The 1,153,433-nt window shown below is 36.3% G+C and overlaps 5 protein-coding genes, 2 long non-coding RNA genes, 1 other non-coding gene and 2 pseudogenes across 70 annotated transcripts; 6 read left to right on the top strand and 4 right to left on the bottom strand.

Annotated features, from left to right (window-relative positions):
• Positions 1-35,695: 35,695 nt before the first annotated feature.
• SCN2A (sodium voltage-gated channel alpha subunit 2) lies at positions 35,696-189,010 on the bottom strand. Of its 6 annotated transcripts, none has more exons than XM_054679914.1 (27): positions 188,773-189,010; positions 132,253-132,570; positions 131,212-131,329; positions 120,454-120,544; positions 119,597-119,725; positions 119,135-119,226; positions 117,779-118,051; positions 116,286-116,349; positions 114,613-114,754; positions 114,266-114,472; positions 112,616-112,903; positions 104,874-105,218; positions 101,409-101,541; positions 96,822-97,060; positions 85,882-86,055; positions 83,438-83,794; positions 73,988-74,467; positions 63,394-63,514; positions 61,298-61,452; positions 58,372-58,545; positions 55,317-55,439; positions 53,701-53,982; positions 51,012-51,065; positions 47,935-48,072; positions 47,467-47,571; positions 40,733-41,003; positions 35,696-39,120 (listed from the first exon to the last, which is right to left on the bottom strand). In XM_054679914.1, exons 2-27 carry the CDS (start codon positions 132,517-132,519, stop codon positions 37,925-37,927), a joined length of 6,018 nt encoding a protein of 2,005 aa, XP_054535889.1. In that variant the 5' UTR covers positions 132,520-132,570; positions 188,773-189,010; the 3' UTR covers positions 35,696-37,924. The 6 variants fall into 6 exon arrangements, with proteins under 6 accessions (XP_054535889.1, XP_054535888.1, XP_054535891.1 ...); XM_054679913.1 differs by lacking the exon at positions 119,135-119,226 and adding an exon at positions 118,948-119,039; XM_054679916.2 differs by lacking the exons at positions 119,135-119,226; positions 188,773-189,010 and adding exons at positions 118,948-119,039; positions 182,950-182,972.
• Positions 140,298-144,042, bottom strand: LOC107973641 (microtubule-associated protein RP/EB family member 1-like; annotated as a pseudogene).
• Positions 189,011-224,379: 35,369 nt separating the features above from the next.
• On the top strand, positions 224,380-340,378 carry SCN3A (sodium voltage-gated channel alpha subunit 3). Of its 9 annotated transcripts, XM_024354702.3 has the most exons (29): positions 224,380-224,655; positions 241,715-241,911; positions 248,721-248,860; positions 251,974-252,287; positions 257,873-257,991; positions 259,587-259,676; positions 263,910-264,038; positions 264,720-264,811; positions 265,597-265,869; positions 266,050-266,113; positions 272,484-272,625; positions 273,734-273,940; positions 281,358-281,648; positions 287,498-287,845; positions 288,887-289,019; positions 290,381-290,619; positions 297,075-297,248; positions 298,193-298,549; positions 300,388-300,858; positions 312,917-313,037; positions 314,520-314,674; positions 315,428-315,601; positions 328,074-328,196; positions 330,974-331,246; positions 331,978-332,031; positions 332,850-332,987; positions 334,024-334,128; positions 335,982-336,252; positions 337,161-340,378. In XM_024354702.3, the coding sequence occupies exons 4-29, from the start codon at positions 252,024-252,026 to the stop codon at positions 338,354-338,356; spliced, it is 6,003 nt and encodes a 2,000-aa protein (XP_024210470.2). In that variant the 5' UTR covers positions 224,380-224,655; positions 241,715-241,911; positions 248,721-248,860; positions 251,974-252,023; the 3' UTR covers positions 338,357-340,378. The 9 variants fall into 9 exon arrangements, with proteins under 9 accessions (XP_024210470.2, XP_001152557.4, XP_009441898.4 ...); XM_001152557.7 differs by lacking the exon at positions 248,721-248,860 and having other exon boundaries at positions 287,498-287,698; XM_009443623.5 differs by lacking the exon at positions 248,721-248,860 and having other exon boundaries at positions 287,498-287,794.
• On the bottom strand, positions 300,625-588,038 carry LOC104005243 (uncharacterized). 5 transcript variants are annotated; one of them, XR_010150118.1, is made up of 9 exons: positions 587,810-588,038; positions 579,272-579,825; positions 516,029-516,150; positions 482,767-482,854; positions 478,304-478,503; positions 469,060-469,164; positions 334,513-337,386; positions 326,282-326,495; positions 300,625-300,840 (listed from the first exon to the last, which is right to left on the bottom strand). It is a non-coding gene; the product is annotated as an uncharacterized LOC104005243 (long non-coding RNA). The 5 variants fall into 5 exon arrangements; XR_008546636.1 differs by lacking the exons at positions 300,625-300,840; positions 326,282-326,495; positions 334,513-337,386 and adding exons at positions 452,624-465,496; positions 467,446-467,514; XR_010150119.1 differs by lacking the exons at positions 300,625-300,840; positions 326,282-326,495; positions 334,513-337,386 and adding exons at positions 452,624-465,496; positions 467,446-467,514 and having other exon boundaries at positions 469,091-469,164.
• LOC134808051 (uncharacterized) lies at positions 444,036-451,599 on the top strand. The gene is made up of 3 exons (XR_010150120.1): positions 444,036-444,215; positions 444,559-444,631; positions 451,255-451,599. It is a non-coding gene; the product is annotated as an uncharacterized LOC134808051 (long non-coding RNA).
• On the top strand, positions 472,885-534,218 carry SLC38A11 (solute carrier family 38 member 11). 17 transcript variants are annotated; one of them, XR_008546631.2, is made up of 14 exons: positions 472,951-473,216; positions 473,676-473,790; positions 475,641-475,715; positions 482,711-482,845; positions 483,801-483,866; positions 488,888-488,994; positions 491,021-491,100; positions 512,488-512,558; positions 513,190-513,429; positions 516,716-516,828; positions 519,691-519,822; positions 524,277-524,417; positions 526,116-526,349; positions 529,763-529,849. XR_008546631.2 is itself a non-coding variant. In XM_016949961.4 (12 exons), the coding sequence occupies exons 1-12, from the start codon at positions 473,178-473,180 to the stop codon at positions 530,054-530,056; spliced, it is 1,389 nt and encodes a 462-aa protein (XP_016805450.1). In that variant the 5' UTR covers positions 472,886-473,177; the 3' UTR covers positions 530,057-532,056. The 17 variants fall into 17 exon arrangements, 10 of the variants coding, with proteins under 10 accessions (XP_054535068.1, XP_016805450.1, XP_016805454.1 ...); XR_008546630.2 differs by lacking the exons at positions 524,277-524,417; positions 526,116-526,349 and adding an exon at positions 533,722-534,218 and having other exon boundaries at positions 529,763-530,643; XR_008546629.2 differs by lacking the exons at positions 524,277-524,417; positions 526,116-526,349 and adding an exon at positions 533,484-534,218 and having other exon boundaries at positions 529,763-530,643.
• COBLL1 (cordon-bleu WH2 repeat protein like 1) lies at positions 586,446-800,172 on the top strand. Of its 26 annotated transcripts, XR_008546620.1 has the most exons (18): positions 586,446-586,701; positions 587,386-587,476; positions 683,312-683,500; positions 697,085-697,286; positions 699,003-699,231; positions 700,051-700,089; positions 704,675-704,772; positions 704,886-705,122; positions 722,082-722,235; positions 722,669-722,743; positions 723,967-724,083; positions 726,435-726,669; positions 727,800-727,894; positions 731,473-733,046; positions 734,926-735,102; positions 758,581-760,669; positions 761,117-761,171; positions 773,086-784,789. XR_008546620.1 is itself a non-coding variant. In XM_009443614.4 (17 exons), exons 1-16 carry the CDS (start codon positions 586,464-586,466, stop codon positions 761,123-761,125), a joined length of 3,759 nt encoding a protein of 1,252 aa, XP_009441889.2. In that variant the 5' UTR covers positions 586,446-586,463; the 3' UTR covers positions 761,126-761,171; positions 773,086-784,789. The 26 variants fall into 26 exon arrangements, 24 of the variants coding, with proteins under 24 accessions (XP_009441889.2, XP_063647346.1, XP_063647347.1 ...); XR_008546619.1 differs by lacking the exon at positions 773,086-784,789 and having other exon boundaries at positions 761,117-761,552; XM_009443614.4 differs by lacking the exon at positions 758,581-760,669.
• Positions 680,798-680,875, bottom strand: LOC112208544 (small nucleolar RNA U3; annotated as a pseudogene).
• On the top strand, positions 739,568-739,702 carry LOC112208480 (small nucleolar RNA SNORA70). Its single transcript, XR_002942958.1, has one exon. It is a non-coding gene; the product is annotated as a small nucleolar RNA SNORA70 (small nucleolar RNA).
• GRB14 (growth factor receptor bound protein 14) lies at positions 800,091-929,219 on the top strand. Of its 5 annotated transcripts, none has more exons than XM_054679091.2 (15): positions 800,091-800,168; positions 802,718-802,850; positions 853,577-853,661; positions 874,167-874,323; positions 894,832-894,953; positions 896,881-896,955; positions 899,850-899,987; positions 913,225-913,335; positions 913,527-913,622; positions 919,733-919,813; positions 924,553-924,669; positions 924,760-924,832; positions 924,948-925,035; positions 927,506-927,599; positions 928,850-929,219. In XM_054679091.2, exons 2-15 carry the CDS (start codon positions 802,738-802,740, stop codon positions 928,994-928,996), a joined length of 1,497 nt encoding a protein of 498 aa, XP_054535066.1. In that variant the 5' UTR covers positions 800,091-800,168; positions 802,718-802,737; the 3' UTR covers positions 928,997-929,219. The 5 variants fall into 5 exon arrangements, with proteins under 5 accessions (XP_054535066.1, XP_515864.3, XP_054535065.1 ...); XM_054679089.2 differs by lacking the exon at positions 800,091-800,168 and adding an exon at positions 801,056-801,422; XM_515864.9 differs by lacking the exons at positions 800,091-800,168; positions 853,577-853,661 and adding an exon at positions 801,053-801,422.
• Positions 929,220-1,153,433: the final 224,214 nt, after the last annotated feature.

Below are 1,153,433 nucleotides of genomic sequence, written 5' to 3'. Positions count from 1 at the left end.
CAGCTCATGCTACCAGACTGAATCCCACACCTGCCAAGGGTGAGACAGGCACAGAGAGCAGCGAGGGGTGTGTGGGCATGTGTGGGGTCCAGCCACTGTACACGAGCAGGCATTTGCTGGCTGCAGTGGGGTAGACAGCTCCAGGTGCTGCCACAGGTGCCAGCACCATGCGAGGCTGTGGATGGACCAGGTGTACCACAAGCAGCTTCCACTGTGGGTACTGGGGAACATGGTGGCTCCCAGAAGCTTGTAGACACCAGGAATCGCAGAGCCCCAAAGACAGTATCACAGCCCTGGCTCAGGGAGCTCCTAGGTCTGGGCTCGTTTAAGGGCTGCAGCTCTTTTCTCCTCATCATCAGCAATGTGGTGAGTGGGGGGCATGTTTCAGCTGTTTGCATTACAGGTCTTTCAGTCCCACTATCTGGCAGATCCTGGGTTGTCGTCCCACATCCAGGAAGAATGAGGTACATGGACAACTGGAGGGTAAGCAAGGTGGAGAGGGGTGTTACTGAGCAATGGAATAGCTCTCAGGAGACCTGAAATGGGTAGCTCCTTCCTGCAGCTGGTAGTCCTGATGTCTGTCTGAGTTTGGTTGAGTCTGGGTTTTTATGGGGTCAGAGGGAGTAAATGTGTGCTTACTGGTCCATGGGCAGCTATGGACAGGCCCAGAAAGAGCACCATAAGTTCTCACCCCAGGCCAAGGACTTAATCTGGAAATGGCAGCCCAGGCCCCAGGCTTCAAGCTGTTTCTGGCTTAAAGGTGGGGTTTCACCAGGGACCCACCCCTTTCTGCCCAGGAGCCCATCTGCCTTTTGCCATCAACATGCCATCTATGGCACTAGGCTGTTCATGCTGAGGGGTACCTGCAGGCATGCACCGAGCTGCCCTCACCATCCCCCACCTCCTTCCCAGGATTACTGGCACCCAAAGTCCAGAGGGGGACAAGGCAGCAGGGGGCTGGCATGTCTGTGCTGCCCCAAGCATGTGCACACACAGCCAGGTCATGACAGTGCCCAGGTTCGACCACAACTTTGCTCTGCACTGGACCATGTGCCAAGAGATGGGTGAGGCCAGGGAGCAGAAGCAAGCACTTCTGAGCCTGCAGGAGTGGGGGTGGGGGTTGTCAGGCCCCCCTGAGGGCACAGGGATGCCCGGGTCCAAAGCCACAGCTGGGTGGCTGCAGCTGCACCCAGTTCCTAGCCCCCAACAGCTCTGCGGAACATGCAGCCTTAGCCACGCCTCCCCTGCTGCAGCCAGCATCTTGGTAGTGGCCACTCCAGACGGGCCTCAACTCCCATCAGAAGGTTGAGTAAAGTTTCTTTATTTCAATGGTTCTTAAATACAATATTTATCAGAATCACTTAGAGTGCTTAATAAAACAGATTTCCTGTCCCACCTCTGGAGTTTCTGATTTAGTAGGTCTGAGGTGGAACCAGATAAGTTTTACTTCCAACAGGTTTCTAGGAAATACTGATGCTATTGGTCCAGGGACCACACTTTGAGAACCACTGCTTTGTGTAAATAAGTGAAGGAAGGGCCATTTGAAAACAGAGACTTCAGTGACTGCTGGTGCCAATTAACCATAGTAGCCAAATTTCATAGATTGAGGGCACAAGATTGCCCTTACCTTATATAACAGCTGTAAATTCAGAGGTCCCCAGGCCACTCGTACTCTGACCAGCTGGCTACAATTACTGGATTCCCCCTAACCCCTCAGGCTTAATTATTTACTAGAACAGCTCACACAACTCAGGAAAGTGCTATACTTATGATTATAGCTTTATTATAGCAAAAGGATACAAAAATAGAATTAGCCAAAGGGAATGAGGCATAGAATGAGGTTTGGAAGGGTCTGAAAAGCAAAGCTTCCATTTTGTTCCCCATGGAGTCAGGATGAGTCACCCTTCTAGCATATTGATGTATGACAGTGCATAGAGACTTGCTAACCAGGGGACTCACCTGAGGTTTGTCCAGAGTTTTTATTGGAGTATCATCACATAGGCAAGATTGATTGAATCACCGTCCATGTGATTAAACCAAATCTCTGACCCCTTTATGCTCCCCAGATATTGAGCTAATATCAAAGTCCCAATCCTCTCATCACATGGTTGGTCTTTCTGGTGTTGCCAGTACTTGCCCTGAGTCATCTCATTAGTATAAAACATGTAGAGTCCACCATGAGTTACCTCACTAGTATAAACAGGGTCCACCATGAATACCATAAACACTCCTGTCACTCAGGAAATTCCAAGGATTTTGAGGCTACTTCTCATAAACTGGGGATGGAGACCAGCCAAATTCTTTATTATACTACAGAGATCAAACGCATAGGCACTGAAATATAGACACCTGAATATGCATGTTTTGCACCAATAAATACTTCTAGTCAGGAGTGGCTTGACTCCAAAGTATTTTGAAACATAAAGTAAATAATAAGTCCAGAAAAGCAGTTTGGGAACATTTTATCGGAGATCTTTGAAAATAGCCTAAATATTTTATTCTTTTAATAACAGCAAATCTTTACCTATAACTGTATATATTTGTTACCATACTGCTTTAACCTGAATTCTATTTTAGTAAGATTATGGCAATTCAAAAGATGTCAGGAAGAAGAATGTGGTTTAACCATGTTTCTTAAAAATCTAACTTATATATTATTTGCAACTGGGCCAGTGAAAATTCTCTGAGACTAACAGCTTAACAAAAATAACAAGAGCTGCCCTCATGCTTCCATACAAGTCAGTATCTGACTTCTTAGTTCTGATTACCTATTTAGCTCCAACCCTGGATTCTACACCTGCTTTTGTCTCTGTTAGTCAGTTACCCATTTTGTTTTCTGACTCAATTTTTTCTTTAGGATTTCAGCTTTACAGATCCTCCCTAAAATAGTTTTTTGCACCTCAACTTATCAATGTTCATTCTGACCCTTCAGCTTGCCTATAGGTGACCTCTCACAATTCCATCATAACCAGCTGCCTAATTATATCCTCCTATTATCAAGTTGGCCATGAAGGACAAGAAATAACTAGTTCCATAATAATGCATTAATTTCTGCATTCTTGCATTTTTCTTATATGCCTGTTCTTTCACTCCCTTACAGCTCTCAGCTCTCAGTCACATAGTGTTATTTCTGCCCTGGCACACTGCTTGGCCGTGGCATGATGCATTGTATACAATGAGCACACTAATTCTATCACAATATCTGCATACTAACTACTTCAGCTGAATTGACTATTATACTAATCTACTCTATTCCAAAAAACAGGGGTCTTTAGAATTGTGGTATACAATAAAGAAAACAGCATCTGGCCTGGCTTTGAGAGATTCTGTACATGACTTAATTGCTAGGTACTGAGTGATAAATATGAACAAACAAGCTCATAAAACTTATAGACTAATGGCTTAGAACTTGCTTCATTATAAACAATATCAGTTAACTACTAAACACATCCATATTACACATATCTACTTAATTATAGTCTACTAATATACTACTATATTGTGTATATTATAAAGCATATATAAACTGGAAAATAAAAAGGATAAATTAAATAATACTTGTATATTCTTCAAAATTTCTACTGTTTTTGGCTAACTTCTTATTAGATTTATAATATGGTTTGGATCTGTGTCCCCACCAAATCTTATGTTGAATTGTAATCCCCTGTGTTGGATGTGAGGCCTGGTGGGAGGTGATTGGATCACGGAGTTGGAGTTCTCATGAATGGGTTAGCACCATGCCCTTACTGCTGTTCTTGTGATAGTGAATGAGTGAGTTCTTGTGAGATCTGGTTGTTTTAAAGTGTGTAGCGCCTCCCCCTGCAACCCCCATGCTCTCTTTCCTGCTCCAGCCACGTAAGACATTCCTGCTTCTCCCTTCACCTTCCACTATGATTATAGGTCTCCTGAGGCCTCCTCAGAAGCCAAGTAGAGGCTATCATATTTCCTGTACAGCCTGTATAATCATACACCAACTAAACCTCTTTTCTTTAAAAATTACTCAGCTTCTGTTATTTCTTTATAGCAGTACAAGAATGGAGTAATACAGAAAATTGGTACCAAGAAGTGGGACATTGCTTCAAAGATACTTGAAAAGGTGGAAGTAGTTTTGGATCTGTGTAACAGGCAGAGGTTGGAACAGTGTGGAGGGCTCAGAAGATAGGAAGATGAGGGAAAATTTGGAACTTCATAGAGGCTTGTTAAATTATTGTGACCAAAATGCTTTTAGTGGTATATACAATGAAGTCCAGGCTGAGGAGGTCTCAGATGGAAATGAGAAACTTATTGGGAATTGGAGCAAAGGTCACTTTTGTTATGCATTAGCAAAGAGGTTGGGTGCATGGTGTCCCTGTTCTAGGGATCTGTGGAACTTTAAACTTGAGAGTGGTGATTTAGGGTATGTGGTGGAAGAAATTTGTAAGCAGTGAAGTGTTCAAGATGTAGCCTGCCTGCTTCTAACAGCCTTATCTCATATGTGTGAGCAAAGAAATGTCTTGAAACTGGCAACTTATATTTAAAAAAGAGGCAGAGAATAAAAGTTTGGAAAATTTGCAGTCCGGCCATGTGGTAGAAAAGAAAAGCCGATTTTCTGTGGAGAAATTCAAGCAGGCTGCAGAAATTTGCATAACTAAAAGGAAGGCAAGTACTGATAGCTAAGACAACAGAAAGGAAATGGCCTCCAAGCCATTTCAGAGGCCTTCCTGGCAGCCCCTCCCATCATCAGCCCGAGGTCTAGAAGAGAAGAATGGTTTTGTGGGACAGGCCCAGGGTCCTGATGCCCTGCACAGTCTGAGGACACTGCTCACTGCATCCCAGCTGCTACAGCTCCAATTCCAGCTGTGGCTCACAAGGGCCCAGATATAGCTTGGGCCACTGCTCTACAAGGGGCAAACCATAAGCTTGGTGGCTTCCACGCAGCGTTAAGCCTGCAGTTGTGCAGAGTGCAGGAGATGAGGCTTCAGAGCCTCTGCCTAGATTTCAGAAGATGTATGAAAACACCTGGATGTCCAGGCAGAAGGCTGCTACAAGGGAGAGCCCTCAGGAAGAACTTCTACTAGGGCAATGTGGAGGGAAAATGTGGGGTTGGAGTGCACACACAGAGTCCTCACTGGAGCATTGCCTAATGTAGCTGTGAGAAGAGGGCCACTGTCCTCCAGGCCCCAGAATTACACAGCCACCAACAACTTGCACTACATGCCTGAAAAAGCCACAGACACTCAATGCCAGCCAATGAGAGCAGCTGTGGCAGCTAAACCCTGTAAAGCCACAGGGGCAGGGCTTCCCAAGGCCTTGGGAACCCACCCCTTGCATCAGTGTGGCCTGGATGTGACACATGGACTCAAAGGAGATTATTTTGGAGCTTTTAGATTTAATGACTGCTCTGCTGGGTTTCAGACTTGCATGGGGCCTGGATCCCCTTTGTTTTGGTTGATTTCTCCTTTTTGGAGCAGAAGTACTTACCCAATGCTAATACGCTTATTGTATCTTGTAGGTAACTAACTTCTTTTTTTATTTTACAGGCTCATAGGTAGAAGGGATTAGCCTTGTCTCAGATGAAACTTTGAACTTTGGACTTTTGAGTTAATGCTGGAATTAGTTAAGATTTGGGGGGACTGCTGGGAAGGCATGATTGTATTTTGCAATATGAGAAGAACAAGAGATTTGGAGGGGCCATCAGCAAAATGACATGGTTTGCATCTGTGTCCCTACCATATCTCATATCAAATTGTAATCCCCAGTGTTGGAGGTGGGGCCTAGTGGGAGGGGCCTGGTGGGAATCATAATGGTGGAGTTCCCATGAATGAATTAGTACCATGGCCTTGGGGCTGTTCTTGTGATAGTGAGTGAGTTTTTGTGAGATCTGGTTGTTTAAAAGTGTGTAGCACCTCCCGCTCTTTCTCTTTTTCTCCTGCTGTGGCCGTGGGAGATGTGCCTACTTCTCCCTTTGCCTTTCACAATGATTTTAAGTTTCCTGAGGCCTCACCAGAAGCCAAATAGATACTGCCATACTTGCTGTATAGTCTGCAGAATCATGAGCCAATTAAACCTCTTTTCTTTATAAATTACTGTGTCTCAGGTATTTCTTATAGCAGTGTGCGAACAGACTAATATAATATGATTAGATTTTCATTGCTTTTACCTGATTATCTGGGTGAAAGAGAGGTCTAACCAGTAAGTGAAAGTGTGATTTTTTTTCTCATTGTTACGTAAATTTCATAGTCCCTTGCAGGGATCTTTTTAAGCCACTTAGATAAAGAATCCAGACTATCTCTCTCATTTTAATGTAAAATGTCTTTAAGACATTGGTTCCAAACCAGGGTAAGTAAGTTCTCTATTTCCTGATCCCTTAGGCATGCAAGATGGATACCTATCTCAAGGGCAACCACCCAAAGTGGCCTGACAGGAAGTGCTCTAAACACAAGTAAGTAGCTATGTCAGCCAGATTCCTTCTCTAGAATTTAAACTGGGAAACAGAATTCGCAAGAGCAGGGCGTGTGGTAGCAGAAGCTGAGCGGAACTCCAGGAGGCATGTGGTGGCGAGACTTGTGGAAGCCATGAGGGAGGTAAAGATTTGAAGAAGCTGAAGCTGCAAGGGAGAAGAATGAGCTGATTAGGGGAAGGCAAGATCAAAAGATGAGTTCCATAATTGCCCAGGAATGATGCACTCAGTCAAGAAGACAACCAAATCAATGGAACCCCAATACTGTGTGGACAATTCCACTACTTATGGTCCATTTCCACGAGCGTCAAACATTTGTTCATCAGTTCCTGGGTTCCTATGGGGTCTTGCCTCTCTTGTTTGCCACATATATCTTTTTAATAAACTCAAACAATTTAAAGTAGCCTAAGTGAGTTTCTGTTACTGAGCAATAAACAATACAACCCACCTATCTGGGGTCACTTTTTAAATATTTGATTATTAAATAGTAAAAAGCCAAAAAAAAAAAAAAAAAGATACAGATGTAGGGGTAGAAGGGGTCTTTTTTGTTTGCTATGAGTTTAAGAGCTTTTTTCCAGTATATCCAGGTTAGGAGATATATTCAGTGCCTTTTTATTTGCACCAGTTTGGAAAGAATTAATAGGAGCGGGGCAAACAGAGCAAACATCACCCCTGCCAAGAGGCTGATGTTCTTCCTCCTCTTTCTGAAGTTCAACTCAATCAAACTGAATGAAGCCATTCAAGAAATACCCATGGTTGTTGGGAATATCTTGAAAATAGCAAACAAGTAGAACAGTTAGGTACACCTTTTTACAGAACCTATGAATAATATTGTTTTAAAATCCATTTTGTTCTGTGGCAAGAACAAAATCATACAGAAGAGTATTAAATAAAAAGTCAAAGTCTTCAGCCCCAACGTCTAGTCTCCATTTCTACTTACCACAGGTAATGATTCTTAACAGTTTCAGGCATAGCCTTCCAGAGTATTTATTTTTAAATACACATCTTTTTATATAAATGAACTTGTACTAAACATACTCTTCTCTTTCTTTTCTTGCTTGCAGCAGCTATCTATTTCTATTAATACAAATCTGCCTCATTCTATTAACAGCTGCAGTGCATTGTATTTGGTAGTTGTCACATCATTTATTTAACCAGAACTCTACTGATGGGCAAGTAGGTTATTTCCAGTTCTCTGTTCTTATAAATAATGCAGCAGTGAACATTCTTCTACATGTATCTTTGTGTATTTGCATGAATATATTTATTGGATAAACTCCTAGAAACGGATTTGCTGAGTAAAGGGGATAGGTTGATTTAAAATGCCATAAATATTATGAAATTGCCATCCCAATTTGTTGTTTCAATGTACAGGAACCATGTTTTAAAAAAAAGTGATTTTCCCACACTGATACTAGACTAGATACTATAAAATGTTTTTATTTTTGCCAATATTATGGGTTTAAAAACTACTGTATTCATGGCTGGGCACAGTGGCTCACACCTGCAATCCCAGCACTTTGAGAGGCTAGGTGAGTGGATCACTTGAGGCCAGGAGTTTGAGAACAAGCGTGGTGATCACGGTGAAATGGCATCTCTACTAAAAATATAAAAATTAGCTGGTCATGGTTGTGGGCGCCTATAGTCCCAGCTACTTGGGAGGCTGAGGTGGGAGAATTTCTTGAACTCAGGAAGCAGAGGCTGCAATGAGCCAAGATCATGCCACTGCACTCCAGCCTGGGCAACAGAGCGAGAGTCTATCTCATAAAATATTTTCTTTTGTCACTTTTTTATTTTTGGGATTAACTTACAGTATGTTTTCCTGCATATACATATATTTCAAAAAATATTTATATATATTCAACAGTACTAGTCATTTGCCTTTGACTTTGGGGATTTTTGTTAGAAAGTCATTTCCCACTAAAAAATAACACCAAAAATATAGCTTGTGCATTCTTCTTTAATGATTTTATCTTTAATATTTAAATTTTGGGATGTCTGGAATTTATTCTAAGGAGGGATATTGGGATCCATTTCTTTTCCAGAAAAACCATACAGCCTCCCAACAATATGCATTACAAAACTATCTTTTCTAATCAGTATGAAATATCATATCTTTCATGTCCTCTATCCCTATATATATTTGGATTTCTGATCTGAGTGAATATGATTGTGCTGATATACCTACTCCCATGCCAGTACAAGCTATTTAAATTCCTATAGCTTTGAAAATGCCTTAATATCTGGTGGGAGTTATATCTGTTTCCTAGGGCAATTTGAAAGTAAGTGTCAAAAAAATCATAAAATTAAGTGTAATCTTTGACCCAGCAATTCCATTTCTGAAATTTTTAACTAAGAAAATTTTAAAAGTATGTATAATTGAACGATATATAATTCAAATTTCCCCAGGACCAATCAGGACATAGCACAAATTGGATCACAGTTAGAGTTATAACTAGAGTAATGAGTCATTTGCTTGAGAATGGGAGAGTTTCCCTGGGTCTTTCAGTGCTAAAACCCAGGAAATCCTCAAGTTAAACTGAATGCTTGGTGACCCCAGCTACCCAAATATTTTTGGTTCTTGTTCCTTCTGTTCCTACATGTTCTCTAGCTTCAGAAACATTCCTCTCTATAAATATTTCTGGGAGATTCCTAAGTTTCATCTGTGCTCACACGTGTGTGTTTCACATGAGCACACATATATATTCATCTCTATTCCTGCTGACACTGCTATTGTTCCACCTGCATAGGAGTTTCCAATAGATGCTACTCTCTATTGTGTGCTACTTTGTTGTCAGACTTTCCTCCTTTTTTGGGTAGAGTGCGCATCACTGCCTCTCTGCTTGGTATAGTATTACCTATCTGGTGTTAAGAAATCTCTAAAGCTGTGTGACTCCAGTTAGTCTGACTTTACTGCTGTTGCACATGTCTGCCACTCTATAACCAAGCACTGAGCCTCCAAGAGATAAACTGCCAGACTTCCAATCCTGAGAATAGTCTATGCCTTCTTTGCATGAAAGATACAGAGACCACGTTGATGGGGAGCTGCTAGAATGGTTCTCTGATCCTCCCAAATCTCAATTCATCATTTGCTTGTGCTTGTCTGTGTAACTGAGTCCTCGAGCCTTCCCTCCTAAAAGGAGTTTTCAAGGGTCTGCCTGGTCACCACATGGCTGACATTACATTCATGTTATATTGCCTTCTCTGCTTATATCAGTGAATTCCCAAATGCTTATCTTGAGGTTGCTACCCCTCATCTTTCTATATATTCAATATTAGGAGAAAGCTAGATGTTCTTGGGGCAGAGACAAAACAGCAGAGGGGAGGTTAACCTTCATGTAGCTACTTGGGGGAGCTGGTAATCAAGTCATATCTAATATTTACCTACTGAAATCCATAAATAACAGAATGATGTTTTTTATCCTACTTTTATCTACCATTTGTGATTGGTAGGTTGGGTATTGGCCAAAATTATGTTGGAGGATTTACATAGTTTAAGTTAACTGGCATAAATCTTTTTGTGTGTGGAGCGAGGTGAAAAGAAGAAATATTAGAAATTCATAAGTGAAAAAAAAATGGTGGCTAGGAGACAGGACTAACATCCACCTCCCGCTGGATGGACAGTCCCGCTGGGACTCACATTGTGAAGTTTTGCTACAAGAACCACCAAAGAAGCATACCAGGAAAACCAAAAGAATTCACAGACCCTTTGAAAGAAGTAGCTTGCCACTGCAAACGCCATGAGACAGCCAAAAAACTGTGAGTTCCCGAAGTGTGAGAGGGAAAAAAGTTGGCCTCCAAGTACACATTCCCACTGGGGAACCTGAAAATCCAGATCACAGGAGAAGCATTTAACCTTATCTAGAGCTGAAACGGATTTAGAGAACTGAGTAAACTATAAAAGTAGAAGCAGCAGGAAGAACTCTGTAGGCACTCCTGGTCCTCAGCTTGAGCCCCAGGGACCATTCATGGCTTTATCTCACACAGGTGTACAGGGAAGGGAAGGCAGCCAGCAGAAATGGGGAGGGTCCACAGGGTGAAGGAAATTCCTGCTGAACTAACTTTGTAATAATTTTGACCGAGCATGAACTCTCCTGAGTAGACTCCAGGGCAGGGGATTGGGAGGTTGGGTGGTGAAAGAGAAGTGCAGATATGAGTGCAGAAGCTGCAACCTAAGGTTCAGGCAGGCAGAGGTGACGCCCGAGACACCTGCTTGCTTTCTCAGCAGGGAAGCTTTTAGCCTGGGACAAGATTTCAGCCTGGCTCACCACTCTATGGCCCTGCCCATCACCTGAGAGGCCCCAGTACTCATCCTGGCCAACACAAGGCAAGATTATACCCCACTTCTACTACTGTAGCTGGAGCTCTCTTGAAAGCGCCACCTCCTGGCTGGAGGTCAACCAACTCAAGCCATTACAGAAACTCAGAACAGAGCAATCCTGCTTCAAAGAAGGAGAAAATAAGAGCTAATTCCACCACCTGAAGTACCCTGCCTCACCAGAGGACCTGTGTCTGTCCACATGACTTTACTGCTATCATAACCACCATTTGAGAAAACCAGTGCACTAAACAAAACTACAACCAAAGACTATCACAGAGTCCAGTTAGTTCCCCTGCCACTTTTAATGGTACAGATGCTGGTATCCATGGCTGCGAGACCTGAAGACAGATCACATCACAGGACTCTTTGCAGACATTCTCCAGCACCAGCCTGGAACCCAGCCACCCCACTGGGTGGCTAGGCCCAGAATAGAAATAAAAATCACTTCATTCTGGCTCTCAGGAAGCCCTATCCCTAGAGGAAGGGGAAGAGCACAGCGTCAAGGCATCACCCCATGGTACAAAAGAACTTGAACAGCAGCCCTTGAGTTCCAGATCTTTCCACTGAAACAGTATACCCAAATGAGAAGGAACCAGAAAAGTAATTTTGGTCACATAGCAAAGTAAGATTCTGTAAGATACCCAAGGTTCTGCAAGACTCACTCTAGCTCTCCAGCAATGGATCCAAACCAAGAAGAAATCTCTGAATTGCCAGAAAAAGAATTCAGAAAGTTGATTATTAAGCTACTTAAGGAGACACCAGAAAAAGATGAAAATTGTCTTAAAGAAATTTTTAAAAATACAGCATATGGATGAAGAAGTCTCCAGAGAAATAGATATCATAAAGAAAAGACGATCACAACTTCTGGAAATGAAAGACACACTTAGAGAAAAGCAAAATACACTAGATAGTTTTAACAATAGAAGTTTGAACAAGTAGAAGAAAGAACTTCAGAATTCAAAGACAAGGCTTTTGGATTAACCCATTCAGACAAATACAAAGAAAAAAGAATTAAAAAAATGAACTAAGCCTCTAAATAATTTGGGATTATGTTAAGTGACCAAACATAAGAATAATTAGTACTCCTGAGGAAGAAGAAAACTCAGACAAGAGAAAGAACTAAAGAGCATCCAAATCAGTAAAGAGAAAGTCAAATGGTTGCTGTTCACTGATGGTATGATTGTATACGTAGAAAACCCTAAAGACTCACCCAAAAAGCTCCTAGATCTGATAAATGAATTCAGTAAAGTTTTAGGATACAAAATCAATGCACACAAATCAGTAGCACTGCTACACATCAACAGCGACCAAGCTGAGAATCAAATCAAGAACCCAACCCCTTTTACAATAGCTGCAAAAAAAGAAATAAAATACTTAGGAATATACCTAAACAAGGAGGTGAAAGACCTCTACAAGGAAAACTACAAAACACTAGTGAAAGAAATCACAGATGACACAAACAAATGGAAATGCATCTCATGCTCATAGACGGGTAGAATCAATATTGTAAAAATGACCATATCTCCAAAAGCAATCTACAAATTCAATGCAATTCCCATCAAAATACCACCATCATTCTTCACAGAACTAGAAAAAATAATCCTAAAATTTATATGGGAGCAAAAAAGAGCCCACATAGGCAAAGCAAGATTAACCAAAAAGAACAAATCTGGAGGCATCACATTGCCTGACTTTATACTGTAAGGATATAGTCATCAAACAGCATAGTACTGGTAAAAAAAAAAAAAAAAAAAAAAAAAGCACATAGACTGATGGAACAGAATAGAGAACCTAGAAATAAAGCCAAATACTTACAGCCAACTGATCTTCAACAAAGCAAACAAAAACATAAAGTGGGGAAAGGACACCCTATTCAACAAATTGTGCTGAGATAATTGGCAAGCCACATGTAGAATTATAAAACTGGACCTTCATCTCTCACGTTATACAAAAATCAACTCAAAATGGATCAAAGACTTAAATCTGAGACCTGAGACCATATAAATCCTAGAAGATAACATCAGAAGAAAACCTTCTATACATTGGCTTAGGCAAAGACTTTATGACCAAGAACTAAAAAGCAAATGCAATGAAAACAAATATGAATAGATGGGACTTAATTAAATGAAAAAGCTTCTGTGCAGCAAAAGAAATAATCAGCAGAGTAAATAGACAACCCACAGAGTGGGAGAAAATCTTCTCAAACTATGCATCCAACAGAGTACTAATATGCAGAATTTACAAGGAACTCAATCAAATCAGCAAGAAAGAAACAAAACAATCCCATCAAAAGGTGGACTAAGGACATGGATAGACAGTTCTCGAAAGAAGATATAAAAATGGCTAACAAACATAAGGAAAAATGCTCAGTGTCACTAATGATCAGGGAAATGCAATTCAAAGCCACAGTGAGATACCACCTTATTCCTGCAAGAATGGCTATCATTTAAAAAAATAGAAAAAATAATAAGTGTTCGTGTGAATGTGGTGAAAAGGGAACAGTTTTACACTGCTGGTGGGAATGTAAACTAGTACAGCCACTATGGAAAACAGTGTGGAGATTCCTTAAAGAACTAAAAGTAAAACTACCATTTGATCTAGTAATCCCACTGCTAGGAATCTACCCAGAGGAAAAGAAGTCATATGAAAAAGACACTTGTCTACACCTGTTTATAGCAGCAAAATTCACAATTTCAAAAATATGGAACTAGCTTAAAATGCCCACCAACCAATGAGTGGATAAAGAAAATGTGAGATGTGTATATATATATATATATATATATACACACACACACACATATATATATACACACACGTATATATATACACACACACACACACTTAGCATATGGTTGTACAAAATTTTAGACTCTCAGAGGGAAACCACAGTGTAAACAACATTATTTGTACAAACATTTTAGGCACAATGAGTCATTGTGATCATTTTGGGAAAGTGACATATAGTTGTAACTACCTTTCTATGGCTTACTTACCTTTCTATGGCTGAGTATATGGGTGTGTGTGTATGTGTTTGTGTGTATGCATATATATGTGTGTATACACACACACACACACACACACACACCATGGAATACACTCAGACATAGAAAGGAAGGAAATAATGGCATTCGCAGCAACTGGATAGAGTTGGAGACCACTATTCTAAGCGAAGTAACTCAGGAATGGAAAACTTAACATCGTATGTTCTCACTTATTAGTGGGAGCTAAGTTACAAAGATGCAAAGATGTAAGAATGTCATAATGGACTCTGGGGACTTGAGGGGAAGGGTGGGAGGCAGGTGAGGGATAAAAGGTTATATATTGGGTGCAGGGTACACTTCTTGGGTGATGAGTGCACCAAAATCTCGGAAATCACCCTAAAGGACCTATCTATGTAATCAAATACCACCTGTTCCCCCAAAACTATTGAAATAATAATAATTTAAAAAGAAATTCAGCTTTATTTTTATTTATTTATATTTATTTTATTTTTATTTCAGCTACTTTTAATAAACTTAAAATTACCTTTATTATTTTAGTATCCCAATGATTTTAAGGCTGTCTTAGAATTACAAATGGAATAAGTTATTCCATTTATTTGTAATTCCAACAACAATAATGATGCTGATTTACATATCAATTCATTGACAGATACATAGATAGATACATAGATAGATAGACAGATAGATGATAGATAGAATCTCATTTAGTCATTATTTGCCACTAAGAATCTCTCCAGACTAACCTCTCTCTATTTCTGTTTTTTTTAAAAAAATTATTATTGTTTTTGACAATAAATGTGGGTTTCAAGCTATACAGAAAGCAATTCTCATGGTAGACCTGTGACTGCTCTCCTTGGAAGGATCTGCATGCTAGGTTGGCCCCTGGCTGACACAGGAGAACTTGGCTGGAAAACAATTCCCTACAACTATACGTAACTTTTCCCAAACGGTCACAGTGACTTATTGTGCCTAAAGTGTTTGTACAAATAATGTTGTTTACATTATGGTTTCCCTTTGAGAGTCTAAAATTTTGTGCAACCACATGCTGAGTCCTGTGAATCTTTTCATCTATAGTCCTGTGAAACCTGGGGGTTGTCGGGATCCTTGACGCACATGATCATGGTGCATTTGTTGTGACCTGAGATTTGGTGCCACCCATCCTCTCAAGGTTCCGTCGTGTGATTTAGTGAAAATAGTACAAATGGCAACATTCTGAGTTAAGAGGGTTCCTGTAGATATAATTGGGGCACAGGTGACACCAGCAACTAACTCCCATTGCCATAGTGACTGAATGCTCCTTAGAACCACCCACTTATACTAATACTTTCCATTTATTGGCATAAAATCCTATTCCAATATAAGAACTTGTTAATGTGTGCGTTTGTGTGGGTTCCTTGCCACCAAATTTGATATTATATGCTATTCACTCTTGTACCAAACCATCTCCTCAAGTTACCCTACTGAACAAAGCTTTAGGTATTATTGATGTTTACCATGAAAGAATGTTTACAATGTGCTAGTTATTTCATTTTAGGCCATGAGAGACTAATATGATTCACTTACAAAACACAGACGTAGGGTGTCCATGGAAGCAGTGCGGTATTTGTGCTTTTCTTCTTTCCTCCTTGTTCCTTCTTGATTTTGTTCCATCTTTATTGGATATGGTCTGGAATCAACTCCATGTTTATTGGTTAGGATGATGTTTCCTGCCCAGCATCATCAGAATAATACGTTCTGTGTGTCTAAAGAAAGATATTTCAACTTCTCTCCAAGGGATGGCAATTTTAGGACTCAAGGTCTTAACTAAAGTCACTAATATTTGAACCTATGTACATATTATTCCAATGGAGTCAGTGGAATTTTTGCCATTGTGTTTTTTTGTTGTCTGTGTTTTTTTACACTGAAAAAGTTACACTCCTGATAATTTCCTTTCTTGATTAAAAAAATAAAAACTAAAACTACAATCAGTGCTATTTTCCATTTTCCCTATTCAAAGACTCTTCTCTTTTGTCTTCTAAGGCAGCTATATGTGCCAATATCAGGATATTTCAGGTGGCATCTTTTGACTCTATCCCTAGCCTGAGATAATATACCCATGTATGTAAGAAATAGATTAATCACCTGCTGGAGCAAGAAAGCACAGAGACTGTTTTTCAGAAGCACCGGATGCAGAAGTATAAATCGCACAAAAAGCAACAGTGGCAAAAAATAGGCAAAGCAGTCCCTGGCCTTGCTGTTTGCTTTCGGAGATAATCAAGCAGTTTGAACTAAACCAGTGACAAAGAAATCTAGTAGATTGAAGAATTTTTGACAAACCTTTAACTCAACATGAATTATTTAGAGGTCTGAGAGAGTATACCTGAAAAACAAACTAATAGCCATTTGAGACATGTATATGACATTATAATATAACAGTAGTAGAGTGTTCGTGGGTCCTTTTATAGGGTTGATAAAACTCAAATTGCAAAGGACAAAAACACAGGTGGGTTGCAGTACATTTTTGTTATAATTTTGCAAATACGTTTATTATTACAAGTACATTTTTGTTTTTATGTCAGAGTATTTCATGTAACATTGAGCACAATGGTACCAGGAAGTGATTAGTGCAGATAAACACAGGAGTTTCAATATGCCATGCAGCTTCCTCCGATTTTGTACTTTGAAGTAATGAATTACTCTATAGAGATGAGCTATTCAAATGTTATTATTGTATTATCAAATATTAAAGTTCAGATCTTCAAAAAATATTATTATAATTATTACCAAAATAATAATACAACAACACAAACTATAGTCACATTTTTATAAGATCAATTAGGGTAATCAGGTAAAAAACAACCCCTGAAATAAGAAGTGAAAATTTTCTAGTTCTATTATACTATCCATTTTTCTACCTTTTACTTTCAGCTTAAAAAAATAACTTTCCAACTTGGCTGTTCAGAACTTTCACTAAAAGCTGGGTCTGGAGCTTTTAAGCCCCTTGAAGGGGTAGTAGCCTCAGGACAATATTCTAAAAGCTATAAAGAACTTTCACCTAATACTAATGGTTAAAACATTTCCACATAAATACCTTTGCCTACTTATTTCTGTTTCGTCTCTAGTGCAGTAGAGTCAATAAAGCCAATCTTAAACAATCTTCCTTCTCCAAAGAAGGGATGGGAAAAAAATTAATTCCCTCTGAAACAGGAAAAGTTATATGTAGAAATCTAATAAGAGAGGGAAAGACAGAGAGAGACAGAGAGAGAGAGAGAGAAGGAGCATTTCAGCTAATAGAGAATAACTGTGGCTGAAATAGGAAAATTAATTCATTATTATTTATAAGTTAATTGATTTTAACACTTTGGTTTAGATAAACATAGTTCAAGCAAATGTTATCCCAAAGGACTCATTAATGTGAGCATTCTGCTGGAGTTTGCAAATTTTCATTGGTGAATTTATAGCTGCAGCCTGCTAACAGAGATCATATTGCCTGACTAGACATATGCATGTAATATTCACAAACACTGATATTTAAAAGTCATAAAAGGAGAGGATCTTTTGCAATTACAATGATGCAGCTTTCTGTTTCCACTTCAGTAGTTTTAACAATTACCTAAGTAGATAACTTTCCAAAAAGAACACCATTTTTTAAACTCCAAAATTTCTTGAATATTGAATTTTAATCCCTTCATCTTTCAATACTTTTATACAAAATCAGAACCTCAATGTAGAAAGTTTTTGTCTGTTTGTTCATCTGTGTTCTTTTGTTTTCACTTACAAGAAAAAAATGTAAAGTTAATATTTAAACAGAATTGCTTATTATTAAAATTTTAAACGCAACAAGTAAAGACATCCAGTTTTCATAACTCTAAATCCTATATCCATCCATAGTCTTTCCTTTAGCTAATCCTTTGAAGAAGTTTAGTGTACCCATTTCCATGTCCATTCCTTTCTCTCTTCCTCCTCCATCATTTTTTTTCTTTTTCTTTTTTCTTTTTGAAACAGAGTCTTGCTATGTCACCCAGGTTGGAATGCAGTGGCACGATCTCAGCTCACTGCAACCTCTGCCTCCTGGGATCAAGCAATTCTCATGCCTCAGCCTCCCAAGTAGCTGGAATTACAGATGCCTGCCACCACATCTGGCTAATTTTCTTGTATTTTTAGTGGAGACGTGGTTTCACCATTGCATTAGTCCATTTTCATGCTGCCAATAGAGACATATCCGAGACTGGTCAATTTACAAAAGAAAGAGGTTTAATTGTACTTACAGATCCACATGGCTGGTGAAGCCTCACAATCATGGTGGAAGGCAAGGAGGAGGAAGTCACATCTTCCATGGATGGCAACAGGCAAAGAGAGAGCTTGTGTGGGGCATTTCCCATTTTAAAAATCATCACATCTCATGACACCCAATCACTATCACAAGGACGGCATGGGAAAGAACAGAAAGACCTCACTATCAGGAGAACAGCATGGGAAAGACCCGCTCCCATAATTCAGTCATCTCCCAGTGGGTACCTCCAACAACATGTGGGAATTATGAGAGCTACAAGGTGAGATTTGGGTGGGGACACAGAGCCAAGCCATGCCGATGCAAGAAGTGGATTCCCATGGTCTTGGGCAGCTCCACCCCTGTGGCCTTGCAGGGTACAGCTTTCCTCCTGGCTACTTTCATGGGCTGGCATTGAGAGTCTGCAGCATTTCCAGGCACACAGTGCAGGCTGTCGGTGGATCTGCCATTCTGGAGTCTGGAGGACAGCAGCCCTCTTCTCATAGCCCCACTAGGCAGTACCCCAATGGGGAATCTGTGTGGGGGCTCCAACCCAACATTTCCCTTCCACACTGCCCTAACAGAAGTTCTCCATAATCCTTCACTCTTACTTTTTTTCTCTTAATTTCCAATGGCTAGCAACAGTTATTTTCCTTCCCTTTGAGGCAGGAATTTTCTTTAAATAATATACTATTCTTTGTATTCTGTCCAAGGACGCTCCCTTTCCTGTCTTCCCTTCCTTTACTCCCCCACTCCCCTTGGAGAAGTATTAGTAGTAGCCTCAGGAAAACATTCTAAAAGCTATAAAAAACCTTTCACCTAATACTAATGGCTGAAATATTTCCATATAAATATCTTTGCCTGCTTATTTCTGCTTGGTCTGCAGTGCAGTAGAGTCAATAAAGCCAATCTAAGACAACCTTCCTTCTTGAGATGTCTGCTGGAAAAAAATTGTTTAGACCCTATTTCTGGGGGTCTACACATACTCACTCTATTCGTATGTCACAGGGTCCAAAGTGATGAAAGCTGGCCGATGCTACTTTGAATTCTAAAACCCCAGTTCATAACACTGTGTAAAATACGCTCATCAGCCTCACCCACAGGGCCCATACTTTTGGATAAGAAATATCCAGGTTGGATCAATTAGAGGTCATTATAAAATGTGGATTTTACTACCTTCTCTTACATACAACCTCCAGATGGTTGTTACAACGTCGTATCCCCCTTCCTGTTTGTCTATGCTTTTTATGAGCAGGACAGGAAAAGGACAGGAAGGCAGCTGGGGATTTGGCAGTCAAGTGAGCATACTTGATGCTCACACCCTCTCTTTTCATGCTCCCAGTACTGTTTGTTGAGTCCACATTGCTCTGGCAGGGCCCCCAGTCTCTGAAGCTACTCCTGTCCACAGGCATGTTCCACCATGTGGCTCCAGAGATGCCTTCCCGAAACCAAAGTCAGGCAACAGTGAAGTGATGAAGTGGCTGGAAGGGAAAGTGGAGATATAATATGTTAGAGGAATCCTAAAGCACTATTTATTATATCCAGTGGTTCACAGAATTGGGATACATGGATGTTTTAGGGGTTTTTGTTTGTTTGTTTTTGTGGCCTAGGCTGGAGTGCAGTGGCACGATCTCTTCTTACTGCAACCTCCACTTCCCAGGCTTAGTCGATTCTCCCACTTCAGCCTCCTGAGTAGATGAGACTATAGGTGCTCACAACCCCTCGACCCCTGGCTAATTTTTTGTATTTTGTGTAGAGATAGGGGTTCTGCCATGTTGTCCAGGCTGGTCTTGAACTACTAAGCTCAAGCAATCATCCCTGCTTGGCCTCCCAAAGTGTTGGGATTATGGGTGTGAGCCACCATAGGCAGCCAGATATTTTAGTTTTTATTTACAATTTGCTCTTACAGACTTGCCTCAAAAATTATTTTTAATAGACAGCCTCCAGGAAACAGTCTGGATTTGGGAGCAGACAAGCCCAAATGAAGGAACAACTTGTTCATGGGTAATCCTCAGTCTCTAGGATACAAAACAAGTGCTTATCCAAATACTTGCTGAACTAATCATTGAATAAATCCAGAAACAAGCCTCTATTGTTACATTCATTCAACCCATCTTATTTCTTGTTCCCAAATCCTCAAAAAAGTTCAAACAGTTGTAAAGACACTTGGCAAAAATGACAATTTTTTTTTTCCCTGGGATAGTTTAACCTGGTGGAAATGTTGGCTGTTCACATTTTTGGAGAGGGAAAAAGCTTCAGGAGTACTTTGACCTGCTGTTTTGTCAAAACCATTGAGTGAGTTAAGAAATTGCTAGAATAAAATGGAGTTGAGTCAGACTGACATGTGCGGCACATTTCGGTGGGCACACACTTGAGTCACAGTGCATAGGTTCAAATCCTGGCTCTGCCACTCAATTCTGTGCAGTTAAGCAAGTTACCCAATTTCATGTGCCTCAGTTTCTCCAATTGAAATGTAGAAATTATTATACTTATTTTTTTATGGGAGAGGTAAATGAGGCAAATTACTTGGAAGAGTGTCTGACAGTGAAATTCAAGTTTGCAATAATAATAATAAATATAACAAAAGTATTGTTATATATTGGAATATAATTTAATATGTAATAATAATACTATTATTTCTAGGTGAGGGGTAGAGATAATTGTGAAAGAAGAATCTCAAAGAATATAGTGGAGAGAGAACTCATAGGGGACTTATTCTATGAAAGCTTACAGTGGTAACCAGTGATTCTCCTCAGAAAGATAAAAGATTATAGACTGATACTCAAGCTTTTTTTCCTTTGGTGGTAAAAGTCACTCTGTGTTTCTTCCTCTTCTCAAAACTTTTTTCTTCTCACCAGCTTAAGCTTTCCCCATCAAAGGCCTCTCTCTTTCTCCTTTTTTCCATCCACCATCCACAATGTTTTTCCTGCACATCTCAAGTAAAATGCATACAGCAAGAGGACCATGTGGGCTAAACATTCTGGCCAAAGGGCAGCATCAGGAATGCAAGAAATGGATGTCATTAGCTGAGGTTTTGGGAAACGAGACACCAGGAAGGCTACCCAGAGGACATAATGTCAGACCTAGATTGTTTAAGCAACAGTGTTTTCCCACCATGTTTCACATTATCTAATTGACAGAGCTCCCCTTACCTATTCATAGCCGGAAGTCAAGCTTCACCACAGGACTCTGCCTCCTCAGCCTTTAAGCTGCAGTGATCACCATCTGCATACCCAGATGATGACCTAAGAGTGACAAGATCTCAGACTCTTAAGTTTGGCCTCATTGCCAGTTTAAGTATATGCTGCCACCTTTCGCTACTGAATTTGGCATAAGAGATGAGTGACAAGCGGAGATTTTAATCACTCCTCTGTGCTGAGCTACAAGCAGTCAGAAAAAGACTTGTAGGGTCAGGCTGAGCCCTAACCACAGGGAGTGCTGTTAACACTGAGAGCAAAGCAATAACAGAGACAGACCCCTGTGACCCACAGCAACACAGTGGGCTGGATGTGCTTCTGTTATATTATTAATTGTTATCTCAATGGCTAAATACCAAATATGGTAATAACTCAAAACACCAAAACAAACAGTTAGTTTTAAATTATCCTCTCTAGCCTGCTGCAAGTTACGTTTTTTTTTCAGCAAGGAAGAACAAAAATTAGCCATATATAATCAATTCAATTATATACTCTCTAAAGCAGGTTAATTTTATCATAGGTTATACTTTAAATATATGTCTTTTATACTTTAAAATATGTCTTTTATATTTTAAGTATGTTTAAAAGTAAAATGAAAAATATCTAAGAAAACAAAAGTAAAAAGTAGTCTCAGATATCATTTTTAAAAGGTGTTATAGAAATTTACAAATAATGTGGTTCAATAAAAAGTTTAAAAAATGATATTTTGCAACCCTTTCTTCTTTGTGGTCCTCAGGGTTTAAGTATTGTGAAAAATCAAAAAATGGTACAATTAACATATTTTTAAAAATCTATGTATATGTTCATTTAATGTTATGTATCTTTGTTGTATCTTTGAACAAACTAGAATGAGTTTATAAACTATGACTTATACATAGAAAACATATTGAATGCTCAACAAAATGATCAGTGCTACTAAATCTCTTCATGAGCCTTACAATACGCTCATCACTTTCTTTTACCTTAACCTATTTTTATGGAAAATTTTATGTTGTGGTCTTTTCATATTCAGGTGGGGCACTGTTGTAAGTGGTTGAATGAATTTATACAAAACCAGTTCTCAGAAAATAAATTTGTCTGAGTTTAGAATTGCTTCCTCCTGGGGAGACTGCAATGTCTTAAAAGCTTAAAGTTTGAGAGATTTTTATGCTTGAAGTGAGAAAAGTACAGAAACAAGCTGATTCATGCACAGATGTCTCACATTTCTTTCTTCAGTCTCCAGCACTTTCCAAAAGCATGTCAGTGGTCTTATTTGAGGCATCTTTGGTGAAAATTAATAAAATTTTCAAAGAAACCCAAGCAAACAAACAAAAAAAAGAATGAAAAAAAGGATTTGTAGCAGAGATACTTCACAGAATCCAAAGAAACGTTGAAGAACCAGGTCTCAGGAAAAACAGAGGCTTTTTCAACTCTGCTATTACATAGTTAAACTTGCAATTCCCAGTCTCTGTGTCTTTAGTTCAAACAGTTAAGGAACAGAATCTGATTGACCAGCTTGGGTCCAGTCTTCATCCCTGCTGCAATCAACTGTGAGCAGTAAGGTGCAGTCACACAGTGGAAGGATGTCTGCTGACTGCCCCTGCTATGAGATTTGGGGCAGAGAAAAGTTCTAATGGGAAAGGCATGAGGGCTGCACAAACTGCTACAAAGTCCAAGTTGTCCCAAACACTTCAGAAAGCTCATAAACAGATTTTCACTCCCTCAACTTTGCAGCAATATTTAATGAATACATGCTATATGTTTGGTACTATTCTATGCATGGGCATGGTGGAACAATACATTGGTATCCTCCCTATTTTGACACAAATGGCTGATTATTCATGAGTAACTGGCATTGAAGGCTTCCAAAGGAGCCAAGAAGCAATGATGTCTCTCTGGTTAGTGACCATCCCAAAGGTGACCACTTTAGATTCCCAGATGCTCTCTCACTTGTATAAAGACAAAAACTCAAATTTTAATATACAACAGAGCGTTTGTGACAAGTCATTGTGCCATGGGACACTTAAATGTTCATTGGTTTGTGTTTGATGATAAGACTTCTTCAATATTCTGACACCTTCATTACTAGTTCATACCAAATTCTGGTCTCTGGCAGAAAGTCTAGCATTCAATATTGAGAAAGGACCCCTTTCTCCATATTTTGCAGTCTAGCATTACACCGGACATGTAACTGGCCTTAAGCAAACACTGATTGATTGACTTGGTCACTTTATCATTTCTGGTAACACATTAAATCATTATTACAAATGATCCACAAGTAAGAGTTAAATTTCATTTCAAATGGTTATTCCAAATGTTGTGCATCCCTCCCAGGACTAACAAATTATGCAAGACCATGCAGGCAGGATTTAAAACCAACCTCCAGCAATGTTACTTTTGCAAGCTCTCTCCAATGTCTATATCTGCAATATCTTTACTGCCTCACATAAGGCTCTTTAAGCTTAACGTTGTTTTTAAGAATGTTCTTTTACTTGTTACTTTTCCTTATTGCTTTGTGGCTTAAATTTAATTCAGTTTTATGTTTTGCTTTTTTGATTTTTTTTCTTCAAAGTTCTGACTTTCCATGCTTGGGATTGTATGGAGTAGCCACCGTTCTTCACTAACGCAGTAACTAATATATGGTTGCCAGCTCACTTCAGTGCCTTCTTGAGAAAACAGTTATGTGCAAAGTTAAGTGGTGTAGGAATTAACTTACTGTGCTCTGTGTGTGTGTGTGTGTGTGTGTGTGTGTTTAATAGGATAAACTGCAAAAAAGAAAAAAGCTCCAGCAATTCCTCATATCCTGAATAAAAGAGACATGCCAAAACTATGACTAGATAACTTCGACTTGATTTTCCTACTAAGGTACTGGTAGAAATTTAATTTCAATTTTTAAAATCAGGCTGCATGCTTCTAACCCAAACGTTCCCTGTACTGGCACAAATAATGAATACATAAATGGATAAAAACCATTTTAACTTTCAATGCTTAGGGCATTGTCTGATGGGGAAAGATAAGTTTATTTGTAGTACACATGAATGAGTATGCTAGTGTGAAGGCATAAAGTATGATGACTGGTAATACTCGTTGCTTGGGTGATATTTGTAGCCACTGGACAGAAAGAAGCCTCGTTGCTCTATAATGAGGGGAGCGTTGCAGAAGATGCTTTCTTCCTGGCTTGTCCTGTGTAGCCATTACAATTTTGATTAGGATAGTCAGGTTTCGTCTAATCCAGCTATCTTTACATGTGGCCGACTCACCTTAGACCAGTTTCGTCTAATCCAGCTATCTTTACATGTGGCCGACTCACCTTAGACCACCACACTCTTATACTCCCCTCCACTTGAATGTGGGCAGAATGTGCGACTTGCTTCCAGCTGATAGAATACGACAAAAGTGAAGGGATTTTGCAAATGTAATTAAGGTGCTGAAACAGTTTGATTTTGAGTCAGTCTAAAGGAGATTATACTGGATAGCCTGACCAAATCAAATAAGCCTTTTAAAAGAGGGTTTAGGTCTTCCCTGAGCTCAAAGACTTGATGCAGTGAAACTCTCCTGGGTCTTGAAGAAACTAACTGCCATGGGTTCTATAGCTGATAGAAACGAATTTTACCATCAGCTGCTTAAACTTGGAAGAGAACTCCAAGCTTCAGATGAGCTTCCAGTCCTGGCTGACATTGTGATTGCAGCCTTATGAGACCGAGAAGAGGGCCCGGGTAAGCTGTACCCAGACTCCTGACCCAAAGAAACTGTAGGATAATAAATACTGGATGTGTTGTCTGGGCCTCTGCATGTGTGGTTATTTAACAATTGAAAACCAGTATGCTATAATAAATAACAATATCTGAAGATTATGTCATAAAGATGACAAAAGGATATCCATTTGTTTGTTTTTAAAATGAATTAACTGAGACACCTTAGAAAATGTATACAGTATATGATTTCTTATATTGACTACAAAGTAGGTTCCGGTATACATCCAAACCTTTCTAAAGAAAAGCCTAGGATTAAGCTTATGTTTCTGGATTTTTGGACTCTCTTCCCAAGCCACGTATTGATTCTTGCCCCAAACTACCTGCACTAAAACGCCTGCTTCTTATTTTATGGAGGACTTAGTAGTGACATCATTCTGGTTTTGCTCTGAGGATAAGCTTTATAGTCTTTATCAGCTGGCTCCTGAGCAAGGATTTGCTTCCTATTAGTATGCCTTGGGAAATGCTGACTGCTGACTTTATAAATAACCCAAGAATGACTTTACAATGCTATAATTCTATGGATTTAATCAGATTGTTTTGGATCAGATTTACTTTAGGGACTATGTTTTCCTTGGCTAATTTTTCTGTTACATTTGCAATTTTGTTGTGAACAGTGGCAGAAACACATTCCCTTTGCAGGAAGAATAACTTACTGTGTGAATTTGGAGCTGAAAATAAAGTGTTCCACACATGAGCATGCACGACACTTCCTGTGTTACTCTCTTAAAACCCTTGGCCACAGGATCTCTGGTATATGATAAGTTAATTATTTTATTCCTGATGCAGCTTCAAGAAATGTAGCTTTACTAAGTGATGAATTATTTCTGAATTAGAGACAGAATTTAAGACACGTGCTGAGTTAGACAACCAAATTTTGCCGTGCTCATGAAAATGTGGATAAACACTTTCAAGACTCTCAAGTACTTATAGTGATAAAGTTACTTGAAACTCTCTATTGATATGAATACTTCAACACTTTGCTCATTCAGTTTTATGTTAGTCGCTGAGATCCTTTCTATTAACCATGTCTTTAGGTTCATAATTTGCTCATGTTTGTTTAATTTTTGCACTATGAGATCTATGCCCAAGGAAAGAAATCTTTTCTCAGTACAAATGCTTCACAAACTGTTTTTTCTTGAAGAGACACATTCAAATGTAAACATTATTTTTCCAGCAATGTTTCCAAAGTGGATATTTGCTTTAATTGTTTTACACCTAAAATAGATACAAAATAAGCAGAAAATGTATTTGCAAGGCTAACTGCCCTCCTACCAGCCAAAAAAATTTACGAGTCATGTTTCTTAATGGAAGCATCGCCCTCTAGTGGATAGGGTTGCAATAATGTTAACTTACTTTTTCCACATAACTACCTTTGTGTGAAATTCAAATAGCATAACCATTTTAAAGTGTACAATTCACTAGTATTTATTGTAGTCACATGTGCAAGTACAAGCTTTCTGTAGTTTCACGTTTTTATTACTCCATAAAAACATCCCATAACCATTAAGTAAGCACTTCCTATTCTGCTGTCCTTCCATCCCCAGTAATCTTTAATCTATTTTTATTTTATTTATTTATTTTTTGAGACAGGGTCTTGATCTGTTGCCCAGGCTGGAGTGTAGTGGCAGGAACAAGGCTCACTGAAGCCTCAACCTCCTGGGCCCAAGGAATCTTCCCGCCACAGCCTCCCAAGTAGCTGGAACCACAGGACCCCACCACTATAACTGGCTAATTTTTGTAGAGATGGAGTTTTGCCATGTTGCCCAGACTTGTCTGGAACTCTTGGGCTCAGGCAATCCTCCCCACCTGGCCTTCCAAAAGTGCTAGGATTACAGATGTGAGCCACCACGCCCAGCCTAACCTACTTTCTATCTCTATTGATTTGCCCATTCTGAGTATATAAGAGTAATCACATAGTATGTGATTTCTTGTGTATGGCTTTTTACACCTCTCATAATGTTTTTGAGATTCATCCAAATTGTAGCATGTATCAGTACTTCATTTCTTTTATGATTGAATAAGTCATATGAATATACCACAATTGTTTATTCATCCATTGACGGGCACTTGGTTATTTCCATCTTTTTTTCTAATATGAGTAATGTTGTTATAAACATTTGTGTACAGGATTATATTAGACATATGTTTCCACTTTTCTTGAGTGTATACCTAGGAGTAGAATTCCTGGGTCATAGGATAATTCTGTGTTAAACTTTTTGAGGAACTGTCAAAAAAGGGCAATCAGGTACATCAAAATATGGTTTTCTAAAATATTGGCAGGTTTGTCAAAAGGTGCTGGTTAGTATTGAAAAAAATGACAATAGTTATTAAACACAACTGTGGTTCTTTCTATGCCAATTCTTTATATAAAGGCTTTCTAGAAATGGGAATGAGGTGATAATCCCTCTTAATCTCCTGAAGATTGGCTCCAATAGTATGCTATAAGATTTATCAAATTAAAAATATATGTGCATGTATTTGTGTATATTAAGGTAGTGTTTGAGTTGTCTGCTATTGCATTTTACTTTTCTGGTAAATTTCTCTCCTTTTCTTGAATCCTGTGCATCATGAAGACCATGAAGCCTTTTCTTTCAAAGAATAGGAATTCAGATAAAAATTATATCAACAATAGAAAAACATCACTCACCTTCTAATTTGATATTTATAAATCCATAGTAATGTCATATTTTTGCATATTAAGACCCAGAGTTCAAAGAATTGAACAAAGTATGGATCCCAGAATACAAAGAATAGTATATTATGTAAAGAAAATTCCTGCCTCAAAGGGAAGGAAAATAACTTTTGCTAGACGCTGGAAAGTAAGAGAAAAAAATTAAGAGTAAAGGATTATATATGAGTGATCTGATTTTCCTCCCTCATGATTAAAACTAGAACTGGGGGTGGTGTTGGTGGTAGACATTCAAAGATAGAAACATTTAAGGGACTCACAAGCAGAGGGCACATTCTTCCCTTTACAGAACATAGACCATGAAAATTGCAAGATGTTGAGGAAGGATCCACATTTAGCATAGCCCTGGAGAGCCTTGGTGCCATCGTGCAGGTACAGGAGGAGGCTAAGAGCATGGCTACAATGCCACATGGTCTGCACCTAGCACAAAAGAGGATTCAGAATTTCTTTGGAGTTTTGGCATGGGGAGGGGTAGAAAGCAGGGTATGAAACTGCCCAAAAGACCAATAGATCAGAGACATCTGGAAGCAACATTTAGAGAAGGAATTTCCATCAAGAGACCACAGAGCCTCTGTTTCTGATAATTTTACCTGTAGCCAGGAAATGATTACTGTTCATGGCAAAGCAAATAAAAGTTGTCAAGCAGAGTTCATGGATCTCTATAAGTCAAATCTTCCTTTAATCCTGTTGTTTAGTTCTTATGGATTTTCTCATTAATTAATGAGTTAAATGAAATCTTTGACATGTGGTCATGTGTTCATTTTCATGAAAATTATGGTTTTGGGGGTTTCTTGAAATTCTTTTTACAGAAGACAATGACTGTCACCTCAAAATGCTAAAATAGAAAAAGTATCTTGGTACTCATATCTGGTGAAAATATCTTTCAAAAGTGAAAAATTAAAAAATTAGGGGACAAATTCAACTTGAGAGAGTCAGTAAGAGCAGACCCATAGTAAAGGAAATATTAAAAAGAATCTTTTTTTCAGGCAGAAGGGAAATAATCCATAGATTAGTAGAAAATACAGAAAAGAATAAAAAACTAAATATTTTGGGAAAACTAAGTGATATGGTTTGGCTCTGTATCCCAGCCCAAATTTCATCTTGAATTGTAAACCCCATGTTCAAGGGAGGGACCTGGTGGGAGGTGACTGGATCATGGGGGTGGTTCCCCCATGCTGTTCTAGTGATAGTGAGTGAGTTCTCATGAGAGCTGATGGTTTTGAAGTGTGGCACTTCCTCACACTCTCTCCCTCTCCTGCTGCCATATAAGGTGTGCCTTGCTTCCCTTTCACCTTCTACCATGATTGTAAGTTTCCTGAGCCCTCCCTACCCACTGGGAACTGTGAGTCAATTAAACCTCTTTCTGGCTGGGCGTGGTGGCTCACACCTGTAATCCCAGCACTTTGGGGGGCTGAGGTGGGCGGATCACTTGACATCAGGAGTTCGAGGCCAGCCTGGGCAGCATGGTGAAATCCCATCTTTACTAAAAATACAAAAATTAGCCTGGTGTGTTGGTAGGAGTCTGTAGTCCCAGCTGCTTGGGAGGCTGAAGCAGTAGAAACACTTGAGCCTGGGAGGTGGAGGTTGCAGTGAGCCGAGAGTGGACCACTGCACTCCAGCCTGGGCAAAGGGCAAGACTCTGTCTGTAAAAACAAACAAACAACAAAAACTTCTTTCCTTTATAATTACCCAGTCTCAGGTAGTATCTTTATAGCAGTGTGAAAACATACTAATACACTAAGTAAGTGTTGACTTCATAAAAGTAATAATAATGTCTTCCAGAGTTAGACTACATGTAAAATGAAAATATATAATAATAGTACAAAAGATGAAATGGGGGAAATAGAATAAAAGTGTTCTCATGTCCTAGCAATGTCCAGAAAGTAGCGAAGTACTAACTCATTTTGGAATTTAAAAAGTTAATGTGGCAATTGCTTGGGTAACTATAAACAATATAGTAACAAAATGCATAAAACTGAATTATACAAATAATCCAAAAGAAGTCATAAAATTTAAATCCAAATGTGAGATGTGTGTGTGTGTGTGTGTGTGTGTGTGTGTGTGTGAGAGAGAGACAGAAATATTGTTAGACTGGATATAAAATATAATTCATGAATATTCAATATTGAGTAGGAGGTTACAGAAACATTTAAGGTAAAACAATGAAAGAGTATGTACCATGCAATCACCAACCCAGCCAAAGCCACTGTAGGCATAATAATAATCAGACAAAATGAACTTAGGGCAATCTTACTAGAAATTAACAGGACTGGTCCATAATGACAGTAGGGTCAATCTACTGGGAAAAAAATGTAGCAATTTTAAATTTTAGGCACCTAATAAATATCAAATAACTAAATAAAAATTAAAATATATAGCAAAAGTTAACAGAACTAAAATAAATAAATTTATAATCATATTGGAAAATTTTTACACACCCCTTCTGGTAAAGGATAGTAAAAACAGCCAAAAGAAATGAAGATTTCTTTCAAATTCATGAATAAAATATATAGAATTTTGTACTTAACAACTGAAATGTACTTTATTTTCAACTACATATGAAATACATGACACATTTGATAGATGCTGAGCTACAAAGCATTTTCCCCCAAAAGTTAAATAATTAAGATTATACAAAGTATATTATTGATATTATCTGAATGTAGGAAATTAAATTAGAAATCTAAATAAATATATCTAGAAACTTTTTCAAGTATTTGGAAATTAAGCAGTTCTCTTCTAAGTTTCTAGTAAGATTTTTAAAAATCAAAATAGAGGTGAGAAAATATTTTAAACTGAATGTTAACAAAATGAAATATACTAAGATTTGTGGGATGCTAGTATAGCCATGCTTAGAGGGAAATTTATAGTCTTAAGTGCATTTACTAAAAAAAGAACAAAGGTTGAAATCAATGAATGAAATAGAGATTTTCAGAATTTAGAAAACAATAGTAAATTAAAACTAAAGAAATAAAAGAAAGAAAATTATAAATATAAAAGCAAATAAAAATAGGAAAGAACATACAGTACGGAATATTTTAAAAGGCAAAAGTTGGTTCCTTAAAAGACTAAATAAGTAAAGAAGAGAAATCACAAAATACCAATAACAGGAATCAAGATGGGTCACCACTAAAGATCCTATAGAGTTTTAAAAAACAATATCATTATAAACAATTTTACGTAAATAAACTTGAAATTTTATCAAATTACAGAGAGTGAAACAAGAAGAAACAGCAAATATGAATGGTCCTCTATCAGAGAAAATAAATACATAATTAAAAACCTGTACATAAAAACAATTCATGCTCAGATTTTACTAATTAATTATCCAAAGAATTAAGAAAAATATTAACACCAGTCTTGGTTATTCTCTACCAGAGAACAAGAACAAGAAAAGTCCTTTGCCTACTTGTATTAAGAGGTTAGCATAATCTTGATTTCAAAACCTAACAAGCACATTAAAGTAAACAGATTACAAGCCAAACTCTTTCAGAAATATAGATGCAGGAATATAAAACAAAACATTAGAAAATCGAAGCAATATATGAAATTGATAATTCAAATGACCAAATTTGATTAAGTTCTAGGAGCATAGTTAGGATTAATATCCTAAAATCAATCACTGTGTACCACAATATCAAAATACAAAAGAAAAATAATGTATGATTTTCTAAATAAGATGCAGAAAAACTTAATAAAATTTTGCATTTATTAATGACGTGTAGAAACTTTTAGAAAATTAAGAACTGAAAGAGTCTCTTTAAGATGATAATGGATATCTATTTTTAAAAAATCTATACCAACTGGCATTTTTAATAGTTAGTTATTAAAACCTCCCTTACTCATATTAGAAACAAAACAAAGCTTACCACTATCACCTCACCTCCTCAATGTTACAACTAATGTTCAGCCAGTGCAGGGAGGAAAAGCAAATGAAAATTACAGTAGCAGGGATGGAAAGAGCAGGAATAATTAAAATAGAAAGAAGAAGAACTATAGAGAAAATCAACAAACCTAAAGTTGAATTTTAAAAATATATTCATAAAATTGAAGGACTCCTATATGGGCTAATCAAGGAAAAGAGATAATTAACAAATTGTCAGAATCAGAAATTAAAGAAAAAATGATTAGAGATGTCACAGATATTAAATGCACAATAAGGGAATAATATGAATAATTTATACAGTAAATTCAAATAACAATAACTTAGACAAATGAATTCTCAGAAAAATGCAATTTGTCAAATCTAAAAAAAAATCGTAGTCATCCTACATACCTGTGTAAGAAATTGATATTTTTAATTAAAAACTTTCCCACAGAGAAGACTCAGGTTTCCGATGGCTTTGCTGGTGAATTCTATCAATATTTAAGGGAGAAATAATCTCTCTTACTCTCTTTCAAGAATAAATGCCTCCCAACTTGTTTTATGAAGCCAGTATTATTTTTATACCAAAACCTGACAAATTATCCAGAGAGACCACTAAAAAATAAAAAAGAAATGTTAAGGGATGTGGAGAAATGATTTAGACATTTAACATATATTCTTAAGGAGTTCCAGACAGAGAGAATAAAAAAATATGGAATGAGAACCTATTTGCAGTGTTAAAAGCTGATAATTTCCTTGGAATTCTCTGAATTAAAGATATTAATATGTGAATCCTCAACTTATATTAGCATAAATTCTGAGCCAGATTAATAAAAATAATTTCATAGGCTCATAGAAATAAAAAACAAATTATAAATATTTAGATACATATTTTAATATAAATATTATAATTTTACATAAATATTTATATATAATTTTACTTATATTATTTTTATATGAATATATATTATATAAGTATATAATATATATTTATTTAATATAAATATATTATTTATGTATAATATTTATATTATATATAATTATATATATTATATTAATATAAGTAGATATATACAAAAAATAATTATAATTAAAAATGTGGCCAAAATTAAACCATTTTCAGAAAAAGAAAAACGGGGTCATTTTGCTGCTAGCAGATCTGACAGAATTCCTAAAGTATACATTTCAAGAAAGAAATAGAACACAAAATGAAAAAGTTGGCTGAAGAAACAAATTTGAGGGAAAAAATTACCAATAATTAGTATGTAAGTCTAAATAAGCACTGCCTACAAATTCATGTAATAATGCTGTTTAATTTGTTTTATCTCAAATTAAGGTAGAGTTAAGATACTAGACAAAAATAACATATTAGAGGAAAGCAATGATATGTCATCAGTCTAGGAAAATTCATTTTTCCAGATCAGGACACAAATATTGATTACAGTTCACCTTAATTAAGTATGCATGTTAAAATTTAAGAGTAATCACTTATAAAAGAGAAAGAAAAAAGAAGAAAGGAAGGAAAGGAGGGAGGGAGGGATGAATGGAGGGAGATGATGTGTAACTTTCTATCAGAGATGGGGGAAAGAGAAACAGAAAACACAAAGCAAAAGAGGACAAGAAGGAAGAGGAGAATAAAAGCAAAAACCTCAAAAAGTGGAAAGTGTGAAGTAAAGTGATAGGAATAAAATTAGATGTATCTGTAAATATAAAAAATGTAACTTGATTAAAATAGGCTATTAGCAGGAAGTGTCACATTGGATGACTTAAAAATCTAGTTATATTCTTTTACTTAATAAATCTATATAGTATACCAAGAGATAAGAACCCATTTAAATAATTGGGAAAATGAGATTGCTGTAAAATACTAGAAAAAATGGGCAGTGTAGCCTTATTACTACCAGATTCAGCAGCTACAGATGTGTCATATTTCACTGTTCCTTCTACTTCTCAGGAGTAATCACTCCTTTTTGCCACAGAATCAATTCCAAACTCTAGCATGGCTTTCCAGGTTCTTCACCTCTGGTTATAGCCTTTCTTTGGATAGTTATATTCCTCTTTGATCTCTTAGCTGCTATTGCAAAGTTGATATATAGTAGACACTCAAATATGTATTTAGTTCAGGTAAAAGAAAAAAAATTATTCCTGAATCCATGGAATCATTGTAACATTTTCTTGTATAATGTCCTCTTCACTTTTTTCACAGGTATCTTTTCTTTAAAAAAATGAGAGGGGCAGGTGCAATGGCTCATGCCTGTAATTCTAGCACTTTGGAAAGCTGAGGCAGGATGATTGCTTCAGTCCAGAAATCTGAAACCAACCCAGGCAACATGGGGAGACCCTGTCTCTACAAAAAATACAAAAAAAAAAAATGAGCTGGGTGTGGGGGCACATGCCTGTAGTCCCAGATACTCGGGAGGCTGAGGTGGGAAGATCACTTGAGTCCAGAAGGTTAAGGCTGCAGTGAGCTATGATCACACCACTGCTCTCCAGCCTGGGTGACAGAGCAAGACCTTATCTCAAAAATAAATAAATAAATAAATACAAATAAAAATAAATAAGAGAAGAAACATGTTTATATTTTAGATCTAACATATTGACAACTAAGCAACATTTCTTCCTCCTTCCCTCACCATTGCTGGAGGTATCCACACCAGACATTTTTTCAGAATTATAATTCATGAAACATCCCATTTCTTACACTCCCCTCCTTTCTCCTACTTTCCCCTATCGTTCCCTCTCCTCCTTTCTCCTCTTTCTTTACTTCCCCTTACCTCTCTTGTCTCCTCCCTTCTGTTTGTAAATAGGTCTGTATGTTACAGAGCTCAGGAAAACAAGGGATTGTGTGAGATGCCCCAAGAATGGAGAAGATGAGAATGAGAATCTTTCTTTTCTAGATTTGTGAGTTGGTAATGACAAATTGAATGGCTTTCTGACTGGCCACCATGAACTGCCTTCTATTGGTCCAGATTAAAGGTTCTCATGCAACAGGGCATGTAGCATTCACTGGAGGGAACTATTTTATAAATTTATACTGTTTCCTAGACCATCCCACATTCATTCCACCCAGTATACACTAGGGATAGTTAAGGTGCCATATGGGGTGTGTGTGTGTGCATGTGTTACCTGAACACAGTCTCCCTAAACTTTTCTAATAGAATTCCCTTTATACCAACTACAGCCCTAAAGAAGAACCTCTATTATAATTAGATCAATGTCAATCCCTCAATCTGCAATATAAATACTCCGAAAGCCATCCTCTTAGGAACTTTATTCTGTACATGATAAGTTATGTAATGAAGGACAGTTTGGACTTTCCGGAGAATATGTTTTTCCTATTGGGCAAAGGAGACCCAAATTTGCTAGTTCTCAGTCCTTGGTATGAATCAGTATCAATGACGAGCCTTCAAAAAATTAAATGCTTAAGTCTCACCCAGAGATATGAGTTCAATTGGTCTGGTCCTGGTCTTGGCCCATGCACTGGCTTTTTTTTTTTTTTCTCTTTTTTTTGCTTCTCAGGTAGTTCTAATATGCATTCAGAATTGAGAAGCATTTCCCAAACTGTTCATAATTAAATGAGAAAGTCAAACCTGTGCTATTTTGGAATTTTGTTTATATATTATGAAAAGTTGCAGTCTAAGCTTTCTTAGAATTTTTGTAAAGAAAATTGTAAAAGTAAATACGCAGATACTATGTGCACTTTACAGAGTGACAGCAAATTTTAGGGATCTAAATCTAAGTGATCTATAGGCTGTAATAAACAAGACATTTGGTGAACAGAAAAGAAACAAGGAGAATATCCTAAATGAAAAATACTGAGAGTGCAAGGAAAGGATAGAAGGATATAAAGAAAAGTAGATCAAGAATACATAAGGAAGAAATTGAAATGGAAAAGTGAAAAAAAGAACAATAGGTGGACAGGAAGGAGAAAAGATGCACAACTTAAAATGTTAGTCAATTTTTTATTAATTTTTGTAACTTTCCACTACTCTACCTGATGCCATATCTAGCTTTTTGGCCAATATTAAAGTAGTTATCCAATACACTCTTCTTAATTAACTTCCATTCCATGAAAAAATTGAAAGATGAATTATAGTAATTAATGTGTGTTCTTTACATTTGTTTTTCAGATAGATTATTTTTACATGATAGAAATCTACCTTTAAATGGCATTTCAAAGATAGAAACAAAGACAACAATTAAATACAAAAACAAAAGCGAAACCTTTATTCTTTTGGCTTGATTGTAATGTGGTTTACCGTTCTTTATGGTAACAGCATTTTCCTGCATGCATTTCACCAACACACTACAAGTCAATAGCTTTAGTATAAAGAATCTACATTTATTGTTGCTTGTGAAACACAAAGTATTTTGCTGTAACTGGTAATATAACTTCACTACCTGGTTTTGTGGGAGAGGAAAAAAAGCTGGGATCCCATATTATATCTGATACAGTTCTAGTGCCATATGGGTCAATAAGATCTATCTGTGTAAACAAACATTGGAAAAGACTGATGAGTACTGAATAAAAAGACTAGGTGGAAACATTGGATTCAAGCAATGCCAAGAGTATCAGCTGATTTTTTTTTCTTTAAGCCTCTTTCAATGATAAGGCATTACTATTGAAAGCAAATAAACATTGAACTCAGTTTGAGATTTGTTTCACATTGAAATGTGTGCAAGTTTACAGTACTAATAAAAAAGCAGAAACCTACACTGCATCCTAGTCCTTGCTTCTTATTTTGTGAAGTGCTTCAATTTAAAAGTGCTAGGAACAGAAACTAACAATAGTGACTGTGACATCCACCTGAAGATACTTTTAATTTCTCATTTTATGTACAAAAGGCTGAAAAATAAAATAAAATGAACTTTTTACAGTATTTATATTTTCTTAGAAAACTCTAACCGTATATTTTAAACAGATTTAAGCAGCTTGCAACATGTTTGTACAGTCGGGCTTTTCATCATTGAGTGTTCAATTAAGGTTGGAAGAATAAAAAGCAAGAAGCTCTTCCTTGTTTGCTGCAACCTATTGCTTAATGACATGAAGAATGAGGTCTTGGTAGAACAATTTGCTTCACTTTACCACTGATATATGGCTTCCCATATTAGACTTCTGAACAGTGGAAGGAATAAGATACAGCAGCATAGGCAAGATAAACATGCAGCAGTGACAGCTTCAAACTATAATGGAACCAATTACATCATATTACCTGTTGAAAGCTTGCAAACTATACTTACTGTGGTACATATTTGATGCAATAAGTAGTGTGCTTAAATCATCATTTTTGTTTGCTCAAACATGCACCACTGGGTAAAATTACTATTTACAAAGCAGACTTTTATTTTTTAAATTGACATATACTATGTCAACCTTACCAAGAGCAGAAGATGGCTAAACAATACTGCAGGATAAAGCAGAATCAACTTTATAAAGTGGTGGTGGGGATGTTTTTTGGTCAATTCAGGCTTCTTAGAAAGGACTGATAGGATATTTTTATTTTATGCCAAAGGACACTTATCAAAAATGTGATAGTCATGCTGCTGGGACTGTGAATGACAATGTAATGGTATGTGTATATCTCTGTGTGTGCATGTGTGTATACATATATATGTATATACACGCACATATACATATATACATATATACATGTACATTTAATGGGTTATGTAAAAATAAAACAACTCTTTAATGCTTGTGATTCTATGGAACATTTACAGGCACATTAAATTTTTTCTGGATGAGACACCTTAAAAATACGAATAGCTATTTAAGCACCTCAAAAATCTAAAAACATCCTGAAACAAGAAGTAAACTCTTTCCTTTTGTGATGTGATTTTTTTTTATGTGTGAATGAGAATTGCAGCATGCCTCCATTTAAAATATATCCAGTTATACAATACAATAGAGAAATTTAGAATTCCCTCCCTTTAATCCCTCTCCCCAAACACAAACCCATTTACAAAAATAGTCACATATAATAGTAAACAACCTGTGAATTAAAAAGAAAAGTGAAAATTCACAGCACACGTTTTGTAAAAATATGGCAGGTGTGGCAGTTAAAACATAAACAGTGGTGACAATTACTATTATCAAGTGTCACATGTTGAATTTACATAAAAATTTAACTTCCCTCCCCCCTTTAAATTGGTTCCTATCGTCTGAGTAGCCATTACGCCTCTGCTCTTCAGCAGTGTCAGCTGGTTGTGAAAATAGAAACCTCCCATCGATACTATTTCTCCAGTTTACTGAGTTCCAGTTTGCTGACCAGAGGTCTCTGTCTTGTTATAGGCACTGACCTTAAGTATACATTTGTAAAAACAGTCAGTTTGGCATAGACCTCCTGTGGGAGTCCTGTTGACACAAACACATCACCATCACGGGCTGTAAACAATTGATCACAAAATGGAAAATTCTTGGTTTCTTTTTACTTTTTACTTTCCCTGATATCTTTCCCTTTGTCTTCCTTTTCTGATTTGTCTTTTTCAAATTTTTCTTTTTCCGGTTTGGTCACACTATCATACGAGGGTGGAGACGTGGTGGAAGGCGTCATATCGGTTTTCTCTGGAGTTGAATTCTCATTCAGTTTATCAATGAGAGTATCTTCTTTGATGGGTGTTCCATCACATTCTTTGCCTTTGTCTTTCTTGTATATACTTGATACCTTTTTAACTTTTTGCTTCAAGAGGTAGCGTCTGTAAGCCCTCTGGATAATAATAGCAGACACCTCCTCTTGTTTGCGTTTCAACGTGGTCGTAATGGGCTCATAAGAGACTTTGGAGGGGTTTGATGCCATGAATCGCTCTTCCATCTGTATTCGAAGGGCATCCATCTCTCCACTCTCACCCAAAACACGCTTTGTAAAAGCAAATAAGATGTCAAGACAGTGGATCCGGTCACCACTCACCATGGGCAGATCCATGGCAATGAGCTGGACTTTGTTGGGTTTTGCTATGAGAAGAGGAGGATCCAGGGCATCTGCAAAATCAGAGAGTTTGGCAAACTCTATAAACTGGGTCGCATCGGGATCAAACTTCTCCCAAACCTCATAGAACATCTCAAAGTCATCCTCACTCAGAGGCTCTGCACTTTCTTCAGTAGCAACACTGAAGTTCTCCAGGATGACCGCGATGTACATGTTCACCACAACCAGGAAGGATATGATGATGTAACTGACAAAAAAGAAAATCCCAACAGATGGGTTCCCACAGTCTCCCTTAACTGAGCTTCCAGGGTGATCTTTTTCAGGGTCACAGTCTGGAGGTCCACTATTAAGAATAGGTGCTAGCAATCCATCCCAGCCAGCAGAGGTTGTAATTTGGAACAGGCAGATCATGCTGTTGCCAAAGGTCTCAAAGTTGAACATGTCATCGATCCCAACTTCCCTCTTAACATAGGCAAAGTTGGACATCCCAAAGATGGCGTAGATGAACATGACCAGGAAAAGAAGGAGGCCGATGTTAAACAACGCAGGAAGGGACATCATCAAAGCAAAGAGCAGCGTGCGGATCCCCTTTGCTCCTTTGATCAGACGTAGGATTCGGCCAATCCTGGCAAGACGGATCACTCGGAATAGGGTAGGGGACACAAAATACTTTTCTATCAGTTCAGCCAGAAACATTCCTGTAGAAAATCAACAAATAACAAAAATATTGTTATACTTAATAGTAGCAAATGAAAGTTTACATAATTACATTAGTTTTACAAAATGTGAACAGGACAGTTAGGTACATGTATATATGCAAATAATCTGCAATGTTTGTTGAGCAAAATGAAACTGGTATGTTTGGTGTTATAACATTTACATCTTTATATTAAATGAAGATAATAAGGGCCATTTTTCCTAGTTCAAGGAAAGCATCTATCAAAAAAATGACTCAACCCTGGAAGGTCCAAAGACATCATGAAGCATACAGTGGCCAAGTACAGAAATTAATTTATATGTCCAAAATACTAGTTCTAGTATTTGCATAAGAACTAAAGGTGTATGATTTTGGGTCAGGAATATGAGAGTTCTTTACTTTCTGAGATTCTATGTTATTTGGGCGTAGGCAGCGTGATGTACAGAAGAAAATATAGGCTTTGGAGACAGATGTACTTGGGACTGAATCCTGGCACTTGCTTTTATGCATGAGTAAATGGTGATAATATCAACTTTTTCTTGTGGTCAAACTGAACATTTACTAAGTCTTTTCTTCATGCTAGGCACAGTGCTAAGTGCATATATATACATAATCTGATTTAATCCTCACAACAACATTTTACAGAAAAATTCCTTGCAAAACCAGAGATTGGAGAGCTGAGGTAACTTCTCTTAGGTCACTGAGAAGGTAAGTAGTGTAAATAGGGAAGCTCCAGGTCAGATCTCAAATCTTACCTCTTAATGCTACCTCATAGCACTTATGTGAGAATCAAATGCAATGGAACATTGTTACAATGTTCTATTCGACTAAAGAAAGTAGTTTAAAGAGTGCTATATAATTTTCCCCTCCATGTGAATGTTCTGTTTCCCCAAATAGGTAGAACCTTCTCTTAAATCTTCTTATATTTACTTCCAGCACCTCATTTAATATCTTATACATAAACACTGTATATATATATTTTTTCCAATAAATCTTTTGCATTCCTAGGACTTAATGTATATATGTATCCTAACATTAATGTATCATTGATGATAACAAATCTGTTTTGGATTTTCAAACAAAATATCTGCTTCCAAAAAGAGATATTGCAAACCACAGAAAACTGTCTGCACCCAAAGATAACATGAAACTTATATATGTGTAATTATATATATAACTGCACATATACACTATTCCAATTATTTAAGAGGTCATATTTATGAATTATGTGACTACTTCAAATGATTTATGTATATATGTGTGTGGATTGATTGTTTATTCAAAGCAGTAACTGTCAATACCACAGGAGTATGACCAGGTACAAGAGTATTCTACCAAAGTTGCAGTTATTGTCTTCTGAGATGAGAATAGATGAAAATATTAAATGAGAATAAATGAAAGCTGAAAATATAAATTCCTTGTATTCCACTCATCATTTCAAGCACAGCATGCAATTAGAGAAATGGCAAACTAAAACTAAAACAATGGACTATTAGATTTTTATTTGGGAGTTTGGGATGAATGAGAAAGATTAGTGAAAAACACCTCTAAAGTTTTAAAACACACATTTTTACCACTATATTCCTTAACTGAATAAAAGCACCTCTTCTTACCTACAATGGAGAGAATGACCACCACAAAATCAAAAATATTCCATCCAATAGTGAAATAGTAGTAACGAAGAGAGATCAGTTTCAGCACACATTCTCCAGTGAACAGAACAATAAACACCAGATTAATCCAGTACAGAATGTTTGTCATTTCTTGACTCTGGTCATCGGTTTCCACCATCATGGTGACCATGTTAAGGCAGATGAGGATCATGATGCTGATATCAAAGACTTGTTTGGTTACAAAATCAAAGACCATTCCTTGGAATTTGTTCTGGAACAAATAATATGTAAAAGTTCCATTAGAAACCTTAAAAAAATCTAATTCAATTCTTCTGATTTTAAGAAAGCAACAAAAAATGTAGCTTTTATAAAACCACATCTTTAATCCTCACAACATTTTACAGAAAAAAAAATTCCTTGCAAAACCAGTGATTGGAGAGCTGAGGTAACTTGCCTTAGGTCACAAAGCAGGTAAGTAGTGTAAATAGGGAAGCTCCATGTCAGATCCCAAATCTTATCTCTCTCTCTCTCTTTTTAAATTTTTTTTTATTTTTTGAGATGGAGTCTCGCTCTGTTGCACAGGTTGGAGTGCAGTGGCACGATCTTGGCTCACTGCAACCTCTGCCTCCCGGGTTCAAGCGATACTCCTGCCTCAGCCTCCTGAGTAGCTGGGATTACAGGTACACGCCACCATGCCCGACTACTTTTTGTAAGTTTAGTAGAGACGGGATTTCACCGTATTGGTCAGGTTGGTCTCAAACTCCTGACCTCATGATCTGCCCACCTCGACCTCCCAAAGTGCTGGAATTACAGGCATGAGCCACCATGCCCGGCCTCAAATCTTATCTCTTAATGCTACCTCATAGCATTTATGTGAGGGTCAAATGCAATGGAACATTATTACAATGTTCTATTCTATTAAAGAAAGTAGTGTATTTTATTTTCGTTTTATACTTGGAAGAAAATTTTGTATATTGTATATTCAACTGTATTCAAATGTATTTGTTTTATTTATACTAACATTGATACCAGGTTTTATAAACTCACCTATTATGTTCTCAGTGCACAGAACACCATCATGTTATGACGGACAGTTAGTAAATATTTGTCATGTAATAAAATTTTTTATCCCATATGTTGGGAGGGTATTAATTTTACTTTAAGTAACTAATAAATAAATACTTCTCCAAGTTTTCCTCTCTCTTTTTAAATTTTTCATCTGATTTCTGACTTTATATTCTCTCACTAAAGCTACAGCATCTTAAATTTCATTTTAAAGTTCAGCTAAGATGTTTTAAAAATCATCATTCTAGAGAAAAGGCTTCAGTGGAAAAACTGGTGAAATCTGACTCAGTTCTGTATTTTATTTAATGGTATTATACCAAGATTAATTTCTTAGTTGAGAGAACTGACCTATGGTTTCATAAGATGTTAAAATAAGAGGACACTGTGTATAGATTCATTAGAGTATTCATTATGAGTAACTCTTCTGTAAGAATAAAATTATCTTTTAAAAAGTCACAATGGAAATATTCAATCTTTGCCCTAGTCTATTTGGACCTTATTTCCAAGTACTAATTGCTTTATGTCTTGCTTATGAAATTAAGTCCCCAACTTGTAAACCAGTTCTGATCGTTGGTTTCTGCATTGTTCCATTTTGCACGTATCTGCTTTGTTTCTCAGGTAATCTAGGGATCGGGTCTTGACTTACCTCTGTTGGGCTGCCTTTCTCTACCTTCTCAACTAGAATGACTAATACTCTGCTACATATACACCTAATGGCTTGCTTTCCCAGATCCTGACACTTTTAGTGGCCTGGATTCTACATCTTAGTGTTCTGCCCTCTTTCTATTGGGAGGCTTCTATTACTTCCAATGGTGATTTTTGGACATCAAACACTACTTGTTCTATTTTGTTTTGCTCTTTTCTCTGAATGCGTATTTGGCCTGCTGAACTAGATTTCTATTACTCCAGCTGGATCTGTCTTCTCAGGGCCTTTTTCAACCCAATAAATGTGTCTACTTTTAGTTCAAACCCTTCCTTATTAATTATTAATTTACTGTAGTTTAACTTTCCAAGTCTGGCACCTTCCCCTTACTTCCACCCTCTGATATTTCCTGCCTACCACTCTTAGAAGCTTATGCAGGTTCTACTGTATCATTTTACATAGTTTATCTGTCTACTATTCTGTCTAAAACACATGTCCCCCACTCCTTCTCTGTCTCATGAATTCTAACTCAGTTTTGAGTTTAAAGCACTTAGGGCTCTCAGAAAACTGAGTCCTTTCATTGATCATAAAATGTATGGCATTGTATTGCAAATGGTTTGCTCTTATTCAATTTTAGTTTTCTTTCCCTTCCACTTGTTGTGAGGCCCCTCAAAAGCAGGAGCAGTACCATTTTTCTCTCAGATATGGCTCCTAGAGTATAGTAAGTTAAAAATATCTTAAAAGCAGAAATTTGGTCTTAATTTTAATATTACCATGACTAATAAAAAACTGTTTAGATTCCCTGTTCATAGAGTTGTCCAATGAGACAGACGTCTCAATGTACAACTCCAATCTCGAGTCTCTGTGTTCTGTTCTCCCATTTAAATCCTAGGGTGTCAAATATGCTGGAACAAGATGTATAATTCTGAAGATCTTATTCACCAAAAATTTATGTTCTCTAACTTCATCTTGGCCCTTCAGATTTAACAATTAGCAATCCTTTGTCCTTCATTTGCTCCAAAGATAATTCCAAACTTCTCATAAATTTCCATTCTCTTGCCCTTTATTTTTACTTTTTTTAGAACACTAAATTTAAACAGTTTAAATAAACTCCTCTATTTCCTTTTGCATTTCATATTATTTTAATTTCCATGTTCTTTTCATATATTACTCCAAATTCATTAGAGGACTCAGCCCCTTTTTCTTTCTAAAGCTACCCTAGACCACTATGTCCTTGTCCCACATCTTGTGCATTTTTATGCCGTAATTATTCCCTCTCTCTTCGATCTTTTCCTAAAATTCCTTTTGCTTTCCTTTAAACCTAATATCTGAATCTTAAGAAACCTTTATTTTGCTACTCCTAAATATTCATCATTTCTCTCCCTTCCTCCTTCCTCTCACTCTCTCACTCTGACTCGTTTGCCAAATTCTGCAAACTAGCATCTCCAATTTTCTCACCACTTCTGTCCCTTCTTCATTTCCTGCATGACATCAGTATTTATCCAGTTGTGCAAAGCAGAAAGACACCAGTCATTCTTGTTGGTTCCTTCTTTAGTTCCCATATTCAATTAATAGACAAACTTTTAAATTTCACGCTGGTGATAGCTCACAAATCCATCCACTTTTATTAATCTGCACATTGCTATGGTTCAGGCTACCTACCATCTCTGAAATAGCTCCAAAACAAGTCTACAATGTATTCACACGGCCTCTGTGAAACCGATTGAGTGATCACCACAAAGCCCAGACTGACTGGGTCCACTTTAACGGTTTCTTACTGCTCTTAGGATGAAAACAACTCCTTAACATGGCCTCCAAGGCCCAGAAAAGTTTGGGCTTATCCTAACCTCTTTATTCTCAGTGTGTCCCAAATGAACCTTGACTTTCTGCACTCCAGTCTCACCAGCCCTCCTACATAAGGACCTTCACAAATTCATTCCCCTTCTACAGGGCTCTCTTCTCATCCCACTCTGGCTATTGATGCTTTCTATTTTTTTTCCATCCTCAGCTAGTATATTTTTTTAATAAAGCCTTCCCTAACTTCCCTGATTAATCAGCCCCTTCCCCCTAATCAGCTCTCACAGCTGAAAGTATCCCTTTTTTTCTGGGATACTTCCATTTTTTGGCAGGACTATTTGATTACTATCCGTTGCATTAACTAGACTCCATACTGTTCAATATTTAAGTTCAAATGCTTAGCATACTACATAGTACATATTGTCAATGCAGGAATAAATGGATTTTACTAGTTACTTGCTAAATTGCCAAATTGACACTGATAATATTCTAGCTGAATGTGTTGAACTTTTTCCACACACCCCTACCACTACAGGTAAATCCATGTCATTTGATGGAAACAAACTCAAGCTCATTTCTTCATTGATTTATTTTTTCCTATATCTTTTTTTTTTTCTTTTTTTTTATTATACTTTAAATTTTAGGGTACATGTGCACATTGTGCAGGTTAGTTACATATGTATACATGTGCCATGCTGGTGCGCTGCACCCACTAACTCGTCATCTAGCATTAGGTATATCTCCCAATGCTATCTCTCCCCCCTCCCCCCTCCCCACCACAGTCCCCAGAGTATGATATTCCCCTTCCTGTGTCCATGTGATCTCATTGTTCAATTCCCACCTATGAGTGAGAATATGCGGTGTTTGGTTTTTTGTTCTTGGAATAGTTTACTGAGAATGATGGTTTCCAATTTCATCCATGTCCCTACAAAGGATATGAACTCATCATTTTTTATGGCTGCATAATATTCCATGGTGTATATGTGCCACATTTTCTTAATCCAGTCTATCATTGTTGGACATTTGGGTTGGTTCCAAGTCTTTGCTATTGTGAATAATGCCGCAATAAACATACGTGTGCATGTGTCTTTATAGCAGCATGATTTATAGTCATTTGGGTATATACCCAGTAATGGGATGGCTGGGTCAAATGGTATTTCTAGTTCTAGATCCCTGAGGAATCGCCACACTGACTTCCACAATGGTTGAACTAGTTTACAGTCCCACCAACAGTGTAAAAGAATCTACAGTGAACTCAAACAAATTTACAAGAAAAAAACAAACAACCCCATCAAAAAGTGGGCGAAGGACATGAACAGGCACTTCTCAAAAGAAGACATTTATGCAGCCAAAAAACACATGAAAAAATGCTCATCATCACTGGCCATCAGAGAAATGCAAATCAAAACCACTATGAGATATCATCTCACACCAGTTAGAATGGCAATCATTCAAAAGTCAGGAAACAACAGGTGCTGGAGAGGATTTGGAGAAATATTTCTTCCTATATCTTGATGAAGTATGCAAGGCCTCATTCTGAGAATTTTGTTTTTTTCTCTATTCTAATTATTTTTCAAAAATGAATCTGTGTTTCAGAGCTCAACTGAATTTTGTTCTGACAATGCTAAAATCCTTATTTCAGTCTGGACATTTCATAGGCTCTAACACTATTTTTCCCAGTGCCTTCATATGACTTCAGTATATGATAGTGGAACCAACAGTTTCACAAAATATCAACTAGCTTATATTTTAGATTCTCTGTTATCTACATATCCTCCCTCTTTTCCTGTGTTTCATAACAGGCAATGAAAATATGCTATTGCTATTCTTACAGCAGGTCGAGGTATGGGTTATTGTGGTTTCTTTGAACCCAGTTTTTTCATTGCATCCTCCCTCTTTTCCTGTGTTTCATCCCAATTGAGTCTTCTTATTGGCTAACTTCACTCCTGGAGTAGTTCCAGTCCTGCTGGTTGGACACAGATTATGGACTATCTTCTTGTATGTAAGGGTTTATCTTCTTGTCTATGGCCGAGGGTTATTTTGCCTCTAATATTGTTCCACACCAGTCTCTAGGTTAAACTCTCTAAAATCTTTCTTTTCACATTACTAGGCTGTTCTGTTAACTATATTGCATTTGTATTGCTTAATTAGAACAAATTTCTTCAGACTCGTATGGTAACCTTGTCTCATGTAACTCGGAAAACCAGTGTCTACTACTCACTAATTCAAATGCATCACTATTCTGCACTGATATATTTGTCTATATGGCTATGAAGTATACATTTTCTCATATAGTAAATGTTCTCTGCTTCTCTCTCTATTCATTCAAATTGTATTATTTCCTAAAGACTAGGCTCAAGTTGTACACCCTTTGTGTTTGACCCAATATAGCTATCCATTTTCTTTGAGTTATTGGCCGGCTTACCAACTGAACACTTAATTATGGTCTGTTTTATATTGTCACCAATAGATTTATAGAGTCAAGATTTCTGAGAAACACTGAAGTGTTTTATACCATGTATACGTTGGGGAAGATTTTCTGAGACTTAATATATGAGCTAGTCCTTCAGGAGTGATAGAAAAACTTAGCGATTCTCCTGGCAGCAACTCCCTGCAGCAGCCAAACTGAACGAACAGTATCACTGGCAAATGTACACCTGGAAGAGCCAATAAAAAGCCCTACAAAGAATGATATCATCTCATTTAAGGGTGGGATAGTAGGGGAAAATATGAGGTTTGCCTTTTTTTTGTTTAACCAGAAAAAAGCAAAACCTGTGGCCTGTTTCATTAATGATTCCATTCAATCTGCAGAGTTGGACAAAAACTGAGGCCAATCTGTGACGTACCAATTATTCCGATCTGTCTCCTCTGTACTCTGAGAACATTTAATATTTTCACATTATGTATGTATGTATGTATTTTATTTTTGATGTTATTAGAAGTGTCTTAATGACATCAGCTTGTACGATACCACTGGCACTTAAGTATAGCAAATTTTATTTCTATGTATTTTATATGTTTACATATAAAATACGTTATGCATTATATAATTTATACATATTATATAAGTAAAGTACATTTTTCAAGCTATTTAGGCTAGCTAGTCACATTGTTAAGGTAAAAAACTTTGTGTTACAAATCCACAAAAATAACTAGTTTCTAGAAATTCGGGCTGTGAAACGGTTAGGTAATATAGTTTTAACAGGCAATGAAAATATGTTATTCTTACAGCAGGTCGAGGTATGGGTTTTTGTGGTTTCTTTGAACCCAGTTTTTTCATTGCATTGTAGTATTTCTTCTGTTCTTCTGTCATAAAAATGTCTTGACCTCCAAAGTAAAGAAATGAAAGCAACACTTGTTAAAATTGTGTTCTTTGCTGGCTATAAAATCCACCTTAGTAATCATGTGAAAATTGGCTCCCACATTTCATTCTATTGTTGCTAATATCTGTATTTATAGAGATGCCTTTATTCAATATATAAATTATGCCATATTAGTCATATTTCTAGACTAAAAATATCAAAAATATGCTATCTGAATTATTAATTGCTTAAAAGCTTATCGATTATCAAATGTCTCAAAATAATTTCTGAATTTTTAATTCTTTTTTTGGTGATTGCATTTTGGAGGCTAAAGGAAAGAGTATGAAATATTTAGTTCATATTTCAGAGCAAGGATGAAGTTTTAATATACTTATCTTCTTTTTCTGTTGGTTGAAGTTATCTATGATGACACCAATGAAAAGATTCAAGGTAAAGAATGACCCAAAAATAATAAAGATGACAAAATAAAGATACATGTACAGGTTGTCTTCATACTTGGGTTGTAATTCTACCTAAAAAATATAAAGAATTGTAACCATTATATCTAGTAATTGTTTCACAAAAAGTACATCAGTGAGTTTTTAATTATCTAAGCATGTTTTAATCTCTGGAATGAAAATAAACCAAACACTAAACAGATTTTATGAACCTTCAAATCTCACATGCTTATTGAAGAGTTCTGCAAGACTATTCATTACCTGGGAAAATGAAATAACCATATAGAAGTCTGAATGATTATAGACAATTTCATCCAACAAATACCCAGATTATGAATGCACTTTCCTTTCTAAGCAAAGTTCCCAACACAGTATGCAAATTAAAGATTTCCTCTTCTTACAAAAGAGATGTCAGCGTCACATTATTCTATGTCAAAACTTTTAAGATTTACTTTCTCTGCCTCAGTTTTCTCATCTGTGAGATGAAAATAATCAAACTTAAACTTCATAGTGTGGTCGTGAAGATTAACTATATTAACATATAAATATGCTTAGAACAGTGGCGGCCAGTAGTAATTGCTAAGTGTAAGGGTTTGGTATAATACATTTCTTTAGATAGGCAAGAATCATTGTAGTAGGTCTGCATGTAGGTATATAGGTTGATCTTTCCTTTCTGAAAATGAATCTATTGCTTTATCCTATTCAGTAGGGACTGTTTCTGTAACAATGATACTATCTCTTGTCTAATCCACTTTTGATTAGAAAACTGTGATAGTAGGTTTGCGCCTTAGCTGTAAGCTTTCACAGGTCTAATAGGACATTGTTCTAACCAACTCAGTCAACCAATCCCTGATGATGATAATAGATGCAAGTTATAACCCACTGTGTTATGAAATCAATTTAGAGGATTATGACCAGCATAATTTTGTTTCTAAGGAAATACAGCAAAATGGAAAATATCAGGAATATTGTAAAACTGCTTATTCTTCGATGAGATTTTGTGTATGTGAGTTTAGTTAACAGTGATGTAAAATTATATTTTTAAAACTTTTAAAAGACAATATACATACAGGAAAGTGCATAATACATAAATGCAAAATATAATATGTTTTATAAGTGAAATCCATAACCCAGGTCATTGCTACAACTTCAGAAACCCTTGGTGTACCCTTCTCAAACATAAACTCCATCATCCCTGCTGGAGGTAATCATTATCCTGACTTTTATGGTAATTATGTCCCTGCTTTTTCTTTCAAGTTAACACCTCAGTATGCAGTTTTGAACAATAAGCTTAGTTTTGTCAATTTCAAAATTTATATAAGTAGAATTATAGTATGTGTCTAGTTTCTTTAACTCAATGTTGTATTTTTAAGGCTCATCCATGTGGTTGTATATGGCGGTATTCATTCATTTTCATCACTATATAGTATTCAATTGTTTGCCTATTTCTACTGTTTTTGAGTTGCTCCCAGTTTTTTGCAAGTGCAAAAAAAAGTTATATTCATTTTTGTACATAGATTATCCTAAACATGTGCATAAGTTTCTTTAGGATACGTTGTTCAAAGTAGAATTGCAGTATTAAAAAATATCTTTAACTTTCTCAAATAATGTGATCATACCCAACTGTTTTTAAAGGATTATTTAACTATTTTTTTTCCTATCAGCATTGTACAAGTGTTCTTATTGCTGTTTATCCTTGGTAAAACTTGGTATTGTCAGACTTTTTGGTATTGCCAATCTGGTAGGTGTGTAGATAATGTTTTATTTTGGTTTAAATTTGCATTTATCTGATGCAATTTACTAATTAAAGTTCAAGATCCAGCAACTTTTCATAAATGTAGTGCTCAATTGGCTTTCATCTTTTGTAATGTGCTGGAAATTCCAGGAGTTTTGCAGCAGAAAAGGTCTGCTAAGTTATTAAAGAAGAAACTGAAAATGTTTCATGGCATATAAGCTATTGATAAGGAAGGTGGAAAGAGCATTGAATTAATTAATCAAAAAGGTAAGAATCACTGTGGAAAGTGGGTATGAGCCATTATTTGTGGTCAGGGTTCAAAAACTTGTTTTCCCATTTAACGCATTAAGTCTCTTTGCTTCAGTAGTAAAATAGAGCTAGTATCACCTATACAATAAGGTTGTCATTTAGGATTAAATGGGATAATGTGAGAAAGTCCTTGGCACAGTGAATAGTGATAAACAATAAATTATTATTACTATTCAGAAAAATCTCATAACTGGAATTCCTGATAGCACTTATAGAGATACAATGCAGGGCTTTTCATGCTTTCTTGCTCCCTCTCTGTTTTTATGAAGTGGAAAAAAGAAAAAAAAAAACCTCAGGAATTCTTCACTCAGAAAGCTAGCTGCTGGTGCTAGGGAAAGAGCATTTTGAGCTTTATTATCATGCTCTGGCATACCAGAAATCAATCTCTTTTTTTTTTTTTTTTTTCAAAATGTGACTTCATTCCTCATTAAATAGTGAGAAATTAATGAAAATTATAGAAAAGAATTCAAAGTACTGGTATGTATAAAGTAGATTAGGAAAGTCCCTCCCTTCTACCACTTAATCTCACTTTCCCAAGAGAAACACTAAATTGTTTATTTTTGTCCCCGTTTTTAGTCATATCCTTCCTATTATAAGGAAGATCAAAAGCTGGAGGAAATATATTACAGATGAAAAATATTGCCTGTGAGAACTTCTAATGCACAAATGACCAGGACTATCAGAGCCAAAAATAAAATGTCTCATTTTGAAAATACATACAATAAAGTTTTGTGTCAGGTGCCTTGCTAAATACTAGAAAAGATATGTTAAAAGATACAGAGTGATTAGAGAAAATCATCCTATGATAATTTTGAAAGAAATAGTATGATTAAATATTTTATCCTTATAATATAGATGGGTTTTATAAATTAAGCACATAATTTTATTTTATTGACAATATCACTAAATTACAATATTGTAGAAATATACATTTAATCAAACTAAACAATTTCCCTCTAACTAGACTTACATTTCGTGAGTCAACAGCTGCATACATAATATCCATCCATCCCTTAAACGTGGCCTGTAAGAAAAGTCATATCATTTTCTTTTTTCCCAAAATTATAATTTTAGAAAATAAATTGAATAATTGATCAAAATTCTATTTGACATGTATTCAATACAGGCATATAAATAAGCTTGAAATTTGTATTCACTTTTGGGGCAATGTTTTGTGATATGCATTGAAAATACTTCAAATTTATATTCCTCTATAACATCTTATGTGGATATTTAGCATATATAATTAAATAATGATCTACTGTAACAATATGCTATCATAAAAACAATATCAACAATCTTCGACTCTGATGTGTTTATATAAAAATATGTCATGAACTTTGATGAAAAGATTTCATGTATATAGTAGCAGCATGAGACAAGCTCAAAAGTATGCTGCGTTATTTATCTTAATGCTTTCTTTTCTACTTATTCTTTTCTAAATGATTATTACCAATCACCAATCATGACAGCTTATTCTTGAAAATCTTCTTAATATTGTTGATCATACTATTTTGAGGTGATTACTCTATAAGAGGAAGCAGTTTCCTAATCTGAAAACAATATATTCTACTGCATTTCCTTTTTTAAATATTTGTTTTCTGCTCCGTTGACATAATGATCTTGAAAATAAAACTCTTGTACATTTTTTCAGTTCCTTAGTGCCACAGGCTCTTCCCCTTTCCTGACTATTTTAATAGTCTTGAGGATCGTGTAAGTGGATTGTGTCCAGGAGCTAGTGGAGATTTAATACTGCAGTCAGTTGAATAGCTGAATGAATTATTATGAGTGCATAGCAGACACAATAGTCTTAATTGGAAAGTTTTCATTTGCAAAAGAGCAATTTTCCTATCTGAAAGTCTCTCTCTCTTTCTCTGTCTACACACACGCGTGCGGACACATACACACACACACACACACACCCCTTTTCAACCCCCCTTGGGGCCAGCACTTCTTTCCTCAGAGTAGGAAGGGAGGAAAACAATGAGTGCCTAGATTAAACTCCCAGTAACAAAGGACTTGGCTATGCTACCAAATGCATAGTCGGGGAGACAATAAAGTTTTTAGAACCATCATGTTTCCAGCGTGGGGCAGAAAAGATAGTTCAATCATGGTAAGAGGAATCTAGGCAGATGGGCCTAAGGAAGTATTTGTAAACACAGAGGAAGAAGAATTTTATTTTATTGTTGTATAGTATTATATCATTTTTATATAGTTTTAGTGCATCTATATAGAGTTCCTAAAATGTATATGCATTTTTATTTTAATTGCTTTTCAAAAATATATTCATTTTTTAATTGACAAATAAAAATGAATATATTTATGTTGTACAAAATGATGTTTTCAAATATATGTATATTGTGAAATGGCTAACTCAAGCTAAGTAATACATATATCGCTTCATATACTCATTTTTTTCTGATGAGAAAACATATCTACTCACTTAGCTATTTTCAAGTATATAATATATTATTATTAACTATAGTCACCATGCTGTACAATAGCTCTACAGAATGTATTCTTCCTGTCGAATTGAATTTTGTATCCTTTGACCAACATCTCCCATCATCCCCCAGCCCCTGGTGATTGTCATTCTGCTTTCTGTTTCTGTGAGTTTGTGTTTTTTAGATTCCATATATAAGTGACATCATGTGTCATTTGTCTTTCTGTGCCTGGCTTATTTCACTTAATTTCCTCCAGGTGAATCCATGTTGTATAAAAGGACAGGATTTCCTTCTTCTTTAAAGGCTGAATACTACTTCATTGTGTATGTCTATAGAGGTGTGTGTGTGTGTGTGTGTGTGTGCGTGTATACACACACATATATATACATCCAATAAGTTTTTAAATGATTATTACCAATCATCAATCATGAGGGCTTATTTTTGAAAATCTTTTTAATATTGTTGAACATACTATTTTAAGGCACTCTACGAAAAGAAGCAGTTTCCTAAACTGAAAACAAATACATTCAAGCGCATTTACTTTTTGAAATACTTTTTCTGTTGTGCGGACATAGTAATTCTGAAAACAAAAGTCTTGTACATTTTCTCAGTTTCTTAGTGCCACAGGCTCTGCCCCTTCCCTGACTACTTCTATATATACGCACACATACACAAACACTGTTTCTGTGTATGTCTATATGTGTGTATAGATATATACATATACAGTGTATATCTATATGTGTGTATATAGAAATACGTGTGTGTATATATATACATATACATATATACACACACACACAGACACACACACAATTTTCTTTATCCACATATCTGCTGATGGACAATTAGGTTGTTTCCATATTTTGGCTATTGTGAATAGTGCTGCAGTGAGTGTGAGAGTGCAGACATCTCTTTGACATGTTGATTTAATTTCCTTTGGATATATACCCAGTAATGGAATTGTTGGATCACATAGTGGTTCTATTTTTAGTTTTTTGAGAAACCTCCGTACTATTTTCCATAAAAGCTATACTAATTTACATCCCTGCCAACAATGTACAAGGGTTCCCTTTTCTTCACATTCTTGCCAGCATTTATTGTCATTTATCTGTTTGATAATAGCCATTCTAACAGGTGGATATCTCATTATGAGGAAGAAAAACTTTAGACTCATTTTAATTACACATCATGGAAAATAATAAAGTGATTACTTACTACTTGAAGTAGAGACAGATATCCAAGTCCTACGTTATCAAAGTTTACTTTCACATTTTTCCACCTGGCAGTTTGATTGCTCTCAATGAGAGCTTTGCACTCACTGTAGTTGTTGACCACGCTTACATCAAACATCTCTCCAGTGGTGTAATTAATACAATGGTAAAACTTGCCAGCAAAGAGATTCACTCCCATGATACTGAATATTAGCCAAAAGATCAGACAAACCAGAAGTACATTCATGATAGATGGAATGGCTCCTAAAAGAGCATTTACAACAACCTGGCACAGGATGAGAAGGAAAAATAAGTGAAAAGCCAACAACAAATATTTACTTATTTTTAAACATTACTAAAAGAACAGTCAAATGATTAAAAAAATCTGTTTCAAAGTTGAATATTGGGTAGAAACTAGACTCTGGTAGCTCCAACTAAGAATTTTAAAATTATAAATCAGAAGAGTATACAACGAATTTTATATTGGAGAATGTTTTCTCAAGAGGTAATAATACACATGTAGCAAATTTACCTCAAAGGATGGAACTAACAGTAAATGCCAAAAATAATTAAGAGTATAAACAGTGGCATGAATATAGAAGCGAACGTCACTTTCAAAAAATCATACAAACCATACAATTTGCTGTCCAAAATCTGAGAGTGAAAGAGACCACTTGGGGATCAAATTCCACACAGAAAATATAAACGGTATTCTGGTACTGAAAGATTGATACCTTTTGTTTATTAAGCCTTCTACTGCAAAAACTGTTCTTTCTAATTGGTAAAGTAAAAAGAATTTTACCGCTAATAACACTTTTCTATGTAACCATGCATATACAGACACACATCTACACACACCATTCATCTCTAGTTGTGATTGTAACACTAGATAAAGTCTAAGTAACTATTTTCTTAGTTAGAAAATATGAGCTAGTATCACTATAACATGCAGATAAAGTCTAAGTAACTTATTTTCAAATATCACAAAAAGTATCATTTTTTTAAAATCCCCTTTGAACCAGCTAAAACAACTGAGACAAGGCATCATCATTTTCTAGGTGGTGAGGGTATGTGGTCTCAGGTTTTGTGCCTCAGGGGACGACAAATGTCAGCACAAACTCCTCTGTTCTTTTGTACCACCCTTCTAAATGAGCGTTAGATTTCCAGTTGACCTACTTTTTAGCCATTTCAGCCTGTGTTTAAGAACTAAAAGGCCTGATTCAAACATCAAAAGGCTCAAAGTGTATCACAGCGGAGTAGTGAAGAAATGATGAGTAATGATTTGGTAGGCTTAAACTACAGCGAGTAGGATTTCCTGCACATTTATAAATGAAGTGAACATAAATAATCTTGATTCAAATCAGCAGTATAACTATAGAGATTTTCCACGAAGTGAAAATCTAGCTAATCAGAAACAATCCCTCTGGCAATATACTCTGTGAGTGACTCCAGCAGTGCCAAGTATTATGGACATCTGGTAAATATTATTTTTGATTGATTAGCTATGTCAGTATGAATGTGTAAGACACAAATTCTCCATAAATTTGACATTTCCGTGGTACAAAGTGTCAGTCTGCTCTCAATAATAATTCTGACAAACTCTAAGGCATTCAGTCTTACCCTCATTCCTTCAAACCGGGACAAAGCTCTCAGTGGCCTCAGAGCTCTTAGTGTTCTGAGGGATTTGATGGCACCAAGTTCTGAGTAACCCAAGGCATTTGCAGTTAAGCTAACCAGTGAGACCTGTACAGAAAAAGCAACACAATTTTCTTATTTACATGTAAAAATGTCTACACAGTTCAGCCTTGCTCTATGCAATGAATCAGTAATTCTCAAACTTTCATGAGTTTCAAAATCACCCAGGGGTCTTGTTAAAAACACCAATAGCAGAGTCTGATTTAGTAAGTTTGGGGAAAGGCCTAAGAATTTGCATTTCTACAGGTTCCCAGGGTGAAGTTAATGATACTAGTCTGTGAACACTTATAAAAAATAAGCCCATATATGTCCTCTTTTTTCAAGATTCTTGGTAGGAAATGTTTTTAAAAAATTAAAAGTAAAGAAAAAAAGAGATAGAAATGTGATCTTCCTCTACAGATCTGTAAAACTTATTTCTGTATCATTTCTAATAATATTGAGCAGATCTGAAATGGAAAGTAACATTTGATACACAAGTAAACTATACAAACCACTGGTGAATATGAGCATGAACACATTTAAAAAGGAATAGGCCTCTAAAAAGCAGCTTTGACTTTTGTAAATTTCAGTGTGAAGGGCATAATATCATTAATTAGGTCAGACAAAATTAGTGAATTAAAAAAGTTGAGATTTTATGATAAATTAGAAATTGCAAGAACAATGTTGTCTTTAGTTATTCATACAGTTGACTAATGTAGTTGAGAAAAATTATAAAGTCTTAGCTAAAAAGAAAAAGAAAAACGGTCAGGGGGACATACATGTGTCCAATTTCCTTGAAAACATATAGAAAAATTATTAAAATTATATAAGCTAAGTAAAGATATTTTGTTCTAAAGTACACCTGAATTTCAAAAGCAGATAAATAAAAATAAATATGCAATATAGCTTTTAAGAGTATGGTGTTAATATATTTGAAAAATATATTTTTAAGGAAAATAAGGGAAGCACATTGAAAGTTGTTACAAAAAACAACTTATTCAAAATAATTTTGCACATGCAATTTGAAAGTGAAGCCTCTTGAATACAGAAAACAATGAGTTGTAAAATTATGTCTTATATAGTTCATATAGTTCCCTTAAAATCCAAACTCTTAGGCTTTGTAAGTCCCTTTTTAACAGATAATTGAAAAATAGTTACTGAATTATCATGAGTTGTGAAGCTTTTCTGTATTTAAGATATAAGGACCTGTAGTACTTTACCTTCTCTGAAGACAGAACCAAAAAGAGATAAGCATAAGTTAAAGGATGAAAGATAAAAGTTAGACAGAGGAAAATATTTTGAATGGGGTAGTATTTACTGGCTGAAAAGAAGTTGTAAAATATTCAATTTTATGTGACTTGTGTAGCTAAATGTGGAAAAGGAGATACATATAGGCCTTCTCTTTCTGGGACATTGCAGCAATCTCCTAATTGGTGTTTTGATCTCTAAATAATCTCCTTTCTATTCCGTCATTCTCACCTCCACCTAACTTCCCTCCCTAAAAGAACAAGCAGGTCTTGTCACTTCCCTATATGTAATTCTTCAATAGCTTCCTCTGTATTAAATAATAAGTCCAAATTTCCTTGGATGGCACCTCAGGTTCTTCAGACTCTTTTCTAACTTATCTTTCTTACCTTATCATCCCATTACAAAGGCTTACCTCACCCTATCTACTTGTTTCTGGAACCCACCCTGCATGTCATGCACCAACGTTTTAACGAATCCGTGTTCCTCCCTCAGCTGTGCCTGCTGGCATTCACATCTCTCAAGCTCCAGCTCACACTCCACTTCCCTCTTGAAGCCTTTCCTCCTTCCTCAAGTAAAGAGGTGGCACTTGTAATACAGGTGTCGACTTACTGTGTACGCAGCTGTCCTCACTTTTCAACTGTAAGCTACTGCAGGACTAGAAAAATGACTTATTTATATTTGTATCTTTCATAATGAAATAGATGAGCAATAAGCATATTTGATTTAAGGCAAAGTGTTGATCAGTTTCATATACTATCATAATAGTTTTCTTAAATCTAAAAAGGTAAATATCAGTACTTTGGGTAATATGATCATTAGCTGCAGGACAACTAGATTTCTCTTAAGAGTTTCCTTATATTCAAGCAGTGTTGACTTGATACTTTTATCCTAACATAGATATATCAAGTATCAGATATTTTTATTATGGATTTACCAACCTATGATAAGTACATACAGAAAATAGAGAAAAGAAATAGTATCATGCATAATCCCATTATACAAATAAAAGAATGGTTACAGTTTTGGTGCATTTTCTATTGTTTGTAATGTCCACACTTATGTAGTTCTAAATATTATTTATTGTCTTCCTTTATTGCCAGAGACTGTTAACGTAATTCTGCATGTAGCCTTTATACATTTAATAGTAGTAGTACATTTAATGGTAGATTTGCCTCATATTCAATTATATAAAAACCCTCATATTTTATACTCTATCTTATTTTATTTCAACACCAATGTAGTTCAATAAAATCTTTGGCTACTTGGTCAATAGCCAATTTGCTTCTATATCATACAAATCAAGTGGTGTCTCTTGCTTTTTGGACTTTCAAATTTCTTTGTAATTAATGATTCATCTGTGTGACCTAAACTCAACAGGCTCTAGTGATGACAAACATACTAATGTCAAAGATGCCTGTGAAAAATTTAAATACAAGTTATTTTGCGAAATGTGAGCATGCAAAAAGCAAAATTTCTAAATTCATATTTTATTTTGCATAACTTGAGATTTTAAATATTAATTTGAAATTAAATGAATAAGTATAGTATGATGGCATTTGATTTTTATCTATGAATGTATATGTATTTAAATTGGTAAAAAATGTTTTGGGGCATCCTCTCACTGTGAAATGAGAAACATAATTTATATTTGGGCTGATACAGCGTTACTGAGTGCCTACACTGTGTCAGGCACCATTGCTAGAACTATTACATATATGCCAATGAATAAAGCAGCAAAGTGCAGCATACTCACATCAACAATCAGGAAGTCTAGCCAGCACCAGGCATTGGTAAAATACACTTGAAAACCATATGCAACCCACTTTAGCAGCATTTCCAGGATGAATATGTAAGTGAAAACCTTGTCAGCATATTCTAACATGGTCTTAATGGTTTTTCGCTGCTCAATGTATATATCTTCAAAGGCCTGTAAGTCAAAAAATTCTATTAAATTTTATGATCAGAAACAGTCTCTAATTGATGATTTCTTAAAAAAGGAAACGATGCAAGCTCTTATCAGGTGCCTAAGGCTGGAAGGTTTAATGTTTCCCATGGCTGAATTTTACTTTATCATTATCTGATCATAAATGACTGCTGACTGGGCATTTCAGTCAACCAAGGGTTTCAGTAATTTTTAAATTTTGGTCTCAGTGTACCCCCAAAGAGCTTAAAATTTTTGAGAGACTGCCAGCTGCTTCTCTCTAGATCAGGAGGCAGTGGAACGCCTGGGAGTAGATTGGTCTCATTCAGTGCAGACTCAATGGAATGCATCCTCTAGTAATGCAGATATAAAGCAGGGAGGTCCCTCAGCCTACAGAAAAAGGAAAGGATTGTCATTGCTCACTTTCTTGTCTCTCTCCCTCTCTCTGTGTGTCTCTGTGTGTGTGGAGGCGGGTGGGTGTACGTTTGGAAATTCCCTTTGACAGAATTTTGCAGAGCCCTTGGGAAAGAGTGGGTAACTCATTTGCAGGAACTCCTGAGGCTTCCAGAATGAAAAGACTATTTATCTAACTTGATCTTCTTATTGGAAAAATTATCAGGAAAACCTGGCAGCCTGGATTAAAGACAAAGGAACGTTTTCTTTTTTAGATAACAAGAATCAGGGCTTGTAACCAGAGCTCCATACAAGGACCTAAAGGTTTCTGGGCTTTGCTTATAGCTGAAGCTGTAAACCCCTGAGGAGCCAGCCACTGTGCCAGCACGTTGTGCAATTTGGTGAGCACTGACTGGGTGTAACTGAGAACAAAGAGCTCCTACAGCAAAGGTACTAGTCACTAATGACACTTCATAGTTCTCTCTCTACTTGGCTTTAGAAAGCATGTCTGGCAAGGTGTGGTGGCTCACGCCTGTAGTTCCAGCACTTTAAGAGGCCAAGACGGGCAGATCTCTTGAGGCCAGGAGTTCGAGACCAGCCTGGCCAAGATGGCAAAACCCAGTTTCTATTGCTAAAAGTACAAAAATTAGCCGGGTGTGGTAGCTCACATCTGTAATCCCAGCTACTTGGGAGGTTAAGGCACAAGAATGGCATGAACCCAAGAGGTGGAGGCTACAGTGAGTCGAGATCACACCACTGCACTCCAGCCTGGGCAACAGCAAGACTGTCTAAAATAATAATAATAATAAAAAAGGTAAAGAAAATAAAGCATGGCTGATCCTCTTTAAACTGAGTATATGGCAGGACACAGGATTCTTAGTCAAATCAGAATTTGCCTTAGAGGCCTCCAGATCCAATGCAGTAATTCTCCTAATGAAATCCACTCACCAAACACTCTAGTTATTAATTAAATTAAAACAGTAAAAGGAATGCAACCACATTTGTATCACCAATTAAGAAAATAGGTCATATCATTTTCATTATATTAATATTTTGATCCAGTTGATCATTTCATTGAATGAAATCAGACATAAGTTTGTAACGCCATCATTTTTTTGCTAGTCAGTAATTAAGTTAGTCTACTTCTTATCATTCACTGTGGTTGGCAATAGCGAATCAGTGTGAAGAAGACAGAGGAGTCCCCTGCAGCATGGAGTTTATGTTAAGCAATTTTGACAGGAACAAGAGGCAGAGAAATTCTGGGCAGAAGAGGACGCGTACCCGGCGAGGGCTCCACCCTCAAGCCTGGAACCGTGGCCCAAAGTGAGAATATACATCCCTGTTTTCCCACTTAAATGTTGCCTTTTCCAAAACCACCCATGGTGCACCCTGCCCCCATCCTGTGCCTATATAAAGCCCAGAACTCAGCAGGCAGACAGGAGGAACAGCTGGACATCAGAGACTACAGGTGGACATTAGAGAGAAGTAGCTTGACATCAGAGGGACAGCTTGACAGCATAGCTTCGGAGAGGAGTCTGGCTGGGGATGGCCAGACTCCAGGGGAAGATTACCTTCCTGCTCCATCTCCTTTCAGCTCCCCTTCCCTCTGAGAGCCACTTTCGCTGGCAATAAAATCCCCTGTATTTACCATCTTCAAGTCATTTGTACAAACTCATTTCTCCTGGACGCCGGACATGAACTTGGGTACCACAAGTGTGGGTGCAAAAGGCTGTCACTCTGACCCTCCACTGAACTGTTAACATTTAAGCCATCCATGGATGGCAAAGCTAAAAGGGCACTGTAACACTTCCTCTAGGGCTTCAAGGATTGCAGGCACCCTCCCCTAGACGCTCCTGTGGGGCCAGTATGGAGTCCACTCTTGCAGTGCCCAAATGCATTCGCCTTGGCTCCTGCACCCACTCACCTGCGCTCCCCCTCCTGTGAGAGGTGGAGCAGTGAGTGAGTGGAGTTCGCTCCTACCGGCACCCATGCACTCTAGTTCTCACCTGCAAAGGGGTCAGGGAAATATCGTGCTTCAGTTTGATATTTAGCTGATAATCCTACATCATGTCTACATAACCAGTGTTAATAAGAACTGCCTCTGATGACTAAAAGTCAGAAAGATCCTTCTTTAAACATTATAAGAAACCATAATGATCTGAATTTGGTTCCACCTGAGGGCTACTCCAGACAGAGTGATAAAAATTGCTGTTTACTAAGCCTCTCATATGTGCTAAACACATCACACATATTTCTTCTCATTCTTACAAACACCTTAATTTTAAAGTGGGTAATATGAGTTGATTGAAGGGAAAGGGAAAAGATTTCAGATGAAAGGTGAAGGAGTGGATCATGCATCACCTACCAGAGCCCCACTGCTCAGCAGAATCATGAAGACAATGAAGGTTTCGAACCAATTGTGCTCCACTATCTTATAGCATGTTTTCCTCAAATTCCACCAGAGTTTCCCTTTGCCTTCTTCTATGCTTATCTGACAACACTTGAACTTCCGTACACAGTCTAAAATATGTGGAAAAAAAATGAAGACAAAAAATTACTCTTTGATTAGGTATATTTGTGTTGGTGGGAGATTCATCTACATTATTACCTGATAATACATTGTAAATAACATTAATTTTTAAGATAGCTTCCGCTTACAAAAGCTATCTTAAAATCATCTATATGGTTTTTTAATCATTTGTTTAATAAATATTTATTTTTATGTTTATAGCACTACTATAATGGATTACATTACAAAAACACAATATATAAAAAATAGAAGAACCAAAAAGAAAATAAACTTACCAAAAGTTGGTATTTCCATCCTGTCCTTATCCTATGAGTGTAATTCCACTCTATATGGACACTTTACATATTTGAATTCTGATTAGTTCACTTAATGGTATAACTATTTCCCATCTTTATTATAAGTAAATAAATTTGTGAAAGATTTCATAATATTTCTCTAAATATGATTACTATAATTAATATAACTATTCCACCTTTTTTTTTTTTTTTTTTTGAGAGGGAGTCTCACTCTATTGTCCAGGCTGGAGTGCAGTGGCCTGACCTTGGCTCACGCACTGCAGCCTCTGTCTCACAGGTTCAAGCGATTCTCCTGCCTCAGCCTCCCAAGTAGCTGGTATTACAGGCACATATGCCCGGTAGAGATGGGGTCTTACCATGTTTGCCTGGCTGGTCTTGAACTCCTGACCTCAAGTGATCCGCCTGCCTCGGCCTCCCAAAGTGCTGGGATTACAGGTTTGAGCCACTGTGCCCAGCCCAATTCCACCATTATTGAATACTTTGTTTGCTTTAAATCTGGCCATTATCAATAACAATCCAATAAACACGTTTGTATAATTTCTGGATTGCTAGATCAAAGGCTCTTCAACAAATACTTATTGAGTATCTACTGTTGTCAAAAAATTGCATAGAACAAATTATAATACTATAACATGTAAAACATAGCCTTGTCCTCAAAGAATGTACATTTTAAGTTGGGGCAATTTGTCTACAATTCTATAGTTATGGAAAGCAACAATTATCACAAAACAAAGTATTATGAGAGTTTTCTGGTAAACTTTAATTTCTGAGCTTTATGGAGGAAGTGGATTTGAGACTAGATCTTGAAGGATATATAAGAGACATATGTAGAAAATGAAGCTGTAAGAATGGAGAAACAATGATACAAGTAAAACTTAGTGACAAGAAAGTCTGTGAGTTACACAGAAGGAAATAGGAGTCAAAACTAGAAAAGCAGCTTAGAGCCCAGGGTTTTTGGTGGTTTGATACACAGCATTGCTATTACAATATATAACTGATCCATACCTCAAATTACATAATTTTAGCTTTCTTCAGAAAATCCTTTTGCGATTACTCCAGTGACATATTGCCCCATATCATATGACTCATAGTATATTTTGGCATTTTTATGATCTATCTTTTTTCAGAAATAATAAAAAATATTTGACCTTGACTGAAACAGGAGCTGTTTCAGTCAAGGACAAATTTAAATGTACACTTATCAATTATTACCCATTATAATATCACAAAATAGTACATAATAAATTACTTCTCTCACTTTCTTATTTATTGAATTTTTAAACTAAAGAGAGATGTGTGTGATTTGGCTTTCTCTCCTGTAAGATATTTTAGAAGGCCACAGAAAAGCCAGTTAATAATTTCTTAGAGTTAAAAATGATTCATAAAAATGAAAATATCTAATTACATGAATTAAACTTTGCCTTTTAAAAAGTTGCATTTTTTTTCAAACAGCAAATGCAAAAAAACCAAATAAATGTACAGTTGTTGGATAGGTATAGATGATTACTATATAGATAGATAGATACAGATAGATAGATAATAGATGGTAGACAAATAAACAGACATTTAAATAAATAGGAAAAAATGGGTAGAAAAGAGGATACTCAAGACCACATATGTTATTGTTTTGCTTACCTTCTGTAAAACAGGCTTCAGGTTCAAGGGATTCCTCAGGTTCAACCTCAGGCTGTTCTCCCTCAGCGGGAGCTCCAATATCAACCGTGCTGCCTTCAGATGAACTAGTTGCATTTAGCTTCTGAAAATCAATCCCACAAAAAAACACATTTAATTATTTTCTTTAATCTAAATATAAAAATTAATTAGGTGTGCCCCCCCCCCATCTTCTGTATGCATTTTCTTGATCTGTAATTTAAGAACTTAAACATAATGCCAATCCGCTTTGGTAAAGGTCAGGGGTCACAAGATTAGATACAACACCATAGTATTTTTTTTTCTTTAAAATATGGTGCTAACAACGGAAATAACTTCTGTTTGAGCCTATGTATAGAGATTCTGAAAGAAAATCCTGCAGAAAGCTTATGTAAGCTGCCAGAGTCATATAATCATCTGCGATCTTGCTTTTGTACATTAGTTTGCAAATGGTTTTCAAATAGTTTGTTTTATTCTAAAATTGTGACCCAACCAATGAAAGCTGCACAAGTGTATTTTCATGTCAAATTCAGAAAAGATTTGATCAAATGCACATAAACAGCAACCATCTAAATTTATCCACTTTTCATTGACATGAAAACATATACCAGATTGTTATTAAATATATTCTATAATTTTCTAATTCCAAAAAGAGCAGCACATTGTTAGCTATATAGCAAGAGCTGATATTTTGCATTCTCTTTGGCCAATGCACTCCTGTGTTTCATTGTGCATTTGGAAACTACTTGTTACTCTGGCACTCTTACCTGCCCTGTTAGTACAGGCAGAAATGAATATTTAGTTGTTCTTTTGTTTTCCTTTAGGTTAAATCAAATATCACCAAAAGAAAAATATAATAGAAGTTGTTTTATATCTTGAAATGCAATAAACTTTAGCCAGGTCGGTCCATTCTTGGGATCAGCATACATGAAGGGATCCCAGTCTTTAACCTGGTCTTAAAATGCTCTAGAAATGATGCAGGGCCAGGTGTGAGTGCCACACAGGAATCAGAGTAGTTTGGGCCACAGCATTCTCGGACCTGTTACAATGTTATTACCATTAGTGCATAACATTAGGAAATGGTTGAGCTGATAAGAGATACTTTATAAAAAGGATGAGGTAAGCACATGATAAAATGCACACTGAAGTATGTTAAACTAGAATAAGATGGATGCTGTAGTCAGTACTGTAAATGTTATATTTATATTTGGGCATAGGATTATGTGGATTTTCTCTAGAAAGATGGTTTCTTTATTTTATGAAAATAATTTTCTTTATATAAAATATTTCCTTAGCATAGTGATGCTGATGACTTAAAAATATTGATGTATGATATACATGAGATTAAAAATGCTTTTGTCTCTTGTGCTTTAAAAATACTAATGATGGAAGCATAAATATTAGCTACTTCTGCCTGCTTTGAGTTAGAGAATTATTTTTTAATTTGTCCAAAAAAGTTAAATCAAAGATTATATATTATAAGGTGCTTGAAGGTTGATGATTTCTTATTTTAATTTATCAGGTATATCAAATTACTAGAAAAATAATCCTAATATCTTTGTCATTAAAATTTGAATATATTTGTTCTCAGAAGAAACATTACATGTTTTTCTAATTTCCTATCCTTTGAATTGGAATCTTTCTGAGATAAGTATAACTATGTTTCTATACATGTAATTGACTAAAAAATGACTTAAAAATCTTCTCATTTTAATATATCTAATTCACACGAACCTGTTATACTATTAGGGACCTGATAATACTGATCTTATCACTTGCAACATGTTGGAAAATAACACAGGTAATCAGAAAAATTGAAGCTGAGTCACATCTGATGGAAGTACAGACAATCCACAATAAGAAACAAAAAATATTCCTTATAAGAATAAGGTTCACACTGTAAACACAGAACGGGGTAAGACTTCGGGTGACCCCAAGGGAAAAATGAGGATCCATATTCAGGGTTCTGCAAATGCTCAGGCTGACATTACTGAATGACTGTATCAGAGCTTACATCAGTGCTAAGTATGTTACAGGTCTTAATAAATTTTGCTTAAAAAAAGAATGAGTGAGTGAATAAATGAATGAAAGACATCTTAAAATAATGAAGTCTAGCCCTTGACAGTGATTGGGAGAAGTCACCAGACAGCATATTATAGAAAATCTTCATTAAAATGTGCAAAAGTTTACATAGGATTCCTGTAACATCAATTATCACTCCTGCTGCCAAGTATCTGGGTTGCCAATACTTTAAATGACTTTGGGAAGACTTTCACCACCACACCATTTCTTTCTTCACTGTCTATTTTGCAACAATCATGATTCCTTGCTTTCATAAAGTCTCCCCAATAAATCTGGACTCCTAATTTCTTCCATCCATCTTCACTCACCATATGCACCCTAGGCTATTCACCAACCTTTTCATGGCTTATCACACATCTTGAACCTTGATAATGTATGGGTCAAATTATTTCAGTTGGATGGATTCTGGGTACTTTAACATGCTTGTAAGATATTTGGGGGCAGAAGCCACGTACTCTAGGTCCTATGGATAATACACCAATATGGATAATATGAATAATACACATGTACTCTAGGCCATATGGATAATACACCAATATAGTTCAATACAAGGAACAGACTTTGAATTGCCAAAATGCTGTTCATTAAGTATTGAATGAATGAATGAATTGCTAGATACACTGTCTGTTTTCAATAGCCTGTTCAAATTAGCAATTTGCCAAATAGTCTGATACAAGGTTAAAATCAGAGAATATCAAACAGAGTTTGCTGTACTTGGCTGAAAATGAGAAGCATGTTGAGGTGTTTTTTTTAATTGCTTTTTTATTCATTTTCTCTGGAATTTCAAATTATAAAAGACATTCCTGTATTTTCTCTTATTTAAATCACATTAAAAGTAGAAGAATTAACATTGCTCCCTTTCATTTTAGTGCACTACCTTAGTTCTGATGTAGAATTAATAGATACCTTTTTCCTAAAGCCAAATATTTATCTATTGAAAGGTCAAGTTTTTACTTTTTCCAAGGATCAGTTCAAAAGTATTTTGTGTTTCTAGAAAATGCATCTCATCAGACTTAATTTTTTGGAGGAAAGATCATGTTTTCGTCACCCTTGTATCTCTAGCACCAATGTTTGTGTTTAATAAATTTTGGGTAAATGAATGAATGACCAGTGCGAGGACTCTTTTATCCAACCACTAACTACTAACACTTCCTATCTGATATTTACTTTCACATTCAAAAGAATACAGATAATGTTTTCTCTTAATTGCAGAGTAACACAAATCTTTTAAGATTCTGAATTATGTGGGCAATGACGAACAACTCTTAGAACTAGGAGTATTGTCTTAAAACCAGTCTGCCAATTATTCAGACCTAACATGAGTGTATGAGGTGAACTGTAGTTTAACTGTGGAGTCAGGAAAACTATTACTAAATCATTTTGACAGTGTTTTCCCTCTTTTCACTCTGTGTACAAGGATCTATAGCTCCAGTGATGAATGGAGCCTCTTTAAGGAATGCAATCTCATCCTTCCCCACTGTCTTCTGAAGCGGAGCAGCACAGGATCTGTCACATATGTTACTTGAACACTTTTCCACTTGTGGTACTTGATTTACAAATAACAAAGAATCTAAGCAGCACATTGATCCTTAATGTCAGCCAATCCAGTATTTATTTAGAGAAGGAAATGTGAGTTTTATCGTCTTGTGAAAAGTTATAGGGAATCAGTGGTTGGATTCCAGATCTTCTGCACCCCATTCTGCCAAGCTTCTCTAAAGAATCTTTTTGATGATTCAAAAGTAAACCCAATGTTTATCAATTTAAAACATTTAGTAGACTAGATATGTAATCAAATATTGTAGGTTCAAGATAGTGCTTATGATATTGTTGATTTCCATGTTTCAAAACCATGAACTTTAGTATTAATTCAAGTTATATTCATAGTTGTTAGCATATTTTAATGTAGAGTAAAGCTAAATACACATTGGAATATTACATGAACAAAAAGTTTTCTTTAAGCAATGATCCTGAAACATAGGCAGGAAATTCTGATTTATAAAACCCTTCTTGATAACATCAATTAAACGACTTTCTTAAAATTACATTCGAGGCAAATATCATAATATTATAAAATATGTTGACTAAAGCAGTTCAAATGTGTAAAAGCCCATAAAATAAAATTAATCAAATTAGGAATATAAAAATATTCAGCTTCATTTAAGGTCATAATTACGATCAACCTAACTGTAGTACATAGTCACCAATTAGAACTGTGAGATGATCACTATGTGAAACTGTTACAACTCATGCACTTAAGAATTTTCAGATAAAGAGTGCCTGTAAATGCTCCAATCTAGGCATAATTTATGGTGAAATACTACATAAGTAAGTGACCAAAATATGAACTGGCTAGAAGCAGATCCAGTTTAAAAAGTTCTATATATGTCCCTTTGGTATAATTTGGATATTTAGGTTCACTTTTTAATTACCTGTACTTATTTATCAGGAAACTAGCGGACTAACTGATGTTTGTAGCATAGCCCTTGCCTAGTTAAAATTTAAGAAAATAAGAATGCCAGGACAATAAAGAGATCAAATAGGAATAGCCAATTTTATATGCTCTGAAAAAAAGCATTGGCAATCATTTACTTTCAGGTGGAAATATTACTTGAACAATGTTTTTGGTGGATACCTAATATTATAGGACTCTTCCAATTGAAAATCTACTGTGATTCTTTTATATGCTGGATAATTATAATCAAATGATTTAAGCAGGGCAGAATCATATTTTGCTTAATGATCTAATAAACATCAAGATACAATACTTCATTTTGTATTTTTAGATATTATACTTCCAACTTATGCTTTCTGCTTTAATAATACTACTAAATATGAATGTGCCAGATGAATAGTTTTTCTTTAGACAGCAAATGTGAGCAAATGAAAGTAAATTATTTTCAAAAATAATGAATCACAACAGAAAATGGAAGAGAAAACATAACTTCCTATTAAATTTTTCATGGGCACACTCATTTCTCATTATGAAGCTAAGATACATTACGAAGAAAACATAATTAGTAGATATTGTATATAATTTGGGAAAAGAGAGAGAGATTTTAATTTAATTTAAAAATTGGCACTTAAAAAAGAGAAAACTTCAAATACAGATTACATCAAGTATCCCATATCTGACAATTTTGGTTTCTGAGAACAAAAAAAGAATATGGTAAAATCAAAATAATTACTCGCAGTATACTATATTATCCAGAAAGTCATTTTAGTGTTTATAATGAATACATTATAACATTTTTTAAACCACAAATAATAGGATTTTAAATATTTTTCTTTGGATGGCAAAAGGAACTCTTATGTCATGATGTCCTACTGCTCAGTAGATTACCAGTGACCCAAAGACACATGTGTTTGGCCCATTTTGTTCTTATATTAAATATATTTTGGGCATTTTTTTCCATCTTAATCACTATCCCACTGGAAAACTTTCCCATGAGGACTACACATTCTCCAGGATAAAGTCATAGACAGGTGTCTGTTGAACCCATTCCACCATTGCTTACGCAAACCTTCCCTGCACATTTTTGTCCCCTTTCCAAACCCCTGTATTAGAAATTAGTATTTTTTTTAGGAAGTGGACAATGTTTCCTGAGGGAGAATCATAGAGTTTTTCAAGGAAATCAAAAATTGCCATAATGTGAGGATTGAAAATAAACGAACCAGTTCCTTCTTAGCTTCTATTCTACCACCTTTACTCCAGCTGAATCCCCTAGATACGTTGATGGATAATATGCCTCAAGTATCTTTCTAAACAGGAAATTGGCAAAATGGGATACTCAGAGAATAAGGAAACTAACCTTGCCTCTTTCCGAGAAACAAGCTATTATCCAAAAGTGCCTAAATCTCATGCTTTTCTGAATAATTAATACATAATAGGAAAAAGTAATTATCTGTAGTCCCTGTGTATATGCACATCTGTGTTTAACTGTAAACAATTACGCATCTTGGATCCCATTTTATATCCCATTCCTCCAATATATGAGGCATTATAGCTCATGAATCTGGAGAGCCAGTGATGGAATATTTTGTTCCAAAGTATAAAAGAATGCTCCAGGAATGGCATGATTATTGCTTCTTCCAAACAGCCAACTACACTTTTATATTAGTGCTGTTTTATAGTTTTACTGGCAAAAGGAGAGGAAACTGTATCTAAGTGACAAAATAATTAACATTTCTTAAAAATGATTAAATTGGGTTTAGGCAATTTGGTTAAATATTTGTGCATAAAACTGTGATTTCAACATTAAGAAATGAAGGTCGACTAATGGATCCCATAGAATGATGTTACATTTATTGCTATTGTCACATGATAGGGAAGTCTCTTCATTTTAAAAACACCCTAGGAGCAAGAGTTTCTGATTCTTTTCCTATACAGGAGTTTGTGGATCATGATAAATTTAAATAATATTATTCAGGAGAAAGTTTTCCAGCAGGTCTCAATAAAATAGAGGGGAGAGAAAGCACAGAGGAGCCAAGAAGATGAAGAAGATGGACTCTAAATCTATTTTTAGAAGGAGCATACCATCTATAAGTCTCTCATTATCACTATTATTATTATTATTTGGTATACAAAAGACATGATTTCCTTTTCTTTCAGTCTAAGAGTTTTAAGGGTAAATATAAACAGACTTTCCAAAGAAATTATATTCTAAATACAAAATACTGTTGGTCAACTCCTAAATAAAGCAATGCCATTTTCCCTAAAATGAAGCAGATAAATATTATACCCATGCTGCTAGCAACTGAAACATAGACATTCCTATTCATTTACATTATTATCACATTAAAATATCCTTTGGGAAGTTTGCATATGAACAAGGGATTGCTTTAATTTGAAGATTACCCTTCATAAAAACATTACACTAAATAAAAAACTGTCAAGACTTAAATACAGTAACTGGGCTATATATTTTTTAAAGACAGAGGATAAAAAGCATTTTTGCAAGTTTTCAAGGAGCACCTACATTTCTCCTTTGGGCTCCTAATATGTTCAAAACTCTGTAACATTAAAAGGAAATTAAATAATCCATAAAGGCATGCACTTTTACTTTTCATTGAATATAATTTCTATTAAAATCTATGTAAGAAAATTAGCAGCTAAATCACTTTTTTTTAAGTTAGGGTTGTCAGACTTGCCTGACCATGCTTTGTATGACTCAGCATAATAGCAGCTGTGCATGTTTTTATTTTACTGCCAATGGAAGGGCAAGGAACGTAGCTGAGTAACATGCAGGCCAGTCAAAAGTCATTTAGAAACTGATTATATTTATAGATGTACAACTTGCTTGGGTAACCTGGGTAAAAGTGGTGGCACGAGCCTCTGGCTGGTTAAAAAACACCAGAGCTGCATTCTTGATGGCTCCAGCTTGATTTTACTCCTGTGAGAAGTAAGAATGGTAAGCGGTGAAGGTCACCATATTGCACTACTAAATTTCACTTCGAAAAATAGTCATTCAAGCATGGCTTCCACATTATTAAATACTCTAAAAGAAGAAAACAATCATTCAAAATCACAAAAGGAATTACATTAATATAATCGAAATAACATTAAAATTAAAGCATACGTGATTATGACATGATTTTAAATGGTCTACTCTAGAGAATCTACAGAAAACTACTGAAGAATCATACAAATTTAGCAAAGACATTGCAGAGGACTTACTGTGAACACCTAAAAAACCTCTGAGTCCACTCAGTCTGCCTTATAAAAAAATTCATTTAGACATTCCAGAAAAAAAGCCTCATTTTTTTCTTTAATTAAAAAATTAATTTAGAAAAGATTGGTCATAAGCCTCATGATGTTTCTTACTACTTTGTGATATTTAACAATGTAATCCTGTCCCCCAGTTAGAAAAATGACCAGACAAAAATGACTAGAAGGCAGGCAAGAAATGCTATTTCAAATGCGAGTGTCTGAAATTCTTCAATAATTGTTTTAATTCTCTAGTTTTTTAGTGTAGAGCTACCAGGTAAAATTCTGAAAGATCGAAACCTACACATAACCTCTTTCACGGCGATAACCCTCATCATTTATTATTTTATAAATTTATGTCTAGAAAGTTTGATATAAAGCCAGAATTAAAAACCCCTCCAAATAATGTTAACACTGAAGTAACAGTCTCTATGCTGGGAAGGTATTGGAAGGACTCCACAACTCAAGCAATAAAATAATCCTGTCTGCTTCCACCTGGCAGGTCAGTTCTCTTCCTCCAATTCTGAAATACTGAATTCACAATATTATTTTAGAGTATTTAACTCAGAGCTAATTTAATTGGAAAATAAATCAAAAAGCTTAATGATAACAAGAGAAACAAGAGATGTCCCTACTCTAAACCCCACATCACTGGACTTCCCTCTTACTTCAAACATAATGGCTTAAGTTAAGGCAAAATACATGCTCTTTTGGAAAACCCAGGGCTGTAAAATCTCTTAAAGTTAAGAAGACTGGATGTCAAGTTAAACATTCCTCAAAAGATACTCAAACTTAGCTAAAAGATTAAACTAGCCAATGGCTTCAACGTTTGATACTGTATAATTCATTCTTAGTTTATATGACAGCCTAAAACTAAATGTGTGAAAATAAAAATTGACTTTTTTTACTATTAGGGAAATATTCACCATTAGGCATAATTTCAAAATAATGAGAGGGGAATATACATCAAAATTCAAATGACCGAATTCTATTTTATAAATGCCAACTTCAGCTTCTATAATAGCAGTATACTGTATATGAAATTGGGCCACTCCACCCTTCCAGCATAACCCAACTATTATAACAACACTTGTTCAAAATTTTGTTAATAAGATTTTAAGATATTATTCAACTTTCAAACAATAGTTAGTAAAAATTTAAGTTCAACTAATTAAAGTAATTCTTTGCCCCAGGACAGAAGGTTTTATTACTTTTCCCTTGAATCTCATCAGTTATTTCTTGTGGAACTGATACCTATGTCCCTGTTATTTATACCTTCCTATATTCAAAGATTGTCTGAATTTCCCATTAAACATCTACTTCTACCTAATCACTAACAGCAATACTACGTAACTTACAAACAAGAAAAAATGGAAAATAACATACTCTTTAGTAATTTTATCAAATAAATACAGAAAAAGTGTCTGAAATAGCTAGTTCTTTTTTTTTTTTTTTTTTTTTTTTTTGAGACAGAGTTTCATCCTGTTGCCCAGGCTGGAGTGCAATGGGGTGATCTCGGCTCACTGCAACCTCTGCCTCCTGGGTTCAAGCGATTCTCCTGCCTCAGCCTCCCGAGTAGCTGGGATTACAGGCACGCACCACCACGCCTGGCTAATTTTTTGAATCTTTAGTAGAGACAGGGTTTCACCATGTTGGCCACGCTGGTCTCGGACTCCTGACCTGGTGATCCACCCATCTTTGTTCTTTTTTTCATAACTATATTTTCCCTCATAATTTTGGCTGATTGTTAATTATCATGATCATGTTGTGCTACTTAAATTTTACCTTTCAGTACCCACACTCCCCCATGTCGTCATTCTTTCTTTCCCGACATCAGGAATAGAAGCTTTTATCTTCCTCGCCAAACAGTTCGTATGAGGAAGGAACGAATCTTTGTTTTTCCTTGTTATTTTTGTTTGTTAGTGCAAACTTTAATTACTGGAAATCTTGTCTTCATTTTTGTATAAACAATTAAATATCAAGGTTTTAAATTCCTCTCTTTACCTCCAACTCTGTACTTATTGAGCTACAGCTTAATAGCAAACAAAACAAAAAATATATTCTGTTGCTCATACCCTTCTTGTAAATCAAAGAATACATTAAGTTACCAGGACTTACTGAGTTGGTAAATTCAGAATTTTATATTCTATAATGTATTAAGGATTTTTGTTTCTTTAAACAGTGAACACTGAGCTCAGTAGGGTTAAATATGTTTTTAGTGTGATTCCTCATCAATACCTTCTCTTCAAAAAAAATGACCGACTTCAGGAAAGATAAACTATATATAAATATCAAGCCAAGATCCCAATCAGATCTTCCTTGAGTAAATATGTCTGTGTAAACAAAATACAATACTATTTTATGACGTATTTCATAAGAATTAAGAACTAAGAACATAGCAAGATGAGAATTGCAACTACCCTCTCATCAGGTATTTTTCCAGTACGTACAAAAAACACTGTTGTGGGCAAATTACAAGGAAGAAAGTGGAGAAATTGAGGCATTTTGAGAAATTTAAAATTATTTATAAATACTGAAATAATTCATATCAAGAATACTATCAAGAGTTCAAAATGTCAGTATTTGAAACATAAGTCAGCATATTGTTAATCTAGCTATATTTTAATCTATCATTAATTTATTTATTACCAACTTTTCCATGGAAAATATATTGCTAGACAGATATTTTCTATTTTCTTAACAGGAAGGAAACACGCAATTTAAAAACACCTGATAATTTTAAACAACAGAATTATATAACACCAAAATATCTCCGTATTTAAACATTTTTACCTCTTTGCTTTCCTCCATATCTGACTCGCTGCTGAATTCTTCAGTATTTAAATTTTCAAAGTCAGATTCTCCAACAGCAATTGGTACTGTCACAGTGAGGCTAGGGTTGTTTATAAATGACATGTAATCACTTTCATCCACGACATATTTTTCTACACTGCTGCCTATGCCACTAGTAGTTCCATTTCCGTCTTTGAGATAATTGAGGTCTTTGCCTATTTCTATGGTGGTATGGTTGGAAATACAGCTGTCTTTTTTATTATTTAGATCTTCAAGCGGTTTAATTTCATCTAAAGCTTTCTGCTTCCTAACAAAGGCTTTCTGAATAAATTCACGTATTTTTCTTTTAACAAAATCGATTCCTTTCTGCATCCTTCCCACAGCAATCTGGAGATTATTCATTTCGTTATCATCATCAGTGGCAGCAAGATTGTCAGAACTGAAGGAACTCAAAAGCAAGGCCAAGAAGAGATTCAGAACCTGAAACACAGCAGGAAAAACAGGTGATCAAAACATTCTATTGCTTCAATTGCTTTCTATCATTAGTTTTCTAAGATTGTTCTTGACACCTTATTTCATTCTAACATGCATTTCTGCTAATTCATGATACACTATTCTGAAAAAAAGTGAATGAAATAAAAATGCTTGGTCAATATAAAATAATACTATTATCACTATTTGCTTTTTAGTCATTGCAGAAAATACTGAAATCATTGCTAAATGAAACATTTCTATTAAGCTCAGTTCCAAAAGATAAATATAGACAACTGTATAAAAAAAAAAAAACCCTTTTATTTGGGATGCTGATATATTTTGGACATTTGTCCCCTCCCAAATCTCATGTGGAATTGTAATCCCCAGCACTAGACGTGGGGCCTGGTGGTAGGTGTTTGGATGATGGGGTCAGATCCGTCATGCCTTGGTGCTGTCCTCATGTTAGTGAGTTCTCATGAGATGTTGTTATTTAAAAGTTTGTAGTGCCTCCTGCCCACATTCTCTCTTGCTTGTTTCTGCTTTCATCATGTGAAATGCTTGCTCCACTTTGCCTTCTGCCATGATTGAAAGCTCTTTGAGACTTCACCAGAAGCCAAGCAGATGCCAGCACCAAGCTCACTGCAGAACCATGAGCTAATTAAATCTCTTTTCTTTATAAATTACCCAGTCTCAGGTATTTATCTGTAACAATGCAAGAATGGCCTAATACAGATGCTATTTTGACTATGTAATTTGGATTTCCTGAAACACTGATAATTTATTCCTAAAATCAACAATTATCCCAATATATTTAAATATGATTTTATTTTTGTGCCTTTGTACCATTTTTTGTACCTAGATAACTGGACAAATCAGACAAAAATGTATTTATTGCTGGATGAAAAGTCCCAATTTTTATTAAGACAATTATGGCTACTATAATTATACAGTAGTGAGAAATACTATATAATGGTTATTATACAATAATTATGATGTTATTGTTGAATTAAAGATTGTGGAGTTGAAGTATTGCCATGAATAAGGACAGTAATCAGTCTGCAAACTGGGTCTTTAAAAATAGGCTTCACCAGTATGAATGAGTGAAAAGATTCATGACATTAAACCCACTATTGCGGAAAAAAAAAAAAAGGACAACTTACGAAGAAATCAGACATTCTCAGGGGTACAAGACTGAGTCATATAATTTTTTTTCAGGATTTGATTGACAATATCAATGAATTCCTGATTATTTAAGCACACAGAACATACAGAACAAAAGAAAGATATAGCAGTAAAGGGGGGCAAATGCACAAAGTAAATACAAGCTGCATATCCCTTATTTGAAATGCTTGGGACCAGAAGTGTTTTGGATTTTAGATTTTAAAATATTTGCATGTACATAATGACAAGTCTTGAGAATGAGACACATGTGTAAACATAAAATTCATTTATGTTTCATACACATACACATAGCCTGAAGGTAATATTATACAATATTTTTAATAATTTAGTTCAGGAAACAACATTTTGACTGTGGTTTAACTGCGATTCATTACAAGAGGCCAGATGTGAATTTTCCTCTTGTAGTATCAGGTTGGTGCTCAAAAGCTTTGAACTTCCGAGCATTTTGGATTTCAAATTTTCAGATTAGGGATGCTCAAACTGTAGTACAAAAGTAGAATCTTAGGAAAATTTTTAAGTAAAACTTCAATAAAAAGGATTCTACATTCTTGCTATATTCTCATGCTTCTATCATGCTAATGAGGCTTACAGCACCTTTGTCTCATTAGCTGTAAGTTAGTCTAACCAATGGTGATTTTTTTAAAGTAAAAATATGTAAGATCCAATGAAGACCACGTTTGATTTTGAGAGTGTACTGACAATCTGTCAGTCTCTATACTATGACTCCTGATAATCACATTAAGACCAGACCTGCTCCTTTGCCTCTGGAATTTACCAATAAAATTAAGTTTTATTGTAATTTGCTTTTGAACTTATTATTTGGATTAAAAAAACAGACAAAGGAAGAAAAAATTGCATGTAAAATTTTTATTTTATCTATTTTGGTGCTATTTCCTAGACTTATTTTCCTAAAGTATATTAAAGTTCTGTCATTTGTCTATTTGGAAATTTTTCTTGATACACATCCGTCAATCCTTCCCCAGGGTGGGAGCCAACTATATTGCCTCTGCACTGGACAAATACTCTATTTACAAATGTCATTTACTGTGACATTTATATAGCCTGCTCCCATTTCTCATTCTGTCCTGTTAAATTTCTCATCCACATCTCTATCACATTATATTGGATTCTTTTTTTAAAAAAAAACAAGCACAGCTTTACTGATAGATTGGGAGATCTTTTGGTCAGAAACATGCCTTAGAGCCAGGTCCTAGAGCAGTATCAATACTAGATCATAATAACAATAAAAGTAAAACCAGCTTTTTAGTTGAGCTGTTAGTAAATACCAGTTATTGTGCCAAGCATTTTCAAGGTTTATGTGATTTATTTCTCACAACTCTATAAGGCAGGAATCATTACCATTTTACAGATGAAAATGCTTCTACACAACTTACGTGACTTGTCCAAGATCACAGTTAATAAGTAGAGAAGCTTTTTTTTTTTTTTTTTGAAAGTCTAACTGTAAGGTCTTTTCTCCTAATTGCGATGTTTGCAGAATAAATGAGGAAACAGTATTCCATGTTTACTCTTACCAATACTTCCTTTCTTTGAACTGCTACCATATTTAGTCAGTATAATAGGGTTTACTATTAATTTTCTAATTGTTTCTCTGATCTTTTATGAATTGATAGCTCAATTCAATGCTATTCCACTGTCAGGAAAATAAAGAAATATCCCTGGAACATATGACTTTTCTTTCTCATAAATCCATTGAAGTTTTTATTGTTTTTAAAGCAGCCAATCTACACGTGGTGACACAGTGTTGAAACCGTGTTTATTAATACCCACTAGACACTAACTTTCATCAGCATGTTTATCTTAGTTCTACAGATTACTTGACATAGAGGAGCACATATTTTAGAATTCGAGTGCTAGGTCAGAATCGATTTTCTGTTACCTACTAAGTAGCATAACCAATCTGAGCCTCAGTTTCCTCATCTATAAAATAAATGTAATCGTTTTTCTAGTGCCCAGCTTACAAAGTTGTAAGGATTCAGTGACAGAATTCATGTGGCTTTCGGCACAGTTCTTGGCACATAGTGAACCTTTGAGGAAGTTTAGCTGTTATCACTTACTATTATCCAACTTATCCTCCACAACACTATCTTTTTATTTACTTTATTTCCCTAGAAATATTTGTGTGAGTCAAGTTATTCTCTTTTTCTAGACTTCCTTTGTTACCGAAGGGTATGTGCATAACAGCTGGCACAGGTGTTTGGTGTGATCCATGACAATTTAAGAAAACAGTTCAGCAAGCTCACTCAGGGACTGAAATCCTGAATCCTGTTTCACAAATGTGCTAGCTCACTAAATGAAATCAACTCTTTCTTGTGTCTCAAATTAGCCTCTTGGAATGGAAATGTTACCATAATTTCCATTTTGAATTCAAGGTTGAAATATATTACATATTTTAATTGTTTCTCCATCCTGATTCCCAACTTGTGAGAGGAAGCCAAAACCTTCACATCCCTCCTGTGTGCTATTGCCTCACCTTCACTTAGGGAGAGAGGAGGTTGTATTCTCTGCTTCTAGAACTATCAGTTTTCAGAAAGTCACATTCTTTTTCTGCAGCACCTATCTTCAACCAATAAAGGGTCTCTTGCCATCGTGTCTGGAAACTAAGAATGGCTCATAAAAATCCTGGTCTGGGAAACAGTAGTTTGTGGTCCCAGCTCTGTCTTGTCTGTAGACTAGGCTGGCAGTCCCATCTATTGTGACTACTACATCTATTTGGGTGGAGCCCCATCTGATAGTTCATGTGTGTTAAAAGGAAGTTATGCCATTTTGTCTTTGGGACACCTTTCCCCTTTTTCCAGTGAGAATAGGAAGGAAGAATTGTAGTAAGGAGTGAGTATATCAAGTTCATTCAGTCTTAAGCAAATGTTATATAAGCACATTTCCTTAATAGTGGTAAACGTGATATATATGACTACCTTAGCTACTCCAGAAACATACCCAGGTTATCACAAGACAAAGAAGTTATTTTAACTGATAGTCGAAAAGAAAGGAGAACCTTTAAGTTTTCTCTCTTAAAAGAACAAAAATTAAATTTACACCCAGTAGATGGAAATGATTGTTTTATAAACTATATCTTTTTATGCATACATCACAATCTAAATTAATACTGATGTCAACCATAAGTACTTGATATTTCCTGAAATTCTCTTTTCAACTTGAATTTTCTGCACAATTATACATTAGAGAGATATGTTAATTTCAGTAAACTAATAGATAACGTGGTGGGCTGAGTTTCATCCTCTTTAAATCTATTCTGCATTCTCCTGCTACATATATTTCTGAAAAATATCACTGGTTCACTGTCACTTTCCTGATAAAAAGTCATCTGTAGCTTTGAATTGCCTAAAGGAAAATACATTTTATTATGCACAGTTAGCCTTTTCATAAATTAAATTCTACCCAATCTGGTCCCAAACTTTATTTCTTAATTCCCCATTGCTGTCTGATCATTCATGTTGTCATAAAGGATTCTGTTCTCTGCGTTTTCTTTTCTTCTTCCAACATATACCAAATATACATACAGAGAAAATGAAATCAAATCTATAACATAATTATATTATCTTTTCTTTGTTTCTGTTCTATGTAACCCTATGACACTTTCTGTTCTATGTGATCTTATACTTTTCTGAAAGCAAACATTTTAAAGTTGTCTTGGGGATTATAGTAGCTTGAGCTCTTCTTAGTGACTAGCTTCTAATGAATACAATATGGCAGAAGTGGTGAAGAGTGACTTTCAAGAGTAGAACATAAAGAGGATTTTCTCCTTGCCTTCTCTCTTACATCACCTTCCCTGGAAGAAGCCAGCTGCCATATCATAAGGACACTCAACAGTCCTATGGAAAAGGTCCTGCAGAGAAAAACTGAGACCTTCAACTAACTGCCAAAAAGGAACTGAAACCTCCTTCCAATAAGCTTGAGATTGAGCCTTCTTAGAAGCTGATCCTCCAGCCCCAGTCAAGATAACTGTAACCTCAGCTAACATCTCGACAGCAACTTCATGACTGATCCTAAACCAGAACCACCCAGCTAACTTATTCCCCAAATCCTGACCCACAGAAACTATGAAGTAATCAGTGTTTATTGTTTTAAGCCACTGTTTATAATTCTAGATTGTACATTGTTTATGTTTCTTGTTACTTTAAAAATAGATCAGAATTATCAAAAGTAATGTTGAAGAGGCTGAAATTTGGCAATGAATAAAAATAAAATAATACTTTGCCTTTTTCCCTTCCCCTTTCTCTATCTTTGGGGACTTGGAGGTTACCTTTATATGAGAGGAAATCATGTCTAAAGAGTATATGCTTTTTTTTTTTTTTTTTTTTTTTTTTTTGCAACAGAGTCTCGCTCTTTCACCCAGGCTGGAATGCAATGACACAATCTCGGGTCACTGCCACCTCTGCCTCCCAGGCTCAAGCAATTCTCGTGCCTCAGCTTCCCAAGTAGCTGGGATTACAGGTGTGCATCATCACGCCTGGCTAATTTTTGTATTTCTAGTAGAGATGGGGTTTTGCCATGTTGACTAGGCTGGTCGCGAACTCCTGTCCTCAAGTGAACCGCCCACTTCAGTCTCCCAAAATGCTGGGATTACAGGCGTGAGCCACTGAGCCTGGCAAGAGTATATACATTAAATTACTTGTTATGGTAGTCATTTTTCTATTCCATTGGTTTGGGTTCTAATTAAGCAACTCGGTGTAATTACTCCATATTTAAAGCATAAGAGCCTGATACTTCTCACAGAGTCTACTGTCCTGTAACCCTCAGTCACTGGGTACCTTGTTTCCTTGTTTGGGATGGTCTTTCTTCCTACCAAGCTAAATCTTACATCTCAGTTAAATATATTTTAGGTCCAAACTCTTTGACAAAGACTTCCCTGATCAACCTTCCTATTGTAAAGCAAGGTTTACATTTTGTAAACTTGACACATGGCACTTTGTTTTCATATTTTTGGACACATATTAGTTACTTCCTATTTTTAATTCTATTTGAGTACATGTTATATCACTTTGTTATATTTATCTTCCCATGCCTTCCCAACTTCTCCATGCCTTCAAGATTCAGGACACTAGTGTTGGGCATGGTTAATTTTTTTTAATTATTATTATACTCTAAGTTTTGGGATACATGTGCAGAACATGCAGATTTATTACATACATATACAATTGCCATGGTGGTTTGCTGCATCCATTAACCCGTAATCTACATTAGGTATTTCTCCTAATGCTCTCCCTCCCCTAGCCCCCCACCCCTCGACAGGCCTCAGTGTGTGATGTTCCCCTCCCTGTGTCCATGTGTTCTCATTGTTCAACTCCCACTTATGAGTGAGAACATATAGTGTTTGGTTTTCTGTTCCTGTGTTAGTTTGCTGAGAATAATGGTTTCCAGCTTCATCCATGTCCCTGCAAAGGACATGAACTCACTCTTTTTTATGGCTGCATAGTATTTCATGGTGTATATGTGCCACATTTTCTTTATCCAGTCTATCATTGATGGGCATTTGGGTTGGTTCCAAATCTTTGCTATTATGAATAGTGCTGCAATAAGCATACGTGTGCATGCATCTTTATAGCAGAATGATTATAACCCTTTGGGTATATACCCAGTTATGGGATTCCTGGGTCAAATGGTATTTCTGGTTCTAGATCCTTGAGGAATTGCCACACTGTTTTCCACAATGGTTGAACTAGTTTACACTCCCACCAACAATGTAAAAGCATTCCTATTTCTCCACATCCTCTCCAGCATCTGTCGTTTCCTGACTTTTTAATGATCGCCATTCTAACTGGCGTGAAGTGGTATCTCATTGTGGTTTTGATTTGCATTTCTCTAATGACCAGTGATGATGAGCTTTTATTCATATGTTTGTTGGCCACATAAATGTCTTCTTTTGAGAAGTGTCTGTTCATATCCTTCACCCACTTTTTGACAGGGTTGTGTTTTTCTTGTAAATTTGTTTAAGTTTTTTGTAGATTCTGGATATTAGATGGATAGATTGCAAAAATTTTCTCCCATTCTGTAGGTTGCCTGTTCACTCTGATGATAGTTTCTTTTGCTGTGCAGAAGCTCTTTAGTTTAATTAGATCCCATTTGTCAATTTTGGCTTTTGTTACCATTGCTTTTGGTGTTTCAGTCATGAAGTCTTTGCCCATGCCAATGTCCTGAATGGTATTGCCTAGGTTTTCTTCTAAGGTTTTTATGGTTTTAGGTCTTACATTTAAGTCTTTAATCCATGTTGAGTTAAATTTGTAAAGCATGAAGATAAGATTAGAGAAAAAAGAATGAAAAGGAACGAACAAAGTCTCCAAGAAACATGGGACTATGTGAAAAGACCAACCCTAAGTTTGATTGGTGTACCTGAAAGTGACTGGGAGAATGGAACCAAGTTGGAAAACACTCTTCAGGATAACCAGGAGAACTCCCCCAACCTAGCAAGACAGGCCAACATTCAAATTCAGGAAATACAGAGAACACCACAAAGAAGCTCCTTGAGAAAAGCAACCCCAAGACACATAATTGTCAGATACACCAAGGTAGAAATGAAGGAAAAAATGTTAATGGCAGCCAGAGAGAAAGGCTGGGTTACCCACAAAGGGAAGCCCACCAGACTAACAGCAGATCTCTTGGCAGAAACTCTACAAGCCAGAAGAGAGTGGGAGCCAATATTAAACATTATTAAAGAAAAGAATTTTCAACCCAGAATTTCATATCCAGCCAAACTAAGCTTCATAAGCAAAGGAGAAATAAAATCATTTACAGACAAGCAAATGCCAAGAGATTTTGCCACCACCAGGCCTGACTTACAAGAGCTCCTGAAGGAAGCACTAAATATGGCAAGGAAAAACCAGTACCAGCCACTGCAAAAACATGCCAAATTGTTAAGACCATCAACATTATGAAAAAACCGCAGCAGCTAATGAGCAAAATAGCCAGCTAGCATCATAATGACAGGGTCAAATTCACACATAACAATATTAACCTTAAATGTAAATGGGCTAAATGCCCCAATTAAAAGACACAGACTGGCAAATTGGATAGAGTCAAGACCCATCGGTGTGCTGTGACCCATCTCACATGCAAAGACACACATAGGCACAAAAAAAACGGATGGAGGAATATTTACCAAGCAAATGGAAAGAAAAAAAAAAAGCAGGGTTTGCAATCCTAGTCTTTGATAAAACAGACTTTAAACCAACAAAGATTAAAAAAAGACAAAGAAAGACACTATATAATGGTAAAAGGGATCAATGCAACAAGAAGAGCTAACTATCCTAAATATATATGGTGTTAGGGGTGGTTAATTTTATGCAGAAATGACAATTAATGTTTTTAGAGACAATGTTACTTGCTCATACCATAGTTTCTAGGCACCGAAAACCCCATGAGCTCTTAATAAACTGAGATTGTTGCTAGTTTTTCAATTTGTAGAAAACCAAATCTGAAACGTTTTCAGGTGTTATTGCTAGTACTTATAAATAAAATGAGTGTTCTAAGTAACACTTCCATGCTCTAGTACAAGAACTGAAAGATAAATAACAGAAATGTTTCTCTCCTTGTAGCAAGAAGGATAATGAAAGAAAGAATAACTTTGGTTCAAAAGGTAGTTTAAGGGTTTGTGTGGATTACAATGGTCTAAACTATACATGGCTCTTACAGTCATGAGTAATAGACAATAGGAAGTGGCCTTGATTTAAAAAATACAAAATATTCTTCAGTTGAACACACTTTTTTATGATTACATTATCTTTTAATGAAAATGAGGAAAATGTTTTTGCTACATACCACTAGATTTCCAATCACCATGACCATCATGAAGACAGTAAGGCACATGGTTTGGCCAGCGACCTCCATACAGTCCCACATGGTCTCTATCCACTCTCCACACAGCACGCGGAACACGATCAGGAAGGAGTGGAAAAAGTCATGCATGTGCCAGCGTGGGAGTTCACAATCATTGGAAATCTTGCAGACACATTCTTTGTAGCTCTTACCAAAGAGCTGCATGCCGACCACAGCAAAAATGAAGACGATGATGGCCAATACCAAGGTGAGGTTTCCTAGAGCCCCCACAGAATTGCCAATGATCTTAATTAGCATATTTAGAGTTGGCCAAGATTTTGCCAACTTGAAAACTCGGAGCTGGAAATAAAAGCAAGAACAGTGTTAATGCTCTGCATTTCTAAAAAAATCTGCAATTTTATTTTATTTTTATTTTTTTATTTTTTATTTTTATTTTATTTTATTATTATTATACTTTAAGTTTTAGGGTACATGTGCACAATGTGCAGGTTAGTCACATGGACACAGGAAGGGAAAAATCTGTAATTTTATTAACAGGGCAAATGTACAGGTAACTGTCTCAATTATAGAATGATGAATTATTTATTTGTCAAACGATCACTAACAAATATAGCAGTGACTTGCTACCATAGAGCGTTCTTTTTTTCATTTTGAAATGGTCCATACTGTAAATGAAATAATTAAATTATACAGTTTTTAAATTGGCAGTTTAATAAGATACACCAAATTTTCAAGTATCCTACATAAGCATATGTAATATACACTTTTGTTTCTCCTTAAGGAATTAAGATATTTCAGATTAATGGTGGTTAATTAGCAGAGATCCAGTTTCAGAGAAGTAGGAACTCTCATTATTTTTAAAAGGCCAAAGCAGATATAGTTTTCAGTGTACTTTAAATATGCTGAAATGCACAGGTGAGAATAATATCAACACTTAAATTACATAAAGTGGAAGCAGAAATGAACTAATTTCTTTGTCTTTAGATTGTTTTAATCTAGCTATATCTTTAGCTTGCTGTAACTTTAGGCTATATTTTAAACATATATTATATTCAAATACAAAAATACTTAAACTTAAGTAAAACGCTAGGCTTCTTTTTAACCTTTATGTCTTCATAGACTTAATTCAGTGTAGTGTGTAAATGTCTTTCTCATTGTGTTTGACATATTGGTTGTATTAGCTTTAGAGTTCACTGAAGTACCATTTATGGTTAAACAGCAGCAGCATTTTATTTCTGATGCTTCAGTAAATGTCAGGCTGAAAGCAGTGCATTATTTAATGGCACCAAAGTGACCCAAAGGAGTAAATACATGCACCAAAGTATTTAATTTATTCCAGAGAATAATTTATGCAAAAGAGCCTGACACACTAAGTAAGATTCTAATGATACTATGCTTCCTATTTCCCTTAACTGCATCACACTATCATGAAGGTTTACTAAATATATTTTTTTAAGTTCTTGCCCATATTACTTGTTCTATCATTTTAAATTTTTGTTCTGTTTTTTTGCATCCTTCTAGTTTCAAATTAGATTCATAGCTATCTTTGAGGATTAGGGAAGGAAATATAGTTCTAAGGATTGCAATTCAAATTTGAACATTGAAAGCAGAAAGGGAAATTGTAAACAGATTTCATGAAAAAGTCTTCAGCCTAATCACTACTAAGGTAAATCATCTATAGGAACGTGTCCTTAGTAACCGTGTACAGCCTCTGTTATTTGAAAATAAATCACTAACTTAGAGCGAACTCAAAGCAATAGTATAACAAAACATATCAAACTTTCACTGGAAATGTGTCAAGTGATATTTTATCTCTGAATTTTAAGATCTAATAGTTTTTATAAAAGATCAAAGAAAGATATTTTCTTTAAAATTAACAAAATATAGTACAGTTAACTCTCTCAAAGAGTGATTTGGTGATTTTCTGATGTGGCAGCAGTCATATGGGGAGCTCTGTTTGCTTATCCTTCTCCTTTGTACACTATCCCCTGTCTTAACTCTTTCCTCTACGAGGACTAAGGTGAGCAATGAACAATTCCATAATTCTTTAGTTCCTGGCAGAAAGGGGAGCTCATCCTAGGTCCCAAGGAAGCTTTGTACGCAGTTATGCAAACCTCAGATAACTGAGAGTTGACTATGGTGTTGTTTAATTGTGATTCGAGTTTATCTGTGACTCCCTGTTTCCTCCTCTCTATTAGACTTCCATTCAATAACTAAGAAGAGAAGTGTAGACTATTCATTTAAGTGAACTTTATTAAAGCTATGATGAAGAAGAAACTACCATCTGGTGGTATGGCAATCCAATTTGTTTTAGAAGTGTATTCAAATAATATTATAATGATGGGAAATCTTGCCATTTTTACTAGATGAGAATGAAGACTAATTAATTACAAAGTACATTTTATGAACACTCCCAGTTAATTTACCAGCCGGAATGATCGGAGAACTGACAATCCTTCCACATTTGCCAAACCAAGTTCCATTAAACTAAGGCTCACAATAAAACCATCAAAAATATTCCAGCCTTCTTGAAAGTAATAATATGGATCCATGGCAATTATCTTGAGAAACATTTCTGCTGTGAAGATCCCCGTGAAGACCTAAATGAGAAGTGTAGTTCATTATATGAGCAAATACTCTTGAAACATGAATAATTATTGAGCAACTTAATTTACTCCCAACAAATATAAATTAAATTCTGATTTAAAAAAATTGGTTTAGGTCCAACAACTTGGTATCTACAAATGCTTTGCATTCAAATCAATAATTGTTCACTATATATAATGTTTATCAAATGATGAAGAGTACACGGATTAAGTCAATAAAATTAATATTATTTTCATATGAAAGGTGCAACTGACTCATTGTGATCAACTGTTTGGCTCTGTCTCTGATCTTTCTAGCCCTCCAAAAACTTACCAAATGATTACCTAGCAGTGCGGGCTTCCATCACCAAGCCAAATGGATTGGTCCCCTCCCTTGGCCCTGCAGATGAGACTGGTGCTAAGATGTCATGTAAGCTGTAATAAACATGCTCACGGCTAGCTCTACAGATAGTAAGAACTCTTTAAAAAATTTCCTTTTGTTGGCGAAAGGGAAGCAGTATTTTCCTTTCTCCATTTCTATTATCTAAAACTATTTCAAACTTTCTCTTCTGCACATAACCTCAGCCATTTTTGCTTATGCCTTCCCATCTGAGAAGCACAGTCTCAGTACTTCAGCGTCTTAGAGGTGATGAAAGTCAGCCAGCCTGAACTTTGTTTCCCTTTATCTACTAGACTACTTACATCCGTAACTGTGCTTTGCCTTTCTCTTCTTGTTAAAATGAAAGAAGTGCCCCTGTTTTGAGCTAATCTCTCAAATTGTGTTATGTGTTTTCCTTTGGACTTTGCAAGGAATTCATTCTCAATTAACCAACCTTTCTACTACTGGCTGCTTCCCGTTTCTTTATAGAAAGTAACAGTTACCGAGTCCTTCTCTCCCTTAAAAATATCACCACTGTCTGCCGGGCGCGGTGGCTCACGCCTGTAATCCCAGGACTTTGGGAGGCCGAGGCGGGCAGATCACGAGGTCAGGAGATCGAGACCATCCTGGCTAACACGGTGAAACGTCGTCTCTACTAAAAATACAAAAAATTAGCCGGGCGCGGTGGCGGGCGCCTGTAGTCCCAGCTACTCGGGAGGCTGAGGCAGGAGAATGGCGTGAACCCGGGAGTCGGAGCTTGCAGTGAGCCGAGATAGCGCCACTGCACTCCAGCCTGGGCGAAAGAGCAAGACTCCGTCTCAAAAAACAAACAAACAAACTATATATATATATATATATATATATATATATATATATATATATATATATAACCACTGTCATAAGAGAAACTCTCCTTGCACTCTATTTCCCCTTCCAGCTGCCACCATCTATCCTTTCCTTCTGGCCAGATTTCTTTCGAAGATTGCATACTTGTCTACACTTGCCAGTTCCATTTCTTCACCTTACTCCACAACCCACCAAATGGCTTTAACAAACTTCACCAACAAGACCGACATCACCAATAAATCCAAACGAAATTTTTTAAACAATTATCTTGCTTGCTTGCCCTTTTAGAAGTTTCAGGCATTGTTTTCTGTTCCTTGTTCATTGAAATATTTTCTGTCCTTAGCTTCTGTGATCCACACCTCCCTGGATGCTACTCACCTGATTTTCTTCCTCTAACAAATCATTTGATACTGGATTTATTCAGAACTCTCTCTGTCTAGACCCCTCTTACTTTAGTTTTCCTTTTATAATAAGTTACATTTTTATAATAGTTTACATTTCAAAATCTATTTTTCTGTTCAAGCATACCTCCTAGTCTCTAGAAATACATACCCACCTGCCTATTCAATACCTACATTTGAAAGACTATCTCCCAGGCATCTCAAATTCAACAGGTCCAGAATTCACCTTACTGCTTTTTTCTCCACAGTTTTGCTTCTCTTCTGATATTTGCTAACTCAGTAAATGGAATCTCTCTCTACCTAGATGGCTACCTCAGAGACCTGACAGTCTTAGTGACTTTTCCAAATATTACTTGAATACTTCAAATTGAAATTCACCCATGTGTATATTACTAGACTTTTTTCTTTTTTGTTGAGTAGGTCTCCATTGTTTGAAATTTCATGGACATTTAAATAATAGATAGCACTTTTTGTCTCTTTTCCAATAAATTTTTGCCTACCCCAAGGTCTCAAAGATGTTCTCCTGTGTTTTATTTCAGATGTTTTATTGTTTTAGCTTTTCTGCTTAGTCTACAATCCTTATTGATTCTGGCACTTGGCATAAGATCGAAGTGGAGGTTCATTTATTTTCCATACATTTATTTATGTGTTCCTGATATTTTGTTGAAAACACTTCCTTTCTTCTATTTCCTTTCTGTAGTGTTTATTTCAAAAAATCCATTGACATATAGTTTGGATCTATTTATGAACTCAGCATTATGTTTCATTGATATCTTTGTTTATGCCAATACTGTAGATTCTTGATTAGTACAGCTTTATAACAAGCCTTGAAGTCAGGTAGGTTAATGTTTTCATTATTCTTTTATCAGTATTGTTTTGGCAATTTTAAGCACTGTGTATTTGCACAGAAAGTCAGTTCATCAATTTCTACAAAGAAAATCTGTGACACTTTTACTGGGATTGGGTTGAATTGATAGATACATTTGGGTAGAATTAATTTCTTAATAATATTGAATCATCCATTGCATGAACATGGCATATATATTTCCATTTGTTTAAATCTTCTGTAATTATTCTCAGCCATGTTTTGAGGTTTTTAGTAATAGGTGTCTCGAAATGATTTGTTAAAATTATTACTATATTGTTTGTGTTTTTTGATATTATGGTAAATAAAATATTTAATATCATTGTTTATTTCTAATCAGTTTTAAAGATTTATTAGGATTGTCTACAATATGATCATGTTGACGAAATAGATAATTTACCACATTTCAATATTTATGCATTTTATTTGTTTTTTTTTTTCCTTTAGTTCAGTTGATAAAACTTCCAGTGCAAGGTCAAATAAAAATGGTAAAAATAGACATATTTGTCTATGTTAAGGGGAAAGCACTCAATTTTTCTAAGGGGCAAGAATTCACTACCTCAACATTTCACTGATAAGTAAAATATTAGGTGTAGGGTTTTCTTTCTTTTTCTTTTTTTTTTTTTTGAGACAGAGTTTCACTCTTGTTGCCCAGGCTGAAGTGTGGAGTGCAGTGGCTTAATCTCGGCTCACTGCAACCTCCGCCTCCAGGGTTCAAACAATTCTCCTGCCTCAGCCTCCCTGTTAGCTGGTATTGCAGGCGTCTGCCACCACGCTCAGCTAATTTTTTGTATTTTTAGTACAGACGGGGTTTCACTATGTTGGCCAGGCTGGTCTCGAACTCCTGACCTCACGTGATCCACTGCCTCAGCCTCACAAAGTGCTGGGATTACAGGCGTGAACCTCCACGCCCGGCTAGATGTAGGGTTTTCTGAAACGTCCTTAACAACTTGAGATAGCTACTTTCTATTCCTAGTTTACTGACAGTTTTTCTCACAAATGACTGTTGAGTTTTGTCAGATCCTTTTCTGCATCTATTGAGATGATCTTAGGCTTTCCTTTACTCTTTTAGAGGTAATGTGGCCAATTAATTGATCACTTTTCAAATGTTAAATGAATCTTACTTTTCTGAGATAATCCCCACGTGTTTAAGAAGTATTTATTACTTTTTTCTCTATTGCTAGATTTTATTGATAATATTTTGCTAATGATTTTTTGCTTCTGTGTTCATGAGGGATACTTTCTTGTAATTTTCTATGTAAAATTAATATTGTAACACTTTATATAAAATGTTCTGGCCCGGCGTGGTGGCTCATGCCTGTAATCCCAGCACTTTGGGAGGCCGAGACAGGCGGATCATGAGGTCAGGAGATCAAGACCATCCTGGCTAACACGATGAAACCCCGTCTCTACTAAAAATGCAACAAAATTAGCCAGGCTTGGTGGCTGGTGCCTGTAGTCCCAGCTACTCGGGAGGCTAAGGCAGCAGAACAGCGTGAACCGGGGAGGCGGAGCTTGCAGTGAGCCGAGATCGCACCACTGCACTCCAGCCTGGGCGAGAGAGCGAGACTCCGTCTCAAAAAAAAAAAAGTTCAAATCTTTTCATAATTTTACACTTACCTATGTTATAAATCCCCACTTTAAACAATCAGTTGTCTTTTTAAAAAAATTACCACAGCAACAGAAAACCAAATACTGCATATTCTCACTTATAAGTGGGAACTAAACATTGAGTTCACAGGAACACGAAGAAGGGAACAACAGACACTTGAGGGTGGAGGGTGGAAGGAGGATGAGGATTGAAGAACTATCTATAGAGTACTATGCTTATTACCTGGATGATGAAATAATCTGTATGCCAAAACCCTGTGATTTACAATTTATTTATGCAACAAACCTGTATATATACCCCTGAACCTAAAATAAATGTGAAAAAAATTAAGGAAAAAAAGATAGTCTTTCATATTTACCCACATTTATTCATATCTAGTGACCATCATTCCCAGAACCAAATTTCCATCTGATATTTTTCCTATTCAGCCTAAAGAACTTCCATTAACATTTCTTGTAGTGTAGTTCTGGTGGTAACAGCTTTTTTAGGTTTTTGTTTATCTTAAAATTCTTTATTTCATTTTAATTTCTGATGGATAGTTTCACTTTCTATAGAATAATGGGCTTTTATTTCTTTATTTTATCTGGCCACTTTCTTCTGGCCTGAATTATTTCTAGTAAGACATTAGTCTCATGTATATAGTAAATATTTTTCTTCCAGTTGTTTCCAAAGCTTTTTGTTATTGTTGTTTTCAGCAGCATGACTAAGATGTGCCTAAGTATGGCTTACTTTATATTTATCCTGTTGATGTTCACTAACATTTTATAAGGTAACATTAAGGTCTGTAAGTTACTATTTTCCACCAACTTTGGGAAATTTTTGGCCATTGTTTCTTCAAATATTTGCTCTGTTCCATTCTTTCTATTTTCTCCTTCTGATTCTCCCATTATATAAATATTTAGACTACTTGATATTATCCCATATTATAGTTAGACTCAGTTCATTTTTCCTTTTAATTCTCTAGTGTTCAAATTGGATAATTTCTATTAATGTGCTCCGAGTTAACAACTATTTCTTCTGGCATCTGCAATTTTCTTTTAAACACATCCAGTGAATTTTTCATATTAGAATGTGTACTTTTCAATTATAAAATGTCTGAGTTATTCCTTTTTACAGTTTTCATTTTTTTCTGCTCATGTTCTCTGTTTATTCCTTATGACCCCTTTTTTTCCTTTAAATTGCTCAACATATTTACAATAGTGCCTCCAAAGTCCTTTTTTGTTTATTCTAACAATTTGTTCCTGTCCAGATCTATTTCTATGTACTGCTTTAATCTATTAACTATGAGTCACATTTCCCTATTTCTTTGCATATCATCTAATTTTTATGTGACACGAATATGTTTAATATTGGGAATACTTCAATCCTGGAAATCTATCTTCTAGAAGTTAATACAGCATTATGAAAGGTGATATATACAAGAACATTTACTGCAACATGGGGGTAAAGTATCTGGAATCAACTTGAACATCCATCAATAGGTGATTGGAAGAAAAAATAGTGATACATGCATACTATGAAATATTAGTATGCAATTCAGTGGCTTGTAATATATTCACAGACTTGTAAAATCATCACCATTATTGAATTTTAGAACGTTTTCATCGCCTTAAAAAGAAGCTGCATACCCATTAGTTAGTTGTTGCTCCAATTTACCCTAATCCCTACTGCCTGGCAACCACTCATCTACTTTCTGTCTCTATGGATTTGCCTGTTATGAACATTTCATATAAATGTAGCAATATGATACGTAAATTTTGTGACTGGCTTTGTTCACTTAATATAATATTTTCAAGGTTTATTCATGTTGTAGATTGTAGCAATACTTCATTCTTTTTTATGGATGAATAACATTTATTGGATGGATATTGTTTATCCATTCATCAAGTGATAGACATTTGAATTGCTTTTAATTTTTAGTATTATGAATAATATTCTATAAGCATTCATGTTGAAATATGTTTTTAATTCTCTTAGATATATATATCCGAAGAAATTAGTAAAACTGCCAGGTCATGTGGTAACTCTACCCTAAACTTTTTGGGGAACAGCTAAATTATTATCCAAAGTGACTGCATCGTTTTATATTCTCAAAGTAAAGTATAACCATTCTAATTTTTCCACATCCTTGATAAAAAATGGTATTGGCTTTCTTTCTGATTATAGCCATCTTAGTGTGTGTGAAGTGGTATCTCATTTTAGTTTTGATTTGCCTTTCCCCTAAAATTAGCCAGTGACGCTGACCATCTTTTATGTGCTTATTGGCCTTTTGTCTAACTCCTTTTTCAATATGTCTATTCAAATATTTTGATCATTTTTAGTGAGTTATCTATTTTATTTGTTGTGGAGTTATAAGAATCCTTTACATATATTAGATACAAATCATGATCAGATATCTGGGTTGCAAATGTCTTCTTCCATTCTTTAAGTTGTCTTTTTACTTGATGATATTGTTTGCAGTATGAAAGTTTCTAATTTTGATAAAGTCCAATGAACCTTTTTTTTCTTATTGCTATTGTGTGTGCTTTTGGTATCATATCTAAGAAATCATTGCTTAATAATAGGTCATGAAGATTTACTTCTAAATTTCCTTCTAACAGTTCATAGTTTTAGCTCTACCTTTAGGCCTATGACCTATCTTAATTTTTATATATGTTATTAAGTAAGGGTTCAATTCCATTCTTTCATATGTGGATATTCACTTGTCCAAGCACCATTTGTTGAAAAGGCTTCTTTCCTTAATGAAATTGTCTAGTGGTCTTGTTGAAAATTAATTTAACATAAATATGAAGACTTACTGTTGGAATTTCAATTTTATTCCATTGATGTATATAGCTATCCTTATGCCAGTACCAAACGATCTTGCTTACTTTTGCTTTGTAGTAAGTTTTAAAATTTGGAAGTTTGAGTTCTCCAACTTTATTTTTTTTCTAGTTAAGATTGTGTGGCATATAGTCTCTTGCATTTTCATATAAAATTTATAGTCAGTTTATCACTTTCTGCAAAATAGGTAGCTGGGATTTTGATATGAATAGCGTTAAATTTGTAGATTAATTTGGTGAGTATTGCCATCTTAACAATATTTTCCTCTAATCTATGAATATAAAATGTGTTTTCATTTATTTAGTAGTTCTTTAATTTCTTTCAACAATATTTTATAGCTTTGAGTGTACAAATCTCACACTTATTTTATTAAATTTATTCCTAAGTATTTTATTATTTTTCATGTTGTTATAAATAGAATTTTCCTAATTTTATTTTCTGATTGTTCATTAGTAGTGTTTAGAAATATAATTGAGTTTTGTATATTGATCTTGTATTCTGCAATCTTATTTATTAGTTCTAACAGCTGTGTGTGTGTGTGTGTGTGTGTGTGTGTGTATTTTATAGGATTTTCTAAATACAAGATTATGTATTCATTAATAGAATTTACTTCTTGTGTTCCAATCTAGATGCCATTAATTTCTTTTTCTTGTCTTATTTCCCTGGTTAGAACTTTCAGTACAATATTGAAAAGAAGTAGCAAGAGCAAATATCCTTGCCTTCTTCTTGACCTGAAGATAAAAGCATCTAAAGTAACTATTAAGAATGATGATAGGTGTGGGGTCTTTTGAGATGGTGTTTATCAGGCTGAAGTTCTTTTCTATTTCAAGTTTGCTGAGTGTTTTTATCATGAAACACTTTGGCTTTTTCCATGTGATTACAGCATCTATAGAGATGATTGTATAGTTTTTTAAAATTAATATGATATATTACATTAATTTTTTTATGCTGGTCCAGCCCTCCATCACTGGGATAAATTTCACTTATTCAGAGTACATAATCTAAAAATCTAAATATGTTATGTGATTTGGCTTCTAGTATTTTGTTGAGGATTGTTGTGCCTATGTTCATATGGGATATGGCTGGTCTATATTTGTGTCTGTGTTCTCTTCTTGCATTATTTTTGCCTGCCATTAATATCAGGGTAATTCTAGCTTCATAAAGTGAGATGAGAAGTATTCCCTTCTCTTCTATGTGTTGGAACAGTTTGTTAAGGATTGATGTTAACGCTCCAATGAACATTTGGCAAAATTCACCAGTGATACTATCTGGGCTCAGGCTTTTTTTGGCGGGAAGTTTTCTTTTTTTAATTGTGAATTCAATGTTTACTTATTATAAGTATATTGAGATAGTCTATTACTTCTTGAGTCAGTTTCAGGAGTTTGTTACTCCCTAGGAATTTTTCAATTTCACATAGGTTATCTAGTTTGCTGGCGTTTAATTTTATTTTATTTCTTATGCTCCTTTTTTCTTTCTAAAAGATCCATGGTAATATCCTCTCTTCATTCCTACTTCTAATAATTAGTGTCTTTCCTCTTTTTTTCTTGGTTAGCCTAACTAAAGATTTGTCAATTGTGTTGATTTTTTCAAAGAAATAACTTTTGGGTTTATTGATTTTTCTCTGTTGTTTTTCTCTTCTTTAATATTTGTCTTTTCTGTTAACTTCAGGTTTAATTTGCTATTCTTTATCTAGTTTCTTTAAAAGGAGCTTAAATTAGCAATTTGGGAAATCTCCTATTTTACTATAGACATTTAGAGTACAAATTTGTCTTTAAATATTGTTTTAGCTGCCCTCATTAATTTCAGTTTGGTTTGTTTTGATTTTCAGTCATCCTAAAGTATTTTCTAATTCCTCTCATGACATCTTATTGACTCATTGGTTATTTAAGAGCAAGTTGTTTAATTTCCAAATATTTGTGATTTTCCACATTGACTTGTTATTGGTTTCTAATTTCATTTTATTTTTTATCAGAAAAATATTCTGTATTATTTTATTTTTTTTAAGTTTATTGATGTGTGTTTTATGACCTAACCTATAACTTATCCTAGGGAATATCCCATAGGCATTTGAGAAGAATATGTATCCTGCCTATGGATTTTCTACTATTCCATAATTCACCTCAGATACAGACCCTACATTCCTTAACACGTAAGACCAGCCCCAGCTTGAGTTGTCTATTTATTGTTTATTTCTTTCTAGAATCCATCCTCCTTCTGGTAATGGTATCCTAATTATTGTCTTCATAATTTCACTCATTTACTCTGCCTCCAGTGATAAGATATGATTCTGATTTAGGCAAATATGGCATTAAAACCAAGAGCTAGGGTAACTGACTGGTTTAGAAATGGCCATGTAACTCCAACCAGGTCAATGATATTCAATTTGTGGGCCTTAATTAAAGCTACTAGTTAGGAGGCACAAACTTTCTGTACATGGAGCTACATTAGTAGAATAAAAGTTGATAGAACCTCAGCAATAGTAGGAAAATGCCCAGCCAGAGAGGAAGGTCACATATTGGGAAGAAGAGAGACAAGAAGCTGATTCCCAGTGATGCTGGCTGAGAACCTGAATCTAGCCAGGTTAGAACCTAGAACTAGTTCCAAATGGGCTTCAGTAAAGTGAGGTAATGAATTCCCTTTATTTTTGCTTAAGCTCATTCAATTTGGATCACAATATATTACCTCCAAAGGCTTTCTTGTTTCAATTGCCACCCCACCACCCTGCTTTTTTTTAGAAATAATGTTGAAGAAATTCTTACATAGCTCTAAATTTGAACTAGGTAATATTATTATCCTTTCCTACTCTAAGCGTCTGTGATCTTTGCCCATAGCTTATGATAGTCTCTGAAATAGCTTTCAGAGTCTGATACAGCATTCAGACCTTCCATTTCTCTGTTAATTTCTCATGGATACAGTTTCCCGACTGCGAAATACAGACAATTTATAGTAAATATCTTAAGACTGGTTTTGTGGGAATCTAGAGAGAGAGATTTAATGTAAACCATTTAGTCCAATATCTGACACAAAATAAGAGGCCAACATATGCCAACTTTATCATTTAATTCAGTTAAGTCCTACCTGAAATATAATTCGAAAATATAGTGGTTACTTCAGAGCCTAAAAATATTGTATATTATACTTTAGACCGTATTATTTACAATCTCTATATAACCTGCTTATATGTTCATTTATCAAGCTGGGAACTTAATAAGCATTTTATACTTGTATAAATATACTTTTTGCATGATTTTCTTCATTTTGTCTCTCTGTATAAGACCACTTTAAAATCTATCACTATACTATACTATATTATAATATCAATATGTATCCAGTGAATGCTAATATATATTTTAACAAAATTAAATAATTTCTAAATTTAATATTGCTAAGACTGTAGAAGAAACAAAAACAAAAAATAATAATCCCCCAGATGATGTTCCCTCCCTACATAGTCCATCTTCAAGTACTTACAAGTGATATTTCAAAATTATCTGACTTGGGCATATTTTATCATTTGTTTAGTAAACGCAGACATGTCCTAAAGAACCTATTCTAAGGTTCTTAAAAATATGTCAGAATTTTGTTACAGATCAATGTCCTTGGAGGACAATTCAGAATCATCTTCTAATAAATAAGCAATTTAAATTCAATTCTAAATCAAATTGTACATAAATTCTTTGACTCTTTTGCACTATGGTAGCAACATTTTTTTGTTATTTAAAAGGGATGCTAAACATTTGATGTCAAGGTATACATGGCCAATTAGTTGATATTTAATTTGAGAGCAATATGTAAAATTCACTAAGGCAATTATAAACTCTTTCAAGAGGAAGAGAAACTCTCAGTGAGGCTTACCAGGTTTCCAACAGACAGTACACTGCTGAACTGCTCCGTCATGGGATAGTGCTCCATAGCCATGAAGAGTGTATTTAAGACAATGCAGATGGTGATGGCCAGGTCAACAAATGGGTCCATTACAACCAGGTTGACAAGGTGTTTCACCTTTAACCATGGTTTACAACAGTCCCAAATCAAACACATATTAGCAAATTTATACCAGCATGGTGGGCATTTCTGTCTGGATTCTTCAAGTTCTGGAAGAAAAAAAGTTAGAATCCTCATGAAAACTGCTTACTTTCTATTAAGCAGATTTGGTTTAAATTAAAAGGAATTTAAAAAATCTAAAGTTGTTAAAAGATATTATGGGTTAATCTGCTGGAAGAACAGGGAAATTTTTACAATGGGTTTGCTGTCATAGAAAGGATCAGTACAGAAAGGCTAGTAAGCTTTCCAAATGTATCCTGGCTAAACATAGCTTCCAAGATTCTATTGGCAATACTAAACTGTCTGATACTTATCTTCAAGGCTGCTAGAAACTAATGCGTAGAACTTGCATTGCGTACAATTAAAGCTCATCCATGTTCCAGGTAGAGCAAGAAGTATATATGTTATCAGAGATATCTCAGGAGATGTCCTAAGAACCTTAATCAGTCACACTGAATGTCAGTTTCTTGGATTAGATATGTTTTGGTGATCTTCTAATTAGATAATTTTGTCAGTGTCACCAATCTCAGTTTAAAAGTCTCAAATTAAATTTTATTAGATTATAGGCTTGCATATTAGACACAACAAAGTTCCATCTCTCTACATTTCTCATTTAACTAGGGGGCATAAAAGAAGAGAAAATACCCCAGCCTAAGGAACTGGAGTCCTCACTGTTGTTACAAATCAACACTTCACAAAGTGGAACTCATTTATTACTGGAAAAATACAAAGGATTTTAGGTGAAACATACATATAATTCATACATTTTCATGGTAAACATTTATTTAAATGTATTTAAATATATAACTCTCATATCAAACATGACATAAAATTTTATATTAAAATGCATTTATTCAAGGAAAATGTACAATGATGTCAAGAAGAATTTCAACCAAACATTGGGAGAGAAGACAGAAATGCACAGATCTTTAAGGTCACACCCAAAATACTGAAATTTGGTGAATATTGGCAAAGAAATTTGGGGAATTAGGAAGTGAAAAATTGTCTACCATCTTCCTTTGGCAAGATAATCTCTTCATCAACTTATGAGTGGAAAAATATGCAGAATTTGTTGTTTTCTGTCAATATCATTGCTGTACACCCTATTACCTGTTCTGCCAAAATGTGGCCACCACCTCTTAGCACTGAAATAGAGGGAAGGTTTCTTTCTTCTTTTTAAATCCATGGCATAGTTGACTCTAGTCAGTCACTTTAATATTATTGTGGCAACTGGAACATCTGTCCATATCTGGCACAGTTTGCTATGAACTAAACCTTGTAAAGGTGGAACCAGCATATAAAAGGACAATCACAACCACAGATGATAATGTTTCTTCTACTAATCAACATTTGCCACTAATTAATTCTGTAATACTATTTTCCTAAGTAAATTAATTTATTGCTTATTGTTTTTAAAATTTCCACTAAAAATAGATTTGTCAATTGTCTCTTTGGATATTGAAATTCTTCAAGTGCCCAGTTTGTTTCCATTTCCCTTAATACATAACTTTGTAAACAATAAATAATATTTGATTTATAATTCAGAGAAAAATATAGTTATTATGCACTAGTTATTTTGTAAATACTTCTAAACTCCCAAATAACCTTATATTTACATTGAAGGTAAAAAGGAGGTATTATTATTTACAGTAAATAACAAAAAAGAAACTACAAAATTTAATTTTGTCTGTATACTGCCATAATATGGTTTTTTCTTTCCATGCCAGCTGTCATTTAGCAAATAACGAGAAGCAAACAGGAACTGGATAGAAAAAAAATAAACTGGAGAAAAGTTTAAAAAATGAAATTCAGCAGGTGTGGCTCATCTTGACAGTAGGAATAACCGGAGCAAAGTTGTTTAAGTTCTAAAATAAAATCATTCAATTATTCATTCCAAAAAAAAGGGGGGAATCTCACACTTTAAAACAAAGCAAAGCATTCAGGAGAGAACTGCAGCCACATCTCCATTATTCCTGCGTGGGTTATCCACATAGAATCACTTACAGTAAATCTGTGTCTTTTGCTGGCTCACCTTGATTCTTCAGGTGCTTCTAACTCACCCTCCCACCATCCTTCACAAAGGTGTGACCAGAAAACATTTCTATGTGATTTTGCACTTTTAAAAATTTGAAACGCAAATGGTTCATTTTTGCTTATCCACTACTGCTTCATTAAGCATGAGGCTATCCATTACCCTGGACAACGGAGACTTGGCTGTAGTTAAAAAGAAGGAAAACAAAAATTGCCAACCGGATCAACAAGCCTGGTTCATAAAAAGGAAAGGTGAAATAAACAAGAATCAGACATAGAAGAAAGGATCCCCAAGAAAAGAGATTATGTCAACCAGGAAAACTTTGCACCATTATCAGAAACCAAAAAAAAAAAAAAAAAAAAAAATGGACTATCTTAAGTCTGCTTGAGTATGCATGTATGTGATATTGCTAACAACCAACCTTGACCAATGTCACACTCAATGTGTCTACATACAATTGAATAAAGAAAAGTCAGTTTTCATTCTAGATAACTGATTAAAAACAGAATAAAAACTTGGCCATTATTTCTCACAAATACACAAGTCAAAAGCTCTGCAGATAATAAAACGAAAACACTCTCAGTCTTCAGCTTCCTAGATTGCACTTATTCCTAGAACATCCTTTCCATCCTAAGCAACCCCATGTCACATAGTTCCATGGAGAAAGGTGTGGGTGCATTTATTTTGAACTCCAAATCTTAATTAGTTGGCAAGTCCAATCTTGTGGATATTTGAGGTTTTTTAAGTAATGTCTTATTTAGCTCAAACTTAATGCTATCAGAAGTGCAAAGCATGACTGTTGATTTAGACTTACCCTGTCTCCTTCTCTACTTCCTGCTTTAGGGAGCAGACATGCTGCTGACATCGGTAGCAGAACCACTGGCAGCTTCCTCTCAGTGGTTTTGCTATGGCAAGGAGCGGAAGGCCAGACAATCTTCAAAAGATTTACCTGGAGGGACAGGGAGGAGCAAGCTACTGGCAGCTGGGGGGAAGAGGGAGTGCAAGCTAACGCAGGCGAGGTTGGGGAAGAACGTACTAGAGTTTAATATTCAATTGAAATCAGTGAATTGCATTAGGATACTGAAATAGGACATTATGAAAATTGGGTTTTGTAATACTGACTTATCTGTGATGTACACAGTCGTCTACACTGTGAATTTTTTCTGGCTGTGATTTTCAGGCTTTTCGTATTGGTATTAATAATAATATGGGATCTTTGCATACAGACAGGAAAAGAATTATTCCAGGAATCTATCCAATCTCAAGAGAAAATCTAATTATCACTAAGAAAGGACGTGTATGCTTGCTCTCTTTTGCTTTCATTCTCCTTTTCTCTTCTCCCTTGACACATCAACACACACACACACTCACACACATACCTGGGAAGGGGTACAAGGGAGAAGGTTTGTAAAGAGATAGGGAGGGGAGGGAATAGGAGGGCAAGGAAGGGGGATAGAATACATTTTACATGAAAATATTTTCCAAGTAGTTGAAGTTGATAGTTGTTTGAATTCACTTACAGTATGGAAAGGCAAAAACATGTGAATTAACAAAAATAACAACAACAAAACAACTAATATTGATAATATTTATTAACTGTCTTCTGCATGCCAAATACATCAGTGTTTTATCTAAGAAGGCTTATTTAATCCATTCAACAACCTTATGCCTAAACATCATCATCCACACTTTACTGATGAGGAGACTGAAATTCAAAGTCACAAATTAACACATTTAACATATGGCAGAGCCAGAAATTGATCACAGATTAAGCTGTCCCCAAAGTCTTTATTTTGGCATTCTGAGATCCAGACTGCTAAACATTATGTTAACTATTCAGATAAAATCTGCAACTAAAGAGAAAGCTGATATATTGTAAGAATCTGGTCAGAGAAAGGCAAAAGTAGGACTACAAAATTTTAAACACTTTGCTTCAAGGAAGTTAATATCAAACCCTAATTCACATTTTTAATTTATATTTCTGGTTAAGTCATAGGATTTTATAACTTGTGTCTCAAGCAGTTAATATAATCCAAATGGCTTAGCATCATCATAAGTATAAGCATTTATCATTACACTCTTTTCAACGTCATGCACACAAGTTTCAATGTTTAGAATTTAATGTATGAAAGTGGTGTTCAAAATATACCTTACATTTGCAGCAGCTTTCTGGAGGCTAAATATAAAAAAAAAAATCTGTGGAAGATAATAGAATCCATGAGTTATGCACGGATTTTACTGTTATTTAGTAAAATGTGTAATAATGATACAATATCAAGTCAGGAAGTATTTTATTGAAATTTATGAAGTGTTTTTTCATCATTACCAAAGCACCAAGTAACTGTGACGCAGGACTTTTAACATACCTTCCATGGTGTTGGTCAAAATACTGGCTATACTCATTGCTCTTTGCCTTGATGTAGGATCTTCCAATAAATCCATGGAAACATGATAAGAACTGGACCGTCTCTTTCTTATTTCTGTTTCAGTAGTTGTGCCCTAGAAGTAGAATTTCAGATGAAATAACCACTATTTTTGAAAGCAGCAAAGCCCAAAGCATTCCTACAACAGGTGTTATTTAACTAAATATACACCATGCTTTCTCAGATGTAAAAAGCTCACTAAGATATTGTTGGAATGATAATTCTTTGGGGGTTGTTTAAAAGTCTGTCAGATTTTCAGCTTTTGGGGAGGCCTGGGTTTGTCAAGGTGGGCTTTCCTATTCCTCTATCCCAGGGATTTGGGCTGGAGGGACCAGGTCCACTACTGGACAGATAACCTTTTAGCATTTCAGCCAATCCCACTTAGGATTTCAGACCAAAACATATTGTTTCTTAATTTTCACCCAGGTTGAGTTTTTAGATCTTTATAGACATATATTCAGGTAGTTTAATATATGAACAAAAAGGTTTGAAGGTCTCCTTCATATGCATCAGTAATAGTTCCCCTAAAATGTGAATTCCAGTTGCAAAATGCCTTCATTCATTAGAGACAGGTAATATTTCCAAACATTCCTAATTACAAAACTAAATTTTAGAACTAGTCTATAACTTTGTCCTATATTTAAAAAACAACTTAATCCACAAAACAATCCACCCTTGGCACTGAGACTATAATTTAAGGAGATAATACCAATGTGGGGGACTGTGATTTTTAGTAATGATACAATGATCTGATAATCTCCTACTCCAGAATAAACTCATCAGGATTTCAACATGGGTGGAAATTTATTCCTACTTCAGGAGATGAAACAATGATGTCAATTATCACAGGAAAAAAAAAAGGTAAAGCTAAAGAATTTCAAATGCAGGTCTGAGTGTTAATAATAAATTTAAAAGTTTCATTGCTTTGAGGACTTTCCCCATTTCTAAAAGAACAACATGATCAAAATATTATTTATTTTGGTCACATCCTATTATGATGTGAACAATTAGCAGTATTTTATCTTTTGTAAGTTGAATTATTTTAATGCATACATATTCAAAACCAAAATTTCCACTCATTGCATATGATTGTCACTAATGGTGATAACTATTCATATAGGTCATTCTAAAATTAATTTTAAGGTAAAAAACAAGTAAAATTAGTAAGAAAAGAGATAACCTATCTCTAAAAATAAAAATCTTTTAATCCAAAGGGTGCCTCTTAGAATTTAAAATATTTCAGCTTGTCAGAAAGAGGCAAAGTTTTAAGGAAAAAAAAAATAGTCACATGAAGATCATCTAGTCCTTTCTGCTCTACACAGAAGCACATGTACAAACCTAGATTTGTCTAATTTTCAAATAGATTCCAAAACTGCTAATGGCATTACTCGATTGAATTTATGTGTAAAGTACAGGAAATGATGTGCTTTCAAGGGTGTCATTTGCCCATAGCTATTTATTTTCTATTGTCATTTCTCCTCTGCATTCTCCAAAAGCCTACTTCATTTGTTTGCACCTTCAGCTCAACTTTGCAATAGTACAGTGCCCTGCCTCAAAGCACTTAAGATTGTAAGATTAAAGAATGAAGTTGAGGAAGCAGGAAATAAAGGGATCACACAAAGCTTTGCTTCAAGCTGGCCCCAACTTTGCCTTCAGAGATTTGTCCCATCATCTCTGATAGGACAGGAGATTTATGATAATTATTGATAAATGCTAAATAATTTCTGACAGACTGACAGTCTGTCTGTATTCCTGCATGGTAATTGTAGATTTGCTTTTGTTTACCCAATTAACATTTATCAAGATCAGTGATAAACATACTTTATTATGTATAAGAATTATGTGGGATGCTTGTTAAGGAAGAAGATTCCCAGACCTTGTTCTCCTCAGTGGTTTGGTCTGAAAAGGTCTGGGTAGGCACAGGAATCTCTAGTTTTAAGAAGCATCCCATGAGATTCTGATGTAAGTAGTATGAAAGTGAAGTATATTTTGAGAAACATTGGTTAAAATGAAAGTGTTTATGTGTTTATTTCCTTAACCATCTCTTCTTTTTGATTTAAAGAAATTAAAAATAACTCAATGGGAGGCAATATTTCAGTGTTGATAGAATGTAGGTTCAGTAACCAGCATACCTGGGGTCAAATCTTAGCTCCACCACGCACAAGCCTCAGTTTCCTCCTCTGTAAAATTGGGATAATGTTACTAACTATCAAAAAGGGTTGTTATGATGCTTAAATGATTCTTAACACATGTACAGTGTTCTGGACAGTGTCTGGTACACGGTTATCTATGATCATTTTTTAAGAAGAGCTGATGTCCTCTCTTCATTCTTCCTGGTTCCTCCACTATAAAGTTCTACTTTTCTCATGGTTCAACCTGACTGCAGGATACCTGGACACTTCTCTGGTAGAAGGAGGTGGGGAGAGGCCATGCAAAAAATGTGAAGAAGATAATGGCTATTTTATAATCCAAGATAAGAAGCTCCTCCATTAGGTAACTGAAAACGAACTCCGTATCATTTTAGTGTGGCTCAAAGAGCTTGTCCAATGATAATAAATGGAGCTATGTGAAAAAAAAATCATAAGAAGACATTTTGAATGCTATAAAATACAATCAAGTGACATTGCCAAAATATGTCTTGCTAGCTAATGGAATTTTATTTAATACCAACATTAAAAGCTTCTTATGGTTTATGAAATAAATTTCAATAATATAGCCCTGTAAGTGTCTAGTATGTAGCTGAAATCCTTTTCCATGTGATTGGTTTTGGGCCACTTTGTTTACAATAAGAGTTTATGACAGTAATATAAAAATTGGAATCTGCTCTAAAAATGACAGCCCATGATTCCAAACCAGGTACTTTTTGAATGGCTCTTCATGTATAAATTTACAATGGTTGAGATCATTAGAGTGGATGCTAAAAAGGTTACAACACTCTGACCTGCAAAGAGAGGCAATGTTGTACTATGGGATTTAAATCTATTTAGTAATAGTATCTACTGCAAGTGGAAGTATTCAAATCTCCTTTTAAATGAACAACAATCACAAAATCCTTAAGTATTTATTTAATTTGTGAGCATTAATTTCCTTGGATTTAATTTAACTATATTAATCAAACATTATGCTTGATAAATTGTTGCTTTGCTTTTTGGCGAGTTTCATACCATAGTAATAGTGATGAAAGATTACTTCTAATTATATTCTCTGACAGCCAACCTAGGTTTTTAATTACTTTGTAGAAAAGTCTGAATAGAACAGTTTCACAAGACAGTTAACAGCTTGATTGAACAAACTCCCAGCCTTTGGGCAACAAACTCAACAAATTCTTAGATGTGGAAATGGAAAAACACTCCTGCCTGCACCAGTCACAACTCTCTTCACATCAGCTGCAATTTTAATTGGCCTCACCTCTGGTAGAAGCTGCCCAGCAGATGTGAGGGTAGAAGGGCCCCCGACCAGGGAGACCACACCATTGCAGTCCACAGCGCTATGCATCTTCCCATTCATGGGCAGGATGGGGAGCACCCTGGAGGCACGGCTGGCCTGGCTGACATTGCTGTGGCGCCGTTCTCCATGTCTGTGCGGCACGAACAGAGAGTCTCTTCGGCTGTCATTGTCCTCAAAGGTGCTGTGCTCATCATCAGCAAAGTCATTCTCAGAGCCAATGTCCTTTGCTCGACCTCTGAAGCTGAAAAGGCTCGCCCTACTGTTGCGTCTTGGAGAGAAAAGGGAGCCACGGATGCTCAGTAAGGACTATGAATAACAAGAGAAGAAACAAAAATGAGATGAAGAGAGTTAAGAGCTGGCATTCTGAAAAACGGAATTTGATTCATTGTGTCATAGTCATTGACTTACTCAAGGATAAGTCATTGGACATGTGGAACAAAGCGCCCCTCTGATGACTGCTGGTGGCATTTTGGCACTTTCTACAAGGTTCACCTTTTCTATTTCTCTCTCGCTTTTTCTCCTTCCTCCATTTTCCATCTTCTGCTCTCTTTTCTCCTACTTTACCCACACCTCAACATAGTCAGAAGTGTCCCCATAATGTTTTGTCCTGTTACTGGCATCTAGAACTGATACTGTTGATAGACCCTTCTTTAGAAGTTAATTTCAGTTAACAACCCAATGGAAAACAATTAAACACAAATCTACCTTTAGATCCTCTGAGGTCAAAAATGTAGCCAGTAAGAGCTCGCTAGTGACCACACCCTGATGCAAATCTTACCATGGAGGAAATATAATTAATCTTGCTAGTAGGGATGTTTAATTATAGTACATGGGGCAGCTTCTCCACTTCCCTTTGCATATTTTATGATGGTCTTCATGAATAAATTAAATCAAGCTGAAATAACTGTATGATTTATTCCCCAATTTTCACCCCTTTGTCTCTGTCTCAAGAAATCTGAGGGCAATATTTACAAAAACTTAATTTTCACCAAGAGGCTGATCACAACCATTTAATTTTTTGTTTTTTTAAATCAGTACCCTGTTCAGCCTTGAGAAATGCGCCTCAACTCTCAGACCAGGTTATCTGGGAGACACTAACTTCAATTCCTGGATGCAGCAGGAATTGAGGCTCAGGTCTCCCAGTGTTCCAGGCACTGTCCTAGGCCTAGCCAATCAGTGTATTCGATACGTAATTTAAAGATGGTCATGAAATCCTGCTTGGTCAATTGAAAGATATCCCTGTCTTTTACAACTGTTGAGGAAATGGTGCTTTTTCACTTGAGGCTGCTAAAAATATTGGCTTTAAGTTTGGAGCTGCAGTGACATCTTGCCACCATGTGGGAGGAACCTGGATTCAGATATGGAGAAAGACATGGTCATGGTAACATGTCTTGAGCTTCTGGATCCATCCATGCCTAAAGCTACTCACAGACATAATTTATATCATCTAATACATTCTCTTTTTTACTTCAGCCAGCTTGCATTGGATTTATGTAATTATTATTGGAAAGAATACTAACTTCATCATTTAAGTATTATTGGTTTGATCTTTTCCTCTCCAAAGGTTCAAAACTAACTAAAACCATTATTTTATACCTACTAATATCTAGGTTTTTATAAGCCTGACTAATATGGTTTGGCTGTGTCCCCACCCAGATCTCATCTTGAGTTGTATCTCCCATAATTTCCATTGTTGGGGGAGGGACATGGTGGGAAATAGTTGAATCATAGTGGCAGTTTTCTCCATACTGTTCTCATGGTAGTGAATAAGTCTCATGAGATCTAATGATTTTATGGGGAGAAATCCCTTTCACTTGGCTCTCACTCTCTTTTTGCCTGCCACCATCCATGTAAGATGTGACTTGCTCCTCTTTGCCTTCTGCCATGATTGTGAGGCTTCCCCAGCCACATGGAACTGTAAGTCCAATTAAATGTCTTTCTTTGGTAAATTGCCCAGTCTCAGGTATGTCTTTATCAGCAGCATGAAAACAGATTAATACAGTAAATTGATACCAGGAGTGGGACGCTGCTGAAAAGATACCCAAAAATGTGGAAGCAGCTTTGGAACTGGATAACAGGCAGAGGATGGAACAGTTTGGAGGGCTCGGAAGAACACAGGAAAATGTGAGAAAGTTTGGAACTTTCTAGAGACTTATTGAATGGCTTTGACCAAAAGCCTGATAGCAATATGGACAATAAGGTCCAGGCTAAAGTGGTCTCTGATGGAGATGAGGAACTTGTTGGGAAATGGAGCAAAGGTGACTCTTGTTATATTTTAGCAAAGAGACTGGTGGCATTTTGGCCCTGTCCTAGAGATTTGTGGAACTTTGAACTTGGGAGAGATGATTTAGAGTATCTGGCAGAAGACATTTCTAAGCAGCAAAGCATTCAAGTGGTGACTTGGGTGCTGCTAAAGGTATTCAGTTTCATAAGGGAAGCAGAACATAAAAGTTTGGAAAATTTGCAGCCTGACAATGTGACAGAAAAGAAAATCCCATTTCCTGAAGAGAAATTCAAGCAGGCTGTAGAAATTTGCATAAGTAATGAGGAGCTGAATGTTAATCCCCAAGACAATGGAGAAAATGTCTCCAGGGCATGTCAGAGATCTTTGCAGCAGCCCCTCCCGTCACAGGCTCGGAGGCCTAGGAGGAAAAAGTGGTTTCATGTGCCGGGTCCAGAGTCCCACACTGTGTGCAGCCTAGGAACTTGGTGCCCTGTATCTCTGCGGCTCCAGCCATGGCTGAAAGGGGCAAATGTAGAGCTAGGCCCATGGCTTCAGAGGGTGCAAGCCTCAAGCCTTGGCAGCTTCCACATGGTGTTGAGCCTGTCAGTGCACAGAAGTCAATAACTGGGATTTGGGAACATCTGCCTAGATTTCAGAGGATGTATAGAAACACCTGGATGTACAGGCAGAAGTTTGCTGCAGGGGCAGGGCTCTCATGGAGAACCTCTGCCAAGGCAGTGAGGAAGGGAAATGTGGGGTCAGAGCCCCAACACAGGGTCCCTACTGGGGCACTGCCTGCTGGAGCTGTGAGAAGAGAGCCACTGTCCTCCAGACCCAAGAATAATAGATCCACCAACAGCTTGAACCGTGTACCTGGAAAAGCCACAGACATTCAATGCCAGCCCATGGAAGTAGTCAGGAGGGAAGCTGTACCCTGCAAAGTGACAGGGGTGGAGCTGCTCAAGACCAAGGGAACCCACCTCTTGCATCAGCGTAACCTGGATGTGAGACATGGAGTCAAAGGAGATCATTTTTGAGCTTTAAGATTTGACTGCCCTGCTGGATTTTGAACTTGCATGGGGCCTGTAGCCCCTTTGTTTTGGCCAATTTCTCCCATTTGGAATGGCTGTATTTAGCTAATGTCTGTATCCCTATTGTATCTAGGAAGTAACTAACTTGCTTTTGATTTTTCAGGCTCATAGATGGAAAGGACTTGCCTTGTCTCCGATGAGGCTTTGTTTGGACTGTGGACTTTTGAATTAATGCTGAAATGAGTTAAGACTTTGGGGGACTGTTGGGAAGGCATGATTCATTTTGAAATGTGAGGACATGAGATTTGGGAGGGGCCGGGGGTGGAATGACATGATTTCTCTGTGTCCCCACCCAGATCTCATCTTGAGTTATATTTCCCATAATTCCCACTGTTGTGGGAGGGACCTGGTCAGAGATAGTTAAATCATGGTAGGGGTTTTCCCCATACTGTTCTCATGGTAGTGAATGGGTCTCATGAGATCTGGTGGTTATATGCGGAGAAACTTCTTTTGCTTGGCTTTCACTCTCTCTTTGCTTGCCACCATCCATGTAAGGTGTGGCTTGCTCCTCTTTGCTTTCTGCCATGATTGTGAGGCTTTGCCAGCCACATGGAACTGTAAGTCCAATTAAACCTCTTCCTTTGCCAAATTGCCCAGTCTTGGGTATACCTTTATCAGCAGCATGAAAACAGAGTAATACACTGACCAATAAGTATGCTTTTTATTTTCTTTCCAGCTAAAGAATTACTTTTTCTCAATAATATCTGTTAGTTTCTATTAAATGTCTGTAAATGTTAAACACTATCTTATGTGATTCTATTCATTATTTACAGTAAGAACCACTTCTTTTTTTTTTTAATTGTTTTTTCGAGACGGAGTCTCACTCTGTCACCCAGGCTGGAGTGCAGTGGCGTGATCTCGGCTCACTGCAAGCTCCACCTCCCAGGTTCACACCATTCTCCTGCCTCAGCCTCCCGAGCAGCTGGGACTACAGGCACCTGCCACCACGCCTGGCTAATTTTTTGTATTTTTTAGTAGAGATGGGGTTTCACCGTGTTAGACAGGATGGTCTCCATCTCCTGACCTCATGATCTGCCCGTCTCGGCCTCCCAAAATGCTGGGATTACAGGCATGAGCCACCACACCCGGCCTAGAACTACTTATAAGAAGACTTACTGCTCCCACAACAGAGGTCATCTCTCCTCTTGTTGTTCCCATGCTTTTTAATCCTATTAACTACATTAGTAACATTCATTCTTTTCTTTTATCATTTTCCATACAAGTAGTTATTTTTTAAAGCCTTTCTTAGACTATCCATCCTTTTTCGTGTCTCCTTTCTCTCCTCTAACAAGGGACTTCGAATTAGCTATGAGGAAATAACAGTTATGGGATTTGCAGGATGTGTGACATACTGCTCATCATTAGCTAAAAAAGAAAGGCAAACAATACATGCTTTGCAATGAAGAATGTTTCTATCGCTTTTAGTAAGAGTTTATATTTTAACTGCCAGTACCCCATTCAGCTGGAGCCATAGAAGGGTTGGAAGAAAATAAGTTATAAGTTTGCATGTTTCTCAAGGATCATGGATGAATTAAGCTATACAAAAACGTAGTTTACATGTGACAGCTATATGAGAAATGATTGTGCCCCATCCGTTAGCATCAACTTCTTTTGCTGACATTCATTACATAAATGCATAGTAATCAAATGCTGTAACACACAAAAAAGATGGCCAGTAAGAAATATTCCCCATACCAAACCAATCTTTAAAAAGCAAAACTCCTAAACTCCTAGCTTATCACAAATAAATAATAAAGTAATAATTTAAGGTCAATTGTACCTTATAAAGGTTTCAAAAAAATCCAGATTATCTTGAAACTTGTTTAGAGATTACATTCTTGACTTTCTTCTCCCCTCTTTACCACTCTAACAAGTCAAATCAGAGTCTGAGAAACAATTCATATTTCCACTTACTCTACTAAAGAAATTATAATCTTGCAGTAAAGGCTTGCATTGTATAGTTTTTCAATACAAACACAGAGATGTTTACCAACACAATCATGTCATCACAAAACAATAATTCCTAATATTTTGGGGTCTCAAACTCTTAAAAATCTAACAGACACGATGGGCCCTCCATTGCTATACCAAGATTAAGTACTTCTATCTGGTTTGACATTTTCAGTATTACTTTCAGGGCTTGCCTAGTGGGGTTTGTGTGATTTCAGGGTTTTCTGTCTCTCCTCTCTTCTTCCTTTTCTCCTTTCCCCCCTCTCTCTTTCTCTTTCTTTCCCTTTCCCTCTGTCTTTTTCTGTCTCCCTCTCCATCCTCTTAGACATTTGTTTGACTATTTCTTTATCAAGCAAAATAAAGTCTTTAACTCTATTTTTATATAGAGACTGCTTAAGAAACAAGTATCAATATGAGCCAGCCATGCCATGTCTTCTAAGTCAGTGATTGCTTATAATACCCAACTAGCTGGGAAATGGAGGTATGTAGAGGTATGAAGAAGAGGCTGCTGGAAGAATATCATATCTATGAACAAAATGTACAGAAAAAGGAAGGACAGAGCCTAGCCTTATCAGGCTTCACTATTTTGCCTAGAATTAGTTTTATTCAATTAGAAATAAGGCAAATTGAAGAGAATCTCTGTGGTATGTGTTTGATATGAAGTTGATATGAAGTTTCAAATCTAGGCCAAAATTTAGGCAAATTTTGGCCAAAACTTAGACAACTTTAGGCAAAAATTCAGACAAACTTAGGTAAAAATGTAGGCAAAAATATTCTATCTTCCTCCCTCCTTTGCTCCCTTTTTTCCTCTCTCTCTCTCTCCCCCCTCCCTCCCTCCCTTTCTTTTTCTTCCTTCCTTTTCAGAATGACTAATACTGTAAACAGGGGGTTTGCCTTTTAAAGGATTCCTATTTATTGATTAATGTTTCTACTAATGGAATCATGATTGTGACAACAAAATGAAAGAGACCAAGTAAATTTTGATATTTAAAGATCCTATGTTAAATTTGAATTAATCCCCAAGTATGCAATCTTATGATGTTATTTGGATTTGAAATGAATAAGGCTGACCTACAAAAATTTATATATATCACATGTGAGGTTATGTGAGCTTGTCTATATTATAAAAAGGTAAAAGAGAAAGTATAATGCCATTGTGTATTTTAAATAAAGTTATATTGTAAATTTCCTTATCAGTTTTTAAAGGCATTCTTCATAGGCAACTTGATAAAGTGGAAACTTTAAGGTTTTCATTACCAGGCAAAATTTGAATACCAACAACCCTAATATGAACAAGACACTCAAAGATCATAATAACTTTTTCTATTGCTATATGACATTGTGCAACTATTTAACTTTACTGATCCAAAATAGCTTTTTCATTATAGTAATGAAAATAATACTATTCTACAGAACTGTTAGCATTAATTATGAGAATGTAGAAAGAATGCCAAGCATAAAATAGGTACTCAACAAAGAATGCAGCCCCCTGCTTCTCTTCACATATAAAAATTGGGGATATTAATTAAATTAGAACTTACCTAGGGTTGCAGTGAAAGGCTTAATGCATTAATATTGCAAATAACAACACAATGTATAAATATTAGCCATTATCAATGTTGTTGTTGTAATTGTTATTGTTACTGTATAGGTATTAAGGTTTCACTCCTGGTGAAAATGTCTTCTGAGGTACTGTGTATTCCTGTGAATTCTCTTGGTAATTTCAAAGACAATTAAGATTCTAAATTTTAAAATTTCAACAACTTGCATGAGTACAAAAGACAGAGGCATCCAGTGAATATTTGTTGCAGTTTATAAATCACAGTATTCTTCAAATGCAAGTCCCATGTTTAACATGAAACACAGATAATCAAGTACAACTAAACACCACTTTTTATTTCGTGTCATAAATCTCCCTCAGTACCTGCCTATCTGAGAGTTTTGGCTACTTTTAGAGATATTTTGTTTCAGTCCCCTTTGAAACAAAGGCATGAAGAATGCACTTGGCAAGTGATGTTTGCACCTTATGGGAACAACCCCACAGGTGGCCTAAAAGAGTCTCTGGTCCACTTCTGGGAATTTGTCACTCAGAAAACCCAAAGTTAACTAGATCCACGCACAATAGTTAGGAAGAGATGGGAACCATCTGCTGATAATTCCTGATGTGGAAAATTTCTCCAAGATTTTTCAGTCTTTAAGAAAACCTCAAAACCTCAAATTTTTCCAAACCCAGAGGGATCTAAAATTTCCTTCCTGGGGTTCCAAAAAGTTGCAAAACTCACAAATTCTCTGAAGTGATAGCCAAAACACTTGATAATCATCACTACTCTGAAAGCATTGTGCCATCCAGGTGGAAGGCAGTTTTCTCTCCATTAAATTCTGGCATATTCTTTAAAAAAATTTATGAGAACACAATTCATGTAATTTAATATTTTTACCTGGTGTGGAGAAGAAAATCTCTTTTCATATGTCAGCCTACTTCCTTCCAAGGAAAAACGGAAACCTTTTCTTCTTATGCTGTCTTCAGATTCCGATTTTCGGACTCTGTCATTTTTCTCTTCTTCTCCAGACTGTTCTTTCTGTTTCTTTTTCTTTCTTCTGTTTTTCAGCTCTTTTTCACTTTTGGAGCTCAACTTAGATGCTACTGAAGAACTCTCTGAAAAAACTCCTATCCCACCAGCACCACTGAAGTCTCTTGATTCAGCAGATGCGGCTGCAGCTGCCGCCTAGAAGGGCGCAAAGTATGTGGAAGTTGCATATAAACTTAAAAAGTAATTATCATGTTACTGCTTAATTGAGCTTCAATATCATGAAGATAATCTTGAAAAACAATTCTCCATTTTATTCTATGTTTTAGAAAACAGTACATTGTTATTAGACCAATCAAAGAGTAAAATGGGCATTCATATGGAAGATGATACATACGACTTTTATGAGAACCTTCAAGCTCTGTCCTCACACTATGATATCTAATTATCTAATAATATGAGCAAGACACTTAAAGATCATAATAACATGTTCTATAATTCAAACAATATTTTAAGAAGGAAATAATATGGGAATTAAAGGCTTCCTATTTAAACCTGGTAGACATTTGCCTTTGATTCCATTTTCACACAATAAAGAAATGTAGTGCTAGTCTGAATTATTAAATGTAATTCAGTCAAGTATTTTATTTTAATGACATTTTTCTCCGTGATTTAAATTGGGTATTTCACTAATAAATGCACAGCAAAGACATAATACAGAGTGTTTATTTGAGAATCCTAGATCATGGCATCTGCATGAACTTGTAAAGTATAACAGTAGTTTTTTTGCTATTACAGCAATATACTTTGACTTTTATTACATATTTAGGAATACTCGGTAATAAAAGGGAATTGTATTCAACATACAAGAAAAGACAAAAATAGGCAATTGGATTAGTTAATGCCATTAAGTCAAGCAAATATAATTAGAGAAATTCTTGCCTTATTTTGAAGGCTTGTCAAGTCCAAATTAACGGATTTGTAGAGTAGGAGGCAGAGAGTGCTAATGTTTTAATATGTTTACACACTAGTGATTTACTGATGTAACCCACAAACTTGCATTTGTACACTTTATATAAAAGAGAACAAACATTGAATAAGCCTTTGCCTTTCCAGACTCAATGAAATAATTTTCTTAGTTTGATTCTTGTTTTCTGACCCTTACCACCTCTGGTGATACTGCAGTGAAGAAGCAAGTGTAACTGAATTCCTCTTCCCCTAAGAAAATACTTCAACTGAGGACATGTAGGTTTATCTACTCTGCAAGTTTGAGTACATGAGGCCTTTGTTAATCGTTAATTTCCTCAAGGAGTCACAAGGGAGAAAAAAATGTCAGTAAAGCAATTATAATTATCCATTTTTTGATGCCATTACTATTGACACTATTGACAGAGATCATTGCAATAAAGTAATAACTTCTTAATAACCAAACAGGCTCCTAGCACTTACCAAACACATATGACCTATTTCTAATGTCAACTACCTTGCCACTGACCTCACCATTTAGGTTAAATAATTTAGATAAAGAAAAACAAAGGACCGTATGCTTGTTCACTATACCTGAGCTTCTTCTTGTTGCTTTTTCAACTGTTCGAGCATCTGCTGAAATTCAGCTTCCTTCTGTTCAGCCTCTTCCAATGTGGCCTGATTCTGTTCCTCATAGGCCATGGCCACCACAGCCAAGATCAAATTTATTAGATAGAATGAGCCCAAGAAAATGACCAGCACAAAAAATATCATGTACGTTTTCCCAGCAGCACGTAGTGTCTGCAAAATGGAAGAGAGATTTTAATAAATTTTATATAGGATGTTACAAACTTACACTCTAAGTAATAAAATATTCTACAGCAATTCTCTTGAGTTCGGTGTTTTATGATTCTCAGAAAAATGATTTTATCTGTTCTCACCAGTTGATAAAGGTTTTCCCAGAAGTCTTGAGTCATGAGACGAAATAAGGACAAAAAGGCCCAACTAAAGGTGTCAAAGCTCGTGTAGCCATAGTTGGGGTTTCTACCAGCCTTCACACAGATGTATCCTTCAGGACACTGGCTGTAATTGGGTTAGAGGAAAGAAAGGAAGTCAATAACGGCAAGTCTGCTAATTGGTTTTCCTGTTTTAATATATGCCAATGTCTGTTTTATACAGGCACTAGAAAAAAGCCGATTTCTCTCACCTTACCCAGTACTTAACTCAGCACTAAGTGGACTGATTTATATAATAACAGAATCTATTAGGTCTACTTTGTGGATTCCTCTGTGATTCATAATTGTCATTATTATATTTATCATGTCTCCATATAAAAGCAATCATATCATGATTAATATCTTCTGGGACTTAAGGACAGGTAAAAAAGTCTGTAAGGAAAAAGTTGATTTTCACTGAGGATGTCTTGAGGCAGAAATGTGTGTAAGTGTGGGAACAGGGTAAAGAAGTGAGAAAAGGATAGGTGGGGCATGCTGCAAGGAGTGAATGACACTGTGTGGTAAAAATGTCATAGGAGGACCTTGAAGATCAAGCAGACCTGGCTTCAATGTCTTGCCTGACACTTCTGAGCTGAACGATCTTGGGCAAGTTACTTAACTTGCTAATCTTCAGGCACCTCGCATGTGAGAATGGGCTAATAAGAGAATCTGTCTCACAAATTTGCAAACATTGAAGAAGATACTGTATGTAACGCATTTAGTACAGTACGAACAAGGAATGAAAATCAATTGATTTACTTATCATTGGAAACTGAAGATAAAGGCAGCATAGCACTGATCGTAGGAGCCAAATGGAAAGCCTATTATCACTGGGAATTTTGCTACAGGTATTAGCTACTAATGTCCACAGTATCATCGTCCAAAGAAAGTGCATTAGACTTTTGTGTGTGGCTCTAAAATCTTGCTAAATAAAGAAAATTAACTGTGTTTTTAAATTTTCCTAGGATTTAGCTCCATGTTTCTTAATAGCAAACATTTGCATGATCCCAATAATAACAATTACAAGCACTTATTGAGCGATCTAAATAGCTATACATTTATTAATCCACTTCATCATCACAAAAACCCTATTATTATACCCATTTGTCATATGAGGAAACGAAGGCAAGAAGAAGTGAGATTATATGATGGAGTCAAAGTCTGACTCTATGCAGACTCTCCAGTTTATGTTTTTAACCACTTTGCTAAAATATGCTAAATACTCCCCATGTCTCAGATATTAACATTATTTTCAGAGATCTTACATTTTAAGCTATGGAGAACACATTAGTATATATAAAATATGACACTTATAAAAAGTATGTGCTTAAGAATTCTATTAAGCTTCAGATGCATATTATACTGCTTTATTCTCTATTTTACATTGAACTAATTTGGAAGATTAGATGTGACCTAGCATAGAAAAATAATTGCAGTAAATGACTGTGTGAAAGAGGTGAGAATCTACACTTATCCTGGCTATTCTGAGAGTCACCGTGAAGTAGAATTTATGGAGGGTTTTGAGTGAGGAGTGAGTGGGACTGGATGAGTGGGAGGTGGCAGGTTATTGACACTGATGGAGCAGTGTGGACTGAAACTCAGTAGGAAGCATCACTTACCCTGCATCTGAGCTGTTGCCACAAAGCAGAGCATCATTTTGCCCCTCTAAAAAATAAAAGTGACCTATTTAAAGAGAAAGGAATAGAAAGAATCATTAAAAGCCTGTAAAACACTTCAGCCACCCTGTTTAGGTGGCAAAGCTCACAAATGTTTTCAATCATAATGAGATGGATAAACTAATAAATATATATGGCTAAAGAGATTTTTCACAATATTGAACAAATATCAATATATAACATTTCTGATTATACAAATGGTTAGCAAATCTATGTTAAAAAGAAAAATGTTCAGAAGGAATTACTATGATAACATTCTTATATCAGCATTCATTGCAAATATAAGCTCAAATTGCATGGGATACATTAAGAAAGAGCTGCCAGTCTATTGCTGGGCACAAAAAGTAAGAAAGAAGAAAGCCTTGTTGTTTCTAGGTGTTTTCATGCAAATAAATTTTACCTTACATATACTTTTCTCCCCAGGCTCAAAATAGATTCAGACATTTTTTCCCGCCATTTTTAACTTAATTTCCTGTGAGAAGTGGGATTAGGTATTTATTCCCTCTTATGATACTGTAAATAAGTGTTTTGTTTGAAATTTTTGCTTGATTTCTGCCTTTCAAATGAAGAAAATAAACTTGTTTCTTTGGAGAGATATGTTGTCTGAGTATATCTAGTTTTTATTTGTAAGCTATGGAGAGCTATCTAGTTTTTATTTTTAAGGCATGACATATAACTTCAGTAAGTTGCAAAGATGATCTCAGAAAACATGCACACACATGCAAACATACGTATTTTTATATTCACATACAAACATGCACACACATATGAAAAATGACAGAGGGGCTGGGCTCAATGTTAAGAAATCATGCTGAAGTATATGGCATAAGCTTATTCTGATGTTCATACCTTAAATATAATCAAACTAAACTGGTAACTACAATACAATGATGACACTAAAGGGACTAATTAGAATATGAATAAGTGAATGGCTAAATCAGGGTTACTTAACCTTCTGAGGAGCACACAAATTCTTATTTCATCTTGATAAATGGTTTCTCTATTTTCAGATATAGCATATGTACTCAAAACATATGTTGCATCAACCAAATAGGGCCAAATTATTTCCCCTCAGTCTTCTTAACACATTACAGTGGAATACACTGAATAGTTCAAACTACTGACTTATTTATTAAAATGACTGAAAAACCTGATTAATGTCTACCAAATAAACATTTTTTAATATGGCATAATATGAAATTACTTTCAACATGAGTATAAGACAACACATTTTCAAATGAGAACTTTTACTGTATCAATGGACAGACAAGAAAAATAGAATAAGGTATCATTTGATATCTCTTTTATATGTATTAAATCATCTTAAATTAGTCTAAGTCACTTGATTCACATCTAAATTGAGATAATTTCCATTATATATAATATTTAATATTTAGAGAACTAAACAACTTAATGGTTTATAGAGTATATCTTACTTTTATCCTCAATATATTCATCCCAGTTAAATATGCTCACTGTCCTATTGAAAGTAGTACCATTCCCATCCAATGAATTGTTAAAGAAGGAAGTGATATTTATTTCAAAGGAAGAATTATCTGGAGGCCATTGCAAACATTTATTTCGTAGGTTGCCCATGAACAACTGCAATCCTATTAGCGCAAACACGCTTAGACAGAACACAGTCAAGATCATGACATCAGAAAGCTTCTTCACTGACTGGATCAGGGCCCCCACAATGGTCTTCAGGCCTACAAACAAAATCAGAAGGGGGAATTTAAATATACTACTCAACAGCTATTTTACCGGCAAAAATATCATGAGCTTGTCCTGGAAAATAAAAATGTCATGCAGAATGCCAACAATATTAGTTTAATGTTTGTGATTGAATAACATTTTCATGAAAAGCCTGCTAGCTGGTGAAAATGAATGAAAGCAGAACTTGTATGTTCATTAGAAAACTGTGAATGGAAATGAACCAAATGTGTATTTCCAAACACTCTTTAGAGCAAAAGAATGATTTTGTTATTCATGCTTAAACATCAACCTTGTGTAAATATTTTGCTTTTATTTGCAGATGTCTTACTCCTTAACCCCTTATTGGTTTTAGAAAAGTCTATGTGAATAGACTTTTCTTACTATGTGAATAGTAAGAAATCTTGAAGTCGATGAATTATGAGGTTATATATTTGTGAATTCTGCAAGCTTGAGTATGGGTTAAAAAAAGGAAGACATCTGAAATCTGAGCCCCATGCAGCACTCATGCTATCCCTTGCTCTTTCATTTATCTGCAGCTTAAAAGATTGCCAGTTTTAGGCCTAAACTGTCAAATTTGCATCAGTCTGAATGTCTCTTAGTTTAGCTTCTATGCGGAAAGCTTGATGTTATAGGATGCAAACCATGTAGCCTGTTACTGCAAATGCCTCATGCAACACTTGTTAAACTCAAAGGCTGATTTAGAATAGTTTTAAAGAAAGCAACGAGTAAAAAGCAAAGAATCAAATCCATCCAAAAAATGATGTACCAATTCTTGCTTTTTTACATATTTATTTGCAATATGCAACTAGCAACAAGGCTTCTGCACAAAAGCTGTGATTGTAGCACCACTGTAGCTAAAGTCAGCCTCGGTGTTTAACCTAGCTCTCACCTGGAATGACTGAAATTGTTTTCAATGCTCGGAGAACTCTGAATGTTCTCAACGCTGAGACATTGCCCAGGTCCACAAACTCTGTCACATATCTGTAATAGGGGGTTCACACACAAACACAATGACAGAACACAAGAAACAGTTGGAGATATAAGGGGCCTACCACCTTATACCATTTTCTTCTTACCTGGAATTACAGAAATAGTTTTCAAAGCTCTCAAGACTCTGAAAGTTCGAAGAGCTGAAACATTGCCTAGGTTTACAAATTCTGTTACATACCTGTAGAATTAAATCAGAGTTATTCAGAATTTAGGGAAATCTACGTCTTCCTTGGTCTTTCATCAAGACCTTTTTAATTTCATGAGTGTCGCCATCAGCTTTCCCAATTAAGAGGAAAATGGCATTGTCATCAATCATAATCTCTGTTATTTGGGAAACTTTATTACTTTACAGTGCTAATTGAAACCAAAGCCATGTAATTTACTATGATAGTTCCTAATTTCTCCAAACTGGATAATTTGATTGGAAGAAAACTATGATTACTAAGAAAAATGCTTGGTCTGTCAAGGCAAGCCACCAAGGAAAATATAGTATAGGCTCCCACCAGTGATTTACTCTTCCAGGATAGAAAATGTATTAAGATACTTACGCAAAAGTAATGACTGTGAAATCCAACCAATTCCATGGATCCCGTAAAAATGTGAAATCTTCTAAACAAAAGCCCCTTGCAAGTATTTTAATAAGTGATTCAAAAGTATAAATTCCTGTAAAGGTATACCTGAGAGAAAATAGCCAAGCTCACATTAAAAATCTAGTGGTTAATTTACATGTACATATCTTAAAGATGACATAAACAGCAAACAAAAATTAGACACTTCCAGGTTGGTCCCCCTACGATATAGAGTTTAGGTGGCGCTTACGTCAAAAAAGAAACATTAAATTCCAAAAGACGTTCTCATTGACTGTAAATAAATGTATATTGCATTTTCCACATTAATTAATTTAAAGGATCCAAATAATGTGGCTCTATATGAAGACATAATCTGAAATACACTGGCATTCAGTCTGATTTGAGCAAATAGGTATTAATCCAAAAATGAGTGAAGCATTTGTATTTCATAAAATATGCACCATTAAAAGCCATCAAACATATACTAGTAACACAGAACTGTGGTAGTCATTAAAAAAGGAACATAAAAACTAGGTATACTTTTTATCAGTAGATATTAGTAAATCACTGGTGATCTTCAAAAGAACATAAGACTCACAAAGAAGATAAAGGGCTGCAGATAATAGCAGTCAAACTACTGCAGTAATTTACACAACTAAGTGAGCCCACTACAAGCTTTGTCCTAGAAGACATTTAGTGACAGAAATGAATTTGAATCAGGGTCTGGTTAACAGTAGCTAGCATGATTTGTTAAAGAAATTGAGGAGGTCTCAAGGTGTTAAAAGCACAATATGAAACATAAAGGGAGGTCAATATTGAAAAATATTTATACTTACTCCACATTCTTTGTCCAGTCTGGAGGGTTACTCATGGTCATAAATACACAGTTGGTAAGAATCGTGCACATAATGAGCATATTGAATAAAGTAGAATATCGTCAAGGAAGACAAAGTTCAATGGAAAAATCTTACTTTTATGCACTACCATGCCTTCACCACCATGAAGTTTAAAACTTTAGTGCTTACTATTATTTTGTTGCTTATTATTCTATTATTGACCCCTTTTTTTTGCCATTTCTATAACTCAACAATCTCATATTTAGATCTTGTCTTCAGGCCAAGCCATCAACTATTTTGAGGCTATTTAGGTACCTTTAGCAATTAAAAAGATTAAATGCAAAGAAATTAGTTCATCATTGAATAATTTATCAACTTAAATTTTCTTAATGACAGACTCAACTGAACATTAAAACTGCAAGTTCAGCATGTATGTAAACCCTGGCAAAAATTCAACAAGACAATTCAAGTAATTAATTAAATGTATTATAACATCATTCTAAAAGTTACCCTGGTGGAATGTCTTGTAATAAGGTTCTTTCTAAACAGAGGGTATAATATACTGTAATTGCTCATAAAATCCTGAACTATGAGAGAAGATGGTGGGTATTAGCACTGGCATTTCTGGGGTTTGTAACTAAGGCAAAATTACTTATTAAGTTCCCTGAATCTCAATTGACTTGGTTATAAAAGTAAGAAAAAGTAATCATGTAACAGGATTGCTATGAAGATCAAATTTGTTAAAATATGTAAGTCTCCTTCAACTTAATGGCCCTAGTGCATAATAGATGCTCAATGAATTGCTTCCTGGATCATACAGAACACAGTTTATTACAAATATTGGGTTGGTTTCACCCTATCCCACTTTGTCTTTTCACTTTCCTTGACATTAAAAAACAGCAAAAGACAAAAACCAAAACAACTATTTAAGAAAATATTCAGTACTCAGATAATAGTAATGACTTTCATATTTAATAAAAAGCATAATAAAGATTTAGTTGCCATTATGTAAAGTGGCACTCTTTATCATTGTGAATCTGGACACGATTATAGAAATTCCAGAGAGGAAATACGTGCTCTTCATATCTTTTCTCACTCCTAATGTTTTTACTATAAATGATCACATTACTTACACATAATGAAATATCAACACTATTACAACTGGACAATGTTGTGTTGATCTAGAAAGAAAGTTCATTTGCATCTAGTACTGGTTTTAGTCAAAACAATAATAATAATTATTTTTTAATTTTAGTAGCTGTGCTGTAAGGCCTATGCTTAATTCTCAGTTTTTTCATCCATATGAAAACACTCATAAGTAAATGATGTGCATCAGCCACGTGAGGGCACTATAATCTAGAGAACACACACACACACACGCAAAATACCATTTCAAAGGAACACAATTTTTCTTTATTGCTATAACAAACAAAAAACTAAATTAAATAAAGAATGACTTGCTATTGGTATATAAAACTAGAGGGTCCCCTGTGCTTGTTGGTCTGCTGAGCCCCACTGGGGAAAAATAACACCCCGTGGCAGATTGGCACCATTCTAAATTTATGGTCACAAACCTCAGTGGTCCTCAACACAGTCCTGTATTTTCCCACTAGGCTCCATCTCCCACTCTCTGCAAAGAAAAATTTCAGATATTCTCCACTTTCCTCCAGCTTCCAACCCTCTTCTTTCTTCCGGCTCCATTTCAAGCTGAAAACTTATTTTCTACTTTACAGAGAAGAGACAGCATCACAATGCCCCGCCTCCACTTCCCACCCCCAAATCAACAAACTTCTCCACATTGAGACCAATCCTTTCCTCCTTCCTGTTACAGTGGGGAGGTTTCCAATCCCTCCACCGGTATTCTGGACACCTTCCCCATTCCAGAAGACTTCAGCAATCTCTTATCTCTCTCTTTTCTTATCCTTAATGGCTCCCACCTTACTGGCTTTTTCCCAGCAACACAAACTTGCTTACGTCTCCCTTGTCCTGGCATAGGGGAAAGGATATTTCTCTCCTATGACTCACAACCCTCCTTAACTACTACAGCCTTATCTCCCTTTTCCATATCATGGCCAAACTTTTTGAAAGAGCTGCTTATCTTTCCTTTTCTTATATATCTATCACATATTCAGCCTACCAGCTTTTCTTTCTAAAGATGGCAACATCTTCACGTTTTGTCACTAAAAACAAAAGGATAATTTGAGTTTATATTTGACATGCTTTCTAAGCAGCATTCAACAAGGATGGTTCCTCCCCTTAGCATTAAGTTATCTTCCCTCTGCTTTCAGGAGGTTCCAATTCCCTGGCTTCTTCATGCCTCAGGGAACCAATTTCTCTGTATTCTTTGAAATGTGGCATTTTTCTTTTTGAAAAGAAAGACATAAGGTATGTAAGCCATCTACCTCTCTTCTACTCTCCTCATCCTAGTGTAGTCCATCAACAAACATTGCTCAACAAACATAACCATTATGTACCCACCATTCTCAGATACTTCTCTCCAAGCGAGACCGCTCTTCTGAATTCCACATACTTGATTGTCCATATAACATCTGTACTTACATATCTTATCAACACTTCAAATTTTGAATTCTAAAACTGAACTTTTGAAAAGTATCTTTTAATCTACCCCTCCATTCCTGCTAATTACTTACTCCTTTGACGTCTCTGTGTCTTATAAAATGTGCATAATATAGCCAGAGACCTATGAGAAATCTTAGATTGCTGTCTCTCCTTAAATGTTCACATCTAATTAACCATCAAATATTGTCAATTCTGCCTGCTATCTCTGGATTCAGTTACTTTTTTCCATCCCCATATCACTGCATGGTCCAAGTGTCTGTCAAGACTAGCATCAAATCTAATAGTCCATCTAGATTATTGCAGTCTCCTCTAAACTGATGTTTCCAAATTCATGTTTGGCTCCATTTAATCCATTCTGCATACTGTGCTAACACGACCATTGTAAATGTAATATGCATCATTTTGGTAGCTTTCTATTACTCTTAGGATGATGATCAAATGTCTTAACACAGAGTCAAGACGCTAGGAGGTGTGACCGCTGTCTACTTCTCCAGTTTCATTTTCTTTTCTCTTCATTGCATTATCCCCATTTGGATAATACTGTAATTATTTTAGGTTGTCAAATGTTATGAATGTTTTATATGCTGTTTCTGACTTTAAGGTCTTGGAAATGTCACCTCTCTTTTTCTTTAGTACTCAGATTGACCTATTACCAGTTATATACCCCAGCAGCCCTTATATTATTCCTCTAATGACAAATTTTAATGATGATCTTCTCAACTACTCTCTGAGCGTCATGAGGACAGGAATCATGTCTATATTATTCGCCATTATAGACTTGCTATTTCACAGTGTCAGTTGACTATTTAATGAAATTAATTTTGCAATTCATTTGTTACTAAATGGAGTTTTTAAAAACAATTTTTGATAAATTATTTAAAAATACAGCATAAAGTTTGTCTTCAAATATATTGTTGGCCAGGTGCCATGGCTCTCGCCTATAATCTCAGCATTTCAGGAGGCTGAGGCAGGCAGATCACTTGAGGTTAGGAGTTTGAGACCAGCCTGGGTAAAATGGTGAAACTGTCTCTACTAAAAATACAAAAATTAGCCAGGCGTGACGGATGCCTGTAATCCCAGCTAATCAGGAGGCTAAGGCAGGGGAATCACTTGAACCCAGGAGGCAGAGGTAGCAGTGAGCCAAGATCACGCCATTGCACTCCAGCCTGGGTGACAGAGTGAGACTCTGTCTAAAATATATATACATATTGTTTAAACAAGTTTCTACATTTTTTGAGGGTAAAAATATAAGAAAAAATAAGGTGGAAATTAACAGCCTTATGCGATTATGCTGCATTATGGACTCGGCAATGGTTTTATGACACTTAAAAACTTACTCTTTATAGTGGTATAATTTAGTTATATATAAAAAAGTAAAATATATATTTCAACATTAACAAGAGAAATAATTATTTTCTAATTAGTCACTGATAGTAAGTCAAAAACAGGCATTTTCCTTATTTCATGGCTATCATTTTAATAAAAGTATACACTTAAGTTAAAAATTCTGATACATAAAAAGAACAATTTTGCTTTTAATAGAAAAATAGTAGATAACTAGGGTCAAGTTTTTACGCTTGTGGTTTGATAGGTATCTCTAAATAGAAAGGCTTAAAATTCACTAAGTTTCTAAATCATTGTTAATTTATTTCATCAGTCACATACTTTACAAATTCCTGGATTCTGGTGAGTGACTGAAATAGTTTCAGATGATCTTTAAAATACTCAAATATGGCCAGGCGCGGTGACTCACGCCTGTAATCCCAGCACTTTGGGAGGCCGAGGCGGGCGGATCACGAGGTCAGGAGATCGAGACCACCCTGGCTAACACGGTGAAATACCGTCTCTACTAAAAACACAAAAAATCAGCCGGGCGTGGTGGCGGGCGCCTGTAGTCCCAGCTACTCCGGAGGCTGAGGCAGGAGAATGGCGTGAACCCAGAAGGCGGAGCTTGCAGTGAGCCGAGATTGCGCTGCTGCACTCCAGCCTGGGCGACAGAGCGAGAATCAGTCTCAAAAAAAAAACAAAAACAAAAACAAAAACTCAAATAACAAAAACTCAAATACAAAAGTATTTAATGTAGGTATGGTTTTTGCATTGGTGATGCCATGCATCAAAAAAGTATAGAAACTCCACATCAAAGCAGATTTCAAAAGGCTCAAACTAGTAGCAAAATGCATACATCCTATATTATTTTTTAAATGTATAATCCAAGTCATAGAGTACATTTTTCAAAAGAACAATGTATCCTGGAACAATATTGCTTTAAGAACTTTGCAATGTAAAATAAAATAGAGGCAGATAAACCTTTTATAATATGAGGGGACAAAGATGTTTTTTAATCTATTAATTTCTTTATGCCAGGTATAAATAAAAGTGGGTTAACCTGTTGATTGATACTAACCTACGAGTTGGCAAATGTAAAATATTTCCTTTGTGTATATTATGAAGAAACACTTCTTCAAGTTTTTAGTGAAAATTGTTTAAGTAGCCCTTGACATGGAGCCTGGATCATCATAACACTGGCACGCCCACCCCTGTCTCCGTGGAGCAAGGATGAAGCACCATGAGATTTAGAGCAATGAACCATGGTCAGATACATCCCTTACCAGCCACGTGGGCTTCAGCAATTTGTTTAATTCTTTGAGGCTCAGTTTTCTCATATAAATGTGGATAATACTTTTCTTACAGTATACAGTCATTATCCACTAAGATAATAATTATTGGTTTCTTACCATTAATAACTCATTTATTGAGTATAAAATTATAGGACATTTCTTTGTTATTCTATAGGAAGGAAAAGACATTATGCTCTGTTCAGAGACTTTGTAATAATGTATAATATCCAGAGAAGTTGCAGAGAAGTTTTTAACCTATATATAAACTAGAAGTAGAAGATAGCCTGATGTTAGAGGTTTTCTAATGTAAAAATGGATAATTTGAAGTAGAAAAGAATAGGTCTTTTTCTGCATACCAGTGCATATTTCTGAGCCAGCAGAAAAATCGAGTAAATGTCACATATACAGTATAAAATATTGGATTCTTTAATTTTAATATGAACAAACTCCTATTTGCCAGTGGATAACTAAATGATAACATATGAGCATTGAAAACAAAAGAAAGAGAAATTGTTGTGTCATCTGCTTTCATATAAACCTGTATATTTCTTTTCATGGAAAACCATGATATTTTATATCTCAGTATGGACACTATTTAATGAATTAGTAAGTTGGAGCAACTAAGAAGCACCTTTGAAATGCATAAAACAAGAACACTGGCAATGTCCCAAGTATATTAAATCCGAGGGTTTAAAAATCATTTGTTTTCTATTGGATGCAAAATGCAAAGAGCCAAGAATCAAAAAACCTGGTCTGAAGTTTTAGCTCTGCCACTGATAGAAAATGTAGCCTTAGAAAAAACTAAATATCTCTGGGTTTCAGTGAACTCATCTACAAAATGAGACAGAACTGACCACATTGTTTGGGACACTTGCAGGTCTAAACTCTGGTGCTATATAAAGATTTTGTTTGCAGAGTCAGAGTAGGGATTTCTATAAAGTTCTTTGTGCAATTCCTTAAGCAATATGAGAGTTTCCTTTTTGCTAATCTTACAGCAGTTGCTGCTAGAATTTTACCTATTACTGTCATAGATATCCTTTACTGAGTACCTACTAAGTACTAGCATGGGATCTGGTGCTAGATACTTGTCATACATTTTATCATTATTAATGTCTAAGCTGTGATTATAATTTTACAGATAGAGAAACTGAGATTCGAAAGAATTGGAGTAACTCGGACTAAGGTCATATAGCTAAAAAGTAAATTTTAGAGATAGGGTTTGAATCTACGTTTTCTGATACCAAAACCTATGTTTTCCATTTTCCTACCATTTTCAAATGATAGGTAGTTCAGCATTACTAGTGTGATTTGGAGGGAGGGTCTCAGCTCTTTGGCAGCCTAGTCCCATGTCATGACTTTAAATACCAGCTGTACACTGACAGCTCCCAAAGTTGAACACCTCCAGCCCAGCCCTTTTCTGAACTCCAGATTTGCACAGCCACCTAACTCCTCAACTCCTCCAATGATGTCTAATAGGTGTCTCAAACATAACATGTTCAAAACCAAGATCTTGATCTTACCCACCAAATTGGTTCGCTCAAGTTGCCCCAAGCTCAGTCAACACAACTCCATTTTTCTTTCTTGACCAGACTAAATGCTTGGAATCATCCTTAGTCCCTGCCTTCCTCCTATACACCACAACCAATTGCTCAGCAAATCCTGTCAGCTCTTCTGCAAAATACCTCAAAATTTGATGACATTTTACCATCCTCATTGTTTCCACCATACTCCAAGCCACCATGCTCTCTTGCCTTCATAATGACAGTCGGTCCCAGTCTCCTTGCTTCCACTCTTTCCCCTTATGCAGTCTATTCTCCATGAAGCAGCCAGAGGGATCTTTTAAATATGTGAGTAAGGTCATGATATCCTGCTACTGAAAACCCTCCTGGAGTCTCATTCAGAGTAAATGTGGTGTCCTCACAATGACCCACTGCACCTCGCCTACAACTTTAGCCCCTGACCTTCACTCCCACTGATGTCATCCCCTCACTTCCTGCCTTTCCCACTCTGCTCCAGCCACTCAGGTCTCCTTGCTGATTCTTAAACATACTAGTTGCACCCCCACTTTCAGACTTTACCTCCATACTTGCTGTTCTCCTTGAACTGACTTTATCCCTAGATTCCCATATCTCACTCTTTTGCTTCCTTCGGATCTCTGCTCAACTGGTACCTTTTCAGAAAGGATTTTACTGGCCATACAATCTAAAACAACACCTTGTCACTCCTCCCTTTGACACTAATTTATTTTTCTTAGTAACACTTATCACTAGCTCCCAATCGAGGTATTCGTTTATTGTCTTTCTTCTTCCAAACACACACACACACTCACATGAATGTAACTACATGAGAGTAGGAACTTCATTTTGTTCAATGTTGCATCCCAATGCTTACAAGAATATCTACCACATGGTAGATACTCAGTAAGTACTTGCAAATGAACAAATGAGTAACAAATGCAAAATAAATTAGAGGAGTGTGCATATATTAACTTAAAATAATAAAAGCTGACAGGAAACACATTTAAAACCTTGGTAGGGAACTTTAGGAACATAGATTATTTTTAACTTGTTTGTTATCTAGGAAATAAATCATGTTTTATTTAAATATCAAATAAGACACTAGGCACATCAAAAGAATTTTCAGTTTTCAGAATGCACCCTGGTAAAAATATCACAAGCATAATTTCTCATTCAGCCAAAATAAATTTTTAAAAAAGCTAATTTGATACACAATAGCTCCTAATAGATAGCAGCTCTTTGAGAAACAAGTCAAGGTTTTTGTTTGAAATAGAGGTATTAGTCCAAGTTTAAAATACAAACTTATTTAACATGAATGGCTTCTTGTTGGTTTATAAACTAGTGGTAATAAATATAAAATGACCTCCCAACTGTGGCCAAACAACCATGACCATCTCTCCAAGCATTTTTAACTTACAGTAAAGGACACTGTACTTGAAGTCAGAAAATCAGGATTTAAGTCTAGGGTTTGCAACAAGAGGAATAAAGGACAAAATTATTGTGAAAATCAGTTACTAACTACAGCATCTATATACCTCTAAGTTTACTGGGCTATTTGATCAATTGCACCAGCATCACCAAAACATGGAAGGATTCATGTATCTTAGACTATTAGCCTCACTGCCTTTTGTTATATCTCTGCTCCAAGGTGAGACATCTGAAATATAACACTTTAAGTCAGGAAATTAGAGACTTTTTAAAATCTAATTTTCTACATTGGAATAAATTTGTGACTCTAAGTCATCTGTAAACTTCTCAGAGAATCAACAGCTCAACTTGGCATACCTTAATAGATTTGCCTGGCTGGCTTCACATTTCAACCTGCATCTCCTCAGGCCTCCCAATGACTTCAGCCTCTGGAGGGTGAGTTCTTTCCCCGAGGAAGCAAATACAAGCCCACAGATTCAAGTTGTATCTGGATATCTAGAGAGGTCCTGGCACAAACTGTGTCCTTAGTACTCATATTCTCTGATCAGAATTTCTTAAACTGCCCTTACCCTCTACCACCAGGAGTCTCTTTTCCAGGGAGTTTTAAATGGGGATTCATAATCTCCTAGGAGTTTTTTTTTCAAGTGGGGACAATAGTTTTCATGAGATTTTCCATGGTCTATTACAAAAGTTTTAAAACAAAAATCTGCTTTTGTAAAAAACAAATATATTGGGTTTTCTTAACTCCATCTCATCATTCAGATACACGACAAGAAAGATTTTTTCTGATCCATTCAAACTTATTTTTTCACTTGTTTTGTATCTGATTCTCTAATCTCTGACTTACTAGTCACTTATTTATTTAATGAATATTTTCCCAATGTCTACTAGGAACAGAAGTCTAGTTCTAGGCTAGAATTTTCCACGTAATTTTATATATAAATTACGTTTGCATAAGGAACATACAATTATTTTAAAATATAATGAATAGTTTATGCAGATATTTATTCACTGCACAGATTACAAATGCTTGAAACATAATAATAGATCATAATTTATAATCATGAGACCCAAATATAAATTCCAACTTTATTATTTATTTCTAATGCTAACTCAAAGACATCTTTTTCTCCACATGCTACTGGGTTCTCTTATTTGGAAAACAGAGAGAGGTAAGAAAACATTATTGCTTAAGGTAATGCCAAGAAACTAGGACATCTTAAAACATGAAACATAAACATCAAATAAAAGATGTTGATATCCACCTAAACTGGGGAAGAGGACCAACCTAGAGGTTAAAAGGAGACTTTACAGAATGTTACACTTCTAAAGACAACATTTGCCATACTGGGAGGCAAGTCTAGGGACATGCTTTACATCCCCTCCACCCAGAAATGACATAAGTACCCTGTACCAGGTTTATCCCATTTCCTGAATTCCCTACTTAATTTAGTTCCATACCTTATCTAATTCAAATATTTTCTAGGCCTGCTAAAGGTGGAGAATATTTATACTGAAAGCCTTAATACCAGGCCCTGGGCTAACCACATTATGGAATTCCAAGCCACGATTCTTTCTGAAGAAGAAATAACATGCTGTCCTAATCTGAGGATTTGCTTAATTTCAGTTCCCCTGCCTTACCTCTGATTCCTGAAGCGTATCACTCCTCCTCCCATGACTTCTGTGTTCTTCGTGTAAATGCCCCTGCCCCACACAGCTTCAGTCTTCCAAGCCTTTGCTTCATTGGCATTCCCAAGACTGGCTGTCAACAAGACTTGTTTATGGCCTAGAATAAAATCTCTCATTTCCAACTACTCTATTTAATTTCAAGGAATCAATCAAATTGCCATCTCCTACCAAGATGTCATCAATCTCATTTTTGGAAAGCAGGTGCTTCAATAAGGAGTATAAAAAATAAAATGAGAATGTATATGGATAGATAGACATTAATCCTTTGGAGAGGGATAATTGTAGCAAGACTTGTGACTTCAATAAAACATAGGAACAAGTGATAAAAAGAAAAAGAAAGGAAAAGAATAGAAAGCAAAAGATCAATAAGAAGGCTGTTGCGAAACAAATTTGGAAAAGTATTTGAAATGGTGTTATACCTACAGACACAATTGTAAACGCTTACTAACTCAAAGCTTTTAAATGCTAAAATAGAAGAAAGTCATAAAATTCAGACCAAAAACATACAAAATTGTAATTTAGATTATGTATATTTATTTTCCAAATGTAAAAGCAGTAAAGAAAATTAGCTAATGGAGTTTACTCCCTTACCTAACATTGTAAATTGAAGACTTACAGGAGGAAAGTCTGGTAATACGGTCAAAATTAATGAGAAAGGCTTGGGATGTGGCAAGCAATTCATAAGGGAGAAGAAAAGAGAAGAAAGAAGTAATAGTGAGTTGGGTAGAGAAGAAACACTTAGAAGACGGGGAAAAGTAATTCACTTACCTGTGATCTCATTTTGCAACATGCTAACGATTGAGTAAAAGGAAAGAAAAAGAAAGAACACATAACATTGCCAACCACAGATATTTTGGAAAATGTGTAGCTCAATAACTTGGTCAAAGAAGAAAATCATATTAAGTGACTATTTGAAAAAGGATATGAATGTACCAAAATCTTAATAGCTAATTTTCTAATAGGGTTGAAGGGAGTTAAAATGTAAAGGGCAGGGGTGGCACTGAATCGAGAGATTGCTTTCCCTTTATTCAATACTATAAACGTCTGAAAAAGAAAACACAACACATAAAACAAAACTTAGAATATATATTAAGAATATTTTAAGAGAAAAGTAAAACCGTTATTTATAAATATTGCCCTGTAAAATAGTGTATAACATAATAATTACCATCATATGACATGAAGATAGATGCTTTTTTTTCTGAGCATTATAAACTTTCCTAAATTTGATAAATGACATGAGGATTATTAAGAAAATTTGTGATCAATGCCATAGGAATTCTTAGCATCTTTATCAAGTTTTAATGTAAGTATTTTAAAACCGCATTTATAATTCACATAAAGCACAAAATTGAGGCTTTGATTTTTTTTTGGTTAGAAAATTTTCTCATGAGAACTTCAAGGTTTTCCAGGTGTGTTCTTTGCTCAGAATCTTATTTGGCACCTACAAGTCACCTGCTATTATTCCTTCTGTGGAGAGCAATAGAAAGGAGAAAGTATGGTATAAAGGAATAATTAAACCCACTGAAGATCAAAGTGACTTATGGAGAGCTAGAGACTATAAAGAGGAATTTAGATACTACTCCTGCAAATATAAAAAATAAAATTTAAATAGACTCCTAGTTTAGAGTTTTTGCTTCTCAACATTATTAGGGAATCAGGGTCAATTTACACTGGTTTAAGCATATAATTTGTATTCAAGAAGGTGAATAGGCTTTTGTCCTTCCTTAATTCCCACGCTGGAGGATGCCTCACCAGTTCTCTGCCTGTCTCACAAATGCAGGTTCAAATGAGTGCTTCCAAAAGACTTCTAGGATCATTGGTCCATTACACGGTCAGGCCCATCCAGCATCTTAGTGATACTTTAGACAGAGGGAAGGAGGCAAGCCTTCTTCACCATCATCCCTGGGACTAGCCCAGAACCAATTAGTAAATAGGCAGTGAAGGCAACTTGACTAAGAACTCACTTTCTTATTGATATAGAAGGGGTCCAGATCCTCCAGGGGCACTGACACCATCTCTGGAGGAATGTCTCCATAAATAAATGGAAGAGATTTTCCTGCTTCCAAGTCACTGTTTGGCTTTGGGCCATTTTCATCATCCTCATCCTTGCGTTCCTGTTTGGGTCTCTTAGCTTTCTCTTCTGCAATGCGTTGTTCAATAGCAGCAAGGGATTCCCTGGTAAAGAAGCGGAAGCTGTCAGGTCCTGGCGGTACCAGCACTGACTGTGCCATCTTTTCATCCTGCTCCTTTAATCACTGTTTAGCTCCTTGCATAAGAAAGTGCTACAGAAACAGGGAGGGAAAAAAAGCAATGACCATTAGAACAAAAGGTGATTGTGTCAGTTACATGACACTGAGCACTGAGATACAGCATAGAAACCCAGATAGCTATAATATTTTCAAAAAAGCTGTATTTGGTATTCAGGGAATCTCATATGTGCATCCATTTGCTCGCATGGAGATCTATCTCTCACATTCAGTAGGTGTCTATGAGGTAATCTAATCTCCCACTCCCAAAATGTTTTAAGTGATTGTGCTACTTGTGGGAAAATATGCAATTCAGAGCTCAGAAATGGAGGATACTGGTTTGTGCCTGCTGTTTCACTTGTGTGAATATTTTGGCAGCCATCTTTTTCAGCATTCTTTCTGAAAAAATAGCAGAGATCCAAAACAAGAGATGAAACATCACACTAAATTGTAGAACCTGAGCTGAGGATCTTGCACATATCTCTCCAAGTCTTTGCACGTGCCCTTTGGCTCACTTTATCACATTTAAGAGTTTATTCCAAGTCAATTCACTGGGTAAAAATCTCTGGAAATCCTAAAATGCCAGGCTATGGAAACATAGGTAGATCCTGCTTGAAAGAAAGGGAGTGGGAAGGAGCAGAAGATGCCTGGTTGTGTTTGCAACTGCTCGGAAGCTGCACAGGAAGGGACCCAGCTCCTGCCAAACCGGGCAGGAAGTCATCCACATCAGAGGTCTGTAGCTCGGACCCCCTGGCTTAGCAACCTGCTGCTAGCTAGTGTAATTGCTTCTTAAATTAACACATTTGCAGTACCTTAGGAAATACTGTAGAGATAGCCAATTTCCTCAAATTATGCCCATTTCACAAAAACGTAGCCTCACAGTCTTAGTGTCCATATCAGAATTTGGACTTGAGAAAAAATAATAAGTTTATGATAGTTTATCTTTTCAAGCAAACTCTTATTATATGAGTCTTTGCAATAACCTAAATAGATTTTTACTGGTATTCAAATCATATTTCACTAGACTAAAGTAGATAACTCAAAAGAGCACATCAGTCATTCCAAATGTTACCTCTGAACCAGTGGCAGGAGTTTCTATGCTATTTGAAACAATACAATCAACATCTTGACTCCTAAATGCCACTTAATCTATTTTTTCCATCTTTTCAAAAAATCAATCTATTTCACCCCCATACTATAGGAGTCAGAGTTGTCATTTAAATATATGAAATGCATTTTCTAAGAGTGAAATGTGTTATGCAGTTCACTTCTGCAGCATACACCAGATAAAACAGAGGGAAACCTAAAATAACAAAAACTACTGCACAGTTTTATTTAAAAAAAATGTTGAAGTAAACCAGGACCTTTCAGCTACCAGCTAGCAGACTGCCCTCCCCAGTATTATAGTGCCTCCAAAACATCCCTCATTTTTTTCACCCATTCCTAGAGACCCTCATGCCTAGCGACAGACATAGGCATGAAGATGGTCCTTGCACACTGGGGGAGGAAACTGCCATGCCTGGATTCTCTAATAGAAGAGACATGCTAAAACATGCAGCCAGCAGCTTCAAAATGAAAGTGGTCCCTCTGCAGATTTCCCCAAGGATTCTACTACTGTAAAGGTAGAGAAGCATCACAGAGAATAAGCATAATAAGAATATTAAAACATTACCCCTGTAGAATCTTTTACACCCAGAGTTTGGGATTGATAAGCTGGCACCAAGAAGACTGCAGCTAAAATTCCATCATGCTTTTAAAAAAAAAAAAATCTTTTTTTTTTTTTTTTTTTTTTTTTTTTAAATTCTCCTTCAAAGACCACACCTAACTTCCTGTAAAAGGATTCTGGTAACTGAAGTAAGAAGAGGCATTTCCTGTACAGGGACTACAAAATGGCATTATTGTAACTACCACTAGAGGGCGGGGAACTGTGAAGAGAAACACCTTCACAGCGTACACACAGACATATGTCTGAAGCAGCCCAAAGCTCTCAGTTGTGGAACCGATCTTCCACAGGCTTTTCTTGGAACGAAACATTAAAACTTTGCTGATTTTAAGTGTTAATTTTGTTAACAGATAATGCTTCTCCTCATGCTTTTTATTTGCTATGTCAGAAAGTCATTCAACCCATATAAAGAATTCAACTTTAAAGTAAAGAGAAAGTACAGTAGTGCACTGCTTAATGGCATTTTTGGTCAATGACAGATCACATATATGACAGTGGTCGCATAAGATTATAATACCATATTTTTTACTGTACCTTGTCTATGTTTAGACATGTTTAGATACACAAATACCATTGCATTACAATTGCCTGTAGTATTCAGTACAGTAACATCCAGTATAGGTTTGTAGCCTAGGAACAATAGGCTATACCATGTAGCCTAGTTGTGTAATAGGCTCTACCATCTAGGTTTTACGTACACTCTATGAGGTACACACAATGACAAAAATCACCTAATGACACATTTCTCAGAATATATCTTGGTCCTTAAGCAAAGCATGACTATAAATAGGGAAGGGTTAAAAATAAAAACTCATATTAAATAGCAATTAACCCTTACTATATGTAAGGGTTAAAAATAAAAATTCATATTAAACAGCAATTACCATATGTAGGCTTGTAGCCAAGGAACTACAAACATAGAGTAGGATTTGATATTAGCCTCAGCCCCAGATAATCTTAAATCCAATGTAGTTCTTTGCTAATTCAATAAAGAGATGGCCTGTGCCACACAAGTTAACTCTCTCCAGAAAAAATATTAACCCAGTGAGACACCAATCTTATTTACCTCTGATTTAAGTCACTAAAAAGCAACCAGAAAAAAGAACTGATAAACCAGTGAGATTGTGAATGCTAGGCTTTCAATTAATATCATAGTGAAGATTTGAGGACTTACTAAGTGCCAGTCACTTGGCTAAGACATTTGCCCTGTATTATTTCATCCTCCACACAACCCTATTGGATAAATGCTTTCATTATCCTTATTTGCAAACTGAAGTAAGGACATACACTGAGATTAGGAAAAGTCTCCTAAGATCATACAGGCAGGATTCAAACTCAAAATCTGATAGCAAAAATCTGTGATCATTACTCAATCATAAAAAGAAAACAGGCACCGGTATCAATTATAATTAGAACAGTTCTAATTGTTAAATCAATCTATTTCATACTTTCTGGCTTCATCATTTTCATTGGAAAATGTATTTGTTGGGCAAAAACAGAAAACAAAATACCACATCTTCTCACTTATAAGTGGGAGCTAAACATTGGGTACACATGGACATAAACATGGGAACAAGAGACACTGTGGACTATAAGGGGGTATAGGGTGGGGGAAGCAAGTGTTGAAAAACTACCTATTGGGTACTATGCTTGCTACCTGGGTGGTGGGTTCAATCGTACCCTCAAACTTTGGCATCATGCAATATACCATCATAACAAACCTGCACAGGTACCCGCTGAATCTAAAATAAAGGATTTGGAGAAAAGAAGAAAATGTGTTTGTTGGAAATGAGCAAGGGGAAGATGTAGCCCAAAATAATATTTTAGTCACTTTAGCAGATAACTTTTGATTGTAAGAGAAAAAGATGTCTCAAACTAATTGAAGTAAAAAATAAATAAAGACAGGAGTTTATTGGTTCATGGTTTGTCCAGGGCTAGTCTTAGGCATATGATGATTCAAGAGCTCAGCTGATGTTACCAGCTCATAGTTATGCTGTATCCTTTTGTTCTGACTTTCATAGTGATAAGTTTCCTAAAGATTCTTCTCTTAGCCATAGCTTCCCTACAGCTAGATGCTGTAGCAGCTCTAGCCTCCCAACCTTCCAGACCTCAATTCAGTGGGAAGAAAGACTCAGAGAAACTCATTGCATCTCACTGACACCTGGTGGGTCACATGCCCATCCTGAAGTAATTACTCTGTCCAGGGTAATGTCGTCTTTGATTGGCCTCTCCTAAGCCACATGCTGTAGCCTTGAAACACGGAAGAGTCCTCACTTGAAACCTATGAGTAGTCAGGGTTATCATTGTGGTACAGAAGCATTTCTCAAAAGTGGAGTTGGAGCTGGGAAGGTTGCTTTTGCTTGTAATCCCAGCATTTTGGGAGATCAGGGCAGGAGGATCCCTTGAGACCAGGCATTTGAGGCTGCAGTGAGCTATAATCACACCACTGCACTCCAGCCTGGGAGATAGAGCAAGACAAAGAAAGAAAGAGAGAGAGAGAGAGAGAGAGAGAGAGAGAGAGAGAGAGAGAAAGGAAGGAAGGAAGGAAGGAGAGGAAGAAAGAAAGAAAGAAAGAAAGAAAGAAAGAAAGAAAGAAAGAAAGAAAGAAAGAAAGAAAGAAAGAAAGAAAGAAAGACAGACAGGAAGGAAGGAAGGAAGGAAGGAAGGAAGGAAGGAAGGAAGGAACGACAGACAAGTCCCGGTGGCTCATGCCTGTAATCCCAGCACTTTGGGAGGCCGAAGCAGGCAGATTGCTTGAGGCCAGGAGATCAAGACCAGCCTGGCCAACATGACGAAACCCGATCTCTACTAAAAATAGAAAAAATTAGCCGGGCATGGTGATGGGCACCTGCAATCCCAGCTACTGGGGAGGCTGAGGCAGGAGAATCGCTTGAACCCAGGAGACGGAGTTTGCAGTAAGCCAAGATCATGCCACTGCACTCCAGCCTGGGCAACAGAGTGAAACTCAGTCTCAAAAAAAAAAAAAAAAAGAAAGAAAAGAAAAAAAAAAACACCAGGAAATGACAAAGAGCAGAGTTGTTGAGTTACTATTACTGGAATAAGGGGGAAATTAATGCTGGACAGAAAGAACAAACAAGTGCGTGCTCTAGTCACATTCTCATCATATTTGCAGTGCCTCCACTTTTGGAAAGTAACATTATCAATATCGGGATATATACATATGGTATATCTTCCATGTGTACCAACTTCCATGTATACTGGCCAGGCAAGATACTTATAAGATTCCTTCCCCATAGTAAGTTGTCCTACTGCAATCAAGCGCACAATATTTCATAAATCTCTATGATGAGTGTCAACTTCAATTATCAAATCCATATTCAGGTCTTACTTTACAGATGTGCTCAGCAATATACCAACTTGTTATACAAATGATTCTAATTCAAAATAAATTAAGAATAAACAAATTTATGAAATGATTTACCAAACATATTTTTGGGAGAAGATTAGTCATAATAATAACACACAGTATCTACTTTTTTTAAATAAAAATCTACAAATAGTACCTACTTTTGTCAAGCACTATTTTAAGAGCTATGAAACCATTTATTCCTTATAGCAACCTAATGAAATAGATACTGTAATCATTTCCCTTTAAAACATGAGGAAGAAGTAAAAAATGGAACAAAGGATACTAGAGGCTGGGGAAGATAGGGAGAGATTTGTTAAAGGATACAAAATTACAGCTAGACAGGAGAAATAAGTTATAGCTTCTATAGCACTGTAGGATGACTATACTTAACAATATTATAGAACTTCAAATAGGTAGGAGGAGGATATTGAATGTTCCCAATACAAAGAAATGCTAAATGTTTGAGATGATGGGTGTGCTAATAACCCTGATCTGATCAGTATATGTTATATGTATTGAAATATCACTATGTACCCCATGAATATGTACAACTACTGTCAACTTAAAAAATAACGAAACAGGAATAAACAGAGGCATCCTGAAATTCAGTAGTTTAAAATACAAATAAGTTCTCACAACTGGAAAGAGTAGGGTCAGATGTGGAACTCATGCTTGCTGGCTGCAGATTTCATGTTTCTAACAATTATGCAATGCTTAAGACATTTTCTGGAATTATGCACTATCAGAAACATACCAAGATATGTGCAGTTTCCTTAACATTATATTAGTTATAGAGTCACCTCTTTCTCTCCCATTGATTCTAGCCAGTGAGTGTGTCTTGGAATATTTAAAAGAGTGAACACAAAATGTTTTACCAAAACATATAAAACATCGAATGAACAACACTGAGTATTTTTTCACATCAAAGATACTTTTGCGTAATGTAGATTTAAGTAAATAATTATAGTCTGTTTCTCATTTCCCAGGATAAGGTTTTCAGAAATCATACATTAGTTTTTCTTCCATTTGTTCTGACCTTTGTTATCACATCATACTGATATTTTATGAGAGTTCTATATGACATATATTATGTGAAGGTTTTAAATTTCATTCAGTTGTACTACATTTCAGACAGAAGATTTTGTGTTACAACTTTTAAGGCCAGACACTATATTTGGAAGACCCATGAATAATGAGAAAGGCAAACGATATTATTTGAAGTAGTCAGAAAATAAAAAATCTTAAGAATTGGGATTCTAAATTCTGATATTTCTATAATGTTTTCCTTTCGATACTCTTTTCCTTTAGTTTTCTCATTTATACAAGAGGAATATATTTTTTCTAAATTAAAATTTTAAAAAATCATGTTATTACACATGATGACATCAGCAAAAAGTTATATGAAAGATAAGACAATTTAAAAAAATAAGGGTATGTAATAATAAACATTGTACCACAATTTTTTTCTACAAAGATCCACATTAATAATACATGCTCTAGAAATAAATTTATACTAAGAAAATGGCATATTAAATTTCATAGATGAGGACATAATTTTATATTAGTTTATATTGTAATTAGTGGTTGTGGATAAGTGCGCAAAGACTTAGAAAATTTTGTGCCCAAGAATTAAGAAAGCTGAAAACACTAAGGAAAGTCTTTTTTTCTGGAAGTGGCCTTTTAAGTTCTGTTCTACAATTGTAGTTTTTTGGGTTCTTTGGTACATTACAGTAATGTCAACATAAACCAATAAAAGATTTGCTAAATATTATTTGAATATTTATTTTTCAGATATTCTAGCTTTCTTATTCCATAGGTTCAAGTCTATTTTCTTATCAACTTTTTGATTGTTACTTGCTGTGATATATATTTGTATATATGCATATACACACATATGTACACACACACACACACACGTATATGTATCCTTCTCTTTTTAACCTGAATCCACTAGCCCATTTCTGTAACTAACAATTTCCATAATGGGGAGACAGTTCTGAACAACCAGACTTACGTGTTTTTCTGCTGTAGAGTAGAAACAGAGAATAGTAGAATATGAAGAACTCACATTCAGTGTTTACTGGTGAGAAAAGCTGGGTTTTTTTTTTTAATGCTAGGTTTAGTTCCAATATGAAACTAACTTATTTTTTATACTTTATTTTTATATTAGGTGCATTGAGCAATATTCTTTTTTCTCTTTCTTGAAATAAAAAAAATTATTTAGAAACTACTTAAAATAGAAAAAAAAAAAAAGCCTGTCAAGAAACACCAGGTGGAAAATGAGTTGCTAATAAAGCAGAATTTTAGGTAACAAAAGTCTAAAAAACCACAAAAGAGAAACAGCACCACTGTCATTTGAACAATGGCTATTTACTTGCATTTTTTGGCATTGTTAATCACTGAATCTGGATTTTTCTCTGAATTCCACACAAAGCATCCATTAAACAACAATTTTGTTATAAAATGTTTACTTTTTACACACATTTTAGGACAAGCTATCACCAGACACAAATCAATACAAATGCATCAGGGGCTGAACAATCTCAGTGAGTGACACATATTTTGCAAACTTCTGCCAAACAAAAGGATGGAATAGGTTGTGCACAAATCAAATGAGGGAGAGTTAAGGAATAACACATTTTAAATATTAATAATTCAGACATGGTACTGTATTTTCTGCAAAAGAAAATGAACACTTAGTAACACACTAATAAATTTTATCTCTTAAGAGATTAGTGTACTGATAAAGTATTCAGAGAACTGGAGAGCTGTGGACAGCAGATACCAAAAACATCCCAGCTTTGCAGAGGTAACCAGAGCCTTCCCTGATTACTCCCTTTGCCAGAGGTCCACAAAGAATTTGCAGTGTGCCCACCTGCCTGCTGCACTTCCAACTCCAAGCTGCAAACTTTAAGAACCCAAAGAGGTGTCCCCAGTGGGCAAGGGGAGCAGAGAAGAGAAGCAATGTTAGAGTAGGTAGTTAGGCAGACATGAGCAAGGCAGTAGAGAGCCCCTCCCTCAGGAATGTCAGGCAACCATCAGATGATGGTCAGGTGGTTACTAAACTGTCTAAAATAATAATTGGTCTTAGCCAGCACCAGGTAAAGACAGTCCCCTAATGGCTTAAAAAAAAACACCTGAACCTGGTGATCAGTGGCTTCCTGATAAGTTCTCAGGAATTGGGTGAGTGAGCTCAAGCATGCCCATTAAGAGGCAAAATGGCAGAGTTTAACTGGTATATGACCTTCTCAGGAACACTCTACTGGTAAAGGAAAATTGCCTCAAGTGAGCATGCATACAACTTCAGTAAACACACTGCACATATTGCCCCTCCCAAGTGCTGGCAGATCACTGCACATGTGTACAGCCTGCTCCAAAAGAAAATAAAGGGAAGAGAAATGCAAACGCCGTAACCAGGCCATAACCAGGCCAATGTATAAAACTTCAAGTCAAGGGCCAAACAGGGCACTTGGACCTCTCAAGTTGCCTGCTTGGCCTTTTCCCAAGTATACTTTACTTCCTTTTGTTCTTGCTCTAAAACTTTTAAATAAACTCTTACTCCTACTCTAAAACTTGCCTCGGTCTCTCCCTCTGCCTTAAACCTACTTCTTCCCCTCAGCCAAATTCTTTCCTCCAACGAGGCAAGGATCAAGTTTGCTGCAGACCTCTATGGATTCACCACTGGTGACATGTTAAATGTAAAACTAAAGGATGGTAAAATGGGAAACAACCTCCATTCAAATCTCAGAGATGTGAGCAAATCCCCAAAAGCGTTGTTAGATGAAAGAATTGGACACACCTCATTTCCCAAAAAAGCGTAATACATAGAAATTTCAGAGATAATTGGAAAAATTTCCAGAGAAATCCTCAATGAAAATACAGCTCTTCAACCCAAAAATCTCAGGGCTGAAACACACCCTGTGTTCATCCAGGCAACAATGCCTCTTGCTTTTTAGCCAGGATGCAGTTGGTCAATGACACCAAATGGATTTACAGAGCAACCTTTAGAACTTTCCTTTGGGGCCAAAGTCTAGGCCTGTGAGGTTGCAAGCAGCCCTGTAAGGCCTGTGATGACACCAGGTTCCAAAGGTTCTGATGTCTGGCCCTTCTTTCCAACATACAATGTCAAACACATAAGATGTTCTGATGTGTTACATTTGATATTTTGAATATGGAAGCATATTTTAAATATTCTTTAGGCATTAACTTATTACAAAATTCTCTACCAAGATTTCACATTAGGTTAAAATTCAATTCAGTCTTCACATTTCTGTACCAAGGTCTCCACCTCGGCATATTACCAAACACCTTCTCCAGCAATCAATGTTACCTACATGCACATGGTGAGCCCCATGGTCAGCCTCTTTGTTTCCCAGGTGAACTAACCAGATGTTAATGTTGCTCTGCTGCACAGTAAAACTCCCAACTCAAACTCACCAAAAAAGGAGTGAAACTCTGCAAAATGCACTTTAAAAAGAGGTACTTCATGCTCATAAAAAGAAACCAGTGAGTCTTCTAAGAATAATAAAAGGGAGTATTTAACAGTTAAGCACAAGATTTGGAGTGCAGAATTCGGATAAGGCTCTCCTGGTTCGGGTTGTTAAAACTCTCCTTGTTCCTCCTGTGGGCCCCTTTCATCGGATATCACGAAGTCTTCATCTGTGGCATAGAGAATGTCTACAGTCCTCTGCAATACAGGGTCATTGTGCCCCTCGTTCTGCTGGCAAATCAGTTCATTGTTCCTTAGCTTTCTGAAGTAGAAATCTCTTTCTCCAAGGCTTCAATGGCAAGTTTCAATACACTGACCTGCTAGCATCAATTTGACCCTGCAGCACTCCTACTGCCCACACCAGGATTTTTTAATACCACCCTGGGGCCAGCCTTAGAAGCTGCAGTTATTTGTGGAAATGGTCCTATGTGGAGCTGGATTGCTAGAGCTGAGAGGTTACTTCGGTTTATTCAGAACTGGAGCAACAATAGAGGGAGCCACTTCAGTTTCTTGACCTTGTCCGGCAGCCACAGGGTTATAGTCTTTTTCATTGCAGTTTGCATCAAAAAACTTCTTAAAGTACTGAATGAATTCAAAATTGTCCTGAAACTTTCCTTTTCCTAATTGTCCACAGAAATTACTTTGTCATCACCCACCCTCTTAAAAATACTGCTTGTAGTATTTTGAAGTTATGAATGTATTCATGGAATTTCACCTTCTTCAAGGCAACGGAGCCAGGGAAGAGGATGACCATAAAGCGACAATAAGCAGCCCCTGAGCACAATTGTTCCATCTTTGTCAAATTCAACTTCAGGAGACTCATTGATCCAGGCCAGTATGTCACGTAGAATTAGGTTGTCATTGGTGACTGATGTCAAGTGTATATTCACTGTCATCTTTGGCTCCTGGTGGAACAGTCTACTGCCCACACCCAGCCCTGGTTCCATCTTCATCTTGTTCAAAATGCTTGACCAACATTCTTTAGATATTCCATTAAATGATTGTTATGTCCTAAGACACATTTTGCTTTTCTTTAACAGAAATGCATACCAATCTTACTATGATGATCTCTGGGAAATATGATTCAGTGTATAGATAATCACCTTACATCTAACTTTCCTAGGAAAAATAAGTTAACTATATAAAAGAAATATACCTGTATATAATGGAAGCATTTTTATTTTACTGTAGGTAGACTGGCAATACATTGCTGCAACGTTTTAAAATCTTCAGATGTATTAAGTGCATGTTAGCAGACTTCCAAGAACTCATTCAACCGTCTCTAAATGGCTCATCAGCAGGAAGGCCACCTCTAATCTGATTACATAGTAGTTTGGTTTTGATGGATGGATTATACTGGAATCACAGAATTCCAATTCTGGATTTTAATAATCAGGTAAGAAAGAAAATTTCCCAGGATATGGTTCTCTTTATGAGGGTGAGGTATTTCCACTTGTTTGATATACCTGAATATTTCCAGCTCAGTTTTCCTCATTTCTTCTTTTCGTCAAAGACTTCTACCTAAAATTTTTCCATCAGTCCCCGTTCTCTTTTATGGGGGAGAAAAAGCAGCCTCTAAACTCCTCAGTGGAACAGTAGATCTGAATGTCTGGGCATCTTCCCCATGAATGAGCAGGTACAGCCAGGATCAGAAGGTCTTTGAAATAATAATAATAACAGGCTGGGCGCAGTGGCTCACGCCTGTAAACCCAGCACTTTGGGAGGCCGAGGTGGGCAGATCACGAGGTCAGGAGATTGAGACCATCCTGCTAACATGGTGAAACCCCATCTCTACTAAAAATACAAACAACTAGCCAGGCGTGGTGGCGGGCACCTGTAGTCCCAGCTACTAGGGAGGCTGAGGCAGGAGAATGGCATGAACCCAGGAGGCGGAGCTTGCAGTGAGCCGAGATCGCGCCACTGCACTCCAACCTGGGCGACAGAGCCAGACTCTGTCTCAAAAAATAAATAAATAAATAAATAAAATAATAATAAAACAATGCTCAAAAAATAGCTACATTCCAAAGTGTATGTAAGCATGCCTGTGTGTATGAGAGAGAGAGAGAAACAGACAGAGAGAGAGAGAGAAAGAGAGAGAGAGAGAACTAGAGAGGAGTGAAGGAGAGCATAGGAGACCATGGGTTCATTTCTTCATGTAATGTCAACACTACCTAAATTGTGGCACACTACTGGCTTCTTGATTTGTTATCTCATTGATCCTTGCATTATTTGTGAAGGAAGTAGTATTGTTGTCACTTTTCAAATGTGGGAGTGATCAGGGTGTATAGATGTTGAATAATTTGCCATTGCCACTCTGAGCCAGAGTTTAAATTCACATGTGTCTGATTTCAAATACTAAGTATAGTCCATGTTCCATTTCTCCCCCAGGGTAAGAAATGCACCACTGAGCTACAAGTTAAGAAGGGAAATATGATATAAGTCTGATTTTCTAAAAGTCACTGGATCCCTTTCTATACCTAAGATGTTTATAGAATCCCACAGGTCCACTGCTATTAGACAAATTTGTGACCCAGTACAAATAACACAGTTTCCCCTTATAATCTTGCTATTGCTATTATGGGACTAGCTTAACCTCTGCCAGAAAGCGGAAGTTGTTTTCTCAATACCTTCACATGCACCATAATGAATGTACTCTTATCCCAGGCATGGAGGATGAGCTTACACATTTACAAGGAACTCTCTTCTGCAATACTGTATACATCTCTCCTCATATTCATTTATTGATGAGTTAACCATTCTTGTGACTCCAGCTTACACTTATATGATGCCCTCAACATAGATCCCTAGTCCTGAGTGCTCATTCAGGATCCTATCACATATTCCCAACAACCTATAGCTAAGGTCTCCTGGGCTGTAGGTTCTTGGAGCCCCAGGTGAACATTTCCAAAATTGAACTTATCTTCCTTAGAAATTTATACCATTTGTTAAATATTTCCATTTCCTTCCTTTTTCTTCTTTTTTCCTAAGTTAGAAGTATTTTTCCTGACTTAGTTGTTTCACTCCCTTTCCTTTAATTTATGATCTTTGTCACCAAGTCTTAATATTTCTACCACTAGGAAATACCTCTATGATTTGCTTCTGCCACTGCATCTTCATTACCATCAATGTGTTTCCTGAACAGATACATAACAGGACACATCATTTATGTATTCAACAAATAATGTCAAGTTCCTCAGGTGAAAAACCTTACAGCCATCCTTGATTCCTTCCTCTCTCATACACTATGTCATAACCTCTAGTGACCTTTTTGTTCTATATTCAAAATATATCTTGGATCCAATCATTTCTCACCTCCTCTACCATTAGCACACTGGTTCAAGTTGCCACCATCATTCGCTTAGATTACTGCAATTGCTAGGGCCAGTAATTTATGAAGTACAGTGCAAAACTGATAATGTTGAGGCCCCAGCTGCGAGTGCTGCCTTGCACCTATAATCCTAGCTACTCCAGAGGCTGAAACTGGAAGATTCCTTGAGGCTAGGAGTTGGAGACCGGCCTGAGAAACATAGCAAGACCTGTCTCTAAAAAAAAGAGGAAGACACTTGTTTAAGTAGCAGGAAAAAGGGCCATTAAAAGATTATGCAACATAGCTTTTTTCTTATTTATGCAAACTGTCTACTGATCTGATGGCTTTTATTTGCTATTTAATGTTGTACTCACTGGAGCAGGGAAACACTTGCAGGGCAAACACAGAGCCATATGAGTGTCCCTGATTCAGAGCAGAAGATAATGTCTGCCCCCATCCCCCACTGCCAAATTCCCCTTCCCACCAGTTGCTGGACTGAAGCAACCTGCCCTCAATTGGGGTCAGAGAAGTCAATCTACCCTTCCCATGAGCCTGCCACCCAAACTGGTGGAAGGTCAACCCCCCAAAGCATTGGAACTCTGCACCTGACATGCCTGGATTAGAGGTGGGTGAGAAGCTCTCTCCCACTGAGTCTCTCACCTGCCTTGGCACTTCCAGCCTGAGGTGCATTCCTAATTGCAACTTGACCTGAGCTTGTGAGCAAATCCCCGACAGGCTTAAGGGCAGCAGAACACAGACATCTTCCCACCAGCAGCCCAGCATTCTCCCTGTTGGAGGGTGGCAATAGTCGCTGGGAAAAGGTGAAGAAGGGGGCACTGAGTGGCCTGGGCAGGGAGCAGGGGTGCAGGTAGTGTTGAACCTATCCACAGCAGGAAGTACCAGACACTGAGCACCCAGAACATGCTCCACAGTCCCATGACTTTCACTTACAAAACCTAAATTCAAACACAAATTATTAAAATTATCAAGATGGTGACTGCAGAGCATTAGGCTCCATGTGTGGGGCCCTTCTTAGCATGGAGCCTTGTGTGGCTGCCCATGAAGCCAGCCCTGGTAATAATGTCTAAATTGGTCTCCATGCTTAATTTTTGGCCTCCTTCAGTTTATTCTCAATGTAGTAGCCAGATTCCTTTGAAACGCAAAAACAGTCGAGTCACTATTCTGCTCAGAACTCTACAGTGACTATTTACTCAGAGGAAAAGTCAAAGTATGAGCCATGGCTTGTGTTGGCCTGCAAGGTCTGCCCACCCCCCTCACTTCCTTCTCTCATGTCGTCTCCTGCCCTGTACTTTCTCACATGGCTACTTCTCGCCAAGCACTCTAGACACTCCCAGCTCATGGCTTTGCACTTGCTTTCATCTCTGCTTGAAATGCTTTCCTCCCAGAAATTTGCATGGCTCATTCCCTTAGCACCTACTAGTCTTTGCTCAAATAGGACCTTCCCAGTGATGCCTTCCCCAACCATGCTATATAAAATTGAACACCATCCCCTACAACTGAAAACACACACACACTTTCACACACTCTAACCACATCTCCTTCCTTATTTCCCTCTATAACTTCAACTTCCCCTAATAAAATATCTATTTTTTTAGAGATAGGGTCTTGCTCTGTTGCCCAGACTAGTGTGTGGTGGCAAAGCTCACTGCAGCCTCGACCTCCTGGGCTCCAGTGATCCTCCCACCTCAGCATTCCAAGTAGCCAGAACTAGAGGCACATGCCACCCTGCGTGGCTAATTTATTTTATTTGTAGAGATGAGGGTCTTGCTATGTTGGCCAGGCTGGTCTTGAACTCCTGGCTTTAAGCAATTCTCCTGCCTTGGCCTCCCAACTGGCTGGGATTAAAGGCATGAGCCAACATGCCTGGCCTAGTATGAAACTTATTAATAATTATTTACATTGTTTATTATTTGTCTCTGTACATTGCAATGTAAACTACATGTCTTAGGTCAGGTTCCCCAGAGACAGACACTGAGATGTGGCTTAATGGGAAAGTGATTAGTTAAGGAAGTACTCCTAGGATCAATCAGGAAAGGAGTGGGTAAAGCTGCAGGTCTGGATGGGGAAGGAGCCAAGCTAAGGTGTAATTCCCAACAAAGCCCTACAGAAGTGGCTTTATTATGATCCCACAGGACAACTTTGGAGTACAAATTATGTATTTGAGTTTGTCCCTATATGAAGCAAGGGATCTGTACAAGACTGCAATAGTCAGTCTTCGCTAAGGATATGGGTGGGGGCACGTAAACTCCCCGGCACTTCAGACTTGGTGCTGAAGTGGAAAAAATGACTCAGATAATCTGAAGACAGTTCTCTAAAGCAAGACACAGGTACAGATTCTTAAAAGCAGAAACACTCACCTGCCAGGAGAGCGACACAGAGATAACAATAAAAGGGACTAAGGTGATCTAGTTTGGGTGAAGCAACGTGATGTTTATTTTATTAATGAGAACAAGAGTTTTTTCTTTTCTTTTTACTCTATCGCTAGTGCTTAGGACAATCCCTGGCACAGAGTAGGGATTGAGTACATAGATAAATAATTGTATTGCATACCTTCTATGGTCCAGGCTGTACAATAGTCTGAGTACATAGTAGAGATAAACATAGGCCTTGCAAGACAAATTACCATTGCTTTTAAAGGTTCTATCTCCTGCATTCAAATTTACAGAATGTATTAGTCTGTTTTCACGCTGCTGATAAAGACATACCTGAGACTGGGCAATTTACAAAAGGAAGAGGTTTAGTGGACTTACAGTTCCACCTGTTGGTTGGGGAGGCCTCACAATCATGGCAGAAGGCAAGAAGGAGCAAGTCACATATTTCGTGAATGGTGGCAGGCAAAGAAAAAGGGCTTGTGCAGGGAAACTCCCCCTTATACAACCATCGGATCTTATGAGACTTATTCACTATCACAAGAACAGCACGGGAGACACCTGCCCACATGATTCAGTTACCTCCCACTGGGTCCCTCTCACAACACGTGGGAATTCAAAATGAGATTTGGGTGGGACACAGGCAAACCATGTCACACAATTAATGTCATCTATCTCCCTCCTCCTTCCACTAATCTCTATCAAGTTCTGTGAATTGTGCTTCTGAAATTACATATCTATCTCTTCCCTTCTCATTCCATTGCCAACATGCAGATTCAATATTTTATTATAATTAACTGGGTTACTGTAAACAGATAATCTCCATTCTTCCGTTTGTTTCCCATCCATCTATTTTATATATAATTACTAATATAATATTTTTTAAAACTTGGCTGTAGTTATAATAATAATCTGTCTAAAAACTTTATCATTTAAGTCCAATTAAAAGTTCAAATATGTTATCCTTTTGTGCTCTGATCTTAGCTTTCATTGCCATCCTTTGTACCTTTTTGATGATGTTCAACCAAAGATTAATTATTTTCTGTTCCCAATCTCTCCACTTCCTCCCCTTTGTACCTTTGCTCAGTTTCTTCCATTTGAAATGAATTGTCTTCCCTATCCCAACCAATGAATTCAACATAAACTTATCAAAATTATCTCAAATACCATTTGGTCTAAGAAGACTCTCTTCGTCTCCTGAGATGGAAGCTAACTCCCCCTTCAGAACTCTTGGGACACCTCCTAGATAATGTGGTATATGGGAAAGAGTATGGGTTTTGAATCAAATTATTGGGATTGAAATCCAGTTCTGCCATTTAGCAACTCAGTGACCTTGAGTGAGGCTCAAACTCTCAGAGCCTCAGTTTTCTCATTACTAAGATTCCTCTTCCTGGCATGTAAAGAATGCTTCCTTGCCTCCTTCCTTCCTTCATTCCTTCCTTCCTTCCTTCCTGCCTGCCTGCCTTTCTTTCTTGACTTCTTTCTTTTTCTTTTCTCGTTCTCTCTTTTTCACAAGGTTCTGCTCTGTTGACTATGCTGGAGTGCAGTGTTGTGATAAAGACTCACTGCAACCTTGACCTCCCAGGCTCAAGAGATCCTCCCATCTCAGCCTCCTAAGTAGCTGGGACTACAGTGCACACCACCATACTTGTCTAATTTTCTAACATTTTGTAGAGATGGGGTTTTACTATGTTGCCAGCGCTGGTCTCCTGGCTCAAGTAATCCCCCTGCCTTGGCCTCACAAACTGCTGGGATTATGGCTATGAGCCACCTTGCCTAGTCCAGCTTTCCTTTCTAGTCTTCCCTCTTACCAACCCCCATGATAGGATTAGGCTTTGTGTCCCCACCCAAATCTCATCTTAAATCGTAATCTCCATAATCCCCGAGTGTCAAGGGAGAGACTAGGTGGAGGTAATTGAACCATGGGGGTGGTTTCCCCAGTGCTGTTCTTGTGATAATGAGTGAGTTCTTACAAAATCTGATGATTTTATAAGGGGCTCTCCCCTCTTTGCTCAGCACTTCTTCCTGCTGCCTCGAGAAAAAGGTGCCTTGCCTCCTCTTTGCCTTTTGCCATGATAGTAAGTTTCCTGACGCCTCCCCAGTCATGCCAAACTTAGAATCAATTAAACCTCTTTCCTTTGTAAATTTCCCAGTCTCAGGCAGTTCTTTATGGCAGCAAGAAAATGGACTAATATACTCTACCAGTGTCTTATGGTACACACAAAATATAATGTGCTCACGGTCTTCTAAATTTTCACACTAATCTCTGTGTTTCCACTTCAGGGGTATTGTTTAAGCTATTTTCACTACCTGAAGTTCATGACACCAATTCAACCCAGAAGACAATAGCAGTTTAAATCTCAAATACATTTTCCATGCACACTTTCACATCCTTCCAGCTGGGTACACCCTTTCACTTTTTCAAGCTTAAGAACATTTGTTTTTCACACACCATTTTTTCTATTTAAGTAATTGCCTTCAAGTAAGATTATGATGTACTCCTCTTTGTAACTCTTGCAGTACATAAAGCAATGCCTTGCAGAAAGTAGATATTCATTAAAAGAGCTGAATAACAGAAGATTTCAAATAGAAGCAGCATTGAGCAAACTCTCATGTTGAAAAGAGGCTGGGGGTGAAATAGCCTCTGTCGATTCTAGAGGGCAGATCTAAGGTTACTATGAATGTTATAGAAAGCAAAATGTTGATAAAATATGTTGAAGTAAATTAAAACAGACCAGGCTTGAAGAAGTTCTGAGCAGACAAATCCAAGTGGCCCTCAGAAGTAACCTAAACTTTGCTTGATTTGCAAACATATGCAAAACTCAACTTGAACTATTTCTTATAAATGCCTAAAGAGAAATGAAACTTAAGGCTAACCAATCAGAAGCTGCCAACTCATGTAGTAATACAAGTAGGAACTTTTCAGCAAGATAGACCAAATAAGGCAACTATATAATTGCAACCAATTAAATATTTCCTTTGCTTTATTTCTACATTCTCCCTATAAAAGCTTTCTCTTTGAGTTCTCTCAAGTGGCCTCAGAACCACTTTTGGTTTGGAGCTGATTCAAGAATTACCATTTGCTCAAATAAGCTCTTTAACATTTTATTGTTTCTCAATTTACTTTTTAACAACTATAAGTAACAATGTTCAAATTCTGAGATTTGCATAAAAATATGAGTATTTTTAAATATGAAATAATCCTCAATTACTAGCAGATACTGCAGTAAGGATGCCTGTCTGAATAATTAGAATGTATAATTCCCCAAATATTTTCAACCTCCAGATTCTATGATTGCCTTAAAAAAACACCAGGCATTACATTATCTTTTACTAAGTAAGAAAAAATGAAGACAGAATTAAACTAATTTTTTTTTTGAGACGGAGTCTTGCTCTGTCGACACCTGTCTAATTTTTGGTATTTTTAGTAGAGATGGGGTTTCACCATGTTAGCCAGGATGGTCTCCATCTCCTGACCTCGTGATCTGCCCACCTCAGCCTTCCAAAGTACTGGGATTATAGGCATGAGCCACCGCGCCCATCCAGAATTGAACTAATTTTTAAGATCATTGACATAAACTCTGGATTAGAGATAACTCAACATCCAGAAGGTGGTCACAGAACATGTTAGCTTCCTGATGAGTGATTGAGACTGATTCCTTTTTACTGTGGGCTTGCTGGGCTTGATGAAAAACTTCCAGTCTCTAGTGCTGATTGCATCATGTGGGGTCTTCATAAATATGTGGTACTGAATTAATAATGGGGCCTAACCTGCATTTGTACAACCAAATCAAAAGGTGTCAAGGGAGAAGATGAAGTAAGGAAAGACCTTACCAGTGAAATCTGGCTTACTTTTAAAATACAACTAATCACAGTTTCTTGGACTACAATGAAGAAAGCATTCGAGAGCAATGGCGTAGAAGTTTTCTTGTCACTTTTTAGCACCAAGAATGAATCTATTTGTCTTTGTTGGGCTCATATTATAAATATATTTTCAGCAAAACATGTCAAAATATGTGTCCAGACATTTTTTTAAAAATTAAAATTAGTTACCTTGGAGGGCCAGGCACTTAACACAAAAGTACTATGGCCCAATAACTTTGGAATTCCTTCTTTTGGAATTGTTGCGTTTGTATTTTTAGGGAGCTAATTCACAAATCTTTTTTTTTTTCCTAAGTATTTTTGGCAAACTGTTTCTAGCTACACCTTATTGTGAAATATCATTCATTTTGAAGAACTCTTATTACTATTTGGCATGACCAATTCTTCTGAGCAAAACAAACAGACAAAAAAAGGCAGTAATTTTAGAGCCAGACAAAACTGGTTTACATCTTACTCTCCTACTTTCTAGCTGTGGTTCTTTGGTCAAAATACCTAGATTATTGTGAGGATTAAAGAGTATAACTTGGCTGAGTGCAGTGGCTCATGCCTGCCATCCCAGCACTTTGGGAGGCCGAGGAGGGCAGATTATGAGGTTAGGAGTTCAAGACCAGCCTGGCCAACATGGTGAAAACCTGTCTCTGCTAAAAATATAAAAATTAGCCAGGCGTGGTGGCGGGTGCCTGTAATCCCAGCTACTTGGGAGGCTGAGGCAGGAGAATTGCTTCAACCCAGGAGGCGGAGGTTGCAGTGAGCCGAGATCACACCACTGCACTCCAGCCTGGGCAACAGAGCAAGACTCTGTCTTGGAAAAAAAAAAAGGGTATAACTCAAGTAAAACATCCAGTATACATAACAGATACTACTAATGCTCTTTTCTCTGTCTTTCAAGCTCTTACATATAGCACTGTACTAAGCACAATTAATGAAACCAAATCATAAACAATAAACCTAATCTTTCAGTATTTACAATCCAGCTAATCATTTAACAAAAATTTTGAAATGTCTACTAAGGGCCAGTCTTCTTCCAGATGCTTGGGATACAGTAATGAACCAAACAGACAAAACCTTGCCCTTGTGGAGCTTATATTCTAGGTAACCCAGTGGAGGGATACAGATAATGCCCAAGTAAGGCAAATATAGATTCTGACATGTGGTACTAATTGCTCCAGGGAAAGAAAATTTATGAAAAAGAGAGAAAAAATAATCAGGGTTGGGGAGGAGAAGGATGTATTGCAATTTTAAATAGGGTGGTCATGGAGAAGCTTGCTGAAGAAATGAGGTTTAACAAAAGCCCTGAAGGAAAGTGGAGAATCTAGCCAAGTCATGAGCCTCCCTAGATGAATGGGTTCCATGGGGAATTAATGCATCAGAAGAGTTATGGAATGATGTTCACATTTGAAAAGGCCTGTTGGAAGGTAACACTGAACGAATGCAATAAAACAAGGCAGTAGAACATCAACAGGAATAAGAAAGTAGAGCAGGTAGCAGTGACACTGGGGACAACAGCAGTTGCTGCCAACCTCAGTTAGGCCTGCCATCTGGTTTCACAGCAGTTTCACCAGTGACACCTGTGACATAAATGTCAAGATCAGAGCCCAAGCCAGACCCGGAGAAGCAACAATCATACCAGAAATAAAGGGGAGCTCTCTGCCATTCTATGTCCTTGGCTTGAGAACAGAAGGAGGATGATGAAAGCAGGATAGCCAAGCCCGGGCTGCCCGGAAAAATCCAAATCTGGATGGCTGCCTGCAGGGTGGACCCAAGAACAGCTTTACGGATATGAAAAGTACAGCAGCCAAATTTAGCAACTAGAAACAGCTAGACGTCAGAGAAGTGGACAAGGCAAAATATTGCCTGTCCTTAATGCGTGGAAATATTTATTGAAATCTTAAAAGATTAGAAAAGGGATTCTGTTTTTAACCAGGGTACAATTTTTAAACTAGGCAATAGTAGCAACTAAATGATATAGCTACACATCAGGTATTTGTACAAAATGTTCTTTTGTTTGTTTTTGTGTGTGAAAAGTGTTTTGGTAATGTATTTTTCTATTCAATATAGGGGTAGCTATATTCACTAGCATATTCCATTACTTCCAGTCATTCCTAATACATTACAGAGAACAAATAACCACTCTGTTCCTCGGTTCACTCAATCTCTTGACCACTGGAGTTTTTCCTTTCTTTCTTTCTTTTTTTTTTTTAAATTTTTTCTCCCCTACTTAGAATAAGGATAATCCCTCTCCTGGTTAAATCCATAAATATACTATTGGAATAAATTCAGATTATTGGGAGTAAGTAAACCATTTTTTTGTGTTGTGAAGCAATAAAATATTTTGAATTCATTTTCTTCTTTTTCTTAATATTATTAAATATCAAGTTTTGCCTACACGAATGAATTGAGAAGGAGTATTTTATACAAAAAGAAATTTTATTTTGGATTCTGTATTTTAAAATATTTTGTATAGCTTCATGCATGTGAATGTTAAAAGTATGTCTGGAACTCATTAGATGGTTGGATTTTGACCAGCATCTCTATCCATGTGCACAGATACAGAAGCCCACATATGTCAGATTCATGTGATTTCTACCCCACCATATTGCTGCATCAGTTTAATCTACAAATGAAAACAGAAAAAACAGCAGGCTGGAGAAGAAAAAAGGGCAAAAGGCTCAGAAAAACTTACCGTCTCCCCCCAATAAAGTGACCATTTGCATTCTATATATTCATTACCAGGCTGACACTCATGAGAGACATTTTCCGTTGATTTTTCTCACTCCCAACCAAAATATATGGAAATAATTAAAAGCAAAGACTGATCTCTAAAAGCAAAAGCAAAGCATCATCATTTGGAAATTATCAAAGGGCAAGAAATGACTCATACATTTTTTGAAAATTTCAAATCATAATCACAAATTATAAACTACATTTTATTTTGGGTTCTCATAAAGAAACAGGGAGAAAGAGAGAGAGGGAGGGAGGGAGAGAGAGAGAATGGTTTTAGTTCTATAAAGAAAATATTTTTCAACATTAAAGAATTTATAAATTGTAAGATATGACTAAGATTTAGAATTAAATCCCTACTTTATAAAAAAGATCTTGAGTGTGTTTTTTCTTTGTGTTGGCACTATAACCAATGCAAATTAAAATAATGGGTTTTGTGTTTGGAAGGGAGCCTCCCAAGAGATCATTTAGTCAGGCTTCTTATATTCATTAAGGATTAAACTAAAATCAGAGACAGATGGTTTTGTCACATATCTCAGAACAGAGATTTCACAACTTTCTTTGAGTGCTTATTCAACTCTTTAATCACCATCTAACTTATTCCTTAGTTATAATTTCTATCAATATTAACACTATCTAGACTATTTTCACTAGTACTTCATTGGATGAAAATGGAAGCATTATGCACATTGCTATAAGAGATTTATCAAGAGAAAATTGCCAAAATGTTTATTTAGCATTTTATTTATTGGCATTTTGAAAGGATCTATTCCCATTGGTTGAACCAAGATCCAATGACTTTGTTACAATTGCAGTAGAGTTAAAACACTGGCTGATTGTGACCATAATTCCTATAATTCTCAGCCTTCAGTCTACATTTTGCCCACCCTCTTTCTCATTTCATCTGAAGATAATTAAATGCTAATTTGATTAATAAGTTCTTGATTATTATGAAATAATATGAAATGGTTAAAGGCATGAACACAGAGATTCCTAACATGTTGTATTCTAATTATCACTCCGTATAGCGCATTGTATTTGTGTGTGCGTGTGTGTGTGTGTGTGTGATTTCCCTCTTTGATCCATGGATTGATTATTCAGAAGTCTGTTGCTTAATTTTGTAAAAAGGGGCCTTTTCTATATATCTAATTGTAATTGATTTCTAATTTAATTCCATTGTAGTCAAATACTCTTTGAAATGAAGTGTGACTAATTTTATGGCCTAGCATAACACCACCTGTGGAATGTTCCATGTGTATTTGAAAAGAATGTATATTCTGAAGTTGTTGGGTATAATATTCTATAAATGTCAGTTAGGTCTGCAGGTTTGATCCCTGATAATGTTATTGAAGTTGTCTATATCATTGATTTTTTGTCTTCTTGTTCTAGCAACTACTGGGATAAAATTGATAAAATCTCTAACAATTATTGTGGATTTCTCTGCTTTTTACTTTGCCATTTTTTTCTTCTTGGATTTTGAAATTCTACTTTGTTATACCCTTTTAAGATTGTCATGCCTTGTTACAAATTGGCCTTTTTTTCCCAATAAAATGACCATTTTTATCTGTGTTAGTATCCTTTGTCTTAAAATCTACTTTTTTGATATTCATATAGCCATATCAGCTTTCTTTTGCTTAGTGTTTTCATGCTGTATCTTTTACTGATTTTTTTTACTTTCAACCTGTCTGTGTTATATTTAAAATATGTGTTGAAAACAGCATACCACTGAACTTTGCTCTTTATCCAGTCCGACAATCTTAAGAGTAGTGAAAATATACATCCACAAAAAGACCTATGCAAGAATGTTCATAGTAAACTTTTTTATAATAGTTAAAACTTAGGAACAACTCAAATGCTCATCAATAGGTAAATGAAACATTATTATAACATACTTATATAGGAGAGTGCTACTCAACAACAAAAAGTTATGATATACTTACATACGCAACAAAATGGTTAAATCTAAAAAAAAAAAAACTGTTAAGTGACAAAAGCCAGGAAAAAAAGTAACATGCTTTATGATTCTACTTATGTGAAGTTTTTGAGCTGGTAAAACTAAGCTACAGTGATAGAAATTGGAGCAGTGGTTGTCTCTGGGAGAAGGAGGGATTGACAGGAAAAGGGTACTGGGGTGATAGAAATATTCTACATCTTAATTGGAGCAGTTGCCAGACAGGGGAATACATTTGTCAAAACTCAAAATAATATGCACTTAAAAATATCTGTATTTTATTTTATGGAAATTGTATTTCAATTAAAGAAAATGGCATGAGCCCAATCTCCACTACCTTTTGTCTACTTCCTATTTTCCATAGTCTATATTGGTTACACCAAGCCAGGCTGGGTAAGCTGAGACATGCTAACCATGTTTACACTGTCTTGCTGACTCTCTTTCAGTTGACAGAATTCCTATCGAGTATCTCCTATGTACTATCTCCATGTGGCCAGCAATAAGACTGTAAGCTTCTCTGATATGAATCATACTTTAATGGGAAGCACAAGTCCAATTATGCCTCTTAGATAATTCTCTCCAAAATAATTAGGAGGTGGCTCCTTCTGGGTCTTTGCTCATAATACCATTCATACTCTTTGCTTCCAAAGAATTCAAAACCTAATTAGGTTGTCAAAATAAATACAGAGAAATTTAAGTAATAACACCAAGTCCAGTAACAACATAAGAGAACAACATACAAAAGCAATCCAAGACAGCAAGGTAGTACCCGATTTATCTGTAGTAATAATGACAAGCTTGAACAGATTTTTAAAATTTTTACAAATGTTTTTATGCACAGTATCTTACTTATCATGTACAACAATCCTAGAAGGTAGATCAGGGAGTTATAAACATCCTCATCTTTTAGATAAAGAAATTGAGTTTTTAATCAGGCTACGTCACTGGCCAAGCAAATAAGCGATAGATGCAAGACTGCAACTAGTATTTTGACTCCTGCTCCCAAAAAGGATTTATTCTATATCGCTTTTTGTTTATAAAAGGTTAACAGCATTGAGATCTGAAGTTGATGTGCAGAGGCTTCGTGGATGTGGTGATACTTACATTAGGCTTTAAAGGCTGGCCTGGAGTGAGAGAATATTTCAATTGAAAGGGAAAATTATGAGCAAAGGCCCAAACCCAAGCAGGACCTGACTCTGACCTATAGGAGAAAGCAAAGCAGGTTGGGACAATAGCAGATGAGAAAATTAGTTGGACTGGGGTGGAGGTTCTTGCCTTGGTCAAGTTACAGATTTTATACAGAAAGGGCGATAGTAGCCACAGTCCAGAGGTATCAAATACAATGCTGAAAGTCAATGGCAACTTGCTGAGGCTTTTTAAAAGGAAAGTAAAATATTAAGAAGAAAACTCTATTACAAAATATGTTAAATATTATAAATTATCAATGTTACAAAAAAAGTGATATGATACATATTTAAATTACAATTCTAGTACAGCTGTAAGAGTGGATAAGCAATGGGTGGGTTGTAAAGAAATGAAAGAATTAGGTGCACAAAACTTGTTTGAAATTTACTGTTAAGTGAATAAAAACAGTAGCAAAATAGAACGGAAGAGCACATTTTTCAGTATGAGAGAGAGCCATACTTGCTTGAAGGCATAAAAAAGGAGTTATTAAGAATAAGAAATTAAGAATGTGAAAAGAAACTTGCTTGAGGGGACTTTTGAAATAAGAAGGCTAGGATGGGGTCAAGAACAAAGAAGAAATTGTTAAGCTGTGAAATCAAGAGGGATAACATTAAGCATGGAGAAAAGTCAGAGTAACTGGATGAAGAGATTAAAGTAAACAACAGAGAAGATTAAATTCACCACAGCACCTCAGTCTTTTCCATAAAGCCCTGTGCAAGATGCTGCTGAAAAAGAACAGAAGAGAAGAATTGGGATTGAAAAATTCTGGAAAGAATAAAAAGGCCATTTGAATTATCACTGATAAGAAATGGGTTGTGTTGGTTGTTTTCAGAAGAAATAAGATGTTATAAATGTAAAAGTTAATATATAAATTTAAACACTTGATTTTAGTAAACATATATTTAAGTAAAAACATAAATTTAAGTAATAATTTATACATATATAGTATCTCCCTATGTTGAATTGACATTCTTTTTCCATTTGAATAAAGGAAAATAGAATGGTCACATATGAGGTCCAATTTTATCTGTCTAATAATCCATAAATGTAACAGAATAAAGCATCATAATAATGACCATTTTTGTTGAAATCTTACTAAAGCCAGGAATTGTCTTAAGTGTTTTACGTGTACATTTCATTAATTCAATCTTCACAATAAAATGTAGGATAGGAACAATTATTAATCCCATTTTACCAAAGGAAGCCAAAATAAGTTTATTTCTTGCTTAAGAACACATTAGTGAGTAGGGAAGCCTGAATTTGGACTATGGCAACCTGAATGTGAGTCCAAGTTCTTGACCACCATGTTTGCTTGGTGGCTAAAACCATAAATATAAACTGTAAAATGTTACTCAAAGCTCCATTTCCTGATAGAGTTAATAATCCAATATTTTATTATGTTCTATTTTTCAATTATATTTAATTGACAATTAAAAATTGTACATATTTACAGTGTGAAACTTGATATTTGCATTGTGAAATGATTAAATCAAACTAATTAATATCTCCATCACCTCAGATATTTATATTTTGGTGGTGAGAACATTTAAAATCGACACATAGCAATTTTTGAATATGCAACACAGTATTATTAACTACAGTCATTACATTGTACAATAGATATCCAGAACTTATTCCTCCTGTTTAACTGAACTTTTGTACCCTTTGACCAACATTTTCCATTCCTCCACCCCTACAGCCCTACCCACTAGCCCCTGGTAACCACCATTCTACTTTCTGTTTCTGTGAGTTTGACATTTTTAGATTCCATACCTAAGTTACATCATGCAATATTTGTCATTCTGTGCTTGGCTTATTTTACTCAACCTAATGTCCTCCAGGTTCATTCATGTTGTCACAAGTGACAGAATTTCCTTCTTTGTTAAGGCTGAAGAGTACTTCATTGTGTGTGTGGGGGTGTGTGTGTGTGTGTGTGTGTGTGTGCAATTCTTTATCCGTTCCTCATCTACAGATAAGACTTAGGTTGATTCCATATCCTGTCTATTGGAAATAATGCTGCAATAAACACGACAGTGTAAATATCTCTTTATCACACTAATTTTGTCACCTTGTGTTGTTCCAGTTCTCAGGGGGAATGCTTTCAACTTTTCCCCATTCAGTATGATATTGGTTCTGGGTTTGTCACAGATGGCTTTTATTACTTTGAGGTATGTTTCTCCTATGCCAATTTTATTGAGGATTTTTTACCATAAAGGGATACTGTACTTTATCAAACACTTTTTCTGTGTCTATTAAGACGATCATATGATTTTTATTTTTAATTGTTTATGTGATGTATCCCATTTATTGATTTACATATGTTAAACCATCCCTGCATCCCGGGTATGAAACCCACTTGATCATGATGTATTATCTTTTTGATATGCCCTTGGATTTGCTTAGCTAGAATTTTGTTGAGAATTTTTGCATCTATGTTTATCAGGAACATTGGTCTGCAGTTTTCTTTTTTCTTGTGTCCTTTCCTGATTTTGGTATTTGGGTGATACTGACTTAATAGAATGATTTAGGGTGGATTCCTTCTTTCTCTATCTTGTGAAATAGTTGCAGTAGGGTTGGTAGCAATTCTTTGAATGTCTAGGTATATACCCAGAAGTAGAATTACTGGATCATATAATAGTTCTGTATTTACTTTTTTGAGGAACTTCCATACTGTTTTCTATAATGGCTAATTTACAATCCCACCAACAGTGTACAACACTTTTGTTTTCTCCACATCCTTACCAACGCTTATCTTTTGTTCTTTTGATAGTAGCCATTTTTAATGAAAGTGAGGTGCTATTTCACTGTAGTTTTAATTTGTGTTTTCCTGATGATTAGTGATATTGGGAATTTTTTCATACACTTGTTGGCCATTTGTATGACTTCTTTTGAGAAATGTCCATTTAGGTCCTTTGCCCATTTTGTAATCAGGTTATTATTATTATTATTTGCTATTGAGTTGCTGGAGTTTCTTACATATTTTAGATATTAACCCCTTATTGAACATATGGTTTGCAAATATTTTCTTCCATTCTGTAGGTTGTCTTTTCATTCTGTTGATTATTTCTTTTGTTTTGGTCTGTGATTTTGGGGTCAGATTCAAAAAATCATTGCCCAGATCAATGTCATAGAGTTTTCCCCTATATTTTCTTCTAGTACTGTTACAGTTTTAGGTGTTCTGTAAGTTGTTAATCCATTTTGAGTTGATTTCTGTATATAGTGTGAGATAAGGGTCCAATTTCATTCTTCTGCATGTGGATACCAAGTTTTTCCAACATCGTTTACTGAAGAGACTGTTCGTTTCCTATTTTGTGTTCTTGGTAATTTTGTCAAAGATTTATTGACCATAAACGCATGGATTTATTTCTGGGCTTTTGGTTCTGTTCCATTTGTGTGCTGATTTTTATGCCAGTACCAAGCTGTTTTGATCACTACAACTTTGTAATGTATTTTGAGATCAGGCAGTGTGATGCAACCAAGTTTCATTATTTTTACTTAAGATTGCTTTGACTGTTTGGGGGGTAAGTTGTGATTCCATATGAATTTTAAGATTTAAAAAATATCTGTTATATCATTGGAATTTTTATACGGATTTCATTGAATCCATAGATCACTTTAAGTACTCTGCGTATTTTAAGAACATTAATTCTTTCCACTCATTAACACGGGATATCTTTCTTTTTATGTGTGTCTTATTTAATTTCTTTAATCCATGTTTTATAGTTTTTGGTGTACAGATATTTCACCTCATTAAGTTTATTCCTCAATATTTTTGATGCTTTAAAATGATATTGTTGTCTTGACTTCTCTTGCAAATAGTTGATTCTTAGTGTTTAGAAACACTACTGATTTTTGTATGTTGACTTTGTATCCTGCAATTTTACTGAATTTATTTATTAGTTCTAACAGTTTTTTTTTGTACAGACGCAATCAGATTTATTTTTTACCTATTACTTTGGTAGTATGGAGGATGTGTAGCATCTGAAACCTTTTATGGTAGGAGATAAGATAAAAGCCTATTGCAAGAGCCCAGGCAAAAGACAATGAATGTCTAAATCCAGGCAGAAATAATGAGAGTAAGAAAATGATCTAAGCAGTTCTGAGTTTCCGTCAATACAATTTGAAGTTTGACTGCATGTTGATGGAGAAGGAGTTGCAGAAGCTGAAGAGGACTCCAAGATTCTTGTTTGGGAAACTTGATACACAGGAAACAGAAACCTTCCCTGGCTTTCCCGGCCCTTACTCATCTTCATCTTCTTTGAAGCTCAATTTCATGTGAAGATACCTCAAATTTATGGAGAAAGAATGAAAGTTGCATTTAAGAAAAATTATTCTGCCTTAAGATATTGGAGAAAGAAGAAGACTAAAATTAAGAACACTAGTAAAAAATCATTTCCAGGAATAAACCCAAGTCTGCTTGAAATTAAATGATGGAGGGAGTGTTGGTGGTGGAGAATAGATACTTCTGAGTATTTCATGAAAGAAAAAATTAGTTGAAGTTTGAATGACTAATAAGCACAGCCTTTGGTAATACAAATATATGTATTATTCTTAAGAGTATGTTAATATTTCCGTAGTTCATTAGACCATCATAGATTTTCTTCTACAACAAAGAGTAAAATGATGATCTTTCCAAAAAAGTTCAAAATCATATTCTTTAGTAACTAAAATGAAATATAATAGAGAAAATATTATAACAGAAATGTAATAAAGAGCCAGGCATGGTGGCACATACCTATGGTCCCAGCTACTCAGAGGCTGAGAAGGGAGGATCACTTGAGCTCAGGATTTCAAGACTGCAATGAGCTATGATTGCACCACTATACTCCAGCCTGGGTGATAGAGTTAGACCCCATATATTAAGAGAAAAAAAAGAAGAAAGAAAGAAAGAAGAAGGAAAAAAAGTATAATAAAAAAGAAATAATAATATTTTTTTCCTTATTTAAATGTTGTTTGTTTAGCTCAACATGAAAATACTATTAAGAAAGAATACTGTGTTGTTTCAGGCAAACTATAAAAAATGAATGGATTTTCATTTGAAGGAAAGCCTAATTATAGTTTTACTATGGAGGTTGATAGTGGGAAAAAAGCTACCAATATTTTAAAGTTCAATATTTTTTTGAGTTAAGGGATACGATAAAAGATTATGATCTAATTAAACTAAAGAGCTTCTGCACAGCAATATATATATATATATATATATATATATATATATATATGGATCAACAGAGTAAACACATAACCTAGAGAATAGGAGAAAATACTTGCCAACTATGCATCTGACAAAGGTCTAATATCCAGCATCTATAAGGAACTTAAACAAATTTATAAGAAAAACAAACAAACAAACAACCCCATTAAAAAGTGGCCAATGGACATGAACAGACACTTCTCAAAAGAAGAAATGCATGTGGCCAACAAGCATATAAAAAAACTCTACATCACTTATCATTAGAGAAATGCAAATCAAAACCACAAAGAGATACCATCTCACACCAGTCAGAACAGCTATTATTAAAAGGTAAAAAGATAACAGATACTGCAGAGATTGTGGAGAAAAAGGAACACTTACTTATACACTGTTGGTGGGAGCGTAACTTAGTTCAATCATTGTGGAAGACATTGTGGTGATTCCTCAAACAACTAAAGACTGAAATGCCATTTGATCCAGCAATCCCTTTACCAGGTATATACCCAAAGGAATATAAGTCACGCTATTATAAAGACACATGCATGCATATGTTCATTACTGCACTACTCACAATGGCAAAGACATGGAATCAACCTAAATGCCCATCAGTGATAGAGTGGATAAATAAAATGTGGTACATATACAACACGGAATATTATGCAGCCACAAAAAAAAAGAATGAGATCATGTCCTTCAAGGACATGGATGGAGCATGAGGCCATTATCCTCAGCAAAGTAACACAGGAACAGAAAACCAAATATGACATGTTTGCAGGCATAAGTAGGAGCTAAATGATGAGAACACATGAACATATAAAGGAAACCAACACACACTGGGGCCTATCAGAGGGTGTGTGACAAGGTGGGAGGAGAAGAGGGTCAGGAAAAATAACGAATGGATACTAGGTTTAATACCTAGGTGATGAAATCATCTGTACAACAGTTCTCAGGGGGAATGCTTTCAACTTTTCCCCATTCAGTATGATGTCGTCTGTGGGTCTGTCATAGATGGCTTTTTATTACCTTAAGGTATGTCCCTTCTATGCTGATTCTGTTGAGGGTTATAATCATAAAGTGATGTTGGATTTTGTCAAATGTTTCTTCTGGATCTATTTAGATGGTCATGTGATTTTTAAAAATTCTGTTTATGCAGTGTATCACATTTATTGACTTGTGGATGTTTAACCATCCCTGCATCCCTGGTACAAAACCCACTTGATCGTAGTGGATTATCTTTTTGATATGCTGTGGGATTCGGTTAGTGCAGGATTTTGCCCACTTTCACCACTTCTATTCAACATAGTATTGGAAGTTTTAGCCAGATGAATCAGACAAGAGAAAGGAATAAAGGACATCTAAATTGGTAAAGAGGAGGTCAAACTGTCACTGTTTGCTGAGGACATAATTGTATACCTGGGAAACACTAAACACTTATTCAAAAAGCTCCTGCAACTGGTAAACGAATTCAGCAAAGTTTTGATACAAAGTTAATGTACCCAACTCAGTAGCTCTGCTATACTACCAACAGTGGCCAAGCTGAGAATCAAATCAAGAACTCAACCCCTTTTACAATAGCTGCAAAAAAAAAAAAAAAATAGAATACTTAGGAATATACTTAACGAAGGAGATTAAAGACTTCTACAAGGAAAACTACAAACACTGCTGAAAGAAATCAAAGACAACACAAACAAATGGAAACATAACAAATTCCCATAAAAATACCGCCATTATTCTTCATAGAACTAGAAAAAATAATCTTAAAATTCATATGAAAATAAAAAGAGCCCGCATAGTCAGAGCAAGACTAAACAGAAAGAACAAATTTGGAGGCATCACATTACCTGAATTCAAACTATAGGGCTATAGTCACCAAAACAGCAGGTACTGGCATAAAAATCAGCATATAGACCAATGGGACAGAATACAGGATTCAGAAATAAAGCCCAATGTTTACAGCTTTGACAAAGCAAACAAAAAAATAAAGTAGGGAAAAGACTCCCTATTCAATAAATGGTGCTGGGATAATTGGCAAACCACATGTAGGAGAATGAAACTGGATCCTCATATTTCACCTTATACAAAACTCATTCAAGAGAGATCAAGAACTTAAATTAAGACCTGAAGCCATAAAACTTCTAGAACATCAGAAAAACCCTTCTAGACATTGGCTTGGGCAAAGACTTCAAAACCCAAAAGCAAGTGAAACAAAAACAACAATAAATAGATGAGACTTATTAAACTAAAAAGCTTCTGACCAGCAAAATAAATACTTGGCAGAGTAAACAGACAACCCACAGAGTGGGATAAAATATTCACAATCTATACATCTGACAAAAGACTAATATCCAGAGTCTACAATGAATTCAAACAAATCAGCCAGAAAAAAACAAACATTCTCATCAAAAAGTGGGCTAAGGACGTGAATAGACAGTTCTCAAAAGAAGATATATAAATGGGCAACAAACATATGAAAAAATGCTCAACATCACTAATTATCAGGGAAATGCAAATAAAAACCACAATGAGATATCACCTTACTCCTGCAACAATTGATACCATCAAAAAATAATAGATATTGGCATGGATGTGGTAAAAAGGGAACACTTTTACACTGTTGGTGGGAATATAAACTAGTACAACCACTACTGAAAACAATGTGGAGAGTTCTTAAGAACGAAAAGTAGATATTACCATTTGATCCAGCAATTCCACTACTGAGTATCTACCCAGAGGAAAGGAAGTCATTATACGAAAAAGATAATTGCACACGCATGTTTATAGCAGCACAATTCACAATTGCAAAAATATGGCACCAGCCCAAACATCCATTAATCACTTGTTGATTAATATATATATTATTCTATGTGTATATACATATATATTATTATACATATACAAATATATATGAATACTGCTTTGTCTTAAAAAGGAATGAAATAATGGCTTTCTCAGCAATTTTGATGGAATTGGAGACCATTATTCTAAGTGAAGTAACTCAGGAATGGAAAACCAAACATCGTAAGTTCTCACTCACAAATGGGAGCTAAGCTATGAGGATGCAAAGGCATAAGAATGATACAATGGACTTTGAGGACTCAGGGGAAATGGTGGGAGGGGTTGAGAGATAAGAGACTACACATTGGGTACAGTGTACACTGCTTGGGTCAGGGTGCACCAGAATCTCAGAAATCACCACTAAAGAACTCATCCATGTAACCAAACACCACCAGTTCCCCAAAAACCTATTGAAATTTTTTTAAAAAAGAAATAATGGGTAAAACAAACCCTCATCACACATGTTTACCTGTGTAACAAACCTGCACATTCTGCACATGTGCCCCTTCACTTAAAATAAAAGTGAAAAAAAGTCCCACCTATTATTTGAGATGGGCAAGAAATACACAAACACAGAAGTGAAACATCCAGACTGTATTGCAACCATAATGTGTATCCTTTTACCTTTCCCAGGCAGAATAGATATCTGGATAAAACACTAGTTTGTATTGCACCCTTTTTTCCACTTGAGACATTTTTCAGTAATTATCAGCTTAAAAAATAGAGATCATTTCAACTGATAACCAAAGCACTCAAAAGCCATTTTCATTGTATAGATTAATCAATACCCAGAGCCACAGTAAATTATACTGTTTATTGCAAATCAACACTTTGGTATGACTGAAATGTTTCTTTTCCTTTTTTTTAACCATCTAAAACACAATCGACATCGTACACAGTGATGCAGAGTGACTAAAACAATGGGAAGCTCAGGCAAGTACAACAGGAGGTAATGGAATCACAGCAATATTCTGTGACAAAGATAATTTGTATCAACAAAGGTCAATATGAAGGACCTCCCAAATTGATCTCAACTCATTGGTGTACCCCACTTGAGGTGATTCACCTTATTTTATTTCTGAAAATGATTTAAAAAGGACAGATAAAGTTAATAGAGCAAAGCCAAGGTTAAAACATTTCACAGCACACCAATAACCTAGTATATAACTTCCCTGTTTCACTTATAATTCAGAACTGGAGTATTTAGCAACCTCTGGCCTTCTGAATGAGAAGACAACCTTGCTTCTCCTTGTTGATTTACTCCGTTGTACTTTAGAAACAGATATCAGCCTAACAATGGTCCTATTAATGTGGACTGGAAGAAATATAGAAGTGGAAGACACTTTAGAGATAATCTAGTCCAGTTCTTCTACAAAAGATAAAATTGAGAATTATGGAATTTAGAAGTATAGTTAGCTCTCTATATTTGTGGATTCTGCATCTGTGAGTTTAACCAACCATGGATCAAAAATATTTTTTAAAAATTGCATCTGTACCCAACATGTACAGCCAACTTTTTCTTGTCACTATTCCCTAAACATTACAAATGACAACTGTTTACATAGCATTTACATTGTATTAGGTGTCATAAGTAATGTAGAGATGTTTGAAAGTATATGGGAAGATGTGCCTAGGTTATATTCAAATACCACACATACCTTTTTCTTTTTTTTTTTTTTGAGATGGAGTTTCACTCTTGTCACCCAGGCTGGAGTGCAGTGGCACAATATCAGCTCACTGCAACCTCCACCTCCTGGGTTCAAGTGATTCTCCTGCCTCAGACTCCCGAGTAGCTGGGATTACAAGTGCCCGCCACCACCCCCAACTCATTTTTTTGTATTTTTAGTAGGGGGGGTTTCTTCATGTCGGCCAGACTGGTCTCGAACTCCTAACCTCAGGCGATGTACCCGCCTCAGCCTCCCAAAGTGCTGAGATTACAGGCATGAGCCACCATGCCTGGCCACCACACCATTTTATATCAGGGACTGCACAGAGTTTGGTATTCATCTGAGTCCTGGAACGAATCCTCCATGCATACTGAGGGATAACTGTATGCAGCTGGTGACTTTCAGTTGAAGCCAGTGCTCATTTACCATTCCAAAAATCCTAGGGCCCTTAAGAATTATGCTAAATGTATTCAGCCTATGCTCTGTGAATGAAACAATAAAGTCTGAATGACAGCACATCTGTTTACAGCATGGTTTACTGAATATTTTAAGCTCACAGTTAAGATTTACTGCTCAGAAAAAAACTATTCTTTTCAAAATATTACTGCTCATTGACAATGCACCTAGTCACTCAAGAGCTCTGATGGAGATCTGCAAGGAGATTAACGTTTTCATGCCTGCACTCCATGGATCAAGGAGTCATTTTGATCTGCAAGTCTTATTAAGAAATCCATTTTGGCCGGGCGCAGTGGCTCACGCCTATAATCCTAGCACTTTGGGAGGCCGAGGCAGGCAGATCACGAGGTCAGGAGATAGAGACCATCCCGGCTAACACGGTGAAACCTTGTCTCTACTAAAAATACAAAAAATTAGCCGGGCATGGTGGCGGGCGCCTGTAGTCCCAGCTACTCGGGAGGTTGAGGTGGGAGAATGGCAGGAACCCAGAAGATGGAGCCTGCAGCGAGCTGAGCCGAAATCATGCCACTGCACTCCAGCCTGAGTGACAGATCAAGACTCCGTCTCAAAAAAAAAAAAAAAAAAAAATCCATTTTGTAGGGCTACAGGTGCCATACATAATGATTCCGTGAATGGGTCTGGGCAAAGTAAGTTGGAAAACTTCTGGAAAGAATTCACCATTCTGGATGTCATTAAAAACATAAATGATTCATAGGAGGAGGTCAAAATATCAACATTAACAGGAATTTGGAAGAAGTTGATTCCAGTCGTCATGGTTGATTTTGAGGGGTTCAAGAATTCGGTGGAGGAAGTAACTGCAGATGCGGTAGAAATAGCAAGAGAACTAGAATAGAAGTGAAGCCTGAAAATGTGACTCAATTGCTGTAATCTTATGATAAAACTTGAATGAATGAGGAATTGCTTCTCATGAATGATCAAAGTAAGTGGTTTCTTGAGATGGAATCTACTCCCAGTGAAGATGCTATGAATATTGTGAAATGATAACAAAGGATTTAGAATATTACATAAACTTGTTGATAAAGCAGTGGCAGGTTTTGAGAAGATTGACTCCAATTTGAAAGGAGTTCCACTGTGGGTAAAATGCTATCAAACAGGATTGCATGCCAAAGAGAAATCTTTCATGAAAATATGAGTCAATCAATGCAACAAACTTCATTGTAGTCTTATTTTAAGAAGTTGCCACAGCCACTCAACTTTTAGCAACCACCACCTTGATCAGTCAGCAGCCATTGACATCCAGACAAGATCCTCCACCCACATAAAGATTATGACTTGCTGAAGACTCAGATGATTATTTGCATTTGTAAGCAAGAAAATATTTTTAAATTAAGGTATGTACATTGCTTTTTCAGATGTAATTCTATTACATACTTAATAAACTATAGTATAGTGTAAACATAGGTCTTTTTTTAAATTTTATTTTAGGTTCAGAGGTACATGTGAAGGTTTGTTATATAGGTAAACTGCATGTAACAGGGATATAGATTATTTTGCCATCCAGGCAATAAGCTTAGTACCCAATAAGCACTTTTCTGTGATCCTCTTCCTCCTCTCACCCACCTCCCTCAAGTAGGTCCCAGTGCCTATTGTTCCCCTCTTTGTGTCCATGAGTTCTCATTGTTTAGCTCCCACTTGTAAGTTAGAACATGTGATATTGGGTTTTATGTTCCTAAATTAGTTTGCCTACTATAATAGCCCCCAGCTCCATCCATGTCCCTGCAGAGGACATAATCTTATTATCTTTTATGGCTGCATAGTATTCCATGGTATATATGTATCACATCTTCTTTATCCAGTCCACTGTTGATGAGTATTTAGGTTGATGCCATGTCTTTGCTATTGTGAACAGTGCTGCAGTGAACATAGGTGTGCATGTGTCTTTATGGTAGAACCATTTATATTTCTTTGGGCACATACCCAATTATGGGGTTGCTGGGTTGAATGGTTATTCTTCTTTAAGTTCTTTGAGGAATCACCACACTGTTTTCCATAATTGCTGAACTAATTTACAATCCCACCAACAGTGTATAAGCAATCCCTTTTCTCTGCAATCTCTCCAGCAAGCAACGGACAAAGGACTTCCCGTTTAATAAACAATGCTGGGATAACTGGCTAGCCATATGCAGAAGATTGAAACTGGACCACTTCCTTATACCATACAAAAAATAAACTCAAGATGGATTAAATACTTAAACTTAAAACCTAAAGCTATAAAAACCCTAGAAGGTAAGCTCATAAATACCATTCCAGGCACAGGATCTGGCAAAAGTTTCATGACAAAAATGCCAAAGCGATTGCAACAAAACTAAAAATTGACAAATAGGATGTAATTAAATTTAAGAATTTCTGCATAGCAAAAGAAATTCAACAGAGTAAACTGACAACCTACAGAATGGGAGAAAATATTTGCAAACTATGCATCTGACAAAGTTCTACTATCCAGAATCTATAAGTAATTTAAACAAATTTACAAGCAAAAAACAAAAAACAAAAACAACAACAACAACAACAAAAAACCACCATTAAAACGTGGGCAAAGGACGTGAGCAGACACTTTTCAAGTGACATACATGTCAAGAAGACATACATGGGACAAACGTATGAAGAAAAAACTCAACATCACTGATCATTAGAGAATGCAAATCAAAACCACAATGAGGCTGGGTGTGGTGGCTCACGCCTGTTATCCCAGCACTTTGGAAGGCCGAGGGGGGTGGATCACTTGAAGCCAGGAGTTCGAGACCATCCTGGCCAGCATGGTGAAAACCCATCTCTATAAAAATACAGAAATTACCTGGGCCTGGTGAAGGGCGCCTGTAATCCCAGCTACTCGGGAGGCTGAGGCAGGAGAATGGCGTGAACCCGGAAGGCGGAGCTTGCAGTGAGCCAAGATCGCGCCGCTGCACTCCAGCCTGGGTGACAGAGCAAGACTCCGTCTCAAAAACAACAACAACAACAACAACAACAACAACAACAACAACAACAACAAAACACAGAAACAAAAACCACAATGAGATACCATCTCACACACCAGTCAGAATGGCTATGATTAAAAAGTGAAAAAATAAGTCTCTTATAGACTAGGAAGTGAAAAAAATCATGTGATTCACTTTGTGATAATTGCTTTTCTGGTGGTGTGGAACTGAACCTGTAATATCTCTGAGGTATGTCTGTAAATAAAGGATGTGCCAATAGAAGACCACAATTATACCTGAATTCCATGGCAAGGGCTGAAGGAAGAGCAAGTTTTGCAGCAATAGCAGGACACTGCAAGTCTCACTAATGTTTCTGAAATATTTCCCACCAGATGGGAAAGTCTGTGCCCAGCTTTTAGGTGTGGACAGTTATGTCAGACAAAGAACAGGAATACCACTACCCTTGAACGCAACTGAATTCAGGAAATGATGCATCAGTTCCCATGGTTGGTCCTAGCCATCAAACCTACACAAACTCTGCTGTGATTGGTTCTTAGTTTCCTTAGGCCACTGTATATTTAAATGAGCAAAGTTTAAAAAAAAAGTTTTAATTTTGTTACAAGTTGAACTAGTAACTGTTAAAACAAAGTTATAGCTTCTCCTCAGCCTAAAAGACTTCTAGATGTTTACAGGAAATAAGCAATATTTGATAGAATCATCTAAAATACAAATGTTATACAGCATAGAGTATCTTCTGTAATGATGAGTAAGCAGGAAAAAAAATCGCCAAACATATGAAAAGATACCATTGTTCAAAATAAGAAGCAGAAGAGAATATTTTAATTTTAGGATATACTCTGATTAAGATTAAAGAGGACACTTTAATTATGAAAGGAAAGCTGCCAGTTAGCAAGGGAGTCCAGTTGGATATAGCATGGATACCTGTAAAAATAGTTAAATTCATAAGTTCAGTATAAACAGTAATAAGCATATTTGAAAATGCAGAAATTAAGTTTGTTAAATGGAAGTCTGTGATAGCTTCCCAATATCTCAGAGTAAAAAGTTAATTAGATGGAAATAATTATTAAGAATGTAAAGATATACATGGTGCAAAAGCCCTGAGGATGCTATCATTAAAGATAGTAAATTGAAAAGGAAAAACTAAGGCTAACACAGTTGTTGCAACGAATTCTAATCTCAAGAACAAAGGAAATCTTTTAACAAAAAGAGTCTGTAAATCAAACAGGATCATGGAATAGTATTTACATTAAAGAAAATAGGCCAGGTGCAGTGGCTCACCCCTGTAATCCCAGCACTTTGGGAGGCCGAGGTGGGTGGATCACCTGAGGTCAGGAGTTTGAGATCAGCCTGACCAACAAGGTGAAATCCCATCTCTACTAAAAATACAAAATTAGTCGGGCGTGGGGGCAGGTGCCTGTAGTCCCAGCTACTCAGGAGGCTAAAACAGGAGAATTGTTTGAACCCGGGAGGCGGAGGTTGTAGTGAGCCGAGATTGCGCCACTGTACTCCAGCCTGGGCAACAGAGCGAGAGACTCCATCACCAAAAAAAAAAAAAAAAAAAAAAAAAAGAAAAGAACCCCAAATGAAAACATTTCCTGTTGAGCTAGAGAAGGTCAAAGGATAAAGAAAAACATCCATCAAGTTTCTGGTAGGGGAAAATGGTTTGTTTCCAAGGGGGGCGGTGGGGGGGAAGAAAAATCTGGCTGTATCTTATCTTCTGCATATTAGATGTCTGAGGATAAAAGAACAAAATATATTTTTAAGAAAAATATTTGCGTATCAACCGAAATTATCATTATTACCTGAGGGCATTACAGAAATATTTTCATATACCAGCAGCTGAGAAAATATATCACCAATATCTCCTTCATGAAGAGGTGACTCTAAGATACACTTCAGCTCTACAGAAGATGATAGAAGAAATGGTAATACATGGTAATAATGGTAACATCCCTAGTTAGGATATGGGGTTAAGCCATACAGCCATATTTTAATAATTGTTAGGATATGGAGTTAAACCACAGAGTCATATTTTAATAATCGTGGTTAGTAAGGTTATAAAATAATATGCTTATGGAGAACATTTTTAAATTAATGTGAATACCAAATAATGTACATTTTTTTAAACTGGAAAATAGTTGGAAGGGAAAGAAAAAACAATATTTTTATCTTATGTAAGGGTAGTTAATAGATAGTTTCATTTATGATGCTGATGGTTTCTTTTAAAATAATGGAACGAAATAAGGCAATACATGCATTCCAAAAAGCTAGAAAAAATAGAAGAAGAAAAAATAAAGATGGGAAAAACTTCAGTTGATATACCCCTATGGGAAAATCAAGAAAAATATAAGAAAAGTAGAAACCACAAAACAAGTTATGAGAAGAAAAATCAAATATTATCTGATATTTAAAATAATAAATTTTGAATTGGTTAATTTATAATTAACCAACACAACATACCAAATTAGATCACAAAGCAAAAGTTGAACAGATGTTGTTTATCTGAAAGAAGCATAGAACAAATTGCCAAAATTAAAAATAAAAAATGGACAAAAATATATCAACAAATACAAACAAAAATGTAGGTTTTCCAATGTTATTAGAGAGAAAACATATCTCAACACAAATAACTTAAATGGATAAGTAAGGTAATTTTGTACTTGTAAATGTTCTAATAAATATATACTGGTCATAAAATCATAAAGTTAATAGTAGTACGTTATTATGCAAAGCTGTTAATTGTAGAAGACATGAATTCATTTTTCTTAGCTTTTGAGAGACCAAAAGTATGCAAACAAAATTATTAACTATGTTAAAATCTTTGAATTTTTCTACAAAATGTGTACATCTATGAAAGTGAAATTGTCAAAATGATGTAAGAAGTGAAAACTTGATCAGGAAATTAATAAGGAAATGAGTTAAAAGAAATATGTAAAACCACTTTAAAATAACAATAAAACATGTTTATAGGTGAGTTTTTATTTTCTAGCAAATAAATATTGATATTATCTAGAAACAACTTATTTCCACATTTTGTAAACACATTCAAAGGATAGAAAAATAGGAAAATTACTCAAAAATATTTTTGAAGCAAATATAAATTTGATAGTAAACTTTTCCAAAAGAACACCCTCAAAAATGAAATCTACAGCCAATATCATTAATGAATACAGTTATAAACTTCTTAAATAAAACATACAACTACTTAATAACATAATGCCCCAAAATAAGATCCAAAATAGTAATGAAAAAATGGTGCAGTACTTAAAAATATATTAATGAAATACATGACATTAATGGGCCAAAACAGAATATGAACTACATCTAGATGCTTAAAAGTCATTTAACAGATATCACATTTATTTATAAATTATCATAAATTCTCTTCATAAAGAGAAATATCCTTACATTATGAAGTTGATCTGTCTCAAATCAAATTTACATCAATATATCACTAAGGATATTGATGTAAATGTAATTTAGTGAAGAGCCACTATAAATATTTATGTCAAAGTTAGGAAACAGCAGGAAATTTGCACTATTAATATTTTCCAGGAAAATCTGACAATATAACTGGGGGTAAACATTGGTTAGAAATAAGTAAAGGAATGATTGCTTAGAAATATTAGCAAAGAAAGGCATGACATAATTGTCCTAATTATTTTCAGACAAAATTATGTACCTAGAAAAGCTAAAAACTCAACAGAAAAATAATAAAATTAATAGGATATATCAGTAATATAGTTATACCTATACATTTCTCTATATAGGTTCATTCATTCAGAAACTTAAATACTGTCAAACATCTATACTTGATCATTGTAGTGTAATGTGACTATATAGACCAGAGTCTGCAACTTAGTTTCTACAAGGGATGATTTAGTAAATATTTTTGGCTTTGTGGGCCATATTGTCTCTGTTGCAAGTATACAGTTCTCACCTTGTAGGATGAAAACAGTCATGGAAAATTTATATAAAAATAAGCATGGCTGTGTCCCAATAAAACTTATGTATGGACATTAAACTTCAAACTTAATATAATTTTTACATGTCATGAAGTATTATTCTTTATTTCTCCAAACCATCTTAAAAGAGGCTGTAAAAGACCATGGTTTGCTGAGTCATAAATAGGCTATAAGTGGCCTCTCAATGATATTATCACAAATCAATCTGGTAGGTATTATGCACATCAGAAACAGAACTGTCAAAGTCTATGCATGTCATGAAGAATTTCATAAACTTCATGGAAGAAAGATTACCAGCTCTAGAAAGGAAATAGAAGTGAATTTGGAATGTAAAGGTTAAGAAGGGTAGGTAGAAGATCCTGAGGAGTTTAATAAACCAGTGAAATCATCTTCTGTTCCAGTTTATGTAGATGAAATAATAAGAACCCCCCTATCCTTTTGTGTTCTAGGAAATTACTGTAAAGAATGACCCTTCCCCATATAGCACAGGCAAAACTTACAAATGTCCCCCATTCACCTATGATGAGACCCAACACAGAACTTCAAAATTCCCATTCTTTACCTCATAAATGATAAGCTAAACTGCCCATCCCCACTGACCAATGGGAACAAAATGCCTATTAACCAAATTTTGGTTAAGATTTTCTACTTTCCCCAAATCCCTGAATTTTGACTTACTTTCAAGATGAAGCAGCACACCACCCCTCTTACATAGTCCCTCAAGGTAGCAGGCTGGTCTCAGAGTGGAACATTCTCTGTCAGATCATACCACCCTTAAATCCCTCTTCTCCCCATCCAGTTCATTCTAGCCTTGTTTACTCCTCTCTCTAAAAGAGAAATCTTTGCCTAACTCTTGAGATCCTTGCCCTTTCCCCACCTTGTAATCATCCCTGAAGATAAAATCTCTCCTTACTCTGAATAAAAATAAAAATCTGACCTTTTTTTTTGTCACAATCTTATGTAAAAATCAGCAAGAATTTCCCAGTAAATAAAATTTTCCTTTTTTTGTTTAATGGCATGATGCTCTTTTTTAAATAAAAAATTAATTTAAAAAGAATGTGCATTTTCAGGGAAATAATTGATAAGTAAAATGCATTTACTAGTTTTACTTTAATGAGTCTTTGGGATTTAAGTAGTGTTTTTTTCATCTTAAATTTAAATGATATATACTTGATAACTGAACTTGAGGATAGACAGCAGATAGATTTTTCAGTTAACTTGTATGATATATTTATATTAGTCAAATGTTTTCTTCAAATGTTGAAAAAAAGTCCCCTCTATACTTTTTCCAAAGTATTAAGATGCTTATTAATATCTTGATGCATTCCAGATATGCAGAATATATGCATGGGATATTTCTAAATTTAGATATCTGTGTCTAGTTTTATTACCTGTGAACTAAGTTTTCCTGACTTGCTTCTATTTTTTTTTCGTACTTAGATCTTGTCTATGGGATTTATACAGACACCAACAATATAAGATTTTCTTTAAAAGCATATTAATTACTATCACATCTAAGCTCTGCTCTGGAGTCAGACTCCTGGATTTTATTTTGTCTTAGTTTTAAGCTATATGATCATGAAGGTATTTAAAATCTATGTTCTTCAGTAGCCTTATATTTTAAATTTAGTCATAATAGCACCTAATTCACATGATCGTTGTGAGGATAAAAAAATTGGATCCATGTGAATTATTCCAACAGTGCCTGTATTATAGTAAATATTTCATAAATGTTAGCTATTATATTAATCAAAGTCTTAGCAGAAAACAGATGACACACCCCAAGAGGAGATTTTAATTGAGAGATTAAAACAAAAAAGGATTATTTACAAAGGTATATTAGGGTTAAGGAAAATAAACAAAGCAGAGTGCACCCCAAGGCTAGCAGCAGCAGGAGGCAAAAGGAGGAAATAATTACTAGAATCAGAGGGAGTAGAGGCCACTTGGCAGGAGTTGTGGTGTTTACATTCAACCACAGTAATCTGGCAGGGAAGGATCTGGGGACTAAATGCCCTTACCTCACTCATGGCATAGAGAACTTAAACCACACAAGATAATCGTCACTGGGCCAGAAGAGACCTAACATATCAACATACGCAGCACTTTGCATGAAATTCCTGAGACAAAATATCATCACGCTATCTTTGAACGTGTACATGTAAAAATATACCCTTTGACTTTTTTCTTTTATTATTTCTACACATATTATCGTTTCTTTTGTTTTGTTTTCTACCACCACCACTCTCATTTGAATCACAGATGTTCCATTGGTTCTTACCACCTATTATATTAGAACATCACAAATACTTGTCCTTGTCTATGAGCCACTCAGCAACACACTTTGTTGTTGTTGTCTGGTTGGTTGGTTTGGTTTGGCTAGATTTTGCTTACATATTCCTGAGTCCGTCTTTGCTACTTGCTGTAAAGGACACTAGGTTCTGAAACATTTTCCTGTATTTGTTAGAAACATTGTCACTAAAACTAAAATAGTATATACTGAATTATAGTCAGAAACCATCACATCTTTTAGAATGTTTTGAGTTGTAAAATATATTTAATATTATATTAAATCATATTTTGTTCTGTTGATTACTCCTTATGGTCTTTAATAATAAGCAGATTTTTTTGGTTGAGTCAATTAAGGTCAGAAATCTGGGAAACCAGAATCTCAGAAAAATGATGAAGAACACGGGATCAAATTTGTTGGTAGTTAAGGCAGTATCTCAAATCATTCTACAATTCAGGTTTTGAAATTCCTGCAAAAAACACATTCCTTGCCATCTCAATGTCAGAAGATCACTGAAACCTACATTTTATCCTTTCCTATAGCAGCCAGGTCATTGTATTTTATAAGCTGCATTCTTGACGATAGATAGATAATAATGATGTGGGGAAGTTAGGCTGTGTATATGTGTGTGTATATGTTTGTGTGACTATTGTTGGTTAATCTGTTATTGGTTGTAAAAATTACTCACGGAGTTAGAGAGCTCCTTGTGAACAAGATTTGGAAATAGAGATTTTTTTGTGTGTGTATATGTGTGCCTGTGTGTGTGTGTGTGTGTGTGTGTGTGAAATAGAGTAAGAGGGCACCGTCTCCCTAAATTATAATTATTATTTACATTTCTGTTAAAATTTTCTATATACTATATCCATATCATTTTACAAATCACCATAAAGTCTACTCAAACAAACACTAAATTTAAAAGCTATTAAAGGCAGTTGTATTAAAGCAAACTATTGAGAGCTATTTTAATAGGTCACTTGAAGTAGGACATAGTTATGTTGTAAAACTAAGAAATTCCAATAGTACCTTGATTGAAGTTTTAAATGAGTAGAGCTCAGCATATGTATTACCTCCTATGGAGGGCAGTATATGTAGATACTGGGTAGCTTGATAGAACCATACAAAACAATGTCTGTCCTTATATAGTACACAATTAAATATGACAGATGACCCAGGTCCACATATATCTGGCTACTTCACATTACAAGTGTAGAGATAGGTGCAGAGTATAATGGAAGTATATGCTGCATGTGAAAACAGAGAGAACATCATAAAGGAAGTGACGTTTGAGTTAGATTTGATTAGGACAAAAGTTTATATACATTTCTGAAGCAGAGATTATTAAGAAAAATTCACTGAAATCCTGGAATCTATGGAGGGCAGAAATATATTCAGTGGAATTTTTTTTCAGTATATGATTATGTGGAAAGTGATCAATTTTATCATAGCTATTTAGCATATTTATATTAGATAAGACTTTCCATAAATCAAGTAGTATAGACATTAGGTGGTAAACAATGGAAAATACCTAAGCTGAGATTTAGAACAAAACATGCTTGAAGACTCTTTAGGAGAGTTAACCGGGTGGCTTCCATTAGATCTTGGTGATTTATATAAACTAAGGTAGTAAATAATTTTATTACACTTAAGGGATTGAAAACACAAAACGATGAGGTCAATTTTCCCAACTGAATTGAGCAGGAAAATAAATAACATTCATTGTCCCTTATTCACTAAGCTAAGGCGTGCTTCTAACTGAAACTAAAAACAAAACATTTCCAAGAAATCTGGCATTGTTAGCATTATTTCAATTTATCTTTTAAAAAAGAGCATAATTAACTTCCTGTGATATGGTCACTAGAGATTAGACAGTGAGAATACTGCAATGATTAAGTCCTGGACAAAATAACTAGCTTTATCACATCTGTAAAATGAGACCAATGCTTCGCTCCACACGGTTGTAAGAATTAAAGCAACCTACATAGCGAAAGCTCAGGACACAGCATATGGAGGACCAGTATTAAATTTTAAGTGTATGCTCATCCTATGACTAAAACAGCATATTTGTAAAACTTCTTATGTGCCAGACATTGAGTGTGGTATTTGGGAGACAGATAAATAACTAGCTTTATCACATCTGTAAAATGAGACCAATGCTTCGCTCCACACGGTTGTAAGAATTAAAGCAACCTACATAGCGAAAGCTCAGGACACAGCATATGGAGGACCAGTATTAAATTTTAAGTGTATGCTCATCCTATGACTAAAACAGCATATTTGTAAAACTTCTTATGTGCCAGACATTGAGTGTGGTATTTGGGAGACAGATATGATGACCAAGTTCCTGACTTTGAGGAGCTCACAATCTAGAAGATGAACAAGCAAACAAAGAACAATGAAGTCACAAGAGAAAAACATTAAATGTCATATATATCAGGAAAAGGTCTTCAGTAACTATTAATGATACATTTACTGTCATTTAAGGTTTGATTTTATAACACTAATATGCATTTTATTTCTATTGGTGTAAATACTGAATGAAAAATCAGGCAGATTGCACTGGGTCATTTGTAAATGTGAATCAGCCCAATAAAGTGAAAGAGAAAGCATGGTGCCCCTTAGTATGCTTAAAGGAATAAATTTAAGTTTCTAAGATTCATTAATTTATTCTACAAACATTTTTAGTCTCTTCTATAGATCAGGAAGTGTTCTAAGCATTTGTGAAACATCAGTGCACCAAACAGATAATAATCTCTGCCCATTTGGGGCTTAAATTACCAACAGGAGAAATACAATGTATACAGTATGCTATAATGTGATGTGTTAGAAGGGAAGGAAATAAAAGAAAGGAAAGGAAAGGAAAAAAAGAACAAAGCAAAGCAAATGATAACAAAGAAAAGAAAGTATAGAAGAATGTGGGAGATGATAAGAATGAAGTTAGAGGAAGGGGGCTGAGATTTTTAAATGGGATAGTTAAGAGTAGGTATTATTTAGAAACGACATTTGAGCTCAGATTTTAAACAGGTGAGGAGGTTAGTCACGCAAGTGCCCGAGGCAAAAGGCTTCCAGGCAGAGGAAACAGCCCAAAGGATTGAAGTGTTCCTGCAATATTCAAGAAATAGTGAAAGTGAATGAGGGAAAGAAAAACTGGAGACAAATTCAGAGAAATACTGTAACGGGATGGAGACCAGGCTAAACAGAGCCTTTTTGGAAATTGTCAGATGGCTTTTACCCTGAGAAAACTGGATATCACTTGCAGAATTTTGAGCAGGGATGTGGCGTAATCTTACTTCTGTCTTGCCGTATGGAGAATAGATTGTAAGGAGAAGTAGAAGAATAAAGTCCAATTAGGAAATTAAGGCAGAAATCCATGAGAAACTTGATGGTGGCTTGAGCAGGGTAGCAGTGTGAAGGTGGCAGCACATAGATCCTGGGTATATTCTGAAGTTGAAATCAACAGGAATTTCTCACGGACTGAATGTCAGATATAAGAGAAAAAGAATAATCAAGGATGATACTAGAGTTGTTAGCCTGAGGATGAGGAAAACTAGAGTTATCTCCTGAAAAAAGTAAGGTGGGGAAAGCGAGGATTGGAGCAGGTTGGTTGGGAAGGACTATCAGAAATTTAGTTTAGGGATGTTAACTTTGCAGTGTCTTCTAGATATCCAAGCCAAATAAGCAGTTAGACACACAAGTTCAGTTTGGCAGAAAACTGGAGGTAAATATTTGGATGTCATCATGATTTATATGGCATTTAAAGCCATAAAACTCAATGGGATCAAAAGAAAGTAGATAAAGAAGAAAAGAAAATCAGGGACAGAATCAGGGACATCCAAATAATGAAGTCTGGGAAGGCAGAGTAAAGAGTAAAGTGACTGTGAAGGAGTGAACAATAAGCTAAGAGAAGAGTCAAAATTGTGTGCTATCCTGAAATCCAACGGAAGGCAGTGTATCAAGGGGGAGACAGCAATTAACTGTCTCCAATATTGCTGGATGGTCAAGTAAGATGAAAGCTGAGGATGGACTGATGAATTTGGCAATAGGGTGGTCATCAGATTTCTATCAGGAGCTGATTTGGTGAAATGGTAAGAGTAAAAACTTGACTAACGTAAATTTAAAAGAGAATAGAAAGAGAGTCATAGATACAGAGAATACAGCAAACACTTTCATTAAGTATTTTTGCATAGACAACAAAAAATAAAAAAAAGATAGTTGAAGGAAGTAAAAAAATTCAAATATAAGAGCAATAATAAAATGCTTGTATGCAAATATAATAAAGAGCTAAAATTACTAATGCAGGAGAGACAGAGAAATAAAATGCTCTAGAGATGCCCTTGTGTAAGTAAGAAAGAATAGGATCTAGTGCACAGATGCAGGAACGATTTTAGATAGAAACAGGGATAGTTAATTTAAGGTAATGGGTGGGAGGTCAGGTTATGTGGGTGCAGAACCTGGTAGGAAGGCACATGCAGTGATAGAAACCTGTGGGGAAAAATCTCTCCTGATTGTTTCAATTTTCTCACTGATTTAGGAAACAAAGTTGTCAACTGAGAGTGAGGTCAAGGTAGGAGGTATTGGTGGTTTGAGGAGAAAAGAAAGGGTATGAAATCTAAGTACAAGAACCTGGGAGAGTAAGTGATCCAGGGACATGTGGCATGGTTGCTGGGCATCGATCTAGGGACATGTGGCATGATTGCTGGGCATTATCAAGGACCCACTTGTGCGTGCGTCCAGCTGCAAAAGTGCAGGCATGAAGTAAGGTGGGAACTGAATATGAGGATGAAGATTTAGCCAGACAGTTACCAAAAAACCAACCAAACAAAAAAACACTGAGCGGGGGAGTTTGTGAAGTATGTATGTATATACAAGGAGTGACTTTTATGAATAACTGTGGAATTTATCTAATGAAAGGAAAGAGGACATTTAGTGAGAGACAATCAAAGTATGACGAGATCAGTGATTTAGAGGCCTGGTGGGATTAAAGGATTGAATTGGAGTTGTAGATGAAATGCGCTAGAAAGGTGGTGTAGGATGTATGAAGGAAGCATTATGGGCAGGCCACAGTTACTGGCCATGAAGAGTTTCAAGATAAAACCATGGGAGTGGATGTCTGAAGAAGGGTAAAAAAAACATGATCATTGGAGGAAAATAATTTAACTACTTTACAGGATAGTCTGTTAAGAGGCCATACATATGCATATTGACATTACCAAGATTTGGGTAGAAAGTGCCAGTGGAGAAAATTCCAGTGTTCTTGGAGCTAAATTCCTATCTTCTAAGGATTACACATTCATGAAAACTCCTTAAAAGATGCATACCCAAATGTGGAAATAATTTGAATCCATATTTTATCCTGCTTTTGCTTTTATATTTGAATAGATTTATGATGCTGTGAGTCTAGGTTTGTAATAACAGCATAATTTACTAACAGTTTTTTTCTGCACACAATTGAATTCCCTGGGAAGTCAGGCTTAACATTATTGGAGTGACATCATTCCTGGTGATATAACTAAGGATTCAACAAGAGTCATTAGAGATTTCGGTTGATGGATTTATCAAGGCCAGTAATTGGAGCAGCTTAGCTGAATGCCCTTTGTCTAATTGATAGGTCATTTCACATTTTAACTTTCTAACACTTAGGCAACAAAATCATGAACAATTTAATTGAATAGACTGATTAAATGTAGAAGTTTCTTGACCCTTAGAAGTGGAGTGACTGTGCATCCCAGTTTACCTGGAACCATCTTGATTTATACCTGTCGTTGTGGAGAAATTATTAACAAACTGAATCCTGGTTTAGATGACACATTTTATGGTCACCCTGTCTGTATAACTAGGCTCCTGTCTTCTAGGACTGTTAATTCAGGAAATAGTAAGTGTAGGTCTAAGCACTCCTCACAGATCCTAGCTGCCTGACAATTGCTGGGCTCCCTCATTTGCTCAATCCAGGGGAGACATAGTGTACTAGTCAGTTCTCATGCTGCTGTGAAGAAATACCCAAGAATGGGTAATTTATAAAGGAAAGAGGTTTAATTGACTCACAGTGCTGCATGGCTGGGAAGGCCTCAGGAAATTTACAATCATGGCGGAAGGGTAAGCAAACACATCCTTCTTCTCAAGGTGTCAGGACAGAGAAGTGTCAAGCAAAGGGAGAAAAACCCCTATAAAACCATCAGATCGAGTGAGAACTCACTCACTATCACAAGAACAGCACGAGGGCAACCACCCCCGTGATTAAATTATCTCCCACAGGGTCCCTCCCACAACACGTGGAGATTATGGGAACTACAATTCGAGGTGAGATTTGGGTGAGGATACAGAGCCAAACTGTATCACACAGAAAAGAAGGAAAATATCCTAGCTGGAAATGCTGGGCTGATACAGAGACAGCATCACCATTGCCCTGACCAGCTTGCTTCATTCCTTAGAATTTCACATTTTGATATCAGTTATTCAGAGAAGAGGGATAGTGTCAGTCTTCTCTTATCATAATATTATCATAATCTCCCTTTCTTTTTTTCATGATATTTCAAGCACTACCTTCATATATGCTTAAGAGAACTGTTGTTATTTTGTTGTCATTTCCCCATACATATCACACAACACAAGATGTAGCTGAGTAATTACACAATCACATAATTGTATACCTATTTGCTAATAACACCAAGACATGTTCATGTTCAAAGCATATTATACTCCCAACTAATCCTAGATACCAGCAAAAGACTTAACAACTTAAAACTATAAAACTAATCTAAACAATTCAAAGCACTTTTTGTGGGCAATTTCTTCCTAAGATCATTTTATCCCCCTAAATGTTATTTTAGTAAGTACAAACAGTTAACTGAAATTATAGTTTTTTTACCCTCAAAAATATTTTATCACATTCCAATAAATAAAATATACTTAAATACCTTTGATTCTTAAATCATTTCTCTAAAATGTTTCACTAATAAACAAAATGATATTACATGATAAGATTTTTTCATTATTATTATTAATGTAGTTAGTAATTATGTCTTCTTCCACATAAAGGTTTTGACTGAAAAGTTTAATGGAACATTACCAGAAAAAAAATTATACTTCTGATTTGCAAAATCCACTTCTACCTCTCCTTCCACTGACCTCCAATTTCACTAAACCCAAATGGATAAAGAGGAGATAACACTAACGTATGAGTGTTATAGAGAGGTCAGCTTTTATTTTTCTTCTTTCCTTTCCTTTTCTATTTATTTATTTTTGACCCAGAGTTTCCCTCTATCGCCCAAGCTGGAGTGCAGTGGCACGATCTCAGTCCACTGCAACCTCCGCCTCCTGGGTTTAAGTGATTCTCCTGCCTCAGCCTCTGGAGTAGCTGGGATTACAGGCGTCAGCCACCACACCTGGCCAATTTTTGTATTTTTACTAGAGATAGGTTTTCACCATATTGGCCAGGCTTGTCTAGAACTCCTGACCTCAGGTGATCTGCCTACCTTGACCTCCCAAAGTGGATTATAGGCAAGAGCCACGGTGGCCCATCTATTCATTTTTTAATAGAATTTCATCTCATATTCTTGATGCAAGTTATCTTTTCCTAATAGAAATAATATTTCAATGGCCACTATTATATTGCCAATGGTATTCATTATTATCAGCAAAATATATATATGACTCATCAACGCCTGTGCCTTCTTCAAGGCTTCCCACTGCCATTTCATGACAGGTGAATGCAAGAAAATGCATTCACCTTAGAGGAGATTGGCTCTAAGAAAGCCCCAAGAGGATTCTGTAACTGCCAGAAGAAATGGAGAAAAAAGGAACTTCTGGTAGGAAGCTTCATAAGGAAGCTAGTTCCCTAAGGGAAAGGAGCTTCCTGACATTGACTTTTTTTTTTTTTTTTTTTTTTTTTAACAGAGTCTCACTTTGTCACCCACGCTGGAGTGCAGTGGCGCAATCTCAGCTCACTGCAACCTCTGCCTCCCAGGTTCAAGCGATTCTCCTGCCTCAGCCTCCCGAGTAGCTGGGACTACAGGTGCCTGCCACCACACCCAGCTAATTTTTTATTTTTAGTAGAGACAGGGTTTCAGCATGTTGTCCAGGCTGGTCTCAAACTCCAGACCTCAGGCAATCCGCCCACCTCGGCCTCCCAAAGTGCTGGGAGTAAAGGCATAAGTCACTGCGCCCGGCCATGACATTGACTTTCTCTCTACACAAGTCCTGGTGAACGTGCTAATGAAACTGAAGGATTTAAAAAAGGAAAGAACTTGAATAATTAATTTAGATGCTGGCAAACCAGCCCTTAGTAATCAAACTAGATATGTATAATAGATATGTGTTGGCCTAATTCAATACAAGTTTTAAATAGAACCTGTTTTTAAATAGGTGGTTATGAATAAGAAATTGATAACTGAAGTATGTAAAAGCTTCATGTGAAACAGTGTTATTAGTCTCCAATTCAAGAATTAATGTGACTAAAATATATTCTGCAGGAAAGTGTTTTGATACTGAGGATTAATTATTTCTTCCAGAAAGTCCATATGCCACCAATAGCCTTTACTGAGGAACAAACTGATTTAATCAGAGGAGATACTTCATCTTACAAACAAGGATTTAATTTCGAAAAACAGGCCACCCAAAGTGAGTTACACCAGCTTTGCTCATTATCATCAACCACCCTTTCTTCCTGTGTCAAGGAAAAGCATTTTCAAACCTTCCTTCTGTCTCTTCCACGACCTTGGTGTACTTTTGTTTCTTCTTTCCTCAATTTTCTCTCTACTGACTTCATACCTTACTCTACAAAGGGCTTAGGTTTTTCTAATCTGCACTAAAGTTAAATTTCCCTCAACAGTACCTTCTTTCTCCAGGTATAAAATGTTATCTCTCCTACCTTTACCTGGCAAACTTCTTAAAACTTAAATATACTCCCCAGATTTCTCATGTCCAATTTAGTCCTCAGAGCCCCTGTCTCTGCCATTCAACTAAACCTCTTCTCTTAAAATTAATTTATGACCTAATAATGGTAACTAAATCCATCATCTTTACTCTATCCTCTTATGAACCAACCCTTTTATGGGTTTTCTATTGTTTCTGATCCCTATTTTGATATTCAATTTACCTGCTTTGCCTCCTATGATATTGTTATTCCGTCAACTTCTCACATTATTTTCACACAATTTAATAATATTTTTCTACACTTTTTTACTCTCCTAATCTTAAGATTATGCCCCCAGTCATCTTCACTTCTCTTTTGTTCCCCATTAATGTTTAATTATGTATGACCTAATTTTTGCCCACAACTGCATGTAGATCTATATATTCAGCCTTAACCACTAATCTGATACATGGATATAACATGTTCAGCTCCTTATACAACACCCCAGTGTATGAGTATGTGCCAGTATGTCAAATGCATAACACCAAAAGCCAAATTCATTATCCTTACTTTTACTGCCCCAGGGGAAAAAAAATAACAACTGCAACAACAACACCGACAACAGAAGCTTCAAACAGATTGGGTTATTTACCTTTCCCTACAGTTTCCCTATACAATGCCTATAGTTCTCCATTTTCTTGTATTTACTTGCCTCACCTATGTACCTGGAATAAGCAACTTTCTGTTTTTCTTTATTTATATCCAACTCACTCTTAAAGATCTAATTTAACTGTCACATCCTCCTAAAATCTTTTCCTCTGAGCCCCCCATGGACAGAAATTAACATTATTGTTTTGTTCTGAATCCCAGGATGTAACATGGTGCCTGGCACAAGATAGGTGCTGATATTCCTGTCCCGTTCACTTTCTCATCTTTCTTCATTCCTTATTTTGAGGTATAGTGGTATCTGCACATGTATATTTGCATGTTAACTTCCCTGAGGTAAACTCCTTGACTAATTATTTCTTTATCTCTACCATGGACACTTGGTTGGTACGTGGTATTCCACAAATATATGTAGACATGACACATTTTAATCCCTTTCTTTTCTCAAGATATTGAAGAAGTAGGGTAAAGCCTGTGCCTAGTAAGTGAACAAAGGAGGAAAGGCTTGGACATGAGATGATATTCTTATAGTTGTCAATAGATTAACCTATATGTACAATCTTTTCTATTAGGTAGGAGGGAAAGCCATATGGCCATCCACATCATTCATGAGCATAGGGTAGAAGAGTATACACCACCTAATAATGAAAAAGGCATACTAAGAAACAGAGTTTCCATAGTTGTCATTCAGTTTTCTTGGATGCTTTGACAAGAAACCTAAGAAAATTGAGCACTGCATATAATATGCCATTGAGCAACAGTATACTGAAAGAAACTCTATTTTACAGAATATAACCAAACACACACACACATGCACACACACACACACACACACACACACGCACAGTGAATATCATCATACCTGGTCTATGTCATCCTGATATGTTCACACTAGAGGTAAATTGTGTTACTGCTATGGAAGATGTGGAACTGTCAATCACTGTTCTAGCCTTGCCTTATTGTAATTTAGTACGTGACTCTGGGAAATCCACCTTATCTCTCAATTACAGTTGCTTTTCTTTAAATGATAATGGGGATAAATGGTTAAATATCTGTAATTCTAAAAATCTCCATGTATATGGAGTCATGTAGAACTACAAACTCTATAGATTCCACACATTTAAAAAACATGTTTTTTTCATGGTTTGTCCAAACCATTTTATAAAATCATTCCCCATAGCTTTCACAACCTCTGACATGGCAAAACTACCTCTTTATAGGAAAACAATGACTGAGATAAAAACATCCTGATGCACCTCCACCGCCTGCCACCTCCACCATCACACACACACACACACACACACACACACACACACACACACACACACAGCTCTTTCCACAGGAGAAAGAAGTGAGGCATTTAAAAACAATCTTACAAAACTATTTTAAAAATATTTGTAAAATCTCTTTAAATTTCTCTAAATGAAAATCAGTGGTTTTTAAATATAGGATTTCTATATGTCTTTATTCCTGTTATTCTGATAATAATCAAGCAAGGATTTAAGGGAAATCACGAGAAGCAGCAGAGAGAAGCAAGGCTGTTGCATGCAACTTCCACCTCCTGAGTCATTCCACTCTTTAACACAGATAATGTCACATGACCTAAAATAATTTAAAATGTGAGCACCTTCTATAATATCAACTATTTAAAATGGCCACGGTCCTATTATCCCAAATCCAATAAAATACAGAAAAAATCAATTTTCATGGCAATTAATTTGTGTTCAGCATACTCCTCACATCCATACTGGGGGAGGAGGGAGGGTCTATAGTCTCATTCCAAGTCTATTAAACACATTACATAAATCTTGATTCATGTGGGAGAAATGACTTACGTATTATTTCTAAGAGGTAAAAATAAAGACATAAACAATCTGTACCATCATAGCCAGCAGAAATCGTTCAAAAGGCCTTTGGACTCAGAATATTGGCTTGCCTCTGAGGCTGCAATCAGAAGGCTCAGCCCTGAGCTTTGGCAGAGCCACTGCCATGTTAATCTGCTTCATTCTATCTCTACAATTTGTTCACTGCATTAAGGAGCAGTATTTCCCTTGTGAAAGGAAAACCCATCCTTCACTTTGAAAGCTTTACCTTTAAAAGGTAAACAAATACAGCCAGAGACAGAGACCAACAGCTAGAAAGCCAAAGAAATAATAAAACATGGTATGTCATAGTCAGAGCTCATTTCAGCCTAGGAAGATTTTAAATTGCACAACAGCTAGAATTAGAGCTTTTGAATCTCTTAGATCTGAATACAAGCTAACAAAGCACACATCTTATATTAAATGTCATTCTTAACATAGATAACAATCCGTGGATAAGTCAAAAATAGAATCATGCTGGCTTACCTGAAATAAAGAAAAATGTAAATCATAACACAGAATCCACGTATGTGTTGAATATAACAGTCTCCAATGCAATTCTTCAGAATTTTTACTGGAGTAGAAAGTAAAATCTCACATGTGCTCTATCCTCATTAAAGAAGAAAAAAACAAGAAAGGATGACCACAGCATCCTCCCTCCTTTGCCTTAGCTTTCTGTTCTGACACTCATTCGATGGTACCCAATGTCTGTTAGAAAACAGCATGCTAAATTAGAAAAATAAATAAATAAAGGCAGCATCTTACATGACAGCTCCATCTCCTGGTCAAAAGTGGAACCATCTTAATTCACGTTCCTTTGGCTATGTAGCAGTCAGCACATAAAATTAAATGATGTACAGCCCATAATTCCACTCTATTTGAAATCAACTACTTTAATTAACTGTAATTTAAACATTTAAGAAGAATTATAGTATGAATTTTTAGAATTATAATTCTATTTTGGGGATTTAAATTTATTTACATTATGTTTAAACTAAATGGAAGCTTTTCCCATCATTGAAAACTTAAGATTTATTTAACTTTATATACCATCTGAAAAAGTAATATGTATCTCCTATAAAACAATTTTAGAGCTTATTGATAATGAACATCACATCTCTTTGTGGAGAAGTATAAGTTTTTGTCACTAGAGAAGTTAACACATAACACTTGTGTTGCTATTGTTTGGAGGAATGTTGAAAGGTTAAAGATTGAAAGGTTGAATTGATTGAAAGGTTGAAAGGTTAAAGATAAGGCAGGAAAATTAAATGACTTAAAGACAAACTTGAAAAATCTTTAGTTAATCTAAGCTAACTACAAAAATACAGATGACAAGTTACATGCAACTTGAAATTTGATAATTGTAGTAGTATACTATAGTGTGTAGTTACATCTTCTTAGAGAGATAAGAGAAAATTAAATTGTCAAAAGAATCCATTTGGTAAATGACACCATTTATAGAATCAAAGTTTTACTGAGCATATGATGTTCTCAATATATGTTTGTTTAATTAATTATTCTTCTTATGAACAGTTGTGAAGGCCAGGATCATTTTTTTAAAATTTGAAGTAAAAGGATAGGCATTTTTTTTCTCCCACTTTTTTACAACACCATTTTAATTTGGGGCCAAATCGATCTTTCATTTCCTATTGCAGTAACGCTGTCCATGGTGCTGAGAACCAATTTTAGAACTCATGGTGAGTTCTAGGTCTTAAACGGGTCTGAAATACTGTCTTTGTCAGATTTGATATAAAATTTACCATTAAAAGTCCCCAGATCAGCCAGAATAATTGATAGTACCTAATATAAAAATAGTTAAGTAATTTTTTTATCCACAAAATATGTATATACACATGTCCATCAGAAGCCAAAATGCTGATAAATACATTTAATAAAATACATGATTGCAAGCTACACTTTCTTTGGATGCATAATATTTTATTTTCTGTGTGCTAAAGTTATACTGAATAGATTGCTTTAACATAAGGTTGTTCCCACACTATTAAATAGACGAGGAAACCAAAGCCCACTCTTCAGTAAGTTATCCAGTATTAATAAGCAAGTCAGAAGAACAAACCCAGTTTCTTAAATTTTACCTTACTTCCATTTCTACAACATTATTAAGATGTATTAGTTTGGTTATGAAAATATATTTTTAACACTGAACAAATAAATAATTAAAGTGACTTGGTAATCAAATTATTTTAATGTATACACTCAACTATTTCATCTCACAAGTTTCCTGCACTATCATAAGATACATAAACTCTCAGGGCACATAATTATGATAATTTTGTCAAATTAATTTGCAATTTCAACAAATTACTCCTGATGGCCAAGAAGCTTAAACCCGTAAGATTAAAGCCTAAGATGCCACAAATATGAAATATTATTGATACTTTATTTTTAAAATCACGGGAATTTTACAATAATTTATATAAAATTTAAATGTTTTTCTTAACACAGTAATCATTTTTCCCCATAGTCTTGAGGGCAAATTTTATCCTTAAGGAAGATGTGCCTAACTGATCCTGGGATTTTGTGTACCTCTAGGCACACCACCTCATGCCCCTAGGGATACAATATCCCAGTTTCAAGACCATAGGGTTATATGACACAGAAACTGGAGCAATCCTTTTCAACCCTAAATCATATCACATACTCTTCTTCTCAAAACTTTTTAGTAGCTACCCATCTCCTTGTGAATAAAGTCTATGCCTTCCCCAGTGTTCACAATGCTCACAATCTGGACTCCTTTACTTCTCTGATGTTATTCTTGCCCTCACTCACTATACTTTAGCCATTTTATCTTCTTTCTCATTACTCAAACATGGCAGGTATGTCCATTCCTTAGGAGGCGTCCACCTTTTAATCTCTTTGCCTGGAAATCTCTTACATGGGCTCCGTATGGCTCACTTCCCTCATTCTTGTCACAGCTCACAGCTGCCTTCTTACTGAGACTGGCCTTGACCCTCAATACCACACACTATCCCCTCCTCTGGTTTTTCCCTTTAGTATTTAGCTGACATACTAAATATTTTGTCTATTGTCTGCCTCCTCCAAGAAAAATGTAAATTCCATGAAGGCAGAGATGTTTGCCTGTTTTGATCACTTCCATAAACGTGGTTCACAGAACAGTACCTGAAATATAAGACCCACCCAAATAATGAATACATATCCTAGACATAGAAAATTCATACATTTTTATTAATGCACCATAGGAATGCTATTATTTCTGTGTGTGGATTCCTATGTTCTTATTAATACATACGTCAGAGAGTGTGAAATCAATGAAGCAAACGGCATGTTCTTTGAGTAAACTATTTAAACTATGTTTAATTCATATACTTAAGCAGAAAACAGAACATATAGTGAATATTCCATAAATATGTTAGGTTAATGATGCCAGTGTTGAAATTAGACCACTGTGGTCTTGAATTGTTTTTAATGGAGTTCTGACAAAATTTTGGTAAAATATTATTGAACAACTCTTATGTTAGCACTTTTTTTTTCCAGGATAAACAAACTTTGAGGTAACTATTGTAATTTTATTTTTATGGAAAATGTTTAATCTCATCTAGAAAATTTTAGCTGTTTTAAAATAAGTTGTAAAAATAGCAACATGTCACATGGTAGACATGTGTGCGTGTGTATACAAATATATATATACATATATACACACAGACACACAAGTACATACACACACTAAATCTTTATGAAATCAACTTGAGTTAGGCATTCATTTCACTAGTAACAACAAACCAATGCCACATAATTTCTCAATAACATGTCTCTCGGGCATTGCTTTAATGATAAAATCCACACCTTTATTTTGGCAGCTTGATTTTCAAAATCATTTTAATTTATAGAGATAAAAGTAAGTAAGTCTTATTTTACCTCCATTAAGTTGTGCATATTGACTGTTATTTAATTTTTTTCTACCATTTATCATTCACCCAGACTTTTAAATATCATCCATCTGATTCAGAAAATAAAAGACTAAGTTCCTAGTTTATACCTAATATTTGTTTACATTTTTCTTGCATCACTTCTTCTTATTTAAAATATCTGCATTGGAGAAAAGCAAATGAACAGACATTTTTAAATGGCAATTTCATTTGTACAGTTTTAGTCACCTTAAAATATGCTAACCTCTTTTAAATTATTGGTCACCAACATCAAGACAGTTTTAAAAAGTTGAACTCCATATCTAATGTTTTTCCTGCACTATTATCATTAGAGAATCAAGGACCTGTAAGCCAAAATGGGCATATTTTTATGCCATGTTCAAAGACTGCTAATACTGATGAGGAGGACAGCTTATTACACTAGTTCCAATTAGTATGAATTGTTGACATTTAATAGTATGTTATCAAAAGATGAAGAAACAAAGGAAAAGAAAAATTGGGCCATCAAAAGGACATAATTTCCATAAACAAAGTCTGACAAACAGAATAATTCCCATAATTCCTTGAAAGACGAGGTGTTACAAATAATGTTATAAATATATAACATTTATTGAGCACTTTTTATGTGCCAAGCAATGTGCTAAGTACTGTACATAAATTATCTCATTATTCCCAGCAACAGGTCTGTGAAGTAGATTTTTATCTTTTCCCTCTTAGAGATGAGAAAAATAAAGCCAAAGTCCCTCAGCTAGTAAACGATGTCTTGACCTCCAACTCAGACCTCTGTTCTCAATGCTTATGTTCTATTTGAGTTCTACTTAAGACACAAGAGATGTAAACTATGAAGAAGTGATTCCGTTGACCTTTGGAATTTATGTGCTTTTTGTCCTCAGCTCCAGTTGTTCAACAGTTGTGTAAGCCAAGGGTAAAACAAGAGTGGAAAAGAAGGAAGGTCTTTAGGAGTACCTCCCTTCAGTGTGGTATTTCAGAGCAGGTGATGGATTTGCAATGGATGCAAGGATTGACAGAAGAAGACAAACAGAAGGAACTAGAGTTATTAAGGAAAATAAATTGTCAAGAAATTAATGAGTGAAAGAACAAGGCAGAGAGGTGAAAGAGAAGTGCAGGACCCATAGAGCTCTGCCAGAGACCCTTCTCTTCCCCGAAGATGGCTGTCTGAAAGAGAGCAGCATTCCATGATCCCCTGAGCAACAAGGAGTTCTCATCTACAAGGCTCACATGATCCTATTACCGACACCAGAAATACACTAATGCTAGCTGGTAGCACCTTGCTGAGGGTAACTGAAATACACAAAGGTTGCCCTGACATTTCTCATCAGTAGGTCTACCTTTATTGTGGAGTAAATAACTCAATATAGCATGATGAAGAAACAGGTAAATTGATATTCTCTGAACCCAATACTAAAATGTGGCACCAGATGTCCACAAAAATATCCCTGAAAGACGAAAGACTGATTGTAAACTATAAAGTCATTTCAGTGTTCTTACGGCAGTCATTGTTTAGTGTTTAATTTTCTAAGCTTATCATTGTCATTATTGTTAATAATAGTAATTATCAACCAAAAAAAAAACTGCATTTGGTAAATTCCTAAATTTTTGTTCTGACAATTTCACCTCTCTCAGTGGGGTAGAAAACACCCAGATAGAGAACGATGATCCTGTTCTTAATTCAGCCCAGTGAAGAACTTCAGGAGGCGCTTCCTAGGCTTAGTTATGGTATGGAGTGGAGACAGCACAGACAATTGGTATTATGGGGGTTGCACTGAGCAGATAGCCCTGTTGCCCATCTGTAGGAAGCATTAAAGTTGAACCTAGGGAGGGCAGATGGAAGTCTAAATTATCAGAAGAAGCCCCTATCCTTACTGCATTTGTTACACCATAATAAGGTACAGGGACCGCAGCTATATTAGCAAATTCCAGTATGGCAGACAAGAAAAGTAAACTAAAAATCAAACCCTAGAATGATGGAGCCTAAGCCATAGACCATATTAGTCTGCAGCCTGGGGATTGGGACCCCTGGTCTAAAGGATGCCAACTATTCTGTTGGTGGAGGGGGCAGAGGAAGATGAATTCTGGAGAAACTGAGCCTCCAGGTTCACTTTCTAGAAGACATAAGTACTCTCTGGTAAGTTTCTGGAGTGGCACTGCACACCTATTCCTTTGACCCATGTTGATCACAATAAACCAGTTACTTAAAGTCACCTCTATCACATCATGGTTCACTGGGAAATAAAGGTGCTTTCTTGAGCCAGGCAAATAATTGAATCATAGATGATAAAGAATGTCAGGAATAGAGGGAACACCCAGAAATATAATACCACAAAATTAATTGCCACCTGGGTACTAAATGGCGATCTTCCAGCACCCAGCATCACTGGATGATGCATATATACCCATCATTGGATGATGCAGCTATATCAAGTAGAGACGCATATATACCCAGCCCCAGTTATGAAATTTTAGTTGAAATATAACTAGTGATGTGGAACCTAATATAATAGTTTCTATCCACAGATTCCAAAGGGAAAGCAACACATATCAAAATAATTGCAGAGAAGTCATCTTATGCTTCCAAATTTGTACTTAACATGTATGTAAAAATAAACATAAATCTATCAAATACATATATATATATATATATACACAATATATATACACACATACCCATATATATATATAGCCTAATTGTTCTTCCCTTGGGTTTGACTCCAGTGAGTATCTCCTTGTTCTAAAAATTGACTAGCAATACAGAATCCTCTGGGTGGACTAACATTGTTTTAAGAATGTAGTTCATCACTGAGATGCTGAAGTAGAGAGGAGAATTGAAATCAGAGTAGTAGCTTAAATGTGTTCTGCAAAGGAGTAGAATACCACCGCCAGGATGGAACTATCAGAAATAAACTCTATCCTAAGGTTAGTGGTAAAGGAAGGGACATAGAAGGCCCTTAAGCTAGTCATGCCTTCAACATCTGTGCAGATGTACTGTCATAACTGTTCCTGTGACCAACCAAGGTTAGTGAGTGATGCAGGCTGAACTCAAGAAGGTGGCCCCAAAGGAAAGTGCTCAGGCCTCAGAGAAGATTTTGTTGTTTAGTTGATCCTACTACCTCAGCAAGGACAGCTACATGCATAAACAGAAATGGGGCAGAGTTTTCTTGGGGAAGTAATATCCTCCCAGCCTGCTGGAGTCATCGGTACATCAAAGTCAGTTTGCAGGGTGGAAGTCAACAGAATCTTTGGATGCACAAGGCTTCAAATCCATTCAAAGAACACATGAAACTCTTTGCCTTCTTGAGGTCAGTAATTGTGACAAAAAGGATGGAAAAATTAGCAGTGACTCATTGTCAGTAACTAGAAAACCTTGGAAATGACAAGATATGCTTGATAAAACCAGTATCTCCCAGATCTAATACCTCATCTAGCATTTTTCAGATGCTTGTGATCATGTACACAAGAGAGTCCCATTGAATTGCCAGAGGTTAGTTTAAGTTTCCATTTTTATCTTTATCTTTTCTGTATGCAGAAGACCTGTGGGGAAATGCCTGCATATTTGGAAATCTAACCCATCTCCTTTTTGGATAAAAGGAGTCTAGGGTCCAAGCTACAAGTTTTCATATGTGGCTATGGAGCAAGAAGGGGCAAAATATGCAGAAGTAGCATCCTAAGCCATGTTTATAGCAGGGATTGAAGCCACATTATCATGTACAAGTGGAGTAGATGGAACGGTGAGTCAAGAATAAAAGATATCAATGTTGAAATCCAAGTTTCACCCATACAGAAGAAAGATAAAGCTGTCACCAGATGTCAAATATCCAGCAGTGACTTTCAATGTTCCCCAAGATAATGGGACAGAGTTTTTGGAAGAGTGGATGGAAAGAGAAACAAACACTTGAAGATGAGATTGCTGAACAATGCAGAATAATATCTGAAAAATTATGAAGATAAATGGTAAAATTTAGTGGAAAGATGAATAATGAGGACTGCCAGTTGACTCACATGTGACCAGGTGAAGAAGGAGGACTCAAATCTCTAAGTTCTAGCTGATTTTACCATTACATTTTTGCTTATTACTAGAAAGGACTTAATGATAACTGATGGCAATAAATAGAGCTGCCTTGGCAGACAGATATTTCTCTGAATTCTACTAGAATTTGAACACCTGTCAGAGGTGTTGTCAAATGGCTTCTGATACAGAGTCTGATGTAGGGACAGCTGGTTCTTACATCCACTTTGGCTCTTAAATAACAAGATACCATGATCAGAGTGAATATGTAAACTTCTCTCTTATTTTATATATCAGGAGATTGATCCTCAGAAAAGGTAGGTGACAGTGATGGTTGATTTTAGGTGTCCACTTGACTGGATTAAGGAGTACTCAGATAGCCGGCAAAGTATTAATTCTTTGTGTGTCTGTGAGGTCACTTGTGGAGGAGATTAGCATTGGACTTGCTGGACTGAATAAGGAAGCAAGATCCACCCTCACCGAGTGTTGGTGAGCACCATTCAATTGGCTGAGACTCAGAGAGAACAAAAAGAAGAGGGTCATCCCTCTTCTCCTGTCCTTGTGTATCAGAACTCCAGGTTCTATGGCCTTCAGACTCCTAGACTTGCACCAGTGGCCCCCTGAGTTCTCAGGACTTTGACTTCAGACTGAGAATTACATCATTGGTTTCCCAGATTCTGAGGCCTTCAGACTTGGGTTGATCCACGCTACCAGCTTTCCTGGTTCTCCAGCTTGCAGATGGTCCATCCTGGGTCTTCTTAACCTCCATAACTCCTTAAGCCAATTTCCCTAACAAATCCCATATAGTCTGTCTATCTATCTATCTATCTATCTATCTATCTATCTATCTATCTATCTATCTATCCATCGATCATCTATCTATCTATCTATCTATCTATCTATCTATCTATCTATCTTATTGGTTCTGTTTCTCTGGAGAACCCTGATTAAAATAGAGACTTAAGAAAGCTATAATGTAGGGGCCGGGCGCGTTGGCTCACACCTATAATCCCAGCACTTTGGGAGGCCGAGGTGGGAGGATCACGAGGTCAGGAGATCAAGACCATCCTGGCAACACGGTGAAACCCCGTCTCTACTCAAAAAAATACAAACAAATTAGCCGGGCGTGGTGGTGGGTGCCTGTGGTCACAGCTACTTGGGAGGCAGAGCTTGTAGTGAGCCGAGATCATGCCACTGCACTCCAGCCTTGGTGACAGAGTGAGACTCCATCTCAAAAAAAAAAAAAAAAAAAGCTATAACTTCAAGAGAGAGAACTAGAAATCTGACCACATTATTCTTCAACCAACTTTCTTTCCACTAAACAAAACAACCTTGACCATGAAAAGGATATACACTTCCTCATAAGGATTACAGTGAGTGATCTCATTGCTTTACCTGGCTCCTTGAAGAAGCATTAATGTATTTCCAAAAGAGAATACAACTAGAAAGAGTTGAATTAAAGATGGGAATCTCTGATATTTTTCAAGGAGAGCAGAGACAACTCTCTGTGTTCATCGAATGATTTCACCTTCCTCCTTAACAAGCAACTAAACTACATCTCCCAGTTCCCTGGCAGTTAATAGGACCATATGACTGACTTACAACCAATACAGTATTAAGCAAGAGTGATGTTCACCTGCTGCATAATGGTGCCCCAGACTTCTCAAGTAATCTTCGACATACTCTTTTATCCCCTGTATCCTGGGCCAGGTCCAGAGGACCCAGTGGAGGGTTCTCAGGAGCCATCAGATAGGTGAAATATGGGTCCTGTGTCAGCAATTAAAGAAGTGCCAACCAGGAAATAAAGAATAGGAAAATCATGGAACAAGCCATGCACAGAGCAAGGATTGTTAATCAAGAAATCAGAATTAAAGAATCCTTTGGTATGCCCAGTGTTGCCTAAAATATCTTTTTTAGAAATGTAGTCTTCAAGATGTTATTGATAGCAGATTTTCCAATAAAACCATTAAGACAATTTCTGTGGTCAAAATAGTTTAAGTATGTTGAGTATAAGAGTGTATAAGCTGAGATATTACAACAAATGAAACTTAAAAACCCTCACTAAAGCAGGACAAAAAATGATCTCCCCATGAAAGTCTAGGGTGAAAGGCAGGCTTTGCTTTGCGAGGTGGACAGGGACCCATTTTGCTATTGTGTTCGCTCTTAGGGCATTTTCCTCGGCCTCATATTTGAGATTGGCTGACATTCATGTCCACATTCTGACCCATGGTAGGAAGATAGGAAGTAGAGCGCAAGCAATAAAATGTTAAACAGATTAATTTTGTTACTGAAGGATTTCTTAAGATATTTAAATCACTAATGTGTATTATGATTCTTTAATAGAGAGCTTTTTATAAGAAGAATTTAAAATAAATATTGGACAACAGAACTCTTTCTAAAGAGTATCTTGGGGTTAGTTTTTTTTTTTTTTTTAACAGAAGATATCATCAGAAACATTAGCCTATCAAGTTCTTCTAGTTACAAAAGTAGGGACTCATCTACCTCATCTGCCCTTAAAAGGATAAAAGGATCCTTGGGGGTAATCATTACCTCAGGTCTCCAGCTCTACTTTTAAAGTTCAAGTTGAAATATAACTAATGATGTGGAGCCTAATATAACAGTTTCTATCCACAAATTCCAAGGGGGAAACAACTCAAATCAAAATAGCTGCAAGAGAATGCATCTCACTGCTCCTAAATTTGTGCGTGTGTTTTGAAATAGGCATAAAATGCTTTCTTCAATTGAACTTGTTGAAGAAGGAAAACTCTTTACCCACACATTAAAAAAATATATGTCCCTAGGCTACAGTCAAGTATTTTTAACACTTGTTAGGAGTCATCCAGCCTTGTAAGTTTAGAACAGGGTACCAGCAGAGAAGGCTTAAAATATAAGAGTGGGAGTTTTGCTGTTGGGATAAATTCAGTAGCAGTTGTGGTTACAGGAACAAAGCTCAGGTTCTCTGCCATGCCCCAATAAGTCAGGTCTCTCTCCTGGTTCTCCACCTAGTGCTCTGATTGCTCTTCTTCTGCCTTCCTTCTTCCACTATCATTTCTTTCTGATCAGACACAGTGTTTTAAACATAAAGAATATCATATTTAATTTACTAATAATGATAATGGGCTAATAGTTGCAAATGATTTTTAATAAAATTTAAATGTATCTGAGATTATCCCTGTAATAGCAAAAGTCCCCCTCACTTTCATCTGGAGACTCTTTCTTCGGAGAAGAGTGAGATTTACAATGAGCAGGTTGGTAATTGTCCTTCACCTTGGGTAGGATCATGCAATTGAATTTCAAGTGTGAATAGAATATATTTTGAAGCAGAAAAAAAGGGCATGCTTCTGTTCTAATCATGAGCAACAATGCTTCTGAATAATTTTTATGAAGCGCAGAAATAGTCATAGCTGTCTTCTGTTAAACAGCATTCAGTGACTCACTACTGCCCAAGGATGAAGTCCAAGCCCCTTAGCATGGCAAGCAAGATCCTTTCTGATGTGATTCCTGGCTGCTTTACCTTTGTAGGTTCCATCCCCTCTCCACCATGTACCCTTAGTTTCTGTACTACTGAGTATTCTGAATTATAACATACATTTTTATGCCTCTGTTTCATTCTCACATTGTTATCTCTATTGGTAACACTTTTCCCTTTCCAATATCTTCTGTATATCAAGCTACCAATCTTGTAAATTCCAGGTCCTGTGAAGACTTTACCAACCAACTAAAGCAGATTCCTTCGTGTGGATACAGCATTATAGCTCCCTCGCTCACCCAAACTGACAATGTTGCTATAAGGATCAATCAAATTAAAAAAAAAAGGTTTGTGAAGGTGTTTCTGAAATCACAAACTAATACAAAGTTATTTTGAAGTTATCGGCAGGCTATGCTTAATAACTCTCCTGAGGCCAGGCACGGTGGCTCATGCCTATAATCCCAGCACTTTGGAGGCTGAGGCAGGAGGATCACCTGAGGTAAGGAGTTCGAGACTTACCTCAACCAACATGATGAAACCAACTTGGTGAAACCCAACATGGTGAAACCCAGCCTAACCAACATGGTGAAACCCAGCCTCCACTGAAAACGCAAAAATTAGCCGGGCATGGTGGCGGGTGCCTGTAATCCCAGCTACTCGGGAGGCTGAAGCAGAAGAATCGCTTGAACCTGGGAGGCGGAGGTTGCAGTGAGCCGAGGTCATGCCACTGCACTCCAGCCTGGGCAACAAGAGCGAAACTCCACCTCGGAAAAAAAAAAAAAAAAAAAAAAAAAAACCTATCCCAAGACAAGTTTTGAAACAAGTTTTGAACTTGTTTATATTTTCTCCCTTTGACATTGACATAAGACACCGTTACAATTTGTCTAATTCTGTTATTGTGGCTCCTTCTCCTTTTATTCTGTCTCTGGGAAGGCAAAGAGCAGGATGCTAATCAGAAGAGTCCCAGCTGGAATGAAACTGAGAGTGTGGGTGCAGAACAAAATGTTATTAACACTGTGGGCAGAAGCAAAGGATCAGAGAAATGCTTTCTTCCTAGAAATAGCTCCTGGGCTCTGCTCCACCTAGTTTGCACCTCCAGGTATTAGCTTCAAAGATAGGGGCAAATATTTCAAACCTGCCCTGTCTCTGTAAGTAAAGGTGATCACAGATGTCTGAGCATACTGAGAACATTGTGTAGACCCATTCAATACGATAATTATTTATTAGCAGGCCTTTGGCAAGGTGCTAGAGACACAAAGACAAGGCGAAGCCTCTGCTTCAAGTTGCTCACCTTCTAATAGATGAGAAGGAGACAAAACCAAGATTACCACTGAGTGGGATATACTTCATAATACAGCCAAGTATTAAAGATGTAATAGAGAGAGCCAAGTATTAGGGGCAGAGCTAACAAAATTTCCAAGGTTGGAGGCAAGGAGGTGATCAAGAGAGGCTTCAGGTGGACAAATTTTAAAAAGGATATTATCAATATACTTAAACAACTTTCTGCCACAAAGCTGGTTGCATTTTTTGTCTACCCTTTCAGAACATAAGCTTCATATTTATCACTTGGTCAAATATCTTATGAATTTGATAAATGCTATAACATATATTTTGACTTACTAAATAAAGCTACCCTTTCTTTCTCTGGCCTTCTATCTTGTCTAAATTTTAAATAAACTTTATGTTTATTTAAACAGAACTTGACATTATATTTAAAATTATGACTCCAAATATTTCTCTTCTTTACCAAGAAATCTCTACAGTCAAATATTTTCAGTTTTATGGCACTCCATGTCATAACCAGTTACTTACAAATTCAATTTTATTTTGAGTTTATTTCAATTTTAAGACACTTCTCACACCCTATTGCTTTCATTTCTTTATTTTAAAAATTATCAACACTTTTTGCTTCATCTTTGAAGGCAGAAGATCTTATTAAGTCCAAGTAACATTTAACGTGGTCACTAAAGACAGAGATTGCAAGGTCAAAGCCAGAATCCAAGCCAACGTAAGACCCTGAGCAAAAGGCTATTTTATGAGCAATTTTTGGTCACATTCTTTAGGTTCTTAAATATTTCCAAGAAAAACTTCAAAGCATCTTTTGCTAGAATATATTCAATAAAAATAGTTTATTTCCACTGATAAATGTGAGAAATTATTAAACCCCCTAGTTAATGCAAACAATAGAAAACTGGAAATAAACTTGCTGTTTATAAAAATATTTAGAGGAAACTAAATTAGATAAAACCCAACTGGGAACTAAACCCCTCTGGAAAAATCTTCAAAAAGGCAAAAGATGACTCTCATTTTCTTGCCTCCATTTGGGTAGTGACCTTGTGGTCATGCATATGTACTCGTCTGATGGCAAGTTTCTTGATGAATTTCAATATAAAAACCTTGCTTTTTTTGAGTCTGGTCACCAGTGAAATAAGAGAAAGCCTTCACTGGCTATGCACTGGCCCAGCTTCCACTAATAGGAAATACAAGAAAGCAATGAGGCTAAAAACAGAATGAGAGCCAACAATCACAGTGTGTCTCCTAGGGTGAAGGGCTAATTTAATGCTGCTCTTTCACAACACTCACAAGTAAATAGTTTTCATTCATGCTTTAATTAATCAGATTAATGTAAGCACTAGTTGGATGGAATAAATGTTCGTCTTTTCCATTCTTGTGTGTTATGATTTGCTTATTGGTATCTCAGCTCCATTTCAGATAGCTTAGAGGAAAAATTCTGCCTATTCAAGCATGCTAACAGAGCTGGTTCCAACATAAAATATCTCTGCATCTCAGAGTATGGCTCAAAGGTATCTGCAGAGAATATACCATTTCTATGAAATCAGGCAGGAACATTTGTCCCAAAGAGATGAAGCAAAAAAAAAGCAGTCTTTTATGAGGCCCAGACTGAATGCTCTAGGAGACTTTTTATTTCCTTATGCCATACTATTCTTTTTTTTTTTTCTTCAACTTTAATTTTAATCTCAGGGTACATGTGCAAGATGTACAGGTTTGTTGCATAGGTAAATGTGTGTCATGATGCTTTGCTGCACAGATCATCCCATCACCTAGGTATTAAGTTCACCATCCATTAGCTATTTTCCCTGATGCTCTCCTTCCCCTCATCCTACCCACTTCCAACAGGCCCCAGTGTGTGTTGTTCCCCACACTGTGTCCATGTGTTCTCATAATTCAGCTCCTATCAATGATAGCCATGCTATTCTTTATGGCAAAACATCTCTACCCTCTCTCCATCTCCTCCTAAGGGCTGGCTTAAAAGTCACCTCTTTCTGATCCTGTCCTTGACATCCTCAGCCCACATTACCTTTCTTCTCTAAGAAATGCTGTTTTTTTTTTTTTCATTATTCTGACACTTAAATAATAGAATAATGCTTTGATGTGTACTTGGCCTAAGAAGGAATGTGGGTTTAGAGCAAGAGAATCCTTGGGTGAAATCCTCGTTAAAATATGACACAAGATTTGGGTGGGAACACAGATCCAAACTAGCTCTGTGACCTTGGGCACTTCACTTAACCTTTCTAGTATCAGTTAATGCCTCTGTGATACTCATCTTTAACTACCTTGTAAGGTTGTGAAATTAAGTTAAAGAAATGTAGAGTGCCTAGAACAGAGCAGACATTCCATAGAGGTTATTAGATTATCTGTACAGATGGTATTATAAATGATGATAAAGAAGATTTATTTGTGTTTATTACATTTTTGGCTACAGAAACACAATTTAAGTGTAATTGGGATTCAAAATCTATTTAATAAGATCACTTCCCTCATTTCAATTACTCAGCCCTCTTCCTATCATTTACTTCTTAAAGAACAAAGCAAAACACTGATTTCTAAGGACTCAGTCTCAGAGTTTGTGAGAAAGTGAGGAATTGCTTTTCAGATGATTTTCATTTTAAACTTTTGACTCTTTATAAAGTAATCCCTTCCTTGAAAAGGGAAGTTTACCACCACACAAAGAGCAATATATATATGGGTATATACAGAAGAGATTACACACAAACACCCACATACACTTACATACATATATACTAAAACACACACACACACTATGTCTATAAATATATATTCCCCAATCCCAGTGAAAACTAATGAGGTCCTAGGCAAGGCACAGTGGCTCACACCTGTAATCCCAGCACTTTGGGAGGCTGAGGCGGGTGGATCATCTGAGGTCAGGAGTCCAAGACCAGCCTGGCAAACATGGTGAAACCCGTCTGTACTAAAAATACAAAAATTAGCCAGGCATGGTGGTGCATGCCTATAATACCAGCTACTCAGCAGGCTGAGGCAGGAGAATAGCTTGAACTCGGGAGGCGGAGGTTGCAGTGAGCTGAGATCACACCATTGCACTCCAGCCTGGGTGACATAGTGAGACTCTGTCTCAAAAAAAAAAAAAAAGAAAAAAGAAGAAAAAGAAAACTAATGAGGTCCTAAACTACGACAGAGGTCACAAACTGGAAAGAAGAGTAGGTATGCTGATACAGTTTGGATCTGTGTTCCCGCCCAAATCTGGTGTCCAATTGTAATCTCCAATGTTGGAGCTGGGTCCTGGTGGGAGGTAATTGGATTAGGGGGTCAGTTTCTACTGGTTTATCACTATCCCTTTGGTGCTGTCCTCGTGACAGAGTTATCACAAGGTCTGGTTGTTTAAAAGTATGTGGCACCTCCCCCATCTCTCTTCCTCATACCCTGGCCATGCTGTGAAGATGCTAGCTCTGGCTTTGACTTCTGCCGTGATTGTAAGTTCCCCATGGCCTCCCCAGAAGCAGTTGCTGCCATGCTTCCTGTACAGCCTGTAGAACTGTGAGCCAATTAAACCTCTTTCTTTTTTTAAAGAAAAATAGATTACCCAGTCTTAGATATTTCTTTTTGGCAACGTGAAAATGAACTAATACATATGACTATGTGCCATAGACTGAATATTTGTGTCTCCTCAAAATTCACATTTTGAAACCTTAATCTCAAAGGTGATGGTATTAGGAGGCAGGGCCTTTGGTAGATGGTTAGGTCATGAGGGCGAAGCCCTCACAAATGGGATTAGCACCCTTATAAAAGAAATCCAGCAATTCTACTCCTAGGTATATACTCAAGAGAAATAAAAACATACATTCATACAAAAACTTGTACATGAATGCTACTAGTAGGATTATTGATAATCCCGCAAAAGTGAAAACAACCTAAGTGACCATCAACTGATGAATGGATAGATAAAATTTGATATAGCTATATAATGAAATACTATTTGATAAAATGAATGAAATACTGATACGTACTATATTACGGTTGAACCTCAAAGTTTATTATGCTAAGGGAAAGAAGCCAGCCACAAAAGACCACATCATAGATAATTCCATTCATATGGAACATTTAGAATAGGCAAATTGATAAAGACAGAAAGTGGATTAGTGGTTTCCTAGGGCTGGGGATGCAGGGATGGAAAGTTGGGGAGAAATGGAAAGTGACTGCTAATGAATATGGAGCTTCCTGTTGGGGGTGATAAAGTGTATTAAAATTAATTGTGGTGATAGTTACATGAATCTGTGACTATACTAAAAATTACTGCATCATACACTTTAGATGAGTGAGCTTTATAGTATGCAAGTTCTCTTAACGTAAGTTGTTAAAAATCAAAGTGAATGTGTTGGAGAAGGAATATGTATGAAGGATGACTTTAGTCTGACTCTCAGTTTCTGACTTGGATGATGAGAGACTAGAAACAGGACCACAGAAATAGGAGAAAAGTCATTAAGATGAATGTTGTCATCAAAGCCATCAGGGAGTGGAATTACATAGAATTAGGAGTCAAGATTACAAAATAAAACAGAAATAACAACTAACATAAGGACAGGAATATGTTCTTGTATTTGGCAGTTTTAGGTCATTAGTGAACCCAGGGAAATTGGTTTCTGAGGAATAGTAGGGGTGCAGTCAATTTGCAGTAGTCAGGATTAAACAGGAAATTTATCACTCCTTTTGTTATTTCTGGCAATTTGGCTAAAAGTGTATATACACAGGTAAAACACAATCTTTAGACTGTCCTTAACATTCTTTCCTTCTTACCCAAATTTAATACCTTTGCTCCTCCTTTTATGTTACATTGTACCCAGATGTGAAGAATCTGGAGGGTTTTCTTCCTGTATCCTTTCCCAATTAATACTCACCATCTTCAGCTTAGAACTGAATCATAAATCCTGGCTTCAAGAACTCTAAGGTACATGCCTCTCAAGTCTGGCTCTAGGAATGAGTAGATATTTTGCTTAAGAAACCTTCAGGTAGAGGAAACTACTGCATAGGATGAGGAAATCATTGCAGCCTCACTTTAACCCAATCTACATAATAATGTGATGGGTTGAGGAATAGGGAAGTTTATTTCATGATAAACTTGACCTCAAAATATCTCAATATGCTGGAAAAAAGAGTCAAATCTTACAAAAAGAAAATAAAACAGAATGGTTAGTAGAGTTAAGTATTTTTCTTTCCTTGGATATAATAATCTAATATTAAACTGAGTATGAAGTGAATAGGGTTTAATAAAACTGTATCTTAAAAAGAAAAATGTAGTTAGGGCTGCTCAGACAGAGTAAGTCTCAAACTAAAATATTTTAGAAGCCATTCTGTTTGACTCTCTATATATCACTTTGAAATTTAAACAAAGTAAAATTAGTTTAGCTAATAAAATAGAAAGCACTTAGACAACATTTCAGATGAAAAAATAAATGGGAAATCACCCTAAAAATTGATAGTTCTACATACAGATAAGTTTTTTTTTGTTTATTTGCTTTTAATCAGAGGTGTAGCAAGATATAGGAAGACATTGACTAATAGTAAGAGTATCTGTGATAGAACTTTTGCTAGAGACGTATATGAATTTGGGTCATGGAGAGGGGCCGTCCACTTATTTGTGTGTTCAGTTTCCACAAACATATTCCCTACAAGACATAATTCTTCAAGAAACTATTTTCAGGGAATGTCATTTTAGTGGCTTTTAGATGTCACCATAAGACAACCTCCCTTCACTTTACTATCCTCTTCTGTGATTGACCAGTGGTAACAAAAATCTATACTGGACACTTGCTATACTTGAAACCCTGTACACACACCCCTCATCTCCTTATGCCTGCACCACAATTTTTCTCTAGAGAATGTTCTTGCTCAAGCATCCAATATCTACTGCCCAGGTGATGCAGACACTTCCTTTAGCTTCTGGCACAAATGCGTAATGTAGTTAGACTTGGTTAAGACTCTGTAGTCCTTTGGTCACCAAACATGGTTCAAGACTGGACATGAGTCCCAATCAGAGCCAATGGATTGGAATATCAGAGCTTGGAAACTGTTTAAAGAAAGGCAGACTTTCAATTGAACTAGAACTGTAAGGATGTAAACATGGAGCTCCTGGAGGCCACTGTGGCACAAGACAGGAGAGTGTATCTATGACTAAAGCCATTAGTGAGGAAAGGAAAGGAGTGAGGAAAGAAAAGCCTCTAAATTCTTCACATCTGGGTACAATGTGAAGCTGGAAGAGAGGATGGATCCAAATGATTTCATTCGATTCCCTGGGTGCGGACTTGTCTGAAGCCATACCAGCCTCTGGACTTTCAAGTATCATGAGCCAATAATCTCTCTCTATGCTCAAGCCGGTTGTAGGTAGGTATTCTGCCACTTGAAGCCACATAATTCTTACTGACTTTTACATCACTGTTTCTAAAATGTCTGCTTTTTGGCAGGCAAACGAGAACTGAGTAGTCATTTTCCCAGCCAACTAAAGTCCCTACATAAAAATAAATAAATCATAACTTGACACTGGCTTAACAAACATCATTTCTTTCCAAATGTTACTGATTATTAATGTGATCAATCTAACTCTGTGTAAAACACATAAATGGAATAGCACTATATCTTTAAAAATCTTTTAATTTGCAAGTGCTCAGGGAAACCATCTGATATATGATAGCTCTCAGAAAGTGGTTTTAGTTCTAGCACTTGAAAGTCTTGTGTTCAATTACAAATATGGCTTATTAAACAGCAATCTCATTTTATTTGCTCTTACCCATACTGGACTTCGCTTTTGCTAATACTTAGGACACGCCCTGTGAATTAAGCTCTTAGGACAATGCCTTTAATCTTTCCTGCAATTGACATTCATATTTAAAACAGTGTAAAGATGTGTTATGAAAATGCAATGCCCACAACTTATGCAAGAGATGTGGGAGAGAAACTTGCCTTGGCACCTCATTTATTTCCTTCAGGTTTATAATCTATGGAATGGAGTTTGTCAATACTTTCTTCTTCAACAGTTAGCTTGCTATTGTGCAGTGACACATAGAATTGTAGGACTTAAGTTTCTACATGTTATTTAAATATTACTCTATATTTATATATATATAAGCTATTATTCACTTTCAATATATAAATACACATATTTTTGTGTATATATGTATTAAATATATAGCCAAAATTGTCTACAGTCTGAATCATTAATCCTTCTCCATGTCACCAACCCATCATAATCAGAATAGACTTTCCTTTCTATCGGAGCTTTTCTATCTATATCACTGGGGTGATCAAGAATTTGCTTGATTGTGTGGTTTACTTATGTCAGACTCTGGAGGGCTGGCAGTGGTCCTTAGGAGGTGAGAACTCTGGTTTATGATTATAGCTGTTACCTGCTCACCAAATTGTCTACGCGTTGCTTAAGGCTTTACTACTCAGGAAAAAACAATTAATAAACTAATTTAAGAAATATAAACTGCTTCCTTAATCTTAATTTGTTTTTTAAAATGACTGCTGAAAGAGTGTTCTAAGCTTGAAAAATTGTAGAATAGTTTTGTTTAATGTATTCAAGGCCATTTACTAGTTTATTTTAAAATTTTTGTCCTGCTTTGTTCTAAAAAGATTTAAGGAAACTCAGACATTAAGCAAAAGTCTTGCCTCCCAGTCCATTCCTGGTTCCATGCCAGTGTGCTGAGCTGATGATGCAGACCTGCTTCCTGTCATCCCCACCGTCATAGAATGCAGGCAAGAAGACTCTACGCCCAGCACAAATGACTAGCTGTCATTTGTGAAGCCTCTTGCTCATTGCCACATTCCCTTCTTCAGTCAGCCTTCAGGAAGAAGGTCATTCCTCTGCTGACTAAGCTTTCCAGTGTGCCCCAGGCAGCCCTTTCATTGTGAGAAGTCTCTCAGTGAAAGGCAGGACTGGTCAACCCTAAGGAAGAGTTGTATAGAATAAATTTCTAATTAGTGAAGAGAAATGTTCATGCCACTCACTCAAAAAAAAAAAAAAACCCAGTAAGCTGCATGATTGACAGTTATCATCACTTATATCATGCTGCCTGTCAGTGACAATATAAATAATGCTTGCTTAATTAATCTACAAATAAGCAATGAAGAACCAATGAAGGAGTATGGAAAATCCAAATCTTAATTTTCTTGAAAGTGTAAGAGGCTAAATTATCATATTAGAAGTTAAACCCAAGTGTTTCTCTGTGTACATAAGAGGTAGAGATAATATAACAGAAATAAAACTTTATACAAATGTGAGTAAAAACACATGTTTAAAAATATATGCTTGTAAAGAAATGCTACAATACAATATTTTAGTAGTAATTTCCGTTTTAAAAAGATATTGTCATTGTATTAATCTTGTGAACAACCCTATAAAATAGAACCAGAAAAATTACATTTGAAGATGAGAACACAAGTGATTTGCCTAATATCACATAACTTTTTAGTATCAGAAAACAGAAACTGGACCCCTTTCTTACAACTTATACAAAAATAACCTCAAGATGGATTAAAGACTTAAATGTAAAACCTAAAACCATAAAAACCTAGAAGAAAACCTAGGCAATACCATTCAGGACACAGGCATGGGCAAAGACTTCGTGACTAAAATGCCAAAATCAATTGCAACAAAAGCCAAAATTGACAAACGGGATTTAATTAAACTAAAGAACTTCTGTTCAGCAAAAGAAACTATCATCAGATTGTACAGGCAACCTACAGAATGGGAGAAAATTTTTGCAATCTACCCATATGACAAAGGTCTAATATCTGGAAAATACAAGGAACTTAAACAAATTTACAAAAAAAACACAACCCCATCAAAAAGTGGGTGAAGGATATGAACAGGCACTTCTCAAAAGAAGTCATTTATGTGGCCAACAAACATATGAAAAAAAGCTCATCATCACTGGTCATTAGAGAAATTCAAATTAAAACCACAATGAGATACCATCTCATGCCAGTTAGAATGGTGATCATTAAAAAATCTGGAAACAACAGATGCTGGAGAGGATGTGGAGAAATAGGAATGCTTTTACACTGTTGGTGGGAGTGTAAATCAGTTCAACCATTGTGGAAGACAGTGTGGTGATTCCTCAAGGATCTAGAACCAGAAATACCATTTGACCCAGCAATCCCATTACTGAGTATATATCCAAAGGATTATACATCATTCTACTCTAAAGACACATGCACACATATGTTTATTGCAGAACTTTTTACAATAGTAAAGACTTGGGACCAACCCAAATGCCCATCAATGATAGACTGGATAAAGAAAATGTGACACATATACACCATGGAATACTACACAGTCACAAAAAAGAATGAGTTGTGTCCTTTGCTAGGACATGGATGAAGCTGGAAACCATCATCCTCAGCAAACTAACACAGAAACAGAAAACCAAACACCACATGTCCTCACTCATAAGTTGAAGTTGAACAATGAGAACACATGGACACAGGGAGGGGAACATCACACACCGGGGCCTGTCAGGGAGTGTGGGGAAAGTGGAGGGAGAGCATTAGGACAAATGCATGCAGGGCTTAAAACCTAGATGATGAGTTGATGGGTGCAACAAACCACCAATGCACATGTATACCTATGTAACAAACCTGCACATTCAGCATATGTATCCCATGTAAAAAATAAAAAAGGCTTTGAGAGAATAGCTTAGTAATTTTGAGTGAATAGATTTTAATTTTTAAGTATCTAAGAAAAATGTTTAACAGTAAAAGCCCACGAGTCTACAATTATCTTAAAATTAAAAAAAATGTAATTAAAAAGTCCAGCAACCATGCTCACTTTTTGTAAGAGCTCTCCAATTTCCTACAGGTAACTACCTCTCTTCTGCTCTCAGTCAACATGATTTGGGTGGGCTGACTTGATTCCCTTCTCAAAAGACGGTAATGTGACCCAGGTTTGGTTATTTAGAGACTCACATTGTCCTGGCTCCTGGGATTAGCCAAGGTTGGACACCAGACCCAATCAGAAGCTATTAGAGGTTTTTCTGGGATTTCTGATGAAGCATTTGGTAATAAAATATATTCATTCTCACTGTTCTTGAATCTTGCTGAATGTCAGCCAGGACTTGCAGGAGTATGTCATGTGCCGGTAACCTCTCTAACAAGGAAGGAAGCATAGAAGAAAACTGGGCCGATGGTGAGAGGAACAGATTCCAGATGCCATCATTTGAAGACTTGGGCCCAGACGTGCCCAAAGTACCTCTAGCTCCTACAATTTTTAGCTCCATGAGACTTTTATTTCCCCTTTGTCTTGAATCCTTTTGAACTGAAGTTCTGTCACTTACAATCTAAAGAGCTCTAAAATTCACATCGTGTCAATATAGCCATATGATTTTCTTTAAATTAGCTTTCTAGCAGTACCGATTAATGCACTTCACATAAATCATTCTGTGTAAAGTCATTGACTTCAGAACATCTACATGTCTTAAAGCCTTCTATCCCATCTTTGAAGCTTTATCTATTTCACATCAAGAGAAGAAATAATTTTTCTTTGAAGAGCCGTTGCAGTCAGGTATCCTAAAGCACCTGTGCATACCTCAGGCTTCAGATAAGCAGCCATGTTAAAACTGCCATGTTGTTTGTGTTGTCAGTCCCCTTCTATAGACTGTGAGCTTGTTGCGATCAGGGACTGTATTTTATTCTCACTTATGTCCCATCATCCTAAAGAATGCATGGAACACCCTAAGCTTTCAGTAAATACTTGTTAACTAAGTGAATAACCTGAGCTTTAATATTTTTTATACATCACAGTTACAACCTCAAATTTTTCCTTGAAGTTTAAAGACGAGGTTCCCTGTCTCAATTCCCCTGCTTACATTGATTTTATGTGATTTTTTTTCACAAAAAACACATCCAGCATGTCTCTTTGATCTGTCATAATAATTAAATAGCATAGGTGAATGACAAATTCTTACCTGGACGCTTCCACCCCTAAGAAATAGAGCTAAACAGGCAATACACATTTATTTATGTTTACAAATCTACCCAGGTCAAGTGACCTGAAACCTTCCTTTAACAATGGCTGCTTCCTCTGCTGTGTTCTTAAAACTGAGTAAATTATTAAATAGGGGGATAGATGGAATAAATTAGTAGAATCTACCTGAAGGCTGGGAAACCGACACTCTTAAAACAGTGAGAATAAATCAACAACTAATATTTATCCAAGTGCTTGCAATTGTCCAGCCCATGCAGAGCACCTGCCTTGGTGTTAACCAGCATTTAACTACTATGTAAGCAGGCTGCCAGGCCCTCCTTAATGCCAGGAATTATTTTGGAATCTAAAGTCTGTGTTTGCATTATCTGTCCTTCTATGTGGCTCCCTCCCGAGCCTCCCATAGCCTAAGCCCGCCCACCCACTCAATAAGACTGCCTGGTGCGGAAGCAAACCACTGTGTTAAGTCCATTCATTTCCTGCACAACAGCCCACCCTCATCTCACCTGCTCCACTTGAGACTGAACAATTAGGTCCAGGTGTGCAGTGACACAGAGCAATGGGGACCAAAGCTAGGGCCACCTGTCTTGCTGGCTGATAGAGGGAAAGATATTTCTGGAAGACTACGCGTTGCCAATTTGGGGCAAATTATATCTCCAGCTAGAGAAACATTTTATAAGGAAAGTAAAGGTGCTATTTTTTTTTTTTTTTTGTCCAGAGAGAGATTAAAAAAAAAAACAAAACTTGTATTGCTAATCTATTGCAAGAAAAATAAATATACAGTTGCCCTCCAAAAGATGTTACAAATACTTAGTGTTATTTATACGGGGAGAGAAAAGAATTGTTTGAATCTGTCCATACAGTTGAGCATGTCTATAATAGGTTATGGTTTTTCTCCATAGAAACAAACTTTGTATGTTTAAAGTTACTTCTAAGTCTTTATGTTCTCCAGGCTTAAAACATGATAACACAATTAACATTTCCCTACGGGATTTCTGTCCCCTTAACAATTGTGTTATTGCTACCCTTTTATTTGGGTAGATTTTGAGAATCATTATTCATAAACTCTGTCTACTCTTTTTAAAAGTCATTATTTGTCTCAAAATTCAGCAATTAAAAATTTATGGTATGAGTACTCCTGCTGACAGTGGCTCTTAATTTTACCACTTCTTTTTCAGTTGCTTAATTAGGTCTCAGGCTAGAAATGCCACAACATTAGAAAATGCATTAGTTTTGTTATCAAAGAAATAATCCTTTCTTTCAGAGATGTTTGTAATTTATTTTATGGTCTTGCCCATTTGTTTATGCAATTATTTACTATGTAAGCTATTGTGTACCAGAAAATACATTAGAAAATTTTGGGATACAAGGACAAGTAATATATTAAAGCTTTCATAAAGTTTATAATCTAATAGATGATCTAAAATATTTAACAATTATAATACGCATCTACAGATAATAAATGACAAAAGAGAGCAATAAAAGAATGTGGTTGGATTTAGAGTAGGGAAAAACACCTCTTAGAAGTATGGGAAACAGGTAGCATATGCAATGGATTATATAATTTATAATATTTTATTACTTATTGTATTGTGAAAAACAAGCATATTCAAAAGCAGAAAGAACAGTATAATGGACTTATCCCCATATGCACTCATTACCAAAATTTTACCAAACTTGATTCATCTATTTGTTTTTCTCTTTCTGAATTATTTTAAAACAAAACCCAGATTTTTATAACATTGTATCCTTATGTTATACAGGATACATTTCCAAAATATACCCTCATTTTTAACATAACACAATACCATTATTACTCATAGCAAAATAAATATAATTCCTTGTTTTTATTTAATAACTAGTCCATATTCAAAATTCCTCTCTTACCTAAAAAATGCCTTTTTCTAGTTGGTTTGTTAGAATTGGATAGTGGATATTTTGTGGAAAGTCATGAATATTAGGTTCAGGAGTTCAATATTGATTTTATTGACTACAGCAGGAGACTGGGGCTTCTTAAAGATTTTGTTTAGGAGAATGGGATATTGAAAATGATGCTCTAGGAAGCAGGCTTGACATCAGTGGGGAATCACTTAGGTCAGAAAATGATTGCAGTATCTCTACTGAGAGGTCATAAAGACTTCATTCCGGTGGTAGCAGTACTATGGTGCTGATTAGAGACTTTGTTTGATCACCAGTTGATCAGATAAGAAACATGAGAAAGCAGGAGGAAATGAAGACATCTCTAGGTTTTCCATTGTTGTATAATTAGAGTGCTGTAGTTAAATTAGAAACATATGACCATATGAATATTATGACTAAATATTTGTTGGACACTGTGACTGGCACTGCTAAATGCTTCACATGGATTTTTTTTTCATTTAATGCTCAGAAGTCTATAAGGTAAGAATTGGTGTTGTCTTTATTTTAAAGATGCAGAAATTAAGGTTTCAAGTGGTCAAGTAACTTGACCAAAATCACATAGCTGGTGAATTTGGAATAGGAATGTCAGTGGTTACCGAGTTTCATACTTAGAGAAAGGAATTTGATGGATTGGAGAAAAAACAGTGAGTTACTACATTTCATAGCATCAAGCCTTTAGTGAAAGAAAAATTTCTTTCAGGCACTGTGAACATAAAAAAGACATATAACAAGATCACACTAGATAGAAAAACTTCCAATGTCCTTCTTAAGGTAACACCCAAAGTATAAAAGGGTAGATAAATCAATAAAAGTAGTTTATGTTAAGTTCATGGTGAAAAAAATCCATTGGCTCTCAGACATGTTATTGATCAGAAGTGCTTAGTTCTAGGTAATGGAGGTAAGAGAGGATGTCCAACTTGATCTGCACCTTGCAAAAAGATAGATTTCAGGCTGGGCAAAGTCAATGGTGTAAAGGCACAGAGGCAGAAGTGAGCAATGGACCATGGATGATCCAAAGTGGCTGGTGGGAGTCGTGAATAAAACCATGCCTGAGCAATGGAATGTATTTAATACTTATTATTAAGAATAAGACAAGGTTGTGTTTTTATTATTTGTCAAGCATGATGACCAGTTCAGCTTAAGATTATGTTGAGTTGGTGGTGGTGGCATGGCAGCCAGACAGATGCTTATTATTTGAAGACCCACTACTGACAATCAGAAGATTAAAATTAAGGCTGGAAAAATATTGAGGAATCATATATTAAAAGTCATCCCTGAAGGCACAAGACTAAACAGAGTGCTGCTGGTGCAAATTGTCAATGTTAGTGAAGAGCTTCCTTTCCTCTCTCCTGCCCTTCCTCTCTTCCTGCCTCCTTCCTTTCTTCCTACCCTCCTTCCTTCCCTTATTTTGTTTTCTTTTTAATAACGGCTCATATTCAGAGGCATTATGCCGCAATTGAAGATTGAAATAATGAGTGAAGGTTGGAAGGAGATACAATAATATAAAATAATAGAAAGGACAAGTTTTGAGCAGAAATTGAAGGAAATAGAATCTGGAGCAATGGTAGGGAGGACAGAAACGGAAAAATGATTTCTTCTCTGATGCAAGCTCTTCACCTGGGATCTCTTTTATAAACTACAAATTGGTCTAAATGTCACTGATCATTTGTATTTGGATGTCCCACAAGTAGTTTAAACACAGAAATCCCTGAACTAAATGACTCATCTTCAAAGACACAAACCTGGTCTAGCTAATGTTTACTTATCTTCATGAGTAGCATACAGAGATACTATTTTCTTCAAGTCAAAAGCCTGAGGGTCACCATTATTCCTCCTTCTCTCTCACTGTTCTATCCAGTTTCAAAATCAGGTTTAATGATACCTCCTCGATATTGTGATGGAATTTGAATTTTCACTCTTTTACTATGAAAATATACTTAGTATGAAAACAACTATTATGTTCTATTCTTTGGTATACTTGCAGAATAGAAGATAAATAATTTCCCCAAGCTCTTGTAAGGGTTTGAAGATAGAGATACCCATGACAATGATGAAAGGGATATAGTTTTTTAGTTGCCATAGATTTAAATTAAGGATTTAATGAACTCTCAAAGTCTATTTTAAAAAATGGATTTTGGGGGTAGAAGCTGTGTGTCTTGAAGAAGTGGTTGGAGGCAGGAGGGGATGCTCCAGTTCAGAAAAATCTTCCAAATAATGAAAAAAGAAATAGGCCTGTAGGAATCTGAGTAGCAGAGAGCCTGTTTCCTGGAAGATCTCTGGAGAGAGAATACTATCTCACCAAAGGACTGCTTCCTGATGTGCGTAAGTAGAAGGGATTTAGCCACCAGTTTCCAACTTCATGGGGAATCACGGCATATCTTACACGGATGTATGAGAGAGGTAAACACATCAATGAAAAACTGAAAAGTAAATTGTTTGGACAGAAGACTAAGGTCATTAGGTAAGACTTGGGAAACTTAATCACTGGTGATGGGAGAGGGGGTCATAAGTTCTAAAATAAATAATTTGGATTTCTTGCCACTTCGTTCGAATGGGGCACCAAAATCTAAATAAAATATATTTGTAGAATATAAGGAAATGTAGCATCTCCTATATGCCTAGGTTGTGGACTCTGAACTAGGCTTACTACACTGGTCATAGGCTTAAAGTATTATCATATTAATAAGGCCTTCCGTATGATCAACTAACTTAAATCTCAATCCACCACTCCATCAAACATTCTGATCTCTTCAACCAGATTTTAATTTTTACTTGTTTACTTAGCACTAATCACGTTCTGACATTTAATATCACTTACTAATTCATTAATATTATTGTTTATTGTCCACATTTGCGCCACTCCCAAAGCATGTGCTTCATGAAGGCAGGGATCTTTGTTTTGTTCACTGATACATAAACAAGCACCAAGAAGAGTTGCTGGCAAAGAGTAGATGCTCAGTAATATTTGTTAAATAAATGAATCCTTGTAACCTATGCAAATATATGACAAAAGATTGAGCCCCTCACCTCTACCTTTATACCTGGGTCCTACACAAGACTCTGGAACTTTGATACATTGAGTGGAGGTGCCCTATAGTAATTACTGAAGTTGAAGTTACTGTTGATCTATTATTTTTCACACACATAGATATAGATTAAAATTCATATCTACAACATAAACTATAATATCTTCTAAATCCATATACTTGTGTCCATTTCCGCTTACATTAACTTTTGCATAAGATCATCTTCTCCCAGGTTTATGACAGTAACATTCCATCTCTCTCCATATTTTTCTTCTTAGCCACTTCCTAGTAGATGAAGTTTTTAAATAATGTAGTTCTTTGCTTGTTTTCTAGCTTTTTCTTCATTAGCACCTCCCAGTTCCCCTGATTCCCCCATGTTCATACTCATCTTAACAGCCCCTCTTTTTGTTCAGAGCTTATGGGAAAGTTGCATTTGTCAATTTACCTTTGTAAACTTAAAAAAAGAGGAGTTATTTTCTGAAATATGAACATATAATAATTTCCATCATGATTACTCTGATGTTTTAAAACCCTTGATTTTCTCCACTAATAAAGTGAACTTATAAACTGTGAAGGATTTTTTTTAGTTGAAATTATCTTTTAAAATTGATAAACTAAATGAAAATGTATTATACATAAAATAAAACTTTTCAATATATTACATCTTCTAGATTTAGAAGACGTGGTCTAAGCATGATTTCCTATTTTATTGTTTTAGTATTAAAGAATGCTAAACAACCAGTAAAAATATAATGTAAGCTGGAAATATGATGCAAGTAAATATTTTCCAAAATAAAAGAGAGCATATTAAATTAAAATTTTAATTCTTTTCATATTGACCTAATCATATAAAGATTTGGACATAGTTGGCTACTCACATGTACCAAATTTTAGAAGATAAAATGAGAAATTATATAAGGGAAATGCCTGCGTGCTTGCTTATAATTAGCAAAAGGTGTTAGGAACTCATGAAAAAAACAATACATTTTTCCCTTTAGCTTAGATGATCTGACAGTGTCATACTAACAAAGAGTGTATAGGGAAAAAAAAGCCTGTTGCTCAGTCACAAAGCCCTAGAGTAGACAGTGTGTGTGCATATGGGTAAACAGATTATCCAGCCATCATTCCTGAGAGAAGCAGAGAGACGTGTATCTCCCAGTACCTGCCCTTATCTGCTTCACACCTGTCTTTTCTGATGAAACCCCATGGTAAATAATGGGCGTTTACAAGCACCTAAGAATATTCAGTCATTTTAATGGATGAATCATTTTCACCTCCTCCATTAATGACGTGTATAGCAGTATGACAGGGAGTACAGTTAAGTTGATACCTTACACTTGGAAAGATCAGGACCCTATCAAGTATATTACCCTAATTGCATTTTCAAGAATAAATAGTAGTTTTCCAGATGTTGGAGGGAAATGGGGGCGAAAATGGCAATAAAGGAAAGTAATTTCAAACCAAAGGAATGGCAACTAAAAAGGCATAGTGACCCAACACCTTTGAAAAATTGCTATTACATAGCTGTGCAACTATAGCACAGAAGGTAATCTATACTGGAAGCCATTTGGAAAGTATGTTTTACTCTATTGTTCTTTTATAATACAGGTTAAAATTTTTTAATATTGCTGAATCAAGCACACCTTCTAAATAATATTTGACAGTTATTATATCTGAAATGAGCCCTTGATATAAAATCATATTGTCTAATGCATATATTTTAAACTGGCAATTATCCTGTTTTATTTGGCCAATTTTTAACCATCATGTAATTTTCACATTTCTGTACCAATTTTTCTCACCTGAAAAATCTGAAAATTATCTACCCTTCTTAACTTGTATAGATGTTTTAAAGGAAGAAGATGTAACAAAGGTAAAAGTGTTTTATTATCTTTTATCAGGTCATGTATTTCATTGTGTAATTTATGGCATAATATATTAGGCAGTGGGCAAAAGTGAGTTAGTCTCAGTATTTACAATCAGGAGATACAAATCTAAACTAGACTATAGAGGTGTGAAATTGTAGATGATATGTAAATTTTGTTTATTTAACATACATGCAAACACAGTGGTAGTTAACTTTGTTACTAAGATGACTGAAGACAGAAGCATAGGAGCTGAGTATCAGCTTGAATAGGCCTTCTGGCATAAGAGGAATTCCAGGAGAGACTCAATTTAAAATAATGATGAATGCCATCCTAGACTCAACTTAAAAAGAGAATAACTTAGAGGTAAATAAGTACAAATAGTATGAAGGTACATCTTAACTGTACTTTTAATGCCTTAAATTTATTTTTTGAAAATTACACTAATAATGCACTTCTTATTACACTAATAAGCATACAAAGTTCAAACAGAACAGATATATACAGATCAAATCCTGGAAATTCCACTTATTTCACCTTTCATTACTTTTTCCTTCCTCAGAGGTGACAACTGTCAAAAAACTTGCCTGTTATTTTGAAATTTGAAATACAATCCACATGCAAAAAAGTGCATAAATGTTTGGCTCAATGAATTACCAGGAAGTGAATTCCTATATAACTACTACCCAGATTAAGAAATAGGATCTTACTAGTACCCAGAATAGCCCTTATCTCAACCAATCTTGCCAAAAGCTCTATCTTATCTCAAGAGAAACCAATGCTCTTACTTCCAATATTAGAGATTATTTAACCTGTTTTTATTTCTATCTTTCAAGAGTCTGGCTTTGTTGTCCAGGCTGCAGTGAACTGGCATGATCATAGCTCACTGTAGCCTGGAACTCCCTGGCTCAAGTGATTCTCCCATCTCTGCCTCCTGAGTAGCTGGACAGGTGCACACCACCATACCAAACTAATTTTTATTTTTTTCATTTTTTTTGTAGAGACAGGGTCTTGCCATTTTTCCCAGGCTGGTCTTGAACTCCTGGAGGCTCAAGTGATCCTCCCACTTCAGCCTTCAAAAATGTTGAGATTATAGGTTTGAGCCACCATGCCCAGCCCTGTTTTTAAATTTAATAATGTTTTGCTTACATACCTTCTTCGTCCTCAGCCTCAGATTTGTGAAATCCAGCATATTTCTGTGGGTAGCTGCAGTTTTTCATTTTCATGTTAGTATGATACTATAGATTCAGAATACACCACAATTCTTATATCCATTCTCCTGTTCAAGATATTTCTGTTCTTTCTTGTTTGACCTGTTTTCAATAATGCTTCCACAGGCATTCTTGTACACACACACATTTCTGTCAGGTATACGCCTAAGAGTGGCACTTGCTGGCTCACAGAGTAGACTCATGTTCAGTTGGTAATGCCAAACCATTTTTCTAAGTGGTTATACTAGTTTACATTCCTACCTGAAGTCTCTGACAGCTTCTGTAGCTCTAGATTCTCACAAACAGTATGATAAGCCTTTTTAAGTTGTAGCCATTCTGGTGGATGTGGAGTGGTACTTCATTAGTCCAGCAGAACAGTAATATTCCTCCAATCACTGTTTGGGAAATAATGGTCTAGGAAACAAGAAAATTGGGCCAGAGTCTGGGAATCTTTTGGTAGATCTATAGATGTTACAAAAAGTATTCTTTGGCTATGAAGCTTATAAAATCAAATAGAAACCAGCATTATAGCTCCTACCCACAAAGGCTCTGAAGACCTTGAGTAATCAGAAACAGTAGACATGCACAGAGCTACCTATGAGTCCCAGCTGGAGGCTATTAGCTCTCTTCTAGTATGAATTTCTGTGATTTATGCATGATATGTTTACAACATATGGTCACACACCACTAAGGCTCCAGAGACCTTATGTGGGTAATCAATGACTATTTCACCTTAACCCTCTCAGAATCCACTCACTGAAGATTTGCAAACTACCTGTCATTCTGTCTATAGAAAAAAAGTACGAAAGTCACAATGAAGTTAGAATCATAGCAAATGATACCACACCTCTGGTCACTCTTCCTTTATATAATTTTCTACTTTTAATGACAAGATAAAATTAGTTTCTTTAGCAACAAAGAGTAAAGCTCTCTTTGCTGGCATTTATTTATTTTTCTTTTTTTCTATGAGGAATATCACCACAATAATTATCATTTACTTTTCTTATTTTGTTCAAACCAGTTCTCATTAAAATGTGGCCTAGTATAAACTAAGAAAAATCAGTTCCTCAGAAGACATCATCAGAAAACTCTTTGGAGCATCTGGATACCCAAAACTGAGTGATAGAATTAATATTCTATTAAATGTTACTAGTAATCGTAAAATGAGTGTGGAGCAGTAGGGACTGGCACTTAATGAACATTTAGTTGAGAGACAGTGAGCAGGGCTAGTTTGTTCATGAGTAGAGAAGAAAAAGTTAAAAGTGCCTAGAAAATAGGAATCTTTCATGACAGAAAATGTACACAATGAAACAATGAAATGTTATAAATTTACACTAAACGTGTGAGTATCAGTGATCTAAATTAGTGGAAGCTGATTGCCTTTGTGTTCTTTCAGCATCTGACAAATGCTTGTATTATGAGTGATCTTACCCAATTACAACTGCTTGTGTTGGGATGAGATGTGAGGTGCTGTATTAGTCCATTTTCACACTGCCATGAAGAAACACTGGAGACTGGGTAATGTATAAAGAAAAAGAGGTTTAATGGACTCACTGTTCCACATGGCTGGGGAGGCCTCACAATCATGGTGGAATGTGAAGGAAGAGCAAAGGCACATCTTACATGGTGGCAGGCAAGAGAACGTGTGCAGGGGACACGTTCCTCTTTATAAAACCATCAGCTCTCATGAGACTTATTCATTATCACAAGAACAGCATGGGCAAAACTCGCCCCCATGATTAAATTACCTCCCACCAGGTGCCCCCCCACGACATGTAGGGATTATGGGAGCTACAATTCAAGATGATATCTGGGTGGGGGCACAGCCAAACCATATCAGGTACTAACTATGTTTTACTTCCCTCATATTTCATTGCTTCTTCATCTGTAAAGTGTGTATAATAATACTTCATATGGGTGAAGGTTAAATGAACATATGTAAAGTGCTTAGAACAATGTCTGGCACATAGTACCAATAAATGTTAGTTTTGTTATTGTTACTAGTATTATTAAATGTCTTCATCATTACCTGAGGCTCTTCCCCTACCCTCCCCAATTCTGGCCAGATAGCCAAGGCTATTATTGCCTAAGTGGAATTGTCGTTGGAGATGGACAGAATAATTGTCAAATTGTTGTGCTTTATATTTAAATTCTTGTGTTAGGGGTTGAATTGTGCCTCCTCTCAAAAAGTTCTAATCCTGAGTAATTCCGAATATGCCCTTATTTTGAAATAGGGTATTTACAGAGATAATCAGGTTAAAATTAGGTTATGAGGGCGGACCCTAAACCAAAGTGACTGGTGTCCTTATAAAGAGGAGAAAATTTGACACAGAGGCATGCACAGAGGGAGGAGTACGTAAAGACAGTGATGCAGGGAGTGCACCATGTAAAGACAGAGACAGAGACTGGAGTTATGCTGCCACAAACCAAGGAACATCTGGGGCTACTAAAAGCTAAGAGAAGCAAGAAAGTATCCTTCCCCTGCAGGTTTCAGAGGAAGCATGATCATGCTGACAACTTGATTCTGGCCTCTGAGTAGCCAGAATTGTGAAAAAAATGATTTCTATGTGTCTAAGCCCCTCAGGATGGAAGTTTGTTACAGCAGCCCTAGTAAACTGATACATTAGACAGAAGACAAAAAGATTTCAAGGGAAAACAAGTGGCTCCAGCTTACCTTTGGTACAGAAAGAAGAGACCCAAGCAAAAACTCTTTTGAGTCTGTGAAGGAAGTTATGAAGAAGGAAAGGAGTCTCTGATAAGGGCTCCTTACATAGTTTGCCCATCTAGGATTAGCTAAAAAGATGAAAAGATGAGAAGTTTCCATCTATTTACACTATTCTAGTGTGGCAGAGATTGTGCCTCGCTTGCCTGAAGCCTGCAGAGTGCGTTACATCCCATGGTTTACAAACAGCAGAACAGAGACGGCTGTGTAAGGCACCTGGGGCAGGGAGGAAGGCTTAAGTCAGCCAATTACAGCCAAGAGTGACCCTCGGAACATGCTGCTTTTTCTTCTCTCCTCCTAAAGTACAGGAACAAAAGTTTCCTTAGAGGAAGAAGTGACAAAGAGGGGATGCTGCCATGCAAAGCTGGAGGGATGCTATTCCCGGGGCCCAGTGGGCCTGTGGGTACGTTAGTAGATATGAGGGATAATGATGGTCATGGATCATGCAGGACTCCTGGCCTCAGTGGATGCCCATGTGGAGAAAGAGGGAACGGGATCATACTCTGCTTTCTCTATATATGTACACAATCCTGAACTTAGATCAGTGTCCATGAGAAGGAGAGATAGAAGAGGAAAATCATGTATTGGTCGAATGCAAACCCAAAATCATTGGGAAAAGCCTCAAGTAATTTAGTTTACCTGGAACTGACTAGATTTATTTTTCTGCCATTAGACAAAATGGGGGCCACAATTGAAAACGAAGTATGTAATTAACAGTTCTTGAACACATGGCTGGGAAATATGGTATCAGCTATATTTGTTTTTCTTCTTTGTATGAGCTCCTTTATGGCAGGCACTGTGTGTTTCTCTCTGTGTCTTTTCAAGTCTAATATAATACTTGACATCATTTTTCTCCATCCATACAGTTGGTTTGTCAATATGAATGTATTTATTTAATTGATGATAAACTGTAATAAAATCATAGTTGTTTGCTCTAAAGTAAATATGAAAGGTCAGATGAAACAATAACATACATCTGGATTGAGAAATATCTTAATAACTGATGGATTATTTTTATTTTCTTTACGTATTGTGTGCTTCAATATCCTAATAAATAATATTAGCTAGGTTCACTGATGTATAGAATATTTTTCTACATTTAGATATTTCTTGCAAATGTTTTACCAGAAAGCAACACAAAAATACTATCAGTGAGTATGTGTTTACACTGGTCTCTAAGGAGTCAAATTCCTCACCTTGAAAATAATTCATCCCAGGAAGAGAAAAGGTTTTCAAAAGACCAGAGCAGGCCACAAGGGAGCTTTTGCAAAACTCTACACGTAAAGGGTAATGTAAACTTAAAACCTAATTTTCAAACAGTAATTTATATATCTTTTAATTTTAGTAGTTTATGTGTGAAACAATCATGCAAAACAACAAAGTGATAAAATTTTTTAAAAAAATTAGTGAGATGCAAATAACTGAATATGTAAAAGGTCTCATACATATTTATATGTAGTAGATAAGTTACATTTTTTTAGTGTGTTGGGAAATTTTAGCTCACATCACCTCTCTACTGTCATCTTGGGGCACTTTCATGACTACCCATGCTTCATGCAGGTTTACTTTCCTCCCTGTGACAGAGGATAATGGGAATGTTTTTTCTTTGGCTCAATTTTGTGTATGTCCGCCAGTAGATGGCGGTACCACTTTGAATGCGATCGGCCTTTTTTTCTTTCTTTCTTTTTTTTTTCCTCAAAGCTGTTTTCTGATATATGTTGGGTACCATAGAGTGAATCTCAGAACAGGAAGCGGAGGCATAAGCAGAGAGGATTCTGGAAAGGTCTCTTTGTTTTCTTATCCACAGAGAAAGAAAGAAAAAAAATTGTAACTAATTTGTAAACCTCTGTGGTCAAAAAAAAAAAAAAAAAAAAAAAGGCTGAACAGCTGCAGAGGAAGACACGTTATACCCTAACCATCTTGGATGCTGGGCTTTGTTATGCTGTAATTCATAAGGCTCTGTTTTATCAGGTAAGCTGACAAAACATTTCATTATCTGCACCATAGAACCTAGCTACCAGGTCATTTTCCTTACTTTAAAATCATCTTCATGCTGCTATTTTTAACCCAGTGTTGTTTAAATGTAAATTACAGGAACCAAAGGCATCGTTTGATGTGTAAACTGCTTACTATTTCTTTATCCTTCAAAGAAAATAGAGCCTGTCTGGAAATGGTGATTTATGGTACATACTAGGCATCAATGGTCTTGTGTTTTTGTAGATGCTTATGATTAATTGTATTCAGAAAAAATATTTTTTATTATACTTAAAGCTAGTCTAATGAGTTTCCTGGCTGTATGTCATCTATTTAAATGCCCAGTGTGTCCAGTATTTTTTAAACATAAATGTATAGTGAAATTGGAACTATCATTCTTGTGCTTTAGTCTTTTATTTAACAGCTTTAGAGAGGCCATGCATATAGGGAGTGATAACAATATAGAGGTGTTTGGCTTTGTGAAACACACTATCATTTTTCTCTAAAATCTGTTTTCATAGAGAAAAGAACACCAATACTAACCATTTAAAAGAGGTTGAACCTTCAAAAAATAAAATAATCTCTATATGTTCCATAATATGCTACTTCTTTATCCTTTAATATATTCATTTTATATTAAATGTTTACCTTTTAATTTATTGATTTAAAGATTATTATATATTCTTAATTGTTCTATAAGCTTGATAGATTGCTGTTTTTCTGTATATATTTAATAACTGTTTATTTTTATTAATTACCAGGAAGAACCACTGGAGCCATAAAACAATAATTTACTTTATCTATGATCCATATTGTCTGTAGTTGTATTTAGAATATTCTATATCATAACCATAAATGTTTCATTCAGTTAGCCACCACATAATTAGAATAAGAAATTATTGACAGAAAATCTATATATATTAATTGAAAGATAAGTTTTAAAAATCATACAGGGTTTTAAAATACACAACAGGTAGTATAATGTGGCTTATGAGGACAAAGATAAAGGCATAAGTGCTTGTAGGAATTTGCATGGAAACATTTCATCACATTCACTCCAAATAGAGTGTGCCCTATATGAAATGAAGACTTCTGATTTCAACAGGGCTTCCAGTCAGTACTGGCTAAAAGGGCTTCAAAAATAGAACTTAAGGCCTCCAAACTGTAATTTCTAATGATATGTTGAAAAATATTGACATCTCACTTAATATTTTACATTGAGTAGCAATAATAGTCCCCCCAAAAACATTTCAAAATAGTGGTTGCCTGAGAGGAGAGCCCTGGGTCTTGTCTGTTTCAGAAGAATTCCTACCATAGGATATAAAGAAAACTATTTCTTTGGACAGGGTTCCCAGAAACGGCTGTTAATTAACTTGAGTGTATTGTACACACCATGCTTCTCTACAGGTGACTAAATGTGAGTAACTTCGTTCTGAGTAAGCATCAGAGCTGGTCTTGATTGAACTGGTTTACATTTATGAATGAATGCTTAATTTTGGCCCCAAATGTTAGCTTTTATTTTTCTTGGTATAGTTGCAACAGTCTCTTAGTTATTCATCTATACATGTGGTCGCCATGTGAAAAAGCAAATACACACAGAGTTCTTCACTTCACAAAATGCGCTCTTTCAAAAATTTTGGAAATTAAACCTGCTTTGATTAAATGATATATCAAACACATTTGAATAACTTACTCTTTAAAAGAATGTAGTGGTGATTTCATTTGTAAAGTTGAGAAAAATGCTGTGATTTATTTGAGTACTGAAGATAAAAAGGTTGAACCCTGAGCTGAAAGTCTTGGGATCTGGTTCAAGTTCTGCTACTAGTGAGTTTTGTTGTCTCAGAAAAGACCCCAAGTATCACTGAAGAGCATTTTCCTTGCCTACAAAGGAAGGAAATTAGAATCAAAGCTGTATAAGAATACTTTGTTTTTAAAATTTTCTGATCCTCATTTATTTGGATTTTTCTTCAGTTGGTTTCTCAGCTTAATTAAGATACAACTTTGACTCTCACTGAGTTGTAAATTATGATTGATGTGCTAAACATGAAAGTGGTAAAATAGAGAAATAGGGGCGTTTCTTGGCCAGTTCCTTCTGTAGTGGAAACAAGCAGGGAACAACATGGAGAAGTGGTTAAGACCAAGGGCTTGGCAGGTTACATTTTATGGCCACTATTACCTGACAAGTTATTTAAACTCTCTGAGCCTTTATTACATCATCTTTAAAATAGGAATAATAATGCCTGTGTTACAGGATTGTGTAACTAAAATAATGTCTGTTCAGTGCTTGGTATAGATCCTGGAACATGATTACGAACCTCCTTCCTCTCTCTCCCTGCCATCCTAACTCACATTAAAAGGAACAGGACAAACATAAAGGCATAAATTTTCATCATTGTTATTATTGTTATCGTTAGTGATGGTGATATAATATCTTCCACCACAACAGGAAGGATAGAATAAAACTGCCAAATAATTATGTACCTGAAAAGTGAATAATTCTCATCCTGGAAGGATGCCCTTGCTGAAACAACAACAATTGTGTACCTATAATAATATCACTTAGTGTTAACATTCCAGGCAATTCCTGGAGAGTTTATAGAACTCATAATACCTTCCAGAAGACAGTTATTTATGCCCAATATGTCATCATGGACTTCAAAACTTTCTTCTTCTTATGAACATAGAGGCAAAGGGCCTTATTTCACATTGCCTTAAGAGGATATACCTGTTAGACGAAGTTTCTGTAAAGATTCACAAAGGGAATCTAGGTTTCACCAAAACCACATTTAAATGCCAAGTAATTTCTACTAAGACCACCAGATAACTGAACCTAAATCTCAGGAAAGTCTTTGCTATGTGATCAACTCACAAACTCTCTAATGCTTCAATTCTATCAACGGTACAATAAGATGTGGAAAGGCAAATTGTGCTGATGAATGGTTGATGGACTGCAAAATCCCTGCTTTCCTCCAAAGGTTGTTTCTAAGTGTAGCTTCGTGCTCCTGACAGCTGTGTGCTACTGGGGTCTTTGGGAGCTAGAACTTGGATGACCTTTCAGCACCCCAGGCCTCCTAATCCTTCCCTTCAACCACCCTAGGCCTCTTTAAACTGACTCAAGTAACTGCGCTGTCAGCTTCATCTTCATGGCAGCCAAGATGACTTAATGGACTCTTGATTAGGCAGATCTGAGAGGGCTAAGAGCTTGGGAGGCTTAAAAATATGAGGGTAGTGTTTCTCAACTAGACAAATGCGGTGCTTGGAATTTGTTGCTCATCTGTCTCTCAGTTCTAGGTCACTCCCAGCTCTTACGAGTTCTTATTTTTAGGGTTGATGTTAACTAAAAGCATCCATAAGAATAAGCATTTAAAGATTTTTTTTCACCAAGAAATGAACACTTGATTATATAGTGATATTTCTTTACATAGGTAGCTGTGAAGATTACTTTTTTCTGATTTTCATTTATGTATAGAAACATGAACTCACTGAAGGTTGGGAATTCATGTTTCATTTGTCACCTAAAAATATATTATTCATTCACACCTTAATATTAATGGTTGTTTTACCAGTTTTCCAAAACTGTGAGGATTAATTACCCACCTACCAGTGAAATATAATTACTTAACTCTATTTCTGTACTTTTAGGTTCGTTTTAAATTTTCGATTAATTCTAATTCTAACTGCTTTCATTTTCAAAATGTCATGCTTACGTTTTACCTTATAAACAACTTTCATGGCAAATCCATATAGAACCTGACATCTGAATTACTTCTTGAGGTAGACTGAACAATTGTAACTTGAGGTAGTTAGAAAATTTGGAAGAAAGAAAATCATATTCTTGCTTTATATTGTCGGTTCACACATTTATCTTTGATTGAGAAGCTACTGTTTTAGTTCAGCTTTACCTGAAAATATTTTTCCCTCTGGGATGAAATTAACACATTCTTTGTTTATATTTTAATGGGATGTAACAAGTGCAGACACCTATTTCGGAGCAGAATAGTGTTTCCTCTTAATAATACAGCAATAAATAAAATCTTGCTCTTTTACTAAGCACAGACATACTTTGTTTTATTAACTTCCTGATAGGCACCAGCTCTTTGGATACCTAAAATCTGAATCTACATCAGAAATATAATTTGTTAAAGTAGAATAATTCTTTAAAATTCATATGAATACCTACTTAACTGGATACCACAAGTTTCAATGTGCCAAGTATTTTTTTATTACTTTTTTTAATATCCCACTTCTTTCCTGTAAGGATTTGAAATGATAAAGGACATTCTGGAAAGAACTTTAAAGAAGGTTTTACCCAAGATCCATGAATAAAGAACAACTGAAAAGTAACTTGCAAGCAAGTTTACAATATTAAAATACAGCACATGTAAACATATGCTGGGTGTGGTTGTATAAATGAATTTTCAGGGGTTTTAGTTCAGAGAAACCTTATGAAATCTGGAGTTATTTCTGTAAGAATTGAATTAGGTTTTCATTTTTTTGGAGACTGCATATAGGGAGCCCTTCATGTGATTAAACTCTGTGCTGGAGCAAAGTTAGAGAAATGATGGTCCCTTAATTATTAAATAGTGGTTTAATATTGTTTTATTCAATGGGTGAATTCAAAGTCACTCTTTAAATAACTTTGACCATTTTCTGCCAAGAAGTTCCCTTTTGGGAATTTTAATCTCCTGATTTTCAGAATATACTTTATTCTTACTTTGGTTGTACAGAACATTTTGTCCTTTTCCTTTCCCAAGAAAGAGCTTGAACTGGAATAATTCACTAAATTCCAATTCATATTTCTAACAAGTGACATTGCGCTTCTGGTCTAGAGTCCAACATATTCTTGCAAAAGGTTTAATAGGACACGTTTTGTGGGCTTAAGCCTCTATTTGAGGACTAGTCGCCTGTTTGTTAGTTTCTCTGTCTCCTTGGTGTTTCTGCTTGCGACATTTATTTTTCTCCATATAAGTTGTTTTTATTATGCCTAACTAAACATGTTCCCAAGTACTCTGAGCATTTTCTTTTCATGGAATTTATATAATGGTTGGTCATGACCTTAAATAATAAATTCTAGAAGAAACGAACATAAATTCCTACATGGGCAAAGTAGGTAAGAGAAAGCAGTAAAGCCATTCATGTTGGGTCTGAGGAACTAGAAAGTGAATGCATGCCCTTTTTAAAATGGAAAACGCCTTCTCACTGCTAGGAGACTGTTACATCAAATGACTTCCCTGAAGAAGCTGAAAAATCCAAATTGTTAGTAAATATTTCCCTCTGTTGTTAAATGGAATCATCTATTTCAAATTATTTATAATACCAGATAGATTCAATAAAACACATGTGTAGGCAGGATCTGGCCAAGGAATTGCAAGGTTTCTTTTTCTCCTTTTGTCAATCTAACCAGTATTTTCGCCAGTTGGGGAAAATAAACCACATGGAGAGGAAACCTCTTGACCATATTTAGAAGCACAGCTACATTGGCACTCAGATTCCTTTTCTCCTAGTCTAGGCTCAGCCTGTTTCATTTCAAATCCTTGAATCTATGCATTACCTTCTTGATTTCTAGTTTTCTTCCCAATATTAACATCACCACAATACTTAGCAGCATTGATTCTTTTTTTTTCTTTTTTTTCTATTGCTATTTTCCGTTGCTAGTGATATCTTGTTTCTGCTATGTTATTTGTTGCAATATGTAATATTCCCACTTCCACTCTGTTCTTTAAATACTACTGAAATTTGTTTTTAAAGTTTAAAATTTAGGGCAAACACATTGCCGTCCTTTACCTCTGAAAGGGAAAAATACTGTTGATATGATATATACATGTCCTTGAGATCTGTATGGTCTCAAAATTCTAAACTGTTTTATTGTCTTTTGTCATAGCCAATAATAACTACATTTAAAATAAATCCTTCCTTAATATCCGTTTTTGACAATGGCCTTAGTTTCTACTATTGATCTTTTTATATTTATACCAAAAATTAATGTAAACTATTAAATTAGCTTTGGAAGAACAGGCAAAAATATAATTCACCATCATATTGTGTTCTCTTACACTGACATAAAGCATGAATAGTATGGGATAAGAATATAAATCAAATATATATACCTGGAATGAGAACTTCTTGGCCAGTAAATAGGAGGTAAAAAAGAAAAAAGCAAAATGAGAAAAGAAAAAAATAGATTTATAGGACCTCACCAATAAAAATGTCAGGAGAAAAAAAAAACACAGCTAAAGAGAAAGAGATATGCAAACATACTGAAAGAAAACAAAAAGGGGTAGAACATTACCAGCTTATTCACAGAGTGGCCCACAGCTGTGGATGCACATTAGAATCATTCGGAAAACTTAAAAAAGAGCAATGCTTGGCTCCACCTTCAACCAATTCAATCAGATTCTCTGAGGCGGAATCTGGGTATCAATATTTGTTTAAAAGCTCTGCAATTGTAGTTCAAATGTGTAGCCAGGTTTGAAAACCAATTGACTAGAGAAAGACAAAGAAAAATAACAGAAGCCAATGAAAACTTGGCTAGGGAAGTGAAAGATAGTTGACAAATGCTTTTCAAAATAATTTCAAAGTGCTAACCAGCGGGCATGTGTTAAGTAAAGATATTATGCAAATACTTAAGGAAGCAACAAAAAATACACTTGTGTCCATTTCTCCCTTGGTTGAACACACTGGCATTTATTTATGTGTTTAAATAATTTTACATTTGAAATTGTTAATTTATTATCCCAATGATATTTGAAAGTTGATTCAGCTACTGGTTATGGTATATTTTGCAAGCTAACCATACAAACAATGTACACATTTGGAGCTGAGCATCCATAACTTTAAGTTTGCACAACTATACATTCACTCACTGATTTATTTCTTACTTACAAATTGCTATCTGGAGAACTAAGTCTTGAATAATCAAATAAGAGTAGGTCTACTGAAAGATATTCTTTGAATCTCCAAATCATCAGATGGAAGCAAAACACTTTGATTTTTAATTTTTTAGAAGTGCAATTTAGGCAGATTTGGAGGAAAGGCAGATTCTGTAAACGAACATATTTTTTAAAGCCAAAATGCATTTTAAAAGATATTTTCAGAAAATGGTATATCTGAGAAAGAAGTGAATTAATCTAATAGTGGAGCGAAATTAATAATTAATTGCATTTCTTAAAAAGAATCTCATTCCTAAGATGAGTCGGCTTTTAAGGAGACATTTCCTGGGTTAACACCCCAGTTGCTGTTCCGGATTGGTTTCCCACAGCTGGGTAGGAGACATAGAGGGCAATCCTCTACAGGCCCTTCAGAGAAGATTATATCCTAAAGTCTTTTCCCTAGAGGATCATCATTTAGTATTAGTATTTAACTATGCTTTCTTCACCCATCTCTAACATTCTGCCAACGTGGTCAGTAAAATGATTATCATAACAGAAAATATCTGTTAAATCTCAAGATGAGAATATCCACATTTTGAGGCAGGTCGCTGGTGCTTCTGTGATAAACAGAAGAAATACTGGCCAAGGAATTGCAAAGTTATCATGTTCGAGGCCAGGGTTATGATGAATGTGTGTGACACAGTGCTTGTGTCCTCCCATTGGGATTGGATCATTTATTTAAAAAAAAATCCAACCTTTATACACAAAGGATTTGGGAAGTCTGCAATGAAAATATAAATAAGAAACCAATGAGATATTGATAAGAATGAAAGCCTGAACCAGGGGAGGAATGCTTTTATGAAGAAGGGTCACCTGAAATAACACAATCAGTGCAGAGGGGGAATAATTTATGGTTGATATAACCATTCCCCTCTACCAACATGATGACAATTGTAAGAACTAGCCAGATTCTTTTGAGGAAACATTCCAACTCCTTATTCAAAAGCACTTTGAACATTTTGAAAAGGAAAGGGTAAAGCATGAAGGTAAATGAAAAGTGGCAGAGCACATCCAAATCAAGATGCAGATTTTCATGCAAATAAACACTAGAGTTAAGATACACCATGAAAACAATAATAGTCAGCTCCCTCTTATGCATTTGTAAGGAATGGTTTTCTACTCAGTATCTTAAAATTATCCTGTCATTGTAAGACACCTTTCTTTTAAATATCCCATTAAATCTATGACAGTGGTGCCAGTTCAGAAAACACTGTGAGATCAATTTAATCAGAAAATAATACACTTCCTCCTCTCCCCCAACAATACACATCCCTCAAGAAAGCTAAATTTGGGAAGTTTCACACTTAACAAAATAGTTTCTATTTATTCTCTCAATATATTTCTCAATAAAAATTTTGAAGACAGATATTTAAGACATTAAAAAAGACACTTGATGTGGGAACTCAATACTTTCTGATCGACTTTTCTGTAAACCTAAAATTGTTCTTAAAAAAGTCTGTTAATTTTTAAAGAGGAGTGACACTTGAAGAATGAGTGAACTCAATGTCTGATTTTGCACTGGCAATTTTATCAGGATCCTGAATCCTCCATGTCCTTGAGGAGACAGCTCAGGTGGCACACCTGGCACATGGCAGGGCATCTCTCCCTCCTGGCATCTTCCCTCTCACCTCTTCTTAGGTTTCTTCTCAGGATTACTGCCCTCACTAGTCAGTTTCTTACTTACCAGGTCCTCTATCCTCTGGAGGGTGAAGACAGACAGACCACGCCAGTCTTCAGCAGTTTGGTTGCTACAATCCCTGTTTAAAACAAAATTTTTTATCATATATAATTTTCTCTTACCTGTGGAATTCTGGATCTCCTTTAGCCTCAAAAGAATTGAGCACTGAACAGCATCCCCTTCCTGTCCTTATGTGCAGAGACCTTTTACTCTGCATTCCCCGCTGCAGTAAGTGGCATCATCCACACCTAAATCAGGGCAGTGCACACAGTCCTTTGCTCTGTTTTGGTGCCAATGATGTGCTCAGAGCCTGAAGGAAAAACACAGATTCTCTGGGTCCTGAATTCAGATCCCAGGAAAGACTTTTTTTTTTTTCATCTTTTCTTTATTTCAAAGGGCCCTTTTTGGGGGAGATATGGCCAAGTGACTGGTCATATTTCACTGAAAACCAGACTTAAAGTTTTCTAGGTTTTTCTTTTAACTGCAATTGGTATGGAATTTCTCAGTAGGAGATTTTTTATATTACCATTTCATGAAGATGTCATGTGTACAAAATTGAATATCTAGAGTTAGAAAGGATTCAAGGGATAGTTCTTTTCAGCAACTGATCTTCAAGTTATATTCTACTCAAGGCATTTATATTATTTAATTATCAAGAAACAGTTTAAATTTGGGCTGCAGAGGACCTATGCAAGCATCTAGTTCACTAAAGTCTTCTAAAAATGAATATATCCTCTAATAGATGTGACACACCTACCTCAGGAACATGATTTATATAAGGTTTAGTGACCCACGTTCAGGGTATAAGGGTATTGCTATACCCTCAGAAGTTTCTCTCAGAAGGGACAAACATTTGGAGTAAGCCTAGTACAGAGTCCCAAAGTCTGGACACTGAACTAGAGTTTTAGTGATAAAAGAGGTACTACAAATTAACTGGTCAATTTCCCACCTCTCCCTTCTTTTTTACTCACATAAACACTAAACATCTGAGATCTCAAGTGTTCAATATATCACACAAGTGACAGCAGAGACAAGTCTAGAATAGTTTGTCTGATTTGCAACTTGTATATCTCTCCTTCTGTTTTCCTCTCTCTTATCTTTTCATTAAATCTCATTTCTAATAAAGATAGGGCAGGGGCATGTTTTTCTAGTATATTGCATTATCTTCTGAGGCACCATCTTGGAGTGATCCACTCTGTAACATTATAACTGTGTATCTAAGGGGCCTGCTTAGTGGGGAAGGCCTCTTTATGTGATTGGTTTTTTGCTGATGAAGAATCAAATGGCAGCTGAACTTCAGACACACCTAAATCATCCTGTGCTCCAGTGTGGTTTACCATTTGCACCCATCTGAAAGCAGTGATTAAAACCTCTTTGCTCTGAGCTAGACAAATCCCAATCCTCTGTATTTTAAATCTCAAAGGAGCGCAGATAACATGTGGAGTAGTCAACACCACCATCTTGAAGTAATGTAAGTCATACCTCAAGTTCCCAGTTCTCAATTTTCCTCAGGTTGCCAAGTGAAAAAGGCAATCGACTCTCAACACTCCGTTGTGAAAACAGTGGGCTGTCATTTTGATTACAGTCAGTAAACAGTCTGTGTTTGCCTGGAAAGAAACTGCCTAAAGCACATGGTACCAGCAAGCAGTAGGAGACGTGGCTGAGGGCAACACATAGGGCTGTCTATTATGGCTGATGTTGGGGTAGGAAAGGGATCAAGGATTGTTCAGAGAATGCTGTTTGCTTTATATTTGTCATGTTGCCAATGTACTTCAAAATAGAAAGCTTCCTGTAATGCTGTTATATTCTGATTTGCATGTGGTTTCTGCTCCACTGCGCACACAGAGAGAGAATGTTCACTTATGGACCAAGTAGCTTTTTCACTATGGTGTTTCTTAGACCAAAAGACAAAAGCAGCAACCTGACTACATAAAATAGAAAAACTATTGATCCAGAGACAGCCCCCTCCCCCATGTAGAACATCTCAGAATAAGGGATTCGCCTCTTGCTTAATTCATGCATTTGTTCATGGGTTTGATCCCTTGGAGGAGAGTGATGGAGTAGGGAACAGGTATATCTGAAAAAAGCACAGTGCATTAGAAATATAATGAGTCTCATGTAGGTAATTTTAAATGTTCTAGATTTTAATATCAAAAAAAGAAAACAATAAGATTGATTTTATTAATGATATATTTTGTTTAAGATGATATGTCCTAAATATCATTTTGAAATTTGGCACCTACCCACATTTCAAATGCTCAGTTCCTCATGTGGTCAATGGCTACCACATTGGACAGAATGTTTGTAAGATTTGTTTGGGCAATTGTATCCACCATATATCTGATAATGCCCTGCTTACTGTGGTAGGTAGTCAATACATCCTTCTCCTCAAGGAATTTAATAATAAATGTAGAAGCAATAAGGCACATCTTCAATAACAACAGAAGATAGAATATATATAATTACCGTAAAAATTTTAGTAGGATTTTAAGAGGTAACAGTTGGTGGTCAATGATATTTCAGACAGCGTGAACATTTTTGAACGCCAGATGTCAGAGGCTGGGGTCTTTTAAGGAATGGAAATATACAGAGTATGTAAGATGTAGCTGGAGAAGTTCATTGGTAAGATCATTGTAGAGAGGCTTTGATTAATTTTCCCAAAGAAAAAATTATAGAATTTGATGGCAACATTTACTAGTCATGTGACCTTGGGCAAGTTACTTGTCCCCTCTGAACATTATAGTTTTCTTATCTAAAAAATACGAACAACAATCATGTTTATCTTATATATTTGTTATGAATATTAAATGAAGTAATCAGTCCCTGATAAGTGACCAGTGTTTAATCACTGTTCTCTATTATCATTCTTACTTCCTAAGATATTTTAGAGTGGGAAATACTTTAGGTAAAGTATTCAGTCTTCAATTTGCTTTGTTTTCAAGAAAGTCTAGTAAACTTGGCATAGTTATATAATTATTTTTGAGGTAAAGAGGATTGTAATGTATGTATTTTGATTTAGATTAAATAAGGCTACATAATTAATAAATATAGTGCCTATAAAGTTTGACTTTGTTTTTCCTATATTGAGTCCTTTTATGTTGTATCATCTTAATATCTATATAATACAAAACAAAGTTATCTTATTTACTTAATCAATACCTCATTAGTGGATGGTTTCATTTTTTCTAGACATTGCTATTATAAAATATGTTGCCATAACTAGAATATGTGAGTTTCTAAAGATTGGGCTGAATTTCCAAATAATAAATCTAAAAAAAAAAACTACTAAATTTTTCAGAAACCAAAATTAAATAATTCATTGATTTAAAAAAGTATTCATTGAGCACTACTATGTGCGTGTACTGTTCTAGACACATGAGATTCATTGGTGAAAATAGACCGCAAAAAGGCAAATATTCCAGCCCCTGTGCTGTTTCTGTGCTATCCAGGAGAGACATAAAATGAATAATAAACATTATAAGTAAGTTATATAGTACCTAACAAAATGATAAGTGACTTGGAAACATCAGAGCAGGGTAAGAGATTAGAGGAGAAGTGTGAGCAGGTCTCCTTAAGATGGTAAACTTTTGGCCAAGACTTGAAGGAGATAAAAGAGTTAGTCATTCAGCTTCCTAGAGGGAGAGCATACTGGAATAAGGGAATAGTCTGTGTGTGCTTCCAGGTACAGAGGACAGCTGGAAGCCAGTTAGGCTACAGAGAACTGAGGGAGGAGAATAGAAGGAGGTGCCTTCCACTAGATAACCAAAAGGTCAGACAGATTATAAGGCCTTTTAGGCAACTGTAAGGATTTGGGACTTTTTTTCTGGGTAGCTTCTGGGGGCTTCTGAGCAGAGGAATGATATGATTCGATTTCTATGTTCTCAAATCACTCTGACAGGCGAGGTAAAAACAGGCTATATGGGAGTCAGGCTGGCAGCAGGGAGACTGAAAGCGATTGCAGGCTTCTGTGTAATACTGCTGTAAATCATTTCAAGGTTCCAGGTGCAGCAAATTACACCATAGGGCATAAAATGAATAAATAAATGAGACTGAAGAAGCTATGATTGTCATCTTTAAGAAACTGCAAAAATGAAAGTGATATGCCCAGTATACATCTTTCTAACCTGAAAAAAAAAAAAAACAACATAAAATCCTGGATTCAATAAGCTAGGTATTGTCAAAGTGTGGTTCCTGGGCTGGCAACATCAGCATTATCTGTGCATTTGTTAGAAATGCAAAATTGGGTCCCAGCCATATATACCTGGGGTGGAGCCCAGAAAGCTGTGTTTTAACAAGAAGTTAGCCCGGTGATTCTGATGCTAAATTTTGAGAACCACTGCTTTAAACTAGGTTGATGAAACTAGATGGCCTGAAAGATTATTTTCAATGTTAGGATACAGTGCTTCCAAGTTCATTTCTTAATATTTATTTTTATTATAAAATTAAGTATAGTCCTTGAGAAAAAAATGGTTTATAAGAAGTATAGAATCATGCTAAAGAATGAAAAAGCCTTTTAAATTACATAGAGGAACTTGATTTTTATTTATTATATCTCACCTCTTCTAAAAAGTGATGCAAAGTTTTTTATATATATATAAAGTTATATATATATAAAGTTTTATATAAATATAGTTATATATAAAGTTATATATAAATATAAAATTATATATATAAAGTTATATATATATAAAGTTATATATATAAAGTTATATATATATATATCTTTGTGCAATAGGAATCTCAAGACAAGGAAAATGGAGAAAATGTATGCGATACATCTGTTAAGGACTGTAGGCTAATGAATTTACTCTTTCAAAATGTACACTTAGCTCTCAGCCTCCTGAGCTCAACATTTTTAAAGGAAGAAATGAATTTTATACAACACAAAGAAAGAAAGAAGTCTCAGACTTTAAGTTAACATGAACCACCATGAAGGTGATCAAAGTTACTACAAGGAGAATCTCTGGAGCTCCCCAAGAACTGAATGGACAACTTGGCTTCCTAGACAACATTTCAATATTTCATCCTCTAATATCTTGGTGATTTGCCCATTTGAAGTTACCTCTTTCATAGGGACCTGAAGTCTTAAAACCAAGTGAGCAGATGGTAATTGAGACTGTTACCTCATCACAGAGGTTGAAAAGCCAACCACATTCCCACCTAGATGGAAAGCTGTCCCTTCCTCATGGCAAAGCTTGTGAGTTCCTCCATGACCACCTTTGGATCTGCTTCTGTTCTTGTGCAAAATGCTGAACAGCCAGAATTTTACAGCCTACTGCATGACACAAATGGTTGTAGCCTGAAAAATTCTTAAGCAGGTATATCATGTCATCAGTATAAAGGAAGATAAAAACAATTGAAAGAAAATAAAGTTGCTTTCATGGCCAGAGATAAAGAGTAAAGATGCAAAATGATGCTAAAAAATAATGGAGCCATAGTAAGACAAAAATTTTACAACACTGGGAACTAGAAGATCTTAAAGGATAAATAAATTTTCAGGATAAACTAAAATAACCACAAAAGAGGATACAAACTTGCCTCTAGAATATTCAATTGTTGATATTAGCATAAGCATTAATAACAATACTAAGTAGAAATGGCTTAAGAAAAATAAAATTAAAGATTTAATTTGTCTAAGATTCCTCAGCTGGTGACATCTAGCATTTTTAGGGTAAAATTTCTATCATGCTGTTTGAGCTATCACTTCCTTATTTGAAAACCAAAGAATTTCTCCTAAATTACTAAAATGCTGAAATTTTATTAAGATAATTTCAAATGCAGGCTAACCGTTTTTGGGGGATCTCCAGATCAATAAATGTATTAGGTCATCTGAAAGCAAAGTTTCTGGACCATCTTATCTCATCACCTTCTAAATGAAATTCACTTAGTTTAACTAATTGCAACCATCAGAGAAAGACTTTTTTGCATCTTGTACGCATCTGTGCAAAATAAAATTTAAGATGTCTGTTGAGCATGTTGCCTCATGTCCTTTATACTATATCCTAAACAAACTTTCCTCCCTTCAGTTTAGTTCTTGAAAAATGTTTGCTTTTTATATACAACTTTTAGGAAATGTGTTTGTTTTGTTTTTTCCTAAAATAGAACAAAATTCATGTGATCCAATATGCTTCAATTTTTTCTTAATTACTGGGGACATTACAGCAAAATTCCAGGCTTGATTGCCAAAAGCACTCAGATCATATTCTTTACTCATTCCTTTAGATCATCCTTTCTCAAATAGTCATCCATGCATCGCTTGCACAACTCACTTAGGGAATGTATTAAAAATGCAGATCCCTCGGCCCTACCTCAGACCTACTTTTTGCAGAATCTCCAGAAATTGAATCCAGAAATCTGCATCTTTTACAAGTAGCACAGGTGATTTTTTTTTTTTTTTTGAAGTGGGGCGGATGGAATCTTGCTCTGTCACACAGGCTGGAGTGCAGTGGCGTGATCTCAGCTCACTGCAACCTCTGCCTCCCAGGTTCAAGCACTTCTCCTGTGCGTCAGCCTCCTGAGTACCTGGGATTACAGGTGCACACCACCACACCTGGCTAATTTTTGTATTTTTAGTAGAGACGGGGTTTCACCATGTTGGTCAGGCTGGTCTCGAACTCCTGACCTTGTGATCCACCCCCCTCGGCCTCCCAAAGTGCTGGGATTACAGGCGTGAGCCACCGCGCCCTGCTGCACAGGTGATTCTTATGCTCACTGAAGTACAGAATTGCTTAGAGTCCAATTTTATATAATAGTTAATTTGTAAGCCAGGGCTGCTTTTAAAAATAAGTGAGATGCAACTCTTATTAAGATATAACGCAGTTTGAAGTATGTGGCCTAAAGTGAAGTATGAATCCACATGCAGGAATCACTGCGATTTCCCATGGATACTTGGGATTGAAAAAGAAAAAAAAATACTCTCTCCTGTTTGAAGCCACGGCCATAAAATATATTTTCTCCAATCTGTAAATCAGTAATTTTCATAAGGGTAGGAAAAAGAAAGATAACTCAAGCAAATCAGAAACTTCTGGGATGCTTTTTCAAACTCCACCCTTCTGCTCCTCCTTATTCCCTCTTTGATATCCAGCCCTCCCTACCTCATCCCCCTTCACATCCCAGCAAAAAGCTCTCAAATATTTTAAAAATGTATTTAAATTGATGTTTTGGCTATTTAACATACTTAACATCATGTTCATTATAGCTCAGGTTGAAGGTCAAAGTATTTAAAACTTAGTTACTTGTGTACTATGAAGACAAGGGAAATAACATTTATTAAGCTTGTGGCTGTGAAGTAGAGGGAACTAACATTTATTGAAGAATTATAAATTTATGTAACAATCTATTGCTCAATTTCTGATGCAAGGTGTGTCTTATGGGTATTATTATTAGCATTTGTGTTATCGTTACCACTTAGTGAGAGGTAAGAGAAGAGAGGCAGAGGCCAGATCATGAAGGCACTTCCATACTTTGCTAAAGTGATTCTGAGTCACTGAGAGCCACTGACAGATTTGAACAAGGGTAGGATATGTGTTTTGAAACCATCACTCTGGTAACAGAATAGAGAAAAAAAATGATGGCTTAGGAGAGAGTTCATCTGGAGACAAAGATTTTATAGACCATGTATAAAATTGTAAAAGTGAGATTTAATGTTTTTTTGTTATGGTAAGTGGCCAAGGGAAATTTACTGGTGAGAATTGATGACTAGTTTGGCTTATGAGCATTGTATAAATGAATTGCAGTAAATATTGTTTTAAATGTCAGTTACTGATTTTAGAATTATATATATTGCCCTTTGAAATTATTATTATTGGTTTAACTCTGCTAAGCCATTGCTATTGGTTATAGCGGAAAGAAGTATGACATCTGGTTATTACATTTAGGTTAATATTTAGCATGCTGGCTTTTCACCTCAGCTTGTCTAAAATATACTCTTAGAAGCTACTAAATAGGTTTATTTATCTTATTTTAGTAAGCCAATCAAACTGTGTTTTAGGTGGAGAGGAGAAGGAACTAGAAAATGACCTGCAACACCAATGTGAACCACATGTTCCACTAGTCTACCTCTTTGGTCTTTGAGATGTTTGAGGAAAAGAAGCAAAGGGGAAGATGTAAGGAGGGAAGAGGAGAGAAGGAAGCAAGAGGGAAGAACAGAAGGATGCTCAGGAGTGCCAGCATGCCTTCAGAAAGACTAAATGGATCAAGGCTGCCAAAGAAGGGGGAGCACCCCTGTCCCAACCCTAGGATCCTGGCAGTGGTTCCTGGTCCCATTCTTCCTAAATCATGCTAGGGCATGCTTTTAACAAGGGTCAAATATCTTGCTTTGCATCATCCTTGCTTTCTCGATCCAGGGCCATAAAAAAAAAAGGAATAAAACCCAGACACAGAGCCAGAGCACCCCTATGCCAAATGTCAAAGATTATAGGCTAATTTCACCTGTATTCTCTTTCTACAGAGATTATGGAGCAAGAAAACTGAAGCCAAGCAAAATCAAGGTTTGACAGGGATGAGATACCTGTCAAGGATTCATAGTAGAGTGGCTTACTGGGAAAGGAGCAAAGAATCTCTTCTAGGGATATTGTAAGAATAAATGACATAATTCACAGAAGGGACCTGGAGTTTTTCCGGAAAAAGGTTCTGTGACTATCTAAGGTAACTAAACAACTTCTGGGTGTAAGTTTGTTTTTGTGGAAAATAAACTAAAATCTCTACTATTTAACAAGGACAGCTGTATCAGGACCAAAAGAAGGCAGAGGGGTGTTTTCTTCCTTCCTCTACCAGTTTGTTCTTCCAAAGAGGCAAATACATACAGGGAGACATAGCACAGATGACCTTAGGGAATGGAATGATGCCAAAGGCTATTGATGTAAGAAAGAGAGATTAACTCAGTTTTTTTGTTTTTGTTTTTGTTTTTTTTTTTTTTTTTGAGACAGAGTCTCTCTCTGTCGCCCAGGCTGGAGTGCAGTGGCATGAACTTGGCTCACCGCACCATTCTCCTGCCTCAGCCTCCTGAGTAGCTGAGACTACAGGCGCCCGCCACAAGCGCGGCTAGTTTTTTGTATTTTTAGTAGAGACGAGGTTTCATCGTGTTAGCCAGGATGGTCTCGATCTCCTGACCTCGTGATCCGCCTGCCTCAGCCTCCCAAAGTGCTGGGATTACAGGTGTGAGCCACCGCGCCCAGCAACTCAGTTTTTTACATATTTTTCTTTTAAGAGAGACATTCATCCTGTCTATTTAGTAAATTACCCTGGACTGTATTTACTTTAAATTTTATTATATTTATTTGGTAATTGGATCTATGGCTCACCTGACTGTATGGGGTAAAGGTCATCCAAATATGTGGTGAGTACTTGGTTGTGAGCTGGCTTCTGAATTGGTCAAGTTTTTGAACTGACCAAAGACTATTTATTTATTTGGTGTAACATCTGCAACTAACTAGAAAAACTGTCTAAAACTGTCTTAGTCAAGAAAGATGTTTATTGAACAGAACAAGCAGTGCAGAGGTTGTTCGGGTCCACGAGCTGAGTGATCCATCAAAGGCCCAGGGGTAAATATGTCTCTGTGACCTGCCACCCTCAGTGTGTCAGCTTTGCTCTCAGATTGGCATCTCTTCTGGTTTTAATTTGGCTGAAGTAGTGCCATGTATTCTATCCCAATAGAAAAGGGTCCAGAGGACAGAGAATGCTATCTTCTCTTTGTTCTCTTTCTTGGGAGTGAAGAAACTTTTTACAAACAATGACTTGACTGAAGTCCCCTCACCTTTCCTTGGCCAGAATTAGATCATATACCTGGTCCTTAAACAAAGATGGGCAACGGACTTGAAGGAAACATCTGGAATGGAATGAATACTGGGGGGTCAAACACACAGTTTACTTTGCAAGCATTTAATAGAAACATTAAAGAGATAATAAATCCAGTGATGCTGATTTGTCCTTTAAAATGTTGACTTAATTTTTGTTACTAGTTAGCAGTTGTCTCTTCAAGCTAATAACTATCTGATAAGGATGAAGTCACAGAAAATATCAACCCCTAAAAATTAATTAGTTCCAGGATAATTATCTTGAAGATAGAGATGAACCCATGCTTTTTTTACTAAGCTATTTTTTTTTTCAGAGCCATGACATTGAGTCCAGGTACAGAAAAACAGAAATAGATCATCTCGTGAAATAGTTAACACATGTTGGCAATCATGTGTTTAGCTAATAGAAACGGAACAATAACATAAAGAAGGTCTAGATTTCATCTGTGTTTGGCTATAACGTAGTGATACCCTTGCTGTAGAGTTACTTTCTCAATAGATTTATTCAGACTAATAGTAATGCTGATTTCCTTGACAACACACTGAGAGCAAGAGGTACCTGACATAGAAGAAGCTAGCCTAGGTTTTTAATTTATCATTAAATAACTCCAAAGTGTGTAGCATACATGTGAAAGTAGACGTGGGTTTTATGTTTGTTATTAATTCATTCCTGTTTGCTTTATCTCCTATGTGGAAATAAAGATGAGGACTATATTGCTACATTTCTTAGATTATACCACTCATTCCTGACACAGGGCTTTATACATAGTAACCTCCCAGTAAGGTAGCTGATTTATCCTAATTTTGTTTCAGCAAACATCAAGAATCTTCTTTTTGCAGGCTTAGGTACCTAGGCTTTTTTTTTTTTTTTTTCTGAACTAGACAGGTTTAAATCTTGGTTCCTTGTCTTATCTAGTCTACCTGCACCTAAGTTTCTTGATCTCTAAAGTGGAAATATTAATGGTATCAACCTCATGAAATTGTAACAGTTATTAAATGGGCTAACATGCATATATGGCATGACAGTGTCTGAGATATAGTAATCATTCAATAGAATTTTGTTTATTGTTATTCAATCTTCACAGCCCCCTGATTAAGGTGTTATTTCAAAACTATTGAAATTATAGAAAATAGTATTTAATTCTGCCTTGGAATGTGTCCAGTGGTTATCATTATAATGTGCTGAGTGCTCTATGTATGCCTTTGATAAATCTTATGCTGTTGGGTGCATATGCTGCCTGAGAATATATGGTAAATAACAGACAATCATTAGCTCTCAGTGAAAATTTCACTGGGAAAAATAACTAATTTTCTTCAACAGGTAATTCATCGGTCAATCTTGTCTTTTACATTATACCCTTACTATAATAGTCTCTTGTAGATACCAAGAAAATACAGCATCCCTCCTCAGTAATGGACCCAGTCCTTCACAGCAACTCACACTCTCCTTCTCAAAGACATGAAAATACATTACAGATTTTTTTAATGCTATCTCAAGTTGTATGACATACAGCAACTTTCCATCCATAAAGATGAAAAATTTACAGCCTTCTGACACAATCTTGTTTCCATGGAAACAGACCAGAACTAATCGATTTTGACTGCAACACAATCATAAAAATCCCGACAGAGAGAGGGAAAGAGAGACACTACTAATACTACAGGTTATGGACCAATACAATTTGCCAAACTGTCTGCTGTTCTGGAAAATTAGGCAAGATGAGAACCCATAGGCCATGACTAATGGAAAAAAATAAATTTTTCCTTAGTAACACCACAGCATATCCGAAATGTTTACAATGCTATTTTTCTAGATCCTGATTCATTAACAAATATTAGTCTTGTACTCATTGTATTGGCTGGCTTCAAGTACTTTCATAAGATTATGTTAGCATCATAGTACACTGATAGGTGAGGCTAGAAAACTGAAATGAACTAGTCAAATCTATTTTTCTGTAGTTATTTATATACAGCTTAGATCTTTTAGAGCAAATCATATAATAGTAAGATTCAAGACAAATATGTCAACTATAATAGAAAAGGTCATAATTTGTGTTTGTCAGTAGACATTTTAGAGGAGATTACTTAGCTTCTTTGGGACTGTTCTTCATTTATTTTACAGGCAGAGAGTTGGACTAATTGTTAAATCTCAAGTATGTCTTTTAATTAGCATCTTGGAAATTCCTCTTTGGCATCTAGGTAATTGTTCTAACTTCATTGTCTATCATCCTCTCTGTTCCCTTTACTTAAAAATTGGTAGTTGTGTGAGTCTTGCCTCTTCACTCATCATCCTTTCACTTTTTTTCCTTAGGCAATGCCATGAATATTCTTAGCTTCAGCTTCAACCAAGGACTGCTCTTTTTTTTTTTTTTTTTAACAAGGTCTTGTTTTGCAGCTTAGGCTGGAGTGCACTGGCAAGATCATAGCTCACTGCAGCGTTGAATTCCTGGGCTCAAGCAATCCTCCTGCCTCAGCCTCCAAAGTGCTGGAATTACAGTCATGAGCCACCATGCCCAGACTCATCCAGTAACTTCTTAATCAACTTTACCCGAGCCCAGACAGCTTTCTGAGTCTCAGATCCATATTTTAATTCTATATCCAGATGTCTCACAGCTATCTCAAACTGAACAGGTTCCAAACAGAATTTATTATCATGCCTTACAAACCTCCATTTCTCTATTGGGTTAATGTCAATTTGTGGCTTAAGCTGGAAACCTGGAAGTGAGCTTAACCCTATAACTTTAATTCACATCTCCTATCAAGTCAGTCACAAAATCTCATTGTTTTTCTCTCTCCTATACTTGTGCATTAAATACACTCTTCTGGCTGTGGTTTTTCTCCCTAACTTATTGATGGCCTACTATTAATGTATTCCAGGCACTGTGCTCACCCTTTAGGTTCATTTTCTCATTTAAATGTTATATTAGCTCTATAAAGTATGAACTATGATTATCTCCATTGTACAGCTAGGGAAATTATAAAGAATAAAAAAGCTTCAGGAACACAGCAGAGTCAGGCCTTGAATCCAGTTCTGATTTCTAAGTCCATGCCTTTTGGTACCAGAGCTATAGTCAGATCCTTTACTTCTCTTCTTTTGACTATTGAGTGGTGTCTAACTGCTTTCTTCTAGGGCAGTTGTTCTCAAAGTATAGATTTTAGACAACTGGGGATTCCTGGGGCCCTTTGTGTGGGAGCTTTGAGTTCTAAACTACTTTCGTAATAATACCAAAATGGCATTTGTCTTTTTTCACTGTTTTGGCACTTGCACTGATAAAGCAATAGGCATGTGCTAAAACTGCTAATGCTTTAGCAGGAATCAATGCAGTAGCATCAAACTATAGGCGTAGTCTGCATTTTCTTCATTGCTGCACACTCTCAGTAAGAAAAATAATGCCAGTTCACATAATACATCTCTGATGAAGCAGTACACATTAATTTCATTCAAGCACAACCCTAAAAATACATATTTTTAACATTCTGTATGATGAAATAGGAGGAATATATAAAGTATTTGACTGCATACTGAAGTGTCCTAGTTGTCTCTAGGAAAAGCACTTGTGTGATTGAGTCAGGAGCTGAATAAGCCACTTTTCTTTTTTTCATGGAACACCATTTTCACTTGAAAGAATAACTGACAAACTATGGTTATTCAGACTTGAGTATTCGGCACACATTTTCTCAAAAATGAACAAAGGGAAAGCCTGTCACTTCAGGAAAAGCAAATGACAGCATTTGTTGTCAATGTCAAAATTCGAGCTTTCAAGAGGAAATTGGAATTTGGGAAAACTTTTACCTGCCACTGGGAGCTTGACAGCCTACCCATACATTACAGCTTTTCTCATGACACTAGTGGTGATAGTAACAAATGTGATTTTTGGATATTATATAATAAAATTTGTCAAAATCTGGAAGACCTTCATAACAATGTGCCATTTTCCACATAATTAGTGCATGATTAGGTAAAAGACTTATTCAAAGGACAAAATAAATCAAAAGTTCATTGATATGGCTTTTGATTTCACACAACTAATTTAATAAACTACCATTTGTAGAGTTTTGACATGATATTAAAGAAGGATATTCACAGTTACCTGGAAAGGCAATTAAAACACTCCCTTTTCCAGCCACACATATGCGTGAAAATTCTCTTCATATATTTCAATAAAACAACATATTCTATCAGACTGAACACAGAAGCATTTATGAAAATCTAAATGTATTCTCTTAAGTGACATAAAGATATTTGACTAAATGTGAAACAAATTCATTCTTCTTATTAAATTTTTTTCTGTTTTGAATAATATAGTTGTTTTCATTAACCATCTATTGTCTGTATAAACATACAAGTGCTTATTATTAGTTAATAAGAATTTTTACATTTTTTCATTTTAATTTTTAATATGGTAAGTATGGATAGCTATGTCCCCCGATAAACAAAAGTTCTTTGGGTTCATGAATGATTTTAAGAGTGTAAAGAAATCCCGAAACCACAACATTTGAAAACTACTGCTCTAGGATCACTCCCTGCCTGTCCACGCTTCATACTGCCACCATCTTTCCAATCTTCACATTGATCATAACACTCCCCATCCATGGCATACTTTCGTGTGTAGTACAGGGTCCTCAGTGATCTATCCTGCCTAACTTTAGAGTTTTATGTCATACCACTCCCTTCTGTGCAGGGTGATGTCCACCCATAATGAATTGCTTGTCATTGCTCCCAAACTCTCCATGCTCTTTCTTGTCTCTGCATCTGCACACATGCCACCCCCACCCCACCTGCTCAATGTGTCTCTACTAATGTGTCTTCCTAACAATCCTTTCCCAACCACCACCACCATAAGACCCCAATCAAATTCCAACTAGCCTACAAAACCTACTCCAATATCACTACCTCAGGGAAATTTCTCCAAACCATACCTCTCTCTCCCTTCCCTGGGATGAACATATTGATACTTTTTATGAACTTCAGACAATAACCAGCCATATATAACTGTGTTATAATTATCTGTATAAAAATCTGCCTCCCACATTGGACTGTCAGCCCCAGGGAAGTGACCATGGGTTCCTGGTTCAAACAGAGTACTGATTCGTAGAATCCCTCCATAAATATTTTCCAAATAAATGATTTCGAGATCCTTTCCAGATTTGGAGTTCCGCAGTTTATTCCTCAAATACGATATACTGAACCATAATCTTTTTACTAGTTAACAAAGGGATGTATTTGCTTTACCTACACACATTCATCCACAGGCTTTTTGGTTTTTAGTTAAAGAGATCATCTCCTAAGATTTTTTTCATATCTTTTTTGTCCTTGCAAAGATAGCTCTGTAGAAAATTTGATATATTAAATTTTATGTATTTAAATAAATTATAATGTGCATATAATCATTAATAATATATATATTCCACACCAAGGCATCAGTAAGAATTAATTTTTAAAGTCTGCTCTAATATGAATATAAAATTATGTAAGAACTCTGTATAATAAGCTCACAGAGTACAAGAAAGGAGAGGAAAAAAGTAAAAGAGAACTGCGAAAGAACTATGAGGGATTTCCAAACAGCAAAATTGTCAGTGAAGCCATGAGAAACTCTACTCACTAAATTCTTTAATTTCTCAGCCTACCCAAATATTGGGCATACCCTAATTCCCTTGCAGGGGAAAAGCTGAGAGTCTGGAACTAGCCTATCTTCCGAGGACTTAGAGACAACAGCATGGGAATTTCAACGAGACGTTTTTACTTTCTTTTGACCAAGATTCAAATTCTTTATTCCAGCCCTTGATAAGTAAATAAGAAGGTAAATGACTATTTATTTGTAAAAAGTTTTTCATGATTTTGTGATGGCACCTTGTTCCATATCATCTCAGATAAATCAGAATAATTTGTGAAAATTACTCGGTGATTTCCACATTAGATATTTTAAACCTGATGTTATTTCTAAAACAAAAACCAACCAGGAGAATCCAATTAAGTAAAATGTATGTATTAATATAAATTAGCTATTCCCATCTGGAAAAGGGCAGCCATTTCTGTGTTGAGGTGCCTCAATGATACTGAGGCTGAGACAGGTTAGATGATACAGGCATACCATTAGCAGCAGACTCGATACTAACCCAGATCTCCCATTCCAATTGCAGTGTGTTTTTCATTCATTGTCAATAAAGACATCAAAATTAGTTCAAAACCAAATCCTCAAATCAACCTTTTTTTTGTTTGTTTTTCTCCTCTAAGAAAGCGACCGTGTTTCATAGAATTTCCTTAAGACATGTTTGTCATGCTGTTTCATTTTCATTCAGCACTGGAGAAGAGCCACAGCCATTCAGTTCATGGCAGGTGATATCAGACAGATGGATTACACATCTTTAGGTACTTAAGGCTTGCAGAAAATGCTCAAACTCTTTCTGCACTCAAAAGCATAAAAGCTGTGATTATTCCACACAGCTTAGAGTTGGATTGATGATGTAATCATCAAAATTGACATAAGATGGCTAAAAACATTAGTTTTATTTTGTGCTGCCTCCCGTAAATTTAGAAAACACAAAATAAATGATCAACTGACTTTTGAGTAAAACAGAATTTTTCTCAAACCTTTCGATTCATGTACTATACAACCTGATGGAGAAAAAAAAATGTGCTGCCCAACTATAAAACAGAGGTTCTGTTCAAAATTAGTAGAGAAAACTAACATTAACTTTTGACAGGCCTGCTATTTTATTTTATAACTTATATAGAATATGCCTTCATAGTAGCAAAAGATATAATGACAATGTTATATCATAAATACTAACTCAAAGAAAAGACATATCTTACGTTAAAAACACTTTTTGGGCCCAGTGCATTGGCTCACCGCTGTAATCCTAGCACTTCGGGAGGCCGAGGCGGGCGGATGGCTTGAGCCCAAGCGTTTGAGATCAGCCTGGGCAAAATGGCGACTGAAACCTCATCTCTACAAAAGATACAAAAATGATCCAGGCATGGTGGAGGGCACTTGTAGTCCTAGCTACTCAGGAGGCTGAGGTGGGAGGATCACCTGAGCCCGGGAGTTCAAGGCTGCAGTGAGCCGTGATTGTGCCACTGCACTCCAGCCTGGGTGACAGAGTGAGACCCTGTCTCAAAAAAATAATAATAGTATAATATAATAAGTAATGTTATAGAAACACTTTTTTGTCATTGGAATAGATCAGGGAACTAGTAATTAAGATATAAACAAAAAAACCCCCACACACATAATAAACTATATTGTTTTTCTTAAGTTATTAATAGATCCAGAGCTTCTGATTGTAAGCTCAAATATATGTAGTGAGCTGCCAAGAATTAGAGGGCCATTTAGGGATAAACTACTATGGAGCCTAGAATACATGTGGGGGCAAAGGGGAATGGTAGGAATGGGGAAAATGTCACAGATGACTTTGATCATGACTTTGGTGCCATAGTGGTAGGTTCTTTTATAAGATGACTGATGTACTTATTTTATTTGGTTTGTCATTGTTTCTATATTCTATCTATCTTGATTTTTTAAATGTGATTTTTGGCATAATGCAAAATAAATCATATTTCAAAATTTACATAGCTGATTTCTTGTGGTTTTGATAGTTCTATTATGTATCCTGCAAATAGATATTTGTTCCCTTCCCTGAGAAATTGAGCAGGGCCACTCCATCAGTCTGCCTTCCCTTCTTTCTCATCCAGGTGATCGGCATGTGTGAGTGTGCCTCTATACACTGCACTTCTCAGTTCATTCCTTTAATTCCGTAGTCACAATTGTGGTTCCAGCACAGCAAGAACTTGTTTAAAGAGTGGTTTGAATTGTGAGGATGCTTGAAACCATAAAAGAGGGAAAATAGCTAGGGAAACTGAAGATAATTTAATTATGATAGTTTACAATAATATAGTGCTTACTAATTCCAAAAACTATTCTAGACACAACATAATTAACTCATTTATTCCTTATGATAACCCAGGAGGTCGGTTTCCCTACTACCCTCATTTTATAGATGAATTCAAGCAATAAGGGGTTACTTTGTCCACGATCACACAGCTCATAAGCGTCAGAGCCAGGGTTTAGAACAGACAGAGAGTAGCACCTGAGTCCATGCTTTTAACCACTATACTAAATGGAAGATTCAGGGAAAACGTCAAAATTGTCTTGGAATAATTGAAGGGCAGCAGATTGAAATAAGGAGTAAACATATTCTCCATTGCCTCAGAAGGAAACAGAGTCTGGCTTAATAAAAGAAAGGAAATACTAAAGATAGGTAGATTTTTCTGGCAGCAGTGGTTTCCATGTCCCTGCTGGTTGGTGATCAGATCTTTTCTGGAGCAGCAGTTGTCAATGATGCTGACAACGAGAACAGTGGTTGGGTTTGGCAAAACTTCATTTTCTATCCTCATTTGTATGAGTCAGGGATGTATTACAATAATTGTATTGTTACCAGTACTTCTTTATTTGGGGAGTTACAAAGTTATGAAAAGGCGGGGGGCAGGATGCAGAATAATTAAGCAATTTTATTGACAAACTTTACTGGCATTACTCTTTTGCTGAAAGTATACTATATTTTGGCTTAAAGTGTCAAAACAGAATTTTTTTAAATGCTTTTAAAAAATGGACAAAATTATATATATTCTTGAGGTAAAACATAATGTTTATATATTATATATACTGTACATTGTAGAATGGCTAAATCAAACTAATTAACATTAAGTACAGGCTTTTGATAGATTTATGAACTTGGCTTATTGAGAATGAGGTTGAATGATGATGTTTTCAAGTTCAAATGTGTAGTGCAGTACTAAAAGCATGACTTAATGTTTATAGCTTTAAAAAATTACTAAAAAATGACATTTTGGTTGATGTTGTTATGCCCAATCGCTTGCTTTCCTAACTCTTGTGCAATTTTTCATTTATTGCAGGTAATTCGTATGCAAGAAGCTACACGTAATTAAATGTGCAGGATGAAAAGATGGCACAGGCACTGTTGGTACCCCCGGGACCTGAAAGCTTCCGCCTTTTTACTAGAGAATCTCTTGCTGCTATCGAAAAACGTGCTGCAGAAGAGAAAGCCAAGAAGCCCAAAAAGGAACAAGATAATGATGATGATAACAAACCAAAGCCAAATAGTGACTTGGAAGCTGGAAAGAACCTTCCATTTATTTATGGAGACATTCCTCCAGAGATGGTGTCAGAGCCCCTGGAGGACCTGGATCCCTACTATATCAATAAGAAAGTGAGTATTGATTTTAGACTTCTAATAAATCTTTAATGAAACTCTTAACTGTAATATACTTTTCTGGGCCTTATATACAGCATCACAATTTTTCTTCTGTTAAAGATTTTATAATAGTCTTCACTGTCACTTATTTTTATCACAATATAATAAAACAAACATTATAAGAAATGAAGTCAAGAGTTGGTTACAGTGAGGAAATATGAATAGATGAATGATTTCTACAATTTCACAGTGATAATTCAGATAGTCAAAATTAAAATTAATATCAACAAAGTGAAATATCTGTTATGGCTGACATATTCAAGCACAGGGTAGACTACAGAATAATACCTATGCAGAAAAGAATTATGAGCATATGTTGTACTTAATTATTTTTTAGTTCATGACTGACTTGATGTACCTTCACAATGATTTGTATTCTAGAGGACAATAAATAATCTTCTGCTTAGCGTCCTCCTGTAGCCAGACAATACATGAAGAAGCATGTTCACCCAGAGATTCCTTCCCCCCCAGTAACCTAGAATATGATTAGGATCTTCTCTTAACCTTATATAGTTTGTGGCATGCTAGATTCTGGATCATGTATACCATTAAAACATCACCCTGAAGAAAAAAATGTCAAAATTGGAAGACCAAAAAGAAAGAACTTTCAAATTTTCTCCATCCATACATGATTTAAATTAGTGGTTATGACTGTGCTTTCCTAATGCTAAAATAAATGCATAACTGTATCAGAATTAGCTGGTTTCTATAGTTAAACTAGCTGGGTGATATTTTATAGAAAATATAAAAAATAGGTGGTACACTCTATGCTTTCTAATTGGATATTAAGGCATTTTATAACCACGATTTATATTTTACACTTACAAGCGTAAAAATAGCTCAATGTAGAAACTAAAGATAAATTAGTATCACCATGAGTTGATGACTTATAGATTATGGAAGATATTGAACACCTTTATTAGTCAAAGCACATCCTTTTAAAAGTTTATAATTTATAAAATCAGTGATGGCTAAAGGCAATGACAACCATTCAGACATGGAATTAGTCCTGTTGTTCTAAATAAGTACTTCTCAAACTTGCACATCCATACAGATTACCTCAAGATGTTTTAATTTGCAGATTCTGAATCCATAGGTCTGGGCTAGGGCCAGAGATCCTGAATTTCTTACAAATCATCAGGCTGTTACATGGCCAAACTTTGAATAGCAAGCTTTAATGTTTTATTTAAAGTCATAAGACTACATGTAAATAGCTAAACAGAGTCTCCTTTTTCCCCTTTTATAGCTAGTTTCATAAAAGGTGACATTTAACACATTCATGTCCTTCTAAAAATAACTTATTTCAACAATTTACTATAGAATTGATAAAGAAAAATTTGAAATGTAGTTATGATGATTACAATAAGTCACCCCCCAAGAAATTGGAAAAAATATTATCCGGTGAAAACTGTTGCTCTGAAGGATATGTTTGTAAAGATATCTTTAAGAAAGGAGGCATGATTTACTCTGCTATGATTAAAAGTATTTGCTACTTAAAGAAAGGAAGTGTCCTTAAAAAGAGAATCAATCAGGCTGGTAAGATTAAGGGGGAAACAAAAGGAGAACAACAGAGGCAAACGTTAGTATTTTCCAAGGGAGACAGAACTTTAGTAGTAGCACTGAAAGCATTTTCTTCCCAATGGCCAGGCCACCTCATTGTGGAGGGGCTACACTGAACTACCTAACACATGCTCTTAAACATTCCACATCATTTGATTAGGTCAGCTGGCTTGGGCTCCATATTCAGCAAGAAACCTTCTGACTACAATTTGTTTTCCCCTAAACTTGCTTGAAGAAAAGAACGTGCTCGTTACATCACTACAATTATCTCAGTCCATATGAAAGTAATGTATCTCATTGTAAATAAATACACTGGAGGCCAGGCATGATGGCCCACACCTGTAATCCTAGGGCTTCGAGAGGCCAAGGCAGGAGGATTGCTTGAGGTCAGGAGTTTGAGGCTGCAGTGAGCTATGATTGTGCTACTGCACTCTAGCCTAGGTGACAGATCGAGGTCCTGTCTAAATAAATAAATAGGTTGGCATTCTTATTTTATATACCAGGTTTTCAAGTTTGGTAAATGTGAGTCTGCCACTAAAAAACAGAATTGTCCTCTGTTGTTGACAAAGTCAATTTTTATTGCCTCCATGGCTGAGAGCCAGACTTAGACCCTGATTTATTCATAGTGGCTGTGAACCGTCTTGCAAGACATCTAGACAGTCTTTACGGTTGGCTGCACTGCTTTCATTTATGAAGTATCCATAAAGATGAAGATTAAGGTACTATTAAACAAGGAGGTAATTTGTCATTCTTAGCATAGAAGGAGTAAAGTAAGAAGCTAATGGAGGAAGTTTTAGAATTTAAAAATATGTTATGAAGCAGTGTTAATTATATGGAAAAATACAAGTAAAGGGCATTTAAAAGCTTTAAAGCATTATATAACTCTTTACCATCATCAATTAGTGATACATTTTGAATACCTAATTTAATTAAATGAGTAATATCACAATGTATTTTAATGGCATTTAATTTGACCAGGGTGCTACTAATAATAGTGACAGTGATAATCATAACTAACTTTTCTTGTGCTCATACTGTGTTAAGCACTGCTAAGTTCTTGAACTCATTTACTATATAGTGAACCAGTGAGGCAGGTCCTATTGTTAGCTCAGTTTGTAAATGGGGAAGTGAAGCACAGAGAGATGAGGTAACTTGCTCAAGGCCACACTCCTTAAGTGGTGAATCCAGGATCTGAGTCCAGGCATTCGACTCCAGAGCCAGAGCTCTTAACCACTAAGTGAAATTATATACTATGCTTATTAACATAATAAAATAAAAGCGAAAGTTAAAAAATTGGCTGCATCATTTTTTGAGTTCTCTGATTGATGTGGTCCTAATCATTGAGATGTAAATCTTATTCTTGCCACAAAGTAGTAAAACTTTTAGTAAACTTATAAGATGTGCATCTAAGTAACATTCCAGGAAAAAGAAGCAAGTAACATTCCAGAGTACAAAATAGCTGGTTTAACATACTTCCAGCTGTAGCAATGACGATCTGTTTCTCCCCTATTCATCTGTCATTTTCTCAAGTAATTTTCAGTTTAGGTATATCTCTTCATAACATCAGAGCCCCATAATTTCAAATTCTTGCAATTATTTCACTATGCAGGACATTAGTATTTTATTCTGCATTTCTCAGAACTCAGGGTTCTCTTTGTGTCAGGTATTGTTCCTGAGACATAAACTGGGATTGTAGTCTTAAGGCCTGCTCTGTTTTAGAACCTATAAATTCAACGAAGATGCTCTTAGCATGTCAGCTGTAATTCCGCTAGTACTGCGAAGGCTAATCTTGCAGGAGGAGCAAAAGGTTCCATGTTCAAAGGGATAATTTATTGCTGTTCACTCTGTTTTTGGAGATAGTTCAAAATGAAACTCTCTCCTAATGTCGCAAGCAGAAATTGCTTTTTCAGGGAAATTGTTTCAAAAGAGCATGAGTACCTGAACCTTAAATTACGGTGAGCTTTTTCAAGTTATGCTGTTGTGTTGCTGAATGCCTAAATGGATCTTGACTGTTCAACTGTAATATTAAATAATCTAATCTTGTGACTCCAAGGCAACCCTTTAATGCTTCTGTGCTTCAACAACAGTCTTTCCAAGGTCCACTGTCCTTTACACACAGTCCTACTGCTAGTAAAGAAGAGTTTGCTTGCCCGCTTCATAAAACTATTCACATTTATAGTGTGCAGTTTCTGGAAAATTGTTAGTTAAGTAATGGTTGGCTCTATGGTCTTAAATACAAAAAGGCAATGAACAGAGAAACTGTGTAGTTTCTGAAAAATGGTTAGTTAAATAATGGTTGGCTCGATGGTCTTAAACACAAAGGGATAATGAACAGAGAAACTGTTTGGTTTCTGGAAAATGGTTAGTTAAGTAATGGTTGGCACCATGGTCTTAAATACAAAAGAGCAATGAACAGAGAAATTGTTTTCCCTGCCCTTTATACTGACAATATAAATATTTTTGTCTGCCTATTCAAACAAAGCACGTTGTCAGCGAACATAAATGTATGGCATATAGCCCCTAGTTAAAGGAGAGAAACATATTATTAAGTAAATGGATATACAGAATAGATGTCTTAAAGGTAAATAGTATCTTTAAGGTAAACCCACATTTAATTAAAACAAGTGTTTATTTGCAAACCAGGCTATTAAATACTGTGAAAAAAATGGAGAAAAAGTAGATTACAAGCTCTTTATGCTCAATGGTTTATAACAATTTCTAACCTAGTTCTCACTGGAATGAACACTATGTGTAAACTGCTACTTGACTATAATTACAAGCAACATGTAAAAGAGTACAAATTAATATACTAAGACTTACTGGTAAAGAGAAACAATTAGGGAGTGATCAGGAGGTAGTGTGATTTATTTGGAAGGACATGATTAAGGAGGTGATTGATAGCTGAGAAAATTCCCAGAGAGAAGGGATTTTCAACCTTGATTGCATATTGGAATTGCCTCAGGAAATTTTTAAAAATACCCAAATCTGTGCCCATCCCTCAGAAATTTTCATTCAATTGGCAATTTTAAAATCTTTACAAGACAGCCTAATATTTAGGCAGGATTAAGAACCTCTGACATAATAGGGGGTCACTGTAGGTGGAACCATATTGTAATGTGTTGTGGAGACATTTCCCTGAAATGAAGGGAGTTTGCATTAAATGACCTTTCAGTTGCCACCTTCTTCTAGGAGTCTATGACATTTATATTCAGAGTCATAGGGAGAGTTTGACTAGTTGTGAGTGAGGCTGACAACTGAATTGAATTGGCCATAGCAAAGATGACTCTAGTGGGAAAAAAATAAAAGATGATTCTATAGGAACATGGTAAATAATCACTTGTAGCATAGCTAATGCTAAGTGGATGATTGTAGCTTTCAGATCATAGAATTTTAATTGTGGAATGCCCTTTGAAATGGTGTATTTCAGACTAAATTTCAATAAATCCATCTCTCTTCAGTATTAGCTGAGAAGTTGAACTCTTCTCACACATCTATAGTCAGCAAAACCAGATTATTCAACCTGTTTGAACATTTTAAATCTACAGGGACAATCAGAAGCCATCATAAGCTTTGAAGTTAAAAGATTTGATGTGATTAAAATACTTATAAAAGATTATTTTAGTAGCAATGTGTACAGAGTAATCTGAAAAGTTACCAAAGCTGAGGACAGATGGTAAGCTTTAAATAGAGTTGGAATCTGTAACACTACATTACAATTCCATAAAAAAATTTGTGTAGAATTGTCAGTTTGTATCAGCAAGTTGGAACCTTAGAGATAGATTAGGTAATAGTAAATAGTATCTTTATTTGTAACTATATGTTAATTTAAACATCTAACATGTTTGTAGTTATGATATATCAACTGGTTTAAACAAACAAGTTTGAACAAATTCTATTTTTTAAAAAGTTCTTCATGTTTGTAAGCTCTTTAAATAAGCCCATGTCTAATTTAGTAATTTTACTCGTATTTTCTTTTTCAGACTTTTATAGTAATGAATAAAGGAAAGGCAATTTTCCGATTCAGTGCCACCTCTGCCTTGTATATTTTAACTCCACTAAACCCTGTTAGGAAAATTGCTATCAAGATTTTGGTACATTCATATCCTTTTAATGTGAATTGCCTAAATGCTATTTCTAACAGTTGATTTTAAAGAAAATGTCAGTTATATTTTCAAGTATTTGTAAAATTTCTTTGAGATTAATGGTAACATTGTTAAATTCATTTATTTGCATTTGTTTTCCACTATTTATAACGAGAGTATTATAGAATGACTACAGCATTACAGAAGAAAATATGTAACCAACCATGATAGTGAATGTGCAAAGGAAATACATAGTAGGAAAAAGAGCAAATCTCCTTACACCTTTATCAGCTTCAATGAGATCATATATAACCATTGCTAAAGATTAGATTATGGTTAGTATTACTATTTGCATTACCAAGTGTTCAAACTTTTATGCCTTAATTGTTTCTGTATCTTCAGCGCCTGGATTTATCCTTCTTTGTGTCCTTCCTTCCTTCTTTCTGTCCTTCCTGTCTTCTTCCCTTCCTTCATTCTTCCCTTTTCCCTTCCGTCTTATTCCCTTCTTTTTTTCAGTAAATATTTATCAGACTCCTACTATGTGCTCATGTACCTGGTTGAGAATATATATCAAAAAGTCGAACTTGAAATTATTTACAATGTTAGTCAAAAAGCATATGTAAAAGGGCAGAAGACGTTTGGATTTCAAGAAAATTCTCAAGTAATGATAAAATAGAATGGTGATTTTCTGAGGCAGTGTTCAAGAATGGGAATTTTGTATAGGCAGATTCAAAGCAGGCTTCTATATAAACTTAAAGACTGATTCACCTAGAGACAGGGCAAATGAAACTGATAACCTTTTGAGGTATGAATTCTCTCATTCTATGGCTTGATGTTGGAAAGTATTTATATTCTAAAATAAAATATTTATCTCAAAATAATCATAAACTTTCTTACAGGGAAGTCTGGACTTAGATCCCAAGAGAACGTACTACAGCTAATTCTCAGAAGAGCATCAGAATAGTGCTATCTGTTTAGGTATAATATGGACTAGATACAAGAGTATAGCGGTCTGTTGGGGTCCGCCACAATCTAAAGTGTAAATAAAAAGCTAGAAAATAACATTACCTTATCAGCACAAAATTGGATCTCCCTCTTTTATGCTATAAATTGTAAAGGAGTAAGTTACATCACTACAAACCTACTATTTATGATAGAATTCTCAATCAATGTAATCTTTGATTATACTGGGCTCTACATTCTCACACTTTTTACATTGCATTCGTTAACGTTTTATAAGTCAGTGAGGATGAATATATCTGAAGTACACATTTTACACTTATGGCATACTATAAACTTACTAAGGGATGGTGAGTTCTTCTTCCAGGGCAATTTCACACAACTGATTGGAATGCAAAATAACTTGCATTTGCTTCAAATAGAGATCATTTTTCTATTAAATTCAGTTTTGTGAGTATATGGTATAAAATGAAAAAAAGAGTGCACCAAGGCCATATCACAGGCTTTGAAGTTTCTTATTATTTTATCATTGTTTTAAAACAAATAATATTAATTTCACAGTTTTTGCATTGATAAACTTTTTTGTGTGTTTTGGATCATTTATAAATGGCCATGGTAACCTACTAACATTTATTCCTTAACTATAATCTACTTTATTCAGCATGCTTATCATGTGCACTATTTTGACCAACTGTGTATTTATGACCTTGAGCAACCCTCCTGACTGGACAAAGAATGTAGAGTAAGTAGGAATAACTTCTGGGAATGAGAAATGCACACTCAAATTCTCTAGCAATCTCCTTGTGGGTATAGTCTGACTTAAGGTTTGCACTTCTGTCTAAGAAAAAGTTATTTTCATAATATGAAAGAAGATAAGGGAAGTTCTTTGGGGGAGCTATTCTTCTACGAGGTAAGTATTTTTCCAACAAAATCATGACAATATCTGTTAAAGAGAGGTTATAAATTAGTATACGCTTTCTGGTAAACTAAACCAATCATCTAGCCTAAAATTAGGTCTCAATCATGGTTAATCATTTGAGATAAAATACAGTGATCAGTTCAGTAATTTGATGAATTAAATTATTTTATTCTAGTATATAGTGATTATTGTTATATTCGAATAGAATAGATTTAGGTTTTTAGCTCTAAATTGAGTAGATGTCTTAATTATACATCTAAGATGTCTAAGTTATATTTAGATATGTAAGTTTTTTATACACAACATGCGTGCTGAAACAGCTTAGATGTGTTCTGTAAAAGAAATAAAATGTCTTCCATAAAACTGTGTTCATAAAATAACAGGGCTTAGGGGAAACATGATTGGGGGAGAGTAAAACTTATGGAACTTTGTAACTAGAATACAACATAGAAACCATAATAATCCCAATAAAAAGACACTTGCCCAGTTGATTCTTTTCTAATGTTTGTACCTAAAATCATAGCCATTGAGTTCTTTGTGGCCTCATATCCCAGGCCTCATCCTTTCTCCCTTGAAATGGAGACTGGGGATATTTGTATGATTTCATCAAAATAAAATGCTTCATTCTGTATTTTAATACATGGAGAAAGGTCTAAGCACATTAGTTGTTCAGGATGTTAAACCAGGCCCTTGTTGCACTAAAAGAAAACACTTGTGTGGATGTTGTGTATTAGTATCAAGATCTTTTTATTATTATTATTGCAAGGGATTTTCCATTTAAGTGTGAGAAAAAATGCCCTTCATTGTTTCAAAACATCAATATGCTGGGGAAAACTGTGCATGAACTAACACAATTTCTTTATCGTAACAACATTATTTCATTTTCTTATTTTTCAGTCACATATGAGGTTATTTGCATCAAAGAAACATAGTTTTTAGTGAAACAAAGTGGTTATATAGGCTACTTATATATAGTATAATACAATAATCAGGTATCCGACTGGTTAAGTAAAAAATGCAGTATGCTCTTTTTATTGTTATATTTTTAAAAGTAATGTACAATCGGAGATAAGATAGTGTAACAAATACTGCCACTTTTAGTTCCGTTTTTATAGATTTCTCTGAGGATTTACTGTACCACTCTAAGCCATTATTTGTCAGTTATTTAACATGTTATTTTAAAAAAAATAGTAGCTTGAAAATGCTGCCTAGAAATTATTGTAATAGAGAATCCAGCTCCCATATTGAGGAAAGCCATTTAACTTAGAACTCTCATTTACTATACATGATTTTGGAGTTAACAAAATGGACACTCCTATGTAAGACTACTCTGTATGTGGTTTTCCCAGCAGAAATTATTGAAGCATTTAAACATGTATCAATTTCATTTATTTGTATAACGTTATTAAAAGATAGTTAAAGAAGGCAGTTGGAGTTTGTGACCAGCCTGGCCAACATGGTGAAACCCCATGTCTACTAAAAATACAAACAATGAGCCAGGTGTGGTGGCAAGCACCTGTAGTCCCAGCTACTCAGGAGGCTGAGACAGGAGAATCGCTTGAACCCAGGAGGTGGAGGTTGCAGTGAGCCAAGATCCCACCACTGCATTCCAGCCTGGACGACAGAGCGAGACTCTGTTTCAAAAAAAAAAAAAGGCAATTGAATATACAGGCCTCTCTTTCTAAAGAAGCAGTAATAACTTAGAGATGATTATACCCATTATGAAGGCAGTCTTAGCTTTAGAAAGTTTTTGATTTGCATCATTCAGCTGGAAAACTTTGCTCAGGTTTTCTGATCAATTGTCTTCAGTAGCTTGAAAGCAAGCCAGCAGGAAAAAAGCAAAGTAGTAGTGGTTACTACCCCAAACCCTGGGTTCAGTGAAACAGAAGATAACTTAGTTCTGAGATGAAAACTGAAGTCACCGATATTTGAAACAGTCCCTGTACAAAGATGTGGCATACACAAAACCATATTATATAGTGAGGGGAATGTTATATAAGGCAAGGCACTTCTATAGACTGCATTTTATTTAATTTTATTTATACTGCATTTTATTTAAACCAATATATTTAAAATATGAAAATTCAACAATTAAGATTAGCCAAATTTCAAGGTTTTAAAACACCAAAGTTACAGGAACATAGACAGAATTGTTCCTGTGACATAGACAGAATTGACAGCTTGATTATGAGCCTAGTGTGGGCATAGCCACGAAAGATAAAGGTCCCCTGACTCCCACTTACCTGCCCAACCTAGTTACTAATAACCATTTTTGAATACCTATTCTGTGTAGAGCTCTGTCTCAGTAGGCTCTAGGACTCTCTTCCATGGACAGCCATGAACACTTCCCATACATTCCAAATGTACCCACATATTTTCTTAATTTCCCCAAATCAAGAACAAAAGTAGGGACTTTAATCTTATTCCTAGTAACTCTATAGATAACACAGAATTGCCTCAGCATAAACCACAGGGCACTAACCACTAATATAAGAAACAGAACATACATGTGTGGTGTTTCTAGGCCTTTAAAAGGCCAGCTATCTCTACAGACAGAAATATCACGGTGATTATGTGTGTCACACAACGATCCAAACTACAACACAGTAAACATAAGCTTGATATTGTAAAATATATCTCTTCCTAATAGTCAGCTACTTCATATAAGTAAAGATAGGAATTATTGCTTATGAGATCAATTGAATTGTTGGGGGAGAAAAGGAAGGGAATGTACTTAAGAAAACTAGACTTGAAGATATCTGCATAATTATCCTTGATGTCTTTGTTCCCTCATATGAAAGAAACTTGTGCAGAAAACATTTCAAAATAATGATCCTAACATTTTTCATGTATAAATACTGGTAGGCTGAAAAATCTAATGAATTTAATATGAGTAAATCGAATCTTTGTGGCTTGGGTGAAGTGCTCTGAAAAATAAACTTAAATTGTGCTTTTAAAGAACACAATGTTGAAAAACAAGTACTCTCAACTATTTTGGGAAAAAAACGAAAACAGCAATAACTTATATTGTCAAGACTCAAAGAAAAGAGGGCTAGAAATACATGACATTAAACAGCAAATAGAAAAGTCTTCCACCATTTTGGAGGCTGAAAATTGAATTTAAGCAAGGTTTGAATGATTTAGCCCAATTGCACAGAGATAGTAGCTGATGCAAGGTTAGATTTAAGAATTTTGTGTATCCGTGTATTTTGGCATTTGTGCAAACACACACATATAAAATACTAGTGAACTGGAACATTTCATATGATAATATATACACATACACACACATATCTATACAGCACGCTCATGCACACACACACATACATTCAGGGTGGGAGGGAGGAGGGCAGGGAGAGAGAAAGAAGAGAGAGAAATGGGGGGCAGTTTATAACTCTACATGATTCTTAAAAATTGAAAAAAAAGAAATATATTTTCTATGGTAGACATGTAAACTAGCCCTCAAAATGAGTCTACTCATTAAGAAATTTGAATAAAATATTTTATTATTTAAGTAAATGAATCCAAGCTATGTTGCCTCTAAAGTTGTACTGTCCGATGAGGAAGCCACTAGCCACATATGGCTATGGAACCTTGAAATTTGGCTAATATTAATTGTTGAATTTTCATATTTTAGATATATTGGTTTAAATAAAATGCAGTATGAAAAATAAGTTGACTTGCTTCTTCTCATCTTTTCGCTTGCTACTAGGAATTTGAAAATGACATTTGTGGCTTACATTACATTTCTATCAGATACTGCTGCACTAGAAGGTCAAACTAGATGATTATCCATAAGATACATGAAACTATTATTCTAAAACCCAAATAGTTAAACAAGATTAGATTCCTAAAGAATATATTTTCTCTTCAGTTTAACTCTTTACTCAGGCTTGTAAAACTAACTAAATGAATAGATTATTTGGTAAATAGAAGTAAGGAACAATATTTTAATGAATTGAAAAACCACAAAAGGATAGGATTTGCTATGATTGAAAACATTTATTTTAACAGTTCAAGCAAAATTGTTAATTTTGGCTTGGATGTTTTTCCTAGGTACACATTCACTGGAATCTATACCTTTGAGTCACTTATAAAAATCTTGGCAAGAGGGTTTTGCTTAGAAGATTTTACGTTTCTTCGTGATCCATGGAACTGGCTGGATTTCAGTGTCATTGTGATGGCGTGAGTAATTTTGAAAATTTGATAAGCGCAAAGGAGTGAAAATAGTCATAGTACAAACAAGGTCTTTGTGTCATATATTAAATGTAGAGCTTTCTTGTTAGTCAAGTTAACTATATGGATTGTGTATTTTAAGAATACATATTAGAATACATATTGCAATGTAAATATATCCAGTAAATGATCAATAAATGGGGTTATCTTCATGTCATATAGTCTTTCTCTTCATCAAAATGAAGTTATTCATTGACTAAATTTAATAGCAACAACTGTACTTGGATTAGTTTTGCAAACAAATGTGTTCATATTAGTGAAAATTACATTGAAATAAAGCAACACAATTTTGTTTCTTAAAAGCAACCTTTAGCATATGGCAGCCTGAGGTCTATAGCAATTCCATTTGTTAAACTCACAGGGCTCTATGTGCCAAACCCAGCATTAAGTCCTTATTTAGTATAAACTTTGCCAAAACTATCAGTAACTCTGATTTAATTCTGCAGGTATGTAACAGAATTTGTAAGCCTAGGCAATGTTTCAGCCCTTCGAACTTTCAGAGTCTTGAGAGCTCTGAAAACTATTTCTGTAATTCCAGGTAAGAAGAAACTGGTGTAAGGTAGTAGGCCCCTTATATCTCCAACTTTTCTTGTGTGTTATTGTGTTTGTGTGTGAACTCCCCTATTACAGATATGTGACAGAGTTTGTGGACCTGGGCAATGTCTCAGCATTGAGAACATTCAGAGTTCTCCGAGCACTGAAAACAATTTCAGTCATTCCAGGTGAGAGCTAGGTTAAACACCGAGGCTGACTTTAATTATTGAGTTTGAAATCAATTTATATGACTTACAGCATTAGCCTTGTTGCTTATTATTACAGTTCATCCGGTTAAATAATGCCAAATGATGTTTCAATGCCAGTTTAGCTCCTAAAATTTTATAAATTACATGCATATTTATAAAGTCAGCCTTTGAGTTTAACAGAAAATTGCATGAGACATCTTCAAAAAATGCTAATTTGGGCCTCTTGCGCGCTCTCTCTCTCTCTTTTTCACTACCATGGCTTTACTAACAGATTTGGATTTTACCATTCGCTGCAGATGTAGTTCAAAACTGGATCTCCTTTTACAAAGGAGAAAATATTGTTGTTGAGGAGCATGTATATGGCATGAGACTTAACATTATTTTAAAATTCTTTTCTCCTCTAAATTACTACTGCTTGGAGGCTAGAGTAAAGAATGGATTGGTGGAAAATGGCTGCATGAAACACAAAATCTGAAATGAAAAATAACTCCAAGTTTTTTTGTATGTTTGTTCAGCATGTAAAACCACACAAACAAAACTTCCTGACTAGATATTTAAACCTTCATATTGAATTTCCAGCAAGCACACTGTTCATGTATAAAATCTGCTGTTCATCTATTTCCCAAATCATCAGGCTATCCATACAGCTTTGGTGTCTAAATAGTCAAGCAATCATTTATGGGGGAAAGAGAATGTGTGTGACTATTAAGAAATCATGGTTTCTGGCACTCTTCCTCAGGTAACCTATAGTTTTCTCTCTGCAGGTTTAAAAACCATTGTGGGGGCCCTGATCCAGTCGGTAAAGAAGCTTTCTGATGTGATGATCCTGACTGTGTTCTGTCTGAGCGTGTTTGCTCTCATTGGGCTGCAGCTGTTCATGGGCAATCTGAGGAATAAATGTTTGCAGTGGCCCCCAAGCGATTCTGCTTTTGAAACCAACACCACTTCCTACTTTAATGGCACAATGGATTCAAATGGGACATTTGTTAATGTAACAATGAGCACATTTAACTGGAAGGATTACATTGGAGATGACAGTAAGAAGTATTACATTATGTTAACCTTAGTGTTGCTGAGTGAATTTTCAACTATAAATAGTTGAGACTGTGGGTGTACAGCCACCTTTGTAAATAACTGAAATAGTCCAACTCTGATTTATTACTAATACTAATGTGAATAGGATTAATATGAAATAAAATGTTTTTTTTTATTAACAGGTCACTTTTATGTTTTGGATGGGCAAAAAGACCCTTTACTCTGTGGAAATGGCTCAGATGCAGGGTAAGAAACATAATATATTTTTTAAGATATAGAACTCTTTGCGAAAAAAAAAAGTAGGTAGGAAAACATCTACATGGTTATATGTGTAGCCTTACCATGTATGCAATAAAGAGTGGTGCTGCTCCCCTAGGAAGTGCCTTGTCTGCCTTACTGGATTGCCACTGGTCCTAAACTCACAGGCATTAAAAATCATCCCTTTGTGAAGACCTTTCCCCAAAATTTCACAGTTAAGATGTTCTTAAATTGATGCTCCCATGTGTGAAGGCCCAGAGTCTGTCTTTGCTGTACATCCATCAGAGCTGCTAGGAAACACAGGAACACAAGATGGGCCCCTTTTTATTGGTGTACATATGTATCAATGGGATGAGTTTTGTCGTGACTGGAAAAGACCCAGACTATAATGTGGTCTTCAGGGTGGAAGCACACTTGGGGAAGTGCTTTGAAATATTTAAGTATTCTTGAAAGAGCATGAATTTCTGTATACAAAGAAGCCAAGGGTGCATGTGTGCCAAAGGCATGTCCAAGTATCAGTTGACATAATGAATAGGTCTTTTAGGCCACATGTTACAATAAAAGATGCCATAATATCTTAGTCATGCTGTTATTCTCTAACCCTTAAATATTTTCCTAAGAGTATTGTAAGTTAATTTTAAATCAAAATAGGGAATTTTTTAAGAGCTGAGAGATAGCAATAGTAAGTGACTCTTAGGACATGGAACTTAAATATATTTTGAGTCATCCTTTAAAAAGGGAAACTGGTGTAGCCATAAAAATCTAAGAGAGTTAATGAAAATGTATACTAGTCATATAAATAGAGCTTTGGGGAATTTTTTTTCCTGACAGTTTTCCTAGCCTTATTATGAATGTAGGGGGTAAGAGCATAGGTTGTAGAGTTCATGTATACCAGGGTTCAAATCCTAACTTCAACATTTGTAAGCTCTTTGACCTTGGAAAAGTGTCCTAAGCTCTCTGTACCTTAGTTTACTCATCGTTAAAATGGAGAGAGTAATATTCTGTCCCTTTAATAGTTGTGATGATTAATGATTTAATACACATAAAGTATTTGAACGATCACATGGACAATTGTAAGAATTTATTGTATGTACCAGCCTAAGCAACAAAGCAAGACCCTACCTCTACAAAAAAAAAAAAAAAAAAAAAAAAAAAGAACGAAAGAAAGAAAAAAAAGAAAAGAAAAGAAGAAGAAAAAAAGAAAAACCTAGCCAGGCATTGTGATGCACACGTGTAGTCCTAACTTCTCAGGGGGCTAAAGTAGGAGGATTGCTTGAGCCTAGGAATTCCAAGCCACAGTGAGCTATGATCATGCCACTGCACTCCAGCCTAGGCGATAGGCTGTCTCTGAAAAATGGCTGGGAGCGGTGGCTCACACCTGTAATCCCAGCACTTTGGGAAGCAGAGGCAGGGGGATTACTTGAGGCCAGGAGATCTAGACCAGCCTGGCCAACATGGCGAAACCCTGTCTCTACTACAAAATACAAAAATTAGCTGGGTGTGGTGGGGCACACCTGTAATCTCAGCTACTCTGGAGGCTGAGGCACAATAATCTCTTAAACGTGAAAGATGGAGGTAGCAGTGAGCTGAGATGGCACCACTACACTCCAGCCTGGATGACAAAGCGAGACCCTGTCCCCCAAAAAAATTTTTTAAATAAAATTTTTAAAAAAGCACACTCTAAAAAAAAGAAAAGAATTTATTGCCTATTAACTATTATTTATTATGATGATGATTAACATAAAAGCCCAGATACAATTTTGGATAAATTTGGTTAATACATACTTTATTCCTATTAAACCATAATAATCTATTCCCTTTAATGAATTCCTATTATGGCTTAAGTAATTTACGTCGACAGTCCCCAGCCTTTTTGGCACCAGGGACTGTTTTGTGGAAGACAATTTTTCCACCGACCAAGGGTGGTGGTGGGAAATGATTTCAGGATGATTCAAGTACGTTACATTTATTGTGTACTTTATTTCTATTATTAGTATACTGTAATATATAATGAAATAATTGTACAAGTCACCATAATGTAGAATCAGTGGGAGCCTGAACTCAAATGATTCACCTGCCTCGGCCTCCCAAAGTGCTGGGGATTACAGGCATGAGCCACTGCGCCTGGCCATTGGTGATGAGTTTTTTGTTTTTGTTTTTGTTTTTTTTTTTGAGATGGAGTCTAGCCCTGTCGCCCAGGCTGGAGTGCAGTGGCGCGATCTCGGCTCACTGCAAGTTCCGCCTCCCGGGTTCAAGCTATTCTCCTGCCTCAGCCTCCCGAGTAGCTGGGACCACAGGCGCCCACCACCACGCCTGGCTAATTTTTTGTATTCTTAATAGAGACCAGGTTTCACCATGTTAGCCAGGATGGTCTCAATCTCCTGACCTCGTGATCCGCCCGCCTCGGCCTCCCAAAGTGCTGGGATTACAGGAGTGAGCCAGGTGATGAGTTTTAAATACAAAACCATTTTGTATTTAAGCGGCACATTCCATTAAAGAAATAAATGATTTGTATTTTATTAAAATTAAAAGCTGCTGTTTTACAAAGATATACTTAAGAGAATGAAAAGACAAACCAGCAACTGGAAGACAATATTTGCAAAGCACATATCTGATTTAAAAAAAAAAAAAAAGACTGAGGCCAGGTGCAGTAGCTCATTCCTGTAATCCAGCACTTTGGGAAGCTGAGAGGGGAAGATCATTTGAGCCCAAGAGTTTGAGACTGGCCTGGGCAGCATAGGGAGACACTGTTTCTACAAAAAATAAAAATAAAAAAATTAGCCAGGCATGGTGTAGTGTATCTGTGGTACCAGCTACTCAGGAGGCTGAGGCAGAAGGATTACTTGAGCCTGGGAGGTCGAGGCTGCAGTGAGCCATAATCAGACCACTGCACTATAGCCTGGGCAACAGAATTATACCCTGTCTCAAAACAAAACAAAACAACAAACCAGTGTCCAGAATATCTAAAGAACTCTTAAAACTCAACAATAAGAAAACAAATGACCCAATTTAAAACTGGCAAAAGATCTGAACAGATACCCCACACGAGTATATAGTACAGGTGGCTATTAAGGAGGTAAAAAGGCACTCGACATCATTTGTCATTAGGGAATTGCAAACTAAAACAACAAGGAGTTACCACTGCACATCTGTTAGAATGACTGAAAAATGTATCTGGCAATACCAACTTCTGATGAGGATGCAGAGTAACAGGAACTCTTGCTTATTGCTGGTGGGAATGCAAAACTAGACAACCGCCTTGGAAGACAGTTTGGCGGTTTCTTACAAAATAAACATAGTCTTACCATATGATCCAACAACTGCACTTCTAGGTATTTAGCTGATCAATTTGAAAACTTATGTCTTCACAAAAAACCTGCATGTGAATATTTATAGCAGCTGTATTCATAATGACCCCAAACTGGAAGTAACCAAGATGCCCTTCAATGACCCCAAACTGGAAGCAACCAAGATGTCCTTCAATAGTTGTATAGATAAATAAATTGTTATGCCCATACAATAAAATATTACTGAGTGATTAAAAAGAAATGCGCTATCAAGACACAAACAGATATTAATGAATATTAAATGCACATTTCTAAGTGAGAAAAAGCCAACCTCAAAAAGCTACATACTGTATGATTTCAATTACCTGACATTCTAGAAAACACAAAACAATAGAGATGATAAGAAAATAGTGTTTTCCAGGGGTTCATGGTGAGGGATTATCTAGGTAAAGCAAAGGGGATTTTTTTTAGGGTGAGAACCTGTTCTCTAAGATTCTATAATGGTGAATATGAAACTTAATGCATTTGTTAAAACTCATAGACCTTTATAACACAAAGAGTGAATCTTAATATATACAAATTTAAAAAAAACTTTTGTGAGGTTTGGGGATCCCAGGAAGAAATGGAATATGTGACAAAAATATATAAATGTATTGCAAAATATGAAACGACCTCACTGTAGGTGGTGGGGTAATAACATGCTAACCTAAGTAACTTTGGAAATGAGTGGAGTCTGTAAGACTAAAGGTAAAAGGAACAATACCCTAGTTGATAAAGTTGTTTCCAATGGTAGTATAGATTAACAATCCTGAAACCACTGTGCATGTGTACCAGTACTGAGCAATTACAAACATGTGTATCTCCTTGTTCTGTCAGCTGAGAGGGCCTAGAAGCAATGACACCCCAGTAGCAACAAACACAGCTAGCACTCAGATCTTGGTTTCTAATACCATTTTCCAATAAAAAGAACTAGGGCTCCTTGGAGAAATGGTTGATTCTAGGACTGTGGCAGAAATTATAAAAGATGAGCCTGGAGCATCTGAGAGTACCTAAAAGTAAGAAAAGGTAAAAAAAAAAAAAAAATGCAACCCACAACCATGGTGTATGTCAAACTGTTACAGGTGTCAACTGAAAGAGCTTCCAATGGCCAAAGAAGAAGCCATTTGAACAAATAAATGAAATATCATTGAATTGTAATCCAAAATATAAAATGAATATCCATGACTACATGTTAATTGAAATGACTGAATAATTAAATAAAATATGAATGGACAAATATCCTGTGCAGAATAATTTCAAATAATTTTTGTATATACTTAAGATCATAACTGCAGGTTCCTTAAATGTGGTCTGTACACAGTGACTTTATTTCAAAGAGCACATATGGAAAAGGAAGAAAAGGGAGTAAATTTACAGTAGAGAAACCTAACACTACCTCAAGACAGGTGGTGAAAGTTAATATCAACGGTGATAAGTCATAGTGAGTGATAAGTATGTACCCTTGGCATGATGTGATGTGATGACAGTGACATTTTACCTCTGTAGTCTTCCACCCAAAAATCCATAACCTAAATATAATCATGAGACAAACATTAGACAAATCCCAATTGAAGGGTATTCTACAAAATATCTGACCAGTAATCCTCAAAACTGTTGTGGTCATCAAAAACAAGGGAAGTCTGAGAGATTGTCACAGCCAAGAGGAGCCTAAAAAGACATAACTACTAAATGCGATGTGTATCCTGAATGGGATCCTGGAACAAAAAAAGGACATTAAGAAAAAAACTGAGGGCTGGGCACGGTGGCTCTCGCCTGTAATCCCAGCACTTTGGGAGGCCGAGGCAGGCGGATCATGAGGTCAGGAGATGGAGACCATCCTGGCTAACACAGTGAAACGCTGCCTCCACTAAAAATACAAAAAATTAGCTGGCGTGATGGCAGGCACCTGTAGTCCCAGCTATTTGGGAGGCTGAGGCAGGAGAATTGTGTGAACCTGGGAGGCGGAGCTTGCATTGAGCCGAGATTGCGCCACTGCACTCCAGCTTGGGCGACAGAACGAGACTACATCTCAAAACAAAACAAAAAAAAGAAAAAAACTGATGAAATCTGAATAAAATAGTAACTTTAGGTAATAATAATGTATTAAGGCTGGGTGCGGTGGCTCGCACCTGTAATCCCAGTACTTCAGGAGGCCAAGGTGGGAGATTGCTTGAGCCCAGAAGTTTGAGACCAGCCTGGGCAGCGTAGCAAGATCCCATCTCAATTAATTAATAACAATATATCAATATTGAAAATGGCATGGAATGTATGAAGCCTGTACTATCCTCATACTTTTTCTGTAAATAAAAAATTGTTATAAATATTATAATTGTTATTAAAAATGTTATAAATATTAACTTTAGTTTAGAAAATTCTACACTCTTTGTCTGTTTTCTGGCTTTTAATTTTTTCTTTTTTTCTTTTTTTTTGAGGCAGAGTCTCGCTCTGTCACCCAGGCTGGAGTGCAATGGCACAGTATCGGCTCACTGCAAGCTCCACCTCCCGGGTTCACGCCATTCTCCTGCCTCAGCCTCCCGAGTAGCTGGGACTACAGGCACCCACCACCACGCCCAGCTAATTTTTTTTTTTTTTTTTTTTTTTTTTTTTGTATTTTTAGTAGAGATGGAGTTTCACTGTGTTAGCCAGGATAGTCTCGATCTCCTGACCTCGTGATCCGCCCGCCTTGGCCTCCCAAAGTGCTGGGATTACAGGCGTGAGCCACTGCACCCGGCCTTAATTTTTAACTATTGATTCTTGCCACTTTGTAAAGAGTAGAAATACGGTAATGTCAGAGCCAAAAGTGTGTGGTTGCTAGCTTTCTGCCATTCTAAATGTCCGTAAATATTTATTTGCATCTAAATTTTCTATTGGTCTTCCTAGTGAATTTCATCTGATAAGTTTCACGGTGGGCAATCACCTAAAGTGTTCTGGAAATTAAAGCAAGATAATTCGTCACAGATAGCAGCTTTGGGTTTTGTTTGAAATTGCTGTAATTTCTATACTGACCCTACCTCCATTTCTCTCTCTTATAGCCAGTGTCCAGAAGGATACATCTGTGTGAAGGCTGGTCGAAACCCCAACTATGGCTACACAAGCTTTGACACCTTTAGCTGGGCTTTCCTGTCTCTATTTCGACTCATGACTCAAGACTACTGGGAAAATCTTTACCAGTTGGTAAGGTCCAAATGAGTATGCATAACATTTATTTTTATAGACATGTATGAAATGAAAAGCATAGGCTGGGTGAGGTGGCTCATGCCTGTAATCCTAGCACTTTGGGAGGCAGAGGCGGATGGATCACTTGAGTCCAGGAATTCGAGACCAGCCTGAACAACATGGCAAAACCCCATCTCTACCAAAATACAAAAATTAGCCCAGCATGGTGGCGCCCATCTGTAGCCCTAGCTACAAGGGAGTCTGAGGTGGGAGGATCACCCAAGCCCAGGAGGTGGGGGTTGCAGTGAGTCGAGATCATATCATTGCACTCCAGCCTAGATGACAGAGTAAGACCCCATCTCAAAAAAAAGAAAGGGAAAGGGAAAGGGAATGGGAAAAGGAAAGGGAAAGGGAAAGGGAGAGAAGGGAATGGAAGGGAAGGGAAAGGACCTGCTTATAACACTCTGGAACACAGAGGAAGGTCCAACATAAAGCAAGTGTGCCAGGAATCCTAATTGCTCACTGAGTCAGTACCTACATATGTACACTGAGGACTTTTTTATGTGAAAGGCATTCTGCTAGGAACTTGGAGATGCAAATAATGTTCATGACTCTTAGAAGTTGATCATCCAGTTGTTGGTATATAAACAGCACGTTAAAAGATTTTAAAAATCAATGATGTTGATGTGAAAATTTCAAATTAAAGCTCTAGCTATTAACTGAGACTAGAAGGGGAGGGGAGCAAAAGTCATCTATAGATGGTATGGAGAATAGCTGCAGTGCAAATGGAATCCCACTGAAAGGATTTAAAGGTTCAGTGCTCTTACTTGTCATATTATTGCTCTGCATATGAACTCTAATAAAAGCATTATAGTGGGGCTCACATATATATCCACTATATATGAGTTTAAAATGTATTTATATCAAACAAGACTGCAGTCAAGCCTCAAATAATCTGATTCTTAATTTTGTATGTTGAGCATATCAATACCAAAAAATTCTTGGTGAAAATAAACTGGATACTAAAAAGCTAATTAGTCTACTGACTATCTAGCTGTGGTAATCAGATATTTATTTGGGGACATTATACTAAAATACTGATGGAATTATCCCCCATTTCCCCTAGACATTACGTGCTGCTGGGAAAACATACATGATATTTTTTGTCCTGGTCATTTTCTTGGGCTCATTTTATTTGGTGAATTTGATCCTGGCTGTGGTGGCCATGGCCTATGAGGAGCAGAATCAGGCCACCTTGGAAGAAGCAGAACAAAAAGAGGCCGAATTTCAGCAGATGCTCGAACAGCTTAAAAAGCAACAGGAAGAAGCTCAGGTACTGAGTGATAAAAGCAAAGATTTATCATTATTATTATTAGTTTCTAAGTAGAAATAGTGTTATACTATAGAGGGTAGATTAGAACTGCTTTTTCATTTTATATATAGGCATTGTCATTAGAAAAAAAAAGTATTCAAATATGAACTTGTTTCTGAAGTTAGAGTCTAACAAACTTTTTAGACACTGTATATAAAGAAATCAGCTAGCGGATAGAAAATACATTAGGGATAAGGTTTACTATGGAATTGTCTCATAGAACCTAAGAGAGGAATTTAATTTTTTTATTTAATTTAGAAAAGAAATAAAACTGATATTTCCAATTATTAGTGATTCACCCCTAATTATGACATTTGAGATTTTGTTCTGAAGTTAATTGATTTTAAAGGTTGACAAGAGACTTTATATATACCTATGCTTAACAATTCTTTGGGATTTCTGTAGCAAAAAAAAAAAAAAAAAAAAATGTTTGCTATAGCCCACATCAGGATATCAGGAAGGTATCTAAAGTTAGATGCCAACTTGAGATTTTTATTAATATTAAAGGCTATGTGAGCTAGGGGTATAGTGAATGGGGCATTAATGTGTTGAGGAGAAGAGACGGAAACACAGTACTGTATTAAAAGACAGAAAAAAAATCCATATACTGAAAGGTGAAGACTCGCGAATATATAGTAAAAATCCGATTCATGCCAGTTAGAATTATAATTTCTCAATATTTTTGCCAACATTTGGTATGGCCAGTCTTTTTAATTTTAGCCATTCTAATAAGTATCTCATTTCTGTTTTGATTTTCATTTTCCTAATTACTAATGTTGAGCACCTTTTTCTGTTCTTATTTTCCATCTGAATAGCTTCTTTTATGAAGTGGTTGTTCAAATCTTTAATCCCCTCCTTTTTTTTTAGTTAGGTTGTTTGATTTCATATTATTGAGTTTTGAGCATTCTTTGACTCTTTGGGATGTAAGTCCTATATCACATATATGCTTCTCAAATATTTAAAGTGCAGTTTATCCAGAGTATTATTTCTTAGCTTTTTTGTTTAAATCATTCTTTTGGATCTAAGAAATTTTTGCCAAGTCAACACCATGAGTATTTTCTTCTTAAGTTAGTTTTATGCTTTATATTTAGGTAAATAACCCATTTTAGTTAATTTTTGTATAACATATGAGTGATATGTTGAGATTCACTTTTTAAAAATATGAGTATCTAATTATTCCAACTGCATAAAAACAAAATATTCATTCTCCACTGCATTGCCTTTGAACTTTTGTCAATTATTAGTTGTCCATAGGTGAGTGTGTCTATTTCTGAACTCTATTCTGTTCAGTTGATTTATTTGTCATTTTTATACCAGTACCACACTCTCTTAATTCCTGTACCTTTTATGACGAGTCTTGAAATAAGATAGTGCAGATCCCCAACTTTTTGTTCTTTTTTTTTTTTTCAAAGCTGTTTTGGCTGTTTTATGTCCCTTGTAGTTCTGTATGAGTTTTTTTTTCTAAGTTTTATATATATACATTTTTTATTATACTTTAAGTTCTAGGGTACATGTGCACAACATGCAGGTTTGTTACATATGAATACATGTGCCATGTTGGTGTGCTGCACCCATTAACTCGTGATTTACATTAGGTCTACCTCCTAATGCTATCCTTCCCACCTCCCCCACCCACCAGTTAGAATGGCGATCATTAAAAAGTCAGGAAACAACAGGTGCTGGAGAGGATGTGGAGAAATAGGAACACTTTTACACTGTTGGTGGGACTGTAAACTAGTTCAACCATTGTGGAAGACAGTGTGGCGATTCCTCAGGGATCTAGAGCTAGAAATACCATTTAACCCAGTCATCCCATTACTGGATATATACTCAAAGGAATATAAATCATGCTGCTATAAAGACACATGCACACGTATGTTTATTGCGGCACTATTCACAATAGCAAAGACTCTGTATGAGTTTTAAACTCCATTTGTCAATTGCAATTTGAATGATTTCTATTGCTGTCTTCAAGTCAATTATCTTTTCTTTTGAACATTTAATCTGCCGCTAATTTCATCCAGTGTATTTGTCATCTGAAACATTGTAGTTTTCACCTCTGCAAGCTTGATCTGTGTCTTTTTTATATTTCATATATCTCTAATTAACATTGTGAACATACACAATACAGTTATAACAACTGTTTAAGTTCCCTGTCTGCTAATTTGAACATCTGTGTCACTTCTTGGTCAGTTTTGATTAATTTTTCTCTTTATTATGGGTCACATATTACTGCAGTTTTATGTTCCTGACAATCTTCAATTGAATTCCAGACACTGTCAATTTTACTTTTTTTAAGTGCTGGATATTTTTGTATTCCCATAAAAATTATTGATCTTTGTTTCGGGACATAGTTATGTCGTTTACACAGCTTGATCCTTTTGTATCTTTAAACCTTTGAAAATTTGTTAGGCAGGACCAGAATACCATTTATTCTCAGACTAATTATTCCTCACTAGTGAATCAAGACCCTTCCTAATACTCTACCCAATGCACATTTAAAACGAACTGTTTGCCAGTGTAGGAACAGACACTGTTCTGGCACAGTGTGATTGCCAGGTGGTGTTCTCTCTTATCCTCAGCCTCAGGTAGTTTTCTAAGACACATGCTTGGTAAATAATCTTCTCAGTACTCAAGGGGAACCTGAGAAGATCCCTAGAGTTCTCTCTCTGCTCAACTCTCTCCTCTGTGGTACCCTGTTCTGTGAACTATACAACCACCCTGATTTTCCTAAACTCAGCTTCATCTCATCCATTCATGGAGTCTGCAGAGATACTTCCTCTCTACATCATAGTCTGGAAGTTCCAGGCCATAAGCTAAGAAAAGCATAGAACTGACTTGCTTGCTTTTCCATTTTCCAATATCTTAAAACATCCTGATCTGATGTCCAGTGGCTTCAACACCACTGTAACATGCATTTTGTCTGTTTTATTGGTTGCTTCAGGAGAGAGCAAATCTGGTCTCTGTTACTCAATTTTGGCCAGAAGCAGAAATCCAAATAATATTTTTATGCACTGACTTTTTTGAGGATTTTTTTCAGATGAATGGCTCCACATATTTGAAGTATTCTTTGGATGACAGTATATAACAGAAATTGGTATATTCAAAATTTAAGTTTTTAACAATTCTGAGTTACTTTGAAGATGCACAACAAATAGCATTAGGTCCTTTCTCAAGGCATTTTTTGGGGGTAATGGAGATACAGCAATGAGTTGTCTAGTGAATTATTGAGCTCAACTCTAGGCATAGCTTTTGCTGAACATGCTAGCTTGACCACTTTCATCTTACCATTGGATACAGAGTAGTAATATGGATATACCTTATTGATTTTATACAGAAAACTATAAACAAATTTGGTGAAACTTGAAAATATTTTAAAATATACCTCATGCTTGCCAGAAAGTTCTACATTTGAATTATTTAAGAGTTTTATTCTATATCACCATAAATAAAACACATTTATAATATAATAAAATAAAAATAGCTATTTACAGGGCAAATACTTTATTTCAAGGTTTTAAATAAGTGTTATAGGAAATAATATTCATAAATTGAATATGATTGTATTTTAAAGCACTGGGTTTTTCTATTATCATTAATAAAAGCAGACAAATTAATGTGCTTGAAAATCCTACACGGATAATGAGTTTATTCTAAAATGCAGCCATTTTAGGGTAAAATATGACATCAATTAAAAAGAGTATAGTCTTTTTGAACTTAGAAATAAACATGCACTATTTCTAGTAGAAGTTTAAAGAACCTATGATTATGATGAGTTCGGCTAAAAAACATCAGTTCTATTAACTTAGTAGTCAGTTACTGAATCTTAGTGACCAAATCATCACAATTTGATTCAGCTTTAGCTTCATACACATAAAATTTAAATTTATCCAAGGTAAACTATAATACTGATTGGAGTAGCACAGTGCCAAATCCATTTTAGTTCCTTACTGACAACACAGGTAATGATGACTAGTAAATTATCAATGTTGAAGCCAGGAGGAAGTGGAGGCAAAGACAGAATTAGTGCACCTATAAGATCATTTATGCTGCAGTGTAGCTTAAGTCTCCCTAACCACCTACGACTCTTCAAAAGTTACTATCTAGCCAATGACTTCATGAAGGCTAGCATCACTTCCATCTTTGTTTATTATTGGTTGAGGGGCCACCTAGGGCTAGTCATGGTGTAGGCATGAGAAAATAATGTGGAGAAACACAAACCCTGCAAAGAAATCAATGTTTTGTCCTAGATCATTCTAATTGCGTTTGACATTTAAATTGTGATATTTAAGTGCCTAATGTTGCCCAGCTTAGTATATCCCATAGCAGTCTATATTGCTCTGATAGGAAAAAATTTGGGAGTAAGCTCTAGAACAAAATTCGAAATAGTAGCTCTTAAGAAATCTAATATAATTGGGGTAGAACAGAAATAGATGTAATGTCTTGTAGCTTTGAATGGGATTTTAACTGGATTATATATATAAAATGAACAAAGTATTAGTTATGTGGTTATATTTTTACGGACACACAGATACAGTGAGTTACAGAGCCTACTTTGAATCACACAAAAATGTTATAAGAAAATGTAATTTCCTGAGTAAATATTAAGTGAAATTTCTTATTTGTTAAAAGAGGAATTCAGCAAGTTGGCTGTGAAAGTAACACAGTTATTCTCATACGCAGGACATTGGTAGTGTCACAGAGTTGGGTATAAACAGGTACACAGACATGAGAGATGACAGGAAACATCTGCCTTTGAGGGAACTGGCAAATCACTGGAAGTGGAACAAATGACAGATTTGAGTTGATGAGTGACACAGAAAATGTGTCTGAGGTTACCTTTGTTGCCTTAGAAATCTGTTTTGGTTTTGAGTTATTTGAACTGTTACCCAGAATAGGTTTGGAAATAATGTCTTATGCAAAACAAAGTTTGTGGCCGGGTGCGGTGGCTCGCGCCTGTAATCCCAGCACTTTGGGAGGCTGAGGTGGGTGGGTCACTTGAGGCCAGGAGTTTGAGATCAGCCTGGCCAACATAGTGAAACCCTGTCTCTACTAAAAATACAAAAATTAGCCAGGTGTGGTGGCTCATGCCTGTAATCCTAGCTACTCAGAGGGCTGAGGCAGGAGAATCGCTTGAACCCGGGGGTGGAGGTTGCAGTGAGCCGAGATCATGCCATCGCACTCCAGCCTGGGCGACAGAGTGAGACCCCATCTTAAAAAAAAAAAAGTTTGGAAGTGATTTAAATGGACATAAGTTTTAGGATTATGGTGAGGGACTATTACCACCACTTCCTTTGTTTGCAGGGACAAACAAGTCAATAAATGATTAACACTGTGTGTTGTGTGTTTGTGTCTATATAAAATAGAAAAGAGAATTAAGGACTTTATTTGGATAAGAAAGGGTATATATATATTCACTGTTTCAACAAATGGTGTATATTATGTACCTCATATGTATCCAGAACTCTGTAACTATATTTAACTTGCTATATATAAGTGATTCATTTATTCACTTTATTTTGCATATATAGTCAGAGTTATAAAATGTACTTAATATTTCTCATTTTACATCATGAATTATATTAAAAGTGATACTGATGATCAATAATTCCATTAAAAACCTGGCTATATGACTCTATAAAATTTTATAAATATCTAAATTATGAATTACTGTTTTATTTAAATGCTGGGTATTGTCTTATATCAAGTCTTAGATTTGAGCTTCCATTATGAATATAGTGCTTAATATAAATAAATATGTTACATTTTATGTGTTGCTTGGTCAAACACATAAATTTAAAATCATATTTAGTACTAAGTTTCCCTCCCTGAGATCATTGTAATCCTAGAGAATTTGCAGCATAGTAATTTTAGATTTAAAATCTTTTTAAAATTTTTAAACATGAAGTTTAAAAATGAAAACTACTTAGGAGAGTTTGCTTCTTCTCAAGAAAGATGAAACATAAAGCACAAAGTGTTGTCAAAGCATTATAAATAGGTTTTATCTCCATTTCTTCCTAAAATATGTTGTTATATAGACTGTTATGACAGTCTTTTATGATGTCTTGAAAAGTCAAGTCTTTTATGATGTCTTGAAAAGTCAACTTGCTACCTGTAGCAAGTTAAATATAAGTTCTATAAAGTTCTTCAGAAGCATCAAAGTCAAGGTTAAGTATGTCTTGTTCTTCCCCCACCCCCACCCCAGTGTCTGAGACAATTGATAGCAAAGTATATTTTAAAATCTTTATTCACCAATTATTTACTGAGCCTTATTTATGTCAGATGACATACTAGTCACTGAGCATACAATGATACAATTTCTATCTAGCTTACAGTTAATGGGAAAGATAATATATTAGATAAGTTAGATTTGTTTGTATTTAGTGATGACATATGTAAAAAGTTTAACTGATATTGTCATAATTTAATTATTTTCACTTCTGTGGTTACATTTACAAATAGTAATATACTTAATGAGAACTCAGCTTTGATGCACACCATATTGTTTCATATCCTCTGTATGTCATTGTTAGATCATTTCCAGTCTAAAAATACTATTTGCCATGTTTCACCTCAGAGCTGACTGTGTTTCATTTGTAGGTACAGAAATTCAAAGTGCTTAAGAATACTTAGTGCTGCAATATAGAAAGAAAATATTTGAAGCAGTTCTCATAATCCTTTGAATGAATTTATGTATTGCTATGTTAATCATTTGTTGTTATTTATAATATTAAATAATCTATGAACGTTTAAAATTTTTTAAGTGATATGTAATAAATTCTCTGGGAGTAACATGATCACAGAGATGTGAACTACAGTCCTAAATGTAATTCAAAGGAAGGAAGAGGATAAGCTATCTAATACATTTCCCTACTTCCATCTGGAGGTAAAATAGTAGACACTTGAAATGTTTTATGTTCACAAAAAATAAAATTAACAGTCTTTTGTACTGGATTTAGAGGGGAAAAAATACGACTCAGCTGCTCAGAAGTGCACACAGGAGGAAACGTTTTACAGATGGAATCAGAATGGTAGTTAGATAAGCAACCACCACGAAGAAAACATTTGCTTTTTAAAGTATAGAAGACACTTTGAAGAGAACAGTTGTCACCACCACCCCCACTAAAAAAAAGACAATCCAGAAGATAGGCAAAACCAGATTTTTCTTGCTTTAATGCATACACTAGCATATTGCTTTATATGATTTAAAACATAAGGGTCGTTGTTAAGTAAACTCTTGTGGTGAGACAAAATAAAAGGACTAGAGGATAGACTTTTCACTTGTAGTTAATGAGTCTTAAATGGCAACATTTTAACCATACTCAACTGCTTTCAAAGCTCTGTGTTCTAAATAGTGCCTGGCTTTGTTTTATGACAGGCAGTTGCGGCAGCATCAGCTGCTTCAAGAGATTTCAGTGGAATAGGTGGGTTAGGAGAGTTGTTGGAAAGTTCTTCAGAAGCATCAAAGTTGAGTTCCAAAAGTGCTAAAGAATGGAGGAACCGAAGGAAGAAAAGAAGACAGAGAGAGCACCTTGAAGGAAACAACAAAGGAGAGAGAGACAGCTTTCCCAAATCCGAATCTGAAGACAGTGTCAAAAGAAGCAGCTTCCTTTTCTCCATGGATGGAAACAGACTGACCAGTGACAAAAAATTCTGCTCCCCTCATCAGGTATGATTTTCTACTAAGTGCTCTGGTTTCTTTGTCATTGCTATTGCTTTTTAGTTGTTGTATTTTGTTTTGGTACACTTTTGTACTATCTGACTTCAGTGAGGGACAGGGAACTAACATTTAATATAGTTGTTTAAATTCTTATAATAGATTGTCTTCAAAGGGATTTTTATTAAACCATTAATAAAATGTTCACCATTTTGAGACTGATATATATATACAGATAGATATATTGATATAATATATAGATATATATAATATATATTGATATAACCTATATATATATCAACCTGTATATATATGTGTGATATATGTGTCTATACACACACACACATATATAATAGATATTATATAGATATAATATATATAATATAGATATTATATAGATATAATATATATATTATATATATATTATATATATTATATATATATATAATATATATATTATATATATATTATATATATATATATATATATATAAAACCTACACTAGCAGACTTTTCAATGAGAGTTTTGGAATCTCTTGTTTACATTTTCCATTTTGAGACCCCAGATAAACTTATTTTCTTTGAGAATGGGTTTCTGCCTTTGTTATCCGAAGTTGTGATTGTAACATACATATAAATTTTGAAAAGAAGTGTTCTTTGGGTTTTGTCTTTATCCTTTGATAAGAGAACTGGACTATGGTGAGTCTCCATTTTGCTTGCATAGGGTCATGCCATGATACATTAGAATGAAATTATGACCTAAATGTTCTTGAAGAGAACAGCATCAAAGGTAGTCTATTTTTGCTCTGATTTAATGCCAACTACCTGGTTCTTCAGCATAGTTTTAAGTAAAAGAGTAAAAACTAGTTTCAATTATTTGATGTTTAGTAAGTTTTATGGATTAGTAAGTTAATGTATTGTTTACATATGTCTGATGTAAAGAATAATTAGTTACAAAATCTGTGATAAGTACAATTATGGCTTTGAACACTATTTGGCACCATTAGAATTTCATGTGCTATGAATTGCAAATGCTTCTAATCATAACAATCTTGAGTCAGAATTATACCCTAAAAATAATGCTTTGAGAGATAATATATAAGATTAATTTAATCAAAAACTGCAAATCAACCAAGGGGTATGATATATTTTTCATAAAGAAAGAAACTTCTAAAAAAAAACCAGAAGTAATAAACACAAAATTCAACATAGTATTTACTTTTGGTTGGGAGAAAAGGTAACATGCAAGTTCTCAGTGAATGTTTTATAATCTATCTTTAATATGTAAACAAATATTTTTAAAGAAAAAAGTAGACTATATTAATAACTTAAAACTTGTATTCTCATATTAGAACAAAATGGACATGAATACACAAAGAGTTTTAAGATAAAGCCATTTTTCTGCAGATAACATCAATATCAAGAAATTCAACTATTACTATCTTGTGTAATACAAATATAAAATATATTATCAAATCAGTATAACATATTTGGAATTAACTTGAAGCTCTGAAGGGCAACTTGGTTCCTCAGATCAGATTTTTTTTTCTTAAACAGTCGCCTTTGATATTTTGGAATTCTTAAAACTATTAGGAGTTATTAGAATTAAGAGTATATGAAACTATAGCATAATGATGCTACAGTGAACACAAACTTTTGTGTTCATATCTCAACTCCAAACTAGTTCTGTGACCTTGGTCAAGTCACTTGTACTTTGTAAAATTTCTGTAAAATAAAGTAAGAATACCTACATTAAAGAGATTTAGGGGACTAAGCAATATATAGAAAATCTATGTGACAAAGAGTAAGTCTCTTATTAAGTTAAAATCGGTGAATGAATTTCAAATGAGGGAAAGCAAACTTCTGAGTAGTTTCAATTACTAACAAATGTATATACATAATTTGATAGCAGTATTAGTTCCTTTATTGTTTCATCATTTTGCTCAAATAAATTTTGTAGATCAGTTCATTCAGTCCAATCACCAAATATTTATTGATCGCCAACTATGTAGCAAGCATAGTTCAAGATGCTGAAAATACCTCAAAGAATAAAAGAGACTCAATTCACTGACCTCATGGAAATTTTTTCCAAAGGAGACGGACAATGAACAAAATAAATAAGTTATAGACTGTGTTAGAAGGTAACAAATGTTAAGGGAAAAAAAAGGAAGCAGGAAAAGAGGAACAGGAGCCATAATTGGAGGTAAAATTTTAAATAGGGTGGTTTACAATGACCTCACTCACTATTAAGACATTTTGGGAAAGATTTGGAGGAGGCAAAGAAAGAGGCTCTCTTAAGGAACAGCATTCTAAACTGATGAAAGAGGAAGTGCAAAACCCTGACATGGTAGCACGCCTGGAGTGCTTAAGGAGCAACTGGTAGATTTGGTTTGCTGGAGCTGAGTGAACCACAGACAGGCAAGAGCAGAGAGGTTAGCTGATGGCCAGTGTTTTAATACTAAAAGCAGAATCAGTACATACATATGGTAGATGTCGCTCATTTTATATTTGTAAATAGACAGAAGATAGATGGATAGATAATTTCAAAAGTGAAAGAAATAATCTATTAGTTTTAAATTTGCATATCCCAGTAAAGACAGACTAAGAGCATTAACAAAACTAACAAGCAGAAATATACCATAAACGGTTTACAATTTCTGCTTCTGTAAACAAAAAAGGAATCTGGTAGAAAGAGAATCAGTGAAGGTGGTGGGGACAGGAAGCGTAAGATAGACAGTAAATACTGCTCAAATCAAATGTATCTTCTGAAAATGTCAAAGCAGAGAGGGCATAAATTGTGGGTGCCCTGCCTTCTATTCACATAAATTACAAATGTTATTTTATGTTTATTACATTATTTTATTTTTAAACAGATAATATGTTAGTTGTACAAAATAAAGAAATACTTAAAAGTATAAAATGAAACCTCAAAATGCTAAGTACTTCTGACAAATATTCACTTTCCTTGTTCCCACTAGAACATCTTAAAATTCCCAGCATCTTTTTCCATCTTGACTTTTCCCAACCCACTTTGAATCCAAACCCTACATGCATGACTGTGTCTTAGAGACCTAATTTCTTCTATTTTCCCTTTTGTTACTGAAAATTAAGAAACAGTCTACATTTATCTTCTGGGAACAAGATGAAAAAGATACCTGGGAAATATGTTTTGACATGCCTGAGGTAAAGAAAGATGGCCTTTCACTCCTTAAAACATTAAAGCTGGTTTTCCCTAGAGAAAGTGTTGCCACAGCTGTGGGTATTCCCTCCACTCTGCTGCATCTTCTAGTGTGTTATTTTTGGTTTATTTTCTCTGAATGCTATTTCTGTTATCTTCTTTTTCCGTCTCTGTTGCCTTGAAAGCTGCGCTCACACCCATTATTATACATTCCAAAGAGTGAATAGAAATTTCAAATAAACTCAGAGATCTGGAACGCCTTTGAAAATACCTGACATAAAAATATCCAAATTAAAGGCATGTCCCAGATACATAGTGGATGTACACACGTACCACATACTCCCAACCAATACTGTGTAGACTGATTTTCAGTTTCCAGAGACAGTTTCAGAACATAGGTGTATTGAGGTGATTATACTCAGCCATCCTAGGGATTAATGTAAGACCAAGTTAGTATTTCTCTGAGTGTAGGATGAGGTCCACCCTGTGTTAGGGTCACCTGGAATGTGTCAGGAAAATTCAGATTCCAGAGTCCTATCTGCTATTTCCTGAATCCATATTCCAAAATCTGGGACCTAAAAATATATCTTTTTAACTCTCAGAGTGATTCACATACACTCAAATGTTTCAAAACACTAGTTCTGGGCTGGGCATGGTGGCTCATGCCTGTAATCTCAGGGCTTTGGGAGGCCAGGGCGGGCAGATCACCTGAGGTTGGGAGTTCGAGACCAGCTTGACCATCATGGTGAAACCCTGTCTCTATTAAAAATGCAAAACTTAGCCAGGTGTGGTGGCGGGCACCTCTAGTCCCAGCCAACTCAGGAGGGTAAGGCAGGAGAATAGCTTGAACTTGGGAGGTGGAGATTGCAGTGAGCCGAGATTGTACCACTGCACTCCAGCCTGGGCGACAGAGCGAAACTCTGCCTCAAAACGACAACAACAACAACACCACCACCACCACGAGTTCTGGATATAACTGTTATTATATTGATCATTTAAATGGAGTCTGAGGAAATGAAAAACATTAGCATTCTTTATTAATGGGGGGATGAATTGATGTCTTCACATGATCTAATCTCTTGATCACTTTGCTGTAAAATCACTCTATTGTCTGCCCTTCGGTAGACAAACCTGCTACAGGAATTGAGTGTCACATAGACACAGCCTCCGATGGACAAGCTGGACAGCCAATAGTTCCTGTGGAGAATCTAACCAAATCCAAAGGAACAGAGCACTTCTTAGTGAATAATATCCTTCCAGAATATCACTGAGACAGAGGACAACAAAGATTATTCTGGTGCTTTGCAGTCTGGGAAAAGCCTTGAAAATAAAGCTAAAAATGGGGCCTAAGAAAATCAGCATGACCTAATTAGGCAGAGGAACCAAGAATACATTTGACAGAGTCTGCCTTTTCTGTTTTTTCCACTAAAATCATTTTATTTGGTTTTACACTAAAGCTTAGAAGAAAGAGAAGATCCAGGAATGTTTGCTGCTGACATATGTATATGTATATGTATGTATGTATATTACCCTGGGTGTGAAGAGAAGTAGGAAAGGGAATGAGAGAGCAAGGAGGAATGCCATTGTTCATGATGAGGGGAGAAAACAAATATTCTGCAGACTGAATAGAGATGTTTTTGAAAACTATCTGCAAGACAAGAATACACACAGAATTATTTGGGGTTGCTAGTTTAAAATCCTTTCAAAATGTGAAAGAAGGAACTTCAAGCTAAATCCTCATTTTCTGGTACTAGGAAATAGTTTGCTTAATTTATTTGGGAATTGCTGTAATGAAAAAGGTTTTGAATTGTCTCTTTCTTTTTAATATAATTAAAATAAAACAGAAGTATATGTTGTTTTTCACACCACCCGCTGGTGAACTCATGTTATATGTCTTGCTTTTATAAGCCAGTGTTACATTTTACACAAGAAGAGTAATTTGTGTAGCAGTTTAGGAATCCTCTGTGTTGTGTTTGCTATGACATATAGTCTCTCAAATAAGGTGAATCATTGGTTGCCATTTGGGAAACTGTTAGCAAATTTGGAAGACAACATCGTAGGTAAGTTTTGTGACTTCTGTTCCCATGTGGGTAGAGACAAACAGTTTCAGAGAAAGAGTAAACTACTTTTCTTTCAGAATTCAAAAGAAGAGAATGGAAAAATAGTAGTTTTTTAAAAAAGTAATTATCCTGAAGTGAAATATTGGCTACAATGCAACATTTGAAACAAATATTTTAAATTTGAGCTAACATTCTCACTTGAGCCAAAACTTATTCTCCAGGCTACATTCCCTTCAGATTATAGCATTAAGAAGTAGAAGCTACTTACTATTTGTTTAACCACCATTCCCATCAAAAGAAATCATTTATCCTTTTCAGCATCTGGTCCCTAACCTATAGCATTATGATAACCCAATCCACCTAAAGTGAAGACTAAATGAAGTGGTTGTATACTTAGTAAATTGCAAATCAGTATTGTTAGTCAGAAAAACACTCTTTGTACTTAAATTTGCTTTAATAAAAATATCAAAATATATGTGTCCTCTATAAATTTGATTATCCATGTTTAAGAGCAAGAGTATACTAACTCCAAAGAAAACAGATCCTTTAATATTAATATTTATTAAATAATTGCGTTCTTCCCCTACCCCCATCCCATTCCTTTCCTTTTTGCTTTCTCTGCAGTCTCTCTTGAGTATCCGTGGCTCCCTGTTTTCCCCAAGACGCAATAGCAAAACAAGCATTTTCAGTTTCAGAGGTCGGGCAAAGGATGTTGGATCTGAAAATGACTTTGCTGATGATGAACACAGCACATTTGAAGACAGCGAAAGCAGGAGAGACTCACTGTTTGTGCCGCACAGACATGGAGAGCGACGCAACAGTAACGTTAGTCAGGCCAGTATGTCATCCAGGATGGTGCCAGGGCTTCCAGCAAATGGGAAGATGCACAGCACTGTGGATTGCAATGGTGTGGTTTCCTTGGTGGGTGGACCTTCAGCTCTAACGTCACCTACTGGACAACTTCCCCCAGAGGTGATAATAGATGACCTAGCTGCTACTGACATTATTCACCAATTTGAAATAATCAAAGCCTGGACAGTTTAGGCTGTCATACCGTCCTGCTTCCTCAAAATGAAAGTTGGTAAAAATAATACATGATTAATCAAAGGGAAAACAATAGAATATTGAGAATCAATTGAACTGTATGGGACCATTAGCTTTTGTTGTATGGGAATTACTTGTAAGGGACCATGGCTTTAGGTTAAAAGGGCCCCGTTTTTAGAGTCTGCTATGAAATACATATCTGTAAATTTGGTAGACCTACTGAGACAAATAATGGACATTTTCACCATCAAATCTATAAGATGTATATTCACCAAGAATTGTATAATTATCTATTCATATTCTGGAAAATTCATATTCTTAAAATTAAATATTATAAGCAATTTGTTGATAATGGGCAATTTCATACAACTGTCAATATTTACAGTGCTATTTTAAAATGACTCTAAAATGTGTTGTTTTTTAATAGGATAAGATATAGAAATAATTAAAGAAATTTCAGGAAAGCACACACATTTCATCGTACATCTGTGTTTGTGCATGGAAAAAATTGGCCACATATGTCAATATTGTCAATATAGCCTCAAAGAAAATAATTCAGCCTTGAGACTATATAATCATAATATTTATTGGGGGGAGATTGATCTGATTATTAATCATTGATAGAAGATAAAAATAATTTTCACCTGAATGAAATAAAATAATAAATGACTTTAGCATGTTTACAACAAATTTCCTTGAAAATTGTGACAGGTTAATTAAAATAGTTCTGTAATATAATTGTGTTATACAACTGCATCCCGCTGGTGAATTCCTCTTAAAGAGTACTACCTGTGATAACTTTTTTTTAAAAAAAAAACTGTTTATAACTTAGCAATAATTCAATATTATATTCCTTGAAAATTCTTACTTGGAAAAATTGCATGTAGCATGATTTGCCAAAGAAATGCTATGTGGTGTTGTATTACTTATTGGGAAGAGTGGTTTGAGCCATCAGTATTTGGTTTGCAGGGCACCACCACTGAAACGGAAGTCAGAAAGAGAAGGTTAAGCTCTTACCAGATTTCAATGGAGATGCTGGAGGATTCCTCTGGAAGGCAAAGAGCCGTGAGCATAGCCAGCATTCTGACCAACACAATGGAAGGTAAGAAGCAGCTCATGGAACAGCCAACTTTCTGTGATTATGTGCTTTGTGAACTATTCCTTCTTTTCATAGAATTACTGAAGTCTGTTACCCAGATCAAAACTATATATTAGACCTAAGAATGTGATATATGGAGTACATTATCACATTGATTACAAAAACTAATACTGGCCTTATTTCTTTTTGACTTGGGTCCTTACCTTACTTGCAGAGTGATATTTCAACACTTGATATTATATCAATGAGGATTTATTCTTATGTTATGTTACTCATATGCAAATAGAGTAAACTCTTCCCCCTTTCTAAGTCTTGGTATATAGAAGCATAAGGAAACATAGTCTGTTCTTCAGGCATGGAAGTGTTGATGGGGTTGCGGGAGCACTTGAATGAGTTGGGCAAATCAAAACCTGTCCTCCACTCCAAGAGAGATCCTTCAAAAGGGTCTCTCTTCCATCTTCTACATACACAACAACCATTACATTCCTCCAAAGGACCACGGAAAGAAATGTTTGTTGATTTTGACACAGAGGAATAGGCAGCAACTATTTATACACTAAACTTGTTCATACATCACACAGCCCTCACTCCTTGAAGTCTGGAGAGAGAATATATTAGTACTGCCCTTTTTAGATCAATTATATGTCAATTCTAACATACGTTCTTTAGAAAACATCAATTACATTTTATATCATGTCTTCTTGGTGTATTAGATATACAGTCACATAATAATTATTTTGTAACAGGCCTCATCCATTAAAATTTCAAGCAATATTTTAAATACATGATGCTAATATTCTAAAAGATATGTACAAACCACAAAAGTAGATTTGAGTCTGAATTTATACTAAAAAGAAAGGCATACTACGTTCTCACTGTGTGCAAGATTAATGTTGATATGGAAACTATGAGAAGAGAGAATAGTTCATAAATGTTATCACACACAAGACACATAAAGATAAAGTTGTTATCACAACTTTAGACAATGTTTTTAAAAAGGTACTTTCAGAAGAAACAATAATTATTTAAAATTTTAATAGTTGTGTAATGTTTATTTAAAATTCTGTTTTGACAAAGAGAATACAGCACTTTAATCAATCATAACCTAGTCATTTTAAAAGCAAAATATTAAATTCAAAGTGCTTATTTTCTGTATTCAAAAGAGAAAAAAGTCGATCTATATGACATTTTAATTAACATTTTCTGAAAATATTTAATGGGATTGTCTTCTCAAGTTTCTTAAGTAATATGAACTTCTATTTTCAAATATAAGCATCAATTTTGTTAAATAATGTAAACTCTACTAGCAATAGTAACTCATTTTTGTTGTTATTTACTACTCTTCCTTGTTATTGTCCCTCCAGAACTTGAAGAATCTAGACAGAAATGTCCGCCATGCTGGTATAGATTTGCCAATGTGTTCTTGATCTGGGACTGCTGTGATGCATGGTTAAAAGTAAAACATCTTGTGAATTTAATTGTTATGGATCCATTTGTTGATCTTGCCATCACTATTTGCATTGTCTTAAATACCCTCTTTATGGCCATGGAGCACTACCCCATGACTGAGCAATTCAGTAGTGTGTTGACTGTAGGAAACCTGGTAAGTACATTTGAAGTTTACTTATTTACGTTGGTAGATGTGGGAGAGATAGACCAAAGGGAAAGATGTATTTGTGCTGTGTTGAACCCAAAAATTATATCCTCTTTCCTCATAGAAAGAAATATCTAAGGAATATTACAGGGAATCTCAGAGATACAGCCTAAAACTCAACTGGTATGAATGCTGATTGTTTAGGCCAATGTCTGTGCTGATTGATCGTGGTGTCTTACCAGTTGTAAACGTCTCAAAATCTTTACAGTTGTTCTTGCTGGAAATGTGGGTCCAGATAAACCAGGAGATCTAATACTGGCTCCACAAACATGTGGTTTTAACCCACACAGCCTCTAAAACAATCATGTCCATTGAAGGGATGACCCAAAGATTGATGTATATGAAAAAAAGAACATCATTGTTTCAAGTTAACTACCTAATAAAAAGCTTCAGTGATAATCATACAAGAAAAAAAATAGTTGCTAAATTTGCATTTGTGATTTAGCCATACCTCTGGTTCAAATTACTGAGCATTCATCTGTGTCTATGTGTGCTGATCAAAATGGGTGAACAAGTAAGAAAAGGGTTTACATATATTATTAATCAAGAGCTTTCTCTGTACTAAAACAAACTTGGGGCAAGGGGTAGTGGGGAAACTGGAATGGAGGGAAAAGGTAGACTAACAAACTAAGTAAAGGGCAGTATTGCAGTCTGACTTTAGGAACAGTTTTCATCAAGGGCTTAGATATGGCCCACAAGTTCACTGCATTTGTCTTTAGGTCAGCAAATGTTCAGCAAGAGCTCACTGATTTTCCATCCTACAACCTCTACACTGAAAAGCATGAATCTCCTTTTGAGTCTCATTCCAAAGACTCTCCTGGTAGAACTTAGGCATAATTTAGGTCACATGCTCACCTCTGATTTAATCAGCCTTGGCAGAGGGTGGGATCATGTTGAAAACATGGCAGTCCTGAGGAATAGTGCGTGAAGGAGCAATTGCCAACAGAAGGGGGAAAGGAAATGCTGGTGGACAATTGGATAATTGTGTGCCCTAATAAGTGACCTCAAATTATCTGCATTATTTGACTCAGTAGAACACCCACCATATTCTTGAGATTTTCTTCATCTTTGGCAAAGGCTGTGTCCCATTTTTCTGTTGCCTCTCTCAGTGTTTACATGCTAGTCACTCAATAAATAACCCACTGGTTGATACCTACCCAAAAAGGCTGCTTCAAGTAGCATGATTTTGCAAAAGAGCACAGGCTTTGCAGTGGAGTGGAATTGAGTTTGACCTTACTTGCGTAGCGCTTACTAGTGATATGGCCTCTGGACAAGTCTGATAAACAATCTGAATCTTTGTTTTCTATTATTGAAATGAGTGTAATAATACCCTTCGTGCAGAGTTGTTGTGAAGGTCACATGAGGTAATGTGAAAGCACCTAGACTGTGCCTGGCATCTAGCATGTGCTCAATAAACAGTTTCCTTCCTCATATATATGCTATTAACCTTTTAGACCTTTCTTTGAAATAATGATGGAAAATATTTCTGGTGTAGTTCTTGTATTTTTCCCAGGATATTGGACAGTTAGGGAAGTTGAACAGGTGAAGGAAATTTGCCAGAGTGAAGCAGGAAATATAGAATTCCAATGCTGAAGCAGTTGAGTATGGAAACACAGGATAAGAGAGGCTGGATTATAAGATGATTGAATGAAAAAGCACTAGACAAAAGCATCAAATCAAGGTCCTAGTCAAAGTGTTCATGGTAAATATCTGTGTGGTTTTGAAAAGTCACTTAGATCCTTGAGTCTATTTTCTCAACACACATATAAACAATGAGTGTGTTGGACTAAATGACTTTTTATGTATGTCCCAGTTCTACAATTCTATGACTTTATGGGTAGTAACTGAAATAATGAGGTGGGAAAGTGGAATGGGAGACTGATGCCTGGTAGATTGTTTGTGATAGAACCATCTATAAGTTCAGGTTAGTGTTGGGGAAACAAAACTTGCCAAGATAGAGAGCATAAATTATAGGGAACAGTCTTGAGTTATTTATTTCTATCCATAAAAATAGGAGAATATGTAAACTGACTGTCTCTATTGGTTGATACCTCCTTACTATAATGATTAACATATCAATAATGCATTGCATAATTTACAAAGCATTTGTTCATAGAATATCTACCCATAGAATTTCCTACCCATAACAACCTTTATCATAAATATCCATATGAAAGTAATACATATGTTTAATATATATGCAGAGAAAGAGCATGTGAGACAGAAAGAAAGAATTTCTATCATTGGTGCTAAGCTGACTTAGGACTATATTATAGATCATAGATGATTACACAGAATGTTTTGTGGAGAGCTTATAATTTGCTCATTAAAATAAATTTAGAATATCTACAGACTAGTTTATTACTGCTCAAATTATTGCATACTGCCTTATGTTCTACATGAGGACACTGAATTGTGGAATTTTCCATCTTAACTTAGATCAATATGCCCCATTTTGCATTCTGTTTCTGCAGTACATAAAAATTACATCACTTCCTTGTTGATGAGATTAATCAAATTTGAGTATCAAGAGACCTTGAATCTCAATTCAGTTTTGCTAAGGTGCTCCGTATTTTTGTGGAGTATTTGTTTTGTTTTGTTTTTTAATCATTATAAAATGCTTGCTCCCATCATAGGGATTCAATCAGCAAAAAATAGCCTATCAATCATAGTAGGTTACAACATCATAACAAACATTTGCAACTTACCTGACAATGCTGAAACTAGATTAAAATGTACCAAAAACAATCCCATTGATTTTTAGGGCCTTAACTGAAAACAGTTACAGAGATATAGCTGTCATTTTGGATTGCTAGTTGTAATAAAAATATTATTTTTAATGAAAAGTTTTATGGCGGGATTACATTTTTAGATAAGCGTAAATTTAGGGTATATGTTTTTAAAGGCATGAGATCTAGTCATTTTAGAAGAGCTGAAAAGATCACCTTATGATTTTCTATAGAAAGAGATATTTGTAGATTATTTACCTGGATGGTTCTAGCTCACCTTAAATAATATATTTCTATCATCAGAGTGCCTATTTCAAATAATAGCTGCTTCTAAAAGTTTTATACGTGAAATAAAATTTGTATAGTTACAACTTATTTTACATTTACCGGGCAAACTCACTATTTGAAAAAAAAATCTTTGATGTGTTATTCTATAAAATGAAAAACATATTTTTCAATGGGCATTTCACCATATACTTGGATTTTCATGTACTAGGCTTGCTTAAAATACATTTTATTTCTATTTGAGTGAATGGATGACTACCATTAGGCTGTTTTTTTCTGTGATGGGTATTTCCCATCTGTGATTGGAAAAAATGAAGTGTTAGCTGCATTTATATATTCGTAAGGGTGGATCAAGATTTCTTTTAAGTGGAACCAAATAATTGTTATACTGTTATTTTGACAGAATTCCTTCAAGATAAAGGCTGATTTATCTTGGTAAATGCTAAACTTGACTTTACAGTCATAAATTGCAACTTGTAACTATAGCAAATTAAGAGAATTGCTTTAAAAGATTTTCTGCAAGAGTAATTTCATAATTCTTCATGTCCTGTATCTCTCAGCCTATCGTTTTGAGTTAAAAAATAAATGTTGTGTTTGTTTCATTGTTTTTCTTTCTATTGTCAAATACACATTTATCTAGCCACTCAAGTGACTTATTAATCTCAATTACATGTATATGCATACTGAGTATTTTCTCCTGCTGGTTTCAATTAAATCTGCAGCTTCTTGCTCTATTAATCCATTAACCTTAATTCTGAGGCATACATCCAGAGATCATTATAATAAACAATTTGTGGCAAACTTACTTTTGTTTCAGGAATGTTTATAAAATTATAGAAATAAGATGGTGTCCCTTAAAAAACACAAAATCAAAAACAAAATATGGTTTTTACGAAATCAATTTTTAATAACTTTCAGTATTATGTAGATTTGTTCCTGATGCGATACTACCCAGAAATAAATTTGGTTGTGATTATGTTAGAAATGTAGTGTACCAACAAGGGCAATAATTCAGTAGCTATTATTCAATACCAGAGTTAAAATGTAGACCATGAAATGTTTTAAAATTAGTGTTTTTCTTGGAAATCCAGAAGATTCATTAAATAATACCACTCTACTTAATAAAATACTCCCCTAGAGGAAAAAAAAAAAAAAGCTAGACATGGCTGGGTGTGTTGGCTCATGCTTGTAATCCCAGTACTTTGGGAGGCTGAGGCGGGCAGATCACTTGAGGTCAGGAGTTCGAAATTGGCCTGGCCAACGTGATGTGAAACCCTGTCTCTACAGAAATTAGAAAAATTAGCTGGGCATGGTAGGTAGCCCATGCCTGTAATCCCAGCTACCTGGGAGGCTGAGACTGGAGAATCACTTGGAGCAGTGAGCCAAGATCGCGCCACTGTACTCCAATCTGGGCAACAGAGGGAGACTCTGTCTCAAAAAAATAATAATAAAAATAAAAAATGAAAATAAACATACGTGTGCATGTGTCTTTATAGCAGCATGATTTATAGTTCTTTGGGTATATACCCAGTAATGGGATGGCTGGGTCAAATGGTATTTCTAGTTCTAGATCCCTGAGGAATCGCCACACTGACTTCCACATCGGTTGAACTAGTTTACAGTCCCACAAACAGTGTAAAAGTGTTCCTATTTCTCCACATCCTCTCCAGCACCTGTTGTTTCCTAACTTTTTAATGATTGCCATTCTAACTGGTGTGAGATGGTATCTCATTGTGGTTTTGATTTGCATTTCTCTGATGGCCAGTGATGGTGAGCATTTTTTCATGTGTTTTTTGGCTGCATAAATGTCTTCTTTTGAGAAGTGTCTGTTCATGTCTTTCACCCACTTGTTGATGGGGTTGTTTGTTTTTTTCTTGTAAATTTGTTTGAGTTCATTGTAGATTCTGGATATTAGCCCTTTGTCAGATGAGTAGGTTGCGAAAATTTCCTCCCATTTTGTAGGTTGCCTGTTCACTCTGACGGTAGTATCTTTTGCTGTGCAGAAGCTCTTTAGTTTAATTAGATCCCATTTGTCAATTTTGGCTTTTGTTGCCATTGCTTTTGGTGTTTTAGACGTGAAGTCCTTGCCCATGCCTATGTCCTGAATGGTAATGCCTAGGTTTTCTTCTAGGGTTTTTATGGTTTTAGGTCTAACGTTTAAGTCTTTAATCCATCTTGAATTAATTTTTGTATAAGGTGTAAGGAAGGGATCCAGTTTCAGCTTTCTACATATGGCTAGCCAGTTTTCCCAGCACCATTTATTAAATAGGGAATCCTTTTCCAATTGCTTGTTTTTCTCAGGTTTGTCAAAGATTAGACAGTTGTAGATATGTGGCATTATTTCTGAGGGCTCTGTTCTGTTCCATTGATCTATATCTCTGTTTTGGTACAAGTACCATGCTGTTTTGGTTACTGTAGCCTTGTAGTATAGTTTGAAGTCAGGTAGCGTGATGCCTCCAGCTTTGTTCTTTTGGCTTAGGATTGACTGGGCGATGCAGGCTCTTTTTTGGTTCCATATGAACTTTAAAGTAGTTTTTTCCAATTCTATGAAGAAAGTCTTTGGTAGCTTGATGGGGATGCCATTGAATCTATAAATTACCTTGGGCAGTACGGCCATTTTCACGATATTGATTCTTCCTACCCATGAACATCGAATGTTCTTCCATTTGTTTGTATCCTCTTTTATTTCATTGAGCAGTGGTTTGTAGTTCTCCTTGAAGAGGTCCTTCACGTCCCTTGTAAGTTGGACTCCTAGGTATTTTATTCTCTTTGAAGCAATTACTTGGAACCAACCCAAATGTCCAACAATGACAGACTGGATTAAGAAAATGTGGCACATATACACCATGGAATACTATGCAGCCATAAAAAATGATGAGTTCATGTCCTTTGTAGGAACATGGATGAAATTGGAAATCATCATTCTCAGTAAACTATCACAAAGACAAAAAACCAAACACCACATGTTCTCACTCATAAGTGGGAATTGAATAATGAGAACACATGGACACAGGAAGGGGAACATCACACTCTGGGGACTGTTGTGGGGTCGGGGGAGGGGGGAGGGATAGCATTAGGAGATATACCTAATGCTAAATGACAAATTAATGGGTGCAGCACACCAGCATGGCACATGTATACATATGTAACTAACCTGCACATTGTACACATGTACCCTCAAACTTAAAGTATAATAATAATAAAATAAAATAAATAAAAATAAATAAAAATAAAAAATGAAAATAAAAAAACTAGACTTGAATTGATTTGTCACATTCTCTCATTTTAAATTTTAGATATTTTTATTCCTGTTAATGTTCTTCTTTATAAATTCGTGTAGCATCAGTGTTTTTCAGTGCTCTTGAAGTAGTGCTGATCTCTATTTTTTAGGTCTTTACTGGGATTTTCACAGCAGAAATGGTTCTCAAGATCATTGCCATGGATCCTTATTACTATTTCCAAGAGGGCTGGAATATCTTTGATGGAATTATTGTCAGCCTCAGTTTAATGGAGCTTGGTCTGTCAAATGTGGAGGGATTGTCTGTACTGCGATCATTCAGACTGGTATCTATTTATATATATCACTGTCGCTCATTGGCACAACATTTATTTTGAAATTGAATCAATGTATATTTATATAATTATTAATTTTAATTTTAAATTTACATCAATATGTGACATTCTAAGAAAACATGTAAACATCCTCTTTAAAGCTAAACCATTTTCTAAGAATGATGAAAGCATTCAAAATACTCCATAATGATTAGGTATGTAGGGCACATTAGAAAACCTACAAGTACTTTCTAAAACTGTGTTTTAAGTTTATGAAGCTTTTTTGGCCTTACAGTCTGTAAAGATACGCAAATAAAAATTTTAGACCCCAGTTAATTTTAGCTTTTTATTAACCCTACTTCTAGGAATGGGGACTGTTTTAAAGCAACATGTGGGAAAATATTTGATGTTATTAGTATCTTAAATAATTGTATAAAAAACTTTTCGAATTATCACAAAATTTTGAGAAATATGTAAAAGTTATTGAAAATTAAGCAAAATGTGTATTTTTTCAATTTTTTTCTGTACATTTTTATCACATCATTTAGGTTATTTTACTTTTATATTGGCCTATAAAAATCTATGATTTATACTTTTAATATTTCTTTTTACTGTCTAAAATAGAATCTGAAGATAACATTTATTTGCTAATTTAAAAAGTCTCTAATCAAAATACCATTTGTTTACATGGGCATATCTTTGGATGAATCAGAAATGTTTTATTTATTATTTCTGAAATGTTTTATTTTTATTTTTGCACTTAAATGATATTATGACCAGATTTACAATTCTAATATTGTTAACACTATTTTTTCTGGATTTGAAATTGAATCAGTTCAGTATATTTTGAGTTTTTACATCTACCACGTGTGGTTCTATGATACCACATACTAATAAAATAATGTCTAAAATTATATTATGATTACTACTAACAGCATCTTTTCACTTGATTACAGCTTAGAGTTTTCAAGTTGGCAAAATCCTGGCCCACACTAAATATGCTAATTAAGATCATTGGCAATTCTGTGGGGGCTCTAGGAAACCTCACCTTGGTGTTGGCCATCATCGTCTTCATTTTTGCTGTGGTCGGCATGCAGCTCTTTGGTAAGAGCTACAAAGAATGTGTCTGCAAGATCAATGATGACTGTACGCTCCCACGGTGGCACATGAACGACTTCTTCCACTCCTTCCTGATTGTGTTCCGCGTGCTGTGTGGAGAGTGGATAGAGACCATGTGGGACTGTATGGAGGTCGCTGGCCAAACCATGTGCCTTATTGTTTTCATGTTGGTCATGGTCATTGGAAACCTTGTGGTACGTATGTAGTACAAATGCTCATAAATTAGAACAAGAGCAGACAGTAGCTAGGAACGTGGCCAGATGTAGTAAACATATCTCTGGTTTATAGTAAGTGGCCTAGACTGAAATCCCCCTATTAGCACTCAGATAATGAGCAAGTTATTTAACTTCTCCTGGGCTCTGGTTTCCCATTTTTTATGACATTGGAATAATAAAACTGAAATCATATCTTTAATGCAAAGATTAAATCAGATGTATTTATGAATGCCTGGGGGCATAAATATTAGATTTTCCTTTCTTCTTCAAAGAAAGTAAATTTTTATCACTAAGAAGAATTGTATCCTAATATTGTTTTGATAAGAAAATGACCTCTACTAAATCTAAAAAGACAACTATCTATTCTATAATCAAATTGCTCTTTGCATGTTCATAGTTCATGTAGTTTGCTTACTCAGAGACATAGGTTGCATAGTACCAAATTTTGAGGACACATTTCAATGAAGTAGACCATTATATTTTAGTTATGCATTGTAATTATCCAAGTAACTTGGAAGAGGACAAAATGTTTTCTTCCCTGAATTTGCATTACTATAGGAAAACCAATTATTACAGTTTAAATTATTCATATGTATGGACATTGTCCAGACTCAAAGGAGTTACTTTTAACTGTGACTTAAAATAACTAATGTAAAAGCATAGTTTATATATTTATATGTTTAATGCTTAAATTTCTCAGTCATGCGTGGGCAAAGCATTTCTTTATGCCATCATATTGGGCCTTTCCTTTGAGGGATACATTTCAGATAAACTTGTTCAAAAGAATGCTACTGGGATACCTACGAACATGTAATTTTTTTCTCCAGAATAGTAAATTAGGGAGCTCTAGATTCTGAAAAAATCTGATACAGAAGTAAGGAAGCAAACTGGGGCTTTTGCCTTGCATGTCTTCCTATAGTGTAACATATTCTGAAACTCAATCACTAACTACATTTCAGGCTAAAAATATTATTATAAATTTTCTTTTACATCAGAAATAATGAATTATTCCTGCATTAACCATAACTTATCAGTTGGCTGAGTAACTTTTTCACATATCCCATGATATTCTGAAAGTTAAAATCGCCTCATACTTTCTACACACACACACACATACACACAAAGAAAGAAAGAAAGAAAAAGAGAAGTAACTTATGTGGGTCTAGCCTGAACCCTGGTATACTTTTAGATTTCTCTCCATCTGTTGAGCTATTTGAACACATAAATTTCAAAGTGTATTTGATGGGAAACGTGTTAAATCGTATATAATTTGCACTTAGAAATTTCTGCTGTTATAAAAGTTTGTGGCCATTGGGCCAAAGGAATTTGTATTTCAAGTATATCATTTGGAACATATCATCAGGCTATTAAATAAATAAGTTCATTCTTTATATACACGAAGCTAGAAATTCCCTAGGAAAAAAAATGGTAAGATGAAGTAAGATAAAATGATTAAGATGAAAGTATCTTTTTCTCTCTCTCTCTCTCTCTCGTTGGCAGAATCCTTGAGGGTGGGATTTTGTCTTTGCACTGGCAAACCTGAGTAGACACCATTTAAATCTGAGAAGCTCTGCTTTCCTATTGTCCCTCCCAATAGGAAAAAAAGAAGAGGTGCTTGTTTTATCATTTTGCCCTTAGAGCAGGATATTAGGTCCTTTAAAGAGTGTGTGACTTAGACATGGCATCTGAAATATAGTAAGCATTCAATAAACATTTGTTGAAATAATTTTAGCAAAGATCTATGAGTTCCCTTTTTAGGCTGTTATTTAAATGCATATTTCAATATTAAAATAGACATTTTTCTTTTTTTCTTTTAGGTTCTGAACCTCTTTCTGGCCTTATTGTTGAGTTCATTTAGCTCAGACAACCTTGCTGCTACTGATGATGACAATGAAATGAATAATCTGCAGATTGCAGTAGGAAGAATGCAAAAGGGAATTGATTATGTGAAAAATAAGATGCGGGAGTGTTTCCAAAAAGCCTTTTTTAGAAAGCCAAAAGTTATAGAAATCCATGAAGGCAATAAGATAGACAGCTGCATGTCCAATAATACTGGAATTGAAATAAGCAAAGAGCTTAATTATCTTAGAGATGGGAATGGAACCACCAGTGGTGTAGGTACCGGAAGCAGTGTTGAAAAATACGTAATCGATGAAAATGATTATATGTCATTCATAAACAACCCCAGCCTCACCGTCACAGTGCCAATTGCTGTTGGAGAGTCTGACTTTGAAAACTTAAATACTGAAGAGTTCAGCAGTGAGTCAGAACTAGAAGAAAGCAAAGAGGTAAGAATGCTTTTAAATTTTTTGTTCCATTTCCTATGATAACCATGTACTACAGTTATTTACTATTTTCATTGTGCTTATATGCATTATCAAAAAGCAATATTGAAAGTCATATGTATATAGTGATGTTGGAAAATCACAAGATACTCTTTATTGGGAAATGGATTTCTAAAAATTCCAACTTTTCACAGGAAATTAAACCATTCTGAGTCTTAAGTATATTCATTTTCTTGATCATTTGAAAATGTGGTTAAAAAATGTGGCCTTTTAGGCTGGGCATGGTGGCTCATGCCTGTAATCCCAGCACTTTGGGAGGCCAAGGAGGCAGATCACTTGAGCCCAGGAGTTCGAGGCCAGCCTGGGCAAGATGGCAAAATCTCCTCTCTACAAAAAAATACGAAAATTCACTGGGCATGGTGGCACATGCCTGTAGTCCCAGCTACAAAGGAGGCTGAGGTGGGAGGATTGCTTAAGCCCAGTAGGTAGAGGCTGCAGTGAGCCACGATCACATCATTCTACTCAACCCTGAGTGACAAAGCAAGACCCTATCTCAAAAAAAAAGTAGCCTTCCAAAAAAGAGATGTTATTTAGTACATTACGCTCTCAACTACATTATGTTCTTTAAAAAAATAACTTATTTTCGTCATCTCCTTACTCTCTATATTAGGTTTTGCTATGATTTTTATGTGAAAACTTTATGTACTTTTGTTAACCTCTGAAAGTCTTATTCACTATGATAGTGTTTCATTTATGAAAGTGTTATACACATTAGGAAAGTACAAGTAGGACTTATTATATTTTGCCCAGTCAAGGATGAGCAGATCTATAGTCTTCTAGAGTAACTTGAAAATACTAAGAACTACTTTTAAAAGCTTCACTTGAGGGCTATAGTTACTTTGTAGGTTAATAAACCTACTCTTATTGTTGTGTTACTAGGAAAGAGAAAAAAGAAGGAAGGAAGGGAGGGAGGGAGGAAGGGAGGGAAAGGAGAAGAGGGAGGAAGGACGGAAGGAATGAATGAAGGAAGGAACGAAGGGAGGGAGGGAGGGAGGGAGGAAGGAAGGGGAAAGAAAGGGAAAGAGAAAGAAAGAAGGAAATAAAGAAAAAAGGGAAAGAGAAAAAAGAAGGAAAGAAAGAAAAGAAGGAAGAAATAAAGAAAGAAAGAGAAAGAAAAGAAAAGAAAGAGAAAGAAAGGAAGGAAGGGAAGAAAGAAAGAAGAAAGGGAAGGAGGGAAGGAAAGAAGGAAGGAAGCAAGCAAGGAAGGAAATTGTTCCTACTGCATGATTAGTATTCTTAAGTTTCTATCATAGTAGTAATGTTATTAATTCTTCAATCCTGTGTTGTGGAAAAGAGGATTAAAATTCTTTACTATTATTTATTTATAGACGTTTAATATATATGAGTACGAAGTAAGTCTAGCACAGATGGAGTTATCAAAGACAGGTTTTGGCTTGAGGGTATAACGTTGACACAGTGGGAACCAAACCAACAATGTCTGATTTCGTGAGCATATTTTGGAACTCTTTTTTTTAAATAAGTGTATCAACAAAACTTGATCTGAAATCCCTATAATAGGTAGCTGACAATCTTACAACTCATAGCTTCCTGACTATTTTCATGTATTTTAGAGTTGCTGAAAGATAGTATAATAATAAGTTGGAAAATATTTTGAAAAAGGTAAAATACATACAAAATTAAGTAGTGATATTTTTTCTCTGAATTCCATTTAAAGTCTGCTAAGTGAGTTCAACTCTAATTTATGTTGCTCATTCTGACAAACTAAGAATTCAACTCTAATTTTATTTCCCATCACCTGGCATGAATTTATGTAAGAAGAAATACCAGTCAATTAACAAGAACTTACTGAGCACTTTTTGTGAATTCAGCAATCTGCTGGATACTAGGGGTGAAGGAGAGCTCTATAACAAAACTCTCCTTCAAGAAAATCTTGACATATTTGAGTAAGCTAACATGAACTCATGAAATTATTAAAGAACTATTAAAAAGTTTAATCCTGGCTGGGCACGGTAGCTCACGTCTGTAATCCCAGCACTTTGGGAGGCCGAGGCGAGTGCATCACGAGGTCAGGAGATCGAGACCATCCTGGCTAGCACGGTGAAACCCTGTCTCTACTAAAAAATAAATAAATAAATACAAAAAAATTCGCTGGGTGCGGTGGCGGGCACCTGTAGTCCCAGCTACTCGGGAGGCTGAGGCGGGAGAATGGTGTGAACCCGGTAGGCGGAGCTTGCAGTGAGCGGAGATTGCGCCACTGCACTCCAGCCTGGGCAACAGAGCAAGACTCCATCTCAAACAAAAAAAAAGTTTAATCCTGTCAGGTTGCATGTAAGGCTATAGGTATTGAGGAGAGCAAGAATAATTGCTAAATGGAAGAGATAAAATTGAAATAGACCTCAAAGTTTGGGTCAAATATAGATTATCAGAAAGCAAAATGCTGAAGCTTACTAAAGGAAAGGTGGAGCTGACAGTGAGCTTGGTATTAAAGACAGTTTAGGGTTATCATTGCAGATTATCATGCAGTGATAATCTACATGAGGTAAGTGTTGGTTGAATATATAGTGGAAAATATGTTTGAATGTGTGAGGTAGTTTCAGATTATAAAGTTTTAAAGTAAGCCAAAGAGTTTGGAGTTAATAGGGAGCTATTTTCTGTTCTGAAGCAGGGGAAGGCAATTGGAAAGTGGTATTTTAAGAACATTTATTTGATATCAAAGAGTAAAACAGTTTAGAGTGAAAGATAAGAAAGATTATTTTGGGGAATATGGTGATAATCATTAGATAGCAATGAGGTGATAAAATTCTCAGCTAGGGCAATAAGTAATGAGAATTGAGACTCATTGGCAACTTGACAAACCTACTAAAGAACCTGGGAAAATGGAAAAACAGCAATGCCACTTTCTGAAATGGTCTTTAAAAAGGGCTACCCAGTTTATGTTGGAAAAGGAGTTCAATTGGGATATACTGAATTAGAAGTGTCGGTGTTGGGAAACAGAGTCTGAGTTAGAGGTCAGGGTTTAAAAATAAGGTATAATGTTTGATAATGCAGATTTTATAATTACCTGATTCCCTGAAAATGGAGGAGCTCATCAAATAAGTAATTATAAAGTGAAAGAAAAAAGAGAAAACTAGAGACAAAGTAGCATAAAAACTTGGGGTCAAAAGAGGTAGAAAAGCTAAAAGATAGAAAAACTTTTTCTAGATTAATACGATAGAATTTTTTGACATCAGATTTATGGAAAGTAAATATCTTAATTTCCTCCTACCGAACAGTTGGTTTCCAAAGTATTTTTAAAATTTCATAATGACCACAGATATTTCAAATGACTGCTAATTATCATGCCTTTTTAATGGCTTAAACATCATAAATTTAGAGTAACAAGATATAAATCTCTCCTTTGTTATGTACCTGGAAAACATTTCTTACCTGAACAAAAATGTCTTATGGGGTGATTTAAATACCTACTTTATCCTCCTCTTTCAAGCTAAATTTTGAATACATAGAATTCAATTACAAAATGTAAAGAAATTATTTAAAATATATAAATATGTTAGTGGGAAAATCACTAAATAAATATAAAGGCATATATTTTTATAAAGCTAGAATAAAATTTCAAATTATCTTGCACAGTAATATTAAATTCAACAATAAATTTTATATGAATGATTTGGTAAAATGAATACTTTAAAAACCCACCAAAAAAGTAATAGGGAACTCTCATATATGCTCACACACAAGATAAAATGCAGACAGTTTTTAAAATAAAAAGCCAATACCAGCATGTTCTAATATTATAGAGCAGATTAAATGAATTCTAGCAAAGTGCATTTTTGATTTGAAATTTCCAAAAGCTGCTAGCATACTTCAGGTGCACACTTATATTGGCTGGGTTATTCCCTTTTAATAGCTATCACACACACGAACACATTTAAAATAACATATCCATAAAGTGACATTTTGGTTCATGTTTCTTAGGTTTTTGACACAAGTAGCAAGAGAACATTGAACTCTACTTTGCAGAGCACAGAATATCCTTCCTCTTTGCTAATAAAGTGAGCACTCACATAAGTTAAACCCACCAGAGTTATACATTTTTCACCAAAAAACTTGCATGAAATGTCTGCTTGAAGAGGAGACAGTAAATTAATCATTAATTTAGATGGTATTTGGAAACTCTAGTTACTGTATTTCCTCTGTTCATTTTCATAATAAAGGATACCTGACTATCGCAGCTAAAGAGAAATGATCCCTAGAAGTTTTTAGAGATAAACATGGGAATTGCTGTTATATATGTTATATATGTGTGTATATATATTACATCTGTATATATGAATACCACTAACATAAATAGGCTGGTATGGAAGCAAATATAAACTTTTGCATGAAAAAAGTTCAGGAAATTGAAGGCATGGATTTCAAAATAGTGATTTTTTTAATCTTGCAAAAACTTGGAATTATGCGAATCTTTTTGAGAAGCTCTAATGTAGAATTTGTTTGTTTTTATATTTTTTAAGTTCTCATAATCATAATTTCTTGAAATATTTATATAACTATGAATTTTTGCAATTTAATTCTTAAAAGATTATTGGTTTGTCTTCCTAAGTGAAGGATATAGAATAAATGCTTTTAACAGTCATATTTGAAGTTGAATTCCAAACACAATCTAGCAATATCATACTGTGACCTTCACTGCTTACCATTCTTACTTCTCACAGGAGTAAAATCAAGCTGGAGCCATCAAGAATGCAGCTCTGGTGTTTTTTAACCAGCCAGAGGCTCGTGCCACCACTTTTACCCAGGTTATCCAAGCAAGTTGTACATGTACAATCACGTTCTAAATGAATTTTGACTGGCCTGCATGCTACTCAGCTATGTTCCTTCCCCTGCCATGGCAAGGAAGTGCTAGACTTGCCCAGCTGCTCTCTGCTGAATCGTGTGACACATCACAGCATGGTCAGGCGAGATGGGCAATCCCAACATCATATTTAATTCTGCTAATGAGTTTTCTAATTTAGTCTTTAGCCTTTTAAAACCAATTGCATGCTCTATAGGATTTGTAATATCTATTTTAAAACATGATAGGAATGTTTATGGTTCAATATAGTCAGGGATGTAGGAGGGCATGCATTTTTTTGTTTCTCTGCTTTTATTTCATTAAAATAAGACCACAACTTTTTATTGTTGATTCAGCCTTTATAAGTAAATTGTATTACCAAAATAAGTCTCACAGGGTTTTTTTCTGATAGTACTGCCACTTTCAGATCATTATATTCACATCTATGAATATAATTTTCAGCCTATCCAATTCATGTGCTCCAGATGAAAATGTTTGCTTTCATGTTTTGGGGGAAAGGTTCGGTAAAAAAAAAAAAAAAAAAAAAAAAAAAAAAAGAAAGAAAGAAAAAAGAAAAAAAAAAGAATAGGGTGATCCTGAGGTTTGGAGATGAAGGGCCATAGTCTGTATGCATTTGGGCAACACATATCTTGGATTTTCATGTAGGCTGGGAAAAGTTATGTCTGCAAAACCATAGTGATCATTGTAACTTAAAAAAGGAAACATCATGATATATGGGATGAAAATTCATTATATCTTGATCATTAAGTAATTGGCCTAGTGTACCCATTTGTTATTTGAAATGTCGATGATTTATGTTAATTTCTCCCTAAATGTTCTACCCAAAACTGACCAGGCAAAAAAGAGACTTGGAAAATTTACTATTTTCAGTTATTAATTATTAATTTTAGTTTTGTGAGGAGTAAAGGGAATCTCCCAAGATTATTGTAGATTTGTGGCGTAATGAGCTTTTATTTTATTCTGTTCACTCAACTTTCTCCATTGCTTACTGGAATCTCAGCCAGAGTGCGGGTTCTGGGGGGGAAATTTTGAAGGAAATGTAAAGAGTTCATAAATATTGGGCAGTTTTCAAGGCTTCTGGTGACAAGGAATATCTAATTAGTTTGGGGTTGTCTCTAGGTTTAATTTATGCATACTCTTATTTTCCTTAGGGATAATTGAGAATTAGTTGCAGAATGCAAAAAAAATGAGAAATAAAATTATCAATGGAAAATAGTAACAAAGATACAGTCCATGGTGATTTATGCAATTTTTATTCAGCACCAAATTTTTAGATTTAGAATAAAACAACATTATTAGTCATTGAAGAAAATCTGATTTCTTTTTCTTTTTTCTTCACCAGCAGAATAGAATTAAATGGTACTGGCATATTATTATTTACACTGTGTTTATAACAGGATTCCCTCCTTTTCAGAGTCTTTATGGAAACTTTGAAAGTAGATGTTTGACTAAGGTCCAGAGCACATGCCCTTCTGGACATGACTTTGTGCTGTTTTTGGAATTTGGAAAGCAATGGAATAATGACTCTAGCTTTCAGTTTCTCTGTTACATGGCCAGTGTCTTCCAAATGCTCTTTGTGAAATTGAATGTGAGATAATTTTTGAGAGGAGCAGATGGGTGTGTGAATAGCCATTTTAAACCCATCTCAACCTTTAAAGATGGTCTTGGTGCTTTAGTGTACTTCTGCTGAAAAAAAAAAAAATTAAAGCTGGTTCAGACGAATACTTTTGTATCCTTTCTGAAAACAAATGGCCTTTTTCTTTTTCCTTTTTGATGCTCTTTTACCCTACTCTTCAACTACAACGTAATTATTTTCAGTTTCACATACCATGTTCTTATTCAGGCTATTTTAAAAATAAAAGGAGCTCCGGGGATGTTGTACATTTAATATATGTCCAGGCAAACCAGATGGTGGTGGTTCATATTTTTAATCTTTCGATAAGTGATCGTGAAAAAAAAAAAAAAAAGAGCTACTGGTCTTTTTCTTCCCGCCTAGGACAAGCAACCCAATGGCTTCACTGTGTGGCTGTCTTGTTTTTCAGGTGAAATATCATAAGTCAAGATATGGTTATGCATATCCAAAAGATCAGACTAAGGCCCTGATAGTGTGTATGACCAAAACTTTCCTCTTCTACTAGCAAGACAAAAATCCACAACTTTTTAGAGAAATGGCTAGATTTTAAAGGCAATCTGTAATGGCTGAATCTTTTATTTTGCCTCTTGAATCATACAGCAGTTTGTGAGAGTCAAATATTTGATAGCTGATTGAAAATAAATGAAATGTGAGCGCATTTCAGTGGAAGTAGGCCAGTTGCTAACATTCTCTTCTATCTCTGAAAGTTAAATTTCATTATTTAATTGGATAAAACTCAAGAGCAATATTTGTCATATGGGGGAATTTCTATATAAGGTCACTCTATTGGGCGGTGGGGAATGGTCTCGTGGCCTTTTTTGGGTGTTAACTCTATTGTTTCTTATGTTGAAATAACCCATTCCTGTGAGTGGTATTTGTAGTTAACCTTCTTGAAAACTTCATATTCAGGTACCATGTCTTTGAGGACATGGTTCTTGGATCAGCGTGCGGCTTCCACAGCATTGCGCCGGGCTTCTGCTACAGCCAGGCATGTTTTCTGCGGCTGAATTAGGCCTGGAGAATGTTGCATCTTAAAACCTGCTTTCAGCGTGCATTTGTAGAGCATAAGCCATCATCCCTCTGTAGACCCACTCGTTTCTACAAGGGATGGAAGAATTTAACCTTTAAGTGCCATAAAATATTGGAGGAGTAGGGAGAAAATAGTACAAGAAAACAAGTTTGAACTTGTACTATGTGGTTTTATATGGAAGCTTTCTATTATTATGCCTATATTCCAAATTATATTTTTCTAACTACTTCAGTTATTTAGTATAGTCTTCTAGTTTCTTAATATGGTAAATTTAATTTCAGGTTTCTTTGCTTTTTTTATATCATTGTAGTATCACAGCTATGGCAATATAAAGAAAGTAAGTTATTCTTTATATTTATTGGTCACTTGCTTTTAAATCAGTTATATGCTTTTAAATACATTTGAAGGTCATTTTGGTTATGGCTATAATAAGATGTATCACAAACCACCCTTCACTAGAATGTGAATGCCAAAATGTTGAACTTATTTAGAAAATGTTTAGATTATTTAGATTATATCAGTGTATAGAATTATGCATATAGTATAGATATGTATTATATAAATGTATACAATTTAAAATGCTTATATACATTTTAAATGTACACATTTTCAGGGTGTACATTAGTGATTTAAAAAATACAGCAGTAAAGTTCTTTATGTATCCAGTGACTAAAGCATATCAGGTAGTAGATCATAATTCGTAAGCTGATGTAATTTAATAAGAAGGTGATTCACAATTTAATTTATAAATGTAGGTAAATGCATAACTTTAGAAATTTGATACAATATTTTCATAACTTCATACAATTAAAACATAGGTACTTTCCTATGATAAATATGTGACCTAGGGCATTAAAAAATAATGTAGTAGCATTTCTGACTAAGAAGATTAAATTGGCCAGGTGCAGTGGCTCATGCCTATAATCCCAACACTTTGGGAGGCCAAGGTGGATGAATCACTTGAGCCCAGGAGTTTGAGACCAGCCTGGGCAATATGGCAAAACCCTATCTCTACAAAAAATTTAAAAATCATCCAGGTGGGCCAGGCGCGGTGGCTCACGCCTGTAATCCCAGCACTTTGGGAGGCCGAGGCAGGCTGATCACGAAGTCAGGAGATCGAGACCATCCTGGCTAACATGGTGAAACCCCGTCTCTACTAAAAATACAAAAAATTAGCCGATCATGGTGGCGGGCGCCTGTAGTCCCAGCTACTAGAGAGGCTGAGGCAGGAGAATTGTGTGAACCCGGGAAGCAGAGCTTGCAGTGAGCCGAGACTGCGCCACTGCACTCCAGCCTGGGTGACAGAGCGAGACTCCGTCTCAAAAAAATAAATAAGTAAATATAAAAGTTAGCCAGGCACAGTGGCATGCACCTACAGCCCCAGCTACTTGGGAGGCTGAGATGGGAGAATCAGTTGCGTCTGGGATGTTGAGGATACAGTGAGCCATGATCATGCCACAGCACTCCAGTCTGGGCCACAGAATGAGACCCTGTCCCAAGGGGGGGAAAAAAAAGATTAAATCATGACTGAGGCAGATTCTTCAACTTGGGAAAGCTGACTTTATGTCAACCTTCATAGATAAGGAAGCCTCCCATAAAACACTTTTTAGTGAAATGAGAACTAATCTACTGTCTTCTAAGCTTTGGTTCGTAAGAGTCCTGGGAGCTTGCAAAAGCTTTGCCAAGATTCCCTCTGAGCATTCCTTGAGGGGCTTTCTAGAGCCTGAAAGATTATCTTTATAATCAGAAAATCTCTGTAATAACTGTAAAGCAATTCTCCATGAAATGGGTTCTACTCCTTGGACAATAGCAGAATGGTGGCAGGGTTTTTTCCTTGTCCATTGTCAAAAGATATGTTGTGCCTCATAATGCCAGGAGGAGAGAGGTGAACTGTGATCACTGTCCCCCTCTACCTTAAGATGTATAAATACATAACCTCCAGAGCTATTAGAGATTATTTATATCCAAACAAGTTAATCACATTCAAAAATATATGTAATCTAATGACCTTCCCAATAACAAAAAAATACAACCAGAAGTCCATATGTGTAAACGATTGATTCCGTTGTCATTCAGGTTAGTGGTTATTAGGACTTGTGCTGTAAAGGATTTGCTTTAAATATGTATGTATTTGTATTAAACATAAGACACCTGCAGAATACATGGAAGAATTATAATGTGAAAAATTAAACATCTCACAATTATATTAGCAGTGGTAACATGGGAAGTGAAGGGTGAGTATATTTTCTAAAGTTTTCAAATGGAAAAGTACCTGTGTGTGTATACATGTATAATTACTTTTTTATTATTAACATATTATTTTTTATTAAATCATTCCTATTTAATAAGACAATGCATTTTCTAATATAATTAGATAGACTCTCTCAGGACCAGACTTGACTTATATATCAAAATGGAGAGATAGAATTATCTAAAGACTATAATTCTCTCTATAAAGTGACATTAAAAGGTATTCAAACATTCATCGATTCACTCTTCATGAACTCAACTTAACTATTCAGTGTCTATTCTATACTTGGTGATATACTGGATCTTTTGGTATATATGTGTGTGTATATGTATGTAGTTGGTATACGTGTGTGTATATATAGATGTATGTAAATATGTACGTATATTTAGGAGACTATTTAGTCAAAGGAAACAAGTATAATAGATCAAATGCTCTATAAAATTTAGCATGAAGAAAATCATGTAAGAAAGAATGGCTTCATACAGGAAGTTGAGGTTTACTATGATGAGGCTCAGAAGTTATTAAGTTTGGATTAGCCAAGAGGACAAAAAAACATGAAACTTTCTATAACTAACCTCAAATACTTTGGTTTCTTATTGTTATTACTTATAAAGTGGATATTAATAGCTGTCACTCATCAAAAGCCATAGTAATTAACCCATAAACTACCAGTGAAATTGGAAGAAAAAGTGGCTGAGACCAAACAATTATCCAGTATTTTCTTAGTTACACCAGAAGCTGCTACAATTCTACCCAGCAGTAATTTTCCTAGGTCTTTCTTAAATGAATAAAAATATCCTGGCTATAAGAAGCAGAAAAATCCTAGGAGAGGAGAAGATGTCTTGGCTTTCCCACCTCTCCATAATGTAGAGGAAATTAATGGTTAAAAAAAAAAAAAAATTTGTGCTATCATGACCCTAAGAACTATCAGCCAAAAGTGATGGCCTAGCTTCTCTATTTACCATACTCCAACCTAGGGGGTACTCTACTAAAAAACTGTATTTTGACTTAAAGTAATTTTCATAATATATATATTTGGACATGGCTAATGTCAGGTTAATATCAACTTTAAAGTAACACCACAGAAAGTATCATCTGGATACTACCCTTTAATTAGTTCACATTGTAAAATATTAAACTACATTTGCATTACGTCTTCATTAAATCAGGAATTTTGAGCCAAATTTCCCCAACATGAACTGTGTTTATGGCCTTTTTAAAAATAACACAGTAACTCTTTCAGAAGGCTTTGGCAGAGTGACCCTAACACTCAGCTACCAAAGTTAATGGGGGCTTTGAAATCATTAACATGTCCATGCACTATTGTTTCATCTTAAAAGCTTTACATTATCTAGGTTGTGCTGTGTGTCATGTCTTTGCATCTGTTTTCATAAAACATTGCACAATCCTGTCTTCCCAAGTGATCTCAGAGTACTTATTATTTATTCTTGTAATATTACAGTGGCTCTTCTAGCCATGTGGCATGTCACAATGATTTAGTTAAAGGAAGTATTCACAGCCGGATCACACAATGAATTCAGAATGTGCTCCTAATGAAAGTCTATAGAGATTCTGGACAATGCCATTTATGAGGAAATTTCCATTTCATTTAGAATTCTTTGACAAGTATTGAATTCAGTTATGCAGTTCAAAAAAAGAGAGAGATCCATCATTTTTCTTCTAGTAAAATAAGAAGAAAATTATGTAAGCCAGAGAAAAATAGAGCTCAAAGTTGAAATATAATGACTGTGACTAATGTTAATGTGCTGCTCTTTCTTTCTAAAATTATAGAAACATGGACAATACTTAGAAACAACTGGTAATATTCTTTGCCCTTTGAAAATTTCCATCTGAAGAGGTGGAAATTAAAATTTGATTTGATGTATTTTAATTAACATAATCATGGCTAGATGTCAGCATACCACTTTATCCAACTATTCTTGGTTTGGCCTCAATGTATTAAGTTATATTCATATGGCATTCATATACAAATGCAGATCATTAAACGAGTTAATCAGTATAATCCATCCATTCCAGACCACGCACGTTGAATGTTGTCTAAACTTTTTTTGTCTGATTCAGGTCAGTAGTCACGTTATTTTGAATAGTACAACTTGATTTATGTTAAATTATTAGTACATAATGATCAGTAATGCTAATAGAGTTAAATGCTATCACTACCATTTTTTTTTCACACAATGACACAGTATTTCCCAGTTAGTTAAATAAAAGGGGGAAAATCACATCTTTGCAATGGGATTTTGTTTCCAGAAATTAAATGCAACCAGCTCATCTGAAGGAAGCACAGTTGATGTTGTTCTACCCCGAGAAGGTGAACAAGCTGAAACTGAACCCGAAGAAGACCTTAAACCGGAAGCTTGTTTTACTGAAGGTAAACAAGCTCTGATGTGATTAAATACAATCTCCCCTTGTTCTTTACGGAGACTGAATATGCCTCATTTAAAAAAAAAATTATGAAACGAGGTGTGGTGGCTTATGCCTGTAACCCCAAAATTTTGGGAGGCTAAGGTAGGAGGATTGCTTGACCCCAGGAGTTTGAGACCACCCTGGGAAATGTAGTAAGGCTTTGCCTCTACAAAAAAAAAAAATAAAGAAAGAAAAAATAAATTAGCTCAACATGGTTGTACATGCCTGTAGTCGCTGCTACCTCAGCCACAGCTGTATCTTAGAGCTTTTGCAGGGAGTTGAGGCTGCAGTGAGCCATGATTATGCCACTGCACTTCAGCCTGGGCAACAGAGCAAGACCCTGTCTCAAAATAAATACATAAATTAAATTAAATAAGAAAAATATTTAAAATAAATAGTGAAGGCATGTTTATCTTTATTTTCCTTTTTTGTCTTTTAAAAAGTTAATCTCTCTAGATTTCTGGATTATACTTACGGCAGTGACTATTCCTGGACAGTTAAAATGATCTGATAGGTCTTTTTTTTTCTCATTCTCCATAATGTGAGGAAGCTGACCCTATGAGATAAATGGCATTCTAGAATGTCATGTCATTGATATTGTAATCCCTTCAGAACTCCTTGGCAATGGCGTGATTTGATTTATAGATGCTACAGTAATTACATTCCCTCCCTTACAGTTCCAATGTGGTTAATGTGCTTTGGCTAGAGCTGTTTTGAGATGTAACTGTATTGTGAAGCTTTGGCAGGGAAAGCAATAGCTGTTCTCACAGAAAGCAGCACAGTGTCTTGAACACAAATCAATGAATATCTATTATTCAATGTGATTGGACTTAATCTGATGAGTAGTAGCTCAGAGACTTACAGCAGAAGAGTGGATGGGAGTTAGAAATAATGCGAAAGCTAGGAGGGGGAGGACAAAGGGAAAAGAGATACTGACTGACGAGCTAAGTCATAGGTGTGACTAAGAAAAGCACTGAGGCTGAAAAATAAATTAGCTTCGGAAAATTGACAGTGGCTGATGCCTGGGAAGACAGCGAGATTTTCTGTGCATGTGTGCATGAAAAGAATTAAAAACCCAGGATCACATCAAAATATGAATAAACAAATCAAACATGTAGTTTTGCCTCAAACCTGAGAGATGCACCTGGACTATTTTCATCAATGGCCTTGAGGCAAAATAATCCTGACTGGTGGTGAAGAATGAAACCATTGTTACTTAAGCAAATCTAGATAAAATATTTCCTTGAATTCTAAGTAGCTGGCTGAGTATATAAGTCTGAGAATAATTCATTATACAGGAGGGATGCTGACGATAACTAGGAAATGAAGGAGATGGTTACCCTATGAAATGATTACCTGGAAGTGGAGTGGGGAAGGAGCAAGAAAGTTTATTTTTTCCTATTTAAGATTAAAATATATTTTTTAATTAACTATATTTGATTTTTAGGATGTATTAAAAAGTTTCCATTCTGTCAAGTAAGTACAGAAGAAGGCAAAGGGAAGATCTGGTGGAATCTTCGAAAAACCTGCTACAGCATTGTTGAGCACAACTGGTTTGAGACTTTCATTGTGTTCATGATCCTTCTCAGTAGTGGTGCATTGGTAAGTGAAATGCACATTGGCAAGAATCAGATTCTGGTGAAATAGTTTATTCTCCAAAATTACCAGATGCAAACACTGAGCTTCAGAATCAAAAGAAAAGGCATATCTTTGTCTTGCAGAGCTTGGCACCCAAGGTTTAACGATGCAAAATTCAGTTCTGAACAAATCAGCACCATGAAACAGCCAGATGGAATTTCTCATCTGGTGTTTATCTAACAGATGTTTTCCTTACTGAGACAACCATTTGCAGAGACATTCTGTAACCACGTTACTTTCCCTGTCAAATACTATCCAGTTCTCCCTAATAATTGTATTAACATTTATGGACTAAAAGTGTATTTTAGGGTTTTTTTTCATGTATAATCAACTTATTCTCTCAAAATAAGCCAGATCATTCAGGAAATTGTAGAAAGTAATGTTTGAATAGGCCAATTCTGTCCCTCATTAACAGAACTTCTAGTTATTTCTGAGTTCATCTTACTTCATTAAAAGCATGTCTTTGTAACAGTAATTGAGATAGAGACTTAGGGGTGAGAAGTAGGAAAGACAGCACATTCTAAATCACTAAAGGCATGACGTTTCCCTGCCAGCATTTTCGCACTTAGTCTTTAGATTTTGTCTGATGTTCAATGTTTATGTAAAATATCAATAATCAAATTATTGTTTTGTACTCACTATTATACTAAGCAATTTTTTTCAAATATTTAGAAGAAGCAAGCCATTTAAGTAAAATAAAATATTTTTGATTCATAGGCCTTTGAAGATATATACATTGAACAGCGAAAGACTATCAAAACCATGCTAGAATATGCTGACAAAGTCTTTACCTATATATTCATTCTGGAAATGCTTCTCAAATGGGTTGCTTATGGATTTCAAACATATTTCACTAATGCCTGGTGCTGGCTAGATTTCTTGATCGTTGATGTAAGTATCTTAAGTGATTTTTATAAAATTGTTTTTAAAAGAGGCAAGTTTGACATTTCATATATTTCTGTTATTAAAACTGACTTTCACTAATAATGACATAATTATGCAGTTATTTAAACAAAACTGTAACATATGCAACAATGAGGAATATCTCATGGGAAAGAGTAGAGGAGGTCCTAAAAACATGGGTAGTGGTAAGAGCAAACACAGGGAGAGTTGTTCTTTACCATAAACAGACAGCTTTTATTTTTCTGAAAGTTAAGTGCCTCAAGGTAAGTAATAGATAAATATTATGTTAATTGACAGATGTAAGCACTTAGCTTATTAACAGTTCAGTTTAGAAAAACAAACAAACATCTCCAAGAAGCAAAATAGAAAATGACTGAAGGTCAGAAAGTGTGTAAACTGCACTTTAATCCCTTCCTAGAGTACGTGTGACTAAATACTGTGAAATTAACCCATGTACTGAGTTCATTCAGCCACAGCCACATACCCACAGACACAACAAAATGCATTTCCATTTTTAAATCAGTAGTTAGATCCCAATAGCTAATCAGGTATTTACATGCAAAGAGTTAGGTGTAGGTCTGTTCTGAATCTGATTACCCTGGGGTGAGTAGTCATAGGAACATTGCCAATTATGGAATCTATCTGACTTGCAGCCTGTTTTTTTATTGCAAGTGACGGAGAGGCACTGGGACAACATGACAGTCCTCTGATTCCTTGTAGTCTGTGATATTCCATTGCACAAGGCTTCACAGCCTCCTAACAAAACAAGGTGCTTCAAATACTATCTCTAGCCATTTCCTAGCAATCACAAAGCTCCTTATTTTTAGCTCTAACACTTGCCAATATGAATCAATAATTGCCATATGTGTGCATCGTTCTTTTTCTCATTTTTGACGAGTCTGGGTCTATCCAGATTCTACTCTTCTTCCTCCCACAAACACATATTCACAATTATATAACCAAAATGTGTTTAACCCTTTAAGTTGATAAGAAATCTGCTGTCAAGTCACTTTTAATAGACCAGAAATGACTTTCAATTTCCTTGGCTGGCCTTTCATTAATAATAGAGATGAATTTCAACATAACTCTGAAAAGCTATGCACAAATCGAAACTTAGTATTTTCACATTCCGCAGCTAGAGTGGACCTTAAGGAATATCTAGGGTTTATTCAAGACATGAGAAAACTAAAGCCTCAGTTTAAATATTTTTTGGAGATAACACAGCTTCTTAATAATAAAGTTGATACGTGTCCAAATTTACTAATTCTCAATTCAGTGCTCCTTTCCCTCATAGATTTTCTGCCTAACTGATCCATTATAAATATATTAGTTGTAATAGGCAAATATGTGTGTGTGTGTGTGTGTGTGTGTGTGTATGTATCAGACTGGCATCAGACTGGCTTTGAGATTTAGCATTTAAAATCTCCACCTTCTCTGTCGAAGATGGAACAGTAAATACATTCAATGATCCTTTCTGGTTCAAAAAGATTTTTATCATGTATGAAGATTATGATCTTTTTTTAATTTTGAGATGGAGTTTCGCTCTTCTTGCCTAGGCTGGAGTGCAATGGCGTGATCTTGGCTCACTGCAACCTCCGTCTCTGGGGTTCAAGTGATTCTCCTGCCTCAGCCTCTCGAGTAGCTGGGATTACAGGTGCCCGCACCATGCCTGGCTAATTTTTTGTATTTTTAGTAGAGACAGGGTTTTGCCATGTTGGCCAGGCTGGTCTCAAACTCCTGACCTCAGGTGATCCACCCACCTTGGCCTCCCAAAGTGCTGGGATTATAGGCATGAGCCACCGTGCCCAGCAAGATTATTTTAAAATGTGATAGAAGTTTTCTAGAAAATTCTGACTTACAGTTACTGAACTACTGCATTGTACTTCGAGTATTTCTATGTACTCCCCTTATATAGAAAACATGATCATGATGTAAAAATCTCTTGAGGTTGGAGGTTTTCCATCATGTTTTTATCCTTGCACACCTAACACAGACATTTAGACATCTATTGAGTAATGTTTCAATGAATGACAAACGAATGGTGCCCCAAAATTACTTTGCTTTTAGTGAGTCAAAATTAGCAGATTGGAACTGGGTACTGAAAGCCTCCTCCTTTGGGCAAGTTACTGTATCTTAAATGGGTCTATTTTCTTAATTTTCCCAAAGCAGGGGTTAAATACATGAATTAATGCAACCTCAGATAACAGCTTGTCTTCAGAGTACTGGGGATTCACTAAGCTAAAGTAAATATAAGGTTAAAACAGTGTTTGAAAGTACAAATAAAATGGACTTAAAGAGTTTAAAGTTCATAGGGTATATCACTGTAACAAAATTAAAGTCACAGAAAGGTAAAGAAAGGAAGCAATCAATGAAGCAAGAAAATAAACAGAACACCAAAAAAACTTCCTTTCAAATGTATCTTTCGAAAACTACATTCACATACTTGAGAAATAGGTCTGCGTAAAAAATGTAACCTCTTCAATTCTCTGTCTAAAAGTAAAATTAGATTTATAGTGAGATATCTTTGTAATTTCCTAAAATTCATTCATTTATTCAATAAATATTTTTGAGTACCTTATAAAGGATCATATGCCATTCAAGACAAAGGAGAAATGAACAAAACAGACCTAGGCTTGTTAAGCTTACACTCTATTGGAGGAGAGGAACAGACAGGAAACGTGTAAACAAGTAAAATCTAAAGATTAGATAAAGGCAGATCACTGCTATGAAATAAAACAGGGTACTAGGCTGGTAAATTACTGTGTGTTTGGGGAAGCGGAGGGAGGGCAGGAGCAGTGTGTCAGCTAGTGTCCAAGAGGGTGTCTAAGGGGGTGCATGGGGGAGGGTACCAGTCATTCGAAGACCTGGGAGAAGAGAGGAGAAGAAGCAGAAGCACTTGAAGTGGGAATGAGCCAAGGAGATAAAAGAGACAGAAAGAAACTGGTGTACTTGTATGTGATGAAACATGAGTGAGAGTGGTAGAAACCGAACTCAAAAAGTACATAGTGGCCATGGCAAGAAGTTCGTATTTTATTGTAATTTACTATACATCATATATGTTAACATTATGTAATCTATCATATATTAGTTATAATCACCATGAGAAGCCCCAGCAGCAGGATAAGCAGGGATCTGACCTACTGTTACAAAATGATCATATCTGGCTATGGAGAGTGGGAGGCAAAGAGTAAAAGCAGAAAGATCAATTAGGAGGTTGTTTTAATAATGCAGGAAAGTGGAGATTTTAGACCAAGGTGATGAGACTTACTGATAGGCTTGATATGTGGAGTGAAGAAAAGAGAGGATTCAACAAATGGATTTTCTTTCACCGTGAACAAATGGGTAGAGGATAGAACCATTAACTGGGATGGGGAATATCAGAAAAAGATTTGGCAGGGTAGGTAGATGATGGGTGGGAGAGAGATGTATTCATTTGATATATATTCATTTGAGATGTTTATTAGACATTCAAAACAAGGTACTGAACTTTATATAGATCTAGAGCTCAGGAGAGAATCCAGAATCTTATGTATATAAATTTAAGGTTCATCGAGATGTATATGGCATTTGAAGCTACAAACCTGTTTTAGCTCACCTAGGCAGAGACTGCAAATAAACAAGGCAACCCAGAACCAAACTCTGGGGACACTATAACATTTAGAAGTTGGGCAAAGGAGAACCAGCCAGTAAATTAGACTGAGAAGTAGTAATTAAAAGGAAAACAAAATATGCATGGTGTCATAGAAACCCAGAGAAGATAGTTGGGTTTTCCCAAAGGAGAGGTGATCAATTTTATCAAAGGCTACCGTGAAAAAAAGTCAAAAATCAAGCAATATTGGCATATAAAATTGACATTTGGATTTGGCAAAATGAAGGTCATTGGTGTTGTGGATGAGAGAAAATAATGAAGATGAAGAAATGGAGACAGCAAGTATGATACTTCAGGATGGAATCAAGGGCAACTTAAGTCATGCCTCTGCCTTCCAGAATACTGCACTAGAAGGACCACTTTTTCAGATTCTGTACAATTCTTTTCTTCTCAGCTGAAGGTCAAAAAGATACTATGTTCATTTTAAAAAACAAAATATACCTTACTATACCATTCTATAACTACACAAACTATACTATAGATGCTGCTATTGACCACACAATGAAGTAAATACATAATTTAATTAATATTTATTTAAAACGTATTGAAAACATCAGATTTCTTGAGGTCCTTATCAATTTTTGCAGTCATCTCTGAGAAAATGCATCTGAGCATCTCTCATAAAAACTTCGTTTGATTCTAAAACATCCTAACATGCTAATGTGTGAAAAACAAACTCTAGTAAAAGATTCAACCATCATGAAGTATTTATTGCTCACAGGTAATTTTCACTAACAGCACAGGTTTAAAGGAGATGCTTGATATTATGGCTTTGGAATGCTTTTCCTGCTTAATCACATGCTCCTTAGAATCCCATAAGCTGCTCTGTTGAGGTGAACAAAACCACCATAGGGACACTTTCTGATCCTAATATGTATTTCCATTTGCTAGCAACCCCTAGAATCTAGTATTTCCTGCCTTAGTTCTTGACATTTATTATTGACATATTGGTAACCTCAATAATAGAGCTAGATTGTTATTAGTAGTAATAGTAGTAGCAAGATATTATGCCTAGTACTTTGTAAGCACTTATTGTGGGAAGGGCACTAATTAAGAGCCTTACATAATAATAGTGAAAATTACTACCCTGATTTAATGCACACTGTGTACAGGTGCCACCAAAAGCACTTCACATGTGTTAACTCATCTAATCTTCAAAATTCTATGAGTTAGAAACAACTATTCTCAATTTGCAGGTACGGAAGCTAAGACAAAGAGAGGTTAAGTTACTTTCCCATGTTAACAGAACTAATAAGTGGCCAAGCTGGATTTGGCACCCAAGTTGTCTGGCTCTAATGACTGTGTTTCTAACCCCTACATTACAAACCTCATTATAAATGTCTGTTTTACTTACAAAGTATTTATTAATCTTTTTAACAAGCTTTTGATTTTTTGTATTATTATTTCTATTTTGCTACAGATGTTATCTCTATTTCACAGGTTTAGAAATGTCATACAGCTAGTAGGTGGTAGAGCTACCTTTACCCAACACTGGGTTCTTTGATCCATATTTTACAATAGGGCACAGATCTATTTGGCATATTGTGCTGAACTAGTCAAAGAGTTCCCACATGACACCGAAGGTGATTGCGTATAAGTGGTGGTGAATGAAAGCAATGAGATGGTGCCTTGCTAATATGCAGACACCTGCCTTGAATTTTATCTAGCACTCTTGTGCAGAGAATTAGAATAAATTAAAAAGAGCTTTGGGGTAAAGGAACTAAATAATTATAAATTATTGTCATTTCATATTAATTTCTGAACTCTCTCTCTAGATATATTTCCGTGTAAACAGTCTAGTATGTGATTTGACTTTTTCTATAAATGTCTTCTGATAGAAATGATTCATTTTGTCCATTTCTTGGAAGAATTTAATTCTCCTTTAGCATTATTAATTAATTAATAAGAAAAATTTCTCACAGGCCAGGTTTAAAAAGATAATCCTACTAATGTAGCTATAAATTTCTATAGCCCATTCTTTGAAAGAGTATGGCTTTTAATAGAGACTTTTAATCTCTAATTCTGGTCTTTTGTTAAACTCCAACCCATACTTCTAACTGCTTCCTAGATAATACATGTTAATACACCTGTTATCTGCACATGTTCATCATGTTTCCCCTCTAAGTCATGCATTTCTTCCAAATTCCCTACTTAGTCTGATGGTAATGTTTGTATAAATCCAGGCCAGATATCATCTTCAGCCTTTCTGCCTTTCACCCCTCACAACCAATCAATCAGCAAGTTCTTCTCCATTTTATTGACTAATAAATGAGTGGACAGTCTCACCCCTCCTCTTCAGCACATCAACACCACTGCAATCAACTGGACCAAGCAATAGCTTACTAAATGTTCCTGCCTCCAGTCACAACCTCTGCAAATATATGTTTTAGGAAGACCTACATCACTCTTTCTCTTCTTAAAGGCCTCCCCGTGGGATGCAATTCATCAGCCAGGATTCTAAATGGTGACAGTAAAGGCAAACAAGTGTTATCATTTGTAATACTAATAACAACCAACCTTAATTGAGCTATAAATTGTCCTTTGTCTTCAATGCTTAATTTGTTTAATCTTCACAACAACTTATGCAGCATCTACTGTTACTTTTCTAGTGTGTAGATGGGAAAATTGAGGCACAGAGTAGTTATCTAGTTAAGTAACATATAACATACATTCATTATGTAAAATGTCAAAAACAATTCATATCTTTCCAAAAAGAAATAATTACACCTGAAGATACAGTCATAATTACACACTTCATAAACAGAAGTAATTATGCTCACAATGAATCAAAATTGCACTTTAAAATTTTTTCTAGGAGTGTGCTTGAAGATGATGCATCTATTAACAAAGATACTTTGATTTGTTCTTTTTCGACATAAAGAACATATAGTGTTATTTTGATTTAATCATCTTTAAATTGCCAAATTAAGAATTCCAGACAAAGAAATAAACTTAGAGAGATCACCTGATTCAAAGTCTTCATTTTAAAGACCCCTCCCCCACTGCACATAGTGTTTGGAATGTTTCAGTGAAATTCCTGTGAAACTCATGGCTTCTCTGTACCATATTGTAGTCACCAGTGATGAGTGCACCAGATTTTACTCATCCTTTTCCCAGGGATGAACGCTTAGATCGTCTGCTTCCTGCTATTATAAACAATACCACAATGACCACGGTATTTGCTTTTATATAGCATGTGAGCATTGTGAATTTTCTAATCATGTATAAAGTTAAAGACCAATAAATAAACCATAAAGATAAAAGTAGAAGAGAAAGCAAAGAGGCGGCCCTTGAGTTACAAACTTACAAACTCCCCTTACATAAAAATAAATTAACCTTTTTTTTTCTTTAGGAGACAAAGTCTCTCTCTGTCACCCAGGATGGAGTGCAGTGGTGCAATCATAGCTCGCTGTAACCTCAAATTCCTAGGCTCAAGCAACCCTCCTGCTTCAGTCTCCCAAAGTGCTGGGATTACATGCATGAGCCACCACTCCCAGTCTGGACTTCCATTTCTGACTGAGATTGCATAGAGACTGCACTTCCCACAGCCTCTGGAAGCCTGCGCTCTATTCCTGCTGTACACCTTACCCACCCCAGCTGGCCAAATCCCTCTGTCACAAGTATCCCCAACCTCCCATCTTCACTAGAGCTCTCTGCTACCATTCCCATGGCAGCTTTGTACCTGCCCCTCACCACTACCTGAGCCCTTTTCTAGGAACTACTCAGCAGATAGGAAATAGGGCTCCTCTGTGGTGGAAGCAGGAAGGTGTGCAGCTAGCAATCTGAAATTCCGGGTGCCCTTGTCCTAAGAAATACTGAGCTTAAATACCATGTGCTATTTAAGCCCCTCAGTACTATTAATGGGAAAAACTCAACTTCAGGATATACTGGAAGAGACACCTGTGGTGTTGCAGGGAAACCCAACAACAATGTAGATAACTGTTTAAATGTTCTGATGTCTGTAGCAAGTACAGATTTTACTCCAGAAGTTGTGAAGTTGTATTTTATTCTGCTCTCTGAAGGGTTGGAGAGCACTGGGTGAAGGGACTCAAGAGTGTCTAGCTTTCCTGTATGCAAAATTTTAATCAGTTCTGTTTTCAGCTCCATCAATTGCCCCTCTGTTTTTGAGCAACCAAATGCCTCCAGTTCCAGAGCCTTCTGATCATTTGTTGAAACAATTTGAGTTGCTTTTGCAGGCACCTGGGTTTCTGCTGCTCTTTCTCTGTTGAGAAAGTAATTATTCCTGTGCTTTCCACAGTCCAGAATGTTTTAAAACTCTTCTTGTTGTCTCTTCTTCTATTATCTTTGTCTTTATTCCTTTGCTTTTCTTCTAGTTGAACTTCAGTAGGGGGTATAAATAAATATGTTGTTCAAACAGATATAGTAAAAGTTTAGAAAGAATCTGTGTGTTTTACTATTTGGTTAATGAGCTTTTACTGGATGACTTGTAGGAGCTCTTTTTATATTAAGGAAATTTAGTATTTCGTCACATGTGGTATGAATATTTTTCTAATTTGAGCTTTTGTCTCTTGAATTCTTTTGTCATGTATAAATTTTTCATATTGATTTAGTCAAATTTATCAGAATTTTTTTTCCTCTTGGTTTTCTCATGTTTATGAAGACCCATTTCAAGACTATTAAAAATATTCCGGGTTTTTTCTTTTCAGTTTTTTAGTTTGAGAATTTTGTTTATTTCTTTGTCCATTAGTTTATATTTTATGTTTTAATTTTTGACCAACCTGAAATTTAATTTGGTGTAAGGTGTGAGGTAAGGCTCTAGTATTATTTTTTTCTATCTGGCTTCTCATTTAATGAATAATCAGTTGTTCTATTTCTCCTCTCATTTAAAATTCTCTCCTTATCCATGTGCTAAATCTCAGTATCCACATGCTAATTTGAGCTTTATTTTATTTCATTCATTCTTTGTCTGCTAATATAACAGCTTTAATTACTGTATATTTATAATCCATATCTGGTGAAATTTGTCCTCTCTGCTTTTCTTCTTCACAAAATTTTAAATTATTATTATACTTTTACTTTTTCTGAATTATATTTTTAAAGTTTTTGTAGTTCAAAAAGACTCCTACACGAACTTTTTTAAAAGTTAAGATGAAAAATGTATTTATCAACCGCCTAAAATAATTAGATTATTGTTTATAATAGTTTTTCACTTGATTCTCTTATGGGATTTTTTAAGATAACAACAATATATCTGCAAACAATGATTTCTCCCACTTCTCTAATTCTTATAACTCTTCTTTTTCCAGAAAGTGTTAAATAATAATGTTGTTGATGGGCATATTCTTTTATTCTGATTTTAATGAGAATGCTTATGGATCTCATCAAAAATTATACAAGCTTTTAGATTGAAATATATCATCAGAATGTATGGAGGTGATATAGAGTTTTTATCTTTTATTTGTTCATGTTGAACTTTAAACATTGTCTTTAGCCATTTTCAAGGAAAAAAAATTCCTATTGTTTGGTTCCTTAACCAATCACAGGATTTCCAGAATCTTCTTTGGAACCATCAACTCCATCCTGCATTATTATTTTCTTTCTCAGTCTCAGCTGCCATAAGAATGTGGAAAGGTGTGGATTACAACTGAACCAACCCCTGACACCTCTATCACAGACATTTCCATTTATTTACTGTGTAGTGTGATATGGTACCTAGGGTCATGTAAATTCATATTAAAAATTTAGTTTTTGGAAATGGGTATCTCATACTTTGCACACATTGGCAAGAGTGCCTTTTGTGTTTAGCACAAAAGAGATAATATTAAAACACTATGTATTGAAAGGTTGGGGACAAATTTGCTAAGGTGAAAAACACATTAGACATAAAAACAGAAGACTTAAATTCTAGTTATATGTTTACCTGTGGCCATCTTCCCTTGGAGTGGTCATTTCACTATTCTGAGACACAAAGATAATGAGTGAAAGAGATCACTGTGAATTGTAAAGCACCCTACCAATGTAGTCATTATCTTCAAACTTTATGTATGTTGCAAATCTTTAAAATTCTTGCAAGGAGCTATCTCCACTTATAATAGAGATTTGAAAGATCTCATTTCAAAATAGCTTTTAAAGCATATTTTTTCACATCAGTTAAACCACTAAAATAAGGTTTTGCCTTATACAAAATGACATTGTAGCTTAAGTCATGCAAACCAGAAAAAAATATTTATGTATGTGATTGATCAGATTGTGATAATCTTATCAGAGTAATTTGCGTGGAAAAATCATTTTAAGTTATTTGATTAAACCAATCTGCAGTGAGTATTCTCAAAGTCCTAAAAATATTTTAAATTCCCTTTATTTTCCTATATAAGTCAAATACGCAACAGATCCCAGCACAGATTTGTCAGAAAATCCAATGTCAGGTAGTTTTTTATGATCTCTCCTTGGGAACTTCTAGAAATTCTAGGACATATGTAGCCTAGAAATGTGGTGCTAATTTCCTCTGATCCTCACATATTGTGGCTGCAACTCTGGCACTATGTCCTCTGGGCCATTAGGTCCATTAAATAAGTGTAGCTTCATTAAGCCCAGCTTCTCTAACAACACACAATTCCATGCCATGTAGGGTTGTTAGATGCAGGTGGTGCCTTTCAACCTTTAAACTCATGACTTCCTATCTTTCCCGAACCCACTGTTCTGGATATTACCTTACTATTTTTTTTTTTTTTTTTAAGAGAAAAGAGGCTCTCACTCTATAGCCCAGGCTGGAGTGCAATGGTGTGATCATAGCCACTGTAACCTGGAACTCCTGGGCTTAAGCAATCATCCTGCCTAAGCCTCCCAAATAGCTAAGGCTACAAGTGCGAGCCACCATCCCTGGCTAATCATTTTTTAAATTTTTTTGTTGAGATAAGGTCTCACTCTATTGCGCAGGCTGGCCTTGAACTCATGGCCTTAAGTGATCCTCCCACCTCAGCCTCCCAAAGTACTGGTATTACAGGCATAGGCCATCACACCCAGTTTTACTTTTCTTTTCAAAGCATGAGCTTCCTTACTTCAAGGTCTTGAGAAATTTGCAGCCACGTCCCTTTAAAATCCCATGTCTCAAATAAAGGACTTTGTTGGGAGGTTGAGAAAAATCTTCAGATAGTAACTCTAGAAACATAAAGAAGCTGTTAATTCCTCCTGAGGAAAAGGAGCATAGAACATAGAAGCCTGTGTGTTCTCTAATAACCTTTCCAATCTTTCCAGTCTTCTATAACAGCAAACCTAAGACAGAAATGAATAGCTCAATCAATTATCCTGCCACTAATCAAGTTTAGCAGTCAAGTCATGTATTATTCTGTTCAATTCTTAAAATGTATGCTAAATTAAACAATGAGAGGACAGTGGCTTCATATGTTGTTAAAGCCTAGGTTCTGGTTTTGGTATCACTCTTTATATCCTGTGTTCTTGGGCACATTATTGATTTCATCATATTTCACAGGATTGTTGGGAGGATTCACTTAAATTCATTTTCAACAGCCTTTTTTCATAGGAAATTAAGCCCTAATGCTCTTAAGCCATTGTGGATATAATGAATTAATTTCTCTCTTATGAATTAAGGAAAGCATTAGTTATGTACCATCTTTGAAAGAACTGAGAAGATGGTCATTCAAATCATTTTCAGTGCTCTATGATTCAGATGAAGAAGAAACATTTTTAATGGATGCAAAAGGTTAAGATATGCTTTTGAAGTCAGATTATTTGGGTTCAAATCGCCAATTCTACTCTTATTAGCTGTGCATCCTTTTGTTGTGGGTGGGGGTGGCGCTCTAACTTCCTCACACATAAAGAGGTGATGGTAATGGTAGCTATATCTTTGGATTTATACATGAAGACATGTTATTATATTGAAAGAAAATTAAAGCAAATAAACTTCCTCCCCCAAAAAAGGACATGTCTTCTTTGATCTTTCATATATTTAAGTAAAATTTAGTATAAATACAAGTTAAGTCTTATCAAAAACCAGAAGTGTTTTGGATTTTGGAATATTCGTTCTATGTCAGTTGAGCATCTCTAATCGAAAAATCCAAAATCCAAAATGCTCCAATGGGCATTTCTTTTGAGTGTCATGTTAGCATTCAAAGCGTTTTAGATTTCAGATTTTTAGATTAGGGATGCTCAGCCTGTATCAGGAAGCTGTACCATCTCTCTGAATGATGAGTACCATCTCTCTGAATGATGAGGACTATATTCTAAATCTTAAGTCCAGCAATATGGATAAAAATTTTCCCTGGAATAATTATTTATCCAACATATTTTGGCTAAAGTACATCTGACCAGACAGCGTTAGACATGTTAAGAGAACAATGTTTCATCCCAGCTGATAAAAAAACGTATACGATCTGGAAAGGGAGATAAGATATCTAATCAGTGAACGCTATTACATGGTGAATGCTTCCAGAATGCATAACTAAGATGTTACATAAACTCAAGAGAGAAACATTATTTCTAATCAATAATTTTAAGGACACATCCATGGAGGATCTGGCATTGAACTCAATCCTGAATTATCAGTGGTATATGCACAAGTTGAAAAGGGGTCCATGGTATAAAATATCTAACTGGAGATATTGACACGTGTTGATAAATATGGGCAAGTATTCTGGTTTCATCGATTAAAAAAAAGCAATAGTATGAGATGAGACTGGCAATATAAGATGACCCCACTATGTGGAAGATGAAAGTTGCCAAGGTATGTCCAAATTAGTATTTAGTCTGCACTAAATAGATACCACACCCTGTAACTTCAGTCAACAGTTTATTTCTTGGTGAACTAATTAATTTTTTTTTTTCCTTTTGTAGGTTTCTTTGGTTAGCCTGGTAGCCAATGCTCTTGGCTACTCAGAACTCGGTGCCATCAAATCATTACGGACATTAAGAGCTTTAAGACCTCTAAGAGCCTTATCCCGGTTTGAAGGCATGAGGGTAAGAAGAATAGACACTCTAATTATTCATGTCAAAATTACATGTAGGTAATGATTTAGATAGAAAAGGGTGCCATACTCTTCTGATATTTATTTCATAGAATTACAGAATTAGAGCAAAAATCTTAGAGATCACAAAGCCTAGCCTTCTGAAACTGGAGTTTATTTAAACAGGCTCTCAGAATTTTGGGAGGACAGAGCTGAGACTAGCATCCAGGTCTTCTTGTCACAGTTCAAATATGTTTCTACAACACTCAAAAACCTTGGACTGCCAGTTATTTCTTTTCATTGCTTACACCCCTTGAAATGACTACTGACTACTGACATTCATCCGTGGTGGGGAGTTTCTTTCTCTCAATAGTTTGATTCCTTCAAAATTACTGGTAATGAATGAAAGGTAAAATGGGTTTTGTGTGCTTTGCTTCTTGAATTGATATCAGTAATAAAAATTATTGCATAAGGAAACAACATTGAATTTTAGCCTCTAACAAATTGCTAAATAACATCCAAAGTGAAGGGTTAAGGTAATTAAGCATTTCAGGCAACCTCCAGAGTTTTTTGGTTTTTTTGTTTGTTTGTTTGTTTTTAGACGGAGTCTCGCTCTGTCGCCCAGGCTGGAGTGCAGTGGTGCGATCTCAGCTCACTGCAACTTCCGCCTCCCGGGTTCACGCCATTCTCCTGCCTCAGCCCCCTGAGTAGCTGGGACTACAGGTGCCCGCCACCACGCCCGCTAATTTTTTGTATTTTTAGTAGAGACGGGGTTTCACTGTGTTAGCCAGGATGGTCTCGATCCCCTGACCTCATGATCCGCCCGCCTCGGCCTCCCAAAGTGCTGGGATTACGGGCATGAGCCACTGCACCCGGCCCAGAGTTTGTTTTATAGATCTTTTTTTCTAATTGAGCATTCTGAATAAGGTTCACTTTTTCTATAGCAGTTGTATTTTCCTCCCCAGCTCTCTTCCTTAATATGTATATTATGCATCTAAACATAAAATCACACTTTATTATAGATACCACCCATTTGCCATGCCCCTCAGTAGAATTCAGCACAAAGGCCAGTTTTGTTTAATCTGGCTTGTGAGTGCATGTGGATATTTAATTTAGTGTAGGTCATAGGGCTTTCATGTTAGGATGTTAGGAGATGGTTGGTTTGGGGCAATAAAAATATTTCAACCTTGACTTTAAAGTTCACCCATCAGGGAGAATTAAGCCACTCTCCAGACTCTCCAGAATCATTGTAATCAAAGAAATATTTGGTTTTTACATTGTAATTTCATTTCCTTGCTAATGCTAAAGAAAGTTAGACAAGATAAAATTCATAAAAATTACTATACAATTTCAAGTTCTTTTCAAACCAAACTTATACCATTACTCATAATACTTAAGCTCTCATTTGGTTCCATGTTTCCTATTAACAGTTCATTTATGAGGGGAGATAGCAACTGAGCAAAATTTAAAACTTATAAATTTTCTCTAATCTGGAAAATATTCAAAGTTTAGAATTTTTAATTCAGTCATATAGCACAATTAATATTCCAGATGCAAATTATGATAATGTATTATGCATTTACTTGAAAACAGGAGAACCTGTGGTGGTGTGTACCAAACTTGTCCAACCCGCTTTATTTTGTTATTGTTGTTGTTCTATATTGTTTTAGGCTATTAACAGCCTGAAGCCATGGTTTTTAGTTTCTATCTCTAGTGATAAGTGGAAAAGAGGGATGAGGAAGGGACTTTACGGGCCCAGCCAGAAACAGAAACTAAGAACCCAGTGAATGCATTCTCTCCCTGGCAAGTATAATGCATATGGCTTAACTTCCAAAAGAAACAAAATTCAAGTAGCATAGGAAATGTTTACAATTTTGGATTTCTGGTTTTGATGTCAATTTAAGATTCCTTGGTATTGATTTCTAAAATAATGTTTGCAGTATTTTAAAATAAAACAATACTTTTATTTAACATAAATGATTAACAGAATGGTCCAATATGAACTAGATTAGACAAGAAAAATTACTGTCGACTTTCATAAAGATTTCAAAATACATCTTAATATCTTCTGAATTTAATGAGAAGTGAATGAATTTTCCTCTCATGAAATAGGTCAGCCTGGGTTGATGAAGTAGCATGTGCTCCAAAGTGAACGTTTAAGAGATTGTGAAGTAATAATAATGGGAACTTATCCAGTACTGTTACGACCAGATATAAATTCCACTTTTCCCCCTAACTTAATAAACCTTTTTATTGAGATTTACTAACAGGGGAAAAAAGGGACCCAGTAAATTCCTAATCCCGTTCTTCGTAGTCATAAAAAGTTAACTTGATCTGAGAATATAGATTTAAGGCATTTTTAATACTTTGTTTATTTGTAAAGGGTTTGTTTACTCGCTTTTTCAAATTATCATTCATTCATTAACACTCTTGAAAATTAAAATGTATTACTGAAAGATGATTATTTTTTCTGTTGGCATTTAATGCATCTTTCTATTCTTTTTTCCCCAGCATACAAACATTTTCTGACTCCATCTTACTATACCAGGTTTTTAATGATTTCTTTTCATACTGTAGCATATTTTGCTTTCCTTAAAACCTTAGCTCTTTAGTTGTGTCATTGTTTGTTTTCCTTCAAATATGTGCTAGAAAAATTGGAAGAAACAACTTGTCCACCTAGATTTTTATTTAACTCTTTTCAAGCACATATTAATACTAAACAAATACATTGAAGGAATGGTTTCCATTCAAAAGGTTTGTAAGCTATGTTCCCCTCGCTGTCTCTTCTAGGTGGTTGTGAATGCTCTTGTTGGAGCAATTCCCTCTATCATGAATGTGCTGTTGGTCTGTCTCATCTTCTGGCTGATCTTTAGCATCATGGGTGTGAATTTGTTTGCTGGCAAGTTCTACCACTGTGTTAACATGACAACGGGTAACATGTTTGACGTTAGTGATGTTAACAATTTGAGTGACTGTCAGGCTCTTGGCAAGCAAGCTCGGTGGAAAAACGTGAAAGTAAACTTTGATAATGTTGGCGCTGGCTATCTTGCACTGCTTCAAGTGGTAAGTGGCTACTGTACGAGTTTTGAAAAAGTTTTCAAGATGTTTCAAGCAAGATTATTTCCCTGATGTTCTTTGTTTGAATGACTAACATTTGACAGCATGAAAAAAAGTTAATGATAACACCTATAATATCAGCTTGAATTGATCATAAAAAAGATGTTACAATTATTTTATAATGTATTTTCCTTAGTGTTAAGCTTTTAGTATGTTTTAATGTGATTTTATATTTCTGCTTTCTTTTTTGTTATATTTTTGGGTACTGGTATCATTTTTAGTTTTCTGTATCAATTATTGCCAAAGGAGCAACTTTAGGTACTAAAATAACAATGCGTATTTGTAGTGATGAATTAAATGTATAAATTATTAGCCAGATAATTTATTATAACAATGTCTAAGAAATATGATTCTACTATGTGTCAAAATGCAAATCATAGAGCTTACACTTTAACATATAAGGGAATTGGGACTGAGATGGCAGTTTCATGAATAAAGTCTTTCACTAAATTTTAGTGTAGGAAGAAAATAGAATACTTTCAAGAAAAAAAAGGAAACAAGTTCCAGACTTTAAATACAAATGTTTTTCTATTTCAATTTTATTTCAATCTCTTGATATGAAATTTCACAATATTGTACAAAAAGTTATTTGTTATAATACTGTCAGATTTTCATCTGGTTAAATGTCATTGTTAGGTGAAATTTTTATGAACAATTCAAATATATGTTATTTACAGGCCACATTTAAAGGCTGGATGGATATTATGTATGCAGCTGTTGATTCACGAGATGTAAGTATCACTCAAATATTATTTATAGGTTCTAGATTTCTTATGGTGAATATTGGTGGTAATTTAAACACTGAAACATCCAAAATTCTATATTAGAACATTTAATATTGCATATAAAAAATGAACAGTCTGCTTCAATATAGATGATGCTTGATTAATGTGTGCCTAATATACAATATGTAGCTAATATGAAAGGATATCTAGCTGCATGGATCCTAAGACATTAGATTGGTCCAGTAAATGAGACTATTCTGAGTGGAAAAGTTGTTCAGTGGGGAAGTAACTTGTCTCTCCCTATCCCTGGAGAGTATGATAAACCAGACTCTGTGAAGCAGCTTCCAAGAATATCATGATACAGAAAAGCAAGCAAGTTTCAGGGACACTCAATTTAGAAAATAAAAATAAAAATAACTCCACAGAATATATCTGTGCTGAATTTTCCTCTTAGAAGTTGATGTTCTGCTCTTAAAGCCGTATTTCCAAAATTCAGCATTTCCAAAACCAAACAGAAAATATTGCAAAAAATTATGACTAATAATAGGCTCAAAATGTTTTCCCTGCTTATATCACCGTATTTATGTTAAAGAATATGTTAAATGTAAGGCACAATGGGAAAACAGAACCAAGAACAATCATAAAACTTGCAAACCTTCATTTTACTAGATCATACTAGTTTTAAAAAATTGTTTTTGTAGAACAATATCTCAGGGTAAGGCAAAAGTAGCACTGTATTAAGTAACAGCACTCAATAAATTACTGATTTAGTGTAAGTATTTATAGTATTTTTCATATTATTTAATATTTTCAATATCATTTAGGTTAAACTTCAGCCTGTATATGAAGAAAATCTGTACATGTATTTATATTTTGTCATCTTTATCATCTTTGGGTCATTCTTCACTCTGAATCTATTCATTGGTGTCATCATAGATAACTTCAACCAGCAGAAAAAGAAGATAAGTATTCTTTAGCTTTTACCTTTCTTCATTCTGAGGTTCTGTCTGTTAACACAGCCAAATAACCAGAATACCTGTGGTCATGACAGACTTAAATCATGTTTATATTATTTTCAGTTGCCCATGTGGTTATTTAAGCTGCAGGGATTCCAGCCTCTAGTCAGTGGCTCCTCTCAAAGTTTATCTATTGGATAGCTTTCTGACCCAAAAATGTGTCCACTCCTTCGGACCCATCCAACGGGTCTCCAGTGCTTTAGCTTGGCTTACAGAGCCTTTCAGGAATTACCTCCACCCAGTTTTCCATCTTCATTTTTTCCTACACTTCACTCTATACATGTGTATTTCCCTACTACATAGTCACCACCCAAACATCTATATGAGTTTTCTGCCCTTTTCTGAACAAGCATTCTCTTGTACCTCCATGGCTTTTTGTGATTTTTTTTTTTTTATCCTGGAATGTTCCTAGAAAACCCATAATCATCTTTTAAGGCCTAGCTTAAGGGTAAGCTATGTAACAGCTTGTCTCTGAGTCTCTGAATTCATTGTTGCCTCTGCAGTACATTTAATTTTTTTGTCATATCAACATACACTGTCCACCTACGTTTTCAGTTTCCTGCTCCATTTAGAAGCAGAATACTGTATCTTATATATTTATGTAATTCTGACACCCAGCACATTGTCTAGCACACAGAAAGTGTTAAAAACTGTTGAATGAAGAAGTAAAATTATCGGCAGTGAAATGGACTACGAAAATGTTTTCTGTTTTGCAAAAATATATTTGAGACCCTTGTGCCTACTTTTAAACATAGTATAATCAAATTAGGATCCTGTAGTGATCAGAGTTTTATGTACGTAAGGATTTTGCATAATATTAAGATATTCAGAATTTCACATAAATGGGAAAAGCAGGATAAATGTATATGTAGCAGGATAATATCCACTTAAAAATTAGAAAAGATTAAAGGAAAGACAAATATTTTTTGTGAAAGTACTATTGGAACACAGAATTGTAACCAGTTTTATACTATGTCTTTACTTTGGAGGTCAAGACATCTTTATGACAGAGGAACAGAAAAAATATTACAATGCAATGAAGAAACTTGGATCCAAGAAACCTCAGAAACCCATACCTCGCCCAGCAGTAAGAATTACTTGTCTCCTTTAATGTTCCAAAGCCATGCGTCCATATGGTCAAATTGAGCAATGCTCTGGAGCAGAACATATTAGGTGATATCACCAATATTGAGCCCTAATTATAAAGTTCATATTTTGCATCATAATTCACAACTTCTGCACTCATTAGGAGTTACCACATTCCAAAAAAAGGAGGTAATGTTCTTTATAATTTGTGAGTTGAAAACTTCTAGCTCAGGGTTCCCAATAAATACTTCCAAAGCAAGGTTCACTTTCCTGCTACCAACAGCACACCTGGTTCCTCCTCCTCTAGCCTTCCCATCCCACTCTCCATGGCCTCCCTCTATACTCTCTGCTCCCTCCATTCTTAAGACTAGAAAATATTCCAAACCTGTTTAGAAAGGGAAAAGGTGTCATCAAAATTGTTTGTTTCACCAAATACACCAAAACAGAATAAGGCATATTCAGAATGCATACTCTGTAGAGCCTCATGATGATGGAATGATGTAATAATGACAGATTATGTTCACAGAGCTGGACTCTAACTCAGCTATTTTCTGAGATTGGTAAGGAGTAAGGAAACTGAGGCCCAAAGAACATACGAATCATGCCCCAAGTCACAAATCTTGTAATTGCCAGAACTGGGACTTGACAAGGCCCCATAAATTCTCTAAGTGACTTGACTTTACCATATTTATAAGAGTAGCTGGAGCTGGAATGTGAGGGAGCAGGGTAAGAGGGGAAAGGATTGAACTGACTTTACTAGAGTTCTTTAAAAATTAAAACATGGTCAGTTCATGACCTTTGATTTTTGGTAAGCCATGAAGTTTTAAGTTTTTACTCTAAATGATTAATAATATATTTCTTTAATAAAACTGTATTTACTAGCCATATTAATATAAGAATCTTTGAAAGCATGTTGTTCCTGAGATGATTGTTAAGAAGACAAAGAAAAAAAGTGTTTAAAGTCATGCATTTTTGTTAAAGCACAGGGCATAGGTAAAGAAGGACAGATGGAAAGAAATACAGATAAATTAACAAGCCCATACATAGATTCACAGAGCTAGAGAGGTAGAATTCAATAGAAATATGGCTGATGTATTTCAGGGGAGGGAAATAAGGTATAAACCAAAATTTCTAAAATATTGATAAATGAATTGGTGTATTCTCTATCTAAATATATGTTGATATTAACCTACTTTGTAAATCTTTGTTATTAGTAGTCACTATTTTTTATAAAACTTATCATACTTATTCAAATCAAGCAAAGACTACATATATTATCAGCCAATTGTCACAAATTTATGTGTTTGTTTTTGTTTTGTTTTTTAAGAGACAGGGTCTCACTCTGTCTCTCAGGCTGGAGTACAGTGGCAAGACCATAGCTCACTGCAGGTTCAAACACCTGGGGTCAAGTGATTCACCTCAGCCTCCCTCGTAGCTGGGACTGCAAGCCTGTGCCACCATACCAGGCTAATTTTTTTTTTTTTAATAGAAATGAGGTCTCGCTATGTTGCCCAGGCTGGTCTGGAACTCTTGGCCTCAAGAGAGCCTCCAGTCTCAGCCTCCTAAAGTGCTGGAATTACAGGCATGAGCTGCCACGCCCAGCCTTAATTTATGTCTCATCCAGCTTTGTCTTTCCATAGGATCTATATAAACCAAATATGCTTTGTTTAGCTATATAAATTTTTTTTCCATTTTTTTTAACATGAAGAGAAAAAAAGCACACAAAATTGTTTGGGGTAATATGAGGAGGGTGCACATCCATCCCGTATGTGGAAGGGCTTTATCTACAATTTTACTGCATTATTCTTTATGAAATATATATAGTAACCTTATTTCTCTTCTCTCACTTTCTAGAACAAATTCCAAGGAATGGTCTTTGATTTTGTAACCAGACAAGTCTTTGATATCAGCATCATGATCCTCATCTGCCTCAACATGGTCACCATGATGGTGGAAACGGATGACCAGGGCAAATACATGACCCTAGTTTTGTCCCGGATCAACCTAGTGTTCATTGTTCTGTTCACTGGAGAATTTGTGCTGAAGCTCGTCTCCCTCAGACACTACTACTTCACTATAGGCTGGAACATCTTTGATTTTGTGGTGGTGATTCTCTCCATTGTAGGTAAGAACAGCTTAATTACCAAGAGGTATAGTTACAGAGAAACAGTTGCCCCAGGACCTTCTAGCTGATTAACATGGAAATTAGGTCTGAGAATAATAATGCATATAGATGTAAAGTTCAACACTAGCATATTTGAATAAAAACTCTGAAACCTGGGTTTATTCACAAAGCTAACTAGTTAGAAACCATGTTAGGAATACCAGATTTGGGAAAGAGGTGAAGAAGACAGGAAATAAACATTATCAGGTACTCTCCTAATCTTAAACCAAGGTCACAGGCTAAAAGAGGCAGATGGCTTAAAAAACAAATCATTGTAATGCAATAAAGTTGGTACTGTAAGAAGCACTGAAGAGGAAGTAGCCATCTCTGCTGGAATGAGTTAACACAGGCTTCCAGAGATAAAGGTGATGCATCCTAGGTGGGTCTTCAAAGAAGAGTTGAGATTTAGTAGGAGAAAAAGAGAGATGGGGAATTATAGAACCCCAAATTTAGAAACTTCAACTTTAACCTCATGCCAAATATGGCCCATTTCTCTCTAACTGAAGAGTATCATTAAAAAATAGAAAACAATATATTCAGAGATTTCAGAAATATTTTTGTTTGTAATTGCCACAATTCATGTGTAGGGATAACAATTCATATAAATTGGGTCTATATAATCTTAAATTGCCATGCTACCATTGGAGATTATTTGGATTTTGCAAAAATTCATATTGGTTTATGACATTACAGAATCACTGAATAAAACTCTGTAATCTGTAATTGCTAATGTCAGGGAGTGGATCCAAATATTTAATAAAGGCTCATATTCATAACCAGTTTGTTGTGTTCATAGACCTTAAAAAAGATAAAGCCATCATGTAAGTGAAAGATATTATCTGTTTAGCTGTGTTCTATGTTTTCCATAGGTATGTTTCTGGCTGAGATGATAGAAAAGTATTTTGTGTCCCCTACCTTGTTCCGAGTGATCCGTCTTGCCAGGATTGGCCGAATCCTACGTCTGATCAAAGGAGCAAAGGGGATCCGCACGCTGCTCTTTGCTTTGATGATGTCCCTTCCTGCGTTGTTTAACATCGGCCTCCTGCTCTTCCTGGTCATGTTTATCTATGCCATCTTTGGGATGTCCAACTTTGCCTATGTTAAAAAGGAAGCTGGAATTGATGACATGTTCAACTTTGAGACCTTTGGCAACAGCATGATCTGCTTGTTCCAAATTACAACCTCTGCTGGCTGGGATGGATTGCTAGCACCTATTCTTAATAGTGCACCACCCGACTGTGACCCTGACACAATTCACCCTGGCAGCTCAGTTAAGGGAGACTGTGGGAACCCATCTGTTGGGATTTTCTTTTTTGTCAGTTACATCATCATATCCTTCCTGGTTGTGGTGAACATGTACATCGCGGTCATCCTGGAGAACTTCAGTGTTGCTACTGAAGAAAGTGCAGAGCCCCTGAGTGAGGATGACTTTGAGATGTTCTATGAGGTTTGGGAAAAGTTTGATCCCGATGCGACCCAGTTTATAGAGTTCTCTAAACTCTCTGATTTTGCAGCTGCCCTGGATCCTCCTCTTCTCATAGCAAAACCCAACAAAGTCCAGCTTATTGCCATGGATCTGCCCATGGTCAGTGGTGACCGGATCCACTGTCTTGATATTTTATTTGCCTTTACAAAGCGTGTTTTGGGTGAGAGTGGAGAGATGGATGCCCTTCGAATACAGATGGAAGACAGGTTTATGGCATCAAACCCCTCCAAAGTCTCTTATGAGCCTATTACAACCACTTTGAAACGTAAACAAGAGGAGGTGTCTGCCGCTATCATTCAGCGTAATTTCAGATGTTATCTTTTAAAGCAAAGGTTAAAAAATATATCAAGTAACTATAACAAAGAGGCAATTAAAGGGAGGATTGACTTACCTATAAAACAAGACATGATTATTGACAAACTAAATGGGAACTCCACTCCAGAAAAAACAGATGGGAGTTCCTCTACCACCTCTCCTCCTTCCTATGATAGTGTAACAAAACCAGACAAGGAAAAGTTTGAGAAAGACAAACCAGAAAAAGAAAGCAAAGGAAAAGAGGTCAGAGAAAATCAAAAGTAAAAAGAAACAAAGAATTATCTTTGTGATCAATTGTTTACAGCCTATGAAGGTAAAGTATATGTGTCAACTGGACTTCAAGAGGAGGTCCATGCCAAACTGACTGTTTTAACAAATACTCATAGTCAGTGCCTATACAAGACAGTGACCTCTCTGTCACTGCAACTCTGTGAGACAGGGTATCAACATTGACAAGAGGTTGCTGTTTTTATTACCAGCTGACACTGCTGAGGAGAAACCCAATGGCTACCTAGACTATAGGGATAGTTGTGCAAAGTGATCATTGTAACTACACCAAACACCTTTAGTACAGTCCTTGCATCCATTCTATTTTTAACATCCATATCTGCCATATTTTTACAAAATTTGTTCTAGTGCATTTCCATGGTCCCCAATTCATAGTTTATTCATAATGCTATGTCACTATTTTTGTAAATGAGGTTTACGTTGAAGAAACAGTATACAAGAACCCTGTGGTCCTACTCTACAAGTCTCTCAAATGATCAGACAAAGGTGTTTTGCCAGAGAGATAAAATTTTTGCTCAAAACCAGAAAAAGAATTGTAATGGCTACAGTTTCAGTTACTTCCACTTTCTAGATGGCTTTAATTTTGAAAGTATTTTAGTCTGTTATGTTTGTTTCTATCTGAACAGTTATGTGCCTGTAAAGTCTCCTCTAATATTTAAAGGATTATTTTTATGCAAAGTATTCTGTTTCAGCAAGTGCAAATTTTATTCTAAGTTTCAGAGCTCTATATTTAATTTAGGTCAAATGCTTTCCAAAAAGTAATCTAATAAATCCATTCTAGAAAAATATATCTAAAGTATTGCTTTAGAATAGTTGTTCCACTTTCTGCTGCAGTATTGCTTTGCCATCTTCTGCTCTCAGCAAAGCTGATAGTCTATGTCAATTAAATACCCTATGTTATGTAAATAGTTATTTTATCCTGTGGTGCATGTTTGGGCAAATATATATATAGCCTGATAAACAACTTCTATTAAATCAAATATGTACCACAGTGTATGTGTCTTTTGCAAGCTTCCAACAGGGATGTATCCTGTATCATTCATTAAACATATTTTAAAGGCTATCACTAATGCATGTTAATATTGCCTATGCTGCTCTATTTTACTCAATCCATTCTTCACAAGTCTTGGTTAAAGAATGTCACATATTGGTGATAGAATGAATTCAACCTGCTCTGTCCATTATGTCAAGCAGAATAATTTGAAGCTATTTACAAACACCTTTACTTCTGCACTTTTAATTCAACATGAGTATCATATGGTATCTCTCTAGATTTCAAGGAAACACACTGGATACTGCCTACTGACAAAACCTATTCTTCATATTTTGCTAAAAATATGTCTAAAACTTGTTTAAATATAAATAATGTAAAAATATAATCAACTTTATTTGTCAGCATTTTGTACATAAGAAAATTATTTTCAGGTTGATGACATCACAATTTATTTTACTTTATGCTTTTGCTTTTGATTTTTAATCACAATTCCAAACTTTTGAATCCATAAGATTTTTCAATGGATAATTTCCTAAAATAAAAGTTAGATAATGGGTTTTATGGATTTCTTTGTTATAATATATTTTCTACCATTCCAATAGGAGATACATTGGTCAAACACTCAAACCTAGATCATTTTCTACCAACTATGGTTGCCTCAATATAACCTTTTATTCATAGAAGTTTTTTTTTATTCAACTTTTGTAGTATTTACGTATGCAGACTAGTCTTATTTTTTTAATTCCTGCTGCACTAAAGCTATTACAAATATAACATGGACTTTGTTCTTTTTAGCCATGAACAAAGTGGCAAAGTTGTGCAATTATCTAACATGATATAAATTTTTGTTTTTTGCACAAACCAAAAGTTTAATGTTAATTCTTTTTACAAAACTATTTACTGTAGTGTATTGAAGAACTGCATGCAGGGAATTGCTATTGCTAAAAAGAATGGTGAGCTACGTCATTATTGAGCCAAAAGAATAAATTTCATTTTTTATTGCATTTCACTTATTGGCCTCTGGGGTTTTTTGTTTTTGTTTTTTGCTGTTGGCAGTTTAAAATATATATAATTAATAAAACCTGTGCTTGATCTGACATTTGTATACATAAAAGTTTACATGAATTTTACAACAAACTAGTGCATGATTCACCAAGCAGTACTACAGAACAAAGGCAAATTAAAAGCAGCTTTGTGAACTTTTATGTGTGCAAAGGATCAAGTTCACATGTTCCAACTTTCAGGTTTGATAATAATAGTAGTAACCACCTACAATAGCTTTCAATTTCAATTAACTCCCTTGGCTATAAGCATCTAAACTCATCTTCTTTCAATATAATTGATGCTATCTCCTAATTACTTGGTGGCTAATAAATGTTACATTCTTTGTTACTTAAATGCATTATATAAACTCCTATGTATACATAAGGTATTAATGATATAGTTATTGAGAATTTATATTAACTTTTTTTTCAAGAACCCTTGGATTTATGTGAGGTCAAAACCAAACTCTTATTCTCAGTGGAAAACTCCAGTTGTAATGCATATTTTTAAAGACAATTTGGATCTAAATATGTATTTCATAATTCTCCCATAATAAATTATATAAGGTGGCTAATTGGAATTCATTGGCTTCTTTCTGCTCAAGTCAATTTACACATCTACATCTCACTGACACCACAGAGATGCCAAATATTGCATTGCAAAACCTTTGTAATCAATATCCAAGTGATCTATAAGGAATCTATTAATTGGTATGCATTATACCTAAATGACCATCTTCCAGAATCATCAGAAGAGACTTTAGTTGAAAAGGGAGAATACTTTTAAAAATATACCTACCTAGCTAAAGGATATTCTGAAAATACTGTCCAGAATATAGAGTTGCTAATATAATTTGACATATTTTTGAAATAACTACTTCCACAATGCGACTTCATGATAGGATTCTATCTTGAAAACGCAGGTAGAATTGGCTGGGCACGGTGGCTCACGCCTGTAATCCCAGCACTTTGGGAGGCCAAGACGGACAGATCACAAGGTTGGGAGTTCAAGACCAGCCTGGCCTACATAGTGAAACCCCATCTCTACTAAAAATACAAAAAAAATTAGCTGGGCGTGGTGGTGCATGCCTGTAATCCTAGATACTCAGGAGGCTGAGGCAGGAGAATTGCTTGAACCTGGGAGGCAGAGGTTGCAGTGAGCTGAGATCGCACCACTGCACTCCAGCCTGGGCAACAGAGTGAGACTCTGTCTCAAAAAAAAAAAAGAAGGTAGAATCAATCAAGTTGCCATAGAAATGACAATACTATGAAATAAAACTTGAAAACTTGAATTCACTAAGTGAACTAAATGGTTGCTTTCTAATAAAGAGAAAACACTTGTATGAAGAGAAAAATGGGTGTTCTGGTTTTCAAATATTGTAGCCAAAAGATAATGGATATATAAATTTATATATCTTAATAATTTTCAAAAAACTAGTATATGGTAAAATAACAAGAAAACCATTTTTGTGTATTTCAAACAACTTAATAATCATACAGAAAGTCAGTTGACCTTTTTTGCGGAAATGAAAAAGGTAAAAAGAACGGAACCAATAGTCCTTACATTTGGCTTTTAGTTTCAATTTTGGCATCAAATTAGCTGTGTAATGTAGGCAAATCAAATTCTAGCCCTCAGATTTTTCCATCATTAATAGGGATGTTGAATTTAGAATATTATCTCTGGTATGCCTTTAATTCTAAAATGCAATGTTCAAAATCAAAGTGATCACTCACTTTGCCTATTCAAAGTGAGTAATTTCCTCTATATGGGAAATACTTAATGAGAAAAAAATGTATATTTTCAATAGACTTTTAGAAACATTACTAAGATAACATTAAACAGAAACACAACATTTGGCTTTGACTTTAGCCTCATTAAAAAAAAAAGAAAACTCTTCTTATCCCCAAAAAGTTTTATACAATAAAGTTGAAGGATGCTTTAAATAACTGAAATTATGGCTATTATTTCTTCTCTGTGAAGTTACAGATTTCTAAAAGACAATATCTGATATATATAGAAGATATTAAAATCAAGAAATCACTAGTCATTTGTAAAATTGCCTCAAACCACGAGTGTAGTAAGTTCTTTGTCATTAATTACATTTACCACAACACTTCAACATACTGGGCTTAAATCTTATAATCTCTAGAGCTAAGTTTGTATTACAAAAGGATAAAATATGCATATCATTCTCTTATAATAACATCTATAATTCTGTTGCAGAGAAAATAATTGATAATTCTTAATTCTTCTTTTCTTCTTCTTCTTTGAGATTGAGCCACTGCACGCCAGCCTGAGTGACAGAGCAAGACTCTGTCTCAAAATAGAAAAAAAAATAACAAAAAAAGAAAAGAAATTGTTACATGAAAGTAACATAATACTGAAAGGTAAATTTATAGTAAAAAACTATTTTATTAAAAAATAAATATTGCCAAAATTCAGTGAGCTGAGGAATAATTTAAAAACAAGGAAATAATCCCTAAGAAACAAGAAGCAGTGAGATGATGAGGAAGAGGATAGATAGATAGATAGATAGATAGATAGATAGATAGATAGATAGATAGAGATATAGATAGAAAGGTAGTTTATGAAATATAAAAATAGAATAAATACAGACAAATATTGGTTCTTAGAAAAAAAACTAGTATTTTTATACCTCTGGCAAGATTAATCAAAAAGAGTAAACAATAGGAAGAAGGAAAAAGGGAGAAAACTATAGGTAGAATGCTATAAACTTACATTTCAAAAGCTATGTGAAATAAACAAAATGAATATATTCTAATAAAAATAGCACACCAATACTGGAGGAAAAATAACAACTAATATTTTTTGAAAAATTTATAACCTTTGAAAACTGTGATCAATGGTTAAAATCATGCCCCAACACAAAGAAAGACAAAACACACATGGTTTTGTAGGCAAGGAAAAGATAATCACATACAAATTCCTCCAAAAATTAGGAAGGGAAGAAACATTTCCATACCCATCCTAGAAGCTAGAATAAACATTGATACCAAACCTAGGCAAGAAATAATAGAAAGAAAAATTACTGACCATTTTACTCTTAACACCAATGGAAAAAAAAATTTAACGCAATATAAGAAAACCAAACCCAGCAATATATGAAAAATATAAATTAGATAGGTCTTCTAGAATAGCAGAGTTAGAAATTCAGAGGACATTCTTACCAGCGAAACAACAATTTAAGAGGTAAAAATTAGAGCAATTATTTAAGTTCTCTGGAAATTTTCCTAAGGGTATACAGCAAACGAAGAAACACTCATTCAAGAAAATCGACTGAATATCAGTAAAAAGAGTGAGAGTCTGTGGCATTTAAGCCACAACTCACTCCCCTCCACCCCACCCTCAGTTCCAACTTACAGAACCTTTATCCTGGGTACTCTAAGAGTGAGGGACTCCTTCTGACCCTAGCATCCAGCCTCAGGAGAAACAAGATAACTTCATTCCCATCCATCATCTCCTCCTCCGCCAGCCACATATTACAAGAGTTATATTCCACGTAGGCATGGCCAAGAGGACTGGTTGTCCCTTGCCCTATCTATCCCCTATTTGTAGGGTAAAACTGCTACCCCAAGCATGGTAGAAGAAGAATCCTGGGGCTCCAATCACCCCACCACAAGACACTCACAGGACAGAGTTTTCACACCAGCAATGTCTTGCAAGTCTACCCCAGGGCTGCCACCCACCATCTAGTGCCTACACTTAAAGAGGGAGTGTCATTGTGGGAAAAGCAAGACCATGTCCCCAGTACTGTTGTGGCAGTGTCAGAGTTCTGCCCAGGGGAGAAGTCAAGCCATAAAGACAAAGAGCTTCACAAAAGTTCTTGAGGAGACAGACTTTATTTGAAATAGAAAGTGGAGAATTCCATGGCTAAGGCTGTTTTCAAAAACAATAGAGATCATAATGAACATTAAGTTAGAGGAGGCTGGGAGCTCCATGATGCAAGCAAAACTTCAGAGCAACCAAAAGTTTAATAGAGTGAACCAGGGAAAGAAGCAACTTAAAAGAGCCTTCCTGTGGGTCAGGAAGACAGTATCTATGCAATAGGCTGCATCCACTCAGGAGAAATCAGAAGACATGAAAGCATTCCCAAGCGGCAAACAAACCCATCAACACAGGATGAAAGGTTAACTTGCATACGGGACTTAAACACAACTTCTGATAAAACATTGACTGAACAACAAACTATTCTGACCCAGAGGTGACTCCTGGGAGACCAGAATTAAAAATAAATGTAAACTTATCCTTACCAGTCTGAAAGACTGTGTGCTTGTCCCAGGTTGTGCCCCCTCTGGAGCTATCAGAGAGGAAAGTTCCCAGCTAAAGTCTGAGAACCCAAAATATGAAACAAATCTCAAAGAATTTAGAAAGTTTATTTTGCCAAGTTTAAGGACGCCACCTCAGGAGGTTTGATGACATGTGCCTAAGGAGGTTGGGGCACAACTTGCTTTTATATATTTTTGGGAGACATGAGACATCCATTAATATATGTATGATGTACATTGGTTCAGTCCCGAAAGGCAGGACAACTCGAAGCAGGAGCTTCCGGGTCATAGTTAGATAAGAGACAAAGATTGCATTCTTTTGAGTACTTTATCAGCCTTTCACTGAGCCTTTTTGTGAATTGTGAATACAGAATTTAGTCTGGCTCACTGAATCTGCATTTTTACATAAGTAATAAGGCAGATGAAGCAATTAGATATGCATATGTCTCAGGTGAGCAGAGGAATGACTTTTTGCCCTCTACCTGTGAAGATAAGCTATTAGTTTTCATTGCCAGGGTAAAATTCAATAGAATTGTTTTAGGGTAAAGATCTTGAGGCCCACAAGGAATTTCCTCATGGGCAAATTGTGAGGGAGGTATGTAGCTTCTTAATCTTTGTAATAATCTTACTCAGGAATAAAATGGGAGGCAGGTTTGCCTGACATAGTTCCCAGCTTGACTTTTCCCTTGGCTTAGTGATTTTGGGGTCCTGAGATATAACCTTCTTGCACAAGTCTCTAGCTGAACATGAGGCCAAAAACCCAACCTTTCTGATCTGATATGGTGGCCTCCAAGCCACATGCATATTCAATGGTAAAGGGTAAAAACCTGTCTAAAAGGGCTTATGCACATCTTTTGACCAATAAGTGACTTATGCTGCTCCAAGGGCAACACCAAGGTATTCAAGATAAAAGATACAAACAAGGAAAAGCAATCTGAGCAGGGACATTAGAGGCTCTACACTGTAAGATAAATTAACTTTACAGAATTAGTTCAGCTGAATCATTGAACAACTTTTTTAAAAAAGCAAACAATAACATCAACAATCTTGTGGAGTAGGTGGGTTCAGAAATTCTAGAGTTGAAAAGCACAATAACTGAAGTAAAAATCTACTAGAAAGTTTCAAATGTGAGATGGCAGAAGAAATAATTTGCAAACTTGAAGATAGATTAATGTAGATTATGTGGTCTGAAAAAGAGAGAGAAAAAATTACAAAACAAAAACACAGAGCCTTAGAAAAACATGTGACATCATTAAGCACACCACCATAAGTATAATGGGAGTACCAGAAAGAGAGAAAAGGAAGACAAAGAAAAAATATTTGATGAAATAATTACTGAACACTTCCCAATTTGATTTTAAAAAATCACCTGCACATCCAAGAAGCTTAATGAATTCCAAGTAAGATAAATGCAAAGAGATAGAAACCCAGACACACCATAATCAAAATGTTGAAAGCTAAAAAGCAAAATCTGGAATACAGTAAAATTTTAAAAAAACCTATCATGTTCAACAGAACCCAAATAAAGTTAACAGTTGCTTTCTCACCTGAAAAAATGGAGGTCAGAAGACAGTAGGGTAGCATATTCAAAGTTTAGAAAGTAAAAATTGTTAAAACAATGATCTCTCCAGCAAAATCATATTTCAAAAATGAAGGTAATATAAGGACAGTCTCAGATAAAAACTGAAATTTTTGCAAGCAGAAATGCTGTTGAAGAAATACTAAAAGAAGTTCTTTAGAATGAAAGCAAATTATACCAGACAGAAATTCAAATTATTTATATCAACTACTAATTTAATTATTTATTTCTTTTTTTGAGTTTGTGAAGAATAGGTATTCTTTTTAAATGTTTTATTTGGTTTTCTCTTAATTAACAAACATTTATTATTGTGTACAATATGGTGTTTTGAAATAGATATACATTGTGCAATGGCTAAATAAAGCTAATCGACATTTGCATTATCATACATAGTTATCATTTTTGTGGTGAATACACTTAAAATCTACTCTCTTAGCATTTTTCAAGAATGTAATATATTGTTATCAACTACATAGTCACCAGATTGCATAACAGATCTCTTGAACTTAGTCCTCTTATCTAATGAAAATTTTGTATCCTTTGACCAACATCTCTCTACCCTCCTCCCACCACCTTCAGTTATTCATGTCTAAAACAAAATTGTAGTTTGTTGAATTGATAATTTTCCTAAGCACTTGAATAAATACATATTAATTTCTTTTCTAAGTTAGTTGGACAGAACAGCTGAAGTTTATCTTAGTAGACAATGTCAAATGTACATTAAAGAGACCACAAAAAATGCTTACTTAGCATACAATCAAAATTGTCTAGTCATAAATTTAACAGTAAATTATCATTTGTGCTACATCCACTCAAGCAAAGAAAATACCATATAACGGTGTGTAATACCATTATATGTATGTATATAATACCATATAACTGTATCTCAGTGATTAGGGACATTACACATATTTATTGCCTCATTATAATTTATATGGAAAAATACATCCAAAACAATAAGTAAATGGTTCTTTCCTAAAATATTTTACAATTTTCATGTTTTAAGTTTAGATACTTGTGCTTCTTTTACAGTTTAAAGAACGAATAAAAGCAAAAAATAAAGATTCAAAAAGACCTGGGCTTGAATTTCCCAGTTGGTTACTGTGTAACGCTAAAGTAGTTACTTCATCTCCCTGAATCTTACTTTTCTCATCAGTAAAATAAGAATACTATTTTAGCAGGATTTGTAGCAGAATTAAATTAGATAATGTGTTTTTGGCCTACTGTGGTATTAAAGTTAGCGTATTTGCATTACTATAAAGTAACATCTGAGGCTGGGTAATTTATAAAGAAAGCAGGTTTATTTGGCTCACAAATTAGGCTGTACAAGCATGGCACCAGCATCTGCTCCTGGGGAGTCCTCAGGAAGCTTCCAGTGATGGCAAAAGGTAAAGAGGGAGCCGACATATCACATCGGAACAGAGAGAGCAAGAGAGAGAGGGAGGAGGTACCATGCTCTTTTAAACAACCAGATCTCCCATGAACTCAGAGTGGAACTCACTCATTATCAGGAAGACAACCAAGCCATTCATGAGAGATCCTGCCCCATGACCCAAACACCTCCCACTAGGCCCATCTCTAACATTGGTGGTCACATTTCAACATGAGATTTGGAGGAGAGAAAACATCCAAACTGTATCAAGTAGGTATTACAAAAAGGCAACTACTTTCATTACTAACATTGTTATTTGTAAAGTAGAAAGAAAGCATGCATATCTAGCATTTAACATTTTAAAAGTTGTGGCAGAAGGCTTGCGATTTCAAAACATTCTCTTTTGTAAAGTGGAAAGATCAAACAGCAGCCTGCAGTAAGCAAAAATTGTAAAGAAGATCTCCTTGATTAAAAATATCTTTGTTTCCCACTATCTCAGTAGATTATCTCTCAGACTATCATCTCAAAAACTTGAGCTGACTTGCAGTAAGGAAACGGTTTAGTGGCCAGGTGAAGAGATGGATAATTTTTGCGGGCAGGTCATTGTGGAGGAGAGAGAGCTTGGGTACCACTGCTGGTAAAACCAATTGTCAACGCATTCCATTACTTATGGTTGCAGTAAGCAATGTGCAATGAGATGAGAGTATACCTATGTTAACAGTAAGATGCCACCACCTTTATATCAGTGTTTGTCAACCAGTGTCTACTTTTAATTGACCAAATTGGAGCAAGGGAGATTCTACATGTTAGATTTTTCTGTGGTAAATTTTGAGTTCTGTGTTGCCTTTCCACCACACTCCCAACTACACTGCCTGCTGTCTCCTTTGCTGACTATCCAGTGTGTGCTAAGGGAATAACAATGCTAAACTTCCCAAAATGCAATTACAAAAATGAATCTGCCTCAGGAGAAGGTACTCACATACAATGAATTTTGCATTTTGCCCTATTTCTTTTTCATCTTTTATGTATTTCTCCCTTTATATCATTACAAATGCTTTTATTTAAAATGCAACCTTGATTATGGTATATTTGTGTCACTTCAAAACTATTAAAATGCAACTTTTTTTTTCCTGAGATAGAGTCTCTCTATCACCTCAGGATGGAGTGCAGTGATGCAATCTTGGCTCACTGCAGCCTCAACATCCTGGACTCAAACAATCCTCCCACCACAGCCTGCCAAGTAGCTAGGACTAGTGGTGCATGCCACCTCACCCAGCCGATTTTTGTATTTTTTGTAGAGATGGGTTCTCACTTTGTTGCCCAGTCTGGTCTTGACATCCTGGGCTCAAGCTATCTTCCTGCCTTGGCCTCCCAAAGTGCTGGGATTACAAGCGTGGGCCACCACATCCTGCCAAAAGCCAACTATTGATTACTTTTTACTCTTACAACAACTAGTTGATCTTAGAACACGTAGTTAATATAAGACATATAAACTTCATGCACCAGTTATCCTAATCTACTGGGCACAAATGTTCAATGTTCTTATCATGTTTCCTCAATTGTATTTGATTTACAAACATGACCAAATCAACTGAAGATATCAGTCTGATCTAAAGTAATGCAGAAAGTCAAAGTGTTGACAAAATCATGTGTTATTGTGGAATGCAGATATCTTTATATCTAAGCAGAAAAAAATTGTAAACACTTCAGTTTTGGTTTTCAGTGGTGTCAGTCTTAATTTAGGATCAAAACTGAAAGAACTCAAATATAGACTGTGCAATGGCCTTAAATTGTTTTGGATTGTCCAGCATTTGTTCCCCTTTATGTGGTAAGGTCACATGGATTTTCTCTTGTGGAAAATCATCATCAATCTATACAGTTCAGCCACAATCACCTTACTTTCTAGAGCTTCATGAATGGGCACAGTAACAAGGCCTGACTTGTCAATATATTCCATTTACCTCACCACAGAGATTGGTTCAATATGGGCACATGGCCCATGGTCAAATTAGGCTAAAACAAAAACACCGTCCAAACTATCAGGGGAAATAAAATAGTCATTTATGTTTGTTTTTTCCTGCTGGGTATATTATTTGTATTTTTTATTTTCTATATATTATGATGTTTTGGCACCTTAATAATCTTTCTGGCTAGAGAGAGACTGCATCTCCCAAGGCTATTCAATTCCAGAGAGAGCAAAGGTTCAGCCAAGAGCATGTCTTTGATATGCAAACCAACCAATCCAGAGTCATGCCTCCTCTGTCTGGCCCATACCTGTTAGGAGAGCAATATTCCTCTGCCTTAATCATTCCAGGGCTAGGTACCAGGAAACTAGGAAACACCCCTTTAGCTTAAAGCCCACTGACATTATTCAAACTAACCAATCCTAAACTCTTTACTGGGACCTATCTTGCCTCCTGCAGAAACTCCCCTAAAGGCTGTGGCCTGGGCACCCTCCTATCTCCTGCAAGCTCTGCCTCTGGACCCACCGTGGTGCTTTCCCATCTGGCCCTATTTGGTGTACTGTGCCTCCTGTTTCTAGGACCTGTGATCTTAAGCTTTGTTTTCCTGATCCTCTCCTGTTTCTGCCCTTGTGACTACATCTGACAGTCTCATAAAAGAACACAGAGCACTGGTTTGCTGAAACAATACAACAGTGTGAAAATTTGGGTGGTCATATTGTCTCCTAGTTCCCAGCCAATAAAGGAAAAAAGGCAATTTCTAGAGTTGGAGAGGGAGTCTTCAGCTTTTGATCAAGTTGAACCTGAAGTTTGGTGCCTATATTTGAAAAACTGGCTCCAATTAACAGAGCCAATAAATTTACTTTTTACTTAAGCCAGTTTGAGTTGAGTGTTTGAAGACTTAATTATTAAGATTTATGAGTTGCACAGGTTGATAAAAAAGAAGCTAAATGGAATGAAACAGAGAGCATTTTCAAAATAAAGATCTTGAAGTTTAAAAAGAGAAGATAATAAGAGAAGAATAGTATAAAAAGAGAAGAAATAGTATAATACAATAACGTATAACATATTGGTGGCAATACAAATCTTAGGAAAAATATTTACCTCTGAAGACTGATTTTTTTTAGAAGGCCACCAGAGAAATCTTTTTCTCTCTGCACATACGCAGATGAAGGGCCATCTGAGGACACAGCAAGCCAGGAAGAAAGGCCTCACAAGAAATCAATCCTGCTGGCACCTTGATCTTGGACTTCTAACCTACAGAACTGTGAGAATAAATTGTGTTGGTTAATCCAGCTAGGCTGTGGTATTTTGTTATGGCAATCTGAGTTGTCTAATACAACCACCAATGGTAAAATGATAATTTCTACTCATAGAAACATGGATACCAAAATCACGTTCAAAATTGTCATCCCTTTTGCATGTATTTTTACAGCAAAATATGTAATTTAAATTTATGTAATAGCTCTGTAATGTAATAAAGAAGGCTATCAAGTAGTTATTAAGGCAAAAGATTTTAAAAGCTTATAAACATTTCATTGACTAGAATTTCTTCAAAATTTTCTTTTTATTCTATTGTTCATAAATATATATTTACTAAATAGAATTGTATATCTTTATATAGTCCACATTTTCATTTTATTCATATTGGCTCTGTTAGTTTTTGATTGATTCATTCATTTATTCTCTCAGCACATATTTATTATAAATACGAGAAATAGCGTGGTGGTGTTATAGTCATTAGAGCTGTTCATTGAGTTTTTCTAGTACTCTGCCCTTCTGGGCACATATATTGACTATATTTCCTGGCCTGCCTTTTGCTTAAGAGGAAACCCATGATACTTCTTCCCTTAAGTAGCCAGTTTTTGTGATATGATCATTTTCTGGAAAGATCACTTAACTGCCTTTCTGAGACCTTCAACAGTTCTATTTTCCTTTTGCCAGACCACTGGCAAAGATTGAAACAGTAGCTGCTCCTTCAGCTTAGTTCCAAAATGAGAAGACACAGAGCATCCCCAGCTGACAGTGATGAACATGAAGCATGAATGAGAAATAAACATTTGTTATAACTCATTAATATTGGGGGCCTATTGTTTCCAGGGCAAAATTTAAACTACCCTAACTAATCAGCTGAGTGCAGTGGAATGCACAGATGGATAAAGTTAACCCCTGCAATTAAGAACTTGTAGTTTGGTGGAATGACTAAAGAGCAACATACACAAAACAAAGTACATTAAATGAAAGTAAAATAGAAACTCTGTGATGAGGGAGAGTGTAAGGGGAAATGATACCTTCATTCAGACTGGGAATATTAGGCAGCACTCTACAGATACATGGAATTTAACCTGAATCTGTAAGAAAATGACAGGGTTTTCATAGGCTGAGAAAGTATAGAAAAGATATTCTTATGAGTTCCAAACCAAAGAAAAATTAATAGTAAAAGCAGGAAGACAAGAAAGTATATGAGTGGCATGTCACAAATTATCATAGGAGACGTGTAACTACATATAAAGACACTTGATGTGGGAACTAGATATCATCAAAGAATCTGGTCATTATTACAACTGAGTTTCCCAAAGTGTGGTTTCTTTCTCATTTCATTTTAATTGTTTTTACATTTAGCTCTATGACTAATTGTAAATTAATTCTTTGTCTGGTGGGAAATGGGATCTAAGTTCCATTTTTTTATTACTAAAAATGTCAGTTGAACCAGAACCATTTAAAGAGTTCTCCCTTAATGCTTCAAAGTGCTATTTTTTTGTCATGTCAAGTGTCCATAAAAAAAGGAATACAATTCTGGACTTTCTATTCTGTTTATTTTTGTTTGTTCATCAATAGTATACCATATTAACTATTGCAACTTTGTAAGTATTGATACATATAGTAGAGTAAACCCTCTCAATATTGAAACCACCTTTGCAAAAGTGATAACAGTGAGAAAATTATTTCAGTGAAAAATATCTGACCTAACTGGCTCCATCTTGCCTTTAACCTCCAAGCTTCCCATGTTCATTTCTGGGTGTAGGCTGAGTTAACTATGGAGGAATTTAGTTCATAGTTTAACTTTGAAACAAAGTTGGAAATGTCTTGGGATCCTTAGGGTGTCACTTTTCCGGCCAGAAACCTCTGTGGCTGGTGGCACCTTTGCCTGAGTTTTGCTTGGGCCCACTGGGTTCATTCCACCCACTGGGCCTGGCAGGCTGCACTTGGCTTGCACTACTGGCACCAGATCCCACACCTGCTAAGGGCAAGCCAGGCGCAGAGCAGTGAGGGGTGTGTGAGCAACCATGGGGTCCAGCCACTTCTCACAACCATACGTGCCAGCTGCAGCAGGGCAGGCAGTTCCAGGCACCAGCACGGGCACTGGTTTCTTGCCAGGCTGTATCTAGACCAGGTATACCACAAATCACTTCCACTACAGGCACCAGGGAATGCAGTGGTGCCTGGAAACTTGGAGATACCAGGAACCACAGAGCCTCAAAGAGGGTGTCACAGCCCTGGTTTGAGGAGCCCCTAGGTCTGGGCTCCCTGAAGGGCCACAGCTCTTCTCTCCATCTTGTTGTTCCCAACATGGACAGTAGGGGAGGTGGAAGCATTTCAGCCCTGTTTGTGTTATAGCTCTTTCAGTCCCACCATTCATCAGGTCCCAAGTTCTTGTCCCACATCCAGGAAGAATGAGGTACATAGACAACTAGAGCGTGAGCAAGGCAAAGAGGAGCTTTACTGAGCAACAGAACAGCTCTTGGGAGACCCTAAGTGGGTAGATCCTTTCTCCAGGCAGGTAGTCCCAACAAGTGTCCAGCTCTCAGCAGAGAGGAGACCCAGAGTGGGTAGCTCTTCCCACAGCTGGTAGTCCCCACATCTGTACAAGTCTGGCTGGGTCTGGGGTTTTTATGGGCTCAGAAGGGAGGAAGTGTGTGCTGATTGGCCCATGGGCAGTCATGGGCAGGCCCAGAAAAAGCACCATAAGTTTTCACCCCAGGCAGTGGACTCCACCCAGAACTGACAGCCCAGCCCTCAGGCTTCAGGTCATCCCTGGCTTGAAGGTGGGGCTTCACGAGGGACCCACCCCTTTCCACACAGGAGCCTGTCTGTCTGCCTCCAGCTGCCATCAACATGTGATCCACAGCACACAGGCTGTTCAGGCCAAAGGGCTCCTGTGAGCCTGTGCCAAGCCACCCTCAATACCCCTTGGCCTCGCTCCCATGCTCTTGGGCACCCAAAGTCCAGAGAGGGCTAAAGAAGCAGGAAGCTGGTGTGTCAGAACCACCTAGAGTACATGCACACCTGGCCAGGTCACCACAGTGCCCAGGCTCAGCCCCAACTTTGCTCCACCCTGGAGTGGGCACCGGGAGTGGGGAGAGGCCAGACAACAGGAGCAGGCACTTTCAAGCCTGCAGGGACCAGGGGCTTCCTGGGCCCCCAGGAGTGCAGGGATGCCTGGGTCTAGAGCCAGGACTGGGTGGCTGCAGCTGTGCCCAGGAACATGGGACTCCTGCTCCATCAACTCAGTAGGTGGTAGGGCTCCTGCCTGTTACCACCTCCCACCAGCTCTCCCGGAGTGCACAGCCCCAGCCCCTCCTACCCAGCTGCTGCCAGTGTCTTCACATCAGTGACTCCAGACTGACGAGCGTTGCCTTTTCCTGAAACAATACCTGTCCTGCCTGGCCCTCAGACTACCTTTGTAAGACTAACAAATTAACCACAAGATTAGAAATTATGGTTTAGAAGTCATGCAGCCAGAATCCCAAGGTTCTTAACCTTCCCAATTGCTCCTAGGAATAACATCACTATTGTAAAACCTAAGATTGTTGTTTGAGATATTTTTTAGCCCCTGCATTCTGATGGACCAGCTGGCACCACCCAGACTGGTTATCAGGCTCAACAAAGTCTGCAATCCCAGCCAGGAACAGAAGACAGCAAAAAAACTTGCTTCTTGCTTCAACTCCCTGTGATTTAATCTCCAACCCAACCAGTCAACAGTTCCCACTCCCTAGCCCCATACCTGCCAAATTATCCTGAAAAAACTCCAGTCTCTGAATTATCAGGGAGACAGATTTGAGTAATAAAACTCCAGTCTCCCATTTAGCCCACTCTGAGTGCATTAATCTCTTTCTCTATTGTAATTTCCCTGTCTTAATAGATTGGCTTTTCTGGGCAGTGGGCAAGGAAAGCTCATTGGGTGGCTACAATATATTGTTATTTAAGATCATCTTAGCTTTCTTGGTACTTGAACTTCTAAAAACATTTTAGAGTGAGCTGGTCCATTAGCAAAATGAAACCAACTGGAGTCTTGATCAGGAGTGCACTGAACCAATACATCAATTTGGTGATAATTGAGATTATTAGGTTTCCAATCCATAACATGTCTTTCCATTTAGTCAAGTCTTCATTCATCTCTCTTAGTGAGGTTTTATTATATATAGGAGTCTTATACTTCATTAATTAGATTATTAATAATTTGATGTTTTTAATTCTTTATCAATAGTATTTTTTTACATTTCATTTTTGTTTGTTGCCAGTATATAAAAATACATTTGTTTATATTGACCAAGAATCTAGAAACTTGTTCATCTCTCTCATATACTGTATAAATTTATTTCTAAATCATTTGAGATTTCTTTGTTTGGATTTTTAATATTTTTTAAATTACAGTTTTGTTTTTTCTCTTCTAATCCACGTTAGTTCTGTTTCTACCTTCATTTTACTGACTACCACCTCTAGTATAATGTTGAATAGAAGTGGTGAGGGTCTCATTTCTGAATTCAGAAAAAACTTTCAATATTTTGCTTTTAATTATAATGTTTACTACAGTTTTGGCTAGATACTTTTTTCAGATTAAAAACTTAATTTTATGATGTTTGCTAACTTCATAACAAGCAAGAATTATTACAGTATAGGCAAGATTTTTTATGTGAATGGAGATTAAATTTTAATTTTTTTCTTTATCAAAATGACCATAAGATTGTTCTCCTTTAAACTATAATGTGGCAAATTATAGAAATTAATTTTTAAACAAGCCAATTTGCATTTTCTTTTTAAATCCAATTTGATTGTGCTTTTTTTTTTATAACGCAATGTGTTTGCTAATATTTTACTTAAGAATATACATCTATGTTTTATAATTTCCCTTTTATTTTTGCAATAACCAAATAAAATTTGGGTACCATTATTACAATAGTCTCAAAAACAAGATGAGAAATATTTTCTCTTTTTCTATTTTTTGAAAAAGTTTTGCAAGATTAATGTTATTGCTTTCATAAATATTCCTTTAAATTCATTAGTGCAGCCATCTAAGTCTGGCATTTTGTATGTGGAAATGTGTTAAATTACAGATTCAATTTTTTATATAGTTATAGTACTATTCAGACTATCTATTTCTTTATGGATTTAGTTGTGTTTTTCTGAAAATATGTCCATATTATTTAAATTTATAAATTTATTGACATAAGCTTGATCATAATGTCTCCTTATCATCTTATCACTCCCTATAGGAAGTGTGATTATCCAAGCTTTTTCCCTTCAATATTGTTCCTCATCTTCCTTGTGTTTTGATTAGTCTTGAGAGGAGTTTATCGATTTTATACGTGTTTCTTTTTTTCAAAAGAATCAACTTTCAGCTTTGTTGAGTTTCTCTATTGCATATTTGTTTTTCCAGTTCATTAAATTTTGCTCATTTATTTCTTTCTCCTTTCTATTTGCTTTGGGTTTGTAGTTTTTTTAATGTAATCTCTGATATAGAAACTTAGATCACGTTTATAGCCTCTAATGTATGCATTTATGAACATAAATTTCTCTCAGAACACTGTTTTAGCCGCATCTCACAAGTTTTACATGCAGTATTTCATATTCTCATTCTTTCCAAATATTTGATTTAATTGCAACTTCTTCTTTGACTTATCGATTGTTTTAAAATGTGTATCCTTGTAGGCTGCGCACAGTGGCTCATGCCTATAATCCCAGCACTGTGAGAGGCTGAAGCAGGAGGGAATAATCACAGGATTTCTTGAGGCCAGGAGTTCGAGACCAGCCTGCACAACGTAGCAAGCTCCTGTCTCTACTTTTTTTTTTTTTTAATTGGCCAGGCACATAGTAGCATGCATCTGTAGTACCAGACACTCAGGAGGCTGAGACAGGAGGACCACTTGAATTCAGAAGTTCAGGGCTGCAATGAGCAATGATTTTCCTACTACATTCCAGCCTGGGCGACAGAGTAAGACCCTGTTTCAAGAAAAAAAAATGTACATCTTTGGTTTTGAGAAATAAAAAATGAAATTCTAAGCTCCCAAGAGAGAAAACTTGGGACCCTAGAGAAATGTTGAAAACTGGGTTATCAGCCATGGCAGGAAAGGAGGTCAGACATGCCTCGTGATACCCTCTCCCTGGATAACCACAATGAGGCTTTCTTCCCAAACGGCTAAACAGAAACCAGCCCTTTCAAAAGACCCCACCATTGTTATCAACCAACCACCTGATGCTTCCCACTCCTTTTTGTGGTTTCAGCATAACTAGCCAGGATTTCTTCTTAATATGAGACCACCAACCATGGAGGGGTCAGGCCAGTCTACTGATGATGTACAGGAAGGGTTTTCACATCTTCTGCCTCAACTTGGGTGTCAGAGGGCTAAAATCTCCACTTTGGATGATACTAACACAGCTGTTTTTTGGCATCTGGGATCCATGAAGGATCATGAAGCTCAATTACACACGACCATGGTTCTCTTCTCAATTGCACATGTTCTTCTCAAAGAAGAACCATGGACATGTGCAATTGAGCTTCATGCCCCTACATGGGTTCCAGGTACTTCTCTCATGACTCTTTCTATAACTTATTAAATATGTATATTTGGCCACTCTGCTTAGCATAAACTCCTTTTCCCTTTGTCCCTCCCTCAAAGTGTCTGTTTTTGGCTCTGGCCAGAGGCTATCCTTTCCAGCTTGTCAGAATAGCCACCCTGCAGGCTCCAACCCTTTATGAGAAATAAACCTCTCCTTTCCAAATCTATGAATCTTGTCATTCGTGAGTTGCCACTTTCAACTCAAGATCCATAAGGATATTTTAGTAAATTTGTCATTAACTTCTAGTTTAATTCCATTGCAGCATTCCATTGCAGCAAAGAACATACCCTGTTTAATTTCTTGTCTTTAAAATCTTGTTAAGACTTACTTTACAGATGGCAGATAGTCTTTTTTAGTAAATGTTCTGTATGTATTTGAAAAGAATGTCTGCTTGGCAATTGTGAGGCACAGTGATCTACATATTTAATGTTTAATCATCTCTGTATTTACTGAGTTTTTGTCTGCTTATTCTAATAATGAGAAAAGTATGTTAAAATCTCCTATATAAGTGTAGATTTGTCTGTTTCTCCTTTAAATGTAGTCGAGTTTCTCCTGCACATGCAACTGCCCAGGATTCAGAGACGCCAAAAGAGAAGATCCAGAGGGTGGGTCACCAGCAGAAGAAGCCGAACCCCGGCAGCGTGGAGCTGCACAGTGGCCTGGGCCAGGACTCAGAGAAGGTGAAGGAGCTAAGAAGTCAAAGGGCTGCACTGCGGTCTCTGCAGCAACAGAGGCAATTTAGCATGTTGCCTGGGGCCATGGGCCACCCTCACAAGGTGAAAAAATATGGCGGCTGCTTCCATTCAGCCTGCGGACAAGGCCAAGACAAAGCCAGACCAGAAACGGAATTCTGGGAAATGTAGTTCCACTTTATGTAAGCTCACTCTACACAAAGCCACTACACCAGGCTAAGGAAGCTCTCAAGACACCTTTGAAATAAATTGATATTCATTTAATTCAAGGAGCTATCTGAAGCCACAAGATTGAAAGAAACTGCCATGAGAGAAATTATAGAGAACAGAGCAAAAGTAATTGCTCCAGCCCACTACTGGTACCTGGTATAGCCACAGGTCAAAATAAAAAATACTTATTTTCTGGGAGTGAAACCACCTTTGCAAAAATTATGACAATGACAGTGAAAAAAATCTGACCTAACCAACTCCATTTTGCTTTTTTTTTTTTTTTTTTTTTCTCTGAGACGAAATCTGGCTCTGTCACCCAGGCTGGAGTACAGTGGCACAATCTCAGCTCACTGCGAACTCCGCCTCCCGGGATCAAGCGATTCTCCGGCCTCAGCTTCCTGAGTAACTGGGACTACAGGCACCCTCCATCGCACCTGGCTAATTTTTGTATTTTCAGTACAGACGAGGTTTCACCATGTTGGCCAGGCTGGCCTCGAATTCCTGACAGGTTATCCACCTGCCTCGGCCTCCCAAAGTGCTGGGATTACAGGCATGAGCCACTGTGCCTGGCTTCCATTTCCCATCTAACCTCTAAGCTACTTTTGTTCATTCCTGGGCTTAGACTGAACTAACTTTAGGAGGAATTTACAGTTTAACTTTGAAACAAAGAAGATGACAGCTGCTACCGGAAACAAGCCCCCTCCTTGCTTGGGGACCAGACTGCCTTTGTAAAACTAACAAATTAGCCACAAGATTGTAAATTATGGCTTGGGAGTCATGCAACCAGAGGCCATCAGCTTCCTAACCTCCCCAACTTCTCCTAGGGGTAACATCACTATTGTAAAACCTAAGAGGTTTGAGGTATTTTTCAGACCCTGCATTCCAGTGGATCAGCTGATGCCACCCAGAATGGTAAACTGGTTCATCTGTTCTTGTGGCCCCTGCCCAGGAACCCACTCAGTGCAAGAGGACAGCTTAAACTCTCTATGATTTCATCTCGGACCCAACCAATGAGCCCTCCCATTCCCTGGCATCTGCCTGCCAAACTATCCTTAAAAAACCCTACCCTCAGAATTGTAGGGAAAACTGATTTGAGTAATAATAAAACTCCTGCCTCCCATTTAGCCAGCTCGACTTGCAGTAAACCCTTTCTCTATTGCTATTCCCCTGTCTGGAAAACTCAGCTTTCTCTCTGCAGCGAGCAAAATGAACCCATTGGGTGGCTATAGGAGCAGAGCTTATTTTTCAAAAGTATGTATATGTGTAAAATATTGTTAAGAATTTGTGACAATTATAAATCAATTGCTCACCCCCTAGTGAATTAACTTGGTAAATTTAATTTTTTAATAATATATATGACATACATCTAATGTTGTCTAATGGTAAAATATTTTTTAATGCTACAATTTTAAACTATGCTTGTAAACTTGTTTAAGCAAAAAGCAAAGGAAAAACTGTTTCCTTTCAAATATTTATAATGTATGCTAACAATATTGCCAGGCTAAGGGAGTGTTTGGCTTTTGAATGTTCATTAATATTTAAATCTTTCCAAGGAACTGGAGAACTAGAGACAAAGTTAAAGTTAACACAAAGGGGGGAGGGGTGTGTGAAATTATGTGCCAGATGCTAGAAAAATCCTTGTGATGTGGCTTTTGTGTTCATGAAATAAGGTTTGGGGTGTGTGGCTTTTGAGTAACAGTCTTATATAAAAACATAATAAAAGAGACACAATTTAGCAAATTGCGCTGGAAAGAGGAGAAACGAGGTGAGATTTTGCTCAGAAACGGCCCCTCCCCCGCCTCTCAGAAGGTCTTTAGCTCTGAGCAGCTTCCCGGAGGACACACGGTTGTCATGGAGACAGGCAGGGCCTCCTCCTCTCTGCTTGGAGCCGAAACAGCAGGGCTGGATGGGAGCGAGCACCGAAACACAATGGTGAGCCCTTCTGCTGCAGGCAGTGGACACCAAGCAATGACCTAGTGCACTGAAAAAGAGAAAATATAAAAATACAAACAGCCCCATGCACGCTCTCCGCCACACACAAACCCCAACATAATGATATTGGAGACAATAAGGAAACTCTTCAGTCACCGATGTACTTAGCTAACATTTAAGTGGATCAAATAGCTGTTTATAGAAAAGCCATTTATTTCTTTCAAGAGCCAATAAAAGCAAAGCTACTCCTCCTCCAATATAATTCAATCTTTTGATATAACAAATATTAGTAATAAGAATAAACAACATTATTACAAGAATGCTTGTTGAATTCCTTAAGGTAGTTATGTACTGTAGTTACTGGAATCTTTCAGTCATTAAATGCCAGTAATGTGTACATAAAGATAAGAGCCAGCTATCAGATTTCTTAAAATTAAGAATGACTAACTAAGACAAACACAAATAGAAATAGGTAATCTATTGGTGCTTACAGAGAACATTTCCTATTTATAAATATGCCCCATTTATAGTATAAAAGAGAACAAATTAATTCAATTAGAATTTGGAAAGTAATTAAAAGTGAAAATGCGAGCCAGATATATTTAACACTATTCTATATATAATATTTTATTTGTCTGGATGAGTATAAATAATATTTCTTCCTTTATTGTGTAGTCTTATTAAATTCAAAGCACAGCTACTTTGTCTAGAAAATCTGTGGTGACATCTTCGATTTATGTTGACATCTTGTATCCTTCAGCAGAGAATGAAAACAAGAAAAGGAGTATGTAAATGCAAAAGGTTTGTATAATTAATCTAATAGTAAATTTGCATCTAAACTCCTTTTATTATTTAATTACTGTGGGCTACCACCCTTAAAAAATTCCAAAAGAAAATTAACATAATCACACTCTAGGATATATTTTTAAGTCCTTATACAAAAATGCCATTTGAATTTCATTCAGTAAACATAAACTATATACAACACTAAAGTTACCAATTTTTTTTAAAAAACAGATGATGGATAAATATAGATGAAATTTTTGCCCTTTAAATACCAAAACAGGTATGTATTCACAGAAGACATTTATTCCCCTACTTTCTGAGACCACAGTTAAGCGTATAAATAAAGGAATTTATAACATAATGTCATCCCAATTCTTTCTGAAAAAACATGGATTGCAAACCAGAAATGAATAAATGTTACATAAAAATGGATCTTAAGCTATGTGAAAAGGCAACATGTACTCTTAGGGAATACCTAACATTCTAAAAATTGATGTTATGAAACAATAAGTTATTTACGACTTTGGTAACATAACAGTATGGTTAATCCTAGCAATAAAATATCAAAAATAAATAGGAATGAAGACAATTTATCATCAGTACATTAGCTGATGTTCTTTTACACTGCTTTCCATCACATTGGACTCTATGATTACTCTTTTTACCTTTAAGCTTTTTATTCTCTCTCTCCCTTCCTTTTTCTGTTTTCTCTAGTCTTTCTCTTTTTCTCACACAAGGAGTGTGTATGTGGGTGTGTATACATATAAGACAAATCATTGTATATATAGACATTGAAGAGAAAATATGTGTGTATGTATACACCCTCCCACATAAACACACACAGTTAGTAAAAAAAAAAAAAATTACAGAATAGTGACAGGCAGTATGTCACACACACACACACACTCTCTCTCCCTCTCTCTCTCTATGTTTTCATAGAGGATATTTCCAACCCAATTCCCGGAGAGAACACTATGGAAAGAATCTTTCTCTCTTCATCTTCTTAGTCTTCCCAGGGGAGGGGAAGTGATGTCTCTGATAGGGGTTTTGGTAAAAGGAGCCAGGAATACTTGGCTTCCACCTTCCAGGCTCAAATTCTGGGTCTGAGGCCTGCAAAGAGACATTTGGACTTTCTGTGAGCCGCAGTAACCTTTGTTGGCCAGAATTGCTCCAGCGAAGGGCTGTAATGGTATAGTTATGTCTGTGACTGAAGGGAATAAATTTGGCCTCCCCCAAATCTGAAATATATATATATAAACTTCTTGGAGTAAAATTTGAAAATGAGAGAGGGAAATAATTGTACACACACATACATACATGCAAACTTATAGGTGCAATTTTTCCCTCTCTCATTTTCAAATTTTACTCCAAGAAATTAATCCAGCTTCAAATATTCAATTATTTCCTAATTTGTAGTTCTCATATGGGGAATAAAATGGTAGAACTTAACACTCTCAGATACTATTTTAAGTAATTCTAAATCAGAGAATGCCATGGAAATCGGAACACTGGAATGAGGCTACATTTTTTTGTGTATGCTATGGACAAAATTATTTTTAGCTATAATTCCCTCATTTGCATGGAGATGTACTGATAGAGTTCAAGAAACAGAATTCAGGGCAATTCCTTCCCAACTCTAGACTCCACTCTGAATAACATAATTTCAATATTGCTTTTTATAAAAATAAAAATGTATTTTAAAATATTCCATTTTCAGCTTAAAACATTGTACTTTGAAAAGCATATAATAGAAGCAGACATTTCCTATACAATAAAACGGTGCACTCTGCATTTCAGTTTAAAGTGGCCAACTCTCCTGAACTTAAACACTACTTTCTACAATTCATTGTGGAACTAAACTTTTTCGTGACCAGCCAGCTGAAAGCAGTATACATGCAGAGTTATATTCTCCTGATGCTCTGGTCCAATTTTCAAATTTCTTCATCTCTGGAAGCTGCAATATGAACTTAGTTTATTGCATGCACTTCTATTTGTCCAGAATTATAAAGACCCAGAGGCTTTTATATTATTTAACAAAATCTTGTTTTTGTAAGAAAATAAGCCAATAAACATGCAGGCATACTGTACAAATGTAAGGAATCTCCTATTTTATCTTGATGATGACTGTAAATTGGTCAGAAATAAAATAATAAAACAATTATTAAAGACCACTATATTGTATGCCTAGTGTTTATAAAATTTTATCCTATTTATCCCTTATAAGACCACAGTGAGATAGGTTTTATTAACTCCATTTTAAAATGAAGAAACTGAGGCTCAAAACTACAGAGTTAACAGTCAAATTCAGGTCTGGTGGGTGTCAAATCATGCTAAAATTTAAACCCAGTTTAGTATAATGCTTCTTTAAAACTATCAGACACCACTGGGCATGGTGACTCACACCTGTAATCCCAGCTTTAGAAAGCTGAGGTGAGTGTATTGCTTGAGCCCAGGAGTTGAGACCAGGCTGGGCAACATGGCAAAACTGCATCTGTACAAGATATACAAAAATTATCTGGGCATGGTGCCACGTGCCGGTAGTCGCAGCCTCTCCAGAGGCTGAGGTGGGAGGATTGCTTGAACCCAGGGAGGTCCAGACTTCAGTGAGCCGTGATTGCACCACTGCCCTCCAGCTTGGGTGACAAAGTGAGACTGTCTCAAATAAATAGTTCAAAATCTATCAGACACATTAGCTACTCCACTGGTATCTTTAGTCAATATTTTCTGTGAAGTCACATTTTATATTACTTAATATTTATTGAATGTCTTTTTATATAAAATTCAAAAAGAGTAAGATAATATAAAAGAAAACTCTATCATCTCTGCCCTTGAGCTTAAAATAATTTAATTTCAGACAATTTATTCAGAGTTTAAAGGCCTGATCACACCCGACTATTCCGTTCTGGTCATGGAAAGATTGATGAAATAGACAATGTCTTACCCAATTAGGGTCACGCAGTGCTGACGCACACACAGAAGAAATAATTAAACACATGCACTAAAAAATGAAGTATATGAATAGAGACAGTGGAGGAGTTAAAGCAAAATGCAGGCAAGATAATCCATAGATTCACAGTTCATACATTTATTGAGCACTGACTGTGCCTGGCATTGTGCTAAATGCTGAAAAAATACCAATCAAGAATATACCCACTCTCTGCCCTCATGGGGAATGAATAGAGAGTACAGAGAAGCAAACAAGCAATGTCAGTGCTGTGTGATGAGGCCGTAAAGGTGCAGAGTGCTCAGGGAATAGACTACCTAAGGCTGCAGGGACTGGCACAGAGCCCTGCCAAAGAGTAGGTAATATTTTATGATTTGTCAAACTGACCAAATGAATGAAGAGAAAGATACTCTTGAATCCAACCAAGGCAAGAATGATAAGCTAGCATGGGTTTACATTTGAGGACAGCTTGCTAAATGGTTATTTTCAACTCTCCTTTTGACATTTAAAATCTTAGAATAATTAGCTACCTTTCTCCGACTACTATCAATGTTACAATGTTAATCTTACATATATATGTCATGTTATTTTACAGGATATTCACAGTGTAAATTCCTGGCAGCATGTATTGTTCAGTAAGAAAATACAGTATGTACAATAATATTATTTTATGATAAGTATCTTTACATTATGCTTATATACATAAACACAAATACACATGTATGTGAGGGTATTTATGTGTAGAGCAGGGGTCCCCAACCCCTGGGCCACAGACTGATACCAGTCAGTGACCTGTTAGGAACTGGGCCACACAGCAGGAGGTGAGTGGTGGGCAAGCAAGCATTACCCCCTGAGCTCCGCCTCCTGTCCCATCAGCAGCAGCATTAGATTCTCATAGGAGCATGAACCCTATTGTGAACTGTGCATGCCAGGGATCTAGGTTGTGTGCTCCTTATGAGAATCCAATGCCTGATGATCTGATGATCCTAGGTGGAACAGTTTCATCCTGAAATTGTCTGGGAAAAACTGCCTTCCATGAAACCAGTCCCTGTTGCCAAAAAGGCTGGTGACTGCTGGGGTAGGGGTGTAAAACAAACTGATGCTATTAGCATCACAGGTTCACAATGGTTACTTCGCTATTTTTTCATGTTTATTCTATGTTTCTGATTTTCTAAAATTCCTATAATACACACAGAACATGTATTCAAATATGCATGCTAATTTTGATGAATCATTATGCACCACTTGCTGATACAGAAATATATTCAAGGTACTTAGTTTATGATTTTAGTTAAATTGTATAATAAAATGCCTCCTGTTCTGACAGTGATTATTTTTATAGTATATAAGAAAGAAAAACAATCCCTGACAATTGTACTAAGTGGAGAAATTACATTTTCAACCTCAAAATATCTTAGTGTTTTAATTTTTGTTAAGTACAAATAGCAAACATTTATAGGCTTAAAATCCATATACTTGGTGTTTTGTATGACTTACGTCAGCTAATTCTCACAACAACTCTATGAAGGAGGCACTGTTTTTATCCCCACTTCATAGATATGGAGACTGAGGCTTAGATTTAGAAAATGAACAGGGGTCATATAACTACTAGCAGGCAGAACAGGTACTGTATTTTAACCCAGGTAACTCCTGAGCTCACAGTTTTAATCACAGACTATACTGTATCTTTCAGCTTTCTCATAATACTATAAAATTAACTTGAAAAAATACAAAGTGGCCAGGCATGGTGGCTCACACCTGTAATCCCAGCACTCTGGGAGGCCGAGGCCAGAGGATCACGAGGTCAGGAATTCGAGACCAGCCTGGCCAATATGGTGAAACCCAGTCTCTACTAAAAATACAAAAATTAGCCAGGTGTGATGGCGCACCCCTATAGTCCCAGCTACTCAGGAGGCTGAGACAGAAGAATCACTTGAACCCGGAAGGTGGAGGTTTCAGTGAGCCAAGATCATGCCACTGCACTCCAGCCTGGGTGACAGAATGAGACTCCATCAAAAAAAAAAAAAAAGTACAAAGTAACACAAATTATGCTTTGAAACACTAGTTTATGCCTTCTAAAAGAATGTCTGCCTTTTATCTCTACATCTTAATGAATGTACATTAAGATAATACTAATTATACAATTTTTGAAGGGAAAAATAAGATTAAATGATCTTTTAAAATTGAGACTCAAATTTCAATTTAGGTCAACTTGTTTTAATCAGATTCACCCAGCTGTATACAGTGAATACATGAGGTTACTATGCCAATCAAACAAGAATTATTCCCAGGTTGTTTGCAAATACCTAGTCTCAGAAGATGAAGTTATATAAGGTCTGTTATATTTTAAATGGAGACAAAACCATATTCTTAGAAGATAGAAGAGTCCATCTCAAGCTGCTACGGAAGTATTAGTCCAAACTGCACCACTTTGTAAGCTCCCTGCTATTTTGCAGATCTTGGTCAAAGTGAAACATTTCAGGGGGGTTCGGGCCGTGAGAGACATCCTCCCCAGCCACCTGGCCACAAGACTGACAAAAGCCCAACTAAAGAAACATCCCTATCATATCTTGCTGGAAAAAGGCCCAAAGAACACCAGGATAAGAACCCCCCAGAACAAGGGCCAGAACCGCCTCATCATGGGAACATTTTGTCAATATCCTGCCAGGCAGCAAGCCATACTGCCCAGACCCCTCCTGCTCATAACTGTAAGTACCCCCCAGCCTGCAAGCAATGGGGGGCTCTGGCATTAGGCTGGTTCCCCTCTTCTGAAGGTTTTATGGTGCACATAAAGCCTGCATTTGCTGTTGACCCGCCTTCTTTCTGTGTGTGTGTGTGTTTGTGTGGTGTGTGTGTGTGTGTGCGTGTGTGTGTCTTTCTTTAACCCTTCCCTTCCCTTCAAAACCTAACCAGAGGTAGAACACTTCTTCTTTTTCTTCTTCTTCTCCTTCTGCTTCTGCTTTTTCTTCTTCTTCTTCTCCTTCTCCTTCTCCTTCTCCTTCTTCTTCTCCTTCTTCTCCTTCTCCTTCTCCTTCTTCTTCTTCTTCTTCTTCTCCTTCTTCTTCTTCTTCCTCCTCCTTCTCCTTCTTCTTCTTCCTCCTCCTTCTCCTCCTTCTTCTTCTTCTCCTTCTTTTCCTTCTTCTCCTTCTTCTTCTTCTTTTTTTTTTAAATGGAGTTTCACTCTTGTTGCCCAGGCTGGAGTGCAATGGCATGACCTTGGCTCACTGCAACCTCTGCCTCCTTGGTTCAAGCAATTCTCCTGCCTCAGCCTCCCAAATAGCTGGGGTTACAGGCGCCCGCCACCACGCCTGGCTAATTTTTGTATTTTTAGTAGAGATGGGGTTTCACCATATTGGCTAGGCTGGTCTCCAACTCCTGACTTCAGGTGATCCACCCGCCTCTGCCTCCCAAAGTACTGGGATAACAGGCGTGAGCCACTGTGCCCCGCCCCAGTCTTCTAAGAGAACGCTTTCATTTGCTCAAATTCATTACCCCTGTTATCCTAACAACTTCCTGAGTGTGAGTGATCTCTTTGTAAGAGACTTAACCATCCAAGAGTGTGAGATGACAACAGAAGTGGGATGCATGCCTACAGATGGTTTCTGGCTAATTGTGACTATCATAAGGTTGGCATCTAAATAGAAGATCTATTAGCTACTTTTCAAATAGTAGAAGATGATATTATAATGGATGAGACTGTTAAAATTATGTATTCTAAAAACATTTTTACATATTTTTAAAAGGTGACTTTTTTTTGAACAACTGTGGTTATCTTTCACTACCTAAATAAAGGCAAATCTGAAAATTACAACTACTGTTACTACTAATATATACAAATGATATTTCCATTTAAATTCTATTTCTTGAAAGGAAATTTTGCAGTAGAGGCTGGTACTTCCTTGCCAGTTGGCAAGAAGTCAAAGAGTTTAGCCTTGGAAGTAAGTGTTGAACAAGCCTAGAGGGATGCTGCTTGCTAACCCAGGCTCATCTCTACCATTTAAAGAAAAAATATATACTGAAGCATACTTTTAAGGGTAGCAATATACTTTTATTCTACAGAGGTTCCTAATTACTTATAACCCAATTGCAAATTTAGTTTTGAACATTTTGTCAGTGACTCTTTATGAAAGAAAAGATGCAAATTTTCTGTACGTAGAGATGAAGTACTCAAATTTACCAACTAGAGTGATACAAGTGACTTGTCTAGGAGAGTGAAGTTGAAATGAGTTATCTCCTACATTTGTCAGTTTGGGAAAGATATTTCATTATTTCTGCTGTCATTCACATAGGGAGCAGGACTTTTTTCTTCCACATTTGATTGTGGGGCTTCATAGTAAAATTAAAGAGTAGAAAGGGCTGCTGAGTTGTGCTCTGTTAGTATCACACTGTCAGATAGTACACTAATAAATAAAGTGGTAATTAGGATATTTAAAAATAATGATAAGGGTATTCTTGGGAGGGTTGTCCCAGGAGGGCAGAAGCCATCATACACAAGATCTAGTCATCATTGCAAGTCTACCAATACATATCAGAGTTAATGATTTGGGACCTGACCCAGGTGTCACATCCATCTCCTTGAGCAATATCTGGATTCAGACCCACTTGCTATTAAATATTAATACAAGGTCACTGACAGTGAAGTATAGCCTGGAAATAAGCCTGTTTGCCAGCATCACAGCACTCTTCTCTGTATTTCCAGTGGAATAATTGGTATAAAAAACTGATATGAATATGATAACCAAGCAAAGGAACAAAAAGTTTAATTCTAATAATCTGAAACTGGTGAAATTCTAAAAGGATAAGCTGAATTAAAACCATAAGAAATGTTGGCTAAGTTTTTGACCACTGTTAAACAATTGTGTAAAATAATAAAAGTATGAATGAATATATTTAACACGATGAATTCTACTCTTTAGGAGGCACAGTGTTAGGGATTGTATAATTAGGTCTTTAATCTTCGTGGAGCCCCTATAAAGTAGGATCTATTATTATCCCTACTTTATAAAAAAGAAAAATACTCTTTAACATCTGGGGAAGTCCAAGGAGTAACTTGTCCAAGGTCACACTATTTGTGGCAGATAGAAGATGGTCACAAACTCCTTCAACTCTTACTGTTGAGAAGTGGGTCTATGTTCCCTCGCCTTGAGTCTGGATGAACTCTGTAACCGCTTTGACCAGTTTATTACATAGAAGGGATATTAGGTCAATTTCTGAACCTGGGCTCTCCTCTCCTTTCCTATCTCTGGGAACACTCTCTCTGAAGAAAGTCAGCCTACTAGCCTGTGTGTATAAAAAAAACCTCCTGAAAGACCACCATGTTATAAGAAAACCCAAGCTAGCCAAGTAAAAAGGCCACGTTGAGAGAAGAGATTCTCAGTCATCCCTCAGCCATTCCAATCCTGCCTCAGCAGGCAGACATGACAGTGAAAGAGCCATTATATGACTCTAATTAGAGTTGGCCCCAGCTGCTGACTACACCTGCATTAGAAACCACAATAAAAGCTTCTCTTCTGAACTGAAACAATTCAGAATTATGAGAGGTAATAATAATGTTGTTTAAACCACTAATGTTTTCATCTACTTGGTTTTTTAGTAAAAACATAATAATACAAATTTTTACAATAAAAAAATTGTTGGCATCTAACTTTGGGTCATATTAAAAAATGTAAAAAAAATAATAAACCACTAATTTTTTTCTTTCAACTTTTATGTTAAGTTCAGGGGTACATGTCCAGGATGTGCAGGTTTGTTACACAGGTAAACATGTGCCATGATAAACCACTTATTTTTTTATGTGGTTTGTTACTCAGCGATAGATAACCCAAAACTGTTTATTGAGTGGCAGAGCTAGGATCTGGGTAGTAGCAGATAAAACCTTTGATCCATTTATTGCAGCTGTGGTGACATGAATAAAGCAGCAGCTCTCAAATTTTGGTCCACAGATTCCTGGGGACTTATGAGACCTCTGCACAGGGTCTACAAGGTCAAAACAATTTCATAATGACACTAAGGTATTATTTTTCTGTATCACTATGTTGACATTGGCACTAATGGTGCAGAAGCACTGGTGGGGAAAACTGCCAACGCCTTAGCCTGAGTCAAGGCAGTGACACCAAGCTGTGTGAGTAGGCATCATATTCTGATGGCCACACATTTAAATTTTCAACCATTTTCATTTTATTTAAAAATATGCTAGATGAAGCAGTAAACATTGTTAATTTTATAAAATCTTGACCCTTGAGTCCACATATTTTGAATTGTGTGACGAAATGGGAAGTAGACAAAAAAAATCCACCTTTATACCTGCCATCTGAAGAAAAGCAATTGGGGATTGAACTGTGAGATAAACTACCTGCATTTCACACAGAACAGCATTTTTCTTTAAAAGAAAAACTGACAGACAAGCTATGCTTATTCAGACTTGGGTATTTGACAGGCGTTTTCTTGAAAATAAGCAAAATAAGCCTGCCACTTCAAGGAAAACAATCAACACTACTTTTGCCAGTGATAAAATTTGAGTTTTCAAGCAAAAATAAACATTTTGGAAAGTTGTATCTTTCACCATGAGCTTCATAGCTCCCCAGTACCTAAAAACTTTTCTGGCTGGGCACCATCGCTCATGCCTTTAATTCCAGCACCTTGAGAGACTGAGGCAGGAGGATCACCTGAGTCCAGGAGTTCGAGACCAGCCTGGGCAACATTGCAAATCCCGTCTCTAGAAAAAAAACAAAAATTAGTTGGGTGTAGTTCCAGCTACTTGGGAAGCTGAGGTGGGAGGATCACCTGAGCCTGGGGAAGTCGAGGCTACAGTGAGCCATGATTGTGCCACTGCACTCCAGCCTGGGTGACAGAGTGGTAGAGATTCTGTCTCAAAGAAAACAAAACAAAGCAAAACAAAAACAACTTTTCTGAGGAATTTAGAAATGATATTAACAAATAATTGTTGATGTTGCATAATGTAATGTATTGACATTTGGAAGGTCTACATAAATCAGTGAAGCAATATTTCCCAATTGACTAATCCATGATGGTAAAAAATTACTCAAAAGGTAAGATCCATTCAAAGTGCAAAATAAAGCAACAGAATTTATATGCAACACAGTATCCAAAGTTTGTTGATATGGTTTCAGATTCCACATTGCAACTTTTAAAAACTCCTACTTTTCGAGTTTTACCATAATATCTAAGAGCAGTATCCACAATTATCTAAAAAGCTATTAAAATACTCCTCATTTTTCTGACTGCATAGTTTTGTGAGGCCATATTTTCTTCATACCCTTCAACCAAAACAACATATTACTATAGATTGAATGTAGAAGTAGATATGGGACTCCAATTGTCTTTTATTAAGCCAGGCATTAAAGAGATCTGCAAAAATGTAAAACAGTGCCACCCTTCTCACCAAATTGTTTTTGTTTTGGAAAATAGAGGGTATTTTTACAAACACACAAGTGTGTTATTTATGTTACGATGTAATTGTTTTACTGTTGTTATTTTAAAGTAACTTAATACATATTTAAAAATTTATTAGTTATAATTTCTAATATGATAAATACCAATAAATATAACCCACATAAAAACACATTGGGTTTCCCAACAACATTTAAGAGTCTAGAGGAGTCCTGATATTAAAAAGTTTCAGAGCCACTGCTCTAAAATAAAACATCAGTTCACATGCCACATAAACAAACATTGCCTGTTTGGACATTCATTATGAGATGAGATCATATGGCCCAGGCAGCAAAGAAGTAGGCCAAGAATCAGAAATGTGTAATTGCCCAACGGGTTCTTCCTGCCCACTGCACAGACAAAATCAATCCACTGAGATGGCAGCATTGCAGTAGAGAGAGTTTAATTGATATGAGGCTGGCCCATGAAGGAGAACTGGAATTATCACTCAAATCAGTCTCTCCGAAGGCTTGAAGCTCAGGGTTTTTATGGACAATTTGGTGGGCAGGGGGCTAGGAAATGGGTGCTATCAATTCGTTGGGGATGAAATCATAGGAATTGTGGAAAACGATCCTTGTGCATTGAGTATGTCTCTGGATGGGTCCACAGGACCAGCTGACTCATGGGTCATGGGTCCAAGTGGGGTCAATCTGAAACATATCTCAAAAATCCCCAATCTTACATTCTTCAATAGTGATGTTATCTGTAGGAGCAATTGGGAAGGTCATAAATCTTGTGACCTCTGGCCATATTACTCCCAAGCAGTAAGGAATTATAGAAACTACACATATCTTGTGACTTGTCATTAGTCTTATAAAGCTGGTTTCAGCCTCAAACAGGGAGGGGATTCATTTGAGGGAAGGACTTTTATCATTCTTGCTTCAAAGTTAAACGATACACTAAATTCCTCCCAAAGTTAGCTTGGCCTATGCCCAGAAGTGACCAAGGACAGCTTGGAGGTCAGAAGCAAGATGGGGTTAACTATGTCAGATTTCTCTTACTGTCAAAATTTTTCAAGGGCAATTTCAATTAGGCCTGTCAAAAATCATCTGCAGATAGCATCATAAGAGAAATTATGAGTGTACTCAATGTAGAATGGTCTGATGGTCATATATCAGAGACACACCTGTAGTAGTGCTTTTTGTTGTTGCATTTAACAATACTAATTAGAAATGACAACCTCTTTATACTAATTATATAGACTTCACAATTTATATTTACACACAGAAACACACAGAGTGTTATGTCATAAAGTTGTTACCGGTTGTTAACACAGAACTTTTACCTTTAACCGTGTTCTATTTTCACTAAGCAAGAAAGCTAAATAATAAACCCCTGTTTCACATTTACAGCAATGTCCTTCCTGGGTTGACAGCATGTCTGCTAAGAGTGTCATTATTAGTTCCCAGCTGGAGAGTGGATTTTATTCCCTAGGTTCAGACACTTAATGCTCTGTAACAATATCCTTAGGCAATTTTTACAATCTTATTATTACATGAGGGGGAAGAATAAGTCCAAAAGTGGCAGACTGTAAGGGGGAAAAAAACCCTTAAGTAATTAGGGAAAGATATTAGAAAAGGTGCACGTCTGTGTTATGCTTGAATTCTTCTTTAGAAAAATTTCAAACACAAATTTTTATCTGAAGCTTTTCTGGAGCAGGGCCTTAGTGAGAATGCTGTTGCTAACTCTGCAATTTATTTTTAGTCTGAATTGCTGATAACCCCTTTGTTCTGTTTACAACCCACACACTCATGAAACATTCCCTCTCTTCCTAGCACAAGAATCAGTTGCTGCCGTGCTCTGGGAAGACAGTCATATTGTCACTACCAGAAGTATGACTCATTTTGATAAGAAGCCCGCATTTCATCAAGATAGTGTTGCCATGGCAAATAGATACAGTATCGAGTTCTGTGTGAATCCAAGGGAATAGAATTAACACTGCAAGTGCAGATGCAGTTATATTAATCTAAGTGCATACACGTATACTGCTGATTCAAAAGCTACTGGAGTTATGTCTTACTTCTCTTAAGTATTTCAGGTTGCATAAAGAGTAGCAACTTGTTACCAGAAAAATTCAAAGGTTTTTGAAATTAATAAGTTTTCTTTTATTTAAGCAGTTTTAGGTTCAGAGAAAATTGAACAGAAAGTACAGAGAGATCCCTTATACCCACTGCCACCACCACGCTGCAACCCCACCACACAACCTCCCTCACTATGAATTTCCCACCAGAGTGGTACGTTTGTTGCTATCGCTGAACCCACATTGACATGTCATTATCACGCAGAGTCTACAGTTAACATTAGAATTCATTCTTGGTATTGTAAGTTTTATGCATTTTAACAAATATATAATGACACATACCCTCCTTTGTAGTATCGTACAGAATAGTTTCACTGCCCTAAAAATCCTCTGTGCTTTGCCTATTCATGCTTCCCATCCCCCTGACCCTTAACAGCCACTGATCTTTTCACTGTCTTCATAGTTTGTCGTCTCCAGAATGTCATATGGATCTAAGCAGACAATATGCAGCCTTTTCAGGTTGGCTTCTTTCACTTAGTAATATGCATTTATGGTTTCTCCATGCTTTTCCATGGCTTGATTATTCATTTCTTTCTAGCACTGAATAATATTATTTTGTCTGTGTGTACCACAGCTTATTTACTCATGCACCTACAGAAAGACATCTTGATTGTTTCTACATTTTGGCAAATATGAATAAAGCTGCTATAAACATTTGTTTTCAGGATTTTGTGTGAGCGTAAGTTTTCAATTCACTTGGGTAAACACCAAGAAGCAAGATTACTGGATCACACAGTAAGAATATGTTTAGTTTTACAAGAAAGTGCCAAACCATCTTCTATATTGTACCATTTCGCATTCCCACCATCCATAAATGATGGTTCCGGTTGCTCCACATCCTCACCAGCATTTGGTATTGTCAGTGTTTTGGATTTTGGTGATTCTAATAGGTGCGTAGTGGTATCTCATTGTTACTTTAATATGCAGTTCCCAAAGGATATATAATGTTGAATATCAGTTCATATGCTTACTCACCACCTATATATCTTCTTTAGTAAGATTTCTGTTCAGATCTTTTGCCCATTTTTTAAATTGGGTTGTTCATTTTCTTATTGTTTAGTTTTAAGAGTTTTTGGCATATTTAGGATAATAATCCTTTATCAGATGTGTGTTTTGCAAATATTTTCTCCTAGTGGGCGGTTTGTCTTCAGTCTCTTGATACTGTCTTATACAAAGCAGAAGTTTTAAATTTAATAAAGTCCAGCTTATTAATAATTTATTCCTTGAATCATGCCTTTCTTGTTGTATCTAAAGAGTTATTACTATACCCAAGGTCATCTAGGTCATCTTTGTTATATTCTAGGAATTTCATAGTTTTGCATTTTACATTTAGGTCCATGAACCATTTTGAGTTAATTTCCCTGAAGGGTGTAAGGTCTGTGTGTAAATTCTTTTTTTTTTTTTTTTTTTTTTTTTTTTTACATATGGATGTCCTGTTCTTCCAGCACCATTTGTTTAAAAGACTATCTTTGTTCCATTGCATTTCTTTCACACTTTTGTCAAAGATCAGTTGACTATATTCATGTAGGGCTATTTCTGGGCTCTCTTTTTCGGTTCCATTGATCTATTTGTCTATTATTTTTCTAATACCATGATGTCTTAATTACTATAGCTTTAAAGCAAGCTTATTCAACCCATGGCCCACAGGCCGCATGTGGCCTAGGACGGCTTTGATTGAGGCCCAACACAAATTCGTAAACATTCTTAAAACATTATAGGATCTTTTTGCAATTTTTTAAAGCTCATCAGCTGTCATTAGTATTAGTGTATTTTATGTGTAGCCCAAGACAATTCTTCTTCTTCCAGTGTGGCCCAAGGAAGCCAAAAAATTGAACATCCCTGCTTTAGGGTAAGTCTTGAAGTCCGATAGTGGCAGTCCTCTGGTTTTGTTCTTCTACTTCAATATTCTGTTGGCTATTCTGGATATTTTGCCTCTCTATATAAACTTCAGAATTAGTTTGTCTATACCCACAAAATAACTCACAGGGATTTTGACTGAGATTGTGTTGAATCTATAGATCAAGCTGGGAAGAACTGAAATCTTGACACTATTGAGTCTTCCTGTACATAACCATGGAATATCTATCCAATTATTTAGTTCTTTTTGGATATCTTTCATCAAAGTTTAACTCATATAGATTTTATAACTATATTGTTAGATTTATACTAAGTATTTCATCTTGGGGGGGTGTTAATGTAAGGTAACACATTTTAAATTTCAGAAATCACCTTTTCATGGCTGGTATAAAGGAAACTAATTGACTTTTGTGTATTTACCTTTTATCCTTCAACCTTGCTATAATTACTTAATTCAAGGATAATTTTTTTGTTGATTATTTCAGATTTTCCACATTGGCAGTTATGTCATTTGCAGACAAAGACAGTTTTATTTCTTCTTTCCCAATCTGTGTATCTTTTATTTTCTTCTCTCCTTGCCTAATTGCATTAGCCAGAATTTCCAGTATGATGTTGCAAATCAGTAGTGAGAGGAGGACTTTTTGCCTTTTTTCTTGATCTTGGGGGGGAAGCATTGAGGTTCTCACCATTAAGTATGATGTTAGCTGTAGGGTTTGTTTGTTTGTTTGTTTGTTGTTTTTTAAGGTGTTCTTTATAAAGTTGAGGAAGTTTCTCCCTTTTTCTGGTCTACTAAGAGTAACATGAATGGGTACTGAATTTTGTCTTCATCTATTGATATGATTGTGTGATATTTCTTCTTTTGCCTGACATGATAAGATACAATAATTGATTTTTAAATGTTCAACTAGCCTTGCATATCTGGGATAAATCCCACTTGATCATGGTGTATACTTTTTTTCTAGATTGTTGGATTCAATATGCTAACATTTTGCTGAGGATTTTTTGCATTTATGTTCATGAAAGATATTTGTCTATAGGGTTTTTTTTCTGTAATGTTTTTGTCTTGTTTTAGTATTACAATAATGCTGGTCTCTTGGAATAAGTTAGAAAGTCTTCCTTTCTGCTTCTATCTTCTGGAAGATATTGTAGAAAATTAGTGTAATATCTTTCTTAAATGTTTGGTAGAATTCATGAGTAAACCCATCTGGACCTGGTTCTTTCTATTTTGAAAGGTTATTAATTATTGATTCAATTTATTTAATAGGTATAAGTCTATTTAGATTGTCTATTTCTTCTTATTTGAGTTTTAATGGATTGTGCTTTTCAAGGAACTGGTCCATTTCATCTATGTTATTATTTTTATGGGCATAGCATTCTTCATAATGTTCCTTTATTGTCTTTTCAATATCCATGAAATCTGTGGTAATGTCCCCTCTTTTATTTTTGATATTAGTAATTTGTGTTCTCTCTCTCTCTCTCTCTTTTTTCTTAGCCTGGCTGGAGGCATATTAGTTTTATTGATAATTTCAGAGAACAAGCTTTTGGTTTCGTTGATTTTCTCTGTTGATTTCCTGTTTTAAATTTCACTGATCTCTGCTTTATTTTTTATTATCTTTTTTCATCTACTTACTTTGAATTTAATTTGCTCTTCCATTGCTAGTTTCCTAAAGTAGAAACTAAGATTCTTAATTTTAAATCTTTCTTATTTTTTAATATATGCATTGAATGCTAAAAAATTTCCTCTAAGCACTACTTTCACTGCTGCATCCCCAAAATTTTGTTGTGCTTTTATTTTTATTTTATTAAATTTTTTTTAACATCTCTTGAAATTTCTCCTTTGATCCACATGTTACTTAGTGATGTTTTGCTTAATCTGCAAGTATTTTGGGATTTTTCCAGTTATCTTTTTGTTATTGATTTCTAGTTTAATTCCACTGTGTTCTGAGAGCAAACATTGTATGATTTCTATTCTTTAAAATTTATTAAAGTAGGTATTATCACCCAAAATATGGCTTTTCTTGGTGAATATTCCATGTAAGCTTGAGAAGAATGTGTATTCTGCTATTGTTAGATGAAGTAGACTATAGATGTCAATTATATCCAGTTGATTAATAGTGTTGTTGAGTTCAACTACATTCTTACTGATTTTCTGTCTGTTGAATCTGTTCATTTCTGATAGAGAGGTGTTGAAGCCTCCAACTACATAGTGGATTCGTTTAGTTCTTCTCTCAGCTCTATCTGTTTTTGCCTCACTTGTTTTGATGCTCCTTTTTTAGGCACATGCAAGTTAAGCATTGTTATGTCTTCATGAGGAATTGACCCTTTATCATTATGCAATGCCTATTTTTATCCAGTAAAGTTACTTGCTCTAAAGTCTATTTTGTCTGAAATTAATATAGGTATTACTGCTTTCCTTTGATTAATGTTAGCATGGTATAGGTTTTCTATTTCTTTACGTTTAATGTATATATGTCTTTATGTGTAATGTGAGTTTCTTGTAGACAACATAGAGCTGGAGATTATTTTTACATCCACTCTGACAATTTATGGCTTTTGATTGTTATATTTGGAAAATGGACATTTAAAGTAATAAATGATATAGTTAAATTAATATCTACCATGTTTGTTACCATTTTCTATTTGTTGCCTTTGTTCTTCATTCCCTTTTTGTCTTTCATACTTTTTCTGCCTCTTTGCAGTTTTAATTGAGCCTTTTATATAATTCCATTTTCTCTCCTTTCTTAGCATACCAATTATACTTTATTTTTTACTTTTTTTTAGTCGTTGCCTTGGAGTTTGAATTATACATTTACAATTAATCCAAGTCTACTTTCAAATGCCACTGTATAGCTTCACAGGTGGTACAAGTATCTTATAGTAACAGAATAATCTCAATTCCTTTCTTCCATCCCTTGTATCATTATTGACATTCATTTCACTTATACATAAGTATACATAAGCATATCTAGATAGATAGTTGGATATAAGCATACACAGTTGAATTAATTGTTGTTATTATTTTGAACAAACTGTTATCTGTAAGGTCAATTAAAAATAAGAAAAATAGAAGTTTTTACTTTACCTTAACTTTTGCCTCCTCTGATGTTCTTTCTTTCTTTATATAGAACTAAGTATCTGACCTATATTATTTTCCTTCTTTCTAAAAAATGTCTTTTGACATTTCTTGCAAGGCAAGTCTACTGGCAACACATTTTCTCAGTTTTTGTTTGTCTAATATTTTTTCTTCACTTTTGAAGGAAAATTTTATAAGGTACCGACACCTAGGTTAGTGTTTTCTTTCTTTTAACACTTGAATTTATTTCACTCCACTGTCTTCTTGCTTGCATGGTTTCTGAGGAGATGTTCGACGTAATCCTTATCTTTGGTTTTCTATAGATGAGATGTTCTTTTCTTCTGGCTTCTACCAAGATTTTTAATTTACGCTTGAATGTTTTTCTAGTTTGAATATGATATGCCTAGGCATAGCTCTTTTGGCATTTATCCTGCTCTGTGTTCTTTGAGTTTCCTGGATCTGTGGCTTCGTGTATGACATTAATTTAGGGAAATTTGCAATCACTTTAGGAGGCCAAGGATGGAGAATTGCTTGAGGCCAGGAAAGACCAACCTGGGCAACATAGTGAGACCCCATCTCTACAATTTTTTTTTTTAATTAACTGGGCATGGTTGTAAGTGTTTGAAGTCCCAGTTACTCAGGCAACTAAGGTGGGATGATTGTTCGAGCCCAAGAAATGAAGGCTGCCATAAGCTATGATTAAACTACTGTACTCCAGCCTGAGAATCAGAATGAGACTCTGTCTCAGAAAATAATAATAATAATTTTTAATGTAAATACAATGGGCAGCTTTTAAAATCGAAGTTTTTCTGAAACTACAAAAATAATAGCTCTTGATTTGCTAGTGAATAGGTGATAAAGGGTGGTGTAGGAAGGTATGGACAAGATTTAAAGCAAAAATAAAAATAGATTTAATGGAAGTTTATTTGGTTAAAATGATACACTTCAGAATGTTTTTACTGCTCTATAAATGTCGGACCAAAAAGTAAAAATAACATAGTAGTTTAAGAATACTCAATATCACATAAATTGCTTCTAAAAATGGCCAAAAGTTTATCTGTTAAAAGCATTCACGGGCTGGGCGCGGTGGCTCATGCCTGTAATCCCAGCACTTTGGGAGGCTGAGGCGGGTGGATCGCAAGGTCAGGAGATCGAGACCATCCTGGCTAGCATGGTGAAACCCCATCTCTACTAAAAATACAAAAAATTAGCCGGGCGTTGTGGTCGGCGCCTGTAGTCCCAGCTACTTGGGAGGCTGAGGTAGGAGAATGGCGTGAACCCGGGAGGCGGAGCTTGCGTTGAGCCCAGATTGTGCCACTGCACTACAGACTGGGCAACAGAGCAAGACTCTGTCTCAAAAAAAAAAAAAAAAGCATTCACTATTCCTCACATTTTAGCTGTTTTTAAAATATTGAATGGTTCTTCTTTATCACAGACAAATTATATTTTTCCATTACCTTTCTCCAGAGCCTAATTCCTCCACCCTTACTCTGCAGTGTTTGTATCCACTATAGCTTTACCTCTCCTTCACCTTCACCATGCAATCCAAAACCCTCTCAGAAAGGATATTGGCAGAGGACAGGAACTACTCAGGTGCTGCTAATTCGACTGGACAGGGTATAACAAGTCCATGTTGTAGTAGAAATAATATGGCATCTGTAGTATAACTATTCTGTAGTTTCAAGTAATAGATACATCTTAATTTATTGGTGATTTTGGTTGATTAATTTTAAATTATGTGTTCCCAGATAACTGGGAGTTAAACCCAACATAGTGCATAGTGCATAGTTCATTCATTTCTCCTTGCATTCATTCAACATTTATTGAGGGCCCATTACATACTACTCATTGACATCAGTGAATTCATAGGTAAATAAGGGATCCATACAAGAAAATCAATTATTTTAGACAATGTTATTTGAATGGCATATTTAAAGGTCTTTTGGTTGCAGGTAATGGAAACTATATTCAAGTAACTTAAGCAAAAAGGAGATATTGACTAGAAGCAAAATGAAACAGCTCATAAAAATCTGTGTTAAACAAACAAGCTCCAGAAAGCAGAAAAAAAAAAAAAATCTTAGTGATCACTTCAAGATAAATTTGTAGACCTTCCTCTGAGTGGGTTGCCTATGTCACTCAAAGTTCAAGATATACTAATTTTAGAAAGGAGGTGCTGATTATTCTTATTTGAGTGGGCAGAGTCAAGTTGTACAAGCACAGTTGTTGGAGGCTCACCTGTTGGACCTGGATGTATCAGCATGACACCTGGATCTGAAGTAGCCACTTCAAGATCATCAAGCTAGCCCTAGGACAAAAATCAATGCACGTAGAAAAGATAAAAACAACTCAGCCTAGAAATAGGGGTTGCAGGGAGAGAAAGTGGTTAGGAAAATGACTGAATTTAGAAATACCACTGGTTGAGTAGTAGTTAAATGATTTAAAATATGGAAAAAGGGCACTGAGAAAATGAAAAACTACAGCATGTTTGGAAAAACTTGGTTCATTCTGTAGGGACGACTATTTATTGAATAAGACGGGGGATCATTAAAAGTAGGGATTCAGAATGCTATGAAGGGAGTCTAAATTTTATTTGTACATTCTAGTTGTATTTTCCTGGGACATATTTGAAAGATCCTCTTTACCTCATCGTCTTGACGAATTCAAGCTGATCTTTGAATACTCAACTCAAAACCCTCAAACAGTGTAATGTCTTCACAGAAAAACAACACACTACCCACATATGTTAGTCATACCTTTTGTTGTACTTAAATATTATATTGATATAATTTGGTTTATGTGTCTAGGGATATATGAATAGCCCAGAATGTAATTTAATATCTGATATACAGAAGCACTCACCTAAAGTTTCCTATAATTGAACTGAAAGTAAAGGGGAAATTAAAGAATTTTGAGTTGGGTCTGACATGATAAGATTTGTGGGATGGTTTCATAGTCATATATTGCACCAAGACAAGACTGAAGACCAGAGAAAAGATTGGTACAATAGTCCACATAAAAATGCTGGCAGCCACAATGAGTGCAATGACACTGGGATTGAAAGAGAGGAAAGGATTGATTTCTAATACGTAGGATTAGAAATTAGGAGATAAAGAAATGGAGGCTTGAAGATAACTTTCAGCTGTCAGATTTGGTGACTGGATGATTTCGGTACCAATGTTTAAGGTAGCAAATTCAGGTAAGGGACATGTTAGTCATCAGCAGCAATAGGTTTCATTTAGGAAATGTTGCATTTGGTATATAACAGGGGCGTCCTGGTATATTCAACTCCAGATCAACTAGTTCAAGAAGGCAAGATATTCTTCTTATACTGTCCCAAATCCCCTAGGGCTGCTGTGAGGATTAAATGTGCTAATGGTTGTAAAAGATTTAGCATAGGATCAAGGAAAGGGTTCACTGAAACATCTGTCATTGTTTTGATGAGTGGAAAGCTAAAAGTCTTCACTAATAATATCAAGATTGCATTTCCACTGCTCTAAGCTAGCTTCTGATAACTTTGTTCAACAAAAGGTATAATGGGTTTTCTTAATCTGGCCCTAGAATATAGTTCAATGCTTTCTATTCTGCCTTAAGGTATCTATACTAGTCAGACCACTTTTAAGGACCATGAAAGTATCTCAATAGGTGTGGCCAGAAAAAAAAAATCTAGAAATAACAAAGTTAGTTTTACAGAACTTTACCTTACATGATGTTCCCATTATTTCCTACAAAGAAGGGTACCAGGGAAACATAAACATTTAAACATAAGATCTAGGAATGTGGATCTTAAATTTTCAAACATTTACAATCATGGGGTTCTATTGAGTTCATATTTCACATTTATAAAATCAAATTACTAAAGCTAAAATTAACAACTCAATCTTTTATTGGAATCAAGGCTCATGTGTTATTTATGTAGGTAATTCCAGTTGTGACACATAGCTGTCAGATAGCAGTTGCTCAATAAAGTATTTCTGTAAAAATAGCCATAGGAAACAGGACCAACTTGCAGCTCTCACTTGGACAGACAGAACAGTGTGTACAGACGCATATTGTGAACTTCTGCTCCAAGAACTACTGCAGGGACACACCAGGAAAAGTGAAAGAATTCACATACCCTTTGAAAGAAGCGGTTTGCCACTGCAAACTCCATGAGACAGCCAAAAAATCTCAAAGTGTGAAAGAGGACGTCAGTCTCTGAACATACATCCTCACTAGGGAATCTGAAAATCCATATTGTGGGAGAAGAATCTAACCTTACCTAGAGCTGAAATATAAATATATAAATTTATATAAATATACATTTAGAGAGCTGAGTGAAATAGACAAGTAGAAGCAGCAGCTGGAAGAGCCCTGGAGGCATTCCTGGCCCACAAGGAAGGCCAGGGAAGCCATTTCTGACTTTCTCTCACAGGGTCCTTGGGGAGGGCTGCCAGTGGAATTGCAGAAAGACCACTAGGAGAAGGAAACTTCTAGCTGAACATTGTAATATGTTTACTTGAATGCAAATTTACTTGGACAGAATCTGGGTCGGGGGTGAGGGGGTGAATGGGAAATGCAGATACCAGCACAGAATCCACCGCAGACTGGGAGGGGTGAAGCCTGAAAGCCCTGTTTGTTTCCTCAGTGGGGAAGTTTGTAGCCTAGGGCAAGTTCTCAGCCCTGCTCACTGGCTGCCTAGATGTAAACCTGGTGCTGTTGGGGTAGTACAAAGGAGTGAAATCGGCCTTTCTGGCTGCATGGGAACTGGGTGAGGCCTGTCATTGCTGTTTTTTCCCCACTTCCCTGCGGACCTGTATGATGCAGCAGAGGCAGCCATAATCCCCCTGGGAACACGACTCCATTGGCCTAAGAACCACACCCCCATCCCCCACAGCTGCCACAGCAAGCCCTGACCAATGAAAGTCTGAGCTGAGACATGCCTAACCCTGCCCCCACCTCATGGTCTTTCTCTACCCACCCTGGTAGCCAAAGACAAAAGACATAATCTCTTGGGAGCTCTATGGCCCTGCTCACCACCTGAGAAACCCAAATACTTATCCAAGCGACCCTAGGGCAAGCTTATATCCTCCCTATACTACTGAAAGTGATGCTCTTTTGAAAGTGCCACCTCCTGGCTGGAGGCCAACCAATTCAAACCATTACAGTAACTCATAATAGAACAACCCTGTCCTAAGAAAGGAGAAATCAACAGCTAACTCCACCGCCTGTAATATCCTGGCTAACCAGAGGTCCAGAGTCTGTCCACATGACAACTTTACTGCCAGCACAACCAACATTTGAGAAAACCAGTGCACTAAACAAAACTACAACTAAGGTCCCACAGAGAAACCACTTCACTCCCTTGCTACCTCCATGGGAGCAGATGCTGGTGTCTACAGTTGAGAGACCTGAAGACAGATCACACCACAAGAGTCTTTGCAGACATTCCACAGTACCAGCTGAGAGCCTGGTAGCTCTGCTGGTTGGCTAGACCCAGAAGATAAATAACAATCATTGCAGTTCACCTCTCAGGAATCCTCATCCCTAGGGGAAGGAGGAGAGAATTATTACATCAAAGGATCACCACATGGGACAAAAGAATCTAAACAACAGCCCTTGAGCCCCAAATCTTTCCTTTGATATAGTTTATCCTAATGAGAAGGAACCAGTAAATCAATTCTGGTAATATGACAAAACAAGGTTCTTTATTACCCCCAAAAGATCACACCAGTTCACCAGCAATGGATCCAATCCAGAAGAAGTCTCTGATTTGCCAGAAAAAGAATTCAGAAGGTCAATTATTAAGCTATGCAAGGAGGCACCAGAGAAAGGTATACACAAACTTAAAGAAAGTTTAAAAATGATACAGGATATAGATGGAAAATCTCAATAGAAATAGATAGCATAAATACAAAAACAATCACAACTTCTGGAAATGAAGGACACACTTAACAAAATGCAAAATACACTGGAAAGTTTCAATAACAGAATAGAACAAGTAGAAGAAAGAACTCCAGAGCTCAAAGACAAGGCTTCTGAATTACCCAGTCTGACAAAGACAAAGAAGAAAGAATGAAAAAAAAAAAAAATGAACAAAGCCTCCAAGAAGTTTGGCATTATATTAAATGACCAAAACTAAGAATAACTGATATTCCCAAAAAAGAAGATAAATCTGAAAGTTTGGAAAACATATTTGAGAGAATAATCAATGAAAACTTCCTGGTCTTGCTAGAGATCTAGACATCCAAATACAAGAAGCTCAAAGAACACCCAGGAAATTCATTACAAAAAGATCATCATTTAGGCACATAGTCATCAAGTTATCTAAAGGCAAGACAAAGGAAAGAACCTAAAGAGCTGTGAGGCAAAAGCATAAGGTAAACCTATCAAATTAACAGCAGATTTTTCAGCAGAAACCCCACAAGCTAGGAGGGATTGGGGTCCTATCATTTGCCTTCTTAAACAAAACAATTATCAGCCAAGAATTTTATATCCAGTGAAACTAAGCTTAATAAATGAAGGAAAAATACAGTCTTTTTCAAACAAACAAATGCTGAGAAAATTCACCACTACCAAGCCAGCACTATAAAAAATGCTAAAAGCAGCTCTAAATCTTGAAACAAAACCCCAAAATACACCAAAATAGAACCTCCTCAAAGCATAAACCTCACAGGATAGCACAATGAAAAAACAACAACAAGGTATTAAGGCAATGACTAGCAAATTGTATAGAACAGTGCCACGCAACTCAAAACTAACATTGAATGTAAATTGCCTAAATGCTGCACTTAAAAGGTACAAAACGGTAGAATGGATAAGAATTCACTAACGAAGTATCTGCTATCTTCAGTAGACTCATGTAACACATAAGGACTCACATAAACTTAAGGTAAATGAGTGGAAAAAGATATTCCATGCAAATGGACACCAAAAGTGAGCAGGAGTAGCTATTCTTATATCAGACAAAACAGATTTTAAAGCAACAACAGTTAAAAAAGACACAACATACCAGAACAAAGACACAACATACCAGAATCTCTGGGACACATTCAAAGCAGTGTGTAGAGGGAAATTTACAGCACTAAATGCCCACAAGAGAAAGCAGGAAAGATCCAAAATTGACACCCTAACATCACAATTAAAAGAACTAGAAAAGCAAGAGCAAACACATTCAAAAGCTAGCAGAAGGCAAGAAATAACTAAAATCAGAGCAGAACTGAAGGAAACAGACACACAAAAAACCCTTCAAAAAAATTAATGAATCCAGGAGCTGGTTTTTTGAAAGGATCAACAAAATTGATAGACCGCTAGCAAGACTAATAAAGAAAAAAAGAGAGAAGAATCAAATAGACGCAATAAAAAATGATAAAGGGGATATCACCACCAATCCCACAGAAATACAAACTACCATCAGAGAATACTACAAACTCCTCTACGCAAATAAACTAGAAAATCTAGCAGAAATGGATAAATTCCTCGACACATACACTCTCCCAAGACTAAACCAGGAAGAAGTTGAATCTCTGAATAGACCAATAACAGGATCTGAAATTGTGGCAATAATCAATAGCTTACCAACCAAAAAGAGTCCAGGACCAGATGGATTCACAGCAGAATTCTACCAGAAGTACAAGGAGGAACTGGTACCATTCCTTCTGAAACTATTCCAATCAACAGAAAAACAGGGAATCCTCCCTAACTCATTTTATGAGGCCAACATCATCCTGATACCAAAGCCTGGCAGAGACACAACAAAAAAAGAGAATTTTAGACCAATATTCTTGATGAACATTGATGCAAAAATCCTCAATAAAATACTGGCAAACCAAATCCAGCAGCACAAAAAAGCTTATCCACCATGATCAAGTGGGCTTCATCCCTGGGATGCAAGGCTGGTTCAATATATGCAAACCAATAAATGTAATCCAGCATATAAACAGAACCAAAGACAAAAACCACATGATTATCTCAATAGATGCAGAAAAGGCCTTTGACAAAATTCAACAACCCTTCATGCTAAAAACTCTCAATAAATTAGGTATTGATGGGACGTATCTCAAAATAATAAGAGCTATCTATGACAAACCCACAGCCAATATCATACTGAATGGGCAAAAACTGGAAGCATTCCCTTTGAAAACTGGCACAAGACAAGGATGCCCTCTCTCACCACTCCTATTCAACATAGTGTTGGAAGTTCTGGCCAGGGCAATTAGGCAGGAGAAGGAAATACAGGGTATTCAATTAGGAAAAGAGGAAGTCAAATTGTCCCTGTTTGCAGATGACACGATTGTATATCTAGAAAACCCCATTGTCTCAGCCCAAAATCTCCATAAGCTGATAAGCAACTTCAGCAAAGTCTCAGGATACAAAATCAATGTACAAAAATCACAAGCATTCTTATACACCAATAACAGACAAACAGAGAGCCAAATCATGAGTGAACTCCCATTCACAATTGCTTCAAAGAGAATAAAATACCTAGGAATCCAACTTACAAGGGACGTGAAGGACATCTTCAAGGAGAACTACAAACCACTGCTCAATGAAATAAAAGAGGATACAAACAAATGGAAGAACATTCCATGCTCATGGGTAGGAAGAATCAATATCATGAAAATGGCCATACTGCCCAAGGTAATTTATAGATTCAATGCCATCCCCATCAAGCTACCAATGACTTTCTTCACAGAATTGGAAAAAACTACTTTAAAGATCATATGGAACCAAAAAAGAGCCCGCATTGCCAAGTCAATCCTAAGCCAAAAGAACAAAGCTGGAGGCATCATGCTACCTGACTTCAAACTATACTACAACGCTACAGTAACCAAAACAGCATGGTACTGGTACCAAAACAAAGATATAGATCAATGGAACAGAACCGAGCCCTCAGAAATAACGCCACATATCTACAACTATCTGATATTTGATAAACCAGAGAAAAACAAGCAATGGGGAAAGGATTCCCTATTTAATAAATGGTGCTGGGAAAACTGGCTAGCCATATGTAGAAAGCTGAAACTGGATCCCTTCCTTACACCTTATACAAAAATTAATTCAAGATGGATTAAAGACTTAAATGTTAGACCCAAAACCATAAAAACTCTAGAAGAAAACCTAGGCATTACCATTCAGGACATAGGCATGGGCAAGGACTTCATGTCTAAAACACCAAAAGCAATGGCAACAGAAGCCAAAATTGACAAATGGGATCTAATTAAACTAAAGAGCTTCTGCACAGCAAAAGAAACTACCATCAGAGTGAACAGGCAACCTACAAAATGGGAGAAAATTTTCACAACCTACTCATCTGACAAAGGGCTAATATCCAGAATCTACAATGAACTCAAACAAATTTACAAGAAAAAAACAAACAACCCCATCAAAAAGTGGGCAAAGGATATGAACAGACACTTCTCAAAAGAAGACATTTATGCAGCCAAAAGACACATGAAAAAATGCTCATCATCACTGGCCATCAGAGAAATGCAAATCAAAACCACAACGAGATACTATCTCACACCAGTTAGAATGGCAATCATTAAAAAGTCAGGAAACAACAGGTGCTGGAGAGGATGTGGAGAAATAGGAACACTTTTACACTGTTGGTGGGACTGTAAACTAGTTCAACCATTGTGGAAGTCAGTTCGGCGATTCCTCAGGGATCTAGAACTAGAAATACCATTTGACCCAGCCATCCCATTACTGGGTATATACCCAAAGGACTATAAATCATGCTGCTATAAAGACACATGCACACGTATGTTTATTATGGCACTATTCACAATAGCAAAGACTTGGAACCAAGCCAAATGTCCAACAATGATAGACTGGATTAAGAAAATGTGGTACATATACACCATGGATTACTATGCAGCCATAAAAAATGATGAGTTCATGTCCTTTGTAGGGACATGGATGAAATTGGAAATCATCACTCTCAGTAAACTATCGCAAGGACAAAAAACCAAACACCGCATGTTCTCACTCATAGATGGGAATTGAACAATGAGAACACATGGACACAGGATGGGGAACATCACACTCTGGGGACTGTTGTGGGGTGGCAGGAGGGGGGAGGGTTAGCATTAGGAGATATCCCTAATGCTAAATGACGAGTTAATGGGTGCAGCACACCAGGATGGCACATGTATACATATGTAACTAACCTGCACATTGTGCACATGTACCCTAAAACTTAAAGTACAAAAAAAAAAAAAGACAAAGAGGGACATTACATAATGATAAAAGGATTAGTCCAACAGGAAATTATCACAATCCTAAATATATATGCACTTAACAATGGAGCTCCCAAATTTATAAAACAATTACTACTAGACCTAAGAAATGAGATGGACAGCAACACAATAATAGTGGGGGACTTCAATACTCCACTGACAGCACTATACAGGTCATGAAGACAGAAAGTCAAAAAAGAAACAATGGATTTAAACTATACCCCAGAACAAAAGGACTTTACAGATATTAACAGAGCATTCTACCCAACAACTACAGAATGTACATTCTATTCATCAGCACATGGAACATTCTCCAAGATAGACCATATGACACACCACAAAACAAGTCTCAATAAATTTAAGAAAATCGAAATTATGTTAAGTACTCTCAGACCACAGTGAAATAAAATTGGAAATCAACTCCAAAAGGAAATCTCAAAACTGTGAAAATACATGTAAATTAAATAAGCTGTACCTGAATGATTGTTGCCTCAACAATGAAATCAATATGGAAATTAAAACATTATTTGAATTGAATGATAACAGTGACACAACATATCAAAACCTCTGAATATAGCAAAAGTCGTGCTAAGAGGAAAGTTCATTGCATTAAATACCTACATCAAAAAGTCTCAAAGAGCACAAAGAGACAATATAAGGTCACACTTCAAGGAAGCAGAGGAATAAGAACAAACCAAACCCAAACTCAGCAGAAGAAAAGGAATAACAAAGATCAGAGCAGAATTAAATTAAATATCTCCCGTTTTGTTCCTAATCGAGCTTATTTGGGTCGTTTATCATTCTTCACAGAACTTGAAAAAGCAATCTGAAATTTCATATGGAACAAAACAGAGCCCACATAGCCAAAGCAAGACTAAGCAAAAGAACAAATCTGGAGGCATCACATTACCCAACTTCAAACTATACTGTAAGGCTATACTCACCAAAACAGCATGTACTGTTTTACAGTATGCAGTATGCAAAACACAGAAATAAAGCCAAATACTTACAGCCAACTGACCTTCAACAAAGCAAACAAAAACATAAAGTGGAGAAAGGACACCCTATTCAACAAATGGTGCTGGGATAATTGGCAAGCCACATGTGGAAGAATGAAACTGGATCATCATCGCTCACCTTATACAAACTCAACTCAAGATGGAGCAAATACTTAAATTTAAGCCCTGAAGCCACAAAAATTCTAGAAGATAACATTGGAAAAAACCTTTCTAGACATTGCCTTAGGCAAAAACTTCATGACCAAGAACCCAAAAGTAAATGCAACAAAAACAAAGATAAACAGATGAGACTTAATTAAACTAAAAAGCTTCCGCACAGCAAAATAAATTATCAGCAGAGTAAACAGACAACCCACAGAGTGGGAGAAAATATTCACAAACTATGCATCTGACAAAGGACAATATCCAGAATCTATAAGGAACTCAAACAGATCAGCAAGAAAAAAGCAAATAATCCCATCAAAAACTGAGCTAAGAACATGAATAGACAGTTCTCAAAAGAAGATATATAAATGGCCAACAAACATATAAAAATGCTCAATATCACTAATTATCAGGAAAATGCAAATCAAAACCACAATGAGATACCACATTGCTCCTAAAAGAATGACCATGATAAAAAAAAAAAATTGATGTTGGCATAGATCTGGTGAAAAAGGCACATTTTTACAATGTTGGTGGGAATGTAAACTAGTACAACCACTATGGTAAACTGTCTGAAGATTCCTTAAAAAATTAAAAGTAGAACTACCTTTTGATCCAGTGATCCCACTACTAGGTATCTACCCAGAGGAAAAGAAGTCATTATATGAAAAAGACACTTGCACATGTATGTTTATAGCAGCACAATTCACAATTGCAAAAATATGGAACCAGACCAAATTCCCATCAGTCAATGAGTGGATAAAGGAAATATGATTTAAATACCCATGGAATACTACTCAGCCATTAAAAGGAAGGAAACAATGGCATTTGCAGCAACCTGGATGGAATTGGATACCATTATTCTAAGTGAAGTAACTCAGGAATGGAAAACCAAATGTCGTATGTTCTCACTTAAGTGGGAGCTAAGCTATGAGGAGGTAAAGTCATAAGAATTATACAATGGACTCTGGGAACTTGGGGGGAAGGGTGGGGTAAAGTATAAAAGACTACATACTGGGTACAGGGTACACTGCTCGAGTGATGGGTGCGTCAAAATCTCGGAAATCACTGTTAAAGAACTTATGCATGTAACCAAACACCACCTGTTCCCCTAAAACCTACTGAAATAAAAAAGAAGAAATCTATAATGAAAAAATTATTTTTATATTAAATTACTCTTATACAATAGAAAGGTTTTTGAAAATCCTTTAAAAAATGTATTTAGCAATATATTGTGCCCTGCTTACTGAAGTTCTCTCAAAAAAGAAATATAAAAGTTCAAATAATGTAAACAAGTAATAAATAACCTTGCAAAATTATTATTTTTAGCTACATGCTAAAAATGTTGACCAGTAAACAGGGAACTCTGCAAAATTCACACCCTCTGTCTTTTCTGTGACACTCACATGAGACTACATAAGAAAAAGGAAAAAAAATATTAAAAACGAATAAGTAATTAAAAATAGGCCATGTTCAGTTTGATTTAATATAGATCAGAGAAAAAGAAACTTTGATTTTTTTCCCTTTTGACTCCATAGATATTTATATTTTTAAAAAATGGTAGTCAGTCAAATTGGGTTGACTTGATATAAAGCCAGAAACTGGAAATGTTAGCCTTCCACAGGGTAATAGGACGGAAATGAGTTCAAAATCCACATTTTCAATTAATAGCTCTAGCAATTATTAATGAATCATGCTTTTTAAACCATCTGCACACAAGTAGGCACCAAAAAGAAATAATCCACAGAATGTGATGAATAAGACTAATCCATCTTCTTACCTAGCATAGTAATTCTCTGAAATATTTTTGCTGACATGCCAAACAATAAAAATTCATTTAAATCATTTTTTTGTAAGTCACTGTTGTATAGTCCTAGAGATAAAATTTGTGCACTAGTATAATGACCTACATTCTAATATCTTCAAATCTTGGCTCCAAGCTTCTGGGTTTCTTCAAAATGCAATTAAAATTGAAACAAACTTGTGGGAATAAGCCCTTTTGCTTTTCAGTTTCTGCAAAAGACTGTGGTATGAACAGTCTAATATTCAATGTGCATTCATTTTACAACTTATAATAGCTAAATGCAATTAACTCTAGTAAGCTTGGTGAAGTGTTCTCCCACGAGAAACAAATCTCATCCTACAGATCAAGGGATGTAAAATGAACACCAACGCTACACAGAAATGTGCTGATTCGATTTTTAAAAAGTTTAATGGCATTTTATTACAATACTAATGCTTACTTCTTTTATTGCCTTTAAATATTTAACTGTCTCCCATCATCATCTTTCCAAGTTCATTGAGCTTGGCCTCAGCACAGGCAGCCCACTCTGTTAGCTCCCAGTTGAATAACTAATGAATAAAGACCATAGGAACAATGATCTGATGAGTATGTTGAGTTGTTGAATAACCAAAGTGCAATCAGGAGCCAGTCTCAGCCTCTCTAAGTGCCTATTTCACTCCTGATTCTTTCTGAGCTATTACATAAGGAAGAAATGTGCATTTAGAACACTGTGTTCAGAGCAATCCAGGCCAGGCCACTGTCTTCAAAAACTGCACATCATATCTCTCTGTCTGCTGGCCTATCAATCATTATGTTATCTATCTATCCATCTAACATAGCTACCATCAGGGTTTCAATATTTCACACAATTTCCTAGAATGCCTATTATATGTCAGGCATTGGAGATACTGAGGTAAATAAAATAGTCTCTGCCATACATGACCACTGTGTAATGTGGAAAATCCATGTAAAAAAAAGCTATGATACAATACGATGTAGTATGTATTCAGAAGGTGTAAATACAAATAGTCTTTATTGTCTAGAAAGTATCTTTCTTCTCATCCTAAAAAAAAAAAAAATCATCTATGAAGTCGTCTTTATAAAATAAAAAAGTTCTCTCATCTAATGACCCATTCGCCTCTCAGCAAGATTTTAATCACTAAACTAAATACATTTATATTCATGGCTTTATTAATTCTGCTCTTGGTTGTTTCATTCTATGTGTATTTGAATTATCTAGGTTTTTTAAAAATTATCTAGGTTTTTTGTTTTATTTGGTAGTCTCTTACTACGTATATGTAAAGTATAATATGACAGTTAAGAACTGAGTCTTGAAGCCGTATTATCTGGTTTGAATCCCAGCTTGACCACTTACTACTTCTGTTATTTTGGGAAAGTTATGGAGCCTTTCTCTGACTCCATGCTCATCTGAAAGTTTGAATAATAACAATTCCTAGCTCATGAGGGTGGGTATTAATCATGTTTTTAAATAGGGTGGGTATTAATCATGTTTTTAAATTTTTCTGTACTTGATGATGCTTTGATATCCTCAGCCTTGTATACCTGAGAAGGGACTGCCTCTCCCAGACTTGGCTAATTCTTAGGGATGGCAAACAACCTGCCTGTGAGTACATCCTTGATGTGCAAACCAACTAATCTGAGTCCATACCCCCACCCACTTCCTTTTATCAGGCTCCTGCAGTCCTGGACACTCTTCCCTTGCCCTAAGTCACCTAGGGCCAGGTACCAAACAACTAGGGACCACCACTATAGGCCAGAGCCCAAGGAAATTATTCAAACTATCCAATCCTAAACATGCTCAGCTGGCTTACCCCACCTTGCCCATTTCTTCCCATGAAGACCATAATAAAAGCTGTTCCTTTTGTCTCTTCTTCCTCCTGACTGACCTTGGTGCTTTCCCCTGCATCCTTGAATAGTGTACCTAGCATATACGCCCTCCTCTTGGAACTGGGAGTAAAACACTAACTTGTTAGTGGCAGTCATTTCCTGGTCTATTGGCCTCACTATACTTGGACAGTAATAAAATCGACATTTTCAAATGTGTTGTTGTAAATATTCAATTAGTTTTTTGTTTTGTTTTGTTTTGTTTTTTTCTGAGACAGAGTCTCACTCTGTCATCCTGGCTGGAGTGCAGTGGCGTGATCTTGGCTCACTGCAACCTCTGCCTCCCAGATTCAAGTGATTCTCTTGCCTCAGCCTCCCGAGTAGCTGGGAATACAGGCACGCACCACCACGCCTGGCTAATTTGTTTGTTTGTTTGTTTGTTTGTTTGTTTGTTTTAGTGGAGACGGGGTTTCTCCACGTAAGCTAGGCTGGTCTCAAACTCCTAACCTCAGGTGATCCGCCCACCTTGGCCTCCCAAACCGAAGTGCTGGGATTACAGGTGTGAGCCACTTTGCCCGGCCTATATTCAATGAGTTTTACATACGAATGTCTTAGAAGAGTGCCTCACATTACAAACATTCAAATATCATCTATTTTGTTTGATATTATTTCTATAGAAGTACATGCATATGGGGACTAAATAACCAACACTTTCATTCATTTATTCAGCTTACATTAATTGAACAGTACCTATTGCCAAGCCCTGTGTCAGGCATTGGGACAGTATTGGTGAACACACAACAAACGTCCTTACCTGCATGCTTATAATCTTGTTGATAATTGTAACAATTTAACCCTGCTTCCTCTTGTTTCATGTTAGTGACAAAAACTTTTTTATTAATATTCCGTGTATACTAACTATTTCTAAATCAAAGAGGGATTACATCTTTCCTCAATATTCTTCTCTTTGGACTCTCTGGGTTATTCTGTTACATTTACTTTTCAAAGTATTAATTTCTGTTATTCACTGTTACATCAATCATTATCTCTTCCACCATTTGAAGATAAAGAAGCCGAGAAGATATATATTATGGTGAATGATGACTATTAGAAATGGTTACATAATATCTTCTTATTAACATAGTCTAGTCACTGAAATTTCAAATGGCAGCATTATAATGTTGACTCACAAGGACACAGTGAGTATACTCCAAACAATTTGGGGCCTATATTTGTTCCTGGTCAGTCCTTCTCCCTTGCTATTGTTTGCTTTTCATTCTTAAATGCCCTCTGCAGATCTATCTATGAATTTCTTATCTCTGCTTATCTGGTTATTAACATGTTAAGTCTACTTTGAGGAATCTCTCACGTCCATGCCCAGCGTCACTAAATCTGTCAATGTCCACAGTTCTTGCTGAATGATCATCACACCCAATATTCCTGACACCTTTAGCCTCAAATAAAAAAATATGATGACCAAATGGTGACCAAACCAATTAGAACTTTTCTCTTCTCTCTCCCTCTCTCTCTTCTCCATCTCACAGATGTAACAACTGCAGCTAGTTGGTGCTGGGCAATAATGCTGTGTAGCTATTACACTGGTAGGTACGTTCATTTATTCAAAAATATTTACTGAGCACATAAAGCAATAAGCAACACATGCACAATCCAAATCTTTTCTGGTGAGAGAGAGTGGCAACAAGCAAACAATTGCATGAGTATCTATTTCAAAAGTCTAGGCTAGGCTTTTTTTTTTTTCTTTTTTTTAATCACCTCATAGCAAAGGAGGACTGTGAAGGAACATGAAAAGACTGGCGATAGTATATGCTTATGCATGCATGAGTGTTTTGAGGAAAGAAAATATAGAGAAGGAATCCCTCAAGGAAGTAACACTAACCTGCAACTTAATAAATAATTAGCTGGCCATGCAAAAGGGGAGGAAATAAACAGTTCAGACAGGAGACCCAGTTCAAACAGGAGACCCTGCCTCCCTGAGGCAGAGAGGAGTTTGCAACATAGGTGTAATGGAAGGAGAAACAGCATGCTGGAGCTTGGGGGTGATTGGAAAGAGTGAGGCTGGTTCCCGCTCAATTGGCAGGCAGGTGGCAGATCTGCTCTGTAAGCTCTGTTAAGGAATTGGGATAATGTATAGGTAAAGAGAGCCAGTAGGAAAAGAAAAAAACAAAGTGAAGCAAATATAAGAGATCATGGGACCCTGAACAATGCCTTGTTCCTTAAATCTTTCAACTCCAGTTCCCTGCTATCTGTGAGCTCTTTCCTCTCCAAACTATCCTCCATGTTGCCACTAGTATTATCTTTGTAAATAAAGATCTCACTATACTACTTCCTTGTTTAAAAAATTGTGATGACTATCCATGTCTTAAGGATACAGTCCTAGCACACAATATACTTTTCTAGGACCATTCTCTGACACCCTGTCCCTTATACACTGTACTTCAGTGATACCAGGCTATTATTTTCCTGAAAAATGACACACTGCATCATGTCTCCTTGCTTTTGCCTGTGCCCCTTCACTGTTATGTCTTGTCCTCCTTGGGAATTCTCTACAGACCTCAAAATTCACCTCATCCATGAGGTCTTCCTGAACTACACTGTCTGTACTCAAATGGCTCATTGTCCATGTTATTTATATAAAATATATCATTTTTAGCTGTATTTATATATTTATACCAACCAAATTAGGAGCATTTTGTGAGCATTCCATGCTCAATTCTTAACTGTGCCTAGTTCATACTGTAGGTTTTCAAAAATATTTAGTGAATGAAAAAAACATATAACCTCTTGGCTAAAATCAAAATATTTGAAAATGCTCCCAAAATGGATTAAGTTTTACATATAATCATGATTAATGTTTGTTTTTCCCAAAATTGTTTAAGTTTTACATATAATTATGATTGTTTGTTTTTTTTCCACTGAGTCATCCAGCCACTAGACTTTAAGATGCAATAGAATAAAGAGAGGGCTAGGCCGGGCGCAGTGGCTCATGCCTGTAATCCCAGTACTTTGGGAGGCCAAGGCAGGTGGATCATGAGGTCAGGAGATCAAGACCAACCTGGCTAACACACGGTGAAACCCCGTCTCTACTAAAAATACAAAAAATTAGCCAGGCGTTGTGGTGGGTGCCTGTAGTCCCGGCTACTCTGGAGGCTGAGGCAGGAGAATGGCATGAACCCGGGAGGCGGAGCTTGCAGTGAGCCGAGATTGTGCCACTGCACTCCAGCCTGGGTGACAGAGCGAGACTCTGTCTCAAAAAAAAAAAAAAAAAGAAAAAGAAAAAGAAAAAAGAGAGAGAGAGAGGGCTAAATTATGTATGACAAATAGGAAACTTTTATTAGTTATGGATTTTTCTTACCAAAAATATGACTGTATAAATTCTTTGTATATCAAAAAAAAGGTAATATATGAAATATGTTAATGGATTTCCTCCCAAAAAAGGAGGTTCCAGGAAAGGAGTTAAGTGGAAGAACAGCAAAAGATAAAGAATACAATTATTCTCCTTTTACATTTATTTAATAGAAGCAACAGAAAGTTATAGAGCTTTTTAAAGATGATGAAAAGCTACCTGCCCAAAATAGTTTTAGGAAAGTTCTACCCATAGGAAGTAAAATGAAATAAATAGCCTCTACTGGGTCCAGAAGGCCTCTGATGTTCAGATTCTGATCCCTGTTAGAACTGAGAGGCCTTACCTCTGGACACTGTCCTGATCCACATGAAACTGTTAGACATTGAATTTCAGCCATCTTCCTTGGATTGTTTGTCTATTTGTTAAATGATGGGGTTAAACTAGCAAAATCACTTATATTTCTTATAGTCTATAATTACGCATTTCAAATATTATCTTTTTATAAGAAGATCCAAATATAACCTTCTCCCACTGAAATGTTGATAAAACTGACTTTAGAATATTTTGATACTGTCTTTGATGTAACTATGATATTGTATTAGTCCATTCTCACACTGCTATAAAAAACTTCCCGAGACTGGGTAATTTATAAAGGAAAGTGGTTTAATTGACTCACAGTTCCACATGGCTGGGGAGGCCTCAGGAAACTTACAATCATGGCAGAAGGGGAAGCAAGCATGTCCATCTCATGCGGCGGCAGGCAAGAGAGAGAGAGAGAAAGTGTGTGTGTGCAAACGTAGGAGAAACTACCATTTATAAAACCATCAGATCTCATGAGAATTCTCTCACTATCATGAGAACAGCGTGTGGGAAACCACCCCCATAATCCAATCACCTCCCACCAGGTCTTTCCTACATCACCTGGGGATTACAATTCAAGATGAGATTTGGGTGGGGACACAAAGCCTAACCGTATCAGATATTTTACGAGATTTCCACTTTTTAACGTTGGTCTTCTTTGTCATCATCATTCCACACTCTGCTAGTGTCCACTGGTTATAATAAAAACAGATACACTGGCACCTACAGTATGCTCAAGCAAGCTGCTTCCTTAAGGTTGGCACCTGTGAGCCTATGGGCCAGAATTCTACATCTTTTTGGAGAATTCCAACAGCAACATTTCCTTTAGGCTTAGCAACTGACTGACCCCGTTTTTCTCAATGCTGCTTACTGCTCCAGACAGTCTGCTGAAATAATGATTTCTGTTTCATCTTTGTGAAGTTTACTGTTAATGAGAGGTTGGGATGTGCATATGTGCCCCCACTTCCCACAGCCCTTGCAGATATCTTTAGATGATTTTTCACAGAGAATTGCACCAGACCTCACAGTTCTCCTTAGCAGAGCCTTCTTACAGCTGCTAATAATCAATTATGGTGGGCATTTGTGATATAACTTGCCACCCTTTGCCAGATGGTCTGCCTCCTTTTACTTTTAGTTAAAACAATCAAAAATAATCAGAGAATAGATTTTTTTTGGATCATCATATAACAATGATTTTCACTGAACATGTCCAGAAATACTATGTAGGAAAAACTAAATCTAGTTTGAACTAGCTCTCCTGGTTTCATTCAGTGGGCATAATTGGAGGGTATGGGATATTAAGAAAGAAAAAAAGAAAAAGGCTATCTTCTTTTTGTTTTCTAACCAGGACTCAGTACTAGAGGAAGACAAAACCCAATTGCCTGCATTAGTTAATTTTGTTATTATTGACTATATAATCTATGTGGAGCCCATAAACCAAAGGCAGAGTGTCTAATATTTCGTAACGGCTTAGAAAAAGTTTTACAAGTCACTGATATCCACTAAGATCACAAAGCAAGTATCTCTATGACCTACTCATAATATTCTAGGATGTCAGCAACTGATAGAGATATTTGGAAGCATTAAACTTTAACTACCAAAGTTTTGTATTTCATATTGTGTTTAATAATATCTTGGGCAAACATTCTTTTCAGACAAAACAAAGAGTGATCAGAAATTCAAAGTAGCTCTCTAGCACAGGAGAATGTGAATATAGGCTAAGTTTCAACCATTTAAAAATAAGTGAGCAATAAAATGGCATAAGCCATAGGCTTTCCTACCACTATGCATTTTGTCCTGATTTCCCTGAGGAAAGTGGTTGAATAAAACTTTACATACATATAAGTTTTTATTAACGTAGATAATTCCAAATATGAGATAAAGTAACAGCTCTTTATTTCATCGCCTAACTGCAATATTTTACTTGACAAAAGAATTTATAAATTTGGAAATTGTGAGCGAGTGTGAAATAAGAGAGAAAAAATAATCATCATCTTCTTAGAAAACAGAAAATAACAATTTTGTGGCAATACCCTTCTCTTCTTCAACTTATTCCAGCATCTGTCTAGAACTGTGCTGTCCAACATGGTACCCACTGGCCATGTGTGGCCACTGAGTACTTGTAATGTGGCTAGTCTAAACTGATATGTGCTGTAAGTTTAAGAAAAATACTGGATTTTGAAAACTTGTTCCTTTAAAAAATAAATAACATAACATTTCTTGAACATTTATGTTTTCAGGTCATATGCTAAGCACTTTTGAGATTTTTAACAACCCTATAAGAGAGTGACCAATGGTCCCAGTTTGTCTGGGACTGAGAACACAGGAGTTTCAGTGTAAAAACTGAAAGTGTCTGGAACAAACCAGGACCTGTTGGTCACTCTATCTGTACATTAAATATTTTCCCCCATTTCACAAATGAAAACAGTTGAGGTTCACAGATATTCAGTAACTTATCCAAATACACACTATAAAAAAGTGACAGAGAAGGGATTCATGCTGTGTCTGGTTGTTCCTTAAACAATATACTATATTCTTTCCATCAGAATCAACAAGAAGATTCGTTGTTTTGCAAATTCATTTCTCTAATTTACACACATAGAAATATATAATGAGTGTTATTTTAAAATCTGGAAATAAGAATAGCTAACATCAATGTGCCTTGACTTATTTAATTTTTATGATTCCTCAAAACAGATACTAATGTTATGCCCATTTTACATATAAAGAAACTAATGCATAGATAGGTTAAGTGTCTTTCCCTTGGAAACCAATTTTCAGCACCCAGATTTAACCAAGACAGTCTAACTTCAGAACCTGTGTTGCTAAGAAAGCCCTTTTGAACTAGATGTTGATGAATGCTGCAAATTTCACAGAATTACTGAATTTGGATTTCACAAAAGATAAAGGGAGATGTCTAAATACTTTTTTATATGCCACTGTCATTTTTGAAGTCTTAATTTTGATTTGTCTTTTGGTTTGCTGATATACATTTTCATGTTACATCTCAAAATATATGGATGATATATTTTCTGATATTTACTACCTTTATTCATGATAGAATACCTTGGTTTTACGTAAAATCCTTGGGCTACAATCTTTCTCCCTCCATATTTTATAGAAAATTAGTACAAGTTGATGGTTTCATTACCTTCCTGCATGTATAGCAGGGGATTCATCAGGTATCATCATAATTTTTTTTCTGTTATAAATAAGCTGCTTTAATGACCTCAATGCTTTTGAAATATAATGCTACTCTATAGGAATTTTCTTTTTAATTGCCAAGATGTCCCTAGCTATAGGTTTTTCAGTACTATTTTTTGCCTGGAACACAGCAAACTCTTTCAACCAGCATTGTAAATCCAGGAAATTTTTCATCAATTGTATCTTTGGTGCTTCTGATTCAATCATTCTAGTATGTTCCTCAGAGCATGTGTAATTTTGAGATTTGCTTTCCATTTTTGGCATCTCATATCTATGATCTTCCTCCACATCTTTTTTATTATTGTGCTTTTTTCTCTACATTCTGAGAGAACTAATCATTGTTCACATTACCGGTTCAATGTTCTGCAGTGTCAAATCTGTCTTTTACTGTCCTCAACGTGAATTTTAATCTAGATATTGAATTTTTAGCTCTTTTTAATTACTTTTTACTTCAGAATTCTCACTTTTTATCTTATCCTTTCATCTCAGCTCCTAACAAAAATGTCATTGGCATCATACGAGGGATGTTAATCATTTTTCTAAAATTTAATTCTTAGGACTACTTTTTGAGCCCAGGTCTTTCCCTCCCAGGTAATTTCTTATAGTATCCACAGTGTATTTTTTTTCTTTTCAGCTCCTCAACATTGAGTAAGTCATCTCTATCCAGATTCTCAACATTTATTATAGTAAACATTTAGTGATAGCAAAGACTAAATTAAACTTTTCCCACCTTAATATGGCTTGGCTCTGTGTTCCCTCCCAAATCTCGCCTTGCATTGTAATAATCCCCACGTATCAAGGATGGGACCAGGTGGAGATAATTGAATTATAGGAGCAGTTTCTCCCACGCTGTTCTCGTGATAGTGAGTTCTCACGAGATCTGATGGTTTTATAAGAGGCTTCCCCCTTCGCTCTGCACTCATTTTCTCTCCTGCCGCCCTGTGAAGAGGTGCCTTCTGCCATGATTGTAAGTTTCCTAGGCCTCCCTAGCCATGTGGATCTGTGAGTCAATTAAACTTCTTTTCTTATAAATTACCCAGTCCCAGGTATTTCTTCATAGCAGAGTGAGAACAGACTAACAGACACCTTGTCCTGATACTATCTTCCTCTATGATCTACAATGTTATCACAAGTAAATAAACACATTTTTCGCAGCCGTGTGCGGTGGCTCACACCTGTAATCCCAGCACTTTGGGAGGCCGAGGCGGGCGGATCACGAGGTCAGGAGATCGAGATCATCCTGGCTAACACGGTGAAACCCCGTCTCTACTAAAAATACAAGAAATTAGCTGGGCGTGGTGGCAGGCGCCTGTGGTCCCAGCTACTTGGGAGGCTGAGGCAGGAGAATGGCGTGAATCCAGGAGGCGGAGCTTGCGGTGAGCCAAGATCGCGCCTCTGCACTCCAGCCTGGGCAACAGAGCAAGACTCCGTCTCAATAAATAAATAAATAAAATAAACACATTTTTCACCCCACTGTCAATGCTAGCATCTTTTCAATCTAGTGAGCTTCCTTTCTTCTTAAGTGAGACTTCTATTGCCTCCCACTCACTGGCTCTCTAATAGTCTTCACAGTGCAGTCAGGAACACAAGTCACAGAAAGAACTGATGCCATGACTCTAGGCATCTCTTCCATGGCACTTGACTTGTGCTGACCACATTTTCCCATGCTACTGCCAGTATATACACCACTACCCTTCTTCTGCCTAATAACCCTTCAACCTCTTTTACAGTGGGTATGTGGGCTGGGAAGCAGGGGTGGATGGTGAAATAGGGGGATCAAGGCTGGGTCATTGAGGAAGAGACACCAAAATCATAATTTAGTCTTGTCTCCGGGTTTTTGCTGTTGTTGTTTTGGCTCAATCTCTCTGAACTGTGTGTGTCTGGTGGGAAAGGGTGACAAGGAGATCTGAAGGAGAAAAAAAATCATTTTTCTACTCCTTTGAAGTAGACAAAATCAAAATAAAACAGCATAAGATTAGGAGTCTGTTTCCTGCACTTTAAAATCCCTTTTCATAGTTCTTGCAGTTACTGAAAATTCCTCCCAGATTTTGGCAATGGGTTAAATGTCAGTTTCATATTGCAACTGCACTGTCAGAATTCCTCTTGATCTGTATCTTCATGGGTACTGAGAAGTCATGAGGGGCTGCAGTGAAAACTAGCTAGAGACATTGTAAACCCACTAGAATGTCTTCAGTTGAACCAGGATTGTATGCCTTATATTTTTAAAGGATTTCTTGTATTAAATATAAAATATTTTCACTTAACTTTCTTCATTTTTCATTAGTCTTTGAAGTTGAATAGACTAAGAGCTGACATTGCTTTTGATCTTTGGTGTTGCTGCACAGTGACTCTGAACATGCTGGGCTAGATAATTTACATATCAACCTAAATAGCATCAAAGATTCATAAAGCACTTTGAGTGTTATACAGACAGTTTATCAGACATAGCAGGATTGCTTTTGGTTTTGACACCTCTACTGAGTCTCCTCATACGTAATTGGGTTATCTGAAAATCATAATAATGACATTTGACTCTACTGGTATTTTTACTAGGGCAGTCAAATCAAAGTAACTTCTACATTAAAATAGACTTTTCTCAATACTATTCCATTTGATGCAGCAATGTTAAACCAGTATGAACAAAGTCATTATAAGCAGACTTCAGGAGTCTGTTTTGCATTGGCAGGAGATGATCTAACATGACATTTCCATCTCTGTCATTACAAATAAAACATTTGCATTAACAATATTATACATTCAGATTTGAAACAAATTCAATTTAAAAATTCATCATAATTGGAGGTATTGTGCTATGAACGCCTGTAATTTCCTTGACATTCTCTACAATTCAGCCTAAATGGTACTTCTAAAATATTGTGCCTTTTTCTAAGTCAACTGCATCTACAACACTGCCATTCTTATGATCATCTGATAAAATCTCACCTTCTTGGGAATCACATTCAAACATCTAACTTTGAATATCATGAATATCATGATATATGACTAAAAGATCCTAAATTCTTAATACCATTCTTAGATGATTCTCTCCCTGGTGAGACCAGACAACATTTTCTCCAACTTTCCATTTCACAAACACGAAGTTTCTATTAATTGGGTTCCCAGTACTTCAACTAAGAACATAACATAAATTGTGTCTATGATAATGGATTTAATTATCTTTTCCATAAATTAAATTGATTGGTATAAAGGTAAATTTTTTTAAAAGAACTTGGAGAAAGGCACATAAATTAATTGTGGTCAGAAGGGCTATATCTTTCTAACAAATAAATGAAATGAAAATTCAAACAGTTTTTGTAATACACTTAGTGGTGCATATCTGTTGCCAGTAAAAATATTATGAGCATTATAAATTCAGAATTTTTCTAGCTACACGTTAGAAAACTGAAAATTTTTATATGCATACTACAACACTAAACAGCCTAGGAGACTGAATAAATGAATTTTAAGCAGCATATTCAATGCAAATGTCTGGGTTTAGTTCAAAGAACTATTTGTTCACAGCATTTCTCTGACTACATCTCTAGTTGATATGTGGCATGTGTGTACTATTTAGCAAATCTGAGGAATAAAAAATAATCACAAAATGAAAAATAAAATCATTGCAGAAGTTAATTATGGGACATAGTTAAACGAAGAATTAGAAAAGGTAAGACTATATATGTAAACATAATTCCCATTACAATAATACCTTTGTATTATTAACTTACTTTATATGTATATTGATGGATCTGCAGAAAATTTTACATTTTCCAATTTTTTTGCAATGTTTTAAAGTTCTTCATATGGTGACGTAATAATTGGTATGGAGATGAAATGAAAAACTCCTGTGCATTTGTAAGTTTCAGACAAGCTTCCCCCTTTTACCCAATATGCTTTTTACTTATTTACCTCTGCTACCCAGCTGTTGGGTACTCAGGAAATAAAAGTTAATTTTAAAACTTACCTAAGCAAAACATATTGGAAAAAAAGACCATCAAAATCATAAAGTATGTCCAAAGTGTTTTAGAATTATCTGCTACTATTTTGAATTATGTATTTCAATATTTCTCAGAATAGGTATTGTTTCTACCATAAGACAATGGATAGCTTATCAAGGTTTCAAACACTAATTCCATGCAATGTTTTCTGTTTTAGTGGCTCATTTTATCAGCAAATCAGGACTATTTTCACCATTAAACAATAAAAAAGAAGATTTTTATGGTTTGTAGAGTTTTTATCATTACTTTATAAACACATTTTTATTAAGGTTTTATTCATACTTTCTTTCCAACGTCTGTCATCTAAAATATGACTGAGTTCTCAGTTTTTGCCTTCATTCCACTTGGAAAATTCAGTAATTTATATGTTATAATGTTGAATATAGTAAAAGAGTATTACTTTTTACATTAATCATGGCTTTTTGTTTTCTGTATTTATGATGCTTTCACATTGTGAAGCCTTGCTGACACTGGAAGAGACTGTGCCTGGAGATGGCAAACAACTTGCCAGGGACATGCTTTTCTTTTTTTTTTGAGATGGAGTTTCGCTCTTGTTCCCCAGGCTGGAGTGCAGTGCAATGGTGTGATCTCGGCTCACCACAACCTCTGCCTCCTGGGTTCGAGAGATTCTCCTCCCTCAGCCTCCTGAGTAGACTGGGATTACAGGCATGCGCCACCATGCCCGGCTAGTTTTGTATTTTTAGTAGAGACGGGGTTTCTCCATGTTGGTCAGGCTGGTCTTGAACTCCTGACCTCAGGTAATCTGCCCGCCTCGGCCTCGCAAAGTGCTGGGATTACACGGGTGAGCCACCGCACCCAGCCGGGACATGCCTTTCATATGCAACCAATCCAGAGTTCACACCCCCAGCCACCTCATTATTGGTCTCTCACTGTCTGGGCCACTACCCCCTGTCTTGATCATCCAAGGGCTAGGCAACAGACAACTAGAGACAGCCTCTGCACTTCAGAGCCCATTGAAGTTATTCAAACTAGCCAATCCTGAACCTGCTTACCCTGCCCTACCTGTTCCTTCCTACAGAAACTACAATAATGGCTCTTGCTTTCATTTTTCCCTCATTCCCTCTGCCTCCTGACCAACCTGGTGCTTCCCTGCATGGTCCTACATAGCATATGCCCCCTCTCTGGAACTGTGCGTAATAAACTATCTTTTCAATGTCAATTGTCTTCTGATGTGTTGGCCTCACAACACTTGAGTAACAATAAGACATACATTTTAAAACACATTTCATTCCAGTGGAAGAAGTATTTTTTTAAATAAAAATTCTCTAGTTTTTGAGAGGAACATAATGTGAAATCTCGAAAGATCTTTTAGGGGTCATTCACTGCCTTTAAAAACGTTAGCATTGTTGGTACTCCCTGTCAAAACAAGTGATTCCTATTCTGTGGAAAGATGTATCATGTCCCCACTCTAATTCAGTTCTCTAAACTACAATTTCTCAACTAGTGTGCAGCAAATGGTTATAGCCTGAGGAGACAGGATATATTCTTCAGCCCTCATGGCAAATAGATGAGACCTAGAGTGGCCAGGACTCCTGTGCTGGGCACATCTGGCAACAAATATCCTCCTCAGGCAGTCTCTGCTTGCTATGTAAATATTGTTATGTGCACAGCATCTGGAAAAGATTGAAAGCACTACTTTAAGCCATTAATTCTTAGAGTGTTTAGATCTTGGGGTTACTACTTTCAGGTGATTCCCCAGGCAGGTATAAAATGCAAGTAATGCCAGAGAATCCCATGCATTTCCCATTTTCATTTTAAATATTAATCCACAATAATGTTTACTTACCAACACAAATGCTCAGCCAGATTTTTTACATACAACTTAAAATCTCCCAAGACTCCTTGAAACTCTTTATCATGGCCAAAGAGCCCTCATGATATGGCTCCTGGTTATCTTTGCAGCTGTCTCCTGGCAAGTCCCAGCATTTACCGTTCACTTGACCTATATTAAACCTCTAACATTTCATAAACCATGTTATTTTTGTCTTTGCCGTCCCATTTGCCCAAATGAACTGCTTCGTTTGTTGACCTCACATAATCCTACATATTATTGAAGATTCATTGTAAACATAACTATCAAAGCAAACACGTTATTGACAACACCATCCCCATATCCCATTATATACATTCCTGTCACTTCTCATCTCCGTGTGTGATGGGTCATATTAGGTGTCAACTTGAGTAGATCAAGGAATGCCTAGCTGGTTGATGAAGCATTGTTTTTGGGTGTGTCTGCAAGGGTGTTGACAGAGGAGATTATCATTTGAGTCAGTGGGCTGGAACAGAAAGACCCACCCTCAATGTGGATGGGCACCATCCAGTTGGCTGCCAGTACAGCTAGAACAAAACACGTGGAAGAAGGGGGATACATAGCTTGCTTGCTGAGTCTGCTCCCTCTCTCTTCCCATGCTGGGTAGAACTCTTGGCTTCCTCTCCTACTGCCCTTGGATATCAGACTACATGTTTTAGGGCCTTTGGACTCTGGGGCTTGCACCAGCAACCTTCCAGGGGCTCAAGGATCTTCAACCTCAGACTGAGGGCTGCACTGACAGCTTCCCTGGTTTTGAGGCTTTTAGACTTGGATTGAGCCACTCTACCAGCTTCTCTCTTTCCCCAGCTTTCAGAGGGCCTATTGAGGGACTCTGCTTTACAATCATGTGAGCCAATTCTTCCTAATAAACTCCCCTTATATATATATGAAATATATATGAATACATATATATGTTAAAATATACATATATATTATATATATGTGATACACACACATACACAGGGAACACTGACTAATTCATCATTTTCCTAACAAAGATGGTTTGCCCTTCCCTAAGATCCCAGAGAATCATGTGCAACTTTTATTATTGCATGAGTAACATTGTATTAAATGTACTCATTTATAAATCTGTTGTCCTTTTCAGAAAGTGTGTTCCTTTATGGACAGGGACTACATCTAACTTGTCATTTTTCTTAAAGTACTTTGCAAATGATGAGGTAGCAGTTATTTTTAGTTTTATCTGCTTAGTACTCCTTGCAGTCAATACCACTGCCATTCTTGTTCCACTGCTCTTCCCTTTTGAACATGTGAAACTGCCATTTCTTTCCTTTCTCTGCTTTCATGGCCACAGGATTTAGTATTTCTGTAGGTATGTGACTCAAGATTACCTTCTGGGTCCTTTTCTGTAATATAAATATTGGTAAATTAGAAGTCCTTCCTTTCTTTTTAACTAGGAAGATATGATCCAGGAAGCTGCTAGAAGTTCTGGGTACGGACACAGAGATAAAGATAGTTTAAGAGGATGAAGCATAATGAGAGAAGTACAAATGAGAGTGTAAGACAAAGTGTGCTGCTGGCTTTCCAGACCCTGGTTTGGGGTGTTCAGCTCTACCATGGACAATTCCTTTTTTGCTTAAGCTGGTTCAAGTTAGAATTCTATCACTATCAAAATGGGCTAACTAATAGAGATGGAAATCCACAAATGTAAGCTGAATGACACAAGAAAGAACGAGAGAGAGAGAGAGAAAGAAAGAAAGAGAGAGAGAGAGAAAGAAAGAAAGGAGGGAGGGAGGGAGGGCAGGAAGGGAAGGAAGGAAGGTTAAAACTGAAGTGTGTCAGGAAATTCCTTCAACCTCATTAAACCCACTCAAGATTCAAAGTTTGTGGACTTCTTTTTTTTTTTTTTTTTTTTTTTGAGATGGAGTCTCCCTCTGTTGCCCAGGCTGGAGTGCAGTGGCGAGATCTCAGTTCACTGCGAGCTCCTCCCAGGTTCACACCATTCTCCTGCCTCGGCCTCCCATGTAACTGGTACTACAGGCACCTGCCACCACGCCTGGTTAATTTTTTTTTTTTTTTTTTTTTTTTGGCGACAGAGTCTCGCTCTGTCGCCCAGGCTGGAGTGCAGTGGCATGATCTTGGCTCACTATGTGATCCCCCTGGGCTCAAGTGATCTTTTCACCTCAGCCTCCCAAACTGCTGGGATATAGGCGTGAGCCACTGCACCTGGCCTATTTTGGATATTTGTCCCCTCTAAATCTCATGTTGAAATGTAATCTCCAATGTTGGAGGTGAGGCCTAGTGGGAGGTGTTTGGATCCTGGGGGTGGAACCCTCATAAATGGTGTGGTGCCCTGCCCACATTAATGAGTGAGTTCTCCTCTATTACTTCACACAAGAGCTGGCCATTTAAAAGTGTGGCACTCCTCTTCTCTCTCTCTTGCTCCCTCTCTTGCCATGTGACATGCCTGCTCCACTTCGCCTTCCACCATGACTGGAAGCTTCCTGAGACCTTATCAGAAGCAGATGCTGGTGCCATGCTTCTTGTACAGTCTGAAGAACCATGAGCCAAAATAAAGCTCTTTGATTTATAAGTTACTCAGCCTCAGATATTCCTTTACAGCAACACAACATGGACTAATAGAAGTGGCAATCATGTGTCAGACCTTCTCCAGAATTAAATTTGAAAAAAAAAAAAACACATTGTTATAAATTCAGGGATCTACTATGTAAATCATACAATAATTAGAACAGAATTTTTAAACTCCATAGTAAGATATCTGTACATTTCTCAAGTTATTTATACATTTAAGACTTTCAGAATTAAAAAGAGACTGATACAACATGGCTATATTAATTTAGTCACTAGCTTCCAAAAATCTGTGACATTATTACAAGATGAGAAAATAAAAGTGAATTGCCAATTTTGCTGTCTAAATTGACCAACAATTTAAAAGGTTAAAAGATTAAATACACAAAGCTCTTAGTGTCTAAAGGACATTTTGCAGTTCTGAGAAAGATAATTATTCTATATTGGTTTTTGAAAGCTTAGAGTCTAGCAAACTATGTATAGGTTTTTCAGATATATACAAACAGTATGACCTATCTACACTTTGTTTAAAAAACCTATATTCATTAAATATTGGTCCTTCTTACTGACCACTCATTATATTTTATCATTATGTAAAACGCAGTAAGAGCAATACGCTAGGTGCCGGACAGAGCTGCAGATCCAAAGTAATTTTTTAAATGGAAATTAATTCAGCAGTCTAGGGAAATACTATTACAAGCAATGCCCTGCTGAATCTCATTAAATCAATTTGGAAAGACATATAGTTGGAAAGGTAAAAATAAATCAATAAGATTAAAAAGGAAGTCTATGCTTTACAGAAAAGAGAGAGAAAGAGAGGAGTTATATTATCTGGTTGTTAAGTGACAGGATTTAAGTAGGACTGATTTGTCTCCCTTATAGGGAAAAGCAGTTTTCAGGACTAGAGCAAAATACTGTTTACACATGGCCCAGTTTGTACAAACTGCATTTCCCTCGGCAAGACTTCACTCCATCTTTAAAAATGGAGATGAGCTTCCACCAGAGGAGCTATTGCCTAGCAACAAGATGCTAAGAAGGCGAAGGCGAGCTGAGTCCTCTCTGTAAAGAGCTCCCTCTCTCTCTCTCTACCACACTGCAATGATTTCCAGTGCAGACTGATGCCCTTGAGGGAGTCACCTTAACGACCAGAAAGCTATAGGAAAAGAATTTTGCTAAGATCACGATAAAGTCTAAGCTTCTTTTGTTTTTCAGCAGACATTCGATGCTCACTCCTCTCTGTGCTTAGCCCTACACAAAGCATTTAACCAAACTTGTTTTTATTTCCTTTAAGCCCCTAGCTGTCACCAGTATTGAGTCATATGACTGACTAGCTGACTAGCTATAGACCTGAGATCTATCTGGTCTTACCTGAGATTGTCAAATGTTTGCTGAGAAGCACTGATGTCCATCATCTTTGCTATTGCCTCAAATGTTAAACTCCTACCCCTACGCTAAAACAGGCAGGGTGGCAAATCCTCTTTTAACCTCTTTTTCACAGTTTGAATAGTTCTCTGCTCCTCCTATTCCCCACTCCCACCATCTTGATAAAGATTCTAAGTATTTATTGTTTGTTTTTTAACGGGCTTCTACTAAGCACATAGTACTAAGTACTAGAGACAAAATTAGGAACAAGACATAGTTCCCATAGGAGCCTATAGAGGACCATAGGAGTAAACAGGAGAAGCACAGAATGGCCAAGAAAATCGAGAAGCAGTGGAGAAGGCTGCCCAGAGATGGCACCTGTACCCTGAGACCTGCAGTACCCACAGAAGTCAGTCTTGCAAAAGGATGGGCGTGGCTGGAAAGTGGCCTGGGATGATGGTAGGGAAAATAACATTCTGGGCAGAGAGAACAAAGGCAGTGCTAAGTGACAGGGAGCCTGAAGCCTAGGGAATATGTTACTTTCTATGCTGTAATTCAATAGTAATAATTTTTTCACAATATCCAAATTGACTCACTACCTTTTTATTGCCACCTAGGATACAGCCAAAGACCGTTCACAAATATGATACAAAAGCTATTGTTATTGCATCAGTGTTTTATTCAAACTGCATTTAATCAAAATGTGCTTCCGTATGTTTCAAAATGGCATCAGGGCTTGGACTATGCTCAAAACAATAATTCTTAAGTATATAGGACAATATAATAACGTGATTACTAAACAAATCTGTTGTCAAATCGTAACGACCCAAGAAAAATTAGAAAACGTATTCTGGGCAAACCAGATACAACTCTTGCAAAAGTCTGTATTCACATGTTCTTACCTATTCTTAGATACAGGTCTGATTCTTTTTTTAAAAGAACAGAGTAGGCAAATCAATAGACTAGGATTGTTTAAGGAGATACAAACAACGTGTGATTTAATTTTTGAAGAGGTGTTCTGAAAACACTACGCCCAAAATTTGAGCTTCGGGCTCTTCTGATTTGCTATTCAGGGGCTTCTACGCTGCCTCTCTGCTGCCCTCACGTGAAATGACAGTGTGTAGCAGCGCAGAAAATACCTTAAAAACAAACTCACGACGACCTCAACGTAGAACTACGAAAAGGGAGAGATGACGTGATGAGCACAAGCCTTTCTCACAGATTCCACGAATCTGGATTTGTTGTGACTCAATCACTGTGCAGATGGGTTTCTACTGAATAATATTTTCAGGACTTGTTTCAAAGACAGGAGAGTTTTTTCAACATCAGAAGAGAGCTCAAAATGTATATTTAGAAAGAGGAAGGATGGAGAAGCAGGATTTAATTGGCTAATTAAGTCTCCAACTTGTACAATTACAGAACAATTATTGCTCAGCCAAGAACTAAACCTTGCTACATTTTTTTCACCTTAGAAATGTTACACCATTCTCTTGCTAGTGGAATGATGCACATCAGGGACTTCATCTAACCTTCCTTGTTTACTGAAGCTAAATATACCTACTTCCTTTAAAAGTAAGCTTATAAAACCAACTTGTATTTCATACAAAATATAGAAGAAAATTTCCATTTTTGAGCTAACTTTTCTAGACTGCCCTTCAAATATGCCAATCCTTTCTTTTTTAAAAAATTCTTTTCCATGCCTTCGAGATTGTAGTCACTAAGTAGTCTCACAGCTTCATACTCACACTTCTATAGACAATTTGCAAATGGCTTCTTAGCCTCTTATACATTCAACAAACTTTGAATATCTCTTCACAATTTGAAAATAAAAAGATATTTCCTTCTGTCCTGAAACCTGCTTCCATCCTGATTTTCCTATATTCTCTATAGTCTCATCATTTTTCCAGGCTTACCACTCAAAAGTTATTTTCTAATCTTTTTTTCTCTTTCCTCCATATTCACTTTCCAGCTAGTCAATGCTGGGAACCTTGCCATGAATTTACAATACATTGGAGGTTCCTGGAAAAGTAGAGGCTTAATACAGATTTACAGCATGTGTGACTTGATGGATGAATGCAAAGGAACAGAGAGATATTTCATAAGTAATCATAACTTTGAACAAAGGCTAAGAGGGTAAGTGTGCTATAACAGCGAAATGGAATCTAATTCAGGGCAAGAGTACAAAAAGGATAGGCTTCCATGATGAAGTGATTTTAGACCAATGTCTATAAGACAAGAAATTGGTAACTAATAAAAAGGAAGAGGAAAGCATTCCAGGCAGAGGGAATGGTCTGTTCTAAAATGCTGAGGTAAGAAGGAACTTGACATTATCATAAAACTGCCATATGGGCAGGGAGCATAAAGAATTGGCCAGAGTGGAGTGCTAGTCAAAGTTTTTCTTTCCCTTGTTAAAATATTTATAATTTGTTCTGTTTCATTCTTAATTGAATTTGAATGTCTTGTAACAGGAAATACATATACCACAGGCCTCATCATATTCTATAGTTTTATGAGCAGGTGGATCATTCGTTCATGCAAACTGCCTGTTTCCATAAGTATTCAGGGTTAAAATTATGTCTTAGGGTCCAAGTGATGAGATTTTATCCTAAGAGCAAAGAAAGCCATGGAAGAGTTTTAACAGGGAAGTGACACATTCTGATTTGAGTTTATAAAATACAGTAAAATTCTTTTCGAACACAGTAGGTGTAGTCCAGAATTTTTCACTACCATTAAATGTAGTGTTTTGTTATGGTGAGGTTAACGAAGTGACCTGGATGAGCCTACAAGAACAACAGGTTGTGAGTTATGGGAGTCCAGAAGAGCTGTCCAAATTCCTGCCAGTCAGGGTCTGCGTGCTGGCTTCAGCCTGGCGCCACCTAGTGACAACTGTTCATTCCAGGTTAAATATTGGTAGATTGGTAGGGATAATTCTGGGCTCTGTGGCTGGGATTTCCAAGATCATAGCAGCAATACTGGGGATCTCTTGTTTTGTTGGTACTATGTAGGGAAATTGGACTGGAAGAACACTGGTGGAATAGAACTCCATCATCCATTTCCCAAGACAGAAATTTCTGAAATTTCCTCAATGGGGCTTGCCTTCCCCTCTTTGCCCCCCTACCCTCAATCTCCCAGCAAAGGATAAGAACTTTAGTTCACTCCTATTTGGAAATGGGAAAAGGATGGGAAATAGCAACCAGTCACAAATCAAATTATATCCAATTTATCTTAATTACTGGTGGTGTTATGGTCTTTTAAGGTAACAGTGCAGCTGTCGTGAAGAACATGGATTGTAGGTGGAAGAGAGGCTGTTTAGTTAGCAAAGCATTAGGAAGCAATCGCAATAGCTCAAATGAGAAATGGAAGTCTTTTTAGACTAAGGTGGTAGCAGCAGAAATGAGTTTAAGATCCAGTTTTAAGATATTTAGGAAGCAAACCCAGCTTCATTCTGTGATTGATTGGAAATTGGGGAATAGAGAAGGAAAGTGTTGAGGAAGATCCGTGATTTCCCAGGTTTCTAACATGAAAAAATAGGCAGGTGGTGGTTTTGTTGGTTGAAATAGTTGAGAGGAAGAAACTTTGAGGAAAAAAATCACGAGCTCAGTTGTTTTGAGCATGTTGCATGTGAAGTCCTATAAGATGTTGTATATTCATTGGTTAAACAAATGGATGTGCATATCTAGAGCTGAAACACAGTGATGTGGCTGGAGATGCAAATTTGTTACCTATGGCTATAGAGATGGTAGCTAAAGTGGTTATATAAAGATGGATTTGGGGGAAAATAGGGTTGATTAAGAAAAAAAGCATGACTAGGACTCAAGAATGAGGAAAATGAAGAGAACATAGTATTATAGACGTCAGAAGAAGGAAGTTTCTAAACAGAATGGGTAGCAAACTGTACTGAAAGCCATTCAAAGGTCAGGCAAGTCAGGATAGAACCATCTGACTTATTGATCTGGACAGCATTGGTGACCTTAGCAGGCATAGTTGTGTGGAGGAAGTGAAAGTAAAAACCAGAACAGAGTAATTTTCTGATTTATTTAAAAAACCATCATTCTCAGCAAACTAACACAAGAAGAGAAAACCAAACACTGCATGTTCTCACTCATAAGTGGGAGTTGAACAGTGAGAACACATGGACACAGGAAGGGGAACATCACACACTGGGGCCTGTCAGGGGGTGGGGGGGTTAGGGGAGGGATAGCATTAGGAGAAATAATACCTAATGCAGATGACAGGTTGATGGATGCAGCAAACCACCATGGCACATGTATACCTATGTAACAAGCCTGCACATTCTGCACATGTATCCCAGAACCTAAAGTATAATTTAAAAAAGGTAAAAAAAATCATGAAATGCAAAATGTTTGATTGTATATAACTGAAGAGCTGTAAGCAGCAAGCCTAGATACTTCTTTCAAAAAGCTTAACTTCTGTTTTTAAAATGGCAGAGATTTCAGAATATTTAAAGGGTCCACAATGAGGGAGAAAGTCAGCATAGAGGTTAGAGAAAAGATTCAAAGTGTAATAATATTCTTGAGCAAGTGAGAAAGGATGACATTCAGAACATAGGAGAGATAAGTCTTTGATTGGAGTAGGAAGAGTCTACTATTGCAGTCAGAGGAAAAAAGGGGTACAGATGACCAGAGTCTCAGAGATGCTGTGCTTGGCAGTCCAGAGCATTCCTGTGTGATGGCGTCTGTTGATTCTTTACAATGTCTTCATTCCCACTGCCCTGAATATTTTGGGTTTAGACTATTTTCTTTACCTCTTATCTGCTCACCTTCCCTCTGGACTCTCTTCCAAATCAAATCAAATCCACAACATTCAGCACAGTTTGATAAATAAAACATCATCAAGAACTAATTTAATAATGTCGTATCTCCACTTAAACATCTTCAGTGACTAGAGAGAAGGATACTGAAGAAGAAGCACTGAATAATGAGTTAGAAACAGGCCAAAATGGAATATGTGGACTTAGCTGAGGTTTGGAGTCATCTAAATTCCTTCATCTTCTGTTCCTGTTTAGGCAAACTTTTTTTTCTTTATACATCCTTACTTCCCTGAGCTGATGACACGTATGTCATGACATATCATCAATCTTCAAGATTCACTTATTTTCTTATTTCTTTTATAAGTTACACTGATGACTCCTCATACATAGGGAAGTCCTGAACCACCCATTTGGTTCATTTCATGTATTAATTTATATTGGAATTGAATTTCCCATGGCTTTGCCCAAAGCCTTCGAAGACAGTCACCACATTTCTATTGTTTGTTATATATAAGAGAACCTAGAAGAATACCTTTTTTTTATTTTTATTTTTTATTTTATTTATTTTTTTGAGACAGAGTCTCGCTCTCTTGCCGAGGCTGGAGTGCAGTGGCATGAGCTCGGCTCACTGCAAGCTCCGCCTCCCGGGTTCACACCATTCTCCTGCCTCAGCCTCCCGAGTAGCTGGGACTACAGGCGCCCGCCATCACGCCCGGCTAATTTTTTGTATTTTTAGTAGAGACAGGGTTTCACCATGTTAGCCAAGATGGTCTCGATCTCCTGACCTCGTGATCCGCCTGCCTCGGTCTCCCAAAGTGCTGGGATTACAGGCATAAGCCACCACGCCCGGCCAGAAGAGCACCTTTTGTATTACACATGCATAAGAATACATGTAATATTTTGCAATAGTCACAAAGATAGGAAAACAGAAAACAAAACAAGAAGTCTACAAGAAATTACTTCTGCAACATCATTGTTTTAAACATCACAGCCATATTTCTATAGGAATGTTCAATGCATATTGCCTAATTCACTCCATGCATCTTTTGAGTATGTTTCCTCTTTGAGAGTCAGAAGAATTAAATTGAGTTTAGTCATAGTTTGGTTCTAATAAATTGTTTGACGTTAGGCAAGTCACTTCCCCTCTGGGCCCCAGGGTTTTCACTTGCACTAGAAGGGGAATTGTCTATGAAACTCTCATTTTCCCTCTAGTTTCTGATTCCATATTTTTTAATGATTCTGATTGAATAGGCATTTTATATTGTAGAGATGGTTTCCATAGGGTAATGGTCCTAGAATTTAGCATTTTTTTCTTTGCATTGACTATAAAAGTAAAAAAAAAAAAAAAAAAGTGCTGAGTGATGCTTTCATTTTTGCCCTGAGCCATTTTGTCCTTATTGGAGAAATCCTATTTCCACCTTTAGACTATTGGACATGACATGGTGAAACCACAATACTCTCAACTCCTTGCTAAGGAGTGATGTTTGATGGTGATTATACAGATAGTCCCACAGTATTACCTAACAGGAAAGAAATCTGCTATTAGATTAGGCTCTAAGGAAAAAGCAATTCTTCCCACACAATCATAATAATGATAATGATAATATCCCTATCATTGGATAGCAAATAATGACTAAAAATGAAACAAATTATTTCATTCCTCCAACTTGTAACAATTTATATTTGTATAAGATAATCAGCTAATATTTTATAGAATTTTTTGAAAATAGCACCACTTTCAATAAAATAAATTGATAAGACTCAGTTTAATCATTGAATGAATGAATGAAATCATGCAGAATTAGAAAGAGCTAAGCCCTATTCATCAATAAATATTGAAACAAAGACCAGGATTAGTAATTCTGTGGTCAGAAATTAAAGCCCTCAACCAAGGCAGCAATGTCCCAGCTGAGAGTGAGTAACACACAGAGCAGCTCAGAAGCACCTGAAGGAAGAAAGTCAGTCTCAGAGTGACAAACATAACAATGGCCCCCTCAAAGATGTCCACAGCCTAATTCCTGGAAACTGAGACTGTGTTACCTTACATGACAAAAGAGACGTAACCTTTTACTGCTTCAGATTTTTACTCTCTAAAACAGGACTAATGATTATTTCCTTATGCCCCATATTATTCAGAAGACAGAATAAATACACAGACGTCACTCATTTCCCTCTCTCTGATTACATGCCAGCGCCCCCCCATCAGCTAAACCTAATTGTAAGCCGACATGCAAGGTTCCCTGTTGATGTAGTCCATACAACCCATCTCCTGTGGCAGAAAAAAAGGGTGGAGAAGGATGGAGGATGAAGAATGGATCCTGGGGGCTGAGGGCTAGTGGGTAAAAGAATTTATCTGGTACACGCCTTCAAGTAGGAAGTTCTTAAAGCAAAATGTATTAAAATGTGGTCTTTATACTTGCTCTTCCACCTGCCTAGCTCACTCTTTCACCTCCTTCAGGTCCTTTGGGTCACCTCTTTGGTAAACCTTCTCTCATCACCCTTTTTGAAATAGCAACCTGCCTTACTCCTGCCCTTGACTCTCCATCCATCCCCATCCCTCGCTTTGAGTCAGATGGTAGCACTATCACCATTAGACAAGGCTGTACACTTCACTTACTTGCTTTACTTGCCTCTCTTCCATATTCCACATGCTCTAAGAGAACAGGAAATAGTTTTTCTCTTCTGGAACTTTACCATATCTTCATTGCCTGTATTAGCAATATCTAATATTTCCTTCATTCATTCAATAAGCCTATATTGAGAATCCCCAGATGCTCATCAGATCATGGGGAAACTGATGCAAATGTCAACGTTGGGAAGAAAATGCCTGTATTAACTGTGTTTTTAAAATGGAAACCAGCTCATGCATGACACAACTGTAGTGATTTCTTTTTTTTTTTTTTTTTTGAGACGGAATCTTGCTCTGTCGCCCAGGCTGGAGTGAAGCAGCACGATCTTGGCTCACTGCAACTTCCGCCTCTCGGGTTCAAGCGATTTTTTTTCCCCTTTCAAATTTCTCTTGGTAGTTTTCACTACCTGAATGTTATCTCCTAAATCTCTCCTTTTCCAAACGTCGCTTTCTTTTAGGCTCAAATATCCTTTTCTATTAGGTTTCTCCTGTTTTGTCCAAAGTAATTCCTCTCTCTGACCAATATCATGTTATTGGTACCACTAGGAGTATTAAACTCCTCCCATACATGTCAGAGTTATTTGTGTATATATCTTAACAGCAAAAGTAAAACCCATGTTCTTTGAAAAAAAGGTATGTGATTTATGCTATTTCCATGCTCTACAGCACTGAGTGCACAGTTCCTTGCTTGTCATGTATTGAGAGCATCAGGACTGGAGTTGGAATCCCTGCCTTCAACTCCTGCCTCCACAGTCACTTGCTGTGAGACACTGGCAGGTCATTTAAGTTCTCTAAGCTACTAAGCTATTTCATGAGTTTGCTATAAGGGTTAAATAAGAAGATATATTTAAATCATTAGCTAATATATACTCAATAAAATGATTTGTGATTAATATAGTGTGTGTTCAGTGTTTGTTAAACAAATGAGTTTATAGTAAGTTTTGGAAGAATGAAACAGTGCACAATGAAATCGTTCCATGTTCTTGCTTAATGATGTATGATGTGAACCAGAAAATGACTCAGTGTTAAGAGAATAGCCTCTTGAGTCAGACTTCTAGGGATCAAATCCATCCCTTACTACCTGTGTGAGCTTAACCAAGTATTGAACCTTTCTAGTCCTGAGTTTTCTCATCTACTTAACTTAGAGAGAACAGAGGCTGGGCATAGTAAGTGATCAATAAACTAATTATAGACACTAAAAACCAAACTGAAAAAAATTAATCTGACAGGCTGCCAGACATTCACAAATTTTAAGAATTTAGTTTGCACACCAATGAAGAGATATAATTAATCTTTTCAAAGATTCTTATTGCCAGGTTCTTTTCTTTTCAAGATAGTACTAAACCATAGACATATTTCAAAACAAGCAACATTCCAAAAAGAAAAAATATAACTTTAAAATTCCTTTTATGTGTTTGTTAAAAGTCTCAAAGCAGCTGTTATTAAAACTTTCAACTTTCTGTCATCCAACAGTGTTATTTCACAATCATTAATAATTAATCATAGGTCTCTGATTCATTCTTGTATACTCTAAAAATAGGACACCATGAATAGGCTTAGATCCTTAGCAACGGAATAATGAACATTCCACCAGCCTAACCTGGGTACCTAGTTACATTTTGCAAACAGGTTTGTCTCAGGATTGCTAAGTTGGAAGGTATTTAATGGCAAAGTCAGACATGTTTTTTCTATTTGCCGTAAGTCAAACTGATCTCAATAAAGACCTCACCATTTCTTCTCTCTCTTTGCCTAGTGGTGGAAAGCAAAAAGGCTTTTGCAACCATCTTGAGCCCTGGAGATGAAGGCTATCAGGCATAAAGCCTACTAAACCACCAGCAACCTGGTTGGTTACTTGATGGTGCTTGTTTGTTTGACAGAATCTTGCTCTGTCACCCAGGCTGGAGTGCAGTGGCATGATATCACCTCCTCCGCCTTCTGGATTCAAGTGATTCTCCTACCTCAGCCTACAGAGTAGGTGGAGTTACAGGTGTGCACCACCATGCCCAGCTAATTGTTTTGTATTTTTAATAGAGACAGGGTTCACAATGTTTGCCAAGCTGGTCTTGAACTCCTGGACCCAAATGATCCACTCGCCTTAGCCTCCCAAAGTGCTAGGATTACAGGTGTGAGCCACTGCACCCGGCCTGATGGGTGTTTTTGATGTCCACCATGTGACAGGTATTTGCATATGTTCTGATGAATGAGGAAATGGCATAGATAAAGGTAGCATCTAATCTCTTAAAAAATTTTAAGGTTAATGTGTTCAATAAATAGTGTAAGACACTGTTATATACACTTTACAAATATAAGTTCACTTAATCTTCACTGTAGCACCATGGGGTAACTGATGCAAGCGTTAAGTATCTATCCAAGAATTACACACCCAATAAGGGGAGGCTCCAGTATTCAAACTGAGGAAGTCTGGGTCCTATATCCTAGCCTAAGCCCTAGGCAACCCAGCAGATTGGTAAACCACAGATGTGGTTAACAAGTCTGTATATACCTCCTGGATTAACAGCAGGACACATATGAGGATGGACAAATGTGGATTTAGTATGAATGTGTATGTGTGTGTGTTCCTTAGCTTAGCATTCAAAATATTCAATTCACCAAGTAATATCCTATCCATGGGTTTCACTAATACGAAGTAATAATAAGAATAGTAGAGATGTGCATAAATGTATATATTGGAGCCTAATACAAAACAGCAGAGGCAACAAGTGAAGGTCTTTGACACTTTGTACAAGTAGTCCTGGACTTACCCAAGAGTAAGAAAGCACATTCCCCTTTTCTCCCCCCATCAAAAACCAGTCCCTCTCTTCCTTTCTCATATGGATAGATGGATATTGATAGATAGCCCCACTTCCTCATTCCCCTCAAATTCCTCTTTTATTCTTTGTCTCTCACCCAAACTAGATAACTTCAAGCCTGAACCCATGAATGTGTCTCTCTGGACACTTGCAGCGTCCAATACAATAGCCACGGACTACATGTGGCCACTTAATTTAAACATAAACTAATTAAAATAAGCAAGTTTAAAATTTAGTTCCTCAGTCCATTCTCCATATATGGCTGGTGGCTAATACTGGACAGCCCAGATATGGAACATGCTCATCATCACAGAAAGTTCTGCTCTGAAGAGTGATAGGAGCCACTGCTGGTTCTGTCCCCTGAAAGTGGCACTGATTCCTCTTTTTGAGTTCCTCTGTTTTTGTGTCATCACAGAACTACACAATTAAGTTTAAGAAAACCATCTACTATAAACATAGAAGTTATTTGGCAACATTTACTTTATCACACACTTCCCTCAGTCTGCCAACAATCTTTGATCAAAATCATTGGCAAGTTTCCATGCATTTTTCAAGTTTTTTTCTTACATGGCATCCTTCCAAGTAGCTAAAAGAAGACAGCTTAATATATGTGAAGTTTTTAATCAAAGAAATATAACTACATAGCTTATTCCATTCTTTACCTAAAATTTTTTATCTCACCTCATGAATTATTAAGAGACAATCATCTTTACCACATTGTTTTCTATCCTGATATGGGCTCACCTCACTTTATCCTCTCAGAATTGTATCCAAGTGAATTAAAAAATTTCTGTATTCAGTTTCTGTAATATTATATCACTGACAGACTATCAGCAATTAAGCCATTGAGTCAGCAACTAAGGAAGTTTAGACAAGGAAAACATGATTATAATTATTTTGTTCTAAATATTAGAATAGCTCCTCCATAATCTCTTTTGCTAAAGCAAGGTGAATTATAATATCTATTAATTCATTTAGCCATTAGCTACTTAGTTATAATTTACTACAAGCCTGATACTGTAAGAGGTGCCCCCAAAGTTCTTACAATATAATGGGCTCAAACTACTGAAATAAAAAAGTGGTGTTCATTGCCCTTCAACATCCCACAGGCTGATGGTGACTACCTAAATTTAAATCTGTGTTCATATTCTCCAAAACAAACCACGCTGATCCAAAAAGAGAGCAAATAAAACTACCTATAACCCATGTCTACAGTGTACTTGGGAAATAGACCGTGTGACACACTCCAGTTTACATGTGAGGAGAGACTCAGCAAAGTTGTGGGGCCACACCAGGGCCCATGAGGAGAGGGTGGTAGGACTCAACAGCAGCAGAACCCAGAAAAACAAAAAGTGACTCCCAGAAGGAGGAAATTCTGCCTGGAGTGGAGAAATACTGAAAACAGGGATGCAACCTAGTGAATCAGAACCCTGGCTCCTGGAGAAGTGAAAGGAAGGGACAAAAACGTGTGCAGTGCCAGAGGTGGCAGTCTTAGGAAGATATGGCCTGGGAGGGACAGGGAGGCGGAGCCCTTGGAGACTTAGTGGTGAAGAGAAAGTAGAAGGAAGTGTCAGAAATGAAGGAAGATGAAGAAGAAACCAAAGAGAATCAGAACTGGAAGATATACATCAACTTTCCTCTGCAAAATGTCCCATCTATCAAAGAAACTGTACTTCACTGTCCAGTAGGATAAGGCATTCTCAAACCAAGAATCCCATTAAACCACCCAAGTCTCTCACTCCTAAACATAGAGAGTCAAGGTGATAGAAGAAAAATTTAAATATGCAACAACCCAAGAATACAGTTCTCGTGAGAGTCCTTCTTTAGGAATCTGCTAGAGAGTTTCATCCCATCATTTATGAATGGGGAAACCAGCAAAAAGAAAGCCATCTGGTAGCACTGAATATATTTAATAAATATATTAAATTGTAGATCTAAGACTAGAAGAAAGTGGGAAAGGAGGTAAAAGAATAATATGTAATGTATATATTCTGACAAAGTAAAAAAAATACACAACTACAAAATGGGAGCATAAAAGAGAAAGAAAGGAAAAGTGAAATATACATACTGAATATCATACAGTGATAAAAGAAAATCATTTTAAACTTACCAACCAAACAGTAGAAGCCTAAATAAGGCACAAAGAGACTAACAGCAATATAAAAGGTATTAGTAGAAAAGTAACCACTAGAAAAATACAAACTTTCCTAAATATCAAATTAAATACTGCACCCTCTCCCCATCTCAAAAAAAAAAAAAAAAAAAAGGCAACAAACCACATGGAGAAACATAGCAACTATAACATATATAGTAAATATAAAAAACAATTTGACACATTGAGACCAAACATATTACTCATATTAATATATGTATATGAGCTTAACTTACCTATTACAGAGATTTTCAGATTGGGTCACAAAGTAAAACCCAACTCTATACTACATGCTATAGACACACTTAAAGAGATTCAAGAATGCTAAAAATAAATGTATGGACAAGTTATACTAAGCAAATGTAGGCAGTAAAACGGCAGGGTTGATGATCTTGATATTGAACAAAGTATAAATCATGTTCAAAAATATTAAATGAGACAAGGGGGGACACGTTAAAATGAAAAAGATCATATTGTTCAAAAAGAAAATTGAGTTTTTTAAATAGCCATGAATACAACCACCACCTTTATAAAGCAGAAACCACAGGAAATTCCAAGAGAAATGGTCAAAAACAAACCAATAATATGAAACTTGAATGTATCATTCCCTGGCCAAGAAAATCAAGTGGACAAAAAACAAGGAAGGGTATAAAATACTTATCACTTAGCCAATAAGGTAGATTTTATGAATATATTTTGAATTTTATCACCAATAATATTTTACATACCTCCTTCTCAAGGTCATATGGAATATTTGCATAAATTGACCGTATATAATATCACATAGAAATCTTCAATAATTTCCATAAAGTAGAAATAATTCAAACCACATTTTCTGATCAGAGTACAATATAAACAGAAATTAATAAGAAAAACAAATGAAAACAAAACAAAATAGCTTTTCCAGCTGAAAAATGCAAAAACTCTTTGCTAAAAAACCCTTTGGTAAAAAGGGAAATACTAAATGAAATTGCAGATTTCTTTATGTAACAATGATAAAAATATTACATCTCAGAATATATGGGTTATAATCAAAGCCATGATCACAGGGAAATTTATAGTCTTAACACATATGAATAAAAATAAATGAATTAAAATTTCAGCCCAAAATCCTAGGAAAAACAAACAATGTAAACCATAAGAAAGTGCAGGGAAAAAATGGTAATAATGAAAGCAGAAATTAATTATTAGAAAAAATAGAATTAAGAAATTAAAATGTTGGTTCTTTCAGGGGTAAATCACTTGGTAAATTATGTGGGGATAAGAAGGAGAAAAACCTAAATACACACAATAGAAAATAAACAGAGGAAATTAAAAAAGAGAACATCAAAATGTTTTAAGAAACTTTTGTACAACTCTATGAAAATAATATAGCGATAAAATAGGAATTTCCCAGTAAATACAATTGATCAAAATTGATCCCATTAAATATAAGTAGCATAAGTAGACTAATTTTCTTAGGAAAAAATCTATGAAAAAAAGTCACTTCACTAAAAGGTCAGCAGGCCCAGATAGCTGCACATGGGAATTCTATCAAACCCTCAAATACCAGATAATCCTAATTCTGCTTAGGTTGTTCCAAAACATAGAAAAAGAAAGAACACTTCGAAACGTTAAGTATAACGTTGCTAATTAAACCTAAGGAAGATGATACCAGAGAACCACGGATGGTTTCGGGATGAAACTCTCCCACCTCAGATCATCAGGCATTAGTTCGATTCTCATAAGCAGGGCGCAGCCTAGATCCCTGACATGCGCAGTTCACAATAGGGTTCGTGCTCCTCTGAGAATCTATGCCAAGGCTGATCTGACGGGAGGCGTCTGACAGGAGGCGGAGCTCAGGCGGTAAGCTAGCTGGACCCGGCTCACCTCCTGCTGTGCCGCCCAGTTCCTAACAGGCCACGGACCAGTACCGGTACGCAGCCTGGGGTTGGAGACCCCTGTTATTGAAAGATCAATCTAGTGATATATAATAATGTAACTGGCTATTTCAGTATCCTAGAGACCCCTGCTACTCAAAGTATGGGCAGCAGAACAACAGCATCAGCATCACCTGAGACCTTGTTAAAACACCATCTCTCGGCCAGGTGCGGTGACTCACTCCTGTAATCCCAACACTTTGGTAGGCCAAGTCCCGCCCCACCCCCCACGTCACTTGAGGTCAGGAGTTCAACGCCCACATGACCAACATGGTGAAAACCCGTCTCTACTAAAAATACAAAAATTAGCTGGGTGTGGTGGCACGCACCTGTAATCCCAGCTACTCAGGAAGCTGAGGCAGGAGAATCGCTTGAACCCGGGAGGCGGGGGCTGCAGTGAGCAGAAATAGCGTCACTGCACTCCAGCCTGAAGTCTCTGTCTCAAAAAAACAAAAACAAAACCTAGCATCTCTCAGGCCCCACCTCAGACCCATGGGATCAGAATCTCCAGTACAACATGATCTTCAGGGGATTCGTGTGCACTTTAAAATATGAGAAGCAGTAGCCTAGGTATCATAAGATAGCATCTGAAAAATAAAAGGTGGACGCAAGAGAAATTGTGCTTCAAAAAGTGATAAAGATCAGAGAAGACAATAAGGTTTCAAGATCCCGTTACTGAGAGTATGTGAAAACTGGCCCCCCAAAAAACCAGATTCATAATGAGTTTGACTATAGTTACTGGCTTACAGCTACCTTGCCGCTTACTTTCAAAATAATTGAAATTGTTAAATCATAGTAATATTTCAATTTGGGAAAAAAATCAATAGAAATCCTGCTATTATTCCTTGAACTCTCAAAAATTCTAGATGGCTTATGTTTTTAATGAAGCCATCCATCTGATTTTCCATTTTCTTTCTTATGGTAGATTTAGAGTCTTTTCCCAAAGTTCCCTTTGTCACTAACCTGGGCATTTCTCCAAGCCCAAAGAGAGTAGTGAAAATTAGAGGCTCTTCCTACATACTTTTCTTTTTTAAGCAACTAGATCTGGTTTCCACATTAGCAAGCCTCAACCTTTCCCTATTTGTAGGTTTTCTTCTGTGTTTTTTTTTTTTAAACACAATTGCCTCTACATCCTGATCAAAACAGAAAGCTTTCACAAGCTAAACTAATTAATGTGCGATTGAAGGTGTTGTTTTAAATAGTTTATTAATTCCTTACCAAATATGCTTGGAGTTTTATAAATATCATGCCGGAATTATAGAGATATGAAAGCATCTTAAACACATCTTAAAAATGCCAGCAATCACTAATGTGGTATTGTCAATCTAGTTAATAATACAGAAATAATATGAAGAATACATAATGAATTAAATAGAAATAGAAACTATATTCATGTTGAAAGTGAGCTCCTTTGTGTAACACAAATGCACAAACATTACTCTCAGAATGCATTACCTTCATAAGAAAGTTAAAACTAAGAATATTTAGTTGATTTTAGTAATATTCCAGTTCACCCCAATAACAACAAAAAATTGATCTCCAATATCTAACAATTAAATATCTAATTAAAAATGAATGTTAAACAAAAATCGATGTTTAGAAGTATCTAAGCATTTTTTAAAATGCCTCTCAGAAGAAGAAAAATACACAGCCTAATAATTTTTTAATTGACATTTCAAAAATTACATAGTCTCTCCCTTTGAGCTCTTAATCTCATAGTTAAAATTTCTAGTCTTTTTCTCTGAAGCTTGCCTATTGCTTCCACACTCACCTCAGGCCTCCCATGTCTATGTTCTTTTCTAATTCTATGTTCATGATCCAGAGAAATATATTTTCATGTGTATCTCTAATTGAAAACTTAATATCCAAATTTTCTAGTTTTAAAACCTCAAATAAAAATAAGAGTGTATAAAATAAAAATCCCTGAGTGCATAGAGAGCATTCAGGGATTTTGCTGGTCTTTGTGATTTTTCTACATAATTTTATTACATATCTGAATAAAACAGGACACATGCTCTTTTCTCCCTGATGAGTTGAAATGCACAGAATCTTTCTTCATCCCATGCTCATAAATTTTTTTTCTCAAAAGTGTATCTGTGCACATTCCTTTAGGATATATTGGTTCAGAGCAATTATGAAGACTACATGGAACATCTCACTTTCCCTTATGCTGATTGTTCAGATTTTAAATTGCTTTTTGGACTATGTTAATGTCTTTGCTTCACAAAAATCTTTGTGGTATGATCTTAGAGATGGAAACTAACAAAACATCTGTATTAGACCTGCAGTCTTCTTACAGAATGACAGAGACTATTCAGGAAATAGCTTTAAAATCACAGACAATTGTTACCAGAATAGACTTTGGTTCCAAATTATGCAAAATAATTAACTACACAATATGAAAATCTCAGTGGATTCCAGAAGTTATAATCGGTCAAGGCAAAGAAAAAAATAAATGAGGCAATATTTCCTGGATAGGAGTCTGGGACTTGCCTGTAAGATAATTAATTTTCAATTAAACAAAGGCAAAGCAGTGCTATTGAAATGAAACTAGGTGAATAAGGAAAGATTTCCAAGGTGTGCATTTATGCTAAAATAGTTTATGGTCTTGAAGAATGGGTCAATTATGAATGGGTCATTTTGTATGGTCCAAGATGTAGATATTTCATAAATAAATAATTTGTTATCAGTCTCAGTGGAATGGATCTATATAGAAGTCATTTTCACTCTCTCCTCTTATATCAAATGGCATATTAATCTCTACAACTCTGTGCTTACAATGAAATATACATGGTCTTACTCCCATATCAGAACAACATAAAACTTTACTAGTAGGTTTAATTTCCTTGGTTCCCCCACTTTAAAGATTCTGTTTCAGTAAATTATGGTGATATAAATTCCTCGTTTGGGTTGTTCTTATTTATTTTTCCTACAAAATTGCTTTGTGGAAATTGTCTGATGTAGAGAGACTTTCAGCACGCTTCCTTAGTGGAAATAAGCATGCCCCTTTTCAGTTCTGCCATACATGCTTTTTAGGGCAGAAATGAACTTTGAACAAATTTCATTTCTAGCAAATGTAATATCCCTCAAAATATATTTTAGCACACCAAAAGAGTTATATTCAAATAAATGGCATTTTAAAATCTTGAAGATCAGATAATCTGCCTACTATTTAAACTATTCCATACAACCGAAAAAGAAAGTTCTCTAATTATTTCCTAAAATTATGACAGTCCAAATTTTAAAATCCTGACAAAATAGTTTGTAAATGTATAGATAAATTATCTTATGAATACAGATGCAAAATTATAAATGATGCAGTAACAAGTCAATTCAGCAGTTATGTTAAAATAATAATATGATAACAAAATAGAATTTTCATTAGGAATAAAAATATTGTTCATCATTGGAATATACAATATACATATAAATATAAGCAAAAAGTCATATGATTCTATAATTAGGCATCCAAAAGTCCATTGAAAAAATCCAACAGTTAGCCCTGTGTAAGAAACTCTAAGTAAAACATGACTAGAAGGAAAATAAGTATGCTAAAGCATATCTGACATAAACAAACTGGCAGGGCATAGTGGCTGTAATCCCAGCTACTCAGTAGGCTGAGATGGGAGTATCCCTTGAGGTCACGAGTTCAAGACCAAACTGTGCAAAATAACAAGACCCCTATCTCTAACATGATTTTTTTTTTTAATTAGCTGAGTGTGGTGGCATATACCTGTTGTCCCAGCTAATCAGGAGACTGAGGCAGGATGATTGCTTGAGCCCAGAAGTTTGAGGCTGCAGTGAGCTATGTTTGTGCCACTGCACTCCAGCCTGGGCAACAGAGCAAGACCCCTTCTCTAAAAAAATAAAAAGTAGCAAAGGCAGAAAGGTAAAACACTGATATGGTTTGGCTCTGTCCCCACCCAAATCTCAACTTGAATTGTAACTCCCACAATTCTCAGCTGTCATGGGAGGAACCCAGTGGGAGGTGATTGAATTATGGGGGTGGGTCTTTCCTGGGCTGTTGTCCTGCAAGATCTGATGGTTTTAAAAAGAGGAGTTCCCCTGCACAAACTCTATTTTTGTGCCTGCTGCCAACCATGTAGGAGGTGACTTGTTCCTCCTTGCCTTCCACCATGATTGTGAGGCCTCCCCAGCCATGTGGAACTGTAAGTCCATTAAACCTCTTTCTTTTATAAACTGCCCAGTCTCAAGTATGTCTTCATCAGCAGCATGAAAACGGACTAATATAAATACTGAAGCCATTTTTGTTCAAATCCAGAACAATGTAGGAATATCCACTCAGACAATGGTTATTCAACATTCTTTTGGAGTTTCTAGCAATTGCAATACCATAAAAAATAAAATATTTGCTATGAATGTTGAAAAAGAAGAAACAAAATCATCTGTATTTGCAGATATAATGTGGCCAGAAAACTGAAGAGACTCTATTGAAAAACTAATAGAATTAATAAGAAAATTTAATAAGGGCTGTCTATGAGATAAATATACCAAAATCAGTAGTTTAACTTTTCATCAATACAGCTAGAAATGGAAATAAAATCAAAACATTCGTATAACAATAAAAGGTTGACATTTCTGGAACATGCAGGGGCTATACAAAGAAAACAATAATATATTATTAAATGGAGAGGCACAAAATGATACTGAATGGGAAGACACCATATTATATTCATATTTTAACCATTCCAAATTAATATACATATTTAATATAATTCCACAGCCATTAAAACTTGCTATGAAGCTGTCAGAATAGTATAGCACTGGCACATGAATAAGCAAATCTAGAGAACAGAGCAGGGTATCTAGAATTACATCCAAGTACACATGAGAGCTTTATATATGACAAAATGAGCTTTTAATTCAGTACGTCTCCATTAAAAACCCCATGTAAAAATACAAATTTAGACTATTTATACATTTTTTTTAAAGTCCAGGTGAATTAAATATTTTTAAATAAACCTATAAAAATTCCAGAAGGAAGCCCTTGGTGAAGATCTTCTCACTTAAGAAAGACAGAAAACAAACCACCTATTTTATAAAAAATGGAAGTATATCTGGCTATGTAAACCATAAGCAGAAAGACAAACTAAAGACTGGAAAAAATATTTACAGTATATATAATATCCAAAAGTTGATGATTTTAAAATGGACATATGCAAAGGCTACAAATTGCCAATTCATAGTAGATGGTATGCAGACCCATCATTTGAAAAGATGCAAGTAGAATTCTTTTTTCTTCTTCCAACAAAATCTAGATAATTCAAATTAAACAAAAATGGCATCATTTTTAGCCTTCAGATGAGCAGCAATAGAAAACAAAATATTAACTCAGTGCTGGCAAGAATACAGGGAAATTGGCACTGTTATCATTCTAAATCACCATAAATATTTTAGAAAGAAATTAGCAATTATCTATTAAAATGAAAACTGCATATACTTTTGATCCAGAAATTCCATTTTCAAAAATGTATCTGGCAGAAAAAAAACAAAAGCATCAGCATATAGTGATACTTCTACAATGATGTTTACTGAAATACTATTTATAGTGACAAAAATAAAAACTGAAGACATTCAGATGTCTATTAGCAAAGAAACACATCTGAATAATGTATATTTTTACTTTTTTTCAGGCAAGAAAACTTACATACATTTATTTTTGTTTATATATGTTTGTGTGTGCCAAAAAGGATGATAGAAGGATGTTCAGTGCATATTAAATTGGTTACTCAGGAGGGTGAGGGGGTAAGGGGATACTACCAGTTTTTCCTATATTTGTCCTGGTAATGTCTCACTTGTTAAAAGGAACATATACTGCAGAATCATGAAAATTCATGCCTAGAATAGACTTTAAAGATATTTTGTCCACTCATCTCATTTTGCAAACCAGTAAACTAAGCCCAATATTAACATACCCAAGGTTATGCATCCATGGCTCAAAATTAAGAGTTTTTGACTCTCAGATCAGCATTCTTCCAATTCAAAACATAAAATCAAATTCTGAAAATAAGTAGCAGCTAACTCTATAGTAAACTCCTACTTGAGCCTAATAATTTATGTACTGAATGCTTCTCTTTCAGTCTGTGTGGTTTACATGCACATATATACATATTCTTTCCCTAAAAGTTTTGTCTAGCATATGATGTGTTTAAATTCAAATGAATTAATTTTTAAAATCAGTACCCCTTTAGGTAAATGAAGCTATCTCTGTTGTCAAAAGATCAAAGACAAACTACATATTTAAACATTATATATTCAAATTATTAACAACTATTATGATACAGGCACCAAACAATCAGCCCTCAGACACTGGCCCAATCAAAATAGGCAACAGCCATTCTGGTGTAAACATCTGTGGGAAACAAAAATGTCAGCTTAGGCTGGGCTTGATGGCTCAGGCCTGTAATCCCAGCACTTTGGGAGTCCAAGGCGGGCGGATCACCTGAGATTGGGAGTCCAAGACCAGCCTGACCAACATGGAGAAACCCTGTCTCTACTAAAAATACAAAATTAGCCGGGCGTGGTGCCGCATGCCTGTAATCCCAGGTACTCGGGAGGCTGAGTCAGAAGAATTGCTTGATCTCGGGAGGCAGAGGTTGTGGAGAGCCGAGATCGTACCATTGCACTCCAGCCTGGGCAACAAGAGTGAAACTCTGTCTCAAAAAAAAAAAAAAAAAAAAAAAACAAGAACAAAAAAACAACAACAAAAAAAGTCAGCCCTGCCCAAAGCTTAAATATGCTGTCATATCTTCAAAAAGATTAGAATATCTTACCTGAAAATCTCATACTATACTAAACTCAATTTCCTACTAATGAACTGTTTGACAAATACACTTTCATTTTTACTATGGGCCTCGTTGTTAATGAATATGACATTATAATATTAATCTGACATAATACTGACATCATAGTTTAACTGATTTGTATAATAAATGGTTTTTTCACATATAGAACAAGAAATATATACATTCACTCCACAAGTGTTTACTGAATGCCTTCTACCTCAGGTATTTCCCTAAATGCTGGGTGTGCTTTAAAACAGATTTGATTCTTGCTTTCATGGAGTTCACAATCTATGAGTGAGACAGACATTAATCAAGTAAACAGGTGATAATACAATTATAAATTGCGAACAGAACAAGGTGCTATAAAGTAGAATCACGGGGTGAGGGGTGTTCAATCTATAAATTAGATGGTCAGAAATGGCCTCTCTGCTGAACATGACATTTTCATTTGATCGGATTAAGAAGTCAACCTTGTGAAAGTAGGGAACAAGTTTTCCAGCCAGAGCAAGCTGTTTCTTACTAATGCGACTGGCTTGTTTTATCAAAATGAATCATAATGTTTAATTGGTACTTCATCAGTACTCAATACATATTTACTTATTGAATCTAATGATCAGATTCTGCATGCTATTCCACCTCTCTTATAAAAGGGCTTCGCGTACAATTAGGCACTTTAAGAAACAACAAAATATTTTGAAAGTAAGTTCCACATATTTATTTGCCACTAACACACTGACTGTAAAAGATATGAAGCATATATACAAAAATTAACATAACCAAATATATATGCAATTAACCTTTTATATAGCTGTGTCTTTGTGGTTTCCATCTTTTCTCCCCCCACCTCTGAAAATGTTTACAATTTGTAATCTCCCTCTCAGTACTGCCTGTAATGATATGGAATGATACCCATCCGGAGGAAGGGGTTGTAAGGGGTCACAGAGGTTTGCATTAGAAGGAGTAAAGTTTGAAAACCTTCCCCAGACATTCAGTTATGCCCTATTCTAGGGCATATCCTTCCCCTCTTCATTTAGGAATTATTCTGGTCTTTTTAGATGTCATATTTCCATAAATCTGCAGACTATATTCATTCATCTCCACTATCGAAAAGTTCCACATTTTATATTAATTTTTTTTTTTTAGAGATAGGGTCTTGTTTTGTCACCCAGTCTGGAGTGCAGTGGTACAATCACAGCTCACTGTAACCTCAAACTCCTGGGGCCAGAAATCATCCTCCCACCTTAGCCTCCCAAGGAGTTGGGACTACAGGTGCACACTAACATGCCCGGCTAATTTTCTAACTTTTTATAGAGACAGGGTCTTCCTTTGTTGCCCAGGCTGGTCTCAAACTTCTCGCCTCGAGGGATCCTCCCACCTTGGACTCCCAAAGCACTGGGATTACAGGTGTGAGCCACCACACCCAGCTTACATTAATTTCTTCAAATAAAAACACATTTTTATAGGAAAAAATTATCGTGGGGTTTTATTGATATAAGAGTTAAGAAGAAATTAGGCAGATAGTGAGGGTACAGGAGTCCTTGGTAAGGTTTTCCTTTTAATTAAAAGCAGCCCTCAAATCATTTCTTTTCCTAACAAAGAGCAGACTGTAAAATGAAGTTGCAGACATAGGCAAGCAAGGTGGAAGCCTGCACAGGCAAATGCCTGAAGTTGTGCCAATAGGAAAATACTACCTGGAACTGAGAGGTGACAGCGTGCTGGCAGTCCTCACAGCCCTCGCTCTCTCTCTGCGCCTCCTCGGCCTGGGCTCCCACTTTGGCGGCACTTGAGGAGCCCTTCAGCCCACCGCTGCCCTCTGGGAGCCCCTTTCTGGGCTGGCCAAGGCCAGAGCCGGCTCCCTCAGCTTGCAGGGAGGTGTGGAGGGAGAGGCGCCAGCGGGAACCGGAGCTGCGCGCGGCGCTTGCGCGGGCCAGCTGGAGTTCCTGGTGGGCGTGGGCTTGGCGGGCCCCGCACTCGGAGCAGCCGGCGGGCCCTGCCGGCCCCGGGCAATGAGGGGCTTAGCACCTGGGCCAGCAGATGCGGAGGGTGTACTGGGTCCCCCAGCAGTGCCAGCCCACCGGCGCTGCCCTCGATTTCTCACCGGGCCTTAGCTGCCTTCGCGCGGGGCAGGGCTCGGGACCTGCAGCCTGCCATGCCTGAGCCTCCCACCCCCTCCATGGGCTCCTGTGCGGCCCGAGCCTCCCCGACGAACGCCACACCCTGCTCCACGGCGCCCAGTCCCATCGACCACCCAAGGGCTGAGGAGTGCGGGCCCATGGTGCGGGACTGGCAGGCAGCTCCACCTGCAGCCCCCGTGCGGGATCCACTGGGTGAAGCCAGCTGGGCTCCTGAGTCTGGTGGGGACGTGGAGAACCTTTATGTCTAGCTCAGGGATTGTAAATACACCAATCAGCACCCTGTGTCTAGCTCAGGGTTTGTGAATACACGAATCGACACTCTCTATCTAGCTACTCTGGTGGGGCCTTGGAGAACCTTTATGTCTAGCTCAGGGATTGTAAACACACCAATCGGCACTCTGTATCTAGCTCAAGGTTTGTAAACACACCAATCAGCACCCTGTGTCTAGCTCAGGGTTTGTGAATGCACCAATCCACACTCTGTATCTAGCTACTCTGGTGGGGCCTTGGAGAACCTTTGTGTCCACACTCTGTATCTAGCTAATCTGGTGGGGAGGTGGAGAACCTTTGTGTCTAGCTCAGGGATTGTAAACGCACCAATCAGCGCCCTGTCAAAACAGACCACTCGGCAGTGGCAACCCGTTCGGGTTCCCTTCCACACTGTGGAAGCTTTGTTCTTTCGCTTTTTGCAATAAATCTTGCTACTGCTCACTCTTTGGGTCCACACTGCTTTTATGAGCTGTAACACTCACCGCGAAGGTCTGCAGCTTCACTCCTGAGCCAGCGAGACCACGAACCTACCAGAAGGAAGAAACTCAAGAACACATCCGAACATCAGAAGGAACAAACTCCAGACGCGCCACCTTAAGAGCTGTAACACTCACCGCGAGGGTCCGCAGCTTCATTCTTGAAGTCAGTGAGACCAAGAACCCACCAGTTCCGGACACAGAACTACGTGTTCAAAACGAGAGCTCTATCTTCCTTTCTCTTTGCCAGCCACATGTACAGTAAGGAGTAGACAAGATGGCGCTGAGCAAGTGGAAAGCCAATTTGCATAAGATTAGGGTGGGGCAACCAGCCTTCCCGGCGCCGTGTAAACTTCACACCTGATCAAACCAATTTGTGGCCCCCACGTAAATCAGACAGGGACTCCTCAAGCCTGCCTCCCTGCTGCTGCCGGCTTTTCCCTTTTGATCTCTCTCTGGCTCTGACTCTCTGTCTCTCTCCCCTCCCCCTCTCACCTCTCTCTTCTCTCTCCTCTCTCTCACAAGAGATTTTATTATCATCCAATGTCGTTCAGGAAGAGGATCATTTATTGTGTACTTTTTACAAGTTCAGCACTGTGCTAGCCTCTGTGGGGATTCCCAAAACAGGAAGTAGACAGGTGCCATAGGATGCGCAGAAGGAAGCGCTGGTGTAGGTGTGGTCCACAGATGACTGGAAGGGAAACGGAGCTTGCATTGATGTCATTACCAACAGGTTTGTGATATGTATACATTTCTGGATGCGGTATGGTTAAACAGGCGCATTTAAAAGAGCCCCCACCCAGAGGGTGAAAATATAGACCAAAAAAAAAGTTCATTAAAAAGCAAATTTTCACTAGTGGCTCTGTAACTATGAATTTACATTTTAAATTTCCTGATAACTTTTCAACCACAAAGACCGAAAGCCTGGCCAAATTATTTGGTTCTCTGCCCAAAGATTGGTAATAGAGTCACGTAGAATATTTTTTTCTCCTCTTTAAAGATGAATCAGAGGATGCTGGGTTTCACTGAACATTTCTGAAGATTTTCCACATCACAAAGCCCTCCAGGCACAGCTCAGCATTTTGTAGACCAGCATTAAATCTTAAAAGAAGTAAAATGCTGCCCTCTCGTGGCGGATATACAAAACTGATGAAAACAGTATTCCTTCCTGTTATTGAAAAGCAGCGAAGTCCAAAGCAGAGAGCAGTATTTAGATTTTAAATGAGTTTGCAAATAAAAATACTAGAGTACCTTAATATGACCTGAGTAAACCTTTCAGGAAATAAAATTTTAAATCAGATCAGATCAAAGTGTTCCAAAATGGGGCTTAATACTGTAATTACCACCATGACTCTGCATATATGCAGATTTTCCCCCAAGGAGTTCAAACTTTGACTCAAAATCCAGTAATCTTGAATCCTGGTCTAATCCTTACCATCTAAAGAAAGCACACTTAGAGTAATTGTTCAATAGAAAATTTATCAGGTCCTTCCTCATCCTGCCCCCAGCCGGATGTGTTCTCTTCCTGCTCTGAATTCCAATAAGACATAATGCTACATGTATATGGGTCTCTTTTTCTGTCGGCACGTAATAGTTTTAGAACCTTTGTGGCCTCTAAGATAGGGATGACACATGGTGCATGCTTAAGAAATGTTTGAATAAATGAATGAATAAATAAATAGGAATTAAATGAATAAATGTATAGCTATGATAAATATTCCCTATTTCCCTTATTTAAGCAAAAAAAAAAAAAAAAAATACTATTTGTTGTGCAAATACCAATGCCTGCAAGTCTTGTTGCACTGGCTCAGAGGCCATGCAACATATCTTTGAAAACAGTCAGGAAGGCAAGAGTGGCTCCAAATCAAGCCTGGGTGCATTGCTGTACTTTGTGGACATCAGGAATGGGCACTCTGGCTCTGCCTACTCCTGGATAGGCCCTACAAGGATTATACAGATTCTGACACATAAAAGCAAGGGAGAAGAATACCTGAGAAGCAGATTAAGGCAGGGTTCCTCACCCCACTGCCCACAGGAAATTCTCTTCAGTGGGCCACAGAGCTAAATGTACAAGCCAAATGCTTCCTGAAAGGTTGGTGCAGATGTAGTAAACAATAGCCTATGTAAGCACCACTGAACCACATCAGTCTAGAAGTTTCTGTTTCTGATTCAGGCACTGTTCCCAGGTCAGGTGCTCTGTGAGTGCTAGCTGGGAGTGGTGGTGTTGGTGGTGGTTGAGATATAACAACACATAGCAATATCAGATGCCTATTAAGTTCAGGCTCTGAATGACTCCTGCTTGCCCTTGGACAAGCAAGCTGGGAATGTGTGAATGTCAGCAGTGGGTATTTATACTTGGCTCCAAACTTCTCCAGACAAGTTCTTACTTGTTCCCCTCCACCAGTGGTTGCTTGAGCCTTTCTGCTGTTTAGCCTCATTCCTTTAAGCTGTGAACCCAGACTCCTCTTTTGAGTCCTTTTATGGATAACTTGATTCAGTCACAATGCAACAGACTCCAGGACAACTTTTTTTGTCTCTATCTCTGGCTCCCAGAACCACAGCATAAATTTAAAAAAAAAAAAAAAAGACTCCCTTCTGTGCACTTCTTGGGCACTGTGACAGCTGAAGGACAAGCCTGCCTTTCAGCCAGGATTCCATTTCCCTAGAGAATATTAGGTATTGGATGAGATAGGAGATGAGAGGTAAAAATGAACAGTGGCACACACACACACACACACACACACACATGCTTCTAATTGCCAAACTTCTCTAAAGGATGCTTGAGACCTGTCCCACTTTCTTTAGCATTTACTAATTCCTTGACTTCCTCTGACCACAATACCCAGGCCTCTCTCTTATGGAGCTCTAGTGGCCCCCCTTGCTGAACATAATGGTCTTCTCTCAGTTCTTATTCTCTTTGACATCTTGCCAACATCTGACTTTTCTGACATCCTCAATTGCCTGTTCCTGGAACAGTCTTCTGATTTTCCTCCCAGGACTAATCACAAGTTAGTAAGAATCCAAGCAAATTTTATTTCTTTCATTTATTTATTTATTTTTTGAGACAGAGTCTTGCTCTGTTGCTCAGGCTGCAGTGCAATGGTGTGATCATGACTCACTGCAGCCTCAAATTCCTGGGCTCCAGCAATCCTGCCATCTCAGCCTCCCAAGTAGCTGGGACTATGGGTATGTGCCACCATACCCAACTTTTTTTTTTCTTTTTTTTTTTTTTTGGTAGAGGCAGGGTCTTAATATGTTGCCTAGGTTGGTCTCAAACTCCTGGGCTCAATCAGTCCTCCCACCTCAGCTTCCCAAAGCACTGGGATTACAGGTGTGACCACCACACACAGCCCATTTCTTTTAAAGCATCCCAACATTTCCATATGTTTTAAATATTTATTGCTTCTAAATTAAAAGTTTAATACATATTCACAAAATATAGAGACATGATCTCATTTAGAGATCCAAATGTGAAGCCTGTGTGACTGTGAAGGCCCGCTGTGATGGGGCCATTGTAATAGGTTTCTCTTACCTCTCTACCTGGCTTTCACATCTCCTTCAATAACTTGCTTCCTCTTCTTGCTGCAAGACTGGGTCCTCAATCCCAATCTCTCTCCACTTACTTCCCCTTTGCCTACCAATCCTGCCTTCTAGCTCCAGATGGTTTTTGTTTGTTTGTTTGTTTGTTTGTTTGTTTTAAGATAGAGCTTCACTCTTTTGCCCAGGCTGGAGTGAAGTGGTGCGATCTCAGCTCACTGCAACCTCCACCCGCCAGGTTCAAGCAATTCTCCTGCCTCAGTCCCCCGATTAGCTGGGATTACAGGCGCCCACCGCCACACCCAGCTAATTTTTTGTGTTTTTAGTAGAGATAGGGTTTCATCATGTTGGCCAGGCTGGTCTCGAACTCCTGACCTCAGGTTATCCACCCTCCTCGGCCTCCCAAAGTGCTAGGATTATGAGCATGAGCCACCATGCCCAGCCCAGTTGTCATTTTTATACTAATGACTACTCAATTGATGTACCAAACCAAACCTCTCATCCAAGCCTGGATTCCAATACCTCTAGTTGTCTACAGAACATCTAAATCTTACCATTTGCAAACTGAACACATCATCCTCCCTCTGGCTGGCAAACTAGCTTTTCTCTTTCTCCTATCTCAAATCTTATCTCAGCAGAAGCCAAGGGTTCCATATAGGGCTATCTGTAGAGAAGAGGGTGCTCATCCTATTTCAGCTTTCAGAATTATGATGGGTATGGTGGTCTGAGACAGAGAAATCAATTTGAAGGAATTTGACAGAATATTATAGCTAGTTATAATGGGATGGATAGTAAGCTGTTAGACCTTTCCAGAAAAGAAGTTCTCGAAGTAAAAGGCAGAGCTCTGACCTTTTATATAGAAACTGGTGCAATGGTTATAGGTGGAGGGGCAGCTGTTAAGGATGTCCAGTTTAGACATCTCTTAGCAAACTGGAAAGCTATCTCCTTCAGGCTTATACTGAAGACCCATTTGTTAATTACATGCATGTTGTCTTAGTCCATTTGTGCTCCTGTAACAAAATACCACAGACTATTTTATAAAGAAAAAAAATTTACTTTCTCACAGTTTCAGTGGCTGGAAAATACAAGGTAAGGCTCTAGGCATTTGATCTAGTGAGGGCCTTCTTGCTGCATCCTCACATGGCGTAAGGTGGAAGGGCAACTAGCCAAGCACTGCGTGACGCCTCTTTTATAAGGGCCTTTTAACTCCATTAGCCAGGAAGAGACTGTAAGGCCTAATCACCTCTTAAAGACCATCTTAATACCTTAATACCAATCTTAATCACTTCCTAATACCATCACATTGGCAACAACTGAACTTTGGAGGGGACACATTCAAATCATAACATATGTTGTAATAAGCTGCAAAATGTAAGTTTTAATAGAATAAACTTTTGTTTACCTCTATCATTTATTCACTCTATGAGTTTTTTTGTAGTAAATTTTTATCCCAATATTATAACGATCTCTCAGGAAATCTCTTTATGGTCTGAGATCATCCGACAGCACCATGTACAATCTGTCCTTCTCATAGGAGCAGATGAAATCAACCAGTGGTATTGATGGTTATCTTTTCTTAAGCCGGTTATTGCAGGCATCTGTCTGTCTCTTTGTGGAAGACTCCATGCACATTACCACAGGAAGGAGATCTTGTGATGTAGGCAACTTCCTGGTTAAAGCTCTTGTCAGTTTAAACATGATTACTTACTTTCTGACATTTGCACTAAGTAGAAAAATATGGTACTTAGAGTCCTAATGAGTATCAACTTTAACCTACCCCAAATGAGGTAAGATCATTGGATATCAGAATTGGAACACAATTTATGTCCTGAAAAAAAAATGAGAAAGATCAAATAAGAGTTACGTAATCTTACTGCAACAACCTAGCTGTAGGAAATAGACACCCTCTATCATCTGCCCCAAAAGATGGAGTGGTCTGAGCCACTAATCCAATTCTAGGGATCCAGATGATTCAGGTAATTCATGAATCCCATCTTCAGACAGAAGGCAAGAGCAGTGCATGAGATATCTCAGTAGCATGATATTCCATTTTATAGGAGCTCAGGGGAAATTGAAACTCTGTGTAGAGTCTCTGTCTCTTAGTGTACTGAAATTTCTCTTTCATTGTAATAAGAAAGATCTGGCCCAAAGGAAAAAAAATTGTCAAAAATTTTGGTATTTCTCAATGCACCTGAACAAATATACCATAGCCATCTAGGGTTATATTGTCACCACCAGTTGTGTAATTAAAACAAAAAAAAAACTTTAAAATTCAGTATCAGCAAGATATAATTAAGAAGGAGAATATCCTTTTATGTATGACAAATCAGCATGTAAATACTTAAAGACTAAAGCTATTTTTAAACTATTCATTTTTAAATGATTTGTACAAACATTCCTCTAGGATATGACATTTAAAAATAAAATGTGATTCTATTTATAAAGTCTGTATTAAACAGAATGCTGTAGTAAATAAATATATCTAATATGAATGGAATTAGAACTAAATTTTAGTTTGGACAACAGATATTTGTCCAAAAAACTTAAGATTGCCGAAAAGGCTACAATGGCTGATTTCCTTTGGCAAATGGTGGCATACTGCAAGAAAATTTTATCAGAAAATTTTTGTTTTGTCCTTATTTTAACCTAAGAAAGTTTATAATTCAATTCCTCTTACAAATATATCATAATAAAGATTAGGTGAATTTACCTTGTAAGAGGAAAATTGGAAAAGAGGAAATATCATATAATTTGTAACAACATTTGCAAGGAAAATTCTATAATTAATATATGCCAAATATATTTAGTGAAACCAGAGTTTATTGTTTACCATGCAGCTAGAAGTCCTAATATATTTTTCTTTGCTTTTTTTCCTGTTTTTAATATTAATATAATCTGTTCCTAAAAACTGCCCAAGTCTTCACCAGCCAACGCAAGGTGATTCCGTGACACCCCATTAAGTTATCATTTATCCTCATTGATCTCATCACCTGCAAACTTTTCAAAGATACTGATACTCTATCTGTCCTTCCTAAATTATCATAGTTCCCTTCATCCCAGTTTCTACTACTACAAGTCGTTGGAAACTTGCTTATGAAGATTGTTACTAATAACCTAATCCCCAAATCAAACCACCTTTCTCTCTCCCTTTATCTCAGTCAAGTTTAATCAATATTTGGCCCTATTAATGTTCCTCTTTTTCCTTGAAATTTATTCTTTAGGTGTTTTATTCTAGCTTATCCCCCACATTTCTTTTTGACAGCTCATTTTCAGTCTGTACCTCTTCTACACACTAAGGGCTTTTCTTTGGTTCTGACTTTTCCTCTTATTCACAATTGATAGTTCACATGACCTCGTTCTGTATTTCCCCTCTCTCATTTTCCCAGGCTTAAACACTTGGAGAGATTTTCTCTTAACACTCCCCTAAAAATGTGAGTTTATCTCATGGAGATTTAATAAAGCAAATGCTCTCTCCACAAAGAGATATCGTTGGACTGCTAAAAATTCAACACTGTTCTCAACTAAATTTTCTCCATTTATATTATTAAGACAGACTAATTAAACCCACAGTTCTCCACAATGACAACTGCCCTTACAGATTTGCTTTAAAAAAGTAGTCCATATATTCACTAAAATCTAGGGGATATTTAATAATATGAGTGCAACTCTTTTCTCCTTTAGGATATGGACAGGAACTTTCATTCAAAGTCAAGGCACATGCCTAAAATATTGCAGTAAGACAGTCTTCTCATTGTCTGTAGCATATACAGACACTGCTTACTTCTCCCCTTAATTCACTCTTAGATACTGAACTAACACTATGTTAAAGCAGAAATATGCAAGAATGTACTCTTAATAAATAAGGTCCCTGCTTAGTTGTGGTGGTATAATGTGAGGGGAAACTCAGGCAGTAAACAAGATCAGAGAAAAAAAGGAGGCAAGACAATCATAGTTGACAATAGATCTGTTCTTAGTTTCAGTTCTGTCACCAATATCTCAGAAACCCAGAAGCAAAGGATGTATGGCTAATTCTACCTGAGAACTTCAGTGTGGCTCCATTTTGATGCAATCAAAACTTGAACTCATTTTCCAAGATTGAAAGCAATAGTCCCCCTACATACTACATATGGCTGTCATTGTCAATGTCATTTCCCCTTAAAATCATTTCATACCCCATTGTATGTTCTATTTATGAGTACCTTCCTTGGTCCATGAATCTGCCTTCACTCTCCGTATTCTTCTTCAGACCTAGATAGTATGCTCTTAAGAACTGAGTAACTTCATTCAGGATATGGCCACTACTATGAAGATGACTTTTGGACAAAGGACTGGTTTTAGGAATCCTGAAAGTTTCCGGGAGACTTTACCAGTCTTATTTCTGCAAGTCATGATTACCACACATTTTGTAGCTAAACAATTGCTGTTCCTACACTGTAAGATCATCATCTTGGTAAGTGACATTTTCATCAGTATGGGTTATTCTTTCATTCCATAATATCCTATGACCCAGACTAGGCCTTCGGGTTCTGGTTCACCCTTAGATATTTATGTTTTATGTTCTCCTGTGACGGTTAATTTATCTTGAGCATATCTCAGTCCCCCAAAAAATGCTCTAATTTTTAAATATTTTTAAATGACTGTCACAGCAGCATTATTCAGAATAGTTAAAAAGTAGAAGCAACCCAAGTATCCATCAGTGAATTCGGATTAAAAAATTCTGCAGGCAACCAAACTTTTATTCAAGTGAGAGGAAATCAGAAAATGCAAGTATCCATTTACCATTCATGGGGGAAATAATTCTTTGATACTTAAGAAAATACCACAGCTGACTAAAAGAATAAATAAAACTATTAAATCTCAAGAGGTAATATGATATTAAAAATTGATTATGTGTACTGCACCCATTAAAATTAACATTAATAAATAATTACTAATTTTTAACAGAAATATGTTACATAATTCTTGTATCAAATATATTTCTTGGGAAAGAAAATACACAAAATAAAAAAATAATATTTTTTATACCAGGAATTTGACCTAAAAAACTAATTAATTAATTAATACATGTTGAGCAGGAGTAGAGAAGAGGAAAGTAAAAGTGTGATAAGTCTCTTATATAGGAGAATCAGTAACAGTCTTCCATTCTTATAATTGGTTGAAAATTACATATATATGCTAATCTCTGTGTATATGTATATTTTTATATACATATAATATGCATATGTGAATATAATATATGTATATATAACTGTAGAACAAAAATGTGCATTCTACAAATGGGAATATAGAATAAAATTTGTAGGAAAAAATAACTAATAGGAAAAAAGAAGAGCTACAATGACATATAATGTATACGGAAGAAGAAAACAGTAAGTATAAACCACAAAGAATAAAATAAAATGGCAAAATAAGACCATACCTGACTTAGCATAGTGAATATAAATGGCTTAAAAGGTAACAATAAAAGGCAAATACAATCAGATTATATCAAAAGGTAAAAATCTAAATTTACTAATTATAAGAAACACATATATAAACAAATTGACAAAGAAATGTTGAAAATAAAGGGGTTCAAAATCTTCCCTAGTCAAAAGGAATATAGAAAAGTTAGAGGAATAGAGAGGTAGAAATATTAGAATCAGACACAGCATCATGTATCATGGCAAAAAATATGAAATGGATAAAATTATTATTATACACCTGTAAAAGTTACAATGCACAGTGCAAACATAAGCATCACAAACAATCCATACACTGAGGAAATACATAAAATAAAAACTGTTAGGAAGGAAAGGAAACTTTACATAAAACTTTAACATAACTGTAACAGATACATCGAGGAGATAAAACAATTTCAAGAATGACAAAATATCTTTAATAGGCATGAATAAGCTTTACACTATGCAGAGAATATGCCTTTTTCTGGAACATCCACGGAACAAACAGTAAAATTCACTATAATGGTTTTAATAAAGTGTGAGCATTTTGACTCATCCACCCCAAAAGGGCAAATTCTTTCCACACTCATTGTATAGCCCAGGATGTTAGGAATTAACCAATATTCTTTAGTCCTTGAAAGATCTTAACCTTGAAGACACTCAGAGACAACATACAAATAAAACCCACACCAGCCTCTCTGTGTGCTTTATCTGACTGTAGTAGGCTGAATAAAGGCCTCCAAAGATGTCCCCATTCTAAGCCCTGGAACCTGTGAATGTTACTTTACATAGCAAAAGGGACTATGCAGATGTGACTAAGAATCTTGAGATAGGGAGATTATCCTGGGGATTATCCAGGTGGGCCCTAAATGCAATTTCAAGTGTCCTTATAAGAGAGATTGAGAAGGAAACTTCACCACAGAGCAGGAAATAAATCAGTGTGACCATGGAAGCAGAGATTGAAGTGATGTGGTCACAAGGCAAGGAATGCTGGCAGCCACCAGACACCGGAAGAGGTGAGGAACAGATTCTCCCCCGGAATCTCCAGAGGGAAGACAGCCCTACTGTCACCTTGATTTTAGTCCAGTGATGTTGATTTCAGACTCTGGCCTCCAGAACTGTGAGTAAATAAATGTGTGTTGTTTTAATCCACTAAATGTGTGTTTTAAGCCACCTACTACAGGAAACTAATACTCTAATCTCCAGCTGGTTTCTCTCTCTGGGACTCTCCCTGTATCAGCAATGGTACTATCACTTTTCCTTGTCACCCAATCACTATGAACTTCTTCCCCTCTCATACCCATACCCAAAGTAAAGGGTAGTGGGAATGGGTGGATGTTCATCCCACCTCTTTTTTTAATGAATACATTAAATAAAACAGTATCTCCACAAGTTTGCCTACCTATCATTTTAAAGTAAAACCACTTTAATTTGATTGTTGACCTCTCTGGTGAAATTGCTAGAAATGAAGAAAGTATCTTACCAACCTAAAGGAAATGGAGATAAAAGAGTTGGAGAAGAAGCATGATGCCTAAGGCAAGTCTTTAAAAAAGAGTTTTTTACATATCTTTCTCTTACCAAACTTTAGGTTGCTAATACATTTATCACTATAATTTGATTTTTAATTGATATTCCTGGTGAAAAATTGATACATTTGATAGATTCAGAGGCTGTAATAAAGTCATCTGTCCTAAGAACTAAGAAGTACACAGAGTGATGTAGTTCACTAAAGGTTTCCCCCACCTCAATTTACATGGGCCTTAACTTTCAAGAGATTCAACATGGCAGCTTTAATAATAATAATAATAATAAAAGAGGATCTTTTGTGTCCTTCAATAGTTGATTGAAAGTGTGGCAGGCCAGGTCTCACTAACAGCTGAATAGGCAGGCCTCTGCGACAACTGTTTCAGCACTGACTGAGTGGTTAAGATAAATATTAAAAACTGATGGGGCCAGTGTCCTCATACAAAGGCTGGAATGTAACATAGCTCACCAAGAGTTTTGCCTAGGTCTTCCCTGGGCCTTGAAGCATGACAAGATAACAAAGGAATTCTTAACAGGACCCATTTAGGATTAAACAAGTTTTATTGGGGGTCTAAAGGAACTCCCTAGACCTCCACAAGTAAGCTTTATTGGGGACTAAAGGAACCTCCATGATTTAGCAGGAGACAAGATAAGGGTAATCACCATGGCACCTGGACCCATTTAGATTAAGAAAATGTACTGAGGCTCCAGAGGAAGGTCTTCAGTACTCAGATTTTAGTGATAGATTAGAAGTTGATTACTTGGCCGGACGCGGTGGCTCACACCTGTAATCCCAACACTTTGGGAGGCTGAGGCGGGCGGATCACCTGAGGTCGGGAGTTTGAGACCAGCCTGACCAACATGGAGAAACCCCATCTCTACTAAAAATACAAAATTAGCCTGGCATGGTGGTGCATACCTGTAATCCCAGCTACTTGGAAGGCTGAGGCAAGAGAATCACTTGAACACAGGAGGCAGAGATTACAGTGAGCTGAGATGGTGCCATTGCACTCCAGCCTGGGCAACAAGAGCAAAACTCCGTCTCAAGAAAGAAAAAAAAAGGAAATTGATTACTTATGTCTTTAGATGAATGCACACTTACACACTTACACATAGACATATAGCTTAGAAGGTGTATAAGCTCTGGAAAGCTTTGTAATTTTGAGTTGGTCTGGCAATATTTCCCAGCCTTCTCCCTGTACCTAGTTATAGAAATAAACTCTCTTCTATCCCAGTTCATCTGCATCTTGTTATTGGGCCATGAGAATAAGCATAAAACAAACCTTCCTTTGACGCTGGTATCTAAGCACCAAACAATAGATACGAGCATCAAAAGAAGGTTTGGATACAATCTTCTTTCGTTTTGTCTGGATACAAGGAGCTAGTTTGGGTCTGCTCAGTTAATATATCTATGCTCATATTTTCCTTCCTCAGTTATAAAATAAATCAGAGGTGAACACTGTGGTTAGCCATAGATTAACCAAGAAAGCAGAAATCATCTCAAATGTTCACAGTGGAAGGAATGGAAAGCAGAGGTGGGTCCATGAAGAGTGGAGAGGCTGAGAATTAAACAGTGGGCTCTAAAATAATCCTGGGAGATTGAAGATGGCAGGAAGTCTTTATCATTCTTGGGCTGGAGAGACAAAAGGAAAACATGCAATTACTAGCACCAAGAGGACCACTCTAGGAGACTGAATCTCTGGTGGCCTCGATACAATGGGGGCTGGAGTCACAGAGAAGATAAAGCCCCTGGAGAGGCCACCTTAGGCTGAAAACAGGAGGGAGTGTCTTGATCTCCCTCCCCCAAAAACCACTCCTCACCCTGCTCTCTAATTTCCCGTGGTTGATATAATCCTGCTGCCCGTTGACTCAATCTTTTCAGAAATTCTCTGGAGCCTGAGAAAGTCATCCTGCCAAGGATCAACTGCTTCCCCCCAGAACAAAGCAGAGTAGAAGGATAGATCTGAGTGCAAACAGGTCCAGGACCAGCACACTGTATGGTAAAGTGTTTTTATGGTGTTATATAATAGAATATATCATTTAATTCAACTCTTTCATTTTACAGAGAGGAGCTAGGGTCCAGAGAGATTAAACTGTTTACCTAAATGCACACACACAGCAAGCTTTTAGGTCTAAACACACAGCATGCTTTTATTAGGATTGTATTAGTTATGACACTGCTTAAGCCCTATTATAAAGTGCTTGGGAGCTGAGTCATTTCATAGTCATCCCTAGTACCTGATACAGCATCTGGTGCTTAGAAAACTCTAAATAAAACATTTATTGAATTCATACAGATTGAAAGAGAAACATAGCCTATCAACCGATCTAAGGTAGCTTTAGAAAATTTCCAGTCATATAAGAGTGACTGAGCAAGTTAAACAAAGACTGCCAAAATTATGCCTCTTAAATGTTTTAAAAGGAATCATATATTCTCACTGGCCTGTGACGGTTTAAGTTTTCTACGATTCAAAACAAGAACAAAGATATGTTCCTTTTAACTATCATGCTAAACTATCATTTGAAATAATAAAAGGGATGTCAGCAATGAAAAGCTGTACAGGTTGTACAGAACAGATGGATACAAATAAAAAGCTAATAAATATTTATGTGGCCATGTGTGGGAGGTGTTGCCTAGAGTGTTTCCCCCACATCCCTGACTATGGAGTGAAAAAGGAAACTTAGGAAAAAATATACCCAAAGAGGGAGATTTAAATAGCACAGTGGGCAGCGGGGGAAGTGATGACTAATATTGCTGTTAGTAGTGGTTTAGGAACAAAAGAGACAAGTCAGTTGGAAACCTTCCGGTGTCTTCTTCTAGGGCTCCTTGCTAAAGCTGATGCTGGAAAGCAGGAAGGAAGGAAAGATGGAAGGAAAAGAGGGAGAGAGGGAGTGAGGAAGGAAGGAAGGGAAGTCATTAGAATGTAAGCTGAACACCCATTTCGTGCTTTTGGCCAAACAATAATACACATGTTTAAAAGTTCATTTTGGTGGGAACCCAACTTAAGTAGAATTAATGAAATTCATACAGAACTTGAAATTCACTACCTAAAATTATTCATTAAAAATGCAACATGCATTGAATTAATGTAGCAGTACCTGAAGGAAGTCAAAGAAACTCCAGTTTGAATTTTGGGAGAAAAGAAAGTATCATTTAATATGAAATAAATGAAGAGAACCTAAAAGAGCGAATGGCTAAATAAGTAGAAGAGGTTTTTTGCAACCTATAATTACTGGGGGATTTTTTACAGGAAGCTTCAGGAAAGAAGCTCTGACCCTCAGATTAGTCATTCATCACCCAATCACTGGCTGCTAAATTAGAGGCCAGGAAAAAGAGATCAAACATATGCAAGAAGGAAGAAGAAGAAGGAAGAGGAGAAGAAGGAGGAGGTGGGGAAGAAGGAAGAGGAAGGGAAGGGAAGGAAGGGGAAGCTGCTGTCGCTTTTTGGTTTCAGCAAAACCATACAGGGCAAAATCCCATTAGAGCTTTCTGAGAAGTTATGTCTGGGACAGATCTGATGGTAGGCTTGAAACTTCAAACAGAGTCCAAGAAAAATCCTTTTTTTTTTTTTTTTTGGTTTTGTAGAATTTAGAACTATTTTTCTAGGTGGCTGAAATAAAATAAAATTTTAAGTAGTTGAAATGTTAAGTAAGTTGTTTTCAACAATTTGCAGATTTATGTCAGAATATATATTATAGGATTAAACGGATAAAATAATAATATTAAACATCAAAGTATTAATAGTGTGAGAGATGAATAATTTAAGGCAATTTCAGTTGCATCAGGTTTTTTTTCTTTTTCTTATGAATAAGAATATAATTTTATTACTCTGTAGAGAGGTAAGTAAACTAGGAGAAACTCAAGAGCGGAAATGCAAAACATAATAAAATAGAATACATTCGATTTTAAAAGAATGTCTCTATTTCATTTGAGTGCTGGCCAAAAGATAATGGCATTTCTTGGAAGAAAAGCAGTTATCAGAATTTAACATTTCAAAAACCTGTTTTAGGAAGACACATCGTCACTTATGTAGTATGTAGTATTCTTGTCAACAATATTTTATCTAAATCTAATCATGATGAAACAATCAGAAAAATCCAAACTGAGAACAATCTGTAAAAGGAATGGTCTTTGTTTTGTTACATATATACATATACTATATATGTAAATATATATCCCAAAGCCGACCTTGAGAAAGAAATTCAGTGAGCCATTCCTTACGAGTGTTCCCAGGAGAAATAGGAAAGTGAGAAGTCAAGTCGGTCCAAGAAGAATAAAGAAGCCAAGCTCAGTTGCATATCAGCAATCTCACAGAGAGAGCTGCCTCAGTCCCTCGAGGGCAAGTAGATGACCTCAGAGTTGTCCCCTCAGTTGCATATCAGCAATCTCACAGAGAGAGCTGCCTCAGTCCCTCGAGGGCAAGTAGATGACCTCAGAGTTGTCCCATCAGTTGCTGCTTGGGAGCCACACTTTCAGCTCATCCTTGCACTTCATGCAATCTATAAGCCCCACAGGCAGAGCAGGTCCTGGCTGCCTGAGGTTATTCCCTATGAGAGAAGCAGATCTAGGTTCCTACAGCACAGTCTCTGCTGTAACTAAATAGAAGCCTTCATTCATGATTGGATTAGGGGGAAGGGCAGGTGGCTATGAAGGTTATTAGTCAGACAACAAGGACAATTTTTAAATGAGCTGTACATTAAATATTTAATTTTATTGTTGTTAAATTTTGAATGTGATAATTATGTCATGCTTATGTAGAAGAATATCCATGTACTTATAAGATACATACTGAAGTATTTAGGACAAAAATGCCGTGTCTAAACTTGTTCTCAAATAGCTTCACAAAAAAAGTAATATTGATGTGTATGTGTGAGTATATGAATGTATATACGCACATACATGTATACATACATTTAGTATGTATATGTATACATGTATGTAGACAGATTAAAATAGAGGAAAATATGGAAAAATGTAAACAAATGGTGACTCTAAGTAAAAAGATATATAGATATTTATTGTACTATTATTTTAACCTGTAAGTTAAAAATTTTTCAAAACAAATAGTAGGAGAAAAAAATTAGCATTTGTCATGCTAACTTTTTTTCAAGAAAAGTTGTATTTAAGATCAAACCAAGTGCGGTGGTTCATGCCTGTAATCCCAGTGCTTTGGGAGGCCAAGACAGGAGGATCACTTGACCCCAGGAATTTGAGACCAGCCCTGATAACATAGTGAAACCTGTCACTACAGGCCTGAGAGGTCGAGGCTGCAGTGAGCCATGGTCATGCCACTGCACTCCAGCCTCAGTGCTTTTATAAGTGTTCTTATATAAGGAATAAGTAAATTGCTTATATAAGATTTATATAGCTTTTTTTTTTTTTGAGATGGGATAGGCAATACTCTGGTAACAAACCATCCACAAATCTCAGTGAATAAAAACATAAAATCATTGCATATTGCATTAAGTTGCATTGAAAACCCAGTAAGAAAATTGTTGTAAATAAAATGAAATAAAAATGGGAAAAATGAAGTCCTTAAGATCATTATATTAGGAAAAACTGTCTACCGACTTCTTGACAACAACAGGACTTATTTATTTATTTATTCATTCATTTTACTTATTTATTTATTTATTTTTTGAGACAGCGTCTCTCTCTGCAGCCCATGCTGGAGTGCACTGGCGTGATCTTGGCTCACTGCAGCCTTTACCTCCAGAGCTCAAGTGATCCTCTGATTTCAGCCTCCCAAGTAGCTGGGACCACAGGTGGGCCACCCGACCTGGTTAATTTTTGTATTTTTTGTAGAGACAGGGTTTTGCTAGGTTGCCCAATCTAGTCTCGAACTCCTGGGTTCAAGCCATCCATCCACCTGGGCCTTACAAAGTGCTGGGATTATAGGTGTGAGCCACTGCGTCCAGCCAGGACTTCTGATTTTTTTACTGTTTATTAGAGGGTGGACCCTATTCCTTCCAATCATAGCTCACTTTTTAAAGCAGTGATTCTCAGCCCTTTTGGTTTCAAATTTTGGTAGCCTATTTAAAGAGGAGGTTTAAGATACCCAAAATACCACCAGTCAAGTCTTGAATCATTACAGTGCACATACTTCCACCATATAATTCTGTCCCAGAGTGTCTGAAAAGTATCCATAACAACTGGTCAGCTCCATGTAACTAACTGCTTCAGTGGAAATGATTATTGTCTTGACCTCCTTCCTTTATACTTAAAAAGACAAATTTCTCATATGTTCCAGAAAATATGCCATCTTTACTTAGCACTATGCAGCTCATCTCTTACTTGTAGCAAGTTGTACCCAGTCTACATAATTTCTATAACCTACTACTCCATCCGGCAGTTATTTTTGACCAGCATTGCTGCAATAATACATATACTTGTTTAAGCAGAAGTTAATCTTACACGTTGGTTTTGACAATACCACTGTTTCACAGATATTTCCTGTTCTGTCTCCTTACATCCATATGGTAAGATTGTACATGCTGGTCCCCTTGTGGTGGGGTTATGTGACCAGTTCTAGCACTTGTCACCCATAAGTGATGAGTAGAAGTGACAAACCACTTCTGGGCCAGAGTATTTACATGTTGATGGCAAACCCACCACATTTCTCTTTTTCTTCCAGCACAGTGACCCATGATTTTCAAGGTGGTGGCTGCTTTGTCAGATGAATTCCGGAGTGACCACAAGCAGAGATCTCCTAACGACCCATGATGGTTAGTGTGAGCAAGTATGAGCCATCTAGTGAAGCAAGAAATAGTGCCTATATAAGCACTGAGATTTGAGGATGGTTTGTTACCAGAGAATTGCCTTCCTTATCCTGACCGATAATCAGATTTAATAATATACCTCTGACTGGTGTTGGCTCCATCATACACCAGGGAAACAGCTGTTGCCTAGTACTTATATTGCTTAAACATGTAACTCAAAACCCCTGGTTTAAATGAACTCCTGAGTGCATTATGCATAATATTTGTATAATTGGCTTTCGTAAACAAGACATTGCTATAGTTCTTTACAGAATTATGCTAATATTAGATAGATTATTCTTCATTTATCTTTATCTGTTCTGAGCAACTGAAAGAGGAAAGATTTGCTATGAGAACACATAAATATAGTATCATGAAAGGAAAAGAAAAAGCTCTGTTTTGTGGAAGGCATTAGTCCCCTTTGTTAGTCAAATGAAGAGAGACTATTTATTATACTTTAATCTTAAGGAATCCAAGATTGCTAAACTAATGGATAACGTGACTAAGGAATGAATTAGTTGAACTTTTATTCTATGAGTTGCCACCATGAACTGTGTAATTATAGCCAGGTCCTTTAAATGCTTTGAATGTTTTTCATGCGCAGATTAGATTATTTCAGACCCACCAGGCCTTGAAGAAGGATCAAAGTCTTGTCAGACCTTTTGCCTAAAATTGAAAATATCATGTTACTTGGATTATTTATTTATCCCTGCACCTTGTTTCAAAAAGGATTTTAAGTAGATGGCGTATTATTATTTTATTAACACGTTAAAAAAAACCCCATAAGAGGATTATAGAGTTTTTCCCTATCCTACTTCTCAGAGTGTTTTAAGCATACTGTAGAATTTATTCACTCATGAATTTGATACAAACTAAAGTGAAAATCTCTTCTCTAGAACTTCATAATGCTTAGAAAGCATAGTAACACGTTCAGAGAAAGAGGAAGATCAAATTTAGAGGAAGCTCTTCTTTGAGTTTCTGCCACAATGAGTTTCCCATTCTAGATATTAAAATAATAGTATGTACCCCAGATAAAATACTCAAGTTTCTGTAAATTAAGGATTATGACTTGATTATATGTATTTTAGATTTAGAGCATGCATAAAAAATGATATCTTTTTCACCAACTAGTAGAAAAAAATTCAAGATAATGTTATGATTTTAATCTTCCATGATATGTATGTAATCTAAAATATCAAAACATCACTGACTCTGCATTATAATTAAATATAAAAGGTGACTGACTTAAGCCAAATAAAAAAAAAAATTGAGACAAGGTCTCATTCTGTCACCCAAGGTGGTAAGCAGTAGTGCAAACACAGCTCACTGCAGCATTGACGTCCTGGGCTCAAACTCTCCTCCCATCTCAGCCTCCCAGGTAGCTGAGATCACAGATACACACCACCACACCCAGGTAATTTTTTTTTTTAAGTAAGGACAAAATCTCACTATGTTGTCCAGGTTCCAAATAAATTTTAACAGCTTAATTTTAACTATTCAAAAACTAAGCAAATACCTGAAAATTATTTCTTCTGAAAAACACATGCTAAATAAAAATCTACTATACTTATGGATTTTCAGAGGTCTTCATAAATATAAACTCATAAATTCTTGTGGCTTTCCCAATTGTCACGTCTTCTTTCATGAAATATTTTGTAAATTTTTACTATGATATTGGACAGAGCATGAACCTCAGAATTGCCCAAATCTGAGTTCACTGACTTAATCAAGCACATATTATTAATATATAACCTTGGATAATTTATCAATTTAAACTGAAGAGCTTCATCCTCAACATTTCTAAATTATGGGTGTTATAAACAATAAATCAGGTTATTCCTTTACATTTAATAACTAGCACCCCACACTGTGATAAGTGTCAGTAATGCAACAGTACAGTAATATATAGGCAAAGCACCAACCAGAAATTAAGTATCTGTTGAATTTCTCTCTACTTTCCTTTTCCCTCAACCAATTCCTGAATAAATGTAGGGAGAAACAGGAACGTTTTAAGAAATCTTCTTCAACTAATATGAAATAGGATATCTGAAGACTCACCCTTCTGTCTTCCTAGTCTACAGTTTGTTCCACAGCTATTTTTGTGACTAAAGATACCAAAATTAGACATTACTTTTATCTCTAAATTTCAAGGCAGTTGTTAAGAACTATGATTAAACTACCAAAATAAAGAAACGTAGAGGAATAATGAACATTGACTACAAACTAAATGGATTGTCACATATTCTATCTGGTGATTTGAGAGACTGCTTCTCATACACTGTAATTCAATGGAAAAAATAGCATATACAAAATGATTACTTAGTAAGAAAAATTCAAACTTAAAATGAGTTGTCAATGTGATGTGCCATGTTAGAAATGAATAATAAAATGTGTGCGAAGGGCTAAGTAAGGCATTTTCCCCTTTTTTCTCTTTTAAAAAGTACTACAAAAGAGCGGTTTTTTTGGTTAAAAAAATTAATCAAAATTGCTAAATGAATGATGCTTTCAGAAGTTTCCTGTTTTTGACATCAGAGTCATATTATAATGCTCTATTTCCTGTTTCCTCATCTAAATAGAATTTTGCTTCAGGCAATTTTTTATCTGAACTTCTGTTTGTAGAAACCAGGGACATTTATTGAATTGTTTCTTGCTGGCTGTTTGATCTTAACAAAGCATTTAAATGGTACTGATGCCCTGGCTTGAGCAACGGAGCATCCCAGACTTTCAGTTAGTTGCACACAGCACACACAAAACTCATTTGAGTTACAGCTAAATGCAATTACAGGCCTCAGAGTTAATACATAGATCACTTCTTATTTAAGGCAATTCACCTTTGAATTGGTTAACCTTTAATTGTTTATAAAATAATAAGATGGGAAACAAAGTTGCTACCTAATATGTTAGTTTCCCCAAATAAACACTTATTTAAAGGTTCATTTGTTAATCAAGTATCTGGAACTTGAAATACATTTTTATGAAAGGAAATAAATTTTAGGTGATTAGGTTTTTATCAAGAGCTGAAGTTTTTAATAATGAACAGGGAGAGATACTGTGGCAAAACAGTAATTGAATAAAACATACATTCAATAAAATGATATGAAAAATCAATGTTTCACATTTATCCTGAGTCAAATATAGAGAGAATTAAATTGAGGATGACGAAGTGTAGTTTCTAATCATTGTTCCACCACTATTTGACCTTGAGCAAATTGCCTGGAGACCATATTTGGTAGACAGATGAGGATGTACACTTTCTTTTAAATACTTGAGAATTAGCTTAAGTGCTCTCATTTGACAACTTGCTCAGTATTTCATAAATGCCAGGAAATTAGCTCAAATCCTCTGATGAGCTGCATTTTCTGTGTTCAATTTGTATAAATTCAATAAATATTTATTGAGGGTCTTCCATATGCTGGATATGTGTCTTAGCAAAATAGTTTTAAAGTACAATATGAAAGATCTGATGCTCAATAGTATATCATTAGTGAATTGCAAATTAAAATCTAAATGAGATATCACTATATATCCACTGGATTGTCTAATAGTTTAAGTTGTCAGTATTAAATATTGGGAAAAATGTGGAGCAGCTGGAACACTCATACATTGCTAGTGGGAGATTAAAATTGTGCAGCACTTTGTAAAGCTAAACATATATTTACTATACTACCCAATAATACCACTAAGTATTTACCAAGAGAAAACAATTTTCTACACGAAGACTTGTACATGAATGTTCACAGCAGCTTTATTCATCATAGCTAAAAACTGGAAACAACTCAAAAACATGTAAGTAAATTGATGAGCAAATTGTGGTATATCAATTTAATGGGATACCATCCAACAATGAAATAAATCAATGAATGATAACACTGATTGACATGAATAATCTCAAAATCATTATCCTATGTTAATGAAGCCAGACACAAATGAGCATTTCGTATATTATTTTATTTGCATAAAAATTTATAACAGGAAAATCTAATCTATAATGGCAAAAGGTAGATTTGTGGTTGTCTGAGCTAAGGGGTAGAGGAAGATTGACGGACTGCAAAGTGCAAAAGGGAACTCCTTGGGGGTGATGGAAATAGTCTATATCCTGATTAGCAAGATGGTTACATGCACGTGTACCTTTCTCAAAACTCATAGAACATACACTTAAAATGTGCAGTGCTGGCTGGGTGCAATGGCTCACACCTGTAATCCCAGCACTTTGGAGGCCGAGGCGGGTGGATCACCTGAGGTCAGGAGTTCAAGACCAGTTTGGCCAACATGGTGAAACCCCATCTCTACAAAAATACAAAACTTAGCCAGGCATGCTGGTGGGTGCCTGTAATCCCAGCTACTTGGCAGGCTGAGGCGGGAGAATCACTTGAACCCGGGAGGTGGAAGTTGCAGTGAGCAGAGATCGTGCCATTGCACTCCAGCCTGAGCAACAGAGAGACTCCATCTCAAAAATAAACAAATAAACAAATAAATAAAATGTGCAGTGCTTCAGTTTTCTGAAGATTTCCAGGAGCTTCGGAGGGATTAAACAACCTTTGAGGTAATGACAGGAATTTGAGTTGAGAAACCACCAGGGATGTCAGAGGGATTTTCAGAACCCATGAAATCAGTTCACAAGAGAAAGGGAACACTTTCATCTTTTAAGAAGTCTGCTTACAGTAATACCAGTCATGTATGAACTTGAAAGAGAGGCTTTTCCCAGACTTTCAAATGCCAGAGCTGCCAAAATCTGAGTTCAGCAAAAATGAGGAGGGCAGGGGGTCAAGTAAGAGATGCGAAGCCAACCAGCCTTCCCACTGCCTCCCAGACTGCAGGTTCCCACCTGCTTCTCTGCAAAGCTTTAATCACTAAATTGAGACCCTCTGACTCTATTGCCTAGTGGTCATGCGGGCTGTTGGAAATGTCATTCAGTAGCAGGAAAATGTTTCCCCACTGAATAAATTTTCAAGGGAAAAGTGAGAGAGAAAAAAAGTAGTGTCTTAATTACAATATGTTTGCTATGCTAATGCAACTTCCAGACAAACAAGTAACACCACCAATCACCCTCACTCTCCTCCTCTCTGGTTCCAATTGGATTGCCTAAAAAAAAAAAACTTGACGCTGCCACCATCTCAGTCAATTAATTTCGTAAAACTGCAGATGCTCGTGCTCCTTGCTTTGAAGGATGTATGTGGGGAGGGGGAGATGTTACAAATTAAAATGGTGAGGAAGGAGTTTTAAGAAGAGCAAATAGAAACGGTGCACATGTAAATACATAAGTAGCAGTTAATAGTGTTAAGAAGCATCAGCCTTTCCTTGTTCCACTGAGCACAGTGATAAGGACCTAAATCTCCTGACATGAAATAGTAAAGACTCAATACCACTCCATCCAAAATGGAATCCAGTCTCTGGGAAGAAAGAGGAAGAAAGGATAGATTGAGGAAATTGATGGATGGAAGGGGTGAAAAAGGAAGCTAGCAAAGAAAGAAAAAGAAATTCCTAGATTTTCATCTGAGACAGATTCTATTTGGGCTAGCTGGTGACATGATGAAAAAGTTTTTAAATGTTTGCACCATTTTCTGGACCCCAAATGCCACTCTCCAGAGATACTGTGTAGCCCAATTGACCAACCCAGAAGATCTGAGCTCTTCACAATACTGATCCTGGAACCCGGACTTCCTGTTTCGTGAAGGACCAGAACTTGGTATCATGCATATGTATTATTAACCCTTTAACTACTAAAGACCATGCTTCTTGTGAATATTTTTATTATCACTGAAATCACTGAAAGAATTAAGTTGCCTCCTTTGAATCTTATCAGATTCAAATAATGTCAGTTAGTAGCTTAACAGAAAAGTAACTAGAGATAATTTGAACCAAAACAGAACCTATAATAAATGAATAATGGAACAGTAATAATTCCAGAATTTGCTGTGGAATAGAAAATTATTTCGAAAGGAATTTCTAAGAGGAAAATATTTCTTCTAACTAGGGCATAGAAAAATATACAAATGAAAAGGTTTTTTTCCCTGTACCTGAATCTAAAAGGAGTTATGGTGCCTTGATAGCCACTGGCTATTTAAGCTAAAGGGAACAGTGTACATGGTTTATTTTCGCTCTTCTCCGGCATTTAAATTCTGTGTGAGTGTGTGTGTGTGCACATATGCGTGTATGCATTAGACTTTTTAGATTGCTCTTATTTTCCCCAAAAGGCACCAATTGGTAAAATGTACAGGCTTTTCAGTAGGACACACCACCTGATTCTTACAACACACACACACACACACACACACACACACACACACACACACACACTCCACACTGTCTTCTTATGGTTTGGTTTGGATTTTGCTACTTTTAAAAATTTCCAATCTTTCAGTCTGTAGCTTCTTTCCTTTAGATAATTTACTTTTTATTGGCAATATGTTTTACATTATTTAATCACCATTTTTTAAGTCATTGTAGTAGGGACGTTTAAGGCCAGGCCAACCTCATGCATAAAAAGATTCAGTAAGAGATTTGCTGTCCTGTGCTTCCCACCACATCTGGGTCAGGTCCCTGCAAAGCAAGGTCATGGGAATGTGGCTGCTGTCTGAGTTTTTCCTTTTCTAGCCCTTAGGGGCATGAAGGTCCTTTTGGACATTGAGTTGAAAAAGGTAGTAGTATTTATAACAAATCTAAATGGATTCATATGATTCTTACCCACACTATTTTAAAACTTCTTTTAAAAGTCAGGCTGAGCTCCTATGGCAAGTGGTCACTTTGTTCATACTGACATTTTTTAGAAAATACCTTAGGGTCTCATGTGAGTAAGAAATAGATTGCAATAACTTTGAGAAAGGAACACAGCTAAGGAAGGGGTAAAAGAAAGATGAACTGAAATTAAAAACAAATATTTTCTGTAAAATTTTTTTAAAAGATAGAGATACCAAGAAATCAAGGGGGAAACATGCATTGTTGCATTCTTGCTTTCACTTCATTTTCTCACATGGATGATATAGAGAAATCAACCGCTAATAAGAATGAAGCCACTTACTATGACATATTATTTTTAACTCATGAAACATTCAGAGTGCTTCATATCTCAAAAATATATTTTACATCTTTGCAAATTGTGCACCTTTGCTACTGTTTGTCTAGCAATAGGCCCGTGGTACCCCCAAAGTTAACAGAAGGAAAGCATGTAATAAAAGACAATATTATAAACTAAAAAGTAAAGAGAAATGATAATAAAACTAATCAGAATCTACCTTTATTTGATTCCAAAAACTCCTTTCTCCTTACTATTTTATTTACCCCAGTGATACATGTTTCTTATTCTCCATATCAGGAATTATCATATTCTCCCTGAAATGGTTAGGCTTTGTGTCCCCACCCAAATCTTATCTTGAATTGTAATCCTCATAATCCCCACATGTCATGGGAGGGACCTGGTGGGAAGTGATTGAATCATGGGGTGGTTTCCCCCATGCTGTTCTTGTGATAGCGAGTGAGTTCTTACGAGATCTAATAGTTTTATAAGTGTCTGGCATTTCCTCTGCTGGCACATTCTCTCTCCTGCCACCCTGTAAAGAGGTCCCTTCTGCCATGATTGTAAGTTTCCTGAGGCCTCCCCAGCCATGTGGAACTGTGAGTCAATTAAATCTCTTTTCTTTATAAATTACCCAGTCTTGGGTATTTCTTCATAGCAGCATGAGATCGGACTAATACCCTCCCCTTATCTCATTTTTAATGATAAGGTCGAATTCTAATCCTACTAGTGGGAGACAGGACTAGCTGGATTTCCTAGGCCAACTAAGAATTCCTAAGCCTAGCTGGGGAAGATGACCACATCCACCTTTAAACACGGGGCTTGTAACTCAGCTCACACCCGACCCATTAGGTAGTAAAGAGAGCTCACTAAAATACCAATTAGGCTAAAAAAGAAATAGTCAAATCATCTATCACCTAAATGCACAGGGGGAGGGACAATGATCAGGATATAAATCCAGGCATTCAAGCCAGATTGGGAAACCCTTTGGTCCCCTCCCGTTGTATGGGAGCTGTTTTCATTCTATTAAATCTTGCAACTGCACACTCTTCTGGTCTATGTTTGTTCCAGTTCGAGCTGAGCTTATGCTCCCCGTCCACCACTGCTGATCGCCACTATCGCAGACCTGCCGCTGACTTCCACCCCTCCGAATCTGGAAGGATGTCTGCTGCACTTCTGATCCAGAGAGGCACCCAATGCCGCTCCCGATCGGGCTAGAGGCTTGCCATTGTTCCTGCATGGCTAAGTGCCTGGGTTCATCCTAATCGAGCTGAACACTAGTGGCTGGGTTCCACGGTTCTCTTCCGTGACCCACAGCTTCTAATAGAGCTATAACACTCACTGCATGGCCCAAGGTTCCATTCCTTGGAATCCGTGAGGCCAAGAACCCCAGGTCAGAAAACAAAAGGCTTGCCGCCATCTTGGGAGCAGCTGCCACCATCCTGGGAGCTCTAAATACAAAGACCCTCGGGTAACACTAGCATCATGGAATTGAGAAATTACAAGTGGTAGAGGAATTTTAATGCCATCTAGTGTTTCCATGTGTATGAACCATACTGCAGGCCACTGCTCAAACCCACCTTTAGCTCAAGCTGTTTTCTTCATTCTCACTCCCCACTGCTTTGTAGGGAAGCCACTGTAGCTGGCACAATGGCCCATTGACTGGATAAGGGATTGGTAACTAGCCCAAGAAGAGCTCATCCCTAGGCTGTGTTAAAATAATTAATTGGGAAACCATTAAACTGAGATGGCTCTAGCCCCCTGAGTTCCTACATGCGAACTCAAACCCAACTCAGAGGGAATGGTCATAGCCTAGGAAAATGGAACTTAAGCTTAACCAATCAGAAACTGCCAACTAACCTCTAACTAGGGACTTTAAGGCTACTTTAGCCAATCAAATATTTTCTTTGTCTTGCTTCCCAGAACACCTAATAAAACTTTTTCCCTTATTCCCCTTCAGTGGAGCCCAACCTGGTTGTGGTTTGGCACTGTGAATTCATGAATCACTGTCTGCTCAAATAAACTCTTTAAAATGTTAATGTGCTTAAGTTTATCTTTTAACAGCTGGCAGCCTCCTAGGAGGAGGTGTGGTTCAACAAGCTGTGCTCAGGGGAGGCAAAGGTATGTAGCTAAGCCTGTCAGACTCACTTGTTCTGGAATTTTCCCCAGAGAACTCAGTGACTAACCAGTCAGTTGCAAGAGAATAATGAAGTAGACCTACAGATAAAAGCTAAGATTCCACGAGAAAAAGATCACGCTGGCCATGACAGACAGAGAAAAGAAAAATCTAGGGATACCTGGAATGTTGACAAATTTTCTAGTCCTAGATTCATTACAAAAATTTTTCTAATCACCACTTTCCCCATTCCTAAAGAAGCTCAAGTAGGTTTTTGTTTACTCACAAGCAAAGGAGAACACCTAGCATCCTTTCTATCCTTCGTCATCCCCTACAATGTCCTTGCCCAGTGGTCACGCTCAGGTTTAAATATCTCTAGTAATAATTTACCACTCAGTTTATCCCAAGACATCTCTAAGTAATTAGGTTATAAAGCCATTGGTTATATTGAGTGAGCCTTTCAACCTCTGAGTCTTTATTCTCTGGCTACTTAAAGCACTGTGAGACTCAGTATCCTCTCATTATTCTGATCCCTCTCAATTGTAAATGTCCCAGTTGATCTGTAACTTTCCTCAAATTGTGGCTTCCAGAGCTGAAAACAATAGTCCATATGTGGTGTGACCAACACAGATGGCCTGGATTATCGTCATCCTTGTTCTGTGTAATTTATTACAAGTACTTTACCTGACTGTGTTAGACTTTTTTCTCAGCCCCATTAAATTGTTGCATTATTTAAACTTCTTGTTAATTAAAAGCAGTATTAGAAATGAGTTGGAGATAACCCACATGTTCTTACCTTGCACCTATACAGTTGGTTTTTCAGATTCAAGATCAGGATGTTATATTTGTAAGTTAAACTTCATTTTTACTAGGCTAAATTTTACGTTTCCAGCCTTCCATCAAATATCACTGACCACCCACCCCACCCTCTTATGATCATTACTTCCTCTAAATTGCTCCAACAAATATATCTATTTCACTCATTTGGTACATCTCTTATTCTACCTAATCAAGTTAGTCAACATATAATGAACATTGGTTCCAAACTATAGAGCATACATATCTTGTTTTCAGAACCTATAGAATGCCACACACACAATCTTTATTGGTAACTAGTAATGATCAAAAATGAGAAATGTAGGCATATTCAATAGATCCTACATTGTTTTTCTAATCACAGCCTGTGAGCTTTCAGATATGTTACTGGGGCAATTTCAGCATTGGGTCTGATTTGTGAAACCTAGCACATTCTTTCCCCTCCTTATAGAGGATAAGTAGATAATCCTTTTGAAATGTGAGTGGATAATGTATAACTTCAATTGCTAGTCTTTTGGGTGTCCTTAGCATCTTTTTAATACATTTCTACTAAACACTTCTAAGATAGACAGTGGTCTGTCACAGGCAGTTGAGAAGGGCCATTTGGCTTGAGCTTTCAATGTTTGAAAAGCCTCAGATTAGTTATGTTATATCTATGAAACCACCTTTGTAAAAATTCTATCAGTAAGAAAATACTGGCAGTGGGGGAGATCCGATCTAGCCACCCAGCTTTTGCCTTAACCCTTCAAGCTGTCCTTAGTTATTCCTGGACTTGGGCGAAGCTAACTTTGGGAAACATTTAGTTTACAGTTTAAGTGATAATAGTCCTTCCCATAAACTCAACTGCTTTTGTAAAGCAAAGGAAAGACCACCAGGCTAAGAGGATAGAAGAGCCTGAATTCTGCTAAGGTGCAGACATAAAGGATTGCTAGCCATTATTCTGGAGATTACAAAATATACAACTTCCCCAATTACTCCAGCAAATAGCATCACTACTGTAGAGCCTATGATTGGCCTTTTGAGATATCTTTTCAGGTTTTTTTGCATGTTTCATAACCAACGGCCCCACCTAAACCCACCAAAAACTAGCTTCTGTGGCCCCACCCAGAAGCAACTCAGTGCACAGGAAGACCATTTCCACATCCCTGTGATTGCACCCCCAGCCAATCAGCAGCAAGCACCTATTGCCTCGCCACCCCCACCCTTTCCCCAAAACTACCTTTGAAAAACTCTAGCCATAAAATTCTTGGAGAGATTGATTTGAATAATAACTCCATCTCCCACATAGCAATGGCTGGCCTCATGTCAATTAAACTCTTCTTTTACTGAAATGCCATGGTCTCTGTGAATTGATTTTGTTTGTGTAGCAGGCAGGAAGAAACCACTGGGCAGTTACACCTACAGCAGCACAGATACACTAAAATTAAAACATGTCACTCTTAATCTTAAACTTATGACCCATTATAACACCACCCCATTTTAAGCATTATAAATAATTTTAACACATCCTTTAATTATTGTATGAATAACAATAATATTACACTACCTTTGGGTTTAAAAACAAAGTGTTAATTTGTCAAATGGTTAGAAATGTATCACAATTTTGTATCACTCTTTCTAAAATGTATTTTTCAAAATATTCTGGTTGCATTAGTAAATGGAGATGAGCCAGGCTTTTCTGTCTCTTAGAGGCCCTAGAGGCAAATGAACATCATAATTTCATTACTTAAATGTTCTCCTGATGGTCCTTTTTGCTGTCGACATGAAACTTATTGTCACTTAACAACAAGGCTTTTTAATTGCTAATTCCTGTTTGGATTGTTTCTTCCATTTGGAACATTTTTAATGAGCAGCAGTGACTGTGTGAATCACTATGCTACGTTCAGTGGGAAAAAAAAAATCTTCATCAACAGCAACATAAACGTGATCCTTTCCCCCAATAAGCTTACCATTCCCACAGATACAACCATACTTAGCTATGGCATGCAATAAAGGATCGAGTATTGTATTTTAGGAGTAAACAAAATTACCCATGACCAGAAAGAAAAAGACTTAAGTCAGATTCAGAGATGTGGGGAAAGTTTGCCAGCCTCATATTTCTACACTATGGGCAATCTTGGCTCTAACCACAAAGTCTTTTTGGTCCCTTTGCTCCCACTTCCTGATTTTAGCACCACTGTCATTCTTTGTGGCAAACAGTATTTCTAGCAAACATCATATATAAGAAGGCACTGCTGTAGCTGGGAGAGGATGCACAGTCACAGTTGTCCCTAATACTTCTACTGCCAAGGTTCCACCCCACTCTGTGCCCCAGGTCGCATGTTCTTTAGTTGTCTCTGTCAAGTGTACTATCTTGCCAGAATCTGGTCCTCCTGGCCAACCCATCCTAAGGGTATAAAATGTCCTTTGTCCAGGCCAAATTGAACTGATACAGGGATGACATAATGCAAACGGAACTTCATTAAAACAAAAGAAGAAAAAAGATCAAAATCGGTAAATGAACTCTTACTTATTATAGTGTAACCTTCATAGATCACGTTGACTAAAAGATACTAAAGGGTACCAAGCCCCCAATTTTGGTTCTTCTACCCTGTCACTTTGGGTGTGTTTTGGGCATATTCATTAGTGAGTGATAAAAGCTGATATTATTTGAAGATAATCACAGTTTGCTTATCCACTGTCTTGCATTGTGTTATTCATGTTATAGCTGGCATGAAGATGTTACAGAAAAGGGGCACCAATCTAGACCCCAAGAGTTCTTGAATCTTGTGCAAGAAAGAATTCAGGGTGAGTCCACAGAGTAAAGTGAAAGCAAGTTTATTAAGAAAGTAAAGGAATAAAGAATGGCTACTCCTTAGAGCAGCCCTGAGGGCTGCTGGTTGCCCATTTTTATGGTTATTTCTTAATGATATGCTAAACGAGGTGTGGATTATTCATGCCTCCCCTTTTTAGACCATATAGGGTAACTTCCCAATGTTGCCATGGCATTTGTAAACTGTCAGGGTGCTGGTGGGAGTGTAGCAGTGAGGGCCACCTGAGGTCACTCTCATGGTCATCTTGGTTTTGGTGGGGTTTAGCTGGCTTCTTTATTGCAACCCATTTTATCAGTGAGGTCTTTATGATCTGTATCTTGTGCCGACCTACTATTTCATCCTGTGACTTAGAATGCCTTTACTGTCTGAGAATGCAGCCCAGTAGGTCTCAGCCTCATTTTGCCCAGCCCCTATTCAAGATGGAGTTACTCTGGTTCAAACGCCTCTGACAAAATGACTAAGCTGTAACAGTCACCTCCTCCAGCTTCTGGAGCCAGGAAATGGTACATGATCTTACAAAGAAAATATTATGAGCTGAAAAAAGGAAGGATCAAATTTCAGTTTGGATTTCCAGTAGAAATACTTTTTTCCACACAGACTTTAAAATTATATTTTCTATCACATATGCAGAGAATACAGGCAGCAAAGTGAAAGGTGCTGAGAGTACACTCAAGTCAGTCAGAGCTTCAGTTTTGGTGGGCCAGTCCTCACGTTAATGATCAAAGACTAAGAATTCTCTGTAGATCCCAAAGTAAACCTTTGACAGTCATGCTGACCAGACACTTAAGGATATATGGATGAGACCAACAACACAGGACACAGAAGGATCCATACCATATTGGAAAGAGAGAGTATTATTCTAGATATGTTATCCAAGATTTCTTAGCAGTTCATTAGTGAGACTAAACTAAAAATATCAGAATCCAATGATTTATAGCTTATTATATTTGCATGTAATGATAAACCATATATATTTACCAATACAGCATTTAATGAAGCACAAGGAACTCTCCTATTACTTCCATAAGAAATTCAGTCAAAGAACTTCTTTAGGTCCTGTTCTAGAGAAATATCTAGATGGAATGAAACCTTTTTGACTATTAGATCAGTCTTGGTACCCAGCGGAGGTGTATTAATCCAGGTCAGATTTGTCCGTAAATGACAGAATGCCCCAAGTAACAGCTATTTAAGCAAAATTGAAGTTTATTGCTTTCTCATATCTCCACGAACACCCAGATCTGGAATATCCACCAGGGACCCAGACCCCTCTGTCTTATTACTCAGTCATCTTCAACATGAAGTTTCCAACAGGTGGTTGCTTCAGGGAAAAGCTCCAGCTTCAGCCATCATGTCTCTGCATTCTGGCCAGTGAGAAGGAGCAAAAGAAAGGTAAGGCATTATTTTCCTTCTCATTAAGGACTTACAGTTCACCTGCATCTTCTTCTTGGTCAAACTTAGCTGTATGACCACAACCAGTTACAAGTAAGGATGTATATTTCAGTTCTCTTTCCAGGTAGCCACAGTCAAGACCAAAATCAGAGTCTCTTTCAGGGTGGAGGAAGAGAAAATAAATATCTAAAGCCAAATAGCAGTTTCTCTTGCGCCAAAATTCCCTCGATCTTATATGATTTTGGCCTAACGAAGTATTTTTCTGTTTGGATATATCAGCAGAAAACATTAATCAGAGCTTATTACAGGCCAAGCAAATAACTAAATACTTTAAAAATAGTATTATGGATTAAATTGTGTCTCCCTGAAAAGAGATGTTGAAGTCCTAACCCCTACTACCTTAGAATGTGACCTTCTATGGAAACAGATGTAGGTGCACGTGTAGTCAAGTTAAGGTGAGGCCATTAGGGTGGGCCCTAATCCAATATGATAGGTATCCTAATAAAAAAAAAACGGAGGGGATAATTTGAACTCAGACACAGACAAGACATGCACAGAGGGAACAGTGTGTAGAGACACAGGGAAAATGCCATGTGAAGATGGAGGATTGTAGTGTTGCATCTACAAGCCAACCACAAGAAGCTAGGAAAGATTCTCCCCTGTAGGCTTCAGAGGGAGCATGGCTCTGCTATTGCCTTGATTTGGGACTCCTAGCCTTCAGAACTGTGAGACAATAAATTTCAGTTGTTTTAAGTCACCCAGTTTATGACACTTTATTAAAGCAGTTTTAGGAAACTAATAGAAGTCTAGGTCACCTCCAAAGTTACTAGATAGAAGCAATAAGTTCTAGTGTTCTATTATGCTGTGGGGTGGATATAGGTAACAATGTATTATCTATATTCAAAAAGATAGAAGGGAGGATTTTGAATGCTCATAACACAAATAAATGATAAATGAGGTGACGGATATCCTAATTATCCTGATGTGATCCTTACACATTTTATACATGTATCAAATATCACTCTGCACCTCATAAATATGTACAATTATTATATGTCAATAATTTAAAAATTAGCTTATCTCATTTAATTCCCAAAACTACCACTTTGAGAGAGGTACTCTTAGTTTTCCCTTTCTACAAATAAGCACATTAAGGCTCAAAGAATAAAGGAACTTGCCAAGATCTCTTGAACTTTGATTCAGACCCAGTTTTTTTCTGATTCCAGAGCCTGAGCTCCCAATACACTATACTAACTAAATAACCCAAAGCACATGTTTTTAAGATCTGCATCCTTTCTCAGCTTGAATACTATAAGAGATAACTGTGAAGTGTTATGTACATATTAGGTGAGATTAGTACCCAATAGGTCCCCCCATCCTACCCCATAGGTAGCATGATATTGGAACCTATCATCCAAACAGGAACACTTCTGAGAATGACAAAGATGCTTGATATAGTTTGGATGTATGTCCCCAACCAAATTTCATATTGAAATGTAAACCCCAGTGTTGCAGGTGGTGCCTGGTGGGAGGTGATTGGATCATGGGGGCAGATTTCTCATGAATGGTTTAGCACCATCCCCATGGTACTGTCCTCGCCATAGTGAGTTCTCTTGAGATCTGGTTGTTCAAAAGTGTGTAGCAACTCTCTGGCTCTCTTGCTCCTGCTTTGCCTCCTGCCATGACCTTAAGCTTCCAGAGGCCTCCCCAGAAGGAGATACCAGTGTGATGCTTCCTGTACCTCCTGCAGAACCATGAGCCAATTAACTTCTTTTCTTTATAGATTACCCAGTCTCAGGTATTTCTTTATAGCAATGCAAGAATGGATTAATACAATGCTACTTATGATTACATTGGGACAGGAAGCCTAAATGACAACTATCTTGGGCAAACCAAGGCTTACTCACATGCTAATACTTACCTTATTGCTCAGTGTCCCATCCACTCTGACTCCTAACCAGAAATGTCACCGTAGCAGACTTACAGAATTCTAATAATTACAGTTAGAAAACATGAAAATACCTTAATTATGCAATAGTAATAATAATAATAATATGGTAGCACACAAATAATGTATTATTTCATGAGTAATATATAGAGCACATAAAATAATTACAGAAATGATGTTTAAGGTGATGAATCCTAAAAAAAGATATATTTTGATTATTTAGTTGAACATATTAGAGAAGACTTCCCAACAAAGGTTGAGACATCTACCTCTGGAAAATTTAAAAAGAGAGAAAGTAAGGTTTAGCTTGTTTGAAACTCTACATATTGGTGCTCTGTTTGTTATAGCAATGAAGCCAATAACCAAATACTGTGGAGAATGTCACGCATCCAGTTTTTCACAAAAAACAAAAGTACTCCTCTTAACAGACTCATTTCTAAGGTGGAGGAAAAAGTCACTCTTTCCCAGAGATATGTATTGAAAATTATTATCTCTAGTCTCATCCAAATTTGGACTTTAATAATATCAGAAAGGAGTCAGATTACACATCAGGAAGAGCTTTCTAAATTCGAATTTCTGCCAAGATAGAGCCTTCTTTTATTATTTCTAAGAGAGCTGGGTACCCTTGGAAGTCACCTCGCCTGGACTGTAACCAAATAATAATGAAACATAATAATTCTACAAAGGCTTAGCGTATGATCTACATAATTATATAATTTGATTAAAAAGCTCAAATTAGGGCTCTCTATATTTGTGAAAGTCCAGTTCCCATAGCCTCTGTCTGGGGCTAAGACAGACTCAATAAAACTATTTTTGCACATGTGAATATGCACTTCAACAAACTAAATACTGTATAATCTGGCTAAACTGTAGGGTTCTAAAATGTTAACTTTATTTACCTCTGCATGGGAGGATTGTCAGTGATTTTATGTCTGTCTCTTTGTTGAGTTTTCTCATTGAGAATATAATATTTTGAAATTATATTAAATATTTATGAAATTAAGAAAACATTCTTTAAAGAAGATCATCAAAAATATGTATAGGATGAGCCTATATCAGTTATCTATTGGTATAAAACAAATAATGCCAAAACCTAGTGGCCTAAAAAAATAAATTATTATCTCACACTTTTGTGGGCCAAGGCTTTGGGAGCAGTTTGGTTAAGGGGTCCTTGCTAGGTAGGGTCTTTTCTGTTTTGAGACAGAGTCTCACTCCGTCACCCAGGGTGGAGTACAGTGGCACAATCTCGGCTCACTGCAACCTCTGCCTCCTGGGTTCAGGGGATTCTCCTGCCTCAACCTCCCGAGTAGCTGGGACTACAGGCGTATGCCACCGCACCCAGTTAATGTTTTGTATTTTCAGTAGAGAAGGGTTTTCACCATGTTGGCTAGGCTAATCTTGAACTCCTGACCTCAGCTGACCCACCTGCCTCAGCCTCTCAAAGTGCTGGGATTACAGGCATGAGCCACCACACCTGGCCATTGCTGGGGTCTTTTATGAGGTTGCAGTTAGGATGCTGACAGGGGCTGCAGTCATATGAAAACTTGATTGGGGCTGGAGGATCCCCTTTTAGTATAACTCACTCACTTGGTATTGGGAAGAGGCTTTACTTTCTCACCATGTGGGCCTTTCTCCATAGGTGGTTTCAATTTCCTCATGACATAGCAGTTGCTTTCTCCCAGAGTGAGTGGTCTGAAAGAGAACAAGGCAGAATTCACAATGAATTTCATGACTTAGTATCAGAATGTACACACATCACTTCTGTCATATGCTGTTCATTTGAAGCAAGTCACTAAGTCATACCTGCACTCAAAGGAAAGGGAATTAAGCTCCACTTCTTGAAGAGAGGATGTCAGAAAATTTGTGGATATATTTTAAGACCACCATGGAGCCTATATCCACAAAAAGAAAAAAGAACAACACATACATACAGAGACACATATAATATTAGGCTGGTGCAAAATATTAGGTTTTGCCATTACTTTAATGGCAAAAACTGCAATTACTTTTGTACCAACCTGATACATTGAAAAAAATCTTTAAAATAATCACTGGGAGTGGAAATAACTGAAAATTTTAAACTTCTCCTTTTTATTTTATTTTCTACTTTAAAAAAAACAAACATTTTTCTTTTGTAATTAAACAAAAAGGAAAGGTTTTGGCAGAGATTTGTGGTCAATGTGGTAGTGAAAATAATTTTATTAATCAATAGATCAACTTGGTCAGATTTGATATCTTTAGAATATTTTTTCTGATTCATGAATAAGGTATATCTCTCAATTTATTTAGGCCTTCTTTAATGTATCTTGATTGTTATATTTTTCTTTCAAGAGATTGTGTACATTTTTCTCTTTGGTTGGATTTATTCCTTAGTATTAGATATTCTCTGACACTATTATATATATTTTTAATTACAATATCTAGTTGTTTGCTGTTGCTGTAGAGAAATTAATATATTTTTAGTCTATACTAATCAGCTCTCTAAACTCTCTATTTCTAATTTTTTTCTCTTAGATTATTTTGGATTTTTCTATATAAACAATTTTATCATCTAAAAATGATGACAGTTTTATTTTTAGCTTTCCAATTCTCATACCTCTGATTTCTCTTTTATTTCTTATTACTTTAGGAACTCCAATATCAAGTTAAATAAATCACAATCATTGATTTTTTTCACTTCTGATTAAATGGGAATGCTTCCAAAATTTCCCCATAACTAAAATACTTTGCTATAGTTTATCACTATCAGGAAGTTGTATTGTATTTTTGATTTATAAAGTTTTTTTAAAATCAAGAATTCAACATTATCAAGTGTTTTTCCTGAATATAGTGAAATAATAACATGGTTTTTTCTTACCTGCTAATGTTGGAAATTATATTTATAAACTTTTTGTTAACTAAGCCATCCTTTCATAGTTGGACTATATTCAACTTTTTTATGATATTGTTAAATTTTCGTGAATAGACAGATTCAATTTGCTAATATTTTCCTTGGAATTTTTGCATATATATATTTTTGAGTAAAATAGGGTTATAATTTTTCCTTCTCAATGCACTTGCATCAGGATTAAGATTACTAATATTAAAACTGTAACTTCACAGAATTAAAAAAAATTTGAAAGAGAGAAGATGGGAGAAGATATGTACAAAACATATAACTGACACAGGGTTGCCACCCCAAATATATAAATTATGCTTACAAATCAATAGAAAAAATTCACAACCAAAATCAAAAGGGCAAAAAAAATGAAATTCACAAAGAGAACAATGGAAATATTTAATTACTATATAAAAGATCTTCCACCTCAATGTAAATTAGGATAAAACACAAATTTATACAATAATTATACACCACTTAAAAATCCAGCAGAACAATTAAACTTAAAAAATAGATTAAGTAAGTCTTGGTGTTACAGACAATGTAGAAAAACAAGAATTTCACCTCTGATGGTAGAAGTGAAATTCATGTTATCAATTTGCAAAGCAATTTAAAAATATTTAATGAAGGCCAGGCACAGTGGCTCACACCTGTAATCCCAGCACTTTGGGAGGCCGAGGAGGGTGGATCACCTGAGGTCAGGAGTTCAAGACCAGCCTGGCCAACATGGTGAAACCCCATCTCTACTAAAAATACAAAAACTTAGCCGGGTGTGGTGGCAGGCACCTGTATTCCCAGCTACTCCTGAGGCTGAGGCAAGAGAATCATTTGAACCCAGGAGGCAGAGGTTGCAGTGAGCCCAGGTCACACCATTGCACTCCAGCCTGGGCAACAAAAGCGAAACTCCATCTCAAAAAAAAAAAAAAATAATAATAATAATAATAATGAAGTTGAAAATGTGCATGACCTACTACCTAACACTTCTACATCTAGAGAAATTGTCACTTTTATGCTCTGGAAGAGTGTAAAACGAGAAACAACCTTAATATCTTTCAGTAGGGGAAGGCTGACTTAACTGTTAGATAAAATGAAAAAAAAATCTGCATATATCTACATCATATATGCTGAAAACAAAAATGCCAGTGGAAAAATAACATGTACAATATGGCACCATCTTTGTAAATGTTGAAAATACAAAAGCCAATGTTATGTATTGTTTATGGCTATAAATGAACAGATTAAAATACAAAGCATGAATAGCAAAGATAACACTAACTTGATGAACCGATGACTCCAGGGCTGAAGGCCTGGGGAAAGGAATGGAGAAGGTCAAGGGGGTTCCTATTGTGACATTGTGTTTACTTTTACAATTTGAAGAAAATATGACATCATGTTAACATTTGATGGCAGAGTGCATATCAAGTTTATAAGTCTTTTGTTTTCCCACGGTTTTTAATTTTTTTTTCATAATTATAAGTAAACATGTATGAAACAGAACCTCTTTAATTAGGTACAGTTGGCCTCTATATCCCCACTTCTGCATCCATGCATTAAACCAATCCCAGATCAAAAATGTAGTTAGGACTAGGATGGATGTGTCTATACTGAACACATATGGACTTTTTTCTTATTTCCTAAACAATACAGTATAACAACTAGTTAAATAGCATTTACATTGTATTAGGTATTATAAATAATCTAGAGATGATTTAAAGTATGCTGGAGGATGTGCCTGGGTTACATGTAAATACCATGCTGTTTACTATCAAGGACCTGAGCATTCCTGGATTTCAGTATCTGCAGGGGTTCCAGAACCAATCCCCTATGGATATCAAGGGAAGGCAGAATTTGTTAAGTATGATGGCATATCACCGCTCTTATTGCCCCTGAAACTGTTGTCTCATGCATTCTGTCTCTGATATTGAATACTCTCTGGGCTTGTTGCTTCATCTGTAATGTAAGAGGACTGAATAGGTGGTCATTGAAGATTCTTTCTAGCTCAGGCACTGTAGGTGCCACCCTTTTCCCAAACCCTTGTACTCCTCTTTCCCTTTTCAAGGTTCATTACCTGAATGCAGTAACAATCCACCTTCATTTTCTCTATCGCTCCTTTTTCTAAAAAGTTACCAGGAAGCGTTTGACCAAAGCATGCTCAGTAGTCAAGTTTGCTAAAACCCTAGGAAAGTTTTTTGTTTTGCTATTCATTTTCTTATGAGTCTTTCCACTTCCATTTACAATAAAAGTCCCAAATTTTCACTCGTCGTCTCTGCCATTGAAGAGGGGTAGCGAGGAGGAGGTGCTAATAGGGAAGATGGCCCGTGGGCCCAAGGGTGCTTCTGCGTTCTTACCTGGGCTTCAGACCCCAGCAAAGGAACAGCTAACTTAGGAACGGACTGCAACGAGGCGGTCATAACTCTGTGAGATCTGGGCAGGGCAGCGTGGGTGGAACAAGTTGTCCTCGGCAGCTCCAGGGAAGAGTAGCTCTCCCTGTTCTCTCAGGGAGGCGGGGGTGTGAAGGGGGGAGGCGGGGAGACAGGGCTGCCCGGATCAGAAACATCCTGCAGCATCTCCGCCTCCGGAGGAAAAATACATTTGTCTGGGCGAACTCCGGTGGAAAAGCGCCCCAGGCTGCCACAGCCTAGAGATCTTGGGGCTGCAGCCCTCGCGGCCTGCCGAGGGAGCAGGGGGCGCCCGTGGAACTGGCTCCCTGCAGCTCTGCGGCTACACGCGGACCTCGGCTGTGTGCGAGGTGGCGGAGGAGGCTGGCCGGGTGCGAATCCGTACCCAGCCCCAGCATCTTCCACCTGCTGAGGACCACCGCTCAGCCATGGGCTACCAGAGGCAGGAGCCTGTCATCCCGCCGCAGGTAAAACTAGCGACCGGGCAGGTTCTGAAGCCAGTTTTCCGGAAGTTTCATTCACCTTGCAACAGGTCAGGTCACCTACCTTCACCTGGGCTCTTGGTTTAGCACCGCGAAAAGTTCTCTGGGAGAAAAAGTTTTGCCTTAATCTGACTTTTTTGTTTTTCTTAGCAGGCACTTTAATTTCACAAAATCACATCACTGAATTCCTGACAGATCCTGTACTTAGCAGCTGGGGCAGCTGTAATCTGGAAATTTTAGGATGGAGTTTGCTTACCAAGCTCTGTTGAATTACTAGCTATTATTGTTATTCTTTATTACTGTTATCCCGGCATTTATTTTATTTTCATTAGTGACATTACTTATTACTACTAGAAAATCGTGTTAGTATCCTGCATTACATATTTGTTACTTTTCTAATTTTCTGAACTAGTATTTGCTTATAATTGCTATTTTATCTATTAGAGAGATCTAGATGGCAGAGAAACCCTTGTTTCTGAACATGAGTATAAAGAGAAAACCTGTCAGTCTGCTGCTCTTTTTAATGTTGTCAACTCGATTATAGGATCTGGTATAATAGGTAAGTGTATTTTGCTTTGGTTTAAATTTTAAGTGAAAGGGCAAAATTTAAGACTCGCTACGCTGCTAGTGTTCATTAATTATTTTTAAAGAAAAAAAGACTTAAATAAGAAAATTGGTAATTTTCTTCCATAAAAGCCTTCCTTTTTTTCTAGTGTAACAGTATGTATGCGTGTCTTTTATGCTGAAGATGGGGCTGTAATTCACACTGTTTCCACAGTTGAGAGCATCTTCCACATGTGGTAGATTAAGGTGAAACTGCATATGGGTGGTGGTGAATCATTTTTCTGTAGGCTGCGTGGTTGATTGCTAGTGTTACCGAATGTACTTTTTCCACTTACTGAAGGGTCCATCATTATTTGAATCATCTTTCTTTAACCTTCTAGAAGTATAAAACTTCCAGATATTTGTAAATGTTGGAGGTGAAAAGTTTAATATGAAAACATACCAATCTTATGAAAAATTAAATTCATACATTCTTTACCTATCTATACAGTGTTAAATTTTAAAGTACAAAATTATTACAATATATTAATTTTAAATATCATTTAGTCAACAATGCAAATTTGTTCATTGAAAATGCGTATAATTTTCCTAATAAAGGAGCCATACAATCAGAATTAAAATAAATAAATAGCTCAGATTTTCCCAATGTATTAGAAGCAAGGGAAATTTACTGAAAAAAGTTAAAAGTGCATTGCATTATAGTAATAAAAGCAGCTATATTTTCAGTGGTTATTATTCTTTTTGGTATCTGAAAACACTCTATCTCAGAAAAGACAAGAAGAAAACAAAATCCTGCAAAATGCAATACTTTTTGAGAATACAATGTTTTATAAAGTTGCAACATTTTTGTTTCTGTCATCACCTTCTGAAAATTAAACATTTATCTGGATTGAGTTACTTTTCTTACTCTTGAATTACTTTTCTTACTTTTCACAAGTTAATATGGTTCTTGATTTTACATTTTTCTATGGATAGTCTTTTTTTTTTCTCCAAATGATTCATAAAATGGAGTTACCTGAGGTAAAGTAGAAGGAAACAGGGACAAAGACTTGTTTACAATTCTGCCTCCATGTACCATGAAGGTATGAGCAGCTGTACTTAGAAGAATTCTAGAGCTAATTCCTGATGTGAACGTGTTAAGTTAAGCCATGTCAGCAATGCTAAACAGTACCACTGCTCAGCAGCTTGTTTTCTTTTCTTTAAGGGAAAACTTTTCAGAGAATAAAAATTTTGACTGGAAATATGTTAACTGTGTTTGTTTTAAATGTTTTATTGTCCATAATCTAAAGTTGTCAATTTCCCCCCAAATTATAAGAAATAATTTATGTACCCCTTTGAGCATTATAAAAAATACTTTCGCCTTCTCATTTTTCTCTCATTTTTTTCCTACATAGTAGCCCCATTTTGACTCCAGAGTCTGTCTTTCTTAATATTCCATAACCCTTCTGTGCTCCTTATTATCCTCTCTGCTTTCTTGGCTAGCAGGTAAGGAAGGATTTGAGGTAATGACTTTCCACATATTGCAGGGCTATGTCACTCTTACCCTGAAGTAAACGTTATTTGTGTGAACTGGCATTTGTTTTTCATTTGCTGCTTTCTAATTCTTATTCCGTCACCTCAGAAACTTGCTCTCTTAACTTGTCCCTAAGCTAATAACATTTTATTCTGAAATAAGTATTAATACCTAACATTTAATATTAATACTGTCCTATGTGCAACTTACAAATACGTCATATAAGTATATAAATTGACTTTACCTATTATACGCAGAAATTGAAGGGGGGAATTTCTGTGTTTCTAGCTTTCTTGTTAATGTGAAGGGTGGGGCATTTTATGTTTTTTCAGGATTGCCTTATTCAATGAAGCAAGCTGGGTTTCCTTTGGGAATATTGCTTTTATTCTGGGTTTCATATGTTACAGGTAAAATACTATATAATTTCTTATTTCCGCAACTTCAACTGTGCAATAACTACACACACACACACACACACACACACACACACACATGCTGCAACTGAATTTCCTAGTTAATTAAAAAGCGCATCAAAGAATCCTAAAGAATTTAAGCATTTATGCCTGAGGAGATTTACTTTTCTTACTAATCCTTTAAACAGATTAGAAAAAGTAGAAAAGTATTATATATTACCAAGCCTAAATCCTTTTCATGTGCCTTTTTCACTTTTTGCAGAAAGTAGTAGATGGGGAAGTCATTTTAAAGCTTCATTAAGGCTAAGAGAAGACTGTGCTCTGAAAGTGCAGATAGCAGGGCTTCGTGGGCAGGTGCGTGTGAATGAGCAACCTTATTCAGCTGTTGTTTGTGGAGGTAGAAATGAAGCTCTGGTGATCAACCAGCAGGGCTCATCAAGCCTCTCCGCCTGGCTTATGCCTGCCCAAACTCGCTGCCTGCTACTGTCTTTAAATGCAGCAATAAGTTGCTTCTGTATCACATCTTCTCTTCTGCTTCCCCTTCTTCATGTAAATAGTTCATTCACACCCATGTTTTGTCACTCTCCCATTTAAATGCAGGCTTTACAACTCATAATCGTCTCCTCTTTTTGTTGTCCTCGTCCCCGCCTTGTCATCCCACCATCTCACCTTATGACAAACACGGCATCTTTCCTCTACCTTAGGATCACTGTGAAAGAGGTGGCAATGATCAAAAACAGACACCACTCACAGGAGTTGCTGCTGTGGTGGATTAGATGCCCTTTTACCAGCTAGTGCAAAACACCTCAGCTGCCCTTTGCTCTGGAGTGTTGCCCTGGGCCTCAAGGGGGTCTCCTTGCCTCCACGGGGACCAATGTGTGGTACAGTTGGAGCTCCAGGGCTCCACCACCGCAGTACTTACTGAACTCTTTCCCCTGCCCTGTCCTCTCATTCCCCTTCTTCTGGAGCACTTCATCCACAGACCCCTTGCCCAAGAATGTCTGTCTCAGCTCTGCTTCTAGAGATCCTGCCAAGATGCCATCCCTCGAAAAACCTCAGGCTTCCAAGACCTGCCCAACACTCAGCTATTTTTTTCTCAGGCTGACGAAGAGAGAGTAAAGCATGAAATAGTTTTCAAATTCAAAGCTAGAGAGGCATTGAGCTCCCTGCCTTATTCCTACCACCTCCACCCTCAAGACCTAAACTGCTTCTAGTTATTACAGCTCTTAATTTGTAACTTAAGACCCATAAATTAGCAGCATGGGACCTAAAACGTTGTGCTTATTAAGAGTTGCTGGTGTTTAAAAATTGCAGTCTACTTATTGGGGCATTTATTACACTAAAAAAAAAAAATCTCATTCAAGGATTTGTCCCTGTCATTCTTAAATTTCCTGTTTCCCATCAGCACTGACAAATAATTAATTTCCACCATAATCACTATGGTTTATTTAAGTGCATTGTAAACATTTACATACATTGTAAACAGGTAGGTAGAAAACATTTAAAAATATGCATCATCCACAAGTTCAGGACTTGAGAATGAACAGTATACTAAAGCCAAGTCATATTATACATAAATAAACCATAATGTGAATAACTTTTTCAACTAATGCCATATATAAACCTATAACAATAACTGTGAGAAGTCCTTTGCAAATTCACATATTGCAAATTTACTTATTAGTGGAAATTACTAACTCATAAATTTACTTGCGTGATCCAAATTCTTAAATAACTGATAAATAAAGGATGACCACATAAAAGTGAAAAAAAATATAGGCTGATTCATTTTTTTTCTTAATTAGGCTTTTAAGAGCAAAATCTACATGTAGGGTATAATGTTGAATTTTTCTTTAGATTGGAGCTATAATTAATCAGTGGTTTGCCTCTAGAATTATTATTTTGCCTTTTAAGGCCACTAATGAGGTATGTTCAGTTCAACAGCAAGTTTTTCTAAGTTCTGTTTTCATGTTGTGAAATGTTGGGGAACAAAAAGAATTATAAAAATTTACAGCAAATAATTCTAATTTGCTTTAAGATTTTCAAATTTGTTGATTAACATAAAATAATTTTTATTGTCTGAGCATACAAAATTATTTAAAAGAAAATTCTTCTGTTAAGTAACAGATTCATTCATGATTTTTAAAAAGGTTGCATACAATATATTTAAAGGGAGATCAAAATATTATAGTGATTAATACCTAAGATACCTAAAACTTTTAAGGGAATATATTTGTAGCCTGTATTTTATAAGCAAATGAAAGCATTTACATTTATTACTGACTAAATTCTTAACACATCTTTACCTTTAAGCGATCATTTTGAACTTTTATAAAATGCTCAGTGTTCTCATCCCAACCATACCCTTCTTCAGCAAGCCTTCATACCATCTCTGAAATTGGTTGCCTCCTCTCTGTGACATAAGTATATAAATTGTATATAAATTATATGAGAATCAATGAGAATCAAGGAGGAGAATCAATGCCAACTCTGTTGCCAGTAACTTCAGACCTTGGCTAAGCCGTTTTAACCTACTGAAGTCCAAATTTTCTCCTCCAAAAAAGTAAAACATGAACACCTACCTCAAAAAGATTTCACGTTATGGCTGCATTATTCTCAGCATCCAGCTCTTTGATTCTCCTTGGCCAGTGACCTGCTGTTCAGTTTTCCTGCTTCCAGCATCTGTCTACTTTCTCATCAGTCCTCCATGCTGCTGCAAGTTATTTTTATAAAACTTCAGCCTGAACTCTATAAACGCCCCTAATCAAAACATTCCGAGACTCTGTAAGGACAACAACAACAACAACAACAAAATATTCCATTTAAATTCCTTCATAGTTTGGCCAGAGTCTGCATTTTTAGTCTCATTCCAATTATTCTAACTGCTCTCTCACTCTGTGACCAACAGTCACATGCAGACGTTCTCAGCCATCGTGGAGAATTCTGTTACCCAGGGAGAGAGAATAAGCTTTCACACCATCTTCCCATTGATAGTCCTCCTGCCTGACATTCCTTTTCTTCTCTACCTGGTGAAACCTTATTCTTCCTTCAAGGCATTATTCAACTTTTTTGTGAAGCAGTTCCTAATTTTAAGCAAAGGAAGTAGAATTTATTGATATCTCCTTTGTGTTCCCAGGATATTTTAAAATCTGTTAATACTTCTTAGGACTGGGCATGGTGGCTCACCCCTGTGATCCCAGCACTTTGAGAGGCTGAGGCACGTGGATCACTTGAGGTCAGAAATTTGAGACCAGCCTGGCCAATAGGGTGAAACCCCGTCTCTACTAAAAATACAAAAATTAACTGGATGTGGTGGTTCGCGTCTGTAATCTCAGCTACTCAGGAAGCTGAAGCGGCTGAGGCAGGAGAATCGCTTGAACCCGGGAGGCAGAGGTTGCAGTGAGCTGAGATTGCACCACTCCACTCCAGCCTGGGCAACAGAGCGAGACTCAGTCTCAACAATAAATAAATTAATTAATTAAATTAAATAAATAAAAATATATTTATTAGGTCATTTATCACATTAAATTAGAATATGATGGGTAAACATACAGCAATCCTGCTATATTGATCATTGATTCATTCAGCAAATATATACCGATCACCAGTATGCCAGCTATAGCAATGAGGAACATTATCCCTGCCTTTTTGAAGGTCACAATATAGTGTGTCAAGCAGAAAAAAAAATAATAATTATACTACTTTATAAAAAATACCATAATAAAAATATGTACATGATGACAGAGACTGGCATTTAACCTAGCCTCAAAAGAGCAGGAATGTTCTAGGGAGGAGGAGATACTTCCTCTCAGTATTTATCAAAAAAAAAAAAAAAAAGTGAGTTAGCAGAGAAAATGGAAGCAGATGGAAATGTGGGAATGCAAAATGCAACTGAACAAGTGATTTAGTCTGGCTAAAGTGTAGGGTTGGTGTTTGCAAATGGAGAGAGGGGAAGTTGGAGAGGTTTGCAAAGGCAGATAGGAAGCCTCTCATGTAATGATAATCATTACCACTTCCTGAGCTAGATGCTGAGCATAATGCAGTCGTAATGTGAAATCTTTCTGAGGTAGGTGTTCATGTTTTACTTTTTTGGAGGAGAAAATTGAGACTTCAGTAGGAAATGACTTAGGCAAGGTCTGAAGTTACTGGCAACAGAGTTGGGATTTTAATTAAGCTCATGGATTCTGAGGCCAGACTACTACGGCCTAAGTCCTGATTCTTTTACTACTTCTGTAGAGATCAATTTACTTAACCTTCATGACTCACTTTTCTCATCTGTTAAATGGGCATGATAACCAGCACCTACCTCTGGTTGTTGTGAAGATTAAAAATAATTAGTATTTGTAAAGTATTTGGAAAAAGACCTACCACACAGAAAAGCATTGTGTAAGCATTTGCTAGTAGTTTGTGGTTGTTATCATTATTATCTGACTCCAAATACAATACTTTTCCCACTGTCACATGCAGCTTGTCAAAAATAAATAGAAATAGCGTTAGTTCCCACTCAGCTTCTATAAGACAGTAGGCATTGTGGTGGACATTAAACACCATAATCCTCACACCACTCTTCAAGGGTGCCATATTGCCTTACTTTACAGATGAGCTCAAATCTTTCACCCAAAGTCACACAGCTAATAAATAATTTTTATCCAAAGTCATTAATGGGTCTCCCTGAAATATTTTAAACAGAAGGCACAATTAGATTTATGATAATCTATGGCCAGATCCACCTGGTGGAGGGAGAATGTTGAGAATGTCTTGGTAGGAAGGAGAAATCAAAGGTGTCTTTGTTGGGGGCCAGATTGGTGGGTAAAAGAACTATTAGGGGGTTATTGCAGTACTCCAGACAAGAAATTATGAAGGCCAAAGCTCTACCATAAGGCAAGTTAAGATTACAAATTAGGGGCTACATTTGAATATTTCTGATGCATAGTTAATAGACTTAGTAACCATAGGAATATAGAAAGTAATGAAATAATTTAATGATTAATAGGATAAGTCTGGGGAAATTCTCAAGTTTCTGTTGATACTAATTACAGATTGGAGAAATATGGATAGAGAATCAAATTCCAGAACCAATAACCAAATTAGAATTTATATATTTTAAAATTAAGATGCCTATGAGATCTTCAAAGCAAAATATTTATTAGGCAGCTGGCTGTAGAAGTCTGAAGTTTTGAAGGGGGTCTGAGCTGGAAACACAAATTTAGAGGTTACTAACATCTAAATGAAAATTGCAACCACAGCATAAGTGAGATCACACTGGTACATCTTGAAGGGTGAGAAAAAAGGCCGGGCGCGGTAGCTTACGCCTGTAATCCCAGCAATTTGGGAGGCCTAGGCGGGTGGATCACTTGAGGTCAGGAGTTCGCGACCATCTTGGCCAACGTGGCAAAACCCCGTCTCTGCTAAAAATACAAAAATTAGCCAGGCCTGGTGGTGGGCACCTGCAATCCCAGCTGATCAGGAAGCTGAGGCAGGAAAATCATTTGAACCCAGGAGGCGGAAGTTGCAGTGAGCCAGGATGGCACCACTGCACTCCAATCTGGGCGACAGAGCAAGACTCTATCTCAAAAAAAAAAAAAAAAAAAAAAAGAGAGAAAAAAAAGTCCAAGAATCCAGGACTTGAGCAGAGTAAAAGAAACTGGTGAAAAATTGAGTATAAGTGACCAAAACAGCAGGAAGAAAACCACAAGAAAGAGATGTCACAAAGGCCAAAGGAGAATGGTTGAGAATAAAAGGAATGATCAACAACGACAATGAAAAACAGTGTTCCGAAAGAGCAAATAAGAGTAAGATCTAGGAGGTATCAATTGGATTTATCAACTTGGAGATCACTGATGATCGTGTTGAAAGAAGTTTCACTGACATGGGAATCGGGGGAAACCGTATTGCAATGGCTTGCATTTTAATGCATTTCCATATTACTTAATGGATAAAAATGAGAAAGAGAAAAAAGAGAACAAGTATCTCACATTGTGTGTGTAGCTGTGTACCAAATAAAACTGTAGTGTCTTTCTGTAAAAAACATTGAGTTAAATGAAAACAATGAGGGCAACTGACTTTTCATTATATAATTTCTGTATATATCTATCTTTAACTTCAATTGAAGTTTCTTAAAATGTAAATTTTTTTTTTTTTTTTTTTTTTTTGAGAGGGAGTCTCGCTGTGTTGCCAGGCTGGAGAGAAGTGGCAGAATCTCGGCTCACTGCAGCTTCTGCCTCCTGGATTTGAGTGATTCTCCTGCCTTAGCCTCCCAAGTAGCTGGGACTACAAGTGTGCGCCACCACACCTGCCTAATTTTTGTATTTTTAGTAGAGACGGGGTTTCACCACGTTGGCCGGGATGGCCTTGATCTCCTGACCTCGAGATCTGCCCACTTTGGCCTCCCAAAGTGCTGGGATTACAGGCGTGAGCCACTGCACCGGCCAAAAATGTAAATTTCAACAGCAAAATTTCATAGAGTGTCTCTTTCTTAACCATAATAACTATAAAATAAAGTTACTAATTTTATTATATTATAAAACAAATTCTCTGACTCTCCTAAATGTATTGTTTTCTAAATGCTACCACACCTTTAATTCTCAGTCTTCACACACTGAATACCTATGAAATATTTGATTACCTACATCCTATTCCTTGACAATTGAGCCTCAACCTGATAATATTTGCTGCGTTGGTTACATCAGGAAAGTAAAATGGAACACTGGCAGTTTGACTCGAGTCTGTTTTCTTTTCTGTCCTGTTCTTTGCATGGGTATGTTAAGTATATATTTGCATCTTGATTGAAAAATATGTAACTGGAAACATTACTGTTTAATAAAAGGTAATGTTTTATGAAAAGAAAGTTAGCCTGGCTCTGCTAATACTGCAGCATTAAATTAAATGCTTCTTTAAAATTTCCCCTTTTCTCGATGGTAATTAAGTTAAAACATGAAAAATATTTGTATTTCATGTAATCTGACATTTAATTGATGTTCTTGCCACAGACTTTTCCCTTGTTTTATTGATAAAAGGAGGGGCCCTCTCTGGAACAGATACCTACCAGTCTTTGGTCAATAAAACTTTCGGCTTTCCAGGGTATCTGCTCCTCTCTGTTCTTCAGTTTTTGTATCCTTTTATAGGTAAGTTGACTGTGAAGATAAATATTGCAATTATGTGCATAAGCATATGGTCATTTCTGAATAAAATACTTTTAATAGTCATTAAAGAATATCACTATAGCAGTTGAAATCTTTCCCAAATGAAATGTTTACTTCTTTAACCATTTTCTCACTTATTTTCTGGTCCTTTTGATTTATTTTCTGACTATTTCTTTTAAATAAAATGAGGGTTATTTTCACTGGGTTAATGTTTGGGCTTTCTGTACTTGGTAAAAAATTGAATGACCTAGAATAAAGAGTGAACAAGAGAAATAACACATTTCTTATAAGGCTTAATACTTTAAAAAAAAAAAAAGCAAAGGATTTGTGGAAGCCGTGTACTAGGCCAATGTGCTATTTAAAGTTTATACCATAATGGTGAGAATGTCACCTAGCACTTCTTAAAAAATGAAATGTTAATGTTCACTAATGGCCAAATTGACTTCATTTTAAAAAATCAGTACTATGGAAGGTATTGTTCAAACCACTAGTTCCATATGTCTCCACAGAAGGCTAAGAATATATTTCCCAAAAAAGTCTTACTTTTTTAATGGAGGGGATATATTAGTGTCTTCAAATTTTTCTATTATTATTCCTCACTTTATGCAGCACACGTGTTCCTGAAAAGGGGTTTGGAAACTGAACTTTAACAACAAAATAAATTGCATTTTTAATAACTACCAAAACTTGCTACTTAAAGGTATTCTGAGATGAATCAACTTGTAAAGAGAAAATCTTTTTTTAATACAAATTGATACTCTACCATAGATCTCTTGTCCAGTTATCTTTAAAGTTGTCCAAATTGGTAATCATAATGTACATTTGAAGCAGCAGGATTATGCCAATATTTGGGAAGTAATAACGGATTGCTTTCAAAATATTTAGGATGAAATACGAGATGGCTTATTGATGACTCTTATTTTAATTATGTTTTTAGCAATGATAAGTTACAATATAATAGCTGGAGATACTTTGAGCAAAGTTTTTCAAAGAATCCCAGGAGGTAAGCCAAAATAAAAATTGTGAGGATTTAAATATATTTATTTTATATAGTTATTTATAGTTAACATGGTTCATAATTATAAATAAAAAATTTGTAAGTGAAATTATTGGATTACTTCAGGTATCTCACAATATCCATGATCCATTCTGATCTTAAAGTTTTGGTCTACTTTTATACATAATTTAGTTCTTATTTAGCTGTTTGAAAAAATGTTGTTACTATTTATATACTTAGAATACTTTATATTTTAAATTTTTTATGCTTCATATCACCAGCTCTCTGGGCTAACATTTCTTCATGTACTATTTAAACTATGTGATTTCTTAAATAAGCAAGCAGACTATTTTCCCCATTATTTGTATTAAGGAATAATTTAATAGAGTAAAATTAACCCTTTAAAATCTGTATTCTGTGGCCAGGCATGGTGGCTCACGCCTATAATCCCAGCACTTTGGGAGGCAGAGAAGGGTGGATCGCTTGAGCTCAGGAGTTCAAGACTAGCCTGGGCAACACAGTGAAACCTCGTCTCTACAAAAAGTACAGACATTAGCAGGACATGGGGCCTACATCTGTGGTCCCAGCTACTTGGGAGGCTGAGGTGGGAGGATCACTTAAGCCCAGGAGGTGGAGGCTGCAGTGAGCTGTGATCATGCCACTGCCCTGCAGGTTGGGCAACAGAGTGAGACCCTGTCTCAAAAAAAAAAAAAAAACCAAAAAACTATATTCTGTGAGTTTTGACAAAGGCATATAGTCATATAAGCATGGCTGCAATCAAAATACAGAATGACAAGCCAGGCACAGTAGCATGTGCCTGTAGTCCCAGCTACTCCAGAGACTGAAGCAGAAGGATTGCTTGAGCCCAGGAGTGTGAGCCACATAGAGAGATTCTGTCTCTAAAAATAATAAAAATAATGCAAAACAATTCCATCACTCCCTCCAGTTTTCCCCATTTCCCTTTGTAGTCAAACCCTAATCTCCAGCTCCCTCTTCCAACCTCCTGATGAGATTTCTCTCCCTACAGTTTTGCTTTTTTCAGAATGCCAGGTAAATGACATCATACCATATGTAGCTTTTTTGAGTCTGGCTTCTTTTGTTTAGAAGGGTGCATTTGAGATTCAGCTGTGTCTTTCGATATATCAGTAGTTTGCTCCTTTTAACAAATTATTTCTGAGAAGCATTTCATTTTATGGATGTACATTAGTGTATCTATCACCCAGTTCAGGGACATTTGTGTCGTTTCCAGTTTAGGGTAATTACAAAAAGCCAGTGTGAACATTCTCAAGCAGACCTTTTCAACATATTGCTACAACTCCACTCCCTGTTCAACTTTTCACTATGTCATGGTTTTTAGAATAATTCAGAGATCATGTGTCTTTTTGCTTTGAAGAGCTTCTCATCCAAGCTACATAATCCCCATTTCATTGTGACACTCTCTATGGTTGCTATTACAGTTGAGGAGATGGATGCAAAAACACCTTTCCTCTTAGTGCTTGAATCACTCATTCTAGAGACATACAAAACAAAATGAAACAAAACCTAGAGCTAGAAAGCATACCTAGTCCTCACACAGGGTTTAGTGGAACTTGAGATCACGGAGACATAGCTATCAAATCACAGACTCACGAATGACCAGCTGTGTGACCTTGAGAAGGTTAGTTGTCCTCTCCGAGTTCCAGTTTCCTCACCTCTAAATTATGAATCAGAATATCATCTGCTTCATAGAATAGTTGTGTGAAGCAAAAGAGGTGAGACAGGTAGTTCCTAGCACACAGTAGACTTACCCAGTACTATTAGCTATTATTATTGTTACCCCGAACTGTCTGTAGCTTCTGTGCCAGCCCCCAAACTCCAAAGCATGAATGCATAAGCTGAGGCCACACGAGTGGGTAGAATGCTAAGGAAAGTGGTCAGAATATAAGACACAGAATATAATCTAAATTATGTAAATTTTCTATTTGCATATACAAGTAAGAAAAAATAAGAAAGAAATACATTTACATATAAACTGCAGTTATCTTTTAATCATGAGATTCATGGGATTTTTGTGGGGGGTTTTCTTTGTTATTTTTCAAGGTTTTTCTTAAGGGTTTTTCTTTCCTTCTCTCTTTTCTCTCTTTTTTTTTGTTTGTTTGTTTTTTGTTTTTTGTTTTTTTTTTTTTTGAGACAGAGTCTCACTCTGTCACCCAGGCTAGAGTGCAGTGGCATAATTGGCTCACTGCATTCCTGACCTCCCAGGCTCAGGTGATCCTCCCACCTCAGCCTCCCAAGTAGCTCGGATTACAGGTGCACACCACCACGCCCAGTTTTGTAGAGATGGGGTTTTGCTATGTTGTCCAGGCTTGTCTCGAACTCCTGAGCTCAAAAGATCTACCCACCTCAGCCTCCCAAAGTGTTGGGATTATAGACATGAGCCATCTCACCTGGCCTCCAAGGTTTTTCAAAAGAGAATTACTAATTTAAAAATATATTTTATTACTGTATTTTCCTATTCAAAAAGTAGCGCCGATTTATTTGAAAAATATTAGAAAACACAGACAAGCCAAATGGAGAAAACAGAAAATACTAATAATCTCTTCCTCTTGAGACAATCGGGTGGAAACCATCCTTTCAGCCCCCTCCTGTTTTTCCTCTTCCTTCCTTCCTTTTTCCTTTTTATGCTTTCAGAGTTTTAAGAATACATGTAATTTCAGATATTCACAAGAATAATATAACATTGTACAACTTGTTCTATAACATGCTTCTTTCTCTTAGTAATATTTTAAGAACATATTCTCATATCAAAATGTAAATTATATATATATGCTTTAATGGAAGTTCAGTATTCTGTACAGTACCTACTGTACAGTTAGAGTGACCATAATTAATTTACCTTTCCTTGATAGAAACATTTTGATTGTTAATTTTTATTAATTTTTAATTATACAAACAATGTATAAATAACACTCTTCATAAAAATAAAATATTATAGAAAAGGCTAATGGTCCTTTGAAGCCCTCTTCCTGGTTATCAATTTTGTAATAATCAAAAATGACTTTTAAAAATGTAGTTCATATGGCAAAGAACACAACTTTATTCTTACAGCATCTTCACCATTTTGGGGTGTGACAGTTTATAATGTTCATTCTGTTTGTATATCTTGTGAGGCACCATATTATGCCAGAGTATTTTTAGAAGTAGATACTATAAAATTCTTACCAAAGCTCTATTTTTATTCTGAAATACATCACTAATGTCTTAAATTGACAAGTAGACAATTGCTTATACTTTTCTCTGGTAGCCAAAACCTTGGCTCTTGATATAAGTCAAAGTAACAAGAAATGTTGGTATAAAAAATAGTATGTTCACATGCTTTTAAATTTTTTCAAAAAATTTATTTTCAAAAATTTCAATTTTCACCTTTCGTTACTGTTGTTTAAACATTTAAAATGCATACTTGGGTGCATTTTTGATAGATCCATATAGGTAATAGATCTCATCATTAGAGCATTAGTGAAAAACATCCTTTATGCAAATGGGATCCTCAGTTATTAGGCTCCTACCTGTTGATCATAGCACTCTGTGTCAGCGTTTATCTAGCCCTTAGCAACTTCCCAGTGAAGCAAAAGGTTTAAAGGGTAAATAGAAATAGATACACGAATAATTTGGTTCAAATTATATTCACCACAAATATGTAAATAGTGAGTGCATGGATTTTGGAATTGATTTTCCTGTTTTGTTATTTTAATTCTTAATTTTATAATGACTATTTAGTTATGGCTGATTTCAACTATTCCATTAGTATTAAAAATTAAATATTCCATTCCATATATATAATATATATACACACACATACACATATATATACACCATATACATAGATATACACTACATATATAGAAAATACTAATAATCTAATAATCATATATATATAATACATATATGTGGTAAAAATTTATGTCATTTTGAAATTTCTTTCTTGAAACTTTCTTGTAGGTTTATTAGCCGTCTAAGAAAAGTAGTGTCATTGTTTAGGATAATAGCTTTTATTTTCTTACCACAATCATTCACTTATTTAAGACTGGATCTTTATAGACTTTAGACTATGCAGAAATTGATGCACAATGACTTGGTACCACTGAAGACATTGTAACAATGTAATGACATGATCTCTGAGTGAAATTTAATATGAGCTAAAAATTTAAACAATAGCATCTTCATTGAAATAGATATATAGCTCCTTAAATGACTATTTTAATTAGCAGAGCTTTTAAAATATATAAATCCTTGTATGTTTCATTTCATGTTTAAAACTTCTGTTTATGTGTGATTATACACACAACACATATAATTATATATGTGATATATATATATATAAAATTTTCTATTTGTATTTGACCATAGCCAAGAATCTGCAGTGTCTACCAGTTGCAGCAGCTTCCCTGTGACTTCTTCCCTATCCAATATGTTGCTTCTGCCATTCAGGGAAACCACTTTTTTCTTGACAAAAGTATAGAAATATATTAAATATTTTTATCTAAATCTTTATTTTTGAAATTTTGTTAGAGTATTAGTGTCCAAGTCTCTTGCGTATAGAAAAAAAAAAACCTTAGAAAATGCATCATCCTCCTATAGCTTACTTTCTACCTGAAGGGTTTTGTCATTAAAGAGTTTTGGGCAGGGAGTGACATAATGTTTTTTACCTTAGAAAAGGAATTCTGTAGTTTCTGGGTTAAGAGTGTACTCTAAGAAGACAAAAGAAGGCAGAAGCATGAAAACTGTCAAGGAGGCTAGTAAAATAATTTCAATGTGAAATATTATAACATCATTTCAAGTATAAGTCATCCTGAAGTTTTTTTGTGTTTGTATTTTTGTGATTTATTTTTATGTTTATATGTTTTTATGGAGAGTATTAACTCAAAATTATTGTCATTGAGGTAGTATTTATGTTTAAGTAATTTTTATAATTAAATGCTGGCCTATTTAGTGTGTCACCAATGTGTTACTTATACCTGTAACATTTAATAATATTTATTGTGTTTTAGTTGATCCTGAAAACGTGTTTATTGGTCGCCACTTCATTATTGGACTTTCCACAGTTACCTTTACTCTGCCTTTATCCTTGTACCGAAATATAGCAAAGCTTGGAAAGGTAATTTTTACATTTTAAATGGGCATAGAAATGTACCTTGTTGCCTGCATACTCTACTGTCTACTTGGCAAAGTTCTTAATTACGGTATTCATCTTTAGTTTCTTCTGGTTTACTTAATGGTTATGCTAGAGTGAACTGTGTTTGAATCATTAGTTTGTGAGAACCGACGATTAAATAGTTGATGAGTATTAACTAAATATATTCTTCCTTTTTCTTTTTTAAGGTAGATACCCTGATGTCAGACAGCACATTTTAAATTTAGAAAATATAAAGAACTATATTTAAAGCAAATCTAATTTATTGGAAAAGTATTCCATCTTTTGTGTAGGTAGTTTAAACAATTTAAAATTAAGAAGTAACAATGAATAACTTTAATGGCTTAAAATATATTTATTTGTAAATTACAATGTCTATTGTGCTTATTTTTCATCCAGTGAATTTAATTTTCAATGTGTTGATTGGTCAATTTTTGAGAATTTTGCCAATATTTATGATTCATATTACTAAAGAGAAATACTGAACTCTTCTAATGAAAACAATTAAATAATTATTCAGTTCACTACAGATGCTCATTTGCACTTACTCTCAAGGAATATTTGTATTTTACCCAAAATATTATTGGTACTACATCTACGTAATGCCAAACATTCTGATAAGATATTTTTAAAAAGAGTTGTTTATATAATATTTTTATATTCTATTTTGAAAAATCCAACATTTGGCTGAATTTTACTTTTCACTGTGATGTTTAATGTTGTGTATCTATTTATGAAGTTCATCCTTCCAGGTAGAGCTGAGGGTAGACGACATAATATTTCAAAGTATTCTGACCATCCCTAATATTCATCTGGAAACAAACAAGACTGTATCAAAACATGCTTTTCTGTGAATTATATAAAATGATTGAACTATTTTCCATTTCATATGTTCAGTGTACACATAAATGTTATCTTCTGAGCAGAGAGTGAGGCATTCATAAAAGGAAGGCTATTAACATTCTGTCATATTATTAATACCTGAGCATTTTTTCCTAAATGCCCCTTAAAAGTGTCATATTGAGATATCTAAATAAATCACTCCATGAGCAAAGCAGAGTGGTTAGGAGCCCTAATCTGGAGTCAGGCTGCTTGTACTTGAGTTCCCTCTCTGCCACATTCCAGCTGTGTGACCTTAGAGAGGTTGTTTAATCTCTCTCTTCCTCAGAAGATAAGCCAATTCATAATAGAAACTTCTTTCTAGTTAAAAATTAACAACTTAGAAAACAAGGTTAATGAGACTCACATAAAATACAAGCAGTTTTATATTTATTTTTTCTTATCAGAGAAAGGATCCATAATGTGCTTTTTCATTTAAAAAAATTAAGACTAGACACACAAACCTAGCATAATGGGTGCACAGGGCACAGACACACACAGACCAGTTTATATTTTAACCAGTTGATATAATGACAGAACAGAGAGGAAGAAGCAAAACAGGCCTAGGAACACAGACCAAAGGGCAAAACCAGGTAGGAAAAGTAGAGCTGGAGAGCAGAGAGGAAAAAGCTGAGATACCCCTCCTCAAAAAAAAAAGGACGGGGAGGAATGTGTGTGGTGTTGGAAGGAAGAGAGTAAGACAAGTAGAAGCAGCAATTATAGATAGTAAAAAAGCACGTGTCAACACTAAAATAAGACTTGAAGAAAAAAAGGAAACATAATTTCACTTTTACTTTCATAAGCTAAAATCACCAGTTTTGTATTCCATGCAGGAGCCACTAAAAATTTTTAAAGCCATGTTGCATGGTGATGACAGTCATGTATAATACTTGCTCACCTACTTGGGGTGGGTGCGGGGAACCAAGACTGATCTGATAAGAAGTTACCTGCCTGAGATTATCAACACCAAGCTGCAAGAATAACCTACTAAAGAATTAGGCAAAAAAAATCTATATGTAAGTTTACCCAATTAAAAATGAGAAAGACTTAACATTTTAAATAAAATAATTTCTGTCCTAAACCGGCAATATCCTTTTATTTTCTTTTACAGGTCTCTCTCATCTCTACGGGTTTAACAACTCTGATTCTTGGAATTGTAATGGCGAGGGCAATTTCACTGGGTCCACACATGTAAGTTTTGTTGTTATATTTGTTAGTCTTTGATTTATAGCCTCCACATAGATATTTAGATGGCATAAATGCAGAAATATAAAGTAACCATGGTATCAGAAACATCATTTATCTTTGGTATTTGACAAAATGAGGTAAAATAATTACAGGTCAGTAAACATGCATTTTTCATTTGGACCCTACAAGGCTGATAGAATTAAACCATGTTTACTTATTATTTTAATGTCCCAAAGAGTTAGAGTAAGAAAGAATTAGAATTAGAATAAGAAATGAATTTTGAATAGTTGAAAAGAGGAACGAAGTTTCACTAGTTTAGACTGAAATAAAAAGAATAAGAGATATAGTGGATGTTTTTATCCACTAAACAAAATGTGAACACTTTGAAAACCATCCTTTATTCTCTTCTGATTATTTTCCTTAATTATTTTGTGTTAAAATACTACATCACTTGTGAACTAAGGATAAAAACTGATAGTGGTGTTTGTTTCTTTTTAATGTTATTATTTGGTGAGGTAAAATGTTGACAAATTGGTATTAGTTCCCCCAATTTTACAAATGTTACTCATTCATGAAATTTTAAAGTGTGTGTATTGTCAATCTAAACTACACTGTTTGTATGCTTTGCCTATACAGTAGATTCCCCAGATACAGACTGGGCAGTTTATAGTCACAGTCCCAAGAAAATGCTAGAATGAAACCAGGTTAGATTGGCTTTAAACACTGAATTGGATTTCCACAATTCACAATAAATATTAGTTGAATAAATAAATAATGCATTAAGGAGTTTCCAGGGTACCTTAAATGTTTTCTCTAAAGAGGCAAAGAAAAATTAATTTAAGATGTAATATTTAGCACAATGCAAGGAATACTGGGTTTTTAATGAATGGCATCTGTAAGAAAAAACATAAAAGGAAACCTAATGAATAGCCCTAATTGTTAATGCAGTGGCCAAGGTAATATATGTTTTCTCCTTGATTAATTGTTGCTCCGCAAAATTAATTCATTTTCCACTGATAGGCTTCTTAGTTTATCAGGAAAATACCAAAAAAAAAAAAAAAAGGCCTCAAGCTAATTGGGGGGAAATCATGAAATATCTATTAAATATCCAGTCTAAGTGCATTTGATATAGCCTTTTCTTTGAAAAAGCAAACACCTATTTTTAAAGGATTGAAATAAAGGAGAGAAAGCATAAATATCTGTAATGTTTATATTATTTTTTTCTTCGAATAATTTAATCCTGATTCGCAGTTGTATTGGTCATCTCAGAATGTCATAACAAAAAAACATAAACCGAGTATTGTTAAATGACAGAAATGTATTTTCTCATAGTTCTGGAGGCTGGAAGTCAGAGATCTGGATGCCAGCATGATAGGGTTCTGGTGAGGGCCATCTTCCTGCCTTGTTGAGGGCAGTCTTCCTGCTGTGTCCTCACATGGCAGAGAGAGACAGCAAGATCTCAGATGTCTCTTCTTATAAGGGCTCCAGTCCCAGAGTGAGGGCTCCACCCTTCCCTCATGCATTTATCTAACCCTAATTATCTCTCAAAGTCTCCCAAAGGCCTCAACTCCAAATGCCAGCACAGTGAGAGTTAAGGCTTCAACATATAAATTCGGAGGGACGCAATTCAATTCATAGCATTAGTGCTTTTTTGTTTTGTTTTTACTTTTTTTTTAAGAGACAGGGTCTCATTCTGTCACCCAGACTGGAGTGCAATGGTGCAATCATAGCTCACTGCAGGTTGAACTCCTGGGCTCAAGCAGTCCTCCTGCCTCATCCTCCTGTGTAGCTGGGACTGCAGGCATGTGCCACGCCCGGCTAATTTTTTCTTTCTTTTTTTTTTTTTTTTTGTAGAGATGGAGTCTCACTATGTTGCCCAGGCCAGCCTCAAACTCCTGACTTCAAACAATCCTCCTGCCTCAGCCCCCCAAAGTGCTGGGATTAACAGGTGTAAACCACCATGCCTGGCCTACATTAGTGGTTTTGAAATGCACCTGTTTCACTTCAATATGGCCATTTATTCATTCACTTTAGTAAACACTTATTGAGTTTCTATTGTTTCCAGTGATTGTGTTGTGCCCTGAGAGAAAAAGCAGAGAGGCCTGAATTAGCACCTGCTGCCAATTATTCACAATCAACAATGGAGAAAGGGCTTATTTTAAAACCAAAAAAAAAAAAAAAAAGGGAGAAAAATCAATGACAGTACAAGGTGATAAGTGCAAAGCAGAAGCATGAAAGGGAAGCCGAGACAGTGCCAAAGTAACGGGTGCTTAATGATCTATCCCCATCAGGGAAGGTTTCCTGGAGGAAGAAAAATATGCTTTGTGTGTTTTAAAAGAAGAATTGCAATTTTTCCAGATACATAGAGGGTATGAGTCTGTATGTATTACAGACTCAGGGAAAAGTATGTATAAAAGCACAAAAACATATACTTAATTCTACTGATATTTATACTGATTCTACTGATGTTTATTTAGTGTCTGTTATGTTGGTACTGTATTCAGCTCTGGTTTTTGAAGCTGAATTCACAGTAACAGAAAGCTAATAAGTATATTAAACAGAATACCATAAATGATAATTTGGGCTAAAAATTTTAATTGTGTAAGACCAAACTGTTTTAATTGATAATTTTTATTATAAAAAGTGTTTACAGGGAAAAAAATCACTGGGTTGTAATAAAAGTTCTTATAGGTTTGCTAAATATAGTATTATGAGGCAATATTGAGGGGGAAACATAGCTAAAGTAGGAAGTAAATTAATCCTCAGTTGCACCACGGGAGAACAGTGTAAAGCAATGATTCTCAACACTCGTTGCACATGAGAATCATCTGAGTAACTTTAGAAAATACTGATGCCAGAGCCCCACCTGTAGAGATTCTGAAGGAATTGATCTACGGGCCAGGCAATTGGATTCATTATTTCGCCATTGGAGATTCTATGGACAAAGATTCTAAAGCCTCTTGGTTTAAAGAGATTAAAATAATGAGTACGTATTTTTAACTGACACATTGTTTCTAAAATTAAACCAGAGATTTTGTGTTATTTTAGTTACTGTTTTGTGATCATTTTTCATGACGCATTCTCCGATTGTTTCTTTCAGTACTTTTTATGTACAAAGTGTCATGTGAAATACTGTCATGAATACATAGAGAAATAAAATATCTCTGCTTTTAAGGGGCTTGCAGTTTAGTGAAGAAGACAGAGCTATACAAATGACTATCATATAAGCAGTGTGCCTTGATATAGAGAAAAAAGGAAGGGCAGTCCACTTCCTGGTGGGGCTCAATGAACTGATTTTTATGGCCAAATAGCTATTTAGTTCTGTTGTCAACAAAATGTGGCCTACATCTGTCTGACCTTCCTCTAGTAGCGATACAATATTTTATCTGAGCCTTTGAAATGTAATAGCAAGGATTATTTACTTAACTCTTTCAATATTTAGATGTTAAAGAAGTATGTTTTTTAATACTGTGCCACCTTTTATGTCTGTTTGAATACTACCGCAAACAACTTCTGTTCATCCTGATTTACAATCAGGCTAATCAAATCCCAAGTTCAGGAGTTGGCATGGTAGCTAGTCAGGCAGGCTTCTTTCTGAAAATATGACAGCGATGAATGCTTGTAATCCATAAAACATGAGAAATTCAATACTCCATGTGTGGTTTTCTTCATTTTCGGTTCAGATGAATGATCAGAAAACCTGTGGTTTTTTCATAGGTCTTTTAAAGTGGTGTTTGAAAAAGATCTTTAAACTCACTATCAGAAAAGGGGAAGGTCTATAATGGCTACTGGTATTGACCTTGTTACTATGGAAACACCATTTTAGTGGTTATGTTTTAAAAATAAAATACAATTCAATTTCCTTTTCCATAACTCATAGGGCCATAAATTCTGCTTTTTGATACGATTTCAGATATCTCACAGTCCAATGACTTTCACATTTTTTGGAAATTATGTTCAGTTTTATGGTATTTTCTAACCTTTTGCTTTCTAAAAACTGAAGTGGCAAGGAAATTTAATTGCTTTTCAGAAAGTGTGCTAGTATAAAAATGCAATAACAGTTCTCCCAATTATTTTCTAACTAGAATCAGAGGCATTATCACTGTTAAAAAAAACCTTCATTTAATGCCTTATTAATATTCAATTCTTTACATTCAGAATGGAAATTATAACATGCTGTCCAAATTCACAACTATTTTCCCCTCATATGACATCTTTCTTACAGCATTTTAATCATGTGGTATTCTAAACAAAATTCCAAAAAGTGAGTCCATACTTTAAATTTTAATCTCAATGCACATTAGTTTCCTTAACCCTTATACATTCAAACCCTGAATTCTGCAGTTTTATGCTACACATAAAGAAGAACTAGAGGGGGTTAAGAAAAGGATTTTTAAAAATGGGTAAAGACAGAGGAAGGCTACATATTTAAGGAAAGAAATGATTCATTCTGACAAATATTAGCCACTGAATTTTTAAGTTCAGGGGTACATGTGCAGGTTTGTTATATAGGTAAACTTGTATCATGGGAGTTTGTTGTACCGATTATTTCGTCACCTAAGTATGAAGCCTAGTACCCATTAGTTATCTTTCCTGATCTTCTTCTTTCTCCCAACTTCCACCCTCTGATAGGTCCCAGTGTGTGTTGTTCCCCTCTCTGTGTCCATGTGTTGTGATCTTTTAGCTCCCGCTTATAAATGAGAATATGTGTTCTTTACTTTTCTTTTCCTGCATTAGTTTGCTAAGGATAATGCCCTCTCCAGCTCAATCCACGTTCCTGCAGAGGACATGATCTTTTTATGGCTGCATAGTATTCCATGGTGTACATGTACCACATTTTCTTTATCCAGTCTGCCATTAATGGACATTTAGGTTGATTCCATGTCTTTGCTATTGTGACCATTTACATGTTTTTATGATAAAACCATTTATATTCCTTTGGTATATACTCAGTAATGGGATTGCTGGGTCAAATGGTAGCTCTGTTTTTCAGATCTTTGAGGAATCACCACACTGTCTTCCACAATGGTTGAACTAATTTACACTCCCACCAATGGTGTATAAGTGTTACTTTTTCTCTGCAATCTTACCAGCAGCTGTCATTTTTTTACTTTTTAAATAATAGCCATTGTGACTGGTGTGAGATGATATGTCAATGTGGTTTTGATTCACATTTCTCTAATGATCATTGATGCTGAGCTTTTTTTCATATGAATGTTGGTCACAATTACGTCTTTTGAAGAGTGTTCATGTCCTTTGCCTACTTTTTAATGGTTTATTTTTTTCTTGTAAATTTAAGTTCCTTATAAGATGCTATATATTAGACCTTTGTCAGATGCATAGTTTGCAGAAATTTACTCCTATTCTGTAGGTTGTCTGTTCACTTTGTTGATTGTTTCTTTTGCTGTGCAGATGCTCTTCAGGTCGAGTAGATCCTATTTGTCAATTTTTGCTTTTGTTGCAATTGCCTTTGACATTTTCATCATGAAATATTTGCCCGTTCCTATGTCCAGAATGGTATTGCCTAGGTTGTCTTCCAGGCATTTTATAGTTTTGAGTTTTACATTTAAGTCTTTAATCCATCTTGAGTTAATTTTTGTGTATGGTGTAAGGAAGGGGTCCAGTTTCAATCTTCTGCATTTGGCTAGCTAGTTATCCCAGGATCATTTATTGAATAAGGAGTGCTTTCACCATTGCTTGTTTTTGTCAGATTTGTCAAAGATCAGATAGTTGTAGCTGTGCAGCCCTAATTCTAGGCTTTTTATTCTGTTCCATTGATCTATGTGTTTGTTTTTGTATCAGAACCATGCTGTTTTGCTTACTGTAGCCCTTTAGTGTAGTTTGAAGTTGGGTAGCATGATGCCTCTGGTTTTGTTCTTTTTGCCTAGGATTGCCTTGGCTATTCAGGCTTTTTTTTGGTCCCATGTGAATTTTAAAATAGTTTTTTCTAGTTCTGTGAAGAATGTCATTGGTAGTTTAATAGGAATGACATTGAATCTGTAAATTGCTTTGGGCAGTGTGGCCATTTTAACAATATTGATTCTTCCTATCCATAAGTGTGGAATTTTTTTTTCCATTTGTTTGTGTCATCTCTGATTTTTTTTTTTTTTTGGGGGGGGGATCAGTATTTTGTTGCTCTCATTGTAGAGATCTTTCACCTCCCTGCTTAGCTGTATTCCTAGGTATTTTTTGTGTGTGGCAATTGTGAATGGATTGCCTTCCTGATTTGGCACTCTGCTTGACTGTTGTTGGTTTATAGGAGTGCTAGTGATTTTTATACATTGATTTTGTATCCTGAAGCTTTGCTGAAGTTGTTTATCAGCTTATCTTTTTTGGCTGAGACTATGGGGTTTTCTAGATATAGGATCATGTCATTTGCAAATAGGGATAGTTTGACTTCCTCTCTACCTATTTGCATGCCCTTTATTTCTTTCTCTTGCCTGATTGCTCTGGCCAGGACTTCCAGTACTATGTTGAATAGGAGTGGTGAGCCAGGGCATCCTTGTCTTATGCTGGTTTTCAAGTGGAATGCTTCCAGCCTTTGCCCATTTAGTATGATATTGGTTGTGGTTTAGTCACAGATGGCTTTTATTATTTTGAGGTATGTGCCTTCAATTCCTAGTTTATTCAGAGTTTTTAACGTGAAGCGGTGTTGAATTTTATCAAAAGCCTTTTTGGCATTTATTGAGATAATCATATCGTTTTTGTCTTTAGTTCTTTTTATGCAATGAATCACATTTACTGATTTGCATATATTGAACCAACCTTGCATCCCAGGGATAAAGCCTACTTGATTGTGGTGAATAAGCATTTTGATGTGCTACTGAATTTGGTTTGTCATTATTTTGTTGAGTATTTTTGCATTGATGTTCACCAAAGATATTGGCCTGAAGTTTTTTTTGTTGATGTTGTTTCTCTGCCAGATTTTGGTATCAGGATGATGTTGGCCTCTTAGAATGAGTTAGGGAGGAGCCCCTCCTCCTCAATTTTTTGGAACAGCTTCAGCAGGAATGTACCAGCTTTTCTTTGTACATCTGGTGGAATTCAGCCGTGAATCATTCTCGTCCTGGGCTTATTTTGGTTAGTAGGCTATTTATTATTGATTCCATTTCAGAGCTCATTATTGGTCTCTTCAGGGATTCAGTTTCTTCTTGGTTCAGTCTTGGGAGGGTGTAGGTATCCAGGAATTTATCCATTTCTTCTAGAGTTTCTAGTTTATGTGCATGGAGGTGTTCATAATATTCTCTGATTTTTATTTGTATTTCTGTGGGGTCAGTGGTAATATTCCCTTTGTCGTTTTTAATTGTATTTATTTGGATCTTCTTGCTTTTCATCTTTATTAGTCTAGCTGGCTATTTTTGAATTTTTTAAAAAAACAGCACCTGGATTCATTGATCTTTTGAATGTTTTTTGTGTTTCAGATCCTTCAGTTCAGCTCTGATTTTGGTTATTTCTTGTCTTCTGCTAGCTTTTGGGTTTTCTCTTGGTTCTTTAGTTCTTTTACTTGTAATGTTTGGTTGTTAAATTGAGATCCTTCTAACTTTTTGATGAGGAGCCACTGAATTTTTTGATGATGTATAAATTATCATCCTTTATGTTGCAAATGTAAAGAAGCACAGAACCTTAACTGGTTGAAGCAAAAGAGAATTTACTTCCCTTAACTGTAAGTTCAAGGTTAGTCCTATTATTAGGTATGCTTGGATTTAAGAGCTCAATTAATGAAATCAGACATCGTCTCTCTTTTACCATCTCTTGTCTGTGCTTCCTGTTTGGCTGTAGTTTCTGAAAGCTTTTCTCCCTGAAAGATGGTAGCAGCAATCTCAACCTACATCAATTCAAGTTCAAGTCCATAGAAAGAGAAAGAATTTTCTCTTTTAAGGTACCTCCAACCTCACTCACAGAATTAGTTCTGATTGGCTATAACAAAGATGTATGATGATTACAGACCCTATCATCATGGCCTATATTGAGTTGTTTGCCTTTAGGTTACATGCCCACACCTGGATCTAGGGATAGGATGAACCCAACTAAAGCACTTGAAATAAAAATGGGGAAAAGGGTGTCCCAAAGGACAGTGATGCCAACAGAAGGGGGAGTAGCCATTGCAGGGTGCAAACTACATATGTCCACTTCAGTGATGGGAATTTCAATCAAATGGTATGGGTGGAAGCCAGGTTAGAGAAAATTAAGATGTAAGTGAGTGATAGGAAAGTGAATTTGGAATATCCTTCCTCCTATTTTGCCCTCCTCTGCCCTTCTCTTCTTCTTTTATGAAGAACATCTATGAATGAAAGTAACATGGCAAAACAGTGGCTTGAGAGAGTAAGAGCTCTAAAAAATACCATCTTTATCATGGGATATATTGAACATGTGACATAGACTAAGTCAAAACTTAGAACCCAAAGTCCTCCATGAGATGATGAAAGGCTAGACTTTAGGATACAGTTAGGGTGATCTTGGAGAGGAGCTAAGATACTTTGTCCTTTCGAAACAATAGGATAAGAATATAAGGAGTAAATTGTGAACACATTCTAAAGATCAGTGAAGGGAATTTGAGTATTCATGCCTGATAACCTATATTTTTTCAAAGATGAGATGATTATCTGAGAGTGCGGTAAATAGGAGTAGGTTCAGAACATGAATATTCTGGTTGGTTAAATTTCCTATTGGTCTCACCATAGGAAGTGAGAAGGGATCTACACATAGAAATAAAATAATAATGTATTTGTTAAATTATCTTTAGTTATCTTCTCTGTGTTTTCTTCTATGTATATTTTCTGTCTCTCACTATATTGTAAGCACTGTGAGAAGAGAGATTACATTTGCTTTGTTCACACTATATACCCATTACTCAGCAAAGTGTCTAACAAAGAATTAGAATTCAGCAAAGAATTGCTGAATCATCAAGTGGATGCATGAATGAATCTATGTGCCTGCTGGTTTTAGTCCATTCAACTTGGGGATTAACTGACCAAAATTTTGAAGTAATGAGACAATAAAACATTGTCTTGAGACAAATAAAAATTTCATACAAACACTGTCAAAGAAAATTTGCCTAAGGCTACTTTCATGCTGGTAAAATTTGCTGACTAATTTGCTAAAATACCAATTGACTCCAGGCTCTGCAACACTCACTGTTAGAGCTAGTGGTATGTTTTACCAGGAAGATTGCCTACATGAAAGAATGCATAGAACTATTGCTTTATCTGAGTCTACATAAAAATAGGAAAGATATTTGCAAGATAATATATGCTCAGGGAGGATTAGTCCAGTCCCTGTGTTAGTGGAGCTAGAGGAACAGCCTAGGTTCCTCAATATTAAGTACTTATTTCACCCACCATTAGTTATTTTATAAATGGAATCCATCCACAAATGGATGAACCTGTTCTTTGAACCAATAACATTTTATTAAATGTCTAACTGATGCCAGTCACTCTTCCAGGTACTGGGACTATAAGATGAAGAAAGCACAGTCCTTGACCTCAGATCCTTATAGTTTGTGTAACAAACTTATGAAAGACAATCTCAATATAATAAGTAATAGAATTATGAGTAAGTGCTATGGAAACAGAGGAAGGGTCCTTAGCCTAACCTGTGCAGGCAGGTAATATTTCAGGATAAGAAAATACATGGCTTTTTGCTTTAAAAAATAAACAAGCATAAGTTGAGTCAAAAAGGGACATGGGGGAGGGGAAGTTGGTAGGGACAGATTGGAAGATACTATTGGCAGAAATGTGTGTGACGCAGAGATGAGATACATATAACAGCAGACGAAGTTTGAAGTTCTAACATTAGGAAGAACTTGGAGAAGAGGGATACTTTGCCATTCGCTGGGGGAGCTACCATATAAAAATAAAGGCCCTCCTTTGATAATTTTCTCCAAAATCATTTTTTTACATTGCTTCTCAAATGCATTTTATCATAGTTTTAACAAGTGTCATATCTCCATATTATCTCTTTTGAAAAACTGCTGAAAGTGGTTCTGTTCTTACTCAGTCTTTCTATGCTACAGTAACAAAATACCACAGACTGGGTAATTTATAAAGAACAGAAATTTGTTTGTCACAGTTCTGGAGGCTGGGAAGTCCAAGATCAAGGCACTAGCATTTGAAAGTGTCTGGAGAGGGCTGCTCTTTCTGCTCCCAAGATGACACCTTGAACTCTGCTTCCTCTGGAGGGGACAAATCCTGCATCTTCACGAGGAGGAAGGGATGGAAGAACAAAAAGACGCTGAACTCACTTCCTCAAGCACTTTTATAAGGGTGCTAATCTTATCTATAAGGGCTCTGCCCTAATGGCCTAATTACCTCCTAAAGGCCCCACCTCTTTTTTTAATTATTATTATTATACTTTAAGTTCTAGGGTACATGTGCACAACGTGCAGGTTTGTTACATATGTATACATGTGCCATGTTGGTGTGCTGCACCCATTAACTCGTCATTTACATTAGGTATATCTCCTAATGCTATCCCTCCCCCCTCCCCCCACCCCGCAACAGGCCCTGGTGTGTGGTGTTCACCACCCTGTGTCCAAGTGTTCTCATTGTTCAATTCCCACCTATGAGTGAGAACATGCGGTGTTTGATTTTCTGTCCTTGCGATAGTTTGCTCAGAATGATGGTTTCCAGCTTCATCCATGTCCCTACAAAGGACATGAACTCATCCTTTTTTATGGCTGCATAGTATTTCATGGTGTATATGTGCCTCATTTTCTTAATCCAGTCTATCATTGATGGACATTTGGGTTGGTTCCAAGTCTTTGCTGTTGTGAATAGTGTTGCAATAAACATACGTGTGCATGTGTCTTTATAGCAGCATGATTTATAAACCTTTGAGGCCCCACCTCTTAGTATTGTTTCACTGGGGATTACGTTTCAACCTTAATTTTAGAGGGGATGCAAACATTCAAACCATAGCACCCACTGATCCTGACTTCCCTATCACCACAAGCTATACAGCTTCTGTATTTAGAAAGTAACTAGGGTTTTGGTGATTCTGAGCTGAAAGCTGTGCCAGTGTATAAAAGGAAATGAGCCTAGAGAGTTTGGCAGAGACGAAGATGAAGGAAAGCTTTACATGTGGTGGTGAGAAACTTGGATTTGTTCTTTAGTTGATAGGGCATTGAAAGTTCTTAAACAGGTGAGTAACTAGATTGAGTCTCAATTTTAATTGGACTTCTCTTCCAGTGGAGGCAAGGACAGATGGGAATATAAAGACCTGGAAGGAGGCTATCTATAGCAAACCAAGCATCCAGGCAAAAGGATTCCATTTTCCAATGGAAATGATATAAGGATAAGACTGGTAATGAAGAGGAGGAGAAGCTCAAGTAATTTTAAGCTGGTAAAATCAGGAGAACTTAGTGACTGATTGAATGAAGGCACTAAGGGTACAGGAGTTACCTAGGGTGATACCAAAGTTTCCAGCTTGGAGAACTATATGGGTAGATGGCCCAGAACTCACTGCCAAAGGAATAAAATAGAAGAGTCTGCCAGCAAACTAACACTTATTAAATGTCTACTGGGTAAGTCACTCTTCTAGGTACTGGGGCTATTAAGACCAATATATCACACTCCTTTTCTGAAGACCTCTTACAGCTTATTAGAATGTGGAGTGGGGCAAAGATCACATAAGAGATAACCTCAGTGGGCTATTTAATAGAATTATGAATATGCTGCTAGGGAGACATACAGGGGTCTACCTTCTTTTATGTTATTTACCAGGATAGGAAGGGAAGATGATCTGGAAAAAATATATAGTATATTTTAAATATATCCTCATTTTGTGGGATCCTTATGGGAAGAGGAGTAGAAGTCACCCAATCTTTTGGAAATGCAAGTCTGGATTTCGGAGAGGGTGATGCGGACAAAACTGTACAGGGACTGCATATAAAGTGAAGAGAGGCACAATCCAAGTAGAACCCTAATGACAAAGAATTATCTGGACATCACATCTGAAGTTACATTTATTTTTAGTTTAAATTCACATGATATTTTAATTCTGTTTTGTGAAAAAGCACAACAAAGAACCAAAGCGACACCCATAATTCTCACAAGTTTTCATCATATTAAAAAAGTGAAATCCTGCCCCCTCCCACCTATACTCTGCCCTTTTAATCCAAACCCACAGAGGTAAACACAGTTAACACCAATTTTAAAGCATTAACAGAGGAATTAGGGAACGCCCAGTAGGTGACAGAATAAGAATTAAAAGAGACTGGTGTCCCAAATGGCAAAAATGAAGTATTTGTGATGTTTATGGTGCCAAGCTGGGCTAGCTTTTTATATGATTCATATTTTAAAAATTTATATTTCAGGCCGGGCACAGTGGCTGACGCCTGTAATCCCAGCACTTTGGGAGGCCGAGGCGGGCGGATCACGAGGTCAGGAGATCGAGACCACAGTGAAACCCTGTCTCTACTAAAAATACAAAAAATTAGCTGGGCGCGGATACAAAAAATTAGCCGGGCATGGTGGCTGGAGCCTGTAGTCCCAGCTACTCGGGAGGCTGAGGCAGGAGAATGGCGTGAACCCAGGAGGCAGAGCTTGCAGTGAGCCGAGATTGCACCACTGCACTCCAGCCTGGGCGACAGAGCGAGACTCCATCTCAAAATAAATAAATAAATAATAAATAATAAATAAAATTTATATTTCAGCAAAAAATTAGCATAAAGTTTTATGTAAATTTTAACTAGAAATCAGCTTTTTAATAAGTTTATTTTTGAAGAGTTTATTTTGGTTTAATGAATATTTGATCCATTGTCTTTTTTAATTAGAAATGATTTGCATCAAGCTTTTCTTACAGGATGTACAGGAACTAATTAGAATATATACTTTTAAAATAATTTCAACTTGTATTTTATATTCAGGGGATACAGGTGCAGGTTTGTTACATGGGTTTATTGGATGACACTGAGGTTTAGAGTACAAGTGATCCAGTCACCTGTACAAATGATCCCGTCATTACTATGGTAGTGAGCAGAGAACCCAATAGGTATTTTTTCAACCTTTGCCCCCTCCTTCTTTCCCTTCTTTAGTAGTCTGTATTCCCAGTTCCAGTGTCTGTTGTTCCCATCTTTATATCCACATGTACCCAATGTTTAGCTCCTACTTATATGTGAGAACATATGGCATTTGCTTTTCTGTTCCTGTGTTAATTTGCTTAGGATAATGGCCTCCAAGCTGCATCCATGTAGCTGCAAAGGACATGATTCCATTCTTTTTTATGGCTGCATAGGATTTCATGGTGTATATATACCATATTTTCTTTATGCAATCCACTGTTGATGGGCACCTAGGTTGATTTTACGTCTTGGCTATTGTGAGTACTGCTGCGGTGAACATAGAAGTGCATGTGACTTTTTTGTAGAGTGATTTATTTTCCTCTGGGTGTGTACCCAGTAATGGGACTCCTTGGTTGAATGGTAGTTCTGTTTTAATTTATTTGAAATATCTCCAAACTGCTTTCCACAGTGGCTGCACTAATTCACATTCACACCAATAGTGTATAAGTGTTCCCTTTTCTCCACAGCCCCACTAACATTTGGTTTTTTTTTTATTTTTCAAGACAGGGTCTTGCTCTCTCATCCAGGCTGGAGTGCAGTGGTGCCATCATGGCTCACTGCAACTTTGACCTTCTAGGCTCAAGCAATCCTCCTACCTCAGCCTCCTAAGTAACTGGGACTACAGGTGTGCACCACCACGCGTGGCTAATTTTTTTTTTTATTTTGTAGAGATGGGGTCCCAGTTACATTGCCCAGGCTGGAAGCATCTGTTTTTTGTTTGTTGTTTGTTTTTACTTTTTAATTATCGCTATTTCTACTAGTGTGAGATGGTATCTCATTGTGGTTTTGATTTGCATTTCTCTGATAATTAGTAATGCTGAGCATTTCTTCATATGTTCATTGGCTATTTGTATGTCTTCTTTTGGGAAATGTCTGTTCATATCCTTTGCCCACCTTTTAATGGAGTTATTTGGTTTTTGCTTGTCGAATTAAGTTCCTTACAGATTCTGGATATTGGAACTTTGTCATATACAGAGTTTGTAAATATCTTCTCCCATTCTGTAGGTTGTCTGTTTATTCTGTTGATAGTTTCTTTTGCTGTGCCGAAGCTTTTTAGTTTAATTAGGTCCCACTTGTCAGTCTTTGTTTTTGTTGTGATTGCTTTTGAGGCCTTAGCCATAAATTCTTCGCCAAGGCCAATGTCGGGAAGGGTATTTCCTAGGTTTTCTCTAGGATTTTTATAGTTTGAGGTCTTACATTTAAATCTCTAATCCACCTCAAGTTAGTTTTTGTATATGGAAAAAGGTAGGGGTCCAGTTTCATTCTTCTGCATATGGTTAGCCAGTTATCTCAGCACCACTTATTGGCTAGGGAATCCTCTCCCCATTGCTTATTTTTGTCGACTTTGTCAAAGACCAGATGGTTGTAGGTGTGTGGCTTTATTTCTGGATTCTCTATTCTGTTCCATTGGTCTATGTGTCTGTTTGTGTACTAGTACGATGCTTCTTTGGTTACTGTAGCCTCATAATATAGTTTGAAGTCAGATAATGTGATGCCTCTGGCTTTGTTCTTTTTATTCAGGGTTGTTTTAGCTAATGGGGCTTTTCTCATTCCATACGAATTTCATAATAGTTTTTTTCTAAATTTAAAAAATGATGTTGGATAGGAATAGTGTTGAATCTGTAGATTGCTTTGGGTAGTATAGTCCTTTTAATGATATTGATTCTTCCAATCCGCAAGCGAAGACTGCTTTTCCCATTTGTGTGGGTGTGTGTTTTTAAATGAATCAGTTTTAATGTTCAGAGTGATTCCTAAGAAGAATTTTCCTGAGCAGCTTTATATATTAATGTAAACCATGGTTTTGTCTATAGAACAGAATCAGAATACAAGTGAGCTGAGAGTGAGGAAGTGACAGAGCCTTCAGTGGATGCAGGAGCTGGGGGAAGTGGTCAGATCTGCTTGTCATTAATAGCTTGTGGTGTGACAGGCAACATGGAGCCTTAGTTTTGTGTCATCCAAAGCACTTAACTCCCGGATGTGTCTGACTAAAAAGGCTAATACATGAGGCTCTTACAACAAAAATGCAGACTCTGCCGGAATTGTATATTTGAAAGTGCCTCTGTTTAGCTGAAAGAGTTTGGGCAGGTATCATAGAGAGGCATGATGTTTTTTGACTCTCCTGATCCAGAGGTTTAAGTTCTGAGGCTCCTTTTTATCAGTCTATAGAGACTGGAGCTCCCTTTGATGGGACTTGCTTTCTTCTACATTGCCTTATTGTTATTCACCTGCTATAAAGATAAGAGTTTGTCTTTCAAACCAGGATAAAATTTCAGAATGCAAGAATCCAAACTGAGACAATATTACAAAATGAATTTAACTCCCCAAAGCTCTCCATCTCCAACCACAACCCCCATAAACACAAACGATTTATTAAAAATATATAATGAAGCATTTGTTTAGATTTTCCAGGGTAAGGGAAGTAATTAATTGTAAAAGTGTTTGCTGTTCTAAGGCTACAAACTGCTATAAGCCAGTCCCTATTTTTGGTAGTACTAAAATATTTTGAAACACTTGAATCATTGCTGTTAAAATGATCTAAATTTTACAGTAACCATTATTTGCCTAGATCTTTTTAAAGCTTCCTAAGGTATTGTAAGAAATACTGCTTCTTTTCAATGTTACTTTTATGTGCATTTATTCAACGTGTTTATTTTTCTCCAAAGAATACATTCACAGGCCAGGTGAGGTGGATCACACTTGTAATCTCAGCACTGTGGGAGGCCAAAGCAGGAGGATCCCTTAGACCAGTGGTTCAAGACCAGCCTAGACAACATAGCAAGACCCCCACCTCTACCAAAAAAAAAAAAATTAAAAATATAGCCAAGTGTGGTGGCATGTACCTGTAGTCCAGCTTACTTGGGAGGCAGAGGCTGGAGGACCTCTTGAGGCCAGGAGTTTGAGGCTGCAGTGAGCTATGATCACACCACTGCCTGGGGTTACAGTGAGACCCTGTCTCACAAATAAAATAAAGTAAAATAAAATAAAATTTATTAACTTGATTTTATAAAATCAAAGATTACAAATGGCTTTTAATGAAATAGAGTAGCCTCCTACCAAAACCTTTTTTATTTCAACCCTTTAAGCCTTATCTCTTGGCATTCACATCTCTATTTCTAAGTAATATAAGTCTAAGTGCCTTTTTTGGTGTCTCACTGTTATCTTCTCTTACAGTAGATGAAGATTTAGCTCTCTCAAGCTATCTTTCCTCTTCTTAAATACATGGAGAATACCACGACTTTTAAAATTAAGTTTATGTTTCTCTTCTTGTACACTTTTCCTTTTTTTTTCTCTACAATTACCACTTGATTTCAGTTTTGTGTTTATCTGGATGTCCAGTTTAGCTTTTGAATTTGATCATTTTTGTTACTTCTTTTCCAGATGCTCAAACATATAATCTATAATTTTGTTATTTTTCCTGAACACATCCATCCCAGAGCCTTCAGCTCTGCCCTCCATTCTAGACAGATTGCTTTCTCACTTTGCTCCCCCATGATCCTCCTAGGACTTCCTTTTACCTCCTTTTTGTGTTGTATACCCTCTATCCATGATCCCAGATCTTCCGTTTTCTTTCCTTTCTCCTTTTGTTGGAGCATTCTTGGTAGCTTTCTGGTATCTCTGAGTCCTGCACACACAGGGGTTTTGCAAAGTGAATCACCTCTTTCTCATCATGAGCTCCCTCTACATGGTTGCAACATCTTCTACTCTCAATAGTCATCACAGAAGTATCCAGTTTCGTTTTCATAGAGTGTCTTCTCCTCGGATATCTCTTCTCCTACTATCCTCTCCCTCATGAATTTATTCCTCTTTTAAATTTCTTTAGTAGCATTTTAGTGGGGTCTTAGAAAAAAGAAAAGATAAACTTATGTGGCCCATCTACACATGTTTAATTGGGTGTCCAAGTTTAATTTTGATTATTAATTTGCATGGGGGTTTAAGTTAAAATTCAAACATTTTATTTAAAATATATTTTCTGCCTTAGGAAAGTTATTTCTTTCTTCCTTCCTTTCTTTCTTTTTTTTTTTTTTTAACGGAGTCTTCCTCTGTCACCTAGGCTGGAGTGGAGTGCAGTGGGGCACAATCTCTGCTCACTGCAACCTCCACCCCCCAGGTTCAAGTGATTCTCCTGCCTCAGTCTCTTGAGTAGCTGGGATTACAGGCCCACGCCACCACACCTGGCTAATTTTTGTATTTTTAGTAGAGACGGGGTTTCACCATGTTGGTCAGGCTGATCTCGAACTCCTGACCTTGTGACCCACCTCCCTCAGTCTCTCAAAGTGCTGGGATTACGGACGTGAGCCACCACGCCTGGCCTAGGGAAGTTATTTCATTTGGGCAGGGGGCTGTAAATAGAATACCTTGCAAGGTTATATCTTGGAACATACACCCTATAGATAAAGGGGGAGTACTGTGTATATACTGTATACTATTTCTTGATCATGGCCCTCTGTATTCACAGCTTCTGCATGTGCAGACACAACTAACTGTGGACAAAAATATTGGAAAAAAATTAAAAATAACAATATGACAATAATGATACACATTTTAAAATACAGTATGACTACTATTTACATAGAATTTACATTGTATTAGATATTGCAAGCAATCTAGAGATAATTTAAATTATATAGAAGTATGTGCTTAAGTTATATGCAAGTATTAAACCATTTTATATCAGGGACTTGAGCATCCATGGCTTTTGATATCCAACGGAGGGTCCTGGAACCAATCCCTCCCACGTACCAAGGGACAACTTTGTATGCATGACCAATGTCATCTTCCAGCTTTTAGCTTACCTTTGTATTTTTAAATGTGTATATAAATAATTTTATCATATGGATGTTTTATATTTACATTCCATTGATTTTATTGTTTATCTTTAACTTTATTATAATTTTAATATTATGGGGTTTTTTGAGTTTTAAATTTCTTTTCCTCCTTCAATATTTTATTTATTTTATTTTATTCATTTTGAGGCAGGGTCTTACTCTATTGACCAAGCTAGAGTGCAATGGGGTGATCATGGCTCACTGCAGCCTCAACCTTCCAAGCTCAAGTGATTCTCCCATCACAGCTTCTCGAGTAGTTGGGTGTATAGGCACACACCATCATGCCTGGCTAATGTTTTTATTTTTTGTAGAGCCTGGATCTCCCTGTGTTGCCCAGGCCAGTCTTGAACTCAAAGCAATCCTTCTGCCTCAGCCTCCCAAAGTGCAGGGATTTCAGGCGTGAACCATCGTGCCCAGCCTCAATATTGTATTTTATTCTTTGATTTCTTTTTTTCTGTATTTTATTATTTGAATTTAAAAATTAATTTGGGGTAAATTAATGTTTATATGATATTGAGTCTTCCCATTTGTGTGTATGGATATGGTATATTTCTCCATTTATTTGTGTCTTTCAATAAAAGTTTAACATGACGTTAAAATCATGCACATCTTTTAAAGTACTTAGTGTTTTTGTTGTCACTGCCACTTAAAAAAACATTTTAATTGGTCGTTGTTTGTGTACATCAGCCCACTTGATGTTTTCTGTGTATTGAACTTGTATCCAGTAACCTTGCTGAATACTCTTATTTTCCATATGCATAAATTTTCCATATGTGTAATTATATTGTGTACAAATAATTTACACAATCTTTTAAATGATTACACATCACTTATTTTATTGAATTAGCTAGGAATATCAATAATATATTCAGGATGCAGTGATATTGAACATCCTATCTGGTTTCATCCCTTAAGTAGAGTATTTCTAACTTTTCACTTTTAAATATGCCATTTGCTATAGGATTTGGTGGACATTCCTTATCCAGTAAAGGAAGTTCTATTTTATTATTAGTTTGCTCACCATGTTTTTCAAAATAAATACTGAGTTGTATGCTTTTCTATATATTTTGAAATGGTCATAAGCTTCTTTCCTTCATTAATCTGTTAATGTGGTAAATTACACCAATATCTATTAATATAACAGCTATTAATAAATATTGATTATATTAATATTTTGTTATTAAACTCCCCTTGCATTTATTGAAAAAATATTCGTAGTCATAATTCCTTATCTTATAAATTGCTTGATGGCATTTGATTTCATATTTCAGCATTTACAGTTTAAAGTCAAAAGGTCTATAACTTTATGTTTCCATCCAGGTTGAGTATCAAAGTTTCAGCAATCTCATAAAATATACCCGAGAACTTTCTTCTCTCTCTTTTTTTTTTTTTTTTCCTGTACAACTGATTGTATCTGGAACTCAATCCTAGGCTATTTTATAAATGATTGGAAAGCCATATTCAATATCTGTTTCCTTCTCTTTCCCTAGATTTAGACATATGCATTTTCCTATCTGTAACATCTTTTTTGGCACTTTCCATCTTATAAAATCATCATCATTATGATGAACAGAGAAAATCCAAAATTATCTCTAGGTATTGTTTCACACTCTGGGAATATACCCAAGGAACCATATGGACCCAGGGAAAAAATTTAAATGGAAGAGAAAAAATGAAAATGAAACTTCTACATTTTATTACTAATATAAGATTTAAAAAGTGGGACACCACCACAATCTGTACTAGGGTTGGGGAGTAAGGGTGAATATTTTCCAAGTGCAAAAACCATAAGAGGGAAAGCATACCATTTAAAGCATATTGCAAAGTTAGAGAATCCTCAAGTTTCTACAACTGTTAGTGCTGCCTGATTGAAATCATTTTCTAAGGATCATGTACAAAATACGTATTTTTTCCACATTAACATTGGAATTTAACAGGTATGCTGCTTTTAATGTCGACTGCTTTTAGAGTAGTGGAGGCAGCAGGTGGCAGTAGCTCCCACTCCCAAAACTGGGAATTGGAGCAAGTCTTTTAACAATCCGTGGCCTCCCTTGCAGGCCTGCCTTTCTGTGAAGTTTCTTTGTGTCTGTAACTGCTCGTTTCATATATGGGAAAAAGGATGATATAATGCATAAATCCCACAAAGTGTGGACAACAAACAAGATTTTTTTGTATGTACCTTCTTTACATAGAGGATGAATAAACAAACTTACGAAATAGATGGGTCTTCATCTTTAGAATTTCTGTTTTTTATTGAAAACACCCAGTGCCTTTTCATGCTTCCTAGGAATATCCCTGTTCCATTCTTCATGCATTGTTTTGAGTCTCACTCAAGCCTTCCCTTCCCAGGGAGGTTGGCCATACTTTTAGACTTTTTGCTGCCTTTATTAATAATGCTGGATAATAACATTAATACTAATGACTGTTTATTGAACATGTGCTATGTGATAAACTCTCTTCCAGAAGTTTTACATATTTTATCTCATTTAATCTACACAGTCACTTAATGAGTTAGATACTACAATTATCCTCAATTTATAAATGTTGAAATTGAAGCACAGAGAGGTCCTGTAACTTGCCTAAAATCACACAGCTAATAAGTGGAAGGAGGCCAGAAGAACAATTTAAGCTAACTGACCTTAGAGCCTCTGCTGTTCATCATTATTCAGGATGTGTTAGCCAGGTAGACCTACCACTGCCAATATCAAATATTTTAATTCCACTAGGATGTAGCCTGTTTCAAGCTGTTTAAAGTGCATATATTTCCAAAATTCCCTTGAGAAATACATCTACAGGTGGGAATTTGAGGCCACTGTCAGATGGTTCTGCCTGGAAAAAATATGGGAGTGAATAAACCAGGAAGATAAATCTCAACTTCTTCACTAATTATTTGTGGAAGCTTGGCAAGTTATATCACCATCCAGAGCTTGATTTTCTTCATGTGTTAAATGGTGATAATAATACTTAAGTGTTATTTTGAAAATTAAATGAGATAACACAGTAGAGTTTCTAGAAGATAGTACATCCTCAATTAGTATTAGTTCATATTTACCTCTCTCAATAAATTTTAGTGCTGACTAAATTTTTCTTGGGTAGGTTAAGCCTGAAAAAAATAAGAGCGGAATGAACAGCAGTAACTGGGCATTGTTAATTTTTGTATCTCCCTCAAAAGGTAGCTGAACTGGTAGGTGCATAATCAATGCTGTCTGTTAAATTGATGAGCAAATAAACAAATTCACAAAATTACATAGTCTGGATATTTTACATATGTAAAAATAGAATTTGTCCAAGTATTTGACATACATTTTAGAGGACTGGGGTTAAGAGATAACACTCATGCTCCTGGGAAATTTATTCATGATTACACAAGATTAATGGGAGCCCCTTATTAATTTCTGGCTTAAAGACACTCAGTTTATATTTGTGATACCATTTCTTGTTATCTGATATACTGATGCTTGTATTTATTTAACAATTTATCAAGTTAACTGATTTTTCTTCTAGACCAAAAACAGAAGACGCTTGGGTATTTGCAAAGCCCAATGCCATTCAAGCGGTCGGGGTTATGTCTTTTGGTGAGTATTTGGTTTCAAAGGCCCTTTCTCAATGTGGAGTTCTCTGTTCCATGAAAAAGTGCTGTGTTTCATATTTATGTCTGGATAGCAGATGTCCTAAGTTTTAGACTTCCTATTAGCAGCATATGATCTAGTTTGTGCCAATATAAAATTAGGCTCAAACTTTTCTCACTCATCACTAAAATTTGCTTCAATTTGGAGAAATCTATTTCTCATGCAGAAACTCATTACAGTCATCTTGTTTCTTAACTTGGAAGGCTAGCAAGTGTTATGGACTTCTTCAAACCCTTTATTATGTCCCAAATGGCAAAGGAAGCCACAGAATGAAAACGATGGGAAAAAGATTTCCTTCAGATGGGAAGGGTCATTAGGAAAAGGAAAATGAGAGAGAAGGTTGGACTGGCCTGGTTTATATCAAGAGTAACATGAAAAGACCATATAAGCCTGATGTGAATGAATGGTCTCATTTCTAGAACTATTAGAAAAATTATTTTCTGACATATTAATAAAGTTGTATGTTTAAACTTCAGTTCATTGGCATCTAAAGTAGTATATATCTCTGAATTTCAGAACTAAAAAAGAAAACCCTGGTGCTTGATTTAATAATGCTTTTTTTTTTTTTGTATTGCAGCATTTATTTGCCACCATAACTCCTTCTTAGTTTACAGTTCTCTAGAAGAACCCACAGTAGCTAAGTGGTCCCGCCTTATCCATATGTCCATCGTGATTTCTGTATTTATCTGTATATTCTTTGCTACATGTGGATACTTGACATTTACTGGCTTCACCCAAGGTAAAATGAGAGATTCAGTTATAGTGTTCATGTGCATTGGTACAGGTATACCGAATGTTCTACTCATTATTGTTACAGGTATGCCCAGTGTTCTATTTCAAAGATTACTCTCTTCCACCCATTCTCTCTACCCTCCTGCCCCCCTGCTGTCTGTTTCCTAATTTTTACCTTTTTAAACTGCTCAATTCAGTTCTGTAGCCCATACTCTCTCCTTCCACACACTGTCACTTCCCAGCACATGATTTTTGGCTTTCCTCCACTGCAGCTTCATTTTCAAAGGTACCAGTGGCCTCCCAATCTTCAGAGCAAATAGCTTCGATTTGGATTCTCCTGAATCTCTCTGAATCACTTAACAATACTGAACTTCCTTTCTTTGCTCAAATTTTCCTCCCTTAGAGGAAAGAGTATTATTATATTATCATTGTTATTCTTTCTCTCTGTTAATTTGTTTTCTGTTTTCTTTTTCTTTACCCTCTCTAATCCCCCACTCCACTCCATCCTACACCACCCAGATAACGGGCTCAAGCATATTGTTTTCTCTTCTCTCAAAAAAATTTCCAGGTACTTTCATTGTTTTAATTCTAACCCAGACCTTTCTTTTTGTCTCCAACCTGCTGCCTGTAGGACGTTTCTACTCAGTTGTTCTATATTTGTCTTAATCACAAAACATCATGTTTCCCTTAAAACCAGACATTTTCTTCCTCCCTCCAAAGATATTTCTCTCTTTTTTTGCATTCACCCAGGCCCAGCAACTGAGCAGTCCTCTCTTCTACTTCCCTTGACCCTTACATTCAATCATCAGTGTAGTGTAGTAGTCAGGGCAGTCCAGCAGTAGGCTGTGATTTACATATTTCACAGCTCTTGCAGGTCTATTATCTCATTGACCTTCAAACAACCCTTTGAAGGGAAGTGGAATAACTAGTTTTACCCCCTGATTAAAACACAAAGAGATGAAGTAACTTGCTCATGCTGGCTGATGACAAACCAGAAAACAAGTCTTCTGACTCTTAAGTTCAGTTTTCTTTCCATCCTCTTTCTGCCTGCCCTGTTTTGGTCAGCCATGACCCTCTGAAAGTTGTCCCTTTGCCTCTAGCTCCCATTAGCTTAGTTTTCTGAAAACCTGGGTGCTCTTGGGAGGATGGCTGCCTTGTTCTGAACAGAGGTTACAGATCACTATGACTTTAGGCAAATATTTCTCAAGAAATGAAGAAAGATGGCTTCAAAAAATAATGATTAACAAAATTCAAATGCAGTCAAAAATATAATACATGCCTGTGCCACTAGAGTGCAGTAACAAAGTGACCTTAAAACTTCTGATAAGAATTGTGTTCCAAAGCATTGCTATGTATCACTATTGCTACATAGTTTGCCAATGCAAATGGCCTATGGGCTCTGGTCTGTACAGGACCTTGGTTTTTAAATGCCTTTTCTGTAAGACATAAACCTTTTTTGTTAGTTACATCTTCCTGGAGTTTTTATCAGTGGTAATTGCTCAGATATAATTAAATCTTTATAAAACAAAGCTGACAGGTTTTTAATGCCGTTTTCCCCCTAGCTGTAATTCTTTAAAATACAACTTAGATTCAGGCTGCAATAAGCTGACATTGTTTCTCCAGGCCACCTCTCCTTAGGTAAATCTAGTCTAATTTGTGCATACTGCATTCTTCTATTCTAACCTCTTTCAGTAGATAAATTTCAGCTTGAGAGGCGGTGGGAACTCTAGATTCTCCTCGACATTTCTAGTGACTTTCGAAAAGACAATAGGGCTCATTTTTTAGTGGAGGTTAGTGAACGGGGAACTTCAGTCCTTTTTTCTTAGAGTGCTGGAATCTTTTCAGTCAACCTTGAAGCAGGTTTCTGCCACCTTTACTTTGTGTTTTAATCCCCTCCTGCCCAAAAGGGATGTTCTAAAGTAATGTAGATTTGTTCTAGTTGATGGGGGGAGGGGTGAGAGCCACTTAAAGTAAATCTTGGGAAGAGGCAAATTATTTAGGATATTCAGCTTTGTAATGAAAAAAAACAGTACAGAGGTATTATAGCTTTTCTTCTTTTTAAATGGTGTAGTATTGAGTATTGATCTTAAAAAAATTTAATTTTCAATTAAGTTTAATTTTAAAAAGGTTACCACAATTTTAACGTTTAAGCACGTTATATACAGAAAATAAGCAAGCCCAAGTACTCTGTTTCGGCATTAGTCATTGTTATATATATACTTTTTTAATTTCTTCCATGGACTACTGTACAGTTGTAGGTAATTGTTTTTTGATGACATGACATCTGTGCCCTAGTTAGATCCCTGTATTTCTTCATAGACAGTTGAGAAATACAGTCTCTAAATAAGAATTGTTTCAAGGTATATTTAGTCCATCATCTAGTCTGGAACTTATTAAATTTAATGTTCTTTCTGGGACATAGCCATATTTTCACAGTTTTGAATCACTGCATTTACACTTGGGCTCATGAGGTGCCATGAAAGGCAACATATGTTTGGAATTTCTCGCTGTGGCCCCAAGGTTGGGATGAAACCCTATAGCATGATACACAGGAAATTCAGCTCCCCAGATGTACTGGTCTACTCTTCCTTTCAGGATTGTTCTTGATCTAAGAATAGCATTTCAAAAGGAAATTTGTTTATTTTAACAGACATTTTTAAAAAATAATGAAGTCACTTACTCACCAGAAACAAAGACCAGAAACCAGTTTACAAAGCCAGTGCTGAAGAATTTAGGGAGTTGATTCTGATGTAAGAAGACAATGGATAAAGTATTTTTCAGAAGTCAGTACAAATTGGCAGCAAATCTACCAAAAACAAATAATAAGAGAAAAACTATCAGTGATGGATTTATCTTCACATGGAGCATGTACTGGTTTAAATCAGTGAATAACTACATAGTTATTGAATTCAAAAACTTTTATTTAGACCTGGTCATCTATTCTCTTAATTAAATGAAATGAAGTTTATGGAGATTCACTTATAAGTCATGTGTTGCTTAATGACAGGGAAACATTCTGAGAAATGCATTGTTAGGTGATTTCCTCATTGTGCAAACATCATAGAGTATACGTACACAAATCTAGATGGTAGCACCTATTACACACCTAGGCTATATGCTATAGCTTATTGCTCCTAGGCTATAAACCTCTACAGCATGTTTCTGTACTGAATTCTGTAGGCAACTGTAACAGAATGGAAAGTATTTATGTATCTAAACATAGAAAAATATATAGTAAAAATACAGCATTGTAATCATATATGTGGGCCATTAGGTGATGCATAACTGTAATATCTAATATTTAATTTATTAGATAGTTATCTCAAACATTTAGTATCTAGTAAATAAACTTATTTTATATTACTATCTAGGGGACTTATTTGAAAATTACTGCAGAAATGATGACCTGGTAACATTTGGAAGATTTTGTTATGGTGTCACTGTCATTTTGACATATCCTATGGAATGCTTTGTGACAAGAGAGGTAAGCGCCGTTCCTTCCCAACGCTTTACCCAGGTGATCTCTCTGCCACATTTAATTTAGGAAGATTTATAAATAATACAGTTTGGCAAATTCCCAAGGGCATGACAAATGGTATAATTTGTAAAATTTTCTTTTTTGACTCTAAAATGTCAGAGTTTAAAGATGAATTTATATTCAGATGTTTACAAGACAATTTTTCAAAAGTTCGGTTTGAAAATTAGGTTTGGTGGATTTGGCTTATATTTCTGTGAGCACAAATATTTATACAACTGCATTCCAAAGTGACTGCCAGCCTTTAGCGACAGCCAAACTAAAGTTGTTGCTTTTAAGGCATTCTTACAAAGAAATTAAGTATCAAGGTTTAAAACATGTTTTACAAAACTGTCTTTTTGCTTAGATGTTTTATCAGTCAACATGTATTAAAGGCACTGTAGAATCTACAGATTCTAACTGGTTTTGTTATTTTTTAAAAACTAAAATATCTTATATTCCATGGAGAACCAAAATTCAACTGAAACTTTTAGTTTTACAGATACATTTTATTTATGTATTTATACATGTAGATGTGTATATTTACAACTATACATAACAAAAAATTATAATATAAATAATAACAAATATATAGGATATTATTTACTTATAAATATATTGTATTGTCAAAGTCAGCTCTAAATTGGGTTATATATTCCACTTGGATTTGTAGAGAAATATTATCTGAAAGAGAATTCATTCTTTTGGTGTAAAATTGGATAACACGGCCTGTCAGGAATCCCTTATGCTGTCAGCTAAAAATCCACTGTACCAGTCAGCAGTAAAACATGATCTTGCTTCACAGTGGGTCTTTCAGGGACCACACTGAAAAGGGCTCAGTCATAGGATCTGTTCCTAGAGGCTGTTTATACAGTGCACCATGTGAAAGGGTCTAATGAGATAAGTGAAATATCTACAGAGCTTTAAATACACTAAATAATCAGCAGGCTTCTTGAGGCAAGCCAGGGCTTACTTTAAGTCAGTCCCAGGGATAAGGAACTGACTGCACGGGGAAACAGAAGAGGGAAATGTTTAGCACTGTGTATGTCCTTTACAACTAGCACTTCTCTCCCTCACACATGTATAACTCACAGGCCAGTTCTCTACCTTGACTATAAAGGAGAAATAGACTGAACTAATTTATTTTAAATTTAAGAGCCTTTCGAAACTTTACTAGCTATTGTCAGATGCAGGACATGGTATTATTTTAGCTTCTGCTCAGTACATAGGTTCAAATCTAATCTCTAGATCAGCAAGTAAGAACAGATGGTGCATTCTCACGTGGTTGCTAGTAAACTGCCTGCCTGCAATGATCTGAGTCACTTCACCTGCACAACTTCTGTATTTAGTACTTGAAACTTGAGTTTCCTTTCTAGCTGCTGTGGCAGGAAGACAGAACTGAGTCAAGATCTCTGCCACAATAGCAAATACTCAGCAGAAGAATGGTGTCTATAACTTTCCCTTCTCTTACTCTTCATTCTGCATGCACACACACGTACACACACAAATGTATGACTGACAAAAATATAATCAAACTGTTTCAATTCATAAAAGCACTAAAATGGCTGTCTACCCTTAATAAATATCTCTTACTACCTGCCTCACTAAGTGATTTTTCACTCTCACAATTATATCATAGAGGCATCTGTAAGAATGGATCTTAAATAAGATAATACTTGGAGAGACATTACAACTTATGTTATTAATATCACCATTAAATTATTAGCAAAGTCATGGCAGTATGTGACACATGGGAGATGTTGCATATCCAGGCAGTACAGCTTAGAGAGATGGCTTCTTTATGATACCTCAATATCTGACCTTCTGTTATTTCCAACTCTTTGTCTCACTGTTCTTTTGCACAGGGTCACTACTTATTCAGACTATCTTCTCTTTATCCTCCATAGGTATTGTTCCTGTTATTACCTCTTTGCTCTTTTTCACACTCTTGTCTCAGCCTATAATTCTGCTCCAAATCCTGTGCATGTTTCAAGCCCTACCTCAAACCAAGGTAGGTCAAGCATATTTCAGGGATGCTGTAAAGGAGATTACTGTAAGGAGAGAGCTCTAGATACCTAAGGCTCCTTCTAGTCCTAAATTCTCTTTGATCTTTTTTGTCCTGTTATAAATTGATCTCTACTTGCTTTTTTAAGTTTCGTTGTATGCCTCCAAAAATTAATTCCTGAGAATAGGAATCATTTCCCTGACATTTTATCTTTGCAAACCATATCATAATATGGGACACATTAAGTCAGTAATTTTTTATTGCTTTCCTGATCTGAGTAGTCACGAAAAATGGTGATGAACTCTTGCCCATTTTTGCTGAGGAAAGGCAAGATAAAATAGACTTAAATTATAACAAATAGGAATTAGTTTATGCAGAATTAATTTCCTGTTAGTAAAGGATATTACACATCCAGTATTAATAAGGGAAACGTGACAGCTACTTCTTAGAGGCCATGCAAATAATCTAAATAGCATGTTTAGTTTGTTTTAGTAGTAACCTATTGGACTCAAGAAAGAAGGATAAGATAACTTTCCAAAGTCTCTCCTATACTTGAAAGATACATATATTGAAACATCGGTATGCCACACTATAGGTCTGTAATATAATCCACTGACTAATAGTTCAACAAGGAATACTTGTTATTGATGTGTGTGTCTGTATGTAAGTAATTTGGAAAATATAGAACATTCCTAGTGACTTAAGATTTGATTAATAGCCTTGTTGGTAGTATTTTATATATTCCTAAATACTATTGTAAAATACTCCCTCAATAAATCCTGCATGCCTTTAAAAGTCCCTCTCAAAATAATCTGTTTTTTCGGCAGGTAATTGCCAATGTGTTTTTTGGTGGGAATCTTTCATCGGTTTTCCACATTGTTGTAACAGTGATGGTCATCACTGTAGCCACGCTTGTGTCATTGCTGATTGATTGCCTTGGGATAGTTCTAGAACTCAATGTGAGTACATGCAAAGATTTACCCCTTCACTCTAAAATTCTCTTTAAAAGATAATGATTACTTTTAACATAAGATGTATTTTCCTTAACAAAAGTGTCACGTTTGAAGTGGAATCAAAATATGTTTGTAATAGTAAATATTTTCAATGACGATTCTGTGCACTTTGTGGGACTATATAGTTTTAAAGTCGTGGTTGTTTAGAGACATATGGGGTCGTCACAACATATGGGGTAGGCAGTGCTGTTGGCCTCTAGTGGGTAGAGGCCAGGGATACACATCCCACAATGTGCAGGCCTCTCACAGCAAAGAATTATCTGATCCAAAATGTCAATAGTGCTGAGGTTGAGAAACCCTGGTTTAGGGTACTTTTGCATATCTCATTTACTATATAACACATAAATGTTACTAAAAATAGCTATAAATTAAGTGGATTTGAACTTTGCTGAATAATAATATATCTAGTGAAATTTATGAAAAATATGAAAGGATTCAAGTTATATCCATTCACTTGCTATGACAAAATTTCTTTTTCTTTAAATATTTTTCTCTCTCCAGATCTTTCTTTTATAGTCTGCACTGCCATCAACCAAATAGAAGTCCTCATAATATCACAGTTGAATTAATCCCAGCTCTGTTTCAACTATCATGTATTTAAATTCTGCTTTCAGTTTATTGGCATTTTCCTACCAGAGCAAGTATAAATTCCGTTGCTTCTACCATCTTGTCTTCTGTGTAAAACTATTTCCCATTTACTTCCCAAAATCTATGTTCAGCTCTAGTCAATCTTATTTTTTGGCCTGTGAATAAGCCATATCAATTCTTTCCATTATTCTTTGTCCTATCTGCTTTTTATTTCCCATAATGATTATTTTTCTTTCATTTCTGTCCAAATTTTACAAAAACTTTAAGATCCAGTGCAACTTCTAATTCCTTTATTCACATTCACTGATCATATATTTATTGAGTAATTACTATGTGCCACACAATAGAATATAAGGATGAATGCAATAAGAAAGGATCTGTGCATTCTCACAAATAAACATAAAAGTTCAACTGCAATGTAGGTGATGAAGACAGAGGAGGCCAGGAACGGTGGCTCACACTGTAATCTCAGCATTTTTGGAGGCCAAAGTGGATGGATTGCTTGAGCCCAGGAGTTGGAGACCAGCCTGGGCAACACAGTGAAACCCCATCTCTACAAAAAATTAGCCGGGTTTGGTGGCATGCGCCTGTAGTCCCAGCTACTTGAGAGGCTGAGGTGAGAGGATTGCTTGAGCCCAGGAGGTAGAGGTTTCAGTGAGCTGAGATGGCACCACTGCACTCCAGCCTGGGCAACAGAGTGAGACCCTGTCTCAAAAAAAAAAAAAAAAAAAAAAAGAGAAAAGAAGACAGAGGGAAATGGATGGATTCCCAAAACACATTTTTCAGAAAAGATTGTAATTTGGTGACACAGATTCCATTGGGAAGACAGGGGGCAGAATGACTTCTTGGTTGTATTTTGTGGAACTAGAATAATGATGTCATTTGCTAAGACAGGAATGGAAGTTGTTCTACCACTACAAAGTGGCTAATCTTCTACAATCCTTACAGAATTTCTCATCAGAATCACCCACCAGTTAGCATTTATTGGTCATGCACTACAGGGAGGGCAAACCCGTACAGATGGGATCCCAAGTCATCATTTACTCGTTTCATTGAGAATTGAGGCATAGGTGAAGGTATTATTATCAGTGCCCAAGTTACTATGTCATCCAGATGCCATTTTGATTTGAAATTCCATACAAAGGCAGGAGGGAATTCAGTCAGGGACCCTACTGGGGACTTTCTTGTAAATGGAAAGTGGGGAGTAAGCAGTTTCCAAAACCTCAGGAGACTGGTAATTGTCTATTATACCAACAGTGGAAGGAAAGCTCATAGGAAAGTAAGCAAGTGTCAAAGGTAACTTTTACCTTCTTCCCAGTTTTGCATAGGCCAAACACTAGTAGGGCCACTAAAAATCATTTCGCATACCAATCTTGATTTGTGTAGATGGATCACTACTACATTAATGTGCTGACTTAATTTATGTATTATCTCGTGTCATGTGTTGTTGAAGCTGTCCATAAGCTTGCCTTACCTAACAATTGGTAAGCTCTTTGAAGACAAAAATACTTAACCACCTCCTCCCTCCTCCATAGTATTTGGCACAGGGCTAAGGACTCAGTGCTGAAATTATTGCATGGGTGATTGCACCTTGGGACTACAGTTCAGGATCTATTTCTATAAATATTCTTAGACACAAGATGCTTTCTTTAATGTAGTACCAGGAAATGAAGTGTTATAAAAAATGGTTGCTGTTGACAGTAGTAGTAATCTTTCACCTATGCTGTGGAGATAATCAACATAATGATTTCCAAGCCCTGTTTTTTCCTGTTTTATGAAATATCTTGTTTGAGTCCACAAATTTGTTTGTTGATATTTTAGGATTTTGTTGTAAGACAAAATATATTTATTATCTGCCTGAACATTCACTACATAGTGATAGCCCAACACATTTTTTTTTGTTTTCAAGTTAATCAAGTGCACACATATTGCTCATTTTTCAGGAATAAGTTTTTTTTGTAAATCTAGCCATTACTTTCTGTAAAGTTAATTGCTAATCTCCATGACATTTGCACAACAAAATTGTAGGCATATAATCATATTAAATATTCTCTATTATACTTATATTGAAAACTGTTTTGGTTAATACAGAATTCTGGTATTAAAGAATAATCATAGAAGAATACATTGTGAATATCTATTTTAAAGTCAAGATCTGAGCTGGCCCTGGAGGACTATTTTTAAAATTTAAAATATGATTCAAGATCTTTAGATTTTTTTAAAACCTGATTATATAGACATACATTAAAAATTAGAGTGCTAAATTGTCTGTTATGACCTAATAGCCCAAGACGATTACACTAGTTTTAAAGCACTTTGTAAGAATTAATAAAATCTAGGATCTCCATTCTCAGACCACCTGAGAATAAGTGTTTTTCACATCAGTACGTCTTTTGGTGTGCGTAAGAACGTATTCAAATCTTTACTCAACTCCTTTTTGTGTGGACACTTACCATGTCTAATAGAGCCAAATCAAGCATCATGTCTGTTAGTAACTAATACACGCTGGATCATGCAACACTTTGGAAGTAACTTAAAGCATGCTGTGTTCCACTTCATAATAATAATGTGGGCAGGGCGCAGTGGCTCATGCCTGTAATCCCAGCACTTTGAGAAGCCAAAGCAGGCGGATCACCAGAGGTCAGGAGTTCAAGACCTGCCTGGCCAACATGGTGAAATCCTGTCTCTACTAAAAAATACCAAAAAAAAAAAAGAAAATATTAGCTGGGTGTGGTGGCACATGCCTGTAGTCCCAACCACTCGGGAGGCTGAGACAGGAGAATTGCTTGAACCCAGGAGGCGGAGGTTGCAGTGAGCCAAGATTGCGCCAGTGCACTCTAGCCTGGGTGACAAAGCAAGACTCCATCTCAAAAAAAATAAATAAAATAATAATAATAAAAATAATAATAATAATAATAATGTGAGCTACCATGTATTGAGTACTTACTCTGTACCAGGTGCTTTGCAGTATCATCTCCTTTTATCTATATTAAATTGACAGATGAAGAAACTGAGGCACTGCATGATTAAATAGTCTGAGGTCATACTAGTTACAAGTAAAAAAATACAGAGTTGAACACAGGCATTTGGACCCTAAAGCTCACATTTTAAATCATTACACTACTCTGAGATTTCCTAAGCATAAGATTTTAAATTATGTAAAATAATTATGCTCATTTCTCTATCCACTTTCTTAGGTTATAAAATCTATGCATTGAGTTTATCTGTAAGAAAGGTTAAGAGTAATCTATGATACTTATGGATAGACTTTAATAATGGGTTAAAACATACCAGGAGATGAAATAAAATGGAACTGAAAAGTTTTTGTCTTAATAATTTTTAGTTAATAACTTTCATCTTAGTAATTGTAGTACTTTAGAAATGTAGTTAATAGCTTTTATCTTAGATAACAATTTTAGTACTTTAGGAATTCTTTTTTATTTTAGCTTCTGAATAAGTAGAATAATGAGCTTCACAGATGAGATGAATCAGATCATGCAAGGTTAGGGAAATGCTACTATTTAGTATCACCAAATAATATAGAATAAAATGAATTGAGGTAATATTAGTTATTGAATTAAAAAATAGAACCTTGCTTTCCTTTTTTTTTCTTGTTTTCATGTCAGTAGACAACAATGAAATATTTTTCCAAAGCAAACACACACTAAGTTTTAAAGGTTTCATTTTAGAAGCAAATCAAATAAATATAAGCACTATTCTTGGTAACAAGAATCCAGCGTCTTAGCACTAATGTTGCTATTGGAGAAAAGAGGCATCTGCAGTAATTGGGCCCTATGGGTTTCTACTTGCAGCAGTACAAAGAGAGAAAATGAAGCAGCTGGTGCCTGTGCCAGCATAACCAGCTCAACAAGCATTGTGTGTGGTTTACAGTGGAAGGAAGAAAGCAAGCCAAATGCCAGCAAGAGCCCAGATAAAGAAATACAGTCTTTGGGGTGAGCAAGCCATAATCCCAGTTGCCAAAGACTTCCTGAGCAAGAGAGAGTTTCTTTTTGAAGTATTGGAGTGAATTTCATGAGTTTAGATTAATTACAAAGTAGAAATTTAAAAGATGTATAAGCATTATTTTATTTAGTTTCCAGCTTCCTTGCATCATTTGAGAAATTTCTATTCAGGTAGGAAAATTCAGGCACTTTTTCAATCTGTACTGGCAATAAAAATGTTCAATAGCTTCTGTCCTTTCTCTCCAGCAGACTGCAAAATACTCTGACATCCACAGTGTTATTATCAATTAATAAGAACTGTCCCGTCTTTATAACTTAGACTATATTTTGTTGTCTTTTTAATAAGCAGTTATGATTTTACGTCCTGTCAAGCAATTTCAAAAATTATTCCAAAGCCAGTGGTGTATCCTTAAGCAAGTCCACATTAAATAGATCAAATCAGCTCGACTAATTCATAGGGAATAGATCAGATGCAACCACACTATTATTTTACTGATGATCTTGACTTCTAGCAACAACCTTTAGTAAGACTGAGCTTTTAAATATCAAGAAAGTAGCTGGTATCTAAACAAGATACTCAACTGGAATCCTTCCAGTAGAAATATGAGCTATATAGTCTTTCCTCTAATTGCTACTTTCTCAACACTTAAGAATTATAACATAAATAGAACACCCATTGCTTTGCACTGCCCAGCAAGTTAAGTTTGGAAGAGTACCAAAAGGCTGACTGATGACAGCTTCTTAGCAGAAGCTGGGGGCAGTTTTCATCCTGATAGTACTTCCACAATCTGCAGTTCCAGATGAATTAGCCACATGTTTGTGACTACAAAGAGGAGACTACAACACACACAGACATATACACAGACAAACACACACACACATTTGTATTTGAATTACTGTTTGTTGTTTTCACAAATTGTTATTTTAAAGAAATCAGAGGCTAATACTTTTTGTTATAAATACAGACCAATTGTTAACAGTATCTTCCATAACTTAAAAAGCACTGTTAATTCCAAATATTATGATAGAATCTATGGAATCCATAATATATTTCATTCTAGTCATATGACAACTAATCTTTTATTTTTTGTGTACCTTTGTAGATATTAATTTGTATTCAGGTGCTATGAATGGCAAAAGTATATTTTCCATATATTCTAAATTAGAACATGATTTTGGTATTTTTTAGTATTTTCTCATTCTTATGTTTCTTATTTTGGAAATATTTTCCATGCAGTGTGGTCCCTCCTATTCTTTCTCTGGACGCTTTTGTTTTTGTAAAAATTCAAAAAGTTACATAATTGGGATCATAGTCATAATATTTCTGGTATGGAGAGATTGCTTTGTATAAAACACACAGTAATTTTATTAACTGGTGTGAGAATATAGTTATTTTAAAGCTATTTTAAAGGTACAATTTATAATTTTACATCATCCAACTTCGAGTTTATTTTGCTGTTATTTTCCCAGGAGAAAATTTACCAAAATAATGTGTCAAAAAGCTTTTAAACCATAGGTGATAGTTGCATAGGATTTCATTATACTATTCTTTCTACTTTTGTGTACGCTTGCAAATTAACTTTTAAATTTAGAAAAACATAGTTTATGAAAAGCTTGCATTTAGTTGTAAAGTAATATAACATTTGTTACTGATTTTATATATTAAAAACTTACATTTTATTATTTCAGAGAACAACATTTGTGAAATGTCATAATAAGAGAATGAAAACTAAAACCACATGAACAGCTGGGTGCAGTGGCTCACACCTGTAATCTCAGCACTTTGGGAGGCTAAGGCGAGAGGATCACTTGAGCTCAGGAGTTCGAGACCAGCTGGGGCAACATAGTGATCCCTCGTCTCTGCAAAAAATTAGCCAGACATGGTAGCATGTGCCTGTAGTCTCAACAACTCAGGATGCTGAGGTGGGAGGATCACTTGAGCTTGGGAGGTCAAAGCTGAACTGTGATTATGCTAGTGCACTCTAGCCTAGGAAACAGAGTGAGACCCTGTCTCCAAAAAAAAAAAGAGAGAGAGAGAAAACAAAAAACACATGATTATCTCAACTGATGCAGAAAAAGAATTTGACAAAGTTTAGCATCATTTCTTGATAGAAACTCTTTTAACAGTTTAGAGAGAGAAAAGTCCTCAACATAATAAAGGCTATTTATGAAAAACCTACAGCTAACATCACAATTAATAGGGAACAACTGAAGGCTTTTCTCCTAAGATCCAATAAAAGGTAAGGATACCCACTCTCGCCACTTCTCTTCAACATAGTACTGGAAGTACTAGCAAGAGCAATCAGACAACAAAAAGAAATAAAAGGCATCCAAATTGGAAAAGAAGAAGTAAAGTTATTTCTATTTGCCGATGACATGATTCTATATGTGGAAAACCCCAAAGCTTCCAAAAATAGTGTTAGAACTAATAAATTAATTCAGTAAAGTTGCAGGATATAAAACCAACATACAAAAATCAGTAGCATTTTTATACACAAATAATAACCTAGCTGAAAAAGAAATCAAGAAAACAATGTCATTTATGATAGCATCAAAAAATACTCTGGAATAAATTTAACCAAAGAGGTGAAAAATTTGTATACTGAAAACTATAAAATCTTGCTGAAGGAAATTGAAAAAGACACAAATAAATGGAACATATAAATAAATGGAAAGATATCCTGTGGATGGAATTAATATTGTTAAAATGGCCATACTACCCAAAGCAATATACAAATTCAACATAATTCCTATCAAAATTCTAACGGCATTCTTCACAGAAATAGAAAAAACAATCAGTATTGAAAAGAAAAATAAAGTTGAAGGCATCACACTTCCTGATTTCAAATGATATTACAAAGCTGCAGTAATAAAAACGGTATGATACTGGCATAAAAACACAAATATAGACCGATGGAACATAAAAGAGAGCCAAGAAATAAATCCAAACATATAGGGTCAACTAATTTTCTACAAGAGCACGAAGAGGACACAATGGGGAAAGGATAGTCTTCAATAATGATGCTGGGAAAAATGGATTCTCAAATGCAAAAGAGTGAAATTGGACCCTGATCTTACACCATACACAAAAATCAATTCCAAATGGATAAGATACCTAAATGTAAGGCCTGAATCTGTAAAATTCCTAGAAGAGAACGTAGAATAAAAGCTCCTTGACATTAGCCTTGGAAATGATTTTTTTGAATATCACACTAAAAGCTCAGACTATAAAACTAAAAATAAATAAATAGGACTACATCAAACTAAAAGGCCTCTGCAGTGGGGAGGGGGGGCGGCGGGGGAAGAAAAGACAATGTACAGATTGGGAAAAAGTATTTGCAAACCATCTAACTGATAAAGGGTTACTATAAAAAGTTTACAAATAATTCTAATAACTCAATAGCAGAAAAATGATTAACTTGATTAAAAAATGGGCAAAGGACCTTAACAGATATTTCTCCAAAGAAGACATGAAAATGGCCAACAGGTATACGAAAAAGTGCTCAACATCATTAATCATCAGGAAAATGCAAATTAAAACCACTAGGTGATATCACTTCATATACCCTTTAGGATGGCTATGATCAAAAAGACCAGAAATAACAAATGTTGACAGAAGTGTGGAGAAAAGGGAACCCTAGTACATTGCTGGTGGGAATGTACATTGGAATAGTCAATATGGGAAACAGAATGGAGGTTCCTAAAGAAATTAAAAATAGAACCATCATATGACCCAGGAATCTCTATTCTGGGTATATACTCAAAAAAGGTGAAATCACCACCTCATAAAGATATCTGCACTCCCATGTTCATTGAAGCATTATTCACAATAGTGAAGAGATGGAAACAACCTCAGTGTTCATTGATGTATGAATGGATACAGAGAATGTCATATAGATCTGTCTATAACATGGAATATTATTCAGCCTTGAAAAAGGAGATCCTGCCATTAGCCACAACATGGATAGACCTGAAGAATGTTAAGTGAAATAAGCCAGACACATAAAGCAAAATATTACATGATCTCTCTTATATGTGGAATATTTTTTTTAAATGCCTAATATATAGAGTTAGAGATAAAAGAATAAAACTGTGATTACCAAGGGTAGGAAACAAAGGGAGGAAATGTAGAGAGGTAGGTCAAAGAATTCAAAGTAGCAGATATGTAGGATGAACAAGTCTACAGATTTAATGTACAATATGAGGGCTGTAATTTATAAATTGTATTATATTTGGGACTTTTGTTAAATAAGTAGATATTAGTTGCTCTCATCACCAAAGAAGTAATTATGTGAGATGAATAGATATGTTAGTTCAATACAATAACCATTTTACTATCTGTATGTATTCTATGACATCAGGTTATAAACCTCAAATATACACAGTAAAATTTACTTTTTAAAAACGTATGTCTTATGTTTTAAGAGAATATTGGTCATAAAATTTTAATGTATGTTACATTGTTAAATATACTATAATTAAAATCTAACATAATTAGAAAAACATATTACCTAAAATGCATTAAATGTTAACATTTATATTATTTGCTAAGTTTCTATTGCGAATTAGTCCTATTCAAGGGGAAAGTCTCTTCCTTTGACATCAATAGCTGTTAGTATTTTTATAATAGACAATTCTACCACCATTATTTTAAATCTGACATTCCTCCTTAGGTTGGATTTATTCCTAGCTAATGTGGGGAAGGGTGAATGAGTAATAGTCATTTAGCTCTGCTGTCAACTTTCTCAGTAATTAATGTGCTTAGTTTTATTTGAAAGAGGATTTAGAAATGCTATTTCATGTTAACTGCCTTAGGGTTATAGTTTTTCTTTCTCACACAGATAGGCACATCTTCCATACAAGCTCAGGTAAAGAAGAAAGACATTGTGGCCCCTATACAATTTCCCAAAATTTCCCTCTTATACACAAATGACAAATAGACCATTCATGTTTGAAGGGCATAGTGGATACACAATAGTTTTAATGAAGAATATAAGGAAATATGATGAACTGAAAATACAGGAAATTTCAAGAGTGCCAGAAGTCAGTCCTATTATCTGCTTTATTTTCTATATTATTTTGTGATAATATTTTCTTAAGTCTGAAAAGCTGTTATACTATTTCATTATTTTCATTTGTAAATATGCCAGTGGAAAAGGTAACGCCTATTTCTAAGTCTTTCTTAGAACTATTTTTCCTCCCTTTGTTTGATTCAACTGAACCTATCACATGTTTAACATGTGCATGAAAAACACATTTTGTAAATGCTTTTAAAAGCTGTCCGAAGAATGTTTCCATCTAGTGACATTATCTTGTTTCTTGTTTTCAACATGCAGGGTGTGCTCTGTGCAACTCCCCTCATTTTTATCATTCCATCAGCCTGTTATCTGAAACTGTCTGAAGAACCAAGGACACACTCCGATAAGATTATGTCTTGTGTCATGCTTCCCATTGGTGCTGTGGTGATGGTTTTTGGATTCGTCATGGCTATTACAAATCCTCAAGACTGCACCCATGGGCAGGAAATGTTCTACTGCTTTCCTGACAATTTCTCTCTCACAAATACCTCAGAGTCTCATGTTCAGCAGACAACACAACTTTCTACTTTAAATATTAGTATCTTTCAATGAGTTGACTGCTTTAAAAATATGGATGTTTTCATAGACTTTAAAACACATAACATTTACACTTGCTTTAGTCTGTATTTATGTTATATAAAATTATTATTTTGGCTTTTATCAAGACTTGGCTTTTATGAGTAGTGCAATATAAAAGATAAAGAAAAATTGAATGTATTTCACCTTTAACTGGAACAAAATAAGTGTTTTGTTCTAATGACTGCACTACACTAATGCTAATTGAAGAAGGGAGAGTTAAGCCTTTAGCATTTTCTGCCATCCCCCTTTTATTTAATATGCAAACCAGTATATTGTGCTCCAAAATAAGTAGGTGATTGTGGGTTGGAATTTTGTGTAGATGTCTTTTGGTGGGGGGGTGTGGGGGGTGGGCATTTTCTTTGTCCTTAAAAGTCTGTGGAACTGAAGAGAAGGGAAACCCAAAACGATTGAAAAGAAGATATATCCCAAGAACAAAGAGGAGCTCTCCGTTATAATTTCAGCAGCATCCTTTGTTTAAAGGGAAATGGATCCCTGGAGAAATGAGCAAAGACCTCTCCATGTGAGGAAGCCTGAATCATAGACTGGCTGTGAGGAGCAAGGTGTGTAAAGAATCAAAATCACCTCCCATCTTCTGATGCTGTGGGAATACAATGGTAGCGCCATTCTAAAACAGAAAAACAAACAAACAAACAAAAAAACAAAAACAAAAAACAGTTGTTCTGTGGCAAGAACCTAAGAGATTGGTGATATGGACCTGTTGAATTTTTAGTGCTGTCAGGAATGTACAACTGGAAGCTGAACTTTGAAACTAGAAACGTGTAAGAAGAATCAGGGCTACAGAAGAAGCTTTCTCAGTCCACTGGGGGTTCCTCAGAGAGATTTCTGGGAGCTCTTGTTGACTGGGTCTTTGGGAGCAGATAGTGAGATGGAGTTTATCATAACTAATGGGAGAGAGGGGAAAGCAGGATTGTTAGGGAGAGGTAGAACTGCAGTGCAGGCTGACCTCAGCCAAATCCACAGGGAAGCTGGTGCTTACATGACCCATCAGAGTTGTCCCTGTTCAAGGGTAATAGCCCAGTTTTGATACTGCTGCCTCCATCAGTCATTTAATGTGAGCATCTGGAGAAGGATGAGTTCTTGGGCTAGGCAGCTCTTTGCAGCAGAGCAAACCCTAAAGGAACTGAGAGCTGGAGGTGGTCTACTGATAGCTTTGTCACCACATGCTTCCTTACAGGGGTATCTGGGAGACACAGCTGTGCCTACCACAGATGCCCTCAGTTTACTGAGGATTTTTAAATGATTTTTTAATGAGGACTTTGTGTCTTTGTATGTATGACAATCTTTAAAAAGTAACATGAAAATCTGGGGCCATCTGGATGGCTTCCTTATATCAAGTATCACCTAAGATTTTCATGTCATTTGTATTCCAATCAGGTTGTCCATCTGTGGCACTATATTAATTGTTGCCAAATAACGAGAAACTATCACAAGCAGAGTTAATACATATATGATGAGTTTGTACAAATCAAATGCAAAAAAAAATCCTACAGGAAGTGTATAAAGGGTAGGTTCACAGTAGTTTGAATAAAGTGGCAAGAGCTGAGTCACTGTGTGACTCATAGTGAGAAAGGCCTATTGAACATAAAGGAAGATGCATTTTAGCAGGTAGAACCATGCTCAGGGTTTTAGTGGTGATTTGTTTTTTCAATAAAATATTATCCTTACCACTAAATTAATTTAAATCCTGTTGGGTAACTTTTCTGTATTTAACTTATAAATTTGTTTTTTTATAGTTAAGGGTCATAGGCTAAGCAGTTTGTGCCTGTTTTTAGATTGGTACATGTTTAGGTAAAATATAATAAAAATGCTTTCATTCCATGTAAGAAATGAGGAAATGTAAGAAATTTTTGCCACAGTCTGTCATTACATTGCTCAAGACTGAGAAACACTGACCTACATAATTATTAAATAAAGTCATGAGGGATGAGATCTCTAAGCATGTACAAAGAAAAGTATGTCAAGGATAACATAATTTAGCACGTAACCATCTCTTATCTTGTACTTTGGTGTTGCTTCATACTCTTCAAGCAGATGAAAGCTCCTGGTAGGAACTGAGCGCAGCATTAGTGCCTAATAAACATGTATTGGTTTATTTATTTTTAATCAGCTGTAGAACAAGACTGCTTATGACCCAGTTATTAGCTGCATGGATTACCGACATCTTTCAAATTATAATTTAATAAATCTTAGGAACTCACATTTATTTTGCAAGAATACTTGTATGCTTATTTTGCCACCATGCATAACTGCAAGAACCCCACCCCTCAATCTATTTTCTGCCTCAGTTCAATAAGAGATTCCCCTGAAAATCTTTCCATCCCTGCCACTTGTTGCCCCTAACAAAGCAACTTGAAGGTTTTAAACCAGTTTTTGAAGCTGTCAATACACTTAAATGTATAAAGCACTTCTTAACTTTAAAAAGGTGGTGGTAGGCAAGAATCACATCTTTACACACAAATGAGAACATCTAGCAATACACTTCCTTTAAGGATATAAGTTGGATAGCATCTGTGTAATTTAGAAATTGAGTCATTGTTCACTTATTATAGAATCTTTATTATCAACACTAACTTGAACCATCTTCAAACATCAGAATGGGTAAACTGTCTATGACCATACCATCCTGAACGCACCAGATCTCATCTGATCTTGGAAGCTAAGTATGGTCTGGCCTTGTTAGTACTTGGATGGAAGAAGAAGTAAACTGCCTTGCCTGGACTATTTCCAATGATGCCAAACAATAATTGTTGCCCCTTGTCTTTCTTAAAAGGAGACTGCATCCATTTAACCAAACTAAGAAATTTTCGATTAGTCCTCTGCTGAAGTCATACTATACACATCTACTTAATTAAAGATACATTTATTGAAGAGAACAGGTCTCCTCCTGGTTTATCTGCTATAGCCTTGCTTAGGAAAGGAATAATAGTCTGTCTTTTAATTAGGTGTGGCTATTGATTGGAGCAAATGTTGTCAGGTGGTCCAAGAGGGGCCCAAGCATGAATCAATGAGTGACCATGAGGTCACCCATCAGTGAGGGTACCCATGAATGCTTTACTAACTGTGGCAAGGATAATAATTTGCTACCTCAATAGAATAAGCGCTTTTAAGAATGTATGCTTATTCTAAAAAATGTGTAAAGAATTTGCCAAGATAGCAGAGCAAATATGTAGAGTGGACCAGAGATGCTGTGACCTAGAGAACACATAGACCAGGAGAGAAAGAAAAGAGCCCAGTCTTTGTCTAGAGTAGTGGCTTTCAAACTTGGACATGTGTCAGAATCACCTGGAGGCCTTGCTGAAACACAGATTGCTGGGCTTCACCCCCACAGTTTCTGATTCAGTACTTGGAGTGGGGCCTCAGAATTTCTATTTCTGAAAAGTTCCCAGGTGATGCTGCTGCTGCTGCTGGTTCAGGGACCACGTTTGAAAAAGGTTGGAAGTTGGACATAAGAAACTGCCAGATGGAGCCATCTGTTTAGAGGCTGGGACACAATACAAGCAAGATGTGGGAATACCATGCTAGATCTCAGGGAAGAAAATGAGGCTGGAGATGTAGGAGGGAGAGCAATCGGTACATATTAAATGTGTTATCCTTTGCCTCTTTGAAAAATCATCTAGAGACACAGTGAGAAGAGGAGAAACCACGACAATAATATTAGTGAAGAGCAATGACAAAGGACACGGGAGGAGAATTAACAAGGGAGAAAATAGAGATTACAACCCCAAATCAACACAGTTATGCTGGTTAAGCTGCAGGCCTGGTTCTGAGCCTGCCAGCACTCAGGGAAGGTTACCTGAGTTTCATGGCTGCCATTGTGAGAATGAAGAAAATATATCAGTTTCTCAAAAGAACACCAAGTTTTACAAGGACTAAACTCTCAGCAGAATGGCTTACTTGGAAAATTACATAGGGAACATGAGTAAAACTGGGTTATGAATGATAATGTCATTCAGATAAAGAATTTACATGGTTGTCTTTTGTAAGACACTTTTTCATTCCATTAATGTTTGCTCATTGATAATAAAGATTATCAATACATTTAGCTTTGGCATTTTTATGATAGTATTCATGTATAGTAATATGTAAATGCTCCATTAAAACAAAAACAAACAAAAAACCGGATTTATTCTGTTCTTCATTTCTAACTCTCATTTGATTCTGGTCCTTACCAAATGATATGATTTGGCTGTGTCCCCATTCAAATCTCATCTTGAACTATAGCTTCCATAATTGCCGTGTGTTGTGGGAGGGACCCAGTGGGAGATAATTGAATCACGGGGGTGGTTCCCCCATACTGTTCTCTTGGTAGTGAATAAGACTCACAAGATCTGATGGTTTTATAAGGGGTTTCTGCTTTCACTTGGCTCTCATTCTTCTCTCATCTGCCACCATGTAAGACATGCCTTTCGCCTTCTGCCATGATTGTGAGGCCTCCCCAGCCACATAGAACCATAACGTGAGTCCATTAAACCTCTTTTTCTTTATAAATTCAACAGCATGACAATAGACTAATACGCTAACTCACACACTAACTAATGTGATGGCTGCTTACCTGAGCATACTGCCTTCAGACTCTTCCTGCCAAGATAATTCATGCATCACTTCAAGAATCTTCTTATTAAACAAATGCTTTGATAACTAATGCTTTCTGACCACTTGCTTGCTCAAAAGCTTTCCATGAAACTCTTGTGCTTGTAGAATGATGTACTCACTCTGCAGCCTCTACTCAAAGCTTTCCTCATATGTCCTCAACATGCTATTTTGGCCTTATCACTCATGACTGCAGAAGGAACCATTTATTCTAACATAATTAAAACATTTCTTTACCCTAAAAATGCTCTGTACACCTTTAACTTTTACCCCTGAATTCTTACCATTCTTTCATCTGAAATGTCCAATACCCCCATCAAAATTCTATCAATACTCCTGTCTTCCCCATGTGCCATTCCTGACAATTCTAACTGCAAGTTAGTTCTTCCTCCTCTGGAATTCTTGTAATAATGTTATACGAAGGAACCTTGTCTGGCCAACCAGTCTAAAAATTCCTTGAGAACAAAGAGTGTGTCTTAAAGCCTCTTTTTATTCTTCATAGCCATAGCGTGGCACCTTGGAATGTAGTAAATGTAGTAAACACTTAAGTATTTGATGTGAGATTTATGATATAAAAGAGAAGATGGTTAATTGCACCTCTAGCCATACAAATTATTTTATTGGATATTTTCAGCTATAATGATTGTCATTCAGTAAAGTAGCAATTTAATGTGACGTTGTCATTCATCCAACAAGCTGGCTTAGATAATTAAATTCAGTTATTTGTTTTTCTTTACTATGCATAGACCCTTCAGAGAAGTTACTTGAAATATTCTTAAAACCACTCAAGTACACACCAGTCTGCACATATTTTTTTCACTTTTCCGTCGCTAAACATGTACTTGTATTTTTCTTATATGTAAGCTCCTTGACACCTGAGACAATGTCATAGTTTTATTTTTTGCTAGTGTATGCTCATATATCTTACTCATGTAAGATGCTTGATAAACATTTAATGACTTGAATTTATCTAATTTATATGTATTTAATCCCTTTTAATTTATACCCTAGCAGGAAAACCCATATTAACCCCCTTCATTTAATATTATTTCAAAAGAAACAAACAGTCAAAACTTTAAACCAAAATGCATTTATTCTTTAGGTACAATCATCACCTTGCTTAACTTCAGCAGACAGCTCAGTAATTTGATATAGCACTGAGAAGAAGAGGCAGTTTAGGAACAATTTAAGAAAAACACCTCAAGCTATATCTCAGCTTGCAGTTTAAATTTTCAAAGACTTTGGAAACATATTTCCAAGGAACAGTGACAGCGATATATTTGTCATTTTTTAGATTTTGTTTTGCCAAAGGATAGCAAGGCCAGTCCAGAAAAAGGAATTAGGTTCAGGCTTCTTACAGTCAAGTCCCATCACATAACAACATTGTTCTTTAAATCTTTAGGTGCTGGAAGATAAAACAATAAAGTATCTTCTAAGAAAAAGTAAAAATTATTTTATTTCAGGAAGGCAGTCTTTGAGTGATTCATGACTTTTCTAACAAAATTTAGCCTTCTTGTAAAGTCTTAAGAATTTTCTAAGCTACAGTTTTCAACTACTGTGTCCCTGTGTGAAAGATGTAGAGTGGAAATTGAGTAATATGACCTTGGGTTTTACGTGCTCTATGTCTCAAAGGATTTCAAAATAAATTTAGATTTTTTTTAAGCTATAAGAATAGACAAGGGAAAGGAAATAAGCTTAAACATTTAGAAAAACAGGGCTTAGAAAACCCTAGGGCTTTGTAGGGGCTACTCAATTGTACAAACAAAGTGGGAGATGCTCCATATTCTAGAAGACAGCCTGACCTTTTGAAGTAGACATTTCTTAAAAGAAAATAAGCAATTAAAAAAAAAATGTTAGCTTCAGGTGGAAAGTTTCCTAGGAACAAGCAATTTTATATGTGAAATCTAAATGTCAGCTGTGGACATGCCCGTTCCACAATTCAAAGCCTACTCCATAGTTCCTGCAAATTCTGCTGGCTCTCTTTCTCATATGTCCCTATGCTGCCATAAACCATTGTTCCTTTGTTCCGTATCTATAAAGCTCCATAATATTTTAGATGCAAAACATAATCCTTTCATCGTTTCCATAAAAATCCACTGACATCATGCAGTGTGTAAAAGTTTTGATATTGTTGTTGCATCTCTTGGAGATTTAGAATGGTTGCAAGGAAGGGTCACATCCCAGAGGAAGGCCTTCCACCAGTTCTCAGACTTCCCTGTCTGAGCTCCTCCTCTCCTCCTCTCATTTTTCATCTCCTTTTCCGAATTAACAAGGAGTATTTCCCTCTAACTTCCTCAGGGAGGTCCCAGCACCTCCAGACTTCTAGGAGACCCACTATACTCCCTCAAAAAACAAATAAACAAACAAACAAAAACCTTTACCCCACACCTTATCATTGTTTTAATCCCAACACAAATGCTAATCGCTTTCTAAAAAAAAATCCACGGCTGGGCAAGTTGGCTCACGCCTGTAATCCCAACACTTTGGGAGGCCGAGGCAGGCGGATCACCTGAGGTCAGGAGTTTCAGACCAGCCTGGTCAACATCGTGAAACCTCATCTCTACTAAAAATACAAAAATTAGCCAGGCGTGGTGGTGGGCGCCTATAATCCCAGGTACTCAGGAGGCTGAGGCAGGAGAATCCCTTGAACCCGGGAGGTGGAGGTTTTGGTGAGCTGAGATTGTGCCACTGCACTCCAGCCTGGGCAACAGAGTGAGACTTCATCTCAAAAAATAATAATAATAATAATCACATGGAAGCTATCAATACAAATATGTTTTCCATTCCCTTACACGTATGTACTCTGTCATTTATATTCTGAATTACGTTTCTGGTCACTTTGTTCTCCATGAAAAGAGAAGCCCAGAAAACTTCTGCCTTGCATAAAACTAAAACTTGGGTTAATGGCTTTAAATAGAACCCGTCCCATCCAGATGGGTAACAGGGTTGACAAGCTCCCACTGTGGTTTCCTGACGCAGTAAAGCCACATGGCTTAAAGCTGTGCTCCCACAGATCTATTGAGCTTATCTTTAGCCAGTGTTATTTTTCACCCCAACACTCTACTGTTCTCCAAACAACAGCTGTGTGTCTGCCTACTTCGTTTGCCCTCTGGATAAATCTAGCCTTTTAGAATTAGATTAGAGCAGGCCCAGCTGTAGTGGGTGGATAATCATCTGCTTTATGAGTGAGGGGAATTTGAAAAGCCTACTTGTTTTCTCAAATATCATCTATGGAATGATACTATGGGGTCTGACACATTGTTGACGGCTTTTTAGTATTTAAAGTAGGGATATACATTAACACTAGAGCATAATTAGAGGATCTAGATGAAGAATTAGAAAGTGTAATTCTACGAGAATGAGAATGCTGCCCTCCCAACTTCTCTCTACTTTCCTAAATTCCAGTAGAGTGTAAGATTCTGCCCAAATACCTCCTACTCTAAGAGGTTTCCCCAGCCTTCACCAGGAGACAATAACTTTTCTTCCTCTGTAACCTGTGAGTATATGCCTTAATAGAAGGAGTCAGTCATTATAAATAAGAACTTTCTAACAATTAGAGCTGACCAGTGTTGGCACAAACTACCCTGGGTCTTAATGAACCCTCTGTTCCTGGAACAAATTAAACAAAGGTTTGACAAACAATTGCCCACAGTGTGCTGGATAAGAACTGAACTTGATGATTTTTAAGTTCTCCTCTCATGCTGAGTTTCTAGGTACTGCCTTATATTTTCTGTTAAAATAAAATACAGCTGTTATGGAACACCTTTAATATTTACTTTTGCATGTCTTTTATAGAGAGAGACCATTCATTTCTTTTCCATGTTTAGACCACCTTGGACAAAAGAAGTGTTCAAGAAAATGGATGGATTGGACAATGCCAGATGATTTTTGAAAGGGGCTTAAGAAAGGGAAGGGAGGACAAGCTGGAGACAATATAAAGCAGATATACAGCAGTGCCATGAAGCACCAGATTTCCAGCATTTAGGACCCCAGGAAGCATGGGAGTTCATAGGAGGGACCCTACAACAACTTCATGTTTATTTTACCACTGGGTCTATCCATGTGCTAGAATTTTTGTTGCCACTGCTGAGAAGCATGCAAGACTTGCTATTCTCTTTCTTCTTGTCATAATTCCTGCTTTCTTACTTAAGGAAAGGATCATTTGCAGGAAACATTAAACAAACTGTTTAATAATTGTGGCAAATAGATCCACAAATTCTGTAATTGCTCCATTTGAATGGAGAAGATTTTCTAAATGCAGAACGAACCCTAACCACAGATAAAAACAAATGCATCAAACCCATACTGGGTGCACAAATGTGTGGCATCTACTGGTGATTAAGAGATGGGAGGTGGTTGTACTGCTTTATCCCAAAAAGTATAATCTGTGGACCAAAAGTACTGGCATGATCTGGGGTCTCTTTAAAAATACAGAATCTCAAGTCTTGCCTCAAACCTACTGAACCAGAATCCGCATCTTAATAAGAGCCACAGGTTGCTCATGTGCACAGTCAAGTTTGAGAAGCACTAGCATAAAAGGGACCTTGTCCCTTGGGAGCAGGACCTATCAGAATCAGCTAGGAAACGGTTAAATACGCAGTCACTTCTTGAAGAGCCTATCATGCCCACACTAGGGCTTTTGTTACTGATGAGACTGTGGGGTAACCTTTCAGGAACCTGGGGAAGAAAAAAGGTTCTTGGCTATAACACTGAAGCCTATTTGTATCTGTTCTGCCTGTATTCATGTGGTCCAAAACTTTTTTTTCCAATTTAGCCAGGGAGAGTGGCACGCACCTGTGGTCCCAGCTACTCAGGAGGCTGAAGTGGAAGGATTGCTTGAGCCCAGGAGTTTGAGATCAGCTTGGGTGACATCATGAACCACGCCCCACCCCATCTCTACAAAAAAATATTTAGAAATTAGCCGAGTGTGGTGGCTCATGCCTGTGGGCCTAGCTACTCACGAGGGTGAGGCAGGAGGATTACCTGAGCCTGGGAAACAGCCTGCAGTGAGCTGTGATCACACCACTGCACTCCAGCCTGGACAACAGAGCAAGACCTTATCTCAAAAAGATAAAATAAAACATGTTTTTGCCATCATTGCCTAAAATTGAAACACACCAGCCATATCTTTTATTTAGGTCACACTGGCAAATTCTTTTTAACTATGGTAGAAATAATGCTACAAATGAAGAAATCTTAAAGACAACCTGTTGATTTCTAGTTTGTATTTAAAAAACCTTAATGAATAAGTCAGTTAGAAAGTTTTCAGGATGGGAATATGCTTTGAATTTAGAGTCATATGTGTCATCAAACAAATAGGAGGTGGGCTATGGATGGGGTAATCATTGCAATAAACATGTAAAGCCTGAATATACTACTTACTTTGAATGCAAAAAGAAGATAACTTAATAAATATATGAGAGTCATAAAGATTACTCTAAAATTTATGTTGCTTCTAGATTAAGTGGTTAGCTAAATATAAAATATTCAGTATTATAAGACATAGTCTCCAAGTTGACTGAAAAGCCACTTAAAATACATTTTGACTTTAATAATAATGAACATGCAATTATTTTGGTGACATTAATAGCTTAATGAAAGAAATATCTATAAGCAAGCAATAACTGCATCATATAATTTAATTTAAATTTAGTGAGGGTCTGGCATTCAGGGAAAAGGGAATATTCCTCATTCTGACCTCGAGAACTCTTGATAATAAGGGGAATCACAAAAAAAAATTTCCTTAAAAAGGAGAAAAATCCTGCCTTTTGCAAACATGGATAAACCTGGAGGACATTAAGCTAAGTGAAATGAGCCAGACACAGAAAGACAAATACTGCATGATCTCAGTTATATGTAGAATCCAAAAACTCATAAAGTCAAGAGTAGAATGGTGGTTGCCAGGGGCTGGGAGGGGTGTGTTGGCAGAAATGTCGGTCAAAGGGTAAAAAGTTTAGTTATGCAGGATAAATAAGTTTTAGAGATCTAATGTATACCATACTGGCTATAGTTAATAGTACCAGATTGTATACTAGAAAATGGTAATTATTTCACAGTGTATACAGACATGAAAACGTCTTGCTGTACATCTTAAATATATAACATTTTTATTTGTCAATTGTGCTTGAATAGAGCTGGGGAAAAAGGAAGTAAGCCAGAAGAAGTCATATCTAGATGAAAGCCAGTTGGTTTCCTAAGTCCCGTTTGTGACAGGGCATGAGATCCAAAGTTCCAAGGTTGAATCTGAATTTCATCACTGTTTATGTAAGCAAATGATATGACCTTTTTGATCTTCCTTTTCCTCATCTTTAAAGTGAAGAAATTATCATATGTTAGGTTTCCGTGAGAGTTTTTCTTACGTTTATTGATCATTTGAATTACTTTTATACACTGTATTTTACTTATTTTCTCCCACTGGTTCTTGGTTTTTTCCTTGCTGAATTAATAGTATTATGCTATTATGAATAACGTAAATAGTAATTAAAATAAATTTTGTATTTATCTTTTAATTTTATTTTTTACTTAATGAAGTTTTTCATTTTACATGGCCAAATTTTTTTATCTGAGTTTTTAATAATTTTTATAAAAGTCATTTTTCAACTCAAGAATAGATATTTTACACTTATTGTCTCCTATTTTTGAATTAATTACAGTTTATGTTTTGTCTTATTTTATTAAAAATTGCAAAATGCACATTATAAGTAAAACATAATAACATAACATAAATATTAAAAAGTTAACACACTGTTCATATTTTGGTTTATTACCCTCCAGTCATTTTTCTATGCATATTGTCACTAGATTGAGGTAATACTATATAGAGACTTTTGGGTCCATGTTCTGAATATCATATTATGAGCATTTCCTCTGCCATTAAAATTCTTCACGGCAGACCTGATTTTTAATGCTGCATAACATTCCACTTTTCCTATGATCCATAATCATTTTCCTATTGTTCTGTTTTTAGGGTGTTTCTCATTTGTGTTATAAATAAACTTAATGAACATTCTTTCATGTGAATGTTTTTACCATATTTCATGTTATTCTTAATATAATTTTTTAAAAATAGAATTACTGAATTAAAGAATATAAAAATGTAAGGCTCTTACTTTTTTGTGCTGTAAACTCAAAATCGAGGTAAACTATACTAATTTAAAATTTCACAAATAGACATGAAAGTCCATTTGCTGCACATCAACAGTGAATATTACCATCCAAAAATATTAACTATCAGGCAAGATCTGTTCTAAATGGATTTAAAGCATAACGTTTTGACTCTGTATTCCTAGAGACATACTTTAAGGGGAAAAAGAACCTTCTTTAAAACAAACACCATTTTCTGTAACCTTATTGATGGTACCTGTGGTGTTGTAGGCATTGTATTCCATGGCCGCTATGTGAGCATATGGTTTCAAGGCAAAGGAGTAATTATAATGATGTCCTTAAAAATCAAGATTTTGGACATGGCATAAAGGAGATACAGATATAACATCAATAAATGTTGTAGGCTGTGCGAGATGGCCCATGCCTGTAATTGCAACACTTCAGGAGGCTGAGGCAGGCAGATCACTTGAGCCCAGGAGTTCAAGACCATCCTGGGCACCATGGCGAAAACCCATCTCTACAAAAAATACAAAAATTAGCCAGGTGTAGTGGCATGCACCTCCAGTGCCAGCTATTCAGGAGGCTGAGGTGGGAGGATCCTTTGAGCCCAGGAGGTTGAGGCTGCAGTGAGCAGTGATTACACTACTTCACTCAAGTCTGAGTGATGGGGCAAGACCCTCTTCTCAAAAATAAATAAATAAATAAAATACATACCTAACATTTGATAAAATTCCTGTCATCTTAAAATTGAACAGTATATATGTGTATGAATTCAAAAAATGTTTTATCTCCAAAATTTAAAAACATATTTCCTTGTTCTATAAACTGCAATGGCTGAGAAACAATGACCAACGCATAATACAATGAACACAGCAATGCCAATATTGTGGTCTCCAAATGCCTTTCCCACTGGAAAGAACCAGGGCTCTTTGGAGAAGTGGTTCCTTGTAGGAGTGGGACAGAAAAGTTACAAGATAAAAATGGAGCATCATTTGATGACAGAAAACAGGCAGAAGTATCAAAATAACTTGCAAGTCATCTTGGAGTGGTCTGTTTCCATTAGTCAAAGATGAGACAATATGAGCATCAAGCAGAATAGTAACACCAGTGGTTTAAAATATGTTTTGTATATGTTTTTAAAACAAAACAAAACAAAAAAACTCATTCATTATCCTTAGAGAATTCCAGGGAGCCAATGCATTATCTGAAAACTGGTGGCCGGGCACGGTGGCTCACACCTGTAATCCCAGCACTTTGGGAGGCTGAGGTGGGTGGATCACCTAAGGTCAGGAGTTGAAGATCAGCCTGGCCAACATGGTGAAACCCCGTCTCAACTAAAAATACAAAAAAAAAAAAAAAAAAAATTAGCTGGGCAGGCGCCTGTAATCCCAGCTACTTCGGGAGGCTGAGGCAGGAGAATTACTTGAACCCATGAGGTGGAGGTTGCAGTGAGCCAAGTTTGCACCACTGCACTCCAGCCTGGGCGACAAGAGCAAAACTCTGTCTCAAAAAAAAAAAAAAAAAAGAAAGAAAAAAGAAAACTGATAAAAAGGGGAAAATCAATTATTTTTGTAGACTTTCTTCTAAAAGTTCTACTGCTGGGTAACCGAAGAATTCATGGGAGAAATTTCTCTTTATTAATATATTCTGGATAATAAATGTAAAGAGAATGATAGAATTAAAATATCATCATTGTATGACCCTCTAATGAAATATAAATCTAAGCGACTATCACCAACAGCTCCTAACATCAGAAAAAGAAAAAACTTGATAGCGTTTGTCACCAAAGGAAGATTGTGACTCCACCTATGTAGTAATCTAAAAAGAAAAAATCAAACTTGAATTATCAACCCTCTAAATCTAACTTCCAATATGTAAGAGATAAAGTAGAAGGGAAACTATAGATTAAAAGAGACTCAAAAGGCATGTTGACCAATTACAATGTATGAATCTTCTTTAGATCCTGATTACAACAAAGAAGTTGAGTGACAGAGCGAAACAATGGGAAAATGTAAATACTGATTGAATCTTTGAAGATATTAAATAATTATTTGTATTTTTATATGTGAAAATTATATTGTGGTTATGTTTTGTGAAGGATCCCATCTTTTATGCACACTGAAATATTTATAGGTGAAATTATACCTGAGATTTGCTTCAAAATAATCTAGCAAGTAACAAGGGAAGCAGATGAGGGTATAAATGAAACAAGATTGTCCATAAGGTGATAATTGTTGAAACGTGGGAACAGGGACACAGCATATTATTATTAAACTGTTCTCTTTCTTTTTGTATATGTTTAAAGTTTTCCATAATATATATTTTTTAAAGAATGAAACATTTTTGGAGTATCTTTTATGAGGGAGGAAGAGGGATTGAGTCTAATTACAACTTTCCAGGGAAGAAATTGCATAGTCTGCCCCTTTTTGGAACATTAAAGAAAAATGTGTGAATTCATAATCTTCTGGTCATTATGCAAGAAATGTTCTCCTTGAACCAGCATCTGTGCCAACTTCATAAAGAATAGTATCATTAAGAGGATGGCATAGCTCTTGCAACCCAAGTGATACTTATTTTCTTGGGTACAAAAATGAAACAGAATACCAAGAACTCTTAAAACTCAACAATAAGAAAACAACCTGATTTTAAAATGGGCCAAACACCATAACAGACACCTCACCAACAAAGGTATACTGATAGCAAGTAAACATATGAGAAGATGATCTATATCATACGTAATCAGAAAAATGCAAATTAAAACAACATTGAGATACCATGATACGCCTATTATAATGCCCAAATCTGGAACACTGATAACATCAATTGCTGGTGAGGATGTGGAGCAATAGAAACGCTCATTAGTTGCTGCTGGGAATCCAAAATGGTACAGCCATTTTGGAAAACTGTGGTGGTTTCTTATAAAACTAAATATACCCTTACCTTATGACTCAGCAATTGTGATCCTTAGTATATATTTACCCAAAGGAATTGAAAACTATGTCCATACAGAAACCTGCACACAGGTGTTTGTAGTAGCTTTATTCACAATTGCCAAAGCTTGGAAGCAACCAAGATGTCCATAATAGGTGCAAGGATTAATAAACTGTGGTTCATCCAGACAATGGAATATTATTCAGGGCTAAAAGAAATGAGCTATCAAGCCATGAAAAGACATGGAGGAAACGTAATTGCAAATTATTAAGTGAAAGAAGACAATCTAAAAAGCTTATATACTGTATGATTTCAAGACTATGCCATCTGGAAAAGGCAAAACTATGGAGATAATAAAAAGAGCAGTGGTTGCCTAGGGTTATTGGGAAGGGAGTGATAAGTAGGTGAAGCTCAGAGGACTCTTGAGGCAGTGCAACTACTCTGTATGAAACTATAATGATGAATATATGTTTTTTTACACTTGTTGAAACCCATAGACTGTACAAAAGTAAGTGTGAGCCCTAATGTAAACTATGATCTGTGAGTAGTTATGATGTGTCGGTGTGAGTTTATCATTTATAACAAATGTACCACTCTGACGGGTAATGTTGAAAACTGGGAAGACTGCACATATGTGGGGTCAGGAATTATGTGAGAAATCTCTGTGCCTTTCTCCTAAGTTTGCCATGACCCCAAAACTGCTCTAAAAAGATGAAATGGAAGTAAAAATACCATCATTGAGGGTTTTCCTTTATTTGCTTTCTGTTATTTCTTAATATTAAAAATAGATTATTCTAGAATTTAGAAAAAGAAAGCTTATCATGTAACTCTGTTGAAGACTTATAATTATTACCTGCTGTGAATTAAAAAAAAAAAAAAGTTTGCCAGCATGAAAATGTGACTGAAAGACATACAATGTCCTAATGGGGCACCCAAGTGCAAGGTGTGAATAGAAGTCTCTCCTTCATGGGTTCCTTCTGATACTGTGGACAAGTTTCTGTGTAGTCACAATGGCAAGAGAGCTCCCTCCAACACCACACAGGGCGAATCACTATCTTTTTCTTTTTTCGCTTTTCTTCTCAGCAGCACCCAGTCCTGGCGCTGTTCGCAACATAATATCCTCGGGATGCATTGACATACACGACTCATTTAGGATCACGGAATCATAGGTTGAAAGATTCTAAGGTTCTGAATCTCTCACAGTGAGAGATTTCAGCATACAAATTATATAGTGTTGAGGTAATTTGCAAGTACACAGTCTCACATTCTTCAATAAACTTGGCACAGGTTTAAAGTCTTAAACCATCTGTTCTTGGATGGCTTCACTTTTATTTCCCTTGGAGGCAGCTGGACTCTCCTTTGGCCTTGACCCAGGGGTTGATGTTCTTTCTTGCTCGGCCTACCATCATCACAGGCCTCCTCTGAGTTTTACTTCCACAGATCTCCTAGGCCCTTAGAGAGCCAGGGTCCTTTCCAAACTGGGGTGCAAGTCAAGTTCACTGAGCTCAAATGGAAACTGTTCTAGTAGTTCCAAATGTGAGCTGAGAGTTTTCTGACCAACCTTCGTCTGGAGCCTGGGCAACTAACAACACAGTTTACCTGAGCTAAGCATCCTTCCATGATGAATGTGTTCTGGGTTTCTCTTATTTTTTTTTTCCTTTCCTTCCTTGTACTTCAAAATTTTACAGAACTTGTAGTCTCGTCTTCTTTATACTTCTGATCACATACACCTGAGGATTCCCCACCAGCAGCTCACATTCCAATTTTGAATCACAGTTTCTTTGAAAATGCCCAACCTCTAAATGCACCATTAGACTTGTAAACTCGGCCTCCATGTTGAACCTTACCATAGACCTTTTGGCTCAGTAAAACATGGAGAATCATATTTCTAAACTTAAATGCAGATTTGTGACAGTTGTGTGGGCATATTCCTGGTACCCACCCTGATCTCCTGGGGTCCCCTCTTCAGAGGATTGGCCTTGAGCTGCCTTCTGAGTGCTGACCTTCTGCACTTGTACTCTTTACAGAGAAGCAGAAGTGCCTGAGACACTACATTCCTGGGGAAACCCACAGCCAAGTACTGACTTGTGTGGGAGTTTAACAGCCCAGTCTTTGCCTCAAAGAGGGACAAATCTGAGAGATAATATATATTCCCTGTGGAATCACTGTGAGGCTGAGAATCTACCTGAAATGTCTCCCATTTGTCTTCTTTTGCCTTCTCAGTCCTACTTCTTCACCCAAGAGTACATCCTGAATAAATCACAAATATTAACACATGAATTCTTATCTCAGGGCCAGCTTCTCAGTAACTCAACCTAAGAGTCCATGCCGTCAAAATACCAACATGTAATTACAGTCAATGCCTGGATTCTGCAAAACTGATCATTCTAGATTTACCGAACTTTAGGAGAGAAAGTTTGTACCTCCAATTCTAGACAAAAGAAATATATAGAGATAAAATTATCCCACTGTAATTTTTTATATTGTATTTTCTTTGATGATAGCTTTTTAAAAAAACTTGCAATTTTCACATTTTTAAAGAATCAAAGTTGACTTTTTTTAGTATAAATTTCAAGAAAAAGGAAGGATTTAACTTTTCCATATAATTAGTAGCCTGAATGCAGTCTCTTAGTCTCTTGGTCACTGCTTACAATATATAGCACAGTTCCAATGACAGCCTTTAGTCTAGAAGCTGCTTTACACACTGTTGAGTACATTTGATTTTATTTTCAGACACCTCATGCTTCAAATGTGAGCTACTCTTAACCCATCGGAAAGAACATGGAGATTTATAGCTAATTTAAGAAATAGAGGACTCCTACTGAGAAAAGAGTTATGTTCTCAGATCAACACTAGATATAAAATGAGGTTATTAGGCAGGCGTAGTGGCATGTGCTGTAGTCTCAGCTACTTGGGAGACTGAGGCAGAAGGGTTGCTTGAGCTCAAGAGTTCAAGGCTGTGGTGAGCTATGATTGCCCCACACCACTCCAGCCTAGGCATCAGGGTGAGACCCTGTCTCAAAAAATAAAAATAAGCTTAGTGTTGAGGTAGGAATTTCAGTCATTTGTCAGAAGAATGTTCCCCATTATCCTTCTTTTAATTTTTTTCAAATAAATATCTGACATTTCAATACCAATATTCAAAAGCATTAAAACATCTGAAATAGCAAAATGTCACCAAACCTTAGCTTCTGCTCACTTTTCATTTTGTAATCATTGTCATAATACATTTTTTGATTAGCTGTTCTGTATTGCAATAGCAAAACCATGAAAGAGTCATAATTTTCAGTAACATAAATTAGGCATCATATATGCTTTATAGAAAAAAAAGGATGACTTAACATTAGACAGGTTACCATGGCAAGACTCTAGATAGTCTGTCTCAGGGGGTCTGAACAATAAAATAACTGTCAGTATGTAGTGTACCCATATAGATTCAGGCTCAACTGTGACATTCCTTAAAGATCTTTCCAGTTGCATGAGCTTGTGATTATTCATGGAAGAAAGTTATTTGTAGCATCTACAAAATTTGACCTCTGCAACTTTAACTTTATGGAAAAAGTTAGACAAACTTATTTTCCGGGCAATGATTTAAAAAGGACAAATATTTATGAGGTACTAGATTGTAATGTCTTAAAATGCAAGGTGCAATAAAACACATGAGTTTTTTCTTCACTTAAGAGGTATTTTTAATTGCTTCAGATAAAAAATACATAGTTAAATACACATGGACATTATTGAGATATTTGAAGGGATAGTTAACATTTTATAGCACATATAATTAATGATGTCTTTCATGAAGCCAATGCAAGAAGTCAGTGTGAATGACCTTTGAAATGAAAAAAGACAGGCTGAAATGTCTTCAATAATTATTTTGGCGGCATAAAATCTGAAGCAATAAAAGAGGCTCCAAAGTTCTTTTACAGCACCCATAGGACTCAATATACTTTGTATTCAATGACGTCTTGGGCAAAATTATGACAAATTCTTTGTATTAAAATATGAAAACTTATAACATTGTGGTCCTCATGCATAGCCCACCTTTGCCACCTTCATGAAGGAATTACAAATCAAACACTTTTTCTTGGGTTATTTTGGTAATTTTGACTGGGTATACCTAGTCTATGAGAAAAATATAAAGTTTTTTCCTAAGATATTTTAATATGCTTTTTATTCAGCAGTTGATAAATACTCCTTATATTTTTATACCAATTAATCTTTCTTTTGTATTTCTTAGAAATATGAATGAATGCAGCTAGATGGGCCAGAGACAGTGCCGGGCTTTTCACTGTCCATTATTTCTCTCTCTTTTTTTTTTTTTTTTGGAGACGGAGTCTTGCTCTGTCGCCCAGGCTTGAGTGCAGTGGCACAATCTTGGCTCACTGCAAGCTCTGCCTCCCAGGTTCATGCCATTCTCCTGCCTCAGCCTCCCAAGTAGCTGGGACCACAGGCGCCCGCCACCACGCCCGGCTAATTTTTTGTAGTTTTAGTAGAGACGGGGTTTCACCGTGTTAGCCAGGATGGTCTTGATCTCCTGACCTTGTGATCCGCCCGCCTCAGCCTCCCAAAGTGGTGGGATTACAGGCATGAGCCACCGCGCCTGGCCTTGTCCATTATTTCTTAATCACACATACGAAACACCTAAGATATTCTTGCTAGTTAAGAGTAGCAGTTTGGTTGAAATCCTAGCATGATTCATTGCCACAGGGATAATATGTAAAGCACCTAAGGGACGGAAACTTTCTCCCAGCATGTTGAGGCTTTCTAGCTTTTGCTATTTGTTCAAATATAAGCAAGTTAGTTGTGAAATTTAGCTCATCTGTGTCACTGGCCAGTTTCCTTTGCCCTATATCCTCTCTATCACTTAGAGATTCACCCCAGCTGGCTCTTCCAACTCTAGTCCTAGGACTGCCCTTTGTTGTTCTGGCTGCCCAGCAAACTTTTCCACAAAAGGCCAAAACAAATAGCACCATTGATAAACATTACAAAACAGCTATTACTCTGCCAGCAGACTTGCAAACCCTCAGGGGGTCTCCAGGGGTGAACTGAGTCTAACATAAGCCTGGAGCTCTCTGCTGCCAAAGGGCCAATGCTCTTCTCATAAACAAAAGGTGTACTGTAATTTCAGGATGACTTTTCTGACTCAGTTATAGATCTTGCCCAAGGCCTAAGTATAAGAGAGGTAAAGACAATGTCCCTCCAAGAGGAGATGGGGGGTAAATAAATGACTGCCAGCCTCATCAGGGTATCAATAGCACTCCAAACACACCTGGCTACACCTGTCCAGTAAAAACCCACTGTACAGTACTTTTAAGTAATATATACTTTACTAACTAAAAATGGGAAAACATCAGAGGACTCAGAAAAAAAGCTGTGTTTTCAAAAACCTATTCTGGCTGCTCTGAGGAACATTGGCTGAAGAGGATGAGAATGGGAATGAGGGGACGAGTCCAGAGGCTGTTGGTACAGGGAAAACAAGATGGTGGCTTGGTTTAGAGTGCTGGCATATAGATTATGCCTAGAAGAAACAATGTTTCATATTAGAAAAGTTATATGAAGACCTTCTTTGTGGCAAAAATGACATTGCAGAGCTGGTTACTAAGGCTACTTCTAGTATCCCCAGATACAACTATGTCATCTGTATGCCTATTAGCTAAACTCTCTGTGCCTCAATTTTCTCTTCCATAGAATGGGCAGACAGTAATGCATGAGGTTGTTTTGAGAATTAAAAGCATTAATACATGGAAAGCTCTTAGAAAAGAGTTTTCTCTTTCATAATAAAAATTATGAAAAAAATACCAGCTGTTATTATTAACTTTCCATTCTCTATGTTATAAAGTGACAGATGAGATGGCACAAATCATCCTTTCATGATTTACATTAAATCATTATGGTATAATGTAAAAAGAAGGCTAATAAGAAGACATCATTATATTACCCCATTGGTAAATATTATATATGATGAGCCAGTCCTTCTGCTTACTCTGGTCTTATAGCACCATGAATGCCTCTTTCAACATAACTCCATTTAACTCACGGCTGATTTCTGCCCACACAGTCATAATACAGAAAGAGTCTTTAAAGGACACAGACAAGATTTTGTTATACCAACAGCTTTTATTTCCTTTCAGGGAGAAGTTAGGGCATTCCTTCCCCTCTCTCCTTGGAATCTCCAAGGAATCTCTGATGGTGCCCATGTCTCCCCTTCATGGTTTCCACTCCTGCTAGGCGGCACGCCTCCACACAACCTCTTGTCCCCAGCAATCACTGGGCCACCCTCATCATGGTTCTGGTTCTCACTTCAGTCTAGTTTGTGGTTTCTGGTAACCACACATTCATCTGATGTCCTTCCAGTCCAGGAGAAATTAGAGCTCCCTGAAGTATAATCTCTGGGCTGCTTCACCCACATTGAATTTCTGAGTTCCTGATGTACGTCCGGGTTGCTCTGTTTCACTTCTCTGTTTTTCATCATCTGAGTGATCAATTCTCCATATTTAATTCCTTCTCTTTGAAAGGTTGAGGGTGATTTCCATTTTCCTGGCTAGACATTAAATGCTATTTGGAGAGTTATATTTGTACTGCTGATAATATTTGTAGAGTTGATCAAGTGAAACACGTCAGCAAAGATCAGAGCCCACCATTTACAACATTACATAAACATCTAGAAGCAGGAAATCTATTTTGAGTACTTTATCTACCATGAACTTTCAAAATAATTTTAAATAATGTTTAAACTTTGGTTATAAAGATAATAGCTGCTTATATTTTTTTAAAAATAAGGAAGTTTGAAAAAATAAGACTTTAATTACCATTAATGTAACTCTTCTATATTGTTCTTGTGCACATCACAGTAGTGTTGGGACATGGGGGGAAGATACAGTATTTACATTTAAACTAACTAAATTTCGCCCTATTAAACGAGCCATTTAGGGTCACAGGGACACCAATTTAACACTGAATCAAGATCACAGAACTTGAGAGAGGTAGGAAGGAGGCAATGGGGATTCATTAATCAAGACTCATTTGACCCCTCTTCTATTAACAATGGCAGGGACAGTTACTAAAGAGGAAGACACAAGCTTTGTAATCTGGGAGCTTTCTGCTAGCATGGAACAAGAAAAGACAGAGGCAGAGAGCAAAAGAGAGAAGATGAACCCCAGGGGCAGAATGGATGTACTCCTCTGAAATACACTGAGGCATCCAACTCCATTATTCCACTCTAATTCCTAAATAATTTCTCCTCAAAGACACATCTCTTGAGCTATTTCTTCTTATCCAGGAGCACAGAGCACTGATTGTCCTCTGCCTATGACAAAACCAGGATGCTGCTCATGTGACTAATTAAATCTTACAAAATTAATTATACTCTTCATGGTAATTGAAAAGACCTCAAAAAAATTTAAACCAAATGTTACAGGATCATCCAGTTTGAAATAACTTGCCTCAAAAGATATAAAACATTCTGGAATTAGAAAAAATTTAAAGTTTATCACATCTATCATTTAGCCAGCCAAAAAGCTCTATATGCCAACTAACAATAACTATGAATTAGTCTATAAGAATCATCGTTAAAATGCATTTCTCAATTTCTTTTCACTACTTGCTTTCTTGTTAGTCCGTATCTATTTTATCACCTCCAGATTCCAGGAAAGAATCAGATGACAGCCTTGTCCTCAAACGAAAGAACTATCCTGAGTTGTACAAAGACTACAGACAGCCTTGACTTCTGTACTGATAGCCAAACAAAAGTGAAGCAAACTCACTGCCCTGTTGGTGAGGACAAGTTGGCAGCTCTCTCTTAATGAGTGAAATCCAAGGCCAAATCATTCTGTAGTTTCTAGTTGTATCAGCCTAACTCCCATGGAGCACATTTGGAGAGTTTCATTTTTTAAAAAAAATTTAAATTAACAATATATTTTACAAATGTCTACTGTAGGTTGTTCAAAATCAGAATATATTACAAAAGTCTATCTCAGTTGGAAGTTAATAATAAGGCTGGGTGTGGTGGCTCACGTCTGTAATCCCAGCACTTTGGAAGGCCGAGGTGGGCGGATCACCTGAGGTCAGGAGTTCAAGACCAGCCTGGCCAACATGATGAAACCTTGTTTTTACAAAAATACAAAAATTAGCTAGGCATGATGGCGGGTGCCTGTAATCCCAGCTACTCGGGAGGCTGAGGCGGGAGAATCGTTTGAACCCGGGGACGGAGGTTGCAGTGAGCTGAGATGGTGCCATTGCATTCCAGCCTGGGTGACAGAGCAAGACTCCATTTCAAAAAAAATAAAATAAAATAAAATAATAAAACATCAAAAAGTGTTACAAAATTATAAACAAATTGACAAATACAAAGTTGAGAAAATATATACAGGTGTATGGTATAGAGTGTTAGAAATGTGTAAAATAACCTAGTTTCATTATATTATTATTGTGTCTGAAAAAAATTATTTGACTGGTTTCCATCTTAATTCCTAAACAAGACATATCTCTTGAGCTCTCTTACCCATGAGCACAGAGCAGTTTGCACACTGTGTATGAAGATATTGCATACTGTGTATGAGGATACTAAGATGTTACTCTCATGAGTTTAATTAAATTTTGTCAAAAATCAATTATAGTTAAACCTTGAACAACACGAGTTTGAACCGCATGGGTTCACTTATACATGGATTTTTTCTGCCTCCATAATTCTTAGATAGCAAGACCAAGCCCTCCTCTTCTTCCTCCTCCTGTGGCTCCTCAGTGTGAAGACAATGAGGATGAAGAACTTCTTGATGATCTACTTCATCTTAATGAACAGTAAATATATTTTGTTTTCCTTATTTTCTCAAAAACATTTTCTTTTCTCTACCTTATTTTATTCCAAGAACAGAGTATATAATGCGTATAACATACAAAATATGTGTTAATTGATTGTTATCAGTAGGGCTTCTGATCAACAGTAAGCTGTTAGTAGTTAGGTTCTGGAAGAATTAAAAGTTACACATTGATTTTTGACTACACAGTGGGTCAGCACTCCAAATCCCTGCATTGCTCAAGGGCCAACTGTATACCAAATAATATTCTCTACTGGAAGGGTCTTTCATCTTTTTCATCTCTCCTTTCCTTCTCTTTCTCCTCTTCTCCTCTTTCATCCCATTCTCTTCCTTTTCCACCTCATCTTTCTTCTTCTTATTTCTTTACTTAGCATAAATCTGATCCTTAACACTCACTCAAGTTTCTATTCCACTACTGGAGTAAAGTCTTTTCACTCAAGAAGAATTTCTGGACTGAAGACAGTGCAGCAGCTCTCAGTACCATCAATGTCAGTTTCCTCACATGTGAATTGGTGATAATAATGACTTCCTAGTATAGGGTGAGGATTAGAGATTGTGTATATAGGATGTTCAGTATGGTCTTGACGTGTTAGGAATGCACAATTAAATATAGCTGCTGTTATAATTGGTTGGTTGGTGGACTAGGAATTGAAAGAGTTTAATTTCAATAGGTAAATATTAAATTAACAGAAATTAATAGAAAATTTAGTGTGTTGAGGAAATTTTGCATCATTTAGCAAGACTGCCATCCATAATAAAAAAAAATGGTAAAGCTAGAAAGGTCGGTTGGAATTGAGGGATAAGGTGTGTGTTGACAGTGGGGAAAGAGAGAGCCCCGTCAAGGGGTTTGGATGCCATCCAGCAGAAAATGTGGAACCAGTGAAGGTTTGAATGTAGGGTCAAGTGCAAGCTGTGATTTATTTGGAGGCCGCTCTGGCAGCGGCACATAGGATGCTTGGGAGCTAGAGAGAAACCAAAGCAAGGACAGAAGAAGAGAGGGAGCTAATTTATATCCAAGCAAAACATAATAAAAGGCTGAAGTATGATAGTTGCAACAGAACTGAAAAGAGAGACGATTCAGGAGTCATTTTTGAAGCATTAATTACAAAATTCGGCATCCAATAGAATGTAGGTCAGGAAAAAATGATGCCAAGGTAGTGAGCTAAACTTTGAGTTTAATGGCAGCATTTCCCAGGGTGGAGTGTGGACAACAGGCAAAAGAGAAAGAAGACTCATAAAAAATGCGAAAGGAAAGAATGGAGAGGGAAGTTGACAAGAGGGGACAGTTGGAAAAATACTGGGAATGGAAACGATGATTAATATAAAATAAAACGGTTATATTCTATGGGGTTGTTTAACCCATAAAAGGAATTTTCTCTGGTAAATTAACGAATCTGTAAAACGTAGATGACTAATTCAGGGTGTGTACTAATTTGGCTATGTGGGAGGCACTGCCAATGTACACTTCAGGGCATTTATTTGCTCTTGCAATTACATTAGCATAGAAATAGTCAGAAAATATGCAAAAAGGTTTCTGAAGGAAATTCCCACTCCTTAGTTTTTCTGCTCTGATTAGGATACAAAATTATCCATCCGGAAATATTTGGGCACAGTTCACCCTTCCTCGAGGCAGAAGGATGAGTTACCTCTTGGTGCCTCTTGCAATGCTCAGATCGTGTGACCAAGGGCTCTGGGCTCAGTTTCAGCAGTTAACGGTCACAGTGGAAACCCAACACTAAAGCAGGATGGAGAATCACTGCTAGAATCAAGGTACTTTGTCACTTTGAGAACAGAGTAAGGAACATAAGCAGTCTATTGACAAAGTTGTTTGCTTGTCATTTGCAGCACCAGACATTTAAAACTGGGCAGGAAACACCTTTGAAAAATGACAATCCCAAAAGTCTAGAATTAATAGAGTGCTTTCATCTGCATTTCTGGGATTTTTGGTCATTTGGATTTTGGCACCAAATTATCTAAATGCATTCTCAGGTTGACAAAGAGGAACAATTAAATTCTAGAATTTTCTTTCCTTTTTTTTTTGAGACGGAGTCTCGCACTGTCACCCAGACTGGTGTGCAGTGGTGATCTTGGCTCGCTACAACTTTCGCCTCTCAGGTTCAAGCAATTCTCCTGCCTCAGCCTCCCGAGTAGCTGGGATTACAGGTGCCTGCCACCATGCCTGGCTAATTTTTTGTATTTTAGTACAGGGTTTAATTATGTTGGCTAGGCTGGTCTCGAACTCCTGACCTCATGATCTGCCCGCCTCGGCCTCTCAAAGTGCTGGGATTACAGGCGTGAGCCACTGCATCCGGCCTAGAATCTTATTTTCAAATAATTATTCTTAAAACGCCTTTAGGGAAAGCTTTTATACAAATACAATTTTTTTCAGTAATTTATCAGTATTATTTCAAGTAAAATATTTCAGTAAAATGTCCACTCATTTTAAGCCTCAGAAACCTCTTTTTAAAATGTTATGTTTTCTTTCAGTACTTTGGTTTACCTTACACATAATCATTTCTCCCCTAAATGAAGTCACAAGGATTTATTATAGCAATTAATTTTGTACTTGTTCTGCCTAAGGCACTCAATTAGCATTGATGTAAAAAGACACAATTTTATTATGCTAGATTATCTCACATATAATATATGATTAGGACTAAATAGTGTCAGAAGTCAAAGTGGCTATAAATAAATTCATATTAGAGGGCTGAATGAATGAACATCATGTTTTTCTCATCTTTCGGAATTTTATTACCTGTGAGGTTGCAAGATCCCATGAACGTATGACACCTTAGAAGCAGTAAAAGTGCTAAGTGGGGCATATAAGGATATTCATAAATAGCCTTATAATAGCAAAGGCCTCTTAGTGGTGCATCCTCACGTTGGCAGCTATCTGAAATAACACTAACCAGTTCTCTTTCCTCCTTCAGCTTCATGGAAGTACTCTGCTAAGTCCTTGACTCTCACTCTGAGATTTCCAACAGCTGAAGTAATAATGTCTTAAATGTATATAATGTATATAGGACTCTCCTTGTAGAGTTCATTGGCATAAGTACCAATAAAAGTAATAGTATATATCTGTTATAGTATATCCATAGTCTATAACCACATTCCCATAACCACATATTTTATAGACTTTAAAGGTAGGGGTTAAGTCAAGGTCATGCAGTTAGAAATTAATTTTTTAACACTAAGTCTAGTGTTCCATTTATTACCTTATTTTTATTAACTTAGAAGTCACACTCAGCATGTATTATAATGTTAAAGTTTGCAAAACACAGGTTAGTGTCTGAATCAAGATACCATGCCTTCCAAGCAGCTTGCTTAATAAACCTATTTGCTCAGAACCTAATGCCAACTTAAAAGAATTCAAAGAACTTGGATTAGGTTGCTTTTAATAGTTCCCATTATGACCTACTAAATTAAATTACAAATTGAAATGCAGCTGAAATAACTCTGTAACTAGGGTTTTCTTTTTCTTTTTCTTTCTTTCTTTTTTTTTTTTTTTTTTGTGACAGAGTCTCTCTGTCGCCCAGGCTGGAGTGCAGTGGCACAGTCTTGGCTCACTGCAACCTCTGCCTCCTGGATTCAAGCGATTTTCCTGCCTCAGCCTCCCGGGTAGCTGGGACTACAGACGCCTGCCACCATGCCCAGATAATTTTTGTATTTTTAGTAGAGACAGGGTTTCACCATATTGGTCAGGCTAGTTTCGAACTGCTGACCTCAAGTGGTCCACCCACCTCTGCCTCCCAAAGTGCTGGGATTACAGGCACGAGCCACGGTGCCCAGCCAACTAGTGTTTTTACGGCTGATGAAAAGCCTTCAGCTTAGCACAGAGGCTCATGTCTATAATCCCAGTGTTTGAGAGGTTGAGGCAGAAGGATTGTTTGTGTCCAGGAGTTCAAGACCAGCCTGGGCAACATAGCGAGACCCCTGTCTCTACAAAATAAAATAAAATAAAATAATTAGCCAGACATGGTGGGGTGTGCCTATAGTGCCAGCTACTTGGGAGGATAAGACAGGAGATTCGCTTAAGGTTGAGGCTGCTGTCTCGAAAAAAAAAAAAAAAAAAAGCTTTCAATGTCTAACACCCATCTCTGGAACATTTATTTTCAAAAGTGAGTTCCATTTGCCAAGTTCTAATGAGATATTTTTAAGGCTAAAACTTTGTGTTTGGGTTTTTCTTTTATTCTTTTGAGTCAGAGTCTCACTCTATGGCCCAGGCTGGAGTGCAGTGGCGCAATCTCAGCTCACTGCAACCTCTGCCACCCAGGTTCAAGCGATTATCCTGCCTCAGCCTCCCCAGTAGCTGGGATTACAGGTGCCTGCCACCATGCCTGGCTAATTTTTGTATTTTTAATAGAAATGGAGTTTCACCATCTTGGCCAGGCTGGTCTTGAACTCTTGACCTCGTGATCTACCCGCCTCTGCCTCCCAAAGTGCTGGGATTACAGGCGTGAGCCACCATGCCTGGCCTGGTTTTTTCTTTAAAAAAATCACAGCACCAAGATCAGAGAAGTGTGGGATATGGATGGGATTCCAATTAGTGCTATTCCAATTAGCGTCTATTCCAATTAGTGCTATTGATCTTTGCCTACATGCCAGAGTCTGTGCTAGGCCCCTTCATGAACAATTATAACATTTAATTCTCCCCTGAACATGGTGGGATAGGCATGGAAATCCCAGCTTCACAAATGATGAAATTTCAGGATTATGAGACTTTTTGATATTTTGTCCAGAAGCTTAGTAGCAAAATAAATTGCTGTTACCATCTTACATTGAGACTCAAGGAGAAGCTAGTGTATGATGAAATTTTTAACATTTATCATGAATGGGTTAATGCATTTATAAATTAGGTTGACATTAGCAAAATAACTTATGTTTGAATAAAATAGAACTTTGGCTGGGCTGTGGCAATGGAATAGGTTGTAGAACTTTATTTATATACTGTATAACTATTTATTGAGGCAAATACTACTTGTAACTACAAACGATGTAAATATAAGAAAATGGTAGGAAGACTTTAATTAGATTTCTTTGAAATCTGTCAATATTCACTTATTTTAATTTGATTCTGGGTCTCCATGTTGCTATGGCAGGAATCAATAATGATTATTATTATAGCAAACATGTATATTGTACTTACTACATGCCATATACATCCTACATGTTCATTCGTTTAGTACTCACAACAATAATTTCATTTTTGGGTTATTATTATTCCCATTTTAGAGATGAGAAAATTACAGCACAGAGAGGTTAAGGAATCTTCCAAATTTACACAGGTAGCAAGTGACACATAACCCAGTCTTCCTCCTGAACAGAAGCCCTTTAACCCTACTCTATATATCATATAATTTGGACTCCTTATAGTTTAGTTCAATGACCTATGAGGTAATGTGTGATTTTCATAGTTGTGCTTTGGCACTGCAGTTCCAAATTGCTAGTCCTGAACTTAGAATTGGAGAACCAAATTACTTTCAATTAAATTCAACACATATTTATTGAGTGTCTGTCGTTTACCAGAAAATCTTCTGAATGCTAAGGATTGATCAGGTACCTCTGTGCCACTGAAATGGCAGAAGATAGAGAAACAAAAGCAAACACAAACAAAGAAAAACTTTTGCCTGGATTCTCCATGAAGCAGAGTCTATGACAAAGGCTTAATTAAGTGAAAGTGGTTAATTTAGAAGTATGATCTCAGTAAACGGGAGTTAGGGACGGGGGAGTGAAAGAAAAAACATGACAGAAACAATCAATGGATGTAATAAGCCAGCCACCCCTCTGGTTGACTAGATGTTCTATCCCCTGGGACACTTTGTGAAAAGCCTTCCTGGTTACCTGTCTGAACTCATCTGCGCCTTTCTTGTTCCAAGCAGACACATTTCCTACCTTTAAGCCTTTGAACTTGTGATTTTTCTCTGCCTAAAATGGTCTCCCTCCAGATACAGGATGATTAAGTCCTTTCATTTCTTAAGATTTTTCTCAAAAGTCATGTTCTCAGTGAGGTCTTTACCCCATCGAGAATAGCACAACTCCCCCCAACACTTCCAATTGCCCTTCCCTCCTATATTCTTCAACTTGGCATTTATCACTTTCTAATACTTTCCTTAACTATTGCTTATTGCTTGCCTCTGCCACTAGCATGCAAACACCTGAAACTGTGCCAAGCACATAAAATCTGCTCAGTAAGATTTTGCTGAGTGAAAAAATAAACAAACAGTTTCAGAGGCATCCATATGTCTCTAGGGTAGCTATGACAATTACAGCAAAGATGTGAAAAAGTAAAACATTCAGCTTTTGACAACCAAATGTAATTTTTGAGTTCATAGATAGTCAATAAGCTTCTGTATCAGAATGTTTTGAAACAAAACATTTTCTAAGTTTATTTCTGATTAATATATTAAGAACAATGCCAAACAAATTGAATGGCAGGGTTTCATTACAGACCACAGAGAAAAGGAAACCCATGATCTCACATCAGCAAGTTATTTCAAAGAGGAATAAGGAGCAGAAAGTCTTTCCCTTTCAGGAGAGGTGATATTGGGAAGTAAAAACAGAGGCAGAGAAAACAGCCTTTCAGACATATCTTATATTCTGCCTATACTCCTCAGGGTTAAAATCATGGGAGGATGGAATACTAGGTGGAGAAAGGAGACAAAAATGGAAAATCTTTGTCCCATGTTCCACTTGGTATCCTGGGAGTAGGTTGCTATGAAATAAACTTCACACTGATACAGGGGGAGAAAGGAGGATTATAACAGTGGGGAGGCAGTGAAGGGATGTGGTTAAACACAGTGGGGAGGCAGTGAAGGGATGTGATTCCTCCTCCAGCAGTATTTGTGACTCCACAAAGACTGCACATAGCATAAAAGGGACCCAAAAATTCCTGTCCATAACAAGCAGGCACTACTAGTATTTCAAAAACTAGTTGGGTGCTCACCCAACATGGTTGCAAGAGGAGGTCAAAGTCCTCCTATAGCTAAAGATTTCCAAAAGGGCACCCAAACTTGGGACCAAGGGGGAGACACACCAGAACAAATGCAGGATCTGTAGTGCAAACTAGGATTAAGTAAGATAGGACGTAGTTATGGAAAAACAATTAGGTTCTGACTTAAGATGAACATACCACAATTTCCTAGCCATAGATTTCATTCATACACACCAGCAAAACACTCAAGAACCGAACTAGAGTGAGCACAAGTTAATAGACATCAACAGTTGCAAATCCATGAGCTGGATCTGCATGAAGACCATCATGAGGCACTCACTCCTCCAATGAGAATCTTATGCTTCCCATCGAGTTGCCCTCTTATAAGGGAGGCAGGCACAGGACAAAGTCCTAATAATGAGTTGAATTAGGAATTGACTAAATGTTTACCCAATCAGGTTGTCCTAACTAGAAAGAAACTGTCTAAACTTAAGAAATTGATATACCTTGAATTGGCAAATTGAAATTTTAACCCCTGTATTAAGTCAGGGTTCTCTAGAGGAACAGAACTCATGGAATACATATATATAATATATATTATAACAATGGGGAGGCAGTGAAGGGATGTGGGGGGGGTGTGTGTGTGTATGTATGTGTGTGTGTATATATATATATATATCTCCTTTACATACATATAAAGGAGAGTTTATTAAGTATTAACTCACATGATCACAAGATCCCTTAATAGGCCATATGCAGGCTGAGTAGCAAGGAGAGCCAGTCTGAGCTCCAAAACTGCAGAATTTGGAGTCCATTGTTTGAAGGCAGGAAGCATCCAGCACAGGAGAAAGATGTAGGCTGGGAGGCTAGGCCAGTCTCTCCTTTTCACATTTTTCTGCCTGCTTATATTCTAGCTACACTGGCAGCTGATTAGATTGTGTCCACCAGATTAAAAGTGGGTCTGTCTTCCCCAGCCCACTGACTCAAATGTTAATCTCCTTTGGCAACACCCTCACAGACACACCCAGGATCAATACTTTGCATCCTTCAATCCAATCAAGTTGACACTCAGTATTAACCATCACAAGTCCACCACTTGTCAACCCATACACACCTCCTGAGATCATACATAATCTTCAAATAAAGACAATAATAAGGTCATAATTATGCCTAACATAATACAACTATCTTTGTACAACTGGAAACGCACCAATCCCCAACACAAATACTATTCCATAAAGTTAACAATACTCAAATGCTGATGTGAAGTCAATAAATCTTATGTCCCATGATAAAGGAGAAAGGAAGTAAAATGAAGATATTTTCTTAGTACAAGTGTATACATGCAAACATGTTTTTAACAAAAGAAGGAGGAAATACTCATGACAGTTACAGTTCCCATTTCTGCAGCTGGTCATGAGGTCGTAGTTGGTTTTGATGACTACCTTCTTTCACTACCCATTCTGTATTCCCTTTGCCTTAAGCAAGCACCTTAGCAGGTCATGTTTCTTTCTTGAAGGGTCTGGGTCATCTGTAGTCCTGACTGGATTGGGCTGTTGTAGTTTCCCATTGACCTTAATCACAGGGCATGGTAATACTAAGAGACACCCTAATGGATCTCCTGTATTCCATGCAGACTCTTCCTTACCTCCATTGTAGAGTAGTAGACTGATTTCATCTTGATAGTCTGGGTCAATCACCCCTGCCAACATTGTAATCCCCTTCTTAGCCTATTGACTTCAAGGTAGAAGGAGCCAAAAGTGTCCAGGTGGCAGTCTTAACTTCCAATTTAATGGAATCGTAATTGTGTCTCCTGGTGGCAGCATTCCTCCCTCTGGAACTAAGACCTCTAGACCAGCAGAACATAATGTCACGGGAACAGGAAGCAAAAATTTTGCTAGTGGATCAGTAGGGTTGATGGTGAGTGGTGCCACTTTCAGTCCCCCACTGACTGAATTATCAAAAAAATTGGATTAGTTATAGATAAATAAAAATCCACACATTCTTTACACATCTGTATAATGAGTGAATTTTCTACCCTACAACTATAGCATATACATTGCCACTAAATCTAGCATAAACAATTATAGATTAAAGTACTATGATCCATTCCAGACCAAGCTAACTAATCGAGTCCTCATGTGCTACTCACATTGATTAATACAGAAACAGAACAATTTCTACTAGAGTCTACTAGTCTGAGAAAAGGTATATAGACAGGAAAAATAAGCTTTTATAGTGACCGAAATGTTGGCTGTCAACATACTCAGGTGTATATTAAATACGAAAACATAAATGTAGGAAAAAATATACACATAGCCTACTTTCTTCTTCCATGGTTCCAAATAAATTTAGGACAGACTTTTCTCCATATTAATCATTCAGTCAACCAATACTCAAGGTAGGAACTGATACCCTGAAGCATTTCCATGTGACTTTAGGTAAAAAGAATGAATCAGGACATCTCTTAATAAATGTAATACTTCTGAATGCAAATGTAATACTTCTTCCTTTAATTTAATGTTAATTTTTTTCTTTAACTGCATGTTTGTCTGGGAAAGACTAGTTCCATATAATCTATAACAGGATCTCAGTTTTTGCATTGGTCATGTAATAAAGGAATTTAGTACAGCTGTTGGTGAATCTAATTACTATTTTTGAAATAAAAATAAGGAGTTATATCCTGTTGTTGTTTTTGACAGTCACTGATAGAGTTTCCCAGCTGAGCAATTAAGCTAATGCCATAGCAATTACTTAGATTAAAAGTTGGAGTATAAGACTCACTGGGAAAGATGGTCATGAAGACCTATTAACTAATCAAAAACAACTACTCTATCCATCTTACAAAAATTCTCTACACAACAAACAGGCAAGAATTTTTAAAATACCATTTAGCAAAATTTGGTCTAGGTATTCCAGTCATTTAAAATACTGTAACTGGTTGCAATGTATACATCAAAATTAAAGACATTCTATGAGAAATCCAAAGGTAAAGTAAGAAAAATACATATTTTGTTGTTTTTACCACGTGCAATTTACTAAAAATGGTTAATTTGCCCCATTAAAATAATTTATAAAAATTTTCTTCTCACTGCTAATACTATTCTCTGCCTGTTGCTCCTAGTCACTGCATTTTATACTTGATCATTGATATTTGCTCCCTTTCTTCTAGTACCATTTCTCACTTGCCCAATTACAGTTGCTCCTAAATTGTAGTACATCATACTCAAAAAACGTATTCTCTGTGGTTTCTTTAATGTAAAAATGACTAGAAGTGAATTCAAATATTAGTGCTAGCAATGAATTCACTAACTGGAAAATACTCTTGCAAGGTCAAGACAAGTAAGGAAATAAATAATCAAGAAATAGATCTGGTGGCTTTTATGTTCAAACAGAGTAATAATTAACCAGTTGAATTAGAGAAATATAATCTTTCCATCTCATTTAACATAGCAGAAATTTCTAAGACCAAGAGCAATGTAATCAACAAATTACAGTGAAGTGTTTCCTTTAAGATTGTAAAAATTAATAGCTCAAAAAGCAAAGTTAAACAATCATTATGTTGTAGTAAAATTCCAAAGTTAAAAATTATTAATTACAATCAAGTTATTAAAAGTTAGATATGAAACCTAAACTGAATTTCATTATGTTTGTGATAATGTATCATTTTCAAAAAGTTGAAAAATTGACTAAAACAAATGTAGAATAAACATGTGTCAAAGATTTATTTAGCTCATTAATGAGGGAAACAGAATGTTAAACCTGGTTGCAAGGGCAGAAATCCCAACAACCACTAGTCTAGATATCAAAAACTTGTTCTTTTCAGTGGGCATAAAATATTTTCCAATTTACTTAAGGTCACAACTATACAAACAACAACAAATCCCCAAAGATTATTTTTGAAAATAAAAGAAGACTGGTCTCATTTTATCTTGCCATATGATTGTAGCACAAAGTGTTAATTAACCTCCTTGCTAAGGTCGGCATATCTAGAGCCATATAATGTTGAACAACTACCCAGGCTAGAAAATTAACTTCTAGCCTGAAGTTTCTTTATGAATTTTCTTTATGAAAATTTCATAAAGAACCTCAAATTACATTTTACTAGATTTATTATTCCAAGTTTTTCAAAATTGCTCGTTGGCTGTTTTAGTCTGAATCTAGGAAACCAAACCAACATACTCATCTCAACAGATTTTACCTATAATATCTATAAATTTGAGTATGTTGTTTTCTGCTCAAGGTCCCTAAAATACAGTGAAGTTTCTGGCCTGTTAAGAAGTAATGGTATTTATAGCCTATAAGATCTCAAATGCATATCAGCGACTATTTTTCTGGGACTGTTCTATGGGCATAGGTTTCACCTACAAAGTGCAACCTTTGTTGCTTCATGGTGGTCTCGTCAGAACTGATGAAATAAGATTTATTCTCATATATAACACTTCCAAGAATGGTCTTGGTTGCATTATCAGTTTGTCTATGTCCTGGTAAAAAGAAGGACAGATTTTTATTGAGCCTGTACAATTAACTATATTGCCATAACAAAAGATCAGAAAGACTCAGGAAAGTACTCTATTCCTCAATTCTGAAGCTTCAGGGAAAATAAGTTACCATTTAAAGAGTGTTTCATTTTCATTTGCAAAAGTATAGTCTACTATATCAAGAGTTAAGGAGAGATTCAGAAAAAAGGCGGGAGGGGTTTCTAAGATACCCATTAGAAAAAACACTAAACATAATAACAACAATTAGATTTTCCTACTCTTTAAATCTTAGGTATTAGGTCAGCAGTTTGCTTTCTTGAGGTTGTCTGCAGGACTAAAAAGAGAGTACCTAAAATCCTGACTCAGTCTGAGAGTTGTCTAAGTGGTGACACTTAAGATCCATATTCTATACCATATTCTATACCCATAGTCTGTATCTTGAGGTATCAGTAAAGAGTATAATCAATGAAATATTTTTATTAATAACATAAGTATAACATAATTACATTGATAGTATTTAGGGAAGGTAGAGATTCTCTTCGATATGACAACTATTCCCATGCAGATTTTACAATAGTGTGCAGCTATTTAAGAAATATAGAATATAACATATAACTCAATTATTTACATCTTCCTGTTTTATGAAGTAAAAGGAAAAAATTTTGGAATTGCCCATGGCCCTGGGAAATTCCAAAAATAGTTTAGATATAAAATATATATTGAAAATAATACTTCTTACATTGTAGGATGTGATCTTAGGTAGGTAAAACCATGGAGTTATCAGTAGATATCTGGTCACTTACGAAAGACTCACAGATGCCTGAGAACAGTGAATGGTTTTGATTGGCTACCTATTAATCAAAGTGGCAATAAGATATTTTAAATTAGAAGTCAGGAAATTTTATTTTGTTTGTGAATAATCAAGGACATGAAACAAACACACTACCACAAATTATTAAAACCTATTAAGGTGAGACAGAATCCCTGTTCTGTGAGCAGATTACACAGAGTAACATTTTACAACCTCTTCTTAAGAGCAGATGGAATTCTCTAAGACTTACCTGCAATTTTAAGAGAGAGTAAACCAAATTCTAGTTTTACACAAATGTAATATTTGACAGAGGCTCATTCATAAGCAGCTACTTAAAAAATTATCTTATGAATAGGACCATCAAACCTGAACAAATTTGCCAAAAATTTAACACATTATAATTCTTCTTTTTAGACCTATCATTTGCAGGTAATTATAAACCAAAGCAACTAAAATTCACTTTCTACAAACCTTCAGCAATTGTCTATATCTATTCACATTTATTTTTTACTACCTTTTTTCATACTTTAGAACAACCAGACATTTTACCTTAGGATAATACTACTTTCGCCTCTCCTTTTATCAACTAAAACATATTGCATTATCTTGATTTACAATCATAGCTCTCTGCCACAGTTGCTTTTAGTAACATTTCAATCACCAATACGAATTTTAACCTTAACCAAAGTAACCAACTTCCATTTCACAGAGATAATGGAGATATAGATAATTGAGACATTTTCATCATACCCAAGCATTTTAGAAGATCATCAAAAATCATAATCAAATATAACATGACTTTATACATGCATTCTTTTTGTACTTTCTTAAAGTAACAGAAAGTAACATGCATGTTAGCATGAACCAAAAACAGTTTCTCTTTAATGAACAAAAAATATTGGCCTTTGTTTCAGTATTCTCTATTACTTAGAAATTATATAAGTATCCAAAAAAATCCACCAACTAATTAGATTTAATGCTAATTCCAGCTCTCAAAGTTAACTAAGGGGCTTGAAAATTGTTTAAACTGATACATTACAGAAGATACTTAGTGTTATTTTTAAAAAGATTGTCAGAATTGTAATTCAACTTATATGATTATTTTCTCTCAAATTTTTTTTCATACATTATGTGAGAATAATGTTAGCTTATCTAATCAAGAAACAGTACAAGAAGTGTGGAAATCCAGATTAACTAATCTTTTCATAAAAAACAAACCAAAGTCTTAGATGAAAAAACAAATAAATAAATATGTTTTTATTATATTTCATACAGGTAAAAGATATATTGCTGTTTTTTAAAGCTAAAATTTTTAAAACAGTCTAATTTTTTTTTCACAGATTGACCTTGATTATGTAAACTTGATTCTAATTGAAAGGTTTCTGATTGGCCAGTTTCTGTATGAAGGGCTTTTTGCTTCAGAGTCTAGCTCTCTTAAAGGCTCAGAACTTTAGTTTCTTTATTTTCCAGGAATTCTGGAAAATTGAGATTTATGTAAGTGCTTATCCTTAGTAAATAAAAATAGAGCTCTGTTATTTTAAAAGACATTGTAACAAATATTTAATGCCTTTCAGAGATATGAAAATATTCTACACTCAGTCAATGAGGGGCAATCTTTTCACTATTACAGACACATGGGAAGCCTGCATACAAATATAAAACATGTATTAAAAATTTATTTAACTTGTTAATGAGGAAACTAGCAATATAATAAACATTATTTCAAGAGCAAGCACACATGGAGGAGGTACTAAAGAAAAGAAGGGCCAGGCACAGTGGTTCACACTGGTAAACCTAGCACTTTGGGAGGTCAAGGTGGGAGGATCCCTTGAGCTCAGGAGTTTGAGTCCAGCCTGGGCAACATAGTGAGACCTTGTCTTTACAGAAAACAAACAAAAGTTAGCCGGACACAGTGGTACATGCCTGTAGTCCTAGCTACTTGAGAGGCTGAGGAGGAGTATCACTTGAGCCCAGGAGGTTGAGGCTGCTGTGAGCCATGATCATACCACTGCACTCCAGCCTGGGCAACAGGGCCAAACCCTGTCTTGAAAAAGAGAAAAAGAGCTGGGAGCAGTGGCTCCTGCCTGTAATCCCAGCACTTTGGGAGGCCAAGGTGGGTGGATCACCTGAAGTCAGGAGTTCGAGACCAGCCTGGCCAATATGGTGAAACCTCGTCTCTACTAAAAATACAAAAATTAGCTGGGTGTGGTGGCAGGCACTTGTAATCCCAGCTACTAGGGAGGCTGAGGCAGAAGAATCACTTGAACCTGGGAGGCAGAGATTGCAGTGAGCTAAGATTGCACCATTGCACTCCAGCCTGGGCAACAAGAGTGAAACTCATCATAAATAAATAAATAAATAACATAAAATAAATAAAAAACAAAAAAGAAAAGAAGAATGTTGGAATAAGATTGCTAGGTTAGATACAAAACTGATTCATGTCCTATAGGGAAATCAAATAATATTCTTAGAGGTATCTTTTCTACTAGAGAAATGCTTTGCATCTGTACCCAATGAAAACCCACAAGTTAACATGTAACTTCACAGCGTAGGTTCTAATCAATAGTAAATAGTATATCAAACAAAGGGGCATTCTCCTACAGAGTTAAACTACCTTTAAGTGGACCTGTTAGACAAAGCTCCAGTATGACACTGAAAGGACACATGATCCTTTCTGTTTCACTTCCAATGTGTAATTTTTCATAACAATGTTTAGCTATAAGTTGGGATTCTTGATAAACATGAGAGTTCCTATGTCTTCACTAATCCAAATAATAAAACTTAATTAGATGTTTATTTGTGACAAAATTCATATCATTTTTCAAAAGTTCATATTTAAGCTAAACTTCAGTTGTTGTCAGATGACACCAACATGAAATTCCTTAAAATCCTGGAGGTCGAGGATAAATTTGATCATAAGTTTAGAGAGGGATCAAATTGATATGAGTAGTATTGGGCTTCAGAGGGCAGACAGCATTCTAAAAATCAATACTAAAAGACATTTTTTTTTCCAAAGGTTAATGTAGGGCATAATTTGAGTCTAAAGGGAACTCAGGAATGCCCAGACATGTCTGAAGAACTAGTTAGGTAGGCCACAGGAGTTGACTCCTGAGTTCTAGAGCAGAAGGAATTTTGAACAGAAGCTGAAGGAATTTGAGAAATACAAGGATTAAAAGCCCATTGGTGTAGTACACAGCCTGACCTCAGGATATTGAAGACTCCAGGAATGGGCACCTCCCTGGCATCTTGAGGACTTACTGCTGGGAGAGCACCAGTGATAAGCTTCTGTAACCCAGAGAGATGTGTGCTTATGGTGCAGCCCTGCAGCAATAGTAGTGGAGAGCTCTTGCCCTCAAGTAACTGAGAGAGAATAGAACTGAGTAACATAAGAAGACTATCCATGAGCTCAAATTAAGCAATTTTACCTTTAATCCCAGGATCTCCAGGAAAAATATGAGCAACATTTGAGGGGCTACAGCCACTGCATTAGCAAAGAAGGACATGAGTCCACAAAATGTGGATTTTCAACACTACATGACTGTTGGTACCCAAAGGTAGAGAGTCTAGTGAAAGAGACAACTATTGACAGAAAAAAATCGGTTGAATGATTTCTGATATTTTAGAATAAAAAGCAAACTTACACTAGTGTGCATTTAGAAATATAAGCTTTTTCTTTTAATTTATGACCTATGAAGACCTATTAGCACATTGATGGATTTTTGTGTTTTGTTTTTGGAGAGTATTTTTTAAATTTTTTAACAAATAAACAATAGTAGCTTATAGAGGGCATTTAATTACATCTCCTGTTCCTACCCTTTGTTCAGAACATTTAATAAAAGGGAATAGGAACCCAAAAATAATATTTGGAGTTGCCCAGGATAAAACAGGTTAGAGTGTTATTATTGTTTTTTGTTTTTTTCTCCTGGGTTCATAATTAGGTGAGTGGATGGAAGGGACATTCCTCAAAATGGGGTGAAAGCATTCTGTGAAGATGCTCCAATTCAGAGGATTGTTCAAATGTTTCATGTTCTTAATTTGGAAAGTAATTTCTGGGAGATGATTGTTTTCAGGCACTGGGCCTGCCATGAAGGATGAGGATCCTCTCGTAACCGTCCATCCTTACCACCTCACCACAATATTCTCTGTGCTCTGGGTTATGAGGTTGATGTGGTTTGGTTCTGTGTCCCCATCCAAATCTCTCATCCAAGTATAACCAGGCCTGACCCTGCTTAGGTTCTGAGATCAGACGAGATCAGCCGCTTTCAGTGTGGTATGGCCCTAGACACAAACCTAGTCTAGAATTGTAATCCCCATGTATCAGGGGAGGGACCAGATGGGAGGTGATTGGATCATGGCGGTGGATTTTCCCCATGCTCTTCTCATGACAGGGAGTGAGTTATCATGAGATCTGATGGTTTAAAAGTGTGGCACGTCCACACTAGCTTCCTCTCTCTCCTGCCACCATGTAAGACGTGCCTTGCTTCCCATTCAGCTTCTGCCATGATTGTAAGTTTCCTGAGGTATCCCCAAGCAATGCAGAACTATGAGTCAATTAAACCTCTTTTCTTTATAAATTACCCAGTCTCAGGTAGTTCTTTATAGCAGTGTGAAAACAGACTAATACAGTGGTTTTACAGTTATCTTATTGTTATCATTTCCTCTGACCACCAATTCAACCCCTAACACACATACACATATACAACATATGCATACAAATATCTGTTACAAATGAATTACATCTTCATAATTTTACACTCAACACTTCTTATCCATAAATGACATTTTCAGAGCTGTTGAATTTATTCAAACATTAGTGTGGAAGATTGTAAATGTTTCATATTTTCCTCAAACCTCTCTCAACCACAAAGAAGTTGTTGGGTTTGCATACCAACCAACCCCTTTCCCAGTCCAGCCTCCCTGATTCAACCTGTTTCTGCTACTCCCACAAAAAAATTTTAAGAGAGAAAAAACAATTAAATGTTTAGCTACACTCCATTTTCTTTTTCTTTGAGTTATTGCTGTAACAGTCACAACAAATCATTGATTTCTTTTGAAAAACCAACGAGGTAATGACAATTTCTGCTCTGGAATAGCTTCCTTGTTAAAAGAGAAAGGTGTTGCCCCTCTGAATTTCCTATTTTGTCATAAATTTGAGCTGCATTTTACTCATCTTTAAAATAAAAATAAAGGTCAAGTACACTGGCTCACATCTGTAATCCCAGCAGTTTAGGAGGCTAACATGGGAAGATTGCTTGATCCCAACATTTGGAAACCAGCCTGGGCAATATAGTGAGACCCCCTCTCTACAATAAAATACAAAAATTAGCCAGTTGAAGTTGTTCACGCCTGTAGTCCCAGCTACTCGGGAGGCTGAGGAGGGAGAATTACCTGAGCCCAAGGAGGTTGAGGCTGCAGTGAGCTGTGATTGTACCACTGCACTCCAGCATGGGCAACAGAGTGAGACCCTGTCTCAAAAAATAAATAAATAAAATAAAAATAATTATGCTTTCTTGTTGTCTTGTAACATGTAGCAAGAATTAACTGCATCCTTAAAATATATAGCACTCCTTAGTACCTTATAAGTAAATATAATAAATACCAAACATATTATTACTATAACATTGGTAAGAGATTTTTCTCTTTATGGCTTGCTGGAAGGCACTATGTATTGTAGTTTGCATTCTTAATAAAACTTCTTTTATAGAATTTTAAGACTTTTATTTCATATTTTTAGGAGTATTTTCATATGAAAAAATTATAATTTGAAATTAGCTACAACTACTGCTTTTGCTAAATAACACAACTTTCAAAAACAGACTTTTAAACTTAAGAGGTATCTATTGTTCCAACTTCCTACTCATGGCAGGCCTCATCTCTATAATCAGCCTGATAAATTATCTTCTAAATCCTACTTGATTTTTCCCTGGGGACTACTGGAAGAGCAATGCATTGCATTTTTAAAATTAAAAATAAACATGCAGTGGACATGAAAAGCCAAAAGTTGGTTATGAAAAAGGTCTTATAAAATTGTCATACCTCTGGGGAGACTATTAAGAATTTAAAAAAGAAGATAGAAATAAAATGGATTTGGAATTAAAAAATGCAACATAATTACAGCTTTTTTAGGCTAAAACAGAGGATGTTTAAAACTTCAACCAATTAATTTAAAACTTCAACTTCAGATCAGAATAAAGGATATAAGATTCTTCTACATGATTCTAATGTATACTTTTTTCTCAGCTAAGATTTTTCTACTCTTAAAATGACTTTAATTATTTACTAGGAGCATAGGTATACTTTTTTCTTTTTTTTTAGATGGAGTCTTGCTTTGTCATTCAGGCTGGAATGCAGTGGCGCAATCTTGGTTCACTGCAACCTCTGCTTCCTGGGTTCAAGTGATTCTGCTGCGTCAGCCTCCCGAGCAGCTGGGATTACAGGTGCACACCACCACACCTGGCTAATTTTTGTATTTTTAGTAGAGACGGGGTTTCGCTATGTTGGCCAGGCTGGTCTTGAAATCCTGACCTTAGGTGATCTGCCCACCTCAGCCTCCCAAAGTTCTGGGATTACAGGCGTGAGCCATGACGCCTGGCCCATACCTCATTTATTGTGTTTCCCTTTATCATGCTTCGCAAATGTTGCATTTTTTACAAATTGAGGGTTTCTGGCAACCCTAATCATGCAAGTCTATTGGCACCATTTTTCCAACAATGTACTCATTTTATGTGTCTATGTCACATTTTTGTAATTCTCCCAATATTTCAAACTTTTTCATTATTATTATATTTATTATGGTGATCTATGATCAGTAATCATTGATATTAATTACTACTAAAATTGTTTGGGGGCACCACAAATTGCACTTATATAAGGTGGGAAGCTTAATCAGTCAATGCTGAGTGTGTTCTAACTGCTCCAATGACCAACCATTCCTGGTCACTGATTGATCAAGTTCGCCATCTTATTGATTAAGTTTGCCACATCTCTCTCCCTCCCTTTGAGCCTCCCTAGTTTTTGAGACACAACAGTATTGAAATTAGGCCAATTAATAACCCTACAATGGCCTCTAAGTTTTCCAGTAAAAGGAAGAGTCACACGATGCTCACTTTAAATCAAAAGCTAGAAATGATTAAGCTTAGTAAGGAAGGTATGTCAAAAGATGAAAAAGGCTAAAAGTTAGGCTACTTGCACCAGTTAGCAAAGTTGTGAATGCAAAGGAAAGATCTTAAAGGAAGTTAAAAGTGCTACTGTAGTGAATATACAAATGATTTTTAAAAATTCAAAACGATCATAATGCCGATAGAAAGTTTTAGTGGTCTGGATAGAAGATCAAACCAGCCACAACATTCCTGTAAGACAAAGCCTAAGCCGAAGCAAGGTCCTAACTCTCTTATATGAAGGCTGAGAGAAGTGAGCAAGCTGCAGAAGAAAGTTGAAAGCTAACATAGTTCGGAGGAAAGAAACCAACTCTCTAACATAAAACTGCAAGGTAAAGCAGCAAGGGCTGATGCAGAAGCTGTGGCAAGTTATCCAAATCTAGCTGAAATCATTGATGAAGGTGGCTGCACTAGGCAATAAATATTCAGTGTAGATGAAATAGCTTTATATTGGAAGAAGATGCCATCTAGGACTTTCATAGCCAGAGAGAAGTAAATGCACGGCCTCAAAACTTCAAAGGACAGGCTGACTCTCTTGCTAGGGGCTAATGCAGCTGGTGACTTTAAGTTGAAGCCAACAATCACTCACCATTCCAAAAATCCTAGGGCCCTTAAGAATTATGCTAAATCTACTCTGTCTATGCTTTATGAATGGAACAACAAAGCCTGGATGATAGCATATCTGTTTACGGTATGGTATACTGAATATTTTAAGTCTACTGTTGAGAGTTACTACTCACAAAAAAGATTCCTTTCAAAATAATACTGTTCATTGACAGAGCACCACATCACTCAAGAGCTCTGGTGGAGATGTACAGAAAAATTAATGTTGTTTTCATGCCTATTAACAGATCCATTTTACAGTCCATGAATCAGGGAGTACTTTTGACTTTCAAGTCTTATTTAAGAAATAGATTTCATAAGGCTATTCCTGACATATATAGTGATTCCTCTGACGGCTCTGCGCAAAGTAAATTTAATGCCTTCTGGAAAAATTCACCATTCTAGAGGCCATTAAGAACATTTGTGATTCATACGAGGAGGTCGAAATATTAACATTAACAGGAATTTGGGAAAAGTTGATTACCATTCTTGTGGATGACTCTGAGGCATTCAGTAGATAAAATAACTACAGTAGATAATATTCAATAGATAAAATAATGACAGATGTGGTAAAAAATAACCAGAGACGGAGAGATAGAAGTGAAGCTTGATGATATGACTAAATTGTTGCAATTTCATAATCAAACTTGAACCAATAAGAAGTTACTTCTTATGGATTATCAAAGGAAGTGGTTTCTTAAGATGGGATCTCTCCTGGTAAAGTTGCCAAGAACATTTTTGAAATGACATCAAATGATTTAGAATATATATGTAATTTAGAATATACATATACACATATATATGTGTGTATATACACATATATACATATATACATACATATATACACATATGTATATGTGTATATACATACATATATACACATATGTATATGTGTATATATATACATATATACACATATGTATATGTGTATATATATACATATATACACACATATGTATATGTGTGTATATATACATATATACACACATATGTATATGTGTGTATATATACATATATACACACATATGTATATGTGTGTATATATACATATATATACACATGTATATGTGTATATATACATGTGTGTATATATATATATATTTTTTTTTTGAGATGCAGTTTCACTCTTGTTGCCCAGGCTGGAGTGCAATGGCACGATCTTGGCTCACCGCAACCTCCGCTTCTGGGTTCAAGTGATTCTCCTGCCTCAGCATCCCGAGTAGCTGGGATTACAGGCATGCGCCACCATGCCCTGCTATTTTTGTACTTTTAGTAGAAATGGGGTTTCTCCATGTTGGTCAGGATGGTCTTGAACTCCTGACCTCAGGTGTTCTGCCTGCCTCGGCCTCCCAAAGTGCTGGGGTTACAGGCGTGAGCCCCCGTGCCCTGCCATGATTTAGAATGTTATAAAAACTTGATTGATTAAGTAGCAGTAGGGTTTGAGAGGATTGACTCCAATTTTGAAAGAAATTCTACTGTGGGTAAAATGTTGCCAAACAGGATCACATACCACAGAGAAATCTTTCATGAAAGCGAAAATCAATTGATAAGCAAACTTCATTGTTGTCTTATTTTAAGAAATTACCGCAACCACCCAAACTTTAGCAACCATCACCCTGGTCAGTCAGCAACTATCAACATCAAGGTAAGACACTCCACCAGCAAAAAGATTACAACTCACTGAAGACTCAGATGATAATTAGTATTTCTTATTTCTTAGCAATAAAATACTTTTAAATTAAGATATGTACATTGTTTTAAGACATAATACTATTGCACACTTAAACTACAATATAGTGTAAACATAACTTTTATATGCACTGGGAAACCAAAATAATTATGTGACTCATTTTATTTCAATATTCGCTCCATTACAGTGGTCTGGAATGGAACCTGCAATATTTCCAAGGTATGCTTGTATTCAGAAAACATGCCTTAAGGAGGAACTGCTATTAAGCTCTGGTTAACAATGGTTACCAATTGAGGAGCTACAAAAAAGCTTCAAAAGTTTTTATCTTAAATTATTAGATGTTTTTCAGTTTCTTGTGAAACTATGGTTATAAAATATGGTTATTTTCTTTTACTAAAACATGCTACTATATAACTTTATCAACTGTAGGAGTGATCTGTAAACTCTGTAATTGTTCAGTTTTTATTCCTGCACTGGCATATAGTTAGGTTTATGCCCTTTGAAAACAATGATCATATCCCATGAGACGTGAAACTGTAAAACTCCTAGAGGAAAACAGAAGAAAGTCTCCTTGACATTCATCTTGGCAATGATTTTTTGATTCGCATGCCATAAGCACAGGCAACAAAAGCCAAAATAAACAAGTGTGGCTACGTAAAACTAATAAGCTTCTGCATAGCAAATGAAACAATCAACAAAATGAGAAGGCAGCCTACAATTGAGAGAAAGTAGCTGCAAACCATATATCTGATAAGGGGTTAATATTCAAAATATATGAGTACTTCACACAGCTCAATAGCAAAAAAGATGAATAACCTGATTGAAAAATGAGAAAAGGCCCTGAATAGACATTTCTCCAAAGAAGAAATAAAAAATTGCCAACAAGTATGTAAAAAGGTGTTCAATATCGTTAATCATCAGGGAAATGCAAATCAAAACTATAGTAAAATATCATTTCACACCTGTTAGGTTATCAAGAAATTATTATCAAGAATAACAAGCGGCCACGTGTGGTGGCTCACGTCTGTAATCCCAGCCTGGGTAATATGGTGAAACACCATCTTTACCAAAAACAACAACAACAATAACAGTAACAACAAACAAAAAATTAGCAGGGCACAGTGATTCATGCCTGTAATTCTGGCACTTTGGAAGGCTGAGGCAAAAGGATGGCTTAAGCTCAGAAGTGTGAGACCAGCTTGGCCAACATGGTGAAACCCTGTTGGTACAAAAATTACAAAAATTAGCTGGATGTGGTGGTATGTGCCTGTGGTCCCAGCTTCTTGGGAGGCTGAAGTGGGAGGATTGCTTGAGCTCAGAAGTTCAAGGCTGCAGTGAGCCATGATTGTGCCACTGTACTCCAGCCTAGGCAACAGAGTGAGAGACCCTGTCTCAAAAAAAAAAAAAAAAAAAAAAAAGGAAAAATAAGAAATAAAAAACATTGGTCAGGGTGAGGAGAAAGGGAACCCTTGTACACTCTGTTGGGAATGTAGATGGGTGTAGCCACTGTGGAAAACAGTATGGTGGTTCCTAAACAAATCAAAAATAGAACAACCATATGATCCAGTAATCCCTATTCTGGGTTTATACCCAAAGGAAATGAAATCACCACCTTATAAAGCTATCTGCACACCTATGTTTATTGCAGCATTGATCACAGTAGCCAAGATGTGGAAATAACCAAAGTGTCCATTGATGGATAAATGGATAAAGGAAACACTGTGCATGTGTGTGTGTGTGTGTGTGTGTGTGTGTGTGTGTGTGTAAATGGATTATTCAGCCTCCAAAAAGAAGATCCTACTTGAGGTCAGGGGTTTGAGGCCAGCCTGGCCAACATGATGAAACACTATCTCTAATAAAAATACAAAAATTAGCCAGGTGTGGTGGCACATGCCTGTAGTCCCAGCTACTCAGGAGGCTGAGGCAGGAGAATCGCTTGAACCTGCTAGGAGGAGGCTGCAGTGAGCAGAGATCTCGCCTTTGCACTCCAGCCTGGGCGACAGAGTGAGACTCTGTCTCAAAAAAAACCAAAAAAAAAATAAGATCCTGCCATTTGCAACACCATGGGTGGACCCAGAGCACATTATGCTAAGTGAAATAAGCAAGACACACAAAGAGAATTGCTGTATGCTCTCTTATATGTGCGATCTTTTTTAAAAAATTGAATACATAGAAACAGAGTAGGACGATAGTTACTAGAGTTGGGGGATGTGGGATTGGGGTTGGGGGTGGAAAATGGGTGAAAGGCTCCAAAGTTACAGTCATATAGGATGAATAAGTCTAGAGATTTAATGTACAAAATACGGTCAAAGAAGCGAACAAAAGGAATTATGATACCTCTACAGGGAGGGTTGGCAGGTAAAATGCAAGATATTCAGTTAAATTTGAATTTAAGATAGGTAACAAATAACTATTTATAACAGGCAAATATTGCAGGTGACATACTTATGCCAAAAACTTATTCACTGTTTATCTGAAATTCAAATTTAACTGGTTATCCTGTATTTTTATTTACTAAAGCTGGTTATCTTATTTATAAACTTCAGTTTTCTAATATATGTAATGAATAGTTAGAGAACATGTTATCTAAAGTCTTTTTCAGGTTTAATGTTGTATGATTTCTGTTACAATCAGATATTTTTAATAGAACACAGTCATTTGCCATACTTATTCATAATTCATACCCTGCAACACAGATGATGATACTGTTGTATCACCATTTTATTGATAAAGAAACTAAAAATTACAAAATTATTTTTAAAAATATTTTTCAGATATGCGATTTTGAATTTCCACTAATGAAACTAAGATAATTGCAGAATGCCTAGCTTCAGTGAATTGACTTGATTTTGATATTTAAAATACATATTAATTCTGAAATAACTTAGGTAATTCATTGGTTTTGCTAGACTGCTATGACTGATTTCGACTGAAGCACAGAACTCACGAACAAAAAGACTGTATTCTAAAACCACCACTAGCATGCTCCACCAATTTCTTACATTCTTCAACTTCCTCAAACTTTTTTTCTTTGACTGGCATATTTCAGAAAGAACTGGAAGAAAGTTCTTCGATGTTGAAATAGTGTTAACCACAGCTCAGCTTGTTCTGTGGTATTGACAGATCGCAAAATTTATAACATACATAAGAATCACACCTGGAGTAATGAGGCAATACTTCATTTAAATCAAAATATGTAGAGAAGAAAGGAGTCTTATATTTGCCAGACATAAAACTATATTTTAATAGCATTCTATGTAAAAGGTCACTGATTATCACAAATAGTCCCCATGTAGAAGGAGATTCAGAAGTTAAAACTGATATGGTAGTTTTGAAGTCTGGGTATTTAAAAAAAAAAGTAAAAAGAAAAAATGGCATGGTTTCCTTTAACACGGTCAGAAAACAAAATCTTAATCCCATTTTTGTTTTTCATTCCAAAAACAATTATTTTTTTACTTAGTACATTCCTAGTCCTCTGAATGAAAGTGTTTGTTCTTTGTTGATCAAACTTATGCACTCTTATTTATTACAACAGAAAATTGTAAAGATCTAGAAAATATGTATCACTATCCCTGAAATATACACTGTAGCCCTTGTAAATATGCAATCACATAAAAATACATCAAACAAGAAAATCACCTTAAGTAAGCTTATCTTGCCACTTACTTGTATTATGATAGCTGATAAATACTGTAAGCCCAGGAGAAAATACTTCAGTCAGAGATCTGCAACACTCTTTCCATTACCTTGTTAATTGCAGACTCATACCTGTATGCCAGGGATGCCTGAGTGCCCTCTATATGCTACACATTCAGCTAAGTCTGTTAACTGTGTTCTCTCATTTAATTTTCTCAACAATCTTGTGGAATAGCTATTATTTTCCCAAGTTACTAGATGAGCTAAACAATAAAACCCAAAGTTTACACACTTACATATATCTGATAAGTTATGCCATTCTTTTCTGCTTTTCTATCATTTTTCAATTTCTGCTGCAGTTACCAAGGAAAATAGTTAAAGTAGCCAATAATGAATGTTTAAAACATTAAAAAATCATACCTTATATGTGCTAGAAACAGTAATTTCAACATACTAGGTGGACTTTTGGCAGTGTGTTCTTCCCATTACACTATTTGTAATCCAAATATTCATTTTGTGTTATTTTCCATGTCGGGCTGCCTTTGATTTTCCTAGATTGTTGTTGTTGTTGTTGTTGTTGTTGTTAGTAGAGGAAAATATACAGTGTCATTAATTCTGCTGCAAGTTCTCATGGGGTGGACCTTGTTAGGAGTACAGAATGATCTGATTCAATTTCACCCTGTTCTGTACAGTTTTCAATGTCTTGGGTGGATCCCACGTAGAACATGGATGAATAATAATAAGACTTCACATTTTTATAGAATCTTTGTTCTTGGTATGGTCAAGGGTGCTCATTCCAGAATGCGTCTGAATTTCTGATCATCTCTCAATTTTTCCTCTCGATATTTTGCCTCCCTGATCTTCATATTCCTTAAATGAAAATGGATATGTCTACAACTTTAAACTCTCCCCAGACTGAAGTGTGTCCTTTTGGGACAAGGCAGGTTCAGGTAGGCAGTACCTTTGAAGCTGGCCTAGGAGATAGGAGAAGATATTCAGCATGCTGCTCACACAATAATATTTATTTGCTCTGGGATAACTTTTTTAACCTGCCATGATTGCAACGAGGTAACTGTAATGCTACTGCAAAATAAAGTAAAAATCAGAAGAAATAACTTTTGATTCTAGTTTTGCTACTTTACTAGTATCAAGGCTTTGGGCAAGTCTTTGCTTCAGTTTCCAGAACAGTGAAATAAGGATATGAATGTCAATCTCTGCAAGCCCTTAAGTGGCTCAAACTAGATTCAATAAGTGAGAGTGCTTTGCAAGGGACTGTATGTGACATCTTGTTATTAATAGTCCATATATATGAATTCAATCGTTTTTAACACAATGAGCTTGATTACTCAACATAGATAGAAAACTCAGAGATCACAGAATATTTATAGATTCATTGCAGAGATAAGGAAATTGAAGATCCCACAGTTAAGTGATTTACCCAAGGTCACTATAGAGCAAGAAGCCAGAGCTCTCAGCTTGGAGGAGGAAATTTTCTGCTTTACAGATGGTGGCTTACAGAGACACAGCTGGCTCCCATTTGTAACATTTGTTTAATAAGGGCCTCCATTACCCTCACTGGACGCTTACTCTTTGCCAGGAACAGTAAATTTCCTAATGTCACCCAGATAGTAAGAATCAAATCCAGGGATGTAAACTCAAATCTGTCTGGCTCCAGAGCCTGAGCTCTTAACCACTGTGGTACTTAGTTAACCGCACACACACTCAGCCTCCCAGAAGAAAAGGCACAGGAGGGGCAAGGAACCCTGCCAGGATGAAATATGCTGAGACTTGTTAGGTTTTATGCCTGGAAAGCCAAATCAGTGGCTACCTGGCTCAAAGCTGTACATTTTGAAATACATGGAAACTGACAAGCAGTTAAGGCTTTAGGAAGCTCTGTAAGACAGAAAGGGAGCGATGCAGCTTCTAGTTACAGTTAGAATTGAATAGGCAATGTAAAATCCTAAATACCAAGATTTAGTAAATTGTATCATATAAAATAGATAAAAGTTGACTTTTTTTTGTCCTTTTCCTTTTTTTTTTAAAGAAACACCCATATTTGAATGGTATTTGAATTTTAAATTACCAAGGTACTTTGAACAAAACTGATACTTTAATGTGATAAAAGAGCTTATTTACTTCCAATGAGTAAGAAAATTATTGCCAATAGAATTACAGAATCCAGAAACAGAAATTTATTTGACAAAAGGATATGTTGAAGAGGGAAATGAGAAAGTAGATTTTAGTTAACTTTGTGTTGATGGAGGAGAATCTGAGCTTGAAGTTTGAATGGGCACTGAAAACTCTGCCCTCTTTCATGCTCATAGCACTAAATTACACGTCTGCATGCTCGTGCACGTTTCCCCAGGCCTCACCTCTATTCTGGAATGTGTACATATTAATAGAGTCTCTTTTTAGCATTGAATATGATAATATAGAAATATAGCACCATTTTAAGAGATAGCATACCAAACTCAGGCATTTCTTCTTCTGATACTTAGGACTGAAAAATTATTTATCTTTTGGGAGAGCAGTAAAAGGCCCTACACTGATTATTGACCAATTTCGTTCAGATTTTAAGTTGATTGAGAGTCACAAAAAAGTACTGATGAGCCCAATGGTCCGTGAGCCCCTCAAGGGCAAAGGCAATATCTTTGTGATCTTTGTTTTCCTAGCCCAATTCTTGGTATAGCAGATATCCAATAAAATTCTCCTTTTATTGAAATAAAATTTAATTCATGAATATATAATCTTCTTGGAAGTTCTATTCTAAAAAATGTTCAGTGATTTTTCATGTTTCAAAATATAAAATCTGATGAGTTACAAACTCATTAAAATGGACAACAAAGCACATCTATTTTGGTTCTTTCAATCTCTAGAAGGCTTGTTTGTAAATGACCCTCCAGATACAACAAAATACCTCTGTAATTCCAAATATAGGATGATGAACAGTGTAATTCATATTTTCCCTTTAAAAATAGTATTATATTTATTTTCTTCAAACTTTGATATCAAAGTAAATACTAAACTTCATACAGGAAAAACAGGGATTTATTTACATTTTAGGAATAAATTAGCCAAATATGATTTTTATTTCTTCTGTTAATCAATATAAAATAACTGGATAAAAATATCTCCCACACTCAATTACTCTACAAAAAATAATTGTTATCTCTAGTACTTAAAGAAGGGGGTATGCATTAAACTTGAAAGTATGAATAAATGTATTACCACTTCATTTGAGTATGTCATTTAACTCACATACTAAAATAGATATGATGAGAGTTAAAATAGCTACAGTTACTATGGTTATTAAAAAACTACATAAACAATACAGCCTTTAGCTATTATATTTGACTTTAAAATGTTTAATAATTGGCTTTAGTTCCAATGGACAAAACTAATTCTGTCAGTTTTTATTATAATTGCATACACTGGACATCAAAGTAAAGATTTAATCATTTAAGAGTTGTTGACAGTTTTTCATATTTTCCTTTGTGTATTTCTAACTTCAGCGCAAAGAAGAAAAAAGTTCTCAATGAAACAAAATCAAAAATTTTTTTTCATGAATAGACATTTCTGTGTTAAGGAAACTATAATATTTCAACAAACATGTCTGTTGAGTTTATTCTTACCTACTAATTGTTGGTCAGTTTGAAAAAAAGGCATTAAAATAAGATTACAAATTGGAATAGGAGGGAAGGGAAAAGGAGATATACCCGTGATAAAGACAGCAGTGGCTAATTACAAAACCTGGCCCAGGATTCCTGACAGCCAAAGAAAATATTTTTGGTATTTTGGAATAAAGCTCTCATGAAGCATTTATATAGGGAACATCAAATTCTAACAACACTTTCTATGTGTTAATACATGTAGGAATACTCAAATTATGAAAGCACTACACAGAGATGAAAGGATAATTAACTATTATGCATATATTACTGAATTGAGAATAAAGCTACAGTTCTGACTTTCAGCTGCCTGTTTTCATCAACAAAGTCTTGTGCATAAATAACATAACATATTTTCCGAGATTGGGCAGTTTCTATGAAATACACAGTCTGAAATAAGACTTTTATTAAAACTGAAATGTAACAACTCTGATCTTGTTATATAAAACCACAAACACACACGTGTACACAATCTAAGAAGACATAAAATAAACACTTCCTTTAGGTTGTCATGTGCAAAGGTGAAATGCACAGAAAGATATTAACCACCTTTTAAGTGTAATTTTTCAGTTTTAAATAAAGCTTTTCAAGTGGTACTTATAGTGGAATAAAAACATACTTAAAATAAGCATTTAAAAATGTTTTCATTATTCCAAATAGTTTACAAAAATTTTAGACAAACTCCAACCATTATGGCCCACTTTAACATGCCTATCTGCTTTTTATATAAGCACACAGGTATTTATTAAGCATGTAAACCTCCTTTCCATTTATTACTATCCAGGAGGAATCTGAAACCTAGATTATTATTCAGAGAGATATATAGCTAAGTGGACCTTCATTTAGCTTCATTCTACCCATTGATTTTGGTACTAACCCCATCAGGTAACCACGTGAAGAATAAGTCTTCTTTCTCTAGTAAGACAAACTCAGCTTCCATCTGTTCCATTTAAAATGGCCTACCAGCCCCTTTGAGTTGAAGTCTTTCCCTGAATCAAGTTCCTTTTAGGATTCTTCTGAGGAGGGAAGGCCTGAAGGTTTCCTTCATTCCTTTATTCAGTACACAAATACTGGTGGAGAGTCTCCTGTGTTCTGGGCTATGCTTTCAGGAGACAAAGGATAAGACGTGGTCCTTTAAGAGTAGGCCGGGCACTGTGGCTCACGCCTATAATCCCAGCACTTTGGGAGGCCGAGGCAGGCAGATCACAAGGTCAGGAGTTCAAGACCAGCCTGGCCAACATTGTAAAACCCCATCTCTACTAAAAATATAAAAAATTAGCCGGGCACTTGGCACATGCCTGTAGTCCCAGCTATTCGGGAGGCTGAGGCAGGAGAATCACTTGATCCCGGGTGGTGGAGGTTACAGTGAGCCAAGATCATGCCACTGCACTCCAGCCTGGGTGACAGCGAGACTCTGTCTCAAAAAAAAAAAAAGAGAATAAACCCCTCCAACTCTGCATTGTGTAAATGAATAACTGAAACAAAGTGTCATGGGGCCTTGCCCTACCTAACAGAACCTACTGGGGGCCAAGAAAGGGAAGGGCTACTTCTATTTCTGCAATGAGGGAAGTATTCCTGAGGGGATAATACCTATGCTTAGGCACTTAAAATGATCGGCTGGGTGGTGAAATGAGGGGGAGATTCCCAAACGGGGAAATTGAGCGCAATCTTGGAAACGTGGGCAATTTTGAAACAGCTCTGCATAACTAGAAAGATTGGAAAACAGCAGTTTTCTCCTGTTATGTGAAAAGATTTATAGCAGCCAGGCATGGTGGCTTACGCCTGTAATTCCAGCACTTTGGGAGGCTGAGGTGGGCAGATCACCTGAGGCCAGGAGTTCGAGACCAGCCTGGCCAACATGGTGAAACCTTGTCTCTACTAAAAATATAAAAATTAGCCAGGCGTGGTGGCGGTCACCTGTAATCCCAGCTACTCGGGAGGCTGAGGCAGGAGAATCACTTGAACCCCAGAGATGGAGGTTGCAGTGAGCTGAGATCGCATCACTGCACTCCAGCCTGGGCAACAGGAACAAGACTCCTTCTCCGAAAAAAAAAAAAAAAAAAAAAGATTTATAGCAAATCTGTGATTATTATTTTGCTAATCACTGGCTACAGTGAGGATAGCTTAGTACCATTATGTGAAGACCACCAAGCTTGGTGGTGCTCTTAAGTGGTTTTGCCCAACATGAGCTTATTTCTTGCTTATGTGGATTCTGTTGTAGGTCCTGGGACTCTCCAGGGCAGCTGTGCTCTGGGTAATAGTTTAGCATTCCAGTCTTGTGTCACCTTCATTTTAATACATGCTTTCATGATTGCAGTAGCAAAGGAAGGGAACATAGAGACTCAAACACTGGCCTAAGTAATTTCACCAGGAAATAAAGCATTTCATGTCTGTTCACATTTCCACTTATCAAAGTCACAGGGTCATACCTAATTTCGATGGGGTGGAGCATATAGTTCTCCCTAGGACCAGAAGGAGGACAGCAAAAAGTGGTAGGCACTGAAAATGCCTTCAGCAGTTACGAAATGTTATGAATGTTTTATGACTAAGATTAGCCTAATCTTACTAGTATTAGGGTCCATAATATTACTAGTATGTCATAAATTAAGGCTGAAACTAATTAAAGATTTAATCTTGTCTTGTGATTGAAAGTTATGGACTTTCAAGTAGTTTCACTGTTACTCAATACTTGCATCATTGTCTGTGCAAGCAACTGTAAAAGCTTTCACAGCTCCGTATTCAGAAGCATAAATGATTCATGAAATTGTTTAACCAGAGTTATTGTTTAAAGACTAAAACCCAGAGGTATTTAAATAAATTGCTTTACTCTTAGTTAAAATCTCTAAAAGCAACTTTTTCTAATATGGTTCCAGTATTGTAATCCAAATGAGCCATGTGTTTTTTTCTTCTCATATTTAAGATGCACTGAAAGGACATTATGCATTGCAAGAAATAAATACCAATGCCTGCATGTGGTAGACAAATGGCACATTGCTAGGCATTTAGTTCAGCAATCTTTTTTGTTGCTGCAATGGATAACCAACTAAAGGAGCATTAATATCAATTTAATTGTAATACCTGCCAAATGTTATTCTATCAGTGGCTAACACAGGTTTATTACTTGATGTTAGTGCTACAACAGAAGTCCCCTGCAGGATGTTCCTTCCTGTAAGATCTCTCCATCAGTTTAATCCAAATATGTTTTTAAAACTGTAATTTTAAATTCATTTCTTAATGTCACGTTGTTTTCTGAAAACACATTTTTGGGCCCATCAGAATGGCGCGCATCTTAAAACAATTGGCGCTTATGAAAAATATAAAATATGTAAATATATTAGGGTGGTGCAAAAGTAATTGCGGTTTTGTCATTACTTATAAAAAAAAAAAAAGGCAAAAACCGCAGTTACTTTTGCACCAACCTAGTACCTGTCTGTCAGGTGTAAAGAATCATCTAAAGGGCATGCACGTGGATACTAAAACGTACAAACAAGCACACAGCTGTGTCTGATTCCTTTACCCTTGTAAAACTTCCAATAAGTGAATACAATCTATTATTTAATTCTTAGTTTATAGACTGTCATTAGACATACTGTTGTCCAGTTCTCATGTCAGAGCTGTTATAGGCTTTTACAAAAAATGCCTCTGAAGACAGGGCAAGCTTAAACCTGCCACCAATTAGAAAGATCTGTCACAGGTGCGCTTTTAAAAGAATGGCAATCTTAAAGGTCAAGTTAAAAACACAAATTAAAAAAAACGATCCTGGACGTCGAGGGTCGGACTCTAGGGAGGGCAAGCTGCAGGCCCCACTCTGCGAGTTTCTGTCCGCATTCCGCGGAGGCCCCAATCCTCCCCGCGTATCCTGGCAAGGCAGGTAACCTCCCTTCCCCCGCACCTGTCCGGCCCGGGCGCACCAGCCTTCCCGAAGCGCAGCCCTAGCGGTGGGAATGGGAACACCTCGTCTGGGAGCTTTCTTTCGGTTCAGCTTCCCCAGCCGGACCCCAAAGACCCGAAGCCCTGGGGGAAGGAAATTCCAACTCGCTCCCGGCCCACCCCCGCCCCGTTTCTCTCTCCGGCTCGCTGCTTCCCTCGCTCCAATGCCGCCGAGCTGGTCCCCACTTATGTGCGGCCGTGCTGCAGAGGCGGCGGCGAGCTCCCGGACTCCGGGCAGGGAAATGGGGCAGGGTGAGTGAGAGAGCGGGCTCCAGCGAGGCCCCCAGCGCCCAGCCAGCGCCCGCACCCCGCCCGCGGGACAGGGGAGGCGCTGAGTCGGCCCTGCCCGCGCTGGGCTGAGCCTCGCAGGGGTTGCCGCTTCTCCATTCAAGTCCTGGCTTGAGAGCCGAGCGGCAAGAGCGCGGGCCGGGGAAGGGAAGAGGAGAGGAAGCCGCGAGGGAGAACAGGCGAGCTACTGTCTCCTTTGGAAAAGAACGTAGGAGCCTTGGGTGGGAAAAGAGAGGTCAGCCCTCCCAACTTCTCTTAGGGAAAAGTTTTCCTAGGGCGTTTTGTTTGTGCAAACTCGGCCGGAGGAGCCTGGGAGTGCGCTGCCGGCGTGGCAGCGGTGCCCGTGCGCCCGGCCCCGCTCCTCCTCCTCTTCCAGCCCCGGCAGCTCCTCTCCCTCCGAGAGGCGCCAAATGGCTACCCAGTAAACCCCACGGGGCGGGGGCTGCAGCGCCGCCGCCTCCTCCGCCGTGCTCTGGGGGCGGCGGCGCCCGCGGGCTGGGAGCCGGGGCCCGCAGGTGGAAGCGCACCCGGGAGGCGGGCCGGCCGGGGCTGGGGCGGCTCGGGCGGGCTCTTGACGCTCAGCCAGCTTCGCTCCGGCCTCGGGAAGGCGCGCGTCCCGCCCTGACCCGCCGGCCTCTCCCACCCCAGCAGTGACGCGCCGCCTGGGAGCTGGAGCCCGCGCAGCGCCCCGCAGGGCGATGGACGGCCGAACCCCGCGCCCGCAGGACGTCCCAGCCGGGTAAGCCCAGAGCGCCGCGCCGCCTCTCACCGGGGAGGGCGAGGCCGGCGAGGACAGCGAGGCCTCGGCCGTTTCACCTGGCTGGCAACTCGCTGCCCTGCCGGCGGCCTGACTCACTGACTCTCCTCCACGCGGCCGGGGAGGCTGCTTCCTCCCGGCCTTCTCGGAGGCCGCCCGGGCGGAGGGCTCGGGTCGTTTTTGGTTGCCTTCCTACCGGGGCTGCCCTGGGTTGCTGAAGGCCAGCTGAATGCCAGGAATTGGGTGAGGAGTCCGGGAGCAAAAATTGTAACAAAGGGACCCTTGTTTGGGCTCTGGGGGAGCGGTGGACGATACCTGTAAGTGAGCTCCAGGGGAGGGAGGGCAAAAGTTTCCTTGGTCATGGGCTGAGGCCCAGGCAGGTGAGCAATGTCAAGGTGACTGTAAGGAGTGGGCTTTCTGCAGGCGGGTGGAGGGCGACAGGAGGGTGTGCCAGCTGTCAGCCCGCATGACAGTTCCGGGAGCGAGCGGGGTGCGCGCCTCTGATTGGGGGTGTGTGTGCCTGTGGCCAATTGCTGGTTCCAAAACCCAGCGCAAATCAGATTGCAAACAACTCTACTTTTCTTTTTATCCTCACATGTTTGAGAAGAGAGGAAGGGGGCTGTCACATGGTGAGTTAATATTAAATGAGGCATGTCTTCCTGCCAGATACGCTAATAGTTACCTTGCTAAGCGTTTGAGTAAACAGTAATGAGAACAGGTAGTTCTGCAAGAGATGAAGAAAACCTGAAAATAGTTTCTCGGTAAATAGTTCAGGAGTAACCTGGATGCTAGTTGAGTTTCTCAAGTGGGAAACTCGTTTGATGTAGTACAAGTTTTTTCCCCCCAGCATAAGTGTTCCTCCAACATAGTTTATTTTCTTAGTTAATCTGAATGCAGAAATGCCCTAATGAGAATACGAGCATTCCAGAAATAGAAACGTTAAGGAAAAATCGACGTTGTCACTAATGAATGAGACTTGTACAGTTTTCCTGATTTAAGAGTGTAGAAGTCATTTTTCCCTGGAACATGACAGGCGTTTCCTTAGAAGCAAGTCACAGCATGTTTATTCATCAGAGACCATGCGAACATTGGCAGCTGTCTAGAGGAAACATGGAAAAGTCTCAAAGCAACATGACTAATCTAAAAGATATTTAGTATAATTTTTACATAGAGGAAACATGTAGTGTATTATTTCGTTTTGCTCAAATTAACTTTCTCCTTTCTGCAAATATTACTCTCACTGTTGATTTTCATTTCTTTTCTTTCCCCAGGTTCTTCATTGCTTAAATATTTTCATATATCCTGACATATATTCTCACATTAGGATGAGTAAAGAAATATATCGGTAGAAAGATATTGAGCATACAAGCAAGGTTCCTAAGTGGAGCTGCAAAATTATGTGAATTGACGATGAGACAGCTGTCAGGATGCCGAAATGTATTCAGGGATTGCAAAATGAGATAGAATTAAATTGGATTTGGAAATGGATTAGGTTAAGGTACTTTAAAAAACAAAAAAGAAAGAAAAACATACCTGCTTTCACAAAATACACCCATGGGTGTTCAGAACTCACTGGGGACTTTTAAGTAAAATAGGTGAGGTCAGATGGCTCTGTGTTGAAGAAACAGAAGAACACTTTTTGCTGGCAAGCATAACTGTAGTAAGAACCTTCAGACTTTACTCTTGATATTTTATTTTAATGTAGAGACAAGGTCTTGCTATGTTGCCTAGGCTGATCCGAAACCCCAGGCTTCAAGCAATCCTCTCACCTTGGCTTCCCAAAGTGTTGGGTTTACCAGTATGAGCCAGTGCGCCCAGCCACTTTTGAGAATTTAAAGGTTAAACTGATAAGTTCTTTGCTTAAAAAGAAAGTACAAAAGAGCCTTATCTAATTTGTCAAGCATTTGTAAAGGACTTTTGCTGTCCCCTTTTCAAATTTAAGTGGGGAAAATCTGTCAACACCTTATCTAAAATAACACAGTAGTAGTTCTATCATTTTACCTTACATTATTCTACTCAGAGAAGTTATCATTACCTGAAAAATATCAACATGAAAAAATTACCTCTCTACTTCATTTGTCTTATTTCACTTGTCTAACTTGTCCTTTGGCATATTCCGAATGCCTGTCATATAAGATTTGTTGAATATTTAATATTCAGTATTGCTTCTCTTCTTTCTCAAAAACTCAAAATATAAAAGGTTTAAACTGGGGGAAAAATATCTAGATAAGGGTATTTGGGAGGTGGCAGGCAGAAATCTTAATATGTTATAATTGTTAGGTTTTGGAGATAAATTTCTTGCTATAAAACTGACTAATTATATCATAACTCATTACTTTAATAGACAATGAAGCCTAGTTTAGTCTTTATCCTTGGATATTACTGTTGGAAAGAATTCCTCTGTAATTTTCCAAGTTTTACATTGTTGTTACATGTCATTTTAACATAGCACCAAGTTTTGTTCTCCACATTTTATAAATGAGAATCTGAAGCTCAGAAACACTGAGTGTGTTGAAGTCCCAGCAAATTAGTAGTAAAACCAGAAGAAAAACTCCCAAGTGCCTAGTTCATTTTGTTAATTGCTTTTAATCTTTTCTTGACCATGGTATGATATAACATACCATGACGTTATACATTTTAACGGATAACTTATATTTAACCATTAACTCTGTAATATTTTAATACATTTCAGGAAAAATGTAGTTGATATTGTTATCTTCACTTTTATTAATTCTTTGATAAATTAGCCCATTCAGGGAATGAGTATTTTAGGAAAATAAAATTGTTTTATGGCCTCTCAGCTGCTGCTTTTTCTTTGAAACATTCTAAATAATAATTGTAACATCAAAAGGGATAGTTTGAAGTTTGGTGCCTTCACACATTTAACTCGCATTTAGCATTCTACGACATTGTGAATTATATGGGTTGGGTGTCATTTTCTTTTCAGTGGAAGCAACGGTGCGCAGAAATAGTGGCTGCCGTAGGGTCTGTGCTGGTGAAGTCCCTGCCTTAAAAGGGTCTGATCCCGTGGTCATCTTGAATGTCTTTCATTTTGGCCTCTACTGTACTGCTTTAATCCCTTACCATTCTAGATTAGATCCCTTTCTTTTGAGACAGGCTGGAGTCTTGCTATGTTGCCCAGGCTGACCTTGACCTCTTGGGCCCAAGTGATCCTCCCACCTCAGCCTCCTGCATGGCTGAGACTACAGTCACAAGCCACTGGGCCTGGCTTTAGATCACTTTCTTAGTATCATGCAGAAGTATCCACTTTATATTTGTTGTTCTGTATCTTATGGGCTTCTTTTTGGAATTCATTATGAGGTTAAGAGTTTAGATATCAAAAGACATTGAGTCACAACAGTTTCGGTTTTCCTTCGAGAAAAAAGTTTGCATGCAACTTTATATATATTCAAATGTAATATGTACATTCATATATAATATATTTACATATTTTATGTATACTATACATATACATACATATATACTCCTATCTAATTCATGTATATATGTTTTCATATGTATGTGAAAGTTGACTAGTTTAACTTACATAGTGATCTAGATGAAAAATGATAAATCATTTTTATATTTGTTTCTATGAAGTGGAAATCCTAGGTTGGTTTGCGTTTTTTTTTTGCAGAGAGCAAAAATGTTGGAGACACTGTTTGGAAAATTGAAATGCTGCATTGGAGAAGAGAGTGATAGTCAAAAGTGATTTCCTTCTCTAATGTGGATATCCAATTAGTAAATTTATTTAAGTTTTCTATATTAGTACTTAGTAAAGTGACATTAATCACTTAGAAAAAGCAACATGATTGCTGACATCAACTTGGGTGCTTATCTTTGGAACTAGTGCTTATGTTCTTTACTTGCCCAGATATGCTTTAAAAAAAAAATCCTTCGAAATTTAAATGTCAAAAGCTTAATTGACCTTGCTCTGAGGGATCTTAATATTTTGATTCTGAAGCACATTTTCAGGAATGTACAGAGGGGACAAAAGCTCTCTTTATCATTTTGCAGCTTTGGAGCTATGGAGTTAATTGAAGGCATACGAAAAATTAAAGAATGATTTAACAGCTGCTTTCTTAAGCTTTTGTTGAGGAGCGTTATTGGTTCTAAAGTTTCACTGATTGTATGAACTGAGTTCTTGAATACTTGAAGTTGAGTGACTTCTCTGAGGTTTCAACATGGGAGTCATCTGGGGTACTTTCACACGAATTCTTGGGCTCTCATGCCCCCACCCATTCTGATTTTAATTCTCTTGGTCTGGGACCAGGGGATGGCTAGTTTTAAAATGCTGCTCAGGTGATTGTAGTGTGTGACCAGATTTGAGAATCATTGATTAAGTAGATATCAATAGCTGACATGGAGCTGATGCAAAAAAGAGAATAGAGGCTGTTACTAATCATTTATAGGGAACTCAAGATTGTAACTTTAGCATTATTTTGCCTTTTGAAAGATTCCATGTAGCTGCTTTGCAATATTATTTTTAAAGCTTTTGCTACTTCTTTTTGAATAAGTATATTAACTTCATTTTACAATGAATGAAACTGAGGATCAGAGAGCTTAATTAACACATTGAAGGTCATACAACTCTAAGGAATGGAAGAGTATTAGAAACAAGCTCTGATTCCAAACCTATGCTTTTCATAGTGCTATGTTTGCTACCATGGATTATACTGAATGGCTAAAAATGATTTTTATTTAAAGTGGCCTTATAAAAGCATTATCTTGATTCTTTTTAAAATTATGTTTACATTTTATATTTTAAAACTATAAATTTCAATGCATATAAAATGTCTAGCATTTAAAAGGAGATTAATTATTTGGCTTATGTCTTCAAAGTAATGTGTAACATATTCCTGTGTATGGTATGATGTAATTTAACTCATAGTAAACTGGCAGTTTTTTTCATCATATGACAAAGTCTATACTTATTTTTTGATATTAGGCAGCTATTAAATGTGTAACAATATTTCAAAAGTAGGATTTTTGATTACTGAATAACAAAAATGAAATTATTTATTAAAAATGCTATACTTGCCCTTCAAAATCAATTACCTCTACATGAGTTAGAGGATATTGAATAACAATATTATGACCTTATATTTGTACTGAAACGCCAGATGTGTTAATATAATAATAAATGCCAAACTTCATGTTATTAAGACAACTACTTTTAATTAATCAGTCAAAAACTCCTGAACTCTTACTTTATATAAAACATATTTTTCTAGGTACTGGGAAATAGGCTTCTAATCTTAAGAACTTCACTACAGAAATTATATGTATCTGTAGGAATAAAATGAACATGATGTTAGTGTATAAATGGTACTTTGTTACTGGCTTAAAACATTATGTCTATGCTTAGAATTTAAAATGCAACAGCCTAACTTATGGGTCAGCAAACTATGTCCTGAAAGTCAAAACAGCCCTCTACCTGCTTTTTTATCCCCCTTTTTCTCCATTGTGGTAAAATATGCATAGCATAAAATTTACCATCTTAGCCATTTTTAACCGCATGGTTCAGTGGTGTTAAGCACATTCATATTGTTGAACCATCACCACCTTCCATCATTATAACTCCTTCCGTCTGGCAAAACTGAAACCCTATACCCATTAAACAATAACTTCCCCATTCCACTTTCTCCAGCCCCTGAAAACCACCATTCTACTTTGTCTCTATGATTTTGACTACTCTAGGTACCTCTTACAAGTGAGATCAAAGTCTGTCTTTTTTTGACTGGCTTATTTCACATAATGTCATACATGTTGTAGTATATATCAGTACTTTATTTCTTTTTATAGCTGAATAATATTCCATTGTATGTATAGATCACATTTTGCTTATCTATTCATCCATCAGTGGATACTTGGGTTGTGTTCACATTTTAGTTATTGTGAATAGTGCTGTTGCTATGAACATGGGTGTACAAATACCTCTTGAAGACCCTACTTTCAGTTCTTTTGGGTGTGTTGTTAGAAATAGAAAGTCTGGATCATGTAGCAGTTTTATTTATTAATTTTTTTGAGGAACTGCCATACTGTTTTTTGTTTGTTCGTTTTTTTGTTTTGTTTTGTTTTTTACAGTGGTTGTACCATTTTACATTCACCAAAAGTACATGAGGTTCCAATTCTCTTCACCAACTTTTATGTTATAGAGCCCCCCTTCCCTGTAGCAGCTATCCTAATGGGTATGTGGTAGTATCTCATTGCATGTTTGATTCCTGTTTCCCTAATGTGTAGTGATTTTGAATACCTTTTCATTGGCCATTTGTAAATCATCTTTGGAGAGATATCTGTTCAAGTCCTTTGTTTTTCAATCTGTTTTAATTCTGTATATATTCTGGATGTTAATCTGTTATCCTCCACCTGTATTTATAGAGTTTTACTGGCAAACAGTCACCCATGTTCATTTGCATATTATCCTCCAACCGCTTTCACATTATAGTTGAGTAGTCCAGATAAAGACCATATGGCCTGCAAAGCTAAAAATATTTGCCCTCTGGCTCTACACAAAGTTTGCTGACCCACTGGCCTAATTTATAAGATCAGTAAATAAACTGGTAATTGTTTAATTAAAAATTTATTGCATACAGGAGACTTCTAAGTATTAACTGAAATGTCAGTTAAAAAAATTATTATCTGTATGGAGTGAAATATATCTTATACTAGGGGATTTTGCAGAATGGAGATTGGTGATTGATTCCTTTTTCAAGTAAAGACTAGACTTGGCTGTTGGCAAACATTTTAGACTTTTAACATTTATAAGATATTAGAATATATTTTAAAGAGAATTCCAGACTTCTGTGCCAGAGAAACTTTAGAAAAAATGACTGATATAATTAAGAAGATATTTAGAAACGAATGTGCCTAGGAGGAAATGGACCAAAGGTGGAAGGAGTTCTTATCCAGTCTAAAAGTCTAAAAGTCAAAAATGTCTTTATAATTTCCAGCAAGTATTTTTGTTGTTGTTGTTCAAGATACTCATATACTCAAGCTTTTGGTGTTCTAATATTAGTATGATAGTTGTTATGAGACTTTTTAAAATAACTTTGCTGTGCTAAATTTTTTCCCTCATCTGCTACAGTAAAAACAAACTAAAAGTATGAGAGAAAGAAGTTTCCCATGACTATTTATAAAAGGCCAAATGTCTTCAGTTTTGAATACAAACTTCATATCTGAGGAATGAATCCTTTGGAAAAGATTCTCAAAGATTGGCTAGTCTTTAGAAAAATGATAGAGTGAGCATGGGTAATTTATTTCATTTAATTTAAGTTCACTGTACTGTTTATAAATTTAAATATTTTAAAACTGTTTACTTTAGATGTAAGAAATCTGTGGAGTTGAATTTTGGAGCATTTTGGCGAAGTGCTTTAATTGGAATTGTCGGCCGGGTGCGGTGGCTCACGCCTGTAATCCCAGCACTTTGGGAGGCCGAGGCGGTTGGATCATGAGGTCAGGAGATCGAGACCATCCTGGCTAACACTGTGAAACCCCGTCTCTACTAAAAATACAAAAAATTAGCTGGGCGTGGTGGCGGGCGCCTGTAATCCCAGCTACTCGGGAGGCTGAGGCAGGAGAATGGCGTGAACCCCGGAGGCGGAGCTTGCAGTGAGCCGGGATAGCGCCATTGCAGTCCGGCCTGGGCGAAAGAGTGAGACTCCGTCTCAGAAAAAAAAAAAAAAAAAGAATGTAAAGGCAGGAGAAATGGCCTATTAAGCTCAACTCATAGAAAGTTGAAAACTTAGTTCTATTTGTAGCTTGTAGCTATTTATTTATTTTTGAGACGGGGTCTTGCTCTGTGGCCCAGGCTGGAGTGCAGTGGCACAATCTCGGCTCATTGCAACCTCTGCCTTCTGGGCTGAAGTGATCCTCTCGCCTCAACCTCCCTAGTAGCTGGGATTACAGGCATGTGCCACCATGCCCAGCTAATTTTTGTACTTTTTGGAGAGATGTTGTCCAGCTGGTCTCAAACTCCTGGCCTCAAGAGATCCTCTCGCCTCACTCGCCTCAGCCTCCTAAAGTGCTGGGATTACAGGCATGAGCCACCGTGCCGGGTTTGTAGTGTTTTTTGTTGTTGTTGTTGTTTTGTTTTGTTTTTGAGATGGAGTTTCACTCTTGTTGACCAGGCTGGAGTGCAATGGCGCGATCTCGGCTCACCGCAACCTCCCTCTCCCGGTTTCAAGCAATTCTCCTACCTCAACCTCTCGAGTAGCTGGGATTACAGGCATGCGCCACCATACCCGGCTAATTTTGTATTTTTAGTAGAGACGGGGTTTCTCCTTGTTGGTCAGGCTGGTCTGAAACTCCCGTCCTCAGGTGATCCGCCCGCCTCGGCCTGTCAAAGTGCTGGGATTACAGGTGTGAGCCATTTGTTGGGCCATTTGTAGTTTTTAATTCCACAATTGAAATCAGAGCTGCAGGAGTAATATAAACAATTATTATTTTTTAAAAGTATGGTTTAATAGGACAGAGGTTTTCTTTTGTAATGACTTCAGACTTCTAGAAAATTCCTTTGGACATAAAGGTGTAAAAATACCACATATTTGAAAATAGCCAAAGTGTTTCAGAAGCAAGCCTCTGAAATGTGGTTGAAGAAGAAGCTGAGTTATATAGTAGTTTGGGTTCAAAATATGGCTGTACTTATAAATCTGATTTTTTTAAATATGATGTGTAGGTTGACTTTAAATAGGATCGAATGCTAAGGCATCAGAATATGTCTTTAAAATAATATTAATCATTAGAAAAATTACATTGTTTCTAGTGTGATTAATTTGAGGGATTAACACCAAGTAATTGGTAGGTATTCTGGTATATTTTTAAAAATTAAATACACCATTTTACCTTATAGCCTAAAGTAAAGCTTTACATCATAGCTTCTGTAATTACAACAACATATATTTGTAAGGAAGTAGAGTTAAGATGCTCAAATCTAGGTGAGACATTTATCGACAGTCCTTGAGGATTCCATCTCTCGAATGTGCCTTCATGCACATGCACATGTACTATTTCTGGAGAAATGGAAGTGAGGAAGTATTAGATGAGCCCAAGGGGAGTAGCGGGGGCTGAAGCCAAAGTTTTAATAGCTGCTACAGTCGTGTATTGATTGAGATGTGCTGGAAAAACAGGAAATTGAGCTGCTAAACAGGAAAATGACTACTATCCTACCATTCCCAGACCTGATTGGCTGTGCCACAGTTTCTAGGCCAGTTAACTGTAATCAAGATAATTACAGGAGTCATTGAATTCATTTTCTCCTTTGTGCTAAGATGAATGCAAGTTACACACAAAATGGAAGTGTCCGAGGGTAGAGCAACTCTTTCTCTTTTTTTTATGCCTGATAGTCACTTGCTGTATTACTGCTTTAACAGAATTAGGAAAGAGACAGGGTCACTGTCTCATAGGACAATATCTGTATTTCCTGGTCTATGGCAGCTCCCATAATTCTCAGGTATCTGTGATTCAGTTATTGGTGGCAGACTCCTCAGCAAACTGTCCTGCTACACTGTGGGAGTGGGTTCTTCCTGTCTCTTGCTCCCACATAAAATGTGTTGTTCCCCATTTCCAGATGGCAGCTAGGTGCTTTAACTTAAAGCAAAAAAAAATATTTTTTCTGTGCTTCAGGAGAGCAAAGCTGAAAGTGGTAGAAAAAAACAGCAGCAGCTGAAAAGAATATTTAAATATTATTTAAATATTTATTTATTCTACTAGATAAGTAAAATTTAAATGATCCCTACTAGATAATTTAAATAAAATTTAAAATAAAATTTAATAAAATTTTAAGTGTTAAAATTTATTTTTATTTTTATTATTATTTTTTGAGACAGAGTCTCACTCTGTTGCCCAGGCTGAAGTGCAGTGGCTTGATCTCAGTTCACTGTAACCTCTGCCTCCCAGGTTCAGGTGATTCTCCTGTCTCAACCTCCAGAGTAGCTGGGACTACAGGCATGAGCCACCATGCCTGGCTAATTTTTGTATTTTTAGTAGAGACGGTGTTTCACATGTTGGCCAGGCTAATCTCAAACTCCTGAACTTGGGTGATCCACCCGCCTTGGCCTCCCAAAATGCTGGGATTATAGGCATGAGCCACTGTGCCCTGCCAAAAATAAAACAAAATTTTAAATGCTTGTGATCCAGTGATATCAGTCTTTTCAGTTTCCTCTTTCTCTGAAAGTGGGTAAGCTTTATTGTCATTATTACCTATGAAGGAGGAACTTTGTTCCTCCCTTTAGGAAAGTGAGATTTGACTTTGATTGAATGAAAAATATTTAATGCTAGTAATCTGAAAAGAGGAAATATACTCATTTTTCCTCTCACATTTGAATTGGGATGAATTTTATATCTAGAATCTATTCCACCTTCTAGTTTACTTCACTTTACCATACATCATTTTGAAATATAATCTGATCTGAAACGAACAATATTCCAGAGTAATTCATACTGTATGTCTGTGATTCTATATAGAAGTATGTAGTAAATTCACTCTTAGATGACGCTAAGAAAATATAGTCCTGAAGTTTGTGCTCGTATTCTTGTGAAATCTAGAAATATATTTCCAACGCTAATTTAGTTACATGGTTATAAGTAGTATAATCTTAAATTTAGGAAAATTTTTATAGCTTTCTAATCAAATTCAAGATTCGTATATATATGTGGGGTGCAACACTTTGAGATTTTCATTTTTTGTGTATCATTTAGTACACTAAGGTTATGCATGTTTGAATTAGTGGCAGTTCTAAAAATTATCTGAGGATTTTGAATATTTACTACAATTTTTGATCACCCAAATCCATTCTTTTTTGTTGATAGCAATGGGGGATTTGAATGTCTTGGATTTGGGACATTCACAGTTTCCATATATTACTGTAAAGCGTAGGTAAGGTAGAGACCGACTTTCTGGCATCCCATGGATATTTGGAAGGGTTTGAACACAAAGGTACCACAAATACCAATGGTATTAAAGGAATAGCCTTGGGGCACCAAGAAGTACAGTTTTAGGAAGCAGGGAGTGAGTAGTACAGTGAAATGATTTAATTCCATGGTCAGCATCTTTTACTACTACTTTTACTGAGGAACTCGTCTCTGCTTAGTTGCCACTCAGTGGCTGAACCATTGTGGATGGTTTTGTACCCATTATCACCATGGCCCTAGGACTCTCTTTTTTTCAGAATGTGGATCTATGTCACACCAATATGGACCTATGTCAAACATTCTTATGGAAGTGGAAGGAGTGCAAGAAAAGGAGACCATTTAGGATTTGAGAAGGGAGATGCCTTTATTCTTAAACCTTAGGGAACCAGCCAGCTTCTGAAATTTGACACTGCTAATTAAATAGTTTTCATTGTATATGCATCTGAAGCTCTATAATTGGCTATCTCAAGAAAAAAAATTTAAAGTATTTATATTCAAAATAAAACTGGAAAATCTGGGAGATTTGGGGTAATACCCCCTGTTCATATACAATTTGATATTTCATTTGTATTTAAATATATTATTTTTCAGTTGTATATATGATATATATTTCCTTCTTTTCCCTTTGCCCTGTGTGATCTGCTTATGTATTTACACTACTGCTTCATGGAAAAAAATTAAATTTCATGGAGTTCTCTTCAAGGGGAGAATTTTATTTTTATTTTTTTGCTTTAGTTAGCTAAGTAGATGCATACTTTGCTAAATGGAAATGTAAGAATATTTGTGTTTTTATTTGGGGATGTGGATGAAGATGAAAGAAGAAAACAAGCAAAATATATTTAGTGAGTGGGAAAATAAAAGCAGAACAGTTTCTGATGGTAGAAGAAGCGGCAGCTGTGTTAATGCTGGACTGTATTGCCACTAAACAAGCAGTTTGAAGGCTGTGATCGCTTGTATTCACTTTGTAACTCGGGTACTGTTTGTGGAACACTTCTGTGATCTTAGGTTATTATGAAGTGTTTTCTGCCAAAGACTATATATAACCCCTTCAAAAGTACCATATCTGATTGTGGGGGAAAATATTTCATCCAAAATTAAATTGATGGTTGTGCCAATGACAGTTCTTTCCAGTGGTATTTATGGGTCATGTTATTTATTCGTTATTTTTCTAATAGGCAACATATTCAAATGTCACAAAAAGCAAAAGAGAAAAATGACAAAATGGTGAGACATCTCCTTCTAGCATCTTGGTTCCTGTCACCCACTTCCTTCACAGAGGCAATCAGTATTATGAGTTCTTTTGAATCCTGGTAGCATTCTAAACTAGCACCGTCCAATGGAAATATAAGCCACAAATGCAATTTTAAATATTTTAGGAGCCACATTAAAAAAATTAATGTAAGTAACATATTACATGACACATGGTTATATGATTCTAAGCCTTTCAAAACAGTAAAGTTGTCTTTAACAAAAAAATATTTTATGTCAAGTCAGATTTGAAATGTAAATTAATTCCATTAAAATGTCAGTTTCTTAGTCACGCTAGCCACGTCTCAGTCGCTCGAGAGCCTGATGTGCGTAGTGGCTACTGTATGGTTAGTGCATCTCCTTATATTCATGAGCAAGTGTGTGTACGTATATAGTTTCTCCCTTTTTTATACACAGTGCTGCTTCATACATTGCTTTTTTACTTAACAATCTACTTTGTAATTATTCCATTTTATTACCTAAAGAGCTTTATTTTTTTTCTAGCTATGTATTATATCTTTGTAGGGATGAATTTTAATTTATATAACCAGTCTCCTATTGATAGATATTTAGGTTTATTCCCCTCACTCACCCTTTGCTATTGAGTTGTCATTTTAATAACCTTTATGCAGTTTACAATTTGTTGTGAAACCCTAAAAGGAAAAGGCCATATTCTTTATTCCTTCTTTTGTGTAACTTGCAGGGTTTAATATCATTTCCACATATACCTAGAAACAATGATCAGTTATTGGATAGGTGGTATTTGAGTTAGTGTGAACTCAAGCAAAAAGTCAGTGTTGGAGATGGAGACAAATTACTTGTCCATTGGAACGGCAGGAGCTCGGGTATGCAGAGTATTGAACCGAGTATTTAATATTCATTTTTATAGCCATTAACCAACGAATTGTTATTAAGACACCATTAAATGCCACACCATTAAATTACTATTTTATACCTCTCAGCACTCTATTATAAAATTCCATTCTTGGTTTGAGCTTCTCATTTAGGATTATTCCCTGCCATAGTATTTTTGAAAGAAATGTGCATTTCATTAAGAGTACTATATAAGTGAAAATTCTGAATAACATTTTCATTTTATATCTAGAGAAAACAAAAACTTTGTCCATCATGGGCAAGGTTGTTTAACAAGACATAAAGGGTATATTATTTTTTACAACCTAAATATCCCCATTTGAATAATTACAGCAGAGTGCTATTTTATTTATAGAACAGGTTGTACGTTTGAGAGTGAAATAGTCATTAATTGTGTGACTAATTAGTACGTAAGAATTCATACTCATTTGTGTCAACACCCTGAAATCTAAATTGTCAATTGCCTTGCTATTTTGATTCCAGACTTCACTTGGTAGAGGACATTAGTCTTTTGATGTGAACAATAATGAGCTGAAGAATAAGACCAAGTAATGGAGGGTGTTTTCTTCTAGCTCATGAAAGAAAAGATGAGAATTTAGAGGTCTCAGAAATGCAAGAAATCCAATTGTCATGTGGGCACATAGGAAAGAAAAACAAGTATGAGTATTCTTTTATTCTTTCTTCCTGGTGTTTTTTGAGTGTTACTCTTCAAAATGGTTACAAAACTGCAAATATTATGGTAGAAATCAGATTTGTCCTTTTTAAAAAAGTAAATGTTTTTGGCAACAAATCGACATTTTACATTATTCCCAAATAAGATGAAATTCTAAGCCAGAATTTACCATGAGAAAAACCTTAAAGAAATGGGCCGGGCATGATGGCTTATGCCTGCAATCCCAGCACTTTGGGAGGCCGAGGTGGGTGGATCACTTGAGGTCAGGAGTTCGAGACCAGCCTGGCCAACATGGGGAATCCCCGTCTCTACTAAAAATACAAAATAACCAGGCGTGGTAGTGCATGCCTGTAATCTCAGCTACTCTGGAGGCTCTGAAGCGAGAATCTCTTGAACCCGGGAGGTGGAGGTTGCAGTGAGCCGAAATCATGCCACTGCACTCTAGCCTGGGTGATAGAGCGAGACCCTGTCTCAAACAAACAAAAAACAAAAAACCCACAAAAACAAAACAAAACAAAAAAGAGAGAGAAACAAAACGAAACAAAGACAAAAAACTTTGAAAAAATGATCATTTAATGGGATCAAGTATTCCATAAAACATTTTAAGTAAGCCTAATACTCTACATTTAACTCTGCCAGCTGCCTTACAGTTGTTTGATGCAATGAAACAGTGCACTTGGCACTCTGGCATTTAACAGCATTAGTTTTGGTTTCAAATAAAACTGGTCCAGCAGGAAGTCAGATAGCACTTGGCAGGCAGCTACTGTAGAGTGAGCTTGGAGACAGGACCTGGACCTCCATCTGTGCTCTGCCACTTACTGGCTTTAGGCACTTTGTTTCCCCTCTCTAACCCACAGTTTCTTCCATTGTGGAAGAGGATAGTAATACAGAATGAAAGTGTGAAAATAATACCAGTATATGCCAGGCATTTGGCTTATGTTTGTGAAATCTTAAATATTATCTACATTGCTAGAAAACAGGCGACTGTGATGTGGGCATCATTATTGTACTATTTTGAAACCAGTAAAGGACAGTACACTCCCTGTTCTCATTTGCCTCTCCCAGGAAGTGAAGGATGAAGTTGTTTAGAAAGTTCATAAGTCCACTGTGAAACTTCTTGTGCCAGATGCAGGGAACTTGTTCTTGGCACATTGAATGCAAAATGTGTGCTAATCTCAATGAAAATCACATTCCCTTTTAGAGGAGAAAAATGCCCCCGCTGAGATTAGGAATATGCTACCAAGGTGATTGTAACTTCCTTGCTTCACCATTCTGGGAATTGCCTTACCTCTTAATATTTCACTTTTCTCTTATGTAAGATGAAAGTAACTCTAACTGCATTTCTTTGATTTTGTTAAGACTGATATGCAGTGACTGAAAATTTTCTATGGTGAAGTCACACACGAGCATCATTACTCAAAGAGGAGGTAGGAACTTGAGACACCCATTCTAATCATAGGTTATCATATATTGAATATACTTTTTTTTACACATGGATTAAAATCAGATTTCCTACCTCCTGTAAACAAGAAATTGAGGTATTATACTTTACCACAAATGCTGTAAAACTGTCAAGAAGCTGACTTCAGTTATTGAAAAGAGCAAGAGGAATCTATAACTTCTGACTTCTCCATCTCTCAGGATGACTGCAACCACATCACTTAGTACAGGGGATAAGAGTGAGTGGCATTTGTTTCAGGTTGTTTAAAGCTGTAACTCTTTCAGCTATGGTGGCAGCATGATGGCATAGTCTGAAAATTAGCCTCAAGCACCCTTGACTAAAAGCTTTTAATAGAGTAAATACAGTCAAATAGATTTATTGATATGTATTTTTTTCTGGATTCGCTGCTTGTTGTAATATAGAAACTTTAAAAAATTTTCTTGCAGGTTAAGTTTTGATGTAAGAAGAAAGTGATTTTGTTCTATAATTTCCATGTACTGTACAGCAATATTTTCAATGCAATTGGCTGCTATCAAAATCTCAACATAATTAAGATCTTTTTTTTTCCCTAAGTAAATGTAATGGAAATTTTCAGGTAGAATAAATTATAACCATGCATAAACTCTGCACTTGGAAAATTTCTTAAGCATCAGGGTGCTCCTGGTAAATTTACCTTATAATAAACATGTTTCACAAGTAGTATATAAAATAATATGGAGCCTTAATTGCTTCAGAGATTGAATGAATATTTGTAAATTTATTCAAATTTCCACTAATTAAAAGTATCAGGGTCACAGTAATTTAAGAACAGTGACCAGTGGCTTACAGGACTCTGGTTATGCAAGCAATGAGCATTTATGATTCACCAGGTACTGTGCTAAATGCATGACATGTCGCTATATTTAATGGTCACATCCAACCCACATCCAGTAGATGTAGATGTTATCCAGATTGTACAGAAGAGGAAACTGCAGCTTAAGGTATGACTTGTCTGGGGTCATGTGGCCAGGCAGTGGTAGATATGAGCCTGGAATCCAGATGTCATTTGGAATCTATTTGCTTGACCACTTTGCTTTTTGACAACTTATAGACAACTTGTAGACTGGCTTTACTGACAAAGCCAGTAAGATAAGAAATAGCAAGAGTGATCTTAAATGGAACTGAACACTTTTTTTTTGTATTTTTAATATTTTTCCAATTACAAAATAAACATGCTTGTCACAGAATGTTTGAAAGCAATAGGAACATGTAAAGAAAAATAATTTTGCAAGCCACCTAGAGATAAATAACACAATTGACTTGCATTTCAGCCTTTCTTAAGATGTATTCTGATTTATAATTTAACATGCTGTCTGTAAAAACAACTCCCATGGTCACATAACTTTGGGAAAGTGTAGGTTTTAAAAAGTTAAAACTGTTAAACTGTTTTCTTCTCTCCAGACTTTCCCAGAGATTTTAATATGTGAACGTGCATAATGGACTTTCAAAATGGAAACTTAATAAGTAACGCTTTCCTAATTTATTTATCCCAAATAAATATCTTGAAATCATTGTTTTTTCAGATATATTTTAGATAATGCTATGGATAGATTGCATCCTTCTAGACTTTTTTTTTTTTTTTCTTTTTTGGGACAGAGTCTCACTCTGTTGCCCAGGCTGCAGTGCAATGGCGAGATCTCCGCTTACTGCAACCTCCACCTCCCAGGTTCAAGCACTTCTCCTGTCTCAGCCTCCCAAGTAGCTGGGATTACAGGCATACACCACCATGCCCAGATAATTTTGTATTTTTAATAGAGACGTGGTTTCTCCATGTTGATCAGTCTGGTCTCGAACTCCTGACCTCAGGTGATCCACCAGCCTCGGCCTCCCAAAGTGCTGGGATTACAGGCATGAGCCACTGCGCCCGGCCCTAGACTATTTAATAAGGATTTAGGCTTTTAACTGTGTATACTATTTATATATTCCTTTTTCTTCAGGATTATATTATAGGCTATTTTAATTATTTGAAACTCATTTAAAAATGTGTTTTGAAATATTTGCATACCAAACCGTGTGTGTATGTGTGCTGCATTTTTTTCAACCTTTCACCTGTTGAACATTTCTGCCGTTTCCAATGAAATCATTAGATGTGAAAGTTTTCCGTTTGGGTGAAGGTGATTCCAGAACTGAAAGGTTACAGATCCTGCAGCAGTGAGGATACCAACCCCAGGGATTGTTACACAGCTAGAAACTGTAAAAGCCATCACAAATTTTTTGAGAAATCTGTATACGATGTATAAGATCCCCTGTGATTGGCAATCATGGGAGAGACATGCCAGAGAGGGGACGTTCTCAGGGGAAAAAACGAGAAGTCATCTATGAGAATGAGTTGGTAAGTTAGGTGTCGGCGTGTATAATTACACACTTAGTTCAGGGGTATGCAATTATTCAAGTATAGCCTTGGTGCTCACCAGGCTGTACTGGAGAAGCTTGGACACATGAGGAGTTCTGGTTATTAATCTTTGCTGCGGTGAAGGAGGGTAAGAGGTTTGGAAGTTTGCAGTCTCCTTGAAGGGTGAAGAAACTGGGCCTGTGGACAGGGATCGATTTAACAGGGAGAGTTAGATTAGTTGTAGAGGATTGGGTTTGAAGCCATTTAATCAATAACCCATTCCAAGAAGAAAAAGAAGTCTTGAATCAACAGTTTGTTGATTTTCAGTAAGTATTTGTTAAATAAACAATGTGTCAGATACTGTGCTGGGCACTAGCAGCCAATTGTATTGAAAATATTACTATACAGTATATGGAAATTATACTTACGGAGTAATATAACTGCTCGTAATGAAAACATGATTGAATCTTATTAAAAATACACATCTTTGAACAACCACCAGGGCAGTGTAAACAATACTCTCACTGTTTTAAAATAAGGAAAGTCCAAATCTCTGAAATGCCACTTATTATGCAATTTCAAATACTTTTTTTTGTTGTTCCTTGGATGAATTTATGTTTGGTTCATAAGATCTCTTAATAAAACTTTTCACCAGCCTGGCCAACATGGTAATATTCCGTCTCTCCTAAATATACAAAAGTTAGCCAGGTGTGGTGGTGCATGCCTGTAATCCCAGTACTTGGGAGGCTGAGGCACGAGAATCGCTTGAACCTGGGAGGTGGAGGTTGCAAGTGAGCTGAGATTGCACCACTGCACTGCAGCCTGGGCAACAGGGTGAGACTCTGTCTCCAAAATAATAATAATAATAATAATAATATAATCTTTTCAGAGAGCTTACATGACTGTGGAGCATGTAAATGTGTATATACCTTCTCTCTACCCATATTGAAATTTTCCCTGAGACTAGTTCATCTCATTAGACTTTGGGAAGTTAACATCGACTTCTCTTGACCAGAGCCAAGTTTCAAACCTGACCTTCCCAGCTTGAGATAATGGCAAGACTTGGAGAATACTACCTTCGTCAGGGGCAGTGGATTGCAAGGGCCAGGGAGATGCCAAAGGGAATAGCCAACAACCCAGAAGGCATGTGGGGACCATTTCTGAGGCAGCAAGAGGTGGTTGGCTTTGGTCGATCCCTTCCCTGCCTGGGGCTCCCAGGGCCCCCAGCTCAGCAGACACAGAGGCAGAGCTGCCAGTTTGACATCAGACAGCAGTGGAGGTTATTCTTCATCTGACCAGACTCTAGCAGTTACTTTGTTGCCTTAAACGTGTGACTTATTATGAACAGTGACAATTAGGAGACACTGGAAATAGTCCAAGGGTCACTGGTGTGTCATTTTAGGGAGACCTGTGGTTGAATCTTGGCTCAGACATTGAACAGTTATGAGATTTTGGACAAATAAATGTCTTTGACTCTGTGTTTTTGTTTTCCATCTGAAATTGAGGATTACTTATCTATTACCTAGGCTCGTGGGTATTAATTGGAAGCATTTATATGTAAAGCCATGAAATATTGACAAAGTAATAAACCTTATGGACCATGATTTTCATTTAGTGATTAAATGTCTGTAGCTAAGTTATTAATGTTTTTGGACATCAGCCATAGGAAAAGTTAACAAGATTGGTTTAAGCTCACCACTCTCAGTTTCTATTCAGTAAGTTAGTAGTTGATACTCTGTTTAGGATCATCGTTTTTGAAATGTAAATAAAGTAGTTTTGTAACTCATGAATTCATGGAATGTGATTCTCGGAAAGCAGGTTTTTCAGCCCTTAATCATTAGAAAAGGTTCTACTAGGTAAGATGCAGAGATAGTGAGCACACAATGTGTATATTATAATAATTCCCTTTTCCTGTAGGAAATAAAATAACCAACTAGCCAAATATGTTCTTTCCCTAAACTTTATTGTTGGCAGTGGTTCCTAATGAAAAGGCCTTGTCTCTGAGCCTGTAAGACAGTCCTCTTGTGTAAGAAGATAGTTTTAATTTTGTTCCTCCCATATCTATGGCTTGGGTTTTATCGCTTGTACACAGACTGGGAACACTCACTATGCTGTCTTCCAGTAATCACATAATTTCCACATCTCCACATCTGTAAACTAGAAATAATCCCTTTACATTATAAACAATGTGTAAGATTGTTGATAATACGTGTCTTGAATAGGTTATGCATTTCCTTTCTGTGTTTTTGACGAGGTTAGTTCTCTTGACAGCACAAATTCTCTTGGGTGTGGAGAGTGGGATGGCATTTGTGGGAAGGTGTTCTCTCTCAAAGTTCTTTGAGCTTTGTGGTGCCATCTTCATGTCGGGTCACATTCATTTCAACATGGATACTCATCTAATTAAAAATTGTCCATGGCTGGGCACAGTGGCTCATGCCTGTAATCCCAGCACTTTGGGAGGTCGAGGCAAGTGGATCATGAGGTCAGGAGATTGAGACCATCCTGGCCAACATGGTGAAACCCCATCTCTACTAAAAATAAAAAAAATTAGCTGGGCGTGGTGATGCATGCCTGTAATCCCAGCTACTCGGGAGGCTGAGGCAGGAGAATCACTTGAACCTGGGAGGCGGAGGTTGCATTGAGCCAAGATCACGCCACTGCACTCCAGTCTGGGCGACAGAGCGAGACTCCATCTCAAAAAAAAAAAAAATTGTCCATGTCATTTCTGAAACAAGGCAGATTATTATTTTAATCATAAAGCACACAGTTGCACTTTTTCTTATTTAAGGAATCCTAACCAGGTTACCACTGCTCATAAACTGCTGAAAATTGGTGAGAACCTCAAAGTCATGGAGGAAGAAGGTGTGATCATGCAAGAGGGTAGCCCACTAGAGTGTGCCCACATTTTGAACTTGTGTGTTTTCTGATAAATGCAGGTATTCTTACTGAAGCTAGCTGAACAGTATGAATACATTACTATTTTGTTATTTCAGAGAACTAGATAATTTTAAAGATTTGTAAAGTGTTATTGTTTCCTGACAGTACTTGTGTATTATGAAATTAACAGCAGGCCTGGCGCGGTGACTCATGCCTGTAATCCCAGCACTTTGGGAGGCCAAGGTGGGCAGATCACCGAAGCCCAGGATTTCAAGACCACCCTGGGCAATATGGCAAAACCCCAAATCTGTAACAAATACAGAAAATTAGCCAGGTGTGGTGACATTTTCTTGTAGTCCCAGCTACTCAGGAGGCTGAGGTGAAAGGATCAATTTAGCCTGAGAGGTAGAGGCTGAAGTGAGATGTGATTCTTCTACTGCATACTAGCCTGGGCAACAGAGTGAGACCTTGTCTCAAAACAAAAGTGGGGGTAAGGATATGACAGCATTTTGCTCACTCCAATAAACTGTTCTGAATAGAGAAAGATTTTAGAGTTTATGAAGTTAAAAAACCCAGTGGTGGCTGGGCACAGTGGCCCATACCTGTAATCCCAGCACTTTGGGAGGCCAAGGCGGGCAGATCACCTGAGGTCAGGAGTTCGAGACCAGCCTGGCCAACATGGCAAAACCCCATCTCTACTAAAAAAAAAAAAAAAAAAGCCGGGTATGGTGGCAGGTGCCTGTAATTCCAGCTGCTTGGGAGGCTGAGGCACGAGAATTGCTTGAACCCAGGGGGCAGAGGTTGCAGTGAACCAAGATGGCGCCATTGCACTCCAGCCTGGGCAACAGAGTGAGACTGTCTCAAAAACAAACAAACAAAAACAAAACAAAACAAAAAAACAGTGGCAAAAAAACCTACATGTTCTTTTTTACCCTGGGGAAATAACTAAACAAAAACACATTTTAAAAATCTCCCAGCTTTTAAAGCTAAGGGCATATTTTAAACGAAAGTCAGTGAAAACCTGGACCCAAGATTATAAACAGTAAAACAAGTTTCTGAACAATTGTTTCTTTCCCTACCTGAAATTCACTTTATGTTTGACACTTTGGCACATTTCCTGACATCTCTGAGCTTTCATTGCATTTTCTCACTTTTCAGTTTGATTTAAAAAAATTTTTTTTAACGTTGTCAAACTTCGGTGGTTTCCAGTATGATCAGAGTAAATATCTGATTATTTTAAGTTTGTATTTTCTAGGTATTTGACAAACTCTTAAAATATTCATAACGTTTGAGAAACTCTTACAGTATTTAATTTTAATTTTTCCCTTATAAATTCACTTCCTATGCTTTATCTCTTTTATGTTTGTATATCCATTCTTCTCTTGTTGACTTTATAAAAGCTCTTAATATGTAAAAGTTATTGATGCTTTATGACCTATGTTCTAAATATTTTGCTAGTTTTATCATTTATTATGCAGCTTTGTTTATGCAAACTTTTTAGCATTTTAATTTGATTATTATTATAGAGACAATTCTGTTTATTTTCCCTTTTCTTGGAAGGAAATGCTTACACTTTATGAGTCTTTAAATTATTACTTTAAGTTTATGATAGATTAAATATTTGACAGAAACAGGCCAGGCATGGTTGCCCACACCTGTAGTCCCAGCGCTTTGAGAGGCTGAGGCAGGAGGATCCCTTGAGGCCACGAGTTCAAGATCAGTCTGGATAACATGATGAAACACTGTCTCTACCAAAAAAAAAAAAAAAAAGCCGGGCTTGGTGGCATGCACCTGTAGTCTCAGCTACTTAGTAGGCTGAGGTTGGGAGGATTGTTTGAGCCCAGTAGGTCAAGGCTGCAGTGAACTATGATTGCATCACAGCACTGAGTGACAGAGCAAGATCTCGAAAAAAAATTATATATATATATGTTTACATAAGTACATATATACTATATATGTTTAAATAAGTACATATATACTATATATGTTTACATATGTACATGTATACTATATATGTTTACATATGTACATATATACTATATATACTATATATACACTATATATACTATATATACTGTATATACACTATATATACTATATATACTGTATATACTGTATATATACTATATATACTGTATATACTGTATATATACTGTATATACTGTATATACTGTATATGTTTACATATGTGTACATATATACTATATACTCACATATATGTGTACATATGTACACATATGCGCTATATGTGTACATATGTACACATATATGTAAACATGTATATTGTATATATGTATACATATATACATTGTAAATATGTACACATGTATACATTGTAAATATGTGTATATGTATACATTGTAAATATGTGTATATGTATACATTGTAAATATGTGTATATGTATACATGTATACATTGTAAATATGTATATATGTATACATGTACATGTACACATACGTATATGCATGTATGTGTGTATGTATACATATATGTATACATATGTGTATACATGTGTGTACATATATGTGTACATATGTGTATACATATGTGTATACATACAAACATACGTGTATATATACACATGTATAAATACATGCATACGTATATATGTATATACACATGTATGCATACGTATATATACGTGTATACATGTATGTATACATATACGTATACATATACATGTACATATATGTACATGCACACATGTATATATGTGTGTATATACATATATACATGATATACATATGTGTGTTTTCCAGTGGAATAAGGATTGATATCTTCATTTAGTAAAGATTAATATGAAAAAGTAAATATACAAAGCCTTATTTGTGATTGAGAAACTGGAAAAATTAAATGATGTAGTTTGTTCAACATATTGATAAATTATGCCAGAAACTGGGCTAAGTGAACTTAAAAGGATCATCAGCATTTAGATGTGGCTCATGAGCAGTTTATAATTGAGAGATAGAAATAGCCCAGTGATATAATATTACCTATGGCAAGGCCAGTAATAAAGGAAAAACAAGCATGGCTGTGGAAGCCACCAGGTGGCTTCCCTTCCTAGAAGAGGGAAGTGTTGCACTGACCTTGAAGAATAAGTAGATCCTATCCCAGGAGAGGTATGTAGAATATACTGTAGGAACTCATTCAGTGATTAGTTCTGCCTGAGGCCACTGGGGTCTTACAGTGATGGTGAAGGATATAATGGGAGTTGCCAAGCCAGGCAAGGAAGAGATATTCTAAATGATGCATAAATGTTGGAGATTGAGGAGTAACGTAGTGTGAGGAGAACGTACAGGCTTGGCAGGTGAGGCTACAGGTGAAACTGCAAGTTCTTCAGATATTGTGGTTGACTAAAGAGGGTTTTGTTTAATATTTATCTTATTTTTAGACAGTATTTTTATCTCTGTTGTTCTAAGTCCTTCTTCTTCTTCTTTTTTTTAAAATATATACCATTACACTCAGATAAGGGAATTTAGGTTAGAAGTTCAGGAAAACTTTCATATTACAAGTTCATGTTCATACATCCCAATTTTAGTTTGAGTTCTATTCAGTCTTTCTCAGCCTTGAAGGCTTTCAGCTGTGGGTTCAAAAGTTGTTTGGTTAATCCAGACAAAGCCTCTTCCACCAGTGGCTGTGGCTATGAGTTATTCTTGCTACCTGCAACACTGTTGCTCAGTGAGTTCTCATCATTCATATTCCAGATTCTACAGTGTTCCCCACTGAGCCTATGGATATTTGCATATACCTCACTGGAGTCCTGACTTAACTTCAGTTCATATAGCTGGGTTCTGACTCCCTGGCTAGCTTTTGCTCACCTTTTCCTGACCTTTTCCTCCTGGGGCCTTGATTTTGAATTCTGTGGCCTCCATAACCAGCTGTAAGCCTGCTATGAATCAGAGAGATCCACTGGGAACCTTGGCTAAATCCCATCCTGACTTCTACTCGTGGTACAAAGTGCCTTGAGACCTTGGCTGTTGTGTTTCCTCCACCAGATGATATCTGTTTAGTAGAGTGTAGACAACCCCTCATAACTAATAATGAACCTCTACTTAGCAACTCCTGGGGTTCTTTTGACTATTGGTCATGCATGTTGATAAGTCCCCCTTGTCTTAGTCCCACACAGCCAACCACTGACTTTTATCCTGAATGAAAGATATAAATTTTTATATTATAAGGATTAGAAATTGCTAAATTCTGTGGATTCTTACAATATAATATCCTTTAAAATAAAATTTCTAATTTAGGCCTGGGCTATTTTGATAACCTCTTCTTGCCCTCAGCTTTTAAAAACTTAATACACTGCAGGGTTATTTCCAAACTACCGGTCAATTCCTATCAAGCTTTCCTTCTCTTCCCCAAAGTCTTTGCTGTCTGTACAGTAAAGGCCAGATTCTGTAGAAGGCATTGAGAATGCCGGGTGTCTGGTCCTAACTTTCCTTTGTGGCCTTATCTCTCACACTGTCCTTTCACCCACATTCTTTTCAGACTTAGAGGGCCCACTGTAGCTTCTGAAGACTGGGGAGTTTCACACCTCCTTGCCTTTGCCTGCTGTTTCTTCAGTGTGGAATTCTACTGGTTCAATTCACTTCCCAGAGGAATCCACACATTTTTCAAGACCCACTTCCAAATTCCACCTTCTCCTTGAAGCTTTCACAGATCCTCAAACCAAATGCATTTCTTCTCTTTTTCTTTCATGATACTTTAACTCTATCAGAGTATATATTACCTTCTGTCTTCTATGTTTTTGCGTACAAGCTTGCTTTTACACAAAATTATAAACTTCTTAGTGCAAGATTTCTCTTTTTATCTACATTAGCACTTGCTCACATTGTTTTGTCCCTACTGGGTTTTCAAAAATTGTTTTTTCCATAATTAGGATTTCGATGGTCTAAGAAATTTTACTTTTTGCGAAGAAGGGTACAGTGGAGGAATTTGAGTCTTTCAAATAGTTGTGTGTTTTTTCTAACCCCTTCCCTTTCTCTTGTGCGTGTCAGGTAGAGGAATCTGGGTGAGTGCTTGAGGCTGTGTTAGAATGAATAATATGGTTTGGGGAGGAACAATTCCCATGGATCTTTAACCAATTAGGATAATGGTAATACTTTGTTTGAAAATTGTTTAAAAATAGATCATAATCCTAATGATTTATTGATATTCTTAATACCAAGTACTGGGGCAGCACTTTCACATCCTCATGCAACAACCCCATAGGGTTCATGTTTTATCCCTTTTTATACAGGAGGAAACTAGGCTTATACAATTTTCTTAACTGAGATTAAGTAAGAGATGGAGTCAGGTTTTCATGTCAGATCTGTCTGATTTCAAAGTCTGTGTTCTGTATCACTGTGCTGTCTTGCCTTAAGCATTTGGAAAGTATGCATTTCTGTGAATCTTTTTTTTTTTTTTTTTTTTTTTGAGATAGGGCATCACTCTGTACCCCAGGGCGGAGTGCAGTAGCATGACCTCGGCTCACTGCAACCTCCGCCTCCTGGGTTCAAGGAATTCTCATGCCTTAGCCACCCAAGGAGCTGGGATTCCAGGTGTGCACCACCACACCCAGCTAATTTTTGTATTTTTAGTAGACATGAGTTTCACCACATTGGCCAGGCTGGTCTCAAACTCCTGACCTCAAGTGCTCTGCCCACCTCGGCCTCCCAGAATGCTGGGATTACAGGCATGAGCCACTGTGTCTGGCCTGGAAAGTATGCATTTCTGACCTCATCTTCCTGCTATGAAGATCAAATCAAGTTCACCAGCTCACAGTAGAAACTAGTGATTTCAGTGTCTGCCCTTCTCCAAATTAGCTCATTAGCTCAAGAGGTCAACACGGTAAGTTAACTTATCAAATTGAATAATAGATAAGAGAAAGAGACTAAAATGCTGAGACACTTATGTGAAATATCATCATTTTTTGGCTCCTCCTTTGTTGCATATAATTAGATGACAGGTAATTAAGAGAACTTGGAGGGTGGAGGAAGGTTTAGAGGATAGTGAGAATTTATACATTTTTTCTAAAGTTGAGGTATAGTTTACTTTTAATGGAGGAAACACTGAATTGAGGTATTTTGTAGGTACATGTCTACCTGTTTTTCTTTATATGATATAGGCAAATTCTGCCTTTTTCCCCCTCTTTCTCTTTAACCAAGTAGGACTTCCTGTGGAGATACTGTGTCCTCAGAAAACTTTTGAATCAACGAATTATTGTGGGAAAAAAGAAAGATTAGCAGAAGGAATACCTTATTGTTTTACTCTCCATCAGTATACATACATTGAGATAAACGTATATGGAAAATTTTAGTTGATTTATTCAATGACTATTTATTAAACATCTATGTGTCAAACTCCATCAGGATGAGAGATAAGACACACCCAATGCCTTCCTCAGAGAAGATTGCTTAATTGATCACCTAGCAGAAAGTAAAGACTCTTTAATTTTATATATAAGAATAAAAGTAATAATACAAAAATCAATTGTTTATTAAGACTTTATTAGATGCTAGGTCTAACGTTAGGTATGTTGAATATATTAATATTATAGCATTTTATCCTTATAATGACTGTGTGTGAGAGATACTACTATCTTTGTCCCAATTTATCAGATGGGGAAGGGTAGAGGGGAACCAAAGAGACAATGAGAAATGAAGAAGCTTCTACAAAGTAATTCATTCTCGCTACCTTACTACTCTGATTCATCTATTTAAATTATATATTATTTTAGTGTATACTGTGTGAAGGATTTTTAGAGATTACTTTTCCAAAACTTTATAAAAGTAGCATTCCTTGTGCCTGTTCTGACGTTGTTACACAGATATGGGTCTGAATGAAGGATGTGCCATTTTCTTATTGGGTAACCTTGAGAAAGTTACTTGATTCTCAGAGCCTCTGTCCCCTAGCTTATAAAATGTAAATTACAACCCATTTTGCATAGCTGTGTAAAGCACATGCTGGTAAGATCTTAAAATTTTATTTCCCAGTCATTTTCCTCTTATGCATTTCCATAAAATAGCTCAAAATAATCATGTGATCATATAAAAAAGATTTTGCTGAAATTTTCAGCTTGACTACAAACAGTTTTCTTGTAAATTCCTTGTGGTGTTCCAGCAGCCCAATAAGTTCAGTTGTGATGCTGGAGAGTAAACATTGGAGTTGAAATTGGAAGCCCTGTATTAATTTTGCTACTTTGTTGTTCATTTCTTATTTTAAGAGACATGGTGGTGCTTTCATTTAATAATTAGCTTATGAGTTTTTACTACTTGTTGATGCCTGAAAGGGCCACCAACTCAGCAGTCAGGTGGAGAAATAACCAACACCCCTGATGTTCCATTTGGATGATGGTAGCTTGTTACATAAAGAAAATAATGCTGTTTCTATCTGTTTAGCTAAAAAAGCAACCATGATTCAAGGTAAAAAGTCTTTCCTGAGAAGCTTCTTGAATGCCCAGTTTGACTTTATACATTTTGTACCATTGGTTACCCCTGTGAGGTCTTCCAAGGGGTACATGGTTGTTCATCTAGTGGTTAAAATAAGTGCATTACTAAGAGATCTTTGTTGATTAAACCAAAATTTCATATGACAATGTAGATTCACATTAGCATATTGTTCTGTTGTGGTTTAAAATACTTAAAGTAGGAACTGAATGTAGTGAAGATGTATTTCTTCAATATTTTTGCACATATCTATAAATTTGATGATAGGCCTGTGAGAATTAGAAGTGTGTGTCACTTTCTAAAATCTAATTTTAGAAAAGTTGTTTAGAAATCAGTTGTGGTTTTAAAAAAAATTTGGAAATTTAATTTTTGGTCTTATATGTACTGAAAAAAGTTGTTATTTAAAAGAATCAATGGTAAAATCTTTGAGGTGAATAATCAATACCTAATTTATTTGAGTTTGTATAAATGAATTTGGTTATGCCATACTTACGGGGAAAGTACAAAACTAAGTTATTTCTATTTTAGTATACAGTAGGGTGCAACTGCATAATGCTTATTTAAACAATGACTTTTTTTTACAAAGTTCTAAAAACTAAAATCAGGGTTATAATTTTTAATACAAGAATCAACTAACAATTATCAAATGCGTACTCTAATATACGCTAGGCATTGTACCAAGGGCTTAGCATGTATTTTATTTTTATGACAACTCAGAGATGGGTGCTAAGATACTTGTTTTATATCTGGAGAAATCTAGGCAGGGAAGGGTGAACTCTTGCCAGAGTTACAGGAGGTTTGGAAGGTCGTGGGAGGAACAGTGTGAAACCATTCACATTGACTTAACCATTAGTCTGTTGTTGCCTCTATAGTGTCACAAAAAGGCTATTTGCTCACCTTTTTATGAAGACTTTTTTTCTAGAAATTTAATGTTTCTAGAATATAAACTGATAAATAACAGACAGGAACTAAGTAGTTTATAAAAATCTTAGGAGGACAGGGACAATTCATGCCTTATTTACTTCACTATGTACCTAGCACACATGGTAGGCCAGTTAATTCATTTTTGTAAAATGAATCAATTAAAATGTTGTTGTAGAATAGTGATATTTAAAAATCCTATATACATCATGATTTTAATTTTGTGTGTAAAACCAACATTCAAGTGTTCTTGACTGGCTGACCTAGTTTCGTACATAATACAGTGTCAGAAATTAAAATGGTTTTGTTCTTTTATTTGTGTTTCTAGATGTTGATGAAAATAGCGTAAGTCTTAAAATATCTTCAGCTAGTTGTGATGTCAGAAAAAAGTGGTTTTTTTTTTCAGAGCCTTAGTTTGAAATGGGTTGTCATGGTTACTACAAATTGGAATCTAATCAAGAGTCTCAGGAGAAATCAAGACCATGCTGCAGGTATTTTAGTTTTCGAATGAAAGGAAACAGGTCTTGACATCTCAATCTATGTGAACTGTTGAACCTCAGCAAAAATGCTACCACAGAGGATTATGAATTTAGGTTGATAGTTCCAAGTGTAGATGCTTCTAGCGTTCAATTTGGAGAATATAAAAACTTTTTTTTCTTTTTTGGTGAACTTTTGCAGACTGTTGCTCAGGTTCTTTATGTATTTCTGGTCTTGATAACAGAAACCTGGATATACTTTTTTGGGTGTTCCATTTTTTCAGTTATGTCTTGTCGATTCTTTCACTAAATTTCTTTCAGATAGGGGTTTGAAAAATGTACTTTGACTTTTCTGGAAGTCAGAATACCATTTTAAAATAAGTAATCTTAGAGCCCAGAAATTGAGAGAGATACTGGAACCCAATATAGAATGCTAGTCACAGATAATGGAATTCTAGCTCTTTAACTAGAGTCAATCTTTAGATACATGGTATTCCATTGAATCTAGGATGACATCAAATCTTAGATTCACTGTTATGTACATTTCACTGAAAGACAATCACGGCCAATTAAACTGATACAGTGCTTTACAATTTTTAATTAATACACAATTTGCATATGGTAAAATTACCTATAGTTCTGCCAGTTTTGATAAACACATGCAGTCGTAATGGCACTATCACAATTGAAATCTAGAACAATTCCAAACACCATGCATTATTGCTTAGTTCTCTATTTAATGATACTGAAAGATTTTAAATTAATTTTTCCTATTTTCATCATATCCTGTAAAATCATGAGAAGAAACATGTAAACAAAATAGTTTTAAGGTGTGTCTTAAACTTCTTCAGATTCAGATCTGACTCTTCTTTTGAACTCCCAGTTGTCAATGACTGTTATTTCACTTATCTTGTTCTTTATGCAATGAATTGCATCACTAATTCAATACTTCTGTAATCAGAAATGCTCTTCTGTTGTTCCTGGGGCTTTCTTTCAAGTGGATTTTATCTATTATGCAAGTTTTGGCCACCATTTACTTATTTGACTAACTCTAGGTTTTGTTTATTCCTCAGTTGAGTAACATGTCACTTGAAGTTAAGCAATTTCTGTTCAAAGTCATAAGAATGTTTTGACAAATTAGTGCTTGAAGCATGCTTCATGTATTTATTTTCATATATTTCAACATGCCTTTCATATATTTTGTTATTTTTCTTATACTTTTTTTCAAATAACTTTTGTTTTGGATAGTTTTTTTTAAAGCTTCCACTGTGAACCATATCTCTGATATCTGAATTCCCTTTAGAGAACTTGAATAAAATTCAACAGTAAAAATTTTGAGCTTTAGTGATTTGGAGAATTATAAATTATTAAAATATGTTCATGACATGTATAACAATTAACTTCAATGTTACCATACCAAAAGAATCAACTCTTTTGATTTTAGGGTGTTTCCTTTGTTTTAAAAATTTGGATCCTATAATTTTATGACAATTATGAATACTTCTATATTGCTATAACAATCAACATTTTAATATCTATATTAAATTTCTTTGCTATGTCATTCATTTAGTTTTTATATGGCATATACTTATATAATTACTTTTGGATTTTTATATAATTTGGATTTTTACAATACAAATTTTAAAAATAAATTTTCTGATAAATATAAAATCTGTATATGAGACAGATTTATATTTCTAGAACATACCTCTCCAGCCCCAAATCCAATTTTCAAATCTCTTCTTTTAGAAAAAAAAATCATAAATATATCCCAAATACCAGAAAGGAAAATTGTCCATAGTCTAGAATCAAAAGATGTTTCTTTTTACTAGAATTATAGGTAATGAAAAAATCATATGATTATAAGATGATGTCTATTTGGGTTGAGATCTAGAGAAGTGAATGATTTTTTTGTATTAAATCCTTTTTCTCTCATACATATGCCAATATATCTGATATTTGTTTTATTTTTTCTAAAGTAAAATTTTCTAAACATCTCAAAGTAAAAGAAGATAGATGATTTTTTAAAGCGCTCTTTTGGCATTTATTTAAAAGAGGGCTTTTTTGTTAAAATTGTTACTAAACAGTTTAAATAATTACCAGAATTGTGTGGTTCTTTATATATAAAATTCTAGTTCTATTATATGATGTTAATGTCATGTGAATATCTTGCATAAAATTTTAAGCTTAAATGTGTACAGTGCTTGTATTTGAGAAATTATATATAATGATCAGGGCAACTCAAATTATTAAAAGATGCTGACTCCAGGTGTTTCAAAACAAATTATTTTATAGTCTGTTTAATGGAAATGACTAATAGTCACTTTAATTCGACAGCTTATTTAGATACTTTAAAAATCGTTTTTGTAAAGTCAGTTCTTTAGAGGTTAAATATCTTCTTGTCATCGTTGTCTTTGGATTGTCCTTAATACCCTGAGAGTTGGCTATTTGTTCTTGAAAGACCAATTCTGTAATTTTGAGCTATTTGTCATTTAGCTTAGGCAATGAATCATACAGAATTTTAGACCCCCAAATATTTTTTGTGTTAATATCCTGATTTTATGGATGATAAATAGCAACCCCCAGAATGTCCTCAGAAACAGGGATTTTGCTGGCTAGGGACATTTTGTTACATGTAGGAATAAGAGTTCATTATGTTTGGTACTTAATAATGAATATTTATTTCCTTTGTAGTTGGACATTTTTAAAATGGCTTTTATGGATGCTATCAAGCATACCTACCAGAATATTAAAATATATAAACTGCACATATCTTTCAACTGTGATTTCTATTGAAGGGCGAGAACAGATTGCTGGTTTCTTTAATTAAAATTCAAATATAAATCTTATTCATACCTAATTTAAATGATAGAATTTATCCTCTAAGTCAAAAAAACACTGTTGTAGTTAAGAATGGGAATATTTCAGCTACTTCATATATTGACATTTTTTTGAGGATGACAGTCTGGTGATTAATGAATTCCAAGTGTTGCTCTAGTGCTGCTTTCCAACGTACTTTGAGAGTATTTAGTGAATGCTGTAGAAAGTACCACATTGTTTGGCTATAAAAAGAAACATTGTTCTTACTTTTTAAGAATATGTGAGTGGGGCAACAAACCAGCTATTTCTGGTTAAAGCAACTTCACTTAGTGATAGTTTCAAATGCAGTGATATATGAAAGATTATAAAACACTGTGGACTTTTATGTTATTTACTTAAAATTTCAAAGTTTTTAAAAAAGTAATAGTGTTGTATTTTTTTAAAGGGCTTAAATGCTTAAAAAATCTAGTTAAACTTACACTCTTCCTTGGAAAACTGAACTTTAAAACAAAGAAGTAAGGAAATAATGTCAGACTAGCTAAAGGAAGTACCACAAAATTCAAGTATGTTTCTTAAAAGACACTAACAGATGTTTGTTCATGCCTTATCAATTTTTATTTAACATTTAATCCTAACATGTAGCTATTTGGTTTCAAAACCAAAGGCAGATGGTAGAAATGGTGATTTAGAATGGTGGAAGATACACTGCTATAAATGTGTTGGACTAACGGTAAGCACTGATGATGAAAACAAAAGGAGACAGAAAAACTATTAGAACTAGACTCAAAAATTGTAAACCTTACCACGAGGGCCTCTATATATCAGTAAGTCCCTAAGCTATTGTATAATCCAGCAAAGACATAGTATTAAAAATTATTTACCAAGTCAAAAGACTATAAAGCATCAAACTGAGGTAAAATGTGCTTATTAAGGAAGGTTGTAAAACTAATTACAGATTGGGTCAGAAGGGAAGTCTAGTTCATTTACACAAATATGAATTGTACAGAGACATTCTTGGACCCAAAGATATTATTTAAAATAAAGCTCAGGCCAGGCACGGTGGATCATGGCTGTAATCCCAGCACTTTGGGAGGCTGAGGTGGGCACATCACTTGAGATAAGGAGTTTAAGACCAGCCTGGTGAATATGGTGAAACCCCAACTCTACTAAAAGTACAAAAATTAGCTGGGCGTGGTGGTGCATGCCTGTAGTCCCAGCTACTCGGGAGGCTGAGGCACAAGAATTGCTTGAGCCTGGGAGGCAGAGGTTGCAGTGAGCCGAGATCTTGCCACTGCACTCCAGCCTAGGAGACAACGAGATTGTGTCACAAAATGAAATAAAATAAAATAAAATAAAATAAAATAAAGCTCAAACAAAAATAAGCTCAACCACTTGGAAATAATAATTAAATTATCCTAAATGCTTAGAGGATAAGCTAATAGGAGAATAATTAAATTATTCTAAATGCAAAGGAGAAATCAAAACAAGTATAAACAGTAAAAACAATGCTAATACTATTAATAGGCTATACTCAGATGCAAGTAAGTATCTGTACTGTATTTACATTATCAAAGTGGAAAATGAGAACATGAATAAGAAATTCAACTCATGATACTAAAACAACAAAACAAATATATGGAGAGGATGTAAATAATACACATATAAGTAGTAATTAATGATTTGACAAATGTAGAATTGAAAAACTATGTAGTTTTTTTTTTTTTTTTAATTGAGACGAAGTCTGACTCTGTCACCCAGGCTGGAGTGCAGTGGCATGACCTTGACTCACTGCAGCCTCTGCCTCTCGGGTTCAAGTGATTCTCCTGCCTCAGCCTCCTGAGTAGCCCACTGCCACGCCTGACTAATTTTTTTTTTTTTTGAATTTTTAGTAGAGATGGGGTTTCACCATGTTGGTCAGGCTGGTCTTGAACTCCTGACCTCAGGTGATACACCCACCTTGGTCTCCCAAAGTGCTGGGATTACAGGTGTGAGCCACCATGCCTGGTCCTATGTAGCCATTTTTTAGGGGAAGGTCAAAGTAGACTTCTTGAAAATTTAATGAAAAAGAGAACAATAATGTTGTAATGGCTTTCTAGAGTTAGATATAACTTGTGGTAATGGCTTAGAAATTGCAGATGAAATGGATGAGTTTCTAGAAGAAATATAGGCCGGCCATGGTGGCTCACGCTATAATCCCAGCACTTTGGAAGGCTTAGGCAGGAGGATAACCTGAGCTCAGGAATTTGAGACCAGCCTAGGCAACTAGTGAGACACTGTTTCTGTTTCTACAAAAAAATAGAAAAATTAGCCAAGTGTGGCAGCACATGCCTGTAGACCCTGCTACTCAGGAGGCTGGGGTGGGAGGATAGCTTGAACTCGAGAGGTAGAGGCCACAATTAGCTGTGATTGTGCCACTGTACCACAGGTTGGGTGACAGAGTGGGACCCTGTCTCAAAAGAAAAGGAAAATAAATAAATTGAATCAAGAATTAGAGCTGTTGGATCTATCAATAGTAGAATGAAAATTATGAAGAAAGTTATCAAAGGGCTACCCTCCAAAGGCTCTGGGGTCATTTATAGAAACAAGCTTATTAAGTCATCTAAGGAAGGCATTACACACTCTTTATAGTTTTACAGAGCATAAAAGAAGCCAGGAAGCTTGAGTTTATTTTACATAGTGAGTACATTTCTACTAATATTTTACAATGAATTTGCACAAAATGGAAAAGAAGCCATCCTCTCTTATGAGTATGGTTGTAAAATCCAAAATTAAATTGCTGTTACTAAGTGGGATTATTGCAGGAGTTCAAGAATGGCTTAGTTAGTAGAAAATTATTCATATCATATTAATTAAAGAAAAATCATGCTTAAAGTTATATAGATTGTACGTGGCAGAACTAGGTATCAAACTCAGTTTTGTGGTACACAGATAGTCACTGTATATTCCTTGGGAAGTCACTGTTATAGAAGAAATGGCAGCACAAATTTCAAAGGAGTGACATTGGAGTTTTTTTTTTTTCTTCCCTTTTTCTTCCTTTTATTTTTTGTAAACAAGACCCCTAACAGTAACTAAGAGAATCAAAGGAAACCTTTCATTTAAAACCAATAAAAACATTTAAGAAATTGTCTGGATATAAAAAATATGTAAACACCTATTAAAATGGCTAAAATGTAAGACATGGACAACACCAAATGCTGGAGAGAGTGTAGAGCAACAGGAACTCTCATTCATTGCTGATGAGAATGGCACAGCCACTTGGGAAGACAGTTTGGTAGTTTCTTACAAAACTAAACACGTTCTTACTATATGATCCAGCAATCATGTTCCTTAGTAGTTACCCAAATGAACTGAAAACTGAAGTCCACACGAAAACCTGCACACAGATATTTATGGCAGCTTTATTCATAATTGCCAGAACTTGGAAGCAAACAGGATGTCCTTCAATACGTAAATGGGTACACAAACTGTGGTATACCCATACAATGAAATATTCACGATAAAAGAAAATGAACTATCAAGCTATGAACAGACATGGAGCAACCTTAAATGCATATTACTCAGTGAAAGAAGCCTAACTGAAAAGGCTACATACTATATTATTCCAGCTATATAACATAAACTATGGTGACAGCAAAAAGATGAATTGCTAGGGATTTGAGATGGGGAAGGAGGAACAAATAAATAGATAGATCATGGGATTTTTAGGGCGGTAAAACCATGATGTATGATATAGTAATAAGGGGCACATTATACATTTTTTTCAAAACCAATATAAAAGCGTGAACCCTAATGTAAACTATGAACTTTAGTTTTGTGTATATATATATATATATATATATATACACACACACACACACACACACACACACACATATATATATATATATAGAGAGAGAGAGAGGCAGAGAGAATAATATATCAGTATTGGTTCATTAGTTGTAACAAAATTACCACACTGATACAAGTTGTGAATAATAGAGACAACTGTATGTGTGTGCTAGGGAGGAGATGAAAGGAGTATGTTTGTACTTTTTGATCAATTTTTTGTAAACTTAAAATTACTCCAAAAATTTATGAATCAAAAATTAATATGGAAAAGTCTGCATCTTTTCCCTTAGCCACTTGAGGCCATCATCATTTATCTTCTAGATCAGTTGAATTTTCAGAGAAAGGAGACATATAAAATGACTTACTGGCATGAGAAAGAAAGCACTAGAACTTCTATTAATATGTAATTTTAAAATCAGAAATTATGCTTTACTAATAAAACATAGGTAGGCACTAGAATGTTACTCAGTTTGTGGGTCAGAGAGTCCATGTGTGGTGTTGGAGTTGGGCTGTGGGAGGAGAGGTCGATTTGAGCTGCACTAGGAGATGCCTTGTTGGCCTTGTGTAGTTAGCATCTTTCAGTATAACGCAGGTTACGTAAACCAGGTAAGTGTTTTACACATCATATTATTTATTAACTAATCTTCATGATGGACAGGTGAATATGTTTGCAAAGAAGCTGTACATTGAATACAGTGAAAATGCAAGCACCAGTGAACCACAAGAAAATAGCAAAGTTGACAGTTATCCTTTGTATCAACGTTTTGTCAGCCATGTTATAAGAAACGATCAGATCTGATAAGAATTGAACCCCCAAAAGCAGTTATCAGACTATATGAAATAAAGATTTATATTCACCTTTAATAACAATGTACCATTAATAACACATATTACATGTTTGTTTTATATAATATGAAACAGACATTTCATATTATAGACTTTGTTTTCATAAGTAAACTTTTATTATTTTCATTTTCATTTTTTAAAAAAGCACTCATGAATACAGCAGCACATGTTATTTATAAGTTGTGTTAATTCTTTTTCTTTTACTCATAGAGTTGTGTGATCCAATATGTCTGGAGATTGCCGGTCTAAATGACTCCAGCAGTTTCCCAGCTGGTTTTCCTGTCTCTGGCCTTACTTTCCTCCAAACCATTTTTCGTATTAGCACCAAGAAAAGCACCCCAAAATGCAACTCAGATTCTGTCATTTTCTTGCTTAAAACATGTCCTTTTTTTTTTTTTTTTTTGCTAAGGCCTAACATTGGTCATGTAAGACACTGATAGGGGCCTGGTCCTCCTCCCTAGCCTTATCTCCTACTATCCCTGTTCCTGAAAGATACTTCTCTCTGCCTCTCACCAGTATCTAGAGGAATTTCATCGCCCTCTTCATTAGCCTGTGTCTGTCTCATTATTCGAGTATGTTGAGCCCTCACTTCCTTCAAGAAGATGTTTTCTGCCTCTAACTTGGGTGTGATGTGTCCTTAAGTAGCTACCTGCCTAGTCTGCTGGGCCTGGACTATTGGTATTTGCTTGTCACCACTGTGACAAACTTCAAGTACCTCTAGGGCTTACTACCTTGGCTGTCTTCGTGTGTATAATACATATTTGTGATTAGACAAATTGATTAAAGCCATATTTTAGAAGGAAGGTGATATTTTGTACAATGTTAGTTGACAAAAGATATCATAAGCCTACTTATCTAAAAATAGATGGATTATAAGCAATGCTAGTTTTGTCAAACTTTGCTTTTTAAATCTTCTATGATTAACGCTATTAAAGATATCACATGTTACTAATACATTTATTGAGAGGCAGATAAATATACAAAAATTTAAACTGACATACATAAAATAGTTGAAGTAAAAGTTACTTTCTAACATTCTCCAAATATTTTGGTTCTTATCCTTTGACCAAGTTTACATTCCAGAAGATCACTAAGGCTTTATAATAGTGGAAAATTTTTTATTATATTTGAGGAAATACTTGTCATAAAAACTGAATTAAAAACCTATATATTGTAATCTATAATCTTTGAAGTGGCAATTTCTGTTCTTCAGAAAGAGAAAGACCATTTAGCACTGATTATGTCACCTGATTATTTAGTTTTGGAAAACTTCTATTCATGTCTTCCTTTAATTATTCATTTTTCAGTTTGCCTCCCTCCCCTTCCTTCCTCCCTCTCTTTCCCTCCTTTAAGCTTGAGTTTTAGTTTAAAATGTTATTCCCAACTTGTAAATCTAATGGGATGTTATTCGGGGAATTTTATAGACTTTCAAAAATAGTTATGTATCAAAATACTGATACTTCAAGGACTAAAAACTCTCAGTATTAAAATAAACTATCTCAGACTTTTAATTTGTTACAGATTTTCTGTATCTAAAACCTGAACATATGTATGTTCTAACTTTATCAGATCACCCAATGGACCTTATTTGGAAAGTCAACACTGTCTACTGAGTGAGGCAATGGAAGCTGTGCACACAATCTTCTCTTGATTTCAGCAAAATCCCTCTCTCACTTCAATCCTGTGCTTTTTCCTGCTGTATTGGGCCAAGTAAACTCAGTTTTTCCATATTTCCATCATCTCTTGCCTTCAGATATATTACTGGCAAATACACATACACATTTGGATGTATGAATTGTTCAGTCTTAGCCTACATTATAGAGGTGCAGGTTTGATCTGTGGACTTTTCTGTTTAAAGCTATTATCAGAGGACCCATTCTGAAATTATGATCGATGCTTACCATGTGCCAGATATTGTGCCAAATGTTGTGAGGTTTACAAAAGTGGAAACATTTTACTTTTTGTTTCAGTTTCTTAACAATTTTAATTTCTCTACAAATACACTTCTCTTTTGTCACTAGCAATTATTTATGAATCTTAATCTGCTATCTAATTTGAGAGTTGACTGTAAATAACAAATATAAAACATGCTAAGTATTTTACAACTTTTTTGCTTAAATTTTGTTTTAATTTTTAAACTCTAGGTTCTAAGCTAAAATGAAATTTCATATTTACTTCAAATGCAGCTCCAAAGAATCAGAAAATACATTTTCTTTTTCTCCTTTTGAATGCTTAAGCAATAGGACATGGGATTCAAATGACTGGTTCTGTCCGTAGGAGCTTCACTGTAGCCCAGTCTTCTTTCAGCTTCTGGATGCCATTATTCTGCCAGAAATATACAGCATATCCACAGATAATAGACATAAATGTACTGTTTACTTGTGTGATTTCTTTCTCCTGTCATGGATACTTTTACTTTAAAATGGAGGTGGCACAAGAACAAATAGAAAACTGTGTGGCAGCCTGGATATCAATTAAGGCTATTAAAACTTTGGACAAATTAACATGCAGTAAAATTGACTTTTGTTGGGTGTATACTTCTAGGAATTTATTAAATTAAAAAAAATTGAGATAGGCTCTTGCTCTTTCTCTCAGGCTGGTGTGCAGTGGTATGATCATAGCTTAGTGTAACCTCAGATTCCTGGGCTCAAGCAATCCATCTCAGCCTCCCAAGAAGCTAGGACTACAGGTGTGTTGCCACCACACTTAGCTAAGCTTTTTAATTTTTTTGTAGTGATGAGATCTCACTGTGTTCCCCAGGCTGGTCTTGAACTCCTGGCCTCAAGCAATCCTCCCTCCTTATTTTCCCAGAGTTGGGATTCCAGATGTGAGCTGCTGTACCCGGCTCCAGTGCTAGGAGTTTTAACCCATGCACATGTTTATAAAATTCCCACCACTATCAGGACATAGACTGGTTCCATCCCTCCAGAAAAATCCCTTTTGCTGTTACTTTATAATGAGACCCTCCCTATCAATAACACCTGGTGACCACTGAGCTATTCTTTGTCACTGTAGTTTGAATTTTTATGAATGTCTTAAAAATAGAACCATACAGTATGCAACCTTTTGAGACTTTTTTTTCACTCGGTGTAATGCCTTTGAGATTCATCTAACTTTTACGTGTGTCAGTGGTTCCTCTTTATAGCTAAGTGTAGTATTTTGTAGTATGGATGTACTGCAGTTTCTTTATCCATTCACCCATTGAATACCAGTTAGATTGTTTCCAGTTTGGGGTTATTATGAATAGAACATTCAAGTACAGTATTTTCATTTCAAGTACAAAATTTTGATTTCTTTTTTATGCTGCCTAGGAGAGAGATTGCTGGGTCATGGTAAGTGTATATTTAGTAAGAAACTTCTAGACCATTGTCTAGAGTAGTTGTACCATTTTTCATTCCACCAAGAGTGCATGAGAATTTTATTTGATCTGCATCCTCACCAACATAGTATTGTTGGTATTTATGTTAGCCATTCTAATACATGTGTCATGAGATCTCATTTTGTTCTTAATCTACATTTTCATAAAGGTACTTGATGTTGAAAAGCTTTTCATGTGCTTATTTGCCATTTGTATATCCTTTTTTGAGAGAACTGTTTAAGTCCCTGGCCAATTTTTAATTTGGGCTGTTTTCTTACTGCAGAATATTCTAAGTTCTTTATATATTCTGGATACAAGTTATTTGTCTGATATGTGATTTGGAAATATTTTCTCCTAGACTGTTGCTTGTCTTTTTTATTCTCTTAATTGTGTATTTTTAGAGCAAAAGTTTTTAATTTTGATAAAATCCAATTTACCAATTCTTAAAAATGTACTATGCTTTGGTGTCTTAAGGACTTGTTGCCTAAATCCAGATCATGAATGTATTTTTGTCTTTTAAAGTTTTACAGCTTTTCATTTTGTATTTAGATGTATTAATCATTTTGAGTTAATTTTTGTTAAAGGTATAAGCTTTAGGTCTGGATTCATATTTTAGCATACAGTCCAATTATTCCACTATTATTTGTTGAAAGGACTATCCTTTCTCTAATGAATTGCCTTTGAACCTTTGTCAAAAACAAGTTGTTCATGTTTGTGTGGCTCTATTTCTAGATTGTCTATTTTGTTCATTGATCTGTGTCTACTTGTCAATACCACATTGTTTTGATTACTGTAGCTTTCTTTATAATGTCTTGAAATTGAATTGTATCAGTTCTCCAGCTTGCTATTCTTTTTTGCCTTTTTTAAAATTCTAGTTCCTTTATTATACTGTATATTTTAGTATGTGCTTGTCTATATCTACAGAAATCCCACTGGAGTTTTGACTGGAATTGTGTTAAAAATACAGATCAATTTGAAAAGAATCTTCACTGTACTGAGTCTTCTAATCCATGAACAGGATATGCCTCTGAATTTAGTTAGGTCATCTTTGATTTCCTTCATCTATGTTATGTAGTTTTCAAAATACAGATCCTCTACACATTTTGATGGAGTTACAGTCAAGTATTTTCGTTTTGGGATCTTAAAAGTTGTTTATTGCTATTATATGGAAATATTTGTGGTTTTCAATCAATAGAAAAAGGGCAACTCCCTCTGTGCATTAGGGAACCCCTTCTCTTTACTTGGCCTTGAGCTATAGAGCATCTCCTTGTATTCCTTCTAATCCTTTGCTTCTGAGTTTAGGCTGCATTGAGTCCAAGCTGAGGTATACTGGAGGGGAAAAGTAGTTATTCAGCTGCTTTTCAATTTACTTTTCAGATTCTTCAAATTGTTGCTTTATGGATTCTGTCTGGGTTTTACAGCTGCATTCTGTTAAGGTAGAGTAAGCAACCACTTGCTTACCCCCTCTTTTTTTTTTTTTTTTTTTTGAGACGGAGTCTTGCTCTGTCACCCAGGCTGGGGTGCAGTGGCGCGATCTTGGCTCACTGCAAGCTCTGCCTCCCGGGTTCACGCCATTCTCCTGCCTCAGCCTCCCGAGTAGCTGGGACTACAGATGTGCGCCACCTTGCCCAGCTAATTTTTTTGTATTGTTAGTAGAGACGGGGTTTCACCGTGTTAGCCAGGGTGGTCTCGATCTCCTGACCTCGTGATCCGCCTGCCTTGGCCTCCCAAAGTGCTGGGATTACAGGCAGGAGCCACCGCCCCCAGCCTGCTTACCCCCTCTTAACTGAAACTTGAAGCAAGACCAGTTTCTTTTGCTGTGAATAGAACCAAATAATTTGAAAAACATTGTAAATATGTTTTGTTAGCAGATAGTCCCCCTGAGTATTGAGATCTTGCAGCATTCTTCCCTTGTCCACTCCCTCTCAAGAAAATGACAGTACAACTCCTTTCCCAGCCCTGAATACTCAGCTCTTATTTATGATCTCATTTAAGTATTGATTAGGGAAAGATAACCTTTTTTGGCTTGAATAGTTGTAATTGAGTATGTAACATCAGAGTAATCTCTTTGTGACAATTTTTCTTGAAGAAGAGAAGTCATAGTGTTGTATCTACATAACTAGGTTTGAGTTATTTAAGACTGTCTGCTGGCAGCCTTGGCAAACTCTAGGGAGAAGTGGAGGATTGATATTTAGAAAATTAATGTGTGTATGAGGAATTTGATATTTCACAATTAAAACTTTCATATAACAAAGTAAATGATGAGATGTGAAGGCAGATATTTTAAAGAAGGAACAAACTCCCTTAATTTACATAAGAGCCTTAGATTTTTTTAAAATTCACTGCTTTAAAAGCTGATTTATCTAGCCAGAATTCTGCAGTGAGAGTATTGAAAGCTTTTGTGTTGTAACTGGTGCAAATACATTTTCTTTTACATTTGTTGGCCACTTTGTTTCAGGTTTGTTTTAGGTATGCCAAGCACAAGCCAGTATAACCATGGATTTCTGAACCAATCTCCTGTAATAATTGATCTTTTCAATGTAAGTTTTAATTATGTTCTGGCTTAGTGTAATGATGTAGAGATAGTGTTACATAGTTTCAGTTCCAATCTGGTTTTCCCTAAAACGGAAGATATTTAGTAACATTTGTATCTGCTATTACTTGTTCTTGTATAAGAAAAAGGAAGTAAAGAAATGGTTAACTTTCTGTTTGCAATGGAGGAAGAAGGTGTTTACTTGCTTTTTCAAAAGTGGGAGAAAAGTGCTCTATATTCCCTTTTGCTTTTCTTGGAAGAAATATGTACTGTAGAAAGAAAAAACACCATAATTAGAACTTCTTGAAAAAACAAGATGGTATTTCAGTTATACCTCATTTTGATGAAGGATGGGTATCTGGAGGCAGGACCAGGTACATGGTCATAAGGAATTGAAAAAGCCTAGACTTTAAGGTCAGAGAGAGAGGAGTTTGAATCTAAGCTCTTTCATTAAAATGGTAGATATATTGTTTAATAACCCTAAGGGTTTTTTTTCTGTCTTATATACAGTTGATTTACCTACTGAATTCAGAGGCTTGTTTAGTGAATTTTACAAGAACATTTGTTACCTACTGAATTCAGAGGCTTGTTTAGTGAATTTTACAAGAACATTTGTAAAGGGACCCAAAACTATGCCTGTCATATAGTGGCATAAGAAATAGTGCCATCATTATACAATAGTTAGAGTGAAAAAGTAAGTAGTTTAATAGCTTAGAACTTTCTGAAAAAAATCACATGATGAGTAGCAAGGAAACTGATTAGCTTATTTAATATGGGCAGATTCCAGCCATCAGGGAAGCCCAACATTGCCTAGTGTGGTAATGCTTGCACATGAGAGGACTTTGAGTTACATTTGCATTCTACCTGTAACTTATGACATCAACAAAGGTCCCAGAAATAATACTTCATTTTCCTTCTAACCTTGTGAATAGCATTAACTTTTAGAAACTTTATAGGCAATACCAAATGTGAAATTGTTTCAATTAATATTTTTCGTCAGCTAATTTTATTGACACTAAATCCCTTTCTCTTCTCTTTAAAAAATTTTTGGAGGTAGGGTCTCGTTCTGTTGTCCAGGCTGAAGTGCAGTGGTGCAATTATAGCTCACAGTAACCTTGAACTCCTGGGCTCAGGCAATCCTCCTGCCTCAGCCTCCCTAGTAGCTAGGACTACAGGTGTGCTCCACCATACCTTGCTGATTTTTAAATATTTTGTAGAGATGAGAGTCTTAATATGTTGCCCAGGCTGATCTCAAACTCCTGGCCTCAGCAATCCTTCCCCCTTGACCTTCCCTCTCCTTTTTTTTTTTTTTGGAAGGCCAGCTACTTCATCTGTCATCACCCACCATTAAATTTTATAGGAGCTTGGTTGCCTGAACAGATTTTTAAAGTTTTTATTAATTATAGTAAATTTATATTAAAATACTTTATTATAAACAATATTCATTGTAGAAAGTTCGAAGATATTAATAGGTATAAGTAAAATAAAGCAAACTTCTGCAGAGTTTATTCCTATTTTCTTCAATGTATAGAATTCTAGATTGTTTATTTCTGTATGCATTTGTTTATACCAAGATGAAATGCTGTTTTGGTTACCCTCATTTGTGAACTGATTTTTATCTGCTAATGCTCTTCACTTTTTCGTGTTAATTCATTTTCATCTTAGTTATGTCCATTCTCACATCCTCATATATACCCAGTCCTTCCTTACATCGACTCAAATGCCCCTAAAACATGTACAGGTACTTTGTCCTAATTAGGGTCTAATCTGGGACTTTGCTTTGCATTTGGTTATGCCCTGTAACCTTCAAATAGTGTCCACTATGACTCTTTTTTTAAGGGGATCAAGATAGTTGCCCTACAAAATATTGTGCCATCTGAATCTTTCTGGTTTCTTCTTTGTGGTGGTGTTAACTTGTTCTTAAATCCTTGTATATGGAAAAGCAAGATCTAGGCAACATAGATTTAAGTTAAGTAGATTTCAACTAGAACATATTGTAGGTGGGGTCCTGTGTGCCACCATGCGTCCCACCAGGAGACACAGTGTCTAGAGGGGCCACCATTCATGGGGCACACTCTTCAGACCACAGTATCAGTGCTGCTTTCTAAGTCTGACATGCTTCTGCTTCTTATGTTTGATTCACTGTATATCAAAGAATCATAATTTTTTAGTCTAATAAAAACTTTATGCACTTTCTAAAAGTTAATTTTAAATGTAACTTTGAAAAAACTCAGTTTTTAAAGAAAATGTATATTTTAAGATTGTTGATCACACTATTATCAGGGCTTTCTCTAAGACTACGGATGTATTATTTTAGGTTTCCTAATGTGGCGCCTTTAGTCTCAAGAAAAGAGTAAAACACCTTAGATATTGTAGATGTATGTTCTGTATGATTAAAAAAAATACATGTAGACTTTTAAAGCCTGTAAGAAGTTGTGATGAAGACATAGCTTACGATCCTGGAGAGAAATAATTTAACTGGGAGCGGGTCATTGGTCAATCTAGCTACTCTGGGAGTAAGAAAGATTTAGAAGATATTTGCAATGCTTAATTTAATAAAATATAACGAATTAATAGAAATGATTAACAATAATGCCATGAAACATGTTTTTAATTGATATTTAATTCATTTTAACTTACTAAACTTTGAGGGAACTCCATATTTTTATCAAAAGTAAAAAGGTATTATTTTGCCATGTAATATCTTTCCTCTCTCACTCTCCTCATATATATGCATAATATTCTTCTGTCAAATAATTTTCAGTTTATACCCCTTTAGCCTTGTGAGTGCTTCAAAATACTGTATTGTTTCTTAAAAAACATTATTTCTAAAAGTTCTCCTTTAGAACATAATTATAAAGGAGTACCTTTAAAGAGACATTTAGGGTAGTTTCCCTTTCAAAATAAGCATATTTGATTACTTGATATGTGGAACCAACTTTCCCTAGAGACGAAGATGAAAAGAGTCCTCAAAGGAAGTGGGCTTAGTGAAGAATGGTCATTGTGATAAGTATTTCTCACAATTCACTTTTGTTTTTATTGGCTCTTGCTCTTGGCATTGATTTAGAAGGTTTACAAATTCATTTTCTTTGCTTTTCTTAATACTAAGTCTTAAACATTAGCACTTGTTGTGTGGGGCAAAGATTTGTGAATTCAACAATGTCTTTTGCTCTTACATGTAAATGGTGTTAACTTAATAGAAGAACATGAAGGCATTCTGGGGCAAGAGGGTCTGTGTCTGTGAACCATCAGTCTTCATGTGGGGGATTGAAATTGCCTTGTGATTCCTGGGGAATTCAAGTACTTATACTGCGTATGTACTGAGCCCCAGTAAGTCTTGTTCTTTCTCTTTCCTTTCCCTGTCACTGCCTTGTTCAGGAGTGTGTACTTGACTGAACAAGTGGAATAAAATTTGCTAGGTCATCCCTGTGCCTAGTAAAGGGTCACCAAAATGTCAGAATTCTAAATACAGTCTTATATGACTCTTCAGAGGTGTGTCTGCATTTTCCCTAATCTGATTTTTTTTCTTCCCTACCCTCCTTACTCCATCCTGCTGCCCTTCCCCTCTGCAATAACCTGAAATGAACTTTTATCTGTATACTTCTGACAGTTTTTACCACGACCTTCCCTAGGTGTAACATACCTCCCAAACTCAAAGACATTCTTTTTATACTTAACACAGAGCATTTAGACAAATGCAGTTTTCTTTTACCTTGCATCTATGGAATGATTTATGGTATGCATAATTTAAACCTTACAACAACACTGTAAGAATAGGTACTGCTATCACCAGGATACAGATCAGAAGGCTGTGGTTCAACTTCCACCCCTTCAGTTTTGAGGTCTGGATTTTTCTTTTCAAAGGAATTGGCACCTTAAATGGGTAGACAATTCTTTTTCTTAACAAAGAGAGCTCTGCTGTGAACTTCCTTCAAATTTACTCTGCCATTTCTAAGTAAGTATGACCTTCTGTTTGTATTAATAAATAGGAGACTACATGGAGGGGGTTCTAATTATGATGAATAATTTATGTAAAAAGCCATTTTAACCATCTGATAAAACTTTCTATAACATTACTTTTACAATTTTAAAACACATACACATTCCTAATCTGTAACTGAAAATTACTTTCCTAATAGATGATGCTAATGATTTCCATACTCTGTCCATACAAAGGAATATACTTATAGTCTTATCAGTCTGCTATAAAGCAGGCTTGGTTTTGAATTGTTAAATGGTTCCTCATGCAAATGTCTTTTATATTCCATGACGTACTAGGATGATTTTTCTTTTCTTGGCATTTTTTTTCCTTGTCCCATGGGGACCTGTTAATATTGGAAAGGAATTTCACAAGGAACTTAACATGGAAGCTATAACAACAAAAGTCTCTGAAAGTAGAACATATTTTCAGATCACCAGTGATTTTAGTCATTTAGTTTTTTGAAGATAGCAAAAAGGATCTAACATAAGAATATAGATAAATTAGGGCATAATATTATCATAATCACTCATTTGTTTTCCTTTAGTATTTTTCAGCATAGTAAAATGTATGTCAAAATAACATGAAAATACCTGAAATGAAGTTTTGTTAAAGAATTAAATTTATGAGATTTGTGTAAAAGGTTCAGTTTTGGTAGTGCTGTAAATATAAGATGGTACAAACTCCCTTCTTTTAAAAAACTTTTGTTTTTGTTTTTTTTTTTTTGCTTTGTTTTGTTTTTTAAGAAAAGCTTGAAACCTTTCTTTAAAAAGGTTTACAAACCACTATCATGTTTTGTTCTAGCTAAACAGATTTCTGTTTGACAACTTAAATAGTGCAGAAGTCACTCCACAAGGAATAAATTGGGTGTTTCACAGGTTTGAATTACATTCTACTGGGGGGTCTGGCCCATAGCATGAATTTAAGAGTTTCTGCCTTTTGGTAGGATTCCAAAGGCTGATTATCTCAGGCCTGTTTTTCAAAAGTAAGAAGCAGAAGATAAGCATGTGGCTCTTTCTTTCTCAGACTGGGTGGTGATCCTTCATTTGGAGTTGAATGGAGTTTTGGGGTAAGAATTTTTATGGGGAGGAACTGTAGGGTGTGTCTGCCAGTAGAATGTTCATTCCAAGGAGACATTCCAGGATATAATGGGCCTAGGAATGGAATTAATCCTGAGGTGGAGCAGAGTACATTACTTAATCTTCCTGCATACTGATTGCAGGACAGGCGTGTTTGAGGAGTAACATCTCCAGGGGGAAAGATTAAATGCTCAAAAGTGTTCTTTCTAGATGTAAAGCATACATACAAAATTGATGTTATAAATACTTGAAAGGGACAATTATGTCTTTTTCCTCTAAAGACATTTAATGCTTACTGTGCGTTACGTGTATAATTTAATCTAAACACTATTTGATTGGTACTACTCAATTTGAAAGTTGAGGAAATTAAGGCTTGGAGGTTAAGTAATTTACTTAAGGTTACATAATGAATAATGGAGTCTAAATTTGGCCCTACGTCTTTTGAACTTGAGTTATTTCTTAGTCATGATCCTATTGTGAAAAGGAGGCTGTTTCTAATTATGTGATGGCTGAACCCCAAGGAGAGCCAAGAGCCAAGGGGGTCCAGTGGGGTTGGACCTCCTATAATCCCAGCACTTTGGAAGGCCGAGGCAGGTGGATGGCTTGAGCCCAGAAGTTTGAGACCAGCCTGGGCTCAAACATAGTGAGACCCCATCTATACAAAAAATAAAAAGATTAGCCAGGTGTGGTGGTGCACACCTGTAGTTCCAGCTACAAGGGGGGCTGAGGTGGGAGGATTGCTTGAGTTCAGGAGGTGGAGGTTGCAGTGAGCTGAGTTTGTACCTCTGCACTCCAGCTTGGGCCACAGAGTGAGAGACTGTCTCAAAATGATAATAATAGTAATAAATAAATAAATAAATAAATAATAGAAAGAAAGAAAAACAGCCAATGGGGATTGGTTCGGGAAGTGTATCTACTCTCTACTTAAAGCAGCATCTCTTATGTGTTTACCAAAAGAGGCTGTGGATTTAAAAAATTAAAATAATTGAGCACTTATCTGACCCACTTTAATATTGAAATACAAATGTATATGATCAGTCAGTTTTTAGTTTCAGAAAACAGGAAAAGCCGGCTGCTTTTTAAAAAAAAAAAGCAACAAAAACCAGGGAATTTGATACGTATATAAAGGTTGGCAATTTGGAGCAGCAGAACCTCGCCTGTGCCTTCAGGTCTGGTGACACCATTTGTCTGGCCTGCCAGAGGTACTGCTACCTCTGCTACCATCAGGAAGGTGGAGAAGTTGCTCCTCAAGCTTAGTTGTAATCCAGGAGTCACAAAGACAGCACTACACATGGTGGCATATCTAATTAACAGATGTCTGGATGTAAGGGAGCCTGAGAAGAGAAGTATTTAGGATTTTGGCCTCTGTAATTCAGGCAGGCACGCAGGAAGACAGTTGGTATGGAGGTTACCCACCATATTAAAACAAATGTATGTATGTGTGTATGTGTATGTAGGTATGTATATATCTGTCTGTCTGTCTGTCTATCTATCTGATAGCAATGGGATAAGACCTTGCTTTGTCTCCATGTCTACATTTCCTGACCTCCCTCACTCCCAGCTGTCATTAAAATGTGACTTTTGTCTTTCTGGCCATGTGTTTTTGTTTCGTTTTGTTTTGTTTAACCATGTCATTAAAGGCTTTCTCAGTGAATAAATAATTTAAAAGTAAATATTTGATTAATATATGTAGGTAACTTTTTAAAAAGTGTTTTGAGAAGTTATTTTGGCTACTAAGATAAGGGGTGCTAGAGCTAAACTCTAGCTCTCAATTCCAAAATACCAGCAAAAAATAATTAGCAGATATAACACTAGGAGAGTGTTCTGAGTCTGTTATATCTCTGGCAGAGTATTCTGCACTTTTTCAAAGATAGGCTGCAGAGAATCAAGTATGTGTATAGAATACATTGTTATATGTATGTATTTATATACATAACTTTTCAGAATGGAAACTAATTTAGATGCAGACTTTACTGGAGACTTCTGATAGGAGTTATCTTTTGGAGAGCACATTATAATATGATATTTCAAGTTATGCAGAAGTGTGCAACGGATTGTTCTTAGCTCAGGTGCCTAAACTCAAAAGTTTAATTAGTTTCTAGAGAGAGGTGGAGAGTCTTCCAAAGCATTTTCCCATCAGCGATCAATGATGTATTATGTAAACCATGTTTTCTTTTCTGGAGTTCCTTGTGGAGTCTTACAACTTTCTTTCTTTACTTCTTAAACCTTTTATATGTAGCAGGCAAGTGTGAAATACCAGTGTGTAAGTTAAGAGAAACAATTCCATAGGGAGGCTCTTTGTTGCTGTTTAATTTCAGACATTTGTCTCTCAGATTTTTTATCTATACAGTTAAGTCCTCAGTGTTGTCACTGGGTTCGTGGAAACTGCAACTTTAAGTAAAATGATGTATAAGGAAACCAGTTTTACTATAGGTTAATTGATGTAAACAAGATTGCCTGTGACATTTCTGGTCACAAAAGCATCACCAAACTTTTAAATAAAAACCAAAACTGTCACATTATTAAACATTAAAATAAATGTGAGCTATACATACATTTAAGAAAGGTTAACAAATCATGTGGGATAATGATTTACCTATTTATTCCCGTTTAGGGTCATGGATGGCCAGAGCATAACCCAACAGCTCAGGGTGCAAGGCAGGAAGCCATCCTAGATAGGATGCCGTCCCATGGCAGGGTGCAGTCATACCCACCCACCCTCACGTACACTGGGACAATGTAGACACACCAATGAACCTGACGTGCACATCTTTGGGAAGGGAGAGGAAGCCAGCCATTCTGGAGAAAACCCATGCAGACATGAGGCGTAAGTGCAAACTCCACACAGATGGTGGCCCCACCCAGTGTGAATTGATTTCTATTCTCATTAATATTATAATGAAACAACATTGAATGAAACAACATTATTCAAGAATCTGAAGTTATGTATTTTTCCCCTTCATCTGTTTTCCCTTAATGTATTTGAATATAGGGAGGAAAAAACAAATGGTAAACTTTAAAAACAAACAGACCAAAATCAGCTGGCTGTTTTGGAAGTATTCACGTGTTCGTAATCAGTCCAATGTGTGTAAAATATCTATCAATTTAAGGGCAAAAGAATAAGCAGTAGCCTTAGCTGAGAATTACCCAGCTGCTCAATTACTTCATTTTCAAAATGTCCGTTAAAGGGGGTAACAGCAGAGAGAATGTCTGCAATTAGCATCTAAGTTTTGATATGAGAAATAGGCTTGCTGATGATTGGGTTTCAAGTAGAGAGTTAAGTAGTCCTTAAATCTCATATTCTCACCTATTCTAAATCTGAATAGAAATAATGCAAATGCTAAAAATATAGGCTTTTGATGGAATAGCTAAGTTTTCTAACATACCCTCTGAACTCCCCCTCTATGCCAAACAACTTAACCTTCACACTTCCCTCTCCTTCCCCACATATTCTTATTCCTCAAAAACATTGCACTTCCTTTGAAGATATTCACTCTCCTTAGCACAGAGGTAATATTGGCTTGTCTCATGCCCCATTTTTGCTTCATATTCTATCAGCCTTGTAAGACAGGATATGTATGACAAAAATTCTGACTACTTTGGGTACCATCTGGCTAAACACACATGACCACTCTCTTGTCTTCCATCTACCGGCCAGGTCATTTCTTCCCCATTTCTACCACCTCACTCCCTTCTAACCTTCTATCATCATGATCTCTATTAAAATAGGGTGTATGACCAATCTAATACCCTATCTTAATGTGTTTTTGTTTTGTTTTGAGACAAGATCTTGCTTGTTTTTTGAGTCCAGGACTTGTCCAGGCTGGATTTGAACTCCTATGCTGAAGTGATCCTCTCACTTCAGCCTCCCAAGTAGCTGGGACTACAGGCATGCACCACTGCATCTGTGTGTGTGTGTGTGTGTGTGTGTGTGTGTGTGTGTGTGTGTGTGTGTGTGTGTTTAAACCTCTACTCCTACAGGTAATCTCCTTTGTTACTAACTGGAATGACCATACCTCTGAAATTAAGAAATTCCACTCACTTTACAAATTCTTGTTCTCCTACTTTTCCAACTAACCCTTTTCTACTACTCTGTACATCTCTTGAACTTTTTATTCTAGTTATCTGGCTTTTTTTTTTTTGGTTAAACATAGAGATGGGGTCTCACTATGTTGACCAGGCTGGTCTTGGTCTTGAACTCTTGACCTTAGGTGATCTTCCTGCCTTGGCCTGCCAGAGTGCTGAGATTACAGGTGTGAGCCACTGTGTCCGGCCAGTTATCTGACTTTTCATGCATTTATTTCTGTGTTCTGTGTAAATTCCAACATCAGTCATTTTAACTACTTTCAAAGTTGGCTCAATTTTAGGCTTTTCCTTCTTCCTAGACAAACTTTTACCAAACGTGTCACTAACCATAAAATGGAATCAGCCTAAACTATAGTATCTCCTATTTCTGTTGTCCAGCTGATAGGTGTTTCTAGAGGGAGAAAGTGGGCCTTGATAACCCAGTGGAAGACTCTTTGCATGTATCTCTTGTAATTTTCATAACCTCCATGAAAGCTATTTTTATCAGCAACTTGTAGATTTTTTTTTTAAAGGTACAGAGTTGTGTTTGAACCTAGGCCTTATGATGTGTGGAGCACAATGGATGTAGCAGCTCCAAATGTCACATCTGCACATCAGTCTTTCTTAGAGAAGAAAATCTCTCTCTCTGATTGTCAAACAAGACTTGTGGCCTCACTCTGAACTAGATTTAACCGAGTGGCCAAAGCGGTTGCCATGGCCGGAGTAATGTCAACATCTAGCTGGCCTGGGCTTGGGTTTTGGTCAGTCATAGTACTAAGTTTGGGAGATCCTTCTACTTGGTTTAGGCCAATCAGTGCCCACTTATGTGGGTAGGTTATGGGAATCAATCCCATCTAGTCACCCGGACTGCTAACCTGTGCAAAAACTATGAAACGGAGGCCGGGGAAGCATCTGACAAGTGTCTGTTACATGATTGATATTTTTATTCAATATAAAGAGCTTCCCACATTTTCAAATTCTAAGTTTATTTCAGGTTTGGTTGTAGAAATTTAGAAAACCAAGTCATAAAAGAAGGCACTATGAAATCAACAATGGAATAATTTTGCAGGGTTTACGTTTTTCAGAAGCTCCTATGGGAGCAGGGAAGCTATTATTATAGTAAATACAAGTTGGGATGTTATGAGCCATATAAGCTGGAAGACCAAGGATGCAAAGTAATTGAGGTTGCAGGTGAAAGTATAGCCCTGGTGTTTCTTCAAGTACTCAATGATGGATGGCATATAAATGAGGTTAGGGTATTTATTTGAGGGCTCAAGGTCACAGGCAAGGGATGCAGGAGTGGAAAGGTATAAGAAGCTATATTCAGAGGATGGATACTTATTTTTTCCCCCAGCCTTACTGAGGTATAGTTGCCAAATAAAAATTGTATATATTTAAGATATAGAATATGTTTTGATATATGTTTACATTGTAAAATGATTACCACTGTTAATTAACATATTCATCATCTCATATAGTTACCATTTTCTGTGTCTGTGATGAGGACATTTAAGTTCTACTCTATTAGTAAATTTCAGTTGTATCAGTCACCATGCCATGCATTAGATCTGCATAACTTGTATTTGATACATTATAATCATTACATTTGATATGTTTGACTTTTCTGATGTGGAGATGTTTCAGGTAATGACAAGTTCCTAGTGGTAATGGAGTGCAAGTTTGGAAAGGCCAGTGAGCTAGGTAGGATGTTGAATGGTTTATCAATATGGGGACTGAAATTTAGAGAGTGGTGACAGCACTAAGGAAGGATAAGCTTACTATTAGCCAGATGTCCAATTCCTTAGTGTTTGTGGAAGGCAACTCGAAGTTAAGTAATTAACATGGTTAAAGTGATAGACATGGTTGGTGAGACCCTTGGGGGCGAAGGACTGGTTGTTAATGAACTACAGTCATACATTAGTGCAGAAGGGCTTCAGGAAAATGCTGACTGTTTCCTTTCCCTGGCCTGTGGAGGCAAGCAGAGAATGAACAGAGTCTATTTGAGAAGAAGTGTGTGATGGAGATGGCATAATCAAGAAAAAAGCAAGATACATTAAGGCAAGGAAGTAGAGGATGCTGTCATAGAAAATGTTAAGAATGGTGTACCAAGCTTTTTGGGAATTAGCAGTTCAAGAAGTACAATGGAAATCATTAGAATGGTGTGGGTAAGGGCTGTTGACAAAGAATCTGGGAAGGTGACACTGAAGCCATTCTGGGAAGTGATTCTGGATCTCTGTCTCCTGAGGGAGACAGGGCTGCGAGATGAAGACCCTGCATACGGGTTCTTTATGCTGTGATTCCAGACTTTTAAAATTTTTGACTTTTTTAGTGTTATCACTGACTGTTGTTTGAGCTTCTTCTCCTGGATCACCCAAGAAACTGAGCTTCTTGCTGTTTTCCAAACCATTTCCTATTCCTCCTGCTTCTGTTCATACATCTAGTTTTCCAGAAATGTCTCAGTTCTACTTCAACATCTCAAGTTCATATCCCATAAGACCATGTCAACGCTCACCTCCTCCAGCATGTGACTCTCCATCCCTCTGCCCAGTTATGTGCTCTGTTTTATTTGGCATGACTTTTAGGACACCTTGTATTCATGTTATTTTGTGTGTATTTGTGGCAGGACTCTGTATCTTAGTATAGTTCCTATGCTCTCTAGCAAGGTGCCTTGCACTTTACATGTATCAAAGTACTGTGTGGAATATGAGCAGTCAGAAAAGACTCCAAACAGAGTGTAGGAAAAGCCCTCTGGGTTTGTGAAGTTTTGATCCACGTATGAAAATATTCTTAACTCATTTCTATATGCAGCAAATTCAACTTTGTTAACTAGAATTAGTTTTATATAATACATAGAAACACTGGAAATCAAATTTAAGACATTATTATTCATCCGAAAAATTAGATTTACCATCTTTTTTAATGTGACTGCTTCATTTCAATTCCTTAATCAAATTAGCTGCCTGTTTTATACCTGCCTGGTATTTAAAAAAAAAATCTACCTTTTGTTGCGCAGGAGGATTTCCTCTAGCTCTTTATTTTGAATCAAAGGAGACATCAGCTGTAGCCTATGCCCCTGAATCAGCTTCCTATTTTCTTCTTTGAGAATAAGCATCTGATGTCTTTTTTTTTTCTTTCTTTCTTTCCTTTCTTGGACTCAAATACCACTGAAAACTCCCAGCAAGGAGAAAGAATAGTTATATGATGACTGGAATATTGCTATAAAGTTTATTTTTGTTGCCATAGCAAGTACTCAGCTACATTGTCTCTTACTTTTGGAACTTCTAGCTCCTATGAAAATATTTTGTGTAACTTCCTGTATTAACCCCTGCTTGAAGTTATGTGTCTGTTCCTGGCTCATCATGAAGGGCTTTGCCTATTGTTTTCCTTGCTTTAAAGAAACCAAAACCAAACAGAACTCTTTAAATCTTTGACTACTTCTATTCATTTATGGGGTTGGCTGGAAGTTTCTTGTGAATGTCCAGAGCACCCTTCTGGTATAGTCCATTTGTGTGACTATCTGGGACCATCACAGACCAGTCTCACTCTGTTGCTCAGGCTGAGGTGCAGTAGTGCAATCTCTGCTCACTGTAACCTCCACCTCCTGGGTTCAAGTGATTCTTGTGCCTCGGCCTCCCCAGTAGCTGGAATTACAAGCGAATGCCACTACACCCAGCTAATTTTTGTATTTTTAGTAAAGATGGGATTTTGCCATGTTTTTCAGGCTGGTCTCAGACTCCAGCCCAAATTACCAGACTAGGTAACTTCTAAAGACTAGAAATGTACTTTCTCACAGTTCTGGAGGCTGGGAAGTTCAAGATCAAGGCCTGGACATCTGGCAAGGGCCTTCTTGCTTCATCCTCACATGGCAGAAGGCAGAAGAGCAAGAGAGCCCACCTGCAGCCTCAAGCCTTTTTTACAATAGCATTAATACATTCATTAGGATGGAGCCCTCGTGACCTAAACATCTCTCATTAGGCCCCACCTCCCAACACGGTCACATTAGAAATTATGTTTCTAACACAACTTAGAAAGGGAGGACACAGTCAAACCATAGCACCTTCATTTTATATGTATTTTAATTGTTTTAAAAAAACATATATTGGCTCTAGTACCAGTGGAATCCAAAAATGAAAATGGCAAATTTCCTTCTCTAAGGGAATCCACAGTGTAAAGGGAAACAGATAAATGCATAAGTATCATATAGCACTTTTTTGCACCCTGATTACCCATGAATGGCCTCCTCTAAGGGCTTAGGGAACAGAAGACAGGGAAGCAGATTATGCAAACAGAAGGAAGGGAGGAGAGATTAGGATGCCTTCTTAGGGAAATTCACATTAGAGCTGGCCCTTCCAGAGAGAACACAGTGCTGTGGACAATGGGTGGATATGCTCACATCACTCTGGAATTCACCGCACCAGCCACATGAAATAATTACGTATGTGGATCCAGCACTTTCTGTATGCTTTAGCAGTGTGTAAGGAACTTGGAGGACTAAAGAAATATCTACACATTATGCCTTAAAGAAATGAACTTAAAATTTAGAGATACAAAATGCAGATATAAAAATAGAATAATAAAACGACCTAGGATTATATACAAAAGCACGTGTTTATTGAGTGACTTCTGTGTGTTGCGCAGTATGGTGATACTACTCCCTTTGTGGATCTTAAAGTCTATAAAATATAAAACATATAAAACATGCATAAATGAAAACTTAATGTGAATGAAGTTAGAGCTAAATGCTGTGAACACTTTGAAATGAGAGAATCTACCATGAGACGAGAGAGAAAGGAAGCCTGAGAAGATGACAGTGGTCTACTTGGATCTGCTGCTTCTCCTGCCTGGACTCCGGTCTTGCCACCTCCTTCTCCTGGCCTGGCTCCACACCTCTAGAAAGAATGTGAAAATACCACTTTTATCAGAAGTGTTTGATGGGTTAACTGATTGATTGAGACAGGGTAGCTCTCTGTTGCCCATGCTGGAGTGCAATGGCATAATCATGGCTTACTGAAGGCTCGATCTCCCAGGCTCAAGCAATCTTCCTGCTTCAGCCTCTTAAATAACTGAGACCACAGGCATGCACCACCATGCCTGGCTAATTTTTTATATTTTGTCGTGATTGGATCTCGCTATGTTGCCCAGGCTGGTCTCAAACTCCTGGCTCGTGCTATCCTCCCTCCTTGGCCTCCTAAAGTGCTGGGATTTATAGGCATGAATCACTGCGCCTGGCCAGTGTGATGGTTTTAACTTCATTTTGATCTCTTGCTTATAATATGAAAGTGTCTGAAACCACTACTGCTAAATCTTGGCTGTAATTGAATGTCTGGGATGGAGGAGGAGTTTTTAATGTTTGGGTCTGGCCAGCCCAGCAAGGACATGTGCTTCTGACCACACTGATTCACTGAACTGCTTTCTTCAGAGCCACAGCCCACAACTTGAGAGGCTCTCTTCTCTCCTCTCCTCTCTTTTCTTTTCTCTTCCTTTCTTTTCTCTTCTTCTCAACAGGGTCTTACTCTGTGCTCACGCTAGAATGCATGCAGTGGCACGGTCACGGCTCACTGCAGCTTTGACCTCCCAGGCTCAAGTGATCCTCCTGCCTCAGCCTCCTGAGTAGCTGGGACCACAAGCACGTGTCACCACACCTGGTTAATTTTTTTTTCTAATATTTATTTTTAGTAGAGATGAGGTCTCATTATGTTGACCAGGCTGATCTGGAATTCCTGGGCTCAACTGATTCTCTCACCTCAGCTTCTCAAAGTGATGGAATTATAGGTGTGAGCCACCATGCCTGTCCTTCATCTTGCCTTTCTGAAAGACCTATGGGATTTGGGCATTTATTCTTAGAATATTGCTGTAGAAGTCCAAAAAATACATAGTTGTGATAATTGCATACTGAAGGCTTAATCTCCCTTTTATGTAATATATGAAAAAAAATGGGAAAGCAAGGCAAACTACTGAACTATTGAAGTTATAACATTTTAAGTATAACCATTTAAAATGTATCTTGGGGAAGTTCTGATTTTATAGGTGATAAAATTATACTTGCAGTGGGTTTTCTTGTTATTTTGAATGTTAAACTTTTATTAAACATTTAATGTGATATATTTATAGAATGTTATTTTTATATTTCAGTTGCTATTATGAAGTATAAATCTTTGACCAGAAATCTACTTGTTATATTAATAACAGTCTTAAAATATCTGGCTGTTTTTATTAAAATTGTGGTAAAATACACAAGATAGAATTTACCATTTTAATCATTTTAATGTGTAAGACACAGTAACAGTTAGTACATGTACAGTGTTGTGCAACCATCACCACTATCCTAGCCCAGAACATTTCCTAAAGGAAGCCTGTACTCATAAAGCAGTCCCTCCCCATTCCCTTTCTTCCTCAGCCCCTGGCATCTACTAATCTGCTTTTTCTTTTTTTAATGTGAATAATATGATGTCACCGATTGCAAAATAATGGAAAGAAACTGGTTTGATCTTTCTTGCTCAGTTGATATAAAATAATGCTTTTCTATTCGGTTTGTTAGACTAATTTTTCAGTTAGGTGATTTAAAAAACATAATTAACAGTTAATTTAGGGATGAGGAGCTCTACTGGAGAATTTTTTATTAAAACATTAGTAATTTTATTAAAGGAGCAAGTGAAACTCACAAAATTAAGAAGAAGTAGTAATAAAGGCCAGGCATTTTCTTAAACTTTCATAATACTGAGAATTAACTGCAAGAATGAAGCCAGCCATCAAGATTTTTCTCACTTTTGTAATTTGTGGGAATATAAAATTGCAAACATAAAAGTAAAAGACAATTCAAAGTAATGAGAATTAGAAGTGTTGGCTGAATAAAAAATGTCCTAAGTTATGAGGATAAAAGTTCCATTTTTTTTTTTAACTGGATAGCCTTCTCTGAGGCTAAAGAAAAAACACTGTTAAAAGAAAGGATAGTTTTATTCCATTTTTAAAAATTCAACAACACATTGATAATGTTTTTAGGGAAGCATGTTTACAATTTCTCTAAAAAGCAGTAATGAGGTTTGAATACCTTGTTATACTTTTGAGATTTGTTGAAAATAGATCTACTTTATTGGTTTTCTCTGTGTATGTGGTTTCTTTATGCTTTGTTTTGTCTTGAGCACCTTCACAGATAAAGCCTTTGAAATAAAGTCAGGGTCTATGTTTTAATTTAGGGCACAATTTCAAATTAAATTTGACTTTTAGTTCAGTGGAAAAGAATGTAGCTCTATAGTCAGACTGCCTAGGTTCAGGTCCTGCCTCCAAGGTGTACTACTGCCTTGACTAATTCGCTAAATAGTTCTTACCCTTATCAGTGAAGTATCTTGTAAAGTATCCGTAAAGATATGTGTCTGTGGATTGTGAGAAAGGGGAAAGAGCACCTCAGCAGCACTTTACAAAGTGTCTGGTCTGCAGTAAGTGTACAGTGAACCTGAAAGCTTCTGATTTGACCATGATGATACCAAAGTATTCTTTTATCTAAAAATTAAATATTGGCCCAATGCTTCTCCAACTTGTTAGTAGCAATTTTATTTTTATCAGCCTTTCTCAAAACTGTTCCAACCTCTCTCCACAAGTATTCACATACTGTTATCACAGGCATGGGCCATTATTGTGCTATTTTTGTCATATGGATATGAGGTACCTAAAAAATAAAAGGTTTTGGGTTAAAAAAGAAAGTCTAATAACTTAAATCAATGTAAAGCAGATAAATGTTTGTCTTCTCTGTGTAGTATTCATTGTGATGTATGTAAAAGGTATTGAATCTTACTTTTTGTGTTTTTGATTTTGAAGCAGTAAACTTTTATAATTACAGTGCAACATTATGAAACTCAGACTATTACAGAGGGAAATGCGTTACTGCTGTTGAAATACTGGAGGGATGTTTGTGTATTTAAAATTCTCCTAAGTATAAGGAAACGCCCAGGAGAAAATACGCACATCACAGGCAAGGTATTCTTAAAGGTGCCTGTTCTAAAGTTGACTTAGTGGAACAGCAAATTATTGACTGAGAATTACATTTACTCCTTGCCCAGAGACCTCACAAGGCGACCGCAGTCTCCATGAAAACACAGCATTTACACTCTGTCTGTCGCCTGCCCTGCCTTGTGGATTTCCACTTAGCCCGGCAGATACTCCGGCAGCACCACCCAGGGCAAACATTATTTGGTTTCTAAATAAGGTATAAAGCTGAAAACACACAAAAGTGGAATGGTTGTGGAATAAATAGGCGCGCTGCAGCTCTTGTCCATTCTCTGTAGTGATAATATCATCTATGTCTTTGAGCTCATAACCCATTATCCTGAGATCCAAGGAAAATAATAATTAGATCTTCAATTAATGTTAAATTATTCATTATTGTCCAAGAGGAAACCATGCTAAAAAGATTGCTCTCGAGAAAAGCCATGAAAATCTCAAAACTTTTCCATGTGACTGACCCAGAAGCCTTAAAAAAAAAAGAACATATGTCTTTAAGTTGGCCAATAATTTTTATAAATTTAAACTTTTATAAAAGGGAGGAATTACATGGAATTCCTTTCATTCCCAGAAATGTTTACTACAAAGGCCTCTTATGTTCTCATTTGTGGCAGTAGAACCCTCGGTGTCAGCCATTTCTATGTTGTAGAAAAGCCTCCAAGTGGCACTGTGCTGAGAACTTTGGTTACAACAGTCCCCTAAGTGGCGGTTATTACTACCCCATTTTACAGATGTGGATCTAGGAGAATGAGGATAAGTAATTTGCTCCAGGTCACACAGACAGCTTACGGAAATACCAGGAATCGGGTCCAGGTAGTCAGCTCTGTGTTGCTAGACTGCCTCACATTTAGTAAAGTAACACTTTGCTTGAATTGTAGGATAGCAGAGTGACATCATTATTTATCTAAGCTATAAAAGAAATAAAAGTATCATATCATATTTTTAAAATATTTTAAAATTCATGAGGCAAACCTGTTTCTCATTAGGCCTCATCTTGGCCCTGAGTGCAATATGAGCAAATTCCCATAGATGGAGGCCTGACCCATATCTCATACCTGCACATTCCCTACCCTCCCTTTAATGTTCGGTCTAAATTTGCGGAGTGCTATCATCTTAAGTCTTCTCTTTCCCTCTAGGCTCAGTTATTGGGACAGAGGCTGATGAAGAAAGACCTGAAGGAAGGCCCTAGTCTGTGTGGTCTCTGTTTGGAGGAACTAAAAGGGGACTCTTTGGTCGAGAGACTCAGAGAGAATATCCCTGCCGTAAGGTGACCGTCCTGCCTGGGCCTGAGAATCTATGGGAGGCTGGGAAGCGTCCTGTGGAAATAGGCTCTGTGTTCTGGGAAATGGCATGGGTGGGGCAGGGCAGGACAGGTCATTAAGAGCAAGGAGGAAGAATGCTGCATCTCCTGAAGCTTACATGGAATTCTCTGAGGGATTCAAGACCTCATCAGTTTTGGTGAAGGCTCTTTAATATTGTTCTTAAGGCTGAAGGGAGCAAGGAACTTCCCTGGCTTTTCCTGTTGGGAAAATAGAAGACTGGGATAGCCCAGATTCCTTCAAGTTATCAAGAGAGAGCAGGACAGTTCTGATGAAAATTTCCCAGGCAAAGATGGTGACTTTGCCATGATTCATACTGTTTATCCTTTCTCATTAGAGAACCTGTGATCTATGGTAATATTTACATGTTTGGATCACTTTTCCACCTAGAATCTAAGAAAAGACCAAATTTTCCTACCCCTACTTAGGAATAGGAAAGTAATTTGGATAGAAGAAAAACAATTTGGATAGGGAAAAACAAAACAACAACAACACACAAAAAAACAAGCAATTGATCTCATTTGGAGACTGCGAAACTTAAAGACCATGTTTCCAATATGACTGTCAAATTCAAAAATCCTGAATGACTCATTTCCTGTGAAGTCTTGTCTTCCTCCTGTAATTTCTATCCTAGTTGCGGTTGGTCTCATCATTTACTGAATTATCATAGTCATACACTGGGATTTCTCCTGGTCTTCCCCCCCCTTTTGTTAACCTGTGACTCGGTCACTAAATTTTGCTGATCTATCACTTAAATGTCTCCTAAACCTATTTCTTTCCCTCTCTTCCCAGTGCTACCAGGTCTTGGCAATTTTTACCTGCATTATTGATCATTTAATTGGTCTGCTTGTCCCTGGTCTTAACCTTTTAATCAATCCCTTCCATTTTCATTATAATGATATCTCCATATGCAAATAAGATCATATGACTGCCCTGTTTTACTGATTTTAGATAACCTAAATTCAGTATGGCCTACAAGGCTTTGCTTGGAAAGTTGTCTTTTTTGTCTCACTCACTGTGTCGCCCAGGCTAGAGTGCAGTGGCATGATCTCAGCTCACTGCAACCTCTGCCTCCTGGGTTCAAGCACTTCTCATGCCTCAGCCTCTTGAGTAGCTGGGACTACAGGCACATGCCACCACCCTGGCTAAGTTTTGTTTTAGTAGAGACATGGTTTTGACATGTTGGCCAGGCTGGTCTTGAACTCCTGACCTCAAGTGATCTGCCTGCCCCGGCCTCCCAAAGTGTTGGGATTACAGGCATCAGCCACTGTGCTGGGCTGGAAAGTTATTTTCTTTGGAGCATTAAGACTTCTTTTCTCCCCTTGCATTTGCTATTCCTCCCAAGTATAACCCTTTCTGACACACCCATCCTCTGAGCTGGCATTTTATTCCTTCAGTGTCTTGCAATTCTCCATGTCACAAAGGCTCAGTAAATGTTGAGTGAGTTTCCCCTGATCAGTCTGTCTGATTTTCTCATGTATCTGAGGCTATTCCTATTAGAGCCATCCTATTAGAAGCACCAGAATTATCTTTTTGTGGCTGTTGTTGGCAACTCTTGGCCACTATGCATAGGAACAGATAACAGTGGTGAGATCTAGCCACTGGCTTAGAGTTTACAGTGCCATTCTCCCAAGGCCACATAGAATGCTGTGTTTAGCAGGGCAAATTATTTGACAACATAGAAAATTTTACATAAAAATTCAGAGTTCTTATGTCTTTTGAAAAACTGGAAAACTTCCTAACACAGATTCTCATTTCCCAGAGTATTAATTAGTTAGATCTGAATAGCCTGTACTATTGCTAGCCTTTTCTCCAGCTGGCTGCAGGTACCCCTATGCCAGTTTCTTTTACACTTGACCCATTTCATTTCTATTGTGCCTCAGTGATGCCTGTGTTAAGGAAGTTGTTTTACACTCTTTAAAAGTTGCTTTAGGAAATCAAGCTGATATTAAGCTTATTATTCATGGATGTCATTCATCTGGGTTTAGAAGATTGTGTTCTCATTTTCCCTAAGAAGGATCATTGTGAGCATTCTTGCTGTTATCTACATTCAGGTATATAGCAGCATTCCTGTGTCGCTCTCCCTTAATGCTGCCTGGAATCCTCAGGTGCATAGGTGCATATACAAAACATTTCAGGAGACGCTTAGGGCAGGCAGCATCCTTAGGAAGGTACGCAAAGAAAATTTTAAAAAGAATCTTGGATTATACTGTAGTAATCATTCTGTCTGTCTTTAACAGTAATTGTGTGTGTGTGTGTGTGTGTGTGTGTGTGTGTAACTCATGATTTAGTGAATTTTTGTTCTTCCTGGCATATTATTTCTTTTACATTGGATCAAATTACTTCTTTTTAAATAAGTTAAGACCAATAGTAAGGTTTGTATATGCCAGATACAGAACTGAAAAGACATTTTGAAAAATAAAAAAAAATCAAGCTACAATTCAAAATTAAACTTGTACTGAATGCCATATGGTATTCTGGATTAGATCATGGAACATATAAAAGACATTAGTGGACAAACTCTTGAAATCCAAATATAGTCTGGAGTTAATAATCACTAATTTTAGTATTAGTTTTGCCAAAGGTACATTGTTATATAAGATGTTAACATTAAAGGAAACTAGGTAAAGTATATATGGGAACTGTCTTTAGTTACTTTACTACTTTTCTGTAAATCTAAAATTATTCCAAAACAATATGTTTATTTTTAAAAATTAAATATCTATCGTAATTATTTTTGTGTTTTTTTTCCAAGGGCTAATAGTATTGTCCTTTTTATATATGTTAATCATAATGTTGTTCCAAAGACACTTAATCACAATTTATATAAATAGTTAAGTGATCGAATTAAAAAGAAAAGTGTTCCTCATAACTGATTCACTTATTTGACAGCAAAGACTTGATTGCTTGTCAAGTCCCAGTCCCTGTTATAGGCATCAGGAGAAGACTGAGAAGGTGTCTCTTCTCAGAGTTTAGATTCTGAGGGGGAACCAGGTTGGCGGTGGGCGGGGAGGGGGCAGACAGACAAATTAAAAAAAAACAGTGATAAATGCTTTGAAGATAATTAAAATAGGGTGATGGGTTAGCAATTGGTATGCTACCGTAGACTCGATTGAGAATCTTTATGAGAAGGTAACATTTAAACAGGGATCTGAGTGAGGAAAAGCATTCCAGGTCCAAGGAACAGTAGTGGCAAAGCCTCTAAGACGGGGGGTGCTTGTATATACTAGACCTAGAAAAAGCCAGTGTTGCTGGAACACAGTGGGTTGATGAAGGGGCCATGAGAACTAGATAGCGCTGCAGTTTGGGGCTTCCTTTACCAGGATAAGGAGTTTGAGATTTATTTTAAGGGCCATGGGAAGCATTTGGAAGATTTAAAATGGAGAATGAATTGATAGTTTACATTTTAAGATGGTGACATGGAAGTTTTGTGGAAGAGATTGGAATGCCGCCTGAGAGCAGAGGCAGGGAGACTGTCAGGGTGGAGTGGGAGAGGACCGGGGGTTGAATTGGACTGGTGGGGGGTTGTTGAAGTGGAGACGAAGTACATTAATTCAGCATCTTTTTTGGATTGAAAATAGAAGTGAGGGAAAGAGAGGAATGAACCAAGGAAAATTCTTAGATTTTGGACTGTACTGGGGCTGTTATTGAGGCGGGGGAAACTAAGGGAGGAGGGATGAAAAGTTCACTTTTGGCATTATCAAGTTTGAGATGACAAATGGGCAGCCAAGAGATTTTAAAATATGGGTAGTAAGACCCCCAAGTAGGGTGATCCCTTATAACTAATTATACAACTTGGGGTATCTTTGAGAGCATAAGAAGAGGGAGCGTTTGGGCACTAAAGACTACCACCAGGGGCCAGGTGCCATGGCTCACGCCTGTAATCTCAGCACTTTGATAGGCCAAGGCTGGCGGATCACTTGAGGTTAGGAGTTCGAGGCCAACATGGTGAAACCCTGTCTCTACTAAAAATACAAAAATTAGCTGGGCCTGGTGGCACACGCCTGTAATCCCAGCTACTTAGGAAGCTGAGGCAGGAGAATTACTTGAACCTGGGAGGCGGAGGTTGCAGTGAGCCAAAGTCACACCACTGCACTCCAGCCTGGGTGACAGAATGAGACTCCATTTTAAAAACACAAAACAAAACAAAACAAAACAAACTACCAGCAGGACAACAGAGACAAAACAGAGTGTATTGCACGTAGGAGTCTGTTTTCAGGGAAAGATTTCAGGATTGGCAACATCAAATGTTTAGAGTGCCATGATGAAATCAAGCAAGATAAGATTACAGAAGAATCCTGTTCTTCAATATCTGGAGCAGCATGAGGGGCATTGGTGTTAATGAAGATATAGGACAGTGTGGGTGGGTTTGGGGGTGATAGCCAGATGGAAGTGGGCTCACGAGAGGCTATGAGGTAAAGAAGTAGAAACTATGAATGCATTTTTTTTTTTTTTAAGAGGCAGGGTCTCTTCCTGTTGCCGAGGCTGGAGTACAGTGGCACAGTCTCAGCTCACTGCAACCTCAAACTGCTGGGCTTAAGCAATTTTCCTACCTCAGCCTCCCCATAGAACTACAGCATGTACTGCCGTGCTAACCTGAACATCTTGTTTTTTGAAGTTATTATTGTATATATTTAAGGTATACAACATGGCTGTTATGATAAACATATACATATTGAGATGATTACTGCAGTCAAGCAGATTAAAATATGTATCTCCTCACATAGTTACCTTTTTTTTTTTTTTGAAAAAAGTGATACAGGCACCTGAAAACTACTCTTAGCAAATTTCCAGTTTCCAGTATACAGTACAATATTATTAGCCACAATCCTCATGCTATGCATTAATGCTCTAGACTCATTCTTATGAACACCTTCTTAAAAATGTTTTGTTGTGGAGAGAGATGTAGGTACAAAGTACGTAGAGCTGTATAAGAGACAGTCAAGGCTAGAAAGCAAGTGCCAGTCACAGTTCTTGTGATATTTTGAGCTATAACCTTATCAATCAGTATTGCACACATGGAAGAAGAAATAATGCTTCTGTCAGTGAAAGTAATGGGACATGTAATTTTGTATCAAAGTTTCTGTCACTCATATTAGAATAGTCTGCATTTGATTTTGAACATTCTGGAAAAATCGGAATTGTTGCAAAGATGCACTTTGATTTAGAAAAGGACTGACTATAAAATCTAGCTGTTTAAATTCTTCTCCTTTCACATCAGGGCCTTCACAGTAGAATGTTAGTAGAAGTGAAGCCATGAAACAGAAATACCAGCTTCCATTGGCCGTATTGAGGCTTCCGTGGTAGAAAATGATGTTTGCCCTGGACCAACTGGGAGACATTTTAGGGCATCTGCCAGGAGGTTTACCTGGTTCTTTTTTTCTTTTTACAAAATTAAATGCCTGCTTTTTTCTCTGAATTTTATTTTTATATACTCAGCTTTCTTCAAACTATCATCCTACAAGTAATTTTAAGGCTTTAAAAAATATTATACAGATGTGCTTCTTAGCAATCAGATCAAACGATGAATTAAGATAATTAAAGATTTTGTATATGCTGAGAATCTGCATTTATAACTTTATAAAGGAAACAAAAAATTGGATTCTCCAATTTTAAAATTGCTTGATAAGAAGCTGCTTTTTATTTTTGTAATTTTTATTGCGTAAAGCACATTCTCTTTAGAAAAAGAGCCTGTGAAAATGTTAACATGATTATTCCCAGAATGATTGGATAAGACCAGTGAATTCCTTCTTTTACATATTTGCCAGAGGTAAGAAGTGCCTGGCGCTTACACATACCTGATAAACAGTTGAGTTAGTAACAGAGCAGGACAGTTGGTTCAGCATTCTCTAAAAGTAAAGCGCTAAAGGAACAATACTGTTTTATGGAGACTTTCTGTAACAGTTGTAAGTAAATACGTTGTGTAAAACTTTTCAAATAATTTAACCTTTCCTAATCTTTTGCTTTAAAAATATCTAATATTTTCTCTCAAACTATGATTACCCTTGCACATTTTAATATGTCTGAGGACTCTTTTTCTCCATCAGCATTTTTGTAGAAAAAGCTGAAGTAGTTATGTTTTTTGAATTGATGCTTTGGAGAGTAAAGTACAGAATTTTTTTCTTAATGCATTAAATGTATATGTAACGATTAAATGTACATACATGTTAGAGAATAAAAATTATTTTAAATGTAATGCTTAATCCATTAAACTCTGTGTGTATATAATATTAACTACTGCTGTTCATTATGTGCTTACTGGAAACACTTCCTAGCCTTAAGACATGGTGAGGTTCCTTTCAAATTATGGTAAATTCTTCAATAAACAATATGATAATCACGCTAATCTAGGGCTTTAGCTTTTACAAGGAATAGTCTCTATCATTTAAAATATGAGAACCCTATGAAGCTAACTTTAGGTATTTTCTTCGGGTACTGGACAGAAATTCAAACTAGAATTAAGCATTTTGATCTCTAGATTGGCACTCTTTCCCCTGTACGATCCTGGCATGGGCCTCTCTGTATTAACAACCCTCTTGGTAGTAGCAATTGCAGTTAGTCAATTTACCTGCATTAAATTAAAAAATAAAGAATCCTTTAGCACATGAACCTTAGAGCAGACTTTGAGTGTAATATTAACTCTGTCAGCATGGACTAAGAAGGTTGCTTGTGGACATTCTAAATTGGCTGGTACACGATTACATATAATTTTGCTAAACTAACTGAATAATGCAACTTGACTCATCTCCTTGCTTACAGTACTGTACTTTCTGTGTGTGCTAAAACATTATTCTTTTATTAAGGACTGCATTAACTTCATCCCTTAAACAGATGTCTGGTATTATGTAATATTAGATGAATGTGAGAATTAGTCTTTTTATGTAAGATAAAATTGTGGTATAGAATATCTGCGGATAGCTAAATGCATCCTTTAATTGAAACTCCAAATGGTTTGTGTTGAAAGTTTGGTGACTTAAAAGAAAAAATTGAATTAACATTGTTTTGTGGTATAAAGTATTTCTTCTAACAGAGCTAATTAGTATTTAAAGAAGTCTTCTTAGAATAAGTGATAAGATTAATTGAAAACCTTTACAGAATGAAGGAGAAATAATACATGTACTTAGGAGAGATTCTTAATGTTCAAATTATAAATCTACTTGCTATTATCAGATGTATCTAAAATGTGAAAAATAGTCAATAGAATCATTGACTGTATATTTTTTAAACAAGGGCTGTGTTTCTAAATACCTAGTAGAAATCTAACTTATATAATTCAAATGTAAATTTCCTGTAAAAATAAATACATGAGATTTACATTTTCCAAATTTTGCTGATAAAGAAACTTTATCACATTTAAGGTTGACATAAACCAGAACAGCACAAACTGCAATCTTGCCATGTTTTATTTTAAAAATAAAAAAGATAGTATCAAGTTACTATCTGTCACTGGTTTATTGCTGCTAACCACACACTGTGAGGATTAACAACTAAACAAATCCCCTTATTCATGTAGGGCATGAGGTTAGATGATCGAGACTATAAATAAGCAAACTTAATGATGTCATTAATAAGGAAGAGGAGAAGGTACCTCTCGGTGTCTTGTTTACTCCCACTATGCATACGTTCTGTAGAAAGCAAATTACTGAACCATATGGAAAAGGAAAAAGCTAAGGTGAGTAATAGAATTGTTTAACACAGACTCATTATACATTCAATATTAAGAGTATAATTATATTCCATTTTCATGTTTGAAATAATTATGCATTAATCTTTAGAACTGGATGACTTTTCTGTAGATTTTTGAAGTTATATAGCTATAACTTGGAATGTTTAGATGCCTTCTTATCACAATTTATTCTTGTCAAAGGAAAGTAGATAGTAATTTACAAAGACACATGCAGTAGTTGGCATATAAACCATATATGTGGTGATGTAAAATTAGAAACTCGTGCTTTCTAAACCTGTCTCCATCTATTCAGAACAGTGTGCCTTGTACTGACCCATTTTTGTTTTTTAACTTTAGCCTGTTGTCAATTATGTCATGAAACTCCCAAGTCATATGGACAAGCCCATTTATAATTCTAGTTGAGGTCACTTGTTAAAAGTTTTCACGTTTTGCAAAATGTACTTAAGTTTGAGTTTATGTTTTGTCTAATAGGAGTACTCTAATCATGCTGTAGTGCCTGAACTGAAACACAGTACACAATTTTTTTTTCTAATGAGAAACTCTGGAAGACAGTGATACCCTGTTGTTTAAACAACAAAATATTGGGATGGAATATCAAATTGATTACGTGTTACATGTGTGTTTTTTGTTTTGTTTAAAATTACTAAAGATGATTTTCAAAGAGTCATACTGTTGATGTAAAAAACTTAGGTTGTTGGTCAACGTCATCTGTGGTTTCTTAAAGTGCACATAAATTATAGGTATCTCATTAAATTCATAAATATAAGCAATGATCTCTCAGTTATATAGAATTAGTTTTGCTTTTGAGATAAATTTTTATATTTTCTAGCTTTTTATAAGAAAAGTGGTAGAAGGCAATTAAGAAAATATTGTAAGAGTAACATAAGTGGTGCTTATGAAATTGAGGACAATATATAGAACATAATGATCTTTATGCGAGATCAGTACAATAAAAATATCTTATTTTTATTTTAGGATCAAAAAGTAAATGAGTAAATTAGGATTTTAGCTCCTGTATCTTGACATTCATAATAACTGGACCACACCTATAATACCAGAATTCTTGTGCTATAAAAGTTGTTTTAATGGCTTTGATATCCAACGGCTATTTTTGAACAAAGTCTTTGCTAAGACATTGCTAAGTACTGACCACCACCATTACTTGGCGTGTTACATATGCCTTTGTTTCTAGGTCCACCTATTTCCTCAGGGAAAGTTTGTATAAATGAGACTACTGTATATTTCTTTGTCATTTCCTCTTCTTGTTTCTGGGAGGAAGAATTGCAATGGATTTTACGGTGTTTATACATTAAATCAGATACCTTTCTATGGTACTGAATGTGATGGTAGTTGGGCGGGCCAGGAGTAGTATTTTTGTTTGTTTAAACTAGGCAGATGAAAACATTGTTTACTTTTCAGAATATGGGTATTTTTCCTTTGTTTCAAAAGATTTAATATAGTTTTACAGCTCGTGAAGGCATGATTATAATGAATTAGTCTTTAGTATGCATATAGCTAATGGTTTTCTTTTGATAAGTTAGTGTTTCTTTTAGTAGATGTCCTTTCAGAAGGCATATCTATTAGATAGGTTCACATAATGTATTGTGTGTTTTTTTTTTTTCTTTTTGTTTCTATCTGTCACTCTAAATAGAATTTTAAGATCTTAGATTGGTGTTTCAGTGGTGCTGGGCACACAGATACGGCATACAGTAACAGAATGGCATAGGAGAAAGAAATGGGTTTTGAAATGAACTTCTCTGGGTTTTAAACCTAGGGCTGCAGTTTACTAACTGAGGACGACTTAACTCCCTTCTCAGGAATTTATGCTTTGTCCTGTAAATTACAAAACAACAACTCACAGTGTTGTGGTAATAATTAGTTTAATTCATATATAGTCTCCTGCACATTGTATCTTAGTAAATTCCATTATTTATGTTTTTATGGGTGCTTCAAAAGTGCTCATTTCTTGACCAAAGACACCTAAAGAGAAAGGGAGAACAAGCTAACATTTGAGACATTTTATGTGTAGTTGATTAATATTGTAAAATAATAAACGGTTGGTTCTTTGAATACAGGAGTTGTACTTATTTCTTTACCCAAAGCCAGCATAGGTGCTTAATAAATGCTTGCTCTTGGTGGGGGGGTGTATGTGGCAAAACTCAAATTTCTTCCCTTCCTGGTTTAGAGTTATTTCCCGTGCATTGCTTCTTTTAACTCTGTGCAATTACTCTTTTTAAAATTGAGACAGGATCTAACTATGTTGCCCAGGCTGGTCTCGAACTCCTGAGCTCAAGTGATCTGTCTCCCTTGGCCGCCCAAAGTGCTGGGGTTACAGGCGTGAGCCACCGCATCCGTCCCAATTACTCTTAAATGAGCTCATTTTAATTAATCTGTAATTTGACCTTTTACACAAACAGGAATATAAAATATATTCTTATTTACTGATGACTGGGGAGAATATATATAAAATGATGTATTTGGTAGAGTTGCCAAACCACCAGTCTGAAAGTAAAAGGCAAATGTCTCTACAATAGATGGGAAGAAGAAAATGATTTTCATGGAATATAGATGTTTAGCAACCCTACAGCTTGGTTATTTTTATACATTGCTAGAAGACAGCCTGATTGTTGAATGGCTGAGGATAATTTATTCTTTGTGCAGGTTCGTGTTTTCTATGAATCAGGGTCAAATGCTGAAAGGAACTGTTATTTCACACTAAACACATTAAAAATTCTAACCCCGCATGCTTTTAAGAAATGAGATTTTTTTTTCAAAATTAAGAAAATGTTTGAACACATGGTAGAGTATGTGTGTATCTGAAAGAGAAATCATTCAACCATGTTTTATTGAGCATCTTCTTTGTTCCAATAAATATTCTAGATGCTTCAAGACACAGCATTAAACCAGAGAGTTAAGGTGCCTGGACTCAGTCAGCTTCCATTCACTAATATGAACTTGCTAATCTGAATGAATCACTAAGAATTGTGAACATTTACAATAAGCCATTTGCATATTGTTGCTTGTATGGAAACATTTAGTGTGTAAACAGATTTCTTTGCTTAGTGTGCCATCGTGTGCTTGCAATACAAATATACCTAAAAATAGTTAAGGAAATAGGAAGGCCAGTGCTTTCACGGAGATTTTTAGAAATATCGTTTGTCAATACATATTACTTATCTTTAAATTTAATTGTGATTTTTCAATTCTGATGACACTAATAAGATTTACAGTAGATTTTTAAAATTTCTTTTTATCAAGTGATATACTAAGGAATATATGATAGGAGGCATTTAACTAATAGACATAAGATGGTTCTGGATCATTTCTTCCCCAGATAAGAGGGATTATTTCTATAGATGAATAAAAATGGTTTCTGGAAAGCTATGCTTCTGTATTTATATCTTAATTCAAAGGTGTCCAATCTTTTGGCTTTCGTGGGCCACATTGGAAGAAAAAGAATTGTCTTGGGCCACACATAAAAATATACTAACAGTAGCTGATATGCTAAAAAAAAAAAATCTCATAATGTTTTAAGAAAGTTTACGAATTTGTGTTGGGCCACATTCAAAACCATCCTGGGCTGCATGTGGCCCGCAGGCCACAGGTTGGACAAGCTTGGCTTAGATTATTATTTTATTGAGAGAATCATTTGTATTATTTCTGGTGCATGTGATCTATCCACAGTATTCTCGTTTTCTACTGCCTTTCTTACAAATTGTGTAATAAATTAAGGAGTAGCAGGTGGTTGCTTTTGCTTGGCCTGCACATGTTTGGATAAACTAAAAAAAAATCAAGTTTCAGGTCATGATTTCTTAAAGGTTTGTCAGTGTATGGATCAAAGTTCTCCAGCAATCCTGCATCTAGTGACCTGTAGAAGTTCTTAAACTTCAGTCAACAAACTTGTTCAAATAAGATTTCCAGTCCCTCAGTAATACATGCTGAAAGTCTGTTCTTTGCACCGTTTGGGGCTAGGACCAGTAGGGTAATTTCTAGTTCACCTTCTCATGCCAGTTATATTTCTTCAAAATTTTGTTTTACTATTACTTAACCTGTTAAGGCCTGTTTTTACAATTGCTTATTTTAATAATGTAATTTTAAAAATATTATATACATACAATGTAAAAACAGGAAGAGCTGTTTTCATAAAAGCAAAATTAAGTACTTAAGAAATAATCTTTGGTGAGCTACCTACCCTAACCAAAAAATTATGCTATTAAATTATAATTGAATGGGACACTAAAATAATGAAATAAAAATATGAAATAAATGAATTTACATGTAAATTATTTTGCAGATGTGTTGAAATATTTGATCTACGTAGAAAAGAACATCAAAGGCAAGCCTTTGTATGCTATGTGTGCAAGAAGGACAGGATGAAAATCCCATCAGTGGGTACATTTGCAAAAATAAAGCTTTCACTCTACATCAAAGAGCAGTGAATGAATTTACATCTGTGCATCTTAAGTTAGAATGTTTGAGGTTATATGAACTTTTGATTTCCCACTTTACCTGACCTTTTTATAACCTGCTGACTAGAAATATTAGAGAATTTTGTTATATTTGCCTCCTTTTTTGATAATTTTTCTAAATCATTAATCCTAAACTATTTTCCATAAGATAATGGTAGTATCTCTTCTAACTATATGTTTTAAAACTCTAGTGATTTTTCCAAAAAATGAACTTATTTAAATATGTGAGAAAAAAATTAAAAAGCATTCATGCAGTTTTGTGTTTGAATTTAAAAGTACACGTTTGAACTGCCCATTGTTGCATAAGCAACACTTGGAGTAGAATTCCATCCCTCTCTGTGTTTCCATAGTGAAACCAGTACATAAGTTAAGCACAGTTATGCTGTCTTCATTGTACCCACTACATCTTTATTAGACATGTTAGTTTATTTATTCATTATCCTTATGATATACTCAACATTTATACCAAACCATTGATCTATAATTGAAGGAAGAATGGCTCAATGGAAAAGTAGAGGCTTATGGTTATTATACTGTTTTAATCATAATCAAAATATTTCTTGGATAATTAATTTTATGTCCAAGGCTGTGTTTTGTGTAATATAGGTGTGGCTTATGGTTCTTGAATATCTGCTGGTCTTTCACGAGTAACTTATAATTTTAAATGCCAGTGGCTTTAAACTATTTCCATGTGCATGGAGGAAAGCAGGAGTAGTCAGAGAGTACTAGGAACATGCTGTATATCTATGCTGTGAAGTCTTAAGAGTGACATACTGTATTCGTTCTCGCACTGCTATAAAGAAATACCTGAGACTGGGTAATTTATAAAGAAAAGAGGTTTAATTGGCTCATGGTTCTGTAGGCTGTAGAGGAAGAATGATTCTGGCATCCGCTCAGATTCTAGGGAAGCCTCAGGAAACTTATAATCATGGCAGAAGGCAAGGGGGAGCCAGCACTTCACATTGCTGGAGCAGGAGGAAGAGCAAAAGGGAAGAGGTGCCACACACTTTTAAATGACCAGATCTCACAAGAACTCACTATTGCAAGAATGGCACTAAGGGGAAATCCACCCCCATGATTCAATCACCTCCCATCTGGCTCCATCTCCAACATTGGGGATTACAAATTCAACATGAGATTGGAACGGGGACAGGGAACCAAACCATATCACATACAAAAAAGGGTATATGCAAAGATTTGTATGTGAGTGTTCATAGCAGCATTATTCATAATAGCCAAATAGTGGAAGCAACTCAAACATACATTAATTGGTGAATGGGTAAATAAAATGTCTATTTATACAATGGCATTCTATTAGGGAATAAAAAGTAACTAAGTATGGATATATGCTACAACACGGGTGAACCTCAAGAGCTGCTTCAGTGGAAGAAGCCATTCAGGAGAACACATACTGCATGATTCCTTTTATAGGAAATCTCCAAAAAAAGCAAATATAGAGAGACAGAAAACACTGTAATGGGTGCCTGAGGCTGGAGGTTGGTTAGGGTTAGAGCAGAGATCTTAGAAAGAAAAAAATTATGATCTTGGCTTATTTAAAGCACAAATAAGAAATATTAGAATGAAAAGAACTTCAGAGATCTTCCAGATAGCCCTTCATTTTACAGATGAAAAGGCAAAAGTGACCTTCATTTAGGAGGTCAATATTCCTAAATGTATTTTTGATTAGCTTTAGTAATTTCTTTTGTTTCTGTGTGTTTCAATTATTGTTTTGTTCATATATACCATAGAGCATAAGATTTTTTTTTTGTAAAAACATTAGTAATTTTCAAACACAAAAGGTGAGAGTATTCATTACTCACTTTTCACCGAGCTTTAAATGTCACAAACCCTTTGCCAATTTTGCTTTAGCTATCTCCACTTTTTCCCTTTTATTCGTCTCAAGAAAATCCACACATAGCCATTTTACTCATATTTTGTTATATATCGTAACAGATAAGGAAATTTAAAAAAATACCTTTTATGGCATTAGCGTATCTAACATTTGGTGGTTATATCACTTAAGTCTCTCATTCTATATGGGTTCTTTCCCACTCCCTTCTCTTTGTTCCTACATTTTGATTCGTTAGTTAAATTGGATTATTGATCTTGCAGACTGTTGCAAATTCAGGATCTTGCTAACTACATTCTTGTGGTTGTGTTTATATTGTTTTTTGATCTACTTAATTTTTTGGTTAGAGTCATATTAAATGTATTAGATAAGAGTACTTCATATGTGGTACTGTGTGCATTCCATTGCAATGTGTCATGAAGCACGTGATGTCTGTCCAGTATTTAGTGATGCTAAATTTGAAAAGTGGATTCAGGTGGTGTCCATCTGATCCATTTATTATGTTCCCAGTTAAATTCTCACCTCATGGCTTAGAGTTCACTGATGAATGGTTGCTTAATACTGTTTTTTGAGCAAATATTGAAACCAATAATTTTCTAATTATTTTATTCCTTCTGTATTTTATTAGCTAGAATTCTTTAAAGGAAACCCTTGTTCGTCAAATGTTATATTTCTATATGAACTGTATTTCAGGCAGTATAAATGCTTGATTGACCCTTTCCCCAAATTTTCAGGGTACTAAGAGATGTCCTACCTTAGCAGCCTTCATAATGACTATTTAGTTTTTATTATTAATAACTCATGGATTTTTAAAATAAATGTTATGTTTCAATACAATGTAGTCATTCTTTTAGTGTTAAAATTATCCCATCTTGGGCCAGAAAGAGGCCCTTCCAATTGCCTGCTGAGTCATTTTGCCATGACCTACATAGTCTGTGATAACCGCTCTGATCCTAGAACATTCTGTTTGCCCAAAAAGTCTCATATGCTTTTTTGGCCCACACCTGGACTCAGTCATTTTTTCAAGGAACCCTGATTCCTTTGGTGGGAAATATATTTTCAGACCATAACTACATGCTCTTTGCTACTGGGTGATGACGTTCAAGTGGACAGCTGGATAATATGCATTTTTGAAAGAAGAAAATCATGTTCATACTAATATATTCAATCAAATCTAAAGTTACAGCATTTTTATTTAACTCCAGTTTTATGTTTATCTCTTATTCAGAAAATATTGACTCCTAGCAGTATACATTTAGATATTTATTTAACAATTATATGAATACTATAGTTTCAAAATAATATTTGTTAAAATTACTACTAATAGTAAGACAACTGGTTACAGTTTTAAAATTTTTAGTGTTTTTGTCTTTAGAATATATCATACTAGAAGCATATAAAAAAAGCTAGCTGGGTGTGGTGGCTCACGCCTGGTAATCCCAACACTTTGAGAGGCCAAGGCAGGAGGGTTGTTTGAGGCCAACAGTTCAAGACCACTCTGATAAACATAGTGAGACCCTGTCTCTACTAAACAAATAAAAACATTAGCCAGATGTGGTGGCACATGCCTGTAGTCTCAGCTACTCTGGAGGCTGAGGCAGGAGGATCTCTTGAGCCAATAGGTCGTGGCTGCAGTAAGCCACAGTTAACGCCCCTGCACTCCAGCCTGGATGATAGAGCGAGACCCTGTCTCAAACATAAAGAAAAAGAAAAGCTGTTATTTAAAAACATTTAATCTTTAAAGGCAAAATTTTAAGATACATTTGTAGAGATCTAACTTTCATCCCTATTCCTTTTCTCCCACATAATCATTTTTATTTTTATCTTGACATTGTTTCTATTATATTCCATATAGAACCCCATCTACTTTTTATCGAAAGATAGTATACTAAAAGCACTTATTTTCTTTATGTCATTTGATAATATATTCCAGTCACGAATGAGTGCGATCTTTTTCATTCCTTTTCATGATTGCATAATACTTTATCAAGTGGATGTACCATAATTTGATATAGTCTATACTTCCTGGATATTTGGTTTGTTTCTAGTCTTTTGTTTTCAAGAATGCTGCAAGAACTAACCTTTCGCATAAGCCATAAGCTGGTATGTCTTTGGGATAACTTCCTGGTAGCAGGATTATTGGGCCAAAGGGTAACTACGTATTTGATTGTGTTAGTTATTGCTAAATATTTCTCTATAGGGAAAATTCCTCCATTTTGGTCTCCCACCAGCAAGGTATGAGAGTGCTTCTTTTCCCAACCATACCTATAGTGTGTGTTGACAAATTTTTTACATTTTTTTCTCAAACAAAAAAATAGAAAAAAGACATTTTTTTCAAACCTGATACATACGAAGTATATTTTTGCATAAAACTAAGGATTTTAAAATTGTACAGTGACTTTATTGGAAATGTGACCCTTTATGCCAGGAATCAGTGAGCTTTTCCTATAAATGGCGAGACAGTAAACATTTTAGACTTTGCAGGCTCTAAGGTCTCTGTCACAACTACTCAACTCTGTTATTGTGTGAAAGCACTCATAGATTATATGTAAACAAATGAGCATGTTCATGTTCCAGCAAACCTTTATTTTTTAAAAAAAAGGATGATAGGCGGGCAGGCGCAGTGGCTCTAGCCTGTAGTCCTGGCACTTTGGGAGGCCGAGGCAGGCGGAGCACAAGGTCAAGAGATCAAGACCATCCTGGCTAATACGGTGAAACCCCGTCTCTACTAAAAATACAAAAAATTAGCCGGGCGTGGTGGCAGGCGCCTGTAGTCCCAGCTACTCGGGAGGCTGAGGCAGGAGAATGGCCTGAACCCTGGAGGCGGAGCTTGCAGTGAGTCGAGATCGCACCACTGCACTCCAGCCTGGGTGACAGAGCAAGACTGCGTCTCAAAAAAAAAAAAAAAAGGATGATAGGCTTAACTTGGCCTGTAGGCCATAGTTTGTTCACCCTTACCGTATGCTGTTTTTAATAATGCAAGTGATTTAAGATGATCAGATGCTTTTACCAGGCTAGCTAGTTTGTTCGCGTATAATACACTATACATTTGATATATTGATTAAATGAGACAGCTGAGACACAGCTCAGTATATGTTGGATTGATACTAGAACTGAAGTATACTGTCTTGTAATCCAGCACTCTTTTCTAGTTCCCCACTACCTCTCCTGGTTAGTTCAGGACACTGTATATTGGATTATTTCATCTGTGGTACAGTAGATGCTACTACTGGCCAAACTTACATTGAAAGTACTTTGAGTTGTCATAGACTTGTTCTCCTTCAAACACACATGCTCAGTTGACTTTTATTTTGCCCAGTGATGCTCACTTTTTTTCTAGCTCAGTGGTTGGCACTGTCACCTGTGGCCAAAGAGCATGGTCAGGTTAAATAGCCCTATAAGGAAGCATTAAGCCTATAATTATGGATTCACTTGAGGCTAGTATTAATCAGCTGAACTATTTGAGCATAATCACACAATGACCATAATTTTTCATCCAAAAGAACTTATTTTTCCACAGAGTGAAGATCAAATGAGCTAGCATTTCAGAGGTTATAGGAACTGTTTAAGTTAGAGATTAGCAGCCTTTCAGAAATGATGATCTAAGACTTGATTTATTCTCTAGTTGCATTGCTACTTCTCTTATGAGATGGCAGGGAGACAGTGGAAAAACTGTGATTCATTCTTTGCTGAGAAAAGGTGAAAAGGGCCTGGTAGGTACTTGGCATAGAGCTGCCTAATATAAATGTGAAAATTGTATACCTGTATGTTCCTGTGGACATCCTGTTAGGAGAGAATTTGAGTGAAGATCTGGAAACTTCTTGGGTTTTAACTCTTACTGTGTTGTATATGGAGTAATATTTAGGTTGATCTTTTCATGAATTATATCAAACAAAGGAAACTTTTAAATCAAGTGCCTCGATGCTTATTTTTGTTTATGATTTGCCAACAGTAATTATTTCATATAAAAGCATAGATAAAGGCCTATAATAGACATTTTAAATATGTGACGCCTGTGTCTTATTGAGGATATATTTTCTCTACACACCTTTGTTTTCATAGCATGGGTTTTTTTTCTTATGTCAGTGTTTTCACTTCTGTATTATCAGATGTGTTATGACTAACAGTATTTGCATTTTTTTTTTTTTTTGAGATGGAGTTTCACTCTTGTTACCCAGGCTCGAGTGCAATGATGCGAGCTTGGCTCTTTCGCTTTTGTTACTCAGGCTCGAGTGCAATGATGCGAGCTTGGCTCACTGCAACCTCTGCCTCCCAGCTTCAAGTGATTCTCCTGCCTCAGCCTCCCGAGTAGCTAGTATTTCAGGTATGTGCCGCCATGCCCAGCTAATTTTGTATTTTTAGTAGAGACAGGGTTTCTCCATGTAGGTCAGGCTGGTTTCGAACTCCCGACCTCAGGCGATCCACCCGCCTTGGCCTCCCAAAGTGCTGGGATTACAGGCATGAGCCACCGTGCCTGGCCAGTATTTGCATTATTAAATAGATCCATAACATCATTGCATGTCTTTTGCTGTATCTGTGACAGCTTCTTGACTCAGTTATATAATCTGTGAATGAGGTCTTTTGTGGGTAGGACTTCTTTAGTAATTAGCCATTAAATAGAACAACAGTTATTGATGGGGATCATCATTTTTTCCAATATCTTTGCCTTTATTTTAGTTCGGTGGTTTCAAACTGTAATGTGCTAGATTATCAGCATATATTGCCTGGACCCTGTATACAGGTTTACTTTAAATAGGTACGAACTGAAGCCAACATGTATTATAAACAAGTTCCATAGGTGATTCTAATATCTACCAAATTTTGAGAATCACTACCTTAGATATATTTTTATTGTAACTTTTATTTTTTTACTAGTTTGCTTTGAAAGAAGTTACAGAAATAGTGCAGAAAGTTTCTCTGTGCCCTTCTCCTAGCTTTCCCCCAATAATAATATCATATATAATGGTAGTATGTTGTCAAAACCAAGGAAGTGACATCGATACTAATGCTATTAACACAGGTACAGACCTTATTCTGATTTCATCAGCTTTTTACATGCATTCTATAATCATTATGTTTGTTGATTTAGGTTTATAGTTCTATGAAACTTTGCCACATGTGTAGATTTATGTAACTGCACCATTCTTTATCAGAGTACAGAACTCTTCACCACCACAAAGAAACTCCCTCATGTTAACCCTTAATAGTCTCATCATGCCTCCAAATCTGGCTGCCATTGATCTGTTTTCTGTGACCTGAAGTTTGTCCCTTTGAGACTCTTACGTAAGCAGAACCATACAGTATGTAACTCCTTGAGACTGTCTTTTTTCAGTCAGCATAGTACTCTTGAGATCCATCTGAGTTGAATGTATCAAAACTTTGCTGATTTTTATTGCTGAGTAGTTTTCTGTTGTATGGATGCATCATAGTTTTTTATTGTTTCTCCCATGGGAGCACATTTGGGTTGTTTCCAGTTTGGGTCTTTATGAAGAAAGCAGCCAGAAACATTCATGTAGAGGTTTCTGTGAATATAAGTTTTCACTACTCTTGTGCAAATACCTAGGAGTAGATTACTGGGTCATACATTATGTGTATGTTTAGTTCTATATGGCACTGCCAAATTGGTTCCCAGAGTGGCCTTCACCGTTTTGCATTCACATTATACAAGCCACATATGAGAGAGCCAGTTTCTCCACTTTCTTGTCTGTACTTGGTATTACCAGTATTTTAAAATTTAGGTGTGTAGTGGTAGCTCATCATAGCTTTAATTTGCATTTTCCTAATAGATAATGTTGTTAAACATATTTTTGTGTGTCTATTTGCCATTCGTGTACCCTCTTTGGTAACGAGTTTACACCTTTTTCCATCTCATGACTGGATTGTTTCTTGCTATGGAGTTTAGAGAGTTCTTTGTATATGCTAGGTATGTCTTTTTGCTGAATATGTGACTTGCAAATATTTTCTCCCAGTCTGTGGCTTGCGTTTTCATCCCCTTAATAGGGTCTTTCACAGAACAAAGGTTTTTAATTTTTGATGAAGTCAAATTTTTTTATATACATATATGTATACTAAATCTATGGATTGTGCCTTTGATGTCATAGCTAATCCTATGGCCTAACTTTTGTTCCCAAAGATTTTTTTCTTATGTTTTTATCTATAAATTTTTTAAGTTTATGTTTTAAATTTAGATCCAATTTAAGGTAATTTTTGAATAATGTGCTACTTTTGATTTTAGTATTTCTAAACTCTGTTTGAGATTCTATGTCCAAATAGTTCTTTGAGCTAGTATTTGTCAAAACCTGTAACTAGGAAAATTATTTTGGCAAATTTATTTCAGGGAGTTTTCTTTATCAGTATGTGGTGAATGATAGGTTTACCCCAACATGAATTTAAAATTTTAACAGAGTCTGATAACTCAACGATGTTTAATATTTACCCAAGTTCATATTTGAGAGTCGGTTATTCACATTGTGACTTGAAAGCAACTTTTGGTTTTATTGTTTGGTTGGCTGATCTACCAGTGGGCTTGCTTGGCTGACATGCATTCCCACTCTTTAATATGTGTATGTGCATATATTTTAATAATTATAACTCTTACATTTAATGTTTTAAATGCTAGGTTTCTAAGTGAGTGTGTGTTTGAAATTTTTTTTAAAAAATCAACTAAAACTTTTTAACTTCCTTTGGTGGAGAACTTTTTTTTCTACATTTATTGCTTCAGAGAGCAAGTATAGTAAAATTTTAAAAAATCCACAGATAATTTTGTTTTTAATGAGTAACTTTTTCTTCAAATTTTTTGAATAATAATTTAACCTTTTTAAAGTAGAAATATATATTTGTAATAAGGCCTTTTATACTTAATTTCTATGTGCCAAAGAAAAAAGAGGTCAGAGTTTCACATAGTTCTCTCTTCTCATATTTTTGTTAATCATTAAAAAAAAATTTAATTGTAGTGTCAGTCACATTTTTATGACCTTTTTTGGATTAATTTTTCTAAACCACAGTGATTCTCCCATATATGTTGCTTGCAAGGCAACAAACACAAGTGCGAAGGAAGCTTTCAGTAGATGATGTTAAGTCCAGTTGCTGCTGACACTTGTATGGGCAGAAAGCTGTGCAAGAATAACTGGAATCATAAGTGAGCATTGGGACATGGTTTTGTGGTTTGGGTTTGTTATTGAGAGAAGTTATTTGGTCATTTCTATAAATGTTTATGAATTATTTTAGGGTTCTATTCAAAAAAGGGTAGTATTTGTTAGGGGATTATATATATAAAACATTTGGCATAGTTTCTGCAACTAGATAAGCATTCAGTTAATGTAGAGTTTTTTCCTAGAGTGCATTTAGGACATCTTTGCCATTGTTTAGTTGGACTTATTTCATTTTTAAGTTATTGGTATCTGAGGGCCTCATATGGTATTTCTTTAATCTGCTCACCATTTCTTTATATAGCACTAAGTACACAGTGGGTGCCCAGTACATGTTGTTGACTGTCTTGTGACTCATTGTAGATATTTCTTTTAAGTCTGTTTTCTCAAATCGCTCATTTGTTTACATTAATTTTATATCTCCTCCTTTGATATAGCTATTTCTGCTGAAGGTTTTTCTCATATTTTTCCCCAAGATGTTTTTCTCATCTTGTTCCCTTTTCTTGTAAAGAAAGTTTGACTTTCTTAACTGTTCAAAAAGTAAACATCCCCTGTAAGATATTTAGGAAAACCCAGAGACAAACTGAAATTTCTTATTTATGGGACATATATAAGAAATTTAATATTTTATTATTATTATTATTATTATTATTATTATTATTATTTGAGTCAGAGTCTCACTGTCACCCAGGCTGGAGTGCAGTGGCATGATCTTGGCTCATTCCAGCCTTGACCTCCCAGGATCAGGTGATCCTACCACCTCAGGCTCCCAAGTAGCTGAAACTATAGACATGAACCACCACGCCTGGTCTAATATTTAATTTTTACTTTGTAGTTATATTTTCCTATCCCATATCTTGGTCTGTGTTGGTGACTCCTTGAGAAAGAAACCCAGACAGAGAGAGGTGTGTGTGTATATATGTAAAATTCTATTCACTTCTATTTGTGCATTTTCTTATGTAAATTGTATCTCAGTAAAAAATATAAAGTAAAAGATCATTTTTGTTTCTTTCATGAGGAATTTTCCTCTTTGATAAAAGGAAACAAAAATGTAACAGGGATTCAAATTTGAAACACTTATTGCTAAACTTATGGACTACTTTTAAGATATGTTTTATTCACTGATCCTGAGTGAATAAATGTGATTGAACATTTATTTTTTGAACATTTATTTACATAAACATTTATTGAACATTTATTTACATAAATGTGATTGAATTAGGTAGAAGCCTTTATGTGTGTATTAGAGTTTATAAAGTTCCAATGAAGGTATATCATTAAGTCTAACTGAATACTTAATAGTGTGCTAGGCATTATATGAGACCGGTGGTTCTCAAAATTGACTGCACTTTAGAATCTCTTGGGGAGATTTTTAAAAATCCTCACAAGCCAATTAAATCAGAATCTCTGAAAGTGACACCTAGGCCTCAGTATTTTCTTAAATGTAGGTGGGTCCACTGTGCAACCAAGTTTGAGAACCATTGTGCTAGACAATGAATATACCTTACCCATTTAACCCTCTCAGCAACCTTGAGAGGCAGGAAGTGTTATTCCAGTTTTGCAATTCAAGTTCCAGTGAGATCAAATGACCTAATAACTAATTTGTGCAGACCCAGACACAAACCACGATCTCTGACTCTGAATCTTGATTTGTATCAATAACTCTTGGTGATTAGTATGTAGATTTTTTTCCTTTTTAATTGCAAGTGTGTATCTTTTTTTATTACCCTGTGCCTTTCTGGAATGCATTAATGTTGTCACTGGAAGATTACACTGTATGTATTTAGTGAGCTAGATATTTTTGTTTTCTCCCTGCCGTATCGCCCACATGTCCCCACCAAAAACAGTGAAGGCCAAATTATACAACGATTATCTAAAGCACTTATTTTAAATTTATAGATACTAGAATAAGTTTATTGACTTAGAGATGCTGCTTAGGAATAAACTATTCCTCTATCAACTTTTATAAAAATATATTTTGCCATTTTAAACTATTTTAGATATTATAAGCAAAACAAAAAATAGAAACCAGGGTTTTGGAATTGAAAGTATTATTAGGATATTACTAAATGTTGAAGAAATTTCCCTGGAAATTACCTGGTGATGATGAGTAGAGGGGGAATGGAGAGAGAGAATTATGTTACTTAGCATCTCAGTAACTAGCTATCATAGTGAATATTAAACTTTTCCTCACCACAAGTATTTTTAGGAGTCATATGTTTTCTACTGGAGTACATATCTGCTTAAAATAGGAGAATAAGAGTTGCTTCAGGAAAAGTTACTTGGCAAGTGAATTTGGAATAGACCTCTAGTGAAAGCCAAAGGAAAATAAGTGCTCATGGTGCTCACTAGCACATTCCCTCGCTCTTGCTCTCTCTCTCTCCCTCCCTCCCTCCCTCATTCTCTCTCTCTCATGCTCCCATATACACACTATACATACACACGTATGTATACTCACACATTTGTATGTGTGTACTATATGTATAGAATGTATTTAGAGTAAGGTGAACAAAAGCTGGCCCTATGTCTATTAAAGGTCTGAAATGATAACTAAGCATGAGTCAGAACAACTTCTAAGATGTATTTGGGAACCACCCTTGCACAGCATAGTGATTTTTTATATATACATGAAAAGTATGGCAGGATGATAAATACTGTCCGTTTGTTTACATGAATTTAAAAGGGCATTTAGGAGCAAGTGAACTATCTAATTTCATTTAAGAAATAACAGCTTTTGAGTTGAGACCTAAATTAAATTTAAAGAATCCTGTCATTACCTACATGACCCTTTTATTACATGAGTTAGAACACAGAGCAGGTTATGTCTTTCTGGGTATATGACAACTAAATTACAATAAAGCTTCATCTACTCATGCTAACCTTATTCTCAAAGGTCTAATGATACAAAGAGGTTCTATTGTGTCCTGTGGCCCACTTTACATAATTGCTATGTTCCTTAAAAGTAGTAAAAGGGGAAGATTGAGAGAGGTATAGCAACAAAAAATCAACCTAATGAAACTATATTTAAGTAGATTCATTCTTTAAGAATTAATTGAACATACTGTGCAGAAGGTAATGTACTAATCAAAAATGGCAAAATTATGTTAATGGTTTTTGCCTCAAAAAATTTTTCTGGCAGATAAGGTGATGTACTTTGGAAACTATGCACAAGGTACCCTGGGGTATTTCACTCCTGCATTGTGCTAGTCACTTGGCTACGTCTTTACTCTTTCTGCCATACTCTACATGCTAGAGGGAAACCTGTGTCTTTAAAAACAACATTTTAAAAAATTTTCATATATTTATTTCAGACGGGGTCTTGCTTTGTCACCTAGGCTGGAGTGCAGTGGCACAATCATGGCTCACTGCAGCCTTGATCTCCCAGGCTTAAGTGATCCTCCCGGCTCAGCCTACTGAGTAGCTGAGACTAGAGGTGCATACCAGCATGCCAGGCTATTTTTTAAATTTGTTTGGTAGAGATGAAGTATTATTATGTCATCCAGGCTCTTGGCTTCAAGTGATCCTCCTGCCATGGGCTCCAAAAATGCTGAGATTACAGGTGTGAGCCACTGCACCCAGCCGGAAACCTGTGTCTTGTCTTTGGATTTGCTCCACTTCATTGTCACACAGAGATGGGTGTGATAGATCATCATAGCTAATTATTGAACAAAAGGATTTACATGTTTCCTTTAAATATAGACAAGATCCTAAAAGAATTTAAAATAGACTTCTGTGTAAAACAAGAAAGGTTCTTGGATTGCAAAGACGATGTACTCTAAATGTAGGTGATGCCAGGAGCAGTGCTTTAGAACAGCGAGTACGTCAAATCACCTGAAACTGAAACTCAGGTACAGGGTGTATGTAGAACTGTCATTCTCTAGTTTGCTGGTTGAGTGATGAGACTGCAGTCAAGGTGTAGGCTGGGGCTCAAGTCTTTACTGGGGAGAGATTTGCTTCCAAGCTCACTCTTGTGACTATTGGCCTGAGATGTCAGTTGCCACATGGGACTCCCCATAGGGCAGCTGGATTCTCTCAGAGCAGGAGGGTACCTAAAATAACACCATGGTCTTTTTGTAACCTAATCTCAGAAATGACAGCCAATCACTGTTGCTGCGTTCTATTTACTGGAAGTGAGTCACTAAGTCCAGCCCACATACAAAGGGAGGAGACTGCACAAGGAAGCAGTCATTGGACATCATCTTAGAGAAGGCCCACCATGGTAAATGTATTTCCTTAAACTGAGTATATAAAAATATTATTTTAACATGTAGTCAGCATACAATAATTATCAATAGATATGTAATACCTTTTACTAAGTCTATGGAATATAGTGTGTATTTTACACTTATAGCACTTCTCAACTCAGATGTTATATTTTCATTGGAAATACCCGATCTGTATTTAAATGTCATGAAATCTATACTTGAAAAAATAGATTCTGGGCCAGCACGGTGGCTCACACCTGTAACTTCAGCACTTTGGGAAGCCGAGGCAAGTGGATCATTCGAGGATAGGAGTTCATGACCAGCCTGGCCAACGTGGTGCGACCCTGTCCCTACAAAAATTAGCTGGGCATGGTAATGAATGCCTATACTTCCAGCTACTCAGGAGGCTGAGGCACGAGAATTGCTTGAACCCAAGAGGCTGAGGTTGCAGTGAGCTGAGATCGTACCACTGCCTTCCAGCCTGGGTGACGGAGTGAGCCTCTGTCTTAAAAAAAAAAAAAAAAAAAAAGATTCCCATACTCAAGTTATCCCAAATATACTTAAACATTTTCCAGTAACTGAATCAAGTATCAGTTTTAAAATTCAAATTAAAACTAAATAAACTAAAACTGTAGTCCCTCAGTCACACTAATTATGCTTCAAGTGCTCAGTAGCTACATGGCCGCCATATTGGACAGCAGAGTCCTAGAAGTTTTGCTGCAAAAGAAAGGAAGGTAATGACAAGGTACTTGAAAGAGTACTTGTAAGAAGCAGGCAAGTCGTATTTAAGATAATAGAAATCTCTGCATTTTTTTTTTTGTTTGTGCACCTTGGAGAGAGAGATTTAAGGTGGCAGAAACATGGGATGTAATTGATGGGACTATGGATTGTTGGTCAGACTTAAGTGGAGGTGCTATGGGGGCAGAAAGCCTGAAGTGATGAATGGCTTGTGGTAGGGACTTGGTATTCCAGGTGTTGAAATGTAAAATAATTGAGTGTGGGAGACTGAAACAAGAGCTTTTCAAAATTTTCTTTTGGGTTTGCCATTCCCTTCATCATTTTTTCCTAGTGTGAATGCCAAGAGAGAGAAAAGCACTTGGAAATGGATCCCATTTTCCAGGCTTCTATTTCCTATGAGCCTCAGAGGAGACCCTTTCCTGACCAGGAGCAGAAGTGTTCTCAGCATAGGAAGAACTCCCTGGGAATGGGGGTCCTGTCCATGTGACTCTTTCAACCAAATGCTACTTGTAAATTAGTGCAGCCACTGTGCCCTGCCTTGACCCTAGTCCTAACTATCTTGTCTCCATTTCCAGTTTCTAAACAAAATTGTGCATAAATATTTTATGTTAGAGGTAAAGGGGCATGGGATCATCTTGTTCAATACCCGTATTTTGTAAATGAGAAAATGGAAGGCCAGAGAAATTAAGTGATTTACTTACGGTAACACAAGTGGCCATTTAGGATACTCCCAGGCCTTTTGATGTCCAGTATATTGTTTCTCCAACCTCACCTGGGGAAGTAGCTGTCTCAGTGGTAGGGCTGGGGTATGGGTACATCTGGTATCTGCCTTCCTGTTTAAATGTTGAGGCTTATGGCCCTTGTTAGGGTTATTGGGTAGCGGGGAGTGGATTTGGTGGGTTTTCATTTGTAGTTGTCCCATGCTCTCTGTGCTTTTGGGCAAATTTCTTAAACCTCTGTAAACCCCAGCTAAATGGCAGTGGCAATGGCCTCATAAGATTAAATGTAGACCAAAAGCACCTTTAAAGGACTTAGCAGTAGATATTCATGAATGACTTGAATGACTTCTTATACCTCTGGCTACAGAACAGGTTGACTCTCAGCAACCCACCAAGTTTTTGCTCTCCTATGAACTTATAAAACTAATATGACCTTCCCTCCCTTCCTTCCTCAACTAAATAAAAAAAATGCTCATAGAGAACCCCATCTTGTGCCAGTTTTAGTTCTAGGTGCCAGCAGAGAATGAGACAGGCCACGTCCCAGCCCTCCAGGAATTTTTATTCTGGGGTCAAATAAAAAACAAGGAAATAAGTAAATAAGCAGGATGATTTCAGATAGTGATAAATGTGATGGGGACCAAGCAGGGCTATGTGAAGAGTGGGCCACGATGGGTGGGGTGTGCCTTGGTACCTTTTTTGAGTGGTTAGAGAATACCTCTAAGAGGAGGAAATATTTTATCTGAATTCTGAATGACCTCAAGGAGCAGGCAATTTGAAGTTTTCTGGTTAAAAGCATTTTGGACCGAGGGCAAAGCTATGGAAGGCTCTTGGATGTGAAGAGACTGGGTCTATTTCAGGAAAGAATGCCAGTGTGAATTACACGGGGCATTGAAACTGGGAGTAACAAGAGGGGAGCTGAGGTTGTCTCATTGGTTCTCATATTTTAGCATACATCAGAATCACTTGGAGGGTTGTCAAATGTGGATTGTAAGGCCCTGCCCTTAATGTTTCTGATTATGTATGTCTCAGGGGTACGGCGGCCAAGTACTATGGCTGCTGCTCTGAAACCATACTTTGAGAACCACCGGGCTAGCTCATTTGGGGCCTGCAAGCCAAGGAAAAGAATTTGGGTTCATCAATGCATTGGAAGGCCAGTGAAGGATTAGAGAGATGTGATCTGATTTATGTCTTTTTTCTTGTTTTTCTCCCCCACTGACCTAATGGCATACATATTTAAAAGTTCACTCTGACTACTACAGGGGAGAATAGATTTTAAGGGACAAGAGGAGAAACAGGAGAGACCAGTGAAAAGGCTTTTGAAGCAGTTTGGGCAAGAAAAGATGATGCCTTAATTACCAGGGTGGTAGCAGGGAGCTGGTGAAAAGTATAGAAGTTCAGGATATGTTTTAGACTTTAGATCCCAGGGGAATTGTTAACAGATTGGAAATAGGAGATAAAGGACAGAGAGGAATTAAAGTATGCCTGCTGGAGTTTTTTTGCTTGAGTTAACTGGGTGGTTAGTGGAGCCATTTGTAGAGATGGGGAATAATATAGAGTAGGTTTGTGTGAGAATGAGGATTAGAGATGAAGAGGAGAATCAAGTTTTGGTTATAGAACATTTGAGATACCTATGGGACATCCAAATGGAGATAACCATGAGATTGTTGGGAATAAAAGTCAGAGCTCAATAAACAAGTCAGGTTGGAGATGTAAATTTGACGGCCACTGACATATAGTGATATTTGAAGCCATGGGCTTTTATGAAGTCTCTTGGAGGTGGAGGTTGTAGAAAGAAGAGAAAAAGGCAGAGAATGGACCCTGGGTTGCCCCAACATTTAGAAATCAGAGGAGGTGAGGATGGGGAGACTGAGGAGTGGCAGTGAAGAAGGAAGAAACAGTAGATTGTGTGCCCACATGAAGAAGCCAAGGGAAGACAATCCCTCACAGAGGACTTGAGTGGCTGTGAAATAGTGCTCAGTGTGACCAAGATGAGACAGACAGTTGTCTATGATTTGGACCCTCATAGGTTATTGGCAACCTTGAGGAAAAAAAAATGTAATATGAGAGTCATATAATGTTTTGGGTTTCTCCTTGTCGATTTTCATTATTGCATATCTTTTCAAGCCCTTTTGACATACTCACTATTTGAAATTAGGCTCATCAAGAAAAGAGGGCTTTATTGTTTTTAATTGTATTCTCTTGAGCACATAATACAATGTTATGCCCACTTCTGAACAAATCTTGTTTAAAAAATTCTTCTGTTGTTTCATTAAACCCAGACAGAGAAACTGAGAAATCGTGTTGAGAAATTGGTCTTCAATTTATAATTGAAATACATACTTTAGTGGCCATCAAAACACTGCCAGTTATTTTGAAGGACTGCCTCATCAACACTTACCACAATAAATCCTATCTGTGTTTGATTGCCCTCTTTGTGCTGAGAGAGGGTTACTGTTAAATTTATTTTTGGTCTTTAGACTGCAATACTTAAAAACCCTATTGTTTTAAGACTGAGAATTCACTCATATTTTTGTATTTAATATTGAAGCCATATTTTTCGTATAGCACTTTTCTGAATGAATCTATAAGAATACTTTATAAATATGATAAATACAGCAAACTGATGAGAGCCCATTGGAGTTGAGTAGCTTATTAAGGATGTAAGTATATCTCATACAGCATTTTAAACCTTTGCTTTTTCAAATCAAGACTAGAATTATGTTTTGCTGAGCTCTTTTATTTCCTCTTTTTATCTATTTTAAGGATATTATATTGACAGTAATGGAGTAATGATTACAGTGGGCACATGATTTTGGAGTGCCCTGTAAATCAAAATGATAAAAAGACCAATCAGCAGTAATAGTAGGACACTAATTGAATTCAGTGTTAAAATGAGATTATGATATTATCAAAATATATTATTGAATAATGCAAATTTTGCCTTACTTCTCATTATTAAAATTGAGTATAATATTGAGATAATTTTAATAAAGCAATGATTTGCATAAGCAATAATTTACTGTAGCTTGTTATTTTTAAGCTTGAATAATGAATTTTTGCCCTGATGTGGGGGAGTTTTCTTATTATAAATATCTTTCCAGTATAACCTCCTCTCCACCTACCCTTATGTGAAATTTGCTGTTGTTTACTGTTAAGGGGAAAAGCCTCTAAAGAGTAGACTGATAGTCAAACAAGGCCACCGGTGAAGAAAAGCATATGTGAAAATCTATTTGATAAGAAAACTGGTTGAAACATTCCCGTTTAAAAGGGGTGAGGAGGCTTCAATGGCAGTTACTGTGATTTTTAAATATTTAAATATTTTAAAAACTTAGTATTCTTAAGTATAGTTGTTATTGAATGTTAATGTTACATTTTTCTCTTTAGTTTATATTATCAGAATTTCCTATATTTAGATGATAACACACATTTGATTATTTTCACTGTACTTTTAACTTTGGGTGACAATTTTGTTATTACTTTGGGGCCTCTGACCAAAAAATTAATGTTAGGAGAATGTGAGTAGGTAAAAGATATTTTCAAAATTTTGCTGGTGACTAAAAGGTCAAATAAGTTAAAGTCTTAAAGCTACTTAGGATTCAGGCCAAATCCAGGCTTCCATCTGGTATTCTTTTCACTAGACTGGACTATGTAGTAAGCAAACTAGATAAACACATTCCTAAATTTAATGTGTATGGATCACAATTGGAAACTAACATATAATTGACCCTACAGGCTCTGCTTATCAAAATTCTACTTTTCTTTCAAGACCTGAGTCTCTTGTCTTTTCTCTTTGAAGCATGCCTTGATCCTGCTCCCCACCACACACAGCTGGTCTCAGCTGGCTTTCACTGACCTAAATTTTCAAAGTTGCCATCTGTTTGATGACCCTTCTTTTTCGTTTTGTATTATGTAATTATGCATTGCATCTTCTCGGTTGTATTGCACATTCACTGTGGAAGGATCTTGGTCTTATTCACATTGCTTTCCATTTTTCAGGAACAAAAGTTACAAATACATTATTAAATTGAAATAACAACTGAGAACATTAGGATGTTTTTCCTAGAAGTCTAATGTAAATGCCCCGGTGTGGTGGCTCATGCCTGTGATCCCAGCACTTTGGGAGGCTGAGGTGGGAGGATTGCTTGAGTCAGGAGTTCAAGACCAGCCTGGCCAACATGGCAAAACCTGGTGTCTAGTAAAAATCCAAAAATGAGCTGGGCATGTGCCTGTAGTCCCAGCTACCCAGGAGGCTAAGGCACAAGAATCGCTTGAACCTGGGAGATAGAGGCTGCAGCGAGCTGAGATCGTTCCACTGCACTCCAGCCTAGGTGACAGAGCCAGACCCTGTCTTAAAAAAAAAGTTCTGTGTGAATGGTTTTTCAAGTAGTGCTTTGTCCTACTTTCCCCATCTTAAAAGAAATTGGCTTATGTATAGTGATTAGAGATGGATTTTCATCGTAGATACAAACTACCTGAGGAAGTAAAACTGTCACACACAGACATCAAAACTGTGAGTGAGAGGAGTTCACTGCAGTGTGCAGTAGACAGGGAATGCTTCCCCAGAATTACAAAGTTGTCAGTTATCCCTTGCTAATAAATCCAGTGTGTATTTTTCATTCATCTTGTAAAAAATAAAACATAATCAGTTAATTAAAAAAAAAATCCCAGACAAGTAATCCTGAAATGAAAGCTCATTTTATTTTTTGGTGGTAAGGACTCTTTTCCTTCCCAGTTTTAGGCTTAGGTAGTGCATCTTCTGTGGAAAGTAGTCATTGAATTCACTCTTTCAGCAAGTATCAGTGCCTACTACATGGCAGGCATGGTCCCAGAGATTCTGTGTATTTGCAAATGTGTGGACAAGGTGGTAGAGACAAGTCCCTACTCTCATGGAATTAATTACCCTTTAACAGAAGGAGACATAAGTATGTTGCTCATTAACCCTGTGGCCAAAAGTAAAGCAGAGAGATGGGGGTGTTAAGGTCAGGAGCAGACTCTGTAGAGGGCCTGGTATTCTAGATGTGTTCAAGGAAAAGGCAAGAGTCCTGAGATTGAAATGCAGTGATCCTAGGGAGAAAGTGTTAGATAGGGGACTGGAGAGGCCGGAGGTAAGGGAGGAAGGAAGGACCTATTACAGATGGTCTCCTGCTTGCGATGGTTTGATGTATGATTTTTCAACTTTATTGTGGGTTTGTCAGAATGTAACCTCGTCGTCTGGATTTATGATGGTTTGAATTATGATTTTCTGATTCTGTGATGGGTTTATTGGGGGTATTTGGTACATTTTGACTTATATTTTCAATTTAGGGTGGATTTATCAGGTTGTAATCCCATCATAAGTAGAGGAACATTTGTATAGCACTCCAGATCTTTTCTGGTTGAGGCAAGAAACCATTGGAGAATGTGAGAAGTGAGGCAGTGAGCTGACTTGTATTTTATTTTATTATTTTATTGACTTATTTTTCCACACATTCAGAGAAACTTCTCTAGTAATGAACTATAGAAATGACCCCTGAAAGTTTAGTCTTCTAACTTGTATTTTAAAAAGATCACTCTGGTTGTTTCGTTGAGACTAGATTACGAAGTGACAAGGTTGGGAGCAGGGACACCAGTTGGCAGCTTGAGCAGAGGTATTTGGTGATCCAGGTGGTTGGTGGATTCTGGGTCTATTTATGATATAGAGCTGGCAGAATTTGTAGATGGATTAGATGTATGTTTATGAGAACAAGGATTTTTGGTCTGGACAAATGAAAGAAATGTGATTGACTGAGATGGGAATACTTGGAGAGTCTTTTTAAAATTCATTTTTGTTGCTATTACCAAAGTTACTTTTTCTTTCATTGTACTTTCTGATGAGTTTTTGCTGATATTTAGGTAGGCTATTGACACTTTCATATATGAACTTTGTGCCAACCTACCTTACTGAGTTCTCTTACTTATAAAATGTTTCAGTCGATTCACTGATTTCTCATCTCTTTTGACTTCTCTGTGCAATTTTACCAAACCATTTAATTCCAAAAATTAGCATTTTCTTTTATGGCTCTATTCACTTTCCTCTGCCAAAAATATCAGTTATTTCTTGCCTTTTTCTGTGTGTTTCTATTCATTCTCCAAAACCCAGCTCATGTTTCCCATCTGTAAGACATTTCTGGATTCCTAAGAAAGTTGCGTTTTCTTCCTGTGACCCGCAGCTGCACCATCTGCATACCTGTGTTAGAGCAGTCATCAAACTTGATGGTAATTTTGCCTGCCTGTCAATCCTTTGGGGCGATGAACCCTTCAGGAATAGGAACTGAGTCTTACTCATCTTTACCTTTCCTGTGTTTAGCTGAATCTGCTCTGATAATTGTCTGTTATAAAATAAATATTTGTTATACATGAGTGGTTAATTTCCGCAGATTTAAAAATTGAAATTTGAAATTGGGGGGCATTCTTCTTTTACAGGGATTTTTATAAGCTTTTATTCATTGTAACCGTTTTTAAAAATGTAGTTTTGTTGCTCTTGTAAAATAAGTCTTTTCTGAAGTACAATATGTTTCTATTATTATACCACTAAGAGTTAAGGGCTTGTTATTTTAGTAAATGAATGTACAGTGTAGGAACCTTGCTTCAGTCTTTTCATGATGAGTCGTATGTTAAAGGAGTTGGAGTTGTGAGACCTTAAATTTTGAAAATACCGAATAGGTGGATGTTATATATTTACTTATAAAGAAGCCTTTTGATCCTGTTTGGTTCTTATGTTTGCCTAGCAAGTAAGGATGGGAGGAATTGAAATCTGTATTTTTCTGAGTGGAAAGGAGTAGTATTCATTTTTCTAAAACCAATTAGCCTTTTATAAAGGTAATAGTTTCAAAAACTTTAATTCACAGTGTTTTAAATAAAACCATAAATACGTCATTACTTATAGTTTATTTTCACATTTTATTTTTTCAATCCATCAAATCATTGGATTGGCCTATGTAAGTTCAGAATGTCTACTATTTCTGTTATAAGTTAGTTAAGAGGTTGTCTTAGTGATGCAAAAATATTTATTAGAAAATTATTAGTAATGTTTTTCATTGAAGCAGATATATTATTTATCAAACAACCCATCATAGTTCATTGCTAGGTACAGTGGGAAGTAGCCATCTATGTGCAGTGGGAAATACAGCCATCTATACCGTGCGGCTTTCTTGCTTTCATTCTTTGAGATGGGGTCTCACCATGTTGCGCAGGCTGGACTCAAACTCCTGGACTCAATGGATCCCCCCACCTGTCTGCCGAGTAACTGGAATCTCTGCTGTGTGCCACCACATCTGGCTAGCATGCTTCATGCTTCTTTTTTTGCAGGGAGTTATAAATGTAGGTAGAGAGTTGAAAATGGTACCCCCCAAAATATCTAAAAAGTTACATCTATGGAATTGGTATGTGCTATATCAATTCAAAGAAGGAAGAAATTCTGTGGAAGGGGTAGTTTGGGGCAAACAGGGTGGATTTAACTAGTCTTTGAAGGATAAGGTAGGGTTTGTCTGTCGAGAGGTGGAACATACTACATCGGAAACAAATAGGATGAAGGGCCCAAAGGTAAGAGTTATTGTGAAATGAGAGTGAGATACTGATCTCTATCCTGAAACATTAAGGATTTTTGTAATTTATCTAATCAAAGAAAATACATTTTCCTCTTGACTTGCTATAGTGAACACACAGTAACTAAATTTAATAGAGGCCAATATAAAATTTCTTTATCATGTTTCTTTTTATGTCCAAGTAATGTAGGCATAGTACTCAAAACAAAACAAAATGCTGACTGGAAAAGGAAAACAAAATCCTAATTCGACCATCCAACACTAACAGTTAACATTGTAGAACATTTTTTCTAGATGTGAAAAACCACTACTGGATCATATTTATAAAAATACATCATATTAAAAAGTTGCCTTAAAAATAAAATATTTTGTATTTTTTGTGTTTTCTTTATATTTTAGGAGAAAACCAAAAGCCAAGGCACCACTTCCTCCAGCTGAGACCAAATACACTGATGTCTCTTCAGCTGCTGATTCTGTAGAATCCACTGCTTTCATCATGGAACAGAAAGAAAACATGATAGATAAAGACGTTGAACTCTCAGTGGTCCTACCTGGGGATATTATCAAATCTACTACTGTTCATGGCAGGTACGCTGGAGTAAATGAAATATCAGGACCTCCCCTTCTTATTCCACCATTGAAAGTCTCTGTGATATACGTCTTGATGTTTGTTCTTTGACAAAACACTTCATTTATCACTCAGTTTAGTTACCTGTTAAAAAAAAGACTGCTAAAATGGTGTTAAAATTTTTCTATCAATGTTTTAATATCAGTGCTATGAATTCCACAAACCCAATTAAATGACTCTTGAAATTTGGAACCCTTTCATATCTCGTTAGTTATTTAACAAGTTTTTAAAAATAAGCCTTTCCTGGAGGAATGGCTATTAGTTATATTGATTTTGTAAACCAAACTTACAAAACAAGCCCAGTGACCCACAGGAAAATCCTATCCTTTTCTTCTCAAATTGTTCTTCCCACTTTAAGCTGCTTCTTTAAGTTTGCAAAACTCTTAATTTTAAGAGTTTTATTACTCTTAAAATGTAATACTTTTGTATTTATCAAAACAGTTAAATCTGTCGGTAAATTAATTGGCAGTTTTTTTATTTCATTGAATGATTTAATTACTTTATTTAAAATGTGAGTGAGTTAAGTAGAAAAGTAAAATCAAACTTTATTCCAGCAAAAAGGAAAGATGTGATTTAGAAGACTGATATTTTTAAATACCTTTGCGAAAATTGGAAAAATGGAAAAAAGCCAAGTGTAATTTTCCATTTCACTTTGAAGTGGAAAGTTACATGAACTATAGACTTGGTCTTGTTCTTTCACCTTCAACTGCCTATTTGTTATCAGGAATCCTGTTTTAGAAATTTAAGCTGTTTTGACCTTAGCTCGCTCGCTCGCTCGCTCGCTCTCTCTTTCTCTGTGTGTGTGTGTTGTGTGTAAGGAAAAGAATATATTGGGTATTGCATTCTTATAATCTGGTTTTGTCTAGAAACACTCATTCAAGGTGACCTTAATTTTAAGATTTATCATTAAAATCATGTGTAACTTTACAGATTATTTAAAGTAGATGAAAACAAAATAGTTCAGCTTTAGCAAATAATATAGTATTATTTAACTCTGATTAAATTTGAGGAAGTTGCATTTTGCCATTTATTTTGTATTGAAAGTCACTTTGGAGATCACACATTGAACCCTATTTATGAGATTGAGAAAACTGTCTGTGGTAGGCTCCCACCTGCAGCTGTGGATGGCCTCGTATGTGTGAGAAAGATATCTTGAAAGTTAGAGACAATGGCCATTATCATCAATTCTTGAAATAATGTTACTCTGGTTTTAAAGGGATAATGGATCTGGCTGGGGGTAATAAAGGCAATTCCTTTTTTATTTTTTTTTTAATTTTTCCTGAATTCAAAATAAGAAAAAAAAAAGTCAACTTTTTTTCTAGTTCTTCAGGGTTTCAGGTGATGTTGGTTTCATCACAAATACTCTTGAAAATTTCTTCTTGGGGATGTAACAGTCATCTCTTCATATTGCCTTATTCTCTGTTTGCTATCATTGCACCTCTGGGTTCTTCAGATTTTTTTTTTTAAACCTCAGTGACTTTAATATCAGAAGCGTGTTTTTTCTCTCCGTCCTGTCACCCGTCATAGTTATTTTAGACTTTTCCACATGCCACCCCGAGTTAACTTTTCTTCTGTTTCCTCAACTCTGGAAACCGAGATCCATGGTCACCTTCCCTGTTTCCACCAGAGAATGGTGTAATCTCATCACTTTAAAACGGTTCCATTTCTGAGATCTTAGGGTTCCTTATTTGAATACCAGCTTTTTAAACATCTAGCTTATCCACTTTCTCTTTAACTGAATTAGTTCTTCATCCTCCTCAAGTCTAATTTATGACTGTTCTGTAGGATGCTGCAATTTTCTTCATGTCTAAATTTTCTTCATATGTATTTTTCCTTCATACCTGATAGATTCTGCATCAGACATTTCACCTACATTTGTACTTACAAGCACCCTAGATTTTTCCCACCCTCCCTCCAGCATGTTTGCCTCCTCAGGTCGCTAAATCTGAGTAACTTTCCATCAGTCAGCTTTATGTTTCTGGGCCACCAACTGTTGTTGAATTGCTGCAGTTTTTTTAATCTATGAAAATGTATTATAGCTGAATTGATAGGATTAAATATGATTAAATGAAATACTATCAGGGCTTGGCGCCTATTGGCTTTCTCTCTTTTTTTTTTTTTTAATTGGGAACTGCTTTTCTTAACCCTGGGCTCTCTTCATTTACCTTGCACCCTCAGATTAATCTAAAATGCCTCTCTGTTTGTGGTACTACCTTTGATAAAAGACTGCAGGACAGCAATTCAATGTCAAATTAAAGGAGTCCAAACTACCTAGCCTGGAGATTGGGATACCTTATTTTCTCCTCCAAAATTAAGTAGGCTTTTCCTTCACCACCACTCTCCTTCCTTTGTGTATCTTTTTTTTGTTTGTTTTTTGAGACAGAGTCTTGCTCTGTTGCCCAGGCTGGAGTGCATTGGCGGGATCTTGGCTCACGGCAACCTCCACCTCACGGGTTCAAGCAATTCTCCTGCCCCAGTGTCCCAAGTAGCTGGGATTACAGATGAACACCACCATGCCCAGCTAATGTTTGTATTTTTAGAAGAGATGGGGTTTCACCATATTGGCCAGGCTGGTCTCGAACTCCTGACCTCAGGTGATCCACCCACCTCAGCCTCCCAAAGTGCTGAGATTACAGACATGAGCCACTGTGTCCGGCCCTCCTTTGTGTATCTTAAGCTTCACCACATGACTCTTGCTCTTCCTTTGTTCTTCTACAAATACTCTATTTCTTTCACCTCAATACCTTTATGAACTTCCCCCCCCCCTCGTGTAACTCACTACCCTCATTTTCTCCAATTAGCTTATATAGCTCAGGTGACATATTTTATATAAAGGCTCCCTGATCCCCCCAGAATCAGTGATTAACTCTGGCTTCCAAAATCTTCCGACACTTTATATCATATTTATTACATATTGTTCTATGCTGCATTGTATGTGTAGGTCTTACCTTTTGAAGAAACCACAGAGCCATGAGAATATCATTACTTTTCTTTATAGTGCCTAGCACAGTTTCTTGCAATGTGGTAGGCATTTCATGAATTTATCAAAATGAATATTGTCTTCCTAAACCCTTATGTGTAGATGGAGGTAGCAACATAAATGGTATGAAGAAGCACTTGGAATGAGTCCTAGTTGTTTACCCAGAATCTTTTAAGTAAAGATATTTTCTCCAGGCAGAGAGCAAGGTAGGAATGGAATGCCCCAAATTCTGATTCCTTTTTAAATTTTGTTTAGGGCTGAAGAGTTTTTCTGAGAGTAGAATTTATATCAGTGTTTTTGTTTGTTTGTTTGTTTAGACGGGGTTTCAGTCACACAGGCTGGAGTGCAGTGGTAAGAGCTGGGCTCACTGCAGCTTCTGCCTCCCAGACTCAAGCAATCTTCCCACCCCAGCCTCCCAAGTAGCTAGGACCACAGGCGTGTGCTACCATGCCCAGCTAATTCTTGTATTTTTTGTAGAGATGGGATTTCCCCACGTTGCCCAGCATGTATATCAGTGTTTTTATTATGGGGTTTCATTTAGGGACTTTGTTCGCAGTAGTTTTATAATTCAGGCATGACTCATTGATGCTATGACTAATTTTCTATTTTAAGTGTTTTTGATTTAAAGTAGTTGTGTGATTCTGAATATCTTAGGAGTGTGATTCTGGGATATCTTAATGCGATCCAAGATGTTTTAGAGTTTGACTTGATATATCTTAAAAGTGTGACTTGGGATATCTTAATAGTGTGATTAGGGATGTCTTGAGTGTCACAGCTGCTGCTGACCCATTGTTTCACAAAACTGTTTAACAACAAAAAGAAATGTTCAAATAGAAAATTATGTACTACTACTGAAAAATGTTAACTACCTAATGGGAAGACTCATAATGACAAAAATAAAATTTCTTCGTGGCTTTGTTACTACCATATAAAAGGAATATGAAAAATCTCAACAGAATAATACAAGAATTTGGTGGAGGTAATTTTAAGTGTGTGAGAGTTTCTTAGATAAATAGAGTTCTATATGTAACTCTGAAAAGACTTCAATGCAGTTTTTTGAGACCATGCTTTCTGAATTTGTCTGAATATTTCTTGTATATTTATTTCGATAGTGTAGTACTATTTCTTATGCCTTTATTGTGAAGAATACTATCAATGTTTGACAGAAATACAGATTTCAGAAACTTATATGCCTCAGTTCGCTTTTCAGAAATAACTTTCCCACTCAAAATGTGTTCTTGGGGAATATTTTTGGAAAGTCCCCCCATAGATCTCATGCACAGGTGGGCTCAGGATGTTCTATTTTGGGGAATGTGAGTGCACAGTGGTATCTTCAGAAGAACGCACTTGTTTGTACATTGATTTTCACCAAAGAGCTTGTTCAGATTAGGAAACACAGTGGGGTTGGCAGTGGTCACAGACTTTATGCTCAGGGAGAAACTTATTATCCTGAATTAGGTTGGTAGCCATCTGCCAGCTCAACTATTTTTGGTACCAGAACTTAGTGATGCCATCTCTTTAATGACCAAAAGTCACCATGTGTCTACTATCTTGCCTTTGTGAGGCTCTGCTTACATTAGCGGGGGGGTTGCCATGCTAACCTGAAAACTCTTGGGCATTTCTGCATATCCTAATATCATGGATGGTTGGACTGAAAGAAGGAGGAATTAAAATATTTAATTTATATATAAGATACAGTGTAGTATAGATGTGTGTGTGTGTATGTCTATGTGTATGTATGTATATATGTTTGCACACATATATAAATGTGTGCATCTATGTATAGACTGTGTATACCAAATCCAAAATCTCAAATGCTTCAAATTCCAAAACTTTTTGAGTGTGAATATGATGCTCAAAGGAAATGTTTATTGGAGCATTTCAAATTTTGGATTTCCAGATTAGAGATGCTCAACTCGTGTAATGCAAATACTTCAAAATCTGAAAAAAAAATGTGAAATGTAAAACACTTCATGCCTCAAGAATGTTGGATAAGGGATACTCAACCTGTTTCTGTGTGTCTGTGTATCATGTATATAATCGATAAACATCTTTTTCACCAGTCAAAGCAGTTCCTTGCCTTTCTAGAAATGAACATTAAAGGATACTACTGTTACAGAACTGGTGGCTGTTCTTCTCAGAAAATGCTATACTTCACAACAGCATAAGCAGTGGTGTCTGCTAGTACTTGGGAAAAGTTAATTTTTAATGAAAGTGAGCTTATAGACTAAACAGATATAGAAACCACATAGAATAAGGAAATATGTGGGTACATTTGTATATGATCTGTATATGGTCTTCATCTTATAGTCGGGTATCAGTTTCATAGGTAATTATTCCTCATTGAATAAGTATTAGTTCCTTTTTCCTCTTTTCCCTTTCTCCAGGCTAAACTTTTAAAGCAAAATGTTCATTTTGGGAAATCTGAAAAGATTGACACGAATCCTGCTTAGCCTGTTGAGAGAGCATTCAATGGCCATGCTATCACACTTTCCTACAAGAGGGAGGAAGAAATAAGCACCATTTATAACAGAGGAAGATATTTCTTTTACGCCCTTACCACAAATAGGAATTTGTTTTGATTCGAGCACACGTGAGATGTCATAATTGAAAACACAAAGAAAGCACAGAACTCCAAGCTAGAAGTCCCAACTAGAAGTTACAGTTTGTTCTAGACTTGCTGTGTGATCTCAAGCAAGTCACCTCACCTCTCTGGGCTTTTCACATAAAATAACCCAGAGACATGTCGCACATGTTTTTCAGCCTGATTTACCTGTCCCATAGCACCAGTTTACAGCAGAGTTGAGCCTAATCCCGCGGTTTTGACTGGCATAGGGTTGGTCCGCTGAGGAACTCGGGAGCATTTTGCATGGATTACAGCGCCACCTATTGGGAAAAAGTAGACTATGAAAAATGACAAGATAAAGTTGGATCGGTGTGGGATTTTTGCTAAAAAAACGAGAGTAACAACAGTATGGATCTAGAAAAATTTCTGAAGTTCACGTCATATTTATGTTTATTGAGAAGGGTCTAGTGATGACAAATGTGTGATAAATATATGTATATAAGGGTAATTTTTTTTTAACTGTCAAAAATCTATAGGGTGGTTCAAACCATGTTTAACTATATAAGATGCTTAAATTTTGGTTTAGATCCTTATTCTGCTGTAATTGCTTAAAACAAAAGTTGGCATTTTAACTGTGCAAGTACCTAGACATAACAGTACTACTTGAGTTTTTAATCGGTACTATTTGAGTTTTTAATCATCCTGTCATCTAGGTTCTGTCATTGACCTCCCATGTCCCCCATGGCTCTGAGCCCAGGAGAATGTCAGCCTCTGTCACCTCCCTGCTCCCCTGGTTGGGAAAGGGGTGACAAAGTATTCACAAATGTCCTCAGAACATTGTTCCTGGCAGGGCCACCCTCTTCCTTTTGCTTTCCTGGCGTCTACACCTTATAATAATGACCCTTTTTAATTTCAGTTTTTTAACTTAATTTAATTTTTAAATTTTTCTAGAGACAGGGTCTCACTCCATTGGCCAGGCTGGAGTGCAGTGGTGTAATCATAGCTCACTGCAGCCTCAAACTCTGGGCTCAAGTGATTGTCCTGCCTTGGCCTCCCAAAGTGCTGGGATTACAGATGTGAGCCACCGTGCTCAGCACTAATTTTAGTTTTTAAATTTTTGTGATTACAAGTGCAATAGTTAGATGTTTTAGAAAGTTTGAAAATACAGATAAGCCAAAAAATTGTAAATGCAATTTCATTAAGCAGGCAGATTGCAACTTCTAACATTGCAGTGTCTAGCCTTTTATTCTTAGGCATGCACATATATGTACACCCATCTATATGTGCACTTCTTTTTTACAACAATATGGTATTATATTGTACGTGCTATTTGTAACCTGCTTTTTTTCAGTTAATGATTTCCATCTTTCATGTCAATAAAATGGTATCCTTTGTCTATATTCAAATTGCCCCAATTATAGTGAGATATATTTGTAGTAGTTTTGTTTTTATAAGGGGCATGTATGTGTGTTTAGTAGGTGTGTTCTTAAATCACAATTTTTATGATGGTAATTATTTATAATTAGCTCTGAGTATAACACCTAAGATAAACAACCAGATAGAGTCCAAAGTGGTGACTTTCTAAAAATTGTGGGGTTTTTTACATTTAGTAATATCTATTTTTAGTATGTTAAGAACTTATCAGCTTAGTAATCTGACCTATTACTATTTATCTTCAAATCTTAATTTCATGTGTTATTTTCTTCAAAATATTTCTTATAGCATAATAAGCATTCTCAATTTTGAGAATGGGTCTATTTGTTTTGTGTACCTGGTACATTTCATTTCTTGCACACACAGAGAGAGCACTGCTTCATTCCTGAACTCATTACTGAACTACATGGGTTAGCATAAGATTGATAAACATCAGCAGCAATAGAGAATGTTTTAAAATTTCTGTACTATTACTGGTATGTGTAATTGGGTTGTTGGTGTGCACTTACAAGGTACAGATATGAAACTAATCCAGGGAATTGTTATTTATTTCTGAAAGAAGTGGGAAATCTCATAGGGATTTCTTCATTTCAAAGAAGAGCTTTTAGAGTCTTTAAAAAAAATCAGCCCTCTAGAAAATTATTATATTATCTTACAAGAGAAAAAATTCTGTAAATAATGTTAATGCAAAGCAGACTCTGCTGAGTAATAAAATAACCCAAAATTCAATGTGGTGTAATAATATAGAGGAGTGATTATAATGTTCATCCAATCCTTTTCCACTTTTAATGATTTGCCTCAGGTTTTAGATGGACTGCTCACGTGTGCTCCCGCCTTAGGAAACAGGAAGACAGGCATCTTTTCTGTGGTGATCCCGTGGTCAAACCCATTAGCCAACTGCCTTCAGGTGCATCGACTAGGGGATGATTATCCAACCAGAATTGTTATCTTTGGCAGAAGTAGTTTGGCATCCAGGTGGATAATTCTGAGCTCTATTCAAGCGATTATTTTATTTCCTGTGGGTGCACTTTGTGACTAGTTAACCCCAGCGGCAGCTCCATTGGAAGCACGACCTGCTTAAAAGTTAATGTCCTACTTTTGTAGTGTTATGACTCCTTTATGGTAAAGCTTGACAGTCAGTAATTCCCAACCTCAAAATCTTGTGGTCAGGGTCAGCTTTCCTGTGTTACAGTGCTGAATGCTGAGGCTTCAATTAAATATTTAAAGCATTCAAACTAGTCTGAGGCTATTTTTGGAAAAGATCTTAACCCTATTTAATGTTTATGTCTCACCTTTGTGTAAAGATGGTATGGCTTAGGCAAAACAAGCTTATTAATTATAAAAAACAACAGAGCTTTCACCATGTTACTTTTTTCTAAAGCATATGAACCTCCTCTCAACAAGTATGCTTTCTCATGTGTCAGTTGTATTAGTCTACTATGCATTTGAGCCCCTTGACTTTCAAGCAGAATTAATCACTGTTTTCTCTAAATTCCCCATTCGACAACAGCGACCTAGCCAGGTGCCTAAAGATTACTAAGATGTGGTCCTGCTAGAGGGGAGCTCACATCTATGTACACACAGAACCCAGATAACTTCTTGAGGTCACTCTGCTGCTTAAGATCTAAGTAAGGCTGGCCTGAACCCCTGTTCCACTTCCTGTGGAAGGTTCAATGCCCTTTATAATCTCATTGTAAACTCCCAAGAGTTTTACGTTCTTGGGGTCACCTCTGGCTCTGACTTTATGCCTTACCACCTCTGGATTCATATTTTTCAGTTTCTGCTTTTGAAATTTCATCCTTTATTTGACACCTCCCAAGGCTACCAGAACCTTAGTGATGGCTTGTAGAGTTATAGTAAGCACATCACATAGCAAACCATTGAAATTTGCATTTTAGGTCTCCTGTTGGGTACTTTCAGCCACACTGCCACTTTGTCCCTCCAATCCTGCCCTCTTTCCACTGGCTAGCTCCTCTTTCTGTCTCTGTCTCCTTTCTGCATTAGCTTCAATCCTATCAGCTCCCTACAAAATGTATCTAGAATCTGAGTAGTCCAGTCCACCACCATCTCCCACCTAAATTTTCGCAATAACCTTGTAGCTGCTCCCCCAGGCTATTTTGAATACAAAAACCAGAATGTAATCCTTTTAAAAAGTAGAGTAGATCACATCACTCCTCAGAACTCTTTGGAGGCTTTCTGTCTCACTCAGTAAAATCTCAAGTCTTCACTTGAAAGGCCTTTAAACACTACAAGATTATCACCCTGATTTCATGCCTATTGTTTTCACTAGCCAACTAGTTTCTGTTTTTCTTTAAACACTTAGAGCACATTCCTGCCTCAGGGTTTTTGTACTTGTCAAAGCTATCTTTCCGCAGATATCCCAGTCCCTTCAAGGTCTCAATTCTGGTGTCATTTTTCAATTAGGACATTCCTAACTTCTTTCCTTATTATTTTTTTTTTTTTTGTCAGAGCATGTAACACCATCTGATATTTTATATATTTTACTTGTTTCTTTTTTCTCTTCTCTCTAGATCAGTTTCATAAACTTCATAAACTACAGTATGATCAGAATAGGTTGGAGTGCCTGTCAAAGCACAGATTGCTCTTCCTCATTCCCAGAGTTTCTGATTAATGATCTGGGCTGGGGCTTGACAATTTGCATTTCTAACAAGTTCCCAGCAGATACTGATGCTGCTGGTCTTATGTATCACACCTTGAGCACCAGCGTGTTAGAATTACTCTATCCAGTATGGCAGCCATTCACCAAATGTGTCTACTTATATTGAATTTAAATTAATTTGAATAAAAAATTTGGTTTGGGAGTCCACTATCCCAGTAACCACTGTGTTAGTGCAGATATAGAACATTTCCATCAGTGCAGAAAATTCCATTGGGCATATTACTGTAAAACACAAACCACAGAAAGATCCACATGGAGCTTACTTTGGTGTAAGGAATCAGGTTAGATACACAACTTTTCTTTTTCATCCGATAGTCAGTTTTCCCAGTACCACTTATTGAAAATTCAGTTGTTTCCCCAGAAACAATTCATATGAAGTATTAAATTCACATATGTAGTTATGTCTATTGCAGAACTTTCTGGATTGCTGCATTTATCTGTCTGGCAATAGGAATATTTTCAAGACAAATTTGGCTTCTGAAATTATTGAATAAAGAATTGGACCTAGAATTATAAAATGAGAGAATAAACTCATAAAGAAGTTCTGTGGTTTTCAGTTGCCTCTCAAAGAGGCATTTTTAGTAGAAAACATATAGGCAGTGTTGAGTGCAAAGGTCATGATATAGTCGGCAACTTTTTTCTCATGAAATCTGATATAGTGTGTAAAGTTTCTAGATAAATAAAATGACTGAGGGAATAGGCCATTATGTTAATATTCTTAACCAATTACCCACACTATTTATTAGATTAGAAAATTAATTTATCACAGATAGAAATACCAATGTTTCTACACAAGGAATCAAATTGTTCTTTTTAAAAAAATCAAAAATTGTATTTTAAATGTTTATATGTTTATACATAAACGATGAAAATTATGGCACAAAAATAGGGATAAAAACCAAACAAAACTTTAATAATTTTTTGTTTTGTGTTTTGTTTTGTTTTTTGAGATGGAGTCTTTCTCTGTTACCCAGGCTGGAGTGCAGTGGCGTGATCTCGGCTCACTGCAAGCTCCGCTTCCCAGGTTCATGCTATTCTCCTGCCTCAGCCTCCCAAGTAGCTGGGACTACAGACACCTGCCACCATGCCTGGCTAATTTTTTGTATTTTTAGTAGAGATGGGGTTTCACCACGTTAGCCAGGATGGCCTTGATCTCCTGACCTCATGATCCGCCTGCCTCGGCCTCCCAAAGTGCTGGGATTACAGGCGTGAGCCACCGCACCCGGCCATTTGTCTTGTTAACTTATGTATTTCTGGCAAAGATTCAAAAAAAACTGTATATTTAAGAAGTAAAAGATGTTGGAAGAATGAGCTTCAATGTTTTTACATTTATTACTTGACACATTTATATATAGAGAGAAAGAAATACAGTCTGCATGTATCATCATTTACTCATAGACAACAGCAGACAGCTACCCCTTCAGTTGGCAATGAAAGTTCTCTTCTCTTCCAGCTAAACTGCATTTATAATAGTATATAACTAGACATTACCTAATCCTTCTTAACTTTATTTACTATCAAAGAAAGTACTATTTCCAAGTCTAGAATTGGTATGTGCCATCTAATTGCTCTTGTAGAGTACCATATTACCAAAAAATCAACTTCCACAAGACCATTTTGCTAGTCTCTCTCTGGATGAAATTTAAAATGTCCTGTTTAAAGCCAAAACATGGGCAATATAGATACATTTATGGGCATAGCCTGTGGCTCAAAAGAAGGATGTAAAACTCTTAAATATTATGCAACCATCTAATAAAGACACTGGAAATGTATTTTGAGAATTGAAATGTATTCCTGAGAATTTTTTTTAAATTGAGGGACTTAGAACCTTTGATTTATTTATTTTTCTTTATATATATACAAGTAATAGGGTGCTACTTGTATGTGGGGAAGAAGGGAGGTGTGAGGGACCGTTGAGAAACATACTCCTTATCCCATAAAGATTGGACTGGCCTAGGAGTAGGCGGCGACCACAGAAAGTAGAGATGGGGGCTGAACACGGGATGATCTGAAATCTATGTAACGTGTTGTTTGACTTCAAGACCACACAGTGTCCGACAGTGAATCCTTCCCCACCTCTGCAGGAGACTCCTTGTCTGGAAGAACTGCATCAGAGGCTGCAGGCCTGGGAGCTTACTAGGGGTGACGTGCCGTATGAAAACAGGTGCACTAAAATAAAAGTAGCATACTGAATGGTGGGATTTCTAGCCCCATTTCCCTGTCAAGTTCCCAAAAGCCAGTAACCAGGTTTATATCTCTAGTCAAGAAATTGGAGAATAACTTTTTACTAATATGTGCATTTCCCTTTCGAGGTGGGATGCAGATGGCTGGCTACCCGATTACCCTAAAGTGAATCCCATGAACCTATGCCTCCATCCGTAAAAATACGATGTACACACTGCGGTTTAGTGCCTTATTCTTAAGTGTGAACTAACAGTTTAGGATCACCTGACATTTGGGGAAAGCACATGATACAAAAGATTTTTTAGTGTGCTTTCCTTAAGGGATGACAGTATTAAGAAAGACTCAGAGACTATGTTGTTCTGTCAGTGATATGAATGAAAATATAAGTCTGTGTCAACAATGAGAATCTATGGAAAGGGAAGCAAAAAATTGGTAAGTATCCCTGAATTCCAAGTTGGGTATGAAAGTTTCTATAGAAATAAGTCCTGTATTACCAATAGTATTAAACATTCATTCATTATTTGAAATTATCTCATGCATTTACTTTATTTCAATTTTATGTTCTAGCACAAGAGCTGATAAGCGTTTTCTATCATGGGCCAGGAAATAAAAATAGTAGGCTTTGTGGGCTACGCCTATATAGTAGGTGTGGTCACCCTACTCCATTCTGCTGTTGTAACTAACACAAAAGCAGCCTGAGACGTTATATAAACAAACGGGCATGGCTATTTTCTAATACAACTGTATTTACAAAAACAGACTGTGGGCCCATTTTGACCTGCACATTGTGGTTTGCTGACACTGGGTTTAGTTCATCCAGTAGAGTGTTAGATCTATGAGAACAGATATACTATAATACTTGTACTGTGATTCCAGTGCCTAGAGAATATTCATAACCTTTGGATGATTAAAGAATTTGTACTACACCTTTTAGGATTTTGTGGACTTCCTATGCAGATATTTACAGTCTGTTTTCTAAAGCCAAAAAGTGGTGGTGGTGGTTCCAAATGCTTCATTCTTATGAGAACTTTGTAACCAATTCATAAGCTAAAGACTGCCAATGTTATATTACAAATAATGTGTTGTGAAGGACTGCTCTTGGGTAAGGAAAGGACTCCTCCTCCTGAAATTTATAATTTGGAAACAATTTGGTAAAAACATAAAAGTAGTTGTTGAACTGACACTAGGATCTATGCTCTCTTGACTATCCCAGGACTTTTTAACTATTACAATTTTGTCTGTTTAAATATCTTGTAGTTCAATTTTTTTGGAGATTATTTTTGTTGTTGTTGTTGTTGTTTTTATTGTTATTATTATTATGACAGGGTCTTGCTCTGTTGCCCAGGCTGGAGTGCAGTGGCGTGATCTCAGCTCACTGCAACCTCAACTTCCAGAGCTCGTGTTGTTCTCTGGCCTCCACCTCCTGAGTAGGTGGGACTACAGGCACACACCCACCCCAGCAGGCTATTGTTTTTTTTTTTTATTTTTTGTAGATACAGGGTCTTGCCATGTTGCCCAGGCTGGTCTCCAACTCCTGGGCTCAAGCAGTCCTCCTGCCTTGGTCTGTAGCTTGGCCTGTAGTTCAATATTTAAGCTGCTTTTCCAAAAACTATCTTGTAGCCTTGTTTATCTATTGAAGACAAGCATTCTAAGAAAATCCTCAAAACAATAACAGGTAATGAAATACTCTTGTTTTACAGTAAACCTATGATGGACTTGTTGATATTCCTTTGTGCACAGTATCACTTAAATCCATCAAGTTACACAATCGATCTGTTGTCAGCTGAACAGAACCACATTAAATTTAAGCCAAACACACCAATAGGAATGTTGGAGGTAGAGAAGGTAATTTTAAAGCCGAAAATGTTGGATAAGAAAAAACCTACACCTATAATACCAGAGGTAAGAATTCCATTATATATTTTGATGTCTTATTCAGTCATTATCAGCAGCTCAATGTAAGTGAAATAAAAATGGACTTTCCTGGTTAAATTTGATGTGAATGTGAGTATTATGTTTTTCTAGGCACTTTGTTTAGGATTCAGTTGGCTATTGATCCGTGGATTAAATAGAATTTGGGCAGTACTTTAGATTTAATGCTCTAAAATGATCAATATGATTGCATAAGAATGTAACAATTATGAATGATTTGTATTTTAAGCTACTCTTTTAAAAAGTATATGTAAAGGAAGGTTTTAGAGTCTTTTCATGAAAATTAATAATTTCTTAAAGTAATTTTTTGGCTTCTGTGTACTTGGTAAGCAGCAGTTGTAACTTACTAACATCTATTTGTATGTGTGTTTTTGTTTTGTTTTCGAGTTCTTCATTGTGTTTGAATTTATTAACATCTAAACTATTAATGTGTGCCACACATTAACTCCATTTTCTTTAATGTACAAATTTCATGCAAAAATGTTTAACCACAATAATTCTAATATCAGTTCTTATTAAAATTGTTCCATTGCTATAAGCAATAGGGTAGAATTTTATGGGTTTCAAGAAATACTCTCATTATGAACATCAACCATTTTCATTTAATAATATATATAAAAGTTTGTATATTAAATTGATACATGTGACTTAAATATACATATTCTTGCATTTTCTTCATATTGTTATGAAGCTTTTTTCAAAGAAGTTGAGTTTTTGAAAATATTAAAACATACTTGCTTTCTACAATATATGATTTAATATTATTAATATATATTGGGATATTGGACTGCCTTCTGTCTAGGTATTTGTTTCTGTCTAGGTGTTTATTACATATCCCTGCTGTTTTTCTAGATGGAAATAGTTATATTTATGCTATAGCATGGGATTATACAAAGGGTCTTAGTTTTGTGAATAAAGGTCTTTAAGGACCTGCAAAATGTACGTTTCACTTAGTATGGTCTCATGTTGCTAAGTTCCATACAGGATTTAATTCAATTACATAAAATGATGAGACACTTAAAATCTTCCTAGTAATTTTAAATTATTAGTACTAGATATTTAATGAAGAGATTTAAATATTCTTTACTAAAACATTAAAATTAGCCAAAGTAGTAATAGTAACAACAAAAATTAATCACAATAGCTAATGTTCTCTTATTGATAAATGACTATGTGCCAGGAAGTCTGCTAAGCTTTTCATATGGATTATCTCATTTATAATGTTTCAAATAGAAACAAAAATTTTAGTGACTTAACCAAAATACCCCTTTTTATTGAGGCAATAGAGAAATTATTTGAAAGATAAATATTCCTCAAAGGGTAGGATAAAATATACATAATTTTGTACTATGTATATTTGCTAATTTTAAAGTAAATATTTTAAGGAACAAAGTGAAAACATGAGTAGTACTAGATATGAGGCTAGTTTTTTAGGGTCAAATTTAATTAAAATCTTACTATAGAATGGTTGGATTATTTAATAAATAAACTAATGTGTTTGCTTCTAAGAACTTGCTTTGGATTTAGGAAGTAACATTAATCAAAAAGAGAATTTCACACCAAATAGGAAAGTACTGTTTATTGTTTGAATATGTAACTGTAGGTTATCTCATTATTCTAGACATTATTGTAGAGTGTTTGTTTCAGTGAATTATGGTACAACTATGGCTTTAATATGTGTTTCAGAAAACTGTGAGAGTAGTGATTAATTTTAAGAAAACACAGAAGACCATAGTGAGAGTGAGTCCACATGCATCGCTTCAAGAGCTTGCCCCTATTATATGTAGCAAATGTGAGTTTGATCCGTTGCATACACTATTGTTGAAAGATTATCAAACGCAGGAGCCTCTCGACTTGACAAAATCTCTTAATGACCTGGGACTAAGAGAATTATATGCGATGGATGTCAACAGAGGTAAGTAAGACTTTTATTTTATTTATTTAGTGGGATGTGTATATTTGTATATGTTTGTGCATTGTGTTTGTATGAAGGTGTTCTCAAGTTCATAATGGCAGTTAATGGGTCCTATAGATAAAAGTAATTACTTGGCATTAGGAATAAGAAAACAAAATTAATAAATATAAATCAAGTTAAATATAATAACTTAATTTCAGTTATTGAAATTGGAATTAAAACTTGTCTTTTTAGCCATCATCCACAATTTATATTTTTTCTTTGATTTTTTTTTTGGTAGGATTTAACTTCATTCTTCATGGCTTTGAGGCTTAAACAGAAAATAAAAATTTACATATAAAGTCATTGTTATTCTAATCAAGTGTGAATTACTGTGGACTCACTATGATTTTGTCTGAGTCTTAATTATCATTCAAGTTTGGAAGTTTCTTGCCAAATTTTTCCTAAGGTCAACACCAAAATAAGTTGGCTTATGAAATGTATCAGTCTAATTCAAAAAATTTTTGAAATAGCTCCCAGTTTTAATCTATAGAAATGATGTATTAAAATTTGGAGATCTTAGATAATGCTGGTTTGTATGATGTCTAGTAGACAAATGCAAACATTTATTCAACATGAATCTGTTTCACTAAGAGAAATAAAAGTTTAGTGAAGCTGACAATTATTTACATACTCTTTGCATAGAGACTTCAAAATTTATCCTGAGGTGGTGGCTTTATGTAATCCATAGACTACTTTTTCAACTCAGTGATGTTTTATACTTGAACAAACATCATCTTCACAGTCAATTTACCCTCTTTTATACCCCTCCTTCTGTAGCCACTTCTGTTACTGTCTTCAGTAAGTCATCTTTACAAGGTAAGATGTATGAATCAGTAGAAACACATTATAACATGAAATTGGATATATTGAAATTAAGCTTCTAATTTTACCCTTTCTTAACATCACTAACGTGTTCATTCTGTATGAGATTTTAACCTAGAAAATATTTGGGTTTTATTTCCTTGAAAAATGTATGGGTTCCTTCCCCTTGATTTCTGAATTTAATTATAATAATTTCATTTCAACAAATGTTTAAAAATTATTCTAACAGTGTGGGAAAACATATTCTTTACTCTCATACAAGGAAAAATGATTTACTAGGATCTTTACTGGGTACAAATGCTAATAGCTTGGTAGTACCAAGGAAGCATTTCAGATTATTTCACTGAACAGTAATTCAGAATAATGGTGTTATATTAATCATATGAAATTTTGCAGTCATTGTTTGTGAATATTTTGTAATAAGATGGAAAATGCTTATGTTGAAATTAGCTTTTATACCATATAAGTGTGTTTAACACAATAGGTGAATAAATGCTTTTATATGAAATTGCTGAAAGGAAATACATAAAAAATTTCAATAGTGGTTACCTTTGGGTGGTAGGGTTATGGTATGTGATTTTTTTATTATTTATTTTCTTTATAATACAGAATTATATAATGGGCATACATTCCTTTCATAGAGAAAAACTGTATTAAAAATTGCCCAATAATAAATTGTGGAAGTCTTTTTTCACCCATTAAGAAAAAGTCTCAAATAATTGATTACCCTAATAATTACTAGCCTACTAAAAAAACAAGCCTTAACAAACTGCATATATTATGTGTTAGTGAAATCTCACCTTCTACTTCTATAATAATAGGAGATTAGAAATAGTGGTCTCTGTGGTTCTTTCTAGCAATAACATTTTATTACTTGTACTTGACTTTTACTCCTAATTTTGCCACTCTCTATCTGCATAATCCTAAGCAAATTCCATAAACTTTCTGGCCTCATTTTGAGGTTGTCGAATGCACTGATTTCTAATATCCCTTCCAGTAATGGAAGGATGTGGTTTATTCAGAATATGAAATGTTGTGGACAAATCTTAAGACAGTGAAATATTAAAATTAAGAAAGTTTACAGTATCAGAATCTACAAAGTCAATCCAAATGCTGTCACTACCCTTGCCTCCTTATTTTTTCTGATACTATTTTGAAAACTTAGAACTTACCATGCAATTATTTTTAGCCTGCCTTCTAGAAACAGGAAACTACAGTATTTGAGTTGCTTTTCTAAGTAAGCTAAAGCCTTTGCTTGTCTTACTGTTTAACCTGACTTGCTATGATCCCTGATGTAGAGCTTTAAGTGAAAACTTAAGGGCTAACTAGTGTGGAGGGTGACCATGTACCTGAAAATTTCTTCACCAAAAATAACCATATGGGCCAGGCACGGTGGCTCACGCCTATCATTCCAACACTTTGGGAGGTCAAGGTGGGAAGATTGCTTGAGCCTAGGAATTTGCGACCAGCCTGGGAAACATGGCAAAATCCCATCTCCACAAAAAATACAAAAATTAGCCAGGTGTGGTGGCACATGCCTGTAGTCCCAGCTACTCAGAAGGCTGAGGTGGGAGGATCACCTAAGCCCAGGGAGGTCAGGGCTGTGGTGAGCCATGACCCTGCCAGTGCACTCCAGACTGGGTGACAGAGTGAGACCGTTTCAAAAAAATAAATAAAAAATAAAAAATATTCTGGTTATATTTATTGTATTGCACAACCATAAGAATTTTTCATCTACTGTTCTGAGTAAATTTAATTGTGTATCCATATGCGATAAGCGGTGTATTCCATCTTAAATTGAAATAGTGGCAAATCTAAAAATAATACAAATATAAATAATCTTTAAATGGATACCAGTTTTAGTTCTACTGTTTAATGCCTGTTTGTCTTTGTGCAAGTTACTAAAACTCTCTGTTCACTTATAGTTCCTGAGAGCGTAATGGAGTAATACCACTGCTTTCAGTATATATATATATATATATATGTGTATATATATATCCTGCAGGGTAAATGCTAGCATCTTCCAATGAGAAAAAGGGCTCAGAGTGATAACTTTTGATACTTCCCTCACAAGGTCATTCTAAGAAACATATTAGGCATGCAAAAAAACTTTAACCATAAAGTACTATCTACGTGTTCGTTATTATTAGTTGCTAGCATTGTCAAACTCATTGTGCAGAATGTATGCTGCTTATTTAATATTTGAATCATCAGATTTAAAAGTTTTACTTTGTAAAATAGTTTTCCTTTCATATGTTATTGAGGCATATTGTATTATTATATTTATTTGGTGTTAACTAGCTTTCCTTTCCTGAAGTAGTCCCTATTTTGCCATAATTTATTTTGGTTTTTTTAGACAGGTATTTTAAATAAAAGCATTTAAGACTATATATTTATCTATTAGTTTAGCTTTAGTTATGTCTTACAAATTTTAATACACAATATTTTATGTCAAATGTTATTGAAATTATATTGTGATTTACCATAAAATCCATATGTTGCTTAGTAGAAGAAATTTTTTTTAATTTTACAGATCACCACTCATTGTTTTTCCAACCTTTTAGAAAAATTCGCTACTCATTTATTGAAGAAACTAGGTCATTTGTTTTATAGCTTCCCGTGTTCAGATTTTTACTGTTTGCCTCCTGTGGTGTCACTTAATGTTTAACTTATTGCCAATGTCATTGAAATTTTATTTCAATGTAAATTTCCCCTCTATTTCCTGTAAATTGATGGTTAAATCTAGAGGCTTGATCAGATTTTGGCGAGAGATTTTTTGGCAAGAATACTTCACAAGTGTTGCTGTGTACTTCCATCAGCAAACATGTAACAACGAGTTATTTTTTTCTGATGTTAGCCATCAATGATCTTTGTCTACATCTTAGTTAATTAAGAGTTGAAAAATGGTGAAAGTCTATTGCAATCAATATTACTGAAAAAGCAAGGTTCTGCGTGTCAGCTATATGACTGCTACATAGGTCGAATTCAATCAGAAAAAGGTAGAATAGGCTGGATGCGGTGGCTCATGCCTGTAATCCCAGCACTTTGGGAGGCCGAGGCGGGTGGATCACCTGAGGCCAGGAGTTCGAGACCAGCCTGGCCAATATGGCGAAACCCTGTCTCTACTAAAAATACAAACATTAGCCAGGCATGGGGGTGCATGCCTGTAGTCCCAGCTACTTGGGAGGCTGAGGCAGGAGAATCGCTGAAACCGAGGACTCAGAGGTTGCAGTGAGCCAAGATCACGCCACTGCACTCCAGCCTGGGCGACAGAGTGAGATTCAAAAAAAGACTGTCTCAATAAATAAATAAATAAATAAATAAGAAAAGAAAAAGGTATAATAAAATTTGGATGATTTCCTTTCATCAGTTTTTAAAATAATGGACTGGTTCTCTAGCATAACACAAAGGTGAACAAAGAGGTTTTTTTTTTAGTATCATTATGAACGTATGAAATTAAACACATGTGACATGTTTCAGTTTATTGAGTTACTTTTATGATGTCCAAATTATCCTTATTTTTACCAGTAGAAACCGTCTCAAGTTGGTTCCTGAGTCCTTTTAACACAACCTGGTAGACTTTGATAGCATTCTTTCTAGTATGGCTAGATGTCCCAAGCTTATCTTGTAGATTCTTTGATACCAAGAGAGAATCAACCATTCTCAAGTAATCATGGTTTCTTTTAATGGGAAATGGAATTTATAGCCAATTTGGGCCAGGGAGGCTCAGCACTACTGGCTGTGTCATTGTTTGTAGGCCCTTCAGTTGAAATTAGGAGATGCTTTTTGGAAAATTTTATATAAATATTATGTATACAACCTTGAGGTTTGACATTTGCCCTTCTAACTAAAGTAGGGCTTCCTAATTTTCAGCACTATTAACATTTGAGACAAGATAATTCTGTCATTAGGGACTGTCTTTTGCAATGTACTGTGTTTGGAATCCTCACTGGCCTCTACCCAGTAAATGCAGACAGCACAGTCTCCTAACCCCATTGCCAACGGTGGCAATCAAATTGTCCCCAGACTTTGTCAAATGTCCTCTGGGGGACAAAATTGGTCCCAGTTGAGACCCACCCTATTAAAGAAATAACTTTTATGAAACATTTAACAAAGTACTGAGCAATTATAATGACTCACATTTTGTAGAATAAGATATTTCATAGTTGTTTAGCTGTGAGACAAAAGTATAATCAAAAAAAGGAACAAAGTGTGTGGTAGCGATTTCATATCTTGTGTAATTTGAAGTGTCCTTTCTATTTTGCTTCTATACTTCAAAAGCAGAACACAGACTCTGAGTCAAAAAAATAGAGTTTGTGTCGTAGCTCTGTCATTTCCTGAGTGTTGGCCTTGATTATGTATCTTAGTTTTTTAAGCTTCAGTTTCCTCTGCTGTGAAATAGGAACAATATTTGCTTGTTGCTTTGAGAACTTAATAAGATTTAAGGTGCTTGTTTGTAGACTATAATTAGTAGCTTTTAGCATTAGATAAGTTTGCAAAGGGGAAGTAAGAGAAAGAAATCTTGGAAGTGAACAGTCAACCTCACGTACAAAAGTAAGATGCTTTTCTTCTATTTTAGAGTCCTGCCAAATATCACAAAACCTAGATATTATGAAGGAGAAAGAAAATAAAGGGTTTTTCAGTTTTTTTCAACGCAGTAAGAAAAAGCGAGACCAAGTAAGTATTTTCTTATATTGCATTTTGTAAGATTCTTCAATTATTTTTAATTACTAATGCTTTTTACTAATATCTTGAAATTACTAGATTTTGTCTTTGTCATTCTTTACTAGACTGCAAGTGCCCCTGCAACCCCTCTAGTAAATAAGCACCGCCCGACTTTTACAAGGTCCAATACCATTTCCAAACCATATATTTCCAACACCCTGCCGTCGGATGCACCCAAGAAGAGGCGGGCTCCACTGCCCCCGATGCCAGCATCTCAGAGTGTCCCCCAAGACCTTGCACACATCCAGGAGAGGCCTGCTTCTTGTATAGTGAAATCCATGAGCGTGGATGAGACAGATAAGGTGCGTAGTTTTGTTTTCTATTTTGTTTTTTTGGATGAGGCAGCATACCATTTATTTTTCCTCTTACCTAACATCTTTTCTAGGTAGACTAGTAAGAAGTAGTCCTATAACAGTTGGTAATTAGTAACAGTTACTAATATGTAATAAGATGAATAGCTCATTCTAAGATTGGTACTAGGAATAGATCTTCTATGTACGTACAGGTCTGTGATGCAGTAAAGGATAAATGTCCATTTTAAGTAACTTTCATATTCAAGCAAAAAAAAATCTGAAAACCTAAAGTCTTGGTTTACTAAGGCCTAACTAGGGGCTCTTGCTAGGTGCATGTAATAGGAATGGAAATACAGTCTTTATTTTTGAATAGTTCTTTTTTATACAGTAACACAGTCTTTGAGTTGTGTTCATGGGTTTCTAACCACACGTATTTTCTTGACCTGACTCAGATTCTCCAGGGAATAGCCTGGTATCTACCTAGTACATAGATACTCCACAGTGAAAAAAGAAAATGAGCCTTTTTATATAGAATATATCACAGTTACCTTTATGCACCCTTATCTTCAAAGCACAGTTCTTTGTGTACCTTTTTCTCAAAGTTTCTTATTATTACTCACCTTTAATCTCAAATTTTCCGAGTTTGCCATTTTGTGGAGATCCATTTGCAAACTACTTTTCATGACTAAACAATCTGCATATTCCTTGCTTTATCCATGTGAAAAATAAATGAATTTTTAGGTATATATGATTGAAGATGAGACTGTATATATTGTTGCTGGTAATCAGAAAGAATGATTTAAGTAACTTTGAGAGCAGATTTTATTTGGAGATAATTGAGACACTGAGAAGTTTTCTTGTATCTAGTTGAAAGATTTTGTTTCCCCCTTGGGGGCTTAGTAAATGCAATGCTGAAGTAAATTAACTCTTCCCAAGCACCTGGTACACATTTCTGTGCTTCCTTGACTTAAAAAAAATTAACCATAGTTTTAAAATGTAGTTTATAGGCTATCATACGTGCAACTCAAAGAGATAGAAATGAATTTTGAAAATGCTTAACCTCAGTACTTGGAAAATTATCTATTAAGTTTCTTATTTCTATGAAGACTTTCTTGTCTAATTTAGTATTTGTGGTATAAAATCTCATCTTATAAAATCTCATCTAATCTCACAAATCAGGAGGATAATGTTTTTGTCAAGTGATAGAGTCACATACTGACAAAGAATTTGCAGGGTAACTGCTTGAGAGTTGGGAGAATCTTCACGGAGAGATGATTCTTGAGTTCACTCTTATATGTGTGGGAGTGCATTAGGCCAAGGAACCCTGTTCAGAGACGCAGGAATGTGAACACTATGGCTTGCCTGGACATGAGCAAGAAACAGAGATTGAAATTAAGCATGGTAAGCAGGGGTCAAGTCAGGGTCCCAAAGACTTTATTTTGTGCTTGTAGCCCTTTTAAATTTATTCACAATAATAAGTAGCATTTTTAGGGTTGTTGTATCATAGAAGAGTGTAAATTATACTCTTGAGTAGCTACCTTTTTGCATATATTAATATATATAGAAATATACTTTAGCCCATGCTCACAAATCTTTATTCCAGCTGTCCTCATCCAATCTATTTCAGTAAACTTCCTTTGTACTTGGCTCCCCAAGAGGTCTATGTTGTCTTTCTAATAGTCTGTTTCTTAAAATTCTGGGCTGTGCCACCAGTGACCTCACTGAAAGCTATTTCTTTTGATTCTCTCCCTCTGCTCTGTGACCAGTTGCTGCCCCTGTGTTAAGTAATCTTTTTTTTTTAGTATGTTGCCTTTGGCAAACTACGCATCTTTATACAATTTTCTAATTATTTTTTCTTTTGATCTGGACATCTGGATAGTTCTTTGATGTATTGTTCAGTAGGACCCAGACTTATTTGTTTTTCCCTAGAGAAGCTGAAGAACCATTTTTTATTTATTCATTGCAAAAATTCTTAGTGATAAAGCTGTAGTGCACACAAAAATTCATACCTTCCTAGGCATCTCTGCAACTAACTTCTTGATATATTTGATGTGGTTAATTACCCCCTTGGTCTTGATTTGTCTTTTTCTTCCTTGGTCTTGAGCCTCTTCTTATATCTCAGCCCTCTTCTATTTTTTTTTTCTTGTCACTGTTTCTTTTATTCATTTTCTAAATTTGGAGGTACTAAATCCATGGTCTTGGTCTATATTTCTGCACTTATTCAGAGAAGACATCTCTTCTTTTTTGAGTTTGTGGGCTAATGGTTCTCAACTGTAGTGGTTTGAATATGTTCCTTGCAAAAGGTATGTCTGAGCTCTAACCCTTCTAAAACCTGTGATTCTGACCTGATTTAGAAATAGAATTTTTGCAGATGTACTTAAGGATCTAGAAATGAAATCATATTGGATTTGAGGTGGGCTCAAATCCAGTGGCAGGTATCCTTATAAGAAGAGGAGACACACAGGCAGAGAGACACAGAGAAGGTCGTGTGAAGACAGGCAGAAATTGGCATTATGCTGCCACAGCGAACCATTACCAGGAGTCAGTGGAAGCTGGAAGAGGCAAGGGAGGGTTCTCTCTAATGCCTTCAAAGGGAGCATGACTCCACCAACACCTTGATTTCGGATTTCTGTATTTCAGAACTGTGGAAGAATACATTTGTGTTGTTTTTAGCCACCCAGTCACAGTAATTTGTTAGGGCAGCCCTAGGAAACTGTACATCAACTTCGTAATTCCAGTCTCGGTATTCTTCCAGTTGCAATTTGAATTCACAGTTGCTATTGACTCATCACTACCTGGAAGACGTATTTAAGATCCGAATCATTGTTTTTCACCAGACTGAAAAGCTCAAGTTCATCTTTGATTTTTTTTTCTTTTTACATCTAATTAGAGACAAATCCTTCATTCAGTCTCCCTTCATGATGTCTTTTATTCCCTCTGCTGACATCTTTTGTAGAGAAATCCAGGACAGAGTATAAAGAGAAAACCAGTACTTAATGTGTCTTTGAAATTCTCAACGTGGCAAGCTGCCGCATTTGTATTTCTTAATTATCACTTCTCAGTTCAGAAATTTTGCGTAGCTTGTTGTCATTTTTCTGGGCATTCAAGATCCTCTACAGAATGATCACAATTTTACTTTTAAACTTTTTAATGCCTCATCATTGATAGGATAGGATACTTCTATCTCTAACCAGAAGATTTGACTTATTGTTGCTGATGCAAAAATCCTGTGTTCTGTATCTTTTCAGAATGGAATGGCCCCACTTCCATCTTCTTCATTTCTACTTACCCATCCAAAGGATGTCCATTCTTTTATCAGATTCATGGAGAGTTTTCTGAAGATTCCAGCGCAGAATAATCTTTACCTTCTCTGAATTTGTTCCTCTTGTCCCTTTTTATTTTCTCTTAATTTGCATTATGTATAGGTTTTATATGTTATTCTAAAGATAAAAAGAGGAATACAGTAAAAATTCTCCTTCCCTATCCCCCACCAAGTTCTCCTGCCCAGAGGCAACCACTGTTAACAGTTTCTTGTGTGTCTTTCCAGAGATAATGTATGCATATTAAAACCAGTATTCATGCTAAATATTTTTTTTCCTCAGGTGGCCATATACTACATGCATGTTATACTTCTTGGTATGGAATTATTTATTCTGGATATTCTTAGCAGTTCATAAAGGGCTTCCCTTTTTGAAGGATTGAATAATATTAAATTGATGGGTATAACATGACTTACTTACCTCATCCTCTAAGGATAAACTTTAGGGTTGTATTATGGCTTAATGCTTGCAGCATTGTTAAATTTTACCTTTTTCTTTTCCCCACCCAGAAGGCAGGAATTGTGTTCTCCAGCAAAATTCTGTAACATGGTAGGTGTTCAAGAGAATTGATAAGTAAACATTAATCACTCTTTTCATAGCCAGGTATAGTATATACAATGAGAGTGTGTCACACTTATATTGTAAAATTTTAGTATGTCATTCATATATCTGGTAAATTTTCAGAAGTACGTGGTTAACTTAAAGATTGCTTACATTTACTTTTATGGTAATTGGACCATGTAATTTTTAGCAATATATTTCTTAAGCTTTTATAGAAAAGCCAGAATTTAGATAAGGTTATATTGAAAACTTAAGGTCCAACTAAACTATACTGTACATTGCATAATGCATATAAATATAATTGATCCTTGAATTAAAATTGTTTATAGCCCAGGCTTGATGGCTCATGCCTGTAATCCCAGCACTTTGGGAGGCCGAGGTAGAGGATCACTTAAAAGCCGGGAGTTCAAGACCAGCCTGGGCCACAAAGTAAGACCCCTGCCTCTACAAAAAATAATAAAATAAAATAAATCAGCCAGGCATGGTGGTGTGTGCCTGCAGTCCCAGCTACTCAGGAGGCTGAGGTGGGAGGATCACTTGAGCACAGGAATTCAAAGCTGCAATGAGCTGTGATCTCACCACTGCACTCCGGCCTGGGTGACAGGGTGAGACCGTGTCTTTAAAAAATAATAATGAATTTTAAAATAGTAAAAATGTGGTTTATATAGCCAGATGCAAATATTCAGGAAATTCAGCAAAACATATGAATGTACAAGTGAATCATACTTATTTCACTGCTTGCTTGTTTTAAATTTAAAATCAAAGATGGTCATTATCACTATAAACGTTTGTATCTATTTTAACAATTTAGTTTTCAATTTGAAAATGTAAAATGTCACTATTTTTAGTGATTGAAAATGATAGCATGTTGAGGAAAACATAACTTGGAAGAAAAATATGTATGACCAAATTGGTTCTAAGTATGTGAATTGTAGACACTTTTATTTAATTTTTATTGTTCAGGATACAAAATAAACCACAAGGGTGCGCTGTTTGACAGAAGTACAGTATTATAATTTTTCCATTTTTTTCCTCCAAAGCACATTTTAATAAAGCAGAAAGAAAATATTGGAAATAGTTACATTGCATGAGAAGTAGAAAATGCTTATTCATGCGGGTAAATAAAGCTAGAGAGATAAATGTCAGTAACACATGACAAAGGGATTTATAATTAGCAATTTTATTCATTTTGAGTTTTTAATGCATTTTCTTGTTCTTTTAAGAGCCACAGAAACTATGTTTGCCTTAGTCAAGGTTTACTGATGTCAGTAAATCTGTAGCTTAGGAAAAATTTTGTCAACCACATTTATTTTATATTTTTTGGCTGTCTATATTTAATAATTTGCCTCATTCTTCTAAGATATTTCTCAATATTAGCAAATTAAAGTATATGGATGGTGTTTTTTTAGAGCTTATACTGAAAATGCTCACATAAAAGGCTGTTGATTTGCTGAGCTAATTTTGACAAACTAACTGTGCAGTTTCCAAAGACTATTCAAAGTTAGCCGAGATAGCAAAGATCCAAGTTAGCAAATGATTTAACCCAAGCTTTCTTAGAATATTTCTGCATCTAAAATTATTTTTTCCATCTAAAGAATACATTTTGAAGAACACATATTTTACTATTATTGCTGCAGTATCCTTTCAAATCCCTAAATTTCTCTGTACCCTCTTTCACATTATTTCAAGTCTCATGTCATTTTTCCTATGAAGGTGAATATATCATCTTCTATGAAAATGTTCATTTGAAAAGCAAACTTTCCCATTAGAAATTTTCTGGCAGTATTTCTTGGTAGTTTTTGAGCATTTTTTAAATATGATTTTTCCTGATGATTTGAAATGCCATTTGTGCAACAAGACATATAATAGATCATGCTTTATTTATATGAACCATATAACATATATTCTTATATAAAATGTACACAGTTATTTACGATAAGATTGTCATTTGTGAAATGGGAAGTCAGAAATTCGATTACATTGACTTAAATTGAAAGTGACTTAGAATTCTCAGATAAATCTAAGTTCAGAAATCTAGTTTCTGCACTGTATCTGCTGACCAAGAGTTTATGAAGAGCACATTTAATAAAATCAGTGGCCAAAGTATGTTCTGGTCTTATTGACAAATTAGCCTCATAAGCTGATTTTACATTTGAATAAGTGGAAGAAGAGTCAGGGAAAAGTATTTGGTAATCTTGACCCATAGAATTCACAGAACCTTTTGGAGAATTTTTCATTTGGCACATTTGGTGTGACTGCTGCTTGGAATGATGGATATACAACAGCAATCAATTTTTCTCCTGGCTACGGGGATGGCACATTATTTTCTTTGGGATATTACATTGTGGCTGGAAACACTGTAAGAAATGATCTTCACTGGGCATTTTATTTTATCTCATTTTGCATCCTGCTTCAGACAAACACTCAACTATTGAGAAATGGAAACTCTTTGCCATCTAGTATTATGCAAGTGAAATTTAATACCTAGAGTGTTAGTTTTAAAATAACTGACTTAATTTTTAAATGTTTTACATTATTCATCTTTTATGCAATTTTATATTCTAATATATATCATGGTTTATAAGCAGATAAGATGATGTATTGTCATATACTTATGAAATGTACAGGTACATATTTTGCTATTTTACTTAATTTTAATCCTAGTTATTTTACATAGAGTATGTAAGGTTGTACCCTCTGTTGTAATAGAGTATGTATTTGCAATGTTTAAGAAACATCCCCCTTTTTAGATTTTTACACAGGTTGTTATATTTTATTTCCCCCTCCATTTTCCTCTTATATTTATTATATAGAAAGTGGACCACCACGCATAATTCTACAATTGCCTAGGAACAGTGGTTACCATGGCATTTGCAGTTTGCTGTACAGAATACAGCTGTCTGTACTTCCAAAAATATGACTGGTTTCATTCAGTAGAGAAATGTACCAACACAGTATAATATTTAATCTGCTCCCCTTTTTAAGGCTTTCCTAGATATAATACATACTTTGCCACTGTAGTTTTCATCAGATTTTCAAAGGGTCATAATCACAATAACAAAAGCAATGGTGAATGCTTATATAATGCTTACTAATGTTTCAGACAAGGCTCTAAGAACATTACTTATTTAATCCTTATGACAACCCTCTGGGCCATTACATTTTAGGTTTCTGACTGTTCTACTTCTAGCCTAAAAGAACTATGAATTATGAGGAATTAATAAGTTGTTAAACTTTAAGGAAAAATATATTATTCAAAGAGCAGTAGGTCATTTGTGGAATTAATATGGATTTCTCATTCTTGTCTATTAGTATGTAAAAAGTCGTACGTCTCTAAAATAACATGCTGAGTTAATAAAATAGTATTGAAAATAATTACTGTTAGGAGGCTTACTTTACCAGTATGAAGTTTACTTAGCCTCTCTATCTCTGTGATGTTTGTGACCTCATGGGAAGATTTGCATTTCTCTGGTAACCAGCATGTGTTAACAGAGGCCAGGGCAGATAGAAGCAGGCCTCTTTTCTGGAGCCACAGTGATAACCTTAAGGTGTCCCTGGGATAAGCCTGCTCCCAGCCTTAATTCCCTTTCTGGATGAACTGAGTTGGCCCCAGTTTGTTTGATTGACTGTAGCTTCACTCTGGTATAGGTCCTAAACTCGGTTAACTTCTAGATTATTCACATTCTCCTACCCTGTGGCTAAAAACACCTCTATCCTCGTCACTGTGATCACAGGGAATCATGGTTACCACCATTCCCTGTCTTTTAAACTTGATCCTGAGCTCTGCTTTCTGGTGGTTCATCCTGGTTTTTTTTTTTGGTTTTTTTTTTTTCATCCAAGATGTACCATTGAGCTAGACCCTCATCATTGGGCTTTTACTAAATGCTGTATGCAGAGGATTATCACGAATAAGACTTAGTTTATATACTTTATCAAAGTATCATAGGGTTGATGAAAGCACGGATTGCCTCAGGAAGACAAATGGAAAAAACTTACAGGGGGATAACATGGGATTTTTTAATGTGTGTGTGTGTGTGTGTTTCTTTCTATTGTGCCTAGACAAGGGCTGGAAAGAAGAAGTCCTGACCTGGCCTGAGAGAGAGACTCTTGAATTCTACTAATAGGTCTATTATCTTCTTTGCTGTTGTCATTTTTTTTCCTTCACCTTTGCTGAACTTCTCTATGACTTAGTTTTCTCCTCTGTAGAATAAGATTGTGTAATTAAATTTCCCAAAGTCTCTTCCAACTCTAGTATTACAAAATTATGCTATTTTGCTATTTTTTAAAATTGGCCTCTAACAGATGAACATGCTTGTTTTGGTTTGATCAACGTTAACGAGATGACGGTGTCTAATCCTGGCATTACTCCTCTGAGGATTTCAGAAACTTAAAGTACAATAACAAAATAAAACATTGACTGACATCTTTCTTCCCAAACTCCTGACTGTAACACAGAAGTTAACACAATTGCATAGGTATTGCATTACTAAAAAGAGGTAGAAGACTTGATATTTGATGACGACATGCTTAGGTTAATGAGTTTGTTAACCATGGTAACCATGTTACCATTGACTAATAATGAGTTTTAAAGTAGATGACTTTAAGAGAAATCTAGTGGCAAGCTTGGCCACTCAGAATCCCCTGAATGGGTTTAATTTTATTAACCAAAAAGGTACAAGTTACTGTTGGTGGTGGTATTTAGATCACATATAAGTGAACCCAGCTGTAACCTCATTGCTTCCTCTCATAATATTTATTTCAGCAGATTGGTAGGAGCAGCATTAAAATTGTCCACATAGTGATAGCTGGCCTAGTGTAGATGTAAGAGCTCCAGGCCCTGGTACTGCTGTCCTATTTCTTCTCTCGTTATTATAGTTGTCTGGGATCTGACATGCCACCTCTATTCCTTATACCCCTTCACTTTGATGTTATATGACTTTTCTTAATCTACAAAACCTAGGCAGGCTAAGATTTTCTATGCCATCAGTGAAGAATCTTAAAACAGGTTTATATAGAGAATAAGAAAATAGAATGCATAAGCCCTAGATTTTCAGGAGTGTGGAGGAAGTGCCATCCAAAGAGGAAAAGGATGTAGCACAGGGAGATACAGGACATCAGAAATTAACTTCCCCCACCCCACCAAAAGATAACATTTTATTTTTACAAATCACAATAATATAACAAAGAAACTGGCATGTATGCTTTCATACAATACAAGCCAAAATTTGCATGCACGTGTGTGTGTGTATCTATGTGCATTATGTATATACAGGTGTAAAAAGATACACATATAACAGTGGACACCAAAACTTCTATGAGGCGACTTTTATTTGGGATTTAGTGATTTTTTTCCTCATCATTATATACATTATTTGTGTCTTGTGAGATTGAGCTAATTTTATCACATCAACCATAAAACTGATTTAATTGTGATAAAAACTCACAGCTTATTTTGCAAATTCAATACAAGACCTCATTCTTCTAAATTACATTTATTATAGTGTAATAATAATATATATAATAATGACACTTTAAAATTGACTTGCTTGTCTAAGTTGTAAAAATTTTTTAACATTCTTCCATCAAGAGTTAAGAGTTAAAACTTGACCCTCAGATATATGAAAAGTTCAGTTATTGGGACACAATAGCAAATACCATAAATTAATGTCAATTTATAAGATATTTTATACTATTTAATAGTGTTTATTGTGAATGTCCAGGTTGGAGAAGAATAATGTGAGTCTGTCCCTTGAAAAACAAAACATGAGTTTTAAGACAATTTCAAGGGATTGTTTACATTCTCTCCACTAACCCCACCCTTTTCCACCTGTGAAAATCATAAACAGAACCAACAGATTCTATTAGAAACATTTAACATTATTGAAGTCGAGCTTCTATGTTTCTATCCCCTGAGTGTTTTTATTTTCCATATGTATTCTTTCATTTAACTCTTTAATCCAGGATACGTCAATTTCAATGACCCACTTTTTATAATTCAACTATGATTAATAAGTGATCTAATAACTAGTACAGAGCAAGTATTCAGAAAATCTCTTGAATGCCGTTTGATTCTATTTTCTTCAGCTAAATTTAGTTGGATTTTGAATCAGTAAATTCTGATCTGGGTGTGAATTCTGGGGGATTAACAATCTGGCATGGTTTTCAACCTGACCTTGCCACTTTCATTAGTAGATTCTGTTTCTCCTTGTGGTATTTTCCTGTTTACAGACCATAAAATTCAGTGATGTGCATTCCTGTTAGAAGTGCAGTTTTCATTAATGGCAAGCAGACTTATCAGTGACTCTAACTAAAGTAAATAATTGAACATCTCTAATGATTAACCAAAGCAGTTTCCCCTAGTAAGTAGAAACCTCTGTGTTTTCTCATTTTGTAAAGCCTTTAGACTTAATAAATTTTAATCTCTACCACTTTTTAAAATGTAGTCATAATTTGAACAAAGTAAATGTTTGTTGGTAGTAAAAGCTGAAGACAGTTATAAATGGTTCTTTAATTTTTCACATTAAATTTGCTTATGAGACATTTCAAATGTATGTACTATAATACATATCCATGAATTCATTACTGATTCAACAAAGTAGTGTTAAATATTTAACTTTTATTAAAGTCCTTTAAAGTATGTTGAAGAGACCTGAGTTGACTTAAAGGTGGAGATTTTTAGACCCACAATGAAAGTTTATACAGTAGACTAAGCATCGGTTCCTGAACATTGGGCACTGTTGAGTTTTAAGGTTAATTATTACTGAGACTGATTCCAATAGGACTCTTACCAACACAGTCACCAGAGAGTACAATCTTAAAGTAAATACCTCCTTTTACCTATGCTTTTTACTCCAACATCTGTATAACTATAATTCTTATTTTATTTGCAGAACACTTTCATGTACTTTAAAACAGACAAATTGCATGTAATAATATCAGCTGATGGTTATGAAGCATGTATTGTATGCTAGGCACTGTGCTATGTATTTTACATATAACATTTCATTTAAGCATCCCAGCCCCTTTTGACATAGGTGCTAGTACTTTTCCTTTTCATGAATGAGGAGGCCGAAGGTCACAGAGACAATAAATGGCGTGTTTCCTGGTTCAACAGCTTGGATTGGCTCCAAAACCCATTTCTTTGGGAATCATTGTAGTGGGCCGCCTTCTACCTTGCAAACTCTCTGTAAGCCTCTCTCCAACTAGACAAATTCACATTCAGAAATAGTGGGTAGTTTAGCTCTGATGAATGCAAGAGCAGAACTATTGGGAGACTCTTTGGAGCATACTCCTAAAGTGCACAGAAGAAAATACAGCTTAAGAATGCTGCTGCTGGCCGGGCACGGTGGCTCACGCGTATAATCTCAGCACTTTGGGAGGCCGAGGCAGGTGGATCACAAGGTCAGGAATTCAAGATCAGCCTGGCCAAGATGGTGAAACCCCGTCTCTACTAAAAATACAAAAAATTAGCCAGGCATGGTGTTGGGTGCCTGTAATCCCAGCTACTCGGGAGGCTGAGTCAGAGAACTGCTTGAACCCGGGAGGCGGAGGTTGCAGTGAGCTGAGATCGCACCACTGTACTCCAGCCTGGGCAACAGAGCGAAACTCCGTCTCCAAAAAAAAAAGAATGCTGCTGCTTAGGGATCAGTGGTCTTCCCAGCCTTTTAATTTAATTTAATTTAATTTTTCAGCATTCTAAATTCATGATGTGTATTACTTAAATATTACTTAAATGCTGTGGCAGTTTAGTAAGGCTGCTTTTAGCATTAGTCATTCCTGGGTTTGGAGCCTCTCCAGTCTTGCATGTTAGATATGTATATTCTCTGTAAATCCCAGTGTATACATGTGCTTTCCTGGCTACAGTCTATTTAGAAATATCGAAGTCTCCTAACTTAAATGTCCCTTCTTTTCCTGCAGACTTTACCGCGCCTCCCCAAGAGAAGGTTTTTTAGTAGATGTAGAACATCTCTTTCTCAAGTCCCAGTTGTTCTTCCATTTTGTGTTAAGAGTGATGTTTTAGTTAACACACAATTTGATTTTTATTTGATTTTTATTATCTTAACTTCCCTTGACAATTTCTTAAATAATTGAAATTATTTTCCAAGAGTCTTCATAAAACCTCTTGCCTCTGTGTCTTATAAGACAACAAAAAATATATATATTAAGCTATTTCCTTGAACGCTAATATGAATATTACTCATATTTCAAAAGAAAATTTACATTTCTGTCCTTCATTAATCTGTTGGTTATTATCTAAACTCACTATTCTTATTTCTTCAAAACTCTTGCCTTTGCACGACTTATACCAGTTGTTAAATTTACATTTTGTCCTCAACTTTAATAAGTTTTAACTATTATTAACAGCGTAAGTTCCAGTTATGACAGACCACATAATTGTACGTCATATCAATTAGTGACAATCACGTTCACTTTCCTCTAATGTCTTTTTATTTTTATTTATTTATTTATTTATTTTGAGATGGAGTTTCACTCTTGTTGCCTAGGCTGGAGTGCAGTGGCGCAATCTTGGCTTACTGCACCTCCACTTCCCGGGTTCAAGCGATTCTTCTGCCTCAGCCTCCCAAGTAGCTGGGATTACAGGCACACACCACCATACCCGGCTAATTTCTGTATTTTTAGTAGAGACGGGGTTTCACCTTGTTAGTCAGGCTGGTCTCAAATTCCTGTCCTCAGATATTCTACCTATCTTGGCTTCCCAAAGTGCTGGGATTACAGGCGTGAGCCACGGCACCCAGCCAATGTCTTTTTTCTTAGCCTCTTTAATTCAAATTTCAGCTTTAGTAATGCATATCCATTTACCATCATGATACCCATGCACAACATGGTAAGGGTGGTGAATGTCACAGAATAGGGTTGTAAAATAAATGCTTCCCCTGATGTCCATGGCTTTGTGTTTTCAATATGCATTTCCCCCAGTTATCTTCATAAATGTTGTTGAAAAAAATTTAGCATTTATAAAACTGAAATATGTCTGTTTTGACAAATTTTAAATTCTTTATCCATAAAAATATAAATACTCTGTTTTACAAAAAGCTAGCTTATTTTAAGACCTCTAGGCTGAATAATGAAATATATGAGTCTATGGTTATTCTGGCTTTGAGTTATGAATAGGCTCATAAAAATTTGTGAGTCTGTATATATTCCTCCATTTTTATTTCTATACTGTCTGCTTTATTATAACCAAAATATAAGAGCTCTAACTCCCAAGTAGACACTCTCATTGAGAAATTCATGTCATGGCTGCTTTTATCATGGAAAAGACCAGTAAGTGACAAAGATTAGGAATGTGACCTAAAGGTGAACACATTTTTATTATACACCTCATGAAAGCAATCAGTTGAAACACGGGAAACATGGAACTAGGGAGGAAAATCAAATGCTCTTGTTGCTTCATGCATTAAGCTGCCACTTATTGATCACCTGTTGCATTCTTACTGGTAAACTAGATCTGCCATAGGAGTGGAGCATGGCTTTAATAGGGCTTTACAGAAGTAAATCCAAGAAATAAAATCACATCTTCTACTGCTTTTGATTTGTAGACAATTATTTTTTTAAAGTGAAGGGCCATGTTCTTTTGGGAGAACTTTTGGCCTTTTTTCTGATGTTTCCTAAATTTGTTACTCTTAAGATATCAAGGGAAGGTTTTAGAACACAAAGGCATTATCAGTAGAAAGATTTCTATTTAACCTTTATATTCTATTCAAAACAATATTTAAATACTGCCAATTCCTTGGTGCATTTCTTTCTTACCTTTTTGTTGCAGCGGGCCCTTGTTTTGAATTATTTCAAACATCCTTTGAGAATCCACCGCCATGCCTACCCCAGTCAGGATGATCATAATATTTAGTCAGAATTGACTTCAGTGACTCTGAAACAGAATCTGAGTTTGGGTGGCAGGCTTTAACTCATTTCTTGCTGGATTACAGAGAAATCTGAAGAATTTTGGAGGAGGAATCAGAGTAATGGGATGGGGTTGGAGGCAGCTCTTTACCAACTAGTAGGAAAGAAGTTTAACATTTCAACTGTTGGTAAAATCTCCCTGGTGCCACCTTGTCCCACCCCCCTGTTATGAGGCACAGTTAGTGGGTTTATGAGAGGTTTGTTCAGTGAAGCTCCTGCCACTGTAGACCTAAATGTTTCTCTCCCTGTTGAAGTGACCTGCCTTCCTCTTTAGTACCTAACACAGTTGGCAAAGAGCACGGCTAACTCAAACCCTTTTCTTTGGGGGGCAGGCTTCCCTTTCTCTCTGGCAGATATATTACAAAATTACAAAATAGTAAATTTGCCAAATTTTTCTTGGTGTGTAGCAAGGCATAAAGACTGAAAAATATCTTATGAATTAGTTCACTTCCCTTAGAGGTACCTGCGTTGTCTTGTAAGACTAGAATGCCCCAAGCTTTACACATGTCCCTGGTCTGAGTATGTCAAGGTCTTTTATTTACAAATGAAGATGGCAGCATATCATTCATTTTTTTTATTCATTCAAGGTGTATTTACTTAGAACCCTCTGTGAGCCAGACATGGTTCTGGACATACAGCAGTGAGTGAAATAGTAGGGGAAAAAATCCCTGCCTCTGTGGTCAACCCCAGTGGGAGCAGACAATGTACAAGGCAAATAAGTCAACTGTATAGTATGTTAGAGAGCAATTAAATGCTCATCATAGAAATAAATCTAGGAAGCAGGGATAAGAAATGTTGGGAGTCAGGGAGGAGTTCATTGAAAAGATGACATTTGACTGGGTATGGTAGCTCATGCCTGTAATCCCATCACTTTGGGAGGCCAAGGCAGGCAGATCACTTGAGGTCAGGAGTTCGAGACCAGCCTAGCCAACATGGTGAAACCCCATCTCTACTAAAAATACAAAAATTAGCCAGGTGTCATATTGCATGCCTGAAATCCCAGCTACTCAGGAGGCTGAGGCATGAGAATCACTTGAACCTGGAAGGTGGAGGCTGCAGTGAGCCAAGTCACCCACTGCACTCCAACCTAGGTGGAGAGTGAGACTCTGTTTCAAAAAAAAAAAAAAAAAAAGTGACTTTTGAGAAATGGCCTGAAGAAAATGAAGGGACACCGAGTTATCAGAAGAAAAAGCATTCCAGGCACAGGGAGCAGTAAGGGTGACCACCCTGTGATGGAGGAACTCTGCCGGCGCATTTGAAGAGCAGCAAAGAGGCCAGTGTGGCTGGAGTGGAGTGAGCCATTCCATTACCAAAGGAGAGGCCAGAGAAAGCTAGACACCAGGTTGTTAATGGACTTATAAAGGGAACTATTAGTGGGTTTTGACCAAAGTTACCTAATCTGGCTTACATTTTAATAGGATCCTTTTTTATGATCTTATTTAAAGATAGCAGATTCTTTTTGCTGCTATGTTGAAGGACTATAGGGAAACAATGTGGAGACGGAGTCTAATTAGGTACTTCCTAATGATGAGTCAGACTACATAGTAGCAGTTAAGCTGGATGCTGGATGTCTTCTAAGGGAAGGGAAAAAAGGGTTGACTCAGTGTGAGATGTGACAGATGCAAGATGAGGGTGAATGGAAGGATGACTTGTTCTTTACTAAGACAGGGAAGGCTGTGAGAATAGGATGTGGCAGAGGGATAAACAGGAATTATCATGATCTCAGTTTTAGACATGCTAAATTGAAGAGGCTTCAGACATTAAGGGGAGATCAGAACAGAGGTCCAAGATAGAGACGTGGATTTGGAATTCATCGGCATGCAAATAATACTTAAAGAGAATAGATGAGATCCTCTGGAGAGGGAGCAGAGATACTAAATGGAATGTGTTCACAGACCACACTCTGTGTCACACCAGTGTTGATCAGGAGATGAAGAGAAGCAGACACAGAAAACTGAGTAGCCAGAGAGTACAGATCTATAGAGAGTAAGAAATGTGGTCTCCTGGAAGAAAAATAATGTATTTTAGGAGGGTGGTCAGCTTTGTTTAATGTTGCTAATAGGTCTCATAAGTGAGTTCTGAGAAGTGGCCACAGATTTCTTCATAGTCAAGGTCTTTGGTGACTTTGATAGGAATCCTTTTAATGGATCAAAGGCTGGGAAAAGTATCATTGAAAGGATTCAAGTGGGATAAGAGAAATTGGAGACACAAACTGCAAACAACTCTTTTATTTATTTATTCATTTTTTTCAAGATGGAGTTTCACTCTTGTCGCCCAGGCTCGAGTGCAATGGCGCAATCTTGGCTCACTGCCACCTCCGCTTCTGGGATTCAAGCGATTCTCCTGCCTTAGCCTCCTGAGTAGCTGGGATTACAGGCACATGCCACCACGCCTGGCTAATTTTTTTATTTTTAGTGGAGATGGGCTTTCACTACGTTGGCCAGGCTGGTCTCGAACTCTTTACCTCAGGTGGTCTGCCCACCTTGGCCTTCCAAAGTGCTGGGATTACAGGTGTGAGCCACCTGAACAACTCTTTTAAATAGTTATTTATTCGTTCATTCATTCATTCATTCATTCTTGGTAAAGGCAAAGAGCAAAGATGACATGGCATTTGGTCAGGAGGCACTGACCCCTGCTGAAGGAGGATGTCTTAGGGTCTGCTGACAGTCACGGGCTAGGAGTGTGAGCAGTAGCTCTTTGCAGTAGGTGACCTTGAAGGACCTGGCCTCAGGTAGACATATAGATTTTTGCAGTGTTCCTCACTGAAACACTGCAGCTGTAAAGAGGTAGATTTAATCAAGCCAAATACTACTATACAAATAATGTTCCCTTTTTCATCCCTTCCTTTTAATGTCTCCAGATTTTTCTTTAAAAGTTAGTTTTTAACTCTGTTACTTATGAGTCCTCTACATTACAGTTAGTTGTTTGTGTGGCAGTTTCCCATTCTAGCCCAAGTTTCTTGAGAAAGGCCGTATTTTGTTTTTCTTTACATATCTATCCCATAGCCCAGCTTCTGCGTGTGGCAGATGCTTCATAAATGTTTTTAAGGAATGACTGTTATGTTCCATTTGGATATATCCTGTGCTTGACGTAAAGTTCAGTGTCTTCCTAAAGTTTGCTACTGATTTCTAAATGTAGGATTGTATTTGGTCATTTTGTTTTCCAGAGTCCCTGTGAAGCAGGAAGAGTGAGGGCAGGTTCATTGCAGCTCAGCAGCACGTCTGCAGGGAATTCATCTTTGAGAAGGACAAAGCGAAAAGCACCTTCCCCACCCTCCAAAATACCCCCGCATCAAAGTGATGAAAATAGTCGTGTGACTGGTAATGTGGTTGTTTCATTAACATTACATTTGTATTGTGTTTTGTTTAATATGGACAGTAGGAAAGATATGGGTATGTAAGTTATGCTTTTTAAATAATACTTAGGCTTTTTAAATACATCTTGATTAGTCTCACTTTGCTGCCGTTTAAAAATCTGAAACATCACGAAATAAAGTGTCAAAATTATACAGCTCCATTATCCTAAGATGAGCATGTCATAATCTGTGAATTTATTCAGAAAGATGCTGCCATTTCAGGATTAGCTGTATGTAGAAAAGGGAGTCTAAGTGGATTTTAGTGTTTTACAGCTAGATAGTAAAATGGCTTCTAGGAAGGCTTACTGCTTTCTGAACTATATAACTAAGTTAAACTGTTAAGGAATTGTTTTATTTGTGAATATGACTTTATAAGTTGTGTTGCTTCTTTCCTTTAGCCTTACAGCCAGTAGATGGAGTTCCTCCAGACAGTGCTTCAGAAGCAAACTCTCCTGAGGAGCTATCCAGCCCAGGTATGACACCCTTATTCTACATGGTGTAATTACTGAAAAAGGATGTCCATGATAATTGAGAAATGAATCCATTTGCGATGCTTTGTACATGAAAGAGATACAGATTCTTTGGCCTCATTTCCCAAATTTTTATTATGAAATAAATTCTTGCCCCCACCCCTCTGCCCCTCAACCCAATTAGAGTATGAAGCTGGCAGAGATCAAAATTTCAGTTCTGGAATTGTCCTTGAGTACTTTTTCTATGTGGTCTCCTGCTTTCCCTTATGCAGTATCAGGTTAACATTTATTAACCTCCTTCCCAAGTGTAATGACACACCGTAATTAGGAATGTACCTTGGTGTGTGCAGAAGAAAACTTACAGGAAAGTGTAAGCACAATTTCTTGATGCAACTGTTCTAGGTATGAACTCAACATACAAGTTACCCCACTCTAATGGTAAAAATCTGTTACCATGAAAATGTTTTCTGTTGCAGTATATGGCTCTCCTCTAGGATTCTTTCCAAACAAAATTCCATTACAAGTTACATAATTTATAGTAATACTTTTCCAGTGTTTTTAATAATAGCTACTTAGTAGCTTTTCTAAGAAGTATGATAAAAATGTTTTAATCTTTAGAGTTACTATTAGACATCAATGAATGTGATAGACTAGTAATATCATACCAAAAATAGAATATGATTATGCTAGGACTTTATCATGGGGATAATTCTGTAAGTATAAAAAATGCTTAATATGACTCGCCTGATTTTTATAGTTTATATTCCAAATACAGGAAACATTTAGGAGGAACACTCTTGAATCTTTAATCTTTAAGTGGTATTTAAGAATTTGGAATTTTAACATATATATGTAAGAATTCTTCACTCCTCTGTGATTTTAAATCTTACTCTCAGATAACTAGTAATGATTTTTCTCAGCTTTTACTCAGAATAATATAAATGGCACCATTTTTTTCCACAAAGGAAATGTATTGAATAATAACAATTACAACTGTTGAGTGAAATTAGAAGTCACTGAAATATTATAAAAAGGAGTGCATGCTATTCAAACTTTGCTTCATATCTGTTTTTCTTCATTTGTTTTTTTCCTTTTACCTCTTCTTATTTAATGCATGGATAATTGTGAGCTAACAAATCTGATTTCTTCCAAAATGCTTCTTGGTCTCTGCTTGCCTTAACTCTGTTGTCTAAGTGCCATTTCTACAGATTCTACTTCTTTGGCAGAAACCTTTCACCCTGGGCATTCCAGTCAGGAGCAGTGCACTGCGCCCAAACTGATGGAGGAAACCTCTGTCTTTGAGTGCCCTGGGACACCTGAGGCAGCCATAACATCATTGACATGTAGGTGGTCAGGCCTTTCCTGGCTGGTGCTTTGTGTCAGGCAGGTTAAGATATCATCGATTGTAAATTTGATGAGCTATTGAAACCTTGTGTAAACATATTTTATAAAGAAAGAGAAGTTTCCCCTTTTTCACTTGAAATTTTATCTGGGTGTAGAGTTTGTTGTTTTTCCCAACCATACAGATGAATACAACAGAGTGGATTAGTTAAATAAAATCAGTGGTTCTGAAGAATTTTAGCTTCTCTTCTATTTGGCTTATATATACTGAGGGGTCACTTTGAAAACACAATTGAGGCTGGGCATGGTGGCTCACACTTAAAATCCCAGCTACTCATGAGGCTGAGGTGGAGGATTGCTTGAGCCCTGAATTTTGAGACAGCAGTGAGCTATGATCATGCCACTGAACTCCAGCCTGGGTGACAAAGCAAGACCTTATAATAAAAATTAAAAAACACATTTGTATCTAAACCATCATGGCCTTTCATTTTTTTCAATACAGAGTTTTCAAATTATTATTATTTTTTTAATTATTTTTATTTTTATTTTTTTTGAGGAGTCTCACTGTTGCCCAGGCTGGAGTGCAGTGGTGTGATCTCAGCTCACTGCAAGCTCCACCTCCTGGGTTCACGCCATTCTCCTGCCTCAGCCTGCTGAGTAGCTGGGACTACAGGCGCCCGCCACCACACCTGGCTAATTTTTTTGTATTTTTAGTAGAGACGGGGTTTCACTATGTTAGCCAGGATGGTCTCGATCTCCTGACCTTGTGATCCGCCCTCCTCGGCCTCCCAAAGTGCTGGGATTACAGGCGTGAGCCACCACGCCCAGCCTAGAGTTTTCAAATTATATAAATACGTTCTTAACACATAGATACAATATGCTATCGTAGACACATTATTTCTATTTCACATCATAATAAAGCATCATTTGCCAAAATATGTACATTTGAATATTCACTTAAACCTAAATTTTTAAATATTTTTTATTGAGTAATCTATTTTTATTAATGATAAAAATACCATTAAAATTTCTCATGTTTATTTCTCAAAGAGCACAAATAGCACAGTTTTCTGTCTATATACTTAGAGATAAAATTTTAAAAATATATTTTAAGTACTTTAAATATTGAATTATGTTAAAAATTTAAATTAAATTTTCTGAACGTGCTGATTACTATAATTGGATGCTATACCACCTCCCCACCCCACCCCCCCTCCCACCACATCCCCAGCCTTGGGATAAAATTAAATTTCATTCAGATACTGTGGTGTATATGGAAATGTTTAATTATATTTAGCAAAAATCCAGAACCTCACTCTGGCTTACATTTACTTCCATGGCTAATCTTGACAATAAGCATGAACATTAACTGCTCAGGATGCCTCCTTCTCTTTTACCCTGCTGGCTACTGGTTGTTGGTGATAAAATACATTTTTTATACAGTGAAATGTTAACCACAGCTATTGAAAATATTTATGTGTAAACATATATATTAATATGGATGATATTTAAGATATTGTAAGTGGAGAAAAAAGCTAGGTGGCTACAGTGTGCTTCCATTTATATTAAATAAACTAACAAAAGGAAACGTGAGTATGGTTATCAGCCTATGTATGCATATTACACTTTCTCAGGACATACAGGAAAAACTGTTAAAGCAAGTTGCCTCTGAGAATCAAACTGGTTAGGAATAAAACTTAATTTTCATTGTCCAATACTTGCTCTATTTGTATTTTCAAAAATTAAGCATCTAGGTCAGTGGCTTTTAACTGAGGTTGCATAGTAGAATCATCTAAGTAGTCTTAAAAGTCCCTTGCCCCACCCTTCAGAGATTCTGATTTTGTGGAGTAGGGTGTGAGCCTCAATATTTTTAAAGGGGGCTCAGGTAATTCTCAAGTATAGTTGGTACTAATAACTATTGAGTCAAATTTTATGAGTGCCCTTGTAGACAATACAAAAATCTCATGTGCTTTTCATTTTCACTTTTAAAATTATTAATTTGCCTTTAATTTGCACTATTGAGTTGCTGGATGAGTGTAAAAACCATTCAATTGTAAGACATTTCTTAAATGAAATATTTAACTTAAAGTTTATGAGATTAAATAACCTCTTGTCTCTACCATGAATAAAACCTAGAGTGATAGCAAATTGTTTTGAGAATTATGAGTCTGAGATAATCTGGTTTTATGTTAACGTGACTGCTCACCAGGAGAAAGAACTTCACTATTATTTTTGAGGCAGAATTTAAAAGAGTCCAGCTAATTATTATTTTTCAAAATTCCTTCCTTGCCAGAATTGCATATGATGAATGGGGCAAATTAATATTTAGGATTATATCTGCATTTCTTTGTAGCTGGAATAAGCTCTGATTATAGCCTTGAAGAGATAGATGAAAAGGAAGAACTGAGTGAAGTGCCTAAAGTTGAAGCTGAAAATATTTCTCCGAAGTCACAAGATATTCCTTTTGTATCTACTGATATAATAAATACACTGAAAAATGATCCTGACTCAGCCCTTGGCAATGGTAGTGGAGAGTTCTCACAAAACTCCATGGAAGAAAAACAAGAAACTAAAAGCACAGATGGAGAGTAAGTAGTCTCTGTGCTGGAGTGTTGGTGGCCGTTAGTTTAATTAATACTAGTCTTCTGAAATATAGATCTGATATTTTAAACATAAATATAGTCAGCCCTTTGGTTTTGACTTTATCCTTTTTACCATTATATAAGAATGTTTATTAATGAAGTACTTATTTGCATGTAATTACATTCAAAGAAAATCAAATGTGACAGTTCTAATATCCCTGTGTCAGATAAACCATGAGAAATAGTTTGTGTGATTCAAAAATGAAAATTTTTCTTTGTGTGGGTGTTTTGCCTGTTAACCTATGTGACCTATATGTAATATTTAATTTTCAATTTTTACGAAGTATTCCTGGTGGATTTTCACTGGTATATGAAAACAATTCTGCATATTAGAGTATGATGTTAAATCACGAGTATTACTACTTGTAATATTTAATTTTCAATTTTTACGAAGTATTCCTGGTGGATTTTCACTGGTATATGAAAACAATTCTGCGTATTAGAGTATGATATTAAATCACGAGTATTATCTTTGCAGTCAACTTTATGAAACAGAGAATGTACTTTCCGCTTTATTCTAGAAACAGACAGCTATAGTCTAGTCCACTTAGGTTTGAAATGCAACAACATGGATAAAGATGAAATCAACCAAGCAAAATAAACCATATATGTCAGACGTTTATTATAATTTGCATGAGATTGTCTCCTTATTAAACTATTCTATCACCAAAGGGAAAAAAAGATCAGTGAGGTCAATCTACATTCTGATTTATATAGTTGACCTTGCCAGATGAAAAACTAAAATGTTTCATTTAATTTCCTTTTTCTTTAAAAGGCAAATAACTGATAATAACAAAATAAAGCCACTATTTTGGAAAAGTGTCTATTTTACCAAGCTTCTTTCTTTTTAATGGGACCACCACATGAAAGCTAATGTTTCATAGCAGCATTTCTTCTCAGTTATATTTTTTCTCTGCTATTAAATTTCCGATGTTTGGCAGAAATAAATGATTATTTTAGTCCATCTGTCTTTGGAAATTATTGCCTGTTTTCTCACTGTGTGTGTGTGTGTGTGTCTGTGTGTGTGTGTATGTGTGTGTTTCAATAGTATCAATATACAATGTCATATCTTCCAGAGAACCACACAGTGTAGTATATGATACAAGCAATGGAAAGAAGGTAGTTGACAGTATAAGAAACTTGAAGTCGTTGGGCCCAAACCAAGAGAATGGTGAGTTATATAAATTAATAGCCAACACTTTCTTACTTTTATTATGTGCCAAGGACAGTTCTTAACACTTTATATGTATTAACTCATTTAATCTCCTGTAACTCACTTAATACCTACCTCATTTATGGATATTATGGGTACTATTATTTTTAGTTCCATTTTACAGATGATTGTGCCACAGAGATATTAAATAACTCACCTGAGGTCTCACAACTACTACGGTAAGTGGTGAACCTAGGATTTAAACTGGGGCAATATTGCTCTAGAGTGTGCCCTTAACTACCATGTGTACTACTTTTGTTGTTAAAACATAGAAATTATCTAATTTAGACTTTGGATCTTAAAAATGTTTCTTCTGTGTATCTATTTGCGATCTGTTTCTCTTTTTTTCCATCTAACTTCCTTGGATGAAACTTTTCTGCCTGATTTTTCAAGGCCCAAATCATCTAATAATATAACCTTATTTACCACTGTTTCCCAGTTCCCATCCTCATATTAGCACAACTTATTTTTTCTCATGATGTCATTTGCTTATTTCTATATCATAAGGCATATATTCATGTTGTCTTTGTCTGAAAGACAATTTTTCATCTATTTTACCCATTTAATTTTTATCCAAATCATATCATTTCATGTTTTTACTTGATTATTAGAAGCTTTGTGGTTCTATATTTATGATTCCTCAACTGAATTAGGCAGTCTTGGATCAGATAAATTACATTTGATACTTTGCACTACTCATGGCACCTAGCAGAATCCTGAGATACTCATAAAATATGTACTTAGTATTGAATTTCAGAAAAACAATCCTATGCAAATAGAAAATTCAAAAAATACTCAATGGTGTTTTAAGGGGTTAAGAAGGAAGTGGCTTATGAATTCTCATAGTCCAATCTATTATGTTGATCTAGGAAACTAGGTTAAGATATTTAGAAAACTTAGGATGTAGTATTCATATTTGAATAAGACATAGATAATCGCAATGTCATACTTATATATATAATTTTTTATATATATATATATATAATTGTATGTGTGTGGTATGTGTTCGTTAACTTGATTATGTATGCTACTGATTCATTTTCTCCCACATTCAATACCATTGTGAGATATCATACTGAGAAGGTCTAAAAGCAAATAATTTTTTCATTCTTTTCCACTTGAGTCAGTTTTTCACAGCATGTACTGTGATGGCAATAGCATTCCTATTGAGAAATTATGATTTAAAAGCTGCTTCTTTCTCTTTAAAACAATAGTCAAGTTGAATCATTTTTGTTAAGACTTTTGTTGTCAAGTTAGTGCCAGAGTCACAAGTACATTTACGTAGTACTTTGATTTGCATATGGTTTGTTTTGCTATGACCTTTGTCAACTCTAGTTGTTTTTTAAAGTAAATAATGTCTATTATTCTTAAAGTAGTTTTATTCTGTTTTCCTTTTTACCTACCCTTATCTAAATCACCTTCTTGTAAGTTTGTCAATGTCAGTGTCACTTTTGAGTAGAGGGTCACTATAGTATAAAAGATACCTTCTCCCTCTACTGGCCATTCTTGGAAAATGATCTAGCCATTTATAAACACTTGGTTAACATTGTCAGTTGTATATGAGGATGGATTCTGGGTTTCCAGGACTGCCAGTCACTGGAAATAATCATGAAATGTTGAGAAGAAATTCAGAGTTAGACAATGGTAAACTAGGTGTAACCTACCAAAAATATGAAAAACAGAGACTTATAATTCTAAAACCAATAAATTAGGGTTTTTAAATGGGGATTCAATTTAAAATATATGTTTACATTGATTTACTTTCTTTTGGAAAATATTTCTGGGAAATACATATACTCAGTGGAAAATTAGAAATAAGAAAGAAAGAAGGAAATACATTTAGACTCATTTCCTGCTGCCAGAGATTGTTTCTTAAATTCTTTCATGCTTATAACAGTGTTCAAAATAGTGTTTTTCATATGAACATTGAAAAATACTTATGAACCAAGTAAATTGAGAGCAGAGGCAGAAATGTGCCTCTTCTATGGTTCCTAAGAACATGGGTCTTCAATTTTGTAAATCAAAATAGTTAATAATAATTGGTCATTGAGAAAAGAATTCACCTAAGTAGATGGTACGTATTCTGATACTCAGTTGCATTTTATCTGGGAAGAATAAAAATGAGTTCCATTTTAAAATTACATGTTTAATATAGGAATCTTGCAACACAATATAGAATATTAACTGCCACAACCAAATAACTGTGCAATCAGGCAGAGTTTAAAAATGTGAAGATATGTTTTTAAATTGTATACAAATTTACCTAACATGATATTTTTCGGCATGCATATCTTTTTTCTTTTTCTTTTTTTAAGAGAGAAACTATATAATATAGCTTATTACATTTTAGGCAGTGTACTTCATCTCATTCTTATAGGTAAAAGTGGGTAATGATAAAACTATAGAGAAATAACTTGACATAATTTCACAGTTTGACCCCCAAGGCTCACATTTAACTTGTGCTGTGCAAACTATTGCCATATGTGAAAAGGCCACTAGGGTTTTGAAGATAAGCACAGTGATGGTGCAGGAAGCATGATTCTTCAGGGCATTTGAATAGAGGAGCAGAGGAATGACTTAATTCGGTACTGGGCACATGGTGCAGACTCCAAACCCTGTTTCCTTCCACATGCCTCCTGCCAGTGCTTTGCCGTCATGTTGTTGACTGGAAGCTGTTGCTCTGTTAACCTAGACACTGGCAAATGAGTTTTGTTTTCAGGAGGTCTGAATTAGAATCAAGAGGAAAAGTAGTGCAAGGGAGAGGAAGGTTATTTTCTCTACTTTGATTTTGACTCTGACTGTAGAATAAGGATGCCTATTTCCAACAGAGAAAAATCGAAACCATTATGACTGATTTCATGTCATTGAAATCACCCATGTTATAACTAAAAATAAAGTCCTCTAACAGCCTTCAACAAAGATACCTAGTTAACAAGACAATCAACTGAGATTCTGTTTTTACTATAAATCAATGTTTTCTGTTAAGGCCTTCATTAAAACTGCATTTGCTGGGATTCTTTTCCTTTTAATGTTAGGTATGAAAATATAAATATGCTAGGGGCTATAGAAAAGACAGTCAAAATAGAGGAAAAATACAGTTTTTGAATTTGTCAATTTCTATTTTTTGTCATGAACGATGACTGAATGACATCTTCTAAGAAGTAAAAACTTATTTTTATTTACCTTCTATGGAGTGTTTATTCTGGTCAATATACTATTGAGCATGCTATCTAAATGATACACATATAATATAAATATTTTCACCTTTTTATGTCTGAGCAAACTGAGGCTCAAAGGGGTTAATTAACATGTTGTGGCCACACTAGTTAAGCCAGGGATTCCAAACTTCAGTCTGTATGAATCCAAAGCACGTACTGTTTTCTCTGTATGCTACTACCTACCTTTATATAGTCAGTGAGTTGAAAATTATCTGTAGAATTCAAACCAAACTATTTCAGGTTGGAGAAAGTAGGCATTAAAAACTTGAGGTTTTCTACTTTTTTCATATATTTAACTTGATGATTTTTTTCTCTCAGTAGTTCAAAATGAAATAATTGTCTATCCAGAGAACACAGAAGACAATATGAAAAATGGAGTGAAGAAAACAGAAATCAATGTAGGAGGTGTTGCCAAAAATAACAACATTGATATGGAAGTTGAGAGACCATCAAACTCTGAGGCACATGAAACTGATATTGCTATAAGTTACAAGGAAAACCATCTAGCAGCTTCATCAGTACCAGATCAAAAACTGAATCAACCCAGTGCAGAAAAGACAAAAATGCAAGATGCAGCAATTCAGACAACCCCTTCTTGTAACAGTTTTGATGGGAAACACCAAGATCATAATTTATCTGACTCCAAAGTTGAAGAATGTGTGCAAACTTCAAATAACAACATATCAACTCAACACTCATGCTTAAGTTCACAAGATTCTGTAAATACCTCAAGGGAATTCAGGAGTCAAGGCACCCTAATTATACATTCAGAAGATCCGCTTACCGTAAAAGATCCAATTTGTGCACATGGTAATGATGATCTTTTGCCTCCTATAGATAGGATTGACAAAAATTCAACTGCTTCTTACCTAAAGAATTACCCACTTTATAGACAGGACTACAATCCCAAGCCAAAACCTTCAAATGAAATTACACGAGAGTATATACCCAAAATTGGCATGACTACTTATAAAATAGTGCCTCCCAAATCCTTGGAAATATCGAAAGACTGGCAATCAGAAACCATAGAGTATAAAGATGATCAGGACATGCATGCTTTAGGGAAAAAGCACACTCATGAGAATGTGAAAGAAACTGCCATCCAAACAGAAGATTCTGCTATTTCTGAAAGCCCAGAAGAGCCACTGCCAAACCTTAAACCGAAGCCTAACCTGAGAACAGAGCATCAAGTGCCCAGTTCTGTGAGCTCACCTGATGGTGCCATGGTTAGTCCTCTGAAACCTGCTCCCAAAATGACAAGAGACACTGGCACAGCTCCTTTTGCACCAAATTTGGAAGAAATAAACAATATTTTGGAATCAAAATTTAAATCTCGGGCTTCAAATGCCCAGGCCAAACCCAGCTCTTTTTTTTTGCAGATGCAGAAGAGAGTATCGGGTCACTATGTGACATCTGCAGCTGCCAAGAGTGTCCATGCTGCCCCTAATCCTGCTCCAAAAGAACTGACAAATAAAGAGGCAGAAAGGGATATGCTGCCTTCTCCGGAGCAGACTCTTTCTCCCTTAAGTAAAATGCCTCACTCTGTTCCACAACCCCTTGTTGAAAAAACTGATGATGATGTCATCGGTCAGGCTCCTGCTGAAGCCTCCCCTCCTCCCATAGCTCCAAAACCTGTGACAATTCCTGCTAGTCAGGTATCCACACAAAATCTGAAGACTTTGAAAACTTTTGGTGCCCCACGACCATACTCAAGTTCTGGTCCTTCACCGTTTGCTCTTGCTGTAGTGAAAAGGTCACAGTCTTTCAGTAAAGAGCGCACCGAGTCACCTAGTGCCAGTGCATTGGTCCAACCTCCAGCCAACACAGAGGAAGGGAAGACTCATTCTGTAAATAAATTTGTGGACATCCCACAGCTTGGTGTGTCTGATAAGGTAACTGTAGCCTTTTTAAAAATAAGTATTCAAATTTAATGACATGGTTTAATGGGGGTTAACAAGCATGTTGGTATGTTTGTGTGCTACTTAACTCTGAACTCATATTCATCTGAAATTAAGCTATTGTAGTGAAGATAGTGGTGATACATAAAATCTGATTATTTGCTCCCAATTATAACTTACATAACTTGTTTAGGTATTACTGTAAGGTCATCATTATATAATTGTGTCATTAGCAAATGTTTTAAAGTTTCTTTGCTCATATCATTTGTATGATATATTTACTAGTTTATGGTTCTATTTTCCTGGGTTATCTTAATTTGTTTTTAACTTGTCTAAATCTTCTGGTTTATTCTCCAATTTTACATTACTATGTAATAGTAAAGGAAATAGTCTTAATGAAATGGAAAAATAATAGTATGAGAGACTAGACAAAATAACTGAGCATCTCTCAGCTATGTGATTTCCATCATATACACTCAACTTCAGCTTGCATATATTGTACATTTTCACATATAAATACATTGAAAGCAGAGTTTTAAAATGTAATTTTCTTAATTCCCCATTTTGTTAATTCAGTGTCAACTTTCAACTATAATATGTATGTTGACCAAACTGTTATCTAACCACTATCTAACCTTAAATATTTACCATAAAGGAATGTTGTTGACTTGGTGTTTGGTCAACTAAATGTTGTATTTTGCTAGCTTCAGATAATAGAGTCAAAGGAGAAGATGAAATTCACAGCATGATTTATGATAATCCTCATGCAATTTTAAAGAAATACTTTGTGTACTCTTACTCTGATAGTGTTTAAAGAATACATTCATATTTGTGTGACAGTTCCAGAAGTATTTAATATTACTTTTTCAAACATTCCTAGAGCAAAAGAATGTTAACCATATTGCCAAGTAAATATTTTTCCATAATTGTATAACAACATTTATCTTAATATTTTTCATGTATTTTACATTTATGTTTATTACTTTGATACAGCATCAGGAATAGAAGTATGATACAAAGATTAATTCTTTACTTGGGCACAAAGCCTGTGATTTTTCTTGGAATAGAATACCATTCCTAAACAATGGAAGCTTGGTTTAGATAATAAAGCTTTTAAGTCATTGCCTGAGCCCTGTTTGGCTCATTTTTTGGTAAAGATACGTATTTGGCAGTTTGAAAAAGACATTTAAGATTACTTGATAACATATGCCACTTACATCAGTTACTAAATATTCCTTCCTGAGAAGCGTAATTAAATTTTTTAGTCTTCAGTTTGGAAGTTCCTAATTTTTATATATTGATTCTCATGGCAAAAAATAAAACATGGTTAGCACTTAGTCCATGTGACTTCCAGAAACACAAAATAAGCTACTAAGTGTAGCATAGTAATTAGTATTCCTTTATTAGAAGATATATTAGATTCAACAAATATGACATTGTCTATTTGACTGTTTTGCTCATTTAAAAATAGTAATTTCATAGCCTGGTATGTTGAAACCATGAAAATGGGTCATTTTTTAGTTTGCAGTATTTTTTAAAATCTTAATTTGGCTTTTCTAACCAGTTCTGTGTATTGGTGAAGTCAGCAGTATTTAACTCAAGAACAATAAAATTACCACTGTATTTATGAAGCAAAGAGTGGTACCACTTTTCTTCTTTGGCTTCCTGAGTTCAAGAGAGAATAATGCCCTCATCTTCCAGCTTAGCTCTGGCAGCAGAGATAATTCAGTGGGTGAGGAAACAGAGCTGTGTCTGAAACACCAGTGTGGCAAATGGTGATTGTTAAAGAACTATTGATGATGAAAATGTTTTGCAAAAAATGGCCCATTCTTTTCTTGGCATTCATATAAATATTTCACATTTATTTTTGTAGGAAAATAACTCTGCACATAATGAACAGAATTCCCAAATACCAACTCCAACTGATTGCCCATCATTCACTGTTATGAGACAAAGTTCTTTAACATTCCAAAGCTCTGACCCAGAACAGATGCGACAGAGTTTGCTGACTGCAATCCGTTCGGGGGAGGCTGCTGCCAAATTGAAAAGGGTAAGTCTTCTTTATCAGATGGGTGACAGTGGGTTTATTGTCACCATTGTCAAACTAATACTTAGGGAAAAAATTTTCTAGCATGTAAATCTAAATAGGGTTCCCAACGTTACTCTTCTGTGTCCTTGAAGTATAAGCTGAAAGAGTTCCAGAGTCTTACACGTATTTGAAAAATATGTCAGGTTTATTTTCCACAACATGGGCCAGGTGCAGAACATGAATTTTGTTCATTCTTACATAACTATATAGAGAATACCCTGGACTCTGATTTTAAGAGATTATGTTAGCACCTCGAGAAAGACTCTTTGGAAAACACCTTCCTGTTCCAAAAAAGGTACATTAGTGATAGGAACCTACAAGTTTGTAGTCATAGCTCTTGCCATGATTAGTTACTACCATATATGAGGCTTAGGGAAGAGTTTTATAGGTTAAACCAAAAAAAAGTGCAGAATACCTAGAGAATGTAGATGATAGATAATGCAGAAATTCTAATCTTAGTAATGTCCTGCCAAAGTTGTCTAGCTCCTCCTTACTGTGGGGTAGAAGAAGAAAAAAAGAGGAAGTCTGCTTTTTCTCAGGAAAAACACCCAAGTGTCACAGGGAATTCTTTTCAGGTGAATTTCCTCCTTGGGTTCCCTTCATCCACTGAGAAGAAGATGTGGTGAAGCTTTGAACAAGGCATCAGCACTTAGACTCCCCAGAGAGAGTCCTCTCCCTAAACCTCTGTTGTCTTCTCCCCTTAATTCTCCTGGTTGGAAGCACCTCCGCATCTAAGACGAGGAAAGTACTTATTATTCCATTAACTCCCGAGGCATTTCATTTTGTGAATTCCTTCTGTGATCATTTTAAAAGCCATTTAGAGAATAGTAAGAGACTTGTTGAGCAAAACATTGAGCTCAACAGAAATTAAATCTGCAAAGGAACAGGAATGCTACAAAGATAGGAAAAGAAATGGGGAAAGGCTTTCCGGGCCTTTCAACCATATCAACATTGGCCAAACTTGACTGCATAAGCCAACTTCCTTGGTGTGTATGTGAGGAGGTATGAGTGACAGCCATTCCTCCCAGAGGACTTGGCACCCTGTCTGGGCAAACATGGAGACAAGGCAGAATACTGGGTGCTGTCAGGAGTGGAGGAAACAGGAGGGAATACTACAGTGGATTAGATTTGAATTTTGTAAATTATTTGTAGAGTCTGATTTTAGGTGCCAGGCAGCATAACAATTTGGTATAGCTTTTAATATTGAAATTGGTTTTTCATCGGTCATGACAAATTTATATTTTTAGAGGAGGATAAATGCCCTTGTTAATAAATTACACAACCTCACGAAAAGTTTTCTTTTTCTGATCTTGTAAATTAAGAATGAGTTTCAAACCAAGCACTACTGGTTTCTCAGTTCAATAAATTTGGCAAGCATTTTTAAAGCACATAAGTAACAAATATTGTACTAGATACTGAGAACACAAAAATGAATAAAATGAAGCCTCTGTCTTCTGTGCATTCACAGCCTGGTCCTGAGATACAGTGGTATATCAGGCCCATGGGAGAACCAAGTTACTACACAGAAACTGATTGCGATGCCTTTATACTAGGTCAGTGAAGATATTCATCAGTTTCAATGAACTAATTGCAGAAAACTGCATTAAGTTGGAAATGCCTTTTAGGCCAACAGAATTATACAGGCCAGCAGCTATATACTTGGTGTGTTATGGACCCTGACTTGGCAGTCCTTTCACACAGAAAACTCTCATTGCTTCTAGAATGAGCTGAAGATGAATCAACATAAAAAGTGGGCAATAAATGATTATCCTATAATTGTTTCCTGTTTAAAACTAATTACTTTAGGTTCTATTGAATCTAAAATTTTCTGTCTTTCAGTGGAACCTTATTGATAGCTCTGAGCATAGTGCCAGATTCTATTTTTTTTAAAATAAAAATCTCATCTATAATCCATCTCATTTCACTAAAAATGGACATAGTATCTAGTAAAGTTCACAATATACAAACTTCATGACGAGCATTTTTCACTTCTAGTTACGTACCCTAAAAATGTTGTTATTGTGTACCAGGACTCTCACACATAAGAATGTTCAGGGAATATTATTTGTAAAAACTCCAAATAAATATAACCCTAATATCCAATTAGTAGAATTAATAGCAGTATATTCAAAGAATGGACTGTCATATAGCCATCAAATGGACAAAATATAGTAAAATGCAACAGTGTGCACAAAAATACACAGATATATATGCATAAAGTTTGACAGCATACAAAACTAATTTACATTATTTAGTGATGCATGCATAAGTGGCAGTTATTTTTAAAAGCAAGGAAGTAATTACAAAACTTATGATAGCGCTTACTTCCAGAGGGAAAAAAGAGGGGTTGGTGAGGGCTTATTGATGTAGGCCATGCACACAATTTAAGGGGGAATCAAAAAGCTAAGTAATCCAGATAAATGTTATTTATTGTAATGCAATAAAAATATTCAAAATAAGGCTAAAATCTATGCTGAAGAAAATACCACAATTTTAAAAGAAGATTAATAGGGAACGTGGAGGTATTTTTTCTCTTGACATGAGTGGTGCATTGTATGCACATTTGTTTTTCACTGGGCTGCGTATTTACATTTAGTGAATTTTTCTATACATATATTCTATTTCAAAAAATTGCAAAAGGAAGTAAAAATGGGCACAGGCAGGCTCTTAATTTCTTGTGATCTTTGCTTAAGTCTTATGTTTCTGTTCTGTACTGAAGATTTCTTCTGGTTTCTTTTAAATTCTGACATTTGTTTTATAGAACAACAATTATATTGCCAAATAAAATCTCCAGTGATTTTGATAGTAGGTTTAGATTGTTCATCAGAAAGTTGGCTCTGTGTTTCTCTATATCTTGGCACCCAAATGTTCAATTTAACTCCAGGTACCCACTTGTCTTATGGCTCTGGTTCATACGCAGGCAATTAACCTTCATTATAATGGTTGGTTCACAATAGAACAATTATCTAGTTGATTGCTCTAGTGTAAATGTAGTCATAAATATGCCATGTTTTTAAATATGCCATGTTTTTTGTCATGTTTCAGAAGGGATTTTTTGCATACCTTACCCCTACTCAACCCCCATGTAGTCACAGAGATTAGTCTTTTCTTCAAGTAAAGCATTAATAAATCAAGCTCAGTATTTTATAAATTGTGTGATGTTAAGGTTTATGAATCAGCAAATTATTTACAAAGAGTAAGACAGATTAATTCATTACCCTTGGCCTGTGTTGACATAAGAACAACTTTGGCTTTCAGTACTTGATGGTCTCTGATTTACTAAAAATGAAGTTATTACCCTATTACAAGTAAGGTCTGAAAATAGTGAATGATATTTTGATATTTATCACTGTGTATTAAGTGTTTTTCAAATGTAAGATTTATCTTTGGTTCAACAGAAGGTGGAGGGAAGGAAAAAACTGGGTAAGTCACACAGAATCTTGCTGGCTTGTTTTGTTTATTTAATTGGTTTTTTTAATTCATATTTCCTTAGTTTAAATTTGAACAACCAAAGAGTTTCAGGTTGGCAGCGATTTCTACGTTTTTAAAGTAAATGTAAATGATAGAAATTGTTATAGTTACATTCCTTATGGAAAAAAGAAAGCTATGTGAAATTCCTAAAAATGCTTTAAACTTCAGGAGTAGACAATCAACTAGTAGATATTCACATCAGTAAATTCTTAAATGTTGTTTTTTTAAGTATCTGTATTATAAGTGTAATATGTTCCTCATTCAAAAACATTCAAGTGATACCTTCTTTTTTGTTTATGAATGTTTGTAAAAAGTTACCATATTCCATTTAAGAAATATTTATTGAGCACTACACTGTCCCAGGCACTAAAATAAATATAAAGTAGGTATAAACTGGCATTAAAATCAGTAAGATCTCTGCCCTCAGAATGCGTAAACTAGTATTCTATTGATGGCTTCTTGTGTTTAAAAGTTTAGTAAACAAGTTTTTAAATAATAAAGAAGATGTCATTTCTATTCAAAAATAACCATTCTTGATAGGTTGCTCTGTAAGCTTCTAGCCCACTTCTGTAGTATGTAAATGTATTTAATTTACAAAATGGAATCCTCTGCAAATCCATTCATAAACAAATGTCTCTTTGAAGCTTTTTAAAATTGTTTATATATATACATATACTATTCTTTTAAAGATTACGTAGTATTTGACTTTATGAATGTGCCGTAGCTTATTTGTTCATTATTTCTGGACATTTAAGTGGATTCTGTATATGGTGGTACAATGAGCATCTTTTACGTGGAGACATTTAGAGCCATCGATACGTTTTCTAAATGCCTAAAACAAATTTTCTCCTTCACAAAGAATTATGAGAACTGCAATTTTGGCAAGGATTACAAAATAATTATCCTGTACACAGAAACATTTAGGACCAAGGTTCCACAATGGAAGTCATTACCTCTGCAGTCAATTAAGTGTACTGAGTTCCTTTCCTTATGGGGGCCCAGTGTGCAATGGCTGCAAACAGCAGCTTCCTTGGTGGTGTATGCAGCCTGTTTCCTATATAGGTTGCTCTAAGGGACCTTGATAATAGGCCTTTCAGATGTATGTTCATGTCTCTGGCCTTGCATTACCCCAATGTAGGCTTCAAACAGGCATGCGAGGTGCCTTTGGAAAGCCCCAGGGCACTGTGGTCAGGGGTCACATTGGCCAAGTTACCATGTCCGTCCACACCAAGCTGCAGAACAAGGAGCATGTGATTGAGGCCCTGCACAGGGCCAAGTTCAAGTTCTCTGGCTGCCAGACGATCCACTTCTCAAAGAAATGGGGCTTCACCAAGTTCAATGTCGATGAATTTGAAGACATGGTGGCTGAGAAGTGGCTCATCCCAGATGGCTGTGGGGTCAAAAACATCCCCAGTCGTGGCCCTGTGGACAAGTGCCGGGCCCTGCACTCATGAGGGCTTTCACTGTGCTTCCCCTCTTAATACTCACCAATAAATTCTACTTCCTCTCCAAAAAAAAAAAAAAGGAAAGAAAGAAAGTCATTACCTGTCATTTGTTGGCTATACTTGGAAAGAAATCTCACAGGCATACTAAAGAGAGTGCAGATGAGTTTTCCCTTCTGCTGGTGGCAACTCTTCTTACCATATTCTTTTAGGTGTGTAGTGTCAATCACTCTGCTCCATCCTGGATTCATCAGACAATCGAGAAAACTCATTAGTTTAGATGACCAATCTTTATTTAGTAAAAGGCAAAAAGCGAAGCGCAAGGAAGCCAAGTCCAAACTAAATTTGCCAATTTCATTTTCCTTTTAACCAATTTACTCGGTTAATAGGAAAATCTGTGGCCATTTGTACTCCAGTTGTCTTCTTGTGAGAAAATGATAGTGTTTGGTTATGAATCTAAATTAGTCAAATTATAATCTAAACTGTCTTAAAATATCTTCATTATATTGCAAGTATGATGTTTCAAAATATAGGTATTTACTATTCAGAATACAGATGACTTTACATTTTTCAAAAGCTGGAATTTCACACTATGTAGAAAATTCTTCTTTTAGTGTTTTTATTCACTTATAGTTTGTGAATAGAAGACTTTGCCATAGAATTTTGAAACTTAGGAGTTTACTTACTAGGGGAAAAAAAAAACTCCTTTCCAGTCTTCAGTCATTTGGCTTAACAGTCACAGATTTTAATTTTTAAATCCTTTATATGAAAGCATTTTTAAAACCAAGGGCTAGTTTTTTTGTTTTGAATAAATAGGGGGCCATTGGGAGGGGGATTTCACGTTAATTTATACCATCAGTACAAAACTTGTAAAATTCATTGCTTTGTGGAATTCACTTTATCTTTCTACATTCTCAGAGGCAGTTTTGGGGAGCCAGAATTACAGAATTAATCTAGCTAAAAATGCTCTTTAACAGCTTGGTTTGCAGTCTGTTTGTGCTCTTGTCCTTTGTGTTGATTTGGTAATTCTGTACAGATTAAGATGTGTTAATGGATTATTTATCTTATTTGTTGTGAAAATAACGACTCTCTCTTTAAATTTTATGGTAGAATGAACATTTATTCTTGATTATAATTTATTGAATAATAAATACTTATCATTTACAATTAAGCAGAAGTTAAAATGTGGTAACTGTTGAAAATTGAAAATCAGACAGCTATCCCATTTTAAATTGATGGGTGCAAAGTGTGTTTCTTTCTCTTAGGTTACCATTCCATCAAATACAATATCTGTGAATGGAAGGTCAAGACTCAGCCATTCCATGTCCCCTGATGCCCAGGACGGCCGTTAAATGTTACCCTGCCACACCACTGCACTTCACTTCCACTTCAGACCAACTTCATACTAATGGAACATTTTGGCAAATGTATATTCAGATGTACACTAATATATTATCTATTAAAATATTAGAATTTGTGCTGTGGCTTTTAATGCCAGAAGAAAAGTTACCAGAATTTATAATTTATAGTAATTTTTTGATCTTTTTTTTGCCTTAAGAGTTGAATATGCTGCTTTAGAACTTTAAAACAAGGTGTAAATGATTTTCATTTTTTACAAATGAAAAATAATCCCTTTGTATTGATTTCACTTACCAGCACATTCTCTACAATGGTGACTTAGACAAAAGTATAAGATTCATAGACTTATATTTGTATGACATACAACTAGGACAAACATAGATATGACATTTGCTGCCTCAGTGTAGCAATTGGAAATATTTATAAGTTATATGAAAGCCTGTTTTGGGCTGAAAGAATGATTTAGAAAACTAGTGATACCAAATAAGTATATTCAGTTCAATAATTATTTTCAATGATGATTCACTTAGTGTGAAAGACTTGCCTTGTGTATTCTTTATGTAATTACAAATCACTGTCAATTTTATGGGAAGCTCATAGTATTTTAATATTTTATTAACATGGAACTCTTGTTTTTTTAATCTTTAGAACTTAAATTCTACAAGAATTTTAAATATTTTCTGTATATAATTATGACATTGTCACACAGAAATTACACATTTTATGTGCCAGAAGCCTTAAACATCTTTCTGTGAAAATGCTGATATATTGTGACAGTTATTTCACATTTGGTATGTAGAGAGGAATAGGGGTTAGTTTATGTTTATATTGAAAAACTTTAAAGACTATTTGGAAGTTCCAGAAATTCTGGTTTTAATTCAAGTAAAATGATAAAATAGTCATTATATAGTTCAGATGCTAATATTCTAAGTAATAATATATATTTACATTGAAGCTAAAACTGTTAAGCAAAACAATGCCAACTTGTCGGCTTACAGCTCTTCCAGAGTCTAGAGCCTGTTGGTGTTCTGTCCCTACTTTAAGAATTTAATTGCTCACTTATTCTGAAAGCTTTGTTCAAACAAGATGATATTAAATTTGTTTTCACTAAAACTACTGGGATATCTGCCTCTTGGGGATTTTTTTTTCAATTTAATAAAAGCAAGTTGTATATTTGGGGTGCTTTTTAAAATATATAGTTTGTGTCAACCAGCATATTTATTTCCCTTACCTGATGCATACATTTCTATTAGCCAGTGAACAAACAAGAAATTTGTAAGATTTACCATTTATCAGGGATCCCTAGTGTACATTTAAGCCCTGGCATTCTGACTCCAAAATGCATGGTCTAAACATTTAAAATGTTTAGCATAGTTCCTGATACATGGCATGGCCATCTTAAATGCTAAATGTTGCTGCTGTTTTCCTTGAATCATTTGGAGAGACCCTCATATATAGATACTGAAGTTATGTTGTTATAAGCAAGTAGAGAAAGGAGTGAATTTTTTAAAAAAAATTGTGATGGCATAATTATCTACTTATAAAAATATAAATTTGGATCCCTAATTTAAACCTTCATATATTTTGAGTTGGATTGAAGACATAAAGACAAGCAACATGTAAGATGTTTTCAATATATTAATATATAAGAAAGGCTTAATTTATGAAGAAATGAAAGTTACTACAACTCATGATAAGTCTACCTAATAGAAATATCAGCACATTATTCTTACAAGAGGAAATTCAAAAGGCCAACAAACATGGAAAAAAAATATTCTTCACTGATAATCAGGGAAATACAAGTTAAAAACATGGAAAGTTACCACATCAAATTAGCAAAAACGTAAGTTTCAAAATAGCAAGTGTTGTCAGGAACATCAAACAGTGGGAACTCTTCTGTTGGTGGGAAAATACACTGGCATAACTACCAGTTCTGCAATATCTAGTAAAATTAAAGATTCCTTACCATGTTACCTTAAATAAGTACTTATGCACGTGCATAAGGAGACATCTGCAAAAATGTTCACAGCAGCCTTGTGTAAAACAGCAGAAAGGGGTCCTAACCCGTGCTCAGCTTTAGTAATGCATATATTCATATGATAGACTTCCACACAGCAGTCCAAATGAACAAGCTAGAGCTATATATGTCAGCATGAATACATCTCAAAAACAAGTGACAAGAGTGAGTGGTGGAACAAGTCATGTTTTATGAAATTAGTTACATAAAGTATAAATATAAAAAATGATACTATAAATTATGGCTGTATATGTAGGGAAAAAATTTGCTGGTGGTTACCTGTGGGAACCAAGAAAGACTGAATTGAGATTTATAAGAGGCATCAATTGTGTTTGTAGTATTTTATAAACTGCTGTTTGAAAACAAGTGCTTATTATATTCTAGATTCTAGTATACTTGTAGTTTATAATTATAATAAAATAATGTTTTAAAGGTCACATAGGACTTAGGGGGCTATGTATATAAACCATTAATACATGTATGTTCTGAAAAGTCGCCTTATCGACACCATTTTAGGAGAATGTGTGCTATCCTGTCAATGGGGAAAGAAATTTGTGACAAGTAGTTTTCACTCATCATATCCTAAAATAACAGCACAAGGAAGATACAGGAATGGTCTAGAACCAACTTTTGACTTTCATGTATAATTTTTAGCATCTAGGCATTTTGCTTTTCCTTCTTTCCCCCAATCAAGTTATTTATTTATATAATATTAAAATTATAATTCAGATTACATATATATGATAGAGTATAAAATACATTCTTTTTCATCCCCAGCGTCCCACTCCCCTCTCCAAAGATAGCTGTTAATATTTTGATATGAAGCCCTATATAGATGTATTTATATGAAGTACACATGTGCAGGTTTGTTGGGGGCTTTTGTGTGTGTGTGTGTGTGTGTGTGTGTGTGTGTGTTTCTTAACATGAAAGGAGGTCACACTCTAATACTATGTAACAACTTGCCTTTTATACCAGCAGTGTTCTGGAAGAGCTTTTCTTTTTACACATACAGATCGATCGTATTTCTGTTAGCCATTCTATTGTTTCTTGCTGCGGTACATAATGTTGGCTGGAGTGAAGAGATTGGGGTTCAGATCACAAGTCTGCCACTTATGAGTCATGGGATCTTGGGCAAATTACTTTCTCTATGCTTCATTTTCTCTTCTGAAAAATGAATTAATATGAATAAAAATGAACCTTATTTTAAAAACGGCAGGCAATTCATCTTTTAAAGTTACCTGATGTCAATACTATTAGTGAACAGGTATTATTTGCCTAATATACTCCCTATCCTTTGAGGAGTGACCCTTCTTCCGATTTCACCTCTTCATGAACTGCCAGATCTGGCCTTGGCCACTAGGCACTGGCAACAGCATACACACTCTGTCATCTTATCCAAGTCCTTGAAATGAGACCAATCTTTGTCCTGAGACTTAGTTACTTATAGGTGCTTAAAACCCAAAGCGTCCCAATTGATACAATTATGTATGTGTCTAATTCCAGTTTAGTTTGTACCCACTACCAGTAGAGAAAATAAGTATCAAAGAACTAAGAATCAAACTCATCATTTTTAAAATCTACTGATTTTGATAACTGACTTGAAAGAAAAGAACTTGCAATTAGAGGTCATAGTGAAGATTTCCAGGGTCAAAGTGGTTTCTGAGGTTTTAGATGTAAAAATAGCTCCTATTTATTTGCTATTTCAGAGTTGACAACAAGATTTTTATTTGATCCACATATTTAAAAGGTGTGCAAAGATTGCGACTTTACAAAGGTCACAGAAGCAGAGGAGTCTCAGAGTCCCACATCCAATTACTAATTTGTTCTTCCCCATAACTAAATGTAGCAAATGATGAAGAAACTGGTGCTAGATTTCAAGGGATACCAGAATAGGAAGTTATTTGTTCTGAATCTTCAGTTGGTTTTCCTTTTCTCTTAAATGTTACCACTTTCCTGCAAATTTCCATCCTTAATATGTTAGACTCTTCATATAGATACATTGTGTTTACAACAAGGAAAAAATGCCACCATGTGCTCAGAACTTTTTTGACAGGTATTTTGAGAAGAGTTGTGGAACATTCTGGTAATTTGTAGAGATCTGTTGGCATCTCTGCTTCACAAACTGGAAAAAATCATTTGTAAGTCTTGCTAATTACTTTTCTTGGAGAAGAAAAAAAATGCTACAGTTGCAAACAAATGTATAGTTTTCAAAAAGAAGCAACTTTTTTGCTCCCCAGTTTATTCTTAGTTTCCAGCCCAGGCCTTGCGATAGCGATAGGCATAGTGATGGCCTCAATTCTTTCTCTCTCTTGCATCCATACCTTTTGCTGTGATAGCAGTGATGGCCTCAGTTCTTTCCCTCTCTTGCATCCATACCTTTTGCTGTGTGACTTTGCAGCTCCTCTCATTAAAGAGGCAGAGCCCCCTCTCCCACCCATAGGAGCAGGTTTTGAGAGTAACAGAATGAAGTGAAAATGACACTGTGCCAGTTCTAAGACCAGCCCTCAAAGGTTCATGTGTTTCTGCTTGCTTTCACTGTATTTGAAATGTTGCTGTGAGAAAGACATCTCTGAAACAGCTGAATGGTCCTAAGAAAAGGATGAGAGATGCAGGGAGCAGAGCTCCCAACTGAGGCCAACCTAGATCACCTAAGAGCCAGGCCCCCAGTTTACTCTGATGTGTAAGCAATAAATGCTTACCCCAGCAATACCACCAAGGTTTGTGGTTGGTTTATATACAGCATTAATGTGGCAATAGGTGCAATACACCCTGTTAAACAAACCATACACATGTGACTCTAACCCTAATCATAAATTCATTCAGTCTGTTCAGTTCCACAACACTGTTTCCTCCAGAATCTCACAGATGACTTACTAAATCCAACACAAATACACCTCAGACTTTCTGTCTAGCTCCCAACCAGTTAAAAGCAATTCTAAATATTTTTTTCTTAGTCGTAGTGCAAAAGTATATTCTCTCCCTTTCTCTATAGTTTTCTCTCATTTTGTCTTCAGACCTAGAAGCATGAGAGCCCAGCTGTCAAAGTCATCTAGACCCCCTTCAGAAGGTCATTAAATTTGTCTATTTCACAGGATTGCAAGATAAAATACAGAATGCCCAGTTAAATTTGAACTTCGGATAAACAACAAAATTTTTTTTTAGTATAAGCATATCCCATACAATATTTGGGATATACTTATATTTTTATATTGTTTATCTGACGTTCAAGCTAACTAGGCATCCTGTATTTTTCTTAGCTAAATCTGGCAACTGTGCTATTTCATTGAAAACCTGAAAGTGTACAAAGAAGGAAGAAGCAGAATCTGCCATATGAGTAATAGAAGTGAGCAGGCCCAGGACTCCCTAAGTCAAGAAACCAAGAGGCGTCATTACAGAAAAGAGTAACTCACCCTGTGTGCTCCTTGGTAGTTCTCCCTCAGCGATGCCCCCATGTTATGAATGGGGAAAAGTTCACTGAAGGGTTCATAGTGAAGAAACTTTTTGGATGATTTCTGTTGGTGGGTTTTGGATACCTTCAAGGGATCAGAAAATAATATACTTAGGAAATTTTGGTAATGTCATCATTACTCTCTACGTTATTATTATGACGGTTACAATTGTTAAATCTAGGTGGTGGGTATGTGGGTTATATTGTACATGATTTTTAACTTGTCTGCATGTTTGAAATTATAATAAAGTCAATAAGTAAATTATTGAGACACTCCTGTTACAGTGACCGATTGCACTCTATTCATATGGATAAAGACATTTAATTTGTGGCCATTTGTTCTCCTTCCACCCATTAAGAATGTTAGTCAAGTCAGGATAGATGATTGGAGGCAAGTAGGAATTTGGCAAAAGCATCTCACTATTAGCAAAATTAATTAAGGGTGTTATGGTTCAGTTTTAACTAAAAAACACCATACACTGCAAGACCTGATGGAGCACAGTATTATTATTATTATTATTATTTATATTTATATTTTAAGTTCTGTGATACATGTGCAGAACATGCAGGTTTGTTACATCAGTATACATGTGCCATGGTAGTTTGCTGCACCCATCAACCCATCATCTACATTAGATATTTCTCTTAATGATATCCCTCCTCTAGCCCCCGCCCCCACCCCCCGAGAGGCCCAGTGTATGATGTCCCCTTCCCTGTGTCCATGTGTTCTCATTGTTCAACTCCCATTTATGCGGTGTTTGGTTTTCTGTTCTTGGAACACGGCATTATTTTTAAGAGGGACGGGAGAAATAGGGAAAATGAAATTTAAATACCACTTCTCTACCATTTACTCTGCTACATGTCCCTTGAGGTAGATTTTTATCACATTTTACTCATGAAGTTCAGAGCACCCTAGGGTGGTGCTGGGGTTGAAGACATATTTGATACCATGGCCCCATTTTTTTCTGCTATACTCTGCTGCCTTATTGCAATTGTAACTGTGTACTTGAACAATCTTCAAAAAGTTTTTTTTTCCTTTGCAATGAGTACCTCATAAATTACATTTCTAATCTTTGTAACCTTATCTCAGTTGCCTAAACCGGAGAAAAATCATAATGAAAGTGACCAGTATTTCTCCAAGACCACTTATTCTGCCATTTTGAAACCTGATGGATGGCTGGTAATTTGTACGAGGTGTTGCACCACATCCCCTATAAATATGGGACACCTCCTAGAATTTTACTAGGCAGGGTGCTTTAGAGAAGTATGGCCTTCTTGAGAAGTCTAGAATCAAAGTCAGAGGAGACAAACAGAAATGTGGAGAAACATAATCCAATAGTGCATGAGATGTCCCAGAGAAATATTTGCTAAATGCTAGAGGCTGTGAAGACATGATGTAAACGGACTGGTGATCTGGACTTCCAAAACGGGGTGGATAGGAGTTGGTAATGTGAATATAAGAGGAAAGACTCTGAGGGCATGCATATGGTGAGTTTTATTAACAGTCTGCATTATTCTGGGGTGACAAGTTTGTTCCTTTATTTGATGAACATGCGTTGACCATTTTCTTTCCAACAGGCACTGTGCTGGGTCATAAAGAAACAAAGACAGCTAAGACAATTTTAGTCCTCCAAGAATTATAGACTAGTGATGGTTCATAAAACACGGTCATAAAGGAAAACTATGCTAGAAATGTAAGTTGTCCCTTTTTCCACTAGGTCATTTGCCTTTTTTCAGAAGTGCTTTATATGTTCTTGATACTAGCTCATTATTAGTTACATGAATTTAAATATTATCTTCATGTTTGTGGCTTATTGTTTATTTAAATTGTCTTAATGAAAATTTCTTATTAACATAATTGAATGCATCAATATTTTCTGTTATGGTTAAGATTTTTTGTATTATGTTTAAGGATTCCTTTTCTACCCTGAGGTCAGACAGGGGCATTCATTGGTATTTTATTCTGAAAGTTTTAAGGCTTTGCTTCTTAAATTTAAGGTCTGAATTCATCTGAAGTTTTTTGTATGGTTTCAGATAACAATCCATTTTTTCTTCTTGCTCCCTATATGAATAGTCAAATTTTTTAACTGTATTAGTTAAATAACCATGCCTTTCTTCAGTGATCTGACATATTATCTCCATCATTTTTGATGATCCCTAAATTCCTAAGTCTATTTTGGGGCTTTTATTTTCCTGTTCCATTGGTCAAAATGTGTATACTGCACCAATATTACTGTCTTAATTACTGTAACTTTATAATAAGCCTTTATATCTTGAAGAAAAGTTGCTCGTTTTTCTTCTCCTTCAGAAATGTCTTGGCTATTCTTGCTCTTTGCTCTTCTCTGTAAATTTCAGCATAGACTTAATTTCCATAATATATGACTGGAAATTTTACAGAAGAGTTAATGTGTCTAACTAGCAAACACGAAGAATAGCTCAGTGTTAGCAGTTAACTGAGGGAATGCAAATCAAGACTACAAGGAGATAACAATTTGAGCCTATTGACAAAAATTCAGAAGTCTAATAATACTAAGTGTTGGAGAGGATATGGCCCAGTATGATGTTATCCACTGTTGGTGGGAGTATCAATTAGTACAAACACTTTGAAAAATAAGAGGGAATTCTATAATATCTAACATTTGCATATATCCATTTATCTCTCTAGATCTAGATCTTAGCCCTCTCCACCCTGCACTGTGTTCTTGGAAGGGGATCATGAATGGTTTCCTTGCATTCTGCCTTCTGATTTGGTTCAGCCAATGAGAGACCATGGCAAGACATTTGTGAGAAGGGTAGAGAGTCAGGTCAAGGTTCTTAGTGAGATCAACTCTTTCTCTGCCAGTTTGTTAACTGAATTCTACTGAAAGCTAGAGCTCTGTTGAGTAATCTTTTAAAGCTGCAGCTACCCTTTTGAGATTAAGTAATAGCTCCCTGTTTGTGCCTTGTTAGGGCTAGGGATGTTTAAGGATCCTTGCCCTTGCTAGTCCTAGCATGTTTTGTTGTCCCACAATAGTTCTTTTTTTAAACTTTCCTCAATTACACAATTTGATCTTGTTCCTGCCAGTACCTTTGCTAGTACAACCTAAAACTCAACAGTTTCACTCTTAGGCATTTACCCAAGAGAAACCAAAGTAGGTACATTTTCCAGAAGACATGTTAAGAATGTTTGCAGTACACTTTGGATGCTTTGGTAATAGCAAAAAAAAAAAAAAAAAAGAAAGAAAGAAACAGCCCAAGTTCCGATGGGCACAGATAAATAATAGTAAGCAAATGTCAAGGACAAAAATTTTGAAGAAAGCCACAGAAGGCAACATATAAAATTATAACCTTCTTATAAAATTAAATTAGATGTACATATGTTTGCTAAGAGATTTTTAAAAGGAGGCTTGATAAACATTAAATTTAGGAGATTGGTTACCTGTGAGAGGGAGAAAGGGGGATAGGATTAGGTTAGGCAAGGGACACATAGGTAAGTTATCAGTGATATTTATTCTATGATATAAATTGGACAGTGGATTTAGAGATGTTTATTATATAAATTGGTTGAATAAAATAAATGCATAATTAATGTATTACTGTTAAAAATGAATAGCAGGTTTAGAGAGTGTAGAATTCCTCTAAGTAATCCTATGAAGTTTTGAGCAGAAAGGTGACATAATCATAAAATTAATCTGCTGGAAGTGGCCAGAAATTCAGAAGTTAATGATCCTTTGCCAAAATCCAAGTCTGATTTTGATGGGATTCTGGCTCTAGACTCGTGGCAGAAAAAGGGGGGGGGGGCGGGAAAGCAGAGTTAAGAATCGATGGCATTTTTGGTGGAAATACAGAAGGCAAAATGAGAGAGGACTGAAATATGAGGCCAAGAGTTGGTAATCTGGTACAGATTTTCCATCCCAGAATTATTGAAACCAGCATTTTAAATGTTTCATTTTAAGGAAATATGAAGAATATTTAACCATTTGATGCCATCTCTATATTGGCTACATTTATGCCAAATGATATAGAATGCCTTCATTTTTTGGGCTCTTCCCAGTCCTTACTGTTTTCTGGGAATTGAATACAAGATCAAAGCTGAGACTCTGCAAATAAAGGTCAGGTTTTAGCTACATCTACAAGATCAATTATATTTTTTATAGCTGACAGATATTATCCAAGTTGTGTGTGTGTGTGTTTATATGTGTGTGTTTAGTGAAAGGAGTACCATTAAAAGATATAAAGGCACATCCCAGTTAAAAAGATTAAAGAACTTCTATTCAAAATTATGGTATACATTATCTCTGCTTGAATGTCAACCATTCTTAAATTCAGAAAACACTTCTATACTAAACATTTCTCTTAAATATTTAAATGTTAGTTTATTTACTGCATTCAATAAAAATAGCAAAACTTCTTAGGGAATTCAATCCTGTGGGTTGAGTTGTTAATCCCTGTACTCTATTTATACAATTATTTTTCAGGTTTCTTTCCTATTTTTATCTTGTCCTTCAACTGCAGTATAGTTCACGGTTGCCTATTTTTAGTGCACTCAAGTACCACACCATGGAAATGCTGTCACAGTTCACCATATAACCACAGCAGTACTGGACCGCACCTTGCTTGGCAGCAGGTGGCCAGTGCTTATGTTATCTGTCTTTCAATTTAAAGGGTGAGTCCCAAGTTTTCTATTCTCCTACCATAAAGAATACCCATGTCATTGTGGAAGAAAAGAAAAGCAATAAAACATTTTTATGACCCCTGTATTTTAGAAGAGACCTCAAAAACCTTGTCTAAATTTAAGATAAGACATTTAATACACATGCCAAAGATAAAGTAAGTCATTTTTAGCAAACTTGGGACTTTCGGCTCACTTTTTGTCCCATCCTCATTTGGGGAATCCTAAAAAATCATTTTATTTTTTAAGAAAAGTCTCAGAGAAATGAGTTTGACTTCTTGAAGATTCTTTGGCAGCTTTCTTTTCTTTTTAAAATTCTTGTCTAGATGAGCTGTCTGCAGAACAAGCCTATATTTATTTAAATATAAATTTAAAATCTGTGCCTCAAGCCTCTTTGATATCTGAGATGGGGCCAAAATGACAAGTGTGTTGAGAGATATCTGGTTAATATTTTTTCAGATTATCCAAATCAACTCACTTGTAGAAGGCTGACAGTGGGATTAGAAGAAAGGAAATCAATATGTAATTATGACATGGTGCTTTGGTATGAGACAACGGTGTATTTGAAATTGGTTTCCTCCTTCCCAACCATCAGTCTGTCAATGCCATCTGTTGCACAATGTGAAGAACAACTGAGCTCATCGTCAACAAACACTGGCTGTTGGTCTCCTCATTTTTTTTTTCTGAGGTACTTGTCTTTATCAAGACAAAGGTCCCTGAAGCATCACAAAGATTTGTGCCTTAAGGAATGTAGCACAATGAAATTAAGATTGTTTTCTTGAAACTTTTAAGTGGTCATAAAGAAATAAGAATAAAATGGAGAAATTATTCCAAGGATGCCTGCCCAACACAATGTCACAGATATGAAATTTCACTTGCTTCATTTAAAAGGGTATGATTCAGTGTAGAAATAACAAAGATTTCAAATCTCAGTTACCAACATGTGGAATAGCAGTGTACTGTGTGGCTTCCCTTGGTTGCAATAGCAGAAGAAAATTACGCATGAATGTTTAAAGAGATGTTAGAACTATGTTATATTATTCATGCTATACCTTCTTTTATCACTTAACATAATTGTAGTGTAAAAGCTGCTTATCCAATTTTTCCCATGAGGGTAGACTCCATATCTATCTTGTTTGCCCTCTATCCCCAATCCATAACACATCATAACAACAGGAGCTTTTGCCCTTACCATATCTTCATCTAAATGCTTCATTGATGTTAATCATTTAATAAAAAATAACAGTAGGTATTATTATTACCTCTATCTTATAAATGAGGAAGCTGAGGAACAAGTTATCCAAGATTACATATCTAGTAAACAGAAAGCCAGAACATGAACCCAGGCATTTTGACTCTAGAGTCCTCATTCTTCCATATTGCCTGTCATATTAGGCATGCAATAAATGTTTGTTGAAAGAATGCATGAATAAGACAGTAAATTTTGGCTGGGCGCAGTGGTTCACGCCTGTAATGCCAGCACTTTGGGAGGTCGAGGTGGGCAGATCACGAGGTCAAGAGATCGAGGCCATCCTGGCCAACACGGTGAAACCCTATCTCAACTAAAAATACAAAAATTAGCTGGGTCTGGTGGTGCGTGCCTGTAGTTCCAGCTACTCGGGAGGCTGAGGCAGGAGAATCACTTGAATCTGGGAGGTGGAGGTTGCAATGAGCCAAGATTACGCCACTGCACTCCAGACTGGCGACAGAACGAGCCTCTGTCTGAAAACAAACAACAACAACAACAAAAAACAAAAAGATAGTAAATTTTATATTTTAGCTTGACTAAATGAGGCATAGACCATTAGAAATACCAATTCTACCTTCCTACAAATCTTATAATAGAGGTACTCAATAGTATTTATAGCATAATAATATGACAATAGCCAGCTTCATTCTTGATGTAATTGTAGAATTCTCTCAAGTTTCTAAAGAGATATTTTTTAAAAATTTGGTTAGGTTTAATTTGCCCAAAGTTGTTTTCATTTCCATTTAAACATATTCTGCCATAAACAATACACAAATATATAAGCACAGAACTCTTTCATAGTACTTGTAAAAGTGGCTTACAAACTTGGAAATTCCTGTGAAGTGAATTCACTGAGTTTATTTATTTATTTTTATTTTTATTTTTTTGAAACAGAGTCTCTGTCACCCAGGCTGCAGTGCAGTGGCCCGATCTCAGCTCACTACAACCTCCGCTCCTGGGTTCAAGTGATTCTCATGCCTCAACCTCCCTAGTAGCTAAGATTACAAACATGCGCCACCACACCTGGCTAATTTTTGTATTTTTAAGGTTTCACCATGTTGGCCAGGGTGGTCTCAAGCTCCTGATCTCAAGTGATGTGCCCGCCTCAGCCTCCCAAAGTGCTGGGATTACATGCGTGAGCCACCGCGCCTGGCCTAGCCACCGCGCCCAGCCTTACTGATCGAGCTTAAAAACATTCACCAAGTACCCGCAATATAAAGTACTATGCCTCTAACTAATGCCCCCCTCTCCATTGCGCCTTTCTTATTCTTTCCATAGAGGTGAATAAGTCTGGTCATGTTCTCTGACTTTATATTTATTATGTATTTTAAGCTTTATTACTTTTTTCCATTTTAATAGATTTTAACAAGAGAACAGACAAATTTCACTATTTCAGTAATAAGAAAATTCTCATAAGAATCAAGGAATAACAGACATGAATTATGTATACTTATAAAGACAATTGCTTTTTCCAAAATTATATTTCAAGAGAAAAGTTCAGTAACATTTAATTGAAGGCAATTTTTAAATTATTGTTGTTTTTGCTAGAATCAGTTTTATTCAAGAGTGTGTGGGGCTGCAGTTACACAATGCAGGGAGGGTGCAGTCTGGACCAGGAAACCAGAAATCTGGGTTATGGGCCTGGGGATGTACCAATTTACTAGGAGACCTTATCCAAGTTACTTCGCTTCTCAGAGCCTCAAGTCTTTTATCTGTGATACTAAGGTGTTCTGAAATATCCCTGTCTCTTCCAGAAAACATATATTATAATGAATCATCACACCAATATTGTGAATTTCATAGTGACATTTTTTACAAAGTCATTTTTAAGGGAAGAAGAAAAAAACCCTCTCCTTTCTTGAAATCTAGATTCTATTTAAGTGATACTATTTGTCTATGAAAAATACAATGAGCTATGGTGAAGTGATTTGTGTAAATGATCTCATTCAGGAGGCGCTGAAGGGACAGACACTTGTCATTGCCAAGTAAGTCACATTTAAATTCCCTCAAGCCTTGAGAAATAATGTGAGGGAAAGTGCAAAAATAGCACAGTCATTCCTTTGGACTAAGTCAACTCCTAGGCCTCCTGAGAGCACTGCAGCTGTGTGTTCATCTATATGCAAAGAGAAATAAAAAGAATCAACTATATTTGTCACAGGGTACTTTCCTATATACCAGCGTACACCTCTATCAATACATTTTATGCTGAGACTTTTGGTAAGGAAAGACTCACCATACACACTGCCTCATGCACAGATATAGACACATATTGAAGATACTTTCTTTCCCCTGCAATACAGAAAATTGCATGAGCACACACAACCACACTAAACCAACCAGAATGAAACTAGAGGCAGCCGTATCTGATTGAAACTGTGGTGAGAATTGAGATTGACAGAGTTACAGGGCTAGGAGGTTAATGAGTCCATACTCCTGCCTCCAGTCAGAACTGTCCTAAGCCATTCCAAGTAAATGACAGCTCAGCCTCTTGGAAAAAAAAAAAAAATCTTCATAACGTGCTTCAGTAACCGATTCCATTGTCTAAATATCCTTATCCTCATAAAGCTCTGGAAGCAATATGAATCCACATTCTCCTCTGTTTAATCTCTATGTTGACAGATATCAAAAATAATAAATTGACAGAAATGTCAAAGATGATGAGAGCCTTAGGGATGGGTCATGGAACTGGTTATCACCTTACCAGAGACCTCAGAGGAGAGAATAATTAGCAAGTCTGTTGTGGATTGTGGTTCTAGTTAAACTAATATTATGAGTCTATTTGTTTTTGCACATAAAATCTGTTATGAACCGCTAAATGAAATTTTGCCTTGCACTTCATAGCAAGGACCACAGACTTAGCAAACACTATCCTGAGCAGAAACATGTCATCAAATAATAGGTTCTTACATTAAAAAAAAACAAAAAAACAAAAAAGGAAGTGTAGAACTGGTGTGCAAGTAGAACCATACTTCTTTATTTACTAATTATTTTTTGTTATAGTATTCTAATTTATAGATACTTTCTCATATATAATGGTTCTAATAATAGATTACTGCATGCCCTTTACTTCTGAGAATTGGGAGTGATGAAGGTGTTGGCAGCATTATATACAGAAAGGAGTAAGAGGTTTGCAAACCAGAGTTCTAATCCCTTGTCTACTGTTTTATCATCTCTATGGGTTTCAGAATACTGCTTGATGCCTGGACTTCATTGCCCTTACCTGTGAAGTGAGACTAATAACGCCTATTTTACATTGTTCTTGAAGAATGAAATGAGATAATACTGGTGAAAGCACCCAGGACTTGGCGGGCACTAGAATAAATGTCAATTGACCATGAATCTGATCTGCCACCATTGCTTTTCTTTCTTCTCCATTCCTCATGAGTTCTGAGAAGTAATTGAGTGTGGGACAAACTTTCCTCTTCTGAGCGTGTCACTAGCCTTGGTTTCTGCTTCCATTTGGCCTCTCTTCTCTGTTGCTGATCACCATGCAGGCTCGTGGGGGGAAATTTCCCACAGGGACATCAGGGGCAAAGGCAAGGAGACCTTCTCATCCCAACTTAAAACTGATGTTGGGTTTTAACTTGAATTTTTAAAAATCTGCACATGTTACATTTTTGCTAAGTAAAAGTAGATGGAATTCAGGTTCTAAAACACTGTATTCATTTTTAGAAAGCCATAACAGAACTTCTTTGTGCAAAGGATAAAGAGACTGATTCAAAGATAGACTACTTTTTAATTCACAAGAGTGAGCAATAAGATTGCTATTATTCATTGTTAGCTAGAAATGCTATTATCTTCATTATTTGGAATAGATTGAAAAAACTTATTATCAGAGAAATATGTTCTTATACATATAAAAGATAGATGTAGAGATAATTAAAACATCACTCCTAATTTTATGATCCAGAAACAACCACTGATAATATTTATGCACTTTTTTTTCTCTTTTTCTACATATATTCTGATGGGAAGGACTGCTTTCAAGTTCAAATTCTTCCACTTACTGGTCAGTCTTTGCAAGTTATTTAGGTTCTCTAAGCATCTGTCACTGCATCTGAAAACTGGTACCAACTTTATAGAGTGCTTGTGAAGATTAATAAGAAAATGCATATAAAACACTCAATACTGAATGTGGTACAGAATAAGCTTTCAATCATGTCAGCTGCTGTTATGATGATCTTTATTACCTGTATTATATTTTCAATGGAAAAATAACAGTTCAAGGAGCGGCAATGACAGTCACTAGCAAGCTATTTTGACTTGGGCATTTGGAGTTGGTGCAATACAGAAAGTCAGGTTTCTCACGTAACAACAACAACAAAAAGACAATGTACTTAATGCTTTACTGTGTGATCCCAGATACTGTAATATCATAACTTATTTAATCCTTACAACAGACGTATGAGAAACATTATTATTATTCCCATTTACAGATGAGTAAACTGAGTCAAAGGTTAAGCCACATGCAAATTTTCACAGTGAAGTGGCAAAACTGGGATGTGAATGGAATCAATTGAACCAGATAGATATGTACCAAGAAAAGAATTAGATAGATGGCCTATCCTTTTAGAAAGAATGTTTTGCAGTGTTCCCAATTGGGTACATCCAGCAAAGTTACAGGGCTTCACATTCAGTCCATTTCTTCTGAACTTTGTGGGTAGCTAGAAGTGGTTGGGCAGCAAGCAGTGTTCTTGGAAAAATAGATGTGTATTACTCTTGGAAACAGACCATGTTGCAAGAAAGTCTTTGGCATAAAACAAGGCTGAGTATACACGGTTGTCTCTCATATGGCATTGGTTTGGAAACATAAGTGGACAAGCCAAACCCTATAAGTCTCCCTTTTCCTTTGAATTGAATTCCAGAATGTGTTTTTACACTTGATCTCAGCCAAAAGGCTGAGAAGCAATCAGAATGTGTTTTTTTATATTACCAGGTAGCATTCATGTTTGTCCTTATTTATTCCTGCATAATATTTCATTCAGTGGATGTAACAAAGGCTATTGAATGAAAACAAGATTCCTCATTCATTCCAAACTAAGTTAAAAATCCTATGCTCTCTGAGTTCATCAACTCTTCCCTTTCGGATAATGAGGAAAAAAAGAGAACAAAAGTATCTAAAAACACAAGACGAACGAATGATAAACAATAATTGCTGTCAACTTTTGGGGGAAAAACTACTATGTTCAGCTATTGCTAAGGACAGGATAAATTGGTACATTCCTGTTAGAAAACAATTTAGCAACACTTATGAAGTGTACTGTAAATGTACTGTAACTGTTCATACCGTTCATACCACTTGGCACACGTTCTCCCATTCCTGGGAATTTATCCTAAGGCAATAATTAAAAAGAAAAAAGTATATAAATTCAGGCAGAACTCAAATGAAGTGTTAATTATAAATGAAACCCAAGGAGCAAACTGATGGTTCAACAATAGACAAGTAGATAAATAAACATCGACAGAATGTTTTGCTCCTTCAAATAATTATAATCATGAACGAGAAAATAACAGAGAAAAAGGAAAAGTTAAAAAGCAGGGCACTAAATATACAGGCATACCTCATTTCACTGTGCTTTGCTTAATTGCACTTCACAAACATTGGATTTTTTACAAATTGAAGGTTAGTGGCAACCCTGCATCAGGTAATTTGATTAGTGCAATTTTTCCAACAGCATGTGCTCACTTCATGTCCTTGTGTCACACTTTTGTAATTGTAAAATGTAAAACAACTGAGAAATGTTGTATGTGTTCTGACTGCTCCAACAACCAGCCATTCCCCCATCTCTCTTGTCTCCTCAGGCCTCCCTATTTCCTGAGACGCAACATATTGAAACTAGGCCAATTAACCCTACAGTGGCCTCTAAGTGTTCAAGTGAAAGAAAGAGTTAAAGGCTCTCACTTTGAACCAAAAGCTAGGAATGATTAAGTTTAGTGAGGAAGGCATGTCAAAAGCCGAGACAGGCTGGGCGTAGTGGCTCACACCTGTAATCTCAGCACTTTGGGAGGCCAAGGCGGGTAGATCACCTGAGGTCCGGAGTTCATGACCAGCCTGGCCAACATGGTGAAACCCCACCTCTACAAAAAATACAAAAGTTAGCAGGGAGTGGTGGTGCATGCCTGTAGTCCCAGCTACTTGGGAGGCTGAGGCAGGACAATCATGAACTGGAAAATAACAGAGAAACTGGAAAATAACAGAGAAACTGGAAAATAACAGAGGTTGCAGTGAGCTGAGCTCACGCCACTGCCCTCCAGCCTGGGCGATAGAGTGAGACTCCATCTCAAAAAAAAAAAAAGCCGAGACAGGCTTATTATACCAAACAGCCAAGTTGTGAATGCAAATGAAAAGATCGTAAAGGAAATGAAAAGTGCTACTCCAGTGAACACATGAATGATAAGAAAGCAAAGCAGCCTTATTGCTGATATGGAGACAGTTTAGTGGTCTGGCTAGAAGACCAAAGCAGCCACAACATACCCTTGAGCCAAAACCTAATCCAGAGCAACATCCTAACTCTCTTCCTCAATTCTATGAAGGCTGAGAGAGATGAAGCTATAGAAGAAAAATGTGAAGCTAGGAGAGGTTAGTTCACAAGGTTTAACAAAAGAAGCTGTCTCTGTAACAGAAAAGTGTAAAGTGAAGCAGCAAGTGCTGATGTAGAAGCTGCAGCAAGCTATGCAGAAGATCTAGATTAGATCATTGATGAAGGCGGGGCTACACTAAATAACAGATTTTTAACATAGACAAAACAGCCTTCTCTTGGAAGAAAATGCCATCTAGGACTTTTATAGCTAGAGAGAAGTCAATGAATGGCTTCAAAGCTTCAGTGAACAGGCTGACTCTCTTGTTAGGGGCTAATGGAACTGGTGACTTTAAGTTGAAACCAATGCTCATTTAGCATTCCAAAAAATATGAGCGTCCTTCATAATTATGCTATATCTACTGTGCCTGTGCTCAAAACACCAAAGCATGGATGACAGCACCTCTGTTTACAGCACGGATTACTGAATATTTTAAGCCCACCGTTGACATCAATTGCTTAGAAAAAAAGACCCATTTCAAAATATTACTTTTCATTGATAATGCACCTAGTCACCCAGGACCTCTGTTGAAGATATATAAAGAGATTAATATTTAACATATAATATTAAATAAATATCTTATTATTTAAGAAATACATTTTGTGGGGCTATACCTTACATAGTTATTCTTCTGATGGATCCGAGGAAAGTAAAAACCTTCTGGAAAAGATTCACCATTCTAGATGCCATTAAGAACATTTGTGATTCATGGGAAGAAGTAAAAACAGCAACATTAAAAAGAGTTTGGAAGAAGTTGATTCCAACCCTCATGGATGACTTGGAAGGGTTCAAGACTCCAGTAGAGGAAATCACAGCAGATGTGGTAGAAATAACAAGAGAGCTAGAATTAGAAGTGGAGCCTGAAGATGTGACTGGATTGCCACAATCTCATGAGAAAACTTGAACAGTTGAGGAGTTGCTTCTTATGGAAGAGCAAAGAAAGTGTTTTTTTGAGATGGAAATGACAACAAAGGATTTAGATATTACACAAACTTAGTTGAAAAAGCATCGGCAGGTTTTGAGAAGACTGACTCAAATTTTGAAAGAAGTCCTACTGTGGGTAAAATGTTATCAAACAGCATTGCATGCTACAGATAAATCTTTTGTGAAAGGAAGAGTTCGTTAGTGTGGCAAGCTTCACTGGTATATTATTTTAAGAAATTACCAGAACCACCTCAGCCTCCAGCAAACACCATCTTGATTTATCAGCATCCATCAACATTGAGGCAAGACCTTCTACTAGCAAAAACATTACGACTTACTGAAGATTCAGATGATCGTTAGCATTTTTTAGCAATATAGTATTTTTAAGGTATGTACATTGTTTTTTAGACATAATGTTATTGCACAATTACTAGACTATAGTATAGTGTGTCCATAACTTTTATATGTACTGGGCAACCAAAAAATTTGTGTGACTTGCTTAATTGCAATATTTATTATATTGTAGTGGTCTAGAATGGAACCTGCAGTATCTCTGAGGTATAACTATACTTCATGTTTAGAGTTTTATTTTATTTTCTAATTGACGTATAATAATTATACATATCTATGGGGTACATAGTGATGTTTCAATACATAAACTATATAGTGATCAATCAGCTTAATTATATGTATCACACATCATCTCAAACATTTATTTATTTTTGTTAGGAACATTCAATATTATTCTAGCTATTTGAAACTATATAATATACTATTGTTAACTATCATCATTCTAAAGTAGAACACTAGCACTCTCAATCTGTTTTCTCACTAGGATGGATAATGCATCTGTAAACCTGAAACGTACCCATTCTCCTTGAAGGCAAATGGTAAGGTCTGCAGTTTTTTATGTGTTTGGTTAAATAGTTATGGTTGCTGGAGGTGAGAAGAGGAAAACTGACATACTCTTCTAATGCCAAAAAACCCACATACTCTTCCTCCCTTTATTTAGCTCATTTATTAATTATTTTGCATTTCTCAAACAACATTTGAATTAATTTAATTAAAAAATAGCTACCATCCAGCTTATGGTAGGTAATATTGAATAAATAGCAGCAGTGGTGTTAAAACAGGAATATCAACTATGTAACTTTTTTCTTTCCAAATTAGCCATTTTAGAAAAGATTGATAATAAATTTCTGGGGTAGGGTTTTCAATCTTTTTGAAGTAAGATTTCACTTCAAAAATTATGCCATGTCTTTTTTTTTTTTTTTAAACTACAGTAGACACTTATGTTACTCTTTCCTGTTACTGACTGTTTTTCGTGACCATCAACATGAATTTCAGGCTCCCTTTTCAGTAGCTAGTCATTCTTTCGTTCTTTTTTTTTTTTTTTTTTTTTTTTTGACACAGAATCTTGCTCTGTCACCCCAGTCTGGAGTGCAGTGGTGCGATTTCGGCTCACTGCAACCTCTGTCCCTGGGTTCAAATGATTCTCATGTCTCAGCCTCCTGAGCAGCTGGAATTACAGGCGCCCGCCACCACACCTGGCTAATTTTTGTATTTTTAATAGAGATGGCGTTTTGCCATGTTGGCCAGGCTGATCTCGAACTCCTGACCTCAAGTGATCTGCTCGCCTTGGCCTCCCAAAGTTCTAGGATTACAGGCGTGAGCCACTGTGCCCAACCCACTTTTGTTTTCCTTTATCTGCCATCTTGATATGACCATTTAACCTTTCATTTCTATTTGTTGATTCTCTCGTGTACTTTTTCTTTCACCCTGTTTTGTGTATTTTTTAAAGGCACCCTGGCTAACTAGCCACACTTTCATTTTTCAGTTTTGGACATAAAGGTTAACTCAATGCCAGCTCTTAAACAGCACTTTATTTGGTTAAATAATTTATCAGGAGAACTAAATGACCATGGTTTTGTGTCACTAAGAACATCTTCTCGTTATTCTCATCTTGTATTCAAATGCTCTGTTGTAAATAGAGAAAATGCTTTTAATTTCTTTTTATTTATTCAATATAAATAGACGCCTTATGAAGAAATTAACCATTCTTCCTCACCTGATATTAAAAGTTTTGTCACTTAGTTTATACAGTTTAGTCTTACGGTTGAATAGTACTTATATATTTTAATCATGTTGGAGTAAACTAGCCAGGTATTCATTGACTTTGTCTGCAATGACTGATTATCCCTCATTTTGTGTGGCTGTTGATTTATTTTTTGAGTTATTCATATGGAAATACTTTCTTTCCCAAGTAGATCATTGCCCTAAAGTACTTTTCAATGTAAGAAATATAATATTGAACTTTTCATTTTGTCATGAAGTCTCAAATATAGGCAATGACTCTAATGTGACTCTATTCTTTGATTTGTGTCTTTTAACATCTGAAAATACTAGCTATTAGGAAAGAAAATTATGGCTCTCCAAATGGTAATGTAACACCATGGGATGACTCCCTTGTTTTCATAGATGACATGTTAGTGCTTATCTATACTTTAACCATCATAGGTGACTGCTTGAGCAGTGTCATCAGGGAATAGTGTGCAAATACATAGGACTTCATTTAACAATACTCAGTGGGATAGAACAGGAAGCAAAACCTTACCCTCTCTGCATTATAGGCTTTTCTGCAAAATGGGAAGCTGTCACTTCATCTGTGAAGCCTCTTCTAGGTATAAAGTCTCCAATAACTCTGATTGTTTTTATTTTAAGTATAAGATTATACATTTTAGTAAAAGCAAAAAGGATTTTAAAGCTTATTTTCATTTATTTTTAATTTCAATTTTATTTTAGATCAGAGGGTACATATGCAGATCTGTTACAACGGTATACTGTGTGAAGTTTGGGCTTCCATTTATCTTGTCACACAAATAGTGAACATAGTACTCAATAGGAAGTTTTTTAGTCCTTGCTTTCTCACTTCTCTAATTTGGTGTTCCCAGTATCTAGTGTTCCCATCCTTATGTCTATGGGTACCCAAGATTTAGCTCCACTTATAAGTGAAAACATGCAATATTTGATTTTCTGTTCCTGTGCTAATTTGCTTAGGATAATGGCCTCCAGGGGCATCCATGTTTCTGCAAAGGGCCTGATTTCATTCTTTTTTGTGGCTGTGAAGTATTCCATGGTGTATATGTACCACATATTCTTTATCCAATCCAGCATCAATGAGCACCCAGGTTGATCCCATGTCTTTGCTGTGGTGAATTCTGTTGCATAGTTGTTGGTAGAACAATTTATTTTCCTTTGGGTACATATGCAGTAATGGGAGTGCTGGGGTGAATTGTAGTTCTATTTTTAAATACTTGAGAAACCTCCAAACTGCTTTCCACAGTGGCTAAACTAATTTACATTCCTACCAACAGTGAACAAGCATTCAAAAAGGACTTTAAAAAAATAAAGATATTTTAAATGATTCATGGCTCAATATTTAGAATTTATTGTGGTAGACAATAACTGGTGAATATTAGGGATATGTTGGATTATAGCTATAGCTACCTTTATTTACATTTTCAAATGTATGTGCATTGAAGAAAGAAATTTAAATGTGCAGGTTGCCCTATGCCCTCAGAATATTAAACGAAGGCAATAAAACATGATAAAACAAAACAAAATGGAAATTAGAAGTTTTTACATATTGACTAAAACCCTGCCCTGAAAAGTCCAATGCATACATTTAATATGTCTACTACCATGAAACTGAGATGAAAGGATGTTGCCATGATATTATACTGACTGTATTAGGCTGTTCTTGCATTGCTATAAAGAAATACCCAAGGCAGGGTAATTTATAAAGAAAAGAGATTTAATTGACTCATCATTCTGCAGGCTGTACAAGCATGGTGCCAGCATCTGCTTAACTTCTGGGGAGGTCTCAGGGAGCTTTGACTTATGGCGGAAGGCAAGATGGGGGCAGGCATGTCACGTGGCCAGAACAGGAGCAAGAGAGAGAATGTGAGGGGAGTTGTCACACACTTTTAGTCAACCAGATCTCCCAAGAGTTCAGTCACTATGATGAGGACAGCACCAAAGGGATAATGCTAACCCAGCACCAAAGGGATAATGGTAAACCGTTAATGAGAAAGCCACTCCCATGATCCAAACATCTCCCACTAGGCCCCACCTCCAACACTAGGCATTACATTTCAACATGAGATTTGGCAGGGACATATATTGAAATGATATCACTGACTCTTCAGAAAATCCAACATTAAAAATGCTAAATGCATAACAGAAGTTAAGTTTATTAGTTCCATGTTACACAGGGAGTACTTGTAGGTTTTCTTTGAAAGGAGCCATTTATGATTCCTTCATTAGTGCATTTATAATATGATTCCATGTGCAAAATTTCCATTTCCACACAGTTTCTTGGTAACAAATCTCTTGTGTGAAGCAAGGTCTACTTGTAATCTTATGCTTTACTAAGCAAGGCTGAGTAGCCTCAAGGTCATTCAGACAAGTTTTTGGCTTCTGTGAGAAGACAGACCCAAGCTATTTAAGGAATATCTGGCTGCTGGAGAGCCTGAAGCCAAATTTGCAGCTCATCACTAGCAAGTGTATGTTTTTCAGATGTTAACTCGACTTCCGGCTCCATCTAACTTTTCCATACTTATTTTTTCCTTTACCTTGTTTAAAAATACTCTCAATTCAAAACATTTTGAATTTCTCTATATTAAAAACAATATCAGTAACCTGCCTTAAGTTCCTTTTGATGCATATCTGGATATGAATTTAAAAACAAGAGTGAATAATTTGTGTGATTATTAGGAAGCTCAAAAGAGCAGAATTAAGAAACAGCCTATTGCCAAAATTATTTTTATGCTAGAATCAAAAATGAATAACCATAAAAAAATTACTTCTTAACAAGAAATAACTTATTTGTTGAAAAACACAAATAATTAAATATGCCTTAAGTTAAATATATGGCTTTACTTGAAGTAATCCTAATACTATAGTACTTACTTATAAATTAAATTCCAAACAGTTTATGGATCTGCAAAAGATTATGACATTTTGAAAACTCTATTTCAATATTTAAAATGGCACATTGAAGTGTGATTCTCATGAAAATACCTATGACATCTACATTAATACACACTGGAAAGATAGTAATCAGTGAACTTCTGTGATTTCCACATGAATCAACAGTGGAACATTGCTTAATCTACCACTCAATTACATCATGTTTAATTTATGTGGAAATGTTTGGAAATGCTTAAAATGTCAGTGGTAAATCATTTTACAGTCTTAATTAAACACTTTTCTATGATAAATTGCTCTATAAACAAAGTAAAATACTATTCTTACATAACTATCAATTTATTGTGAAAGACTTCAACCCCAAATCATTATAGTTTCTTCTTTGTATGAGCCAAAGCTTGTATCCTTCAAGGATTCATTTTCCTGTCATGTGGCAAATAATTTTAATACTCATAAAATGCTTATTTCCATCCCATAGCTGGTTATCATTTTTTTAAACTCACAATATTTATTTCTTAATATATAACTATCATAATGAGTTATAGAGTCTCCAAAAATGATTAATTCTTAAACTTTGACACTCTTTCCCCCAATAATAAGGTACTGAATGTAATATACTAAAGAGTAATGTTCTCCTCCCAAACTCCATTACTTTTATTATACAGAATATTTAAGAAAGGAGTTCAATTTCACGGTAGAAACTAGTTGAAATGTAATTTTTATGTTTGGCACATGAAAGATTTTATGTTAAGCTGAGATATAAATGTTTTGAATCAGAAAAAAATACTATCTAAAATCAATAACTTCACAGGTACAGTCTCTATAACTATAAAATCCAGGAAATGAGAGTCCCATTAGGGTTTAAATCACTATTTGATTAAATGTTTCAATCAAACCCATTTTGTAATGTTTTATATGCACACTTACCTAAAATGTAGTATTATTCAAGAGCTATGATTGCTGTATGTAATGTAATTTAGTTAAAATGGATGCAAATTCATATGATTCCAGTTACATATGAACTTAAAATTAGATGTCTGCTGCTTTTTGTATCATTTTCCAGAAAAATGAGTCAACAACCAATTAGGAAACTACCAGTCAACTCTTGGTTACAAATTGACAGAAACCATTAATAACAAAGCAACACAGTATGAGTATAATACACCAAAAGGAACATAGGTAGTGTACTACTGGGCTTGTTTTTCAGCTGAGGCCTCAATGGAACTTTATGAGTCTCCTCCTCTACTTCACTTCCTTTGCCTTCAGTTTGAATCTCACTGGGTCAGAGTGAGGGATCTGAACCCCTCGTGGCCCTCCTGAATCAGGTTGCAGTATAATTTCGTTGACACTTTCTCCCAATCCCCAAGTATAGCAATAACTCTACTTTCCCCCAAGAGGAACAAGAAAACACAATAACACATTAACAACAGTGACAATCTTTTTATTTCCCTGTTTACTTACGGCATTAAAACTCCAAACTCGTACAGCCTTAATTTCCAAATCAATGCAATATTACTGTGTCTCTTGGTAGAGAATTCCCCTTTTCTTGGTGCTATGCTATCAGAGTCCAAAATCAAAAGGACAGAAAGCAGACAATTAGAATGTGTCAATAAGTGTAATCTCAAAGGCTTGCATCCCAGTTTCCAGTCCTAGGACTCCAGATGCATATATTTTAGCTAAGGGGGTAAAAGAATGCCATGTGGTAGTCACTTATTCAGAACATAAACTGTATTCTGCAGGACAGCACCTCAAATTTGCAAGCTATTGACTCTGAATGAAGCTCATCTGAGTTTTCATGGAGTATGCAATACCCACAAATCCCTTGAACATTAGCTCATTGCTTTGTTTCTCTATAAAGTTATTTCCTTTAAACTGAAGCAACTTTGTGTGGGATACCATGCCCTTGCATATGGTAGACAATCTATAGATAGAGCAAGGACAGAGAAAAATGATCAATAAAAGAAAAAAAATCCAGAATAAATATTTATTGCAAGAAGGAAAGATTTCTGCTACTCACTCCTTATTCCCTAAAAGATGGCAGTTGCCCACTCCGGACAACCTGACACCAAATAGTTCTTTGGTCCTTCTAGGTATAATGCTTATAAGGACTTATGATGGTCTACTGCTATTAGAAAATGGAGTTACAATAATACAGGGAAGAGATCTTACTGTGTGGACATCTCATGATGTGAACGGCATACTCACTGCTAAAGGAGACTTGTAGCTGTCAGACAACCATTTACTTAAACATCAGGCTCTGTTACTTGAAGGGCCAGTGCTGCGACTGCGCACTTGTGCAACTCTTAACCCAGCCACATTTCTTCCAGACAATGAAGAAAAGATAGAACATAACTGTCAACAAGTAATTGCTCAAACCTATGCCACTCGAGGGGACCTTTTAGTGTTTCCCTTAACTGATCCTGACCTCAACTTGTATACTGATGGAAGTTCCTTTGTGGAAAAAGGACTTCAAAAAGCGGGGTATGCAGTGGTCAGTGATAATGGAATACTTTAAAGTAATCCCCTCACTCCAGGAACTAGTGCTCAGCTGGCAAACTAATAGCCGTCACTCGGGCACTAGAATTAGGAGAAGGAAAAAGAGTAAATATATATACAGACTCTAGGTATGCTTACCTAGTCCTCCATGCCCATGCAGCAATATGGAGAGAAAGGGGATTCTTAATTTCGAGGGAACACCTGTCAAACATCAGGAAGCCATTAGGAGATTATTATTGGCTGTACAGAAACCTAAAGAGGTGGCAGTCTTACACTGCTGGGGTCATCAGAAAGGAAGGGAAAGGGAAATAGAAGGGAACTGTCAAGCAGATATTGAAGCCAAAAGAGCCACAAGGCAGGACCCTCCATTAGAAATGCTTATAGAAGGACCCCTAGTATGGGGTAATCCCCTCCAGGAAACCAAGCCCCAATGCTCAGCAGGAGAAATAGATTGGGGAACCTCATGAGGACATAGTTTTCTCCCCTCAGGATGGCTAGCCACCAAAGAAGGAAAAGTACTTTTGCCTGCAGCTAACCAATGGAAATTACTTAAAACCCTTCACCAAATCTTTCACTTAGGCATTGATAGCACCCATCAGATGGCCAAATTATTATTTACTGGACCAGGCCTTTTCAAAACTATCAGGCAGATAGTCAGGGCCTGTGAAGTGTGCCAAAGAAATAATCCCCTGCACTGCAGGCCATACATTTCAATCCCTATATCTTTAACCTCCTTGTTAAGTTTGTCTCTTCCAGAATCAAAGCTGTAAAACCACAAATCATTCTTCAAATGGAGCCCCAGATGCAGTCCATGACTAAGATCTACCGTGGACTCCTGGACCGGCCTGCTAGCCCATGCTCTGATGTTAATGACATTGAAGGCACCCTTCCCAAGGAAATCTCAACCGCACCACCCCTACTATGCCCCAGTTCAACAGGAAGCAGTTAGAGCGGTCTTCGGCCAACCTCCCCAAAAGCACTTGGGTTTTCCTGTTGAGAGGGGGGACTGAGAGACAGGACTAGCTGGATTTCCTAGGCCGACTAAGAATCCCTAAGCCTAGCTGGGAAGGTGACCGCTTCCATCTTTAAACACGGGGCTTACAACTTAACTCACACATGACCAATCAGATAGTAAGGAGAGCTCACTAAAATGCTAATTAGGCAACAACAGGAGGTAAAGAAATAGCCAATCACCTGTTGCCTGAGAGCACAGCGGGAGGGACAATGATTGGGATATAAACCCAGGCATTCAAGCCGGGAACAGCAACCCCCTTTGGGTCCCCTCCCTTTGTATGGGAGCTCTGTTTTCACTCTATTTCACTCTATCAAATCTTGCAACTGCAAAAAAAAAAAAAAAAAAAAAGGATCATTTGTAAAGACCGTAGCCATATTACCATTGGTAAGAACTCCATGTTGTTGAAACCATGAATAACCTTCATTCCTTCCATGATGAACATGTGGTTCTTGAGTCCACTGGAATTTTCTGAGAAAGAAGGGTGACCTATGTCTACTGAGTGGGTCACCTTATTCACACTAGAGGCTTTGTGGTGAATATATAACTTTCCAAGAAATATATTCTCGTTCTGGGCTCACTATAAAGGGTCATACCCCTTCAGCATACCCTTTCCCTAAACTTCCTCCACAATGCTCCGAGTTCACTATTTTCAAGTGCCTGGCTGTCTAACCAGTGCCTTAACAGCTGAATTGGTGTAGGTTCCTGTCCTAGTTATTGTTGTTGCATAAAAAATTAACCCACAGCTTTGTGTTTTAAAACAATCACTTTATTCTAATCATGGATTCTGTAGGTAAGGAATTGGAGTGGGAGACAATTTATCTTTGCTCCATGATGTCTGTGACCTCAGTTAGGAAGTCTCGAAGCCGGGGATGACTCAATGACTGTGGGCTGGAAGCATCTGAAAGCTTGTTCATTCACATATCTAGTACCTAAACTGGTCTGACTCAAAGACTAGGACTGGTGACTGGGGCACCTACACGCAGCCTGTCTTGGCAACCACACAGCATGTGACAACTACAGGGTAGTAGGATTTGTTCCAGGTGACCACAGGAAATAATTTAATTAGCTGTTTCACTTTTCCATGCTAGGATGAGGCAGATCTAAATTCCATCCCTAAAATGATTAGGATTTTGAATTCCTTCAGCCTCAACAAGGTCAGATACAAACCCTAGATTCTGCCCATTTCACTGAGGCTCTGTGCTGTAACTAGCGACTGGTAACAATTTCTGTTTAAATGAGGGTCTTTTGCTGCACAACAAAAACAGACTCTGGCTTTACTAACCAGAAAAGAACTACACTGGAAGAATATAGGTTGGCTCAGACCGTCCATAGGAAGGCTAAATAACCACGCTCGGGAAATGGGCCTTAGAGAGTGGGAAGAGAAAATGTATCTAAACTTATATCTCAGTAACAGCTTGATAGGACATTGTCACTAGCAGTGCCACCACTAGGTCCTCACCATTGCTGCTGGCATGAACAGCTACCACTACTATGACTACTTGACCTAGTCAAGTTCTACTGCCTCCTCCAGAACAACCTCTAACTATCCCAATATGTCACTTACTACAGATCCAACATTCCTGCATTGAATATCCTGTTGGTTTACTAAGAGACATGCCTATATCTTAGTTCATGGGGTGAGAAGAGAGGTTAAATGTTCTTTCCAGTTCCCTAGAGGGAAGTGGGGTTTTGCCCCACCACATTTACACAACAAAATTCCTCCCAAGTAGAAAAGGGGCTTAGATTATATGTAGACAAAAATAAAGCAAATACCCACTGAACATATTAATCTCATTATTCAATAATTAAAATGATTGAATGGGTGAATTAAGAGTGAATTAGTTCATATAATTGCTTTAACTCTTTTCATTTATAAAATAAGGGTTTGACCTATGATCTCTGATTTTTATTATAACTTTAAATTCTTTTTTAAAAATTATTGTCAGCCGGACATGGTGGCTCATACCTAAAATCCCAGCATTTTGGAAGGCTGAAGTGAGAGGATCACTTGAGACCAGGAGTTCGAGACCAACCTGGGCAACAGGGAGACACTGTTCCTACAATAAATATTTAAAAATTAGCCAGGCATGGTGGTGCATGCCTGCGGTCCTAGCTACTCAGGAGGCTGAGGTGGGAGGATCACTTGAGCTTGGGCTGTCAAGGCTGCAGTGAGCCATTACTGGGCCATTGCACTCCATCCTGGGCAACAGAGCAAGACTCTGTCTTAAAAAAAAGAAAAAAATATATTGTCAGTATTATTTGCAGAGTCTCATCCACATGGTGGAGCCATATGCCCAGGACTTGGCAGTACCCACTGCACGAATATCATGAAACTCCTAATGAACCAAGTGGGCTAACATTTTGATGTTCCAATGGCTTGTTTTGTGTGTGTGTATAAAACAGGTGTAACTAAAGATTGTTGAACAAAGTTGGTTAAATGTAGTGCTTCTGCATCTAATTTTCCATTGTGTAAGCAGAAATGTGAGAATTTTTTTTTGACATCATCTCATTTTGCTTTCTGAACTACAGCACAGATTGATTGTCTAGAGAGAGTGTATAAACTAGCAGACAGCAAACTCAGGAAACACCTTTCCCAAGGATGCAGGTTCTTGGTACAGAAACCCTTTCATGAGAGACTAGGTTCCAAGGTTTACTATGAGGAAATTTGGGAACTTTCTGTTTAATTCACCTCCTCTGAGTCATTCCTTCAGTAGCCTAGATCTCACCTCTGAGAATGATTCAGCCTTTTTAAGCCAATACAGAATCTTTTCTCCCTCCTTTGGGAAAGATTGCAAATATTCTTGGAGCAAAAGGTGATGACACTCCAGAACTGGCTGGCTTTCCTCTTCACAGTGGATCTGTGATGGTTCCCAAGGAAAATACCTACAGGGAATCTCCCTGGCTTCATCTTTTGGCAGCCAATGCCAAACCAAGCTCAAATCTTCAGAGAAGATTTCACTTGCAGTGGCTCTCAGAGTATGTTTTATTATTGAAAAATTGGGAGTAGTAAGAGTACCTGGAGCATATGGTGGTTGTGAAAACTAAGTGAGATGAGTTTTGAACAGTGCAGGGCCTACAGTAAGCACTAGAAATGCATTACATATTACTCTTATTATTTAAAATGATGCCCAAATTCCTTTGTGGGACATTCAGCACCCCTCATGATCTTGACCCTGCTTTCTTGTCTGGCTTTAACTTATCATTCTCCATACCGTTCTTTCCCTGGCACCAGCAAAGCTCTGCTCCACCCTTACTGAACTACTTGTAGTTATCTTGAAACTTTCATCCTTTCTCTTGGCTTAGGGCTTTACACATGCAGCTCTCTTCTTCTGCCTAGAACATCCTATTCTACATAATTTGTCATATTAAATTCTACTCATTCTTTGAGACCTTGCTTCATAGTTATCATTGCAAAAGCTTTTCTGTTCTCCAAACTTGGGCCTGGTCCTATTTCTTACTAGATGCCCTTTAGTACTGTCTTAGTCCATTCAGGCTGCAATAACAAAACACCATAAACTGGGTGACTAACAAACAACAGAAATTTATTTCTCACAGCTCTGGAGGCTAGGAAGTCCAAGATAAAGGCACTGGCAGGTTCAGTGTCTTGTGAAGGCTTACTTTCTAGTTCATAGATGGTGCCTTGTTGCTAGGGGCGAGGGTACCTCTGGAGCCTCTATTAAAAGGGCACTAATCCCATTCATGGGGGCTCTGTCCTCATGACCTAATCACCTCCCAAAGACTTCACCTTCTAATACCTTGGGTTAGGATTTCAACATATGAATTTCAGACCATAGTAAGTACCCGCTGTTTACCCCTTTGTAAAAGTTCATTGTAAACTACTTGATTCTTTGGCTATCTCCCCGACTTCCCCATAAGATTCTTAGAGGTAGAATTTCCTGATGGTATAGCATATCACAGTGCCTGGTACATAGTGCATATCCCATAAATAAAGGAATAATGAGTAAATAGGCCACTTATGGCATGATAATTATTTCAAAACTGAAACAAAGAAAAGCAAGATATATTGGTGGCAATTATAAAACATCATGTATGTTTTCTGCCCAAAATATTCAAGCATACTTGGAATACATAAATAAAGAATCATTTGGGGTATAAATATGTCTTATTCAAAATGGAAATTTGTAATCATTATGTATCACATATTTAAATGAATGTACTATAAAATATAATTAATGCTACAAGAAAATTATTGCACCAGATAGAGAAAATCAAATTGGTAAATTGATTAATTATATTCCTAATTATTTCTTATGTTTTTGTTTTCCTTTTTGTTTTTCAATTAGGGCATCTGCCTTAACTTTGGCATAAAGATGTTCACTGATCCTGGCTTACTGGACTTTAATCCAGTACTAATGACTTGAAGCACACTGTGAACTACAAACATATTTTCATTCATCATGGCAGATGCTCTTTGAGACTTGCATTGTGAGGACAGAAGTTCAATTAATGTGTTTCCCATTTGTTCTTCTGACAGATAGAGGCCAAATGACACAATGGGAAGATCTTCAACTAAGTGTCAAGAAAAAAAACTAGTGTTCTAGTGTTCTAGAGTCCTCTTTGCCACTTAAAATAGCCTTGTGACTATAAGTGTGTCATCCATCATCTTGGAGGTTCAGAAATGGAAAGGAAAGACATTTTGTAAGTGGCATAGCATAAATGTCGATAGAATCCTGGCTTTGTCACTCCAACTTAGGTGACCACTAAACCATCTGTTTCCATTTTCTCTTTCACTTATTTAATATACATTTAGTGGTTAGCATAAACTGACACTGTATTAAATAATTAAAAAATGAAATAAATGGTTGTTTTCTAGAGAAATGCAGCATTTAGTGTGAAAGGCAGACATCCAAACCTCACATGATATGGTCAATAAAAGCCTTTCTCAAATTTTTATGTGTATAGGAACCACCTGAGGATCTCCTTAAAATGCAGATTGTAGTTCACTAGGTCTGGAGTGGGACCTGGGATTCCTCATTTCACACAAGCTTTCAGGCTATGGATACTGCTGATCAGTGAATCACAGTTTGAGAAGTGAGTGTAATAAAATATAAACAGAGATATGCTATCGGAGCACAGAAGAAAAGAAACTAACTGAACTATGTAGCATCCAAAGAGGAAGTGAGATGGAGTTGAAGGATGAGTAACAAAAGATGCAAAGGAAGGCATTTAAATGTCTTTGAGTAGAGGCACTATTTTATACAGAACACAGAGGTATGAATTGCCATGGTGTGAGTGTAGAAAAATAATCCCACACTGGGGAGTCATGTACAGGGAGACCAGTTTCCAGGAAGAGCAACAGTTCACTTAGGAGGTAATGAAGGCCTGAATTACTTTAATGTGTTCATGTGATTATTCATAGCTGGGTTTTCTAAAAGGTGTAGTGGAGAGGGCCTAATGAAGGGGAAAACAGGGAGGATAAAAAGAAAAAGGAAATACATTTCTCCCAATATATTTGTAAGGTAAAAAGTGACAAGGCCATGGCCAGGTTCAGTGGCTCATGTGTGTAATCCCAGTGCTTTGGGAGGCTGAGATAGGAGGATCACTTAAGGCCGGGAGTTCAAGATCAGCCCAGGCAACATAGCAAGACCCTATCTCTACATAAAATTAGCCAAGTGTGGTGCCACGTGTCTGTAGACCTGACTACTTGGGAGACTGAGGCAGAAGGATCACTGGAGCCCAGGAGTTCAAGGTTACAATGAGCTAAGACCATGCCACTGCACTCCAGCCTGAGTAACAACAGAGCAAGACCCTGTCTCAAAAAAAAAAGAACGAAAGAAAGAAAGAAAAACAAAAACAAAAAAGAAAAAGCAAATGACAGAACCAAATCGCTGATCATAAGTGGCTGAGGGTAAAAGGGAAGAGAGACAGGAAAATGTATTGCTCTGGTGACTGGTAATGTTGTTTTTACTCAAGATAATGGTTATACTAGGAGAAACAGTTTCTGATTTGTTGGAGGAGGTAAAAAGTGAAGACAAAATGAATTTGAACATTGAAAATTTAATGACTGAGGGACATATTTCCAGGGCCACTCTAGGTTTAAAGATCTATTATTGCTTCCCTATTATTAAGTAAATTTTCTTTGAATGCTGCATAGAGTGGCTACTTCATATTTTATAATAAATTTAAACAACAATTTTGAAAAAAATTAACATTTTAGCATCATTTCATGAGTCCTTTGAGTGACTTCATTTTCTCATTTGTAAATTCTTTGTGTATTCCTTAAAGTTGGGTGTTATGACTTTTAATAGTACTAGGAATAATGCCAGCAAGATGGCAGAGGAAGGTGCCTAGACCTTGCTCCCCAACAGAAACACTGACTTAACAACAATACACAGCTCAAAAAGCCTTTATGACAATGGTAGAATTCAGTTAGAAAGTTGAAGTACACCAGGCAAACACAAAGTCAAGAATAGCCCCATTGAAATGGGAAGGAGAAGCAAGCTCCTCCTAAGCTGTTACAGTTCATAATCTGAATGAAAAGCCCCAATGTACAGCTTCTCCCTTGGGGGAAAGAAGAAGATTGGAATGTATGTCCAAGTTTCAGCTTTTGGGGTGGGAGGAGGGCACTGCCTGAGAGATTGGTTTCTATCTCTCCTAACTTGGAGCATTAACAGGGAACCGGGATGCTTTGGATGCCTGAGAACAAAATGCAGCTCAGTGAATTGTGGCAGCACCAGAGAAACTGCAGTACTACAGACAGACATCAGAGAGAGCAAGAGATGACAAGTTCCTGAAAAATAAACTGGCAAACCTCTCACTATAAAATTACATGCACAAGTTCAGGGAAGATACATTCCCATAAAAGGCTTGTGAGGCCACTAGAATCTCTATGCAGGCTGATTTATGAAGGTCTTCCCCGTACAAAACCAGTGCACAAAGATTGGGAGAAGTGGCTGTGTTTTAAATGCAAAAATCACAACAAAATGTAAGGCATACAAAGAAATAAGAAAACATGGCCATTTCAAAAGAATAAAGCCAATTTCCCAAAACCAATCCTAAAGAAACAACAAGATCTGTGAAAGTAGCTAACAAAGAATTTAAAATAATCATCTTAAAGAAGCTCAATGTGCTTTTAGAGAAGACAGAAAACTAAACAAAATCAGAAAAATGATGCATGAACAAATTGAGAGTATCATTAAATAGATTTTTTAAAAACCTAGTAAAACAGAACCAAACAAATTCTGGAACTGACAAATAAAATAACTGAATTGAAAAATTCACTAGAACAGATGAAAGTAGACTTGATCAAGCAGAAGAAGGAATCAATGACTTCAAAGACATTGAAATTTCAAAGGTCACATGAAATTATCAAGAGAATAACAACAACAAAAGAACAAAGAAAAGTGTTGAAAGCCTAAGGAACTTATAAGACACCATCAAGCAGAGCAATATATACATTATAAAAGTTTCAGAAGAAGAAGAGAGAGAATGGGGCAGAGAGCTTATCTGAAGAAATAATTCCCAAATCTGAGAAAGAAAATTGTTGTCCAAATTCAAAAAGCTCAAGGAACTATAATGTTGATGAATGTAAAAAGGCCCACACTAAGACACATTATAAAGTCAAAAGACAAAGACAAAAAGAGAGTCTTAAAAGCAGCAAGAGAAAAGTAACTCATCACATACAGGGGAACTTCCATAAGATTATAAGTGGATCTCTCAGCAGGAACACCTGCTTTACAAGAGAAGAAAGATCTCAAATCACCAACCTAAATTTACACCTTAAGTAACTAGAAAAAGAAGCTCTAACTAAACCTACAGTTACCTAAAGGAAAAAAATAATAAAGGGTAGAGCAGAGATTAATAAAATACAGAAGAGAAAAAAGTCAGCAGAACTGAGCTCATTCTTTCAAAAGACCAACAAAATTGACAAACTAATCTTCTCAAACTCTTCAGAAAAATGGAAGTGGGGGAACACTGCCTCTTGATGCAAAATCCCTCAACAAAATACTAGCAAACCAAATCCATAACACATTAGAAGGATTATACATCATGACTAAGTGGAATTTATTCCTGGAACGTGAGGATGGTTCAACATATGAAAATCAATCAATGTTATACACTACATTAAGAGAATGATGGGCAAAAACCATGTGATCATCTCAATTGATGCAGAAAAGGCATTTTGCAAAACTCCAAAAACTTTCATCATAAAAACACTCAACACAAAAGGAAAATAAAAAGGGAATGACATCCACATAATAAAGGCCATATGTGAAAAGCCTACAGCCAACATCATGCCAATGGTGAAAAACTGAAAACTTTTCCTCTAAGATCAGAAGCAGGGCAAGAATACCCACTCTTGTCACTTCCCTTCAACATAGCACTGGAATACCTAGCCAGAGCAATCAGACAGGAAAAAGATATAAACAGAATCCAAACACAAAAGGACTAAATACAATTATCTATGTTTACAGATGGCATGATATCTTATGTAGAACACCCTAATGATCCTATAAGAAAACCTGTTGGAACTAATAAACATATTCAGCAAAGTTGAAGAATACAAAATCAACATGCAAAAATCAGTTGCATTTCTATATATTAACAGTAAACAACCTGAAAACAATTTAAGAGAAAATATGATTTTCAATAGTATCAAAAAGAATACTTAGGAATAGGCTGAAGCCAAGAGGCAAAAATCTTGTACACTGAAAACTATAAAACGTTGCTGAAAGAAATCAACAAAGACAGAAACAAATGGAAATGCATCATGTTTGTGGATTTCAAAACAATATTGTTAAAATATCTACCCTACCCAGATCAATCAATGAATTCAACGCAATCACTGTCAAAATCCTAATGGCATATTTTTTGTAGAAATAGAAAAAAAGAATCCTAAAATTCATATGGAATCTCAAAGGACAATGATGAAATGATCTTCTACAAAGGCACCAAGGCTATATAAGAGAGAAAAGACAGTCTCTTCAGTGAATGATGTTGGGAAAACCGTGTATCTATATCCAAAAGAATGAAATTCAACCCCTACCTTATGCCATATACAAAACTTAAAATGGATTAAAGACCTAAATGTAAGATCTGAAACTATAAAACTCCTAAAAGAAAACACAGGAAAAAATCTTCATGGCATCGGATTTGGCAATGATTTCTTGGATTTGACACTGAAAGCACAAGCAACAATAGCAAAAACAGACAAATCGGACTAATGTAACTTGAAAACTTCTGCACAGCAAATAAAACAATCAACAGAGTGAAAAGGTAACTTATGAAATAGGAGAAAATATTTGCCAACTATATATCTTATAAGGGGTAAATATCCAGAATGCATAAAAAACTACTAAAACTCAACAAGAAAAAGAAAAGCAACCCAATTTAAAAAATGGGCAAAAGACTTGAATAGATATTTCTCCAAAGAAGATGTAGAAATAGCCAACAAGCCTATGAGAAGATGCTAAACATCAGTAATCATTAGGGAAATGCAAATCAAATCCACAGTAAGATATCACCTCACACCAGTTAAGATGGCCACTGTCAAAATAATCAGAAAATAACAAGTGTTGGTGAGGCCATGGAGAAACTAGAACACTTGTACACTATTGGTGAGAATGTAAACAGTACAGAGATTTCTCAAAAAATTAAAAATAGAATTATCACATGACCCAGCAATCCCACTTCTAGGTACATACACAAAAGTATTGAAAACAGGAACTCAGAAACATATTTGTGTACTGACATTCATTGCAGCATTATTCACAATAGCCAAGAAGTGGAAGCAACATTAATGTCTGCCAAAAGATGAATGGATTTTAAAAAAACATATTCAGTGTATTAATCCATTTTCATGCTGCTGATAAAGACATACCAAAAACTGGACAGAAAAAGAGGTTTAATGGACTTACAGTTCCACATGGCTGGGGAGGCCTCACAAATATGGTGGAAGGCAAAGAGGAGCAAGTCACATCTTACATGAATTGTGGCAGGCAAAGAGAGAGCTTGTGCAGGGAAACTCTCCTTTTTAGAACCATCAGATCTCATGAGACTTACTCTCTATCACAAGAACAGCACGGAAAAGACCTACCCCATGATTCAATTATCTCCCACCGGTTCCCTCCCACAACACGTGGGAACTATAGAAGCTACAAGATAAGATTTGTGTGGGGACACAGATCCAAACCATATCATTAAGCCTGAAGAAAGAAGGAATAACCCTGTTGAGATATACAACATGGAGGACATTATGTTGACTGAAATAAGCTAGTCATGAAAAGACAAATGCCATATGATCCCACTTATATGAAGTATCTAAAACAGTCAAACTTTTAGAAACAGATAATAGGATGGTGATTGCCAGGGACTAGAGGGAGGGAGAAATAGAGTTATTGTTTAATGGGCATAAGGTTGCAGTTTTGTAAGATGAAAAGAGTTCTGGAGATGGATGATGGTGATATTTGTACAACATTCTGAATGTACTTAGTACCACTGAACTGCACACTTAAAAATGGTTATAATCGTAAATTTTCTACTATGTTTTGACCACATTAAAATGATTTTGAATACAGTATCTTCTAATCTTGCCTGTGGTGGTTCGTATAATACAATTGATTTTCTATGTCTTCTTCTTAATTATTGCTAACATCATTTAAGCTGCTTTTGTACAAAAGTGATTATTGACCATATCTTCTCTTTTCACAGTACCTTTTCATTTCTCATGAGTTCTATTTGATTATATTCCAGACTCTTTAAATAAATTATTCTGAAATGATTTGTCATAAATAAATTATTTTTGGTAGTGAATAATATTGGAAGTCTAAAAGAAGTACTATATGGTAAAATGAATTTAGTAAACTTTTGTCTCTATTTGTAGAGCTGATTTCCTTTATATAATGGGAGTTTCAAAATCATGAATCCCCAGGGCCAGAGAGGTAATACAGTGTAGTGAAGCAGGCTGGGCATAAGAATTCTGGCATTAGCATTTTAATACTACCGTTGAAACTTAGCCTTGGTGCTAGGAAGATATGGGGGTTCAGTAGGAAGTGTGGCAAACTGGAGAGCATAGGGCCCAGGTAAAGGGGTAGCTATTCATAGTTCCAGGGGATTGATGCTATGTGGGAATGCACATCCTCTCAAGATCTTCTGATTTTTACAGAGAAGTAAAGATTTGCATTTTCATTTGAAATCTACTGATCTTACCTATATCGGGGCAAATATTTTAAAAATACTCTTCACAGTTGTTATGGGTTGAATGTCTTCCCTAAAAAGGTATATTGAAGACTTAACCCCAATACCTGCGAATGTGACCTTATTTTGAAATAAGGTCTTTGCAGATGTAATCAAGATACATTGAGGTCATTAGGGTGGGCCTTAATACAATATGACTGGTGCCATTATAAGAAGAAGAAAAGAGAAAAATACATACGAGAATGCCATGTGAAGACTGAAGCAGAGATTGAACAGAAGCATCTACAAGCCAAGGACCACCAAGGACTCTCAGCATCATCAGAAGCCAGAGGCGAGGTATGAAACAGATTCTCCCTCAAATTCCTCAAAGGAACCAACCTTGCCAACAACTTGATTCAAACGTCTAGCCCCCAGAACTGTGAGACAAAACATTTCTATTGTTTTTCTAAGTACCCAATTTGTGGAACTTTGTTATCGCAGTCCTGTGAAACTAATGCCATAGTAAGTAAACATACCTGTGAGTTTTATATGTTGTTTGCCACCATATCATATTAATAATCTTATTATGGATTTTTTAAAACCCAAGAATTTTTAAAAGTACATGTTTGTGGCTATGCCTCTTTGGAATATAGCAAGGTACTTTGTGTCATTATCAACATCTCCACCATCTTCTGATCTCTTACTCCAAGAGATGACCAGAAAGGTAAGTATTTGAGTTTATTACCTCAATAAACATTAAGGACTTACCAGGTACCAGTTACTGGACTAGGCACAAGAGGTAAAACTGAAAAAGAAAATCCCTTTTTCCTCAAGAAAGTTACCGTTATAAAATCAGTTCTAATACAGTAACTGTGATGATGATGGGGTAGCACAGATTGCTATAAGACAAAGGAGGAGCTCCTAACACCAACAAGAGGCTCGGAAAGTGATCATGGGGTGAACTGATAGCTTATTTGTCCTACAACTACTATACACCGGAACTAAATTCAAACCCAAACCTCGTTCTACCTTACCTCTCCTTTGGTTTTTTTCATCTGCAAAATGAGGATAACATTACTCCTTAAAGCTCTGTGGTGATTAAAAGAAATCGGAAGCACATTGTCTCAATGTCTGATCATGGTAGACCTTACTTGTGCCCACTCAAATCTGGCCTTCCTCCCTGTCCTGGATACATGGAAGACATTTCCCAGATGGAAATAGAAGAATACACTTCCCAGAATCCTGCTTGCAGTTAGGGGGAGGCTTGTGACCAGTCCTGGCCAAAGTGTGAAAGCACAGAAGGGCCAGCATGTGATTTTTCACACTCTTGTCCCCTTGCAGGGACCGAGGAGACCATGTGTTCTAGATGGTAGAGCTGCAGATGATGACATTTGTGTCATCTAGGATCCCCCAGCAACTATGTGGAATAGAACCTCTGCCAAAGGGGTCCTTTCCACATGATAAAAACAAAGCCTTGTTTTGTTAAGCCACTAGGATTTGAGAGTAAATTTTTCACAGCAATTTATCTTAATCTATCCTAATTAATATACCGGTCCATCAAACATGCTCTGCAAATGTCAGTTTTCTTCTTTCTTTTGACAATAATTTAGAAATAACCATTAAGTTTTTAAAAAGTATTAAAAGTTAGGCTGTGTATTACCCAGCTGCATACAATATTCTTATTCCAGGTTCTGAGACAAACCAAAAGCTGCTATAATAGTTGAGAAAGCAACTGTGTCCTAAGATGAGCTGAAATAAAAAATCCATTCATTGTCATAAAAAGTCACATCTCATTAAAATCATTTCTCTCATTCCTCCAGACCAAATTATTTAAGTTTTAAAATAGCAGAAGAACATTGAAAAAACATATCAATGCTAAAAATTTCAGCTTCAGGTTTCAGTCACTATTCTTAACATACCTTCAAAGGGTTTTGAAGACTTCCAGGAAGGGGTTATTCAACAAAAAGAAGTCTTTTATTTTCTCTACAAAATGGGACATAGGAAAAAAGAGATGAGAGTAAATATAATACCAACTTTTCTGCTCAAACAAATCTAAAAACTTTTGCCTAATATTCCACATCTTGATGATATGTTCTGATTTGCTAACCAACCTCATTTCTCACTTTTTCCCAACATAGACTTCATTTTAACCAAGTCTTCTCAAAGTCCACAAACGAGCCATATTCATTCCTTCTTTATGTCTTTACCCATTTGCCTGAAATGCCCTTCTCTCTTACTTGGAGAATGAGCTCTGCGTCTGCTTCCTGTGGTGGTATTTTGTCCTCCGGGATTCAATATTTTTGTATGCCTAGCAATTTTGTCTCTTTTCTGGACTATAACTCTCCAAGAACAGAAATGATTTTTTTTTTTTTTTTACACTTTACCTCCTTATCCTCAAAGCTCTGGCATAGTACTGAACACACCACCAGCAGTAAGTAAATTCCTCTTGGTTGGCTGGTCTGTGAGTGTGTGTGGAGAAGGATGGGTAATGAAGTGTGAGCAGGGAGAGTGGAAAATTGAAGTGGTTTTAGCAGAAAGTCTAGCAGCTGAAGAATCAGTCTCTGGAGGCAGGGGGGGACTTAAAAATTGTCTTCCACAGTTTTGTTTTTTAGTTGAGTATTACCAATTAGTGACCATTTAACAATAGGCTTACCACAACTGCTCCATAGAGAATGAAAGTATGCAGTGAGGCACTTCAGAAACTTTCCTGCTTGGAAGTAGCTCTGTGTGGCTGTAGAAAGAGGCCGTGGGAATGTTACTACTGTTCATATTTTAAATATCAAGTACTATATTCTCTACTATTGCCTCCACTTTTGAGAAAAACATGCATGATCACTGGGTACAATGTATGTATTGTATCATTTCACCCAAACTGTCACCCAAGTTCTGGATGTAGCACAAAGAGGTTTTATGTAACAATGTTTCAGTCTGTTAATAATGTGATGCATACTCATGTGAAGTGCATTGGTACCAGTAAGTATAAAGATTTAAGATGTGTAGGTAGATTTTTCTCAGCTTCCTGATTGTACAACAATATATTGTACCCTGTCAAAATTGCTATTTTCAAATATATTATGTTAAAATAGGTGCTGAATTAGATTTGATGTTCTGAAAATGAAAGGTCATATGCTCGAGTCAGGGCCATGAACTGAACTTGAGCGGAAGTAGAAGGAGTGGAAGTAGAGGAGGAAAGGATTGGGAGGGAGATGTTCAGTTGAGCATAGTTACTCATTGGATAAGCATTTCTTGAATGCCAGGTGCTGTTCTAGGCACCGAGGAGCTCCAAGGATCCAAGATAGACTTGCTCTCCACAACCATAGAGCATACATTCAATTTGGGGAGATAGGCAATATGCAGATGAATAAATGTTCATGATGGCTTCAGGCAGCAGTGAATTCTATGAAGAAAATAAAACAGGGTGATATACCAGTGAGGGAAGGGTTGTGGAGGAAAAACTCTATGGGGAAGTAACATGTATCAAAGGCCTAAGTGACACAAAGGAGATAGCTTTTCCTCAATGTGGGGAAAGAATGTCCCTGCAAAGGCCTATAGGCTCCAGTGAGCTTAGTATGTTTGTATTTGAGGAACAGGAGGAAGGCCAGCATGACGAAGGCAAAATGAGGGGGCAGATGAGACAGGATAGAATGGCATGGGGCCAGGCTGTAGGCCATGGCAAGGAGCTTGGGTTTTAATTCTGTTGAAGATTGGAGCACTGACGTCCTGTTTTATTGATTCTGGCAGGACCTGTGTACAGTCTGCCTCCGTGTCCACCTGTTCCTACCTGGTGGCTTCAGGTGCATGTTTTCTCCCTTTTCCTGTCCTGGCTGCTGTTTTGAGGAAACCACCATCTTTCAAACAGGAAGGCTTCATGTCTTTGAGGGATTATTTGGAGAAAACACATATTCTGTGACTCATTAGCCCTTTCTCAAAGTACACCTGGTCCTCACGTGTGGCTATTTTTGTAACAAACAGAATACTAGTTATGAAACAAACCTAAATGTGAGGATGGGTAAAATGGAGTGCCCTTTAGAAGCTCCATGTCGTCTCTTGCGGTGTTGGTCCCAGGGCCAACATATTCATATGGCTCAGTAGACACAGCACTTTGGGCCTACAATACTTTTAGGGGTACATAAAGTGACTTAATTATTTTAATAATAAAAAAGTAACTTTTAATTAAATAATATATTCACCTTTATACCAAAGCATTCATAAAATATAATTTAAATATTTTTATGGAGGAAGGGACTGAGGAAGCAAAAGGACCCATAGGGAAGTCATGATACCACCCATGTTACTGCTTATATAATAAGAGACATTAACATACTGTGTACTCTTCAATAGAATTATTATTCTGAAAGAAATACATTTTATTTTGCTTGTTTTAGCTTATTAAATTAATGGACACAACTATTTGAATAATAGACTACTGTACCATTGTATTATACATGGTATGACATATGCATAGTGTTAAAGCAAACTAAGTATGGCCTGAGAAGGACTCTGTACTTCTATATTTGAGTCCTTTTGGATGAACTGCAACCTAACTTAATAGGTAGACAAGACTGAAAGCCTAACTTAGAAGTATGTGCTTCTAACAATAGACGAGTCTTGGCCAATCCCAGCAGCCATACTTCAACCACTTATACCCTGCTGAGTGTTCAAACTGTGTTCAAATAACGCAAAATGACAGCCTGTAACAATTGAGCTGTTTCTGTACCTCACTTTCAATTCCTGTACGTCACTTTACTTTTTTTGTCTATAAATCTGTTCTGACCACAAGGCACCCCTGGAGTCCCTCTGAATCTGGTATGTTTCTGGAGGCTGCCCGATTTGCAAATTGTTCATTTCTCAATTAAACTCTTTTAAATTTAATTCAGCTGAAGTTTTTATTTTAACAATAATTATAGATATATAAGCAGAATATTTTAAAGACTAGATTAAAAGGGGAAAATAATGTTTATATAATTTTCAAGTTAATGATATATAAAATCTTTGCTCTTAATAAAATTATTATTTTTTTAGTGAAAGTTATATAATTGCATATGCTGAAATTGTGTGAAAGTCTTACTTTAATATTTTGTAACCTAAGAGTTTAGTTCAGCTTCTTAAACTTGGCTGAAAATTATACTTCACAAAGATCTGTATTTCTAATAGAAAGAGTACAGGAAAGGTGGCACTTAAAAAATCATGATACTAATTTTTCGATCCTATCTAAAAATTATGCAAATGTTTTGTTGAAATTCATCAGCGTGGTGTCTTCTTAAATACTTGTTTTTGACACCTAATCAAAGTTGTTGAACTGTTACATTTTTAGCAATGAGTTCATGACCCACTGAAATTCTTTATTTAGAAAATTTGTAAACAGGTATAAAATGTGACCAAGTTTTTTGTTGCTGGTTTGGGTTTTGTTTTTAGTGAGGAGGTCTTGCTAAGTTTCCCAGGCTGGACTCAAACTCCTGGGACTAAGCGGTCCTCCCACCTCAGCCTCCTGAGGTATTGGGACTACAGGCACCCGTTAGTGTGCTTGGCTTAAGAATTTTTCTTTTGTTTGTGTCTTTTTAATTAAGAAGCAATTATTAGAGTACTTATAGGTGACATATTTACAGCTGCTGCTAAAATGAAGCAAAATCACATAACAATAGAAATATTTCTAAAGACTCATTTTCAAAATGCTTTTTCCTTTTGTGAGTTTCTTTCAAAAAGACAGTTGATGAATCACTCATTGATAAAATACCAATTTTATCTTGATGGAATCAATTTTAAACTGTCTTTAAAAAGTATCTACCAGGTAGCATTCTACGGAGGCCTATCTGTAATTGCAGCAAAGTTCAGCAAATTTGGAGCACTTAACTAATTTGCAATGTAAACTCAATTTTTTATTTCAACAACCACTTCAAGTACTTTGGGAAGATAACCAGTAGAACACAACAATTTCGTGGTCATTGTCTTCCTCATTACAAAGTATTTAAACTTTACAATACTGAAAATAATAAGGTTTAAAAGTGACTTAATGGGACAGGGAAATCACAATCCATAGCAAAACAGTGAAAGGGAACCCAAGAGTGTTAGAGTAATTCTCAAACAGCATCGACTCTTATAATATGCCCTGGGTATAACTTAAACACTTGGTATGAACTGAACTTTGCTAATATACAGAGGGTGTGAAGGTGCCAGTGTAAATATCTATATTAATGATAAGTAAAGCTTAATTTCTTTTCTATTTTTTAGGCAAGAAATACTTATAAATTGGAGGCTTGATACTTTCATCTTGCACTATAACAAATTATTGTATTTTAGAGGCCACTCTATTAAATTGCTATTGTTTCCAATCTTTTTAAACTTTATATTATGTTTGCCTTCTCCTAACATAATATTTACTATGACATGGATTGCTTTTCTTATTTTTGCCAACCAATGTGCTTTAATGACAACAAATAAACATGGAGATTACAGACACCTTCCAAATATTCTACACATTTATGCAGATTATTTTCAGGGTTTCTCATATCAATTGAAATTAATAATAAAAGTTAGTTAAAAATTTGTTTCTATAAAAGAACAAAACCATGTTCTTTGTGGCAACATGGATGCAGCTGGAGGCCACTGTTCTAAGTGAATTAACTCAGGAAAGGAAAACAAACATGGTATGTTCTCATTTATAAGTGGGAGCTAAACATTAGGTACTCATGGACATAAATATGGCAACAATAGACACCGGTAACTACTACAGTGGGGAGGGAGGCAGGAGAGCAAGGGTCGAAAAACTAACTGTTGTGTGCTATGCTCAGTAGCTGGGTGACAAGATCAATCATACCCCAAACCTCAGCATTATACGATGTACACACGTAACAAACCTGCACATGTACCCCCTGATTCTTTTTTTTTTTTTTTTTTGAGACGGAGTCTTGCTCTGTCGCCCAGGCTGGAGTGCAGTGGCGCGATCTTGGCTCACTGCAAGCTCCGCCTCCCTGGTTCACGCCATTCTCCTGCCTCAGCCTCCGGAGTAGCTGGGACTACAGGAGCCCGCCACCACGCCGGCTAATTTTTTTTGTACTTTTAGTAGAGACGGGGTTTCACCGTGTTAGCCAGGATGGTCTCGATCTCCTGACCTCATGATCCGCCCGCCTCGGCCTCCCAAAGTGCTGAGATTACAGGCGTGAGCCACCGCGCCCGGCCATGTACCCCGATTCTAAAATAAAGGTTGAGTGTGGCGTGGTGGCTCATGCCTGTAATTCCAGCACATTGAGAGGCTGAGGTGGGCGGATCACTTAAGATCAGGAGTTCAAAACCAGCCCAGCCAACATAGTGAAACCCCTTCTCTATTAAAAATAACAAAAAATAAGCCGGGCGTGGTGTCATGTGCCTGTAATCCCAGCTACTTGGGAGGTTGAGGCACGGCAATCACTTGAACCTGGGAGACAGAGGTTGCAGTGAGCCGAGATCACGCCACTACACTCCAGCCTGGGAGACAGAGCAAGACTCTGTCTCAAAATAATAATAATAATAATAATAATAATAATAATAATAATAATAAATAAAATAAAATAAAGTTTGAAATTGTAAAAAAGGAAAAAATTATTTCTGTAATTAAGAAGAAATTTTACAAAGCCTCTCTTTACTAAACATACCTAGATTAGCAGAAAATATTCAGAGAGCTATGAAATCACATGATCTCATAAAGACTGGGCAAGCAAATTTAGATCTTCAGCAATGAAGTTATTTTATTCACTTACCTTTTGTTTTCTTTTTACAAAAGTCTCATATACTGAAACAACAAAAATATGCCGAATGCTTATCAACCAAAAATATCCAAAGATAGCAGAATTTTTTGTGTGTTTAGCATTATGAAAGGATGGAGAAGCAAATGTTACTTATATTAAATTGGAATTTTAAAAGTAAAATGATATTATCTAACTTATTAAAAATTGAAAACCAGAGGGCAATGAAGGATTAGTATTTCAAAGACAAAATATTAGAAAACTAAAAGAGCACCTTAATCGTTGAGATAAAGTTATACAATTAATTGACTTTATTTTCAGTTCAAAGTGTTCTATAACTTCAGTTGCTGATAGTTCAATTCACATTTGAAGCAAGTCTGAAAGTTAACTTAGAATGGTATTCCTAAATGTTTTCTAGTCACGATTTCCTAGAAACCCATTGTCCGTCAGTATTGCCTAGACTTTACCATCCTACTTTTATTCAAAAAGGAGGCAGGGGGAAGGCTGGAAAAATAAACCAGGTTTGAAGTAACATTTTACAAAGGTTTAAAACCTTTGTAAAAAAAAGGTTTTAAAAGTCAATGGTCACAATAAAATTATATTCGGCTCATCAAATTTACCTTAGCCTAATCCATATTTACCAACTTAGTTCCTCCTAGCTATTTTCATCATCTTCTGTCATTAACTAAGACAGTAGTCCTCAGTCTTGAAAGTAGCAGAAATAACCCCCTGAGGGAAGTAATAGCCACCTACCTCTCCAACCCCGCCTTCTCTGTCTACTTTGAGGCTTCTTCTTCCTCCTTCTGCCCCTTGAATGTTCCTGCCTGAGGTTTGTTCAAGTCTTTACTTTTCATACCCTTGCCTCTGACAATCTCATTTGCTCTATGATTTCAATTATTGTCTCTCTGCAGAAAAATCCCCAACAGATGACTCTAGAGGAGACTTTTCAAACTACAGGCAGGCATTCCAACTTCCTGCTGTCCATCTACATATGGATATACTACAAGCAATGCCAATGTAATGTATACAAAACCAAAAGCATGATTGACCTACATTCTCAATTTAACTCCTCCATTTCTGTTAATGCTCCATTCCCTACCTACCTTGGCCTTGAAGCTCAGGGCTTCTTTGAATTGTCCCTCTCCTTTCCCACTGTCCTACCCTTACTATCATCACATGCACTATTTTCAATAGCTTCTTAAATCGTCTCTTTACTTCCAATTAAGGAACATGTCAACTTGAATCATCACTCTAAAGCATGGCTTTAATCATGTTTCATATGTTCTTTGAAAACCTGTGTTTGCTTCTGATTATCTATAGAAGAATGTTAAAATTGCTCCATCTGGCATTCAAGAATTTAAAGATCTGTCAAACTTTTTGGGGGTCATCCTCCATCCAGTTGGTTACTTATAGCTTATATACTCAAGTTGAACTTTATTACTTAATATTTTCCTAATATAGCATGCAATCTCTTGCTCCTTCATATTTTGCTGATATTGTGTATCCTGTTTGTAGGCTGAAGTACTACACAACCTTAAAAACCCAGTTCAAATTATATCTTTTCCAAGAAGCTTGAACTCCCAGGTTCAAGCTCTAGCTAGCTGTAATCTCTATTCTGATGAGCACCATGATGTAATGGAAAGGGCATGGGCTTTGAAATTATATACAGCTAGGTTTCAAAGTCATTCTATTAATTTTTTTATAATAGAAAAGATATTTAATTAATTTAAATCTTGCTTTTTCCATCTATAGAATGGGTATAATACAACTTACCAAGAAGTTCAAAGGAACTTCTTGTGTGATGTGATTGATATCACCAGGAGAGTCAGTAGAGTGACTTCTAAGAAGCCTGAGAAAGGAGAATTTTCTTTCATTCAGATACATCAGATGTCTACTATGGATCAGGCACTTTAAAATAAAGAATAATGAGTGAGCTAAACACAGTCCCTGCCTGCTTCAAGCTAATAGCCTTAGAATATAAATTCACCTGGCTGGGCGCAGTGGCTCAAGCCTATAATCCCAGCACTTTGGGGGGCCGAGGCGGGTGGATCACGAGGTCAGGAGATCGAGACCATCCTGGCTAACACGGTGAAACCCCGTCTCTACTAAAAATACAAAAAAAATTTGCTGGTCGTGGTGGCGGGTGCCTGTGGTCCCAGCTACTCGGGAGGCTGAGGCAGGAGAATGGCGTGAACCCAGGAGGCGGAGCTTGCAGTGAGCTGAGATCGCGCCACTGCACTCCAGCCTGGGCAACAGAGCAAGACTCCGTCTCAAAAAAAAAAAAAAAAAGAATATAAATTCACCCGAGCCCAGGGTCTACTCTACTTTGCAGACTCAGGAACTTGACCTAATTTTTATTTTTATTTATTTATTTATTTATTTTGAGACTGAGTCTCACTTTCTTGCCCATGTTGGAGTGCAGTGGTGCAATCTCGGCTCACTGCGACCTCTGCCTCCTGGGTTCAAGCGATTCTCCTGCCTCAGCCTCCCGAGTAGCCGGGAATACAGGCATGTACCACCACGCTTGGTTAATTTTTTTATTTTTAGTAGAGAAAGGGTTTCGCCATGTTGGCCTGGCTGGTCTCAAACTTCTGACTTCAAGAGACCCACCCACTTTGGCCTCCCAAAATGCTGGGATTATAGGCGTGAACCACCATGCCTGGCCTTGGCCTAGAAATGATTGGATTAATGGATGTGACTCTTGCACATGATATCCTTGAGACTAATATTTGAAACCAGAATAACAACGTATTTCCTTCCTTCCTTCCTTCCTTCCTTCCTTTTTTCTTTTCTTTTCTTTTTTTTTCTTTTCTTTCTTTTCTCTGAGACAGGGTCTTGCTCTGTCACCCAGGCTGGAGTTCAGTGGCACAATCATGGCTCACTGCAGCCTTGACCTCCCAGGCTCAAGCAATCCTCCCACCTCTCAGTCTTCTGAGTAGCTGGGACTACAGGTGCACACCACCATACCCAGCTAATTTTTGTATTTTTTGTAGAGACGTGGTTTCACCATGTTGCCCAGGCTGGTCTCAAACTCCTGGGCTCAAGCAATCTTCCTGCCTCAGCCTCCCTAAGTGCTGGGATTACAAGCGTGAGCCACTGTGCCTGGTCCAACAATGTCTTATTTATCCTGAAAATGCAACGGTCAAACAAAATGGTCCCCCAACATTGGTCTACCCACATAGCCATATAAAATCAGAACTAGAAGGGGAACAAATTCAAATATTGGATAGACTTGGGCTACGATAGCCAGACAGATAATTTCCAAAGCAGGAGGGTAGACTTTCTTTCTTAATACATGTTTGTAGATATGTGGCATCTAGAATATCCAGCCCAAGAGAGGCCCTGGAGTGATCCCTCTCCTATTTTCCTTCATTTTCTGAAGAACTTGCAGAAGACGTTTCCACATGTTCCTATAAATCTTAAAGGCAGGGATGGAAATGTTTGCTACAGATCGCTGCACAAGGTGTTACCTCATGGTGAGGCTGGGAGTGTTTGCAGAGAGGAAGAGCTGGAACTTTGAACTAAATTTTGAGCAGGGCCTAGGAATCATCATGTGGCAAGATAAATCACTGGATAAGTGGGAATGAACTCGACTGAGTATCTGCCATTAGGCAACGTAGCAAATCAGAGTCAAAGACTAGATTTCAGTGTCCAGCCAAAAGAAGTGTCATTATATCCACACTGATTTTTAAGTTGCGGATTGTTATGTGTTTGTTAATATATGACTTAAGTTTCTTAAAGGCTGAGACAAGATTTTCTAATAGAATGTCATACCACATAGACAACAGACTCTGAATTGATGCAGAAGAAATGAATGAATGATCCATTTAATCCTTAAAGAGCATACAAATTATCTAGGCATCCTTTGTACATTGAGTAAGCCCCCTTATGAGAGAGATATTTGGGGGTTGGAAGGGGACATGTGAAATGCAGGCCTTAGATGGCATGAGACTTAAATAGTACCAGGTTGGCATCAGAAGGGAGGTTGAAATTTTATCTCTAACTTCCTCCTATCCCTTTGATATTCAAGTGTCCAATAAGAGAGAAATCTCTAAGACATATTGCCTCGGCATGAGTCAAAGGGAAACTATAGAGTCAAAATAATCTTACCAAAATAGTGTTTCTCTGGCTTTGTCCACACTCACTGTGCAGGTTATTTATCCCCTCACAAAACTGTAGAGTGTACAGTAAACATAGTAAGTTGTTAACTGTTATTTTTATATGTCCATCTATGCATCACTAAGTTTGTTCCAAAAAGGATTTGAGGTGGCTTGCACAAATACAGCAAGATAACAATAAAAATAATAGATGCAAATAAAATATATAGAAGGAAGTCAAGGTCAATGCTGAGAATAAGAAAAGAAAATAAACTAAAGCCAAGGGTATTATTCACCCACAGAACACAGGATTTAGGGATCTGTGTACTTGCTATAAATGGGGTACAAAACCACAATACTGAGCTTTCTTATATAAGCACTTGATCTTTGCTGGTATATTCTAATTCCTTGGGAAATCCAAGTTCCTTACAACATGAAAGCCAAAAAAGAATCTGTAGGGAAGGGATATATTAGCATTTCTTTAGTTATACCATCCTATTTCCTTAGGTATAACACTTAAAAACTGTTACCAGAGATTTTCAATTCCTATAGCATGTTCTTTAAAGGAATTTCCATTTCTATTTTATCTTGCCACAATCCCAATCCTTTTACTTCTTTTTATCTTTTTAAAATCGAATTCTGCTGCTTCTCTAACACATTCATTCAAGGCTAGTCCTTGGATTTACTAGCACTGCTGTTGTAAATAAGAGATAACTAATTTGTTTATATTTCTAAATAAAATCAATGAGATTGGAACTACATCCAGCTACCGAGTGTAATAGAAAGTGATTGAGTGATAAAATTTTAATATAACATCTCTCAGGAACTAATAGAATAAACAAAAAATCAGTAGGAATAAGGAATTTAAACAGCATGGTTAACACATTTGTCTTAATTGACCTACACATACATAAGTGAAGAAATTTGAGAAAACCTCTTCTTCTATATCATACATAGAATATTATTAAAAATTGACCATAGTCTGGGCCATAAAGTAAGTTTCAAGAAATATCAAAGGACTGAAATCACATAAAGTATAGTCTGTGATAATAAGGTAGTTAAATTAAATATTTTAAAGAATCAAAATCGACAGCTAGGAGAATATTGCAATGGAAAGTATAAAATACTTTGAACTGAATACTAATACAAATCAATACGCTAAAACTTCAAGGATACAGTTAAAAATCATACCTGGAGGGAAATGAATGTCTTTAAATGTAAATATTAGAAAATAAGGAAAGCTAAACATCAATAAGCTATAAGCATCCATGTAAAATATTTAGAATATCAACAAAAAATAATCACAAATAAAACCAGAAAAAGAAGGAGGGAAATAAGAAAGAAAAAGATAGAGGTTGGGAGCAGTGGCTCACGCTTATAATCCCAGCACTTTGGGAGGCTGAGGTGGGTGGATTGCCTGAGGTCAGGAGTTCAAGACCAGCCTGGCCAACATGGTGAAACCCCATCTCTATTAAAAGTACAAAAAATTAACTGGGCATGATGGTAGGTGCCTGTAATCCCAGCTACTGGGGAGGCTGAAGCAGGAGAATTGCTTGAACCAGAGAGGCAGAAGTTGCAGTGAGCTGAAATCGTGCCACTGCACTCCAGCCTGGGTGACAGAGTGAGACTCCATCTCAAAAAAAAAAAAAAGTATAGAAATTAACAAAATAAAACACAAATGAAAAATAAGGTTATTCTTGAAAAGCTTGAAAACTTGATAAACTCTGGTGAATATAATCAAGAAAAAAGGAGAGAAAGCACTAATATCCAATGTCAGGAATGGGCATAGGGAAGCACAGTAAATCCTTCAGATATTAAAAAGTTTAAAATTTAGATGAAAGAGATACATTCCTAGAAAATACTACTTATCAAAATTGACAGTAGAAAAAATCAAATTTACAAGAAAAAAACAACCCCATCAAAAAATGGGCAAAGGATATGAACAGACACTTCTCAAAAGAAGACATTTATGCAGCCAAAAGACATATGAAAAAATGCTCATCAACATTGGCCATCAGAGAAATGCAAATCAAAACCACAATGAGATACCATCTCACACCAGTTAGAATGGCGATCATTAAAAAGTCAGGAAACAACAGGTGCTGGAGAGGATGTGGAGAAATAGGAACACTTTCACACTGTTGGTGGGACTGTAAACTAGTTCAACCATTGTGGAAGTCAGTGTGGCGATTCCTCAGGGATCTAGAACTAGAAATACCATTTGACACAGCAATCCTGTCACTGGGTATATACCCAAAGGATTATAAATCACGCTGCTATAAATACACATGCACATGTACGTTTATTGAGGCACTATTTACAATAGCAAAGACTTGGAATGAAGCCAAATATCCAACAATGATAGACTGGATTAAGAAAATGTGGCACATATACACCATGGAATACTATGCAGCCATAAAAAATGATGAGTTCATGTCCTTTGTAGGGACATGGATGAAGGTGGAAACCATCATTCTCAGCAAACTATCACAAGGACAAAAAACCAAACACCGCATGTTCTCACTCATAGGTGGGAATTGAACAATGAGAACACATGGACACAGGAAGGGGAACATCACACACTGGGGCCTGTTGTAGGGTGACGGGGGGGAGGGATAGCATTAGGAGATACACCTAATGTTAAATGACGAGTTAATGGGTGCAGCACACCAACATGGCACATGTATACATATGTAACTAACCTGCACGTTGTGCACATGTACCCTAAAACTTAAAGTATAATAATAATAATAAAAAAGAAGAGATGTGAACAGAAAAGAGGGAGAAATACTTAGGAAGTAGAATTGCTCAGGCTTAGGGCTGATTGTGTTAGGCTAGTGCAAAAGTACTTGTGGTAATTGAAAAAACCACAATTACTTTTGCACCAACCTAATATCTGTAGGTGAGAGGTGATTGGCCAGCCTTTTGATGCTGCATTTGCATCAGCACTACCCTTACCTGGGCCAACTGGTTGTGCTCAGGGTGAGGGTCATGGGTTCAAAACACAGCAGCAAAGGAGCTCCTCAGTAGGACACATTGGCTGTGCCAGTCTGAATAGCCCCTGACTCTGGTTCCGGAGGGTGAGCAGGAAGCAGAAGACCACAGGAATAAATGTCTGCAGACACTTCTCTGCATCAAGAACAAGGGAGGACTTTCATGAGGGCCAGTAAGAGTCTTCTTGGGGATGGAAGGGGTAGCAGGATAGATGCATGTTCCCCAGCAGATTCTTGCCTTTCCTCGAGATGGTGTGGATAAGTGGGAAAGACCTATTGTTCCCCAAAGTGATCTTGTCTGCCGTAAGTGTTTCTTTATGGAGAGCCACTTGGTAAGGTGAGGCAATTAGCTTTCCTGTCACCCATGTCCTAATCTCTAGCAGCTCCCTGGGAGGAAATGAGAGTCACACTGCAATCTCAGACAAGGGCATCCGGCATCCTAACACTCAGGCAAGCACCCCCGCTCCCGGTGGTTATTCCCCCTGGACTAGCCCATGAAAGCTGTTTTTCAGATCTACAAGAGTACCTCTATTTTACCTTTATTATTCTTCTGTGAAAAGAAGGTTTCACTCTGAATAAAGCTATGCTATCCATCAAAAAAAAAAAAAAAAAAAGAAAAAATAAGAATTTGGAATAGTCCTATAACTATTAAAGATATTGAATCATTTATTAAAAACTTTTCCGCAAAGAAAACGACCGGGTCTGATGGCTTAACAAGTAAATTTTATTAACTATTAAAGAAGAAATAACACAGTTTATATAAGAAATAATCTGTATAAACTCTTTAAAGAAAGAAAAAGAGGGAAAACTCTCCACTTCTAACAAGGCCATCATTACCCTATACAAACATCTCAGAAGAATATTATGAGAAAGAAAAATTCAGGCCAATCTCACTCATGAACACAGGTGCAAAAATGTGTAAACAAAATATTAGCAATCTTATTAAATATATGTATAGATATGAGTAGGGTTTATCCTATGAATGTACACTTAGTTTACCATTAAAAAAGTCAACACAGTTAGGCCGGGCTCGGTGGCTCACGTCTGTAATGCCAGCACTTTGGGAGGCCGAGGCGGGCAGATCACGAGGTCAGGAGACCGAGACCATCCTGGCTAACACGGTGAAACCAGCTCTACTAAAAATAGAAAAAATTAGCTGGGACTACAGGCAGGCGCCTGTAGTCCCAGCTACTTGGGAGGCTGAGGCAGGAGAATGGCATGAACCTGGGAGGTGGAGCTTCTATGAGCAGAGATTGAACCACTGCTCATAGAATGATCAACTCTAGAGGCAGAAAAGTTGATTTAATAGTATTCATTCATAATAAAAATTCTTAGCAAACAAAGAAAATGAGGGAACCCTTCTCCTCTCTTATCTGATAAAGGATATCTGTGATAAAGATATGATATCATATTTAATACCCATCCTTTTGAGATCAGAACTAAGACTAAGATCTGTGCTGTTGACTATCTTGAAGAATCCATCTTGAAGAACAGAATGAAAAGCCCTGCTTCATTGAATATTAAGACTTGTTATAAATCATAATGATTATGGCAATGTGATATTGACATAAATATTGGTAAATAAACTAGAGGAATAGAAGAGGGAGCCCAGAGCAGACCTATGGGTAGATCAGCAATTGAATTATGACTAAGGAGCCACTGCAAAGTTGTGAGGATAGGATAATCTTTTCTATGAGTGAGGCTGTGATATCACTTATTCATATTAATAAAAACAACCTATATACCTTCACACCATAAGATAAAAACAGAACTTAAAAATAACTCATAAGTGAGTAAGAAAAAGACAAACAACTCATCATAAGAATGGGCAAGAGATTTGAATTGGTCCATCAAAAGAGAAATGTCCTGGCCAGGCTCTGGGGCTCACGCCTATAATTCTAACACTTTGGGAACTCAAGGAGGGAGGATTGTTTGAGCCCAGGAGGTTGAGGTTGCAGTGAGCTGAGCCATGATTGTGTCACTGCTCTCCAGCCTGGGCAACAGAATGAGACTCCAACTCACAAAAAAGAAAAACAAAAAGAGGATGTCCAAATGGTAACTCATCATAGAAAAAATTGCTCAAACTCATTAGTCATAAAGAAAAGTTGAATTCCACAATGAGATACTGCTATGCACTCACCAGAATGTCTACTGTGACAATTCTAATATACTAATTGTCAAGGATGTGAAGAACTGGGGAAGCTTATGCATTCCTGGTAGTGATAAAATCAATACAAACAATTTGGGAAACTGCAATATCTACTAAAACCGAACATACATATATATATACCATGACCTCACAATGCCACTCCTACATGTATACCTCCCAGAAGTGCATGCCTATGCATACCAAGGGAAGTGTGCAAAATGTGCATTGTGGTAGTATTAATAATAGTCAAAGCTGGAAACAGCCTAGATATCTTTCTGCAGTAAAATGGATCAGTAAATTGTGGTATTACATACAATAGAAAAACAAAAAGACTACAGCTACTTGCAACTGCATGGAAGAATATTACAAACGTAATATTAAGGGAACCAAGTCGAACATAAAAGGGCGAAACAGTATGATTCCATTTATATAAAGAGCAAATCTAGAAAACCTAATCTATTTTGTTTAGGGATGGATAGTTAGGTGTAAACTATAAACAAAAAGAAGGATTTGATTATTCTGAACATTTGAATTGGGCTGGGAGTGGTGTCTGAAGCCTGTAATCTCAGTACTTCGGAAGGCTGGAGAGGGAGGATTGCTTGAGCCCAGGAGTTTGAGACCAACTTGGGCAACATGATGAGACCTCATCTCTACTAAAAGTAAAGAGCTGAATGTGGTGGCATGTGCCTGTGTTCTCAGCTATTTGGAAGGCTGAGGTGGCTGGATTGCTTGAGCCTGGGATGTCAAGGCTGCAGTGAGCTATGTTCCTGCCACTGCACTCCAGCCTGGGCAATAGAGACACTGCAAAATAAAAGGAAAGAAAGAAAGGAAGGAAGGAAGAGAGGAAGAAAGGAAGAGAAAGAGGGGGAGAGAGAGAGAGAGAAAGAAAAGCAAGCAAGCAAGCAAGAAAGAAACAAACTAACTTTTAATTGAAGGGAGGGGCAAAAGAGGAGTTTCCGGAAGGCTGACAAGAATCTGTTTCATGGCCTGACATCAGTATTTTCCTTGTGATAAGCCATTATACATTGTTGTTTATGAACTTCTTTTCTGTATGTGTGTTATCTTTCACAATACAAAGGGTTAAGAAATTTAATTGATGAGCAGAGAGAGAGAGAGGAATGCAATGAGGACACATTTTCCAGGAGGGGTAGAAAGACTGGGATTCCTGAGGAAAGACAGGAAAGGGAGGGACAAAGAGTAAAAAAGGCCCTCAGAGGAAAGGGGCCAGGGGACAAGCTGCTTCTCTGCAATTTTACAGGCCCAAGTCCAAAAGGAGGACAGCCACCCAGGGGACTGATATTGCTCTTTGATACCCACATATCTGCTTTATTGTTTCAGAAATCTGTCCATTATGAGGATGAAAATTTCTCTTTTAAAACTTCTCTTTCATAGAAAAATAGTTCTATTTTCTTAGGCTGTAGCAGGTCTGACAGGATTCTGTACCTTTTATACTGCATAGTTCTTTATTTAGAATCATTTCTTGTAAACCACTTGGATAAAAAAACCTAGTTCCTTTATTGACTTGCTTCAAAAATGTGAATGAGCTAATTCTAAAAACTCTTGGTACAGATTCTCAAGGTATTACTGGGAGTAAATTTAACATTTAGTGCCAATCTACAAGACAAAATTATTTAGTTTCTCATTCTCAGAGACCTGTTCCTTTTCTTTTTGCCCCTGGTAATCTCAGGGATTACAATGTCTACCCATTGGGGTCAGAGGACGAGCATAAAGCCTGCAAATTGACCCTCCCTGGATTTCCACTAAATAGGAGAATGCTTGGAAAGGGGAGACAAAATACAGATATCTTTCCAGCCAAGGAATACTCTTTCTTGAGGTTAAGAAATTATGGCAATTATGCTAGGATGTGGAGCAGGATGCACCATTGGGGAATAGCATTTCCAGTGATTCCAAAGACATATGCAGATTCCACCTATCCCTTTCCCCAAGGGGAAAAAAAAAAAATCAAAAGTGTGCTCTCTTTCTTTCTCTCTCTCTCTCTCTGTCCCACCCCCACCGTGTGTGTGTGTGTGTGTGTGTGTGTGTGTGTGTGTGTGTGTGGAGGTGGGGAGGAGAGATAGAGAGAGAGTGTTGTTGGGAGTGGAGACAGTGTAAACTTCAGCCACTAATTCATGTGCTCAACTATATTATTCTTAGAAGAAGTGACTGCCTGCAAGAGTTCTGGATAAAATTGGGATAATGATGTTAATGATTAAAGTTTACTTATTTCTTTGTTTCTTTAGTTCAAGTTGTCTGCAACTACATACCTCATTTGTTTTTTGCTGGAATAACCTCAGTATATCTGTATGCTTTTAAATTAAATTCACTTAAACTCAGGCATAGAATCTGTAATTCAGAGAACTGGATGTGAGTGAGGGCTTTGTCTGGCACATGTGTCAATAAATGTTAGTTATCACCATGATTAGTATTATTATTTTCTTCCTGAGAAAGAGAATCACCATTTTGTCCTAGCTTAGCCAAAGTATTGTATAAACTGCAGTGTCCCCAACCTTTTTGGCACCAGGGACCGGCTTCATGGAAGAAAATTTTTCCACGGATGGGGTGGGGGTGATGGTTTCGGGATGAAACTGTTCCACCTCAGATCATCAGGCATTTGTTAGATTCTCTTAAGGAGCAACCTAGATCCCTGGCAGGCATAGTTCACCAATAGGGTTCGCTCTCTTATGAGAATCTAATGCCCAGCTGATCTGACAGGAGACAGAGCTCTTGCGGTAATGCTGGTTCACCAGCCGCTCACCTCCTGCTGTGCGGCCTGGTTTCTCACAGTCCATGGACTGGTATGGTGTGGTCCAGGGCCCAGGGGTTGGGGACCCCTGGTATAAAAGATCCCAGAGATCACACCCGCTGTGACCCAGGTCACTTCTGGGCCTTAATTTTGACATTAGGAAAATAAAGAACTTGGATTCCCTGAACTGTGACTCAAGGATTTTCTGTCTTCACGGAGTGCCCCAGGTTTCCTCACAGGCTGGGAATTAGTGACCCCTGGGTTCTCCAGTGGTCGGTGCCTCGGTGGGAGAGGATGCACTGAGATGGGGGAGGGGAGCTGCTGCTTTCTTCTGGAGACAGTGTTTACCTTTCCCTGGGCAGAGGTTGTTGAAATTAAGAAAACCTGGTAAAGCAGATGCCAGGGACAGATATTACCTAATTTGGTCAAAGAACAAAGACCCTGTGAAACATTTGGAAATCCTCAACGGTGCATAGGGACGGGCACACTTACTGGAAGAGCAGAAACAGGATCACCCAGCATTTCAGAGTAGGGTTGCTGCATCTCAGAGGGTGAGCATAATAATGTCATTACTATTTCGAACAGTCTGGGTTTTTGAGAAGGAAGCTTCTGGGTTGGAATATTGACTCCACCAGCTACTAGTGCTATGTTACTAGTGCAAGGTACTCGATGGCTTTGAGCCCCAGTTTCCTTTTGTGTAAAATGAGATAAACATCTAATTTATGGAGCTGTTGAGAGGATGGAATAGGTAGCGTAAGGCAACCTGGAATTCATTAATGTAAGCTTCTCTCATTACCATAAAACTAATAGTCTTTCTAATTCCAGACACCTTCAGGTTTACTCATGCTTTACTGAGAATTCTCAAAATCTCAGTAGTTTTCTATAATGATTGGACTCTTTGCTCCCTATCAACCCCCCAATCTTTGGCTGCGAAGTGGATGGAAGAAGAGGCACGTGGGGAAGGACTGGGGCAAACCCTCTGGTGTCCTGGCCTCCTGGCCCGGTGGGGACTGTCATGGCGGCCCAGCAACAGCTTAGGTGATCTCAGATGGCAGAGCAGAAAGAATGCAAGGGTATGAGGGTCAGGGCTGCGCGGACCCCTATCCCGCCTGCGGTCCTCCCGGCAAGCCCAGCGGGAGCGCCCGCTCGGCTGGGTCCCCGCCTCCAGCGGCGCCGGGGCCGCCCAGACCCTGGGCTCAGCCTCGCGCCCCGGTGCCCACCTGAGGAGGCGGCGGTCCCGGCCTCGCGTCCCGGATGGGACGGCGCGGGAGCAATGCCAGTGGCCCCGAGCGCCCCGGGCCACGCGCGGGGCCGCCCAGCCGCTCTCGCGCCCTCCCCGCCCCCTCCGCGCCTTGCCTCGCCGCCCGCGGCCCCCACCCACCGGCCGCTCCTCCCCTCTCCCCACCCTCCTCCTCCGCCCCCTCCCCTCCCCCGCCGCCTCGCAGATAGCTCGGCCGCGCGTCTCAGCCGCCGGGGCCCCGAGCGCAAGCGGCGAGGCCACCACACCTGCAGAGCGCTCGGGCTGCCTAGCCGGCACCTCGCCTCCCGCCGCGCAAACCCCTTCTCCCCACGCGCCGAGTCTCCCATGACGCCCGAGCCCCCCGGCCGGCGACAATGACCACTTCCCTGCAAGATGGGCAGAGCGCCGCGAGCAGGGCGGCTGCCCGGGATTCGCCGCTGGCCGCCCAGGTGTGTGGCGCTGCCCAGGGGAGGGGCGACGCCCACGACCTGGCGCCGGCCCCCTGGCTGCACGCGCGAGCGCTCCTGCCCCTTCCGGACGGGACCCGCGGCTGTGCTGCAGACAGGTAGGCAACCCTGGAGGGCGCGGGGGAGTGTCCTGGCTGGGCAGCCGGCGAGGGGGTGAGGAGGCGGTCCTAGGGGGTGAGCCATGTGCCCAGAGCTGGGCCAAGTTTGTAAAAGTCTCTGAAGACAATCCCCTTTGAGCTGGCTCCTACCGGATCAGCAGGACATTGCGATCTCACAGCGCCTTATAAATAGCATCACCGTTTCATTGAGAGCTCTCATCTCTCTCGCCTCTGCCCATCGGTGGTGAAACTAGGAGGTCAGGCTGCAGGTTGATCACCTTCTGTTCCTTCGTGGCCATGCATTTTCACAAAGTAAACTCTATTTTATTTTATATGTTTTAAAAAAATCGTAGCATAAATGTATTCACCTCCCACATAGAGTCTTACAGCGACCCTGTAGAAGCAAAGCATGGATTGACATTCGACCAGTCTTGCTGTTCGGCAGGAAAGAATAGAGGCTTTAAAGGGTTTCCCAATCTCCATAGCATTCAGCACTAAGTGCCTTTAGAGTTGCACATACTTTCGGAAAGAAAAAGGGTTACAGCAATACAAAAATCTATAGTCCTTTATATTCATACATTTAAATGTTACTTTTTTTTTCCTGATTTTCAAAGCGCTCCAACTTCAGTGAAGTTAAAATTACTCTCCAGTGGACTATAGTACATTTATACTAGCAAGTTCTATTAACTTACCGCCTCAAAACACTGCCTTGCTGTTTAATATCTATAAGCACTTGAAAAATCAACAGACTGTGTGTGGGCAACATTGTGAATGAAATTTGAAGTGAGATGAACCACAGCTATAATTAATAAATCATAACTTCCAAAAGTGATTAGTAAAATATCATAAGGATGAATGCACTAAATGCAACTTAGAGACTGTCAATATCATGGATGCATAACAATGTATGACTTCTCAGATGATGTTTGGATTAGTAATTGTATAGTCTATATTTCTGTTTCAGGAAAATTATCAAAAGTGATGGAGTTTCTATGCCTGGTGATTTAAAGGCAAGAGAGAGAGAAGGCGGTGGTGGGGGGGGTGGGGGGTGGTAGGAGGAGAGAGAGAGAGAGAGACAGAAAGAGAGGAACTATAGGACATTTGTTTGTATCTAATTAACATACTGTATTTTGACCCATAGAAAGTACATCACAGACCTTTTCTATATACTTTATATAATATGAGCCTTGTCACAGAGTGGTACATGTTCGCCTTAGCACACTTTTTATTCCTGACAGCAATTATATTTTACATTCTGTTTTATGTAAATTACATCCTATGTTCTCTTACTGTAGGAGAAAAAAGAAAGATCTTGATGTTCCGGAAATGCCATCTATTCCAAACCCTTTTCCTGAGCTATGCTGTTCTCCATTTACATCTGTGTTGTCAGCAGACCTGTTTCCCAAAGCAAATTCAAGGAAAAAACAGGTATGCATTTTTAAATTTTAAAATTCAAAAATCTTAGGAGTTCTGAATCCATACAGTCTTTAAGGTGTTCCGTAATTTACAGTATTAACAAAGGATTAGCATGGGCTCTGTTAAATAACTCTGTTGACTGACATGGTCCTTTGGCATTATTTTCCATTTAGGGCCTTATTCTTCTAAGCCGTATAATGGGAATGTTAAAACCTACCTCCGAGGGTCTTGGGATGGATTAAAACAGAGAATATATATAAAGTGCAGTGGTTGAGAACAATAATCATTCACCAGATAGGTAGAAGAGATGATCATTTTTAAGCCAGGAATTGGGCAGAGGCTGGGACGGGGTGGGCAGTAGTAGTGGGGTGAGAAGGGGATTGACTGATTCCTTTAATACTTTCTTTAATTTTTCACATTTTCAACCCAAGCCAACCTCATTTACTAAAGGAAAGTGATATAGTGATGCTGTGGCAAAAGGTATTTAGAGTTTAGGGTCAACATGTCTTCATTTCAGTGGATTCCTCAGTTTGGAGGCTCTGGCTGCAGAAGATAGATGACTCGTAGTGATAATTAGAAGACTAAGGACCATATCTTTATGATTTTCTCCTTTTCTAGTTTGGGATTGACTTAAGCAAATTAGATTTTAAGGACCAAGCAACTAACAGAAAATACATCATGGCTGTACATTTGGAGGGGAAAAAAATAGTGTATCATAGAATAATTCATCTCTTGTCATATACTTTCTCCCAGTTTTGACCCAGCAAAACAAAGAGAAGCCTCACTAGACAAAATGCACCTTATTCTTACAAGGGTGGAAACAATACATTGAAATAGCCAGGTACTTGAAATGGGAGAAGGATAATGAACAGCGAGGACAAGACAGTTGGCTATTTTTCCACGTCTATTGCTCTCTTTCTTGTTTCTGCACCTTTATTGCTTCTAATGGGTTCAACTATGTGTGTTTATATTTTTAGGAATGGAGGAAATACCTTAGGAAGCAGATGAATTATTGATCATATACAGAAATGATAGAGACAGTAGGAAATATGTTTGATGGAAGCCCTGTGTATATATTTTTGGGGGGAGGGGCTTGAAGTCACTTGGTACACAGGTTTTTGGGTAAGGATTGGAGAAAATGGGAGTAAATTTTTCTAGAAACAGAACTATGTTCTGAATTGGCATCTTTGAAAGGGGAAATAAACCCTTAAGTGGGTGGGACTGTAACTTTGTTTGGGGAGACAAAGAGGAGACTCTCTTGAGACCTTTATTATCAGGATGAGGTTTAAAGTCAGATCCCAAGGAAAAAACAGCCCTAGTGAAACTTCCAAGCTCTTTGAGAGTTGACTTTTTGGTTTGGATAGAAAATGGAAGTAAGGATAATAGATTTGACTGTGTGCCATTGTAGTGGAAAAAAAAAAAAAAAAGGCCGGGCGCGGTGGCTCACGCCTGTAATCCCAGTAATCCCAGCACTTTGGGAGGCTGAGGCGGGCAGATCACGAAGTCTGAAGATTGAGACCATCCTGTCCAACATGGTAAAACCCCGTCTCCACTAAAAATACAAAAATTAGCTGGGTGTGGTGGCCTGCACCTGTAGTCCCAGCTACTCGGGAGGCGGAGGCAGGAGAATCGCTTGAACCCAGGAGGCGGAGGCTGCAGTGAGCTGAGATTGTGCCACTGCACTCCACTCTGAACGACAGAGCGAGAATCTGTCCCCCGCTGACACTACCCCCCCCCAGAAAAAAAGATTCTGGATTGTCCTTGAGCCAGAGTAAGAAAAGGAAATGTCTGATGATGACATAATGGTCATCTGGAAGAATTTAATAGGTAGTTCCCAAATTACTAAGGGCCTGCTATGTTTCTCACAAATCCTAGGCAGTAAGGCCCCTAGCTAAGCAACAACACCATGCAAGATATATTTAAAAGATGGGGCTTTGATTTGGGGTTGTGGTAGCGGGTGGAGCCTGAACCAGAAGGAAAGTAAAGGGAAGGAGATCTGGGCTAACTCACTTTAATGCTATGAATGGACACTTGCAGAATGCCTGTGTCTGAGAGATTTGTTGATGATGCAGGGTTTGTTTTGAATAGAAAGTGAGAAGAGGTGTTGGTATGCTTATGTTAGTATAGGGGACAAAAGAGAAAGGATGGGTAAAGTGCCAGGGTTAAGGGAGGATGTGCCCTAAGTGTGGATAGTCATCAGACTAGAGTAAGACGTCTTAGAGATTGATGACATTTCCTCAGATCAGGTTTAAATTGGAAAATGGGCAAAAAAAAAAAAAAAATAGCAAACTGGAAATGGGGAAAAGGTGATGTTGTTATTGACCCCAATAGGTTTCCTGCTCTGGCCTTGTATCCTGTGTCCACAATGACCTTCTCAAAGAACACTGTACCCACACACACAGCTGTACTGTTCCCTGAGCAGAGAGTCCCCGCCTGATTTTTAAAGATCAATCCCAGAGGGCTGTCCCTACCTTTGAAGGGCCCTTCTTGCTGATCTCTTCCTTGGCCCAATGGTTGAGATCTCTATGAAGACAAGGGTACCCCAAAGTTGAGGAGGGAGGCTGCTTTTTACTTTCTTTTATGTTTCCTTTTTCCCCCACCTAGACTTTGCATTTAGAACTGATCCTTTTGCTTTAGTTTGTTTATACACACTCAGTTCTTTGAAATGAGGAAGGTTTTGAGAATAGATGACTCTATGTGAGTCCCCCAACTCAGTAGCTTTGCAACACATATTACCCTTTTACAAGATGCTGTTTTTGGCCCAGTTTATCTGTAACCTTCAGTTGAGATGATGTAAGTGACTATGCGATATGTTCTACTGAGTATTATTTATGGTTGAAATATTATAGGAGAAGATGTCTCTTTACTTTATATTCTCTCTCATTTGTCCTGTTTAACCATTCCAGTCGTTTTAGTGATTCTTTTCTCTCCACAGAAAAAGTGAAGAAAATAATTGTACTTGTTATTTACAAATCAATGACCAGAAAAGTTGAGAGAATCCAGACTAAAAATGTTAAATTTCATCTGGCCTTTCAAAATCGCAGTCAAAAACCATCTTACAAGTCATAAGTTTTGTTTACTATTTGAGATGCCTACATAATGCATGAGTGGTAAAGTGCATTGAAGCCACAAATGGGATATGTTTTATCACTTTTTGCAAATAAAATGTCCCAAAGTGTACAATACTGTAGGCTTTCAGTACCATTATTTTTAAATGAAAGTTAGAATGAGAGAGAATCCATATTCTTTTTTTTTTTTTTTTTTTTTTTTTTTTTGAGACGGAGTCTCGCTCTGTCGCCCAGGCTGGAGTGCAGTGGCACAATCTCGGCTTACTGCAAGCTCTGCCTCCTGGGTTCACGCCATTCTCCTGCCTCAGCCTCCCGAGTAGCTGGGACTAGAGGCGCCTGCCACCACGCCCAGCTAATTTTTTTTTGTATTTTTAGTAGAGACAGGGTTTCACCGTGTTAGCCAGGATGATCTCCATCTCCTGACCTCATGATCCGCCTGCCTTGGCCTCCCAAAGTGCTGGGATTACAGGCATGAGCCCCTGTGCCCCGCGAGAATTCATATTCTTTATTCCCTTTCCCTCTTTTTATAATGATGGCCAGATTTCCTAGGCATCTTTCTTTGTGTTTACTAATAAAGCAAATTTAAAGTATACCTTCCCTTACATACATGGTCCAGAAAAGTTACTTATATTAAAAGTGACTTCCATTATGAACTTAATCTCTTTTTTCTAATTTCTGATTTAAATTTATAAGGAAATCATCTGTTAGTAATGAACCCTAAACCACCTATTGTTTGAAGAAAAGCAAAGAGTTACAAATCTTTATTTAGCTCTTGCAGCAGAATCAGTTCTTGTCTTTTTTGTTGACCCCTAGGTAATTTTTGTGCTTGGACATAGCCTGTGTAGTAGCTCTGGTTAATTGCTTCCCAGGACTATGTTGTACAACTAAGTAAGAATAAAGCCTCTGAAGGCTTTAGAGAATTAAAAAATGCTATGAAAACCAGTGTCATGAAATGTTTGAGTTGGATAGGATTTTTCAGATCTTCTATTCCAATGTTCTTCTTTAGTGATATGTAAATTGAGTTTAAGGAATGCTATGTGGCACAGCCAGCACCTGAAATCTGGATTTCTTGAGGCTTTGACAGTCCCTTTTTAGGAAGGTACAATTTCTAAAGAAAGCAAGGACTGTAAATAAGAGTAGTATAATAATACATGTATACCAGTGTTGTTAGTTACAACTCTCCTCATAACACAAGAAGAACAGGGGAGACAAACGCCATTTGTTAATATTCATCTAAGGACCTGGAATTCCTCTTTTTATTTCTTCCCGAAATGTAACTATGTTTTTTCTTCTAGCTTTCTTCTCCATCTTCTCCCTAAAATTGGTCTGAGAAATCTATCAAGTATTTGATTTTATTATCAAATAAGATTTATTAGTATTATTAATAACCAGCTTTTGTGTGTAGTTTACGGTCCACAGGATATTATTTCATGGGAACACAAGAAAATGAGTATGTCACCTGCATTTTAAGATTACAAAAAGAGTATGCAAAAACTGGAAGGGATTTGCCCATGCTTCCACAGTTTAAATAAAGGGAGATCAAAAAGTGTATCATGTCTCAATGTGTCCTGTCCCTTACCACAGTGTTTCTAGTGTATTCTTTATTAAATTAAGCCTTTTTTTGTATGTCTCAGAAAAATAAAAATTTATCTCAAATAATTAAAAAATTAGTTTTCCATATGCTCGGCCTTTTATTTCTTTTTTCTCTACCATGTCACGGACTTTCAAAGGATAAGCAGATCTCTGTCCCCAAATTAAAGGGCCTCTTATATCATTCCTTTGTGATGCCAGTAATTACCCCACTTTGGACATGCTGAACTTGTATGTGTGGTCCTATAGGAATCTTGTGTGGCTGCTACATTAACTGAAATTTCATGTACTTATTTTTCTAGTATACATAGAAGTAAAAGAAGAGAAACCCATGTACATATTGTAGTTTTTCCAGACTCAGCAATTATCAAGATTTTGCCTCATTTACTCCATCTATTTCTTTTTTAAAAATTTTATTTTCTTTGCTAAAGTATTTTGAAGTATATCCTGGACACCCCATCATTGCATCTCTACGTAGTTTTGTATTCCTCTGAAAAATGAATTTTCTTTTATATCCCAAATGCCATTATTCCCTAACAGAAATAACAGCAATTCCTTGGTATCGTCTAAAACCATTCATAATTGAATTTTCTCAGTTGGAATGGCTCATGAAATTCTCAAATTACAAACTGCTTAGCTTTCAAATGTCTGAAAATTAGCTCTTTGGAAGTTTAAATTCATTTTTAGATGGAAACAACATCATAAATTGTATTTAGGCCCTCTGAGCTATTTTACAAAATCCCATTTAATTGGAAACAAAACATATATGCAGAAAGAATGATAGAAACAATACTCTCTCCTATTAGGGTTTCAAACAAATCTATCTTTCCAACGGCAATTTGCTACTTTTGAGTGCTGTCACTTGATGAATATAATTTTTTGGGAGAATTTGAAAGTGTGCAGATCTTTGTAGCAGTGTTGAAGCAGGCTTTACAGCTGCGTTTCTCAAAGTGTGGTCATTAAATCACCTTCTTCAGAATCAGCAGGGATGCTTATTAAAAATATGGATACTTGGACCTCTTGCAAAACCCACTGAATAGGAATGTTCTGGGGGAGGTTATAGGAATTTGATTTTTTATATTTTTTTCTCTTTGATATGTATACAAATCAGTGCTACTCTTAATCTCTGCCATTTTCAAACTGGGGCAATTGGGTCTTTCAAAACTGAGGACAGTTCTGTTTTGTTGACAAAGGTGAGTATGTTACAAATGGCCTTTAGTTGGTATTTTAGCCAGGTATTGATTGTTCAGACAAAATAGAGCCTCAAATGAACCAGCCTGAAAGGCTGTGTTGTAGTACCTGAAGGCCAAAAGGTCACTGGTCTCATGAGAGGCTGAAATTGGGAACAAGAAAGTCAGCAAAAATCAAGTCAACCACTTTCTCTATTCTCTCTCTTTTGTTCTCCCACAAACATACCACATAGTCTCTGCCTCTCCTTGCAAATTCACATCATTTTTGAGATTTCTTTGTAGTGTTGCTTGCCCTGATTTCATGTCAGTGCCAGCGGCCTCAAGTGGCTGCTCCCAAGTTTTCCACCTATTAGTGGTTCAGTACTTGGTAACTGACTGGGAACTGTATCTGGAGAGGTATGTTAGTCCAGTGTGTCCAGCTCCTATTCAATCAGATGTGGCCAAGGGGACAGTAGGCCCTGGACCACTGTTCAGTCTGCAAGGGTGTGGTAACATGTGAGAAAGAGGTACAGGTTTAGTAGGTATGGCATATGGAGGCACTATGTCCTAGGGGCAGCTAGTGTCCTAGGGGAAAAAAAAGATCTCAAACAGGACACAAAAACTAATTCTAATCATATTTATATGATATATGATGATCCGCCAATTGGTTTATTTGACTTAACATACCCAGTTCAGAGTGTTCAGCTCCTTTGTCTCAATTCACTTAATGTACTTGAAGCATACTTATTGGGCAGTTGTTTCAGTTGATGTCACCCTTCAGGGATGCCCAGCTTCCTTGTCCATTTTCCTGAGCTTACGTCTTACTGAGGTCCCTTAACCCCTGATGACAGGAATTACCAACTCAGGTTCCTTCCCACCTTATGCTAGTTACCTTCATTGTAGGAGAAGTTAGCTTTCTTTTCCTATTTTAAAACTTAAATCCCCTAGCAGATCTTCTATTTGTCAAGGTTTTATTTCTAGTTTGAAGGTTGCCTTTAATTTTTGGTTAATTTGCAGGGTACATTTGCAGTCCAAGCTTTATCTACAATATGGGTTTTCTTTTTAACGTTATTGAAATCTCAGCTTCTGGTTTGTTTTTCCCTGGGGCATATAATATGTTCTGTCAAGAGAAAGAAAATTGGAGTCATCATGGTTCAATATAAGTGTGGATTTTAATTAATATAAAAAAGATTTCTGCAGTCTTATGGATATTGCTTTGAAAAAACGTCAGCTTATGTCAAATAGTAATAAACTCTATTGTATAAGTATATGCTTATGTGTATTTCAATGGTGGTAAGCAGACCTGAGAATTGTCCTTTTGACATTACAGATAAAGGTCAGCTCAAGGGAGACCCCAGGGAATGGCCACAAGTCTTTGCCAAGGCAAGGGAGTAGAAAGAAAGGGTTCAGGATTAATTTAGAAGAGAAATGGCAGGACTGACATAGGGAGACCATCCTTTACTTCTTGTCCTTTTCTTTGGCCCACTCATTTAACATTTTTTCAAAGCCACAGAAAAAATAAACACAAATAGGAGGTTTAATATTCTTAACCAGCTTACAAATGCTTGTATTCCAGAAGATCTTTAATAAATTGGCCATTTATTCACATACATTTTTCCATAGACGTGTTGTTACATGCAGTGGTTAGGTTGTCAGGCCAAAGCCTTAAAATCCATAATGGCTCCAAAGTATAGTACTCTTACAACATTGCGTGTACCGTTTTTAAAATTGCTTCTGTGGAAAGATGTGTCAATATGATGTGACTGAAAGATATTGGAACAGGAATCAGCAAACCTAGTTTTTAATACAGTCCTACTACAGATGAGGGGTGTTATATCAGCCCATTGCTCACCCTTTCTGTACCTGAGAGCTCTACAATTTTATTGTATTCCTAGAGCAAGTGATTCTGATGGCTCCAGAAGCAGTAATGGCTCCTGTGCAGCAGATATAGGAGTCGTGGAAAGCAGGGTTTCTTTTGTTCCACTAGCCCTAGAAGCTCCCTCTCAGCCTCTGTTCAGGTATTCCCATATAGTGACCACACTTTTTTTGTGATAAAGAGTATGTTTGGGATGTCATAGGACAAAGAGCACAGGAGTCACATTCACGGAAATAATTGGGGCAGAAGGGTCTGGTTAAACTAGAAACTGCAGCAAAGTCATAGTTCAAATATTAGAAGAAGAATCAGAAAAGGAATCACATCTAGTAGGAGCCAGCTCGAGTGGTGAAGTTAAAGTACAGGACCAAACATCTAAACTTAGAAGTAAGGATACGAGATAAGATGTGACCACTTGAGACCGTCATAGGTCCAATAGACATTTGGCTCTACTTGGTTTAATAGGTATGGGGTGGTCGTAACCTCTGAATTCTCTAAATTTATCTTTCTCCACCCTCAAGTCATCTATTTGATTACTTAAGCCAAAATTCAAGGAGTCCACTTTCTGTTCTTGTTAAGTACTGCTACATCTTTCATCAAAGTAGGCTTGAATCTATATACATCTCCCCATCTCTGCTGCCACCATCCTAATTTAGCCATTGTCTTCTCACCTACAGGAGCCCCATAAATGGCCTCCTTTCTTCTGTGTTAGCTTATCTTGGTTCATTCTACATACACTTGTTATAGGGAACTTTCAGAAAGGTAAATCACAGCATGTAATTTCCTGGTTTAAAAAATTTTAATACCTTAGAATGAAATCCACATTTCTTCCTTTGACAGGACTCTCCATGGCTTTGTCCCTGGCTACCTCTTAAACCTCATGTACATTCTACCCTTTGTTCATTAGACTCCAGCTACAGTCCTATCTATTTGTGAACTTAGCAAACTTTTTTTTCTATCTTAAAAGGCTTTATCGTAGCTGTTTTCTGAGTCTGGAACCTATTTCCCTGGCTCCTGACATACCTGATTCCTCTTTATTCTCTAGATTTCAGTATAAGGTCATCTCATCCAGGAGATTTTTTTTTTGACCAGCCTAAATGTAGCCTGTTTTTTTTTTTTTAATTTTTTTTTCCCATCACATTTCTCAGTTTGTTTCCTTGGCTGCACTTACCATAATCCGAATTGTCTCATTTATCTATTTGGTCTAGTTGTTTTATTCTTTTTCCCTCTATGTGAATTATCTTGGCTTTATTGTTCTTGGGTTATTTCATGGAAAGAATGAATGAGTAAATGGATTATTGAAGATACATAGTTAAAACTAATTTAACAAATTATATTTTGACATGTTTATTCTAATCATTTTCAGTCATCTTCATTAAATTGGAATAAAATTAAATTTGATTAACAGATTCTATTTACCAAAATAAATTATATTTTTATTTTTAAAATTTTTTTCTTGAAAATTATTTCTTTGTAATGCAAAAATAAAATTGAATCTAGATCCTGGACTAAGTGGATTTTAAAAGTACGTATCTTTTGCTTTCATTTAACACATATGAAAATTTGATCCGTGTAATCACGATATTTCTGATTTTATACATTATTTTTTATATAGTATAATTATAAGTGAGTGCCCAGTGAACTGCTATACTTTCTTTAAGTTTACTGTGTGTTCATAAGATCCACAGCTTTAGAAAAGATTAAGTGGAAATATTAGTTAGGTTTATAGTATGAGTCTCTCAGAGCAAGAGGTATATGCTAGCAAATGTTTTAATTATTAAGAATTAATGTCAGTGGTGAATTATTTAGGTCAGTGTTCGCCATCAGGTGGAAATGGGGAGACATATACCCTTTGAAAATACATGAAGACTTTCCAAGGGTTGTCAAACATAGATTTAAGAGAATCAGTTTTCACTTCCTGAGAACCCACCTGTGCTCCCAGTAAGCTCCTCGTGGTGCATTACCCTGGGGCGTGTAAACATCCAGGGCATCACACACAGGGAAAGCTTCCTTTAGTGATTAATCAAAGCATCACAAATAAGAAGGAGTTCCTTTTTAATGTCTTAAGCCTCTTTCTGTTAAGGGTGAATCATGGTGGAAATGAGGATTTTGACCAGTGTTGAAATATTTTGAATTCAGATAGATGATGGTGTGATGAAGTAATCACAATTTTCATTTTTCAGTTTTTGACTTCAGTTCTTCCATGTCCTGACTGTTGTCAAAGAATATATAATAACTCTTGAGGGATAACTTCTTAAGAGCAAAGCAAGGAGTGCATCAGTGAGAAATATTGATTGCTGAAATGGCCTTTTGTCATGTATTTAAATGTATTATCTGCTATTCTCGATACATATGTATAGGATGCTGAAAGAAATCCTATAAAAGCACTGAATTTATCTAATTTATATAATAAATATGTATTTATAAATGCAAAGAAATCCTATAAAAGCTGAAAGAAAATGCACATACAAACACCTGATATGATATAGGTTAGTGCTGCTGGTGAAGTTACCTGGGAAGTAGACTTGGAGCACAGGTTTGCCTTCAGGAAGTTTGCTGGGGAGAGCCGGTGGAAACAATACTTGTAGGAATGGACACAGGGAGAAGTTGGGCTGCAGCACAGCCACAGCAAAGGTCCAGTTGATCCCGTAGGAGAGCTCTGGAGCTGGATTGGCCCTACAGAATTGTTCAGAATTAGGGCACAGGTGCTGGGCTGTCTAGGAAATGTCAGAACTTGGGCATGGCAGCTTTCTTTAGCATAGTGCAATGGCAGTCAAGGAGGCCTTAGCCACAAGTCTTAGTGGCTGATACTCTAACAGCTGGGAGAATGAATGCTTCAGTCTTGAAGGAGGTGGGTTTGGATGTTGTACCACAGTATCTGCCATAGTTAGTAACTGATCTTTTAAAATGTTAATAGAAATCATTTTGGTAACTACCAAAGTTTTCAAGATAAATTGGTTAAAACTCAAGAATAAAACATATACATGATTTCTTTCAAATTTTGTGTGTGTTATTCAATATTGTACTTAAATCTATTTTGGCAAATCATACGATAAACTCTTTATTCCAATTCCAGTCAATTCCCATCCTATTTTATCATAAAATATTTTAATATTTTCTAATACCTAAAAAATGATATGCCAGCTACTGGACTATTTATTTTTTAATGTGCATGTACCATTTGCATTCCTGAAAAACATAAGAAATTTTTGTCATGGTCACTACTACATTTAATAGAACTATTTCTAATTTTATACTTGATTTTTATTTAGTTATATCCAAAAGCTGAAACCCAATGGTGAAAATGTACAGTAACACAATTGCCAAAGGAATTCTATGTACTTCCTAGCACTTCATCATACTCCCCAGAACTCTTAGTCCTGTATTAATTTAACTTTTTTTCTTTTTTTTTTTTTCCATTTGTCCAAGGCATGAACGAGGCATTGGCTACTGGGATATATAAGGGGTTACTTTGCTTTGTTCCTAGTTGATATGAGATAGGCACCATCAATGTATTACTTTAATTTTGACTGCTTTCAGCTATTTCTCTTCTAAGATACAATTCATAATTTATTTTTCAGTGTTTAAAATTTTTTTTTCTCAAAATTTAACTTTGCTTTTTTTTGAGAGGGAGTCTCGCTCTTTTGCCCAGGCTGGAGTGCAGTGGGTGATCTCAGCTCACTACAACCTCCGCCTCCTGGGTTCAAGCGATTCTCCTGCCTCAGCCTCCTGAGTAGCTGGGATTATGGGCACTCGCTGCCACACCTGGCTAATTTTTGCATTTTTAGTAGAGATGGTGTTTCATCATGTTGGCCAGGCTGGTCTTGAACTCCTGACCTCAGTTGATCTGCCCGCCTCGGCCTCCCAAAGTACTGGGATTACAGGTGTGAGCCACTGTGCCTGGCCAAAATGTAACTAATTTGAATTGAAAAGTAAAGTTGGGCTTTATTTGATAAAATATAAGTCTGATTTGGCCAGTTGCTTTGAGAGTGAGGATTAACTTTCCAATTATATGGCTGACATTTTTCTTTAGAAACTAAATCTGAAGCCTTAAACTTTTGATGAACATATATATAAGACACATTATAAGACAAAAGCATCTTAGGAAAAAAAATTGGAAAGCAATCATGCAGAAGCCTCGTACTTTTGGTTTGGCCAAGGTATGATAAAATTAACACATTTTCCGAGTGTATTAATTTGAACAAAGTACATTTAAGTTGAAGGGTAAAAAATCATTAATGGCTAATGGTAAAGCTTTGTTGATGGTAAAGCTTTGTTGAAACTATCCAGAAATTGATAAAATGAATGAATCTGGGTGACAAATCTTTATCAAGTCAGATGGTTTCTAATTTGTCGTTTTCAGTTGTATTATATGAGGTCCTTAACTGATTTGCTGGTTAACAGATTATTAAAGATTATTTTAGCTCTGATGGAGTTCAAAGATTAACATTGCCTTCCACCACCTGTGTGCTTCCTCTTCTCCCTCGCTCAGATTAATTTTTCTAACTAGCATTTATTAGTATCTGACATGTGTTATGTTCACATATATATGCATTCATCTACTGCCTTTTCCCAGTAGAACATAAGCTCTGTGAAGACAGGAACTATTTGTTAATTGAGTAAGCTTTATTTATTCAATCTCTAGCATGTAGAATTATGCCTGGCACTTCAGAGGCCCTCAGTAAATTTTTGCTGAATGAAAGAATAAATAAATGGAGAAATGAATGGATAAAGAGCTGGGAAGTCATTAAGGGAGAGAATATTTGGAAATGTACTGATATTTTAATATAAATGATATCGAATGTGTAAAGAAACTTTGAAAAGTGAAATTTAGTTTATTTTCCAGGAAGAGTCTGATATTGTTTGATGTTAAAAAAGAGCCTGGTCAGGATAAATGTTTGAGTATTGATTTACCACTATAAGCACATTCTAAATTTGGATTACCCTTGGTCAGAATGGGTTCTGTTCTTTGTCTCTTTGGTTCCCTTGTAAGCATTTTCAGTCTTAGCAGCCCATGTATGCCAGTTAAAAAGCATGCATACTTTATAGGGCTGAGTCCAGTAAAAGCTTTTCAATCAACCCACATTCACAGTGGAAGATTACTTTCATTCCTGGGAAGGGTGACATATGCGTGTGAAACACAGTATTCAGATGAAAGGGCTACTTTGGTATTATTTAACTGTGTATTGGCAAGACTCTAGCCAGTATCTAGTTTCTCTTTAGAGCTATTTTGCATTATATTACAGTACTCTTACTGTGCTGTGCCAAGGAAATTAAGATCAGCTGGAACACTCTGTAGGTCATTGGCTTGGAATCTTAGGGCACTGGGAACTTGATGTTTTGTTTTAATGACCTCATTTAGGCGAAACCTGCCTTTGTCCCAGAAGCCTAAGGGGCCCTTTACAAAACCATGCCTGCACCTTGGGAAAGATATAGAAGAGGTTCAGAGAAAAATGACTAAATATTTAAAGGTATTGGGTCAACCTCCATGTATAAAGTACTTTATAAATTAATTGACTCTTTAGTCAAGAAAGACAAAGAGGAGTCGTAATGAAAGTCTCTTCAATACAGATTTAGCCGCCAAGTTCCATGATATCTGAAACATACTTTTAAAGTTGAAGGATGTAATTTTAAGAAAAATGGAAAGAAGAAATGATTACACGTCATGTAGGGGCTTATGGGTATTGTGTCGTGGCAAATGATTTCTAAAAGGGATTTCTAGGGGCAATCACTCTTGTGGAATGATGGACCTCCTCCATATTTCTCAAAGTGGGAGTATAAGATGCATATATGCATATGGGATGTGTGGGGATTGTGGGAGGGCCATATGGGAAGTTGCATGATAAACATGGAACACCTTTTTGGAACATTAACTTTAATTGAAAATATGGGAAAAACATTCTTATATTAAAATAAACACTCCTGTATTTATGAGTAGAATACATAATGTGCATGAATTTTTAAGAACAAATTATACGCCTCAGATATTCTTACCCTGAGATGGCAAAGGCTGTACAATTACTTTCTTTTGCATGTTGGGTATCTCTGGTGGAAACATTTGAGAAGTGCTAGTGTAGTTTTCATTTCTGTGGGAAGTGGCTCCTTGTAACTCTCATGAGGGTTGGTTATCTCTTTCTTCTTTAGCCATAGTCCTTTCTAGAGCTTCTCTGATTTTATTGGTATCTATATCACTACCAGTAAAGATATTGGGTTTTAAACATTTGAACTATTTTCCTACTTTACTTTTCTGCAGCTTGGCAGGAAATAGCTCTCAACTAAAGTCTCTGAAGACCACCTTATTCCCGAAGACCTACTTTTGAGTCTTTATGTTGATGTCTGAGCAGTTTTAGACATTTTGACTACTTTTTCCTTCTTGAAATACTTTCTTGACTTCTGCCTCTTAAAGGTTCTGTTGTAGGATTTGAGCGTTGGTATTCCTTAGGGTTTTGTCCTAGAACTTCTTGTTTTCATTTTACTGCCAGGATGATCTCATCTACTTCCACGGCCTCAATTGCAGTGTGCATGTAAGTCTAGGCTAGATCTGTATACTGGGCTGCCTGTTGGATATCTTCATTTATACGGTCCATAGACATCTCAAACTCAGCAGATTCCAAAACAAGTGAATACTCTTCCTCTTAAACTTGCTTCTTCTCTCATGTTTTCCTTCCCTGGAAATAGAATATACTCTTCCTGTACTAGAAAATAAGATATCTTAGCTCTTCTTTGGCTCCTCTTTATTTCTCTCTCCTCATCCAGTTGGGTACCAAGTCCTTTGGGAAGAACAACTCTTGGATTTATCCACTTTTCAAAACTTCTCTGCTATTGCAACAGCTCAGGTCAAATCATCTCTTACATAATTACTTTGAGACTCTCCTCACTGATACTCTATTTTTAGTAGTTTTCTACTCCTAGAGGTGTTGTATGCTTACATGTTTTTATTAAGGAGATAAAATTCATTAAGCATAAAATTAGCCATTCCCAAATCTACAATTTACTGGCATTTACAATTTACTGACATAAGTGCATCCACAGTGTTGTACCACCATCTCCTTTGTCTAGTTTCAAAACATTTTCATTGCCCCCAAAGAAAATTCTATACCCATTGAATAGACATTCTCCATTCTCTTCTCCGTCTCGGCCCCTCGCAACCACAAATCTGCATTCTGTTTGTATGGATTTACCTATTATGGATATTTCATTAAAATGGAATCATATAGTATGTGACCTTTTGCATCTGGTTTCTTTCACTCAGCCTGTTTTGGAAGTTTATCCATGTTGTTGAATGTAATACTAGGATTCTCACCGTGAAGTAATTCCAAACAGTTAGAGAACTAACTTTTTTTTTTTTTTTAAGAAAGAAGAGATTGTTCATACATGATTGCTTCCGCTTTGTGTCTTTGTTCTCAATCCCATTTTATTTCCCCTTTTTCCTGCTGTGAGGGAAACACTGTTCTGAGGTTGGTGAGTATCCTTTCTTTCCATGTTTTTATGCCTTTACACATATAATACTATAATGTGTCCTAATGATTTATTTAAAAATATATTGTATGTCTATCTCTGCAACTTGTTTTCATTTGACATTTTTGATTAATCCATATGAATAAATATAAATCACTTATTTTTATTTTATTTCATTGTATGCATGTACCACAATTTTTTGTTTACCCATTGAAGAAAACTGAGAATTTCTCAATTTCCATCATTAAAGACCACACTATAATATACATTCTTGTGCCTGTGTGCAAGGGTTTCTCTATTGTATGTATTTAGAAGTAGAATTGCTTGGCTGTAGACAGGTGCATGTTCAGTTCTACTAGGTATTGCCAAATTGCTCTCCAAAGTGGTTGTGCCCACCAGCACTATATGCGTCTCCATTTCCACACTTTCTCGTCAACAGCTGGTATTTTCAGAATTTAAAGTTTTTGCCAATGTGGTGAGTGTAATGAGATTTAATTACTGTGTTCATTTGCATTACCTTGATTATTTGTAAGGTTGAGCATCTTTTTATTTGCTTCTGTCCATTCTTACTTCTTCTTTGTGAATTACCTGTATTATTCTGTTGCATTGTTTGCATTTTTTAAAATGACTTGTAAGAATCCTTTATATGGTATTGATAGCTATCTTTTTGCAATTGTAAACATTGCAATTATCTTTTCTCAGTAATTGTGACTTGCTTTAACTTTGTTTATAGTGTTTCTTATGATACAGAATATTTTTGTTTTAATTTAGTTAAATCTAGTTTTGTACTTTTGTGTGTCTTATTTAAGAATTTTTCCCTCTCTGTCCTGAATATTTTTTCATCGAGTTAATTTTTTTTTTTTTTTTTTTTTTGAGGTGGTGTCTCACTCTGTCACCCAGGTTAGAGTGCAGTGGCTCGACCTTGGCTCACTGCAACCTCTGCCTCCAGGTTCAAGTGATTCTCCTGCCTCAGACTCCAGACTAGCTGGGATTACAGGTGCCCACCACCACACCCAGCTAATTTTTGTATTTTTAGCAGAGACGGGGTTTCACTATGTTGGCCAGGCTGGTCTCGAACTCCTGACCTTAGGTGATCCTCCTGCCTCAGCCTCCTAAAGTACTAGGATTACTGGTGTGAGCCACCACACCCGGCCTCATGTAGTCATTTTTATGTTTTACTTTACACACTTGGGTTTTTGACATAGCACAATTTATTTTTTTAGGATAGGAATTTGATTTTTTATCCAATGACCATCCATTCATACTAGCACCACTTATTAATCATCTTTTCTTTTCCCAAAGCTTTTTAACATTTTTTCATCATGTATTAAGTTCCCCTTTTCATAGGTGGAAGCAATAATGCTAAATGGCTAATCAAATTATCTTACTCCTAAAACCATTCCATGAATACCCCTCACTCTTCAGATACTGATTTAAATGGGACCCTGAGGTACTATACAGCTGGACCACCTCTCTAATCATGCCTCTAATCCTTTCCATCTCATACTCTGTGCTTTGACCACACTTAATTTTTTTTTTAGTTTTGTACAATGTCTTTCTTTTTCTTACCTGACTTTGGTCTTTATATGAGATAGATGTTCAATCTTCCTGCATATCTCTTTTCCTTAATCTTTAAATAGCTAGCTTCAAATAACATATCTTTGAAGACTCAGCTGCAAGAGTCTTCTCTTCCCATAACAGATATATGTTAGGTGCCCTGCTTAGGGATAATCTACCAGGTCAATTACATTGCATTATTAGTGTTCCACAATCCAGGAATCTCTGGGGGCAATAGGGATCAGTTGGCTTGGATTCTGGATTCTAGCCTTGTGCCGGGCACATACTAAGTCTTCTGTATATACTTGCTGAATGAACGGAAGTTTCAGATAACACTCTCATCTAGAGTAGGATTCATTTTTAAAATATTTGTTAGATGATCATCCATATAATCTCCTCTTGAGCATTTTCAATGATAGTGAGCTCATTAGCTTATAATCAATAAAATCCTTTTATAATGCTTTCTTATGAAGTACGTGTAAACCAAGTTTGTCTGTAATTGTAAGGAAAAAAATAATTGCACATTTTTTTCAGGATATTGTCTCCATCCCTATGTAAATCTCAATTTTGACCTATTATTCCAGCATGTCAAGATATTATTGAATTTTGTTAATTTCAGTAATCATCTCTCTCATCATTTCCTTATATGTTCATAGGTATAGAAGATGTTAGTGTCTTCATTCAAGAGTTAAAAGAAAGACTGTATTACTTGATTAAAATTACAGAGATAGGAAGTGGCAGAGGCAGGGTACGAATTCAGACTGCCATATATTATGCTGTTTGCAGACTCCTAATCTCCCTTCCCCTCCCCTCCCTTCCCTTCCCTTCCCTTCTCTTCCCTTCTCTTCCCTTCCCTCCTTTCCTTTTTTTTTTTAAATTTAAAAATACATTTGGAGACACACAAAAAGTGTTTTGTTTTATAAATAGGCCAGGCCTATACTATGGATAATATTGCAGAGTAGAATTCCAGAGGTGGGCGTCGCTGATACATTACTCTTACATGGTATAACTAGTGTGCCTGAGGGAGCAGAACCGGTTTTAGATTTATATAAAGTTTCCTTTCACTGAACGTTACCTTGGACTTGATTAGTTTATTTCTAGATATGTAAAATTATAATAATTAAGCAAAATTTAAATATAAAAATATTTTTTACTTCTTTGGGAAAAACAGTTCTTCAAAACTATTAAGATTGTATCCTGAATTGTGAAGGTCTGCAGTTGTAAAGTAGTGTGATTTATTTTCTCTTTCCCTGGCTTATAAGGGTGCATATATCGTACTTTATATTAATGATGACACAGTTTCTAAGATAATTTCAAATATGTTGTTATTTTTATTCTTTTAATATCTGAATGTAATAAATGGAATCCTTAGTTTTGTCCTAGTTTTGCAGATGGAAAAACATAGGGTCAAAGATCAAGGGTTAAATATACAGATTATGCCTGAGAGAGCCAGGACTTGAACCCAGATTTTCAGATTTCAATCCCAGCCCTGCCTACCTAACACAAAATTCACAGCTAGAATTCTATTTAGAAACTACGTTCAAAATACCTTCTCTGTGCTTTCAGTATTGTAGATGTTTATATAGTGAAAACAATAAAAAGAGTTGTCCTTTACACCACCCATGAAACCAACCTTAATATGTTCTGATCTCCCTCTACCTCCATGGTGTTTTTCTTATGGTATCGGTATACTGCCTTTATGAAGTATCAAAAATCCTTTGTATTATTGTTGCAGAAAATGTCAGAAATCATTGTCATTATTATTATTATTATTATTTTCAATTTGTAAGATTTTGAATGACTTTCAGAAACTGCTAGGGAAACTGGATCATTCTAAGATCAGGATGTATTCTTACTGAAAGAGTTTAGCTGTACTCTGGGGTGTTAAAATTAACTTTCATTGACAGATCCTTGTCTGGGATTTAACTGAGATTTAAGTCAGTAAAAATTCTGCCCTGTGGCCTAGAGAACAATTGGACAAAGTAGATGAAGTGGAGAGGAATGTATTTTCTCAACCTTTTTTTTTTCCATTGGAAAGAACCCAGGTCACTTGCAGAGATGGTAGAGATTTGGCAATGGACTGGTCCTGCTGTTGTGTGGTCACTATTAGCAAGCCAAATACTCATCATTATAATAAATGTGGGGCTATAAATATCAGTGCAGAGAATACTGGGTCTTAAAAGCATGGAATCAAAAATGATTTAAGTATTTAGAGATTGAATTAAATTCCATTTTAAAAAAGAAATTAATAATTCTTTATTTTACTTGTCAATATAATTATCCTTCCATCTTAGAAAAGTTGTTTTACATGTAATGCTTTAGGATGGCAATTCTCAAACCCCAGTGGGCATATCACATGCTTAGAGTATTTGATACAAGTGCAGATCCCTGGGTCTCATCCTTGGACACTCTATTTCCATAGGCTGAAACATTAAAACCTTTAACAAGTACCTGCCGGGAGATTCTTATAATTCTGGGGCAGCTTGACTCTATACCACTTTTGAAGAAACCCTGATATAATCTGATTGAATCAGGGTTTGAAATAATGACATTTCTCCTACAGAATGAGTGGTCAATCAATATAGGAGGAGCTATTACTCATACATCCACATGCTTTATATATATGAAGTTCTATGATTTTTTAAAGGATAACCATTGTCTACATCTGTTTGCTTCATCTCAAAGGTATTAGAAATTGCTTGAATTTTAAATTGCATTGCTTTTAAAATTATCGTATATTTATTGTTTAACAAACAACCTCTATGGCAACGGGAATTGCCCTTTCTCTATGACTCCTAAAGTGGTTGCTGAAGTAGATCACACAGGGGGGCGCTGTTTAAATATGTTTCGTCTGTGGATAGTTCCAAATCCATACAGCAGAGGGTGCGTGCTTTAAATGACACAAGGAACCTGTGACCTCATTGTTTTAGTTTGAATTATTCTAGGTTGCATTATCAATGTAATTTAGACTATTAAAGAAATATGACTTGCTGAAACTTATTTAAGTAAGGATCATGTGAAGTTTTTATAAGTTAATAATTTAGACATGTATTCAAATTATTCTGGTTTCTTCGTGTTTTCGCATTACATTATAAACAGTGGCTCTAAGTAGCATCTCTTCTATGTTGGGTCTTTTCTTTTTTAGTCATAAGAATTAAGATTCTGATATGCAAAAGTGCTAGTTGATTATAAATCTACAACAGACAGATATCTTCTACAGATGATTTGTTGTGTAATATTTTATAGTGTTTTGCCTGAGAATTGAAGATATATGTCATTCACATCATACTATGCTATTTTTCCTCCTTCCTTCCAGACTTAGCGCATATGCAAATACTTTCTTTAAAACTTGTTCTTTTTAGGTAGCATTTTCCCATATATGCTTCTATCAATTCTCTATTAGTTACAGTAGAATAAATAAACTTGAGCTTGGTTAATCAGAAAAGCACTGCCTACTTTGTCATTCTTTTTGTCAAACTGTGAAGTTTTCTGAAGGTAGCGACTGTTCCTTATTCTTTTTTATCTCTTCAGTTTCTGCTATGAAACATTGGATAGAGTAATGAGTGTCACTGCTGGTGTCAGTTCGTAGATATAGTCTGTGGTGGATTAAAGATGGTTGTAAATTCTTTACTACATTTCTCATTGAGAGAGGAAATCTATGTCCTATCCTCTTGGAAGCCTCTGATTATTTTACCCATACGATACTTTGGCAGTGATAGTGTGACCATTTCTGGTCCAAGGCTTTGATTGGCTTTGATTCCATTTCCTGTTTCTTAGAATACTCTCTTTGGGAACCCTGAGCTACCTTATCTGAGCCCTCTCTGACTATATCGAGGCACCGTGCTGGAGAAGCCGTGTGTAGATTCAGCTGCTCCCATCTTTTCATCCATCTCTGCCAAGGTTTTAGACATGATGGTAAAGCAAGGTTGGATGGTCTAGACTAGCTCCTACACCAGCTGCGTGCCTTTTAGGGAAAGTGACCTTCACTGACACCATGTAGAACAGAAGAATTGCCTAGATAAACCCTTCTCTCCAATTCCACAAAGTCATGAGATGTAACATAAGGGTTTTTGTTTTAAGACACTGTTTTGGAGCAGTTTGTTAGTGTGATAATAAGAGATCCATAACACAGGCTAAGTTCTGGAGAGAAAAGTAGATGGTGGCAACTGGAAGGAAACTTGGAGAACATCTTATTTAACCACATCCATTTATAGGGAAAAACTGTTTTCCAGAGAGATGAAGTGGCGTGCTCGAGGTCATCTAGATGGCTATGGTCACTGTCAGGACTCTTATCTGACTTTGTTGCCCTTGCCTTTAGAACATCCTATAAGATCATTGAATTTTTTACTTTAAAACTAGTAAGCGAAGACCAATAAATATAGCCTAGAGACACCTGAAGACCTCCTACCATGCCAGAAAGAACTTTGCAGTCTCAAAAATACCAGGTTCCAGGAATACCCTGCCCAACAATTTTGTCGTATGTAAATGATTATAAAAAGTTACATTCCAGTGTAATTGTACATTTAACATTCAAATATAGTAAAAGATACTAGAAAAATAATCATGTGCACAGATGTATGCTATCATATGTAAGCAATCACAACATTTAGGCAATTTGTATGCCAAAAATTCTGTGGTAAATTTGGGAGCTTGGAATGCATTTTCCCATAGAAACAATGCTATTCAAAATTCAATTTAATACCTAACATACCTAAAGTATAGTACTTGAAGTTATCACCATAATTATCAGATTTCTTTGAGGAAATGCTTTCTGAATGCCATCTTGTTATCTACGGACCCATCAGTCCAACCCTTCCCTTTATTTGGCTTTGGCAGAAGGACTTCCTGTTTGTTGAGCAATGGAGGATAGCACCGTATATCTTGCTCTCAGCACCAGCTTGCAGAAGATGTCTTCTTAGGCTTCAGGATGAAGGGAGAGAAGGTTCTAGGGTCTCAATGCAGTGAGAGAATGTCCTCTGCTTGGTGAAGAAACAGCATGGTTCAGGACTTCTTGTTGGTTAAATTTCTTAGTTCAAGTCAGCTCTTGGTGATTCCCCTCCGCTCCCTATTTTAAGTATCCTAGGGACTGGTTTACTTGCTTTCCTTTCTATCTGCCCAACAGCTTCCTCTTTCCAAGGTATCAATTTTGAAACTCATTAGAGAGCAGGATTAAGTATTTCCATTTTTCCCTATGTTCCTGTTTCTAAAACTAAGAAAGTGTTTTTATTTTTTGCTTCTCTTTCCTTGTCTCCTCCCACTTCTCCTCCTCCTTCTTCCTCTCTCTCACTCCTTCTTTCTTCCTTCTGTCTCCCTCTCCTCCTCCTCCTGTCCTTGCATCCCTCCCTCCATTCTTTTTCTCCTTGCCTTTCTTCTTCTCTACCCATTGTCTTATTTTTCTTAAAATCAACCCAGCTTCTTTAATGGTTCGAGAATTGTTAGCTAGTATAGTTAATTAAATTCCTCAGTTTATTTTTAGATTTAGGGAAAGTGAGTGGCATTGCTCTGTATCTTTGTTGCTTGTATAAATAAGACAAATTGTAAGTGTTCCTACTAGATTATAGGCATTTGAAAGGAGGGGCTACATCTAATTTTTCTTTATAATCCCTATCACATAATTTTGAAATGCTTAGCAGTATTTATTGTGCAAATTAAATATTATAGCTACAGCTTTTTATTAATATATATCTGCACTATGAAAGAGGGTGAAATGCACTGAAAATTATTTTGACATCCTGTAAATCCTTGCACATTGCCTGTGTTTCTAGTTTGTATATTGTATATGGTAAGTGTATGTGAGGTTATAAAGTCAAATTTTGCTGTTGATTTTCTCTTTTAGCTTTATTTTTCACTTTCACTGATCGTGTTTCACTGAATTCACTTTCACTGATATTCATGATGCTGAGGAATTTTCTTCTTGGGATACAACCAAACAGTGGAACTGTGTAATGTTACGGATTGATGTGGTCAATTAACTAGTCATAAAAAGGATATCTGACATTTAATCCTTCCGTTCCTTAGAGTTAGATTAAATAAATGAAGGTTTTGTAGATTATTTCAAGGATTAAAGACTAGATCTAGGAATCATTTTTTTTTAAAAGCTGGTTTTTTGATGACAGATGAACTATAGTTCTTTACTCAAACAGAATCATTTGTACAGTGAGTGATGGTTCCAGCTTTCCCCAAGGATAAGACAAAAATTGTGGTGAAAAAGTTCAAGGTAATGTTTGAGTTTAATGTTTGCTTGAGCCTGATTTGAAGTGTAAAAATAAGATGCTAACAAGTCCCAAGTTGAAGAACATATTATTCCACAAAATGTTTTCTTTGTGTATTTATCAGTATTTTACTGTAGCCATTCTAAACTATTTGCTATTTTTATCTTCTTAGACCAAATGTACTTTAAGTAATTCCTCAAGTCATCAAGAGGGAAAGCACAGCTATGAGAGAATCCTACATAGTAATTTTAAAATAAGATTAGAATAGCATGTAAGGAAACTTTTTAAAAAGGACTTTGGTTTTTAGTCCTTTCTCTCTCTGTCCTTTATTTTTGAGAAAGCTGGCATCTTAATGACTTGAGGGATAATTACTTGTTTCTCATGTTAGGGTTCAGGATTGCTCTGATCTTCCTTGGTGCACAAATATTTTAGGAACAATATTTCACAAGACAAAACAACCCTTACTGCTTTATTGATGCTTGATTCATTTCTGTTATGTATTTAAAAAGTAGCTGGTTATGTTACTTCTATCACTGTATGGTCACTTGTGTTTGGGAAAAACTTATTTGTGATTGTATGTTAAGCAGAACGCCTACAGTATATTCTAAGTTGGGGGTTCACGTTTAAGTACAAATATAGAATTCAGTCTGTGTTTCTATCTCTTTGTGTTTGACGGAGTCTCCCTCTGTCATCAGGCTGGAGTGCAGCAGTGCAATCTCGGTTCGCTGCAACCTCTGCCTCCTGGGTTCAAGCGATTCTCCTGCCTCAGCCTTCCGAGTAGCTGGGACTACAGGCGCATGCCACCAAGCACAGCTAATTTTTGTATTTTTAATAGAGACAGGGTTTCACCATGTTGGCCAGGATGGTCTCGATCTCCTGATCTTGTGATTCGCCCGCCTTGGCCTCCCAAAGTGCTGGGATTACAGGCTTGAGCCTCTGGGTCTGGTCCCATTGAGCAAATTCTAATTAGATTCATGATCTTATTTCTGCACTATTGCAATAGTCTCTAAGTGCCACCAACTGTTCTGCCAGATCATACCCGTCTCTTCTTCTTCTGTTATTGCTAGAGTGCTGTCTATAAAAACTCAAATCTGAACCTGATATTCATCTATGAAAGTCATAGCTGAGGGACATCTTAATGACATTAATTCTTGAATGGCTCCCCACTGCCTGTAGAATGGAACCTAAGCTCTTTACTGTTTCTTACAAAACCCTCTGTGATCTGACTCCTGATAGCCTTCCCCTGGCCTCTGTTTCATCCTACTCCACATCTTACTTCCCCGTCAGGCTTAGTTTGCTGTCCCAGAGTGAATTACCCCTTTTCCTAGATAGCATTTCCTAATGTCCTCAAGAAAAACAAATCACATACTCCTTAGGCCTCACTGTGTCCATTGTGTTTGTTTGTTTTCATAGCATGTATAACATCTGTGCCCAAATAGTTTTTTATATCTGCTTTTGTCTGCCACTAGACACTCAGATTGTTGAGAATAGGGATTGTGTCTTACCCATTGTTAGCACTGAGCCTTTGGCACAGTAAACCTTTAAAAAGTTGGATGAAAGCATGAGTAGGCTTACCAAACTGAAAATTCTTAATGTCCATTTGACTACGTAAACATTGGTTTATTGCAAAATCCTTTGCATGCTCTCAAGTATTTGATCATCTGGATTATTTTATTCTTCCTTTGATTTATCTAATAAACACATGTTTTCTTCCCTCTAAATACAGATACTGAGCTGGGCACTGGTGAATGAAACAGACATGGACCTATTAATGGGTCTAATATTGCCTGATTTAAAGGGCAAAACCAGGGTCTAATATTGTCTGTTAAAGGGCAAAACCATTTTCATGAAGAACCTTTAGCTGAGTTATGGCAGAAACAGACTTTGATGTTTACTGTAAAGTCTGACCTTGAAGAACTACAGGGATACACTTTTCTTTGCCTCTTCTCGAAATGCTGTTTTTATTTTTGTCAATTTCCTTTTGTTATAAAAAGGAAAATATTTAGTGGGTAAGTTAAAATGTGTACATGATACTTATGGTAAAAAATGTCTAGCCATAGAATCACTTATGAAGAGGTTTAAGAAGAAATTGATTACATCTTTCTGCTCTTAAATGTGGCGACTTCCATTAACACCCTGGAGCTTGTCAAGTTATGGGTGAGTCCAAAGTTCTCTGTGCACCTGTGGTAGATAATGAGCATTATTTAAAAATTTCTGAGTAAATAATTACATACAACCTTTGTACTTTATAAGACAGAATATAGGGGAAAGCATCCTGGAGGAAGAGGCCAGAAAGGTAGCTCTACGCATGGCTTTGACAGTCATCAACAGACACTTTACATGTTTCTTCATCAGTAATATACATATGATAGCCATTCCATTTATCTCACAGAGTATCATGAAGATTAAATATGAAAATAGCCATGTGGATGCATCAAATTATTTTGTTTCAAAATAATGCTTGCTTAAGTAGTCCAGAAATAAGTCTTATAAAAATGAGGGAAAGCCTCTTTTGTCTTCCTGCATCCAGGGCAAATACTGCCAAAGGAGGTAACCCTTTTTTTTGTTGAGCAGAGGGTTTTCATCAATATTCATCTACTGTGTTGTGAGTCAGCACAAGATAGACTTTTTTTTTTATTAGACAGACTGTAACAGGATACTTTAGATGCTATCTACTGATGGAAGCTGAAGATTTTTAGTTTTTGAATAGACTCCCCTTCTCCCCTACTGACAATATGGTCACATCAAAATTTTTTGTTAATTCTGTTAATGTGACTATGTAAATATCATTCAGTACTGCATAATGTGTTATGATTATGCTCTTTTGTTGTGAAAACATTCTGTTTTTCCTGTAGTTAATAATTGCTTTGTTGTTCCATTTGCTTCATTTTCTTTGATTCTATTTCCAAATTTATTCTCCTCTCCCAAGAAACGTAAAACAGTCTTAACATAAACTTCCAAGTGGCTAACTGTGCAGGGACTCTGTTAGTTCTGTCCTTCACCTGAAGGCATCCCTCCTGGAACTTTCCATTCTTCTGCCTCTGTTCTGCCCCTGCCGAGAGATGTTGCTCTCTAGGGCTGCCACGGTACTGTCCTCACCTTGGGATTTTGCTTTGCCTTTGTTCTGGGAATTTCTTTTTTCTCTCTCCTGTATTGGATTCCCTGTTTCCAGGGTCTCATGATTTCTTCCTTTTCCTCTTTTTGTGGTGGTATACCTAACTGGGGGAAGGAAGAGTAATTTTTCTGAGTCTTTACTGGTCTGAAAATGCCTTTATATTAAGTTTACAACTCAGAAATACTTTTGCTGAATATAGAATTCTAGTCATTTTTTGCTCGAGGCATTTTAAAATTGTCTTTTATTTATGTACTGTTAAGAGTTCCAATTCATTCTCAATTCCAGCTTGCCATCTTGAATCTTTAAATCCTATGAAAACATATTCATTCATTTATTTACTTGATTTTATTTTTTTAGTAGTCAGAATGTATATATAGTTTAATAATATTTAAAATACATTAAAATTATTCACTGAAAAGTCTTGCTCCCGCTCTCATATTTATCAGCACGTGTCACCTCCCTCAATACCTACAGGGATTTGCCTCCATTAATGTCTTTTATACATCCCCATGTACTTACTTATGTAAATATAAACAATTGTAGTTATAGGTTTATTATAGGCATATTCTATTTGCTTTGCCTTTTGGCTTAATGGTTTCTTGGTGCCTTTACAGGAAAGCACTTTAAGAAGTACAGACCGCTATGTAACATAAAGTAATTGGTATTAACTCATAATTTAGGATGGGGTTTTTGCACACTTGCAACTACATGTTGATTAAACAAAAGGCTTATCATGGGGAATGACAAAGATGGGAATAACTGATCAGAAAAGTAAGGGCATGGAGGCAGAGTTGAAATGCTTTGAGAAAAGCAGAGCAATATTAAAAGGAAATAAGAGACATGGAGGTGGTTATGTAGAACAACTTTCATAAACTGAGGAGTATTTCCACATTTGAAAAAAATTGTTGGTATGATAGAGTGCTTTACTCTATGTGGAGCACATACAAAGTAAGCAGAGAGAGAAGTCTTACAATGTCATTAGTCATGATTCTCTTCTTTCAGTTTTTTAGATTGTGAGTAGGTTTCCATGCACATGAATGTCAGACAGTGAAGAGGAAGGCCATATGAATACTATGTGTCTGGTGGCTGATGCTGGCCGCAGACTTGGATCCCAGCCTGGTGGTGCCCAAGAGGTAGGGCCTCCATGTCAGAGCTGGCTTGTTTAGGGTGGGTCCCAAAGGTTTCACTGGGTGTATTAGTCAGTTTTCACACTGCTGATAAAGACATACCCATGACTCGCTGGGCATGGTGGCTCACGCCTGTAATCCCAGCACTTTGGGAGGTTGAGGCAGGCGGATCACAAGGTCAGGAGATCGAGACCATCTTGGCTAACATGGTGAAACCCTGTCTCTACTAAAAATACAAAAAATTAGCCTGGCGTGATGGTAGGCACCTGTAGTCCCAGCTACTCGGAAGGCTGAGGCAGGAGAATGGCGTGAACCCAGGAGGCGGAGCTTGCAGTGAGCCGAGATGGTGCCACTGCACTCCAGCCTGGGAGACAGAGTGAGACTCCATCTGAAACAAAACAAAACAAAACAAAACAAAAAAAACCCATGACTGGGTAATTTATAAAGAAAAAGAGGTTTAATAGATTCACACTTCCACGTGGCTAGAGAGGCCTCGCAATCATGGTGGAAGGTAAAAGGCACATCTTACATGGTGGCAGGCAAGAGAGAAGTGAGAACCAAGCAAAAGGGGTTTCCCCTTATAAAATCATCAGGTCTCATGAGACTTATTCACTACCACAAGAACAATATGGGGAAAACTGCCCCCATGATTCAATTATCTCCCACTGGGTCCCTCCCACAACACAAGGGAATTATGGTAGCTACAATTCAAGATGAGATTTGGGTGGGGACAATGCAAAACCATATCACTGGGATCAGTAGTCTATGAAGCAGGCTCTGGGTCAAGTTTACCAAGTGTGTCAGCTCAGCCTCCCAGAGCAATAGATACTGCTTTGGACAAGGCAGTAGGCTCAGAAAATAGTTCTTGAGGATTAGTGAGGAATCATGGGGAAGTTAACTGCCCTAAGGCCTTTGGAAACCAATGGCCCTCAGACCAACAACCCTGGGAATTAGAGAAGATCAGGTCTCCCTAGACCTGTACTCTGAAAATTAGCAAATTAACAGAATGATATTGTAGGATGTAGTTGGACCTGAACAGAATAGCCTTTTCCCTTGGCCTCTTTTATTGAAGAACACAAGTACTATTAAGGCACCCTGGGCCTGAGGGTCTATTATAGGCATACTCTATTACAGGCACCTCTACATGAGGTGTTATTGGTTGGGGGATAGAAAGAGAATAGCAATTTTTCTTTTTGACCTTCAAGATTTTGTCACTCAGTAGACACTTTTAATGTAATGTTTTGGTCAAAACCCCTTACTTAATGGACTAAAGTGGAAGGTACTTCTGTGGTATGATGACAATAGAAACAAAAGCTAGTCTAATCTTCCTGTGTGCTCTTTCTCCATTCCTAGTCTTAGAAAGTCTTTATATTCTACACAAAAGATTGATGTGGAAGAGTATTTCTAACTGCCAATTTATCTATTTAACTGTTGTTTTGAGAGGAAAGCTCAGTTAAATACACAGACAGAATTTCTGTGCATAATCTCCAATCAGCTTTATATTAGAACTGAAAACAGTTTCTTAGTGCTAACAGACATTCATTAGGCCAAATAATTTTGCTGTGTTAACAAACTGTATAATCAATTTAGGATTGCAGCCAAGTATTAGCATGTTATTCCACATGTGACTTAGCTGTTTTCTAAATAAATCAAGTGGCAGCTTTGCAAACATGATTTAGAATAGCGGGACCAGTGCAGTTGTATATTCAGAGCATTTTAATATGAAAATAATGGAGTTAATATTTTCTATTCAAATAATGAAGAAAATGATTGTATCTTATTTATGAAAATTTAAAAAGGTGAAACCACTTGTACAAAGCACTATCAAAGTGGTTTCAACCATAGGTTTAGATGAAATGATAGTGCGGAAGAGACATGATTAGGCTTGTAGAATTCCTCCAGTGTCAGGGTGCTATGTGCTGTATATAAAGCATAAACTGAATATCAATTTGTGTAGGATTATAATCTGAATAATGGCTTCATTGTTTCCTTCCCCCAAACTATTGAACTTGCTTTATTAGAGTGTGGCATAAGGTCATGAAATTTATTTGTTTATTTTATATCAGAATTGAATTGATACATCCACGTAAGTATGTTCTCATTCACGGTACTCACTGGGAGATAACTTTAATTCTACTGTTATAGTTACTGCTCAGTAATTTTGAGACAACTAACTTTTTTTCATTATTTATAACTATCTTTTAAGCATTCCCATTGGTGACTGGTTTTAATTCCTTGACAGTATCTGCTTTTGAGAATGAGCAAAAAGTTGTTTAGAGCCAATTCTAGGAAATGAAGTAAAACACTCAAACTAGAGAATATATGAAGAAAGTAATGAGGCTCTGAGTTTCTTATGTGACCTGGACACATTTATTCCTTAGGAAAAATATGAAAATTGCTTGTGGAGGGTTATGGTATGGACTGAATGTATGGTTCCCGCTGCCTGCAAATTCATATGTGGAAATTACCCTATGTGATGGCATTAGGATGTGGGGCCTTTGGAGGTAAGGAATGTGGAGACCTCATGAACAGGCTTAGTGCCCCTATAAAAGGGACCTGAGAGCTAGCTAGCTCTCATTCACCATGTAAAGACTCAGTGAAAAGTTGGCTGTCTGTAACCCAGATGAGGGTTCTCACCAGAACTCGACAATGCTGGCACCCTGATTTCAGACTTCCAGCCTTCAGAACTGTGAGAAAGGAACTTTTGTTGCTTATAAGCCACCCAGTCTGTAGTGCTTTGTTATAGTGGTCCAAGTGAAGTAAGACAAGGTTATTCTTGGAATAAGAGTTCTGTGGTTAGGATCTTTGCCCCCTCCAAACCTCATGTTGAAATTTGATCCCCATTGGTGGAGATGGGGCCTACTTCTGTTTGGGCCATGGGAGTGAAGTCCCCATGAATAGATTAATGCCCTTCTTGAGTGGGAGGCAAATTAGTTGTCTCTCCATGAGCTCTGGACAGAGCTGGTTGTAAAAAGAGCCTGACACCTCCTTTCTCTCTCTTGCTTCCTCTCTTGCCATGTGATCTGTGCACATGCTGGCTCCCCTTTGCCTTCCACCATTAGTGGAAGCAGCCTGGGGCTTTCACCAGATGCCTAATCTTCCAGCCAGCAGAATTGTGAGTCAAATAAACCATTTTTCCTTATAAATTACTCAGTCTTGGGTATTCCTTTGTAACAACATATATGGACTAAGACAAAGGATATAGGATATCAAAACTTTTTCTGTGACATTGCCTGTGAAACTGCAAAGTAGAGCTTATAGGATTTTGTAAAAGGATAAATAAAGTATTATTGTAGTTGTAATTTAAATGTATTCACATAGGACAGTTTCTTGAAAGCAAAAATATAATAATTATAAACCTTTATTCATAAGAGTTGAATACTAATCTTATATTTTAACTTTTCTAAAATGTCTGTAAATGTACACATTGACTACAAGAGTACTCTATGTACTGTGATATGTACATTCAACCTACAAAAAATACAATCCTACCTCATCAAAGTTACTTGCAACTAATATGCTGGATTTATAACCATAACTACCATTAAATGAATGTTATCCAAAAGCAATTTTTGGAATTCTTTCTCTGAATTGGGAATTTTAATAAAGGTGTCTTGGAGGTTTAAACAGAAGTCATCTTTTTCTCAAAATAGCCTTCCCTGCAGCAAGCTGAGTATTTAAAACTATTGCATTGATTTTAGAACGATGTTACTTAAAATTGCTTGCAGGTTCTTCCTATTTATGCCAGAAAATAATGATCTCTCTTTTGTTAATAAACTGTCAAATAGATACAGGTGGCTAAAAATGACAATACAGGCTGATTTTAAACAATTGAGAATGAGGCTCCACATAAGGAGGTCTACCTGAATAACTTCTGAGACAATCACTTTTGAAGATTTCACTCACTTGCTGCATATATATGTCCTGGCATATTTGTTAAATAAGCATAATTATTGCATAGTTACACATCATAAATATTTGAACTTGAGGTAAAAAAATGCATATTTTCCTATAGTTACGGTTAAGAGTACTTTTCTCTCTCCACCTACGTATGACTCTATAATGATGTCCACATTTGCTTTCTCGATGTTTCTGCTGTGACCACTGGCAGAAACAGCATAGCCTACCAGATGGTCTGTTGATTTAAGTAGAGAAATTCTTTGGCCCTTATTTAATTCAGTTGTTCTACTCAATCTGCTCAGGAGAGTCTAATGAGAGAACATAAGGCTGCTGCTGTTAAGATGAGGTACATTGGCAACATTTCTGCATTTCTTTCCCACCCTTGGCTGGGCAATATTGTTAGTTTTCTTATCTTTATAAAACCATCAAATGAATCATTTAAATAATAAAAATGGTTTTCATGTGACATAATATTTTAAAGAGGAGTTCTAGGTTTAAATCCTGTTACCTATAGAGAGTTTTAGAAGATTGGAAACACATTTATCTGTTAACAGTTGACAAGAAGTTGATTATCTCATTTAGCTTGAGAAATGTTTTGATGACCACCATGCTTCCAATGTGGAAAGATAGGAAAGGGTAGTTGGGAAGTCCTGAAGGAATGCAGTCCTTTAGAACCACATGTTTATTTCAGAAATTATCATGGCAAACGCTGCCTTTGAAAAGATCCTTCCAGTGCTCACCTCCTTTTAATGTGGACCACAGTGACGCCATTTCACCCTGTCTTTCATGTGGTGTTTTACTTCTGTGAGAAAAGCTTTGTGTCCAGTGCAGTTTTCTTTCCCATTGGTTTTGATATCAAGAATGAAAAATTTCTTGGGGAGATAATCCTAAATGTCAGTTTTCGATTAGTAAGCCTAGCAGATCTTGCATTGGGAAAAATAAAAATGGGTGAAGATCTTTGCCTTAAATTCTTTATTGGAGTTTAAAGTAATTGATGGCCTGACTCCCTCCTTCCTTCCTTTCCTTATTGGCAGTAATATTATTTGTTAGTATGTAGTATGAAAATTGGTAGATATAAGCAATATGACATTATTAAAGACAATTCCTACATTAAAGACAATGACTGTAGAGACATGGGGGTTCAGCATGTTTAGGGGCTACATTGTTCCAATAAACTGAATTTTAAAACAAATTATTGACTGAAAGACAACTTTCTTAGGCAGAGGAACTATCTTGAACAAAGTAATTCGCCTTAGATAATGAACGTCCAGCACAGTGCCTGAGACATAAAGGATGTTCATTACTGAGGGGCTCTGTATTTAAGGATGTCTTCACTTGACCCCTACTCTTGTTTAATCACTTGCTTGTGTATAGAATTCTAAAGTCAGCTTTGAAGACATTGATCCATTGTCATCTGTTATCCAGTTTTGCAAATGAAAGTTTTTTCGCCAGTCTGATTTCTTGTTATTTAAATAAGACTTTTTTGTTTTGATTCGTTGTTGGTTTTTAACTTTCTCTCTGGAAACTGTGCAGTTTTTCTCTTATTGTTGCTATTATGATAGTTCATTAAAATATGTTAAAAATTGTCTTTAAAAATAACTATTTCTGCTCTGTACTTAGTAGGCTCATTTAATCTCATGCCTATGGTCTTTTATTCGCAAAGAGAAAATTATGTGTTTCATTATTTTCTTTCTTCTGTTTTCTCCTTCTGGGTCCAAATTTTGCCAAGCATTATGTCAGCCTTGTGGTTTTCAGCAAGTTAACCTCTAACATCTTTGATCATCAATTGCATTATTACAAAGTGGAAATTATAATCCCCAGGAGGCCAGTACCCAGTATGGTAATTATTCTTTCTCCTTCAGATGTCTTGCTTCTCTAAGCTTATCATTTTGATCAAGGGATTTGAATCTAAATATAGACTTCTGGCTCTTAAAGTGATGTCTAGGCTGTTTTTAGCATGAAGGTTATTGGGCATGACTCTGGTCTTCCTCAAGGTAGCACTGGCTCATTTCTGAAAGCTCCGACACTGTAGCCTGTGTTTTGTGGCAAATGCAGAGATCAGCACATAGAAACGAGTCAAAGCATATATGGAAAGGGGACACATAATGTTAAATAACAAGGAAACTCTTGGAGTTTGTTTTAAGGTAGAAGTCTATAAAAGACAACAGGGGGATCTATAGTATTTTTATGTGGGTTCATCTGATGAATGGCTGCCACATTTATCTTCCCAGAAGAACAGCTCTCATCATGTCATATTCTTTGTTAAAAATCTTAACTGGATCCCCACTGCCTACAAAATTACCATCAGATTCCTCAGCTTAATTTTTGAGTTGTCCAGGAAAGATTAACTCCAATGCAACTTTCTACTATCATATCCCACTATTCTCTACATATTCCTTCACTCAAATCCAAATATGTTACTCTGTGCTTCCCAGATCTATCCCATGCTCTTTCCTTGGATTCCTTCACTTCCTCCCATTTATACCGGGACATTCTTCTCTTTTAAGGTTCAACTTCATGACCTCTTCCTTTAAAAAACCTTTGCCAATCTCTATAACTCGAGGTTCTATTTCTATGTATGCCCCAAAGCACATGTTGTGTGCATCTGTTATGTGTAACATACTGCATTGAAATGACTTAAGGCATAATCTATGTCATGCTCATCTGTGATCTACTAAGGTCTAACAGTACTTCACTTATAATCTGTGCTCAGTAAATATGGTTGACTAAGTGACTGGATGCATTGTAGTCATGCTGCATTGTAATGTTTTACATTGAGAAAATAAATTTGGAGGTTGTTTTGTTTTTGTTTTTAAAAAGAGCTGACTGGTGACCAAAACTGCTTTGTTGACTACATTGACTTTACAGGTTTTTATATTATCTATGTGATCACTTCTTAATATTTATTTATTTTTTCAGCTTTATTGAGGTACAAATGACAAGTAGAAATTGCATATATTTAAGGCATACAATGTGATGTTTTGATATATGTATATATTGTGACATGATTAACATGACTAAGCTAATCCCATCATATAGTTATCATTTTTTTGGTATGGTAAGTATCCTTAAAATCTACTTTCTTAGCAAATTTCAAGTATGGTTTTCCACAAATAGTGATAAACACTTGCTAATGACACAGGAGTATTGTCAGATATTTGGGAAATAGTTATTCAGCTTTCAGTCTATTTCCTGTCAGAAGTTTATATAAAGAAAAATGAAAATCAAATATAATGCTGCTTGTAACTGAAAACATTGTGCATTTAAATGAAATTTTTTGTACCATTTAGCTTGTTTTGCTCTTGAACATTATTTGAAAATAAACCAACTTATTACTTGGGATTGATGGTAGTAAGTGTGCTGAGTGTTGAGATTTATTTCAAAATGCATGGCCAGGTGCAATGGTTCACGCCTGTAATCCCAGCACTTTGGGAGTCCAAGGTGGGCAGATCACCTGAGGTCAGGAGTTCGAGACCAGCCTGGCCGACATGGCAAAACCCCATCTCTACTAAAAAAAAAAAAAAAGCCAGGCATGGTGGTATGAAGGGGCTGAGGCAGGAGAATCACTTGAACCCAAAAGGAGGAGGTTGCAGTTGAGCCAAGACCACACCACTGCACTCTAGCCTAGGTAACAGAGTGAGACTCCATCTCAAAAAAACCACAAAAACATATAAAACAACCCCAAATGCATTCTCTCTTCTAGTTCTTTTCCACTGATGAAATCAAAGATACTGAACAATCCAATCTTTAAATTGGAGAATTCCTTGTAAGGAAATGTGTAACTTTTATAAAGGTACTAGCAGTTTCTTGATAAATATAAGAAAGAGTAGAACAAGACATTGTATGGCGGTTTGTTATGTGTGATTTATAATATTTGGGGAAGATCAGCCATAATTTTGTGTCTTTAGTCAGTAGAATGACATTGATTTGTGGCAAGTCAACATATTCCTTTGTATTTTTGCAATGGTGATATTTAGGAGAACAGTACTTAAGTCTCCTGAAAAGTTTTTTTTTTTTTTTTTTTTTACATCGTAGGGACTTATTCTTAGCCACACATCTCCTAAATATTTAAATATTTTAGTTTTGTTCAGGAAATGAAACTGTTTTCAAGTGTATATTAATGGTTTTTTCTTCTTATAAATGGAAAAGTACTTAAAGATAATTTTGTTTAAAAACCTCATTTTGCAGATAGGAAGATAAAACTGAATTTTATTGGGCTGAATACAGATTTTCATTTAAAATAAATATAGGATAGAAATTGAAATTGGGTTAAACTGTAGCCAATAAATTGAATTAATTGCAATGCTGGCCTGGTGCGGTGGTTCACGCCTGTAATCCTAGCACTTTGGGAGGCTGACGCAGGCAGATTACCTGAGCTCAGGAGTTCAAGACCAGCCTAGGTAACATGGTGAAACCCTGTCTCTACTAAAATACAAAAAAAAAAAAAAAAAAAAAATAGCCAGGCTGGTGGTGGATGCCTATAGTCCCAGCTTGGAAGACTGAGGCAGGAGAATTGCTTGAACCTGTGAGGTAGAAGTTGCAGTGAGCTGAGATCGAGCCACTGCACTCCAGCCTGGGTGACAGAGCAAGACTCTGTCTCCTAAAACAAAAGCAATGCATTCTAAATTCTGCATAATAATATACGATTTTATTATAATGCCTAAGTGCATATGAGGTCACCTAATTGTGTCAAGGAGACAAAATAAGTATTTTCAGCACCAGGAAAGGAGACTCCCTCAAGTAAGAAAAGTCCAATTTCATTGAACTTTTCCACAATGTTTACAGTCAGAAAATCTATGAAGAAATGATTTCTATTTTAATGTAAGAATGAGTATGATATTTTACAATTTCAGATGTTTTATCTTATATTCTTTTACTATTTGTCCCACCAGTTTTATGTTTCTTATTTTTGCTTTCTTGCCTTTTTTTTGACTAATCAAGTATTTTAAAATTATTTTATTATTTTACTCTACTACCTTGTGGTTATATACTATTTTACTGGTTTTTTTTTGGTAGTTACTCCAGATATTGTAATGTGCATCCTTGATTCATTGAAATGATATTGTTAACACTACTTAAATCTGTTCATTCACTTTCCACCCTTAATGTTAATATTGTCATGTTTTTTAATTCTACATAGATCTTCTACGTCACAGGACATTAATATGTCCACTCAGTATTCACTTTGAATTAGCAGTATATTTACTTTTTTCACTGTTCTACCTCCCCCCTAACTTCTTTTTACAACTGTTGATTCTCTCTACCTTTTTTTTCTTTCTCTGAAGTCAATTTTCTTCTACCTGAATATTTCTCTTTAATGTTTATTTTAGTGCTATTCTGCTAGTGACAAATTATCTCCAGTTTTCTTTGTATGGAAATGGTTTTAATGTAAGAGGGCCATAGGGAGAACAGTGATATTTAGTGATAAACAGGGTTAAGTTAGAATGAAGGGAAAGTTGAGAGAAGAGGTTGAATTTTGTGGGATTTTGTTCCTGATTAACTGTGAGATTCAGAAGCATAGTAAAAGAATTTTAGTAGCTGGGGAAGTGTGGATGGTGAAGTAAAATAAGCCAATCGACTGCTCTTCAGTAGAGAGTCTGGGGCCTGAGAATGGATGACCTGGGAGTTCTGGACCTGTGGTGACTGACATAAATGGGGAAGGGAGAGGGCATAAAGACATTTGTGTTCAGGGACTCAAGACAAGCAATCACAGGGAAACTGTACAGAGGAAAGTGTTTCTACCACCATACTAACTTCTGTGTTCTCCTCTTAGCTATTTCCATGACGGTGTGGAGACCAGGGGAGATATTAGGTTATGGAGACCTGAAGGTTCCACTTCATTCTTAGGGAGTGAACTGTAAGAGCTGAAAATAGGCCGGGCGCGGTGGCTCACGCCTGTAATCCCAGCACTTTGGGAGGCCGAGGCGAGTGGATCACACAGTCAGGAGTTCAGGACCAGACTGGCCAAGTTGGTGAAACCCCGTCTCTCTAAAAATACAAAAATTAGCCAGGCATGGTGGCGGGTGCCTGTAATCCCAGCTACTCGGGAGGCTGAGGCAGAGAATTGCCTGAACCTGGGAGGCAGAGGCTGCAGTGAGCCGAGATTGCACTACTGCACTCCAGCCTGGGCAACAGAGCGAGACTCCTTCTCAAAAATAAATAAATAAATAAATAAATAAAATAAGAGCTGAAAATAAATGGATTGATTTGGGAGATGCTTAGGAAGTAAAATTAGCAGAACTTGGTGACAGAGTGGATACGGATATGGGATGTGAATAGAGGGAAATGTCAAAAATGACTCCCAGATTTCTGGTTTATGCAACTTGATGTATGTGGTGGCCATTCACTGAACTAGAAATGCTGGATGGAGGAAGACTACGTTTGGGTGGCAAATGGTGACACCATCAGTTTGGCTTAGACTTTTTGAGTTTGAATTGCATGTGAGTCATCCAAATGGGGATATCAAATAGCCAATTAAATATATGAGTCTATTGCTGTGCAGAGATATCTGGGCAGAAGATAAAAATTTGGGAACATCTTTCTATAAATTGTTAATTGAAGTCTTGGGTCTGAATAAGCTGGACAAAAGAGAGTCAACAGAGAGAGGCCAGTCAAGAATGCCAACATGATGCTGAAGGACAAGTAGAATGAAGACAAGCGTCCTTAAAATTGAGGAGTTTATTGGTAAAAGATAATTTAGCTGGAGGGAAAGTTTAGTGTCTTTTTTTCTTTAAATCCAGGGGCTTGAATATGTGTAAAAGCCAGTGAGAGGAATCTGGTTGAGAAAAGTTAACTATCCAGGAAACAGAAGAGATCATAATATAGAACTTCTAAGAAGCTGGGAAGGAAATAGGCATATATTATTTCCCTCTTGCTGCTGTAACAAATTACAACAAATTTGGTGACTTAAAACAACACATATTTATCTTAGAGTTTTGGAGGACAGAAATTTGAAGTCAGTTCACTGGGCTGAAATCCAGGTCTCAGCGGGGATTCATTTGTTCTGGTGGGTTTGGGTGGCAGGGCAGGTGTGGAGATCCATTTCCTTTTCTTGTCCAGCATCTAGAAGCTGCTTGCATTCGTTGGCTGTTGGTCCTGAATCGCTTTGACTCCTGGTTTGGTTTTTGCCTTTCTTTTTCTCTCTCTGTTTTCACAGAAACATTACCTTCTCTCACTCTGATCCTCCTCTTTCTCTCTCTTTTAAGGACCCTTGTGACTACGTTGGAACCCCCTGTATAATTCAGGGTAATCTTCCCTGATCAGGACCATTAACATAATCACATGTGCAAAATCCCTTTTACAATGTAAGATTACATATTCACAGCTTCCAGGAATTAGGACATTGACGTGGGGTGAAGGTGGGGTAATTATTCAGCCTCCTACAAAGACCAAGCACAGTTAGAAGGGCAGGCCCTAAAGGAAAGAAGGGAAAATTTCCTAATTTAATTGAAGAGAAAGAAGGTAGAAAATAGAAATATGGGTGGTTTGTATATGTCATAGTGGAAATACAATGTATTTCCTATTTCACTAAAGTAGAGGTTGTTTCACTTGTTTGAGGGAAGAGGCACTGGTAGTAGATCCGTAGAAGAAAGTGTCATCCTAACAACTAGAGCATGTTTTCACTTCGCTAATAGAACAGCCTGCTGTGTGCCAGGAGCCCAATGGATAGAGGGATATAAAGATATCCAGCACAGGGTGATTATTACCTTTCTGTCACTGGGAGTTTTCAAAGCATGTTAAATATACATTTCACTGGAAAAGTTTAGTAAGTATTCCTGGGTGCTGAGTTACAAAAGGTGACTTCATTGACAGTTCTAATATTTGCTAATTGTGTAAGTAATGCATACTTTCTAAATAGAATGTACTTTTTTTTTTTCTTCCTGAGATGGAGTCTTGCTCTGTTGCCCAAGCTGGAGTGCAGTGGCACAATCTTGGCTCACTGCAACCTCCACATCTCGGGTTCAAGCGATTCTCCTGCCTCAGCCTCCTGAGTAATTGGGATTGCAGGTGCACACCACCACACCTGGCTAATTTTGTGTTTTTAGTAGAAATGGGATTTCACCATGTTGGACAGGCTGGTCTTGAACTCCTGACCTCAAGTTATACACCCACCTTGGCCTCCCAAAGTGCTGGGATTACAGGCATGAGCCACCGTGCCCAGCCTAGAATACACTCTAAATAAATGTATCATAAGGCTGGGCATGGTGGCTCACACCTGTAGTCCCAGCACTTTGGGAAGCTGAGGCAGGCAGATCACCTGAGGTCAGGAGTTCAAGACCAGCCTGGCCAACATGGCAAAACCCCGTCTCTACTAAAAATGCAAAAATTAGCCCGGTGTGGTTGGGCACCTGTAATCCCAGCTAGTTGGGAGGCTGAGGCAGAAGAATCACTTGAACCCGGAAGGCAGAGGTTGTGGTGAGGCGAGACCATGCCACTGCACTCCAGCCTGGGTGACAGAGCAAGACTCTGTCTCAAAAAAAAAAAAATGTATCATAGAATGCTACTAGAAATAATTGATCAGAAATAAAGATATAGTAAGAATTCTTAAGAAGTTTTTCCAGATATTTGTGTAGTCAGAGCTCATGGCACTCTATTAAGTACTTGCCCTTTAACTTGAGTAATCTGATAGCTTTTTAAAATTTAATTTTTCCACTGATAGTAAATGAATTATAAAAATTATAAGAATGAAAATAGATACATTAAAAATAACCACTTTATGATCTCCTCTGTTCTCTTGTTTTCCTTCCTAGAGATCAAGATTGTTAAAAATTTGGCATAGATTCGTGGAGGTCCTTTTCTATGGGCTTACCTATGCTCATGTGTATAGCTGGTCCTCCAATAAGGTCATTTTCTTCAGCATCATTTTTATCTAACATGGTTGAGGAAAAAAAAAATCTATTCCGGGATTAGGCCACTGTCTGTGTGAAGTGTGCACTTTCTCTGTATGTCTGTGTGGGTTCTCTCCAGAGACTCGTTTCCTCCCACTTCCCAAAGATGGGCAGGTCGGGTTAATTTTGATGTCTAAATGGTCCCAGTGCGAGTAAGTGTGTGTGTGTGTGTGTGTGTGTGTGTGTGCAAGTGCGCCCTGCAATAAAATGAGGTCCTGGCCAGGGTAGGTTCCCACCTTGAGCCCTGAGCTGCCAGGATAGGCTCTGGCCACCTGTGACCCTGAACTGGAATAAGCAGATAAATCATTAAATCATTATCTCACTTGTTTTTACTCATCTTTCTTAAATGTATATATAGCTCACATTTATTTCAGTGTTTAATGTCAGAAGTGTTTTGGGTCTTTATTTAGAAGTTTGGTGATGTTTTTATGACCAGAAATGTGCCATAGGACCTTAACTTATGTATTTTATCATTTAGCCCATGGTGAAACTGGTTTAAATCTTTATTATGTCTTTTGGCTTAAAGTCACGGTTTCTAAGAAATGATTGACAATGTTAAGTAAGGATTTACTATTTATATAGAAGTATAGGATATTTTATTGTTTTTACACAAATGGGGTCATACTAAGTAATATTGTATAATTTTTTTTTTAACTGGACACTGCGTTTTAACAGTTCTTTGTTAGTCCATACTTTAGTTCTCTTAATTCCTACCCAGTATTCCACAGTCTGAATATATTACATTTTATTCATATGTGACCATTTCCAGTATATATGGTGTTTCCACATTTTCTCTTGTAAACAGTGATGCAGTGAACTCTTCCAGATACTTTTCTAATCATTTATGCTCCTTAGTCTATAGAGAACCAGAAAAGGAGTGCCTATGTCAAGGGCATGGCTTCTCAAGATTTTTACAGGTGCTGCCAAATTTCCTTCCATAACATCTGTTCCCATCTATATGCTTTTTATCAGTATTAGAGAATACCACTCTCTCACTTGACACTTGTACCAGCCTTTGGCTTTATCAGTCATTTACATTTTTGTCCAACTCATGAAGATGCCTTATGTTAATGTATGTTTCTCGTATTACTGATGAGATTATCTTTTTAAGTGTTTATGTTCAGTGGTATATTTGTGTGTGTGTGTGCGAATTGTCTTTTTGTTCCTTTTTTTGTTCATTTTTCTTTTGGGGGTTTTTTAACTTTTCATTTTTAAAGAATGCTTTCTGTATTTGGATTATTAGTTTATTCTTAAATATATTGCATATATACTTAATATGTGTTTTGTATTTGAATTTTATTTGTGGAGTCTTCTATAGCATTAAAATATTTATGAGTCAAAATTGTTTTTGTAATTCCTTTTAGGTCTTACTTTGGAAGACTTTCCATATTACAAGATTATTAAAGCATTCTTTTTTTTTTTTTTAGACAGAGTCTTGCTCTGTTGCCCAGGCTGGAGTGCAGTGGCACGATCTTGGCTCACTACAACTGCCGCCTCCCAGGTTCAAGCAATTCCCCTGCCTCAGCCTCCTGGGTAGCTGGAATTACAGGCGCACACCACTAAGCCCAGCTCATTTTTGTATTTTTAGTAGAGACAGGGTTTCACCATATTGGTCAGGCTAGTCTTGAACTCCTGACCTTGTGATCTGCCCGCCTCCGCCTCCAAAAGTGCTGTGATTATTGGCGTGAGCCACCACGCCCGGCCATTAAAGCATTCTTGAGTTATTTCTTCTAACGTATTTATAAACCAATTAATTTTTTAGAATTTCTTTTTAGTTGTCTAATGTTACAGTCTATTTTAGAGTATGGTGTTAGATAAAAAAAAATCTATATTTTGTTTACTCAGATGGGTATAGTTAGTCTTTTTAGAAAGTCTTATTCTTTATTGATTTTCAGTGGCATCTGTTGCATGCATGCACACACAAACACACATGAGTCTGTCAGCACCTTTTTAAAAATTGGCTAACTACAGTTTTATTATATATTAGTGTATTAGTCCATTCTCACACTGCTATAAAGAACTACCAAAGACTCAGTAATTTGTAAAGAAAAGAGGTTTAATTGACTCACAGTTCAACTGGCTGTACAGGAGGCATGGCTGAGGAGGCTTCAGGAAACTTACAATCACGGCAGAAGGGTGAAGGGGAAGCAAGCATGTCTTCACATGATGGCAGGAGAGAGAGAGTTGAAGGGGAAGTGCTACACACTTTCAAACAACCAGATCTCATGAGAACTCACTATCACAAGAACAGCAAGGGGGAAATTCGCCCTCATCATACCAGATCCCTCCCCAACCATTGGGTATTACAATTCAACATGAGAGTTGGGTGGGGACATAGAGCCAAACCATATCAATTAGGTACACCAGGTATGTGAAGATCCCCCTCATTGATCTTGTTTGTCTGCCTTTCTTGGCTACAATTGTACATTTTCTTAACTTTGAAATAGTTTGACTAGCACTGAAATGATCTGTTCCTTAAAGGTTATATAGAATTTTTTTGTAAATCAAACCATCTAGGATTTGGCCACAATTTTTAGCAATATCTCTTTGACAACTGTCTTTCTTCTATGGCAATTAGTTTCTTTGAATTTTGTGGAGTCAATTTGTATAAATTATATTGTCCAGAGAATAATCTATTTCATTATTTTTTTTGCATAAAATTGGGGGAAGTAGTCTCTTATGATTTTTATCATTTCTCTGGTATTATTTCTTATTTTGTATATTGGTACCTTCTCCCTTTTTCCCCCTAGATTTGTTTCAGTATTTATCTATTTTATTGTTTTCCCCAAAGACCAGATTCAGAACTTATTAGTTTTATCATTTTACCTTTTTTTCCAAGTTTTAATTTCTACTTTTATACTTATTAGTTTATTCTTTCTGATTTCCTCAGGTTTAATTTAATAATTTTTTTTTAAATTTTGGGATGTTAATAAATTTATTTTTTTAATATACATGTATTTAAGCTTATGAATTAGAGTCTGAGAATTGTTTTAGCAGTATGAGATATGATATATAGTGTTTATTATATTTGTTATTATTACATAGACATTTTACACTTTCAATTTTCATTGTTTTCTTTGCCAGAAGAGTTATTTGAAGAGCCTTAAAATTTTCAGATGCTAGGAGCTTCTTAACCCCAGATTGATTAGTGATTTTTCCTTTTACTGTATTGTGATTAGTAACTATTATCTGTATTCCGGAATTTACTGGGGTTTTATCTTCGATGTCCAATGTGATCAAGTTTTTTTTTTTAAACCAATTTCTTAAACAGAAGGGATATTCTCTGATTTCACCTTAAAGTTAAATATATGGCAATTAAATCTATTTTATTATGTTACCCTATTTATATATTTTATATTTATACCTACTTTTTAATTCTCTTGTTATTCAGGCTTTGAGAAGGTTGGATAATAGTCAATAGTGTGTTTCCATCTGATTATCTTTATACCTATTTTAGATTTTCCTTTACAAATGTGTACTATATGACACCGAGACATTCATAATCATTTTATTTTTATTGTGAATTACACCATTTAGCATTATAATGTTTTCTTCCTTGCTCCTTCCTTCCTTTTTATTTTTATTTGTCCTGTTTGCTTTCGCCTATTCTTATGAACCGGCAACTTGATGAAACACTTGGTTATAGAGGGTTCTCTTTCCCATAGAATAGAGCAGAATCTGTTTTATGATTCAACTGAATGTTTTTCTTTCAATAGGTGAGTTGAGCTCTGCAACATCTCTGAGATAACGTAAAAGTTTAGCATTAGTACTGTTATTTTAAGTTTTCCAATTTATAGATTTTTGAAAAAAATTCACAAGATGTTCTGCTTTCTTAGCTTTGTGTTTGCTTTCTTTTTATTAGAAAAGTTTATATTTCTGTTACGATTATAAATGTAACTGTAGGAAAGTTCTTAATCCTCTTATTTCCTTAAAAATGATCTATTATTCCTTTCTGCAGATGTTTCCTCTTCATCCTCTCTTTTCTACCAGCTGACCTTAGCATTATAAAATAAATTACTTAGAATTCTCCTATGATTTATCAGTTTAAAATATCTTTTTGATCTTAGTTAGCAAAGCAGTCAGCTTATGTAGTATATACTGCATACCATGTCCTTGCTCCTTCAGCTTTCATCTTTTTGAAAAATTTTATCATTCATATTTTCATATTGAAATTTCATAACGATTCTTATATTGTTATGGCTCATATTACTTATGTTTTATTATAGCAACATAATCACATACATGATTGGAATTTAGTACCATGATTGACTTCAGTGTTTATTTCAGTTATTTCACTCAGGTTTTTACAATCACTTGGATGACTAAAATTTATCTTCTAGTAAATTCCTCAAGAAGATCCTATGAAAACAAGATTTTATGTATTTGTAATATGTTCAAAATTTTGAACATTGTCCGTTGCCTTTATAATTAATGAGTTTGATTGAATTTAAAAATCTCATTTGTATTTTCTTTTTTCAAGGATTTCATGCACATTACTGCATCCAGTGGTGTATCTAGAGGGCAGTGGTGTCCACTGAATCTGACTGTTGAATGTTGCTGTGGAGAGATTTGACAACAGACTGATTCCTGCCTTAAAACAAGCTACTAGAAAACTTTTGCCTTGCTGTTCAAAAGATTTCAGTAATTTTACTAGGAAGTGTCTTAGTGTTGACTGTTTCTCTGGGGAACTATGTGACTTTCACTGAGTTTTTTTTTTTTTTTCTTCATTTTGAGACAGGGTCTCACTCTGTTCCCCAGGCTGGAGTTCAGTGGAGTGCAGCCTCAAACTCCTGGGCTCAAGCAATCCTCCTGGCTTAGCCTCTTTAATAGATGGAACTACAGGTGCTCACCACCACACCTGGCCGTATTTTTTTATTTTTTGTAGAGACAGGGTCTTGCCCTGTTGTCCAGGCTGATCTCAAATTCCTTGACCTCAAGCCATCCTCCTGTCTCAGCCTCCCAAATGGCTGGGATTACAGGCATAAGCCACCATGCCTAACGATAAATAAGTTTTGACTACAAAAAATTCTTATATTTTATTTATTCTTTTCTGCTGTTTTGGTTTTCTTCTGTGTGGATTTCATTTTCTGTCTAATGTTTCTTAAATTAAAGATAATTTTTCTGGCTGGGCGTGGTGGCTCACATCTGTAATCCCAGCACTTTGGGAGGCCAAGGTGGGCGGATCAGGTCGAAAGATTGAGACCATCCTGGCCAACGTGGTGAACCCCGTCTCTACTAAAAATACAAAAATTAGCTGGGCATGGTAGTGCATGCCTGTAGTCCCAGCTACTCGGGAGGCTGAGGCAGGAGAATCACTTGAACCCGGGAGGCGGAGGTTGCAGTGAGCTGAGATCGCACCATTGCATTCCAGCCTGGGTGACAGTGTGAGGCTCCGTCTCAAAAAAAAAAAAAAAAGATAATTTTTCCTCTCAATTTGGTTACTTCACTGTTAGAGTGGAGGGGAAAAAATGGCTAGTGGTGGATCAGATCAGCTCATCAACTGTAAAGACTGACTCTATGTCATTTACTTAAGGAAGTGAAAATTCATAGTAGAGTATGATGAGCTGGTAAAACCAGAGTTTCTGAATTTACCTCTGAAGATCTAGGCTACATATTTATTGCTGCAACAATCTATGTTAAGAATTTTCTGAGACTGGTGTTCTCAAGACAACATTTAGATTTAGTGTTCACACTAGTGGTCACTAATAGAGCTGTGTCAGATAGTGAAAGAATATCTAAATTTTCCTGTAAAGAAGACTTTGTGCTTTTGTTCAGAAAAAAATCATAAGGCTAACAATTGTTAAGATGAGAAAGGAGGCTTGTCCACTATGTAACCGGAGTGACTAGTCTTTCCACATTGATTGTATGTGAACATAATGCCTACTGTGTACAAAGAACACTCTGCTAGGTATTCTGGGAGAAGCAGAGAAACTAAGAGACTCAGTCCTAACCTTAAGGATTATATTTGTGTTGAGTGGAAAAAGTAGAGCCTGTTGAAGGATTTATAAGTTATCAAAACAATGCATTAGTAAGTATCAGGCAAGAAAGGAGAAATGGAAAAGTTTAAGTCCTAAAAAAAATTACAAAACAGGGAGTGATATGATTTATATGGAGGGTTGACTGCTTGATGGAATAAATTTTGATCTATGTCTTTGAGAGAGATGATGAACCTGGCTAGGCAATTAGTTATCCCAAGGGGGCACAGCACAATAGTGTGAGATATAGGGAAAGATGAAAGGACAGTGCAAGTTGTATTTTGTGTGAGGCAGGAGATTGGCTGGATTAAAAAAGTATTTGTAGGACTTGATATTCAAGAAACATCTCCTTATTGCTTTTTTTTCTCTGTATAAAGCCACTGGGGGCTTTATACAGTCAGATAGACACTGAGATGGTCAGAGAGAAGTTAGACATGCCACTGCCCTCAAGGAACTGCCATTCTAAGTAATATAGAATGCATCCACATAGGAGGCAGTAGCTGAAGTTTGAATAAACTGGTGTATGAGAAAGAATAAAGTGGTAGTATTGGAAGGACAGGTAGGGTTTGAATCTGTAAAATGAGATGAAATAATACTTACTTTGCAGGGCTGTTAGAATAAAATGAAATAACGTATGCAAAGTGCTTAAAACTTAATGGGCAATTGATATGTGTTTGTCATCTTTCCTTCCTTCCCCACCTCTCAATTCTGAGACAACTTGTACTATGAAAAGGGGAGATCCTTGAAAGATGCACAGAAGTGAAATTTTCAGAAGAGGTGTGACTGGCCTTGGGCCTTCATTGTGGGGCTTAATGAACTGAGGAACATTATGAACAAAGAGGGGGGAATACAGAACATGCTTTTGGGAGCTTTGTTGAAGTTGAGTGGGAGAAGAGATTTGAAAGGGAGACTTGAAACCTAGAGGTTGGATGGTACTTTTGTATTAGACTGGTGCAAATGTAATTGTGGTTGTTGCCATTACTTTCAATAATAAAAACCCCAATTACTTTTGCACCAACCTAAGAGCATTTTTCTTCTGCCCAGATTCCACTTTGTATACTAAAATAACTGATGGTTTATGTGTCACCCTGCATCAGCTGTTTTGGTAAACAGGAATCATGAGTTGATTAACTTTGAATTCTCCATAATACACAGCACAGCACTTTACACATAGTAAGGTCTTCAATACATATTTATAAAGCAGGTTAATAAAACAAACAAATGCTTGGGTACGTCAGGAACAAGGGCTGTATGAATGTGACATTTTATGCTAATGTTGTGTCAAGCTATGTATTTAATAATAAAATGTGGAAACACATGTTGTAGAGTGGAATGGTGGGATGCCTTGGAGAGGGCCAGATTACAGTTTTCTCCCTGGCTTAGTGGCTATGGACTTTGTGAACTTGGTCAAGTTCTTTTGCAGTATGTGCTTAAACCCAAGACCATTTCTTAGCTGCCTGCTCTTCTGGCCTTAATTTCCTCATCTATTCAATAGCTAGTACCTTATAGAGTTGTGAGCATTAAGTGAAAACTAGCTCACTGCCTGGCACATAATGGGTGCTCACATAAATATTATTGATAATCACAATAATAGTTATTTTTATTTTTCCTAATTGAAATATTGATATGAAAATATTTTAAGTGACACATTTACTCTTGTTCTATCCAATTATCAAATAAAATTCTAAATAATGTACACTGCTATTCTGTAATATTTTATTGTTGACTCTGTTGTGTTAAAAACATCTTATAATGTTAGTTTCGTTTTTGGAGATAAAAGACCAATTCTCTGCAGCGGGAGTTTAAGGAGTGTTTTGTTAGTGTCTGCCTTGGGCTCTTCCAGGCCTTTTGCAAACTTGATTTCCTTTGATCCTCACAGCAGTTCTGAAAGTGTTGGTCATAGTTTTTTATCCTCATTTTGCAACTGAAGAAAATTAAGGGTCAAATGACAAGGTTAGTGAGTGGCAAAGTCATTTATAATAATTAATGAGAAAAAAGAAGAGGCTGAAGTTAAATTTGGAATCAGTGTCTAAAATAACTAGGAAGTAAGATAAAGCACAGTCAATATGAGCACCTGCAAAGGATTACAGAAAAATGAGATTCCACCTGTCTTAAGTATGCAGCGTGCTATCTTGTTCAGTCTACTGACTATGAAAAGTATCGGTAAGCTTCATTTTTCAAAGACATTTGCCTTTTTGATAACGTAGTCACAAAATGCCGAATTTTGCTCTTCATAATTTTCCCTGAAAATTTAGAAACTTAGTTTTCCAGTGTTCTGAAGGGATGACCTATCACTCACACGTAAGCAGCTAGTCATCTATTAAGTGTTTTTAAGCCCTTTTAGGGCATGTATATATTGCACTGTAATCTATACAGGACCTGGATACTGTTCTGAATTGAAGCGTTCATTTTATACATAGTGTTTAACAGGCTCTATGGTGTGATACAAAACAGCATTTCTAACTTCCCCATCATCTAGACTTCAGACCTCAGAGTAAACTTTGAGACCTTGACCGTGTGTTCACATCAGTTTTCAAGTTCTGCATATTCCTCCCCTCTATTCACTTTTCAAAGCAAGTGCCGTTTCCTTCTTGAAGCCTGCCCTGATCTTACCCCTATTGTGCAGTTGCTTCTACCTTGGTGCACCCTTGATACTTAGCATTTAATCACTGTTAGTCTCAACTTACTACTGAATGGGATATTTTAACTTAAAAATTAATATCTCTATTCCACTATGAGACAGTGACCTTAATTGTCTTAATAATAGTGTGTTCCTACTGCCTGATACAGGGTTTGGCAAATAGTACTTTGCTTGATCATTTAGTAAAATGAATTACTTTCATTATGATGGAACCCCAATAAAATTTTTGAGAACAGAGATAACACTTTTTTTTTTTTTTTTTTTTTTTTTGAGACGGAGTGTTGCTCTGTCACCCAGGCTGGAGTGCAGTGGTGCAATCTCGGCTCACTGCAACCTCCACCTCCCGGGTTCAAGCAATTCTCCTGCCTCTCAGCCTTCCCAGTAGCTGGGACTACAGGCACGTGCCACCATGCCTGGCTAATTTTTTGTATTTTTAGTAGAGGCGGGGTTTCACAGTGTTAGCCAGGATGCAGAGATAACACTTTGTAATGTTTGAAGGCTAAATTGAGAAAAGAAGACAGATAAGGCCAAATATTATGGGTGATATTCTTGAAATTATTAGTTACCATGGTCTTTGTTATTGTTGGCTTGCTGAAAAGTAGCTCAAGGTTAGAACAGAATCTTTTACTTCACAAATGCTAACCCCCCATCGCTGTATTAGTTGGTATTTCCTTTCTTGGTAATTTTCTTTTAAAAGATCATGATAAACCTAATTGGATAAGGATCAAATTAATTAATGCCTCCAAACTAGATCTGTGACTTTTTATATTAAGCGCATTACTGCCACTCCCAACTACCATTCTGAGGGATTTTTGGTTTTGAAATTCAAAGCAGGGATCCTTGGAGTTGTAGTGTCTCTTTTTTCTTTTGAGGAATATAAGCTCACCATGCATATTAAACTCACTTATGTATAAAGCAGTAAAGTGAACACTGCCTAGTAGCAGTCAAGATAACGAAATGGAAAGTTTGTGTCTGTGTTGCTGAGTATCTTCCATTTTGCCTTGTTACTACAACAATCACATTGTAATCTGGAAATTACCAGTTCTTCTCCTGCTGAAGGCAGTGGGTCAGGATCGAAGAGCATTGAGCAGTTCAGTAAAGCTTGTCCAGATGTCAGTCCAGAAGAGATTTTACAATTGTAAAAGCTCAGATTAGTTTTAACGTTGCAATCTGACAACGTAAAAACGTTAGTTTTGTCATTTTTGAGTGTTTCTTTCATTTTTTATTTAGACTTCATTGAAATTTTTATTGTTAGTTATAGATGTTTTCCGTTGTAAACCTCCTCCAGCCTCCCTCCCCTAGAAACATTAGAATAAAATTTTCAGTTTTTATGAGAAGAAATGCAAAATGGTCCTTAAAATTTTGAGAAAGTTTTGGCAGTGGTTATTTTTTAAATGCTTTTAATGGAATGAAATATGCTACATGACACACATTTGTGCTTTTTAAAAACATAAGTATTTGAGATTGATATATTGTAGTTTAATCCCCTCTTTGTATTTAACACTATTATTTAGGTTTATTGTTAAAATAATATTTAACAGTGTGTGATATCAAGGATAGCTGGAAGGCTTATAATACAAAAATTTTAATGTTTAGGAAATGAAAGATATTAATATATATTAAAACTCTTTTATTATAACATAGAAATTAACACTTTGTGCCAATTCTAACCTCAGGATTATTTTTTGTGCCTCGTGTATGTTCCAGTTGATCTCTTCATCAATTTTATGAATAGCATAAGTAAATTTAGTTCATTAATGTATTTATATATTTTAAATAGACCAATGTAAACAGATTCTTATCTGCCATATGTTGAAATGCTTTAGTAAAGACATAACTGCCTAGTCAACAAAGATGGCATTGAATTGCACTGTTTTGGAAAAAAAGTTGAGCGAACTAGATGCCTGTTAATCTGGTTCTTTAAATATCATAAACAAAAGTATCAGAATGTGTTTCCAAGGACAAAGGCGGGGTTTTCCGGGCTTTGATTGGTTGCTGCCTTGTCCTGTCCCACAGCCATCCTTAATTGGCTTTGGGTAGATTGGAATCACATAAGCAGGGTGACATTTATTACTTTCCTAGTTGTTTCATTGCACTGAGCCCTGAGATTCCCAAGGAGTAACCATAAAAGATTTCTTTTATTTTGTCCATGACCTACGAGACAGGATCATTCTAAGAAGAGCAGGCATGAGTTTGAGTGCAAGAAGAGTCACTCTGCCTGCAATAACGCCAATAATTCTACAGAAAAGGGTATGTGACTTCTTTTTCCTTTTTTTCTTTAATTTTTCTTGCTGCTTTTTTCCCCCTGTTACTGTGTGTTTATTAATACATAGGAAGCTTTACTTACATACCCTTGAAAGAGCCTATAATTCATTAAAGTTGTAGGTAAAATTAAAGGACATATTATTGGAATTGAACTAGGAAAAATAATACTGCGCTAGGACATCGCTATAGTTAAAAACTTTCATCTAAAAGAAGTTTGATCTCGATTTCAGGTCATTGTGATTTAGAGACTGTATTGAAACTTTTTCTTTTTTTTTCTTTCTACTGTAACTTCAAGCCTCTTTGTTTTTAGCTCAGTAGGAAATCTGCTGTTATGTCTTATATTTGTTTACTAAGGAATAGTTTCTTTGTTTCACCATAATTCATAATATATCAATCTCTTCATTGTTGAATAGACTATACAATTATTTTACTGTTTAAACATGTGTTACCAGTTTATTCTCAGGTTTCTACCCATTTCTATTGAGCTTCTGCGTATTTGCTTAAGAAAAACTTTCCATTAAATTCCCCTGTGAAAGGGCTTTCTGTTAATTATTAATGCAGTCAATCCTGTGTATGAAAATATTTTATTTATTAGTTTTTTGTAAAGATTATTTTTATGTCTCACTTACAGCATTGCATTTTACAAGGTGGTATATGCAACCATGTCATGTAGCCATAGTAAACTTTTCTTGTAACTCTCCAAAATAAGAACATTGCACTGGACTTCTTAAAGAATCAAATCTGTCGCATTGAGAAGGAAGGCACTAAAACTCAGTTTTGGCAATATGCTTACCAAATGGTTTTGGTGACACTAGAAACTGTAGTGTTTATTTTTGAACTCAACTTTTAATAGTTAACTGTTAACTATCAGTGCATTCCATTAAGTCAAAGGTCATGTTGCAATTTATTTGAAACATGGCAAATCTAACAGTTAAAGTGGCTATATTTTTTAAAAACGAAGTGCCTCTTTACTATTTTTAATTTTTAGATTTTCAGCTTATTTTCTTATCCAGTCAACCATTTATTTACTGAGAATATTTTATTTGGCATTGGAACAGCTATATGGTAATTTTGCCAACATGAGTTCTTTATCTTTCTTGAGGCCTTTTGCTAATTGTAAGCAAATTTAATTAAAAGTATTTTGCTTTGGGTTTTAACTTTTACTTGGAATTGGACTTAGCAGTGCATTAATAATGACAATATAGGTTCCGGGACTCATTGAGGATGTGAAAAGGCATATTAACATTTATCAAGTCTATGTTCTCGTGTTTGAATTCTTCTTTATCCGGTTAATATTGCAGTTTAGATTGACTAAGAAACTTCTATCATATGGTTTGTTTTTGATGACATGTTGGTATGATGGAAAATGTACTATCTGGACTCTCCATTTACTAGCCCTGTGACTTTGGGCAAATCCAGTAAACTCTTGGAGTCTTTACTTCCTCATCTGTATAACAAACTGAGGAGTTTTCAGTAAATAATATCTTCAGTCTTATTTGTGTCTATAATTCTGTGAACCAAATATTTTATATTTTCATGGTTATAGTAAAATATGTAAATTATTTTTATTATTTTAGAATTATTATAAAACATTAGGAAAGAATGCTGTAATTTTCAAGGAGTTTGAACAATTAGCCTAGGGGAAATTGGTTATGGCAAAACTTGGCTAGAAAAATAACTTCTAGCACTGTTTGCCAAGTAGGAAAACAAGATTACTCTGGAAAGCAGTGGTTATTATTGATGTTACATCTGAGCTGCCAATGGTCACCTCATTGTGATTTATCGTGGTATTTTAATAATAAGCTTCTTGTCAAGTTTCTGTTATAATATTTATAAAAGTCAAAATTCCCTAGACTCAAATCTATGCTATTTTTTTCAGTGAGTGCACATATTTTGGTGTTTATATAATTTAGCACACCATTATGTGCTTCTCCTGATATTTTAACTCCGAAAATACCCATTTTTGTCTATTTGATTGTTCTGAAGATCTTAATATCTTTTATTTTAGGAGTTGGGTATTTTCTGATTTAAAAATCATCCATCTGCCCTGGTCACACCATGATTAATTTTTTCTTCCAATATAAGAAGTTATTTCATACTTGTAATTAATTTATTTTCCATATATGCCATAATTTTAAATGATCTTATAAATCAGTACAAGCATTTCTCAGAGAATTTGGGGAGCAACTTATTTTCCCATGAAGGCAGGTGCTTTTTCCACAGGTTTGGTGTAAAGTTCACTCATCCTGAATGAGTGGCCCTTGACAAATAATTTATCAAATGGAATCCTAATCATTTAAAAGGCTGAGAGCATTCTGAAAATGCTCCGTAGCAATAGGGAGTAATTTTCTTATCAGGTAGTGTGTCTGATCCAAGTGGCTGTAAGAGTCTCTGGTAGTGCTTAGGAACTTGAATTTTAAACATGGCCCTTCATGTGGTATAGATCTATTTTGTAGCAGAGAAAGTACGCCTTGATCTTTGAGAAAAAAGGTATTTTGGTAGATTCTCTATCAAGTAAATTGGAAAGAAAATGTTCACTTCCAAATTCTATTAGGATCTGATTTCTCTGATTTAAGTGAATTAAGGTTCTGGTGAAGAAGGTTCCTCATGTGCCTCAGAAACGATCACATCCTCAGCAAACATTGTGAATGAATCTTTTACCTCATCGCATTTTTCTCAGATCATCACTAGGTTGTAGCTTTTTATTTTTTCAAATGAGAAGACTGAGTCTCTTGGGTGTTGAGTGACTTATGCAAGGTCACCCAGAAGGTCAGTGGCAGAGCTAGAAATAGAATCTAGATCTTGTGACTTCCAGTATGCTTCTCCTAGATACGTGTTACCTCCTGAAATTAATATGGAAATGAAATTGCCTTATGGTGGGTATAATTGCCATTCAAGTCTGGAATTAGCTTAGGCAAATCCTTTCATCTTCCTCTGCACCTCCACCAACTCCCTTATGCTCTAGCATAGAAAACATTTTATTCAGAAAGCAATTGTAAGCAGCCAAGTGTGTGTGTGTGTGTGTGTGTGTGAGTGTGTGATAGAAAGACAGTTTATACCTGGAACTCCAGATTGGCACATTACATAAAGAAAACATTTTAAGGTCCCGGAGAGTTAACATAAGGCTCAAGTATTGTAAAGTATAAACTAAGTATAATATAAAATTCACATTCTTTTATAGAAACACTACCAGGTCAGAAGGCCTTACGTCCATATCCTGATTCGGTGGGTTAGGCATATTTCATGTCTCTATCAGATTAACATTTTTTGTTTGTTTGTTTATTTGTTTGTTTTTTGAGATTGAGTCTTGCTCTGTCACCCAGGCTGGAGTGCAGTGGCGCCATCTTGGCTCACTGCAACCTCTGCCTCCTGGGTTCAAGCGATTCTCCTGCCTCAGCCTCCTCAGTAGCTGGGACTACAGGCGTGTGCCACCACACCTAGCTAAATTTTTGTATTTTTACTAGAGAAGGGGTTTCACCATGTTAGCCATGATGGTCTCCATCTCCTGACCTTGTGATCTGCCCACCTCGGCCTCCCAAAGTGCTGGGATTACAGACATGAGCCACCGTGCCCAGCCAACATTGTTTTTAAGTTATGTTTGCAAGCATTTTTGCATTCTTCATCCATGCTACAATTACAGGAGATGTTCATAAGCACACAAGATCCTGAAGTATCTTCTGAAATCTCAGAGAAAAAAAGGGATACTTTTAATGACATATATTTTTTTAAGATTCAAATCCTTTTGAAAATTGTAAATTCATGTGTGTAATACGGAGCAATGCCATTTATGAGAAGATCTAATTCCCCATTCATATAAGAGAATAGTTCATGTTATAATCATTTCTTTCCTCATACAATTAGACTAATTGCTATGATTTTCTAAAAGTGATTTAGTGGAGGAAAGAACACATATCATCACATCACTATTTTTCCCAGAATCTTTTAAACATGCACAAAATCAGTCCAAGCTTCCTTAGCATTTGCCGTTCTCCAGGGCCTGCCTGGCCCTCAGCCTGCCCAGCTTCCCTTGAAGCCTTCACTGCAGCATGTCTTTTGCCTCCTTGGGCTTCAAACGGCTTTTAACATCTGTATATCTGCACTTCTGCTCCCAGGATTGTGCTCTGCAGCCTATAGACAACACCAGGCTCATTTGCTTTCCCAAATGCTGTCTATTGCCTAAGTGTCGGCTCAGGCTGTGGTCTCATCCTAAAGCCTACTAAGACTCTTTTGCTTCACCTTTATCTTCAAGGTGCCTTGATTTAGTATCAGTGGACCCACCTTTGTTACTCATTTGTCAGTTCAACCACTACAGCCCTGTAACATCAATTTTATTATTACCTTTTAAATAATATTTAAGTCATATTGCCGTCCATAGGTGTGTACAATATGACTTTCAGTTGCTCTATCTTGTTTATTTTTGTATATCTTGGACCACCATTTGGTTTCCAAAAGTTGTCTTTGGATTTTTGGTCTTACAACTAGATCTTAGTATTTTAAAGGAAGAAATCTTTAAAACGTTTTGTCATTTATGGGCAGAATGTAATTTCATGTAACCAAAAAACACAAAGGACTGTGGATTAAGGAGGAAAAGAGATTTATTTTTCTTTCACTTTACAAGGATAAGTCCAAAGCTAATGTTGCAGCCCCACAATGTCCTCAGGCAACTGAAATCCTTCTCGCTTTCTATTATTTCTTCTCTAATGTGGGTCCTTTTTCCTTTTATGGAAAGATAAACGTAAATTTCCAGTCATCCTGTTTACAGTCTTTGCACAGAGAATGTGAAGGACCAAGAACAGGCTTGTGAGTTTTATACCAGTTAACATGCCATTGTGGAGTAACCAGGAGTTTCTGCTTACATCTTATTGGCCAACTCTGGATACAAGAGGAGTCAGGAAATGCGGGCCTGGAGTGTAGCACACTGCCCTCCTCACCAGAATCGGGATTCATCAGGAAGGAAGAGAGGAAGGGTGGATATTGGTGGGTAACTTGCCATCTCCTCTACAAGTGCCTTGGACATATTAGACATTTAGTAAATATTTGTCTGGGATTTTTGTTATTCTGGTGCCAGATATGAAATGTGGCTATGCTTTTTGAGCAAATAATATTCTATTACTTGTATAGGGATTGTAGGTATGGTAACAAGTGGGGAGAGAGCAGATTTCCTGAGCAGGAGAGGGTCGTGGAAGGCCATGGATGGTGGTCTTAGTTTAGGTGGTGGACTTGCTTGGAAGGTGATAGTGAAGTGGTAGTGGGCATTGTTACTGCTTTTTATCCAGAGTTCTCATTCTTGCTAAACCTTGATATTTCTCCTGCCCTTTTTACTTTTGTACAGAGTAACTTAGTTGCATACTCACCCAGGAAGGGTGTCACACAGATGAATGGTATTTGCATTTTAGTAAAATGTTTCTTTTCCTGAGAAGTGAGTTTTTAGGAAGTGTGATGTAGCAGATTATTTGTATGCTTTAGAGCCAGGAAGCCCAGAGTTTGAGCTCAGCTTCATCACTCACCAGTGCCCTGGCTTTGGGAGCATTCTTTCAAAACCCTCTGAGAATCAGTTTCTCTATCTTGGGGATGATGATGCTTCCTCACAGAACAGTTGTGAGGATTCAACAGAATAAATATTTAGAAGCATTTCACACATAGTAGAAGTCTAAAAAATATGAATTTCCCTTTTTCCCCACCTGTGAAATGGCATGTTTTATTAGTTTCATAAACAGTTTAAATTTCCCTGTGACTGAGAATTTAAACTTTCTGTACCCTATTCTCCTAAAGTGGTTATCCAAAGATTTCATAGTAGAAAGTGAGTCAAACAAAAAGTGTTTTTTCTTCATAGATTTCAGCCAGGGAGAGAAAGACAATATATCTTTCAAATGCTTGCTCCCACTACTTTCCTTTCTGTAACTTTAGAAGGTCTCTAATTTGAATTAAAAAAAAAGAATCCAACTATATACGCTGATGAATATATTTTTTAGAATCTTTGGGAACGTAGATTTAAATACAAGACAGATGGTTAATTACTCCTCCTTTCAATGTCCTAAGGAGTATTAGACAGGGACTTCTGGGTTGTATATTTGAAAGGGATAAAAGTAGGTCTAGTATTAAGACGTTGCTTCAGTAGGCAAGTGGTGTTACTATTAATAGAACCTTAGCTGTATTATGGTGAGAACTTGTTACTTTTGATCATCATTGAACCCCAATGCCCAGCACATAGAAGGCACAAAGTTGGTATCTAATTACCAATTAGTTGGATAAAAACAATTTTTGTAAAGGCAAGATTGAGCTCTTTAGATACTGACATGCTATTTCCTTCCTAATATTTGTCTCTCTGTTGCTTTTCCTTTATTTTTGCCAAGTTTCTCATCTTTTGGGGTGAAAAGCTGTAATGCTCAGGCCTTTTCATTACCTTTATCTAGCTCCAACTTGCTGCAGTGGGCAATTTGGTATACCCTTCACAGAGAGTATTGCCCTTCACACAGAACAATAAAAAATAGCAGCTACAACATGTTCAACATTGATTACACATTCACTTTAACCCTCATAAGAACCCTAAAAGCTTGGTGGCCAAACCCATTTTTGGATGAGGAAAATTGGCTTAGAGAGTTAAGTGTCTTTGCCAAAGCACCTCGCTCATAAATGACAGAGGTGGGACAGAGGTCTGAGCCTCTGCTCCACCTAGCACAGGAGGCTGTCTCTCAGAATTGCCTGGGCACATGTACTGCATAGCTACTCATCACCGTGTAGCTGCAGTAATTTGTCCTCTCACCTGTAGTCTTTTCATGGGACGAATCTCACCTTTTCTGCCAATCTGCCTTTTGCTCTCCTAGTTACTTTTCCTTGCTGTGCACTCAGTTTTGCCTCAAAGACATAGTGATTCAACCATCAGGTCAGAGTTTCTTAGAGCTCAACAGGACTGTAGGGGTCTCTTGGGACTTATTCAGAAATGCCTTATTTTGCTTTCAAAATTTTATAATAATAATTGCTAACATTAGTTGAGTGCTATCAGTTTGCCAGCATTTTGCCCATTTTACAGTATGAGGAGTCTAAAACTCATGGCTAATAATAAGTTTGGGGTCTGAGATCTGATCACAGCAGATTCCAGGATCCCCTGTCCACTGTGAACACCTGGGCTGAACGCCCATGAGTACAGTTGCTGGGCATCATGATTTTGCACACTGTACTGCATGTTCCACATTTGGCAGTGAAGGCTGATTAAAAATAGCTGGGCTAATGAACGGTCTCAGACTACTGCTTGGGGCGGTCTGTAGGGCTGGCTCTCATGGCTGTGCCCCAGAACTCTAAGCCAAATATTAAAAATAATAATCTCTTTTTTGGCAGGAAAAAAAAGAAGCAAGACTTTTGGTAATTTCAGATTCTAAACCCCTAGAAAGGATAAGGATTTTCTACCCATGTAGGATATTAAAAATGCTTGCCATTATGATAATTCTCAAAGAGGAATTCAAAATTTGTTTTGGCAAGAACAGCATTGTCAGAAAGCCTCCTCATCAGACATGCATATTTGAACGTATACATTCAGGCTTTGTTTGGGAAAATACCAGGAATTATTATTTTGCAGTTTCAAAACTGAAATTAGCTTGGGTAGTTTTATCAATATTTGAAGAAAAAATTTGATATAACTGTTCGAAATCCCAGCGAAAACTTCAAGTTTGAGTTTCAGGAAAGTTTCCTGGTGAGGTGACACATATGTATATATACATATGCCCCCCAAATCCTTCTTATTAATGTTTAATATGTAGAAATCATTTATCTTAAAAATTCAAATATTTACTAATTCTGAAAAAATAGATATTAACTTTGTCACAAGCTTGTGATTGTATCAAACAGAAACCCCATAGTTTGAACAAGGTTGCAGTTTTCGAAACATGATATTTTCTCTATTTGCACAAACTGAGAAATAAAGACTCCCTCTGCTGGCTACTTCAGTATTTGCAATTATTCTGGCGAGAAGCTATGAAAAGTGAAAAAACAAAACAAAACAAAGAAAAATAGTCTTTTTTTGACACTCAAAAAGCTAGGTGCTTTAGGATATATGTATGTATACATCTAATTATGTTCTAGTGTTTATTTATCTAATACTTTTATCCAAGATGTCATGTAGAAGCAGCAGCTTAAAGCAGCCTAAATACTGGACGAACAGAATGGTAAGAATACAGCATCAGGTGGGAGCCAGAAATGGGTATCTGTGGCTGGCTCGGCTGGTGACCATTTGGAGGTCCTTGAGCAGGTCAAGACTCCAGCTTCAGCTTTTTCATTTGTGAAATGGGAGGATTTCAGTGGATGTTCTCCAGGAACCCTTCTAACCTTTAGTATTTTATGATTCTAAACAGTATAGATTCCATTTCTTTTACAAGACTGTGCTCTATGCATGTCTTTCACTGATGTAAAATAAATATTTAGAAAAATGTAAACTAGTACAACCACTATGGAAAACAGTATGGAGATTCCTTTAATAACTAAAAGTAGAACTACCATTTGACCCAGCAATCCCACTTCTGGGTATCTACCCAGAGGAAAAGAAGTCATTATACGAAAAGATACTTGCACATTCATGTTTATTACAGCACAATCCACAATGGCAAAATCGTGTAACCAACCCAAATGCCCATCAGTCAACGAGTGGGTAAACAAACTGGTATATTTATATGATGGAATACTACTCAGCCATAAAGAGGAATGAATTAATGGCATTTGTAGCAACCTGGATGAAATTGGAGACTATTATTCTAAGTGAAGTGACTCGGGAATAAAAATCAAACATCATATGTTCTCACTAATATGTGAGAGCTAAGCTATGAAGATGCAAAGGCATAAGAATGATACAATGGACTTCGGGGACTTGGGGGGAAAAGAGGGAGCAGGCAAGGGATAAAAGACTACAAATGGTGCAGTATATGCTGCTCAGGTGACGGGTGCACCAAAATCTCACAAATCACCACTAAGGAACTTATTCATGTAACCAAATACCACCTGTACCCCAATAACTCATGGAAAAATAAAATAAGAAAAGTAAATAAATAAATATTTAGAAAAATGAAGGAAAAGTAAAATTACAAAATGGATATACATCAGTTGTTCCCAGTGTTTGTTACTGCACGGGAATGTTAGGATCTAGAAAGTGATGTTTTGTACACTATTATAAGTTTATGAAATAATACCCCCAAATGTCCTGGGAAGGTTGAACATAGCATATTTTATTGATTGTATGGCACTTTAAGTTGTAAGAAGCATCATTATTTTATATACTTCCAATAAAACTATAACATACCATTAAGGGTAAGTTACATCCAGGTTTCAGAGAAGTTAAATGTGAAAAAAATGTGCTTTTAAAAAATCAAGGAAATAAGGTAGTTCCTAAAAGGGCTTCAATTGATGCCAGACAAGTCAATAATTGCAATAAAGTCTGATGTGTCTTGGGCTCTAGCAAACAGTATCTTTCTCCACCTCACGTTTTCCCTCTCTTCTAAACACTTATTCCACCCCTGCCCTACTACTTGTTCTTCTTTCTCACTGTGTGAATCAATTTTTAACTTTTTCACTTAGACATGTCTTATGGCTGTTCTGGGAATAAACTATTGCTTAAAAACTGAAATGAGATCCTGAAATAACATTGTGTCCAACATAAGCATGGCCAGTGGTATTCTGCTTTAAATATGAATTAGCATTAGCACTTGCAGAGGTTTTCTTGTTTCAAAGATGAATTAGCACTGGCATCTTAGCAGGAATTGCATGAGTATTAAAAACACTGAAACTTCAGAGAACACGGCTTTGATGAAATCATCGGAAACTTTAGTGTGGGATTTGTGATTTGAACCTCTATTATTCATATTGGATTTAGGTCTTAACATGTGTGTCTGTGTGTGTGTGTGTCTGTATGTGATAACTTAGGATATTTTCTAACTTAGTTGTTAATGTTTGCTTTCTTTTATAATGAAATTGGAGCAGTTTCTTTTATCTTTTTTTCTGCCACATAACAGAGCCAACTGAAAGGGCTTGAATTTCTCTTTGTCAAATTGAACCCCCACTTGAGTTAGAGTCCTTCTTTCTACCTAATAGGAAGAAAGGAGGCCCAAAGAATGAGTACTCTTCATGGCTCTTGGCCTGAGACAAGGAGAGCAGAAAAGGTAAATAATAGAGTAGGAGGATAAAGGTGAATGGAGGGGCTTTAAGGAGATGTCCTGAGCCTCTTCTTGCCTGCAGGCTTTTTTTCTCTTGGTTGGAACCCTAGATGCGGCATGCTGCTGCAGTGTCAGTGCCCCAGGCTATCTGGTGTGACAGTGCTGACTTCCCTTCTGTGCCAAGTTTAGGGCATTTCCAGTAGTGAGACCACTACTCTTTAGCCTGTTGCTGGATGGGAAATTAATGCATCATAAAACCTCATCTGTGAATTTTGAATTCATATCCAGGACTCCTGGAAGCTCTCTGTGGATCCCCAGGAACACAAGTTCTCTATTTCTGAATCTCTTTACCCAGGCATGACCCTATAATTTACTGCAGAAATGTAATATCATACAAATCTATACCAGGGCTGGGTTTTTACAGAGGTGGTGTGGAGATGATCCATCTTGCGACCTTAATGATAAGAGCCATACCTCAAAGATTGTGAAAGGACAGAAAGAGCCTTGGTCAGGGGTGACTTGATGGAACTGCCTCACCAAATCCTGAGCTGCCTGCCCTGGTTTCAAATGTGAGAAGGAAGTCAACCTCAATCTGGCTAACCCATTGTAGGTAGGAATGACTTTCTGTTATTGTAGCTGAACCCTTTCCTAAGTGATTAAATCATCATGTGGTTATTTATCCTGATTCTCTTACCACTTTGTAATCACATTCATGTAAAACTGTCATTTTTATTATTAAATAACATTTAATTTTTAAGAATTATTTCTACGTTGCCAACTTTTTAAAAAGCTACCCATCACTTGTGTATCTTGAAAAGCATTTCCTATTGTGGTGGCCCCTGGGTAGTTTGCACTGATGGAAACCAGTGTACCGCAGTACCGGGTGAAGGCACCCCCTCCTCAGGCTGCCTGGCACCCATGCTTACTCCCTGTCCTCATAACTTAGCCCTTCTGATCTCCATTTAGTGTGGTCTGGTTATTCTTTCCTGAGTATTGTTCACTCCTTTCTTCCTCAGTATGTTTGCTCATGTTTGTCCCACACAGGTGTTTTCTTACCTTCTTTCCTTATTCTTTCAGAATCCCAGATATGAAATGGCTCTCAGCAGTCACCTAAGCCACCTTTGTTCAGTCCATAAGTTTCATGAAAATGTGCCTAAATTTTCTCTTTGGTTCACATGTGTCTTTTCTCCCATAGAGGTTTTCAAACTCCGTGAGGTGTCAACACTACCATTTTGGAATTCACTAATACTGTCTCATACAGGGGTGTACATGATGGTTTCTTTCATCACTGAAGGAATCGTTTTGACTGTCGCTGTGTGCCCCACATTTTGCTCACTGCTTGGGATATAAAGAGGAGAAAACAGTGGTCCCTGATGTCGTACATTGTTCTTATGGTGAAGGGCAACAGGTAGTAATTATAGTTGCACACTTGCATGCTTGCAACAAAAGGCCTGGACCTAAGCTGGAGGGTCTTTGGAAGCTTCCTCCCAGAAATAATGGTTTATCCTAAGATATGAGGGAGCAGAAAAAGTAGAGGGTAGGGAAACCGTGTTCTAAGCACAAGCAGTAGCATGTGCAAGGGCCCTGTGTTGAGAAGGAGCATGACTTTTTCAAGAAACAGAAGAAAGTGTAGGATTGGAGTCAGAGGACAGGATTGTAGGGAATAAAGTGAAAGGGGGTACAAGGATGTGGAATAAACCTGTTTGTGTCAATCCTTGTAATTCTGATATTGGTGACAGTGTCTGTTTTAAGTAATGTCTTATAACTAATTTAACATGTACTGTTCATGCTCAAGGAAAATGTGTTTTTGACTATCCCTCGCAAGTGGAGAGGATTGGAGGCTTTTCTTGCAACCTGATTTCTCAAAACTATATACTGTTTTTCTCTTAGTAAATATTTGACAGCTAGGAAAATAATACAGGATAGCAATAAGAAAGCAGTGGATATTCTTGAGCTGTTAGGGTCTTCGGGAGCAGTCTTTATTTTTAAAATGCAAAATTTTAAAAACACAATTAGAGATTTGGAATAAGTAATAGTGACTACATTGCTTCCCATTCCTTTTCTTTCAAGGGAACTACTGAGTTGCTTAATTCAAGATATCTAAAAATGTCTCTTGTTATCTTAGGACACTGTGTTTCTTATTTAGAAGAATGTAAAAATTCAGGACTACTCTGACCCTGATATAAAAATATTTCACATGAAATATTAGTACATTGCCTATCTATTAGTACATTGCCTATCTATTAAAAATAATAAAGAAAAATATTGAAACATTATAAGCTCTTTTATAATTTTACTGTGGTTAGATGATAAACTTTCAAAGAGCCGTAGAAATAAGCTTAGCTTTAGGACACAGTTCAGAGCAAATTCCTGTGAGCCTTGTTTCTTACTTTTATTTTGTATTAACTATATGTTAACTATACATATATAATTAATAGATACAATACATAAATTAATGAATTTATATTTCTGTTTAAAAATTATATATGTCTTATCACGCTAAGGTCATATTTAAATATGATATTTAAAATAAATTTAAATTAAATATAATATTTAAATTATTTTAAATTGAAGACTAATTAATTAACAGTAATTTAGTTAGGTTTAACTATTGAATTTAAAATTTCCTAAAATAGAAACTTTGACACAGAAGATAACCATAGATAACTATGCCCAAATATCTTTTTCTTTCACTTTTGCTCTTTTTTTTCTTTCTCTTGCTTCATCTTATGGATTCTTACTCATTGTTTTATGTTTAATCCATGCTCATTATTTTACCTGCTGAATAATGATTTCTCTTCTCTCTATTCTTGAAGAAACAAAGGATAAGTGGGGCAAACCTATGGCATAATTAATGACTTTCCAGTCATGGCAGATCCAAAGCCCTCTTTTGCTCTGTGACATTCTCAGATGACCATTGACAACGCCGAATTCATTTCAAATATTCTAGAATGAATTCACATTGAAAAGGATCTGGCTATCCCATGCCATCCCATTCCTTGGAGTCAGCAAGGAGGAGGAGAAAGGCTGACTGCTTAGCCTTTGCTCACTTTTTTCCTTAGTTATAGCTTTCCAAATATGTTCTTAGAATTTCAGGTGATGCAGAGAAATACTAAGTATGCTTTGGGAGCAAGGTGATACATAATGACTTGACTTTATTTTGTTTATTTATTTTTAGAAATGGCCTTTGACTTTCATTTTAAATATTTTGTCGCTTTTAGTCTAGAGGCTTTAAAAGGCCTCAAGTTTTTTTTTCTGAAAAGTTACCATTTCTTCTTGTACTTTAACATTGTTGCATCTAGTATTCTAAAAATGGGTTGTGTTAGTTTTTTTAATCTCTTTCCTCCACTTACTTTTTATGAAGAGCAGTCTAGGGGAGGAGTTGATGTGTAAAGTGTATAAAACATGCCTTGATAGAATGTCAGCCAAAACAGAGATTTGCTTCACGCACATTCCAGCATATCCCTGCAAGGGCTGCAGTGACTACGTATTAAATTTGCATTGCTAGGTGCCATGTGCTCCTAGGGCAGTTTTTGAAGCTGTAAACTACTCCAAAGGCCAAGGTTGTTGTGATTGTCAGGATTAGAGTGACACAGAAGGGCTTTCCAACACAGGCAGTGTGTACACTCTTGGCCTTCTTTGGATGCTCTGTTTATGCTGGTGGGTTGTTATAGATAAACCTTATCAGTGCTATGTTTCTCTTGCTAGTCAACTTTCAATCCTTTGATGGAACAAAATTTCTTCCTATTCTTCTTTAGGGTCCAGGAAGAATTTCTTCCTGTTGGCATCCAATTTCAAAAGATCTTGTAAATAAATTGATATGAATAATATACTGCTAACTCTAAGCAAGCTATGAATTTGGGCCACTGCACTGGAAATGTATAATATCCCTTTATTAAAGAAATGTATAATATCCCTTTATTAAATAGCGTGATTACATAATGTTTAAATTTTTTTTTACCTTTTAGTATGTATAGGAAATAGAATACTAATATTTTGCTTCAGTGGTTCTTAAGAACAGCTCTGCTATTTGTTTTTTACATGATCACAAAAGTCTTTAACTTAGTTTTAACCCATATAGTCATGCAGTTTTTGTGATGAGTTGAATTCTTAAATAGGAAGGTTTAGTGTAGTAATTCTTTGGGCAAGAGGCATATTCAACTCTACTAGAGAGTTAAGGCTTCAGTTGTCTTTTCCTTTTTCATATATATATATATATATATATATATATATATATATATATATATATTCTTTATTGAGTCAGAGTGTTGCTCTTGTTGCCCAGGCTGGAGTGCAGTGGCGCGATCTTGGCTCACTGCAACCTCCACCTCCTGGGTTCAAGCGATTCTCCTGCCTCAGCCTCCTGAGTAGCTGGGATTACAGCCACTCCTGGCTAATATTGTATTTTTAGTAGAGATGGGGTTTCTCCATGTTGGTCAGGCTGGTCTCGAACTCCTGATCTCAGGTGATCTGCCCGCCTTGGCCTCCCAAAGTGCTGGGATTACAGGTGTGAGCCACCGCACTGGCCCTTTCATTTATTTTAAGGAGAAATAAATAGAAATTAAATGAGACTTTTTAACAAAGGCATCCCATTCATCGTATAAGGAATTTTGATAATTACAGACTATATCTAAGAGATGACAGAGATTTACTGCATGGAATATCAACCTAAATATAATTTCGTTATTCATAGATGAATGTGTATTTTGGATAAGTGTGAGCATTAAATAGGATTTTTAAAAAATAAGGGCTTGAAATGGATCTCAAACAAAAATATTAAATTTTTCTCTCAGCAGGTTTTATTCATTCTAACAATAAAATATATGCACTTATTCCAGAAATTCAAGTTGGCCTAAGCCCCTCTAAATTTGTGCATCTCAATTCTTGTCAACTTATGTCTAAATTTGCAGTGACATAGTCTGAAGAAAATAGTGGCATATCCTGATTATTTAGTCACTTTCTCATTTTATCCAACTTTACCTCTTGCTCTTTTCTAGCCCTTTTTTTAAAAAAATTGGTTTAGCCTTCAGAATGTCTCTAGTTTTTCATTTTCTTAGCTTCTCTGAAATAAGAGATAGAACATGCAAAATAAGAGGCATACTTCTGTTACCCCAGGTGATGAGAGCTTACTGTAGGAAAACATATGGGGGTAGTCAGGAGGTGCAGAGAACATTTTCAGCAACCCCTAGATCATTCTTCAGGCTCCCCATTTCTTGGCATGGAATGTGCAGCAGGGAACAGAAACAGTGATGTTATTGCTGCATATGAAAGAGCAGTCCCAGAGTTGGTTCCTCTTGTTCTCTCAAGAGTGGTCATCTTCACATCATCTTTGGCAGAAGCACCCACGAGTGTTTAGTCCAGGCAGTTGTAAGCACAGCAGCATGCCTCAGAATTCCATCAGTTGTCTAGTATAGATGCACATACTGAAGATATATACTTAAGAGCAGTGGCCTACCAAGATGCAAACATGAGAAACACTGAGACTCCAAATAGACCTTTACATCATAGGGCATGACATGTATTCACCAAAATTTGAATGAAGTGAAAATTCAGAGAGAATAGCATCTGATTTTGACAGTGTGTTTTTATGACCTTTTTCATATGATTTGGTATCAGCCTCAATGACTTCAAAAACTCAGAACTGCCATATTGAGTCAGTTCCTACCTAGGAATTTGTATGATGAGAAAGTATTTGTCTCTTACTCATTGAGAATATTGTTAATTTCCTGAGCATGAAAATGGTAATTAATTATATACTCAAAGGCAGAAAATACTTTTCTATTAAAATTTGCCATTATATAGAGTACCTACCGTTTACAACGCACTGTGATAGGCTTTGTAAGTGGTACAAAGTTCCCTCACTCCACATATCTGTATTAAGTCATGTATCACCCTGGGGTAGGTTCCTGTGATACAATGATAAATGATGAATGAAGAGAGACTTTTCTTAAAAGAGTTTTTGCTAGGAGAGTGATACAGTTTGGATATTTGTCCTCTCCAAATCTCATGTTGAAATTTGATCCCCAGTGTTGGAGGTGGAGCTTAGCAGGAGGTGTTTGGGTCATGGGGACAGATTCCTCATGAATGTCCTGGTGCCATATTCATGGGATTGAGTGAGTTTTCACTCTTAGCTCCCAAGAGATCTGTCTGTTAAAAAGCATCTTACACCTCCCTCCCCTCCCTCTTGCTTTCTCTCTTGCCTTCTCTCTTGCCATGTGACACCCCTGCTCCCCCTTTGTCTTCTGACATGACTGTACGCATCCTGAGGTCCTTACCAGAAGTAGATGCCAGCACCATCCTTATTCTCCAGCCTGCAGAACCATGAGCCGAATAAACCTCTTTTCTTTATAAATTACCCAGCCTCAGATATTCCTTAATATCAGCACAAAACAGTCTAAGACACATAGCTGGGGAGAAAGACATGCAAACAAAAAGTACAAAATGAGAGCACATAAAAGAGGCACATTATGAACCCTTGGACAGTCAGGGAAGACTTTCTGGAGCAAGTGCGATTGGAACCAGGGCCAAATTTAGGTGGAAGTCTGCCAGAGAAAGCCTGTTGTTTGTGAGCGGGGCACTGAAATTTCTTCCAGGTAGAAGGAATCACATGTGCAACTAAGAAAGAATGGTTTGCAAGTGTTTGTCTTATTTGGTTTGGATCACATACTGATCTATTCCATAGGACACTAATCCTATTTATAGGGGCCCCACCTACATAATGTAATTACCTCCCAAAGGCCCCACTTCCAGATATCATCATCTGGGACTAGGGATTCAACATGTGAATTTTGGAGGGTACAAACATTCGGTCTATTGCATCATGACTTACTCTGTGTGGGCCCCATTTGCCCACAGTTGTTCTTTTAGTAACAGTAGCAGCTTCAGCCTACATTTTCCCAGGCTTAGGTCCAGTAGAAAAGGAAGTGTGCGCCAAGGTTATGTGAACATATATCTAAATTGGCTCTAACTCCTTCTGATTAAGTCACATGCTCATCTGTTAAATAATCACTGTTGTCTGGGTACTGATTGGTCAATATAGAAAACATCTTCCACCCTGGAGCTGAGGCGATGGTGCACTGATAAACTGGCTCTAAAAATAAAAATTTTAAAAAGACCTTATATGTAGAATTTACTGGTTTCTATCATATAAATACTTCCATCATGGCTGATTTTAAGATGCCTGGCTTTTAGAGCTCCTGAATATTTAATAATCAGCTCTTGCAAGCCAGTTCCAGCAGCTCCAGCAAACTGTCACTGAGCTGAAGGTGGAGCTACCAGAGCACAAAGTCTGCTGGTGAGGGAGGGAGTGGTACTCTAAAAGGAAATTTATCTATCTATCAGAAGAGGAGCAGGCGACTGGTAGACAAAGCCAAGTAATTTTGCACGTACCACTGAAGAATTTTTAAGTGCTCTTATATCATTTTCTTGAATAACATTTTTAGGGACCATATAATATTCCATTCTGTGAAAATACTGTAGTTTGCATTTTTTTTTTTATTGTTGGATGTTTAGGTCAATAGAATGACACATAATGCTTTGCTGGACATGTAATGCCTAAAGCCATTTTCCATATTTAGTTCAGATATTTGAGGTAGTTTGCTTAAGAAAAATTGCTGGGTCAAAGGAATAGACCATTTAATACTTTTGGTAAATATTCTCCAATAGATGTACAAAATAGTTTTACCACTTTATATCATTGTAAGAGAGAGCAACTATTTCATTGCACTGTCATTAAGTATAATTTTTTAAAGATAGGACAGAATTGATATATCATTTTAATTTATAACATTAGTGCTGTAATAGATAAATCCTAATTCACAGTGAGTTAACAGAATAGAAGTTTATTTCTTGCTCATGTCAGAGTCTTATATGGGTTTTCATAGTTAGGCGTCTTCTATGTGGTTATTTAGGAACAAAGGCTCATTCTGTCTTATGGCTTTCCTTTCCTCTAGGCCTTTGTAGTCATTCTGTTCAGTGGGAGAATGGCAAAAAGCAATGGAGGACAATATGTAGGAGATTTTCATGGTCCAGGAAGTGTAACATTCTATATGCTTACATTCCATTGAGTAAAATTCAATTCTTTGGCCACAACTAATTGCAGGGGAGAAAAGAGAAAGGATTGGGTGAACATCTGGCCAGTTTTTACCGAAATATTCATACCTGAGATGGAGAAATCTTTTCATAAAGTCTGGTTCTATTCCCTCCTTGTACTACTTGAGTATATCTGCAATAAATCACCCATGTTACTAGGGTTATTTACGGAATTTAAATATAGAATATGAAATTTTATTTTATTTTATTTTTAGATGGAGTCTCACTCTGTCACCTAGGCTGGAGTGCAGTGGCACGATCCTGGCTCACTGCAACCTCCGCCTCCCAGGTTCAAGTGATTCTTGTGCCTCAGCCTCCCAAGTAGCTGGAATTACAGGCATGTACCACCATGCTGTAATTTTTTATATTTTTAGTGGAGATGGGGTTTTGCCATGTTGGCCAGGCTGGTCTTGAACTCCTGACCTCATGTGATCCGCCTGCCTAAACCTCCCAAAGTGCTGAGATTACAGATGTGAACCACTGTGCCCAGCTATAATATTGATGAGAGATACATAGCTTTTTCATAGACCAAAGTGGTGGGGAAGTAATACTAAATAGTTATTGAATGACCTTTAGTTTAGACACTGAAGAGAATGAAAGTTGTCGGACAAAGTAGCTTTGGCACATAAACAAGTCTTGGATAGGTAACATTCATTCAGTGTATAAGAAAATTAAATGTAGAAGACACTGTATAAGGAATTATAACTGATTAATCTTTGCTGACTTACCAGAATGATATTTTAATAAAATATTTTAATAAAAAGGCTACCTGTGGATTGGGAAAAAGTATTTGCAAACCACATGTAATTATAAGGGTTAATATCCAAAATTTATAAATAACTCATACAACTCAATATCAGAAAAACAATTAACCCAATTAAAAATGAGCAAAGGACTGGGTGTGGTGGTTCATACCTGTAACCCTAGCACTTTGGGAGGGTGAGGAAGGCAGATCACCTGAGGTCAGAGTTCGAGACCAGCCTGACTAACGTGGTGAAAGCCCGTCTCTACTAAAAAAAAGTACAAAATTAGCTGGGTGTGGTGGCGCATGCCTGTAATCCCAGCTACTCAGGAGGCTGAGAGAGGAGAATCATTTGAACCTGGCAGGTGGAGGCTGCAGTGAGCCGAAATCGCACCATTGCACTCCAGCCTGTGCAACATGAGTGAAAGAATGAAACTCCTTCAAAAAAAATAAAAAAAGCAAAGGGCCTGAATAGACATTTTTCCAAAGAAGACATAAAAATGGCTAACAGGTATATGAAAAGGTGGTCAACATCACCAATCATCAGGTAAATGCAAATCAAAACCACTATGAGATATTACCTCATACCCATTAGGATGGCTGTTATCAAAAAGACAAGAGATAACAAGTATTGGTGAAAGTGTAGAAAAAAGGGAATGCTAGTACACTGTTGGTGAGAATGTGGATTGATACAGTCATTCTGAAAAACAGTATGGATATTTGTAAAGAAATTAAAAATAGAACTGCCATATATGACCCAGCAATCCCTCTCTTGGATATATACCCAAAGGAGTTTAAGTCAGCATGTCACAGAGATGCCTGCACTCCCATGTTCATTGCAGCATTATTTACAATAGCTAAGATATGGAAACAACTTAAGTACCATGTCCCATTGATGGGTGTATATTGGAGCATATATACATAATTTATTTTATATTTGCATTACACACACACACAGACATACAGATACACAGAATGAAATACTATTCAGCCTTAAAAAATAATATGCTGCCATTTGCTACAACATGGATGAACCTGGAGGACATTATGCTTAGTGAAATAAGTCCTTCTTTCTTTTCTAACAGAAGGAAAAATATTGCATGATCTCAGATGTGCTGTCTAAAAATAAGTCAAATATGCAGAGATAGAAAACGAAACAGTGGTTACCAAGGACAGTGGTGGGGTGGAGGGAAATGAGATGTAGATCAAGGAGACAAAGTAGCAGATGTGTGGGATGAACACATCTAGAGCTCTAATGCACAACATGAGAACTATGGTTCATAATAGTGTATTGAATTTGGAATTTTGAGAAATGAGTAGATTTTAGCTGCCTTTGCCACACTTGCAAGAAAATGGGTAGCTATGTGAGGTGATAGACATGTTAATTTGTTTTAATATATAACCATTTTGCTATTTATTTATATATATCTCATAACATCATGTTGTATCCTTTATATACAATAAAATTTATTAAAAACACAAACAGGAATATTTTAGGTCTTTTTCTTGTTTCTACCTACACAGGTGATTAAAGTATACAGTGAAGATGAAACCAGCAGGGCTTTAGATGTACCCAGTGACATAACGGCTCGAGATGTTTGTCAGCTGTTGATCCTGAAGAATCATTACATTGATGACCACAGCTGGACCCTTTTTGAGCACCTGCCTCACATAGGTGTAGGTAAGGATACGGAGTTATTGTCTCACATCATTGCTTTTCTATTTCTTGTTCAGCTCCCTCTTGAACACCAATAATTCTTAGATTTGGTGTTTTGAGATAATTTTCAGTGATCCCAGTTCCTTTTCATTCTTTTTTCTTTTTTCCCTTCTGATCATGTATTTTCAGATAGCCAACTCATTGATGTTTTCCTCTGCTTGATCCATTCTGCTGTTGAGAGCCTCTAATGAATTTTTCAGTTCAGAAAATGTAGTTCTCAGATTCACAATTTGTTGTATTTTTTAAAAAAATTCAATCTCATTGTTAAATTTATCTTATAAATATCTGAACTGATTTTATCAATTTCATCCTGGCAGTCACTGAATTTCCTTAAAGGTCCTATTTTAAATTCTTGGTCAGAGCTCACATATCGCTGTCTTGCTGGGGTCACTAACTGGTTCCTTGTGTCTGTTTAGAGAGATCAAGGTTCCCTGTTCGCTGTTGTTTTTGTGGATGTGTGTCTGTATCTTGGCACTGAAGGATTAGTTATTTATTCGAGCCTTCTTTACCTGGCTTCTTTTGTTCTTTATTGGATATGTTCCTTAGAGGTTTTTGCCCATAGGTCATTGCCTTCTTTTTGGCTCTAGGTGGTGCCTTAAACCTAGGTTCGCCTTGGCTCTAGTGAAGGTCAGAGCACTGCACTTTCCAAATGGGAGAGGTTCCCAAAGGGGATATCCCAACAGTGCAGGACAGCTGGCTAGGGACCCATGGCCAGGGGACCTGTGGGATGAACCTCCTATCGTGTGGTGCTGCTGAACAGCCACTCTGATTTGGTGTCTCCTTTGGCTGGGTTGCAGAGCAGAGTTTCTGGGGCTGGGAATGGTTGTCCTGCCCCCTTTTATGTCTCTGCCTGTCCTCAGGGATATTTCTCCCATCAGGCAATCACGATGCTTCCTATGATTAAGACAGAGACAGATCTTCTGCCAGGGAACCCAAGATGGGGTAAGAGGTTGTCCACCTTAATCTCACTTTTTCTGGTGTAAACACAGTGAGTTGGGGGAAAGTTTTTCACAAGCTTGTGGGAGGGGCATCGTGGTGGATATGGAAGTTTGATTCTCTTACCATCTGGAGCTTTTCTTTACTTTCCTGTCGCCCGTGGAACTGCCTCATCTTCATATTTGAGTTCTGGGATACTTCTGGGGAAAATCTCAGTGCTATTTATTTGGTTTTGGTTTTCTGTTGGGGAGAGTGAAGCCAGTGGCTTCTTTGCCATTATTTTTCAGGAAGTCCTGCTTTTCTGTTTATTTTAGTATAGATCCTATGGTGAAGATTTTCTTCCGAGGTACAAAAATAGAAAAGAATTATGAATAATCATTTCTTTATTCTTTTTATTTTTTGTTATTTGTAGTCACAAGAGAAAGAAAGTAGCGCAAAGTGGAAACAAGCCTAGAAATTTTTATAATTTACCCACCCCTCTTCATTTAAAGATCTATGGGAATTTTAGAGCTAAAACAGCTCAAATTGATGGAAGAATACATTTCATAATAATTTTATTAGCACAATGCAAAGTGTTTGATTTATTTAAAAAAGTAAGCTGTCATTTGGACCACATTTTGAGTCAGTTGTAGCACAGACAGGTGCAAATATCCATAGCAGTGGTTCTCTTTATGGTAGTGTAGACCCTAAATTTTTCTTGAAGAAATAAGTAAGTCCTTCACATTTTTAAGACATAAACACAAGGAGTATCCTCTTAAAATGTTTTATTTGGAAATGCATCTCTATTGTGAAGTGTGAAGGGTTTAAAAATATTCTTTTAATATGTTCTAAAGAATTCGTTCTACTAGAGTGAGACAGGATTTGGCAACAATTTTGTCCCCTGATTTCTTATTTTTATAGATTTGTTTTCAAAACATGTTTACATATAAGTAGATAAGACAGGAAGGAGTTCGTTATGGCAATGTCATTTGATTCTTTGAACTCCTTATTAGTTTCCTGTGGTTGCTGTTCCAAATTACCACAAACTCGTCTTAAAGCAACAGAAATTTATTCTCACACTTTTGGAGGCCAGAAGACTGAAATCCATATCACTGGAGTGAAATCAAGGTGTCGTCAGGGATGTGTGTCCTCTGGAAGCTCTAATTTCTTGCCTCTTCCAGCTCTGGTGGATGCCAGCATTTGTTGGCTTGTGGCTGCATCACCTAATCTCTGCCACTGTGGTCATATTGCTTTCTGCTCTTCTGTCTGTGTCAAGTCTCCTTCTTTCTTATAAAAGCAGTAACATTTCGGGCCCACCCAGATAATTCAGGATAATCTCCATTTCAAGATCCTTAATTTAATACTGTCTGCAAAATTTTTTTTCCATGTGACATTCACAGGTTCTAGGAATTAAGATGTGGTTATCTTTTGGGGGCTATAGTTCAGCCTGCCACAAACTTCATTGCATTATATGTTTAACAACTTTTAGTAAGAAATCATCAAAATCATTTTAAATAATTTATCAGTGACAGCTCCATTAGTTGCTTCAATTTGTTCAGACTTGTGAAAGAATTTTATACATAGCCATTAGAGTCATTTACTTTCTAGCATAGCTGCCAATATACAAAATCATCCCTTTGTTTGATGCATTCAAGAGTTTATGCCTCAGAGCAATGTGCCAATGAAAGGTTCTGTTCAAATGAACATCCTTTCTCTTATGAAATGGAATTAAAAATGGTTTTGGCAGAAAAGGTGTGTTCTTAGAAGGATTCATTTTTTAAAGATTTGGGAAGTGATTTTTTTGAACACTACATGCATTCCCTGAACCATTTAGAAAATGTTTGTACTTCTGATTTGACAACTGGTGTCCTAGGACATGTCAGAACCTCGTGAAGGGGACAGAGTAAGGCCTGTGGAGAGGAAGCTAGAATTGTTCCACGGTATCTTCAGCTGATAGCTGATGAGCTACAATAGTGCAACTGACTTTGACAGCTCAGCCTAGATAGTTATCAACCTGCCAAGGACGCTTGCTTCTAAAGGTATGTCACACTGGCCAATATGACTTGTTGCCTCATCTTCTAGGACAGAAGAGGCTCAACATACATTTTCTTCTTTGCCACTTGTGACTAGTTTAACTTCTATACATGATAATTAATCTCCTAGAAGTATGGTGTTAATTCTCAATAGATATCTGCCCTATTCCAAGCTATTTCATTTAGCTCCTAATTAGCATAATATATTATTACAGTATTTTATAGTCTTAAATTTTTCTTTCGGGGGGACTTAAATTTTTTTTTGTTATAGTCACTACCATTTATCTCTAACAAATAGCTTTGCAGTTCAGTAATAAAAATCTGCTCTGTAAATCAAGAAGTGTTTTTCCCTGAGAACACTGCTAATTATTTGTATTAAGGAATAAAATGCACAGGTCTTTTAATGCAAAAGCTGAAAGTGGAACACTGGGAATTAATTTGATCCACATACTAAATTTAAACTTTTAGGCATCAAGTAGCAATAGAAGTTTATTTCTTTATTACTGTATTTTCTGGAAACTGCTGAAATAAAATCAAAGATATGAGCATATTCTCATGACTTCATCAACCATGCATTAGACCAAAGCTCATGAGAAAGAATTTTATTTCCAGAGCCTTCTTGTGTTTTTGCTTTCCTTTGGTTTTTCACTCAGATTATATGTTTAAACAGAACAATTGAAAACATTAATGCTACCCCAAAACTAACATGTATTAGATTTAATAGCTTCCAGTTCTTTACCGATGTAAGAGGAGAATAATCACTATTGAGGTACTGTCATCTTCCTCAGCACAAAATATAAACAGATTTGTCTTTAAAATGTTTTTTGTTTTAGTTTTGCCTTTTTGCTTAGTTTATTATAATCTTGCAATATCTATTCAGTCTAATTGTGGTAGGAAGTAAAATGTTCAATTTAATTTGCATATTTAAATGAATGGAAAGAACTACAGTGGTTTTTTTCTCCTTAAATGTGATATGCAGCTACAGATACTCTTTGTTAACAGAATAAACCGCTGACATCTTTACTGCAAGTCTTCTGTGAGTGCTACTGATGTAAAGAACCAAAGGATGAACTATTTTCCAGAACTTTAGTGATCAGCTAGTCGGCTCTGCATATTGTTTAAGAAACATTCTTGCACTCTTTTTGTCCAAAATGATGAATTTTCAATAAATAAAATTATATTTGGTTTTCTGTTCCTGTGTTAACTTGCTTAGGATGATGCCCTTATTGAACAGGGAGTCCAGCATCCATGATGGCTGTAGGAGTGTGGCTTTATTTCTTTTTATGCAGGACATGATTTCATTCTTTTTTTTATGGCTTCATAGTATTCCATGATTTATATGTACCACTTTTTTTTTTTTTTTCTTTTCTGAGACAGAGTCTTGGTCTGTCTCCCATGCTGGAGTGCAGTGGCGCGATCTTAGCTCACTGCAACCTCCGTCTCCCGGGCTCAAGCTATTCTTGTGCATCAGCCTTCAGAGTAGCTGGGATTACAGGCACATGGCACCACAGCCAGCTATTTTTTTTTTTAATTTTATTTTTAGTAGAGATGGGGTTTCACCATGTTGGCCAGGCTTGAATTCAACTCCTGAGGTCAGGTGATCCACCCACCTTGACCTCCCAAAGTGCTAGGATTACAGGTGTGAGCCACCATGCCTGGCCTACATGTACTGCATTTTCTTTATCCAGTCCACTGTTAGTGATTCTGTGTCTTTGCTATTGTGAATAGTGCTGCAATGAATGTAAGAGTGCAGGTGTCTTTTTATTTATTTTGGATGTATGCCCAGTAATGGGATTGCCGGGTTGGATGATAGTTCTTTTTTAAATTTTTTGAGAAATCTCCAAACTGCTTTCCACAGTGGCTGAACTAATTTACATTCCACCAGCAGTGTATAAGCATTCCCTTTTCTCTGCAGCCTTGCCAATATCTGCTGTTTTTTTTTACTTTTTGATAATAGCCATTCTGACTGATGGGAGATGGTATCTCATTGTGGTTTTGATTTGCATTCCTCTGATGATTAGTGATGTGGAGGGATTTTTCATGTTTGTTGGCTACTTGTATGTCTTCTTTCAAGAAGTGTTGATTCGTGTCCTTCACCACTTTATAATGGGGTTGTTTTTTGTTTGTTGAATTAGGTTCGTTATAGATTCTAGATATTAGACCTTTGTCGGATGCATAGTTTGCAAATATTTTCTCCCATTCTGTAGGTTGTCTGTTTAATCTGTTGATAGTTTCCTTTGCTGTTCAGAAGCTCTTTAGTTTAATTAGGTTCCACTTGTCTATTTTTGTTTTTGTTGCAATTGCTTTTGAGGACATAGTCATAAATTCTTCCTCAAGGCTGTTGTCCAGAATGGTGTTTCCTAGGTTTTAATCTTTTAAATCTTTAATCCGTCCTGAGCTAATTTTTGTATGTGGTGCAAGGTAGGGGTCCACTTTCATTCTTCTGTATTTGGCTAGCCAGTTTTCCCAATACCATTTATTGAATAGGGAGTCCCCTCCTCATTGATTATTTTTGTCAACTTTGTCAAAGCTCAGATGGCTGTAGGAGTATGGCTTTATTTCTGGGTTCTCTGTTCTGTTCCATTGGTCAATATGTCTGTTTTTGTACAAGTATCATGCTGTTTTGATTACTGTAGGATTATAATATGGTTTGAAGTAGGGTAATGTGACCCCTCCAGCTTTGTTTCTTTGCTCAGGATTACTTTGACTACTTGGTCTCTTTTTGGGTTCCGTATTAAGTGGGAGCTAAACATTGGATACTCATGGACATAGAGATGGCAACAATAGACACTGGGGGCTACTAGGGGAGGAAGAGGTGGGAGGAAGGGTTGAAAAACTAACTGTCGAGTACTGTGCTCACTTTCTGGGTGACGGGTGCGATTGAATCCAGACCTCAGCATCACACAGTATACCCATGTTAAAAACTTGCATATATATATATATATGTGTGTGTTTCTTGAATTGAAATAAAAGTTGAAATTATAAAAAATAAATAAATAGAATTGTAAAGGGAAGGGCATAGTATCTATTTATTTAAATTTAAATTATTTATTTATTTTTTTTTAGAGATAGGGTCTCTTTTGCCTGAGGTGGAGTGCAGTGGTGGAGTCATGGCTCACTGCAGCCTCAGATTCCTGGACTCAAACAATCCTCCAGCCTCAGCCTCTGTTATTATTATTATTATTTATTATTATTATTTTTTGGAGACGGAGTTTCACTCTTGACACCCAGGCTGGAGTGCAATGGCGCAATCTTGGCTCACTGCACCCTTCGCCTCCCAAGTTCAAGTGATTCTCCTGCCTCAGCCTCCCAAGTTGCTGAGATTACAGGCACCCACCACCACGCCCAGCTAATTTTTGTATTTTTTAAACTAGAGTCAGGGTTTCACCATGCTGGCCAGGCTGGTCTCGAACTCCTGACCTAAGGTGAACCACCCCACCTTGGCCTCCCAAAGTGCTGGGATTACAGGCGACAGCCACCACGCCTGGCCTATTATTTTAAAAAATATTTTAAATACAAAAATAATCTATCTCATTGTAAATACCTCAAAAAATCATGAAGTAAACAAAATTATTCATAATTTCAAGACCGAGATAACTAATGTTAACATTTTTAAAAACTCTTTAATCAGTTTCTCTACTTTAACTTAGTTGCTATATGTATTAACTCTTATAGACTACCTTCTTTTTTTTTTTATTTTGTGCACTTAAAATATATCTTGAGTATTTGTAGTTTTTTACTTGTCATTTTACAGATTCCACAAAAATCAGTAACTCCTCTTGCCTTCTCTGGCTGCGTTGCCCAGTTTAGCAAATATTTATTGACAATTTTGTACCAAGCCTATATTTTGCTGTAGATTCTGGGGATGCAGTATGAGCAAAACAGACAAAAAGTATTGCCCTTGTGAGTTTGCATTTTCACTGGGAGAGAGACAGGAAACAAGGCCTAATATTTGTTATCCCGTAGAGGATGATAAGCTCTGGGGAGGGAAAGCAGAAGGAAAGAGGGAGAGTGAGTGCTAGAGCAGAAGGGAGATATGCTTTATTTTTTATTTATTTATTTAGAGACCGAGTCTCACTCTGCTCCCCAGGCTGGAGTGCAGAGGTGCAATCTCAGCTCACTGCAACCTCCACCCCCCGGGTTCAAGTGATTCTCCTGCTTCAGCCTCCCAAGTAGCTGGGATTACAGGAGCCTGACACCACACCCAGCTAATTTTTGTATTTTTAGTAGAGACAGGGTTTCACTATCTTGGCCAGGCTGGTCTTGAACTCCTGACCTCATGATCCACCCGCCTCGGCCTCCCAAAGTGCTGGGATTACAGGTGTGAGCCACCACACCCAGCTGGGAGATGCACTTTAAAGAGGCATCAGGGAAAGCCTCCCTGACGGAGTGATGTTTGAGTAGAGAAATGAAGCACATAGCAGGCAGGCTGTGCAATTAAGTGGAAGATTGTTCTAGACAGAGGGAACAGCAAGTGGAAAGGCCTGGACGTGGCAGTGTGCTTGTGTTCAGGAAGCAGCCTAGGGGCCATTGCACCTGGAGTGGAGTCAATAAGGTGGAAGGTAATGGGAGAGAACATCACAGAGTTGCCCCAGGACCAGATCGTGTAGGGTCTCATAGGCCAGGAAGTGGGCCTGGCATTTACACTGAGTGAGAGAAAAAGCAAGGGGAGGTCTTTGGGTCAGAGAAGAATATGATGTGATTTAGTTTTAAAAGTATACTACTAAGGAGGCCAGAATGCAAGATTTGACCTTTTATTTTGCTTTTCCATCAGACTACCTGTGGCTCCCTGGAATGATCCCCACCTATCTGTCATTTCTACTAGCTGTACATGCCCCCATTGTACCATCTTCACATGTGATCTGTTTATGAGATTTAGTGTTTGTGAGATCCTGAGGCCTCATAGGTAAGGATATTTTGACTTATAGGATAGATGAGAGTTGAGGGTTTTCTGCACTTTAGCTCACTTTTAGTGACCAAGATAAGCTTAGGCCAGTTTCAGAGACATTCTGAGTTGTGAATACATATGCTACTATCATTGCTTCTCATCTGTCTAAACCATATCACAAGCTACTAAAAGCAGAAGGGGGAATACTTGAAATTCAAAATGTGGTAAGTTCCTGAACCTGAAGTCTAATTTCAGAGTTAAGTTTTCTGTGGCAAAGGAAACTTCAATCTTATTAGTATTTTGTTTTTCCAAGATGGAGTCTCCGTCTGTCGCCCAGGGTGGAGTGCAGTGTGTGATACTGGCTCACTGCCTCCTCCGCCTCCCAGCTGCAAGTGATTCTTGCGCCTCAGACTCCTGAGTAGCTGGGATTTCAGGTGTGCACCATCACGCCTGGCTAATTTTTGTATTTTTAGTAGAGATGGGGTTTCACTATGTTGGCTAGGCTGGTCTTGAACTCCTGACCTCAAGTGATCCATCTGCCTTGGCCTCCCAAAGTGCTGGGATTACAGGCGTAAGCCACCACGCCCGACCGTTATTAGCATTTTTTAATATAAATGCATATGTGTGATAGCTACTACTAGTGTGCATAGAGTATGTATTTTAATATCCATTTACATGCAGGAATACAAAGATCTAGATTCCATTAGATTCTGTAATCTGCATTTTCCACTGAAGCAAGTTGGTTTCTTCCCACCACAATATTTCAAGCAAATGTTCCTGAGATTCTGCGGTCGGTTTGCCTGTCTCACTCTACATCTCTCTCAGGAATGCTATAATTTAAATTGCAAACCACCAAGAAAACTTGCGTATAAACGTTCCTAACCCAGGTGGTAATGAAATTACTGAGATTGAACTGAGCCAACCCAGTTCACCTTATAGCAGAGCCAGATATTTATTTTGGCTGAGCGAGAGAATCATGCTAAAAGTTACCTGTTTTTGAATTTGTACAAAACATGAATTGTATAATAATACTATGTTTGGAACTTTGAATGCAATGTCCATGTTTCATATCCTCTACCTGTAATTATTAACATATGGCTGCTGAGAATTTTAATAGGCAGAGTCAGTCATGGAAGACAACTAAATATCTTGATTTTGTTATGAATCTCTGAATGGCCTGATTTTGGATCATATTATTATATGGTTATACTTGTACACACACTTTGATAGACATTGAATTTAAAATGTCAGCACATCAACAAATATTTCTCCTTTCATGATGTAGTAAACCAGGTTTTGCAACTGGTGTGGTTTGCTTCACAGCCACTGGATGTCACTGTAGTTCCCCAGATGGAATCCTCTGTGCTGCTATAATCAATGTAAGAGTAGGGTGGGGGAAAAACTTTAGCTTCAAGTCCTCTGAAACTTAATGGGATCCATGTTTGTCTTGCTCCCATTCTGATTCCTAATTGAAGCCATGGTATGAAGCAGTGGCAATTAACACAATACCTCAAGCGCATACCTACAGACTCCTCGGGAAGAGGAATTAATTGTATTTTAGTATCATTGCTAGGGACAGCTGAGATTTCCATTGTGAATATCATTGTGGAGTGGCTTTAATAAGCAAAATGAATGACTGGAGGCTTTTAATGAAACCATTTTAATGTGTGCAGCTATGCCCACGTGATCGCCTTAAGACAGAAGCGATGCACAGTGACAGTGAGGGAATGGTTCACAGCCTCCTGCTTGGAAGCTGCTCCTTCACTCTTTTTTCTTTTTTAACAAAGGAAGTACAAGTGTTTTTCCTCTTCTGGAGCTGACATGTAGTTGGACTTCCTGTGCAGTTTATAACATACCAGCCATCAGAGTTGTGACCACCCTCATCACAGCAGAAATCATTGTGAAGCCTTTGGGACATGTGGCACTGTGCTTCCTTCCATAAAGAGAACCATGTGCCCTGACCCTCTGGGCTTTCAGGAGACATGCTGTCCTGGTGGCACACACAGACCAGAAATGGGCAATATGTAACTAGCAAAGATAGGAAGTGCCCATAACTAAATCTGCTTCTGATTCAGCTGATTTTTTCTTCTACATATTCTCATAGCCTCGGCTACATGAATTCAGGTCCTAGCATCTCTCCCTTCAGGTATTATGTTAGCCTCACAACTGGTCCTCCTGCCTCTGGTAGTACCAACATTATCCATCTGAATGCAGACCTGATTCTTTTTGCATTTGGATCCAAGGTCCTCTGTGGGGCTTGTAGCATCTTGTGACCTGTCTGCCCTTCATAGCTGCAGTCTTAATGTCTCACCCCTCCCTCCTTTTAGTTTATACATTAGAGAACTGCCTGCAGATGCCTGCATATACTACAGTTTGTACTCAGTTTTCTTGTTTGTGATGTTAAGAGTCACAGGAAACCCCTTCCTGTCCATCTTTACTTGGCTAACTGCTATGTATCTTCCAGGGCTTAGTTATTTTAGTTAAAAATGGCAGGAAAGTAAAACCCCGGCCTTTTCTTAAAAATACTTATGGCAATAAAGATGAAAACTCTGAGCTGTCCAAGCTGACTGATAGGTAACGTAGTGCCACTGTCCAGGGAGAGTGGAGAGAGAAAAGCAGTTGGAGGCATCCCATGCTCAGCCTTGTGAAGTAGAGTCACCCTTTCCATCTATCTGACAGCAGGCCGGGAGACACACCTGCCTCTTACACTTGCCTGACTGCTTGGCGCAAACTGCTGCTGCTGCTCCAGGGCTGTTCCTTGAGATGATCAGGATGCTTGCTGCCACCATCCGTACTCATACACCCCTTGGGAAATTGCAAATCCTGAAAACAGCAGAGAGCTGCAGGAGGCACTACGAGTGTTAGTGATGAATTGTGTCCTGGGAGGTGATGCTTCCACAGGACATACTATATAGGTGGGTGTGAGAAACAAGCAGTGTGGACAAGATTTAGATATAAGGTTGTTCAAAGTAGATTGTTTACAATATCAATTAACTAGACAAGTAAAACCTCAGTATAAAAGGAGAATGTTATAAATTACAGTACATCCATAGGTTGTAATGTTATGCAGCTTTTGATCATGCTTTTATTCTTCCTTTGAAGACTAATGTGGGTAAATGTAAGGTTGTGGTGACGATTGAATAAAATCAGTGTATAAACATATGATGTTTTCTAATATTATAAAAAGTATATACACATACACTCATATAGAGCAAGAGAAAACGACAAGAAAGGAATATACTGAAAGGTTAGGTGCTTATTCCTGATTGACAGGTTTAAAGATGTATTGTGATTGTAAGTTATCTGTATTTGTAAAATTTCCTTTAATGGAATGTATTATTTTAATAATCAGAAAAAAGAAATAAACACAATTTTTAAAACTTTTAAAGAGATTTTTAAAGCCTTAGCTCAGACATCTTTCTGAAGCCCCAAGTTGGACAAAATACACATCTTCTTTGCTGCTGTAACATTTTCTACAACTATCTTAACAGTGATCAAATTATTAAAATTAGACAGTAATTCCATGGAGCTGGGACTCTCTGTACACATGCATCTTTGTAACCCAGGGTCTAAGACAAATAAATGTGTTTGGAACTAAGTCATACTAAACTGTAAGGCATTTATATCAAAAAATTAAAAGGATGGATTACAAAGTACATAGAAGGAATAGGCTTGGAAAAGAAGCCAAAGAAATCACATGCCGTGCTCAGATAGAATTTACTCTTGAGTCCTCAAAGAATGCTGTGAGAACCTTCGAATTAATGGAAGCTGTCTGTAAGCTCTTCAGATATTTACCCAGTCAACTCGAGATCATATATATGCAGGCATTTTTTGTGGAAAAATAAGGCTGCCTCTGAATATAAGTTGCAATGGTTGGGTCGGAGTTAATTGGAGACTATTTCCCCTCGCAGAAGAATGAACTGCAGGGCTTTATAGCCATCAAGCCGAAGTGTCACAATTTTCCTATTATTGCACTTGGGGAGTTGAATGTGTCTGATGGCAATTTTCTGGGGGATCCTGCTGGTATTAAGTAGTATTCTTAGGTTAAGGAACCTTTTAGAAATTGAGCTGTGTTTTATTCTTTGCTTCTCCAGTTTTTGTTTTGCTTGGCCAGAGGCTGTTCATTTTTATCTGAAAATAAGATTGACAAAATGTATGTAGTTTCTACCCAGCATAGAGAAGTACAAGGACCATTTGTCTCCTGGAGTTTCCTGTAAAAAAGGTATTCAAAAAATTGTTTTCTGAGCGAATTAGAGGTAAAAGCCACTTTTGTTTCTTCTCTTATCAAGTGCGAGAAGAGTAGGGACTCAGGTTTCTATTTGAGCTCCACGCTGTACTTGGCAGTAGATTCAGCAAAGAAATCCAGGCAGAAGGTCACAGGTGAGCACTCTCCATTCTTGGAGGATTGAGGTTTTTAAAAAGACTTTGATGTTAAATCAACAGTTTCAGAAGAAACTTCTTGCTTTCTTCTTCTTTTTTCTTTTCTTTTTCTTTTTTTAAAGAAAGAGTTTCTGAAAATTCGAAAACAGAATTACATGTAGTTATCATTATTTGGTAATATTTCTTTTTATTACCATAAGACCTCACTGACCTATTAGAAACAAAAAATACAACTTAAGGCAATAGGAAATTTTTGTTTTTGTTTTGAAAAAGCCTTTAAAATGCTTTTGAAGCTTTTCTTTTTCCATCTTCTTGATTGCTATGTTGAAGTAATTTAAGAGGGCTTCCCTCCTATTTTTCTACCTACATATGAGTGGTAGTTGACAATTGTAATTTACTTTCCAATGCCCGAAAAATAACGTCAGAAAGTTTTATTTTAAATATACTTGTATCTGTGAAGTTTTAATAACATGTTTTATTATAGTATTTTAGATGGATTTTATAAAGTTTTAAAAATGAAGTCTAAAATAATAATTTTGAATTCATGTGATTCCTACCTGTGGTCACTTCTCAAATGGTAATTCAAAAAGTACCTGAGTTCATTCTGGGTTTTGAACATAGCAGCAAAGAGCCCCTAGTTGTAGAATTCATATTGTTCCTTTTTTGATATTTAAAATAAATGATAAATAACTTAGTAGGATTACTTACTTGGTTAAAATTTGCTTGGTAGGAGAAAGGTCCAAGAAAGTTTATTGAAGGCCTTTTGGTTTAGTGTTTTGTTTTGTTTTCCCTTTTCTTAGGTCTTGGTGATGGTGTTTTTTGGCTAGACCAAGGCAAGAGAAAGTTGGTCTTCAGCAACATTTCACCTCCTTTTGCAGCGTTTTTATTTTCTTCTCAAAGTAATCCATCTAGTCATCTTGTATATTCCTGTTGAATTTTCTGTCTACTAGGGCCTGTATTTAGTCAGATATCTGCATTGAAAAAAGAAATGCTAATTTTATGTGAGATGTGATTAACTGATATTCAATTATGCCTCCCAGGGTTATTTGGGTTATTGTAACATTAATCCTTTAACATAATGAGATTGGTTGGGGGAAGGTACAATTCATGCAAATTGGGATGGTGATATATAAATTTAAAAAGAATATGTAATATAATTTCTAAAAATCAGTTTCTACAATAAGAAAATTATATCTTCATTACCAGGCTAGTATATAAGGTAAAAAACTATAGCTGCATTCAATCCACTTGACTTTTATTAGCTTCCTTAATATGTTATCTGAATTTTTGATAGAATAGTACTAGAAATCTTTTTTCGAAGGAATGGAATGTATGTCTTTGGCTTTCTCACATACTCTATTTCTTGATGGCTTTTTAAAAGATGTATTTTTCTTAAGATTACCAGATTATTTTCTTAGTGCTAGTAATTGCAGTATGTAAATACTCAGTTTTATAGTTCTGTGACATTTTCTGCAAATCTTTTATCCTTTATTTTATTTTTTCAAGATTGGTATTCTGGTTTTTATTTGCATGTAGTCAACAAAACCCCTGACTACATTCCACTTCTTGGTAACCATACACATTACGCTAGTTCTTTTTTATATTCAGCCTCCTGAGTAGCTGGGATTATGGGCATGAGCCACCGAACCTGCTTACTTCTTTAGTTACACATTTGTCATAGCTGTTCAAATGTAGTTTGATTTTTCAACCTTTTTTGTTTTATTTTCTTTTTTGATGCAGTCCAAATTCAAATGATTTGTACTTTGAAGATTGACATAATTTGAAATCTTGCCCATTACTGTTTTGTCCCTTACACTTAAAATGTGATTTACTTTCAGTTAATTAGCAAATATTTATTGAATACCTTTCAAAATAAAAGAATTGGGGCCGGGCGCGGTGGTTCACGCCTGTAATCCCAGCACTTTGGGAGGCCGAGGCGGACGGATCACGAGGTCAAGAGATCAAGACCATGGTGAAACCCCGTCTCTACTAAAAATAGGAAAAATTAGCCGGGCGCAGTGGCGGGTGCCTGTAGTCCCAGCTACTCGGGTGGCTGAGGCAGGAGAATGGCGTGAACCCGGGAGGCGGAGCTTGTAGTGAGCCGAGATTGCGCCACTGCACTCCACCATGGGCGACAGAGCAAGACTCCATCTCAAAAAAAAAAAAAAAAAACAGAATTGGAAACAACTAAAGTAGAGAACGGCAGGAGCATGAAAAAGCAATTTTAGTTGATATAGACAGAAAGTGCAGGATGTAAATAGATCCAGCAGAGGTGCTAGGGAATGTCCCTTGGGTGAGAACTTCCATGAAGTTGAAGCAATGTGTGCAGGGAAAAGAACATCAACTTGGGCTCAGACATGTGGTTGTCATTCAACCTGGGCACTTGGGACCTACAAGAGGGGGCACTTGGGACCTACACCATCCAATTACCAGCCAGCTCCCTCACAGTCTCCACTCCACCAGTTTCCTTCAATAACTCTTTAACTCTGCCTCGTTTCCCAGAGGGCAGAGGGTGGGTCCATATACATGGCTATTCTGAACCTCTGTTTCTATCTGTAAAATGGAACTATAACTTACTTATTACATTATTATATTGATTTCCTAAGGCTTATGTAACAAATTACAAATTTGGTGGCTTAAAAAATAGAAATGTATTCTTTCACAGTTCTGGAGAGTCACATTCTTTCCAAGAACCTTAGGGAGATTCCATCCCTTGCCCGTTAACAGCTTCTCTTGGCTACTAGCATTCCTTGGCTTGTGATGATTTCATTTGAACCTCTGCTTCCCTGATCACATTGCTTTTCCTCTTCCGTCTGTGTTAAATCACCTGCCTCTCTCTTAAAAGGATATATGTGATTGGATTTAGGTCCTACCTTAATCCAGGATATTCCCCCCATTTCAACATCCTTAATTTAATGACATCTGCAAAGGCTTTACCATATAAGGCAACATTTACAGGTTCTAGAGATTAGGACCTGATATCTTTAGGGCCATTATTTAGCTTACTACAGGTATTATAAGAATTAAATACAATAATGAAACAGCTGTGAGACTCAGACATGCAGAAATGTAACTTCCTTTATTACTGTATTTTGAATTAGTTTCTGATACTGAGTAACCTGGCTTAAGAACAGACAGGTTATTCTTCTATTATTCGTTTGTTCTCTGGATTGTTCTTAGTCTTGTTGGGGAAAATAATCAATGCAGTTTTTATCAATGAGTTCCATACACGTTTGAAATGTGTTCAGTTGAAGGTTTAGACCTACCTTCACTCCTCCAGCACTCTGTTGGGACATGTAAATCCCCAGAGGGATATCTGTCTAACTTTTATCCAACTGTTGTCTTCATGTTGTAGAAACTCCTGCTTTTTAAGCTTATTGCTTATATCATGATGACCCTTAGGTTCATGGTCTTCCTTTAGTCCTTCCACATTTCTTCTCAGGAATGTGGCACTACAATACTCTTGCCCCGTACTGGGATGCTGTGGACTTGACATTGTACTTAGCTATTGCTTCTCTGTCATGCTTGGTGAAGGGCTTCTATTTAAGGGCAGGGTATAACTTTCCTAAGTCTATGCTCTGATTTGAGCCACATACCACTGTTAAACCTATCCGGAGTCTTACAACTCATAGAGGGTTCTGTTCAGGAAGGAGGCAGGATATGGGGTCGCTTGGGACCTACACCATCCAGTTACCATCTAGCTCCCTCACAGTCTCCATCCACTCCACCAGTTTCCTTCAATAACCCTTTAACTCTGCCTCCTTTCTCAGAGGGCAGAGGGTGGGTCCCCACAAGTGACAATGGAGGATTGACTAGGCATGCTTCTTCCTAAATAATTATATTTGTCAAAAATTGATAAAGTCTACTGTGACACTCAAAAAAACAACAAAATGCCTCTTTGCTATTTTTTCCTTTCTTTATAGTGTAGTATGAGGGCAGAATTCATACTATTTTCTTAGAGGTAGAGGAAGGTAATGGGTCCAAGGAAACACAGGTTGGCAAAGCAAACAAACAAACAAGCATCTTTACTGATATCTTGAAATTGTCTCCCACTGCAGTTGCAAAGAATACAGATACCGTGCTTAGCACATAGTGCATTTAATAATGTGTACCTGTGTTTCATAATCTTGAAAATACCAGCTGAGTTTGTGTGAAAAGTAAACAGAAGTAAGGACAGATTTTTAAGGATGCAACTTCCCCCTTGGTAGCTCAGTGATCACTGGATGTCCCTCCAGTTTGTCTTGCAGTTTTTCTAGCTTATTACTGGTAACACATCCTTCCAAGTGCTAAGGCTGAGAACCTCGATGTCTTCCTCAAGTACTTTCTTTTTCACTCCATATCCAATTTGTCAGCGAATTCTGTTGTCCCTACCTTCAAAATAGATCAAGATTCTGTGTATTTTTTTTAACCACATCAACTGCTACCATGCTAATGTAAGCTGCATCATCTCTCCTGGGGTTAGTTCCAATGGCCTACCAAATGGTCTTTGTGCTTTCAGCCTTTTAAAATCAGTTTTCTGCTCCACAGTGTGATCCTATTGAAACTTGTTAGTTTATATTATTCCTGTGTTCAAAATGACTTCCCATCTAACACAGAGGAAAAGCCTAGCCCTTACTATAGACTGCAGGGCTTTCTACAACCCACTATCTCATCCCCATTATTTCCTTAACTTCTTCTCCTGGGATAACCTCTTTTCCTTGTTCAGCATTAGCCACACTAACCTCCTGGCTGTATTTCAAACATACCAGCCTTTCTCTCACATCAAGGGCTTTTTTTCTTGCTTCTCCTCTCTATCTGCTTGGCTCCTGTCCTCTTCTCCTTTAGGTCTCTGTTTAAACATTACCTTCTCAATGAGGCCTTCTTGATAAGCTGATGGAAATGGATTCCTATCCCCTGTCCTCAGCACTTTCTCTCTCTTCGCTGCTCTATTTTTCCCTGTAAGGTTTATCACCACTATTATGGTTTAAATATATGCCCCTCCAAATTTCATGTTGAAATGTGATCCCCAGTGTTGGAGGTGGGCCTAGTGGGAGGTGTTTGGGTCATGAGGGCAGGTCTCTTGTGAATGACTTGGTGCCATCCTTGTGGTAATGAGTGAATTCTCACTCTATTCGTTCACACAAAAGCTGGTTGTTCAAAAGAGCCTGGCATGTCTATTGCTGTCTCTTGCCGTGTGACACGCCTGCTCCCCCTTTACCTTCCTGCATGATTGTAAGCTTCCTGAGGCCTCACCAGAAGCAGGTGCTGCTACCATGCTTCCTGTATAGCCATGAGCCAAATAAACCCCTTTTCTATATAAATTACCCAACCTCAGGTATTTCTTGATAGCAACAAAAAATGGATTAAGACCACTACTTTTTACGATTCACATTTTATTCATTACCCATGTATTCCCATTAGAATGAAAGCTTCGTGAGGGCAGTTATTTTGTTACTGTCTTCTCCACTACAAAATTTTTAGCCCTAAGATGAGTTTTTGACATACTGTGAACCTTCAACAAATATTTGTTGAATGGATGAACAAATGACTAAGTTATAACTAACTGCCAGACTATATGCATTTATCTATAACAAGCAGAAGCAGACAAGCTTTTTGGGCAGGGTTCACATTCATACACATGTTTTAGGAGGTTTGCTATGCTATTGGTGTCCACGTTGGATTAGAAGAATGAGAAAGTAGAGGCTTGAAGATTAGTTAGGCTGAACAACAAAAGGCAAAGGTTTAAATTGAAATGGTGACAGTGGGACCTCGTGTGGGGGTTGTTTGTTGTGTGAGAGACACTCAGAGAAAGAATCCCTGCTATCTGAGAATTTCAGGAGTAGAAGATATTGGAGTAGACGTAGAGAAAGTTGCAAAGGTGAGTTGTAGTTCTACTTTTTTTTGAGGGAATGTGGTAAAAATGACAGTAATGGAGATAGGATAATTTAGGAAGAAAAAGTCATTTGAAAGGGAAAAATGTAGATGACTTTGTTTCGTTTTTAAGTTTAAAAAGTTTTTTGGTACCATTTGAAATTTTGTATATGTACAGTTCAGTGGCATTATATGAATTCACATTGTTATGCAACCATCACGACTGGCCATCAATCTCTAAAATATTTTAATTTTCTCATACTGAAACTCTGCATCAATTAAACAACAACTCTTTATTCCCTACTCCCTCCTACCCCTGGCAGCCACCATTCTACGTTCTATCTCTATGAATTTGACTATTCTAGGTACCTTGTATAAGTGGAATCATACAGCATTTGTTCTTTTGTATTTGTCTTATTTCACTTAGCAAAATAGCTTCAAGGTTCATCTATGTTGTAGCATGTGTCAGAATTACATTCCTTTTTAAAGCTGAATATTCCATTGTAGGTACTGCATATACCACATTTGTTATCTATTCATTGTTCATGGACATGGACATTAGGTTTCCACCTTTTGGCTATTGTGAATGATGTTGCTATGAACATTGGTATACAAATTTCTGTTTGAGTCCCTGCTTTCACTTCTTTTGAGTAAACAGCCAGAAGTGAAATTGCTGATCCTATGGTAATTTTATGTGTAATATTTTGACTTCGGTTTTTGACATACTGTATTTGAGGTGGTGCAGGGTATAGTAGTTAGGACAGGAGCATGGATGAGAACAATTATAGCCAGAGATTTCACTTCAGAATACCTGACAAATGAGATGGTTGAAGAGGTGAGAATGGATTAATTTATAGGGGGAGAAAGAAAAGAGTTGAACCAAGATTGTAGGAGGAGAAGGAGCTAGTGGAGCCAGTCGATGGGATAGAAAAGGAGCAATCAGAGTTAGGAATAGAACCCCAAGTGTTGATATATACTTAGCTCAAACTCATCCATATTCATTGAACACTCTTACCTGAACTTCTTTTTTGGATGAATAAATGTCTATTTAAGAATGATATTACTTTCAAGAGTTTGGGTGTTGTAGGTCACAAATCACTACTGAATGTTGAATTTCTGAGACATAAATGCTTTTTAAAAACATCCTAGAAACAGTAAAACAGCAGAGAGTTTCCATATTCCTTATTTGGTTGTTCTCCATTTCCTATTTTGCATTGGTAATTTCCAGTTTCTTTTCTTTTCTCCACCTTTTATTGAAGTATGGCATACATTAAGAAAAGTGTACAAACCAAGTGTGCACAACTCAATGGACTCTCAGATATTACATATACTGGAATAACCAACCCCAAGATCAAGAAACAGTATTGTATTCACCCCAGTGATTCGTTCATGTCCCCACTTACTTAATGTCTCCAAAACCCTTTCTAGCACTGTAGATTAATTTTGCTATTTTGAAACTTATGTAAGTAGAATCATGCAGTATATACTATCTGTGTCTGGATTCTTTAATTAAATATTGTGTTCATGAAATGCAATATTTATCCATACTGTTGTGGGTTGTTGTAGTATATTTTCACTGTGTGCTTTTACACAATTTACTTGTTCATTCTCATGTCAGTGGGCATTTGGGTAGTTTCAAGTTTGGGGCTATTATGAATAATACTACTGTCAACATCCTCACAGTTTCTTATAAAAATAGGAATTTCGCATGTTATAGTCACCTCTTTAAAACTGCCTTTGCTTACTTCATTTAAGTGCCTTTTCTGCCAAGTGCCTTCCCATCCACTTAATTATCTTCATTGTTAATACAAAATATATTTTCCTTAGTATTAGCTTTGAAAGTATAAAGTGCCCCAAGGAATTGGGCTTCTTAAAAAAAAACCTGTATCTTCTTGTATTAAAATTTTCCTTTAAAGCATTTATTTTAATTCTTCTCAGCTATCCAGATTAGTCTGGACAGTCTTAAATGCACATGAACCTGTCAAAATTCTTCATCTGTTAATGAGGTGAATTGTCCAACCTTGAAATAAATATTTTAGTTTTGGCACCATGATGAGTCAGAGAAAAAAATAGCTCCCATATACTTAACGCAGATGTGTTATCAAACTTATATTATTTACACAGTAATAAAAGGAAATTGAGATAACAAAAAGTACATTATGATATTTTATACATTCTTTTCAGACAACAGTCTGCTTTGATATAAAAATGAACATTAGTAATTGAAAATTGATGACAAATTTTATCAGTCTGGCTATTTCATAATTAAGTTGAAATCTGCTATGTTTAACAAAGATGCGTAATACATTTTATATGTTTGTATGTGTCTGTGTGTGTGTGTGTATGTATATATATATATATATATTTGTCTGTCTGTCAACATACTCATTGAAACATTCTTTACAGAAAGAACAATAGAAGACCACGAACTGGTGATTGAAGTGCTATCCAACTGGGGGATAGAAGAAGAAAACAAACTATACTTTAGAAAAAATTATGCCAAATATGAGTTCTTTAAAAACCCAATGGTAAGTGAAATCCCTCCTAATAGTTACGGAAAATAAATGAACCCGTTAAATTTTACGTGAAGAAGATAGTCACTGTAAATAAAATACAGTCCTATTTGGTAAATTGTAGATGAAGACTCTGGTCCTTTGAAATTATACCCATATTTCTTATGCTAACAATGATTAGTGAACATTATACACAGAAGTTCAGATACACAGGTGTAAAACTTTTTAAAGCCGTATTGATAAAATCTGAATTGAGATGAATTTGGTTTATTTAATTTAAAAGTATTAGGAAACCTAGTTTTGCCTTTTGTGAAAAGGAAACAATTATACATTTGATGTAGGAAATGAATTTTTATAGGTTCTCACCCAGATTAAGAACAAGTGTTAAGCAAAATATTATATCTTAACACTTTCTACAGAATTTAGGAAATTTAAATAGCTTTCTAAGGTAAAAGCAGACTAATGATTGTTGAGAGTATTATAACTTAGCCAGAAATTAAGATTGACATGAATCTTGCATTCCAAATTATTTTGTTTTCGGTGCAGTAATTTTTGAACTAAGTAGAAATGAGATAAAGACCAGTGCATTATCTAGTAAATACTACTTTCATTGTAGTTCTCTTTAAAAGAAAATAAATGTATGTCACATTCTAATGAAGACTAGGGATCTAGAAAAGTCAGAATAGCCTCTGGGCTCATTATTTTAAATTGTTTTTGTCTCTGCAGCTGAAGCATATTTTTACACTAAGTTTTGGATGATAATTGGATTGAAATGATTCTTTATGAAAAATATATGATACACACCATAATAGAATATTTTCAAACCCTGAAAGACCTCTCACGTTCTCTTTTATCTTAACCTATTAATAGAAACATAATGGGATGATCTTTGGCAAAGAAAATTAGTCATAATAAAAATTAAATAAATTCAACTGTGAAGAGAAAGTGCTTTTTTTGTTGTGAGTCTTTATTAAAGACAAGAATTTAAAAAGATATATTTAAAGAAATATTGTTCAATGCTTGTTTTTTATTTATTTTTTATTTAAACAAGGCTGGACATTTGTAGACCTATTGCAGTGGTTCTTAACTGGGGGGTGATTGGACAATGTCTGGACACATTTTTGGTTGTCACAACTGGCAGTGGGGAGGAGGGCTGCTAGTGAGCAGAGGATAGGAATACTGTAAACATCTATAATATGCAGGAGTGCCCCCCTCAACACAGAATTATTAGACCAAAATGTTAGTAGAACTACTGTTGAAAAACCCTGTCCTAGAGGAAATATAGTAGAATATATTTTCCCAAACTTGTCTAATCATAAAATTTACTGAGGGGAGAGTGCTTATTAAAAACACAGAATCCAGGACTTGCCCGGATCTACTGAATCAGAAACTCCAGGAATGAGGCCTGGGAATTCCTATTTTAAACAACTGCCCTGGGTGAATTTTATGATTAAAAAGTTTGGAAAAATGGTAGGTAGAAAGAACTGGACTTTTAGCTCCCAGCCCAGTTTAAGTCCTGACCTCCACTGTGCTGTGGGCTATGACCTTGGGCATACCTTAAACTCTGTACTTCTATGAGCCTTTTCCTTGTAAAATGGCATGGATAGTCCTTTTGACCTGATAGGCTGGTTGCGGGACTCAGGAATAAGATGTGGGAGCAAGCACATTGTCAACTTCAGGGCAGTGTTTTATAACTCCAGATACTTGAATCCATCCACATCAGCATTATCTGGGGGCATTTGCTAATCTTTGTGCCCAACTCCAGACATTCTCATTAAGGTACCTATGAGTAGAGTCTAAGGACGGGCATTTTCAAAAGCAATTTTGGGTGAATTTTAGTCATACCAGTTTAAAGAACTTTTGCTTTTGATTACTATATTGGTCATAATTGAATCTTTTCTAGCATGAATTTTGTGATAATTTAACTGTGTCTTTTTGACAGTATTTTTTTCCAGAGCATATGGTATCTTTTGCAACTGAAACCAATGGTGAAATATCCCCCACACAGATTTTGCAGGTAAAATATATTTTTATTAACATATATAAATAATAGCATAATGAAGGAAAACTTTTAGGTCCTTTTTTATACATGCCCAGATTTTGAAAAGTTATGCTTTGAATTATTATTAATATTTTTTGCTGGAGGTAAAACTAAAAAAAAAAATGCACCCAGGTAAAGAATGTCCTAAATCAATAAAGCTCTTTAACAATATTCTTCTTCCCAGTTTTAGCCAATTGTCAAAGGATTTTACATATTTAAAAATGTGTGTCTTAAAAGGAAACTTGCAATTTTGTTCTGTGATGTGTGTAAATATTATGTTAGTCTTTAGAAAAATCAAAATTCTTTGTAAAATACAGATATCTTACCAATAGATACTCAGTATCAGCTTTCATAATAAACACCCTCAATCCTATTTGTAATAAAATGTTTAGCAAATAAATGAAAGGAGATAAAAGATACAGGATGCAAATGTATTCACTAGCATTTGTAATAGCTGTTATGGAAATCCTTGCATAGAATTGTGAAATATTCTTAGCTGAATTAAGAATACTAGTTATCTAATTAAAAATCTCCTTATTTTTGTGTCTATTGGACTCATTTCTTCCAAACTGGCAGTGGCTTGAAATGGTTATTTTCAAAGACATTGTCATTACAATAAATGAATAATTTCAGTTATTTTCTTTAATTTTCGATAGATTTGTAGATTTTACATCAGAAGCTCTACAGTTGTTTTTTACAGGTTAATGTTGAGCAATGTCTTTATAATGGTTGCCGTTTGAGCTCAGCCCCATGCATCCCCAAACCCACTCAGTATCCCCTGATCTTTAATGAAGACAACTTTTAATATTTCCAGTATTGTTTGACCTTAAAAATATTAGGTTGGCAGAGCTATCATGGATTTTTCTGTGGGCTTTTTAATAGGTTATATTTCATTTTTGTGCTTCAGAATATTTTTGAAACATGATTAGTCCCCAGAGATTTTTCTAAAAGCTGCTTCTGTGCTCCTGGGTTTTTACAGAGACACCCCGTCAAAATGTTAGGTAAATGGCAGCAGCAGCTGTGCCCCAGGACTTTCAGATCTCAGCCCTCTGAATGCTTCACCACTGTATTACAACACAGTGGTGGGATGGAGTTTTTATTCCACCTCCTTTTGCAAGTCTTCCTGTAGCACAGTTATGTTGCTTTAATGTTAAATTATAAAAACAAGAAAAATCACAGGCTTTGGAATCAGATAGTCCTGCATGTGCCCCTGACCTCTTCTCTCCACTGAGGCAATGTTTCCACTTTTTAAAAGGTTTCTTCTTTTTCTAGTGTGACCTCTATGACTCTCTTTTTAAAATTTAATTGGTTTGGTTTAATAACTTGGAAAGCACTCAAACTAAAAAACCTACTTGCCTGTTTTGCATGTCAATTAATTAATATCTGTGGCTCATTAAATTAAATTTCTTTTAGTAATTTACTTTAAAAAACATAAATATCTACTGTCAGCATTTCCTTTAGTAGCCTTTTAAAATGTGTTACACTATTTTAGTTAATAAATTCCCTTATTTCAAATTTTTTCCATTTGTTTATTCAGAGGGATTTCTATTTTCTTTTTTTTTTTAAATGAGACACTAATGCATTTCCACTGTCTTATTAAGGATGCTGAGCACAACCGCTCAGTTGAGCTATTCCTTTTCATTCTCATTTTCTTGACCAACACATGCCCACTGTCTCAATTAATTATTACCATGTAACAAAGTATTCCAAGCCTTTGTGGTTTTAAGTATCCATTTACATTTTGCCAACAATTTGTGGGACAGGCATCTGGGAAGAGTTTAGCTGGGTGGGTCATCTCTGAGGCACGTTGACTCAGTGCTGGGGATTGAAGGTCCCCTTCTAAGAGAGTTTTTTGACTGCATGTCGTTTGATACTCCTTGGTGTCTCTGTCTCTCTCCCCTGTTTCCCCCCACTTACTGTCTCTCTCTGTCTGTCTCATGGTGTCTCATCCTGCAGGGCTTTTCCAGTTGCATTGGACTTTTTACCTGTGATGGTCTCAGAGTAGTCACATTTCTTATGTGACAGCTGGATTCCAAGGGCCAAGTCACGAAAATCACCAGGCTAGTTAAGGACCACACCTAGAACTGGCAAAGGGTCACTTCCACATATTGTATGGGTCAAAGCAATGACAGGCTTGCTCGCATTCAAGGGAGTGGAGAAAGACTCCACCTTTTTGTGATTCAGTGGCAAGATGACATTAGAGAAGAGCATGTGGGATGGAAGACATTGTTGCTGTCCTCTTTGGAAACATGACCTGCCACATCCACCCACAACTGAGAACCACAGATGACAAAGAAGAGATAGTTTTGTTTGCTTTACCCGCCTCAAGGAGGTGAACTTGGCTCAACTTCCTGCTTCACAATTGAAGTCAGGATTGTGGTCTTACTTATACCATAATGAAGTTAATAGGTAAACCTGTAATCTCAGGGAAAACCATGGAAAACGATGAAAAGTATATCAGGACTTAATGCAATAGATGACGTCCAACTTTTTGAATGGACATTCAATTAGCTGATAATTTTGGTAGTTAGATAACTATGTACTACCACTTAGAATGTATACTTTGTGAACTCATTTTCATTTGAAACATCTTAGGTTTTTGAAAGACTGATTTATTTTCTGTGTGTGTATGTGTGTGTGTATACACACACACGGAGATAGAAAGAGAGAGAGACAGAGGAGAGAGAGATATACCAAGGACTATCAAAGCAATGCAGTATACACAAACACATAGTTAATTACCATAATGTTATATGTTATGATCCTGTGTGATTTTTACATGTTTATATTTGGAATCTTAATATGATTAGTATAAGGCTACCATATCATTGATTTAATCATAGTTTGAAAATATATAAATTTTGTTTCAGATGTTTCTGAGTTCAAGCACATATCCTGAAATTCATGGTTTCTTACATGCGAAAGAACAGGGAAAGAAGTCTTGGAAAAAAATTTACTTTTTTCTAAGAAGATCTGGTTTATATTTTTCTACTAAAGGAACATCAAAGGTAAATTGAAGTATCCATGATGTGTTATGACTGACATATTAAGCTGTAAGTTAAAACACGTTTACTTTGTTGTATTTATTACTTTATTACTTGATGTCAAAGGTTGGTCTTTGATTTTCTTGATTTAAAACGTTTGCCTTGATTATTTAAACACTACTCAGCTTTACTTCACACTGGTTTCAAAGTAGTATCTTTGATGGAGTCTGGATACTCTTATTTCAGTACAACATATGTTACTCCTTTGTCCTCACTCTAAATTCACTCCTTTCTCCTCATCCTTGGCTGCAGAGTTTGAAGCCTGATGTAGTGTATACCTTTTCTTTTTACCCCAGGTCATACTGCTGATCTTGTCTACTTCTGAATCTCTGTTGATCAACATCAACAGAACAGTTAATAATAGAACATTAATAAAATGTCTCATCTGAGTCATTTATTGCTCTTTTATTATTGATTGATGGATTTATTTCAATAGGTTTTTAAGGAACAGGTAGTGTTTGATTACCTGAGTAAGTTCTTTAGTGGTGATTTCTGAGAGTTTGGTGCACCCATCAACAGGCAGAATACACTCTACTCATTGTATAGTCTTTTATCCTTCACCCCCTCCCACCTTTTCCCCGAGTCCTCAAAGTCCATTGTATCATTCTTATTCCTTTGCATTCTCATAGCTTAGCTCCCACTTATGGGTGAGAACATACGATTTTTGGTTTTACATTCCTGAGTTACTTCGCGTAGGATAATGATCTCCAGTTCCATCCAGGCAGCTGGGAATGCCATTATTTCATTCCTTTTTATGGTTCCATGGTCTGTCTGTCTATCTATCTGTCTGTCTATCTCACAATTTCTTTATCCACTCGTTGATTGATGGAGATTTGCGCTGGTTCCATATTTTTGCAATTGTGAATTGCGCTGCTATAAACTTGCATGTGCAAGTATCTTTTTCATATAATGACTTCCTCTGGGAAGATACCCAGTAGTGGGATTGCTGGATCAAAATGTAGTTCTACTTTTAGTTCTTTAAGGAATCTCCACACTGTTTTCCAAAGTGGTTGTACTAGTTTACATTCCCACCAACAGCACAAAAGCATTCCCTTTTCACCACATCCACACCAACATCTACTGTTATTTGATTTTTTTGATTATGGCCATTCTTGCAGGAGTAAGGTGGCATCACATTGTGATTCTGATTTGCATTCCCTTGATCTTTAGTGATGTTGAGTATTTTTTTCATATGTTTGTTGGCCATTTGTATATCTTCTTTTGAGAGTTTTTTATTGATGTCTTCAGCGTACTTTTTGATGGGATTCTTTGTTTTTTTTCTTGCTGATTTGTTTGAGTTCCTTGTAGATTCTGGATATTAGTCCTTTGTCAGATGTAGAAATTGCAAATATTTTCTCCTGCTCTGTGAGTTGTCCGTTTACTCTGATGAGTGTTTCTTTTGCTGTGCAGAAGCTTTTAGTTTAATTAAGTCCTATCTATTTATTTTATTTTTGTTTCATTTGATTTTGGGTTCTTAGTCGGGAAGTCTTTCCCTAAGCCAATATCTAGAAGGGTTTTTCTGATGTTATCTTCTAGAAACTTTTGTGGCTTCAGGTCTTAGATTTAAGCCTTTGATCCATCTTGAGTTGATTTTTGTATAAGGTCAGAGATAAGGATCCACTTTCATTCTTCTACATGTGACTTGCCAATTATCCCAGCACCATTTGTTGACTAGAGTGTCCTTTTTCCCACTTTTTTTTGTTTGCTTTGTCAAAGACCAGTTGGCTGTTAAGTATCTGGCTTTATTTCTGTATTCTGTTCCATTCGTCTATGTGCCTATTTTTATACCAGTACCTTACTGTTTGGGTGACTATGGCCTTGTAGTATAGTTTGAAGTCGGGTAATGTGATGCCTCCAGGTTTGTTCTTTCTGCTTAGTCTTGCTTTGGTTATGCAGGCTCTTTTTTGGTTCCATACAAATTTTAGGATTTTTTTTTCTAGTTCTGTGAAGAATGATGATGGTATTTTGATGAGAATTGCATTGAATTTCTAGATTGCTTTTGGCAGTATGGTCATTTTCAAAATATTGATTCTGCCCATCCATGAGCATGGGCTGTGTTTCCATTTGTTTGTGTCATCTATGTTTTCTTTCAGCAATGTTTTGTAGTTTTCCTTGTAGAGTTCTTTCACCTTCTTGGTTAGGTATATTCCTAAGTATTTTATTTTATTTTTTTATAGCTTTTGCAAAAGGGATTGAGATCTTGATTTGATTCTCAGCTTGGTCACTATTGGTGTATAACAGAGCTATTTATTTCTGTATGTTAATTTTGTATGCTGAAATTTTGCTTAATTCATTTATCAGTTCTAGGAGTTTTTGGGGGAATCTTTAGGGTTTTCTAGGTATACGATCATATCATCTGTAAACGATGACAGTTTGACTTCCTCTTTACCAGTTTAGATGTGCTTTATTTCTTTTTCTTGTCTGATTGCTCTGGCTAGGACTTTCAGTACTATGTTGAATAGAACTGGTGAGAGTGAGCATCCATTTCTTGTTCCAGTTCTCAGGGGGAATGCTTTCAACCTTTGCTCATTCAGTATAATGTTGGCTGTGGGTTTGCCATAGATGGCTTTGATTACTTTAAGGTATGTCCTTCTATGCCAATTTTGCTGAAGTTTTTAATCATAAAGTGTTGCTGGATTTTGTCTAATGCTATTGAGATGAACATGTGATTTTTGTTCTAAATTCTGTTTATGTGTTGTATCACATTTATTGACTTGCATATGTTAAATTATCCCTCCATCTCTGATATATAACCCACTTGATCATGGTGGATTATCTTTTCAATATGCTGTTGGATTCGGTTGGCTAGTATTTTGTTAAGGATTTTTGCATCTATGTTCATCAGGGATATTGGTCTGTAGTTTTCTTCTTTTGTTATGTCCTTTCCTGGTTTTGGTATTAGGGTGATACTGGCTTCATAGAATGATATAGGGGTGATTCCCTCTTTTTCTGTCTTGTGGAATAGTGTCAATGGGATTGGTACCAATTCTTCTTTGAATGTCTGATAGAATTCAGCTGTGAATCCATCTGGTCCTAGACCTTTTTTTTTGTTGATCATTTCTTTTATTACCATTTTAATCTCACTGCTTGTTATTGGTCTGCTCAGCGTTTTTATGTCTTCCTGGTTTAATCTAGGAGGGTTATCTTTCCAGAAATTTATCCATGTTCTCTAGGTTTTCTAGTTTATATGCATAAAAGTGTTCATAGTAGCCTTGAATGATCTTTTGTATTTCTCTGGTATTGGTTGTAATATCTCCTGTTTCATTTCTAATTGACCTTATTTGGGTCTTCTCTCTTCTTTTCTTGGTTAATCTTGGCTAATGGTCTATCAATTTTATTTATCTTTACAAAGAACCAGCTTTTGTTTCATTTATCTTTTGTATTGTTTTATTTGTTTCAATTTTATTTAGTTCTTCTCTGATCTTTGTTATTTCTTTTCTTCTGCTGTGTTTGGGTATGGTTTATTCTTGTTTCTCTAGTTCCTTGAGGTATGACCTTAGGTTTCCTATTTGTGCTCTTTTAGACTTTTTGATGTAGGCATTTAAGGCTATGAACTTTCCTCTTAGCACTACCTTTGCTGTATCCCAGATGTTTTGATAGGTTGTGTCACTATCATTGTTCAGTTCAAAGAAATTTTTCATTTCTATCTTGATTTCATTATTGACCTAACAATCATTCAGGAGCAGGTTATTTAATTTCCATGTATTTGCATGATTTTGAGGTTTCCTTTTGGAGTTGATTTCCAACTTATTACACTGTGTTCTGAGAGAGTACTTGAAATAATTTCAATTTTTAAAAATTTATTAAGACTTGTTTTGTGGCATATCATATGGTCTACCTTGGAGAATGTTCTGTGTGCTGATGAATAGAATGTATATTCTGCAGTTGTTGGGTAGAATGTTCTGTAAATATCTGTTAAGTCCATTTGTTTTAAGATATGGTTTAAATCCACTGTTTCTTTGTTGACCTTCTGTCTTAATGACCTGTCTAGTGCAGTTAGTGGAGTATTAAAATCCCCCACTGTTATTGTGTTGCTGTCTATCTCATTTCTTTACGTCTGGTAGAAATTGTTTTATAAATTTGGGTGCCTTAGGATTAGGTGCATATATATATTTAGGATTGTGATTTTTTCCTACTGGACAATTCCCTTTATCATTATATAATGTCCCTCTTTGTCTTTTTTAACTGCTGTTGCTTTAAAGTCTGTTTTGTCTGATATAAGAATAGCTATTCCTGCTCTCTTTTGGTGTCCATTTGCATGGAATGTTTTTTCCACCCCTTTACCTTAAGTTTATGTGAGTCCCTATGTGTTATGTGAGTCTCTTGAAGACAGCAAATACTTGGTTGGTGAATTCTTATTTATTCTTCCATTCTGTATCTTTTAAGTGGAACATTTAGGCCATTTACAGTCAATGTTAGTATTGAGATGTGAGGTACTGAGGTACTATTCTATTCATTGTGCTATTTGTTGCCTGAATACCTTGTTTCTTTTTTCTTCATGTTTTTGTTTTATAGGTCTTGTGAGCTGTGAGCTTTATTCTTTTTTTGTAAGATGGTGATATGGTTTGGCTGTGTCCCCAACCAAATCTCATCTTGAATTGTACTGTCATATTTCCCATGTGCTGTGTGTGGGACTTGGCGGGAGATAATTGAATCATGGGAGCAGGTCATTCCCATGCTATTCTCGTGATAGTGAATAAGTCTTACAAGATCTGATGGTTTTATAAAGGGGAGTTTCCCTGCACAAGTTCTCTTATCTACTGCCATGTGAGATGTGCCTTTCACCTTCTGCTGTGATTGTGAGGCCTCCCCAGCCATGAAGAACTGTGAGTCCATTAAACCTTTTTCTTTTGTAAATTGCCCAGTCTCATGCTGATAAAGTATGTCTTTATCAGCAGCATGAAAACAGGCTAATACAGATGGAGTCTTGCTCTGTCACCCAGGCTGGATTGCAGGGGCACCATCTCGGCTCATGCAACCTCCACCTCCTGGGTTCAAGTGATTCTTCTGCCTCAGCCTCCCAGATAGCTGGGATTACAGGCAAGGACCACCATGCCAGGGTAATTTATGTATTTTTAGTAGAGACAGGGTTTCACCATGTTAGCCAGGCTGGTCTCGAAATTCTGCCCTCAAGTGATCCACCCACCTCGGCATCCCAAAATGCTGAGATTTATTCTTTAAAGAGGTTCTATTTTGGTGTATTTTGAGGATTTGTTTCGAGATTTAGAGCTCCTTTTAGCAGCTCTTGTAGTGCTGGCTTGGTAGTGGCGAATTTTTTCAGCACTTCTTTGTCTGGAAAAGACTGCTTAGTTTCGCTGGATACAAAATTTTTGGCTGATAATTATTTTGTTTAAGGAGACTAAAGATAGGGCCCCAATCCCTTCTAGCCTGTAGTGTTTCTGCTGAGAAATCCGCTGTTAATCTGGTAGGTTTTCTTTTTTTTTTTTTTTCTTTTTCTTTGAGTCTCCCTCTGTTGCCAGGTGGAAGTGCAGTGGCATGATCTCAGCTCACTGCAACATCTGCCTCCCAGGTTCAAGTGATTCTCCTGCCTTAGCCTCTCAAGTAGCTGGGATTACAGGTACACGCCACCATGGTAGGTTTTCTTTTATAGGTTACCTGATGCTTGTGCCTCATAGCTCTTAAGATTTTTTCCTTTGACTTGGCTTTGGATAACCTGATGACTATTTCCCTAGGTGATGATTTTTGTGATTAATTTCCCAGGTGTTCTTTGAGCTTCTTGTATTTGGATGTCTAGATCTCTAGCAGGCTGGGGAAGTTTTCTTTGATGATTCCCTCAAATATGTTTTCCAAACTTTTAGATTTCTTTTCTTCCTCGGGAACACCAGTTCTTCTTAGGTTTGGTCATTTAACATAATCCGAAACTTCTTGGAGGCTTTGTTCATCTTTTAAATTATTTTTTTTGTTGTTTTTGTTGGATTAAGTTGAAAGCCTTGACTTTGAGTTCTGAAGTCCTTTCTTCTACTTGTTTGATTCTATTGTTGAAACTTTCCAGAGCATTTTGCGTTTCTTTTAGTGTGTTCTTTATTTCTAAAAGTTGTAATGGTTTTTTATTCATGCTATCTATTTAACTGAAGATTTTTCCCTTCATATCTTGTATCATGGCTTTTTTTTTTTTTCACTAAGTTGAACTTCACCTTTCTCTGGTGCCTTCATTATGAGTTTAACAATCAATCTTCTAAATTCTTTTTCTGACAATTCATAGATTTCTTCTTGGTTTGGATCCATTGCTGGTGAGCTAGTGTCATCTTTTAGGGGTAAGAAATAACTTGTTTTGTCATATTACCAGTATTGTTCCTCTGGTTCCTTCTCATTTGGGTATACTATGTCAAAGGGAAGATTTGTGGCTGAAGGGCTGCCGTTCAGATTCTTTTGTCCCACAGGGTGCTCCCTTAATATGGTGCTCTCCCTCTTCCCCTAGGGATGTGGATTCCTGAGAGCCAAACTGCAGTGAGTGTTATTTCTCTTTCAGATCTAGCCACCCAGTGGAGCTCCCAGGCCCTGGGCTGGTACTGGAGAGTGTCTGCAGAGAGTTCTGTGATGTGAACCATCTTCAGGTCTCTCAGCCATGGATACCAGCAGCTGCTCCGGTGAAGGTGGCAGGGGAGTGAAGTGGACTCTGTGAGGGTCCTTAGTTGTAGTTTTGTTTATTGTGCTAGTTTTGTGTTGGTTGGCCTGCAGCCCGGAGTTGGCGCTGTCAGGAGCATATCAGCTGCAGTAGTACAGGGAGGATCAGGTGGTGGATGGTGCCCTGGAGCACCCAAAAGATTATGTCCTTTGTCTTTGGCTACCAGGGCAGGTAGAGAAAGACCATCCGGTGGGACAGGGTTAGGCATGTCTGAGCTCAGACTCTCCTTGGGCAGGGCTTGCTGCGGCTGCTGTAGGGGATGGAAGTGTTGTTTTCAGGCCAATGGAGTTATGTTCCTAGGGGATTATGGCTGCCTCTGCTGCATCATACAGGTTACCAGAGAAGTGGTGGAAAATTGGCAGTTACAGGCCTCACCCAGCTCCTGTGCAGCCCAGAAGTTCAGTTTAGCTCCCTTCATGCCCCGCCAACAGCACTGAGTATTTTTCCAGGCAGCAGGTGAACAGGGCTGAGAACTTGCCTCAGGCAACCGGCCTCCCAACTGAGAAGGCAAGCAGGGATTTCAGGTTTTGCACCTCCCTACCTGCCAAGGCTTCTGTACTGTGTTTGCACTCCTGATTCACCCCCTCCCCCAGGTTCTGTCTAGGAAACAATGAGTCAGTTGAAATTGTTACAAAGTTCAGCTGGAATTTTCCTACTCTCTGTGGTCTTTTCCAAGTTCCTCTGACAGCCCTCCCCAGGGACCCCTGTGAGACAGTCAGAAAAGGCTTCCCCAGGGACCGAGAGTGCCCACAGGTTCTTCCTGCTGCTTTTTCTACCCTGTATTTCACTCAACTCTAAATTTGTCTCAGCTGTAGGTAATGTCAAATCCTTCTCCTGTGATCTGGACCTTCAGGTTCCGCAGTGAGGGTGTGTGTTCAGGTGTGGACGATCCCCCTTTTCACACTTTGGGTACTCACAGTTTTTTGGCTGTCTTCTGGGGGCCCTGCAGCAGCAATTCATTTCCTTCAAAGGGTCTGTGGATTCTGTTGGCTTTCCTTGTATGTTCCTGTGGTGATTCTTGGAGCAAAAGTTCACAATGTGAGTCTCCTCATGCTGTTCCGCAGAGTGGGAGCTGCAAGTTAGTCCTGCCTCCTGTTCCTTTACTTCTCTTTAGTTATTTTGTGTGTGTTATTTTGTCTCCTTACATACATTGTAAATTCCTAGAGGAAGTTATGATGCTGTCATCAGGGATGAATAGATATATTTGTCTACATGCTTACACGTTTACCTATATAATGGTTACATAGATATACATGTGCAGAAGTTCATATGCACATACATTATTACTTAAACATAAATGTGTATTCTACAGTGCTGCCTGGTTTCTGTGTCTAGTCTATGTCCATTATGTTATATAGTCTTTGGCATACAAGTGTTGACATTTTATGCAACGCATTGGTGTCTTTCAAGTAAAAATTCTTTTGAGAGTTTTTATGGGAGGTTATTGTTATTCTATTTTCATGCATCTATAGTTGTCAGTGACAACACTGTTGCTTCTTTATGGGTTAAACTGTCTTTTTTCTCTAGCAGTTTTTCAAACATTCTTATAAACTTTGGTGTGCAGTAATTTCCCTGCTATATTACTAGGTGTGTTGAAATATAGTCTGCTAAATCTTGCTTGATTCTTAGCACACACATTCAATCTGCAAACTCATCTTTTTTTCATACTAGAAATGTACATCCATTATTTATTTGACTACTTCTTTTCCATTCTTGTTATGTGATCTTTTGCATTTGTCTTAGGATTTTCTGTCTTGGCTAGTTATGACTTCAGATGTCCCATGGCTTGTCTCTGCCTTTGTATTCACGGGGCCTTCTCCCTTTCTCTCTGTATGTCTCTTATAACAACACTTGTCATTGGATTTTGGGCCCACCTGGATAATCTAGAATAATCTCATCTCAAGATCCTTAACTTAATTATATCTTCAGTGACCCTTTTTCTGAATTAAGGTTACATTTACAATTTCCTGCTATTAGGGCATGAGCATATTTTTTGGGGGGCTACTATTCAATCCACTACAGAAAGCCATTGAAGTGTTTGAACAAGGGAGTGAAATTACCAAAAGAGTATCTTGAGATTAGTTTGGTCACAGGGAGCTTAAAAGATCAAGGAGACAGAGAGTGAAAGAGAGAAAAAGAGACTGAAGGGAAGAAGGTAAAGGAGGCAGAGAGGGAGGAGTGGGAAGGAAAGAGAGAGAGAGAGAAGTAGAGAGAGAGGGAATTGGTTATAGGCACAGATGCTAATTAGATGATCATTTCATTAATCCAGGTGGAAGTGATGTCATGTAACCTAGGACAAGCAGTGAGGGGAGAATAAAGGAATGGCCACAAGATTAAATGGCAAAAGGCCAGATTTGTGTGGCTGATTGATATCAAAGAAGAGGAAGCAGTTAAAAATGTTCTTAAAGATAAAAGAAAATTAAGAAATAGAAAATAAAAATAAACAGGAATAGCATATTTACTAGAAGGTAACTCTCTTAGAAGACAAATAGTGATCTTAGTTCTGGATATGTTTTATTGAGGATGAAGCAAACAAATGGCAATGCTCAAAACAGCTAACGACGGAGACCAGATGTTTGTGTAATGGTCTTGATAGGAGATATGGAGCTGCAAAATAGTTATACCTGACTTTTTCCCATATTTTCCCCCAACTGCTCTTGTATAGCTTCCTTCTTTCCCTCACACACAGTTTTCTTTTGTTGCTGTTCTTGTGTGCGGGTCTTATGTGTGTGCATGTATTTCCTTGTGGTATAATGCTTCATGAACCACTACCTGGCTACCATCTATGTTTGCTCAAGGCCCTGGGTCTCTACAGTCAGCATGTAGTGAAGTCTGCCGGGCCTGCGTCCTTCCCTCAGGGCAGCAAGTTCCCCCAGTCCCTGGGTTGGTCTAGAGATGCCATCTGGGAGCCAGGGACTATAGCCAAAAACCCTGGAAATCGACCAGGTGTGGTGGCTCACACCTGTAATCCCAGCACTTTGGGACGCCAAGGTGGGTGGATTACCTGAGGTCAGGAGTTAGAGACCAGCCTGGCCAACGTGGTGAATCCCCTTCTCTACTAAAAATACAAAAATTAGCCAGGCGTGGTGGCACAAGCCTGTAATACCAGCTACTCAGGAGGCTGAGGCAGGAGAATCACTTGAACCTAGGAGGCGGAGGTTGCAGTGAGCCGAGATCACGCCATTGCCCTCCAGCCTGGGCAACAAGAGTGAAACTCTGTCTCAAAAAACAAAAACAAACAAACAAACAAATAAACAAAAAACCTTGGAAATCTACCTGTTGTTCCATTCTACTGTGGCTTAGCAGGCACTCAAACCATGAGACGCAGTCCTTCCCACTCTTCCCCCTACTTTTCACTGGCAGAGGAGCCTCACCTCTGGCCACTATTACTACAAGTCCCCAGGGAGTACTGCTAGCAACTGCTGATGTTCATCTAAGGCCCAAGGGCTCTTCAGTCATCTTGTGGTGAATGCCACCAGGTCTGGGACTCGCCCTTCATGGTAGTGGACTCCCCTCTGACTCAGAGCATGTCCAGAAATGTCATCCAAGAGCTGAGGCCCAGAACTGGGGACCCCTCAGAACCATCCTGGTGCTCTACCCATCTGTGGCCGAGCTAGCATCGAACATACATCGAACATACAGGACAAAGTCTCCTTTACTTTTCCCTCTGTTTTTCTCAAGCAGAAGGAATCTGTCACCATAGTCACCACAACTGCAAATGTGCTAGGTTTCACCTGAAGCCAGCATGTCTTAGGATCTATCTTAGGATCTCATCCAAGTCCCATGGATTACTGCCTGGATATCACTGCTGGTTATTCAGGGCCCAAGATCTCTTAGTCAGCAGGTGATGGATCCTGCCAGGACTAGGTTTTTCCCTTCAAGGCAGTGGGTTCCCTTCTGGCTCAGGGTGTGTCTAACAATGTCATCTGGGAGCTACTTTCTGAATAGGGGCCTCACAACTCTGGTGCCGTGTCCTACTGTGGCTAAGCTGGTATCCAAGATGTAAGACAGAATCCTCTTTACTCTTCCCTCTCCTCTCCTCAAGTGGAAGGAAGGGATCTCTTTTTGGAGCCACGAGCTGTGCTGCCTGGGGTTAAGGGAAGGGTAGTGCAAGGACTCCCGTAGCCACCCCAGCTGTTGCTCACCAGCTTGTGTGCCCTCCAAGTGCATGGCTTCCAATCCCAGCTCATCACTAGGACTTGCTTAGGAGTTGCAGTCCTTGCAGCCTAGACTGCCTTTCATGTCTATTTAGGGCTCACAGCAGTTTAGTCCGCAGTTGGGAGGCTCGCCAGAACTCAAGATCCAACTGCTGGGATGGGCGGTTCCCCTCTGGTTAGGGCTGGTCTAAATCCTCCCTCCATGGGTAGATGTCAGCTGAGTTCAGTTCCGTTTTGCTTTCCACTGTGACAGGGCAGCACTGAGTTCAATGCAAAGTCTCACAGTTACTATGCTCTCCCTCTCCCAAGTACACAGATTCTTTCTCCTACTGAGGAACAGGGGAGGGGAGGTACTGACAATTTAAGACTGTCTTTCCTACCTCCTTCAGTGCCTCTTTCAGTGATATGGAGGCCCCAGGGAGTACTGCAGGGACTGCTGATGTTCACTTAAGGACTAAGGGCTCTCCAGTCATCTTGTGGTGAATGCACCAGGACTGAGACTCACCCTTTGTGGTAGTGGGCTCCCTTCTAAAACCAGGTACTGTGAGTGCTCATCTGATTTTGGTTCTCAGAAAGGTGCTTTTTTTTGGTGTAAATGTTAAATTTGGTGTTCCTGCTTGGGGGAGGATAGGTAGAGCCTTGTGTTCAGCCATCTTGCTCTGCCCCTCCTAATGTCATATATGGCATTTCTACCTGGCAAGGAAACCATTTCCTATCCTTTTCTCTGAGGAGGTCTTGATTGGTTTTAGTTCTAAATTTAGTTAACTACTGCTGCAAATCTTAAAGATGTGGTCATGAATATATTTACAGAGAAATCTCTAAGTACGCTTCTCTCCACCTCCCTATGTACATACACATGGGGAAATGTACAAATGTACACATACTTACATTTTGCTAACCATGCCAGTTCAACTTCATAGCCTTATAGTGCCATAAGCCTTAGCAGTGGTGGAACAAAAATCAAGAGAAAAAAACTCATCATACCTCTTATTGCCTTCCAGTGTTTCTCAAGCTACCTTTTACTCTTGTTTGAATAACTGAACTATATTGACTTCTACAGCATCAGTGGACAGGAATGGTTTTATTCCATCTTACTAGAAATCAAACATTTTTACCAGCAAATTAGTTTTTATCCAGGAATAAGATTTTTAAAGCCAGGGCAATAAGTGTACCTTTCTCTTTCCTCCTACCTTTTTCCAAGGGTCCTATTCTGGGTCTTTTTAAAACAATTTTCTTTCCTGTCTTATTCTCCAATGGTGTTAGAAACTACAGTCATTCATTCGATTAAAATGCTTAAGAACAGTGAATACAGAGAAACTCTTGTTCTGCCAGTTATCAGAGGTGGAATAACACCCGTAAATGACAATGAAAGATTCTTTTGGTTTTTGGATTTGAATGGGGTTGCCCGTTTTGCTCAGTGTGTTCTTCTGTGGGGTGTTTTTTGTTTTTTTTTTTTTTTTCCACTGCTTCTCAAATTGTACTGCTTATGAATCACCTGGGATCTTGTTAAAATGCAGATACTGATTCAGGAGGTCTGGGATGAGCCCTGAAAGTTTGCATTTCTAACAAGCTCCCAGGTGATACTGATACTGCTGATCTGAGACCACACTACTGGCAGCAAGGTTTTAGAGAACAAATGCATTTTGGTCAGTTTTGATTATACATTCAACCTCAGAATTAAGCACTTCTCCAAGTTATTAACCTATCACAGAATAATATGACCTAGTGATTTCCCATGACCAGTTTTAAATCTCATGGATTTCCCAGAGAAGAAATAGCTGTTCATGATTCCACTTTGCGTTGAAAATCAGAAACATTCCGCTGCCAGCTAATTTCCCTGAACTCATCTATCTGTACAGACTTTCTTTCTTTCCTTTTGTAAAGTTAGAGTCGCTGCTTCCTGTGGTGTGTTCCACTGTACACAAATGTGAGGGATGACTGTGTGTGAATGAAGCAGGAATCATTGTCTTGTTCTCATTTATCTTCTCTAACTGCTATGGAAGCTCAAACCAACCTTCTCCCCTTTGTTGAGGTACCATTATTTGAAAGCTGGATGAGGAATACATTTCCAAAAGCCAATCTTTGCTAACTTTTTTCTCTCTCAGATTCCTTGAAATGGTGGTTAAAGAGAATCGGAAGTTTAAAACAGGAATTTATTTATATTATTGGAAATTAAATTATAAACAAAATTTTCACTTCTCAAATTAAATAAAATTGTATCCAGCTCCTGGTTAATTAAAGATATGGTAGCTTAGATTTTTTTCTCTTTTTATTTTTGTGGCATCATATTGAACTTCTGTTGGTCATAAGTTTTTGCCCAAGGTATAAATTATATAATATAAACACACAAAAAAGATAATGCAAAAATATGTATCCATTTCAATACTTTTTTTTTAAGGAACCGCGGCATTTGCAGTTTTTCAGTGAATTTGGCAATAGTGATATTTATGTGTCACTGGCAGGCAAAAAAAAACATGGAGCACCGACTAACTATGGATTCTGCTTTAAGGTACAGGCTTAATATTTTGATAGATGAATAAAGCAAGCCTCAGCCTTTTAGGTAAGCTTGAGTTTCTTTTAATTGCTTTTGAAAAGAGACAGCTTTCTCTTATATATAGGAGAATTTTAGTGGCTTTTATTTCAACAGGTGTTACCTTCAAGATATGCATTAACGATAAACAATGTGCTGTGGCCTTCTAGCCTAACAAAGCGGGAGGGCCCCGAGACCTGAAAATGCTCTGTGCAGAAGAAGAGCAGAGTAGGACGTGCTGGGTGACCGCGATTAGATTGCTTAAGGTAATCTCGCCGGAGGCATGAATTTCTATTAACTGCTGTGAGTACCATAAAAGTTAGAAAATATCTGTATTTCAGAATGTGAGGTCTCACTGGGTGGCTACATGAGAAAGAAGAAAAATAACCACCAAATGTGTATGTTTTTAAAATTCTAAATGATAAACATTTTCGGAGTAGAGTGGAATAACCTAATACATTTCTGTTTTGTGTGTGGAGTAAGTATTCCATTTCTAGAAATGTTCTGATTTTCACTTTTGTGAAGGTATTACATAGCCAGTGTAACTGAATGAAATGTCTCCTGTACATGACTAAGTCTGCATTCTTAAAACATTGCCAACAATCCAAGGTAAAGTGTATTTTAAAATGTGCCCACCCTTGAGATATTTAATGTAACTGTTTTGTGTTCGATTCATGTTTTATAAATTGCTTTCTAGTTTAATAAGCATGACTCAAATTATTGTACAATTTCACTATGAATATATTTTTTAAACATCTACTCTCGTGCTAAGTAGAAATTACAACTTCCGTAAGCATAATTTGTTGCTGCTGAGCAATTTTGAAATGAGTAACAATATCCTAAAGGTAGACTCTCATAGGAAATAAAAGCAGAACTGATGTCTTCCAGAATGTATAGAAAGCATATTTATTTTCAAAAACCGTTTGCCAGAAAATTGAGCAAAACTTAAACTGTATACTTATAACAATTATCAACTATTTCCTTTTAAAGATACTGATTTGGTAGTCACAGTTAGGGAGGAAATTACAAAATTTTGTTGTTGAAAAGATACAATCCAGGGAAAGTGCCCGTCCACATTAGTTAGTTTTGCTGCTGCTGAAGCCAACAAAATACATAATTTATTGTTATTATTAAATTTTTGGTTTAAAATAAGAGCATTAACATTTTCTAAGGTACTCTTTATAATTTATGCCTAGGCACTAATATAATTTGCCAATATATTGATTATGCATATTATATGTGTATTAGATATATATAATCCTTTTCTTACCACAGGAAGATTTAGATTATTAACAATGCATGTACTAAAACTAGCTTTTCAATATAGTTAGAAATGAAAATCAGAGAAGCTGGAGCACTGTGAAGTCCTTGGGTTCCCCCATTTCATTTACCCTGAAGAAGGGGATGAAGTAAACTTTTCAATTGATTTGCAGTTTGTATATTTTCCAGGTGTACTTTTTTTCTTCTGCCTTTGCCATTTTTACCTCTTCTGCTCTCTGTTGACTTTTTCCTAGCATCCAACTTAAGAGATATCAGGGTAAAGAAGGACAGAATAGTAATAATCAGAATCATTATCATACCAGGTTTATAAGAAAGTTTTATTTTGTATTCTTACAATTTTTAAATTGAGGTAAAATTCACAAAATATAAAATTAATCAAACTATTGTTAATGTGAATAATTCAGTGGCATTTAGTGCATTCAGTTCCAAGACATTTTAATCACCTCAAAAGCAAACTCCATACCCATTAAGCAGCTACTCCCACACCCTAGCAATCACCAATTTGCCTCTGTCTGTGTGGATTTACCTATTGTAGGTATTTCATATAAATGGAATCATACAGTATGTGACCTTTTGTTTCTGACTTTTACTTAGCATAGTGTTTTGTGGTTCACCAACATTGAAGCATATGTTAGCTCTTTATTCCTTTTTATGGCTGTGTACTATTCCATTGTATATATAGCTCTCTATATCTATCTATATGTTGGATAAACACAGTTTATCCATTTTTTCACTGATGGACATTTAGGTTGTTTCTACCTTTGGCTATTGTGAATAGTGCTGCTATGAATATGTGTATATGTATTTGTTTGAGTACAGGTTTTCGATTTTGGGGGAATACATGTTGTAATGAAATTGCTTATTATATGGTAATTGTATGTTTAATTTTTTGAGAAATTGCCAAAATGTTTTTCCACAGTGGCTGAACCATTTTGCATTCCTACCAGTAATGCATGAGAGTTCCAATTTCTTCATATATTTGTCAATACTTGTTATTTACTTTTTTTGGTTCTTGTTCTTGTCAATTATGGTCATTCTAGTGGATGTGAAGTGGTATTGGAAGAAAGTTTCAACAAATGATTTAAAGGAAGCTTTTTGTTTAACTGTGAAATTTACATTCTTTCGCTGTTTTGGCAGATAGCCACCATGTTTACTTCTTTATGAGAGGTTTGCTTGTTTTTCAAATATTCTGCTGTTAAAGTCACCTGAGAAGCTTTCTGAATTTACATGTGGTCCCCGCCCCATCCTTAAGGATTCTGAATAAGAACTACTAACTTTGTCCAGCCCTCCAGTTTTACAGATAAAGAGGCTGGTACACTTTGGAAGGCTCTACTCCATCAAGAGTTATGGTAGATAAAATTTCTTGTGGTTTTTGGTTTTCTCTGTTTTTCAAAACTGGAAATCAGGCTAGGCTGCAAAGAGGATGTTCTTCAACCTTGTTAACCCATCTTCCTCCCTTCTAACTTGGGCTTAAAGTTTGACACCCAAAACAGAAGCAGGTGGTAAGCCCACTTCCTTTAATCAGCATTTCACTTAATCTAAGAAGCCATTGGTTTTTACCAGGAGACATCACTATTTTTATTAGCGTTAAAAGGAAAAAAAAGGATGCCAATAAAATGATGATATGGTGCTTTCATATCACTTACAATTTTTGTTTTATTTATTCAGATAGTTTTGTTAGGTTTATTTGAACCTAGATTTTTGTAATTTAATCACTTTTGTTTGTATACACTCAGATGTATATACATATGGACATAAATGTATTTTACACATACACATATATATGCATTAAGTATATACACACATAAATATAAAATAAAATATATAAGTAGAATACATTAATTGAGGTATCTTTAAAACTTCTTCTTATTCTAAGCCTGGCTTTTCTGAATCATTTTCATCTCAGAGTCACAGATACCTGTATTTTCCACAGGATATGGCATGGGGCTGTGTTCCACTGATATTGCGTGTGCAAGGTTTGATGCTGGTGATTTCTTGATCCCACCAAAGGTTTCGGGCAATGACAAATCACTGGGTCCATAGTGAATGTAAGATGTTATAGATTATAGGATGCAGTTGAATTTATAGATGTTAAATTTCAAAATGCACATCTAAAAATGGGTGAAATACACTAAAAGCTTTCTTTAATTCTTCCATTTCAATGAGGCTTATTTTCTGGAATAATGTTCCCTTCTCACTATTTTTTCTCATCTTACTGTTCTTAAAGCATCTTTCAATCAGATTCCCAGTTCAAAGATGCATCATTGTGTTGGTTTTCTATGACTGCTGTAACAAATTACCACCAGGGTAGTGACTTAAAGCAACATAAATTTATTGTTCTTTAGTTCAGAAGCCTGAAATGAGTCTTACTGGATTAAGTCAAGGTGTTGGCAGAGCTGCATTTCTTACTGAAGGCTCTAGAGGAGAATCCAGTTACCTTGTCTTTTGGCAGCCTTTAAAATCCATCCAGACGTCTTGTCTGGGGGCCCTTTCAACATCTTCAAAGCCAACACTGTCACACCAAGTATTTCTCACACTGCCATCTCCCTGGTACTGCCTCTTCTGCCTCTCCCTTCCACTTATTAAGGCCCCTTGTGATTACAGTGGGCCCACATGGATAATCCAGGATCATCACCCCACCTTACAATCAGCTGATTGACAACCTTAATTCCCTTTTTCCATGTAGCTTAACATAGGCTCTGGAGATGAGGATGTGGACATCTTTGGGGGACCATTATTCTACCTACCACATCCATGTTTCCTGTTCATTTCAATAATGGCGAAGCTTTTCCAGATGAGGCTGAAGAGGGAAGGAGGCATCTGTGAGGCCCTTTATCTGGAACCTATGAGAACCCAAACAGGAAAGAGACATGATAGGATCTATTTTACACTGTAAAATACCCAGATCACAGGAAGCCAGGGCTTGCTCCAGGTCTCACAACACAGACACGCTTGTGGCATTCTAATGGTGGAGTGAGTTGGCTTCCCTGGCAACTTCTTGTCAGCAGGGCTCCTCCTGTTGGATCCCCCTGGCTGGTGCAGCTGGGATCACCTGATGGTAGAAGTGTCTTTAACACCTACTTTGTTTTCTTTTGTTGTCTACTGTGTTATTTCCAGCGTTTACCATTGTACTTAGCGGGAATGAACAAGGAGATATTATCTTGGCTGAACTGAGAGTGCCCTCTTTTTTCATCACACACCACTTGTTAGAAACAGCCTCCCACCAAGAATTTGGCCACTTGTTTTATTCTTACGTCCTTTTCTTTTATATATATGTAAAGTCTTCATATGGATCAGATGGAGACTCTCTTTTTCTCTTTGGATAAATTCTAATTACATATAGAATTATAGAATATCTGAGACTTAGAAAATGGGAGATTTTCTCATGTGTAATGTCCTAGTTACATGTTGTCTCTTTTCCTTCCCTTCAATTAGAACTCTGCAAGGTTCTCTCTAACATATTTTGGTCCCTTATCTGCCCCTCCATAGGATGGGGAAATGTTAAGGTGACCCCCGCCCTACCTCTTGTCCAGAGTTAAATGCCTACTAAAGACCTCCAGCAGCACAGAGGCAACTACCTAACACTGCAGGTACCAGGGACAATATATCTTTGAAGAAAACAGACTTATTAGTAGGCAGCTGGCTTTTCAATGCAGATTAATAAAAGGTGGCCAAACAGCATGTTTCTTGTGAAAGTGTTGGTTTGAGGTTATTATATATTCTCCAAAATGAATTTGACTAGGAATTAAGCTCCTTTGCCTTCTTTTTAAAGCTATTGTACGCTTAGAGTTGATTTGAAATAAATTTCATTAGGTCCCATTAATGCCAATCAAACCTTAAATTAAAAATAATTTTTAGAAGTTGGGAAATAATTGGATAAGAAGTCAACACAGAGAATTTTAAATGAATGTGGGTTTGCATTCATGTTGAAAGCAAAATCTTGAAAACAGTGACTCCTTTAGACCTCCTCTGATTTTTTTTTTTTTTTCCTAATTACCAAATATATCCATTGTGCTAGAATTGCTTTTAAGGGAATGACTATTTTTCTTTAGTAGAAAAACAGCTCTGCTGGAATGTTTAAATAGAATTTATCCTTCGGGTAAGATTTGATTCCATGGTGTCTATTTAATCTCTTTTATATAAAACCTAACTTTTAAGTTCATTATGGCTCTATGAAATGGACAGAATTGCAGAATCTAGGGGAAAAAAGGCTGTTTATTCCATTGTTTTATTTTTCTTTTCTTTCTTTTTTTTTTTAACGAAGTAGCTTAAACCTAAAGGAGGTTAGCTTCCAAATTCAGATGTGGAAACCTCCAGGACAAGTTTGGTTTTGGCAGTTGGCATTCTTACTGTTTTTCAAACTAATAATCCAGTTATAATCCAGACCGGTTTTCCAATTCTGTTCTGCCAGCTCAATCCATATGATGCTGCCTCCTGAAAGTGAAGACACTGAAATTCTTATCTTCTACCACTTATATTGTACCTTGAAAGCTTTCATTTGAAATCAGCTTGATTCCTCACTATTTTGGTTTCCAGGAATTTGAAGTAAAAAATTAATAATGGCATTAATAGTTTTGATATAAGGATGCTATATTGTCAATAATTTTCAACATAGGCCCATGTTTATGGATTTACCAGAGGGAAAGTAAATCATTAGTCATTCATCAGAGAGGTACGATAAATTTTGCACAGTGTTGCTTAGGATGTGTGTGAAGTTTTTGGAATCTTTGTACCAGAAAGCACATCGCCCTTCCCAAGTGAGTTTTGTTTTTTTTTTTTATCATGAGGCAGTGTACTACTCCAGATAGTTGTGGTACAATTTGGTGCTAAGAATAATGAGTAGATATGTCAGCTCCTGAAGTCTGTACTGGTGAGCTGGACCTTAAGTTGTAGGTCTAAGTAAAAGACTTCAATTGTCTTTTTAAATGTATTGTTGCAGGGCACTAAAAGTTTATCTTTCAAAATTTTGGTTGCTTTACTTGTTTGCTTTAATTGTTTTTATATTTATATTGTATAATTGATGAAAGTGTTGATTTTCATAGATTATCAGAGTAGTAAAAGTGGTGGGAATGTGTTTTATTTATTTATTCTGCAGTATGGCATGCAGCTGTACCAGAATTATATGCATCCATATCAAGGTAGAAGTGGCTGCAGTTCGCAGAGCATATCACCTATGGTAAGGACCAAATTTTTGAGCCTGTGTTTTATTTTACATTCACATTATATTAATTTAAATTACACTACATAACAGTATCTTATAATAATTTACGTTATTTTCTGTTGGTTAAGTAACTCTTTGGCACCATTCTAGTATAATGTTACATTGAATTTTTTATTCTTGGATTTTATTTGCTTGCAATCTATGTGATAAAATCATATCATTATACATAAAGTATTTAATAAAATATATAATAGTATATGTTAAAGTTTTAAATATTTGAAACAATTATGTGTCTTTCTGTGTCATTATAACATTTGAAGATTAGATCTTAAAAATATAATTTATAGAACATATTCCTTGGCATTGTAGATTATGTTTTGTTAATTATTGGTTTTGATTGTGGTTTCATATTTTATTTTAATACCGATTCTGGGATTGTCACAATCTAGTATAAAGATACCAGTGATTTGGAATTTTAAAAGCTACAGTATACACATGTGAGCTCTTTTGCATTCTGGCTAACAATAATTTTTTTAAGTTCCAGGTCCTTTAAAAGTAGACTGCTTTCCAGGAAACCCAAAAACTGCAAGCCAAAATATAGGTCGTGTGTTACATTAACTCTAGCACTGCTTTTCAGACTTATACTAAATGTAACTTGGATATTTATTTGCAGACACACAGACACATCTTTTTCCTTCTTTAGGATCTAATTTTAATTTTGTGTGCATTAACATAAGAAATGTATTTCTGAACTTAAGATTTATGTTCTGCTATTTTTGCTGCACTCCTTAAGATAGGGTATATTAGGAATTCAGATGTATGCACATGTGTTACAAATCAGTTAATGTGCATTTTTTTTAATCTACATTTTCACTTAGGTTAAAAATATGCTCTTCATGGATGTGACCAGGGAAGGTGCATTTATCCCACATGTAATGTAGTAGATGAAATGCTCAGTTCTAGGAATGAAGCATGAAATAATGTTGATTATGAAACCTGATACACTATATAGAAAAAGAACTCCAATTTTGTAGTTACGTCACTTTAACTTATGGAAGAATAACTTTCCATCTTTGTATGGTATTACTTTTAAGCCCTAAAATAAGAAACTAAGGGGCACAGTGAATTTTTATAAAAGCAATCATGTTAAGATGAATGTTTTTACATTTTTTCAGCTTACTCTTATCTTTCAATTCATATGTATATAAAAATAATAATGAATTTTATTATATTAATCCTTTCCTAAACTCCTCCAAATTTCTTTTAGAGTCCAAAATTATTAGGATGAACATGTTAATAGCAGCCAAATATTTGGAGGCAATTATTTAGTGTCCTCTTAATCATAGGAAAAATGGTTATAAATGAAGTTCTTCCTATTCTCATCACTGTCAGCATACATGTATGGTATTACCCTTGTCTTTTTCCATTGAAGGTGATGCTGCTATTGATCAAGATGTGGATAACAGTTTAGTTAGTGTAGCTTTCCTTGTTCAGTGCCAGGTAAAGGAAGAGATACTCCTTGAGTGAGTTTGGTTGGGAATAGCGGTTGGAGGATGCAGGTGCCTGTGTGGTAAAGACCTATCCTGTCTAGCAGTTGTCCTAATCAGACACAGTAGTATGTGAGAATTACATCTTTAATATTATTAATTTACATGAAGGAAACATAGAATCTGTTTTGGGAAGTAGTTGTGTTGACTTTGGTGTCTCTATAAAATCTCACTTTTCCAGATTATTTGGGAAGAATCAGGGGCCTAAAAGATGCCAGTACTCTTTACCAGCCTTTGTTGCTTTTCATCCGAGGACTATTTTCAGCGATTAACATATAAGTTTTTAGTATAAAACTTTAGTTATATTTTTAAAGGAACAATATTATTTTCTTTCTTTTCCTAACTCTTCCAGGTATACATTTTGAGAAAGGAAATGAGAAAAAAAATTCTCAAACCATAATGAATATCTTAGCTATATAAAGGATGTAACAGCCACCCCATCAGCCTTTAAAGTGAGAATCAATCAGCAGCAGACATTTCAGGAAGCCAAATATATTTGGTCCTTTTTAGGGAAAACAAAGGATTCATTTAAAGGAGTATTTATCAATATTGCCCTGGCTGGAGTGAGGGGACGGAGGGTTGGGGAAGGCGAGTCTACTCAAGCTCTTTTTATGCTTCACTTTTGACCTGAGGATAGACATTCTAAACTGCAATTTCTCCACTGTATTTCCCACTCTATGGAACATAAAAGAACCCTACAACAGACATATCTGTTACTGCTTTTACCATAAGCTGCCTGTGTGACTTTGGTCAAGTCACTGGTATCCTGCAGTGTAAAATGAGGGTGATGGTTGTATAATCTAGAAACCATTACATTTCTGATGTCTGTAGCTTTGTATAAAGCAAATGAGAGAAAAATATCTGAAGAAATTGTGTGCCCTCTTGCTAATGATGGCACTGTAAGTTTATCTAAATCCTTCAAATGGGATGATACTGGTTGTCACCTAGCCAAACTTCCTGAAAAACCATTTTATGTGCAGCCTCACTAAGAATTAGTAGATGTGATCTCAAAGTGTGGGCTGGATAATCCAGGGTATACCCAGACCTATTTTTTTTTCTTAAAAAGAAAGTCATGCCATTAAAATCATGGACCCCTTTTTTAGGGCCTTCTCTGTTCATCTCCTAAGAAGGAAGAGCTAGAAAAGGGGAGAAGTGTTGGAGAAATATAACCAATTGTGAATGTTATCAACATTGCTTTTCTATGTGAAAGAAATTGATCTGAAAATGACCTTTTGAGTTTGTCAGACTCTGCTTTACTTCCATTTTTTTGTCCACCAGTGGTAAACTATTAATTTTTTATCTACCACCTGCCATTCAGTAGAAAACATTTGTTATAGTCCAGTGTTTTCCCTTAATCTAGTTAATGTGGCAAATGAAAACGTTCCTTATTTGTAGTGTCATCTTCTTATGTATGTCAAGTAAATAGGGAACACAGGATCTTGTTTTATTTCCTGGCCTGCTATACTAGAGGGAGAAAAATAGGACAACTGATTATGTTTATTTTTTTCTTAATATAATGGTATTTTTATGTTGCCAGGGAGTTGAGATTACAGAACCTACCTTGGCATGTAAAGGGAGAGATATTATAAGGATAAAGCTATTGTGATTGAGGAAGCTTACTCTGTGGTTTGGGCAGGTGGATGCTTTTCATTAATGTCAGCAAAGCACAAGTATATCCGACTGGTCTACAGACCTGCACAGAAGATCATGGGGTGAGAAGGGCAAACTAAGGTGTGACAGCAAATAGAGATTACAGAGACAGCATCTGTGTGGAAAGAGCAGCTGTCAGTTATAAAGGCTCCTGTAACAAATGAAAGATTGCATGCCAGATCTTTAGAAATATAGATGAACCATAATAAGATTGTAGGCCACTACAGCATAGTTTGAAGAGAAAATTACAAATGCTAATAAAGTGGGATGTGTGAAGCAGTGATAAAGGAGTCCTATAGTTATCTGTGGATAAGGTTTTGTTTGAAGCCTACATTTGACTATAGTCTATGCAACCAAGCCAGGTATAGCTGAATCTACATAAAGAGAGATAAAATGCTTTTAAGCCAGGGGGCCCCAGATGCAGGCTGGCTAGTAGTTTACTATTATAACTCCACTTTGGGTTTTGCTCTTCTATTAATTAGTAGAAAATAACTGTTATTTTCCATGGGTGTTTTTAAATTTTTCTTTTGGAGAATTTTAATTCCTTCTTGATGTTGTATGAACTTATGAACTGAGTGGGATTCTTGACTAGAGATTTTGACAATGGTCTTTCTTAGGATTCATGACGTTGTGGGGTGGCATATTTGTTAAAAGATGGTTGTAAAGTAGAGCCCCAAACAAACAAAAAAGAAGATCGGGTTTTGCATATTTTACTTTCAACTCAAAGAATATAAATACAAGAAGTAATAATTAGCAAAAACAATGACTTTATCATTTGTTTAAACTAAGTTTCTTTAAAGTTGCCTTCTATCAGTTCTTATTCGGGCTTATTTTTGCAGCCCTCATGTGGCCAAGTGTATTCTCACAAGATGAAAATGTGTTCATATGTTAAATCATGGAAATTTTAAGATTATGGAATTATCAGGATTATTCTTTCACTAAATTTTATTTTCTAAGTAAGATGAAAGTTGATGTGATAAACTTTTAAAATACATATTCTAGTTTGCTCCATTATAAAACTCATTAAAAATAATGAGTATTATTTCTCAAGAGATATATGTCAATCTAAGTTATAACTTTTGGGTATCTTGAATCTTAAAAACTAGTTGCTTCATAAGTAGATGGATTTGACATTTAATTGATGACTGACGGATCTCAAAGCTTAATGGAGACATCAATTCAGAAACAATGTATCTTTTTAACCAGAGGAAGAGCTATTCCTTTCTAAATGGAAGTTTTCCCATTTTACTAGAGAACGTGAAAAGATAAGTTTGTTTTAGAAGAAAGACATACTTTAAAAGCTTTTAATCTGTTTATTCAACTCTTCAGTTACCTTAACAAATTACCATTTAGCTTTTTTAACAAAAATATTTTTAGCACCTTTATATCTTGAATATGTATTTTCACTTTAAATATTCTGCTAGCCCCTTCGGGCACCACCTTCTAGAATGGAAATGTACTGCCAGAAAAACACTGAAATTGAAAAACACTTTCAATTTATTTGAAAGATAACTTTCAAAGAAATTTTCATAACTCAAATGTGTTTCTTTTTTCCAGAGAAGTATATCAGAGAATTCCCTGGTAGCAATGGACTTCTCAGGCCAGAAAAGCAGAGTTATAGAAAATCCCACTGAAGCCCTTTCAGTTGCAGTTGAAGAAGGACTCGCTTGGAGGGTACAAGTAGCTTCACATTCTTCAAAATATTTATGATTTCAGTTTGTTTCACCTAAAAACTTGAGATTTGTTTTCTCCTTCCTTGCTCAGAAAAAAGGATGTTTACGCCTGGGCACTCACGGTAGCCCCACTGCCTCTTCACAGAGCTCTGCCACAAACATGGGTATGTCTGTTCATAGTCATTGCCACTGAGTAGACGGATAGACATGGAAAGGACATGTAATGAAATTGCAGTCATCTCAAACAAAGCTTTGCATTCATCCATCCTATTTCTTTAGCTATCCACCGGTCCCAGCCATGGTTTCACCACAAAATTTCTAGAGATGAGGCTCAGCGATTGATTATTCAGCAAGGACTTGTGGATGGGTAAGTTTGGTATTTTTAATTTTGAGTACTTGTGAATTGGATTTCTCCTATAAGCAGAATTATTTATTCCATAGCCACGAAGAGTTCTTGATTTGGGCTTATCATAAAACAGAAGTGGCATTGTTCTATAAATGAGGTCGTCACTGTATTCTAACAGTATCTATATTATACCTGGTACATAGTGTGTGTCTGGTATTTGTATATAAATGGACAAATAACAGAATAGAATATCTTGTTCTTAACCAGTGATCACTAATATTACCCATTATGTCCTGATTCTAGCATCTCAGATATCAATTGATGGGGGAAAATGAACTTGTTTTTAAGTGTCAATATTTTGATTTGAACATATGATTTCAAAGTATGGTTTATATTATGACATTATGTCAAATGTATTTTTTTAGGTATGATGCAATGTGTATTAAGTAAAAAGCTGTTTCTTAAGTGTTTTGAACACTTATTTTTTTGTGTGTTTACATCCCTATTGTCCTTTCTCTAAATTTTAACATCTTAAAGTAATATAGATCCATGAAAAGAGTACCTTTCAACTGTTTCTCATGTTGTCTTTTAGTGGGGTACCACGGAATACAAAAGAGAAATATAAAATGTATTATGAAAGATTTATAATGTGAAGAATTTTATTTTTCTCAAATTACTCAGTGTTTCAGATACTTTCTATAATACTGGCTGAATTCCCTTTCCAAATGCAGTACAAATGAGGGAGGTTGTATTGTGGTTTAGATGAGTAATGAAATCATTATCAATTTAAACAAGTGGTGATGGGATCTTTTATCTTCAAAAGTTGGCTTAAGATAATGACAAGATTTCAAGGTGATTTCATACTGAAATTTGGATAACAATGCTTCTTCACATGGAAGATTATTAATAGGAAGTCAGCATTTCCCCAGACTGTAAATAAGATATTTTAATACGTTTCTTTGCATGGAATGCAGTCTTCTTGGATATAAATTTGAACAATCAGTAGAATTACAATCTGATGAAACCAAGAAAATAAATGAGTCACAAAGAATTATTAAAATGTTTTGAAAGATTGTAATTTTCTTTATTTCTGAGCCCAGTATTTATAAAGTGAATGAAATGATCGTATAAAAAAAGATACTATCTTATTTTTAATATTTTTGATATTCTTTTGGAGAGATGTGATGGTGCCAAGTGATCCACTAGGTGGTAGTGGTGATCTACTTGGGAATGGGAAGAGAATCACAGCTTGATTTACCAGTGAAACGCCCTTTTGTCCCATTTCCCAGTGATGTAATATCGGAATCTCACACAGCGCAAATGAAATGGATAACCTCGTCAGACATCTGTGATGCTTTAAATTTGGCTGCCTCTTTGCCCAGGCACAGTGAGATTCATATTGGATTCACCAGTGGGGATCATTTACACAGTGTATTTACCAGCAATTAATACAAAACTGGTTTTGCATTGCACTGCCAGTGAATAAGAATCCACTTCTGGCAGCATTTTTCTCTTAGGCTGTTAGAGGCCATGTCTTGTTTTTCTAGCCTGACATTATAGAGGCTTTTCTGCTGCATTCTTCAAGGTTAAAGTATGTGTTGTTTGGATGATTTTTTTTACTTAAAGCATTTTGCTTAAACATTTAATAAATAATTTCAAGATTTTTTAAAAACAATATATTGATTTCTTTCTTGCTATTGTGTATGAACAGTTGAAACCAGAATCAAAATCAAGGGTATCCAGTATAGAAGAGGGGGTTATAATAAAATAAAATTTCAGGCCAGGCGTGGTGGCTCATGCCTGTAATCTCAGCACTCTGGGAGGCCGAGGCAGGCGGATCACTTGAGGTCTGGAGTTCGAAACCAGCCCAGCCAATATGGTGAAACCCTGTCTCTGCTAAAAATGCAAAAATTAGCTGGGCATGGTGGCATGTGCCTGTAGTCCCAATTACCTGCGAGGCTGAGGTGGGAGAATTGCTTGAACCCTGGAGGCGGAGATTGCAGTGAGCCGAGAGCACTCCAGCCTGGGTGACAGAGCGAGACCCTGTTTCAAAAGAAAAAAAAAAATTCATTCTAAATTCTTACCTTCTTTCAAAACTTAACATGACCCAGAAGGTAAAATAACAATATGAAAATGCCTTAATCATTAGGCAAAACAGTTACATGTGAATACCCAGTTTCCCAGTGCAAAGAGAACGTAGCACCAATTGTTGATGCAGACATAACAGTGTATTATTTATTGTGATTAAACAATCTGACTAATGGGTTGTGTATTTAGCCTATTAAAATTACAGTAGCACTGATGACAGCTTTATAGTACAGATTATGTTATACCATATTGATTGCCAAGTTGGATAATCCCACCCATTGAATACATAGTAAAGGAGTCCCCAGCTACATTTATGCATACACTTCTTGGATTTATTAATGCTATAGTTCTATGAAATCCATGAGTAAATATAGAAACATTGAAATTCCTTCTCTCTCTTTAGAGTTTTCTTGGTACGGGATAGTCAGAGTAACCCCAAAACTTTCGTACTGTCAATGAGTCATGGACAAAAAATAAAGCACTTTCAAATTATACCAGTAAGTAATTCGTGATTTCACATTTGTGTATTAGAAATGATCTTAATGCATAAGCTTTTGATCTTAATGCATAAGCTTTTGGAAACTTTGGTTTTCTTTTGGTCTTTTTATTAAATATAATTTGGCAGCTTGTGCTTTGACTAGAGTTAACTTTGGCAGAAATGATTTTATGAGCCTGAATTAATATAAGAAATACAGGAATTGTAAAAATTAAATTTTCCTTTTTCTATGAAATATGATTTAGCAATATTGTATAGACCCCATGCCACCTATTGTTAAAAGGGCACTAAAGTTTCTTTCTCCTGAATTCCACTAACGGCTCTTTAGAAAACATTACTTTAAAGCCTTTTCTCCTCTCTTCTCTCAAAAATGTTTTTTTTTGTTTTGTTTTGTTTTTAATGGCTATGGCTAGAAACAGAGATTCTATGGAACTAGTGAAGACTTCTGAACACATTTTTAAAAGTTCTGTGATTCGGCTTCTCTGTGACACACAACTTGCTTTGGGATTTCTGTTGCCTCTTCTGCTGTGTGTCTGTGTGGGTGTGCATGTATGTATGTGATGTGTATAGTATATTGGAACTGAATGGTGGGGAGTGAAGATTCAGTCTTTTTGGAAAGGTATTCCATAATATTGCTAAATTACTAGTGCGTTCTTTTGAATTGCCTCTTTTTGGAGTTATCCAAAGGCTATATAAAATATCCTCCCTACTTCTTTTATTTTGTGATCAATGTCCCCAGCAAATATGAATTGTTTAGTACCAGAAGACTTCACTGATTAAAAAAAAGACAACTGACAGAATGACATTCCATTAGCATAATATGTGATTGCTTCAGAATAAATCTACTGATAAAATTATGTAAATATTCATTTTTGTGGCTAAGTAGACAACATTTAGAAAAGGAAATTAATTTCTCAAGTGGGAGCATTAAAATCTTCGTTTACTTTTACTCTGAATATTGTAGATTTCTTTCATTGATTCAAAATATTCATACTGTCTTTACTAACAGAATGCTGGGAGAATTAGAACTAGATGAAGTAGAGTAGCAGTGCTTCTCAGGGATCAGCTGATATTTCTTTTAAATGCAAGTGATGTTAAAAAAACAAGTAGATATGCCATAACATTCTTTTCACTGTCTTTTAGTTTTATAAACTTGGAAGTTTTGGCATGTGGAGATAGTTTGCAATCGAATATGATTGTCCTTCTGTGTAATTTATCCTCTTTACTTATTTGTTGCTTTTCTTTTTGCAGGTAGAAGATGACGGTGAAATGTTCCACACACTGGATGATGGCCACACAAGATTTACAGATCTAATACAGCTGGTGGAGTTCTATCAACTCAATAAGGGCGTTCTTCCTTGCAAGTTGAAACATTACTGTGCTAGGATTGCTCTCTAGACAAGCCAAAAGTGACTTATTAAACTATTGAAGGAAAAGGACTCAAGAAAAATAATAAAAGACCATAAATAAGGGCGAAAACATTACCATGTGAAAAGAATGTATTTTACCTGCAAGTTACAAAAAAATAGTTTGTGCATTGCAAATAAGCAAAGACTTGGATTGACTTTACATTCATCATTTAAAATTCATTAGTTAAAATTAAACCTTAGAAAAAAAATGACTTGGTGTGTTCTTGTGTGATTTTTACATTGCTATAATATTTTCTTCAAATATGCATATTTAAAACATGTCTCCCTTATTTACCATATAGCAACATCAGAATTCTGAAACACAAAATATGAAATAAATTGGGAGTCAGAAATAATTATTTGTGCACTAAATTTCAATTATACTATTTTTTAATGTTAAGAAATATGATAATAACTTATCAATTAAAAGAAACTATCCACAACCTGTGAATGAAACTAAAAACTATTTTGAATTATATATTTTCTGGGTTTATGATCATCTTAAAATGAAATCATATTTTGAGATAGTAGCTTTAAACCATTTTGAAATATGTTGATTTTTTTCCAGGTAATTTAAAAATATTATTAAATAGTTAATTATAAAATTTATACTGGTATTGTACCCATTAGTGGCATATTTTTCATTGTATTTTCTTCCATTCATTTAATGATTGGCTAATACTACTTGTTTTTAAAGAAGTAATTGAAATGTAGAAGAGATATATGTAATTTGCATACACCTTCTCATGGTATATAATCTATGACAATGTGACATTGTTACTTTAACATTTCACACTTGCTCCATTCTCTAACTTTCAGAACACTCTTTAGCTCTTTTCACTAATAGATCATTAACCAAATCAATATAGGTGAAATCAAAGATTCACAATCTATAAGGATACTAATAGTGAAATCCTTGTTTTTTTCTCTTTGCCTTCCCCCTTTTCAGTTTCTTACCAGGCAATATCAAGAAGGAAGCCAAAGATTTTGAAACTTGAAATACTAACCTTCCTTATCACTTCTTCGAGACCATCTGGGAATAGTTTTTAGATTCTGTGATTCTTTTGTTCCCATTTTTTTGTAGGAAGGATTTTACTTGTTCCTAAAAAATGAGGAACAAAACATCAAATAAACATTACAATTATACTAACTATTGGCCGTCTCCTCTAACTGACCTTTATGACAACATTGCGAGAAAGATTTTTAAAGCAATATTCATAAATGCATACTTTAGTTTTAAATGAAAGCTGTATATTTTTTGGTGACAAATTATATGAAAGCATTCATGAAATGCTAATAAAATAATAACTGAAAAAGAATTATTTATTGAATTTTTAAAGAAAGATTTAACTTACTTTTAGCTAATGCAAGCCTAATTGCTAAAACACTGAAACTTAGAACATTAATCTGATGTTATAAAATACTGGTCTGGTTTCCGCAAAGGCTTGGAAGGCACACAGGACTTCTAAGTAGAACAGCATGAGTAAACACACTTGCCTTTTTCAACCTCTCAGAATGGCCCTGAGTATTTCTGATTTAATTTTGATTTTTAAAAAGACTTTGTGTTTTGAATTTGAATACATTTTCTCAGGTTGTACCCAGTTTAAACAGACAGTATCAGAAAATGTACTATCTTGAATACCAAACTCTTATAAATTGGCCAATTTGTGCTTATCTTTGTTTGTGTCTCTAACTTCATAATCTAAGTGTATTATTGAGGGGCTCAGATTTTGTATGTAATTGCTTAATTTGATCTTAAAGTATGAGTGAAGAAACATTATTGAGGAAAGGCTGACAAAGGGAAATCATTATTTTCTTGTTTCCTTCTGAAAATGGGTCTTGGGTGTGTGTGTGTGTGTGGTCTGTGTGTAAATCTAATATGACATGAGAATTTCATATGTGAATCTAATATGTGTCTGAGAATTTCAGACACATTCACAGTTACTACAGTATTAAAGTGCATTCCCTAGTAAAATGTGAATTACCTTTGGATTACTTTCCATTTTGATTTAGCCATGTTCTGTTATCTTGCACCATTTGGGATAGGGATGAAGACAAATGGTCTCTGTTTTCTTCCATTTCTGTTCATGTTGGAGGTAATATGCTTCATTCTCCCAGAAAGAAGCTAGCACAGTAGACTCTCTAGTAAATCTTGTTTTTACAGCATAAAAATTATTAGTAGTGCTTCAATTCAGAACAATTACTTGTTTCATGTGGATAACAGTATAAGCCCTGACTGATTTGAGGAGATTAGATGGACGTTTTTGTTTTAGCTGTTTTACAGTGGGTGACATCAGTTAATCAGAGCCCCATATGGTCTCTGGTTTTTGAACACCAATCATGACAACTCTACACATGGTAGTTGTATTCTGGTGGTGATGTCGGATTATTTCCTGGATCATAACTTCTCTGAAGAGGAAATGTTTGTCGTGGGTAATGGTTACAGCTTGGTGTTTCAAGCTGGCTCCACCATCTAAAATGCTCTCTATATTGCCAGCTACTTTTAAGCTTGATGGTGTGTTGGATCCATTCAGCAGCCAGGTGAAGCCTATGGACCTCCTTCTCAGAAGGTAGAAATGCTGCCATATTGTGACCTGCTGTGTCCCTGGCTGTGTTGATTTTACCCATATAAGACCTCCAGTTTTCCATCTTGAGTTCTTTAGAGAACAGAGCGGGTGATTCCTGGTGTTACAATACCTGTGGGGCACAAAGTAGTTTGCTTGAGATTCAGGGTACTTGTTTCAAGGACCTTGTTGTTACAAGATTATTGTAACATTGAAAATTCACTCACTGAAACCTCCATGCCTATATCTTGTGGGATGCATCACTGCAGCCCAGTCCTGGTTCCCACGCTTACTGTCTGTGACATTCACAGGAATGTGTGGTGATATGAGCCGCAGTGCTCATAACTGGGGCACTGCTTGTAACATTGCTAATCTCATACTCCTCAGGTCACGATACATATTTGCATAGACATCTTGGCTGAGCGCATAACGATATTCAGCTAAGAGCTCATTGCAGAGATCTGCCCAGCTGAATTTAACCGGCATAAGTACTTGCCTGCGATTGGGATATCATGTGATTAGTTCTTTGCCATGTTAATATACTTTGTAAGTGTGAATAATTCAACATCACACAATACACAAAACTTTAGAAACTAGAGTTAAGATTATAGCTCTGGTATTATACCTTGTAGATTCAAATTCCAAGTCATTATATACCAGCTATGTAGCCTTGGTCAAACCAATTTCTTCATCTCTAGACGGGATCACTACCACCACCATCATAACCACCACTTATTAAGTTGTCTTGCCAGTCAAATCATTGGCTTAGATCTTCATTGGTATATACATCTATTACATTAGCGATCATACATTTAGGTCCTCTACCTCCCAGGGACATTGCTCTTTCCACTGAGTGCCATTGCATTGCTACCTCTTCTTCTTCCTGCCAGGAACGATATATTGTACATTACATATTTGCCTCTGCCCTTATTTCAGTTCTTTCTATAAGGATGCTTTTATGGAAGTAACCATGTGTTCTACAATAGGGTGCTGCCCAGTCCATCAGTAGGGACTGTGTGGAAAACCATATTGTGCCCATCTGTACAAGATCATACAGATCACCACGCTGATTAAAAAGATTAAGTGTTATTTGTGATTTTAAACCTGCTGATTAAAAAGATTAAGTGTGATTTGTGATTCTCACATTCATCGTGTCCCCTCTCCCCAAATTACAGTGATTGATAGGATGGGGAATACAGAAGGTTAAAAACCTGCTTTAGAGTTCATGCCTGGACAGTACAGGGCATGGGATGGTGCATGGCTGGGTGGGGGAATATGAAAAAAGCTCTTCCTAGGTGATTGGTGCATCTCTGAAAAATTAATAGACGTTAGCTAAATGAATGTATCCTTCTTCTGGCTGATTATACACTCAGTACACCCTGCCCCCCTCAGAAGCTCTTTTGTGGTTAGCAATCTGATTAGGAGCTGAATGTTCTTGTCTTGTATGCTTGTTAAGTTCACTTCAGGATGTATTGAGTACCTATTATGTAGAAGGAACTTTTAGAGATGCAAAATTGAATAATACAGTATAGATACACAAGTATCTATCCTAGAAGTTAGGCTGGGTAAGTGTTATACTCTAAATACAATAGGAGAGAGACATTGCTTACACTTGCTGAAAGATGGGAGGAATAAAGTGGGTTCCCGGAAGGCCTGTAGGAGTTCAATTTACAAAGCCTTGGAGAAAGGACTGTATGGTCTCATCAAAGGGAGAGGGGCAATGCCAGGCAGCGTGGAAAGGACACATGCTGAATTTAAGAGTTTTTCTGCAAATGATAACTTCATTGTGACTTCAATATACAATTCATTATAACAGAGGAAAGTCGTGGCAAATACGACTAGAAAAGCAAGTGGCTGCGGCATTAGGGGGAACTTCAATGCTAGGCAAAGCAGTTTATATTTTAGTTAAGGAAAAGCATAGCCAGGTACCTCAATGCTTTACCCCATTACATTTCTACCTGGAATGAACTTTATTTACCTTTTAATCTCTACCCTGCACATTACAAGTTCTCAAAAATTGTTTATCAAACAAATGAGTGAATTTATTCTTCAATCTAGAGGGTAGAAGTAGGCTGATAATTTCTGGAGTTGTACGAGCAACTGTGGATAAGATGATTAAAGATGAAGAAAGGAATCAAAGGAGGGTGGCACAGCAAAGAGTGGTTGTAATAGTCTTGACAATAATCAGGAGAGCCTGTTCTAAAGCCATGGGCATGAAACAGGGATTTTTATGGAGGGTTAATCATCACTGATGTCATAAGCAATTAGTTGAGAGGGATAAGAGGGAGCAAAGAGAGGAGTAAAATATGATTTGTAGGTTTAGGGCCAGAGAAACTAGGAGGGTTGATATTTATGGTGGTTAAAAAAAAACATAAAAAACAATAATTTTAACAGATGTCATTGAAATTTTTAGAGAAAGAAATGTCTTCATTCAGAACCTTTTTATACAGGAAAGTGAGCCTTTAAGGATCCGTGCTGAAGGAAATAGTTAAACACAGAGAATTTTATTTTGTACAGGACAGTAAGAATTAGGGCCCAGAAGTGAAGAAGTGGGGCAGTTAGAGAATAGTCAAGGGGCCTAATGAGATGGTGGGAGGCAGGAACCTGAGGAGAAAGATGGTCATTGAGAAAGTAAAGAGACCAGGTGGCAAAAAGACTCTTAAGAACATAGATATTGAATACACAGTATTAATGATGTTTACTATGTGGTTCTACAATTTAGCCACCCTTCATCCTCCTAATCCTGAAAGAAAGCTCCTGCACATACAACTGACCTGGAGGAGTGGTGTTACAGAAAGTCCAGGGAAAGAAAGGGCCATACTCCACACCAAAATTTAGGTGGCATGTAAAGGTAGAATACAGGCAAATACAAGTTTAGCAGAAATAGAAAATCCAACCGTCAGAAACTTTGAATTGGACATCATCGGCCTTCCAAGTGGACATACTTTCGTTTTACAAAAACCAAAAGCCAAGCTGCCCTCAGCTAATATGTAAGTTGCACTTTTTATAATAATCATTTTTTAAAAAAAAACAACACTTCATTGCCTTAGCAAAAATTCTAACTCACTCTCTGCTTTTCTTACTCATAATCTACCTTCTTGCACATCACCCCTTCTTTACTTCCTAGTACTCAAAATCATTGATGTCTCTTCAACCTCACTGAAACTGATAACTTCAGACTTTTCTTACTTGCTTTTTCAGCAACTTTGGTGCTTTGATCACTCCCTCCTCGAATTACTTATTCCCTTGATTTCCATGTCAAAAGAGTGCTTATATTTTTCTTGTCCTTCTGGGTACCTCTTCTTGGTGTCTTTTCCGTACTCATCTTCCTTTTTACTCCCTTTAAATGTTGCAATGCTTAGCTAGGTCATACACTCAATTCCTTTTTTTAATTCTTCTCCATCCCTATAGATTCTTTCCTTTATTCTCATGGCTTCACATACTAAGTGACTTTTAAATCTGTGCCTCCTTCCTGAACTTTAGATCCATGTACTCAGGCATTTGCCAACATCTCCATTTGTACATCTTATGGTTACATCAAACTCCACATTTCCATGGATCTCTGTCTTCCCTTTAAAACTGACCTCCAGAGCTTCAGTAAACAGAGAATGACCATTCAGTTTCCCCAAATAGAACCCTGAAAGGCATCAAGAGACTGTCATCTTCCACATCCAAATAATACTGAGTTCTATATATATCATTGTTATATTTGTGGGCTGCCCTCCACCTCTATTGCCATTACACAAATCTGGGCCACTTTCTTTCCTCCACTACTACAGAAGACTCTTGAATGGTCTTTCATCCCCTGGTCTTTCTCCACACCTACCCTCCCTCCTCCACTCTAAGACAAAGTGATCTTTCCACTTATTTGATCACAGTACTCTTTTACCTAAAAGCTTCAATGACTTCCCAGTGCCTTTGGATACAGTCTATTCTTCCTAGGGTTGGCACATACTGTTCCCTTTATCTCCAACATATCCCTTTTCCTTGTCTCCAGTTCTATGAACTCTTTTCCTTTTCAAAAGCTCGTGTAATACACCACTTCCTTCAGGACAATTCCCTTGACTATAGGCTAGTTTAACTTGCCATACTATAGATTCTTTCAGCTTTTCCATTGTAATACTTATCACACTGTATGAAATTCGTTGTTAATTTTTGTTTTTCCTACTAAGCGTAAACTCCTGGCAAGGAAGGAGTATCTTGTTCATAGTTATAGCCTCAGAATTTAGTCAAGTGCCTAAGGTTAATAGTAAGTGCTTAATAGAGATTTGTCAAATGAATCAATATATGAGGAAGTGACACCAATCCTTTGGAAATGTAAATTAGAAGCTTAACAAAAAAGGAAGAAATATAATGTAGTTTTTTTTAAAAAAAGGTTAAAATCTGAGGGTAAAGTGATGTTGATCACTTCCTCCACAGATTTGTAATAGTGAAAAAGTTTTTCACTTTTGTAACAGTGGAAAACATATATATATATATACATACATATGATTTCAGACATTGTAAGATTAAAATTTGAATTCAAATATACAGTAATAGTCCCCTCTCATTCATGGTTTTCATTTCCATGGTTTCAGTTTTCCATGGCCAACTGCAGTCTAAAAATATTTCATCATAACTCTTGCATTTTGGGGCCATTATTACATAAAATAAGGCTTACTTGAACACAAACACTGGGATATCACGACAGTTGATCTGATAACTGAGACAGCTACTTGGTGACTAACAAGTGGGTAATGAATGTACAGTGTGGAGATGCTGAACAAAGGGGTGATTTGTGTATGGGGTGTGAGGGAGTGGGACAGTGTGAGATTTCATCATGCTACTCAGAAGAGTGTGCAGTTTAAAACTTAGGAGTTGCTGATTTCTGGAATTGTTTATTTACACCACAATGCCTACATCCTTCATCTCACTTCATTAGGTAAGCATTTTATTATCTTATCACAAGAAGAAGGGTGACTATAGTACAATAAAATATTTTTAGACACCATATCTACCTATTTTATTATAGTATACAATTACAATTGTTCCATTTTATTAATTATTGCTATTAATCTCTTAATCTCTTAGTGTGCCTAATTTGTAAATTAAATTTTATCATAGGTATATATGTATAAGAAAAAACATAATATGTATAAGGTTTGGTACCATCCACAGTTTCAGGCATCCACTAGGGATCTTGGAACTTATCCCTCACAGATAAGAGAGACTACTGTATCCTCTTACTTTATTTTCCTTTATTGAAAATTTATATTGAACTAAAACTCATTTAAAGATAACAGTTACATTAAATTCAGTAGAAAACACCTAAGAAGTTTCCATTGTTTTCCTGGACCAGTGGCACAGTGTCTTCCCCACTGTGCTTTTAAAAATAGCTGGAGTCTCAATACTCACCAAACCAATAAATTCAATACAACCCTTGTTAACAATGCCTAGTATATTTATTCCCTTAATGCAATGGTTCTAACTTTGTCCACAAGAATAAACATACAAGTATATCCAAGAACATTTAGAAAATAATGGGGTGTTACTACAACACATATTAAAATGTATTGTAAAATAAGAGTGATTAAAACAGTGTTTAAATAAAGACACTGATATGATCATTGTTTAATTGAGCTAACAGGACTTGTTTTTGTTGTAACTGCTGAGGACTCTCCAGAGAAGAAGAAATCTCATCCTTCTTCTACCCTGACTTCAGGAAGCATAGACCAACTTTGTGATTGTAAACATCTGAGCTACCCATATACATTTGTCTCCTACCAATCTCGAAAGAGATGGTAAATTCTTGTTATTTAGGATTATGGATATTGAAAGGTAGATTATCCAAAGAGGAGAAAGTGTATTACTACACTGTAAGAAATGGAAGTGGCTCAACCAGAAGAGAGAGTAGTCTAGTTCAGCTGAAATTAAGAAACAGATGGTTGTTAGGAGCTTTCCATGAGGATCAGAAATCTGTGCCCCTCTTATATACAGCTCTGTTGTTGAGTGGATGATTGGAGGATGCCCAGAAGACAAGACTAAGCATTTTATATTTTAGAGCAGAGACAAGGCTTCTGTGGCAGAACTTGTATTCAGAAGTAGACTCTTTAGAACATCAAGTGTGATCCGATGGCAGAAGACTCATTTGACATCAGTGTTTTTTTGTTTTTTTTTTGTTTTTTGTTTTTTAGCCAAAGGATCAAATGGTGCTGATCACCAAAGTGCAAGATCAAGTCACAGCCCTCATTGTCTGGGACCATGCCTTGAATTTCTATAAAGGTGAACACTGTTACACTCAAGTGTCATTGAGCAAATTCATCTCTTTCAAATGGAAAAAAAAAAAGAGAAACCAGTAAAAGAATCAGGAATTTACATGGAATTTAATATCAATAAAGAAATAGTTGATTTTTAAGTTTTGTTGGGACAACTAGCATTTCTTAACTCCATTTCACTCTTTATGCCATAATAAATTTCAGATAGGTCAAAAATAATACACGGTATATGAAGTCATAAAGAACTAGAAAAATAATGGATGCATATTTTTTAAAAATGTGGTTGTATTTAATCATGATATTAAAGCTAGAGACAAAGTATTGAAACATACACAATTAAATATAAAATTAAAATATTGTATTAGTCTGTTCTCACGCTGCTAATAAAGACATAGCAAGACTGGGTAATTTATAAGGAAAGAGGTTTAATGGACTCACAGTGCCGTATGGCTTGGGAGGCCTCACAATCATGGCAGAAGGCGAAGGAAGAGCAAAGAGACATCTTACATGGTGACAGGCAAGAGAGTATGTGTAGGGGAACTCCCCTTTATAAAACCATCATATCTCATGAGACTTATTCGGATCACCATCAATTACCTCCTCCCCACCCTGGTCCCTCCTACAACACATGGGAATTATGGGGGTTACAATTCAAGATGAAATTTGGATTGGGACACAGACACACCATACCATAATATATATACATACAAAAAAGAATACCACAACAAATAAGGCTTAATGACAAAACAAAAATTTGGATAAAATATTTATAACATTATTAACAATAAATAAGGTTAATATTTTTGTTATGCAACTGCCTTACGTATCAGTAAGCAAAATACGCATTCCAGTAGAAAGAAGGCAAAGAAATGAACTGGCTATTTCAAAAGAAGTAAATATCACAAGTAAATATATAAAAAGATGTTTAGCCTCATTAATATCCAACAACTAAAATTTAAATCAGTTATTTTGGCCTAATACATTGTTACTAAGTATTGTTAAGGGTGTGGGGGGGAAATTAAACATTCCCACCATGTCATTGGTGAGAATTTCAAGTGTTACATATTTTAGGGAGAACAGTTAGGCAATATTAACAGTAACGAGATAAGGTAAATTCTCGTTTTGCTAGAAATCTTTTTTTTTTTTTTTTTGAGACAGAATCTTGCTCTTCCCAGGCTGGAGTGCAGTGGCGTGACCTTGGTCACTGCAACCTCTACCTCCCAGGTTCAAGCAATTCTCCTGCCCCAGCCTCCCGAGTAGCTGGGATTATAGGTGTCCACCACCACACTCGGCTAATTTTTGTATTTTTAGCGGGGATGGTGTTTCACCATGTTGGCCAGGCTGGTCTCGAACTCCTGACCTCATGATCTGCCCGCCTTGGCCTCCCAAAGTGCTGGGATTACAGGCATGAGCCACCACACCCAGTCCCAAAATCTATTTCTAGAAATTTGTTCTCAGGAGAAAATTCATTAGGTAATGTATCATGATGTATTTCTCAATTTATTTACTTGTTTGTTCATGCAGTAGATATTTTCTTAATGCCCAGTACATGTTTGACTGGGAAAAACTCAGGTACATGCAAGACATGATCACTGATTTTATATCTTGGTAAATGATACAGACAAAAAAACCCATAAAAACAAATTTAAAAATAGTTCCAAGTTACTTATAAGGAAGTACTAACAGACATAATAGAATGGGCAATGTATATTAAATAAGAGGTCCAGAGAAGACTTCCATTTACGTGGAGACACAGTTAAAAGGTTCTAACCATGTGAGAGCCATGATGGCAAAGAGCTTTTCAGGCAGTGGAAAGAGCATGTGCAAAAGTCCCAAAGGCAAAAATAACACATGGGAGACCAGGATGATTGGGGATGGTGGGTAAGAAGGGGGTGGTACAGATGACAATGAAGATACTAGTGACATTCAAACCACACAGACCCCTGTTAGGACAGGAAAAGGAGTTTGGATTTTATCCCAAGGGCCATGGAAAGCCAGTGATGGCTTATACACAATCAAACAGAAAAGATAAATTGAGATTTACATTTGGGCGACGTCACTTTGAAGTTTTGTGCATAATGGTTTGGAAGTGGGCAAGGATAGACAACATCATTTATAATAGTGAAAAATTATAAATAACAAGTAGTTATCAATAGGGATTTGTCATAACCAGATGGATGATCATATATCTGTACACACTGATATGGAAAAATTTATACAGTTTTTGAGAACAAGTATTTCTGTATGTGTACACGTATGCTAGGAGGATGTTCACAAAAATGATAAAAGTAGTTGACTCTGCTCTTCCTATGATATAAAATTAGTGAGGTGTTGGGGTAACTTTATAATTTGCTTTATCTTTTTTTCTATGTAACATTTTATGATTGAGCATACTTTTTATAATCAGGAATACAAATAATTTCCTTTTCATTCTAGAGAAAAAAGGCAAGGGAATATTATTTAGCCATCTTACACTCTCCACTTTCCTAAATTTGACTATGTTTGCCATTTCTTAATGTGAGCTGGCATTCTTTTCTAATACAATACACATTTGAATTGTTAGTTATGTTTTCTATCTAATCTAGTATTTCAATCTGAGCATGTTACTCCTCTGTCAAAACATGTGGGTTCGTTATTTCCTGTTAGTTCTCAATGGACAATGAACACACACCTTGGCAGATTCCTGCCTATTCCTTAAGGAAACAAGAGAAGTCTAAATTTAGGCTCTCTCCCTAGGCTGTGGTCTTTGTAACTCAAAGGAACTAGAGAATTTTCAATAAAAGAGACCTGTTTTTATCTTCTGAGGCTAGGCTAGCTCCCAGCTTTTCATCCTGAAGGACTGGTAAAGATCACAAAGTGGTTTCAGCTTCAAACTCCCCAGTCTTCTTCCAGTGGCATTATTCTAGACATACATGAATCCTACACAGGGCCTTGGGAGTCTGAAGGTTGTTTGAGTATATTTCCTGAAAGAACATTACTTTCCTGTTGCTGTTAAGTGAAATATAGTAACATTTTACTACAGTAAAAGGAAATAACTTACCTAGAATTGCTATATACCTGGTTAATTGTCAGCCCCTCCAGAAAAAAAAAAAAAATAGTTTTTCCCCTAAGTGCTGGATGCTACCTCTCCTACTCTTACCATTTTATAACCCACCCTTGTAATACCCTTTTCTTTGTTTCTTGTAGAAAATAGCTTAGCCTTTGTGTTTTCTTGCCCTTGTATCTCTTACCTTCTTGGTGTTTTTCAAAATTGTCTTTCACTCCATGTCACAATTACTAACTTAAGGCTATTACATTGTAGTTCCAAGCAAATACCCAAACTTTGTGCAGTAACTCAAATTATCCATGGAGCTTCTGGTTGATCGAAAGCTTGGTTGTGGGATTTAGACAGATGATCATGACGATATGATGATGATGGTAATGATGATGATGATGATGACTGGTTAAATATTAGCAAGAATGCTGAATGCATCATTGAGTGCTATCTGCACAAGCACTATTTCCTCAGAACTTGTAGGGTATGTTTATTTACACTTAAAAAAATCATGTAAGTAACACATCTTCATTGTAGAAAAATTAGGCAACACTAGCAAAACAAAAAACAAAAAACCGCAAAAAGCCAAGACATCTGTAATTTTGCCACCTGCAAATAACACAGTACTGCTAATGCACCAATATGTATAATGAGAATAAATTATGTATTGTCTACGAGCATTTAATACTAGTTATCCCCTATCCATTTGATCTTAGTTTTTCTGGGCATCTGATTTTTATTTATAAAGAATCATAAATTATTTCTATCTTAAATGCACGGTCTGGAAGATTTGGAGAAATGATTTTTCCTTTTGTAAATAAGTTTTAATTGATTTGATGAAGTTTTAAGAATATAAAATTTCATACAAAAGGCATTCTTTCTGAAGAGTTTGTCCCTCTGATAAAGTTGAAGCTCTTCCCCTTGTTGCCAAATGCATCAAAAACTTCTCTCAAAGATTCTGGTGCAGGTCTGTAAAGGGACCCAGAATTCTGCATTTGTAATAGACATTCCAGATGTTTATAATACTTATTAAACTTTGAGAAACACGATCTTAGTCCACCTGACTATTGCTGCCCAGTACTAGTCCTTTCCAAATGCTTCACTGTTTTCACAATTATAGTAGCAAGGCAATTTGCCAAATTCCTGTTAGTGTAAAATGACAGTATTAATTTCCATTGATCATGTAACCAGTGATGATGCTTTCTCTTCTCACTATAGTTTGGTTTGTGTTCTTTCAAACCCACAATGGTAACAAGGTTTATTGAAGTCACTTTAACTCTGAATACGTGAAGTGATTCTCATGTATCAATGAATTTCAAGGTTTAAAATGTTAGACACAGGATGCACTAAGTGTAACAGACATATAGATGAATCCAACTGAAGTTAACATTAAGGAAAGGCACAAATATGTAAAACCTACTGATTCTTTTTCACAAGTCTTGAACTAAAAATCCAAAGTATCAGAATAATGCTAAGGAACAGCCAGTGGATGTCACCAGTGCGCCACGGATTTGTAGAAGCAAGTGTTGTTTTTGCTGTTACTTCTCAGGAATATCTGGCTGGTGGTCTTATACCTTCTTAACATACAATCTTTTTTTTTTTTCTTTTCCTTATAAATTATTGACTGATTCTGTACCAATTAGTTCTACCAGTGGGTAGGTTTGTTATCAAGTTAAGCTTCAAGACAAGAACCTGGACTCAAATGATTAAAAATTTAGAGGCAGTTGATTAAATATGCAGATAGTCTGTGAAGCTACTTCTTGAAACTATTACATTGCCTTTTAATACAAATGATGTGTATAATTAATAAAAAACAAGTTTGAAAGCATTTAAGAAAGAAGTGAGATATTTAAAGGGAATGGGGTTAAATGCTAAGAAGTAAGATTATCATTCGATTAAGAAACATTTACCCTAAAAGATAGTAATAGCTGCTTTGTTTTAAAAATGTGGCTCCCTTTTCAGCGAATTTCATGTTATAGACTTGTACAACTGTTTTGGAAATTACATATTGGATCAGTGAGTTGTCTGAGGGCTAATTAAATACATTTTGTGAATTGTATACTTTTCTCTCCAATTAAAAATTTTAATTACTTCAGTGAATTTTGCCATTTGAAGGTTTGTTGTGAAGTGTAAGCAGTGAAGCATAGATGTCCAGATCAAATAGGGACTGCTGTTGAGATCCTTTGGCTTACAATAAAGCTACTTTTAGTTAATTATAAAATTGCCCAAAGCAGCTCTGACCCCCAAATTCTAAGTTTTAAAATGCATTTTTCTCCAAATCGTGGATTCTTCTCTGTTATGAACATGAGTCTGGAGTCTGTCCAGGTCTTTCCATTGTGTAACAGTGGAAAAGACATTTAAATGCTTTATACTTCTTCTTCTTCCTTCCCCCCCCCCACCCCGTATTAAAAGGCAAACCCAAAAATACCAATAGCAGAAATAACTATTATTTTGGGAACTCTGCTAAATGTCAGGCACCACCCTAGGCTCTTTGCACAATTTACCTTTTTTAATCATTGAAAAAATCCCATAAGGAAAGTTCTGCTATTCTGATGTCACAGAGAACAGAGAAGTAAAGTGCTGAAGCTTGCTTTCAAATCATGGGATGTCTAACTCAAATGCCTAAGATATTTTTCAAAAGGGTTCTTTTCAATAGATAATGCTGTTGCCATACTTTCTAAGGCCCGGGCATTGCACTGAATATACTCCATAGGTAGTACATTGACCAACAGTACATGCCTTAACATGAGTGTCATTGATGTCAAAGTCCAACGCTCCTGAACAGGAGGTATCTGCGAAGCCTCTTCCAGGACTCTTTGAAGTGGGCTCTGTCTGTGCTGACCCCTGGGACTGAATCCAGGTACTTACACTTTGGAGACTGTGGAGTCAGAGCCATGTAGAATATTAATGTTTATAAGTTAAGGTTTGAAGCATTATCATAGAAGACAAGAAACTGAAGACGATATTTTCAATCTTAACTTAGAGATGAAAAGCCATGATGAATATAAATAATAGCCTCAAGGCCATTACAGGAATCTGGACTTAATTCTACGATTGACCAACCCTTCTCATGTTAGGCCCTGGATACTCATGGTTTGAAGTGGATTATCAATCCCACTCCTGTTGGAGACATTTTTCCAAAGATTGCTTCCATAACTACAGTTTTTGCTGGGTTATCATTAACTATGTGCTTGAATATCATCCCAAACTCAGCGTGACCCAATTATATCTGTGGGTAAACATTGTGAATAAATAAAATAGCAACTTTGAAATGATTTAAAATAGGTTAAATGCTTAAGAAACGATGGTTCTGGTTTTGTAGAATAAATATGTTGATGGGATAACTTGTTTTCTATTCCTTCATATTTCAGGGTTTGTTTCTAAGGTTTCGATAAAGCGGTTTTATTTTGCTGTCGCTCACATGTGCTGTTTTGAAGTGTTTAATGGTGATTTCCAACAATATGCATCTAGCTATTATCTATCAATCGATCTATCTATTTATCTATCATCTATCTACCTATCATCTGTCTTTCATGTATCTAACCTATAATCTATCTATCTATTATTTTTCTATCATCTATCTAGTTAGATAGCTTATAAAATCTAGACCAAAAGTTATTTGTATAGGAACTCTGTTGCAGACATTTCATTTGGAAGGGACCCATGGGAAACAGTCTGCATGAGGGAGGTGGTATGAAAAGACCATAATTTTAGGTAGGGAAAGACTGGGGGTTCAAGCTCACTTACCAACTCTGTGACTTTGGGACCAATAAATAACTCCTCTGCTCTTCAGTTTCCTTTAACAAAAGGAACTGTCATAAAGATTGACAGAATACATGCAAAACACAAGGCCTAGAACCTGGAACAAAATAGATCAATACGTACTATTTTAAAAATCCTTTTCTTTTTCCCTTTCTCTTTGGGAACATAATAATCATTCAATAAATTTTCATTAAAGGATAAATGACTGCTACTGTATAAGCAACTTTTAAATCAATTTGTTAATTATCATCTCCTTATCATCATTTTTTCATAATCTTTCGGCATCCTACCTTTTAAATTTCTCTAAACCTGACTCTGTGGTCGCCAACACCTCTCTGGGTTCTGTTACTGCTGATTACTACATTTGATTCTGGAGGCTCTCATGGTCCCCTTTCACATCTACTCCCCCTAAAAGTAGACTTTTTTTCTCACCCAAGTCCTCCTTCACTTATTCAAATCTTGCTATGCTTCAAAGCACAACTTAAAATATATGCTTTCCATAAAACCTTCCAAGAGAAGAAAAAAAAGATTCACATGGCAAACAGTTCTCTCAAAATTTTACATTTCTGAGGATAGGTTGAAGTGGTCTCTTTCGAATTAGCATGTGTTTGAAACAGATTATAAGGTCTTCTTGAGCAGGGAATGTATTTTATATGTTACTTTCTATCCTCTCGATGCTGAAATATATGCTGATTTGAATAATAGATACATTTCAAACCAAACCATATCAGAAAGACAGAAGATAAAATAATCCTTCTATAGTATTTTAGAAATAATTTTGCCTATTTTTTTCTCTCCATCTTTGCCAGTACTTTCTTTCTCTTTTATTTTCTTTATTTTTTTAGGAATATGAAAATAATTTTAAACCAGTTTATATGTAAGGAGATTTCCAAAGTTGTTTTTGGCCATGATTGTTTTTTCTACCTCCAATTCATCAGTCTAACATTTATTGGTTGTCTATTATGTCTTAGAAACTGTTCTAGGTACTAAGGAAATGAAACGTATAATGAATAAGGTCCTTGTCCTCAAAGATCTCACAGGAAGTGAGAACAAACCCATTGACAGATAAGTATAAAAACGCGGTTAGTGCAGTGACGCAACTCATAGAAATAATGGAAGCATCTCAAATGGGCAAATCTAACGTGCTTTTAGCTGCCTTTATTTTCAAAATGAGATGTTCTTATCCCATAGCTTGCCCATGAAGGTTTTAGTTTAGTGAGCCTGTACCCTTTTTCGTATCTCTGCTCTTCTTTTTCCTACTAAGTTCAGAAAATCTTAAGATTTTCATATTCCATGTTGAAAATTATATGTACATGTGCGTATATGTCTCTCTGTGTGTATATATATGTATATGTATATGCATACACACATATATACATTTGTGTATGTATATTCCATTCACAGGCCTTCTCTATTTTATGTATGGAATTACTCTCTTGATTCCTTCCTAATGGCAATACTGATAATATATTTTTATTACACCCCTATCACCTTACAAAATAACCAAGAATTTGGACAAGATCTATTCTGTCAATATCTATAAAGATGATAATGATTATATTTCTATACCACTTGATGCTTTTCAAGGCATTTTTTATTAGAGATCTGAGTTTTGGGAGTAACATTTTCCAGGAAAGATGTGCCACGTTCATTGCAGAGTACAATGTTCAGAATATTTGGCAAATACTATACGTGGCAATTCTTTTCACACAAAGGCAGTCCAAAATGTTTAAATAATTCTTGTCATGTCAAGGAGTGCAAATGTACCTCAGGTATGGTTGGTTGATTTTATAAATGAGTTTTTCCACTTACCATTGTTACATCAACAGACATTTCATTAAATTATATTTAAAGATTTGACAAGACAAGGCCTGTGGAAAGCAAGTTAGCTTAAATTTCACCATCTCGTCACACTGTGATTGGTCTAAGTGTGGTAGAGCCTGAAAGGGTGGGCTTAATCAGCATGAACATTTGCAGAAAGTAATGAAATTTAATAATAAATAATTCCAAGAGGCCTCGTTAAGCGGGAACATTATTATCAAACTGAATATACATGTTGACAGCTGTACCAATAAATTTGAGAGCTGTGAATATTTACCACACAAAATAATGAAGATCCTTTAAAAGGCCCTGCTGCTCTTGTTCTAGGGGAAAAAATGCTTCCTGACTATGTTTTCTTTCTTTACCAAAAAAGGGGAAAGGAGTGGGGAAATAAGTGCAGTATGTCTAAATTAACTGTAAGAAAAAAATTCCTAAAAAAGTTTATCAAATTATCTCTGCTATCAAAATTAAAACTGTAGCTCCAGCTGACCACAGCACTTTTCTTGAGGTTTTACATCTTATCAAATTGATATAGTGCTTTTGGATTTTAGTGACAAATAAGAATATAAGATTATTTAATCCCTAGATCTTGATTCTGAATGCAAAACTGAACACAAACTCATTATAGTTGCTGCATTGAAGTTAATAAAATTATGAGCCAATAATTAAATGTTATGCTTGAGGATAGATTACATTATGTTTGCAACTACCAGTAGTTTTCACAAAAGATAAAGGAAGCAGACAAGCTCTGTTAGATTTATTTAGAATTTCTTGTTACAGAACATGGATACATTTTGGCATTAAATTGCATTGGATTTAAGAATACCTAGTGTGCAACTTCACATAGACAACTGCCAGTAGAGATAATTAAAATTTAGCTAAGCTAGAAGAGAATCAAATATATTATGGATGTTACAGTATAATAAATGAATTTGGTAAAGAGAATCATCCTAATAAGATTAATTTTAGGCATAATTGCACAAACCCTAGCATTACTGAAGATAAACAATATAATCCTCTCAAGAGGTTTTCTAATAAGTCTGTACAAAGTGTATACAGGACACGAACAAATTTTTATTGTCTTATACTGGATCCTATAGAAAGAGGTGAAAGAATGAGAACAAATACTCCTTCTTTGATTTTTGTGTTTTCTCATAAACATTTCAAATTACAAAAGACCTAGCACCTAATTGACAATTACAGTCACCAGCAAAACAAAAGATAACTGGTTTGAGTTTTTGAAAAAATGAAGACCTGAAATATGCAAGTTCTGTATTTCTTATTCAGGGCATCTTGCACATACTACAATCTCTACACTAAAAGCATTGAAGTTATTTTTCCCCTAATTTCTGTATGTTAATCAAATATTTGAATCTATTGACACTCTAAGGCAGAGCTTTGATAGTCTGCTCCTTCTGTACCTTGTCAATCTTTTTTTTTTTAGCCTTAAACTTGCTGTCTTCTCCAGGTTTCCTCTCTAGGACACCCGGCTGCACCCCAGTTCTTGGTACATATCTACTACACCTTGGTAGATATTACTAGTGGTCACTAACATTCAATTTTCTCTAATGTCAGGCATATGGAAGACAGATCCCCGGGTGAAAGGGCCCTGGAAATTTTTCTGGCCAAAAGACAAAGTATGGTGGTGAAAAGCTTGTGTGCTTTTTTCCAGTTGCTCTTGACCCGACAAAGGTGCTGCTGAGAAGATGACATCTTCCAGATAGTATAGCTGATAGTATAGGATGGTAAGCCTCTATCACCTGGGTTCCTGGGTGTAAAAGAGCCCTCCACCAGTCCGCTTTGTACATATTATATGATTGAGAAAGAAACGTTTTTATGTTAAACCAATTGGATTTTTGGAGTTGTTTTAGGGTTCTTTTCTGCCAACCAAAACCTAGTCCAACCAAATTAATAAACGTCTTTACACAGGATATTTTCCACTCTCACTCTTCCTATCAAAACTGTTTTCATCTTAGCTCTTCTACTAGATTAGAAAGGTGTTTAAAAATCTCACTTATACGAAAATACGCATAGATACAGATACCCCTTGGTGGTAGGAAAGAGGCGATGAGAAGCCATGTTGTTACCCAAGGAAATAACTGTTGGCGGAATATTGTAGCCCTACAGCTGACTGATAGGGGAACGTAATTCAGAGTGAAAGCCCGTACTTATTTCTGTCTGTGGTTCCAATAAAGGCTAGTGCTTCCTGGACACCTAAACCTTCTCCATTAGCTCATGTGCATCTAAGCTCGGAAATCAGTTGCTTCTTAAAGGGTAGATATTTTTTAAAGTTAAATTTATTCAAGTGTTAATGTGAAAAATAACCATAGCTCTAGTTCAGAAAGGTAAAACATGTGAGAAATGAGATAAGACCTTAACTTCCTGAGTATGTAACAAGCAGAAATATTACATACTTCCTCCCCTCTGCTTTATTTTCCACAGCAGACATTTTACACACTCTCCAAAATTAATAAATAATATTTTGTCACATTTACTTCATGCTGTTTTTTTTAAAGAAATAAAACTTTATAGCCTTCTCCCTTCTTTCCTTTCCAAAGGTAATAACATTCACAAATTTTATGTCTATTTTTATATTTTTCCTACTTATGTAACTACCCATAAATGATATATGTTACTTTCTGTGTATTTGAAAAAAAATTAGTGTTATTATCCTATACATGTTTTTCTATAACTTGCTTTAAAAACAAAAAAAATGTATTTTTGAAGTCTATCCATATTGGTATCTATCTCTGTATTGTTCTGTAATTCTATCTAGCTATGTGTGTGTGTGTGCATATTTCACTTTTGCTGCTTTTTAAGGTTATATCGAAGTTTATTTCCTGTATGTTTTTATTTGTGTTTTTATGAAGTTTGCATTATTACTAATAATTCTGCAAAAATATTCTAAGTTGTACCTTCTTATGAGAGTTTTTGCTTGTGTTGTTTATGTTGTTTTTGTTTGTGTTGTTAGACTATCTACCTAGGAGTTGAATTGCTGGATTGTAGATTTTGTAAATTTTCTGTATTACATGTACTGCCAAAATGCTTTTGTAGTTGGTCCTAATACTTTACACCCCTACCAGCAGGGGTATGAGAACTTAGGTATGGGGATTACCTAAATCCTCATCAACACTTACTGGTACAGACATTTTTTTTTTTTTTTTGCCAGTTGGATTGTTATGAAATAGTATTTTAATAATATTAATGGATGTGAATTTATTTTCATGGGATTGTGTTAATTAAAAATTCAGGTTTCCTCTTCTGGTATTTGTTCAAATTTTTTGCACATTTTACTATTTGGTCGTATTTGTATCATCACTTAGAGGAGTTTAAAGAATTTTTTAAAATTCTAATTCCTGGTCATATGTGTTTCAAATGTCTTCTCTCAGGGTAGGGCTTGTCCTTAAACATTGTTTATAGTATCTTTAGTTCAGAGGCTTTAATTTTGATCTGGCCAAATTAAATCATCCATTCCTTCATAACTTATAAGTGTTTGACATCCGAAGGCCACAAACATTTTACATTTTTGTCTTTTTTTTGTTGTTGTTGAGACAGAGTCTCACTCTGTCGCTCAGGCTGGAGTGCAGTGTCGCGATGATCTTGGCTCACTGCGAGCTCCGCCTCCCAGGTTCACGCCATTCTCTTACCTCAGCCTCCCAAGTAGCTGGGACTAGAGGTGCCCACCACCACACCCAGCTAATTTTTTGTATTTTTAGTAGAGACGTGGTTTCACCGTGTTAGCCAGGATGGTCTCAATCTCCTGACCTCATGATCCGCCCGCCTCAGACTCCCAAAGTGCTGAGATTACAGGTGTGAGTGACCTCGCCCGGCCATTTTTGTCTTTTTATATGTAAGCTTTCATCCTCTTGGAATTTATATATGTGTATACTGTTGAGTTTTATTATTATTATTATTATTATTATTATTTAGTATCAGAAGCTAACATCTCAGTGCCATTTTTGAATAGTTTGTTAACATATTTTCAATGCCTCTTTTATTATTTAACAAGTTTACCTCTATGCGTACTTCTATTTCTGAGATTCTTATTTAGTTCCATTGATCAATTTGTCTTTTTGTGTTCTATAGCCACATTGTATTAACTACCATGGCTTTACATACAAATCTTCATTTCTAGTGAAGCAAGACCTGTTTGCTGCTTGTACTTTGAAAAATGTTTGACTAGTCTTAGAGCTTTGTTCTTCTATATAAAGCTAAGAATCAGTTTGTCAAGGTGTATGAAAAATCCTATTGTGCTTTGGGTTTGAATTGCATTGTATTTATAAATGATCATGGCATTTTGACTCATCTACATAGTACTAATATATGTGAATAAAGACTTGATCCATACTCTAGCCTTTAATGCTAAGCAACAAACAGCATGCATGTATCACTTCCGAATCTAATGGGACTCTCAAGAAATGTGAACCTGTGTTGGAGGTACTTTAGAAAGAAGAGCAGGTGGTGTTTAAAAAAGGAAAAGAATTTGGAGAGGATTCAATTTTAAAAACAGAAATAGGGAATGAGCAAAAAAAAAAAAAAAAAAAAAAAAAAAGTACCATGGCAGAGAATGAAATGACATGAGGTGTGTGGATGGGGGAAGGGAGTGCTGGGAGGAAATCACACAAGAATGCTAGTTGCGTTTTGGACCCTTCCGTGTCCTGAAATTGGAAACTTTTCAAGTGTGTTTCAAAGTAGTAACCCTTTCCCGCAAATAACAAATAAATTAGTTTCAATAACTATTGCCAAGTTCAAGCTCTAGAATCTCCTGGTTTAAATGATCTGTGCCAATGCATTCTTGTACACCCCACTTCCCTGCCAGCTTTGTTGTTGATTGGATACTGATGAATGGCATTGCTGTGCTCCACAGCAGCACTTTATAAATAACATTGCACAGTAGATACAGTACAATGGCAATTCCTATTTTTGCAGTGATTGGGCTGGTTGGAAACAAATGATTTCTCTAATAGTGGGCTTTGTATGGATATGGGTGCTGGATTCATCTCTAACAGATGTGTCAACAAGCTATTAAAACAAGATGTATATAATTTTATGATGACTGTGAACATTTTAGGTAAAAGGCAAACTTACTATTTAAATACACTTGTGCTGCCATAAGTGAAAAAAAAATCCTAAATAAAACAAATTGATACCAGGAGAAATGTCAAGCACACTGCACATATTTGTTAGATAAACATTACTGTTTGGCATTAACTAATGTTAATATTTTGTGTCGCTAGTGTTTCTCTTTATTATCATTTCTGAAGAACACTTACGTTTTTTCAGACTTGTTTAAATGAAAACATATTTAATTACCAGATATTTGACAAAAATACAAAAGTCATCAGAATTTCAAGATTGTCTACTTACAGGGATATTATCCCTACTAAAAATGATGGCATTAAATTTAAGTCAACTATTTACATCAACTGATTAGGGATTCTGTAATAAGAATGGCAAGTGAACAGTTAGATTTAAAAGACCCAAGCATAAATTCTGCAAGAAATTGACAACGGAGAGGATAGGAAGTGTAGACTTTGGTAATTATTAGAACTGCAAGGGGCTATATGGTCATTTCATCAAATTCTGCAATTTTATTGATAAGAACCAAGTAAGAAATATTCTCTAATTCAAAGGTTACATACAAGATCATTTTAATGTCAAGGTGCTGCTTCCTTCTCCTGTCATATGATGATACCTCCTTCCTCTATGTATGAAAACCCAAAAACTCCAACCTACAGAATGTCTGAAAACTCTTTGACTTTGTCATACTCTCTTGCTTACCAGCTTTTGAAAATGTTTCTTCAGCTTAGAATGCCATTCCTCCCACCATCTAATCCACCTTGATAACCTCCTAAATTTTCTTTGCTAAAAACAAGAATTAGTGACATTTATTGCATGTTTACTATCTACCAAGCACTGTTTTAAGCCCATGACATGACTTAACTCATTAAATCATCATATCGATCTGCCAAAATATGTAACACCATTTGATCGATGGAAAAACTGAAACACTGAAATATTATGTAATTTGTTAAAGAAGGCGAAGCCAGATTACCAGATTAAAACCTAAAGTATATCTTCAGGGCAGGATATCTTGACTTCTGTGTTAGACTGGCACCACACAGGATTCAACCCAAACTTCACTTGTTTTTGCAACTCTTCTCCCACTCAGGGAGTCTGTTTTCTGAGTATCCACAAGACCACTATACATAGCACTTTCCATGGTGAATATTAATAGATTTCATTATTATCTCTCCTACTGTGAGTATCTTGACAGCAAAAAGCAGCATTATATAGGATTAAGAGTTTGGACCTGGGATTGGACAGACCTGGATTTGAATCCCAGGTCTGTCACTTATTCAAAGTGTGGCCTTGGCAAATTACTTAACCTATTGAAGCTCCGTTTTTATCATCTGTAAAATGGAGATAATATTTGCTTCTTCAGAATGTTATATTAGAAGGATTAAATGCATTACAATACATAATTGTTCAATGTAAATTAGCTATTATAATTATCTGTATTCTCTAAGTTGAGTACTGTCATAGTGGTAGATGCTTTTTTTTTTTTTTTTTTTTTTTTTTGCACAAATAGGGCTATAAGGGACATAGATAAACCAGCTTGTATTCTGAATTTACTAACTAGTGACACATATGTTTCATGAACTCTGAAGATTAACTTTCAATATAGAGAAATACCCCTCATTTAGCTATGCTATCTTGCAGTTTACGGTCCTCCCTCTGCCATCTTAGTTGACACATCAACTCAGGCTACCTAGGATATCATTTAGAGCATAGGGAATGGATATGTTTTTTATGCATGGGTATTTCCTGAACTGAAGAAGGATGGGCATTGAAGCATCAAGTCTTTTAAACAGCTCCTAAAGCAGATGGAAGGAGCTATTGTAGCGATCTGAGCCACTAAGTTGCTGCATGACCTGCAAGGTTTTATTCTACTTTTGCCCTTGAAAAAAGGAAAACAAAACTACAAAACTCTTGGCTTTCTTCATCCATAGGCCCTCCTGTGTATGTCTGTGTGTGCAGAAGTGTGACCCTCACACTGTCTTTGTTGATAAGGATAGGGATTGCTGGCTGAGAAAACCGCAGTGGGAGGAAGGAATCATAGTATCTGAAATGTCTGCATGTAAAAATATGGCCTTATAGTTGTAACACTGGAGCTTATGTAGACAAACAAGCAAATAGCATGAAGCAGACAAATAAGCATGAAGAAATGACCTTCTCTCAAAAGAATAAAGCCCCTCAGGAGGAAACCCATTATAGATCCAATGTCAAAGCACAAGGGAGTCAGCAGTATGTACATACACCAGTATATTGCAGCGTCAACGGCCCTATTCATTCTGAAGTTATGATGAGCATGACACTGTGATCAGATATCCAGATAAGAGAGGCACCCCAATGGAGTCTTCTGAGATGATTAGAGGAGGTCCCATTAGCTAAGAAAAGTTTTTCTCAGGCACAATATAAAGTATCATGTGGCAGAGAGACACTTGTGAATTTCCATGACCAATCTATTCTCCACATATCGACCAGGATAATCTCTAAAAATGAGAATACAGCCTGTCATGCCTCTGTTTAAACACCGTCATTGGACTTTCATTGCATTACGAATACAAAGAAAGTTAGTGCTACAACCTACAACATCCTCTATGATCCAAGCTCTGCTCCCTTTTGCATTGCCATGCATTTCTCTCCTCTCTATGCATGCTCCCAGACCCAGGGCCTCTTAAAGTCTCTCAATGTACCTAGTGTCTTTCCACCTGGGGGTTGCCACACATGCTGTTCCTGCCACATAAACACTTTCCCACAGATTTACGGATAAATAGCTCCTTCTCATTTTTTTTTTTTTTTTTTTTTTGAGACAGTTTTGCTCTTGTTGCCCAGGCTGGAGTGCAATGGCACAATCTTGGCTCACTGCAAACTCTGCCACCTGGGTTCAAGTGATACTCCTGCCTCAGCTTCCCAGGTAGCTGGGATTATAGGCATGCACCACCACACTCAGCTAATTTTTTGCATTTAGCAGACATGGGGTTTTACCATGTTGGTCAGGCTGGTCTCAAATTCCTGACCTTAGGTGATCCACCAGCCTCAGCCTCCCAAAGTGCTAGGGTTGCAATTGTGAGACACCATGCCCAGCCTCCTTCTCATATTTAAGGTCTCTTTTTAAATACCATCTCAGAGAGGCCTTTCCTGGCCATGGAACCCCTACACCTTCTATTCTTTATCATTAGCTCTATTCATACTTTCATAAAACACTTTGCAATTTCAATTATAGGTTTTTGTTAGTTTGTTTATACTTGCTTATGGTCTTTCTTCTCTACTAGGCTGTGAGCTCTAAGCGGGACCCTAATCTGCCTTGAGGAGGTATTCAGTAGCATTTGTTGACTGAAGAATGGGCAAATAAATGGATAGTTCCATGAGTTAGTCACATGATTGGAGCCCTAAGCCAAGAGCTTCTTATGTTCATGAGGATCCAACAATTAATGGCCCTGACTTTTTCTCTTTCCTATGGCAGAATTGTGAGTGTGAAGCCAATTTAGAGAAGGACTTCACCTGGCAGTGTGTCTGAATTCTAGAGAAGGTAGGAACAAATTGAATGTTTACTATTTATTTGTTATGTTCAAGGGAACTTAGGGGATAAAAAGTTGAACAAGATGTGATCTTGGCCAGGCACAGTGGCTCACGCCTGTAATCCCAGCACGTTGGGAGGCTGAGGCGGGCAGATTGCCTGAGATCAGGAGTTCGAGACCAGCCTGGCCAACATGGTGAAACCCAATCTCTACTAAAAATACAAAATATTAGCCAGGTGTGGTGGTGGATGCCTGTAATCCCAGCTACTTGGGAGGCTGAGGCAGGAGAATTGCTTAAACCCGGGAGGCGGAGGTTGCAGTGAGCCAAGATTGCGCTACTGCACTCCAGCCTGGGCAACAAGAGCGAAACTCTGTCTCAAAAAAAAAAAAAAAAAAAAAGTCGTTATCTCTTTCCTGACTCATCTTACAGTTTAGGACATTAGAGTTGTCCTATAAGTAGATAAGTATAACATGAATGTGGTAGACAGTCCAGCACCATGTGTTAAGTGCTGTTGTGCTACTGGGTGCTATAAGTGCTATGGGGGAACATAGACACGATTTGGCTTTTTAAAGTAGTATTTTGAAGGCAGTGATTTCATGCTCTGATTTAATCTATTCTGTATAATCAATGGGCTTATGTATCTTTGGGTCTATATACCATTGAAAAACATCTAGAGTGGAGCTGGCAAATCCACCTGTTCACCATTCACTTATTGATTATATCAGAAAATATTTTTCAGCCTCCTACAAAGGAACAGGCACTGTGCCTATTGTGCTAGGTACCAGGGATATTGCTATAAACAAGAAAGAAGTTCTGTGTTCTCACAATGCCCTTACATTCATGAGAAAGGTAGATGTTAAATAAGAATGATAATGTCAGATTTTGATAAGTATTATGATAGAAAGAGAGTGGTGAGATTTAGAACCAGTGGCATGGTGCGGGAACCTGAAGCATGAGGGATGAGTGTGAGCTGCCCATAGGAGAGCTGCAGGAAGAGCCTCACATTCACAAAGCATCAAAAATCAGGGCTCGAGGCAGGACAGAGCTGTGTGTGTAAGACTGTGCGAAGTCAGTATAGCTGAGCCTAGTGGGGATGGGGGTGAGAGGAGGTCAATGTGGCAGAACATGTTGGACTTGTGGCCATGCTTAGGACTTTGAATTTTATCCTAAATTTTATCCAAAGAATGACAAGAAGAAGTTGTTGAAGTATTATAAGCATGGGATTGACGGGTTCTGATTTGTATTATTAAAGGGTTACTTCAGAAGTAAAGAGAAGGAATTGTGCTATGGTCTGAAAGTGTGTCCCAAAATTCATATGTTGAAACTTAATATCCTTTGTGGCAGTATTAAGATTTGGGGTCTTGGATAAAGAAAATGGGGTACATATACACCAAGGAATACTATGCAGTCATAAAAGGAACAAGATCGTGTCCTTTGCAGGGACATGGATGGAGCTGGAGGCCATTATCCTTAGTAAACTAATACAGAAACAGAAAACCAAATGCTGCATGTTCTCACTTATAAGTGGGAGCTAAATGATGAGAACACATGGACACATAGAGGGAACAACACACACTGAGGCCTACTGGAGGGTGGAAGGTGGCAGAAGGGAGACGATCAGGAAAAATAACTAATGGGTACTAGGCTTAATACCTGGGTGATGAAATAATCTACACAACAAACCCCCATGACATATTTACCTTGTAACAAACCTGCACGTGTATCCCACGTGTATCCCACACTTCTTTAACACAAGTTAAAAAAGAAAAGAGTTGGGGTCTTTTGGGAATTGATTAAGTTGCTAGGCCCTCATGAATAGATTAGTCCCTTATGAAAGGGCTGGAAGGACTAACCTAGGTTCTTCTCCCATGTGACATCACAGCATTTATCCTTTTTTGCCCTTTTGAGCCCTTCCACCATGTAAGTGTACCTGGGTGGCCCCATCTAGGAGGAAAGGTCTTCACAAGAGACACTAGACCTGCCAGCACCTTGATCTTGGACTTCTCAGGCTCCAGAACTTTGAGAAATAAATTTCTATTTTTCATAAATTACTCAGCCTCAGATGTTTCCTTATAGCATCACAAACAAACACAGGTTGTAAAGAGAGTATGAGTAAAATTTTAGCTGTCTTTAATGATCACTATTAGACTCATCTTTCTGTTTACATAACACAGCTCTGCAAAAGTGTATTGAGTAACCTCTACATGGCAAGCATTGTGCAAAAACAAAGTTATTGTTGCAGGATTTGATCTACAATATTACTGGGCTTTTCTGTGGGGACAGAACTGCCATATTTTTCAAAATTGATTTCTTCATTCAATTTCAATTTCCTTTTCATGATTAGCTAAATCGAAAGCAAATGTTTAGGGTCCTTTTAACCTGCTCACCTCAAACTCTCTTTCTCTTTCTGAAAAGATCTGTAATTTCCCAAAGTAGTGCGTGACTGTGGCATATAGTACTTATCCCGAAGAAGCAGGTTCTGCTGGGGGTTCATGCTTGAGTCCATTTTTCTTATCTTTCTCAAATGGCCGAAGTTAACTGATTTGAAAGAGCCTCATTTTAAATTACATTCATTCAGTGAAAACAGAAATTAACACTTAGAGACATCTATATGCTAATGATTGTAGCTCAGGGAATTCACTTCTAACCTTTTCAAAAGGCACTGGTAAAGAGCCATTTCACTTGAAAGCAACTTAGTAAAACTGGTAGATTAATTAAATACCATAAAATTTCTTTAAGAATCTGTATTTCATTTATCATTTATGCCATTATTTTTTCTTTTTTTATGTGAGCTACCTTGGTTCATATCGTGCCTTCCAGGACACATTATTTAGCAGATTATTTGACATGAATAATGCAGAATCCAGCATGGTAATGTGATGCTATGAGTTTGGAAGATAGTAAAAGAACAAAAGACAAACAAAGGAAATCTGTTCATCGAGGCCACCCCTAGTTCATGTTGTAGCTTTGTGCAATTTTTTTTTTAAGTGCCCTCTGTCAGTGAAGCCCTGGGCAAGGGGATAAGCCTGGGAGTAGTAAATGGAGTCTAGGTACAAACTCCACTTGCTCCTTCAGCCACTTGCCCTGTGCAATGAACAAATTTCACAGCTATACACGGCATCCTTTAGTGGCTCTCTGTCTCATTGCTCCATCTTACTTATCTGAGTTCACCTTATCTCCACTTATTTTCATCCATGATTTCATGTCTTTAAATTTTACTATCAGGGAAAAGCAAGCTTTTCCTGTCTGCTCATGCCCTGAAGAGTAAACTCCGACAAGGATTCATTTTAGAGTAGGATACATTTTGTTGAGCTGCATGAAGGGGAGACCATGTGCCTGAACAGGGCAGCCCCTTCAGAGGATACACTCATGAAGTAAAGAGAACTTGCTATTAATTGCACATGCAATATATCGCTTTTATTTTCTGAATAAGCAGCAAGAACTGCACATTTTAGGGCATGGGGGGTTTGCAGTCAGACCTGCTTGTGAATTCAATAAGAAAGCAGAGCAAAAAATGTGAATAGCCACTTTATCGAAGAGGATATAAGGATTGGGAAGAAGTATATGGTAGCCATTAGGGAAATAAACAATAAAATCACAATGAGATATCATTACATCACTCTTAAAATGGCTGAAATTAAAAAGACCAACCACACCCAGTGTTGTAGGGAAGGGAGGGGGCCTGAATAATCCCTGAGGAGTAGTAGAATACCAGATGGAACATTGAGAAGTTATTTCCTTGAGGATAGATTTCCACGATGGAAAGGAAATGAGAGGTTCTAAGAGGCGGGCTAGTGGCTTGTACTATAGCATAACCTGCCTTTGCTGCTGTGTGGCGATTAGGCCTGGTGGAACCGCCATCAATAAATCAAGCGTGATCAGGGTGAGGAACAGGAAAGAAGGAAATTTGGGGAAATGGGGTGAATGTCAGGTGGACCAGAGAGATACAGTCATGGGGGTCAGGTGTGGTATCAGGAATAATGTGGGAGGCCAGATTGAAGTCTGGGCCAGGAACAACGGTAATTGTGGGAGACTCAACAAAGAGTGAGTACAGCTGAAGGAGTCGGGAAGCAGAAAGTATATGTGTCAGGTATGAGGAAGAAAATAGATTTTGGAAGTTATGAGAACTGTAGAGAGTGAGTTGAGCATAGTTTGTGATTTTGAGGGCCTCTAAAAGTATTAAAGCAGCGGCAGCCGCTGCACGCAGACATGAGGGCTAGGCTAAAACAGTAAGGTCAAGTTGTTTGGACAGAAAGGCAACAGGGTGTGGTCCTGGCTCTTGTGTAAGAATTCTAACCACGCTAACCATGCCTAGGAAGAAAAGGAGTTGTTGTTTTGTAGAAGGTGCTGGGGTTTGAGAGATCAGTCGGACATGATTGGCAAGGAGAGCACGTGTGTTTTATGAGAATTATGCTGAGATAGGTAACAGATGAGGAAGAAATTTGGGCTTGATTGAAGTAATGGGGGCTGTCTGTGAAGCTTTGCAGCAGTACAGCCTAGGTAATTTGCTGAGCCTAATGGGTGTCAGGGTCAGTCTAAGTGAAAGCAAAGAGAGGCTGGGACGAGGGGTGCAGGGGAATAGTGAAAAAAACATCTTTAAGATCAAGCATGGAATAGTGAGTTGTGGAGTAAGGTATTGAGGACAAAAGAGTGTACAGGTTGGGCACCACAGGGTGGATAGGCAAAACAATTTGGTTGATAAGGCGCAGATCCTGAACTAACTTGTAAGGCTTGTCTGGTTTTAGGACAGGTAAAATGGGGGAATTGTAAGGAGAGTTTATAGGCTTTAAAAGGCCATGCTGTAGCAGGTGAGTGATAACAGGCTTTAATCTTTTTAAAGTGTGCTGCGGGATGGGATATTGGCGTTGAGTGGGGTAAGGGTGATTAGGTTTTAATGAGATGGTAAGGGGTGCATGATTGGTCGCCAAGGAGGGAGTAGAGGTATCTTATACTTGTGGGTTAAGGTGGGGGGATACAAGAGGAGGACGCAAAGGAGGCTTTGGATTGGGAAGAAGGGTGGCAATGAGATATAGCTGTAGTCCAGGAATAGTCAGGGAAGCAGATAATTTAGTTAAAGTGTCTCAGCCTAATAAGGGAACTGGGCAGGTGGGGATAACTAAAAAGAGTGCTTAAAAGAGTATTGTCTAAGTTGGCACCAGAGTTGAGGAGTTTTAAGAGGTTTAGAAGCCTGGCTGTCAATACCCACAACAGTTATGGAGGCAAGGGAAACAGGCCCTTGAAAAGAAGGTAATGTGGAGTGGGTAGCCTCCGTATTGACTAAGAAGGGGACGGGCTTACCTTCCACTGTGAGAGTTACCCGAAGCTCGGCGTCCGTGATGGTCTAGGGGCTTCCGAGGCGATCGGGCAGTGTCAGTCTTCAGCTGCTAAGCCGAGAAGATCTGGGAAGGAGTCAGTCAGAGAGCCTTGGGCCAGAGTTCCAGGGCCTCTGGGAGTGGCTGCCAGGTGAGTTGAACAGTCCGATTTCCAGTGGGGTCCCGCACAGGTGGGATGCGGCTTAGCAGGAATCCTGGGCTGCGGGCATTCCTTGGCCTGGTGGCCAGATTTCTGGCACTTGTAGCAAGCTCCTGGGGAAGGTGGTTCTGGAGGAACGCCTGGCCGCTGCGGTTCAGGCGTTTGGAAGTTCTTGTGTGCTGGAGATGTGGCTGGGGTTTGTCTCACAGTGGAGACAAGGAATTGCAACTTTTTTCTATTATTGTACACCTTGAAGGCGAGGTTAATTAAATCCTGTTGTGGGGTTTGAGGGCCGGAATTTAATTTTTGGAGTTTTAATGTCGGGAGCAGATTGGGTAAGAAAATGTATTTTGAGAATAAGACGGCCTTTTGCCTTTTTAGGGCCTAGGGCTGTAAAGTGTCTCAGGGTTGCTGCCAAACAAGTCATGAACTGGGCTGGATTTTTATATTTGATAAAAAAGAGCCTAAACGCTATCTGATTTGGGATAAAGAAAAAGGAGCATTAACCTTGACTATGCCTTTAGCTCCAGCCACCTTTTTAAGAGTAAATTGCTGGGCAGGTGGGGGAGGGCTACTCACGGAATGAAACTGTAAGCCGGACCAGGTGTGAGGAGGGGAGGCGATAAAAAGATTATAGGGTGGAGGAGCGGAGGCTGAGGAAGAATTGGGACCTAGCTCAGCCTGTGGAGGAGGGGAGAGGTCAGATGGGTCTGTAGAAAAGGAAGATTAGAAAGACTCAGCGACGCTTGAGGTTGGTACTGAGGGGACAGGCGGGAGGGAAAGAAGGAAGATTTGGGACGAGTTGCACTGGTCACAGAGACTAGGAAGGGACTGATGTGTAAAAGAATGCCTGGACGTCAGGCACCTCAGACCATTTGCCCATTTTACGACAAGAATTATTTAGATCTTGTAGGATGGAAAAATTGAAAGTGCCGTTTTCTGGCTATTTGGAACTACTGTTGAGTTTGTATTGGGGTCAAGCGGCATTGCAGAAGAAAAGGCATTTAGGTTTTAGGTTAGGTGTGAATTGAAGAGGTTTTAAGTTTTTGAGAACACAGGCTAAGGGAGAAGAAGGAGGAATGGAAGGTGGAAGCTTACCCATAGTGAAGGAGGCAAGCCCAGAGAAAAGAGTAGAGACACGGAGAAGGGGTGGGGGGTTCTTGCCCTCCAGAAAAGCAGAGAAGGGGTTGGGGCATGGAAATAAGGGATTGGGGCACAGAGATAAGAGGTCAGGGTGCGGAAATAAGGGATTGGAGCACAGAGATAAGAGGTTGGGGTGCGGAAATAAGCGATTGGGGGGTTCTTGCCCCCTAGGATAGCGGGACTTGCTGCTAAGGGTGAAGGAGAAGGGGTTGAGGGGTACTTGCCCCTGCCCCAGGAAAGCGGGACTTGCCACTAAGGGTGAAGGACCAAGGCAGGCGTCCCTGCATGGTCTGACACCCTTGAAACGTGAGTGTAGAATCAGAGAGGCGTCCCTGCAATGATTAAACACCAAGGGAAGGCTGCCTTCCCAGTCCGTGACCGGCGCCAGAGTTTTGGGTTCATGGATAAAACATGTCTCTTTTGTCTCTACCAGAAAATGAAAGGAATTGAAATTAAGAGAAGGGAGAGATTGAAGTGTGGCGCCAAGATTGAAAGGAGAAAGAGGTTGAGGGATAGTGAGGGAGGTTGGAGAAGAGAGTAAAAAGAGGCCGCATAGCGGATTTGAAATTGGTGAGATGTTTCTTGGGCTGGTCAGTCTGAGGACCTGAGGTCGTAGGTGGATCTTTCTCACGGAGCAAAAAGCAGGAGGACAGGGGATTGATCTCCCAAGGGAGGTCCCCCGATCCGAGTCACGGCAGCAAATTTCATGCGCGTCCGTGTGAAGAGACCACCAAACAGGCTTTGTGTGAGCAACATGGCTGTTTATTTCACCTGGGTGCAGGCGGGCTGAGTCCGAAAAGAGAGTCAGCGAAGGGAGATAAGGGTGGGGCCGTTTTATAGGATTTGGGTAGGTAAAGGAAAATTACGGTCAAAGAGGGTTTGTTCTCTGGCGGGTAGGAGTGGGGGTTGCAAGGTGCTCAGTGGGCAGGAGTGGGGGTCACAAGGTGCTCAGTGGGGTGCTTTTTGAGCTAGGATGAGCCAGGAAAAGGACTTTCACAAGGTGATGTTATCAGTTAAGGCAAGGACCGGCCATTTACACTTCTTTTGTGGTGGATGTCATCAGTTAAGGTGGGGCAGGGCATATTCACTTCTTTTGTGATTCTTTAGTTACTTTAGGCCATCTGGGCGTATAAGTGCAGGTCACAGGGGATGCGATGGCTTGGCTTGGGCTCAGAGGCCTGACAAATAGGGGTTCTGGAAAGCAGAGGCAGGTTGGAAATCTCAGGGCAGATCCAGCTGATCCTGCTTGAGAACAGGGCTTTCTCAGGTATGATTCCACTTGTAAATCCCAGCTGTCAAAATGTGAGGGGGACAGCTTCAGAAGAGGAAAGAGCCAGCCTGTGGGAGGAGTCCAGAAAGTGTGTTTGTTGCAAACTGGAAGGCAGGGGAGGTAGTTATCAGTCCTGTAATAGGTCCAAGCTGATTGGCGAGCCCCTTGTTGATGCTAATGAGGCTATTTTTATACTGATAGCTCTATTATTCCCCACTATTGTCATGGTTACATGGACAAAAGGAGAAAGCGAATGTAAACTTTCTGAATAAAGGAGATAGCATGAAATTGGAATGATTTAATCATTTATTCTAACCAAAAAAAAAAGAAAAAAAAAAAAAACCAAGTCTTTCCAGAGATGAGTTAATGAACTCTGGTTTCCCCCTGAGGCTATAATCCTCCACAGACATCAGTCTCCTCATCTGTTAAAATGAGGGGGTTGGACTAGATGATCTCTAAGGTCCCTTCCAGCACTGAAAATTCTATGATTCTATGATTATTTAATCTATTTGCTAGTGACTGGAAGTTTTGCATTTACCATATGTAGAAATGAAACAAAGGAAACCTAACTTGGAAAGTTTGAATTTTATTTGCATCACAAGCTTGATTTTGAAGGAAATGTTTGAATTTAAGAAATTGATGTCTACTATATTTTAGACTACAGATAGTCACCTGCCTATCTAGTAACACACTGAGGGGGTTGTGGGGAGAATGAAAGCATTCAAAAACCCTTCTGGCTCACGTTTGAGGTGCAATTCAATATTCATGATAGGTTACCAAGGAAAATAACGTGTTATCTGTGCTAACTCCAATCCTCTTTCAAAATGCTTCTCAAACACAATTTGGCACAAACAATCAAACTAATATGGCAGCTGTGGTTCTCACTTGCCATTTGTCAAAGCTGTGCCTGACCAAATCAGAATGTTTATCTCTAGACTTGAGCAGACCCTACAGACAGTAAAAAAAATGGATCAGAATCCTTTCAGACAGATTATTAAGCAGATTATTAAGGCTGTTATATATTTGGGCCACAAATGGGCAGGGCTTTATTTTATTCTATATATTTTTAAATATAGCATCTATTGAGAATGAGCATATTGCTGGAATCAACTACCTGAAAGTGTTAGCTCATTAATACCCTATTTCTATTCATAACATCACCTAAGTTTCTTTCAGTTTATACCTAGTGTTTCAGGAAAAAGGTTACAAATGTTGCATTAGATGCATACAATTTTAGCCTTAGCATGAATCACTTTCTGTAGCCTTATCCTCCAGAAACTTATAATTTGCTTGGGCAGGTAAGACTTCAACAATAAGCACTCTTAGTAGGGGCCCAGGGGATGAGAAATGTTCATATATTAGATGCTTTCTGTGTACCAGGAACTGGGCAGTCTTCACTCTCTGAAGGTAGGTGGCCTCATTTTTGTTCTATAGATTAAAATCCTGAGTCAAGGGAATTAAAAAAGGAAACACACAAAAAACATAGTGGCATATCTAGTAAATTGTTGATCTGAAGTTTGAATCCTGGTTGATCCGACATCAAGACCTGTCTCATTCCCACAGCACTTGGGATGACACACATATTTCATCCCATGCCATCTGTCAAAGCTGAGTCATTGATGGGGCTCTACTTGGAGAGTTGGTTGATAATGTTTCTCAGAGCACCTCTGGGATCAGAGGAAGGTGCCTTGGTCCACTTGTGATGTTTCATGGATTCTCAGTATTGCCTATACTTGCCTTATCTCTGGCTGGCTAAATAAGTGGCACACACCTAAGTTATTGGAGAAAAGAAAAGCAAGGAAAGCTCAGTGGAGTCTGCAGTGTTCATGGACAATTTCTCAGAAAACTTGGAAGATGAACCAGTCTTGATCAATGGGCAGAATTTGAATAAGTGGACAAAAAGCAAACCAGCCCTCTAAAAAGAGCGCCAGAGGCAGAGGCAACAAGAGAACAGATCTTTAAGGCAACGATGGTGTAATTTTTATGAAGCTGAGACACTTGCCTTCACGCCTGTATTAACAATGGGGCGATGGAATACACGTAGATTGTTTAAACTGGTTTAAAGCCCTTTCGCATTTACACCGCTTGAACAATCTCTCTGTGTTTCATTAGTTGCCAATAAGTTATCCCTTTGTTTCTGCGTTTGGTTTTATGGATTCTATTGTTGTAATGATGAGAGCACAGGGAAACCATGTAATGACAGGGAGAAGCACTCGCTGGGGGAAAAAAAGCACTTTGAAGCGGTGGGACTCCCAGGCTGCATCTGGGCACAATGCCAGCTTTTCTGCAGCTGAAGAACTTGCCACAGAAACAGCTGGCAATAGCTGCAATTCACCTGTAATAAAGACAACCGATACCAACCACTCAGCACACTAATCAATGATTTAATAATTGTGTCAATGAAACAGATTATTCAATTGGCTTCGGGAGACTGTAGCCCCCCTCTGCAGTCATATGCTGCCTTTGAGAATGGCTTAGACTTCCCCAACTGACTCATACATTTCCCTCCAGTACTTTTATTTTAAGACTCTCCTGGTTACAACTTTTATGTCAAAATATATTGGAACATCATATGCCCCTTAGACCAGTGTTTATTGACATTTATGGAAGTACCAGGAAATTCCAGTGAGCGAATAGAGCCTTTCCTCACTCTGTCTACTGAGGTTTGTAGAATCTGTCCCTGGTGTTAGCACTGTCCTCTTGGGGGGCATAGAATATCCTTTCTCCGAAGGAGCTGCTACTTCCTGGGATGCATCACAGTTCAGTACGACTAAGGGGGTTTGGCAAGAAAGAGTATATATTAGGCTTCATTGCGTTTTGAATTTTTATTACCTTTTCCCTCTTCCTCTGCAATACTGTGAGTCATTCTCAAACTTAAGGTTTAATCCAATTATAAGTAAGAATTTCCTATGGAGGATCTGGGACAACTTTTTCCTTCACATTTACTGGTGGACAAATGAAGAAATACGATTAAACGTGCAAAAGTCTATCCTTGGCTTTTCCTTGGCATGCAGAGTAGGCTGCTGGTATCCCTCTGTCTTCTGCAGTCCTCTTGCACAAACCCCTCAGACCATGGCCTCGGGAGGCACGTGGAGTTTGGTTGGATAGTGTGGGATGGCTGGTGGTCATAGCAGTTCTTGTGATCACTTTGCTGCCACTTCCCGCTCAGGAAGTTCTCCTACAGTAGTGCTGCTTTTTCCACTTTATCTTCTTAATCTCATCCTAGATGATTTAATTGACTACTGTCTAAGCTCTCATATGTTAGTTAAACCTGGTAGATTTTAGAATTTGAGCATTAATTATACTGGGTCAGCTAGAGTTAGGTTTTCCCAGTTGGTGAGCCTATCATAACATTTGACTTTTATAAGAAAAAAAATAGGGATATACGTAATTGCATAATTGGCTCTTAAAACTTGTTGGTAGGTATGTGGGATCCAAATAGGAAGTCTAATAGAAAAAGAATCAGAACCTACCCCTAACCAGCAAGGGTAAACTAGCTTAATTTTCTTTTTTTTTTCTTTTTGAAACAGGGTCTCACTCTATTGCTTAGGCTGGAGTGCAGTGGCGTGAGCATAGCTCACTGCAGCCTCAAACTCCTAGGCCCAAGCAATTCTCCTGCTTCAACACCCTGAGTAGCTGGGAGCTCAGGCACCCACCACCATGACAGTCTAATTTCTTATCTTTTCATGGAGACAGGGTTCTCCCTGGGTTGGCCAGGCTGGTCGTGAATTCCCAGGCTCAAGAGATCCTCCTGCCTTGGCCTCCCAGAGTGCTTGGATTACAGGCATGAGCCACTGCATCCGGCCCCTCCATTGTTTTAAAAAAGCTCCTTTACTATCACTCTCCTTATCCCTGATTTATCCTGGGTTCCATTAATTAAGGGCCTGATCTGTGAGAAGACTGTGTTCCTTTTAGGGGTATATGCATTTTAATGGGTTTGCTCAGGGCCTAAAAAAGATTCAAGACACAAAGGACTGGAGTCAATAAGGTTGGGATTTCAGGCAGTATGACAGATATTGAGGGAGATATACTGTTGGCCAGAGGCCTTGCTGACACCATTCACATTTCACAAAACAGACAGTTGTCTACCCCATAAGCAAATGGACAATATCCTTTTCTTCTTTTTTCCCTTCATAATTTTGACATAAACTATGCAGTGGAAAATAGGTACTGACTGGTAGTATCCATTATGTATGGGGGCCAATTTTATTAAGGATCTAGGAAATACCTCCCTCGGTGGCATATTTAGAAAGTAATATTGGCATCCCGTCTGTCCATGTTATCAGAGAATGACACGTCAATGTCTTGATGCCTGATCTTAATTATTCACTCTCTGCCATTTCCAGAGACCTGAGATGGCTTTCGTCTGTGCTGACACATAGAATATAGTGAAGAGCATTAGTGGATTCCAATTATGAATATGATAACAGAGAAGAGAAATTATCTAATGTACAGATATATAAAATTACATATAAATGTATAAACATATATACTTATGTAAAGGTTGGTCCATCAAACCAATTTAGAGGAATCTAGCATAGGTGGTGAGAGAGCCATCTCATTCACACATGTAAAGAACCGTAGTGGCTTTTCTTCCCTGATCATCCCCCAGAGAGCACATTGGATTACTTAAATATTACCTATTAATATTTATGCAATGTTTCACATTATATAATTTGTAGAGTATTCTTTTGAGGATAAAATGAAGAGATAGATATGAAAATACTTTGAGGATTGGAAGCTGGAAGATATATTTCATCATAATTATGATTATTTTCATGTTATCCATTTGGCTTCACGTTTTGGATTACAAATTCCCAGAGAGTAGGGCTGACATTGGTGGGATTTTCACTGTGAGTAGTTAAATGGCACAATCATGAACAAGGCACATCACACAGCAAAGCAGAAGGAACAGTGAATTGGGAGCCAAGGAGCTTGAATTTTATTCCCAGCTCTGCTGGTAACAATCCACGTGCCTTGGGCAAATCATTTAATCTCCCTGGGTCTTTGAGTCTTCATCTGTAAAATGAGAAAGTGAATCGGCCAATGTTACATTCAGCTCCAATTTTCAAAATTTTTTTTTATATGAAATCTCTCATCAGGGAAAGTTCCTACTGCAAAGTTATTGCTTCAACCACAAAAATTAGTTGGGATCAGCTCGCATAACATGTTAGGTTGTCAGAATTTCAGAAAACTCGAATATTTTCCAGAAATTGTTTCAATGCCAACAGGCTGTTATCTGTGTTGCTGCCAAGACATTATAATGTGTGGGAACAACCAGTAAAAAAAACATAAAAACAAAAGCTTGGGGGGAAATCTTTGGCTGCTCAATGAATCTTGTTTTTGGTCTGATTTATCTGACTACAAAGAAGTAGTAAATGAAAGTTTTTTCTTTCTTTTAACTTTTTCTTCCCCTTTCCTTTCTACCTTACCACCTGAGCCCTATTCCTTGGAGAAAAATAGGATCATTTTAAAACTGCCTTGATAAATTAACTGGTTTAAGTTAGTTGGAGAAAAATAAATTTCTACATCTCTGAAGGTCTGAATAATGAGGTGATATCAGAACAGTAATGTAAAGAAAGTTGAGGGAGCAAGACTTTATTCCCATCTATGTTGGTCAAGAGCATCAGGCTGAGGGAAGAGCAAGTGCAGAAGCCTAAAAGTATTTTTTGAGGCAGGAGAGTATCTGGTTGCAGGAATAGCAAAAAGGCCAGTATTCCTGGTGTCAGAGAGAGAGAGAAAAAGTAGGAGAGGATGGTTGAAGATGAGGAGGGGAAGGCAGGTTTTGTAGGACTTTGTAGGGCATTAATGAAATGTGGAATCATTTGGGTTTTGCCAGAGGAATGACTTCCAAGTGTTGTTGCAATAGGATATTTCTGGCAATAAATGGGGAGTGCAGCTAAGAGACAATAAGAATAATCCCGGGGAAGGATGATGATATCTTGGAACAAAGTGGTAATGGTAGAGGTGTTGATAAGTGGTCTGGATCCACTTTGACAAAAGAGCTAACATAATTTGTTGATAAATTGGAATATGAGAGAAAGAGAGAAGCCCAAGATGACACAGAGGTTATGGCTTGAGAAGTTAAAACTATGGAATTGTTATCAACTGAGATGAGAATATGAAGAATTTGTCTTCAGATATGTTTTTGATGCCTGGATGAGTAAGAAATGTTTCTTAAATTCTTACTCAGTAAACCTGTATTGAGTAATTATTTTCATTCATATTTAAATTTAGAAAGGAAACTTAGAAATGGGAAAAAAATCTAAGACTCAGCCATTCTTTTAATTTCATTCATGCATTCATTTACTAATTTAGTTAATATGTACTGCAATCTCTTACACATTAAAATCACCCAATTAGGTGCTGGGAGAGGTAGAAAATTGTTCATATGTGAATTATATTGTCAGCACACATATAATTTATTAGTGGTACCTGATAGAGGGTAGAAAGGTGATTCATTAAAACAGGTAAAGTAGCATGATATTTGGATATAGGCAAGTGACTATGGCGAGTAGTGCCCTATGAGATGACCTTAAAAATAGGTTGGCATTTTATATTCCTGGATGAAGGTTGCCACATCACCAAAGCCAGAAAGACCATGAAAGAGGAAAGACATTTTCTTATCTGTTAATGATTTTATGAGATTGTTGAAAGTAATCTGAAAGAACAATCTAGATGAGACTCTCAAGAAGTTCTGAGAATTAAGCCCCAATGCTCATTGTATGTAACACATTTACTTATATGTAGCTAGAATGGGATTAGTTATATACCATCCTTGGGAGGATTACGAAAATTTTTCCATGCTTCAGAAAGGCTAATCCAGTCTCTATGCGTCCTAAATTCAAGGTTATATTTATGTATAACTTAAATTCAAGGTTATATTTAACTAGAATAGAAGAGTTCAGCTCCTTGTCAAACCTCCATATCTAACTCCCTAAGCAAACAAGATGGTGGTAGGCCTGATGTCTGTTGAACTTGACATTGGGTGAGAGGCTGTAGGTAAGGTAAAATAGAAAAAGAAATAAAAGGAATTGCTCTTACCCTTGAGGGTCATGTAATCTAATTGGGAAGGCAAACACAAGGACGAATACATAAGAACAGTTTTATAGCATGATCTAAATTCTGCCCAGTGACATCATAGTCTATGAATGTGTACAAAGTGTAGGGTGCTAATTTGCATTAAGGAATAATGAAGGTTGGCTGGGCTAAATTAGAGAGGACATCCTTGAGAATCTAGATCCTAAGGAAATATTGGCAAGTCATTGATTAGTCAATTTTTAAAAATTGACATTTGAGCAGAGATTTTATGAGCTAAACTATTGAGATTTTGTGGGAATGCTGATACATAGATGGCTTTCGTTAATATTTAGAAGAAATCTTCATGTACAAAAATCTTTGCTTCATTTATGTTTGTACTCCTCGAGTCTGCAGGATTTTCCTTTCCTGAAGGGTGACATCTGTCTAATACTTGAGTTGTGAAAAATGTCCCTTTTGATAAGCTCTTTTCATTGACAGTTACAAAATTTCCTTTTGGAAAGCACTGAGTACTGCCTTCACAAAATGAACACTCTAATATGATGAAAACGTTCAAGGAAATGCAAGATCCCACACAGACAAATCCCTCACCCCTGGTGTGTGGATAACTGACTGATAAAGCTGCATCTCTCAGTATGTGGACACAGTGAGGGATTTTGAGGAAGGGCTCTTTTCACTTGGCAGGGGCTTACTCCTTGGAGCCCTCCATACAAGAAGCTGGAGACATCCTATACACATTCAAGAGAACAGGGAACCACACTGGATTTTTCCAGTGTCCACTTCGTGTAATATGTTGCCAAAACCAAAAATTTATAATGGTAAATATCTGAGGTTAAATGTCAAAGGGGAAATGCTGTTGCAGTTGGAGGAGGAAAGATTGTGCTGTTTTCTTTTTCTTTTTTTTGAGACGGAGTCTCACTCTGTCGCCAGGCTGCAGTGCAGTAGCATGGTCTCAGCTCACTGCAACCTCCGCCTCCCGGGTTCAAGCTATTCTCCTGCCTCAGCCTCCCCAGTAGCTGGGACTACAGGCACGTGCCACCACGCCCAGCTAATTTTTGTATTTTTAGTAGAGACGGGGTTTCACCATGTTGGCCAGGATGGTCTCGATCTCTTGACCTCGTGATCTGCCCGCCTCGGCCTCCCAAAGTGCTGGGAGATTGTGCTGCTTTTAAATGGCACGTTGATTGAGGCTGGAGAAAAACCTGACAGCGCCCTGTGTTACCTGAGCACCGGCACATTGAAATATCACATAAGTGATGCATAGCATTTAATGAGTCGGGACTGAAAACTTTAATTTGCTTGTAGGGCTTTTTATTATTTTATTTTTGTTCATTATATTTTCTGCTCAGTCTCTGTGGATGTTCTGCATTTTCATCATCAAATGACTGGCTGGCTATTTTTGTCAAACAAGAAGCCTGAAACCATCAAGTCTGAGTGTGGAGACAGTCTGCCCGCTCTGTCAACAGGATGAAAGTGAGTCTCAGGCTTTTTTAATTACAAGGATAACATGTTCGCTCATCTAATAATGAAGATGGTTAGCAATTTTAAATTTTAATAATCAATTACTGAAAGTAATTCTCCATTAAACCACAAGAGAGCCATTAAATCTCAAAAGATGGAACATGCTGTATGTAACAGTAGCAAATTTTCTATTTTTAAATATCATTAGGGAATATCTGATTGTTTCATTTCTCTGCATTTCTTTTACCTTTTTCCTCATGCAGACCATCTCATTTTCTGCAGGAAGACAGCACATGATCTTATAAATAATAAAAGAAAAACCTTGCAAGACTTGATCCAGGGGTGTGAAATATGTGCTAAGAATGTAATTTATTTCAGTCTGGCATATTTTGACTGAATAATAAGGAAGGTGACTAATTAATATTATACTACGCTGTGGGCAAGGCAGCATAGTGGGCTGGTCCATGCTCCTTTCACCTCTGGAGACCTGCATCCAAGCCTTAGAGGAGTTACATCCGCTGAGCAGGGCTTGGGGGAGGGGAGGGGGAAGCGTCAGATGTCTTTTCTTGGCCGTGGAGACCCCTGTCCATATTCTAAAACTACCCTGAACATCAGCTTCTGCTCTGAGGAGATGAGGGAAAAGATAAATGATTGCTAGTTGGCTGTTCAATTTGGCAGACTTCTATGTCAGGGGGAGAGAGCTCCGTGACAGCTTCAGCTGCCCTAGCTCTAGCCTGGCTTAGCTCTCTCACTTTCATCCCGCTTAAATCTTTGGAAATACATGGAATAAACAGTGTGTATGTGTGTGCATGTTTTTGTGTGTGTGTGTATTCAGGTAGGATGTTGAATAGGGGTGACCAGAAAACAGATAATGATTTAAAATCAAATTAGGTTAAATCTCCATTAGAAGCAGCTGATTCCATTTCTACAGTATTCGAATCTCAAAGAGTAGAAAGATACTGTGATAAGACCCTTGGTTTGCTTTCAGATTATGGGAAGGCCACTTTAAGTCTAACCAGTTGTGCTACACTCAGCACCAACTACCATCTGGTCTGTGGGATGCAGAGAATGTCATTGCTTCAAGTGCCATAAGCAACAGGGCCAGAAATGGGGTTCTTATCACCTCATCATCTTTGATTGTTTTTCTGATGGGGAGTATGCCCGTATTTCTGAACTGTGCTGACCTTTCCAACAAGCAATCCCTTGCTTCCCCCAGAAGGGACTGAAGCAGAAACTGTGCCAAGCCAGGCAGAATTGGGTGGGGGTAGGAGTAAGGTAAGCCCAATTTCATGACACGGGTAGTTAAAATGCAGATTATTTGTACTTATTCACAAGATATTTCAAGTTTCTTGATATTGTAGTGTTCTTGTTTCTCTCTCATTCTGCTACGTGGAATTTAATCATGACTGGAACCATCAGCAGGGAGAAGCTGGTCTGGGGGAGATAAGGGAAAAGTAGCTGACGTTGAGTAATTTTGATCTTTATGGGCACAACTGAGAGATGCCTTGGAGAGGAAGGTTAAGAAGAAATTACTAAAGTTTAGATTCTGATGTGAGTTTCTTTCTTTTTTTTTTTTTTTTAAGGCGGAGTCTGGCTTTGCCGCCCAGGCTGGAGTGCAGTGGCACCATCTCGGCTCACTGCAAGCTCCGCCTCCCAGGTTCACGCCATTCTCCTGCCTCAGCCTCCCGAGTAGCTGGGACTACAGGCGCCCGTCACCACGCCCGGCTAATTTTTTTAGTAGAGACGGGGTTTCACCATGTTGGCCAGGATGGTCTTGAACTCCTGACCTCGTGATCCGCCCCCCTCGGTCTCCCAAAGAGCTAGGAATACAGGCTTGAGCCACCGCGCCCGGCCCTGATGTGAGTTTCAATTACCTGGTTATGATGACGAATCTATGTTCTGCCTATCTACTATTATTTGCAAAACTGAGATCTTTGTGTGAGAGTGATATATTCCAACTGGGAAATCACCTCTGGATCGCATAGGCAGGTTTCAAGAGCCAGAAATCCTTTTCTGGCAATAAAAGGAGGCAATGGAGTCCTCATTAGTGGGTTGGGTTCTGCTTGATATCTTACTGCAATTCTTGCATGTTCTCTATCCCATTTTCTACCGAAAGAAGTCTGGTCCCTTAAAAGGGCATGTAATAGAAAATACTGGTTCTTTTATTTCAAGTCTATATTTAGAAACAAATTATAGCTCCTTATGCTGTGGTTTAGCCAAATGGCTATTTTGGGGTCATGAGAATCCCCCAAAGCTACCTGCCAGCTAACGTTGGTTGGGCTGTTGTAGATTCGTCCCCAGGGTGCACACAGGTAACTGAGCAACATACATTGAGTCCTCAGTTATTTGGTTTGGAGGTCAGGCTGTGGATCCCCTCCCCAGGAATCTTTACTACTACAGAGTAGGAGAGAGTGAACTCTTAGTGGCTTCCCTGCAGAATAACTGATACTCCACAGACAGTTGGAGGGAAAGGGCAGTGCCAAATCCCCCTTACTGCCCCAGAGGAGTTCGGGTTGTTCCCTGGAGGAAGAAAAAGTCACCCCTGGCACAACTGAAGGCGGGATTCTATTCCACAGAGCAGATGGAAAAGTCAGCAGGAGGCGACTCTGGGGACTCCTTTGCTGCTTGCTAAGAGCAGAGAACAGAATAAGGGCAAAGTCTTAGGGAGGCCTAAGCTAACACCTGGTGGAGAAACGGAGAGGCAATCAGGTAACCTTTCTAGATGGCTCATGGTTGGAATCATAGAAAGAAGAAATAGGAAACCTCTAGCTGTAGGTTCCTTGCTTACTGATAAGAATTTGAATGACTCGTGAAGATCAAAGAGGTAGAGAGCAGCTCTACCTACACCAAAATGGAGGGCCTCTGATTCAAGGCACCAGGTTTGCTGCGCTATGATATGTGTACAGTGAAGCAAATGATTTTACACTGAGGTGCAAAGCAGCAGGAGTGTGAGATAATGGCAAGGATTTGGGCTTTTGCAGTTGGACAATGCTGGGTTTGAGTCCCAACTCAGCCATTTATTAGCCTTGTGACCTTGAGCAGTTTACTTAACTACTTTAAACCTCGTTTTTCTCATCTGTTAAACCAAGATTAAAATAGGGCAGGATTTCTCAACCTCAGCACTATTGACCTGTTGGACTGGATAATTTAAAAGCCCCCAATTCAATGTAGGGGCTGTCCTGTGCATTGAAGAATGTTTATCAGCATCCCTGGCTTCTACCTCTCAATTGTCAATAGAACAACCACTGCCCACAAATTCTCACAACCAAAACAAAACAAAACATGACTCCAGACATTGCCGAATATCCCCAGTGGGCAATATGGACATCGCTGAAAACAACTACAATAGTTTTAAGATAGGAATAATGAAGTTCTTTGCAAAGCACTCGGCATAGTATCTGGCATATAATGATTGCTAAATAGATATTTGGGTTTTTTTTTTTAACCCATTTATAAAAATATGAGAAGTATTTTTTATTTGATACTAAATAAAGCAGATATTAGGAGATGCCAATCACTCTCTCCATACACATGTGAATATTCTTAATTCAGAGTTTCAACTGGCTTGGGTGCCTTTTGCTTTGAACAAGAGGAAGCAGGTTAAGAAAAAGACCATTTTTTGTGTGTGTTCTCATTCTTAGTTCATGTGCAGTATGCAGATGCACTCACAGCTCACCTGGCAGAGGGTTTGCATAACAGTAACTGCATGATTAATTGATAAACACGGCAGTGTTCATAGCATATTCTGGAAGAACAATTACAAGTTCCCCAACGTAATAGATGTCTTGATGTTGAGTAGTTGCTCACGATATCCTGACTCACAAAGACATTTATGACAGTTATATGTAGGCTTCCATTAAAAATTTACTTATATTGTTTCTGAACCATAGAATATTCACTTGTTTCGTTGACATAATCTAACCAGGAAGAATGATATTCATTTCTGTTTATCATGCACATTAATGTCTTATCTCATTTGCTATTATTTGATAGCATGTACAATAATATCATCCTTATCATCCTTCCAAATGCTATTCTATCTTCTTGCATTCAGTGATTAGAAACCAAATGTGCATCATGCACTAAGTCCTGGCTTCACATCAAACTCTCACCACTTCTTCAGCAAAAGCAAACTTCAGGATACTAATAAGAATAGGCATGACTAACCAAGGTAATTTCTTCCTGAATTAATCTTAAACTCTTTAAGAGTCATCAAGGTTTTATTTCTTTGGCTCCAGATTGAATTGTTGAATTTTGCAAGAAGCATTAAAAGTTACACAAGGGGGATTAAATTAAAACAAAAGATAAAACTAGCATTAAGACCACATTGAAGAGAGCTGGAGAAAAATGTGTATTTTAAGCTCTAAACATCAAAAGATACATTTATACATATGTAGCTTTTGTTTAAAAGCTTTTGTGTGTGTATATATATATATTTGTTTTTTAAAGAAATCTTTGGGCTAAGAAAACCCACCTTTCAACTTGTATTGGAAATATTTGGATTTGGTCCTCCTATTTAATTGTAGAGTAAAATTCATAGAGTAACTTATAAAAACATTAATTTGACAGGTGCTCATTGCAAACACTTTGGGCAAATGGTATATTAGATTAGAATTTTTGTTTCCCTGAATTATAAAAGTAAGTTGAAGAACCAAGTCAAAACAAAGTTGTTTTTATTTCATTTAAATCTGCTGTGTGATCTTCCAGGCCATCTGTCAATTTCCCTCGCTCCACTTTCCAGCTCTTGTTTCTTGTACACTTTTCTTAGCCCCAAATACAAATTTTTATGCTTACTTACCTTTTCGTTTTGAGCATCATTTTCATCACTTTCTTAATTCTTTGGGTTAAAACACATCCTTCACATTCTCTTTCCAAGCTGCACCTGTTGCTTTATTCCTTAGCCTTCATTTCTTGGGTGGATATTTTTTACTACATTGTTTTGTACTGGTTTGTGTATTTTGCTTAGCAGTTTTATGCTGATTGCATGTGTTTTGTATCTTTCCAAGTAGATTGTTATATCATGGAAAGCATAGACTGCCTTTGATTTCTGTTTTTCTCGAAGTACCCACCAAAGTGTTTTGGATGTATGAATATTATATTGAACTATTTAAAATAAGTTTTAATGAGGGGCTTTTAATTTAAATGCTTAAAATTATATGATGACTCCACATAACCATCAATACCAACATCAGAAATACCAGTACTTAGAATGGTACACCTGTTTAATCCAGTTTAATTCTCATTTTGCAGATAGAAAAACTGAATGGATAAATGATGCAGGACGGGCGCGGTGGCTCATGCCTGTAATCCCAGCACTTTTGGAGCCAAGGCAGGCAGATCACAAGGTCAGGAGATCGAGAGCAATCTGGCCAACATGGTGAAACCCATCTCTACTAAAAATACAGAAATTAGCTGGGCATGGTGGCATGCGCCTGTAGTCCCAGTTACTTGGGAGGCTGAGGCAGGAGAATCGCTTGAACCTGGGAGGCAGAGGTTGCAGCGAGCGGAGATTGCACCATTGCACTCTGGCCCGGTGACAGAGCAAGACTCCGACTCAAAAAAAAAAGATCCAATTGGTATAAACTCAGTGATCAAGCCAGAAGTGTAGCCTATTTTCACCGTTGAGTACCACTTTCTGCCCCATTAGTTAAATGTTACTAATGAAAAGACACACTAATCTAAAATAAATATAATGATAAGAGGGAGGTCACCTTACATCTTCCTAGAGAGTTAATACATAGCATGCTAGAGTTAAGCTCATGCTTTAGAGGCATGCAAATGGTGTTTGCCACTCCTTAGCTGGGAGAACTCAGATGAGTAACTTAAACCTCAAGCTTTGCTTATTCATCTGTAAAATGGGAATTATAATTACACCTACATCTAAGTACCTAGCGCAACAGATATATTTCGCGTGGCATATAAAAATCGGTTAGCACATGTAATTATTAACACTCTAGGCTCTAAAGTTTTAAAATAACTTTTAATTATGTTAATTTAATGTGTTTTTAGAGATATTATATATGGATATCAATCCATATATTTTATTGTATACTATATACTGTACTCTAGAGTATACCTTGACAAAGTCCCCAGGGAAATTTCTTTTAATAATATACATTTTTTCTAAATTACCAAGAGAAGAAGATTTTACATTTGAGTTTTCAGCTTAAGATAATTTTGATGTTATAGATACTTTCACTTTCATTTTCAAGAGAATGCTTAATGTTCTCATTTTAAAAATAGCTGTCAACAACCTTAAAAGTTACTTTATAGATTTAAAGTCACATATCTCCTTAGAGAACTTTTTTCTTTCAAAAAGTGAAATGATGAAAAAGAATACTGAGGGAAATTGCTTATTTTATTCTCATGTAGCACAATATTCTTATAGCTATTCCTTTTAAAGTTATAGATTGAGTAGAATATAAAATTCATGTGAGGACCAAATCACAGATTACTTTTATGAATTCCATATCTTATCTGTTTTAATTTCAACCTATACCCTTTTTCTCAGATAATTAGAAAAACAACTTTCTGGAAAATGAGTTATGTAACATTATTTTTTAAACATTTGCTATTATCTAAATTAATCATAGAAAATATTATATTTTATCTAGTATAATCAAACTAGCTAATCAAACTAGCACAAATGCCTTTTCTTGGTCACAAGGAGGTTTGAAGTATGACTATACCAGGGCAAACTCTGAGTACTCTACATAAATTAATATCCCAAAGGAAAATGCATTATGCTTATAATTGAAGTTATCATTTCTAATACCACCATTAATGCTGATTGAATCTTAAATTTGGATTGAGATCATTTAGTTGAAGACACTATATCTCTTAAAAATTCATGTCAAGTACACCCTATAAAGGTTAATCTATAGTCTTGAAGCTATTTCTTAGGCTTTGACAATCTGGAGAAGGTCAGATTATGAATCCATGCAAAAATAAAAGCCTATTTTTTTTCAGTTAAGAAGGATACCTATTTTATGGAAAGATGGAGATTGGCAATTTAGCTTAAGGGTTTTATTTATTAATATAAGCATTGATAGACCCTTTAACAATATTACCCATTTTAAACTCAGTTTTATTTTGTTAATTCAGAATTTTCATTTTAAGGCATTTTTTTCTACTCTTTGTATGGAGAGTTCTTGGGATACGTAACCTCCTCCAACCAGTTGACTTGTTTATGTTCTCCTCCTAATTCTTTCACCTCTTTTTCTACATAGATGGTTGACATCATTATCTATTCAGTTGCTCTATTTAGAAGCTTTTTGGGGGGTCATTCTTGGTGCTCCGTTTTGCCTCCCTTAGCATATTCAATCAATCTTTGAGTGCTATCTGTCTTCTCATAAATAGCTACAGAAGGTATGAAAGGCATCTACATCTTTTTATTCTCCCTACCATTGCTTTAGTGTAAACAACAGCTGTGTAACCATTAGGCTGAACCATATGAAATTGTCAATGTTGTCAGACAAAAATACTCAGATATTGACAATTTATTTAATTCAACCTAAATTATTTTCCTTTCTCTTTAAAAATCCATTTGTTTCACACTGCGGCCAGAGAAGTCTTCCCAAAACACAAATATAAGCGTATCTCACCCCTGTTCAACCCCTTTAACAGTTTAACATTGTTCCCAGGATAGGGTCCAAATTCCTCTTTGTGACCTACAAGGTCCTGCAAGAGCTTGTCTCTATTGATTTCTTCAGTAGCACTTTTTGCAACTTTTCACCCTTGCAGTTTTTCTAGGTTGTATGTATCTACTCTTTTGTAGATATCATTTCTTCCACATGGACTGTCTTCACTGCCTCTTTTCTTGGCTTAATCCAGTTGATCTTTTAGATCTCAATGTAGCCGACACTTTATCTGCCTCTCCAGGTGTGCATTAGAAGTTCCCTTAGGTGCTTCTATAGTATATTTAATTTTTCTTGTTTATTTTTCCATTTCTCTACCTAATATGCTTCATGAAGGCAAGGGCTATGTCTTCGTGGTTGAACCTTGGGCTTCTAGTGCTGACTCATGGGAGATAATACATTCTTGGGCAAGTTACTTAATCTCTCAAGTTAGCCTCAGTTTCCACATATCAAAGATGAAGATACCTTCTTAGGGAGGTGGTGAGAACTACATGAAATGACATATGTAGAATAGGAATTTTTGGCAGGTTACTCTTAGATGACTGTGCTTCCCCTCGCCATCCACTTCCACAGTATTGGTTTGTTTCCTTTCATTTGAGAGTTTTATTTGATCACTAGAGAGGAGAGATTTGGTGTATGATGTAGGGAGGATAGTGGAGGATGGGAGATAAAATGGAATCACCTTTCCAACCCACCACCAACTCACATTTTGGGGCCTACCTTTAGACGACTATAGAGAAAGAGGCAGAAGTGGTGAGATTCTTCAAGGCTGCACTGTACCTAGGTGATAACGTGGGCAAAGAGTTTGGAAGGAAACACTTCTGCCTTCCGCATGGGACTCAGTATTTTGTGACTCTCAGAGGATTGAGACTTTTAGTTTGCCCAGGGTCAGGTTATAGGGATTTATTTTAAGACTGTATTTGACAGTTAGGAAGGCAGCATTTATCTCATGGGAATACAAAACTAGTAAACATACTATGCCACTCTTTGCAGAGAATAGACCTGGATTCAAGGAAATCTAAGAGACTTTTGTTTTATGGGTCATTTCTCTGTTCTGTCAATGGCACTTTAAGACATTCTTAGGGTTTTTTGTTTCTTTTTGGTCTTCTCTTTTCCCTTCTTGCTGCTAGCTGGTTTACTCATTTTCTACTGTATATTTCCCTTTTTGTATGTGGAAGCTTTTACTTAGTCAAATCATCTATTTAGAGGTGAAATTGTCTTCATTCTACCTTAGAAGATGAAGTAGGAAGCCAGCTCATCATTTGACTTTGAAATTAAGTTCTAATCCTGTGCTTATGGAAAGCTTTATTATATTTACTTATTTATTCACTCCATTCATTCAACAGATACATAGTGAGCATCTCTTACATTTCAGATATTCTTCTTGGCAATACTAATAATACCGATATACTACTACTACTACTACTAATATCTAAGATGCTCTACACATCAAAGTCCCTGCCCTCAAGATACTCACACCATAGCAACATTCAAACTACTGCAATTAATATTGGAAATGGAAAAGAGACTGAGACTTGAGGTGGAACTCTAGTAGTTACCAGTGTGATATTACTTTGCAAGAGATCAGCAAAGTAATGGGTGGGACCATGGAGGTCTGTTTTCAGGACTCCTTGACACAGCCCAGTCCTTTCCTTCTTCCCATTGATTGCTTACAGTCTATTCTTTTGTGTTACTTCAAAGTACAATATATGTTCCTTGTTCATTTTGTCCCAGTGGAACTGCTCTTTGCTATGCCTTGTTGTCATACAGGACCAGTTTCCCTAGGTCCTGAAGAGTTCACCTGTGAAGTTAATTTATGGGCTGGGGAGCACTAATGAATTGATGCATATTTTGTCCAGGTAATGTATTTGCATTTTCAGCAGTGAGTTTCTATCATCTGAACCCAACCCCCTACAAAGCACTTCTACTGATAATTTCAAACTTTTTTTTTTTTTGGTGGAGGTGGGGGCTGGGAGAAGGGTTAATGGAGAAACAATTTTGTTGACAGGCAGACCTTTATTTGCTTCCCAAATCTTACCCTCCATGTGACTAATTGAAAAATACTTTCTTGAAACTCTGATCAAAAGAGAAATAAGCCAGAATTCTATTCTTTATGCCAACTGTTGCTTATTTCCTTCATCCTTTATAAAAGGAAAATATCGTGAACCTAAAATATTGTGAGATTATTTCCAAATTGCACTCATTAAAAACATAAAATATGTCCTTCTTGTGTTTGATATTATAAAGAAGGAATCTTGGGTAAGACCTTTGAGTGGGATGGGAGCCATCATCTGTGAATAGCTGTTTAAGTATGGAGATGCAATCCAATTACAGCGCTGCATTATTTATCATCAGGCTGTTACTGCCATTCCCCTTAGCATTGTTTTACCTTAAATATCAGTACATTTATTGCCTTGAACCCCAAGATTCACCACTCTGGAAGTTGTTGGTTGCTATGAGGGCAGAGACTGCTTTACAAAGCAATAGAAGCTGCAAATCGTGGTGTTTCCCAGCTGTCATTCTCCTGTCATAGCCCTCTTTAAAAGGGTTTGGGGTTCTCCTTTCATTACATATGCATAACTTCCATTAGCATTAATCACATGCTCCATTTTAGAGCTGTTTTGGCCCCTCCGGTTAAATGGGCGTTTAAGCAGTTTTTAATGCATTATATGTACTTATTTTTTAAACGAGTATTATATGCCCAATTGACTGGAATGAATACAAAGTCCATCAGGTGAATACAGATTTATAATTGTTTTTAAAGCATGTATTATTTACTCAACCAACCATGACAACCCTTCTGGAGTCATTCCAGCTGAGAGGGAAATACATGTATATGTCAATACCAAATAAACCTGCATGAATTCTTTTACTGAGGTTCTCTCAGCTAAGCTTAAGGCTTAACTGGCTAATCATTTTCTTTCAATCTCTCTCTTTTCACAAACAGATTCTCAAAATCTTGTTCACTCTTTTTAGCTAGCATTATCATCATTTGTGAACTAGATGAAAGCTATACAATGTCTCATTCTACTCAAACAAATGCAACAAATTCAGCAAGATATATTGTGTGTATGTGCATGGCATTAGGCCCTTATACTGAGAAAGAAAAGATGCCCAGTTCTCAAGGCAAATATAATCGACTTACATAAATAATAGAGGTTAATAAATGATTTTATATTATAAATTATCCAATTTGTTTTAAAATTTGCTAATAGGCAGATTCAAGAGAAATTAAATAGTCTTCCTCCCTTTTCAGATATACAATTAAATTCCACTCTGCTTTTTTCATAGAAGTAAACATGTTAGGTATCTTTTCTTCCTTCTCTGAGTTTGTAGAATTATCCCCAAATTGTTTTCCAAGCCTTTATTTTCTATAATTGTAGTGTCTTTACTTTTTACAATAATAATAGGTTCACTGTATAACAGTACACTGGAATTCATTATTTATTAACTTTTAAAGCTCAAGAGAGCTGTGTCATGCAAATTCAGGCAATGCATTCAGAACCTATGCCAAATGAAAGATGGTTGCTGTAGATCATAATGTAAACCATGTCCTATGGTTGGTAGAGTTAAAATCCCTGTTAGCTTTGAGAAGAAAATATATTGCTTATTACCAGAAAAGTTTAGTACATAGAACTTCCATTTCCAACTGAATGATGTTTAAGAATTTTAAAATTTCAAAGGAACTTTAGGAAGACCCTGCTAATCTTTGTAGTTCAAAAATGAATGCATGAAAAAGAATATATTTCTTGAGGTCATCAGGAGTAATCCTTTCCATATTGTACATATGTGAGGATTGTTCTTTTGTTGTAGATAGACTCTGTTAGCAGAAATTGGTGATGTTTGCAACTCTCTCTGTCAGACTTGAGGTCAGTCTGAGACACTTGCTAGTAGAATCTCCCCATGTGACAGGATGTGTTAGTCTGTTCTCACCCTGCTAATAAACACATACTTGAGACTGGGTAATTTATAAAGAAAGAGGTTTAATTGACTCACAGTTCCTCATGGCTGGGGAGGCCTCAGGAAACTTACAATCATGGAAGGAGAAGCAAGCACATTATTCTTCACATGATGGCAGGAAAGAGAAGACACAGCAAAAGGAGAAAAAGTCCCTTATAAAACTATGAGATCTCATGAGAACTCACTCACTATCATGAGAACAGCATGAGAGTAACTGCCCCCATGATTAAATTGCCCCCTACAGTGCCCCTTCCAGGGCACATGGGGATTATGGGAACTACAGGTTGGGTGGGGACACAGCAAAACCATATCACAGGATTTTGAGCCTAGGTGTGTTGCTGGTGGCTACTACTGTCCAGTGGTTTCCCAGGGGGTGATTTGTTTATGGTTTATGGGAGTTTGTTGCAGAGGAAATCTTAATTATGTCAATGTGGTTCAGAACTGAGGCAGGGAGAGGTGGAATGCAATCTCTTTATTAGAAACAAAAACATAAACTTACCTTCCTAAAATGTTTCCTTGGGGAATTATAATGAAGTAAGGTGACCTTATCTAACAACAAATTTGAGGCTGAAATTTTTAATCATGGATAAATTATCAGCCCAGCAACTATATTTACATTTGTTTTACTTAATTATGGATTAATGTTGTTCCACATCTGATAGTAAAGGCTGTTTAACTTAATATTTTTATACATTTTATACTACTACTTTTCTTTTGGGTTTTCCTGTTACTTAGCTCCCTTATTCAAGTCTACCCATCCTTTCTTTGATATTTCTTTTTTTTCTTTCCTTCCATTTTTTTTTTCATCCACAAATACTGATTGGAAATTTCCTACATATTCCTCTCTGAATTAGGATCTGAATGAAATAATTATTCAAGTCTTTAAAACTGTCATAGTCTAAGGGCGCTCTCTCTATATATATATAAAAGATAATAATCCAGTGTTATGAGTGTATAAGTATAGTTTTAACAAAAATTTCTGGTAAGACAATGTTAGTTGGGATTCCTTGGTAGCTTGAATTTTTAAAATTTTGTTTGATAATGGACATTTCTTTATGTATTAACCTTTAGCAGAGAAAGAGTCTTTCTTAAATTGAAGAAAGACATTTCCTTGGAGGAATCAAAATGACTCTATTAAAAATTATTGGAGAGTGCCCCAATGCCTTTCTGAGTATCTTGCTTAAATATATGCATTTTTAATAATATAATATATGTAGTAATAAATCCATAAAAGTATGATATATAAGTAAAAGCCTGAGCTCGTTGACAGTACTGTCAGTATCATTATAAAACCTAAACAACCAGAAGAATAACTTACCAAAGAATAAAATTAAACTTTACATATTCATTGTAAAAAGGATTGTAAAAAATACTTGCACTACACTTACTCCTCACTTTTTAAAAAAAAGACTTTAAAAACTGTCCATAACTTTGAGGGAAGATTGCTAGTAAATAGTATGAAATCACTTTTTTAACCTCTCACATCATAAGTATATTTCCTTTACTATTTTATAAGGAACTGACTTTCTTTCTATGTTCTTGTTCTGTAGTGTGAAGTCCTTTGTGAATGAGCCACATTTTTTACTCATTCAAGTCCCTACAGCATAATCACATAGATTAACTGACTTGGATCGTTAATTATTACACTGTAAGAACTCCACAAACTTGATCAGAGAGGTGAGTAGCAGTGTGACATTGACCGTGGCATTTCCTTTTCTTTGTTGTTGGTTAGCTTGTATTTTAAAATTGTTTTCTATTCTCTGGTTATTTTCCACTTGAAGAACAATATTACTGAAATGTTTTATTAGAAATAAACTACTTCCACATTTAGCAATCTCTCAAAATACTGAAGCATTTCATTAGCTGGAATAAACTCCAGGTTTCACTGAACTCTTATATTAGTAAGGCTGCAAAGTGACATCTTCTTCCATATGCCTTCTATGCTGCCATTAAAATGAAAATAATTCAGTAAATAAAAGCATGGACATCAAAGCAGTGCTACAGTTGCATTTCAGAAAAATAATCTAGATAAAATTTTGATTTTTATGTTTATTGATATTAACACTTTGAGCTTCTCTTCCCTCTTTTACACAGATGGTGGCTTTAATGAGTACTTTGCTTACAGTAGAACACAACAAAACAAAGAAGACTTAGGCAACTAAAAATACACTTAAAAAATAAGATAAAGCATTATGTGACATATGATTGTAAAAAATATTTTCACCCCATTTTTCTTCCTTTCTTTTTTGAAAATGCCAAGTATTAAGGTATACATATTTTATATATATTTTAAAGTGTGCATGTATTATGTGTTATCCTCTGTTCTTAAACATTTCTAAATGTGTATTTGTTAAAATATTCAAAACCTACCAAGCTAACGCAAACTAGAAGAAATCAGTTTGGTATGGCAGACATTCTCAAAAGTAATTTCTTTGCAAAAATCAGAAAATACTTTCAGGCTTTCAGAGAAGAGAAATAGCAAATGCATTTTAAGGAGTTGAAGCATTCTCCCTTTCTGTCTCTCTCAGAAACCTCTGAAATCGACACTGCAGCTGAGCTGATTTCATGTTAGAAAGCTGTCCTAAATACACACTGACAGAGGGACCCTGTGAAGGGATGTAGAGCTGTCTGCTCTCTCACACATGCCACCACACACTCTCAGGTTCTGCATTGTTTAAGAAGACTGTGTGAGGGGTCGTTAAGCTTATTCTTAAAATACAGTCTAGATAAGATAAATGAAGACTCAAGCACCTGTGTACGTTTATGTCAAGGCTGGAAACAGTTTACCTGATATTTAGTTTTACATGTATTGGAAAATATAGAATCACTGCCTGTATCTTTATTGGTTAAATAAACATTCTGGTGAATATTGTGATTGATCCAGGCCTCCCCCCAAAAAATATAAGTATAAAAAGAGAGTAATTGTGCTTTAAATTGATATGGTTGGTTTGGCAGATGCTTTCTTAATTCCCTTGCATGGTACAACGAAGCACTGAGAAGAATCTAGGGTGATATAACGAAATACAATTCCTGTATATCTTTATTGAATGTGACACAATATAATCAAAGAATGCACATAATTAAGTGCTATAGCTTGAAGCATCTTTGACGCGGGAATTCTGCTGTTTTTTTTTTTTCATTATTTTATGTGATTGCTTACAGATTAGATCTCTATTTGCTCCTAAAGAATATACTTAAACACTCAATCAATGAATAACCTACAGCAGTTTGTTGTAGATTCAATAATGGGGAATGGTGCATTGTACCAGGATAGTCAGATATACCCATAGGGAGTGTCAGTGGTCAAAATGCTTCCATTGCCAGAAGGTAGTCTGAAAATGGTCTGGAAATTCAATACAGCATTGACCCTACATTGTATACATGATCCACAGTTAGTTTCTCAAGCATACTTGAAGTTTCAAACAGAGCCATTAAGAAAAAAAGCTAGGAATTTTAAAAAAATCGATTTTAAATGAGTTTTTTTGTTGAAATAGTTTTAAATGTATTAGTTCAAATGAGCAGAATAGCAAAATCTAATCATTTGTATTTTAAACGTATCTAAAATTATTTTACTTTAAAAATAATTTAATAAAATCTTAAAAATTTAAAGTTACATACAAATATTTCTATTTTTATATGTATAGTTCATCTATTTCACCCTTTTAAAATCTGATTATCAAGCAACAAATAGTCACACATAAACACACACCTTTGTGATGTCTATCTGATTTCTATTACATTTTTTCCTATATTTCATCAGTGAAAACTGATAAGTAGAACAAGATAAGTAGCAAGGTATCTAAGTAAGCAGATTAGAGCCATTTACCTAATGTCACACAAATGTGTTTCCTTTTTCCTACATTCTGAGAATTGCCAGTATCTTTTTATCTAAACACCTATCAATTTTACATTTTCTAATTGTTAACTGGTTTCATTCATGTAGTTATTCCAAACTGCTTTAAGATGACAATTTTTTTGTTAATCTGAAGTTGGAGTAAGATTAGGAATTAGAATTCCTACTAGTAGAAAAAAAAACAGAAATTGGAATATACTTAGGTTTACAAAAATGTCTTGTTATCTTCATTTACTCAGAGTTCCTTTGCAGAGCTTTAATAAATTGAGAATGTACATTAAAATAATACTACATCAGATGAATCTTAGCACCTATTTTGGAAGTTGTAGGTTTCTCATTTTCAAAATTATGAAAATAGCTACATTTGTTTTTTATGAACTGCAAGTAAACTTGAATGAATTACAGTAAATATATGTAAATAATGTCTGTGTATACATACATAGGTGTAAAGATATACTTTCAGTGTTTCACTTGGGGATAGTAAATAAATAAACAAGACGTAAATTTCACACACTTTAGAAGCTGGTACTAAAATCTTGGTTTGGCATTTATGGTTATTTGGTCAAATGGCATAGACAAATCATAAAATCATCCTGTGATGTTGGTGCTGTGAATAAAATTTTCTAATGAGCTTTAGACAATATCTCATTGATTTTTATCATGCAATTTTTATGTTAGATTTTGAAAGTGCTTGATAATGATAATAACTTGAATGCTAATTTTTTTCTGTATTGGTTGACAGGCTTACCTTTTTCAGCATATAAAGTACTTTGGGAAGTTGCATTAAATCTTATGGCTTATCAATTAATACAGTGGTTCATTAAGACCTTTTCACAAAATCTGCGTAAGGAAAGGGCTAATTACAGATGGAGAAATGGTGGTATAATACAAGTTAACCAATCCACATACTGAAATAAGAGTTAATTGTAATGATTCATTGGTTTTTCTATTGGAATTTCTTCTATTTTAAGATAAAGACTATACTAATCTATAAAGTGATTTAGGTGATCTTAATCTTATGAAAGATGTAAATATTCACAGTACAAATGTTTATACTTGCATCTTATGAAAACATCTTTATGTAATATATTCAAGGTGCCTGGATTTGGGCTAGGCACATAGTTAGATGTGTAACAAATGCTAACTCTCTTTCTCTGTTCTGCATTCTACATTACAAGAATTTTAATGTTTTGTCCCCTTTTTAAATGAGAGACGACTACATTTTTTAATTTGGACAAACCACCTGAGAAATTACAGTGTATATTGAAAATAACACAGCCTATAGAACAAAGTTTGCATAAAGACTGACCTGATGCAAATTTTGCATAAGGACTGAGCTGAAGGGGGTATGAGGACTAAAAGTACTAGAAAAATTTCACTCCTACACTGTCGCATAATCATAACCTGATAGTAATATTCCTTAAGGGGGTTCTCTGGTTTACAACTAAGTAGGTTCCAGGAGGCCAGGGCTGTGAATTTGTCCTGTTCATAGTTGTTTATCCAGCAACGAGCACAAAATAGGTGCCCAGCAAATATTTTTTTACATGAATGAACAAAATGCTACTTTTTCCCTTTGTTTTTATCTTTACAAAGACATGTACATAAATTAAAATTTTATATGATCTTGTGATATTTGAAAAATAATCAGAACATTCTATTTCAATTCTGACTAAATTATTGTTATGATTATTGCTTTTTACTAAGACTGAAGCTAAATCAGTTCTACTGTGATTATGATTCAGGCTCCTTGTGCTGAGGAATCCCTAATCTGCATTTCTTTTGTTCTCCTCCCCCTTGCTAAGTGATATTATACCTAGCACAATATTCCTACCTCAACTATGGGACCTGTAAGGGTTTAATGATCTTAATTTATGTATCCTCATTTATTACGTAGTACTTGTAAACAAAGACCTTTACATTGATGCCTGTGAATGAGACATCCAGAAGAACTTTTCACATACCTAGAGTTTAGTGCATGCTCTACTTTCACTGATGCAAATATTTACTAACAAGAGAGAAAAAGAAAATAATCTTTCTCTCTCGTTTTTTTCTCTTTTCTGAAACCTAAAAGCATTTTGTTTTCTAGAGCTCTGTAAAAGTTCAGCACATAAAAGGTTAGGAGCCTGACTTTTTTCTGTCGTGTATATCTTTGAAAAATTGGTTTATGAAGAGTCATACATCATGTAGCCGGACATATGGGAATAGTTAAAGATTAAGGTAAATAGACAAATTGAACTGCTTTAAATCATTTTCCTGGTTTCAATTTTATGAAAGAGCTTATGAACAAAAGCTGACATTAAGCAATCACAATAGGCTCTTCTATATGTTTTAGACAGTGGTAAAGACTTTAGTGTCAGAGAGTGTTGCATCACCAATAGTTACATCAATTTGATTGGTGTCCAGATTTCAAAAATGTTACCTTGTCAAACCATAACCTTTTCCAAGTCTTTCATTTGTCATTGTTTTGTAGATTATATCATTTATTTTACATTACCTGTATCAGAAAGCATGGATCATGGATTATAAGATTTTTTTATTATATGTTGGTTGTTTTTGTTTTTAAAATAAAATTAATACTGTAGGCATTTGTGTTCAAAAGGGACTAATCAAATATTTTGGAAGGAAGTTTGATTTCACGTAACAAACATTACTGTAACTTCACCTAAGGAGACCTTTGGTTCCTTTTTGCTTAAAAATATATTTCAGAACCATTAGGAGAACATTTTAAATAAATTGAGTAAATATACTGAACTTTTCAAGGGTATCTAATACACTAAAATCCTGTGGAGAGAAGCTGGCTGCTTGACTTTAAGGTAAGTCCTAGGAATTTGCCCAGTGGCATGGTGACAAACCCCTACTCTTATGAAAATTGCTATGAGGTCTTTAATGTCCACACAGAAGAGGAAGGATTTGAGGTTTTGTGGTCTCATTTGAAAGACCCCTACGTAGTAAACTGCATGGAACTCAATTTATCTACCTCAGAAAGAAGAGAAGTCTTTGTAGCTCCTGTACCTATAAATCTAAGAAATTCTGTGAATATATGCCTTCATATTCATGCAGCACCAATTCCCTTCTTAAAAATAATAAAAATAACAAGGTCTATGATCATCACGTTCATATAGATAAAAATCTATTAACTTTTCATCATTATCACAGTTCTCCTATCAAAGTGTAGGCATTCGTGGGGCAAGCTCACCTCCCCTGGTAGCCGTGCAGAGGTAGATGAAGATCTTTTACATACTTCTTTGTTGGTTTGCCTTTTATAGTGTATGTGCTTGATTTAGGAACTGCTGATGGTAAAAAGGTAATTTAAGAAGACTATAAATATTTGCACAGATATGCGAACCCAGCTTATAAGACATCCGGCTAACAGGTTTTCCCATATTCTAAGCAAAGTGAGTGATAGGAAAAAAAAGTAACTTCTAGAAAATGTTGACCACGTTTAATTCAGAGCTTGATCTGATTCTATGTGAGGTAACAGATACTTTAATGCCCAATCTGGAGACTTACCTATGAGGTATTGTGCACGTGTTAGCTTTATTTTCTTTCCAAACATTCTATTTGTCACTAGAAAGATACATAAGAAATTAACTAAGTTTGCTGAAACATCTCAGAATGTAAATGTATAAACTGTTTCTCCATAAGAAATGTGGGTGTAAAAGAGGAAAACACTATCATGTATATTTTGATAAAATTATAGCAATTTTGTGGGTTGGGAATTTCTCTGGAATTCGGTGCCTCTAGCAATTTTGTCTTCAGTCTTTCCTTATTGTGTGCTTAAGCACAAACTATGTTGGTTTGGCAGTTTTGATGTACTTAAAGGCTGAGATTTTTGTTTTTTAGGTCAGGTTAACTAAGTAGTTTGTTTCTATAAATGCCATTTATGATTGCATTACTATAAATCCATAATTTTGAATTCCTCTACTACATCTTTAGTACACCAACCTGGAAAGATGTATCTGTGATTTAAAATTGAATACACATGTCTTTCCTGTATTTGTTATTTACAACCATGAAATTCTATTTCAAAATATAAACAAAACCAGTGTTTTACAGATACTCTTTCATTTCTTCAGCAGGCCCATTGTACGCAGGTTTATTATGTGATTTATTTGTGAAATGAAGGGAGTTAAAACTGAGAGCAAACAAAAGTGATCATTTAATCATTTGATAGGGTCTTTTTTGCTCACCTTTACAACTGGTATTGATTAAAACAAATAAGATTAATTAAAAATTTGAATTCAGAGATAAAGTTTTTTTTTTTCTTTTTCACTGTTACTGGAAACAATGTAAATTCAATCTTTCATTGTACATTATGGCTTTGGGTGTGAAGTAACCTTTTTCTTTAAGGTGTTGTCATTAGTTTTTCTCAGTTATTCCAGCAATTTATACAATTAACACATGTCCTGAAATATCCATAAAATTTGACAATGTATTACTGAAGCAATACTCTAATAAAGTTAATGCACTATTATAACTTAAAGAAAATCTTAGATCATTTTAAATTTCTTCAGTATGCTTGATCACAGAATAATATTAAAACATTTTTAAGTTTAAGAGCACATTTAGGTCACTTGTGATGACAGATATACTTTTTAAAGGTTCTTAATATTGGCCTATAAAGCAAGTGTCAATGAGCTTGAGCTGCATACAAATGACTTTTCTGCCTTCCACAGGGTTCTTCAAAGCTGTGGGCACTAGAGGGTGCTCTTGGAACTAATACTAACAATGAGAGGCCTAAACTTGTTTTTTCAAATCAATACTATCAAGATCCAAAAATGTTTCGAATGAAATACTATATCATTATTAGTTTTTAACACTGGGCTCTGTGATTGTCATCAGCCCAACTTCCAAAACAAATCACAAAAACAGCAATTAAAGCAAAGAACTCTGTAGCGTGACAATTATTTGTTGTTAAAATCAAGATTCTTCTCCTACTCTTTTAAGTATTCTCCCACTTTTTATTCAGGATGTATACATTTTTATAAATGACAAGGAAAACGGGCTTGTCAGGCAATTAACATTTTATTTGGAATTTAAATGGGCAGAGTCAGAAAAGGTTGTTTCTTAAAGGAAGTGTATCAAGAGTCTGCAGTCCAACTTTTCTCATGGTATTTGTGAGGTATTGTGGGCATCCAAGGATGCTTGCACATGAGGATACAGCATCCTTATAAATGTTGTTTTATATGAAATTGTAGAATCATCACCCCCCTCCACCCCCTGCAGTTATTTATAAAGGCGTCATTGGTAGTTGCCTTTCTTAGACCTTCCCTGCAGGCATGATCAGACTCAAGCAGGCAGCTATTTCTCTTTAATTTTCCACAGCAAGCCAGTAATGCTTATGATTATTGTGAAGTCAGGAAAAGTTTAGTTTCATCAAGTGACATGTAGTGATACAATTAGTTACTTAAGCACTTCTCATAAAATGTTCCACCATGGAACCTAGGTTGTCAGATGCAGCTAAATATTAGCATCTCATATTAAACACAAGAGTAAAGCTGCCCTGTGGAAAGCACAGCTGACAGCTCTCAACATGAGCTGAATGATCATTCTCAATTGTAATCGATTCTGTAAGTACTGAACACAAACCCCCAGGCAATTGAAGAAAATAGGATGATGAAGGACTGCAAACTAATATGTTACACATCTTCATTGATTAGACATTGATTAACCATTATTTTCCTGAATGACAAACAGCTAGTGGTAAAGTAACTGAGGCTTGTGATTTATTTACATCTTAGACAGGGATGACTTCTTTATTCAGCTGATTGTGAGCTAATGCTAAACCAGGAGATAGCGATAGCTAGAGAATCCAGGCTGCTGTTTTCTTTTTCTTTCTTTCTTTTTTAAAAAGAAATCTTCTTGGGCAGCCTTTCTAGATTTCTGGAATGTTTCTATTAGAAACAAATTTAAGTAGATTTTAAAATGATCAGCCAAATTCCAAAATACAGAACATGTACCTGTGGTATAACTACATTTAAAGGGAAGATCATTTTATAGACTTGGTATTTACAAGCATATTGATCAGTGTTTATTGAACTTTTAATTTAATTCTCTCTTATTTTCAGTGCCTTATTGGCAATTACACACATTTTTAGAATGAGCCAAATGAGAGTTTCTATGTGTCAGTTACTTATTTTTCTTCTGTGAAGCATATTACTTTAGAACTATGAATCTATTTAAATGTGATACATGTAAGGAAGCAAATATTTTACACTTTAAATAATTTTTGGTTCACATAAAACTTGAATATTATGGACAATCTTAGATTTATGTAGCAAAGTCTTGCAGCAGTGTCATAATACTTAAAGCTATTTCAAAAGATTGCAAACAGTATGCCCAATGGAAAAATTTGCTCGTGAATTTTCAGGCGATCTTTTTTTTCTATTATAATGAAGGAAAGAGAAAGATACTCAATGAAATGAACTGGATTAGCACTAAGTAGAAACTAAATAATAATGAGACTAGCTTTTTTTCTCTCTGAAGTACTCCGCATTTTTAAGGTTTGTGGAAAACATTATTTATAAGCAGAAATAATTAAGATGTTCTGGCATTCTTCATTATAATGGTCATGATAAAGACTTTTGATGTTCAAGAAAGCATAATTTGCTTCTCCATTGGAATTTGATTGTAAATTAGCACTAATTAATGTTCACTTAAGTGTTACAGATGTGTGCTATATGTAGTTAGTTACCAAAGGGGTAACTGTAGAAAATTTGTTCTGTAAAAGTATATTAATTTAGAGTAATGATTAGAATGTCATTTAAAAAATAAGAGAAATTCATTACCATTTCCAGTGTTACAAGCCAATTTTAGCATTTATACAACTTAGGAAAAAAATTAGTAAACCATATCATTTAAATTAATATAGAGAGGCATTAAACACCACCCTATTAGTTCTTCAATTATTAGACATGTAATTGTAAAATTTCATTGTATTTTGCCCTTTAATGTAATTCTAACTCTAGGCTAATAAATCAGATCTGTTATTTATGGACATTGCCAACTTTATCATCATAAATACGAGTATGCTTTTCCCCAAGCAATTTTTGTTAGTCTCTTCTAAGAAACTGGACATTTGTGGACATGTATATTAACTCAAACCTTCCAGCTAAAGATTTGTCATACGGTTTTAGGATTTAAACAATGGGGTAGAGAAAAAAGTGTGTGAAGTTTAATTCTATATTTTTAATTTTGAAAATTGGAAAGCTAGTTTAGTTGTTAAAGAAACCCAGCTTTACTTTAAGGGAAACAGACTTGTTAAGTTTTAAAAGAGGAAGAATACCTAGTTGGGACAACATGTGGTGCTCTGACTTTTACAAAGGGAGCTAAGTATAAGCTTGACTCACTGAGTTGCCCTTAGTTTAAAGTAGATCAGTGGATCCATGCTAATTATAAATCACCTCCTTAGTATTATTTTGAAGGGCTGATCTAAGTTCCCCCTTAGCTTTTTACAGTACTCAGAACTTAGGAGAGGAAAAGTGTTGATTGGCTAGTGGAGCGTGAAGAAAGAGCGAAATAAAAAACCATCCAACAGCCATATCCCAGAGGGAGCTTGGAACCCCAGAAAGAAGTCTAATAGTGTGCTGTTTCCTTGTCCATCTGTGTTCAGGTGAGAGCACCACTTCAGGGGTCTGTGTGCAAATGTAAAAATCAGAAACCTAGAATTTTATAGAAGCAACGATGTTGTGATATTTGCACAGCAACTCACCTTTGGGGAAATAAAAGGCACCTCCTTTGGTGTTCACCGTCTTTTCCTTTGAATGAATGTGAGTGTGTGCATGCACACACACACCCATGTGTACATGTGAGTGTGCACACGCGTGCGCTTATGTAGATCTGCGTATGCTCCAGTTTCTTCAAGCATATTTAATATCTTTAAAATTTTAAATGAAAATGTAGCTGTCAATTTTAAACTAATTTGGATGGACAGCAATAAAATGCAAACCTCACTTCAAATTAGAATTTTCAGTGAGGATTTCTAATGGAAAGTAATTGCTGACAATAGGAAATGACAAATTACTAATTACTTAGTTCAATTAGACTTTTGTGCCTTTGGTCCTAAGTGGCAAGCATACAGCAAATCTTGCACTTTTATAACAATTAATGACACTAAAACTATTTAAACTGCCAACAGATGTGAGTAAGAAGACATGAATTGAAACTTACTTAATTTACATACTATCCCGATTTTATATCAAGTAAATGGTGTTTAAGTTTTATGCTACAATTAAATATTACTGGTAAAGTGCAATTTTCACAGAACTTCATAGGACGAAATATCACTGCTCAAAAGCTGGTCAGTGTTAATGCTTCCTTTTCTCTTATCACAGCAGTATTTCTCTTTAAAAGACTCAAGAGTATGAATTTCTATCTGTACTGTATTCATGATTACACATCAGTGTTAATTATATAGTGGCATCCTTGGTTTTTGCTTTTTCTCTATTTTTTTTCTATTCCGTTCATCTTTGATTTCCTAACAATCTATTTAGAATCCATATATTTTCTACTTCCTTTCTTTCCCGTGAGACTAAGTCAGGTGTGGTTTTGCGAAAGGATTTTGTTGAGAAGTTCAGTTGCATTAACTATCTCTGTATTGTTAACTTCTGGCGGTAGCTTATAGAGAACTTAATTTGCTATTCCCAGTGCTATCATTTTTTGTAATTTTGATTCTGAAAATATAGAACTTAAAAATGTTTCCAGTTATAATCAGAAAGATTTTTTTTCCCTCCATAGGTCTGCAGCTCAGTACACTACTGCAGATGCATGTGGACCAAAGAAAGAAGGTCAAGGGATCCAATTATGTTTGCAATGATCAATTTCCCTATTAAGATTTTAAATATATTTATCCTTTTTTCAAAGCATGTAAGAAAGTATTTATCAGTGAAATGAAAATAAAAATGCTGATCAGTAGTGAAGCAAATTCACCTGGCATCTTGTGCCTATGGAGTAAAGGGAATGCTTTTAGGAACTAAACCGGCAATAAAAATAAACTTAAAAGGTTGTTATAGTAAAACAAAACACAACACTGATACAATTAAAGACTTCCAGATCATTGCATATGTAAGCAAAGAAGTGATCCACATGTAGAAACCCAAACTGGCTATTATATTCCAGTTTTCCTCTGGGAATTTCTTCAGCTCATGAGATTCTCTGCATGTCATTAAGAGTTCAGGCATCAGGTACTTAATCACCTTTTTCCTAGTGTTCTGGATAAAACTGCAAACATCCTATCCAAATTAAGTGTATATTTCTTATTGAGATGGCATATATTGTGTGTCATATTAGTATCGAGAGTTCATTATAATCGGGGGAATGGAAGCTTTTTTTGTTCTACTTCCCTTGTAAACAAGAGAAAATGTAAATATACTTTATTTTATCATATGGATGCAGAAATGGGGGCAAATTGGAGGGTTCTAAAACTTGAGAGCAAACATATTACAGCAAGCACTTTCTCTAGGGCTTTTGCTTGATTTTTGCAGGTTTTTTCAAGACATGCAATTAAGCTATTGTTTAGAAGCAACACGGTAAACCAGATCCAAATAATCAAGGATAGTTTTTGGACAAACCTCTGTTGTTTCACCACAGCTGTAGTTTTCTTTTCTCATGAGCCCTGTGAACTTTAAGGGCTAGAAATATAACAGAGAGCATACTAGATAATAGAGGAAAAAGGAAAAGCTTAGGCAGGGGGTAGGAGGCCTGGGCAGGGACAGAGGAAAGAAAGACTTTCACAAATCACAAGAATGATGGCACTGGCATTGTGCCTAAAAAAAGATAACGTGGAAAAGAGGCAATAGCAGCAATAGACTTAGCAAGTATATTTAGAGCAAGAATGATAGAAGAAAGAAGTGGCCTAATTAGAAGAGAGGGAAAAGGAGAGAGAGGGAGCGGGAGAGGGAAAGGGAGAGGGAGAGAGAGCAAGTGCAAAGGAAGTGTAAGAAAAAAAAACAGAAAGAAATAAGCCTAGGGAAATTAGCAAAACATATACGAAGCTAAGGATATATCCTCACTTGTGCCACAATACACCATGAAAATAGAATGTTTCGGTTGATTTAAACATCCAAGGAATGAGTCCTGTCTTTCTCAGTTTCCATCATCATTATTGAGACATAAACAACATAAAAATATCACTTTGATAATCTAGATTTCTTTTCTGTGGTTACCTGAGGAATTGAAAGGTATGTACTATATATATTATGCTTTATGAAATATATAAACTTGCCATATGCCTATTTCCATCTAATTTATTTTGTGTACATGACTTACACATGTTCTGTGCTTAGTGAAAATTTCGGGAAGAAGGTTTTTAAGCTCAAAGAAATTCGAACACAATTATTTTTTAAATAGGCAAGCATGTAGAATTTCTCAGAAGATTATGAGACAATTGTGTTGTACAGGTTTTTGAGACTTGATATTTTAACATTATATATAAATATTTAAATATCATATGTGGATACTTAAGATTATGCATATATACTTATATATACATATATATACGTATAGCTATATATATATACCTCTGTATTTAAAAGCTTATAGGAAGGACATTTTCTTGAGTTGCATTTGTTCATATAAGACCTTACTTAGATGAACATGCTATTTTTCAAATTACAATTCAGTTTAGGAATACCCAAGCTTGATTCTTGTCATGCGTATAATCTTTCTAGACAGGCATACAGAAGTGTTGGAAGATTGTTGTCGGGATATGTAGGGCCTCTAAAATGTCTAACATGGCCTATTTGGATGGGTTGCCCATTGGATGGATTGAATTTTATTCTGGATATGAATCTATGACAGCATGGGATGAGAGGATCAGGGCAAGATTTTTTTGAAATAATCTTTGGAGGTGCTCTAGAATATTTGGTAATTCATATCATTAAAGCAGATCGTGCTATGTAGGTACTGGTCAGCAGTACATATATCCTTGACTGCTCCTTCAGGTTCAAGATATGAAGACTTTGTTTGGACAATTTAGTAATGTCTTGATAATTTGTGTAATATGCTCCAACCTGGCTTGTCCTGTGGAGAGTTGATACCATTTAGGAAACTGATTAATCACTTGTTGCAACTATTGGACATCTTAGTAGAAACTTTCCCAATAAGAGGCAGTTTTTGATGTACATTTATCTCTTCGTCTATCTCCCAGAGGCCAAGGGCTAACATAGCAGGGACTAAGATATGTACCAATTGGTTAACATTTTTGTTTTCTTGGAAACTGCTATTTTCCTGCTGGATAATTTTTATTATGTAGACTCAAAATAAAGAAGGAAAAGCTGAGGAACATTATGTGTTTGTCCTTGACAGTGGATAGATTTTATTGATTAGGAGAAATATATATATACACACACATATATGTACATATATACATATATATTACTGATTAGTAGAATGATATATATATAAAATAAAGATTTATATATTGTATCAAGTTGATGCAAAAGCAATTGCGATTTTTGCCACTGGAAATAATGGCAAGAACCGCAATCACTTTTGCACCTAAATACTAATAGTAAAATATGTTTGTCAACTTCCGTATATCCTTACGAAGTTACTAAGGCTAATTCAAATTTCCTACACTAATTTCCTCAAATAATTGCTTATATGCCATGGGATATTTTGATTTACTGAATGGCAATATATACAGATATCAGGTTCAAAATCTTTATTTTCACTGTCACCATTTTTATTCCTATTGTGACATTAACAAAGAAAATATATTACTAGTGTGATGCAACTATCTTAGTAAAAAAGGTATGGATTTATCACAGACATAGCAAATGGAATCTGAACTCACAAGACATGTTCTTTTAAGGAACATTTTCTCAGTTTCTGCAGGTTTCTGGACTTCAAAAGTGACTCCTCAGAGAATACTTATTGTGCTAGCAACTTCTAGTTATTGTGAATTTTTGTGCATTTTTTGATAATAGTGACTAATGTGCAGACTTATTTTATGTTAAAAGAAACAAGGCATTGCACTTTTGCATAATAAAAAGCCAAAATATTTGGCCAATAAGCTAAATGTGCTTTTTGGAATTTGAATTATTTTAAATTACATCTATTTCTTTTAAAGTTGGGAGAGGGAAATGTCTCCTGACAGATGGGAATTCCTATGTGAGGGCATCTTTCTAGAGATGATGGGCAGGTGAGGGAGACTTGAAGGAAAGAAATATATAGTGGAGTACTGCATTTCAAGTACAGGATATTTATTGTAAGCATCTAGTCAGATTTTTTTGGATAAATAATAAATTTAAAAATTTCAACTTCAAAAACATGAAGTATATTTTTGCTTGGTTTGAAAAAAATAAAATTGAACGTTTCTGTTTTAAGCAAAAAAAATTCTAAAAAATGTATCCACTCATCAAGCAGCCTCTGGAAGTTAAACATACAGATTGAAATGTACAGAACTCTGGGCTAGAATCAGGAAAAAATTCTACTGCTATGCCTGCCATGACTTGCTGTATGATTATGTGCTAGAATATTCATTATAGGATGAAGATAATAATATCTATCTTTTCCACATTTGGTATTGTTTTTAAGATTAAGTGAGGGAATATGATAACTACTTGGTAAAATATCATGAGTGATTAAGCATCAGTAGAAGTTTGGTTTTTATGTCTTTAGTATTCCCTAAGATATTTTAAACTTGCTACTATTGAAGCATTAACACTGAAATGATTAAATACACTTTTTCTAAAGAAAACACTCAATATTAAATGATGCTCCTAAATTCCAAACATCTTAAAATCATTAAAAAACCACAGAAATACAGGAAGCATTCACATTTAAAATTTAAAAGAGGGGAGGGTGAAAGAAAAGAAATGAGGAATAAGAGCAAAAGAATAATATTCCTAGTAATAATATTTTAGAATTGCAAAATATTGTTTATAACATGAAGGCTAAACTCACTAAAATAAAAGGTAACTTATTTGGCATGAAAATAGATTGAAAGTTTTATATCTAAAATATATTTTGCCTACAAAATCATTCAGATACTAGAGCAAATGTATTCACTGTACATTTAGATCAAATTTTTATTTATCTATACATTTTACCTAAATTGTAATAAATTAGACAGGATAGTATAGTATGCTAAAAAACTCAGACTACCATAAATTGCAAACAAAAGCAGAAAAATCAGAGAATGAGGTAACCAAAATTCTGTGGGCCCGGAGGGTTCCACAAATTTAACTTCCTTTTTGATTGAAGAATCACTTTTCCAAGGATCCCTGAGCACTGGTCTCTAGGCTCCACCTAATTACATCCAGTGATGGGAAGCTCACACCCTCTGTGGCCATGTTTTCAGCAAAATTTTGGGATTCACTTTTCACAGTCCAAATAATGTATATCTACTAATGACAAGTTTGGCTTATACTAAAGGCTTCGGAAAATTAGATCATTCTATATTTTTTAAAAAAACAGAAATTGAGTTACATTTGAAAAACAATTATATACCATGGATGTGCGCATGTGAAAGACAGAATATCACAAACATGGGTCTTAATTAACATGTAGAAATGCATAACTTATAAGGAGACTCAGAGCAAATAATTACCACATGGTATAACACAGGTGAAAATAGAAATATGAGCATACTACACAGGCAGGGTAGAAGAGGATTTAATAGATTTATAAGGAGACGTCTTGTAACAAGAGAGACTTCACTGAGCAATTGACACCTGCAGTGAATGGTGTGGGGAAGGGAATGTAAGGCATGAGAGAAAGCATATGCAAAGGCACTGAGTCCAAATAACAAGATATGTGTGGGAAATTCCAAGAGAATAGCTAAATCAAGTTCCCCCTTCTTTATTTTTAGAATTGATTTTTAAAAACAGCCTTATTGAAATACATATATTTGATATATTTTAAAAACTGTACATACGTAATGTTTACAATTTGGTGAGCTTGTAACCATGGCGACACAAAGTAATAAACACATCTATCAGTTCCAAGAATTCCCTTGTAGCTGACCTTTCTTTTGTGGTGAGAACACTTCTTAACATGAAATCTACCTTCTTAATATATTTTTAAAATGAATGACATCATTGTTAACTATAGGCACTATGTTGTATAGCACAGGGCTCCCCAACCCCCAGGTTTGTGGCCTGTTAGGAACCAGGCCTCACAGCAGGAGGTGAGCAAGGACAAGCAAACATTACCACCTGAGTTCTACCTCCTGTCAGATCAGCAGCAGCATCAGACTCTCATAGGAGCACACGGACCCTATTGCGAATTGCACATGCGAGGGATTTAGGTTGCAGGTTGCCTGCTCCTTATGAGAATCTAACTAATGCCTGATGATCTGAGGTGGAACAGTTTCATCCTGAAACCATTCCCTCAACCTCCCAGTCCATGGAAAAATTGTCTTCCATGAAACCAGTCCATGGTGCCAAAAAGGTTGGGGACAATTGGTCTAGCAGATCTCTAGAATTTATTCAGCTTGCATAACTGAAACTTTATACCCATTAAGCAGCAATTCCTCAATTCCCCTTTCCCCCAGCTCCTGACAACCACGATTCTCCTCTCCACTTCTGTGAGTTTGACTATTTTAGATACTTCATATACGTGGAATCATGCAGTATTTGTCCTGTGAGTGTGTTATCTCACTTAGCATAATGTCCTTCAGGTTATCCATGATTTTTCCATCTAAATCTAATTCACCTCTGTTTGTTAAACTTCTCACTGAATGGTTTATTAATACACTCTACAAATGAATATTGAGTACCAACCATACTCCAAGTGCTATTGTAGGTGTTGAGCATAGCGCAATGAAAAAAACAGGCACACGTCTCTGCTCTTATAAAGCTGACATTCTAGTGTGGGAGTGGTAGGCAATAAGCAGGATAAATAAACAAGATTTATAGAATATTAATGAATACATGTTACAGAAAACATGTAAAGGAAAGGGAGACAGGAAATCTACGGGAAGAGGAAAGGTGCTAGAATTTTACACAGGGTAAGCAAGTAAAGTTTCACCAGGTAAAGGTAATAAAATAATGAGCCATTTAGTTTTTTGGAGTTGATCATTCCAGGTAGAAGAATGGGATAAGTCTTGAGGGCAAAATATGCCTGGTATGTTCAAGGGACAAAAGGAAGAATTAGCAAAGAGGAGGTTAGGATGAGATCAGAGAAAAAAGGCTGGTTTTGTATGACACTGCAAGAAATTTGAGCTCTTACTTTGGAAAAACCCTGGAGAATTTTGCATAGAGAAATGACATGATATGACTTAGAACAGGATCATTTTGGCTGCTCTCTTGAGAACAGACCAAAGCTGACCATAAACAAAGGGAGGGAAATCAGGTTTTCGGGGCAATGGGAGGTGGGGTGGGAGCAAGGGAAGCTGCTATTGCAGCTTTGGGTGACTTTGACTAGGATGGTAGCAGGCAAGTAATGAAAATTTGTTCTCTTTTGGATGTTTTTAAAGGTAGAGAGCAGGCAGGATTAGTTAAAGAATAGGATGCAGAATATTAGAGAAGTCATGAATGACTTTAGAATTTTTGGCCTGAGCCAAAACTAAAGGAATGGAGTTTCCATTTCCCTAAATGGGGAAGACTACAAAAGGAGTGAGGTAAGGAGGAAATATCAGGAGGTTATGTATTTGAGAGACCAAGTGATTCTCCCAGGAGAAAATGTTGACTAGGCAGTTGGACATGTAAGTCTAGAGTTCCAGGAAAGGTACAGGTCAGAAACATAACTTCGAGAGTCAACAGCATATAGTACAATAGATGCTATTTAAAAATAATAAAACTAGATGAATTATCAAGAGAATGAGTGGAGATAGAACATAGCAGTAATACAAGGACTGAACCCTGGGGCATTTCAACATTTAGAGGTTGGGGAGATGAGGTGGAACTGGCAAAGGAGACTGAGAAGGAGTAGTCAGGTCAGTGGGAAATGTGTTGAAAGTGGTTTCCTGAAAACCAGGTGAATAACATGGTGAAAAAGGAGAGGAAACACAACTGTCTCAAATGCTGCTGATAGGTCAAGATGGGAACTAATAACTGACCATTGGATTTAGCAACATATAAGTCATTGGTGATTGCTTTGGCTTTAATGATGTTTATTTCTCTGCAAAACTCATTTGTTGAAATCCTAACCCCTGAGGTGATGGCATTAGGACGTGGGCCCTTTTGGAAGGTGATTAAGTCATGAAGGAGGAGCCCTTATGATTGGAATGAGTGCCCTTTTAAAGAGATCCCAGAAAGCTAGCTAGCACCTTCCACCATGTGAGGATACAGGGAAAAGGCATTGTTCTATGAACTAGGAAGTAGCCCTTTGTGACACCAAATGTGCTGGTACCTTAATCTTGGACTTCTTAGCCTCCAGAACTGTGAGAATAAATTTTTGTTGTTTATAGGATACTTAGCCTATAGTACTTTGCTATAGCAGCCCAAATGGACTAAGACATTGACCTGGATATGAGGAGGGCTGCTGGAGTGATGGGAGGGAGAAGTCTAATTAGAATGAGTTGTGGAGACAATTGGAGAAGACAACTAAGGTGCAATGAATAGAAGCAGTTTTGTTGTTGTTATGTTTGTTTTTTTCTCACAAGATTCGCTATAAAGAATAGGAGACAAATGGAGATAGTAATTACGAGCTGAAACTGCGTCTGTTTTGTTTTTAAGATGAGAGAAATTTATGTACATGGGAAGGAGCCAATAGAGAAGGAAAAACAGTTACTTAGAGGAGAGATGGGAAAATCGCTAAAGCAACATATGCAAGAAGCAATGACGTGATATGTTTTACCTTAGAACAGGATCATTTTGGCTGCTCTGTTGAGAACAGACCAAAGCTAGTGCAATGTAGACAAGAAGGTATGGGCTAAAGTGTACAATGAGTGGAGGGGTTGGCCATGTTAGGAGATAATTCTCCATGAAATTATTATGTCTTTACATGTTCTGTGAACAATGTCACTTATTGCCTTTTTGTTCTAGACTCTCTTTTTAAGGATGTTTGTACAGTAAAGAGCCTGGGAAGTTAGAGATATTATCTATCTCCATTTGGAGAGAAAGCAGGTTTGCTTACTACCAAATGTAATAAAGATAATGTTTTCCTCTAAGGAAAAATCAGATGAGGTTGCTCATGTCCTGTTACAAAATATTCAAATTCCCTAAGCTCAAATTTTGTTACCTGTAATGCAACCCACTGCATATGCAGATTTCACTTGGTCCTCATCACATTGCCCTGTGAGAATTGAGGTCGAGGGAACTGTATGTGGGTTCTCCAGAGGATCAGAACCAATAGGAGATTTTATACACATACACATATATATTACATATTGTGTTATATATGATATATAAGAATAAAATTATTCTGAGGAATTGGCTCACACAATTACAGAGGTTGAGAAGTCTAAGATCTGTAGTTGGCAAACTAGACACCAAGGGAAGCTGATAGTATAGTTGTAGTCCAAAGGCAGGAGAAGTCCAACGGCAGTCGGCATAGAGAGAAAACTCTTTCTTCTTCAGCACTTTATTCTATTCAGGCACAGGTATTCAATGGATTTGATGAGGCCCACCTACATTAGGAAGGAAAATCTGCTTTACTCAGTCTACGGATTCAAATATTAACCTCCTTACAGACACATCCAGAAAGAACGTTTGACCAAATAGCTGGGCACCTGTGGCCTCCTCAAGTTGACACATAAAATCAACCCTCATAGGAACCATCACAAGCAAATTATGACACTCTAGCTACTACAATTTCTGTGAGTAGTAAACTGCCCTCTGTATACAACCCAGGAGTGTCATGGCTTTTGGTGTTATCCACAAAAATGTGGTAAGCTAACTTTTTAGGTTGGAAGTAGAGTCAAATCTCAGACCCTTTCTATCTTGACAGGTCACAGCTAGGAAACTGGGCCATTCTCCATGTTAATAGAAGGGTACAGAAGGGTGGATAGAGTTTATGGACATAGATGCAGGTGGTTGGCTGTGATGACTTCATTTTTTTCAGTGAAATTGGAAGCAAGACCATTAGAATGTACTGAGGACAAGAGAAAGTGTTGATGTCTTAAAAAGACAAAAAAGTGTGAAACAATTGTTTAGGAGAGTGAAGGTGTGAACAGTCCAGGGAAATATCACATAATCCTTGGTGGTATTGAGAGTTACTTCTTCCTGAACTTAAAGTTATACTAGGGAGTATGGTTATGACTAGTTTAGTTGCATTCATGTTTAGATTCAAGCATAGACTTAGATGCAGAGGGTGGAAATTCAATGGAAATGCAAGAGAGCTAACTAAGAGCCTGTGTAGGACAATGGTTATAATGACAGGACCATGGAATTTAAAGTGGCTAAAGAGGGTAGTGAAGGCATCAGCGGCTGGGAAATCAGTGAAGGGTGATAGATCAATGGACTTTAGGACTCGTTATCAGAGTGATCAAAGGACTTTGAACTGGTGGTACTAAAGGATGTGAGCTGGAAAGATTGTTCTGGTTGTCTATAATATTTACTATTCCTCCTAGAGTGTGCCATTTAAGTTCTACTATTTTATTCACATTCTGATATTTTCTGAGTACTTTGCTCAATTCAAAATAGTAGTATTTACTCCATTATATTAATGTCAGAGTAACATTATTAAAAAGACAAATGAGGTCAATTGCATGGCTTATTTTTTTAAGTCATGTTGGTTTCTAATCATTACACTTTAAAAATTATATTTATATTTCTTTATAAAATCTTTCAGCATGTTCCTGATTATTGATGTTAGCCTCATAGAACTTATATTTAGAGAATGCATGTCTTCCAGATTAATGATTTCCAAATGTTTTTGATAGTGCACCCCTTTCAGTAAAATATTTTTATGCATTTGCACGCCAATATATGTCTAATTATGTACTTGTACTAAAATATAAACATAATGCAAATATGACAGATGTACTATAAAACTTGACCAATTATAGGAATTGAAAAAGCATAAAGATAAGTAGAATGCAACATTATTTATCTTTTCAGTGTGAAAACCTTTTCTTCTCATTAGATTTTAGTAATTATATTTTAGTCAATATTAATGTTACTTCTATTTTTAGTATTTTAGTGAAAGTCTCCTGACTGCATTAAATCTGATGAGACTATCATTGATCTTTAACTCATAAGTGTCTGATGAGAAATGTGCTCAAGTAAGAATAGAGATCTTAGCACTGCCATTTTCTAATTGTTCAGTTGTATGTATGTTAATAGAATTGCCTTTGATCTGTGGCTCCTTTGCGGGAGTCTTTTTAAATTTCTTGTTCATTTTGTGAGGGTGAATTTCATTAAAACTAGACAATGTACTCTGTAAATCGACTTAACTGGTGTGCTTAAATTACAATAGTTCAAATATGAGCAAAGGCCACCTGTCTTATTGAACTCCTACTGTTCCATTAGGATGCTCCAATAAACTATACAGCATGTTTGATGGTCTCACATTTGGGCTCAATGTGGATGTCTTTGCCAATTTGTATATTAAATATTCATATAGCTTCATGTCTTTTTATCTTAAGGTTAAAAATGCTAAGATAAATTCTAATATTTTATTGCCAACTGTTTTGGTTGGCTCTGTGTCCCCACCCAAATCTTACCTCAAATTGTAATCCCCATAATTCCCACATGTCAAGGGTGGGACCAGGTGGAGGTAACTGAATCATAGGGATGGTTTCCCCCATGCTGCTCTTGTGATAGTGAGTTCTCACGAGATCTGATGGTTTTATAGGTGTCTGGCATTTCCCCTGCTTGCACTCACTCTGTCCTGCTGCCCTGTGAAGAAGGTTCTTCCTTCCCCTTTGCTTTCTGCCATGATTATAAGTTTCTTGAGGCTTCCTTAGCAATGCAGAACTATGAGTCAATTAAACTTCTTTCCTTTATAAGTTACCTGGTCTTGGGTATTTCTTCATAGCAATGTGAAAATGAACTAATACAGTAAATCGATAACAAGAGTGGGGTATTGAAATAAGATACCTTGAAATGTGGAGGTGACTTTGGAACTGGGTAATGGGCAGAGGTTGGAACAGTTTGGAGGACTCAGAGAAGAGAGGAAAATGTGGGAAAGTTTGGAATTTCCTAGAGACTTGTTGAATGATGTTGACCAAAATACTGATAGTGATATGGACAAAGAAGTCCAGGCTGAGGTGGTCTCAGATGGAGATGAGGAACATTTTGGGGAGTGGAAAAGAGGTCACTCTTGCTATTCTCTAGAAAAGAGAGAAGTGGCATTTTTCCCCTGCCCTAGAGATCTGTGGAACTTTGAACTGGAGAGTAATGGTTTGAAATTGGAACTTAGTTTAAAAAAGAAGCAGAGCATACATTTTTTGAAAATTTGCAGCTTGATGAGGCAGTAGAAAAGAAAAACTCATTTTCTGGGGAAAAATTCAAGCCAGCTGCAGAAATTTGCATAAGTAACAAGAAGCCAAATATTAATCACCAAGACAATGGGGAAAATGTCTCCAGAGAATGTCAGAGAGCTTCATGGCAGCCCCTTCCATCACAGGCCTAGGAGGAAAAAATGGTTTTGTGAGCCAGGTCCAGGACCCTGCTGCTCTGTGCATGAGCAGTCTCAAGAACTGGTGCCCTGCATCCCAGCTGTGGCTAAAAGGAGCCAAGGTACAGCTCAGGCCATTGCTTCAGAGGGTGCAAGCCCCAAGCCTTGGCAGTTTACACATGGCTTTGGAACTGCGAGTGCACAGAAGTCAAGAATTGAGGTTTGGGAACTTCTGCCTCGATTTCAGAGGATGTATGAAAATGCCTGGATGTCCAGGCAGAAGTTTGTTGCAGTAGTGGAGCCCTTATGGAGACCCTACGTTAGGGCAGTGTGGAAGGGAAATGTGGGATTGGAGCCCCCATACAGAGTCCCCACTGGGGCACTGCCTAGTGAAGCTGTGAGAATAGGGCCACTGTCTTCCAGACGCCAGAATGTTAAATCCACTGACAGCTTGCATCCTGAACCCGGAAAAGCCACAGATGCTCAATACCAGCCCATGAAAGCAGCCAGGAACAGGGCTGTACCCTGCAAAGCCACAGGAGTGGAGCTGCCCAAGGCCATGGGAGTCCACCTCTTGCATCAGCATCACCTGGATGTGAGACATAGAGTCAAAGGAAATCATTTTGGAGATTTAAGATTTGACTGCCCCACTGAATTTCAGACTTGCATGGGGCCTGTAGCCCCTTCGTTTTGGCCAATTTCTTCCATTTGGAATGGTTGTATTTACCCAATGCCTGTACCCTCATTATATCTAGGAAGTAACTAACTTACTTTTGATTTTTCAGGCTCATAGGCAGAAGGGACTTGCCTTTTTCAGATGATTCTTTGAACTTGGACTTTTGGGTTAATGCTGGAATGAATTAAGACTTTGGGTAATTGTTGAGAAGGCATAATTGGTTTTGAAATGTGAAAGGGACATGAGATTTGGAAGGGGCCCAGGGTGGAATGATATGGTTTGGCTCTGTGTCCCCACCCAAGTCTCACCTTGAATTATAATCCCCACAATCTTCAGGTGTCAAGGGTGGGACCAGGTGGAGGTAATTGAATATTGGGGGCTGTTTCTCCCATGCTGTTCTCATGATGGTGAATGAGTTCTTACTAGATCTGACAGTTTTACAAGCATCTGGTATTTCCCCTGCTTGTACTCACTCCATCCCTCCACCCTCTGTAGAAGGTTCCTGCTTCTGCTTTGCCTTCCACCATGATTGTAAGTTTCCTGAGGCCTCCCTAGCAATGTGGAACTGAGTCAATTAAACCTCTTTCCTTTATAAATTACCCAGTCTCATGTATTTCTTCATAGCTGCGTGAGAAAAGAGTAATACACCAACCCTAATGAATTGTGTTATTTTCTCTGAACCATGGTACCTACTGTCAAATGATAAGAGAATAAACTTTATTTTTCTTTGCCACATATATGAAGTAATATGTATCATGTGCTGAGTAAATATTTGGTGAGTGAATAAGCCCATATGTTGCCCTGATTTAAAAATTAGCAACCTGCCAATTTCCGTTGTTTGATACTTCTTTGCATTCTGTGATTTCTCATACATTGCTCACATATTTTGAATTTTATCATTATTCTGAAATAGAATATGACCAAATTTCATCCCATATGGGTCGTATCTGAAAATTTATGGACACAGCCACTTTTAAATGGCCTCCTTCTGTGTGTAATGGCTGGCTATTCTGTTGCTTTTTGTTTTCCCCATGTTATTCTAATACATTTTCCTCTTAATGTTTTTAAACAATGCATATATAGTACACAATACAATATGTGATAAAAATCAAATGCCATAATTATTAGTCCATTACTCTATTATTAATCTGATCATAATTTCAAGGAACAGAGTTAGCTACCTTTTCTTTTATTAATTCCCTGAATTCCAACCCCAACTCTTAGAAAATCTAGAGCTATTTGAAAAATGTGCAGCCATGAGTTACATATTCCCCACTGGCATTACTTTTCTCTTATAGAAAAGGAACTTAGTTTACCTAAAGAACATATGGGCAATACTTATTCAGTGAATAGTATATGGATACTGAAATTCCTCATGCCCCTGAAGCTTCTTCATTCCCTAGTATGTATCTCTTACTTTATTCACATTTGCTAAAGATGTAAGGAGTTCTCTTGTTATTACTTCCTCACATTGTTTGCTATGGTTCTCACCTCCACTTTTTCAATGGCTGCAGGTATCTTTAGAGTCTATCTTGAATCAAATGCGTTTGTTGTCTTAGGTAATTTTGAAATCTGTCTTTCAGTTTTTAAATTTTTAATAGAGAAGAAAGGAAATAAAAAGCGAGAGTGCTTTTAGGTGATTCCATCATTTTCTTTTTTTTCATGCTATTGTATTTTTCTTCCTGGCTTTTTCCTCTGCTAAGCAAGTGACTTCTCACCTCCCTCATTGTTATTTTGCAATACTGTTCAAATCCTTACAAGAGTATTTTTTTCTGCCATGTATATTCCTGTGTCTTCCATCGATGACAACTAGAGGCTTGTCTGCCAGCATACATGGGGCAAATACGGCAGCACCTTTCCTTTAAACTTTCATTATGTTTAGAGAGTAAATGAATTTCTTATTACTTTGTCACAAATGTGGGAAACTATTTAGGATGGACAAAAATACAACTTAGATTTCAGAGGGAGTTTATATTTCAACACTTCAAGTCATCTGACATTTCTTCTTTTCATAAAATGGTTAAGTGATGAGGGAGAACTTGGAGGCAGGTTTTTTAACAGATTCATTTGACAATTCCTGTGATTCATGTTCACATATGATCATTCAGGCTTCTGGAAGATTGATCAGTTTAAAATGTTCTTAAACTAGTTCTCTACTCCCAAGCAAGTATACTTTCCTTAATCAGTTGTGACATATATTCACTGAGAAGATGCAAAACTTAAATACTTTTTAGAAGAATGAAGATAATTTTTTAAAACTTGTGTTGAGGTGGCAGGATTGCAAAGGCCAAATCCATAACTAATTGATAATAGTAACAGAAGCTTGGTTGGGACTATTTGTTTTAAAAATAAAATTTAGTGTTTTCTTTCTGATTACAAAAGTGATGCATATTGCTTATAATATTTAGGATATATGGAAAAGAAAAAGAAAGTTACCATTTATCACTAGATAGACCTGATATAATTTTTTTATGTTCTTGAAAAGTATATATAGCATGGAGAAGTTAAGTTTAATATTTGATACCTTTTCCCATTTCTTTATGGGTTAATGGTTTATTCAGGTTTTCTGAATCAATTTTAGTAATTTTTTACAAAATCAATTTGGTAATTTTTTGTCTTCTTAGAAGCCTATTGTTTTTATTGAAAATTTTATATTTTTAGTTATTGCTGTAACTGTAAGTTAACTCATTTTCTGATTTTTCTTTGGAATTTTTAAATACTTGCATATTTATTTGTGTGTGTGAGCAGAATCTTCAATATCAAACTTCCTTTTTAAAAATGTATTATTTCATGCCCTTAATTTATTACTTTCACTTGTTTATTTTTAAAATTAAATTTATTTTGTTCTTCAACTTTTCACCCCAGGCTATTCAATGACGTGTTAAGTTCATTGAATTTTATTCTTCCTTATTAAATAATGAGAGCATTTTAGGATTCTTAATTTTCTTTAACCATAGATTTGGCTTCAGTTTTTTTGTCTTACTGTAGTTTTTATAGACAATAGCAATTGTGCTTTCTTCTGTTGTCTAGACTACCTTTCCAGTAACAGCCTGGAGCAGGAAGCATGCCCTAATCACTGCCGTGCTACTCTCTCTGAAGCTCTTGCAGGAATGAGCGAAGTAGTAAGAACTACAGCACTATCTCCTTCTAAGAAGGGCCAATCTCCTTCTACGACAGTGGTTTCCATGCTTCTTACATAACGCTAACACAGACAATAACATGTTTACACCTCAATGGGGTAAATGGTTGAAGCTGCTTCCAGCCGAAATGCCTAGTTTAGGAGCTCTGGGGCCTAGGGCCTGTTCCCTGACCTTGCAGTTAAAAGAGAGCAGCATCTCTGGTCCACCTGTAACTTATTCTTAGAAGACCTTTTGGGAATTTCTACTTTGAGAAACTGTTAAGACCACTTTCATCATGCTTCAAATAATTGTTTGACTCAGTCAAAGTTAGAAGTCTAAGCCGCCACACTTACCTGTTATCAACTAAATTAAAAATAATTATGAAGGCCTAATTTACATGTATTAACATTCTTCCTTCTTACGGTACAGCTGTATGAGATATAACTAACACAGAGTCATGTAACCACTACCACAATAAAAATATAAAATAAATCCATCAGTACAACAATTCCTTTGCACCCTTTGTAGTCTACTCCCCCTCACCACGGGGACCTAAGAAACTACCAGGCTATAGATTTACCTTTTCCTGAATATGATATAAATTGAATCCTAATTATCCATCCTTTTAGATATGGCCTCTTCCACTTAGCGTAGTGCGTCTGAGAGTCCATGTTGCTACACCTATCATTAGTGTGTTTTTTCTCTTTGATGTCGAGTAGTATTGCATTGTATGGATATATCTCAGTGACCTGTTGAAGGACATTTGAGTTCTTTCCAAGTTTTAGTAATTAGAAATAAAGCTACTGTAATGATTTCTTTACAGTTTTTTGAGTGAACAGTTTTAATTTCTCTTAGATAAATGCAAAGAATATAATGCTGCTACCTAATTAACAATAATTTATGTACAGCCATGAATATTGTATGAATACAAATTCATTTCTAAATGGAGTTCCACAATAGCACGGAAATCCTACTATGATGCTCTAAGAAGCTAACTTTCCAACTCTGAAGGTCTCTTAATTTCCCCAGATTAAATTTCCGATGTAGACCTTTATTCACTTCATTATTAATTGACAATATGGAAACCAAGAGATGCCAAAATCTGTGATGTTCCCACCACGGTGTAAAACCCTACTTACTTTTGCATCCATTTCCTTCTATTTCTGTCCTGTTATAAAGGAAGCAGTTTCATTTGTCTTCTCAAAAAAAGTTTATTACAAGGCTGTGTTTTATTTCAGTGCTTATTTGACCCTCACTCTACTGAAATTTGGTTCCCATTCCTAGTACCCCATTGAAACTACTTTCATTTAAGTCACTGATGTCTTTCATGTAGCTAACATCAATGAATTTTTATTGTCTTCATCTTACATGAATCTCTTGTGTCTTTGTCACTGTTTACCACTGCCTTTTATTTTATTTTAAAGCCATTTGTTGCTATAACCAGAATAATATAGTCCAATTTAATTATTTCAAGGCGTTTGGAGCAGTCCTCTAATGCAGTATTTCCATTTTTAGTTTTTATTTGACTCTATTATCTTCTTTCCCAAAACTTTTAATTTTCAAAATTATCAGATTACAAAATGTTTCAAGAATAGTGAAAATAATACTGATATATTTTTCACATAAATTCTTCAATTGTTACCATTTTGTGACATTTTATTTCTCTTTCTCTAAATCTCTCTCTCTATATAGAGGTATTTATGAGTATCAATCCACTTTTCTATGCACACTTAAAATATTTTTCTGTATTGTATCTTAGAATTTTAGTAATTTAAATTCTAATTTAAATTTATGTGTTTAGGTCTATGATCCATTTCAGGTTAACTTTTTGTGAGGTGTGAGACAAGAGGTTCGTTTTTGTGCACATAGATATCCAATTTTTTCATCACCATTCGTTGACAGAGTTTTTTCTCATTGAATTACTTTTTTCTCATTGAATTACCTTATCACCTTTGCTGAAAAATCAACGGACTATGTTAGTGTGAGTATATTTCTAGACTCCCTGTTTTGTTCAATTGTTCTATGTGTCTTACTTCCAATATCACACTGTCTTGATTAATACAGCTTTATAGTCTACATTAGCTTCAATTTGCATATTGTAAGTTCTCCACACTTGCTCTTTTTTTAAACATACTTTTTATTATTTATTTATTTATTATTATTATTTTTTAGACGGATTCTTGCTCTGCCGCCAGGCTGGAGTGCAGTGGTGTGATCTCAGCTCACTACAATCTCTGCATCCCTGGTTCACGCAATTCCCCTGCCTCAGCCTCCCGAGTAGCTGGGACTACAGGCGCTCACCACCACGCCTGACTGATTTTTTGTATTTTAGTAGAGATGGGGTTTCACCATATTGGCCAGGATGGTCTTGATTTCCTGACCTTGTGATCCGCCTGCCGCAGCCTCACAAAGTGCTGGGATTACAGGCAAGAGCCACCACGCCTGGCCAAATACACTTTTTATTTTAAAGCAGTTTTAGATTTACTGAATTATTGAGAGCATAGTACAGAGAGTTCCTATATACTCCACACTCAGTTTTCCCCATTATTAGCATTTGACATTAGTATGGTGTATTTGTCCCAATTAATGAAATAGCATTGTTAAATTGGTATTAAATAATGTACATACTTTATTCAGATTTGTTCAGTTTTCTCTTAATCTTCATTTTTCTGGTTATAGGATCCCATTCAGGAAATTATATAACATTTAGCAATCATGTCTCCTTAGGCTTCTCTTGGCTATAAATGACAGTTGCCCAGACTTTTCTGTTTTCAATGACCTTGACAGGTTTGAGGAGTACACATTGTATGTTTTGTAGAATATGTCATAACTGGAATGTATCTGATGTTTTTCTCATGGTTAGATTGAAGAAATGTGTTTTTAGTAGGAATACACAGAGGTAAAGGGCCATTTTTATCACATCAGGGGTATATGATAGGTATGTACCATACATACCTTGATGTATATCAAGAGTAGGTACTGTGATGTAATAATGACTTACCACTACTGATGTTAACCTTGATTACCTGATTTGAAGTATGCTTTATCTCCTTAACAGCAGTGTATTTATATAAATTGTTTAGAATTTTCTGCACAAGATGTTCTCCTCTATTTATTCATTTATAAAGTTATTTATCAATATCAGTATGGATTTATGGATATTTATTTTATAATTTCGTTAATAATTAAATACTAATTTGTTTATTTTGTTTCTCAAATTGTTCTAGCTTTGGCCATTGAGAACTCTTCCAGTTGGCTTCTGTACCCTTTGACATACCTAATATTGTGGGATCCCTTTGTTTGTTTATTTGTTTTCAGTACTTTCTTACTTTAGTTCACCACAGGATTCTCCAGAATTTGGGATGTCCCAGTCCTAAATTCAGCCATTTCTCCAAGAATCCCAGGTTCCTTTTACTAGAGAATCATTTTTGAAATCAAGATCTGGGAGCTAAGTATGTTTGTTGCTATAGTGGCATTATTGCTGTCAGGCCCTCCCAGCTGACAGAGCAAAGAGACATATACGTGTGTACACATATCTATAAATATTTTTATATGTAAGCATCTGTGTCTTTATTAAGCTAAACATGAGTTTGCATACTGATGTCTTCAACTGTAATCCATTTCTAGACCGTTCATTTTAGCTCCCTCCCCTTGCTATCTGTGATCTTCTACTCCAGCAATAAGAAAAGTGGCTACTATTTCCTGCCATTCATTTACTCATGTGTTTAATTGCTGTGTGATTGTGTAGTAGTTTTAGAATTGTTACCCCTAGAGAAACAACTTTGTCAGCTAAAGTACAGTGCTTATGCATGGTTCTTTCTGCCATTCATTTACTTATGTGTTTAATTGCTGTATGATTGTGTAGTAGTTTTAGAATTGTTACCCATAGAGAAACAACTTTGTCAGCTAAAGTACAGTGCTTATGCATGGTTCCTTCTGCCATTTGTCTTACAGATTCCACTTATTTCAAAGTTACTGAGGTCAGAACAGTTCTCCCTCATCCCTTCCAGTGAGTTTGTTTCATATATGTGTAATCTAATTAGATTGTTTGTCACATTCTCCATTCCATCTTGGAGCCCTGTGACCTCTTATTTTTTAATTTGCATATGTTAAGCTTCACTCTTTGTGCTATAAAGTTCTTTTAGTTTTGAAAATTGCATTGTGTCATGTATCCACCCTTACTGTATTATACAGAATAGGTTTGCTACCCAAAAATATCCCCTGAGTTTCCCCTATATAACCCTCTATCCCCAAACCCTGGTACAGTGATCAGTGGATCAGTTTTCTACCTTACATTTTTTTTTTTTTTTTTTTGCCAGATTGCCATATAGTTGGAATCATATAGTATGTAGTTTTTTCAGTCTGGCTTCTTTCACTTAGCAACACACATTTAAGATTAACCCATGTCTCTGTATGGCTTGAGAGCACATTCCTTATCACTGGATAGTTGTCTTAGTATGTTAACACTGCTGTAATGAAATGTCATTAACTGGGTGACTTATACACAACAGAAATTTTTTTCTCAAAGTTCTGGTGTCTGGAAAATTTAAGATCAAGGTGCCAGCAGATTCGATTTCTTGCAAGTGTCTGCTTCCTAGATGGCCATCTTTTCATTAGAACCTCACATGGCAGAAGGAGCAAGGAGCTCTCTCAGACCTCTTTTATAAGTGCATCAGTCCTATTCTTAAGAGCTTCATTTTCATGACCTAATTACCTTTCAAAGGCCCCATCTTCTAATACCATCACTTTGGGGTTAGGATTTCAACATATGACTTTTGTGCAGACACAAACATTTGAATGACAGCAATAGTATTCCATTGTATGGATATATAAAAATTGTTTATCCATTCCCTTATTGAAGGTCCCCTATTGGTTGCTTCCAATTGGATAATTGTAAATAAACTTGCTACAAATGTTTACATGCATATTTTTGTGTGAATGTAAGTTTTCAAATTAGTTGGGTAAATACCTAGGGGCACGATTGCTGGAACATGTGATAAAACTATGGTTAACTTTGTCAGAAACTGCCACTCTGTCTTCCAAAGTGGCTGTGCCACTTTGTCTCCCCACCAACAATGAAAAAGAGTGCCTGTAGGTCTGCACCGTAAATATCAATTGCTATTTTCAGACCACTGGAGGTTAGTCATTCTACAAGGTATACAGTGGTATCTCACGGTTGTTTTAATTTGCATTTTCCTAATGAGAAATCATGTTGAGCATATTTTCATATGCTTCTTTGCCATCTGTATACCTCCTTTGGCAAGTATCTGTCCAGATATTTTGCTCATTTTTAATTGGGCTGTTTGTGTTCTTATTGTTGGGTTTTAAGGGTTCTTTAATATTTTGGATACAATTCCTTCATTAGATAAGTATTTTACAAATATTTTCTCCCAGCCATGGCTTGCTTTATATTCCTCTTAACACTGTCTTTGTAGAGTAGAAGATTTTCATTTAATTAAGTCGAATTTATCAATATTTTTCCTTCATGGGTCATGATTTTGGCATAGTGGCTATGAACTTATCACCAAACTAAAGGTCACATAAATTTTCTCCTATGCTTTCTTCTTGTAGGTTTTTGGTTGTTTGTCTTTCACTTTACATTTAGCTGTAAAATCCATTTTGAGTTAGCTTTAGTGTAAGGTCTGTGTCTGAATTCATTTTTTTGCGTATGGGTGTCTAATTCTTTCAGTATAATTTGTTGAAAAGTCTATCATTTCTTCATTGAACTGTTGTTGAGCCTTTATAAAAAATCAGTTGACTATATTTGGGGGGTCTACTTCTATGTCTTACATTCTGTTATGTTGCTCTATGTTTATAATTTTGCCAATACCATGTTGTATTGATTACTTTGCTTTACAGTAAATATTGAAATTGGTAAGTGTCATTTTTTTTGCTTTGGTATTTTATTAGCTATTCTCGGTCTTTTGTCTTTACATATGAAATTAAAAGTCAGTTTATTGATATCTACAAAATATCATCCTTGGAATATTACGGGGATTTTGATGACCCTACAAATCAAGTTTTGAAGAATGACATCTTAACAATATTGAGTCTTCTAACCTCTGAACGTGGAATATCTTTCCATTTTTTTAAATCTTCTTGATACATTTCTGTGTATACATGCATATCAAGGATACTTCTGTGATACAAACTAAAAGTGTTTTGTAGTTTTCTACATACAAGCCTTGTTATAGTTTTTAAATTTGTATCTGAGTATTTTTAGTCCATCATGGTTTGCTTTGAGGCATAAATTGCTTATATTTCTTCCACATGGAAAATACACTCACTTCTTCCAAATCCCACAAACTCTTATCCTATTGTAATATTATCATGAAGTCTAAGATCTCATTCCTTTAAAACAAGTTCAGTTGTATATTAGGCTCCTTCATTTATACTTTCTCTTGATGTTAACTTGTGAACCAAAGATAAGTTATCTATTTCCCACACACAATATATAATGGTGAGATAGGCATAGGATGACAGCAATAGACTATCCTGTTCAAAAAGGGGGAAAGCAGGAGGCATACGGCAATCTCTGGTCCATAGCAATTCTGAAATTCAATCAAACAGATGTTGTCATTTAAAAAAAAAAATTAGAGCTCAGTACTGTTCCATGGAAATAATTCTCTGTGCCTATTTGCTTCTCCCTGTAAGCACTTTGTTCTGACATTGAACTCATCTTTCCTTTCTATAAGAAACAGCATATGTTTCTAGCTGAATAGTTTCTCAGCTTTTTTTTTTGCCTAAAGAAAATTAGGAACCCAAATACCTTTTGTATTCTGTAATATCACTGTATTTTTCTGTCCAACTGATACAATTTTGAAAAAACTTTGTAGATTTCATGTATATTAATTTATAATTCATGCCAATAGATAACACCACACCCACAAACATCTTCAAAATAGGCTTTTCTATACATAGGGTACTCTGTGAGGCTAAGACAATGCCTCCAAGATTCTCTGAAGCCCAATATTTTTAAAGAAGAGAGTCTACAGGGCTTGCCTAAGAAGGATTTTTATCCTTAGAAGTTATTTTGTCCAGCTGAAAGTGTTCATAAAACACCACCTTACATCTCTCTGAGGTCTTAAAAAAAGGTTTCACACTTTCATCCTTTACTTCATCTTTACCCTCAGACCTTGCTTTCTAAGAAGGACCTAGATTTGATCTTTTCTATGAGGCTATTTCTTACTTTTAACAGTTTTTGTTGGCTTGGAAAGACTGTCCTGAGCTCTTAGTATTTCCTCCAAATTATGCTAGAAAACTGAGAGATTTCTTCTTTAGTTTGTTTCTCCCATCTTTCATTTTGTCATAGGGAGCTAGAAGAATCTGTGCCTATGGATTCCTTAGCAAGATTTTTGAGACTATTAGGCTGCAATTCTATTTTCCATATTGCTTCAGACAACAGTTTTGCTAACTGTTCTGTCTGTATATAACTCAGCGGCCCTTTTCACCAGCCTCCAATAGCATTTTCCTCATTGTCTTTGGTGCCCTAATAGCCTCCCTGAGGCCATTTAAGGTTTCATGGATAGTTCTTTGCAGTTCCTGCTCTCCACTTCATACCAGCCAATACTATAGCTTTTATATTATTGGTTATCACAACACCACACATCCAGGTGCCAAACTCTGTCCCAGTTATCTATTGCTACATAGCAAATTCCCCCAGAACTTAAAGCCTAAAGCAAAACAACAGCAACAAAAACAACAGAAAACAACAAAAAATGTATTATATCTCATAATTTTGTGAGTTAGTAATTTGGGCAAGGCTCAGCTAGACCATGCTTTTGCTCTGCATGATGTTGAATGATGCCATTTGGCAGGATTCAGCTGGTGGAAGGATGGTCTGAAGGGTCAAGATGACTTCACACACTTTTGACTGGTGCCTAAGCAGAGATGGCTATATGGCTTAATTCATCTGAGATTTTTCAAGAGAATTTATTTTACTTTTAATTTTTGTGGGTGCATAGTAGGTTTATGTTTTTATAGGGTATAGGAGATGTTTTGATACAACCATGCAGTGTGAAATAAGCCATGATGGAGAATGGGGTATCCATTGCCTCAAGCATTTATCCCTTGAGTTGCAAACAATCTAATTACACTCTTTAAGTTATTTTAAAATGTACAAGTAAGTTATTATTGATTATAGTCACCCTGTTGTGCTATCAAATAGTAGGTTGTATTTATTCATTCTAACTATTTTTTTTTGTACTCATTAATGATCCTAACCTACCTCCCAGCCCTCCACTACTCTTCCCAGTCTCTGGTAACAATCCTTCTACTCTCTGTCCATGAGTTAAATTGTTTTGATTTTTAGATCCCACATATAAGTGAGAACATGTGATGTTTGTCTTTCTGTGCCTGACTTACTGTATTTAACGTAATGATCTCCAGTTCCATCAATGTTGTTGCAGATGACTGAATTTCATTTATTTTTATGGCTGAATAGTTCAGCATTTTGTATATCTACCACATTTTCTTTACTCATTTATCAGTTGATAGACACTTAGGTTGCTTCCAAATCTTAGCTATTGTAAACAGAGCTTCAACAAACATAGGAGTGTGGATATTCCTTTGATATACTGATTTCCTTTCTTTTGGCTATATACCCAGCAGTGGGATTGCTGGATCATATGGTAGCTCAGTTTTTAGTGTTTTAAAGTGCCTCCAAATTGTTCTCCATAGTGGTTGTACTAATGTACATTCCCACTAACAGTGTACAAGGGTTCCATTTTCTCTACATTCTGGCCATCATTAATTATTGCTTGTCTTTTGGATATAAGCCATTTTAACTTGGGTGAGATGGTATTTCATTGTAGTTTTGATTTGCATTTGCCTGATGATCAATGATGATGTTGAGGACCTTTTCATATGCCAGCTTGTCTGCGTGTCTTCTTTTAAGAAATGTCTATTCAAATCTTTTGCTCATTTTTTGATCAGATTATTAGCTTTTTTCCTATAGAGTTGTCTGAGCTCCTTACATATTCTGGTTATTAATGCCTTGTCAGGTGGGTAGTTTGCAAATATTTTCTCTGATTCTGTGGATTGTCTCTTCACTTTTTTGATGGGTCTCACTCTGTCACTGAGTTTGGAGTACAGTGGTGTGATTTCAGTTCACTGCATCATCTGCCTCGTGGATTCAAATGATCCTCCCACTTCAGCCTTCCAAGTAGCTGGGATCACTGGCATGCACCACCACACCTGGCTAATTTTTTGTATTTTTAGTAGAGATAGAGACTTACCATGTTGCCCAGACTGGTCTCGAACTCCCAAGCTCAAGCGATCTGCCTACCTTGGCCTCCCAAAGTGCTGGGATTACAGGCATGAGCCACTGTGCCTGGCCTGCTGTGTAGAAGCTTTTTAACTTGATGTGATCCCATTTGTTCATTTTTTCCTGTAGTTGCCTGTGCTTCTAGGGTATTGCTCAAGAAATCTTTGCCCAGACAAATGTCCTGGGGATTTTCCTTAATGTTTTATTGTAGTAGATTCATAGTTTGAGGTCTTAGATTTAAGACTTTAATCCATTCTATTTTGATTTTTGTATATAGCAAGATCCAGATATCTAGTTTTATTCTTCTGCATATGAATATTTAGTTTTCTCAGCAACATTTATTGAAGAGACTGTATTTTCCCCAGTATATGTTCTTGGAACTTTAGTCGAAAATGAGTTCACCATAGGTGTCAATTTGTTTCTGGGTTCTGTATTCTGTTCCATTGGTCTGTGTATCTGCTTTCATGTCAGTACCGTGTTGTTTTGGTTACTATAGCTCTACAGTATAATTTTAAGTCAGTCAGGTACTATGATTCCTCCAGGTTTGTTCTTTTGCTTAGGATAACTTTGGCTATACTATACTATAACAAGGCTTGTATGTAGAAAACTACAAAACACTTTTAGTTTGTATCACAGAAGTATCCTTGATATGCACGTATACAAAGCAATGTATCAAGAAGGTCTAAAAAATGGAAAGATATTCCACGTTCAGAGGTTAGAAACCTCAATATTGTTAAGATGTCATTCTTCAAAACTTGATTTGTAGGGTCATCAAAATCCCCATAATATTCCAAGGATAATATTTTGTAGATATCAACAAACTGACTTTTAATTTCATATGTAAAGACAAAAGACCCAGAATAGCTGATAAAATACTGAAGCACAAAAATGACACTTACCAATTTCAGTATTTACTGTAAAGCAAAGTAATCAATACAACATGGTATTGGCAAAATTATAAACATGGAGCAATATAACAATGTAGGACATAGAAGTAGACCCCCCAAATATTCACCGTGATTTTTCAGGCACAGAATTTTATGTGGAACTCCTGGCTTTATGTCTTATGAATTCTTGCCTAACTCTAGGTCTAGTTACAGACTGCTCACTTTGCTTTTTGATTCTGATACAAAGGAAAAAGCATTTGGAGAGCAGTATCCTTGGTAATATTAGGGGAATAGAAGCCTTGAAGAACAACTCTGAATAAAGTCTTAAAGTCAAATGTTCTCCAAAACAAAACTGGTCTTCAAAGACAGGTATTTTTTTCTTTGTGGGAACTAGAGGTATCAGATAGGAGCTCAATCACTGGCTATAAATCCGTTATGTGAGAACTTAAGCAACAAGGTCAAATCATGCCTAGCAACGCTCAATCAGCTGTCCAGGGAGCCTAATCCATGACTCTTATATTCTCACAGAATAGCTACAGTATCAAGCCTTGGTTCAGTTTTGCAGAGGGCTTTATCATATTCAAAAACTAGTTGCAATTTCTTTGTTTAAAAACTACGAGATCTAATAGGCTATGTGGTCAAATTTGCCAAATGTGCGATACATAGAAATGAGTGCTTACAAGATTAAACAAGAACATTGAAGAAAAAGGTGAGTTTGCAGGTTTACAACATTCAAGCGAACTTTTCTAGAATAGGAAACAGGTCTACCAGAGTGCTTAGTTAGTGTTTGTGAGTGGATAGAATCTCACTGAGGTGGTATAAAAGGAAGCTCAGGAAATGCTATCATGCTCAAATTCAAAATGTACACATAAGTAATAATAGAAAACTGCTTCAAGGTGATATTTAAGCACCATAACATAAACCCTTCCAGGGTTTGATGCACCCATATCATTTTGAATTTAATGCTGTATTAGTTGAACATCCTGTGGATACTGCTTGAAATGTTATTTAATTTCAGTACGTTTCTCCTTCTTCTATAGTGAGCTTTTATCTAGTTGTAGACCTCAAATATTTTCTTGCAGATTACTAAAATGTATCAGTAGTGCCTGCTTAAGTGACATCAATCTGAATGGAAGAAATGTGAGCTTTGCACATACTGTCAACAATAAACTTCTTAATTATGCTGTAAATCATGAGTTTCCACTACAGTATTAAAAATGAGAGTTACAAGCATGGCTGCTTTTTTTTTTTTTCAAATATGGCATTATATATTTTTTTTCAAAAGAAGCACTCCTCAGTGCATGGTTTCATGGATATATTCAGTAGAGAGTCATTTGTTTTGATAAGTTCTTTTTTATTTACCAGTAATTCTAAGAATCACTTATGTAAATGATTATTTTAGTCCCAAGACAAAGTTCATTGTTTTCATTTGCTAGAGGTTGCATTATATGGAATGAAATAGACTTTTTTTTCCCTCTGGATTGTCCTGTCTTTAATTTTGTTATGTCTGCAATAAACTTGTATTTAACTGCATTTTTTAATTATGTAAAATATTCAGAAATAAATAAAATAAAAATTCAAAGTCTTTAGAAGTTTTCAAACATAATACTTAAAAATCCTCTCTGGTTTGTTTTGACATTAAGAAACCCACAAAAACAATAGTATTATTTGACTTGATATTATTTATCTATAATTTAAATACATTTTACTCATTAAATATAATGCCTGTTAGCATTTAGTTCCAAAACAATAAAGCAGATCTTATTGTAATGACAATTCTTTCCATGAAATTGTACATTATGATTGAATTATTGCCAATTATGGAAGGCTTTGTGCTTGTTGTACCTTTTAAATCATTGAGAATAAAAAATGTTATTTTCTAACTACATTTGGAGTCATAATGCCTTAATTTAGCCAACTGTTGTTCAAATCACCTTTTGGCTTTGTTGATAGCTTTCTTTGAAGACTTTCTTCAAATTTTTCAAAATAAAAATATCCTAACTTCTTGGGCTTTCAGGTATTTATATGATGAGTTAATATGCTTTATATTTCAAATACTGAGTTTTACTACATTAATTAAAAAAAATCATCAGGTATTATACAGTAATATTTTGTTCAAATATTTGCTTTCTGCCCACACTGTTGAATCATCTATCTCTTACTTGTTCCTTAATGAACTTTATAAGTGATTTTGTTACATAATATTTGCACTTTGTACATAATAAGCTTACATTAAAATTTTTTTCATTAGTATGATCTGTAGATCTTTAGTATGATTTGATAAAATAGCTTTTATTTGCTGTATTTTACTTTTTCCCATCACATTACTCACAATTCAGAGTTAATGTTACTATTTTATAATTTATTAAAAGATTATGTGTACAGAACTAAATCTCTAAACTAAGCCATTGCAATAAAGTGGTGATAGCATTGTAAAAGGACACAGAAGACAAACAACTGTTTTCTTTTGCCACTACTGTTATAACCTGTGGGGCTTTGGGCATTTTATTTACTTTTTCTGAAGTTCCAGGGACACATTTGTAAAATGGGGAAACTAGTACTTACCTGTTTGAAAGCAAGAAAGTCTCCTGAGTTAATTATTGCCCTAAGATCTCAGATTCATTGATGATTAATCTTCTTCTTGGTTTGAAGCGTTTTAAAGTGTTTATTGACAGGCTCAGTATTATGCCTATAAGCCTCCTAGTAGCTAATCTCTATTTAGAAATGTTTGGTCAGTGTCCTCTATTCATTTCTACCCTACTGTATGTTTATTTATTCCATGTTTATAAAATACCTGATATAAAATTGTTGAGATGTGGTTGGGAACCATTCTAGTAAAGGAACCACATGTGAGCTGATGGTGAAAGCAATATAAAGAGAAGTGCCTATGAGACACACATTGAGGGAGGAGGTTGCAATGCATGCTAGCTCTATGACACTATCAGAACAAGAATGACCTGAAATTGAGAGAAGCCTCTCAACACACTGGGCCCTTGAGTTATTTGGTGGGAGTAGGGTAGGGGTGGAGGAAGGAAGAGTTGTAGGAGGTAGCAAAACTTAGTTCAAGGGATGGGTAAGGTTCTTTCTCAGCATGTTAAAGAATATCTTCTATTCTATTGTATGGATAATATTTAAATACTTCATAAATTAATGTTTAGTGTTGGCCACTGTAGAATGTGATGCCATAAGCTACAGGTTTGTAGCAAACTGCTGATGATATCTCTGTGACCTCACGCCAACTGTACTTTAAGCTTATGAAGTTTTTAAAAGTCTCAGGGACTCATGGCTATCCATATAATCATGGCTTTTTCTCTATTAGAGTATTTTTCTTCAATATTGCATAAAGGAAAATTGTTTATTATTAAACAGATCCTAACACTGCTATCTGACATAATTTGCATAAATACATCAATTACAATTTACATGCTACATTTACATATGATGGTCTGCCTAAATAATAATTCTTAGGAGAGTGCATTTTGTGAGGGGGGCAGTATAAACTTACATTAATCAAAATTTTATAATAATTCAATTCGTCTCAAAAGTCTCTTAGAGAAGCAAAACCTTAAAGCTTTTGGAAGCAGACATGTAACACATCAAGAAAAAATGTCAACAAAAATTGTGTGGGTGAGTACTTACCAGGAAAGTAAGAATGAAAGAAAATTCCAGAGAAGTAGGAATTGCAAATGCAGAGGCTTGGAAATGACGGAGCAGAGTGCAGCCAAAGTGTGTTGTCTTATAAAGTTAGGGTGGGGAAAGGGACAGATCTTGGGGTGAAAATTGGGTGTCAAGTCTTCTACAACACTAATGAGGAAGTGTCAGAAACCTATCACTTTTTAAGCCTATGTTTTAGAGAAGATAAAAAGAAAAACAAATAGTGTTGTTTGGTCTTCAATGTAATCTTTATTTAGATATTATGTATTCAATATTTAGACACCTTATCAAAATATAGTGTATAGTCAATGCATTCGTGGTGAATATACTAATTATCACATATTCTGTGTGGTGGCTTAATTTTTTTTTTTTTTTTTTTTTTTTTTGAGATGGAGTCTTGCTCTGTCACCCAGGCTGGAGTGCAGTGGCGTGATCTGGGCTCACTGCAAGCTCCGCCTCCCGTGTTCACGCCATTCTTCTGCCTCAGCCTCCCCAGCAGCTGGGACTACAGGTGCATGCCACCTCACCAGGCTAATTTTTTTGTATTTTTAGTAAAGGCGGGGTTTCACCATGTTAGCCAGGATGGTCTCTATTTCCTGACCTCGTGATCCGCCTGCCTCGGCCTCCCAAAGTGCTGGGATTACAGGTGTGAGCCACTGCGCCCGGCCTGAAATTTTTACTATATGTCTAATATCAATCCTTTAGTACCAATAGAAACTATTTATAATCCATTAAATAATAATACTATACCATTTTGATTTATTGGTTTTTATGAAATTAAAATATTGTCATTATTTTTAAATTTCACACATTTTTACTTATTAATTTGTCAGTTGATTTATGGAAAAATGTGATTATGTTAAGCTAATTTGCTGCTCACACTTTTTTTCAAAGTATTGCAAGATGTTAGATTTTTGACTCCCTTTTATAGATCAAAATGTAAACCACTTAATATTCAAATAGTTATTCTCCCAATAAAGGATTTTTAAATGGACTATATTCTACTTAAATATGTATATTATGTGATATGTTATGATTCTTACTAAAATAATGGCTGAATCCTACAGTCAAATTTTTCCACATGGCCTCCAAAAAGCATGCAGATAAATGAGAGTAAATAACATTACCCAACACCATGGCTAGACAAAACTAGGAGACAGTTGCCTACAAACTGCAATTCACATAAAGTGAGTAAGCTAAGAATCAGAGAATTAGCCTAAAGAAACTCAGTTTATCCTAGAGAGAACTGAAAAAATATTATACCCAAAAACATACAAAATAAGCAGAATCAAGCTCTAAATTGTTTGAGAACTTAGTAAATTGTCAACAGAAGAATGAAGAGTGAGGAATGATCCTATTGGGAATACAATTCCAATCACATCAACTAGGGTTTAACCTAGAAGAAGCTAGTCAAACTTTCAATGGGCAAAGATTGTGAAGATGCCTGATAACTGGCATGTTAATTTAAGAGAAGAGACTCGGAAAGTGTATTGGACTAGAGGAGCAATCTTGGAAAGACACTACATCTGGGAGACAGAGCAACATCATAGAAGTGGGAGGTATTAATTGGAAGCCTGGTTGTGAAAGCATTTTAACATAAAGAGCTAATGGAGGCAAGAAAATGCTCCACTGTGAATTAGACCAATTGTGAAAACCACGAATACCAGACTGATGTAAAATAAAAGCTAACTGAACTAGTAGTAATGAATAACTGAGGAAAAAGATACTTATACCATAATAAAGATTAATTACAAGGTGCCCACAGGAAAGTAGATATGTTTGATAATAGTGAAAGATATAAAAAAATACATATGAAGAAATAGCAAAAGAATAAAATTAATAAAGAAAGATGAAAAAAGAGCAGAGAGAAAAAGATTGATATGATTGGAATCCAAGAAGAACCAAAACAAAATATTGGAACAGAGCTAATACATAAAATGACAATCTAAAAAACATTTCTAAAATAAAAGAAGGCTTGATTGTACATACAGTACTGAAAGCCTTCCATGTACTGACAAAAATTTACTTTGAAATACATCCTAGTAAAACTGCTGGACTTTAGAGATAAAGAAAAATATTTCTTCAGATGTTTAAATTTTTAAAAAGCCACTTAAAAAGGAAAGGAAATTAAGTTGGTATGAGAATTATTGACATCAACATACAAATTAAGACAATAATGAAGCACTGTTTTCAAGAAAATCAAGGATAGAATGACAAAGCTTTTTATATCCAGTCATGCTGTCTTCTAAGAATTAAGCTAAAGAAAAGCAGTTTAACACAGCAAGAACTCAAAAAATAGCACACCTCCAAGCCCTCCTTGAAGAATCCACTATGGAGCATATTACATCACACCTTCAGATGCTAGAGAAATTTTTGGCAAATGGACTGGTAGTGAGAATTCAGAACATTTGGGTGAGTATAAATATGGGAAAGGTTCATGTGATTTCTATATGTGCTTGACAAAATAGAAGTAAAAAAATGAGACACCTTGGGAGGCCGAGGCAGGTGGATCACTAGAGGTCAGGAGTTTGAGACCAGCCTGGCTAATATGGTAAAAACCTGTCTCTACCGAAAATACAAAAATTAGCTGGGCATGGTGGCTTGAGCCTGTGATCCCAGCTACTTGGGAGGCTGAGGCAGGAGAATCGCTTGAACCTGGGAGGCGGAAGTTGCAGTGAGCCAAGACCGCACCACTGTACTCCAGCCTGGGTGACAGAGCAAGACTCCATCAAAAAAAAAAAAAAAAAAAAAAAAAAAAGGAAGAAGAAAGAAAGAAAGAAAAAAGAAAGAAAGAAAGAAAACAAGAGGAGATGGGAGAAAGAGAAAAGAAAACTATGGAAAGCCCGTGAACTTATCACGTATTTTGGAGTCAAAAATTATGTTTCAAGCTAAGAAATCACATAAGAAAAGCTTAAGGAATAGGAGGATTAAAAATAATGTACAAGAGTATTAGTACAAAAGTAATCACTAGAAAAAAACAAAAATCTTCCTATCAAAAGAATGCAAAAAATAAAAACAAAACAGTGAAGAACACACAAATATAATACAGTAAATTGTACATATATATGTATCTATGTATATATAAGAGCTGAGACCAAATACATCAGTCTTATTATTACATGTAAATGGCATCAATCATGTGTTGAAAAAGATTTTTAAAGGCTTACAAAGCAGTACCCACCTCTGCAATATGCATGTGACATATCTGAAACAAAGTGCCTCAGAAACAATAAAAATAAATAATATTGGCAAAGATGCACCTTGTGTATTGAACACCTTGTGTCCAACTTTTAATTATCTCAGGTCCTCATCTAACTCTACTCAGTGCTCTGGCTGTGGGTTCCAAGTAGGCTTTGCACTAAAGTGCCTCACTTTGCACATAAATCTTAACTGTATAACAAATCTGACTTATACCAATTCATTTTAAAAGCTCCGTTCTATGAAAGAAAAATAACATGAACAACATTCTATAGTCAAATGCAGTAAAAATAGGCATTTAATAAAAAAATCTTTAGAGGCCCTTCTTATCTAAAAGATATCAAACTCCTTATTAAATTCTTGGGTCAAAATGGAAACAAAAACCATCCCAAAATAATGATAATGGAAACACTGCATAATGGAATCTCTGGAATAACATTAAGGCAGTGGTGGGAAGAATTACATAATCAGGTCAATAAAAATGAAAATAAAAGAAGTATTTGACTCAGAAATGTAGGAATACAGCAACAAGTTAAAATTTCAAAAAACAGATGGGAAATAATAATGACAAAACCCAACATTTATTAAGCAGAAAATAGGAAACAAAACCCAGTAGAACTAAACAATTAAAGTGCTTTTAAAAATCAGCAAAAGAAGCAAATTGCTAGCAAATTAGTCAAGAAGGACTAATATATGATACAAGAAATGACCATGAAACATCATTCAAACAAGGTATGTATTTAAGAAGGGAGATAATGCTGCTCAATCCTGTGCATATGAATTTGACAACCTTGCTAAAATGGCTAATTTCCTAGCAAAGTATAATTTATCAAAATTGACCCCAATAGAGGCAGAAAATATTCAGGTCATACTTTTTATAAAAGAAATAGATAATTAATCAATGAATCCCCCAGAGAAAAGCATCAGGCTTATATATTTGTACAACCCTCAAAGATAAGATGATCCCAGCGCTGCTTAAACTATTCCAGAGCTCAGAGAAGGAGAAAAATTTCCAAATTCTTTACACGAGGCCAGTATAACTGGTATTTAAATCTGGTAAAGATTTCAAAAAAGGAAGCCAAAGACCAATATCACCTATAAATATTAATGCAAACATCTTAAATACTAGCAAGTCAAATCCAATAGTATATTTAACAATATATCATGACCAAGTAAGATTAATTTCATTAATATCAAGCTGTTTTACATGTAATATCAATTAATAAATCTATCAATATAAATCAACATATTAATAGGTTTAAAGAAAAAATAAAAGATCATCTCCACAGATGCTCAAAAGTCATTTGACAAAATGTAACAATTCCTAATAAAAACACTTATTAACAAACATCACTATTAGTTGTGTAAAGCAACTATGTTATACTCACAGATCCTGCAGATGAGGATTTTTTTAAGAAGCTATGGAAATGTACCATTTTATCACAAAGAGTCAAACAAAAATGAAAATAATATCTCAAAAGGAAACTAGACTACCACCCTACCCCTTCAGAACTGGGGCAAGACAGAGGGCAGGCAGTGTGAATTCCCTAGCTCACCTGAGACCAGTGGGAGCTATGAAAACAGAACCAACCTAAAAATGGGTGATGTTAACCTTAGGAGACTGAGAAGAACAGTGGGTCCTTAAAGACCCAGCCAACCCTTTTAGAATGCTCAATAAGGGCACCTTTCCAAAGCTACTAAGCGGCCCATGGCATTTCAGGATTTTGTCTTATGGTTGCATAAAAGTATTACTTCCACCCAGACTTGGCACCTTTTATGGTTCAAAGTTAAAAACTGGGGAGGGATGGGTGGCAATGCAGCTCCTAGAAGAGCTCACCCAGCATAGCTGCCATGGGCTCAGGGCCTTGGTTTCTGTTTAGTCCCTGGGAATACTTATATTTGATAAATTTTTATATACATATAAAATAGATAAATAGAAAATATAAAATCCAAAGGGTTAGGGGAAAAAGGTGGGAGACTTGGCAAGAAGCCATGAATCAGGAGAGGTCTGCTCAGGCCAACTCGATCTCCTCCTTGATCCCTTTGGCTTCTTGCTTCTCCTCTTTCCTTTTCTCCTCTTCTGTGGCTTCTTTCTTCTCCTTTGAGACTTTCTCTTTTTCATCCTCTGTTTTGACCCTCTTCAAAAGAGCCAAGAGAGTGGACCAGGATTCTGACCAGGGTCAGGGTGATGGCTTGTCTCAGCAGCTTGATGTCTGGGCCTCATCTGGGGACTAAATGGCTGCAGATGACTCAAAGTCTGGACACTGGAATTTTCTTGGGCTTCCTCCATTACATGGTTGGCATTTGGACTGAGATGACCTATAGACTGAGCTCACTTGGGACCGCAGATCAGAACACCTATGTGTGGCCTCTGTTTGGTTTGGGCCTCTCAAAGCATGGTGACTGAGTGGTGAGAGGGTGCATGCTGAGAAGGAATATCTGGGGAGCTAACTTTTCAACAGACAGAAGGCTTCCTTTGACATAGCCTCGAAAGTCACACATAACTTCACTTTTGTCATGTCCTGTTGGCTTTAATTGAGTTGCTTAGGCTGATCCAGATTCAGGGAGAAGGGAATTAGCCTCCATCCCTTGTTGGGAGAGTAACAAGATCATACTGCATAGCTAAATTTGGGATGGGAGATAGTACTATAAGAATTACTGGAAAATGCAATCAGTTACACTCAGCATCTTACTTAGTGGGGAGATAGTAGAAGTATACCTGCCAAAGTCAAGGCAAGATGCTTCCCATCTTCACTAGTCTTTAACAGGGGATTGGGGATTTTTGCCAATGTAATTAGAACAGAACAATTAAAGGTAGCATATGAACGGAAAAGGACTATCTCGCGCACGTGCATGTGTGTGTCTGTATACGAAAGAGAGAGAAAAGAAGTAAATATGTACAAAATTAAGATGGAGGTTATATAGATGCTCACTGACCTAAGGAACTCAAGAGATGCACATGATTGTTCTAGGCATACAGAGTGTATATTAAAAGTAGGCTTGATCTTTGCCCTGTAGATACCTATAATCTAATAAAATATGCAAAAAACAGACCAAATATACAATCAACAAAGCAATGTAATTATAATTTTTAAAAATACCTCTTTCAAGAAGCTGAGGTATAATTACAGATGTTCCAAATACAAAAACCTTCTGAGAAGAGGCAAAGCATGAAGGAAATTGTAAGAACACGTATGAAGTGGCAAGCAGAAGTAAAAAAGAAATGTAGACATGAGGACTAGTTTGGGAAGAATGCAGCTGTTTGTGTGAAAAGTACTGGGTAGCAGAGTTGGTAGCTTGAGCTCATGAGTACCTGAAAGAACATTTCAGACAGCTCCATATGCTTCCATGTGGGGCGAGAGATTGAGGAAGGGGAAGGGATGCATGTGGAATATCAGTTCCCTCTATCTCAGTTGTTATTCTGTTCAAAAGTTTGCAGAGGTTTGAGATCAAAGGTGTATAGTAAAAGTAATAATAATAATAGAACTAACCTTTATTAAGCCCTATTGTGTACTAAACATTGTGCTAAATAAGAAATGCTAGGCTCAGTGCTCCTAGTGTTATTTTCCACTGCACAGCTCCTTCTCTGAAAATTCACATGGCCTCTACACTGTCAGAGAAGCCTGAGTAGAGAGCACAGAGGGGGCTTAGATCTCCCTCCCAGTCAGTGATAAGTGGAGGGGTACACTGTGACCCACCTCCCGTCTGTGTCCGAAGTCCAAAGAGAAACAGAGAGCTCAGTGGGTATTATTGTACATTCCCTTTTCATTAGCATTCAGTTTTGGTCTGTTGCTTATGATGAGATAGGACAAGCATTTTCAGGGTGCTCCATTAAATTTCTTCCTAACGCCTGAATCTCTTCACGATAGTGGGAAGATAAGATGCCCTTGTCCTCAATGTCCTTTTATTATTCACTCTAACCTGGTTCTCAAGTGTCTCCATTCACCCATTCTGAAGCCTTCTTTTCCTAATCTTTGTAGATTATTTCTCCATTTTTTGAAGACCGGGTAGTTGGCTCTTAAATGTTTCCTGCGGTCCTTTCATTTCACTGAATTTTAAATATTTCAGCCAATTTGAAGAGTTCATAATGATGAATAAGATTAAGCTTGGAGCTTAACCTTTTGAAACTGGGTGACGCGTTAACTCGGCTGGAACGCTGGTTAATTTAACAGCAGGAGTTGAATTAACTTGTCACAGCTCTGCCATTGTTAAATTTCCTGCTCCTGATCCTTGTCCCAATCTTGCACAGCTTAGTTGTCCTGGGACCAGAGGATGAGCTGGGGTGAAGAATAGGGTGGAAATGGGAAAGGAAAGATGGCTTGCCTTGTTAGGTGGTAGCAAGGTGACCAGAAATGGCCAGATGAGGTATTTCTTTCAGTTGGGGAAGACTAGAAAGGGAGAGGAGAGGAGAGGAGAGGGAGGGAGGGGCTTGGAAACTAAATGGCGATGCAAGGGAGTCATGGAGGAGTGTAAAGTGATGAATAGAAAGGAGATGAGATACAAAAGAGAGGCTTATGTTAAGAAGAGGCAATGGATGACGTTACATGATTTCCTGGGAATGCATTACATTTTGTGCATTTGAAATTGTTAATATTGGCAGTCTGGTGCAGAAACAAAATTATCTGCTTAAAAATATTCCTTGCACTGGGCAAAAATGAAATTGTTGAAACATTGGAATAATTTCTGACATGATCTCAACAACAGAGATGTAATTCTAAACTGGGCTTAGCAGAATTATTAATTTTGCATATTTGCAGATCCTTGTCAAATATTTTGGCTTGTTGCAAGATAGTCAGGAAGCAGGTGTAGGGGAGAGAGTAAAGAAGTAGACGAATTAGTGAGGGAAAGCTAATCAGGGAACAGTGAGTCAAAGGTGGGTGGGCAGAGGTAAGAGCACAGCATTCTTTTTTCCAGGGAGGAGTGCAGAGAGGGCTTTTGTGGAAGTTGGGGGCAGAAAGCACGATGGAAGCAGCTATAGCAAGCATGTCTGCACAGCTAACTTCCCCTTAAACAAAGTAGAAGGTGTTGCTGGGCTGGAATGCTCTGTGCATGTGTTGCTTGCCCCATGAGTGACTCTCAAATATGCATTCTCTCAGGTTTGCTATTCATTCTCAGACAGGAAGCTCTGTGCAGTTAAATAAGCTGCTTGGTTTTCAGGGCAGAGGCCTAATGACACCGGAAATGCAGGCAAAATGACCAGACTGCTTCTAAGCCACTTTGAGGTCCATCAATAGAGATCACCTAGAGCCTGTCTTCCTTTCAATTGTTTCAGTGGTGCCTTAAAGTAACACCTAAAGCACATTTTCTTTTATTTGTATGACTTTGTTTCAGGGCTCATGTTATTCCACAGATGCTCTAACAGGTTTTCAATTTTCAAGGTAGTTGCCCGAAAAGATGGTTGGCTGTTCAGGAGCCTAACTAGTGCTCAGTAGCTGGATCTGAAGCAGATTACTAAGGATTCCAGGGCCTTTTGCTTCTGTCCAAAATTACTTTAAGGTATAGCTATCAGATGGCTGGGCTGTGTCTGATGGATCAAGAGAGTGAGGCAGGTGGAGAGAAGGTGAGAGGGATAAGCAGGAGATAGAGGACAAAAGGAAGATTAAAAAAAAGTGCAATAAGAGAGGAAAAGAGTGAAGAATTTCTTGTTTAGTTTCAGTATAGAAACTAAACTCTCATGGCATTTTAAATTCATCAATTGCTGCTAAAAGGCACAAAGAAAGTTTTAAATTCAGGTATCTAGAGATCAATGCACTGCAAAGTAACCACAATAGAAGAAATTGAATGAATTAGTGGGTAGGAAAGTATTATCCTTATATGGCAAGAGCAGTTTGCTGAATGCAGTACTTGTTTTGCTTCAGACATTCCAAACAGAGGTACTGATGTTGGTGAAGGTGGGGCAGAATTTGGGGGTATAAATTTGTGTAGTAGTTAATACTGCAATAGTGTTAACTACACATGGCCCCTTTACAACAGTGATAAAATTTTCTTTTTTCTTGTTTAGAGTGGGGCTTCACTCTATTGCCCAGGTTGGAGTACAGTGGTACGATTATGGCTCAATGTATCCTCCAACTCCTAGGCTTAAGCAATTCTCATGCCTTAGCCTCCCAAGTAGCTGGGACTACAGGTGCATGCCACTTTGCCCAGCTAGCTTTTTTTATTTTTAGAAATGGGGTCTGGTTGTGTGGCCCAGGCTGGTCTTGAAACTGCAGTAAAATTTAAAAATGTTTATCACCATCCAAAAAGTCTATAATTCTCAAAATAAAAAGAACAGTTAGTGAAGGTGAATTAGCTTTGCTCTCTAGCATAAGGATTTAGTTTTTTTTTCAAGTTCTAAGAGATCTTTAAATTATTTGGTTTCTAGAGTTAAGGGCAGCCCTATGTAGAACCTCTATAACTATCTTGTAACATATTGCTTCTCAATTTTATTTGGAATAACCTGAGTTTGGACTTAGTATTTCTGTTAGATAATGAAGATAAAATAAGGAAAATTTAGATTAAAAAGAAGAGGGGCACAAGAATTTCCTGAGACCTATCAGACCTGTCATTTCAGATGACTAAAGTAGCAATTTCCAAACTATGTTTCATGGAATAGTACATGAAATGGCATTTCATAAAAAATACATTCCAATACTTTATTACTGCATATCTTCAGGATGTGGCAGAGAACTCTCCAAATGTATTGACTATGGAATCACTTTTTTTTGGCCATAGAATACTAATCCCTACATTTTAGAACAGGGCTATTCTTTCTAAGAATATTACAGTCATTCTTCCACTGAGTTTCCATGACAGGGCTCAGAAATGACTTGGACATACAGCCTATTCGGAGAGAGGAGAGAATTCAACATTCTCAGCCCCACCAGTGTTATTTGATGCAGTAGGTCCCACGTGAGACATATTCAGCTATTTGTGTCATGCTAGCATGGGCGTGACCCTCAGCTTGGAGTGGCTTTTATTTGTGGTGGACAGTGTCCGAGGAACTTTATGAGTACAAGTTAAAGAAGTGCCATGGAGTTGCTACCAGGAAAACCAAGTCTCGAGGTTTCCAGGTTTCGATGTGCTGAGTGCACCTTTTACAGCTACAAAGCGGGAGCCGCGGGCTGTTCTGGTTCATCTGGATAGGGCGTCTGTACTCCTAGTCAAATGGCCATCCAGGCACCTCGGTGCTACTTTATGTGCCTGTAATTTCCATTATGACTTTAGACTGTCATCTTTCAGCATATTTTCATTTATTGTTTTTAGCTACAATCAGGGCTGTAATAGGAGAGCAATTCTAGGGAGTGAGTGTGCAGATAAAATATGTAGACCCCGGCAATAGTGAGGTCTACTTAGCCACACCTCATATTTCAGTTCACAGAAATGTGTGTGGGGGCTGACATAAGTACTCCCTGTTGTGTTATTGCTTATGGCTCAGTAGCCCTTTGAGAAGACCAGAGAATAAAGGACTGCAGAGCGCGGGTGTTGAAACAGCAGTGCTCTGAGAGGGTGCCTCCATGCACCCGAGAGAGTTTTATGTTTTTTAACAAATGTTTCTTGATGTTACCTTTAAATCCCACATGCGTTTCCTTCTCTTGCCATCCACATCAGTCGACTCTCTGCTTTTCAGGCTTCCTTTTGAGGCATCAATGAACCTAAAGGAAACCAGCATGGTGGGAATTTCACGACAACTTGCAGCATATCGCTCTTTCTTGGCAAGGGATGTTATTGAATGGCATTCAGACTCTCACTGCAGGGCCACAGCTGATCAATAATTTTCAGGAGCCCCTTCTGACTGTGTCGGAAGCAAAAACCAGGGAATGTCACCAAACCAGTTAGAAATAGCACCCTGACAGGAAAATTCCAGAGCAGTCAAAAGATAAATTGTAACATTTGGTTATATTACTATGTGCTAAGGCTCTTTCTTGACAGGAGACATTTGGTTCCCATTTTAAGGTTGCAGAGGGCATTAACAGCATGGAGATAGAGCTGTGATGAAGGAGTGTTTCAAATAGCTACATTAAGAAACAGGTTGTCAAATCTCCCCTTGTGATTTTGAGGACGAGAAATGACCATTCAGGTATATACTAAAAGATTCCATTAGAAAATTATTTTAAATGCTGTTACCCTGGTAAAGCCTCCCCTGATGAAATGGAAATAATGTTATGATTTCTAAACTATTTTTTTCTTACTTTTCTATCTGGAAAGTCTCTCATTTTTAATGTAGTACAGTTATATTTTTCTTAGCTTATTTTTTTGAAGTGGTAGTAGTAGGTCTACCTAGTTGCTGCATGATTAACTAGAAATTCCAACAGTTCATTAGTTTTAAAAAATCTTAAATAATGCAGTGCTTATACAGAACAATGGTAAATATAAAATAACTTGGTAAGTATTTTGGGGTGATAAAGAATCACAATATCCACTTTCTTCATTTGTATTGTTCATGTAGAGAGAATACAGCAACTATTACAAATATCCCTGTGATCAAAGCCATTTACTGATAGCTAGCATGTAGAATAAAATATGGTTGGGGATGACAAAAAAGGAAACTGAATTCTTGGGCTTCTTATCCTCTTTTTGTAAGTTAGCAAACTGATGGTCAGACTGGTTAAGTAGTCCTATAGGTCATGAATGGTCAAGGTAGAATTTGAGAGGAGATGTAACAAACTCTAAAGTGCTTGCTGTTTCTTTAATACAAGACTGTGTCCTTGTCAGTAACAAAAAAGTGGGACTAACAGATTATTTATTCTGTTTTCAGCTTGAGTTTGTTCATCTGTAAAATGGGGGATTATATTACATTCATTACATACATTTTTAAACTGTTGCAAAGACAAGAGATAATTGACATAGAGATTAGCATAGTAGACTCTTAATTAATAGTATTCTTTGCCATCATGATTATGCTCAACCAGAATTGCAAAGTGACTTGTAGAGTTAGTTAAAATAAAAATATTTCTGAAAGAGATAAGCTTAATATTGATTAGCACTTTGAAAGGGCCAGACTTGACATAGGAGGGGAAGGTCATTGAAGTTAGATTCTCTGATTTTCTCTGTCAAGAGAATGGGAATCACTTTTAGAAAGATTTTTATTTTGAGTAACTCTACAAGTCACTTTGCAATTCTGCATTCTCAATGAGGGAATGTTTTGCCATAACCTGGAGGCAGGATAATTTAAATTTGAATTTGTGGAGTCTTTTATACAGGACTCATTGGATAGGATTGAACGGAAAGTTGTCATATGTAAAAATATGGTGATGACAATTCATAGAGTCTTCATTTATTTATTGATCAAACATTTAGTGGGTGCCACTTCACACCAAGCAAAATACTAGGTTCTGGATTTATAAGATATATAAACCATGATTCCTCTATTCAAGGAGCTCACAGCTTAATGAGGCATCAAATAATGAACCAATGCTCTTCTGAGTGGAAAGTGTTATAAAATAGAGATGTGTAAAAGGTATGGTGATGGCAATGAGCAATAAGAAGCTAACTTTTTTCTTTTGTGTCTTTCTACTTATTTAAGTGTTTATTAATTTCATTCAATGTTCTCAAGGTACAAGTCTTACACTTTCTTATATTTCTTTTTTGGTATAAATCAAAGGGGTACAAGTGCTGGTTTGTTACATGGATATATTGCGTAGTGGTGAAGTCTGAGCTTTTAGTGTAACCATCACCCAAATAATATATATTGTACTCATAATTTCTCTTTCCTCACCCCAGCTTCTACTCTCCTGTCCTTCTGAATTTCTAGTGACTATATTCCACATTCTGTGTCCATGTGTACACCTAATTTAGCTGCCACTTGTGAGCGAGAACATGTATTATAGTATTGACTTTCTGTTTAGGATAATGGCCTCCAGTTCTGCAAAACACTATGATTTTATTCTTTTTTATGGTTGAATCATATTTCATTATACTTAGTTAAATTTATTCCTAAGTATTTTATTATTTTTGGTGCTGTTGTAAAAGGATCTATTTTCTTAATTTTATTCTTAGATTGTTGGTGATTTATAGAGATATAATAGAAGGAAACTTTGCCAATCTGATAAAAGATATTCATGAAAAGTCCACAGCTAACATCATATTAGTGGTAACTGAAATATACACTTCTAAAATCAAGAACAAGAAAAGTATGTATTCTCTCACTGCTTCGATTCAGCATTTTTGTAGGGAAAATTGTAGCCAGAGCAATTAGGCAAGGAAAAAAAAGCCCATCCAGATTAAATAGGCAGAAACAAACCTATATCTAGGTATAGATTTGGTTTGGAATATAAAAAATCCTAAGTTTTTAAAAAACACCTGTTGGAGATAATAAATGATTTCAGCAAGTTTGCAGGAGCTAACTTTCTTGAGAAGACTGCAAAAGTCTTTTCTAAAGAGTGCTACTTAAAAACAGCACTTACCTTTGAAATTTCAGTTTGAATTTCAGAGGGTGGACAGCCCCAGAGTGGCCTAGGGAAGTGAAATAACAGAATCAAAATGCTTGGCAAAGAAATTCCTTTACCTGTAGGATGTAGCGGAGAGTGGTGTCTGAAATATCTGAAAAAATGTTACTGTACATACTATAGGAAAAGGATAGAGACTAACCACAGATTAATTAGGAAGAATTAATGGATTATGGGTTCTGCATCAAAGATAAAATGAGAGACATAGTAAATACGATACATTTATAAGCTTAAATGTTGTCGGAGATCTTTGTGCCTGTGATATATACATAGAAAGATAAAGAGTCATACAAAACATCAGCTTGAATGAGAGTTAGTTATTCCCAGCACAGATAATTTCAAGAAGGTGTCAAGCAATGGGACCAACTGGGAAAACTGAATAGCTTATAAGCATTTTCTGAATTGAATCTATTTCATTTTGTACAGAGTCCACAATGGTATTGTTGACAAAGAGGAAATAGATATGTCTGAGGAATTATGAAACCAATTTTTTTTTCCTTTTTGAGTTTGTCAAGAGTAGGGATATAAAAACAACATTCCTATATAAAAAAGGAAATATCCAAACCCACTTACTTCATAGCCCAAAGGGACTTTGGGATTATTCCCTGTTCTACTCTCTTTGATTCACATCAATAAATGAATTGGCCCTATATGTAAGTGAGATCTTCAAAATAAGATATTTCTGTGTTTCTTTAATGACATGTGAAGACAAAGTACAAATGTTTTAATGATATCTTCAGGAAAATTCTTTATCTTCAGTTAGTCAGCATGGTTATGATTGTTGTCACTCCAGTCCTGATAGTATAGATGTCATCATTGTGTCCCAATGGTGTGACTTTTTATGCTCTAATATGACTGAGTGGACAGAAGCATGTCACATTTACTTTCCAGTGCTGTGCAAATTTTCTGGTTTTCTGAGGCTCACCATATCACAATTATTTATCTATTGTTTTTAAAATCTCCTGTTACTCAGAAAGAAAAATCTTCCCGAAATAACATGAAATGAAAACTCAGGTGAGTAAATAAGAATCTGAAAATCTACATTTATTTCTTTCAGTAAATAAATATGATATGAACAAAGGATTTTAACTTTTGTTGAATGGGAGCATCAGTCTTGCTAATCTTGCCTTCATGAGGTATCAAAATTTAAAATCCTTGAGCTCAAGAGTGCATTCCTGGGAATATATAGGAAATTTAGAAGATGCAGACCAGGCAGAAATCATTTGGTGGGTATAGTTGCGTTAACAAAAATCCCAGTGGTGAAAGAGAATCCTGGGATGTTCATGTTTGTTACTTGTACATTGAGATGATTCCAAACTCCAAGATGATATTGAGGAATAGTATAGTTTACTGATCAAGAGCATGAGCTTATCATCAAACAGACCTGGATTCAAATCCTTGCTTCTCAACTAATTATAGAATTTTGTGCGAGTTTTTATCTTTGCTGAATATCAACTAATTCCCTTATCCTAGGATGGTGATGAAGATGAAATGAAGCTAAGAGGAAAACGTTTACAAAATACTCAGTACAGTGCCTGACATAGAAAATGATCAATAAATGGTACTAGCTTTAAAATTATGTATTTCTTTCTTCATATCTAGCTTCAAGATTTCAAACCAAATGAAACATTTCCAGCATTCGTGGGCGGGGTATTTAGTTACATCTTACCTATCTTCTTTTTGTACGCTGCTAGAGAAGTACAGCAGCCAAACAGATTTGGCAAACTCAAATCAGTGTTCTGCCACTCTCTCCTAGGCTTTGGATAACTATCTCTTTACAAGCTGATCCTGACAGGTCAGCCCCCAGCACTGCTTGCTGGAGACAGGGCCACATAAATGAATGAGCTTCCAGTGACTAGGGCTTTCCTGTAGTTGTTGGGCACGCTAGCCTATGGCTTTGCCCTGCTGCTCTTACATGGAGAGTTTTGTCTGCCCCTTTAGCCTTCAGTCCTTTTTGGTTTCTCCTTTATCTTATTTTAGCTCCTTAAGAAATGGAGAACAAAAGTGAATTTATAGCTTCAGTCTCTGATATGGGGCTTGTGACTTTGCCTCCAATGGCTGACTTGAAGATTTTACCCATCCAAGCAGAACTTCCCAACACTGCGTGTCAATTTCTAATCTCCAGTGTACTTATTTTGGGGAATGCAATGGATTCTTCTTAGACTTTGAGAAATCATTAAACAAACAGATTTATTGTCCCACCTAAAAATTCCAAATATATAGGAGGAAGAACTTCCTTCAACACGAGGCTTACCTAAGGCTGTTTGTTCATGGCTAAATATCAATACGCAACCTGTGTTGGAGCAACTGATGTTAGTGACTACTCTTCATGCTATTGAGAGCATTGCTGCGTGCTTTACCAGTCCCAGTGACTCCAGTGACTTAATTTCTCTTCATTTCTATTATAGGGAGATGAGATGTGCCAGTGTAATAAGGATTACCCTAGAATCCTATCTACTCTTGATTCTGTGGTCTTGGTATACTGTATTTTATTTTATTTTTAAATTTTATTTTTGAGATGGAGTTTCACTCTCGATGCTCATGCTGGAGTGCAATGGCACAATCTTGGCTCACTGCAACCTCCACCACCCAGATTCAAAAGATTCTCCTGCCTCAGCCTCCCAAGTAGCCGGGATTACAGGCACCCCACCACCAAGCCCAGCTAATTTTTTTTGTATTTTTAGTAGAGATGGGATTTCACCTTGTTCGCCAGGCTAATCTCAAACTCCTGACCTCAGGTGATCCTCCTGCCTCGGCTTCCCGAAGTGCTGGGATTACAGGTGTGAGCTACCATGACTGGCCTTGGTATATTTTAAACATAAAATAGATTTCTTGTAGGAATTCTCCAAAAATGAAAAGGAGGCCAGGACCTGATTTGAAAGAAAGTACATTTTTGGAACCTTGGAGGCAGCTTCTGGAATTGATTACTCAGGGATATTCAGGGGTAATTCAGAGTCTCCCAGTGATTTGTATCAGAAGAATGGAAATAGTAGTTTCTCTTCTTGGAATTTGTCATTTTGTCACTCATTATTTAAAGTACTAAAGAGACCCAAACACACACACAAAAAAATGTTGCCATAATGGCATAGTGAATTAATGAATTAATGTTCTTGCAGCTAGTGAGCCACTTAATGCTGTCTAAGAATTTGGCTCATAAAGAAAGAAAAAAAAACACTTCTTGTTGTATAACAGTTTCCAAGATTTTATATTTCTTTTCTTCTTTGAGGAATGGAAACTGTAATAATAGTATGGCCATCATTTGAAATTAATTTCAAAGGCCTACCCAGTTTACTACTTAAGATCAAAGCCTACATTTTTCTGACATTCTTTTGATACTAATTACCATTACAGTTTAATTGACTTCCATTCAGGGAAAGCTATGTATATGCACACACACACACACACACACACACACACACACACACACACACAACTTTGCAAGACTATGTTTTATACCCATACATATATATGTATGCACTTATATGTCCATAATATGCTGTTGTTAGCAGTTATTAAATAAAAAGCAGTAAAATAACTGGGATTTTAAAAATCCAGAATTGATTTAATAGGACATATTAAACATGTTTTACAAAATAATATACAATAGAAACCAAGCATAAAGGTGAGTTAAAGATTTTGTGTGAGAAAATATTTTATTCTGGCCATCATGCCACTCTGTAAGACCTTTTCGAAATGTAGAAGCACAACCACACGCCATTCTCCCAGCTCTCTCTCTCTCCTTTTTTTCCACATTTTATAAAACTGCAGTTTTATCGCTAGATAATACAGTAAAAAGATTCATTGTAAGGGTTACCTAACAACGTTGGTGGTGTTGATGAATAGTTGCAATTAATACATTCCCTTAATTAGTCTGATACCCAGAAGATGCACCTGGCAGGTCATTTTAATACTACAATTGATTTATAGCTGCTAGAAATGATTTTACCAGCTATCTTCAGAGAGTACAATTAGAGTGGATTTCATTTTTTTATGCATTTTCACTGAGGAATAAACATAAAAGGTCTATGTAATTCAGAACAAAGCAGCTATAATGTACTAATGGTTTATGGATTTTATTAATATTCAGCTAACATTAGAGGCAATTTTAGGGGAGAGCAACCTATTTCCTTTATGAAGTATTCAGTTTTTTACTATCTGAGTGCTTTGTTTAAAAAATAAACCTTGATATCTTCTGATGACTTGCTTCTATTTCTTATAGGAAAAATGTTACACGTTACAACATAAGAAAAAATAAAATAAAAAATTTAAGTGCTATTTATTGATTGCATGAAGATGCAATTATATACTGCATATTTACTTCTTAAATACATGTAAATTTTTAAAAAGTCGTTAGGCATTCATGTGATTTAAGTAGTGCTTCCATTAATATAATTATTGAGCTAATGGATGAACTGTATTAGTAATGGAGGGAGTTGCACTTTGTGGTTGAACAGGTAACAAAATATTTAAAGTACCCGATTACATATCTGGCTTTTAATTCTCTGTTTATCTAGGATATTAATTTTGCTAATCGGGACTCTTTGTCCTTCTCGCTCATCATCCATAATGTGGGCCCAATTTGCTTGTTTAGTTTAAGATAGTAAGACAATAAGAAATCAGTTCCACAGATAAAGCCCATAGTCCTTTTAAAAGTATTAGTACTTAAATGCACGATTCCTATGACTACTGTAAGCTCTATCTAGAAAATGTCTGTATCAAAAGGGCAGTGAACCTCTGTAAGCTCAGGAAATTTACATATAAAAAATCCAAAATTCATTTAAAATTTATTCTTTGACTATTTATCAAGGGCCTACTACGTGTAAGATACTAAGACCAAAATTGCTGTGAATCAAGAGAGAAAAACAAAAGGTTTCTTTTTACAATCTAGATGGGAAGAAAGGGCAGAAGGACTCATTGACTGATCCACCAAAATGAACTCATAAGCCATTGAATTCCATGAAGGAAAGGTTGAGCCTATAAGAGGATATGGCAGGGAGACTGGATTGCTTTTGCATCAGTGTATTACAGATTCTGAACTGGAACTTGACGGTCCAAACTACACAGAAATGCTCCACAGCACCCATAATGTCTCTTTAAGAATATCTATCCTTCATCAATAATGAGAATTCTTCTTCTGAACCTTTACCAGTAGGTGAGCTTAGTTTTTTGTTTTGTTTGGTTTGGTTTTCAGTAATTGGTAATACACTTGCAAAATCATTCAGTCTCTGGTCCAGATTTCCTTCTTTTTAATGCTATACTTTACAAAGACAGTCAGCTTGGGTTAGCAATAGAGTTTAAGATCAGGTATTCTAATTCTCTGGAAGCTGATAGTCCACATAAAGTATAATCTGTCAAATCTTACAATATATTTTTTAAATAAAAATTGCTCAGCCAACACCATTCTGGAAAACTGATGTTCAACATTATAGTTTTATTTTCTTTGTCTAGAACCATTCAGGCAAAATGATCTGTCAAGAGTTTAAGGCCTTTGATTCTGTACCTTTTGTATAAAATCTACAAGTTTAAAATAACAGTGCTTTATTAAGTAGTTAGCATAAAGTTTCTAGATTTCCTGGTGAGTCTCCTAATGCTTATAAGGAAACTACAAGATGACTTCTACTGGGATGAGAGGGTCACCGGAACCTGGAAGTTTCGAGTTATTGGAAGCAACATTTTCTCTGCTAACATTCTGGTGTGGCTGACAGACAGTTAAAGCATGCTGCCTGTTGGCTATTAATGCCTGCTAACACTTTTACCACCACTTCTGTGGTTATCCTGAAGGAGTCAGTAACCAGTTCCTAAATTATAGAATTGGGACTTCAAGAGGTCATTTTACCCATCCCCCTGCTTCTGGGCAGGACAATGCTTAATGATCTTGGCTCACAGAGCTCTCTCTGAAACCAATTGATGCACAGATGCAACCATTCACCTCGGGGGAAAATGATGCTATGTAGATAGGTTGTCTTTGTTTATTTCCTTTATTGGTGAATGAACATTTAAAAGTGAAATTCTCTCCCACTTGATTTTGTTTGCAATGTGGTCTAAATTATATTCTGCTCTGGTCCTCATGCTGCAGGAGGTTTTTAATGCTGACCAGGATCACTGACAGCCATCTGTGCCTGGCCCCAGGCATGGACTCTCTCAGGATACGTCCACACTCACCTGTCGGCACTACAGGTTTAGGCTGCTAATATCATTTGAAAACTTTGCATTGAAAGAAATAGGAATAAAAAGATAGTTTTACCTCCTGTGGGAGAGTCATTATTCCTACAATTTATTGAACAGCTAGCTCCTCCTTTCCAACTTCTTTACTGCTGGCTGTTGAAACAACTCATGTTACCTTTTACTCTTTTTTTTTTGTTTTTAAATGCTAGTTTAAGTGCTGAAGAGTTGATGCTTCTTTTCCCAAGTTCCCACTAACCTCTTTATAATGATGCATAAAATAATGAAAATGAAAACCCAAAATTAATCTGTAGTTTGTAAATAATTTTTAAACATGAAACAGATCAATCTCAGTCATCTACAACAAGGTAGAGCCAGACGCTTTCTTCTTTCAAAGTGTGCTCACTGTTTCAAACCCAGAGACCTAGGGACTGAGAACTAGCAAAAGACTACCAAGCGTCTCACCCTTCAATGGCTGGGTTGTGGGAGGTGGAGAGAGACATTGGTCTGTGGAGCAGCAGCAAGCCCATCGCTTGTTGTAAGAAATGAGGACTCTTAGATCCAATCCTGACCTCTGAATCAGAATCTGCATTTGAAGAAGATCCACAGATGATTTGATTACTCATTAAAGTTTGGAAAGCACTGCCCAAAACTTTGAGATCATCTTCTAATACACTGCATCAATAAATAAAATGTTGAAAGAGAAAATTGTAGATGTTGAGGATGACAATTTTAACCGAACTTGGTGGTGTTCTGTTTCACCTGATGCTAACAATTTTTAGGTTAGGGGACCTAGGAAAAATGTCCTTTTGTCTCTACCAATTGCTGGTTAAGTGGAACAGTGAAGTGTCCTTTTTCTCCTTTTTAAAATTTCCGGGGTACTTGACTAACTGATTTCTGCATGTTTAAACTTACATTAAATGACCTAAGAGATGACTTTTGCTTTAATTTGATGGAGACAATCCAGTGGCAGTTATCTGTCACTGATTTCATCTTAACTTCCTTTTCATTTAAGATCTCTGAATGATTATGTTAAGTACGCTTAAAAACGAGAGAAAACAAAATGATCTCAACTATTTTTCAAAAATGCATAGGAGATAGTCTTTTAGGAAAATACAGTGGTAACAATATTCACCAGAATTTTGGATGATTTCTCTTTCTTCATTTTAATTTTCTGTCTACACCAGCATGTAGTACTCTTATAGTCAGAAAATCATATTACAGTATTTAAAACAATGCAGTTTTGTTTATGGAATATAATGAAACTATGTACAAAACTGCAAATGTCTGGAAGTATATTAAACTATTCTCTATACTTTTCTGTATTTTTAGTTTTCCATGTTGAATATGTATTTTTTTTTTCTATAGCAGCTGCCAGAGGGTTTCAGTAAATGACCAAAAAGTATTTTTTGAAGGAATGAACACATAGGTGAAGAAATCGGGACAAGTTTTCTCTTAGAGTCCACTCCTTTACTACTAGTGTTAATAGTGAGGTATTTACAATATGTATTTTGAAATGCTGTCATTTATAAGGGTTGAATAATAGTGGCTAATTTGTATACCTACAATCAAGTCAGATTAGGGATAGAAGATGACAGTCCTCAGAGTGCCTTTCCTTTGTCCTTTCTCCCCAACATCATAGCATTTTACAACAGAATGGTTTAACTGAACTTTGCCAAAGCTTGGAAACATCCTGTTTAGTATATACAGTTCCTTAAAAAGCAGTTTGCATTGAAATTAATTAATGTATCCAAATCTCTTTAGCATATGATATAATTGGTAGGGCTCATAGAATAGTTGGACTTTGGCTAGAAGCTATAGACTGTAGAATTCAGAGATTTTAAAATATATTAGGTTTGAAATCCTTTTTAAAATGCATTCTTGGTGATAACACAAAAAACAAGCACAAATAACAAGTCTGGTTGTTGGGGTGGGAGGAGTTCAGATTTGTCTGACTCTACATGAAGATTCTTAGGAACCTGCATTTGGTAAGCATAGTCCAAAAACTGGAATCATAAAGCATTTGTATCGCTGGGTCAAGTTACAATAGTTTTTTCCCCCCAGGTACAATATGGCCACGTAAAATCAATCATTATTTAGCATATTCATATTCATCATCTTTGGTGATCTTCTCTATAGCATTGAGAGGTAGTTCCTTATATTATTAATAAAGGAGAAAGAGATATCGAAAAAGCGAACCATGTTCACATCACCAATGAAGGTCAAAGTCAGCCTTTCACTCCAAGTTAAAAAAATGCAATTGAGATCATCCTGGCTAACACAGTGAAACCCCGTCTCTACTAAAAATACAAAAAAAAAAAAAAAAAAAAAAAAAAAAAAAAAATTAGCCAGGCGTGGTGGCATGCTCCTGTAGTCCCAGCTACTCCGGAGGCTGAGGCAGGAGAATGGCGTGAACCCAGAAGGCGGAGCTTGCAGTGAGCCGAGATCGCGCCGCTGCACTCCAGCCTGGGCAACAGAGGGAAAGTCTGTCTCAAAAAATAAAAAATAAAAAATAAATGCAAACCTCAAAAATTTTCAAGGCAAGACAATGCTATACATATTAACATAAATAGCTGACAAGCTGGAAGTTGTTGTTAACAGGAGAAGCAGCCTAGTGCGACAATCAAGAATTTAAGTGCTTGAGTCAGACTAGCTTGGTTCAAATCCTGCTTCTGCCAACTACTGGGTCTATGACCTTACGCAAGTTATTGAATTTCTCTATGCCTCTGTTTTCTAGTCTGTAAAATGTGGTTGTCATAATATCTACCTCATAGATTAGTTTGGAGTTTAAATGAGTGACTATAAAAAAAAAAGCACTAAATACAAGGCCTAACAATAGTAGATACTCAGTAAATGTTAAACCAAGCATACTACTAGGCATATTGAGTGCATTATTATATTTAATTCTTACTACAAAGAAACAATTTTTTAAAGTTCCAATTTTATAGAAGAAACCAAAACTCAGTAAGGTTAAGTCACAAATCTGAAAGTTGAGCCCAACTCTAACTCCAAAGCTGATGCTTTTATTATTTTTTAAAATATAGTAACTTGTTTTTAAGAGTGACAAAGTTTTATGGAATTATATTTTAAAATTAGAAATGAGTAATCATTCTTAGTTTAATCTTATTCATCTGATGAATTTAAAGTATATATATTCATTTGTTTTTACAGTAACTCTGTAACATATTAATTAGGCAAATACTATCATTCCCTATAACACAAAAGTATTATTAGGAACAAGTTTATACAGAAAAGATCAGTAGTAATATCAATGTTAATGCAAAGCAGAATACGTGAGACTGTAAATCTTGATATAGAGTGTGTTTTTCTCCCTGGGAATTAATTCTTCCACTTTGTATTTAACAGTTCTTCTATATATTTATAGTTTCAGTTACTTCTTTTCTGATTCATTCCATAAAATATCTAGTAGTATTTAAAATAATTGTCACACATAATTGCTGTTTCCCACTATATCATTAAAATTGATCATTTCTTCCTTATGATGGTGTATTAGTCTATTCTTATGCTGCTAATAAAGACATATGTGAGACTGCATAATTTATAAAGGAAAGAGGTTTAATCGACTCACAGTTCAGCATGGATGGGAGGCCTCAGGAAACTTAAAATAATGTCAGAAGGGGAAGCAAACATATCCTTCTCATGGCAGCAGGGAGAAGAAGAATGAGAGCCAAGTGAAGGGAGAAGCCTTATATAAAACCATCAGATCTCTTGAGAACTTACTATCATGAGAATAGCATGGGGGAAACTGCTCCCATGATTCAATTACCTCCCACTGGGTCCCTCCCATGACATGTGGGGATTATGGGAACTATAATAAAAGATTAGATTTGGGTGCGGACAGAGCCAAACCATATTATTCCATCCCTGGCCCCTCCCAAATCTCATGTTCTCACATTTCAAAACACAGTCATGCCTTTCCAACAGTCCCCCAAAGTCTTAACTCATTCCAGCATTAACTCAAAAATCGAAGTCCAAAGTCTCATCTGAGACAAGGCAAGTCTCTTCTGCCTATAAGTCTGTGAAATCAAAAGCAAGCTAGCTACTTCCTAGATACAATGGGGGTACAGGCACTGGGTAAATCCACCCATTCCAAATGGGAGAAATTGGCCAAAACAAAAGTGCTACAAGTCTCATGCAAGTCCAAAATCCAATAGGGGAACTATTAAACCTTAAAGTTCCAAAATGATCTCCTTTGACTGCATGTCTCACATCTAGGACACACTGATGCAAAAGGTGGGCTCCCACAGCCATGGGCAGCTCTGCCCCTGTGGTTTAGCAGGGTAGAGCTCCCCTCAGCTGTTTTTACGGGATGACATTGAGTGTCTGCAGATTTCCCAAGCACAAGGTGCAAGCTATCAGTGGCTCTACCATTCTGGGGTCTGGAAGACAGTGGCCCTCTTCTCACAGCTCCACTAGGCAGTGCCCCCGTGGGGACTCTGTATGGGGACTCTGACCCCACCTTTCCCTTCCCCACTGTCCTAGCAGAGGTTCTCCATGAGGGCCCCACCCCTGCAGCAAACTTCTGCCTGGATGTCCATACATCCTCTGAAATCTAGGTGGAGGTTCCAAAACTCAATTCTTGATTTCTGTTCACCTACAGGCTCAACACCACATGTAAGCCACTAAGGCTTCGGGCTTGCATGCCCTCTAGTTGTATGTTGGCCTGAGTTGTATGTTGGCCCCTTTTAGCCATGGCTAGAGCAGAAGTGGTTGGGAAGCAGTGTACCATGTCCTGAGGCTGCATAGAGCAGGGAGGGTCCAGGTCCAGCCTAGGAAACCATTTTTCCCTCCTAGGCCTCCAGGCTTGTGATGGGAGGGGCTGCAGTGAAAGTCTCTGACGTACTCTGGAGACATATTCCCCATTGTTTTGGTAATTGACATTTGGCTCCTAGTTACTTATGCATATTTCGGCAGCAGGCTTGAATTTATCCCGAGAAAGTGTTTTTTTTTTTTTTTTTTTTCTATAGCATTGTCAGGCTGCAACTTTTCCAAATTTCTATGCTCTGCTTCCTCCTGAATGCTTGTGCGCTTAGAAATTCCTTCTACCAGGGCTGGGTGTGGTGACTCACACCTGTAATCCCAGCACTTTGGGAGGCTGAGGCAGGTGAATCACTTGAGGTCAGGAGTTGGAGACAAGCCTGGGCAACATGGTGAAACCCCTTCTCTACTAAAAATATGAGAATTAGCCAAGTGTGGTGGTGCACGCCTGCAATCTCAGCTACTTGGGAAGCTGAGGCAGGAGAATCACTTTAACTCAGAAGGTGGAGGTTGCAGTGAGCCAAGAATGTGCCACTGTACTCTAGCCTGGGCTACAGAGAGAGATTCTGTCTCAAGAAAAAGAAATTTCTTCCACCAGATACCCTAAATCATCTCTCTCACGTTCAAAATTCCACAGATTTCTAGGGCAGGGAAAAATGCCACCAGTCTCCTAGCTCAGTCATCACAAGAGTCACCATTGTTCCAGTTTCCAATAAGTTCCTCATCTCTATCTGAGACCACCTCAGTCTGGACTTCATTGTCCATATCGCTAACAGCATTTTAGTCATAGCTATTCAACAAGTCTCTGGGAAGTTCCAAACTTTACCACATTTTTCTGTCTTCTTCTGAGCCCTCCAAACAGCTTCAACCTCTGCCTGTTACCTACCCACTTGCAAAATCACTTCCACATTTTCAGGTATCTTTACAGCAGTACTCCAGTTTCTGCAGTACAAATTTACTGTGTTAGTCCATTCTCACACTGTAATATGATTTCACTCTGTCTCCACCTAAATCTCAACTTAAATTCCCACATGTTGTGGGAGGGACCTGGTGGGAGGTAATTTAATCATGGGGGGCAGGCCTTTCCCATGCTGTTCTAGTGATAGTGAATTAAGTCTCATGAGATCTGATGGTTCTATAAGGGGGGTGTTTCCCTGTACAAGCTCTCTCTCTTTGCCTGCCACCATCCATCTAAGACGTGACTTGCTCCTCTTTGCCTTCCACTATGATTGCGAGGCCTCCCCAGCCATGTGGAACAATAAGTCCATTTAACCTCTTTTTCTCCCAGTCTCAGGCATGTGAAAACAGTAGTCTCAGCAATGTAAAAACAGACTAATACACACTACTAATAAAAACATACCTGAGACTGGGTAATTTACAAAGGAGAGAGGTTTAATTGACTCACAGTTCAGCGTGGCTGGTGAAGCTTTAGGAAACTTACAATAATGGTGGAAATGGGAGCAAACATGTCCTTCTTCACATGGCAGCAGGGAGAAGTAGAATGAGAGCTGAGCAAAGGGAGAAAACCCTTTAAAACCCATCAGATTTCATGAAAACTTGCTCACTATCATGAGAATAGCATGGGGGAAACAGCTCCCATGATACAATTACCTTCCATGGGGTCCCTCCCATGACATTTGGGGATTGTGGGAACTACAATTCAATTCAAGATGAGATTGGGGTGGGGCACAGCCACACCATATCAGATGGCAAAGGTATCAGAATACCCTCCACAAATTTTACTTCTGCTAAGAGTTAATTTTCCATCACTTTTTAAATTTAAACTGGGATGAAAGAAACAGTTCAGATGACAATATATATTTCTTATGACTAGCAATTAGAAAATTAAAATAAAATTTTAAAAGCTTAATGGGGTTGTCAATGGCAAAGTGTGCCCTACTAAATTAGCAACTTGTCAACTTTAAGATAATTCAGAAGAACCATGATTCTCCCATGAGTGACTATTAGATGATCTATTATGAAATAAGTCAATGAACTGAGTCTAGTTTCAATTGAATAATTACAGACCTAACAAAAACTAGATTTTATTGTCATCTTCTACTGAAACTTGCTGCTACTTAGCAAAGTGGACCAAACTTTAATGGAGAAAACAACTGGTCTACTCTTTCACCAAAGAAGTTGTCCTTTTCATTTGGGATTGAGGCATGTTTCTTTTATTGCAAAGGGCAGTTCATGTTGAGGCTGTCATTTATATTGATGTTCTTTTTTCAAAATGACACCTCCATGTAATTTTTTTCTGCAGAAAAATTGGACTTCAGTGTTCAGGGTCATTGGTGAGAGATCTTTCACTGATTCAAAATTCATTTAAAATTTTTAGGAAGAAGGAAAAAAATCAGAACTCTTCCTACCCTCCCAAGAGAAGTAATATGTACCTTACATGGAAAACCTAGGGCATTTTAAATGGACTCACCAAATAGAAGATGACTTCTTTCCTTGGCTAATTTAGTGACAACACATGGATATTTCTTTTTCTGGAATTTTGTGAAAACTTACAATTATCACAGGACTGAGTGCAGTTTGTTTGCTCCCCACAAAAGCAGAGATGATTTTTATTGACCAATCTTTGATCCGAGAGATTAAAGAAAGTACTGCATGAGCAGCGAGAAGGATAACACCACGGGGGTCAACAGGCTTTACTGCTATTGGAAATGAAAGTGAATCATTCCATTGGGAGATAGGGTAATTTAGCATTCTTACTGGGAATGCAAGACTCTTTCTTTTTCTCCCTTTTTTGGAAAGAAAATATTCAACTAATGAATAAGTTTCTCCATGATTTAATATCATGGCCACACACGAGGTCATTTGGAGGGCACTAGATTCCCCAACATAATTCTGTACAATGCTTTTTAGCCCAAATGGCCTGGCTGTCACATTTTCACACACTTGATTGAAATGTCCCTGGTAGACTTTTGGAATGCAGTCTGAAGGCTTAGTGACTCAATATTTTCACAGTGAATACATTTCCAATCTCATAGAAAGTTGCCACTAACTATTGCAGAGGTTATGTCTCTTTCAATTTTCCTCTGAAACACTGAATGAAGTAAAATTCAACTTTAGTTGAGCTTTGAGAAAACAAGATATAATGAATGCATGCTACCATTATTTGCCATTTTAACACACCTTTGCAAACTATCTATCCTACTGTCTTTCAACCGATAGTCTATAAAAGAGTTATTTTTTCCTCCTATTTTCATAAGTAGAAGGATCATTTTTTCCTTTATTTTTATTATGAGCCAGGGAATAAGGGTTGGAAGTATAACATCTGGTATGATTGTGACTGGGGATAATGCTGAGATGCTATTGTTTATAGAATATTCACCAAAACTCCTGAGGCCTGACAAAATGTTCATGTTATGCTTCTTCATTTCTTTGAAAGATTGCCAAAAAATTTTTCTGGGATAGCCAATTGCATTTCCGTTTCAATTTGCTAGACATATTCAAAGCTTATTTTAAACTTTTGACTGACTATTTTTAACAGAGTTCTTATTTGCAAATTGAAAGTGCCCCTGTTCTTCTCTATAACAGTATTTTGATATAATACAGGACTCTCCTGATATCAGTTATTTACCAACTAGAACGACCTAGTTCTTGTCCCCTTGGTTTCTAAAGCTAATTTAGCATTAGAATTACATTACAAACTTAAAAGTTTAGATCAAAACTACTGTTTCCTCTTATCTCAAGGTGATTGTTCTTGTTGATTTTCTTAGCAAGAGTATACAACTAGATTATTTACATCATGACTACACCTTATAGAATTATATCATTTCATTTTATGAATGATTAATAATGGACATGATTTGCTTCTCCAGAATTTATGAGGAACTCAGACAACTCAACAGCAACAAAAATAACCCCATTAAAACGTGGCCAAAGAACATGAATATTTATTTTTCAAAAGAAGACATACAAATGGCCAACAAGCATATGAAAAAATGTTCAACATTGGTAATCATCAGAGAAATGCAAATTAAAACCACAAGTAGATATCATCTTACACCACTCAGAATGACGATTACTAAAAAGATAAAAAATAACAGATGTTGGTGAAAATGAAGACAAAAGGGAACACATACACTGTTGGTGAGAACGTAAATTCCACTGTTGGTAGGACTATTGGTGGAAATGTACAACCACTGTGGAAAGCAGTGTGGAGATTTCTCAAAGAACTAAAAATAGAACTACCGTTAGTTCTATTTACCAATAGAATTGCTATCTATCAATAGATTACTATTTGCCAATAGTAATCTTACTATTGTGTGTCTGTCCAAAGGAAAAGAAATCATTGTATCAAAGAGATACCTGCACTCATATGTTTATTACACTATTCACAATAGCAAAGATATGGAATAAACTTGTATCTGTCAGTGGATGACTGGATGATGAAAATGTGAGACATATATAGGAATACTATTCAGCCATCAAAAAGAATGAAATAAAGTATCTTGCAGCAACATGGATGGAACTGGAGGCTATTATCTTAAGTGAAACAACTCAGAAACATAAGGTCAAATACTGCTTATTCTCACTTATAAGTGAGAGCTAAATAATGTGTACATACAGACATAGAATGTAGAGGCCGGGTGCAATGGCTTACACCTGTAATCCCAGCACTTTGGGAGGCTGAGGCAGGTAGATCACTTGAGGTCAGGAGTTCGAGACCAGCCTGACCAACATGGCGAAACCCCATCTCTACTAAAAATACAAAAATTAGCTGGGCATGGTGGCAGGTGCTTGTAGTCCCAGCTACTTGGGAGGCTGAGGCAGGAGAATCGCTTGAACCCAGGAGGCAGAGGTTGCAGTGAGCCAAGATTGTGCCACTGCACTCCAGCCTCTGTGACAGAGCTAGACTCCATCTCAAAAAAAAAAAAAAAATATATATAATATATATATATGAATATATATATGAATATATATATGAATATATATATGAATATATATATGAATATATATATGAATATATATATATGAATATATATATGAATATATATATATGAATATATATATGAATATATATATATGAATATATATATGAATATATATATATGAATATATATATGAATATATATATGAATATATATATATGAATATATATATATGAATCAACGTTGGAGACTTGGAAGAGTGGAAGAGTGGGAGGATGGGAGGAGAATGAGGGATGAGAAATTCGTTAAGGGAACAATGTACATTATTCAGGTGATGGTTAGACCAAAAGCTCAGACTACCACTATGCAATATAACCATGTAAAAAAGATACTGCACTTATACTCCTTACATTTATACAAACTTTTAAAATTAGCATAATTCTGTTCATCTTAAGGAAATTTTCAGGAATTAGGGAAATTAAGGAACATTTATTAATGTTCACAGGGACATATCGCTGTGTGTTTACATGGCAAAATGTGACTCCCTCCACTTTTTCTGGCATATGCTGTTTTAAATTTATTTGTCTAGATTCTGCTGATACCATTAAGTAAATTGTTTCTTGGATGTACCAAATGGTCTCCAAGTGGCTTAAAATAGCATATACTTCTTTTCAAAGTGTTCATTTTGGTTATTAGTAAGAATTTGTACAATGACAAAGTCCGCTTTATTAAATGTTTTTAAAGTTAGTAAGACAGTAAATAATTCAGGAGACTGAACCTCTTTTCTAAACTAAACATTGATTTATGTTTTACCTGATGGAAACAAGTCAACTTTTAGCAGGTATATATAATTTAGAAATAATCTTTGGTTTAAAGAGAGATCTGAGTAACATTTTACTGAAAATCATAGAAGATTTATTCTTCTTAAATGGGCAATCTCTGATTACTATGCACCACTAGAGTGGAAGAATGATGTATCATGCTAAAGTACCCAGTACCTCTAGCTAGCTAGGTGATCTGTACTCAAAGCAATTACTGTTGTTTTGTTATCTGAATGCCAGGGGACAATATACAGCTAATATTAGTGCTACAGATCCTGTTGAGTTCCTGTATGCTAAAGTACAGTGACTACAATAATTGAAATAACATTATTTTTTGAGCACTTACTGTATATAAGAAATTGTGCCTAACAAGCACCATGCTATTTGATCAAGCACCATGCTATTTGATCTTTAAGATAAAGTGTTGGCCAGGCACAGTGGCTCACGTCTATAATCCTAGCACTTTGGGAGGCCAAGCTGGGTGGATCACCTGAGGCTAAGAGTTTGAGAGCAGCCTGGCCAACATAGTGAAACCCCGTCTCTACTAAAAATACAAAAATTAGCCAGGTGTGGTGGTGGGTGCCTGTAATCCTAGCTACTGGAGAGGCTGAGGCAGGAGAATCGCTCAAACCTGGGAGGCAGAGTTTGCAGTGAGCCAAGATCATGCCATTGCACTGCAGCCTGGGTGACAGGAGCAAAACTCTGTCTCAAAAAAAAAAAAAAAAAAAAGGTTAAATCTTTGGTCAACTGATGACAAAAATGAGAATAAGAGAAAATAAATATGTTGTACTAGATATGTAAACTATAGCTCTATTACACTTAGAAAACAATTGAGAGAAAGATGGAAATAATTAAGTCCTGCAAATAATGAATCTTCAACCTCATTTGGAAGCTCACCGGACTTAAGCTGACTGACTACCAATTTAATTGTTAAGAAAACATATAATTTTAGAATGTTATAAAGTGTTAGAAACAGAATCAAACACTGTTTCTAAAATGTATGTATATTGTGTATGTATATACATATTAGATAACATATCATATATAGTTACAGATATACTTGTATATCCCTTTGATGTTCATACACTATGTATTTTACATTTTTTCTGATACTCACTATATACAGAAGTAGGGGTATGGGCACAGTTTAAATTTGCTTTAGCCAAATGTAACTTACATTTCAAAAAACAAATGGACTGATGTTAAAGAGTTGCTTGTTTTGTGCATATGTATTGAGACTCTAAAGTGACACCTGATTGTTTAATCAGATTTAGCTGAGGACGTAAAAGCTTAAAAGAACATCTTGTAGAGATTTGTTACTGAACATCTATTTTTCACTACTTTTTCCTCACAGGACCATTATTTTCAGTGTATTATAGCTGGTAAGATCTTGGGCTTTAGAATTGGCAGACCTAGGTTCAAATCCTTGCTCTACTACTTACTAGCTGCTAAGCAATCAGCACTAAGCAATCTTGAGCAAGCAACTTGATACCTTCCCTCTTATCTTGGTTTAATAGGACTAATGCTACTTGCCTAATAGTGTTATTAGTAAGACTAAATGAAATTAGGTACAAATATGTTTGTCATACAGTTTTTGCACTTAATAAATATCAATTGATTTAATTATTATTGTTATTAACTGTAGAGACAGGACAAGGTCTGTGTCATAATAATTGAGATCATGGGGTCGGTGGGCATGGTTTGCAGTTCTGAAGGCTCACAGAATTTGTTAAGTGAGAGAAGCAATGATTCTTCTTTGGCCAATGGAACTGCTAGGGAACAGGTCCTGGTTCTGCACCCTTTTTATAATACAGAGTCAACCTTGCACCTTGGCTGTTAAGGAGAATGGTGTTATTTATTTCAGAGAATCCCAGCTCAATCTCAGTCGCTAAGTTTCTTTTGCATCCCTGTAGTTAAATGCTGTAGTAGTTTATAGAAGATTTAGGATGTTTTGAAGATTCGCTCATTCCCTATTTTTACTCTTTTCAAAATAAACACTCCACATCATTAAATGGAAACTGGCGATTCTATTACTTGATCCACTTCCCTTAGGGGTTCTTCTAAGGATCAAAAACTACAGCCTTGATCTTAGAATGCAAATCTACAATTTCTATTATGTTATATTTTAACTCCATAATTATGTTCTGAGCTAGATATTTCTCAATTCCAACATTTTACAAAGCAAAAGTAAAAATAAATTGAGTTTTTTAAATGTGCAATTGTGGCATTTTCAAGAAAAGCAAAAACTCTTTGATATGAATATGAAAACTTCCCATCTTCAGAGGATTCAGGCCAATTTCTGAATTTTACCATGTTAAGGAAATATTTGTAGTTACTTCCTTGAAATAAGCAACATCAAGAATAAAAAACAGTTTCATAGTCAATGGGTGCCTTTTAAAAATTTTTTCCTTTTCTTTTCACTACTTTGAACTATTTAATCTTACAGCTATTATTAGAATACAGGAGATACACAGGTAAGTCTTAAATTTTTGCTTTCAAATACAGAAAGCAACACTATAATGCATATAGTTCTAAATTATCTTTAATATTGAATATAGTTTGGTACAAATAGGAATCATGTAGGTGATATTATTCCCCAACTTCCACAATTACTGGGAAGAAATTACTTTCCAGGGAGAATTTCTGATTTACAAAATAAGACCCCAGGACATTGAGAGCCTCTGTAGAGTCAGAATTTTTATTGCTGAATTTCATTTGGAAGAACCCAGGGGTGCATGAAACTCATTTTATCTGCCTCTGAATGATGAAATACTAAGGTAAGTCAGCTTGTGATGAAACCTCTGTTTATAGATATAATATTATCTTGTTAGTGATTTATATTCCATATGGTATAAATTTTGACTTGGTTAATATCTGGGAAATGGGAGTATTATTTTAAAAATTCTGATAGACATATATGTTAAGAAAAATTGGTGTAAGCTCATGGAGAATCAAATTTTTCTATATTGAATACAGTGCAGTTTTCTCACTAACTACTTGTAGTTAGCACACACTTCACTGGTTAAGGGCACAGTGCTTCATAAGCCTCCTCACTTCAAATACTAGCCACAAGCTCTGGCATTCCCAGGCTACCTGTGCTTCTGACCAACTGCCTACACATTCAAGATTTCCCACTACTCATTCAGGTTCAATAATTCACTAGAATGACTCACAGAACTTAGGAAGTACTATACTTATAATCATACTTTTATTATAAAAGATACAGATGAGGACCAATCAAAGGAAAAGATGCAAAGGGTAATGTCTGGGAGGGTCCCAAATGTGAAACTTCTGTATCCTCAGGACATATTATTGTCCGACTAAATCAATCTGTATTACCAAACTGGCTGCTCACCTGAGCTTCATTGTCTAAAGTTTTCTTTGGAATTTTGTGTAGGCACCATTGGTTGAATCATTGCCCATGTGGTTGAACCCTATCTTCAGCCTTTTTTCTCCCCTCCCTGGAGATATAAACGGCTCAAAATCCCAACTCTCTAATGGCTGATCTTTTTGGTATAGCCAGCCCCTATGCTGAGGTTATTAGGGGTCCACCATGAGTCACCTTGTTAGCATACACTTAGGTGTGATCTGAGAGGCCCACCAAAAATAACAAAGACACTCTTATCATTTGGAAAATTCTAAAGATTTAGAGGCTCTCTCCCAATACTTGGAGAGCAAAGACAAGTAAAATTTTGTATTATACAACATTGAAATTTTAGAGTTTATAGTTTTTCTTGTATATATATTAGGCAATATATTAAACAAAAATGCATGTAAAACATCCTTCTTATAGGAACACCTATGCAAAATCTTGCTGGCGTGAATCCTATATGGCTTGCTTAATTCTAGCTGATGATGTCTCTGCATGTAGAATGTCCTTGTACCACTCTTCCATAAAGATGTATCCCATCACTCCCTAAACAAACTCAAGGAACATCTCTTCCAGGAACTCTTGTTTAGTGCACATTGTGCTGATGGTTTTCTTTTTTACAATCTTAACTTTACAATACTATGTATCAACATGTACATATTATCATTTAGTTGCTTATTTTTATTTCTGTGGACATTTAGATATTGACAATGCAGAAGAGACTAGACAAGAAATTAGAATGCAGAAAATTAAAGCAGAGACCGGAGATAAAGGAAGATTTTAGAAATAAAACGTTCTTGATCCCCAGGATATACCCAATAACTTATATTTTCCATGTTTATATAAATTATAGTACAATGAGGTTCTGTTATATATCTGGCACTGTTGTTGGTTATTAGATACACTAATATTCACGATAAGCAAGACAGGCAACTTCCCAGGGACCATGCATTTTAGAGAAAGGAGGAGAAATGACAACTAATAAGCACATGCACAAAATAATTTTGGACAGTGATGAATGAGATAAAGACAAGGAGAGGAAAAATGTATGGGGACTTCAGTTTGTTTGCTCAAGAAGGCTTCTCTGTTGATGTGAGAGGTTAAGCAGAATGTTGAAGGAGCCAGTCATGCAACTGTTACCCATGGCAGTGCCAGCGTGACTTAGCTGTACCCCTACCTAACTTTCATTGCCAAATGCAATGCCTCCCTGACATAGCTGAATTTCTACTCGGCCTTATCTCTGCTCATTTTTAGGAAACAGAATGTCTGTGGTCAGAAGTTCCTTCTTGGGACTAAACCAGTTGAAGCTGGCAAAATCCATGGTGGCAGCTTACTCGATCTTTGAAGAACCTCTAGCTTCATTATACTCCAACTTCCATACTAAATGACACTCCCACCAATGCCATGACAGTTGACAATCATCATGACAATGACCAAAAAGAACCAAAAAAGGACAGGAAAGAAGTGGCTACTTGATTCCAGGAAAATCTCCATCCTTTCCCAAGAAAAGCATGAATATTCCTCTCCTTGGTTTTAACGCTCAAACCTTTCATTAAAGATACCTTGTATCTGTAACTTCCTGATTCTCAGGAGCTGACGTGTTGATGTGTGAGCCACACTCCCACTTCTCCATGTCATGACCATCAAATAAAACCTGTACTGCTCTATGCTCACTTTCGGTTTAATGTACTGGCTTCACGACACTCAACAAGAAAGAGCCCACCTTTTAGGGTAATTAGGACCCCCTGGTAACAAAATGACCTGAAGGAGAGCACTCCAGGCAGAGGGGACCACAGGTGCAAAGGCTCCAGGACCAAGCTGCACTTGGTATATTTGAGGAGAAAAAAAAGGCCAGGGTAGTTCTAGATCGGAGAGTGTGGGGAAGAGAAATATAAAGTAAGGGCGCAGAAGAAGACAAAAACCAGGGCCATGGTGGGGACAGATTTTACTCTGAGTTTATTATATTAAAACTATAGAAATATAAGAAAAAACCCGTAGCCTAATAGCAAACACTACCTATAGATAAAATATTGACTTATTTCTCTTCAGTTTTTTTTTTTTTTGGTACTTTAAGTTTTAGGGTACATGTGCACAACGTGCAGGTTAGTTACATATGTATACATGTGCCATGTTGGTGTGCTGCACCCATTAACTTGTGATTTAACATTAGGTATATCTCCTAATGCTATCCCTCCCCCCCTGCCCCCACCCCACAACAAGCCCTGGTGTGTGATGTTCCCCTTCCTGTGTCCATGTGTTCTCATTGTTCAATTCCCACCTATGAGTGAGAACATACAGTGTTTGGTTTTTAGTTTGCTGAGAATGATGGTTTCCAGCTTCATCCATGTCCCTACAAAGGACATGAACTTATCATTTTTTATGGCCGCATAGTATTCCATGGTGTATATGTGACAACCCAAATGTCCAACAATGATAGACTGGATTAAGAAAATGTGGCACATATACACCATGGAATACTATGCAGTCTTCAGTTCTTTTTACTAGATATATAGAAATGCAGATTAAAAAATAACATCAGGAATGTAGATAGAGTTTTGTGGCTTCTATTTTTTCACCCAACAATACACCATGAGCATTTTTTCATGTCAATACATATTGCTTTACAACATGATATTAATGGGCAGCACAGAGTTTCTTTGTATGGTGGTGCCATATACATTCATTCAATCCACTATTTTTTAACATTTTAAAAATCACTTTTTCCTCAGTTATTATTCTTTCATATAAAGCATTGTACACATTTTCTTTGGTTGAATTCTTAAAATGACATTAATATGTCAAAAAGTTTAAACACTTTTAAGGCTTTCAATGCATAAGTTTCCTCCCAGAAATATACTAATTTGCCCTCCCAGTCAGTGGTTAAAGTTTCTGATTCACTGCATCCTCACCAAATATTTTTAAAAAACACTGCCACTTTAAGAGGTAAAAATCCATAACTTATAGTTTTTACTTATGTTTTACTTATGTTTAGTGAGGTTTATATATTTTTCACTTATTGTCCCTTGTGCTTCTTTTTTGTGTAAATTGAATTGGTGCATTTTCCAGAATGCTTTTCTTAATTCATAAGGTACAATTTTTCATCTCTTCTGAAATTCCAGAGCATTTTATCTGTGCCTTATGGAGTGACGTTCTTCCTTGTGTAGTATAATTGCATGTAAATGTCCTAGCTTCCTCATAGATTTGAGGTTGGGATCTTTGTCACTTTTCCTGGATCCTGGTACAGGACAGTACATGCAGCAAGTGCTCAAGGTGTACTCTTTGTGTTAATAACTGATCTGGCATTTAATTGAACAGATACCGCTGTAGAGCAACTGACCTTGATTTGGGTATTATTTGTATTCATATGCTTCAGGATATTTTTCAAGCAAAATTTCAATTTTTGAAATGGTTCTGCTTTGATGAATTCAGTACTAAAATATAGTTTATTGTATCATGAATTATTATATTTATTCCCTATTTACTCTTATTATTATGCACTCACTTGATTCCACTCCAATAACAAACTTTCATCAAATGCAATAGTACTTGAGCTGTTAGTTTAGTTAGACAGTTCAAACTTTACTGTGCATCGAGATCACCTGGAGCGTTTGTTAAAGCAGGTTAGAGTTTCTGATTCTATAGGTCCAGGGTGGGGTCCAGCAATTTGTATTTCTGACAAGTTTCTAGGTGATACTGATGTGGCTAGTCTTCTGACCAAATTTTGAGAATCATTGGTCTAAATGATATTCAGCATGTTTAGTATCCCCTTAGAATGAAAGAGCAGCTTCTTCTCTGCTTAACTTTACTACTGAAATTTGTCCTAACAAAGGTCATAAAAATGGACTTGGAGAAGAAGAGAATTTTGCTTATAGCCTTGGTAAGCAGACTGCCTTAATGCCTTGTATTTTCTCTTACTGGGCAATCCTCCTGTTGAGAGGGCTGCCTCAGTTAGCATTTTTGAACTTTTCCTGCTTTAAAGAACCCAGTGAGTTCAGAAGAGAGAAGAGAGAACAATGAGAAAGGACACCTGTGATGGACACGGGAGTGGGGTGCGGGTGTGATCAAATGAGTTCCGTCAAATCACCAATGCTCCCACATCCCCAAATGCAGAAGTTGGCACATTGTCTCTCCCTGAGGCTGTCTCCGAAGAGAAATGTCATAAAAGACTAAACTGCTGCTTAGGACAGCACAAATCCCATGGGGGCGTCAACTTCAACAAAATTTAAAAAACCGTGTGCCCGCTTCAAGTTGGCAATTTCGAGTTCACTTCACTATAGTCAATGACGCACCTTCACACAGTAAGCTCAATAGAGACAAAGAGGTGCCTTGCAGCTGTCAGAGAGAGAAAAGAGTCCTCTGAGATGAAATGTTAACATAAGAAGTGGAAATGGTTTGTCATAGTTGCAAGCTGGCTCTTTGGGGTTCACTTTCCTATAGTGAGCGAACTGTAGTTTGGTACCCTAGCAAAAGAGTCTCCATAAAATTAGAACGATCGCTTAAAAAGGGCAGAGGGAAAGAGAGGCGTAGAGAGAGAAGGAGAGAGAGTTCTTTCTTTTGTGCGTGTGTGATAAGAAGCTTAACAAAAGTGGAAAAACGCTTTATATGGATGTGAGTTTTCATGGCAGTCTCAAGCCGACACTCAGTTGCCTTTATTATAGAATAAGCTACTTTAGCAAGCAAAGAATAATGGAGAGACAGAGAATGCTGGAAACAACAGTCAGGTGGGGTGGGGGGAGACCTTTTGACAGAGAGTATTCTGTAACTAAAGCAACATATACATTTCTTTGTGTTTTTTATACACTATATTCCTTATGAGAAAGAAAAAGAATATGTGAGTTTCTCCCAAAGCTGAATCCTTGAAGTTCTTTTGAAATGTAATTTAATAGAAATATTAACTTTTATGTATAAAATAATGTCGCATTTCATGTTTAGGGCCAGGAAAAGTCTATATGTATAAGAAAAATAGCACAGCTGGAGTGTATTGAAATAGGAATCATTTTTAAAAGTTTGTTTCCAATATATTAGAGTGGGAAAATTACAGGGACTTGTTTACAGGAAAAAAAAAATCAACTAGTTTCCTTGTTCTTTTACTTTCTGAAAGGTTCAGATGGATTAAGCTAGTTCAGAATTGGTAGAAGGAATTGGGAGATTACATTAAATAATTCTTATTTCAATTTTTAGTTCGAATTTTGCTCAAGTATTTAGGTTTGTTTTGTTTTTCTTTGACTTACATAAGATTTTAAGGAATTGTAGTAAGTGAGGTTTGAAAGAGACATTAAACCTATATTGACAGATGCTTGAATCCACTGGACAGCATCCCCAACATGCTGTACCCCAGCTACTTCCTGAATAATGAAGTCCTCATGAAGACAGCCAGTTCCATGTATGAATATCTTTGATTTCTGGATTAAACCAAAAATCTGTATCTCTGTAATTATCTTACCTTGTTCTTCCATTTAGGCAGATATTAAGCCAGTCAACTACTTCCTCCCTGGTACAGCACTGCTAACAACTTAATATTTAATATGCAAAATAAGTATAAATATTTAAGCAATTATGCTAATTTTGGTTATGCTTATACCTCACTTCTCGGAATGTATTGAAAAAAATCAAATGAGAAACTCAACATATTGCTTGTTTTCTTACATGAGAATGCTTAACTACATTTCAATTTTTTTTAAGGTTTAAGAACATTGTATAGCAATAGCTTCAGAGTAATAATTTGGGTCCATATAGTTTGTTTTAATTTTCTTATTTTCCGTTTATTGAAGCCTTTTTGTAAATAAGTATAACAAATTTCACTCCCATCCCCTCAACAAAAACCACAGAAAAAATCATTTTCAAATGTTGTTAAAATAAAACTTTTGTGGAGGTTAGATAATGTCACACAGGCCAATATGTCTGGGTTTGTTTTTTTTTAAATCCTATCTCCGTGTTGCAATTTCACATTTTTACTAAGTTTCATATTTTCAGTTAGGGTAAAAATGGACTTTGGGGATATCATTATGAGAATAAATATCCAGAAAATTTTTATTATGAGACTTGCAAACACTAAAAACAGCAAAACATTTTTGTAACTAACTGTCTTGTTTTCCAATAACCAGCATATTTCCTAGCATACAGTATGCCTGTAATTTTTTTAAAGAAATAAATGAGAATAAAGTTGTAAGTGTAATTTACAAAAATATTTAAAGGCATGATTCAGAGAAACATTCTATTTCCTATCCTCAGGCTGTTTCTGAGTAAACTATTTTGGAAATTGATGGTATTAATTTTCATAGAGATTCATTAACAGTCTTTATAGCTTAGGGCAAACTAAAGTTTATTAAATAATATCAACTTTATTTAGAAATGAAAGCCTATTTTTATAATATTTTTGTTAACCATCAAAGATCACAAATTTAAAATAGATGTCAGAGATGGAAGGAATCTTAGAGAGCATCTGGTCCAATTCACTATTTTATAGATAAAGAAACAAGCTCATAGTGATTGACTCATCGGCAATTAACTAATGTCCGTCAGTAGAAGCCACATTTCCTGACTCCCAGTTTAGTGCCTTCTTTCCCTCTCTATCATGCTGCCTTCCTATTGCTAAGTTGTGTATATATATGATGTAAGGTCCCCACTTCACACATTTAGCAATTGTTCTCTAAAACTATGTTATGAACTATTGCATTTCAACAGGACCTTGATATTAATGAATGAGCAGCATATTGAATGATGTTCTTTTGGCTACATATGTTAAATTTAAAAGAACTGAAATTTTTATTGTAGCCTCAGAACACCGTAACGTTGAGAAATATGGTTTATTTCCCCTTTACCAGGAAAAACTATGTGTAAGAAAATTATCCTTCCACTACTTCAAAAAAAAGTTGATTAAAATAGTCCTTAGTCAAGATGCCACATATCGCATAATTTCTTTTTACTCTAGATACTATTTTATGTGCTTTTCTAGTGTGAAACTAATACCATATTTATTAAATTTTCCTACTTTTTATTCTGGGCACTGATTCGTACTTGCTATTCTTTCTGCTTCTAGTGTATATCCCTTTAAAATTGTTAATTGCTTTTTTTGGAAGAACCGATACTAGAGCTGAGATTTAAAGAATGAGTGAATGAATACATGATTGAATAGTGATAATCATTGCCTTTATTAGAGTGAAGGGAAACTTTGCTTCATGTTATGTTGTCATGGCTTCAGGGTAACAGAAAATCTTACTGTTAAAACAAACCTAGTTTCCTGCCCCAAAAGTTAAACATTCATTTTTGCCAAGCTATTAAATTGGCAAGCTTTTTGTAAGTGTTTCTGCATCATGTTATGTTCCTGCCTTCAGATAATGTCCAAGCTGAATTAACATGACTGGAACAGATGCTAAATGACTATACCTAAGTCACTTGTGTCCCATTTCACGCTGTACTTCATGAACAGTGCTAGACCAAGAGAACATTGGCCGTCTAGCTCCAAGTGGCACCATATGTCTTCAAACTCACTGGATATAGACTTGTGATCAATTTACTACCAACCTGATCTCGCCATTACTTTCTTAAAATTTAAATGGAAGGGAACATACATTGCAATAAAAGTTTGAGTTAAAAGAATCTGTGTTTTCATATTAAAGTTTTTAATAGATTGAATTTTTTATTAGTGCAGGTCAGGGAATATGCAATAATATTTTACTGGCTGAAGTATAAAATTGTAGAAAATTTGTCAGTTGGTTTTGTGCAATAGACTGAAACTTAAGGTGTCTTTATTCAGAAAGTTTACAAAAGTTGGACAGAGTTAAAGCCACTTTTTATTATAGATAAAGTTGCTGTTTTCAAATTGTAACATTATAGACCCCTGCAGTAATAAGGGGAACTATGTTAAAATTAAAAGTAGACCAAGAGGCTGGGCTCAGTGGCTTATGCTTGTAATCCTAGCACTTTGGGAGGCCGAGGCAGGTGGATTGCCTGAGCTCAAGAGTTTGAGACCAGCCTGGGCAACATGGTGAAACCACGTCTCTACTAAAATACAAAAAACTAGCCAGGTGTTGTAGTGTGCACCTGTAGTCCCAGCTAGTTGGGAGGCTGAGGGAGCAGAATTGCTTGAACCCAGGAGGCAGAGGTTACAGTGAGCCGAGATCGCGCCACTGCACTCCAGCCTAGGCGACAGAACGAGACTCTGTTTCAAACAAACAGACCAACCCACCAGTAGACTATGAATGCAAACTACTCTCTAAATGATGATGGGGTGGGAGGCAGGCTTCCAAGGGCTGAGATCTGGTGGTAACTTCCATTTGCACTGGTTTTCTGAAGATATTTGTATTTACCTTCCTAAACTAGAACTTCCTAAGGAAAAGTGAAACATCTGTAATGACACAGGTCCGGATCACTAGAGGCTCCAATTTACACATTGCAAATTGAGTTTTAGATTCCAAAAAATGCAGCAAATAAAACCTCACAATATATCTCCAGTTCCAGGATACCCCATTCAACCCAACTTGTTGAGGTCTGATTTGAGGATAAGTATCTAATCTGAACTTTTGTAGAAAAAAAAGATATATGCACAGTGCCTTTGATGAGATCATTTGAATGAAGCATTGCTCAGTGAGGAAATAGGAGTTAATGCTTCTGGAAAAAAGAAGATGCATCCATAACAATCATCATGAAAGAATCGGAAATTCTTTTGTCATTTGTAGAATATTAAAAAGGGTAAGACTCAGTTTCTCCTCCTGATGAAGAAAGGATCAGGGTCACAAAACTTTCGTTTAATTTGCAGACATTTTCTGAGACCTGTACTAGCTTTTTGCTAGGTGATGGGGATACTGGGCAAAAGTATCATGGTTCTGGTGATGACAACCTCCCCTGGGTGATTCTCTCTCTATGCTTGAGAGTTTCCAGTAAAAATCCCTCAAGTCAGATGGATTAGAATAAGAATCTCTGGGTTCATTCCATAAAAGAAGGGGGTAAAGATTTGTAATTTCTTGGTGATAGGATTGGGCGAGCAGTCCCTGGCAAGGTGACCATTCCAGCTGTACAGCCTCATATAAGTACTTTTCCCTCAAGTTTCTTGCAGAAGGAGAGTGCTAATGGAAAAGAGATAAACAATACCAATATTCAACTAATTTCTACCATTTTCAGGTAAATAAAAATTATTCTAGATAGAGGAGGAAATTGATTGACATCTCCTAACTTACAGACAGAGCACTCTGTCTTTAAACATTTCAGATAGCTAAATTGTACTTTGATTTTCCAGATGAGCCCCAAATAACATTCCTGTATTGTTATTATATTAGTGACTAAATATTAAAACTCTGTTTTTTAGAAAAGAGAAAAGCAGGTAAGATTATGAGTTAAAACTTATTTATTCCTGGGTGCTATAGAACCCAGATATTATTTGACTAGTTTGTTATTAAATATTCTAGGACATGTTAGACAAACTATTTGTGCAGAATTCTACTTGCCCTCTTTTGTATTCTGCCAGAATTTTCTTTTTTATTGAATTGCCTTATTTTTAATTTTACTTTCTTGCTCTAGTCTTTATATTGACTTTCAGTTTTCAATGTTTACACATACTAGGTATTTGTAGACAATTCTCATGTTCCCCTTAGCCAACTGCATGTACATTATTTATTCTTTTAATATTTCCTCTGGAGTAAATACCTCTGGATCCTTAATTATTCCTGTTGATTTCTTTTGAACCTCCTGCAGTATGTCTCTCTTTTTCTCATAATGAGATCCCCAAACTGAATGCATATTCCTGCTTTAGTCTCTCCTGAATCTCAAAGTGGGGACTCTTTTCCTCTGTTCCATAACATTTTTATTTTTATTTTTTTTTGCATATGTAGTCAGTCCAGGAATAATAATGACCTTCTTCACTTAAGTTTTTCAGTATGAACCTGCTCACAATTACCTTCTGATAATACTTAAAATATTACAGCTGTAAAATTTTAATAATATTAATCCCAGCACTTTGGGAGGCCAAGGCAGGTGGATCACGAGGTCAGGAGATCGAGACCACCCTGGCTAACATGGCGAAATGCTGTCTCTATTAAAAATGAAACAAATTAGCCGGCATTGTGGCATGCGCCTGTAGTCCCAGCTACTCAGGAGAATTGCTTGAACCCAGGAGGCGGAGGTTGCAGTGAGCTGAGATCACACCACCGCACTCCAGCCTGGGTGACAGAGTGAGACTCCATCTCAAAAGAAAAAACAATATATATATATATATGAATTTATTTATTGTCTTGTGACTGCAGGTGTTTGGTAGATTTGAGAAATGATCTTCAGTTCTTTGACCAAGATTTTCAAATTAGTGCCATTCTCTTTCATGGTGATCCAACATCCCAAAATCAGGTACAGCAATAAGTCCACTTCTGCAGTTTTTCAAGGCTTCAATTGCTTCATAATTGATGAAATGTCAAGAAAGGAAGAGTACTGGCAAAATAAATTCTTTCAGCAGAGGGATGGAGATTTCACATATGAGAAAGGGAAGTGTTCATCCTTTGGTTTATCCTCTAAAGAGGTTTAACATAAGTCAGTTCCATGGTCTCCTTCTTTCACTCATTCACAGTGATGCCTTAAATTAATTTCTCTGAAACGCCATTTTAGAATGTTACTCTTCTACTTAAAATCTTCTGTGTCTTCCTATTACTTATGTGGCAAAATCCAAACTCTTTAGCCTAGCATTTAAGGATCTCTGCAAATGAGTTCATCCTTGTTTGTGCCTAATTTTCTTCATTTAAGAATCCTGATCATGTGTTTGTATGTGTGTGTGAGAGTGTTGTATGTGTAAGTGTGTGCGTAAATTTCACCATGTCCACATTTTTTCACACAAAATTCCGTTCACTGTACAACTTTCTTCTTCTTACAACTTGATCATCCTTGTAAGAGCCTTTGAAAACTCCCGTATTCCTTGTTCTTAGCAATATTCACTTGGCCACACCCTCACTATGTTGTAATATCATAGGTGTCTTCACGTATACAGTGTATCTCCCTTTCAAAATTATAAGCTCTTTGAATGTGAAGCCTGTGTTTTCATTTTTCTTATTTTTCAGTGCAGAATAAAATATCTCAAAAACTAAAAAAACAAGAATTATTTTCACACTATTTATATCGTGCAAAGGTAATGAATACATTGAGTATTCATAAGTGTTAAGGTTTCAATTGCATTCCTTCTAAAATTCATTTGTTGACATCCTAACCCCCAGCACCTCACAATGTGACCTTATTTGGAAATAGGGTCATTGCAGATTAGTTAGTTAAGATGAGGTCATGCTGCAGTAGGTTGGGTCCCTAATACAATACAGCTGGTGTTCTTATGAAAAAGGGAAATTTAGACTCAGAAACAAACACATCTGGATAGATAGTAGGAGAGAGGCCTGGAACAGATCCTTCCCTAGCATCTTCAGAGGGAGCATGGACCTACCTACACCTTGATCTCATAATCCAGTCTCCAAAATGGTGAGTTGATAAATTTCTCTTGTTTAAACCACTTAGTTTGTGGTACTTTGTTATGCCAGCCCCAGCAAACTCACACAATAAGAAACTAGCAAGACTTTATAGAAATAATACCCAATTAGTAGGGCTACCCTACATAGTCTTATTTTTTTCTGTTTCTTTAAAAAATCATTCATATTGACAGAGAGATAACTATTGTAAATTAATAAAATTTCTTTAGCATTTCTTTAGATACAGAGCGCTGTGAATCCTACTCTGAAAAACAACAAGCCCTCTCATTATAGCCACAATAGACAATTTCCTAAGTGTATCTTTTGCTTTCATGGCCTTGACTTGTACATTTTTTTCTCCTCTGAGATTTACCACTCATGTTGGCATAGATTTGTTGTGCATGATGAAGCCACAAAAATCAATGAAAAAGACATGTGACTCTTCTGCTTGCAAAAGGACTTTTTGTTGTTGTTGCTTATTGTGGTAACTTTAGCCCACCAAACTATTTCTATAAAGATGTAGCTATTTCTTTGATCCATTTTATTCTGCCTGCAGCTTAGAGATTGCTTTTAGAAATACACATGATATATTTCCAAAAATTTTGCTCTCACAAAAATAAAATGTATGTGACCACATGTCCTAAAATGGAAGTCTTTCTGTCTTAATGCTCACGACCAATAAGAAGCTTAAATCAGCAATGCAACTTGAAAGCTATATATCATTGTCTTTTATTTCCTCTTCCCATAAAAGAAAACCTCTTTCCATCTATAGGACCAAGGGATGTCTTCTTTCTCCCACATTTCTTGCATTTATCTAAGATAAATAGCATTATCCAAAGCTGACCCTTCTGGTCCTAAAGTTATCGATGTGAGCAAAAAAGCCTAGTGCTAAGTGTATTCACTAACCATAAACTTACATGCAGATTTTCAAACTGGAGAGTCAGTGTCAGATGTGTATTTTGAAAATGTAAGTGCCCTGCAGAGAGAGTCCATGGGCTCTGGCATTGCCCAGGAAAGAAATGATGAGGGCTTAGAATCAGGTAGTAAGTAGCTTTTGGGATGGTGAGGAGGGCTAAAGATAGTCAAATGGATAGGAATTGAGGATTTTTCATCTGGGAGGGTGGGAAAGATAACTTGTTGCATTTTTATTTTTAGTAATTTTTAGGCTATTAACCGAGAAATCCTGTAAGAACCCTGTAAGGTGCTGTTGCTACTGTTGTTCTTGTCATTATTTATCAGTTCAGGGAAAACAAAAAGAAAATTTATCTTTTAATCATGCAATGAATTTAAATGTGAGTAGAACAAAAGAAGCTCAATACTAATAGATTTTCTATGATCCTTTTACTGTTATTGGCTATGTATTTTGAAATAAAATTTATCCAAAAATGGTTAAAAATAAAAGTATAAGAAAAAATTCAAGAAAGTCAAAAAGTTAATAATTAAATTAGATAATTCAGAGTAAAATGGAATCGAAATAGTTTGTATATTATGAGAAATAATCTATGCTACTCATACTCTGCCCTATAAATTGACTACACAATGAAAGATCTTGCCTTTAATACCATAGCAGTTATCAAACAAAATTTTATTACTGAATTTTAAAATGAATAGTCTAGCTTCAGTCAATTATGTAATGTAACTGGCATGAAGTTGTAGCTGTGTTGATCCAGGTTAATATTTTGCATTCTGGTTTTAGAAAAAAGTTATTTTGGTTTTTATAGGTATAGATTTGAGCACATAAACTTTGATGAACTTTTGTGAGGAAAGATAAGCTGGTTGTAATTGTGGATCTTTCATTCTTTCTACAGTCCCCAAAGAATCACTATCAAAACGGATTCTTGCCAGTCTCAAATTAAGAAGATACAAAATTTAAAAAATATATTAAAGGAATAAAAGTAACTCATTGAAATCTTAAAATAAAAAAATCAAAATATAGTTTATTGAAAAGAATGAGTATTATAGGAAGAAAAACAAGTGAATATTCTTTAAATTCTGCACCAGGCATATTATGTAATTAACATACCAACTATAACAAACAGGTAAATTATGTACCATTGTCTCTACTTTAAAAATATAGGACAGAGGTTCAGAGAAGTTAAGATGTTTGCCCAATATTACAAAGCTAAATAAGAAGTAGAACAGTTTTTGAATTCACATTATTTTCTTTTAATAGCTTATATATTTTTTCTCTACCTCATGATACCTTTCTACAAATACCTGAGTACACAGAACCACATGAACTGCTGAAAGGCCCTGACTTTGGTACTTTTTGTCCTTTTGAAAATAATCCTATTGAAACCTTACCCCTTGCTTCAGTAAAGCTGTTTGTAAAACAGCACATTTCTCAAAATTAAACATGTGAGATAGGAAATAGTTCAATATTTATTCTGCAGGTTCTATTTTTTCTTTGTTAAAAGCTGAAAAAATTTATATATCTATATACATATCATATATATATATATACACACACACACAGATAAGTGGAGAAAATAGTATAGTGGCTTATATGAGACAATTATATACTCTTATTAATTCTTTATTTCATATGTGGTACAGAATCTTCTCCCACTGTATGCTTGTCTTCCAATTTTATGTTATCTTTTGGTTCAGGGGTGCTATGGTTTGGCTGTGTCCCCACCCATATCTCATCTTGAATTATACTCCTATAATTCCCATGTGTTGTGGGAGGGACCCAGTGGGAGATGATTGAATCATGGGGGTGGTTTCCCCCAACCTGTTCTCATGGTAGTGAATAAGTATCACAAGATCTGATGGTTTTATCAGGGGTTTCCATTTTGTGTCTTCCTCATTCTCTCTTTGCCTGGTGCTATCCATGTAAGACAGGACTTGCTCCTCCTTGCCTTCCACCATGTTTAGGAGGCTTCCCCAACCACTTGGAACTGTAAGTCCAGTTAAGCCCTTTCTTTTGCAAATTTCCCAGTCTCAGGTATGTCTTTATCAGCAGTGTGAAAATAGACTAATACAAGTGGTATAAAAGTAATTTTAATGCTAGGTTTTTAATTCTTTATTTTCTTCTAATAATTTCTAAGTTTTATTTTTCATATATAAGTATTTAATGTATCTAGTCTTCTTTTCCTGAATGGTGTGAAGTGGGGATTTACTTATTTTTCATATGGATTTGAAATATGGCCACTTCATACTGCTTTTTTGAGCAGGTCCCCAAACCCATTCCTCATCACCTGGTGGAATCTTCCAACCAGGGTCTCCAGCTAGCCCTGATGGTGTTCTCTGGCTGACAGAGGTTTCAAACCTCCCTGGGATAGAGCTCCCAGAGGAAGGTGTTGGCACCATCTTTGCTGCTTCACAGACTTCACTGGTGATACCTCCAGGTACTGAAAAATCTGAAGCAACTAGTGACTACAGCAGGCCACCAGCACACTACAGCAGCCCTACAGAAAAGCGGCCAGGCTTATACATAAAGGCCTGTTCCCATATCTCCTCACTAGGCAGGTCCTCCGGGCCTGGGCATCCAGCCACCCACTGCCAAAGCTATCAAGCCAGTAGCAGTTCAGTAACTCCCCGGACAGAGCCTCCAGGGGCAACTGAAAGCCTCTCACCCACTGCCTCTGCCTTTCTACCCTTGGACTAACAAAGGAGCAAAGACCCTTAGTGCCTTATCCACACCTCCAATAAGCTGCAGTTGACCCAAGGTGAGAAGGCCAGCCCATCTCCCACAAGGCCCCCACCCCCGACTACTCATCACCACACAGAGCCCCTGGCTTGGGCCCATGGCATGGACTTTCCATCCTGAGCTGATTTCACTGAGTGATTGCTAACCTGCTTCTCTCTGGGGTGAGCCCCAAGGAGACAAACCAAAGACCCTTGGCCACAGCCACCTAAGGTCCCTTTCTTTGTTGCCTCCAAGTTGAGGAGGAACATAAACACTGAGATTGCCCCTGAGCTGCAGTGAGCAGCCCGGGAGTGCCAAGCCATGATCTACAGGCAGCACTCAGTGGGGGAGAGGGGGAACACACACTTTCAGAGCACTGAGAGGAAACGTGGCTGCAACTATGAGAAAACATAAGGGAGCCACACAACTGAACAAGAGCCTACCAACTGACCAATAACCTAAGTGCCACCTACTGGATTACACCCCAAAACTTCAACACCAAAAATACCTTACATCCAAAAGCTTCAACACCAAAAATACCTAGCTAAATATCCCCTTCTGAAACCAGAGACAATTAGCTTCAAATAAAGACCTTCACAAAGCCTCAGCCCAGTGAAAACATCAAGAAAAGAAGTCTATTGACTCTACTCGATTTATGTTGAAGTTAAAGGAACATCCACACACAGAGATGAGAAAGAAGCAACATAAGAACTCTGGTAACTCAAATGGCCAGAGTGTCATATGTCCTCCAAAAGACCACGTAAGTTCTCCAACAAGAGTTCTTAACCAGAATGAGCTGGCTGGAATGACAGAAATATAATTCAGGGTATGAATACAAACAAAGATTATCAACAGTAAGGAGGATGGCAAAATCCAATCCAAAGAAATTAAGAATCACAATAAAGTGATACAGAAGCTGAAGGATATAATAGCTGCCATAAAAAAATAACCTAATGGATCTGGCAGAACTGAATAACATAATACAAGTATTTCACAATGCAATCACAAGTATTAACAGCAGAATAAACCAAGCCGAGGAAAGAATCTCAGAACTTGAAGAAGACTGGCTGTCTGAAATAAGACAATCAGACAAAATAAAGAAAAAAAATAGAAAATGAAAAATGAGAAGGAATGAACAAAATCTTTGAGAAGTATGAGATTAGGTAAAGAGGCCAAATCTATGAATCATTGACATCTATGAAAGGAGGGAGAGAAATCAAACAACTTGGAAAACATATTTCAGAATATCATCCACAAAAACTTCCCTAACTTTGTTAGAGAGGGCAACAGTCAAATTCAGGAAATACAGAGAGCTCCTGCAAGATTGTACACAACAAAAACATCTTGAAGACACATAATCAGTGTCTAGGAAGTGCTAGATACTTCCTGCCCTCAAGCATCAGACTCCAAGTTCTTCAGCTTTGGGACTCAGACTGGCTTCCTTGCTCCTCAGTTTGCAGAGGACCTATTGTGGGACCTTGTGGTAGTGTGAGTTTATTAAGTATTAATAAACTCCCATATATATGCCTTATAGATATGCCAGTATTATATTGTATATTAAGTATTATATTGTGTATTAAGTATATATAGTATATTAAGTATTATAATACTTAATAAACTCCCATATATATGCCTTATAGATATGCCAGTATTAATAAATAATTAATTAATAAACTCCCATATATATGCCATATGAATATGCCAGTATTGAGTGGGGTCCAGAACAAGAGAAGCCTTGTTCTGGGCAAGGATATCCTTGTTCTTGTATCAGAAAAAGGATATATATATATATATATATATATATATATATATATATCCTATCAGTTCTGTCCCTCTAGAGAACCCTGATTAATACAGGAATATAAATCATTCTACCATAAAGACATGTTCATTGTAGCATTACTTACAATAGGAAAGACATGAAATCATACTAAATGCCCATCAATGACAGATTGGATAAGGAAAATGTGGTACATATACACCATGGAATACTATGCAGCCATCAAAAGAATGACATTATGTCTTTTGTGGGAACATGGATGCAGCTGGAGGCTATTATACTCAGCAAACTATGGCAGGAACAGAAAACCAAGTACCACATGTTCTCACTTATAAGTAGGAGCTAAACTATGAGAACTTATAAACACAAAGAAGGAAACAACAGACACTGGGGTTTACTTGAGGTTGTAGGGTGGGAGAAGGGAGAGGAGCAGAAAAGCAGAAAACGTAACTATTGTGTACTGGGCTTAATACACGGCTGATGAAATAATCTGTATAACAAACTTCCATGACACAAGTTTACTTGTGTAACAAACTCCCACATGTACCCCGGACCTAAAATAAAAATTTTAATAAAATCCGAAATACTCAAGCAAACAAAAAAGAAACAAAGCTAAAATACATAAATATTTAAACAAACAAAAACAAAGTATGGCCATTTATTAAGATATCCAAATGGCTAATAAGCACATGGAGAGGTGCTCAATATCATTAGCCAACAGAGAAAGGCAAATCAAAACCACAGTGAGATACCACTTTTTACAGCTAGAATGGCTATAATAAAAACGATGAAAAAGTTAGTGAGGATGGAGAAAAATGAAACCTTATACACCACTGTTAGGAATATAAAATGGCATAGCCACTTTGGAAAATAATCTAACCTTTCCTCAAAATGTTAAAATAGAGTTATTATAGGACTCAGTAATATGTACCCAGGAGAAAGGAAAACATGTCCACACAAAAACTTGTACCTGAATGCCCACAGTAATCTTATTCATAATAGCTAAAAAGTGAAAACAATCCAAATATCCACTAATTGATGAATGATAAGTGTGATGTGGTGTACATGTGTGTGTTTGTATGTGTGTGTATATATATACATATATATTTATATATCCATACAATGGAATATTATTTGGCAATGAAAAGGAATGAAGTACTGATACAAGCCACAACACAGATGAAATTTGAAAGCATTATGCTAAATAAGCAAGACACAAAAAAATCAGAAATTATATTATCCTATGAATATGAAATGTCCAGAATAGGCAAATCTATAGAGACGAAATATAGATTAGTGTTGTCTTGGGCTGACAGGGTGGAGGAATGGGGGGGTGAATGTTAAAGGGTATGGGATTTCTTTTTGATATGATGAAAAGGTTCTAAATTTGATCATGGTGATGGTTGTACAACTGTGAATATACTAAAAATCACTGATTTGTACACTTTGTATGAGTGGTACATGAATACAGAGTATGTGAACTGTATCCATAAAGCTGTTACAAAAAAATAAAAATAAAAATAAAATCAGTATAGTAAAAGTTCCCAGAAGCTCCAGTCAACTAATTTCTGCTGATATTTTATTGGCCAGACTGAGCTGCGTAGCTCTTCTAGACAATCAATGGCCAAACGGAAGAAGCATGTTGCAGCTGTTTTAGTCTAGGCTCAATTCATCTCCTGTGGCTAGGTTATAGCCCTACACTCCCTGAAATAAAGGAGTTTCTCATTATACCTGAACAAATTTTGATTCTCTTAGTATAGAAGAGGGAAGTTGTGTTTTGAAGGAAAAGAACAGTGTTTGCTATAATTTACATTTAAAGTCTTATTATTTGATTTATTATTTTAAAAGTAATCTCATTTGACCAACAGCTTTTAAAGATGAAGAGATCAGTATACTTCTCCTACCTTTTAGAGTCTCTTCTCCTTGTGATATTATTCTGTATTTTCAGATGGTTCTGAAGCCATAAACTCTATTTTTTAAAAGTTTTAATCCAACATTTAAATGTATTTAATGCTTATCCCAGCTAATTTTACTACAATTACATTGGCTTAAAAGAATTTCACAGTCATGGCTGGGCGCGGTGGCTCAAACCTGCAATCCCAGCACTTTGGTAAGCCAAGGCGGGCAGATCACGAGGTCAGGAGATCGAGACCATCCTGGCTAACACGGTGAAACCCCGTCTCTACTAAAAATTACAGCAAATTAGCCGGGCGTGGTGGCGGGCGCCTGTAGTCCCAGCTACTCAGGAGGCTGAGGCAGGAGAATGGCGTGAACCCGAAGCTGGAGCTTGCAGTGAGCCGAGATCGCACCACTGCTCTACAGCCTAGGCAACAGAGCGAGGCTCCGTCTCAAAAAAAAAAAAAAAAAAAAAAAAAAAAAAAAAAAAGAAAAGAAAAGAAAAAAAAGAATTTCACAGTCATTTATTCATGACAGGCTCATGAAACTATAATCTCAGAGTTTGTGCACATTTAAAACTTACCTTTTGTCTTCATATCTGTACAATATCTTGGCTGGACATAGTACTATTTGATCACCCTTTCTTTCTTGAGGACTTTGTAGATACTTGCTGGTTTGCAGCATTGAATATTTCTGTGAAACGTTTTGGGCCTGCTTGATTTTCCTCCCAACATCTCTTTATTTTGACTTTGGTTTCTAAACGATCCTCTATTTTTGTATTCAACATCCAATAGCAAGATATCTCTTGGTATTGATTTCTTTCTGCATTTGTCTTGAATTGATGATGAGTGATTTCAATCTGGAGGCTCAATCTTCTTCACATTTGGAAAGTTTTCTTAATTTCTATCTTTATTTATTTATTTATTTTAGTCAAGTAGCTTTGATTCTCTTCCTCAGGGGTATGAATTAAATATATTGCATATACCTTTGTCAGTTTTCCATTGTTATCATTTTTACTCTAGATATTTTGGAATGAGAAAGCATCACAAGCTGATCTCAGATATATTTATGAAAAGACATAAATACCATTTGGATAAGTCAATCAGGATTTAAATGATACAGGAAAAATGATGTGAATAACTATCTACTGAGGATAATCCAGCAATTATATGTACAGGCAGATACGTGTATCTTTGATTCCCATCCCCATCAAAAAATTTATTAGCAGTGTGCACTTAATATTGAGGTATTTTGAATTAATGAGGGTAATGTTGGACTTTAATTCATCTAGCCCTTTCAAACCGAGCCTTATATATATAATATTATGTACAAAAACTAGACTGGCCATATTCTAGGTACCATCTCATTTGAGACAGCTATAACTTGTCAAACTCAGGATTATGTAATAAGATGAGAGTACGGCAGAACTACTTAGGTATGAATTCAGTCCTCATTTATCCCTCTCACTCCTCAGGCTAAAAAGGCCTGTGAAATAAAATTCTAAACTTATGGCAATGACCCACATATCTAGAAGCCATGTTAATAGCCCTTAGTTAAATCTCCAATAATATAAACTCTTTGTTCAGATCTATTTCATTTTTATTTTTTCTTTGTCCTATCTTCCATGTACCTTATTGCTTTTATTTTTCTTTTTCTTCATTCTATGTGGCCTTCATTTATCTCACACTAACTTGTTTCCTGAGCTATACATACACATGAATTATCTGTCTTGTTTGATATTTTTCCCTAGTTTTTGCCTCTCTTCTAGGAAGTCTTGTTTTACTAAAAAGATGATCTTTTATTAAGTTTTAAAAATGTATAGTAATATGTTTCATAGGTAAGGATAGCAGGAAAGCAATATTTTTTTAAAAATGACTTCAGATAATCCTTCAAAACTGAAGAAATACAATAGTGTCCAGATCAAAAGCATACCCCCAAGATCCAAGAACCAAAAGTAAAAATAAAATGAAATGCATTCTCAGATTCACAGAAGTAATCCTAAAGAAATGAAGAATAAAGATAGAATCCTAAAATATAGCCAAAAGAAAAAAGTACTGACTTCATACAAAAGAACAGCAGTTAGGTGAGCAAGGCTTTTCATTGACGAAAATGGATGCCAGAAAACTACAGAATAATAACTTTAAAATGCTAAGATGTATTGGTCAACTTAGGATTTTATGTCCAGCTAGAATGTCATTTAAGAGGGAAAGCCAAATTAAAACATTATCATATAGTTAGACATATAAACTCATAAGCTTTACTTAAAACAAGCCAGAAGTAGACCCAAAAAACCCCTGCTGAACACATATTCCAAAAAGAAAAAAAAGTAAAAAAAAAAAAAAAAAAAAAATAGAGAAGTTGTGGGTTATAAGAGAGAATAGAATTGTAAATACAAAAATTAGTAAAGTTTGCTCGTTGAATTAAATTAACTATTCCTCATTTTTTATAAAAACAACTAATTCATTTTGCCAAGGTAAAGAGACGAAAAGTTTTAAAAAGTTAAAATGGTTTACAAATAAGATTCTAGGGAAAGTGAGTTTAAAGGACAGTAAAAGTATGCCCTTGTCATGGCCAAAAAGAGGTCAGAAATACTGGATAATGCATATTTTAAAAAGATTATAGTACACTAACAATGGAGACAAACACTAAAAGATTAAATATATAGATTGTCAAAATCTAGATTTTAAAAAAGCAGTATATTTGTCAATCCATGAGAAAGCAAGAAAGGAAGGGAGATAGGACAAACAATATAAATGTTAAGCAGAAAACACAAAATAACATGGAGGAAATTATTTTAAACATATGAGTAACTATAATATATTAACAGATTAAATTGACTGTTAAAGTAAAAAATCCAGATATATGCTAATGTATAAGTTATATGCATGAACAAAATCCCAAAGAATGGTTAAAAATAAAGTAAAGCAAAATAATTTAATAAGCACTTACAATATACAATAAGCAAAATAGCAAAATTCACATAACATATAATAGAATTTAAACAGTGCTCCACAATTAACAAAGAACAAAGGAGATTACTACATAATGACAGAAGAAGAGATACTTCAATCAGACATTATATTCAGAAGCTATGTGCATTTAATGATATAGCTCAAAAATATATGAAATAGACAAAATGATAGTAAGGAATTTGGAAATCCATAATAATAGTAGGAAATTTTAACACAACTCTATAATAGCTAATTAACAAAATAGGCAAATATTTAGTAAAAGAATAAGTAAGTTATAGACATTTTGAACAGTAATACCAACATTTTCAGCTAATAATTTTAATAAAAATCTGTCTCCAATGAGTAGAAAATATGTATTATTTGCCAGTAACCTTAGCACATTTCTATGAAAATTTATAAGGTGCTAGTTTACAAAGGAAGTTTCAGTGAGTACAAATAATTGTTATCAAACACAACATGCCCTCTTGTAATACAATTTAATAAAGAATTAACAATGGAAAAGTTAAAATTTTCTACATGTTAAGAGACTTTTAATAAACTTGTGAATAACTAATGGCTTAATCAGAAAATCCTCATAGAAATGACAAAATATTTATGATTGTGGAAATTGAAAGTAATCAATATGTGTGTTCAATCTTGTGACATGCAGTTAAAATAGAACTTTTAGGGAAATTGTCAGCCTCAAATCATTTTCTTAAAAATATAAGAACAAATGAAAATAAGTATGAAAATATCCATATTCGCCTTAAGAAACAAAATAAATTACAACAGATTAAACACAACAAAACTAATAAGGTATGAAATAATAAAGATAAAAGCTACATTTAACAAATTATTAAACAATAGAGAAGATAGAAATATGGAAGTCAAAATTTCAGGAAATAAAACTGTACAAGAAATGTATAATCCAAATAGTCAGTTATCAACATAAAATATGAAAAAAAGTGTTGAGCTTTGGGAACAATTAATTGTAGGAGTCTTCAAGGACCAGAATGAATAGTATTCTCTATGGCAAATCCACCCTAAAATGGCTGTTTCCAGTACTGACCCTAGTAAAATCTGAGAACATTTATTCTACATTGGAAATTTTTATTTCAGCAGAACTAGAAGTGGTATGTTTCATTAGACACAGGGTTCTGGAGGTAGAACAGCTATGTTAGACTCCTTCGCCCAGCCAGGTACTAGTTCTATGACCTAGGAAAATTTACCCTCTCTAAGCCTCATCTGCAAAATAGAGAGAATACTACCATAAAGAATAGTTTTTAGCTCAGGAATAAGCAGCCAGTAAATACAATTTTTTATTATTATCATTGTTATCATTATTATTAGAATAGAAAGTGGGAATATATGGTTGGGTTATAGTAATAAATATCATGTCTTATTTTCTCCAAAGCAACTTAGAAAAGCCTCTCTGACTTTATTATTCGTCAGATATAAATTGACCTTCCCAGCAAGGATGGTTGCAATCTATGCCTAAGGGTGTACCTAAAATAAAGATCTACTGCCTAAGGAAAGAGGAAAAGAGGGAGAGATGGAGAGAAGGACAGAGAGGAAGGAGGAGAAGGAAAAAAGAGAAAGGGAGAAAGTGCATTACATATATGCACGTATATATGTAGTACATGTACACTCGGGAAATACTGTATTTTGGGTTAAAGAAGATGCATCTTTACTGTAGAGTCAAACAGATGAACATGGCAGAACCTTGCATAATGCTTAACACATTAAATAAATGTCTTTTAAGCCAAATTGAAGTGATAAAAATATTTGTTGTTTGTTTTAATCAAAAAAGGTATAGGTGAGATAACAGAAAAAAAAGCTAAACAAGAACAACAATAAAAACATAATTTTCAGAAGTTAGTAACTCAGATATAACTGCACCACAATGGATAGGTAAAATGTTTTCTTTTTGTGAAAGGAAGCTAAAGTGAGGAAGGCTATTTTTAAGGTTTTGGAAAAACTTGAATGTTTCTCCCTTCATTTTCCTTTTCCACATTAGTTTATATGCACATATGGGTCTTCTTTTTGCAGCAGCAGAGAAAAAAACTACCCTACAATTGTTTGGAATGTTCATATCAACATTTATAATATTTGTTACCTTTAATTATTTGAAAATGTTGACAGGACCCTAATATGACATTAGCGGAATGTGTCTGTGTATCTGAGGGCAAGATTTGGCTCCAAGATTTTTCCAACAAGTATTTCTATATTTTGAAAATGTCATATATCCTATATGTAGTGAATGGATTTTAATTTAATTTTCTTTTAAATTTTAAGAATAAAGATAAAAATTAATGAAAGGAGTAAGTCTTGGTTGGATCTGCAGGTGTTGGCAAGTGTTAGGTATGGAAACAGCCAGCTGTGTTAATGAATAGTTCCCTGTCTGCCACCTGTCAGGTATTCCTGTCTAAAGTAAGAGGCAGGACTTGGGACCATTATAAAAGGGTCTGATTCTGTAACAAGCGTCAGCTAACAGAGACCTAGAGAGGGAAAGACCGTGAGTTTTCTGTGTTCTTAATTTTCAAGCCTTGCTATTACCAAAATGTAATCATAAAAAAAAAATACTAAAAAAAAAGGTTAAATGTTTATCCCTTTTGATCTATAAAGGTGATCAGTTATTTTTGAGCTTTATTTGCTATCAGTTATTTTTGAGCTTTATTTGGCATCAAAATATTTTTGGGATAACAGTTAAAATGCAGACTCTTTTGTACTAGGTCCAGGCCCCAGGCCCTGGAATAGGGCCTGGAAATCTAACACATAGATCATTCTAGGAGAAACTTAGGTGGTATATTTGTTTGTTACAGCTGCCATAAATACCACAGTCTGGGTGGCTTGAACAACAGAAATTTATTTGCTCACAGTTCTGGAGCCTGGAAGTCCAAGATTGAGATGTCTGCAGGTTTGGCATCTTCTGAGGGCGCTCCACTTGGCTTGCAGATGGTTGCCTTCTCCCTGTGTCCTCTCATGGTCTTTCCTTTTTGTGAAGGCATCCTTGGTGTCTTTCTGTGTGCCTGAGTTTTCTCTTATAAGACACCAGCGAGATTGGCCCTACCATAAGGGCCACACTTTAACTTAATGACCTCCTTAAAGGCCCTACCTATCTCTAAATACGGTCACCTCCTCAAATGCTGAGGGTTAGGGCTTTAGTATATGAATTGGAGGGTGACACAATTCAGCCTATAACAAGTGGTATAATGTATGTAAGAAATGTATGTAAGAAAGCCATGATTTCATTTCTTGATAATATTCTGCTTTGTTATTCAAGATAATTGAAGCAATATATTGAGATTTCATCTCCTCCTAGATTGTTTTCTGAAAAAGTAGCTGGCCACTAATTAACTCCTCCTGTAAACTTGCAAGACAAATAGAACTTGGACTGTCCAGCTAGTGCTTGAAATGTATACTTCCAGGCTCGGATATGAGGTCTAGTACTACTGTCCAACCCTCCACAAACAGGACCCTTTGAAAGCTACCAGAAAAGCTTAGAAATGTCAAAATCAGTAAGATGAAAATCCCCCTAGGACACCAGAGAGGAAGAACCCTGACCTAGGCTATGATATGTAGGTGAACCCTTTTCATCCTTTCCTACACAAATACCATGCTGGTTCAGGGAAGGGGATCCGACATGCTTTAGGAAAGAATTGCATTTCTGGAAGGTTTTATGTAAGGAAAACTTTAGGAAGTGCTATATCATTGACAATCTTGCAGTCACAGCTCATTAGGACCATTGAAACCATGTTTATAAATTCAGCCACAATTTCCCTTTATTATCTGAGGGATGTCCTATCATTAAGGAGTATAAGGGCAGGCTTTGCAACCTTGTAATAGAAAACATTTTCCCCATATGGTCAATATAAGATGACACTAAGTTCTGCCCATATCCTATTAAAAGAGCCCTCCAGAATGAATCCTATCACCTGCAGAGAATAAGCTGAAAGATAGACACACTGAAGGAACCTCTTAAATGGACAGTGTGGAGAACTCCACAGGGCAAACATTTCTTGTCATGCAAAAGGGTGATAGAAGTTTGTAATTTGTGAAATTCATATAGTTCACTGTAAATTGTGATTTATGTGGTAATAGCCATTGCCTAGATAAGTTCACAATTGAAACTAATTTGTTCGACAAAAAGGTATAGGCACCAATGAGATATATATTAATACACTACTCGTTGAAGCATTTCCTCTGCTATTGTGCCAAGCTTCTACACTTCTCTCGATTGTCAAATGCTTCTGTGAACACCATATTAGCAAAATGAAGAATGAAGGCATGCCTATATAATTCAGGGGAACAATACCTACTTCTTCATAAAATGATCAAAGAATTTAAGCAGAATTCATGTTACCCCCACTTCCCACACTGTGAAGATTACTATATATTTTTTCAAATTATAAATCAAGTGTTTACTTTGTTTCAAAGATTCCATTTTTAAAGAGAATCCACTGACAAGGATCATTGTTTTCATTTTTGTATATATTTGTCAGTAGTTTCTCAAGGATGTATTTTTTTCTTTTTCTTTTCTCATTACAAATTGGCTACAATATTACCATCACTTCATACTTCATTTTGCATGTGTAAAGACAAGTTTACACCTAATTCAGCACCTCCATCAGAGAGTATTACTTAAAGGGGAAGGTCAACGTTATATGTATCATGAGCTCTTAAATGTCAGAAATTTGTCTTGTACATCTTGTTACATAGTTGGTAATTGGGAATGAGAGTAATTGAAATCAGACATGAATGTTTTGTTCTACACTGAGAAGAAAATAAATAGAATTATTTGATTTGATATTGACTCAAAGGGTTTTAATAGAATCTATGCATTTCAAATTACTTCTATTCCTCTTCCATGCTTTCCTTTTTTTCCGTAGTAACCCCTTTCATTCCATTTTTTCCTCCATTACTCTCTTCTTTTTGATCTTTTGTTTGTCTTTTTAAAAAGTGTTTTCTCATTCCCTAGTACTCCAAAGACACAGGCTCAGTTCCTGAAATATTGCAGATACTCAGTCATGTTGGTTTCCCCTAGCTACCTCATCTGGTTAAAAAAACAATATTAAAGTATTTTACCTGGCCCCAAAATTATGATAGGAAATTTGAGTCTTAAATACTGTGCTAGGTCTGCATGAAAACCTAAGAATCATTAAGATCAGGAATGGAAAACAGATTTCTCATGGGTCTCTACAGTTGACTGTTTGGGGCTCTGTTTGCAATTATCAATTTTCTTCTCACCCCACATTCTCCAGTTAGGCGAATTCATCAACCCCATTGTTTTAAATGCCAGCATCCCCAACTGTCTACTCCATTTTGCTTGTTTTGTGATACATTAAAAGTAATATGTCTAAATACAATGCTTGACACCCCCCATCATCAATTACCCTTCATGTTCTTTTATTTTAGAAAATGCCACAATTTACCCTTTCACTTAAGTTAGAAGTCAGAGAATCATGCTTAATACCTTCCTGTATTGTATACCCTTTATATCCAAGATACTGGAAAGTTCTGTTGTTTTTACATCCATAAATACACCCTGAATTGGTTCACTTACTGTCATTATCTACCTTATGAATTTGGATCAAAGCACCATCATCCACTGCCTAATTCGTACTGTGGCTTCTTAACTGATGCCTCCACTTCTGTTGGCCTCACTTTAATCAGCTTTTCATACTGTAGTGAGAATAAACTAACATGAACGGATCATTCCATTGCACTACTTAATGCCCTTTAATGACTCTCTTAGGTCCTCAGAGTAACCCTCCTCCACATGCATGGCCTAATACACCTGTTCAAACTGACTCCTGCCAGCTACTGCAAATTCATCTAGGGCTGATTCTGCCCTTGCTCATTAAGCTCTAGTCAGAAATTAGGTCACTGATTAAATCCATCTCTCTTCCATTTCAGTGCTTTCTTAGATGTTGTTTCCTCTCTCTAACTCCTGTTAATTCTTCAGATTTCAGCTTTATTGTTCCTTCCTCAGAAAAGCCTTCCTTGACACACCAGTTTAAATTAACCCTTATTATTCTTTCTCATACTTTTCTCTTCTTTCCTTTTATAGAACTTGTCACCATTTAAAATTAATAAATTAATGTGCACATTTTTGGTCGGTTTCTTTTGTTAGACATGAGTTTAACACCTTGTTTATGTTAAAAATGAAAACCATTGGCTTCTGATTTCTGCTTCAACGTGTAAAGGGCTTAAAACTCATTGCTACTGTCCTTACAACAAGATAAAGCTGAACAAACTGAAAATCAAAGACTTTCTTAGATCCGTTAGAGAACTAGATTTGCAGGGCAAATTCGTGTCTCATAATCTGAAGTGATAGGGGAATCCAGAGAGCCGCACCTGAAATGTACCTGAAGCAGAAGATGCAGGAGTCATAACTGTTAGGAACAATGAAATAGCAATTTTGATGAATTTCTGTAGTATAAATATGGACTAGAATGAGAATGAGAAATTCTTTGGGGAGGTACTCTTCGGGGAGACCCCACAATTTCATGAGTTTTTACCTCCAAAACCTCTACCAGCTCCTGAGGGTGAAGATCTGAGAAATGTCCCCTCATAGTTACAGTAGGAGCAGGGAAGTCATAGTCATTGTGGAATGCAACCTGATTGTTCTCCATAACAAAGGCCTACTCTTTAGGGAAGAAGACTTAATGAGGAACTTATTTCAGCTAGGGAAGGGCATTTCTCCAGGCGCACTAGTCTTTCTGTCTCACCTATGCTGGGAAAAAAATCTACATCACTGGAGAAGCACTGGTGAGGGTCACAGTAAGAAACACAGAATCATTAAGACACAGAGATTTCATCTTAAGATTATAGACTGCTTAAGTTCCCCCATACCTTGCCACCATACCAACAGGACATTTGTATGATATCAGTGAATTATTACAGCTAAAAGATGAAAAAGTTAGTAATAATTATGAAATACATCTTGAAGATCCTACATAATAAAGGACTAATCTTCAAGGAAAATTACTTTACCAGAGCATTACCACATACAGGAGAAGGGCATTTCTCACACTCCATTCCATTCTTGTCTTCCTTTCTTGACTAAGGAAGAAGCAAACAATAGGTGTCAGGACTTCAAGGAAATACATTGAGAATGATGCAGTAAAGAAGAAGAAGCTGTACTACTGGAGAAACATTTGTGAAAATAATAGCCCCAAGATAGAGATCTACTAAAAGACTTAGATTTAATCAGAAAATTATACGACATTTCCCCTTTCTGGTCACCTTACCATCATACTAAAACGGTTCCATATAACACTGGATAGAAGAGCTATAAGACACAGACTTTCTTTGAGAAGGAATACTTAGGGAATCCCAAACACAAGAAAGATGAAAACAAGGACACTAGAGGAATTTAAAGCTTTTTGGCACCAATATCTGCAGCAAACATTAAGCATATCACAGAAGAAATTTAAAATAACTATGATTGCCATGTTAAGTGATCTAATGAAAAAAATAGAGAAGATGTGAGAATAAATGAGTAATGAAAGAAAAGAGAAACTCTAAGAAAACTTTTTTTAAATGCTAGAAACAAAAACACTGTAACAGAAATGAAAATGTATTTGATGGATTCATCAGTAGACTTGAGACAGCTGACAAATAATCAGCCTGCTTAAAGATAGGTCAATAGAAACTTCTCAGACTAAAATGCAGAGAAAAATAGCATAATAATGATAACAATAAATAACAGAACCTCTAAGAATTGTGGGAAAAAATTTTTTAAGTATAACCTACATGTAATTAAAATGCTAGAAGAAGAATAAAGAAAGAACAAAGCAGAAAAAAATATATAAGTGAATTCGGCCAATAATTTTCCAAAATTAATGACAGACATGGAGCTAAAGATCCAGGAAGCTCAGAGAACACCAGAGAGCATAAGTACCCCCAAACCACAGCAAGACATCTTGTATTCAAACTACAGCAAACTAAAGGCAAAGAGAAAACCTTGAAAGAAGTCAGATGGGGGGAAAACCCACCTTGTTCCTATAGAGAAACAAGGATAATAATTACAGTGAACTCATCGGAAACCAGCCAAGCAAGAAGAAAGTAAATTTAAATATTTAAAGGGTTGAAAGAAAAATTCACTAACCTTGAATTTTATATCTAGCAAAATTGACCTTCAAAAGTGAAGTAGATATTAGTCTTCCTCTGACAAACAAAACTAAAGAAATTTAGTATTTAGTATTTAGTAAGGCAGCAGATCTGCCATACAAATAATTGTTCAGAGTTCTTCAGGCAAAAAAAAAAAAAAAAAAAAAAAAAAAAAAAAAAAAAAAAAAAAATGATGTGGATCAGAAACTCAGATCCACATATAGAAAAGTATCAGATAGGAATAATTAAATGTAGCAATTCTTTTCCTATTCTTAATTGATCTAAAAGGTAATTGTGTAAAGTAAAAATAGAAATAACATATTGGGTGATTATAGAATATATATTCATGAAATGAATGACAGAAATGTCATAAAGAATGACGGAAAGGAATTAGAAATATTGTCAACCTGTACTACATGTGAAATGGTATAGTGTTTAATTGAAGGTAGACTTAAATTAGTGTAAAATGTACATTGGAAACTTAGAGAAAGTAAAAAAAAATCAGAAACAAGTATAATAAATACATTAAGAGGTAAATGTTTGTTAAAGTTAAATGTTAAATATTAAGAGTTAAAATGCTCACTTAAAACTAGAGAAGTCAGGAAGTGAAGGGAAAAATAAGAAAGAATAAGTGCAATGAGGAGATAGTTACTGACAGTGTTGATATTAAACTAACTATACCAATAATGACTTTAAATGTTAATTGTCTTATTGAATAAATTAAGAATACAGAGACTATCATAATGAATGCAAAACAAATCCAAATATATGTTTTCTATAAGAAGCCCACTTTACATATAAATACTGGAAATATTAAAAGTAAAGGAATGGAGAAAATATTGAATGCTGACACTAGTAAAATTAAACTGGAGTAGCAATATTTATTTCAGACAAAGCAGTCCTCTAACCAAGGAAAACTATTAGAAATGAAGGGGAGAATTACACAGTGATAAAGGCGTTCATTCTTCAAGGAGGAATAACAGTCCTCAAAGTGTATACACCTAACAATAGAGCATTATGCTACATGAGGCAAAAACTAATGGAACAAAAGGAAAAAATAGATGAATCTGTGATTGTAGTTGGAGACCCCTCTATTGGCATTTGATCAATCCAGGTGGCAATAAATCAGGAAGGATATTGTTGACCTGAAGAGCACTATCAATCAATTTGATCCAATTGACTTTTAGATTCTTAAAAAAATTATCTTTTATGAAATATTCCATCCAGCAATAGCAGAATATACATTTTATGAGGCTCACATAAAATATTCAGCAAGATAGACCACATTCTAGATCACTGAAGACAACCATTTAATTAACTGTAGAAGAATAGAAATGATAAAAAGTATTTTCACAGAACACAATGGAATTAAACTAGAAATTAATGACAGAGAAAGCAGGAAAAAAGTCCCTAAATACTACTAAACAATATATTTCTAAATGACAAAGTTTCAAGAGATATTAAAGAAATATTTTGAGCTAAATGTAAATACAATTTATCAAATTTGTGGGGTGCTTAGAGATAATTCATAGCATTAAAATTTTATATTAGAAAAGAATAAAACTTAAAGTCAATATCCTGTGTTCCATCTTAGGCAGCTAGAGTAAGAATAATTGAAGCCTAACTCAAGCAGATGAAAAGAAATGATAAAAATTAGAACAGCAATCAATGAATTGAAAACAGGAAAGTAAGGGAGTTAGTCAACAAAACCAAAGCCTGTTATTTTGGAGAAAAATTATATATACATTTATATATACATATTATATATATTATACACTTATATATATTTTATATATACACATATATATATACATATATATAACTTCTAGTCAACTTAATCAAGGTAAAAAGAGAGTAGACACAATTTACCAATGTCACAAATAAAAGTGATGTCATCTCTATGGATTCCATGAGAATTAAAGGATAATAAGTGGATATTTTGAACAACTGTATGATAACTAAATGAAATGGACCAATTCCTTAAGTAGACTACCTAGTATCACACAAGAAGAAATAGATAATCTAAATAGGCCTATATCTATTAAAGATATTATGTCAATATTTAATAATATTCTTCCAAACAAGAAATCATTAGGCCCAGATCATTTCACTGAAATTTCTAGCAAATATTTAAAAAAGAAATTATATCAATGATTTACAATCTCTTCCAGAAAACGGAAGCAGAAGAAGTACTTCCTAACTTATTTTACTAAGCCATCATTACCTTAATAACAAAACTAAGGAAAAGACATTGCAAGAAAGTAAAACTGTAGAATATTGTTTAACATGAATAGAGATGTATAATTTTTTATCAAAATATGAACAAATGAAATTAAAAAATTTACAATAAAAATTATACACCCTGACTAAATGAAACTTATTCAGTTATACATGGCTGGTTCAACATTTGAAAATCAATCTGTGTAATCTATAACATCAGAAAGCTAAGAAAGAAAATCATATAATCATGCAAATTGATGAAAAGGAACATTTGAAAAAAAATTACCTATTCATAATAAAAACTCCCAGGAAACTTTCTCAACTTCATTTTTTAAAAAAGCATGAAAATCCTACTCTAAGATTATATTTACTAGTGAGAAACAGTATACTCTCTCTCTGTGATCAAGGACAAGGTAAGGATGTTTTCTATCACCATTCCTATTCAGCATCATACTTCAATTTGTTCTTGTCCAATAGACAAGACAAGAAAAGAAAATGTAAACAGACTGGTGAGGAAGGGATGAACCTGTCTTTGTTTCAAGATGATATGATTGTCTATGTAAAAATTAAAAAAAAAATTGACCAAAAAAAACCCAACAACAACAAAAACCCTTGAGAAGGATTCTGAGAATATGGCAAAGTAGAAAATACCAGTTATCTCTCTTCCCACCTGGACAACTATTACACTGGTAGAATCTGTCTGATGTAACTACTTTGAAACTCTGGAGTCAAAGAGTTGCAACTTCCAGGGCAAGGCTTGGGTGGTAAACTGCAGTTACTTTCAGTCAACTCAGTTTTTAGCATGGTAGCAGCTACTCATCTCTCACCCCCAGCCCTGTTGCAGGCAGCTGAGCACACCTTCCAGAAGCAAGCTGCATACAGCCTGGGGGAGCCAGGGTGGGCAAAAGAAAGGACTGTGTCCTCCAAATAGCAGATCTCTGTGCTCTGGTCACCGATTGCTGCTTTTTGATCACAGAGGTACAGACAAAGAGGTAGGTGGTCATTGTTGTTACACCTCCTTTCGTTGCTGTAAGACCCACTCCTGTGTGAAGTGATTTCCAAAGGACCTTAACTGCCAATACCTTCCACTGCTTTATTTTTATCTTTTGCCCCTTTTGGGAGCCAAGCATTAATGATAAGGACACTCAAAAACAACTATTTATACAGGGAATATAAAAAGTGATCATACATGCCCAAGGAAAGGCTCGGAGAAGACCTAGAAGTCTTTAGATTTACAACTTGAGGATTTTTTTTTCACACAAAGACAGCCTATCGCAATTAAAAATATATAAAGTAAGCAAAAAATAAACAACAACAGAAGACAGAAAACCCTAGGGGAAGGAGAGGAATCTGATTTCCAGAGTTACCACATTATTAGATTCAAATGTTCAGTTTTCAACAAAACATCACAAAGCCTACAAAGAAACAAGAAAGTATGGCTCATTCAAAGAAAAAAAAAATAAATCAACAAAACCTGTCCCTGAAAAAATTCTGATGGCAGATCTACTGACAAAAAGTTTAAAACATCTGTATTAAAGATGCTCGAGGAGCTAAAAAAAAGATGTGAAGAAGGTCAAGAAAACAATGTATAAACAAAATGAAAATATCAATAGACAGAAAAAGTAAATTTTTTTTCTAAGATGGCAGACTAGAGGTTTTTATTGTGCCTTTGTCCACTTGGAAATAGAAAAATGGTATGTTACGATTGACACTGTGAGCTTTTATTCAAGAAGAAATATGAGAACTCACTCAAAAAGTGAAGGACACCCAGATCCCAGGGACAAGAAGGTTTACAAGCAGGATGAATGATGGCATTCAGCTGACAAAAGTAATTGAAGCTCCAGTATATATATATAAGGAGGCAGATTCTCCCTCTATGGTTCACTTTTCCACTGGGGATCCATGCCACCAAGGCCACAGGAGGGCATCTTGTTTCTCCCAACCCCTGCAGCTAACTTGAGGAGAGGCTGAGAGAAGGGGAGACAGAAAGAAACCAGGAAAAGCTGCAGGCATTTTCCCAGACCCAGGACTGAGAAAAGTGTACCATTTTCAATCCAGGTTCCTACAAAGTCAGCCACTGTTTGGTGACCTAAACAGCAGTGGCTGCTACAGGCCTTTCAGTCTCTGGAAGGAGATTGGAGTGCTTGTTCTAGAGTGGGAGAAGGGTTCCCACAGCCAGAATAGAGTGGCAAGTGTGGAATGCACCCTAGCAGTAGGAGTTAGAATTGGGCTCTCTCCAACAGCTGGACGGAAATGAGAGAAAAGTTGCTGAAGCCATGGTTTCTCCTGAGTTTCAGCCGGAAATAGCTTTGTGGGATGGTGCCGGTCTGCACCTCATTGCTGAGTGCCCCAGCCTGCTCCCTTGGTCAGTCAAGGGAGTGTGTCCCATTAGTTTCAAGGAGTGGGAGGGAGGCAGACCTTACTTCTGCGCATTGGATGGAGACTGTGGGCCATACCTCCCTTTCCTTGCAAAGAACTTGGTATAGCAGCACCCCCTCTGCTTCATGTCCAGGCAAAATAGCAACCATTCAGTGTACCTGCCTGCTGTACTAGGGACCTGAGTCACCCGTCTATTCCTGTGCAGAGAGGTCTCCATGCAGTGGCATCCTCTCTGCTCCATACCTGGGCATAACTTCAAGCATTTAGCACACTTGTTCACCTGGATTAGAGGCCTGATTCACACCACCCTTGGGTCCAGAAATCTTGGTGCAGCAGCACCTCCTCTGTTCCATGCTCAGACATATTTCCAGGAATCTGGAGCACACACTTTTCCAGATTGCAAATCTAGGCTTCCCCCACTTCCTGGGCAGAGAAGTTGCGGCAGAAGGGGTTTCTCCACTTCATGCCTAGCTATATCCCTAGGTGGTTGGAGGCTGCCTGCCAGACCCCCTTTAGAGCCAGTGCTTATGCCATTGGGGGACATAGAGGCAGGCCTACCTAATCTGGCTCCACCTAGCTTGTTCCCTCACTCTGGAACTGAGCAGGGTTCTCAGACCACTGTGCATTCCACAGGATAACCCATGACCTGAGACATCAGAGAGCATCTCATGACAAACAAAGATAAAGCATATATCCATCTGTGTCGGCTACAGTTGGCTCTTACCCATCAATGCCACCCACTGGCCTGGAGAATGAACTGTGCAACCCAATAGAAAAATCTACTGACACAGGTGCATAGCACTGGGGAACAAGATAAGCTTCCTGAGACCTCCGACAAACTCTCTGTGCAGGAAGCAGTGAGCTTGCTCACGTGCCCAGTGTCTATTACAGTCAGCATCTGAGAAAGCCACCAGAAAAGCCTGTATATAACTAAGGAACCTATACGGAGACTGCCACTGAGAGCACCCAGAGCAAAATCCAAATAACTGTACCCAAAACACATTGCAGTCACATCCTTAAGAGGGGAAAAAATCCCATCCAAATAAAAATAAATTCAGAAATAAGAAGGAGAGATAGCTTATCCAGATGAGAAGAAACCAGATAAAGAATTCTGAATGTATGAAAAAAAAAGTGTTACATTTCCAAAGGACCACATTAACTCTCCAGCAATAGATCCTAACCAAAATGAATTTTTTGACATACCAGATAAAGGATTCAAAATACTGATTTTTAAAAACCAAAATGATGGCCAGGCTGGCTCACGCCTGTAATCCCAGCACTTTGGGAGGTGGAAGTGGGCAGATCATGAGGTTAGGAGATTGAGACTGTCCTGGCTAACACGGTGAAACCCCATCTCTACTAAAAATACAAAAAAAAAAAATTAGCCGAGCGTGGTGGCGGGCGCCTGTAGTCCCAGCTACTCGGGAGGCTGAGGGAGGAGAATGGCATGAACCTGGGAGGCGGAGCTTGCAGTGAGCCGAGATCGTGCCACTGCACTCCAGCCTGGGCGACAGAGTGAGACTCCATCTCAAAAAAAAAAAAAAAAAAAAATTAGCCAGGCATGGTGGTGGGTGCCTGTGGTCCCAGCTACTCAGGAGGCTGAGGCAGAATGGCGAGAACCGGGGAGGCGGAGCTTGCAGTGAGTGGAGATTGTGCCACTGCACTCCAGCCTGGACAACAGAGCTAGACTCCGTCTCAAAAAAAAAAAAAAAACACAACAACAACAACAAAAAAACAAAAATGATATCCAAGAAAAAGTTTAAAATTAGCACAAAGAAATCAGGAAAAAATTCAAAATATGAAAAAAGAGATAGATATTATTTTTTAAAAAGCAAACAGAACTTCTGGAAATAAAGAATTCACTGAAGGAATTGCGAAATACAATTTAAACCTTCAACAGTAGGCTTGAGCAAGTAGTAGAAAGAATTTCAGAGCTGGAAGACAAGTCTTTCAAATTAATCCAGTCGGACAAAAATAAAGGAAAAAATAATTTCATAAAATGAACAAAGCATTTGAGAGATATGGGACTATGTAAAGCATCCAAACCTATAAGTGATAGGTATTTCAGAGTGATAAAAGGAAAAAGTAAAAAGCAAGGGAAACCCATCTGAAGGAAAAATTTAGGAAGACTTCCCTTGTCTTTCTAGACAACTAGACATCCAGATACAGGAAGTTCAGAGATTCATAGCAAGAAGACATAGAGCCATCATATTATCCAAAGTCAATATAAAGGAAAAAAGTCTTAAAATGTCAAGGGAGAAGTATATAATAAGCTACAAAGGAAATCCTATCAGATTAACAGTGGACTTCTCAGCTGAAACCTTATAAGATGAAAGAGGCAGGGGTTTTCTCAAGGAAAAACAAAATCCCAGCTAAAAACACTGTGTCCTGCAAAACTAAGCTTTGTAAATCAGGGAGGAATAAAATCTTTCCCAAAAAACACTAAGGGAATTTATCACCACTAGACCAGGGCTACAAGAAATGGTCAAAGGAGTTCTAAACATGAACACCAAAAGATGGTACTTACCATCACAAAAACACATGAAAGTATAAAACTGATAGGTCTTATAAAACTATTAGGCAATTGAAACTGCAAAGCAACTAAGTAATAATTAACACTATGACAGGAAAAAAATCACACATCAATACTAACTTTAAATGTAAATGAATTAAATGCTCTACTTAAAAGACAGGCTGATGGAGTGGATAATAATACAAGATCCAACCATATGCAGCATATAAGAAACCCACCTAACTGGTGAAGGCATTTACAGACTCAAAGTAAAGGGGTGAAAAAATATATTCCCTGCAAACAGAAAACAAAAGCAAACAGGAGTAGCTATACATATATCAGGTTAAACAGATTTCAATCAGCAACAACTTGAAAAGACAAAGAATGTCATTATATAATGATGAAAGAATCAATTCAACAAGAAGATGTAACAATTCTAAATATATATGCACCTAACATTGGAATGCATTGAGATTCATGAAAAGAATATTACTAGATCTAAGAAAAGAGACGAGTACTAATACAATAATAGTGGGAGACTTCAATACTCCACTGACAGCACTAGACAAATCACTGAGGCAGGAAATCAAAAAAGAAAGTCTAAATGTAAAATTCAACTGTAGACCAAATGGAACTAACACATATTTATAGATCATTCTATGCTACAACTGCAAAATGGGGAAGAGTTGGAAGCATTCCCCCTAAGAAACAGGACAAGACAAGAATGCTCACTGTCACCAATCCTATTCAACATAGTACTAGAAGTCATAGCCAGAGCAATCAGGCAAGAGAAAAACAAAAAGCAACAAATTGGAAAAGAGGAAGTCAAATTATTTCTGTTCACTGATGATAAATCATATACTTACAACACCATAAAGACTCTTCCAAAAGACTTCTAGATTTGACGAATACCTTCAGTAAATTTTCAGGATACAAAATTAAAATATAAAAATCAGTAGCATTCCTAAACACCAATAACAATTATGGTGAGAATCAAATCAAGAACTCAATATCATTTACAATAGCCTCAAAAAAATACTTAGGAATACATTTAACCAAGGAGGTGAAAGGTCTTCTCCAATAACTACAAAATACTGCTAAGAGAAATAGTATGTAACAGTAATAAATGGAAAAACATTCCATGCTCAGGGATTAGAAGAATCAATAGTATTAAAATAAATAAACACTAAAATGACCATATTGCCCAAAGCAGTCTACTGAATCAATGTAACTCCTATCAAACTACCAATGTCATTTTTCACAAAATTTTAAAAGAATCCTAAAATTAATATGAAATCCAAAAAGAGCCCAAATAGCCAAAGCCATCATAAGCAAAAAGAATAATACTGGAGGCTTCATATTACCTGACTTCAAATTACACTAAAAGGCTATAGTAACCAAAATAGCATGGTACCAAGATAAAAATAGACACATAGATCAACATGGAACAGAATTGACACATATCGTAGAAATAAAGCCACCTACCTGCAACCAGCTGATTTTCACAAAGTCAACAAAAATATACACTGGGAAAAGGACACTCTTCAATAAATGGTGCTGGAATAATTGGAAAGCCATATGCAGAAGAATGAAACAGGATACCTGTCTCTCAGCATATACAAAAATTAACTCAAGGTGGATTAAATACTTAAATGTCAGATGTGAAACTACAAAACTCATAGAAGAAAACCTAAGAAAAACTCTTCTGGACATTGGTCTAGACAAATAATTTATGCTACAAAAACAAAATAATTTATGCTACAAAAACAAAATGCTACAAAAACAAAATGCTACAAAAACAAAAATAAACAAATTAGATTGCATTAAACTAAAAAGCTTCTTCACAGCAAAAGAAATAATCAACAGAGTAAACGGAAAACATGCAGAATGGGAAAAAAAATTTGTAAACAATGCATCCAACAAAGGGCTAATATTCAGTATCTACAAGGAAATCAACTCAACAAGGAAAAAACGTATAAAAGTGAGCAAATGACATAAAAAGTGAGCAAATGACATAAACTGACATTTTCAAAAGAAGACATACATGTGGCCAAAAACCAAAAAAAATGCTCAACATCACTAGTCATTAGAGAAATGCAAATTAAAACCACTATGAGATCCCATCTCACACTAATCACAATGGCCACTATTAAAACATCAAAAAGCAACAAGTATAGTGAGGATGTGGAAGAAAGGGAACACTCATACACTGTAAATTAGTATAACCTCTATGGAAAACAATATGGCAGATTAGATTATATAGATGGGTAGATAAATGATAGATAAATCTAGATGAATATACAGATTAAAATGTAGATATATACGCATTTACATATGTTATATGTGTACTATATATCTACACACATACTCATTTTAGGAAGATTGTCATGTAGTTGTTGTAGATTTTATAATGCTCCCAATAATGTAGGGGGTGTCATATGAGACATATTGAAATTTATTTAGCAAAACATTAATATTTAATATTTACACAACGTGTGACAAATAAGGGATACAAATATATTCACTTAGTTCAAGTAAAGTTTTAGTTACCAAATGAAATTATATCCAACTTAAGTTGTTTTTAATTAGTCAGGCTTTTAGTATTGCATCACTGAGAATGAAAAATTTTTAACCCCGTATTATTGGGGGGGGAGAAAGAGAAACCCCTTACATTTTATTGTCCAGCATAGTAGCCGTAAGTGATCCATAGTTATTTATATTTAAATTTAAAGTAGTTAAAACTTTAAATTCCTCATTCACATTTATCAAATTGCAGGTACTCAATAGACAGCTGTGGCTAGTGGCTGCCACATGGCAGATACTCTGAATTGCTTCTTCCCTGGAAGAGAGCAGTACTAAGTTCAATCTTAATAAACTCCAATCCTTTTTTTCCCTCAAAGTTAAATTTTTAGTTATATTATTTTTTACATAATAGTAATATGTGATTACTTCAAGTGGAAGGGAGTAGCTTGTTTGATAGCATAGCAACTAGAAAGTATGAATAAACACAGAAACCATGAGTTAGGAGGCATTGGAAGGCTGCTGAGACAAATATTGTTCTCAGGATTCTAAAGATGGGAGAACCTCATAGAGCTCAGCTGACAGCTGCAGTTAATTTTTGACTGTGCTCATATCCAACTTTGAAAGGATGTAGTAGGTGCTTGAGACTGGGAGGTGGAGGTTGCAGCGTGCCAACATTGCACCACTGCACTCCAGCCTGGGTGACACAGTGACACCCTGTCTCAGAAAAAAAAAAAGAAAAGAAAGAATGCCTGCTATCATGATCTACTCAATGCTGTCCCGGAAATCTTCTTTACCAGTGAAATGATGCAATAAAGGGAAAATTAAGTTATAAGAATTGGAAATAAGAAAAAATATTAATTAAATCAGATCCCAGAATTGTACGTAGAAATTACTAATAAATCTACATAGAAATAATAAACAATAACTAAATTTAGCAAATTTGCTAAAGTCATCAAAATAATAAAGTCAATTATATTGCCATGTATCAAAAACAAAGAAATGAAACAGGCACTTTTAAAAGTATAGTATTTAAAAGTTGGGCACAGTGGCACACATCTATAATCCCAGCTTTTTAGAAGGCTGAGGAGGAAGGATATCTTGAGCCTGGGAGACCAGCCTGAGCAACATAGCAAGACCTCATCTTAACACACACACACAGACACACGCACACACACAAACACACACACAATTTACAGTAACATCAAAAGTATCATTTATTTAGGAAGAAATGTAGTCCACCTGCAAGCCATTGCACTGAAAACAAAATATTAATGAAAAAATAGAAGAAAGCCCAAATAAATTAAGAGCATAATCATATCCATGGATTGAAAGATTCAACATTTGAAGACATCAATTATTTCCAAATTGATCTATAGATTTAATGTCACCCTGACAAAAATTCTAGCACAGTGTTTGGAAAATTGACAAAATAATACTTTCAACATTTATTTGGAAATGTAAACACATAGGCCGGGTGTAGGGGCTCACACCTCTATGTTATAATCCCAGCACTTTGGGAGGCTGAGGCAGGAGGAACACTTGAGGCCAGGAGTTTGACACCAGCCTGAGCAACACAGCCAAGACTGTGTCTCTACAAAATTTAAAAAAAAATTAGACAGTCAGGGTGGCATGCTTATACTCCCAGCTGCTCATGAGGCTGAGGTGGGAGGGATGGTTTAGTCCAGGAGTTCAAGGCTGCAGTGAGCTTTGATGGCACCACTGCAGTCCAGCCTGGGCAACAGAGTGAGACGCTGTTCTTTAAAAAAAAAGGTAAAAGGAAATATAAACACTTAAGAGTAGCCAAAATATTATTAAAGAAGCAGAAAATAATGGAAAGACACATATTGTCAGATACTAAAACCTGTTATAAAGCTTTGTAGCCCCAAACTGGAAACAGCAGAGTCCATCGAGCTGCCACATGTGTGAGTTCTGCATTTCTCTCATCTTGTGTTGCTAGACAATTGAAACAATACTGTGAATTTGGGGACATCAAGAGCATAGACGCACAGTCTAGGAGAAACAAGCTTACCTTGGGGAGGAGGTAGTTTCTAAATTTAATGTCAGAGGTCAGTGCATGGGGCACATTGGTGGGGTGAGGTCAGTGTCTCTGGACCTCATGCACCATGGCTTCTGTGTAGGGCATGTGGCTCCTGTCCTGCATGCAGGGCCTCCAGTGTCTGCCAACTGCATGGTCCATCTCTTCCTGGACTTTAGATGACAAGAAACAAGTGAGGACTGATGAAAAAGGAGAAAAATGGCACATTTGTCGTAGCAGTTCAGGCATACTTGAAGCATTATGAAGGTGTCCCTACAACATTATACATATAAATTATAGGGCCAGAAGTGCACCTAGACTTAGAGAGAAAATTACTATATTATAGATTCATATAACTCTCCTGCAAGCTAAGCATTAATATAAATCTGTATTCACCCACATAGAACATATAGGATAGTCAACTCAAATAGAAATGATAAAATGCTTCTAAATATAAATATTTAGTACATTGCAGAAGGATAACAATCAAAAAGTAATTTTATATCAAAATAATATGTGATATTTATAAAACTGAATTCTACTAACAGATATATATATGTATGCATGGGTTTGTGTGTTGTGTGTGTATGCAAGTTGCATATAAACATACACACACAAGATCCCTAAACTCCACAGAGGCAGACACTTTGAAACATTCTAGAAGTTTCTTCTGAAATTTATGTTCACATTTCTAGATAACAACTCTTTTGATTTCTTGATTTTATCTGTTTTTAGAAAATTTCTAAAACTTCGTGGTAAGACAGATGAGAACTTACCTCTCTATCACCATCTCATAATAAATATATAGACACATACACACATGCAAACATACACACATACGTGCATGTGCATGCACGTGCGCACACACACACACACTTTCCCTCACTCCAGTTTCCCCAGTGAATTTATATCACATTTTTATTATATTAGTACTCATGTTCACATTATTATTACTTCATAAGCATTGATCGTAAGTGCAACAGATATAATTATGTTTCCTCTATGTTTTTTGAACTTAAAAGCACCTATTTCAATTCTACTTTTTAGATACCAATTTAGAATAATTGCAAATAGGAGTGCTTCAAACTCCTAGTAAACAATTTCTAAATACTTCAAAAAAACAGTCAAATAATCTATCCTGTCTTCTTGTTCTTGATGTCTCCCATCATTTTTCTAGACTCAGATTTCAATAATAATAAAATTCCTCAGGCACATATTCTGCCTCAATAGCATACATCCTGATTATAAATCTAACCTTTTAAAATACTTTTCAGACAATAGAAATTTTCTAAGACTATCTCATTAAGTTTCTAGACTATTCTCTACATACTCCAATAAATAGAATTTCCCAAAGAACTAAAAATAGAACTACCATTCAACCCAGAAATTCCACTACTGGAATCTATCCAAAGGAAAGAAAGTCATGGAATCAACCTAAGATGATTGGATTAAAATGTGGTATGTATACACCATGGACTACTGCTCAGCCATAAAAAAAGAATGAAATCATGTATTTTGCAGGAACATGGATGGAATTGGAGGCCATTGTCCTAAGTGAAATAATTCAGAAACAGAAAGTCAAAAACCACATGTTCTCACTTACAAGGGAGAGCTACACAGTGGGCACACACAGTTATACAGAGTGGAATAATAGACATTGGGGACTCCAAATGATGAGAAGCTGGGAGACAGAGAGGGATCAAATATCACCTATTGGGTACTATTCTGATGATGGTACACTAAAAGCCAAAAATTAACTACTATGCAATATATCCATGTTACACAACTGCGCTTATACCCCTAAATTCATCAAAATAACAAAAAAAATCAATTAAAACAAGAAAACTTAAAAAGATGCCAAGATGAAATCTGGAGCTGAAAAGTACAATAAGTGAAATGGATAATTCACTAGAGGGATCAAAGACAGATTTGTGCAGGCAGAAGAAAGAATCAGTGAACTTGAAGATAGGATGATGGAAAATGTTGAGTCTGAGTAACAGAAAAAAAATATCTAAGAAAGATGAACAGAGCCTAAGGAACCTGTGGGACACCATCAAGCTGACCAACATATACATTTTGGAAATCCCAGAAGAAGGAGAGAGGAGACAGAGGGAATACTTGAAGAATTAATAGCTGAATACTTCCCAAAATTGATGAAATACATAAAAATAAATACCCAAGAGGCTCAGTGAACTCTAAAGCGTTTGTCTCCTATGTAGATACAGGTCAACAACTCTGAAACTACTATTAATATATACTGGAATTAAATAATTCAGTAACAAGTGGTCACCAGATTTCTGCCTGTTTTAATGGGAGGTTACAGATAATGAAAGGTAGAAGTCTGGAATAATCCATATGGTAATGAATTAGAGTTAGAACATCAATGTGAACTCATAGGTTACTGTAGATACAGATCATTACACGTAGAAATATCTATAGATATTCATGTATACATTGGTTAGATACACACATATTTCTTGGTCTCTTAATTGAGCAGAACTAGAGGAGATGACGCCTCAGTATCAGTGAGTATACCCAGAACCCAGATCTTGGTTTCTGGTACTAATTTCCAGTAAAATGATTCTGAGTTTTGGAGAAAGGTTGATTCTAGGACTGCAACATGATACATGCAAATTCAGCCTGGAAAAATTTGTAGTTAAAGAGAGTAAAGAAGTGCTAAAACAAAAACAAAAACAAACAAAAACCAGAAAACCCAAAACCCACCGAATGATGGGTATATATCAAAAGGATATGGAAACCAGCTGAAAGAGTTCCCGAGGGCCAAAGTTAATCTAATGTCAGCTACACAATAAAGTAGTATAGATTATAACTCAAAGTATAAAATAAATATCCATGAGTTTATGCTGATATAAATGCTTAAATAAATAAATAAATGGAGGAGAATAGCCAAATCCCCCATGCAGAAAAACTTCAAGTAATTTATGTATTAAATTATTGCCTTCAATGAAGTGAAGTATAACTCCCCAGTCTTTTAATGTGGGCTGTGCATAGTGATTTCATTTCAAAGAATAGAGTGCAGAAAGGGTAAAAGAAAAATAATTTTATGGTGGAGAAACCTGACAAACACTACCTCAGCCAGGTAATCAAGATTAATATCAACAAAAATAAATCATGTTGATAATATCTACTCTTGATATGATGTCATTAAAATGACACTTAATTCTATGGTCTTTCTCCCTCCTACACAAACTCTAGTCTAATCATGAGGAAAACATCAGATAAATTCTAATTCAGGGTTGTTCTACAAACACTTGACCGGCATTCTTCAAAACTTCCCAGGTCATGATAAACAAACAAAGTCTGAGAAACTCTCACAGCCAAGAGGAGCCTAGGAAGACATGACAATTACATGTAATGTGGTATCCTGGATTGGTTCTGAGATCAGAAAAGGGATGCCAGATAAAATACATGGAATTCTGAATTAATTATAGGCTTTAGTTAATAACAATGCATCAATATTTGTTCATTACTTGTAACAAATGTAGCATAATAATGTACTATGTTAATAGGAAAAAGTAGGTATGGGTTACATGGGAACACTGTGTACTGTCTGTAATTTTATTTCTGTAAATATTAAACTGGTCTAAAATAAGAAGTTTATACAGAAGGAAAGAAAGCCAGAGATTTGCACTTAGTGAATATTTGTTGGGTTGATGGTTAGTAGCTGCCTAGCGGACTGATCTGATAAGTATTCGGAGACCCAGTTCAAGATCAACAAAGTGTCTCTATAGATTAAGGCTATTTATTAATATTTTTGGCAAGGTGTGAGGTAAGCAGGAGGCAGGTTAGAGGGGGAGTGCCATGACTACTACATCTGATATTAAAATCTGCTTACTTCATACATGAAGTAGTTGAGGCCCATAGAAGCTGTAGGTATGGGAAGCAGCAAAGCTAAGAGAAACTCCATCAGTCAGATATTTAACAATTGCCTATTTTGACAAAGGTTGGGACTCTTATTCTAACACTTACTAGCTGAGTGACCTTGAGTGAGTGCTCTACAAGTGTTGCCCATTATATACTGATAACTTACTGAGTTCTGGACACTATTCTAAACCTTTTATTATGGATTGAGTTATTATATGTATACATACACACACACACACACACACACACACACACACACACACACACACACAAAATGTATGTGACCAGAATTATTATGATTCCTATTTTCAGAGACATTAAATAACTTGCCCTAGATCACTCAGTGGGCAAATATTCGAGTCAGTATTCAAACCTTAGTTAATCTGGGGCCAGTGTCTATGTCCTTAAGCCATAAAATCAGTACAATTTTGGGGGCATGTATAAAATATAATCTTTTGAGGTACTGAGAGCTTTAAAAGAGCTAATTAATATAATGTATTTGGTAAAATAGCAGCTAATAAATATTATCTTTCCCCTATTCTCTTTCTACACAAAAATAAAAGAGCATTATCACCAATCTCTAGTTGGATGGCTAGAGCTGAAGCCTTTGCATAGTGAGAACACATATGATAAAGCGGAAATTATACTCTTCTATTTATATCTCCTGAAAGCACCACATTTTAAAACTGAAAAAATATTCTAGTATCTAGTTTAGAAAATATGAATGTTCATTGACATTTTATCCCCTGTTCTATACTTATTACCAAGTCCCAGCCAAAGGTTTCAGATGGAAACATTTCATTTTAGGTAGTTTTAGCTTATTTTTAAGGATTTATATGTTGAACCAGACATTAAGAATTATTTTGGTATTTGGGAGCAGACAAAATCTCTGATAATATTTATAACAATAATTATGATAAAAATACCTCATGTTTGTTGAATATTGGCTACATGGCAGGCACTGGGTTAAACTTTTGCATTTATTAAAATGCCATTATTATCTTTCCCATCTTTTTTCTTTTTGAAGTGAGAGATCGGGATACAGAGTGACAAAAGAACATGCCCAAATTCATACTGTTAGCATGCCACACACAAATAACATAAACTAATGTCTGTTTACTCATGGGCCATGTCACTATTATATAGCAAGTTGAATTTTTTTCAATATCCAGCCAAATTGTAAATTACTCATGCAGGTTTGATTATTGAAGACATGACAACGATGCAGTTAAAGTGAAATGCAATTTCCTGATTTGGATCTCTATGTTCTCTAAAATCTTTTTTTTTTTTTAAATGCTTGTTACCCTGCCTTCATTTTCTTTTTATTATTTGGGGTTCATTACTCTGGATACTATTGAAAATTGCTCCAGTAGTAATAGTTTAGATTTGCTCTTTATATGGGTTTGACTATTAAATTATCTACACAAAATACCTACAGTTTACCAAACACATGTATGCCAACATTTTTTTGTATTGTCATAGAAAATAAACAAAGGTACTCAAGTAGTTTCTATTTTATGACTGGTTTAGCCTTTCACTGTTCAACAATACTGTTTGCTTCTTTTAAAATAATTTACTTATCAATATATTATGAAACAGGAGCTTCTTTCATTGTCTCCAGTTGCAGCATTACTGAATACTCATGTTTACTTACTGAAGCATTTTATTTAGAATAGAAATACAAAACATTAATGTAGGCTTTGTTAAATTTGCCACTTCTCTGATATATGAAAAGTACTTGAGTTGAGGAAAGCATTTCAATGGTATTGAAAAACCTCAGAGGCTCTTCAAGCAAATAAAGACTTTTTATTTGTGATTCTCTTCTGTATTACACTAGCAAATTAAATCAGAACTCTTTAACAGTGTTACATTTTCAGATTCCTTTCCCCCAACACCACCTTTGCTTTCCCAGCTAGGGCAATTTGCATTTGTGGGTTAAATGTATTTTTTGTATATAAAAAACATATGTGCATTTAAGCATATGTAATTGTAGGGATATATGCGTTTAATCAATATTATATGTAATTTGTGTGTGCCTTTATGTTATTGTGGGAACTAAAATGCCAGAGAATAGTTTCCAGGGAGAACACAAAAACACATGCCACAGCTACCAAAACAATTAGCTATATATGTGTCTACTAAAAATAAAATCCTGTTTTTAAGGGTATTTTTGACACTTGAGTGAGAAATGTTTAATATTTTTACATTTTATACATTGTTATTTGATTTTGAATTTTTTTCCTTCACATATAAAAACCTACTTTATTGTGCCCCTACAGTTAAAAATGCCATAATAATAGACCAGGCTTATCATTTTTCCCCTTCTACTTTCCATTATTGCTAGCAGCACGACAACTCTCCTATCACCCAGGGTTACAACCTTGAGTCCATCTTTGATTATCTCTCTTTCTACCTTGTGTCTAGGACCTTTCTATGTCCTGCCATTTCTTTCTTTTGTAATGTTTGAAAAGCCAGTTTCTTCTTTTTTGGTTCCTACCACCAAGACCCCAATCTACTTTCTTTTATTTTCTTTTATTTCTGCTCCAACTATTGCAATCTTCCACATTCTTGCCTCCATATCTTTCTTCTTCCATCTCAACTACCAGGTTGCTATAAAGTCTATGTATCTATTGGCAGGCCTAAAACACAGGAAAGAAAATGGCTTAACTTCAAAATGAACATATAGAAAAGTAAAGCTACTGTTTGTTAAGGTACAAGTGATCATTAACATTTCAAAAAGTCCATTTCTCAGAACTTTAGTCTCTTCAGATATTTTACACACATACACATACACACACACAAGCATGCACAATTGTGTGCTCAAATAATCTTGGGAAATGCTGCATACAATATATATAATATCATCTCTTAAACAGTCAACTTAATAACACCTTACTCTAAGTGCTGAGAATTCCTGTGGGAACATGAATCTTGTTTAGCATTTATTAAGACAGTGTTTTCCACATTTACTTGACCATGGGATCCTAAACTTTTTTTTTAAGTATGATATGAAGACCATATTTTAGGATCCAGTCATTCCATGTATCGTTTCTGCTTACATTTTGGAACTTTCCTTTGAAAAGGTGAGCAAAATCTGGGATTGCCTGAAAGTAAAAAAGTTAGAATTTCCAACAGCCACCATCATGCCAGAAACCAAAGGAAAACTTTACCTACAAGGATCAGCACTGTTCAAGGTTTATTTGTCCTGGTAAGAGGATTTATACAGATTATTTTTACCAGGTATATTTATACCAGGCTAACATGGAAGCATTCTCACTGCTGTCTTCACAGAAATCTCCCTCAATGATGTTAAATCCAAAAAGGTATTTCCCATCTTCAAATTTCATTGTCAGACTTCCTTCCTGAAGTCTGTATGAAGAAATAAAAACAATAAACTACAAATAAGACGTTAGATACCAAAAGATTAATGTCTTATCTTTTAATGTAAATTCATGTTTGTTTAGGATGGTGTATATTATGCTTGCAACAGCTCACTGTTTGCTGTATACGCTAAAAGAATTTGCCATTGATCAGTGTATGGCAAACTCTTTATGGAGCTTATTGTGTTGGAAGTGTAGCTCTCAGCCACATTATCTGACAAAAGTGTCTATATAAGCAGTCATCCTGAAGTGCTGATTCTGTTATTTGATTTGGGATTAAACAGTCTGTTGCCAGCCATCTGCTTTGCTATGCATGTGTCCTTGAGAGGTTAGATTTCTACTGATATTGCCCCATAACTTTAAGTGGTATTTGAAAGATCAGAATTAGCTTAGACATATGCCACTGAAATTGCTGGCCTTATCCTAGAGGACTGTCCAGACTTTGACACCATAGTCCAAATCAGAAAAAAAAAAAAAGTTTACTTTTGTCACATTGTTGCTGATTCAGAATCCTGCTGCATTTGGCCAAGTGCCATGAGGCTCAAGAGTACTTGCCTGCCAAAGTTTTACAACAGTTCATGCTCCTGAGTATATGAAACTGTGCACTGGTTGTTCCAGGCGTGTCTCCTGATGTCTCCCAAAGAATGCACTCCTCTGGCCTATGCCTGATTACTCTGCAGAAACTCCCGTGGTTTCTGCGATCTCAGCAACTTCTGTCACAGAGGCTCTGGAAATACTCTACTGAAAACGTTCATGGATAGTAAGTACAAGTCTTTGCCCATGTATTTGAAATAGAAAAGGGTCGTAGCTCGATTTCAGGTAACTCAAATCAAATAAAAACCTTACTTCATTAAGAATCTGAATATTTCAAGCAGAAGTGGATTTTGTGTGGGTTTCCAGGCATAGGAACAACCATATTTTACTTTAGGAGTGTGTCTGAGTGTGTGCTGAAGTGGGAATTTTTGGAAGTTCCCAGATGTGTACCCCATTAATATTTCTTTCATTTGGAATCTGATCTCCATTTGTTATTCCACTCCACCTGAATGTACAAGGGGATGGGAAGCAAAAAGTGAAGGAATATGTCAATTAGGACCATAAATTAACTTAAAAATATTTTTATTGTTCTATATATCACACTGTACTGAATTCCCTCTTGGTTCGAACGGATAATAGAAATAGGGAATACAGACTAATGAGAATAAATAGAATGATGAATGGATGAAGGAATGCATCAATGACTATTTGAGTACAAACTATGTGACTGGCACAGTGCTGGGCACTGGAATAAAAGAGTGACCAAGATTAGGGCAAAGGCCCACAAGTAAACAGGAAATTGCAGTGAAGTAAATGCAGTGATTAGAAATGTGCAGTGTTCTATGAGAACTCATGGGAAAGACCCTTAGCACATTTTTAAAAAATATTCTCCCAAATTTAGATTACTTGTAAGTAAAGGAACAAGTGAAACATTGTAAGGAGAAGATGAAATATTTGTAATCATGTTGACCTTAGTAATGAGATTGCTGAGAGTCTATAAAACAAGTATTTTACAGACTAGCCTTTCTTTAGCTTTCAAGAAATTGCAGTTGAAAATATTGTTAGGTTGCTTCAAAATTTTTATGAGGATAAACACGAGATAAAGTAAACCTGAATTTAATTTTACAAAAAATTCTGTTTCTGCAGATATTCAGGCTTCCTATTTTCCTAAAACAGAATCTATTCAATGATGCCCATTTTCCAAATTGTATCAGTGGCTAAAAATCTTTAAGACAAAGGTATTGCCTAATTAAAGCAATATTTTCAATTTTAGTGTCCAAATGCCCCTACTTCTTTTAAGTTGAACCCATTTTTTAGTCAGTTTTATTTGTTTAAATATCTAACTGTACATTTGCATGACTATACATTAATGGATGCTCCATCAGCTATCTTTCAAATAATAGTGACATGAATACAAAATGTAAAAATAGGGTCAAATTTGTACTGTGTAAATGTTCAGGTTAGACTCGAAATTAACTTTATATCTACAATTATCTTTGTCCATTTTATATGTGTACTTCATTCTGAAAACCCATAAATGCCAAAAATTATTTTTAAAAAATATTTAATTGTAAAATATTTCAAACATTCAAAACAGTAAGAAAAATAAGAATCCTTACTTCTACAGACACTTCATTCAGATTTAAAAATTGCTCTTGATTTGCTATATTTTCTTGATATGTTCTTCCCCCTCAAAAAGAATTAATAAAATTTTGTAGATATAGCTAAATCCCAACCTTAATTTTTTTCCTGGATTCAACCAGCCTCCTTAATTTGGTGAGTATTCAAATCCATATTTTTAATAACATATATATATATTCAAATAATACAAAGAAATGTTTTGGGTATTTTCAAAATTTACATAAATAGTGCCGTATGGCCCTAATGCTGTAAGAACTTTTTTCTTTATTTATAATATTATTTTGTGAGATTTATCCTTGCTGATGTATTGATGCATTTAGGTGCAGTGTTTACAGTTTCAATACTGTATTCCATTTATTGATCCTCTGTTTACCCACTTCCGTATTAATGAACAATAAGTTTGTTTCAAATATCATACTATTACAAATGAAATGGTGAAAATCCTTTTCACCTAAGGCTCCCTTATTAGTGCAGAGGAATTTTTCTAGAATGGGTAACAGGAGGTAGAATTATTTTCCTAGGTAATGTGCATCTACAAATTTCTTCGGTATTTTCACAATGCTTTCCAATGTAATTTTTTACACACCATCAGCATTTCTCTGATTACTACTAAAGCTACTTGACTTTTGCTTGTTGGCCATTTGAATTATATCTTCAATGTACCTGTTCATTTACTTTGCTCATGTTCCCACTAGGGTATTTGTCTATCTTTTTATTTGTAGGGCTTCTGCAGATTTTCTATTATACGTGTAGACAATAATGTCTCCCAGTCTTCGGCTTGAATTTTAACCTGGTAATAGTGTCCTTGTTTCACATGCAAGTGTTTACTAGACATTCCAATAGAAAAAAATGCATTAAAAATTCAACCAGTTACATGTTGCTTTAAAGACACAGAATTAAAATCTCAGAGAAAAAGAAGGCAGAAAATAAAAAAAAAGGAAAAGAAATACTAAATAAACACTAGCTAAATACATAGGTATAGCTATGTCAATATCAAATAATGCAATTTTTGAGATAAGAAATATCACTAGGGATAAAGAAAAATGGTTCATGATAAAATAATTAATACATCATATATAAATTTTTGATATGAATGTCAAATATATAAAGCCAAAATGTGTAGATATAAAAGGAGAAAAAAAATTAATAGAATGGGAGAATTTAACATGCTGCTGGGCTGGATTGCTTTAGGGATACTTCTACCTCCTCCTCTATAGCTTGGGTAGAAACATGTGTTTGTTCTTATTTAGTGAGTAGAGTTTTCTCTCCAGTTCTTTTGCAAATTATATATCTTTCTAGGGATTCTGGCTTTACATGGAAATCTCAGTTCCTTTTGCCCTTTTGTCTGTGGCCCTGTCTTACCTCCCTCTGAGGATATTAAACCTCAACTTCTTCATATTTATGGTTCTAATTAAACATTTTCTTCTCATTCAAAGCAGTAGCAGCAATAGCTCATGTTCTTATGGTTCTGGATTTCATTCTTGGAATGTAAAGACTTCATTTTTGCAGGCTCAGCTATCAACTACATTTGTTTTGTTTATTTATCTAGCATTTGTATATATTTGTAACAAGTAGACTTCAACTTCATGTGATGGTTGTAAGTGTGATTTTTTTTTCCTTTTAAGGCACAAAATGGGATTACTTTGGCTGAATTTTCTGAGGCTGCGTAGAGTCATGAGACAAGTTATGAACAGTGTGTTCTGAGCAGACATGATGCATGCTGCTTTTTGGGACAAGTAACTGAATTGCTAATGGGTGATCCTGCAGAGTTCTTTATTCTGTCTGGCACATCAAGGAGCTATATTCAAGATGGCAGCAGCTTTGTCAGCCTGGGCCTCTTATTAAATACAATGAGCAGAGATCTCTTTGCTGATCTGAGAGGGACATGTAGCACTATTAGGAAATACATCTTTGTTATTACAAGGCATTAAGATTTTGGAGTTTTTATTTGTTTGTTATCACAGCATAATTTAGCCTATCTTGACTATGGTAGTGTGGGAGACCAAAATATCCTTCCTTCCCCAAAATATGAAAGATTGTTGAGCTGGAAACAATGAAGAAGCGGCAGATGCAGAAAAGCTCCTTCTCCTTCATTTGTTTGTATAATTAACAGGACACTTTATCCTATCCTTCCCCCCTCCCATTCTACTAGTGAGAGCAAAGTTTAACCACTGAAGACAGCTTTGGACCCTTCTCAGTTCTGAGATGATAATCAGAGGAATTTACATTAAGAAGCCTTGCTAACTTACCACGTAACTAATTAGTTACCTTTACTATTTATCTGCCAGTTATTCACCTTCTCCCAAGTGTTGCCTAGAGACTCAAAATCCTTTTCCTTTGTTTTATCACTTCTCTAAAAATTTACTGTTCTTTGCTGAAGATGCTATGTAAGCTGGAATTTAAAGTCAGCTCTTTGAGAACTATTCATTTTCTGGGTTTCTCCTATGTATACACGAAATATACATGTTAGTAAACTGCTTGTCTTTTTGTTGTTGTTGTTAATTTGTCATTTGTAACAGGGGTCTGCTCCAACTAAGAACCTATGGGGATTATTATTTTTACCCTAAGGTAGGCAGAATAATGGTTCCCCCAGGATTTCCATATCATAAACCCTGGAACTTGTGAATATCTTAGGTTAAATGGCAGAGGGGAATGAAGGTTGCAAATGCAATTAAGATACTAATTAGCTGTCCTTAAGATAGACAGATTATCTTGGCTTATGGGGATGCAATATAATCACAGGGATCTTTCAAAATGGAAGTGTGAAACAGAAGAGAAGATCAGAGAAAGAGATGCAATGATAGAAACAGGGTCAGAGAAATGCTGCGTTGCTGGAGTGGAAGATGCAGGAAGTGGGCCAGCAACCAAGGAATGTGGGGAGTCTCTAGAAGCTGGAAAAAGGAAGGAAACATTTTGTTTTGTTTTGTTTTACCTAGAGTCTTCAGAAGGAGTGCAACCTTGCCAACACCTTGGTTTTAGTCCAGGGATACCACTGTCAGAATTTTAACATACAGACCTATAAGATAATATATATCGTGTTGTTTTAAGCCACAAAGTTTGCAATAATTTGTTATAAAATGAAACAAACACAAATACTTTGACCCATATGCTTAATCCTTTAGTACTGCCCTTACAGAAGACAGACACTTCTTTAGAGAGAATCATATAGCATAGACACCCACAAAAACTTTATTAGGGAACATATGAGCAACTCTGTCATTTGGGATATGAAGTCAGTCATCACACAATGCACTGTAACCCTAAATGCCTTCACATGGACAGCTACATGGGCATAGAATACTAGAATTTCCAACGGTTTAATTTAAAACATATTTAATAAATTTTAAGTAAATTTTCAAAATATGATTTAGAATTTGAGCTTTATCCAATTTCAAAATAAGATTATAAAATAAATAATAATTCAGACATTTGCCTTTTACTTTCAATACCTTGTATACTTTATTTTTGAAAACAAAAAAGTAATGCTTTATAGTTTTTGGGATTTTTAATTTTTGTGGATACATAATAGGTGTTTATATTTATGGAGCATATGGGATATTTTCATACAGGTGTACAATGTATAATAATCACATCAGGATAAATGAGGGTGTCTATCAATTCAAGAACTTATCCCTTCTTTGTGTTACAAGCAATCCAATTATATTCTTATTTATTTATTTATTTTGAGAAGGAGAGTCTTGCACTGTCGCCCAGGCTGGAGTGCAATGGCACGATCTTGGCTCACTGCAACCTCTGCCTCTCGGGTTCAAGCTATTCTCCCACCGCAGCCTCCCGAGTAGCTGGGATTACAGGCGTGTACCATCATGCCCACCGAATTTTTGTATTTTTAGTAGAGACGGCGTTTCACCCTGTTGGCCAGGCTGGTCTCAAATTCCTGACCTCAAGTGATCCACCCACCTCGGCCTCCCAAAGTTCCAGGATTATAGGCAGGAGCTACCACCCCCAGCCCAATTGTATTCTTTTAGTTATTTTAAACATAAAATTAATATTTTACTATAGTTGCCCTGATGTGCTATCAAATACTAGTTGTTACTGATTCTTTCTATTTTTTGTACTGATTAAGCAACCCCACTTCCGACTCCCAACTCCCCACTACCCTTCCCAGCCTCTGGTCACCCTCCTTCTACTCTCTATCTACATGAGTTCAATCATTTTAATTTCTATCTCCCACAAATAAATGAGAACACACGAAGTTTGTCTTTCGGTGCCTGTTTTATTTTACTTTACATAACGACCTCCCGTTCCGACTATGCTGTTGCGAATGACAGGATCTCATTTTTTTAATGGCTAAATAGTACACCCTTGTGTATATGTACTACATTTTCTTGATAAACACTATTCACTTTTCTGCCTATTGTGAACATTTTATGTAAATGAAATGATAACTTGTGTAGTGTTTTGTCACTGTCTTCTTTCACTTAGCATAGTATTTTGAAAGTTTGTCCATGTTGTATTAGTATTTTATTCCTTTGCATGGATATAGTATATGTTATCTATCTATCCCTCAGTTGTGTTATGCTTTTATTATTGTTATAAGAGTTCTTCATTTTACATACAATTCTTTTGTCAGATACATGATTTGCAAATATCATCTTCAATTCTGTAGGTTGGCTATTCACTTTTTTGATGATGTCTTTTGAAGTAAAAAAAAATTTTGATGTAGTCCAATTTATTTATTTTTCTTTTGTCATGTGTAATTTTGGATCATATCTCAGAAATTATTGCCTATTCCAAGGTCATCAATATTGAATCCTATCTTTTTTCCTGAAAGTTTTATAGCAATATCTCTTACATTTATGTCTGTGATCTATTTTGAATTAACATATAGTATGAGGTGGGTGTCTCACTCCATTCTTTCACATGTATCTAGTTGTTCTAGCACTATTTATTGACAAGATTATTTTTCCGCTTTGAATTGTCATACCACCTTTGTTGAAAGTTGATTGACTATAAACTGAAATATTTATTATTGGGTTCTCTATTCTATTCCATTAATTTATATGTCTGTCCTTATGCTAGTACCACATTATCTTGATTACTGTTGCTTTGAAGTAAATATGGAAATCAAGAAGTTCCCAGTTTTATAATCCTTTTGAAGACTGTTTTGGCCATTCTCTATTTTTCGCATTTCCATATGAATTTCAAGATCATCTTTTCAATTTCTGTAAAAAATTTACCTGAGAGTTTTATAGGAATCCTGTTAAATCAATAGATCAATTTAGGAAACATTACTATCTTAACAATATTAAGTCTTTCAATTCATGATCACAGAATGTCTTCATATTTATCCACATCTTTAATTTTTTCGGCAATGTTTACATTTTCCAAAAGTTACTTACATCATGTTATTTTTCTCTCCCTTCTTCGTATGGTTATTTCATAAATTACAATACAGCTAGATTTATTTGTCACAGATTGTATTCCATCTTGGGAACCCTCAAATTCTGATTGATTTTATTTAAATTTGCATACAGTAAAGATCACAATTCTGTGGGTTTTGACAACTTCCCAGTCAGGTGTTTTACTCAGTACCATACAGAACAAGTTAATGGCAGGAAAAGTTCCAGTGGAAAGCCCCTTGTATTGAATACCTCCTCTATTCTCAAACCTTGACCAACACTGATATTTTTGTATCTTCATTATTTTATCTTGTTTTATAACATCCTATAAATGGTATTATGCAATATGTGGTCTATTGCATCTAGCTTTTTTCATTTAGAAAAATGCATTTAAGATTCATCTATATTGTTGCATCAATCCATAGCTTCTTTAATTTTATTGATGAGTAGTTTTATGTTGTATAAATATGTCACAGTTTGTTTATCCATTCACCTACCAAAGGAAATTTTGTTAATGTCTAGTTTTTCATAATTATGAATAACGATGCTATAAATATTCACATACATAATTTTATGTGAAACCAAGTTTTCCATTCACTTGGGTAAATATCTGGGAGTATGATTTTTGGGCTATATGGTAAGTACATGTTTAAATTTATAAAAAGATTCACCAAACTATTTTCTAAAGTAGCTGTACCATGTCACATTCTCATTAACAATAAATAAAAGTTCCTGTAGCTCTGCAATCTTGCCAAGATTTGGTATTGCTTCTTTCTGTTTGTTTGTTTATCATTCTAATAGATATGTAGTGATATTTCATTGTGGTTTGAGTTTGCATTTTGTAAATGACAAATATACAGAGTATTTTTTTTCTTATTTCCTATCCAAATATCTTTGGCAGAACATCTGTTCAAATTTTTTTGGTGGGTTAAAAGCTTTGTTGAGATATAATCATATACCATAAAACTCACCTATTTAAAATGTACAACTTAATGTTTTTGCATATTCAGTTATGAAATTACCTACACAATTTATGTCATACTAAAAAGAAACCTAATATCTTTTGGCAGTCACCCACCAATTCTCCTGAACTTCCCAGTCCTACACAGCCATTTATCTGCTTTTTGCCTCTATTGATTTGCATATTATGACATTTCATTTACATGAAATCACATAATATGTGATCTTTTGTGATTGTCTTCTTTCACTTAGCATAACATTTTAAAAGTTCATATATATTCTAACAGATATCAATAATGCATTTTTTTGCTGTTAAATAATATTCCATTATATTGATTTGCATTTAACAGACAGCTAACTATGTTGACTGTTTTCCTATGTATTGGCCATTTGTATATCTTCTTTCAATGAATGTCCATTCAGACCCTTTGCTCATTTAAAAAATTGGGTTGTCTTTTTTATTATTGAATTGCAAGAGCTCTTTATTTATTTTATATACAAGGCTTTGGCAGACATATGATTTACAAATATCTTCTCTCATTCTGTGTTTTGTCTTTTCACTTTCTTGACAGTGTTTGTTGAAGAAAAAAATGTCTCAAAGTTGGATGAATTCCAGTGTATTTATTTATTTTTTGTTGCTTATCCTTTTAATGTCATGTTTAAGAAACCATTGTCTACTCCAAGGTCATGATGATTTAGGCCTATGTTTTCTACCAAATATGCTATAGTTTCAGCTCTTACACTTATGTCTATGATTTAAGTTATTTTCTATGGAATTTTGTATTATTCTGCACATTCATCATTCTTTTGGATATCCTGTTGTCCCAGCCCTATTGATTGAAAAGATTTTTTTTTCTGCATTGAAATGTCTTGGCACCCTTGCTGAAATCAATTGACTATAAATGTTAGGGTTGACTTTTGGATTCTCAATTCCATTTTATTGATGTCTTCTTACACTGTACTGCAATGTACTATATCCTTCTCTTACTGGCTTACTATACTGTCTTGATTACCGTATCTTGTAGCACATTATGAAATCAAGAAGGGTGATTCCTCCAACTTTATTCTTCTTTTTGAAGACAGTTCTGGCTACTCTGAGTCCCTTGCATTTACATATGAATTTTAGCATGAGCTTTTCAGTTTGCTTGTCAGCTTGCAACAAACAAATTGAGATTTTGATAGGAATTTTGTTGAATCTGAAGATAAATTTGGGGAATATTTACATTTTAATGATTTTAAATATTTTGAATGGATGAAGATACCATGTCTTTCCATTTATTTAGGTCTTTAATAAAACCTTGTTTTGTAGTTTTTAGATCCTAAGTTTTGGAGTTTTTAGATCCTAAGTTTTGGAGGTATTATAAAAATGTATTATAACTTTTATTATGTTTGATGCTACTATAAATGTAAATTTAATTTTTTGATTATGACTTGCTACTGTAAATAAATATATTTAATTTTTGTATTTATTTTGTACCCTGAAATTTGTTGAACTCATTTATGACTTCTAATAGCTTTTTAGAAGATTGCTTAGGATTTTTTATCTGTAAAATTATATAACATACAAATATAGTTTTACTTCTTCTTTTTCAAATTGAATGTTTTAATTACATTTTCATGTCTAATTACCATGTTTAGAACTGCCAGAAAAATATTGAATAAAAATGTTGAAAGCAGACATTCTTGTCTATTCACAATACTGAGGAAAACAGTATTACAATTTACAGCGCCATTTATAATGTTGGCTGTAGGGTTTTTGTAGATGTTCATCAGCATGTTTAGGAAATTCTACTTCTGGTTTGTTGAGTGCCTTTATTGTGAAGGAATGTTGGATTTTATAAAATGCTTTCTTTTACATTGTCTTAGTCCATTTTCTGTTGCTATAACATAATACTATTGACTTGGTAATTTATAAAGACAAAAAATGTATTTCTTACAATTCTGAAGGCTGAGAAGTCCGAGGTTGAGGGGCCACATCTGGAAGACTTCATGAGGTAAGAGAGAAAGCATGATTGTCAGCTTTCTTCCTCTTCTTAAAAAGCCTTCAGTCCCACTATAGGGATCCAATCCTGATTACCTTATCTAATCCTAATTACCTCCCTAAGCTCCCATCCTCTAATCAACATATGAATTGGGGGATCAAGTTTTCAAAACATGAGATGTGAGGTACACATTCTAGCCATAGCATGCATTTGAGATGATCATGAGGTTTTGTCTTTTCTTCTGTTATATGGTATATTACATGAGTTGATTTTCTGATGTTAAACTAACCTTGCATTACTGAAATAAATCCCACTTGGTCTGGTGTGTAATCCTTTGTATATATTGCTGAATTCAGTTTGCTAGTATTTTTTTGAGGGATTTTGTGCTCACATTCACAAGAAATATTAGTCTATAATTTTGCTCTCTTGTCATGCGTTTGTACAGTTATTGGCATCCTAATGTCTTATATTCCTCTGAGGGTCTGTTTATTTTTACTTACTGTTCTCTGTCTTCCTCAGGTTACATAATCTTTACTGATCTACCTTTAACCTTGTTACTCTTTCTCTTGACAGCTCAAATATTCTGTTGGGACCCTGTATTCAATTTTTCATTTCAGTTATTATGCCTTTAACTGTAGAATTTCCATTTTCTTTTCTTAAAAAATAGTTTCTATGTCTTTATAGATATTATCTATTTGCTGAGACATTGTCATCATACTTTACTTCTTTAGGTAGGTTTTCCATTTTTTTTTTTTTAACATGTTTACAATAATCGCATTGAGGTCTTTGTTAAATCTAACATCCAGGCCATCTTATAGGTAATTTCTTTCCCCTGCTATATATTTCTAGTGTTTAAATTGTATTTTTCTATACTTTTTGTGTGCATGTCTTTAAATTTTTTGTGAAGGCTGAATATTTACATGATATATTGTAGCAAGATTGGATACTTATTCTTATCCAGCCACTCAGGCCAATGTTTTTACTTGCTTTTTTATTTGTTTAGTTACTTGGCCACTCTATTTTAGTAATGTCTATTTCTCTTACATTGTGAAACTTCTGATGTTACTTCTTAGCCATATGTACATTTATCCTGGGAGCATCCCTAATCACTAAATTGAGATTTTGCCTTTGTTGATTTTATACCTACCAGTTAAACCCCACTAATTACCCACTGATTTCTCTGTTGTTTTCAACAGTGTCCTAGTGCTTAGATTGCTCCATAGTCTGATCTAAATCTCCTGATCTAAATCTCAGGAGAACTCTTAGCTTTCTCTTTCCTTGGTTCTCTCTGGTAAATTAACTGGCCTACGGTTTAGTTTGTTGCTCTCATAAAGCTAACATCTTCCTAATTGCTCATTATGCCGTATTCACTGTTTTTGAGAAATTTGAATTTTCCCACACTCTATTTCAAATAAGGTTAGTTCTTTGGCGAGAGCTTTGGAGCTCTTTGTTTTTGTGGACTGCCTCTCCTCTTAGTAAAAATCTCTCAGCAACTCTTGGCCCACACCTCCTGGGGAGATATTGTAATCCTTGAGTTAAACCTGCGGGGAGGAGATCTCTGTGTTCATTGCTGGACATTCCCAGAGTTAAATTTTGGTCATGCTGAGTTGGGAGCTGGAGGCAAGAAGTGGGTCATAGCTCATGTACAACAGACTTTTGCTGTTCTTATTAAGTTTTAGCAAATTTCCTTGAATAAATGTTTCTTCATTTGTTATGTACCTCATGACAACCTCCAGAGACTTTAAATGATTGTTTCTAAATACTTTTTACCAGTTTTGCTTATTTCACTGGGGAGTGAGTCTATAGAGCTTCCTATCTTGCCATTCTGGAAATGTATTTGTGTTTCCATTCAAATCTATTACGCAGTGTTTTAATTGGGTGTTTCTAAATTATTGTTGAGCTTTAGAAGTTCTTTGTATATTCTGGATAAAAATCCTTTGTCATATATCTGATTTGAGAATATTTCTACCAAGCTATGGCTTGTCTTTTCATTCTCTTAACAGAATATGACTTCTAATTTTGACAATCAGTTTATCAGTTATTTTATTGATCATGGTTTTTGGTGTTTTTTGTATCAGAAACTTCATCAATCAAGATCATGCAGGTTATCAGGTTTTCTTCTAGATGTTTTATAGTTTTACATTGTGTAAATTTTTTAATGAGATGTGAGGATTTGTGTCAAGATTTATTTTATTTGACAAATGAAGGTCCAGTTGCTTCAGCACCATTCATTGAAATGATAAAACTTTGAATTACCTTTGTACTTTTTTTTTTTTTTTTTTTGAGACGGAGTTTCGCTCCTGTTGCCCAGGCTGGAGTGCAATGGCATGGTCTCAGCTCACTGAGACTTCCACCTCCCGGGTAGAAGTGATTCTCCTGCCACAGCCTCCCGAGTAGCTAGGATTACAGGCGCTTGCCACCATGCCCAGATAAATTTTTTGCATTTTTAGTAGAGATGGGGTTTCACCCTGTTGGCCAGGCTAGTCTCAAACTCCTGACCTCAAGTGATTCACCAGCCTTGGCCTCCCAAAGTGCTGGGATTACAGGCATGAGCCACTGCACCCGGCCACTTTTGTACTTTTTCATGTCAGTTAACTTTATTAGTGTGTTTGTTTCTGAGCTCTGTATTATATATACCATGGATGTATGTTTCTATCCTTTCCCAATATCATACCATTTAAAATGCCTAGTAAGTTTATAGTAAGTTTTGAAAGTGGATAATGTGAATCCTTTTAATGGATTTTTCTATATCACATTAATTTTGTCTACTCCTATACCTTTGTTTCTCCAAATACATTTTACAATCAGTTTGTTGATACCCATGAAATACTTGCTGTGATTTAATTGGTGTTGCTTTGACTATGTAGATCAAATTGGGGATACGTGACGTTTTAACAATATTGAATCTTTTAATAGAAGAAAATAATATATTTCTTTCATGCGCGTCTGTGTGAAGAGACCACCAAACAGGCTTTGTGTGAGCAACATGGCTGTTTATTTCACCTAGGTGCAGGCGGGCTGAGTCTGAAAAGAGAGTCAGCGAAGGGAGATGGATTATCATTAGTTCTTATAGGTTTTGGGTTAGGCGGTGAAGTTAAGAGCAATGTTTTGCGGGCAGGCGTGGATCTCACAAAGTACATTCTCAAGGGTGGGGAGAATTACAAAGAACCGTCTTAAGGCTGGGGGAGATTACAAAGTACATTGATCAGTTAGGGTGGGGCAGGAACAAATCACAATGGTGGAATGTCATCAGTTAAGGCTATTTTTACTTCTTTTGTGGATCTTCAGTTACTGCAGGCCATCTGGGTGTATAGGTGCAAGTCACAGGGGATGAGATGGCTTGGCTTGGGCTCAGAGGCCTGACATTCTTGCCTTCTTATATTAATAAGAAAAATAAAACAAAATAGTGTTGAAGTGTTGGGGTGGTGAAAATTTTTGGGGGGTGGTATGGAGAGAGAATGGGCGATGTTTCTCAGGGCTGCTTCAAGTGGGATTAGGGGCGGCGTGGGAACCTAGAGTGGGAGAGATTAAGCTGAAGGGAGGTCTTGTGGTAAGGGGTGGTATTGTGGGGCTGTTAGAAGAAACGTTTGTCGTATAGAATGATTGGTGATGGCCTGGATACGGTTTTGGATGAATTGAGAAACTAAATGGAATAAGAGAAGGACAAAAACAGGTATAAAAGATCTAAGAATTGGGAGGACCTAGGACATCTGATTAGAGAGTGCCTAAGGAGATTCAGCATAGCCCTGCCAGTGAAGATTATTTATTTACTTCAAGAGTTTAGAGTGGCAGTTTGGGGATAGCACCAGGAGATATCAGCTGTGATGGCTTGGAGAAACAGTGTAAACCGGCAGTGTAAACAAGAGCAGGGCATGTATGAGTAGTTGAGAACGGTGAATAGGAGTATGACTAGACAAAAGATAGTAGGGATGGCAAGTTTTTTGGGGGCACAGTCTAAGTTGGTCTGGTGTCAAATGAGACTGGGGCCTAATAAAAAGGAGCGTCTATACAGGAGCTTAAATGGCTGTACCTTGTAACATTCTGAGGACAGGCCTGAATTCTGAGAAGCGAAAGTGGTAAAAGTATTGTCCAGTCCTTTTTAAGTTGGTGGCTGAGCTTGATGAGGTGTATTTTTAAAAGACCTTTAGTCCGTTCTACTTTTCTTGAAGACGGAGGACCGTAAGGAATATAAAGGTTTCACTGAATACTAAGAGCCTGAAAAACTGCTTGGCTGATTTGACTAATAAAGGCTGGTCTGTTATCAGACTGCATAGAGGTGGGAAGGCTAAACTGAGGAATTATGTCTGACAGAAGGGAAGAAATGACTGCGGTTGCCTTCTCAGACCCTGTAGGAAAGGCCTTTACTTATTCAGTGGAAGTGTCTATTTAGACTAAGAGGTATTTTAGTTTCCTGACTTGGGCATGTTGAGTAAAGCTAATTTGCCAGTCCTGGGTGGGGGCAAATCCTCGAGCTTGATGTGCAGGGAAGGGAGGGGGCCTGAATAATCCCTGAGAGTAGTAGAATAGCAGATGGAACACTGAGAAGTTGTTTCCTTGAGGATAGATTTCCATGATGGAAAGGAAATGAGAGGTTCTGAGAGGCGAGCTAGTGGCTATAGCGTAGCCTGCCTTTGCTGGTGTGTGGCGATTAGGCCTGGTGGAACCGCCATCAATAAATCAAGCGTGATCAGGGTGAGGAACAGGAAAGAAGGAAATATGGGGAAATGGGGTGAATATCAGGTGGACCAGAGAGATACAGTTATGGGGGTCAGGTGTGGTATGAGGAATAATGTAGGAGGCCAGATTGAAGTCTGGGCCAGGAACAATGGTAATTGTGGGACTTGACAAAGAGTGAGTACAGCTGAAGGAGCCGGAGAGCAGAAAGTATATGCGTCAGGTATGAGGAAGAAAATAGATTTTGGAAGTTATGAAAAATGTAGAGAGTGAGTTGAGCATAGTTTGTGATTTTTAGGGCCTCTAAAAGTATTAAAGCAGCAGCAGCCGCTGCACGCAGACATGAGGGCTAGGCTAAAACAGTAAGGTCAAGTTGTTTGGACAGAAAGGCTACAGGGTGCGGTCCTGGCTCTTGTGTAAGAATTCTGACCGCACTAACCATGCTTAGGAAGGAAAGAAGTTGTTGTTTTGTAAGGGATTGAGGTTTGGGAGATTAATCGGACACTAGCAGGGAAAGCACGTGTGTTTTTATGAGAATTATGCCGAGATAGGTAACAGATGAGGATGAAATTTGGGCTTGACTGAAGTAATGGGGGCCGTCTGTGAAGCCTTGCGGCAGTACAGCCCAGGTAATTTGCTGAGCCTGATGGGTGTCAGGGTCAGTCCAAGTGGAAGCGAAGAGAGGCTGAGATGATGGGTGCAAAGGAATAGTAAAGAAAGCATGTTTGAGATCCAGAACAGAATAATGGATTGTGGAGGGAGGTATTGAGGATAGGAGAGTATATGGGTTTGGCACCATGGGGTGGATAGGCAAAACAATTTGGTTGATAAGGCATAGATCCTGAACTAACTTGTAAGGCTTGTCTGGTTTTAGGACAGGTAAAATGGGGGAATTGTAAGGAGAGTTTATAGGCTTTAAAAGGCCATGCTGTAGCAGGCGAGTGATAACAGGCTTTAATCCTTTCAAAGCATGCTGTGGGATGGGATATTGGCATTGAGTGGGGTAAGGGTGATTAGGTTTTAATGAGATGGTAAGGGGTGCATGATCGGTCGCCAAGGAGAGAGTAGAGGTATCTTATATTTGTGGGTTAAGGTGGGGGAATACAAGAGGAGGACGCAAAGGAGGCTTTGGATTGGGAAGAAGGGCATCAATGAGATGCGGCTATAGTTCAGGAATAGTCAGGGAAGCAGATAATTTGGTTAAAATACCTCAGCCTAATAAGGGAACTGGGCAGGTGGAGATAACTAAAAAAGAGTGCATAAAAGAGTGTTGTCTAAGTTGGCACCAGAATTGGGGAGTTTTAAGAGGTTTAGAAGCCTGGCTGTCAATACCTACAACAGTTATGGAGGCAAGGGAAACAGGCCCTTGAAAAGAAAGTGATGTGGAGTGGGTAGCCTCCGTATTGATTAAAAAGGGGACAGACTTACCTTCCACTGTGAGAGTTACCTAAAGCTCGGCATCGTTGATGGTCTACAGGGCTTCCGAGGCAATCAGGCAGCGTCAGTCTTCAGCCGGTAAGCCAAGGAGTCAGTCAGAGAGCCTTGGGCCAGAGTTCCAGGGGCTCTGCGAGTGGCTGCCAGGTGAGTTCAACAGTCCGATTTCCAGTGGGGTCCCGCACAGATGGGACATGGCTTAGGAGGAATCCTGGGCTGCAGGCATTCCTTGGCCTGGTGGCCAGATTTCTGGCACTTGTAGCAAGCTCCTGGGGGAGGAGGTTCTGGAGGAACGCCTGGCCGCTGCAGTTCAGGCGTTTGGAAGTTCTTGTGTACTGGAGATGTGGCTGGGGTTTGTCTCACAGTGGAGGCAAGGAATTGCAACTTTTTTTTTTATTATTGTACACCTTGAAGGTGAGGTTAATTAAGTCATGTTGTGGGGTTTGAGGGCCAGATTCTAATTTTTGGAGTTTAAGGTCTGGAGCAGATTGGGTAATAAAATGTATATCGAGAATAAAATGGCCTTTTGACCTTTTAGGGTCTAGGGCTGTAAAGCGTCTCAGGGTTGCTGCCGAACGAGCCATGAACTGGGCTGGGTTTTTATATTTGATGAAAAAGAGCCTAAACGCTATCTGATTTGGGATAAAGAAAAAGGAGCATTAACCTTGACTATGCCTTTGGCTCCAGCCACCTTTTTAAGAGTAAATTGCTGGGCAGGTGGGGGCGGGCTAATCACAGAACGAAACTGTAAGCCAGACCAGGTGTGAGGAGGGGAGGTGATGAAAAGATTACAGGGTGGAGGAGCAGAGGCTGAGGAAGAATTGGGACCTAACTTGGGCTGGCGAGGAGGGGAGAGGTCAGATGGGTCTGTAGAAAAGGAAGATTAGAAAGACTCAGTGACGCTTGGGGTTGGGACTGAGGGGACAAACAGGAAGGAAAGAAGGAAGATTTGGGATGAGTTGCACTGGGCACAGAGACCAGGAAGGGACTGATGTGTAAAAGAATGCCTGGATGTCAGGCACCTCAGACCATTTGCCCATTTTACAACAAGAATTATTTAGATCTTGTAGGATGAAAAAATTGAAAGTGCCATTTTCCGGCTATTTGGAACTACTGTCGAGTTTGTATTGGGGTCAAGCGGCATTGCAGAAGAAAATAAGATCCTTAGATTTTAGGTCAGGTGAGAGTCGAAGAGGTTTTAAGTTCTTAAGAATACAGGCTAAGGGAGAAGAAGGAGGAATGGAAGGTGGAAGCTTGCCTATAGTGAAGGAGGCAAGCCTAGAGAAAAGAGTAGAGACACGGAGAAGGGGTGGGGGTTTCTTGCCCTCCAGGAAAGCAGAGAAAGGGTTGGGGCACGGAAATAAGGGATTGTGACACAGAGATAAGAGGTTGGGGTGCGGAAATAAGGGATTGGGGCACAGAGATAAGAGGTCGGGGTGTGGAAATAAGGGATTGGGGATTCTTGCCCCCTAGAAAAGCGGGACTTGCCACTAAGGTTGAAGGAGAAGGGGTTGAGGGGTACTTGCTACTCCCCCAGAAAAGCAGGACTTGCCACTAAGGGTGAAGGAGGAGTTGAGGGGTACTTACCCCTTCCCCAGAAAAGCAGAGAAGGGGTAGAGACTAGGAGAGAAGGGTTTGGGGTACTTGCCCCTTCCCCAGAAAAGTGGGACTTGCCGCTAAGGGTGAAGGACCAAGGCAGGCATCCCTGCATGGTCTGACACCTTTGAAATGTGGGTGAATAATCAGAGAGGCGTCCCTGCAAGTGATTAAACACCAAGGGAAGGCTGCCTTCCCAGTCCTTGACCGGCGCCGGAGTTTTGGGTCCACGGATAAAACATGTCTCCTTTGTCTCTACCAGAAAATGAAAGGAATTGAAATTAAGAGAAGGGAGAGATTGAAGTGTTGATTGAAAGGAGAAAGAGGTTGAGGGATAGTGAGGGAGGTTGGAGAAGAGAGTAAAAAGAGGCCGCTTACCAGATTTGAAATTGGTGAGATGTTTCTTGGGCTGGTTGGTCTGAGGACCTGAGGTCGTAGGTGGATCTTTCTCATGGAGCAAAGAGCAGGAGGATGGGGGATTGATCTCCCAAGGGAGGTCCCCCGATCCGAGTCACGGCAGCAAATTTCATGTGCGTCCGTGTGAAGAGACCACCAAACAGGCTTTGTGTGAGCAACATGGCTGTTTATTTCACCTGGGTGCAGGCAGGCTGAGTCCGAAAAGAGAATCAGCGAAGGGAGATGGATTATTATCATTAGTTCTTATAGGTTTTGGGTTAGGCGGTGAAGTTAAGAGCAATGTTTTGTGGGCAGGCATGGATCTCACAAAGTACGTTCTCAAGGGTGGGTAGAATTACAAAGAACCTTCTTAAGGGTGGGGGAGATTACAAAGTACATTGATCAGTTAGGGTGGGGCAGGAACAAATCACAATGGTGGAATGTCATCAGTTAAGGCTATTTTTACTTCTTTTGTGGATCTTCAGTTACTTCAGGCCATCTGGGTGTTATACGTGCAAGTCAGAGGGGATGCAATGGCTTGGCTTGGGCTCAGAGGCCTGACAATTTCTCCATGTATTTAGATATTCATTATTTTTTTCCATCTGTGTTTTGTAGTTTTTAGCATACAGATTATGCATGTATTTGGTTATGTTTATATATAAGTGCTTACTTTTTTGTTGCTACTACATATGGTATAGTTTTTCCTTCAAATTCCAAATGTTCATTGCTGATATATAGGAACATGATTAACTGTTATGTACTTGTATACTGAGACCTGGCTGAACTCATTCATTTGTTCTAAGAACTTTGGGGAATGTAGATTTTCTTAGATTTTTAAATATGATTTCTAGATTGTGTAACTGGTGATATTGCTATATAGAATGTAAATTTTAAAAATTGTTTTTGTTTTTAAATCAGAGTAATAAAAACTGGGGGATAATTGGGTGTGAGGTACCCTTTTGGATATGCGTGTAGACATTTTCAATGCACATTGAATATCTTGGTCTAGAACTCATCAAGGAGAAGTGATTGGGATGACGGTTTATGGATCAATCAACATAGAGCTGCTAACTAAAGTCATGGGCATGAGTGAGATCATCTACAGTGTGTGAAGGGTATTAGAAAAAGTCAGAAATAAACACTGTTGAAGAGAAGGTATATAGTTTTCTCTCATTTTTTTCTTTCTATTTATACAACTGCTTAATGTTGGAAAAGGGATAGCAGAACAGAATTACTCTCTACTGTCTTTCAGTATCTGCTCCTGGTAATAAGAAAGTATGCAGAAAAGAACATAGCAGGCCTGAGATTGCTATCCTTAGGAAGTCCTCCTTACGAGGTTGGCCCAGCTGGCATTCCAGAACTTGGATTTGGGAGTGTTTCCACCATTTCCTGATAAGAATAACTCATTGTACCTAAACTGTTTGTACAAACAATGTGCTTTAAGTTGAATACCTGATTTCCATCTGGGAATCTGGTATTTTGGCACATGCTGGGCAGAGGGTGCCTATATGACCAACCCTCAGCAAAAATTCTGGACACGGAGTCTTTAATTAGGTCCTCTGATAGACAGCATTTCACACATGTTGTCATATCTTGTTGCTAATGTAATTGAGTGAATCCTGTGTAACTCCCCTGGGAAAGGATTCACGGAAGCTTGCTCCTGGTTACTGGATTTACTGGTTACTGCTTCTGGATTTACCTCATGAGTCTTTCCTATTGCTCATTTTGCTTTTTATCCTTTGACGTAATAAATCATAGCCATGATTATAACTATACGCTAAGTCCTGTGAATTGAAATGAAACTCAGGAGAGAGAGAATTGGGAGGCCCAGGATACAGGAGGCTTTTATCATTTAGTTACCATGTATATATACATACTATGTATCATTTTCCTTAGTGGCTTTTAGAATTTTTACCTTATACTTGGGTCTACAATTTTGTTATGATATGCCTACATATGACTTTTTTTTTTAATTGACCTTATCACTTGATGTAACATTTCAACTGGAGAATACATGAGTCTTTTGACTGTTGGCTATTTCTCTGCCAGTATCTCTTTAAATATTGCTTCTCTGCTATTTTAATAGATGGATTCCAGCCTCCTGTGCCATTTATGTGTTTCATAATTTCTGTCTATTTTACTACCTCTTTATCTCTATGTGCTTTATTCTGAAAGACTTCCATCATTCTTTCTTAATTTACTATTTCTTTTTTTTAATACTTCAAGTTTTGGGATACATGTGCAGAACATGCAGGTTTGTTACATAGATATACACGTGCCATGGTGGATTGCTGCACCCATCAACCTGTCATCTATGTTAGGAATTTCTCCTAATGCTATCCCTCACCTAGCCGCCCACCCTCCAACAGGCTCCTGTGTGTGATGTTTCCCTCCCTGTGTCCATGTGTTCTCATTGTTCAACTCCCACTTATGAGTGAGAACATGTGGTGTTTGGTTGTCTGTTCCTGTGATAGTTTGCTGAGAATGATGGTTTCCAGCTTCATCCATGTCCTTGCAAAGGACATGAACTCATCCTTTTTTATGGCTGCATAGTATTTCATGGTGTATATGTGCCACATTTTCTTTATCCAGTCTATCATTGATGGACATTTGGGTTGGTTCCAAGTCTTTGCTATTGTGAATAGTGCCACAATAAACATACATGTGCATGTGTCTTTATAGCAGAATGATTTATAATCCTTTGGATGTATACCCAGTAATGGGATTGCTGGGTCAAATGGCATTTCTGGTTTTAGATCCTTGAGGAATTGCCACACTGTCTTCCACGATGGTTGAACTGTTTAACACTCCCACCAACCGTGTAAAAGCATTCCTATTTCTCCACATCCTCTGCAGCATCTGTTGTTTCCTGACTTTTTAATGATTGCCATTCTAACTGGCATGGTATGGTATCTCATTGTGGTTTTGATTTGCATTTCTCTAATGACCAGTGATGATGAGCTTTTTTTCATATGTTTGTTGGCTGCATAAATGTCTTCTTTTGAGAAGTTTCTGTTCATGTCCTTTGCCCACTTTTAATAGGGGTGTTTGTTTTTTTCTTGTAAATTTGTTGACATTCCTTGTAGATTCTGGATATTAGTCCTTTGTCAGATTGATAGATTGCAAAATTTTTCTCCCATTCTGTAGTTTGCCTGTTCACACTGATGATAGTTTCTTTTGCTCTGCAGAAACTCCTTAGTTTACTTAGATCCCTTTGTCAATTTTGGCTTTTGTTGCCATTGCTTTTGTTGATTTAGTCATGAAGTCTTTGCACATGCCTATATCCTGAATGGTATTGCCTAGGTTTTCTTCTAGGGTTTTTATGTTTTTAGGTCTTACGTTTTAGTCTTTAATCCATCTTGAGTTAATTTTTGTATAAGGTGTAAGGAAGGGGTCCAGCTTCAGTTTTCTGCATATGGTTAGCCAGTTTTCCCAACACCATTTATTAAATAGGGAATCCTTTTTCCTCATTGCTTGTTTTTGTTAGGTTTGTCAAAGATCAGATGGTTGTAGATCTGTGGTGTTATTTCTGAGGCCTCTCTTAGGTTCCATTGGTCTATATATCTGTTTTGGTACAAGTAGCATGCTGTTTTGGTTACTAAGGCCTTGTAGTATATTTTGAAGTAAGGTAGTGTGATGCCTCCAGCTTTGTTCTTTTTGCTTAGGATTATCTTGGCTATATGGACTCTTTTTTGGTTCTATATGAAATTTAAAGTATTTTTTTCTAATTCTGTGAAGAAAGTCAATGGTAGCTTGATGGATAGCATTGAGTCTATAAATTACTTTGGACAGTATGGCCATTTTCACAATATTGTTTCTTCCTATCCATGAGCTTGGAATGTTTTTCCATTTGTTTGTGTCCTTTCTTATTTCCTTGAGTAGTGGTTTGTAGTTCTCCTTGAAGAAGTCCTTCACATCCCTTGTAAATTGTATTCCTAGGGTATTTTATTCTCTTTTTAGCAATTGCGAATGGGAGTTTTCTCATGATTTGGCTCTCTATTTGTCTATTATTGGTGTATAGGAATGCTTGTGATTTTTGCACATTGATTTTGTATCCTGAGACTTTACTGAAGTTGCTTATCAGCTTAAGGAGATTTTGGGCTGATACGATGGGGTTTTCTACAAATACAATCATGTCATCTGCAAAGAGAGACAATTGGACTTCCTTTCTTCCTATTTGAATACACTTTCTTTCTTTCTCTTGACTGATGGCCCTGGCCAGAACTTCCAACACTATGTTGACTAAGAGTGGTGAGAGAGGGCATCCTTGTAGTGTGCCAGTTTTCAAAGAAAATGCTTCCAGCTTTTGCTCATTCAGTATGATATTGGCTGTGGGTTTGTTATAAATAGTTCTTATTATCTTGAGATACGTTCCATCAATACCTAGTTTATTGAGAGTTTTTAGCATGAAGGGGTGTTGAATTATATTGAAGGCCTTTTCTGCATCTATTGAGATAATCGTGTGGTTTTTGTCTTTGGTTCTGTTTATGTGATGGATTACATTTATTGATTTGTGTATGTTGAACCAGCCTTTCATCCTAGGGATGAAGCCAACTTGATCGTAGTGGATAAGCTTTTTGATGTGCTGCTGGATTTGATTTGCCAGTATTTTATTGAGGATTTTCATATGGATATTCATCAGAGGTATTGGCCTGAAATTTTCTTTTTTTGTTGTGTCTCTGCCGGGTTTTGGTATCAGGATGATGCTGACCTCATAAAATGAGTTAGGGAGGAGTGCCTCTTTTTCTATTGTTTGGGATAGTTTCAGAAGGAAGGGTATCAGGTCCTCTTTGTACCTCTGGTAGAATTCAGCTGTGAATCCGTCTAGTTCTGCACTTTTTTTGGTTGGTAGGCTATTAATTACTGCCTTAATTTCAGAACTTGTTATTGGTCTATTCAGGGATTCAACTTCTTCCTGGTTTAGTCTTGGGAGGGTGTGTGTGTCCAGGAATTTATCCATTTCTTCTAGATTTTCTAGTTTACTTGTGTAGAGGTGTTTATAGTATTCTCTGATGGTAGTTTGTATTTCCGTGGGATCAGTGGTGATATCCCCTTTATCATTTATTATTGTGTCTATTTGATTCTTCTTTCTTTTCTTATTTAACAGTCTGGCTAGTGGTCTATATATTTTGTTAATCTTTTCAAAACACCAGCTCCTGGATTCATTGATTTTTTGAAGGGTTTTTCGTGTCTCTATCTCCTTCAGTTCTGCTCTAATCTTAGTTATTTCTTGTCTTCTGCTAGATTTGAAATTGTTTGCTCTTGTTTCTCTAGTTCTTTTAATTGTGATGTTAATTTTAGATCTTTCCTGCTTTCTCCTGTGGGCATTTAGTACTATAAATTTCCCTCTAAACACTGCTTTAGCTGTGTTCCAGAGTTTCTGGTACATTGTATCTTTGTTCTCTTTGGTTTCAAAGAACTTATTTATTTCTGCCTTTATTTCGTTATTTACCCAGCAGTCATTCAGGAGCAGGCTGTTCAGTTTCCATGTAGTTGTGCAGTTTTGAGTGAGTTTCTTAATCCTGAGTTCTAATTTGATTGCACTGTGGTCTGAGAGACTGTTTGTTATTATTTCCATTCTTTTGCATTTGCTGAGGAGTGTTTTACTTCCAATTATGTGGTCAATTTTAGAATAAGTGCAATGAGGTGCTAAGAATAATGTATATTCTGTTGATTTGGGGTGGTGAGTTCTGTAGATGTTTATTAGGCCCTCTTGGTCCAGAGCTGAGTTCAAGTCCTGAATATCATTGTTATTTTCTGTCTCATTGATCTGTCTAATATTGACAGTGGGGTGTTAAAGTCTCCCACTATTATTGCAGCGGGAATCTAAATCTCTTTGTAGGTTTTATTCAGTTGTGCCCTGATATGTTTGGCTTTGTGTCCCCACTCAAATCTCATCTCAAATTGTAACCCCCACTTGTTGAGGGAGGGATCTGGTGGGAAGTGATTGAATCATGGGGGTGGTTTCCCTCATGCTGTTCTCATGATAGTGAGTGACTTCTCATGAGATCTGATGGTTTAAAAGTGTGGCACATCCCTACTTGCTCTCTCTCTCTCCTGCCACCATGTAAGACATGCCTTGATTCCCTTTCACCTTCTGCCATGACTGTAAGTTTCCCCAGGCCTCTCCAGTCCTGCAGAGCTGTGAGTCAATTAACTTCTTTTCATCATAAATTAGGCAGTCTCAGGTAGCTCTTCATAGCAGTGTGAAAATGGAATAATAGATGGCCCATCTACTATTTGGTCACATCTACAGACTTTTACAATAAAAAATGACTGTCTTTTATTAACTAAGACTCTTACTGTTTTTCTATATCCTTACTTTGCTGCATAGCTTCTTATTTCTGGTACATGGGTGCTATTCCTTCCTTTATATATTTGAGGATTATTATGTTAAAGTTCAGTGGATCTATTAAGTTACTCTTCAAGTATATCTTCTCTTCTTTGGAAATAGCATTCCTCATATGTTTTGTAATTATTTCTGTGAGTTCATCTTCTGTGGGAATTACTATAAATGAGAACGTTTTCATCCTGAGATGTGGAGGCCTCTCTGGGTACTGTTTTGCTCTTGCTTCTTCTTGGCCTCATTAGGCTTATTTTGCTTTTAAGCAGGTTTGTTTTTATGTGACTATCATGAATTAAGGCTCAGCACCCTTAAAATGCAAATTTGGGTTTCTGGTTTGTGGAATTTTTCTTCCTATAGTCCAGGTTTGTAACTTGATCCAGCAGTGACTTTTAGCCCCAGTATGAAGTCAGGTATACAATCCCCACTCTGTACCCCTGCTATGTAAAGACTGTAGTTTTTGCTGCTTCTTTGTAACTGCATTGGAAACCCAAGCATCTTGGACTCTGCCTAATCCTGACATTCCAAAGCCATTCAGATTGATTTATTCCTTTTGTGAATTCCTTTTCTGATTCTGGCACTTAGAAATATATTTCCCTTTATTAATTTATTTATATGTTATCAAACGTTTTGATTAGTTTTGAGTACAGGGGAAATTAGAATGTGTGTTCTATGCTTAATCAACAATCTGGACTCCAGTTCAGAATGTATGTGCTTATAACATAGATTACATAGATATTTGTACTCATAAAACATAATATTATGTGCAAATTAACCAATATACAGAATGAATCTTCATAAAAACTGAGTTAATCAGCATTACAATTTTGAGTATAAATCATTTAGAATAAAGTTAACTTCAACCTCTCTACCAGCTCCTCCACCCACACTGCTCTAGATAATACTATAATATTAACAATGTTGGGTTATCAGTGGAAATTGTTTTTTTATGCATAATTATTTACTGTGGTTTCAGTAGTCTGAGACTTTGCTTTTGGAGAAGTTTATAGCTTTGAACTCTTTCTCTACCTTTTGTTCATCTTTCCTATAGGTGGCTGTGCAAGAAGAGCATTTGTTGTAAGATTTTTCTCCTAGTACCATCATTTTTCATGGCCTTGTGCCACTTGGCACATAACACAGGAACTAGCGAATGACCCAATGTTTTAACTGTCAGTCACCATGAACTACTTTATGAAACAGGCTTAACAGCTCATAAACTGAAAGCAATCCTGTTTACTGCCATCTCTAGATTCATAGATTGTTCGTAGCCTGTTACTGTTCTAGCAACACCCAGGGGCAAAGCACCTAAAGTACTTTATGTATTTCTTGATGTTTCTTAAGAAGGGCTGATTTTGTGAGCATCCTTGTATTTTTTTCATCTAATATAATAGGATTGGACCTTGAGGTGACTATATCAGAACTACTGACAGCTTTCTACAACATGCAGTGCATGAATATATCTACTATATCTAGAAGTTTTGGAGGAGGAGAAATAGTCCTACAGAAACAGTATTTGAAGATGAATAAATGGATTTGCTATTCTTTTTTTTAAGCCTGTCGCTGTAGGTTAATTGACGCCTTCTTTTCTTTGTCTTATTGGCCTGTCAGCACTTTTGTCTTAGTCTTGAATTGCTTTACTCTCTGCTGAAGGTAGATGTATATTCTGAAAATAAACTTGAATCTATTAAAGTGGCTAACATATAGTGATGTCCCTGTTTTGTAAATTGAGTTCAGATATAGGCTATCTATCTGTTTGGCAGCAGGAAAGTTACGTTTTGGTCTGAATTTTACTGTTTGAGATGTTAGAGTTGCTTTCTAAGGTGGATAGGGGTCAGGGTAGTATCAGATTCACACATTACTGTCTTTACTGAATTTATATGAATGACCTCCTTTGAAGATTGAAGAATCCAACACAAGTATGCATAAGGCTCCCCTCAACCAGACAATACTATTTTCACCTCTTTTTCTTTTTAAGAGATGTTATTGGCTTTTAACGTATACCAATTTTTTAAAAAGCCTGCAGAAAAGCTATACAATTGTAAGAGAATATTGACAATCATGAACACATAGAAGATACTTTGTTACAAATTTTGCAAGATAAAAAATTTATGATTTTTCTCTCATGTCTAAGATCATTTGGTTATGTTCCTAATAAAACTCAGCCTGTGGAAATCGCCAGCATTAGTATTTAATATTACAGCACCCTTGTGAGAAAGATAAGTATTATTGTCCCTTTCTTACAGAAACAAAAGAAGGAAATGACTCCTGTGGCAACATTATCCGTAGTAGACATGAGTATTAACGTTGTGAAATGTTCAATTTCTGTTCCTAAACTATAATTACTGCCACATAGGTAGGACAAAAACTAGCTAAGCAACCACAGGCATCAAGGGAAATAGTCACATATAATGTAAGTGTTATATATATACATATGTATATACTTAATTTTTGATTAGATTTCAAATTCAGCTACCATCTTTTACATATTTGAAGAATATTTGGAGTTAATGTATTGTTCATATACTTATATCAATGGAAAAGATTTTCATCTTATAAACAAGGCCCCTTATGGAAAAAAATTACCTGTTTCTTTTATAAGGTGGTAACCATTCTCTGAATTTCCCCCATAGCAGCTGGATATTTTAAAGGATTCATGGGACTTAAAACTCAGTATTCAATTGATTTCAATTTCCTGTAATTATCCTGTCGACTTTATCTCTAATGAATTCTGTGCCCCAATTCTGTGCCCCAAGGGCACACATCCAGATCTGCATAAGCATGTTTCTCTTTGCCTGCTTGCCTTCACCTCTCCCTCCCTCCCTCCCTCCCTTCTATTCTCCCTCCCTTCCATCCTCCCTCCCTCCTTCCTTCTTCTTCCCTTCCTTCCTTCTTCCCTTTCTTCTATCCTTCTTCCTTCCTTCCCTACCTCCCTCCTTCTTTCCTTCCTCCCTCCCTCCCTGCCTCCTTCCTTTCTTCCTTCCTCCCTCCCTCCCCCTCTTCCTTCCTTCCTTCTTTCCTCCCTCCCTTCCTCCCTCCTTCCCTCCCTCCCTCCCTCTTTCCTTCCTTCCCTCATTCCTTCTTTCTTTAAATTTTTTAGACTTAAATTTGTGAGTTATCTGGAGAAGCTCAAGTAGACTTTAAAGGAGAGGTTTACTCTCATTACTCATATAGGAAATAACTTGCTAAAATGATTAGGTACCTCCATATTAGACAACATATGTGGGTGCTGATTTGCTATTCTAGTAACTTCTAGGTCTCAGTTGGCCCAGGTCCACTACAAACTGGCTAAATGCATTTTGGTTGTTTCCTTTTAATAAAAAAAATCAAACATTTGACTTTCTAGTTTTTTAAAAAAGTTCCACGAGTTTATCTATCAAAGTTTATTGTTACCTTGGTTAAGAAAGAATGGAAATGTTTAGGGAAATAGGTCTTGTGAAGTTTTCCAGCTTATTTTTTAAACATACCCAAATATATTTAATTAAATAACATATGCAAACTTTGTGACCCTATTGTGTGAGTAAGCACACGCATATTTAAAACTGCCTGGATAAATCTGTTTATGGGACAGCATTAATACTATCTTAAGAAACTTTAAAGAAATAAGGTATCAGTTTCTCTAAAGCATTTTTCCCAGTATCTACAAAAGTTGCTCTGAAAGAAACTTATCTACTTGAACTATCACAAACAAATTTTCATCTGAGATTAAAATTCAGACTTTTAAGTAAAATGATAGAAGGGAAAGAACAAATTCAATTCCCTGCAGTGGACAACTTAGAGTCTTTCTCCTCATGATGAATACCATTTTGCATGCAATATGACCACATTATAGACTTTGCTGATTAAAGACAATCTCATAACTACCTGTTTGTTTATCTTCCCATTTGTGCCAATGTACATTTTTATAGGTATACAACTTTATATTTAATTTTTCTATGAATGTGCATATTTTATCTCTGCTTTTGAATGGCAAGGTTCTGATGTTAGGAGATGGCATAATTTTGGCTCTTTGTCACAATCTGCACCAGGAGTCTTTAATTCAATTGGTGCTCAATTATTTTATTTATTTTTGCTATTCAACTTAACATTGATCTTGAGTAGTGCTGTGATTTCCATTGTCAACATCATTATGTAAGTAACATTCATGTGGCCCTGTGCTGTGAAGGTTTCTCAGGACTTGCATATGAATGATCTCACTTAATTTTCAAAGCAACCTGGTGAACTAAGCCTTCCAAAATTGACACACTTGGCCATATTCCATTGGCTAATCTGGAATGCTCTATGCATGTGCCATCTGTGAATGGAGTGAAAACATTCTGCCAAACCAACCAGATCATTGATGTTTTTATTTTTTAACTTGATAATATATTTTCAGGTAAGCAAGTAAAATGCACAATTGTTTATAAAACTATGGAGCCAAAGAATATTATATAATACAGAGGATTTTTATATTTCCATGTTTGATCACAAATATCCTGCAAAAGAAAAAAAAGTTAATTAAAATACTAATAATTATGATACACCTCTGGAATAATCTCATAGATATGGGTGTTTCAAATTTCTTAACAAGACCTTTAAATACCAAGAAAAATCTGTTTAGTTTTAACAACGCAAACAATGACTCATATATATTAAGTATAGCTTCCAGCCCCCCAAATATGTGTATATAATTTGTTAATTATCCAAATATATGAATTATATGACCTTTTTAAAATAGAAGGCAATATGTTAACTATACACCCTCCTTTATGTAAATAAAATTACACATTTTATTTAATTTAAATCATTATACACTAACTGGATTTTTAATTATGCTCTGTCATAAGAATAAGTTTATATGTGTGTAGTTAAAAAACCTCATCATTTTGTAAAATACAGAAAACTATAGATAAGTACTGTTAACATTTTGATTCTATCTCACATGAGTGTATGTGTATATATATATATACACACATACATATATACATACATATATTTATAACAAGTAATTGTGGTTATTTTTTAATATACTTTATTTTTTAGGGACGTTTTATGTTTACAGAAAATTTGAGCAGAAGGCATAGAAATTTCCTCTATACACTCTGCACCTGTTATGCACAGCCTCTCCCACTATCAACAACCTGCACCAAAGTGGTACATTTGTTACAATCCCTGAACTTACACTGACATATTATCATCACCCAAAGCTCTGGTATATTCCTTGGGTTCTGAGAAATGTATAATGACATGTATGCACCATTTCAGTGTTCTAAAGATTAGTTTCACTGCCCTAAATATCTGTGCTCTGCCTATTCATCCCTCCCTTCCCCTCTGCCCTCTGGAAACCAGTGATCCTTTCACTATCTTTGTAGTTATTTAATGTTAACATTATGTGAATAATTTAGTTTATAAACACATTCCATATCATTAAAAATGTCAAATTATAGTTTTATAAAATTATATAATATTGTTTTGAAATATTATTCCCATATTTTTTTGCCATACAGTTTTTAACCATTCTGATATTGTTGGATACTTACTTATTTTCTTTCTTATTGCTATTATAAATAGTTCCCTTATGAAAAATTTTGTTCATTAATTTTTGAAAAATATTATGTTTCTCTTAGCATACAACACAAATGTTGAAGGCCATATTTTCCCATTGCTGCAACCAAAAAGGTTGATTTCATCCACTACTCCTCCATTTCTCTACTCCCTTACTTCAGATATGTCATCAAGCCTGTCAACTCTAACTAAAATCTATACCCAAATCCAATCATTTTTACCACATCCATATGGTAAATTGTATTTGGAAGGGCAAATAAACTGATACCTGAATAAAATAAGAATTATCTTTTAAAGAAAAAAATTAACTTGAAAATTAAATTTTAAAAACTCATATATAAAAAACTCATATATAATTATAGTGTCAATATAAAATACCAAGAAATAAATTTAGCAAAACATGTGAAAAATTACTCTAATGACAGTGTTGTATTGATGAAGAAATTGATTTAGAAAACCAATAAAACAGAATAGAGAGTTCAGAAATAGATCTGCAGAAATATGGCCATACATTTAATTTTTGACACAGTTGCAAAAGAAATTCTATGGAAAAAATTATTTCCAACAAGTACTATTAGCACAATTGGTAATCCATATATAAAAACATAAGTCTCATATAAACCTCACACCTTGTGCAATCAAAATTGATCAAGATCTATATGTAAAATATGAAACTATAAAACATTTAGAAGAAAATCTTCCTAATCTGAATTTAGGTGAAGAGCTCTCAGACATTTAAAGCACAATTTATCAACCAAAAATATTATACATTGAATTAATTGAAATTTAAAATAATTTGAACTATTAAAATATATTACCCTGCTGCCTTCTGAATTTCACCTAATAGTTACCACCATTGTTTTATAGATTCCTTAGGATTTTCTATACAATCAACACGCTCTCTGAAAATAGTGATAGTTATGCTTATTAAATTTTTTTCAACGTTGCTATGGATAAGATCTCCTAACCAATATTGAACAGAGGTGACAAGGGTAGGTATCCTTTCTCAATCAAACTGTGGGGGTTAGGGGCGAAAGTTATATAATATTTTTAAACTACCGAAGTTAAGTTGCTATAAACATAAAGTAGTCTATTTTATCTACAAGACTCTATGTTAGCCTCATGGTAATCACAAAGAAAGAAATTATAGCAGATAAACAAATAAGAAAGAGAAAACAAAGCTTAGCATCACAGAAAACCAAGAAAACACAGAGGCAAACAAAAAGAGAGAAAGAAAGGAACAAACAATCTACAAAACAGCCAGAAAACAATTAACAAAATGGCAGGAGTATGTCCTTATTTATCAATAATAACTTTGAATAAATATACATTAAACTCTCTAATTAAAAGGTATAGAGTGAGGCCGGGCACTGTGGCTCCTGCCTGTAATCCCAGCACTTTGGGAGGCCGAGGTGGGTGGATCACCTGAGGTCAGGAGTTCGAGACCAGCCTGGCTAATGTGATGAAACCCTGTCTCTACTAAAAATAATTAATAAATAAATTAATTAAAAATTAGCCTGGCGTGGTGGTGGGTGCTTATAATCCCAGCTACTTGGGAGGCTGGGGCTGGAGAATCGCTTGAACCCGGGAGGCAGAGGTTGCAGTGAGCTGAGATTGCGCCATTGCATTCCAGCCTGGGTGACAAGAGCAGAACTCCATCTCAAAAAAAAAAAAAAAAAAAAAAAGAGAGTGGCTGGATGGATAAAGAATGAGGCCTAATTATATGTTGACTACAAGAAACACACCTCATGATTAAAAATAAAACAAACAAAATAAAAAATGAAATTGAAGGAATGGGAAAAGATATTCCCTGCAAACAGAAACCAAAAGTGAGCAGAAGTATAGAGTGGCTGGAAGGACAAAAAATGAGGCCTAACTATGCATTGACTGTAAGAAACCCACTTCACCATTAAAAACAAAACAAACAAAACAAAAAATGAAATTGAAGGAATGGGAAAAGATATTCCCTGCAAACAGAAACCAAAAGTGAGCAGAAGTAGCCATAATTATATGTAAACCTGACAAATACATGAAAATTAAACAACATGCTTCTAAATGACCAATGGGTCAATGAATAAATTCAAAGGGAAATTTAAAAATCCCTTCAGACAAATAAGAATAGAAAACATCACACTAAACCCTATGAATCATAGCAAAAGCAATTCTAAAAAGGAAGCTCACAGCACTAAATGCTTACATAAAAAAATAGGAATGATTTTAAATAAAAAAATAACCATGCTCTTTAAGGAACTAGAAAAACAAGAACAAACTAAACCCCAAATTAGCAGAATGAAAGAAATATTAAAAGATATTCCCTGCAAACAGAAACCAAAAGTGAGCAGAAGTATAGAGTGGCTGGATGGACAAAAAATGAGGCCTAACTATGCATTGACTGTAAGAAACCCACTTCACCATTAAAAACAAAACAAACAAAACAAAAAATGAAATGGAAGGAATGGGAAAAGATATTCTTTGCAAATGGAAACTAAAAGTGAGGAGAAGTAGCCATAATTATAAGAGGTAAAATAGACTTTAAGTAAAAAACTGCAAAAAGAGGCAAAGAAGAACATTATCTAAAGATAAAGGGAGCAATTAAACTAAAGGATATAACAATTATATATTCACCAACACTGGAATATGCAAATATATAAAGCAAATATTTTTAAATCTAAAGGAAATGATAGATTGCAATACAGTAATACCAGGGGACTTCAACACTCCACTCTCAACAATGGACTGGTCATGTACACAGAAAATCAACAAAGAAACATGAGACTTAAACTACATCATAAACCAAATTAGTCTTAGACATTTAGAGAACGTTCTATCCAACAGATGCATAATACACGTTCCTCTCAACTGCACATGGAATATTCTCCAGGATAGATCATACGGTAGGCCACAAAACAACTCTGGACAAACTTAAGAAGATACAGTTCATAGTATCAAGTATCTTTTCAAACCACAGTGGTATAAAACTAGAAATTAAGAACAGGAAAAATTTTGGAAACCTGACAAATACATGAAAATTAAAAAACATGCTCCTAAATAACCGATGGGTCAATGAATAAATTCAAAGGAAAATTTAAAAATCCCTTCAGACAAATGAGAATAGAAAACATCACACCAAAACATATGAATCATAGCAAAAGTAATTCTAAGAAGGAAGTTCATAGCACTAAATGCTTACATCAAAAACTAAGAATGATTTTAAATAAAAAACTAACTGTGCTCCTTAAGGAACTAAAAAAACAAGAACAAACTAAACCCAAAATTAGTGGAAGGAAAGAATAAATATCAGAGCAGAAATAAAAGAAATAAATACTAAAAAAAAATTAAGAGACAAAACAGAATTGATTTTCCAAAAGATAAACAAAATTAACAAACCATTAGCTAGACTAATGAAGAAAAAAAGACTCAAATAAATAAAATAAGATATGGAAAAGGAGACATTATAACTGATGTCACAGAAATATAAAGAATCATAAGAGATTATTATGAACAAGTATATGCCAACAAATTTGAGAACATAAACAGATAAATTCCTAGACAAACATGACCTACCATTAAATTATGAAGAAATAGAAAATCGAATCAGATCAATAACAAGTAAGGAAATTAATCAGTAATAAGTCTCCATCCATCCATCTATCCACCCATCCGTCAATCAATCAATAATAAAAGCACAGAACCTGATGACTTCCCTTGCTGAATTCTAGCAAACATTTAAACAGCTAATACCAAAGTTCCTCAAATTATTACAGAAAATTGAGCAGGAATGAATGTTTCCAAACTTATTTTACAAGGCCAGCATTATTACCCTGATTCCAAAGCCAGAAAAAGACACACAAAAAAATGAAAACTGCCGACTAATATCCCTGATGAACATAGAGATGCAAAATTCTCAACAAAATACAAGCAAACCAAATCAACAACACATCAAAAAGATCATTCACTATAATCATGTGGTACTTATCCAAGGGATGCAAGCAACATATGAAAATCAACAAACATGAAAAATCACATTGACAAAAAGAAAAAAGCATTCCAATAGATGCAGAAAATCCATTTGACAAAATTCAACATCCCTTCCTGATGAAAATTCTCAAGAAATTAGGCACAGAAGATACGTATCTCAACACAATAAAGGCCATATATGATAAACCCACAGCTTTCCTCCTCTTTGCTGAAAACTTTTCTGCTAAGATAAGGAATAAGACAAGAATGCCCACTTTCACCACTCCTATTCAATAGACAAGAAATTCTAGACAGAAGAATTAGGTAACAGAAATGAAAGGCATCCAAATTGGAAAGGAGGAAATCTGTCTCTGCTGAAAACATGATCTTATATATAGAAAATCCTAAAAACCCCAACAAAAAATTGTTCTTGGAATACATAAACTGAGTAAGTTTGCAATATACAGAATAGACATGAAAATTTCACTAGGGTCTCTATACATTAATAGTAAACTGTCTCTTAAAAAATTAAGAAAACAATTCCATTTACAATGGCCACACACCAAAAATAAGATACCTAGGAATAGGTCGGGCGCAGTGGCTCATACCTGTAATCCCAGCACTTTGGGAGGCCAAGGCCAGCAGATCACCAGGTCAGGAGATTGAGACCATCCTGGCTAACACGGTGAAACCGTGTCTCTACTAAAAATACTAAAAATTAGCTGGGCGTGGTGGTGGCCCCCTGTAGTCCCAGCTACTCGGGAGGCTGAGGCAGGAGAATGGCGTGAACCTGGGAGGCGGAGCTTGCAGTCAGCTGAGATCGTGCCACTGCACTCCAGCCTGGGCGACAGAGTGAGACTCTGTCAAAAAAAAAAAAAAAAAAAAAAAACTAGGAATACACTTAGCAAGATGAAATATCTCTAGGCTGAAAATTATAAAACATTGATGAAAGAAACTGAAGACACAAATAAATGGTAAGATATTCTGTGTTCATGGATTGGAAGAACTAACGTTGTTAAAATGGCCCTACTACCCAAAGTGATCTACAGATATAATGCAGTCCCTATCAAAATACAAATGACATTCTTCATAGAAATAGAAAACACAATTCTAAAATTCGTTTGGAACCACAAAGGACCCTGAATAGCCAAAGCAATACTGAACAAAAAGAAAAAAGCTGGTGGCATCATATTACTTAACTTTAAAATATATTACAAAACTGTAGTAACCAAAATAGCATGGTTTTGGCTTAAAAACAGACAGAACAGAATAGAGAGCTCAAAAATAAATTCATGCACCTATAGCCAACTAAGTTTCAACAAAGGTGCCAAAAACACACATTGGAGAAGAGACAGTCTCTTCAGTGAATGTTCCTGGGAAAATGGAATATCCACATGCACAAAAATGAGACAAAACCTTCACCTCTCAACATATACAAAAATCAACTCAAAATGGTTAAAGACTTAAATGTAAAGCCCAAAACTATGAAATTAGTATAAGAAAACATAGCATAAACACTTTATGACATTGGCCTAGGCAATGAATTTTAAATTAAATCTTAAAAGCTCAGGCAATGAAGAAAAAATAGACAAACAGGATTTCATCAAACTAAAAAGACTTTGCACTGCAAAAAAAGCAACAAAGTGAAGGGACAACCTGCAGAGTGGGAGAAAATATTTGCAAACTATACATTCAACAAAAGGTTAATATCCAGAATGTACAGGGAACTTAATAACAACAACAACAACACCCAAATGACTCATTTTAAAATGAGCCAAAGACATCTACAGACATTTCTCAAAATAAGACATTCAAATGGCCAATATGAAAAAAAATGCTTGACACATTAATTATCAGGGAAATGCATATCAAAACCACAATTAAATACCACCTCACTTCAGTTAGAATGGCTATAATAATAAAAAAAAAAGGAAACAATTGTCAGTGAGGATGTGGTGAAAAGGCAACACTTACACACTATTGGTGGGATTGTAAATTGGCACAGCCATTATGGAAAGAAGTGTGGAGATTCTTCAAAAAAATAAAAATATCACTACCATAGGATCCAGCAATCTCATTGCTGGGCATATATCTAAAGGAAATGTAATCTGTATGTCAAATAAATATGAGCACTCCCATGTTTATTGTAGCACTATTTACAATACCCAAGGTATGAAAGCAGCCCACGTTCAACGATGGATGAATGGATACAGAATATATGGCATACACACACACACTCACACACACACACACACATATATACACACACACAACAAAGTACTATTTAGCCATAAAACATTAAGTCCTGTCATTTGTAATAACATGGATGAATCTGGAGGACATTATGTTAAGGGAATTAAGCCAGGCACGAAAAACAAATACTGCATGAGCTAATGCATATGTGGAATCTGAAAGGAAAAAAAAAGTTGATATAGAAGTAGAGAGTAGAATAGTGTTTACCAGAGACAGAGGATGGATGGAGAGAGGGGAGGATGGGATGAGAATGATCAAAGGGTACAAAGTAACAATTAGATTGGAGGAATAAAATCTGGTGTTTTATTGCACAGTCAGGTGAAGACGGTTACCAGTAAGGCACTGTATATTACAAAATAGGTGGAAGAAGAGAGGCTACTGAATATCCTTACCACAAAGAAATTACAAGTGCATGAGGTGATCAAAATGCTAAATACCTGATTTGATCATCATACAACATACATATGTATCAAAAAATCAAATTTTACCCCATAAATATGTACAATTACAGTGTATCAATAAAAAATAATCATTACAACTGAAGTTGTTTAGTGATTTCATAATGTACTCTTTACTCTTTTACATTTTTTCCCCTTGGAATTATTTAGCAGAGCTTGGAGAAGTCTGAGCGCTGTTTTAAATGTCTATTTCTCCTTGTCATGTGACCTTTCATTAAACCTAGTCTTTAAAATTGGAAAGGCTTAATATGCATATCTTGATTATAACTGTATAAATAACGTATACTTTGCCATATTGACTTAGTAAGCGTCATAAGATTATTATATTTTTGTTTTTAAGGTACTTTTCTTCAAATAAGTTATTTCTTTTGAATGAGATTTAACCTATTCTGATTGTGAAAACTTTAATGTATATGATTTTTAAAAACATTTCTGAAACAAATAAACAGAAAGTTTCACTGATTTTAGAAACCCTGATGGTTTTAAACTGTGTAGCTCATTTCTTTGTTCAATATAACAAAGGAAACTTCTTAGGCTTTCTGACTGCACTGTTCTGGTTTGTGCCAGGTTACTATTGCCTTTTTCAAAAAAGAAAAATGTTCAGTACTGTGACTCTGACTGCTTATTCAAAGACTAGAACCTTGAAAAGGGTATTGAGTGGCCTCATAGCTAAATTTCCATTATTTTTATGGTTTTGGGAATCTGGTTTTCAAAAATTCATCATTTAAAATATTTTTGACAAAGAACAGCATTAGCTGTATGGGAGAGGAGTTGTAGAATATTTTCTATCCTGTACAAATAGATTAGTTAATCAACACTGTCTTTCATATTTTCGGTCATTTACAGCATGAAGAGATTTCCACTAAGCCAATAAAAATGTGAAATGCTTGGAGAAAAAAGGATGGAGTTAAATACCATACATTCTGTCTTACTGGCCAAGATTATAACAACTTGAAAGATGATTCCCTTCTTGCCTCTCTCCCCTTCTTCATCTGCCTCCCTTTCTCCTTCCCTCCCCTCTTTTTTCCTTTTCTTTCTTTCTTCCTTCCTCCCTTCATCCCTCCCTTTCATCCTTTATTTTTCTTTCTCTTTTTTTCTCTTGTTCTCTTTTTCTGTTTGTTTCTTTCCTTCTTTCTTTCTGTTTTCATTTTAAGGTACAAAGAATCGCATAAGAGCCATGAGAAATGAAGTTAGTGCCTGTTGTTTAACAACAGATGCCATCTATGTGCATATAAAATATAAGACAGATTACATAATATATTCTAACAATATACATCATAAATAATATGTAATATACTTAATCTTATTTCTCAGTATTAAAATGTCTTCTATTTTTTGTATCATAAATAAGTAAATTTAATTATACACAAATCTTTTCCAAGTTTTTGACTATTTCCTTCAATTATATTTTTAAAAGTAAATTTACTAAATGTATGAACAAATTTTAAAAGATCAATGTGTTTATTGCTGTTACAAAAACGCTATTGATGTATGGTACTTATTTTGAAGCAGGTTTCTTTATGACACTGCAATCATTTCAAGGTTTTTTTTCCCCAATTATTTCTCTTATCTTAGAAATGCCCAGTTATCCTTCACAACTTGGATCCCAGAATGCTGGCAGTTAGGTTTATACCCTCTGTGCAGGAGGTGGGTAGACTGCAGCCTAGGGAGTTTGAGGAGACAAAGAACAAAAAAGCTGAAGTTACCATCATCCAAGTTTCCCTAATAAAATAGCCTTGCCAGCTGACCAGCAATGAGGTTCTTAGTTGACAGTGACCATTCATTAGTGCAGAGCTACGAATCAGCTTTTAGATATTATGCCTTTACATATGAATAGTCAGGATGCATTAGACCCAAGACAGAGACCAAAACAGATATACAGGAAACCACACATCTAGTGAAAGACCAGAAAGTCAGAAAACCAAATGGTAAGTATATCAGAAGTATCAGAGAAAATGGAGGGAACAAAATAAAAACAGTACTTCAAAATTTCACAGAATTGAAGTGTATGCATTTCTGTATTCAAGAAAAATATATTCAATGGAAAAAAATTGACTCATACTGAATCATAACACCAAGAAATGTCAAAACACTATAGTAAATGAAACAATCTCCACAGCTCATTGGCGAAAAAACCAAACCAAAACTAAAAGGCTACATACAAAAAAAAATCAGTAGTAGTTCAGAGGTTTATGGATATCTCTTTTGTGACACCAAAAGCTAAAAGGTAATGGAGCAAGACATTAACTTTTTTTTTTTTAAAGAAGTTCTTTTATTTCAAAATGTTTAAACATTGAATTTTATATACCTACTATTAATTATGTATAAGGTAGACCAAAGACATTTTCAGATATGTGAGTTCTCAAAAAATGTACCATCCATGTATCCTTCCTTAGAAACCAAAAGAGTAAGTAAATCAAGAAAGAAAAATATAATGGGATCTAGAAAGCAATGGCTCCAACTTAAAAAAAAAATGAAGCCCAAGATCACAGTGAAAGAGCTGTGCCCCAGGTGTAGAGGGCAGGTCACAAAACTCCATCTCTAAGACAAGGCAACACTAGGACCCTAAGGTATTAATATTTGAATATACTGAGAGAATATGTAGATAATGCTGAGTGAGCTTGGGGCTGAATTAGTAGGAAACAGAACACCAAAATGTAAAAACCAGATAAATATTACTTTCAATAAGATAAAGAAAAGTTGTATCACCCATAAAGTAACCATGATCTAGTATATAGCTTATCTAGGAATACTGTTTACATTATCATAATAATCTAAGGACAGAATTTTGACCTAACTAAAAGTATGATAAACAAATATTGAGAGGCCAGGTGGATCTAGATATATTTCAGAAGTGAAAATGATTTTGGAGAAATACAATTTTTTTATCGTTGGTGGTAGAGATGAGTGGTGTTTGACAGATAGCTAAATTCTTATTTTTCCCACTGGGAAATTGATTAATAATTCTTAGAAAAATTCTTATAAATTAGGAATTAGACATACTGAACTTAATGAGGTCAAGGGTTAAAAGTTGTTGCCTCTGGGAAATAGAAACTGCAAAAGGGGTTAAAGGGCCCATAATTTCATGAAACCTTATAGAATTACTTATTTCCTTAATCTATGTAAAAGAATCTCTTCACTCAAATCAATAGCTAATTTTTAAAAAATCTATATGAATAAATATTTGATTACTAAAATTCTAAATTTTATACAAGGAAAATTGTGGCAAAATGTTTTTTCATCCAAACAACACATGGCACATGCAAAAACAGAAGCAAAAACAAAAAGACAAAAACAAAAATTCTTAGTGGAATGTAATTCTAAAATAAACTGTTCCACAGAATTTCTATGCCTTATATTAGCTGCTAAGTTGTATTGACCCTATTATACTGGGTGTCTTACCAAGCAGTCATATGTTTTTGAATAATTAATTACTGCTTACTGTGGTGATACATCATTAGCATAAGATAATGGCATCTTCAGATAGCCACAGAATCTTTAGCCAGACAGAGTCTTTGGCAAATAAATACTGTGTGTATGCAGACTCCAGTACAAGACAGAATCATGAATAATTTTAGGGAAACTTACAGATCTTAAGAATTGGATAGCAGGTGCTTTTGTTTCAATCTCAAGTAACAGTTTGTCAATGACATATCACATAATCAGATTTTCTATCCGTGGATTTATTGGCTGCAATAGTTACTAATATGACAAATATATTATTCTACAATGAGGAATGCCAACACTGAAGCACAGATGGTCTCCTCCAGCAAGTGACAATTTGAAGCATCAGATTTATCATGAAACAGACATAACTGTTTAGAACGACAGCACTTTGGCCATAAAGGAAAGAACAATAGGAACAGTTGTAATCAATAGCAACTGTAGCTTTATATTTCTGTTCACACTTAAGGGAACCTTAATAATATAATTTTTTAAAAGACTTTTTAAAGTTCCATGTCAAGAATTTAATCTCTTTATTGAACTGCAATTGTCTTAATTTGATTACATTTGCATTTTATTCTTATTGTTTGCTGGCATTTAGCAATGTGGTGTGTGGTGCGTGTGTTTGTGTGTGTGTGTGTTTGACAGAGAGAGAGAACAAAGCTAATTTCTTTCTATACCTATACCTATCTAAGAAAACGCCAGCAGGAAAGTTTGACAACATCACCTGTGGGAAATAGCAAAAAGAGCATTGTGGGTACTATCAATGTCCTGTAGGGATTGGTGGTGGGTGGCAAAAATCAATTACATTCTTCACAAATAAATCCAGGGGGAAGGAAGACAATGTGTTAGTGGCTTAAAATAGGAATCACCCATGGAGTTAGAAGCACCCAGGCATGACCTGGTTGTGGAACACAATTGAAAGCAAAAAATAAAAGGTTGGGCACATGAGTATCAACCCTTGCACAAGTGAAACAAAATTGTCCCAGAACTAAGCTTGTTTTTAGGCCATTCTTTATTTTTTTCCATTGCCCATATTAATTGCCATAAATCAGTTCTAAGGCAGACTTGCATCCCAAAGGACTTGCAAAACTGGCTTAAGGGATGTCAAGGTTTAGTGTCAACAGGATAGCAGCTGTAATTTTAGTAGAAAGGGTCTTATGCTTTTTTTTAGACTTGCCTTTGTGATATAACACTCAGTTCCAAATCTCACTCTATCCTATGAAAGAGTTCAAATGAGAATTCAAATAGAAGAGAGATTTGGATAACAACTATAAAAAGTTAAGTAGAAAGGAAAAAAAAAAATCCAAGCTTGATGTTATGTGTATAACGGTGTGCTGATGGCCTGTGAGAAAAGCAGTGGTTAAAATTCTGTGTGATGAAAACACTGCTTGTATGCTTTAGTTGAGTAGTTGCTATAGTTTCATGAATACCTATATCTATAGATTAATCTCTTAATCTATTGATATAACTATAAATATAGGTAGATAGTTATCTCTCTGATGTTTAGAAATACAAGGTTAGTGCATTATGCCAATTTTGAAGATAGGACAATGAAACAAGGAGCATGTTACAGACTTCATATGGAAAAAAAAGAAGAGGAGGGATAGACAGAAAGAGAGACTATAGCCAGTTGAAACATGTTGGATGTTGGAACAGACCCTGACAGAGGAGAGGAAGAGTGGATGGATCCTATATATTTCACAGGTAGAAACACCTTTGGGAGACTTGTACTCACATACAAGTATGTATTACACAAAAAATTTTTCCCTTAACTTGAAAGATTTTTCTCTTATTCCCTTGCCTCATAATCTCTGCTACTTTCTTTCCTGGGCCTTATAGGTTCTAGGATTTTTTTTTGTAACATCAGAATGGTAGAAATATCCAAACGAGATTATTTGGTGGCAGCAGTGCTCTAATTATTGCTTTTATGACATCTTTGGCTTATAATTTGCCTTGCTTACTAAAATGTTAAGTTTTCCTCTATATGCTGCAATATTTATGTGAAAGGTATTTCTTTCTAAATTGAAAAACTCTTACGGATTGTATCTGTTCATTTTCTGTCTGGGATGTACAAAGTTTCAATTGTATTTGACAACTTAAGAGAAGTTAAATCAGCAGCTATATATTTAACTTTGAATTATAATTGAAATAAAACAAAAAATATACGAAATGCTAAATTTGATTAGCTTTGATATATTCATGCAACCCTGAGATTATTATCAATATCAAGATAGTAAACATTTCTATTATCCCCAAAATCTCCTTCTGCCCTTTTCTGATTCATCCCTCACCATCCCCACCCAAAGCAACAGTTAACCTGTCATCTGTTACAATTGAGTTTACATTTTCTAGAACTTTATTGTATTAATGCACATAGTATTTTTGGCCCAATATTTCCCTTTACATTAATAATTTTGAGAATCATCTACATTGCTGCATATAATGTTAGTTACTTTATGTTATCACCTAGGAAGTGTTTTATTTAACAAATATACTCCAATTTGTTCATTCATCTATTGATAAGCATATAAGTTGTTTCAAGTATGGGACTATTGCAAATAAAGTTCTAATAAGCATTTATGTAAAAGTCTTTGTATAGACATGTTTTCAGTGAAGTATGGTCAGTGCTGAGTGAGAAGCTATATGACGGTGATATGGTAGGTAAAACATTAACTTTGTTAAGAAACTGCCAAGCTATTTCCCAAAGTGATTATTCCATTTTACATTCCCATCAGCACAGCATGCAAATTCTAGTTGCTCCAAATCTTCACCAACACTTGGTATGGTAAGATTTTTATTTTGATCCATTCTTATGGTTATGTAATAAAATTTAATTTTCATTTATTTGATGAATAACAACATTGAATGTATTTTCATGTACTTATCAGGCATTCATATATATTCTTTTGCTTAATTTTTATTGGATTTTTTGTTTTCTTATTATTGGATTGTAAGAATTCTTCATATATTCTAGATACAAGGCTTTTGTCTAATATATGTGTTTTGAATGTTTTCTCACAATTTGTGGTTTGCCCTTTCATTTTTATAATGATATCTAGAAATATATCTAGATTTCTAGAAATATATCTAGAAATATATCTAGATTTCTAGAAATATATCTAGAAATATATCTAGTTGAGGAGGTGAAAGATCTCTGCAAAAAGAACTACAGAACACTGCTAAAAGAAATCATAGATGATTAAACAAAGAAATGGAAAAACATTCCACATTCATGGACTGCAAGAATCAGTATCTCTAAAATGGCCAAAGCAATCTATAGATTCAACATTATTCCTATCAAACTACCAACATAATTTTTCACAGAACTGGAAAAAATTATTCTAAATATCATATGCAACCAAAAAAGAACCCAAATAGTCAAATAAATCCTAAGCAAAACAACAAATAAGAAAAGCTAAAGGCATTCCATTCGCCAAATGAAACTATACTGTAAGGCTACAGGAACCAAAACAACATGGTACTGGTATAAAAACAGACACATAGACCAAGGGAACAGAATAGAAAACCCAGAAATAAAGCCACATACCTGTAGCTATCTAATCCTCAACAAAGTTGGCCAAAATAAGCAATAGAGAAAGAACTCCCTGTTAAATAAATGGTGCTGGAATAGCTGGCTAGCTATATGCAGAAGAATGAAACTGAACCCCTATCTTTCACCGTACACAATAATTAACACAAGATGAGTTAAAGATTTAAATGTCAGACCTCAAGCTATAAGAATCCTAGCAGAAAACCTAGGAAACACCATGCTGGATATTGGCCTTGGGAAAGAATTTATGACTAAGCCCTCATAAGCAATTGCAATAAAAACAAAAATTGACAAGTGGGACCTAATTAAATAAAAAACCTTCTGCACAGCAAAAGAAACTATCAACATAGTAAACATACAACTTACAGAATGAGAAAAATATTTTCAAAATATGCATCTGACAAAAGGTCTAATGTCTAGAATCTGTAAGGAACTTAAACAACTGAACAAGAAAAAACAAATATTCCCATGAAAAAATGAGGAAGATACATGAGCAGACACTTCTCAAAAGAAGACATGCAAGCAGCCAACAAACATATGAAAAAAATGCTCATCATCTCCAATAATCAGATAAATGCAAATCAAAACCACAGTGATATACCATCTCACACCAGTCAGGATGGCAAGTATAAAAAAGTCAAAAAAAAAACCAAAAAAACAAAAAAACCCAAAAAACAGATGTTGGCAAGGATGCAGAGAAAAGGGAATGCTTATACACTGTTGGTGGAAATTTAAATAAGTTACGCCACTGTGGTAAACAATTTTGAGATTTCTCAAATAACAGAACTATTATTCAACCCAGCAATCCCATTTTGGGTACATATCCAAAAGAACACAAATAGTTCTACCAAAAAGACGCATGCAACCCCATGTTCATCGTAGCACTATCTACAATAGCAAAGACATGGAATCAATCTAGACACCCATTAATGGCAGGCTGAATAAACAAAATGTCGTTCATATACACCATGAAATACTACCCAGCCATAAAAAAGAATGAAATCACATCCTATGTAGCAACATGGATGCAACTGGAAGCCATTGTCCTAAGCAAATTAAGGCAAGAACAGAAAACAAAATACCACATGTTCTGACTTGTAAGTGGGAGCTAAACATCAGGTACTCATGAACATAAAGATGGCAAAAACAGACACTGAAGACTATGAGAGGGGGAAAGAAGGGAGGGGGGCAAGGATTGAAAAACTAACCATTGGGTACTATACTCAGTACCTGGCTGATGAGATCATTCATACTCCAAACCTCAATATCACAGATATATCCAGGTAATGAACCTGCACATGTACCCCATGAATTTAAAATAAAAGTTGATAAAGAAAAAAATGTTATATTTCAAAGGGCAAAACTAGTTGTATTGATGAGGCAGTTACTAATTTTCTCTTTTTAACCCAAATGTGATACATATATGCCTGTCTATATTCTATTTAAGAGAACTGTAGCTTTGCCAAAGTCACAAATATTTTTTCCTTTGCTTTCTTTATCATATTTAATTATTGTATTAGTCTGTTCTCATGCTGCTGATGAAGACACATAGGTGAGACTGGGTAATTTATACAGAAAAAGAGGTTTAATGGATTTACAGTTCCACATGGCTGAGGAGGCCTCACCATCGTGGTGGAAGGCAAGGAGGAGCAAGTTATGTCTTACATGGATGGCAGCAGGCAAAAAAGAGAGCTTGTGCAGGGAGACTCCCGTTTTTAAAACCAGCAGATCTCATGAGACTTATTCACTATCATGAGAAGAGCATGGGAAAGGCCTGCCCCCATGATTCAATTACCTCCCACCAGGTTCCTCCCATGACACTTGGGAATTATGGGAGTTACATCAAGATGAGATTTGGGTGGGAACACAGCCAAACCATATTATTCCATCCCTGGTCCCTTATAAATCTCATGTCCTCACATTTCAAAACCAGTCATGCCTTCCCAACAGTCTCCCAAAGTCTTAACTCATTTCAGCATTAACTCAAAAGTCCACAGTCCAAAGTCTCATCTAAGAGAAGGCA

The sequence above is a fragment of the Pan troglodytes genome, chromosome 13 (genome assembly GCF_028858775.2).
Source record: "Pan troglodytes isolate AG18354 chromosome 13, NHGRI_mPanTro3-v2.0_pri, whole genome shotgun sequence".
In the NCBI taxonomy this organism is placed as follows: domain Eukaryota; kingdom Metazoa; phylum Chordata; class Mammalia; order Primates; family Hominidae; genus Pan; species Pan troglodytes.
Note: the sequence above shows the minus strand (reverse complement) of the source record. Positions and strands in the feature narration are given on the sequence as shown.

Excerpts from the sequence above, each read along its gene's own strand:
- SCN2A (XM_054679914.1), bottom strand. The coding sequence starts at position 132,519 with ATGGCACAGTCAGTGCTGGTACCGCCAGGACCTGACAGCTTCCGCTTC. Across the intron at positions 86,056-96,821 it reads TACTGTCTGTTGGAAACCTG|GTCTTCACGGGGATCTTCAC; the intron begins GTAAGCCTCACT and ends CTTCTCATTTAG. Across the intron at positions 63,515-73,987 it reads ATATGGAGGAAAGCAAAGAG|AAGCTAAATGCAACTAGTTC; the intron begins GTAAAAATGTTT and ends ATTGATTTTCAG.
- SCN3A (XM_009443622.5), top strand. The coding sequence starts at position 252,024 with ATGGCACAGGCACTGTTGGTACCCCCGGGACCTGAAAGCTTCCGCCTT. Across the intron at positions 289,020-290,380 it reads TCTGACCAACACAATGGAAG|AACTTGAAGAATCTAGACAG; the intron begins GTAAGAAGCAGC and ends TTGTCCCTCCAG. Across the intron at positions 313,038-314,519 it reads GGAAGCTTGTTTTACTGAAG|GATGTATTAAAAAGTTTCCA; the intron begins GTAAACAAGCTC and ends TTTGATTTTTAG.
- SLC38A11 (XM_016949965.4), top strand. The coding sequence starts at position 473,178 with ATGGGCTACCAGAGGCAGGAGCCTGTCATCCCGCCGCAG. Across the intron at positions 473,217-473,675 it reads AGCCTGTCATCCCGCCGCAG|AGAGATCTAGATGGCAGAGA; the intron begins GTAAAACTAGCG and ends TTTATCTATTAG. Across the intron at positions 473,791-475,640 it reads TATAGGATCTGGTATAATAG|GATTGCCTTATTCAATGAAG; the intron begins GTAAGTGTATTT and ends ATGTTTTTTCAG.
- COBLL1 (XM_063791276.1), top strand. The coding sequence starts at position 586,464 with ATGGGAACACCTCGTCTGGGAGCTTTCTTTCGGTTCAGCTTCCCCAGC. Across the intron at positions 699,232-700,050 it reads TGCGATGGATGTCAACAGAG|CCACTTCTGTTACTGTCTTC; the intron begins GTAAGTAAGACT and ends CTCCTTCTGTAG. Across the intron at positions 704,773-704,885 it reads GTAAGAAAAAGCGAGACCAA|ACTGCAAGTGCCCCTGCAAC; the intron begins GTAAGTATTTTC and ends ATTCTTTACTAG.
- GRB14 (XM_054679089.2), top strand. The coding sequence starts at position 801,251 with ATGGGCAGAGCGCCGCGAGCAGGGCGGCTGCCCGGGATTCGCCGCTGG. Across the intron at positions 913,623-919,732 it reads CCGCGATTAGATTGCTTAAG|TATGGCATGCAGCTGTACCA; the intron begins GTAATCTCGCCG and ends TTTATTCTGCAG. Across the intron at positions 924,833-924,947 it reads GAGCTCTGCCACAAACATGG|CTATCCACCGGTCCCAGCCA; the intron begins GTATGTCTGTTC and ends CTATTTCTTTAG.